The sequence below is a fragment of the Stegodyphus dumicola genome, chromosome 7, assembly GCF_044657685.1.
Source record: "Stegodyphus dumicola isolate Sdum_Otavi_A_Nest chromosome 7, ASM4465768v1".
In the NCBI taxonomy this organism is placed as follows: domain Eukaryota; kingdom Metazoa; phylum Arthropoda; class Arachnida; order Araneae; family Eresidae; genus Stegodyphus; species Stegodyphus dumicola.
The window spans coordinates 196970616-198092189 of record NC_140774.1 but is presented as its reverse complement, the minus strand read 5'-3'; the positions used below and the strand labels follow the sequence as shown (position 1 = coordinate 198092189).

General features: G+C 34.5%; 4 protein-coding genes, 1 long non-coding RNA gene and 3 other non-coding genes across 15 annotated transcripts; 4 read left to right on the top strand and 4 right to left on the bottom strand.

The window, feature by feature from the left end:
- Nucleotides 1-37616: 37616 nt before the first annotated feature.
- On the top strand, nt 37617-76697 carry LOC118197577 (NAD-dependent protein deacetylase sirtuin-1-like). Of its 3 annotated transcripts, none has more exons than XM_085821209.1 (11): nt 37617-37791; nt 39746-39895; nt 43668-43841; nt 51624-51865; nt 52656-52808; nt 56468-56615; nt 59669-59748; nt 59924-60113; nt 69019-69136; nt 70520-70911; nt 73499-76697. In XM_085821209.1, the coding sequence occupies exons 1-11, from the start codon at nt 37755-37757 to the stop codon at nt 73774-73776; spliced, it is 1962 nt and encodes a 653-aa protein (XP_085677335.1). In that variant the 5' UTR covers nt 37617-37754; the 3' UTR covers nt 73777-76697. The 3 variants fall into 3 exon arrangements, with proteins under 3 accessions (XP_085677335.1, XP_085677334.1, XP_085677336.1); XM_085821208.1 differs by lacking the exon at nt 37617-37791 and adding an exon at nt 38816-38988; XM_085821210.1 differs by lacking the exon at nt 37617-37791 and adding an exon at nt 39206-39327.
- Nucleotides 76698-91290: 14593 nt separating this feature from the next.
- On the bottom strand, nt 91291-230245 carry LOC118197576 (uncharacterized). Its single transcript, XM_035369107.2, has 5 exons — nt 230086-230245; nt 118640-118850; nt 115125-117024; nt 95086-95358; nt 91291-92074 (listed from the first exon to the last, which is right to left on the bottom strand). Exons 1-5 carry the CDS (start codon nt 230107-230109, stop codon nt 91903-91905), a joined length of 2580 nt encoding a protein of 859 aa, XP_035224998.1. The 5' UTR covers nt 230110-230245; the 3' UTR covers nt 91291-91902.
- On the bottom strand, nt 168960-169032 carry TRNAR-CCU (transfer RNA arginine (anticodon CCU)). Its single transcript has one exon. It is a non-coding gene; the product is annotated as a tRNA-Arg (tRNA).
- TRNAR-CCU (transfer RNA arginine (anticodon CCU)) lies at nt 169664-169736 on the top strand. The gene has a single exon. It is a non-coding gene; the product is annotated as a tRNA-Arg (tRNA).
- Nucleotides 230246-297647: 67402 nt separating the features above from the next.
- LOC118197654 (rap guanine nucleotide exchange factor 2-like) lies at nt 297648-601371 on the top strand. 6 transcript variants are annotated; one of them, XM_085821204.1, is made up of 28 exons: nt 297648-299180; nt 377603-377678; nt 527266-527427; nt 528529-528750; nt 529981-530085; nt 531855-532045; nt 532930-533152; nt 537184-537345; nt 539908-540015; nt 542700-542903; nt 547069-547177; nt 547284-547587; nt 550652-550901; nt 552349-552413; nt 552527-552692; nt 560249-560425; nt 561324-561423; nt 563951-564078; nt 564197-564280; nt 564364-564438; nt 572593-572664; nt 572778-572927; nt 573052-573160; nt 576335-576442; nt 586728-586982; nt 589479-589619; nt 589711-589787; nt 596725-601371. In XM_085821204.1, the coding sequence occupies exons 1-27, from the start codon at nt 299098-299100 to the stop codon at nt 589749-589751; spliced, it is 3870 nt and encodes a 1289-aa protein (XP_085677330.1). In that variant the 5' UTR covers nt 297648-299097; the 3' UTR covers nt 589752-589787; nt 596725-601371. The 6 variants fall into 6 exon arrangements, with proteins under 6 accessions (XP_085677330.1, XP_085677329.1, XP_085677328.1 ...); XM_085821203.1 differs by lacking the exon at nt 297648-299180 and adding an exon at nt 356486-357236 and having other exon boundaries at nt 586734-586982; XM_085821202.1 differs by lacking the exon at nt 297648-299180 and adding an exon at nt 356486-357236.
- On the bottom strand, nt 573151-633564 carry LOC118197655 (uncharacterized). The gene is made up of 3 exons (XR_004759636.2): nt 633384-633564; nt 599357-599406; nt 573151-575574 (listed from the first exon to the last, which is right to left on the bottom strand). It is a non-coding gene; the product is annotated as an uncharacterized LOC118197655 (long non-coding RNA).
- Nucleotides 633565-644411: 10847 nt separating this feature from the next.
- On the bottom strand, nt 644412-944350 carry LOC118197653 (follistatin-related protein 5-like). The gene is made up of 14 exons (XM_085821454.1): nt 944282-944350; nt 935180-935306; nt 760269-760505; nt 751076-751396; nt 747186-747401; nt 723833-723999; nt 676511-676628; nt 674440-674598; nt 674190-674321; nt 664034-664293; nt 659985-660170; nt 653905-654085; nt 649883-650089; nt 644412-648665 (listed from the first exon to the last, which is right to left on the bottom strand). The coding sequence occupies exons 1-14, from the start codon at nt 944348-944350 to the stop codon at nt 648301-648303; spliced, it is 2745 nt and encodes a 914-aa protein (XP_085677580.1). The 3' UTR covers nt 644412-648300.
- TRNAS-CGA (transfer RNA serine (anticodon CGA)) lies at nt 908565-908636 on the top strand. Its single transcript has one exon. It is a non-coding gene; the product is annotated as a tRNA-Ser (tRNA).
- Nucleotides 944351-1121574: the final 177224 nt, after the last annotated feature.

Sequence of the window (1121574 nt, the reverse complement as noted above, 5' to 3'; positions counted from 1 at the left end):
ATTACGTCCAAAGGGGCGTTTTTTTTAATGTTTTGTGTGTTTCCATTATTTATCATGTTCTTTGCACTTAAGCCATAAAATTCAGTTCAATAGCAATGTTTTAAAATGAGTCTATCTTTAGAATTTCCGATACACGGTTCCGCGCGCTGGAGACAAAAAGGTTTCTCTCCTCCGTAGATTGTTGCCATTGCTCGCTTTCAAATCCTTCAGTTTGTTAATGAAAAACTCGTTAAAGTTTTACAAAATATGAAATCGATAATAAAACCAATTCCAAATTTCAAATTTGGGCTTCCTATGTCATTCAAAATTCGATGGCTCTAGGTACCGTTGTTTTATTACAAATGCGAGAAATGCACATACATTTACGCAGATTTTTCATTATTTAATTTCTTCAAATATAATGCAGGACTCTAACATTGGGTGGCAACAGTTTAAAAAGTGAAACGGACATTCATTCCAAACAAGCATTCAACGCAAAATCGGAAAACGAAGACAATAGTCCTTCAGGGACAAAGATCCTTTGGACTAATAAAAGTAAGGTTACAGTTTTGGTAAATTTAATAGTTAACCTACCAATTACTGACACAATGAGCACTCGAATGCTGTGCTGGGATTTTGGGGCAGTGGGCAGCTATGGTCACTCCGTCCCGGGGAGCACTTTTTTTGGAGGCGGCATTTATTATATATGATTTATAAAATATCATTTTCTGCGCACTTAAATCATTAACTTCACTTCAACAACAGTATCGCACAATAATTTTAAAATGGGCATATCTTTAGAATTTCCGATACACAATCTCGCGCGCTGGAGGTAAGTTTTTTTTTTTTTTTTTTTTTTTTTTTCCCGGACAGTGTTACCATTGCTCGCTTGGAAATCGTGGAGTTCGTTAATTAAAAATTCGTTAAAGTATGAAATCGATAATAAAACAAGTTTCATATTCCAAATTCGGGCTTCCAAGTTGAGTACTTCTTTATTCAAAATTTTATGGTATTAGGTACTGTCGTTTTATCACAGTGCGAGAGCCATACATACATTTATGCAGATTCTTTATTATTTAATTTATTTAAATACAACACAGGGCGATAACATTTGGTGGCAACAACTTAAAAAGTGAACCACCGACATTTATAGTGAATCAACGCGAATATGCAAAACGAAATTAATAGACTAACTCTCTTTCGGCTAAAAATCTGAACGAAATTTTTGTTCTAATTTTTGAAAAAATATTATTTAGAAAAACAAAGTATGATAGGCAAATGTGTAATAACAATTTTATGTAATAATACGTACCTTATAAACTTGTTCAAACAATTTTGAAACTTCGACTACATCAAAATAACAACCAACACAAAATCAAAAATCCGTAAACACAAATGATGTCCACAACCTACACATCAACAATAATGACCGTTACAGCACAGTGAAACGTTCAAAACTATATACGTAAACAGTATATATCCAGTATATATAATTTGCCTTCGGCCTTTAAAGAAATTATGTTTTAGTTCTGGTTTCACCAACAGATGGCGCCACTTGCTTATTCTTGTCCAGGCTTTCTTATCTTATCTAATCATTTTTTTCCTATCTTGTTGATTTGCGGTTTTGCAGCTGAGGATGGTGGTTCGGTAAAACCATCGAAACTAGTCCTGTGGAAATTTTGTAAATATAACGCTGATTTTTGTTGTTTGTCTTCTGAATTAGTATATATCCAATTGGTTACACTATACAGTAAGCTAAAAATTGCTTTTTGATTTGATTTACGCGACTAAATATGAGTTATGTTGCCAAATGGCAACTACATGCATTTAAAGGTTAAATCACCATAAGTTCTAATCACGAATAGTGGCACGATGGTGGAGTTCGAGCCAATTCTAGAGATAGATCACATCTTTGTTAGTGTGAACTAGAGCTACGAATCAGAATCACAAACACTACCACTGCCAAAAACAACCACAAACCAAAGGACTTAATCATTCTGGTTGTTTATTGTTTTGACAGAAGTTATATACTAACTGCGAACTACAACAGTCATATTCACAAAGCCTACAGACCTTTTCTTCCATAGTCTGCTCTCATTGGATGAAACATCTGCTTGGTGGTCATAGTTGAAATGGCGAGTTATCACCTTGTAGGCTTGGTAATTAACGCCAAACAAACCTTGCGAGCTTTCAGTAAAGCGAGGAGAAATAGCCTTTATTTCATTAGACAATTTTTTTATTTTATGAATGAAAGCTAAGGGGAATTGTGTGGAATATATTTTAAATAACCTACTGATCTTATTAATAGTTTATTTCTAAGACACAATAACACACGCCGAACAAATACTAATTGAGAAGTCAAACAACAAAAATCAGCGTTATATTTTCAAAATTTCACAGGACTAGCTTCGATGGTTTTACCGAACCACCATCCTCAGCTGCAAAACTGCAAATTGCGGTTTTGCAGCTGAGGATGGTGGTTCGGTAAAACCATCGAAACTAGTCCTGTGAAATTTTGAAAATATAACGCTGATTTTTTTTGTTGTTTGACTTCTGAATTAGTTTATTTCTATTTGGTTAAAGGATGTATTTAAACTGTTAAAAGTACGATAATCGTTTTGCAAGAAAAAGTGTTTATATGAAAATGATATATGTACTTTTTCGTCATTTCTGTTAGAAAGAGTCTATTGTGTAAATTTCCATAGCGCATTAATTTATACAAATAAAGGAATATTAAAAAATTAAGCCAGATGAAAGCATTCAATAAACATTTAAGGGTATCGGATACCTATTCTTTTTACTTAAATTATGAGTAAGTATAATTAAAATTATATATTATTCCATTGTGATGCTTTCCAGGATCTTGGATCGTAATCTTGCTACTGGTACCTACTACAAAGAGTGCAAACCAGTAAATAAAAATAAAGGAAATAAAGGTATTAAATTTTTAACACTGCACCCGAGGGCGAAAAGACCAATAATGACAAAGGTCATTCAATAAAGTGAGAATAAAAATAAAAATTTTTTGCGACTCTCTTGGAGTCGTGACCCACAGTTTAAGAAACCCGGCTGCATACAATAGGAAATTCCACTTCATAATCACATGCAGTGTCATCGTATCGTTGTTAATGTGAACCTCTGAATTGTGCATCATCATGCAGTGATTATCTAACTGTGCATAACTATATGTACAGTGACCATCTCGAGTTTAACTGTATATCTCCAGCCTTCCCATCAATTCGCAGGTAAGGTAAAATATCATTAATTATGTTCTTGCTATGTTTAATGTCTTTGAAAAACTGAAAATACCAAAAAATTGAAAAAAATGCTCTCTAATAAGTGAAAATGAATATCGAAATCAGATAGTTTTATACAAGTTAACTGTAAAGAAACAGCGACATTATTAGAAACTCTTATATATATAAATATTTGTAGTGACATTAGGTTATTTTGAAGCAGGAGACTTGAAAAATGAGCAATCCTCTCTCCGGAATTCGAACCTGGACCTCTTGAATACGAGCCGAGTGTGCTGCCGTTACACCACGAAGGCATGCTGGAAGGAGGGAGAAAATACCTTATACATGAAATTGCATTGAATTCCGAAATCGAAACTTTAATTTCTGCTCTGGCTGAAATACGAAGGATCTAGCGATAAAATCATTGTGGCTAAATGCAAAGTTGAAAATCACCTAAAATGTTTAGATTCGGTACAGTCAAATTAAATCCCTCTCTCGCATCCTGAGTGCTGTGAGCAAAGCACCTGTACTCCGTATGATGTAAAAAGAGGGAAGTGCAGAACCACCCACTGCTTGGCGCGTTTTTAAGAATTGCACTAGCTCGGTATCCATGTACACATCGACTTATTTTCACTTCAAAAAAATCCTAGAAATGCACAAAAATGGCGTTCCGCACTCCCTTGACTTTATCCATGTACACATCGACCTATTTCCACTTAAAAAGTCAAAGAAAATTGACAAAAATCCAATTCTTCTTACTCTTGTAAAAAGCGCCAAATAAACGCCAAACAAATAAGTGGGCGCTTCTGCATTTTATCCGTAAAATGTTTATGTTTTAAATTAATCGTCGAGTGCGAGGAATCACAGATCAAGGATATTTGTGTGAGCTGCTAAAAGAGTGCCACAAAGCATATTGTTACGAATTGCCCAGTTGTGGTAAGTTTGCTCCTCTGCAAAGCTAGAACGTGGCAAAGAAAAGAAGGGTTTCTAGATTTGGCGCAAAATCACCAATTTGGCGACGAAATTGTCCACAGACGCAACGAGAACCTTCTAGAACGAATTCTTACCGGTTTATCACAGAATGTTCTCGAATGCAGCTCAAAAGCTATATCAGCCATGTCTGTACGCGGAGTAGCAGTTTTATCGTGAAGTTTATTGTGAGATTTATCCTGAAGAGTATCGAGAGTGCCTTGAGATCCGAGGGCGATCGACCGAGTCGGGAGCTGTACTTTAGTGCTTTGACGTGAAGCTGTCTTCAATGTTGTAGCCTGAAGGCTGATAGCTGATTGTTTTAGCGTGTTTATCGTAGTTTCTCGACGATAGCAAACGTGCTTTAGAATTGTCCTAAATAATACTGGCATTTTGATTCTTCAACCAGTGATGTCATCAATCACTCCAAATCCACGAACCCGTAGAACGCAACAATATCCATTCGAAATCATATGGTAGGCTACGGAATATGTAAATGATGATGACAGAATGCAGATAAGGTAAACGTTATACAGGAATGAAAGGGCAAGCGGTGAATCGAGATAAGCTGGCAAGACACCTTCGCATCTGTAGTTTAATCAAAATCATGTTTAAAGGATATGGACATTTTTCTGGTGGGTGAGGAGAATGATGTTGCATTTCAATGATCGGGTGCTGATGTGGCTGGATGAACAGGTAGAACTTAATAGCATTATTGCGAAGTTTGTTCGACTTTAACTTCAAGGTGAATCACATAATTTCTCATGTAGCATGGTGCTTTGGCAATTTCGTGCAAAATCTTATGTTTTAGAGCTTGAAGTTTACAGAAGTGCGCTTTTGCTCTATGACCCCAGATAGACAAGCGCAGAGAACTACAGGACGTAAGATGGACTTAGATGAATTCATTTTTCACAGAAAGGTTGCTATTTCATCCGAACAAAGGATGCGTATTACTGAGGGTAATGTTTCGTAATATATGAGTGTGCTACAACCCTCCTGACCAATAATAGTAGGCCTCATGGCTAACGCAGATTAAAACAAAAGTACAGTTAAAAACATCGAATTAAAATTCTTATTATTGTTGTATTGCTATTTATAAAGTTCATCAAATCCTTTGCAAATCTAAACTCTCTCATGCGGCAATACAATTTCTTTATGTCGTTATTATGCTTTTCCCTTACATGTCGCACTAATACACAGTCTTCGACGAACCGTTGTGCACTGCCTTCATCACTACCAAAATTGCAAAGACTATTATTTTGCAAATTAAATCTTTCCAGGAACGTTGGAAAACGCCCGTGCCCAGAAATTACTTCATTATAATCAAAATCCCATATCGTTCGCATATTTTTAGAAACTTCAAAGTTCAACAAATAATCTTTCCTTTTTCCCGAAATGTTATATTTCTCTTTCCAGCAATCCTAATAGAAATCTTTGATTTTAGCACTAACAATTCTTTTTTATGCCAGAATATCGAATGCATCGAGTATATTGTATTAATAAGGGTCACCCTCCTAAGTACTGACCACGCCCGATGTTGCTTGACTTCGGACCAAGGCGTTTGGTTACGGAGTAACTTTGCAAATTAATTGCAATTAATTCAACATCATAATTCAGAAAACGAATTAAACAAGGGTCAGCATTAGTTAAATAAAAAGGAAAGAAAACCGTTAAGAGTTTAGCACAGGAGTTGAATAAAGGGCCTCCATGGGACAAGAATGAAATATTGACTTGACTTGGGTGATCGGATGAGGGCCAGTACTTTCAGCATGGTGTGGCCGTTGAGTATTACTAAGGGTATAGTTGAATTTATCAGCTGTTCTTCAGAAGTACTGCTTAAAGGTAAGACGACAGTTGAAATGAAATCCGAGGTAGGTGATGATATCGTTCCATTTGATAATTTGATAGAAGAGGTAGATATCTTCTGAGAAAACGGGGTGGTGCCTTTCCTGGAGAGGCTATCTTTAGACTTCTGAATACTGATTTTAATTCGTTGATCGACAGATAAAGTTTTGAAGTTATCGAGATAATACTGAGGCTAAGGCATATTTAATTAACTTTTCCTGAAACTAAGGAGACATCCCTTAGTCCTCCGTATTAGGCGGGAGGACATCCTCTGTATTAGGCGGGAGGACATCCTCCGTATTAGGCGAGAGGACATCCTCCGTATTATGCGGGAGGACATCCTCTGTATTAGGCGGGAGGACATCCTCTGTATTAGGCGGGAGGACATCCTCCGTATTAGGCGGGAGGACATCCTCTGTATTAGGCGGGAGGGTCACTCAATGTCCACCGAAAAACCTCAAAAGAGGGATTTAAGAACATTGGCTTCCTGCGTCACGGGGGCGTCAATACCGAAAAGCAGACTTGAAAGAACTCTCTCTTTAAACTCCCAAGGTTCGACCGTGCGATCGCGCTAGCTCATTTAGATGGCCTAAGCCCACAACTGTTCAAACAGCATGGGCTGCCCTTTCTGGCGGTAGGAACTGCTACGGCCATAGTAAAATTCTAAGGCAGCGTATGCAACACCGGGGGGGGGGGTATTACTGAAGGTAAATGCGTGTGAGTATCTATAGAATCTGAGATTTTCTGTACTGCTATTCTTGGTCGACCCACAATAACATCCGTGGTTAACCACGCTGGTTTTGTCAGCCCGTGACCAAAGTTGTGCTCGTTAAATAGTATTTCTCATTCCTGAACATCGTCATCAAACCCTAATATACACGTAATTGTGCACAATGGGGGAAACGTTTCAGACCTATGTGTGAGTACTGCTGTATCATCTGCAGAAAGGAGCGTTTGAATTTTAGGACCATATGGTAAATAATGAGCTCAAATATTGAATACAATAGGGCAGAGCATACTGTCTGAGGAGCACCAGCGTTGATAGCTGCAGTAGTACAGGAAGAGTTTTTAATTTCAATTTCCGATTATTCACGAATGAGGCAATGATAAAGATGATGAAATCACAAATTTTGAGATGAATAAATTTATAATTTTTTCGAGTATGGTATTAAGATCCGGAATAGCTGGGAACTGTGGAATGGCCACCAAACTATTCAGCAGGAAGACTGTCAATGTATATTGATGTTAATTTGATGAATAAATGTAAAATAATGCGGTTGAATATTTTAAGAGCACTGAGGAGGCTGATAGGACCGTAGTTCTGCAGGAAGGTTTTATTTTGGTTCGGCTTCGAGAAGGTGATTATAGTAGCGGACTTCCAGTTTGCTGCTGGATTTTAAGACTGAAGTTGAGGATCAAGAGATAGCTTTAAAAGGATGAAGTTCTTGATGCCATTATTACTGATGTTGTCATAATAAGCGGCTTTTCTAGTTTTGAGATGTCTGTAATGTCGAGATGTCTATTCGGAGGACGGCTGCAAGGGCCATTGGATTTTAAGAAACAGTTTGCTTATGTGATTGACTTTCCGAATGATTTTCGGTCGTAAGGCTTAGCATTATTCTGAACAGTGTCTTCAAGAATGTCAACAAGGAAGTTGGCCTTTTTCTTTGTCAGGATTAAATTCCCAAATTTCTCTTAGTAACGATAGAGTTGGCATAAATTTACCCGAGATCCCACTCCGTAAATTTTCGAGTAAACATCAGGACTGGATCATATTCAACTTTCAATTTATAATAACATTATCATATCAAATAATGAGTTGCCGTCTGAACAGAAACTACATTATTCAAATTCGGCTTTAATCGGAGAGGCAAACAAACATTAGCTGATACCTTTCCTTTATTATTTATCGTTTAGAAAAAGAATTTGTCGCCCAGACGGTATAGGAAAGCCTACTGCGGTACCAAAGGGCCAGGGTTTGAATCCCGGAGAAGACATAGATATTTGTAAATGTATAGTGTCCGCGCTGCATGGGGGCACTCCAAATATGCGGCGAGCCGAAAGTCCTCTCGTGTGGTTTGGTGAAAGAGGCGGGAGCGCCCCGAACCACCACCCCGGGGTGCTCTTCCTCAAAATTTGGGTGGAAGATAGAAGTCTAACCTCTCTTTGGAGAAGGCTTTCTAACCATTCTTCCATGTAATATGGACACAAAAATAACAGCAACAATAGAAGAAAGATTTGGAAACAAAATGTTAATGATTGAATCACGTGGTTAGGCAATTATAGATGCACAAAAACTTACACATGTGTCTGTTCAAGATTTAATGAAACACAGTACATTCTGCCCTGCAAAATAGAGCATTAAAGGTTCTCGAGCACAATCAAAATGATCTTTCTGATATTTTTGTTGCAAACATAATGTTTCAAACAAACTTGCTCTTAAACAATGCGAGTTAGTTTAAAAGAAGTTCCTAGATCAAACAAGCTATTTTCATTTTTCGAAAAACGAGCTCAGGCATTAGAAAATATAGGGAAAACAGCACCATCAAAATATGAATTTATTCCAGATAAAAACACAAAACCAAAAAACTTTCTGCGACTAATAAAAGCTCTAATCGATGATGTATTTTTATGTCGGATGAACCATCTTATGTTTTATAAGTACTTTTTTTTCCTGCAGTAAAATTCAGCCGAGAAATGACGTTATCGAGATATAAACTATGCCGCAACTGCCTTAGTAACCAACACAGACTTTCGAATTCGTAGATCTAAGCATTTGGGTAGCACATGACATTCCAGACATAAGACTTCGCTCAGCAAAAATAGAGAAGTCATAAATAAGGCAGTGGATTGTGTTTAGGCTAACTTCTACTTCCCGCCCGCCAGCGCCACGACCTACAATTCCGATGCTCGGATATTTAATACTCAAAACGAAATTGTAGCATGTTCATGCTCTTGGGGGCTTTAGTTCAAAAAATAGCATAACGCTTCTTCCAACTCAAACAGTTGCAGCTTAGTCTGTGTAACTCTTGCATACAAAGCCCGCGTATTTTTTTTTCCTGTTATTGCGTAGGTGACGTGCCGTTTTCTTTGGGGAAGGCATGGTTGTATTTGTTCGCCCCCTCACAGGAGGAAAAGGTGGCCCACCTATTAGGTGCGTCCATAATAAAGTGACCACCGCTTCTGGCCTTAGTAGTGGCCAACGGCTGTAGACGGTTTGGGACCGACACAAAAAATATATACAGTACAAAGTCCGTAATCCGGACACGTCGGGGCTTCGGCGATTCCGGATTAAGGGTTTTTCCGGATTATAGATCATCAATTTAAATCGTGTAAGACAGCATGCAGAAATTATAGAATTAAAAATATGAAACAGTAATTTATGAAATAAAGAGCAATTATAATCTAAAGGGTATCAAAATTTACAAAAAAAAAAAAGCTTAACATTTATTTGTTTACTTTATTACGAGTATATTAAACATTTCTTTCAATGTAAGCTGTTTAACTTGCTTCGTTTTTTGTGCTAAACGCGCATGCGTAAACATTAAACGCACATGCGTAGCATTAAACGCGCATGCGTAAAGCATACCAAAAAAAAGTTTCTGGCTTTCAGGTCCGGATTATAGATCATTCCGGATAATGGACGTCCGGATTACAGACTTTGTACTGTTTATATGTATATATATCTGAAAGGCTTCAGATTTTTAAATTACGTCCAAAGGGACTTTTTTTTTAAAGTTTTGTGGGTTACCTTTATTTATTAAACACAATGTTCTCCGCACTTAAACCATAAAATTCAGTTCAACAGCAATATCACAAAATAATTTTAAAATGAGCATATCTTTAGAATTTCTGATACAAAAAATCTCGCGCGCTGGAGATGATTTTTTTTTTTTTTTTTTTTTTTTTTACGTACAGTGCTGCCGTTCTTTGCTTTGAAATCCTTGAGTTTGTTAATCAAAAATTCTTTAATGTCTGACAAAATATGAAATAGATAACAAACCAAATTTCAAATTTGGATTTTAAGATATCTATATTCGGTGAAAGAGTACATTATTCAAAATTAGATGGCTCTATGTACCGTTGTTTTATCAAAATGCGAGAAACATACATACATTTATGCACATTCTTCATTATTCAATTTCTTTAAATGTAATGCAGGGCTGTAATATTTGATGGCAACAGTTTGAAAAGTGAAACAAGGCAGAAAGTGGATCGACGCAAAATACCAAAACGAAATTAATAGCCCTTCTGAGCTAACGCTCCTTTGGGCTTAAACAATTGTATGCTGTTAACAGCTCGATCTAACCAGGATTTGGTGGTTGAATCCCCTAACCTCCAGTCCCCCTTTAAAAGGGGGAGTGTATAAAGTATATTCTCCTTCCTTCAGCATGCCTTCGTGGTGTAACAGAAGCACACTCGATGCGTATTTGAGAAATTCAGGTTTGAGTACTGGAGAGGGGACTGTTCACTTTTTATGCCTCCAAGATCAAAACCGCTAATGACTTTTCAAAAAAAAAAAAAAAAAAAACTTCAAATATCAAAGAAGACACTATGATATTAAAAATTTCAGATTTTGTGCATTGGATTTGCTTGAAGTAGCAGATCTAATACGTACTTAAGTTCATACTTAAGTTATTACGAGAAATGACGACACACTGTTATTCTACTAATGTCTGAAATTTTAAAATGAAGCAACTTGGAATTTTTTTGTTATGTAATATATGCTTGAGAAACTCATTACTCCTAAATGCTTATATATACTTCCGAAAATTGATAAACTTTTATTACGGTTGCAAGATAATTCTGCCGCGTTTTCAGCATGCCTTCGTGGTGTAATGGTCAGCACACTCGGCGCGTATCGAGAGGTCCGATGTTCTTAGTCCCGGTGAGGGCTTTGCTCACTTTTCAACTCTCCTCTTTTCGAAAAATACCTACTGTCTCTACAGTGGCGCCTGATTTAAAAAAAAAAAAAAAAAAAGTGGTGGATGATGATGCTCCAGTACCAAGATTTGGCTATTGGGTCCCGTAATCCCCAGTCGCCCCTTAAAAGGGGGTATATAAGGTATTTCTCCCGCCTTCATAGCATGCCTTCGTGGTATAATGGTCAGCAAACTAGGCGCGTGTAGTCGAGAGGTTCAGATTCGAGTCCCGCCGAAGGCATTGCTCATTTTTCACATTTCCTCCTTCGAAATAAACTAATGTTTCTACATTGGCGTCCGAACTAAAAAAGCAGTGGATGATGATTCTCCACTACCAAGATTTGGCTATTGGGTCCCGTAAGCATATTTCACAAGTGCACATCAGGATAGCCACTCAGGGAAAGGTTTCGAAAATGGACCAATGAGCTGCTATTGCTCTTGTGACGCTAAATCTTTGTACATGTGAGCGTATGTTGTTTACATTTTAATTTGCATTTTTTTCGCAGTTATAAATATATGGCGTAATAGTAGAAAATATCGTAGTGCTTTCGCTTTCAGAATTTGATTATTCGCTGATATTTCACTTTCGCGATTTTTATCATGTATTAATATTAGGATTGATGTTCACGGCATATTATGTATTAAGAGAATTCATGTGTATATATTTTTTTAATTGAGCTGAGAATGACTGAAAGTATTATAATGAATCTAGTGTTTACTTATTTCAGTGCTTGCATTCTTTTGATTTTTAAAGTATTCAGAATACATATAATCTGATTATATCCATTGTTAACATTAAGAATTATATGTGAATTGAATATACTCGTTGCGAATACAATAAATTCACTCAGTTTGATGAGTATTTCTTGTGTAGAAAGTACATTTAAGAGTGAACAATTATTAAATGTGAAATTTAACACGCTAAATGTATACGAATGCAAATTACTAAAGTTCGATTTGAATAAAATTCTGCATTGGTTATTATTATAGAGCATCTTTTTCATATAGACTGCAATAAAAAGCACTGACTTCTCTTTACATATATAATTGGTGTAAATATTTTTCTCATACGCATAGTTTTATGTAAAGATTGCATTTGGGTTCAGATGTTTATCACATATTTGTTTCTTCATGTTATTTACCACTTATTAAGTAATAGTTCACATCGATATTTTTGCGAAGTATCCAACATGCGCTTGTATTTATTTCAACCAGGTAGTGAAATCTTCATAATTTCCTATATTTGATCTAACTTCGCAATGAAAAGTTTCAGAAGCAATCGACGATGCTTTAATTATTTTGTACAGTAAATTGCGTGGCAGAATATTTTCAACCATCTTGCTTAAATCTTAAAGCACGTGAAACGTCATGACAGAATGTTAACTTGTTGTCAAAGCATCTTCTCTAACCACTGCACCATCTGGGTGGCGTAAAATTAACTTTCAATAAATAAATAATAAGGCCATTTACTTAATACTATACGCACATGGAAACATTTCCTTACTTTATGCATTTATAAGTTATAGTTTAAGATCAATTTCATACTTAGATATACATTACTTTTCCTAATATTTAAATAAGTATCATATGACTTGAAAACTTACTATAAAAATCTGATTTAAAGAATGTTTATTGACATGTTTATAGCTTAATAATATTGAGTTTATGGCACGTTTATAAGTAAAAATCATTTACTTAAAAATATGTGGATCAATTATTGTTTCTCCCTATTTTTCTCTTTTTCCTCTCTTCCGTCATGACAGAACATGACAGAATTATCAATGGATTCTCATTGGTCCATCCTAGAAGCCACTCCCTCAGTGGCTACACAGATGTGCACTTGTGAAATATGCGTCCCTTAATTCCCACTCGCTCTTTAAAAGGGAGAGTATATAAGGTATTTCTCCTGCCTTCTTAACATGCCTTCGTGGTGTAATGCACACTGTGGTGCCTCAGCACATTCGGCGCGTATTCGAGAGGTCCAAGGTTCGAGTTCCGGCGAGGGCATTGCTCATTTTTCATGTCTCCTGCTTCGAAATACCTTAATGTCTCTACACAGTAACGGTGTTTCACGAAAATGCGCTGCTGATAACGTAGGATTACACAAAGAATGATCCCGATAAGAAAACGAGCAAAAACGGATATTAAGTCCATATTCTTTACGATTTACAACTGAGCTTTGAAAAACGCACTTCAGACGGTAGAAACTATGAAAAATGGCACTGGTTGGAGATAAATTTTAAAAACTACATAGAGAACTCATCTCTAACAAAAACGGAATGGTTTATACCATGCACGGTTTATACCGTGAAAGAAGTAGACAATAATATCATACAATAACTTGCCCTCAGTTTAATTCTGCACAGATGACATCTTACACCACTAAATTTTATCCAAGAATGCAATATATTTTTTGAGGGGAGGGGGGTAGAAGAGAGGAAAAAGAGAAAAATAGGGAGAAACAATAATTGATCCACATATTTTTAAGTAAATGATTTTTACTTATAAACGTGCCATAAACTCAATATTATTAAGCTATAAACATGTCAATAAACATTCTTTAAATCAGATTTTTATAGTAAGTTTTCAAGTCATATGATACTTATTTAAATATTAGGAAAAGTAATGTATATCTAAGTATGAAATTGATCTTAAACTATAACTTATAAATGCATAAAGTAAGGAAATGTTTCCATGTGCGTATAGTATTAAGTAAATGGCCTTATTATTTATTTATTGAAAGTTAATTTTACGCCACCCAGATGGTGCAGTGGTTAGAGAAGATGCTTTGACAACAAGTTAACTTTACCAGATGCTGCGGTACTGAAGGGGCAGGTTCGAATCCCAGAGAGGGGATGGATGCTTTTAAATTCATAGTATCTATGCGGCATGGGGTCACTCTAAATGTATGATAAGCCGGAAGTTTTCTCGTGTGGTATGGTGGTAGGGAAGAGGGCTGAGAGAGCCCTGGAGCAACCCTTAAGGGGCTGTGCCTCAAAAATGCGATGGAAGTAGAAGTCCGGTTCCTTGAGGCTCTGGCAATCAATCTTTAATGAAATATGACAACAAGTTAAGTTTACCAGATGTTTTCTGGTAACGGCGGGTATTAGTTATTTAATCAATAAATTTCTTGCTGTACTCTAATGTAAACTTGATTAATTTACTACTGATCTACTGTATCACTTAGAGATGCTTCTGTTGTTGCTTATGCTCACTTGTCTGACAGTAACAACAATCCAAATCCACGAAATTCCTCGCGGCAAGGAGCGCAAGATACGCCTGCCGTTGGCAACAGCCTTGAGCACCTTACAGATGACAGTGCGATTTAGCTCAGTTCCTCCCCCAATTTTGATGGAGAGCACCCCGGGGGGGGGACGAGTCAGAGGATCTCCCACCCCTCTTCACCAACCTCTCGAAAGGACCTTCGGCTCGTCGCATATTTAGGGTGCCGCCATGCCGCACCGACACATTACATTTACAAACATCCGTGCTTTCTCCAGAATTCGAGCCCGGGCGCATATTTCACAAGTGCACATCTGTGTAGCCACAGAGGGAGTGACTTCTAGGATGGACCAATGAACATCCAGTAATATTTCTGTCGTGTCACATGACCTTTCGCACGCTTTATGATTTAGGTAAGATGGTTGAAAATATTTTGCCACGCAATTTTCTGTTCATCGTCTATTTCTTCTGAAAATTTTCATTGCGAAGTTAGATCAAATATAAGCAGTTGTGAAGATTTCACTACCTGGTTGAAAGAATTTGAAATAAATACAAACACATGTTGGATACTCCGCAAAAATATTCATGCGAAATATTACTTAATAAGTGATAAATAAGACGAAAGAAATATGTGATGCACATCTGAGCCCAAATGCTATCTTTACATAAAACTATGCATATGAGAAAAATATTGACACCAGTTATATATATAAATAGAAGTCAGTAGTACTTTTTATTTCAGTCCATATGAAAGAGATGTTCTATAATAATAGCCAATGCAGAATTTTATTCAAAGTGAGCTTCACTAATTTGCATTTAGTGTGTTAAATTTCAGATTTAATAACTGCTCACTCTTAAATATACTATCTACACAAGAAATACTCATCAAACAGAATGAATTTATCTATTCGCAACAAATATATTCAATTTATTCACATATAACTTTTAATGTTAACAGTGGATTTAATCACATCATACACAATATGTATTCTGAATCTTACACTTTCAAAATCAAATGAATGCAAGCACTGAAATAAGAAAACACTAGATTCATTGTAACACTTCCAGTCATTCTCAGCTCAACATAAAATTAACAAAAAAAAAAAAAAAAAAAAAAATCTGAAATGTTTCAGATTTTAAATTACGTCCAAAGGGGCGTTTTTTTAACGTTTTGAGTGTTACCTTTATTTATTAAATATCATGTTCTTTGCACTTAAACCATAAAATTCAGTTCAAGAGCAATATCGCAAAATAATGTTAAATTAAGCATATCTTTAGAATTTCCGATATACACAGTCTCGCGAGCTGGAGATAAAAGTATTTTTTTTTTCTATATAACGTTGCCATTTCTCGCTTTTAAAGCATTGAGTTTGTAAATCAAAAATTCGTTAAAGTTTTACAAAATATAAAATCTATAATAAAACAAATTCCAAATTTGGGATTTCAGATGCCCATATTCGCAGTAGGATTTCGTCATTCAAAATTCGATGGCTCTATGTACCATTGTTTTATCACAATGCGAGAAATAGACAATCATTTATGCAGATTTTTCATTATTTAATTTCTTCAAATATAATGCAGGACTCTAACATTTTGTGGCAACAGTTTGAAAAGTGAACCGACGTTTATGAGTCCGACGCAAAATCGCAAAACGAAAACAATAGTCCTTCAGGGACAAAGCCCCTTTGGACTAAAAAAAAACTATATACATGAATTTTAATCCACATTTGTTAGTAAATGCATAATATTCGAGGCTAATTGTAGCTTGAGTCATTTTCTCGGTGTAAAGAGCGATAATATGCCGTGAACATCAATCATTAATTAATTAAACTTATAAAACAAAAGCACTACGAGATTTTCTAGTTTTACGCCATACAATTATAACTGTGAAACAAATGCAAATTAAAACGTAAACAACATACGCTCACATGCACGAAGATTTAGCGTCACAAGAGCAATAGAAGCTCATTGGTCCATTTTCGAAACCCCTCCCTCAGTGGCTACGCTGATGTGCATTTGTGAATTATGCAGCCCGGGCCCTTCTGGAAGGCATTCAGCCACGCTAACCACTATACCGGTTGGGCGAGGCGACGTATCACTTAAAGTATCATAAGTAACGATAACTGCTAACCTCTGGCCTTTCAAACCGTGAACAGAATTTGAATTTTTAGAAAAATATAGTTAGAAATATATTTCTTTCTCCCTGCGGATTTGATACTACCGAAAAAAAAGTAGGTATTCTGAAGGACATCGTGTTGGGTATCTACATCTAATTGGTACTTGAGATCTTTTGGAAATTCAGACTAGAGGCAAAATACGAAGGGACGAAGAGTTCTAAAAAAAATCGATATGGCATAGGCGTAAAGTTCTTCCTAGATACATAAAAGATTATGCTGTATTTTCTGCGCATATTTTCATCGTTTTTATTACCATTTTTAAAGACTGGAAATCGAAATATGATACACAGTATCTTTGGTGTGGCTAATAGGAGAAGTCCTTTTATATAAAACAAACTTAAACTCTAAAATTTAACATGCATACTCTGAATAATTTGAAATTTTTTTGTGTAAACAATATATAAGTATTCCATCTACTACATATACATTCATGCATTCATACAGATTCTTCATTATTTAGTTTTTCAAATATAATACATGGCGATAATAAGACACTTAAGAAAATAAATAAACATAACTGCATTAAAAAAAAAAGAAAATCTGAAAACTTTCAGATTTTATATTACACCCAAAAGGGCGTTTTTAGCCCAAAGTGCGTTAGCTCAGAAAGACTATTAATTTCAGAACCGCATTTTGCGTCGATTCACTTTTCAGACTGTTGCCACCAAACATTATCGTCATGTATTATATTCAAAGAAACTAAATAATCAAGAATCTGCATGAATGTTTCTCGCATTGTGGTAAAACATCGGCATCTAGTGCCATCCAGTTTTGAATAACGTAGTCCTTCAACCGAACATGGCCATTTGGAAGACGGGATGTTGAATTCGGAATTTGTTTTATTATCTATTTCAAAATCTGTAAAAATTCAACAAACTCAACCACTTCAAAGCCAGCAATGGGAACAATGTAGAGGAAAAAAAAATATCTTCAGCGCGTGAGAGTGTGTATCGGAAATTCTAAAGATATTCTGTTTTTAAATAATTTGTGATATGGCTGTTGAATTCAATTTTATGTGTTTTAAGTGCGAAAACCAGGATATTTTTAATCAATAAAGGTAACACACAAAAGTTTAAAAAACGCCTTTTTTGGTGTAACATAAAATCTATAAGCTTTCAGATTTTCTTTTTAGCCCAAAAAGGTTAATTAGTCCTCCAATACGATTTTGCAATGAAACGCTTTTCTTTAGCGTTTTGGGCCCACCAGCGGCCGAGCGGTAACGTCGCTGAACACTCGTAGTTCGGTCCGAGGATCGAATACCCGAAAGGAGTAGCTGCATGGGCGTTTTCGTGGTTTTTCCCATGTGTAACGTGTATACGAGCCAGTTTCCCTTAGAAAGTCCTCCACGAAGGCGTCCCTCCCTTAAGGCAGATAGCCCTCGAGTGCTTTGCCGTAATCTAATAAAACCAAAACAAACCAAATCTTTAGCGTTTTGTGTATTACCTTTATTGATTAAATATCTTATTCTTCTCACTTAAACTATAAAATTCAATTCAACAGCAATATCCCAAAACAATTTAAAAATAGCATATCTTTAGAATTTCCGATACAGAATCTCGCGCGCTGGAGATAAAAATGTTTTTTTTTTTTTTTTTTTCTTTCGTAGAGTGTTGCCGTTGCTCGCTTTGAAATCTTTGAGTTTGTTAATAAAAAATTCATTAAATTTTTAGAAAATTTGAAATAGATAATAAAACAAATTCGAAATTTAAAATGCGGACTTCCTAGTGTCCATGTTCGGTTGGAGGACTACGTTATATCTGATGGCTCTAGGTGCCGTTGTTTTATCACAATGCCGAGAAACATTCATGCATTAATACAGATTCTTCATTATTTAGTTTCTTCAAATATAATACATGGCGATAATATTTGGTGGCAACAGCTTGAAAAATGAAACGACTCAAAATACCGTTTTGAGACTAATAGTCCTTTAGGCTAATAATTGGTTATTTGTACTTATAGGAAAAGAGAAATCATTAGCTGAATTAAGTAATTAAGCTGTATATCCAAATATTAATATAAACTGTAAATTTTCTTGACTGATGGAATGTTCTTGTTGACTAACTTCACTAATTGGTAACCATTGCAATTTCCGACATCTTTCCAGATTAAAATATAATTAACCTTTTTTCTGTACAAAATAATTAAAGCATCGTCGATTTCTTCTGAAACTCTTCATTGCAAAGTTAGATCAAATATAAGCAACTGTGAAGATTTCACTACCTTCTTGAAAGAATTTGAAATAAATACAAACACATGTTGGACACTCCGCAAAAATATCCATGTGAAATATTACTTAATAAAAAGTAAATAAGATGAAGAAAGATATATGTGATAAATATCTGATCCCAAATGCTATGTTTACATAAAACTATGCATATGAGAAAAATATTTACACCAATTATATATGTAAATAGAAGTCAGTGCTTTTTATTGCAGTCTATATGAAAAAGATGCTCTATAATAATAACCAATGCAGAATTTTATTCAAATCGAACTTTAGTAATTTGCATTCGTATACATTTAGCGTGTTAAATTTCACATTTAATAATTGTTCACTCTTAAATGTACTTTCTAATCCCAAATGCTATGTTTACATAAAACTATGCATATGAGAAAAATATTTACACCAGTTCTATATGTAAATAGAAGTCAGCACTTTTTATTGCAATCTATATGGAAAAGATGTTCTATAGTAAGAGCCAATACAGAATTTTATTCCAAGTGAACTCTACTAATTTGCATTCGTATTCATTTAGTGTGTTAAATTTCACATTTAAGAACTGCTTGCTCTTAAATATACTGTCTGCACAAGGAATACTCATCAAACTCTTTCAGTCCTTCTCACCTCAATTAAAAAAAAAAAAACTTTACACTTGATTTCTCTTAATTGACAAGTGTTAGAAATAATTAAGTTAGTTGATTAATTCACAGGTTAGGTGTTAGTTAATTCACAGGCGTAATATTCGAGGCTAATTGTAGCGTGAGTCATTTTCTCATTGTAAAGAGCCATAATATGCCGTGTACATCAATTCGAATAATAATGCGTGATAAAAATCGCGAAAGTTAAATGTCAGCAATTAATGAAACTCATAAAACGGAAGTACTACGAGATTTTCTACTATTAAGCTATACATTTATAACTGCGAAACAAATGCCAATTAAAACATAAACAACATACGCTCACATGTACGAAGATTTAGCGTCACAAGAACAATGAAAGCTTATTGGTCTATTTTTGAAACCCCTCCCTCAGTGGCTACACTGATGTGCACTTATGAAATAGGCTGCCCGGGCTCAAATTCCGAAAGAGGCAGTGATTTTTGTAAGCGCATTCCGTCTGTTCGACAAAAGAGAGAGGGGTGGGAGATCTTGGGACCTCGCAGAAGCTTAACCTTTAAGAGACGGGGCAGTTTGGAAAGGTTTCACTTAAAAAGACGGGAAATCCAAATGCATTTCTACCCTCCTTTTTAGCTGCCATTGTAAAGGAAACTACTACTCTTTTGCAACTTTTCCTGTAGGTCGCCTTTGGGGGTCGCCTTTGTTAATTTTCAGATAAGAAACTAAATAATATAAAAGAATTCGTTGAATTTGTTCTCTTCTCTGCTGTTTCTTTTCCCTAAACGCTAGGGAAACATATTATGGTGAGATTTCGTAGCTAAATAACGGTCGTATGTTGGAATATTAACATTTGACATTGCATCATAATGAAAATACTCCTTATCCGCAAATGCACACCTATAATCAGTTCATAGTCTATTCAGTTTTTATTTGTTTCCAAACTGAATTTAGTTTATAATTACACATTTTTAATTTATACTCGAAAATGATGTTTAACTGTTTGTTTCTCGTGTAAATCGGCAGTTCGCTTTTATTTGTTTCCAAGCATTGTGTAACAGCTTATATCCCGTTATATATTTATATCAAACAAATCCCGTTATATGATGATATTATATATACGTAGCGTATTCGGAAACTAAGTACCGTTTCATTCTAGCGTCGTCGCAGCGCTGTGGTAGGCGTCCAGCGCATGCGCACTAGTCTTTCTTGTTCACTGACTTTCAATTGTCGCCATTTTGGTTGCTCTATGCTGTGTTTTCAGTTTGCTGTGCACATTCAAAATGTTTAAGACAATTAGTTCTCCCGCTGACTGTGAGATTCGTGCCGTGATTAAATTTTTGAACACGAGGAATGTTAAACCGGCCGAAATTTATCGTCAAGTGACAGAAGTTTACGGTGAATACGCGATAAGTGATGGAATGGTGAGAAAGTGGGTAAGAATGTTTAATGCAGGTCGAACAAATGTCCACGCCGAGGCTCGGAGTGGTCGGCCTTCTGTTATCACCGATGATTTGGTAAGGAGAGTTGATGAAGCAATTCATGAGAACAGACGCTTCACAATGACACCTCTTTCAGAGGCATTTCCACAAATTTCACGTACTGTTTTGTTCGAAATTGTGTCTGACCGCTTGAATTATCGCAAACTGTGTTCCCGATGGGTTCCAAAAATGCTCACTGATGTTCACAAAACAAAGCGACTTGGTAGTGTCCTGACATTTCTCACGCGGTACAGTGATGAGGGAGAAAACTTTTTAAACTAAATTGTGATAGGTGATGAAACTTGGGTGTTTCATTTCACACCAGAATCGAAACAACAATCGATGGAGTGGAGACACACTCATTCTCCGAAAAAACAAAAGTTCAAAGTGACAATGTCATCACAAAAAATCATGTGCACTGTCTTCTGGGATAAGAAAGGCGTTTTGCTTACTGAATTTCTTCCCAGAGGTGTAACCGTTAACGCGGCACGATATTGTGGGACTTTAACAAAACTAAAGTTCGATCACCCGCCGTACAGCCCGGATAACGGTACTTAGTTTCCGAATACGCTTCGTATTTATATCAAACAAATCCCGTTGTATTTTTCTTATATTAGTTTCGTTTACCTTTTTCATTAGTATTCTTATTCAGTTTAATTTATTGATTCCCCCCCCCCATTGTATCGTAAGCTACTTCATCTTTCAACTACATTATTGTTCATTGTTCTTTCTTGCAGTTTTATGATAAAAGCTTTTTTTTTTTAATCTTTTAGCGTTTTTTTTTTTTTTTTTTTTTTTTAAATTACTTTCCTTTACTTTAAAAACAGATTTTATTGATTATATTTTCATTGCATTGCACTCCATTGTATTTTGCATGGTTCAAACAGCAATATTAAATATAAAAATACAATAAAAAAGGGAAATATAAAGACAAAAATACATTTTTAATGATACTGAAAAGTTGGTGAAATTAATACTAACGTAAAATTGCTAAGATTTCACTGCTGAGGGAAACGAAAGGGAATTTACGAAATCCCACAGTTGGGAGGCGCGAAGGTCATCTCGCATAAGTGGCAAGGGAGGTTATTCGGACAATGACTATCTACGCACCCTGAAAGGATGGGGGGAGGAGGGAATTCGCTAGCCGATATTTCAGCCACAGCCGTCTTTTTGAGACATTGCAGCTCTGGCCGATTCTTAGGCCACCCGTCTTTTAAAGGTTAATACTAAAATGGGACAATCCTGAATTTCTCTTGAATCCTCTGAAATCTTTCTTAAGTGAGTAATAAAAAGAATTTAAAAAAACACTTTGACTCCTTCACACCCAATCCGCTCGACACGGCCCTATATTGAAACAACCAGAACCGCCGGAAAACGGCCGAGATTGTAATCTTCTTTCCTTCCCTCTCCCCTAAGGTATGCACTAGCAGGTCCACTTTCGCCAAATGCAGTGTATCAGTTTACTGCAGACAGCTTGTCCTAAGAGGTTTTTTTTTTTTTTATCTTTTGTTTGATCGTGACATTTCGTTGTTGATTCTTTTGTGGTACAGTGTGCTTTTAAGCTTTAAACAGCAATAACAGAGCAGTTTAAAAATTTAAGGATTACATTTATTTTTAAACAATTTATTCTTTCCTATAAAAATAACGGAAATAAACAAAATCTCAGTCGTGATCATAAGCTGGTTGTATTTTACTTCTGTTAGATGTGGTCTAACAGAAGTAAAATACAACAACCTGTGTTAGAAGTAAAATACAACAACCTTCTGTTAGATGTGTTAAGATGTGGTCACCTTCAATAACCCACTTTAACACCTCTCGAGTTCCTTCTCTGAAAATTGTATTAAATGAGATATCAAATAGTCTTGATGTTAAGCCTCCAAGAATCACAACTGCGAGTATTTGTCTCTTCTTCGGCAAAGTTTCGGTTTCGTCTAATGTATCTAGTTTTGTAAAGCCTTAAATAAACAAATTAAAAGCTTATAAATTGTAAAGTTTTATAAGTAACATTTAGTTTCATTGCATGAAGGAAGTCTTCTAGTGTTTAACCTTTGGTTTATTTCCGTGACGTCGGCATCATGTGAGCGCTCTGACGTCACTCGAGCAGTGGCTACTGGCATTCTGTGCGGTTAGTAGCAGAGCGATGTTCCGTGGCAAGTTTTGTTGGTGTTTTGTAGCGTTTAAAACTCTCTATGCGCATGAATTTGCCTCAAGGGCTGAACTGGCCATTCAACAGACCAAAACATGATTATTGGAGTTTGAGCAGTAACGTCAGGTTGATTATTTCTTTCGGGAATACATCAAGAACCTTCCAATCCTGCATGTTTGGATGATCTTAAGCAACACATCACAAAGCTACGATTGTTGACTTAAAAATGCTGAAATTAATTTGGGAAGAATTTCACTATCGCCTTGATGCCTGTCGTGTTACTGAAGGATACCTTAGTTTCAAGACATACTCTGCTTACCATGTAAGTATTTCATCCATTCTATTAAAATTCTTCTTTCTACAAACCTAAGTATCTGTTTCTTTCAAGTTAACTCTGTATATATTTCATTCGAAAATACTCGTTTCTCTACATACATAAAGAATTGAAAAGAAACAAGTCATAAAGTAATCGAGTCTGCAATAAGGAAATAGTAAATTTTGCTTTTCTGGCTGGAATTTTTCGTAAACATTCTTCACTTGGTTACAAAAGAAGCTGTTGCAATAACTGCTTTCCTTTAAATTGTGTTTTTCATTCATACAGTTCAGGAAATTGTTTACATAGAACATAAATTAAATTACCTTTATCTAGAAATTTCAAGTCTTTGTTTAAAAAAATAATTCTACATTAAAAAGATTATTTTAGTTTCTTCGTACTGACAGGAAAAACGTTCATGCCCAAGGCAAACCGTAATTCTGATATTAAATTACCTTAAAAATTCTTATGATTAAGTTTTTACTCTGGGCAAGAAAACAGTCTTTAAAAATGATTGATAAGACCTTTTGGCATTTAATTTGGCTGTATCAAAAGATGTTTATTAAATTAAATATGAGTATTTCTCTTACTGTTATTTCACTGCCATTCGTTTCTAGCTGGTAGTTTAAATCATCGGTTGCTTACCGGTGATAATTTTTTTCTCGTCAGCAGAAAAATTGGAACATTATTTATATTTTTATGAAGATTCAGTTTAAAAAATGACGAGTAACAAAACCTATTATGGAATATGGATATAACTTTTTTTTTAAATTTTTAGCTACTACTTTTAGTGAAATTCCTTCTGAATTAAGCGACTTTTGCCGAATTGTTGTTCAATGGCGCCGTTGCTGAGTAAGCGATGATTATTATGTTTACAATAATTAAAAATTGGCAGCATAACACTGTCAGTTTATTCATATTGCTTTGCGTTTGCCGATTTGTTCTCGCCTTTCGTGAAGTTCCTTTTCAGTGATATGGAAATGTGACAATTTCTGTACAAAACGGTAAGATTTTTGTACTTTTCATGTAATTTTTCAGTGTGAACGAAATATGTGTAGTTTGCTGGTTATTATTGTATAAATGTATTTACCTTTTTTCTGTAATTCATATTAGTGGTCCACCAAATATAAAATTATATATGTAGTGGTCCGTGAAGTTCTAAGGGTTGACGACCGCTGGTTTAAATTATGTTAAAAAATTAATTCTAAAATAAATTTACGTAATTTTTCTTTTTCCACAGGAAATAAATTTACATTTCATATTCTTTACCAGCTGAGACACAAATAAATCATATTTTTGTCCAAAGGGGCTTTAATCCCTGAAATACTATTGTTTTCGTTTTGCGATTTTGCATTGGTTCACTATAAATGTCCGCTTCACTTTTCAAACTGGTGCCACCCAATGTTAGAGTCCTGCATTATATTTGAGGATATTAAATAATGGAAAATCCGCTTAAATGTATGTGTATTTCTCGCATTGTGATAAAACAACGGTACATAGAGCCATCAAATTTTGAATGACTTAATCCTCCTACGAATATGGGCATGTGGAAGACCAAATTTGAAATTTGGAATTTGTTTTATTATGGATTTGATATTTTGTAAATCTTTAACGAATTTTTCATTCACAAACTCAAGAATTTCAAAGCGAGCAATGGCAACGTTCTCTAGCTCGCAAGCCTGTGTTTCGGAAATTCTAAAGATATGCTCAATTTAAAACTATTTTGCGATATTGCTGTTGAACTGAATTTTATGGTTTAAGTGCGAAAAACGTGATATTTAATAAATAAAGGTAACAGATAAAATGTTAAAAAAAACGTCCCTTTGGACGTAATTTAAAATTTGAAACATTTCAGATTTTTTTTATTTTTAAATTAATTTTTGCTGTTGTAGAAATAAATTAATGAATCAGCTTACGCGTTAAACAGATATTTAAAATTATTCGCTTTAACTGTTTGACTACTAGCGGAACATATGTATGTCCCACTAAAAGTTTAAAAATGACTGCCGGGTTAAAAAGTATTTAGAATCTCCTGAATGTTGGGGATCATCTTCCAATAGTTAGAAAATCAAGACGCCTCTGTGCTCGTTGTACACAAATGAACATGGGGAAAAAACCAATATGAGTTGCCTGATGTGTAATGTTGGATTATGCAAAGAAAGCTTTACCCAGTACCATACGATGTAAAATCTATTTCCTGTAATAAAGTTTTCCTGAATAATAGGTGTGCTTATAGTGAATCGATCGCTACGTGTGGGACAGTGGTTCTTGGTGCTTATCCCACCAAGAACTACGGCTCAGACATATGTGTCCCAGTCTTTGGCTCGAAAACCGTTTGTCAAAAAAATCCCAAATGCTAAATTTACCTTTTCTATGACACATTTTGTTCACTTGGAAAGAAAAAGGTGTAATTTTTTTAAAAATTCATAGTCAAAGGGTTAATTTCACGCACAAAAGAAGTTGGCTCTAGTGCAGAATTGGGTGCCCCTTCGATTATCGGCAAATTTTGTTTATTTTGGCGATGAAAACTCATTTCTGGTTTAGTTTAACTTTTAACATAGTTTTACGTACTTTTAACATAGTTTTAACTTTTTTTTTTTTACAAGGAGTTTAACTCCTGTGTGAAATATCCATGAAAAATGGGTGACAAAAATAATGTTTACCCATACGTTCATATATTTGATAAGCTAATTCTAAAACCGTATCTTTATACACCGTGCCATAAAATTCTTTATGGGACTTATTTTCGTTACCGTTGGTCGTAGATGTATGCGCTGGTATTCAAAGTTAGGAGAACTTGCAGGTTTGGTCGCTTATTTCCAGACCTGAAGAATAGATTTTAATTAAATTTCGTATGTTAGTCTAAGACTAAAAATATAACCATACAACGTGTGAGATGGTGCGTAATGCTGCGTTCAGACGCCGACGTAAGTGTCACAGAGGTATAGTCACAAGAAACAAAATGCAAGAATTCCGTTCACACCTGCGACACAGGGTCTAAGCCGCACCCACTTAGAGAAGCTAAATTTACCCATGCGTTTTTGGATGTGTCTACAGCTTTCCAGCTCTGTTTTCCTGTTTAGGTTTCACGCGTTCGCTCTGATTGGTCGACGCTTATCCCACGTGGGCATAAAGTGGAAAACTTCGAACTTTATGTCAAGAGCCCTAAACCAGATTTTGTGGCCAAAAAATTTAGCAGTTTTGATATTTCTTAACTTATTATAATAATTTTACAATTACCAAATATTTTTACACAATGCATCTGAAAACAGATAAAGATAACACAGACAAAGAAAAAAGGAAAACGTTTCGACGCATTCTTTTTATAATAGAAACGTCCATTTTATTTGCTTTGCACGTGACGCTGTCATTTCGTCTGTTACTTATTTAAAATATTCACATTGTTCTGTATCTTAAAATTAAAAATTAAAGTTAATGACCTAAAAGTGCAATAGTATTTTACAGTGCAAGTAAAAAAAATTTACAGTTTCACAGACGCGTGTGTCCGATTTGCGCAACGCTTATGGCATCCCACAAAATTTTCGCAAATAATGGGGTCCTGAGGGTTGCGAAAAAATTTCAGTGATAAAAAGGGGTCGCGACTGAAAAAGGTTTTAAGAAACCCTGCTGTATACCGTCGTCTTGAACGCAATTTAAGGTTCATCGGCACCTAAAACATTTGGCAAGATCAAATAAATGTTTAGGAAGACCTAAAACATTTGGCAAAATCAAATAAAAAAAGAGGCTAAAGAGGATGTCGTTTCCTTTAACAGTCATACAACTCTCGTAACGTCATATTGGAAATGAGACAGTTTATGAATTCCTGTGGCAGTCGTTCCCACTCCTGCAACAAAGAGGGTTTCAAGTGCCAGAGTTAGGAATGGGCAAGCCTTTTGACGTTTAACACCACGTGCCTAAAGGCTTCTAGTGCATCGTCCGAGCAGGGGCATCATAGTTGTGGGATGGTCTTTTCGGTGTCCCTGTTATTTGCCGGGACGGAATGAAAAGCAAGGGAACTTCTTTTTGTGGGGAGCTGTTCGGATTGCTATGAGCTCCGCCTAAAAGACAAGAGTTTTCAGAAGCGAGCTTTCTTTTCCACACATACGTTAAAGCTCCTCCAGAAAGTATACAGAATCCGCTTATTGCCCCCTGGAGTTTTAGAGCCATCAGTGAAAACACCATTTGCAAATCCCGAGTTCTGTGTTCTATTAGAGTAGATAGTGTCCACAAGGTTATTTTTAGCAGGGTGGCACGGAGATTGCGGTATGTGTTGCTCATAATCAGTATGGATATAGATTTGTCCCCAGAGACTCATGGAGTGTCGTAGCCTGCTTACGTTAACCACTGCAGCCTCTCGTTCAACTAACAAGTCCAGAGGCCGCGTTCCTGCGATAATTTGTAAGGCTGCCGTGGACGTGGGTCCTCTGATCAGCCAGGGCTGCGGCCTGGTACCTAGTGGTTGATTCCCGCCGAGTTGGTAACCAATTCTGCATGGATATATCTATACCTGGGTCGGAAGCCAACTCAGCGGTTTACCTCCTCTAACCACTCACAGTTGTCCAGCGGAAACTGAAAACAATAATTGACTAATATTACTAGCAATTACTCTTCTGACGCTGGAAGATAGTAGTCATAAAAGTCTATATAAGCTAGTTCAATATGCCAGCAACAGAGTATGTGACATGCATGTTCAATATGTAATTTTGTATTTATGCTGTGCCAGGTTTTGAAAGACAAAGTTCGTACTGTATCTGAATGCTGTAATGTATCTGTACGTTTATATCTTTTATTTATGGTACCTAATTTATAGTAAGGATCACGCGTACCTCAATGGCATGCTTCATGTAAACTTGAGCTATCATGATAACGTATATGTATAGATGTATATATGAATATGAGTGAGAGTATGTATACTTTTATTTCGGAATATATATGTATGTAAGTGTGTATATATCTGTGGGAGTTGGTATTTATATGTATATACATATATTTTGGTTGTACTCTTCTTCAAGTGCCTTGTATGCACGTGTATAGTTCTTTTTTTTGCATTTTATGAATGTCGTCTGCTTAGCTGGGGCTGCCCAGGGCTGAGGCCTGGCAGCTAGTGGTTGACTCCTGAGTTGCTAACCAATTCTGCATGGATATATCTATACCTGGGTCAGAAGCCAACTCAGCGGTTTACTCCCCTAACCACTGTACCGTCTGGGCGGCTGGTATCAGTAGTGTATGTACAAAAGCGGGCAGGAAGAGGATGTAAATTGACGTTGCACAGAATTTCATAACGGGCGAGACTAAGCAGTTTTCTTTTGCTCACCCTGACCTAGAGTATTCTTGAAGGTAAAAGATAGAAGCAATCGCACATCTTAGAAGCAGGCGAGTTCTGAAGGATTTGGGTCTGGGAATCTGACTAGAAATGCATTATGTTAATTTATTATGGCTAGCCAATGCATTATGTTAATATTCTCACTTTCCACAAAATTATCCACCAGATTACCCCTAAGTGAGCCAGCATTGTCGATAAAAATGAGCTGTGGAGGCCTGAGAAGATTAACTAAGCACTTTAAATTTTTTCTACTGAAAATTTACATTTTCATTATTATGATGCAAGTGTTGCAGTATAGTTTTTTTAATGCATTGTATTCTGTTTAGCACCCCACCAGCGGCCGAACGGTAAAAGTCGCTGAACACTGGTAGTTACCGCCGAAGTTCGAACGGGCTGGCTGCATGGGCGTTTTCGTGGTTCCCCTTGGTGTAACGTGCCAGTTTACCTAAGTTCCCCTTGGTGTAACGAGCCAGTTTACCTAAGAAAGTACTCCACGAAGGCATCTCTCCCCTTAAGTAGATAGCCCTCGAGGCTTTGCCGTAATCTCAAAAAGCCAAACAAATGCATTCTGTTTAGCCATGGAAGAAGACTGAAAATTGTTGTCGGACAAAATATGTTGCGCACATGACATGTAATTTTTATTCGAAATGAGATTTTTTGTGATAAAATAAATTGTATAATAATTCGGCCATACCATGAAAGTATAATTTTAAGATGCCCAATTTAGCAAGCACACATGTTTTACCTTCGAGAGATCTGCATCCTTCAAATTCCGGAAACCAACCTTCTACCTGATGCTCACGAGCAAGGGTACATACGTATTAACGGAACCACCTTGGCGCAGTGTGGCGATTTTTTTACGAAACTGATTAGGTTAATTTTCGGATTGCTGTTTGCAGTGGATATGGTTACTTAAAGAACTATTATGCGCATGGTTGCCAGAGTTTAAAAATTTAGTTTTTGAAAATTTGGCGATTTTTTCTAAGGAATTTATATTATAATATATTATAAAAAAATTATAATATTATTCCTTATAAAATTATTATTAATATTATTGTTTTATAAGGAATTTGGAATTTGCTTTATTATCTATTTCATATTTTTAATTTGTAGTTATAAGTTTTTGTTTAAGAAATTAAGCGATTTCAGTGCGAGCAATGGCAACAAAGTACGGGGGAAAAAAATTATCTCCAGCGCGCGAGACTGTGTATTGGAAATTCTAAAAATATGCTGTTTTTAAATATTTTGTGATATTGCTGTTGAATTGAATTTTATGGTTTAAGTGCGAAGAACATGATATTTAATAAAGATAACACACAAAACGTTGAATAAACGCCCCCCTTGGGAGTAATGTAAAATCTGAAAGATTTCAGCTTTTACAAATTAAGCGCGAACTATGGAAAAAAAAAAATTAAAATTAAGTTACCGCGTAACTTTGGAGCACGCTAGACTCTGATGTTAGAAATAATGCCTAGTCAAAGAATACATAATTCTTTGGCCTAGTATCGCTACCCGTTTCCTAGCAGTGGAATTACATTTCTTAAACTAGAGATGTCAGCACTTTTAAGTCACATCGGCTACCATTGTACTTTTCAAATCTTTTTATATGGTTATATATCTGAGCTCCAGTTAACTGGCACTCGAATCTCTTATTTTTAGCTCAAAACCTCTTAAAATTAAGTTTACTGTTAATTTTAATATGTTTTTAATGTTTCTTTGACATAAATAATATAAAAAGATACAGCAGTATGGTATATACATTCCCAAAAAGTTCTTCAATTCATTTAGAACAAACAGTACAAATGTTTCTTAGATTCCAGTTAAATAGAAATCTTTTATGATTCGATAAATGTCATACACATCCATCTTATTTATTTCAGTCATGGACCTCCGTGATTTCAGTAAATTGACATGATAGAGTAATAACATGTCACTCAAAACATAAATATACTAGGTTTACAATAATACTTCATCGCATTTTTATTTAAAAAATATGGCTTATAAATATTAATCGTGAAAAAAAGAAGAAACACGCCTTATCTTTTAGGTAAATCACTTCTTAATCATTCTTATCTAAACATATTTAAACATTAAACGTATTTATTAACACAGTCAAGTGAGGATTAAATTTTATTATAAGCAGCATAACTTCAATCGTTACCATCTGCTGATCTTTTTATGTGGGTTATTTTACTTTATCCGTTATTTTGCTTTTATTATTATTTTTGAGGATTAAATGTTGCAGGTTAAACAGTCTGCTGTTGCTAACCCAATTCTTTTTGTCTTTATTATTAAACATAATTTTCTTCGCACTTACGACAAATACAATTCAATAACAAAATTACAAAAATTTGAAAAGCAGCATATGATTAGATTCCCGATGTATTTTTGTCGTGCATTTTCTTTTTCTTTCTTTTCTTTTTTTTTTTTTTTCCAGTCTTTTCTCAGTTCTTCACATCAATGTTCAATTTTCTTAACAAAATAGCTTGCATAACGTTTTCTCTTTTTATTATTAATATTTGTGTATGTTAACTTGAATAAATATCATGTTGTTCGCACTTACGCCACATGAAGTTCAGTTCAACAGCAATATAACAAACTATTTAAAAACAGCATACCTTTAGAACTTCCGCTAGAAATTTCGCGCGCTGATTATAAAATTGTTTTATTCCGTACAGTGCTGCCACAGCTCGCCTTCGATTCGTTGAGTTTGCTAATAAAAATTCAAATGAAATTCAAAATTCGGGCTTCCAGGTACTCATGTTCGGGTGGAGGACTAGGTTATTCAAAATCTGATAGTTCTAGCTACGGTCTTTTTCTCACAAGGAGAGAAACATAGGTTCATGCACGCGGATTCTTCATTATTTAATTTCTTTAAAAATAATTTAGGGCGATGATATTTGATGGTAACAATCAGAAAAGTGATTCGACGTTTATAATCAACCGACGCAAAATCCCATTTCGAAAGTAATAGCCCCTTTTGGGGTACTATATTTTTAATAATATACTGCATAGTTTTAAAAATATCGTGCACTGATATTTAGAAGAGCACTATATTTTGAAATCTATAATCACAGCCTAAATAAAACAGGAATTACGTGAGTAACTGGCCTTTAGGCAGTTAGATTACTAGCATAGGTTGCAGTTCCAATGGGTAACTGGAGTCCTGCTGTAATTTGTTGTTTGATTGTATAAAGCTTGTGAGAACAAAGCTGCAGGATGTTTTGTGGAGCAGTTCTTAAGGAAAACTATGAGATTTTTCCGGAGAAAATTTTAGACAAGATAGTGTTAGCGATTTGAATAAGTAAAGAAATGAGAAAGTTTATATATATATGTGTGTGTGTGTGTGATGTATCAGCTTTAGTCGTAGCTTAAATAATCAGATAAGTTTAAAAAACAGGATCCATTTATTATTATTCAGGAGAAATAGCAGTTACAAAAATCAGATATCCGGAGTAAATAAAAAGAATTACTAATAACTTTTTGTATGAAGTTTACTGCATCGTGACATTTAAGAAAAAGGCCCGATATTCTTTTTGCGAGTCTTTTTATAGCCTCTGGAAAGGCGGAGCTTCCAAGAAATGACGTCAGTCTCGTCAGCCAATCCAGTTCGCTTTAAATATTTCGAGAACATTCTAAAACTGTACGTGTAGAAAAGGCGGGAAAAACAACTTGACTACGGGGCTGTGGATTTAATTCCACGTACTTTCAAATAAGAGAACGTCGCCATTAAAAATGAAAAGAACATACAGTTAGAAATTTAAGTGTATTCTTGACTATGGAATCTTATTATTACAAATATATGTATAAAATTTTACAGCTTTTATATTGCGCCTAGACGGGCTTTTTTTTTTTAAACTTTTTGTGTGTTGCCTCTATTTATTAAATATCATGTTCTTCGCACTTAAACCATAAAATTAAATTGAACGGCAATATCACAAAATGATTTAAAAAGAGCATATCTTTAGAATTTCCGATCACAGTCTCACGCGATGGAGATTTTTTTTTTCCCGTACAGTGTTGCCATTGCTCGCTTTGAAATCGTTGATTTTATTAATCAAAAACTCATAATACACAATTTATTCGTCAGTATTACACAGGAGAATTCCAAAGACACGTTTACAGCTGTCGACAAACTGAAACAGGGTGAAACAATCAGTAGCACAGCGTTGGCTATAAGATTATAACGGTGAAGATAGCTTCACGGCAAAGCACTAAAGTACAGCTCCGGACTTGGTCGATCGCTCTCAAGCTAATTCCTAAACTCGAAGCACTACTACTGAACTTAAAACATTCAAGATCCTCTTCACGATACAACCGCTTTATAAAGTTTTATATGTTATATAGCTTTTGACCTGCCTTCGAGAACATTCTGGGACAAATTGGTAAAAATTCGTTCTGGCGAACCTATGGCACACGTGCCACAATCGGCACGCAGAGCCTCATCAGCCGGCAACTAAATATTACTTCCTTACAATTCAGAAGTCAAACAACAAAAATCAGCGTTAAATTTTCAAAATTTTCACAGGACTAGTTTCGATGGTTTTACCGAACCACCATCCTCAGCTGCAAAACCGCAAATGAACAAGATAGGAAATAATGATTAGATAAGATAAGAAAGCCTGGACAAGAATAAGCAAGTGGCGCCATCTGTTTGTGAAACCAGATCTAAAACATAATTTCTTTAAAGGCCAAAGGCAAAGATGGATTGGAATTAGGATCGTTAACAAGAACAGAAAGATTTTTTTTTTTAATGTTAAATGCCTCTAGAAAACCCAGTTCTCCAATGGAAGAAGTTTTTTGAATAATTTTGGCAGCAGAAAAATTGAAAGTGTGATTTTCGGACCAACAATGTTGAGCAAGGAACATGAGGCATATGAGGTCAAGGAACATGAGGTATATGTTAGAAAAAAGGAAACACAGAAGTCTTCTGTTGCTCAACATTGTTGGTCTGAAAATCACACTCTCAATTTTTCTGCTGCCAAAATTATTCAAAAAGCATCTTCCATTGGAGAACTGAATTTTCACATTCAAAAATATCTTTCTGTTCTTGTTAACGATCCTAATTCCAATCCATCTTTGCCTTTGGCCTTTAAAGAAATTATGTTTTAGTTCTGGTTTCACTAATAGATTGCGCCACTTGCTTATTCTTGTCCAGGCTTTCTTATCTTATCTAATCATTATTTCCTATCCTGTTCATTTGCGGTTTTGCAGCTGAGGATGGTGGTTCGGTAAAACCATCGTAACTAGTCCTGTGAAAATTTTAAAAATTAACGTTGATTTTTGTTGTTTGACTTTTGAATTAGTACTTATTCGGTGTGTTATTGTGTCTTAATTAAGTGTTTAATCCTTTGAGGGGCTGTATATAAAATAATTTAAACTGTGGTAAAATTTTGCATGAACTATAACTTATGGACCCTAAGGACACACAATTGAGACTTAAAAAAAATCTGGAGCAAAATCCTGAATTTTGAGAGCCCGTATATATTTTATACCGGCGCCCCTATAGGACAATTTTTTCAAGGTAGTTGCCAACTGTTAATCTTTGTTTTTTAAATTAATTTTAGGTACTTTTGATGTGCGTCTGTAGTGATGAGTGCTTGAATATAGTTATGTAAGTCTAAAGACAAAATTTTTTTTTAAATTTCGGCGGAAATTTAAAATTTTAAAAATAAAATTTATGTTTTTATGCACTTTGATGATGCAACCCAGCTGAACATACTTATGTAAAATATGGGTAAAAAGCTTTTCAACTTGATTTAAATTCAATATTATTTTATAAAACAAATTAACAAATATAATACTGCATGTGCAAATCGTATCATACTGTAACTGAACTAGTATAATATTACAAGCAGATGTAACTCAGCCGAAAATTAAAAAAAAAATTGAAAAATGAAGCACTACGATCGACTCAGCTGAGAAAGTATGTTGCATTTTTGAAGTTGTATTTTATGCGTTAGATAATATGTAAAAAAAAAAAAAAAAAAAAAAAAACCATGCTTCATACTATGATACGCAGAATCGCCCCCCCCCTCCACGCACACACTCTTTAGATTATCGAGAAACGTAAGCGTCCCTTTTTTTATTTTTTGTAAATATAGGTTGTAATATATCTTTTTGTTCAGGAAGAGACACCGTTAAACAATTTTATTATTTGATACACCTCAATGCTCTTATTCTGATTTTCAACCCCTTTGGCTTCATAGGGGCTCCTTTTCAACTTTTGGATAAATTTTAGTTTGCATCTAAAACCGGCCTTAGAAATATTTTTCCTCCTTTCACCAACTGCGAAAATTTATTTCCGAAACAACCTTATTTGTATCAACCAGAGCGTAAATTTCTCTTGTGTTCTCTAGTCTTTCATCTGAAATTAACAAAAAATTAAGAAGAATTTCCCTAAAATATAAAAGCATGCTTTCAAACCAGCAGTTTGTGTGATTACACTATGAGATGGACCTTAAGTACATTTCCATTTTAAGTGAGCTTTCCCTTTGTGTGATCTTATCACACCTCACAGAGGGAAGAAGGTGTGACTCCCGAATGACAAACTGGCTGTCAATCACCTCTTTTCATTTTTTTGCATTCTAGGATTTTGGAAAAGAGGAAGCAACAGGTGTCTTTTGGGGGAAGCAACATGTGTCTCATGCCACGTTTAACCCTGACCTTCGAGTAGGTCCCTCTCGAAGGTCACGGCGAGACTGTATATCGGAAATTCTAAAGATATGAAAAAAAAAAAAAATTAAAATTATTTTGCGATATTGCTGTTGAATTTAAGTTTATGGTTTAAGTGCAAAGAACATATTTAATAAATAAAAGTGACACACGAAACTTAAAAAAAAAACGGCCCTTTGGGCGTAATGTAAAATCTGAAAGCTTTCAGATTTTATTTTTTATATTTGTAAATTTAATTGTTATTGTGTTTCCATGATGTATTTACTAGATTTACCAAGAAATGAAGCGGGAATAATTTAACATCTTCAGATAGGTCATAAACTTTTGCAGCCCTAAAACAATTTTGTTTATCCAATACTTTAAGTTTCTGACGAAAGGAGCACCATAAGAAATGTATAAATAAAAGTTAGCAAATTTAATATGGCAGTAGTATTACAATTTTTACTTTAATAGTCTGAAAGTCAGACTGTAGTCTTCAGTCTAGGCAGCATAATTTTTAAGATGCATATTATACACACCCACACATCTGTACATATATATACATAATATAATGTGTGCCATTTTAAAATGTAGTTTAATGTTAAATTAAAGTCATTTAATAGAAATGAATACAGAAAAACTTTACTTACAGACGTAAAGTTTTAAATAATAGTATGCAACTGTAGCAACAGGAATGGAATTCCTTATTTAGATCTATAGATATGTATTTCAAGTTAATTTCAGTTTGACATAGTATTAACAATATTAAACTAATTCTCATAAACTATCAATAAGTCTAATTAAAATAAAATTCTGTTTCGAAGATGTTTATATTTTTTTTTTCTTTCAAATCTATAGAATTTTCATTCCAAATCTATAGGAATATTACAGCTACTATTTTGCAGTCAATTTTACCTTAAGTACGAAATGCTATGTAAGTGTTATACAACTTTTCAAGTTAAGTACATACCTTTACGATATAAAGAATGCTGACAAATGAAGTTCTTTGAAAACAGAAACCGAGATGCATCAATCCAAGCTTTGTGGAATATCCATCATGTGCTTGTAATTCTTTTTAAATTTTTCAGCCAGGTAGTGAAATCTTCACAATTGCTTACATTTCATTTAACTTCGCACTGAAAATTTTCGCAAGAAATCCACGATGCTTTAATTATTTTGTATAGGAAATTGCGTGGCAAAACATTTCCAATGCTTGAAGCGGGCAAAGATCGCATGGAATGCCAGAAATATTACTGGAAGCTCATTGGTCTATCCTAGAAGCCACTCCTTCGGTAGCGATAAAGATGTACACTTACGACACATGCTAACGGGTTACGACTCGGAATTTCAGGACCAACATGTCCTAATCATCGACTGATGTGGTTTAATATGTTTCCTCCAAAGGTGCGCAATTGTAACAATTAACAACCAACTTTTAAAAAATGTATTAGGCAACCAAATACAGAAAGAGTGTTCATATTACACACTTGATTCTCAGCGCACTCCCCCCTTATTGCTGTTTGGACTAGAAACATCCTCTTGCGAAGATCTTTTAGGAAAATTTGAATTATTATATTATTTTTAAATTAAAAGAATCGAATTCTGAAGATGTATTAGTTACACTTCATTAGAGAAAATTATGGATTTTGAAAACCCAGAGTAAAATCTATTCGAAGCAGTATGCTTTATCATTTATACTTGCGCTTTTCTTTTTATTTGAATTTTGATCAGAAAATATTATTTATAGAATGCCCTTTTTAATTCTGAAATTATCTTTTCTCTTAATGCGTAGTTTTTTTTAAAATTACCTTAAAATTGTTTTCATATGAACATTCCTTTGTTCAGTGCCAATTATCTCATTCTGAAATTCCAGTAAGAGCATTTTTAAAAATTTTCTTCAAATGTGAAATTTTGTTGCAATTTGCTTAACTAATGGTTATTGCAGAAGTAGAATGTTCGCTCATTCTTACTCAAGATTTTGATAAGTTGTTTACTTCTCTTACGCAATAACGTAAAACGCATAACATTTTATTCTTATATTGCAGCAAGTGCCTTTTCGGTAAAGTGTCGGTTATGTATCAACGCTATAAACTCTTAAAATTATTTCATGTAGTTCGATATAATTATTTATCATCTTTATGGAATTTTGAAAATAAGTTTTCTCCAATTTTAGATTTACTTCGCAACACGAAAAGTATGGTATAGTAATTGTTTTTATTGACTTTAACATTAAAACGAATAATAATTTAAAAAATTGAATGCATTTAGTAATTCTTTTCTGAGCTCGCTAAATAATTAACTGATACTTAACCTTTCTTTATCAAAGCAACATTTAGTTCGTGTGCAGTCCCATAGATGGTAGCATTGTACAACAATTCTCATTTATTTTCGTGACGAAAAACATTTCGTCGAATCACAGCGAAGGAAATATCAAGTTTGACTGTACGGGTGTGTTTTTTTTTTTTTTTTTTTTTTTTTTTTTTTTTTTTTAACTTAATCAAGTCTCTGAAAGTACATGCGTTATCAGCAGCTGCGTGGTCATGTGGAAGAGGAGTACGTGTGAGTTACTTAACCGCCTTAGAAATTATCTGCTTATATTTTTAAATTTGTTGTTGATGTCGAGGTGTATAACATAAGGTTTTAGAATATTCAATGGAAAGAAATAAGCAGATTTCAGACACTGACAAAGGTAAGATCACCCGTATGCAGTTTGCATGCGGTATGAATTATCTCCGTTTTGTTTATTAGTGAACACATTGATAGATTTGTTTCATTTATTTATAATCTATATGTTTTCTAATATACAGTGAGTATACTGCATAACATTAACCTATACTTATTTACTAATGCTTGTATTATTAAAAATTCGAAAAACATAACATTTTAAAATTTTTGAGAACATATGGGCATTTTTACACATAGTTATGGTTTAAAAAATTATATAATATTATGATTATATATTAATTATATAATATCCTATGAAACAGTGTGTGTCTTTATTGTGAAGAGCATATGGTTTTGTTCGAAATATATTTGAAAATATAGATAAAACATATTGTACACTATATCCGTAATCAATAATAATTGATGAGCCGTGATCAGTAATAATTTAACTTTGCCGTGCTTTAAAAAAAATAAGGATGTTACTGGACTGTATTTAAAAGTGAGTAATTTAAATACATTAAATGAATGAAAAATATGTAATTTATGTGTTAGAATTGAAGGTAAATGTTTCAGGTGAGATTCGGAACAAACTTTATTCAGTGATAAAAGTATGAAATGAAATCTTTTACTTCCTGTATTGTTTTGATTAATTTAGTTTCTACTAAATTAAATTTTTACTACTTATCTTCGATTAATGTAATAACTAAAATTAATGGAATTTACTTTTATTAGTGTAAAGATCATATAAAATATTCTTTGTTTTAGGAATTTAAAGTCAGAATTCGAAATAAATTAAATGCAGAAGAAAAAAAAAAAAAAGGTGGGAGGCAAAAGAAAAATAACTTTGTTATAGGTATTTTTAGAAGTGTTTGAGATACCTGGATCCTTCTTTTTAAAAAAAAAAAATTCATGTTTAAAGTCAGTGTGCTGCCATCTATCGAGAAATTCAACCAAAATGTAGTAGTAGTATTTTAAAATGTTGGTGGCGAATGCCCGGATGTAAAATGATGTCATATGCTTTTCGCGTCTGCGTCGTACGTGGCATTCTATTCTGAAACCTTCAAGATGGCGGACGCGTTGCAAGCTTCATGTGCGGCTCCTGTTTTCAAGCGACCACGGCTGGAATTTTCTTCATGTGAAAACGATGCTTTAATATCATATGAATCTGTGTCGTCCGAGGAAAGATTTAGTATAGATTCTGGGCTGCAGGATGATTCCAATGGTAAGATGTTCGTATGTTAATGATGGCGGTTGGTGAGCATTCCCAATCCGCCATTGGAAGGGGATCAAGGTCCTTCTTCATCGATGAATGAATACTGGGTTCGAGACTAGAATAATGTACGGGTGTTGTTAAGCCTTGTTCTCGTTGAATTGTACGGGAGAGATGCTCCGACGGCCGTAAGGAACTTCCCTGACGTCATGAGCGCTAGTTGTAAACTAAGTGTTAGAGGGTTTGTTGATATTTCGTTAGTACACGAGGTCGATGGAGAGCGTTGATCTTTAACTCAGCTGATGAATACTTTTTTATTTTAGTCGAAATGTACTGAAATTTTTGTTTAGTGTAAGCAGATATCAATAATAATTTTTAAAATTAATTTATAAATAGTTGTAGAGAGATATTTTGAAAAAGTTGTGTGCACTTTTAATTTATAAATAAAGTTTTTAAATGGAAAACTAACTAAGATGTGTTTCTATTTCATCGTGTTAAGATTCAAAAACAGAACAATAAGCGTATTTGTGTACTATGTGCCTAAAAGTGTTTGTTTTGATCATTTCAGTAAATTTGACAGTTGCATATAAAGTTCATTTGACAGTTAGTTTTTAGATGATTCGATTCTGTTTACATAGAATTTGAATTATTTTCTGTTCCCACAAATTGAAGACATATTTTTTAAATTAGAGAAAATATTTGACAATCTGGAATGTATATCTAAATATGATATGTTCATCATTGTATAAAAATTTTATTTCTCTCTTAGAAGTAACATCTTCAAGTGATTGTCATGACGACCATCCTGGAGGGAATCCGCAAAGCAATCGAGATTTTTTATCTCCAGATACCAATGGTGTTCATGCAGCATTAGACAGCATCGAGTCTCATCCTATTTTTGAGCAATCTGCACATAATGGTTTGTTGATTTTCATCTTTTACTTCCTGTATTGTTTTTATTGGAAATGTTTATTAGCTGATGTTTGAGTTTATTTATGTAGAGTATGTCCGAGTTTATTTCTGTACTTTAAATATGCATGTTGAATTTATTTTCAGAAGGGTTAGCTAATTTTATTTGTGAAGTTAAATTATTTTTAGATTTGAATATTCAACCAATGTAATACACTGAAATAAGTCATATCAAAATCTTAGTCGTTCAGGTATTAATTTCTCTTTGGCATTTTACAATGACTCACTGTAAACGTCATTTCATTTTTCAAATTATTGCAACCAAATATTCAAGCTCTGCATTATATTTAAAGAAATTAAATAATGAGAAATCTGTATGTATGTTTCTCGCATTGTGAAAAAACAATGGCACCTAAAGACATTGAATTTTGAATAAGCCCAAATATGGAATCTGGGTAAAAGTTTACAATTGGGTGTCCCTTGTTTATTGGCGATTCTTTCTTGACGCCAAGATCAGCGCCAGGAAGTCGCAATTTTAAGATGGCCACTTCACAAAACCAAAGTAAAATTTGAAGAATTGTATAAGATCTGTGTCCATGTACACATCGATCTGTTTTTACTTAAAAAAAATCCTAGAAATTGCACAAACTAGGCATTGCGCACTGCCTTAAATATGTCCATGTACACATCAATCTATTTTCATTTAAATAAAATCAGGAAGCTAAAACAAAGTTAAAACTATCGTGGTAACCAGAAGTGAGGTTTCATCGGCAAAATTTTTTTAACCTTTTAACTGTCATGCCCGAGATTTGGTGTTTCGAAAATGTCACGCCCAAGTATTACTCGGGGTAATTTTTTTTTTTGAGTGCATCGTATTGTTATACCCGAATATATATCGGGAGACGTTTATTTCGGCTTCATCTCTTTGTCAAACCAGACTGTATCTCGGGAAAAGTTAATGTGCGCTCAGTTCAATAGATGACAGCACTTTACTGAAGATTTCAAAGGTTAGAGGTTGTAAGTTCTTTGGTTCAAAGTGCATGGGATCTTTTTGTTGTAAAATAGCGTCCAGTTCTTTGAAACGTTATATCGATGATTTAGATTCCTCAACCGAAGATGAAGGATGTGTGTTTGATGAGCAGTATTCATGATACTTCCATGGTCAGCCTCAAAAATAAAAAAATGGAGATATACTCAAGGCGAAGATTGTTTCTAATTGCAGTCTAACTATGGATGGTGTAGATCGCTGTGATTAGGAAATATCCTTTCATCCAACAATCCGTTAAACGCCAGAAAAAATATTATAAAAAGATATTTTTACATTTACTAGACAAGGTACTTTGGAACTCATATTTGCTCTATAAAAATGTAGTTGGGAAACATATTACATTTCTAGAATTTCAAGTTGTAGAAGAGCTTTTACATAAATATGATGATGCAGCTTCTGGACAAAAGAATGTTGGCAGACCACCTACAATAGATAACCCTGCCCGTCTTACTGAACGACATTTCATATCCCATATTCCTCCTACTCCTGCGAAACGTGCGCCTACAAGACAGTGCAAAGTGTGTTGTTCAAAAAAGGATAAAAATGAGGAAAAGATAAGGAAGGAATCACGATTCTGATGTAGTGATTGTGGAGTTGGTTTGTGCTTGGAAAAGTGTTTCCAGTTGTACCACACAAGACTGAATTACTGAACTACTAATAGGTATTCACTTATATTTATTTCTTTTTTAGAAAATAATAAATTTTTTTCATTTTTAGAAAATAATGCTCCACTAGAAGCGAACTTTACAACTGCCATGTTGATTGGCAGCCGCCTCAAACAAATATGCAGTGGCTACAAAACTTTAAAAATTGTACCCATGTATTTCAAAATATCAGTTTTTAACTACTTAAGAATACGAGGGCTATCCAGAAAGTAGATTACATTTTGGAATAAAAAAATAAACAAAGTATAGGAAACAAATTTTATTATATACAGATGAAAGCCACACTCAAATACTACTTTTCTACATAGTCACCATACAAATTAAGGCATTTATCGTAGCAATGTACGAGCTTGGAAATTCCTTCGTCGAAAAATTCGGCCGCCTGCGCCTTCAACCACTTCGTTACCTCTTCTTGCAGCTGTGCGTCGTCATCAAAACGCTGCATAGCCAGCCACTTCTTCATTGCTGGGAATAGGAATTTCGTTTCACAGTTCACATGTTTCACCCATGTTTCGTCACCAGTAACGATGCGATCGAGTAAAGAGTCACCATCCTTATGGTAAGCGTCCAAAAAGTTCAACGCTGCAGCCATTCGCTGATTTTTGTGGTCCTTTGTCAAGATTTTTGGAATCCATCTTGCACAAAACTTGTGGTAACCAAGCTTTTCGCTGATGATTTCGTGCAACAAACTTCGCGAAATTTGTGGAAAACTCAAAGAAAGTTCCGTTATTGTGAAATTTCGATTTTCACGGACTTTAGCATCGACTTTTTCGAGAAGTTCGGCGGTCACTATGCTGGGTCTCCCACTTCGATCTTCGTCGTGAACATTGGTTCGGCCATTTTGAAATCTTATGACCCACTGACGCACTCCACCTTCAGTGATAATGTTGTCCCCATACACTTCACGAAGCTGCCGATAGATTTCTATCGGTTTACAGTTTTTTGCAGTCAGAAACCTTATTACTGAGCGCACCTCGCAGCTCGCGGGATTTTCAATTAACGCAGACATTTCAAACCGTCACAGTATCTGAACGGAGCACAGCACGAACCTCTCACTAGCACGGCTAGATGCAGACTGAGCTGCGCAACGCTCTGACCCCAAGATGGCCGCGCTAGCCCCGCCCCTAGCGGACACAGACGGAAACGTAATCTACTTCCTGGATGGCCCTCGTATTTTATTTTCTACTAAACATTTGATTTTTGCAATAAAAAAATTTGACAATTTGTCTACCCAAATCATCAAAATAACTTGACAGTTAAAGGGTTAAAAATGTCTCCAATCAAAGGAGCATTTCTTTTCCCAGATCTGTGTTTAGTATGAAACAAAATGAAATATTCTCTGATTTCAGAAGTAAATGCTCCAGAAATTCATTATATGTGTATGAGGTGGGGAGAACATGTTTACATTTTTCTTTTTGTGAATAAGTTTTCTTTGATTTCTGTATATGTATTGCATTCATCAATTTTAGCAGGGTAAGGCTGCCTCATACCTCTTATGTAGTTATTTCAATTAGTCGTCGATCTATTGCAGTTCATTTGAAATAAATTTTGTTTGCTAAACTTGGTAGACATTAACTCCTGACACTATAAATAAATGAACTGTTCAATATTAATGAAAGGAACGTGCTATTCAATAAACCATGTTTTGTGTTCTGATGCCTGTATCTTCTTGACATACAGTGCAAGATGCCACACTGAATTGGTCTGGGTTCGAATCCCAGAGAAGGCACAGGTGTCTGTGCAACATATGGCCACTCTAAATACTGGAACCTGAAAGTCGTCTTATGTGATTTGATGGTAAAGGAAAGAGGAATGGAGAACCTAGGGGTGTTTTCCATGAGCATTGAGCTATGCAATTAGCATAGTGAAACCATACCTGTGTAATCACTGGTGAAATGTTGCTGTCTTTGTGCCTGTACTTGTAAAGATATTTCTGTTTAAGAAAGGGGGGATTGAGTGTAAATGTAGAATATTTCAACATGGTGAGAAATATGGCAGTTAACATACCTAATAACAGAGATTTGTAATTAAGTTATGTGCAGTTTGTAATTAGTTTCATAATCTTTCAGGGTTTATATCCGAAAATCCATCTAGTATGCTAGCCCATGAAGCTTTTAGTAGGTCACATCCTCAGCCAGGAGATCTGGAAGAAAACGATGTTGAAGATCAAGAATCTACAGTTAGTGAGTTATCAGGCTTAAGTGACCTGTCGAACCTAAGTGGTCAGGATTGGAAACCCACAGGTAATCACTAGTTCTCATCATTATTAAAATGAAATAAATTTACATGTGCATATTTTCAAACCATTCATTCAATTTTATCGGCTGTAAACATAACACTTTCCTTATGTACGCCCACCAGCGGCCGAGCGGTAAAGTCGCTGAACACTGGTAGTTCGGTCCGAGGTTCGAATCCCGTGAACGGGCTGGCTGCATGAGTGTTTTCGTGGTTTTCCCCATGTGTAACGTGTATACGAGCCAGTTACCCTTAGAAAGTCCTCCTCGAAGGCATCCTTCCTCTTAGGCAGATAGCCCTCGAGGCTTTGCCGTAATTAAATAACCTAACCTAACCTTTCCTTATGTACAGTTTCCTTTGAATGCATTTTACTTTTTTTTTCACAAAATGACATGCCTTGAAATAATGAATTGCTTCTGTTTCATTTCTCAGTAGTAAGTGGGAGACATAGAATATAAAAATCTGTCTTTCTAGAAGAATGATAATAAATTTTTAGGGTATGGAATGTTTGCAGAAATCATCTCAGGTGGTATTTTTGACAGTAAATTGGCAATTACCAGCTAATGTACAGGGTACCAAATTAAATTCTGTTGGGCAACATTTTTCATACAATGCATCCTTGCAGCCATAATGGATAGCTGTGCAACGAGGTCCTCCAGTGTGTCAATGGGTCAATGGGAGTCTCGTAAATGATGCCCTTCAGATGCCTCCATTCTGGATAAACCTGGTGAATGGGTGGTTATTGGACTGGTCCATCATTGCCCTGCAAAATTCCTATCCAAGTGATTCCGTACCACCAGGTCATAATTCTTGACATAATATTTTGTTTTTGGTTTTTTCTCATGCAAATTAGATCAGAGGTCAATTGGTGGTAAATTAATAGGGGGACCAGAAAGTAATGTCTTTTCTGCGCAAGTCGACAACAACATGCTAAGGGCAGAAGTGGAAGCAAATCCATATCAAACACTCTTAACCAACCTTGGTCGACCATGCAAGAACATTTAAAGCAGAATGGGAAAATAAGCAAAGGAGGTGTTTGAGTCTCCCATAATCTGTCCGAAAAGAACAAAGCCAACCTATCCATCACATACAACATATTACTTCAACAGCACCATACAAAACTGTTTTTGATCGTTTGATTAGTGGAGACAAAAACAAACAAGTCCTATATGATAATCCAAAACTCAAAAGGCAGTTTTAATAGGGTTTACATTCCGAAAAGTCGCTTCTGGATGTCGATGGAATTCACGGAATTGTTCATTTTGATTTGCTGAAACCTAGTCAAACTGTTAATGCAGACCTTTATTGTGAACACAACCAATCTTTAATCGAAAAATATCAATTGTCAACAAAAACGGCGTCATTCTGCAACACGACAATGCAAGACGAACACTGAAAAAAATTATGAATTGGGATGGGGAGGTACTGCCATACTCACCCTCCATACTCGGCCGATATCGCAGCATTGGATTTCCATTTATTTGGATCCCTATAACATTTTCTTAGTGGCAAAAAAATTTGAAAATTTGGATGATGTCCAAAATGTCCTCTCCAGATATTTTACTCAGAAAACAATTGATTTTTATCAGTTTGGGTTTGAAAATCTGCACATTAGATGGCAAAAGGTTGTTGATAATGAGAGTGATTATATTAGTGGTTAAAAATAAAAACTTATTAAAAATGTATTATTTTGAATTTAATGTAAGAAAGCAACATTACTTTCTGGTCTCCCTATTAACATGGTTGCTGCTGATTGGCTGATGATGTATATATATATGCCAGGATCTGTGAACGATATGGGTTATTCTTTGATGTTTCTTTTCTTGTTGGTTTTGATAAGGTGACCAGATTTTCCTGAGGGCAAAGCGGGATGCAGGGATCCAAATTTGGGTGGGGGGAGACCTTATGAACTTTTCTTTCGTATGAGACCCGGAGTACTGCTGCGAGATTAGCAAGTACGAAACTACAGTGTCTGTTACTAATTCTTACATATGAGTAGGAATGCTTAATCTAGTATTTCAGCAGCAAAATGTTATTATATTGAATTTGAGCTCTATAGTTTTCACCAGTGAATAAGAGTTTTTTGACTGGAATGATCTGAGAATTTTTGTGTAGTGGCTCGGTAAATGGTACACATGGGGAAATAACACAATTTATGTAAAATATGAATTTCACGTCTAGTGAGCCAGCCATTTACAGTGATTTCGAACTTGCAACCCGCAGGCCACATCCGGTACCTGAAGTTGTTTTCTGAGACCCACAAATACATTTCAGTTATGTATTTATGTAATACAATGTTTATAGATTTTGATATAGCATAAATTCATTATGCAGTGGATTGCAATATAGTTTTTTATTAAGACAACCAAAAGTACATGTGCAATGAATGTAGTAGCGCTCTGACAAACCAAAGGGGGACAGACCTTGCTCGCATGCCAGGCCACATAACTGGGCTAAGGTGAGATGTCGGTACCATGGAGGTACGAAAGGGAGGAGGGGCCATTCCGCGCTAGAAGTGAAGCACTGCTTTGAAGCTTGGGTCACCAGACGGGGTGTTTTTTGTTTACATTCAGAAGCTCGCTTGACAAGATTCTGATAGTATTTCGACACGCGACAGTTCCATAGAAATCGAAAAAGGGACACTCTCGCATGAAAGAAACATTCATAGTGTAATGGATAATAGCAATTTGTATAGTTTACTGACATTTACGCAAAAATCACATCTTGGTTATTTTTCGGTAACTAACAACAGCGATTTTGATTATGAATTTGTTTTATAAAATTCTAAGCTGTTGCACTACAAAAATATAGATTTTAAGAAAATTGCTAAAAGAGATCTGCCAAAATTTATTTTCTAGAAGATTTGAAAAGTTTGAAACTTGATCGCTAAATGTAAATATAAAATTATGTATGTTAAAATATTTGTAGTTAGGCACATAGGTCAGATTAAGTTTTTATTAAATAGAGAAATCCTGTTGACAAATATGTTATAAAACTATTTAAGCAAGAATTGTTCGTATTGGAAAGCGATCTGTTAAAAGGTATTGTAAAGCAAATGCTATGAGATGCGCACTTAAGAACGTAATAAAGAGTTTTGGAATATGTATTGTTGAAATGACGGGTAAAAAAAAAATCTGATAAGTATAATTAAAAGAATTATTCCCTTTACATTTTATAATAACTCAGTTACAAGTTTTAAATAATACTTAAAAAAAAAAAAGAAAAAAAAAACTTATTTTATTCCCTTTCAGAAATGTTCAGAGAAAGTCAAATACTATTTTCCTAATAATTCTCTAATTTAAAATGAACCGAATAGAGCATTAATTATAAATTGACTTACATTTTTCGATTTAAAAGAAGCCAAAAAATCATATCATATTTAAGAAAGTATTTTAGGAAGAAGCTCTATAAATAGAAAAGAAATAATGCATAATTTTAATATTAATAATACAATAAACTTTGATCTTAATTTTTGTACCTTAACCGAATAAAATCGAATTACCTTAAATTTTTTTCTAATGTAATTAACGAAAACATGTGAAAATATTTCATTCAAATTAAACCATTCTGAGAAAACTGTCCTGTGAAAAGTATAGCATTTAATTCCGTTCATAATGAAATGTTGTTTAAAAATATGTTGTTTTCACATACTTAGGACTTTGAAGTGTTGTAGAAAAAGAAAATATATACATTTATATGTATATTTGCGACGTAATTACAAAATATGTAATGAATTGGTACTTTAACTTTGCTTGAGTAAATCACTACCTAGCAAGGAGCTGTTTTTAAACAGTTTTTATATTTTATAAAAAAGTTAATTCATAATTTTCTTTTTTAAAAAAATTTTATGTTAAAAGTTGGTTATTTAGTGGTTAATTCATCATATTAGAATTATTTGAAATAAATGTCATTTCAAAAATTTAATATTTAGATGCTAGTAGATTTAAATTACAAAACTTAACCGTGAGTAACTTGTAAAGATAGAAAACAAACACAATAAATTTGAATTCTTTGCTTTGCAGTATTTGTATTATTACTGTTACTTTGATAAATATTTACCAAGTGAAATTTGAAATTAAGTTAAAATTTAATTAGTTCTTTGAAATTTTGTTTTAAAAGAAAAATCTAGCCTGCCGGCTTCTTTCAAGTCGTGCATGCGGGTCACACGCAAATTAAGTTTGAGAACTCTGGCCTATGATATCTGGTCATTTTTAGTAGTTTTTCAAAGCACTTCAATAAACAGTTGTATATTAAGAGTATTCTTTATTCTGTTAATTAATGCTGTTGTGCAAGACCTAGACTAGATAGCAAGGTAATGGTTTCAAATTATGAACATTTGCTGGCAATATCAACATACTGTCATTAGCTTGCTATAATCTTCTATCTTTTTGTAATAATGCATGTGAAGGACATACTAGGATAATGATTATGACTGTTTTAGCAATGTATACGAACTTGCTAAGCAACTAACAGAATTTAACATTTGCAGTCATTGCAAGGCAGCATTCGGTATTTGTACGAGCTTGTGCCAAACCAAATATCCTTGTGCTTTGACGTCCAAGGCGTATAGGTATATATGGCGGTGTGGATTTATATTGATATTTTTTTTTGTGGTTTAGCATGGATGCAAATCACATGAACTTTATTTGGGGTGACATTTTAGGACTGCTTGCACAAGTGACAAGAACAAAATCGCCATTATAGAAAAGAAAGCTGAAGATCTTTATCTGTATGTATATAAAAAAAAGTATTTACACCAGTGTCAGGGGTCAACAAAATTATACCTGTGATTGATTTTGAAATGCTGTAGACCCACTTCTTTAATTTTAGTGGTGTAGTAACCTCTCCAGGAATCAAAATAAGCAATAAATCCTTCTTTGATATGTTTCTTTTTTATTGCGTCTAAGAGTTTTATTGTATGTATCTAAGTGGAGAAGTGTTTTGAACCTTAACTAGGAAGCATTCATCGGTTTGGCAACAAGTACAACCAAATATCCACTGTTCTGGAAGAATTCGATGAGCATCTTTCATTACACAGCATTACTTATTTCATTATACAAGCTTTCGTCAATCTCAATGATCATTTCAGGACCACCGTTTTTCCCCTTCTCACGTTTCTTCTACACAGACTTCTTGCAAGTAGTTCTTCCAATCTACAGTTGTTGAAATGATTCATCTCCAATAGTTTTCAACACAATTTGATTGATATCATTTTACTCCAAGTGTAAATAAATCTTAAAGATCTTAGAAAACTTAATCTAGACATTTTGAATCACTTGTCTTGCTTTTCGAGCTGCAGCAGGTATAAACATTGTCATGCCGTCTAACTTTGTCCAAAAAATAAAATTTCATTTCATGATTTTGATTACTTTTTTTAAAGAGAGAATCTGTTGTGGGAAGTCCTGGCATTTTGGGCTACCAAAGTTACATAATAGTAAAAATAGATGTTGCTTGTTTAAATGAGTAATGGAAATGACTGTGAATGATTCCAGTCAGGTTTGTTGGCAAGTTGAAGCAGGTCTAAATTATTGGACAGCTTTCCGTGTGCATCTGGCCAAATTATTTGCCAGCTTTCCGAAAAGCACCCCTATGTATATAAAGCTCAATAAATTTCTTATTTTTTCATTATTAATGTCATTTTTCATCATGACTTTCTCTAAGCCATAGTAATTTGCCTCCTTTGAGTACCAGCTTTTTTTTTTTAAATATATTATCCTTAATGATGATGGATGTAAGTGTACAAAATGTCACAACAATCCGAAAGGTTGCTGAAAATAAATATTAAATATATTTTATTATATATATTGCCCATCAGCAGTTGTAAAATAAGATATCTGAACACTTGTTGAAAAAAAACAAGCAATGGCTTGATTGCATGGGAGTTTTCATATTTCTTATGAGTAATGTGAATACAAGCCAGTTTCCATCAGACAATTCTCCTTGGAAAATATCTCTACTTTTAAGCAAATAGGCCTCATAGGCTTTGCTATTATCCAAATGACACAACCCTCTGTATTACTAAAACTGTAATAATGATTTTAAATGGCTTTTTGAAATTAAGTGCTCAGCAGTTTGAAAAATCTTACATATGATAGTGAAGGGTATAAAATATTAGAAATCAGGTTATTTGAATATGGCGAAGTACATAAGTTTGTATGCCTAGGTAGAAACTGGCTTGTATGAAGAAAATCACAAAAACCAACCATGCAGCCACCCCATACATTTGAATGTAGATCAAGCTACCAATGTTCAATGGTCGTAACTTCTTGGCCACTGCTGAGAGTTATTTACAAAATAATAAACTGAACATGTTTAGAAGGAAATAAATTAGAGTACATTTTTGTTTTTTGTAACTAAATTAACAATAATATTTTGGTGAGTTTTCTAATTTTTCCTCATGGCAAAAATATACATACAACATAAATAGTCCAACATAATACAACCAACATAACTATTTTTAAAAAAAAATTCTCCGTAAACACTTAAGTGTATGATGAATCTTATGAATATTAACACTGAGTGAGTACTCTGTCATTTAAAAGACGGAACCAAATTGTGAAAAGTCAGGCTAAACCTCCATAACCGGGGTATGTTCTCTCCAAACTCTTTTCGTTTGTGATGTCAAATTTCACATTGCAATTTCATTTTGCAATTGCCAATTGCAAAAAGAAATGGTAATGTAAAATCTAATATCACCAAATGAGGATGACGCTAAAAATATAACACGGGCATAAATTACTACAAACTAAAACATTAATTTAAAATAAACTACAAAAAGTTCCAAGTCACAAACGTAAAACTAAAAATTGCAAAAAGGAATTACTACAAACATAATACATACCAAATGTCTTTTTGCTTGATATATTTAAATTCACTAACAATGAATACATCATAAACTCACTAAAATGTACAAGTTACTATTGTCATGGAATTCAACAAACTGAACCACTTTAGCTCAACATTTTAAACATTCCACATCTCTCAGTTGCTCCATGCAAAGGGGGAAACTGACCCTTGAAACATTTCCTAAATAAAATTAAATGAAAACATTTGTAAATTATAATCTGCACATCATACATTATCCCACCAACAACAGCTTAACCTCCTGCAAATATTAAACAGTAAAACTTTTTGAAATAAACACAGTATTTCAAAATTTAAAAAAAAAACAACAACTTGTGGCTCTACTAAAGTTGTACTCATTACAATCATCGAAATAAAGCTCTATGTTTGCCACAAGAAAACATACTGCCGGAAATCACAACCAAATCAAAATCGCATCAAATAAAAACCTGCCAAGTTATATGGGAGATTAACCAAAAGTCGTTTTGAAAATATCGGATCTTTGAGTAAAAAATTAGCAATTTTAAATGAAGATTTTTGGAAATAGTTAAGAATTTTGACTACTGCATCATTTGTAATTATTCCAGCTTAATACCAGCTGAAAATGGGCATATTTTGCACAATATCAATAAAGTTTTGTAATTTATTTAAAAATGCTTCTATAGCTATCTGTAGGTCTCCTCGTTGGATATTTTATTAGTAACTACATTTAGTGTAATTACTAACACATGTGTTACTAGCGTTTATTGTTCGTAAATAACTTGCTGAAAAAAAGAAAGCCTGCTAATTTGATATTTAAAATTTTCTGAATATTTTTATTTCTTGTTATTATGCATTGTTAATCATTCATAAGAAAAACTGATGCTTATTGCATAAATGCTGTTAGAATTTTTTTTAAAATTATTATTTAAGATTGTGCTTGTGCTAATAAATGGTATTTATTTTAGGTCCATTAGCTTGGGTGCAGAGGCAGATGCTCAGTGGAATTGATCCAAGGCTAATACTTGGAGACCTTTTACCTAAAGGCACTTTCATACCGCATAATGTAAATGATAGTTTGTTGTGGAGACTCATTGTCAATCTTGTTAGTGAACCAAAACGTTCAAAGTTATCCCATATTAATACTCTTGATGATGCTGTTAATCTTTTGAGAACATCCAAAAGGATTATAGTCCTTACTGGAGCAGGTGTAAGTAAAAAAATTAATGTTTATTTGATTAGTGAATAATTTTCTAATAAACATTGCTGATAATTTAAAATAATTACAGCTATGTAAAATATTACAAATGTAGAATATTGCATAGCTGCCAACTCGTGATTTTTCATGGAATCTTTTTTTTAAAACTTTTTTCAGTAGTAAATGAAAGCTTATCGAATTAAAAAAAATTATGTTGTGAAAATTTCACCCTACACCCGTAATAAAGATTTTTCATCTTAAATTTTATTTCCGACAAATTGTCTTAATTTACATTTAGAGAACTTCATCTAAAGATTCAATCAATTTTTTTTATTTGATAATATTTGTTTTACATCAATATATGGTACTCTAATAAGTTTAGCCGATATTATATACATTATTGGCCGATTTGATATTCATCTTGTTTAAAAATATTTATATGGTTTAAAGCTTTTGTTCCTTATTCACAGTTTGTTCAGCATAAAAGTGCACAAAAAATATTTTAAAACTAAAAAGAATTTTAAATTAAGACTAGATAACGTAATATTGCCAAAGAACATAAAATTTTAGACTATCTAATTCACAAGTCAGTTTAAAGTTCTTTTGAAATAGTGGTGCTGCACCTCCCAAAAGCTTTCATTTTTTTGGCACGAGAACTTCCCACTTTTTCATATTTCGAAGTAGACAGTCTGCTTTTATTATTTTCTGCTTGTTAAAAATTTCATTCTTGTGTTTTATATATATTCTAAATGCATTTATTTCTGTTAATCCTGGTCTCATGCTTGATACCCTGTTTATATAGGTGTCTGTTTCCTGTGGCATACCAGATTTCCGTTCCAGAAATGGTGTATATGCTCGTTTGAGTAAGGATTATCCCGATCTTCCTGATCCTCAAGCTATGTTTGATATCCATTACTTTCGAAGAGATCCACGACCATTTTTTAAATTTGCTAAGGTTCGTAAACAGAATGCTTTGGAAGCAATGCATTTCCATTTATATCTTCATGCATGTCATATTTGTTATATTGCCATCATTCTATATAAAGAATTATTTGTTAGTAAATGAGTTGAAATAGTAAATATCCTTAAAAATTGGTTATTTTTCATATTTAAAATGAGCATAATCAGAAGTTATGTATTTATAAAAGGTTATAATTTTATGTTGAAGTTTTATTTTTAAGCAAAGTAGGTATTTGCAGTGTCTTTTTCCCCTTCATGCTTAAATTGTTTTAGAGAAGTAATAGCATTTAACTAAATGGAAAATATTTTTATTGTGTATTTCTGACGTGAGTAAATCCTGAAATACTCAATTTCTTAAGTTATTTAATGATTCCGCAAATACGAAATCAGTTGAATATTATTTGATTGAAACATTAAGGGCAAACAGACGTGCAGTTTGGACTGATTTAATTATGAAATAAGGGTACATGGAAATAAATCATGCAATAGGGATTTTTATTTTCCCAGTTTTTTTTTTTTTTTTTCCTCTTACAGAGAGCGACAGACTTCAAGACATGGAAAAATACTTTTTAGTAATCTTAAGTTGATATGCTGATTAATGTGAATCATTATTTGTCATAAAACTATTTAATTATATTGCATTTAATTTTTGTGCATTTATTTATGTATTGGTAAAAATGTGAGTGCTCTCAAAATTTAATTTGTCATACTGGCTGGCAGCCCTTGACTTTTGCACATAATTGTTTCTGAAAATCTTTACAAATGTTGAATGTGAAAAAGCTGAAAGATATAAGAAAAACATTAAACTATATGTTAAATATTTATATATCAATATGCATAATTATGTTGACGAGGCATGCTTAAGCGCTTTCAGGTGCTTTCTGTAAACTAGTGTTAAATAAGTTCTTTTTCTTTTATTGATGAAAGAGTTCTGTGGCATGATGTGTCTTTCTCAATTGCTATATGCATTTGAGATATATGTTATCCACTGGGATCATTCTCTATGTTTGTCACGATTCATGAAGGCTTCAGTCGCATTGTTTATTGTCCAAGTCTTTAGATTTTTTCTTAGAAAGTCTCTAAGATTAAAGCCTTTTCCTTATCTTTAAGAAAGATAAAGTTCTAGTCTTCAAGTCTTTAGATTTCGATTTCTTAGAAACTTAAAACTTTTTGTTAAGAGCAGCTTCCTCTTCCACACTTCCATAGTGGATTTCATGTAACTCTTGTTGCTCAATTAAGTATTCATTTGACAAAGGTAATGAATAAGTGTCAGTCAACTCTTTAACTTCATTGTTAGTGTCAAAGTTTAGTTCATTCATTAACCTAACTATTTCATCTGTATTAATTCCTGGACTTTCTTCAGATTTTATAAAATGACACATCATTTGTGAGTGTAATTGTTTCCTGAAACTTTTCATTTTTTACTCTTCATTGTTTACTTCCACGAGTCTTCTATATTGTTTGTGTTCCATACATTATAGTTCTTCCAAAAATCACTTAATGTAGATTCACCTTTTCCTGCTCGTTACATTGATGGCTTAATTCATTATTCTTTGTGTATAAATTTAAATGTAGCTATTACTGTTTGACCCGTGGGCTATATGAGCCAGTTAGTATTAGAACAAAGAAATACAACATTAATTTTTGGATACATTCTGCAGATATTACTGGCCAAAGGTGCAAAAAAGTATGTGAAGTATTGGGACTTTCCCTTTCTCATAGTCAGTTCATTTTCTTCCACAAAGGGCTTTCATATGATCGTTTATCCATTGTGTTTTATAAATTAACACCCCTTTGAACGATTCTTAGTATTTTAGCAGAATGTCGGCAAATATTATGTTACCAGTGGTTATATTGTACTGAATGTTAAGCTATTTATATGCCAGATGAAAAATCTGTTTTACTTGAAATGTGATGAAATTACTGAGCAACAGTTTAAAAATTAAGAGATCCTGACAAAAAAAAAAAAAAAAATTGCTTTATAGGCTTGATTTGGATTTCTGTTAAAAAATGGGCGGCCCGCTAATGGCCGAGCGGTAAAAGTCGCTGAACACTGATAGTTCTAAAGTGGGCTCGATTCCAAGTGAGCTGGCTGGTTGCATGAGTGTTTTTGTGGTTTTTCTCATGTGTAATGAATATATGAGCCAGTTTTCCTCCACAAAGGCATCCCTTCATGTAAACAGGTAATCAATCCTACTGTGATTTGCCATAATTTCGATTTTGTGGATGACACAGGATGAAAAACTGGCTAGTGAATATCCATTTAACCCTTTGCGCCGGACAGATCTAAAAATTTCCTTTTGTACGCACAGAAAAATTGAATGAAAAAGGATTTATGGGTTACTATAGGTTATTCTGAACCTTCTTTATTTATAGTAGATGGCAGCTCAACACAGACCGGTCCATATATTTTAGTCATGTTTAGTTTTTTAAGACCCTCATTTTACAAAGAAATCTTCCAGATTTTTTTAGGGTATGAAAGTAATTGTTTGAGAAGAAATTTCTATGTTATTTTTTTTGGGTGTGTGCTAATCTGCTTATTGTATATTAGTTTAAAATTTTTACCATGAAATCTTGCCTAAAATTAAACGGCGAATCTTAGGTGTGCCCAGACTGGGCTCACCAATAATCTAGGATAACTGAGAGTCTGTATTCTTTGTTTCTCATCATCTCATTGGTGAGTTCATTGACAGCAATGCTCGTTTCAGCACTCTTTTCGAAGCTCTATTCAATCAGTGTATGTAACCAATTCTGCGGAAGTGCCACTTTGGGCACACCCGCAGAATTTAAAATAAGTGCTATCTTCACAAAATTTTACTTGTGTACTCCTCTAGGCCTAATTAGACTGCCTACCTTTTTTTAAAATCAAAACTCTGAATTTAAAAGGTAGCGTGCCAGAATAATGTTATTAATGCCAAACAGTGCAAATCTTCCAGATTTTTTTAGGGGTATAAAAGGAATTGTTTGAAAAGAAATTTCTGTTATTTTTTTGGGTGTATGCTAATCTCCTTATTCTATATTAGTTTTAAATTTTTACCTTGAAATCTTGCCTAAAATTAAACGGCGAACCCTAGGTGTGTCCAGACTGGGCTCACCGATAATCTAGGACAACCGAGAGTCTGTATTCTTTGTTTCTCCTCAACTCATCGGTCAGTTCATTGACAGCAATGCTCGTTTCAGCACTCTTTTCGAAGCTCTATTCAATCAGTGTGCCACTTTGGGCACACCCGCAGAATTAAAATGATAAGTGCTATCTTCACAAAATTTTACTTGTGTACTCCTCTAGGCCTAATTGGACTGCCTCCCTTTTTTTTTTTTTTTTTTTAATCAGAACTCTGAATTTAAAAGGTAGCATGCCAGAATAATGTTAATGCCAAACAGTGCAACTTGTATATATTTATCATATGACTAAGTAAATTGCAGTGTGTTCCTTCAAAGTTGCGTAGCTACGATAGGCATAAATTTAACTGTATTTGTACGTACATTTGGTTTTCATCTTTAGTAAGGTAATGAAGCAACTGTTCATTGATTTTAACTCTTTTGACAATTAAAAAAAATTACCATTTTATTATAATTTAGCACATAACATTTATATGGTTAATATCTATGCATAGATATGTAATAATAAATATATAATTTTTATTATGTTTACAGGAAATATATCCAGGTCAATTTGAACCATCTCCTAGTCATCGTTTCATAAAGCTGTTAGAAAAACAGGAAAAACTTTTAAGGAATTACACCCAGAATATAGACACTTTGGAACATGCAGCTGGAATACAGAATGTTATTACATGCCATGGTAAGTAGTGTTAGTGGCTGAAGTAGCAATGAAATTTTTTTAATACGTTCAACATTTTTTAAATTTAAAAATAAAAAAAATCTAATGAATATTTTAGAAATTTACTTATTGATTAGAATTTTCTCTTGTCAATATAAAATTTTTAGGCTCAACTTATCTTGTTCTCCCCATTAAAGAAAACCCTCAATTCATTCAAAACAGCATTATATATAATGCATTTTTCTGATGTAAAATGTTATAGCCACCTTTAGAGTATCTAAATTTTTGGGGGGATCATGTAAGCAAAAACAGTTGTTGGGATTTTATAATCATCTACATAGTCAGTGAAGATGATACTGCGATATACTGTATTGTACTGGGTTTCTATTGCCGGAGCAATACTTCCCAGTCATACAAATAGTTCCATGCGGACCCTGGTATCAGAAAATTTCTTATTGAGTTTCTTCTGAGAGGAGAAAAACGAATTTTCACCTGGGCTCAGGAACTGACGTGAGCTATTTGCAACACTGGTCCAAACAAGAATAAGTCCAAGTAGTTAACCCTAAAAGTCCGTGAGATGCTCGTAGCCTGCTGGCCGCTTCACTAAATTGAAATCTAGTTGGAATCCTTGTCAGAAGAGATGATGTGGAAAGATGCACACGGAGTGTAAGCACAGTGTACTAATGAGTAACAATTAATTATTGGTTTGCCTAATTAAGTGTGCAGCATAAGGTCGGATGAGCAATCATCCGGGATGATTTCATAGCTCAGAATATACACAAAGTGTACTGTTGGATGACCAACTTGTTGGCTACTTTTATGAATTGGTGAAAAACTGTTGCTAATCATTACTGTTTTCATAAATAATAATTAATAGAATCTTAAAAAACAAATTTATACGGGAAAAAATAAAAATCTATGACATTTTTACAACTACTGAAAACTGTTCAGTAAGACCATCAAATTTTCCATGAAATGGTCTCTTGTTTGTTGGGTCATCTGCTAGGTCAGAAGGTGGTGATGTACAGTTCCTCTCTGCATCTTACCCAATTGAGCAATAGTTTATTCAACATGGATATAAATATTTTCCAGATCCTGGAAATTATAATTGTGGTTTTCTAGTGCTGGTGCCTTTTTCAGTTCCTGTATGAACCATTAGCCCAAATAGAGCTGTCTTTAAATGAGCAAATCATCCATATGTCCATTATGCATTGGTAAAACATCTGTCGGTGATTTTATCCTGTGAATTTGTCACTTAAGTCACAACTTCCTGCAGGTTTGTCTTTACAGATTTTCTGTGAAGATTTCTCTTCATTGTAGTTATCGATTTTCATGCATAAATGGTTCTTGAATCGTTTGTTTATTGCAATATCAAGAATATAGAAATAGTTATTCCTAAGAGAATCATTGTTTAATCTACTTTTTTCTGCAAAGAAATTCTTCATATCTTAATACAGTAAATGATGACTGATTTCTAGATTAACAGATCTTTTTTTTTTTTTTTGTCCACCTCATGAAATGTCAGCATTAAATTGATCCATTTCCTCCTAGATGGTAGTTTACATTTTCAGTTTCAGGACCGTAAATGTCTGATATACATTTAGTCTTATTTTCTTGCCTTGGTGATGATAAGCAGCGTGGCTGGCTTTCCATTCAGGCAAAATACTGGTTGTGCACTTACGTACCCAATGAAAGAAATGTACATTGGTGAGACACTGCTCTGATGAGTTGTTTTAGATTCATTATCTATAATCATTGCATTTTCATCTACACCAGTCATGTTGGAGAATTGGTATTTAGAAAAGCCAGTTCTACCAATAAAGGCTTGAATGCGAGTGCATGTTTCATTATTTTCCAGCTTAAACATTGCTGTCAGTATCTTGGGAAAATTTTATATTGCTGACTGAAGCCAGGTAACCGATGTTTTGATGCATTGAATTCTATTGAAAATATACCTACTTTGGTGGAACAGATGTTTCGATACCAACGCTGAAAACCAAACCTTTGCTCCTCTGTCAGCAATCCGTTCTTGCATACGATTTCCAACTCTATACACACTTCTTAGCATTCTCCGTGTGCATTTGTTGACCTATATCAGCATATGAATAGCAGTAAAAACTGTTAAAAATGATGCACTTGCAACAGAAGTGACAAAAAATGAAAACTTTCTCTATTTCTGAATGCATTAAGTACACCTGTCATAATATACAGCATATTGAATTATAAAGGTTCTAAGTAGTCACAGCCATTTGTAACCAGGTACGCATGTGGTTGTGTTTGCACTTCAGGTGGTCATTCATCACTAAGTTAAATGGCCGATGATGTTAACTGATTTAGTCTTATATTATTATGAGTTTCCTGAGAAATCGTGCTAGCTTTCAGAGAAATATTGTGTTCTAAAAGGTGATGGTTTTTTCCGTAATGTGATTTTGGATTTCTGCCATCTATTATGATTGTCCGTCTTGAATGCTCACAAGGAAAAGTTAATTTTGTTATGTGGCAAATTCCTCTGAAATTCTAGTGCTGTTGAAGAACTTGACAATCATTATTTTATTAAATAAACGAACCCACCTGCATTTTAACACTTGTTCTTAGCATTACAATTCTATAAAATTTTGTTTAAGAAGTTCAGTTTAATAGGATGCAGATTTTTAGTTTCTGTATTGTTTTTATGGTTAAAGTGTATAAATCCATGTATGCTCAAATGTATGTGTAGTAATCAAATGGTAGTAAAACATGCCAATTCAGAATTTTAAATTAAGCAAAAAAATGTAACCTTATTTAGGTGCGGGTTTTGAATAAAAATCTCTGAAGTAATAAAAGACACATTCCTCCTCTTCAAGAACAGAAGGGGGGTAATACATTTGATTTGTTGGAAAGTTATGCCAAAATAAGGTTACTTGTTCTACTTATTGTGTATGGTACTTGCATGCATGCATTTCTTTTGCTATATGTATTATTGAAGGTGGTCCAAAAACATAAGTTTTAGTGAATGTTGAAAACATACCCAATTATTTATAAATAATGCTGTTTCTGTGTAATAAAATTTTGCTTACAATTTTTTTGTTTTTCAGGTTCATTTGCCACTGCAACGTGTACTGTTTGTGGCTATAGGGTCGATTCATCTGTCATAAAAGATGACATTTTTAGTCAAGTATGTCTAGAATGTTTGCTTTGTACTTTTTCATATTAATATATTTTTATTTTCTTTTTAAATTCAATCCCTTTGTTTTGTTGCTATATAGATGCTTTATTGAAAAATCATGATTAAAATTATTTAAATTTGCTTTATTGAAAAATCATGATTAAAATTATTTAAATTTTTTCAGAGAATCCCTTATTGTCCCATTTGCCCTGCGGAAGCTGGATATCGAGGTATAATGAAACCAGATATTGTTTTCTTTGGAGAAGGTCTATCGGATGAATTTCATGAAGCATTAGCTAATGATAAAGATGTTTGTGATCTACTCATCGTAATGGGATCATCGCTCAAAGTCCGACCGGTTGCAATGATTCCCAGTAAGTAATCTGACCTGTATTTTATAAAATCACTATTTTAGTAATTTTCCCATGACTGAATTTGTTATATTTTGTATATCATTATTTATTTATTCTAACAAGGATGCATCTTTTGATTAAAAATCATATAAGCCTGGCTTTTAACCCAAGTTTATTTTATTATTACTTAAGTATTTTCTCTATTTCCTTTTCTTTCTTCATTATCTTGCATTATTGTTTGCTTATAGCAACATCTGCATTAATAAAATCGAGGGTAATGTTGATATAATGTTATTTTGTTGCTCTGTTTTCCTTAGAATGGATGAATGTTTTAAAATAAGTTATGTCATTATGTTGAGTTTATGCTGCTCTACTGCAAAAGGTCTCTGTAGAAAGTGATGAGAGAGATTAAGTAAAATTTATTTTAAGATATATGTGTATTTAGAATTCCTCAATGTAATATCTTTGACACCAAAGTTATATGGCTTGTAATGTATTTTGCAGTAATTTACAAAACAGACAATCTGCTTAGTAGAACATAAATTTTATTTCTAGTTCTTGGTGATAGACAAATTTTATACAATTCTTAAGTGGCAAAATTTCATACTACTCCTAGCTGGTAAAATCTTTAGAATTTTAATCTTTTTTTAAACAATATCTCACATTGCTGAGTAACGGTTTAACACAAACATGGCGTTGCCACTTCAACAATAATTAAATTTATTTATTAAATAACAAGATATTACAACCTCTCCCCCCTCCAGATAAACTTTTAATTTATATTTTTATAAATTAAAATTTACTTTTTTTTTTTTTTTCAAAACAACAATATCAGCACAATACAGAATTGAAATACAAGATATAACATAGTAAGATACACTGAGGAAGAGAGGAAGGAACAAAGTATTTTTTTTATCTATATAGAGAAACAAATTATTTATTCAGGCCAGGGAGTACGATTTAATGCGCCTACATTTTTATGCTTCTTACCACTTCGATGAACGATCGTGTAATTTTAGGGTTGTAGTACTAGTGCCCATCTCATAAGTCGTGGATTTAGGCTTACATTATTTTTGAGCCAAACTAAGGGATTATGATCAGTCATGATGAGGAATTTAGTATGCCCGTCTAAATAACATTGAAGTTTCTTTACAGCAAATATTATGGCAGCGCATTCCTTTTCTGTGGTAGAGTACTTTTTTTCAGTTTCTGTGAACTTCTTACTGAGGTATAATACTGGATGTTCATTGTCTCGGTCATCTTTTTGAGCTAAAATGACACCCACACCAGAGTCTGAAACATCAATTTGCAAAATAAACTCCTTATTGAAATCAGGTGAGTGTGCCAAAGCCTTTTGTGGCAGTTTTTCTTCTTCAATAACTCGCTCTTGTCTGTTTAGTTTCTTTAAAAACTTCTCCTTGACTTGCATCTCAACTCCAGAACCTAGCAATTCATCTGGAACTTGTAACTAAGAATCGTTTAATTTTGTCAGATGGTTTTTGTTCTTTGCGAGATGAATCTTTGTTCTTATCTGCTACTTGCACTCTCATTGAATGTGGCAACTTTGAGTATCCTTCATCATATTTGTGCCTCTTTGCTAAGTTTTCTGACGCGTGCATAGATCCTGAACGTATTTTTAATTTCTTAGCCTTAGAAGCACCTTCATGAGTTCTTTTATCAGAAGTTCTTTGATCTGCTGTTAACAAACTGTCAAACACATCTTTCCTTTTTGGAGAAGAAGAAACTGGGGAACTTGTAGAGGAATAATCACACACGTTATCCATAGAAGATGAATCACCAGGTAAATAAGGTGAGTCAACTTCCACGTAAATAACTTCAGCTTTCTCATCAAGAGATGAACGCTTAGATTGTTTGTCAGATTTCCGTGAAGCATTGACAGAAGCCTGACTTTTAGGAGGGTGAGTATTGACCAAATTACCCTGAGTCTTAGTACTATTATTTGTTTGGTTCTGAATCAAAGTTGTGTAGTTCTGCATTTGATCTCTATATTTTTCAAGAATAATAATTACTTCCCTTTCGTTTCCATTTTTATCTAATTTCTTTTTCTCCTTTATTTTCAAATAATTTCCAAAATTTTCACTTTTAGCTTCGTTAAGCATTGAGATTAGATCTCTGCTTTGATGCTGAGATTCAATTAATTCCTTTGAATTAGCATTAATTATTTTCTTAATTTCCTTGTCTTTCTCATCAGCTTGCGGTAAAATATCTTTGTCAGACTCAATAACAGACAGTTCTTTTTTTTCCCCCATTTCGGTGTCTTTACTTCGATCTCCTTCTCGAGATCGTTTAACTTGAGATCGTGTCAAAACCGCATTTATCCTTTCTAAATTTAAGAACTGTTTATCTTTGAACAACTGAGCAGTTTTGTTACCTGAATGATCCTGGCAGATAACAATACATATCTGCCAGGATCATTTGTAACAACAGCTACCTTTGTTTTTATGTGACCAAGTTCACAATTAATTTCAACTTCAGCTAACGGTAGACACACTAAATGGTCATTTAAGAGACCCAGACATGTTCTCCAATCATTTTTGCCTTATCTACGTATTTTCGAGAAATAGCATCTACTGTGGCTCCTGTGTCTCGAAGAATAAGCATTTCATACCCATTAACTAAACCGTTAATTGTATACGTCTTTAATAAATCATCATTCGAAAATACGCAATTTATCTTTTCATTTGGTTTTAAGCAAGGGCACTGAGGCTTAAAATGTTCGTATGACCCACACTCGAAACAACGTGGTCAATATCTTTTGTCATATAAATTTTCTTGGTTTTTGTTTTGGAACTGATTCCTTTGCTGATGATCTTTCTTGTATTTTGAATCATCCCATCTATCAGAATGCTTAAAATGAGGCATATGCTCTATTTTTTTCACAAAATTATCATAACACGGTTTAAATAATCCTTTGTTAATTTTCTCAGTCTGATTGACAGAAAATTTCGGTTTTATTGTTTTTCTCACATCTTCAAAATCTTCAATTTTCTTAACCATTTCAGTAGGTGAAATGATGGTTGTTCATTGATCCATAAAATGTACTTTGAAATCAGGAGAAGTGTGCTTTTTTATTTGATCAAACCACCATGAGATCTTTTAGCTGTTCAAAAGTTTTAATGTTTAATCCGTTAAGCCATCCTTCTAAATAATTCTTTAATTCATAGTAGAAATCATACCAAGTACTTTCAGTAGATTTTTGGTGTTTATTAAATAGTTGTCGAAATTTTTCCGCACTCAATTTAAATTGTTGTAACAGTAAAGTTTTTACATATTCATACTTTTTCGTGTCCTCTTCTGGTTCTTCAGCAATAAGCTGAACAATGTCAGGAGGCAGCAATGAAATAAGTTGAGTCACTTGATTTTCAGCAGGTATATTCATTATTTTAGCTTGATGCTCAAATAACACCAGAAATAAACTTATTTCATCTTCTTTAGGGTTGAAACGTGGCATGACATCGTGAATTCTGATTTTTAAAGGCTGCTCAGGTAACTGCATAGTTTCTACCGGCTGTGCTGTGGCAGCCATTGCTTCCAGCTGAAGTTTCTGTAGATCAAAGACTCTAATTCGCTCTTCTCTTTCAAGCTCTTCTTTCTTCTCTTTCGTAATCTCTTCTTTCTCTTTCCTCTCTTTTGCGTTCTTTTTCTCTTTCTTCCCTTTTGCGTTCTTTCTCTTTCGCGTTCCTTTTCACTTTCTTCTCTTTCGCGTTCCTTTTCTATTTCTCTTTCGCATTCTTCTTTTCGTTCCCTTTCTTCTCTAATTGCAGCCAGTAGTTCTCGAGTAAACTCCTCATCACAATCAGGACTTTCAGTTATCAGTTTATGCAACTGAGCAATCTTAAATTCAGGTTTCACGGTTAAACCTGACTCTTCTGCTAATACTTTTAAATCCTGTTTTTTACTCCTAGCTAAGAATGACATGTTGACACAAGTTACGTTTATTAGGCTTCCTTTTAAAATTGAATCTAAAAGATCGTACTTGTACTAAAAATGTATAATTTCTGGCGAGACTTAATTTCTCAAATACGAAATCCACACTAACCAATTCGAGAGAATTATTTAAACAACTTTGCCAGGTTGGCACAAAATATTATAATACTGCGTCGTGTTGATGTTTTAACTCGCTATTCACAAGCCTCCTTAGCTATAACTATATAAACACCTTTGCCAGTTAGGCAATTACCCACGTCAGTTTGACGATTTTACTATTTCTCCACGCCTCGTTGGCGATAACAAAAACAATTTTTGCCAGTTTGGCAATTCAACTTTTAGAATATACAATCTGTAATACGTCGGGATGATGTTACTATCTATCACACGCCTGGATGGCGAGAACTAAGAAAAAATCTTTGCCAATTCAGCAGTATAATCAAATCACACTACGTCAGTTTGAGTTATTACTTATTTTCACGCGCCTGCTTGGCAACAAATTCAAAACTCAGCTTGCAGTTCTTTTTTTCATAAATGCCGGAATGGCTTACACATAACAATTATCAACATAAAATTTAAATACAAATAAAAGTAAAGCATAAATAATAATTTTAAAATACTTCTTTACCACAAATATCAATTATAAATTTAAGCTGAATATTTTTAGTGCGAGTTATTTTAAACAAAATCTTACATGATAAACTATAATTCTGAAACAAAGTATTAAAATTCAATAAAATCTTTTTTTAAGAAAACCAAAAGTTAACCTTACATTGCTCATTTGCTCGACAATACGACTCGACGCTTTTACATTGCTCGACAATGAAAATGCAACACCAAGAAGGAGTGGTCAGAAAGTGATGAAATTTGGAAAAAAGACAGAGACAGCAAGCAGCAAGAAGTGATCTTTATTTCAAAATGATAATCAGAATAAAGAGCGAGAACGGCGTCGGCTCAGTAGGATGTAGGAACACCATGGACAGCGATGGTACATTATCCAAGTATCGTTGGGCCGCCATAGTGCCCTGAATACGAACTAGAGATGACCTGGAATCGTAGGCAATAGCGCTCCAAACCATTATGCAACGTTGTTGTGTGGTGGGGCGTTCCACAGTTACTTCCGGATTAGATCTGTCTCCACGTCGACTCCAAACACGTATGCGGCGACTGACACTGGATAAATGGAAGTGTGACTCATCTGAGAACACGACGTTTTGTCATTCTGTCATCCACATCGCTCCAGTCCAGCACCCTGCTAAATGTTAGTGTGTATGCTGTGGGGTCAATGGCAGTCTTCTTAACCCCTTAAGGCACACATTAATTTCTAATTTTCGGTCAAAAAATCACCTATTTTTTTTCTTGCATAATCATATTCATGCATAATCATATATATGCAGAACAGCCAGGGTTAGCTTCAAATCGAAATCTCGGTGGTGCAACGTTTGGTTGATTTATGCTAATTTGATACCAATTCCTTGCTATATCCAAAATCTCATTGTCATTATCTTCCGATTCACTTCCATCACTCAAGAAATCATCACTCTCATCGCTGAAACTGTCTGATAAATTGGCATATTCAAAATTGTCATCGTCAGAGTCGCTCATTATCAGATAACTTTTTTTAAATTACAAAAACACTTAGTAATATAATTTGCAGTTAACTGCTTACTTTTATTATATTTACATAATAAAAATGGATATATTACTTTTTCCACACCAAACGACTACTTTATAGCAAAGAATTCCTAGCAAACTTATAGCTAATCATCAAAATGCGCCACGTGGTTTACACAAGAAAAATGCTGAATAGTAGTGCCATCTATGTCAAATAAGTGTAATTATAATCTAGCCTATTTATTTTTACTGGAACGGATCTCAGACAAGTATTAGAAATAAAATAACGCGAGATACAAGGGCGCCCGTGTGAAACACGGGCATGTGCAAATTTGCCGGAAACTTTCGCCCGTGTCTCACACGGGCAAATGCGTTAAGGGGTTAACTTACGCCGTGAGTGCAAATCACGTTCATCCAATCGACGTGAAATGGTTCTGGTTGACACGTGAACATCCAGGGTATCTTGCACAATCGTGGTACAAGTGACTTGTGGGACCGACACAGCATGTCGGCGGATGCGTCAATCCATGCATGCTGACGTCACTCTGGCTGCACCCTCACCCCTCTTCTTCCCTTATTTCCTGTTCCAACCATGTTTACCATAGGCGATGCACCATGCTCGCATCGATGTGGGTATCAGCTGTGATTTGACGTAAGGACCAACCCGCACTTCTCACTCCGATCACCATACCCCTCGTAAAATCGTCTATCTGCTGGAAGTGCCTTCGTTGACGGCGGCCTGGCATTCTCTCCTATTACATGTATCCTCTGGGACAAAAACCAACTTTCACCGATAATTCGTTTGGCAGAAATAATGACACAAATATTGCCTATTCTGCACGTTCTTTCCCTTATATATCTTACTTCATGTGCGTTGGAGAGCTGCGCATATCACATAACTCTCATACAAAAATAGATATTAATATGAGGAATTAATAAAGTTGAATGTGGTTTTAACTAGACAGGCTATATTTTACCTCATTTTTACTTATTTTTTATCTTCTTGTACTAATAAGAAAAACTGTTTGGGCAAAAATGATGTAATTCACATTTCTGAGTAGTAGTATCACATTTCATGCGTTAAAATTGATTTGAGCTTTAAAATTTTAAATACTTAATAAAACTGTTATTTAGTTTATGAATATTAGATAAGCTTTCTGATTTATGAATTAAAGACAATAATTAAGGTAACTTTTCTCTTAATAATATTATTGAACTGAAAATTTTCTGCTTCACTGAAAGTCTCCTAATTTTTTTTTTTTTTTTTTTTTAAATTAGTACGAGTCATATTTGAGTACTATAGTATACCATTCAGTTTTAAGTTCTAATTTTTGACAAATGTTTATTATTTCCTTTGTAGGGGAAAATGTTACACTTTGAAAAGGGTGCTAAAAAATGTAACATTTTAAGGTACTTTCTGATGTCCTCACTTCCTACAAAAAATCAAACTTGTTACTGTTGTACTGCTTATGTGAAACGTACTTGTAGCACGACATATGTGAACTTGTTGGCGATTAATTTTTTGCCAGTTTGATGTGTGAATGGCAGCAGTTATTTTCAGTTGGTGCATTAGGAACTCATTGCAAAAGTAGGCAATCTATAAACTGTGGGCAGGGGTAGAAATAATGGGAAACTTTCCTCCCACTGTTATTCTCACCATTCACACAGCAGTGTGTGTCGCTTCAAAATAGAGAATTGCACAAAGTTGGCAACCATATAACTTCAGCATTGTGTGCCACTGCTGCCAAAAAAGATTTTCTATGCATATACACAGAAATACTTTTTGGCAACACCGTGGGTTGCGACATAAATGTTTTGCCAACTTGCTGCTTTGTCTCATGAATATGTTTTTGCAACTTCAGTGGAGGTAGGGATAATCAGGAAGTACCCATCTTATTTAGATAAAAGTCTTGAAATTTCTGGAAAATAAAATATTTTTTTGGAGTGATTTCCATTTGTTCACTTGGACATGATGAAACATGTGTTGTTATAATATGTACAATGAAGGAATTGTTTATTTATGTTCCTGTAAAATATCTTTTAACATGATTTGGTTAATAAAATGAAGCACTCAGAAATTATGGTGGCATGATTTTGTAAAAAAAAATTAGAAGCAATTGGGTGGGTTAAACCAATGAAGAGTGCTTGTCAATTAATTACCCATTTGTTAGGGTGCACTTGCTGTTGCTTTTTTTTTTTTTTTGTTATTTTTGTATTCTTTAGTAAAACATCAATTCATTATTTTGGTAGGAATCATCATTAATTATGAAATTAATGGTTTTAGATTTGATTTGCTTTTAAAGTTGAATTTTTATATTTTAGCAGATGATTCAAGAATATTTGTTTTCTGGATTACGAATTGTAAACTCCGAAGTATCATAACATCATATGTAGTCACTGCCATTATTCAACATAACCTTCTTTTCTTGTTTGTTTTTCATAAATTTGTAGTAGTAATTTTTCCATCATTCAGCAATAAATAAAATGAACCATTTTTCGAATGGTTAATCCAATCATTAAATTGTGAATCTACTATATATCATATATAGTAGAATATATAACAGTAATATCTATATCAGTAGTATATATATATATCAGTATTATCTACTGTATATCATATATTATATATCAGTTTCTTCTTTGTAGTAGTATCTGTCATTATGAAGTAAAAAGGAAAAATTAAATCAAAAGTATATAAAAGCATTGGTGGTTCTAAATTGGGGGTCTGTGATCTGAGTTTGTTGTGTTTACTGTTCCTATTTGTCCTCTTCCCCCATAAATGAGATGTTTAAGAGAAAGAGAATTTATGATTTCTTGAAGCTGTTCTTTGAAGTATAGTCAAAAAGTATTTTCCGCGAGTGATACAGATGTTTGGCAGAAGGGGTAGTTACTGAATGTTTGATTATGCAGATGTGTAAGAGCATGTGATTCACAATTTGTCTTTTTAAGATACGTTTAAAGCTCTTCTTTTAAAGATAGCGTTTAGAGCACTAGGCTAATGTGTAGTGTAACTTTTTTGGCATTCAAAAGCACTTAAATTAGAATTTTCAAAAGTATTGTTTATGTGTGTTAGTCCTTTTTTTCACTTCAGAATTAGGTTCCATTAGTCATTTCTCATGCATTGAAGAAAAAGAGAAGATGCAATATGTAAGAGCTTGCAGAATTCAACATTAATTTAACCTTTTAAAGCTGTGTATGAACTTTTAAGCGTTTAAAGTGTTTTTCATTGTATTTGTTTCTAAATTATAAAGTTGTTATGCAAATCTGGCATAGTTTTTTGGTACAAATATTGTTGCATTTAATCTTATCTATTTTTGTCCAAAAATTATCAGTACATTTATTATACTATTCTCTTGTTTATTAGGTTCAATACCAACAAATGTCCCACAGATTTTAATAAACAGAGAACCTTTGAAGCATCTAACATTTGATATTGAACTTCTGGGAGATTGTGATGTTATTATAGGAGAGATTTGTCATCGGTAAGTATTTTGTGCATTTCCAGTTTATTCTTCTCCTTGCCATGGCGTACAGTTTTTGAAATATCAGGTTTTTGAGTAATCATTTTAAATGAATTTATTAATTTATTGTATGTGATAATATGAAAAGTTTGGGCTCTTGCTATTGTATTGGGGAGCTATATGGAAGACAATAAAGCTGCTATAAGTATAAAGAGAGATATTGCAACCATTTGCTTTTTTGATTACCAGACCATGTATTTTTGAAGTTCAATAGTAGGATTTAATGTTGACAGTAAAACACCTATACGAGAAAATTAAAAATCACTTCAGAGTAAATGTATGCTATTTTGTTTCTATGCTTATATGTAATATGTTTTTCTATTCCGTAAGAAATTTTATTTCATAAAAGCATTTGGAGAAATTAAAAATTTTAATGTGCATACTTCTTAAGTTTGATCATAAAAATTTATTGTTGGCATAGATGTAACACTTTGAAGATTTACCACTTTTTCTTAAAAAAACACGAGCTGGGTCTTTTGGATCCAATGCGCGCTTATGCTCCATGATTAACCCTCTGAACATAGTACATTTGGCCCTGAAATTTTAAATTCCTCAAAATGTCATGAATAAATGATAATTTCTTGATCATAATGCCAAAACGACACTTCGTACCTTTTCTTCCAACATCCAACCCGAAATCAGATACATTAGAAACTGGCAGAAATTTTTGTGTTTAGTGGATTGGGAAGCCATCCATACAAAATTTTACTTCCATAATTCCGTAGAGCAGGGGTTCTCAACTGTATGCTTGCGAGCTCCATGGCATCCACCGGTTTAATGCAGGTCTGTCGCTTTGCGTTCATTTTTAATGAAATAGAAATTGCCTCCTACACAGATACCAGCATGAATCAAAATGCGACCAGTCCCTTTTTCTAATGCTTTCCAACTATAAATTCAACTTGAAAAGTAAATGATGTCCACTGTCCAGCAGATGTCCAGCCTTAAAGGGTTAATGTGCATGTGGTACTCATGATAATTTAAATTTCAGTAATATTAGACTTGAATGTATTTCTGTAATGTAATGAACTGTATTTTCACATGTTGTTTTATAACAAAGGCTGGACAATAATTCCAAACTTTCCTTCAATCTGTCACTTTCCAGATTTTCTTTTTTCATATATTATTTTGTCTGTCTGTGTGTTAGGAAACAATGAACGCTTTCTTTTTCAAAGCATAAGATCAGTTATTAATTTATTAAGGCATAATTTAAATCAGGTGTCAGTTGTCAGTATTAAAGTTATTACTTAAAATGTTAATCAAATTATTTTATTGCCGTTACATTATGTTTATGTAAAAATCTTGCATTCAAATTTCAGAAGTGAATGATATAAATTTTTCTTATAGGCTAGAGACAGAGTGGGTGATTGATGAAGATATACCACGCTCGCAACTGAAAGAAATTCCCATTAGTGTTTCATCTAAAAGGTCCGCTGTTGTTGCCAATGAAGCAGTATCTCTAGACTCTGCAGAAGTAAATAATAATTTTGAATCATCGTCATCACAAGCCGAAACATACGATCCATCCAATATTCCTCCTAGTGAGGAAAGCAATAGTTGTGATTGTCGAGGTCTGTCGTCTATTAAATTAAGTGATAGCGAAGATGGGTCTAATCAAGAACAACCTCCCATTGAAACAAGTTCGAGTAAAAAAAATGAGTCTGATTTTGAAGATGTCTATGACAGTAAGCATATATGGCCAACAAGTAGTAGAGAGAGTATTTCAAAGCGTTTACCAGGTAGTTATTTTTTATACTTACTTTGTTGATATTATTTCCTTCTGTAACTTTGTGGTGATGCTTATTTTCTCATGTTCACAGTTATTGTACTGTGCAAAATTGTACACACATGCAATATTTTCCACTTTTATTTATTTTCAAGTACATCTCTTCCATCCTATTTTTGTATTCCTTATTAATAATTGGAACCCATTTTAATTCTTGATTTATGTAAGTACTAAATTTAAATACTGAAAGTTAATTTAATAAAAATTAGTGATAATAAGGAATAAAAGTTTATAATATTATCTGAGGAACATTTTAAAAATACATGCAAATAGTCTCTGTAATTGAGATACTCTCTGTAACTCCGTCTGGTTAATTGGTTCTGTTGATATCTCTTTTTGAAACTGGGCTAATTGAGGAACCAAATACCTGCAAAAATGACAATTTCTTAAAAGAGAGAATTTTTTATAATAAATAAAACATGATTTCTAAATTCATAATTTATTTGAAATAATTTAAAAACATATTTTCATTTTTTATTTTATAAAAATTACAGTATCGATGTTCACATTTTCCTCTTCCTCGCAAAGAATTTGATCTCTGTTTTTCCCCATATGTGTAACATAAAATGAGCCATCTTCCTTAGGAACTCCTTTATGAAATCATCCATCCTTTATGCAGATAGATAGCCTTTATGAGCTTTGCCATATTCAGTTAACCTAATCTTTTTTTCAGCCTTTCTCTCTTCATAAATTCTCTTGTAGCAATGTGTCGCATTTTTTATCATTTGGTAAACAGTAAGTTTATGTTCAGTACTGATATCTTCCATAATATTCTCCGACAAGATTTCAAGTGATCTACTAATTTATATAGTTGTTTAGCTGTTAATACTCATGTGATTACTTCAGTATAGTTTTCATTCTTAACTTTAAAATTCCATAAAATTAAATTTCAGTAAAATACTTGATTGTGTAAAGGAGGAAAAACAATCATTTATCCATTGAAAATAGTTCCCTGCTGCAAATATTAGAATTTATATTTACTGTATTAAAATTTAGTATTTTTTGAATTTTTTAAACTATAGTGAGTATTACTGTACCATTTTTTTTAAAAAGAAAGTTTGTGAGGAATATTTGAATGTTATGTGTTACTTAATTAACTAAGATTTCTTAGTTAATTAAACTTAAGAGCCTTATGATTTTTTATTTAAAAAATCTGCGAAAACAGAAAAGAGAGGGTAATTATACATTCAGTAAAATGTTATCCATGGTGTGTTTAAACAATTACCGTAATTTCGCGCGTATAGTCCGCGGACTATCTGTGTTTAAAATGCGAATTTTTTAAGCTGCGGACTATCCACCAGTGCGGATAATACGCTGGTTGTTCACGGTTAAAATCGTTGAAATTTAAAAAACACGCTGTCGTGAACTGCCGATGATCAAATATAAAAAAAACGCGAGATTCCAAGAAAACATTCGTATGTATCGTATCGATAGTAAACCATAGAGCATAGTGCAGAACGAATGAGTAGTAGCAAGTAGAGCACCTAAAATCCAGGCTGGCGCATCAAGCGATGCCGGGATATGAGCCAAAGAAAGTCTTGTATGAGCACTCACTTAGCGCAACCAGAGTATCCCAGTATTCTTCGCACTGCTTTAACGCAACTGCCGGGAGGGGGAAAAGTAATTGATGCGTCAGCTCGGTTTTTAGGAGCCATAGTAGCAAGTACCTGGAGTACAAAAAAAAAAAAAAAAAAAAAAAAAAAAAAGTGATTCGTTTACTCGGTGGTTTGACAACACCGAGTGAGTGGGGTCGAAGGTCAAATTTCATTACCACTTATGACGAGTATAGCACGTTGCACAGTATTTTGTCTTTCATCTTCAATAACGTTGATGAAACATCGCCGGGAAAAAGATGGAAATAGAGAAGCGGGCCGTTATTGGTTTAATCCTAGTATTCGGTGCACACGTGATTTGGCTACTTTTGGCGACTTTATGATGAGCAGTAAAAACGGGACATATACGATGAGTAGTTAACGGGTCATTTAAAAAAATATATAGTTTAACATAGTATATACTACATATATAGTATATATACTATGTATATACACACATAGTATATAGTGCATAGTATATATATAGACGTTCTTTGGATCATTTTTGGTGTTGGCGATAATTTTCAAAGTCGCGCCAAGGCTGCACCGTATACTAGGATTTTACCCCATTATTTTGAAGTGGACGAGAAAGCGGTGAGAAATTGGCACAAACAAAGGATGTGTTTAAAAAGCATGGGAATATTGCCATATTAAAAAAACGTAATTTCGGACGTATAGTCCGCGGACTATCCGGTGGTGCGGACTATCTGATGATTTTTGAAATTTTTTTAATATAAAATCTTGCGTGCGGACTATACGTGCGAAATTACGGTAAGCTTTTAATCATTTTGCGAGTTGTATTTTTATTTTTTCCAGTTAAAAATTTTAAAATAATTTATATTGTATCTTAGGGGATTGAAAAATGTTTTAGACCAGCTGTAAACAATCACTATAAATGTGGTTGTGTAAAATAAGGCATTAAAAGTGTTTCCTCCTTCCTCATTTCAGATGACAGTTATTTATATTTCCCGCCAAGTCGTTACATTTTCAAAGGTGCAGAAGTTTATAGAGATGGTGAGGATGATGACTGTTGTAGTACACCTACTGATTATTCATCAGACTGTGGGTCTCCACAGAGACCCCCTTTAGATGACAGTACTGGAGATATTAGCAATGAAATATCATCACCACATTTTCCACCCGTTCGGCCCGTTGCCGAACAGGCACACACCGCAGATGAGAGCTCTGCAAAATCTGAACAGCAAGAAGAAAGTCCGAAGACGTAAATCTTTAATTTTGTTTTGAAATAAATGAATAAATATATATAGCACATACAATTGCTACTGTTTCATTGTAATGTTTCTAATTCTATCTGTAAAATGTAGCCAAAAACACATTGTAAATGATTATTTCTGTGTTCTTACTTTTAAAATGTAGATGCTGAATGGTTTTAACTATCTTTGGTGAACTATTGAAAATATGTTGATGTTATTTAATGCAAATGATCTGTCCATACATGTTCAAGATACATTTCTCTGAAAAGATTTTAAGTGATAAAAATACTTTGTAAAAAAATAAAAAGAAAGAAAATGTCATTCACAATACATAAAGTAACATTAATTGGAGAAGTAAAGTTGCATTGTTTGTTAAATGTGCTTTTCTCCCATTAAATTAATTCCAACAGCACACTTAAGACTGAACGTTATCGAGTTATTTTGAGCCAGTGATTGTCATTTATTATATAAATAATACGAAATAGCATGTATGACTTGACTTGTTTGAGAAAACGTAGGACAATCATTTTAGACTCTTATTGTGGAAGAGGCGAGAAGAGAGTGTAAATACAGTACTTTATTCTGCTTCACTTGTCTTCAGAATATTTAACGTGCAATTGTGTAATTATTTTTTACTATTTTACTGTTTTTGTATGTAAACTTTCCTGTTCACTGAATTTTTTTTATAGTCACCTAAAGCTTCATTCTCAATTATTTCATGTTTTATATAAATATTCATTTGTTTTTTAAGTATTATCCATGGTGTTATATATTTGTTGATGTCTAGTTTAATTACTTGTATTCAAGTGAATCCCTTATTCTAAAATATGTAAAGATATTAAATATTTATTGGTATAATTAGTTGTATTAAAATGCCTTTTTGCTCCACCCAATATTATGATAATTTTTTTTTTTTTTTTTTTTTTTTTTTTTGCATTAGATACAAATGCCTAAGATTTACTTCAATTCTTGTCTGGTTTTACAGTAGTGCATGTAGTTAAACAAATTTGAGTTTTAAATGTTATGACATTTATATATGTGCATTTGATTGATGATCTGCTTGCATATTTATGAGTGTGCTTATTTTAGAGGCTTCTAAACGGGAAAGAGTAATCAAAGTAACCTATATTTAATATATGAAATGCCTGATCCAGATCTATAAAACATGAATGCATTGTGCCAAATTTTTTTTTACAGATTTTATTAGTCAAAATTTTTAACTTTTATAATTTCCTATATTTATTAGTTTTTTTTAATGAATAGATACACTTTGCATATTTCCAAACAAATTGCATTTTTCCAAATGAAGTTTTAAAAATGTAATTAGCATTCTGCATTTTGCAAAACGTATTAGCATATATTTGATTTGCTATCTTTCATTTCAATGCTTTTACAGTATTGCAGCCTCTGAAGATATATGAACTAGTATCTCCCTTATTTTTAACCTCTTCCTGTGATTGTTAGATACTGGGGACCAAGCATAATGTTATTTTTGAAATTTGCTTTGTGAAAATTTTAAGCATACTTTTAAAAGTCCACTGAACTGATTCATAAATTGTAACATGGGTAAAGATGAAATTATTGTGTTACAGTGTCTTGATATTTACCTTAAATGAATTTATTTGTTGTAATTCTATCCTGTTTTCTATTTAGCTCACATATTTAGTATAATTTAAAATTTTTTCATAGTGCATCAACTTCCTCTTTGTTTGTCACCAAATTATTTTGTGATTTAAAAGCTCTCTAAAATCCATTAGATTTTCATTATCATTATGAAATAAATCTTCTGTGTAACAAAAGCTAAAAACTGTGGGCACTTGAATGCTTTTCTGTGAAATACATTACTATTTGTAAGAATGTAATGTTCTTTTTATTGAAGTTTGACACATAATACAATCTATAAAAGCTTTTCAAATTCTTGATTACTGACTTAAATTTCTTAAGGTAGTTATATAAAATTATTCCAACTCCACAGGTATCTCATTTTTCAATTTTTTTTTTTTATGCTTCTGATATGTAATGACTATTTAAGAAAATATTTACAGAATGATGTATAATCTGAATTCTTATTTTCCGATTTAAATTGACTGTGAGAAAACTCATGCAAAGTAATTCCGTGCACCTTCTATATATGGATCTGGACAGTATATATGCAATTTTAATTTTTTGAGTCAGCAATTAAGTGATCTACATTTGTTGGATATTTTTGTAAATCATGTCATAAAATGTAGAAGACTGCTCTATGGTTTTATCAGTGTTGTACATAAGCTTTCTTCTCCAATCTTTTTTATTTTTTTTTTTTTTTTCTTTAAGTTTCATTTGTAATGTATAAACTAGCATTTTTGCTGCTATTTGCTGCATGTGACTTTTGAATTAGTGTTAATGTGTAAATAATTTTTTAAAGATAATGAAGTTCAGAGTGAGAGGACATTTAGAGAAATAACTCTGTAGGTCCTTTGTAAAGTTTCTTTTTCTTTCCTCTCGCAGCGAACGTTGAGAATGAGAGATTTTTCTTCATCATATGTAAAATAAGGTTTTTAATTATGTTAAAAAGATGGAAAAACTCTGAAGGTTGTGCAATATATTAAATTATATTCTATTAACGCACGCACTCTTTTTGAAATAAGTATTTTTTATGAAAGAGCAGCAGATTAAAAATGACATGCACAAGAATTTAGCAACTTGCTAGTTTTATGTATATTAAGAGTAAATATTTTTTGTGTTTTGTTTTGATAGCATTTTGTTTTTATGTTATTTATTGAACAAGTTAATGATAATATTTTGAATTGGTAACCGAAATGTTTTTATTTTAACATATAAATTTTAGAAATATTTTTGGCTTTTTTCATAAATCAGTAAATTCAAATGTTCTGTATAATTTTTTCAGTGTTTCAGTTTTGTGTTTCTGTTATAAATAAATGTACTTACAAATATTTTGGTGTCCAGTTTTGTATATTTCAAAAATCACCATTTCCTACAATTTTTATTATTAGAGTTAAAATCTTATGCATTTTGGTTAACTTCTTTATTGATGAAGGTATTTTAAGGATAAAAAGACTTAAATTTAATATAAATTATTGAATATTTTTTACCGTTAAAATATTGTTATAGGGGATAAATAAATATACTTATCTGTGATTTGTACACTTTCCTGACATTTATTGCTGAACAAAGTTCTTTTTGTATCCTGAATTGTTAAAATGTAGATTCAGTATTTATAACGGGGCGTAAATTTCTGCATGGCAATTCCTTTTACCCGAGCAAATAGTGTTGCAATATTGGTATAGATAGAGCTATTTAAGCCTATAATAAAATTTATTTTAAAACAATTCTTTTGGTATATATACAAGCATCATATATCCTTTACATGGAAATATCTTTTAACCCTTTGCAGCATGGTGTCTCTGAGCACATTTAAAAATTTCCTTCTGTACGCACAAAAAAATTGAATGAAAAAGGATTTGGACGTTACTCTGAACCTTCTTTATAGATGATGGCAACACAAACCAGTCCATATATTTTAGCCATGTTTAGTTTTTTAAGACCCTTACTTTTCAAAGAAAACTTCCAGATTTTTTTAGGGTATAAAAGGAATGTTTTTTTGGCTGTATATTAACTCCTTGTTCTAGTTTAGTTTTAAATTTTTACCTTGAAATCTTGCCTAAAATTAAACCGTGAACCGAGGTGTTTCTTAGCTCTACATTTAATAGTTTTGAGTTGTAGACATTTATATTTTTATTTTATAGGTTATAATTTCAAATTGAAGATATAATATTAGTTTTTTTTATTTTTAATTGTTTTCCAAATGGATTGGAGAGGGCTAAAGCACAAAGTGCTATACGAATTGCCTTCAGATAGTGGATCTGATATGGATCTCCAGCACATGTGCAAAACATGGAAGATTAGGTTGTGCTTTTTCAAAGGTGGTGTCACTTTCTTCGAAAAGTACCAAGATGCAAAAAATAGATTAAAGTTTGAAATGTAAATAATGCAAATAATCCAAATATCATATACCCAAGTTATTTTTTTCCCCATTTATAAGCATGTAATCATCATATAACCAAAATTGAGCTTCTTAGGGAGGTGTAGAGTAGCAGATCTCCCCGTGGCACACCCTGGGTAATGGTAAATCTGCTATGGTATTCAGAATCTAGTGTTTCTTAATCGTAAGCAAAATCTCACTCTTTTACGTGCTTCTCAGCAATGCTCGTTTCAGCACTCTTTTTGAAGCTCTATTCAATCAGTGTGCCCCACAGAATTAAAAGGATAAGTGGTATTTTTACAAAATTTTACTTGTGTACTCCTCTAGGCCTGAATAAACTGCCTACCATTTTTTAATCGAAATTCCAACTTTAAAAGGTATCGTGCAGGAAAGGGTTAACACGTATTAACCTTCCAGCATGTGCGCTTAAGAATTTTACATGAGCATGCACGCGTCGTATTTTTTATGACATTTGTTATTTTATCATTTTTGGCACGAAAAATGACAGAAATGAGTGAATATTGGTAATAAATTTAAAACACAAAATATTAACTTTATTATTGTTAAATACAAATCATGTCTCATTTAAATGATAGTAAATTATTTTTAAACGCTGTTATTCAGGTGGAAAGACGATGTATTTTATTATAGAAATTTATTATTTAATAACTATATTTTAAAACCTAAGCTAGTTTTAATATTAATCTGTCTTGTTGATTTATCATCGAATCAAAGACTACTTGTCAGAAATTAAAAAATCTCTTGCAGCTCATCATAGCTCTCATTATTTCAATTCTAATGCCATCATTTGAGAACAGTCCTTTTGCATTTACATGATTCCCCCCTTTTTTTTTTATTCCTGTCATATATAACAATATAAAGTAGGCCATCATTTTCACTCGGGTAACAGTGCAGTCTCTATGTCCTGAGTATTTTGCCTTTTAGTAAACTTATATATTTATTTGCACATTCCAAATTTCATCAAGCATATTTATATCAACTATTTTCAAAAATGTTCCCATTTCATCCTTTATATTCTTGGCATAATGTTTTAGGCTGGGTAATGCTCACGATATTCAACTTATGTCTCTTTGTGCAATTTGCATACTTCTGTTTTTGCCACTTATAAGATTTATCCTTACTAACAAAGCATTTATCATCATCATTCCTTTTTTCTATATCATTAATACTATCAGCATCTGAAATTTAATGTCTAGATTCAGTGCTGATATTATTTATCTTTATATTTTCCTCACTCAGATTGCTATTATTTTCACATTCAAAGGTTTCTTTTTCTTCATCAGATACTTTTTGAAGAAAGGGAGCAAAATCAGCTGGTTGCACATAATTTTTTGGCATGAAAACATATATAAAAATTAATTTTCATTCACAACTACGTGCATGACGTAACTTTTACAATGAAGCTGCAGCGCAAAAGCCCAGTAAAAACAAAAAAAGTCATATCACTTTCTGTTGGCATACTCTGATGTGGGGAAGGGTTGAAAGGAGGAATAGAAATGACATTTAGACGTTTTAGCTGCGATATGTGAGAAGTGTGCATTAAAATCTGGATTTCTCGTAAACTTTGTGCATAGCATGTGTTCTGGAAGGTTAAAGACACAGCTGAATAATTCTATGAATTAGCTGGGTATGCTTGTTTACTTTTATGTTAAATTTTTAAATCTTAGGTGGATATTTGATATTGCAGATTGTAGAGCTTATTCCATGTTTTGCAGAATTAACCAAATTTATATTCTGTAAAACACTTTACACTTTTAAGATATCAAATTTTAATGATGAAAATGCCTCTTCAATCTTTCAAAATTCTGCTCTAAATTGTCAACTAAAATTCCTTTAATGATTGTTTGCAAAACTAATTTAAACCTGTGTCACTCGATAACTTGGCAGGTTCTTCTTGATAGTGCTAAAGACAAATTAATTACTTCATTTGAGTATTGTTTATGAACCAGATTTTATTTTTCGTCAAAACTTGAATGTTTTGAAATTGTGTCATCAGACATTCAAATGATTCAGCTGTGACTTTTAGAATTAAATTTTTGAAAAGATTATATTCAGTTACGTGTAAACAACCATTTTCCCCTTTATTTTTTTTCTGTATGTTGAGATCATAAGAAAATTTTTAATTTTATGTTTTAATATAAATGGTCTTTCCTTGATCTGTAATTTGTTTAAATTGTTATTTAAAAAAATTTTCTTGCTGATAACATAACATTAAAACCTGTAAATTCATTGCAAAAAATCAAATTTGAAATATAACAACTTTGTTTCCCCATTTGTAGTAATAAATGAGTTACTTTTTGGTTATTATTCCCCCCCCTTCCCCCCGAAAAAAAAACTTACTATTTTCTTAAAATAATATATTCTCGCTAATTGAGATTTATAGTGATTAAAAAATTCTCATAAAGTGTGAATTTTTTAATCACTATAAATCTCAATTATTTCAGTGAAATATTGCTTAATGAATAAAGCAATATTTCACTGAAACTCATAAGTGTACCAACACTTTGAAGCCACTTTATGATTACGTACCTTGTTACAAATGGTGAAATGCGAGATTTATTTTGAACTTTAAAGTTTCAAATACACTATTACTGTCATTCATCTGGAATTTGTTATTCTCATTTTTATTAATGCCTGATAAATATTTATGAATGATATGTGAAAAGTAATTTTTTTAATTTAAAAGAATATTAATCGAAAGTGAGAAGATTTTTTTTCTTTCATACAGCAAATTTTTACCTTCACCAATTTATCCTTTGCTATTTTACTTAACTTCATTTTATACGTAACAAAATTTATTTTGTACATTTCATAATTGCGCATCAAGGGATGGCTCAACTTCAAGACAATGGGAGCCGCAAGATAGATTTTTATGAATATTCCAGAGCCACAAGTCCAAATTGATATAGTTTTAAAAATAATGAGACAGGTTTGGGATATAAAGAAACTTTTGAAATAAATTAATGAATATGTGATTAACATGATTGCATATAAATGTGAATAAATACGTCCTGTATCTACTACTTCAAAAAACTTTTGTTTTATTTTACTAAAATGAAATGAATTGGAAGTATTGGTCTGCAATTGCATAAAGAGATGTTATTTGAGTAAATTACAAATTGTTATTTTAAAGAAAATTGAGATTTTTTTTTTTTTTTTTTTAAGCACAAAAGGCGTTGGCCCAGAAGGTCCATTAATTTCGTTTTGGCATTTTGCATCGAATTTATACACAGCATGTAACTTTTCAAATTCTTGCCACCAAATGTTAGAACTCTGCATTATACTTAAAGAAATTAAATAATAAAGATTCTGCATAAATGTATGCATATTTCTCGCATTGTGATAAAACAGTGAAACCTAGAGCCATCCAATTTTGAATAATGTAATCCTCCATCTGAAAATGGGTATCTGGAAGCCCTAATTTGCATTTTTTTAATTATAATCATATTTTGTAAAACATTTATGAGTTTGATTAAGAAATTCAAGGATTTCAAAGAGAGGAAATGCAACGTTGTAGGAAGAAAAAAAAAATTTTTTTTTATCTCCAGCACGCGAGACTGTGTATCGGAAACTCTAAAGATATGCTCAATTTAAAATTATTTTGCGATATTCTTATTGAACTGAGTTTTATGGTTTAGGTTCGAAGAACACGATATTTAATAAATAAAGGAGACGTGCAAAACATTAAAACAAAGCCCCTATGGGCATAATGTAAAATCTGAAAACTTTCACACATCAACGGGCACTGAAGAAAAATTGTTGTTTGAGAAATAATATTTATTTAAAATTAATCTATTAACTTGTTTAGGGTTTTGCTTAAAATTAATTTTGTTTCTCCGCACAATTAACATAATGACCAACATGCTGAGATCATTCGAATCTTCAAATCCTTACCTAAGAAATAGTTAAATATTTTCCCTAAAATGTTGAAATAACTACTTTTACCAGTATAGAAAAATTCACACACAACACAAAAAAAAAAAAAAAAAAAAGAATGTTATTACAATTTCAGTCGTATTTGAATAATTTGTGTCTCTTATGACAGCCTTGGAAGCCCAAATTTGGAATTTGTTTTATTATTTATTTCAAATTTTGTCAAGAATTTTTTATTAACAAACTCAACGATTTCAAAGCGATCACTGTACGGAAAAAAAAAAAAAAAAAAAAAAAAAAAAAACCCTCCAGCGCGCTTCGTAAATATAGGTAATATTTTAACTGTCTAAATGTAGGATGATAAAGCTGCATAAAGCAATGGCACAGTGATAAAACCATCGGCAATTGGTCCTATTCACATCACTCTAAAATAAAATGTAAATAATACGACTTTCTCATTTATATAATATTTTCTGAACGTCCCTTCGAAATACGTATGCTTTTCGGTATTTTCTCTTTTGATGCGGAATGCAGTTTACAAAGGCATCGCGACGAATACTGGATGACAAAGTATTCTTTCGAAAGAAATGCTATTCAAATAAATAAAATTGAATGGGGATAAAAAAACAAAAAAAACCCTCATGAAAAAACGATACTGTTCTGTTATCGGGACCGGATTCAGATATCACCAAATGCTGACGATTGGCGAAAAATTCGAAGCATGAAAATAATAGCCAATATATCATACAATTACCATACGGTTAAGTGAAGAAAAATCCAGAGAGAAAAATAACAGATATTCGTAAAATTAGAAACTTTTAATGTAAATTAAACAACTTCCCAAAGAAACCAGGAAAAAAAAGGTTAGCGAACTGAGATTAATGCGATGTCATAAGACTGTGCATTATCATTCAAAATATATGAAAACATTTGCGGTTACGTATGGCAACTAAAAAACATCCTTTTTTTTTTTTTTTTTTTTTTTTTTTAAACCTCCCGGTAAATCCCGTCGTATACCCACTGGAGAGGAGGGATACGACTAGCGTTATTTTTTCAGTGTGAAAACAGACGTTCGTCAACTTCGATAGTATTACCAGTGCCGCCTATTTTAACTGACGTTATAGATATTAATGCACGGCCAAAGACTTCCATTATGTAACTGTTCCAATCAACAACAGTGCAGTGGTTCATGTCAAGTTGATACTGACCAAATTCAAGGGAAGGAAATTCTAAACACCACGCAGGTTTCAGTCCCACATTTTCATATCCATGGTAAATACAGTAATTATAAAAGCAGAAGTTATTCTTACATCTTTAGAATTTCTATTCTCGTTGCCACTTTTGAAAAGACATTTTTATGCTTTTTTAAGAAAGTAAATATTATAATGAATTTAAAAGTAAACATTGGCGATTTCATATGAACCAGTCTCTTGGCGAGTTTAGCGAAACATTTGGCGATGACTTCGGTCCCGATAACAGAACAATATCGATTAAACTTACCTAAAGTATACAATGCGAATAAATAAATAGAAATTTTTAAAATAACTCTTTGAAGAATTATGATTCAAACAAGCAACTCAAATAATTAAAAAATAAAATTCTGAAAAGAATAACTATCTGAAATTAACAACTGTGGTTAAAAATATAATATGAAATAAAAATATATGCATGAAAGAAAAACGAATACCCTCCCCCTCTTGCAGAATGAAAGAGAAAGTGAAATATATTGTCGTAAATTTAAGAATTTCGTCAAATGAATTATTCTTGGCGCAAAGGAAAAAAAAGTGCTTCAAGGTAAATTTTAGAATCACTGTTTAAATTTCACACCAAATTTTAAAAATTCGGCTTATAGGCATAATTTAGGTAGAATCGAAATATGAAAAAAAAAAAAAAAAAAAAAAAAGAGTAAGTATGTCATTTCAGTAAAAGCCCGATTTTGTGTCAGAATACCTATGTTTGAACAATGCTATCGCGTTTTCAAAAAATCTGATGTGTACACCACATGACTTCCTTGCACGGAATGTTAAATTATACGCATTTTTTCTTGCATTTCATTTAAACTTATTGGATTGAATTAAATCTACTTCGCCGACAGCGCATAAACCACAATAGAATAAATGCATTCTTTAAAATTCACTCTAGCATTTGTTTACCATAGCGACACTCTAGCGCTAGATTCACTTAACAGTATTATATTTCGTTCATATTATAACTCATAATGCACAAAATTCATAACATTTAAAGAATAGAATTATCTAATCGTTGCCACATGTTCTATTCAAATACTATAATAAATAATAAAGCTAGAACGATGTATAAAAGAAATTAAGCAAATAAAACAAAAAATAAACAGTTTTTCACAGACGATTGAGTATTTCTCATTCAATTAATTCAGTTCTCACTTCGCGAGAAGGCAAAAATACATAAAAACTCAAAATATCTGTATTAAAAATTACGAAGTAAATCTTAAACACTTATTTCCACGAAAAAATTCCAGGAAGTATTAAGCATGATTTAATTCGCAATAATAAATGAAGGCGTTATTTTTGTTGTTGCGAAGCTTTGGCAACAAATCCACTACTATGCTGAATTTCCTAGGAGTTGAACGGTAGATATAGAAACTCCTGCCCCCTTTTTTGAGAGTGTACCACTGTGCGTTTAGTTGTTTCATAGCCTATTCTTCAATTATAATGAGTTTATTCTCATTTCATTTGGCACATACACAAACACATACTTGTTTTAATCACCAAATCTGAGAAATTTTGAATTCTCTCATATTATACTTTTTCACGAAAATCTGTTGAAAGCTTCAAGCAAAATATCACTTCCGCTTTATTAGTTTAAGCCAAAATCTAATAATTGTTCTTGTCGATATAAAAGTCGTATATATTAAAATTAAGAACTGTTATGGCTTTCAAGTAAAATACAATTTCAAGTTCGTTAAAAACTGTTATGGGCTTCATTTTAAGTACCACTTCCGGTTGTTCAATTTTACTCCGTATCTGATCAACTGTTTACACGAATGCAGAAAGCTTAAATAAAGAAAATGGGAAATTTTGAAAGTTTCTCTATATGAGGGGCGAAAATTTTTTCCACACAAATAGATGTTATTCTAAAAGTTGTAAAAATGTGTTGTGGGAATCCTACTTTGTTCCTATTCATTGAAAATTAATTTTCATATCGAATATTTAGACCGAAATCATTATCTTCCTTAATCTTATTTATCTAGGTTTGGAAGAAGGTAAAAGTGATTTTAATACGGAAGCAAATGAAAACATCGAGTTTCAACGAAAGTTTCCCTGCACTGCAAATATCGTTTGCGCAAACAGTTCGCGTTGGCGTGTTTAATCATATTTTGTCAAACGATTTTTGACATTTCAAAGAAAGAGATTTGCTTTGTGTTGTGAAATTTGTAAAAAAATATCGTTATCGTTAAGGTGTCTGAAATGGAACTATCTCGCTACCGATTAGAACCATCATTTACTTCCAGTTCTGTTTCAAAAAGTCAGCCACAGAATGTCCCCAAATCATGTGTATAGCTTTAGGTGCTAATGTTGTATCATATGAACTTGTGAAGGTCTGGTACCGAAAGTTCAAAAACAAGGACTATGACATTCAAGAAGCAGAGCGCTCTGGCCGGCTTACTGATGTAGATCTGGCCCGCCTGCGAGAACTTGTGGAAGAAGATCAGTATGCAACCACTGGTGTGTGTGTGATTAAGGCAAAGCCTCGAGGGCTGTCTGCCTAAGAGGAGGGATGCCTTCGTGGAGGACTTTCTAAGGGAAACTGGCTCTTATACACGTTACACATGGGGAAAACCACGAAAACGCCCATGCAGCCAGCCCGTTCGCGGGATTCGAACCTCGGACCAAACTACCAGTGTTCAGCGACTTTACCGCTCGGCCGCTGGTGGGCTATGCAACCACTGGAGAGCTTGCTAAGGAGTTAGACGTTAGTGGTCCATTAGTGGCGCTATCCATCGCATAACCTTGACGTACAAATTCGATCGTTGGGTGCCCCATGAATTGACTCAAGCAGATAAGGACAGACATGTTCGAGACTGCACTAATCTGCTCGAATTTCAATGCAAGGACCAAATTCTAGACCGGATCATCACTTGGGATGAAAAGTGGATTTACTTCAACAATACAAGCCAAAAAGCCTGCGCCCAGAGAACCCATCGGCAGCATCGCAAACGCAATTTGCCTAACAAAAGATCATGCTTTCTATCTGGTGGGATTGCCGTGGTATTATCCGCAAAGAGTATCTGGAGAAAGTGAAAACCCTCGACAGTAAGGTGTGCAGCGAGATGCTAGTCCGTGTTGACGCTGCTATCAAGGAAAAACATCGAACTGAGATCCAGCGCAAAAAAGTAATGTTCCATCAAGATAATGCACTAGCTGGACTCTGTACGAATTCGAATGGGGTCTTTTACCGCACCCACCATATAGCCCCCACATCGCTCCTTCGGACGTCCACTTTTTTTTCACACCTGTAGCTACATCTGCTGGTGCTATCTTCCATTCTGCACAGGACGTCCGAAATGAGGTTGAGCTGTTTTTGGACTGGCGGCCACCAAATTTCTTTGGGCCGAAGGCTTTGAAAAATTACCAAAACTTTGGAAGAAAATCATAGATTTGGGTGGTGATTACTACCCGCAATAAAGATACTGCTTTCATGATTTTTTTTTTCCTAACTTTACTAAGAACGTTTTTTGGTGGAAAATTTTCGTTACAGCCAGATACATTGCAAGTGAAGTATTGCCCAATTTTGTTTCAAATTCTTATTCTAGGAAATCTGTTAGGCCTTTTTGAGGTGATATGCGGCTGTCTATCAAGAAGAGAAAAGTGTATCCTCTCAGACGATGTAGTCGCATCCATTGTATGAAGAAATGGATCGAGATTATTTATGAGTATATTGAAATACGCTGAGTAACTAAGTATCCTTTGTCAACTACCACTTTAAGTTGAAGAGCTTAGTATTTAAATTATTTCTGGGAAATTAAATGGACTTTTGAATCTCGCCACGCAATTTCCGCCGTCCCTTTTTTAAATTAATGATTTTTATCATATGGTTAGGCATCTTGTATATATGTAAATAATTTTAGTGAAATTATATGTGAAACTGTAGTATCTCTTGTATAATATAACGTACAAAGCCTCAAGAGAGTGAAACTTAGCCGAAGAAATACGGTTACAGGGCCAAGACCATTTAGCATTCAGGTAAATGGCTTCAATATGGATTTTTGGCGACTAATTATTATCTCCAAATTTAGAGATAAATCACCCAATGGTCGCCAAACCAATTTGGCGACATTTTGGTCCGACCCCTGTGTTACTATAACTGGTCCTATCTCTACGTAACTGTAACTGTATATGTCTTTCAGCAATTTCGAGAAATCGATTTAGCTCAAAGCATTGAAAGTAGTGAAAGATCGATTGCGAGCTTACGCATTGAGACTTTTTATATTGTTTTGTGTTTAACATTCTTAGTCGTTTGAAGATTGTACTCTGTCATACTAAGAAGAGCCGTGCGTACGTAACAATATTCGTATTTAGTTATTTAGTTTCTGATGCAAACTTCCACGGAGGTGATTATTGCCAAAAAATTTCTATTCACCCCTTGCGTCTGCGCACTGCTGAAAAGAAAGAGATGTGCAATGTTGTTTAATCGCCAGTAGAAGCTACGCATAATCCTAAGTATCTTCCTGGGTTAATCTTTGAATTATGGTAACTTGGCGAATTTTTGGCGAAAATTTGGCGACCAACTCTGCTACAGCAACCTGCTAGTTTTTTTTTTTTTTTTTTTTGACGCCATTTTGTTTTCACGAAGTAAAGGCATTTTTTTTAACTCAACATTTTTTCTCACCAATTTGATAGCCGAATTACACTTATACTAGAACTTTTATGGAACAAAAATGCTTAATAATGACGTAGTTTAGGTGCGAAATTGGGAGAAAGTGCAGAATCGCCCACTGCTTGCCGCGTTTTTAAGAATTGCACATACACGGTATCCATGTACACGTCTACCTGTTTTCACTTAAAAAACCATCCCAGAATTGCACAAAAATGGCATTGCGCACACTCTTGACTTTATCCATGTACACTGCTAAAGTCCTAGCTAGTAACCTTTATCGCCTTACCAAAATGTCGCCAAACTACCTGTTACCATATTCCAAAGATTAGCATCTTCCTGATGTGGCTATCCGTGTGGTTATCGCCCTGCATATCATCGTATCTGTAGCTGTAGCTGTCTCCATCGTGTGCACGTGTTTCGATGCTCGGTATGCTGATGTGGCTTAGCTGTCGAAGACAAAAACGGGAGGCATAATTCACAAGTGCACATCTGTATCGCAACTGAGGGAGGGGTCTCGATAATGGACCAATGAGCTTCTATTGCTCTTGTGACGCTGAATCTTTGAAACTGTGCATATGAGCGCATGTTGTTGTTTGCGATTTATTGTACATTTCTTTCGCAGTTATATATGTATGGCGTATAAATGCTGATACTACCGTTTTAGTAGAAAATCTCGTCGTGTTTTCTTTTATAAGTTTATTTAATCGTTAACATTTCACTTTCGTGAAACATATCACGTATTGATATTCGGATTAAAGTTCGTGGCATATGATCGCTCCTTATATGGAGAAAATGACAATTAGCCACGAGTATTATGCGTTTACTAACAGTTTCGTTACTAACGCCTGTCCTAACAAGTGTACAATTTTTTCATTGAGCTGAGAATACCTGAAAGTGTTACAACGAATCTAGTATTTTCTTATCTCAATTCTTGCATTACTTTGATTTTGAAAGAGTACGATTCAAAATATATACTATGAATAATCTAATTATACCTGATGTTAACATTAAAAGTTACATATGAATAAATTAAAAATATTTGTTGGGAGTGAGATTCATCCATTCTGTTTGAAAAGTATTTCTTGTGCAGGCAATGCTTTTAAGAGTGATTTAACACACTTAATGTGTAGGAATGCAAACTAAGAAAATTTACTTTGAGTAAAACTGTGCATTGTCTATTGTTATAGAACATCTCTTTCATATAGACTGCCATAAAAATTGCTAAGACTTCTACTATTTGCATATATAAGTATGCTTATATTTGATCTACCTTCGCACTGAGGATTTTCACAAGAAATCCACTATGCATCAATTATTTTATACAGAGGCGTAGCTAGAGGGAGGCATCTGTCCCCGGGCGCAGAATCCAAGGTGCGCCAAACTGATGTTACGACATTTTAGAATTAAATGTTTTCCATCCTTGGCAAGCAGTAGGGGGCGCGAAATCTTCAGTTGTACCCAGGGGCGTAGCTAGAACTTTCAGCGCCCGGGGACAACTGAAGAATTTGCGCCCCTTTCTGTGTGCCAAGATTGGAAAACATTTCATTAAAAAATTTCGTAGCATCAGTTTGGCGCCCTTTGGATGCTGCGCCCGGGGACAGATGTCCCCCCTTGCCCCACCCTAGCTACGCCACTGGTTGTACCTGGGCGCTGAAAACCCTAGCTACGACTCTGATTTTGTACAGAAAATTGCATGGTAAAACATTTTCAATCATTGCTTAAAGCGCGGCAAAAGTCATGTAAAATGCCAGAAATGTTTCTGGAAGCTCATTGGTCCATTCTAGAAGACATTCCTTCGGTGGCTGTACAGATGTGCACTTACGAAATATGCAAACGGGAATAAAAGTACAACAAGGTGTGATATTCGAATCTCTGACAACATTAATCATGAAGCCACACGTGCAATTATACTCAAGTACCTGACGGCGGATATAATGCCCAGTAGACTTGAAAATATGAAGCAGAAGTTATCATTGTCAAGTTATCTATTAATCACATCTAGTTTTTTACTTTCTTGTACGAAGGTATAGCAATAGCGAAAAATTTCGTTCAATCCATTTTGACGCTATCGAATGCAGTTTAACGATGTTTTTGCATGACATGTGTACGTAAGGACAGAATAAAGGATTCTTTTCCCCCCATAAATTGATTTAAAATGGATTCTGAAGAAATTTTTTGTGGCGTCTGTATGTACGTACGTACGTACTCGCCTCAGTGAGCTCAATTTCTTTATTCTTTATTTTTTATATATGTTTGTAAATTGGGAATTTTTTGCTTTAAAAATGATTGGATTCGGTTGTTCTTATCTTCCGGTTAAGGTTTTTATGATTTTAGCTAACCTGCATGTTATAGTTGTAGAATTATCAACAATTTAAAGGTTGTTTAAGTGCGGCTAAACCTTTTTTTTTTTTTTTTTTTACATAACATCCATATTTGCTTACATTTGAAACTTAGCAGAATAGTGGATTTGTTGCCAATCTAGAGAAACTAAGCTTCGCAACAACAAAGTAATGTCTTCCTTTATTGTTGCGAATTAAATTATGCTTAATCCATTCTGGAATTGTTATTTAAGTTATTAAATTATCCCATATATTGACTCAGCATAGCGTCCACAACAAATTAAGTCAGTTTCTACGTCTTCTGTGTCTTTTTGCCGAGTGAGACCAAAAGTAAATTTTTCAGTTTTGTGCACCGAAAAATATGTCTTCTTGCCCGTTGGCAGAATTGCTAGTTTTTGCGTAGAAACTGTAATTTTAATTGCAAAAATTTTTTTAATTGTATTTGGTGTTTTCTGTTTTTCTTTATCTTTGAATTTTTTAATGATGATATTTTGTGTTTTTATTATTTTTGCCTTGCCGCGAAGGAAGAACTGAATTAATTGAATGAGAAATACATCTCTAATGAAAGTCGAGGAAATAAGTGTTTCATATTAGCAGAAAATACTGTCGCCAGTCTGTTTCGGACAGAGGATAATGTTTACGAGTATCGCGTGCGCATTAGATAAGCGGCGCTGAATCGTCTGTAAAAAAAGTTTCCTTTTTTATTTATTTGTTTAATTTCTTTTATAATTCGTTTTAGATTTATTATAGTATTTGAATAGAGAACATTTGGTAATTCTTCAGATGATATAATTTTTGTTACTAAAGTTACTGTTTTTTGAGTTATAAAATGAATGACATGTAACGCTGTTAACTGAACCTAGCTCCGGACACACCAGATTTTTTTTTCATATGTCATGGGTTGATATGCATTGTTCATCTGTCCTGTTAAGTCTAAAACAAGAAATGGAAAAACGGAGGTATCACTGTAAATTCCAAACGGCTGAAGAAATTTTGTATATCCATTAAATTTTGATTCAAAAGGTTTACCAATTAAAAGTTCATTAAAACCTATCCCTCTGTCTGTATAGATTTGTTATCTCTCCAAATTATTTATTGGATCTAAAATACAGAGATACAGTTGTGCTATTAAGTCTACAGGAATACCAACTTATTCTATTATTCATTTGCATCCAGTACTCTGGAGTGCAAAATTCTACTAGGTAACCACAACTCTGCACCAGTTTAAAACAACCTTTTCTTGATTTACATGAAAAGGAAATTTTCTGTACATAATTTGTTTATGGATTAATTTTATTTTTATTAGTTCTCTATCTCTATACCATATTTTTTTCAAAAATAAATAAGTAATCATACTTTTTTCCTTGGCTTCTTAAAAAAGTAAATTACGATTATAATCATATTTTCAGAAGTGCAAATGAAGTACATATAGCTGACAATTTTATGAAAAGTAAATCAAATGGCAAGGTACATAAAGTACAGTTTATTAACCAATATACTGTGTATACAAATTCAGAAACTTTTGAACCATACCAATAGATACACAGACTAGATATTTTGAATTATTTTGTTCATCTTATTTAAAAAAAAAACCCTTATAAAACACGATCTCTCTTGAATATACAGTTTTAGCTCTTTCAAAAGAAGAAAAGTTTACATTTGAAGATATGTATTCTTTTCTTGATGAATTTAATCGCTACGAACTGTCTCAGAAAGTTTAAATCATTTAAACGAGCAAGATTTTCCTGCAGATATTTTATGATTGGCAACCCAAGTTTATACTTGACACATATATTTTTCAAAACATTTCACGTTTGAATTTTCATATATAATTTCTGTCAACTTATTCAAAGTGTTCTATATAGCAAAGAAATGGAGAATTATCACGATTTAACACAAAACTTACAGAATTTTGATAAGTTATCTAACGCACCACAAAAATGTTGTATTAGTGTTTCAACACTTTTAACAAAACAATATTTGAACATATTTAACATGCTTCAAAGTGACAACAATGGATTGCACAGTGATTTGTCACTCAGGATGTCCAAGTGTGACATCATTGCTTCAAGCTTCAATTTCTTCAACAATCTGGCAGGAACATGCTACAGGGAGCTTATATACATCATTGTGAACACCTCGTTCAGGACTCCAGGATAAGAAGCGCTGCAAAGTAAATTTCTGAACGCAAGTAGTCTTTATCCTGTTATCTGTGTAACTGCATGGTTCTCCACTTTCCCTGAAAAGCAGAATTAAAGTCACAGTTAAAATGGCGCTTTAAAATGGTGCACATTATAGAAATGTTTTACTATAATCTAATAACATCTTGTATTTCCTCATTAGCAATATGAGATAAAGATTTACCTTTTTCGGTACTGTTCGGTTTCGAGGGCCGTAAAAAAATTGCAGCGAAAATGTACGCGCAAAAGCGCCAAATCTAGCAAACGCGCCCATTTAACAGCGCGCCAAATCTAGCGTACGCGCTGATTTCAGATTCCGTAAGTTTATATAGTTCTACATTTCTTAACACGCCATTGAAATACTAGCTTAATTTCTGAATCCTTTTTTGATATCCTATGCATTTAACAATTTGCGAATTGCCCATGACGAAAAGTCGGCAATAGAATTTTGGGTAAAGTGCAGAATCACCCACTGCTTGAAGCGTTTTTAAGAATTGCACATACTCGGTATCCATGTACACATCGACCTATTTTTACTTTTAAAAAAAATCCTAGAATTGCACAAAAATGGCACTGCGCACACCCTTAACTTTATTTATGTACACATCGACCTATTTTCACTTAAAAAGTAAAAGAAAATTGACAAAAATCTAATTGTTTTTATCCTTGTAAAAAGCGGCGAACAAATAAGTGAGCGATTCTGCACTTTACCGAGAATATTTTCAAAGAACAGGCATCATTCATTATAGAAAATTACGTTTGAAGAACCAACGAGATGAAATTATGCTTTAGCGATAAGTCGGTAGCGAAATAGCGATGCAGGCATCCATTCAGTTAGGTTTAGCAATTTTTATATAAATTATAATAATGATTTGAAATAGTTATTTACTCTTATGCTTCCATTTAGTCATGTTAAGCCTTTTTCATATAAATTATAATAATAAAAATGTATTATATGACATTAACCTTTCATCTAAATTAAAACATCAATCTTAGATAGTTATTTACTATTATACTCAGGGATAAATAGAAGGGCTAGCTAGCAGTATAAAAATTCTTTCAGTTAGCATGCAAACAAAGAAATGATTAGAAATAAACGTGCATTAAATAAAAATAAAAATAAAATAAAATAAAATAAAATAAAATAAAAAAAAACTTGGAACTTAATGTTAAAAGAGTAGCACATTTTATCTATTATTTTAAAATTGAGTAAGCATTATTAAATTTTTTAATGGTTCAGTCTAAAATGCATAAAGCAGTAACATTGCCTCTTCCAAATTATAGCTATCTTTCACACACAGCTCATTTTAAACGCTGGTTCAAAAACGCTAATTTCAAAGCTGTGAATTATATTGTCGCGCTCAGTGTCATCATGGCTACGTCATCACTTCTCACTTTCTGCTTCAGGGGGAAAAGCTCTATGAGCTAGCCCTTCTCTTCTAAGTCCTGATTATACTTCCTTTCTTGCCGCAATTATTTTTGGCAGCATTGGCATTAACAATAGTTTGGCGATTTTTTACGGCCCTCGAAACAGAATAGTAAACCTTTTTCAATATAATCGTCTGCCTCTGTTTTGGTTTGATTAGAATGCAGAATAAGGTTGTTTTTTTTTTTTTTTTTTTTTTTTTTTTTTTTTTTTTTTAAATGGCTTGGAAGTTAAAGTAAGTGCACTTTCCAAAGAAAATATTTGTATAAAACAAATTGTAAAGGGATGTAAAAATCGAGGTTATTGCATTTCAAAGAAAGGTAGTTTTAGCCCAAGGTAGTTTTCTGGCTAATACCTTTTCTGGCCAAAGGTATTAGCCAGAAAAGCTGTTAATTTCGTTTTGACATTTTGTGGCGTTACACTATAAACGGCGTTTCTTTTTTCAAATTGTTGCCACCAAATATTAACGCTCTGTATTATATTTAAAATAATTAAATAATGAAGAATCTGTATGAATGTATGTATGTTTCTCGCATTGTGAAAGAACAACGGTACCTATCCAATTTTGAATAACGTACTTCTCCACCCGAATATACAAGGATCAAAAGGTTTCGTGAAGGCAGAGATTTAGTGCAAGAGGATCCCAGAGCTGATACCGATGCGTCGAGCGTGTGGAAAGATGAAGAATTTCTGCTGCACTATTGGATAGAGCCAGAGGTGATCTCACATTTGTGTCAAAGATTATTGTGATTTTTTGTTTTTGTTTTGTTTTGTTTCCGTGAGTCAGAAGGTGACTGAAAGGAAAGCTTCATCAAGATTATTACAGACATCCAAAACGGGGTGTGACAAATGAGCTTGCAAACATCGCAGCTGAAGATTTACCCACTTGCTTCCAAGACCTCCAGTAATGTTGGCAGTTGTGTATATATAGCTAAGGGGAATGTTTTGACAGCAGCTAGGATGATTACTTTATAAGGTATTTTACCCACCTTCTTGGCATGCCTTCCCGGTGTGGTGGTCTGCACGCTGGACGCGTATTCCAGAGGTCCGCGTTTCGATTCCCGGCGAAGGCGTTTACTCATTTTTCATCTTTTCTGCTTCCAAATAATCTAATGTTTCTATAAGTGGCGCCCGAACTAAAAGAGTGGTGGATGATGATTCTCCACACCCCTAAAAACACCAGTCGCCCTTTAAAAGAGAGCGTATATAAGGTACTTCTCTTACCTTCTTGGCATGCCTTCGTGGTGTGGTAGTTTACAAGATGGGCGGGTATTTCAGAGGTCCGCGGTTCGATTCCCGGCGAAGGCGTTGCTAATTTTTCATCTTGCCTGCTTCCAAAAATGCCTAATGTCTCAACAACTTAGTAAATGCAATTTTCTATTTTTTTTACCACCTTTGTCCTGGAACTTTTCTGACAAAATACGTAGAAAGGCCATTTCTATATTTGTTCCCTTTTTAGAATATTTAACTTGCTTTCATAATGTATAACAGTAAACCAGTAATTATATGATAATGATAAGAATGGGAGTGGTGTAGGTGGTGGATACGATAGTAGATGAGATAAGTAGTCAGAACATCATGTGCAATGAATGGTTTAATGTTTTTTGCTTCTATTACAAAGTAATACATATTCAATATTCTTACCTGCAAACTTCCAGTCTTACCGGCTGGATGAACCTTCCTCTTCCTATAGCTCTCTCCATGTTAACGATGACTTTCCATTTTCCCAAGACATTTTTGGCTCTTAGCGGCGTTCCATACTTGATATCTGATTTACAAATATAGTTTTCTTCAGTTTTAGTGTCTTCTTCGGAGCTATTTTGCCCTATAAGATTTATCTTCTCCAGCTGTTGGTCAGGCATTACCAAACGTTCCAGCAAGAAGGAATCAGAATTCAAAACGTACATAAGTTCTCGCCTAGAAAGAAACGGTACTAAAATGAAAACGGTGTTATGGCGGAAGTGAGTTTATATAGTTACAATACAGTAATTTATTGCTGCATAAATATAAAAATTTATGAAACATTATATTATGAAACATCGTGTTGGCATTTTGCGTCGATTCACTACAGACGTTGATTCACTTTTCAAATTGTTGCAACCCTATATTATCGCCTTGTATTATAGTTAAAGAAATTAAATCATGAAGAATCTGCATGAATGTATGTATGTTTCTTGCGTTGTGATGAAACAATGGTATCTAGAGCCATCAAAATTTGAATAACGTGATCTTCCATAGAATATGGGCATGCGGAAGCCCTAATTTGAATTAGAAATTTTTTTTTATTATCGATTTCATATTTTGTAACACTTCAACAAATTTTTGATTAATAAACTGAACGATTTCAAAGCGAGCAATGGCAATACTGCACGGGAGGAAAAAAGAAAAACATTTTTATCTCCAGCGCGCGAGACTGTATATCGGAAATTCCAAATTTATCTTGACGTATTTTTCCATGTTGTGCCAAGAATGATTCACTTGGCGAACTGCTTAATTTATAGCAACCTAGTTTCCTATCCTTTTTCTCATTGTAAACGAGCGGAAAAAAAAAGGTCATCCTTCATTATTTGAAATAATTTTAAGAAAGTGAGTAAACCACACTTGACGTTATTATCGGTTATAATAAATATGAAAAATTTCAAAACGCGCCAATGTGTAAATTCACGTATATTCTCGGAAATTTTGAATAAAATTACTATTTATTCAAAATTTCCGAGAACAAATTGCTCTACTTTTTTGAAGGTATACATAGAACTACATGTACTTTAAGATGACAGAAAAATGTTATAGGTTATAAATCATAATATATTTCGAAAAATTTATAAAAATTGTTTAAAAAATACAAATTAAAAAAATAAATCATAAAAAATGGATGAATTATATTTGTAATGAACCTAAATTTCGAATTCTCGGAGAAGGCATCAGGTAAAAAAGAGAAATTAATAAATATATATAAAATTAAACTAGCATCGAGGAGCTAACATTTTGAGAGTTACACTGGTTATCATAAATTAAGGAAAAATCGCAAAAATCACGATTACTTAAAAAGTTACATGTAGAATTTTATGAAACTTACCCACAATATACAACACACAGTAAGGTATTAAACAACATAAAAAGAAATTACCAGACAATTATGGTAGCATAGAAATTAGCACATGTATAAAATGAACAAATCGAAGATGTCAGTTTGCTATAGTAAAAGTATCTTCAATATGGCATATAATCGCCTCTAGAAGCAATACAGCACATTCAGCGATGTATGATGCTTTCAATTATGCGGTCTATCAGTTCCATAGGAAACGAGAACCATTGCTCTTGCAAAGCAGTTGCAAGCGCGGCAAGGGTCTAAGGTGGCGGATTGAGAGCAGCTAAACGTCTCCCTAAAGCATCCCAAACGTGCTCGATAGAATTCAAGCCCGGGGATCGAACTGGCCACTCCATGCGCATAATTGTTTCCTGTTGAAGATAATCATCTACGATACGAGCCTTGTGTGGTATTGCATTGTCGTCCTGTAACAGAAAAGCATCACCTATTGCCCCAGCATATGGGCGCACATAAGCATCAAGGATGTCATCTCTATATACATGAGCATTCACGGTTCCCCTTGGAAAAATATGTAGCTCTGTGCGTCCACCCAAAGAGATGCCGCCCCAAACACAGACACTACCTCTTCCGTATGCATCTTTCACGGATGTTTGACGGATAACGGCTTCCAGGTTCTCTCCATATCAAAAAATGCCTACTATCGCGTTCTAGACTAAACCTGGACTCATCCGTAAAGAGAATAGCCCTCCATTGCGCAGGCGTCCAGTGGACATGTTCGCGTGCCCACTGCAAACGGTCTTTCCTATGGCGTGACTTGAGCAGCACGCAAATGGTTGTTCGCCTCGCATAGAGACCACCTTCGTGAAGCCTTCTACGTACAGTTGAAGTGGACACCAACCTTTCGGTGGCTGCAGCAAGGGAGGATCTAAGAAGAGTCGGAGTAGAGGTTCTATTCCTGCGTGCACATAATGTCAAATATCGGTCATCGGCGCTCGTCGTAGCCTGTGGCTGTCCTTGGTTGAACCTCCTAGGTGCCGAATCTGTGATTTGAAATTGCCTCTAAAGTCTATGAACCACAGAAGGACTCACATTTAGCCATCTGGCCACTTCTGTTTGACTTTGTCCTGCCTCTAGTCTCCCAATGGCTCTCCATCGCAGTTCTGCAGGCAAATGATGCCTGGAGGTCATTGTTACGAATTGGTTATCTCAGATTTTTGATGTCACTATCACAGTGAAATATGTGGGCTTGCTCTCAAACACGGACTTTTATGCTCCTCGCCAATGACGTATTCCGAGTGCAGTGCCACTAATTTGCATATTGGATTTTACTCAGCTACTCTTACTTGGCAACATATTCAAATTTTACACGGTTTGGCTTATTTTTGAGGGAGTTATCGCTATTTTTGTGGTTTTTCCTTAATTTATGATATAAAACTACTCAAAAACTACTCGTGCGACTTTTACAAACTTTACTTTATTTTATTATTACTTTATTTTACTTTTTATTTTGTATATTACTTGGCAGTGGGGCATCATTTGGTCGTAGAATCCAAATATGGAAAATAATTGGCATGTCATTTCAGAAAAAGTCGGATTTTGTGTCAAAATACCTGTATTAGAACAATGGTAAATATAATCTATATCCTAAGTCGCGCTTTCGAGATATGAAAAACGGAAGTTGAATTTCGTTAATTGGCCGAAGACGACGGGAGATATAGAACTGTCTTTTTTTTTTTTTTTTTTTCGCAGTGTACCTCTCCACGGTGCATGCATAACAATAAAATCCACGACGAGCTGAACGCAGATCCAAAGTTTTTACTATAACACCAAATATAACCAAATAATTTCATAAAAAAATCTAGTTTAATTGGCAATAAATATATAAATATATATGACGCGCCGCGCAAACGGGTTAATGGTTCGTGACTCTGACTGTAGTGCCGAAAGACCTGGGTTCGAATTTTGGAGCAGGCATAGATGTATAAAATCCGTGCGGCATGGGGACACTCTAAATGTGCGGGGAACTGAAAGTCTCTTTGCAAAGTTGGTGGCAGGTGAACAGAGGTGGGAGACTCTTCGGACCCGTCCCTTTCGCGTAATGGCAGACCGCACATTGAGTTGAACAGTGTTAAACGAATGTCGCATACTGCGCATGCCCAGAAAACAATTTGGCGTAATTACTATGTTGGCGCGATTTGAAAAGAAGATAAATACGGTATATGGTAGATGTACCGCCATCTGTTTGTAAACAAATCTGGCGTTTAAACCTTCGTAGAGTATAATGTAAATGTAAATTAATTACTCTGTTAAAATACTATTTTTTGCTGTACTGCTCAAACAACTAGAAAGCTGAAATTATTGCGAAGTAATGTGAAGCAGTGTTTTCATTCAAAATGTAAAATATAATACCTATAAAATTCTGCACATTCCTTTGGAACTGTACAAATTTTCGTTCCGAAAAAGACTGAAATTTAGGATATATTAGTTGAAAATTTATTCATTATACTTTTAAGCAATAAAAACAATTTGGGATTTACCATACGTCCCATTCGTACATACATAAAGAAACACCGAGGAATATAACAAGTGCTTGCAAATAACACTGAAGAAATTTTACAATTCTTTAATAACGCTAGTTATTAAATTCTTTGAAATGAGAAAATAAAAGCGCGAATATATGCTAACAAACTAAGCGAGATACTCCAGTTTACAATTACTGAATTATAACATGTAAACAAATTACATTTAAATAACGAATTATTACGAACATATGTTAACAAATATTAAATGCACTGTTATTGACAAATTACAATGAAATATATATTAGAAAAATAAGCAAGTGAAATCGGTATGGACGTTAAAAATAACTAATAAGCAAAGTTCCACAACATTACAGTTTAAGCTAGCGTAGGGTTGCTTAGTCGCCAATATTTCTCCCCGCGCCATCAAGCATGCGCAGTAAGCGAAATTTGCTTAACATTGTTCAACTCAATGTGCGGTCTGCCATTACGCGTCCCTTTCCCCTTAAAATTGGGAGGGGGGACTGAGCAGTACCATACATTATTATTATTAATATTTACGTGTTCCGCCCTAAGGCACTACCCGGAAGAGAGGAATCCCGTAGTGGAAGACTTTATAAGTGAAACTGGCTCGTGAAAACCACGAAAACTCCCATGCAACCAGCCAGTTAGCGGGATTCGAACCTCGGACCGAAATACCAGTGTTCAGGGATTTTACCGCTCGGTTGCTGATGGTACTGTATAGGTGACTGTACCTATGTGGTGCTGCTCAAGGCTCATGTCAATGACAGGCGCATTTGATTCTTGCCACAATGAACAACGTGGGCTTGTGCTGATTATTGGCAGGGAAGTGAGATTGATAACAACAACAACAACATATATTAATTTAGAAGTCAAAACAACAAAAATGAGCGTTATATTTGTAAATTTTCGCACGACTAGTTTCGATGGTTTTCCCAAACCATCAGCCTCAGCTGCTAAAGCGAAAATGAACGAGATAAGCTATAGTGATTAAATAAAATAAGATAAGAAAAGCTGGACAAGGAGTTAAGCTACTGGCGTCATCTATTGATGAAACGTAATTTCATAAAAAATTCTAACATATTTTCCTTAAAGACTGAAGGCAAAGAGGGATTGGAATTGGGATCGTTAACTAGAACAGAATGATTTTTTTGAATGTAAAGCTCCTCAAGAAAATCTAATTCACCAATGGAAGATGTTTTCTGATTAATTTTGGCTGCAGAAAAATTGAAAGTATGGTTTTTGGACCAACAATGTTGGGCAACAGAGGACTTTCATGTTTCCGTTTCCCTAAGATATGCCTCATGTTTCTTAACACGAAATTTTAAGGCTCTCTTAGTTTGGCCAATGTAAATTAAACCACAAAGGCAAGGAGTCCTGTAAATACCCCATGAATTCATATCCGGAACGGGGTCTTTGAGTATGGAACTCGGAATTTTATTGATAGAAGAATAAACGACCCGAAAGTTAAATGTCTTTAAAATACATGCAGTTTTATAGAAAATTGATGGAAAGAAAGGAAAGGCAACAAAATTCTTATAATATCCTAAAACGAGAGTGTGCCTTTTGGTGCGTTGAGGTGAGAATTTTTTAATGCTTGATTAATAATGTTGGGTATAAAGCCCCTGTCAATAGCTACTAAGTAATTTAGTTCTTGATCAAGAGCCAGTTTGGATATATATATGATGTAAATAATGTAAAACGCCCCATGACAATTGTTAATGGACATATTACTTTACTAATATTAGTTTGTCTTGGTTTGTCTTCAGTGAATGTTTATTATTCAATTATGTATCTGCGTCTACTCTCCGAAGAAACTCTTTGTGAATATTCTTTTGGAGATTTTATGGATTTCTGATATCGAACATTCTTTTAATAGATATAAATCTCAATGACAAGTTTTTTTCGACAGGGATAGCTTTTCGGGCAGAGGCGCCTTGGTGTCGCATTATCCTGCTCCGGTATTTTTATGAATACATACATTTATTATTAAATTTTTATTTTCGAGCAATGAATGATAAGGATTTTTTGCCTTCGGGTTACATTTTAGTTTTCACTAGTAAAATACAGTTCTTCATCTCTACTGTATAGTGAAAGCTACTCGGATGAAAATAATTGCGATTTCTGATAGTTTTGAACCGTATCGTTATGAACGGAACTGAAAATATATAATATCATTTATGAGACGAATGGCAACGATGTTAATTGCTGGCATGGAGAATGATAATATTCTTCCAAACTTGCCTCCAGCACAGGAAGGCATGCGATAAGAAATTTGCTTAATAGCTATTAGAATTAAATAAAACAAAAATATTTTTAAAATTATTTAATTGACTTGCTTGAACAATAGTTGTTCTAGGGAAAAAAAAAAGAAGTACATTTAACGATTTTAATGAATCCAAGTGGTAAAATTTCACAATCCCAGCTAGTTATTAATAATAATACAGATGAAGAACTGCGTTTATGTTTTTCAGTCGCTTAATTTGTTAATGAATAACAGACAGAGTAAATTTGAAAGAAAAATATCTTACGCTTTATCGAATGGCAGCACAACAACGCGTGGAAGATAAAAATATTCTATTTCGAGTAGTGGTAACTTAGATTTCTGAGTTCGTTGACTAAATAGGAAAGACAAATATTTTACATCTTACCCAGCATCAACTTATTTCTTTCACATCGCTAATAAAAATTTCATTACGTTCACTCAAAACATTGTAAATAAATAACAAATTCAAAAATCGGCTGCGTAGAGAAATATATGTGTTCAAAATCTATTTGTTCTTGGTGCCACCAGTTTGCCACAATACAGGCATGTTCCTTCTTTTATAACAGAGATAATATGATTTTTATAATTTAATTATTTGTAATCCATTTCGAACTCGTATACAATGTGATTCCCAAATTTCGAGAGTAAAAAATTTGCTAAAATTTCTTGGCTTATACAGAAAATCGAAAATGCACGGCAGTTATAAATTTTTTATAATTGAAAGTTATCATCGCGCTTTAGAAGTTAAGTTTCTTATAATAAACATACAATAAAAGATAATTGGTAAATAAAAGATAAAATAACTATATAAATGTGAAAGGAAAAAAAATCTGAAAGCCTTTAGATTTTTACATTACGCCCAAAGGGACATTTTTTTTTTTTTTTTTTTTTTTTTTTTTTTTTTTTTTTTACGTTTTCTAGGTTACCTTTATTTATTAAATATAATGTTCTTCGAACTTAAACCATAAAATTTAATTCAGCAGCAATATTGCAAAATAATTTTAAAATGCGTGTAACTTTAGATTTTCCGATACACAATCTCGCACGCTGGAGCTAATTTTTTTTTTTTTCGTACAGTGTTGCCATTGCTCGCTTTGAAATCGTTGAGTTCGTTAAAGGTTCGTTCGTTAACAAAAATTCGTTAAAGGTTTACAAAATATGAAATAGATAAGAAAACAAATTCCAAATTCCAAATTTGGGGTTCCAGATGTCCATATTCGGGTGGAAACGTACATTATTAAAAATTGGATGGCTCTAGGTACCGTTGTTTTATCACAATGCGAGAAACATACATACATTCATGAAGATTTTTCATTATATAATTTCTTTAAATATAATATAAGGCTATAATATTTGGTGGCAACAGTTTGAAAAGTGAACAGACATTTAGAGTTATTAACGCAAAATGCCAAAACGAAATTAATAGCCATTTCTGGGCAAACGCCTTTTGGCCTAAAAAGAAAACCTAATATCGTCGTAAATAATACAAAACCTTCAAAAGATTACATTACTTACATCTGGCAACATAAATAAAAGTGCCGTTCGTTTATGTTTCAGACGTACCTTTTTTAGCTACCGTATTTAAACAGACGTTTTCTCAAGTGTCTTTTAAAGAGGATGGCTTTCAAAGGGTTGCGAAAAAAAAAAAAAAAAAATCCTTTCAGGTATTGCCACAGAAATCATAGAAGCGAAACGGGGGGGGGGAGGAAGAAAGTAATGATGCAATTTTTCTGGGCCTTTATGTGAAGCATGTCAGCAGTTCTTGCGTAGACATTATTTATTCCTTTTCTCATTTCATATCATTCATTTAATGGTAGGTAAATCACAAAAGTTAAGTATGTTTGGAGTGAAATGCATTTAGAAATACTACATCGTTAATGCTACAGAATTGCAGAAACTGTTTGTTTGTCAACCCTCCTGCAAATAATTTTCTGTACCATGTAAAATAAAAAAATCTGATGTGTACACCACATGAATTCCTTATACGTATATTAAATTATATGCATTTATTCCTGCATTTCATTTAAACTTATTTCCTCTAATTTCATTAGAGATATATTTCTCGTTCAAACAACTCAGTTCGCAACAAGGCAAAAATACATAAAAAACCTCAAAATATTTTGATTAAAAATTGAAAAATATAAAACATGAATACAGTTAAAGCAATTTAAATAACAACTTTTACAATTAAAATTAGAGTTTCTAAGCAAAAACAAGCAATTCGGCCAGCAGGCAAGAAGACAGATTTTTCGGTGCACAAAACTGAACGTTTACTTTTGGTCTCACTAGGCAAAAAAAACACTGAAGTCACAGAAAGTGACTTAATTTGTTGTGGGCGATACGCTGAGTCAATATATGACATAATTTAATAACTTAAATGATAATTCCAGAATGGTTTAAGCATGGTTTAATTTGCAATATTAAAACAAGATGTTATCTTTGTTGCTGCGAAGCTTAGTTTCTTTAGCTTGGCAACAAATCCACTATTCTGCTGAATTTCAAGTGTAAACAAATATGGCTGCTATGGTGAAAAAAAATGGTCTTAGCCGCACTTAAACAACTTTTAAATTGTTGATAATTATACAACTATTGTATGCAGTTTAACTAAATTCATAAAAACCTTAACCGGAAGATACGAACAACACAATTCAATAATTTTTAAGGCAAAAAATGCACAATTTACCAACATATAAGAATAAAAAAAACTGAGCTCCCCGAGCCGAGTAACAGAATGGGTGTATATTTGAATTTAATAAACATTCTATTCGTATAAAGCTAATATAAATTTAATATATAATGAAGCAATTTTAATTGCAAAAATAAAAAATAAGGTGCGGCCGATTGCCACTAAAAAGGGAGGTGCACAACTACATGTTATAGCCATCTTACATACAAAATTCCAATGTTCTGAGGCTACCCATTTTTGAGTTATGCGAGATACATACATACGTACGTACGTACAGACGGCACGAAAAAAAATCTTTTCTGAATCCATTTTAAATCCGTTTTTTTAATTCGTTTGGGGAAAAAAGAGTCTTTTATTCTGTCTGTACCGACATCACGAACAAACATCGTTAAATTGCATTCGATAGCGGTCAAAATGGATATTTTCTTTAAAATATGGTACCCAGAATTTTTCGTGTTTACAGTACTTTTCTTTACTTGGTGCAATGAAGTGAAAAGAGTCGATGGAAGAAAAAGGTTGGGAATCACTGGCTTACAATATTTGTGTTACTGCATTTAAACTCTCACTAAAGAAGGATTTTGTGATAATTCATAATCCATCAAGACAAAATTCTGAAATCATACAACTACGAAGTTTCAGTTCTAATTTTTTATACCAAACTTCTAGAAAACAGCCAAACGATAACTGACAGAATTTATTACTTTGATATCTCAACTTCTTTTCCCAAAATATCGTCTGCACAGCTAATGCTTTCTATGCATTTAATCATTTGCTTTGAAACAGTGAACTCTTACTGACGTAGATTCGAAATCAGAGCAATAAATCTTTGCTGGAAAGTGGAGAAAAGTGCTAATTTTTTCGAGTAAATTGTGACTGGAGAAAATGAAACTTGGTGCTTTGTTTATGATGCTGATACAAAAGGACATGTGCTTGGATTGGAGGAGATTCATCATGACACAGAGACTTCTATTTCATAAATCTCGAGTGAAGAAGTGTTGTTGACCTTTTTTTGATTGGAAAGCGATTGGAAATAATGAATTTGTTCATGAGAGACAAGCGATGGACTTCATATTTTATAAAGGTATAATGGATGTAGTTCTGAGCAGAAATCAGTGCGTTAGGCTTACGAATACAGTTCATTCTCTCCACGCAGTTCTAGCAAGCAAAAGTGTCGCAGTTATATGCCATTCTTCTTATTCTTCAGATTTGTCATATGTAGACTACATTCTTATCCCTACTTTTTATAACTAGAGACTTAATATTCTGAAAAGTGAGTTGGGCAGTATAAACATACGAAGCATTGTATGGACTTGCAAGAACTGTGCATTGAAGACTTAAAGAGCAAAAACGTCCTGTTTATTAACAACAACGTGCAGTCGTTACTTAGACTTAAAAAGAATTGCATACTGAAGACTAAAAAGTAAGCATGTTCTTTTTATTCCCACCTTTTTTTTGGTAAAATGCTAATCCTTAAAGCTTTATAGTACTGTGCATACTATTCAATACTGAACTATATGCTTGCTTACTTCAAAATTCTTTAAAATATTACCTTTAAAATTTTAGATGCATTTTGCAGATACAAAGCTCTGCAAAATAACATGTCTAACATGTAATTTTGCACTAAATCCTCAAGTGCAATTTCTCTCAAAAAATAACGCTTGCTTGCCGTATTTGATGATATTGTGGGAATACAGCGCAAAGATGAAGAACCCACTAAACAATGAAATCAATTTTTCTAGCTTGGTTGCAATTTTTCCAAAAATTTTCCTTTCATTTTACTTCCTTGAACGAAGTAAAGGAAGTCTCGAAAATGTTCGGTACCATATTTCAACGAAAATATCTATTTCAACCTCCATCGAAATCATTTAAACGATATTTTTGAGTGGCATCTGTACGTACGGATAGAATAAAGGAGTGTTTTTGCCAAAAAGGATTGTAAAATGGATTCAGAAGACATTTTTTCTTGACGTCTGTACGTACATATGTATGTATCTCACATAACTCGAGAACGAGTAGCCGTAGAACGTTGAAATTTTTCATATGGGGCTACTGTAACATGCAATTGTTCACCTCCTTTTTCGTTGCAATTGGCTGCACCAATTGTATATAAATAATATTCCCACTATGTTATCTGGCTCGATGAACTTAGTTTTTTTATTCTTAGTAATTGTTGGTAAATTGTGCATTTTTTGCTTTAAAAGTGATTGAATTATGTAGTTTTTATGTTCCGGTTAAAGTTTTTGTGCCTTTAGTTAATTTGCGCGTAATCTTTGTAGAATTATCAACAATTTAAAAGTTGTTTAAGTTCCACTAGGCCTAACGACGGCGCCATTTGTTTACATTTGAGACTCGGTAGAATAGTAAATTAAGTCAGTTTCTGCATCGTCAATGTTTTTTTGCCGAGTGGAATCAAAAGTAAACTTTCAGTTTTGTGCACCGAAATATCTGCCTTCTTGCCCGCTGGCCGAATTGCTTGTTTTTGCGTGCAGACTGTAATTTCAATTGTAAAAATAGTTTTTTTAATTGTTTTGACTGTATTTGGTGTTTTATATTTTTCTGTATTTTACAATTTTAAATTAAATGTTTTGAGGTTTTATTTATTTTTGCTTTGCCGCGAAGTGAGAACTGAATTAACTGAATGAGAAATATACTCTAATGAAATTCGAGGAAATAAGTTTAAATGAAATGCAGCAAAAAATGTGTATAATTTAATAGGCCATAAAAAGGAAGTCATGTATCGTGGGCATCGGATTTTTCTGTGTTTAATTTTCGACAGATTTAGTCATCATTTTAAATAATTAAATTTTTTTTTTTTTAAGTCGAAAGAAATTTTTGAAATTGAAACAATTGTTTTTCATCTGAAATATTCCGGAATATATTAACACACGCTGAATTTTACTATTGTTTCATTTATTATTTTCAGATTTTTGTGCATCTTATTTATTTGCTACTTACAAACAGATTTTGTCACTATTTTTCCGATTTAAAAAAGCGACGAATCTCACTGCCATTACAAAATGTTTGCTTAATTAATAATTTGTAACATTCAGTTTTTAATTTGCGTTCATTTTAAATGAAACTATTGAATGTACTGCTAAAGATAAATAACATATTCTGCATGTTTGAGGAGCAAATTAAGCTGAATAAAAATCATAATAAATAGCCTTTTATAAATAGGTATTTTTCGATTAAGAAGGCTCTACAAATATGAATTTTAGAGCAGTAATTAACTAGAGATGCAAAGGGCTACCTAAACAATATTTACAACTTCATAAAAAGAATGGCAAATGCAGAAATTCACAAAGATCGTAGGTAATTTTTCGAACGGATACGATGCTTCAAATCTGGTTGCAACTGAAAGAATTCAAACAAATGAGCTCTTGGCACCAGAAAAGAATAGCTATCATAAAAAGTTTGGTTTGATTTGTTTGATTACTCTAGGTCTATTTGCCTTCGTGGAGGACGTTCTAAGGGAAACTGGTTAGTATTCACGTTACACGTGTGGAAAAGCACGAAAGCGCCCACACAGCCAGCCCATTCGCCTAGAAGCCAATCCAGGTCGGACTACCAGTGATCCACTCGGTCGTTGATAGGCCTACTGCCAGAAAAGGAATGTGAGAAACTTCGCTGAACACTGGTAGTTTGCCCTGGATTATTATTCCGGCGGTCGGGCTGGTTTCGTGGGCGTTTTCGTCGTTTTTCCCATGTGCAAAGTGTAAACGAACATCCCTTCTCTTAGGCAGATAGCCGTGGAGGGCTTTACCATAATTCAATAAACCAAACCAATCCTGTAAACCTTTTTTTTTTTTGCGATTATATTTTTCATTACAGCATCATTTTGGTATTTCGGCATTAGTAAAATATAGTTTCATTTTGTGGCTTTCCGAACAAAATCTTTAAATACGCATGATACCTTTGTCTCGGAAAAATTCATTTGCGATTCTCTGTCATTTGGAAATCGACGAACTGCATAATCCGTTTTGTTTTTTACTTTAAAAAAGTTTGGTGTCAAAAAACAGCGAAAACTATAATGCGACAACTCATTTGCTTGATCTCCGTGAAAAAGAAGTTTAGATATCGTAAGAAATGAAAATTTTGATATTAGTTTATATTCCTTAGGATGAACTCATCGATTGGAACACTTTCACGCGTTAACCTGGAACATACCAAGAATATACAAGAGGATAATGAATTGCAAAATTACTGGATCGATGTTCATTCTTCTCGCCTTTTCACAATGATATCATCATGTGTAAAGTGTATATGAGACAGTTCCTCTTAGAAAGTCCTCCACGAAGGCATACCTCCCTTTTGGCAGATAGCCCCCAGTGCTTTGCCAAAATTAAATAAACCAAACTAAATCAAACCTAATCATTATTTATTTATGTTATTTATTGGTAATTTTAGTTAAAAAGGCGCCAAACGCCAAATGTGGTAACTCGTCAACTCATGAGCTATGCAATGACGTCATTGTGGTCTAGTTCGGCTTCTTTAATTATGGGAAAGCACTCGAGGATATCTTCCAAAGGGAAGGTATGCCTTCGTGGAGGACTTTAAAAGAGGAAACTGTCTCGTATACACGTTACACATGGGAGAAATCACGAGAACGCCCATTCAGCCATTCCGGTTTGCGGGATTCGAACCTTGGACGAAACTACCAGTGTTCAGCGAATTTACCGCCTGTCCGTTGGTGGGCGCTCTTTAAGGAAGTTGCTTTAAACAAATCCCAAGTACACTCTTCACAAACATTTCTATATGTCCCATTCTTCTGGGCAAATTGACGTAATTTAAATTGCGTTTTTCATGCTTCGGAAGCCCGATGTAGTGTATATATAGTAGATTTACAAATAGCATTGTTCTAACATGGGTATTCACACAAAATCTAACGTTTTCTGAAATGCCATATCGAATGTTTTCCGATTCTGCGACTCAAATTATGCCTAAATATTAAATTTTGCAAAATTCGGTGAGAAACGTACCGAGAAATTTAAACATTTATCTTGCACCTTTTCGATTTGTGTCAAGAATAATTCATCTGCCAAAATTCTTAATTTATGGCAACCTATTTTCCTTTTCCTTTCGTTGTGCACGAGCAGAAAGAAAGGTACATCGTTCATTCTTTTAAATCATTTTAAGAAAGTGCGTAAAAAACACACTTTGCGTTATTACCGCTTATAAAAAATATGCCAAATTTCAAAACGCTCCAATACGTAAATTCAGGTATATGTTAGGAAATTTTGTATAAAAAGGTCCAACGTTTTGCAAGTATGCTTAGAAATATATTTATTTTAAGATGATGACGAAATTTTTACAGTTTATAACGCAAGTATTCGAGAGGACCAGGCTCGAGTCTCAGCTAGGGCATTTCATCTTTGAAAAAATCCTAATATCTCTACAACTTTCATGTTGTAATTTCATACGTATCATTTTGTTGGGAATGTTTCATCACTCAAATGGCCATTCTTATTGCGTATTTTATTAGGTTCTAATTTTTTTTTATCAATGCTCTTCATGCTTTTAACAAAATCCGTCAGTTATCATGTTGACTTAGAAAAATTTTTATGTCTATTACTTAACCCAAATATAACAAATAACAGCTAATTATAGACAGTAAGTCTTTTATAACTGTTCTGAGTTAACTGTTTATATTTTGCTTAAGATGGTTACCCTCGGCTCAAATTTTCGTTGCCAGTTTTAGAAAAAAAAAATGAAAAGCGCCGTGTATTGAGAGGCAATTCATTATTCCGCACGAGCAGTAAGATTAAATTAAATAAAAGCACCGTTTAAAAGCTCTCAAGTTGTTACTCATCCATTAACTTACCCTCTTCAGTTTTAAAAGGATGTTACCTGTACCAATGGTGGATTCTTTGCACACTTACCGTTTATTTCTCCTTTTTTTACTTGTTTTTCATTTGCACTAATTTTAAATGATCTTTAAGTGAAAGGCTTAAAGCATCTGAGACGGTGTTTAGAATAATTAGTGCTAATTAAAGAAACTGAACTATATTGGGATATATATAGATCACGTGCTTGTGACGTGACCATTATGGAAAAGCGGGGTCTTGTTATTTCAAAACAAGAACTTATAAGATATTTTCTTCCTATTTCCAGGGCCCACCAGCGGCCGAGCGGTAAAGTCGCTGAACACTGGTAGTTCGGTCCGAGGTTCGAATCCCGCGAACGGGCTGGCTGCATGGGCGTTTTCGTGGTTTTCCCCATATGTAACGCGTATACGAGCCAGTTTCCCTTAGAAAGTCCTCCACGAAGGCATCCCTCCTCTTAGGCAGATAGCCCTCGAGGCTTTGTCATAATCACACACACACACACTTCCTATTTCCAGCATGCCTACGTGGTGGAACGGTTACCACGGCGCGTAATCGAGAGGTCTAGGTTCAAGTTTCGGCAAGGGCATTGCTCATTTTTCACGTCTCTTGCTTCCAAATAACCTAATAAAGTCATCTTTTTACATATAAGTTTATACAATAGACTACAAATAGTTTATAAATTGATTTTCAATCAATAAGCGCTTCTCGGATTAATCAAATATTTATTACTTCCTTGTACGAAGTAAAAAGGAAGTATTGTAATCGCGAAAAGTTTCAGGCAGCATATTTCAACGAAAATATCCATTTTGACCGCTATCGAATGCAATTTAGCGATGTTTTTGCGTAACATCTGTACATAAGGGCAAAATAAAACACTCTTTTGCTCCAAAAAAGTTATAAAACTGCTTTAAAATGAATTCTGAAGAGAAATTTTTCGTGGCGTCTGTACGAACATATGTACGTACGTACATATGTACGTATCTCGCATAACTCAAAAACGAATAGCCTCAGAACGTTGAAATTTTGTATATAGGACTGCTTTAACATGCAGATGTGCACCTCGTATTTTGGTCGCAATCGGCAGCACCAACGTATATAAATATATTTATATATATATATACGTTGGTGCTGCCGATTGCGGCAAATAGCTCATCACTATTTATTTTCGTTTTTATTTTGATTTTAATTTTGATTTTAGTCTAGATTTAGGAAGTTTAGGTATTGTTTAACATATTTTAACACCTTAATGTGTCATTCTGTGCGGACGCGTCGGGAAATTGGAACAGAGAATTGAGACTATTAAAATTTCCAAGACACTTTGTCTAAATTTTTAAAAAAATTTTTAGCGAAAAAGTTTCAATTGTCTGTTTCGGCGAAACGCGTAATGGGGTTAGCTTGATTCGACGTTCAAATAATTGAAATTTCCCTTGAAAAGCCAGTTTGGAAGTCGAATTGGGCTAATTTACCATTTTCCGCTTACTTTTTATCTGTTTCTGTTTTTTTTTTAATGTTTTACATGTCTAATGGTTTGATTTTCATATGTATTAATTTTTTTAAAACGTGTTGAACCTTTTGGAGCAGCAGCTCTTGGTAACTTTTAGGCAAGCTTACTACAATTTTTATATTTTATATATATATATATATATCCACTCTGTTACCCGGCTCAGTGATCTCAGTTTCTTTACTCTTATATTTTGTAAATTGTACATTTTTTTCTTTAAAAATGATTGAATTATGTTGTTCTTATCTTCCGCTTAAGGTTTTTATTTAGTAAATCTACAAGTATTTAGTAAATCTACAAGTTTACCTTTAGTAAATCTACAAGCAGTATTTGTACAATTATCAACAATTTAAAAGCTGTTTAAGTGCGTTTAAGCCTAATTTTTAAATAACATGGCGGACATGTTTGTTTACATTTGAAACAGTAGAATAGTAGATTTGTTGCCAATCTAGAGAGACTGAGCTTCGCAACAACAAAGATGACGCCTTCATTTATTATTGCGAATGAAAATCATGCTTAATCCTTTTGAGAATGTTTTTCGAGGAAATAAGTGTTTAAGATTGACTTCGTAATTTTAATACAGATATTTTGAGTTTTTATGTATTTTTGCCTTGTCGGGAAGTGAGAACTGAATTAATTGAATGAGAAATACTGAATCGCCTGTGAAAAACTGTTTCTTTTTTGTTTTGTTAGCTTAATTTCTTTTATACATCGTTCTAGATTTATTATAGTATTTGAATAGAACATGTGGCAACGATTAGATATTTCTATTCTTTAAATGATATAAATTTTGTGCATTATGAGTTATAATATGAACGAAATATAACACTGTTATGTGAATAGCGCCAGAGTGTCGCTATGGTAAACAAATACTAGAGTGAATTTTAAACAGTGCATTTATTCTATTGTGGTTTATGCGCTATCGACGAAGTAGATTTAGTTCAATCCAATAAGTTTAAATGAAATGCAAGAAAAAGTGCTTATAATTTAATATTCCTTACAAGGAAGTCATGTGGTGTACACATCAGATTTTTTATCTGACCTAAGGTGTGTTGCAGCTTCCCTCACTGCACAGAAAAGACGTACTACACTTTTGCTCCGTTTGAGTTGTGATGCCGTGTTCGGTAGGTTCTCCTCTTTGGTCTCGATACTAGCAGAGCAGCGAAGCATGTCTACCTTCACAGGTGACAGTTATTGGCTAAATCAGTCCAGCACTAGACCATTCTGCACAATTGTAAAACTGTTTTAAAATGAATTCTGAAGAAAACTCAAGAACGAGTAGCCTCAGAACGTTGAAATTTTGTATATAGGACTGCTATAAGATGTAGATGTGCACCTCGTATTTTGGTTGCAATCGGCCGCACCAAACGTATATAAATATATATATATATATATATATTTATATATATATCCACTGTGTTAACCGGCTCAGTAATCTTAGTTTCTTTACTCTTACATGTTTGTAAGTTGTGCATTTTTTTGATTTAAAAATTATTGAATTATGTTGTTCTTATCTTCCGGTTAACGTTTTTATACTTTTAGGAAATCTGCAAGCAATATTTGTAAAATTATCAACAATATAAAAGCTATTGAAGTGAGGTTAAGCCTAATTTTAAATAACATGGCGGACATGTTTGTTTACATTTAAAACAGCAGAATAGTAGATTTGTTGAACCATCCCATATCCGTGTCTTGTAAAATATGCCGCCCAATGCCTGCCGGAAATCTACAGCCTCAGGCCCGTTGTAGCAGCACAGGTTGCACCGGCCTTAGTGCCGGCCCCGGCTAATATAGCCATCAACGAATCCTAAATACCATCCCCCAGTAACAGTTGCTTCGAGTTATTCCATATATATGACGCCGCCCAAACGATTTAATGGTTAGCGTCGCTGACTGCCGTGCCGAAGGGGCCAGGTTGGAATCCCGGAGAAGGCATGGATGTTTGTAAATGTATAGTGCGCGTGCAGCATAGGGGCGCTCTATATATGCACTTTAAATATCCGAAGTCGAGTGAGTGTAGGTGAAAAGCGGTGGGAGTCCCTTGGACCCTGTCCCCTTGGTGTGCTCCTTGTGGGCGGAACTGGACTAAATCGCACTGCCACCTGTAAGGTGCTCAAGGCTGTTGCCAATGGCAGGCGTATTTTGCGCTCCTTGCCACGAGGAATTTCGTGGGCTTGGGCTGACTATTCATCAGACAAGTGAGCATTAGTCAACAACAACAACAAATACCATCCTCCAGTAACAATTGTTTGGAGTTACCATATATAAGTGATGATTCCTGATCCAGACGAAACAAGATCTAACGGTGGCGACAACACAGTTGAGTTGGGCAAAAGCACTCTTTCATGGAATCAGATTAGAACCGTTCATTCACTGAACCGAAATCTGTGCATTTTTACAACACATCCTCACTAATAATAAGATATGGAACAGTTTGTGGATCAACAGCGATGTGCGAGAATCAAGCAAAATGTGGACAGAATCGAGCGAGGAGTAGGATGGGTAGAATCCAATCAACTGGAGCCACTCAATTCTTTGAACTGATTTCTTTCAGTAGTTTTGGGATTCATTGGAAACTCCTTTCTGCCTAGAATTAACATAAAATTCTGGTATAGATAATGTCCAAATGATAAAAATTTAACTCAGTTTTTATATGGAAGGAGAAACATTCCTTTTTTCTCCTAAACGGGGAGTCGACCTTTCCTGGCACGTCTTTTGGAGGGTGAATTCTAAAACAGCTATCGTTTCGTTTTGTTGGATCATCGTACGCTCATTCGGTAAAGTAAACTCTATCACTACTAACCAGTGGTCGTTTATCCCTTCCATATGAAGTAGTTTAATTGGAGGTCTATTTTATTACATTTTCATATAGAGTCATATGTACTTGCACAGCAGTCGGAACAAATTGAGCTTTAATGCTTGAATGAATGAGTATCACATTTTAAACCAATACTTAATTTAACATATATTTCACGACTATTTTAAAAGGACTTGGCTTTGGTTTCCCTCTAAAGCACATATTTTAAACATAGAGAAGTACACGAACCTTTCCCTAGAACAGCCATTTCCAACCATTGGTACGCAAAAGGTGGTATGATAGTAGGTGAAAACAAAGTGTTAAACTATGAAGTTAAAAAAATCTCGTGAAGAAAACAGAACAATTGATAGAACTGAAAATTTCAAAAATAATACACGTGTTAACTTTTGGCTGAACCGAAAGAAAGAATTGAAAGGCATTGCGAATATTTTTTATTGCCTTTTTGTATAACCTATTTGTGTGAATAAGGATTTTCTTCCATATTATATTTGAAAAATAAATACAGAACAAAATTAAAAGTGGATCCTGATTTACGGTTAAAGCTAAGTGAAATAAGGCCAGACCTAAAGCAATTGGTGTCTCATAAACAGGGTTGAATTTCGCACTAAATTTTAGAATTAAAGTATTTTAAATTTAATTTTGATAATCAAGATGATAACCAATTTTTAATCTAGTATGTTTTATGTGTGCATATTTAATGCAAATAGTAGTAGGTTGTGCAAATGGCAAAAAATATATTTTTTAACATTTCTATTGAGAAACTGAAAAATAATTGTTGTAAAATATAGTGGTGGTACAGAAGGTACAACGCGTACCATCTAAACAAAACGCGTACCATCGGTTGTAACGTACCAGTAAATGTGTACCATCGGTTGAGAAGCGATGCACTAGAAGAAAACAGATTCATAATTTTAGAGTCAATGCGGCTTTTTTTAATGAATTTGTAAACAGATGTTATTAATTAATCAACATTAGATTGTTTATATAGATTTGCTTACTTTGGATAATCTTCATCTTCAAAACACAAGGAAGCGTTGTTCTTCTGAGCACACCGCGGTATTTTATCTTCTTCTTTGGCATTCCTTTGTCGCCCAGTTTGTGGATCTAAGAATCGAAGACTGTTTTCTGGCAAAGTTGCAAGTTGGTCAAACGGAATTCGGGCACCATCACTTGGATAAAAGCGCATGTTTGGAAACGTTCCTCCATCTTGGCTTCTATCTGGATATGTGGCAAATACTTGAGCTGGAGGTTCGACAGCCATTTGCGGATAATCGAACTGCAGTGGCCTATTTCGCACGAACTGCTCTGTGGGAAATTCATATGTTCCGTTGGCATCTGCATCGTTGGCTCCGTTTACGCGTGGAATAGCCTGATGAACGGCATTTAGAGCATCTCTGTACGGATCTCTGCTTCTGGAAAGACCAAACTGCCGTGGTCTGACTATGAAAGGTACAGACGAAACCTGAGTTACAGCGCGATTCTTTGCATCTTCTTCGGTTATATTACCTGAAGGAAGAATTTCTTCTGTCGCGTAGCCTGCTTCGTTAGTGGGGTACCTGATATAAACATTATTTTGCACTTGAGCTTCATTTTGTTTCGGAGCTTCGTTCTGATCTTTGGTTTGAAGACGAGCCCCGAATTTAAAAGTACCTTGATCGTCTATGTTCAAAGTTTGGTTAATTTGTTCTGAATCATTGATTTTTCTATCATCTTGACTGCTGTCTTGAGACTGCTGTTGTGGTCTTCCACTCTGCACGTTGATTTGTGGCAGTACTTCAACATCTGACATAGGGTACCTTAGATATCTTGACGAAAATGGTGCGGCATTCTCGGTGCTCTGGAAATTTGATAGTAAACTTATAGGTGGATTATTGTACATATTCCCTGCAGGGTTTTGGCTAGTTGCAAAAAAGGTTGGAGTTGCTTGTAATTGAGGATTGGACGTAGGATTTCTGAAATACGCTGCATAGTCAGGTCTGGATGCATCTTCGACTGTTTCAAAATTAGGATAACTTTGGAGATTGCTGTCTGGTAAAGGAAGAGATCTCTGAGGATTTATCATAACAGGTTGAGGAGCGGCGAACTGAGGATTATTTTGAAACAGAAATCCAGGATTTGGGAATACGTTTCTAGGAACTGCTTGAAATAAAGAAATACTATTTGGATCTCTAACTAACGATGGATATGCCCCTACATCATTGGCACTTGGAAATTGAGCCTGGAAATTAGCTGTTGTGAAATCTAAGAATGGATTGGGTGGAGCATTAAATACACTGTTCTGAGCAGTAGCAGGAATAATACCATTTGCGTTCAGGAAGCTTCTGGGAAGCGATCCAAACGCAGGACGAAGAATAGGTCCTTGCCCAAAACTAAACTGTTGTGGTTGGTATGAGTTTGTATAAGTAACTTGTGGTGCTACTTGTCTTTCTACTGGTCTTTCCTCAGTTGCCTTCTCACCCGAAGTTTCAATTTTTTCTGTGCTTTCTGATCTCGTACCCTGCTCACGATCGTTTGATCTTCCAGAGTTCTGGTAGGGCCTCTGGTATCCTCCTTGAGTCAGTTGCAGTAACGGTGTACTATCGGTTCTTGTTCTCATCCTTCGTTCTGCTCGTAAAGGATGTGGGTTGTGAATAGGATGATTTCTTTTTCTCTGTTCTCTCGAATTTAACTGCTCGGTAGGTCTAGCTTGCCTCTGTCCAAATTCTGGAGCAAAATCCCCCTGTCTTCTGACTTTGACGATATTAGAATTAGGAAGGGTCTTGCCATTTACTGCATCAGGAGAATAATCATCTCTGTCGATACTCTGACCGTCATCACCATTTCTCTCATCATTCTTTGCGATGGCATCGGTGAAATCTTCGTCAATTACTAACTTTTCTTCTATCAAGGCTTCGATCACTGGAAATAAACACAATAGAAACTTTATAATACTAAAATTTATGTTTACTTTGAGTATTTTTTAAAACATTTTATAAATTAAAATTTTACCACATGCATTATTTTTTTACACTTTGTATTTTTAGGGGATGCAATATTACAGATTATTTACAGTGCATGAACATAACTTCTTGCACTGTAAATAATCTGTAATAGTATGATAATGCTATGTCCTATGTGTTGAAGTATGTTGTAACAGTATGTTGCGCTATGTCCTATACGTTGTTAGTGCTATGTCCTATGTTTGCTGTAATCAGGTCCCCTGTGGAAATGGGCAGTGCTAAAACCAACAAGCTCTATAATAAACATTACTTCTTGCACTGTAAATAATCTGTAACCATATGTTAATGCTATGCCCTATGTGTCGAAGTATGTTGTAACAGTATGATGCTCTATGTCTTATTTGTTGTTAGTACTATGTCCTATGTATACCGTAATCAGGTCCCCTGTGGAAGGGGCGGTACGCTAGAGAGGTAGTGCATGGGGGCTATACCATTTTTGTCAATGGCGATGGCGTGATGCCCCCTGTACTTGTAGAGAGGTAGTGCATGGGGTCTATACCATTTTTGTCAATGGCGATGGCGTGGTGCCCCCTGTACTTGTCCCTGTACTTGTAGAGAGGTAGTGCATGGGGGCTATACCGTTTTTGTCAATGGCGATGGCGTGGTGCCCCCTGTACTTGTCCCTGTACTTGTAGAGAGGTAGTGCATGGGGGCTATACCGTTTTTGTCAATGGCGATGGCGTGGTGCCCCATGTACTTGTCCCTGTACTTGTAGAGAGGTAGTGCATGGGGGCTATACCATTTTTGTCAATGGCGATGGCGTGGTGCCCCCTGTACTTGTCCCTGTACTTGTAGAGAGGTAGTGCATGGGGGCTATACCGTTTTTGTCAATGGCGATGGCGTGGTGCCCCATGTACTTGTCCCTGTACTTGTAGAGAGGTAGTGCATGGGGGCTATACCATTTTTGTCAATGGCGATGGCGTGGTGCCCCCTGTACTTGTCCCTGTACTTGTAGAGAGGTAGTGCATGGGGGCTATACCATTTTTGTCAATGGCGATGGCGTGGTGCCCCCTGTACTTGTCCCTGAACTTGTAGAGAGGTAGTGCATGGGGGCTATACCATTTTTGTCAATGGCGATGGTGTGGTGCCCCCTGTACTTGTTTCTGTCCTGTCCTGCCTCCTAGTTTGCTCATTTTTGATGTCTCCTGCTTAAAAAAAAAAAAAAAAGATTGAGAAAGAAGCGATTTTTAAGCGAAGGTTCCGTAGGTTGATTTTAGAGCCTGTTCTGTCTACTTGAAGCCACGTTGTTACTGTGACTGACTAAATAGCGATTTGATTTTGTGACGCTGAGTGCTTCTAGCCATTAGGCTTGTCCAGCCAGTTTTCGACAAACTACAGCCTTCCTGCGCGTTACTTTATCTTGTGAACTATTAGGCTAATCTAACTATATCTGATTTTAATGCAACATTAATTTAGGTTAATGCTGATGTAGAATCGTTTTCATTATTATACTGTTTATATTACTGGGAAAAAAAAGATAAAACTACTGCAGAAGTTCTTATTTAAATCTTCACCTTCGGGAGGTAAAATATCATTTTCCTCCTTCTTTATCTGTCTCTCTTTAGCTTCTAGGAAGTCAGATGCCTTATACTTATCTGCAGATTCAGAAAGTTTCGCTTTAACCGTGTCTGCTCTGTTCGATTCCTTTTCGGTACTCTCTCCGACATCCGATAAGGTGGACAAAGTCGTTGTCTGACTTTCGACGACAGCTAGCAACAAAGAAACCTGCAAAAAAAATTATGTATAACTATATATACTATATATTTTAATTTACTAAATCCTTTTTCCTTTTCTTAATTTCTTAATCGTTACGACACGACAATTAGCCAGAAATTAATTAATTTACATTGACTAGTATTTTTCAAAAATATTTTAACAGACGGATTCACTCAAATAAGAGCTCCACAATATACGTCCCTCAAGCATTCCTAGTTCCTCCCACTACCATAAATTACTTCACACAAGTCTTACCGACTGATATAAAATCCGACCGACTGATATAAAAAGTCTTACCGACTGATATCGGCAGCTTCCGCTGCCGATAAAGATTTCGGAAACACAACCCTTCTGAGTCGGACGCAGAGAAAACACTTCACCCACTCCCCACTAGACAGAACGTAAGTTAATTAATGCTTTTTCTGGCCTTTATATCTTCATGTACATTCCCTTTTCTTATTATATATTTTAAAAAATTTTTCATTTTTAATTTTTGATTTGTTTTTGCAAAGATTGCACTATTTTTCTTATATTTTGCAATTTTCTAATGTTTATTTCAATTAATTTGAATTCTATTTCATAATGCCAATTTCCAAAGTTTAATTTGTACAAATAGTTTTGAAATAAAATGCATAAACACGAGGGTGTCGGGGGACAGTTACTCGAGCAATATCAATTTTACTGCAGAAATTGCTTTTCATTCAAAGTTAAATTAGCTAAAATGCTTAATCGGATTGAGTTCTTTGGTTCTCTGCTTTGATTCTTCATCCCTTCTATTCACGGAAATGTTTGGCCTAGCTTGAATTGCCGGTTTGGCATAGCCTTATTGCTCGAGTAAAGGACGAAACACCTTCGTATTTATTTCTTAATTATTGTTCATTGAACGGGAGTTGGCTTGTTCCCCTTGAAAAGTCAACTAATTTCCGATTAATGGCAATGATTACTTGCATTTAATTTAATTACTTGCTTTTAATTTATTTCTTTTTCCAATTGAAATTTTGCTATTCATGATTTAATTCAAGTCCCCGTTAAACATTTTTAACAATTTACATTCAAGTTACTTTAAAACATTTTTCGAAATTGAACTTACTATATATTTTAATATATAATGAATAGCAACGGAAAGAATTGATGTGTTTTGTTTTCAAACATATGTAAGAGTGTTAATTCTCTCTTTGTGTCATGAATAACTTTATATCACCGACAATTTTTTTTAAATCAATGAACCGTATAGACATTGGGTAGGTGTTTACAATATGCATGTGTTCTAAACGATTTATTTACTTTCATGAAATATTAAAAAAAAAAAGGGGGTATCGAAATAAGAAAAATTTTTAAGTTTTACGACGAAATAAAAATAGCATTGCCAAACATTAAATACATTATTCCGGATTCCAAAAATTCGTGGTAAGCCATTTCGACTATTCCCATCTTCGTACGACTTTAATCAGCCGAAATATTAATTAAGAACTCTGAAAACGCTAATTTTCGCACACATTGTTTTGAGCGGCAACAGTCTCGCATGCTAAAAGATAAAAATCTGCTTTGTTTCGAAAAATATTTCCACTGCTCGCTTTCAAATCGTAGAGTCTGTTAATCAAAAATTTGTAAGTTTTACAAAATCTATACATATAAAGAAGAATGTCTGTTTGTGCTTGTGTTTGTTTGTTTGCGTTATTGATTTCTGATCAATTATTATCCATTTTTTGACACATTTAATCGACTAAAATTGAATATAGCGAAATATTACATGGAACTTGAGCTTTTACGATTAGAAAGACGAAAATCATTAAAAACTGTGTGCCATTTTTGCTGATACAATGAGAGAGAATTAGCTTATTTTTATATGGGAATTTTTCTGTGGGTTCCAAATCGCATCAGACTGAAAAATGCATGACTCTGAATGGTATTTTTTGCATCGTTACTAGAGAAGGATTACAGCGGTATCATTCTCTCTGTTGTTAGATGCATTACTCTTAATCTAACTTAACTGGCATCGGGTACTTCCGCTAGTTGACTAATATTTGCCATATTCTTCTTTCGAATTGGCTAAAATATGATAAAACTGGTACAGCAGAGACATGCCATCATTGCCGAACGGTACGCAGCTGTCAGTTTACACGGAGAAGATTCGGAAAAAGAATCACGAAATCGAATCATAGCTATTCGGAAATGGAGTTTTCTACCTTTCAGACATCAAAGAAATGACTCATCTTGCTTAAGCTCAGATATGGCCTTTTAGTTCATTTTTGTATTTGAACTAAGGTCATGTCTTACACCTAACGCACTATTTGCTATTCTCATAAAAAATGTGCTTTCTGAAAGCTGAAATTACTACTTTCAGGAATGGTTTGAGAGTGGACGCCAAACCATATCATTTGTAATAGACATGCGTTTAAAAAATATTACTGTACATACTTCGGATACTTGTTTCCTTTTTTGTCCGTTTTAACTCTTTGAAGACCAAAACGCCCCAGACGGCCTTTCATTCAAACGACTACAACCACCACAAACGGCCGAAATTTCGATGTTATTTTCTTTCCCAAATGCATTGCATCAGTTTATAAGATATTTATCCCGCTTTCTTAGCGTGCCTTCCGTGGTGTAGTGGTCTGCATGCTGGGCGCGTATTTCAGAGGTCCGTGGTTCGATTCCCGGCGAAGGCGTTGCTCATTTTTCAAGTCTCCTGTTTCCAAAAATACCTAATGACTCTACAAGTTTATTGCAGGCAGCTTGTCGTAAAAGAATTTATTTGTGGTTTCTTATCTTTATTTGTTAGAAGTTGATGTTATTTGAAAACTTCCCTCTTCTTTGTGCATTAATGGATAGGGAGGGGAGAAAACTATTTCCGGCGGCTCGGTATTTTAACATACATATTGACGAAGGCTTCAGTTTTCAAAGAGTTAAAGCCGCTAGCGTTACACAACATTCGAAAAAATAGTAAACGAGAAGCTGGCAGAAATTGTTTATTAAAACCACTAAAGGGGAATTATTGAATCAGCAAGAATCAGCGTAATATTCAGAAATTTGCAGGATTAGTTTGGAAGATTTAAATATAGAACCTTCTTCAGCTGCAAATGACGAAAGAGAAACCAGTGATAAGATAAGGCGATAAGAATGAGAGCAAGTCAAACTACTGAAGCCTGGACTGGAACTGCTGCCTTCAACCTTCTGCAATTCAAGAAGAAGGTTCTTTTGCAGAGACATCAGGTATTTTTGGAAGCAGGACGTGTGAAAAATGAGCAATGCCCTCGCTGGGACTCGAAACTTGAACCTCTCGAATACGCGCTGAGTGTGCTGGCCATTACACCACGAAGTCATGATAAGAAGGCGAGAGAAATATCTTATATATTCCCTCTTTTAAAGGGCGGCTGGGGATTAGGGGACACAATCGCCAAATCCTGGTTGTGAAGAATCATCATTTACCACTTTCTTTAGTTCGCGCGCCACTGTGGAAACATTAGATTATTTCGAAGCAGGAGTCATGAAAAATGTGCAGTGCCCTCGCTGGGTCTCGAACCTTAAACCTCTCAAATACGCGCCGAGTGCGCTGGTCATTACATCACGAATACATACTAAGAAGGCAGGAGAAATACCTTATATTGTATTTAAACTTGAAATATTGAAGCTAGTACTGTAAATGTCTGGATATTATGCTGATTCTTGTTGCCTCAACTCCTGCAATAATCGTTATCTGGCATGTTGTTTTAACTTCGACACTAATGAAATTAGCTGATCCACCAACTGCCCAGATTCGGTTGTTTGTTGCATACTAAGTTGGTAGAAAACTGAAAGGTCTGAAGGAAGAATAGTTTGCAAGATAGACGTAATAGAGGTAAAGATTTTATTCAGAAATTCGTTGCGGAGGCAGATACGATAATTGAATAGTTTACAAGGTAGACTTAACTCCATAGAGGTAAAGATCTTATTCAGAAATTCGTTGCGGAGGCAGAGCCCATAATTTATCAGTTTTCACCAAAATGCAAAACGTGCAGTTTAAGTTATCTTTAGTTATGACTTTTTTATTTAGTTGACTTGGAATTTGTAGCTGTAACCTACCAATGAGTACACATTACATGAAAAGGTTCAGCTCATTTTAAGCGTGAGTTGTTATTTATCTTTTTAATATCAGTGCTGTGTAATAAAAGAAGAAACTCGTCAGAAAACCGTAAGTTTAGCCATTATATAAAATAAATTTTTGAAATCAGAGTTCGACTTGGTCGCAATGGTAAAAATGCTTCCGTTTTCGGTTCCTTTTATTTGTTAGATAAAATCAAGTACCACGTAATTTAAAAAAAAGTGTGTGGATAGATTGACAAAAAAACACTTTGCTAAACTTACTACTAGCATTTATTCAGACTGGACACGCTTTGCGTAACAGACACTTTGCTAAACTTACTACTAGCATTTATTGAGACTGAACACGCTTTGCGCAACAGACACTTTGCTAAACTTACTACTAGCATTTATTGAGACTGGTCACGTTTTGCGCAACAGACACTTTACTATACTTACTACTAGCATTCATTGAGACTAGATACGCTTTGAACAACAGACACTTTGCTAAACTTACTACTAGCATTCATTGAGACTGGACACGCTTTGCGCAAGAGACACTTTGCTAAACTTACTACTAGCATTTATTGAGACTAGACACGCTTTGCTAAACTTACTACTAGCATTTATTGAGACTAGACACGCTTTGCTAAACTTACTACTAGCATTTATTGAGACTAGACACGCTTTGCTAAACTTACTACTAGCATTTATTGAGACTAGACACGCTTTGCTAAACTTACTACTAGCATTCATTAAGATTGGACACGTTTTGCGAAACAGACACTTTACTAAACTTACTACTAGCATTTATTGAGACTAGACATGCTTTGCGCAAGAGACACTTTGCTAAACTTACTACTAGCATTTATTGAGACTAGACACGCTTTGCTAAACTTACTACTAGCATTCATTAAGACTGGACATGCTTTGAGCAACAGACACTTTGCTAAACTTACTACTAGCATTTATTGAGACTAGACACGCTTTGCGCAGACGTGATTGTCAAGAGTTACCACTACCATTCATTGAGATTGGACATGCTTCGAGTTTCAGTGCGTGAGTTTCTCATTGATCACAATTTACTTCTTGATGATTATTCATTACGCAGAGTAATGAATTTTGAATTTCTAGCATTTACATGTCTCTGGGTAAGTTCCAAAATCTGGCCAACCTGCCTGCAATAACAAAAAGGAACTTTCTTTTTTCCAGAAAGAAACTAAAATTAAAAGACAGAGTGCACAGAGTGGAAAATAGAGCAAGATGGACACAATGACTAGTTGCAAAGCAACTTGTGTACATAATACCACAGCTTCTTTCCTTCTAGGCAAGAAAGAATAACCATCATTCAAGTTCCCCCGTGGAAAGAATAACCTTTATTCACAAATCCTAATTATACACTCACCCAGATGCGACTAGCGTGCAACTTTTTATGCAACGCGTTTTGCACCAGTTTCTCTTCAGAAAAAGTTTCTCTAGAATGATCACGCTCAAGTGGAGCTTTTAGTTTGCGTGTAACTGTGACCGTGAACGTTTTGGCGACGAAGGCGAAATGAGTTGCTGTTTCTAAAGGAACAAACCAAGGAAGGCGGCCCGAAACCTGCACAGTTTATGATACTGTTACAGGAGACAGATTTCATTTGTTAAGTTTTCTCAGGATGAAGAAAGTCTGCTAAACAAAACGTGTTCTTTTGAAGTTTTTTCTTGAGTCTGTGAATTTAAAAAAAAAAAAAAAAAAAAAAAAAATCACGCCTTTTATTTTTTACACTAGTGGTTTTCTACTAGCATTTATTACTGTTGCGGCTATTTTTTTTTTTTTTTTAACTTGACAGAAGCTGATTTTCTTTTAGTTCATTTACAAACTTAAAAAAAGTATACCGAGTTAACTTCCCTGTTTTTTTTCTTTTCTATAATCTATTCAGAATGACAATAGTGATATTTATTAAAGGTTGAATGTAAAAAGTAAATCATAGCATTTTATCTTAACTATGACTGTAACTGACTTGTATCGGTTTCAATAAACAATTTTAGAGCATACTTATTTCCTTTTCAAGCTATATGCATTCTTTTGTACACACTCTCTTTAAAATCTTTTGCATTATAACTGTGAGCTTGGACAATAAATATGATAGAAAAAAATAGTTAAGAATCACTGGACTTTTCGAAACTAACTAGTTGGTAGTGTGATCAGCCTTTAGTTTAGCATGCGCAACTCGTTAAAATACGAAATAAACACCGCCTTTATTAAAATAAAACTTGCTATATATACCTTATAAGGTATTTCTCCCCACCTTCTTGGCGTGCCTTCGTGGTGTGGTGGTCTGCACATTAGGCCGGTATTCCAGAGGTCCACGGTTCGATTCGTTGTTAATTTTTCATCTCTCCTGCTCCCAAAAAATACCTAATGTCTCTACAATGGCGCCCGAACTAAAAGGGTGTAGGATGATGATTCCCCACACCCAGGATTTGGCGATTGGGTCGCCTTAAAAAACACCAGTCGCCCTTTAAAAGGGGGAGTATATAAGGTATTTCTCCCGCCTTCTTAGCATGCCTTCGTGGTGTGGTGGTCTGCACGCTAGGCTCGTATTCCAGAGGTCCATGATTCGATTCCTGGTGAAGGTGTTGCAAATTTTCCACTTCTCCTGCATCCAAAAAATACCTAATGTCTCTACAACCTTAACAGATGATGAAAACTAATTAAATCGAATATCAATGGAAAATAATATACAATACAAAGTCTTTAATTCGGACGTCTATAATCCGGAATAATCTATAATCCGGACCTCAAAGCTACAAACTTTCTGCGCATGCGTAGCGTTTACGCATGCGCGTTTAATGTATAAAGGGCGGTATGAGCTAGGCTAAAATTATGTAATTATCTATTTCAGTTAATGTTGCAGATTGCGTTGTTCCTTAATCTGCTAATTGGATCCGGCTTATTATTTTTTGCAGACTGTTAGAGCAATTTTATAAAAAGTAAGCTTGAACTTTCGATTATGTCAAAAAGAGTTTCCGATTCTGGAGCTGCCAAAGGATCTACAAAGCGAAAGCATGTTTCGATGTCCATCAAACAAAAAAAATTGGAATTGTTGCAGAAAATGGATAAAGGCATGAAGAAAGTGAGAGGTTAGTGAAAACGAAAAAAATTCGATTGACAAGTTAGTCGGTATTCTCGGTACAGCAATTACAGGACTTGAACAGCGGAGCTTTGTAACTAAACAGGAAATTATGTCTGTTTATAGAATTAAAGAGAAAGTATTAGCATATAAAACGAAGCAACTTAAACAACTTACGTTGAAAGAAATGTTTAATAAAGTAAACGAATAAATATTATTAAGCTTTTTTTTTTTTTTTTTTTTTTTTTTTTTTTTGTAAATTTTGATACCTTTTAGATCATAATTGCTCTTTATTTCATAAATTACGGTTTCATATTTTTAATTTTATAATTTCTGCATGCTATAATACCAGATTTAAATTGATGATCTATAATCCGGAAAAACCCCTAATTCGGAATCGCCGAAGTCCCAACGAGTCCGGATTAAAGACTTTGTACTGTATACACATTTGGTTTATTATTAAACGGATACCGTGACTGAAAAGTAGAGAAATAATTGATACATAAGTGTATTACGAAATATAAGAACACATAATACAGTAGAATATTAAGCATGAAAATTCGCATGTAAACAGAGTTTAATGCTGCCAAATCCTAAAACGAGAAAGTTTCAAACCACAACGAATTTTTTACCATTTTGATCTCCCAATTCAACGAACGAAAATAAATACAGGTTATTTCTGCAATCATTATTTTTTTAATCATTATTTGTAACGTTTATCTCAACTAGTAGTTAATTTTGGTTTAACCTACTTTCCCGTCTTTCCTAATTTCAGCTTACAATTTCCTACCAGAACTGTTTTTACTCGTAGAATCACGTTTAATGCAAATGAGTAAGAGTGGGCTACGTGTTTCTGTAAGCTGTGCTCGGCCGTATTTCAGGCCCTTGATAGCTTGCTATCAAGGGCTATCAAGGCTATTCAAGGCTATGATATATCAATATATCATAGCCTTGAATATATCAAGGGCTATCAAGGCTATAATACGGCTATTCGATATTTAGGGCCAACTACTTAGACTTTTAATAGCTTCTGCGATATCCTTTTAGTTAAGCATTAGTTAAGTTTTATTTCTGATTACTTTGAGTTTAAGCGCAAGTGGAGGCTTTGCTGTACGCTTTGAGAAAGGAGCCGACCATTAAATTCTTATTTTGAGAAATAAAGGCTAATTAACCTTGAGTTTCGCGTCTCTGTTCCTGAACTAAAGCGATTATTCGCTTATCTGTTCACGAGGTTCCTACACATTTAACTGTTATAAAATATAACACATATTTATAAAATACAGAGTGGAACGAGCTTCGTTTGAAAGAGTGTCCCTTATAGTTTACGATAAAATTTGAAACTGGTGATAAAATACTATCTCTCGGCATGGTAAAATGTAAAAAATTAGTTAAATTCACACAAGACATAAAATAAGCAAAAAAGCAAATTTGAAACTCAAATTCAGAATTCTGAATGCACTCGGATGCAGAACTATTTTTTTCTTACAGATTAAACTGCAAGTAAATAGTTAATAATACTTCACTCTTAATTACTATAGTGAGTTATTTCCGTGTTTTTTTTTTACTGCCCTCCGATTAACTAGGATTCAGAAGTTGAAGTAAAGTGATTAAGTTCAGAAGTTGAAGGGAATCAGAAGTTAACAGGAGTGTGGTGTAGTGGCCGAAACCGCTACACAAACCCTGGGTTGTGACACAGGGTTGAAATGAACTTCTAACTCAACTTTTAACAATAACAGGGATTTTAATAAGATGAAAACCTTAACAGTTGCATATCTTGACAGTATGGACTTGGATATAACGGGTGGCCATAATTAAACTGACAGTGCTCACAGTGTTCTGTAGCGCGATCTATTTTCGAGAATGACGCCAAATTTTGTAAGAAGATTAACGAAGACGGAGGACAAAGGATTCCGCGAAAAAAAAATTAGTTCCAAAAGTCGCCGCTAGGGGAATATTTGGCTCTGTGTAATAGAAAATAGGCTGTTAACAAATGCAAATCGATACGGAAATTACCTTTTATTTTGCATTCAAATGAGGTTCAGTGTGGGTGCCGTTGTTGTAAACAATATATTGCATTCTGTGCACAGTATGCACAACAGCAGAAAGTAACATGTCTGCAGGAATCTCCCGTACAGTCCGTGATATGTTATTCTTCAACGTAGCCAGGTCCTAGACCACTCCTTGATAGACCTTGTACTTAAGGTAACCCCATAGCCAGAAGTCGCATAGGGTAAGATCAGGCGACCGAGGTGGCCATGCAGTTGCAAAGTAGCGACTAATGACTCTTTCTGTCAATTTCTGTCCATCTTGCATTAAAGTGATTTCCCCCAGGCATTATCTTTGCTGAAGTGCCGGAATGACAAAGCTGTTCAACATGTGGCGATATTTCTCTCCGGTAACAGAACAGGTTTCCGGTCCTGTCGGGGTAATGTTCTAATCGAAGAATGGACCTACGATAAATTTTATTCCGTATTAATTTGCATTTGTTAAGACACTATTTTCTATTACACAGCGACAAATATTCGCCTAGCGGTGACTTTTGGAACTAATTTATTTATTCGCGGAATCCTTCGTCCCCCGTCTTGTTTAATCTTCTTACAAATTGTGGCGTCATTCTCGCAAATAGATCGCGCTACAGAACACTGTGAGCACTGTCAGTTTAATTATGGCCACCCGGTATTTAGACCCGTAATTTGAAAATTTTGTAACAGAAAAAACGCTCTAACGCATTTATGCACGAGGATGATCGTTCTTAGCAGGCCAACATGCCCATAGCTCTAAATAGGAAAAATTGTCCTCTCTTCTCAGGGAACCACCTTATATATCTCCCTGTGTTTACTTGCCCTCAACTCTCAGGGGGGGGGAGATTCTTTCACTCATACCTAACAAAATGTCCATCTCCTGACCCTGACGAAAAAACTTCTTTTACCTCTTTTTCCACTGGAGCGACCTTCGAGGCTGCAACCGGAATCATTAGCAAAGGAACAGGATTTTACCATTGATGAAAATTACTGCACTCTGAAATCACTCATCCTAGACAAAAAACCTTCATGCCACCTTATCACAGGAGTATCCTTAAGAGCTATGTCCAAGTGTGTTAATAACACACTGAGCCTGGACCGGGTAGTTCGTTTTCCACAGTTGTTCGTGTCTAGATAGATATTAAATAAGCGAAAAATGACTTGAGATGCTATCCATGACGCACTTATGTCATCCATGACGCACTCATGACATGATGCATTGCACTCATGACTTTACTACAGGTTTAATCATAGCTCAGCGAAGGGCTAGGTAGTCTTTGTGTTACACTGCAGCAAAGACTCAATATCATGCAAGAGCTATATGGATCGAATTTAGGCACAATACTTAGAAGAAAATTAGGTGAATCCTAGGATTGAGACGAAGTTACCAAGACGAAAATCACTGCATACTGATCGATGTATCCAGGATCAAACAGTGACAGGTGACAGCGAATCCGGACACCCGAGAAGCTTACTAGGACTATTCGGGTATCGTCGGAATCCGCAAATGTACAACGCGATAATTCTTTGGCGCCCCAGAAGAGCGGCGTCAGGAGCTTAATAGAAACATTTCTTGGTGCTGTATATTGAAATTTGAGCATCTACACAATCCGCATCTGGCCATAGTTTCTGGGCCCGGTCAGTACACCGGTTAGCGAAAGCTGTTTCGAAGCCCGAAACCAAGGGCGCAGGTTAGTCTACAGAGTAAAGTTTGCTTTGGGTATTCCTTCTCTCTCTGTCTAAGGTGTACCATTAATTTATTGCCCTGTGAAGCACCCCAGACGACATTTTTGGTGATGAAACAGGTCAAAGACCAATCTCTTGTGAGCAACAATCTGATCCACTTGGAATCCTCAGTGGGGATATTAAGAGCTGTTGATGCTTCATAGCCGATGCAGACAATCTCTTATCGATTAGCTGCCTTGTAGTCAAGAGATTCTTAGCCTACAAAGGCTAAAAACAAACCATTATCATAAATGCTTGCATAGGTGCTGTAGTAAAGCTGCTGAGCAACTATCTGATCCCCTTGGCACACTCTGCGGGGATATTAAGAGCTATCGATGCTTCAGAGCCGATGCAGACAATCTCTCATCGATTAGCTGGCTTGTAGTCAAGAGATTCTGTTCTAAGGCTAAAACCATTATCATAAATGCTTGCATAGGTGCTGCAGCAAAGCTGCTGAGCAACTATCTAATCCCCTTGGCACACTCTGCGCAGATATTAAGAGCTATCGATGCTTCAGAGCCGATGCAGACAATCTCTCATCGATTAGCTGGCTTGTAGTCAAGAGATTCTTTTCGAAGGCTAAAACCTTTATCATAAATGCTTGCGTAGGTGCTGCAGCAAAGCTGCTGAGCAACTATCTAATCCCCTTGGCACACTCTGCGGAGATATTAAGAGCTATCGATGCTTCAGAGCCGATGCAGACAATCTCTCATCGATTAGCTGGCTTGTAGTCAAGAGATTCTTTTCGAAGGCTAAAACCTTTATCATAAATGCTTGCATAGGTGCTGCAGCAAAGCTGCTGACAACTATCTAATCCCCTTGGCACACTCTGTGGAGATATTAAGAGCTATCGATGCTTCAGAACCGATGCAGACAATCTCTCATCGATTAGCTGGCTTGTAGTCAAGTCAAGAGATTCTTTTCGAAGGCTAAAACCATTATCATAAATGCTTACATAGGTGCTGCAGCAAAGCTGCTGAGCAACTATTTAATCCCCTTGGCACACTCTGCGGAGATATTAAGAGCTATCGATGCTTCAGAGCCGATGCAGACAATCTCTCATCGATTAGCTGGCTTGTAGTCAAGAGATTCTCTTCGAAGGCTAAAACCATTATCATAAATGCTTACATAGGTGCTGCAGCAAAGCTGCTGAGCAACTATTTAATCCCCTTGGCACACTCTGCGGAGATATTAAGAGCTATCGATACTTCAGAGCCGATGCAGACAATCTCTCATCGATTAGCTGTAGTCAAAAGATTCTTTTCAAAGGCTAAAACCAAACCATTATCATAAATGCTTGCATTGGTGCTATAGCAAAGCTGCTGAGGAACTATCTGATCCCCTTGGTACACTCTGCGAGGATATTAAGAGTTATCTATGCTTCAGAGCCGATGCAGACAATCTCTCATCGATTAGCTGGCTTGTAGTCAAGAGATTCTTTTCGAAGGCTAAAACCATTGTCATAAATGCTTGCATAGGTGCTGTAGCAAAGCTGCTGAGCAACTATCTAATCCCCTTAGCACACTCTGCGGGGATATTAAGAGCTATCGATGCTTCAGAGCCGATGCAGAAAATCTCTTATCGATTAGCTGTAGTCAAAAGATTCTTTTCGAAGCCTAAAACCAAACCATTATCAGAAATGCTTGCATTGGTGCTGTACCAAAGCTGATGAATGGCTCAGTGTTTCTCTTGATTTATTTTCATCAGTGATGGTCACTAAATGAAAGTCTGGAGGTGACATAGCTATGCAGTTGGTTCCTTGCCACTACTGAACATTACATCCCTCGTCTGCATCATGGCTTCCAGTGCTATCAAAGACAACAGCTAGTCACTTGTCGATGACAAACTGATATGTTGATTACATGCTACAGCCCGTTTCATTACCGTATCTTTCAGGCTTACTTACAGCCCAGCTAGCATCAGTAGGCATTTTTTGCAAAATGACCAAGTGATTCATTGACCAATTCGATCTCAGATCTCTCATTAACCAAGAATTTGAAGGACATTATTAATGGTCGAATGAATATTCTGCATTATGCATGTAATGAAGATAAATTCGGAACGTTTATCCGCAGTTCCGATATACAACATAAAAAACCATGAAACGAGTTAATGATTATATCACCCAAAACAGTAATCATATTACTCACTAAAATGTATATTCAGCCAGTGGAGATGTGTAATTATTTGAAATCAAAATAACTTTTTCATAACGTACGCCTCTGTTTGTAATCAAAATTTATTTATTATCTTTGACATCCACTATCGTTGAGCGTTACGACAACTGAATACTACTAGTTTGATCCGGATTCAAATATCGGTGAACGGGTTGATTGCATGCGAATTTTCTTAGTCTTCTACAAGTGTATGACAAATACAGTACAGCTCCAATTATCTAAACTCCGACTATCCGAATTGCTTTCAGAATTTCAGAAAAAATTAAGACGGAAATGTACTGCGATGCGAAAAAAAAAAAAAAAAAAAAAAAAAAAAAAAAAAAAAAAAATTGAATTCTCAATCTCACAATTTTGCTAATAAATCGCAAAAATATCTTTTGAAAATTCCTGGATGTTCGGAAGTTAGTGGTCAGGATACAACAGAATGGATGGTGTATGATACCTTAATGTCAACGTTAAAGCAGACATGGGATCATTAGTTAGTGAAGCATTTGCCGGCCTTAAAACTGCGTTGAAATGGATGGAGCGTTAGCCCGAGTATGAGCACGTGCAACATCTCATTGTCAAGCGGATGCGTGACTTTGACTGCCTGGAAACTAATCAAGTCAGTCAGACAGCTCCCTTTGACCGATATGTTCGGCAAGTAATGACTTTCAGAGCTTTTAAGTACTGTACAGTACGCTCGCTATATAGTGTCCTCTCCGGGAATCGAACCATGGACCTCTCGAAATACGCGCCAAGTGTGCTGACCACTACAAAACGAAGGCGAAAGAAATGCATTATAACCTGTTGGTCTGATAAGGCCATAAGAAGCTCTTTATGAAAGCATCCCTTCCTTTAAGCTTATGGTACTCGCATAATCCTTCATTCTGAACACATTTGAAGTATTGTTCCTTAGTATCCCATTTTCTGTGTCAATAAATGTACTATATAAAATTGATTCCATAAATTAAGTAATAACCATACATTGTTATATTAAAATGAAATTTAAAACAAATTTGTAATCTGTAAAATCTGGCAATTTTGTTCACTATCAAAATAATCATCCTAAGTAAAAATCACTTTGTAATATTGTAGAGACATTAAGTATTTTTTGAAAGCAGGAGAAGTGAAAAATTTGCAACACCTTCGCCAGGAATCGAACCATGGACCTTTGGAATACGAGCCTAGCGTGCAGACCACCACGAAGGCATGCTAAGAAGGCGGGAGAAGTACCTTATATACTCCCCCTTTTAAAGGACGTTTTTTAAGGCGCCCCAATCGCCAAATTCTGGGTGGAGGGAATCATCATGCACCACCTTTTTAGTTCGGGCGCCACTGTAGAGACATTAGGTATTTTTTTTTGAAGCAGGAGAGATGAAAAATATGCAACGCCTTCGCCAGGAATCGAACCGCGGACCTCTGAAATATGCGCCCAGCTTGTAGGCCACCACACCACGAAAGCATGCTAAGAAGGCGGGGGAAATACCTTATAATATATATCAGCTTTTAGGCTCATACGTGAAAATGGCTTAAATAGCTTCACAGCGCTAGATTTAAACTTAAATGTGTAGAATTACACAGAAAACAAACTTATTAAGGAAACACTACATATTAGATGAGTAAAAGGGCTTTTGAAAAAAAAAAAAAAAAAAAATCCTTTATTGAAGATGCAAAGGAAAATTAACCAAATTGGGGAAGTGAGTGAAATTGATGCCTAGAATATTAACACACGTTTTCTGATTTCTTTTATCAACTTGTGAAAATATCCTTCACGTTAAAAGATGCTACACAGACTTTTGAATAATTTATAAGTGTGATGGAAATGTCTGAATTATGACGTTGTGTTTATTAAATTAAATATATGCATATTTTTTATCTTTAAGCTTGAAAATTTTTGTTACTTAGTTGGGGGTTTAAATTTACAGCTAATTAAATTACTTTCCATTAGTTCCAAGGAAAGAATAACATACTTAAGGAAATCGCTTACAAGTCATTTTTAATGCCAAGAATAATTTAGTGCATATAAAAGAAGACTTTTCAATTTATAATTACGTTATTTTCACGTATTTCATATTCTAAAAAATAACCGTTTGAGTATACTGGATGCGAAAAAAATGGAGTAAACATTTTTTTAGTTCCTGGTTTTATTAGCAAGGGTAATATCTCTGTCTTTTTACTTGTCGCTCAACTGTGAAGATTCATAATAATCATGTTTATATTTATTAAATATTTATAAATAAAAACACAAATCTGTAGTGCGTCAAAGTGTTTAATTGATTCTTCTTGAAATGTAAGTTGAATAAGCTGTAGAGTATCGTTTAATTTTCTAACTCGTTGTTTTAAGTACCTTTCCTTTCAATTATCATTTGATTTCCCTGTCTAAAATGCTTTTCCCCCCCTCTTTCTTTTTTCTTTCTTTTTTTTCTTTTTTTTTTTTTCCAATTATCATTTCATTTCCCTGCCTAAAATGCTTTTTTTCCCTCTTTCTTTTTCTTTTTTTTTTTCAATTATCATTTCATTTCCCTGCCTAGAATGCTTTCCCCCCCTCTTTCTTTTTTCTTTTTCTTTTTTTTTTTTCGATTATCATTTCATTTCCCTGCCTAAAATGCTTTTTTCCCCCCCTCTTTCTTTTTTTTTTCAATTATCATTTCATTTCCCTGCCTAGAATGCTTTTTTCCCCCCTCTTTCTTTTTTCTTTTTCTTTTTTTTTCGATTATCATTTCATTTCCCTGCCTAAAATGCTTTTTTTTCCCTCTTTCTTTTTTTTTTTTTTCTTTTCTTTTTTTTTTTTTTTTTTCGCGCGATATTCAAATTAGGTAGAAGGAAGTATATACTTAAAGGAAGATTATGGAAGGTGAAATCAGAGCGTGTTCTACCTGCGTGAAGGTCACGTTACTAACTTTGATTGTCTAGCGATTAGAATTCTAGCGGCGTTGAGTCACTCTTGCCATTAAGCTTGTTTACGCCGATTTCGAGTTAAAGCCAGCTTGCGCGATAGTTAAATTGTGAAACGCTATACTTAAACTTCACCAATTTTAAGTTATTCATTACCTTTTGAGTTAAACCAAAAGTGCTGGCTTTTGTAAGCACGACTTGGTGCCGACTTTTTTATTTTATTTGAGTTGACAAGAGGTTCTTTACACTCTTTAGTAGTACAATTCCTATTATCCGAACTGCTACTATCCGAATCGCTGATTATCCGAATCGCTTTCAGAATTTTTCAGAATCAACTGAAGAAGAGAAGGAAAAGGAAAATAATGAAAAAGAAGCTCAAGAAAAGGAAAGGAAGAGACAGGAGAAGATGAGGATGACGTGTCACTTGAAAAATTAAGAAACATTCTTTTCAAAATTCCTGGATATTCAGAAGTTAGTACGGAGGATACAGCAGAATGGATGGTGTGTGATTCGTCAGACCCTACACTTGAATTCTAAATTCTGAACTTATTGCAAGTGTGAGAGAAGAAAGTGTCGAGAAAGAAGAAGACCTTAATGTCGAAGTTGAAGCAGACACGGGACCATCAGCTAGTGAAGCGTTTGCTGGCTTTGAAACTACGCTGAAGTGGATGGAGCGTCAGCCCGTCAATCCACTTTTCAAACTGTTTCACGCCAAATGTTATAGCCATATATTAAAGAAAGTAAATAATGATGTATTGATTTATTGAGAAAAACGGTAAAGCACACTAGGGCTATCTGCCTAAGGGAAGGGATGCCTTCGTGGAGGACTTTCTAAAGTAAACTGGCTCGTATACACGTTACATATGGGGAAAACCACAAAAACGCCCATGCAGCCAGCCCGTTCGCGGGATTCGAACCTCGGACCGAACTACTGTGTTCAGCGATTTTACCGCTCGGCCGCTGGTGGGCGAAAGTAAATAATCAAAATCTGTTTGAATGTTTCTCGCATTGTGAAGAAACAGCGGTACCTAGAGCCTTTCAGTTTTGAATACCGTAGTCCTCCAACCGAACATGGATACTCGGAAGCTCGAATTTTGAATTTGTTTTATTATCTATTTAAAATCTTATAAAACTTTAACGAATTTTTGATTAACAAACCAACGATTTTTAAAGCGAGCAATGGCAACACTGTACGGAGAAAAACATTTTTATCTCCAACGCGCGAGACTGTGTATCGGAAATTCTAAACATATGCATGTTTTGCTGCTTTCCAATATTTTGTGATATTGCTCTTGAATTGAATTTTATGTGTTTTAAATGCGAAGAACATGATATTTAATAAATAAAGGTAACACATAGAACGTTTAAAAAAAAAAAAAAAAAAAAAAAAAAAACCTTTTGGGGGCGTAATATAAAATATTAAAGCTTTCAGACTTTTAGACCAAAAGGGCTATTAATTTCGTTTTAGCATTTTGCGTTGTTTCACATTCCACACTGTTGTCACCAAATATTACAGCCCTGTATTATATTTGAAGAAATTAAATAATGAAGAATCTGCATAAATGTATGTATGTTTCTCGCATCGTGATAAAACAACGATACCTAGAGCCATCCAATTTTAAATAACGTACTCCTCCACCGAATATGGTCTCTGGAAGCCGTAAATTGAAATTTGGAATTTGTTTTATTATTTACTAGCCGCTATGCGATCAGCCTTCGTCTCGCTTTTAAATGTACCGGGAAAATGCCTAAAGGAAACACTAAACATTATATTTAAAAACTACACAAAATTTTACTCTGCAAAACAACTTTATAAAAAAAAATGTATTACATATAAAAAAATTTCAATGAAATAAGCAATATCCTTTCATACAAATATTAATTGTCCTAATAAATAAATTAACCAACTTCCCGTTGCCTTCTCCCCAAAAACTTCCAGTATCCAAGAGAAACATTAAATTTAAAAACTGCACAACATTATCGCCCTCATTTTTCCCGAGTGGCAACAGGGCTGATATCAGCAACAATGGCAACAGTGATACAATAAGAGAGAATTATCGATTTGATGCGATTTCATCAAAAAACGCAAATGAAAATAATCTCATTCGTAGTTTGAAAAATCGCTTGGAGGTGCACTGGTTCTTCTTATGCACCTATGTACCAATTTCGTAGCCCAGCGTCTATTAGCTTATACGCAGCACGAACGAAAGACACACACAGAAAGACAGACAGACACTTACTTTTATATATATTGATTTCATATTTTGTCAGAAATTAAAGAATTTTCAATTAGCAAACTCAACGCCCTTCATTAAGTCCGTAACAAAATTTCACAATTTTCTGACCAAAAATTGAATTCATAAGTAATAAATTTCATAAACTTCTATAAATGTAAAAAAGAATTAAGTAAATGCTAAAAATAAATACTTCAAACAAGTAATATCCTAATTCAAAAAAAATCAACGAATTTTAAAGAGTAAAGATTATAAAAAGAAGATGAAATCAATCAAATTCAATGTCACTTCGTCAGGAGGGGGAAGCTTGAAATCAACTGAAATCGCTCTTCCACAAAAAATCCTTGCTTTTCTGTATCCAGCATATAACTTCATCTTTCTGTAACTAATTATTATTCTATAACTAGTTCATGGGCATATAACTTACAGATCCTTGCTTTTCTGCATCTGTAAGTTACATTCCGATGGACCATTGCAATGTATTTTAATAGTTCACCCGAAAAATTCTGTTCCCTCCCCAAAGCAAGAAAAGATCAAAGTAATTTCAGATAAAAATTTTACCTTTGAACAAAGAGAACTAACTCTATATAAAGAATTGAAAACGTGAGTGCAATGTTAAAATACTTTAGTTAAAAACTGAAATCACCTTTTAACTCTGAACAAAGAGATTTTTATCCAAAGTATTGAAAACTTCATATATATATTTAAATTTTAACAAACATGTATATGCGTAAAAAAGCAAATTTAAAGTTAAAATAATTAAAAAAATGCGCAAACATATAAAAGATTTAATTTTCGAACTAATCTTACAATATCATTTAAATTCAGATAGCATAAGTAAATCAAGTGCAAAAACAAACCATGAAAATAAATTTACCAATTTAGCAAATTAAAATTAATCTCAAATTTTTTTTAAAAAATGCATAAGTGAATGACTGTTGAGCAGGCAGGAGACAGACTTATCAAGGGAAAGTTGCACATTTTTTTAATTATTTTAACTTTAAATTTGCTTTTTTACGTATATACATGTTTTTTAAAATTTAAATTTCATTCCTTTCAGCAATGGCGCATCGCTATTTATTTCGTTTTGATTTTAATTTTAGACTAGATTTAGAAAGTTTGATTTTGATTAACATATTTTAACACCTTAATGTGTCATTCTGAGCGGACGCGTCGGGAAATTGGAACAGAGAATTGAGACTATTAAAATTTCCAAGACACTTTGTCAAAAAAATTTTTTAGCGAAAAAGTTTCAATTGTCTGTTTCGGCGAAACGCGTAATGGGGTTAGCTTGATTCGACGTTCAAATAAATGAAATTTCCCTTGAAAAGCCTGTTTGGATGTCGAATTGGGCTAATTTACCATTTTCCGCTTACTTTTTAACTTTTTCTGTTTTTTAATTTTATTGTATTTATGTTTTACATGTCTAATGATTTGCTTTTCATGTGTATTAATTTTTGAAAACGTCTTAAACCTTTTGGAGCAGCAGCTCTTGGTAACTTTTATCGAGCTTTCTACAATTTTTATTTTTTACTTATTTTGCAGCATATTGCGCAAGATGTTTTCTTGACCAAAATTGGTTTTTCAAAAATTGTTATTACTGCTTTGCTTGATATATATATATATATATATATATTATTTTAAGCTTCTTTCAAACGATAGTATAATATTTTTGATATTTTGAATTTTTGACCCCTTGTGCATCATGTTTCATTCGGGAAAGAATTGCAGAAATAACGTGGAGGTTTTTAAAACTGAAATTCCTTTCGAGTTGAATTTTAATGATATTGAAAAGCAAGGGTTCATTTTGTATATTTCCAGAAGTAGATGTTTCTTTTAAAGAGAAGTATTTGTGTGACATTTCGTGTTTTTGAAATTTCTATTTTAAAAATTTCTCAACTTTTTTAATGGTAAGAAAATGCTTTTGAAGTTTTTTATACATAAAAAATGAATTTGTTTTGTTAGATGGAAAAGTATTTTCGTTTTAGTGAGAAGAGAAATATTTCCAAAATAAAATAAGACACTTTCCTAGTTATTCATTTTTGGGTTATAAATGGGCTATTCTGTTTTCGTGAAGAACACGACCGATAGCGGTGTATTCCTTCAAGACTAGCAGAATTCTTTTTTCTCTTTCATCCTCGGCTTTTGTTGCGTGATATTCCATTCCGATGTCATAACTTTTCTCAATTTTCAAGCTGAAAATATCCGACCTATTTTTCGCGCATGAACTGTATTTTATTTCGTCTCCTTTCATATGTTCCGCCATTCTTTTTTACGGTTTCTTCCGATTTTATGGACTGCCATGCGTATTTTTTATCTAGTAATAGATAAAGTAAATTTCTCTATCTTGGTGTTATCCATATTTATAATTTTACAACAGATATAAATCACTTTTCATATATGAAGATTAGCTCTTAAACAGTTGAATGAAAACAAATGTAAAATTTTGTCACTTATGTTTTCTGAGAATAAAATATTCGAATTTAAAACTACGCGGAAATTTTCTATTTATTAAATATTGTTAGCCCAAAAGGGTGTTAGACCCAAAGAGCTATTAGACTCAAAGCGGCATTTTGCGTTGTTTCACTTTTCACACTGTTGCCACCAAATATTATTGCCATGTATTATATTTAGAGACACTAAATAATGAAAAATCTGCACGAATGTTTCTCGCAGCGTGATTAAACAACGGTACCTAGAGCCATTCAATTTTGAATAACGTAATCCTCCAACCGAACATAGGCACTTAGAAGCCCGAATTTTGAATTTCGAATTTGCTTTATTATCTATGCTTAATTATCTTTATTATCTTTGCTTTTTGATAAAACTTTAAAAAGCGAACAATGGCAACACCGTATGGGAAAAAACACTTTTATCTCCAGCGCACGAGGCTGGGCATCGGAAATTCTAAAGACATGCTGATTTGCTTTTTTTTATATATTTTGCGATATTACCATTGAATTGAATTTTATGTGGTTTAAATGCAAAGAACGTGATATTTAATAAATAACGGTAACACACGAAACGTTAAAACAAAACACCCTTTTGGGCATAATATAAAATCCGAAAGCTTTCAGATTTTCTTTTTTTAAAAATTTAATTCGCACTAACTGTTTTATAATTCAATTTCAAGTTTCCTTTCTTCCTATTTGCTTTAGGTAAAAGAAAAGGAAGTGAAAGTTCTCTGAAATTAAATAAAATTTAACATGTAATTCACCAAGGTAAATTTACTTGGCATATAATAACGTTTATATGCCAAAAAAGATAAATTCTATTTTAGTTTTATTATTTTTTGCTCTCTGTTTTCCAATTCAGATGGCTATACGAGTTGTAGATTTATCTGATAATTAGCTGGAAACAGCGATTGTCAGGATATAACAGTTAGTAGCACAGAGGATCAAACTCCCCCCCCCATTGGCGGGCACTTAGCCGACTTAGGCTTGGCCACTACTAAGAAGAAGAAGATTAGGGCATTCCCCGTATCGAGAACTCAATCTCATTCCGGGTCCACTCCCCCATTGGGGGTGGTTCAACCTCCACTATTACCCTCCAGGAGAGCAGCGCACCACCTGGGGAAGTACCCCAGGCAGCACCGGTCGTCTAATGCTCCTACCAGTCGCTTGGGCGAGCCCGTCGCAGCGGGACATTACCCAGCGACATGGAGGTAGGAAGTAAGCCCAGCGACCAGCCTACCTCCATGCCCAGCGACCCCGGGGGGACCCCCGGGTTACTAGAACCACGCCGCGCTAGAACGTGCCAAACTCCGGGGCCGGCCAATAAGTGACCTTTCCCAGAGCCTTCAGAACCACCAAGTTCATAAATTTTATACCCCCGTGGCCGAGACTGCCTAGGTACAGATCCTAGCCAGTAGCTTCGCAGAATTCTCTACGTCGACCCCCGGGGGGGAGCCACTACTAAGAAAGTGGTGACCACTTTATTGTGGAAGCATCTATTATGTGATCCACCGTTACCTACTATGAAGGGACAGGTGGCAGGTGACAGCAGGGCCGAACACCCGGACGGCTCGGGTGCTGTCCGGACCGCTTAATGGCAAACCGCACATTGAGTTGATCAGTGTTAACGGATATCGCTTACTGCGCATGCTCAATGGTGTACCCCTGGCGTGGGAGAAAATACTGGCGACTGAGCATAAGCAACCCTACACAAGCCTGTTCGTCATGTAGGTCTTATCGACTGTTTACAATTGCAACAGTCTATTTCATTTTACTTACAGTAATTTATTTGACCTTTAATTCAGTAATTTAAACTAGATTTAATGCTTAATTTGTTAAAGTATATATGAATGGAACGTATGGTAAATACTCATTTGTTTTTATTCCTCAGAATATAATCAGCTAATATGTTTCCTGTTTTGTAATCCTTTTTAAAAGAAAATTTGGGTAGTTTACAATCGACATTTACACTCCAAGTAATGAAGCAACTTACAACCTGACACGTTGTAAAATCTCGAACTGTTTTGCGCCCAAGATTAACACAATATCAAGCATATACCGCATTTATCTTCTTTTAAAATTGCGCCAAAGTCGTAACTGCGCCGAATTCTCTTTTGGGCATGCGCAGTAAGCGAAATTCGTTTAACATTGGTCAACTCAATGTGCGGTTTGCCATTACGCGTCCGGACCTTGCAACTATCTATAATGCGACACACTAATATTACAATATACTACAAAATGCGACACATTAATGTATAGACGTTGACACTAATACGTGGGTACGATATGCACATAAAAACACATTAATAAAATTATTCTATTATTTTACAATAACTTACACATCATTAGGATACACTGATATATGTAGACACTTATACTAAGATACGTTAGCACACTATATTACAATATAAATAAAATTAAGTATTGTTACACATAGATACTGCGTAAGTTCGACATATTTTGAATTTATGTGAATATTAATAATACACTATATTACTACAGGTGTTACTCTGTATGTACTTAGATCTTGGAACATGACTACATGATGCTAGAATACATTTATAGACACAATACACCAATGACACGATACGTCACTGTACATAATGCTTATACGCTAAGATATTGTATACTAAGAGATAGACACAATACACCAATGCACATAAATGCGACATACTATATACTATACACCAGTATTATATACACTAATACACTAATATACTAAACACCAGTATGCTATACAATAATTCACTAATATACTAAACACTAAAAGATAGACACAATACTCCAATGCGTATAAATGCGACACACTAATATACTCTACAAATGCGACACACTAACATACTATACACGTATATACTATACACTAATACACGATACACTAAAATATAGACACAATGCACCAATGCACATTAATGCGACACATTAATATACTTTACACTGATATACCTTGACACTAATACGTAAGTACCATGTACACAAAAATACACGTGGATAAGATTATACGACTAATCAATTATACTACTGTAACATACACTGGATACAATACACTGATAATACGTGCATACAATACACCCTATGAAGAGACAGACAGTTACAGGTATGCTTTATTTCGGGATTGAAACCTGGACCCTTCGGTATCGCAGTACCCTCTTCTATCCACTATACCGTCTCGGCGGATAAAAGGCTAAACTGTATGACTGGATTCTTTCGATTTACACTACCCAACATTGAAAATGCATCACCCAGAAGGAGCGGCCAGAAAATTATGTAAATTTCAGGGTAGGCGTACGTCACCGAGTTATGCGAATGATGTGAAATGCACAGATCTCCAGCGCACGTTGAAGATGATATAAGGGAAGAAACCTGCAGGATATTCAATTTTCGTGCTGTTATTTCTGCTAGAGAAATTATCATAGAAAATTTGTTTTTGTTTCAGAGGACGCGTGTAGTAACAGAGAATGCTAGGCCATCGTCAACGAAGACAGTTCCAGCAGGCAGACGATTTTACCAGGGGCATGGTGATCGAACAGTACGGGCAGGTTGGTCCATATGGCAAATCTCACTGACACACACCTGGACGCGTTCACAGTGCATTGGCAATGGCGACGATGGTTGGAACAAGGAAATATGGCAAGCTCGATGGGTGCCGGTGCAGCTAGCGTCACTCCAACAAGAGGTGGCACATCCGCGAACCACTTCTGCCTCCTTTTTGCAGCATGTTCAAGACATCCTGGATGTTCCCATATCGACCAGAACCATTTGCCGTCGATTGGTGGCTAGTGGCCTGCATTCGTGGCATCTATTAAGAAGACTGCCATTGGCCTCACAGCATAGACGCCAACGTCTGCAATGGTGCCGGTCTTGAGCGATGTGGACGATGAAATGGCACAGGTTCGTGTTCTCAGATGAGCCACGCTTCTGTTTCTCTAAAGATAGTCTCCGCGTAAGACAGTGGCATCGATGTGGAAGACAGGTCCAATACGGCAACATTGTGGAAGCCGTACTGCGCGACAACGCGGCATCATGGTTTGGGATGAAATTGCGTAGGATTCCAAGTCACCTCTAGTTCGTATTCAGGATAATATGATGACTTAACGAAACGTGGATGATGTGCTGCGACTGCGACCGGTGAGGGGAGTGTCCAGCGCCCTTTATCAACAGGATAGCACACGACTACACACTGCTCACATTAACCAAAGTGCTCTGCAACTTGTACAGATGCTCCCCTGGCGAACGATCTCTCCTGATCTTTCACCAATCAAACATACTGGACGCAATTTGCAGACCTTATCATTGCTGCGTTCAGAAGACGAACTATGGTAAATGGTAGACAGGGATCGGACAGCCATTTCTCGGGACACGATCCGCAGTCTCACTGATTCTGTACCTAGACGTGCTATTACGTGTATCCCCGTTCAAGGTTATCGTAGAAACCTATTCAGCCGATGCTGTTCTCGCTCTGTGTTAGACATATCATTTCGAAATAAAAATCACTAACTGTTTGTTGCTGTCTCTCTCTGTTTGCCGAGTTTCATCACTTTCTGGCCACTCCTCCTTGGTGTTGTATTTTCAGTATCGGGTTAGTGTACAGTACCTACTTTTTTGTTCCGAATTTGAGCCTCTTATTATTCAAAAAAAAAAAAAAAAAAAAAAAACGCTTTGCTAACGATGTATCAATTTATCGAACAATGGAGGACTTTGTTACTTCCAGAGGCATTGATTTTTATAATCTTGCTACATGTTGGCAGCAATGTATTGAAGCTGCTGGAGATTAATTAAACAGTCATTCTTCTTCCTGTTCTTTTGCGTTTTCTATCATCCTTAAAATTGGCCATTTCATTTGCAAACCAGTGTATGGCGTAATTGCTGAAGTACCGAGCAATGCATCCAACCTGTGGTATGAGTTGCCAGAAACATACAGAGCCTATTCGCTATACGTTATCTTTACGCAGAACTATTGACACGATTCAAAAACATTAGTTTCGAGAACTTTTGAGAAAACGCAACGCACCGATTGCTCACAAATTGCGGCAGATTTTGTCAGATGGCGTACTAAAGTACTGTGGCACTTAGGATTGACAAGAGGTGAGACTTGCCATCCAAGTACCATTTAAAATATAACAACCGCGTTATATTTATTAATGGACACTTATGTTGGATGTTAGTAAAGCATATCTGTCCAAAAGTTTGAGTTAAATCGTTTAATTGCTTTTTAAATCAGAATTCGAAGAATTCAAATGATGAAAGTTTAGAGACATTAGGTTAATTTCGAAAGCAGGAAAGAGGGAAAATGAGCAACTGCCTTCGCCGGGAATAGAACCACGGACCTCTGGAATACGCGCCCGGCGTGCAGACCACCACACCACGAAGGCATGCCAAGAAGGCGGGAGAAATACCTTATAAAAGAACTGCGAAGATGAGTTTTTGAAAGTGGAATCTTTTTCAAGGTCCAAGGGATTCCATAATGTCGCATCCCTATCTTGACTTGGCCATTAGGGTAGTGTGAAAAAGTCCAAAAAAATTTTTTTTCGGGTTTTTATTATTTTCTGCCTTAAAAAATGGTTCTGACCGATGGGACAAAACACAACAACAACAAAACTGCAGCTCAGTCGCTCGTTATCTTCAAGTTCCGCACATGGTTAATAAAAAATTAATGTTAATGTCAGAGAAAACATGAAACTACTTTTTAACAATATATTTATGAATATTTTTACAATACTTTCATTTTCTCCTAGCGTCATTAGGCTATTTTGATGCTGAAGACGTGAAAAATTAGCAATGCCCTCGCCTTGACTCGAACCTGGACCTCTCGAATACGCGCCGAGTGTGTTAACCGTTACACCACAAAAGCATGCAGAAAGGAGGGAGGAAATACCTTGTTTCCTCACACAACGTGTGATTGTAAATGGAAACAAAGGACCAGTGAAAACGTTTCAGCTTAATCACTCCTCATCATCGGGTTCCACAAGAGAACCGAAGAAATTTTTCTTGGCGCTTCTCTCATCAGTCTTGTATGCTTCTCTACTGCTTTAGAACTAACTGCAAGGGACCTTCCCTATTTCAAACTGTGAACCGCCGCTAATCAATCTTACGTCTTCGTCACTGAGGTGCAGGGTAGCTAATGGTTCCAAGACACTGTCCCAACGAATCATCTCATATACATAAATTCGATCTGGGGAAGCTCAAATTGCAGTATTTTCCCTTTCCAAACAGTTTTTCTTGCTTTCAGTATTCTTCTCAGGTTATGTTTTCGTTATCTTCCAGCATCGTCAACAGAATATTTTCAGAGTGAGCAAAATAGCATCGTTAACTGCCATCTAGTAGTATTTTTTGGAGTTTGGCTTGATATTTTGGTGTGGGAAACATTTTCTGGGGCGTTAACAGTGGCTTTTTTAACAAAGCAATTCATATGAAAAGTGTAAAACCGTTAAAAGTATCAGTACAAGTATTCACTTGAGGTGTGGAATCTCAAAATGTCAATACTTAGGGCTGAAATTTGAATACAATTTGTTTAGTTCATTTGGAACTATATAATGACTCAAGCAATATGAATTAAAAAAAAAAGATTTTCGCACTATTGGTCTAATAGTAACCCTAGTAGCCATTCCACAGCAATCATATTGTCTTTACTTTTATAACAATGCTTTTAGTTAATCTGCATGCAATAGTTGTAGAATTATCAACAGTTTAAAAGTTGTTTAAGTGCAACTGAGCTTAATTTTTTTTTACCATAGCAGCCATATTTGTTTACAATTGAAACTTAGCAGAATAGTGAATTAAGTCATTTTCTGCACCTTCAGTGTCTTTTTGCCGAGTGGAACCAAAAGTAAACTTTCAGTTTTGTGCACCGAAATATCTGCCTCCTTGCCCGCGGGACAAATTGCTGATTTTTTTTGCAGAAAGTCCAGTTTTAATTGTAAAAAAATTTTTTTTTAACTCTTTTAACTGTATTTGGTGTTTTATATTTTTCTAAATTTTTCCATTTTTAATAAAGATATTTTGAGGTTTTTAGGTATTTTTGCCCTGTTGCGAAGTAAGAACTGAATTAATTGAATGCGAAATTTATCTCTAATGAAATTCGAGGAAATAAGTTTAAATGAAATGTAACAAAAAATGCGTATAATTTAATATTTTGTACAAGGAAGTCATGTGGTGTACACATCAGATTTTTTTCGGATTATGCAGGTGTTAAAAATCGCATGTTAAAACTTTTATCTTAATTACATTACATTTTTTTTTTCTAGAAAACTCGTTACCGTCGAATGCCACAACATACATATACACTGTTTGCCCCCGTACATGCAACACCCTGAAGGAAGCATGCAAATAACATGATATTTACAACATGCATTAGCGGAGGTGAGATATGCAAATGATTAGAATTTCAGCGCAGAAATTTCAGCGCTGTGGCGCCACTTCAAAGCGCTATTTAAGGCTTGGAGTTTTCGACGATTTCCAAGTTCGGCAATTGTGTTTTTCTTGTGGTTTTTTTTTCCAAAAAAAACGATCAATTATGCTTCGTAGTAAACAGCGATCATCGTTTGATCAAGTATCCAAGTTCGACAGAGGAAAGATAGTGGCCTACCGAGAGTGTGGATTATCTCTTAGGCAAATCGGTAGTCGTGTTAGACGAAACTGAACAACTGTAATGCGGATATGTGACCGTTCGATGCAGAAAAGTGCGACGGACCGACGTGTTCGATGGCATCCACCTCAATGCACCACTTCACGTGATGACAGGAGCATTGTGCGCATGGCAGTGACGGATCGCTCAGTTACATCACGAACCATAGTACAGCAATACAGTCTGTAACGAATTATCCAATGTCTGCGGGTACCATTCGACGCCGTTTACAGCAGAGCGGTCTGTCCGCAAGACGTCCATTGCTTCGTCTACCCTTGACGCAGAACCACAGACGTCTCCGCCGCCAATGGTGCGATGAAAGAAGGATGTGGACAGCAGAATGGAATGAAATTGTCTTTATTGACGAGTCACGCTTTTGTCTGCAACACCACGATGGTCGGATTCGAGTCTGGAGACACCGTGGAGAGAGGCTGCTGAACAGCTGCGTTATGGACCGCCACACTGGTCCTGCACCGGGTATTATGGTATGGGGCGGTATTGAATATCACTCTCGCGCTCCTCTAATACGCATTGCCGGTACTTTGAACAGCCAGCGCTACATCTCCGAGGTATTGGAGCCAGTTGTCCTTCCTTATCTTCAGGGCTTGCCCACAGCCATATTTCAACAGGATAATGCGCGAATACACGTGGCACGCATTGTCCAAGGGTTCTTCGTCAATCCCCAGATTGAATTGCTTCCCTGGCCGGCTCGCTCTCCGGATCTTTCGCCGATAGAAAACATGTGATCCATGGTTGCTGAACGATTGACCCAGATTACATCCCAAGCTGCCACACCAGATCAACTTTGGCAACGTGTGGAAGCCGCTTGGTCTGCTGTACCCCAAGAACACATCCAAAGTCTCTTTGAATCAATGCCGAGGCGTGGCAGCAGTGATTTCCAGGCGACTAGCTAGACTACCGATGCTGGAAGGAACCACACTTCACAGAAGGCTATAAATTTAATCATTTGATACTTGGTCATCAAGTTATCTACTAAATAAATTTTGTTGTGATATTTCTTGTCTTTCTTGGTGTTGCAATTTGGGTGGCCAGCAGTGTACAGGCTGCCTTCGTAGACATTGTTCCGTAATTATTTAAACAATTTTAAGAATGGTTTTAGAAAATAATTATTAATCTTCAATCAAAGTAGGATAATAATGTAAAAGCAAATGAATAATTAGAAAACTTGGAATCAAAAGATAAAGTGTTCTTTTTCTGGATCTTTGATTTATATATTATAATAAATAAATCTATTTTGAAAAACTAAAAGAAAAAATATAATTGGCTTCAAAGTCAACCAAGGTTTTGTAGATAGATTAAATAATTGTCAATTTAATGCGAACCAAGAAAATGAAATGAAAGCCGAGGAGACTCTGATAAATACAATAAATCTTGTTCGCAGTTTTCATTATAATTGAATTATTTTTGTTTTGTTTTTGGTGCGTGTTTGTGTGTATGTCAGCTGAAGATTTTATACACTTATTAGCCCAAAGACCCCAGAAGGGCTATTAATTTCAAAAAGGCATTTTGCGTCGATCCACTTTTCAAACCGTTGCCACCAAATATTATCGCCATGTGTTATAATTAAAGAAACTAAATAATGAAGAATCTGTATGAATGCATGAATGTTTCTCGCATTGTGAAGAAACAAAGGTATATGCAATTTTGAATAGCGTAGTCCTCCACTCGAATATGGGCATCTAGTAGCCCAAATTTGGAATTTGTTTTATTATCTATTTCATATTTTGTAAAACTTTACCGAATTTTTTATTTCAAAGAGAGCAATGGCAACACCATACAAAAAAAAAAAAAAAAAAAACATTTTTGTCTATAGCGTGCGAGACTGTGTATCGGAAATTCTAAAAGATATGCTATTTTGCTCTTTTAAAATACTTTGTGATACTGCTATTGGATTAAATTTATTGGATTAAATTTTATGTGTTTTAAGTGAGAAAAATATATTATATAATAAATAAAGGTAACACGTAAAACGTTAAAAAAACGCCCTTTGAGCGTAATATAAAACCTGAAGGCTTTCAGATTTTTTTTTTTTTTAATTTTAATTGGAAATATACATGTTTTGCTTTTCCTACGGGTTTCAGATTGGAAAATAATTGGATACCTAATAATTTTTTGCTTTAAATTTTCTTGTAATGCAATCAATAATTATTTAAAAGTGGTGCTGAATCTGTTGAATTTTAATTTTAGCAGAAACTACTATGAGGAATATTTTAGGAAAAGTGTGGAAAACCTCTCTTTGCATGTGTATGTGGAGTGGGAAGAGAACCATGCAACTCGAAAAACTTCTCGACAGTTTCCGAATTAAAATGCAAACTTTCCATTTTCCATAAACGGATTCATTGGGTTTTGTTTACGCGGAGTGATGAAAAAATTATTATTATGCAGAGTAAAATCCCGCCTTCATATCATGCCTTCGTAGTGTAAAGGTCAGCACGCTCGGCGCGTATTCCAGAGATTCGTGGTTCGATTCCCGGCGAGGGCATTGCTCATTATGCATGTCTCCTGTTTAAAAATAATCTAATGGCTCTACAGCAGAAAGGAAAATACTTGAGATATTGTTACCAATCACACTTGTCTGACGAAGTTCGGAACAAGCCCACGACATTAACATGGCAAAGTGTCTTGAGCACCATGTAGCACCTTTAGCTCACTTCTGCTCTTAATTTAGAGAGAGAGAGAGAAAGTGAGGACTCCGGGGGGACTCCCTTCTTGCCTTACCATCAACCTCTCGACAGGACTTTCGGCTCGCCGTATATAATGTGCCTCCATGCCACATAGACTATTTGCAAACATGGCGCACAGACTGTTTAAAAAAATTCATGTTTTTTTTGGGGGGGATTCGAACCCCGGTGCTTCGGTACAACAGACTTTGATACTGTAATGCAGCTGAGTTCAGCTTCTTCAAAAACGCATTTCATTGCATTATTCAAACACTGCCTGTATCTGCGTTAATAAACTTTTGATAAGTAGACTTTTTATATAATTGTTTCTCAAAAACTTCCGGAACACTAATTATCCACTGAAAAATAACAATGTCGTAAATTCTATGGTTCCTGCATTATATTATCCTCCAATAAAAGAAATATAACTTATTACAGCTTGCGGAAAATAATAACGTATTCTCTCACCATATTTGCGAAATAATGACCTGCACGGCAAATGTCAGCCGAAAGTTTAGCCAAAAATACACTCAAGCGAGATAATTATTTTCTCTTATGGCGTGTTATTCCATTCCTCTCCTCGACGGAAACTTATTTGCGCTGCAACTGTCAGTGTCACATTACTTTTTAAATTATGAAGTACATATTTTTCCTTGTTATTAATTCCGCAAGCGTTCCGCTGATTGTTGTTTCTTTTTCTTTGCTAGGGCTTGAATATTTTATTAAAGGCAGAAATAGAAGCAAGAAAGAAAAATGATTATTATTCGAAAATTCTGGGATGTTCTCGGAAGAAGGTAAGTAAGGTAGCGATGTGGGATATATCTGGTAACTAAGAATCTTTTTATTTTTATCATTATTATTTTTAGTGTTCTTGCAAAATCGGTTGTACAGCACGTGCTGTTCTTTTAATAACGAAGCTAATGGCTGCATTTGGAATATAATATTTATTATTAAAAGCTTTGCGGAATTCCATTTCTTCAGAGTTCTAGATATCAAGATCGCTTGCTCGTGTTTCAAGCCAATTAAAATTAAACTTGCTGTCAATTTATGCATGCTTTTCAAACATTTTGTTAATGTTTGAAAGTTAATTCGTTAATGTTATAAAGTTTTCGTTAATGTTAAGTTATAAGGTATTTCTCCCGTCTTCTTAGCACGCCTTCGTGGGGTAGTGGTCAGCACGCTCGGCGCGTATTCGAGAGGTCCAGGTTCGAGTCCCGGCGAGGGCATTGCTCATTTTTCATCTCTCCTGTTTCGAAACAACCTAATGTCTCGACAGTGGCGCCCGAATTAAAAAAGGTGGTGTATGATGATTCTCCACCACAAGGATTTGGCGATTGGGTCCCCTAATCCCCATTCGGCCTTTAAAAGCGGGGAGTATATAAGATATTTTCTCCCTCCTTTCTGCATGCCTTCGTGGTGTAACGGTTAGCACACTCGGCGCGTATTCGAGAAATCCAGTTGCGAGACCTGGTGAGGGAATTTGCTCATTTTTCATATCTTCTGCTTCAAAAATTTCTAATTTGTCTACAACATAACATCATTTTAATCGTTTCTGACAGCATAATGCAATTTTAAACGAACTGAAAGCCTTAGCTGCAAATATTTCTAATATAAAAGAATTCTTTTGAAGATGACAAAAAATCTACACAGTGAAAGTCCAACTTACTACACTCATGTCCATAAATTAAGGATAATGCAAAATCAGGCAAAGGAAAAGTTAGAAGCAAAACAAATTTGACTTATTTGTAAAGCTTATTTATTAAACAAAAGGTAAAGAGCAAAAAAAGATGCTATATGTTTGATATTATTAAAAAAATTAGCGATTTTTTCTCCCTGGAGCAAATTACAAAAAAACCCTATTTACAAAAAACCAATATTACATGGTTAGTATGATTGTTAATACATTGTATGTCTCCCAGACGATGCAATACAGTCCGCACAACGCCTAGGCATGCTGAGTATCAAATTATCGATCTGATCTTGGGGGATATTACACCACTCAAAAAGCAAGGCTCTCGAAGTTCCGGTAGACATGTAGGAGGAGGTTGACGGGCTGCAACTCGTCGGCCAAGCATGTCCCACACGTACTCTACTGGATTCAAGTCCGGGGAGAATGCTGGCCAGTCCAAACGGATGATATCCTCCGACTGAAGGCATTCGCTTACGATGTTTGCACGGTGAGGACGGGCGTTGTCATCCATAAACACAAATTGTGCGCCCATGGCGCCCCGAAACAAACGTACATGTTGTTCCAGAATGACGTCCCGATAGATTTGACTCGTCATGGTTCCAATTTAAACATGCAGGTCAGTTCTTGAACCCAGAATAATTCCACCCCAAACGAGCACTCCTGCACCACCGTAACGGTGTCGTTCAATGATGTTTTCTTGTTGGTAACGGGTACCTGGAGCTCTCCATATGAAAGTCCGGCGAGAATCAGACTGCAAGCTAACCCTGAACTCGTCGGAAAACATCACACAAGCCCACTGTTGCGGTGTCCACAATGCATGCTCCCTACTCCAGGCTAACCGCAGGCGACAGTGAGTTGCAGTAAGTGGAACGCACCTGACAGGTCTACGAGCATATAGAGCAATCTGCCCTAAGCGTCTGTACACGGTCTGCCTTGAAATTGTCGTACCAGTGGCTGAAGAGAGCTGACGAGACAGGTCTGAGGCTGCGCTTCGCCTGTTTCTTCTGGCAGTAACTGCCAAATACCGGTCCTCATTCGGCGTCGTAACTCTGGGGCGACCTGTGCTGTAACGTCTACTCACCTTACCATCATCTTGGAATCGTTGCCAAAGTCTGGAGATGACACTCTGGGCAATTCCAAGTTCTTCTGATACTTCCAGTTGGGTACGCCCACATTCCAGACGGCCGATAATTCTACCACGTAAAAAATCATCCAAATGCGTCCTTTGTGTCATAAATATTTGGTTATTGCACTGAAATGCTTATAAAGCGCCTGCGAACAATTTTACTTCTTTGCCTGTATTCCTTATATATCACTCTCGTCATTGTGACGTAAAATCGGTGTCATCTGGTTACTTCCTGAAATTTGCATATGATTCTTGAAGATGTGTGTAGTGATTTTACATGTGATATATTTATTTTAGAGTTCGATTTCCGCGTGACTCTGAATCATCCTTAATTTATGGTCAGGAGTGTATTTCATCTGTGATACCGTTGAATGAAAACAAAATTCTGAAAATTTTGTACTGTGCATTTAGTTAGACTTAAAAATTAATTTTAGAAAATCCACCAAGCAATGTTACAAATTCACCAGGGCTATTAAAATTCAAATAAAGCAAATTTAACATTATTAGGTTTTTTATGAGTATAATATTCATAAAATAATATCGACTAGAAAAATACTTGTTATTAACAATCGCGGCATACATTATACGGCCACTAGAAGATATCCTTGTTGGAAAATTTTGCAATCTAATCAAAATATAATGGCATGGTAAGATTTGATGAAATCGATAATAAAGGCCATTATGAGGCAGAATTAATAGTCTTAGAACATCAAATACGCGCTCAAGAATGGATTTAAGAGCATAAAATAGCGTTTGTTTGTGAGCAATTATTTTAAACGACTTGCTTAAAATTATGCAATCGAAAAAGTACGATTTTGTGAGCGCTTATATTCTGGATACAACTTGCGGTGAATTTTTGCGGAGTAACGTAGTTTCATAATTTGAGGGCAAGCATAAAAATGCTCGTATTTAATTAAAGTGTGAAGTTTATTTATTTATTTATTTTGCGAGCTTAAGACCCCTGCTTGAAATGGGGAGTAATTATGTGGGTAAGCCTTGTTGTGCGTCCTTGAATTGAATGAGGTACAAATAACCTGAAAACTAGTTTTCTTTATTGAAAACATAAGGTTACACAGTTTTAAAATAAACTAGTTTTAAAATTAAACTCTGAATTACAGTTTCGGGAGTGTTTCCTAAAACACTAAAAAATGCAATGAAATTTATACGTCTTCAACTTAATTGCATTTCAGACAGCAAATCGTGTAAAATATGGATACTGAACTTCAGATTGAAACCCACTCGGGAAGGCAGTATTCCTTTATTGTTTGGGCTCAAGCCAGTAACAGTCTTTTGCATGTAAAAACTTTCCATGTGTTTCCTTAGGGCTCGATTTACATAACTAGTGGTTCTCGGACTCGAATCCCGCAGTAGGCTTAAAGATTGTAAGTGCATTGTGTCTTTAAATGTAGTAAATTCTTTTCAAAGCAGATGTCAATCAGTTATGATGATTGTAAATAATTGAGAATTGAGAACACGGCAAAGCACACTAGGGTTATCTGCCTAAGAGGAGGGATGCCTTCGTGGAGGACTTTCTAAGGGAAACTGGCTCGTATACACGTTACACATGGGTAAAACTACGAAAACGCCCATGCAGCCAGCCCGTTTGCAGGATTCGAACCTCGGACCGAACTACCAGTGTTCAGCGATTTTACCGCTCGGCCGCCGATGGGCCGATTGTAAATTAAGTAATGGCAACATACCTGGAAAACAATTTTTAATGAATGTACACTGCAAAACAAAAAGGGAGACATAATATATCTCCCGTGCTTGATGGAAAGTACATAATCTTCATGGGAAACTCTGGTTTAATGCTATATTTATAGATTTTAGTGATATTCTTATAACGGACTGATCTAATGAAATGATCATTGTACTGTATCTCATGCACCACCCCATGAAAAACAATATGTTTACTTTGCTAATTAGTTACCACAGTCTTAATGTACCCTTTCAATAGTCACTCAATAGAAATTCTATCAAATTTTGCGCTTCTGAAATGTAAAAGTAAAATATTTCATAAGAAATTACTGTACCAGTGTACTGTATTATAGCAAATATGAGGGTACACCATTGTTGGTTTTTGTTCTTCCAGCCTGCTTACGTTTGTATGAATGATACTTATGGCACATAATGTCTGAATTTGTAAAGAACATTAAGTATGTACTTTTCAATGATTCTCACGACATGATCATGTATTTGTATGACCTTATGTTGCACAATCTGCTCCTAATATGCAAAATATTATATGCCAAATAATTACTTGTAAAATATTGACTGGTATAAGTGTATCTGTATTATTTTGTATAGCATATTCTAAACATATGTTACGGTGAAACACCGAAATCTGGAGAATGTCGACTTTCACCGGTGAATGTCAACATTCACATAGTCGCTTGGTGTATGTCCGAAATATTTTCCAAATAAACTTATTTCTGACTTACACCGGTGAATGTCGACATTCACTATGTATTAATGGTGAATGTTGAACATATAAGAATATTATATTTCCTTCTCCGTCATTCATTCGCGAAAAAACGCACTTGAAACTCAGAATAAGAACTTAAGAATATAAGAACTTCAAACACACAGTACATTCAAAATGAGAAAGGAAAATAATAGAAGTTATAAACTTACCAAATTATGTGATTCGAATCTTATTTATTGCAACAACTTAAACTATTATAACACTTTGAATTGCACAAGAGGCCCTTGCTTTTACGACTGCATTTATTTGTGGAACACTTCCTTTTGGAATGGCAGCGTGTACATATACTCCTCTCTTTTCGACCTACACCAGAGCATATCTGTGATTGTCGACATACACCGGTGAGGGTCCGAATGTACTAGAATGTAAAGAAATATTCGATCTTTCACTGACGTATTTGGTGAATGTTGACATTCTTCGGTGAAAGTCGACATTCTCCAATTTCGGTCTTTCACGGTAACATATATATATAGCGCATTATTTTATAAAGTTTTTTATCTATGTATACTATAATATTATTTAACCATACAACTTAATTGATACTTAGTATAAAGCCTTTTGCATTTTAACTGTATACCCACCAACATTATGTTTTAATAATCCTGTTTGATTGTATCATGCATATGTAGGATATTGTATGGTTTATTTATATAGTACGATATCGTAAGTACTGTAATGTATGATCTGTAGTCCCACTTGTCCCTGGATAAGGGTGGACGTGGTGCTATTACCAATTAACCATAACAGTAAAGGGATGGTTCCCACGTCCTCCGTTCTAATTGGCTATATCTCCCGTTCTAATTGGCCGATTGATAAAATTCAATTTGCGTCTTTAATGCCTCGAGAGCGCGAATTAGGATATGTTTTAGATTTATATATAGCTTTGTTCGAATGTAGGTATTTGGTTTCTGAAACGACATGCCAATTTTTATTCCATATTTCGATTCTACGATTCAAATTATGCCAAACTGCCATGTTTTATATAAGGTATTTTCTCCCGCCTTTCAGCATGCCATAGTGGTGTAAGGGTTGGCACACTCGGCGCGTGTTTGAGAGGTCCAGGTTGAATCCTGGCGAGGGTATTGCTCATTTTTCATGTCTCCTTCTTCAAAAGAACCTAATGTCTCTACAGTGGCGCCCGAACTAAAAGGTGGTGAATGATGATTCTTCACCACCAGGATTTGCTACTGGGTTGCCTAATCCCCAGTCGCCCTATAAAAGGGGGGAGCATATCTTCTCCCTCCTTTCTGCAAGCCTTTGTGGTGTAATGCTAGAACACTCAACGTGTATTCGAGAGGTCCAGGTTCGAGTCCCGGTGAGGGCATTGCTCATTTTTCATGCTTCCTACTTAGGAAAAAAAAAAAAAAAAAAAAAAAAAAAAAAAAAAAAACCTAATGACTGTACATATTTATTTTGACGTATATATCCTAAACATTTCTGTATGTCTGGCAGATAATAAATTTTCTTCGTTCATATGGTATTTTAACTAATTTAGGCTTCAACGACGGGTAGTAGGAAACCATTTCGGTCTGGAAAATAAAAAAACATTTCAGCTTGTAATATACGTTTCTGAGTTCCATCCGATACAAAGAATAATTTCATTACATTTTTAGGCCCACCAGCGGCCGAACGGTAAAGTCGCTGAACATTGGTAGTTCGGTCCGAGGTTCGAATCCCGCGAACAGGCTGGCTGCATGAGCGTTTTCGTGGTTTTCCCCATGTGTAACGTGTATACGAGCCAGTTTTCCTTAGAAAGTCCTCCACAAAGGCATCCCTTCCCTTAAGCGTATGACCCTCGAGGCTTTGCCATAATTAAATAAACCAAACCATTACATTTTTATTAATGTTTGCTGATTTATATTCATTATCGAGTGAATATTAATTTTAATAGCGAAAAAATCAATTACTTGAAATATTTTTTGGCTAATAATTTAAGCTTTTGAATGCAAATGACGCCGATATTACTTTAATTTCTTCAGAAAACGATACATTAATAATTCTATAATTCAATTTATGTTACCAAAATTCTACTATCGATCCAATTCTGCAGTTCATTTCGGCAACAAGTTTTGCTTGTTTTCTTCGTAAATATACCAAAAAAAGACTTCTATTTAATTCAGTCTATATAAAGCACTTCCATTTAGCAGCTTTATGTAATCCCTTCTCATTATAAAAGTCATTAGCATATACGTTAATTGTTACTTATTACATTCTCGTTCGCCTCAAATAGCTAAAGCCACACACGAGAGACGGATTCTTCCCTTAATGGGAATGACAAATTGCATCTTCAACAATGCATAGTAAGCAGGATTTATGACTTCTCACAGTAAGGTACGCAGCTAAATGAAATATACTAGTGTTTCATTAAGGCTTTGTGCCTTTTTGAGATTTTAATTTCCTCCTTTTCCCTTGCTTTCGAGCGCAGTCGCGTGCTTTGCCGCTAGGCTTGAAGGGAAAAGCAATTAAGATTCGATTCCGAGGAGTGTCAGACGCATTTGCTTTATGAAACTCGTTTTCTCCAGAACTGCAGGAAACAGAGTAATGTGGGTCAAGCGTTCTCTCTCCAAAACATTACTATTTGGGAAACAATACGAACCCGGATTGGGAGATATTTACGCTGTCGAGTATCGAAAAGGTAATAAATATCTGGAAAATCCTTTTAAAGAATTGTCTGAAAATCTGAAGACACGATTTTAAAAATCAAATAAATCCTTCGAAGATATGAGGTGAGTGTTCAAAAAAGTGGAGGAAAGGGTTTGGTTTTATTCCAGACTATTGTGTACGATGAGAGAAAATCTGCTTGTAAGGAAATTTGACATTTTTAGTCTTTATTAAGGTAAAATATTTTTTTTTTTCCGAATGGCTGGCATTTGCATTTTTCTCAGCATTGGCTACTCCTAAGACGAGAAGTGGTGGCCATTTTATTGTGGAGGCACCTAGCACCCAGCCACCTTACCTCCTATGAGAAGAGAGACAATTTACTTCCAAGCCTTCTTCGGGATACGAATCCGGGCCCTTCGGTATTGCAGTCTGCTCCTATATAACCACTATACCGTCTGGATGGCTTTAATGAAAAATATAATTCTAAATGAAACTAAAACTCAGTGACGTGACAATCCTAGTGGGCCATGACCCGCAGTTCCCCAATATCTGCTTTCGTGACCGTGGGCCCGGGACGCGTGAGCATATGCCCTGAACAATTGGTCAGTTTGTTTCAGGACCCCCCCCCCGGTGTTTAGTCCCTAAGCGAACTTGGTACACATTTTATCGACTCACTGAAGCAATGAAAGGCAGAGTCAATCTTGCTCAGCCCGGGGATCGAATCCCGGACTTGTTGTGCTGCTGCGCGACGCGCTAGCCACTGTGCCATCTGGCCTGTAACACAAAACACTCCAATAAAATGTCTTAAAATTCATTGCTGGATAACAGAATCGACAAACTTTCTGACTGTTCCCGATCTACACAACAGCTTGCGGTTTTCATGTTCGTACCAGTGGGAGCAGATTGTTCTCTCTTATGGAAAGGAACGTGTCCCCAACGAGATCCAGGTTAACGGACATACACCAAAATACAGAACAGAAATACCACATTTCTGTTCTGAAAATTTTTAACGCGAGTAGCGTGTTTCCAAACATGCGAAAGTTGGTTGTAAGAAAAATATGCCAGGTATCGGGCAAGAAAGAATTGGTATCCATCTGATATCCAGAATTCCTGATGTCTCTTTTTTTGAATAAAGATTTATAGTGAATGAGTGAGTGAGAGCCACCAAGGAAGACCACTGACCTGGCCTTAGCCTCACAGTGTGATATCTTCCTGGCAGAAATCATCTACTCTCTGCTCCAGCCTGCTCCGGGAACGCAGCCGAATAGACGGCTAAGAGCCTCATAAAGTCTACATCTAAGCTTGGAAGTTGTTGTACGGGGAAAGAGTATCCTGTTAGGAACTACTTAAAATGAAGCAAAGAAGCAATCAAAAGACTGTTAAGAATCGCTGTTAGAATTTATAGTATTGGAAAAGATTTTAAGTGTTGGCTCACGCTTTCTTTCAGTACCACATTAAGTACGAAAACAGCATTTTGTTTCATTTTGCCCGCGCTTCTATATACTGATGACCATTTGGCCCACTTGAAATAACGAATCTGTCAAGCCTTAAGTCGATCTACGCCTGTAACAACTCTAAGAAGTTCACAAACATGCGTCAATCTACGATTATTACATCCTTACCTCATTTTCTTTTAGTTATTATGTCGGTGGTAAGCCGGTCATTAGTGTCGATCGTCTATCAGGGCCTATCGGTGACGTTAATCTCGATGCTACTTGAGTAGCATCAACATTAACGACACTGATCGTTGCCGATAACAACGACATTAACGTCACTCTTTTGGAGACTGTTTTACAACTGTTCCCCGTCAATGTCTGTATCATCATGCAAATCGGCCGCTGCTAAAAGAATTAGGATCGTTATTAAGGGATCAGTTTCCAAATCATCAAAAGCAACTTTTATAATGATTCGCGCAACTTGAATGCCGGAGCACTCTTGCGAAGATTTCTCGTGCCTTTCAGCGTGAAAGTGTCTTACGAAGTCCCATTTTTGTGTTATGTAGATCTTATGAAAAGGGCCCGATGGCGCAGTTACTAGCGCATTGCGCAGCACTGTTCCGGGGTTCGATCGCCGGGCCGGGCAAGGTCGACTCAGCCTCTCATTCCTTAATTTTCATCCTTTGGATCGATAAAATGAGTACCAAGTTCGCTTGTGGACTAAACACTGGGTGTCCTGCGACAAGCTGACCACTTGTTCAGGGCATATGCTTACGCACCACGGGGCCCACGGTCAAGAAAACAGATTTCTGGGCACTGCAGGCATTGGCCCGTTAGGGCTGTTGCCCCACTTAGTTTTTTAGATCCTATGAAAGCTTCAGGTACGATTGTGGTGACCAAATGGTGACCCCCAGACCACACGTGTCTTGCTACATTTTATTCTGCGGGCCCGCGATATTTTGAAGAAAAGATCATTATTGACTGTGGACTTCTTGATACCTATACATTTTTATACTTTCGCGAGACAGCATACACATATACAGTGCGGAGGCAGATTTCTGTTAACGAGCAAGTGGAAACAGATTTTGAAACTGTTTATTTTATCCGTACCCGCAGTGTTCTTGTTTAGCTATTTGTACAGTTTAAGGACATAAATATATTAAGAAACAATCTGATGTGGACATCCAATGACTGCCTGTTAAAGTACACACATTTTATGCTGCGCTTCATTTTAACCTCTTTCCTCGGATTATTATAACTTAATTAAACCATCCTCAAAGCAAATCGAAAATGACATCAAAAACTGCAAATTTTGAAATTAAATATCTCAGTCAATATTTATCATACGGGAATCAGAGCTTTTCTAATTTTATTTTTTTCGTGACGAATATTAAAACATTCCCAAATATAAGTATAAGAGCCGGGAGACGTAAATAAAAGTTCTTTTTATTTGTCCAAAATAATTTCTTTCTTAGATTTGGCATTGCCAAAACATGAATACTTTCGTCATTTTAAACACTTCTGTATCTATAGCCAAAGACTGAAAATAAAAGCCGGGTACGGACTTTTAAGCCAAGTAAGTGTCTGGGAGTATATATACAAATATTTGTTTAGTTCTGCCGATTGCAATAAAAGAGGGAGACGCACAACTAGATGTTATAGTAGTCCCAAAGTTTCAATATTCTACAGCTAATCATTTTTGAGGTTTGCGAGATCCATACATACATACATAGGAACATTCGTACGTACAGACGTCACGAAAAAAATCCCCTTTGATTCCATTTTAAATCTATTTTACAATTCGTTTTCGAAAAAAGAGTCCTTCGTTCTGCCCGTACTTATATAAATCTTGAAACAAAATCGCCCAAATGGATTCGGGAATGGTCAAAATGGATATTTCCGATGAAATATGATAATCGAAATTTTTCGTGATTACGATACTTCCTTTATTTCGCACAAGGAAGTAAAAAGGCATTTAAAATGGCTTTTTGAATTTTTTATGTATGCAAACTTACGTTTGATCTGAGAGTTACTCAGTAAGAAAAAACTATTTACAAAAACACTGTAGGTTAATTGGAAGCAGAAAAGATGAAAAATATGCAACCGCCTTCGCCGGGAATCGAACCACGGACCTCTGGAATACCGGCCCAGCGTGCTACCGTTACACCACGAAGGCACGCTAGGAAAGTGGGAGAAATACCTTATAACATAATTTGAAATAAATATAGCTAATGTTTTGAAAGTCCTCCTTTCTTATTATTCAAAGATAGAGTCTTTAATCTGAGGCTATTACAAATAAAGTGGGCACAAACAAACCTTTGGGTGTTGTATACTAACAATGTTGGGTTATTTATAAAAACTGCGTACTGAAAGATACTGGGTGAAGCTTAAATGTGTGCATACAGATAAAAAGATAATATAATGTTTTTTTTAGAAATCTCTGCGGCTATGTAAGCGAGCACAGTGTACTACGTGAATTCTGTACACAAAATGGCCCCGTCTTGAAGGAATAACTTGTTTTGTTTTGTCAAGCTCATTTCCTCTTTACAATAATTACTGATTAAAAAAAGTAAGCAATGAAATTAAAATTAATAGTAAAAGAAAATCTGAAGGCTTTCAGATTTTATATTATGCCCAAGGGGGCGTTTATGGAACGTTTTATGTGTTACCTTTATTTATTGAATATCATGTTCTTCGGTCTTAAACCATAAAATTCAGTTCAACAGCAATATCACAAAATATTTTAATCAGTTTAACATTTAGAATTTCCGATGCGCAGTCTCATTTCGCTGGAGATAAAAGTGTTTTTTATTCGGTACAGTGTTGCCATTGCTTGTTTTGAAATCGTCGAGTTTGTTAATTAAAAATTCTTTAAAATTTTACAAAATATGAAATAGATAATAAAACAAATTCCAAGTATGGGATTCCGGGTGTTCATATTCGAGTGAAGGGCTACTTATTCGAATTTGGATGTCTCTGAGTATCGTCCTTTTTTCACAATGCCAGAAACATACATGCATTTATGCAGATTCTTCATTAAATATAATGCCAGGGCGCTAATATTTGGTGCTAATAACTTGAAAGGTAAAACGCCGCTTATAGTGAAACGCCACAAATTGCAAAATGAAATTAATACCCCTTCTGGGCTAACGCCCGTTGGGCTAATAATAATTTTTTTAAATAATAAGTCTTTTTTTAGCGGCGTACACTGTTTGGTAAATGTCATGAAAGAATATCAGCACGAGTTTCAAAAGAAAGAAGGTAATTTATTTTTTAAATATTTTCAATGTAATTTACTGCAAACATATTAGTCTATACCCATGTATTTATCATTATTGTAATCTGCTGTAAACTACTGTCTTTTTATCATCCTATACTGCATTTTTATCATACTGTACTGTATTTTTATCAACCCATAATCTCTCTACAACTTTATGTTTGACTTCTCTTCAGGAGTCTACCCTCGTGCTGTATCATGTATTAAGTATAATCATATATCACTTATTCGAAGTCTTATGCAATAACATAGTATATGACTTCGTATTTACATTGTATTATGTTAAATGTATTGTAATCTGCTATTTACACAAATGGCAACAATTCTTTATTGCCAAGGTATACTACAACTGTTTAAACTGTATCATGTCATATGCACGTTTATTTTTAACTGGCATAATATTTTCAATGTATTTTACCGCAAACATATTAGTCCATATCTTTGTATTCATCATTACTGTAATCTGCTGTAAACTACTGTATTTTTGTCATCCTATACTGGATTTTTATCGTACTGAACCGTATTTTTATCATATTATAATCTCTCTATAGTTATATGTTTGACTTCTCCTCAGGAGTTTATCCTCGCGCTGTGTCATGTATAATGATATATCACTTGTTAGAAGTCTTAAGCAATAACACATATCATTTCTTAACTACATCGTATTATGTTAAATGTATCGTAACCTGTTATTTACACAAATGCAACAATTTTACTGCCAAGGTATACCACAATTGTTTGTAATCAATCATTCATTTTCAATTATGTACTCACGTACTTGAATTAGTGTTGTCCTAAGGGTTCTCTAGATCATGGTGGACGTGGTGCTGTACTAATTAACCGTATGGTAGAGGCATAGTGCCCACGTCCCCCGTTTCTTATCTTATCTTATCTTATACATGAATACGAATATTTTTTATAAAGAAAAACTTAATCTTTTCAAATTTTATTACTCAACCTTATTTTCAACCAGTTTACTATCTGCCTTTCGCTTAAAACTTCTGAAGAACTTTTATTATGTCCGTCTATTTTGCAATTTTACAGTGTCATTTTTTGATTGTCCTTATTTTCCAGTTATCCTTCCATCAACTAGCATGGATAATCGATTAAATATATACAAACTATTATTACTTAACTTACCTAAAATCAAAAATTACTTGTAGATTTTTGACAGCGTCGGAGATAGGTAACCTAGATAATATCAAGCATATAAGCGAATCGTTTATGAAATTACGTTGAGTTAACCATGAGATTGATTAAAATTTTAATATTTTCCGAACTATTATCCCTGATATGTATCAGAGAATCGAGTATGTGTGAGTGCTTCGTTCCACCCAATTACTTTCCTGGAGCTAAAACGTTTTGACGCATATCCTTGTTGATTGTAATTGCAAATGACTAGAATTTGATGAACGGTCCATGTGATAAACAGCTATCAGTTGTATATATGATAAAGTGTGTTAACATCATTTTATAGGAAAATAATTTTACCATCAATGGAAAGTTCCAATTAAATGCCTCGTGAAATGATACTATAATACGAAAAATTCAGATTTTTTAATCAAGTTATTTTCCCTAGATTTAATTACATTAATGGTACAAGTTTCGCAAATGATGTAAAAATTATTTCTGCTTAATTAAACAATTTAATTGTAATTAATTCAATCAATAATGGATAAATTGCAAAGAAAACAGTTTTTCTTTTTATCCTATTTTGTAATTTCAAATACTTTATTGCTACTGATTCGTTATCTCAAAAAATGCTGCAATTTTATGCCAGAAAATGTTTTTTATTTATTGAAGAAATGAAAATAAAGTCTTCTAACTTTACAACAAATGAATTGTTATGAAATGTACAGGCGCGGTGAGATGGATTCCCAGCAAAGCAGTTTTAGGGTTGCCATAAATATCAAGGAGAGCAGGGTTGCCACATTTGGCGAGAAATTGCGTATTTGGCGATATCTGGCGACAAAATTGGCGATATACCATGGACGATTGGAGAACCTTCTGGAACAAATTCTTACCGGTTTAGTCCAGAATGTTCCCGAACACAAGCCGAAAGCTATATAAACCGTGCTGGTCTGCAGTCAGGAGTGTGCGTCTCTCATCGAGTGAGTGTGTCTCGTCTAGCGAGTCAATCCCTGCGGAGGCGATCGCGTTGACAGCCGGCCAGCGAGTGCCGGGTGAGTCGTCGAGTTCACCGAAGGAGTCTCGTAGTCTATTGCTATTGCTCGCTTTGAAATCCTTAAATTGTTTGTTAATCAAAAATTCCTTAAAGTTTTTCAAAATATGAAATCGATCATAAAACAAATTCCAAATACGGTCTTCCACATGCCCATATTCGTAGGAGGATTATGTCATTCAAAATTCGATGGCTCTATGTACCGTTGTTTTATCACAATGCGAGAAATAGACATACATCTGTGCATATTTTTGATTATTTAATTTCTTCAAATATAATGCAGGACTCTAACATTCGGTGGCAACAGTTTGAAAAGTGAAACGGACCAAGGATGTTAGAATAGAAGTAGGGAGGGTTCGCAGTTTCCTCCACTGTAAGGGAATGAAACTCCGCCGAACAAGCGGCGTCCATGTTTGTGACTTCAAAACATTGCATTACGGAAGTGACATGTACGTGTTTCTAAGCTGTTCCGTGCATTTATTTTCCAGTAAAAATATGTTAAATTTATAATGAAATCCCTCGCTATTGTTGAATTTTTGTTTTAAAGTAATAAAGATGATATCCATAATTTACTATGTACAGCAAATTATTAAGAAATAGTTCGAAATCTAAATGCATGCGCATAACATTAAAGCCTTTAAAAAATGATGTTTCTGCATATTTCACGGATTTGCTTAGGTTAGAAAATAAATCTTAATAAAATAAAACAGATTTATGTGAATTCATTGATTTCAGTTTATGCGCATTTCATATTTATTAATCTCAAAGAAACTGCCTTTAATTAAGTTGAATTACAGAAATACACCTATATAAGTTTTTGGATACATCTTTCCACATGTTCAATTGTGTAAATATTTTACTTAATTTTATCACTATACTGCCCAGAAATTTGTAAGTTTATGCAAAAAAATTTTAACAACAGAACAGTTTATCTTAACTTAAAAAAATGAATAATAATTAATATATAAAGAAAAGCATTGCTTTATTTAACACCTTTACAATTAATAAAAATAGTAACAATTGATTTCTTACTTTTCATGAAAGTTATAAAACGAATTAACTAAAACGTTCAAATTATACAATTTAAATCCTACCATATAGCATTGTATCTTAAGGAACGAATATACCAGCTATAAACAGAAACATTAAAATGTATTTAATATATTTTGATTATAGTTATATTAAATAACCTATTTTAAGTCCTTTTTTTTCACATCTGGAAAGAAAACCACATGACATTGTGATATTTTTGACATAGTTGTCATATTACATAAAAAAAGAAAATTAATACTTACGTGTGAAAAATAATGCCCGGAATTTTTTTTCGAGAATCTATTTGTGCATTAATATGCAATACAAGCTGACATGCTTCAAAAAGAAAAGAAAAAAATGTTGCAATGACAGACTTCCTTGCACAAGTCACGGTGATAACAGGAAGATGGCCGCCAAGCTTCACCGTTTGAGTTGAACCTTCCCTCCTTCTATTCCAACCTCCTTGAAACGGACATAGTGATTCAACGCAAGATCGCAAAACGAGAACAATAGTCCTTCAGGGACAAAGCCCCTTTGGACTTAAAAAATAAAACCTAATGTTTTTACAGTGGCACGCGAACTAAACGTGGTGGATGATGATTCTTCCCCACCATGATTTAGCGACTGGGTCCCCGAATCCTCGGTCACCTTTTAAAAGGCGGAGCATATATAAGACATTTTCTCCTCCTTTTTGCATACACTAATAGGAAATTCACTGTGGCTATTGGAAAGAACTTCTCCAGTTTACGCACCATGAATGCAGGCGTCCCACAGGGGTCCACTTTAGGGCCCATCCTGTATTTATTTTATGTTCATCACTTCCCTAGGGCTTACATTGACAGAAATCACTTTCTTGGGTGATATGCGAATGATACGGCAGTAGCCGTAAAGTCCGCAAACGCACACCATGCAATCAAGAAGTTACAGAAGCTTCTGCCAGAGGTAGAAAAGTGGTGTACGACGTGGAGGATTGCTATTAATGCCAGCAAGTCGCAATTATTAGCGATAAGGAGGAAAAATACACACTTTAATATTAATAGCAAGCTCTTCTTATTCTCTGAAGAGATTTCTAGAGTCAGTGAGGCGAAATATTTAGGAGTAATGCTAAACGAAAGATTAAAATGGGGAGATCATATTACGCAGGTCAGAAGAAAAGTTTTCACCGTTGTAAACAGTCTCACCCCTATATTGGGTAATTATTCTAGCTTAGACCTCAGGAAAAAGAGGTTAGTATTTACCACGGCAATAAGGGCATTGATGACTTATGGGTCGTCGGCCTGGTGCATGGCCAACTACATTTCTCATTTTGAAAGAAATAGAAATTGCATAGCACATATACCAGCGCAAAGCGAAATTTGACCCATCTCCATGTGCATGTATTATTAACTCAAGCCAACTATAAATTAACCTTGCAATAGTAAACGGTGCCCGTCGTCCAATACGTATTCTAGAATGTGCTCTTAGAACAAAAATGTTGGGGGATCCCTGCTGTAGATGTTGTGTTACTTGAAAAATCAGTATCGTAATGGCAATGAATCTTTTTCACACTGGTCACACTTTTTTGGGAATGGTCGTAAACTTAAACTGCACAGGGCTCGAATGGGGGATGTAAAAACAACTGACAAGCCAATTTTTTTTTAACAAAGTAAAAAAAAAAAAAAAAAGTTTTGGTGTTAACAAAATTAAAAAAAAAAAATTATTAAATTTCTCGTATTAGATATTCCTGGAAACATACATAAATAATAATATTCAAAGAAAAATTCAAATTTATTTTTATTTTCTATCTGAAATTTGGTACTTGCTAGATACTTTTTTTGCTAGTTACACTTTCTAATTCAAATGTATTGAAAGATACTTATTACATGTCCAGACTGATAGTGAATTAAAAAATTCTGGCTTGTTTACTTAATCATTAAATAATTTACTTCAACAAACAAATCATAAAAACTCCACAAAAAAAAAAAAAAAAAAAACATTCTTATCTCCAACGCTCGAAACTGTGCACCGGAAATTCTAAAGATAGGTTCATTTTAAAATTATTTTGCAATATTCCTGTTGAACTGAATTTTATACTTTAAGTGCGAAGAACATGATATTTAATTAAAAAAAAAAATTCTGAAAGGTTTCAGATTTTAAATTACGTCCAAAAGGGCGTTTTTTTAACGTTTTGCGTGTTACCTTTATTTATTAAATATCGTGTTCTTCGCACTTAAACCATAAAATTCAATAAAGCAGCAATATCGCAAAACAATTTTAAAATAAGCATGTAATAAGCAGAGGGTGTTTTGGTTTATTTGATTATAACAAAGCATTCGAGGGATATCTGCCTACGGGGACAGATACCTTTCGTGGAGAAATTTCTAAGGCATTCTAGTTCGTATCTACCACGAAATCGTCCAAGCAGCCAGCCCATTCGCCTGGAATCGAATAGTGAGCACAGTTTATTGGGAAAATAATTAATAAATTAAATAAATGTGGAATGAAATAAATAAATAAAAATCTGAAAGGTTTTAGATTTTATATTAACCCCAAAGCGATTTCTTTTTTAACGTTTTGCGTGTTACCTTTATTTATTAAATATCGTGTTCTTCGCACTTAAACCATAAAATTCAATAAAGCAGCAATATCGCAAAATAATTTTAAAATAAGCATATCTTTATCGCGCTGAAGATATTTTTTTCCCCTTGCACTTTTGCCATTGCTGGCTTTGAAATCAACGAGTTTGTTAATCAAAAATTCGCTGAAGTGTTACAAAATATGAAATCGATAATAAAACAAATTTCAAATTCCACTTTAGGGCTTCCAGATGTCCATATTCGGTGGAAGATTACGTTATTGAAAATTCGATGACTCTAGGTACCGTTGGTTTACCACAGTGCGAGAAACATACATACATTTATGCAGATTCTCCATTATTTAATTTATTTAACTATAATACAGGATTGTAATATTTGGTGGCAACAGTTTGAAAAGTGAATCTACTCAAAATGCCAAAACGAAATCAATAGCCCTTCTGTGTTAACGCCCTTTGGGCTAAAAATGAATAAATCGTGCTTTGGTGTAGGAAATATGAAAAATTCGTTAAAAAAAGCAATTCTGAAACTCAGAACTCAGGATTCCAGATGCACTCGGATACAGAATTATAAATATTCGAAATTTGGAGATGTAGACGACTTCCCCGTCATTGTAGAATCTAATCGTCACTCACAGATTTTTAATTTTATAGTAATCGATTCGAAATTCCTTTAATGGAGGTAAACTGAAATTAACGCAGTCATTTAGCTATAAAATATTCGCTTGCAATGCCAAAATTACAACATTCACCTACCCTCGGCGGGATTCGAACCCGCAATCCCCGGTTTAGGAGACCGATGCCTTATCCATTAGGCCACGAGGGCTACGATGATTGTGCTGATAATGAAACAAATGTATGTTATCTCTGAAGGTAACAACGTCTTACCTCTGAAGGTACACAAAGGCTAATTTTTACCTCTTCGGTTAATTCGTGCTTTGAATGGAAACATTGAGGTAGGAAAAGGCTAAAAAAGGGGCGGGTAAAAAAAAAACGATTCATACTGGCTTCCTGAATAGAACAGTTTGCTCCTCGCAGGAGTTAACCTAAATTAACTTCGTACAGAATACGAAACAGAGCTATTTATGTTCGATGCTTCTGAGTATCAAAACGCGTGGGGGGGGGACTGTAACACAAGCAAATTAAGTTTAAAAATTAGTTACGAAAATAATTTTGGTTGAATGTATTATTCAGATTTGTAATCAAGTTGAGTTTCTTTTTCTTTTAGCGGGTTTTGAGAGAGTTGCGTATTCTGACGAAGTTCCATAATAGAAGTGAGCGAACAAGAACTAATAAATATTGTTAGCTTGATTAGAATTTTTGATTATATATTCCATGAAAGAGTTTAACAAAAATGAATTTTGCTACTTTTTATTAACGTCGGAACTAAGTTCGAGACAAAGCAGAGGGGGAATTATCCAGTGAATAAAAGAAATACACATCAAGCAACTCGTGTAGCCCTCGTGGCCTAATGGATAAGGCATCGGTCTCCTAAACCGGGGATTGTGGGTTCGAGTCCCACCGAGGGTAGGTCAGCGATAATTTTTGTTTCCTCATTATCATCTAGAAAAAGTATATCTGCAAAGCTCCCAGATTCATAACAGGAAACTGGAGAATTCCCCCCCCCCCGAAAAAAAAATGAAGATCTGAAAGAATTCAGATTTTAAACTACGTCCAAAGGGACTTTTTTTTAACATTTTGTGTGTTGCATTTATTTATTAAATATCATGTTCTTCGCGCTAAAGCCATAAAATTCAGTTCAAGAGCAATATCGCAAAATAATGTTAAATTGAGAATATCCTCTAGAATTTCCGATACGCAGTCTAACGCGCTGGAGATAAGTACTGCGTTGCCATCTCTCGCTTTGAAATCGTTGAGTTAATTAATCAAAAATTCGTTGAAGTGTCACAAAATATGAAATCGATAGCAAAACAAATTTCAAATTCAAATTAGGGCTTCCGCATGCCCATATTCTATGGAAGATTACGTTAGTCAAATTTTGATGGCTCTAGGTACCGTTGTTTTATCACAATGCGAAAAAAATATCTACATTTATGAAGATTCTTCATTATTTAATTTCTTCAGATATAATACAAGGCGATGATATTTGGTGGCAACGGTATGAAAAGTGATACAGCCTTTTAAAGGTTTCAACGGAAAATCGCGAAACGAAAACAATAATCTTTCAAGGCAAATTGCCCCTTTGGACTCAAAAAAAAAAAAAATAAATAAATAAATAAATAAATAAATAAATAAAATAAAAAAAAATTTTAAAAAAATAAATAAATAAAATGAATAAAAATAAAAATAAAAACTCACACTTTTATTATAAATACAATTCCAAAATTGTACTTATTAGTTTGTTTATTCTTTATATTTCAAAGTAAAGATTTCTAAAAATTGCCCAAACGAAAGGTAAAGGCAAGCTTAGATATACTAAAAGGCAATAAAAATGTTTGATTTTATTGCTAATTGTGTAAAAAGTATTAGAATTTTAATTAGCTATAGATATCGTAAGAGTTATATTTTTAACCAAAGAAAAAAAAAAAAAAAAAAATCGTCTTGAAATTCGTGACCCATCGAATCAAAATTTTTCAATGGAAATGAGACTTAATCTCCAGAATGTTGAAAAGTAGCCAGACCTGGTGATGCATGACAAAAGAATTCAGATTAAAAAGAAAAGACATATTTTAATACAATGAGGATGACGCATTCAAACATTAACCCAAATGCCTGCCAACACTACACGCCTAAAATACGAGTTTGGAGAAAAATCACAAAACTAGCCCATATTTGATATCAAAATATCTGATGTGAACATGACGTCCTTGTACGACCTATTAAATTATACATATTTTTTGGTGCTTAAACTTATTTCCTCGAATTTCATTAGAGATATGTTTCGAATTCAGTTAATTCCTATCTTATTTCACGGCAAGGCAAAGATACGTAAAAACTCAAGACATCTTCATTAAAATTTGTAAAATACAGAAAAATATGAAACAAGAAATACAGTTAAAAGCAATTAAGAAACAACTTTTAATTAGTGTTTCTATGCAAAAACAAGCAATTCGGCCAGAAGCAGGACGACAGATTTTTCGGTGCACAAACCTGACACTTAACGTTTTGTCCCACGCCGCAAAAAGACACTGAAGTTGGTGCACAAGCTGACTTAATTCACTATTCTATTAAGTATCAAATGTAAACAAATGGCGGCCTCGTTAGACTTAGTACAACTTAAACAACTATCAAATTAATTTAGAAGTCAAACAGCAAAAATCAGCGTTATATTTTAAAATTTTCACAGGACTAGTTTCGATTATTTTACCGAACCATCATCCTCAGCTGCAAAAGCGCAAATGAACGAGATAAGATACAATGATTAGATAAGATAAGAAAGCCTCGACAGGAAATAAGCTACTGGCGCCATCTGTTCATGAAACCAGAACTAAAACATAATTTCTTTAAAGGCTGAAGGCAAAGATAGATTGGAATTAGGGTCATTCCTTTTTTCTAACATGTGCCTCATGTTCCTTAACGCGAAATTTTAAGGCTTACTTAGTCTGGCCAATGTAAATTAATTTTAAGCTCTTTTAGTTTGGCCAACGTAAATCTGCACCGGAAAAACGAAACACAGAAGTCTTCTGTTTCCCAACATTGTTGGTCCAAAAATCACACTTTCAATTTTTTTTTGCTGCCAAAATTATTCAAACAACATCTTCCATTGGTGAACTGGATTTTCTAGAGGCATTTCACATTCAAAAAAAATCTTTCTGTTCTAGTTAACGACCCTAATTCCAATCCATCTTTGCCTTCAGCCTTTAAAGAAATTATGTTTTATTTCTGGTTTCATCAACAGATGGCGCCAGTAGCTTATCTCCTGTCCAGGCTTTCTTATCTTATCTAATCATTATATTTTATCTCGTTCATTTGCGCTTTTGCAGCTGAGGATGATGGTTCGGTAAAACCATCGAAACTAGTCCTGTGAAAATTTGAAAATATAACGCTGATTTTTGTTGTTTGACTTCTAAATTAATATTTGTTCGGCGTGTTATTGTATCTTAACTATGAAATTGTTAATTATTCTACAACTACTGCATGCAGACTAACTAAAAGCATAAAAACTTAATTGGAACATAAGAACAATATAATTCAATCACTCTTAAAGCAAAAAATACACAATTTACCAACATATAAGAGTAAAAAAAGAGCAACCTGATTCGGGACACATATATGTATACATTTCGTGATATATGTTACGAAATGTATACATATATATGGGTCCGTGTATATATACATATGCATCCGTGTATGTCCGTGTATACATATGTGTCCGCGTATATATATATATATATATATATGCGTCGTATTTATGTATATATACATAAATGTATACATATGTGTGTCCGACGTGTTTTCATATATGTATACACTTCGTGACGTACAAAATTCTCCTTTGAATCCATTCTAAATCCATTTTACAATCCGTTTTGGAGAAAAGAGTCCTTTATTCTGTCTTTATGTACATATGTGATGGAAAAACATCGTTCAAATGAGTATTTTCGTTAAAATATTATAACCGAAATTTTGTTGCGATTACAGTAGTTCCTTTATTTCTTACAATGAAGTTAAAGTTGCAAACTTCGTAAGAAATGAATTTTGTAAAATTGGCGTTTTTCTTAGAAATGACGAAAAATTTTTTAAAATTTCCAGACATCAGTATTAAAAGTTTCAATCGGCAGGTTTGTTTTGACAGAAATACACATTAAAAACTGTCACCAACTGACATTGCCTAACCTCTTCATTTACTTTTCGAGTAAAAAAATGAATTATTTATCTATATTTTTTAATTACATTTTACAGAGAATGTTATTTTTGCATTATCAGCTTTTCTATTTCTTGAAATCGCAGGTGACTAGCAGTTGGAAGCTTTTATTCAAACTTGCAAATTTATTCATCAAAACGAAATCAATTTCGATCAGTCACATGATACGAACTTTCATGACCTTTTCTACAAATAAACCACCTGATTTTTTTCGGAATGGGATAGAAACCTTTTGTAACGTCGGAAGAATATTATTGATTCAGATATTGAATAAATAAATAGTTAATTAAATGAATATATATATAGTGCTACGGATTTTGTATTTAATTTGTTATTTTTTGTAGAATTATAATTAAAATTGTTTTATTTTCCCGTGCAATGCAGCGAGCGACGAGTTTTAAGAGAAAGTTACGCCGAAAATGTAAAAATTTAGGAGCACGCCCATTTAACATTTAATAAATACCGTATATACCCGCGTATAAGTCGATACCGCGTATAAGTCGACCCCCCACTTCCGAAATCGATCGAGAAAGTTCGAAAATTTTTTTTTAAGTACTACATTTATTCAAAATCATCTGAGAAAAAAAAAGTAAATATACGATAAAAAATACCTTGGTAAATAAACAAAATCAAAATCCTTCAACGTCCGATTCGTAGTCAGATTCGCCAAACATTTTATAGAACTCTTCTGTCGTCATTGGCTCGTCATCATACATATTTTCAGTCTCGAACTCTGTATTGTTACAATCACTACTAGAGCCTTCGTCGTCATTTTTCACTTTCAAAAACAGTATCATCTTCCGTGCCGTCTGGTTCGGTGCTAATACAACATTTTTTAAATGATTTTATAATCATTTCAGATTGTATTTTGTTCCAAGCATCTTGAAACCACTGAGCAATTAATGTAATATCGGGCTTTTTAATGTTGCCTCCCTTTGTAAATGTTGGTCGACCGGAACTAATCCACTCTGCCCAATGTTTTCTAATATTTACTTTGAAGGGCTTATTGAGGCAGACATCTAGGAGTTGAATGACGGATGTCAATCCTCCCGGAATTACGGCCACAGTCGTTTTTAGGTGTTTTGTCACTTTTGTCACTTCCTCAGAAAAGTGTCCACGAAAAAAATCGTATACTAAAAGAGAAGGTTTTTTGAAAGCTGCTCCCAGTATTTTATCCCACACATTTTTAAGCCAGTCGACTGTTCCGTCAGCATCCCTTTTCATGGGCGCGAACGAGCACACCTGATGGAAACACAACAGTCATGAAATTACTTCAAGTAAGTAAGTGACTTATTTGATAAGTCGTCCAATTTGAGTGCGGGAAGAAAACAACTGCATTATATAAAGAAATTTTTGAACTTCCGATTCTTTTAATTTTTTATGGCCCCGCGTATAAGTCGACCCCCCACTTTGAAGTCTTTTTTTTTTTTTTTTTTTGTCCAAAATATCTCGACTTGTACGCGGGTATATACGGTAGATATCTCGTAATTGTACTCTTTTGCTTTTCAGAAACCTCGAGAAAATGGAAATTTACAAGAAGTATCTCGTGACTGATTAAAAAGCTACAAAAGCCAGAGAAAAGCATCTCATTTCAGTTGTCTATTAAGTTGTCGTTTACTTAGCTCCTGTAACTTTGTACGAACCCGTACGTACTCAACAAGATATTAAATTTCTTCAAGACTTACTTCTGAAAATGAGATTATGTAAAACAGCATTTCTTAATCTATGGTCCTCGGGCCATATGTTGAGAAATCCAAACACAGAACTTAAGACACAGACTTAAGCGGTCTAGTGGTTAGCGTCGCTGATTATCGTGCCGAAGGGCCTGGGTTCGAATCACGGAGAAGGCATGGATGTTTGTAAATGTATAGTGTCCGTTCGGCATGGCGGCATTCTAAATATGCGGCAAGCCGAAAGCCCGCTGGATGGAAAGAAGAGAGGTGGGAGACTCTCGTCCTCGTTGCTCGGAGTCCGGCTAAGCCTAATTTTTTTTCACAATAGCAGCCATATTTGTTTACATTTGAAACTTAACAGAATAGTAGATTTGTTGCCAATCTAGAGAAACTAAGCTTCGCAACAACAAAGGTAATGTCTTCTTTTATTATTGCGAATTAAATCATGTTTAATCCGTTCCGTAATTATCATTTAAGTTATTAAATTCTCTCATATATTGACTCAGCATAGCGTCCACAACAAAGTAAACCAGTTTCTACGCCTTCAGTGTCTCTTTGCCGAGTGAAACCAAAAGTAAACTTTCAGTTTGTGCACCGAAAAATCTGCCTTCTTGCCCGTTGGCCAAATTGCTTGTTTTTGCGTAAAAACTCTAATTTTAATTGCAAAAATTGTTCTTTAAATTATTTTAATTGTATTTATATTTTATATTTTTCAATTTTTAATAAGGATGTTTTGAGGTTTCCTGTATTTTTGCTTTGTCGCAAAGTGAGAACTGAATTAATTGAATGCGGAATATAACTCTAATGAAATTGGAGCAAATAAGTTTAAATGAAATGCAGCAAAAAATGCGTATTTAATATTCCGTACAATGAAGTCGTCTGGTGTACACATCAAATTTTTTTCCCGTAATTTAGCCATTTGACAACAATATTATTTTCTTAAAAATTGAAATAAAAATTTAGTTTAGATCTTTTTCAATATTTTTCCTATTTTTTTTTTTTATATTCCTTCTAATGTATTTTTGGCTTTCAAAAAATAAATAAATAAATAAATAAATAAATAAAAATTTACGCATTTAAGGGTTAAATATTAAATGCAATTGCAGGGATTTAATTATGTTACATCCTCAAACTTTTATTGCGTTGGCTGCTCAAGGTTGACGGAAGAGCGTGTGCAGTCGGTGGTGCCACAGGATTAACAGGCAGGGAGAGGCCTCCCTATATTTCTGAGATTATAAATAAATATTGATGTTAAGCATTATTTCTCTAAGATGACCATCTCTATATAAGACCAAAGCTTCTAGAACCTTGAATAGTCATCAGAGAGAATTATTTTTACTGGGAAATTATCGCGCGATTGAAAAACATTTTCCGTCCTGTAGAGACTTAAATAAGACATCCTCAGTATGTTAAATTAAGATGTCCTCAGGACATCCTGAGTATGTCCCGAGATATTGCGACTTAAATAGGACATCCTGAGGATGTTTCGTGCTATGGGGGGTATTATTAGAATTAGGAAGGAAGCGGGCTGCAGAATGTTTGAGTCGCGGATTTTATAAACGAATTTACTCACTAATTTTAGATCTCATCTTTTGTTTTCCTCTATTACTCATCTAACATGAAATAATGAGAAATTCTACAGGTTTCGTCAACAGCTCACTTGCATGACGAAACAAAGAAGAAAGAAAGACTATGTTACGATGTAAACGAGTCACTGGGATGGAATCAGCAAACAGCATCGACACAAAAGTATTTCCGCCAGATAAGATTGATTCTCATAATTCTCATTGTTTATCCATGCTACCTTTTGAATTCTGACCTTCCAACCTCAATTGCGCTTTGTCTGAAATGCCTTTTCGTGCCAAAAATTGCAACTTAAATAGCAGTAAACGTAGAAATAACTCTTTTAGTTAACAGCGCTTTTAGATAAGGTTAAATAGCGACCGGAATGTTGCATTCGTAACCTCGATATCAGACACAATTGTCTGGAATATTTGGCTTCTATGTGTCCGCTACGAGAAAATACGAGGAACTGCAGAAAAGATGCAACAGTCTGAGAGAAAATATTTCAAAGCAGTCATCCATTACGTTATTTTGATATCTGAATAAGAGAGCAAAACTTTAGGCGGTGATAGTCGTCATAGAATTTAGACGTCATAAACTTTAGGCGGTGATAGTCGTCATAGGCAATATTCGTCATAGAATGTATGGGCAGAACGCAAAGGGTGAGCGACTAGGTGGCATTGTAAATAAATGGTCTAAAACGGGTCGGTTTTTGCACCCAAGGGCATTTTCTATTGTGAATTGTCGAGAGGATTGCTGGTTATACGAACCACGAAATTTACAAGGCGATGGATTGGTCGAGGTAGTCCTATAGCTTGGCCACCCAGATCACCGGATTTGAGAAGCTGAAGGATAGTTTTCCATTCTCACATTTACAGAATTAACACAAGAATGAGAAGAGATACCTCAGAGAACATTTTATTTATAGCACACGCTGAAAAGACCTCCCGCCAGCTGTAATGCAGGCTTCACCCCTGACGAATAGGGGGGATTGACGCACATTTGCGAAGACGTCAGGCATTTTCCGAATATCGCCGACAACAACGGCGATCCTGGCGACTAGATCCGTATTGGTTTCAATGGGGGACTCGAAGATTAGGCTTTTCATAAATTAAGCTTTTTTCCCACAGGAAAAAGTCCAAACGCGAGAGATCCGGTGATCTTGGTGGCCAAGCTATGGGACCACCTGGACCAACCCATCACCCTGGAAATTTCGTGGTTTGTATAACAAGCCATCCTCTCGCCAATCTACGGTAGAAAATGCCGTTGGGTCGAATCGAGCGCGACATGTCCGGATCAGTGACATATATTACTGTAAAAGACACATAACATAAATGCAGTCATGAAAAATAGAACCTGCAAAGGTGTAGCGGTGAGTGAAAGTAAAGGAGGGAGGCAAAAGGATCATAATATGATCGACATCGCAAATAAGGAAGGGCTGTAGTGTGTATGAAAAGTGTGTATTAATACTGGAAGGTATTTTCTTCCTCCTTAGCGAGTACCTTACTGATATGATTGGAAAGCGAATCCGGCTAATATCTGGAGTCCCAATCCCGACATGGGCATAGTTGATTTTTTAATACTTCCTGCTTCTAAGAAACTAATGATTTTACGAAAAAAACAAAATGTAAATAAAAAGTCTCTAAGTTTTCAGATTTTATATTACGCACAAAAGGATGGTTTTTTTTTTTTTTTTTTTTTTTTTTTTAGTCCAAAGCGGCTTTCTTTCAGAAGGGCTAGTGTTTTCGTTTTGCGATATTGCTTGAATCACTATAAATGTCCGTTTCACTTTTGAAACTGTTGCCACCCAATGCTAGAGTCCTGCATTATATTTGAAGAAATTAAATAATGAAAAATCTTCATAAATGTATGTCTATTTCTCGCATTGTGATAAAACAACGGTACATAGAGCCATCGAATTTTGAATGACGTAATCCTCCTACGAATATGGGCATGTGGAAGGCCAAATTTGAAATTTGAAATTTGTTTTATGATCGATTTCATATTTTGTAAAACTTTAACTATTTTTTGAGTAACGAACTCAACGATTTGAAAGCGAGCAATGGCAACACTCTACGGCGGGGGAAAAGAAACCTTTTCAATCTCCAGCGGGCTCGGAACTGTGTATCGGAAATTCTAAAGATATACTCATTTTAAAATTATTTTGAGACATTGCTATTGAACTGAATTTTATGGTTTAAGTGAGAAGAACATGATATTTAATAAAGAAAGGTAACACACAAAACGTTAAAAAAACGTTCCTTTGGACGTAATTTAAAATCTGAAACCTTTTAGATTTTTTCTTTTAACGTTTCAGCAGCAATATCGGAAAATAATTTAAGAACAGCGCATCTTTAGAATTTCTGATACACAGTCTCGCGCTCTGAGGTGAAAATTTTCTTTCTTTTTTTTTTTTTTGTCAATGCAGTGTTGCCATTGCTCGCTTTGAAATCGTTGAGTTTCTTAATCAAAAATTCTTTGAATTTTACAAAACATGAAATAGATAATAAAACAAATTCCAAATTCGGGTTTCCAGATGCCCATATTCAGGTGAAGGACTACGTTATTCAGAATTGGATGCCTCTAGCTACCGTAGTTTTATCATAATGCGAGAAATATACATACATTTACGGAGATTCTTCATCATTTAATTTCTTTAAATATAATACAGGGCGATAATATTCGGTGGCAACAATTTGTAAAGTGATTCAGACTTTTAAAGTTTTCGACGCAAAATGGCAAACGAAATTAATAGCTCTTCTGAGCTGACGCCCTTTGGACTAAAAAGCATCTTTATAGCAGTGGCATAACATGTTAAAAATGTCATTTTTTGGAACTTCATTGCATGGCAACATTTGTTAATTCTACGGTGATCTGATTGGTTCAGTGTTGAAAATCAGTCAGTGTCATTGATGTTTGCTTGACCCTCTAAATACTTATGCATATATCCTAGAACGATACGAACAATATCTATTTCACATCAGCCTGAACATGTTGTTCTTTTTTTCTCTGCTTATTTAACTGGCACATTAGATACTAAAACTCAGATAATTGATTAAACGTTGATGCATTATGTTCTTGATTAAATTAGCTTTGCACTCATATATTAATTTTATGGTAATACTTCGACAATAATATTATGAACCATAAAAGGTCAAAGATAGACTATTTCCAAAATGGTTCCACAATTTTGGCTGTACTGTTTTTCTAATATTATACAGTACGTACCTTGACACAGAATTATTTGGGTTGTTTTTCAGCATTTATTAAATGATTAAAAGATTTGTAAGAAAGCCTTAAAATAAATTAATTTTCATTGTGTAATGTCTATGTACACTGCGAAAAAAAAGGGACAATTCTATATCTCCTATTCTACTAAGCTTGATTGACGAAATTCAACTTGCTTTTTTTTATGTCTCGAAAGCGCGACTTTAGAATATGAATTAGATTTTTATATAGCACTGTTTTAATATACATATTACTTTTTCTGAAATCACATGCCAATTTTTTTCCATATTTCCATTCAACGACTCAAATTATGCCTAACTGCCAAGTTTTGTAAAAATAGCGGAGTACTGTTTTAGAAATTAGCTCTCAAAATTTTAGCTCCTCAGTGTTAATTGAATTTGACATATATTTATGAATATCTCTTTTTTTATTAAACTTACTTGATTCTTTCTTCCATAATTCGAAATTTAGGCTTAATAGAAATATAATTCGCAAATTTGTTATTATTCATTTTAAAAATTTGTATTTTTAAATATTTTTTTATAAATTTTTCGAAAACTTTTTGTATTATAACTTATAAAATTTTTAACATTATTTTAAAGTTGATGTATTCCTAAGCATAACTGCGAAAAATTAGAGCTTTTTATTCAAAATTTCCCAAGATATACGTAAATTTACATTTTGGCGCGTTTTGAAATTTGGCGTATTTAATATAAGCGATAATAATGAAAATGTGGTTTACGCACTTTGCTAAAATTATTTGAAAGAATTAAAGATGGACCTTTTTTCCTCTCTTGCATCAAGGATAAAAATCTGATGTGTGCACCACATGACTTAATATTATTAAATTATACGCATTTTTTCTTGCACCTCATTTAAACGTATTGGATTGAATTAAATCTACTGCGCCGACAGCGCATAAACCACAATAAAATAAATGCATTCTTTAAAATTCACTCTATTTGTTTACCATAGCGACAATCTGGTGCTAGGTTCACTTAACAGTATTATATTTCGTTCATATTATAATTCAGAATGCATAAAATTGATATCATTTAAAGAATAATCTAATCGTTGCCACATGTTCTATTCAAATACTATAATAAAGCTCAGAACGATGTATAAAAGAAATTAAGCAAACAAAACAAAAAAGAAACAGTTTTTCACAGACGATTCAGTATTTCTCATTCAATTAATTCAGTTCTCACTTCGCGACAAGGCAAAAATACATAAAAACTGAAAATATCTGTATTAAAAATTACTAATTATTAAAAATTAAATTATTAAAAATTAAGTAAATCTTAAACATTTATTTCCTTATTATTCCTTATAAAAATTCCAGAAAGGATTAAGCATGATTTAAATAATAAATGAAGGCGTTATCTTTGTTGTTGCGAAGCTACGTTTCTCTAGATTGGCAACAAATTCACTACTCTGCTGTTTCAAATGTAAACAAGCAATGGCCGCCATCAAAAAAATTATAGGCTTAGCGGCACTTAAACAACTTTTAAATTGTTGATAATTCTAAAAGTATTGCATACAGATTTACTCAAGGCAGAAAAACCTTAACCGGAAGATAAAAACAACAGAATTCAATCATTTTTACAGCAAAAAATGTACAATTTACAAACATATAAGAGTAAAGAAACTGAGATCACTGAGCCGGGTAACAGAGTGGATATATTTATAAATATATTTATATACGTTTTGGGCGGCCGATTGCAACCAAAATACGAGATGCACATCTACTTGTTATAGTAGTCCTATATACAAAATTTCAACGTTCTGAGGCTACTCGTTTTTGAATTATGCGAGATACATACGTTCGTACAGACGCCCCGAAAAATTCTCTTCAGAATCCATTTTAAAGCAGTTTTTATATTTTTTTCGGAGGAAAAGTCTTTTATTCTGTCCTTATGTACAGATATCTCGCAAAAACATCGTTAAATTGCATTCGAAAGCGGTTTGTTGAAATATGCTGGCTGAAACATTTCGCGATTACAATACTTCCTTTTTACTTCGTACGAGGAAGTAAAAAAGGAAATTAAGTATGTTACTATAATTTAAGAATTCCGCCAAGTGAATTATTCTTGGCGCAAACTGAAAAAAATTTACCAAGATCAATTTTTAAATTTCTCCCCAAAAATTAATATCTGGGCATAATTTGAGTGGCAGAATCGAAATTGGAAAAAAATGTTATGTTATTTCAGAAAAAGTCCGTTTTTATGTTAAAATACCTATGTTAGAATAATACTATATATAAATCTAACATATATCCTAAGTCGCGCTTTCTGGACATGAAAAACGCAGTTTGAATTTCGTCAATGGTCCCAGAGTAGAACAGGATTATACAGTATTGCCCCCCCCTCTTTTCAGTTTCGCCGTATACCTATTTCCTTATCATTTATTTAAATAAAAAGAGGGAATTATGAAGAGAAAACTGTTAATATTTGAAAAGACTTTTATGCTATTTAAATTTTAAGTTTTTTGCCTTTATTTAAAATAATGAATATCTCTATATTTTTCTTTAATATTCATCCCAATCATATGGTTCCTAATTATTTATCTCCAAACCAGACAAATTATTTTATTCTATTATCTTCAAGCTTAAGCATGGAACTTTTAAGAAATTAAAAAAGGATTTTGGATAAAGAATCTCGCATTAATATCTGAAAAATTTATTCTGCAAGGGTAAGTAAATCGTAATAAGAGATTATATATTTAAGAGAAAAATATTTATAGGGTATTTCAATAGAATTTTAATGGAAGCAACAATCCTTTTATCTTTGTCGAATATTTATTTTAAAACATATTGCGAATACTGCATTATTAAAGTTCAGTTTTTTCCGAACGCTTTTAACAAAAGTCTCTAATGCATCAACTTCGCTCTGGGATTATAATATAATTTGTAGGAATGTGTTTTAAAAGAACCCATTGAAAACGTCAAACTAATATAATAGCTATTTTGGAATAAAATGTGCCTTTTTTTTTTTTTTTTTTTTCCATTTCAGCTGCTTTTATAGACAAGGATTAAATATACACTCATAAGTTAATTTGCATATATAAATTAATTGAAGCAGGAAAGGAATGATTTTGGCTTTATTTGTTGTTATTCTAGATTAAGATCACGAATACAATTTTTCATATTTGTTTCCGGGCATTTATGTTTTTAAAATTTCTTTGCAAATATCTTCTACTAAACATAGAAACGTAGATATAAATTTTTCCTAATACGCATATTATTATTTTTTGGGTACTTTTCCGTTTCGCCGGCGCAAATCTCGCCAAGCAGACTTTATTGGCGACAACATACAATATACACATAAAAAATATTAAAAAAATGTTAGTTCTAAGAATTCTTTTTTTGAAGGCATAAACATTTTAATATCGCTCAAAATTTTATAAAAAGCCAGTAAATAAAGACAATAAATTTGTAAAAAGACAATTTAAGAATTTACTATGCTTTCATGGTTCAACAGCCTGATTCGCCGGTTTATATCACGTGACACCAAGCGATCTCATCTCACGTAAACTACTTTACAAAAATCTCAGTAATTATCTACATTAATTTCAAGTTAAATCATAATTTGGAACATAAGTTTAAATGCAAGAAATATTTCAATTCGTACGAATAGCTTACTCAGAAATTATGTAAAACTGCAGCTAATGCATTCTCGTTATAATTGATGAATTTAACCCTTGACTTTACCTTTTCTATATTTTCGGCTTCGGGTAAGCGCTGTGATTGCATCCTAATTGACTTAATTATCGAAAATGGCCTTAGGCATAAAACTGAACTATCTGATAAAAATTCTATGTAATTATATGCCAGTATTGAAAGAAACAATCAATCTGATAAGAAAGAGCTGCGACTTGTTTTGAAAATGAAGCTTAAAAGGTTACCAGCGAGAATATTCCGCTTGGCATCGGTTGTACCATTATTGGCGACTTTATCGCTTGCGCCGGCAAAACGGAAGTACCATTTTTTGCAATCTTTAGGCTTTGCTTGTTAGAAAATAAATATCACCAAAATATTTCTTGTAATAAAATAATTTCTGCAAAATATATTATTCAGTATCTCACATAATAACTCGGACACTCGATATTTTTTTGAAATGTTTTGATAAAGAATATTTTTTCTCAATTTTTACCTCCTTGTGCGAAGTAAAGGAAGTATTGCAATCGCGAAAATTTTCGGGTATCATATTTCAACGAAAATATGCCTTTTGACCGCTATCGAATAGAATTTAACAATGTTCTTTACGTAACATCTGTACATAAGAACAGAACAAAGGACTCTTTTTTCCAAAACAGATTACAAAAAGGGTTTAAGGGGGATTTAGTAAAGATTTTTTTCATGACGTCTGTGCATATGTATCTCGCATAAGTCAAAAACGAAAAGCCTCAGAACGTTAAAATTTTGTAGATAGGACTGTTATAACATGCAATTGTACACCTTCCTTTTTGGTTGCAATAGGGCTCAACAAAAGTATGTAACATATTATATCTATATACCCACTCTGTTACTACTGTTATAGTAATAACATATTTATATATCCACTCTGTTACTCTGTCGGTGAACTCAGTATTTTTTTCTTATATTTTGGTAAATGATGCATTTTTTGCTTTAAAAATGATTGAATTATGTTGTTTTTATCTTCCGGTTAAAGGTTTTATGCCTTAAAGCTTTATGCATGTTATAGTTGGAGAATTATCAACGATTTAAAAGTTGTTTAAGTGCGTTTAAGCCTAATTTTTTTACTATAGCAGCCATGCATTTGAAACTTATCAGAATAGTGAATCAAGTCAGTTTCTGCACTTTCAGTGTCTTTTTGCTGAGTGGGACCAAAAGTAAGCTTTCAGTTTTGTGCAGCGAAAAATCTGCCATCTTGCTCGTTGGCCGAATTACTTCTTTTTCGGTAGAAACTTTAATTTTAATTGTAAAAATTGCTTTTTCGGTTGTTTTAACTGCATTTGATGTTTTATATTTTTCTAAACTTTTCAATTTTTGCTAAAAATATTTTGAGGTTAAGTAATTTTGCCTCGCCGCCAAGTGAGAACTGAATTAAATGAATGACAGCTTATATCGCTAATGAAATTCGAGGAAATAAGTTTAAATGAAACACAGCAAAAAAATCCGTAGTATACTTTAATATTTCGTGCAAGGAATTTGTGTGGTGAACAAACACATCAGATTTTCTTTTATTTAAATGAAAATACTTCACCAGAATTATCGTCTGCATATGGAAATTATATTATTCATTCAGAAAATTATATTACCAATTCCATAACCGAAGTGAACACGTCAAGACGCACAAATTAATAACATATTCTGTTAGAAATTTAATTATTCATTGCTTCAAAGATGGTAAAAATATTCGAAATATCAAAAATCTTCTTAGTATAAAGCGTTCATTTTGACGTTACAAAACGATGAAAATTATGTGGAACTTTTTGAAAACTGACTGAACTCTTTACCACATTGCAAACTAACATTGAGAAATCGGAGATTTATTCTACGAAAAATCAAACAAGTCCTAAAAATACGTGCTTAAGCGGATTCAGAAGAACGGTTTGCGGTAATAGTTAGCCCTGAAAGTGTAAGAAGAGTTGTTAAGACACATGGGTACAATGACCAGCAAGAAGGGAGTTCTTTTCCAAAAAGAAAACTAAGAAAATACGCCTGGCCTTTGTAAAATTCATAGTAAGCAAATGTTTATCATATTGAAACAATGTTATATTTTCAGAAGAGTTAAATTTTAATGCATTAGAATTCGACGGAGCAGAAAGTCCAAAGAAGAACTGAATCCGAAAATTTTATGCCCAAGAATGGGAGTGAGGCCTAGGTTCGAGTCCCTGCGAAGGCATTGCTCATTTTTCATGTCTCTTGCTTCAGAATAGCCTAATGACTCTACAGTGGTATCCGAACTAAAAGGTATTTCGTCACCACTAGGATTTGAGGACTGGTTCCCTTAACCCCCAGTCACTCTTCAAAAGAAGGAGTATATAAGGGATTTTTCTTCCTCTTTCCAGCATTTCGTGATGTAACGGTAGAGCACTTGATGCCTATTCGAGAGGTCCAGGATCGAGTCCTGCAAAGTCATTGCTCAGTTTTGATGTCTTCTGTTTCAAAATAACCGAATGACTCTACAAGATGTTTTGCTGCTTCTAGGATGAGAAATTTAGTACTCATTTAAAGTAATGTGGTTCGGTATAAATACAGTGGTGGCCAAAATTGTGGACACTTTTGGAAATTTTTATGTTTTTGAACTTTGTATGCTTATAGAAAACGTTACGTTTCACAAAATGCAAACTTGTATATATCATTTTAAAGAGAATTTATTACTGAATTCCATACAAAACACAAAATTCAATTATTTGCAATAAAAAAAAGTTACATGTACTTTAATATAAATAAAAAAACACAGTTATGAAGTGGTTCGTAATGTCTAGCTTTCCTGGCCAATCACTGTTCTTGTTCTGAGAACCAATCAAATGTTAATAACTGCCAGTAGAAGCTGACATCATGTTTACACTTGAAACAATTCATTATTTTGCTTTGTTCTGTAAAAAGAAGACCTGTTTCTTATACACTGCAATTACAAGTAGGAATTTTTGTAAAAATTTTCAATATTTAGTCAAGAAGCAATGACATCAAATAAAAGAGTAGATTGGACACCTAGAAAGAGATGTAATATTATTGTGTTACGAGAAAGTGATCTTTCCTATGCTGAAATTGCAAGACAGGTGGGTGGCTCAGTGACTACATCTAGAGTCCGAAAGTTTTGTTTTATCATGAGACAAATTCAATAAAAAACAAAGAAAGAAAAGGCCGAAAAAGGTGCACCACATCTATTGATGACAGAAGAATAAAAAGACTACGTCTCCAAGATAGAAAAATGTCATCAGCGGCCATCAGAAGTGATCTGAATGATGCTGGTGTTTCTGTCAGTTCAAGAACAATCAGAAGATTAACACATGTTGGATTGAGAGGTAGAATTCCACGAAAAAAGCCTTATCGTAATTTTCAGCAACAAAAAAAAAAAAAAAAAAAAAAAAAAAAAAAAGGAATACAGTGGGCAAAGGAACACATTAATTGGACAGCTGATCAGTGGTCACAAGTTATACGGAGTGATGAAACTAAGATATCGTTATTCGATAGTGATGGGCGAAAATATGTAAGACGTAGAATAGGAGAAGAGCTACATCCTAACTGCTTTCAAGCAACTGTGAAGAACCTAGTTAGTGTTATGATTTGGTCATGCATGTCAGCAGATGGTATTGGTCGCCTTCATGTCATCGATGGGACACTGAATGCCAGAAAATACATTGACACTATTCTAGAACCAAAACTTCTACCTTCCATCAGAGATCTCTTTTCCAACAATGCTTTGTTTATTTTTCAGCAGGATTCTGCTCCTTGCCACACGGCCAAAATATCGAAAGAGTGGTTTCGTACAAAGAGCATTAAATTGTTGTCATGGCCAGGAAACAGTCCTGACCTCAATCCTATCGAAAATTTGTGGAAAATCGAAAAATTATATCCTATCGAAAATTTGTTTGAAAACTCTTGTCCGAATGAGGCGCCCATCAAATAAAAGGGAACTAATTGAGGCTATAATTGTTTCCTGGCATCATGTAATAACGAAAGAAGAGCTTAAAACTCTTGTCAGCTCAATGAAACGTCGATGGTCGATATGAAGCTGTAATCAAAAATAAAGGGTACCCTACTAAGTACTGATAACTCACTGCAATCATCACTATCCAATATAACTATTATCGCTTAACTTTTTTTGTATTACAAATAATTGAACTTTGTGTTTTGTATTGAATTCAGTAATAAATTCTCTTTAAAATGATATATACAAGTTTGCATTTTGTGAAACGTAACGTTTTCTATAAGCATACAAAGTTCAAAAACATAAAAATTTCCAAAAGTGTCCACAATTTTGGCCACCCATTGTATATAAATAATCTTAACTAAAACTTGCTAAATGCTTCTGTAAGAAAACTTAGAAAGCAAAATACATTCAAGTTCTATCAGGATTTCTTCTAAAGCTATATTAAAAGTCATTCTTTCTTAGGAACCAAACAATATGGGACATTCTTTACATGAAAAAAATTAATTGAATCAAAGCCGAAACGTATGAAAAGTGTAATTTTAGCTAAAGGATATCCAATGAAATATAAAATATCCCAGTAGTTTAATTTTTTATTAAATATTATAAACTGCTTGTTTGAAGTGTGTGAATACTTAGGTGAGTTACCATTCAGAACTTCTTTAAAAAAGTACTTTTTTTTTAATTCAACAACATTTTGAATAACTTTTTTCAAAACTATAACAAGTTTTAAAAATGATGATCTATAGAATATATAAAAAAAGAACGAAGTCATTTTGCTAATATTTAGTAACTAACATTTGCTAATGGAATTAGAAACAAGAGTTCGAAACCAATATATAAGTAGTTCACAAAATTTTTAATTCCCCCCCTTGGAGTTCCTTAAAATGCTTTATTCAAAAGTATATAAAAAATAAAATAATTCGACGTAAATCAATATGGCAAAATACTCGGAAGTTGTTTATCTCCGGAGGGATATAAAACTACCTACGAGAAGCTCTATTACCAGAAGAAATCATTTCAAAAACACTCAGTTCTTTAGTTTCATGTAAGTTTATTCCTAAAATGAAATTTCATCTGCCACATGAAACAAATAAAATATTTTTTCTAACGAACCAAGAACAGCAAGAATAAACTCTTGACAAAGAAAAAATCATTATCTTATAAATTTTTCGAAAAAGTATTGATATCATACTTTGTTTTTAGTAAAAGTGGAAAAAAAGTTTTTAGTAAAAGAATCATACTAAACGAATTGACTATTTTCAGTCTATGTCTATGTCTTATCACTTAGTAAGAGGCAATCGACCATTAACGGCCTTTACCAATATATTATACTTGACTTTTAAATGCTTGAGGAATCGAGTAAGTTGTATCCAATAATATGGAAGTACTTTGTGCACATGCTGTGCTAGAACTCATAGATTACTAGTGACGGAGACTCCTGTGCCGCCGTCCGTAGAATAAGTGAACTTTGAACAAATGAGGCGTCGTGTGGCGCCATCTATTAGTAGGGATGAAAAGCATTTTAGTTGACTGGAACTGTGGTTGCGCCATCTCTTGCAGGATGTATTGTAGGGCATTTTTAAAATTTCATAAAAATTATTCTTTTGATAAGCAATAAATGGAAAGCGAAATAATGAAAAACACAATTTGCTGTACATTGAAACGTTTCACAAGCGTAAAAACTATTTACATACAAAGTCTACCTGCTTTGACAGGAACAAAGTCCATAGCGCATTGTAATTTGATAAGTAAATCTATAAGTAAAGAAAATGAAGTAAAATCTTGGCTAAATAAGAAGAAAACAAAAATGTATACATTACCACTGACTATTATGGTGACTAGTGCGGGCCTCTTGTGGCGTTGTTCAATTGTGAAATCATAATTTCCTAGTTTTTTGATGATATTCTTAGGATGACTGTCACATTTCATAAAAATGTTATGAGAAGCTTTTAGAATTTCAAAATCCGTGAGTTTAATTTTTAAGTCATTGTGAAGAGTGCTGTTTTGTACGAACCAAGGCGCATTTGTACTTATTCGGATGGCCTTGTTTTGAATTCTTTGTATTTTTTCACTATTTTCAGTTCATGACATACTTCTTTTTATAGCAGTTCCAAATGACTGAAGCTAAGTTTCAGCAAACGCAGACGAACGATAATGTTTTAAATATCTTCATATTTTTATGTTCGAACAAAATACAAAACGTTTAGTTTTAAATAATGGCAGCATAAGACTTCTTTTTCCCGAATTTCAGAGGCATAATAAATTATGCTATGCAAGTTTTCATACATATGAAGGTTATTTTTGCTAACAGCTATTTAAATCTCTTCTGTGAAAGCGACTAGGGATCTAAAATGGTCGAAACAGCAGCTTGGTTTGTCACGTGGCTCAATTCGAACGTAAAATAATAAAGGAAAGAAATAAAGCTACTAAAATAATACAAGTGCGATATATAATAGCACTTTAATTAAATGAACACAAAAATAATTTAACCATTTTATGCTTTCCTCGCAATATATTTCTGTTAAGAACGAATTTAAAAAGTCCATTACATAAGTCACAACAACAACACATATACCATCTTTAATGATAAGACATATCTCCTTCAATAAACTTATCATCTTTAAGGATAAGACATATCTCCTTCAATAAACTTATCTTATCATTAAGACACAATAACACGCCGAATAAATACTAATTCAGAAGTCAAACAACAAAAATCAGCGTTATACCTACAAAATTTTCACAGGACTAGTTTCGATGGTTTTACCGAACCATCATCTTCAGCTGCAAAACCGCGAATCTAATGATTTGTGCAAATCTAAACCGCAAATCATTTGCGGTTTTGCAGCTGAAGATGATGGTTCGGTAAAACCATCGAAACTAGTCCTGTGAAAATTTTGTAGGTATAACGCTGATTTTTGTTGTTTGACTTCTGAATTATCTTATCATCTTTAAGGATAAGACATATCTCCTTCAATAAACATTGTTTCTTTTCTGTACTTTAAAAAATGGAACTTTTTATACTCTTTACCACCAATCTATGTGAATATTTAGGGAAGGTGATGGTTCGATCCAAAAATTCCATTGTGAGTTTTCAATGAAATAGCACAAATTAGGATACCGCATTAAGTTTTTACTATTTTTACAATAATGTCCGTCTGTATGTGCTTGGCGATTGTTTCGTGCACAATAACTTTCATACCAAACTTCTAAAAATGTCTATATTCCTTATTTAAATTTTCTGCATTCATAACAGAGAGAGTTGATTACATTTGCGGCAAAATTGGACAATCGAAAGTGGAACTTTACTTGAAGCCCACAACAGTTTTTTTTTTTTTTTTTTTTTGAAAAAGGATTTTAAAATATAACCCAAAACTTTTCAGTTTTACTGTTTAAGACTTTTTATATCAATGGAAACAACATATTAGATCCGGCTAAAATTAATAACCCAGAAGTGATATATTACTTGAAGCTCTGAACAACTTTTCGCGAAAGAATATATTATGATATAATACAAACCTTTTCACATTTGCTATTTAAAACTCGTATGCTCATAAACGGTGCACGTACAATAATGACTGATTAGACAACACATTTGATTTTTGACTATATAAGGGAAACCGGAAGTGGACTTTAGTTGGAACTCTTAACAGATTTGGGTGGCAAACATAGAACCGCTAAAATAGGTGCAGTTAGATCTGGATGGGAGACTAGACTTTCATTATTGGTCCTACGGGTACTAACTGTGAATTTTCGTGCCAATTTTGAGGAAGAACACTCCAGGGGGGCGGATCGGCGGTCTGCCACCCTTCTTCCCCTAGCACCAAACGTTTGAGAGGGTTTTCGGCTCGCCGTGTATTTTGAGTCCCTCCCTGACACACAGACACTATACGCTTACAAATATCCATGCCTTCTCCGGAATTCGAACCTGGACCCTTCGGTACGGCAGTCACTAACCATTGTACTGGCTTGGAGGCCGGAAGACAATAATAAGAGTTTAATGTAAAATAATGCTGCAAATATTTAGGCTATTTTTATTATTACATCAAGTCGTAGAAGCGCATCATTTTTTTTAAAGCGTCTCATTTGAAGAGCTTAGAATCTCTTATAATTCAGGGATGTTACCAAAAAATGCCTTTGTTATTCTTTTGTACTGTCGATAATGACGAGGCACAAGAGCAAATAGCTAATTCGAAAATACCTATTGTTTCATATCTGAATGATCCCGGAACGCAAGTTAGTCACATTCAGCTGTAACTCCAAAACTAACGAGTATTGTTTACTGATTGCTAAATATTGCGAAGATCTCTGCGAGCAGATCTAAATGAATTTAGATTTGCTGATACTACAGAAATAACATAGAAGAAAATTAAATTCTGGTATTCGTTTCAAAGTATTTATTTTTAATGTGTTATAATCCCTTAATAATGTTCTTTAATTAAAAACCAATTAAATTGCATGTTGTTCAACTGCTTAATAAAATATAAATTTGCATGAAAAAGATTAAAGCGACAAACACTCTATTATCTATACTATTAAAATATGTGTGGGTCTGTCTGTCTTCCTGTTTATTTGTGGCATTATCTCCTAACGAGAAAGGTGCCCCGAATTCCAAAAATTCACGCGAAGCCATTTCGATTATTTTCATCTTCGTGCGACTTTAATCAGTAGAGATATTAATTGAAAACTCCAAAAATGCTAATTTTCGCCCTTATTTTTCCTAGTGGCAACAGCCTCGCCCACTGGAGATCAAAATGTGCTTCATTCCGAAAAGTGTTGCCATTGCTCGCTTTTAAATCGTAGAGTTTGTTAATAAAAAATTGTGAAGTTTTACAAAATATAAAATAAAAATAGCATTGCCAAACATTAAATTATACCACTCCCGATTCCAAAAATTCGTGGAAAGCCATTTCGACCATTAACATCTTCGAACGACTTTAATCAGCTGGCATATTAATTGAAAATTCCGAAAACGCTAATTTTTGCCCTCATTTTTCCGAGTGGCAACAATCTTGCACCCTGGAGATAAAAATCCGCTTTATTTAGAAAAGTATTGCCATTACTGTCTTTCAAATCATAAACTTTGTTAATAAAAAGTTTGCAGGTTTTACAAAATCGGAAATAAAAATAGCATTGCTGAACTTTAAACATATTTTTATTATTATATAAGGTCATATTATGACGTTGAAGAAAGCATGCATGTGACGTCATTGTATGTCGAAAATGTTTCATTAATGTCAGCATTTTAAATAAATAGCTGCTGTTGGCAACGTTTGTGTTTCGGGTTAATATAATTGACACGATATATTAATTCCATATTAATTGTTTTGTTAATATTGAGAATATGTTATATTGGAATAATTTAAAACATGACGTCATACGTATTAATCTGCAGTTCAAAAGTTTTCGTTTTCTGGTTTGGCAATAAAAAAATTATTTACGATTTGATTATTGTTTGAAAAAAACGAACTGATTTCATTCAGACTGAAATGTTTTTATACATTTTCTTTTCAAATGTACATAGAACTTATAAATTTAGCTTTGGCCGCAGCAATTTCATCTGACAGGCTTGCCCACTAGTACTGATATAAAATTAGATAAACCAGTTTTTACTCATAAACATAGAAATTTTAAATAAAAAATAATTCAGAATTTTATATTACAGACGATTTTATTTATTGGAACAACAAATTAGTTTTTGTTTACAAACATAACTTAAAGCTCGTTGCCATTTAAACATGAAAATTTTTAAAAATGTAAGTTATTTTCTCGTATCAGATTTTTCGAAACAAATCATCTGAGATTTCTTTTAATAAATTATTCGCTTTGGACTTGCTTACATCAATGTATCATTCGAACAGCAAGTTTAAAATGCTATAAAAATTCGCTGCGCTTAGAAACATTTTGCTTTTCGGGTTTGGCAACGCAGTGTTCTGTTTACATGCGATTTAATGTTCGACTGTATTCTGTGTTCTCAAATTTTTCTGTCAGACTGAAGGCTGCCCGCTTGTACTGTTTAAAATTGAAACAGATTCTATTTTCTAAATAGGTAACGTTATGCTTAACTTTTATTCAAAACTAAAAAAAAGAAAAAATGTATGTGTTCCTCATAGAATTGTCTGAAGTGTAAACATATTTTCATGGATTAGCCATTTTCATTATAAATGCTTACTTTTTAATTTACAGAAAAGAATATCAGAAGTTACACCCGTCCCAATATTCTCCGTAAAAAATCTGGTGTAAACGTGCTATCTGAGATTATCCATTTGAATTTCAAATGTATATTTAGACGGAATACTGTCATTACTCTTCTTTATAGATGAGGGAATCATGCTTGTACTTATTTTTCTTAAAATTTCAAATTGAATTAAAACATGCTATTTTTATTATCACCCATTACTGCAACTGAACTCAAAATTCATTTTGTGCACCCTTTCAGTTATTTAATTCTAGATAAAAAATACTTTAATTAAATAAATCAATTATCATTTTAAAATATACCGGATTACTCAAACGAATATGTTTCCGAGTCTTAATTAAATATACCTTAGAGAATTTCAGCTGTGGAGAGTTTAAAGCCATTTTTTTTTGAAAAATTTTAATTGAAGGTCTTAATTAATATACCAAAGTAACTATTTTTAGATCTTTTAAAAAAATGATAATGCAGTTGTTTACATAAAACTGAATTTATAGGGCATGCCAAGGAAAATTCCAACTTGCAATTAAGAATTTAAAAAGTTTTGTACGATATCTATTTTGAAATGCGTGGAATTTTTAAATACTGGGATGAATTATAATCGGATTAAAATTTTTCGGAAAATAACACATCTGTTTTACAGAAGGGAATATTACAGAAAACTAATAACAACTGCTTTATTTGAATATCATTTTTTCCCCGTGAAACATATTATAACTAGAAACGTGAAAAACCTTTTAACGTTCCAGAAAGTTAGTTGCAGCTGTTTTTCTAAAACAAAAAATCTGATGTATACACCACATGACTTCCTTGAAGGGACTGCATTTCATTTAAACGTATTGAATTGGATAAAATCTACTTCGTCGATAAAGCATAAACCACAATGGAATAAATGCACTCTTTAAAATTCACTATATTTATTTACCATAGCGACATTCTGGCGCTAGGTTCATTTAACAGCGTTACATCTCATTCATTTCATAATTCAGAATAAACAAAAATTATATCATCTGAAGAATTATCTAATCGTTGCCACATGTTCTAATCAAATATTATAATAAATCTAAAAGGATGTATAAAAGAAATTAGATAAATAAAAAAGAAATAGTTATTGTTGCGAAGCTTAGTTTCTTTAGATTGGCAACAAATCCACTATTCCGCTAAGTTTCAAATGCAAACAAATATGGCTGCTATAGTAAAAAAATTAGGCTTAGCCGCACTTAAATAGCTTTTAAATTATTCATAATTATACAAATATTGCATGCAGATTAACTAAAGGCATGAAAACCTTAACCGGAAGATAAGAGCAACATAATTCAATTATTTGTAAAGCAAAAAATGCACACTTTACCAACATATAAGAATATAAAAACTGAGCTCACGGATCCGAGTAACAGAGTGGGTATATGTATACATATATTTATTTACTTTTGGTGCGGTCGATTTCCACTGAATAGGGAGGTACACAACTACATCCTATAGCAGTCTTATATACAAAATTTCAGCGTTCTGAGGCTGTTCGTTTTTGAGTTATGCGAGATACATACATACCTACGCACGTACGTACAGACGCCACGAAAGAATCTCTTCTGAATCCATTTTAAATCAGTTTAATATTTTTTTGCCGAAAAAGAGTCCTTTATTCTTTCCATACGTACAGGTGTCAGGCCAAAATATCGTTAAATTGCATTCGATAGAGGTCAAAATAGATATTTTCATTGAAATGTGGCACCTGGAATTTTTCGTGATTACAGAGCTTCCTTTATTTCGTACAAGGAAGTAAAAATGAATTTTTTTGAATGCATATAGATAATTTTTTATAATGAGCAGTGAAAACGAATTACAGGAATAGGGAATGGTAACCATTTGCCACTTTTAATGTTTAGTTTCATTTGTTGTTTTTTACCAGTCTCACTTGTGTGACAATGGTCAGACCAAGCCCACGACATTTATCGTGACAAGGAGTCAATCCGCATGTCTTTGGCAAGAGCCTTGAGTACCATATAAGCAAGAGCCCCACTTTAGCTCAATTGAAAGTATAAATTATCGTCTGCTACTAAGTCGTGTCTACCGAATTGTTTTGCTCTCCATTTTGCATTCTTTAGGTCTCCTACAAGATATAGGTTGATAATTCAGAAGTCAAACAACAAAAATCAGCGTTATATTTACAATTTTTTTTTTTTTTTTTTTTTTTTTTTCACAGGACTAGTTTCGATGGTTTTACCGAACCACCATCTTCAGCTGCAAAACCGCAAATGAACAAGATAGGAAATAATGATTAGATAAGATAAGAAAGCCTGGACAAGAATAAGCAAGTGGCGCCATCTGTTGGCGAAACCAGAACTAAAACATAATTTCTCTAAAAGCCGAAGGCAAATTTGGATTGGAATTAGGATCGTTAACTAGAACAGAAAGATTTTTATGAATGTGAAATGCCTCTAGAAAATCCAGTTCTCCAATGGAAGATGTTTTTTGAATAATTTTGGCAGCAGAAAAATTGAAAGTGTGATTTTCGGACCAACAATGTTGAGCAACAGAAGAAGTGTTTCCTTTTTTCTAACATATGCCTCATGTTCTTTGACGCGAAATTTTAAGGCTCTCTTAGTCTGGCCAATGTAAATTAAACCTCACTGGCAAGGAATCCTATAAATACCCCAGGAATTCATATCCGGAATGGGGTCCTTGAGTATAGAAGTCGGAATTTTATTGATGGGAGAATAAACAACCCGAAAGTTAAATTTCTGCAAAATATGTGCAACTTTATATTTTTTGTTGTCTGACTTCTGAATTAGTATTTATTCGTCGTGTTATTGTGTCTTAATTATATAGGATGATTTTTATAAAGGTAATTGAATTTTGCTTTGCAACCAGGGCTGTGGAGTCTGTAGGAAAAATAGCTGACTCCGACTCCTGGAATTTTAAAGACTCCAGGAGTCGATTGCAATTGAGTCCGACTAGAGACTCAATTGCATATATGTAAACATATACACCCGGGATTACAGCTTGTTGTTTTAGTATAAAAGAAGTAATAGATGCTACAGGAAAAAAAAACTGAATGCATAGCAAATTATTTATATTAATTAGCATTTATTATGAAATGGAAAAACTGGCATTAATTATTTTTCAGAAACAGTATAACTTCGGCAAGACCTTCTTCCTTGAAGGGCCGTAAATCCGATTTGATAAACTTCAGAGCTGAGAAGATTCTTTTCACACTAACCTGAGTAGGAGGAAGAGCTGTTACTGTTAGGGCTACTTCTTTTAACTTTTCAGGATAGATTTTTTACAAGTTCTCAAAGAGGTGTCTTGCAAGAGCAATCGTATTTCTCTATTTCTTCAAAGGCCATGTAGAAATCTTGTTTGTATTTTTTCATTTTTATATCTAAAGGCTCTTGGTTCTTTATTTTCATTTATATTTCTTTTCAATATTATTTAAAATATTTCTCAAAATCGAATTCATCCTTGGAAGAGGATGATAGACACTCAATTGCAATGCCTGCGGTTTGACTCTCCTGATTCGAATTCTCCAATTGTTCTGAGAATAATTTCATTCTTAATGAAAGTTCATAGATGCCTTTTTAATTTGCTCGTCATCCAAGAAAATTCGGTGTTTCGAATCTCCATATATTGAACCCAGCAAGATCTCATTGTCTAGCGAACTAGTTTCTCTTTTCTTCATTGAAGAAATGATTCCTTCTGCACTAAACCCTCCATTTCAGAAAGAACAAACATCACATTCTTCCATTCTCGTCTCGTGTCAATTCTTCAGGTTGCAGCTTTTTTGTGGCTATATACAGTATAGAAAAAAAGAGTTTCCAATTCTGCAAGATCATTACTTTATGTTAATTTCTGTTAGTGTTAGGGTTGTCTACATCTTCTAAAAAAGTTCTTAATTCTAACAACCTCTTTATCATCAAATATGTACTTCCTTATTGCGTTGCTTGATCAATAATTGCTCCTTTTCCTGCTCACTTCCTAAGAATGGTATCAATTTTGAGAGTTCTTGCTGCTATTGCTGCTTACCTAAATTTACCAGTGAGATTTGTAACTAAATGAATTAGTTTAATCACTAATGACAAATATCACATTCATCATCCCCCTTATGTTTATTTATTAATATGTCAATAAAATAGAAAACAACTATTTATTAATGTTTATAATCCATAAATAAAAATAATAACTCAGTTTGTCATATCATTAATATATTAATTATAATATATTATAAAAATAATAACTCAGTTAATAATATATATGCCACTGTCATTAATCATGTCAGTTTGCAATTAATATAATAATAACTCAGTTTGTCTTTTCAATTCATTTTAATTTCATTTCAAATTCAAACTGTGTAACAAAAACTGGAGTCGGATTCGACCTGTTTTTAGCGACTCCAGCTCCGACTCCTTTTACCCCAAAATCTGCTCGACTCCGATTCCGACTCCATGACTTCGACTCCGACTCCACAGCCCTGTTTGCAACCACACGTATCTTGGGGAAATGATTGCGTTCTCACTTAGTATTGGATAAAGGCACATTGGTGAGAGAGTTATCTTTCTTTTGCATCCTTTTCTCAACAGCTAAAATCTCACAAATTCTTTCGTAAAACACTTTGTGCCACGTTGTATATAAAAAAATTTTTCCTCGTGCTGAGCTATAAAGGCAAAGCGTATTACATTGAAAAAAAACTATTATTCGAAAATTGCAAAATGGCTTTGTCAAATCGATATCTGTCGGGAATAAAATTTATCCGAATCTATAGTTGATCCATATGGAAAAACCAAAACCCGATATGACAATTGACGAAATTAATCAGTTTCTTTCTTTTTTCCTGATCTTACAGGATACAGCGAACTCAACTTCCTCAGCCTTGAAGCTCGTTATGTTGGGGTTCGACTGTCATTCACACTGGAGTTTAATTGACCTAACGGAGTCTGTTCCGTATGTTCACATTGGAGAGGCTGTTCACACTGGGGTTTATCTGAGCTAACGTAGACATCTGACGCAATCGACGCTGCTCCAAAATGAATTTTTCTTCATAGCAGAGCGAGTTGAAAAATCTGAACTTAGGTAGCTTAAGTAATCTGAACGATTCTTAAATATGCGGCTAGCCGAAAGTCATCCGTGTAGTTTGGTGGAAGGGGAGAGGGGTAGGTGACCCTCTGACCCGTCCTCCCGGGATGCTCTCTATCTGTTAACGGAGCTACTGGACACATAGAATCGACTCCGCTTGCGCAGATAAATACCAGTGTGAATGGCCTTTAAGGTTCACTATATGTTAAATTCAGATATCTCAGCTCGCACCGCTATGAAAAAAACTGGTTTTGGAGCAGTGTCAGATGTGCCATGTGTCGCCTTTAGCTCAAGTAAACGCCAGTCTGAACGGCTCAGGCGTATCACCATTCGCTTCTATGAAACAGAGCCAGTCAGAGAAGGTAAATTTGTGCATGCATAAATATGCAGCTGACTTAAATAAATAGTCGACCGAATGCCATTTAGTGTTCCCTACACTATAATAAGTAGCCACAGAGTTGAACACATAGGACATTTAAACAAAATACTTATACTAGTTTCGATGACGTAGAAGAGGAGTCGCACCCCAACTGGTATAGGGGTTAGCGCAACTGACTGCCGTGCCGAAGGACCCATGTTCGAATTCCGGAGAAGGAATGGATGCTTGTAAATGTATAGCGTCGGTGCGGCATGGCAGCACTCTAAAGGGCCATTTCCACTGCGGTTTATCTGAGTTAACGGAGACAATTGACGTAGCCGACGCATCTCGAAAACCAGTTTTTTCCCATAGGAAAGCAATTGCAAGCGCGGCAAGGGTCTAAGGAGGCGGATTGAGAGCAGCTAGACGTCTCCCTAAAGCATCCCAAACGTGCTCGATAGGATTCAAGTCCGTGGATCGAGCTGGCCACTCCATGCGCATAATTGTTTCCTGTTGAAGATAATCATATACGATGCGAGCCCTGTGTGGTCTTGCATTGTCGTCCTGTAACAGGAAAGCATCACCTATTGCCCCAGCATATGGGCGCACATAAGCATCAAGGATGTCATCTCTATAAACATGAGCATTCACGGTTCCCCTTGGAAAAAACATGTAGGTCTGTGCGTCCACCCAAAGAGATGCCACCCCAAACACAGACACTGCCTCTTCCGTATGCATCTCTTTCACGGATGTTTCACGGATGATAACGGGTTCCAGGTTCTCTCCATATCAAATAACGCCTACTATCGCGTTCTAGACTAAACCTGGACTCATCCGTAAAGAGAATAGCCCTCCATTGCTCAGGCGTCCAGTGGACATGTTGTCGTGCCCACTGCAAACGATCCCTGCTATGACGTGACTAGGGCGGCACGCAAATGATTGTTCGCCTCGCATACAGACCACCTTCGTGAAGCCTTCTACGCACAGTTGACGTTGACAACAACCTTCCGGTGGCTGCAGCAAGAAAGGATCTAAGAAGTGTCGGAGTAGCTGTTCTATTCCTGAGTGCACATAATGTCAAATATCGATCATCGGCGCTCGTCGTAGCAGTTGGCCGTCCTTGGATGAACCTCCTAGGTGCCGAATCTGTGATTTGAAATTACCTCCAAAATCTATGAACCACAAAAGGACTCACATTTAGCCATCTGGCCACTTCGGTTTGACTTTGTCCTGCCTCTAGTCTCCCAATGGCTTTCTATCGTAGTTCTGCAGGCAAATGATACCTGGAGATCATTGTTAGGAATTGGCTATCTCAGATTTCTGATGTGACTATCACAGTGAAATACGTGGGCTTGATCTCAAACATGGACGTTTATGCTCCTCGCAGATGAGGTATTCCTAGTGCATCGCCACTAATTTGCATACTGGAGTTTTACTCAGCTACTCTTCTTACTTGGCAACATATTCAAATTTTACGCGGTTTGGCTTATTTTTGAGGGAATTATCGTTATTTTTGTGATTTTTCCTTAATAATGATAACCAGTGTATTTTAAAGGCAGATATGATTAATAAATGACAGAGCAGGGTGCTTAAAATTAAATTTCACACTAACAATTAATTATTCTAGAGCTTTGTGCAAGGCAAAATGCGTCCTTTGTGTGCAGCCTTTTGTCATTGCACATTTTTTGTAAAACTAACAATAGCTTTACTGAAAAAGATGGATCTAAACATTGAGGAATTTGATATTGATTCTGGTATAAGTATTTTTCTGATGTCCGTTTCTTTCACAGAATTACAAAATTGGTCAAAGCGTCCATGTTCCAAAATTTATCATACATAGACATTTTATTAAATTTTAAAAACAGACTTATTGATGTGTCATTTTGCAATTTTACATGACTAAAATTACCATTTTATAAGGTAATAAAATAATAATTTATACTATAAATGTAAACAAATGTGGACAAAAACAGCTCTCTAATACTACGATACCGTCTGCTCACACTGAGATTGTTTCCAATTGCTTTCCAAACCACAGTAAATACGAAATCAGATAAATGTTTAAAATGTACTTTCATATTGACATCACAGTATGACGGTTACAGAAACTTAAAAATATAACAGAACACAAATTCCGCAGCTTGCTGGAAATTTAGAATTCAAGTCATATTCTGAAAGGTTTCAGATTTTAAATTACGTCCAAAGAGGCGTTTTTTTAACATTTTGTGTGTTACTTTTATTTATTAAATATCATGTTCTTCGCACTTAAACCGTAAAATTCAGTTCAGGAGCAATATCGCAAAAAAATTTTAAAATGAGCGTATATTTAGAATTTCTGATACACAGTTTCGCGGGCTGGATATAAAAATGTTTTTTTTTTCGTACAGTGTTGCCATCGCTCGCTTTGAAATCTTTCAGTTTGTTAATCAAAAATTTGTTGAAGTGTTGCAAAATATGAAATCGATAATAAAACAAATTTTGAATTCAAATTAGGGTTTCCACATGTTCTATGGAAGATTATGTTATTCAAATTTTGATGGCTCTAGGTACCGTTGTTTTATGACAGTGCGAGAAACATACATACATTCATGCAGATTCTTCATTATTTAATTTCTTTAAATATAATACAGAGCGATCATTTTTGGTACCAAAAATTTCAAAAGTGAAACAACGCTTATCGTGAATCGACGCAAAATGCCAAAACGAAATTAATAGTCCTTCTGAGCAAATTGCCTCTTTGGACTAATAAAAAAGTCCACCGCTCAATCTCAAATATTTCGCGACACGGTTGCGGCTAGCTGAGAGCATTCCAAAAGGAGCAGGGAGCTTCAACAAAATAACTGGAAAATGATAGTTGCCAAAGTCTACTAACGAAAACTTTGTCTCAATAATCGGCTTAGCTAATTTGTATTTTGATGAGAGTTGACGAAAGTAGAAATGAGAGTAAAGGCCAAATAATAAGATACATGGGTTAATTTAGAATTCTACAATGTTATTCTACAATGTTATTCTGCACATTTTGCTACAATGTTATTCTGCACATTCCCTTTTTGCATTTCCAGTATACGTTTGCTTCCCGTTGATGGCTTTTGTAAGCAGTAATTTTCCCATTGCTCTGCAATAAACAATCTTAATTTTTTAGTCAGGTTGCTGTTGGTTCGGAACCTGGTTGATCCGCCCTCCTCGGATTAATCGGAAATTAACTGTGTTTGGAATCGGGGCATAAAATCATGAGATCAAGTAATAAATTCAAAATTAAAATACAAAACTTTGCTGTAAGTCAATACATCGTCAATAACGGTTTTATGGATGCTACTACTGCTGCGTGAACAACCATTTCGCAATTTTTCACGTGGATGGTTCTGTGACAATTTGAACTTAGGCATCCATTTGATGCCACCAAGTTTCAATGCAATCCTAATACCGGAAGAGGGAAAATACATTCAACGCTAAGCGCTCAGAGATTCTTCCATTTAACGTGAAGTAAACGAAGCGAAGTTTCTGAGGTAGCTGCTATATTATTTGGGGCAATTTGTTGAAGATATCTTAAAAATCAGTTAAGAGTCAACAGGTCAATCAATTTCAACACATTTCATGCCAATTTGACGGGGAATGAAATTTTGATGCAATAAGGAAACAGTCAAGAAGCTACGCTTGAGACGATTCTGTCACACAGTTTTGATTTCCGTTTTGTACTTGGCCTTCCCAGCAAATGCTTAGTTTGTATTTCGATCGAGAAAAATCAAATACAAAACAAAATCACATCTGTCTGGAATTTTTTTATCTCAAAGCTGTCTCTCTTTCTATTAGAATTCTTAAACAGTGGACCAATTACTATTTTCTTTCATAGCAGAAATAGGCTTAATTACTTTATTAAATTTTGAGCACTACAAAGTTTTTAATTATTTTCTTTTACTTCTTTGGATTTTATAAAAATCCCATCCCTGAATAATATATCGTTCCGGAATTAAAAAACATACTAAAGGATCTTCAAATAAAAATGATATAATTTAAAAATGAAAAACAAAATCTGAAAGCTTTCAGATTTTATATTAGGCCCAAAGGGGTGTTTTTTTTATTTTTTGTATGTTACCTTTATTTTATTAAATACCACGTTCTCCGCAATTAAACCATAAAATTCAATTCAACAGCAATATCACAAAATATTTAAAAATAGCATATCGTTAGAATTTCCGATACACAGTCTCGCACAGCGGAGTTTTTTTTTTTTTTTCTTTTTTCGTACAGTGTTGCCTTTGCTCTCTTTGAAATCGTTGAGTTCGTTAATCAAAAATTCTTTAATGTTTTACAAAATATGAACTAGATAATAAAACAAATTCCAAACTTGGGCTTCCAGATGCACGCATTCGGGTGGAGACGTATGTTATTCAAAATTCGATGGCTCTAGATACCGTCGTTTTATCGCAATGCGAGATACGTGCATGTATTCATGCAGATTCTTCATTATTTAATTTCTTTCAATATAATACAGGGCTCTAATATTTTGTGGCAACAGTTTGAAAAGTGAAACGCCATTATAGTGAACCAACGCAAAATGCCAAAACGAAATTAATAGCCCTGCCGCCCAGACGGTATAATGGTTAGGGAAGCCTGACTGCGATGCCGAAGGGCCTGGTTTCGAATCCGGGAGAAGGCATAGTTGTAACTGTCCGTCCCCTTCATTGGAGGCGATGGTGGCCCACCTATTAGGTGCCTCCATAACAAAGAGACCACCACATTAGGCCTTGTTTAAGATTAATGGACTGGGTTACACTGTAACTGTTCACAATCTGCCACTGGAAAAAAAAATTAATAGCCTTTCTGGGCAAATTGACCCTTTGGGCCAAAAATAAAAATTGTTACAGATACACTAAACTTTTGTATTATTTGGAAGAACAATTAATGATATTATGTTTTTAATAACACGTCATTTAAGCGTCCACCTCGATTTACTGCGAATGAACGAATTCGATGAACCCAGTTTTCGATGACTAAATGCAATAATTCGCGTCTAATCTCACGAGTACAGCGTTCAGTGTTTATGCTTAGTGCTTCAAGGGTTATTGGGTTGTTCGTGTAGACGGACCACTGATTTCAAACAACCCCATAAAAGGTAATTTAAAAGAGTTAAATCACAACTTCTGGAACGTAAACTAACAGTTGTAAATCATGAAATTAACCTTTCACCAACTTAAAAAAGTTTGGTGAAAGGATAATTTCACGATTTACAACTGTTAGTTTACGTTAGCATTTGCAGTATGATATGTTGCACACTTGTTGGAACCACATGCTCTCCAAATTTGCTCACAAAAGATTGTTATCGTTAATCGGTATCGCTCACCAATCACTGTAACTGCATCTCCTCCCTCGTTTTAAAAAAAGAAGGAGGAGATAAAAAATTACTTTCATATTTTTCATCGATTCCACGAATAGCAAGCGAAGAAGTTAAATTATGTGGATGACAGCTTTCACTAAGTGCATATTGAGTATTCACAAAAGAACGTTTAGTTGCATAAAAGTTTTGGACAATAGACAAAAGTATGTGTTTAGCCATGACAAACTGTCAGAAAACATTAAACACAAATAAAAATTAGTGCCAGAGATAACATTTTAAATATAGTTGCCATTTAATTTTAAAATCATATCATAACCTTTATTTTATGAAACATTAGCAGATTGCTTAAACTTTTGATAGCTCCTAATTCAGAAGACAAACAACAAAAATCAGCGTTATATTTACAAAATTTCCACAAGACTAGTTTCGATGGTTTTACCGAACCACCATCCTCAGCTGCAAAACCGCAAATGAACAAGATAGGAAAAAATGATTAGATAAGATAAGAAAGCCTGGACAAGAATAAGCCAGTGGCGCCATCTGTTGGTGAAACCAGAACTAAAACATAATTTCTTTAAAGGCCGAAGGCAAATTTGGATTGGAATTAGGATCGTTAACTAGAACAGAAAGATTTTTATGAATGTGAAATGCCTCTAGAAAATCCAATTCTCCAATGGAAGATGTTTTTTGAATAATTTTGGCAGCAGAAAAATTGAAAGTGTGATTTTCGGACCAACAATGTTGCGCAACAGAAGACTTCTGTGTTTCCTTTTTCTAACATATGCCTCATGTTCTTTGACGCTAATAGCTCATTAATAAAATTGTTACAGAACATTGAGAAAGAAGATTATATCTTGAACTAACAACTATTTTTTTTTAATTCATAAGAAGTTACTGTTATATAGAATTCAAACAAGTTTTATAAATATGTGTAATTTTCATGAAAAAGAACATAAGATTTCGCTAAGAATAGCTAATTATACTCAAAATTATATTAGGAAATGTATATTTACTAAATTAAATTATTTCACTTATAAGTTAGTAATTAAATAATTAAGTTAATTTGAAATTAACAAAGCAATAACCTTATGTTTGGCGTAGGTTTAGTCAAGAACTCAATCGATTTCGAAGGCAAACAGGTGCAGATCCCCCTTCATCAGGAGCAAAGAAATCTGCATGGCTGTTTGGATGTTGGCTTTAATAGCATGACACGGTCTTGTTGTCCTCCAAATCTGTCACAAGACTGATTGGATATAGCCTCATACTTTTTGCCTCAGTCTTGCAGATGTCTTTGCTCCTGAGGAAGAGGGATCTGTACCTACTTGCCCTCGAAATCGATTGTGTACTTGACTAAATCTACTCCAAACATAAGATTTCGAAGGCAAACAGGTGCAGATCCCCCTTCATCAGGAGCAAAGAAATCTGCATGGCTGTTTGGATGTTGGCTTTAATAGCATGACACGGTCTTGTTGTCCTCCAAATCCGTCACAAGACTGATTGGATATAGCCTCATACTTTTTGCCTCAGTCTTGCAGATGTCTTTGCTCCTGAGGAAGAGGGATCTGTACCTACTTGCCCTCGAAATCGATTGTGTACTTGACTAAATCTACTCCAAACATAAGATTGTTGCTTTACTAATTTTATGTTTCCCTTTGGCACGTTTCTCTTCTCTTTTAATTATGTTAATTGTTTAACTACGAAACTGAGAAAAGGTGTAAGTTTCTTAATCAATAAAATGATACATTATTAGATTTTGATGTGCATTATTGTTTATCCCCTTCCCTCAAAAAAAAAAAAAAAAAATTAGATTAGCGTAGATTTTGAATATATTCTATCAGTATTTAAGATCATCAGGCATATGTCTCTCTTCTTTAGAAGCAAAAATGTTTTCCAAAATTTTGTTTTGCTTCTGAAAAAGGAAGACCTATGTGTTGTCAACTTCAAAACTTCTCAGTATAACTTAACAGAAATGTTCTAATAATATTTTTTTATATTTTTTCCAGAATCTTTCAAAATCAAACTAAAAAGTGAGCAAAGGAATTTCGCAATTTTGCCTCTTAAAAGAGGATGTAGAGTCATTAGGTTATTTTGAAGCAGAAGATGTGAAAAAGTGCACTGCACTCGCCGGGACTCGAACCTGGACCTCTCGAATACGCGCCGAGTGTACTACCGTTACACCACGAAGCCATAGAGAAAGGAGAAAATATCTCCCTTTTAAAGGGAAACAGGAGACTAGGGGACCCGATCGCCAAACCCAGGTGGTGCAAGATCATCATCCACAACTTTTTAGTTCGGGCGCCACTGTAGAGTCATTAGGATTTTTGAAGTAGAAAACCTGAAAAATGAGCAATGCCCTCGCCGGGACATGTACCTGAACCTCTCGAATACACGCCGAGTGTGCAACCGTTACACCACGGAGACATGCAGAAAGGAGAGAGTAAATAAGGGTCTTATGTTAATTGCCTTTGTAATCGATAAATTTTATTCAAAATTTACGCTTAGCTATTTTTATTTAAATCTAAAATTTATATTAACGCATCTTTCTTTTAATTAAATATTTTACTTTATTTTTAAAAATTATTTTACTCTTATCTTTTATATGATATCTATAATATCATACACTATTTCATTCTTCACGGTCATATGTTAGCTATGCACTACTCTGTTTGAGGTACAATATTCTGTTCTGGAACACACACTTTCGTTTCTATATATACTGCTTTATTCTAAATCAGTTGTGTACTAATATACTACGCACATTTTCAGGATACATTATTCTATTCATCCTTATTATACACACTCTCTCTTTCTGCTCTGTTCCATATTAATTGCTTACTATTCTATTTTATTCTTGGATATACATTATTCTATAATATTTTATAGTAATTATTTACTATCTTATTTAGGCATATAAATTTTACTTATCACTTTTATACGTTCTCGTATTCTATTAGCTTGAATATTCATTAACACTGACGGGAAAAGCATAGAAATAAAAATTACTATTGCGTTTTGTTAACTATTAGTTTTGCCAATTAATAATTAATTCATAAAAGTATAAATGTCAAAATTCTATCATGATTAATTTCAGTTTGGTTGTCTGTTTTAAAAATAGGACCATCTGCAATATTCCTGTCGAAAATTCGGAAAAAATTATATTTACATATATGTGTGTATTTTATATGAGCAAAATTATCTTTAATCGGTAGCTGTTTCCTTATTGTAACTCTTTAAATTAGTATTTTCTCATTAAAAATTATGTCATCCATTTGTGAATTCATTTGTATTCATAGCATTCTGAAACTCATTCAGTTTTTTTTTTTTTTTTTTTTTTTGTTAGGTTTAGAATTATGCTAAAATTTTAAGAAATAAAGTATGCTGTTAGAAATAATCAATTCAAAAACCTGAAAAAATTGTAATTGCGTAATTTATACAACAGACTTATTGTGTTATTAAGATTTTAACTACTAAAATAGTACAGCAAGTATTAAAATTATACCATTTTTGTAAAGTTTTAGAACATTGCTATCAAAGCTTTCACTCGCATTATTTGATTTAAAGAACAGAACTGATTTTATAAGGCATTTTCTTCTTTCATTTCTTGACTTCGCGATATAACGGTAGCACTTTCGGGGTGTATTCGAGAGGTCCAGCTTCGTTCGTGTCCTGGCGAAGGCTTTGTTCATTTTTCATGTCCCTTGCTTAAAAAAATAAATAAATAAAAAAATCTGCAGGTTTCAGATTTTAAATTACGTCCAAAGCGGCGTTTCTTTAACGTTTTGCGTGTTACCTTTATTTATTAAATACCATGGTTTTAAAATGAGCGTATCCTTAGAATTTCCAATACACAGTTCTGTCCCCGCTGGAGATAAAAAGGTTCCCCCCCCCCCAACCGTAGAGTGTTGCCATTTAAATCGTTGAGTTTGTTATTCAAAAATTCGTTAAAGTTTTACAAAATATGAAATTGATAATAAAACCAATTCTAAATTTCAAATTTGGTCTTCTACGTGGCCATATTTGTAGGAGGATTACGTCATTCAAAATTGTATGGCTCTATGTACCGTTGTTTTATCACAATGCGAGAACTAGACATACATTTATGCAGATTTTTCATTATTCGATTTCTTCAAATATAATGCAGGACTCTAACATTAGGTGGCAACAGTTTGAAAAGTGAAACGGACATTTATAGCGATTCAACGCAAAATCGCAAAACGAAAACAATAGTCCTTCAGGGATGAAACAGTAGCGTTCGAACTAAAAGAACCAGAAGGGGTGGATAATGATTCTTCACCACCAGGATCTGGCAGTTAGGGCCCCTAAGCCCCAGTCGTCCTTTAAAAGTGGAAGCATATATGGTCACTGTTCATTTTTCATGTCTTACTGCTTCAAAATAACCTGTACAGTGTAAAATTCAATTAGCACAATCTAGTTTAAAATTTTATCTTTTTTTAACTCTCTATTCCTAAGCCGGTGTTCCATCTAAACGCCAATAAAAATTCTATTTGACTTTCAACAAATATTCTTCCAGTTTTACTCCCAAGCCTCTTGTGGCAAACACTTTCTAAGACGACCATCTCCGAAAGTGACCAATCCTTTTTAAAACAAAAGAATATATCAATACTGAAGATTATGTTTTTAAATCGCCTAAGTTTACAGACGTATGGAACTGTAGGTGGTCGTTTCAGAGAGGGTTTAGTCTATTCGTTTGAATCCTATAGTTATTTTTGCGTTTCGCTGGACGATATGGTGGTTTAGCTAACACTCTGAAACTAAAGAATGCGAGCTCGATTTTAATCAGCTCTGTCACTCATGAGTTTACCGTAGTTTGCCGAATGCTTATTAAGCATTCGGCAAACTACGGTATTTGTAAAAATACTTTCCATTCCGACCATTTTTAAAAATACAGTAAGACCCCGCTTAACGCTGTTTCGGTTTAGCGCTCTTTTATTTTAACCCGGGGATTCCACGAAATCGCTCGCAGCATACGGGGATTCCCCGAAATATTATGCAGCGATAGGTTTCAAATACATATCCGAAAGAGTGTACTTGTATTTCTTGTTTGGTGCGGTATTGTACAGACATATTTAGAAGGAGTAAATGTGGAAGATGTCGAAGAAATAATTCAAGAAGCAGCGGCTAGTCTTTCTAATGATGAGCTCAAGGAATTAACTGAACAAGAAGAAAACAAAAATGTTGACAGCAGTGATTCAGAAGAAGAGCAAAAAGAACTTTCGATGGCGTTTGTAAAAAGGAGTTTGTCTACCACAACTGAAATAATGGATCAATTCAATGAAAATGATCCGAATTTTGACAGGAGCTCAAAAGTAAGGCGTGGTGTTAGAGATGCTCTATCCGTTTATGAAGAACGTTTAAGAGAACAACGCAAAAGAAAAAGGCAAACAACATTAGATGCTTTTGTCACAAAAAAGCAGAACACTGAAAACGCGGAAGGCTAACTAAATATGACTGACTTAGAATTTTATTTGTTTTTTTTAAGAATATTCGTTTTGTTATTTATATTTTGTTTTTATTTTTGCAAGAAATAATAATGTGGTATTAATTTGGGCTTTAAGAAACAAATGTTTGGTTTTATTTTTATTAAAAAAACATACTTTTTAAATTTAATACCTAACCAATTTCCTAGCCATCGTCCCCTAACCCCAATATTTACATGTAAAGATAGCCTCGTTTAGCGCTGTTTCGCATTACGCTCTACTTTGATGGAAAGTATTCCCCGCGTTAAGCGGGGTCTTACTGTACTTTCATTAAAAAATATTAACTGTATTAAAGAAAGAAACATGTGGAACAGAAGCACATCAGTTTGAATTTTAAAATCAGGCAAAATTTAGCTTCAGATTGTCTTAACATTGGTTTTATTGAAAATCTCCATGTTTAGAAGTAAACTGAAGCAGGATTTTCTTCTTCAAAAAGCGGAAAAGGTATTTTACGCTTTTTCGCACGAAACACGTCACTTGAAAATGCGATATGAAAAACAAATAAATCAGATAAAGCGACACTTTATTATACTTTTAAAAGATTTCTTTCCATTTTAAATCAATGATGGAGAATAATTGCAATTACAATGAGACACAGTTTTAATACATGATTCACATAAATACTTCACAATTATAATTAAAAAGCATTTACACAGAAATCCGCTCCTACCACAACTGTGCCGTAAAACAATAAATTCCATCTATAAAACCCAATTATAAAAAGTCAAAAGCCTAATCCCGCTAATGGTTACAAATTACGTAACGTATTACATCTATTGATCTACTTTACGAGTCCTTTCTGTCAGCTATTTGAAAAGACACTCTTGGTGGTTGTTACCCCCGAAATGAGATCCTTTATTAATCGTCTGGAAATGTGGTTCACCTCATGTAGGTTTACGACAAAGAATTAAAGCATTTCGTTATCGAAACATAGCCGCCGTATTCGACCAGAAAATGTAATTCGACGTTTCGGCGTGGCTTTTGATTTAAGATCCAAATAGTGACCGATATCCTATTTCGGATGTTTTACGAGTTTGATCGATTTCGTCCGTGGGACAATTCCAAATCTGGGTACTACATACATTACGCGCATGAATGACTTTTAATAGCTGATTAGCAAACTGATTACTTCTACTTCCCCAACGCATGTATGTGAATAGAAGGAAACAGAATAGTACAGAAAGTCTGACATCGGGGGTGGGGGGATGTTTACGATTGATCATATATATATATATATATATATATATATATATATTTTCGAATAAATCAAATTTTGCATTCCTTCGAATATATAAATTTAAATTAATGACAAAAATTGTAGTGAAGAAATTTGTTATGAAATAATTTGCAATAAATTTTCGAAATCGTGAATTTTTTAAAGGAAATTTTTGATGTTTTACACCGAAGTTTGCTTTAGTTTGCAAAGGATTTCCTCTCACAGTTAACACAAGCCCTGCATTGTTCCTGTGGATTTGGATTGCTGTATGCAGGAACGAAATAAACTCGTAATTCAAGGTTCCACTTTTTTTTTTTTTTTTTTTTTTACTTTTACACTGCTAAGGAGGACTACTGACCGGAAACAAGCCCTTACATCATACTGCAAGGGCTTGTTCCCGGTCAGTAGTCCTCCTTAGCAGTGTAAAATTAAAAAAAAAAAAAAAGTGGAACCTCGAATTACGAGTTTATTTCGTTCCTGCATTGAGCTCGTATAGCGAATTTCTCGTATAATAAAAACACACTTCCCCATTGAAAATAATGAAAATCTAGTTAATCCGTTCAGTATCCCAAAAATATCAACATAAAAATCAATTTTTACTTCCTTCTCCGAAGTAGAAAGGAAGTATTGTAATCGCGAAAAGTTTCAGGCCGCATATTTCAACGAAAATATCCATTCTGACCGCTATAGAATGCAATTTAACGATGTTTTTGCGTGATATCTGTACGTAAGGACAGAATAAAAGACTCTTTTCTCCAAAAAAATTATAAAACTGCTTTAAAATGAATTCTGAAGAGAATTTTTCGTGGCGTCTGTACGAACGTATGTACGTACGTGCGTACGTACGTATCTCGCAAAACTCAAAAACGAGTAGCCTCAGAACGTTGAAATTTTATATATAGGACTGCTATAACATGTAGATGTGCACCTCGTATTTTGGTTGCAATCGGCCGCACGAAAACGGATGTAAATATATTTATATATATATCCAGTTTGTTACCCGGCTCAGTGATCTCAGTTTCTTTACCTTTATATGTTTGTAAATTGTACATTTCTGCTTTAAAAATGATTGAATTATGTTGTTCTTATCTTCCGGTTAAGGTTTTTATGCCTTTAGTAAATCTGTATGCAATATTTTTAGAATTATCAGCAATTTTAAAGTTGCTTAATTGCCGCTAAGACTGTTTTTAATGGCGGCCATTGATGTTTACATTTGAAACAGGAGACTAGTGGATTTGTTGCCAATCTAGAGAAACGCAACTTCGCAACAACAAAGATAACGCATTCATTTATTATTGCCAATTAAATCATGCTTAATTCTTTCTGGAATTTTTTCGAGGAAATAAGTGTTTCAGATTTACTTCGTAATTTTTAATTCAGATATTTTGAGTTTTTATATATTTTTGCCTTCTCGCGAAGTGAGAACTGAATTAATTAAATGAGAAATACTCAATTGTCTGTGAAAAACTGTTTCGTTTTTGTTTTGTTTGCTTAATTTCTTTTATAGATCATTCTAGCTTTATTATAGTATTTGAATAGAACATGTGGCAACGATTAGATAATTCTATTGTTTAAATGATATAAATTTTGTGCATTATGAGTTATAATATGAACGAAATATATAAGTTAACTGTTATATAATTATTGGATTATATAACAGTTAACTTAGTTTCCGTTATATAATTATTGTAACAGCTTTAAATAATATTAAAATCTTATAGATTAAATAATTTAAATAGATGAACATTAAGGTATTTGTGAATGGCAATATTTGAAACCAGACTCGAGTGCCTCGTGCGACTCTCGCACGAAGAATGTAATTTATTTTTTAAATGTGAGAATATGTTTTCTCTTCTTGTTTGTATGTCGCCATTTTTTTGAGTGTTAAATAAAAGTTATTGCTGTGTTCCATCATTGGAGTTGCTTCATATTGCCAAAGAAGCATCACAGTCTTAATTATTTTGGAGGCACCGACGAGATCGAATAATCGTGCGTATTTCTATTTTATTAGTTCATCATTGAACATAATATTAGTGATACCAGATTATTACTTAATGTTTATATAGAATTGCTTTATGTTATTAGTTCATCACTGAACGCAATATTAGTGATACCAGATTATTACTTCCTGTTAATAATAAATTGTCTTATTTTATTACCGTATTTGATATTATATTTAATATTCATTTTAGTTGTCCAGACGGTAGATATATATATTGCTCTATGTTATTATTCTTATTTAATCACAATTAATGTGGTACAGAGAATGAACTTCATATAATTTAAATATTTCATTTTTGAGGTATACGTACTTAACAAAGTGCATTTAATTTCGTAATTCCTGACTTCATTAATTAACTAAAGTATTTGAATTGAGCTATTTTGAGGAAATATAAAGAACACAGTGTTCGTTAATTTTAAACATAAAAAAATGTCCTACTTAGGAAGAGCTCGTAAGGAAGATTTGCAAAATCTCGCGGTTGAACTGGGAGTTCATGTGACTGCAGATTTGAAAATAGTTGATTTAAAACAGAAAATTGTTGAAAGTAGAGATTATGATGAAGTCTTCGTCAAAGGAGTCTTAGACACAATAATAGAAGAACGGAAAGAGAGGGAGGAAAGGGAAAGAGAAGAAAGGAAAGAGAGGGAGGAAAGAGAAGAAAGGAAAGAGAGGGAGGAAAGAGAAGAAAGGAAAGAGAGGGAGGAAAGAGAAGAACGGAAAGAGAGGGAGGAAAGAGAAAGAGAAGAACGTAGGAGACAGGAAGAAGCAGAAGAGCGGAGAAGGAACGAACAGTATGAATTAGAGAGATTAAGACTTGAAGCAGAGACAAAGTCTCAAAATACCGGACAGATCCGGCCGAAAACGGAGCTGCGTCACCTTATGCAGAAATTCGATGACAAGAAAGGAGATATCAGTCTATATTTGCTATTGTTTGAAAGGCAAGCAGAATGGGCTAAAATTGATAAAAAAGAATTTGTATCTCATTTACTAGGACTACTTCCTTACGAAGTAACCCAGTTAATAGCTAGAGAACCCTCCGATAAAGCTAAAGACTATGAACACGTGAAAAATTTATTATTAAGACGGTTTAAACTAAGCCCGGAAAAGTTTAGGCAGAAATTTATGAAACATCAAAAAAAGTACCGAATCCACATGGGTGGATTTCAATTATGAAATAGAAAATTATTGCAAAGAATGGGTGACTGGTCTAGGAGTTAAGACTTTTGATCAGTTGCTAGATTTGATGGTGCTTGACCAACTTAAACGTCGAGTTCCTCCTGAAATTCGAGATCATTTTCTTGATGAATGGGTAGAGAGGATTTCATCTAAATTAGCTGAAAAACTTGATGCCTATGAAAACGTTTGCGGAAACCTTCAAAAAAAGCCTGTAGTGGATCGGCAGAAAGAAAGATACAATGCACTAACTCAAGGTAAATTGAGTTCAGATAATAGAAATAAAACTGAAAAAAAATTGTCATCAGGATTTAATTCGCAAAGCTGGTTTCATAGACCTAGAAGTCCACGTCCAGATGATAAATATGAAAAACGAAAAATGCCACAATGCTATCAGTGTGGGTCCTATCAACATTTAAGACCCCAATGTTCAAAACTTAAGAATAGTACTGAATCTCCTGCTAATCTTAACAGAATTAGTGCAAAACCAGAGGATAAATTTCTATTACCTTATACTAGTATGGGTTACGTAAATGGTCATAAAATTCCTATATTAAGGGATTCAGGTGCTAGTATTGATATAGTTTGTCGCAAATACATCACGCCGGAAATGCTGACAGGTGAAAATGTGTGGGTGCAATAGCCATTAGATTTGAATCCAACCTGTTTACCATTGGCTGAGATCGAACTAAATTGCGATCTTGGGCGAGTAATAACTAAGGCTGCCATTATTAGAAATGAACTCGACAAAGGAAGGTATTTATTAGGCAATCGAACTTTTGCACTGTTGAATAAACAAAGAAAGGGACCTGATAATCATCCTCCCCAGGTTAATGCCGTCTCTACTAGAGTTCAAAGGAAAAGAAAAATAGCTGAAGAGAAGACCTTGGAACCGATGAAAGAAGGAAATAAAGCATCCAAAGATATCTTTGAAGAAGTTAAATCACCGGAATTAAACGTGAAAGATTTTCACGAAAATTTGAAAAACGATGAAGAAATTAATACTGAGAATCATTTTGCATTATCATCATCTTTCGGCTTTTGATTTAATATCAAAGCCGCTACTAATAGACAAAGAAAACAATTGTCGAAAGCAAATGACAAATGAATATTATCCAAAAGGCACAGATGAACTGAGGAAATGCTTTGCTGTGAATTATAGCCGAGGAACTGGTCCACCATGAAAAAAATCTAGGCGCCGTCAAGGAAAAAAGGAAGACTAATTTGATCATTTTGCATCTTTTTCTACTTAAATGTGGTATAAAAATATTTGTTTAAAACTTAAAAATTTTGGCCTGAAATTTGGAAACTTATGAGAGAAGTTATCTTTTCTCTTTAAGCATTTGAGCAAGCCGAGATTACAAACTTTCGAAATTTACAGAACTTTTCCCTTCGGTAAAAGTCTCTCCGTTGGGGGAGAGGTTGTAACAGCTTTAAATAATATTAAAATCTTATAGATTAAATAATTTAAATAGATGAACATTAAGGTATTTGTGAATGGCAATATTTGAAACCAGACTCGAGTGCCTCGTGCGACTCTCGCACGAAGAATGTAATTTATTTTTTAAATGTGAGAATATGTCTTCTCTTCTTGTTTGTATGTCGCCATTTTTTTTAGTGTTAAATAAAAGTTATTGCTGTGTTCCATCATTGGAGTTGCTTCATATTGCCAAAGAAGCATCACATTATTATATAATTTAACTGTTATATAATTATTAATACTGTTAAGTGAATCTAGCGCCAGAATGTCGCTATGGTAAACAAATATTAGAGTGAATTTTAAAGAATGCATTTATTCTATTGTGGTTTATGCGCTGTCGGCGAAGTAGATTTAATTCAATCCAATAAGTTTAAATGAAATGCGAGAAAAAATATGTATAATTTAATATTCCAATACAAGGAAGTCATGAGGTGTACACATCAGATTTTTTTTTTTTTTTTTTTTTTTTTTTTTTTTTTTATATTATTGTACTATGGATGCAGAAAATCTAGGCAAGATTTCTCTTACCGATGCCATTTGCGAAACAACATTTTTGTACATCGAACAGCAAGACACTACAATTACAGGTAGATAATGTTGCGAATTTTGTATATGTGTAAATAATTTCAGTCAAATTATGTGAAAAATTGTAGCATATTTTGTATAATGTGACGTGAAATGCCTTAAGACAGGAAGCTCTGCTGGAAAAATAAGGTTACGGGGCAAGCCCATTTAACATTGAGGTAAATGGTTGTCTTGCTAAATTGGCGAGATATGGCGATGTTTTTGGCGACTAACTTTTGCTGCCAAATTTGGTGGTAAATCGCCAAAATTTGCCAAACATGGCCACCCTTTAACGACTTTTGAGTCCAATCCCTGTATAACTGTTATTTGTACTGCATTTGATCTCTACATTGTAACAGTATCCGGTTCTTTTATGCAACTTTAACCGTATACGCCTTCCAGTAATTTTGATAAATGGAAGGTACTAGATATTTATCGGCGGTTGGGGGCAGCACTACATAAGACGAAGGATAGCATCAGTTCTCAAAATTTAGCGCAGAGCTGACTTCGAAGTATTGAAAGATTTCCTTGCGGGCTTCGCGTTTTGGATGAGCATTGCACTGCATTATGTTTAACGTTCTTATTAGTTTTAAGTGGTAACCACTCATTGTGTTCTGTTCTATTGAGATGAGCTGTGCGAGTACTTTTGTTGAAAGTTCCAGAACTGTTAAATTGTTCCTGTTGGCAAAATATATTTTGTCAAGCTAGCATCGGTTCTGTGTGTATTCAATGCATTACGAACCCGTACGCATGCAACAAATTTAATTGCGGAGAGCGTGCGGTACATTGAAGCAAAGAAGAGAAGAAATATTATGAAAAAAATTGTACATGTTATGTATCAGCTTTAGTCGTAGCTTAAATAATCAGACGATAGTTTTAAAAAAACAGGATCCATTTATTTTTATTCAGGAGAAATATCGGTAACAAAAATCAGATATGCGGAGTAAATAAAAAGAATTACTAATAACTTTTTGTATGAAGTTTACTGCATCGTGACATTTAAGAAAAAGCTCCGATATTCCTTTTGCGAATCCTTTTATAGCCTCTGGAAAGGCGGAGCTTCACAGAAATGACGTCAACCTCGTCAGCCAATCCAGTTCACTTTAAATATCTCCAGAACATTCTAAAACTGTACGTGTAGAAAAGGCGGGAAAAACAACTTGACTACGGGGCTGTGGATTTAATTCCACGTACTTTCAAATAAGAGAACATCGCCATTAAAAATGAAAAGAACATACAGTTAGAATTTTAAGTGTATTCTTGAATATGGAATTTTATTTTTACATACATATAACTACTACTAAAAAAATTTTAGCAATCGAAAATATTCCTTAATTGTAAACCAATTTATGCTTTAGAACTGTCTGCACTGCTGTTCAAGAAGCCCTTTCAAATTAGAACTCAAACTATCACTAACTTCAAACGTACAGATCTTTTCAACAAACTCATGGAGAAAGTAAAAATTCATTATTTCTCCAATGCTCCAGGAATTATTACGCTCTGCAAATTTCACAAACGTATTTAACGCTTCGGCACTCTTACGTCAAGTCGTAACGGCTGAATCTTTCACATCGATTTCTATTCCATTATTTGTTTATTTACTTATCGCTATTCACGGAATTTCTCACAATTAGGTAATCATTGTAAATCTTCGAATTCACACAATAATTTCGTCTTCTGGTGGATTTCTCAGAGAAACGTTTTAAGTTATGTTTAGCAGTCATAACAGATCATCTTGGGATCATGCATATATTCGCCGTCTACGACAGAATTTAATTTCTTTATATTATACAACAATGAAAGTGCCGCAAAGCAGATGCAAATGTTGACGAACAAGAAGTTCATATATTTAACAGACAACGAGAAGATTCAACATGTGTGCTAGACTATTAGGATTGCCGAATTATTTCATGCAGAATTATTAGACATTTAAGTCCTTACCACCCACAAGATAATTTAGGCTACCAAACTGTGGCAAAAGTATTCGATTTATACATAAATGTAAGATGCATATTTTTATTATTTCGTAAGCTAGAACCTGAAGATTGCAGATATTCTGCGAGACAGTTTAGTACTCAAACTTTGTCATGATCGTCCGGAAAAATACCTGAAACCAGTTTTTCTAAAACCGGCAATACTGCTGAAAGAATGTACCAAAGTATCGGTTCCGGAAATTTTTCTTAGTACGTCTTTACTATAATCTTTAAATATCTTTAAGTATGCATCTTTCGTAGCTTTAAGTATTCAATGAAAGAGGTTCAGAGAATATTTAAATTACTTACTATAAACTGACAGATATCTTTAAGTGTTCGTTGGACCAGTAAAGGCAATATGTAACAGACCTATTTAAGTGTAATTGAACTATTTTATTCACGTCATGAACTCATGAACTGTAACCGAACTATTTTATTTAAACGCCATCTCGTGGCGATATGAAAAAAACGTCAGTCGAACTCCAGCCGCCATGATGTTAGTTTATTTTGTCTCTGTTATTCAACTGTTTGATGTTCCATTTGGTATATGTTTCATTTTTATGTATATTTCTTTTATTTGTAACCGTTCCTGTGTGTTCTGTTAATAAATCCTTTTAAAGCTAGCCGGCATTAGTGTCTATTGAGGAACGGCTACATCACATTGGCGCCCAACTAAATTTGAATCCAAAATGGCGCAACAAAATGTTTAGAATTTCTGTTTGGCTTTAACAAGCTCTTACTCCCGAATTTAACTTTTAGTTGCTGGAGATCGGCTCAGTTTCTTTACAGGTGTGGACTACTGGTCAAATATTCTGGAAACCAATTCTGGAATTAAAATTGTCATACCGTGCTGCTAGCACATCGAATCATCAACTGGAGCCCGTTCATATGATTCTCCGCCCGCTGCACAAAGTGGACAAATGTCAGTTCCTGACTTCTTGTCGAGACGTCTACGAAGTCAGAAGGGGGAGGATGTAACAGACCTATTTAAGTGTAATTGAAGTATTTTATTCACGCCATGAACTCATGAACTGTAACCGAACTATTTTATTTAAACGCCATCTCGTGGCGATATGAAAAAACGTCAGTCGACCTCTAGCCGCCATGATGATCGTTTACTATGTTATTCAAATGTTTGATGTTCCATTTGATATGTTTCATTTTTATGTATATTTCTTTTGTTTGTAACCGTTCCTATGTGCTCTGTTAATAAATCCTTTTAAAGCTAGCCGGCATTAGTGTCTATTTAGGAACGGCTACATCACATTGGCGCCCAACTAAATTTGAATCCAAAATGGCGCAACAAAATGTTTAGAATTTCTGTTTGGCTTTAACAAGCTCTTACTCCCGAATTTAACTTTTAGTTGCTGGAGATCGGCTCAGTTTCTTTACAGGTGTGGACTACTGGTCAAATATTCTGGAAACCAATTCTGGAATTAAAATTGTCATACCGTGCTGCTAGCACATCGAATCATCAACTGGAGCCCGTTCATATGATTCTCCGCCCGCTGCACAAAGTGGACAAATGTCAGTTCCTGACTTCTTGTCGAGACGTCTACGAAGTCAGAGGGGGAGGATGTAACAGACCTATTTAAGTGTAATTGAAGTATTTTATTCACGCCATGAACTCATGAACTGTAACCGAACTATTTTATTTAAACGCCATCTCGTGGCGATATGAAAAAACGTCAGTCGACCTCTAGCCGCCATGATGATCGTTTACTATGTTATTCAAATGTTTGATGTTCCATTTGATATGTTTCATTTTTATGTATATTTCTTTTGTTTGTAACCGTTCCTGTGCGCTCTGTTAATAAATCCTTTTTAAAGCTAGCCGGCATTAGTGTTTATTGAGGAACGGCTACATCACAAATATAAATACTTTTTAAGTTCTTTTACTGCAGCTTAATTTATTACTTAACACTTTTGTTCTATAGCAACACAATGCAAAGACATTAGGTTTTTTTGATGCTGAAGACATAAAAAATATGCAGTGCCTCCCTGGGACTCGAACCTGAACCTTAAGAAACCGCACCGAGTGTGCTAACCGTTACAACACGAAGCCTTAAAAAGCGACTGGTCTTTAGGGGACCAAATCGCCAAATCCTGGTGGTGAAGAATCATCATCCACCACCTTTCAGTTCGGGCGCCACTGTAGAGTCATTAGGCTAATCCGGTCCTCTTGAATGCGCACCGAATGTGCTAACTGTTATACCACGAAGGTATGCTGGTATGAAGGTATGCGCCGAGTATGCTGCGTTACACCGCGAAAGTATCATATAACGTTATGCCATTAGTTTTATGTAGGAACATGGTATCGTCCATACAATCCTGTTGTCACACAAAGTAATGCGTGGTAATGGAAGTATCCTGTATGTATCATGTGGTATTGTGTAGTATCATTTAGTATTATGTGGTATTATGTTGCATTATTTTATATAGTATTATGATATGTCTATTGTGTATTATGCTAGGTTATACTCTCTTCGGCGTAATTTTATGCAGTAATAAATGCATCATGTCTGTTAAGTAGTTTCAAATAGTAACATAGTCTCAACGGAATCGCCTGTTATTTAGTACATATCATGTACTAAGTTATTCTATGTATGTGGCATCATATAATCATGTAATTATACAGTATAAATGTATTTGTAGAATAATGTAAAATCATGCTGTATTATAGTATCACTAGTATTATCTACCATGTTGCATTATGCCTTGCGTGGTGTCATACAGCATATTATTTTTGGTATCATTCGCATCATATGATATCAGGCATAATAAGCTATCCTGCATCATGTATATCATTCAAAGTTACTTTTCATATAGCTTTATATCTTTATACCATATATAATGCAGCAATATGTTATATCGTGCAAAATCATGATTATTTTAATTATTGCCATCTCTTAGTCTCTTATATCATGTAGTCCTTTTGCAGTATGTAGCCTTTAACCTCTATGTAGTATGTGGTCTGTAGTCCCTATGTAGTATATAGTCATGTCTTCAAGATTCATGTTATATATAGTTTTCATGAATCGTGTGGTATGCAACAGTCTAAATGTTATACTTATACCACTAACCAATGTCAGTACCATTGAGTATCATCCAGTAATATTTCACGTAATATCACATATCATGTATCATTGAATGTCTCATATAATACTATACTGCATATGTATGTCACTTAAAGCACTAATTCTGGCAAAGTACTTATCTGCCATGGCCCTTGTTTGGCATTTTTTTTTAAATTTTAAATTTTTAATTTTATCTTAATTCATTTTTTTTATTTCTTTCTTTCTATTACATGACATTCAAAATATATGCTGGGTCTCGGCGACTGTTCTGGGGATTTCGTGCGCCCCCTCCCTTCCCCATACCATCTTGCGTCACTTTAGATAAAGGGGGACGCGGTGCTATACCAATTAACCGCTATGGTAGAGAGATGGTGCTCGCGTCCTCCGTCACTAAACTAAACTAAACTAAACTAAACTCTAAGCATTCTAATGAAAGCGATGGAAGAGAATATCTAAGCATTTTATCCTGTGTAACCTTGAATATCCAAATGTATCGAAGATTCAAAATTGTCATAAAAATAAGAAGGCCCTGTAATTTTGATTAATGAGGGATAGGAAAAAAGTTGCCTTTATTTTTTTTTTTAAATCTGATGTGTACGCCACATGACTTCCTTGTACGGAATATTAAATTATACGCATTTTTTCTTGTATTTCATTTAAACTTATTAGATTGAATTAAACCTACTTCGCCGACACCGTATAAATCACAATAGAATAAATGGATTCTTTAAAATTCACTTTGTTTACCATAGCGACACTCTGGCGCTAGGTTTACTTAACAGTATTATGTTTCGTTCATATTATAACTCAGAATGCACAAAATTTATATCATTTAAAGAATTATCTAATCTTTGCCACATGTTCTATTCAAATACTATAACAAAGCTAGAACGATGTATAAAAGAAATTAAGAAAACAAAACAAAAAAGAAACAGTTTTTCCCAGACGATTGAGTATTTCTCATTCAATTAATTCAGTTTCTACTTCGCGACAAGGCAAAAATACATAAAGACTCAAAATATCTGTATTAAAAATTACGAAGTAAATCTTAAACGCATATTTCCTCGAAAAAATTCCAGAAAGGATTAAGCATGATTTAAATAATAAATGAAGCCATTATGTTTGTTGTTGCGAAGCTAAGTTTCTCTAGATTGGCAACAAATTCGCTATCCTGCTGTTTCAAATATAAACAAGAGCAATGGCCGCCATCAAAAACATTATTAGGCTTAGCGGCACTTACACAATTTTAAAATTGTTGATAATTCTACAAATATTGCTTGCAGATTTACTAAAGGCATGAAAACCTTAACCCGAAGATAAAAACAACATAATTCAATCATTTTTAAAGCAAAAAATGTACAATTTACAAATATGTAAGAGTAAAGAAACTGAAATCACTGAGCCGGGTAACAGAGTGGATATATATATAAATATATTTATATACGTTTGGTGCGGCCGATTGCGACCAAAATACGAGTTGCATATCTACATGTTATAGCAGTCCTATATACACAATTTCAACGTTCTGAGGCTACTCGTTTTTGAGTTATGCGAGATACGTACTTATGCACGTACGTACATACGTTCGTACAGACGCCACGAAAAATTCTCTTCAGAATTCATTTTAAAGCAGTTTTATAATTTTTTTGGAGGAAAAGAGTGTTTTATTCTGTCCTTACATACAGATATCACGGAAATACATCATTAAATTGCATTTGAAAGAGGTCAAAGTGGGATATTTTCGTTGAAATATGCTGCCTGAAACTTTTCGAGATTACAATACTTCCTTTTTACTTCGTACAAGGAAGTAAAAAAAGCACATAATTTTGTATTGCTTTTTTCATTTGAAATTTCTTCAGCCTGTCCTTTAGAAGATTGCTTTCATAGAGAGATCCTTTGTTTCTTTATTACAAATGCCTTACAATTGCCTCACTAGCATAATGCTGCCATATACTGTATTTCTTGCTATTCAGTTCCCAAGGGCTGTTTCGATGGTCCTTACATCATCAGTAAAAATAATTTTGTGTTGACTGCCTGAGCGGGGTACAGTATTCACAGGAAAATTGTTAGAATTTTAAGGAGGCAAAAAATTAGTATATTATACGTACGAATTCAGCATAAAACCTCGAATTATCAGGATTCTATACTAAATACTAATTCATTACAAATGACGGAGAGCAAAAAGAATCAGAAATATTAGTACCACGTGGAAAAACAGTTCCATATTCTCGGTAATAAGCTTACTAAATGTCCCGACGCATTTCATTTTTACTTCCTTGTATGAATTAAAGGAGGTATTGTTATCGCGAAAAATTTCGGGTATCATATTTCAACGACAAATATCAATTTAGGGAGCTGTGGAATTCATTTAGACAATTTTTTTGCCAGACATCTGTACGTACGGACAGAATAAAGGACTCTTTTTTCCCATAATGGATTTAAAACGGATTCAGAAGGAATTTTTCGTGACGTATCTACGTACGTATGTATGTACATCGTATAACTCAAAAATGATTAGCCGTAGAACTCTGAAATTTTCTATATAGGACTGCTATAACACCTAGTTGTGCACCTCCCTCTTATGTAGCGATCGGCCGCACAAGATATATATACATAAATATGCATTTTTTGCTTTAAAAGTGATTGAATTATGTTGTTCTTATATTCTGGTTAAGGTTCTTATGCCTTTAGTTAATCTCCATGTAAAAGTTGAATCATCAACAATTTAAACGTTGTTTAAGTCTAACTAAGCCCAACGATTCCGCCATTTGTTTACATTTGAAACTCTTAGCAGAATAATGAATTAAGTCAGTTTGTGCACCTTCAGTGTCTTTTGGCTGAGTGGGACCAAAAGTAAACTTTCAGTTTTGTGCATCGAAAAATCTGTCTTCTTATCCGCTGGCCGAATAGCTTGTTTTCGCGTAGGAACTCTTAATTTTAATTGTAAAAATTGTTTTTTAAATTGTTTTCAACTGTATTTGGTGTTATAGTTTTTCTGTATTTTAGAAATTTTTAATGAAGATGTTTTCAGTTTTTATGTATTCTTGCCGTCCCGCCAATATATTGAAGGAGAAATATATTTCTAATGAAATTCGAGAAATTAAGTTTAAATAGTTAACTAAGAAAAATAATTTTAATTTTAGAGAATTTCTAGAGAAATAATTCATAAATGTCAAATGGATATGATTTGAAAATTTCGATTATTGCTCATATTTATGATTGCGTTCTGCTTTCAAATATAAAGTTATTATCAAGAGAAAAATATTTTTTTGAGAAAACGGCAAATTTATTTGCTTATCTCTTGCAGTAATCTATCAAGAAAAATTTTCAATTTCAGAAAGTTTTCTGGAAAAGTTTTATGAAGCAAAGAAAATCTTTCATCTTCCGAAGTTTATATTAAGATGACATAAGTGGCAAACTAGGCCATTTTCTTTCAACAATAATTGAACCGGAAAACCGCTAGCTTTTAAAGTTGAAATTTAAAGTTTGTTCTAGAAAATGTTTTGACGGAGTAAAAGTAAATTACCTCTTCAAAGATTTAAAAAGATGTTCAATCGAAAGATTACATCGCTTTTGACGCTAAATTGTCTATGCCAGTTGAAATAACAAAGCAAAAGAATTAAGTGAATAATAAGAAATCCAGAACAAAATAGCGGATTGGAAATTTTATAATTTTTGTTATTTAATTGCACTAAAATGGAATTATTAAAAAGTACCCTTTTTAAAGTGTTCTCATAAAGCTAAATTAATTTTACTTTATGCCTTAAATTTTCAACAAATCTTTTCACTGAAATGGAATACTGAGATCACAAAACTTTTTTTTAACTGCGATTGTCACTTAATACGTAATTATTCACGCTGTAAAAATATAGCAAACACATTTTATAGCTCTTTTGAAATTTGTAACTTGCAGAGTATCAAAACAGATTCGCAAACGTATATTCAAAAGCGCCCTTTGGAATCATAAATGCGGTTAAAACAGAATCAGAAAAATTATAACATACTCGTATTTTCTGATTAACATATATAAAGAAAAAAGTCTGTGTGTTTGGTTGTCCTCCCAGTAACTCAGTCACTACTGTAGCTATTTTCACCAACTTTTCTACAATTCTTTTCTGGGTCCTGCAAAAGGTCGACGTCCACATTTAAAAAAAAAAAAAAAAAAAAGTAACTAAAATCAGAGATATTAATTAAAAACTCGGAAAAACGATAATTTTCGCCGTCATTTTTCTGAGTGGCGACAGTCTCGCAAGTTGGAGATGAAAATATGCTTTATTTCGAAAGTTGTTGCCACTGATCGCTTTCAAATCCTAGAGTTAAAATAAAAAATTTCTAAGTTTTGCGATGAAATAAAAACAGCATTACCAAACATTAAATACATTTTTTCCAATTCCAAAAATTCGTGGGAAGCCATTTCGACTTTTTATCCATCTTCGTACGACTTTGATCAGCCGAAATACTAATTAAAAATTTTGAAAGCGCTAATTTTCGCACTTATATTTCCGAGTGGCAGCAGTCTCACGCGTTGGAGATAAAAATGCTTTATTTCGAAAAGTGTTGCTATTGCTCACTTTCAAATCGTAGAGTTAGTTAACCAAAAAATTTGTAAAATTTACAAAATCTGTAAAGAAGAATGTCTAATTGTTTTTTCGCGTTTTATGGATTTTTGAACAATTATGGAAAATTGTTTGCCACATTTAATCGACTAAAACTGAATATAGATGAAATATTGGATGGAGCTTGAGCTTTTATGACCATTCCATTAGAAAGACGAAAATCATTAAAAACTTCGTGCTATTTTTGCCAATATAATGAGAGAGAATTAAGCTTATTTTTCTATCGACAATTTTTAAGTGGGTTTCATATCGCACCAGAGTGAAAAATGCATGACTATGAATCTTATTTTTTGCCTTGTTATTACAGAAGGATTACAACGGTATCGTTCTCTCTGCTGTTAGATGCATTACTCTCAATTAACTTAACTGGCCTCCGATACTTACGTTAGTCATAAATAAAAATTAAATTCTACATTCTGATTTAACTTTAAAGTATATAATATTTTAAGCTTTATGCAATAATAGTCAATAATAGCAATTATTCTTCGTTTTAAATTAACAGCGATAAGAAACATGAACGAAAATGAAAACAAAATTCTACCAAAAGCCATTCCGTTTCAACGAAAGTATACAATACTTTATGTAATTATAATCAATAATAATGATTATTCTACGTTTTAGTTGAATAGCGATAAGAATTTTGAAAGAAAACCTAATTTAGAAATTGAATGAAAAGTGTACAATATTTTATGTAATAATAATCAGCAATAGCAATTCTCATTTTTAAGCTGAACAGCAATCAGGATCATCAGCGAAATCGAAATTTTATATTCTAGTTTGACTTAATTATCCACAGTGATGTAAAGTGTACAATCCTTCATATCATAAGAATCAATAAAATTAATTATTCTTCATTTTTAAACTGAACACCAATAATAATATTCATGAACGAAAATATAACTCCATTCTGGTTTACAATAATTTAGTATGCGGGACAGCGATAAGAATGAAGAATGAAAACTATATTGTACATTCTGGTTTAATAATAATGAACAGTAATCTAAATTATTATTTTTTTTACTTCAGGGGCAATAAGAATGACAAATGAAAAAGAAATTCTGTATTCTGGTTTAACTGAAAACTATATAATATTTTATAAGTTATATAATAATACCTAATTGTAACAATTATCCTTCATTTTAAATTCAACGGCAATAAAAATCATGAATAAAAACGGAATTCTATTCTTTGGTTCTACCGAAAGTATAGAATACTTTAATGTAATAATAATCAACGATAGCAAATATTCTTAACTTTAATCTGAAGAGCGGTAATAATCGTGAACGAAAATAAAGGTACTGTATTCTGGTTTAACTCAAAAATTTGTAGTAATTTCTACTTTAAGAAATAATAATCAAAATAGAAACAGAGTGGTTTCTGATTAGCAGTTTTATTTCATTCTAATTACAAATAAAAGCTCTAACAAATATTACATGTAATAAGTGTAAAGCAAAATTTTACTAAAATATTGCAACACTGCTTTCTTATTACTTGCATCATACTTTTTATTGATACGTAAAGGTAAAGGTAAAAGTATGGCGGACACCAGCGATGTACCATAGGCCAACTGGTAATGCCTTCCCATACTAACTCTATAAAAAAAAGAGGGGGGGATTTTATAGGAATTTACATAGACTGAAGCTTTCCAAAAGGTCTAGAGTTTGCCTATTATGGTATATCGTGCAATCCCACAGTACGCCCTGAATCCAGTATTTAATTAAGATAAAGATGCAGGATATAAGTAGATTACAAAATACTAATTCAGAAGTCAAACAACAAAAATCAGCGTTATATTTACAAAATTTTCACAGGACTAGTTTCGATGGTTTTACCGAACCACCATCTTCAGCTGCAAAAATTTTGCGGTTTTGCAGCTGAAGATGGTGGTTCGGTAAAACCATCGAAACTAGTCCTGTGAAAATTTTGTAAATATAACGCTGATTTTTGTTGTTTGACTTCTGAATTAGTATTTATTCGGCGCGTTATTGTGTCTTAGATTACAAAATATTTGGAACACAATTTGAGATTCACAAGATAAATTGAACATCTGATTTGGTGCAACAAAAATAGGAGATGAACATAATTAATAAACAGATAAACATAATGAGATAATTATAAATTCGTACTGGCAACACGATGTTAAAACGAATTGTAATAATAACGCAAAAGAGGTAGGTGTCCATGGGTTATTTCAGATATATTGGTTTATTGCAGTTTATAAAGTTCATGAGGGGAGCCATTTTGTCCATAATCACAGCATATAAAAGTTTATAAGGACTTGACAGAGATCTAGGTGTAAGTCCACATACTAACGTGAATTCTTTGAGATAGTAACAAGAACTATAATACGTTAAATGTTAAAAATAGCGTTCTTAATTTTTCTATCACCCTGATTCCTATGTAAATATAAATTTTGCAGTTATTAGTCAGAATTTGGAAGAATATCTAAAAATCCAAATATTATGTATTTAATATTAGTATTTTCTAGTAGGAAATAAAAGCGACGAGAAAATAACTTTAAACCGAAGTCAAAAAATCTACTTTAGATCTTGATATAAGCAACGCCCAGTTTAATAAACTGTGAAAATAAAATTATTTCCATTGAACATAATGATTAATGAACATTGAGCATTTTTTCATAAATTCACAAACTTTACTATATTTTTAAGATTAAAAAACCGACATTACCTACAGTGTTCATGAAATTTATTTTCCCTATTGCTATTTTTAATTACTTGAAAATTAATTTAGTTAATTTATAGGAAAATGAAGAAAAGAGGACTGGATTACATATTTCAGATCAAATAATTTTGGGGATATTAATGTATGGTTAAAAAATGAAATTATAAGGAAACCATGCTAAGTTTAGGTCCGAAAAATTTATTTTTATTAATAAAAATATTATTTCTAGAAACGGCAGTTCAACATTTATTTCAGTAAAATTAAACTTAATATATGGGAGAGACAGGTATAGATATACAGTTATTAACATGAAAGAGATCAACTTTGTGCCATTGGTCATTAGATATAATCCTCATATTGCTAGCTTTGTAGAACTGCTTTCGTTTGGTGTGGTTTAAAGGCTAATGAGATGTACTTGAAATTCTTTTGCGTAACTGCAATATAAATACCCTCGTCTTAAAATTGTACGTATTGCTTATAGTAGTTAAGTACTTATTGACATGATATTTTGATGCACATGGGTCCATTTTGAGGCGTGATCAACTGAAATTCTTTTTTATCTACGGAAGGCATGTATGTCAGTCTAGAACTTAAAAAGAAAGAAATTTTTATTTTAGATTAATTTTGGTTTAGAGAAAAATTTTGCGTATTTCGAAACGTAAGTCCTTCGAAATGCACTGAATTTTTTTGCAAGCCCAACGTCAAGCTAAGAAAATTTTAATTAGTTTAAAATATTAAATTCCTCTACACCAGAATTTCGTTAAACAATGCATTACAAAAGAAGATTATGGACTAGAGGGTAATTTTTACATTCAGTGCATCATACTTATATAAAAATAAAGAAATGCAATTTTCGACGCAATAAGTATAAAACATTAATAAGCTTTTCAAACATTGTACATGATAAACGATATCGTAATTAAGTACATGTTTAAATTAATACAACTTAAAAATTAAAAGAATGTTTCAAACTTTTACTTAACGAATTTTCCCAGCTGGCAACAGCTAAAAAAAGTTATGTATATATTTCAGATTTTACGTTAGTAATAGTTAATAGTTAATTTAAAATTAATAGTTAATTTAAAGAATGGAAGTCATTTTTTTGAATAATGTGTTTAAGTATTATTATTATTCATCATCGTAAACTAACATTTCTGGGCATTTTTGACATTTCTCTAATTTTTTTATGTTTTAAAAAAGTCTCATGTTTAAAAAAGTCGAAATAACTGTATGCAAACAAATTATTCCTTAATTAAACAATGATATTCTAAAGATTAAATGTATTAACACATAACAAAAACAAATTGATTGGCGAAAGAGTGTCTGTAAACAAATTAGTTTTATGGTACGGAGTATTAGAGCATTTGGGAGCACCTGTTTCCAAAATATAGACATATCATAAAACTATAAGAACTGTTTTATTTCGTACTAATTATGCTTTTTCACTAAACACATGGTAAATGAATAAAAATATAATAAAAAATAGCAAAAATTCTAATTACAACTGAATTTAATGGTTACGACATTCAGTCAAGGAGTAAATTTTTAACAAAATTAAATTTCCTGAACACACTTTTAAAGGCAAATAATCCCTCAAATCGTGAAATATTTTCCAGAACCAAAAAATTAAAAAGCGGAATTATTCTTTCTTTGCCCATTTTACAAATTTTACACGTAGATGCTTTTTCGAGGCTTTACTAGAGACATACTTCAGAGGAAAAAACTTACCAAGAGTAGCACTTTAAAGCCCATGTTAATCCTAATCGACGACAAGAGTGGAGTGTCCGTGTCCTGTCTAGTATCTTGTTATGCCGTTTCCCTTTTGACCAATCCTAAAGTCATAACTTCAAAGAGCAAGCAAGCGTGAATTCCACTTTTCCAAGACTCGTGCACAGCAAATGCACGGCAGGTAGGATAGGGTTGCCGGATTTGTTCCTTCATCGTCTTGTGGTTTTTTTAAAAAAAGAAAGGAAAGTTTCATCGAGATGGTTTGGGAACTTGTTCGAACAAAAGACCCTTTAACGTAATGGGCACGAAAAGGCGAGTTTTGCTTTTAAAATAAAAAGTAAGATGCAGTATGCATTTATGTACTATTTGCATGTTTTATGATTGCGACCTCGATTATTCGTCATGTTTATGCAATTTTCAAACGCAGCATGTTACATGCACAAGTGAAAGTGCTCAAACTGATTGAGGTTTTGTCATAGCTGAATAAAGAAGAATATTTTTGTTGAGAGATACTGGAATGAAATTCGGTCGTATTTAGCTAATTTCTGAAGAAAATTAATGCACAGGTATTTGCTAACTTACTGTGGGATTATCTCAACACATCCTAAAGGGAAAAATGTCATAAACCGTTAGCGACGCTGACTGCCGTACCGAAGGGCCCGGGTTCGAATCCCGGAGAAGGCGTGGATGTTTGTAAAGGTACAGTGTCTGTGCAGACTGGGGGCACTCTAAATATGCGGCGAGCCGAAAGTCATCTGGGAAGGTTGGAAGTAGAGGAAGAGGGGTGGGACACTCTCGGACCCGATCCCTCCTGGCGTACTCTCTCTCAGAAATTACGGGCAGAACTGAGCTGAAGCGGGGCTGTCACCTGGATGTCGTTCAAGGGTCCTTAAGGACAGGCGTATTTGAGTCCTGGTCACGATGAATATCGTGAGCTCGTGCTGACCTTTCTCAGGCAAGTGATATTAGTAACAACAAAAACGATTCTAAAATAAAGTTTTGAAAATCTCATATAGTTTATTGAAATATCGTGCATTTCTATGCCTAAGCTGAGAATTTTTAACAGATTTTGTCTCTGCTTAAAAATATGGGTCAGCTTATATAGGCGTTCAAAATTATTCACAAATTTAAAAAAATCTTAAAGGTTTCAGATTTTGAATTACGTCCAAAGGAATTTTTTTTAACGTTTCGTGTTTTACCTTTATTTATTAAATATTATATTCACCGCACTTATATCCTAAAATCCAATTCAACAGCAGTATCACAAGATCCTTTATTTATTAAGTATCATGTTCTTTGCACTTAAACCATAAAATTAAGTTCAACAGCAATGTCGCAAAATAATTTTTAAATGAGCATATCTTTAGAATTTGCGGTACTGGAGATAAAAATGTTTTCTTTTACCGTACAGTGTTGCCATTGCTCGCTTTGAAATCGTTGAATTTGTTACTTAAAAATTCTTTAATGCCTGACAAAATATGAAATAAGATTATAAAAAAAATTCCAGATTCCAAATTAGGGCTTTTCCAGATGTCCATATTCGCAGGAGGATTACGTCATTCAAAATTCGATGGCTCTATGTATCGTTGTTTTATCACAATGCGAAAAATATACATAGATTTATGCAGATTTTTTATTATTTAATTTCTTCAAAGATAATGCAGGACTCTAACATTTGGTGGCAACAGTTTGAAAAGTGGATTGAACGCAAAATCGCAAAACGAAAATAATAGTCCTCAGGGACAAAGCTCCTTTGGACTAATAAATAGATCACTGAAATGAATATTTGAAACTATACTAATAATTGAAATAATTTGAATTAATTATATTATTATTTGTTCAATTCTAAACAAATTTCTGGTACTTAATGTATTTTCTCGCCAGGAATCGGCAGAGATCCTACCAAACTTATACCAGTTATTCCGTCGGAATTCGAAAGAAACAGATCACAGTTTATTCAATTTGACCAACAGATACAAAGTGCAGATATAGCATAGGAAAAACCTTAAATAAAATAAAAGCTTTGCTCTGACATATGTGGCAAAAAATTCATAAAACTCGCGTCTATCCTTTCAGCAGTCAAAATTCACTAATGCCGTTTAAAATAGGGGAACAGAGGTTTTTTTTTTTCACTTGTTTTCATTTCCTTAAATACTATTCCTTAATTGGTAGCGATGTTTTTGTTTTTGAAAGTACCTTAAGTGTAGCGATGTTTTTCAAGTGGTAACTTCAAGAATAGAACTTGAGTCCGATAAAATCATAGCTTTATCAAGAGGAGAGTGATGGGCAGAAAGCTGTTGAAGGACAGATGGTGCTATATATAAGTAGCAAATTACATAAATAGCAGATTTTTCAAAATTCACATCCGAACTGTTTTTTTTTTTTTTTCCTTTCAATTTTCAGAGATTTCTTTGTGCAACAGACAATAGAATCGGGTGAATAGCATCCATCCGCATTTCACCATTAATATCGAAGTCATTTGTCTCATAAATAGCATCATCTTCAGCACCGTCTATAGCACTACTGCTGCAATATTTTTTGAACGATCGTATAATCGTTTCTGGCTTATTCTGGAGAATAGTATGGACTTCGTAGTCACCTTCAGATAAATAAATCCAAGTTACATAACACATTATTCGAATTTTGGCCGATGTACAGTCCAATTTACAGAGCTCAAAACGGATTTTCGATTTTTTTCTGAATTTTTGCAGCAAAATCTATCTGTCGGCTATACACAGATACGCAGATCTAAGTATACTGTTAAAACCCCCCAAAAAGATCATATCTTAGTCTAATCCAACTTATACTTGAGGAAAATATTTAACAGAAGAGCTATTTCATAACGAAGTTTTCAAAACCTCCTATAATTTGTTGAATATCACGATTGAAAGTTAAAACCAATATGGATGCACAGGTGACGACCATTAATGCATGCAGACGAAAATTCACTAATCATAAAAAACTAAGCATTGAACTTAAATTAGTTACTTATTGGAAACGATGCTACAATAAACAAAAACGACAGTTTCACTTTTTGCAGTGGAAAACTGCAAGAACGGTTCTTAACTTAAATGCTTACAGAACCTACAGGAAAGTAACTCCAATATTTTACAGTTTCTTAGAGAAATTGTTAATTCCAACGAAGACCTTCAAACCTCTGGTACATTGCTGAGATAAAATCTACTGTTTTGCTGTGCAATTGAATATCAATAATAAGAAAAAGTTCAATTATTCACGCAACATTACATTCGGCAGTAAATAAACCCGACATCCGTTCACTCAATTATAAATCTCTACACAGGTAATCTCAAGTTAACTGCCAGAAGAACAACCCATTTCTACACGACTCTTCAGGAAGCGGAATATTTACAGGCTGCAGACATATGGTCAAGAAGGTTTTAAACAAATTAGAAGAATATTTTTATCATATAGGGGACAGTACTGTTCAAAATGTTTAGTCTGTTATAACATCTCAGCTTTAAATAAAAAACGAGGAGTAATAAGGTTCGAATTTTGTATCATGTTATGTTATCATTCATTTACTCCCCTTTCGTTTATTATTTCATTTAACTTTATCAACTTTTAATTTTAACTTTTTTATTTCATTTAACTACAGCATGGTAGTTACAGCACTGTAGCATTTTACAACATCATAGTTAAAGTCACTATTTATCTGTCTATTATTAAATTTATAAGGTATTCCTCCTCCTCTCTTAGCATGCCTTCGTGGTGGTCAGCACACTCGGCACGTATTCGAGAGGGCCGGGGTTCGAGTCCCGGCGAGGCATTGCTCATTTTTCATCTGCCCTGCTTCGAAATAACCTAATGTCACTAAAAAAAAAATGAGGCGGTGGATGATGATTCGCCGCCACCAAGATTTGACGATTGGGTCCCCTAGTCCCCAGTCGCCCTTTAAGAGGGGCAGTATATAAGGTATTTCCCGGCCTTCGTGGTATAGTGGGCAGTACACTCGGGGTGTATTCAAGAGGTCCGTGGTTCGAGTCCCGGGGAGGCATTGCTCATTTTTTATCGGTCTTGCTTCAAAAATTTACCTAATGACTACAAATTCCATGTGTTAATATTTTATTTATATCTTTACATTTGTTATATTTTTAAATCTGCATTACTTATTGTTTTTACTAATTATTATTCTTTTTTTTTTTTTTTTTTTTTTTTCTTTTTTTAAATCAGATTTTAAGAGCGGAAAGGCCAACTCAAAACTCCAAAGCGGGAAATGGGATGGATGATTTGAGGATGTGTATTGGAGTAGAGACGTACTGGTGCTTATTGTTGTGCCGCTGTTAGGTAGAGTATTAAGTGTCTTTTTTATTTCACAATATTAAATTTTTTATGAAAAATCTTTTTTTTTGATAGCTTGTTTCTTTATTAAAATTACAACTTAACATTGAAACATTTGATTTGTTAGTCAAACAACAAAATTCAGCGTTATATTTGCAAATTTTCACAGGACTAGTTTTAATGGTTTTACCGAACCATCATCCTCAGCTGCCAAAGCTCAAATGAAACAGATAAGATATAGTTTGTTTGACTAGATATAGTTTGTTGTTTGATAAGATATAGTTTGTTTGACTAGATATAGTTTGTTGTTTGATAAAATATAGTTTCTTAGATTGTTGATTGATTTACTGTTCGACGCGTTATTTTATCTTAATTGAAACATTTGTCATAGAAAGGAGAAATTCGATAATTCCTGTATTTAATTTTTATGAAATTCGTCATCACCAGGATTTGGCAGTCGCCTTTTAATCCTTTGCGGCACAGTGCGTCCGGTCTAGACACACCTAAAAATTTCCTTCTGTGTGCACAAAAAAAAAAAAAAAAAAAAAATTGAATGAAAATTTTTCATTTCTAGAAGACAAGTGCCGAAAATGCAGTGACAATAGCGATGAAGATGATAAAAAGGATTTTTTTTTCCTAATAAACATTCATTTTGCGCTAAACATATGCTGTGAAAAAACTTAGTTTATACCATTTTGTCTCGTAAAAACGAGTTCATATAATTATTTAATAATGAATTTGATAAAAATGATTTTTAATTAACTTCTGCTTTGTACTAACTATACTTTATGCATTTATACTAACCAGTTATTTTATGCTAATTAAGCTTTCCTGTATTTCTCGCTTTCCATTTTCCTGCCAGAATTCTAGTTTCCATTTCACGCGTCTTCAAATAAGGTAGAAAGGATAGAGTATTTAAAGGAAGGTTCTATAAGGTAGAATCAGAACGTGTTACTGAAGGCCACGTTGGTTACTTAATTCTCTTGAGAGTGGTTTATCTGCGGCGTTGTGTTATTAAGCTGCGTTCAGACTATGGTATAAAGGGCATAAGTGGTTTAAGACGAGCTGCGTTGCCAGACAATAAGTCTGTGCTACGTCACAAAATCTGGTTTAGGGTTTTTGGGCATACAGTTCGAAGTTTTCAACTTTATGCCGACTTAGGATAATCGTCGACCAATCAGAGCGAACGTGCGAAACCTGGATGTGAAAATAGAGCTGGAAAGCTCTATACACATCCACGCATGCGCAAACTTAGCTTCTCTAAAAGAGATTATCAGGTCTAGCGACGATTCCTGCTAGATGGAACTTTTCTGAGAAACGAGATTCTGGTAGCACTGTTTTAAAAGGGAGGATTCCTAGAAAAAAAAAACAGGTCTGCTGGAGGCGAAGTCCCTCCTAGCTGCTAAAGCAATTTACCGGCTAACCTGGAGTTTTTGAAACCTCGCCGAAAATGTTTCGGCTGGAACTCTGTCCCAGGTAGAGATCAACTAATCAGACGAAAGCTCTGCTTCCGAAGAATCACGTGATGCCAATCGTTTAGATATTTTACTTACAGCTATTGAATTCATCAACCTGGTAAAAGCGAAATTTTAATGAACATGTCGCAGTTTTAATTTTTTTCTAAAAATATCTTTTTAATTATTATTTGCATACGGCATTCTAATTTTTGTGACTAAGTTTAGCATAATGTATTTCTTAATCTTTGTCCTGAAAATAATGAAAATCAACTGAACCCAAACGTACTTACACATGAAGAGGCTGAGGATATGCAAATATGATTGCAATATACAAAGCATTTTCAGTTTAGGCGAAGCACAGCTGGGCAAGAGACGCTAAACCTCTTCTAACTTTATTTAACGGAATCAAAACTGTTTTAAATGCAATATTCGATTACAATTTCTGCAATATTCGATTACTATTTGGCGTTTAAGTTTTTGTAGTAAGTGAAAATGGTAACTTAGTTACACGAGTTTCCTGGAAATGTGCGGGTTCTGAGAATCGTCCCTTTCAGACGTTCAGTCTCCCGTTGCGGAAATACAATGTGATTGGGACTTTAATGAGTTCGGCTTAGGCCCTGGGTCGCAGGTGTGAACAGAATTCAGCATTTTATTCATTGTGTCTGTGCCTCTATGGCATTTACGTCGCCGTCTGAAATCAGCCTTATTCTCGCCATTGGGCTTCACAGACCGATATTAAGTCTGAACCAACTTGCGCGTTTTCTATCTATGTAGCCTTTTCGGCTAACTTACGATTATCTTAGCTTCAATTTCAATTCTGTTATTTTTTCATATTCTGGCTGGTTCTGTAAGCACAATACCGTTAGCTTTATCTGAGTTAAATAAAAGGATCTTTGTCTTAGGTAGATTTCTCGTAATTAAAGGTATCAAAAAGGACGAGACTCTACAATAAGCTTTATAAAATCTATTTTATATAGAATTAATTATTTTAAAACGTATTGTTTGCCTTATGTATAGATAAAATATCATTTAAAACAGTTTTGACTCCGTTAAATAAAGTTAGAAGAGGTTTAGAGTCTCTTGCCCTGCTGTGCTTCGCCTAAACTGAAAATGCTTTGTATATTGCAATCATATTTGCATATCTCAGCCTCTTCATGTGTAAGTATGTTTGGGTTCAGTTGATTTTCATTATTTTCAGGACAAAGATTAAGGAATACATTATACTAAAAATTAGTCGCAAAAATTAGAATGCTGTACATTGTGCAAATAAAAATTAAAAAGATATTTTTAGAAAAAAATTTAAACTGCGAGATGTTCATTAAAATTTCGCTTTTACCAGGCTGACGAATTCAATAGCTGTAAGTAAAATATCTAAACGATTTTATAACACTATAAACTTTCTATGGAACATATACATTTAATTAGACCAAAACGGTAAAGTACGCCTGAGCTAACTGCCTTAATCCTTTGCGGCACAGTGTGTCCGGTCTCGACACACCTAAAAATTTCCTTCTGTACGCACAGAAAAATTGAATGAGAAAAGATTTATAGGTTACTCTGAACCTTCTTTATTTATAGTAGATGGCAGCTCAACACAAACCAGTCCATATATTTTAGCCATGTTTAGATTTTTAAGACCCTTATTTTTCAAAGAAATCTTCCAGATTTTTTTAAGGTATAAAAGGAATTGTTTCAAAAGAAATTTTTTTTGGCTATATACTAATCTCCTTATTCTATATTAGTTTTAAATTTTTACCTTGAAATCTTGCATAAAATCAAACGGAGAACCCTAGGTGTGCCCAGACCGAGCTCACCGATAATCTAGGACAACTGAGAGTCTGTATTCTTTGTTTCTCCGACTGACCGATGGTCAGTTCATTGACAACAATGCTCGTTTCAGCACTCGTTTCGAAGCTCTATTCAATCAGTGTGCCCTCTTCGGGCACACCCACAGAAATAAACGATAAGTGTTATCTTCACAAAATTTTACTTATGTACTCCTCTAGGCCTAACTACCAGTGTTTAGCTATATCATTTTTCTTGTCCACTGGAGGGCAGAAAAATTCTGTGATCTGATTTTAGATCTAATTACAAGGCCTTCACAGCTGTTGTAATTAACTTCATGGAATGGATTTCATAGAACTACAAAGAAAAATGAAAAATGATGTCAGGTATATGAAACTTTTATCATATAATAAGCAACTCTATCATGAAATGGTATTAGAGACTAGAAGTTTGACCGCATTTGACGAAATTTTGCAAAATTATCTAGCTTTTGAAGTTGTAGAGTTATTAGGTTTTCTTTTAGTGGGAAGACACGTGAAATGAGCAATGCTTTTGTCAGGACCTCGAACCTGGACCTCTCGATACACGCTGAGAGTGCTACCGTTACAGCACGAAGGCATGCCGGAAGGAGGGAGAAAATATACATGTAGGACAAAATAATGCGAACACCTGTGAAAAGGTATGACGTATTTCACACCTGCAGTACAACCGCGCCACCTACAACAGAAGTCTGCCACCTAGTGAGCGTGAAGAGGAAGGTTCCAGCCTCTCAACAGCAGTCACCTGCGTTGCATGCTTCGATCGAACTGTCTGTGAGAAGTTGAAATGTCAGACCTGTCAGATTTTCAAAGAGGAATGATAGTTGGAGCGCGTTTAAGTGGAGCATCGGTTACGGAAACAGCAAACCTTGTGGGATGGTCAAAGAGTACGGTATCAGCCCTTATGGCAGCGTACACGAAAGAAGGTAAGACGAGGCCTCCAAAGCACAACAGTGGCCGAAAGTCAAAGCTGGCCGATAGGGATAGACGGGTCTTGAAGCGCAGAGTAGCCAGAAAGCACAAGCAATCGTTATCCGAGATAACATCCGAAATGAACAGTCATGTCCAGGACTCCGTGTCAACAAAAACTGTCAAAAGGGAACTTCATGTTGCGAACATTTATGGCAGAGTGGCAATTCTTAAACCCTTGGCGACAGCAACTAATGCTTTCAAGCGACGCCAGTGGTGCACAGATCACAAAGGCTGGTCCCCACAGCAGTGGCAACAGGTAATATGGTCAGATGAATAGTCATTCACCCTATTTCAGACGACCGGACGCGCTTATGTCTGGAGAACGCCCAAAGAAGCGTTTCATCCTGACTGCCTCTTGCTGACTTTGAAGCATGGGGATAGCGCCATTATTGCATGGGATGCGATATCTTGGCTCGGTCTCGGGCCACTTGTTATTCTGCATGGCAGGATCACATCCAATCACTATCTAAGCATTCTAGGGGATCATGTCCATCCTTTTGTCCAGACTGTATTACCTGAGGAGCGACCGCTTTTTCAAGACGAGAATGCCCCTATCTACACTGCTAGGTGTATTCAAGAATGGTTCGAAGAGCATTATGATGCAATTGAACATCTCGCTTGGCCCCCTCAGTCTCCGGACTTGAATATTATTGAACATTTATGGGCATATTTGGAGTCCAAACTTCGTTCCCGATTTCACCTCTATCTCGACTTTCGGAATTAGAGACCGCTCTGCAGGAGGAGTGGCTTAATATTCCTTTAAATATTGTCCATGACCATTTATGCATCTATCCCACGTCGCATTCAATCTGTACTTCAGTCAAAGGGTGGTCCAACCCCCTATTAATAAAGATTTTCCATTATTTCAGAGGTGTTCATATTGTTTTTGTCCTCCATCTGTACCTTACATACTCTGTCCTTTAAAGGGCGACTGGGAATTGGACTCAGCCGCCAAATCCTGGTGGTGGCGCAATTGTTCACCACGTATTATTTCGGGCGCCAGTATAAAGTCATTAGGTTATTTTGTAGCAGGAGACGAAAAATGTGCAGTGCTCTCGCCGGGACTTCTCTAATATGCGTCGAGTATGCTTTCAATTGCGCCACGAAGGCATACGGAAAGGAGGGAGAAACTACCTTATAAAGTTTTCATAATTTAATCCATACCGCGGTTTGAGGTAGACAATATTACTTTTCCGTATTCCAGCCGACATCTGAAAAATAAAGAATAATACAAAGGTTTTAAAGCCTGTAGGTCTTCGCTGCGTGTTCAGTTCTTACAAAATAATGTAGCTTTAACTTAAGCTGAATTATTTTAAGCGATTATTAGAGAATAATTTTGAGTGCAAATTTCCTTTTTTTTTATACCATGTTCGTGAGCGGATAATGTGCATTTTGTTCTTGTTTCGAAAAACGGCTTTTTTTTTTCTTCCTTTCGGAAATAGTTCGGCTACCGGAAATTGCTTTCTCTTATATATTCTGATCCATAATGTTCTGCTTTTGATTAATTAAAACTAAACCTTCAGCTCCTTTACTTTCAGGAGGTACCCGAATCTAGAATATAAACATCTTTTTTACCGTTATTTATATGTGTGAATACACACACACTATTGATAATGTTCATGTAATGATGTAATATATAAATAACAAAAATCAGTAATAAATAGTAAATTTATATATATATATATATATATATATATACATATGTTACGGTGAAACACTGAAATCTGGAGAATGTCGACTTTCACCGGTGAATGTCAACATTCACATAGTCTCTTGGTGTATGTCAGAAATATTTTCCAAATATACTCTTATTTCTGACTTACACCGGTCAATGTCGACATTCACCATGTACTAATGGTGAATGTTGAACATAGAACAATATTATATTTTCTTCTCCGTCATTCAGTCGCGAATAAACGCACTTGAGACTTGAAATAAGAACTTAAGAACATGAGAACCTAAAACTCACAATACATTCAAAATGAGAAAGGAAAATAATAGAAGTTAAAAACTTATTTAATTATACAGTACGAGAAAATAAAATAACAGTAATAAAAAAACTTACTAAATTATGTGATTCAAATCTTATTTATTGCAACAACTTAAACTATTATGGCACTTTATGACCTCTCTTTTCGACTTTCACCAGAGCATATCTGTGATTGTCGACATAGACCGGTGAGGGTCCGAATATACAAGAATGTAGTGAAATATTCGGTCTTTCACTGAGATATTTGGTGAATGTTGACATTCTCCGGTGAAAGTCGACATTCTCCAATTTTGGTCTTTCACGGTAACATATGTACAAAAAAAGGCATAGTAATAAGACAAAAATTAAAAACAAACATTTTTTAACTAGTTCTTCGCTGTAGCTGCTGGATTGAAGTAAATTAAACTTAAAGCATCTAAAGTAAAAATTAAATTGGAATCAAACCCAGGCAACTACCCAACAGTTTTAATAATTGTAACCGTGGATAGGTTTATCACTGTATCAAAACAATTCAAAATTAAAATAAGAATTCAACAGTGTAGAATAAACGCGAAAAAATAAATTTAAAAAAAAATCTGAAATGTTTCAGATTTTAAATTACGTCCAAAGGGGCGTTTTTTAACATTTTGTGTGTTACCTTTCTTTATTAAATATCATGTTCCTCGCACTTAAACCATAAGATCCAGTGCAACAGCAATATCGCAAAATAGTTTTAAAACGAGCATATCTTTAGAATTTCCGATACAGAGACTCACGCGCTGGAGATAAAAATGTTTTTTCTGCACAACGTTGCCATTGCTCGCTTTGAAATCCTTGAGTTTGTTAATCAAAAATTCGTCAAAGTTTTAAAAAATAGGAAATCGATCATGAAACAAATTTCAAATTTCAAATTGGGTCTTCCACATGCTCATATTCGTTGGAGGATTACGTTATTCAAAATTCGATGACTCTATGTACCGTTGTTTTATCACAATACGAGAAATATACATACATTTATGCAGATTTTTCATTATTTAATTTCTTCAAATATAATGCAGGACTCTAACATTTTGTGGCAACAGTTTAAAAAGTGAACCGACATTTATGAGTCCGACGCAAAATGCCAAAACGAAACTAATAGTCCTTCGGGATTCAAATCCCTTTGGACTAATAAATAAAAATAAAAATTATAAATATATAAAAATTAATCTCTTTTTTCTGAAACCCTAATCCAGAACTCATCCAGACTCATCCTAATAAAGAAAATGAATTAAAGTTTTAAAGTCGATTAATATGTTTCGTTCTTCCGATTCATCTGAGATCAAAACCCAAAAAAAGATTGAATTCAATTTTTCATTTAAAACATTCAAATTCACTTTAAATCGAAAAAGCGAATGTATTACATTATGCAAACTGACCACTCAAAAAAACAAAATTTGTCAAATAACATTAAATGTAAATCCAACATTCAAAAGCAGTTACAAATTAAAAAGCAAATCTAAAATACTTTTAAATAGAATTGTCATTAAAACAAAATTCAAAAACTGGCCGGTCACCGATTATGCGATCCTAAACTTTTAGACCCAAGAAAACGAAATAATATAAAATCTAAACCGAGCCTTAAACGGCTAAAAAGTGAAATACTATTTGAAATAAAAATTTAACTAAACGTAAACTTACTGAATTCTAAAGACGACCATCTTTTTCCAAACTGTGTTCGTTGTAAAAGAAAGTTGAATTCAAGGCTACTCTGGAGAAGCAAAAAGTTGTACTTCTTGGAAAACGTATGTGATAAGGTTCAAAGTGTCCAATAGCAGAAAAAAGTATTTTTCCGTGTGTCCAAAATGTCCTTTCCTGTTAAACTCTGTGTGTGAGAGTGCCAGTACTGCGGTTACAAACGTTCAGGAGAGGTAGAAGCGATAGAAAATCATATAGTAATGCATGGTCGGAAATGCTTTCCTGGCGTGGTAAGGACGACAAAAAACGGAAGAAAGGATGGACACGAACAGGGTGAGAAAGTATCTTTATTATGCTTAGTACAGCTAAAATGTTGGGAATGTTAAATTAAAAAGAAAAGATTTGAAAAGGAAAATATAGGCCATGTTGTAGAATATCAGATTATTTGATGCTGTAGACATAAAAAATGAGCAATGCTCTCGCCGTGACTCGCACCTGGACCTCTCGAATACGCGCCGAGTGTGGTAACCGTTACACTCCGAAGGCATGCAGAAAAGAGGGAGAAAGTGCCTTATAATGTACTTTTTAAATATCAAATTACCCCAAAAATATAATACGTTTTAAAACTCAATATCTTTGTAAATAGCAGGTTTTCGAGTGTGAAATTTTGTATACGTATTTTTGTATCCTTTTGGTTTTTTACTTCATGTTCCAGATATTAAAATATTTTAAACAAAATAAAAATTAAAAAATAAAATTCTCAATATAAAATAGTAATATGTAGAACTCCCAAAATTGTGGATAAGTAAATCCCTGTTTTTAGAGGATTTTCCCATCAAATTAGAAAAATAATGTGTGGTTCAAAAATTTACTTAAAAAATAATCGAATGACATTTTCCTAAAAAGATAGTTTTCATATTTTACACCCGCAAGATGACTATTTTTTAATATAACCCCACTGTCGTCAAAACAAAAGTGCGGAGTAAGTCTAGTCCCTGATATCAGTTTGTAGAGACATAAGGTATTTTGAAGCAGGAGAGATGAAAAATGAGCAATGCCCTCACCGGGACTCGAGCCACGAACCTCTCGAATACGTGCCGAGTGTGCTGACCACTACACTACGAAGGCATACTAAGAAAGCGGGAGAATTACCTTATATAATCCACCTTTAAAAGGGCTATTGGGGTTTTGGGGACGCAATCCCCAAATCCTGATGGTGAGTGAGTGAGCACCACCAAGGAAGACCACTGACCTGGCCTTAGCCTCACAGTGTGATATCTTCCTGGCAGAAACCATCTACTTTCTGCTCCACCCTTCTCCGGGAACGCAGCCGAATAGTCGGCTAAGAGCCTCATAAAGTCTACATGTAAGCTTGGATTACAGAATCATCATCTACCACCTTTTAGTTCGGGCGCCACTGTACAGACATGAGTATTTTTGAAGCAGGAGAGATGAAAAGTGAGCAAGTACCTTTCCGGGATTCGAAAGACAGACCTCTTTAATACGCGTCGAGCGTGCTGACCATTACACCACGAAGGTATGCTAAAAAAGCGGGGGGGGAATACCTTATAAGTTTTATTAAAATTAGTAGATCTTCGCCCCCCCCCTTAATCCGAATTTTCTTAATTCATTCACAACAAAATTCAGAACTTCAGACTTTTTCTTTAGTGCTAAGCATTTCAAGAATAACTTATAATAATATAAGAAAACGGGGTTGTAGGAAGGTAATGAAGTAAAACCATCTAATTCATATTTAAATTTTGCTGTGTCAAGCATAATCTAACAAGCGATGTCTAAACCAAAGAGATGGATTTAATTCATCAGTAGCCGAGAAGGTAAGACCTCTAAAGCATTCATAGATCACTCCTGGTTCGATCCCAGCGAAGAGGCTGGTTCTTCGAGGTTTCTCTCAATTGTAACGTGAATGCGAAGTAGTTTCCTTTAAAACGTCGTCCACGAAAGTATCTCTTCTAAGGTTGATAAGCCTCATGTCCTTTATCGTAATCAAATAACCAGCCGACTGTTAACAAATGTATGAGAAATAAGCTTCCTATTTTATAATTTTTGAAATCTTTGCACATATTTCTATATTAAAGTAATATAGCTTTCAGCTGTTATAAATGTTATAGAACTTAGTTGTAAATCACTCTTCTTTAACTGTTATGGTTTTACTAAAAATATAACGATTTAGCCGATTAGTTTCTCTAGTTACCGACCATAAAGGAGCTTACCTATTATAAGCCTCTTTACCTTTCTTGTCGAAGGTATTCTCTTCTCCGTTATTACTTAGTTTATTCCATACCGAAGTAAGAAATAAGTTCTACTCGAGGTTTTTGTCTTGGTATGTCACGTAAACACGAATATTTCACCTCAGACGCAGCTCCTTTAGTATGTATTTTCCCATGGGTAAATTACGTGTGCATGTGTTCCTAGTACAAATATGTCTAAGATATGCTATGTTTCTCTTCTTGGCGATAAAGTATTTGAGGGAGGTAATACAAAAAATTAGGAGATACAAATCTAAGATCTTTTGCGTCAGTAGCGAACAGTTGTTTGTGTGCGCATGATATGTAATTTACGTACTGATTGACACTAAAAATTGATGGAACTTCCATATGATATGTAATTCACGTACTGATTGGCAGCGCCTTCTGTAGACTAGAAAATGGAGTTGTAACATTCGAGTGAAAAAGGAAATTAGGCTCGAACAACTCGGTATACCAAGCAGAGCTTCTAGCTATCAGTGCTGCAATTAAGATATGCGAACACATGTCAACAGGATAAATTCTCCATACTCAGTGATTCGGCATCAAGTCTGGCGGCTATCGCAAGTCAAAACAGCCGGAGTCCTTTGGTATACAGAATTCAGAAACAGCTTCTGACAATGCCTATTTCGTAAGGACCCACTTTAAAATGAGTTCCCGCTCACACAGGGATTCAAGGCAATGAAGCCGCTGACCTACTGGCCAAGCAGGCAGCCAACTGCACGGATATATTAGTAGAAAGACCAACTAAACTTCCTTGGTCTCATATTAAGCGAACAACTTTGACAAGTCTGCTACAAAATTGGCAAAGTAGATGGACAGAGACAGAGGTAGGACGAAAGACATTTCGCTTACTGCCAAAAGTTAACAAGGAAATAAAGGCCCACTGTGCTAGTCTAACACAGTTCTTGACAGGTCATGGACCATTCCCAGTATACCTGAACAGATTCAGACTTAGGGATACTCCTTTCTGCGAATGCGGAGAGGAAGGCGACACGGATCATTATTACTTCCATTGTGTACATACAAGAACCTGGCACTTGAAGAAACCAGCGGACTGTGCCTGGGCAATGTGGACGACTAACACACTCATAAACAGAATAGCCCTTGATAAAATAGAGAAAATCTCAGGTCACTGCCTAAGCAGAAACAACCGTGGATAATATAATGTTTCAAATGTTCAGAACTTAAAGCAGATAACCAGAATAACGCTTAGTGCCTTGCAGATATCAGTATGTAAAAACTGTTATTAGTATATAATATTCAACCTTGTTACTCTGGAGTCTTCCCCGCCGTGATGGTATATAATTCCGTTTGGTTCATGTCCGTGGTCGGAAGCCATCATAGCGGTGCACTCACTCACGTACTGATTGACACTAAAAATTGATGGAATTTCCATATGATATGTAATTTACGTACTGATTGACACTAAAAATTGTTGGAACTTCCATAGAATAAACATTTTTCAAACATCTTTAATAAGGTTATAAGGTATTTTCTTCCTTTTTCCGCATGCCTTGGTTATGTAACGGTAGCACACTCAGCGCGTATTCAAAAGGTCCAGGGTTCGGGCTCCGGCGCGGGCACTGCACATTTTTCACGTCTTTAGCTTCAAAATATCCTAATGACTCCATAATGGCGCCCGAACCTTTTATTTAAAAGGTGGTGAACGATAATTCATCATCACAAGGGTTTGGCGTTTGCGTCCCTTAATCCCCAATCGCCCTTTAAAACGGAGAGTATATAAGGCAATTAGTTCGTTATTTCCGTATGCCTTCGTGGTATAATTGGAAGCATATTCGACGAGTATCTGAGAGATCTAGGGTTCGAGTCCAGGTAAGGAGACTGAGCATTTTTCACATCTCCTGTATCCAAAAGACCTAAAAGACTCTACAAGGAACTTAATAACAGGGACAATTCCGTTGCGAAGTTTGGAATATTTTTTTTCTCTTTTTTTACAGAAACTAAAGAACGACTTACAGTTGTAGAAAGCTGCATACACCAGACATATTTTATGTTTCAAGTAGGTATCTTTTGGACTATGGTGACGCATACATGTGTATACGCCAACGGGAGGGATGCCTTCCTGGAGCTGAGTAACTAAGTGTTTTACTCGTAATTCGGAAATCAATTGATAAATCTACAAAAACGTTTTTTTTGCTTGTTCTGGTGGAAATTTTTCCGGCGATCGCTTTTAGATTACGTTATTTGAATACTGCACAGCACAACAGGGCAATCTCCTTAAAGACAGAAGATAGAAGACCATCAATGGGGCAGCCGCACCATCATTAAAACTTTCGGCAATAGATGCTCCATCCGGTACCATCTACTGTCTGTTACACCAAACCATCTCGTAGGCTTGGCATAGCAGATGCTAGATGCTCGTTGGCTTGATCAGCAGGCATTTATTGAGAATTTATTACCTGAGTTTTTACATCAATATTGATTTCCAATTTTACATTAGAGAATGCGTACAAAGAAACACAAACCATATATATAATTAATTATAACAGTAATACAATTTTGAGATGTAATACAATTAATACAATAACAGTAATACAATTTTGAGATGGAGTTGAAAAATTATACAGATAAATGTCGATAAAAATGTAAGAAAATAGACATCAAAAGAAACTTTTTAAATATATAAAAAATAAAAATAAACCAAATACTTATGAAATCAGGATGAAACTTAGAATTTGACGAATATTGCCTAGAATTAATTATAAATAGTCAGTAAAGTTTTTATATACTCACAGAGAATTAGAAAAAGTCTAAATAGATATAATGATGAAACAAAGTGTCCTTTAAAAAAAAGTCCAAAAGTTCGTAAGTTTTTAAGGTATTTCTCCCACCTTCTTGGCTTGCCTTCGTGGTGTGCTGGTCTGCACGCTGAGAGGTCCAAGGTTCGATTCCCGGAGAAGGCGTTGCATATTTTTCAACTTGCCTGCTTCCAAAAATACCTAATATCTCTACGAGTTCGTGCGAAGTTCATACGAGGTAAAGTCCAAGTATAAACGTGAATCTGAAGGTAAGTCTATACGAAGTAACATAAACAGTTTATATGTCCTTAAAAAAGGAATAAAAGTCTGTAAATCCCAGTGGGCAAAAATGTAATCTCCTTAAACACAGAAATGCCTTTGCGGCGGGGGAGGCGTTGTAAGGGAAACTGGCTCTTTCGTATTAGATATGAGAAAAAAACACGAAAATTAACAACAGTCAGCCCGTTCGCTTTGGAATCGGAAATATAATAAACTATTATCATTACTGGGTATTGAAGACAACCGTTTTTGCGGTACATACTTCCAGTATATAACAAAATATTTAAGATCACGTTTTTTAAAGAGGCAGCGCGGGTTACAGCCGAAAACATCGCGGCAAAAACATCGCGGACGAAAACGTCGCGGAGAAAACAACGCAAGGCGAAAACGTCGTGCTACAAAACATCGTGGGAGAAAACATTGCAGTCCTAAAACATCGTGGTACAAAACATCGTCGTCGAAAATAAAGCGGTTCAAAAACTTCGCAGTTTAAAAACATCGTCGTCGAAAATATCGCGGTAAAAAATAAAGTATCTACAAATCATCGCATGACGATAACATCGCAGATATGCTTTTTTCAGACATGCTTTTCTTAGACATTCTTTAATAACTGTAAATGGATATTCCCATAATGATTTGTGAGCGCAAGATGGAAAGAAGGATAATTTTTACTTTCATATTTTTTTATTAACTAATAAATTTTTGCTGAGAAAATAAAAAGGAAACTTAAGCATAGAAAATTAATGCAACTTATAGCACTTAATGGAATTTTAAACCGACATAGTTAACTAACAAAGGCCATTAATAAATAATTTTTGTAATGCTTTTACTGGTAATTTTTCATGAAAAGTATAAGCTATAAGTTGCATTTAATTATTGATGCTTAAATTTCCTTCTTACTTTTTCAGTAAAAATTTATTAGTTATTTAAAAAATTTGAAAGTAAAAATTATCCTTCTTTACATCTTGCGCTCACAAATCATTATGGGAATATCCATTTCCAATTATTAAAACCCGAAAAAAGAATGTCTGCGATGTTATCGTCATGCGATCATTTGTAGGTACTTTATTTTTTACCACGATATTTTCAACGACGATGTTTTTAAACTGCGAAGTTTTTGAACCGCTTTATTTTCGACGACGATGTTTTGTACCACGATGTTTTAGAACTGCGATGTTTTCTCCCACGATGTTTTGTAGCACGACGTTTTCGCCTTGCGTTGTTTTCTCCGCGACGTTTTCGTCCGCGATGTTTTTGCCGCGATGTTATCGGCGGACACCGGCAGCGCGATTACTAGGCGGAGTGTATGTAGCTTCATTATCTGAAAATTCCAGTGACAGGAAAATTATACATCAATAACATTTAATTCTGTAATTTTAATACTTTGGGAACACTTACAGGAAGACCTTTTCAAACACCGGCGTCTCAGTCTTTCTCTCTACAAGCGGAAATCCTCGCAAGAATGTTTTAATAAGATGCATGGTGAAGAATTCCACTATCCACCGTAGAATTCCTGATCTTAATCCTATCAATTGCCTTTGACATGAGGTGGAATGTCAGTTGAAAGCGTGGCAGCAATTACTGGTGTGTTGTTGCTTCACAAATATTTTGTTATCGGGAAAATAGAGCACAGTGCCTGAAGGAAATCGCAACAGAGAAAAGTTGACAGCAGCTTCATCGGTGAGCATGTGTTGAGATATTTAAATAAGTAATTTTATTGAAAAATATAAAATCTGCTAATATTTATTAATCTAACGTGTATAATTAGGCTTAAGCCAAAACTAAATTAAGCTTGAAATAAATTTAAAACTACCCCTCCTTCCCCAAAATATTTAAAATATCATTATTAGTAGAATTAAAATATACTTTATCATTATTAGTAGAATTAAAATGTACTTTATCATTATTAGTAGAATGAAAATATATGCTTTTAGGGGACTCATACACCTTAAAACCCATAAGATCTTCGAATATGTGACTGTTGCGAGAATTTGGATAACTTATTTATTTTAAAAGCAATTACTTCCAACTTTTTACAGCTGACTACATAATATAGCTGTTTTTCTGAAATAGTAATCAGAAAGTTTCTGTTACCACAAATATTTTTATAATTTAATCCGCTTTGTGACAAAAGGTTTCGTCAAGTTTCCACCTTGCGCGCATAGTTTAAAACATTCTGTCGCATAATTTAATTCCGTATTTACTATATAGCTTTTATAACATTTGGAAACTACTGCGAACCTAAAATTCTAAGAATTTCATGTTAAATTTTTATTTTATTTGGAGTTGAGTTTATAAATTGTGTTTTATTAAAAAAATCTGTAATGTTTTCGTGCATAAATTTTTTTAATACTAAAATATTCATCAAATTTTTGGTTTAGTTAGAAAATAGTGCCCATATAAAGAATTCCATCAAGTATGTACCATTAGCCATTTTTAAAATATCATGCGCGCAAGGTGGAAACATGATGAAAACTTTTCTCACAAAGCGGATTAAATTACAAAAATATTTGTGGCAACACACACTTTCTGGTTACTAGTTTCCAAAGCAGCTATATTATGTAGTCAGCTGTAAAAAGCTATATTATGTAGTCAGCTGTAAAAAGTTGGAATTAATTGCTTTTAAAATAAATAAAATATCCCAATTCTTGCAACAGTCACATATTCGAAGATCCTAAGGGGTTTAAGGTGTATGAGCCCCCTCAGTTAGGCTTAAAATTAGTAAAGAAACAACCTTGTATTTGGCATAGGTTTAGACAAAAAACTGAATCGATTTCGAGCGCAAGCAGGTCTCTCTTCACAAGGATACGCCGAATACAATAATTATTGTGTCTTTACTAATTTTAAGTTTCTTTTTGGCATGCTTCTCTTCTAATTTAGACATTCAAAGTCATAAATTATTCTGATTACCGGTGAAATTCTTACAATATCTTCTAACATGGATTACTTTCACTGTTATTTCCGCCTTTTTGCGAGATACATGTCGTATATCTTCCTCAGTATTCAATGCTTAATGAATATTTAAAATCTAGAATTGGATCATTTCCGCATGGCTGCCTCATTAAATTCAGGAACCTCGAGAGAGAAGGGAGGGAAAAAAAAAAAAAAAGACCCAGTTTAAACATAGTGAATTTTATAGGGTTTCATTTCTCATACTATCGGTTACCTTCACTTGCATTATCACTGCTTAATCAGTTACTTATTTTATAGAGTAAAGTTTATCAAAATTAAAAGTACTCTTCAACGATACTGGAGAAAATGGCTAAAAAAATATTAATCTAAAATCTCTCAGATTTTATATTACTCTCAAAGGGTTTTTTTTTTAACGTTTCGTGTGTTGCTTTTATTCATTAAATATCATCTTCTTGGCACGTAAACCATAAAATTTAATTCAACAGCAATATCATGAAATAATTTTAAAAGAACATATCTTTATTACTTTAGATACACAGTGTCGCCGGCTGGAGATAATTTTTTTTTTCGTAAAGTGCTGCCATTGTTCGCTTTCAAAATCGTTAATCAAAAATTTGTTAAAGTTTTATAAAATATGAAATAGATAATAAAACAAATTCCAAATTTGGGCTTCCAGATGCCCATTTTCGGGTGGAGGATTACGTTATTCAAAATGTCATGCCTCTAGGTACCGTTATTTTTTCACAGTGCGAGAAACATACATACATTCATGCAGATTCTTCATTATTTAATTGTTTTAAACATTAAAACGCTGGGCTCTAATACTTGATGGCAATAATTTGAAAAGTGTGTAGAGACATTAGAATGTTTTTGGAGGTCGGAGAGATGAAAAATTAGCGACAGCCTTCGCCGGGAATCAAACGACGGACCTCTGGAAAACCGGCCCAGCGTGCAGAATCACTACACCACGAAGGTAATTGCTTAATTTCTCTTATACATCGTTCTAGCTTTATTATAGTATTTGAATAGAACATGTGGCAACGATTAGATAATTCTTTAAATGATGTAAATTTTGTGCATTCTGAGTCATAATATGAACGAAATATAATACTGTTAAGTGAACGTAGCGCCAGAGTGTCGCTATGGTAAACAAAATGAATTTTAAAGAATGCATTTATTCTATTGTGGTTTATGCGCTGTCGGCGAAGTAGGTTTAATTTCTAATAAGTTTAAATGAAATGCAAGAAAAAATGAGTATAATTTAATATTCCGTACAAGGAAGTCATGTGGTGTACACATCAGATTTTTTAAAAGGCGACTGGGGTTTTTAGGGGACCCAATTGCCAAATCCTTGGTGTGGAGAGTTATCATCCACAACCCTTTTAGTTCGGGCGCCACTTTAGAGACATTAGGTAATTTTTTGAAGCATAAGAGATGAAAAATTAGCAAGACCTTCGCCGGGAATCGAACCACAGACCTCTGGAATACCGGCCTAGCGTGCAGAACCACTACATCACGAAGTCACGCTACGAAAGTGGGAAAAATACCTTATAAGTGAACCGACATTTATAGTGAACCAACGCAAAATGCCAAAACGAAATTAATAGCCCTTCTAGCCCTTTAGGCTAAAAATAATTTCCTAATATTAAATAAGAGTAATAGCTATAAGTAAAATATAATTTTCATTTAGCGTTTCATAGATTTATTTTTGATGAAAAGTTTTTACGAAGCCACGGAAGTTATATTTTAATTTTATAACAGTTATTTTAATTTCAAAGTCTGTTTCCTATCAATTCTTGTTTCCGTTTACAACTCTCTACCAGAATGAGTTTTTAGAATCGCGTAGTATGCAAATGAGTTAGAAGAAGTATTTAAGGAAGGTCCAACTAACTACGTGAGAGAGAGCTAGGAATCCTGAGTAGCGCGTGTTTACCTTTGGGCTAAGTCTCTTTTGAAGCTGCTACGTTCGGCCGTATTGTTACGTGCCTTTTGATATTCGCCGGATAGTTTCAATTAAGGACCAACTACGTTAGATGCTTGTGTTTAGCTTCGGCTAAGTCTCTCTTAGTTAGTTATAGTTTAGTTCTTATTTTTTTATTCTGAGTTCAAGCTCAAGTAGAGGCTTTGCTGTAAGCCCTAGAAAGGGGCCGACTTTCTTTTCTTATTTTGAGTGATATAAAGGACAGTTTAACGATTCTTGAGTCTACGTCTTTAGTTGCTTGAGCTACTCGCTAAACAGTTCACTAGGTTCCTCGACGTTCTTCTTAGACAAAAAGAGTGAGGAACCCTACAAACTGATCAAATCTAGAGGTCCAAAATTAAGCATCTACAGATCATCGAGGGACGACAAAATGGCCAATATCTATTTTCCAGGCTTTAAAATCAGTAAATATATCTAAATATAAAAAATAGAACGACATTGCTCCATGCGAACCAGCAACCTTTAATTAACTTTCTGCAATTTAGGATCTTCCCCCAGACCAGTACCTTCGAGAACATTCTAGCCTATTACGTAACAGCTAATATAAATAACGAATGCGCGCCGGATAACAGAAGCTTTCCTCTCCCTTGTGCTGTTAAAGCCTACGCTGCTGCTTCCATCTTCCTTTTCTCTATGACGCAGTAAATTTAAAATAATCTTATTTAGTAATGAATATTGATTGCTTCTAAAATTGATATGGAATAGTAAAAAGTGAAATCCTGTGTCTTCTTTGGATACCGCCTTAACACTGCTACAGAAATGCCAGGACTTTGATGCCGAGCCTCATCATTCATGTGCCAGGACTGCCGAAATATCACATGTATATTCACATAATGATTGAGAGCAAGAAGGAATGAAGAATGTTTTTTCCTCTATACTTCATGTTTGTGTATTAATTGACATTTTTTACTAAAAAATCTGATGTGTACACCACATGACTTCCTTGTACGGAATATTAAATTATACGCATTTTTTCTTGCACTTCATTTAAACTTATTCGATTGAATTAAATCTACTTCGCCGACAGCGCATAAACCACAATAGAATAAATGCATTCTTTAAAATTCACTCTAGTATTTGTTTACCATAGCGACACTCTGGCGCTACATTCACTTAACAGTATTAATAATTATATAACAGTTAACTTATATAATAATTATATAACGGAAACTAAGTTAACTATTATATAATCCAATATTTATATAACAGTTAACGTATATATTTCTTTCATATTATAACTCATAATGCACAAAATTTATATCATTTAAAGAATAGAATTATCTAAGCGTTGCAACATGTTCTATTCAAATACTATAATAAAGCTAGAATGATGTATAAAAGAAATTAAGCAAACAAAACAAAAAAGAAACAGCTTTTCACAGACGATTGACTATTTCTCATTCAATTAATTCAGTTCTCACTTCGCGAAAAGGCAAAAATACATTAAAAACTCAAAATATCTATATTAAAAATTACGAAGTAAATCTTAAACACTTATTTCCTCGAAAAAATTCCAGAAAGGATTAAGCATGATTTAATTGTCAATAAGAAATGAAGGCGTTATCTTTGTTGTTGCGAAGCTAAGTTTCTCTAGATTGGCAACAAATCCACTAGTCTCCTGTTTCAAATGTAAACAATGAATGGCCGCCATAAAAAAAAAAGGCTTAGCGGCACTTAAACAATTTTAAAATTGTTGATAATTCTAAAAATATTGCATACAGATTTACTAAAGGCATAAAAACCTTAACCGGAAGATAAGAACAACATAATTCAATCATTTTTAAAGCAAAAAACGTACAATTTACAAACATATAAGAGTAAAGAAACTCTGAGCCGGGTAACAGATTGTATATATATATATATAAATTTATTTATATACGGCCGATTGCAACCAAAATACAAGGTGCACATCTACATGTTTTAGCAGTCATATGTACAAAATTTCAACGTTCTGAGGCTACTCGTTTTTGTGGTGTGGTGTGGTGTGGTGTGGTGTGTGTGATTATGGCAAAGCCTCGAGGGCTATCTGCCTAAGGGGAGGGATGCCTTCGTGGAGAACTTTCTAAGGAAAACTGGCTCGTATACACGTTACACATGGGGAAAACCACGAAAACGCCCATGAAGCCAGCCCGTTCGCGGGATTCGAACCTCGGACCGAACTACCAGTGTTCAGCGACTTTACCGCTTGGCCGCTGGTGGGCTACTCGTTTTTGAGTTATGAGAGATACGTACGTACGTTCATACAGACTTCACGAAAAATTCTCTTCAGAATTGATTTTAAAGCAGTTTTATAATTTTTTGGGAGGAAACGAATCTTTTATTCTCTCCTTACGTAGAGATATCACGCAAAAACATCGTTAAATTGCATTCGATAGCGGTCAAAATGGATTATTTTCGTTGAAATATGCTGCCTGAAACTTTTCACGGTTACAATACTTCCTTTTTACTTCGTACAAGGAAGTAAAAAGCAAAAAGCAAACTTAAAAAAATTGAAAATGTGTCCGAATTTAATTCTGTATAAAGCAGTTAATAGAGTTTTAAAGTTATGTACTTAATTAAAGGTAACTATTTAATTAAAATCTTCTATAAAGTTTTACTGGCAGTTTTTTGGAAAAAAATACAATATAGAAAAAATCAGAACGGGAAGATATGTAACCGCACGAGGTTACCTATATTAGAATTGTTTAATTAATTATCATGTAAAGTTCCTCATTTTAACTCTTAAGCGAATTATCTCTTAGTTGAAAGTAAAAAAATTGTTAAATTCAAGAAGGGTTAATTACCCTTTATTCGCTCAAAAGAAGATGAACAGTCGGCCCCTTTCTTCGGGCTTACAACAAAGCCTCCCACTCGGGCTTAAACTCAAAAATAAGAAATAAGAACTAGACTAACTTAGAGATTTAACTGAATCTAACACAAATCTAACGGAGTTGGTCCGTAATCTAAACTAGCCGGCGAGCTATCAAAAGGCGCGTAATATACGGCCGAGCGTAACAACAGTTAGGGAGAAGCCAAACGCGTGAGCTACTTAGGATTCCTAGCTCTCTCTCGAAGTAAAGTTGGACTTCCTTTTAATACTGTTTCTTCCTCAGTTGCATTCAACGCCATTCTATTAACTTATTCTGGTAGGGAGTTGCAAAGTTGAAACGAGGCAAGATAGGAAAGGTTAACTAAATTAAAATAAAGGTTATAAAATTAAAATATACCTTACAATCAGATTGTGAAATTATTTTAACTTCTCAAATCTGGTACTCTTTTAGTAATAATTAAGTCTTGTCTTGTTTCAATTTGTTCGTCTTCTTAAAGTGTCATTAACATTTTCATGCTAACCGTTTAAATACTGATTCGTTAGTTATGACGAAACAAGTCAGAGGATAGCTACAGAATATTTCAGTAGGAGATTTGGATTTCTTGAATTATGTCAAAGCATAATAGGGCTGCCTACAGGGAGGGATGCATTTGTGAAGCACTTTCTCAGGAAATCTTTCGTATGCATGGCACAGGTAGCTCAGTACTTCAGGAGTTATGCTTGGTCGCTCAGTGTTATACCCATGGAGTAAGGAAATGGGTTATGCTTACCTCCATGCACATACTTTTTCTGATGATAATATCGTGGTGACGACCCTCCCCAATGAAGTAGTGGGACAGTAAACAAGTGCAAATGATTTCTTCCTCTGTATTAGCCCTGCTAATACAGGTGACGACAGCACTCCTGTACAGCACGACATGTTTGTTGTAAAAAGACTCCTTTTGTAGCGTCTCATCCAGCATTTTTTTTCCATGATTCGTCAGAATACAGGATATTCTTTTTTAAAATCTTAGTTTACATTTCAAGAAATGGAATTAACAATTAAGAGAGAGAGAGAGAGAGCCAACAGTCCATTGAAGGAATTTTAAACTCTTCGCGTGATCAAATTAATTCTTAACAAAACTGATTAAATAAAATGTTTATTAGCGTAGTTATAAATGTTTTCGATTAAGTATCCTTTGTTGAATACATTAAACGAAATCCGAAATTTTAATTGCACGTAAAGAGTGGTGTTGAAATATATTCCATTAAGAAATAAAGTTAATATTACGTCATAACTTTAAAAAAAAATCTGATGTGTACACCACATGACTTCCTTGTATTGGAATATTAAATAATGCGCATTTTTTCTTGCACTTCATTTAAACTTATTCGATTGAATTAAATCTACTTCGCCGACAGCGCATAAACCACAATAGAATAAATGCATTCTTTAAAATTCACTCTAGTATTTGTTTACCATAGCGACACTCTGGCGCTACATTCACTTAACAGTATTAATAATTATATAACAGTTAACTTATATAATAATTATATAACGGAAACTAAGTTAACTGTTATATAATCCAATATTTATATAACAGTTAACGTATATATTTCTTTCATATTATAACTCATAATGCACAAAATTTATATCATTTAAAGAATAGAATTATCTAAGCGTTGCCACATGTTCTATTCAAATACTATAATAAAGCTAGAATGATGTATAAAAGAAATTAAGCAAACAAAACAAAAAAGAAACAGCTTTTCACAGACGATTGACTATTTCTCATTCAATTAATTCAGTTCTCACTTCGCGAAAAGGCAAAAATACATTAAAAACTCAAAATATCTATATTAAAAATTACGAAGTAAATCTCAAACGCTTATTTCCTCGAAAAAATTCCAGAAAGAATTAAGCATGATTTAATTGGCAATAATAAATGAATGCGTTATCTTTGTTGTTGCGAAGCTAAGTTTCTCTAGATTTGCAACAAATCCACTAGTCTCCTGTTTCAAATGTAAACATCAATGGCCGCCATTAAAAACAGGCTTAGCGGCAATTAAACAACTTTAAAATTGCTGATAATTCTAAAAATATTGCACACAGATTTACTAAAGGCATAAAAACCTTAACCGGAAGATAAAAACAACATAATTCAATCATTTTTAAAGCACAAAATGTACAATTTACAAACATATAAGAGTAAAGAAACTGATATCACCGAGCCGGGTAACGGAGTGGATATATATATAAATATATTTATGTACGTTTCTTCAGAATTAATTTTAAAGCAGTTTCATAATTTTTTTGAACGAAAAGAGTATTTTATTCTGTCTTTACGTCCAGATATCACGCAAAAACATCGTTAAATTGCATTCGATAGCGGTCAAAATGGATATTTTCGTTGAAATATGCTGCCTGAAACTTTTCGCGATTACTATACTTCCTTTTTACTTTCCTTTTAAGGAAGTAAAAAAGTTATAAGTATTAAAAAAAACATAAAGGTTATTTTTTAATTTTTAAAACGTAAAATATGAATATCAATGCGTGTTCTTTTTAAATTTTATTTCCAAAATATCTTAGATGTTTTAAGCTAAGTGCTTAAAAGTGCAAAATATCTCCTTTTCACTGAAAAGGGATTGTTTCTGATTAATTAAAAAATAATCATGCCGGAAGCGAATAAGGATATCAATTTTAATTTTAATTTACATTCAAAATTAAAAACACATTTGATTAAAAACACAATAATGTGTTTATAAAACATTGACTTTTTAAAATTAAAAATAACTAGTTATGAAAACAAAAAATATGTATTTGAAAGTATGTAGAGGTGAATGTAGAGGAACATAGTGAACTCTGTAGCGACTTATCCCTGGGTTTACATATATAACGATAAAGTCTAGAAAAAGTTTAAAATACCCTTTATTCACTGAAAGAAATATTCACTGATTGCCTATTCTCGGTCGTACAGGGAAGCCTCCACTCCGGCTTCAAATGAAGATTAGAAAAATAAGAAACTAAACTAATATAAACTAAACTGACTTAGCTAGACACAAATACCTAACGTAGTTGGCCCCTAACTAAATTAGCCGGCGATTATTAACAGGCACGTACAGTAAGACCCAGTGTAATTGGCTTAATAACGAAGTAGCCTGATTGAAAACACGCTCCACTAAGACTCCTAATCTCTTATACTGAAGTAAGATGAATTTCCCTTAAATACTCCTTCTACCTCATTTGCATTCAACACGATTCGATTCTAAAAACTCATTCTAGTAGGGAGTTGTAAGTGGGAAACAAGAATTGAAAGAAAAGAATTTGAAAATAAAAAAAAAAAAAAAAAACTGTTATAAATTAAAAGACAGCTTACAGAACCTTTCCTTCATTGAAAATAAAAGTCAGTTTAAAATATGTGCAATTTCTATCGTTGAAAACTCTCTTTTTTAGGAAGAGTCTAATGAAGTTTTTATTTTATTAATTTTTATTTTTAATAAAAAATTTACATGGACACATAGTCATCTCAAACTTACTAGTAAAAATCTGTTGAGATCTTTCAAAGGCAATGAGTCGGGACAAAATCAAATCTCGCTTAAAAACATTAATGAAATTTCAATATAAATTCCTGGTACTATTGTGCATAAATCAAGATAATCTGAAAACTCCGAAATTGAAACAGAATCTTAAGAAATGAAAGACATCTGTTAGTATTTCTGTTCTATTTACTAATATGAGCCAGTTTTCCTCGGAATATTCTCACAGAAGTTGTACTTCATAAACGATAAGCATTGAGTAGTTTAGCAGCAGCCATGATAAAATACCTACCTACCAACTTATGGAATCATATTTCTCGGTAAACCGACTATTGGTCTCTTCCGGATAACGTCTGCACGAGATGATTCACTATGTGTTAAAGAGGAACAAAAAATGAGGTAAAATTGATCAAATAAAAAATTAGATAAAAAAAGAGAAAATATTCTGAAAGTTTTCAGATTTTATATTACGCCCAAAGGGGCCTTTTTTTTACGTTTTGTGTGTTACCTTTACTTATTAAATATCCTGTTCTTGGCACTTAAATCATAAAATTCAGTTCAACAGCAATATCACAAAATAATTTTAAAAGAGTATATCTTTAGAATTTCCGATACAAAATCTCGTGAGCTGGAGGTAAATTTCCCCTCCTACAGTGTTGCCATTGCTCACTTTGAAATCGTTGAAATAAAAAAACTCATTAAATGCTTTACAAAATATGAAATAGATAATAAAACAAATTCCAAATTTGGTCCATATTTATGTGGAGACATACATTATTCAAAATTTGCTGGCCCTAAGTACCGTTGTTTTATCACAATGCGAAAAATATACATACATTTATGCAGATTCTTCATCATTTAATTTCTTTAAATATAATGCAGGGCGATAATATTTGGTAGCAGCAGTCTGAAAAGAGATTCAGACTTTTAAAATTTTTGACGCAAAATGCCAAAACGAAATTAATATCCCTTCTGGGTTGACACTCTTTGCGCTAAAAATTAAATATTTACCTAAAGGGAATAAAAAATTACCTAAATAAGAAAGCTATCTGCAGAAAATGAGAGCTAACTGTATTGATGAGAATCAATGCTAAGTGAGAAAGCTAACTGTAGTAAATCCTCTCTAAAGCCACCATTAAGCTTCTAAATAATCCCCTTTATAAAGCTGGTCATCTCAGGAAGGTGAGATTTCATACCAAAGTTCCCAAGCTATACTGCTCACGTTTAAAGATTGTTGCAAGATGGTTTACTGTATGTTAAAAAAGTTCCAGAAAAACTAGAGAAATTTCGAATAAAATATATATACAAAAAATTAAATAATATTTTAAAGCACTTAGAAATATTTAAATACGAAATTAAATATAAAGAATTCTTTCATTCAAGATTTCGTATCTTTTTAGTCTTCATTAGGTTTTACCGTCTTAGAAGGTAATGTTTTAATACCTATGTTTATTTATGTTCTTTTAAATTCTGCTTTTCATAAGGAGATAGTCTCCAAGGCAATTCACTGAATTATATATTGTTGCAAAATGCCCAGGTGTGATGCGATAGCTTCCCCGCACAGCGGGGCTAGGGTTGCTAGAAAGTGACAGGGAAAGGCAAGGTTGCCAGATTTGGCGTAAAATCGTCCATCGATGTATGGCGGAAAAATTGATGATATGCCATAGACAGAGCGAGAGCATTCTAGAACACATTCTTAAAGCTTTTCCTCGGGAATGTTCTCGAAGCTAGGTTAAGCTATATATAATATGCGTGTACAAAGAGAGTAGTAATATAATAGTGTGTCTTGAGTTCAGAGATTAGCTTGAGAGCGATCTATCGAGTCGGGAGCTATACTTTAGTGCTTAGCCGTTATAGCCGGAAGGCTGTGTTGCTGGTTGTTTCTGCGTGTTTATTGTAGTTTTTCGATGCCTGTAAACATGTTTTTCGAACTGTCCTGTATAACAGTGCTTGATGGCGAATAAATTGTGTTTTGATTCTTCATCAAGTGTTATCATCAATTACTGCAAATCGACAGCCCATAGAATGCAACAATATTATTTCTGAAAAAAATCTGCTATTAAATTTTTCTAATTTTAAATTTGAGTCTTCCCGATAACTGATGTTAAAATGAAATAGTTTTCGTTGATATTAGTTTCCGAGTGGTAAACTCGTTGAACACTGGTAGTTAGACTTGGCGAACAAGCTGGCTGCATGAGGTTTTTTTGGGGTTCCCTAGTGTATAACATAAAATAATAATGAACCAATTCCTGAGTGCTCTGTAGATGGATTCCTCCGGTAATGCAGACAGACGTAGCGTGCTTTGTCTTAATTCAACAAATCCAAATCCCCTACTGGAATATTCTGTAGCTACTCCCTGACTCCCTGACATGTTTCGTCTTAATTAACGAATCAGCTTCCAAATATTGTACATGAAAATGTTAATGATACTTTAAGAAGATAAGATACTTTAATACAATTGAATATTTAAGAAGACGAATAAACTGAAATAAAACGAGATTTAATTTTTGCTAAAAGGATATCCTATTAACAAAAAGAAAGAAAATAATAAGACAAATATACAAATAACAAAGTAAGAATTTATAGTTCTTTAACATGTATAGTTCCTTTAACTGTCAAAGGTAATAGTGCATCCATCGTTTGAAGGATAATTTTCCCAATTAATTTGAAGGCTATGTTTCACATAGGAATAGAATCTATATAGACACATTCTTGTTGTTTAGAAAACAGCAAACCTGTCATCTCGAAAGAAAAAAAAAGTAAGTTGAAAAACGGTTTATGTATGAAGAGACAATAATGCAAATTAGCATATTTCAGTTTTATAGTTTTATTCTGGTTATTTTGTTAGCAAACCTCTACCGCAAGGAATGTCTTCGAATCTTCTAAAAAATTTCCCTTTTAAAACGCAAAAATTTACTTTCACTAGACACGATAATTCCTTGTATATTATTCTCAACCATAAAAATGATTAATCATCAAATATCGCGTGTGGTGGAAATGAATCTGCGGAACCAGAAACAAAGGAGACAATCAACAAGTAAATCATCAAAAAACAATGGAAGTGGCGCTTTCTGCTTGGACATAAAAAAGAATTTTCTGCAGCTCGAATACATCAAACTCCAAGGCGAAACTTTCCGAAGTTTTTACTTGCAACTTATATTTTCTGAATCATAAGAAAATCTATACTTTGTCCCCAATGACGTTACAGAACTTGCGAAACAAAACAAAAGTGTTGGAAAAAAAAGAGAGAAAATTCGAACAGCTGCTGCAAAGAAGGTGGGGGGAGCGGAAAGGTAAAGGATTATTGCCTACAATTGAATGTCATTTAGACATTTTATTTCCATATAATGCGCGGAAAAGTTCCAGGCGGGGTTAAAGCAATTTGGCCAAAGGGGGGAAAAAAGTTGTGAAAAAGTATTTCTGAAACTTGGAAACGAAAGTATTCAGTGATGTCACCTCATAATTTTTTGTTCTGACGTTTTTTTCCATGACAAAATTCAGCTCTTCTTTTCGAATCCGAAAGACATATATGGCAATTTCTTTCGAAATTCCAATAAAATGGGGATCTAACTTGAAAGTTTTACTTATTTGTTATGGTGTTGATTCAGTTGTGATAACAAACCCACTGGCACCACTTTAAAACGTGAAATCCTCTCATTAAAAACCCGAATATTTGGAGAATCCGGATGTACATAATCCGGATATATGTAGTTCTATCATATTTCTTTTTGTGTTAAATCAAAACTGAATGCTGAAAGAAATAACGTAGAATCTAAAATATCTGGACTCCTATTACCCAGAATTCCTAAAATTTCTGTTATCCGGATCGCTTGCTTTTCCTCTAGGCTAAGTAAAATTAAACAAGTTCTTAATTTTGCTTTGGTAAATCTGTTCGCACAGTTTAATTAAACACCGAACCTGATCAAGTCAATACAGATCCGGATATTTGGACGATCCGGATACTTGTAGTTCTATCATATTTCTTTCGTGTTCAACCAAAACTGAACTCGGAAGCAAATATGATACAATTTCAAATATCTGAACTTCCGGCATTAAGAAATCCAGTTATCCGGATTTCGTGGTACTTTTCTAGGTCAAGTAAAATTAAGCTTGTTAATTTTGTTTCATAAGGTAATGCAAAAAGATAAGACTGCACACTACACGTATTTTATGAGAAGTTATTAAATTAATTTTTTGTTATTTATCTCACTTAGGTCCACGTTTTGTCATGGCTTAGGGGCAAAGGCTTGTTGCCTGTCGTTGGCTTAGGCCTTGGAAGCCATATAGGTGACAATTCGAATTTGCCCATTTCTGTCTCAACTTCGAAGACTTTCTAAAATGTCGACCCGACTTCTTTTACATATTCTCGAGAGAACGTTTGGCTCGACACTATTTTAGTACCCTGTGCCTCAAAAACGTACTTACTTACCACCAGCTGAGCTGCTGTACCGCCTGTTATATGACTAACAGCATTTGTACTCAATTGGTGGAGCATTCTACTGTCTACTGTCTTCACAAATCTGTATAGACTATTAAAATTTGTAGCACTGTAGAGACATTAGGAATTTTTTGGAAGCAAGAGAAATGAAAAATGAGCAAACGTCCTCGTCGGGAATCGAACCACAGACCTCAGCGTGCAGGACCACCACACCACGAAGGCATGTTAAGAAGGCGGGAGAAATACTCCTCCTTTTAAAGGGCGACTGGGGTTTTTAGGGGACCCAATCGCCAAATCCTGGGTGTGGAGAATCATCATCCAATACACTTTTAGTTCGGGCGCCACTGTAGAGACATTAGGATTTTTTTTTTTTTTTTTTTTTTGAAGCAGGCAAAATGAAAAATTAACAAAGTCTTCGCCGGCAATCGAACCAAAGACCTCTGAAGTACGCCCCCAGCGTGCTGACCACCACACCACGAAGGCATGCCAAGAAGGCGAGAGAAATACCTCATAGCGGAATTTATAAAGTTACTTCGAAATATGGGTATTTGTGACCTGTGGTTATTAAAGAGATCTTGTCAAGACTTTGCTGAATGAGGATTTCAGCAATGTTTTATGCATTGGTGATTCCGAGTTTACACAGAATGTTTACTCTAGAAGTCGGTGGTAACCTCAAAGACTGTGTACTCTTAACAAACTTCCATGCCTTCTTAGGGATTCGAACCCAAGCCCAACGTTACGGCAAATTAAATTAAATTAGATGTATGCACACGACCTGTAGATTGATATAAAATATCGGAAAAGAAGTAGCATCATTGGGAAAACATCATTGGTAACACCTATAAACATCATTGGGAAAGAAATCAGATATTAAATGTAAGGCTTACTAAAAATTAGGCAGTACAGTTACCTTATTTTGGCGTAGATTTTTAAATAGATCTCTATCGATTTAAAAGGCGATCAGACAGAGGTTCCTGTTGTTCAGGAGAAAAAATAATTCTAAATTATTGCTGCTGTAGAAGACGGACTTGGTCGGATTGCTCTCGAAATCGACAGAGTTTTACTAAAAATAAGGTTGCAGTCAGGGCCGTTAATGAATTTAGAATATTTAGGCTTGGTGTCGCTATAGTCCGGCCGCCCCTGATTATGGCCGCCCGCGTAGTTTTACGCTAGGAACGGCCCAGGTTGCAGTTTTGTCTAATTTTAACTTTCACATTGCCATGTTTCTCTTCCTTTTTGATTAGCCTTTTTTCTGTGTGTGTGAATCATCTTTTAGCTAAAGTAAGCCTTATTTTATAAAAGATAGACTAAACAAATGCGGTGATATTATATCAATGCGCACTTCAGGCAAAGTAGTTTTTGTCATGCAATGTATTTTTTTTCCTTGTACGTGTGATTGTGATTGAAATATAATTTTTTCCGCTTGGTGTTAAACGAGGTGTTTTGTTTATTCAGTTAATTGTACTTTAAAAAAAACACATGGAAACTAGCCGATATTTTTTTTTCTTTCAGCTCGCATAAATTTTCCTTCTTGGCTTCGATTTTCCCTTACTAACTAGGATATTTAAAAAAAAAAAAAAATATTTATTTTTATTTTATTTATTTATTTATTTATTTTTACAGTTTCTAAATTTTCGTGAATTTTTGGAAAAGAAACCTCGAATTTCAAGAAATGTATTAATTACTACTTCAAGTATTTTTACACTTCGAGAAAACAAAAAATTCCGGAAACATAATCACTGTAATCACTACTTGTAAAGTAAAAGCTTCAAATGATGTTTCTCAGTGAGCGCAAGATACCCATTCGAAGAAAACTAAAGTAATTGCGACCATTAAACACGCGTAACCGTTCATGAGATTCCAATGATTACAATGATGAATCGAAAATATCAGAATGGTCAGAGAAATTAGAATAGGGCATTTAATTATCGCGTGATCAAGATGTGTTCTTCATATAAATGTATGAAGGTCGATAGGAATATTAAAAGAAAGGTTGCCCTACTTCACTATTCTACCGTATTCATAATTGTCTCTTTGAACGATGATATCTTGTTTTCCCTCTCCATCGATATTTGTTTGCCGACTGAAGCGTGACTCGCCCTGCGAAACTGATTCGCTGATCTAAAATGTTCTTTCTCTTATCTGGAAACCAAATCTAGGCACTAACTCTTTTGAACAGGACTTGAAGAAGCTGGAACAAAGGCTATAATCGTCTGCCTAGTGAATATTATGAAACATGAAGTGTATTTTACTGCAGATCTAAAATCTCTATTACCCGATGCCACTTGGATCGTAACACCCTCGGATTCTTGAGAATTCGGATATAAAGTATTTCTGCCGCCTTCTTGGAATGCCTTCGTGGTGTAGTGATTTACACACTGGGCCGGTTTTCCAGAGGTCTGCGGTTCGATTCCAGACGAAGGCGTTGTTAATTTTTCATTTTTCCTGCTTCCAATTGCCTAATGTCTCTACAGTGGCGCCCGAGTTAAAAAAGGGTGTTGTATTATGATTCTCCTCACCCAGAATTTGGTGATTGGGTTCTCTAAAAAAAACCTAGTCGCCCTTTAAAAGGGGAGTATATAAGGTATTTCTCCCTTCTTAGCAAGCCTTCGTGGTGCAGTGGTCAGCACACTCAGCGCATAATTGAGTATTGTCACCTGTTAAGGTGCCCAAGGGTCTTACTATTGACAGTCTTGCCACGATGGATGTCGTGGGCTTGCTCTGATTCCAGCGAAAACAACAACAACATGATTTATTGCATAAGATGATCGCGTTGCGAAAATTTAACTGCTAAGAAATGCAGCTGCTAACTCTGCATTTGCTTATTTCTTCTTCTCCTGTAGATTTACTTTGCACTTTTTGTGTTAAGTTGTATTTTTTGTGCGCTAGTAACATTATTTATTTTATTTTGTTACATTATTTATTTTATTTTATTACATTATTTATTTTATTTTGTTACATTATTTATTTTATTTTGTTACATTATTTATTTTATTTTATTACATTATTCATTTTATTTTATTACATTATTTATTTTATTTTGTTACATTATTTATTTTATTTTGTTACATTATTTATTTTATTTTATTACATTATTTATTTTATTTTGTTACATTATTTATTTTATTTTATTACACTATTTATTTTATTTTATTATATTATTTTATTTATTAACATTATTTATTTTTAAAATTAAACTAAAAAAAGTTTAATTTTACAACAAATATACTGAGACACGTCTTTTTCATTGCTATCATTAAATTGCAGATAATCTAAACATTCAAATCTAAAATTTTGAGCGTATTACTGTTTACTCACCTTTCCGTGTGAGGAACAAGTTTCAGACATTGTTCAGTGGCTAGTTATCAGTTATCTTATTTAAAATGTTCTTAAAAATAAAAAAAATGAAAGCACTCTTCCACTAACATTATAAGGTATTTCTTCCTCCTTCTTAGCATGCTTTCGTGGTGTGGTGGTCAGCACGCTCGACGCGTGTTCGAGAGGTCCGTGGTTCGAGTCCCGGCCAGGGCATTGCTCATTTTTTATCTTTCCTGCTTCAAAATAACTTAATGTCTCTACAATGACGCTCAAACTAAAAAAGATGATGGATGATGATTATCCACCTCCAGGATTTGGCGTTTGGGTCCCCTGATCCCCAGTCGCTCTTTAAAAACGGGGGGGGGGAGTTTATAAGGTATTTCTCCCACCTTCTTAGCATGCCTTCGTGGTGTAGTGGTCAGCATGCTCGGCGCGTATTCGAGAGGTTCGTGGTTCGAGTCCCGGCGAGCGTATTGCTTATTTTTCATCTTTTCTGCTTCGAAATAACCTAAAATCTTAACAACATAAAATAGAAATAGTCACTACAACTTTAAATTATTGCATAACTCTATGTAACACTCACATAAACATAAAAATGATAGCAACTAATACAAGTTTAAAGACTTAAGTTTAACAGAATAGAATTAATCGAAACAGAGAACAGCTGTGTAAGAATCGGCAGACTCACCCATCGAAAAATATCGGAAACGAATAAACGAAAAAATAGGTTGAATTTATTACCAAGCAAAAACTACAGAACGAGGTTATCTCACACAATTAAAAGAATTTCTAATCAATATGTAGAATTCCTTTTCTTCAATGACCGTTAATGTTTGAATTGTAACCACGATGACGTATAGCTGGGAGGTTGTTTGCTTATTTGTTATTCCGGTGCTTTGTAAAACCTTTTATGAAGGTAGAAGTAGTAATTTGTTTTGATTCTTTTGTATAAAATACTTCCATACATTCATTGTAAAACGTTCGAAAGGAAAATTTGAAACCTTTTTGAGCGCTTGGGTCACAACTGAAGGTCAACTTGCAAAAAGACAAAGATGATTGTCTTCTCCACATTACTAATTAATAAAGCCATGTTTTCAAAATACCCATCTGTTCTTCTTCTTCATACCATTCTTTGACCTTACGTTTTTTCTTTTACGAAGAAGCGTCTGAATTTTTCTTAATTATTATTCTTTACTTTATTCTTCAAAGCACGTTATAGGGTTCCTAAATTAGTATATAACTTTTAATACCGTCCGTTGTTGATGAAAGGAATTAAGAAATTTCTCATGAATTTTTAATTAACAGAATTTGCTTTCTATTAGAGTTTCATGTCCCAAAATTGTTTGAATATCAAACATTTTTGTAGGTACTGAGAGCTTAACAAAATCAAAATTTTAACTTTTTTTTATCTGTGTTATGATAGATAAAAAATCTGTTCTATCTGCTGTTATGATAATGTTTGCTAACTCGTATCTTTTTAATTTTTATACCTTATTTTTTCGTTTTTGTAATTTTTAGTCCAAAAGGCAAGTTTCTCAGAAGAACTATTTTTCTATACTATTTTTTTATCTGCGTTATGATAGATGAAAAATCTATTCTATCTGCTGTTATGATAATGTTTGCTGACTCGTATCTTTTTAATTTTTATACCTTATTTTTTCGTTTTTGTAATTTTTAGTCCAAAGGGGAAAGTTGCCCAGAAGGACTATTAATTTCGTTTTGCACTATTAATTCGATTCACTATAAATGTGGATTCACTTTTCAAATTGTTGCCAACAAATATTACAGCCTTATATTATGTTTAAAGAAATCAAAAAAATGAAGAATCTGCATAAATATATATATGTTTCCTCGCTTTATGATAAAACGACTTATCGAATTTTGAATAACGTACGTTTCCACCCGAATATGGGCATCTGGAAGCCCAAATTTGGAACTTGTTTATTATCTATTCTATATTTTGTAAAATATTAAGGAATTTTTGATTAACAAAATCAACGATTTCAGAGCGAGCAATGGCAACACTGTACGGGGATCTTCAGCGCGCGAGATTGTCTATCGGAAATTCTAAACATACGCTCATTTTAAAATTATTTTACGATATTGCTGTTGAACTGAATTTTACGTTTAAGTGCGAAGAACATCATATTTAGTAAGTAAAGAAAACACGAAACGTTAAAAAAAAAAAAAAAAAAAAAAAAAAAAAAAAAAAAAAAACCCTTTAAGCGTAAGGTAAAATCCGAAAAAGCTTTCGGATTTCTAGTCCAAAGGGCTGAAGGATTATTGTTTCCGTTTTGCGATTTTGCGCTGAAAACTTTAAAAGGCTGTATCACTTTTTAAATTATTGCCACCAAATACTATCGACCTGAACTATATTTGAAGAAATTAAATAATGAAGAATCTGTATAAATGTATGTATGTTTGCATTGTTATAAAACAACGGTACCTACAGCCATTCAATTTTGAATGACGCAATCCTACTGCGAATGTGGGCATTTGAAAGACCAAATTTGAAATTTGGAATTTGTTTTATTATCGATTTCATATTTTGTAAAACTTTAACAAATTTTTAATTAACAAACTCAACGATTTCAAAGCCAACAATGGCAACACTCTACGGGGGGGGGGGACATTTTATCTCCAGCGCGCGTAACTGTGTATCGGAAATTCTAAAGACAGGCTCATTTTAAAATTATTTTGCGACATTGTGTTTGAATTAAATTTTATGGTTTAAGTGAGAAGAACATGATATTTAATAAATAAAGGTAACACACAAAACGTTAAAAAGAAGTCCCTTTGGGCGTAATTTAAAATCTGAAACCTTTCAGATTTTTTTTAAATATTTTTTCTTTTATTAAATTTTAAATTGTTAATTTAAAATCCCCCTTCTTTAAGTTGTTAGATCATGTTTTGTGGTTTCAGATTATGATGGTTTGTGATGTTAAATGGTGGTTTTTGTTGGATGTTTTGAGACTGCAATTCCTTTTGTCAATTTCATTTTATATTAAAACTGCAAAACTATAATTGTTCTTACCTTTAGAGCAGGAGGAAAAAAGTATACAATCTGTTAAGTTTCAAATGAGGCACAGAAGAACAATAGATTTAAAAAAGAATAAAATAACTAAGAGCGGAAACATGATTACATAACGTGTAAAACAGGAAGTGCAAACGCATTGGTCTCGCCTGGCCCAATTACAAAAAAAAAAAAAAAAAAAAGTAAACGAACAGCAGACTGATTGATATGACATTAAAATATAGAAGGAGAGCAAAATAAATTGAATAAATGCCATGTTATAGAAATGTAAGAATTTTAATTAGCAGGAATGAATCTGTTTCGCTAAGATCAAAAGCCAGAAAAATTAAATCACGTAATGCACTGTATTAAAAGAGTAATAAACGATATAAAAACGTCATTGTCGTTCTAATCATCATCAATCAAATGATTACATATTAAAGCTTTAGAAACCATTCATTCTCGCTCTTTTTAATTCTGTATGAAAATAAAATGCACCATTTTCAAACAACGAAGCACATACTGAGCGCTGCCTGAGATAACCACTAACCTTATCAGGTTCAATGTTCCGTCTTACTTTCTTTGGGAACATGCACAGACCTGACTCGGAACAGGGAGCTTACTAAAGCTATGTTCAATAAATGTGGGAAGTAGACAGGATACACAGGAAGGGATACAAAACCCTTTATTTTTCACTCTTTACAATAATTTCCGTACTTCGGAATACAGAGACCGACTACTTGTGGTCTGAACGTAAGAATATAAAAATATAACTAAACTCTAACTTAAATTTGGAATAATCAACAAGGGTCTACGTGTAAGATTGGCCGGATATTAACAGGAAGCCGTATGTAGTACAGAGAACTGTTAACACTACAATACGTTTAAAATTATCACGAGGATTAAACCTCTGGCCTGGAAGGCAAACAGCAACCGAGTAAAACTTCTAAGGCAAGCGGCCTGCTTCGACTAACTCCTTCCTCTCTCTCGCTTGGCACAAAGCCACAACTTAAGTACTTGGCGTTCGCCAGACAAATTTTGCATAAATAAGTTAACGCTTTTAATTCTGGCCGGAAGTAGAAAATAAGAAGTGATAGTAAAGATTTAAAATAAAATAAACGTTAGTAAAACTTAAGATCCTTACAAGGTTTCAAATTTTAAATTACGTCCAAAGGGGCGTTTTTTTTTTTTTTTTTTTTTTTTTTTTTTAATTTTATTTTTGACGTTTCATATGCTACCTTGCAGAAGGGAATAGTTCTTCCGTATAAAAATACAAATATAAAATATCACATGGGCATACAAGGCCTATGTATAAGCATAGATATGTTAATTACAAACATTGTCTTGTACAAGTTACATGTGATAGTTACATAAAATCGTGACAGTTATGTGCACATTTAAACGTTATCCGAATTCATATTTACAGTACTTTTGCTGAGAGCTTTTTGAGCATAGTGATTGGAGTGCCCCAATGAAATCCTGTTGTTCTAACCATGGAATTGCTGATTTATTTTCTACTTAAGGTCTTTAATATGAGGTACCCAGGAAAGCCTATTGTCAATTATAATATCTAGATATTTAAGGTCAGTGACCTCTTTTATAGATACTCCATTTAGCTTGAAGTTGGGATTCCTATTTCGCGCTCCATACCTACATACGAGTATAAACAGTTTTATCTGCTGAGATATAATTTGTGCTGATTTGCCCAGCTTGCAAAAGTATTGATTGCGTTTTGTGCCTTTAACCTAATGTCCGTGCTACCAGAAATGACCAATAAAAAGTCGTCCGCGTACGCCTGCATACCCACTCCTTGCTGTAGGTCATATAGCGCAAAGGCTGTGTTCCCTACAAGATTCCAAAGTGTAGGTCCCAAAACAGGAACCCTGGGGACAGCCTCTTTCCAACTTGACTTTGAGTACATCATTGTCCGTTGTAACCTGTATCCAACGATCCTGCAAGTAGCTGCGTATAACATTCAGGATTTCCTTTGGGCATTTGATGGTATCTAGGCATTCCACTACGTCTGGCGACTGTACGACCACAATGAGTCGAATGCCCTTTTGATGTCCAACGATATAACCAGTGTGTCCAAACTGTTGTCTTTGTTCTGCTCTATGTTATCTAGTAGTTGTTTTAAGGCATTGTCTGTGGACTTTCCTGAGCAGAAGCCATATTGTTTTTCGTTTATAGACTTGTTCCTGTACATGTGGAATTTCAGGCGTTGTAGAATTACTTTTTCTAAAATCTTACTAATTGAAGGCAGTAAGCTTATAGGCCTATAAGATGCCGGGTCTGACGGGTCTTTGCCCTGCTTGTGAAAGAGTGCAATTTCGGCTAGTTTCATGCTTCTATTGAAGTGCTCGAGTCGCCAGCAGGCTCTGCATAGTTTTGGAAACAAACCTGGGAATTCTTTGTGAATTTCTTTAACAATGGTATTAGCTATGCCATCGGGACCTGGTGCTTTTTTATCTTCTAAGGCTTTGATGATATTATGAACTTCGTGGTCTGTAGGAAGAGTAATATCTCTGTTGCTGCTTTTCCAGCTTTTCCTATTAAACTTCTGTGTGAGTTACTAAATCAAATTCCATCTTGTCTTTAGCAAATATTGCTTCTAGGATAGTGTTTAGAGCTTCTATTATGCTTTTTGCATCTTGTTTTACTTTAGCGGTAAGTTGTAGGGGTTGAAAATCCTTATTGGTGGCTATTTTCTGTAATGTACCATAGGTTGCTTGCACGTTACTGCAGTGCTTACGCCATGATTCTTGTTTCGCTGCCTTGATTTGTTTTTTGTATTGAACTAGTTCCATCTTGTAGCGAACCAACTTTAATATTTTCTGTTCTTCATCATTCTCCGCTGGCACCTGTTTTCTCAGGGCTCGTATTTTGCTTCTTGAGGTGGTTGCTCCACCCCGATGTAAATGTTTTCGGCGTAATAGCTCTAAGTTTGTAGGTAGCTCTTGCTGCCTGAGTTAATTTAGTTATGATGAAGTCATATGTAGTAACCAGCTCCTCCGGGGAGTTGCAGTTATCCAGTTGTTCCAAGATTTTCCTCACCCATGACCTGAGGTAAAATTTTAAAGTATTGTGCCCTCCGTAGCAGGTCTAGAAACGTCTTTTTGTTAGGTACGTGAGTCTGCTATTGATCTCATATTGAAGTATATGATGGTCACTCAGAGAGGGTATGTCCATTATCTCCCAGTTGTTTATGTACGCAGACATTGATGTTGAGATGCATGTGACATCTGACCAGCCTTTTGCTAGAACCAATGAAGGCTTGATGAATTTTTTCCTTTAATAATAAAGGGTTCTTTACGCTTTCGTTAAACTCCCAGTCTACAAATCTGCTGTCAAAAAAAGTGGGTTCAACTTTTTTTTGTCTTTTTAGCTTTATTATTAAACATCATTTTCTTCGTATTTACGCCATATACAATTCCACAGCAAAATTACAAAAATGTTAAGAACAGCATAGCAGTATACGTTTAGAATACCCGTTGTAGCTAAGTGTTGGTGTGCACTTTTCTGTTTCCTTTTCTTTTTTTTTTTTTTTTTTTCCCAGTATTTTCTCAGTTTATCATATCACTGTTCAGTTTTCTTCCTAAGAAAGCTCTACATAAACTTTTTTGTTTGTCTTTTTATTATTAACGTTTTGTGTGTTTATTTATAACGTTTTATGTGTTTAATTTATTAAGTTATTTCGAAGCAGGAGAAATGAAAACTGAGCAACGCCTTTCCCCGGGACTCGAACCACGGGCCTATCGAATACGCGCCGAGCGTGCTGACCATTACAGTACGAAGGCAAGCTGAGAAGGCGACAGAAATATCTTATATACTCCCCCTTTTAATCCACGACTGGCGATTAGGGGGCCCAATCGCCCCATCCTGGGGGTGGAGAAGCATTATCCACCACCCTTTAAGTTCGGGGGCCACTGTAGAGACATTAGGTTAGTTCCAAGCAGGAGAGACGAAAAATGAGCAACGCGTTCCGCGGGACTCGAACCACGGGGCTCTTGAATACACGCCGAGCTTGCTGACCACTATACTACCAAGGCGTGCTAAGAAGGCGGCAGAAATACCTTATATATAAGTAAATCTCACTTAATGAGTCAAAATTTCCTTGGCGCTTACGCCACATAAAATTCGATTCAACAACAAAATCACAAAATACTTAAAAGCATCATATCTTTAGAATTTCTGATAGGCAGTCTCACGCGGTGGGGTTAAAAATGTTTTATTCCATACAGTGCTCTGCTTGCTTTGAAATCGTTGAGTTTGTTAATCGAAATTTCGTTAGCGTTTTACAAAATATGTAATAGATAATAAAACAAATTCTAAATTTGGTCTTCCAGGTGCCCATGTTCGGGTGGAGTACTACGTTATTCAAAATATTCCGGTGAAGGACTACATTATTATATACACCGTTGTTTTTTCGCAATACTAGAAACATACTGTTGCGTGCCGTACGGGTTCGTAATAGACTGAGTGTGCAATTACTATAAAAGGTTAATAAAATTTATTCTTATCGAAAGAAATACAACAGAACGCTGGATTTTTCCACAGAAATGTTCATACAATATCACGCAATATAATCAATAGCTATACTTTAAACTACTAAAACATTAAATAGAACGCAATCCACAGCGCAGAGAAAACTAATCCAATCAACAATAATAATAGCGGCTAACTAAACAATTGAGCTGAGATGCTCTCTGTCTGGCTTTTTATAGCTTTTGAATCGGTCGCAAGAGATTTAATAAGTTCTGCTTCTCGAGATTTCTGGAAAACAAAAGAGTAGAATTACGGTTACAGCTAATATAGTAGTCAATTACATTTATTCGAATTAAATATAAATTACCGAGATAAAATTTTATTCAACGTTAAATGCACGTGTTGTTGTATTTTTACTTTTCCAGCATAGCTTTCTCTCAAAATATGTCTCGTGCTGCATTGCACGGAAAAATAAAACAATTTTAATTATAATTCTACTAAAAATATCTAACTAAATACAAAATTCTTAACACTGTCCCATTCCCACGGACTGCACGTCCCGGGCAGTACAATCCCTGGACAGGATGCCATACTTACAACTAAAGCATCAATGAAATAATACACATTACAGTACAATAACAAACAACGTAAAAAATAAGTAACATAAAACAAATCGAACACTAAATAAATAAATGAGTGCACCAATTTAGAAACATAAAAGACCATGGTCTTATACTATTTATATTACGTACTACGGTCATAGTAAGGAGATAACCTGTCATAATAAACGACTTTAGGCTTAGAGTTCGATGACTTACGAATCCAAACCACGACGTCGTTCAGCCAGTTTAGGACTGCTTAACGACCATTCCAACGTGACTATAGTTTAGGACAGAGTCCTTTCAGTCTAATCGGATTCCACAACCGCATTTTGTCTCCTTCGTGGAATTGATGTCCAGTAGCTCTTGTGTCGTATCGGGTCTTCATCTTCTTCGTCGTCAAGTTGACTGGCTCTTGTGCACTTCAAAACAGGCCTGGAGATCACTTCAAACCGGGTCTGGAGATCTTGAATATATTCCTCAGGCGATGAAGGCGCATCCGGAGGGCGACTAAACAAGAGATCACAAGGCAGACGAAGGTCACGACCGAAGAGCATCTGTGATGGGGAATAGCCGGTAGTCTCGTGGACAGCACTGCGGTAAGCCAGTAAAAATAGTTATAATTTCTTGTCTCAGTCCTGTTGGTTTCTGTAAACCACTAATGAGAGGTTATTAAGGATGATTCGATTGAACCTCTCTACTATGCCGTTCGACTGAGGATTAATGGCATCGTTTGGGTTTTGTCAATGCAGAGTAGTTTGCAGAGTCCATTGATTACTGTCGAGGTAAAATTCCTTCCATGATCGGAATGTAACTGAAGAGGCACTCCGAACCTGGAAACCCAGTGCTGTATTATCATCTCTGCTACCATGACAGCTTCTTGATCAGGAATAGGATACGCTTCAGGCCACTTGGAAGTAATCAATGACAACGAGGATGTATTTGTTGCCATCAGCAGTTCGTGGCAGAGGCCCCAAGATGTCAAAGGCGATGCGTTCAAAAGGCGCTTCTACGTTGCAGCTTACCTCGGCTGTGTTACTTCGGTCCTTTCCGACTTGCACAGACATCCCAAGATCGGCACCACTTTTGCATGTCATTTTTGCATTATTCTAGTAAAAGCGCTCACAAACTCTCTGCAAGGTCTTGATTATTCAAAAGTGACCTCCTGTATGGCTGCTATGTAGTTCTTTAAAGACATCAGGAATCCGGGATCTTGGAAGTATCAGTTGCCATCGGAACGTCTTCCCATCAAACGATTCGAATTTACGGTATAAGACGCTGTTTCGAATGTGAAATGAATCCCAAAGAGCCCAGTTTTGTTTCGTCATCGGACTATAGATCGAAATGTCCTGCCAGGTAGGTTTCTCTATTTGATGACTCCATTAAATCAATTATGGGTTTAATGTCATGGTCTTCTAGCTGGTCTTTCCCTGACTTCATCATTACTCCACAGGTCTTGATCAGCCGATGTTGATGTTGTAATTTGTCTTGCGACCTTCACTTCGGCTTTGGAACGATATCGACAGCTTTTTGGGCAAGGTCTTCTAGACAGGGCGTAGGTGTTTCCGTGTGATAATCTCTTCCGATGACGGATAGTGATGTTATATTCCTGGACTCTCTGTATCCACCTGGCTATTTGATCCTCAGGATTCTTGAAATTTAAAAGCCAGGACAATGACGCCTGATCCTTGCGGAGGAGGAATTTTCTGCCGTATAGATAATGATGCAAATTTTCTAATTTTCTACGGTTTTAACCATGACGAACAACTCTTTCCTGGTGGCACAGTAATTGCTCCCCGGTTTAGACAGGCACTTGCTCCAGTAAGCCACGACACGTTCTTGGCCGCTTATTTCTTAGGACAAAACAGCACCGACACTTTCCTTGCTCGCATCCGTGTAGGGGATAAATGGTCTGTCGAGCTGAGGGTACGTCAGGATTGGAGCAGATGTTAATGCTTCCTGCAGCTTCTTAAATACATCCACACATTCGTTTGTCCACAAGAACATTTTCTTGCTCTCTGCAGCTTGTGAAGGGGTCTTGCGATGGAAGAAAAGTCCTTCACGAATCTCCTATAGTAGGTGAAAATCCTCAGGAAACTTCTCAGCTGATGGACATTTTTGAGACGTCTCCAGTCTTTAACTGCTGACACTTTTTAGGATCCGTACATACACCTTTAGCAGAAAAGGCACGTGCGAGTTAACTAACTTCTGTCTGAATAATCTGCATTTGGCGGAACTCAACTTTAGATTGGCTTCTTTAAGTTTCTGAAACACCTTTCTAATATTTTCTAGATGTTTCTCAAAACTCTTCATGACAATGATGATACCATCCAAGTATATCAGACAGGTTTCGTAGGAAAGACTCTCAAAACGGTCTCTATGAGGCGTTCGAATATAGCCGGCACATTACACAGTCAAAATGGCATTACTCTGAACTGCAAAAATCTTTGTCCCGTAGTAAATGCTGTCTTTTCTCGGTCATCAGGACATATCTCCATTTGCCAATATTCACTTTTCAGATCAACCGTCAGAAACCACTTGCTTCCAGAAAGAGTTTCCAGAATTTCGTCAATTCTAGGAAGATGGGGCCTGTCATTCTTTGTAACCTCGTTCAACCCGCAATAGTCAACACAAAATCTTATTGAGCCGTCTTTTATTCTGATCAGGACGATGGGAGATACCCATGGACTTGCTGAAGGCTCGATGACATTGCTTTCTTGCATGTCCTTTAGAAATTTTCCTACCTTTTCCTGTTTGGCAATCGGTAGACGTCTAGGATGTTGCTTAAATGGTGGATGAACCCCAGTATCGATTCTATGCTGCGTCAAAGTGTTTCGACCATGTCAGAAGACGAGCGGGAGAAAATGTCTTTAAGATCTTGAATGACACATTCGGCAGTATTCCTCTCTTCATCGTTTAATTGTGTATTCTGCAATAACTGCGATGTCATGCTCTCTGAAGACACGGATTCTGGGGTTTTACTGTTCCGTTTAACGCCGGAGTACATGCTGCAACTACTTCATCTTTTTTAATAACTCTCGCCTTTTCAGTTACGTTGGCAACTCTCACCGGGATAACGGTTCTCGATTGGTAGACGTCTAGGATGTTGCTTAAATGGTGGATGAACCCCAGTATCGATTCTATGCTGCGTCAAAGTGTTTCGACCATGTCAGAAGACGAGCGGGAGAAAATGTCTTTAAGATCTTGAATGACACATTCGGCAGTATTCCTCTCTTCATCGTTTAATTGTGTATTCTGCAATAACTGCGATGTCATGCTCTCTGAAGACACGGATTCTGGGGTTTTACTGTTCCGTTTAACGCCGGAGTACATGCTGCAACTACTTCATCTTTTTTAATAACTCTCGCCTTTTCAGTTACGTTGGCAACTCTCACCGGGATAACGGTTCTCGATTGGTAGACGTCTAGGATGTTGCTTAAATGGTGGATGAACCCCAGTATCGATTCTATGCTGCGTCAAAGTGTTTCGACCATGTCAGAAGACGAGCGGGAGAAAATGTCTTTAAGATCTTGAATGACACATTCGGCAGTATTCCTCTCTTCATCGTTTAATTGTGTATTCTGCAATAACTGCGATGTCATGCTCTCTGAAGACACGGATTCTGGGGTTTTACTGTTCCGTTTAACGCCGGAGTACATGCTGCAACTACTTCATCTTTTTTAATAACTCTCGCCTTTTCAGTTACGTTGGCAACTCTCACCGGGATAACGGTTCTCAATTGGTCAACGAGTGCTAAAGCTACTATTACTCCTTTCGGATTGTTGCAGTTCTTGGGATATTCTATGATACCGGAGCGGAAATTTCTGTTTTCGTTTATAGATCCAGGAAGTAAAATTTCTGTTCTTGCTGGTATTGTGGTATCGTCTTGAGCTATGATTTTGTGCACAGATTTATCTCCTTTATCATAAATTCCAAATAAGGCTATGTCCTCAGAGGCAGAATGCAGTTCGTTATTTTTAAATTCCAAGGAAAAACTGTATTTCCTTAGAAAGTCCAACCCGAACATGCAAGGATTTGTAATCTCTGCCACATATGGCGTGTGATGGTAGGCGGCAATACCAAACCTGATGTTAGCGTTTTCTTTTCCGTCGATGTCGATTTTCTCTGCAAGGCCGTGCAAGGAAGTCATGTGATCACCAAATCAGATTTTTAATAATTGAGTAACAGTACGTTTCTTGGGAAGCACAATATAGCTTTCGGTACATTGTTTATTCTTCAGCGTCATTTTAAAGAAAAGAATTATTTTTAATGCTGTAGATGATAATAAAACCTTACTCCAATTTGATGCCAATCACGTTTGTAATTAAAAATTAATATTTAAATTCCTGGACAAAATCAAAAATCGTTAAATGTGTGAACAACCTATGTATATATTTGCTTGATCCAAGGATCACAAGCCACTGATAAAATATTTAGTCATTTATAATACTGGAAGTGCCAATGCTTTGTAACTGTAAGCAAACAGGAAGCTTGTGTCATTACTTGTACTGTTACTCAAGCTTGTGTCATTGTTAAACAACATTCCTCAGATTATACTCTCGAGATTCTTCTGCGCCTAAAACAAATCAGTATAGCTTTTGTTTATAAGCTTTAGTTTATAAGCTTACACTGAACAAAATGGCAGGTAGAATTGTTTTGGCTTGTCTTGTCTCTAGCACCTCCTCTTGCTGTCAATGCGTCATTTCTAATGACACGCGCAGTTCTTGCCACTTAGTGTTCTTGCTTATGATGTATAAAGGGAATATTTGTACTTGCCACTTATTTTTCTTCCTTATGATGCATAAAGGGAATATTTTTATGCGGCTTCGAAAAAGACAATCCAATTTGACGAATATGTAGCTGACTTAAAGAAAGTTATAATTGAGCATTTTATCGCGAAATGGGGTACGTATGAAGATAAGAAGAGATTAATAAACACAAATTTAGTTTTATTTTCCCAGGAAATTATTAAGGGTGATCAGTCAAAAAAAAAAAAAAAAAAAAGGATACGTATTTTGTTTTCTTTTGAAATATTTCATCAAAATTTCTCTTAGTTGAAACTGTAATGTAAGCTACAACTGAATCGGCAACCACTCATTTCCAAGTTTTTTTAAATGACTCTTTTTACTTCCTTGTACGAAATAAAAGAAGTATTGTCATCAATAAAATTTTAGGATATCATATTTCAGCGAAAATATCATTTTGACCGCTATCGAATGCAATTTAACGATGTTTCTGAATGACATCTGTACGTAAGGACAGAATAAAAGATCCTTTTTCCCTAAACGGAATTACAAAATGGATTTAAAATTAGATTCAGAAGAAATTGTTTCGTGGCTTCTATACGTACGTAAATATGTATTTATCTCGTATAACTCAAAAACGGTTACCCTCAGAACACTGAAATTTCATATATAGGACCGCTATAACATGCAGTTGTGCACCTCCCTTTTTGGTTGCAACCGGCGGCACCAAAGTATATATATATGCCATAATAAGAGCAAATCAAAAGACGGAACACTGTAGATGCGTGATTAGACCCATATTGAAGAAGATTTTGATTGCGTAGTATGCTAGTAATGCTAACTTGGTAATATCTAAAGAACTTGGCAGTCGAGGCAGTTTTAATTCCATTTTTATTTGCAACTGATATTTGTGGCCACAATCACTTGGCACTCTAGTCGTGCCTTTCCACAGAAGATTTACATTTTTGATATTGTTGGGATAGAAAGCAAGCCAGCGAAATTACATCTTAGCACACAGTAGAGAGCAAAAGCTGAAGTGCGTAGTTATGAAGGATGGAAGCACGGCGAAGAGAAAAGTTTTGGTTTACAATGGCAGTTTCAGTTCTTAATTATTACGTCATCAGAGTTGCGCGGGCAATAGAGTGATCTAGAAATGACGCATTGCAGAGAAGTTATTACGATTTTAGAATACAGAGGAATAATTAATGTTTATAGTTATATTATAATTCTGATTCATATAATTTTATCTTACATATATATATATGTAAGATAATATATATTCATATTAAATATATATTCATATAATTTTATTATATTATATATATTCATTACATATATATTCATATAATTTTATCTTACATATATATATTCATATAATTTTATCTTACATATATATGCATATTTATCCACCCTGTTATTCGGCTCAGTCAGCTCAGTATTGTTTTTCTTATATATTGGTTAATTGTGCATTTTTTTGCTTTAAAAATGATTTAATTATGCTGTTCTTATCTTCCAGTTGAGGTTTTTATACCTTTAGTTAATCTACATGCAATAGTTACAGAATTATCGACAATTTAAAAGTTGTATAACTGCTGCTAAGCCTACATTTTTTTTACCATAGTAGCCATATTTGTTAACGTTTGAAACTAAAACATAATAATGAATTCATTTTCTGCACCTTCAGTGTCTTTTTGCCCAGTGGGACCAAAAGTAAACTTTCAGTTTTGTGCACCGAAAAATCTGCCTTCTTGCCCGCTGACCAAAGTACTTGTTTATGCGTAGAAACTCTAATTTGAATTGTAAGTAAAAAAATTTTTAAGTTGTTTTAACTGTATTTGGTGTTTTAAATTTTTCTGCATTTTTAAATTTTTATCGAAGATATTTTGAGATTTTATGTATTTTTGCCTTATCGCGAAGTGAGAACTGAATTAATTGAATGATAAATATATATCTAATGAAATACGAAGAAATAAGTTTAAATGAAATGCAGGAAAAATTGAGTATAATTCAATATTCTGTACAAAGAAGTCATGTTGTGCACACACCAGATTTTGTTAAAATTAAAAGGAAACTTTACGTAGAACATATTTGTCTTAAGATATCGGAACAGCAATTAATAAAACGCATGTGTTCTTTCTCTTCTACTTTAACAATTGGTTTTAAAATATTCAATAATTTTAAACGATTTAAAGGGAATATTCAGAAAAGATAGCATGCTACTTTAACTTCTTTAAGCGCTTTTAAGTCAATGAGTTTCCAGCTGTATTTTTGCTAAATTATTAAAGGTATTTCTGTTCTCACGCGTAGCATAAAAACACGGTGTAATGAACAATTTAGACTGCAAAAACTGTTTGTTGTAGCTTTAGTGTCCCAAAAGTCATTATCTAAGTGATTTTACAACCAGCTGCCATTAACGTAACTAATTCATTTTGAAAATGCATACAAGCCAGAGTTACTACTGCGTCGTCATTACAGCTTTGGTAAATGCTTGTTAAATTTTATTTAAAAGTTAATCATCATTTCCATAAATACTTTAGCTCTTCGTAATTTGTTTACTTATCTGTTTATTGACAAAATGCGTAAAATTTAATATTCCATACAATTAAGTCATGTGATGTACACATCAGATTTTTAATTTCTGTTCTCATGAATTTTTGCAACCCTTCTTTAGAAAGACGCTGCATAGCTTTTGATATTAAATAGCGCCGTATTTTTACTTCCTTGTACGAAGTAAAAAGGAAGTATTGTAATCGCGAAAAGTTTCAGGCAACATATTTCAACGAAAATATCCATTTTGGCGGCTTTCGAATGCAATTTAACGATGTTTTTGCGTGATATCTGTACGTAAGGACAGCATAAAAGACTCTTTTCCTCCAAAAAAATTATAAAACTGCTTTAAAATTAATTCTGAAGGGAATTTTTCGTGGCGTCTGTCCGAACGTATGTATGTACGTGCTTACGTACGTATCTCGCATAACTCAAAATCGAGTAGCCTCAGAACGTTGAAATTTTGTACATAGGACTGCTATAACATGGAGATGTGCACCTGGTATTTTGGTTGCAATCGGCCGCACCAAACGTATATAAATATATTTAAATATATATCCACTCTGTTACCCGGCTCAGTGATCTCGGTTTCTTTACTCTTATATGTTTGTAAATTGTACACTTTTTGCTTTAAAAATGATTGAATTATGTTGTTTTTATCTTCCGGTTAAGGTTTTTATGCCTTTCGTAATTCTAGAAGCAATATTTGTACAATTATCAACAATTTAAAAGCTGTTTAAATGTGGTTAAATTTTAAATAACATGACGGACATATTTGTTTACATTTGAAACAGCGGAATTGTAGATTTGTTGCCAATCTAGAGATACTAAGCTTCGCAACACAAAAATAACGCCTACATTTATTATTGCGAATTAAATCATGCTTAATCCTTTCTGGAATTTTTGAACGAAATAAGTGTTTAAGATTTACTTCGTAATTTTTAATGCAGATATTTTGAGTTTTTATGTATTTTTGCCTTGTCGCGAAGTGAGAACTGAATTAATTGAATGAGAAATACTAAATCGTCTGTGCAAAACTGTTTCTTTTCTGTTTTGTTTGCTTAACTTCTTTCATACATCGTTTTAGCTTTATTATAATGTTTGAATAGAACATGTGGCAACGATAATTCTTCAAAATGATATAAATTTTGTGCATTCAGAGTGTCGTTATAAACAAATATAGTGAATTTTAAAGAGTGCATTTATTCTTTTGTGGTTTATGCGCTGTCGACGAAGTAGATTTAATTCAATCCAATCAATTTAAATGAAATTCAAGAAAAAATGCGTATAATTTAATATTCCGTACAAGGAAGTCATGTGGTGTACACATCAGATTTTTTTTTAATGCTGAAAGAGCCAATGGAAAAAAATCCTATGGTAATAACTTGGATTTCCCTTTGTCTTGCCATGGAGTCAGCAATGTTGCTTTGTTATTCGCAAATTATCAGTCGTCTTCCATATTTTCCGAAAAAATGGCGTCTTAATATCGAGTAAATTTTATTGAAGGAGAAATGTAACAACTCTTCTCGAATAAATTTCCTGGGGAAATACCAAGTTCGTTTGTTTATTCAAAGTGTCTAATCTAACATATTCTGCATTGTATAATCTGACGTTTCTCGTGTAAAAAAAGCTCACGGCTTTTATGAATGTTGCACTCTAGTCAATTACGGTTAAATAATTCTTTCACAAAATGAAGCTTTAGAATGCCACAAAACTGTGAGAAAAATAATGTTGACATCACCACACTGTAGAAAATATGCTTATGGTCGAAATGAAAGAGCTTCCATGAGAAAAAAGTATTAGTAATGCAAATTTAGCTATTGTTCTCACCATCGTAAGTTTGTCAGATAGCGACAATGGATAAGTGACAAAGAATTTAGAATCAATAATGTCCAGTATATTGTGAGTCGTATTTACTACACTTAAATTATCTCTCGCGAGATGGCAACACAATGAACGCATGCTGCTGTTGGAAATATCATAAATACAGAATTCGTAATATCAACGATAGAAATAAATAAACAGTTCCTTTGGGCTGATGCCACATTAAAAATGTGTAATTTTACGACTTTAGATATCACTGTCCAATAAAAAATATTGCATTGCTTTAAAAGTTTTAAAAATATGAAGACTCTTTTTAAGCGAAATCAGATATATTGTTACGAAATGTACAGGCGTGGTAAGATGGCTTCCCCACAAAGCAGTTTTAGGGTTGCCATATTTGTCGAAAAATCGCCCATTTGGCGACAAAATGGGCGATATACCATGGACGGATGGACAACCTTCTGGAACGAATTCTTACCGGTTTAGCCCAGAATGTTCTCGAACACCAGCCAAAAGCTATATAAACCCTACTGGTCCGCAGTCAGATAGTGTGTGTCACGTCTAGCGAGCTGATAGTCTGGCATTGAGCGAGTGTCTCGAAGTCTAGCGCCGAGTTGATCGTCGAGTGCATCGAGAGAGTCTTTTAGTGTATCGCGAATTAGTGCATCGTCGAGTTTTGTCTTAGACTGTGCTGAGTCGAGACCTATGCTCTTGTGTATCGTCGAGTGCATCGTGAGTTGTAGCGTGGAGAGTCTCGAGAATACGTGAAGTTCCGAGAACGACCAAGCAGAGTCGGGAGCTGTACTCTGGTGCTTTGCAATGAAGCTATCTCCACCGCTATTGCCTGACAGTGTGAAGGCTGTGTCACTGAACGTGTCAGCGTGTTTATAACAGTTCGACGACTGTAAAAGTGATTTTGGAGCTATTTGATAAATATTGGTAAATAAAGTGTGTTTCGATACTTCATCAAGTGTCGTCGTTATTCACTCCAAATCTACCAACCCCGTACGAACGTGAAGGAAGAAAAAAACGCAACAATATGTTACTGACAAAGTTTGAAATCCGGCATTCTATAGAATGCCTAAAACTATCTGCGAATGTATGAAAACGATTTATATTTCACACATTTCGCAGTCATTCTATAGAATGCCAAATGGCAAACGGCAAAATGGGAGATACATTTCCAATTCATTTCGAAGAACCGAAACTACTTACCAAAAGTTAATAAATGATGTAGAAAAGCTAAAACGACTACAAAGATACAATCACGGGACTACTGTCCTCTGAATCCCTAGTATGCAATGTTTGTGGAAAATAAAAGTACATTCATTTATCCTGTTAAAGAAAGCGTCAGTACTATACAGTACTACGACAGAGACGCCGAATTATTTCCCGTACTTCATGAAAACTCATTTGAGTACTGGACACGGACGACGTGACAGAATGTTGAGAAAACATTTAACCAAATACAAAAACGTTACACGTGATGATATTGAACTGTACAACCACCTTAGTGGGCCCTGCTAGACAAAAAAAAAAAAAAAAGGTGTAAGATTCTAGATTCTAACCTGTGTACTTTTAAGTTACAGTTAAAGTTGAAGAATATTAAGAACTGGTAAGCGAATAATCGCTTGAGTTCGTGAGACAGTAAATAAAACTTGAGAAGGTTTAAATGCCCTTTATTATTCTAAAATAATTTCACAGTACTCCATTTTGGAGTTTTACAATAAAGCCTCCACTCGAGCTTGAATTCAAGAAACTAACTTAACTAATCTTAACTAAAAAGATGTAGCCGAAGCTATCAAGATTCTAACCGAGTTGGCCACTTAATGCTAAATAACGGCGAAGCTATCAAGGGCTTAAAGTACGACCGAACGTAATAATAGCTTGAGAGAGAGTAGCCTAAAATGGCGGACGCGCGCTAGCCAGAATCACTGGTTTTCTCTCACGAAGTTAGTAGTACTTACTTCAGAGATAAATACTTCTCCTCATTTGCATTCAAACTCGATTCCAAAAATACATCTGACCGGAAGGGTAAGCTTGAAATTAGTAAAAGATAAGGCAGTAACCTTAACTCAAAACTTAACTGTTAGCTAAATTGTTAGATCTCAATAATTTTAAAGTTTTTAAATCATATACCATTGCTCTAATGAATTTATCAATGAAAATAGGGCGCTTGTAGGAATCTTCTGTTAAAATTGAATTCTGTATTTATCTGTGGTATTCTATGTTGTGAATTTGTGTTTGTGGTTTGTTTGTTTCTAATTTTGTGTTAAATGTGCTTACTTATTTTTAATTTAGTATTTTTGTTTGTTGTTTGGGGGTGGGTTACTGGCTTCCCTCGTTTGTGGAGATACGGGGGCCCCTTCTTTTGAGCTATGGGGACACTCGTGTCCAGGTGGGCTGAAGGGAACCTCCAATTCTTACACTCTCTGGGATTCGAACAAACACCCAAGAGTTCGGACTAGCAGTGATCCAAGGTAGAAAAAGCTAACTACAGAAGCCTCCCTTTAAGAAAAGTAAGTGGCGTGAATAATACTTTGAACAAAGTACCGTAAGCCCTTCTTAATAAAGCAATGTTTTACTCAATTAATATGCTGACGGCTTGCATTCGATTAAACTTCTTTCCACTTGCCTGTAGTCTGTTACTTTGGAATAAGCACTTAAGGGTCATTTTCATCAATACAATTTGACGAATAACCATAGTAACGATATCTGCGGCAGATGGTAGAATCTCCTAAAAACTGCCTTTTTTTCACTTCATTTACGTTTAATGTGTTCCCCTTCCTGAAAAGCGCATGAATGAAAGCTGTTTAACACAGGTCAAATAAATCATAAAAGGGAAGCAACAACCTGTGTTAGGCGTTGATTTTTAGCATAGAAACTCTGTCGATTTCGAGGGCGAACAAAGTCCTTCTTCATCAGAAGCAAATAAATCTACAACTGAAAAAACAATTGACGAACATATTTAAACCCTAAAGAACTCGAGAGAGTAGCGCCATCTGTTAGTAGAAATAATAATGAAAATTGAAAAATTAGGATAATAGAGATATCTTATCGAATCGATAGTTTCCATTCTAAAACTCTACGCCTAACACAGGTTGTTACTTTTATAAAAATACTAAGTGTTATGCGTTGATGAAAACCCGTGTTATGATCCCAAATAGTAGAATGGTCGGAAGTAACATACTATAGAAGTTGGATGTAGTGCATTCAGGGGGAAAAAAAATGAAAAATGTACATCAAATTACTGAGCTTTAATGACAACAAATACTGAAAACGTAATTCTGAATATACTATTCACTAGTGAGAACCCGCTGTCTAAAATCTACTCTTCTATTTGGATTCTGGGAAAGATTTTCAATGGTGTATCACACTGTCCAGGTAATGAAATCAATAGTCTTCCATTTAATCAAACACGTATTATCTTTTTTAAGTAATATTAAAAAAAGTATAACAGTTTTGTTTTAAAAATTATTAACCCTCCTTTGCCCTAAAACCAACGTTATTGAATATAACGGTTATTGAATAATATAGTTAACTTAAAAAAAAACAAAGAAACGTTATTGAATAACATACTAGTTAACTTAAAAGAAACAAAGAAACGTTATTGAATAACATACTAGTTAACTTAAAAGAAACAAAGTAACTTTATTGAATAACATACTAGTTAACTTAAAAGAAACAAAGAAACTTTATTGAATAACATACTAGTTAACTTAAAAGAAACAAAGAAACTTTATTGAATAACATACTAGTTAACTTAAAAGAAACAAAGAAACTTTATTGAATAACATACTAGTTAACTTAAAAGAAACAAAGAAACTTTATTGAATAACATACTAGTTGACTTAAAAGAAACAAAGAAACTTTATTGAATAACATACTAGTTAACTTAAAAGAAACAAACAGTGCCGCCGCGGGGGGGGGTGGCAAAATGTTTCACCGCACAAGGCCACCTGGGCCAGGGGGGGGCGCCCCAATTTATTCTTATCACAAGAAATATAACACAATGCTGGATTTTCCTCTTAGCTATGCGTACAATATCACGCTGTAGTCACATTTTAAACTACTAAAACATAAAATAAAATGCAATCCAAAGCTCAGAGAAAGCTAATCCGATCTCGCTGAAAATTCGCTACAGTCAACAATACAGTTATGTAAACAACTGAACTGAGATATTTTTTTCCAGCGTTTTAGAACTTTTTAATCGTGCACCAGAAGAATCCGGTAATTTCCATTTTCGCGAGATTTCTGTAAAGCAAAGGATTAGAATTACGGTCACAGCTAACACGGTAGTCAATTACATTTATTCAGTTTAAATATACTCGTAAATTACCAGATATCTATTATTAAATGCGCGTGCTCCAGTATTTTTAACTTTTTCAGCATAGCTTTATGAGGTATTTCTCCCACTTTCCTAGCGTCCTTCGTGGTGTAGTGGTTCTGCATACTGGGCCGGTATTCCAGAGGTCCGTGGTTCGATTCCCGGCGAAGGCGTTTGCTATTTTTCATCTTGTCTGCTTTCAAAAAAAATACCTAATGTCTCTACAGTGGCGCCCGAACTAAAAAGGGTTGTGGATGATGATTCTCCGCACCCAGGATTTGGCGACTAGGTCCCCTAAAACCCTAGTCGCCCTTTAAAAAGGGGAGTATATAAGGTATTTCTCCCGCTTTATTAGCGTCCTTCGTGGTGTAGTGGTTCTGCATACTGGCCCGGTATTCCAGAGGTCCGTGGTTCGATTCCCGGCGAAGGCGTTTGCTATTTTTCATCTTGTTTACTTTCAAAAAAATACCTAATGTCTCTACAGCTTCTCTTCAAACTCGTCAAGCGCTGTATTACACAGGGAAATAAAACGATTTTAATTACAATTCTACTAAAAACTGCTAACTAAATACAAAATCTATAATAAATACAAAATCTGGAAGGTGTCATATATTATTGTGTTGCCTTTTTCATCTGTATTATAGCTCTTATGTATTGCTGAGGTATTTCCTTACTTCTGAAAGCATCATGACCTATCTGGTGGAACAAGTGAGGTTTTGCCTTTCTTTACTTAAATAACAATAAAAACAATAAACAATAACAATGGTAAAAGTAAAGTTGTATCAAGAGGAGTGAGTCCAAGAGCAGGCAGCTAAACCGCGAGCTCAGCGGCAACGGAAAAAAAAAAACCTTAACAAACACTCTGATGCGAAGTTACAATCTAAATCCTTTCATACATTGTTTCCCCTTTTTTAATAGTACGTTCTTGTTTTGAGTGCTGTGTTATTTTACATAGTCAAATAAACTTGCCTACAAATTAAATTGCTTCAAAACATAGTTAAAATATTAACTGTCATTTTTTATTCATTATAACACATTTTATTCTCCTTTCCTGCAATTTTAATTTTTTTACCATTTTTATAACCATTGTTATTTTAATTGCAATCGCGATAACCATCAATCGACTAAACCGCGAGTGTGTTTTGGTAAATCTTCAATTGCTGCAGCTGCTTTTATATTACCAGTCACGATACAGATGTCAAACATTTTTGCTTTGAAAACAGCAGTCAACCTTGCAGGCTATTATGTTGTTGTTCCAAGGTGGAAATATTCCAAACACGGGACATCATTTGCCACCAGAAGAATATTCTCTCATAAATTCCAAGTTAAAAAATATTGAATATAATAAAATTAACCTTAAGAACCCTCTTCTCAATTATTTACAATTATGGAATGGTGGACTGTGCGGGCGGCACGTGGCAAAATGGCTGGTCTCGAATGGCAGGTGGGCCCCTCCTCCTAATGCTGCTCCTCTTCCTGCTGCTTCTCCTCTTGCTGTTCCTCCTCCTCATGTTGCTCCTCCTCTTGCTGCTCCTCCTGTTGCTGCTCCTCTTCCTGCTGCTTCTCCTTTTGCTGTTCCTCCTCCTCATGTTGCTCCTCCTCTTGCTGTTCCTCGTCTTGTTGCCCCTCCTGCTGCTCCTCCACATGTTGCTTCTCCTCATGCTCCTGTCCCTGCTCCTCCTCCCTCTTGCTGCTCTTCCTCTTGCTGCTCCTTCTCTTGCTGTTTCTCTTCCTACTGCTCCTCATGTTGCACCTCCTCCTGCTGTTCCTCCTCATGTTGCTCCTCCTCATACCCTCATGCTTAATAACTGCTCTTAAATATATTGTCTACACAAGAAATACTCATAAAACAGAATAAATTTATCTATTCACAACAAATATATTCAATTTATTCACATTTAACTTTTAATGTTAACAGTGAATATAACCAGATCATATACAATATGTATTCTGAATCTTAAATTTTCAAAATCAAAAGAATGCAAGCACTGAAATAAGAAAACGCCAGATTCATTGTAACACATCCAGTCCTTTTCAGCTCAATAAAAAGTAACTATACACATAAATTCTTTTAATCCACATTTGTCAGTAAACGGATAATATTCGGTGCTAATTGTAGCTTGAATCATTTTCTCGGGGTAAAGAGCGATAATATGCCGTGAACATCAATCCAAATTTCAATGCGTGATAAAAATCGCGAAAGTGAAATGTCAGCGATTAATTAAACTCATAAAACGAAAGCTCTACGAGATTTTCTACTTTTATGCCATACATTTATAACTGCGAAACAAATCCAAATTAAAACGTAAACAACATACGCTCACATGCACGAAGATTTAACGTCACAAGAGCAAAAGAAGCTCATTGGTCCATTTTCGAAACTCCTCCCTCAGTGGCTACGTTGATGTGCACTTGTGAAATATGCGTCCGGAGGTGTCATATCTTTGGATCGGAATTGGGAAATAAGGCGATTTGGAAACGTGTATCAAATTTACAGCCCCACTTGTTGTTGCCTTTGCACTGTCCTTGATCTTTTTTTGTACTGTTTGTTAGAACCAAACTGTGTGAACAGTTGTCTTGTCTACAGTTCTGGTGATCTTTATTGTTTCGCTGCGATATCCGCTGAGCATCTATGACACAGCCTATATTAATGAAAGTTTCAGTAAACCAGTAAATTTAGTTTGCCAGACAACAGCTGTTGACGCTTCAGTGTTCTAGTGTTACCGGCTGAATTTAGTAATAAGTTATTTAACGGTTGATTCGAAACAAATGTCAGTTTGATATTTAATAGTCAACTGATGATACGTTTGAATTACAAAGTTACAACCAACAGAAATTTCTTGCAGGTAACAAAGTGTTAGACTTCAAACCTAAAATAAATATAAATTTGAATTTTTCCCTTTGCGTTATTCTTATTATTGTTTATATATGTTTTTATAAATATTTAACGAAGTGAAATTTAAAATTTAATGGTCCATCAGCTGCTTTCGAATCGCGCATTCGGGCAGCATGCAGTTTGCGTCTGAGACCAACATCACCTTCACAAATTCAAGCAAAGATTCCGTGTTTTGTAGCAACAGTAGTTTATGTCTCATTGCTAAACTCATGTAAACTATAAAAGCTGAAGCTGAAACAAAGCTAAAAAAATAACGTCACCAGAGATAATTTTACTTTGAAAATCTGTAGTAAAAATGAGAATCTTTGACGACGTCATGCAGCTGTTATAAAAACCTAGAAACATATGGGAAGATTGTGTTTTCAGTGTGCTTGCTACTCATAAGGACGATACGTTTATGAGATAGCATTTTGTTAGTAAAATTGTTTTACAAAACCAGTAATTCCGCAATAGCTGTTTCTTTATTGAAATTTTACACTTTAGAGGTGATTCGAAGAGGTGCCAATGGATGTAAAAATCTTTTGAAAAATGATAACGTAATTTGAAGAAACTGGATTGTTTTCTGTTCCTCTTGGAACAGGAAGAAAACCCCCGTTTCTGCAGCAGCAGTGTATGAGGTTGCGCTTTAGGTGGTACAGAACACAGCTTCAAACTCTCAGGCTCTCAGTGTCCGATGTGCTATGTGTATGGATATGGATATGGAGAAATGTGCTATGTGTATGGATATGGAGAAATGTGCTATGTGTATGGATATGGAGAAATGTGCTATGTGTATGGATATGGATATGGAGAAATGTGCTATGTGTATGGATATGGATATGGAGAAATGTGCTATGTGTATGGATATGGATATGGAGAAATGTGCTATGTGTATGGATATGGATATGAAGGAATGTGGTGGACACCCATTGTTTAACCATTGGCAATGTGGGTATTGTCCAGCCACACTAGATATCCAGATAAATTACACCCCACAGGATTTGCAGGGGATGCTGCCAGGCGTTGCTTGCAATGCTTTGTATTTTACCAGACCGCGGGCAATGCCTTTCTTTTTCCCTTAAATATACATTGGTGTTTTTACAGTTGGTGCCTTTCGCACTTACATGCTATGGAGGGCAGCTCCAGAACTGCTTGCATACTATGTTTTAAGTAATACCTTTGTTATATTATTCCAGTAGGTTGTGCTGCCTAGCTCAGTGCCTCTTGTGGACAGGAAGCTCATTATAATTATGATGCTATGTGTATCCGTGGCGTTGGATATGCCACGTTCAAATTGTTCCTGAGGATCTTGAGGAACATGCTCCGATATTATCCTCACAAACTTTCACTGGCGCAGTGTTTGCTTCCCCATGATTGCTCCCATTTCTCACTTCAGTTTTTTTCTCGTTTTATGGTCGATTTAGAATGGCTTTGGAATATCTTCTGGACCAGGGATGGGCAAACTACGGCCCACGGGCCAACTCCGTCCCGCCGGATTGTTCTATCCGGCCCGTGAATAGAATTTAATTTGCCGCTTCGAGGCAAATTAAAAGAAATATGTATTTATGTATTTTATACAATCTCCTTTTCTAATTTCTTTAACTATTGTTTTTTGTTCCTTTTTTTTTTTTTTTTTTTTTTTTCAAAGGGTTGTTGATCTTTTTACTTTCTTTTTTTGTTCTAAAAACACAAATTGGCATAAATAGCAAGCGCAGACAGCTTTCAATTGGTAAAGAGTTAAAAATGGAAGTTCTTTGTTAGTTATAGCTCTAGACTGGCGCCAACAAGCGTTTTCCCTTTCTCGAGAAGCAGACATATGGCAATCCAATATAGGTGAATCAAACCTCTTAGAAAAAACTTAATCTTAACATAATTATCTTAAAACTTAATACGAAAACTTAATCTTTGTGCTGGGCAGCTAACTAACAACGACTTGTCTCATTTCCCGAAGTTAAATTCAATACCCTCAACAAATAAAGAGAAGCTTAATAATTATGAAGATGTTTTGAAAAAAGTGCATTTTGAGTTCGAACGAAGATTCAAGATTTCAGTGCCATTCAACCAGAAATGGATAATTTTACCATACCTTTAAACGTAAATTGTGAAGCAGTGAGGTCAGATTTGCAGCTTGAATTAATTGAGTTGCAATCTAACAATCGTCTCAAGAAGCCTTTTCTAAATATGCCAAAGTAAGAGTTTTATAAATCATTATTATCGAAAGTAAGCTTCCCAAATTTAATATCTCACACCCAGAAAATCAGTGCTATGTGTGCTTCATTTTATAGTATATGTGAACAAGTGTCTTCAACTATGAACCTTAGAAAGAATTATTTCAGAAGTAGACTGACAGATGAGCATTTAGCCTCGTTCCTTAGAACCAGTACATCTCACTTCGAAACTCAATATAAGGAACTTTTAAAAGTGAAATCGCAATTTCATTCATCTCATTAGCATTGCTTAAATTGTAATACTTGTATATTGTTTTCAACATTTTAGAAAATTTTTATCTTGGCCCGCCAAACTTTTTGTTTTCGATTTTTGGCCCGCGACCGAAAACGTTTGCCCATCCTTGCTCTGGACAAACGAAGTGCATTTTCATTTGGATGATGCAGTGAAGGCTCATAACTGTCGAATATGGGAACCAGAAAATCCGCGCCCTATCTTAGGGCTTCCATTGCATTCACCAAAAGGGACGGTATGGTATGAATATTTTGCATCATTTATTCTCAGGCCGTACGTCTTCGGGAAGTTAAGTTCTACAGGTCCAGTGACGTACTCGATCAGCGATGTATATCGCTGTTAGAGAATGAAATTGTTCCGGTTCTCCAAGCGCGTCAGTGCTGGGCACGCGCAATCTTTATGTAATAGGAAGTTCCTCCGCACATTGCATGATATGTTACGAATGTTCTTAAATATTATTTTACGGAAAAACGTGTGATCAGTCGGCACTTTCGTAATGTGCGACCTTCAAGATCCCCAGACCTCTATCCATGCAATTTTTTGGCTTTTGGAGCATTTTTTTTAATTTTTGGGCTATTTGAAAGATCTGGTAAGTCGTATCAATCCAAAAACTTTGCCTGATCTTAAAGCTGCATTTTTCGTCACGTGTTCAACATTTCCCAGCACACACTTCGGTCTTGTGGAACATGTCATCTTGCGATTTCAAATGGTAGCTAAAGATGTTGGCTATCATGTAGAACACGTTTTGCTGTAATAAAATTTATAAATTTGTAAAGGTGTGGCTGAATGTGTAATTTATTAATACAATGCCCTGCGGTGGCAATATTTGTAACTACATTTTTTTTTTTTTTTTTTTCTGGAAGATATTCCCATCACTTAATTAAGTCCTCCAGAAATTTTTTCTGATGAGTAGTTTCACCTGTAGGCTTCTTTGAAATAGGGTTCTTTAATTCTGGACACTCTGTACATGATAATTGCTATGGAACAACTATTGCAACCACTAGCATCGAATTTTTCAATGGAAAAAAATCAATATTGAACCTAACATCAGAACTACAAATATATACTAAATAACAGAATATGCCAGAAATAATATAAATGTAACTCAGAAGATCTGAACGACAGAAATAATTTGCCATACTTCATTTATAAATTCATTATATTTAATAGTTAAACAATAATATGCTTCTATGCACTGAAACATATAATAACATATCTAAAAAAATGTTAGACAATTACAGCAAACAGGCAAACAACCATTTATAAAAATAGCTACGCGCATAGTCACAGATCTTGCCTTTTAATAATAAAAATGGGGGAATATAAAACAACAAGTTATTAATTAGCGTTAGTTGTTTCTTCTCTAAAGAATATAATCCTGTGGTGATTTTGATGCATTTTTAAAAACTGGCTGTATAACATAAATTCTATTTTGACCAACATTAACCGAACGAAAAATGAAGTTAGAAAAATGAGTTAAAGAATTTTTGATTTTTTTTTACATTTTTAATTACACTCATGTCCATAAATTAAGGATAATTCGGAGTCACGCGGAAATCGAACTCTAAAATAAATATATCGCCTGTAAAATCACTACACACATCTTCAAGAATCATATGCAAATTTCAGGAAGTAACCAGATGACACCGATGGTACGTCACAATGACGAGAGTGTAAGAGAGTGATATATAAGGAATACAGGCAAAGAAGTAAAATTGTTCGGAGGCGCTGTATAAGCATTTCAGTGCAATAACCGAATAGTTATGACACAAAGGACGCATTTGGATGATTTTTTACGTGGTAGAATTATCGGCCGTCTGGAATGTGGGCGTACCCAACTGGAAGTATCAAACGAACTTGGAATTGCTCAGAGTGTCATCTCCAGGCTTTGGCAACGATTCCAAGATGATGGTAATGTGAGTAGACGTTACAGCACAGGTCGCCCCAGAGTTACAACGCCGAATGAGGACCGGTATTTGGCAGTTACAGCCAAAAGAAACAGGCGGAACACAGCCTCAGACCTGTCTCGTCAGGTCTCTTCAGCCACTGGTACGACAATTTCAAGACAGACCGTGTACAGACGCTTAGGACAGATTGGTCTATATGCCCGTAGACCTGTCAGATGCGTTCCACGTACTGCAACTCACTGTCGCCTGCGGTTAGCCTGGAGTAGAGAGTATGCATTGTGGACACCGCAACAGTGGGCTTGTGTGATGTTTTCCGACGAGTCCAGGTTTAGCTTGCAGTCTGATTCTCGCCCGACTTTCATATGGAGAGCTCCAGGTACCCGTTACCATCAAGAAAACATCATTGAACGACACCGTTACGGTGGTGCAGGAGTGCTCGTTTGGGGTGGAATTATTCTGGGTTCCAGAGCTGACCTGCATGTTCAAATTGAAACAAGCCAAATCTATTGGGACGTCTCATTCTGGAACAACATGTACGTTTGTTTCGGGGCAGCATGGGCACACAATTTGTGTTTATGGATGACAACGCCCGTCCTCACCGTGCAAACATCGTAAGCGAATGCCTTTAATCGGAGGATATCACCCGTATGGACTGGCCAGCATTCTCACCGGACTTGAATCCAGTAGAGCACGTGTGGGACATGCTTGGCGGACGAGTTGCAGCCCGTCAACCTCCTCCTACATTTCTACCGGAACTTCGGAAAGCATTGCTTTTTGAGTGGTGTAATATCCCGCAAGATCAGATCGATAATTTGATACTCAGCATGCCTAGGCGTTGTACGGATTGTATTGCATCGTCTGGAAGACATACAATGTATTAACTATGTAATATTGTTTTTTTTTTTTTTTTTTTTTTTTTTTTTTTTTGTAATTTGCTCTAGGGAGAAAAAATCGCTAATTTTTTTAATAATATCAAACATATAGCATCTTTTTTTGCTCTTTGCCTTTTGTTTAATAAATAAGCTTTACAAATAAGTCAAATTTGTTTTGCTTCTAACTCTTCCTTTGCCTGATTTTGCATTATCCTTCATTTATGGACATGAGTGTAGTTATCAAGTGAATATTTTGTTCAGAAACATTTATTATGCACTGCTTCAAGCAGGTATAATTTAAAACTTTCTACTTCTCAGAAATTATTGCATATCACTATATTGAGAAACAAATTTATGCAATTTGAGGTTCCCGGAGAAGTCCGGGAATAATTTTTAATCCCCGGGAATAAAAGGTTAAAAAAAAACATGCTGAAATCCCGGGAAAACTAGATCCCATTTTTCCAAGAAAAGGGCCTCGGTCGTCGGCGTTTTTTATGGAGGAAATATAATCACCTGTTGCAGAATGTTAGAAAAATTCTGATTCTTAGAACGAAAAACAATGCGTCATCATAATAAAGCCAGAAATATTTTTGGTTTAATATATACTCGATGATTTAAAGTAACTGCAGTAATTATGGATAGTAAGCTATATGTTTATATTAGTTTTATGTTATTAGCAGGAACTTTTAATATTTTTAAAAGAATGCTTTTCTCGGATATTTTTCCCGGTGAATGTACCTTAAGATAAAAGAAATGTTTTTGACAAGAAAAGATTTCACTGTTTTCATCCATGTGCTTTTATTCGAGTACTCATACTTTTCATTATTGCAGAAAATGTTGGCATTCTATAATGTCATACCAGATTTAGCGTAGATTTTGAATAAAACTCGAACTCTTTTGAAATTTTTTCGCTGGATTATGAGAGGAATCTTTGTCTTATTATCCTCGAAATCAATAGAGTTTCCTTTGATAAGTACGCCAAATTAAAGTTATATTTTTGCCTAATTTTAATTTTTGTACTAGCTTGTTTTTCTTTCAGCTTGGTATCTTTACAAATTTTACAACAGTTGAGAAACTGAACGAGAGGCGGCTCATCTCAATAAAATTTAATTTACCACGTTGCTATTTACGTCGCTTAATTCAGTGGTGTTAAAAAAAAAAAACCAATTTTAGTAACAAGTAACATATGTTAATACTTTCTGACAAACAAAATAATTTTGATTGTTTCTGTTAACAAGGTAAACTGAAGATAACTGGAATTAATAGCGATTAAACAATTATATTTTTACTTAGGTGCAAGATTCAAGGAATTAAACAAATGCAATAAAAGGTGCGGCCCAGCCGGAAGCCCCAAACCGGAAGTGGAAGTTACCATGGTGACGGCAGTCTACCTTTAGCTGAATCCCCGTCCAAAACCCCACGCAGCCGCACTGTCATTTTAGACACTTCTCAGTTTTACCGGAACCTCAAAAATAAATTTGTTTTCAAAATTTGTGTCCACCTTAACGTTCTACTTGGAGCTCTGTTTGACTGGTTTATATAGTTAACAGAAGCGCATTTTTTTGCAACATCTGAGCGTGCTTTTGGTTAAGTAGCGTGTGTTGAAACGTTCTGAGTGAAGCAGCAGGTTAAAGATAACGCTGTTCGAATGCACCTTCTACACATTCCAGGCCTGTGTTTCTCCCTTCAAACAGATTGTCTGCAAGCATTCGCAAGATTTAAATTCTGTCGAAGCTGATTGATTTTTGATAGCTGCGTAAGAAAAATGCTTAGAATATCTACATCCAAGTAGACGTTATTTTTTTTAAAATTTATTTGCTTTGTATGATTTATTAACGTTAACAAAACTATTGTAACTTGAAAATAATTATCGATTTAAACTATTTAACGATAATTTAGAATTATTTTAAAAATTAACATAATTTTTACAATTTTGAAAGCAGAAGAAACTTATTCGTTTGCATTCATGGACACCTGATACGTCTTTTCTTCAGAATATCGGATTAAATTTGTTCCCACAGCTGCCATCGATGTGAAACAAAGATTGAAAAGGTAATTCAAAAATAGAGTCAAGTTGCTACGCTAATTTCATGCTTTGATAATCAAGAGGAAATTAAAATAATACATTATAAAGCTCTACATGTGAATTAGTAGGGATTAAAACTGAAAGTGAATAATATTTAGTAATGATTGTAAGTTGTAAGTTAACATTAAGGTGGATTTTACAAGACAAGTTTCATTTTTGCAGACGATCGGAATTTTCATTATTATTCTGATGTACTTAAGAAATTTAGAAGAATTTATTATGTTAGCGGCTAAGAAGCATTACGATTTTTTAAAAGAAAGCCGCTCTTAATTCATTTCCTGGAATTTAAAAGTTTTGAAATGCTTTAAATGAGAATATTTTCTTCCGCTTTAGGGAGAAATTAATACAATTGGATAAAATGAAGCAATCATCTTGAGTCGCTCTAATTTAACTTTAACTGCTTCTTTCTCCAGATGTTTTATATTTACATATTTCTTTTGCAAATGAAGAATGAATTTGTGCGAAAGTTCTAAAAATGAAAATGAAACTAAAATTAAAATCCGTAATATTTTGCTCTTGATTTAAAATATAAAATATTTTGTATCGCCATTTTGCAGAACTCCTTTTATATTGCACTTTTATTGAGCACTAAAATTCCACTCAAGAACTGATTGAAAATATTGAATAGAAGTTTATAATAACTTTTCTCAGATATTTAAAGAGGACAGTTAAGAATTATTTTAATAAAAGGCATTTAAAAGCATCACATATATCTTTAAAAAATTATTTTATTCAAATAAGATTTATTTTTTCAAGCGTTTTATTTAAAATAATCTTACTAAATATACCGAAGACATGGAATCCTACAGAAAACGCCATCATTCTTTCAAAGAGAGCCAAAGATTCCATTCCCAGCCTATGAGAAGATTTTCTGTGTGGTAAGTTTTTAATCTTATTTATTATAACTGACAATTGAATATGTAATGCACTGAGTTCATATCAGAACTGTGTTGACGCATTATAAACTGTTGAGTTGAAACTAAAAATTTAGCCTCTTAACTACTTATAATCCTCTTCACATTAATAATTACTTCTTACATTTCTAAGTATGTATGTATAGTTAGTTTCTAAGTATGTATTTCTAAGTATGTCTTACATTTCTAAGTATATATATGTTACTTATACTTAATGATATATAATCAATGTAGGCAATGTAGGAGAAAATCTGTTTTAGAATATATAGACATGCATGTGGAGTTTAATATTGAAAAAATTTGAAAAATCTTCTTATTGATTAATTACCGTTTCATTGTTGGTTAATTAACTGAAGAAAGCTAATTAAGAGAAAGGAAACTTTTACGGAATGTTTCACAATCACGATACAGAATATTTTCCCATGAGAATGTTACATCTTCTGTGAAGTTTTTATTTCTGCCTTAAAACAATTATGTTATTATGCATTTTTATATTGGAATACTTGATTTATTTAAAAATCTTACATAAAGGATTTAAACTCTTACTAAATATACCGAAGACATGGAATAGTGAATTTTACTTTCTAGTGAGGAACTAAAAAAATAGGAAGAGAATTGTTTTATTTCGTTGCGAGTTTTATTTTCATTTTGTTAGCTCTACAAATCACTAAACCTACGAAATTACTTATTTCTTTAAACACCTTAATATTTTTTTTAATTATTATTGTGAAACTAAAAGAAAGAACTATGTTTTTAATTTGTTCTTTTCCTTTTACACAAAGAAAATTCTTTGATCATTTGCCTAAACTGTGAAATTTTTTCCCCCTTCTTTCATTTTTGTTTCAATACAATGTTTTCTCGCTACACATCATGGGTGAATTTTTTTATCTAGTCTGACTGGTGTCCGCCGATAACATCGCGGCAAAAACATCGCGGACGAAAACGTCGCGGAGAAAACAACGCAAGGCGAAAACGTCGTGCTACAAAACATCGTAGGAGAAAACATCGCAAAGAGAAAACATCGCAGTTCTAAAACATCGTGGTACAAAACATCGTCGTCGAAAATAAAGCGGTTCAAAAACTTCGTAGTTTAAAAACATCGTCGTCGAAAATATCGTGGGTGGTAAAAAATAAAGTATCTACAAATCATCGCATGGCGATAACATCGCAGACATGCTTTTTTCAGGCTTTAATAACTGTAAATGGATATTCCCATGAGCGCAAGGTGTAAGGGAGGATAATTTTTACTTTCGTATTTTTTATTAACTATTAAATTTTTGCAGAGAAAATAAGAAAGAAACTTAAGCATAGAAAATTAATGCAACTTATAGCACTTAATAGAATTTTAAACCGACATAGTTAACTAACAAAGACCATTAATAAATCATTTTTTATAAATGTTTTACTGGTAATCTTTCATAAAATGTATAATCTATTAAGTTGCATTTAATTTTCTATGCTTAAGTTTCCTTCTTACTTTTTCAGCAAAAATTTATTAGTTAATAAAAAAATGTGAAAGTAAAAATTATCCTTCTTTACATCTTTCGCTCACAAATCATTATGGGAATACACATTTACAATTATTAAAGCCTGGAAAAAGCATGTCTACGATGTTATCGTCATGCGATGATTTGTAGATACTTTATTTTTTACCACGATATTTTCGACGACGATGTTTTTAAACTGCGAAGTTTTTGGACCGCATTATTTTCGACGACGATGTTTTGTACCACGATGTATTAGAACTGCGATGTTTTCTCCCACGATGTTTTGTAGCACGACGTTTTCGCCTTGCGTTGTTTTCTCCACGAAGTTTTCGTCCGCGATGTTTTCGGCTGTAACCAGTCTGACTATAAGACTTTTAGAGTCATTATGTTTTTCCTTTTTTCGGTTTTTTTTTTTTTTTTTTTAAAGAAAGAAATCTGGAGACGTGTAAAATGTGCAATGTCTTCGCCGGGATTCGAACTTGGACCTCTCCAATACGCGTTGAGTGTGCTTTCAATTACACCTTGAAGGCACGTGGAAAGGAGGAAGAAAAGTCCCCTCGAGAGATATCTATTATTTCAGAATTTGAGAAATGGGTTCCAATTAATTTTAACCATCCTTTTTTAACATTTGTTGATTTTAAAAATCTTTGTCGATTAATTATGAAATCTATCAACAGTGATCGCCAGGCAGTTGGCGTTCTTGTTTAGAGTTGGTTATGTTGTGTGTTTATGTTTATGCCTTTCGTGTTTGTTCTTATATGTTTTTTTGTGTTGTATTATTCTCTTTATTAAGTTTTTTTTTATTAATACTCAAATATACAGGTTGTTTATATAAAGTCCCGGACTGATTTTTATGTTTAATAACTCATAAAATAATGAAGATAGATTAAAATTAATAACATAACTGGTTAGATAAACTCAAAAAGCTTCATGACCCTTGTCAATGAACTTCCACGTGTGCCCTCTTCGTCGCACGAAGAATATCAAGTCGATATTCAATTTCACGCCAGGTACCGGCAAGCATGTCGACATCCACAGAGGCTATTGCGGTTGTAATTCTGCCTTTTAAGTCATCCATGTTCGACAGTCTCCTCCCGTTGGCCTTTACAAATTCCCAAAGAAAAAAGTCCAGCGGCGTTATATCAGGTGATCTGGGTGGCCAAGGAATTGGACCTCCTCGCCCAGTCCATCTTCCTGTAAAATGGTCATTCAAAGAACTACGAACGATGGTATCCCGATGAGGTGGTGCACCATCTTGTTGCAAAAAGACATGTGGCTGAAGCTCTTCTAGTTGCGGAAATACGAAGTTTTCCAACATGTCTAAGTATACGACTGATGAGACCGTCATTTCTGTAAAAACCAAAGGCCCAATAACTCGTTATGCATTAATCCACACCACACATTAACCTTTGGGGAATCCCTTTGTGCCTCACGGTATTCATGGGGGTTTTCAGATCCCCATATGCGCAGCGATTAACAATGCCAGAAAGATGAAAGGATGTTTCGTCGGAGAAAATTTTGCGCTTCAGATATTCAGCATCATCTTCTATCCTCCTTAGCATATCTGTTGCAAAGGCCATCCTCCTAGGCCTATCGTCCGGTTCCAAAACTTGAACAATTTTAACTTTGTATGCAAACAGTCTTAATTTTTTCTTAATAACCTTGTACACCGTCCAAATTGGCATATCCAATTCTCTTCTCACAGATCTTCTAGGATTATGCAAAAATGTCTCTCTGACACGCTCAACATCAGAATCACTTGTGCAGGGACGTCCGGAACGTTTCTTATCTGCGATACTTCCAGTTTCTAGAAAATTCTTTTTCCACCGCAAGATGCTGCTTTTGGATGGAGGATCTTTTTGGTAAATTCTTCTGCAATTTCTCTGTGTTTGCATTTTGGATTTCGTTTCTACGAACCGCCATAAAATCTGTGCTCTCTCTTGTGGCGTATGCATTCTCCTTAATATCCGGTCGAATAAAACATCACATACAAAAGTACTAGAACAAACACATCAAAAGTAAACATAACATTGCAACAGTTGCCAAAAAACAAAAGAGAGAAAAACGCAGTTAATAAGCAGACGATATTTAGAAAAGTACAGATATTTAGACTGGAAAATGAAATTATCTGAAATTAACCACACGCGCAGACGATATTTACAAAAGTAAAGGTATTCAAACCTGAAAAGAAAAATATATAAGTTATTCCATCAATAAATGCCATAAGTTTGTTTGTATCTTCATTATTTTATGAGTTATTAAACATCAAAATGGGTCCGGGACTTTATAAACACCCTGTATTTAGTTACCTTTTTTTGCGGTTGGACCGAGTGGGGCCCGTTACAGTCATAAGACCATTCTTGAGACGGTTAAGTGGACTGAACTTCGCTCGATGCTGGTAACCTTATATACTCTCCCTTTTAAAAGGCGACTGGGAATTAGGGTACCCAGACGGCAAATCCTGGTGGGCAAGAATCATCATCCACCACCCTCTTAGTTCGGGCGCCTCTGTAGAGTCATTAAGTTATTTTGAAACAGGAGACGTAAGTGTGCAAAGCCCTCGGCGGGACTCGAACCTGGACCTCTCGAATACGCGCCGAGTGTGCTACCGTTACACTACGAAGGCATGCGGAAAGAAAGACGAAACTCCTTATAGGACTATATTTGCGATTTCGTATATAAATGTATAGGTGCACTGAAATATTGTTACATTTATACGGTATTATTGCATCTCTCTGTGCATACTCTTTTGGTGCAACTAATAGCAAGCCCAGGTAGTAATTGGAAGATCTGTGGCTTGTCGCCTGTATAGGGCATATTAATGTGGTTAAAACTGTAGTCGATAATCCTTCGCCGTCTAGATTTGGTCGACTGGGTCTCGTCCTTTCCTAGGTCGCCTTTTATGTGCGGGAGAATATAAGGAATTGTTGCATTCTCCTGTGAGGGATCTCGCGGCTAGGTGGTTAACGCCTACGTATAGAAACAGTACTTTGAATCCTGGAGAAGACCTAGCTGATTTTTCGTCTTTCCTAATCCGGGAAAAAAAAAAAAAAAACTGATATTTCTACTAAGCAGAGAAAGCATCAACTGAGCATAAGAAAATCTCCGGATGCATTAAGTAGAATTAAAGATGCTTCCATGCTTTATATGAGCTTGATAATTAGAGCACTATTATTACCTGATTATTTCCATTGGTTCCTGACGTTGTAAAGTTAATCAAGCAAATAGGACTGAAATAAAATAATAAATTTTAAAACAGAAATTTTCCTAAGGAAACCAAGAATGGAAGAAATGCATTGGGGAAAATTCTTAAGATACTACATTAAAGCCTTTACCATACGAAGATGAGTTAAAGATAGATAAAGAAAAAAATCATAATTAAGAATGAAGGACATGAATTCTTAATAAAGAAAGCGGAAAACTGACAAGAGTAGAGGAGCTAAGAAGAACCACCAAACTACAGGTAACAGTTTGAAAGAAAAACCCACATTAGTAAAACCGTTGACTTTTCTTTTTGGAAGAGATTTTATCTATATATTCGTTAAATATCTTAATATGCACACGCTATTTCAAGAAATTAATTTGTTTAGTTAACCGTTTCTTTGTATCATTATCCCCCGTAATTTGCCGTTTGGGGTACGCATCTGCTTTGGGATGTACCAAAGTGAATTTTCCTGCGTGTTTTTGTTTTTTCTATCTTGGTCTGTCTTCTCCCTTCTGAGAGTAATGACTGGGATTTCCCAAGCATTTTGCTTATTAAAGACGTAAGAATTCCTGAATTAATAATTAATTTGTATCTCGAGATTTAGATTATTATTGAAAATTCTCTAGACTCTCAAGATTCTGGGGGGGGGAAGAAAACCATCTTAAAAAAACTGTTTTAATAACAAAAAAATAAGTAAATAAACTAATTACTTATATAATGCAAGCTGAAAGAAGAAATAAGTTATTTTGCAATTTTTACTTCCTTGTACGAAGTATAAAAAGGAAGTACTGTAATCGCGAAAAGTTTCAGGCAGCATATTTCAACGAAAATATCCATTTTGACCGCTATCGAATGCAATTTAACGATGTTTTTGCGTGATATCTGTACGTAAGGACAGAATAAAAGACTCCTTCAAAAAAATTATAAAACTTCTTTAAAATGAATTCTGAAGAGATTTTTTCGTGGCGTATGTACGTACGTACGTATCTCGCATAACTCAAAAACGAGTAGCCTCAGAACGTTGAAATTTTGTATATAGGACTGCTATAACATGCAGATGTGCACCTCGTATTTTGTTGCAATCGGCCGCACCAAACGTATATAAATATATTTGTATATATGTCCATTCTGTTACCCGGCTCAGTGATCTCAGTTTCTTTACTCTTATATGTTTGTAAATTGTACATTTTTTGCTTTAAAAATGATTGAATTATGTTGTTCTTACCTTCCGGTTAAGGATTTTATGCCTTTAGTAAATCTGTGTGCAATATTTTTAGAATTATCAGCAATTTTAAAGTTGTTTAACTGCCGCTAAGCCTTTTTTTAATGGCGGCCATTGATGTTTACATTTGAAACAGGAGACTGGTGGATTTGTTGGCAATCTAGAGAAACTTAGCTTCGCAACAACAAAGATAACGCATTCATTTATTATTGCCAATTAAATCATGCTTAATTCTTTCTGGAATTTTTTCGAAAAAATGTTTGAGATTTACTTCGTAATTTTTAATATAGATATTTTGAGTTTTTATGTATTTTTGCCTTCTCGCTAAGTGAGAACTAAATTAATTCAATGAGAAATACTCAATCGTCTGAAAAAAACTGTTTCTTTTTTGTTTTGTTTGCTTAATTTCTTTTGTACATCATTCTATCTTTATTATAGTATTTGAATAGAACATGTGGCAACGATTAGATAATTCTATTATTTAAATGATATAAATTTCGTACATTATGAGTTATACTATGAACGAAATATATAAGTTAACTGTTATACAATTATTGGATTATATAACAGTTAACTTAGTTTCCGTTATATAATTATTATATAAGTTAACTGTTATATAATTATTAATACTGTTAAGTGAATCTCGCGCTAGAGTGTCGCTATGGTAAACAAATACTAGAGTGAATTTTAAAGAATGCATTTATTCTATTGTGGTTTATGCGCTGTCGGCGAAGTAGATTTAATTCAATCCAATAAGTTTAAATGAAATGCAAGAAAAATGCGTATAATTTAATATTTCAATACAAGGAAGTCATGTGGTGTACACATCAGATTTTTTAATCTTTAAATTACATTGAAAAACTAACAGTATTTGCAATTAGGGTAAAGTCAACCTTACCACTGGCATAGATTGTGAACACAACTTTACCGATTTCTAGGTGATGAGACGTAGGTTCCACGTTGGGAACATACGAATTGCAATTCATGTCATTGCAATTCGCAAATTCTTTGGAAAACTATTTGCGAATGGGAAAGACTTCAAAGAAATCCAGTTCATCAACTGAGGAAACGTGACGGACAGTTTTCGCAGAACCAAAGTCGGATTTGTGATTATGTGCCCAACTTTGGATTAGCTATCCAAGATTTATTTATTTTTTTCCTTTTCGAACATAAGATTCGTGTTCTTTGGAAGGAAAATTTAACGCTGTTTTAGTTTGGCTAATATATGCCACATTGACAAGATATGCTATAAAATCTCCAAGAATTAAACTGAGAGGGGCGATCTTTGAGAATTGGACAGCGAAATTTACTGATAGATGAGAATCAAATTCTTCCTCATCATTTTTCATATTTCATTACTATTTTCCTCGATATGTTTTGATAGATATGGTATGTTATGTATAGATATGGCACTATGTTCAGTTTCACTTTTCTCCATTTATTGCTTTCCATATAAAATGGTTGTCTCTCCACCCACTTTTGTAAAGCTAGCTCCTGAAGAAGAAAAGTCTATGTCTGATTGCTTTCGAAATTTTATTTCAAACTGAGTCAACCTAAAGTTGCTTTTTGGCTAACTTTAAATTTAATCTTAAAAGTCTTCTTTTCTGCTTTAATAGTATTTGTTTTACAATTATTTACAACATTTATTAAAATTAATTTTTAGTGCACATAAAATGTTAGCTGATGTAAAAATTAAAAAAAAAAAAAAAATCTGAAATGTTTCAGATTTTAAATTACGTCCAAAGGGGCGTTTTTTAACATTTTGTGTGTTACCTTTCTTTATTAAATATCATGTTCCTCGCACTTAAACCATAAGATCCAGTGCAACAGCAATATCGCAAAATAGTTTTAAAACGAGCATATCTTTAGAATTTCCGATACAGAGACTCACGCGCTGGAGATAAAAATGTTTTTTCTGCACAACGTTGCCATTGCTCGCTTTGAAATCCTTGAGTTTGTTAATCAAAAATTCGTCAAAGTTTTAAAAAATAGGAAATCGATCATAAAACAAATTTCAAATTTCAAATTTGGTCTTCCACATGCTCATATTCGTTGGAGGATTACGTTATTCAAAATTCGATGACTCTATGTACCGTTGTTTTATCACAATACGAGAAATATACATACATTTATGCAGATTTTTCATTATTTAATTTCTTCAAATATAATGCAGGACTCTAACATTTTGTGGCAACAGTTTGAAAAGTGAACCGACATTTATGAGTCCGACGCAAAATGCGAAAACGAAACTAATAGTCCTTCGGGATACAAATCCCTTTGGACTAATAAGCTCTGTATTTTAAGACCGCAATTTCGTTAATGTTCTCATTTTGTGTTGAGATTGGTTTTAAGCAAAATAATATATTTCCCCCTCCGTTTCCAAATTCAGTGCTACTTTTTTTAATTCAAGATATCAAAAACAATGAAAACCTGTCTTATGATCACAGTGAAAACCTGCAGCAACAGAAGAATCGTAAAATTAATCAAAGTATAAATTGAAAATTTGTAGATCTGTGAAATGCCCTCCCTCTGCAGTTTGATTGTTTCAGATTTAGAAAATCATAATTTATGAGAGATTTTTTTTCCATTTTCTTCCTCTTTAAATTCATAAGAAATTTTTAATATTAAGACTCTCGAAGTATACAGACCAAAATGTCTCGAAAATTATAACTTGAGATTATGTTATAAATTTCAATATTTCTCGCAGAAGAATTCTAAGGCATAGTCGCTACTTATATTTTTTTCCATAATGTAACTTTCTAGTCTTCCTCTGGTTACATGAATATCCAACTTTTTAGTGTTCTTCTTGTGCTTATGATCAAAGCCTTCCATATCAAGACATCCTTTATAATGTGACAAGTGTCACATATTCCGTTTTTGAATGCACAACATGCTACATTTGCAAATGTGCTTGCTTTACTGGGCGCGTGGTGACTGAAAAAGAGAGTTTTCAGATTTTAAAAAACAAGCCTTTTCATATATTTACTTCCTTGTACGAAGTAAAAATGAAGTATTGTAATCGCGAAAAGTTTCAGGCAGCATATTTCAACGCAAATATCCATTTTCACCGCTATCAAATGCAATTTAACGATGTTTTTGCATGATATCTAGATGTTTTTGCATGTAAGGACAGAATAAAGTACTCTTTTCCTCCAAAAACTTATAAAACTGCTTTAAAATGAATTCTGAAGAGAATTTTACATAGCGTCTGTACAAACGTATGTACGTACGCACGTACGTAACTCGTATAACTCAAAAACGAGTAGCCTCAGAACGTTGAAATTTTATATATAGGTCTGCTATAACATGTAGATGTGCACCTCGTATTTTGGTTGCAATCGGCCGCACCAAACGTATATAAATATATTTATATTTAAACAAATTTAAACTTAAATTTTACCAAACACGTATAAAAGTAAAAAAGCAAATTTAAAGCCAAAATTTTAAAAAAGAAAGCTAAAATAATTTTTTTTAAAATGTGCAAACATATAAAAGATTTAATTCTCGAACTAATTTACAATATCATTTAAATTCAGAAGCATAAGCAAATCAAGTGCAAATCCAATCCATGAAAATAAATTACTAATTTAATAAATTAAAATTATTCAAAACAATTTTTTTTAAAATGCATAAGTGAATGACTGTTGAGTAGGCAGGAGACAGACTTATCAAGGGGAAGTTGCCTCCAAACCTAACTCTCCAATCATTCAATTCGTGTTTCGTCATTCATGCAGGCAAGGGTAAAAGTCAAAACCAAAAGTAAAACGTGAAGAATGTCCAAAAAGAAATACCAATAAAGTGGTACCCTTAAAATTAGCATTTAAGAATTAATGTTCTAAAAGGAAAATACTAATGAAGTCTTTTGAGAAACCAGCAAGTAAAGTCAAGTATTAAATTAAACTTTTTTTTAAAAATTAATATTTATATATATATCCACTTTATTACCCGGCTCAGTGATATCAGTTTATTTATTCTTATATGTTTGTAAATTATACATTTTTTTGCTTTAAAAATTATTGAATTATGTTGTTCTGCTTACAGTTTTTACGCTTTTAGTAAATCTCTATGCAATATTTTTAGAATTATCAACAATTTTAAATTTGTTTAAGTGCCGCTAAGGCTAATAATTTTTTTGATGGCGGCCATTGCTTGTTTACAATTGAAACAGCAGGATAGTGGATTTGTTGCCAATCTAGAGAAACTTAGCTTCGCAACAACAAAGATAACGCCTTCATTTATTATTGCGAATTAAATCATGCTTAATCCTTTCTGGAATTCTTTAAAGGAAATAACTGTTTAAGATTTACTTCGCAATTTTTAATACAGATATTTTGAGTTTTTATGTATTTTTGCCTTGTCGCGAAGTGAGAACTGAATTAATTGAATGAGAAATACTCAATCGTCTGTGAAAAACTGTTTCTTTTTTGTTTTGTTTGCTTAATTTCTTTTATAGTATTTGAATAGAACCTGTGGCAACGATTAGATAATTCTTTAAATTATATAAATTTTATGCATTCTGAGTTATAATATGAACGAAATATGATACTGTTAAGTGAACCTAGCGCCAGAGTGTCACTATGGTAAACAAATAGAGTGAATTTAAAGAATGCATTTATTCAATTGTGGTTTATGCGCTGTCGGCGAAGTAGATTTAATTCAATCCAATAAGTTTAAATGAAATGCAAGAAAAAATGCGTATAATTCAATATTCCGTACAAGGAAGTCATCTGGTGTACACATCAGATTATTTTAAGTTAAAATTGAAGTGGTGCATTATAACGTAAATACATATTTTTGGAATTGTTTTAATTAATTAAGAAACGGTTGAATTTTGATATAGAAGGTTTCAAATGTTTGCTTTCTGCATTTATAAGTGTATAAAAGCAAATCCAATATTCAATAATTACACATTTCAATATGTCAGCATTTACATCATTAGTTGCACTGTAAGGTGTATTTTAATTTTATAATAGTTATTTTTAATTTTGAAACCCTTTTCTTTAGCTTATTTCAGTAGGAGAGCTTAGGAGTCCTTATCGGCTCGTGTTTGCCGTCAGGCTGTAGGATCTATCTCTACTTGTCCACATACGCTAACTTAGATCCTACAATAAACCTGGCGAATTCTCGCACAGGCGTGAATTAAATACCACCACAGAAAAAGGATGCAAAATAACCCTTTATTGAATCAAACTAATTTAACAGAAAGCACGGATTTCGTGCGCTACAAAAACACCGTTCACTTGCGGCGGTAACTAAACGTAGGCTATAATATAAATCAAATCTGAAAAATAAACGAGTGCAAGAATGCACTTGGAAAAATTATTCCTAAGAGATGGACTCACAGAAATCTAACCTGTGTGATACTAAACTGATAAGGCCAAGAGGCTTGCTAGCGTGACCGCGAAATAACAACGAAACGTGCCACAGGCTAGCGAAACACGCTCTGAATAAACTGAAAATAATCACAAGTTTAAATAGCATTTCACTTTAAATTTTCATCCTGGCGAGAGAATGTGAGAAGTTTGAGAAGTTGAGAACAGGAAAAATTGAAATAAATTTGTTATGCAAAATAAGAAAAACCCTACAAGGCTACTTCATTACTGAGCCTGCCACGCTCGGCCGCGCCGACCAAAAAGGCTTTATTGAACTCATAGTATCTTTACACATGATTGTCTGTGCAAGAGGAAGAACAATATTAGAAGCCTGTCGCTTCAGTTAAGTTACGCATTCATGATTTGTAATGGGCTAACATGTTTTAATTTGTTTTGGTATGAGATGAGTTTTTGCTTATAAATAGGAATAATGCTTTCCAATTATTTTCATAACAAAAGTAATGATGTGCTAAAACATTGTTTCAACAAGCACATGTTGCCCAGTATGGGATATGCTCTCCCCTTACTGCAATAGTTACTTCGCAATGGTCTCTCCATATTCAGCACCAGATTGTCCAACAGATCTTGAGGTAAGAGTGCCCATTCCTCAATCAGCATCTGTTTCAGTTGTTGTGTGTTCCTCGGTGGATATAATCGTGCCGCGAGGCGTCTTCCCAAAGCATCTCACACATGTTCTATGAGATTTAAATCAGGGGAGTACTCTGGGCAATCTATTGGAGTGATATCTTAAATTTCCAGTACTTCTGAACAGCAGGAGTCCGGTGTGGCCGTTCATTGTCATCCGGTCTGCTCCAATGGCGAAGAAACAATGTCTGCTCCAATGGCATCTCGGAACATATGGGAAAGGATCACCTCCTAACAATAGCGGTCTTCGGTTACAGAACCTTTGTGTCGAAAACGTTGAGCTGTGTCTTCCCCGTTCAGTATAATGCCTCCCCAGACGAGAACTCCAGGACCACTATAACGGTTTCTTTCCGTGATGTTACGGGGATGCAACCGTGTTCCGACCTCTTCCCAAATCAAATGACGTTGAGAATTGCTTGTGGCACTAAAACGACTCTCTTCCATAAAGAGGGCATGACTCCATTGATGAGATGTCCAGTTTTTATGCTTCTTGCATCACTCTAAACGGTGGCGCCAATGGCCAACTTTCAAAGGGATGCAGCGTTCAGGACGGCGGGCGAATGGCCACCTTTGTGAAGGTTTCTAGACACAGTAAACCGCGACTTGTCGCCTCGTTGCTGTACACATTTGCTGAGCTATGGCGCTGGCAGCGCCTGCAAGGCGATATATCAGTCATCCACTGCTTTTCCTGAGGCAGCCACCACTTTTTCTAACAGCTGTACCTATGGTCAGTTTAGTAAGAGCTCCCGTAGTTTTTAATAGGTGTGAAGTCAATTGTTCCCAGTATTGATCAGATGGCTTGGTCAAGTGAAAAGATTTCGTAAGACAACAGGAAAAGGCATAATGATCCGGAGTTCATTGCTGGCCACATTCACAAGTGTCCAGCTCTGTAATACCAAATCGATGAAGATATGCTATGAAAGGTGCATGGCATTAAAGAAAGGTTGTTAATGCAGAGGAAAATGTAAGCATCTTAGTAGAGACATGGAGACAAAAACAGAAAGTCCGTTTTCTTGTTGTTGCAATATTCCAACTGGACTGCCAGTGATTCATTAAATGTTTATAAGTAATCCTCTACTGTTTGATCACCCTCGATTTCATATATTGCGCACTGTGAAATTCTGATATAGGTTTACAGCCTAAACTAAATTTTTAAGCATGGCCTTTCATTTTTGTAATCACATTTCGTCTTAAACCTGAAGGACTCCATTTCAAACAGCCGTTACTTAAAGCTGCCGAACCCTAAAGAACTCGAATGGATACTTGCCTTTGCTTCCAAACTTTCAACTGTAAATAACACAAATGCACAAACTTTTTTCCGTCGTTAAGGAACTGCGAAAAATTTATTTAGGATTTCTTATAAAGAATGCGAAGAGATTCTGTTAAAATTGAGTGAACTATCCGTCACTGCGCAAGAACTCTGGTACGACATCAAACAGGCTTATATTGCAAAATATGATATGACGTATGTATACTGCATGAAAAATAAAAAAAAAAAACATGGAATGCAAATGAAAAAAAAAAAAAAAAAAAAACGAAATTATGTATTATATACAAACATATATGTCTATTATATACAAATTTTCTTCATTTAACAGTTATTATGTAACACTCGTAGACTTCCAGATATTGAGTGATATAAGAAGTGATATAAAACTGAATGCCGTTCTTCTCCAGTCTACATTTCTTATGCAGTTTCTTGGATGAAAAAGTTGTTATTACTGAGACGTTAGGTTATTTCGAAGCAGGAGACATGTAATGTAATGTAATGTCATACCACCGCCCGTGAACTAGATCACATTCGGGGACTGGTACGTGACCCTAAGACGGCGACATCGTACACACTTGCTGGGCCCAGGGGTCCCACACCCTGAGACACCAACACATTTAGATTCCGTCTAATTACCCACCGCTAAACACGGCCAGTCAGAACTTCCATCTCGGCCAGACCGGGACCACAGTGGGGTAGGCTTGAGAACTTGGAGCGATGACTGGCCGTTCATAATGGCTACCTGCCAGCACTACCAGTGTTCAGCGTCCTTACCGCTCGGCCGCTGGTGGGCGATATATACTAGTAAGAAGCGCCACAGTCATACAGCTTTAAATCCATCTTCGTAGTATATGCAGTTAATGAGAATCTTAATGAGTAATGAGTTACTGCACTTATTTTTTCTTACTTCCTTATACGAAGTAAAGGAACCAAATTTTAAAACGCGCCAATATATAAATTCACATATATCTTCGGAAATTCTAAATGAGAAAGTGTAATGTTTTGCAGGTATTCTTAGAAATACATCTGCTTTAAGATGATGGCAAAAATGTTATAGATTATAATTCAAAGTTGCTTTGGAAAAATTTATAAAACTTATTTAAAAATAGAAATTTTGAAAATAAACCATAAATGGGATATTTGGAGTGAACCTAAACTTCGAAATGGGAAAAGAAGAATCAGATAAGTTTAATAAAGAAAGAGATATTAATAAATATATACCAAACTTAATTTACATTGAGGAGCTAAAATTTTGATAGCTAATTTTACATTTGAATATCACTCGAACTAAAAATTTTACATTCTGGGCGGAAAATGGAAATGAGGAGGCTAGGAAAGCGGTTTAACATAAATAATGGTTAGAAAATATAACGATACTCCGCAACATTAAATATATTTGCTCAAAATTTAACTTCAGAAAAAAATTTTAAATATATATTTTACTCGACTAATATTTTCGCTGTCTTTTTCCTTACTGCTCTTCACAAGCAGTATACATTGCAGGTCTATTTGTAAAGCTTAAATGGCGGATCAAATAAACTAGTTCTTCTAAGCCTCAGTAAATTCTGAATAAGGAATAATATTTCTGGTTAAATGCTGAAGAGTGACACAAACTGAATAAATGAGTATTATCTTTGTCGGAAAGAATTATTTCATTAGGCTTCTCACCCAAGGGATTTCCGCAATTGTGCAGTTAATCTTTTTATTCTCGCACTAATTGCATTCAGTTTTTTCTCTGCACTTTCGTCTGCATCATTCGTCCATTCCCATTCCGACTTCCCACGCTCAATAAAGAACTTAACTAATTCTATTAGAACGAAAACGTGATGTGGCTTTTGCAGATGTTGAGGTAATTTAAGCTTCTCAGAAATTATTTTGACGCTCGAAAACTATAAGACAGCTATAGAAATGCATGTCTGATGCTAGAAAGGAAGAGCAAAATTTTAAAATGTGGGAAATTTCGGCAAACGCAAGCGCACATATCTAGCATATCTCCTGTTTATTTACAATAACTTAGTAGCGATCAAACATTTTCATGAAGTTAATGATGAAAGTTACCTATTTTTCATTGAGTTGATACGGGTCAGGAAATCCATCATTATAAAGCAGAAGTGAATTTTTTAAAATTGAGCAGCACATATAAACTTAAAACTTTTTTAATGACAAAAATTTATAATTCTCCATTCATTCGAAAAGTGCGCGAGGTAAGAGAGAAAATTCTTCATTAATCTGAAGATTGTTTATGTATTTACTAATACACATAAATCAATGCTATGTGGCCTTACAATAAGAATTTATTGTATTATAAAGCATCAAATCAGTTAATAGAATATAGCTATACATTATAGGCTCAGGATGGTGGTGTATTTAATTATGACAAAGCACACTACAGCTATCTGCCTAAGGGAAGGAATATCTTCGTTGAGGACTTTCTAAGGGAAACTGGCTCGTATACACGTTACACATGAAAACGCCCGTTCGCGGGATTCGAACCTCGGACCGAACTTCTCTTCTCAATTCTCATAATCTTTAGAGGCCCACCAGCGGCCGAGCGGTAGCTGTTCGAATCCCGCGAACGGGCTGGCTGCATGGGTGTTTTCGTGGTTTTCCCCTAACGTGTATACGAGCCAGTTTCCCTTAAAAAGTCCTCCACGGAGGCATCGCTCCCTTAAGGCAGATCAGCCCTCGAGTGGTTTGCCGTAATCTAAAAGACCTAAACCATAATCTTTAGACATGCATATCATTTGGCACTTTGAAAATAATGAATTTTAATTTTAATTTTCAGCTATGGTAACTATTTTCAAGCAACCACAACAATTTTTCCTCCTCAGTTGCCCTCTCGATTTTGCGAGTAAAATATAGTTCTTCATTTCTACTACAGCAGGGGTTCTCAACGAGGCGAAAGGAGATAAATCGCCCTCTAGGGGGAATTTCATAGTTTCAGGGCGGGAAAGCGGTCAACCTTTTATTTAGCTGTTAAATATTTAGTTTTCGTTTTAGATACAAGAAAACTACTTTCTCAAGTTCTAGGTATGTATCAAATTTTTCTATACTTTTTGTTGTTTCATTTACAAAACATTTAGAGAATAGTCTAAATCTAAATAAATATGCATTTCTCAAGTTTTGGAAGGATAAGGGGAATGATTTGCTAGCAATGGTGAAAGGGGTGCAAGGGGCAAAAATTTCTGAGAACCACTGTTATAGACGAATGTCAAATTAAAGTTCAGAATCAAGTCGTCAAATCAAATGTCCAGTCAAATCCCCCTCCCCTCCCCCCTAAGGAAGCTTTTTTTAAACAAAAGAATTTTTTTATTAAATTTTGAAGGTGGTGTCTGTAAGAAATTTCTGATACTTTGTAAAAACTTCTGGACATGAAGAAAGATCTTGAGATTCCTGGTAATATACAACCACTCTTTGACAGACAGAAGCCCTTTGGATGTGATTAATGTCGAAGTAAGGCTAGACGTAGTGGAAACCATCCATAGAAAGAGAGATGTTGCACCAAGCGTTTTGAAATGTCTCGCTTTCGAGACCATTGCGACTAGATATACACCTATTCAATGGCTGCACATTTTTAATGATGGTTCTCAGTTTGACTGTCATTTTAAAGTTGGGGGCCGGTGTGTTTTCAAATATCTTCTCTTTCTACGCCCCTGAAGGATACACTGGTACCTCCTTTGATGACGAAGTAGTAGCCATCTGTATAGCCCCACAGCAATTATTAGCTATTCATTACAAGTTTGCAAAGGCAACCATTTTTTCTGATTTTCACGCAGTTATTCAATCAATTAACTCTATTAAACATCCATTAATACCTGAAATTTTCCAGTGTCAAGAATTCCTCAGAAATCAATCGTTCTCCAGTGGGTGCCTGGCCATTGTGGCCTTTGGGGCAACGAACAAGCGGACTTACTTGCAAAAAGAGCTGCCAGCGTAATACAGCATCCTAATACAGCCATTTCTTAGTAGAGGATTAAACTGTTTTAAAAAGTTTATTTACGTCTAATATCTTACGAAATCCTCGGACTGACTAGTGCAACGTTAAAATGTTGGATAATGATAAGTCCTTCTCTTATTCCCGATAGTCCAAGACGCATTGCCTTGTCGCCCACTTGAATGCATTTCAAGCGATTCTATTTGCCCACGGGCCACCTGCTTTGAAGTGGGACTCTCAGTGGTCTTTTAGAAGAGTCCAGATACTGGGAAGTAAGACGCTCCTTAGGTAATAACTTCGGTTTTTTTGTTCTTAGTTCTGTTGTTTGTAAGATTTTAGTTCTTAGTAACTTTTTGTCTAGCCATTGGAAATCAAAATATTAATAATAATAATAATAATAAATAAAAATAAAACTTTTGAAATCAGACGTGTTCACAGCTAATCGAACATATTAAATTTTTAGACTGACAATGCTTTGTAAATCAAACGTATTATATTCCCAGACAAGCATTTATTAAACACTTCTAATGAGTTAATAAACCACTGAATAAATTACTTTTATCTATTAAAAATAAACAAATTACGAAAGCTTTGCAAGTGCGACACGACTTGATTAACTTCTTTGCTTCTTACTGCAACTTACAAAACCTCGGAGCGTTTTGGTTTTGCTTAAGTTTGTAACTTCGGTAAAAATTTACTACAACCTATCTTCGTAGCGAATTGCAGATGTTCGTCGGTCAATCTCTGGTTCTTTTTTAGACATATTAATTTTAAACTGAGAAAAAAAAGAAAACTGAAAGCAGTGTAAATTAATTAGCTCCATTTGTCGATTTTTTGAGGCATTTACTCAAGTTCGTTTTTAATCGTACTAAAAGTAACGTAAAATTGGATTCCTAATTATTCAAATCTTAAACCTTTCTTCATAACTTTGTAACATCTTAAATCTTCTTGTCATAATAATGTTGATTCATTGACGCGAAATTTATTCTCGAACCTCGTGAAATTGCTTCGGGGGCCTCGTGCGAGACCGCCAGTTTTTAGACTACTTGTTTAAAGTATATTAAAAACTTAATATATTTTTAATTCAGCAGACTAAGAAAGTGCAAAATCAAATTTATCAAATGTACAATATTTTTCTTTAATTAATTGCAAGATTATTTTCAGAAACTTCAGTTATTTTCTAATGAAAACAACAATTTCTCTCTCAATTCAGATTTAGTATTATCATCATTATGGTAATTTCCGAAGAATTTTCAGTGATATAGTTAGAAAATTATTTTAGCTAACCTAGATAATTACTCGATATAAGGTTATGTATTTCAAATTCTAAACTACGGAGAAAAAATTTTGAAAGATTTCAGATTTTAAATTACGTCCAAAGGGGCGTTTTTTTAACGTTTTATGGGTTATATTTATTTATTAAATATCATGTTCTACGTACTCAAAGAATAAAATTCAGTTCAACAGCAATACCGCAAATTAATTTTAAAATGAACATATCTCTAGAATTTCCGATACACAGTTCTGCGCGTTGGAGATAAAAATGCCCCCCCCCGGTAGAGTGTTGCCATTGCCGCTTTCAAATCGTTGAGTTTGTTACTCAAAAATTCGTTAAAGTTTTACAATAATAAAACAAATTCCAAATTTCAAATTTGTGCTTCCACATGCCCATATTCGGAGTAGGATCACGTCATTCAAAATTCGATTTCTCGATTCGATGACCGTTGTTTTATAACAATGCGAGAAATAGACATACATTTATGTAGATTTTTCATTATTTAATTTTTTTCAAATATAATGCAGCCTCTAACATTTGGTGGCAACAGTTTGAAAAGTGAAACGGACATTTATAATGATTCGACGCAAAATCGCAAAACAAAAACAACAGTCCTTCAGGGACAAAGCCCCTTTGGACTAAAAATCGAAATTACATATATATCACATAAATCTTCCCTATGCATTATTTTTAGAAATAAATTAGATTTGATGTGTCGATTTACTTTTAAATATGGTGTTTTTTCATATTAATCTGCTTCAGGTGAAAAAGAAATAGATAAAATAACACATTTTAACCAATTCATTGTCCCTTGCCTTTCCAATTAACAGCAATGCATTAATAATATTTATTAAGCTTTCAATCTCCCTATTTTGAAAACTAAAATTCAGATGCGTACACTACATGACTTCCTTGTACGGAATATTAAATTATACACATTTCTTCCTGTATTTCATTTAAACTTATTTCCTCGAATTTCATTAGAGACATATTTCTTACTCAATTATTTCAGTTCTCACTTCGCGGCATTCGCAGTTCTCATTTCGTGGCAAAACTTATAAACTTAAAATACTTTCATTATAAATTGAAAGACATAGAAAAACATAAAATACAACATACAGTTCAAACAATTAAAAGAACAATTTTTACAATTAAAATCGCAGTTTCTAAGCAAATACAAGCAATTCGGACAGCAGGCAAGAAGGCAGATTTTACGGTGCACAAAACTAAAGGTTTACTCTTGGTTCCACTCGACGAACAGACACTGAAAGTGCAGAAACTGACTTAATTCACTATTCTGCTAATTTTCAGATGTTGTTAAAAAAAAAAAAAAAAAAGTGGCTGCTATGGGGGTGGGGGAACTTTTAAATTATCGATAATTCTACAACTATTGCATGCAGATTAATTAAAGGCATAAGAACCTTAACCGGAAGAGATAAGAACAAAATAATCCAATCATTTTTAAAGCAAAAGAATGCAGAATTCACAAACATATAAGAATAAAAAAATTAATAAAACCTGAGCTCGCTGAGCCGAGTAACAAAGTCGGTATTATATGCATATATATTTATATACTTTTGGTGCTGCCGATTGTAATCAAAAAAGGAGGCGCACATCTACATGTTCTAGCAGTCCTATATACAAAATTTCAACGTTCTGAGGCTACTCATTTTTGAGTTTTTCGAGATACATACATACATACGTACGGACCGTGCAGATACTACGGGGAAAAAAATCTCTTCTGAATCCAATTTAAATCAGTTTTATAATTCGTTTCAGGAAAAAGGGTCCTTTATTCTGTCCCTACGTAAAGATGTCACCCACAAACATCTTTAAATTGTATTCGATAGCGGTGAAAGATTTTCGTTGAAATATGAAACCTGGAATTTTTCATGATTACAATACTTTTCTTTACTTCATATACTAGGAAGTAAAAAAGATATTAATTTAAAAAATAAGAATATTTATTATAAATTATTGTTGTGCATTTTAGCTCATTTAATTTTAATTTTAGCTCATTTTTTGAATATGCGTTTTAGCTCATTTAAATTTTAAAAAATTGTTAGGGCACTCGGTTTTCGAATGTTTTGATAAATTTTACATATTGCTGTAAATAATTTATGAATTTTTAAAATAATTCTATATTACAAATAGATCATGTTTGGTTCATTTTTGTAATAGTAATGTGTGAAATAGTTAAAAATCACGTTTTCGGTGTTTCAAGAAATGAAGATAACTTTTGTGCTGCCATCTATTGAAAACGAGCCGGAAAATTCGCGAAGCGTTTAAAATTGCTTTCTAATAGAAATGTTGTCACTTTGTAATATTTATTCAATACCCTTCTCGGAGAAATAACAAAATAATTATTTTGAGAATTAATTCAAGCAAATTACTCAGTAATTCAATCATACTTACTTGCATAATTATTTTTATGGCTTCAAGTCGCAGGCTTTACTATGTTTTCTCATATGCAAATTTTTCTTATTTCATAATACAAACTAATTTTTAGTATTATTTTTTTCATATAAAAGAGTTTTAATGAGTAGAATATATTAAAATACTAGCCATCAAGCGTAGGGTAATAAAATAGTTATTACAAAGGTAATAAAACCAGAATAATAAAATAGTTATTATAAAAGAGAAAAAATTATATATAAAGATTTTAATAAATCCAGCTAGTATAATTCAAAAAAAAAAAAAAAAATACATTTCGACCGAAGGGGCGTTTTTTTAACGTTTTGTGTGTTACCTTTATTTATTAAATATCATGTTCTTCTCATTGGCATAAAATTCAATTCAACAGCAATATCACAAATCATTTAAAAAGAGCTTATTTTTAGAATTTCCGATACACCGTCTCGGGGGCTGGAGATAATAATTTTTTTTATAGCGTTGCCATTGCTCGCTTTGAAATCGTTACGTTTGTTAATCAAAAATTCGTTAAAGTTTTACAAAATATGAAAAAATTTTTGTTCCAAATTCCAAATTTGGGCGCATATTCGAGTGGAGGACTATGATATTCAGAATTTGATGTCTCTAGGTACCGTTGTTTTCTCACAGTGCAAGAAACATACATACATTTATGCAGATTCTTCGTTATTTAATTTCTTTAAATATAACGCAGGGCTTTAATATTTGGTGGCAACAAGTTGAAAAGTGAAACTCCGTTTTATAGTGGACGTCGCAAAATGGCAAAGCGAAATGAATAGGCCTTTTGATCACACTGCCCCTTTGGGTTAAAAATGTTTAATTATTGTAAGAATAAACCACAGATATTCTTATCTTGGTTACACTAACTTTATCAATCATTTAAGAGCAACAATCATAGATTTTAGATGCTATAGAAATTATATGGAGATCTGTATTGAATACCGCAGCTCGTTGTACAATTTTTTTAACATGACAACTACTTTTAATTGTTTTCCGAAAAGGCTTGGAATAAAGAAAAATGTTTTTAATCATTTTATTCTTAATTTACAAAAGCATCTTATTATTCAACAATTAAATATATAATATGCTATATGAATCAGATTATTTTTTTCTCTTAAACCTTCTCAACTTCATTTATATCATTTTTGGTATGCTATTATGTTTTTCAGTATACTTTGATATGCGTTCGAATATCACTTATTTCATTTTATTTTGCTTTGTTTTTGTTGAGGAATTTGATAGTAAAGGACACGGTGGTCTTCCGTAATTATTATCCTATGTATTATTTCTATACAAAAATTCTTTTTCTCTTCCTATCTGTGCAGCAAAGCCTGGCAAATCTTTTTCAGAGAGCATCAAATTAAAGCAATATTATCATAAGTTATAAAATAATAGACTAGTTGAACTAAACGTAATGAATGTTGAAGAACTTCCTTATGCATTATTAACACGAGTCCAGCTAAGCAAGACATTTCCATCTAAAATCTTCAAATTACAATGTAACAACATCTCGAAAAGAAAGATTTGCCTTTTAAAAACTGTAAATATTATAAAAATAAATAAATTAATTATTCTGTATCAAATACGTATCATACTGCGTTAGAAAATCTTTAATAAATTGTAAAAATGCTCATAAATTACTAATTAGATATGTCGCGAGTTATCTAATTAGTAATTTATGAGCATTTAAAAAATTTTATGAGTATTTAAATCAATTAGGTTAAGCAAACAAACGTCTCTTGCATTTAAACTTTCGCATTTAAATCTCTTGCATTAAATCCCTTAGTTTTCTTTAGACTCTTTTGACGAAAAAATTAAATAAAATAAAAAGTCACATAGTGACTGTTTTTTTTTAAATCAAATATGCGTAAAACTCATACACAAGTAATGAAATGATTAAAAATTCAAGGCTTTAGGACCCATAAGTAGCTAGAAATTGTACACCGAATGTTCAAAGCAGTAACTGATGAAACGCCCCCTGGCGGTGATGCATGTATGTAAACATTGAGGTTGTTGTTGTTTTTATATAATATTGTAGAATGGTTTCCGGAACCTACTCCAAAGATAGGTTGGACTTCTATTTTCCACCCCAATTTTGAGGGAAAACAACAACCCTGGGGTTCGTCCGATGATCTCCAACCTCTCTCCCTTTCCACCAAACCACACGAGAGCACTTTCGGCTCGTCGCATATTTAAAGTGCCCCCATGCCTCAGGGATATTATACGTTTACAAACATTCATGTCTTCTCCGGAATTGGAACCCGCGCTCTTCGGTACAGTAGGTACCCCTGGCGGTGGTACCGCAGTAGGTATCCCTGGCGCAGTTGGTACTCTTTGGTACCGCAGTAGGTACCGAAGAGTACTTCCCTAACTACATTGTCTGGACGACCAAACGTTGAGGTAGGAAGTGATAAGTGACAGAGGACGCGAGCACCACCCCTCTACCATAGCGGTTAATTGGTATAGCGCCACGTCCCCCTTGTCTAGAGCACCCCAAGATGGTATGAGGTAGGAAGTGCTAAAGATCCGTAATTTCATTCTGCAAGGCATTCCTCAGTTGCTGCTCCAGATCTGCGATGTTTAAGAGTGCTCGAATCTGGTGGCCTACCCTATAGGTGTGTACGTCTGTATGCTTCTGTCAAAGCAAAGCTAACTGGAACTGCTGGCCATGGCCCCTTCACATACGCGGATCCTATGGTGGCTGCCAGCCGATTGCATCCCATAGTGTTCAGCGGTGAATTCAGCTTCAATCTTGGAGCAGATGACCACTAAGTCGTCTGCAGAGGTGCCGAAGCTAGCGACAATGAAACATTAATGGATTAATAAGTGAAATAAATATCTAGTTTGTAATGTTGCGCGCTCCCAACCTGCACGCAACAATAGTGGTGACTGCTATGAACTGGAAAGTACACAAAGTTTTGAGAAGGGTTTAAATCCCTTTTTATTCAACTTTAGAAATTACAGATGCGTGCTCTTGACGCTCACAAACTACGCCGATCCGGCGGTAAAATAAAAATAAGAAACTAAAAAGGAATAATAACAAGTGACTACCTACGAGGCTCTCTAAACGTAACTAACCTAACCGCGTTCTAAAATACCGCTGATAATTCAGCAAACTTCTGAATATTACGTTGAAAGATTTAACTATCTGCCGAGGCAAGCACACAGGCCGAAACGCGTGGTTCTCAATTTCTAACTAGCCACCTCCACGCTCGTGAAGCAAGAAAGCACACTTTCGAACTCGTTTCCCTTCTATTTAACTCAGATTACTTCCGCTGACAATTTTGAATACTTTGCGCGTTCTACTAAAATTTACATACTCTGGCATTGGCAATTCCAGGGCAAAGTAACAGAAAGATAGTTTAAACTTAAAATAAATGTTAGTTAAAATAAATATAAACCCTACAAGTTTATCGATTGAAACTGCTCTCATGGTTTCAATGGCTGACTAGGTCAGCAATCAAAATACTGAGATTACAGATCAGTATATCGAACTTTTTAAGGGTAAATGGCTCGTATTTATATTAAAAACCACGACAACCCTCACGCAGTCAGCCCGCTGGCCGAGATTTTGAACCCAGGTCAAATTACCAGTATTCAGCGATCTTACAGCTCCAATGCTGGTGGGCTTATCAGCAATCAGAAGTGAAAATACTAGTAACTGAGAATATTTTTATTTTTCACTCAACAAAGAATAAGATCTTTTATGTTCAAATTTGTCTGTCTTGTTGTTTATACACTCTTTCTCCAAAAAGAGGGGGGAACCGTCATGTAGGAAGTGACGGTTATTATTTAAATTAAATATGCTTGAAGCTTATACAGCTTATACACAGGCAGTGAAATGGTTAATCAAAGTCATAGGACCTATCAGAGGCTAGTGTTGAAATCAATACTTCATGAAACTCTCCCTGGCGACAATATGATAAAGCTGCATCTTGTATGAAAAATATCTCATAAATTTCCCTGTTCTTTGAAAAAAAAAAAAAGTATTGACATCTCTAATGGTAATGAAAGCTTTAAATGTTAAAAATAGCTTCTCACTTTCTTTTCCCAAACCCAAGAAAAAACTTGCCTTCTTATCGCCTTTTCTTTTCCGATGTCACCCCGGCTTTATTACAGACCTTACGTTTTTTCTCATCAGAAAATTTGCCAGGGAATTAAAATCTTGCTCTAAACTAAAAAAATCTGATTTGTACACCACATGACTTCTTTGTACGGAATATTAAATTATACGCATTTTTTCTTGCATTCCATTTAAACTTATTGGATTGAATTAAATCTACTTCGCCGACAGCGCATAAACCACAATAGAATAAATGCATTCTTTAAAATTCACTCTAGTATTTGTTTACCATATCGACACTCTGGCGCTAGATTCACTTAACCGTATTATATTTCATTCATATTATAACTCTGAATGCACAAAATTTATATCATTTAAAGAATAGAATTATCTAATCGTTGCCACATGTTCTATTCAAATACTATAATAAAGCCAGAATGATGTATAAAAGAAATTAAACAAACAAAACAAATAGGAAACAGTTTTTCACAGACGATTGAGTATTTCTCATTCAATTAATTCAGTTCTCACTTCGCGAAATGGCAAAAATACATAAAAACTCAAAATATCTATATTAAAAATTACGAAGTAAAGCTTAAACACTTATTTCCTCGAAAAAATTCCAGAAAGGATTAAGCATGATTTAATTGGCAATAATAAATGAAGGCGTTATCTTTGTTGTTGCGAAGCTAAGCTTCTCGAGATTGACAACAAATCCACTAGTCTGCAGTTTCAAATGTAAACAGTCAATGGCCTCCATCAAAAAAAGGCTTAGCGGCACTTAAACAACTTTAAAATTGTTGATAATTCTAAAAATGTTGCACACAGATTTACTAAAAGCATAAAAACCTTAACCGGAAGATAAAAACAACATAATTCAATCATTTTTAAAGCAAAAAATTTACAATTTACAAACATATAAGAGTAAAGATACTGAGATCACTGAGCCGGGTAACAGAGTGGATATATATATAAATATATTTATATACGTTTGGTGCGGCCGATTGCAACCAAAATACGAGGTGCACATCTACATGTTATAGCAGTCCCTATATACAAAATTCCAACGTTCTGAGACTACTCGTTTTTGAGTTGTGCGAGGTACTTACGTACGTACATACGTTAGTACAGACGCCAAAAAAAATTCTTTTCAGAATTCATTTTAAAGCAGTTTTATAATTTTTTTGGAGGAAACGAGTTTTTTATGCTGTCCTTACGTACAGATATCACGCAAATACATCGTTAAATTGCATTCGATAGCGGTCAAAATGGGTATTTTCGTTGAAATATGCTGCCTGAAACTTTTCGCGATTACAATACTTCTTTTTTACTTCGTACAAGGAAGTAAAAATAAATAAATAAAAATAAAGTAAAATAAAAAGAATAGAGAAGCATGACGAAAGTAAGGCTTTAAACTTTAAAAACCTTGAAATACCGCGTAATTTAACTCTTCCGAAAACATTTTGTTCTTTTAAAATAGCTTTGCTAAAGTCATCTCAAATTACGTCATTATTTCGGGTTTTTCTTCCTTGAAATTTCCTTACCATAAATAGACGTTTTCTAAAGTTAAAAACAAGTTCTTCCATAAGCCCGAAGTCCAGAAGTAAAAAATAGTATCATCTTGCTTAGTTTGAAACTATTCAAACTAAGTGAGATGTCCCTACCTTAAACTTCGGATCTATAAGTTTTTCTTGTACTAGTGAGATGAATGGATATAAAAATGCAATAATAAAAACTTATTTATTATTGTTATTTGCACCATCTCTCTCCACTGAAATAAGTTTTTCTGAATAAGAATATTTATCTTTCTTTGTCTGTTTAATTAAGATGAAAGGTTGCATTTGGAAATAATAATAGTAATAATACTAATAATTGTCTATTTTCACGCCTCTTATAATTCATTTGCCTCTCTTCGTTGCCGACTGTGTTGGCAACACACTTTGGATCTGTCGTCGATAGAATTAAATCGCTAGATGGTACCTGATTTATTACTGTTTTAATGCTTATTTAAAAACTTAACTTTGTTATAGAATTATTACTAGATGTTTATGTATAGTTACTTTATTATTATTCGTTTACAGTTTGGTGTGCATAAATTGATTGTAGATGAATTTGTTAAAGTCATTTCCAAGCGAAACTACTCTTTCGATTTCGGCGCCATTTGAATGTAGGAACGTAAACAATAACAATACGCTGGTGTGCAAAAATTAAGGACGAGACGGTTTTTTCAATATAACTTTGTACAAAAGCTTTCCAAATCAACACATTTAATACCATAAGATCCCCAATACGTAAGGACATGAGTAATGTAAGCAACACTTACTAAAAGAGAAATCAGAGGGATAAAAAGAAGCTTTATTGAAAAAGTAGCATGGAGCGCAATGCGACTGAAGTCCGAAACATCCCTGTGATGCGTGTCCAGCAAGAAACATCCGGTCTTTAATAGGGGATATGATCTCCCCTCACTGCTAGGCAGGTTTCACAGCGTCTGCCCATGCTGAGAATGTGGGTGTCAATGAGTTGTTGAGGCATTGCTGCCCATTCGTCTTGCAGCGCCAATCGAAGCTCCGGAATCGTTACTGGTGGTAAGGTACGAGCTGCCAAGCGTCTGCCTAGAAAATCCCATACATGCTCGATGGGATTGAGATCCGGAGATCGTGCCGGCCAATCCATATGTTCAATATCCTCACTCTCTAAGAGCTGTTCGGCAGCTACTGTGCGATGACATGGTGCATTGTCGTCCATGAAAAGGAACTGCGGACCCATAGCGCCTCTAAAAAGACGCACATATGGAAGAAGAATCTCGTTACAATAACGGGTCCCGTTGACTGAACTTGCGTCGAAGATGTGAAGGTCTGTACGACTACCAAGCATGATGCCTCCCCAAACGAGAACACCGCCACCTCCATTCCTGTCTTTTTCAATGATGTTCAAGGGATGATTGCGGCTTCCCCGCTCTCTCCAGATGAGTCTGCGATGAGAATCGCTACTCAGACTGAATCTGCTCTCATCTGTAAAGAGTACTCGTCCCCATTCATTGTCTCTCCAATTCCGGTGTTCCCGGCACCACAGAGAACGCCTTCTCCGATGGGCAGGCGTTAGAGGTACACACCGTACAGGGCGTCGTGCAAACAGACCACCAATGCAGTCTTCTGGCCACGGTAAAACGCGATATCGGTCGTCCAGTCGCCTGTGTCGTGTGTCTAGCGATTTCTCCCGCTGTCTGCCGCCTGTTTCTTCTGGCCTGTAAGGCAATATACCGGTCATCTGCGGGTGTGGTTCCTCGTGGACGACCACTACTAAACCCCCGGATAGCTGTTCCTGTAGTTTGAAATTGTCTCCAAAGTCGTGAAACGATGCTGTGAGCAATTCCGAACTCTGCAGCCACACTTGTCACACTGCGGCCTTCCTCCAACTTCCCAATGATTCGACCTCGGGTAAAAGCATCCAGATGTCGTCTAACAGATTGATTATTCGCCATTTGTCGCTGAGGCAGCAACTCGGTGTGATTTTAACTGCTATACGGCGTGCAATCTCTTTGCCAGAAATACTGATCTTACACCGACAACATGCTTTATACTACTCAGACACTCCCTCATTACGTCTACCTGCATATCTGCGCATGTGCTACCGTACATCACCTTACTTAATCTCCTGATTGGTCTTTCTGTCCGCTCTGCCTCTTCGTTCAGCTGATATGCTAATTTTTCGACTTCGTCCTTAATTGTTGCACACCAGTGTAATCTATTTATCAACACTTCCACTTTATGGTCATTCAACTACATAAAAAGATTATGGAACCATGTTCTTTCTTTCTGTGTTTATCCTTGTTTATGTCTATACTAAACGTTATCGAGATAAAAGAATATTTATTTATTCATGAAAAGCTTCGCGGAGTGAATATTCGTATACTATTTGTAGTTTAAGAATAATAATAACACGTTTGCTTGAACATTAAATCATATTAATTATTCTTCCTTCTTCTCTAGATACCATTAATTAAAATTTTTTATTATCATTTTGCCCTTTCAGGCGCATATTGTTAACTTAAAAACATCATAATGAATATCTTTTAAATTATTTTTCTGCATTTTAAGTTGGTCTAAAGTATTAAATGCTTATTTTGAAACTGTAATGATCTTATGAAGTATTTTCGAAAACAAAGTCTTCCAGGCTTATATTAAATCCCATTAATTCCTTACATTATTAATGCGCTGTGGTTGCGTCGACTCTGTTCTGGAAAAAAATTCCGTTTTCTGTATCATAATTAGAGGAAAATAAAAACTCAAATTACGAAACAAAAGAAAAGCAAATGGAAATGAGAACGTTTCCATGGGATTATCGTTTTCTTTCAATTCGTAAGTCTTATTACGTTCTTATTTGAAACTGCTGAATATTTTAATGCCGTCTAATTTATGTTTTTGTTTTATTTATTACCCACTTAAATCTTGAAGAAGGATTCGGTGCCTAATTAATTATTTTAATTTGATATATTTTATGGTGACAGCGACTGTTAAAAGCAAAAGAAAGAAACTAGATCTTAGGAACGTATTAAGGCTCTCTATTTTGAATAATTACTTTTAATTTATACGAGGAAGATTTATCCACTATTATCTGAATTTTATTTCTATTGAATTATTAACGAGCGGACACAGAGATTTCATTTGCACATTTTAAGAGTTGAGAAAGCAATTGTTTATCTATGTATTGTTTAAAGCGATCTAGATTACACAACAGAACAGGACCCATTATCATTGACCTTCCAACAGGAGTTTTGAATGGCAAGTTTTAAGTGCTCTCTCTTCCTCAAAATACTAATATTTAAGCATATTTGCCGAACAGAAGAATAAAAATATTATCAACTTTTGAGTAAGCAAGATTATAAGGTATTTCTCCCACTTCCCTAGCGTACCTTCGTGGTGTAACGGTAGCACGCTGGGCCGGTATGCATAATGGCAAACCGCACATTGAGTTGATCAATGTTAAATGAATTTCTCTTACTGCGCATGCTCAGATTAGAATTTGGCGCAACTACAACTTTGGCGGAATTTTAAAATAAGATAAATACGGTATATGGTTGATATTGTGTTATCTGGCCGTAAACCGTTCGGGGTTTTAAAACTTGTTAGAAATGAAACAGAAGCACATGTAATAAGCGCACAACAAATTTCTATAGTATTGCAATTTAAAAAAAAAAAAAAAAAAAAAAAAAAAAAAAAAAAAAAAAGGTAACCCCCAATATGACTAACATCCTTGTGTAGGTTTGCTTATACTTAAACCCCAGTATTTATTCCCACGCCAACGGTACACTATTGAGCATGCGCAGTAAGCAAAATTCGATAACATTGATCAACTCAATGTGCGGTTTGCTATTACGCAGCCGGTATTCCGGAGGTCCGTGGTTCGATTCCCGGCGAAGGCGGTTGCATATTTTTCATCTTTTCTGCTTCCAATTAACCTAATGACTCTACAAGTGACGCCCGAACTAAAAGAGTTGCGGATGATGATTCTCCGCACCCAGGCTTTGGCGACTAGGTCCCCTAAAACCCTAGTCGCCCTTTAAAAAGGGGAGTATATAAGGTATTTCTCCCACTTCCCTAGCGTGCGTTCGTGGCGTAGTGGTTTTGCACACTGAGCCGGTATTTCGGAGGTCCGTGGTTTGATTCCCGGCGAAGGCGGTTGCATATTTTTCATCTTTTCTGCTTCCAATTAACCTAATGATTCTACACGGTGAAAGAGAATTAATTTTTTCTACAACTGAAATAGGCAAAAAATTATTTTACTCGACATTCTTTTACCGAAGTCTGCGCTTGCCATAACAAACATTTTAATATATTTTTTTGAAATATTTAATCACTATTTTGCCCACTTTTAAACATCTGCATAGTTATTTTATCTTTTTATTCATTTTATATCCTCTAGCACAAGCCAGGATTTTTGACTGCATATATACCTTCAATTTACAAAATCTCTTTGAGGACGACAACATAATTAAATAAATATCTAATAAATATCTGAGGATACCACATGATTTCCTTGTATGGCCTGTTAAATTATATACATTTCTTGCCGCACTTCATTTAAACGTATTTCCTCGAATTTCATAAGAGATGTATTTCTAATTCAATCAATGTACGAAGTAAAAAGGAAGTACTGTAATTGCGAAAAGTTTCAGGCAGCATATTTCAACGAAAATATTCCATTTTGACCTCTTTCAAATGCAATTTAACGATGTATTTCCGTGATATCTGTATGTAAGGACAGAATGAAACACTCTTTTCCTCCAAAAAAAATATAAAACTGCTTTAAAATGAATTCTGAAGAGAATTTTTCGTGGCGTCTGTACGAACGTAAGTATGTACGTGCGTACGTACGTATCTCGCATAACTCAAAAACGAGTAGCCTCAGAACGTTGAAATTTTGTATATAGGACTGCTATAACATGTAGATCTGCACCTCGTATTTTGGTTACAATCGGCCGCACTAAACGTATATAAATATATTTATATATATATCCACTCTGTTACCCGGCTCAGTGATCTCAGTTTCTTTACTCTTATATGTTTGTAAATTGTACATTTTTTGCTTTAAAAATGATTGAATTATGTTGTTCATATCTTCCGGTTAAGGTTTTTATGCCTTTGCAATATTTTTAGAATCATCAACAATTTTAAAATTGTTTAAGTGCCGCTAAGCCTAATAATGTTTTTGATGGCGGCCATTGCACTTGTTTACATTTAAAACAGCAGGATACCGGATTTGTTGCCAATCTAGAGAAACTTAGCTTCGCAACACCAAAGATAACGCCTTCATTTATTATTTAAATCATGCTTAATCCTTTCTGGAATTTTTTCGAGGAAATAAGCGTTTAAGATTTATTTCGTAATTTTTAATACAGATATTTTGAGTTTTTATGTATTTTTGTCTTGTCGCGAAGTGAAAACTGAATTAATTGAATGAGAAATACTCAATCGTCAGCGAAAAACTGTTTCTATTTGTTTTGTTTGCTTAATTTCTTTTATACACAGTTCTAGCTTTATTATAGTATTTGAATAGAACATGTGGCAACGATTAGATAATTCTTTAAATGATATAAATTTTGTGCATTCTGAGTTATAATATGCACGAAATATAATACTGTTAAGTAAACCTAGCGCCAGAGTGTCGCTATGGTAAACAAATACTAGAGTGACTTTTAAAGAATGCATTTATTCTATTGTGGTTTATGCGCTGTCGGCGAAGTAGGTTTAATTCAATCTAATATGTTTAAATGAAATGCAAGAAAAAATGCGTATAATTTAATATTCCGTACAAGGAAGTCATGTGGTGTACACATCAGATTTTTAAATTTTAAATTGCCATACTCCTTTCAGAACATGGCAATTTCTCCAGTCCATGGACTCTCTTCCACTATTTTTTTTTTCCCCTTACAGTGTTGCCATTACACATTTTGAAATCGTTGAGGTTGTTAATAAAAATTTGTTAAAGTTTCACAAAATATGAAATAGAAAACAAAACAAATTCCAAATTTAGGCTTCAAGGGGTCCATGTTCGGGTAAAGGATTACGTTATTCAAATTTGATAGCTCTAAGTACCATTATTTTTTCACAACATACATACATTCATGTATATTCTTCATTATGTAATTTATTAAAATATAATAGAGTGCGATAATATTTGGTGGCAACCGTTTGAAAAAGTGGAACGGACATTTATAATGAACCGACGCAAAATGTCGTTATGAGACTAATAGCCTCTCGGGGCTAACGCCGCTTTTTGCTGAAAATTTAAGGGAAATGTTTCCAATCTGAAAATTGTTTGACAGAATTCATATAACTACTGAGAAACTAATTATACCTTTGAAATAATTTTCTATTAGCCATTATTTAAAAAACATATTTAACAACTAATGTAGTTGAATTATTCAGTATATTTTATGCTTTTATTTTACCATAATTCTTCCAAGTCTAATCAATAAAGATACCCAGAAATATGCTTTATAACTGCATTATTATCAGATATTTAGTTTAATTACTTTTAATTAAAATGGACGTACATTTTACTCCAAATATGAAAAATTAACATCAATATTTTACTTAATTAATTTTTATATATTAAACTTTTAATAAAATAATATCTGTTTTATTTTAAGCATTATCCACTTTGACTTTCTAACCTTACGCAACTGCAACTGCTTCAGTACATACAATTGTATCTTTTATATTGTTAAAAGTAATTACGAAGATGCTGACATATATGCTTTTCCTCACAATTAATGAATGAATCTTACCTTTCCATTTACAGCTTCCTTCAGGTAAATTAAATGTTAGAAATAATAGAAGTACGTCTTTTGCCAAAATAATTGAGATAAATGGCTTTTTAATTAGCGGAAGAAAATGACTTGATAAACTCTGCCTCTTTATTTTCAGCAGCTCGCCGCTGATGATAACAATAAAAGTATTTGGAAATAAAACTTTGGATTTTACAGCTTTCAGAAACAAGGCCTTGCTTTTGCGGAAAAGTACAAATGAAATTGTCGTTTTTTAATCACGATAATAATTTTAATCACGATACTTTTTCAAATGTTTTATCGTGAACTGCAATAGATTTTAAAATAATTACTTCAGTCTGGAAAAGTTGGATCTCTGGTAAATAAACGTAAAAGATTCCGTGCAATTTCTAACTCTTTATATGTAGATCCTATTATTTTTAATGCACCATAAACATTTTACGAGGATAAGTTTCAAAGTAGTATATTATTTTTCAATTAACTAATGCATCTTGAAAAGGGCTGAATATTGTTCTTCGCAAGGTAAGTGGAAATATAGAGCTTAAGAAAGCTTAATCTAATTTCTTAGACTCACTTAAACTCGGTAGAATCGCTCGAGTTTTCTAAAAACTGTTGTAAAAACGCCCTATTTGCTAATCTTTGGAATATGGTAACAGGTAGTTTGGCGACATTTTGGTAAGGCGATAAAGGTTACTAGCTAGGACTTTAGCAGTGTATATGGATAAAGTCAAGCGTGTGCGCAATGCCATTTTTGTGCAATTATGGGATGTTTTTTTTTAAGTTGAAAATAGGTCGACGTGTACATGAATAGCGCGTATGTGCAATTATTAAAAACTCGGCAAACAGTGGACGATTCTGCACTTTCATCCAATTTTGTCGCACATAATCTTCGTCATGATTAAGCACTTTTATTCCATGAATTTCTAGCATTAACGTAATTCGGCTAGCAGATTGCTGGAAAAAAAAAAAAAATTCCTTTACTTTGTGAAAACAAAATGGCGTCAAAAAAAAAAAATAGCAGATTGCTGTAATAGGGTTGGTCGCCAAATTTTCGCCAAAAAATTGCCAAGTTACCATAATCCGAAGATTAATCCCTATTTTTAAAATAATAAACTAAGTAATTAAATGTGTTTATGAAGTAAATATTTATTTAACTTTAAGAATGAAAGTGAGCAGTTATAGAAGGAAATTAGATTTTATGAAGAGATTATAAAGTGTTTTTCTCGTTTTCTTAGCATGCCTTCCTAGTGTAGTGGTCAGCACGCTCGGCGCGTATTCCAGAGATCCGCGGTTCGATTCCCGGCGAGGTCGCTGCTCATTTTTCATCTCTCCTGCTTCAAAAATACCTAATGTCTCCACAAGGTTATCATACAGAGAGGTTGCGCCTAAGTTTTAACATTTGTTTGTACCGAATATTGTTAATAGGCCTGATTTTTTACCATTTATATCAATACACTTATAAGAAAATTCTGAAAGATTTCAGATGTCATTCAAAAGGGTTTATTAAGTTTTTACGCTCTTCTTTAGCTCGCAGTCTACAAGTTTGCCGTTATACTCACTGCTATTATTATTATTTTTTTTTTATTTTTTTATTTTTTTTTTTTTTATTTATTTATTTTTTTTTCTAAGACTAAAGGGCGTTAGCCAAAAAGGGTCCTTAATTTCGTTTTAGCAATTTGTGGCGTTTCACTATAAACGGCGTTTCACTTTTCAAATTGTTGCCACCAAATATTAGAGCCCTGCAGTAAATTTAAAGAAATTAAGTAATGAAGAAACTGCATGAATATGCGTGTGTTTCTCGCATTGTGATAGAACAATGGTACTTAGAGGAATAAAATTTTGAACAACGTACGTCTTCACACGAATATGGGCATCTGGAAGCCCAAATTTGGAATTTGGAATTTCTTTTATTATCGATATCATATTTTGTAAAGTATTTATTATGATTTTTTTTATTAAGAAGCTCAACGATTTCAAAGCGAGCAGTGGCAACACTGTAAGAAAAGAAAAACAATTTTATCTCCAGCGCGCGAGACTGTGTATCGAAATCCTACAGATACGCTCTACAGATATGCTGTTTTTTAATATTTTGCGATATTGCTATTGAATTGAATTTTATGGTTTAAGTGCGAAGAACATGATATTTAATAAATAAAGGTAACACACAAAACGTAAAAAAAAGGCCCCTTTGGGCGTAATGTAAAATGAAATCTTTCAGTTTTTTTTTTTTTTTTTTTTTGTTTGTTTGTTTGTTTCTTTTTTATGCTTCATTATTAAGGGCCATTTTTTCGCACTTACGCCATATACATTTCAGAGGCAAAATTACAAAAATTTTAAAAGCAACATAGCTGTGTACGGTAAGAATTCTCGATGTAGTGTTGGCATATATATATATTTTTTTCCACTCTTACCTCAGTTTGCCATATCAATGTTCAGTTTTCTTACAAAGATGGCTTTACAAAACTTTTTTTAATACTAACGTCCTATGTATTTACCGAGTTTATTAAATATCATGTTCTCCGTACTTACGCCACATAAATTCGATTCGACGGCAAAATCACAAAATATTTAAAAATAGTATCATGAAATATCTTAAGAATTTCCCGTAGACAGTCTTACACGATGGGGTTCAAAATGTTTTATTCCGTACAGTATTGCCACTCATCGTTGTGTTTGTTAATCAAAAATTAGTCACAGTTTTACAAGATATGAAATAGGTAATAAAACAAATTCGAAATTCAAGATTCCGGCTTCCAGGTGTCTATATTCGGATGGAGAACTACGCTATTTAAAATTTGATGGCTCTGGGTTCCTTTGTTTTTTCACAGTGCGAGAAGCATACTACATACATTCGTGCAAATTTGCCATGATTTAATTTCTTTAAATATAATGCAGTTTATATTATTTGGTGGCAACAATCTGAAAAGTGATACGCAGTTTATAATGATTCGACATAAAATGCCGTTTCGAGACTAATAGTACACTGGCAGGAAAAGTTAAAGGAACAACTATATATATGTGTGATGTACCAGCTTTAGTCGTAGCTTAAATTATCAGACGATAAGTTTTAAAAAAAAACAGGATCCATTTATTATTATTCAGGAGAAATAGCAGTTACAAAATCAGATAACCGGAGTAAATAAAAGGAATTACTAATAACTTTTTGTATGACGTTTACTGCATCGTGACATTTAAGAAAAAGCCGTCGATATTCCTTTGCGAGTCCTTTTATAGCCTCTGGAAAGGCGGAGCTTCCAAGAAATGACGTCAGCCTCGTCAGCCATTCCAGTTGGCTTTAAATATTTTCGGAACATTCTGTAACTGTACGTGTAGAAAAGGCGGGAAAAACAACTTCACTACGGGGCTGGGGATTTAATTCCACGTACTTTCAAATAAGAGACCGTCGCCAAAAAAATGAAAAGAACATACAGTTAGAATTTTAAGTGTATTCTTGACTATGGAATTTTAATATTACATATATATATATATATAAGATGTTATATGTTAATTTTATGACTTGAAGGAAGATGATTGGTTGCTAGCTCAAGATCAGTGTTATGACGTAGTCCAATGGCAGCTAATAAACATAATGGTTTTAGTCAATAATCTTTTGGGTAACATAACGGTTTTAGTCAATAATTTTATTTGAAGTGAAGAATTCGCATTTATCAAATTAAAACCATGATCATGTGACTAAAACCGTCTACATCATTTAATCTTTACTCTATTTTTCCGTTTCATAAGCAAACGTTTGCGATATTGTCAGAAATGGTAAGAGCTGAATTAAAAGAATTTCCTCTCTGCAATCTAGCTAAATTCCTAAGCAATAAAATGATTCATGCAAAAGTAAAGCTAACAATAAAGCAATGCTTTTGCAACCGACATAGAAGTTCTGAGATTTATTTTAGGTAACGCGTTGGTTCTTATGTTAAAATCTTTCCTGCATTTCTGCTCTTTCGTCTACTCGACCAGAATATGGAAATGACATAAGTTTCAAATCGAAGCGAGGCTCTGCATTTATGAGACTTGTTTTGGCAACATACGCCAGCAGTCGTGAAACTTTTCTCTCTTTCTTGAACCGCTTGGTGAGTTGGTTTCGAATTGAAAATTAAGTTAGTAATCTTTAAATAGCGAAGCCATGTTATTGGATTTTAAACTTGAAATTTTAGTTGCTGAATCGTTTTTGCCTGTCCATCCTGCAAGCAGTAGTTATTTTAATTTTTTAGTTCTTTTTGCATTGTTGTATTTGCGTGGTGTTCTGGTATTTAAACAAAAACACGTCGCCCAAACGGTTAGCGTCACTGATGGCCGTGCCGAAGGGCCTGGGTTCGAATCCGGAGAAGGTATGGATGTTTGTAAATGTATAGTGTCCGTCCGGCATGGGGGTACTCTCAATATGCGGTGAGACGAAAATCCTCTCGAGAGGTTGGTGGTAGGAGAATAGGATTGGAAGACCCTCGGATCCGCCCTCCCGGGGTGCTCTCCAACAAAGTTGGGGGTAAAACTGAGCTAAATCGCACTGCCACATGTAAGGTTCTCAAGGCTGTTGTCAACGACAAGCTTAAATTTGCGCCCGTTGCCACGAGGAATTTTGTGGATTGGACTGACTATAGGTCAGACAAGTGAGCATTAGCAAGAAAAACAAAGATAAATACAGAATGAGAATTTGTCAATCTAGGAGCGTAGATTGGATTTTCCTTAAGCCAGATTAAATTTACCCTTTTGAAATTAAACTAAACTTTTACCCAAACTTTTGCATGGAATGAGTGCTAAATTTAACAAAATTCAAAGTGTTCATCAAATCCTCATAACAATGCAGCTTCAAAGCCTAACAGTGTATACACACTTTACACTTCGTAGTAAATAAAGATATGTCGGAAAGAGATAGTCAAGTTCAACCAGATAAATTGCGTAATGAGCAAATATCAAAGTTATATTACAAAGTATTTATATTCAAATAATATTGGCCTAGTTATCTATACTATTAATATCTGTGCATGTCTGTTGCACCAGCTCCTCCGGAACGGCGGAGGAGTTGAGTTTCGAGAGAGGTTCCAAATATTTGTGCGAAGCATATATTCCAAATATTTTCGAATTGGTTATTACGAGATACGAGGGTTGCTAATTTATATTTCTGGTCTAATAATGAAAACGAAATGCTTATGATCGAAATAGGTTTCATTGTTCTTCAAAAGATTTTCCATGAAGGTCAATACACTCTTGCATGCGTTTGAACCAATTTTCGAAGCACATTTTCCACTACGATTGAGGTAACCCGAAACATGCGTCTTGAATGCATCAACCGCTTCTTAAGGTGTCCAAATCGCTGACCGCTTAATTTATTTTTGAACTGCGGGAATAAGAAAATTTCATTGGGTGCCAAATCAGGGCTGTACGACGGATGACCCATCATTCGATGTTTTGGCCTGTTGAAAATTCTTTTGTTTGAGCCGATGAGAGCTCGCATTGTCATGATGAAGAATGATTCGCCTTTTCTTCCGCTTTTTTTCGAATCGAATTTCTCCAACGGCTTCTGGCAAACAAATGGTCGTGTACCATTCGGAATTGACTGTTCTGCGTTGTTCTAACGTCACTGTCGCCAAGTGTCCGCTAATGCCGATGAAACAAGCAACAATTTGCTTAGATGTGCTTCTTCCACGAGCAATGTTTTGTTGGATTTTGGAAGTCATTTTGTTGGACTTCGTCTTGGAAGATCCATACATTCGACTGCTGTTTTGTTTCGGGCTTATATGCATAGATCCATGATTCGTCATCTGTTTACATGTTATACACATGCACCTTAAACGAATTTCAACATCTCCTTGCACCAATCGACACGGGCCTTCTTTTGAGCATATCTCAGATTATGCGAGATCCAACGAGAACAAATATTTTTTTTTTATTATTATTATTACGGTCAAATGTTCGTATAATATCTTATTGATCTTATGGACTGAACGCCGACCACGATTGAATTCGTTATACCAGTTTTCTACAGTGCTGCAGAATGGGGTTTTATAGCTGTATATAGAATTAATTCATCGAAGCACTCTTGTCTTGATAATCCACGTCGAAAATCATGAAAAATGATCGCAAAAAAATGTTCAGGAGTCAATTCCATTTTTTGCCCGATAAGAATTTTTCAGTTTACTGTAAATAATACATACGAAGATAAAATGGCAAAACGTTCTGAAGAAGTTAGGGTTAAAAATATCAAACTTCCGACGGTAAAGTGCAGAATCGCCAATTATTTGTTTGGCGCTTTTTACAAGAGTAAAAAAGTGTGGTGTGGTGTATTTAATTATGGCAAAGCACACTAGGGCTATCTGCCTAAGGGGAGGGATGCCTTCGTGGAGGACTTTCTAAGGGAAACTGGCTCGTATACACGTTACACATGGGGAAAACCACGAAAACACCCATGCAGCCAGCCCGTTCGCGGGATTCAGACCTCACAAGAGTAAGAAAATTGGAGTTTTTTCAATTTTCTTTGACTTTTTTTTAAGTGAAAATAGGTCGATGTGTACATGGATAGCGAGTATATGCAATTATTAAAAACGCGCCAAGCAGTGGTCGATTCTGCACTTTTCTCACTTTTGATTGGAATCGTCTGCGGTCGCCTAGCAACACTTACTGTTGCCAAGGCCAAAAATATAAATAGCTACCTTCGTCTTAATTTTTTATTGTTGCTGTTTATTGCGGGATATTAATTAAAAACTCTGAAAACGCTAATTTGACAGCAAAAATGTATTTACGAATTGGTTATTTACTTGAAAAGCCCGCTCATCTGCCGGACTTGCCCACTAGTATTCATTATAATCTGATCTGATTTAAATTGATCTGGGAAAAAGTTAGTTTGCTTCATGAGAATAAAAATTATTTTCTGTACCTTTTAATTACAGACATGTCAAAGAACTTAAAAGCATATGACATGATGAAAGAGACTAGTTTCTGTTTGCATATGATTCATGTCAAACTGCTGCTAATATGCTATTATTTCATATACCACACCTATTTTCCTTTCCTTGATCAATGTCTTTAACATTTAATTCACCTACACACTTCATTAAAGATTCAGGTGAAGCCATACCCACGTTAAAACAACAGATAGCGTAGTGATAAAAAAACGGCGTGGAAGAAAGTGAAAGGCGAAATACCTGTTCTTTCTATATTTGAGCAGGAATGACTCATTTGTAAAACAAGATCTACTTTTCTGCATTTGCGAAGTAGAATTTCAATGATTTTTAGCCACTTATTGGCGAATAAAAAATAACTAAAAGTACTATATTATGCCTTATGGAAACTTTGTGGGTTTTCCGAAACATGACGATGGAGCAGAGGGGTGAAGATGTAGCTGCAGTTATGGCCGGTTGTTTATTTTTGGCATTGTATTCTTCAGACAAACATACACATCTAATTGGTATGCCCGCTCTGCAATAAATACCTGAATAATTTTCATATTATTTAGAGCAAAGGAGTTGAAGTAAAAAATCTGATATATACACCACAGGACTTTCTTGTACGAAATATTCAATTATACGCAATTTTCCTTCATTTCATTTAAAAATACTGAATTAACAGTTAACGAATTTTGAATTAAATGCACTTCCTCGATAGCACATAAACCACAATAGAATAAATGCACAATAGAATAAATGCAAGTTCACTATATTTATTTACCATAGCGACACTTCGGCGCTAGTTTCACTTAGCAGTGTTACATCTAATTCATCTTATACCTCAGAGTGCACAAAAATTATATCATCTGAAGAATTACCACAAGTTATATTCAAGTACTATAATAAATATAAAACGATGTATAAAAGAAATTAAACAAATAAAAAAGGAACAGTTTTTCACTGACGATTCAGCGCCGCTTACTTAATGCGCATGCGCTACTAATTAATTCAGTTCTCACTTCGCGGCAAGGCAAAAATACATAAAAAATCAAAATAGATATAGAAAAACATAAAACACCAAGTACAGTTCAAACAATTTAAAATTGAAAATTTTTACAATTGAAATTACAGTTTGTACGCAAAAAAAAAAAAAGCTAATAACTTAAATGATAATTCCAGAACGAATTAAGCATAATTTAATTCGCAATAATAAAAGAAGACGTTACTTTGCTGTTGCGAAGCTTAATTTCTCTAGATTGGCAACAAATCCACTATTCTGCTAAGTTTCAAATGTAAAAAAAATACGGCTGCAATTACCAAAAATTAGGCTTAGCCACACATAAAAAAACTTTTAAATTGTTAATAATTCCACAATTATTGCTTGCAAGTTAACTAAAGGTATAACATCTTTAACCGAAAGGTAAGAACAATGCAATTCCATCATTTTTAAAGCAAAAAATGCACAATTTACGAACATATAAGAATAAAGAAACTGAGCTCACTGAGCCGAGTAACAAAATGGATATATATATAATATATATGCATATATTTATATACTTTTGGTGCGTCCGATCGCAGCCAAAATGGGAGCTGTTATAGCAGTCCTATATACAAAATTTAAACGTTCTTAGGCTACTCGTTTTTGAGTTATGTGAGATACATACATACATATATACAGACACCACGAAAAAATCTCTTTAGAAATCATTTTAAATCAGTTTTACATTTTTTTGGGGGGAAAAGAGTCCTTTATTCTGTCCTTACGTTCACATGGCACGCGAAAACATCGTTAAATTGCATTCGATAGCGGTCAAAATGGATATTTTCGTTGAAATATAATACTCGAAACTTTTCGCGATTACAATCTTTCCTTTGTGCTTCGTACAAGTAAGAAAAAAGGGAAACCGATAGACGTCGCATTATCAGACCCCCCCCCCAGACAGAGACACAAAAGATTAGAATACTGATTGTAGATCATTGAACAGCTAAATTATAGCTCTGTTTTATTTTCAAGAGCGCTTCTTTGCAAATTTATCATTATTATTCCGTATACGACTTAACTTCTTTTATTAATATGTATGTAAAAAGGACAGTTCTATAGCTCCCGTGGGCCCACCAGCGGCCGAGCGGTAAAGTCGCTGAACACTGGTAGTTCGGTCCGAGGTTCGAATTCCGCGAACGGGCTGGCTGCATGGGCGTTTTCGTGGTTTTCCCCATGTGTAACGTGTATACGAGCCAGTTTTCCTTAGAAAGTCCTCCACGAATGCATCCCTCCCCTTAGGCAGAGGACCCTCGGGGCTTTGCCATAATCACACACACACACACACTCTATAGCTCCCGTTCTTCTGGACCGATTGACGAAATTCAACTTGCGTTTTTCATGTCTCGAAAGCGCGACTTAGATATATATTAGATTTATATATAGCACTCACTATTCTAACATTGGTATTTTGACCCAAAATCGGACTTTTTCTGAAATGACATGCCATCCCCCCCTCCCATATTTCGACTCTACGACTCAAATTATGCCAAAGTGCCAAATTTTTGTAAAAATCGCACGAGTAGTTTTTAAAGAATTACCTCTCAAAATTTTAGCTCTTCCATGTTAATTGAATTTGATATATGTTTGTTAATATCTCTTTTTTGATTAAACTTACTCGATTTCTTCTTCCAGAATTCGAAATTTAGGCTTAATCCAAATATAATTCGCACAATGTTTTATGATTTATTTTTAAATTTGTATTTTTAAATATTTTTATAAATTTTTCGGAAAAAATCTTTAAATTATAACCTGTTAAATTTTTAACAGCATCTTAAAGTGTGTGTATTTCTAGAAACCCATGCAAAAAATTAGAATTTTTTATTCAAAATTTCCTAAGGTCTAATTTCCTAAGGTCATCTCTTCTGCTTTCTCTTCCTTAAATTTCTTTCTGCTTTCTCTTGTCTACTTTCTCTTCATCTCTTCCTTAAATTTCCTAAGGTCATCTCTTCTGCTTTCAAAAAAATAACTAACGTCTCTACAGTGGCACCCGAACTAAAAAAGGTGGTGGATGATGATTCTCCATCACCAGGATTTAGTGATTGGGTCCCCTAATCAGCAATAGCCCTTTAAAAGGGGGAGTATATATGGTATTTCTCCCGCCTTCTTAACATGCCTTCATGGTGTAATGGTCAGCACGCTCGGCGCTTTTTCGAGATGTCCGAGGTTCGAGTCCGGGAGAGGGTATTGCTCATTTTCTCGTCTTCTGCTTCGAAAAAATCCTAATGACTCTAAAACTAAATTTTCTGATGTATCCCCGACGAAGTTTTGTGGTTTGGGACTTTTGAAAAAGAGTTGTCTGAAGATCGACCTACAGCCCTGCTTGAACTTTGAAAGCTGTTCAAGAGGAATGGGATAAAATATCTCTTCCGATACTACAAAAAGCTTTACTGTCTTGGATATTACGGTGTAGAAAGATAGTTAAAGTTTATCAAATAAGACATTTAAAACACACACACACAAAAAAAAAAAAAAAAAAATCTGAAATGTTTCAGATTTTAAATTACGTCCAAAGGGGCGTTTTTTAACATTTTGTGTGTTACCTTTCTTTATTAAATATCATGTTCCTCGCACTTAAACCATAAGATCCAGTGCAACAGCAATATCGCAAAATAGTTTTAAAACGAGACTATCTTTAGAATTTCCGATACAGAGACTCACGCGCTGGAGATAAAAATGTTTTTTCTGCACAACGTTGCCATTGCTCGCTTTGAAATCCTTGAGTTTGTTAATCAAAAATTCGTCAAAGTTTTAAAAAATAGGAAATCGATCATAAAACAAATTTCAAATTTCAAATTGGGTCTTCCACATGCTCATATTCGTTGGAGGATTACGTTATTCAAAATTCGGTGACTCTATGTACCGTTGTTTTATCACAATACGAGAAATATACATACATTTATGCAGATTTTTCATTATTTAATTTCTTCAAATATAATGCAGGACTCTAACATTTTGTGGCAACAGTTTAAAAAGTGAACCGACATTTATGAGTCCGACGCAAAATGCGAAAACGAAACTAATAGTCCTTCGGGATTCAAATCCCTTTGGACTAAAAAGGTAAGTAAAATATTTCTGCAGATAGAATGAAAATCGTCTAAGAAACGTACTTCTGCATTATTTTTATAGATTGCTTATAGCAGTCCATATTTCCGATTTTTTTTTTTTTTCATTTATTCCACTGAAGATTTCTCTATAGCTCTGAAAATAATTACCTTCACCATGTTTGTGCACTAGTAAAGTTAACGTTCCCGCTGTCCAGATTAATCATTCCATCTAAGATCGGGAGCGGCGCTCATTCGACATGTTCTTCGTCACTCGATGAGAATACCTACACAAACTCTCTTCAGCCAGCGTATTCAGTAGCTGGGAGCCATCGCAGACAAACTAATAACCTCTCCAGCAAGTTGAACCCTCAACAATCATCTAGAATTTCTGTTTGTATGTTTCGCTGAAATATGTCTCCTGATTCGCTTTCGGTATATTCATGAAACAATAGCTACCTGCGATTTTCGATTTAGTATTTCCTCTATATTTATAATCGTCTTAGCAGCAAGCAATGAAAATTCTTTTTGATGCGGACAACAGAATTAATAGTTTCGATTACTAAGAATGAAGTATAATTTATGCATGCAGATAAATCTGAGAATCTGAATCAGTTATTCTTAAGTAGAACCCCGATTATCCGAATCAGCTGGAACCGGATACTATTCAGATAATCAAAAATTCCGATAATTGGATTTTTTTCGAAGAAAGGGTCTACGTACACTTTAATTAATTACTGTATATGCTGTATGTTGAAAATGGGAGGGGAAAAACTATTTTTAAAGAAAAACAGGTTTTAATTAATTAAAATGAAACGGCAAAACTTTTACGTGCGTGTTATATAACATACTGTATAGTACTTGAAAGTGCTGAAAGTCATTGCTTTGTGAATATCTTAAATTAAGCTTAAAATTTCTTAGCCAGTCGTTATTTGCTTTAACGGATGAACAATGAAGCTTCTGAGCTAAGACCTTAGCTTTTTCACAAAGAATCGGACTCGAAATTAGGTTTCCCATTGAAGATTGCTGCAGAAACAACTTGAAAACGGCATCTTCTAAATTTTTGTTTGTTGCTGCCTTCATTGATTTTCTTGAAGAACTTACATCTTCGTTTACAAGCAGTAACACGAAGTTTAAAAGTGTAGGTTTGCTCCTTTGAATGTCTGAAATCGTTGACTGCCCAACACCGCGTTTTGGTGTTAATTTGTTTTTTTAAATTCTGAAAGCGATTCGGATAATCGGCGATTCGATTAGTGGGAGTTCGGATAATTGGAGTCGTGCTTCAATAGTTTCTAGAAATTTTTAGACTTTATGGTGCTTTGATGACTGCTTTTGTTGATCAAGATCAATCTACCGCTCTTTTAATATTTCATTCTTCCTCCTTTCACCCAACTCATTTTTATCTCTCATTTATCTCATTTTCTTATTTCTCAAAATAAATTTCATCTACAAATTAGAAAAAATTTGTCTTCAATTGAGTATTTCATTTGCTACTTTGTACCTTTTTCTTCAATTTTATATCATACCCTTCTAAGGTTTCTCACTTTTTTTGTCTAAGATGGACGTCGAAGAACTTAGCGATGTATCGCTGAATTCGAATAACTAAAGATGTAGGCTCAAGAAGGGTTAAACTACCTTTATTTCACTAAATAAGAATAACAGTTGGCCCCTTTCTCGGGCTTACAACAAAGCCTCCATTCGGATTTGAACCCAAAATAAGAACTAAGAAACTAAACAATAACTAAAGGAGACCTGTTGTCGCAGTTGTTGTTGCTTATGCTCACTTGCCTGACGCAGTCAGCCCAAACCCACGAAATTCCTCGTGGCAAGGAACGCTAGAATACGTCTGCCGTTGGCAACAGCCTTGAGCACCATTCAGGTGACAGCGCGATTTAGTTCAGTTCCGCCCCAATTTTGATAGACAGCACATCGAGTGGGACGGGTCCGAGGGTCTCCCACCCCTCTCCCCTTCCACCAAACCACACGACAGGGTTTTCGGCTCGCCACATATTTAGAGTGCCGCCATGCCGCACCGACACTATACACTTACAAACATCCATACCTTCTCCGGGATTCGAACCCTGTCCCTTCGGCATGGCAATCAACTACGCTAGCCACTGTACTAGAGAAATATATCTCTAGTGAGGAAATAAGTTTAAATGAAGTGCAGCAAAAAGTTTGTATAAATTAATAGGCCGTACAAGGAAGTCATATGGTTTCCATAACAGATTTTTTTTTTTACTTCCTTGTACGAAGTAAAAAGGAAGTATTGTAATCGCGAAAAGTTTCAGGCAGCATATTTCGACGAAAATATCCATTTTGATCGCTATCGATTGCAATTTAACGATGTATTTGCGTGATATCTGTACGTAAGGACAGAATAAAATACTCGTTTCCTTCAAAAAAATTATAAAACTGCTTTAAAATGAATTCTGAAGAGAATTTTTCGTGGCGTCTGTACGAACGTATGTACATATCTCGCATAACTGAAAAACGAGTAGCCTCAGAACGTTGAAATTTTGCATATAGGACTGCTATAACATGTAGATGTGCATCTCGTATTTTGGTCGCAATCGGCCGCACCAAACGTATAAAAATATATTTATATATATATCCACTCTGTTACCCGGCTCAATGATCTCAGTTTCTTTAGTCTTATATGTTTGCAAATTGTACATTTTTTGCTTTAAAAATGATTGTATTATGTTGTTTTTATCTTCCGGTTAAGGTTTTTATGCCTTTAGTAAATCTGTATACAATATTTTGAGAATTTTCAACAATTTTAAAGTTGTCTAAGTGCCGCTAAGTCTTTGTTTTTTTTTTTTTTTATGGCGGATATTGATGTTTACATTTGAAACATGAGACTAGTGGATTTGTTGCCAATCTAGAGAAACTTAGTTACGCAACGACAAAGATAATGCCTTCATTTATTATTGCGAATTAAATCATGCTTAATCCTTTCTGGAATTTTTTCGAGGAAATAAGTGTTTAAGATTTACTTCGTAATTTTTAATATAGATATTTTGAGTTTTTACGTATTTTTGCCTTCTCGCGAAGTGAGAACTGAATTAACTGAATGAGAAATACTCAATCGTCTGTGAAAAACTGTTTCTTTTTTGTTTTGTTTGCTTAATTTCTTTTATACATCATTCTAGCTTTATTATAGTATTTGAATAGAACATGTGGCAACGATTAGATAATTCTATTCTTTAAATGATATAAATTTTGTGCATTGTGAGTTATAATATGAACGAAATATAATACTGTTAACTGAATCTAGCGCCAGAGTGTCGCTATGGTAAACAAATACTAGAGTGAATTTTAAAGAATGCATTTATTCTATTGTGGTTTATGCGCTGTCGGCGAAGTAGATTTAATTCAGTCCAATAAGTTTAAATGAAATGCAAGAAAAAATGCGTATAATTTAATATTCCGTACAAGGAATTCATGTGGTGTACACTTCAGATTTTTTTCTTCAGTTGTCAAAAGCCCCAAAAAGAGGCTAAAGGAGTTAAACCATTCATAATGCCTAAACATCCCAAAATTTGGAAATTATGTTATTGCCAAAAGCTTTCGTCGATAGTATCATCGTAAGTCGTTCAAAATGTTGAACCAATCAGTAAATTGTTAGAAAACTAAGCGAATTACGAACACTAATAAAGTTGCGGGCGCTCGCTGCGTCAAAATAGTTGAGCGTAGGTTTTAAAACTAAAACTGAAACACTTCCATCCCTTACTTAAAGGTGAACATTTCCATCGTAAAATCACCAAAAATTGGCTATACAGCACTAAAACGAAAACTAAAAATTACAATAACAAATAGAAAAAAGTTCTGAAAGCTTTAAGATTATATATTACGCCCAAAGGGGAAATTTTTTCCCCACTGGGGATTGAAAAGGTGATTGGAAAAGTGATACAGACATTCAAAATCATTTGACATCTTTGCATTGCTACTCAACTAACGTAATATCAGTAAGAAATGTAAAGAAACCTCGAGCATAAAACATCCGTGCTTGAAGGATGCACGTGGTGTAAATGTTAAATGGAACGCTTTGAAATCCGTTGTTAATCAAAAATTTGTTAGATTTTTACAAAATATGAAGCAGGTAACAAAACAAATTCCAAATTTGGGCTTCCAGATGCCCGTATTCGAGTGGAGGACTACGTTATTCGAAATTGGATGTCTCTAGGTACCGTTGTTTTTTCGCAGTGCGAGATACATACATACATTCATGCAGATTCTTCATCATTTAATTCTTTTAATTATAGCACAGGGCGGTAATATTTGATGGTAACAATTTGAAAAGTGAAACGCCGTTTTTTAGTGAGCCTGTAAGATTTTTGAAAGCAAGTAAGATGAAAAATGAATCGCCTTCGCCGGGAATCGAACCACGGACCTCTGAAATACCGGCTCAGCATGCTGACCACTACACCACAAAGGCAGGCTGAAAAATACCTTATGTACTCCCCCTTCCCTTTAAAGGGCGACTGAGGTTTTTTGAGGGAACCCAATCGCCAAATTCTGGGTGAGGAGAATCATCATCCAACACCCTTTTAGTTCGAGCGCCAATGTAGAGACCTTAGAATTTTTGGAAACAGGCAAGGTGAAAAATGAGCAATCGCCTTCGCCGGGAATCGAACCACGGACCTCTGAAAAGCCGGCTCAGTGTGCTGACCACGAAGCCATGCTAGGAAGGCGGGAGAAATACCTTATAAGCCAAATCAAAATGCCAAAACGAAATTAATACCCTTCTGGGCAAATTACCACCTCTGGGCTAAAAACAAGAAATATTTACTTTTTTGATCATAATGCTAATAATTCGCCACACTACATTACTGACCAAATTTGAGAATAAGTATTTTGAAGAAGAGGAATTAAGACAAGTTAGAGTAAAATAAGGAAAAAAAAAAAAAAAAAAAACAGGAATAACTGCATCCTTTCACTACTCGATTAATTGTATCATTTCCATTCATGCAGCGATTTTAGCAAATCGTCTAAAAAAAGGATTGTATGAAAGGATAAAGCCAGCTGGAGATGATCCATCAGCTAATTGTCTGCCAAATAAAAACTGGGCTTATAAGCTTAGAGATAAGAAATAGCAAACAGAAAAACTACAGAGAATTCTAAGAAAATACTCTTTTCGCTGCTTTCAAATGTCCCCGTATCCTGGATTTCAGGTTTATTTTTAAATTGCCTCCATCCTACATTCCCCTTAGTTTGGAAAAACTGGTCTCAATTTGGCATTCAGAGTTAAGTTACTAGATTTGGCTTATTTATCGCTCACTTTCTCCTTGATTTTATATTGGTATGATGCGTTTCAGTATTTTATAAAGTTCTCTTCTAGTGGGTAGCCAAACTGTATGTTAGTAGAGGCCGCATATAGGACTTCGAGAAATCTGAAATGCCGCAATAGGCATTTGTACTATATTAAAAGGGATAAAACAGTTTTTGAACAAAAAGTACATTTTGCAATTAATACGATTATTTAGTATAAATATGTATAAATTTATAATTCTTGTTACCCTTATTTTTGGTAAGTTTGTTCGAGAAAGTATATTCCCAATTTAAATTATTATGCGATATATTAAATTTTTTTCAGATAAAAAAATAAGGATTTTTTATTTTCTTTCGATTTTTGTCTCTTCTGATTATGATTATAAATGTCAACTGATTTTTAATAGGAGTAAACTCTTAAAAAATAAATAAAAATAAAAACATGAAAAAAAAATCTGAAAGCTTTCAGATTTTATATTACGCCCGAAGTGTGTTACCTTTATTTATTAAATATCATGTTCTTCGCACTTAAGGGGACTCATACACCTTAAACCCCTCATGATCTTCGAATATGTGACTGTTGCAAGAATTGGAATATTTTATTTATTTTAAAAGCAATTACTTCCAACTTTTTACAGCTGACTACATAATATAGCTGCTTTGGAAACTAGCAACCAGAAAGTTTGTGTTGCCACAAATATTTTTGTACTTTAATCCTCTTTGTGACAAAATATTTCGCCGTGTTTCCACCTTGCGCGCATGATATTTTAAAAATGGCTGATGGTACATACTTTAAATTTTATAGAATTCTTTATATGGGCACTATTTTCTAATTGAACCAACAATCTGATGAATATTTTAATATTGAAAACTTTTATGGGCGAAAACATTAAAACTTTTTTTAATAAAATACATTTTATAAACCCAACTCGAAATAAAATAAAAATTTAACATGAAATTTTTAGAATTTTAGGTTCACAGTAGTTTCCAAATGTTATAAAAGCTATATATTAAATATGGAATTAAATTACGAAATAGAATGTTTTAAACTGTGCGCGCAAGTTGGAAACATGACAAAAAATGTTGTCACAAATCGGATTAAATTATAAAAATATTTGTGGCAACACAAAATTTCTGATTACTATTTCGGAAAGCAGCTATATTATGTACACAGCTGTAAAACGTTGGTAGTAATTGCTTTTAAAATAAATAAGTTATTCCAATTCTTGCAACAGTCACCTATTGGAATATCTTATGAGTTTTAAGGTGTACGAGTCCCCTTAAACCCTAAAATTCAATTCAACAGCAATATCACAAAATATTTTTAAAAAATGCTGTAGTGTTCCTCCCTTTTATCTATTAACTAAGTGTGGATGAACCTAATGAACAGCTAAGCGAATAATCAGAAATAGAAACGTAAACTCAAGAACGTTACTTACCCTTTATTGTTCACAATAAAGATATACAGCCGGCCTCTTTCTCAGAGCGTTCAGCCAAGCCTCCACTAGGCTTAAACTCAAAAGCGTAAGAAATAAAAACTAACTAAAGAGATTTAGCCGAAGCTAACACAAATTTAAACTAGTTGGGCCCTAAATACCCCATTAGCTAGCGAAGCTATCGAGGGCACTTAATATAGCCGAACGTAGTAACAGCTTAGAGAGACATACCCAAAAAGCAAACGCGCGCTATTCAGAAACTCTGATTCTCTCTCTCTCGAAACATCGACTTGAATACTACTCCTCGTTTGCATTTAACGCGATTCTAAAAACTCATTCGTGTAAGGAATTGTCAGCTGATATCAGGAGAGGTAGGAAAGATGCATTAAACTTAAAAATGACTGTTATAAACTTAGGATATGTCTTCAGAAGTTCCGATACATAGTCTCGCGCGCTGGAGATAATTTTTTTTTTTGGTATAGTGTATTAATTGCATAAATTAAGTATTTGCATAAACTTAAAAATAATTGTTATAAACGTAGGATAAACCCTACAAAGCATATCTTTAGAATTTACGATACATAGTCTCGCGCTCTGGAGATAAACATTTTTTTTTTTTTTTTTTTGGTACAGTGTATTAATTGCATAAATTAAGTATTTGCATATACTTAAAAATAATTGAATTATGTTGTTCTTATCTTCCGGTTAAGGTTTTTATGCCTTTAGTAAATCTGTATGCGATATCTTTAGAACTGTCAACAATTTTAAAGTTGTTTAAGTGCCGCTAAGCCTTTTTTTTTATGGCGGCCATTGATTGTTTACATTTAAAACAGCGGACTAGTGGATTTGTTGCCAATCTAGAGAAACTTAGCTTCGCAACAACAAAGATAACGCCTGTATTTATTATTCCGAATTAAATCATGCTTAATCCTTTCAAGAATTTTGTCGAGGAAATAAGTGTTTAAGATTTACTTCGTAATTTTTAATACAGATATTTTGAGTTTTTATGTATTTTTGTCTTGTCGCGAAGTGAGAACTGAGGTAATTGAATGAGAAACACTGAATCGTCTGTGAAAAACTGTTTCTTTTTTGTTTTGTTTGCTTAATTTTTTTATACATCGTTCTAGTTTATTATAGTATTTGAATAGAACATGTGGCAACGATTAGATAATTTTTTAAATGATATAAATTTTGTGCTTTCTGAATTCTAATATGAACGAAATAAAACACGGCTAAGTGAACCTAGCGCCAGAGTGATGCTATGGTAAACAAAGAGAGTGAATTTTAAAGAATGCATTTATTCTGTTGTGGTTTATGCGCTGTCGGCGAAGTAGATTTAATTCAATCCAATAAGTTTAAATGAAATGCAAGAAAAAATGCGTATAATTTAACATTTCGTGCAAGGAAATCATGCGGCGTACATATCAGATTTTTTGGTACAGTGTTGTCATTGCTTGCTTTCAAATCTTTGAGTTTGTTAGTCAAAAATTCCCTAAAGTTTTACAAAATGTGAAATAGATGATAAAACAAACACCAAATTCCAAAGTTGGGCTTCCATATGCCCATATCAAATTCAAAATTGGATGTGTCTATAGGTACCGTTGTTTTCTCACAATGCGAGAGACATTCACGCAGATTCTTCATTATTTAATTTCTTTAAATATAACACAGGGCTGTAATATTTGGCGGCAATAATTTGAAAAGTGTAACGCCGTTTTATAGCCCTTCTGGGCAAACTGCCCCTTTGGGCTAAAACAAAACAAGAAACAAAAAAAAAAAAAAAAAAAAGAAAGAAAGAAAAGAAAAGGGAAAAGGAAAAAAAGAAAAAGAAAATCTGAAAGGATTCAGCTTTTAACGTCACCCCGGAGGATTTCTTAAGACTTTTGATCCTTCTCTGTGTGAATCGCAGCTTACTAGTCTGCTCATTCCAACTAACAATCCTGCTAATTTAGCTTTAAGATGGCAATTTTTTTTTTGTCTTTTTAGCTTTATTATTAAGCATCACTTTCTTTTCACTTATGCCACATAAAATGGAACAGCAAAATCACAAACTATTTAAAAACAGCATATCTTTAGAACTCCCTATAGAGCGTTAGTGGTTGCCATACTTTTTTTATATTCTCTGTATTACTTCTTTAGAAACTAGCCGCTTTAAAAGAGCTATCATTAAAAGGGAAAAAGATATAAAACGATTTTAATGAATCAACTAATGTCATTTCAGAAGAATATTTAATATTTCTAATTATATTCCATTTAAATGCATTTTAATTGGAATCAATCAGAGTGAAAAACAGAACAAAACATTTTTAAGAACTGCATTTATTACTTTTTCAATCAATTCGTTTGCTACTCATTAACAGAAATTAAATTTTTAAGTTAGGTATCTTACGCTTGAGACGCAACACGCTAGTGCGTGAAGATAATTAGTGAGTAGTATAATTGGCGTCCGAACTAAAAAATGGTGGATGATGATTCCTCACCACCAGAATTGGGCGAGTGGGTCCCCTAATCCCCATTCGCCCTTTAAAAGGGGACATATATAAGGTATTTTCTCCCTCCTTTCTGCATGCGTTCGTGGTGTAACGGTAGCACACTTGGCGCATATTTGAGAGATCCGGGTTCGAGTTCCGGCGAGGGCATTGCTCATTTATCACGTCTCCGGCATAAAAAAATGACTATATAAATTGACTGGGCATAAAAATGACTATATAAAATGACTATATATAAAGTATGAAGTGAATACGAACGAACCTGTTTTCTTTAGATAGTCTTCCACGAAAACGTCCTTTTCTTTAAATGGATAGCTCTTGTTTATTTTGCTATAAGCTAGCAAGCAAACGTATAAGAAAAGTGTAGAGATATGCATTCATTATTTTTAGTACATTTTACCAAATTAATCAAATGTTCAGAAATAATAAATTCTGCAACTGATGAACATTTTAATTTTTAATTTCTCGGAAGAAGTTCATTTATAATGGGAGGTTGAGTCGATTTCTTACTGTAATTTATTTTATTTTTTATTGCTATTAGTTTCGAACCTCAATTTTCGTTCTTTTCGCTGATGAACATTTTAATTTTTAATTTCTCGGAAGAAGAAGTTCATTTATAATGGGAGGTTGAGTCGATTTCTTACTGTAATTTATTTTATTTTTTATTGCTATTAGTTTCGAACCTCAATTTTCGTTCTTTTCGCTGATGAACATTTTAATTTTTAATTTCTCGGAAGAAGAAGTTCATTTATAATGGGAGGTTGAGTCGATTTCTTACTGTAATTTATTTTATTTTTTATTGCTATTAGTTTCGAACCTCAATTTTCGTTCTTTTCGCTGATGAATTTTCGTTCAATTTTCGTTCTTTTCGCATTTTAATTTTTAATTTCTCGGAAGAAGAAGTTCATTTATAATGGGAGGTTGAGTCGATTTCTTACTGTAATTTATTTTATTTTTTATTGCTATTAGTTTCGAACCTCAATTTTCGTTCTTTTCGCTGATGAACATTTTAATTTTTAATTTCTCGGAAGAAGAAGTTCATTTATAATGGGAGGTTGAGTCGATTTCTTACTGTAATTTATTTTATTTTTTATTGCTATTAGTTTCGAACCTCAATTTTCGTTCTTTTCGCTGATGAACATTTTAATTTTTAATTTCTCGGAAGAAGAAGTTCATTTATAATGGGAGGTTGAGTCGATTTCTTACTGTAATTTATTTTATTTTTTATTGCTACTAGTTTCGAACCTCAATTTTCGTTCTTTTCGCTGATGAACATTTTAATTTTTAATTTCTCGGAAGAAGAAGTTCATTTATAATGGGAGGTTGAGTCGATTTCTTACTGTAATTTATTTTATTTTTTATTGCTATTAGTTTCGAGCCTCAATTTTCGTTCTTTTCACTCACGTTTCAAATAAGAAATGCCACAAAACATCTGCTAACCGAAAAGAAAAAGCATTTATCACTTGAAAAACGACTGAAAGTGTTACGTGAAAGCAACAAACGAAATCGGGAAAAGGAAGAATATCGGTTTAAACCCAAACGATCTAGGAAACAAAATTGGGAGGAAAAGGAGCCCTTTTCGGGACGTTAAAACCGTAACCATAGCAGACTTTTTAAATTCTTTTATTATTATTATTATTATTGTGCTAAAATGATTATTCAATTACTAATCATACTCGTAATTCAGGAAGATTCTGCTTAACCGGAGGTGAATTTACAGGGTCGTAAGCGGGCTTCGTAATAGAAGAGGCTTCCTTGAAAAATAGTAAACCTTTTCTGAATCTTAAATTGAGGGTACTTAGAATTTTATACACGTTTGGCCTCCCGTTTCTTACGTAGCCATTAAACGCAAAGTTAACTAAAAGGGTTAAATTAGGAATTCTTTTTTTAGTCCAAAGGGATTTGAATCCCGAAGGACTATTAGTTTCGTTTTGGCATTTTGCGTCGGACTCATAAATGTCGGTTCACTTTTCAAACTGTTGCCACAAAATGTTAGAGTCCTGCATTATATTTGAAGAAATTAAATAATGAAAAATCTGCATAAATGTTTGTATATTTCTCGTATTGTGATAAAACAACGGTACATAGAGTCATCGAATTTTGAATAACGTAATCCTCCAACGAATATGAGCATGTGGAAGACCCAATTTGAAATTTGAAATTTGTTTTAGGATCGATTTCCTATTTTTTAAAACTTTGACGAATTTTTGATTAACAAACTCAAGGATTTCAAAGCGAGCAATGGCAACGTTGTGCAGAAAAAACATTTTTATCTCCAGCGCGTGAGTCTCTGTATCGGAAATTCTAATGATAGGCTCGTTTTAAAACTATTTTGCGATATTGCTGTTGCACTGGATCTTATGGTTTAAGTGCGAGGAACATGATATTTAATAAAGAAAGTTAACACACAAAATGTTAAAAAACGCCCCTTTGGACGTAATTTAAAATCTGAAACATTTCAGATTTTTTTTATTTATTTATTTATTTGTTTTTCTTTCAGCACTTTTCACTTCCTTGTACGAAGAAAAGGAAGTATTGTAATCGCGAAAATTTTCGGGTATTTGAACGAAAATATCCATTTTGACCGATATATACACCCACGCTGTTACTCGGCTCCGTGAACTCAGTTCTTTTTTTATTCTTATATGTTCAACAATTTAGCGTGATATTAATTATTTTTGTACCAATTTTAATTTTAAACTCTTTGACTCTTTTGGTCCCATTTGGATTTTTGTCATACTTCGATTCCTTTTTTATTTTTATTCTTTAATTCATACATATAATAACTTTGAGCCCAAAGGGCCAATTTGCCCACAAAGGCTATTAATTTCGTTCTGGCATTTTGCGTTGTCCATTGTAAATGTCGGCTCACTTTTCAAATTGTTGCCACCAAATATTGGAACCCTGCATTATATTTAAAGAAATTAAATAATGAAGAATCTGCATGAATATTTATCGCACCATAAAAAAACAGCGGTACCTAAAGACATCAAATTTTGAGTAACGTGGTCCTTCATTCCAATATGGGCATCTGGAAGCCCAAAATTTGGAATTTGTTTTCTTATCTATTTCATATTTTGTAAAGTATGAGTTTTTGATTAAGAAACTCAACGATTTCAAAGCGAGCCATGACAAAACTGTACAAAAAATAAATAAATAAATAAAATTAAATAAATAAATATAATAAATAAATAAAATAAAATAAAAAATTTAAAAAATAAATAAATATCTTCAGTACGCGAGACTGTTTATCGGAAATTCTAAAGGTATACTCTTTTAAATATTTTGTGATATTGTCGTTGAATTGAATTTTATGGTTTAAGTGCGAAAAACGTGATATTAAATAATTAAAGGTAACGCACAAAACGCTAAAAAGCGTTAAAAATATAAAAAATTACAAATTTATAAATAATAATAATAATAAAGAAAAATATATTTTTTATTTATTATTACTGTTATTTTAAATACCCTTCATTAATTTAATATATTACTGTTTCTTCGTAACTAATGCTTCAACGCCCAACGCATCCCATAATAACGAGAGAAATGTAACATTCACATCGTTGTGAGAAAGCCGAAATAAGTTTATTTTTTGAAAAGTGCGTTTCGGAAAAATTTGCAATTTGAATCGAAAATGTGCCGTCACCGCCTCAAGTGACAACCCTAAAAACATCTGGAAGTGACGTTGCAGCGTAGTCGTATTCGTTTGGGTAAAAACTAAAGCGGAAAAAAGACTAACTAAGGAAAACGCTGACTCCCACTAAGAAGAGTCATTTGTGGGGGCGATCCGCAAAAAGCTAAGAAACAAACAAATAAGTAAATAAAGTTAAAAAAAAGGGGGGGCGGAAAGTGGGAATACTAGCTTTTGCATTTCCTACCCGGAGGGTTTCTCGTGCACATGTATCTGCCAAGCGATGTGGCTTTTACTGATTTTTGAAAAGTTTTTAAGAACATTTGTTTGGCGTTTCGATTAAATTCTGTTTTTTCGCTTTTGTCAATAACTGGCAGTTCAAATGAAATTTAAATAATCAGTTTTTTGCTTCTACATGTAATATTCCAGAATACTTTAAGAATGAATCTTAGTTGATCTTGATGGCACGGTAAACGTTTAGATTTAGGTTAGTTGATCAAAAATTGCTTTCTCAAGATCCAGCTGACAAAAACATGTTGGCCATTTTTATCTAATAAGAGCGGCATTTGCAGAAGTCGATTAATTAGAACATGAGATTAAAAATTACAGCTATCTTTTCATCTTCGCATAGAGTGAAGCGACTGTTGTTGATAAAATATTTTCTCTAAATATAGTAATACCATTGGGAACAGATATTATCTTCATTCAGTTATCGTCTGCGATCGTTGACCTGCTGAAGGATAACAAGCCGCCGTGGAATTTTTTGAAATAACTTTATTATGTGCTTGAGCGAGAAAGTGTGGTTTCCGCCGTAGTGAAATTTTGTTATAAAACGTTCTTTCAAGGAGACATATTCAAGATCGCAAATATGGAAACTAGGATTATTCGGAAATAAATGAAATATTTTTCCAAGATTTCGAAGAATACGCACGATTTCCAGCTAAACATGATGCATCCGACCAAAGGAGAAATGGATAAAGTTCTTCGAGAACTGACGTCGAATTCGAAATTTTTAAAGTAAGTTAAAATATAACTTTATGCGATTTTTTCTGTTTTAGAGAAACTAATGTATCTCTGTTCAATCCTCTTCTTTTTTAGAAGTAAATTTATGCAATTCTGCTTATAACTGAATTTAAGGTATGTTTTATTGCCAGTAAAAGTATGTTTGAAAGTAATAAAGTAATAAGTTTATAAAGTATGTTTTCTAGAATGTAAAGAATAATTTAAGAATAAGTTGTTTTTAAAGTTATTTTCCGAAAGAATTATTTTAAACAAAATTACTTTTTTCTCTATATATATGTTACCGTGAAAGACCGAAATTGGAGAATGTCAACATTCATTAAATAGTACGTCGGTGAAAGATCGAATATTGCATTACATTCTTGTACATTCGGACGCTCATCGGTGTATGTCGACAATCACAGATATGCTCTTGTGTAGGTCGAAAAGAGAGGTCATAAAATGTCAAAATAGTTTAGGTTGTTGCAATAAATAAGATTTGAATCACACAATTTAGTAAGTTTTTTATTATTATTATTTTATTTTCTCATTTAGAACGTACTGTATAATTAAGTAAGTTTTTAACTTCTATTATTTTCCTTTCTTATTTTGAATGTACTGTGTATTTTAAGTTCTTATATTCCTAAGTTCTTATTTTAAGTCTCAAGTGCGTTTTCTCGCGACTGAATAACGGAGAAAAAAATGTAATATTCTTATATGTTCAACATTCACCATTTGTACATAGTGAATGTCGACATTGACCGTCGTAAGTCAGAAATAAGAGTATTTGGAAAATATTTCGGACATACACCAAGCGACTATGTGAATGTTGACATTCACCGGTAAAAGTCGACGTTCTCCAGATTTCGATGTTTCGCCGTAACATATATACAGTGGCTCACAAAAGTGTTCGGACACTTAAGAGTTTCAGTCAAATGTTGCTTTATTCCTTAATAAAAATTAATATTTTAGAATGAAATTTTTTTAACAATATCTATAAATTTCTCTTAGCAAAACTACATTCACTATTTTATGAACATATTAAAACTCTTTTTTGAAAATCAATAAAAAGAAAATAACTCAAAAGTTACATCACAAAAGAAAAAAATCTGTACACATTAGTAAATGTGTGTATAGTAAATAAATTAGTATTTTGTAGTATGTACTGCAATATTTATGACAGCATTCAAATGTCTGTCCATAAAGTTCACCAGTTTTTTGTGACATCTGCATTCAATTCACCAGTTTTTTTGTAATATCATCTTTGTTCCTCCATTCTTCCATCATTACTGTTTTTAGACCGGTTTTTGTTTTAATGTTGTGTCCTTGTACTCTAATCTCTAAATTTCTCCCCAAATGTGTTATGCTGGGTTTAAACCTGATGAGTGAGGTAGTATTTTCAGTACTTGTGGACAATTATGGACTCAAATGGCGAACATTGAGGGCCGTGTGCATGGGATCGTTGCCCTGATAAAAAATCAAGTTGTTTCCAGTATCTAAATTTTGGGCAGATAATTTTAAATTATCTTTTAAAATATTTAAATAAAAATCATGGTTCATTGTGCCACAAATAAATACTAAATTATTTAATCCTCATGCTGATACGCACCCCTCATACAGGACAGGACAGGAACAAGTACAGGGGGCACGACGCCATCGCCATTGACAAAAATGGTATAGCCCCCATGCACTACCTCTCTACAAGTACAGGGGGCACCACGCCATCGCCATTGACAAAAATGGTATAGCCCCCATGCACTACCTCTCTAGCGTACCGCCCCTTCCACAGGGGACCTGATTACGGCAAACATAGGACATAGCATTAACAACATATAAGGCATAGCACAACATACTGTTACAACATACTTCGACACATAGTATCAGGGTCAATGTTCCTTCTTACCTTCTTCGGGAACATACAAGGACCTGACTCGGAACAGAGAGCTTACTAAAGCTATGTTCACTAATTGTGGTAAGTAGACAGGATACAGACGGAGGGTATACAAAACCCTTTATTTTTCTCTATATACAAGAACTTCCGTACTTCGGAATACAATGACCCTCCACTCGGGGTCTAACGTAAAAGATATCAAAATAAAACTAAACTCTAATTTAACTTTAGAATAATAAACGTGGAAGATTGGCCTTATAATAACAGGAAGCGTATGTAGTACAGAGACTGTGAACACTACAATACGTTTGAATTTATCAAGAGGATTAAAACCTCTGGCCTGGAAGGCAAACAGCAACTGCGTAGCTTCTAAGGTAAGCGGTTGCTTAGACTCACTGCTTCCTCTCTCTCGCTTGGCAAAAGGCCACCACTTAAATACTTGGCGATCGCCAAACTTTGCATAAAAACCTTAACGCTTATAATTCTGGCCGGAAGTAGAAAATAAGAAGTGATAGTAAAGATTTAAAATAAAATAAACGTTAGTAAAACTTAAGATCCTTACAATAGGACATAGCATTAACATACTGTTACAGATTATTTACAATGCAAGAAGTTATGTTCATTATAGAGCTTGTTGGTTTTGGCACAAAACCTTCCACAGGGGACCTGATTACGGTTAACATAGGACATAGCACTAGCAACGTATAGGACACAGCACAACATACTGTTACAACATACACATAGGACATAACATTATCATACTTACTATTACAGATTATTTACAGTGCAAGAAGTTATATGTTCATTTTAGAGCTTGTTGGTTTTGGCATATGCTTTATGATACCTAGGGTGTTATATCTGAATTATGTATTGAATGTTGTAGTGCGATAATTAGGTAGGTAGTGTTCCATTTGGTACAAGTTCAGTGTTCAGAGTTTAGTGCTCCGTGGGTGCACTACTTTAACATGTACTTTGATATATTATTGCACTTGAATTATTGCACTTGATGCACTGGTCAGCTGTTTCAGTTCCCATATGAAATTGGTACGTTCTACCTGGTGTAGATTCAGCTACCTGTTTAAGGTGGTGTTTGACGAGTTGAAGGCACCTCTGCGACGATACACTTCTCCTCTTGTGGAACACCTCCACTGCCATGCTTTGCTGTTCCAACCAAGGTCTTAGAATTAAGCTCCTTATATTTTTTTCCTCCAATTATATGCCCAACAGAACTAAAAAAGTTAAATTTGCTTTTACCTGCTGTGACGTCGTGGATGCTTCAGTGAAACGGAATCAACACTGGTATTGGTGATGCATCACTTTAATTACACAACATAACACAGATACAACATTTAATTAATACATTTAGAAAAACTTGAGTACATATCCCGAGTTGGTGACACGATCAGAGACGTTAACGAAGATAGCGCTCGTCATCACTGGACAAATTTAGTCTCCACACCTCAGCTCGCTGGCGGAGCTTCCCAAACTGTTCTCTAACAGGCGTCTCACAGAAATCTCATCCCTTTACGCATGCGTATTCCTCAGTTAAGTCGTTGCCATTCACAGTTCTTTAAAATAGGCGTTAAAATGAATTACAGTACTCGTAATGTGAGGAGTTTGCTAACGACGTTCTCTCTAGTCAAGAGCATCATAGGTCTTTCTAGTAGAGTTCAGGAGCGTTCTTTACACTGCATTAAGACATGATTCTATTACGCTTTGGGCTTATTTACCATTGATTTTTAAAGGAAATCCTAAGTTTTCTATTTTTTTGCTTTTCTAAAACATTTTCTTTTGTTTCCAAGGTCTGAGTACTCTTAGAACAGTTTTAAATGAAATTTGAAGTAGAAAAGATTTTAGTAAATTCCGTAACACTCAAACATGGCATTTTTAACAGATTTTCTAACTATAAATCTCTGATCACGTTGAGTCACATCGAGTCGAACAACTTCTCACTTAATTTTGGATTCGATTTTCTTCTTTAAAGCATTTTATCACATGTACTGTGTCGTAGAATGGAATAAATTTCCTCATCCAGCGATATTCCGAATCGAATTTCCATCTTAATGATTAAAAAATGATCAATTTTCAAATGCTGTTCGTTGTTTCCTTACGCCTACGAACTGTTTTTATATATTAAATAAAATATAACGAAGTAAGCGAGTAAAAAAGCCTAACAATTTTTAAACGTCACCAAAATGCAAAAATAAAGAAAAAGGTGGTGAACGATCATTTTATTTATGTATGAAATTTTACGAAAATGTTTCGGTGTACGATCACTTCTGTGGCGTGTTTTGAAAATAAGTCAGCATTAAAAAAATTAAAACGTTTAGTTTTATTCAAAGTCACTTGGAAAGGATATGAAAAAATATTGGGTTTTATAATCGAATTCAATTTCAGGTTACAGCGCGCTTTCTGCAAATTCTTAAAGTGGGCGAACACTTTTGTGAGACACCGTATATAGTAATAGATTTTATTTATTAAAACATTATAGGTCATTCTAAAATGGTTTGTATACATAGCGTGTTTACAAAGTTTTAGGACTAAGCTCTTTAAAATCTGAAAATTGAAGAACAGAAGGTTCTTACATTTTAGCCTGCAATTTAACGTATATTCCGTTATCATCTTCACCATCATTGTCACATTTCACCATCATTACTAAATAAATCATCATCATCATCCATTCCATCTTTCACCAACACCAAACACCCTTGTTGCAGCCCGATTTCCATTTTCTTTGGCAAAATGAATGGCTTTGCGTTTGAAACCAGCACTGTATTTGTTTCTTCTCATGGGAGCCATATTTGCTACTAAAAGGAACACTAGATCAACTGTATCAAGCGGCACTTAATTCCGATTGGCGCCTATTAGGCCACATTAGGACGGAAGCCGTCCTGTTTCATCAGCGTTGTCCATCAATTTCATTATTTAACTGCAGGACTTCAACTCTTCGAAATTTTTCGCCTCTGTGCGGATGTTTACACCACTACTTTATACCAATTAATTGGCCATATGGCATGATAAAAATGGAATGGATTAAAGCTCTTTGTAGCCAAGGCCATTTTTGTGAAAGGAATAGATTAGATTAATTTCAGGGTTGCTAGAGCCTCGAAGAGGTTGGACTTCAACTCCTGCTCCAGTTTTGAGAAAGAGCGCCCCGGGGAAGGGGGGTGGTCCTAACCTCTCCCCTTCCACCAGACCACACGAGAGGACGTCCGTAAATTCTTTATTGTTGCGAACTGAAAGTCTCAATTCCAGAACCTAGACTTACTTATAACGAACTCTTTTTAGGACCTCAAAGCTTAAACTGCATACTGGGCGCTCGTCAAATCTCGGGTGTCGGAGACGACGACAGGGCAGGCATCAAAGACTATGACACCTTGTTCATGGCCGTCACACTACCTACTCAGATGGCCGTAGCCACTATCGTTCGGGACAGCATAGGCTTCCCATTCAGCCGGTAGGAACGGGTTCTTGCTATTGTCATAGTATGATTCTTAGCCAGTGTCGGAGAGGAGTAGTGGGATATGTTAGCTCTGTGCTCAGACTCTTGTAAGCTGCCTTGCCCAGTATAAAATGCCCAAGGCCTTTGGCCAACGGCAGAAGCAACCCCCTGCGTTTGGCCACAATAGTTTCTTTTATCTAATCTAAACTATGTTAAAATCAAGAAGATTAGTCCAAAACAACTTAACAACAGTTCTAACATATCAAAAAACAAAAATTGCCCTGCACATGTTCGAAATCAATATTGGCGAACTGTCATAGAATCCCGAGCCAGATTAAGATTTTTTGAGGCAATGAGCATCTAAAAGATTTTGATGTTTCGCACATTAAGCCAGTTTTTTTCTTCATTCTTCCTCTCTTGATTTTTAGCTGCACCATGCATTCCATAGTAAAACAGGCAATAAACAAAATTTCGGTGACCCCTTTCCTGAACACCGAACACCTTTTCGTGGTTACCCCCTTTCCTTGATGCCGTAAGAACGTGCTTGTATTGCTTAATGTTTTAACTCTGAAAAAACCCCTCTACTATTTCGAACTTCTCAAGGAGAAAAACAAGACATCTATCGTAATGTATTGAACAAAAAAGTAACGAAACAACAAAAAGGAACAATTTCATAAAATTTCTAAAACCAATTGTATGATATAATAAGAAATTGAATAATCAATCAAAACTGATGGGTTTTGAGGGACTGTGAAAGCAGCTTTCAAGGAAAAATCTTATTCACAATCTGAAGAAGTTTATTGGTTTACTGACGGAAGGGAACTTAATTTAAAAAAGGAAATTAAGAATAACGCGGTCTTGGCAAAGCTTTTATCATACTTTAAGAATTTTATGATAAATAACGTTTATTTATTAGTATTCAATATTTTAAAAAAAACTTGTTTAACTATTTGCATCTTAAAAGGAAATTAGGAGATTTTTCTTCGTCCATAATGCTACACGAATATTATTTTTATCATTAGTTAAGGTTTTTTATTATGTTAAAATTAATGTCATTTGTTCTAATGTGTTTTTTTTTCATAAAATTTCTCTGTTTTTTTAGAATTTAATTAAATGAATCAAGAATGTTTGCGATTTATTTCTTAGTTTTTATTCACAACGGGGAAAAATGTGTGCAATGCAATGCAATTAGAAGCTCAAGAAGTTCATTTATATTTGGTGGCTTTTTAAATTTCAGTTAACTTAACTCACAATCAATGTTTTAACCTTAAAAATCCGAAATATAGCGCATTTTAGTTGAATAATTCTTAATAGTTAAATTATTACTGAAAATGCCGTGCAGACGGTTTAGTGGTTAGGGGAGCCTATTGCGGTACCGAAGAGCCCGAGTTCGATTTCCGCAGAAGCCATGGATGTTTGTAAGTGTATAGGGCGGCATGAGGGCACTCTAAATATACGGCGGGTCGAAAGTCCTCTAGTGTGTTCTGGTGGAAGGGTAGAGGGTGGCACCCTCAGTCCCCCCGGGGTGCTATCCCTCAAAACTAGGGTGGAAGTAGAAGTCCAGCCTCTTTGAAGCTCTATTCAGATTTTAAATTACGTCCAAAGGAGAGATTTCTTAACGTTTTATGTGTTACCTTTGTAGAGTCATTAGGATTTTTTTGGAGGCCGGAGACATGAAAAATTAGCAACCGCCATCGCCGGCGAAACGAACCATGGACCTCTGGAATACCGGTCCAGCATTCTACCGTTACACCACAAAGGCACGCTAGAGAAGTATGAGAAATACCTTATATACTCCCCTTTTTAAAGAGCGACTAGGGTTTTAGGGGACCTAGTCGCCAAATCCTGGGTGCGGAGAATCATCATCCACAACCCTTTTAGTTCGGGCGCCACTTGTAGAGTCATTAGGATTTTTTTGGAAGCCGGACAGATGAAAAATTAGCAACCGCCTTCGCCGGGAATCGAACCACGGACCTCTGGAATACCGGCCCAGCGTGCTACCGTTACGCCACGAAGGCACGCTAGGGAAGTGGGAGAAATACCTTATACCTTTATTTATTATATATCATGTTCTACGTACTCAAACCATAAAATTCAGTTCGCCAACAATATCGCAAAATAATATCTAAATGAGCATATTTTTAGAATTTCCGATACAGAGTCTTGCACGCTGGAGATAAAAAGGTTCCTTCCCCCGTACAGTGTTGCCATTGTTCGCTTTCAAATCGTTGAGTTTGTTTCAAAAATTCGTTGAAGTGTTACAAAATATGAAATCGATCATAAAACAAATTTCAAATTCAAATTAGGGCTTCCACATGCCCATATTCGGTGGAAGATTACGTTATACAAAATTGGATGGCGCTAGGTACCGTTGTTTTATCACCATGCGAGAAACATGCATACATTTATGCAGACTCTTCAGTGTTTAATTTCTTTAAATATAATACAGGGCAATGATATTTGGTGATAACAATTTGAAATATAAAACAACGCTTATCGTGAGTTGCAGCAAAATGCCAAAACGAAATCAATAGTCCTTCTAGGCAAATTATCTCTTTGAACTAACAATTAATTAAAAATTCTAGTCTATTCCACCCTTAGAAATTCTTATTTCTTTCAGCAATGGCTACTTTTTTCTGGCTTTCAACTTTTACATTCGATGGTTACTAGAATAATATTACAGTGAACCCTCTCTAACATTCATACTTCCAAATGATTTTGGTTTCCATGAGGAGGCGGTCGCCTTAAGGAGATGCTGTTCAATACTGATGTTCTGATCGGTTTCACAGGTGGTTGGTTGTATTAGGAAAGTGGTCGCAACGCAAGTGCTCACAGTATATAACTTATACTGTGAACACTACTAACTAACTGCGAACTTAAACTAACTTACTATATATTAACTTTTCATCAACTAATTCCTTTAAAAAAGGCTTTAAAAAAGACATATTATTCGGACCAAGACCTAAATTGAAACTAGAACTGATTTGTACGAGTACTCAATCAACTGAGACCCTCTATAATTACGATCATTTGAAACACCGAACTTAATTTAAGAAAATACTGAATCTTCGATCAAAAGAACTTAATACTGAACTTTACAACTTTAGATCTGAAGAACTTTTGATCTATTTTACTTTATTGTACTATTGAACTTTTACTAAATCTTGAAATATTGAACTTTGAATTTCGAATTATTGAAATTTTACTGGACTCTTGAACTATTAAACTTCATACCTATATGCATGTAAATGCCAAGAAGACTGTAAATGACATTCACTGTGATGTAAACATGACTGCAAAATATTCATTGTAAAAATTCTCTATAAACATTTCTCACTAAATAAATTCCACTAAGCTTATATCAGCAATAATGGTTCGGTGCCATTGTTGCTGATATAACGAGAGAGAATTATCGATTTGATGCGATTTCATCAAAAAACATAAAATTAAAAAAAAATATGATTCGAATTTTAAAAACATCGCTTTGAGTTGCCGTGACTCTGTCTAGATGCACCTACTATGTACCCAATTTTGTAGCCCTGGGTCTATTAGCTTACGCGCAGCACAAACGAAAGACACACAGACAGACAGACTCTTCCTTATATATATATATATTTGCCTATATGTGGTAAACAGTAACACGCGACGTAAAACTAATATCAATCAAGAAAACAACAGCGTAGACATATCGATTAATTAAAGCAACGTTGCTGTAATTAGTCCATACGTACGCCTACATACAGCGTGTTTTCTTTCATCAAAATCGTGCACTCATAACATCCTTTGCTCTTCTAGACATTATTAGAGGACGTGAAAATTGTCCTTCGTTGAAAAGAAGTAACCTTTTCCCGAAAGTTCGCAATCAGTTTCTTTCAACAAGTTTCTCAATGTTTACGCGACATGCTGTGCGCTAGACTGCGTTTTCTTCCCGCTTTTATCGAAAACTGTCTGCAGTTGACAGCAAAAGCCCCCACTGAATTCATAGTTTTTGTTCGAGGTTATTCTGCAAAGTACTATTATATTAAATTTAGCTAATTTTGCTGAGAATGTTACACGTGACAGCTGGTGAATGCTGTCAATTAAACGAGATAAGAATGCATTATGTATGACATATATTTTTAACTCTAAATTCTTAAATATAATATTTTTTGTTTTATGGAAAATTCTATGGGAAATACAATATTTTTTGTTCTGTGGGGGGGAAAAAATGACTTAAAATCATTTTAGTTTGCATGTAAGTTTTTAATATATATATGGTGGAAGAGAGATAACGCAGCAGAAATTTAGAAAAAAATTAATTGGCAACGATTAATAATTATTATTAACGTATTCTAAAAGTAATGTAGTTAATATATTTTTAAATCCCGAGTTTTACTGATACCTATAGAAATACAATAAGTCTGAAAAATTACATATTTAAAATATATGCATATATAACACGAAATTAATCAGTGTTTAAGGTATAAATTGCAGGTATAAATTATGTTCATGATGCCCCCCCCTAAAAAAGTTGAAATTTGGAGTTAGTTTACATGTTGCATTCTAACGCTGTGCAACATATAAACATATGAAATGCATGTTGCATAGCATAAACGCTGTGCAGCATAGCGGGTGACCCAAAAGTTTGTTAACATTTCAAAATTTCAATAATTCACTGAATAATGTAGGTAGAGAGGTAAAAACTGGGACACATGTTTGAAATGTCATGGGATTTCTATTGAAAGCAAAAAAAAAAGGGGGGGTGCTTTAAAGTCGCTCAGGCGGTATAGTGGTTAGGGCAGCCTGACTGCGATAGCAAAGGGCACGGATTCGAATCCGGAAGAAGACATGGATGTAAAATTGTCTGTCCCTTCATAGGAGAGAACGGTGGCCGCCTATTAGGTGCCTCAACAATAAAATGGTCACCGCTTCTGGCCTTCGTAGTGGCCAATACCGTTATAAGTAAGTGCCTACCATTTGGTAAAAAAAGGGGGGAGCTTAAAATGGCCAACAAATGGCGCTTCGTAATAATTAGCGTAACAATTGATTTTTAGCAAATAATATGTTCTTTATAACTAATGTTCAACATGTCAGCCGTCATTCGTCAGCAATACCTTCAGACGAAAGACGGTGTTGTTAACAGCACTGTACAACATTTCTGTAGGTAATGTGAGAAACTGCCTGGAATATGGGGTGGAGCGCCATCCTGCATAAAAGTCGTACCATCCAACAGGTGTTTATCAGCCAGACTAGAGATGATGCGACTCTATAACATATCAGCGTACCTCGCATCCGTCACACTGACAATTTGAATGGCAGAATTACGCATTTAATCGAAGAAAAAGAGTCCGATCACGAGTGATGTGATAAATCCACATCGCACCGTGACCAACACTCGGAGGCGAGGATAGAAAGGTGGTGACAAAATCATGAAGGGATTGATTCCCTCTCTGACTACAGCTCACTTCGTTCACGAATCTCATGAGGCGTCACTAACATTTTGCTGCCCAGCACTATTATGTTGGCCTGCCCCCCCCCTCCTTTCAATAAAACCCCATGTCATTTGAAACATGTCTGTCAATTTTCATCTCTCTACCTGAATCATTTCGTGAATTATTGAATTTTCAAATGTTAACAGACTTTTGGATCACCCGGTACTTTGAAATATTTTTAGTGCATTTAAAAGTTATCTGAAATTCATCGAAATATTACGAGGTTTTTATACACCTGCCGTCAATACAAAAAAAAAAAAAAAAAAGAGTAGTCATTCTCAAGCCACACAAAGATATCTTTCCAGGATTTTCGCTTCCCAATATTCTCGCTGAGAATAGACTGCTGCGCTGACGAATTTTATTCCCGGGAATTATACTAGCATCTTCCTGGAATATTAAACTGCCTTAAATTTATTTCTTGATATGAGGATGTGTGAAAAGAAACGTAAATTACATTATCAAAATTTGTACTCATACTAATTGAGAAGAAAAAAATGTTTCTGAGCGAAAGCAGGTAATTACTGAAAATTACAACTTATACATAATGCAGAAATGTGTTTAAGAAATGAATTATACGTCGCCGGTATTATTAGAACAGTAGAAAGCCCATATTTGCATTGAAGCACTATTTAGTAAAACTAATAATAATACTCGCTTTCTGCAAAAAAGCCATATATGGCAAGAAACTCAAGGAATGACTATGAGCATATGGTAGTATCTCCCACGTAATCGTTAACTTCGCAAAACACAATATAGTAGTAGTTCCTTTCTTTCCTGAAAAAATGTGTATCTTCATACACGATAATATCGACAATATTCTGAGCAAAATTTTAATTTTTCCTTAAAAATACATGTTATGACTTGTCTTAACTTATCTCACTTGTTTGACAGTAACATCCACGAAATTCATCGTGCCACACCCTACAGGTACGACTCTGCTCAGTTCCGCCCCCCCCCAAATTTTGATGGAGAGCTCTGCGGAGAACGGATACGAGGGTCTCCCCCCCTCTTCCCTTACCACCAACTTCTCGAGAGGACTTTCGGCTCGCCGCATATTTAGAGTGCACCCATGCCGCACAGACTCTATACACGCACAAAAATCCATGCCTTCTCCAGGATTGAACCCGGGCCTTCGGTACGGCAGCCAGCTATGTTAACCGCTATCCCGGATGGGCGACGTAAAAACACATGAATTACTTTAAGGCACTTTACGAGGTACGTCATCATGAGAGGTTACTTAATTACTTATTGAACAGATTACATAATTATTTATTGAAAAATTTTTATTTCATTCATAGTTTGGAAAAAAAAAAAAGAACCCTTTGACTTAAAATCATTTTAGTCTATATGTAATCTTTTAATATATATATATGGTGGAAGAGAGATTATGTATCAAGAATTTTAAAAAACTTTAATTAACATATAAGGTATTTCACCCAATTCTTAGCATGCCGTCGTGGTGTAGTGGTCAGCACACTCGGCGCGTATTCGAGAGGTCCGTGGTTCGAGTCCCGGCGAGGGCATTGCTCATTTTTCATCATTCCTACTTTCAAAAAATTCATAATGACACTACAGTGGCGCCCGAATTAAAATGGTGGTGGATGATGATTCTCCGACACAAGGATTTGGCGATTGGGTCCCCTAACTTCCAATTGCCCCTTAAAAGGGGGGAGTATATAAGGTATGTCTCCCACCTTCTTAGCAGGCCTTCATGGTGTAGTAGTCAGCAGGCTCGACGCGTATTCGAAAGGGCCGTGGTTCGAGTCCGGGTGAGGACACTCCTCATTTTGCACGACTCCTGCTTTAAAATAAACCTACTGTCTCTACAAACAACAATTAATAATTATTATTAATGGTGTACAAAATGCTGCAGAGTTAGTTAAATAATCAAGAAAGAGATAAATTACACAAAATTAATATCGTTCCATAGTGGCAAACTTACCAACAGGAAAGTATAAAATAATACAATATATTCCAACAACTTTAAAATCAAAATTGAAATAAAATTAATTGAAATGAAATAAAACAAAATTCACACAATATTAAATAACACTTGAAAATTTTTTGGTCTTTGTCAAGGAGCACCCAAAAGAAGTTTAAACAGAACCACTGCTCTTGAATTATATCTGGATGGGAAACAAATCTAATTCCAGAAAATTAATTAAATGAATTAATTTAAAATAATTAAAATGAACTAAATAAGAATAAATCAATGTAAAACAAAAAAATTATAAGAAACTGAAAAATTCTTCAGTTACGCTCAAATCTGATATTATCTGAATTCATTCCTTAAGATGTAACCTTCACCTCTTACTAGTCCGCCAGCGAACGAGCGGTAAAAGTCGCTCAACACTGGTATTTCGATCCGGGATTCGAATCCCGGCGAACAGGTTGGTTGCATGAGCGTTTTCGTTGTTTTCCTTTTGTGTAACTTGTCCTCAGAAAGTCCGCCATGAAGCGTCCCTTTCCTTAGGCAGATAGCTCTCTTGTGCTTTACCGTAATCAAATAAAAACCATAAAAAAATTTACGTAATATTTTATAAGTTTTTTTTATTTTACATTAATTTACTTTTATTTCAGTCTTGATTTAAAAGGTTTCGGAATCTATTATATTATTTTGTGTTTTCCTGTTAATAAGTTGGCCATTATGGAAGGATATTAATTATGTGCAATTCACGTCTTTCTTAATTATATTATGTGTATATGTATATGTCTTGACTTAAACAGCCAGAATATCTTTTTTCACCAAGTATCTGTAATAGGGAGCTTTTGTTTTCGAAGTGTGCTTTTTTAGAAAAAAGACTAGCATCATTGTCCTTCAAAACTCATGGAGCTTTTCGGCGGCATTTAATTAATTTAATTCGTAATGTTATTTCGCATAAATTTAAATTTTGGATTGGCGTGTTTCCTTTTCATATCTCGCAAACATTTTCACATGTTTTCACACGGCGCTTTTCTTTCGTTGTCTGTATGTGAGGCAAGAAATCATTATCAGGTATCGCTGTTTCGGCTTGATGTCCAAATGACGAAAATTGGGTATGCTTCTGAATCCCCCCACCTACCACAAAATGTTTTAAGAAATTAATTGAGTTTTATCCTACATTAAATAAATTTCAGTGATTGAGAAATTCTAATATTTTCAATATATTCTCTTGCTTTTGTTATTCCTTTGAGACAATTTTATCTTACGCATTTGAAATGCAAGAAGTTGAATACTGAGTGCTACAAAAACATAAAAAATGTAATAAATTAGTTAATGGAAATTTTTAAATAAATCCTCTTTAAGTGCGAAATTTTAGAATGCTAAATTTAAAGTCATATTTCTTCTAATTACTTACCTTTATTTTGTATTTGTTATTTCAATTTACTGCTGCGTAAAATTTCTAAAATTAATTTGCTGAAATATAATTCAATAAATTTATCCTACATTTTTAACACAAAAGGCGTTAGCCCAGAAGGGCTATTTATTTAGTTTCGGTATTTTGCGTCTGAAACTTTAAGTGTCCGTTTCATTTTTCAAATTGTTGCCACCAAATATTATCGCCCTGTGTTATATTTAAAGAAATTAAATAATGAAGAATCTGCATAAATGTATGTATGTTTCTCGCATTGGGATAAAACAACGGTACCTAAAGCCATCCAATTTTGAATAACGTAATCCTCCACCGAATTTGGGCATCTGGAAGCGCTAATTTGGAATTTGTTTTATTATCTATTTCATATTTTGCAACAATTTAACGAATTTTTGATTAAGAAACTTAACGATTTCAAAGCATCTATTGGCAACACTGTGCCAGGTAAAAAAAAAAAAAAAAAAAAAAAAAAAAAAAAAAAAATCTCCAACGCACAAGACTGTTTATCGGAAATTCTAAAGATAGGTTCATTTAAAAATTATTTTGTGATATTGCTGTTAAATTGAATTTTATAATTGAAGTGCGAAGAATATGATATTTAATAAATTAAGGTGACTCACAAGAAGTTTAAAGAAACGCTCCTTTAGGCGTAATTTAAAATCTGAAAGTTTTCTTTTTTTTTTTTTTTTTTTTTTTAATCTCTGGTAAGATAAAAATTTAGGTTTTACATATTTTCTTTACAAATATGCATCAAAGAGGACGCACAAGGTCTTCAACATCTGTATTTTGTGGTAGCGCCATCTATCGAAGAATCGTTGAAACATTTCCTGCATTAATTAAATAATAAAATTCAAGATTTAATGCTGCATTATTAACGCGATTTAAATGCAGTAGGATACCAAATTACTTATGTAGTCTTCTTATTCAACTCACTTTGAATGCTATTTATTACACTCACAGTGTTTGGAGTCATACACAAATATTTATCTGCACAGTCGGAATCCATGGGAGCCTAGCCCTCGTATTTCTCAGACTTTAAGTAAAATCGTAACCTCAAACAAGATGAGGTCCAGCATTTAAATTTTTGTCATTAGCTTAATTTATTTCTTTGCATGTAATTTAATTTGTTATTCAGTATTTATTATTTTATTCATTTAATTTTATTTTCCTGTCCTGATGACCTTCTATTAGTTACCGGCACTTCTAATTTAAAAAATTATATGGTAGTTTTACGTATGATTTATGTTTCTTAGTTTGTGGTAGAAAGTTTATGTCTGTAATTAGTTATTCCCCACCCCTCCTTGGTTTGCTAAAACTGAAACTCAAAGAAATAATCTGATATTTTTATAGCGTTGCTAGCAAGTATTTTTGCTTTTAAATGCGTTTATTAAAACATTTTCGAAGGAATTAACAGATAGTTATCCTGCGATCCGAGAGTATTAGAAGATTTAAGAATCGGCAAAAGTTTACATTAGAGATCTTTTGTCATTAGTCGTTCAAAATACGTCCTCTTTATACCTTTCCACTCACTATGAAAGATTAGATACTCATCTGAGGGCGTTAGAATTTCTAGATGTAGCAACAGGTAATTCTGTTTCCGTTGGTAGAATCCAGTCTGGCAAAGACAATCAATTGGAGGAGCACCAGAATATCACCTCGAAAATTTAATGAAATTTATTCGAAACTAATCAACGCTTTTCAGTTGCATTTTCAGGTTTTAATTTTAGGAATAAATCCTTTAAACAAAAGGGTAAATTCGAAAACAAATAAGGAAACTGCTAGTGTTACTGATTTATTCGTCATTAGACAAAATAATTTAAATAATGCATGCTCATTTTGTGTAAGTAAACATAACAGTATTGAATATTTTACAGCTAAAAATAGGTCACTGGCACAAAAGAAAAAAATTGCATTTGATGTAAAATGTTTGTTTTTGTTGTCGGAAATCAGGACATAATGGAACGAACCGTAAGGTTTTAATGAGGTGTATTTTATCTTCAAAAAGACATGTTTCGATAATGGGTCTGGAACAACATAAAACAAATAATGATAAAAATAAAGACAAAAATAATTCAGTTTGTGAAAACAAGTCCCTCGAATCAACAGAGGAGAATGTACAATGTATTGACATGTTACATTTAAGTTCGTTTTCTAATCCTGAAACTTTTTTCAAAAACTCATTGTAATGTAAATAGGTAATAACACTGAATGCCATGTTCGTGCATTAATTAATGCAGGATCACAGAAGTCATATATTTTAATGTCTTCAACTGTAAATAAGAATTACGAGACAATGAAAGGAAAAAATTGGGCAATATTCTTTATTTGGAGGAACAGTATCAAATAAATCGAAATGTAAATTTTATAAGATTTATTTAAGCAATCTTGATGGTAAGTAACTTTACAGTCTTGAAGCTTTAGGTAAAAAAATTATGTGTGGTGACATCTATCGAATTAGCTATAGGCCCTGCTTTCTAGAACTTCTAGTATTATAACAAGTGACATGCAAAAGGATCCATGTCACTTGTAGTAGAAACATAAACAGGAGATTAAACAAGCTATAGTGAAACATTTTCAAGAAACTGTATCTGTAAAATGCGAGGGAAGATGCGTAGTTCCTATGACTTGCAAAAAAGTTCACCAACTTTTGCCTGACAACTTTGCCTGTCTTTGAAAAGACTCATCGAAAACTGGAAAAAGATGGGCTTATCTTATGTTTCTCACTATGCTGCTGAGCATAAATTCTATGCTTTCGGATGGTTCTTTCTTGTACCCAGCCTAAATATGGTTTCTAATCTTTCTCTTTTGGAAACAATATTGCTTTTAAGCTATCCACCGTGGACCGACATTATAGAAAAACATTATAAATATACAAGTCATCATTTTTCACAGCCATCATTTTTCAGGATTACGTTAACTCTAAAATTTCAAGTAATGAATCAACGTCATTCGAAACCTACTCTGACTGTCTCCCAGTGAAAAAGAGAAGGATTTACCTTTGCATTATAAGAGCAGTTCTATACTAAAGAACCCCAGCTTGGGCCTCAGCCTCAAATGCGGTCTTCCACAAACTTCAGGTGACGCAGAAATAAGATTAAGAGAACTATAAATGTCCGTTACCTAATTAGAAACAAATCCATGATGACTTGAAGATCGACTCTATACGGGACCACGTTACTAAATAAGCTTTTCTTCTAAACTGGACATTGAAATTGGCCGTGGGAACTTTTTGTGGTGACCCCTTTCCTGATTTCCTAAGGACGTTTTTTATGGTGCCCCTTTTCTTTGATGCCCTAAGTATGTGGTTATTTTGCTTAATGGTTATACAGTTCTGTAGAAGATGTTCTAAAGGTAATTTGCTTCTGTTCGAATTACATATGAAGAAATGAAAACCCCATGCAACCACAGCCTGTTTACCAGGAACCAACCTGATTAGTTCAAACTTATTCACTTCCATTGAGGTGAACTTATTCATTTGTTCGTCTTATCGCTTTTTTACTTTCTTGTACGGAGTAAAGGAAGTATTGTAATTGTGAAAATTTTCGGGTATCATATTTCAACAAAAATATCCATTTTGACCGTTATGGAATGCAATTTAACAATGTTTTTGAGTGAAACCTGTTCTTAAGAATAGAATAAAGGACTCTTTCCCAAAATGGGCTGCAAAAAAGGATTTAAAAGGGATTCAAAAGAGTTTTTTTTTTTCGTGACGTCTTTACGTACGTACGTATGTTTGTATGTACGTATGTATCTCGCTTAACTCAAAAACGAGTAGCCTCAGAATGTTCATATTTTGCGCGTAGGACTGCTATAATATGTAATTGTGCACCTGCCTTTTTGGTTGCAATCGGCAGCACCAAAAGTATATAAATATATTATTGTTTATGCTTGGTGTAACTTTTTACTCTGGAACTGCAGTATCAAATGTACTTTAAAGCATTAGCTATTTTGAACTTTCCTCTTCTGTGCAAATATATAAATACACCCACTCTGTTACTCGGCTCCTTTAGTTTTATATATATATATATATATATATGTATGTAGGTAAATTGTGCATTCTTTGCTCTAAAAATGACACTAACACCTTAGGATTAAGAGAATTCAAGTGCACAATTTTTTTATTGAGCTGAGATAACTAGAAGTCTTACAATGATTCTAGTATTTTCTTATCTCGATGCTTTGCATGCCTTTGATTTTGAAAGGTGTAAGATTCAAAATATATTGCGAATGATATGATTATACCTATTGTTAACCTTAAAAGTTATATACGAACAAATTAAAATATTCGTTGTGAGTAAGGTAAATTCATTCTTCTTGAAGCGCATTTTTTGTGCAGGCAATACATTTAAGTGTGAACAGTTAATGCGAAATTTAACTCACTAAATGCGTACGAGTGCAAATTAGGAAAATTCGCTTTGAATAAAACTGTGCACTGGCTATTATTATAGAACATCTTTTTCATATATACTTCAATAAAAATTGCTAAGCCTTCTACTACTTACATATATCATTTTGCTGGTATTTGGTCTAACCTCACACTGAAAATTTTCGCAAGAAATCCACGTTGCCTTAATTATTTTGTACAGGAAATTGTGTGTCAAAAAATTTTCAACGATCTTCTTTAAAGCACGGCAAAGGTCATGTGAAATGACAGACATATTATTAGAAGTCCATTCTAGAAGCCACTCCTTCGGTGGCTATACAGATGTGCACTTACGAAATATGCGTGCGGGAAATAGGCTTAGGTATAATGAATAACTAGACTAATGTAATTCAGGCTTAACTTCGTCAGGATGCGACAGAAGCAAGACAGTTTAGCGCAACAACATGCCTACAGTCGCCAATCTCATGATACATCGCCAATAGTGTATAGCTGGCGTTAGCTAAACTTTTCAGATATCTCAAACGAAAGGCGAAATTTTGCAATTAATGGAACCCATGAAGAAGTTATAATAATTGAAGAGAATACTCGTATAACAGATATTTTCCATTAAGATGACATAGTGCTCCAATCATCGATCAAATAAGGGGTGGTGAAATCTGTAGTATGGTTATAAAGCTAGAAAATATCGCTACCGATAATGAAGAAAGTCTGTCACTTTCTTCACTATCGGTAGCGATATTGTTTAGGACGAAAAATATTCGATTGACAATTCAGTGAGAATGCTTGACACGGCAGTTACAGGACCTTGAACAACAGAATTTTGTAACTGGAGAAGAAATTATGTCTTTGTTTTTTCCCACGTGTAACTTGAATACTGGACAGAAAAGGGGTTATTGACTCTTGACTGCCATTCCGAAGGGCTTGTGTTCGAATCTCGGAGGAGGCGTGGATGTAAATTGTCTGTCCTTTCATGGGAGGCAACAGTATCCCACCTATTAAGTACCACCATAATAAAGTGACCATTGCTGCCGGCCTTAGTAGTGGCCAACGCCTATAATGGGCAGTACCCGCCATTGGAAAAACATATAGAATTAGGAAGAAAGTATTAGTCCAAAAAATGGAGCAACTTAACTTACATTGAAACGTTTAATAAAACAGTCAAATAAATATTGAACTTTGTTTGTAAATTTTGATTTTCTTAAGGTCATAAATACTTCACTATTTCATATTTTTAATTTTATCCTTTCTGCATGTCATCTTTCTACATTTATACAGATGATTCAGAAAAATACCAAATCCGGAATTGCCGAAGTCAAGACGAGTCCGGATTACTTTATGATAACTAATAAATCGATCGAAAATTTTATGAATTTCCTATGTAAGAACGAAATAATTTTTTTCAAAAAATAAGTACGCTTGTCTGAATTTCATAGATTTGGTATGAGGTATAATTCCTTCCATGCAAATCGTCCGAAGCTCTATGAAACTCACGTGACTGATATTTATAAAATAATAACTGCTTTGCAACAGAAAGTGAAATAAAAGTTAACATGATTCAAAAAGGGGTCTGGAGTTTGCCGAGAGCTGTTGCGCTATTACATTTATATTCTGTGTAAGGATTAATTAAAAACTTTAATCTTTTGATTTATTTTTAATGTAAATTAAAAGAAAGAAAATTTGGGGAAAAAAATGGAAATAGTCTATTTTCTGGAATCCAGAGAATCGTGATCTCATTAAAATCGTTAAAACTGTGCAGTTCTACTAAAATATGATTTTTTAATTGAGATAAACTTAATAATCTCCTATTCTCTCCTAATTTTATTTAATTTTAATTTCATTGCAGCTTTGGAAGACGGTCTCTGAGCGTTGATCGAAGAGGAGCGTATGAAGAACCAATACAAATATCCCCCTTAGTAGATGTAAGTATATGTTTATTTCTATTCATTGTTCTAATGGATTTAAAATTTCTTTTCGGGAGAAAGAATAGTTATTTTCTCAGGCTGAAAAGTATTATTAAAATTAATCAAACTCTCAATGCCCTTTTTCATTTTTAAACCTGACCGATGACTTTTTGGATAATTCAAATAATATAACACTGCATTTTTGCGTTTAGAAATATGTTTTACACATTACGTGAATTAAGCGAATATTTAAAATTCAATAAAATGTGACGCGATGAAAAATTAATAAATAATTAAATTAATTGTAAATAGATAAGTAATAAAATAATATGCTCGAAAACTAAGGTCAACCGAGCTCAGGCTGAATTTAACTCTGAATATGCAGTATAATGTACTATTGAAAGGGATGACAGAAACAGTCTTTTTTCAACACACCACGGAAAGAAAAGGGTAAAAAACGGTTAATGTGCCCGAATGAGAACAAAAAGAATGCTATTAACAGTAGCAGAGTATGAAGACAATTTTAACGATAAGTATGAAAACTGAAACAAAAGAGTGTAACACCTGCTGACCACGATCTCCAGCCGATATAATTCTAACTATCAAGCAGGTGTAATGTTCCACGAATCCGAGAGTTACCTGAGAACAAACGTAAGGCTTTGCACAAGTGACAATTTTTGTCCCCTGTATTTAGTTTCGTCGTTCCAAATGTCTGCAGACGTTCTCTTTCGCGGGAAGTCACTAGCTTTTGTGTTTGCCCGTTCTCATAAATTCACTACACTTCCTGAAGAATAGGCTTTTGAGGTATGGATGGATGGGAGATTCTTTCCTTAAAAGTCGTGACCTCCATCCAAGAGTTTATTTCCCAGGCAAAGAGAGGCATGCATTCAAAATTTGTAAACAATTTTTAAGGCTTACTTATTATTAAAACACAGTTTCCGAAATCAAGAGTTTCCTGCTTATACTGTGGTTGTTGTCATATTTAAGGTTTGCTTACTATTAAAATACAGTTTTCGAAATCAGGAGTTTTCTGCTGATACTGTGGTTGTAAAATAATAGCCGGAGTTCTCTCATTTAGGGATCCGGTGCTCTGTAGCTAAAATTACGATTTATCTAAAAAATAAGTACTGGAACAAGTTTCCGCCGCAATTTAATCTTTGGTCATATGACGATGCACACATTATTTCCATAGCATAATTAGTCCAAAGGGATTTGAGTCCCGAAGGACTATTACTTTCGTTTTGGCATTTTGCGTCGGACTCCTATAAATGTCGGCTCACTTTTCAAACTGTTGCCACCAAATGTTAGAGTCCTGCATTATATTTGAAGAAATTAAATAATGAAAAATCTGCATAAATGTTTTAAATTTTTAAAATAAATATTTCTCGCATTGGGATAAAACAGCGGTATCTAGAGCCATCTAATTTTGAATCACGTAATCCTACTGCGAATATGGGCATCTGAAATCCGAAATTTGGAATTTGTTTTATGATAGATTTCATATTTTGCAAAACTTTAACGAATTATTGAGTGACAAACTCAACGATTTAAAAGCGAGCAATGGCAACACTCTACGGGGTGAAACAAAACCTTTTTTTTTAACTCCAGCGCGTCGAACTGTGTATCGGAGATTCTAAAGATATGCTCATTTAAAAATTTTTTTTGCGACATTGCTATTGAACTAAATTTTATTGTTTAAGTGCAAAGAACATGATATTTAATAAATAAAAATAACACACTAAACGTTAAAAAAAAGCCCCTTTGGACGTAATTTAAAATCTGAAACATTTAATGTTTTATTTATTTATTTATTTTATTTTTGTTACTTATTCTTCAATTTATGCATAGCTATGAATACCGCAAAAAACAGAATGGACTAAAAAGAATTTGATAGTTAATAACAAGTAAAATTCAACTTGAAACTGACGACATTTCAAAATTTGCTCCCGTTTAATAAAGCATATAAAGTAGTAAATTAGGGTAAGGAATCGACAACCAAAATTAAGTGTGAGGATGTTATAAACTACACGTTTGATAAACTTTTGAAAATACTGAAAGAAGTTCATTAAAACTTTAAATATGAAACAGATTTTTAATTCAAGTTTCATTGCTACCACTTTATTGGAATACTTAAAGTCAATACGTAAATATACTTAGTATCTTACTGCAGTTTTCCTCTTTTACAAATCCTTTTCCAGGTAATCCAGAGTAATCTTTTCCGATCTCTTAAGATTCATGGCATGCGATGACAGGTATCTCGAACAAAGCAATAATACTTTTTGATTTTGTTAAACGCCTTAACTCTATACTTCAAACTTTATTATTATATATTATCATAATATTAGCCGTATTTTGTAAAGTCGCCATATTATTATAAAGATATGTTCTTCACCCAACTGACTGTTAACATTTTGGATCCTACCATTCCTCAAATGCAGAAAACTGTGTTCCAAGACACACTTTAATCACTTTGATCTCTTAGAGAAATTGTGGCGACTATGAATGACCGTTAAACTAATATCGCTGTAGCACTTACTGTAAAATGAGTATATATTTTTTTTTAATCTTTTCAGCCTTTTCTCTAAAACCATTTTTTTTTAAATTAATGGTAAACCCTCGAGTTACTACCTTATTTTAAAATAGTAAAGGAACTAGTAATACCAGATTATGTTAGAGAATAAAAAATGAAAACCTTTTTGTTATCCAAAACTTTCGTAAATCTAATCAGGTGAATTAAGCGTTTTCTGCAATGCGTCAAAAATTGCAACACGAATTTTTATTTTGCCTCATTTTGCCGAAATAATCGCCCCGTTTAAAATTCTGATTGTTTATAAATATCCTCTTCTCATTCTACTTTTCCACATGTAGGAGGTAAACATCTCAACTTCAGCAAAATGTAATAATTCCAAATTTGGCGCTGTATGATATTTCGTATTGATTCAGGATAGCGCTTTCATCCATTTCTTCCATGTTGTTTGGCGGCGCTTTAGCGCACATTTTGGCGTCGTTCGAAATGCGAGAGGATAGCAAACTGAATTGTCAATGGAGTGGAGCCAGTGTTGATTTTATCGGGAGTGCTCTGAGGAGACGTTCGGTGGAGCGCTCGTCAAAGCGTATCGTACCTGAGAAATATATAGTGTAATAATAGCTGTATTTATTAAAAAACAGTGAAATATTTCAAATAATTTTGAATGTGGATAATCACTTGTTCAATGTTAAGAAGAAACAAGCCTTTACTTATAATGTAATGTTAATATCTGCATTGCCTTTTCCTATTTTGTGCAAATCATGTGCTACGGAACTGCTATAACAAGAGCATAATTATCAACTATATAAATAAAAATAATTTGCTGCTGCAAGGAAGATGCATATTTTTTAGGATTATAAAAACAGTATTTGTGACTTGCTTTCTGGCTGAGCAAAAGTTAAAAAATGAATATCCCGTAAGTGGTTGTTTATTTTTGTTTAAATATTGTCTTATATAGTGAATAATTTTCAAATTGAATTTGCCAGTGAACATAGTAAGAAATAATAGTCTTGTAAAATTGTTGAAAAGAATGCCTAGGTTTAAATGTTTTAAGAGCTGAACTTATATGTTTTAAATATATCAAGCAGATTAATTCTACGCATTGATACGGATTACTAAGCCAATAGAAGAAGTACATTTTTTTGAAATGTTATCCTATGATGATTAAAAAATTTAATGAATTTTGTGCAATGCTGAAAATGAGCGGTAATTTTATTTAAATTACTAGATGTGTAAAGTTATTTTTATATATGTTCCTCCGATGATGTTCCCTCCCAAACAGCCAAATGGGTTGACGTTCAAGCACTTTTCTCTATAAAATGACATAAAAAATATTTTGATTAATATTCCCTAACGATTTTGGTTATTTTATTTGACCGTTATGCATTACATTTCAGTGTGTTAGTTATTCGCTGTACAGTTTAACAAAATCTGATATTTGTTACTGAAGTTAAATACAATATTTATATTTCAGTTAGCAGAATGAAGGCAAAACATGAGTACTTGTGCAAAACACTTAATGGTTGACAAAAACACAATTGTGAAACACAAATACGTAAAAAGCAAAATTTGACAGATTTGTGGAAATCTTATTTTGTGCTTTTTGCAGAAGGCAATCTACTAAGTTTTGAGAATTTATTGAGAAAGATTTTTGAATGCAGAATTAGATTAAATGAAGCTGTAATTTAGTGGAGGCAACTTTTTAAAAGTAGATTAGCTTATAGAAAGTGTAACAAGTACAACAAAGTTATTTATTTTGTTTCTGTTTATGCGATCAAGTGAGTATCAATATCTGAACAGGTGTGTCTGAGGGGATAGTTTGGGTGTCAGTCAGTATAATTGATGCTTGCACAATTTCACTTGCTTAGAATTTTTTCTTTTCAAAATTTTAAGGTCTGTAGCAATTTGAAAAACTAGCATAAAAATTACACAGCTTTATCTTAAAAAAAAAAAAAAAAAAAAAAATGCAATTAAGTGCTTGTATCTTAAAGTAAAAGGATAGGGACCGGTTGATAAATGTGTGCATGCATGCACGGGTCCAATCCAAGGGAATCCAAGAATCCAAGGGGTGCCAAACTGATGTTACGACATTTTAAAATTAAATGTTTTCCATCCTTGGCAAGCAGTAGGGGGCGCGAAATCTTCAGTTTTCCCTGGGCGCTGAAAACCTTAGCTACGACTCTGTATGAATGGATATATGTGTTCATGTATGCATGCATATGGGCATGTACATATGTAACCGTGTGTGCACAAACATATATGCACATACATACATGCACATGTACACATACATTTCTGAATCGAGTCCTGATAACAATATCAAAGGATGTTATAACAAATGGTTACTATCATGAATTTGTGTTTTTATGCTAGCATCAGCTGAAAAATTTTTACAACCCAATAGAACAGTCGCTACTGGTGCAATGTTGTACTTTGAAATATTACATAGGTAAAAGTATAGTTTAGGGTACCCCTTGGCGATTTTTTGCGGTACATGGATACCGATTTTGTGCAATTTGTTGACTCGTTATTTTGGCTTGCGAAGCACCAGAAATCACCGCTACACAAAGCCGAAATAACAAGACAAACAATTGCACAAATTCGGTATCCACGTACACATTGACTTATTTGCACTTTAAAAAAAAATCCCCTAATTGCACAAAAAAGGCATTGTGCACTCCTTTGACTTTATCCATGTACCTTTCGACTTATTTTCACTTAAAAAAAAATCCCAGACTTGCACAAACTTGCATTGCGCACTCCCTTTACTTTGTCCATGTACACATCGATATATTTTCACTTAAAAAGTCAAAGGAGCACCAAATTCTACAATATAGGAAAACAAAAAATACACAATCTCAATAAAATGCATTTTAAACCAAACAATAAAATAACATAAAAAAGGAAAAACATGTTATACATTTAAGCACTACCAAAAGCAAATATTCACTTACCATGATTTTTGAGTTCACTTCGTACACCCAGAGCCATGTAAAAATCAAAATATTAATCATACTCAAATGACTTTTTTCAAACCAGGTACTCTTTCTGATCGATCGCTTCACATAGTGACCATTTGAACCTTTCTTCCTACAAACCCATTCAAATCCATCTAAACGGTATTTACGTTCGACTAGACGCATATCCTTACTACATACAGGACACTTATAATGGCTACTAAGTAAACCTTCATTTACACACCAGTTAATGAAAGCTCTTTTCCCCTTTCGCTCCAAATCGTACAGAAACTTCAAATTAGTCTTACTACATCCGGGCATTCTACAGTCTAAAGAATCAAACCAACACACCACAAAAACGCTTTCACAACATCCCATAATTCAAAATTTCCCAGAATCATGTACCCGATTATGTCATAATTGGGTTTCCATACCATTCGACTACTCAGGCTACCATAAATGAAACAACAACTTGGCGATAAATCAAACAACAACTTCGCCATAATACAAACAACAACTTCGCCATAATACAAGGGGTACCTTAAAGTCTACTCTACCCATTACATATGTTGTGGGTGCGTAAAATGTATGTAGCTATTACTAATGTATTTTCTCATTATGTTGAAATAAATAACAATCGGTTGCCATGGAACCACTGACAGTGCGACATGTAAACAAGCATAAAGATGAAACAAGAAAAAGATAATTGTAATACGTAGAGTGATTATTGAAATAATTTTGCAGTTGCTGTCTGCTTTTTGCATTTGGGGTGAGCGCAGGAGCTGTGAGCATTTTTTGAAAGTATACTGCATTTCTTTAGTCTTCTCTGTCTCTGCAATTTATCTGTTCAGTAAAATGAACCACTACACCAAGGCATGCTCTTCTGTAGTCGTTATAAAGGCAGTGCATGACCTTGTCTCATTGATGCTGCTGAAATTTGTCATAATTATAAAGTGTATTATGGTGAATGTGTGTATGTGAAGAAAGAGATTTGAAATCCAATGACCATTTTTCTGATTTGTATTTCTTTTGATTATACTGAGTACAGGTACATGCATTTTTGTCTTAACAAATCGTAGCTTACCAGCAGCCAAGCAGTTAAATCATTGAACACTCTTAGTTCCAACCTGGATTCGAATCCTGGTGTACGAGCTGGCTGCATGGACATTTTTGTGGTTTTCCTCATGTGTAATGGTTAGTGGTTTTCCCCATGCATAACATGTATATGAGCCAGTTTTCATTAGGAAGATCTCCACAAAGGCATCCCTTCCCTTAGGCAGATAGTCCTAGTGTGCTTTGCCATAATAAAGTAAAGGGGAAAAAAACTTAACAAATTGTAGTAGAACAATGAAGTCTGCCCAACTGTTCATGGGAAATTGTGATCTTGGCCAGCGTACAATGTTGCACTTGCGTAATTCTGTAACTTTTTTTTTAAGCATAAACAAGTCATTCTATACATAGGAAAAATAGCTTCACAAAAAACTTAGTAAGTTCAAACTAAATTAATGCAATACAAACAATCTGTACAAAAAGAAAATAACAAAAATAGTGCTTTTTGCACAAAATTTTTTGTAAAGCATTCTATTTATGCTGTTCTCTTCAAATTGTTTTTTGTGAATAAATTTTCATTCAAAATAAAATAGCATTAAATGTATCACTGATTCCAATAAAGGAAATGGTAATAGTAGTAGGATTTGAACTGAGAATATACTATTTGTGTCTGAATGTGATAATCATAAGGCTAAAGGTGTTTACTGCTAAGTGAAAAATTTAAATGAATTATACATTGCTGAGACATTTAGCTTTAATCTGCATTTTTGAGAAATGGATGCTATAAAAATATATTTACGTGTGCCCCTTGGCATAAATTCATGATTTTTGGCGGTACATGGATACCGAGTTTGTGCAGGTCTTCGACTTATTTTGGCTTTGTGTAGCAGCGCCCAAAAATCGACGCTACACAAATCCAAAATAACAAGTCAAAGGATTGCGCAAACTCAGTATCTATGTACACATTGACTTATTTTCACTTAAAAAACAAACTTGGCATTGTGCACTCCCTTGACTTTGTCCAATTACACATCGATCTATTTTCACATAAAAAGTCAAAGGAGCAGCCAACAAAAAATATATAACCTCATTGAATTACATTTTAAATCAAACACTCGAATAACATAAAAAAGAAAGGTTGATCTTTACAATATGGTAACTGGTAGTTTGGCGACATTTTGGAGGCGATAAAGGTTACTACCTGGGACTTTGGTAATAATGTGAGCAGTACTCAGTTCCGATTACGCATTATTTTGCGTGAGGGAAATGAGAGATAATGGGATATGTCATGTGATATTAATGGACGAATTACGGTTCTTTAATTGGAAAAGGGGGGAAATCGGGAAAAAATGTGGAAATTTTGTATTTAGCTTTATTCTGTGTTGTGTGAAACAGTGTTGTTTAATTTTTGGATCCCATGGCCCTAACTAAAGTAAATTCGAAATGGGTATTTAGGCATTGTGATAAAGAGAAGTTTGCTTTTTATTTAGTGGAGGAAGTATGGAGGAAAAATTCGCAGAAAAAATCTTTCAATAATTTTATTGAATGAATTAGAAAAGTGTATCCGCCACGTAATCAAGATTCTGAAGAAGATTAGGTAAGTTAGTATTTTTAATTATTTGAGGATATTATTTTTATGCATTGTTCTAAATGTAAGGTGGAAAGGAATTTGGTATTATTGGGAAAATTGTTATTAGCAATGATTTAGTTTAAAGTAATTAGGATTGTAAGGTAATTTTTATTAATTTAATGTATGCGCTCATTTATATTTTAAGTAGTGTTTTTGAATTTAATTATATTTTAATGAAATGATAGTTATTTTGTGAATTTTATGTTTGTAGGAATTTGGTTTACGTTTTAGTTGAAATAAACGTGCATGGAAATAATTTAAATATTTGATACTAAGTATTTGTAATGCTTGCGGTATGAATTCGTTGGTGACATGTATAATGTAATAGATGATTTAGAGGTAAAAGTTTTTGGATATTTTATTTATTTTATATGTGGAAATGTTCATATTTGTAAAGGGTAAATACTTTTTCGCGATCGGGTAATTTCATATATGTTCTTTTTACCGGGTTTAAAGATTGAGAAAATTGTCATGTATTTTCGTGAAATTTTTCTAATTTATGAGAAAAAAGCAGTGTACATGGATATAGTGAAGAGTGTGCGCAATGCCATTTTTGTGCAATTCTGGGATGTTTTTTTAAGTAAAAATAAGTCGACGTGTACATGGTTTAGTGATATTTTAATTAAATGATAGTTATTTTGTGAATTTTATGTGGTTGATCTTTACATTATGGTAACTTGGCGATTTTTTGGCGAAAATTTGGCAACCAACTCTCCTACAGCAACTCTCTATTTTTTTTTTTTTTCCCTGCCGCCATTTTGTCTTCACGAAATAAAGACATGTTTCTTTTCTTTTTATCTACTGAACACTTCTTCCAACAATCTACTAGCCGAATTACACTTATGCTAGGAATTTTATCAAACAAAACTGCTTAATCATGATAAATATTCACTGCAAAATTGGGAAAAAGTGCACAATACCATACTCCTTACGCGTTTTTCAAAATAACACATACACATAAACCATGTACACGCCGACTTATTTTTACTTAAAAAAACATCCGAGAATTGCACAAAAATGGCATTGCGCACACTCTTCACCATATCCATGTACACTGCTTTTTTCTCATAAATTAGAAAAATTTCACGAAAATACATGACAATTTTCTCAATCTTTAAACCCGGTAAAAAGAACATATATGAAATTACCTGATCGCGAAAAAGTATTTACCCTTTACAAATATGAACATTTCCACATATAAAATAAATAAAATATCCAAAAACTTTTACCTCTAAATCATCTATTACATTATACACGTCACCAACGAATTCATACCGCAAGCATTACAAATACTTAGTATCAAATATTTAAATTATTTCCATGCATGTTTATTTCAACTTAAACGTATACCAAATTCCTACAAACATAAAATTCACAAAATAACTATCATTTAATTAAAATATCACTAAACCATGTACACGTCGACATATTTTTACTTAAAAAAACATCCCAGAATTGCACAAAAATGGCATTGCGCACACTCTTCACTATATCCATGTACACTGCTTTTTTCTCATAAATTAGAAAAATTTCACGAAAATACATGACAATTTTCTCAATCTTTAAACCCGGTAAAAAGAACATATATGAAATTACCTGATCGTGAAAAAGTATTTACCCTTTACAAATATGAACATTTCCACATATAAAATAAATAAAATATCCAAAAACTTTTACGTCTAAATCATCTATTACATTATACACGTCACCAACGAATTCATACCGCAAGCATTACAAATACTTAGTATCAAATATTTAAATTATTTCCATGCACGTTTATTTCAACTTAAACGTATACCAAATTCCTACAAGCATAAAAGGTTAATCTTTGAATTATAGTAACTTGGCGAAAATTTGGCGACCAACCCTGCTAGTTTTTTTTTGGACGCCATTTTGTTTTCACGAAGTAAAGTCTTTTTTTTTTTTTTTACTCAACATTTTTTTCCAAAAATCCGCTAACCGAATTACGCTTATGCTAGAACTTTTATGGAACAAAAGTGCTTAAACATGATGAAAATTAGGTGCAGGAGAAAATGCAGAATCGCCCACTGCTTGCCGCGTTTTTAAGAATTGCACAAAAATGGCATTGCGCACACTCTTGACTTTATCCATGTACACTGCTAAAGTCCTAGCTAGTAACCTTTATCGCCTTACCAAAATGTCGCCAAACTACCTGTTACCATATTCCAAAGATTAGCCGAATTTTTTATCGGAGCTATGCATTTGAAAATGGTGCATGCATTTATTATCTTTTTCTATGAGATAAGTTTCAGATTATTGACTGAAGAAAATTTGTTTGCCAAGTAGCCCAGAGATGCATAAGGTGTAAAAGACACAATTCCAAACCTCTCGAAACTCCAACAGTTCCTTTACAAGAGGACGGAATTAGAGTTGCTTTGATTTATAAAGTTATTGGTATTGATTTCGCTGGACCTTTGATACTGAAAGGAGAAGGAAAAGCATGGGTTGCATTATATACTTGTATGGTGTATTGTGCTGTGTATCTAGAGTTAATTACATCTTTATCAATCAGTCAAAGCTTTTCTTCTCAGTTTTAGAAGGTTTATTGCTCAATATGGTTGTCCAGAAATCATCTATTGTGACAATGGCTTGAATTTTGTTAGTGTGGCAAATTTATTTCAATCCAGTGATTACTAGTCTGTTGTAAAATAAGAGGTGATGCTTAAAAGTTTACAGTTGAAATTCAATTTTCCCTCAACTGCTTGGGAGGGTGGAATTTAGAGAACACCTCATTCAAATCATGAAAAATCTCTTAAGATGAGCTTAGGAATAGCTCCATTAAATTATAAAGAGCTGATGAGTATCCTGTGTGAATGTGAAGCTGTTGTTAATTCAAAGCTTTTGGCATATATTCCTCGAGGTCCTGACCAATCAATTCCATTGACGTCTTCCATGTTTTTGCAGAATATTCAGATAGTTGATGTAATAGACCTAAATCTAATTTGCAAACAGGGTTTAAAGAAATGATGGAGTTATCTTTGAATATTGAAAGAAAGCGATTTTGCGTTGTCTATCTTGGACAATTGCTACAATACAAAAATTGTAGAAATTATATCCAAATCCACGTTGGTGATGTAGTCTTATTCAGAGTGACTTCAAAAGACCCACCTTTTGGCTGCTGGCAAAGATACTATAGATTTATTTAGGGAAAGATGACAACATATGAATTGTAAGACTGAAAACTTCAGTGGGAGAGATAATTCGACCACTTCAAAAAAATATATCCGTTAAAAATAGTCGTGATATGTTTCCTTGCAGCTGTCATATTGCGTACTGTTCATTCATGCTATACTTCACCTAAATTTCTGATACTGTAACTATTCCAAAATTTTATTAAAGTAGGCACTTTTTTTGTGCTGTTGTTTTTGTATCTTGATAAAAAGGGGTACTATAAATAATAATTCTTGAATATTGCAATGACACCTTGATTCATTGGTTTCCATCAATGATGTATTTGGAAGAAAAATTATTATCTAATATGGGTGTATAAAATTGAAAAAAATTATCATTCATGTATTAAAAATAATTATATATTAATTTTTTAGAATTTCTTTTTATTTTGCTCAATTAAAGTTTAGGTACTTATGTATTAATGCAACCACCTTGGCAGAATGCCAAAGAATTCGTCATTTATATATTTTTTAATTCAATTTTTTAGTAGCTTTTATAAACAAATAGTGATACTTTAAAGTAAGTGCTAGTGGGACTGAAATAGAAAAAGATGCAGTAAACTTTCTGCTGAAATATAGTATTTTGCCATAAAATCACTAGGAACTTTGAATATGTTATTAAAGCAATCACCACAAAATTTCTGCCGCTTAAAAATCTACTTTTATAAGTATATTTAAACTGGTTTAGGGATAAATACCAAATTAAAACATAAAATATGTATGCATATAATAAGTATTCTTTTTGCAATTACCTGTAATTATTTCTTTTCTTCTGTAAAGATCGTCAAACTGCCCCAAGGTGTTTGTGCCAATTTGTATCACAATTTAGCTTGCTTTGAAGTTTTCCAACTGTTCTCTAGTGAATCTGGACTGATTTAAGCTGTACTATGCAAGATTTTCCTGTAAAACAAATAAGTGGCACAACTGATATGTGTGTTATTAGAGTAGTCTGAGCTAATCTTTATATTCTGACTACAAAGTCTTTTTGGTACTTCGTTATTACAGCGGTCCCCCAAGATTGAATCACTAATTAACCGCTATATCTCATCACGCATTCTTATATGCTGCTATGTGTTACATCTCAGTTAATTAGTGATTAGTTAAGTACCATTTTTTCTACCATTTGCTTTGTCATAGTTATCAACCCAAATAAATCATTCATTCATAGCTATATGGATGCAAAATTCAAATTTCTACTTGGGAAATCTTAATTTAATCGTTAAACAATTAATGAGTTAGCCTCACTATATAGAATTATTTTCACATGTTCCACTTATCCTGCTCTAACAAACTGGGAAAATGAAAGCTCTAATTAAAACAACTAACATAAATTATCATTACGTAACAAGTCGTTTGTCTTGTTTCGAGTGATTTCATTGTATTTTATGTATATTAATATATTGGGATATCTAGTGTTAAGTAATTTTCCTTTATTCATGAGAGAAATTTTACTTTATATCTTAAATTTATTGATAGTTAAATTCTAGTTATAGTATATAATTAAATTCTAGTTTATTGCTGGTAAATATATTCTTAATCAGACATAAATTTTTTACTATTTACTGAATTTTGATGTTCACATTTTCATTTATTTAAATAAGAATAGTAGCATAATACCCATTCAGAAATTGACAATTTCAGCACTAATGAATTATGTATAACATCTATTATTTCTTCCAGAGTTATGTAAGTAACCTCCAAAATCAGAAAAATGCATTAAGCATGTCATAATTCATAACTGTAAAAAATAATTAATTTGTAGAAGAAGCATATGATAGTTCAAAATTCATAAAATAAATTATTAGTACATGGATATTAACTGGTACCAACTGATCTTTAGGCTTCTCTTTAGGATCTTTAGGCTTTCATAAAAATATGTTTTTGACATCTGCACAGCAATGAATCAGATTTTCTTAAATTTATTTTTTATTTTGCTTGGAAGTTGCATTCAAAATCATAACAGTTTGTTTTTGCCCCTGTATGAATTTCATTAAATAAGAAAGTGAGTGCAAACCCATTTTTAGTTCTTATTCTAATAATTTGTTGGCTATCGACATTGCATTTTCGTCATTTATCTTCCACTGTGCACAGTTTCATAATGTGAGAATTGAAATATACAAATTTTTGTCAAAGTACTGGATGCCTGAAAATAATGGAATTTGTATTTTCTAGCAAGCCTAATAAATGTGTAGTGCAAAATACATAAAAATTTCAAAATCTCATCCCCCCCAAAAAAGGAATTGGGGGTAGACAGAATATTAAGATGGAAATAAAAAAAAATTGTCTTTCTAGATGAATTCGGAACAGCTTCTAGGACTGCCAAACAGTCACAAGATTTAGAATTAGAGACAGTAATTTTGGTGTATCAGCAGGTGCTGTCCCTAATACATAAATATCATATTATCTTACAGTAATGTATATAGTACCTTTATAAAATCTGCTCAATGAATGTTAAATCTATTAGTAAAACATACAAGTAAAATGAATGCTACATAAAAGTGTGTTGAAGAGTGAGGAAAGATATTAAATAAACTAAATATCCTGATAAATTTAGATTCTGTTTTGCATTTCTTTTCTAATTTTAATCCTCTTATCAATTAATCCAGAATTGTGCTGAATGAGTTTTTCTTATCATGTTTATTTTCTCTATTTGTTGGTTAGAGTCAGTGTCTTATCAACAGTTTCTTAACAAAGAATGTCTGTATATGCACCAGTTTGCATAGAATGATTCAATACAAAGACTAAAGCTCAGAAAGAATTCAGAAAGGGGCAAGATAAAAATTCATTGAGTTTTCAGAACTAATCTGTGTTTACTTAAAATTATACTTGATGATAATGGATTAGGAAGATAAGTTTCAAAACAACTGAAAAACAATTGTTACAGAAATCAAGTTTACTGAGATCAGCTGGAAGTGACAAAAACTTGAGGTTTTGTAAAAATATGTATGAAGAAATCTGACTTGTCAATTACTCTAAGTATGTTATAAGTAAGTTATCTTAACCCACTACCTAGCATAATCCATATTTGGAACCCTTTTTTTTGGTCAGATATGTAGCACCTTTCTGAAATTAGCAATGGTGGGTGGTTTTTTTAAATTTTTTTTTATTTATTGCACTGATATTGTTCAGGTTTGTGGCTTAAAAAAAAGGGGAGGGAGAGTATGAGTAGCAATATTTAATTTGTATCAAGAAAATTTTCTTGTTCTCAAAAACAGTAAATCATGTTATTAAGTTACTAATTTCTAATTTTAATTGGTTATTTTATCTGATATCTTTAGAAGTAGTTAACAGCTTTTTAAGATCAGAATCCCAGAAGGCCTATTAATTTTGTTTTGGCATTTTGCATCCAAACTTTAAAAGTCAGAATCACTTTTCAAATTGTTGCCACCAAATATTATCGCCGTGTGTTGTATTTAAAGAAATTAAATATGCATAAATGTATGCATGTTTCTCACATTGTGATAAAACAACGGTACCTAGAGCCGTCAAATTTTGAATAACATAATCCTCCACCAAATATGGGCGTCTTGAAGCCTTAATTTGGAATTTGTTTTATTATCGATTTCATATTTTGTCAAATATTAAAGAATTTTTTATTAACCAACTCAACGATTTCAAAGCAAGCAATGGAAACACTGTATGGGGGGGGGAATTATCTCCGAGACTGTGTATCGAAATTCTAAAGATATGTTAATTTTAAAATTATTTTGCAATATTGCTGTTGAATTTAATTTTACCTTTATTTATTAAAGTGGTTTAAGTGCAAAGAACATGATATTTAATAAATAAAGGTAATGCACAAAATGTTAAAAATATGCCCCTTTGGGCATAATGTAAAATCTGAAAGGTTTCAGATTTATTTTTAAAAAATTTTCTCAAGACTACTTGAAATTTGATTTTCTAATGAAGCTTGTGACAAATCCCATCAAAATTTTTTATGTATCTTATAAAGATCTCAGTTTTAATCAGGGGGAAGTGAGACAGTTAATGGGTTAAAAGGTTTGAGTTCAAAAATTGATTTATGCAAATGGCCGATATTTTTAATTCAAAGACTTATGCAGTCAGTGCATATGATATGAGATAGCGTTATTTTTTTTTTTTTTTTTTTTTTGATTGGTGGGAGGAGTCATTCCTGTTTAATGTTCCAATAGCTTTAATTTTATTAAAAAAAACTTATATAGAAGAAATTGCATGCTATAAAACAACTCCATATATGTATATGTGCATGTGTGTAATGTAGTATTAGTAATTGTATATAAAGCATCTTTTATCAGAACTGCTGTAATTATTTTTGCTTCTAGTAATAGATACCTGTACTCAAATGAAGGGAAAAAATTGAATGATTATATTTTTAATCCTTTTAACATTTATATTTTACATAAATAAATTAGAAGTTAAAAAGAAATAAGAACTTTAACATCATGAAGAGAATTGCTCACTAATTAATATAATTCACTATCTTTATGTTGTAGAGTAGGAAATACTTAAATGTAATTCGGTAGAAGAGGGATATTTAGTACTTTTTTTTGGGGGGGGAGTACTTTTATCTGGGGCTCTGCTATGATATTTCTCAGTCTTTACGTAATATCATGATTCCAGATAGAGTCCGAAATAAGACTAGTATGTACCAGTATTTTAATTTATTATTTATTTTAATCTATTATTTAGCTTTAATTAATTTATTTTTCTACATTTTATTTCCTTACTAATTGTTTTCTTTGATTAGTTTTATTTGCGTTGGTAGTTCCATAAGGCTTCAGCTTTTCTAATTTTGGAAATTCAGCATTGCTTCTGTCAGTATAATTAAAACGTGTATGTAAATATTTTTGTTTATTTGATCCTGTAACTATTTTATATTCTTGAAGCTACAGTTGCTTGCAGAATAAAACATTTCTGAGGTTTGAATTAACATTTGAAATATACATAGTCATAACAGCAGCAGGAGGAAATTTTACTTTTTAGTTACCTTGTTTTGTCCTTGTGGGGCAGATAACGAAGTCGCGACACGATTTTGTCATATTGGGATGGTGGACACACGGGTTTTCATCTTTTCTTTGAATAATCTCGACTTAGTTCTAATTTAAGTGTTCTAAAATTTGCTTGTTATTGTTTTTTACGAAGTATTAGCATATGCTTTTTATCAACGGTATCATTCGAACCGGTTGGCAATATGTAAATGAAACAAGAACACGCCGCTAAAAATATCAATTATTATAGAACCGGTTGGAAATAAAACATACAAAAATAATTTGACATATATAGGAACCGTATTAGAAATGTTTAATTTTTTACTGCCTTTTATTATCAGTGTGTGGATTTTATTTCAATTTAGTCGTCGGTCATTAAAAGATATCGTTGTTTAATTAAGGACATGTGCCAAAAAAGAAACGCCAGAAGAACTCGGGCACGTTTTTTGTTCCGTCATCTTTTCAGAATCAGCTGTCTCCAATGTCTATCGTTCATCTTATCTGTTTCATTCTTTGAGATGTTGTCGGTCCAGCTGATATGCAACTTAATGCTATCTATCATGTATTCGGTGGTCGGAATCTAACGTAACTTTAAATGCTATTAATCACGTATTCTTTTTTATGGGCGGGAGAAGCTTTATCGCTGTAGTCATTAGCGGATTCCGCCGCAAGGGTTTCGCTGCTGAAAATTTTCTCCGCTTCACCAGTTCAATAAGCATTTATTGGAGCTTGATGATTACCAGAGTTAAAGCAGACCATAGTTTTTCAACTTTTTTTGGGGGGAGGGGGTTCACTGTCCATTTATGTTTTATTTTGTGCCCCCGACTCTTGCAACAATGTGCTTTGAATGTGATGAATAAGCACCGAATGAAAAGCGATAAAAATTTCTAAGTGTTTATTTTATAGCATTCTCATTTCATCAAATTATTAATTAAAATTGGCCTCGGAAATAGTATGGTAACGATGAAGTACTTCTTAAAACAATTATAACTCTGAAGGTGTGAAATTTGCCCTGAGTCCTGTAACATTATGTTAGGGCGTACTGGATATCATTGCAAATATCGATTTATGGTTATGTTTTTAAAGTAGCAAACTGATGTTTTGTAAATTTCAATCCTTTAGAATGAAAGTTGCAAATTTTAGCGGTCGCCGAAAAGGGCTGTTTTAAAATTTAATGTGGTTAATCAGCAAAGATTATCAGTAAAAATAACCCAGGAGAAAGAGCGAAAGATTTTATAGGAAACTAGATGAATAATATACGTTTAGACTAACATGAAAACGTTTTATATCTTCTGTATATTTGAAAAGTGAAAAGATATATAACGTAATTGTATAAAAATATTTAGCGTTTTTAAATAGATATATCCTGAATTACAAGCATTTTTATTTAAATCTATCAGGTTAAAAAGTAAAAAAAATAACTAAAAAATAAAAAGTAACAAGTCTCGGTACTATTCGGTTTCGAGGGCTGTAAAAAATCGCCAAATTATTATTGATGCCAATGCTGCCAAAAAGAATTACGGCAATCCTAATAATTGCGGCAAGAAAGGAAGTATAATAGTAAATAACTACCTAAGATTGATGTTTTAATTTAGATGAAAGGTTAATTTCATATAATACGTTTTTAGTCCAAAAGGGATTTGAATCCCGAAGGACTATTAGTTTCGTTTTGGCATTTTGCGCCGGACTCATAAATGTCGGTTCACTTTTCAAACTGTTGCCACAAAATGTTAGAGTCCTGCATTATATTTGAAGAAATTAAATAATGAAAAATCTGCATAAATGTATGTATATTTCTCGTATTGTGATAAAACAACGGTACATAGAGTCATCGAATTTTGAATAACGTAATCAATCCTCCAACGAATATGAGCATGTGGAAGACCCAATTTGAAATTTGAAATTTGTTTTAGGATCGATTTCCTATTTTTTAAAACTTTGACGAATTTTTGATTAACAAACTCAAGGATTTCAAAGCGAGCAATGGCAACGTCGTGCAGAAAAAACATTTTTATCTCCAGCGCGTGAGTCTCTGTATCGGAAATTCTAAAGATATGCTCGTTTTAAAACTATTTTGCGATATTGCTGTTGCACTGGATCTTATGGTTTAAGTGCGAGGAACATGATATTTAATAAAGAAAGGTAACACATACAATGTTAAAAAACGCCCCTTTGGACGTAATTTAAAATCTGAAACATTTCAGATTTTTTTTTTAAAAATTTTTTTTTTTATTATTAAATTTATATGAGAAAGGCTAAACATGACTGAATGGAAGCATAAGAGTAAATAACTATTTCAGATTATTATAATTTATATAAAAATTGCTAAACGTAGCTGAATGGATGCCTGCATACTGTGGGTAAAAAAAGTATTTGCACACCTACATTTATGTTTGCAATTCATAAAAAGAAGCATTAAGAAATAAAAAAATGGGTATTGCAAAATCAGAATAAGTTTAATCATCCAAAACAAACAGAAAAATTACAACAATATAAATAACAATGCTTTTTTGTAACAAAATTAAAATATCTCCTATCAAAAAAGTATTTGCACACTTGCATGAATACAAAAGAAATAAAATATATAAGCAAATTTCAAATAACTAATATTTAGTATGCATTCCTTTAGCATCTATTACTGCTTGTAATCTTGCTGGCATTGATTTAATTAAATTTTTGTAACAGTGCGGTCAGTATTCGACCACTCTTCAGTAAGGGCTTGTTTAAGGGCAGATTTGCTTGAAATCTTCCTTTTTCTTATTTTTAAATCCAAAGAATTCCACAAACTGTCCAAAGGATTTAAGTCTGGTGATTGTGGATTGTGACGGTTTTCTGGGTACATTATAAAGCAACCACATACGTGTTATACCGGCAGTGTGCTTGAGATCATTGTCTTGCTGAAAATAGTACGAATTACTGATACCCAATTTTATTGCATTTTGTGGCAAGTTATGTCGCAACACATCAATATAGGTTCGAGCTGTCATATTCCCATCAATGAAACATAAATTACCAACTCCTTTGCTAGCTATGCACCCCCAAATCATAACAGAACCTCCTCCATGTTTAACTGTAGGTAACACATTTTTGGTATGGAAAGCAGTACAAGGTATTCTCCAAACTAATTTCCTGCCATCTTATTTAAAGATATTAAACTTACTCTCGTCGGAGAATATGACATTTTTGCAGAAATCAATTAGCTTATTGATATATTCCTTAGCGAATTCAAGTCTGTTCAGCCTATTTCGTTCACTTATGAGGTTTTTCCCTTGGAGATCTCCCATAAATGTGTGCATCGTGCAGGACATTTCGAACACTTTGGGCACAGATTTGAACTCCAGATGTTGAAGCGACATCATTGGCTAAAGTAATTGCACTAAAAAATGGATTTTTCGATGCTTCTCTTATGATTTTTTGCTTCATTCGTAGTGAAAATTTCTTTGGGCGTCCAGAACGCAAGTTATTTGATGTAGATCCTCTTTCTTTATGACGTTTTATGACATACCGAACAGTAGAGAAGCAAACATTTACATTTTTACCTATTTCTCGATAACTTAGGCCATTTTCACGTAGAGAAAATTTTTTTTCTCGTAACGAAATCGGCAATTCAGATTTCTTAGGTGTCATTACAATTTGAAATCGACAATCAACTGATAACATTTCGACAACACCTCCTTTTATAGTCGTCTTACGTATGTTATCTACTGCGGGATGACTGTCAAATAATAGCATAAAAATGCAAATTTGCTAAAGATGAGTTGAGTGTGCAAATACTTTTTTGACATAAGCTATTTTAATATTGTTGCAAAAAATTTTTTTTATTAATATTACTGTATTTTTTGTAATTAATTTAAATGAATAAGCTTATTCTATTTTTTAAATGCCAATTTTTGTATTTCTTAATGCATTTTCTTATAAATTGTAAGCAAAAATGTATGTGTGCAAATACTTTTTTTACCCACTGTAGCTATTTCGCTACCGACTTATCGCTAAAGCATAATTTCATCTCGTTGGTTGTTCAAACGTAATATTCTATAATGAATGATGCCTTTTCTTTGAAAATATTCTCGGTAAAGTGCAGAATCGCTCATTTATTTGTTTGCCGCTTTTTACAAGGGTAAAAACAATTGAATTTTTGTCAATTTTCTTTTACTTTTTAAGTGAAAATAGGTCGATGTGCACATGGATGCCGAGTATGTGCATTCTTAAAAACGCGTCAAGCAGTGGGTGATTCTGCACTTTGACCCAAAATTCTATTGCCGACTTTTTGTCATGGGCAACTCCCAAATTGTTAAATCCATAGAATATCAAAAAAGGATTTAAAATCAAAAAAGGATTTAAAAATGAAACTAGTATGTCAATGGTGACTAGTCTTAAGAAATATAGAACTAACGCAATCTGAAATCAACGCGTACGCTAGATTTGGCGCGCTGTTAAATGGGCGCGTTTGCTAGATTTGGCGCTTTTGCGCATACATTTTCGCTGAAATTTTTTTACGGCCCTCAAAACCGGATGGCTACAGACTCAACCGAAAAGTGAAGTAGTGTACTTAAGCAGATGACATTTAAAATGAATCAACGCAAAATGGTTCTTTGCCGCGAAATGGAAACAGCCCATAGAGAGTTTCATGCAACTCTTGGATCAACTGTGTGAAGGGACAATTGATATGACTTGGTATAATTCTTGTAAAGATGCATGACTGTAACATTTGTACAAATGAGCAGTATGTTTAATTACTTGTTCCAAAAATGTTTTAGCGACCAAATTTTCCAAACTTGTTCTTACTTTTCGCGTGCTTTTCAATGTCTCCTTATTTCAAGAGTCCCTTTTAAGCACCCAAGGTTGTATATATGTCTGGATATGGGTTGGAATTACAGTTTTTATGAATATAATTTTGTAATTTTTTATATTTTTCAGGGTGACTTCTGGGCCGCAGAAAAAAGAATGAAGGCCGCGAGTTTGACATCCCTTTTATAGGAAGTTTATAGTTTGTTTTCTTAACCAAAATTTTTATTTTTAATCGTTGTTGTCATGACTATAATTTTATAAATAGGGTAGACTGTAAATGCCAGAGAAATTATTTCTGCTTAGGAAAATTATTTCTGAATAATATTTTAAAATTCTGAACACTAAGAACTGTAACACATATTCAGATCGAAGAACGTTTCAGAAGAGATTATTTACGTGCAAAATGTCTTCCGCTTATTCGACAAGTCAAGGCTCTCTCGTTAGGAAATCGTTAAAATGTTAACCTGACCTTTGCTAGCTTGTAAATGCATTGTATCTATAAAAATATCTAAAAATGCTCTGTTTATAATTAATGAATACTTGCGGAAGCTAAATTTCTTTATTTTAAAGAAGTGCAGCAAACTGCGCGTTAATAACTCGTTATTTCTTATTATTGCGAGTTCCACCAGTCACTGACTGATTAAGAGAGCTGATTATTCGTAATTCGATTTAAGTTCGAACCCAGGCGTACGGGCTGGCTGAAAGGTTGGTTTTCAAGGTTTTCTTCGTGTGCTTAAGAGGAAGTTTCCTTTAGACCAGTGGTATTCATTCTTTATTGCAGTGCCATCCCATAAAATGCAAACGACCCCAAAAAACACTTTCGCGGCCTCAGTCAGAAAGTCGGCCCTTAGTTATATGCCATTAATTTAGAGTTTTTAGGATTTTTATCCCTCTTGCTATTCCACTATAAATTAAAGGGTCGCGACCCATAGTTTGAATACCACTGCTTTAGACTGGTGCCCCAAACCGTGGCTGGATGGCGGCAGTCCCATGACCATTTTGAAGTCCGCTCATCATTACAATTGTCAGTACGCCGCACCTTGTTGTATTTCTTTAATATTTTCTGTAGTTTTGCCGAAAATATTACAATTTTTTATTCATCAAGGGACAAGGATAATGTGTAATGACTGTTTGTTGTCTATCTGGGGACGGTTTGCGACATACGTTGATGATTCACCAATGATCTTGGCGGCGTTTGAATAACAGAGGCCGTAATAATGAGGGAGTGCAAGTAAGATTACCGTAAATTTACGAAACACGAAAAAAAAAGTCAAAAGAGCAATATTTATAAATTTTGATTCTGAATCCTTGCATTCGAAGTTTTGTATTTGGGGAAAAAAGGAATTTTGCTAGTTTCTATAGAAAACATTCCGGGGGATGGATCGCGAGAGTCTCCCACTCCTGTTCCCCTACTGCCAAAGATATCGAGAGTGCTTTTGCCAGTGTGATGTTTAAAGAACCCCCATCCCATGCTGCGCAGACACTAAAAAATATTCAAGTTTTACGATGTAGTAGCCAGCGAAAAATTCCCCTCCATTATTTTTCGATCTAGTAATATTACGACAAAGTTAGCAGCTTTTCCTCTCTTTGTTTCATAGGCAGCATTTCTTGAGTTTTTAGGTTTGATTTATTTAGTGATGGCAAACCGTATGAAGGTTTTTTGTCTACGACAAGGAATAAATGCCATTGTCGAGGACTTTTTAAAAGAAACTGGCTTGAACTTACTTTACATAGGAACTAGGACAATTCCCATGCACACGCTCCTTTTGCCTTCATTAGAAATCGTGTCAAACTACCACTATTGAGCCTCTGGTGGGCCGACCAAAAATAGATTCGTTACTTATTACAATTCGATTGCAGTTTTTTTACTTATTACGTGCTCCGCCCTTAGGCACTACACGGAAAAGTAGGAATACCCCGTGGTGGTCTTTTTAAGGGAAACTGGCTGGTATATACGTTACACATGGGGAAAACCACGAAAAAGCCCATGCAGCCAGCCCGTTCGCCGGGATTCGAGCCAAAGAATTGTTAAGAGGGAAAGCTTCGCAGCAGCAGGAGTGGCTCCCTCCGAACGAAAAGCGACATAACTGCGCATGCGTGAAATATCTGTGGCCCAAAAGCGCCAAATCAAACTGCGATATGGATAATACAAGTTCAACTAGTAAAAAAAAAAAAAAAAAAAAATTCGAGTTTAAAATATCGCGAAAAGTCAAAGAACGATTCATCTTAACCCGTGTCCCTCAATTTCCTGTACACGTGGCCGAGGTGGAAAATCTCGGTCAGGTACATCACAAAGGGGGAAATTCTCGCCAACAGGTTCCGTCGCCAAATCCCTTGGCGAATTGTCCCTCTTCTTTCAAGTGGCGTAGAAGACAAACCTTTCCTATGAAGCCTTTCCTTCTTTACAGTGGCGTAGCAAGCATAACTGCCGCCCGGGGCAAAATACCTTTTTGGAGCCCCCCCCCCACACACAGAAAACTTTCAGTATATAATGTATAAAATATATTCGTAATAAGAAAATAATGCAAATAATAATAAAATGCTGAATCTGCCATAAAATACTCAAAAATATATTAAGAATAGGCACTACCTAACTACACTAGACTTGGGTTCGGAAATGCATCTGTGTCTGCAAAAAAAATCAGACATACGATGATCTAGAACTAGTTAAAAAGCTGTTATTTATTTTACATATTTGTATAAGTGTTTTTAAAAAGTACAACTTTTAAACAATTAAAAGTTTAATATACATTATAGATAAATATATATGTGGCAACTTGCCTACTACAACTCAACTCTGCCAGTCTGGTAACCCATAGCAACCAAAAACAAAATAATATTTATTCTATTCAATTGTTATAATTATTTAACGATCTGTCTCAAAAAATTGTACTACCATAATTGGTGACCCGTATTTATTACGAATAGCAATCTTCAATATTGCACGAATATGGAGTTTATATGTCAAAATTCTGAGCACCAGTAAGTTATCCAGTGTGATGAGATGCAAGTAAGACATTTCACCTGTGATTTCAAGCGTTGTGCCGCATTTCGATGAGTCAACATATTTCTGTCATAATTTCAGCGGATATATGTATCGCCTGCTGCATTTGAGCCTCCAACTTCTCTGATTTCAAGGCGCGAACGGGCTGGCTGCATGGGCGTTTTCGTGGTTTTCCCCATGTGTAACGTGTATACGAGCCAGTTTCCCTTAGAAAGTCCTCCACGAAGGCATCCCTCCTCTTAGGCAGATAGCCCTAGTGTGCTTTGCCATAATTAAATACACCAAACACACAACACTCTCTGATTTCAAGTACCAAGAAACTGTGTCACTATATACATATTGATTATTTTTCTATACATATTATTACTGTGCATATTTGATTGATCTAAAATGGTTGACAACGTGTGCTGCTTCACAATTGGGGCGAGTGGCAGTTAAGCCACCGCCTTTTTGTCCCCGAGACCCATCGTTATGGTTCATTCAATTGGATGCGCAGTTTAAATTGAGTTACATTACTGCCGACGAAACTCAATTTTATACAGCGATCGCCGCGTTAGAATCAGAGGTACTGCAAACAGCTCGTGAAATAATTTTGAATCCACCGGCGACGGACAAATACAAATCTTTAAAAAAAATTAATTTCTGTTTATGAAGAATTCGAGGCAGTTAAAATCAAGCAGCTGTTGCACGATTTACAGTTGAGTGATATAAGGCCTTCTTAGTTGCTGTCTAAAATGTCGGACTTAGTCGCCGTAACCTAACGGATAACATTCTTAAAACATTATGGATGAATAGACTCCCACCTAACATGCAAATCATTTTAGCGGCCAGTAGCGAGCCACTTAAAAATCTTCCCGAAATAGCTGATAAAATTCACGAACTGGCCATTCCTGCGCAAATACACGCAGTGCAGGCTCCTGGTCCAGGTATTATGGCGTTAGAGGCTCAAATTGATGATTTGTCCAAACAGGTTGCTCAGTTAGTAGCCATCCAAGCTGAACCTTTTCACCGCAACCTCTCCACATCACTAGTCGAAATACACGTTCTAACCCACAAAGGAAACGTTATGAAAGCCCTCCTCCGGGTATTTCTTTTTTACCACCACAAATTTGGAAACAAGGCAAACAAATGGCACCCACCGTGTGACCCACCGTGCCAGCAAATGCCACCCACCGTGACCAGGAAAACGAGAAGGGCCGTTGCTCGAAGTCATGAATGACAGGGGCCGGAATTTTGCGCGCCTTTCTGTCATCGAAAAGAATTCGGGCTTAAGGTTTCTTGTAGGCACCAGGGCTGATGTTTCTGTCGTTCCACCACATTTTCACGAACAAAAGCGCCTTATGAAGTTACAGCTTTATATAGCAAATGGAACTTCTATTCATACTTCTGGTGAACGCCTGATATCTGTTGATTTAGGATTGCGCCGCAACTTCCAATGGCAATTCATTATTGCTACTGTCCTATTATTGACGCAGACTTTTTACATAAATTTTCTTTGCTTGTTGATATTAAGAATAGCCGTTTGATAGATTCCATAACCAATTTAACTTATCCGGGAGTAATTCGCAATAGTGAAGATTTGAGCATTAAACTGATTTCGGGTAACTCCCCATGGCATCAACTTCTCAGAGAATTCCCTACAATCACTCGCACAGTTATGGGTATTTCCGAACCCAAGAACGATATTATATTGAAACTAACGGACCTCCAATTGCCGCTAAACCTAGACGCTTACCTCCGGACAAGCTTAAAGCCGCCAAAGAGGAATTTTAATATATGATGGAACAGGGAATTTTCCGCCTTTTAAAAAGTTCATGGGCCAGTCCGCTCCATCTAGTTCGGAAACGAAATGGTAAGTGGCGATTATCGCCGGTTAAATGCAGCTACAATTTCTCATCGTTACCTAATCCCGCGCATTCAAAACTGTATGCAAGTTTTAGAGGGAAAAGCTATTTTCAAAACCCTTGATCTTGAGCGGGCGTATCACCAAATGCCCGTTAACCCAGCTGATAGTCCCAGCTGTTAACCCAGCTGAAACTGCGGTTATTACGCCTTTTGGACTATTTGAGTTTCCGGTCATGATTTTCGACTTATGCAGTTCATGAATCATGTGTTAATCGGCCTCTACTTTCGTGTACTTTATTTTGATGACGTCTTAATCGCCTCTTCTTCAGAGCAAGAACACCTATCACATTTGAGAACAGTTTTTGAACGTTTTCAAAGGTACGGTGTCAGTCTTAATCCTTCCAAATGCGTTTTTGGCCAACCAAGAGTATCCTTTCTTGGTCATGAAATTTCCGCTGATGGCGTTCGACCCCTTCCAGAGTCACCGCTTTCCGCTATATGCCCGAACCATCTACAGTGAAGAACTTAAGAAGATTTCTTGCTATGCTCAATTTTTATCGACGTTTCTTACCTCATGCAGTAACCATGCAAACACCTCTAAATTCTTTTTTGGTTGGAAGCAAGAAAAACGATAAACGTGTTATAACCTGGACCGCAGAATTTTGCGAAGCGTTCCAAAAATGCAAAAATAATTTAATTTCGGCAACAAATTTGCAGTATCCTTTCGCATCTAAACCATTATCACTCTACGTTTATAAGGTATTTCTCCCGCTTTCCTAGTGTGCCTTCATGATATGGTGGTTCTGCACGCTGGGCCGGTACTCCAGAGGTCCGCGGTTCGATTCCCGGCGAAGGCGGTTGCTAATTTTTCAATCTCTCTTGCTTCCAAATATCCTAATGTCTCTACAGTGGCGCTCGAACTAAAAGGATGAGGATTCTCCACACCCAGGATTTGGCGATGGGGTTTCTTGAAAACACCAGTCGCCCTTTAAAAAAAAGGCTTATGTTTTATGCTTTTCAACAGGATAAAACTTCTCCTAGTCAAATGAGACACCTAGACTTCATAGGACAATTTTCAACAGCTATCCGTTATATTGAGGGTTCGCAGAATATTGTTGCAGACACCTTGTCTCGTATTGAAGAACTAGCCGTTCCTTCGCCAATAAAGTTTGCTGCCCTTGCGGATGAATAACACCGGGATTCAGAACTACAAACCCTCTTGAAAAGCAAATCTTCCACCAATCTCAACTTGCAGCCTATGCAGCTGTCACCTGGAAAATCACTTTATTGTGATGTTCAGGATTGAAGATTTCGACCTTATGTTCCCTCCGGATTTCACCATGCCATTTTTAGTTAGTGACATCGTCTGTCACATCCTGGCATCAAGGCTTCGAAAAGAAATGATACAGCAACGTTTCGTATGGCCTAGCATGCAAAAGGACATAGCCAACTAGACACGTTCGTGCTTGGAGTGCCAAAGATCTAAAATTGTCAGACACACCACCAGCCAACTTAAAAATTTTAATTTGCCCTCATCTCCCTTCAATCACGTGCACCTCGACTTGGTAGGGCACTTATATTTATTAATAATAATATAATATATGAATACAATTAATTACTATGTATACATTTTTCTTACCTTGGATGAAGCAAATTTACTATATACTTCATCAAAGTCGATCCTTTCAAATTTTTCTCTTTCCACACTTAAAAATGCTAGATGACTTAGGGGATCTTGTCCCATCGTTGATTGTAAATATGTGAAAATTTATTTAATAATTTTAGCACCGCTCATAATTAGCATTTGATAATGAAATAGTAAGTAGTATTTGAAGTGCGGCTCTTAGGTTTGGAAAAACATTTTCTCTATAGATTTGTAGTGGAGTTTTAGGTTCCGTTTCTTTTCTACTGCGGAGTAACGTCATACAGTCATAGTCACTGCTCAAAACAATTAGGGGATATTGTGGGTTCGGTATGAAATAACCATATAATCGACAACCTTTTTGAACAAAAGGAAATAGAAGAGATTATAAAGGAAAATTATAACGTTTACAAAGTTGGGAATATGCAAATTTAGTCTGTGAAGTCTAAAACTATGCGTTTTAGATAAGAAGTGAGAAGCGACCTGCAGTATTCCTTTTGTAATAGGAGATTAAAAACAATTGACATGCGTTGAATGCTTCGTAGCAGTGAATATACGATGTCTCAGCAAGATGACATAGTTGAATCGGTAGCCAGGAAGGCCATCAGTCGTTTACAGGAGAGTCAAACGCAATCCATTGTAACGGAAGCATTAGGAACGGAAGCATTAGGATTTTCCTAAAATGTCATTTCCAGATTATGGAATCGGATTTTAGAAACTGGATATGTTTGAGAAATCGTTTTAAAATAAAAGCAGAACATATACGTGCATTTCGTTTAAAAAAATATTAATATATCTCTACTTTGGAGAAATAAAGTGGTCAGGAAGAACGTTTTGGTTGATGTACTGCAAACATTTTATTACACATTTTATCAGACAAATCAAGAAAATAAATAATTAATTATATATAATTAATTACAATAGTTATTAAGTTTAAATATATTTTACAGAAATCGATCAAAATAAAAACTGAAATTTTCCGGAAAATCTTGTTTGGAGACCATTTGGCGCCCCTCTACGAGCGGCGCCCGGGGCATCATGCACCCCCATGCCCCCCTCTCGCTACGCCACTGCTTCTTTACATAGACTTTCTTTGTTCGAGCCCCGGACCGAACTATCAGTGTTCAGCGGATTTTACCGCTCGGCCTCTGGTGGGCCTTCGATTGCAGTTGCCTCTGTTTTCATCTGCTTAGGTTAGAGATTCCCAACGTAGAGCATAATCCACGGTAATTTCGAGGGGTAGAATAGAGCTTAAAAAATGGGTACACGATGCCGATATTTTTTAAGACAAGTTGAATTCGTGAAGTTAATTGAATGTTAAAACGAGAACCACAAGTGGTTTTTCTGCATTATTTAATATCGAGGAATCTTGCTTCCCCCTTATTTTTATGATGACGAACTACAGTTTAGTTAAAAATTCTGTTATGTTTTGGTTTGGTTTGTTTTTTAGCTTTTGTAAATTCGGTCATTCGTTTATAGTTACAACATTTAAATTGTGAATATGAAAGAGTTGAAGGAAATGGGTTCCCAAGGGCGTACGAGCGAGTTCAGGAAAGGTTGGGATCCACCAGCGGTTCCAGCGCTTGGTCACGACCCTTTTCAAGGTTTTGAGTGTAGAGATAAGAACCTCGATGATCTCGAGCGCTTCTGGAAGGGTCATCCTGTTGTACATTAACCGCGTTTACTTTTCTCTTTAAATACATTTCACGTTCTATTTTTTTTTAACTAGATGAAACACTGGATATTTCTATTTTACAAATGTCATATTAGTATTGAGGAATGTAAAATAAAACTTTTTCAGCGGAGTTGCACTCATAAAAGTGCTGAGGTTGTCTGATTTAAACGATGATATTTTATTATTAAAAATATTATTCGAAACGCTATGTTTTTGTTTGTTTTTTTAGCTTTCGTAAATTGTTCGTTTTCAAGGATGATGAAAAGTAGGCATGGATTGCAAGGTATATTGGATACGATTTTTATCTTTCATTAAATACAGGAATGGTATTTAAATCTTCGATGCGATGGTTGGGTTGTTACTTATTTAATGGCAAATTCTAAAGGAAGGGATGCTTTCGTGGGTGATTTTCTAAAGAAAACTGTAACCAGGAGCATTCTTGAGGATTTGAACTCTGTCGAAGTACCCGTGTATAGTTGTCTTATTCACTCGGTCATTGGCAGGCCTTCATGCTGTAACCTTTAATACTCTCTCGATCAGAATACAATTATATTTGCTTGTATTTATTTGCTGTGTTGTATTAAGTTCAACACTGAAGCATTAAATAACGCCTGAACTGAATTTAGCACTGCTACAGTCATATAATGCTACTGTCGTCTTAGGCTTGGGTTTGAATCTCGAAGAAGCATGGATGTGTAGGTCTTTGTAGATGCGGGAACCTAAAATTTTGTCGAACCGAAAGTCTTCTTGAGAGGTTAAGGGTAGGAGATTTCGGAGGTAAATAATGAGTTTGAACGACCACTATGCTAAAAAAATTCTGAGTAAAACTAGCTCCGTCGTTAGAGCAGAAGTGGAATTCAGGATACCTTCCGTTAAGACATTTTAATTTAAACAACAGTTTTTTTTTTTTTTTTTAGTTTGCTTTTAGATTTCTCATTTTTTTTTTGTAAAGGGGACCTTTTGACTTAGAAATTTAAAAAATCTCTTTTTATCTTCAATATTACAAATGTTTCCCTGGGCATACATTGTTGTTAATTTTTATAGTAATATATGTGTGTTATAGTTTGCATTACCACCCCCTTTTTACTTCCTTGTACGAAGTAAAACGGAAGTATTGTAATCGCGAAATGTTTCAGGCAGCATATTTCAACGAAAATATCCATTTTGACCGCTATCGAATGCAATTTAACGATGTTTTTGCGTGATATCTGTACGTAAGAAAAGAATAAAAGACTCTTTTCCTCCAAAAAAATTATAAAACTGCTTTTAAATGAATTTTGAAGAGAATTTTGCGTGGCGTCTGTACGAACGTATGTACGTACGTATCTCGCATAACTCAAAAACGAGTAGCCTCAGAACGTTGCAATTTTGTATATAGGACTGCTATAACATGGAGACGTGCAGCTCGTATTTTGGTTGCAATCGGCCGCACCAAACATTGTATAAATATACTTATATATATATATCCACTATGTTACCCGGCTCAGCGATCTCAGTTTCTTTGTTCTTATATGTTTGTAAATTGTACATTTTTTGCTTTAAAAATGATTGAATTATGTTATTTTTATCTTCCGGTTAAGGGTTTTATGCCTTTAGTAAATCTGTATGCAATAATTTTAGAATTATCAACAATTTTAAAATTGTTTAAGTGCCGCTAAGCCTAATTTGATGGCGGCCATTGCTCTTGTTTACATTTGAAACAGCTGAGTAGCGGATTTGTTGCCAATCTAGAGAAACTTAGCTTCGCAACAACAAAGGTAACGCCTACATTTATTATTGCCAATTAAATCATGCTTAATCCTTTCAGGAATTTTTACGAGGAAATAAGTGTTTAAGATTTACTTCGTAATTTTTAATATTGATATTTTGAGTTTTTATGTATTTTTGCCTACTCGTGAAGTGAGAACTGAATGAATTGAACGAGAAATACTCAATCGTCAGTGAAAAACTGTGTCTTTTTTGTTTTGTTTTCTTAATTTCTTTTATACATCGTTCTAGCTTTATTATAGTATTCGAATAGAACATGTGACAACGATTAGATAATTCTATTCTTTAAATGCTATAAATTTTGTGCATTATGAGTTATAATATGAACGAAATATAATATTGTTAAGTGAATCTAGCGCCAGAGTGTCGCTATGGTAAACAAATACTAGAGTGAATTTTAAAGAATGCATTTATTCTATTGTGGTTTATGCGCTGTCGGCGAAGTAGATTTAATTCAATCCAATAAGTTTAAACGAAATGCAAGAAAAAATGCGTATAATTTAATATTTCGTACAAGGAAGTCATGTGGTGTACACATCAGATTTTTTAAAAATGTTTTAGGCATCTTTCTTAATATACCTTTCTTCTTCCACCGTCGATTAATTATTTAAAGGTTTTATTTTAGCGTTGGAAAAATTTAGTGATTTTTATATGCCAGTAATTTATCCGGCACCATTTCTTGTAGGGATATTTATAAAAAGTAAAGTCTTGATTAATCCAATACCATAAAAATTGAATTGGTTCCAGTAACCTGGAAGAAAAAATATATTAATGTTTCTCACAACGTAAACAGTTTACTTACATAACTATACGGCATTTCTTGTAATATCGCTCTCACCCAGTTTTACTTCTTTTTTCTTTTACTATTTTATAAAACACATATCGTAATGAATCTATGCTCATTTTCCAGTGGAAGAGTTTCATGATTGTAGCGATGAAAAGATAAAGTTACGGACTAATTTTTATTGGGCAGCAATTATGTTTATCTTTTAACGTGAGCAAAACATTTTTTTTTTTTTTTTTTGTAAAAATGTTTTGTTAGTTTTCTGTTAATCGATGTTAGTGATCGTTCAGCCCCGTTTATGACGTTATTTATCAGCGTTTATTTAAGTTAATTATTTTTTTCAGATTTCTCCTAATAATGACTCATTATTTCTGTTACTTCTAGGGTGAAAATTATTTTTTGAATAATTTGTTTCAAAAGGGAAAATTAATAAATAATATTATTTTTCATTATTTACTGTAATAAGGTCTTTCTTGATTAGGGAAAACAGAGAAATTAAAAATAAAGATTACTTAGTGACGTTATAAGGTATTTCTCCCGCCTTAGCGTACCTTCGTGGTGTAGTGGTCTGCATGCTCGTTGCGTATTCGAGAGGTGCGTGGTTCGATTCCCGGCGAGGACATTGCTCATTTTTCATCTCACATTCTTTCAAAAATTATGTATATAATCGAGATATAATAATTAAATCAAAATTAATGGTTAACATCTAACGGGAAGAACATACATCGAAACTGAAACAAAGCAACTTAATAAAATAACCTAATAATAATTATATAGTAAATAGTTGAAAATTCTTTCGTCTTCCTCAAGGGCAGCCGAAAAATTGTCTTTGTTTCAGTTTCTCTGAATTATATCTAGATGATTATAAATTTAAAAGTAAGCGCCTAACAAAATAAATAAATAAATAAAAATAAAAAGCCATTTGTTTTTTGTATAATACTAATAAAGAATGCAATAAAATAATGTTTAAAAATAAAATAAAAAAAATTAAATAAATCATTAACATATAACATCTGCTTCAATGTAACCTTCAACTAGTAATAATGTAGAAAACAATTAAACAATGTAAAATTAAGAAACTTTAAATTAGAAATTAGAGAGAAGCAGTTGAACAAAATTAATGGTACTATTCTGTTATCGGGACCGAATTCAGAAATGTATGAATATATACACGTGTGCATGTATGTATGTGCATATAAGTATATATGTATACACACACATGCTTTCATACTTGTATATATACATGCATACATGAACACATACAACCATAAGTACGTGCATACATATATACATTTCTTTAACCGTTCCTGATAACAGAACACTGCCGAATAAATTTAATTTGGCAAATTAATATTCAATTAATGAATATAAAACTGCAGAATTGGCTTTTGAAGATTTTAGAAGAAAATATTCATGCAGCAGTTTCATTCTCTTTTTGCTATTCTATTTTATTTATTTGATTCCGGGTTTATTTAATTCATTAATTCTTTTTCCAATAAACTGGGCTGGCTCAGTATTCTATTCCGGGCCCACCAGCGGCCGAGCGGTAAAGTCGCAGAACACTAGTAGTTCGGTCCCGCGAACGTCCGAGGTTCGAATCCCGCGAACGGGTTGGCTGCATGGGCGTTTTCGTGGTTTTCCCCATGTTTAACGTGTATACGAGCCAGTTTCCCTTAGAAAGTCCTCCACGAAGGCATCTCTCTCCTTAAGGGAGATAGCCCTCGAGTGCTTTGCCGTAATCTAATAAACCCAAACCACTATTCTATTCCAGGCGATTTCGTGGTTTCTTCCATGTGTGACAGAGATACGAACTAGATTCCCTTAGAAATTTCTCCACGAAGGCGTCTATCTCCGTAGGCAGATAGCCCTCGAGTGCTTTGTTATAATCAAATAAACCAAAACATCCTGAGAAAATTCTTCCAGAAGGAATTCAGCCTTACAGGAAGATGCCCCTAGTGTACTTTGCCCTATTCTTAATAAATGCATACAATCCCTTCGAATCCAGATAAATTTATTAGTGAAAGGAAATGTGTTCCCAAACAGGAATTTAATTAAATAAACTGCAGAATTTCCTTTTTCGCTGTGGTCATATATTTCTTCTAACGGGTTGGTAATAAAATTAACGAATATTCCCCCTTTTCAGTACCTGAACGTTGCAAGTAAATGCTTAATTCAGAATGACAAATTGATAGATAAGACTTTGAATCTACTTTAGAAAAGGTTGGTTGAAGTTACTATGTCTAAACGATTTTAAAAAGTGTGCTGTGAAATAAATATTTATTTTAATTAGTCTTAACAATGATTAAGCTCCGAAAAGCTTGCGCATAATTACTTTTGTGGTCTAGCCGGTTTAAAGACGTTTGCCCTTTTCTCTTATTTCCGCATTTTTTTCGGCCGCTCCTAATTGCTTGTAAGCCTGCAAAGGAATAAAATGGAAAGAATGCATATAAACTCGAAGCTTAAAAAGGGCCTTGGAGATTGTTCCATTGAATATCCGAAATACGTTGTTCTGGATCGTGATCTGTGTCACACCTCAACCGTACCAGCGTCTGCTTTTTAATCTAAGGGAAAAATCTCACCGCGCTACTTAGTACCCTTTTTCTTTATCTTTTGTTAAAAGTGTCATTATCTTCCTCGTATTCTCCAGATTGCTATTAGGTTACTTTCAACTCTGTAGTCGTTTCTTAAGCAAAATCGCCTTTCTCCAGCGACTTTTTCTCTAACCTTTCCCCTCTCCCTTCCTTTCGGAAACGCATTCAACAGGTTACTCGCGTTGGTGGATCGTTGAATGAATGGGTTAATTGCAATCTTTATGCGCTATCTCGAGCAGGAAACAATATGGCGAAGGGAAGTGTACGGGTAATTGTAGACGCTTCCTGCCGCTTAGCCTACGAGTAAAGGCCCTGGCCCCAATTTTCCACCAGAGCATCCTTTGTATATTTAGATGTGCCCCTTGGTCGCAGTGTGGGCCCCGGATACTTTCCTGTTTACAGGATTTATATATACTCCCAGCAATTGAATTATTCCCAAATTCTTTAAAGCCTACGTTCGGAGCACTTTTTTTTTAAAACATAGAATTTTGATGAAATATATATTTATTTAGTCAAAATATGACATCAAATCATGAAAATAGATAAATTCTTAGGAATATTTTCATACATTTTTGAAATGTATGCAATTTTATGCACATTTTTAGGAGAATTTAAAACTTACGTTAAATGTCGTATATTTTCCCCCACAGCATATATTTCAATTTTATTTATACTGTATACTACTACAACACTCATCTGTGTTATGAACTAAAATGGGTACTATTCGGTTTCGAGGGCCGTAAAAAATCGCCAACTATTGTTGATGCCAATGCTGCCAAAAATAATTGCGGCAACCCTAATAATTGCGCCAAGAAAGGGAGTATAATAGTAAATAACTATCTAAGATTGATGTTTTAATTTCATATAATTACTTTTTTATTATTATAATTTATACGGAAAAGGCTAAACATGACTGAATGGAAGCATAAGAGTAAATAACTATTTCAGATCATTATTATAATTTATATAAAAATTGCTAAACATAACTGAATGGATGCCTGCATCGCTATTTCGCTACCGACTTATCGCTAAAGCATAATTTCATCTCGCTGGTTGTTCAAACGTAATTTTCTATAATGAATGATGCCTTTTCTTTGAAAATATTCTCGGTAAAGTGCAGATTCGCTCACTTATTTGTTTGCCGCTTTTCATAAGGGTAAAAACAATTGGATTTTTGTCAATTTTCTTTTACTTTTTAAGTGAAAATAGGTCGATGTGTACATAAATAAAGTTAAGGGTGTGCGCAGTGCCATTTTTGTGCAATTCTGGGATTTTTTTTTAAGCGAAAATAGGTCTGTGTGCACATGGATACCGAGTATGTGCACTTCTTAAAAACGTGTCAAACAGTGGGTGATTTTGCATTTTACTCAAAATTCTATTGCCGGCTTTTCGTCATGGGCAATTCCCAAATTGTTAAATCCATAGGATATTAATAAAGGATTTAAAATCAAAAAAGGATTTAAAAATTAAACTAGCATTTTAATGGTGTTTTAAGAAATATAGAACTGCATAAACTTACGCAATCCGAAATCAGCCGTCATGGTGACGAATCAGCGCGTACGCTCTAGATTTGGCGCGCTGCTAAATGTGCGCGTTTGCTAGATTTGGCGCTTTTGCGCATACATTTTCGCTGCAATTTTTTACGGTTCTCGAAACGGAATAGTACCCTAAAGATGTTTTATATTTCTAAAATTTACTAAAATATGTGTAATTACATGAAAAAACACAGTTTTTTGTAAAATATTTCTTATCTTTTTTTTATAGAAATACTTATAAAACAATCAAATTAATAAATATAACTTAGATTGCAGCTTAAAATTTAGTAAATAATATAGAAAACACTTTAGTGAAATTTAATAGAGATACCTTTAGGACATTTTGTGTAATTACATTTCTTGTATGTAAAAACACTAGAAAAATTAGTTTTCCAGAAAACGCATTTAAAGATTTCACGTTAACAGAAAAACTGTTCTGTTGTATTTATACACTTAAAATTCTCCACATTTGTACATCACACCCTCCATATCTTTATACTTAAGTAATTTTGATTTCTTATTTGATTTTAATTTTTTTTTTCTGGCTATTTTCGAAATGAGCGACGAATGACGTTTCGAGTTCTTTATTCTTTCGTTATCAATTCCAAAGTAATTTTTAATCATTTCTTGTTCAATTGATATGCCTAAATGTTCAAACACAGGAAGTAATCCAAGATACCCTGAATTAAAAATTAAAACTGCTATATATGCACCCAGCAACATAGTCTTTATACCTAATCGCAATGTTGCCAGACACAGTTCAAAAAACCGCAATGTTGCCAGTCCCTGTTCAAAAAATTAAGGCAAATAATTATTGCCAGAAACAAAAAAAAAAAAAAAAAAGTACCCAGAATTAAAATGAAATGTTTTAGCACAATTTACACACAAACAGGTAAAAAAAAAAAAAAAAAAAAAAAAAAAAAACACGGATAACAACACTGTTTACCTTTAAGTTGAGTCTTTTAAATGGCACTTCCGGTCTTTCTGCTTTCACTTCCAGTGCAGTTAATTGGCTATATCTTCTCTTCTAATTATCACAAACGTAAAAATGAACCATTTTCGGAACCCTACAAAACTGACCTTTCAAATAGGGCAATTAAAAAAAATCGAATTTTTTCGCCGAAATCTTTTCTTAACGTAGGCAGATTTTTTTAACGTAGAACCTTAAGAAATACTCTATTGTCCTGTTGAACTGTTTTAACCAAAGAAGCTATGAAGTGAAAGGCAAACGTTTTGTAATCAGATATACGTAATGATCCTGGTTTTGCTTAAGGCTGTTTGCGGACCTTTGAGGTGAACTTACGTGGAGGAATTTAGATAGGAATGGGCTTAGATTAGGTTGCATCACGAATGCGGTCATCGCGTGGTTCAATGATCTTTAGAAAACATTGTAAGGTATACAGCCTTTCCCAAAAAGGATAGTTTTTCATGTGCATCGGTAAATTATTGAGTAACATTGTAAGGCATTTCTCCTGCCTTCTTAGCATGCCTTCGTAGTGTAGTGGTCAGCACACTAGGCGCGTATTCCAGAGGACCGTGGTTCAATTCCCGGCGAAGGCGTTGCTCACTTTTCATCTCTCCTGCTTTAAAAACTATCCTAATGTCTATACAACATGTACTAAATCGGACTGTACTCAATGCATACTTTTTCCCAAGATACGTACATACGAACGTATGTATGTATCTTGGAACACAACGTTCTCATTTTGTATGTACATTATATACATATATATATATATAATATATATCTTACAACGTTCACATTTTGTATATGAGACTGCTATAACGTGTAATTGTGCACCTCTGTTTTCGGTTGCCATCGGCCGTACCAAACGCATATATGCCCACTGTGTTACCCGGCTCGGTAAGCTCACTTTTTTTAATGAATTATCCAATTATAAGCTTTATGAGTAAACTCAAAATTAAAAGATCTGATGTGTACACCACATGACTTCCTTGTACGGAATATTAAATTATACGCATTTTTTCTTCCATTTCATTTAAACTTATTGGATTGAATTAAACCTACTTCGCCGACACCGCATAAACCACAATAGAATAAATGCATTCTTTAAAATTCACTTTGTTTACCATAGCGACACTCTGGTGCTAGGTTCACTTAATAGTATTATGTTTCGTTCATATTATAACTCAGAATGCACAAAATTGATATCATTTAAAGAATTATCTAATCGTTGCCACATGTTCTATTCAAATACTATAATAAAGCTAGAACGATGTATAAAAGAAAGTAAGCAAACAAAACAAAAAAGAAACAGTTTTTCACAGACGATTGAGTATTTCTCATTCAATTAATTCAGTTTTCACTTCGCGACAAAACAAAAATACATAAAAACTCAAAATATCTCTATTAAAAATTACGAAGTAAATCTTATTTCCTCGAAAAAATTCCAGAAAGGATTAAGCATGTTTTAAATAATAAATGAAGGCGTTATCTTTGTTGTTGCGAAGTTAAGTTTCTCTAGATTGGCAACAAATCCGCTATCCTGCTGTTTCATATGTTAACAAGAGCAATGGCCGCCATCAAAAACGTTATTAGGCTTAGCGGCACTTAAACAATTTTAAAATTGTTGATAATTCTAAAAATATTGCATACAGATTTACTAAAGGCATAAAAACATTAACCGGAAGATAAGAACAACATAATTCAATTATTTTAAAAGCAAAAAATGTACAATTTACAAACATATAAGAAACAGAGATTACTGAGCCGGGTAACAGAGTGGATATATATATATATAAATATATTTATATACGTTTGGTGCGGCCGATTGCAACGAAAATACGATGTGCACATCTACATCTTATAGCAGTCCTATATACAAAATTTGAACGTTCTGAGGCTACTCGTTTTTGAGTTATGCGAGATACGTACGTACATACGTTCGTACAGACGCCACGAAAAATTCTCTTCAGAATTCATTTTAAAGCGATTTTATAATTTTTTTGGAGGAAAAGAGTGTTTTATTCTGTCCTTACGTACAGATATCACGGAAATACATCGTTAAATTGCATTAGAAAGAGGTCAAAATGGGATATTTTCGTTGAAATATGCTGCCTGAAACTTTTCGCGATTACAATACTTCCTTTTTTACTTCGTACAAGGAAGTAAAAAGGCTTGCTTTATGAATAAAGTATAAGAACAACGCCTTAAAAATCGCTTAATTTTTATGAAAACTTTATAAAAATACTTAGTTTTACTTCTTCGTACGAAGCAAGGGAAGTACTGTAACCGCCAAAAATTTCGGGTGCCATATTTCAAGGAAAATATCCATTTTGACCGCCATCGAATCCGTTTGAACGACGTTTTTACCTGACATCTGTACCTACGGACAGAATAAAGGACTTTTTCCAAAACGGATTGGAAAAAAGGTTCAAAAGATTTTTTTTTTTCATGACGTCTCTACGTACGTGCGAACGCATGTATGTATCTTGCGTAACTCAAAAATGAGTAGCTTTAGATCGTTCATATTTTGTATATGGAACTACTATAACGTGCAGTTGTGCACTTCCCTTTTTGGTTGCAATCGGCCGTACGAAACATATATTTTATTATTGGAAAATGTATTGATATATCATCTTCAAGGAAAAGAAATTATTCATAATTATTTTTACTTATATATGCGATGTACCAGCTTTTGTCCGGAATAACTAGATTGGTGAAGAATCATAGATGTAGTCGTAGCTTAAATTATCAGACGATAAGTTTAAAAAACAGGATCCATTTATTATTGGCCAGGAGAAAAAGCAGTTACAAAATCATATTTCCGGAGTAAATAAAAAAAGAATTACTAATAACTTTTTGTATGAAGTTTACTGCATTGTTCCATTAAAGAAAAAGACCCCGATATTCCTTTGCGAGTCCTTTTATAGCCTCTGGAAAGGCGGAGCTTCCAAGAAATGACGTCAGCCACTCCAGTTCGCTTTAAATATTTCCAGAACATTCTATAACTGTACGTGTAGAAAAGGCGGGAAAAACAACTTCACTACGGGGCTGTGGATTTAATTAAACGTACTTTCAAATAAGAGACCGTCGCCATTAAAAATGAAAAGAACATACAATTAGAATTTTAAGTGTATTCTTGACTATGGAATTTTATTATTACATATATATATATATATACCCATTCTGCTACCAGGCTCGGTTTAAAAGTGGAGTTAAGCCTAACGAGGCCGCTATTTGTTTACATTTAAAACTCTTAGTGAATCAGTTCAATTTGTGTGTTGTGTGTAACTTTCTTGTGTAACGATACTGAGAAGATCTGTGCTAGTATTTTTATAGAAAGTTCCAGAACTGTATCAAGCTATCATCGGTTTTGCACGCATTCTATCTATTGCAAACCTCGTCCGCACGCAATAATATAAAACTTTGTACATACAAAGTTTAATACTATCTTGAAAGGCTCAGTACGTTGGTGCTTTGATCTTGTATAAGGGAAGTAAAATAGTCTAGTTTTTTTAATTCTCTATTACTTTCGATATAAAAGTCATCGATTCTATGCTTGATAAGAGAATGTTGTTAATTTTTTTATTACGTTCTTCATCAAGAAGGCATTGATTAACATCAATGTTTCAGGAAATATATGGTTTTTACTATATTTAGCGATGCGATAACTTATTCCGTAGAACATTTCAATCGCATTTTCGTAATTAGTATTAGCCGATAACAGATAAGATTTCACATTAGGAAGTTTAGACTCTTCCTCAAAAAAGTTAATTTTGTTCGCAGTTGGGATGATTCGTTTCTAAATCATGTGGTAAAGGTTTCATACTTCTCTTTGATAAAACTTCCTTACGTATTACGCAATAGGGAATGAAGCTGATTTTTTTTTTTTTTTTTTTTTTTCCTCCCCCGAATGAAAATATATCAGAAGAATTTTTTTTTTAATTTCGTTTTGGCATTTTGCGTCGATTCACGATAAGCGTTGTTTCACTTTCAAATTGTTGCCACCCAATATTATCGCCCTGTATTATATTTAAAGAAATTAAATAATGAAGAATCTGCATGTGATTGTATGTATGTTTCTCGCAATCTTATAAAACAATTATACATAGAGCCTTCGAATTTTGAATGACGTAATCCTGCTGCGAATATGGGCATGTGGAAGCCCAAATTTGGAATTTGGGTACTTTTCCGTTTCACCGGCGCAGATCTCGCCAAGCAGACTTTATAGGCGACAACATACAGTATACGCATAAAAAAATACGCTGCAAAAATCTAATTATCTACGTTAATTTCAAATTTAATCTTAATTTGTAATACAAGTTTAAATGGAAGAATTATTTCAATTCGTACGATTAGCGTACTCAGTCAGAAGTTATGTAAAACCGCAATGCTTTACTTCGCTGATGCATTCTCATTAGAATGGATGAATTTAAGCCTTGACTTTGCCTTTTCTATATTTTCGCCCTCGGGTGAGCGGTGTGATTGCATCCTAATTGACTTGAATTACTGTGAATGGCCTTATGGCATAAAACTGAATTATCTGATAAAAATTGTATGTAATTAATTGTATGCCAGTATTGAAAGAAACAATCAATCTGATAAGAAAAAGCTGGGACTTGTTTTCAAAATGAGGCGTAAAAGGTTACCAGCGAGAATATTCCGTTTGGCATCGGTTCTACCATTATTGGCGACTTTATCGCTTGCGCCTTCAAAACGGAAAAGTACCTCAATTTCATATTTTGTAAAACTTTAACGAATTTTTTATTAATAAACTCCAGGATTTCAAAGCGAGCCATGGCAGCGTTGTACAGAAGAAACAATTTATCTCCAGCGCGTGAGTCTGCGTATCGGAAATTCTTAAGATATGCTCATTTTAAAATTGTTTTGCGATATTGCTCTTGAACTGAATTTTACGGTTTTAATGTGAGGAACACGATTTTTGATAATTAAAGGTAACACACAAAATGTTAACAAAAAAAAAAAAAAAAAAAAAAAGCCCATTTGGGCGTAATATAAAATCTGAAACCTTTCAGATTTTTTTAATTTTTCTTTTTTCCTATTTTATTTATTTATTTTTTCCCAAAGATAATCGCTGTTTGGAATTTTCTTACTGCTAGTCAGCCAGTGTCTTACCAGAGGCCTTCAGCTGATTCTTTGAAAATAAATTAATTTTTATTTAAATAAACCTAATATTTAACAATTCTGGAAGAATAAAAGTAATGTACAACAAAGTTCGACTCTCAAACAAATTTGAATGTGATGGTAACTGTAACGAAAACGAACTGCTTAATTCATTTGATGACTCATTCATTGTTAAAAATGTTACTGGTTGCCAGTCGTTTTATGCAATGCAGCTATGACGAAGCGGGAAAGGGGGTGACTACAATGCGATGGATAAGAAATAATGCAATATAAATGATGTGGACTAGGCTAGTTACAACTAATTACATCGCTTTCGTATACATTTTGGTCAGTGATGGTCGCTTTGGAATTCCCTTCAGTTACTTTCTCTTTTACTCAGTGACAAATTTAAACTTTCAGAACATTTTTTTTAACCATTCTTTATAATACTTTCTTGTTTTCCGGCCAGTACCGTTAATTTTCTTTTGTACCCCCGACCAAACCGTCGCGTGTCTTCAAGAGGTACGTGTTCCACAGGTTAAGAGTCGTTGCTGTAAGATATTTTTATACATAATCTGTAACCAGTTTTTGTAACCCTTTCTTATAGAAATTTGCCTAGTATCCATTCTGCCAGTACTACACGCAATATTTGTATCTTCATCTGCGAATCGTTAAGCGAGGAACATCTTCAAATGCAGGAAAAAATGGAAGTTATTCGTCGCTAAGTTGGGTCTGCAAAGAGGACGATTCATTTAACTTGAAGTTTGATTTCGCGCGCAAGGGACACCATTCCCACAGATGGAAATTCACTGATGCAAAGCGTTGAGGTTTGCTCCTCGCCCAATAAAGTCTCAATTTCGAAGACCACAGCGACAAGTATGCGTTCACCAAGACCTGAACAGTCACTTGTCAGTAAAAGCTCCTACAACATTCGCCAAAGAACGGTGTTCTGCATAGAGATGCCACTGGTGACTCCGTTTACTCTAGGGCAAGGATGTCAAACTCGCGGCCCACAACAAATATTTTTGCGGCCCGGCCAATATATCGGCAAATAATAATATATAATAATAAAATAACATATCGACGAAGAAAAAAGTGAAATGTTTACTGCTAAGTAATTAACGATAATTTATTCAGTGTTGTTAGGTTACTCACAGCGAGCTGACACACGCATTACTTAAATTACAAATGCGTGTGAGTAGCTTGCGTTCAGCTACCTTCGGCTTTTTGGGGACACGTGCACTCAGAACCCGATAGCCGAATGTGGCCGAACTCATGGTCTCGGTTTTCCAATCATAGTTTTGTACGATATATTGGTGCATGCATGTGCATGCACTTTGCTTTATTATTAATTATTACTTAATTCATATTGTTACGGATTTCATAGTTATTTATTTATTTAGTTTTTTTTTTTTTATTTAGAATTGTAATTAGATTTGCTTCATGTTGCCTTAGCAACGCAGACGATTTTTGAAAAGACAGCTGCGTTGGAAGATTAAAAAAAGAACAGCGCATGCATTTAATACCTAATAAATAAATATCTCGTAATTGCTGTTATGAGACAATAGCAAAGTTGTAAAATGTTGTAAGATAATAGCAGAGAAGAGATGTCAAGTATCAGGACGTAAACATTAAATTTTTCTTGTTCTTTTCTATATAAATATATATATGTAAGATAAAAATATATGAATCAAAATTATAGATTAAACTATAAACATTAATTCTTCCTCTCTATTCTAAAATCGTAATAACTTCTTTGCATTGCGTCATTTCTAGATCACTCTATGATCGGCGCAGCTCTGATGACGTAATCATTGGGAACTGAAACTGTCCTTGTAAACCAAAACTTTTCTCTTCGCGTGCCTCCATCTTGCATAACTACACACTTCAGCTTTTGCTCTCTACTGTGCTAAGATGTAATTTCGCTGGCTTGCTTGCTATCCCAACAATATCAAAAATGTAAATCTTCTGTGGAAAGGCACGACTAGAGTGCTAAGTGATTGTGGCCACAAATATCAATTGGAAATAAAAATGGAATTAAAACTGCATCGAATGCCAAGTTCTTTAAATACTACGCAATCCAAATTCTTCTTCAATATGGATCTAATCACGCATCTAGACTGCTCCGTTATTTCCTTTGCTTTTATTATGACATATATATATGTTTATTATTGTATTATTCGAAATAAATCTATGTTTCTATGAATATTGATTTTTTTTTTTTGCGGCCCGCCTAAAGTTAAACCTTGTTTGTTTGGCCCAAGTGTACCTATGAGTTTGACATCCCTGCTCTAGGGCATTAAGTAGGATTTCTGTTTGGTAATCAGAATGACAAACTTGCTTTTTGCGGGTTAAAAACTGATCAGCATTACATTTCTAATCTTTTATGCCGGAGCACAAATGTGCAATCGATTGGGCGATCAGGAGAGAAATTTTTAATGGAAAATGACGCCTATTAATCTATTTCTTTCAGACCGAGAGAAGTCTTCTTGTTGCTATTGTTATTTTTATCTTCTTCACGAATTTCATGGAAGAATGGTTGCCAGAACCTCAAAGAGCTTGGACTTCCATTTCTACCACAGTTTTGAGGGAAAGCGCTCCAAGGGGTGGTCCGAGGGTCTCCTAGCCCTCTTCTCCTACCACCGATTCACACGAGAGGACTTTCGGTTCGCCGTACATTAGAGTGCCACCATGCAGCGAAGACACTATACATTTGTTGTTGTTCTTGTTGCTTATGCTCACTTGTTTGACAGTAACATCAGCCCAAGCCTACAAAATTCCTGGTGGGGAAATATGATTTGAACTACATTTTATCCTGCTGTGCCTGTTGCTAGAGCATTTCTCATTCTTTTCTTCATGCCTTCATCTCATTGGAAGAAACCCTCACATCAACCTCATAAGTAAGAATCAAAATTGTTTGAAACTTTAAAATTCCCGGCATGGTTCCGCTACGTAGACGATACTTTTACTCTGTTTGAAGGTAATAAAGATGATTTAAATGAAGTTCTTTCAACAATGAATTCTATTGATCCTGCTATTCAGTTCACTTTTGAACTTGAGACTTGCAATTCTCTTCCGTTTCTCGACATTCTGGTCACATGTAACACATCCAACTTCAGTACTACGGTTTACCGTAAACCTTCATCGGTTTGCCTTCCGCCACACTTTAAATCATGTCATCCGACTAAACAAAAGTTAGCTTATTTTATTCGTATGTTTTCCGTGCTCTTCAAGTTTGCTCCTCCAAACTAGCCCTTGATGAAGAACTAAATTATTTAAAAGCAATAGCTATTGACAGGGGCTTTTCACCCAACATTATTAATCAAGCAGTTAAAAAATTCTCATCTCAACACACTAAAAGGCACACTCTTGTTTTCGGAGATTATAAAAATTCTGTTGTCATTCCCTTCTTTCCATCAATTAGCTATAAAGTTGCACATATTTTGCAGAAATTTAACTTTCGGGTTGTTTATTCTCCCATCAATAAAATTCCGAGTTCCATATTCAAGGACCTCATTCCGGACATGAATTCCTGGGGTATTTATAGGATTCCTTGCCAGTGTGGTTTAATTTACATTGGCCAAACTAAGAGAGCTTTAAAATTTCGCGTCAAGGAACATGAGGCATATGTTAGAAAAAAGGAAACACAGAAGTCTTCTGTTACTCAACATTGTTGGTCCGAAAATCACACTTTCAATTTTTCTGCTGCCAAAATTATTCAAAAAACATCTTCCATTGGAGAACTGGATTTTCTAGAGGCATTTCACATTCATAAAAATCTTTCTGTTCTAGTTGACGATCCTAATTCCAATCCAAATTTGCCTTCGGCCTTTAAAGAAATTATGTTTTAGTTCTGGTTTCACCAACAGATGACGCCACTTGCTTATTCTTGTCCAGGCTTTCTTATCTTATCTAATCATTATTTCCTATCTGGTTCATTTGCGGTTTTGCAGCTGAAGATGGTGGTTTGGTAAAACCATCGAAACTAGTCATGTGAAAATTTTGTAAATATAACGCTGATTTTTGTTGTTTGACTTCTGAATTAGAACCTCATAAGTTTTTTAAAAGACATCCCTTTTTACCATATGATTTGAAGTTAATTCCCTTTTATCCTGATCTACCTGTTGCTAGAGTGAATGGACATTTCAAAGTCATTTCTCCATGTCTTCATCAGCATCTCAGGTCCTTTACATCAATTCACTTGATACAGTGTGTTTTGCATCTTGAATTTTATTCACCATTTGTGTGGCGCGTAATAACCCTCGAGGTTTTGTGCCATTAAAAAATCAACCAACCAACCATCCTGGTGGTAAAGAGTACAAGATACTCCTGTCGTTGGCAACAGCCTTGAGCACTTTACAGGTGACAGTGCGATTTAGCTCAGTTCCGCCCCCCTAATTTTGATGAGAGCTTCTCGGGGCGAGGACGAGTCCGAGGGCACCATACATTTACAAACATTCATGCCTTCTTCAGAATTCGAGGCCCACCAGCGGCCGAGCGATAAAGTCGTTGAACACTGGTAGTTCAGTCCGAGGTTTGAATCTCGCGAACGGGCTGGCTGCATGAGCGTTTTCGTAGTTTTTCCCATGTGTAACGGGCCCACCAGCGGCCGAGCGGTAAAGTCGCTGAACACTGGTAGTTCGGTCCGAGGTTCGAATCCCGCGAACGGGCTGGCTGCATGGGTGTTTTCGTGGTTTTTCCCATGTGTAACGTGTATACGAGCCAGTTTCGCTTAGAAAGTCCTCCACGAAGGCATCCCTCCCCTTAGGCAGATAGCCCTAGTGTGCTTTGCCATAATTAAAATACACCATACACACACCCATGTGTAACGTGTATACCGGCCAGTTCCCCTTAGAAAGTCTTCTACGAAGGCATCCCTTCCCTTAGGCAGATAGCCCTAATGTGCTTTGCCGTAATTAAATACACCATCTTCAGAATTCGAACCAGGGCACTTCGGTGCCGCAGCAGGTTCGCCTAACTGCTATACCGTCTGGGCGGTGGGAAATCATGTGTCCCAGTGGAAACAGAGTATATATGGTTTCCCTCGTCTGTTTAATATCGGATCATGATTAGGTATAGGCTTTGGCTAGTACAGCAAATGCAGCGTAGTGTATAGCAACAATATCACAATTCTTTTTCAGAGACGTAGAAAACATAAAATGTTGCGTGAACTGTGTGATTGTTTAATATTCAATTAAAAACAAATGCTATTTAAGAGTTGGGACCCATGAAGCATATTACAAGAAAGAGATCTAGACAGTAATTAAAAATCGTTTCTCACATTGGTCGTCGTTATCGAGGTTTCTTCGTTACTAAACAATTGCGGTATGTAAGATATTTCGGGGGGGGGGGCTTCTGGTTACTACCCATCTGATGAATCGTGTGTTAGTCGATGAAAGGTCTTGAATCCTTATAGTTTATTTGTTCCTATGATTCGGAGTTTATGAACAAAAGAGAAAAAGTTTTGCGTGCTCATAAAGAACTGGAGAGTCTGTCTGCACTGTTTCAGAACATCATTTTGAAAATTCTATTGTTTGTCTAATAGTTGTCGTTGCTGTTCCGCAACTTCCGTTTAAAGAATGTCTGAGATATTGTTGAACAGTTGCTAATGTTGTTAAGCGTAAGTGATTTCAATTATTCCCTTCTGTTATGAAGCAAGAAGTCGGACGTAGCTGATAATTGAAAAATATCTGCTTTTCTATATATATCTGAAAAATTATGTAGCGCGTTGAAAGTTTTTGCTATTCCATATACTCTTTATCGTGTCAAAATAATTGGGTGCATTTTCGTAATCGAATTTTGAAAGCTTGTTTTGTGTGTCATTTTTAATATATTGGTAATTTCAAAACTATTGTATGATCAGGAAAATAATTTAGATTACCTGGTAAGTTTTCCTCTTTGAAAGAGTTTTTCAACAGTCTTTAACTTAATCAATTTCATTATCCATGCACTTTTCAGGTGATTGATCGATTGATTTTTAGTAAATGAATTTAAATATTGATTTTGAAATCCAAACTTGACTGGCATCCAATTGGGATACTGTTTAATTATCGTCTGCAGCATTAAAAATATTCTTTTCTTTGAAATGCCCCTGAAAAATAAACAATGGATCGAAAGCTATATTTTTGCGCTGTTCGAAGAGATTCACTTATTAAAAAAAGACGCGAAAAGCATGGTTTTAATATTTCTACACGTAAAATAAGTGACATAATGGATATGAAAGGAAAGAAACGTCAAAGTTTACATCTGGCTGGGAGAAAAAAAAAAAAAAAAAAGTATACCAAATAAAGGTACGTACATCTCTTATTAAATCTTAATAATTAAGTCGCATCTCATGTTTTAAAGGAAACTGCACCCCCCCCCCAAAGAACTATTGCAAATCGTTAAATATCCCTATATAGGAACTGTGAACAAAATTATAAAATCTGCTCTAAAGCTAATCAAAACAAATCAACAACAACAACAGACGCTGAACACTGGTAGTTCGGTTCGAGGTTCGAATCCCGCGAACGGGCTGGCTGCATGGGCGTTTTCGTGGTTTTCCCCATGTGTAACGTGTATACGAGCCAGTTCCACGAAGTCCTCCACGAAGGCATCCCTCCCTTCAGGCAGATAGCCCTCGTGTGCTTTGCCATAATTGAATAATCCAATCCAACAACAAACAAACAAACGAAAAATTCATTGCCTAACACCGAAACATGTTTCTCGGTTTAAGACTATGTGCAGGTTACTGTATGAAAATTATTTGCAGGCGAAAAATGGAAATATATAATATAGTTACAATTGATGAGCCTTGCATATATACTTATCTGATTGCAATAGGTTAGGCTAGGTTATTTAATTACGGCAAAGCCTCGAGGGCTATCTGCCTAAGGAGAGGGATGCTTTCGTGGAGGACTTTCTAAGGGAAACTGGCTCGTATACACGTTACACATGGGGAAAACCACGAAAACACCCATGCAGCCAGCCCGTTCGCGGGATTCGAACCTCAGACCCTGATTACAATAGGAAAAGATCGATTCACTACCGAAAGAGAGAAGCAAAAGGCTTAATATTTTGGTTCAGAGAAAGCGAGGATATTTTTCTAAAGGTTTTATGGTTCTTGCTGGATTCTCTTATAACGAAAAACTTAAAATAGGGGAGGTAGAAAAAAATGTCAAAATTAATTCGGATTATTATCAGAAATATGTTTTAACACCTGTTTTTAATGAAGAAATTCCCTCTCTTTATCCAAACAATCTTTAATCTTAAGTTCCATCAGGATAAGTCTTCAAGCCATACTTCTTAATCTACTGCTCTGTTTTTGAAAAAATGAGAAATGAAACCGGAATCGAAGCTATTCCCTTTAAATGCATCCCACCCAAGTCCCCTGATTCTCTCTCCTATGGATTGGTGTGCATTTGGACTTTTAAAACAAGCTCTTTCTTTACAAGCGCACATTGGATGGACTCCGGCAGATTGTGAAGGAGGAGTGGAATAAAATCAACCTTGATGTTTTAAGAAAAGAACTTTTATCTTGGAAATCAAGATGTAATATAAATTTCGTCTGGATAATGAAAATTATTGCTGTAACGTATATATGCAATCTTCAGTTAGTTGAATTATCGGTAGTCATTCTTTATACGGTTTTAACCCCTTAATCTACAATGACGGGCATAGCCCGCGTACAATGGTCGGGCCAAACCTAACTTTCACGGGCATAGCCTGCGTACGATGGTCGGGCCAAACCTAACTTTCACGGGCATAGCCTGCGTACGATGGTCGGGCCAAACCTAACTTTCACGGGCATAGCCTGCGTACGATGCTCGGGCCAAACCTAACTTTCACGGGCATAGCCTGCGTACGATGGTCGGGCAAACCTAACTTTCACGGGCATAGCCTGCGTACGATGGTCGGGCCAAATCTAACTTTCACGGGCATAGCCTGCGTACGATGGTCGGGCCAAACCTAACTTTCACGGGCATAGCCTGCGTACGATGGTCGGGCCAAACCTAACTTTCACGGGCATAGCCCGCGTATGCTGATCGGGCCAGAAGTGAATATTACGTGGAATATTTGATACGCAATTACAGTCTGATGCAATAATTGTGGTAGACGCAAGTATTACAAATGTTTATTTATACAAAACTCCAAAATACAAAATTAGTAATCTGTAACGGTATGATATATTTCAAAGCATTTCTGGTACATGTAACGGAACTTCACACTTTTGACACTCGTGTTCTATGTGGATTTTCTCGTACTTGATCTGCATGCTGATTCGTTTCTGTTACAATATTGTTCCAAAATATATCATAAATATTAGATTAAATGTATCAAATTCTCCTCTACTTCCTCCTAATTGACATAAGGCTTCCTCTCTTATGCCAGGAGTCATCGTACAGTCCCATATTTTTGGACTATTTCTTATTTCTTTAGGACTCTGGTAGTTAATCGTCATCGCATGTATCATCCATTATTATTCGCCTATACTTCCTTCGAAAATTACATAATTCGTCTTGTTTACGATTGCCCGGATTAGCGTGTTACACAAGTCGTGCAAATGTCCCGAACGCTGCGCGAGCTTGTATACAATTTCGGCCCAACATCTTCGAATCTAAATCGTAGGTTAAGGGCTTAAATGTAATTAATCGACCATTTAATACTGCGATAAATCAAGATTTAACCCAAAAGGGCGTTATAAACTATTACCCGCGAAACGGAATTTTGTCCGCGTTATCAATTTAAATGTCTGAATCACTTTTCAGATTGTTGCCACTAAATATTATTGCCTTGTATAACTTTTTAAGGAATCAAATAATGAAGAATCTTCATGAATGTATGTATGTTTGTTTCTCGCACTGTTAAAAAAACGACACTACCTAGGGCTATCAAGTTTCTGAATGACGTAGTCCTCCACTCGAACATGTGCGCCTGGAAGCCAGTATTTTGAATTTATATTTCATATTTTGTTAAACTTTTAAGAATTTTGGGTTAACAAACTCAACGTTGTGAAAGTGAGCAGTGGCGACACTGTACTGATTAAATATCGTAACAACCAGCGCGAGGGAATGTCTATTGGAAATTCTAAAGATAAGCTGTTTTTAAATAGTTTGTGATTTTGTTATTCAACTGAATTTTATGCGGCGTAAGTGCGAAGAACATAATATTTGATTAATAAATTTAACGCACAAAACGTTCATAAATAAATAAATAAAATAAAATAAAATAAATGCTTTGTAAGCCATCTTACTAAGAAAACTGTACATTGATATGTTAAATTGAAAAGAGACTGAAAAAAAATAGAAGAATGTATGCCAGCATTTAGCACTTCATCGGCAATTCTAAACACATGCAGCTTTTAAAATTTTTGTAATTTTGCTGATGAATTGTATATGGCGTAAGTGCGAAGAAAATGATGCTTAATAATAAAGCTAAAAAGACAAAAAGAACTGGCTTAGCAGGAGTGAGTACAAGAGACTGGTAGACTGCGACTCAGAACGTAGAAAAACCTTAACAAACCCTTTTGAGCGACCGTTTTGCCTTTTTCCTTACCTTTCTTTCTTTTCTTTTTCTTAAAAAAAAAAAAATAAAAAAATAAATAAATAAATAAATAAATAAATAATAATAATAATAATTTCTTTTTCTTAAAATAATAATAATAATAATAATAATAAAAGGATTTTGAAACAATAATAGCGTTTTGTCCTCTTTTACAGAAGCTAAATAAAAGAACTGAGCTTACACACAGAAGTGATCGATTAGTTGAATATTTCCATTGGGGGGGGGGACTGAAATTTTTTTTCTAAGTTTAGGGTATTAGGATTAAAATTTAATTTGCCCTTTTCACTTTTTTTTTAAAAAGTTTTTGTTGACATTGTTTCCTTCTTCCCACGCAAAATAGAAAATTTCACGTAGATATTCGTAAATGAAGTTTAAAAATCAGCGATTAAAATAAAATGCTATTATTTTACCACTTACTTTTCCAAGCTATTTGCTTTTGGTATTTGAAATGTCTGCGTTCGGGGAATGTACAAATTCCACATATTTTCCGTAATCTCTTGCGGAGATTTTTAGATTTCGAGCATTTTTCTTGGATATATTTAGTAAATGACGTTAAGGCGCGCTTTTTGTTGCACTTTTGTGTCTTTGGAATGCCAAAATTTTACTTTTTACGCAGGCTTTTGTTTCCAAGATCTGCTTTTTATTTCAAACATTCGAATGCAATTCGAGTCTTAGACTTTTGTAGCACCAGAAAGAATGAAAAATTCTTATATAAGTAATTAGTGTCAGGTAAATACTTTAAGACTAAGTCACAGTTTTTTTTTTTTTTTTTTTTTTTTTTTTTTAATGAGTAAAAAGTGAAACGCCACAAAATGCCAAAACGAAGTCAATAGCCCTTCTGGGCGGGGGGAAAAAAAAAAAATAATAATAATAATAATAATAATAATAATAATTAATCCTATTTTTTGTAATGATGGAATAAGACTTCGTTACAGATGCAGAGGAGCAGGGTTTGAATTATAGTTTGGCGTGGTTACGTTCATGGTTGCGTAAGGCGTCTTCCTTGGAAAACATGAAAGTTTATAAAGTTCGTGCGAATTTTCACACTGTAAGCTCTCGCGCTTTCGCGTTGTGTTGTCACGCGATCCGACCATTACGTTTCTGGCTGGTTTAACTGACATGAGTTCCTTGGGTGCTCATACAACCCCCAGGTACTTACGAGCTGCCACCGGAGCGAACTTTTCGTTTCTCTAACGATGCATTTTGGTGTTGTTAGCTTCTCTGAAAGCATTTTCTAGTTCTGGAAAGGCGAAAGTGGAGATTTTGTGGGTCGATATGGCTTAGCTGAAAATGCGAGGGTTTTTTTTTTTTTTTTAAAGCTTTTCCTTTTTTTTGCTGTGTTTATTTATTTTTATAAAAAAAAACTTGTCTTTTCGATCTACTTTTAAGGATTTTCTTTCTAGTTTTTAATACATGAGAAGAATGTTATTTTTACACGCGCATCTACAAAAATCGGATTCTTTCGTTGCCATGGTGAGGAACATCGAGATTCGTTTCTACAGCGGATCTGGAACTTTTTGAGTTGTGGTTGGTATTTTTTTCCTATTTAGGTTTCAGAAGCAGTATGGGAATATCGTAAATTTGCGTTAAATTTATTATAATAATACTATCGGTCACAAGCTTAGTACTTGATATACTTGGGTAATAAATGCTTTTTCTGAATAGATACGTTCTGAATAGATGCATGGACTAATTATAAGAAAGTACCGCATTACCCCCGTGCTTGCGCTCGGGGTGTAAGTGATTAAGTTTTTATAGTGGCGCCCGAACTAAAATGCGGGGAATGATAACTGTACTTTATCTGAGTCTGGTTAACTAGATCTCGTACCTTTCTCCAGTCGTCTTTTAAAAGAAAAAATTAAATGATTATCGCATTTCCACGCATGTTTTTGTGGTATTAACTAGTCCAGCTAAGAAGTGAAAGGTCCTTGGTTCGAGTCCCGGTGGGATCAAATTTGATTTCACGTTTCCCCGCTGCGAAAAGATGCTGTATTTTTAAATGTTGATTTTATACACACTGCGCGTGTATAAACCATACTATATGACAGTTGTGTCAGGATTAGCACCCGCATGTAGACATTTAGCAAGTCCAGAAAATCCACGGCAGTTAATTTTTCAGGCAGAGTCCTCCTATCTTTACTTTATCTTAGTTTCGGTCTATTCTAACAGTGATTCTTAACAGTCTTGATTGCTTCTTTGCTTCATTTTAAGTAGTCCCTAACAGGATACTCTTTCCCCGTACAACAATATCCAAGCTTACATGTAGACTTTATGAGGCTCTTAGCCATCTATTCGGCTGCGTTCCCGGAGGCGTAATGGCAGACCGCACATTGAGTTGAACAATGTTAAGCAAATTTTGCTTACTGCGCATGCTTGATGGTGCACTTTGGCGCGGGGAGAAATATTGGCGACTAAGCAACCCTACGCTAGCTTATTCGTGATCTCCATGGCTGTCGAGTGTGTTCGAATGATGTTTACAACTGTAATGTTGTGGAACTTTGCTTATTAGTTATTTTAACGTCCATACCGATTGCTGCTTATTTTCTAATATATATTTCATTGTAATTTGTCAATAACAGTGCATTTAATATTTGTTAACATATGTTCGTAATAATTCGTTATTTAAATGTAATTTGTTTACATGCTATAATTCAGTAGTTGTAAACTGGAGTATCTCGCTTAGTTTGTTAGCGTATATTCGCGCTTTTATTTTCTCATTTCAAAGAATTTAATAACTAGCATTAAGGAATTGTAAAATTTCTTCAGTATTATTTGCAAGCACTTGTTATATTCCTCAGTGTTTCTTTGTGTATGTACGAATGGAACGTATGGTAAATCCTGAATTGTTTTTATTGCTTAAAAGTATAATGAATAAATTTTCAACTAATATATCTTAAATTTCAGTCTTTTTCTGAACGAAAATTTGTACAGTTCCAAAGGAATGTGCAGAATTTTATAGGTATTGTATTTTACATTTTGAATGCAAACACTGCTTGACATTACTTCGCAATATTTTCAGCTTTTCTAGTTGTTTGAGCAGTACAGCAAAAAATAGTATTTTAACAGAGTAATTAATTTACATTTACATTATAATCTACGAAGATTTAAACGCCAGATTTGTTTACAATCAGATGGCGGTACATCTACCATATACCGTATTTATCTTCTTTTCAAATCGCGCCAACATAGTAATTACGCCAATTTGTTTTCTGGGCATGCGCAGTATGCGACATTCGTTTAACACTGTTCAACTCAATGTGCGGTCTGCCATTACGCTTCCCGGAGCAGGGTGAAGCAGAGAGTAGATGGTTTCTGCCAGGAAGATATCACACTGTGAGGCTAAGGCCAGGTCAGTGGTCTCCTTGGTGACGCTCACTCACTCACTAGTGTCAAATGTTAGTATTTTTTCTCTTGAATTCAAAGCATTAATAAGATCATATCTGAACGTTTTCAATATGCTACCCTTCTGCATACAGAGTAATTCGAAAACACCGACTTAACAGTAGACATAGGAGTTCTCAGTAGACATAGGATTCTAAGTTCTCCTCGTTCTCCTTCCCAGGAGAACGAGGAGAACTTAGAATCTGATTTGCGATGACTGCAAAAAAATTACCCATGACGTTTGCTGATTCTGGCACAGAACGCGAAAGTGAGCGAAGGAATGCCTTCGTTGAGGACTTTCTTAAGGAAACTAGCTCGTATCTACGTTACACTTGATAAAACTATGAAAACGCCCATGGGATCAGCCCGTTCGCCTGAAATCGAACCCAGGTCGAACTGCGAGTGTTCAGAGATTTTGACGCTCGGCACCGATGGACTTATGACCTTTAACATCAGCATTCATATGGCCGTTATGGATTTTAAAAAAACTGTTTAAATTTAAATGCCTTTTTTTGTATGGTCCTTCACAGAACGAGTAAGAAATAAAGCCACAGTGTTTGCGCAAATCTAGTGTGTTAGTGCACATATTAGAGGTAAATGGTATATTAAGTTTGAAACTAAATTTTTCATTTCAAATAAAAGTCATTTGTCTGAGCTTATACGTGGTGGTGCTGAACATTTCAGAAGGAAAATAATAGGCATTTCCATTTGCAATCGTCTGTGCTGAAAGTGATATTGCCCAAAACGACCCGAGCAATAGCATCGCTAATAATCCATCATTTCCCGTTTACAGACGATCAGAACGATCTAGTTAATCATTACCTATTACGACCCTCAGGGGGCTCACTTTTGTGAGTACGGGTGTGGCAATCCCGAGGTACCCTAGCCCTTCAGGGGATCATCCTCTTGGTGAGACGGGTGTCACGATCCTGGAGCCCCAGTGATCTATCCTCTTTTCCGTCTCCTCTCCTCTTTGCTGGAACTTTTTCCCTTCTCTTCTCCCTCGTGGTTTCTCTCTGCGGAGTTTGGGGCTCGTCACGAGAGACTGGAACAGCCCTTGTCTCTAGTTTTCGAGTGGCGAGAAAACTGCCCACGTGTTTGCCGTGCGTGGAGACCCGTGTCGCTGGAAAGGAGGGTCCTGGTAGTTGAGGGGCGAGGTACTGTCCCTAACACACTACTTTGGCCTCTGCTTCAGCTAAACGGGAGGCACCTTAGTCGTCCTCACGGGTGTCATTCGGCTGGTCACTAGTCCTTGTGTCAGTGGCTTGGGGTCAAGCTCTCGGGAGTACCTGCTTTCGGGAAAGCTGACTGTGGGGCTTCAGTTTGCGTATAGGTCCGGCTAGCCCTAACACAGGAATCTGTGTTCCCTTGTTGGGCTCCGTGGTGGGCGGGGCCGTCGGACCCGAATCTTTATTCTTTCACTATGGCTTCTTCTCATATCTACTTAATTAAAGATTTCGAGGTAACTCCAGTCACTCAAGTCACTCCAGTCATTCAATCTAGTTCTGAAACGTCTACAGCTAAACCAGTCACTCAACCTAGTTCTGAGACGTCTGCTGCTAAACCAGTCACTCAACCTAGTTCTGAAACATCTACTGCTAAACCAGTCATTCAACCTATTTCTGAAACGTCTACTGCTAAACCACTCACTCAACCTAGTTCTGAAAAGTCTACTGCAAAAAAATTACGTACAGATACAAATGAAAAAAATCATAACAATAGTCCCCGTTTCCTAGTCATCTCTAGTCCTTCTGGCGAAATGCATAAGATGTCTCCTTTCGTAATAAACAAATACATCCAGTCTTGTATTGGTGAGCCGAGAAATATAAAGCGTCTCCGTGGCAGCCTCACATGCGCCCGATGCTCACAGATTGGCCACGATTCTGATAATTGTACCGCTGCGCCTTTGTGTATAAATTGCAAGGGTGACCACCCAGCATTTTCTCGCTTGTGCCCAAAGTGGAAATCGGAAAAAGAAATCCAGACTACAAAAGTTACAAGGAACATCTCTTACGCCGAAGCCAGAAGACTAGTCCAGAGCACACAGCTTCGACCAAATACATCATACGCCAGTGCTGTTAAATCATCTCGTACAGTTGCCACCCAAACATCAATAGGCACACAGACCCTACCAAATAAAACCCAACCGTCTACATCCAACAAGAAAAAAGAAAATGCAACCCATATAGTACAAAAAAAAAGAAACAGTTATTCAAAGTAAGCCCAAAATTGCCACACAAAAAACATCAAATAAAAATAGAAGTCGCAGCAATAGCTCTCTTGATGAGATGATTTCTGAATCTGCGGATTCAGACTTTATGGAAGTGGAAGAGGGTCTAGAAGTTCCCAGGCATCTACTTCCACGAAAAACAAAAGAACAGCACAGAAAAAACAAAAACCATTCATAATGGCCACCCTCATGTCATGGAACTGTCGCGGTTTCCACCGAAATTTGCTTGACATCAAATCTATAATAAATGTGTATCATCCTGTGTGCTTAGCAATACAGGAAACAAATCTGAAACCCGAACACCATGCAAAACTTCGGAGGTTTTCTTTCGTCAGGAAGGATAACCTTGCAGGTGAGCGTGCCAGTGGAGGTGTAGGTCTCCTCTCCTCACTGGATTATCCCTCAAATGTACTTCCTTTGACGACATCCCTCCAAGTTGTCGCTACTCAAATAAATTTTGATATTGTTGTTTCATTTGTTTCTCTGTATTTGCCTCCAAATGAGCACATTTATCAGCAAGATTTAAATAATCTAATAGAGCAGCTGCCTGAGCCTTTTATCATAATAGGAGATTTTAACGGCCATAGTCCACTCTGGGGAAGTAAAGATACAAATTGCCGAGGAAGACAAATTGAGCAGATGATCGAAGATCATAGCCTTTGTCTCCTAAATAATGGGCAAGATACGTACTTCCATGAGCCTTCAAGGACATTCCACGCTCTCGATCTTGCCATCTGTTCACCATCTCTGTTGCCATTTTGCACTTTTAGTGTCGGAAATGACCTGTACAACAGCGATCATTATCCTATTTTTGTGTCTCTTGCACGAAGAGGAGCAAACCCCGTGTCGAGAGTCCCTCGTTTTATCCTGGACAGGGCAGACTGGGAACTCTTCTCTTCCGTTGCAGAGCTGACAGAGGAAATGGTAGAAGGTGTGCATATCGATGACGCTGTTGAAGCTGTTACTAATACTATTATTCAGGCAGCTATGCTTTCGATTCTGTTAGCTGTAGAGAACATCAGGAAAAACACTAAAATATTCGAAACCGTGGTGGAATCGCGATGTCATGAAGCACTGAAAAAACAGAAAAAAGCATGGGGTATTTTTCGTAGATATCCTACTCTGCGAAACCTCATAGCTTTTAAAAGAGCCAAAGCAAATGCACGGAAAGTAAGAAGGCAGAGCCAGAGGGATTCCTGGATTTCATATGTGTCCTCAATAACATCCTCTACGCCTAGTAAGCGGGTTTGGGAAAGAGTTCGAAAAGCATGCGGAATGTATAAGGACCACTCACTTTCCTTTCTGGAAAAAGATGGCCGAGTGATTAGCTCCATAGAAGAAATTGCAAATACAATTGGTGAGACATTTGCTGCCGTTTCTTCCAGCCGAAATTACTCACCTGCATTTCTTTCTATCAAGCAACGCTCTGAGAAAAATCCCATCGCTTTCAACTCTTCCAACTTTGAGCCGTACAATGGAGACTTTACTATGGTTGAATTAAAGAGAGCTTTGTTGCAGACACATAGGTCTTGTCCGGGTCTGGATGGCGTGTATTATGAAATGCTAAAGCATCTGTCCTACAAGTCACTGAGTGCCCTTCTCACACTTTACAATAGAGTGTGGAAGGAGCGTACATTTCCCAGTGCATGGAGGAGAGCTGTTGTCATTCCTATTGCGAAGCCAGGGAAAGACCCGAGGAATCCCTCGAACTATCGGCCAATTGCCCTTACCAGCTGTGTTTGCAAACTGTTTGAAAAGATGGTAAACAGCCGCCTAGTCTACTTCTTGGAAAAGAATAATATTATATCGCCTTATCAAAGTGGTTTTCGAAAGGGGAGAACAACCGTAGATAATATGCTCCTCTTAGAGACATCCATTCGAAAAGCTTTTGTAAGAAGAAATCACCTTGTCTCAATTTTCTTCGATATAGAGAAAGCCTATGATAAGGCATGGAGATACGGTATACTTCGGGATCTTCACGAGAGTGGCTTGCGCGGCAACCTACCAATTTTTATTCAGAATTTCTTGAATACTAGAACATTTCAAGTAAGGATTGGCTCTGTTTTGTCTGATGTTTTTGAACAAGAAGAGGGTGTGCCTCAAGGCTGTGTGCTCAGTGTAACTCTTTTCAGCCTAAAAATAAATTCTGTATTAAAACAACTTCCTCCCACCATTTCACGTTCTTTATATGTTGATGATCTACAAATTAGCTGTAGAGGTGTGGATATGAGACATGTAGAGAGACAGCTCCAGATCGCTTTGAACAGGATCCAGGAATGGGCAAAAAGACAAGGATTTACGTTTTCGAAACAGAAGACTGTCTGTGTGCATTTTTGTAGAAAGCGAGGTCTCCATCCTGAGCCGGAATTATACCTCAATGGGTCTGTAATTCCAGTTGCACCTGAAGTAAAATTTTTAGGGGTGATGTTCGACCGAAAATTGACTTTCCTTCCTCATGTCTTAAACTTGAGAAAAAAGTGTACCAAAGTTCTAAATATCTTAAAAGTCCTGGCGAACACCTCCTGGGGTGCAGAGCGTTGCTCCATGCTTCGCATTTACAGAGCTCTAATTCGCTCTAAACTGGACTACGGCTCAGTTGTTTACGGATCTGCCCGGTCTTCAGTGTTGTTAAAACTAGATCCTGTTCATCATCAGGCTCTGCGGATTTGTTCTGGAGCCTTCAGGACATCTCCTGTGCAGAGCCTTTATGTTGACTGTCACGAGCCATCACTCCGTTTGAGGCGTGAGGAGTTGTCTCTTTTACAGTATTTTAATATATTGTCTCAACCTGACCATCCTTACAAACTGTGTTTATCTGATGATAGCTGTGACCATTTATTTGAAGCACGTCCATCCTGAATGCCTTATTTTCCTATAAGGGTTCGTTTGCTCATTGAAGAATTCTCCTTATCTGATATGTCCCCACAAGCAGTACAGAATTTTGAGATCCCACCTTGGGAAAATGCACAAATCCAGCTTCTTGACATTTTCCACAATTACAGAAAAACAACCACAAATGACATCATATACAGACAAATTTTTGCTGAGCACAGGCATAATTACAGCAGTTATCTTCCCGTATATACGGATGGATCAAAGTCAACTTGTCACGGTGGAATGTCCTGTATAATTGGTGACCACTTGGAGGGCAGACGTTTACACGACGCCTCCTCGGTCTTAACCACTGAACTGACTGCTATCTATTATGCGGTTTTGTACATCTCAACGCTTTACTATAAATATTTCATTATATATACAGACTCCTACAGTGCACTAAAAGCTTTAGAATCCATTTCAAGCCCCGACAATCCTGTGATAGTGGATGTATTGAAGCTAAATATTAAATTAAGAAGTCGTGGATATGAAATTCTGTACTGCTGGGTCCCTGGACATGCAGGAATAAAAGGCAATGAGCTGGCAGACATCACAGCAAAATCTGCTGTTGAAACGTCTGGCCGCCTCATCCCTTATAGAGGATATCTGTTGTGTCATCAAAGGGAAGATCAGATATAAATGGCAACAACTTTGGGACATTCAGATACATAACAAGTTGAGAAGGGTGAAGGCTAAAATAGAGCATTGGCACACTACTTGCAATCGTAAGGAACAAGTTCTTTTAACTCGCCTTAGAATTGGTCACACTAGAGTAACACATAACTACCTTTTGAAAGCTGAAAACGAGCCTGTTTGTGCAAACTGTGATGTTTGTCTCTCAGTATATCACATTTTAATTGAATGTCCATATTTTAATAGTCTTCGTGAGAAGTATTTTAATAGCTGCGACTTGCCTCTCGACCGTTTAATCGGAAGAGAGGTCAATACCAATTTGTTTGACTACCTGAAAGAAACAGGTTTCTATTATTTAATTTGATTTTGTCTTGAGATTTTTTGTTAGAATTTTAATGAATCAGATATTTTAAGATTATATATCTATATTGCATATTTCATTATCAGAATCATAATCAACATTTTCATCCCACCATTTCACCATCTTTATACTTGCCTCCATTTTAAAAGTGTGCTGTTGCTTTAGATTTTTTCTTTTATACTTTCTATGCGAAATACGAATCCTGCGTTTGGCGCATATGGCCTATAGAGCTTTGCGCCATAAATCTACCACCACCACCACCACCACCACCATTACCTATTACGATCGTGAGACTAAAGAGACGACTGACGCAGCAACATCGGTGGTGACCGGAGGCAGCATGGGCTATGGACTATTTTTCTTCGACATTCATTTTAGAGAATTTGATTCCCCCCCCACTCAATTTTTTTCATCTTTTCCATTTCCACGATTAGAATTATATTTAAAATCTTGACACATTATTCAGAAACAGTAAAAAAAAAAGAAAAATTTTAGCGGAATATGGAGAAACAGCGAAAAATTTTCGAAAGTTTTGTAACTGTTCCAGAAGGAAATGTTTGAGTAAAGTGAAGAATAGCTGCTTGTTTTCTGTAGAAAGTCCTGAGCGAAGACATCCGTTCCCTTGGGCCGTACTTTGCCCTAATTAAGTAAACCAATAAAACCTCTGATTTAAGGCCCCTGATTTGCATCCTTTCCTCAAAATTAAGAGTTTCGAAGACGAGATGAGTTGTCAGATCAGTCTAAGACCATTTGGATAATTGAGGAAGGAGACTGGCAAGAATTAACAAACGGGTAAAATTCATCGTCTTCTCGGGGAAAACAAAGAAACAAACAAAAAAAAAAAAAAAAAAAAAAAAAAAAAAAAAAAAAAAAAAGCATTCAATTTACGTTAATATTGAATAACTAAACTTTCTAAGATATAGGATAAGTTATCTGTTTAAGGGGTATCAGAAACCCCTATACCGACAATGTTAAATTGGCCATTTTCGATGTACCTTTTCTCAAAATCTGCTGTAGATACAAGCTTGAAATTTTTTCTGTAATTAAAGTATACCTACCTGATTATACTGAAATGAGCTTTCAAAACATTTTGAATTTTAGAGTAAATTACAGGATATTTTGTTAGGCATAGTAAAATTTAGCACTTTTCTCACACAAAAAATATTTAAATTTTTTTTTTCCAAGTTTATTACAAAAAGCTCATTTCAGTAAATATTAGGGAAGCTAATAAATAAGCCATAAAAAGTTTAGATACCTGTGAGCAGTACTTCCTGAGAAAAGGTACATCGAGTATAAAAAAAATCACGTTTGGAGAAAAACGCGTTTTTATGTAAAATTCCTCATTGATCAAAGCAGTAGATGACAAATTTAAACTAGATTTTTTTACAGTTCTAATTTTCATAGAGATTAAAGAATGATATTTTTAGAAAGATAAAAGTGTAGAGAATTTGAAAATGCGAAAATCCGAAATCACAATTTTTTTGAAGATTTTGTTCCAACTCCCCTTAAATATCTGAAATTAAATAATATTTTCAGGCCTTTCGTCTTTCTCATGTGGTATTTAACCTTTTGACTACGAATTTTTTAAAAAATTACCCCGTTGTGTATGTAAGTGAACAAAATATGCCATAAATAAGGTAAATTTAGTATTTGGGATTTTTTTTGACAAACGGTTTTCACTGGAGCACCTGCCCCTGCCTAGTGATGAGTCGGTACTACCGAACCGGGTATTTTGTAACGGGTACTTAGTTGTAACGGGTACTGAAAATCGGTACATCCAAGTACCCGTTACTTCAGTACCGAAATCGGTACTTTTCGGTATTCGTTACTCTGTACCGAAACGGATACTTTTCGGTATTCGTTACTTCTGTACCGAAACGGATACTTTTCGGTATTCGTTACTTCTGTACCGAAACGGATACTTTTCGGTATTCGTTACTTCTGTACCGAAACGGATACTTTTCGGTATTCGTTACTTCTGTACCGAAACGGGTGCTTTTCGGTATTCGTTACTTTGTAACGAAAATATGCATCTCTTCTCGGTATTTCGGTATTCGTTACTGGAGGATCGATGAGGGTTCAGCTCACTTCGGTTTTGGTACGAGGACAGTAGTATCTGGTTGTATTTGCGAAATGGTGATATGCGCTCCTTGTGTCCATGAATGGTCTGCTCCTCAGACACTTCCGTAGTTGACATGTTTTCTGATATTCAAAATCTTACTCCGTACAGATAAAATCAAACACGTGGTGACGTTGCAGAGTTCCTTCAGTGCGCAAAATCGTTAGCTGCGTATTTCGGTACTCCATATCGTTACTAGGGCACTTCGGTACTCTAAATCGTTACAAGGGTACTTTGGTACTCCAAATCGTTACTAGGGTACTTCGGTACTCCAAATCGTTACTAGGGTACTTCGGTACTCCAAATCGTTACTAGGGTACTCCGGTATAGCAAACCGTTACTCCGGTATTTCGTTACTTTGGTACTCCAAATCGTTACTTGGGTACTCGGTACTTGAAATCGGTTTTCGGTACTTTTCAAAGTAACGGTTACTTGAGTAACGGGTATTTTGTACCGGGTACTTGTCTGTACCTGTTACTCTCGTACCGGGTACAAGAATGTACCGAAGTTGCCCATCACTACCCCTGCCTTATGGTGGGATTCTTATGTCTCACACGTAGCGATCGACTTAGTATAAGCACACCTATTATTCTGGAAAACGTTACTGTAGGAAATAGATTTACATCGTATGGTACAGGGTAAGGCATTCTTTGCATATCCAACATGGGGAACTCATATTTGTTCTTTTCTCTATATTCCATTTGCTTACAACGAGCACAGCGTCGTTTTTGATTTTCCAACTATTGGAAGATGATCTCTAACATTCAAGAGATTCTCCTTTCTCTCCTTCTCCTTTGAAAACGTTTAGTGGGACTTATATGTCCAAAAGTAGTCAAAGGGCTAAAACACTAGCCTTGGACACTGTATGGCTATGGCGCTGTATTATTTTTTCCAGTCAATTTCTTGAGTCACCACGCTTTCACTCTGCGAGTAATTCTTATATATGTTTTTGCAATGTACATTGTGTATTTTTTAAATATTTTTTATGTAGTCTTTAAGTATTTTCTAGATATGAAATTATATTTTTAAGTATATATATATATATATATATTTTTTTTAAATTATGAATTAGTACTTTTTGTTTCTTATTGGTTTATATAAACTATGTCTAGTTCCTTTTTAGTTTCTTTTTATTGATATGCATATTCGTGTCGGGGAGGTTTCTGTAGACAAGGGTTTCTAAAATGCATTGGTTTCTAAATTAATTTTTCTAATTTCTAAAAAATTTAATTTTTAAAAATGTTTAATACTTGACTTTACATTGCTTATTTCTCAAAAAACTTCATTGGTATTTTCTTTTTAGAACTTTAATTTTTAATTGCTAATTTCTAAAGGTACCACTTTATTGGTATTTCTTTTTGGACATTCTTCACTCTTTACTTTTGGTTTTGACTTTTACCCTTGCCTGCATAAATGACGAAACACGAATTGAATTATTGGAGAGTTAGGTTTGGAGGCAACTTCCCCTTGATAAGTCTGTCTCCTGCCTGCTCAACAGTCATTCACGTATGCATTAAAAAAAATTTTTTTTTTTTAGATTAATTTTAATTTGCTAAATTGGTGAATTTATTTTCATGGTTTGGTTTTGCACTTGATTTACTTATGCTATCTGAATTTAAATGATATTGTAGATTAGTTCGAAAATTAAATCTTTTATATGTTTGCACATTTTTTAATTATTTTAACTTTAAACTTGCTTTTTTACGTATATACATGTTTATTAAAATTTGTTTAAATTGTAACCCTTCAAATATACATTTCAGAATTTGCTCATTATTCTAAGAATTCTTTAACCGGAGTAATCTTGTCACCGTTTGTGAATATATCATTCACGATAAGTGATATTGCCCAAATGCACCGAATCGTATTTTAACATTTGTCGATTATGAACAGTTGGGGGTCATTGCCTGATTACTCCTTTTTTTTTTTTTTTTTTTTTTAACAAGGCTAGACAGTGATATTTTTCGATTGTTATATCTGTGGAAAGAAAAACTAACACGTGTCTCATAGCAGTATTGTTTTCCCACTCAACTCTGCATGTTACAAGGTCGTAATCAAACATAGCATTTACTTTCTGCTTCTTACTAAACTTTCCTCGTTTTGAAGCATGAGGTCGTGAATGAGGACATAAATATATCGTATTTTATAATAGGAACGTACTGTACTTTGCGATTGTGTTTTTCTTTAAGTTCTTCATTTTTTTTTTTTTAAATAAATATATATATATTCTTTAATAACCGACAATAAGCAAAATAAGTACAGGATGTCGAATGCATTGTCATAAAAGCTGTTTTGCTTGTTGAATTGTATGAAACAAATTTTATTCGTTAAGCAGCTTCCCCCCCCCATCAAATATAAAACCCAACTAATAGATAGGTAGAGTTGTTTTCGAGGAGATTTTCCTAAGAGAAATTGATTTACAAGAAGCCCATGATCAGCCAGTGGATGCTAAGAACCGAACTATATTTGTTTTTCTGCTTATGATAGAAAAGCAAGCAGTCATAAGGAGAAAAACAATACTATCTACACTTAAACCATAAAATTTAATTCAAGAGCAGCATCGCAAAATAATTTTAAATTGAGCGTATCTTTAGAATTTCCGATACAGTCTCACGCGCTGGAGATTTTTTTTTTTTTTTTCCCTGTGCAACGTTGCTATTGCACGCTTTGAAATCCTCGAGTTTGTTAATCAAAAATTCGCTAAAGCGTTACAAAATTTGAAATCGATAATAAATTCCAAATTTGGGCTTCCAGATGCCCATATTTGCAGTGGGATTGCGTCATTCAAAATCGGATGGCTCTAGGTACCGGTGTTTTATCGCAGTGCGAGTACCATACCTACATTTATGCAGATTCTTCATTAGTTAATTTCTTCAAATATAATACAGGGCGATAATAATATTGGGTGGCAACAGTTTGAAAAGTGAAGCGGACATTCAAAGTGATTCGACGCAAAATCGCAAAACGAAAACAACAGTCCCTCAGGGACAAAGCCGCTTCGGACTTTAAAAAAAATAAAATAAAATAATAATAAAAAAATTATGTAGCATTATTTAAAGATAATTTAATAAAGACATTTTAAATTATTATACATTAAAAAAATATTTACTCTCTATAATGTAAAAATCGATCTTGAAATATACCAAGTAAGATGCTTCCGTGGTAAACACTCAAATAACGCGATTTAACACTACATTTTCAGCTTGTAAAAGAAACATAGCAAATACTCCTTACTGCCAATTTTAGAGCCTAACAGTGTAGTAAAAATCAGGTTTTTTAGGGGTGTGCTGTGCAAAAATCAGTTTTTAGGGGGTGCTATGCTAAAAGTATATCACCCCCTGTCCTGGAACTGGTGTATTTAATTATGGCAAAGCACAGTAGGGCTATCTGCCTAAGGGGAGGGATGCCTTCGTGGAGGACTTTCTAAGTGAAACTGGATCGTATCAGGTTTTTTAGGGGTGTACTGTGCAAAAATCAGTTTTTAGGGGGTGCTATGTTAAAAGTATATCACCCTCTGTCCTGGAACTGGTGTATTTAATTATGGCAAAGCACACTAGGGCTATCTGTCTAAGGGAAGAGATGCCTCCGTGGAGGACTTTCCAAGGGAAACTGGCTCGTATACAAGTTACACATGAGAAAAACGACGAAAACCCCCAGGCAGCCAGCCCGTTCGCGGGATTCGAACCTCGGCCCTAACTACCAGTGTTCAGCGACTTTACCGCTCGGCCTCTGGTGGGCCGTCCTGGAACTGTCATTCCATGGCACTTACGTGGCTTTATTAGCTTTCAAATTGATAAAAGCGCAGAATATTAAATGAGTTTGTAAAATCATTCTTCGTTTGGTGTTGGATTCCTGGCAGATGGCCTGTTTTTAGAAATTTTTCCTGATTCTTTGTAACATATATTGGACTTCCGATTGCCAGATTGTGAAAGCCGAAGGCATTAGTTTCGCCCTACGGTTGGTGAGCCCCCAACAGTGGTACAGTACAGCCGCTAAATACTGGTAGTTCAACCCAGGTTCAAATTCTGGCAACAAAATGTGTTTGTTGGCAAAGAAATTTTGTGGTTTGCTTTATCGTAATGTAAGTATGAGCCAATTTTGCTGTGAGATGGAGAACAACGTAATAAAGAAATTTTCAGCAAGGCACGAAGTAAGATTATAAGGTATTTCTCCTGCCTTCGTGGTGTAGTGGTCAGCACGCTCGGCGCGTATTCGAGAGGTTCGAGTCCCGGCGAGGGCATTGCTCATTTTTTTACGTCTCCTGCTTCGAAATAATAAATATTCATCTTTATTTCAATTTACAAGATCACCCATAAAATAATTACAAAACAGTAATCAGAGAACACTGCCCTGAATTGAGTTAATTTCTGGGGCATTGGTATATATGTAATGATGATGTAGAAATGTTGAAATAGCTGATACGTAGAATGTTGATTCATATTGAAAAAGCAAACTTAGCAGTCGAGGCATATTAAATATTCATCTTTATTTCAATTTACATCCGCAGCCGCAGTTCACTTGCAAATCTAATCGTGCCTATTCAAAAACATTTGTACTTTTGATACTATTGCAGTAGGAAGAAAAGCAGCACCTATTGCAAAGGAGAAAGTGCGCACTTATCCAATATGGCAACCTATTCAGAAAGTTCTGGTTTAAGTTCCGAATTTGCTACATTATCAGTGTTATGCAAGCTATATGTATGGATTGATCTAGAAGTGTATAAAAAGGCATTTTAGAATAGGATTAAGGGTCTATTGCTTTGATTTACTCATTTTTTGGTCTTGCACATATATATATATAAAGTTACTTAGCTGTTTAGAAGATTCAGAAAAAAATCGCTCCTGCAGTTTCCGGAAACTTCTAAAACCCCTATTGCCCCGTGCACCCCTTTTGTAACTACTAGACGATCATTCCTACCTACTTTCCAAAATTCGAAAGATACATTTATTTAAATTTGGATTATTTTTTAACGTGTTTCATAAATTAAATAAGGAAACATACATAAAAAAATGTTGATAAATACCAAAACTTGAGTAAAAGTAGCTTTTTGTATTTGTAAACTAAAACTAAATTCTTAACCTGTAAAATAAAAGGTTGACTTCATTTTCCCTGAAACTAATGAAATTCTTCCCTAGTGGGAATTCACCCGTGGTTGAGAACCCCTGTTGTAGAATGTCGCAAGGTTGGCGAAAAATTGCCAAATAGCGCCAAGGCCGTTCAGGAGTGTTTGTATCTGTAGATCATTGATCGATTCTGAATTACAAAATCTTCGACATTAAATGCTGGATAAACAATTACAAGTGTAGTATATGGTCGCAAATTCGACTAAACAAATATACGGGGGGGGATTGCGCTGTAAAATTATTACATGAAATGCTCCAAAAATGAATAGAATTAGTAAGTAACATTATCAGATTTCACAAAGGGCCAAAATGTAACCAAACATAAATCTTTATATACATATGCACCAATATCTGTTTACACGCACTTTTTTTATTTTCCAGGTTTTTGCTCTCCTTCTTAACAAATGATATGCAAAGTGTAACTTCTCTGTATTTTCGGCTCAACAGCTGCCGAATAGTAAAAGTCGTTGAACACTGGTAGTTCAGATCTGGGTTCGATTCCAGGCAAACGGGCTGGCTGCATGGGCGTTTTCGTGGTTTTTCCCATGTGTAACGTATATATGAGCCAGTTTCTCTTAAAGTCTTCCATGAAGGCATTCCTTCCCTTAAGAAAACAGTCCTAGTGTGCTTTCCCATAATCTCAGTAAACCAAACCAAACCTCTTTATATTTTCAAAAGGTCAAATTATAAGGTATTTCTTCCATTTTCCTAGCGTGCCTTCGTGGTGTAGTGGCCCTGCACGCTGGGCCGGTATTCCAGAGGTCCGTGGTTCGATTCCCGGCGAAGGCGGTTGCTAATTTTTCATCTCTCCGGTCTCCAAAAAAAAACCTGATGTCTCTACAAAATTAATAAAATTTTGAATAGTAATATACAAGTAAATGCTATATTCTGAATGATTTAAATTCAGATCTCGAAAAACTAAAGTGGCCTCAGATTCAGTCCCAATGTATTTATGCTAATCATTGGTGCTTACTGTTATTCATGAGATTAATTTACTTATCACAGATGTCATTCAGAATATTTCTTAGGAAGCTTTCCGGGCGGAACGTCTGTCATGCATTCTCCGCTCCCAAGATGTCTGTAATCTTTTGAACGCCATTACTTTTTCATTTGTTTGATTTCTGGCAGACTATTTCTCTTTTCAGTAGTGTAACTTTTTGATAACTCAGTTTATGAATGAATTATCCATTCACAGACTGAGTGTGATAAGAAACTTTTCCTATTAAAAAAAAAAAAAAATACCGTTTCCGTTTGTAGAGTTAAAAAGATAAATAACGGATTTTCCTTCGCAGACTGAAATTCTTTCATTAAGTATTCATTATTTATCATTTAGGCGAATTGTCGAAAACACTCGTATTATTTCAAAATAAATTTCTTTAGAAGTATTGCCTTTATAATGAGTAAATGAATAGTGTTCGTTCAGTCTACTGCAAATCAGATTTTTTAGTCCAAAAGAGCAATTTGCTCAGAAAGAGTATTAATTTCGTTTTGGCATTTTATGTTGATTCACTACAACCGTTATTTCACTTTTCAAATTGTTGCCACCCAGTATTATCGCCCTGCATTATATTTGAAGAAATTAAATAATGAAGAATCTGCATAAATGTATGTATGTTTCTCGCATTGCGGTGAAACAATGGTACCTAGAGCCATCCAGTTTTGAATAACGTAATCATCTTGCGAATATGGGCATCTGGAAGCCGAAATTTGGAATTTGTTTTATTATCGATTTCATATTTTGTAAAACTTTGTAGAGACATTTGGTACTTTTTGAAAACAGAAGAGATAAAAAATGAGCAACACCTTCGCTGGGAATCGAACCACAGACCTCTGGAATACCCACCCTTTGTGCAGACCACTACACTACGAAGGCGGGAGAAATACCTTATAACTTTAACGAATTTTTGATTAACAAACTCAAGGATCTCAAAGCGAGGCATGGCAGCGCTGCACAGAAAAAAACATTTTTATCTCCAGCGCGAGACTTTGTATCGGAAATTCTAAAGATATGCTTATTTTAAAGTTATTTTAAAATTATCTTGCAATATTGCTCTTGAACTGAATTTTATGGCGTAAGTACGAAGAACATGATATTTGATAAATAAAGGTAACACACAAAACGGTAAAAAAAAAATGCCCCTTTGGAGGTAATTTAAAATCTCAAACCTTTCAGATTTTTTTTTCTTCTTATTTTTTGTTATTTTCTTTTCTCTACAAGTACTGTTATTATATTCCTCCTTGAAAAGTTGTCACCTTTTATCGTCTGTTACATATCCTCAGTCTTGTGACTTTTCTTAACTTTGGGCCGTTATTTTTTTTATCGACTATTTACTTTATTTATGATATATTTTTGAATAATCTTTGAATTGTTTAACGCACAATGGATGGAGGTTTTTATGCATTTATTTTTGACATTTATGAACTTTATAAAAATCCCCTCAAAAGACACATTTGGTTAGGTACGAGTAGGTAATATATTGCATTGGAAACATCTTTGATTAATTACATACAGGAACGTCGCAAAATAATGTAAATTGGATGTAGAGGGTGTTTCATATTGAATGGGACAAAAAGAAAGCTTACTTGTGAACGATGTAATGACTTTATTTGGATAAATCAATGCAGATTTCTATAGATGTTTTGTGTGTGCCGATGCTGTGACACGGCAAATTTCTACGCGATATTCCTGCCACACTTGTGATAGAATATCCTTTGTTAATAATTCGAGCACTTCAATTATTCGCTGCTTCAGTTGCTGTTAAGTTATGGGAAAATGGAGATACAAATGCTTTTTCTATAACGAAACTCCATAGGAAAAAATCAGAAGGGGCTAGATCCGGAGATCTGGAGATCTTTTGACCCAGAAAGGCCAATCCAGCGATTGGATAGACTATCATCCAGGTACTAACGTATGTTTTTATGCTAATGTGGTAGAACACCGTCTTGCTGCCAAATGGAGTCGGGGCACTATTTGGCATATAGTCTGGCATAGGCCGGACACGTGAAAAGTGGCTTCATTCATAAATACTGCAAGCGAAACTGTCTACCTGTGGCTTATCTTTCAGATTTTCGCAAAAATTTAAACATAAGCTGGTTTTTCGGAACGGAAACGAACAACGGTTTTTCGGAAGGTTTGTAACGTTTGTACGATATGAAAAGTATCTATGGTCGGAATCGGACGTTCCGTTGCACACGCCACGCCGTTAAATGAGGCGGATTGAGTTCCAGAACTCCTACGACTCGTTGATTGTGTGGGACTTTGTGAAAACGTTTCACTAATTTTTCCAACCACGGGCAGCCCGTGTGCTGAAACTGCTTCACCCAACGCTCGATGTTAAGATGATGCAGTGTGTTTTTAACAAATTTCTTGCAAAATGGCGATAAGCGATGATGTTTTGGCGTATTCCAAAACATAGTACGCTTCCTTTTGCATGGATGGCGCCATTTTGATTAACGGTGTCTGCAGAAGCGATTTCGTATCCAGACGATTTTTTTTTCCTGTTGTCGAATGAAACTTATAAAATAGTTTCAGAATTGTCTTTCGGCTTAAATTGATTACAGAATTTGTACTATGCGATTCATTTTGTCCCATTCAGTATGAAACATCCTGTATTATAAATTAAATGTAGTGTAATTTATAACAATTATTAAAAAGTATTTATTATTATTTTATTATTAATTATAAAAATTATTATGATTACTATGTTATTAAAAATAAAATACAAATTTTAATTATTAATAAGTGTCTTTATTGCTTTTGAATCGTTCAGTATTCGTTACAAACTGATTAAATATGTAAGATTCAGTTTAAGATTTTATTTTTTACGGAATGGCAACATTCTCAATATTGACAATGCCCAAGCCTTGCGTCTAGCGTAGTGGCAAAATTTCTCAAGTGGATGATGGAAGTGTGGTAACATAATGATCACCGCTAAATGCCGCATACGGCAAAACATTTCATAACAATTATAAAGTTAAGTTAAATATTAGTCTGCCCTAACTCGTCCCGTCTGCACATAAAATCCCAGAATACTAAATAGTCAGAAAATACAAAAAAGAACTAAAAGATCCAGTACTTTTCCGTTAAAGAGAGACAGTCGCCAAATAGGCGCCAAAGTTTCAAATGTTGTAACGTATTTATGTTTCTTCAAAAACGGATTACTATATATAATATGTAATGTGCGCAGATGCCGAATTTGTGCAGTAGTCTGATGTTTTCGCTTCAGAAAAAAGAATCAATGAATTGCACAAATTCGGCATCACGCACGGCCTCGACATTGTGCACATTAAACTTTGGCTCTAGTGTAGAATTGGTTGCTCCTTCGACTAGCAACAATTTTTTTCAAATTTTGGCGATGAAACCTCACTTCTAGTTACCCTGATAGTTTTAACTTTGTTTTAGCTTCCTGATTTTATTTAAATGAAAATAGATTGATGTGCACATGGACAAATTTAAGGCAGTGCGCAATGCCTAGTTTGTGCAATTCTAGGATGTTGTTAGTGAAAACAATTGCACAAACTCTGTACATGGACACAGGGTTTGTGCAATTCGTTGACTTCTTATTTTGGTTTTGTGTAGCGGCCATCTTGAAGTTGTGCCTTCCTGGCGCCGATCTTGGCGTTAAAAAAGAATCGCCAAGAAACAAGGGGCACCCAATTGTAAACTTTTACCTAAACTTATCTGTACTTACGTATTAACGCAACCAGGCCAAAATTCGCATAACTTACGGCAACCCTACGTGTTATACGTAGTTTTGTAAAAAGAGCATGTGGAGATTCACAAAATTTTCTTGCATTTTCGTGCAAATTTTTGTAATTTATGAGAAAATAGCAGTGTACATGGATAAAGTCAAGAGTGTGCGCACTGCCATTTTTGTGCAGTTCTGGGATTTTTTTTAAGTAAAAAAAGTCGACGTGTACATGGTTATGGCGAATACGGTTTTCAATCAGTGCTAAAAGCAATAGCCAAAAGATTTCCGCCGAAAAAATAATTCTGCAACTTATTCAAATTCGAAACCGGAAGGGTTTAATTGCTATTTTATATTTTAAAACAAAGTAATATAAAAAACTGTATTAAAAATTATCTGTAATTAATAAATGTACATTTTCTTTCTATTCATATTTTTTTACTCAAACTTACAAATAGTGCCAACCTGGTTGCGATAATACGTAAGTACCTTTATATGTACTATATTCATTATTTATAAAATAGTTATTCTTTAATAAGTAATGACTTTCACGAATCATTAGGGTTGACACCCTCTAAAATTTAAGCCAAAGTTTATCCTTTGTGCTGAGTGGCGCCCTTTAACGGAAAAGTACCAAAGATTTACCTGCACTTCAATTTGAAATGACGGAAAGTAAAGCAATCAACTTCTATTTCTTGCTGGCTGGGTAGACAACAATGATGCAGTTTGTTTACAAATCAAAGTTTAAAGCTAAACAACTAGGATGCTCTTTCTTGCCACGACTAAAGAAAATGTTCAATCAAACTTATCGATGGTAGCAACAACAAGAAAGGTACCCAATGGTAAAGGAGTTGCACAACAGTTGGCTGAGATTCCCAACTGTTTCTGAAACACATTAGATTATCGCTTCTTTATTTTAAATTGCTATTTTACGTTTTCCAGTGGAGTGGACGAAAGAGTAAAAGTGCAGGATAGATTCAACGTAACGATTTAATTAAAATTCACCTTACATTCTGTTTGAGAAAGATATACCCCATCAGCAAGGAAGAAAATAATTAAATTGGATATCATTGATTTATTTTTGTGCTAATTTTTACTTTTATGTTTGTTTCAAAACTTGAAAGTAATACTAACTTTGTAAGGAAAATGATATACGAATTATAAACGAGAATAGTGTTATTTTTCAAAGGATTTTAGATTTTGTGCTGTTTCCATGCAAAGTTAAATTTACGAGCCAGTCAGCTTTTCGAAATGTCAGATTGCTTTAAATAAATTTCGTTTAAATTAAAAGCAAAGTCATTTACCACGATTTTATCAATGAGGAAGCTTTAAAAAGGGCAAGCATGATAAAGTCTTGCACCAGCATTCATTATTTCGAGCGGGGGAAAGAGATTCTTACTCACGAGATAAAAGGGTGAATGGTAAAATAGCTATAATAATTGGGCTCTTTTTAATAATGGTTCTTGATCCGCCTTATAAATACTGATCGTTATCGTTATTATATTTCTCATTTAATTATGTGATCGGCTTTTCTGTATGAACGTAGAGTGAATTTATGTTTGTCGAAGCACAATTTTACCAAAGCATCACTCGCAAATACTTCAGTCAAAGCTACTATTTTTTTTTTTTGCGAAGTAATATCATATTTTGTCCTACAATTTTTATTTCGTGGATTTTCAATTTTTTTGAATGTGATATCCAATATATGTTTCGTTGGAGATAATTAAGGTTGTATGTATATGTTACGGTGAAACACCGAAATCTGGAGAATGTCGACTTTTACCGGTGAATGTCAACAGTCACCTAGTCCCTTCGTGTATGTCCGAAATATTTTCCAAATACTCTTATTTCTGACTTACACCGGTCAATGTCGACATTCACCATGTACTAATGGTGAATGTTGAACATTTTCTTCTCCGTAATTCAGTCGCGGAAAAACGCGCTTTAGACTTGAAATAAAAACTTAAGAACATAAACAACTTAAAACACAGGGTACATTCAAAATGAAAAATGAAAATAATAGAATTTACAAACTTACTTAATTATACAGTACGTTCTAAATGAGAAAATAAAATAATAGTAATAAAAAAGTTACTAAATTATGTGATTCAAATCTTATTCATTGCAACAACTTAAACTATGACACTTTATGACGTCTCTTTTCGACTTTCACCAGAGCATATCTGTGATTATCAACATACACCGGCGAGGGTCGAATGTACAAGAATGTAATGCAATATTCGATCTTTCACCGACGTATTTGGTGAATGTTGACATTCTCCGGTGAAAGTCGACATTCTCCAATTTCTGTCTTTCACGGTAACATATGTACTCTTCTCTTTTCGTCCTCCACCAGAGCATATCTGTGATTGTCGACATACACCGGTGAGGGTCCGAATGTACAAGAATGCAATGCAATATTCGATCTTTCACCGACGCATTTGGTGAATGTTGACATTCTCCGGTGAAATTCGACATTTTCCAATTTCGGTCTTTCACAGTAACATATATATTACTGTTCATAGAGGTGGTTTGGAAACCCTCCACGAAGGCAGCCCTCCTCTTAGGCAAATAGTAGGCCCCCCAGCGGTAAAAGTCGCTGAACACTGGTAGTTTTAACCTGGGTTCGATTCCCGGCGAACTGAGCGGCTGCACTGCGGTTTTTCATGGTTTGCCCCATGTGTAACGTGTGTACGAGACAGTTTCACTCAGAAAGTCCTTCCCGAAGGCAACCCTCCCTATAGGCACATAGCTTTCGGTGATTTGCCATAATCAAATTAACCAAACCCGAAGATGCAGTGGGCTAACTTTGTTGAACATCTTTAAAATGAAATTTGGCCAGTTTTGGATCATTTCATTGTTCCCTTGTTATAATGGTTTGTTATTTTGTTGAGATTTTAATGAGTGCAGCTAAAATGTCATTTCATAAAAATATTTAATATTTCTAATTAGACACCTCATGATTTAAGTGCATTTTTATTTCAATTAATCAGATTAAAAAGTAGGGGGGACTAAAAACTTATAAACTGCTCATTGCTTTTCAATCACTTGGTTTGCTACTCAATAACAGAAAGATTAAATTTGAAAGTTAATTGTCTTGCGCTGTATTGAATGGCCACACGCTGGCGCGTGGAGATAATCAAATTCTGTTAGAAGTAGTGGCAACAGTTTGGCTTTCAAATTTTCGAATTAGTGGATTGAAATAAAAAGACAACTAGCTTACATCTTTCCGAATGGCAGTGTGCTAAAAATGTTTAATTTTAAACAGTGTTGCCACGTCTCGCTTTCAAACCATTGAGTTTGTTAAACAAAGATTTATTAAATTTGTACAACATGTGAAATAAATCTAAAACAGATTCAAAATGCGGGCTTCCGGATGCTCATGTTTGAGTCGGGCGGGGGTACGGGTATGAAAAATTCGGTGGCTCAAGGTGCTGTCGCAAATCAATGAAGAATCTGCATAAATGGATATATGTTTCTCGCACTGTGATAAAGCGACGGTACCTAGAGCCATCCGGTTTTGAATAACGTACGTTTCCACGCGAATATTGTAATCTGGAATTTGTTTTATTATCTATTTCGTATTTTTTAAAACATCTAAACATTTTTAGCTCCAGCGCGCTATTTTAAAGAATCGGAAATTCTAAAGATATGCTGATTTTAAAATTATTTTGCGTAATAATAAATATTGCCTTTTCATAAATATAGCCTTTGACTGAATTTTATGGTTTAAGTGGGAAGAACATGGTATTTAATAAATAAAGGTAACACACAAAACGTTAAAAAAAGGATATTTGGGCGTAATATAAAATCTGAAAGCTGTCAGATTTTACTCTCTCTCTCTCTCTCTCTTTTTACTTCCTTGTACGAAGTAAAAAGGAAATATTGTAATCGTGAAAAGTTTCAGGCAGCATATTTCAAAGAAAATATCTATTTTGACCGCTATCGAATGAACTTTAACGATGCTTTTGCGTGATATCTGAACAGAGTACGTAAGAACAGAGTAAAAGAGTCTTTTCCTAAAAAAAAAAAAAAAAAAAAAAAAATTATAAAACTGCTTTAAAATGAATTCTGAAGAAAATTTTTCGTGGCGTCTGTACGAACGTATGTACGTACGTATCTCGCATAACTCAAAAACGAGTAGCCTCAGAACTTTGAAATTTTGGATTAGGTGTGCTAGAACATGTAGATATGCACCTCGTATTTTGGTTGCAATCGGCCGCACCAAACGTATATAAATATATTTATATATATATATCCACTCTGTTACCCGGCTCAGTAATTTCAGTTTCTTGACTCTTATATGTTTGTAAATTGTACATTTTTTGCTTTAAAAATGATTGAATTGTGTTGTTCTTATCTTCCGGTTAAGGGTTTTATGCCGTTCGTAATTCTGGAAGCAATATTTGTACAATTATCAACAATTTAAAAGCTGTTTAAGTGCGGTTAAGTTTTAAATAACATGGCTGACATATTTGTTTACATTTGAAACAGCAGAATTTTAGATTTGTTGCCAATCTAGAGAGACTAAGCTTCGCAACAACAAAAATAACGCCTTCATTTATTATTGCGAATTAAAGCATGCTTAATCCTTTCTGGAATTTTTTTGAGGAAATAAGTGTTTAAGATTTCCTTAATTTTTAATAATTAATAATTTAATTTTTAATTGGTAATTTTTAATACAGATATTTTGAGCTTTTATGTATTTTTGTCTTGTCGCGAAGTGAAAACTGAATTAATTGAATGAGAAATACTCAATCGTCTGTGAAAAACTGTTTCTTTTTTGTTTTGTTTGCTTAATTTCTCTTTTACATCGTTCTAGCTTTGTTATAGTATTTGAAAAGAACATGTGGCAACGATTAGATAATTCTTTAAATGATATACATTTTGAGTTATAATATGAATGAAATATAATACTGTTAAGTGAACCTAGTGCCAGAGTGTCGCTATGTTAAACAAATAAAGTTAATTTTAAAGAATGCTTTTATTCTATTGTGGTTTATGCGCTGTCGGCGAAGTAGATTTAATTTAATCCAATAAGTTTAAAAGAAATGCAAGAAACAAATGCGTATAATTTAATATTCCGTACAAGGAAGTCATGTGGTGTACACATCAGATTTTTTTATATATATAATACATTTTTATTGATTTTTTTTTGATAAAGTTGTTCTGCAGAATAAAATTCTGCGTGGAATTTTATGTTTTTTGAGTTGCTTTCATGTTATTTTTTTCTTATTTCACTGTTTGTAAGATTCTGAAAAGTTTTGCAGGTTTTTTTCCCTTCAAGTTAAAGTTGTTTAATTTTTTTATTAGGATAATTAATATTTGTATTAAGGGATATAGCTCATTTCATTGTAATTTTTTTCCTCTTGAAAATATAAGATAAAATATCATTAATTATACTTCGCTTTTCAGAATTTTTTGTTTTTTGTATTCTTTTATGTTATTTATTGCTCATTTCACTGTTTTTAAGATATTTAAAATTTTTGAGTGATTTTTTTTATGAAACAAAGTTCTTAACCTCCTTTATACCATTTGAGTTCTTAAGAGTTTGCAAAGGGAAGTTGGTTAATTTATTTATTAGGATAATTAATATTTGAATTAAGGGATATTGCTTATTTCATTGTAATTTTGTTATACGTGATAACTTTTTTTATGAAGTTTCTCTGCAGAGTAAAATTCTACGTTGTTTTTAAATTTAACGTTTGGTGTTTCCTTCAGCCGTTTTTCCGGTACATTTAAAAGCCAGACGAAGGCTGGCTAGTATTTAATAAATAAAGGTAACACACAAAACATTAAAAAAAGACTTTTTGGGCGTAATATAAAATCTGAAAGCTATCAGATTTTACTCTCTCTCTCTTTTTTTTTTTTTTTTTTTTTTTTTTGTAATTTTTTTTTTTTTTTTTTTTTTTTTTTAAGTCCAAAGGGATTTGAATCCCGAAGGACTATTAGTTTCGTTCTGGCATTTTGCGTCGGACTCATAAATGTCGGTTCACTTTTCAAACTGTTGCCACAAAATGTTAGAGTCCTGCATTATATTTGAAGAAATTAAATAATGAAAAATCTGCATAAATGTATGTATATTTCTCGTATTGTGATAAAACAACGGTACATAGAGTCATCGAATTTTGAATAACGTAATCCTCCAACGAATATGAGCATGTGGAAGACCCAATTTGAAATTTGAAATTTGTTTTATGATCGATTTCCTATTTTTTAAAACTTTGACGAATTTTTGATTAACAAACTCAAGGCTTTCAAAGCGAGCAATGGCAACGTTGTGCAGAAAAAACATTTTTATCTCCAGCGCGTGAGTCTTTGTATCGGAAATTCTAAAGATATGCTCGTTTTAAAACTATTTTGCGATATTGCTGTTGCACTGGATCTTATGGTTTAAGTGCGAGGAACATGACATTTAATAAAGAAAGGTAACACACAAAATGTTAAAAAACGCCCCTTTGGACGTAACTTAAAATCTGAAACATTTCAGATTATTTTTTTAAATTTATTTTTTGTTTATTTATTTATTTATTTATTTATTTATTTATTATTATTATTATTATTATTATTATTTTTGATGCAATATAATCTTTAAGACGTTACGTTTCTCGTACTTGTCGTTAGAAGAAAGACAGCAAAATAAGATAATTCAGTTTCTGATCAGGTACCGGGATACTGAGGTATGTATCTACATGTTTAGTTTTTTATATTATGCAATTCCCACGTAAGAGTTAAGAGTGAAAGAGAAATGCTACCAGAAAATGCTTTTATTAGTGGCCGTGTCGCACCATTGGCTGCTTTTATCATTCGTGTTCTGAGTTGAAACACACCTTGCTTTGTTTTTTACGGTTGTTGCTGCGTCTGTAAAGCATACGTTTCGGATGAGTAACTCCGCGTTAACTCGAAATACGCTACCTAGTATGTCGGAACAATAGGCGGCATGTTTTCTGTGTAAATTAATCATACATTCGGTTTAAGGTCTGATTTATTTTTAGTGCCACTTCGTCGATAAACAAAGCCTATTAAAGGAAACTTCAGACCACAGTTCTGTTGCTGTATTTTCTTTATGTGCTAGTTTTCGGTTGGATGCCGAAGGTGTTTGTTAGTTGATGTTTGACTTATCCTTTTTTTTTTTTGTTGGAGTAATTATCTTCGGTTAATGAACGGTAACCGCTTACCTTTTTAAACTGCCTTCCCTCCCTGAAGGAAAGAACTAACTGATCTTTGGCTTTTTACCCTTTACTATGTTACGCAGTTCTCTAATGGCACGTTACTGCACTGTTTAATGGATGAGAATATGAGCTTATTTTTTGGGATTATTACGTTTTTACGTTGTCCTAAACTTTTAAATACGCTTTGGAAGCATCTGTTTTCTTATAAACAGAAGAGAGGTTAAAAAAAAAAAAAAAAAAAAAAAAAAAAAAAAAAAAAAAAAAAAAAGCCGAAGGGACAATATGCCCAGAAGGGCTATTAACTTCGTTTTGGCATTTTGCGTCGATTCACTTTCTGCGTCGATTCGCTTTTCAAACTGTTGTCACCAACTATTGCAGCCCTGTACTATATTTAAAGAAATTAAATAATGAAGAATCTGCATAAATGTATGCATGTTTCTCGCATTGTGATAAAACAACGATACCTAGAAACATCCAGTTTTGAATATCGCACGTCTCCACCCGAATATGACCACCCGGAAGCACGAATTTGGAATCTGCTATTTTATTTCATGTTTAGTAAAGCATTTATGAATTTTTGATTAAGAACGATTTCATAGCGAGCAAGGGCAACGCTACTAAAAAAGAATATCTCCAGTGCGCGAGACTGTGTACCGGAAATTCTAAAGATTCTTTTTTTTTTTTTTTTTTTTTCTAATTTTAAAAATTCTCTTTTTAAATTATTATGTGATGTTGCTGTTGAATTCAATTTTATGTTTTAAGTGCGAAGGACATGATATTTAATAAATAAAGGTAACATAAACGTTAAAAACAAGCCCCTTTGGGTGTAATATAAAATCTGGAAACATTCAGATTTTTTTTTAATATCTTTATATAGATAATAAGAATTGAAGGCATAAGAGATTATTAGCCCAGAAGGGCAATGTATTACGAAACGGCATTTTACGTTGGTTCACTATAAATATCGTTTCACTTTTCAAATTGTTGCCATCAAATATTATCGTCCTGTATCATCTTTGAATTAATTGAATTAAATTAAGAGTCTGCATGGATGTGTAAATGTTTATATATATATATATATATATATTTTGTGCGTGTGCGTGCGCGTGTGCGTGTGCGTGTGCGTTCGCGTCACGTGAAGTTTACACATTCGTACTTTTATGGGGATTTGAGCTTAATGATTTTCAAATTTTGATATTATATAAATTTAGAAAAGAACCTATCATTGAACTATTTACCCGATTCTGAAACGTGAAAGTAACAAGGGGAAAAAAAAAAATTTGTTAAGTATCTTATGGAAGAGTAACCTTGATGCATAATGCATTTGCCGCTCTCATTAAGATAAGTACCATCGTAACATATTTCGGGATCCTTCATTAAATTCAGTTAGTTGCACGCTCGCGGGCTAACAAAGCAGAGTTGAAATTAGGTGCTTCAGTTTCTTTAGAATTTGGAGCGTGAGTAAAATAAAGAAAATCGATTTATACATTATTAAAAGAGTATGTAAATGGCAGAAAATAAATACTTGTTCGTTATTGTGTTTCGTCAAGAACACGCAGAAATCTCTCATCCGTTCCACGACCGACATTGCAGAGGCCAGTACTTAGTTTACTTTTGGTATAATCCTAGAAAGTAATATTCTTTAGAATAATAATTTCGAATTTAGAAGTTCTAAAAAATATAGCTTCATTAATAAAAGCAAAATGAAAGGCATTCTGTGATTTGGAATCTATTGATAATTGATGAAATGTAATTTTCTAGAATCGAATCGGCCGCCCAGATGGTATAGTGGTAAGGAGACCCGACTGCGATACCAGAGGGCCCGGTTTCGAATCCCGGAGAAGGAATGGTTGTATCTGTGTTGTATTGTGGCAACGGTTTGGTCACAATACTACCGGACCGGTAAAAAAGGAAATCCGGAAGGTTTAGGATTTTAAATTACGTCCAAATAAAGGGCGTTTTTTTTTTTTTTTTTTTTTTTTTTAACATTTTGTGCGTTACCTTTATTTATTAAATAGCATGTTATTCGCACTTAAACCATAAAATTTAGTTCAATAACAATATCGCAAAATAATTTTAAAACGATATAACAAAATAAACTTTATTTTAAAACAAAATAAACGAAAATTATCTTTCGAATTTTCGATGCACAGTCTCGCGCGCTGGAGATAAAATTTTTTTCCTGTACAACGTTGCCATCGCTCGCTTTGAAATCTTTGAGTTTGTTAATTAAAAATTCGTCAAAGTTTTAAAAAATATGAAATCGGTAATAAAACAAATTCCAAATTTGGGCTTGCAGATGCCCATATTTGGGTGGAAACGAAATGTTATTCAGAATTGGATGGCTCTAGGTAGCGTTGTTTTATCACACTGCGAGAAACATACATACATTTATGCAGATTCTTCATTATTTTATTTCTTTAAATATAATACAGGGCTGTAATATTTGGTTGCAACAGTTTGAAAAGTGAACCGGCATTTAAAGATTTCAACGCAAAATGCCAAAACGAAATTAGTAGGTCTGGGCTAACGGCTTCTGGGCTGAATATCGGAAATCAAAAGCGCAAGTGGGTTGTTGAACTGACTAGCGGATGCTAGGATGCGCGTTCATAATTGTCGGGAAATTGCCTAACAAAATCCTGTATTTTTAGTGTAATCTATTTTAGTGCCTATCGTTATTTGTGCTGTGGCTTTGTAGCAGTTTTCAAGACGCATTTGACTAATCTTTATAGCTTTTATACTTAATTACCTTTACTTTGAATGAACATAAGAATAATTTAATTAACTTTCAACTAAAGACATACATTTATGTCCTAGGTACAAGAACAATACTTACGGCGAAACAAAACTGTATTGTATGGATACTAAGGGACAAAAACGACATATTTTTTACTTAAGAACATTTTATTCATATGAGGAGGAGTATGGTGTGCAATGTCGGTACCAATCATAACAAGCTACACACGAATTTTTCATCATATCAGTTAATGGTATTTATTACGCTACTAAGAAACAAATAATACTGGCATTTCTTATGATGGCATTGAAAGCTCAAATCTTCTCGGAATATGTGGATCGAATCTTCTTTGAAATTTGCATTTATCTCTAACAAGGGCAAGCAAATTGTTCTAGTCGATGATACCGCCTTGCAAGTGAAGTGAGTTGAATTTTTATATTTCAGATACTGCATTTGCCCTGATGTGTACTACACGTGCGTTTCTAATGAAATATTATAAGTGTCTTTGTTATTCTTGTATTTTCCCTTTAATAGGATACAATAATTTGCTAATTTAGAGTTTCTGTTTTATTTTTTAGTTTGCTAAAATGAAATTTTCGCCCGGGTTGAAAGTGAAGATTTGAAATGATATATTTTATATTTATAAAAATTTTATTGTAAATGGTAGGTTCCGAACGAATTCGTTATAGAATGTCGAAGTAAATCTCCATACCGTGACATACTTGTCCGCTTTTTGTTTTTTAGCCTTTATTGTGTACCTTAATGCGGTTAAAAATGCAGTTAGATACTATCAGATAGATGCTTTTATGCAAGTTTAATATCTTGCTATTAAAATATAAAAATTAAATATAGATCAAGTAATATAAAAAGACATAAGTATAGGAAAAAAAATCTGAAAGCTTTCAGATTTTAAATGAAGTCCAAAGGGGCGTTTTTTTTTAACGTTTTGTGTGTTACCTTTATTTATTAAATATCATGTTTGCACTTAAACCATAAAATTCGGTTCAATAGCAATGTCGCAAAATAATTTTAAAATGAGCCTATCTTTAGAATTTTCGATACAGAGTCTTGCACGCTGGAGATAAAAAGTTCCCCCCCCCCCGTAGAGTGTTGCCATTGCTCGCTTTTAAATCGTTGAGTTTGTTACTCAAAAATTCGTTAAAGTTTTACAAAATATGAAATCGATAATAAAACAAATTCCAAATTTTAAATTAGGTCTTCCACATGCCTATATTCGTAGGAGGATTACATCATTCAATGTTTTATCACAATGCGAGAAAAATACATACATTTATGCAGATTTTTCATTCATTCATTAATTTCATCAAATATATAATGTAGGACATTTGGTGTCAACAGTTTGAAAAATGAAACGGACATTTATAGTGGTTCAACGCAAAATCGCGAAACGAAAACAATAGTCCTTCAGGGACAGAGCCCCTTTGGACTAAAAAAAATTTAAGTCAATTCCTACGTAAGTCAACAAAAAAGGGAAAAAAAAAAAATATTTTTTTAAATTTTTTAATATGTGAAAAAACTATTAACATGTATAGTGTCATCCATTACAAGTTTAAGCAAAATGTATTTGAACTTGAGTGGATGAATAAAAAGTATTTTATTAACGATTGAAAATGAATTAATTAATAATTAAATAAAAAGAAATTGAAGTCAAGTCCTACTTAGGTCAACAAAGAAAAATTTTAAAAATAGAAAAAGAAAAAAAAATTAAAAATACAAAGCAAAACTTTTTAATAATTGAAAAAACTGTATTAACATCAAGTGTCGTCTACTACAAGTTTAAAAGAATGTATTTGAACTTTAGTGGATAAATAAAAAGTATTTTATTAACGATTGAAAATTTGAACAAAATATAGGGAGAGTGTGAGCTAATAGTTGGAATTTAAGAAAGACAACAGAAAAGAAGTGTGCATGACATTTTGGCCATGGTTTTATAAGGTATTTCTCCCGCCTTCCTAGTGTAGTGGTTTGCATGCTGGGTGCGTGTTGCAGAGGTCAGTGGTTCGATTCGGGGCGAAGGCGTTGCTCATTTTTCAATCTCGCTTGCTTCCAAAAAATACCAAATGTCTCTACAGTTTAACGTTATATACAGTGTCTCACAAAAGTGATGGGACACTTGTGCTTTACAAAAGGAAACTGTAGTAAAATAAATTAAGAAAACATGTAAAAATTTTTTGTGGGCGTGTTTCATACTTAAATTTAGTAACAATTATTACATAACATACATTTTCTCAAAATATTAAAATATTAATTTAATAAAAAGATAATTGTTTAGAACAGAGCAAAAAATGGCTCACATAAGTGATGGGACACTTACTTTTCCATCAAATATTTATCCAAAAATTTTACTTTTTAAAAGGTTTTAATATTTTGTTAGATTTCCTTTTACTTTTAAAACATGATTTAATCTTCTTGGAATGGATTCGACTAATTTTTTTTTTGTGATTTCTGGAGTGATTTTACCCCATTCTTCTTGAAGCACCGATTTTAATTGTTGTTTTGAAGAAATGGTGCGTTTGCGAATTCTTGATTCCAGTTCTTGGCAAATATTCTCTATGGGATTTAAGTCTGGAGATTGTGGTGGTGTTTTTATTATTTCAGGATAGTTATACAGCAGCCAGAGTCTAACGTTCAATGCAATGTGCTTGGGGTCATTGTCCTGGTAGAATTTAAAATCGTTATGAAGTTTCAATTTTCGTGCTGAAGATTTCAAATTTTGATTTAAAATGTCAATATACTTATACCGATCCTTTATATTGTCAATAAAAACAAGATTACCAACTCCAGCAGACGACATACACCCCCATATCATAACTCCTCCTCCACCATATTTTACTGTTGGCACCAAGTTCTGTTTACGAAATTCTTCCCTGGGTTTTCTCCACACCAATATGCTCCCTTCAGAACCAAATATATTAAAGTTACTCTCATCGGCAAATATTACTTCATTCCGGAATCAGAATTCTTATTTATGTTGGATTTTGCGGAAGCCAGTCTGAGTTTTCTATTCTTTTCACTTACGAAGAATTTTTTCCCGGCTGCTCTACCGTGATATCCAGCAGATCGAATTACTCTTCTAATAGTCTCAGGATTAACAATTACTCCATATAATGCTTGTAAATCAGGGCAGCAACTTTAGAAGCACTCATTCTTGGATTTTTTTAATATTTCGAACGATAATTCGCTTTATTCCATTGGATAGCTTTGATGGTCGGCCAGGTCTTCTTTTATCCTGAATCATATGATTCTTTTTATATCGTTTAATGATATTGAAAACCGTTGAATGACTCAAGTTAACAGTTTCAGCAGTTTTTCTTATAGATTTTGCACGTTCGATATGCAAATTAATAACTAATTTTCGAACTTCAGGCAAAGTTTCTTTTCGTTTAGCATTCATGGCTGCACAGAGCTAAAAAAACACAAAAATTCCAAAACAAACTGGAGAGAAATACGAGTACTACAAACGATTTTATAAATTACTGCCAATTGCTTTTGAGTAAAAATTAAAACCCCCCAAAATATTTTTATTGCAGTACGTAGTAGTATCTAATGGTGTCCCATCACTTATGTGAGCCATTTTTTGCTCCGTTCTAAACAATTGTATTTTTATTAAATTAATATTTTAATATTTTGAGAAAATGTATGTTATGTAATAATTGTTATTAAATTTAAGTATGAAACACACCCACAAAAAATGTTTACATGTTTTTTAATTTATTTTATTACAGTTTCCTTTTGTAAAGCACAAGTGTCCCATCACTTTTGTGAGACACTGTATATCCTATTATCATTATATCACATATCATTATATCGTATATATCTTTTATCATTATATAAGAGTTTTCTAATAAAGTGCCTCGTTATCCATTTTGATTGAACTTATATTTAGCAATTAACAGTTCATAACAAATGAACCAAGATTAAAACCGAATGAAAGTTAGTAATTAACGCCTTTTGATTATCATTTCTTGTCTTCAGAAGCTGATTAGGTATTCAATATAGATGGCAGATTTATAGACATTGCACCTCAACAACAGCTCAGTGTAGTTCAGGTAGTAGTAAAACGTCCCATAAACAATATTCGATTCTGTGTTTGTTTGCGAGATCGTAACAAAACTTTTCGCCAATCAGGTGGGTGTTGCCACTGTCCATAAACTGGTTTCCTGAAATGGAAAATGTTCATACACCGTATCATTTTTACTCGACGTCTCAATTTTTCACCGCTTAGAGTGATTTCAGACGAACCTAATCATATACAATAGGCTAAAGATTGTAATAGATTAACGTATCGCAACTATAACAAAAAGCATCCGTAAACTTCAATTACCAGGGAAAGTCTCTCCTCCTCCTCCTCCTTCAGTCCTATTACCTGTAATAAAAGTTAGCTCTTGCAACCCCTTCAATCCCAACAATTCACGAGATCGCTATGGTTAAACGCCGTCTTAGTTCAGTAAGCAACCAGAGCGCTTGATCTTCCCCCAGTAGCCTAAGGAGGCCATTGCACTTGCTTGTGCGCTTCGCTGCATCTTGCCATAACTCTGCTTGCCCTTGCGCACTGTTCTGCAAAATAAAGAGGCCACTGCATTTTCGACGAAGCAGTGGCAAGTGCCAAAAAACACCGGGGATTTACTTTTAATAACCTCCAACTTTTCACACCACTGGGAGATTTATTCGCTTTTAAGAAGCGTTTCCTTCGAAGCAGTCAATGGCTTTAAAGAGAAATGTGTGTCTTTGTGGCAATGACACTCTGCTCTCGCACGCGAGTAAATGATACTGCTCCCATAACCTTGGGAATATTCCGGAATTGAGTTGTTATTAGTTACTTACCCGTGATCCACTCTTTTCTGTGTTGATAGTTCTGAGAATATGGGCATTTCTTGTCGTTTAATGGAATAAACTGCGGAGGTGAAAATGTTTGAGGTGAAGTTTCTTAGTGAACAACCTTAACCCATTAACTGCCAATTTTTTTTTTCTCAATTTGCATTTATTTCTAGGTGTCTATATTGACACAGAGACTGGAAATTAGAATATAGATGGTAGTTGCCTTGAACTAAAAAGCATCAGCTTTGTATAGTAAACTAAAAGAAGAAATATTTAAGAGAAAAATTGCCTGCAGCGCAGTGCGGCTAAGAACACTATTCTACTGAAACATAAACATGAACAACTGTTGCCACTCACACAAACTTAATAGTAAATAAAGCACGTTGCCAGTAACAAGATTATTGCAAAAATCATAACATAAAATTAAGCAGTGAGGAAATAAAATATACAAAGAAAAAAAGAAATGCAAATATTAAATATGCATCCAACAGATGGAATCTGCCATGAGCCCTAAATGGGGATCGACATTCAAGTAGCCCTCGTCGGAAAATAAAATTCACATTAGCAAATAGTAACTAAATATATTCTAAAACCATTAGAGGACTCGGCAGTGTACAGGAGAATGGAAATGACTTGCATAATAATATGACATATCGCGCGTTTTGAAAATGTGCAAATCTTGAAACTCGTAAAAATTGTATTTCTTCTCACAGATAAAAACTCTCCAGCTCACTCATTTAACAACTACTATTCAAAAACTCATGAAAAGCTTGAGAATGGTATAAACAACAATGTAAACATGTAACCATTGTTGCCAACCTAATTAAAGTTACCGAATTTCCGCTACTAATACAAATCCCCATATAGGGATTATGGCAGTTAATGGGTTAATTGCTCTTATTTCATTTATAATTTTACGTATTTTTCTACCGCTTTTAAGTGAGGAATGGAGGAAATATCCAAATAAAGGTGATTTTTTTAAAATAAGACTATTTTCTTGAAATTTCAGTTACCTATTAAACAGAAATAAAGAGGGTACCTTTTACCTTTTCTGAAGTAAAAGTTGAAAAAGCCAAGTACGTGTTAAACTATCTCAAAAGATATATCATCGATAGCAAGTTGGTTATAACTCGTAGTGACAGCTAGTTCGAGTATCTTCACTGAAGTTGATCTCTAGACATAGACTGAAAATGAATAAACATTTTCAGATGCTTATTACATTTGTGCTGCACCACTTGTAATGCAGAACGAAAACAGAAAGTGGACGCTTAAAGATTTCTCAAAACGTACACTGTAACGAACCTGCTACATAGATCCCCACCGTAGTATGTGCAGTGGTGTATATTGAAAGAACACGCTACTTCTGCCTATTGAATATCACTGCAGGTATGCGTTATGATCTTCCTAGAATATTAGACCGATAGTCTGCAAGATCCAGACTTCAATGAACATGACCCAAGGCGATAAGAAATAGTTATAATTGTCAAATCGGCCGACAAACACATTTTCTGAGCGGGCCGATCAACGTAACGGCGAAGAAAAGAAAGTCCATTGAGACAGAAGAATGACACTACGTATAACTTGGACCGATTTGTGTGAAGGATTGATTGAAGATGATTCTAAAGATGTTATCACATCTGGCGACGGGCGCTGCTAGACGAGACGATTCTGAGAAACGAGATTCTAGTAGCACTAGTTTAAACGGGAGGATTCGTAGAAAAAAAACAGCTCCGCCGGAAGCGAAGTCCCCCCTAGCTACGAAACGATGTACCGGCTGCGCGGGTTTTTTGAAACCTCGCCGAAAATGTTTCGGCTGCAGCTCTGTCCCGGGTGCGTAATGGCAGACCGCACATTGAGTTGAACAGTGTTAAAGGAATGTCGCATACTGCGCATGCCCAGAAAACAATTTGGCGTAAGTACTATGTTGGCGCGATTTGAAAAGAAGATAAATACGGTATATGGTAGATGTACCGCCATCTGATTGTAAACAAATCTGGCGTTTAAACCTTCGTAGATTATAATGTAAATGTAAATTAATTACTCTGTTAAAATACTATTTTTTGCTGTACTGCTCAAACAACTAGAAAAGCTGAAAATATTGCGAAGTAATGTCAAGCAGTGTTTGCATTCAAAATGTAAAATATAATACTTATGAAATTCTGCACATTCCTTTGGAACTGTACAAATTTTCGTTCAGAAAAAGACTGAAATTTAGGATATATTAGCTGAAAATTTATTCATTATACTTTTAAGCAATAAAAACAATTCAGAATTTACCATACGTTCCATTCGTACATAAGAAACACTGAGGAATATAACAAGTGCTTGCAAATAACACTGAAGAAATTTTACAATTCCTTAATGCTAGTTATTAAATTCTTTGAAATGAGAAAATAAAAGCGCGAATATACGCTAACAAACTAAGCGAGATACTCCAGTTTACAATTACTGAATTATAACATGTAAACAAATTACATTTAAATAACGAATTATTACGAACATATGTTAACAAATATTAAATGCACTGTTATTGGCAAATTACAATGAAATATATATTAGAAAAATAAGCAAGTGCAATTGGTATGGACGTTAAAATAACTAATAAGCAAAGTTCCAAAACATTGCAGTTGTAAACATCACTCGAACACACTCGACAGCCATGGAGATCACGAATAAGCTAGCGTAGGGTTGCTTAGTCGCCAATATTTCTCCCCGTGCCAAAGGTGCATGCGCAGTAAGCGAACTTTGCTTAACATTGTTCAACTCAATGTGCGGTCTGCCATTACGCGTCCCGGGTAGAGATCAACTAATCAGACGAAATTTCTGCTTCTGAAGGATCACGTAATCCCAGTCTGAGCGATAATCGATTATTGTTTGGCGTTCAAGTCTTTGTAGTAGGTGAAAATTGCAACTAGCTACGTAGATTTCGGGAAATGTGCGGGTTCTGAGAATTGTTCCTTTAAACGTCCAGTCCCTCGTAGCAGAAACATATGTGATTGGAACTTTATACAGCTGATTGACATTAATTTGGCATTAATGGATTTATAAATGCTGGTTTCAGAAATGTTTAAGCAGCTGAATTTTCCAAGAGTATTCTTATTGCCTACCTGCTTCTCAATGTCTTCTTACTGCGCCGAGAATCACCAAAGCCCCATATAACTAACCACTCAGTGCCTATCGATGGGCGATAATGCCGCCCCTGAAAAGCTATGCCTGAGGGCTCCCCCTCCCAAAAACAAAATCTGGAAATTACTGACGTACAATATTAGTTTCAATTTTTTTTTTATCCAATCATTACATGTATTTTTTAAATATTAGGTGAAAGAAGGGGTAAGACTGCTGAATAACGGTAGTTTAATTGTTTAATCCCATATTATGTGTTCTATCAAAACTGATTGATACCTTAGGTTTTTCACTGTTTTCTTACGTAAACTCGAACGAAATCTAAATTTTTCTATGAAGTGCGTTCATTTGTAAAGCAGATGACGGTGATATTCTTTGCAAAAACACTTTTTCGTTGGTCGTGGTTACCTAATTCTCAAAATGATGTCTTTAGGCCACTATATAAAGTAATTTGCGTAGAATTTCGTTTGATTGCATTATATTAATCAACAACTTTAAAATGGCTGTAATAGAACACGCGGAAGTTATTAATAAGTCTGAGAATGTCTACTTGAAGCAAGATGCTATTCGAGTTTCAGTACGTAATGTCAAAAGTTCGTGGTGGTCTTCTTTTAATTAATAATGTATTTGCCTTTGACCGAAAACATCATTTCATTGTTTTAGTCTATTGTTTAACGTGGTGACTCATATTCAGACATGATTACTTTTATTTCCTTACTTATTAATTAGGACAAAACTAGAAACTTTGACGTCTTAGTTGTTCAATTTGAGTCACTCAATGTATTTACTTTTGTTTACTTTTTTTCTGCGACAGAAATGGGTTTCTGATTGTAGAAGGATGGGAAAATAGAAAAGAAATATTTAATATAAATGTAAATGAGAGTTTTCGTTTGAAAATATTCTGGTAATCTCCTCCACTGGCGTTAATCTGAGCTTTAAGATGGAAGTGTTTTTTCGTGGTTCTAATTGTCAACTCCAAATATTCATAGGAAGCTGAACAAGTTCATATTGCTTCCAACTGCTGTAAGGTATAACGTATGAAAGTTCACGAAAATTATTTTTTTTTTCATTTCTTCTTTTTATTTTGTGTAACAGAACAAATGAAAAAAGCCTTTCTTTTATGCAGGATATACGTAGTTTTATGAATTACAGTTCAGTGTAAAGCGATTTACTACAATTAGTTTCAGTTTAGAGCGATTACTGCAGTTAATTATACGTAATAATCGTGTAAGAACCTGCCGTATCATATCCAGCGAGAGACGAAGCCATACATTTGAACTTTTCTTTCAAGTGTGTATATATATATATGTAAGAAAAATAAAAAATATGTAAAACATTAAGTTAGCAGCGTAAATTAATTTTCCTTCTATATTCTAAAAATAGTAAACTCCATTTGCACTGCGTCATTTCGAGACTAATCTGTGTCATATGACTCTTACATAGTTCTGATGATGTAAATGGAACTAAAACTCAAACAGCCAGTAGTAATTTTACAGCAGTATTAACAATCCAATCAAAATGCATTGAGAACCAAAACTAACTCAGTCTGAATTAAGATTTCACCGTGGACATAACACACCTGCTTTCTACGCTTTGGCCCAGCTACACTGTAGTCTGTCTGCTAATTCTATCTTACTGCAAATCTATCTTACTAATGTCTTACTATGTCTGCTAATTCTATCTTACTGTTTACATTTATCTAAAATGTAAACATTTTGGACAAGTTGTTTGAGGCCGCAACATGTTCGCTGAAATAAAAAATGAAGATTTAATGTGCCTTCGCATCCAATTTCCTATTCATTATGGATCCACACTTACTTCTAAGCCATCAAAATTCCTGCTGGGTATTTTTATCACATATATATAAATATGTTACCGTGAAAGACCGAAATTGGAGAATGTCGACTTTCACCGGAGAATATCAACATTCACCAAATACGTCGGTGAAAGATCGAATATTGCACTACATTCTTGTACATTCGGACCCTCTCCGGTGTATGTCGACAATCACAGATATGCTCTGGTGAAAGTCGACAATCACAGATATGCTCTGGTGAAAGTCGAAAAGAGAGGTCATAAAGTGCCATAATAGTTTAAGTTGTTGCAATAAATAAGATTTAAATCACATAATTTAGTAAGTTTTTTTATAACTGTTATTTTATTTTCTTATTTAGAACGTACTGTATAAAGTTTTTAACTTCTATTATTTTCCTTTCTCATTTTGAATGTATTGTGTGTTTTAGGTTTTCATGTTCTTAAGTTCTTATTTCAAGTTTCGAGTGCGTTAATTCGCGACTGAATGACGGAGAAGAAAATATAATATTGTTATATGTTCAACATTCACCATTAGTACATGGTGAATGTCGACATTGACCGGTGTAAGTCAGAAATAAGAGTATTTGGAAAATATTTCGGACATACACCAAGAGACTATGTGAATGTTGTCGACATTCTCCAGATTTCGGTCTTTCGCCGTAACATATATATTGATATATATATTTACGTTCTATATTATTTTAAATAATAAGTGATTTCTGTGCAGTTTTCTTTAGCAACTGTTTCGAGCAGCCATTTTGAGCTATCCATGTAAGTCCTTATGCACTGTACTCAATAACGTTCTGTTCAATGAAATTTTTGTGTTTCAAATTTTAAATTTGTTCCTCTTTTCAGTGTGTGTTTTAAGCGAAAAATAAGCACTATGGCATAACTTATTAGATGTAAACACTGCGGGGATATGTTTTCTGGAATGTAGCTTTATGAAATAGTGATAATGTGTGATCATCTCATTTTTCTTGTGTTCTCATTGTTCATCTCATTCACCTTTTTCATTTTTCTTTCACTTATAATTAATTAATCTAACTAGTCCTTACGGAAATTACTTGCGACAGTTCAAAGATTCTTGAGGGCTTGTACCCATTCTTGTACCCCTCTCATCAGCCGTGATTACCATATTTGTGGATTGTCCCACAGTGCTTTTGTGATAGGGTATTTAAAAAGCAATTATGCACTTATCCTCTTGAAATTTCGATGGGACGATTCCATCCTCGAGTTGTTTACCCCCAGGATTCCTCCTGATTCCATTTAATCCATCTGTTATTAATTCCACTATAAGTAATCTCTACGTCTTTCTCCGACAATAGCCTCAGCAGAGCTGAGCTTCATCAGGCGTCCGGGAGATAATCAACCAGACGTAACTCAAAATCAGTATAGCGTGACCGGATATGTCGAGGGTTTATGCGTGTGCTGCTACGGTCCATATGGTAATGTTTTAAATTTGCCCCCTTCTTCTAGAGCTCGATCGAGTGCGCAAAGAGCGCCGGACCTTGCACGTTACGATTTTGTGTTTGCATAAGAGAATTTAATCTTTGAAAGAGGATGGGAGACTTAATTCTCATAAAGTGAATATTATCCTAGTGATTCCGATTAAAAATGCAAAAGGAATGGAAATCCGTCGGTTCTTATTGTATCGAATGCGAAATGTATGATTGGTCTTTCTATAGCTTTTGATGCGTCGGTCGTTCTGCAGATTGAGCACTAGTCACCTCTGTCGCATTAAATTCCTCGTAACCTCATTCACTGGTTTTGAAACACCCAGCAGAATTGATCTTAGACATCCGTAAGTCAGCCAATAATCGTCTAAGGTTGCGAGGTCTAAGGTCTACATAATCGTCTAAGGTCGTCTGAGGTCTACATTGCGAGGTGAAAAGTCAGAAATGCAAAGAATTCAAAAGCGATTTCTTCGGCCATCATCGCATTTTACTTAACATAGGGATCAAAATTAATTTTTTAATTTCTAAATAAATTCCATCGTAAGTATATGTATTGTAAATAACTCCTTAGCCTCGTGGTAATTTAACTTTCTTTCTTTCTCTCCACCTCTTCGGAGTCTTTTTACTGCTGATCTATCAGTAACTCGACGGCAATTTTTCCCTAAAAAGTAGATTATTAATTGCTAAATTGTGGAATAAGATTTATCAAAACTGCAAAACTTGGGTGTAGATCTCGATCTGTGTCATTTTATACTTCGCGAACTGCATTTAGTTTTGAAAAGCTATTGGTTTTAGACTGTAGTCTTAGACCTTGCGTATCTGTCTTCTGAGACTGTATAAACTGTTCCTGCAGAGAATATAAACAAATCTACTGTAAATATACAGATGCTGTTTATCCCTTTCTGTAGAATGGAGTTTAGACAGCACTCTGAGTGAACTTAATATGTTCTCTTCCGACGTGTAATATTGGCTAATATTTTTTTGCATATCTCGGTATGTAATCCGTATTTGGATTGACTTCTGGCTCAGCAAAAAACTTAAAGGAAACATGCATATCTTAAAATGTTGGGACTGCAGAAATTTTCTCGGTGATGACTTTAATGAGAATCAAGAGGGAAAATATGTATGGTACATTAACGTTACGATGTCCTCTCAGTCGGGACAGTGGAGTTCCAATGGTGTCCATGAATTGCAGTTTTCATTTGACGAACATCGTATGCGGCGAAATCTGCGTTAAGATGATAAATTTTGTTTCGATAATTTCGCTGCGATGTTTATTCATTCACTTTCAGTGCCAATCGTCTCAAGGGGATGCTCGCCATGAGAAGCTTCGACGTACATTAAAAAAAAAAAAAAAAAAAAAAAAAAAAAAAAAAAAAAAAGAAATGTTTCAGATTTTAAATTACGTCCAAAGGGGCGTTTTTTAACATTTTGTGTGTTACCTTTCTTTATTAAATATCATGTTCCTCGCACTTAAACCATAAGATCCAGTGCAACAGCAATATCGCAAAATAGTTTTAAAACGAGCCTATCTTTAGAATTTCCGATACACAGACTCACGCGCTGGAGATAAAAATGTTTTTTCTGCACAACGTTGCCATTGCTCGCTTTGAAATCCTTGAGTTTGTTAATCAAAAATTCGTCAAAGTTTTAAAAAATAGGAAATCGATCATAAAACAAATTTCAAATTTCAAATTTGGTCTTCCACATGCTCATATTCGTTGGAGGATTACGTTATTCAAAATTCGATGACTCTATGTACCGTTGTTTTATCACAATACGAGAAATATACATACATTTATGCAGATTTTTCATTATTTAATTTCTTCAAATATAATGCAGGACTCTAACATTTTGTGGCAACAGTTTGAAAAGTGAACCGACATTTATGAGTCCGACGCAAAATGCCAAAACGAAACTAATAGTCCTTCGGGATTCGGTACGGAATGCTGCTCTGTGCACTTGGATTCGAATTCGGGTCGAACTGTCAGTGTTCAGCGCCTTAACCACATGCCCACCGGTAGAGCCAAACTCTGTTCGAAGGTCACCTTTTTTATCCATAAACTATTCACAGAAATTTTAGTAAATAAATAAATAAATGAAAATTTGAAAACTTCCCATTACGATCTATGCCTCGAAGCATTTTACAGTAAGCGTTTTAAAGCGTTTAAAGTATTAAAATAAGATATAAAAGATATAAAAAGATTGAAAAGAAGTTCCAGTCTGATCTGAGCCTGCAGATTTCAGTTTAACAGTTGAAATAGTGTTAAGCTAAGTTGTTACGAATGTTTTTTTCATTTGAGAAGTTCCCCCAAGGTTAGATGTAGAATTTAAAAATCTTATATTTAAAACGAGCTGTTCGAAATCGCAAACCAAATGATAAAGGGAAAAATATGAGTTTATTTCATCCTAAGTTATCGCCGCCTGGAGACCTGTGAACTTTTTTAATCAATACTTAATTATTCAAGACGTAGCTATGCATTTATTTCACACGATCGCTCGCGCATGATTTTTGCTCGAATATTTCCCTCAAAAGGTAATACTTTTATTTTTCTATCACAACCAAATTCGCTTCCTGAAAACGGTAACCAATCCTTTCAGGTGTCTAATAAACAATTAAGGCTGGGGAAGGGAGCAAGGGAGCATAAGCTATGAATAACTGTAAAAACTTGGGAAAAAAAAAAAAAAAAATCTGAAATGTTTCAGATTTTAAATTACGTCCAAAGGGGCGTTTTTTAACATTTTGTGTGTTACCTTTCTTTATTAAATATCATGTTCCTCGCATTTAAACCATAAGATCCAGTGCAACAGCAATATCGCAAAATAGTTTTAAAACGAGCATATCTTTAGAATATCCTATACAGAGACTCACGCGCTGGAGATAAAAATGTTTTTTCTGCACAACGTTGCCATTGCTCGCTTTGAAATCCTTGAGTTTGTTAATCAAAAATTCGTCAAAGTTTTAAAAAATAGGAAATCGATCATAAAACAAATTTCAAATTTCAAATTTGGTCTTCCACATGCTCATATTCGTTGGAGGATTACGTTATTCAAAATTCGATGACTCTATGTACCGTTGTTTTATCACAATACGAGAAATATACATACATTTATGCAGATTTTTCATTATTTAATTTCTTCAAATATAATGCAGGACTCTAACATTTTGTGGCAACAGTTTGAAAAGTGAACCGACATTTATGAGTCCGACGCAAAATGCCAAAACGAAACTAATAGTCCTTCGGGATTCAAATCCCTTTGGACTTTTTATCATTTTTTGAGGATTTGATATTAAATTATATGCAAAAGGAAAGCAATTTTTGGGATGTATTTAAAAGCCTATTGGTATTTATTATATAGAGAAAGCATTCTCTTTTAATTAAGCAACTCTATCTCTCTGTGTGTATAATGCATTATCATAATAATCTCTTTCCCCCCTTTTTTTTTCTCAAGGTCAGTCATTTTAGTTTCTACACGCAACGCGTTTGCATTACCTCATATTTTACTTTCACTGTCTTAGTACATTTCTCAGAATTTTGTTCGGGGAAAATGCGATTGTGAAAATTATTAACCGACTACAAAGGAAAAATCAGTGGTTGAATGAATGATTATATAAATCCCCAATTTGGGTATCGCTGCACGGTATTTTTGTACGTGCACGCTTGGATGATCATGCTGTTTAAAGTTATGTTCAATTCGAGTACCCAACCGAAATTGAATATGGTGTGTTGTAGTACTTATTGCGTGCTGTTGACTGTAAAGAAATGTCAATAAATTTTGTGAAATGAATGTGCTTCATGGAATTTTTTCTGTTCTTCGTATGATTCATACCTTTTGACGTGTTTTTTCACTAAAGTTGGACTATAAATTTTGTGAAATATAACTGGGGAGAATTTTTTCTAATAAGCAATGTTGCTATGATAGTTCGCCGACTAGGAAAGGTTTATAAGTTCTTTCTTTGCTTCCTACGGTATTCTAAGCTCTTGCTGACGATATATTTAACTGAGATTAACTCAAATCCCGGCGAATGGGCTAACCCTGACCCGGCGAATGGGCTAACTGTATGAATGTTTTCATGGTTTTCCACATGTGTAATGCAAGTTCGAGCCACTAAAAAATTCCTCAAATGAAGGCATCTTTACTGTTAGGGATCAGTTTCGGTTTATTTGATTATGGCAAAGCACACTAAGGCTATCTGCCTAAGAGAAGGGATGCCTTCGTGGAGGACTTCATAAGGGAAACTGGCTCGTGTATAAGCTACACATGGGGAAGAGCAGAAAACACTCATGTAGCCAGCCAGTTCGCGGGGAACCCAGGTCAAACTAACAGTGTTCGAACTTTGAATCGAACCCAGGTCGGAATTACCAGTGTTCAACGACTCTGCCGCTCGGCCGCTGGTGGGCCCTTTTCTGTTAGGGAGGTTAACTTTTATATGCTTTGTCACAAACGCATAACCGTAGCAGATGTTAACCTCCTCCTGTCCGAATCCAAGGCGGCGAATTCGAGTGTAAGGCAAAATTTTACTATTTATGTGTCTTCCTTCCCCTATCATGTGAATATAATATTCTTGCGCCTCCCCCTCTTCTTGCAGGTATAAAGTCCATCGAGCACTGCGAAAAACTGGCAGTGTTCTCTGAGCCATTATTCGGGCGAAGGCTTATTAATCACCTAGTGTTGTACTTGGATGAGTTTCTTAGCCAAATGGTATCGAGAATTTAACAATTGATATGCGATATGTAAACAGTAAAAAATAATTCACACTCTGAGTAATTATTAATGAATGTAAATAGCAGTTCAATAAATTAACGTTAATTTATTAGCCCAAAGTCGTTAGTTCAGGAAGACTATTAATTTTGTTTTGGCAATTTGTTTCGATTCACTTTTCAAACTGTTGCCACCAAATATTACAGTCCTGTATTATATTTAAAGAAATTAAATAATGAAGAATCTGCGTAAATGCGTGTATTTTTCTCGCATTGTGATAAAACAGCGGTACCTAGAGCCATCCAGTTTTGAATAACGTAATTCTTCACCGAATATGGGCGTCTGGAAGTCCTAATTTGGAATTTGTTTTATTAGCTATTTCATATTTTGTCAGACATTAAAGAATTTTTGATTAAAAAAACTGAACGATTTCAAAGCGAGCAATGGCCACACTGTACGGAGGGGGGAATTATCTCCAACGCGCGAGACTGTGTATCGGAAATTCTAAAGATATGCTCATTTGAAAATAATTTTGTGACATTGCTGTAGAACGGAATTTTATGGTTTAAGTGCAAAGAACTTGATATTTTATAAATAAAAGTAACACGCAAAACGGGAGGGGAAAAAAAAACACGCCCATTGGGGGGTAATATAAAATCTGAAAGTTTTCAGATTTTTTTTTATTTATTTTTCTGTCATGAAAATATATTTTTTAGTAATTTAAACACATTTTGCATCGAAAATGAAAGTGTTCTCGGGATGCATTTTTTAAAAGAATATAACAAAACGATTATATACGTTCGACAATATACAGTTTGTTTCGTTATTGCATAGAGACTGGTGCGTCTTTTAAATAAATAAAGCAGCCTTTCAATTTAACGGACGTCAAGATTCTAATTATCTTATCAATGTTCATAGATAATACAATCGACAAACGGATGAACCCCGGAATGATTATGCAGCAACACTGTAAAGGAGATTAACAGACAGCTAGCGAAGCATGTGTTTACGGGCATTCTATTGTTTAGCGGGTTTAGCAAATATAGGAATGTCTTCGTTTGTCGAGTTTTGTGCACAAATCGGGTTTACTTAAATTGGATAACTGGACACCGTTTATATGGAATTCGGACTCAACAGAATTATGTTAAAAATTATTCCCTAGTACTAAAAAAGAAATTTTAAATAGATGGATGCTAACTAAAAAAATTGAAATATCCCCACCCGGGGAAGGGAACCCCGAAAGGCTTCAGAAAATAAATTACTTGTACGTCCAAAGTTTTTCTATTTTAATTTATTAAATATCATGTTCTTCGCACTTCAATATTAAAGTTCAGTTCAAGAGCAATATCGCAAAATAATTTTTAAATGAGCGTATCTTTAGAATTTCCGATACACGGTCTCGCGCGCTGGAGACAAAAATGTTTTTTCTGTGCAACGCTGCCATGGCTCGCTTCGAAATCGTTGAGTTTGATAATTAAAAATTAGTTAAAGTTTTACAAAATATGAAATCGATAATAAAACAAATTTCAAATTTGTGTTTTCAGATGCCTTTATTCGCAGGATGATTACGTGGTTTAAAATTGGATGGCTCTACGTACCGTTGTTTTATCGCAGTGCGAGAAATATACATACATTTATGCAGATTTTTCATTATTTAATTTCTTCAAATATAATGCAGGACTCTAACATTTTGTGGCAACAGTTTGAAAAGTGAACCGACATTTATGAGTCCGACGCAAAATGCCAAAACGAAACTAATAGTCCTTCGGGATTCAAATCCCTTTGGACAAAAAATGCTGATGTATGTATGATAATGATGTACCTCAAATCTCACCAAAGACATTATTTGCAGTGGAAAGTAGCTGCCATTACATTATCTGCATACAATCTGCATACATTTATGCAGATTCTTCATTATTTAATTTCTTTAATATAATACAGGGCAATAATATTTGGTGGCATAACTTTGAAAAATGAAACAACGCTTGCAGTGAATCGACGCAAAATGCCAAAACAGTTAATAAAAAGTTCTTCTCGGCAAATTGCTCCTTTGGACTAAAAAAAAGGGGGAGAGGGTCTTTTGCAAAGCAGATTAGCGATTTTTGTCGGTTCTGTAACAAATAAAATCAAGTTAAATACTCTTATCGCCCACCAGCGGCTGAGCGGTAAAAGCCGCTGAACACTGGTAGTTCGGTCTGGGGTTCGAGTCCCGGCAAACGAGCTGGCTGCATGGGCGTTTTCGTAGTTTTCCTCATCTGTAACGTGGATACGAGCCAGTTTCCCGTAAAAAGAACTCCACGGGGCTTCCCCCCTTTCCGTGTAGTGCCTAAGGGCGGAGCACGTAATAAGCAAAAAAAAAAAAAAAAACTCTTACCGTTTATGAACTTCTTAATAGTCCATAAAAATTCGTGAGATAGAATCCATTGTGTGATGGCGAATAGTGTTAAAAAAATATAGTAGCAAAATATAGTTACTAATCGCTGTTAATCGAAATTTAAATTTCATTTTTATACACTTACACTGATTTTAACACTTTTTGTCATTTGATTTGCATCATTTATATAATGTAGTATTAATATATATATATATATATATATATATATAATACATTATGTTCAGATCTCCACTCGGCCACTAGGCACACCTTTGTTCGCAGCGGACAGACTGTTAATGCCTCATGGTGTCATTCAAATGTTACGCGCATATTCACAAAGCCTACAGACCATTTCTACTACGGTCTGCTCTCATTGGATGAAACATCTGCTTGTTGGTCATATTTGAAATGGCGAGTTATCGCCTTGTAGGCGTGGTAAGTAACGCCAAACAAACCTTGCAGGCTTTCAGTACAGTGAGGAGAAACAGCGTTTATTTCATTCGATAATTTTTTATTTTATGAATGAAAGCTAAGGGGAATTGTGTGGAATATATTTTAAATAACCTACTGATCTTATTAATAGTTTATTTGTATTTGAATTTAAACTGTTAAAAGTACGGTAATTGTTTCGCAAGAAAAAAGGTTTACAATCAATCAATTCATTAAACATTAAGGCATCGGATACACATTCTTTTAATCTAAATTATGAAAGTAAGTATAACTAAAATTATATTTTATTCCATTATGCTTTGTTTCTATAGAAACGATTTTCGGGATCTTGGTGCATAATCTTGCTACTGGTACCTGCTGCAAAGAGTACAAATCAGTAAATAAAAATAAGAAAAATTATCATTAACAAAAATAGAGGAAATGAAAGTGTTAAATTTTTAACACCTCAGCCGAAGGCGAAAAGACCAATAATGACAAAGTCATTTCAATAAAGTGAGGATAAAAATAAATCCGTCCAGGGCAGAATTCGTAAAAGTCTCGAGCGGGGATAGAACCAGCGATCTAGAAGTCCGAGAAATTTTTCCATCCTCGTTACCGTTGAGCTGCGGTTTCGCCGTTGGCTTTCGCACACTTTTTGGTACACGAGCCTAATATAGAATTAGTATAGGCGATGAAGCAAAAGTCGCCAAGTACAAGATTCTGTAACCCTACATTTCCTGTATCAACCAATCGGAGCAAACAGTATAAGAAGCGGTCTGTAGGCTTTGCGAATATGCATGTCACGCGTTCGATGATGGTACATCGAATTCCACTTCAAGCATGATATGTACTTTCTTCAAGGGCACTAACCAATGTTTTGCCGTCCAACCGGTATAGCGGTTAACGTCGCTGACTGGCGTACCGAAGGGCCCGGGTTCGAATCCCGGAGAAGGTATGGACGTTTGTAAATGTATGGTGTAGTCGCTGCATGGGGGCACTCTAAATATGTGACGGTCCGAAAGTCTTCTCGAGAGGACGTGGTAGGGGAAGAGAGGTGGGAGACCCTCGGAACCGTACCCCCCTTCGAGGTGCTCTCCATTAAAATTGGGGGCGGAAATGAGCTAAGCTGTTGCCAACGACAGGCATACACTTACGCTTCTTGTCACGAGGAATTTCGTAGGCTTGGCCTGACTATAGGTGAGACAATTAAGCATTAACAACAACCAATATTTTTATAGACCAATATTACAATATTACAACCAATATTACAGGCATAGCACCGGATAGTGCCATGCCTGTTGGTTGTCCACCGGATGGTGATCACTCAAATTTCCCTCAACAAATTATCTTCATTCTGAACATTCTCAGTCAATCACGATGACGCTAAATGTAGTATACTGTAAACTATTTAGATCAGCGATTCTCGACCGGTGGTACGCATACCACTGGTGGTTACGCAAGAGAAAAATTGGTGGTACGCAAAAGAAACGAAGTATTTTTAATTATTAAATTCAAAAATTAAGTACTGCAACATCCTGTTTAAGATTTCCCTCTAACACTCTTAAATTTATGCAATCTGAGTTTCGTTCAAGGTTGCTAAAGCCGTTTATAAACTTTAGCAAAATAATCGCTTTTATTTTCACAAATATTCTTTTAGCCGTAGACATAATTCAAAGAATATTTACGATTTTATGCCAAGAAATGGGCAATGAACGCGAAAAGCTTTTGTTACATTTCGAAAGTAAGGTGGTTATCCACAGGCAAAGTTTTAAACTGTGTTTTTTAACTGCGATCAGAAATTCAAATTTTTCTTTGTGATTCAAAATTTTAATTGCAAATTTCTTTATTTAATAGATTATGGTCCGGGCGTTTAGTATATTTAGCTGATATTTTTGGAAAGTTAAATGAATTAAATTTAGGATTACAAGGGCTAAGTGTTAATTTGTTTCCTATTAGAGATAAAATAATTGCAATGGGAAAAAAAAAAAAAAAAAAAAAAAAAAAAACTCGAGCTAATAATCAAAGAATTCTATAATAATATTTTCAACTTTTTACCACTTCTAGAAAGTTTTCTAACCAAAAATAATTTGAAAATAAAAAAATCTGATGTGTACACCACATGACTTCCTTGTATTGGAATATTAAATTGGAATGTTAAATTATACGCATTTTTTCTTGCATTTCATTTAAACTTATTGGATTGAATTTAATCTACTTCGCCGACAGCACATAAACCACAATAGAATAACTGCATTCTTTAAAATTCACTCTAGTATTTGTTTACCATAGCAACACTCTGGCGCTAGATTCACTTAACAGTATTAATAATATATAACAGTTAACTCATATAATAATTATATAACGGAAACTAAGTTAACTGTTATATAATCCAATAATTATATAACAACGTATATATTTCGTTCATATTATAACTCATAATGCACAAAATTTATATCATTTAAAGAATAGAATTATCTAATCGGTGCCACGTGTTCTATTCAAATACTATAATAAAGCTTAAGTGATGTATAAAAGAAATTAAGCAAACGAAACAAAAAAGAAACAGTTTTTCACAGACGATTGAGTATTTCTCATTTAATTAATTCAGTTCTCACTTCGCGAGAAGGCAAAAATACATAAAAACTCAAAATATCTCTATTAAAAATTACGAAGTAAATGTCAAACACTTATTTCCTCGAAAAAATTCCAGAAAGGATTAAGCGTGATTTAATTGGCAATACTAAATGAATGCGTTATCTTTGTTGTTGCGAAGTTAAGTTTCTCTAGATTGGCAACAAATTTAATAGTCTCCTGTTTCAAATGTAAACATCAATGGCCGCCATTAAAAACAGGCTTAGCGGCAATTAAACAACTTTAAAATTGCTGATAATTCTAAAAATATTGCACACAGATTTACTAAAGGCATAAAATCCTTAACCGGAAGATAAAAACAACATAATTCAATCATTTTTAAAGCAAAAAGTGTACAATTTACAAACATATAAGAGTAAAGAAACTGAGATCACTGAGCCGGGTAACAGAGTGGATATATATGTATAAATATATTTATATACGTTTGGTGCGGCCGATTGCAACCAAAATACGAGGTGCACATCTACAAACCAAAATGCGCGTACGTACATACGTTCGTATAGACGCCACGAAAAATTCTCTTCAGAATTAATTTTAAAGCAGTTTTATAATTTTTTTTGAAGGAAAAGTGTCTTTTATTCTGTCCTTACGTACAGATATCACGCAAAAACATCGTTAAATTGCATTCGATAGCGGTAAAAATGGATATTTTCGTTGAAATATGCTGCCTGAAACTTTTCGCGATTATAATACTTCCTTTTTACTTCGTACAAGGAAGTAAAAAAAGTTAGCATCCAACATAAAAAAAAAAAAAAAAAAAAAAAAAAAAAAAAAAAAAAAAAAACATTGTTTTCCATTGATATAAATAATTTCAACACGTATTTTTACCAGAATTATGAAGAATAAAATTTGATTAGAAATCCATTTTGTTCAAATGTACCTGTGAATTTTATCTCGTGAAGAAAAAGAACAATTGATAGAAATTTTCTGTGATCGAACTCTAACTGAAAATTTCAAAAATAGCACACTTGTTAACTTTTGGTTGAACCGAAAAAAGAATTTAAAGGTATTTCAAATAAAGCTATTAAATGTTTATTGCCTTTTTGCACATTTGCACAACTTATTTGCGTGAACAAGGATTTTTTTCTATGCTATATTTGAAAAATAAATACAGAATAAAATTAAAAGTGAATCCTAATTTACGGTTAAAACTACGTGCAATAAGACCATTCATAAAGAAACTGATCTCTCGCAAACAAGCCTTAATTTCACACTAAATTTTAGAATTAAAGTATTATATCTTGAATTTTAATAATTAAAATGGTAACCAATTTTTAATCTAATACTTTATTTATGCATATTGAATACAAATAACCAGTAGGTTGTGCAAGTGGCAAAATATATTTTAAAAAATATTTCTGTTGAGAAATTGAAAAATAATCATTATAAAATGTAGTGGTAGTACTAAAGTTTTTCAATTTTTGTTTAAATGGTTCGCGAAAGGTTGAGAACCTCTGATTTAGATCATTTAAAAAATCCTTTACAAGTTGTGTTAGTTTTCTTTTATTAAGTACCATTTTCATTAAACTGTTACGTTAAAGATTGTTATCGTTTTTATTGTTTAAAGAATTTGTTAAAGATTGTTTGAAGAACCTCTTGCTCGGACATTTTGTCTTCCGTTCAGCCAATTATATCTGAACCCACGCATTTTATCAGGTGAAAGGAAACAGATCGAAAATTTCCCATCATTGAACAAAAGAATGGAAATCACTCGTATCAGGTTGAACTTTCACGTTCCTTCCGCTAAATTATGTCATGAAGTAGTGGTTTACGCGCAGACGCACTTTCTGGTTCATTTTACTCTTTTGCCATATTGTCTTTCGCAAACGGAAATGACATAACATAGAAAGAAATTTCCTAATAAGTTACTGCATGGCTGGTTGTAAACAGATTCGCATAAGTAATGGATACTTACTCGAACATAAAAATTTGTCTGGAAAGTTTTTTTTATTTGGATACATTAGATAAAAATCTGTTCTGATACTTTAAAGTGTTTAACCAATAAACGTTTGCAAATTTGTTTACTTGTAGTTAACGTATCGTCGATGAGTATTTTGGTGAAATACTGCATGATGTCTATATATTGTTACGAAAGGCGGTAAGATAGCTTCTCCGTAAAGCTCGTTTAGGGTTGCCAGAAAATGTCATATAAAATCAGGGTTGCCAGATTTGGCGCGAAACCCTCCATTTGGCGACAAAATTGACGATATGCCATAGACGGAGCGAGAACATTCTAGAACGAATTCTTACCGGTGTGCTCCATCTCGAAGGCAGGCCAAAAAGCTATATAAGACCTGTCTGTATTAAATAAATTTCAGGTTTTCCAAAACAACTACTTACGAAAAGTCACAGGAGCCCCCAGGTTCGTTCGCAATGAGCAGCTACACAGAGACCTTAAACTCCAAAGTCTCGCGTTATTCATCAATAAATTAAATAATATTTTTTTCAAGAAAGCCGTCACCAACGCTGAGGTAAATTATTCACACAATTTTAAGTACGAGCTCCTAGAAATTGACATCAATTTGCAATATGCAACCCACATTTATCGGAATCCCCCATAAATAATCTTAACTTCTTCCAGCCAGTTTTGAAGTTTCAAAGTATGACATTTTCATTTACACTGGTCTGGGCCACAACTACACAATCTTCCTGCAGTCCCTTGTCAAGGTATTCCTTGACAAGGGACTGACCCTTGTCAATTCCTGCGAAGCACTGTATGTTATGTCTTCCCTAACGGGTTATTTGAGGTGCCTGTAATAGCGGGATATAATTCCTGCTGAAACAGGCATATATAAAGTTTAGATTACGAGTATGCTGCAACCCTCCTGGCCGACAATAATCGGCCTCATGGTTAACGCAGCACACCCGACGCAGACAAACAACAACAAAATAATAATAATAATAATAATAAAATAAATAAATAAATAAAAGATTAAAATATTTAAAGTCCTATTCCTATGATAGTCTTGTTTTCATTCACAATCCTCATAATTTCTGTTGCATAGCTATTCAAGAATTTTCTTTTTTCAATTACATTTTGTTCATTTATTTTTCCAAATCTCGTACTCACACTCTCGGTCAGTTTACATTCCTCCATGAAATGAGTTGCATTTCCGTACTTCCCACAAGTCAAGCATTGATCATTGCCCTGGAGATTAAAACGTTTTAAATAGGCCGGGAATCTACCATGATCCGTGATAACTTGAATAGTATCTATATTATTAAATAGATCCATTTTTCTTTTTATGGTCAAAATCCTCAAGTAACTCTTATTATTATTTTTTTTTTGAACCATTCCATTCCCGAACCCATTTCTCAATTATACTTGCTTTCATTTTTCTCAAGGTAATTCATCTGGAATCATTAATAGCCTCATAAGTATCACCTTCTCCCAGGGCAGCCTCTTTAGCTAGCATATCCGCCCTTTCATTCCCGATAACACCAATATGTGCCTTGACCCAATGAAAATATATACCATTTTTCTCTCTTATTTTGTTATAAATGTTTTTTATATCCAAAAGAAGTCTATTGCTTGGTTCCAGATTTGCCAAGCCTTGTAGGGCCGAGAGAGCATCAGAATAAATATGTTACAATACATTTATTATTTATACTGTTTTAAGTTTTTATCAAAAGTATCAAAGTAAGGAGTAGCAGTATATCGTGAGTTTTATCATGAAGCTGAGTGCATCGTCGAGTTTTATATTGAGTGTGTTGAGCTCAGAGAGCGATCGACCGAGTCGGGAGCTGTACTTTAGTGCTTTGCCGTGAAGCTGTGTTCACCGTTATAGCCTGATAGCCGGAAGGCTGTGTTGCTGATTGTTTCAGTGTGTTTGTCGTAGTTTTTCGACGACTGTAAACGTGATTTTGGAATTGTCCTGAGTTTCTTCATCAAGTGTTGCCATCAATCTCTCCAAAATTCACGAACCCGCAGTACGCAACAATGTTAATACTTTTCTTATGTTTCACAAATTTGAGCCATTACATTGAAGGTGTAAAGCCAACTAAAGCAGTCCTCTTCTGGCTCTGATACAACTCATAGACTTGATCTGATGTTACTATCAGACACTTGAGTAAGTCACAAACCAACAGCCATTACTCTACATATCCAAAATAGGAGATGTTATATAACTACACAAACTAGATATAGGCAGAACATTAAAATAAGTTAATCATATTGATTAGATACTCGAATTAATATGAAAACTTGATATAACTTGTGAATAAAAAAATACCGTACCATCCCTTTTTAACTATTTCTATCCTCTGAATATCGAAAGGGGAAAATTTTGCAAATGATTTACTTTCCGAAGGGCGAGTTTACAGTGCACAAATGAAAAGTATTCCTGAGAAACTACCGCTAAGCATATTTCGTAAGTGCACATCTGTATCGCCACCGAGGGAGTGGCCTCCTAGAGGGACAAATGGGCTTCCAGTAATATTTCTGTCGTTTCACATGACCTTTGCCGCGCTGTAAAGAAGATGGTGGAAAATGTTTTGACATGCAATTTCCTGTACTAGTTTTAAAAATAATTAAACCATTGTCGATTTCTTGTGAACATGTTCAGTGCAAAGTTAAATCACATATAAGCATAATTATCTATGTAAATAGTAGAAGTCTTAGCAATTTTTATTGGAGTCTATATGCAAAAGGTGTTCTATAATAGTAGTTAATGCACAGTTTTAATTCAAAGTGAATTTTCCTAATTTGCACTTCTCAAAGTTTAGTGTATTAAATTTCACATTATTGTACACATTCACTCTTAAATGTATTGCCTGCGCAAGAAATGTTCTTCGCAACGAATATTTTAAATTTATTCATGTGTAACTTTTAACATTAACAACAGGTATAATCAGCTCATTCACAGTATATATTTTAAATCTTACACTTTCAAAATGAAAGGAATTTAAGCATTAGAAAATACTAGATTCATTGTAACACTTCCATTTATTCTCAGCTCAATTAAAAAATCGTTCCGAGCAGTCGGTATAGTAGTCAGGGAAGCTGACTGCGATGCCGAAGGGCCTGGGTTCGAATCCCGGAGAAGGCATGGTTGTAACTGTCCGTCCCTTCATAGGAAACGCGAAGGTGGCCCACCTATTAGGTGCCTCTATAGTAAAGAGACCACCACATCCGGCCTTGTATAGATTAATGGACTGGGTTACATTTGTAATTGTTCACAATCTGCCATTGGGGGGGGGGAACAACATTAAAAAATCGTAAACTTGAATTCTCTTAATCCTAAGTTGTTCGTAAACGCATAATATTTCAGGCTAATTGTATCTTGAGTTATTTTCTCAATATGAAGAGCGATAATATGCCACGAACATTAATCCGAATATCACTGCGTGATGATTTTGACGAAAGTGAAATGTTGACGATTAAATACACTTATAAAATGAAAACACGACGAGATTGTCTACTAAAATGGTAGCAGCATTTATACACCATGCGTCACAAGAGCAACTGGTCATTGGTACATTTTTGAAACGCCTCCCTCAGTGGCGATACTCATATGCACTAGTGAATTACCTTAGCGGTAACTATCACACTCACGAAAGTGAAATGTTGACGATTAAATGCACTTATAAAATGAAAACACGACGAGATTGTCTACTAAAATTGTAGCGAGCAATTGGTCATTGGTACATTTTTTAAACACCTCCCTCAGTTGCGATACTCATGTGCACTAGTGAATTACCTTAGCGGTAACTATCACACTCACGAAAGTGAAATGTTGACGATTAAATGCACTTATAAAATGAAAACACGACGAGATTGTCTACTAAAATGGTAGCAGCATTTATACACCATGCGTTACAAGAGCAATTGGTCATTGGTACATTTTTGAAACGCCTCCCTCAGTGGCGATACTCATGTGCACTAGTGAATTACCTTTGCGGTAACTATCACACTATTATTTATTTAAAAGAACCCTACTTTTCAGTAAGAATGCATAATAGTATTTATATTGCAGTATCTAACAAGACATGTTCATTTCTACTTCCGTGTATCTTGAATCTCACCGTTTGTTATTGTCCACTTCTACTAACTAGATTTCAAATCAGTTAATGCTGCTGGAACTGGTGTCTGTGTTACGTGTTACAACTTGCAGGTTACTGTTATCATATTCTTCGAAAACTTTCAGTCTGTCTTTTTACATGCTAGGATCTTCAGAACCATCAAGAACATTAAACGTTGCCATTTTCTTCAAGCTCTTCGCTGTTATTACTTCATCATCCCAAATTCCATAAGCAAATCAATTAGCAAGACGAAAGCAATCAAGCCCGCTTTCTGAATGCCTTGAGGAAGGAGGAAAATGAAATGGAATTTTAAAAAATTCTCAGAACCCCATGGCTAAAAACTTTGGGAAGAAATATGTGAGGAGGAAATACATGAGTAAATACCGTAGTTTAATTTTAGCTCGTTTTTTACTGGACATCGTTAAAGCATTTAAAATATCGATTAATCACAACTAGAAAACATTAAAAAGCAGGACAGACTACGATAAGTTTAAATTTAAGTCAGATATCATTGGTCATAAGTCATAAGATATCATAAGTCAGATAAATATCAATATTGAAAAAAATCTGATGTGTACACCACATGATTTCCGTGTACGGAATATTAAATTATACGCATTTTTTCTTGCATTTCATTTAAACTTATTGGATTGAATTAAATCTGCTTCCCCGACGGCGCATAAACCACAATAGAATAAATGCATTCTTTAAAATTCACTCTAGTATTTGTTTACAATAGCGACACTCTGGCGCTAGATTCACTTCACAGTATTATATTTCGTTCATATTATAACTCATAATGCACAAAATTTATAGCATTTAAAGAATAGAATTATGTAAACGTTGCCACATGTTCTATTCAAATACTATAATAAAGCTAGAACGATGTATAAAAGAAATAAAGCAAACAAAACACACACACACACACACACAAAAAAAAAAAAAAAAAAAAAAAAAAAAGGGAAAAAAAAAAGGGAAAAAAAAAAAAAAACAGTTTTTCACAGACGATTGAGTATTTCTCATTCAATTAATTGAGTTCTCACTTCGCGAGAAGGCAAAAATACATAAAAACTCAAAATATCTATATTAAAAATTACGAAGTAAATCTCAAACACTTATTTCCTCGAAAAAATTCCAGAAAGGATTAAGCATGATTTAATTCGCAATAATAAATGAATGCGTTATCTTTGTTGTTGCGAAGCTACGTTTCTCTAGATCGGCAACAAATCCACTAGTCTGCTGTTTCAAATGTAGACAAACAATGGCCGCCATCAAGAAAAGGATTAGTCTTAGCGGCACTTAAACAACTGTAAAATTGTTGATAATTCTAAAAATATTGTATAGAGATTTACTAAAGGCATAAAAACCATAACCGGAAGATAAAAACAACATAATTCAATCATTTTTAAAGCTAAAAATGTACAATTTACAAACATATAAGAGTAAAGAAACTGAGATCACTGAGCCGGGTAACAGAGTGGATATATATAGAAATATATTTATATATGTTTGGTCCGGCCGATCGCAACCAAAATACGAGGTATACATCTACATGTTATAGCAGTCCTATATACAAAATTTCAACGTTCTGAGGCTACTCGTTTTTGAGTTATACGAGATACGTACGTACATACGTTCGTACAGACTCCACGAAAAATTCTCTTCAGAATTCATTTTAAAGCAGTTTCATAATTTTTTTTGGAGGAAAAGAGTCTTTTATTCTGTCCTTACGTATAGATATCACACAAAAACATTTTTAAATTGCATTCGATAGCGGTCAAAATGGATATTTTCGTTGAAATATGCTGCCTGAAACTTTTATCGATTACAATTCTTCCTTTTTACTTCTTACAAGGAAGTAAAAAGGTGGCAAAGCTAAAAGATTTTCCAAATAAGGTAAATAACATAAACAAAAATACATGCAGAAGTGGTGGGCGCTTTTGAAATTCTTGAAAATCATCTCATCTCAAGGAAGTAATTTTTAATAAATCTCTGCTTCAGTACAATCTTCCATAGACTGAATTTTTCCACAAGGCAGTTCGGTCAACCGTTTAACTTATTCAACGGAATAGTGATTTTGTGGGAATAACCGTTTTTGTAATTTAATAGGACATCGCGAGAAGTTTGGGCCTTCAACCTTTTGGAAATGTAGAACGAGAGTTTCAAACAGTGCTGAAGTGAAAATAAATTTCCGAAGTTTCAGTTATCTCAAAAATAGGGATGCATTTAAAGATCAGTTTTGGGATTGTTAAATCACATTTTGAAATTTATTGTGTTAAATAGTAACGAATGTTGAATGCTAATTATTATATTGTAGAGTTATTGGGAATTTCGAAGCAGACGTGAAAAATGTACGATGCCATCGCCGGGACTCGAACGTGGACCTCTCGAATACGCGCCGAGTGTGCTAATCGTTGCACCACGAAGACATCTAAAAGGAGGGAGAAAATATACTCCCCCTTTTAACCCTCTCAGCGTTATGGACGGAAATTCCGTATAGAAGGGTGACTTTTGTATTCATTATGCATGAAAATTTCTGCCTTGTTTTAAAGTATCTGATTTTGAATTGGATGTATATTGAAAGAAAAGGAATCAAGGTACAAAATGAGAGAGTCGTTTTTTAATTATAATCTAGAAAATAGCGCTTATTCATGATATTTTGAGGAACTTTGAAATTTTTGGACTAAACCTGTAACGCTCGGAGATTTAAAGGACGACTGGGGATTAAAGACCCAGTCCCCGAATCCTGGAGGTGAAGAATCATCATCCACCACCTTAGGGCGTCACTGTAGAGACATTATTATAATTATTTTTTTTGAACCAGACGACATGAAAAATGAGCAACGCCTTCGCCGGGACTCGAACCTGGACCTCTCGAATACGCACCGAGTGTGCTACCGTTACACCACGAAGGCATGCAGAAAAGAGGGAGAAAATACCTCATAATGTACAGTCGAATTTGGATAAGCTGAAACTTAAAAATGTGGAAGAATACGAGTAATAAATTGGACCTGTGGAGAAATCTTAAACTTAATTTCGAATTAGTTCGACTTATTGAAGTTTGGTTGTAAAATTATTACATATTTTGGCGCAGCTGTAAAGTAATTTTAATATAACCTGTTTATTCTGGAATGCGTTTTCGGTTTAATTTTACGACTGTTGCCGTTACGCATTCCGAAAATAGTTTGAACGGAATGGATTTAAAAAGTTTAATGGCTTCAGAATGGTAAACAGAGGCGAAGAGAAAAATTTTGCATCTGCTCTAATTCCTGAAATAATAATAGTTTGTTTTCTTTGCTCAGAATGCATTTTTTTTTTTTTTTCACCCTGAAGTAAATTACATATATAATGCATCTGATCGTCGTATTGTAATCCTTACTGGGTAGCTTCAGATTGTTTTTCTAAGTTCAATATCGTAACCGCTCAACTCGAGTAAATTTATTCAGTTATTTCTGCACACACAGTTTTGATTTTCATAAACGAAAGGTTCAGATTTTGGATGCATTCTTTTAGCTGAATTCTCAGATTGAAGTAGACTCATGTCTTTCTTAATTGCTAATTCGTATGTCTGTTTTATTTATTTATACAAAGATAAAGAGCAAAATTAGTTTTCATATAAGTTAAAGTTTTTTTGAATAAACTAGATTTTTTTATAGTGTTCGGCTCCTAAAAGTGTTCGAACACTTTAAGAATTTGTAAAAAAAGCGATGTAGCCTGGATTTAAATTCGAATATAAAGCCCAATATTTTTTTAATATCATCTCTAGACTTTTTTGAATAAAAACATTTTTTTTTTTCCTTTTAACCCAAAGGGCTAATAATTTCGTTTTGGCATTTTGCGTCGGTTCACTTTTCAGACTGTTACCACCGAATATTAGAGCCCTGCATTATATTTAAGGAAATTGAATAATGAAGAATCTGCATGAATATATGTATGTTTCCCGCACTGTGAAAAACAACAGTACCTAGAGACATCCAGTTTTGAATAACGTAGTCCTCCATTCGAGTATGGGGATCTGGAAGCCCAAATTTGGAATTTATTTTATTATCTATCTCAAATTTTGTCAAACATTAAAGAATTTTTGAGTAACAAACTCAACGATTTGAAAGCGAGCAATAGCAACACTGTACGGAGAAAAAAAATTATCCTCAGCACGGGAGACTGTGTATCGGAAATCCTAAGGACAAATGTCATTCAAAAATTAATCATTTTTCATCATAAGGCTGGAAAATCGATCCGGGATATTGCTAAATTAGTAAGTCTACAGTGCAGTATATGATAAAACGCTTTAAAGACGAAAATCGGATCGACAATAAAGTGAAGAACAGGTCATCTGGCAAATTTAATTCAACGTGATCAGAGATTTATAGTTAGAAAATTTGTGGAAAAAAAACCACATTTGTGTGCTGTAAAGATGTCTACAGAATTTACGAAAAAATTTTCCACTTCAGTTTCACCTGAAACTGTTCGACGAATACTCAGATCAGCTGAATTACATCAGCGCTGTGCTCAAAGAAAATGCTTTGCAAGTGCAAAAAATACAAAGCTTATTCTTTCCTTCGCCAAATCAATGGTAAATAGACCCAATGCGTTTTGGAACCGTGTATTATTTGCAGATGAAAGCAAATTTAACCTTTTTGGTTCCGATGGGCATATAATTTTATAGAGAAGGAAAAAAGAAGAACTTAATTCCAAGATCTTGGTTGGAACAGTAATGCATGGCGGTGGAGATGTCCTTGTGTGGATGTGCATGTCAACACCTGGATTAGGTAATTTAGTAGTTAGACTAGAAGAGAAACACGCTAATGTGACAATCAAAATCGTAAAAACAACCTTGTATTTAGCGTATGTATAATGAAACACTCAATCGATTTCGAGGGCAGCTAAAGGTCCCTCCTCATCAGGAGAAAGAAATACCTAGAAAGAAGAAAATAAAGGAGAAGGAGTCTCGGAAACACGTGGTCCTTATCAGCACTGGACGTGGTTATAACTGGATTTTTAATCAGAGTTGCACTGGCCGCCTACTTTTACTGAGCCAGGCTATCTGATCAAGCATAAAGGACAAGAAAAATTAGCGAAGTTAAAATAGGGAGCGAGGGGCAAATGCACCTTCACGCTCAAAATCTGAACTTCAAATAATGGAAAGCAACCACTGAACGGATTTTTATACCCTCTGGTAGTACCAAACGCGAGGAGGTAACGCCATCTATCGGCAAAATTAACTGAATTAAGATAGTAGAATTTTAAAGGCATGAGGAAGGACTGGATTGGACTTCAAATCATTAACTAAACCTGCTAAATCTTTGTGAATGTGAAAAGCCTCAAGAAAATCCAATTCACCTATGGAAGAAGCCTTTTGGATAATTTTTGCAGACCCAAAGTCAAAATTATGGTTGAATGTCCAACTATGATACGCTATTGAAGACTTGTTAATTTCGCCTTTTCTGACATAAGATTCATGTTTCTTGATACGAAACTTCAACGCTCTTTTTGTTTGGCCAATATATCTTAAACCACACTGACACGATATACTATAAATTCCCCAAGAATTCAAGACAGAAACACAATCTTTTAGAATCTTTTAGAATTTAGTAGTTATTGATGGCATCATGAACCACGCTCTTTCTTTAAATACTTAAAAAAATAATCTAAAATTATTCTCCCAAAATATGGGTATCGGAAACAACTTTATTTTTTATTATGGTGACGATCCTAAGAACACTACTGTCAACGTTCGCCTTTGGTGTGTCTATAATTATCCGAAAATTCTGAAAACACCACGTCTGTTACTAGATTAAAACACGACTGAACACATTTGGAGAGAAGTTAAGTACGAAGATACAACGTAAAAACGAAAACCGCACTAACAACAGAAATGATGGAAGAATGTAAGAACACTGATGCAGATATTACCCCCCCCCAATAAAAGTCCTGCAGGATATCCTACAATATACTAACAGAAATACTACAATATTTACTAATATGTGCAGATTTCTTTAAAGTGTATGAAGACTGTTGTGAGGTAACTTTTCTGTAACTTTTTGACTGTTGATTCCTCCCTTCCAAAAAAAAGTAGTTTTACTATGTTCATAAAATAACTGATGTATTTTTGCTAAAAGAAATTATAGATATTATTAAAAAATTCTCGTTCTCAAATATTACTTTTTATTAATGAATAAAGTAATATTTCATTGAAATTCTTTAGTGTACGAACACGTTTGGGAGTCACTGTATATGCATTTCAAAATAAATTCGATTACGAAAATTCGAACGAGTTTTTATGTTGATTTTAATTACTTCTTTATAACATTGAAACAAAATTTTATATTTTTTCTAAATCCCTGTTGTAGATGTCTGTATGCTTCGAACTGTTTTGCAAACTTTTCTTAATATTTCGAACGCTATTCAAAACACACCTGGCATCATCTGTGGATTTAATATAAATTATTTTGGGCTAAAGTTATTGTGTGTGTGTGTGTTTTTTTATCTATCTCTTTGGACGTACATTTCCATATACTTCGTTTCAGGTTTAATACTAAATGTTAAACATTTACGTCATCCTTTTTTATTTCTGTTTTTACACTTCAAACAATTCCTTATGCTTCCGAATTTTTTAAAGCTTCCCTGTAATGTTTATTTTCCCTCCCCTTTTGAATATCCTTAGGCTGGAATTCTCCCTGCTTAGAAAGAAAAATAAAAACATAATGTTGCTTATTGGGTTTTAAAAATAAAAAACCGGAAGATGCTTAATCCGATTTAAAAAAAAAAAAAATAATAATGAAAAGAAATTTAAAAAAAAAAAAAAAAATAACCCAAGGAGAAAAATATTTGTCGCAAACTTAGCGTTTCCTTTTGTCAAGTTTTACAATTCTCATATTAAAAATAAACCCAAAGAACATACACAAAACTGTTCTGAGGTTGTAGTTCTGTTGGCTGGAAGTAAAATAACATTTCTCATCGGAAATGGAGTGGAAAAAAAGTGTTTTATGCTGCCGATTAAAATGGCACGAAGGTGCCGTAGGGAGGATTCGGAGGTATTCCGTGAATCTTCGAAATCGCTTTATGCGACGTGCTTGGAATCATTCGGCTCTGCCTGTATTAGCTTCAAAATGTTTCGAATAGAGAGAGGAAAAATATTTTTCTTAAAAAGAATGATTTTTTATTTATTGGTAGTCTACTGTATTTTTTTGATCGGGCATAATTTTATTTAAAATACTGTGTTATTATTATGGAATTTAATGTAGCCATTTTTGCTGAATGGTTAAGAGCTGTTTGTCTTGAACAGAGAATCGATGAAATTTTGGCAATGTATTATTTCTTCTATTTTACGTAATTGTCAGTTAATGAAAAGAACATTAAAAAAACTCGGAAAGAGAAGAAGAAAAATATTCTTCGGTCCATTAATCGATACATTCCAGAATATTAGTATTTTATATTGTATATTCTATTTATTTGGAAGTTTGATTTTCCAGAGTGGCAACAAGTTTGGAGAAAGCTTTTAAATGAAACTGCAGCTCGCCATTTTTAAAATGCTTATTTTGCTAATGTATTCTTTAATTCATTCATCAATCCTGTCAAAGGTAAAATATTTTGCGCATTTTATTCTATTTATTTCATAGTTTGTTTTTCCAAAGAGGCAACAACTTGGGAAAAGCTGTTAAACGAAACTGTAGCTGTAAAATGTTCCGAATACGGAGAGGGAAAATATTTTGCTGAAAAAGAATTATTTATTATTTATTGGTTATCTTGGGCATAATGATATTCTACCTGGCTTTTTACAGCTTATATTTAAAAGGTGTGGTGACAATATCATCAGTTTTCATTTTTTAAACAACTACTGGGACCAAATTAATTGCTGTAACTGCTAGCTTGTCAGTGTTTTCAAATGAAAATGTTTATAAAGAATTCTTTAAAATTTTGTCTAATAGCTTATTATTTCTGTTACTTGTTGAGGTGATTTTTAAAATAATTTTCCATCTATAAAGTAATAATATACTATTATATAGAATTCGTTGTTTATAGGCGTTGTGGGCACTTCTGATTTCTTAAAAATTTTTTTTGATGAGTAAACTGAAAATATTAAAAGCACTTAAATATGAAATAACAAGTTTAATGTCGTTCTAGAAGTTAAATTTATGAATAGGCAATACCAGTGAATGCATTAGCGAAAACGAATGCGTGAGTTTGATTTATAATTCACCCTGGGAACATGCTAAAAACATTCGGTGTAGAATTTCCCCACTAGAAATTGGTAATTAAAAAAAAAAAAAAATTGTTACAAACCATAACTAGCTGAACTTTGACATCTGATAGCTTAGAATTTCTGTTTAGTAACATTTGAAAGAGTTATTTCGGTTGTTATTGTTTTCATTTTGTAAAAAACGTCAGATCCGCGGCCTAACATATTTCTGTTTGCAGAAGTGTAACATTACATTCATTGCTTATCAAAGAGCCATTTAAAAATAATGTGTGTATTTCTTGATGATATATTAATGGCGACAGGATTTTAACAGAGTTATTTGTTGGCTAGAGTTTTCGGCATCTGTGCAATGATATTATTTTTGTTTGCAAAGATAATATTATTATTTTGTATCATATAAATAAATTTGTTAATATTATAAATAACATATTTTTCTAACGCTGTAACTCGGCTGTATAATTTCTTTCTTCTGTGCTATATCATCTATATCAGAAATAAAATCTAATGACTATGATGAGAAATTACGTCCTACAGCGACATACAATACAAACAGATTGATATTTTGAAAACTTGCCCTCAGGCAGTTAAGTATAAGTAAGATGCAAAGTAACAAAATGAGAAACTTAAGCAAAATAAGAACAAATACTAAAGTACTATGAAAAGAGCCTTATGATGCTATATCGAGCTTCCTAGTATCTTTTGACCTGTGAACTCTGTTAGAGCTGGACTCTGTTAGAGCTTTGTCTCCAGAGAGCTAGAATTGCACAGAGGATTCTTTAGGCTGTTGAAAATTTCAAACTTTTTCAGGTGTTTTTTAATGGCAAGTATACTAGTTTTTTTTTTTTTTTTTTTTTTTTTTTCCAGATGGTAGTAATTGAGTTAACAAATAACACTCTTTATTATTAACCCTTTGTTGCATCATGTCCACTCTAGTAGACAAAAGTTTAAATTTGCCTTAAAAGATTCCATTCCTGTGTTTATTCATTCTATATTATTAGAATTTTCAACTGTCGATCATAGATGGCTGTGTAGCATCACTAAGTAAAGCATTGCTATTTGGAAAATGGCTGCTACTTCTGTTTCCAAGTTAGTACAATTTCTCATAGTCAACATTATATAATATTGCTAACATTTTCTTATACTGCCATTTTTGATTTATAATTAGTCATTTTAGACATTTTATTTTAAATGTCAGTTCGAGAAAATTGTGGAGTGGGTAGATAAAATGTACCGAAAAGAGTGAATTGAAACACAAATGTACTGCTTATCAATCCAAAACACCACCGGAAATGTTTATGTTTGGCAAGGAATTTCTAGAACATTTGACATTTGAATCCAATAGGTACAGGTTACAAAATCGTAGCAAAATGAATTCGATCACAATCGGCGAAATAGAGGTATCTTGGGGGATCTGTATGTACATGTCAGTTGTAGATTTACCATTTAGAAGATGGTAATGATCGCTGCAAACAAGGCAGGAAATGATTTCAAATGCTATGACCGTAAATCGTTGGGAAGAGATTTGTTTGCGTGTACAAACTGTAGCAATTATTTAAAACGAAATTTGAAAAGTTATTATTATTACTAAGGTTATTTTAAGTAGAAAAAATACAAACATTTTCGTTTAACTTCTTTAGATTATTTGTATGCAACAAAGGATCAAAGAATACCCCTTCAGAAAACACGGTAACTAAAACTCGGTATACTTCATGATAATACGTATGAATTTATTCTGCTTTCTCTAGCGATAATTCTTTGATTTTGTTTTTTACTTCCTTGTACGAAGTAAAAAGGAAGTATTGTAATCGCGAAAAGCTTCAGACAGCATATTTCAACGAAAATATCCACTTTGACCGCTTTCGAATGCAATTTAACGATGTTTTTGCGTGATATCTATACGTAAGGACAGAATAAAAGACTCTTTTCCTCCAATAAAACTAAAAAACTGCTTTAAAATGAATTCTGAAGAGAATTTTTCGTGGCGTCTGTACGTACGTACGAATTTCGCATAACTCAAAAACGAGTAGCCTCAGAACGTTGAAATTTTGTATATAAGACTACTATAACATGTAGATGTGCACCTCGTAGTTGGGTTTCAATGGGCCGCGCCAAACGTATATAAATATATTTATAAATATATCCACTCTGTTACCCGGCTCAGTGATCTCAGTTTCTTTACTCTTATATGTTTGTAAATTGTACATCTTTTGCTTTAAAAATGATTGAATTATGTTGTTTTTATCTTCCGGTTAAGGGTTTTATGCCTTTAGTAAATCTGTATGCAATATTTTTAGAATTAAGTGCCGCTAAGCCTAATTTGATGGCGGCCATTGCTCTTGTTTACATTTGAAACAGCTGAGTAGCGGATTTGTTGCCAATCTAGAGAAACTTAGCTTCGCAACAACAAAAATAACGTCTTCATTTATTATTTAAATCATGCTTAATCCTTTCTGGAATTTTTTCGAGGAAATAAGCGTTTAAGATTTACTTCGTAATTTTTAATACAGATATTTTGAACTTTTATGTATTTTTGCCTTGTCGCGAAGTGAAATCTGAATTAATTGAATGAGAAATACTCAATCGTCTGTGAAAGACTGTTTTCTTTTTTGTTTTGTTTGCTTAATTTCTTTTATACATCGTTCTAGCTTTACTATATATTTGAATAGAACATGTGGCAACGATTAGATAATTCTTTAATTGATATAAATTTTGTGCATTCTGAGTTATGATATGAACGAAATATAATACTGTTAAATAAACCTAGCGCCAGAGTGTCGCTATGGTAAACAAATACTAGAGTGAATTTTAAAGAATGCATTTATTGTGTTGTGGTTTATGCGCTGTCGGCGAAGTAGATTTAATTCAATCCAATAAGTTTAAATGAAATGCAAGAAAAAATGCGTATAATTTAATATTGCGTACAAGGAAGTCATGTGGTGTACACATCAGATTTTTACCATTTAATCGTCTGTATGTCGCCTTATAAAGGCGCAATTCCGTTATCTGTTTATGTGTAATCTCTTGTATGCGAATTGATCGTAGAGGCAGCGAATCTGTATTTCGCATTCCTCGGGCTGTTAAGCGCAGCTGAATTCCGAATTAAAGCGAATATGGAAATGAGGACTCCGTTTAATAGAGCGACGCCCCCTCTTCCCTACATCTGATGTAATTTCACGGAAGCTCTCATTTAATGCGCGTTGCGTTCGACAGGCCTTGGTACAACCGTATAGACAGGAAACTTTAAATCAAACGTTAATGTTTTCGAAGAAGAGCGTATGCTCGCTCATAAATGAGATCCACAAACCCCGATTTAATGGGGTTCGTGTCCTTGAAATGAGTGTTTATGCACATTTTTGGGATTTTTGTATTTGTGACCCATTGGCAGTGTTCTGTGCGTGCAGTCTCGTGTTGTCGCTTTCTGCGCGTGGTGAATAAGGAAATGTTTTGACGTCGTTTGTCCCAGTTTGAGAGTAGTGTTTTCGTTTTCCATCGTTCTGTCGAGAAGGGAATCGTACATAACGTGCAAGTCTGGATATTATTGTTTAACTCTCGCAAAAAGTATGAATAATAACATCCATCTATGCGCAGTGGATCCTCATGTTTAGACCCGCCTTCTTAGCGTGCCTTTGTGGTGTAGTGGTCTGCACGCTGGACGCGTATTCCAGAGGTCTGTTGTGGTTCGATTTCCGGCGAAGTCCTAGCTCATTTTTCACATCTGCTTCCGAAATATCTAATCTCTCTACTAACTGTATTAAGGGGACTCATACACCTTAAAACCCATAAGATCTTCGAATAGGTGACTGTTGCAAGAATTGGAATAACTTATTTATTTTAAAAGCAATTACTTCCAACTTTTTACAGCTGACTACATAATATAGCTGCTTTCTGAAATAGTCATCAGAAAGTTTGTGTTGCCCCAAATATTTTTTATAATTTAATCCGCTTTGTGACAATATATTTCGTCATGTTTCCACCTTGCGCGCACAGTTTAAAACCTTCTGTTGCATAGTTTAATTCCATATTTAATATATAGCTTTTATAACATTTGGAAACTACTGTGAACCTAAATTTCTAAAAATTTCATATTCGGTTTTTATTTTATTTTGAGTTGAGTTTAGAAAACGTATTTTATTAAAAAAATTTGCAATGTTTTCGTCCATAAAATTTTTCAATATTAAAATATTCAACAGATTTTTGGTTCAGTTAGAAAATAGTGCCCATATAAAGAATTCCATCCAATTTTAAGTATGTATCATTAGACATTTTTAAAATATCCTGCGCGCAAGGTGGAAAAATGGAGAAATATGTTATCACAAAGCGCATTAAATTATTAAAATATTTGTGGCAACACAAACTTTCTGATTACTATTTCAGAAAGCAGCTATATTATGTAGTCAGCTGTAAAAAGTTGGAAGTAATTGCTTTTAAAATAAATAAGTTATTTCAATTCTTGCAATTCGAAGATCTTATGTGTTTTAAGGTGTATGAGTCCCCTTAAATGGAATGAAGCATCTTTTACGTTATTTTTCTATTTAGTCACCGGTTTTGCAGTGCCCAGGAAGTTTGTCTTGTTGAGTGATCCTTGCACAGCGTCAATATAACCTGTTCATTAGTCTTGAATTTCTTTCCTCTTAAAAATTGTTGATTTATGACAATTTTTAACTAATGTTTCCACTCTACAACGCTTATGCACTTAAGCTACCAAAACTTATCTTTGATCGCGATTCTCCATCGACCTGAATTAGTAAAGTAAGTACATCATCTTTAACATTTTGATATTCTTGGCCGACCGAGCGTGTGGTGCATTTCTGCTGTCACTCATCTGACGTTGTTTAAAAGACTTTTACCAATCATACACTCTAAGAGAATAGTTCTCAACTTGTTTTGCCCCATGCACCACCACTTTCGCCATTACCAGAAGATCATTCATTCCCCTTCCTCTTTTGCAAACCTAAAATACACATATACATTTATTTAAATTTAGACTATTTTTTTAGCATTTTATAAATTAAGCAACAAAACGTAACTTACATAAATACTAAAACTTGAATAAAGCTAAGTTTTTTTTTTTTTTTTTTTTTTTTTTTTTTTAATTTGTACTATTAACTTAGTCAAATTTTCAATCGTTAATAAAATACATTTTATTCATCCACTCGAGTTCAAATACATTTTTTACTTCCTTGTACGAAGTAAAAAGGAAGTATAGTAATCGCGAAAAGTTTCAGGCAGCATATTTCAACGAAAATATCCATTTTGAGCGCTATCGAATGCAATTTAACGACGTTTTTGCATGATATCTGTACGTAAGGACAAAATAAAAGACTCGTTTCCTCCAAAAAACTTATAAAATTGCTTTAAAATGAATTCTGAAGAGAATTTTTCGTGGCGTCTGTACGAACGTACCTACGTGTCTCGCATAACTCAAAAACGAGTAACCTCAGAACGGTGAAATTTTATATATAGGTCTGCTATAACATGCAGATGTGCACCTCGTATTTTGGTTGCAATCGGCCGCACCTAACGTATATAAATATATATATCCACTCTGTTACCCGGCTCAGTGATCTCAGTTTCTTTATTCTTATATGTTTGTAAATTGTACATTTTTTGTTTTAAAAAATAATTGAATTGTGTTGTTTTTATCTTCCGGTTAAGGGTTGAATGCCTTTACTAAATCTGTATGCAATATTTTTAGAATTATCAACAATTTTAAAGTTGTTTAAGTGCCGCTAAGCCTTTTTTTATGGCGGTCATTGATTGTTTACATTTGAAACAGCAGACTAGTGGATTTGTTGCCAATCTAGAGAAACTTAGCTTCGCAACAACAAAGATAACGCCTTCATTTATTATTGCCAATTAAATCATGCTTAATCCTTTCTGGAATTTTTTCGAGGAAATAAGTGTTTGAGATTTACTTCGTGATTTTTAATATAGATATTTTGAGTTTTTATGTATTTTTGCCTTCTCGCGAAGTGAGAACTGAATTAATTGAATAAGAAATATTCAATCGTCTGTGAAAACTGTTTCTTTTTTGTTTTATTTGCTTAATTTCTCTTATACATCATTCTAGTTTTATTATAGTATTTGAATAGAACATGTGGCAACGATTAGATAATTCTATTCTTTAAATGATATAAATTTTGTGCATTATGAGTTATAATGTGAACGAAATATAATACTGTGAAGTGAATCTAGCGCCAGAGTGTCGCTATGGTAAACAAATACTAGAGTGAATTTTAAAGAATGCATTTATTGTGTTGTGGTTTTTGCGCTGTCGGCGAAGTAGATTTAATTCAATCCAATAAGTTTAAATGAAATGCAAGAAAAAATGCGTATAATTTAATATTGCGTACAAGGAAGTCATGTGGTGTACACATCAGATTTTTTAAATATATTATAAGACTTACAAATATGATCGTTTATTAGGAATTTTCACATGCTATAAAAATTAATTTTATAACAACTTCTAAATAATAGTACATGACTGTGATAAATGGAATTGTAATTAACATAAATAAGTGGCAACAGTAAGACAGAGTTCTAAAGATTTTTAAAGTGCAGGAAATTAAAGAATTGTAGTTTTAAAGAGTTGGATGAAGCGGATGTAATGTCCCATTATGTTGCGAAAATTCAATAGTGATACATCTAGGACGAAAACTCTTCGCAGCAGGTTTAGTATATGCCACCTTGAGTCGGGTGAAATCATTAGATGGAATATTAATTGAAGAACTGGACTGCTCGAAACTCACTGCAAAGGTTCCTTGCAATACTGATGCATTACAAGAGATGGGTAGAATGGGAAATTATAGACAACTACGAGCTTCGCAAATTAGAAACGAAAAAATTTTAATAATGTTAATAAAAAGTAATTAAATAAAATTTTTCTTTGTTGACCTACGTAGGAATTGACTTGATTTTTTTACATTACTTGTTTATGTTATAAGGTATTTCTCCCACTTCCCTACCGGTCCTTCGTGGTGTAACGGTAGCACGCTGGGCCGGTATACCAGAGCTCCGTGGTTCGATTCCCGGCGAAGGCGTTTGCTATTTTTCATCATTTCTGGCTTCCAATTAACCTAATGACTCTACAAGTGGCGCCCGAACTAAAAGGGTTGTGGATGATGATTCTCCGCACCCAGGATTTGGCGACTAGGTCCCCTAAAACCCTAGTCGCCCTTCAAAAAGGGGAGTATATAAGGTATTTCTCCCACTTCCCTAGCGGTCCTTCGTGGTGTAACGGTAGCACGCTGGGCCGGTATTCCAGAGGTCCGTGGTTCGATTCCCGGCGAAGACGTTTGCTATTTTTCATCTTTTCTGGCTTCCAATTAACCTACTGACACTACAATGTACTAAAACTAAATACTTAACAGCTAAATAAAAGACTGATTGCATTCCTCCCTGAAGGTATGAAATCTCCTCCTCTGTGGGGAATCTCCCCAAGTTATGAACCTCTGCTGGATAAGAGGGACAGTCACCTCCAAACTGATTTTTGAGTCTCGAATAAATCAGAGACGAACGACACCTTCACCAGCTATACAGGAATCCTTGTTCAAAATACATTTCTTAGTCCAGTAGTTATTCAACATTTACAATATCACACACCTGGCTGAAAAAAATGATAAATTCAAATAAATTTGAGCTAAAACATTTGCTGTCTTCTTTACGAGGAAAAAGATTATTAAATAAAAAGTTGCAGTTTTATGGTGCGACTCTGCCCTCGCCGAAGCAAGTCCCTTATCTTGGAGTTATCCTCATTAATTCTATTACATCGTTCTCCCCATACATGCATTCTGTTATCCAGAAGTTATGAAAGCGTAAAGCGTGGACGTTTTCGAAAAGTATAAACGTAGTATGAAAAATTAATAAATTTAATTTAGTAAGAATGAGAAGAAAAAAAGAAAAGAATAATGAATAAAATGCTTGTTAAAGAAATTTTTTTAATGTGCGGAAATCTTAAATTTAAAACAGCAGAGAATAAATTTAAAGAAAGGATTCAGAAAGACGAAGAAGTGACCGTCTTGCTTGTTTCATGTGTATAGTAGAATTAGTTTAAGTTTCTTGATCCATGCTTTAATTAAATTAACACTGGAGCACTGTCTAGTGGTCCTGTTATTGTGTAAATCGGTAGTGTGGCATATACAGGCACTGTAGAGTTACACAATAATCGTGATTTTCTATAAAAATGTTTTGCATAAAAAGTATGCTGTTTACATGTGAAGCGTTCCGTAGTGAATCTATAGTTTTTGGAGGAATTACCATTTGCAAAAATTTATGACCTAACCTATAGCATAATTTTTACCGATTCTTGGAGGGAGGAAGCACTTTCCGTCATAAGCTGCCGTAACTGATTATGCAGGAAAATAAACTGAATTTTGATGTTGCATAATTAATTAGGCGTTCTCTGGAGCCGTTGAATTGACGCTGAAGACTTTCATTTTAAGAAAAGTTCCAATCTATTGAAGTGGAAATTTTTATTGATCCTTTCAGGAAATATAAAAAGAGGAAGATGGAGTTCTCATTCATATGGAAATTACTGTTGAAAGTTTTTTTTTTTAAAGGATGACATTTTAAAAGTCATTTGAACTTGTCATTTCACGTCGTTGCATTATATAATAGTGCGAAAGTGCTTTGCTATTTAATTTTGGAATCACACGTATCTTTGTAGGGGCGTACGCAAGATCTGTTCATGAGTAATATCAAGCTGTTTTTAAAAGTCAGATTATTTATCTTTCATAAGTGTCACAATCAGGTTATTTATTAGTCAGATTTACATAAGTGCTAAAGCCTCTGAACAATATCTGTATACTATGATGAGTACACAAGGAAATGAAATTATCTGCTATATGTCTATAAGTAATTTCTTTTGCTGCTTATTGTTAACTGTTATTACAGCGAATTAGCTGTGTTAGAATTTTCATAGTTTTTTTACTTACATAGAATAAATATGAATCTCTGTGAACAGAAAATTCTTCGTGGAAGAACACCCTTTTGTTCAGACTTACAATCCATCTCGCCACGTTCCAGGAACTGAAAATTACTAAACTGAATATATCTAAATTGAACTTTAAAGGAAATGAGGAAAATTTAATATAATGAAAGCGTTTTTTAAATGCATGTTTCTATAAGTTTTTTTTTTTTTTTTTTTTTTTTTTTTTTTCCAGTCGAAAGATGCAATTTGCTAAAAGGGCTACTAATTTCGTTTTGGCATTTTGCGTCGGTTCACTTTTCAAATTGTTGCCACCAAATATTAGAGCCCTGTACTGTATTTAAAGAAATTAAACAATGAAGAATCTCCATAAATGTATGTATGTTTCTCACATTGTGATAAAACGACGGTACCTAGAGACATCCGGTTTTGAATAACGTAATCCTCCACCCGAATATGGGCGTCTCTAAGCCCATATTTAGAATTTGTAATTTGTTTTATTATTCATTTCATATTTTATAAAACTTTAACGAGTTTTTGATTAAAAAACTCGACGATTTCAAAGCGAGCAATGGCAACACTGTACGGTGGAGGGGGGGGGGAATAAGCTGCAGCGCGCGAGACTGTATATCGGAAATTCTAAAGATATGCTCTTTTTAAATTATTTTGCGATACCGCTGTTGAATTAAATTTTATTTAATTTAAAGTGCCGAAGAACATGTTATTTAATAAATAACAGTAACACGCAAAACGTTAAAAAAAGGCCCCTTTTGGGCGTAATATAAAATCTAAAAACTTTCAGGTTTTTCTTTTCTTTCCCCCCTTTTTTTTTATTTTTAAATCGTAATTTTATGTCCATAAAATCTGATGCTTTTTTAGAGAAAAATTGAGAACATAACTAATAATAGCAACTACGATAATAAAATATAAACGAACATCATGTATTGTGTACATGGAACAGAATCTTTTGAGTTTCGAATATTACTCTACAAGTTTATTGCAGTTCATTGTAAAGGTTTCTGTAACTTTGAGGCTGTTTCCGAAAATTTTCGGGATTTCGAACGCTACCATATACACGTATTGGCATCATTCGCAGGGGGAAGGGGACGTTAAAAGTGAATTGTTTTAATTTTGTGTTGAAATTAGTTTATTTTTGAGTTATAGAGCTTTCTTCACATACATTTTCTCCTAATCTTTTTAACACTGGATGTTGAATAAATATTCACGTCATCTTTCTGTATTTTGTCTTTTATACCTCACTGGATTCCACTTACTTCCGAATGTTTAAAGCTTCCTAGTTATATTTTATTTTTCTTTTCTTTCATAATATCCTTGAGGCTGCAATTCCCCTTTGCTCGGAGAAAAAATAAAATTAAATGAAAAATGAAAACAGCTATTTTGCTTGTTTCCTTCAAAAATACAAAACTGGAAGGTGTTTAATCCGCTTTAAAATAATTAACTAAAATATAACCTCACAGGTAAAAGTATTTGTTTCAAACTTAGCATGTGTTTAGTCTTATTATTTTGCTAAGGAAACTGTAGTACATTATAAAGTGATAGCTTGATGCTTTGATAAAGCTGGACAAGCAAAAATGCAATAAGAATAAAATATCTATTTTAGTCATAGTTTGTTTGAGTTGCGAAACTTTTCTGGTGCACTATTAAACCATATAAATGTACTGAAAATTATCGCATTCTTTCGTGCCTACTTTTGGGCTGTAAGAGGTTAATATATCTAGCTATAGTTTCTCCGTCCCAGCCCGACTGTGAGCGTAAACATGCATGCGCCATTCGCATCGATTTATTTATGAAATAGGGAAGATGAGCATGAAAAGTTCCACCTCGGGGAGGGGGGGCAGTTCCGATTTGATTTTTTAATCCATGCCAGCTGATGTTTCACTAGATGAAAGCAAATGCTTAACTGCGTAGAAAATTCTTTCTCTGTGTAGACGATGTTTATTTAAAAAATAAAAAAAAAAAAGTGTTCAATTATCATAGTAGTAAATGCTATCAGTTGTCGTCTAGCAGATTTGCTGGAATATGTGTGTGTTGGGGGGGGGAGAATTAGTTTTGAAACTTTGTAGACATATCTGCGTAAATCGTAAGTAGTAGAAATACTTGTGCTATTCCTTGCTAAAGAAAAGTTTTAAACCATTTAGTGTTGTATTTTATTTTTAATAGCATTCATTAAATGCAGATCGATATAAAACAAAATAAGTAAAACAATAATAATAATAACATTAAATTAAATTAAAAACTTTCAGATTTTATATTATGCCCAAAGGGGCTTTTTTTTTTCCTTTTACTTTACCTTTATTTATTAAATATCATGTGCTTCGCACTTAAGCTATAAAATTCAATTCAACAGCAGTATCACAAAATATTTAAACACAGCATATTTTCAGAATTTCCGATATACAGTCTCGCATGCTGTAATGTTGCCATTGCTCGCTTGAAAATCGTTGAGTTTTGAGTGAATCAAAAATTCGTTAAAGTTTTACAAAATTTGAAACGGATAATAAAACAAATTCACAATTCGGGCTTCCGAGTGCTCATGTTCGATTGGAAGACTACGTTATTCAAAATTGGTGGTTCTAGGTATGCCTTTTTTTTCCCTCGCAATGCGAGAAACATTAATGCTGATTTTTCATTATTTAGTTTCTTTAAATATAATACATGGTGATAATATTTTGTTGGCAACAGTTTGAAAAGTGAACGAACGCAGAAATAGAAACGACGCAAAATGCTGTTCTGAGACTAATAGCCCTCTGGGTCTAACGCCCCTTTGAGCTAATAATAAAATATATGTATATTTTACGAAGCTTAGTCAAAACTATTGTTTATTAATTGTTAATTTTTTTTAAAAAAATATTCTCAGTGCAATATAAATCAAAGTATTATTTCTGATTTCCGAAAAGAAATACTCTTCATTGCAGGATGTGTACAATCTTTCTGGACTTTTATGAGAAGGAAGCTGCATTCTTTCTCTGTTTCTTGGGTATTCCTTCTATGACAAGGAAGTTCTTGCTTTTTTTTTTTTTTTCCCAATTTATTGAGCATAAAGCGGGTCATACGAAGATGGTAGAAAAAGCAGCAAAATTAAGTATCCTGCAACGTAGAGGAAGTGAGCCAAATTGAAAGAATGCAAGACATAACACTCTATTTCCAGTTTAGTGTTACTTCGTGCAATGTTGATAAGACAGTCTTGAATTATTAGATAAATACAAGGAAATTTTATATTTTAAAAATGCAGAAAAATCGAAACAAATGCTTAAGAAGCCCTGACGCAGATTCAGAATTGTAGTTTTGATTTTATTTCAAGTGGAATTAAATATACATATGCCTAACGGTCTTTACTATTTCGGTATTAAATGTGATATCCCTTGCTTAAAAATGTTTTGCTTTGGGGGAGGGGTTACCAGTTTGAGTTATTTGGGGGGAGGTGAATGGTTAATCGTTTAGTAGTAGAATTTGCATGTTCAGTTTCAACATATGGAATTTTTTTTTTCCAATGGCAGATTGTGAACAATTACAAATGTAACCTAGTCCATTAATCTATACAAGGCCAGATGTGGTGGTGTCTTTATTATCGAGGCACCTAATAGGTGGGCCACCATCGCCTTTCCTATGAAGGGACGGACTGTTACAACCATGCCTGCTCCGGGATTCGAACCCAGGCCCTTCGGCATCGCAGTCAGCTTCCCTGACCACTATACCGACTGGGCGGCACATATGGAAATTTAGTACAAGCATAATCATATTTTAAAAATTAAAGACAGCCGCTAAGAGGAAAATTTATTTGCATATAGAAAAGTTTGCATGCGTCGAATACAAACTCGATTAACCGAGGTTCTCCAGTAATCTTATAAAGTATTTCTCCCGTATTCTTAGCATGCCTTCGTAGTCAGCACGCTCGACGCGTATTCGAGAGGTCTTGGTTCGAGTCCCGACGAAGGCGTTGCTCATTTTTCATCTTTCTTGTTTCTTCGAAATAACCTAATGTCTCTACATTGGCGACCGAACTAAAAGAGGTGGTGAATGATGATTCTTCACCACCAAGATTTGGCGATTGGGTCCCATAATCCCCAGTCGCCTTTTAAAAGGAGGAGTATATAAGGTATTTTATCCCTTCTTTCTACATGCCTTCGTGGTGTAACGGTAAGCACACTCGGCTCGTATTCTAGAGGTCCAGGTTCGAGTCCCGGCAGAGACATTGCATATGTTTCACATCTTAACTGTTGCCACGAAATATATTTAGTTAAACTAAATAATGACGAATCTGCACGAATGTTTCTCGCATTGTGAAAAAACAGCGGTACCTAGAGCCATCAAATTTTGAATAACGTAGTCATCCAACCGAACATGGGCACTTGGAAACTTGAATTTGGAGTTTGTTTTATTATCTGCTTCAAATTCTGTAAAAATTTAACGAATTTTTGATTAACAAACTCAACGATTTCAAAGCGGGTAATGGCAACACTGTAAGGGGAAGGGGGGAAACACATTTTTATCTCCAGCGTGCGAGACTGTGTATCGGAAGTTCTAAAGATATTCTCTTTTTAAATTATTTGTGATATTACTGTTGAGTTGAGTTTTATAGTTTAAGTGCGACGAACATGAAATTTAATAAATAAAAGTAACACACAAAAAGTTAAATGCCCTTCTATAATAAAATCTGAAATATAAATATGTAATATAAAATCTGAAATATAAATGTGTATTATAAAATTCGAAAGCTTTCAGTTTTTTAATTATTATTATTCGCTTGCTTATTCATGTATCAATTTTTGTTATTTTAATGTTACTTAATATCTAATGTAATAATACTCATTTATAAAATGGCATTTTCAAGTTTTAATCGATTTAAAAGGAAAGGTGTGGTGGTGTATTTAATTATAGCAAAGCACACTAGGGCTATCTGTCTAAGGGGAGGGATGCCTTCGTGGAGGACTTTTTAAGGAAAACTGGCTCGTATACACGTTACACATGGGGAAAACCACGAAAACACCCATGCAGCCAGCCCGTTCGCGGGATTCGAACCTCGGACCGAACTACCAGTGTTCAGCGACTTTACCGCTCGGCCGCTGGTGGGCCTTTAAAAGGAAAGAGGAAGTTGCTTTGTGCGCATTATATTCATATGCTTCTTTAAAACTAATGTGCGTATTTCTTGGAGATAATACTTACTAAAGGTGGACTATGATATATTACTGCATTTAATAAGGTACTTTTATGCACTATTTTGACAAATATGCATGGCTTTATTATATTATATCCTCAAATAGTTTTTGTATGGGGCTTTTTTTCCTTTTAGGAAAATATTTATTGGCTTCGGAAAGGTCACCTCCGCGTGTGTGCTTAAAGCGGTTCTTTAAATATTATTAAACCCTACTATTTCAGTAATTCTCAATGCCTTCGCGAAAATATTAACTGGAAAAGAGAGAAATCTGAAATAGTTCAGATTTTAACGATCGCCCAAAAGGATTTATTAAGGTTTCTTAAGCTCTCGCTGAGGTCGCAGCTCACTAGTCTGCTGTTGCCCTCACTGCTGCTAATCCATTTCTTATTAGCTTTGTTGATAAGCATCATTTTCTTCTTACGTATGCCATATACAATTCAACAGGAAAATTAGGAAGATTTTAATATCTTACAATTATCTATGCAGCGTTGAGCGCTGGCGTAGATTGCTCTGTTTGATTTTCAATCTTATCTCGGTTCATCATATCAATGTTCAGTTTTCTTAATAAGATAGCTTAAAAAAAATATTGTGTGTTTTTATTATTAACATTCTTTGTCTTAACTTTATTTATGGAATATGATGTTCTTTTCTTTTTTCTTTCTTTCTTTATTTATTATTGTTATAGAGGATCGGAATTTACAAACCATCGGTCAAGTATTGTGAAAGCGTGACCACAAATTCAGGCCCACCAGCGGCCGAGCGGTAAAGTCGCTGAACACTGGTAGTTCGGTCCGAGGTTCGAATCCCGCGAACGGGCTGGCTGCATGGGCGTTTTCGTGGTTTTCCCCATGTGTAACGTGTATACGAGCCAGTTTCCCTTAGAAAATCCTCCACAAAGGCATCCCTCCTCTTAGGCAGATAGCCCTAGTGTGCTTTGCCATAATTAAATACACCAAACACCATGACCACAAATTCGTACTTGCAGTGACATCTATTATTCTTTCGTAGCATGTTCTTTCGATGTATACTGTTGTGCATGTGTTCTTGGTTCATTACTGCTTTTTCAAAAATCTTTAATCACGTCTGTTCTGTTTCCTTGTTGAAGGCCGAGGTTTAATTTATAATTTGATGCTGTAGAAGTGCAAAAATTACCCCAATCTTTTTATGCATTTTCAATCAACTTTTGTCGATTGCATCTACGGTATCATTGTTAAGAGGGTAAGGGATACTGAACAAGAGGGAATTGAGCAAAATAAACCTCGAAAAGGGTACAGTGAGGGGGGGGAAAGTAGGGAAATTATTTTTTATATGAACGTTTTGTAACCTTTTTTTTTTTGTTTAAAATACATTAGAAAAATTATTCTGGAACATTCTGTGTATTTCAGAGATAGCACTAAATGCGTTTGAAAATGTCTCAATCATTCGCATGAAATCATTTCCCTCCTTGCCTCATTTTACTGTCAGAAACTCTTCAATCTTTGCGACATATTACACGGAGGAGCAATGATTTCTATCCATCTGGTGTATCAAAGCGAGATGACGTGAGCAATTTTATCGTAGTCGACGATGAACTTGTCGATTTCTTTGAAACAATGGATGTTATGCTCTCAAACCGCAGATATCATCGTAGACCGCTTTTTAATCCTTTGTGGGCTATAAACTGGTCGTCGGAAAATTGTTCCAAATGATCTCTGCTGGGCGGTTTTTATCATGCAATGAATATGTAATGCGTTTTAATGGTTAAAAAGAACATGCTGATCATATCAGCTGTAATGATTGCAATGCTAGTCAGTCCTCTCGCTAGCTTCAAGTTTTATATATTTGCGCAATTAATAGCGGTATTTCAATTTTAAGAGCAAGTAATGTAGTAACTACATTGTTTCAGTGAAATGGATCTTTTTGCGGATAGTAAACCTTGATTATCGGAAGTGATATCCACCGATTCTATCTGGAATAATTGAAAATTTTAATGACATAGAATACTGTAGCCATCTGGAACAAGAAAAGCTAATTCTTATGTTACAATATCAATTTTAAGTCTTTTTCATTTTTTATTTCGTTTTGGCATGTTGCGTTGGATCACGATAAATGTCGGTTCACTTTTTAAATTGTTGCCACCAGACATTATAGCCCTGTATTATATTTAAAGAAATTAAATAGTGAAGAATATGCGTAAAAGTATGTGTGTTTCTCGCAGTGTGCTGAAACAACGGTACCTAAAGCCATCAAATTTCGAATAAATTACGTTTCCACTCGAATATGGGCATCTGGAAGCCCAAATTTAGAATTGATTTTATTATCTATTTCATATTTTGTAAAACTTTAAGGAATTTTTTATTAAGAAACTCCACGATTCAAAGCGAGCTATGGCAACACTGTACGGGGATGGGAAGGATTTTTTGTTTGTTTGTTTGTTGTTGTCTGTAGCGCGCGAGACTGTGTATCGGAAATTCTAAAGATACGCTCATTCTAAAATTATTTTGCGATATTGCTCTTGAACTGAATTTTATGGTTTAAGCGCGAAGAATATGATATTTAATAAATAAAGGTAACACAGGAAACGTTAAAAAAACGCCCCTTTGCGCGTAATGTAAAATCGAAAAGCTTTCAGTTTTTTTTTTTCCCCCCTTTTGAGCCAGAAGGTATTCGTATACCTTTAAAACACCAAATTTTCGATGGAAATATCTATTTTGCTTTTCCGATTTAATCAAAGTCACATTTTCCTTCTTCGCAATTCCATCTTCTTTACAGCCATAGGCCCACCTAGCGGCCGAGCAGTAAAGCTGCTGAGCACTGGTAGTTCAGTGCAAGGTTCGAATCCTACGAACGGGTGGCTGCGTGGGCCCTTTTGTGGTTTTCTCCATATGTAACATGTTTACGAGCTAGTTTCCTTTAAGAAGCCCTCCACGAAAGCAAATAGCCCTAAAGGCTTTGGAGTAATCACATAAGCCAAACGTTACAGCTATAATATTGCTAAATATTTGTGTAGGTACGAGTTGAAGCAAGGCCGGCACCTGTGTATTTATCTATTTATATTAGGTTTCTCCGAACCTTGTTAAGTGCTGAGTTTCCATACCTGATAGAATTTGGAGGAAGAACACCCCAGGGAATCGGTCCGAGGGTCTCTCGTATACTATATCCCTACCACAATTTCTTCCACTAATCTGTCTCTCTTCCGCTACTACTAATCTTTAAAGAGGATTTTGATTTTCCGTGTATTTTGGCTACCTGTTTGCTGCACAGACGCTTTATGCTTACAAACATCCATGCCTTTTGCGGGATTCGAACCCGCAACGTCACTGACCGCTGAGATTCAGTTTCAGTTTTAATCACTACAGTGGTAAGCCAATTCTTGATTATTTCAATACATTCTCCACAAGTCATTATATTGAGCCAGTTCTTTAAGGATCTGATTATCTTCACAATTATACACAACAGACATCATCGTAGGAGGAAATTTTAATGCATTCAACCATTTTGGGGGAGTAGATAAAGAAAATGAAAGTTTTGGAAATTGTAGAATCGATCAATTAACTATGTTTGAATACATCCGATTTCCCACTAATGCTAATTACCCTAATTTACAATAAATAGTTTCAAGCAATACGTTAATAACTGGATAGCAGATGATTTTGGTACTTTGAGTAACTATAGTGCCATAACCTTCAGCTTGATTTTATTAGAAGACATTCATAAAAATAAGATTCAATGCAATCTGCGGTAGCAACAGTAAATTTAAAACATACCTGAAACCGTACATTACTCAACTAAGCTCTAATCTGAGTGTCCTGTCAAACAGAGGAAGATCTAGATCATGCCTGGAATGAATTTGATGAAATCTAATAGCTTGTCAACCGTAAATACTGTACATACTTATTCAGTTGGTAATGGATTCTAAATTTGAACAGTAAATGATGGACTGTAAATTCGAATCTCTAAATTCCATCCATCTCTTACGCATCCCAAAATATTGCTATCTTCAAATCTTCAAGTCATCATCTATAAAATTATCGCGTAGAAACTATTATAAATTTGTCTTGGCTATTGCAGTCCGTGATTAATTTAATGAATTAAAAGTATTTTGTTTATAAAGGATCTAAATTCTGCGGTGGTTAACTTTCATTTTACTGTAACTTCCTCTGTTTGACAGACACTCAGATTAGAGCTTAGTTGAGTAATGTATGGTTTCAGGTTGACTCAAAGCATTAATACATTTGTTGATGTGTAAGTGAAAATAGTTGTGTAGGCGTTTTTATATTTGCTGAATGAAACGTTTCTTTTTGTCTTATTATCTTTCTTGTTGTCCTCCCGCCTTAGCATGCCTTCGTGGTGTAATGGTAAGCACACTCGGCGCGTATTCGAGAAGTCCGAGGTTCGAGTCCCGGCGAGGACATTGCTCATTTTTTATGTCTCCTTCTTCAAAATAACCTAATAACTTTCAGCTAGTCTTTAGTCGTTATTCAAGTCAGCGATTGATAGGAGTGATTTTTCTGGTAATAAATTATGTCAGTCTTACGTAGCACTTTCGTTTGGAGTTTTATGGGTGACTGACATCTCCCCTTGTCTTTTCTTTTAGGTTCTATGTGCATATTACATTATTTTTTGAAGAAGTTTTTACTGTGCAAGTGATATGAAATATATTTAATGCAAAAATTTTCTTAAAAATTGGCAATGGGATTCTTGTCTTTCTTACATGCACTAGCATTTTTAGACCTTTAAAATTTTAAATACTGTGCAACCCAAATTTCCAGGCGAAATCATTTAAGAATTTTAGAGAAAACCGAAATCGCTGTGAACAAATAATTTATACGGTAATACCTCGAAGGTATGCGAAAAGGTGAGACTGACAAAAGCGCGTAAGGTTTATGTAAATCGGGCTCTATCTTTGCGTAATATAGAATTTTTGGTTAAATAAGACTAAGGGGTAAAGAAAGTTTGTTTCGGAAAAAAAAAAGTGTAATAAAGAATGCAGTTTTTTGTACAGATCATTATAAAATAGAAGCTAGCACGCCTGTGTGATTATCATTCGTTTTCTGCAAAATTTGTTACCCCTTTTTGAACTGAGCCGAGGTTTCTATCAACCTTGTAAAATATATGCTTTTCCGGTAGATCTGGGTTTTAGGTATCGGTTTCTTAGCAGCTGTTTGCTACGTTTCTATGTAAGCTTATTTCTGTCAGCTGTTTGCTATGCGGCTCCAACAGCCCGCTGAGGTCATCACTATCAACTTCCAAATCTAATTGACTGGTAAGATTGACAAATTCTTGTATTACACTCACTCGTGTCAATTCCTGGCGTTGTTTTCGTCTCACTTTTGAAGAAGAATAGAATAATATTCTTCCAGAGAACAACATTCCAAGGTTTTTTGAGATATTTCATTCCAGGATTATAAGGAACCTAGTGTCGAGTTTGCGAGTAGCTTAAGTCGGGGTAGTACTGTAATCGAAAAATTGTTTTTGTTGAAGAATATGAGATGCTTCCGAAAATTTGTGAATTTAATTTCCGCTTTATTTTTATTAATCGTCTGTATCACCACTTTATTTTAAAAACTACGTGGAAGTTTTAGCTATTTTTTTGGCCACATTGCTTCGCTTCTGTCAAGTGAAGCGTAACAATGGTTTTACTGAAATTTATGAATAGTTCGATGACTTTTTTGCTGACTGACTTTTTGACGAATAAACATGAAGAATTTGAATAATACATGGGAAAATCGATTCTGAAGTGGAGCTAGAACACAATTCTGTGAAATATTCCCAAATTCTAACATATGTTTTGGTTAATGGGATTCGAACTTTGGACCAAACTACCAAACGACTTTACCGCTCGGCCGCTGGTGGGACTAAATTTTAACATATATGTAATTTATAAAGCAGCTTTATGTGATAAGTTAGATTTTTATTACTATTATGGTAAGGTTGTATGCCTCAGATATTTATCCTGTTGATCCATATACGTTTCTAAAAAAAATCAGAAAAATTATAAAATCCTTATTCTTACTTCTTATTCCACATACCTTCTTGAAAGAGGTTATGCATATCTATATTTCATGGATATAATTTTTATTTGTAATATAAATTTTTTCAAATTGTGATCACTTTCCAGACTAATCAATAAATGAGAATAATAATAAAATTTTCATTTATTAGTAATAACTTTTTTAAAGATTAGTATATAATATGTTGCTTTTTAATCGCTCTGTTTGATTTAGTTATTTAAATTTCATTGCTGAATAATTTTTAAAATTAGTCTTCTAGCGTGAAAAATCGGTAATGTTGTCAGCATATATAATTTTAATGCATTTAAAATGAAACTTCACGCTCTATACGTAAACTATTGCGTAAACTATATATTAAATTATAAAAACGCATATTTTAATTAAGATTACAACCACTTCCGCATATATTTCGAAGGTCATTTTTCACAATAACCACTAAATTTAACACTGGCTTCCGTGAATATCATTGGAATCCTGGATTATGAAGCTCATTTAAGTTCCTCCGAGACTTTGTAGGTATTAGTGTGTTCTAAAACAAGCATTCAAGTAATCGCTTTAATTTTGTTTGAAGCAAGCGTGCTAATTCTTAATTATTCAGATTTGGCAAAGAAAAGAATCCACTTTTGCAAATAACCACCCTTTACATTTTATATAATGCGTAAGAACTCAATTACATATAAAGAATGTTAAAAAAAAAGTCGAACAGTTCCAGAAATTTTATAACTCGGGGGTAATGAAGAGACTATTGCTTTGTATCATTTCTTATTTCCTCTTTCATTATTAATTAATTAATTATCATAATTGGAATAGTTTCTTATGGTTGGTTGGTTAGTTGGTTGGTGCCATGTCCATTCAAAAGTCAAGGATACGTGAGTGAAAATCACTGCTTTTGCCATTTCCACAATCTTGTCACTATACAGCTCTCCCTGGAAAATTATTGCCGGACAGGTGAAGATGTATTGTGGAGAAATCTCCGTTTCGGGGCAGTTTCTACAAGTCCTATTATGAATCTTGTACCATCTTCATTAATTTTCATTCGTCTAAAATGGCGGGTGCTCAGTCTAGTAATGGTCTTCGTGATTTGTCTGTTTGCACTAATCTCACATATCTGCTAGTCTTTCTTAATAGATTTCTCTTTGAGTCTATATCTGGCAATGGCATTGGCTTCTTCAAGAGTGACGGAGATTGATTTGTTGAGATTTGTTCATCGGCTGCATCGTTTCCATGTATTCCGACATGTGCAACTATCCATTGCATAATGCATGTCTTTCTTATCTTGATTGATTGTTTCTAGGTGTTGGTGTACATCTTAATAGTTTCTTTTGTCCAGTACTTAAAAAAAAAAAAAAAAAAAAAAAAAAAAAAAACTGAAGACAGGCATTCTGCGATTGTAATCGCCCTATAGCGAGAGCAATTAATTGCTACGAACTGATATACTTTTATTTATTTATGATTGTGATATTACCTCGTTACCATTCTTTAATTTTATTTCTCATTAAAGGAGCTATGGGACGGATTAAAAGAGCCTAGTATTATCTTTCTTGACTACTATATCAGATAATCAGATATGACTATATCGCTGACTATCAGCGATATAAGCATCTCTGACTATATCTCTTATTTCTGGGCGTTTGTTCAGGTTAAACTAATGCGTATTTGCTTAAAGTTTTGACTGCTGTTATCTTCACAAGCTTAAAAACTTGCTTTTATCTTTTATGTTTGATATCTGACGCATTGCTGTGTGGTCAGACATCAAAGGGTAGAAGAAGAGACATGAAATCTAGAATGTCAAGAAACATGAAAGTTTCCGAAAAAAGCGTGTGTACCCGCCCCCAGAAGTATTAAAAATGAGGTGGCCTATGTTATTCAAAGCTACCAATTGTACTTATTTTTCATCACTTCTCTCGGTAAATCTTTAAATTTCTCAGTTCTTAATTTCTTTGAATTACAATCTTTGAATTCTTTTGGATGCAAATCTAGAAAAAATGTTGCTCACTAAGCGTTAAAGAAATAGTTATGTACAAAATTTTGATGGCAATATGCAGATTCCCTTTTTCCCGAATTGATTTTCGGAAGTAATATTGCTGAATAATTTGCCTTGGATCCGAAGTATTTTAATAAATTATATATATATGCTGAGTAGTTTATGAATGCTCAAGTAACATCAGCACTTAATCGGTAACTATTTTTATTTACTTTCTCTTTAAATTTACAATTAGTCAAAGACTAATTATCGTCCACAAAATTATATACACATTTTCCAGACTAATCAATGAATCAGAATAATGAAAAGCTTTCATTCATATCTCGCCTATTAACTTTATTTTCATCTTATTAATTTTTTTTTCCCTTTTATGCTTGGATTTTCATCAGTATGAATTTCTAAAAAAATAAAAGACCGATTGAAATTAGCCCAAAACGATAAATCGTTATTGATCTAATATATTTTGACTCAAGTCAAATTTGAGAATTCAGTGTCCTTTTGAAATAGATCGCCATGTGGCGTGGAAACCTCCCCATTTATCATGTTTTAAAGCTAGCAATTATGGTAATTCAAGAATAGAAAAATATTTTCAGCCCAAAGGGGCAATCTGTCCAGAACGGCTATTAATTTCGTTTTGCCATTTTGCGTTGGTTCACTATAAACGGCTTTTCATTTTTCAGATTGTTGCTACCAAATATTAGAGCCCTGCATTATATTTAAAGAAATTAAATGATGAAGAATCTGCATGAATGTTTCTCGCATTGCGTTAGCCATCAGATTTCGAATAACGTACGTTTTCACTCGAATATGGGCATCTGGAAGCCCAAATTTGGAATTTGAAATTTGTTTTATTATCTAGTTGACATTTTGTAAATCTGTAACGAATTTTTTTGATTAAGAAACTCAACGATTTCAAAGCGAGCAATGACAACAGTGTACGGGGATGGGGGTAATCTCCATCGCGCGAGACTGTGTATCGGAAATTCTTAAAGGTATGCTCCTTTTAAATTCTTTTGTGATATTGCTGTTGAAATAAATTTTAGGGTTTAAGTGCGAAGAACATGATATTTAATAGGTAAAGGTAATACACAAAACGTTACAAAAAGTCCCTTTGGGTGCAATATAAAATCTAAAAAGCTTTCAGATTTTTTTTTTTTTTTTTAAATGCTAGATCTCGTTTCTAAAGGCTTCAGAATTACGACTTCAGTATTAATATACTTCTGGTGTGGTTCCTCGCGCAATAAATTAACTTTCCCCGTTTTCATATAATTTTTCCTAGTTTATGTATGATTTTGAAAAGAATTTAACAATTTATATCTGCTCAATTTATATCTCTCATCATTCTATTATTATCATTTCCTCATTTTGCCTTTTTCTTCCGCTCCCACTTAAATTTATGTATGTCTTTGAAAAGGATTCCCTCGTAGTATCGCTTAAAATTACGCCCATTGTGGAAGTTTATATGAAGGCCTGGAACTTTGGCCCTAGAGTTAAATAAAAATGTTGAGTCAGTCCCCTAAAAGAAATTTTAAAATAAGGGGAGGGTGGAAAAATGTAATATTGGAATTGTGAAGCTATTTTCAAAGCTGATTCGTGAGGTGTTTAAAGGGGATCGGTATTTGTTACTCCAAAAACTAGTTACAGTAAGACCCCGCTTACCGCTGTTTCGTTTAGCGCTGTTTCCGTTTAGCGCTCTTTTATTTCAACCCGGGGATTCCACGAAATCGCTCGCAGCATACGGGGATTCCCCGAAATATTATGCAGCGATAGGTTTCAAATACATATCCGAAAGAGTGTACTTGTATTTCTTGTTTGGTGCGGTATTGTACAGACATATTTTGAAGGGGTAAATGTGGAAGATGTCGAAGAAATAATTCAAGAAGCAGCGGCTAGTCTTTCTAATGATGAGCTCAAGGAATTAACTGAACAAGAAGAAAACAAAAATGTTGACAGCAGTGATTCAGAAGAAGAGCAAAAAGAACTTTCGATGGCGTTTGTAAAAAGGAGTTTGTCTACCATAACTGAAATAATGGATCAATTTATTGAAAATGATCCGAATTTTGACAGGAGTTCAAAAGTAAGGCGTGGTGTTAGAGATGCTCTATCCGTTTATGAAGAACTTTTAAGAGAACAACGCAAAAGAAAAAGGCAAACAACATTAGATGCTTTTGTCACAAAAAGGCACACTGAAAACGCAGAAGGCTAACTAAATATGACTGACTTAGAATTTTATTTGTTTTTTTTTTTAAGAATATTCGTTTTGTTATTTATATTTTGTTTTTATTTTTGCAAGAAATAATAATGTGGTATTAATTTGGGCTTTAAGAAACAAATGTTTGGTTTTATTTTTATTAAAAAAACATACTTTTTAAATTTAATACCTAACCAATTTCCTAGCCATCTTCCCCTAAGCCCAATATTTACATGTAAAGATAGCCTCGTTTAGCGCTGTTTCGCATTACGCTCTACTTTGATGGAACGTATCCCCCGCGTTAAGCGGGGTCATCTGAAAAATAAAACTAGTGAAGCTGCATTCCTGGATATTATTTGACAGCTTATAATCTCTTGTTGAAAAGCTTTTAACAGCGTACATCAAATTTTCTGGTAGACTATGCCACTAATTTAAAAGTACCTTTTTATCCCCCCCCCCCAAATGCACAGAATTAAGAGTACTGCTGAAAGACGCGAGTTTTACAACAACGCTCTTAAAACTCTGAAATTCTTAGTTTTATAAAGTAAGAGTTAGTGAATTCTCTCTCTAATTTAAAATCAGCATGGTTTCTTTTCTCCCCTTTGTATACATTTTCTATACTTATAAATTACGTTTATGCCTTTTTTTCAAATATTTATAATTCATATTAGTTATAATCAATTTTGGTATTTGCATGTGAAAATATTTATATAGTCAGCTTGGGGAAAATATTGTTATTATTCCAGACAATCATATATTCAAGCTTACGTTTATTTTACCTGTATAAAGCTTATTTTACCCGTATAAAAACGTATGTGTATACGTTTTTATACGGGTAAAATAAATAGATGGTCTTGAAGTATACAATATATCTTCTTTTATCGTAGAAACTGAGAACGTAAGTCCTAATTTATTTTAATATATTTTTTAATTCCTAGGCGATTCTTGTTAGACAGGAGATTACCATTGCTTACCAATCGTCGAATGGATAAAGTCGCTGAACAAAGGTAGTTCGATTAGGGTTCAAAACCTAGTGAAGGAGATGGCTAAAAAGGTGATTTCGTGGATTCCCAAATATCTAACACGAATACGAGCTATTTCCTCTTAGAAAGTCCTCTGCGAAGTCTTTTTCCTTATGCCGATAACCCTTTTGTGCTTTGCTGTAATTTGTTAAACAAACATATAAAACATGTGCTGTTTTTAAAATTATATTTTGAGGGATTATATTTTTTATATTTTTGGGGGATTGTCGTATAATTGATTCAACACATCAATATAAAATTATCTGCATTTCATTGTGGAATAATAAAATATATCGAGGATCGCGATATTTTGGAAAGAGAGAAAGAAAAAAGGAATTCTTAATTTTCCCTTTTATTTCACTAAGGTGAATTATTTACCTTTTTCAAATGTATTTTTCCTTAACGTATTTTCTTGGCAGTGCCCAATTTTAGAAATTCATGTTGTGATTTAACAGTTGTAAGGAAGATTAGCATTCATGAAAAATTCAACTGCTGATGATCCCATTGATTTCTGTTTTAAAAAAATCCTCAGTTACATTTCATAACTTTGTATTAATTGGAAACTACATGAAAAAGAAGCTGCAGCTTTCAAAAGAACACATGCAGCTCCAAATGAACTTGTCTGAATAACGTGGGTATTTTTGACCATTGCTGTAAAATTGGAGACAAGAGTGTATTAATGCCTTAATTAATGAGCTAAGAATTGGGAAATGGCGTTTGAATGAATTGGTAAATGGCATAGTTCAAGCCACGAGTTAGTCATTCAATCGAAGAAATTTTTGCGCTGTGAAATATGGTCCGATCTGATGTGAGCGATATTATTCTTAACTGCAAACAATGACCTGGCATGGTTCCTGAAATATTTAGATTTGGACCAACGAAATATGATTTGTTGTTAAACAAAACCCCCAGATAGCTTAAGAACGTCTATAGTTGGCTTCCATCTTGACTCATGGGCAGTGGGATTGTCCTTCTGTAAGGTAAACCAGATAAAAGTGTCTTCCAGGAGATGATCTCACTTAGTTGTCATGCTGTTGTTCGTGCCATGCATTGTTATACCTACCGATGCCCGACGTTGTTTAGAATAGTGCAGTCACAGGATTGTGCGTCGTTGGGAAAAGGGTTCGAAGGAGCAGTGTGTTACCAGGTATGACTTAGTATCCTAGGGGTGTATCTGGACTTAACGAAAGTCTGGTACTTGGTATTTCGGAAAGTATTTTTTGCTGATAATGAAGTCTGAAAGTAGTAATATAATAGTTCTATTTCTTCTTAATCTAACTTGGTTTCTTAATTTCAACTGTGGATCTTTTTAAATTCACCCTACCAACACAGGCAGCTGGATGTTTCTTAATTGGAGCAACAATTCGGGACTACTTCATTCTTGTTTTAGTGCAACAGTTTTCTAATTTTTTGAATGCATACAGATAGAAGTCAGTGCAAAGCTTTGCTTTTTAATATCTTAAATGAACTCGAGTTTCATTTTTTTGTGAGCCATCACGTACTAGCTGTTTATTGTGCCTCAGGAGAAATAATTCGTTCTTTCAGCAATTTCACTGGAACTCTGTAGCAAAACTTAACTGAAAGATAACAACAGTGACAACATAACGACTTCTAAACATTTTTGTAGATTTAAGAAACTTACCAGTGAACGCCTGGTGACTTAGCTGCATAGTATGCATTCAGGAAAGGTAAGTGCCACGCAAATGTGCGTTCAAGCGAGTCACTTACGCCTGTATGTATTGGGGTAGATGCATTTGTTTCCTTTCTATTAGAATATAAAAAATTACTGTTATATAATGTCCAGAAAAATTTCTGTTGTAAAATTTTCTTTGTATGTTCATTTTGTTATCTCATATAACAGTGAATTCTCGTGAATTGAGAATTATTACAATGTTTATATTTTTTGGAGACTCATTAATGTTAAGATCTACAAGTTACGAGTTCGGATTTAAGTTCTTCTGCCCCTCCCCCATTAAAAAGTCAAAATGTGATAACATTTCATTTATCAATATAATTACCGAATTGCTTTAAAAAGAAAAAGCGAGAGTTTAGTGGGGTTTTTTCCCCCTCTATTTTCTTTTGACGTGTTTAATTTTTAAAGAATTATTTGGTTTAAAACAAAAAAATGGTCATGCAATTAAAATTTTTTGAAAAGGATGCAAAGCTGTGCAAGAAAAACGTCGCATGGAATTTTTTGATAGAGGGGAAATTTTCCTTGTCTTGTTAATAATTTATTGTGTTTTTTTCCCTTAAATGATTCTGTGTAATACTGTGTATAAAAGTTTTGTGTTTCTTAATATGCTTTATGTGAAGTATGGTAAGTTTCCTTGTGTTTGAGCGCTCATATTCTTCTCTCTATTGTTATTTTTTTAAAAATTATTTATTAGCCCAAAGGACGTTAGCCCAGAAGAGCTATTAATTTAGTTTTGTCATTTTGTGGCGTTTCACTATAAACGGTGTTTCACTTTTCAAATTGTTGCCACCAAATATTATCGCCCTGTATTATCTTTAAAGAAATTAAATAATGAAGAATCTGCATGAATGTATATATGCTTCTCGCACCGTGATAAGCAACAGTACCTAGAGCCGCCAAATTTTGAATAATGTAATCCTCCACTCGAGTATGGGCATCTGGAAACCCAAATTTGGAATTTATTGAATTATCTGTTTCATAATTTGTAAAACATTTATGAGTTTTTGATTAAGAAACTCGACGATCTCAAAGCGAGCACTGTACGGAGGAAAAACAAGTTTTATCTTCAGCGCGCAAGTCTGTGTATCGGAAATTCTAAAGATGTCACATCTTTTTAAATTATTTTGCGATATTGCTGTTGAATTGAATTTGTTTTAAGTGTGAAGAACGTGACATTTAATAAATAAAAGTAACACAAACGTTAAAAAAAAAAAGTCTCTTTGGGCGTAATATAAAATCTGAAAACTTTCAGATTTGTTTATTTTTAAATTCTGTTGAAGATAAACCGCTTTTAGTGGCTACTCTTCAGATTTAAATTTCCGACCTTGTATAGTTTGCAGCATTTTATGAATGAGTTGTAAGTGCTTCTTAGCATTCGTGAAAAAGCATTATCAGTTTGGGGAAGGGAGCAACTATTGCTTAATATAGTTTCTGTGTTCGAAAAATTTAAGAATTTTTATTTTGCCTTCAGTTAACTGCAATAAATTAACTGAGAAATATGTCTTGGTAAAATTGCAAAGTACTGAATTTTAGTTTACGTATAACGAGCAATTAAATGTTATAAAATGTAGTATATCTCCCCTCCCCCCTCCACACACTCTTGCCTCTCTGAATTTAGTAAAACTAATTTCGTCGAGAAATTTTGGAGCCTTTATTGGGAAATTCTGCCATTCATTCGAACATTCTGATGAAATTTTTTAGTTCTGATGTCCGTTTTCGGAAAGCAGATGATAATCTATTAGGAAGATATGAATAGCGGCTTATATACTGACGCAAGATTGTGAACCCCGATTGAACGGGGTGGGGGTTACTGACCAGATTACTGATTAATCTGATTTGCCTAAATTTTTCTCTTCATATTGCGTATCGCAGACCATCAGAATAAAGCAAAATTTCTGTGGGAAATATGAAATGAAGAATAAAATGCATAGTATAACAGCAGTGAAGCAATTGATGTTACAGTGTTTATAAATTGTTTTTAATACATAACAATACGTAATTTAATTGTATATTTTAGACTGTGTTAACATTTTGAAATGATGCGTTAAAAATATGATCCTAAATCTTAAATAATAAGTAAGCGTACTGCCTTAAGCACTGTTCTGTCGTTCTTGTAGTGAGTTCTTGATGTTGATTTAATTTGCATATCATAAAATTTGGAGCTCTCTGACTTCAGAGAGCTCCAAATTTTTCTCCAAACTGAGCTGCTTTAAAATGTAGATAAATTTTATTAGTAGTATTTTTGCAGTAATTATAGTATAGGTTGTTGTCCTTTCATTTTTTCCCCAACTGCTGTCAAGGGTGATTTTGGACTAACCGTGGACTTCTTGCCCTGTATTACCCCGATTCATTGGGAAGCAAGCTACTGTATTATATATTATGAAATAGATTTTTGTATTTAAAATATTTATATTTTAAATGCATACATTGGCTTAAATGTCGTAGTGAATCATGCGCAGATATTAGCTGGATACATTTGAGTAAATTGCGTAGTTAGCTATACGTATAGTGGTTGTAGTACATCATGTTAAGAGAAATTTTTTTTCAATTGTTGGCAGTCGTATTTTTAGCTTCAAATTGATTATTCAGTTGTATCTGATGTTTCGTTAACGGAAAGGCTTAACGATACATGATCTGACCTCAAGTTGCTTTTCGCCGGTTTCGATGGGTATAGCCACAAATAATCTACATCCCGCGTTCCTTTATTATTAATAGTTGTTTGCGCTTTAAAGTAAACGGAAATAAGGACTTGTTGTAACTGGTTTTTTATCCTTGCGATGTATTTTATTGCCGTGCAATTTGCGTAGCATTTTATAAAGTTCTTGCCAACTAGCCTTCTGTGTTGTTTTGCCTCTTTAAAACTTCCTGGATGTTCCTATCAATAAAAATATCAGAGTTAAGATGTTAGTAAAATTACCGAATCAAAGATGTACTTTACAACGGTGGACAAGACTGCCCTTGGGCTTGTGTCTGATGCGATTATAATTGTGTCAAGTGTACAGATGTTTTAACTACATTATTGTTAAAATGTATTTCCGTATAATGACATACTTATTGATGATTGTAACAAATTTTGTTGAAGAAATTTCTTAGAAACGTCTTTTATGGTAGATTTCTTTGGTTCCTTGAAGTTTTTCCGATAGTTGTAGTAAAAACAGAATCTTTTTTTTTTATATATAAATTCTTGTTACGTCATATATCCAAAATTAGTCCACCGATAACAAAAAATTTGGTGACGACAGTTGATTCAACTTCCCTTTCACTTCCGCCGATCAGTCTAACGTCATTGCAGAACTTCCTCAGACTATGTAACGAAGGTGCGTGATTGGTTGACGCATCATTTGTAGTGTCAATTAACCTTGGTATTCATTGGCATTCCAGTCTGTAACCGTTTTTTCCCCTGTGATCATAACAAAAATTGTCATTCCTAATTATTTCTTTGTATCACTACTGAAAATGTTAATTTATTATCAAGTAAAAATTTGTGTAAATAGTAGCAGTGAATGCCTTGAAAAAATTAAAAAGATAAATTATTTTAATTAATTAAAGTTCAATTAGAAATGCTGGTAAATATTTTCCTCTTATTTTCTATTGTGTTTATGTGTAGTGCAGTATTTTCTTTGTATGTGGAAGTATATGTAGAGGAGTTTTTAAGAGAACTTTTCCTTGGTATCCTATTATGAGATGTAAATGCTACTTATTTACATATGTTAAAGTGTAAATCACTATTGAATTTTTGTTAGTAATAAATTTTGGTCTTGGGTTATTTTTTTATGATCATCATTTCTTGCCTGCTGCTGAGTTTTTTTGTTATTATTATAATATCAGGTATCAGAAATGTTTTTTAATAGCATAGTAATTTTTTACACAAATTTGATTTTTGATTAATTTACTTATGTTAAAAAAATAACTGATAAATCAAACAGGGAAAGTCTAAGATTGATAATAAGATTCTATTCAAAATTTTAGTTTCGTATGCAGTCTTCAGAACAGAAATTCTGCTGAATTATTAAGATGCATTTATGATGATTCTTTTAATGTTTTATTGCTTATACATTTTATTTTATAAAAAAACTAAATTATTTTATTTATTTCTATTTTTTTCAGTCGGAATTCCGCTCCGAGGGTAGTGTTTTCGTGAGGCCGTCATGTCCTGCCATCAGTCTGGATAAAATGCTGTCATTAGACCAGGAGGAGGGCTGTCAAATCAGCCCTGATTCACTTGCTGATGACTTTATGCACAATCAAGGGGGACAAAGGAATACACTTGTAAGTACTTATTTGTTTAATAGATACACAGATAGTTATATTATTAAATTAGTAATTAAATGTTATGTTATAATAATTTTATGAGTTAACAGTTATAAACTAATCCATCCTTACTTGGAAAACGTTTTTGGCATCAGAAAAATATTTGTTAATGAAAGCATCTAGCTTTCTATGTGTATTTTAATTTGCCTAATTAAACTAAGTTGAAAAAATGATATACATATATATATATATATATATATATACTACATGTATAAACACACAAAAAAATTATAAAGAAAAATATAAAATCATTTCAAGAATTTTCACGCATTATGCTGAAAATTGATTAGTAAATACATTAAGAAAGAAATTTCGAACCCATTTTTCGCAAAGACCAAAAATTGAAATTCAAATAAAAATATTTCAAAAAATTATAAAAGATGTAGAATTAGATTTCTGTATGTGTTAAAAGAAAAATTAAAATAAACCATCACAAGGAAAACCAAAATAAACAGAGGAATCCAATATCCTCTGACATAACATCGTCAGGAGAAGGATACAAAATTAATTACAATTCCTCTTCCTAAGAAAATCTTTGCTTTTCTGTATCCAGAATTAGCTGATGAACCATTCCAATATATTTTTTAGTCATAAGAGACTTACCTGAAAAATCTGGCCCACCTCAAAGCAAAGTAAAAAGGCAAAAATACAAAGTAAAATCATCAATGAAGATGTTTCCTAATTTAAAATGAACCCTTATATGCAACAAAGGAAAACATAATTTTTTAACAAAATTCTTCAAATTCTAAACTTTTTCCACTTAAAAAATAATTTTAGTATGAAACCTTTTTCTTTAACTAATGTACATGACATTAAGTTTTTAGCTATCTGAGAATTTAAATATGCGAAATAAATTCATTATTACAGTATATTTCTTTTCCCATCAATATCTTTGAAAATTTAATGTCATGTAAGTAAAATCTGAAAATATGTAAAATGGGAAAAAAAATGTGCATGTTATTTTATTTATAATAGTCATGTTTCATTAGCTTCACAAATTATAACTGCTTAGTATTATGTGTGTAACAGTATGCTCAGAATTTCTTGATATCATTTCAGTATTCTATGGATTTCACCCACCCATTGCTGCAGAGGGGCAGCGTATTAAGCAAATCTAACAGAAGTTCTCATGGAAGTGATACTTCCTCAGCTTACTCAGGATCTGACACCATGCAGTCTGTCCAGTCAGTTTCTTTGGATGATCAAGATGTTGATCTTAGTGGACTGGTGGAGAGCATTGTTGATTCTGATGAAGAAGAGGAGCTTACAGAGTCAATGGAGGTACTTTGACATATTTAATTTCTTCACATTAGAATTTCAGGAAGAACAAATAAGCAATGAACAAAAATGGAAAAATCCGTGACTTTAGTTCATTCTGATCAGCAGAATCTATGATTGTAGAGAAATTTAACCTTTTGACACACAAATAAAACATGTGTCGACACATCCGAAGAATACCATTCACTTTGGCTCAACTATGGACACCCATGTGCAAGTTTAGAAACAGAACGTTTTATTTTCAAATTTATGTTGCCATATAACAATAATAATATACTGCACGGCATCGGCCGAATACAATTCTTGACGTCTCAGAGACGTCAAAATCTGCAATAGCGCATGAAATGAATGATGTCTCCATTTATGTCAAGGGGTTAAGACAATATTGCTAGTATGGTTTTGGTTGTTAGGAATACCAAAGGACATGGTAACCTTTTATATTGGCATTAAGTATGGCAGTGATTCCAGACTTCAGGTTACTGTGCTGTAAAGTGTTAAGTATAAAATGTGCGAAGTGTTGAGGAGAAATTTAATCGCAATTTCCTTTCATATGCAAAAAATATATTTTCTAAATGATACTCGTAAGCCAAAAGATTGCATTTAATGTGCTGAACGTAGATAAGCCTTAAGAATATATGGGAATTTATTTATTCAGGACTCAGAAAAGCACAAGCAGGATATATGCATAAGTATAATAAAGAGCTAAACTAATGTAATTCAGGCTTAACTTCATCAGCGTAGGATAGAAGTAAGACAAAATTGTATAGCTTTATTATCATATCTTTTTATGTACAGTAAATTATAATTCAATATATGTAGCATTTGAATTTACATTGTGTATCTGAATGCTTAAATATGAGTACTATAAGTCTGCATAATTTTGAAAATGAATTTCTGATGATAAAAATTTCATTCACTTAAATTAGGATTTCATAAATTAGAAAAGTTCTAGTTGAAACTTAACTTTGCATTGTACAATTTAAAGCTATGTTTGCTGTAATAACTGCAAATTTTTTTGATGATTTTTTTTATAGTTCAGAATTATGTTTTTAAGTTATTTTTTGCAATAAAAATTGCTTTAAATATCAAGCTCTGAAGCCATCTCTGCATTTTTTTATTTTTTGAATGCTTATAATGTCAGTACCATTTTAAATGTAACATAAAGTTATTTATCTCTTACCAAATTATTTAAAGTTCAATATTAGAAGCTGATTGTGATTTTTCATTGCATAGAGCCTCACTGTCCGAGATACTGTTAGAGAATGTCTAGAAAAAGACCCTGCATTACGCACAGAAGAAGATGTTGGAGTAATTCTTGAATACATGCAGCATTTGCCTGTAAGTTGTATGAATTTTTGTAATTTTTTTAAGTAAAAATGGGTTAAATGTTTTGTATGAAATTCTTCCGATCAGGTGATATTCAAACTGGAATATTAGATATGTAAAATGCACAGTTGTGAATTTAAATTGGCTCTTTGTTTAATTAAGAGTTATGTAGTTTGAATATAAGGCAGTTTCTTAAATGTCTTGTGTAAAGGCCTTTTCTCCGAAGCAGAAAATACTTATGTACTTTGATGTAGTCAATTAATCAGTGAACTTAAACTGGTAAACACAGTCTTTTGTGCTCATTATAATTTATGCTAAAGGGGGGGGGAGAAACAACTATTTTTTTCATCAATAGTTAAGAAATATGCATAATAATGCCTAATCTGTGAAAAAGCTCTTGCATGTATGCTGAGACTAAAAACCACAGATAGTGAATGCTAAGCATTCATCTGTATAGGTTTGAAATGCATGCTGCACTTGTGTGAGAGTTGGCCAAAAACTAAATTGTGCCCCAAACTGCATAAATGTAGAATGTGATGACATAAGAGAGTAGGGGGGTGTACTTTAAAAAAATCAAGCAGTAGCAAATCTGACATCAGGTATTATGTCGGTGCTTTTTTATTTTATTTATTTATTTTTACAAGTATTTTTGTATTTTTTAATAATGCTAATATGAATTATTTCATTGAATAGGAAATAATATTTTACTCAATTCTCTTTTATGAATTTTTTATAATTTTTATGAAAAATCTTCTCTTTTTTATGATTTAGCATGCAAAGTTAATTTTTTACAAATTTTGAAATTTTTTGTAAGCATGGGTTAGTTTTTCAAGCACTGTCACCAAATTTGTATTTTATTCATACATCCTTAGCAGATATTAATTTTTTTTGTATTTTTATTATATCAAAATCAAGTGTTTATTCGTTTGGAATATGATTTCAAATGTACAAATGTTGAAATGTCGCTAGATTTGTGACTTTTCAACGTTTTTTGCGATTTTAAGGTGAGATTGTTTATGAAACATTTTATTTGATGACCTGAAAAATTTATGACATTTTCGGAGACTTTATTGGGTTAAACTTAATATTTGTTATATCATTGAAATGACAATAATATATGCATTATTTTTGGAAATCAATATTTTCATTCTTATCATTTGTATTTTCAAATGTTTTTAACCTTTCACATTTTTATTAATTTCTTTAAATATTTTGATTGTTAAACTTGAACAAGGTAATCAATGCTGTAAAGAACAAATTTAGAATTTTATTAGCAGAAAGGAAGGGGGGGAGTGATGTAAATATGTTAAAATAAATTTCATTGGTTTGCTTTGCTATTTTTTATGAAAAGTATTTTCCCTCACTAATTGTTTCAAATATCAGGTTTTTGTGTTAAATTTGTTTTATGCATTTTTTGAATTTTTTTTTCAAAATTCAACTGTTCCCCCCCTTTTACAAAGTTGACAGGTATGATTTAACTCATGCTAATAATATAATAATAATTAATTAATAATGGGACAATATAGTAATAATTAATTAATAATATATTAATAATGGACTTATCTATGGCATTAGAGAAACTTTTTCGATGAAATAAATCACCTTTTTCATACAATAATTCCATTTTATACTGTTATCTTTTTACTTGTTTGTGCATGTGTGCACTTACATATGTCAAATGTTTTTGGTGCATAATTATTCAGACATAAATCTTTAATGATTACTGTTTTTTAAGCTATAAAGCAACAAGGTGCATTATTAAATATGGTGAATCATTTTAGGCATTTGCAAACATGACACTCACTGTACGCAAAGCATTATGTGCTGTGATGGTGTTTGCTGTTGTTGACAAACCTGGAGTGGTAGTAATGAATGATGGTGAGGAGTTAGATTCTTGGTCTGTGATTGTTAATGGTGCTGTTGAAATAGAGCTTCCAGATGGAAAAATCAAGGAACTACAAATTGGTGATAGGTAAGTTACCAAAAAATTGTTTAAATTGCTCTTAATATTCTTAAGCTATAGAATTTCTTACATATTTCATTAAAATAAAGATTTTTTTTTTTCTTGTTAGCATTAAAGTTACATTTTCTTTGAGACGGGGGAGGGGGGATCATTTATGTCCATTTTGAGATAAATGAATTTTTAGTTTGTGTAACTTCAGTGATAAAGATCATACTGTTATAACATCATACAAAAAATTCACAATTAACTTTCAACCTTTATTTAACAAAATTTATGTCATAAACAAAACAAAACAAAAATTGTATGTTTATATGTATATATAATAAGAAAATATAAATAGTCTAAAAATTCTAATAAAAATCTTTAAAACCCGTTCTGCACTATAGCTGCAGGATTGAAGTAGAATAACTTAAAACATCTAAACTAATTAGTAAATTGGAATAAAAGCAAGGCAATTCCTCTATAATATAATTGCAACCGTACATAAGAGTTATGTTATATAAGAGTAATGTTTCCCCAGTATAATATAATTGCAACCGTATAATAATTCCTCTGTAATATAATTGCAACCGTACATAAGAGTTATGTTATATAAGAGTTATGTTTCCCCAATACATAAAAATCCCTCCTCTATTCCAGTTATTTATTACGAATACTTTTTCTTCTGTAGTGATTCATAATATAGAAGCTATTTCTACTGCACACTAGATAGTTTTATTACTTCAATTTTCACAACAAAAAGGGCATAAATAGGTTTTCCCTGATTTATTCTCCCCCGCCCCCAACGAAAAATTTTCAGGAACATCAAAGGGTTTTTCCAGATTTATTATATTGAAGTGGCAATATACAAATCATTAAGGAAAGTGGTAATTTAAATTTTCTAAATTTTTTAGTTTTGGCATCACTCCTACTATGGCAAAAATGTATCAAGTAGGTGTCATGCGAACCAAAGTGGAAGACTGCCAATTTGTTTGTGTAGCACAAAGTGATTATTATCGTATTTTACACCAAGGAGAGGAAAATATAAAAAAACATGAAGAAAATGGTAAACTCGTTTATGTAACCGAGCTTAGAACAGTAGATGCTGCTGGAAACAAATCTCACATAATTATTCGAGTAAGTAGCAATACTTTCTGTGATTTTAATAATTCTGTTTATTAAGAATTAATTGCTGTTATTGTATTCATTTATATGAGATGTGGCATTTGGTAAGAATTCACAATTCATTTTCCTTGTTTCTATTAATTGTTACATGCAAATGAAACTATCTATTTTATTTTGGTATCTCCTCCCAATAAAAATTCTTTTTAGTATTTTTTTTTTCAATAAAATGGATTAGATGAGAATTAAAAAGAAATTTTTGAATTGGGAAGAGATATATTTGCAAATAGTCATAGTTAATTTTGAGATGAAAATTTGCCATGGCTACAACTTTAAGTAGGTTATGAGGAACTGGTAACTCCAATAAGAAACTCCAAGACTTCTCCCTAGTCAGTCCTCTAAAGAAAATTTTTCAACATACATAAATACTGACTGGATTTAATAAATTTCTTGACAGTAGAAAATTCAATAAGAGAATGTGATAGAGGAAAGTCATAACCAGCTTAGCCAGACCATTTACTAGATCACTTCTAGTAATACAAAAATCTTTGAAGATTTATTGTAAAAAAATTTACTGCCTGCTTTCCAAGAAACAATTTGGCAGTTATACACATTTTTTTACCGTTACAGATAAAAGTACACTAATGGTATCTTGAAAGAATCAGCATAGGTAACATTTGGCTCCATTCTCCTGCCAATTTCCTCTAAAGAAACAGCGATCATTTTACCATCGAAGTTAATTGTTGAATTTACAATATTTCTGCTAAGATTTAAATGTACCTCAGTTCCAACATTTTTAATGGCATCCACAGTGAAATCTTCCATGTGGACATGCACGCATATAAATATTTTTACTAGAAATTTCAAGTATGTGTATTAATGTAAAAAGAAATGAATGTGTATTAATGTAAAATTAATGTAAAAAGAATGTCTTTTTAATCTTATTTAAGAATTTTTACTGTTTAATTTCAAGTCATGTTAAAAGTGCATATAATAATAAGATGGATTTCAATAATTTGCAACTAAATTTAGTTCATGCCTTTGTTATCAGATTTTATCTACATGTTAGATACTAATACAGATCTTAACATAATTCGTATGCAATATTTTTATTTTCTCAATGCACCCAATTGAGATACGAATGTTGCATATGAATTCTGTCTTCATGAATGGAATAATAAAATTATTGTAATATTGTAATTAATCTTAAAATTCAAATAAATAACTTTTTTTAAAAATTTGAATTTGAAGCTGTTTGTAGGAAATATAACATAGATTATGATTTAGTAATAAGACTTGGTAAAATATTTTATTACTGTTGATTATAAATTTATTAAGACATATTTCAGAATATGCCATGTATTTTGATCTTTGTGTATGTAAAATGACTTGAATTTATATGTAAAATAATGTACCTCTTGTTTAACTGTAAGTGATACATTCGGGATGATATAACCTCTTTTAATGTTTAATAATGATACAAGATTAAAGTGTTTAAAAATTTTTAATAACAATTCATTTTATGTTTTTATGAATTAGGATGGTATTAAGAATTAAGAATTGTATATTAACTCATAAGTTTTCAGTTCTTTTCAAAATAATTATTTGTTTCTTATGCTTTTAACCTTTAAATGCATGTCAAGTTATTTCATAAAAATTACTTTTTTGATAGTGGCAACAGCTTTTATTAAAAATTTTAACATTGTATTTAAATTATTCCAAAAACATGAATTTTTTTCTCCTAAAAAATGTAACACTATAAATTTTTCTGATTAAAATGTGTCATAAGTGATGGAAAAAAAAAGAGTAAGAATTTTCTAAAATATTTTTTTTTTTTTTAGTTCACAAATGATTTTTGCAATTATTTTTTAAAGTTATTTTAAAAGTGAAATATTTTTATAACTTAGATTTCATTATCAAAATATAAAATGATATTGGTAAATTTATTAACTTGTAAAGTATTTGAATTCAGTATAATTTTGTGTTATTATTAGTATTGTGTGTTAGAAGATGTCGCCATAGTAATATTGGGGCAATAGAATTTTATAATAGCAGTATGTTATGTTTATTAGTAATTACTAGTAAGCCCATGATTCTCTAACAAATCAAATAATGAATATCTGAAGGCAAAATTTATATTTTTGATCACTCTCATTTTCGAAAACATTGCATGGAGAGTGCAACCATGCCACTCACATTTTTTTTTCTCTTCACCCTTCTTTTTTTATTCACCATTTTTCTCTATTCGTCTTTCTGAATCAGATTAAAAAAGATGCTGATGTTGCAGTTAATGTACCTTAAAGCTTGTTCATCTTATATCACATAAAACTAACATCAAAATAGTTTGCAGAATACAGACCAATAAATTGGATCAGAATAATAAGGCTTAAAACATCCTGTTGATTGTATTATTGGAATCTTAAAGTGCACAATTCTAAATGCAGGAAAAAAAAAAAAAAATCTTGCATATTTTCCAAAACAAAAGTCTTGAGATTGCATTTTAAATTACACAAATCATTGCCATCTTCAGTATCAAAACAAAGAATAATTAAATTAAATATTTTCACATTTTCCAGTGTTTTCAAAGGCTGAATTAGTATTTTTATGCATTAAAATTTATATAAATTTAAGAAATAAGCATGTCATAAAGAGGGGAAATCTGAACCTTTTTTTGCAACTTCACAAGCAATAACAAGCTTCACAGGTAAAGATTTCCAGAGCAAATCCGGATATATTCATCACTTTATATTCTAAATATAAATAGTATAGCTAATACAAGAAAACGTATGGCAATACTTAACCCTCTGTAAAGTAAACACTCATCGCTGAGTGCATTCATGCCACATATATATTTTTTTCTCTTTGCCTTTTCTAATGTAATATATTTAGAGTAGCTTATAAAGTATTTTCTTCCTCTTTTCTACACGCCTTCATGGTGTAATTGGAAGCATGCTCAATGCATATTTGAGAGGTCCAGGGCTCAAGTACTGCCAAGGATGCTGCATATTTTTCATGTCATGTCCAAAAAACCTAATAACTTTACAATTCATGCCCAAACTAAAAGGTGCTACATAATAATTTGTCACTGCCAGGTTTTGGTGACTGAGTTTCCTAATCTCCAGTTGCCCTTTAAAAGGGGGGTGGAGAAAGTATTTTCTCCCTCCTCTCCGCATGCCTTCGTAGTGTAATTGGAAACATACCCCATGGCTATTCGAGAGGTCCAAAGCTGTTCAAGTTCCAGTGAGGGCAATTTTTCATGTCTTCTGTTAAAAAAAAAAAAAAAAAAAAAAAAAAAATGGTATAAATTTTGTTGGCATAGAAAATTAGAAGAAATTGTATAGACTAACAATCAATTATAGTTCTAAAATATTGCTAAGTTTGCATGATTTAAAAAAATATATAATTGAAAATGCAGAAATTTTTTTTAAATTTTTATTAAGACATATGTTGTATGTTGTTGACAAATTTTAGTGAAATGTTCACATGTTGATTATTTATGAAATTAATATTTGTCATAAATGGCAGTAACCATTTGCTTACAATTGTTGGCAAGACTTACATATTTTCAGTTGGTAAATTTTTTAGATGTATAGGCATTTCAGTCATTGCCCTTGTCAGCATATTTCCAACTGCAGATTTTTGGTAAGATGAAAGAATTTATCACAAAAAGTAGTGAATCATTTGCTTACAATTGTTGCAAGATTAATGTATTTTCAGTTTGAAACTTTTTTAGATGAATTGTCAGTAATTTCCAATGTTAATATATTTCCAATAAAAACTTTTTGATTAGATAAAAATAGTTTATTGATCAGATAATTATTTGGTACTCTTCTGTTATTAGGACTGGATTCAGAAGCATATGTATGTATGTGTACATGTGCGTATATATCTGTGTACACACACACATGCATACATGAATACATACATCAGTATATAACTGCATACATACATTTGTGGGCCTGGTCCCAAGAACAGAACAATACCAACTATTCCTTATCCATTTTCAATATATTAGATGAAATACGTTTTATATACTTTTATCATAGGGTACACCTGAAAGACTTCTAGAACAGTTAGTAGAAGATAACTCAACGGATGTGACTTATGTAGAAGATTTCTTGTTAGCATACAGAACATTTATTAGTGACTGCAAAATTATAGCTGATAAGTTGTTAGTGTGGTTTGATGATCCGAGGTATCGAGACAGAGTGAGTGAGATATATTCTTTTTGTTATATTTATCTTCGATACTTTTAAAATCACATTGTCTAATATTGCTTATTTATTTGAAATATAATAATTTTTATGCTTGCATATTTTATCATATAATAATGTATGCATAATACTTAAATATTTATTGTTTAAAAGATTTATTTTGAACTCAGAGAGGCTTATTGTCTGTTTTCAATTTAGCTTTTGTGGCATAGTGCCTAATACTCTGATATAGAACTGCATCTATAAATATTTCTTATTCAAAGAAATAGATGTGAAGAAGAGCAGCTTTTTGTTAAGTGGCCTTGTTTCTTTAAGATACCACTGTTTTAAGTCTTTGGTGAGATATAAACTTTACATATTACAGATTTGGGATTAAGTGTGCTAATTTTGGTGATTAAGTGCTATGGCTGCTTTACCAGCAAGTATCAAAGAACATTTCAGAAAACTGCATTATAGTAGTATTGTATCAGTCTGCTTCAATTTTAGATGTATAGGCATTTCATAGGTATTCATTTCATAGATGTATAAGTATTAGATAAGGATTTCATACGAAAAAATTAATATTATTTAACTGTTAAAAGATTTTTGAAATTTTGTTATAAGGGCTTTCATTGTATGTTTCTGAATAAAAAACTTCAATTAATAATCATAATTATTAATTTTTTAATTCACTGTGGAATTCTTTAGATGTGTATCTTACATTAGTAATTAAATTTTAATTAAAAATCAAAGCCTGTGTGTTTTCTTGTTGACCAACATAGCTGTTGAAGGCCCTCCCCCTCTAAATTTACTCTAATCATTCCACTCAAAGTTTGAAGGAAGAGAGTTATATATGAAGATATGAAAAACTTAAATATGAGCTCATTTTGATGAGATATCTGATGAATAAATCCACTTAAACTTGCAGCAATCATCCCAAAAAGTTGCAGCAATTCCCCCAAGTTTTTAAAATAGCAACACACTAGTAATCTTTTTATTGAAATTGGCACTTATTGTTATCATAGTATATAGATACATAAAGGGTTTTAAAAGGGCTTATGCATATTCATTAACATGCTGAGATGAAACTGTGTTGCTAATTTCCATATCATGTAAGAACGAAACAATGCTGTAGGAAACTGTGTCATGAAAGGGATACATGTGTATACAGTACAAAGTCTGTAATCCGGATGTCCATTATCCGGAATGATCTATAATTCAGACCTCAAAGCCACAAACTTTTTTTGTATGCTTTAAGCATTTGTGTTTAATGTATAATGGACGGTATAAGGTAGGCTAAAATTATCTTTACTGATTCTAAGGCATTTCAGTTAATTTTGCAGATTGCGCTGTTCCTTCTAATTGGACACGGCTTATTACTTTTAGCAGACTGTTAGAGCAATTTTATAAGCTAGACTAAAATTATCTTGTTAAATTCATTGATTCTAAGGCATTTCAGCTAATTTTTCAGATTGTGCTGTTCCTTAATCTTCTAATTGGATCCAGCTTGTTATTTTTTGCAGACTGTTAGAACAATTTTATAAGCTAGGCTAAAATTATCTTTACTGATTCTAAGGCATTTCAGTTAATTTTGCAGATTGCGCTGTTCCTTAATCTTCTAATTGGATCCAGCTTATTATTTTTTGCAGAATGTTAGAGGAATTTTATAAAAATTAAGCTTGAACTTTTGATTATGTCAAAAAGAGTTTCCAATTCTGGAGTTGCTAAAGGATCTACAAAGTGAATTGATTATGTCAAAAAGAGTTTCCAATTCTGGAGTTGCTAAAGGATCTACAAAGCAAAAGCATGTTTCGTTGCCCATCAAATAAAAAGTGGAATTGCTGCAAAAAAATGGATAAAGGCAAGTTAGTCGGTATTATCGACCAAGAAATTATGTCTGTTTATAGAATTAAAGACAAAGTATTAGCACAAAAAATGAAGAAACTTAAACTACTTACATTGAAAGAAATGTTTAATAAAGTAAACAAATAAATATTAAGCTCCCCCCACTTTTTTTTTTGTAAAATTTGATACCCTTTATATTATAATTGCTCTTTATTTCATAAATTAGGGTTTCATATTTTTAATTGTATAATTTCTGCATGCCATCTTACCAAATTTAAATTGATGATCTATAATCCGGAAAAACCCCTAATCTGGAATCGCCAAAGTCCCAACGAGTCTGGATTACAGACTTTGTACTGTATATTATAAATATATTTTGATTAAATTAGTTAATGTACTTTAATGTCACTAATGATCATTTATTGTTCATAACTTCATTAATATTTAATTTAAATTATTGAAAATTTTTTTTGAGGAAATTGAGGAAAGTATGATTTTTAAGATAAGTTTCAGCTAAGTATTGTGCTATGTAAATTTATTACATTGCATTTTTTTCTTCTTTTTAGTTTATATAATTGATGCCTGTAAAACTTAAGTTTTTTTTTCCTTTCACTAGCTAAATAATTTTTTATCAATGAAGTAATTTATTGTATTTATTTTTGCATTAACAGAGTTATTTTATATGTTATGCACATTTATTAAAAAATGCTAATTTTTCATTTTAACTTTCAGGTAACTAGAGTTGTCCTTTTGTGGGTCCACAATCATTTTACAGATTTTGAAACAGATGTTAGAATGATGGAGTTTTTAGAGCAGTTTGAGCTGAAGCTTGAAAAAGAAGTAATTTAATTTTAGTTTATTTGATTTCATAATGTTCATACACTCTTGCAGTCGGGATTAATTTATGTTAGAAACTTAAGAATTATTTTAAAACTTCACTAATAAGAGCTAAAGATAAATAAAACACTTTAACCCCTTAAGTGCTGCAGCTGGCTTATATGTGGACTGTCATTCCAAACTGATTTTATTGTGCATCTTACAGACTCTTCATAAAATGAATCGACGAAAATTTGCACTGTTCGATTTCTATTTTAAATGCAGAAATATTCAATTGATGAACTGCACAAATCCTGTGAATTTGGTTTTATGCTAATAAGATAAAATACAACTTTTGTGCAGCTTTTTCCAGCTTCTGTTTACTGCATAGTTTTGTAAAAGGAGCTGTAAATATAATGATTTTAGCAATGAAGTATTTGGATGTAATTCTGATATGAGAATTTTTTCTGATGCTGATTTCTTTTATAAAACTGCAGTGCTGGATTATGCATACCTTATTTTAAGATAAGTCTTCCATGAACTTAAATTTTGTTTCCACATTTCCTGCCCCCCCCGCCCCCAAAATCTGCAGTTTCATTTTATTTTTTGTGTGATTCTGTTGGTGGTTTAATTCTTTTCTCCAAAAGAACCATGGCTTTTCTATGGGATTTAACTGTAGAAAATCAGAGATCAAATTGAAAGAATGCTTCACAATATTTTTCATACCAATCGCACATATTTTTAGCTTTGAGCTATAGTTAACTGTTATCATGGAAGCTTTAAGTAACTATTTTATATTAATTTGTAGGTGATATGCAGAAGATAATCAGAAAAAGAATTTGTAGAATAAAATTAAAGATTTTTATTACAATTTAGAAGGAGTATTATTTTAATTGCATAAACCTATACTATTAAAATATATCAGCTAATAATTTGAATTTTCATCAGAATTAAATAATTAAGGTTTGTAATAAAATAGTTTGATAAGAAAAACCTGACAAATTAGTGAGGTTTTTTAATAAAATGATTTGCTGTGATTAATTTGAAGTAAAACTGCCAATCCTGGTAAAACTGGGAGTTTTTAGTTTTTTGTTTCATTCCCTTTACATTTACAAATCTTCTGAGTTTTAAGTTATCTGTTTTAATTTAGATCGTCTATTTCAAAAATAGCTCTAGTTGAATTACTGATAAATGTTGAAGGAAAAGGAAATGCTATGAAGGAAATTTTGATTACAAGTTTTGAAAAAATGATAACCTTATCATCTCTTAATAAATGCCTATATCATTTGGGGAGGGATTGAGGAGTGACTTTTGGGTAATTTTTCTGATTAATTTTTATTTAGTGTGATCTGTTTTAATCCATTTAGAGATATAGAGCCTTGTAAAGCATTTTATAAGGAATAATATGATAGGCAAAACTTAACTTTTTTAATAATAATATGACAAATTTTCTTTAAATGGTATATTATTGCATTTATCCAATGGCATGCATATTAATTATTAATTTTTGTCATGTGTGAAAATTGATATATTTTCTTTCTTATTTGAAATTTTAAGAAAATCTTAAAACTAAGTTAAAAGTAGCCAAAAATGAGTAAATAAAGTGAAATTAATGACAAATATTTATATAGTTTTCATATTCTACTTCAGAATCATATTATAACTAGCTTTTAATCTTGATTATGCATTGTACAGGGGTGTAGCTAGAGGGGGGCATCTGTCCCCGGGTGCAGAATCCAAGGGGTGCCAAACTGATGTTACGACATTTTAGAATTAAATGTTTTCCATACTTGGCAAGCAGTAGGGGACACGAAATCTTCAGTTGTCCCTGGGCGCTGAAAACCCTAGCTACGAATCTGGCATTGTAAAAAAAAAAAGATACTATTCCATTTTGAGAACCGTAAAAAAATTGCAGCAAAATTGTATGTGCAAAAGCGCCAATCTTAATTTTTAAATCCTTTTTTCATATCCTATGGATTTAACAATTTGGGAATTGTCCATGACGAAAAATCACAATAGAATTTTGTCAAAGAAAAGGCATCATTCATTATAGAAAATTATGTTTGAACAACCAACAAGATGAAATTATGCTTTAGCAATAACTCTGTACCGAAATAACGATGCAGGAATCCATTCAGTTATGTTTAGCCTTTTTTTATATAAATTATGATAATTATAATAATAGTTATTTACTCTTATGCTTCCATTCAGTTATGATTAACCTTTTTTATATAAATTATTATAATAAAAAAGTATTACATGAAATTAACCTTTCATCTAAATTAAAACAATAATCTTAGATAGTTATTTACTATTACACCTTTCTTGCAATAGGGTTGCCGAAATTATTTTTGGCAGCACTGGCATCAACAATAGTTTGGCGATTTTTTATGGTCCTCAAAACAGAATAGTACCAAAAAAGTTATAATGAGTCGTTAAAAGTCGAATTTTTCAGTTTGGGATCCTTTTGAATTCATATACAAAGCGCTGTGAAAATCTCCTGGTTTTTCATATTTCAGAATTGGCAGTTATGCAGATGGAATCTTCAGTTGTTGAAAAACATTAAATTTTCTTACAATTTTAACAGTTTAATGTTAAATGATTTTTTTGTATGCAGAATTTTATCTTTTTCATAAAAGTCATACCTTTTCTAAGTTTTACATGACTTTTATAGTTAAAATCAACTAACATTCAATTTTAATTTACAGAAAATGTTAGGCCAACAAAGACTTTTAAACATAGCTTGTGCTGCTAAGGCACGCAGTCGTGTAATAACATTGGCTAGATCAACAAGAGAAGAAGTTTTGCATTTTTCAATACTTGGTGGATATGAAACTGGATTTGCCACGTTTGTGTCTAAAGTGGACAAAGGCTCAAAAGCTGAAGAAGTTGGTTTGAAGAGAGGAGATCAGGTATGTAACAGTGAAAAAAATACAGTAGAATTCTGATAATCTGCAGTGGCTTAATACATGCTCATTATTATTATTATTATTATTATTATTATTATTATTATTTATTTATTTATTTTTTTCAAACAAACAATATCAGATTTGAAAAAAATTTCAGCATGGTAAATTTAATGGTAATTTTGCATTTTTGGCATGCATTATGTATGTGCAAATAAACATTTTAACAAAAATACATATTATATATTTTGATTGAGAAAGTTAATTTATTTTATTTTTTAAATTATTTAACTTTTTTGGCATGCATTGCTTTCATTTGATTGTAAATGGATTCTCTGATGTTTTTCTATTCTAGATATATACACTGGTGTGCAAAAATTAAGGACGAAGTCGAAAAATTAGCATATCAGCTGAACGAAGAGGCAGAGCAGACAGAAAGACCAATCCGGAGATTAAGTAAGGTGATGTACGGTAGCATATGCGCAGATATGCAGGTAGATGTAATGGGGGAGTGTCTGAGTAGTATAAAGCATGTTGTCGGTGTAAGATCAGTATTTCTGGCAAAGAGATTGCACGCCGTATAGCAGTTAAAATCACACCGAGTTGCTGCCTCAGTGAGAAATGGCGAATAATCAATCCGTTAGACGACATCTGGATGCTTTTACCCGAAGTCGAATCATTGGGAAGTTGGAGGAAGGCCGCAGTGTGACAAGTGTGGCTGCAGAGTTCGGAATTGCTCACAGCATCGTTTCACGACTTTGGAGACAATTTCAAACTACAGGAACAGCTATCCGGGGGTTTAGTAGTGGTCGTCCACGAGGAACCACACCCGCAGATGACAGGTATATTGCCTTACAGACCAGAAGAAACAGGCGGCAGACAGCGGGAGAAATCGCTAGACACAGGCGACTGGACGACCAATATCGCGTTTTACCGTAGCCAGAAGACTGCATTGGTGGTCTGTTTGCACGACGCCCTGTACGATGTGTACCTCTAACGCCTGCTCATCAGAGAAGGCGTTCTCTGTGGTGCCGGGAACACCGGAATTGGAAAGACAATGAATGGGGACGAGTACTCTTTACAGATGAGAGCAGATTCAGTCTGAGTAGCGATTCTCATCGCAGACTCATCTGGAGAGAGCGGGGAAGCCGCAATCATCCCTTGAACATCATTGAAAGGGACAGTTATGGAGGTGGCGGTGTTCTCGTTTGGGGAGGCATCATGCTTGGTAGTCGTACAGACCTTCACATCTTCGACGCAGGTTCAGTCAATGGGACCCGTTATTGTAACGAGATTCTTCTTCCATATGTGCGTCTTTTTAGAGGCACTATGGGTCCGCAGTTCCTTTTCATGGACAACAATGCACCATGTCATCGCACAGTAGCTGCCAAACAGCTGTTAGAGAGTGAGGATATTGAATGTATGGATTGGCCGGCATGATCTCCGGATCTCAATCCCATCGAGCATGTATGGGATTTTCTAGGCAGACGCTTGGCAGCTCGTACCTTATCACCAGTAATGATTCCGGAGCTTCGATTGGCGCTGCAAGACGAATGGGCAGCAGTGCCTCAACAACTCATTGACACCCTCGTTCTCAGCATGGGCAGACGCTGTGAAACCTGCCTAGCAGTCAGAGGAGATCATGTCCCCTATTAAAGACCCTACGTTTCTTGCTGGACACCCATCACAGGGATGTTTCGGCCTTCAGTCGCATTGCGCTCCATGCTACTTTTTCAATAAAGCTTCTTTTTATCCCTCTGATTTCTCTTTTAGTTAGTGTTGCTTACATTACTCATGTCCTTACGTATTGGGGATCTTACGGTATTAAATGTGTTGATTTGGAAAGCTTTTGTACAAAGTTATATTGAAAAAACCGTCTCGTCCTTAATTTTTGCACACCAGTGTATGTCCTTTTAGATACATATCTCGCTATCTTTTAAAATTAATCTTGATATAATTATCATGTGTAAAGAATTTATGTGTTGACAACATTTCAGACAGTAGTTAGTGTATTTACATTCCTATGCAATGAGCAAGTGCATTTATATCAAGGATCAGTACACATATATTATTAAAAATAGTACTTGTAAAGATTTCCCTAATGTTAAAACTTAATGAAAATTTTAAAATATATATACAAGATAAAATATGTGTAAATCAGCGTAGTTTAATTTAGTAATAGCCTTTTAATTGCTTTTTTTTAATTTGATTATTTTGTCTTTATTCTAGAAATAATAATAGCAGTTTTGGACTGTGTCATTTCTAGATTAATCTATGCCACAAAACTTGCATAACACTGATGACATAATTATTTCAGAACCTAAACCCCGAGAATTGAAACCTTTCTAACATAAACCCAAACCTTCCTCTTTGGTGAGCTGCCGTATTGGATAAATGTGCACTTCACTTGCACTGTTGTGTAATAAATGTGCACTGTTCTTGCTCGGATTTCATTTTGCTGTTTTCTCTTCCTGTTGCAGTAGTATTCAAAAATGTAAATGTTCTGAAAATAGGCACGATTAGAGTGCCAAGTAAATTGTGGCTACAGTTTACTTGGCACTCTAATTGTCAATTTGAATAAAAATGGCACTAATCTGCCTTGACTGCCAAGGTTCTTATTCATTATGGATTAGCATTCTATGCAATCAGAGTTCTTCCTCTACAATATGCTGTCTACGTGCTTCACCAGTCAACATTGCAACATCTTTTTCTGTTTTTTTTTTTTTAATCACACACACACACATATATATATATATAGTGTGTTAGCATTAATTTTGTTCTAATTTCTTGTTTAGTTAAAAACTTATTGTTCAAGTTTTATATTGTAATATATAGAACTCCCATTAAATATTCAACTGAAATCTTTTTATTCTGAATAAGCCTTTTGTCATTGTCTTCATTATCATTGGTGATATTTTATGGATTTAAAATCATAATACTACAGATTTTGCAGTCTCTTAATTGACTGATGATGAGACAGTGGTACCATAATAAAGACTTTGGTTAGGTAGCATCTTCATTTAGCATTTGTTTGTATTTCTTTAACTATTCCTTTAACCAGAAATTTTTGGGGTTCTTTTCCATTTCAACTATAATACTTGTTAATTTAGAACTCAAACAACAAAAATCAGCGTTATATTTTCAAATTTTCACGGGACTAGTTTTTATGTGGTTTTACCGAACCATCATCCTCAGCTGCAAAAGCACAAATGGAGGTGGAACTGGACCAGAACTAACCAAACTGGACCAGGTGTCTCCAGTTTGGTTTGTCTTCTTTCCTGATGCAATCATATTTTTTAATGAAATAGCTTTTTAAAATTATGACACCTTGTATAGAAATCAACTTATTTATTCTTATTTTAATAATGTAATTATAAACCTTGATAAATTTGATTTATCAAAAATATTAAAAATTTTGTCACAAAATCAAAAGTAGCATTAATTTTTAAATAAATAATTTGGATTTTGTTTTTATATTATTAAATTATGAGATATTTTATCCTATGTTGCAGCCCTCAAAACATAGCAGATATATACATATATATATATAAATTTAAAAAAGGGGGGTGAGTATGGATACATTGAGAGAAGTATATAAAAGGTTAGGTAAAGTTTTATTCAATAGTGTGCAAGTTTGTATATATAATAGTTGTAATATATCTAATAGTTTTTTTGTAATGGTGTGCAAGGTGTTAAAATAATGTTCTATTACTGAACTTTTTTTGAATAAAAGGAAGCAGAATCTATACTGTCAGTACTGATGGCTGAGTATCTGTATGGAAAACAAAGAAATTTCAGACATTGATGACTAATTTAGTGCGGAAGCCAGAAACTACCCTAAACATCCCTTTTTTTTTATTTCTGTTTTTAATACATCTGTTGAACTACATATTTCTTTAATATCACAGATAAATAAGTGACCTTATGAATTGTGGATTGCCTTAACATCTTGTAATTGGCAGGACTAGATGAAAACAGAAATGCCTCTTCGAAAAGAAGCCCGCCCCCCCCCCCCTTGTCATAAATACAGAACACATCATATATTCAGGCACTATTCCATTTTGTGGTTAGGAATATGTAGAAGTTATATAAAGGATATGCCCTGAATTATTTATCCATAGCTATAAAATATGTACTTTCTATTAAAATTATTTTATTTTCATTTTTGCAGATACTTGAGGTAAATGGGCAGAGTTTTGAAGTCATGAGCCACGTCAGAGCACTGGAATTATTGCGAGGGACAACTCATTTATGCATCACTGTGAAATCAAACTTACTTGGTATGTTTTGTTTAGTCTGCCTAGTAAATTTTTACTTTACCATTTTAAGTAATTATCATTTAATTTTTACTTTACCATTGTTAATAACTATAATTAATTGATGCAGCTTTCAAAGAGATGTTGAGTGCCCCCGAGAATTCCACTCGGCGTTGTCGCAAAGCTTCAGAAATCTCCCTTCTCCAGCATGATCCACGGGCTAGGTTATCATCTCAAGTTGAGTGGCATGAAACAATGGGTAGCTCCTGTGGTACAATGCCTGGATCTCCCACTTCAAAAGTAAATGGTTTGGCTTTTAGATCAAGTGATGGGAAGAAAGATGGAGAAAAGAAAGGATATTCCACCTTAGGACACAGAGCAAAGCTAAGAAGAGTTTTAGCAAAAATAAACATCATTCCTCGCACATTGAATAGGTAATTTTAGAATTTTTAATGAAAAATTTTCTAAAATAACTAGCCATTTGCGCAGCCAGCTTTCGGTTTAGTGAGTTGTGCATGCCAGACTGAACGCTGGCTAAGCAAGCTGCTAATTAAAAGAAAATCTAGAAAATCGCTAAATTCAAACTTTTTTATCATTATTTGGCAATGCTATAGTGTGTGATTTTCTGTGATTAAATATTATTACCTAACATAATATTTAAATGTGAAAATAAATTCAAGTAATTAAAAGGACATAAATTAAAATTATTCCTTTAATTAGTTTAATAACATCTTGTTTTATTCCTTTAAATTTAAATTCCTTACAGTTTTACAAAATGTAATTTTTATGAGTCATTCAGCCATATACATTACGAGTGGCACTCAGCATAGCCAAAAAAAATCATAATTTTTATTAATAGACGTCCACCGTACTTGTGCTGGATAATATAGAAGCAATTACTACCGTATTTGACGGCATATAAGAGGCACTTTTTTCCTAAATTTGGTCTCAAATAACCTGCGTCTTATACGTGAAGGACACAGGTTAACTTTGAATACTTAATGCTATTTTTAGCCCGGATAAAGGTCTAGACACACATAATGTTTTCTACATCTGCCATAATTATTTTGCGCATGCGTGAAATATCTGTCGCCAAAAAGCTCCAAAGCTCGAAGCTGATGTCGAAGTTCAAACAGGTTCAACGGTCACATTATGTCTATGGACCCTTTCCTTCTTTACATAGACTTTCTTAGCCAACACACGTGTCGGTATCGGTGCTTAAAACTATTTGTTTAAAAAAATACCCTGGAAAATATGACTACAGGAAACAGGAGATTAAGCTATGCTATTCAGTATGACCTAGGAGTGTTAAACTACGCCAAAGCGCATGGAAACAGAGCAGCAGCAAGGCATTTCGGTCCACCATATACCGAAAAAATTATACGTACTTGCCGACTGCAGGAAGATCAACTGAACACTGCTAAAAAACAAAAACATAACCTTCGATGCTCAGCTCCATCTTGGCCTGAAGTTGAAATTGCCTTAAAAATGGGGGTGATAAATAGGAGGAAATCAGGGATAAGTGTTTCAACTAAAGTGATAATCAATGAGGCCAAAAGATTTGCAGAAAAACATGGGGATCAGAACTTTTCAGGGTCTGAGGGCTGGTGCTACAGGTTCATGAAAAGGCAAGGCTTATCAATGCGCACAAAAACAACTATTGCACAGAAAATCCCAGCAGATTATGAAGAAAAAATACTAGCATTTCATTACAAAACATGAGAACTAAAAGAAACCACATTTTAAATTATTGTGGTACCACGCTGTAGCACGGACTATTGAAACTTTTTTCCCTTGTGTGTGGCCTTCTAAATAAGGGTGCGTCTTATATGCCGTCAAATACGGTAATAAAAAATGATACGTATACCACATCATTACCCATTATTCCCTGTTTATTTTATTTTATAAGCATTTTTTAAAGCAAAACTTTATAATAGATCATTTTTAAATGTTGGAATTCCAAAGTCATAAAAAGAACATTAATTATCATAACAAAATTTTAAAAATGAACTTTTAAAATAAAATGTTAAGAATATGTAAACTTATATTAACTTTAAAAAGTTATGAATAACATGGCAGATTTCATTTTAAATAATATTTAGTACTAATCAATCCTTTATCAATCAGAAATTGAAAAGGAATAATTTATGTATAGTAAACCTGATTTTTGTAAATAATTCTTTCTAGCGAGAGAGGAAGTTACAAATACAGAAAAATAGTGTGATAATGATTGTGAAACCTCATTTCTAAGGGATAGTATGTCATGCCAAAGACAAAATAGAAACTCTTTTTTGCAGTTTTTGCAACATATTTTCTAAAAAAAATCTAGAAAATTACCTAATTAATATTTTTTAGTTATAATAAAGGGCAAAGAGTTGGTTTAATAGTCTGCAAAAATTTTAAAGTTTATATCAAGAGCATATTTTAAATTTTGGAACTTAAAAACGTAGGACATAAAACAGTTGATTAGATCAAGCGATTTTCAAAAAATTCCTGTAAATTATGTTTAATATTCAGTATAAATTTTATTTAAAATATTTTTCCTGCTTTATTTGATTTTGAAAACTCTAAAATAATAATAATAAAAAAAGTGTGTGTTATGCAGATATGAGCAAAAAGTGGAAGAAAAAGAACATTTCAACATTAAATTATATTTAAAAAATAATCTAAATCAAATTTTTGGGAGGAAATCCTTTTAAGGTGCATGTTTTCATCATCTGGGCAATATATGTTTCAGATTTCTTAATTCTAGACTTATTTGTTTTATCGCTGTATGAATGTTCAAAATTCAAATTTGGTGTTGCTTTGAACTAAAGTGCTTTGTGCTTAGCAAGAAAAAAAAATGTTGTTCTGTCTTCATCAGTTAGCAAATGCTTACTTTTAAGAAGAAGAACATGTTTTGCTTCATATCATTTGTATTATGTAAATTATCATTCAAACTTGATTAGACAGTTTAACTCCTTATGTCAGCTGTACCAGTATCTGCAGTTTACCACAGCTCAAAATGTTTTATTTTAATCAAAAGTTAACACTATATAACATTATACATTTCAAATACTGCTTTTCTTATTGTTTTTGAATAATTTGTTAAGGATTAATTTGAATGAGTTTGGGTATTTTTTGTTTAGTTCTATGTGTTTGTATTATTTTCATTTTCATTTTTATCAAAATTGTCATTACTATGAACTTTTAAAATTAAGTTAAGTAATCTAATATTATTAAAGCATTTGCATCTATTAGTTTAACAGTAAAAATAAATACAATCTGTATTAATGTTCAATTTACTTTTTAGTTGATTCCATTTGGCTTTAAAATGTATTTTAGTAAGTTAATACTTTTTTTTTTTTTTTTTAAATGCATTATGTTTTAGAATAGTGGAATTAAATTAGTCGGTAATTTTTTGAAGCAAAAGGTATCAGTGTATTGGGAAATTTAATTTCATACTTACATGGTTTCTGTTGTGAAAGTCCGAATTCTGTAGTGATTATTTGATTTCAGTGAGTCTCACCTGAACAGTTCAGATGACAGTCTGTGCTCTGGAAACAGCAGTAGTAGTGGAGGTTCTGGAAATTACAGTGGCAGAGGATCTTCGCCTCAGCCTTGCACCGGAGGTGGTCTTTATCATAGTCATAGTAATCCTGATTTGACATCTCTGTTGCCATCTGATGATCTGCGATTGGAGTTTCCAGAACATGTACTCAAAGTTTACAGATCAGATCAGACTTGTAAATATCTGCTTGTTCACAAGGTAATTGTAAGGAATCATATTTTATCAATTGAGTTGTTGTTAAGTGGTTGTATTTTCATATTAAACTAAAATTTTTATTTGAAGGCAAATTCTAGAGAATAATTAATGAAAAATTCTATAAAAATGTTGCATTTAAAAATATGTATTATTGCCAAATACTGAAAGAAATTATAGTAGGGAAGAGGAGAGAATGCAAACGAAGTATCATTCTTCATTTACTGATGTTGCTTTTTTTTTTTTGTAAAACTTTATTTAATAATAATAATTTGAATAATAATAATCATATAAGATTATTGGTTGTTCGAAAAGTTCCATTTTTTGTTGTAAAAAATAACCCTTTGCCCTTCAAGAATTTTTAATGTTGATTGATCAGTAACATTTCAACTGCAGTCAGTTCCAACATTAAAAAAGAAATTTAAAAAAATATAAATGTTGTCTTAAAACTGGAATGATAATTAAGAAGCAATTGGTGGTTTTGATAATATAATATAAGATCGAACAAGAAAACCTTTATCTAATAAGAAGACAAGAGATCCTTTATCTTCAAAATGAGAGATCCTTTATCTAATAAGAAGAGTGCTGTTGCATTTAGGCAGTCCACTAACAGTCGAGCATTGAAATCGCTGAGCACTGGTAGTTTGACCTGAATTCAAATCCCAACAAATGGTCTGACTGCATGAGAGCCCATCATTTCATGATTTTTACACATGTGTATGTAATGTGAATATTAACCCCTTCCTGTGCTTTAATGAGTTGGACTCGTGATGAAGATTTTGTCCCAAACATAAACATCATGAGGCAAGCTTGTGAACAGAAAACTGGGCCAAACATCAACATCACGAGCCTGTCGTAATTTCACAGTCATAATTGAAAGTTACTCCCTATCAGTGCACTGCAATAGTTAGTCATGATTCTTTATTATATAAATTATATAATATTTATTAAAATTATATATTAAAAATATAATATATTTATAATATCTGCAAAAGGCAGAAGGATTAACTAGGGATTAAAGTTTACTTAATTGAAAAGTGTTGTTTATTTATGAAATATAATTTTGAAAGTGTTATTTATTACAAATAGTATATTTATAATATCTATGAAAGGCAGAAGGATTAAAGTTTACTTTCACGCCAGCAGTATCGTGCATAACTGACTATATAATGCAGGCGCTTATGTTTCGGCTTGTATTGTGACTGGTCTCAAGCACCAGTCTGGCTTGTTTACCATGTATTGACCCATAACACTTGGGCCCAAGTTTTGTCGAGTTAAATGGCACGGCAAGGGGTTAACTAGTTTTCCTTAAAAATCCTTCATGAAGACACCCTGAATACCAACTAACGTATTAAAAATAACATCCTCGTGATATGGCTTTTTTTCGTAGATTTAATTGACTGCATACAAAAAATTTGATCAAAATCTCAATATATCTTTAATTTCATTCCAGGAGACTACAGCAAGAGAAGTTGTAATGTTATCATTACGAGAATTTGGTATCACAGAATCCAGTAGGTACGTATAGCTGAAAGTAGCTTCAGTGTGACAAATTAAATTTTTAGTTATATAATCATTTTGTAGCATTATTTAGTCATTTTGTTAATTGAGGCATACCTTAACTTTTCCAGTAAATACTGTCTATGCGAAGTGTCAGTTGGCGAGGGTGGTGTTGTGAAACAGAGACGACTACCTGACCCTCAGCAGAACTTAGCAGAAAGAATATCGTTAAGTAGCCGATATTATTTAAAGAATAACATGTGCAGTGATTCTTTAGTGCCTGATGAGCTTGCAGTGGTATGTATGACATAATCATGTTTAATATTTGATTGATGTTTTGTGTGATAGTGTTTATGGTAGTTTGTATAATGCTTTCATGTTAAAGCAGCCACCACATAAATTTTTAGCAACATTTGAAATTTCCATATAACAGTTTGTTACGTTTGTCAACTTTAGGGATTAAGCATGTTAGCTGTTTTATAAAGGAGGCATCTTTTATAAGCTATGTTGTTTAAATCTTCATTAGTCACATGAAACGGAATTATGTCAATATAAAATTTTAAACTGGGCAATAATAACAATTTTATTTTTGTGTAGATTTTGAATATTTCAACATTAATAAGTCGATTTCTAGAGCAATTAGACAGAAATTTCTCTTCTTGTTTAAAAAAAAAAAAAAGAGCAGCCATTTTTATGCTTAAAGTATCGGGATGCACACAACCGTAGTACTATTTATTGAAAGTAGAAATGAAATGTGAAAAACTAGAATATTAGCATTCTTAATTCTTAAAGCATTAAAAAGAATTTTAATTCCAACCTTATCCTTCTTGTGGAACACCTATATGAAAGCTTTCATATTGATGGCAGTACATTCATGTTCTCTCTGTTCCATCCATTGCATTTCATATGAAAAGAAGCCTACGTCTGATTATTCTCAAAATCAGTATAGTTTTGTTCAAAATCTACACCAAAGCTGCTTTTTTTTTTTTTTTTGCTTAATTTTAAATATGCATTATTATTGCTTTACTTTTGACAGTGATATTAAATAAATAAATAAAATAAATATTTTCATTTAAATATATATTACTAATTTAAATATTTTCATTACAGATACTTGTAATGTATATGTAAAAGCGGTCACGGACACTTAACCGACACCAGTTAGCCGACAAGACATTTAGCGGACAGGGACACTTAGCCGACACGACATTTAGCCAACAGAGACATTTAGCCGACAGGACATTTAACTGACACGGACACTTAGCCGACAGGCCATTTAGCCAACACGGACACTTAACTGACAGGTCATTTAGCCGACAAGACACTTAGCCGACAAGGACACTTAGCCGACAGGACATTTAGCCGACACAAACAGTTAGCCGACAGGACATTTTGCTGAAACAGAGAGTTAGCCGTCAAGACATTTAGCTACGGGACACTTAACTGTCAACACACTTAATCCACAGGACACAGACAACAAAGTTTTGATTAACAAACTCAACGAGTTCAAAGCAAGCAATGGCAACCCTGTACAGAAAATAACATTTTTATCTCCAACGTGGAAATTCTAAAGATATGTCATTTTCAAATATTTTGTGATATTGTTCTTGAATTGAATTTTATGTGGTTTACTTGCAAAGAACATGATGTTTAATAAATAAAGGTAACACGCAAAACATTACAAAAACGCTCCTTTGGGCGTAATATAAAATTATATTGCCGAGTGCTTCCAGAATTTTTTTTTTTCCCTCATTACACTGAAAACCGTTTATGCTCTGAATTTTATGAATTGCTAAAATAAATAATCATCTTGTAATGTTAATAATTAATGATCATATAATCAAATAAATGATTGTCTTGTTATGTTATAATAATTTTAAAAACTACTGCCTGAAAATGCTCATAAAATCAAAGAAAATTATCAGATCTTGTTTAATTTTACCTTATTTGTTTCAAAGCATCATATGCTATCAGTATTATTTAATTTTACTTTAATTGTACACAAAAATAAGTTCATAAGTTTTGCATTTAGAATTTTTACCGTTTTACTAAAGTAAAGAAATTTATACAAGAATTACGCTTGAACAAAATGCGCAAAATGCAATGCAATAAAAATTATTGTTATCCTTGAATTATACTTTTTATGAAAACATATAGTGTTCAGGGTTAGTTTAGCAAATATATTTTATTTTTTTATTAAAAACAATTAAAAAAAGGTGAATTTTTAAGACTAGCAAAGGTATAAATTATTTGTGACCTCTATAATTTGCAGTTCGTGCCACCATTCTTGAGGTAAAAATTCTGTAACATTTCATTAACCATGCCTCTTGCTTAAAATACTTACTTAGGTGAATGTTTATAGCCCTAAACTAGTGCATAATGTTTAATTTAGAAGTAAAATATTCTTTAAGGTTTTGTTTTATTCATTTTCGAGAAATTTCAGCGCTTTTCCAATTTGGCCAATGTACACCAAACAGCACGATACATATCAAACAATGCTAAATTAACACAATAATTAATAGCACATATGAGATCTTTAAGAATCGAAAAATGAATTTTACTGATAAGTGAAAAAATGACTTATATATTGAACTTGTGGAGTAGTCGAGGAATTTTGTAATTCATAGTTTAAATAATTTTTGGGTACGTGTCAGTTAAACGTCACTGTCGGCTTAGTAACCTGTTGACTAAATGTCTTGACAGGTAAGTGTCCCGTAGCTCTAAACGTCCTGACAGCTAATTCTCTGTGTCGGCCAGATGTCCTGTCGGCTAAGTGTCCTTGTTGGCTAACTGTCTGTGTTGGCTAAATGTCCTGTCGGCTAAGTGTCCTTGTCGGCTAACTGTCCGTGTCGGCTAAATGACCTGTCGACTAAATGTCCTGTAGGCTAAGTGTCCGTGTCGGCTAACTGGTGTCGGTTAAGTGTCCCGTCGGCTAAGTGTCACGGACCCATGTAAAAGCTTGATATTAGTGCATGTTATTATATATGTATATTGCTGTACCAAAATTTTTCCCACAATAGTTCTGTAGCATACCAGCAGATAACGAGACAGAGTTGTGCTCGCACCTATAGTGGTCTCTTTGATAAGACAATCCATCTTAGAACACCATTGCATTAATATTGTAGAGATGTTTTTGTGATTACCTATGTATGGTAGTCTGTGGTTACATTATGGATAGAAAAAATGAGTAATGAGTCAATATGCAATTCTGAGCTAAAATCGGGCAAACAGCCATAGAGAGTTTGAACATGCTTGAATTATACATAATGTTTTAAGTTGCATGTGCTTCAAAGGTGGAAAAACATTCTTTTATGATAAAGGGCAGACCAGCTTTCCTTGTGCATCATCCCTGAAAAGTATTACCCATTTCAGGAAATTTTGTGTGCAAAATGTTGGAGGGCCACCAGTGACATTGCAGATATTATTGTCAATCTTAATGTCCTGAACATGTGACCTGTTGCTAACAAGTTGTCAATTCTTTGCTGATCCTTGAACTGAAGGAACATCATGGTGCAATATGCTGTGGTCTTTATTAGCATGTCACAGATTATCATAGGGTCATCACTGGTATCAAGTTTTGAGTCTGTAAGCCTAACGACTCTGTCACAAAGCAGTTGTTGCATTGGAAGAGCTTATCATTTCCATGATCTACAGTGCAATGAAGACTATGCTTATTGTGTTGTTCAACAGCTACCATGTTTATCACAAATACGTTTCTCAGGGCCAAAACTATCACAAAGTTTTACTGTAAATTTATGAGGCATTTTAGGGAGAACATTCAAATGTTTTAATTTAGGACATGCAAAAATTTGGATTCTCCACAATGGTACTGCACTCTATCACCAAGTATTTCTTGTTTGTGAGGTTCTCACCAACTATAACATGTTATCACTATATGTATACCATCTACTCCGTTCACTATATTCTCTTACTTAATTTTTCCTTTTCCTTAAAGTGAATGGACTATTTGGATTTCTAAACACATAGTGATTCTTTACATAGTAATCCTATCAGTAAACACTCTTTTATTGAGGTAAATTATATGTTTTTGTACTCAGCAGAATCTCCCCTGTATTTTAGACTTAAACTGAAAAAATGATTTTTTGAAGGCATTCACGCCCACTCCCTTTAACGCCTGAATAGTTTTTTTCCTTACATCATACAGGCAATGCTTTTTGTGCAGTGTGATTTGTCTATATGTGGTATGGGCTTCTTATTTCCAGAGTTATAGTTTTTGAGTATCCTGTTTCATTCATTTTTATTTTTCTCTTTCTGGATGTTTCCCCATACATCATACAGGCTTTGCTTTTGTGCACAGTGTGATTTGTCCATATGTAGTATGGGCTTCTTTTTTCCAAAGTCATAGTTTTTGATTATCCCATTTCATGTATTTTATTTTTCTGTTTCTGGATGGTGCTACCTCATGGTAAGAGCAAGTCTTCAAGGGATTTTTTTAACAACTGAATTTTTAGTGAAACACCCGCTTTCTTTTAAATATATTGTGTTGCACTTGCTAAATATTTCACTTAATAAAGTTTTATGATAAATTGTTCAACTTTCATAATTTTATTAAAACATATAAAATAGCGTTTTAACCCAAAAAAGATTTTGTCCAGAATGGGATATTAATCTCGAAACAGCCTTTTTGCATTGAATTACTTGAATGCGTTGTATCACTTTTCAAATTGTTGCCACCAAACATTATCACTCTCAATCATTATTAAAGAAATTAAATAATGAAGAATCTGCATGAAAGCATGTATGTTTCTTGCACTGTGAAAAAATAATGGTAAGAAGGGAGTTGTTCAGTTCTGAATAATGTAGTCCTCCACCCGAATATGGGCACATAGAAGCACAAATTTTAAATTTGTTTTACCATCTGTTTCATTTTGTGAGACCTTTATAACGAATTTTTGATCAACAAACTCAGCAATTTCAAAACGAGCCGTGGCAACATTCTACACAGTAAAACATCTGTAGTACGTGAGACTGTCTATTGGAAATTCTAAAGACATGCTGTTTTTTAATATTTTGTGATTTTTGCCACTAAATTGAGTTTTAAGTGTCGTAAGTGCCAAGAACGTGATATTTAATAAATAAAGTAAACACAAAAATGTTATTAATAAAACAACCCCCAAAAAAAAAGTTTTGTAAAGCTGCCTTAGGCAATAACTGAACATTCTTATGAATTGGGAAAAAACAGAAAAATGTATGCCAACACTTAATGCTGCATCAGGAATTCTAAACGTATACTGCTATGCTGCTTGTGAAATTTTTGTAATTTTGCTGTTGAATTGTATATGGTGTAAGCGTGAAGAAAACAATGCTTGAGAATAAAACTAAAAAGACAAAAAAAAGGGGGTTAGTAGTAGTGAGTATAACAGCAGACTGATAGATAGCAAGTGAGCTCAGTGAGAGTGTAAAAAGTCTTAACAAACCCTTTTGGGCGACCATTAATATCTGAAATATTTCAGATTTAAAAATATATATACAAGTTATCTTGCTCTAAATTTTGTGTATTTATTGAAAATGGAAAGTGAAAAAAGCAGGTTAGACTATTCAGAAAGTGAAATTGGTGACTGTGAAGGCTGAGACATAAATGTTGAAAAATTAACTGTGCAAATCTGGCAGCTTTTCAAATTTTTACACATAACTGGATAATGAAATTAATTCAGAAGATGTTTGAACATTTTGTGAGATTGGTGTGAAAAATCCTTCACTGAGAGTTCCATACATTCACATGGATGTGAAAGAAAATATAGATATTTTACAATTCTTAAAGAAATTTTTCATGAATGATCTTATAAATAATAATATTATGCTAGGAATTGATTGCTAGTGTCAGAAGTGCAATTACAGACTTTACGGCCTGTTTTAAAATAGAGTAAATTTTTTTTCCGAATTATAGATCATCAATTTAAATCTGGTAAGATGGCATGCAGAAATTATACAATTAAAAATATGAAACTGTAATTTATGAAATAAAGAGCAATTATGATCTAAAGGGTATTAAAATTTACAAGGAAAAAAAAGCTTAATATTTATTTGTTTACTTTATTAAAAATTTTTTTCAATGTAAGTTGTTTCGTTTTATGTGCTAACACTTTCTCTTTAATTCTATAAACAGACATAATTTCTTGTTCAGTTACAAAATTCCGCTGTTCAAGTTCTGTAATTGCTGTGATGGGAATACCGACTAACTTGTCAATCGAAATTTTTTCGTTTTCACTAACCTCTCTATCACTTTCTTCATGCCTTTATCCATTTTTTGCAGCAATTCCACTTTTTGTTTGATGAACATCGAAACATGCTTTCGCTTTGTAGATCCTTTGGCAGCTCCAGAATCGGAAACTCTTTTTGACATAATCAAAAGTTCAAGCTTATTTTTTATAAAATTGCTCTAACAGTCTGCAAAAAATAATAAGCAGTATCCAATTAGAAGATTAAGGAACAAACACAATCTGCAACATTAACTGAAATATATAATTAGATAATTTTAGCTTAGCTTATACCGTCCGTTAAACATTAAACGCGCATGCGTAAAGGTATTATACTCATACGTAAATGGTACGTATGCGCAGAAAGTTTGTAGCTTTGAGGTCCGGATTATAGATCATTCTGGATTAAAGACTTTGTATGAAATTGATTTATGATATTGTAGCTAGAAGTTTCTAGATATGTAATAAGTATGAAATATAAAACAAGTTTACTGCTACTTGTGTGCATGAAAAAAATACCAACATTGCAGGGGTAATTTATGTCAAATAAACTTACTTAGTAAAATTGAACGTTATAACAGTAGTCATAAGTTTTATTGTTTCATATATATCTTTATTTTTAACATACGAATGATTTTTTGCATGTAATTCAACAAAAAATGCAGTGTTTTCTCAAACCGTGTAGTATAAAGATAGACAGTTTTTAGATGGTTTACTGAAATTTATTGAGCTGAGAAATGTTTAAATAATTTTTTATCATGCTTGTTAAAATTCAAAACACATACTCTCTATTCCTGTAATCATTTTTTTTTTTCTAAAAACTAAGTGCCTTTCAAGTAATTTTTGCATCTGATTTTGATTTAATGTTTTCTTTTACATGCTTCCTCAGTTTACGTTACTGGTTGATATTAAGAAAGAATTGTACCTGTACATAGCTTTGCTCAAATGTGAAATTTAGTGTTATGTCCAAGATTAGCCTTTCCTAATTCAGAAACAAACAGTTATGCATATGCAAAAGAAACTGTATAATAATGAATGCGACAGGTGAATCTTTGTGGAAAACTGTTCTGTATTTCTCCACTAATAAAGAAATAAATTGCCTAATAAGCCACTGAAATAAAGTCTGTGATCAAAGTTAGTTTTCATGTACTATATGAGTGAACAAGCTGATTTCTGTGAAATTTTGCTAATTAGTTGCATTATATATTGCCAACAGGTTTTTGTTACAGTAATTTCAGAATCATTTGCATCATAGCAGTTTTATCTTTTTTACATATGTATACGTTATGTATATGTAAATTTTTATACATCCATATGTATAATCTGAAGAGTATTTATTTGAAAGATGATATAAATTATCTCTTATAAGTGTTTTAAGTTTTTTTAATGTAAAATGCTGCATAACTTGAAAATGTGCATTTCAAATCTACAGGTAGTCTTTGAGTTTCATCAGATTTATCGACATTTTTATATTTTTCTTCTCTGTATGATAATATTTCATGTAGCTGTAAAATTATCATTAAAAAAATCCTATTTTGTAACATATTTATCCTTGATTATCTTGTTTGCTTTCTATTTTAAATAATTCTGATAATTTCAGATATTTCGTTTTATGTAACATGATTATTCTTTTAGGAACTTTTAAGAGACAGCCAAGTGCATTTACTGCAACTTAATAGTGTGGAATTAGCAACACAACTTACTATAGAAGATTTTAGTATATTTCGACAGATTGAACCTACTGAATATATCGATGAACTGTTTGAAGTAAAATCAAAGTATGGTACTCCAATGTTGTCAAAATTTGTGGAGGTCAGTATTCTTCCAATTATTAATTTAAAATTTTTTATTAATTTGTTTCAGAAAATATGCTTATTATTTCATTTTTCATCTACTAGTATTTTATTTGGAATTATGGAGAAAAATGGCTGAACATAAGCTTGCTGATTAATCTATCACTTATTTGTCTGTATTTCTTTATCTTAAGAATTTTTTCTGTGCTCAGAGAATTTTGGTTTGTTAGTTTGTATCTTACCCCAAAGGGACAATTTGCCCAGAAGGGCAGTTAACTTCATTTCGGCACTTTGCGTTGGTTCATTATAAACAGTGCTTTATTTTTCAAATTGTTGCGACCAAATATTAAAGCCCTGCATTATATTTAAAGAAATTAAATAATGAATGTATGTATGTTTCTCGCACAGTGAAAAAACAACGGTACCTAGAGACATCAAATTTTAAATAGTGTAATCCTCCACTCGAATATGGGCATCTGGTAGCCCAAACTTGGAATTTGTTTTATTATCTATTTCATATTTTGTAAAACTTTAACGAATTTTTGATTAACAAACTCAATGATTACAAAGCAAGCAATGGCAACAATGTATTTAAAAAAAAAATTATCTCTGGTATGCAAGATTGTATCAAAAATTCTAAAGATATGCTCTTTTTAAATTATTTTGTGATAATACTGTTGAATTGAATTTTATGATTTAAGTGTGAAGAACATGATATTTAATAAATAAAGATAGCACACAAAATGTTTTAAAAAATGCCCCTTTGGGCATAATATAAAATCTGAAAGCTTTCAGGTTTTTATTTTTGTTATTTAATTTTTGTATTTATTTATTTTTAAAGTATTTTCTGATTTCAGTCAAAATAAAATATATAAATAAAAGTAATAAGCCTCATATATTAAAAACTTCTTTTTTAGTTGGTAAACAGAGAAATGTTTTGGGTTGTAACCGAAGTATGCTTTGAACACAATCTTTTAAGGAGAATGAGAATTATAAAGCAGTTCATCAAAGTGGCAAGTAAGTGTTATGTATCATCTTTCGATGTTGTGGAATCTGTGCATAATTAGCATTAATTTTAAGATACTGTATTTTAGAATAGTATATATTTGACTTAATCATTCTGTAAATCACTTGAATATAATGATTTCTGCTTGTGAATATACATACCCTGACATCTAAAAGGAATATTTATTTAAATTAGATGGAATGTGTTTAAAAATGAGATACCAAAGCAGCAAATTTATCTGACTTGCGAAAGGATACAGACAGCAAACCTGTGATATAATGCTTTTCAAGGCCAAAGCCCCCCTTCCATTTTGTCCCCTTTCATGTTAAGTCATGATGATGTTCGAACAATTAGCAATTTAAAGCATATGACTGTACCCTTTCATGTTAAGTCATGATGATGTTCGAACAATTAGCAATTTAAAGCATATGACTGTACCCTTTCATTTTCTTGTATTAACTGAGCAAGCTATTGTAGCATGAAAAAATAAAATCTTTTGTTTGATGTAGTCTTTGATGCTTATGGAATTGCGCTGATAGTTATAGCACTTGTATTGTGGAAGCAGACAAAATGAACTTGTTGTTTCCAATAGAAAATTAACTCCTAATTTAGTCATGTTGTAAGTACTAATAACAGTGTCCTTGGTTAATTTAAACTCATGATTAAAAAGACACAGGAAAGAGGAATAACTCATTAACAGAAAAATAAATTTTGCGATTTACTCGGACTTTTGAGTAGCTTGATATAAAGAGTGAGTTCATTTGATTACATAAATTAAATGAGTATTCAAAACAAAAACAGCACATGGTAAATAATGGATGAATAAATGTCATTAAAAATTTTTTAAAAAAACGTCAGAGTTTTAACAGTTTTTAATACTTTGTAAAAAAGTTAAAACTTCTTGTTTTTTTATTCTAACAATGCTTATATATTTCATATGCATCAGTGGCCAAGCAGTAAAACTGCTGAACACTGGAGCTTCAGCTTGGTTCAACTTCTTGTGAAAAGACAGGTTCCACAAAAGTTTCCTTATATGTTACTTGAATATGAGGCAGTTTTCTTAAAAAATTCTCTACTAAGGCACTCCTTTCCTGAGACAGATAGACTTCACATTCTTTACCATAATCCTACTTTTTACATTCAATATACCATTAAATTGTGTTCAGCTATAGATAAAAACAGCTCCCAAATACAATATCATCTCTTATCATTACTGTTATCTTATGCCTTTTTTTTTAATACATAAACAGTTTTGTTTTATGCTGATGATTTGTGATACTGATTTTAGCATTCCATACTAAACAAGTATAGTTTTTGTAGCTGGAATCTGATTAGTTGGGGCTTACTTGTTTGTATCTGAAATAGGACAATTTCTTTTTGTTCAAGTTTTTTGTCATATGTGAAGGTAATTTCTTTTGGAACATCAATTCAGCATTTTCATTCCTTCTTTTGGGTAACATTAAGCATAAAAGAACAGCAGATTTTTTTTTTTTTTTTTTTTTTTACTAATGCCTTACATTTTATGAAAGGAACTTCATGAAAATCTTAAAATTACCATTACTAATAGCAGTTTTTAGATCTGTCTATATTTTACAAAACTTTATTTCAATATATTCCCCCTTCTGTTGTTCTCTGCTATAGTAGTGATTTTGTTTTTTAAATTTTGGTAAAGTAATTTATTTGTATCACATTAAACTACAGTTTCAAAAGAATTATGGACTTATTAAAAAGGAAAACAAACAAATATTGAGCACGAATCATCTTTCCATTATCAATGCTGCAAATGCCATTGATCATTTATGAAGTTTGTTTTGAAAATGTGATTGTAACAGAAAAAAAAAATATGTTTTATTAGATGCTGACCTGATATTTATAAGATCATTCATTTTGAAATGAGATTGCTTTTGAATATTATGCATTATAGTTTTTTAAATACATTTTATGCTTTACACAAATTGGTTTTCTTTTGTGACAAATTAAAGCATTTGTAGAAGGTAGTATTAAAATTGCTAGAATATATATGCTGCTAGCTAAAAATTGCTAGAATATAGAGCAGAATATTGCTGGAACATAGCTAATATCTACTTCCCAAATAGTATTTTTAAGATTTGTTTTCTACTGTTTTGGCTAGTTTTTTAAAAGCTTAATAACATTATTTTAGATTTATGAGTTATTATGGATAGTGTGATATTGGAAAAAAGTTTAGAAACAGAATGAAATAGCAGTTTCAATGAAAGCAAATATTCTGATTATGTGGCATGATTGTGTGGCGAAGTTAAAACTAATTCATTGTGCAAGCATTTATGTAATGATTACACTATTTCTTTGTGCATACAAATTTAAATCCTATGAATTAAGAAATATTTTGCCTTTCTTACCAGTAGCACATCCCAAATGAATGACTACTGATCTGAGCTGTTATTTATTTTTGTAAGGGCAGTATTTTTAAGATGAAAAAACTGTTTACTACTCATTTATTTATCAAGTTAAATTACATTACATTGTTTAAAATTAATTCCCCTTGTTTAAATTCTTTAGGACAATGTAAAGAATGCAAAAACTTCAATTCAATGTTTGCTATCATAAGTGGTTTGGGACATGGTGCAGTTTCCAGACTTAGAACAACATGGGAGAAACTTCCTACAAAATACATGAAACTTTTTGAGGTCAGTAACTTATTTCATTTTAAGTGTTAATACTGAATTTAAACTTGATATTAAATCTCATTTTAAATATTATTATGGTGTTCTCCTCTGGGTAATATAATTCATGATATACTTTCAGGATTTACAAGATTTTATGGACCCATCTCGCAACATGTACAAATACAGAAATCTTATATCTTCGGAGCACATTCAACCTCCTATGGTATGTGCATATCTTCTGTATTTCTGAACATTTATTAAGTAAATTTTCATAAATTCTGATGCCAAGTTGTTTTTCACTTCTAGATACCATTTTATCCAGTTTTGAAGAAAGATCTTACTTTCATACATTTAGGAAATGACTCTTATATTGATGGGCTGGTGAGTTTTATTTTGTAAATGAATTAATTTCAAATAATTTTGATACAGTAAAAACCCAACTATCCAGCATTCAGCTAACCAAAATGCTTTCGAATTTTATAGGTGCTCCTCCCCAATCTAAAATTAAGCAAAAAAAGAGATTTGTAACTTAGTTATAAAGCACGAATAGGACTACCATTTGAATCAAATAAAAGTTGTTGCCAAATAGTGTGATTCATCTGCAGTAATAAATAAGTGTGATGTAATACTTTAGCTTTTTGTAAACCCAATTAATCCTCTATAAGTCAGCTAAATTTTTGTAAAAACTATCTAAGTTAACTACTGTTCATCTGTTTTTCAATTGCATTTTGAATAAATGATTAAAATTTGGGATTTATCTTCACCGAAACAACATGCATAGAATATTTTCAAATTTACGGGATCCCGTGACTAAAAGTTATAATGGATAAACACTAGCTGCACAGTATTGAAAAATTATGACAAGCTATTTAATTTTTTATAAGTTATATCCATAACTTGTATATGTTTATTTTCTAAAAAGCGATCTGTCCTTTCAAACTTCTGCTGGAATGACTGGTGCAAGTTTGGCAAGATCTTCGCCAATTTTCATGATCAATGGAATTTCAAGTGAATATGGTGTTTTACTTTGGTGTTTATGTCTGAAATACTCTTATTTTTCGAAATCTCACATAATTTATATTTAGGCATTTGATTTTTAAGTTAATAACAAATAAAATAACTCTTTTTATAATTGTAGGCCGAAATTTTTTTTTTCCCATTCATTTGGCTTTTCTACTGTGTACTGAATTTTTTTATATCAATTATCTTGAACTTTCACATATCCAAAATTCAGCATTTTCTGAGCTTTCTGGATAGTTGAGCTTTTACTGTACATCATATTTTACACCACTAAATATATTGTTTTGAGGAAATGTATGTTCCTTGAAAAGGCAGATAACTGAGTTTTTGATGAAATTCTTAAAAATACTGAATTGTCAGATTTGGGGGGGGGGATTGCTCAAGTGTTGATAAACGTGTCCTATATTAATGACATGATTAGAAACCATATTAAATGTTTGTGTCATCAGCATATAGACACATGTTAAATTACATTCTTTAAAGGCAGTTTTCTTACTGTTATATTAATTATTGCTTTAAACTATTTCAATTATTTGAACTCAGAAGAGTAATTGACAAAATGTGTGCAAAATGTTTAGTGTTCATCTATCATATTTTACTTATATAAACTTTCCTCCTTTCTAACTTAAAAAAATGATAGAGTTATACAGTGGTAATTGTATATAAAATACAATTTATCATTCTCCGTGGGAATGCAAGGGAAAAAAAAATGAAGGTGGGAAAATGTTTAAATTGGCGAATAGTTATAAAAGTCACATAAATAACATTTATTACTTTCAACAAAAAGTCATATTTTGTTTTGTAATAGAATTCTGCCTCAACCAATAATACAGGTTTTCAAGACCAAATATTTTTGCAGCTTGTGTCATTTTTAATGTGCTCATAGAAAAATGCTCCATAAAGTTTTGTCTTGTTGAAGTTTTCTTCTGTTTATTTTTACCTTCTTTGTCATCTTCCTCCACACTCCTTGTAGACCGAAACTGAAAATTAGTCTTTAAACCTATGAAAACTATTACCAGTAAATTTATCAAATGGAAATAAACTTACTGCAAAAGTCGGAAATGATGTTGCTAATGCAGACATAAAAACTGAGGGCCATAAGTGTTACTGCATTACTCTGTGTGTTCCCAGATTTATTTTTGAAAGAGAAGTTAATGTAAGTAACTTCGTTTCGAAAGATCCATGTGAGAAATATTGTAGCTGAGACATGGTTCACAAATGATAAATGGGCTAAAATTATAGTTAACTATATTGGATGTGGAACATGTAGGAAAAATAATCTGTTTTGGGAATGATAGATTGCAGTTTCTATTTTATACTATTTCTAAGAGAAGGAAAAAGACTGCAGAGATACTAAACTGTTCCAACTATTTTGCACTTTCGGGAGAAGGAAAGATGTTCATTCCTGTGGAATACAAAAATAACTTATTCTCCCATCTTTATCAACACTCTCAGAAGATTGAATTTTCGGGGGGACAGTCTGTATACTATCTGTGTTCATTTCCCTTTTTATATGCATGAGAAAGTTCAAGAAATGGTCCTGATATGCACATACACAGCATAGAAATTTGAGAATTTTCAGAAAATGGTCATTCTTAGGGATATGTCCACTTTCTTAATTAAGAGATTTAATACTGAAACTGCCAACTACGTTGTAACTTGCATGTCATGCCATGTCTAGGACCACTACAAGACAACTAGTACTGCTGTTAGTTGTCTTCTTCCTGCGGCAGCTTCTCTATTCATAGAATATCAGTATATCTAAAAAGACTAAATTTTGAGAAAAAGCAAACAAATCACAGCTAGCTTACACAAATCGAAAATTTATTAACCCGGCAGCACGCGCATCCTAATAGTAACGTGAGAACGCGCATTGGGTCGAGTAGGCCTGTGTGCACTTTTCTTTAATTCATGCGACTTATTATTGAACCAGTAATATATTTTTTATACTGTGACTCATAAAAATCAAGAGAAGTTATATATTTGAAAACAATGAATAAATATCTATAAAAATAAATCTTTACATCTTTACATTATCTTAACACTTACATTAAATCTTTACATAGCATATAACATTGAATAAGATAACAGAATAAGGTAAGATAGACTAGAAGAGAAACACGCTAATGTGACAATCAAAATCGTAAAAAACAACCTTATATTTAGCGTAGGTATAATGAAACACTCAATCGATTTCGAGGGCAGCTAAAGGTCCCTCCTCATCAGGAGAAAGAGATACATAGAAAGAAGAAAATAGGAATCACAGAAACACGTGGTGCTTATCAGCACTGCACGTGGTTATAACTAGATTTTTAATCAGAGTTGCACTGGCTGCCTACTTTTACTGAGCCAGGCTGTCTGATCAAGCATAAAGAAATATTAGCGAAGTTAAAATAGGGAGCGAGGGGCAAATACATATTACGCTCAAAATCTGAACTTCAAATAATGGAAAGCAACCACTGAACGGATTTTTATACCCTCTGGTAGTACCAAGTGCGAGGAGGTAACGCCATCTATCGGCAAAAATAATTGAATTAAGACAGTAGAATTTTAAAGGCATTAGGAAGGACTGGATTGGACTTCAAATCATTAACTAAACTTTCTAAATCTTTGTGAATGTGAAAAGCCTCAAGAAAATCCAATTCGCCTATGGAAGAAGCCTTTTGGATGATTTTTGCAGACCCAAAATCAAAATTATGGTTAAAAGTCCAGCTATGATACGCTATTGAAGACTTGTTAATTTCCCCTTTTTTGACATAAGATTCATGTTCCTTGATACGAAACTTCAACGCTCTTTTTGTTTGGCCAATATATCTTAAACCACACTGACATGATATACTATAAATTCCCCAAGAATTCAAGACAGAAACGCAATCTTTTAGAATCGAAGGGTGAATTTTATTAATAGGGGAGAAACCGACTTGAAAATTGAATTTCTGGAGAATCCGTGCAATTTTATAGCTAACAGAAGGATAAAATGGAAGCACGACAAGGTCATTGATATTATTTCTAACAGTAGAATGTCTTCTTTGATGGGAATCTGAAAATTTTTTGACGGCTTTATCAATAATCACGGGAGAAAATCCACGGTCAATCGCAACTGCTCTCAAATAATTAAGTTCATTGGTAAGCAAAGATTCAGAGGAACAAACTTTTAGCGCGCAAAAAACATAATAGTAAAAAAAAGCCATTTTTTGCTTAACAGGGTGGCATGACTTGGCATGGGGTGGTAAACAAACTGCAAAGGGTTTACGGTACACAGTGGTGCTAAAATCGGTTTCATTGCGGAGTATAAGAATATCGAGGAAGGGGGGGGAATTGTTGGATTCAATTTCAAGAGTGAATTGGATGGCTGGATCAATTGAATTCATAATAGATAGAATCTCGGATAAATCCTCTTTATAACCGTCAAAAAGTGCGAAAGAAAATCCAATTCGCCTATGGAAGAAGCCTTTTGGATGATTTTTGCAGACCCAAAATCAAAATTATGGTTAAAAGTCCAGCTATGATACGCTATTGAAGATTTGTTAATTTCCCCTTTTTTGACATAAGATTCATGTTCCTTTCAGATTCCCATATAAGGGACACACGCAAACGTTTATCTAAAATTGAATTTGAATTATATTACCTCCATTTAAAAATTGCTAATTCCACGGAAAATTTTTCCTCATTTGAACATACATCCTGGTCTAGAACCGATACCGTTTGTCAACGGCATAAAAATGTGCTCATTTCTAAATTCCAAAAACTCACACACCAGTCGGATAGTCCCAATTATCTAGCTGATCTTCCCACTGTAAACGTTAACTCCATCGTTAATATCTCCAATAGGAATCTTTCGGAGGATCAGTTAAAAGTATTAAAATATAATTTCAACTTTTCAAAGACATCTAAACCTTCAATTCCTCAAATCATCGCCCCTATAGAGAAAGCCTTTAAATTCTCCAAAATTTTGGAAACGCAGAAGCATACAATCCGCCACCTAATTACTCATAACGTTAATTTTAACAATAAATCTTTGGGTTCTAATCTTAGCAAAAAGGAAAATGAGATCTTACGTGAAATTCATTCTGATACTAATATCATTATCTCTAAAGCTGATAAGGGTGGACAGATCGTTATTATGGACAAACACACATATATTACTGGAGTCTCTAAATTGATAAATGAAGGCCCATACTGCTCGATCCCTAAAGATCCTTCAACTTCGGACATCATGAAAGTAAAAAGTGCTATTAAATCTTCCCACATTCTGCCAACTCAGTTGAAGAAATCACTTATTCCGCCTATTACTAATTGCGCTAGACTTTATGCTCTTCCAAAAGTCCACAAAACCGGTATTCCTTTTCGACCAATTGTTTCCAACATAGGTATTGCTTCATATCCTTTGGCCAAATATTTAGTTTCCAGATTTTCTCCTCTACTTGATAACAATATTCACACTGTAAAAAATTCTGTTGAAGTCATTGATAAACTTAAAAATATTTCCCCACTTCGTTCCATTATGGTTTCATTTGATGTCAAATCATTGTTTACTAATGTTCCGGTCGAAGGAGCACTAAATTGTCTTGAAACTAGGCTTCGGGAATTTCACTTCACACATACTGAAATTAATGAGTTGGTTTCGCTTACTAAAGTTTCTCTAAGTCAAACCCACTTTGTTTTCCAAAATGCATATTTTCGTCAAGTTGAAGGATTGGCTATGGGTAATCCTCTCAGTCCGGTACTTGCTGACATTTATATGCACTATTTTGAGATGAAATTATTTGATAAATTATCTTTTTGTCTTTGGATTCGGTATGTTTACGACACTTTCGCACTTTTTGACGGTTATAAAGAGGATTTATCCGAGATTCTATCTATTATGAATTCAATTGATCCAGCCATCCAATTCACTCTTGAAATTGAATCCAACAATTCCCCCCCCTTCCTCGATATTCTTATACTCCGCAATGAAACCGATTTTAGCACCACTGTGTACCGTAAACCCTTTGCAGTTTGTTTACCACCCCATGCCAAGTCATGCCACCCTGTTAAGCAAAAAATGGCTTTTTTTTACTATTATGTTTTTTGCGCGCTAAAAGTTTGTTCCTCTGAATCTTTGCTTACCAATGAACTTAATTATTTGAGAGCAGTTGCGATTGACCGTGGATTTTCTCCCGTGATTATTGATAAAGCCGTCAAAAAATTTTCAGATTCCCATCAAAGAAGACATTCTACTGTTAGAAATAATATCAATGACCTTGTCGTGCTTCCATTTTATCCTTCTGTTAGCTATAAAATTGCACGGATTCTCCAGAAATTCAATTTTCAAGTCGGTTTCTCCCCTATTAATAAAATTCACCCTTCGATTCTAAAAGATTGCGTTTCTGTCTTGAATTCTTGGGGAATTTATAGTATATCATGTCAGTGTGGTTTAAGATATATTGGCCAAACAAAAAGAGCGTTGAAGTTTCGTATCAAGGAACATGAATCTTATGTCAAAAAAGGGGAAATTAACAAGTCTTCAATAGCGTATCATAGCTGGACTTTTAACCATAATTTTGATTTTGGGTCTGCAAAAATCATCCAAAAGGCTTCTTCCATAGGCGAATTGGATTTTCTTGAGGCTTTTCACATTCACAAAGATTTAGAAAGTTTAGTTAATGATTTGAAGTCCAATCCAGTCCTTCCTAATGCCTTTAAAATTCTACTGTCTTAATTCAATTATTTTTGCCGATAGATGGCGTTACCTCCTCGCACTTGGTACTACCAGAGGGTATAAAAATCCGTTCAGTGGTTGCTTTACATTATTTGAAGTTCAGATTTTGAGCGTAATATGTATTTGCCCCTCGCTCCCTATTTTAACTTCGCTAATATTTCTTTATGCTTGATCAGACAGCCTGGCTCAGTAAAAGTAGGCGGCCAGTGCAACTCTGATTAAAAATCTAGTTATAACCACGTGCAGTGCTGATAAGCACCACGTGTTTCTGTGATTCCTATTTTCTTCTTTCTATGTATCTCTTTCTCCTGATGAGGAGGGACCTTTAGCTGCCCTCGAAATCGATTGAGTGTTTCATTATACCTACGCTAAATATAAGGTTGTTTTTTACAATTTTGATTAAGGTAAGATAATTGGATATAGTTGAAGAAGGTAACTAAATTAATGCATTTAAACTTTTAATATTGAAAAAATACTTACATAAGACGGTAGAAACTTAACGCTGGTATATATTTATTGACACATATTTACACACTATGGAGCTATGCTCACCGCAATCATTTTTTTCATGCAAGATCTTTCAAAAAGCTTTACGGTACTTTTCTTCAGGTTTATTGGTTAACAATAACAGAACATGAGCATTGATAGCAGCTGTATTTAACATACTAAAAAATACAACCATCGGCCATCTGTTGCTAATCCTAGCTTAATTTATATTTAGGCATTTGATTTTTAAGGTAATAACAAATAAAATAACTCTTTTTATAATTTTAGGCCGAAATTTTTTTTTTCCATTCATTTGGCTTTTCTACTGTGTACTGAATTTTTTATAAGAATATAAAGCCGACATTCTGTCCACTATTACATCCACTGCAACTTTCGTCACGTTATAAAAAGTAATAATTTCAGGTTTTTTTGGCATCAGCAGATGAAGGATTTATAGCATCATCATTATGCATAGTTGGTAATAAAAGCACAAATTTATTCTTTTTTGGAGTATATGACACTAAAGTCATATGTTTCTGAAATTCGAAGAGAGTTGAATGCAATTCTCGTTTTCTGGAGCAAGTGAATTCCTTCAGTATTTCTCTTTTATGTTTTCTTATTGTTCCAACAAGAGTAATTTTTTTACCTAGAAGGTCTTTAGCTAGACCAACACTTGTATACCGGTTGTCAACAATGAAGTTTCTTCCTATGTTGATAATAGCTGTGACAAGTCTCATAACAACTTTGTCCACGCTGTTTTCCAGTCTGTAGGGATCTTCAGGTTGCATCTTTGCATATATTTCCAAATTCCAGGTATAAAAGGTCCGTGAATCAACTAGAGCAAACATTTTTAATCCCATACTTTGCAGGCTTACTGGGAATATATTGCCTGAAAGGACATCTGCCTCTAAAAGGTTCTAATTTTTCATCGATGGTGACGTACTCACCATGCCTGTATTCCGGATAACGGACATCCAGATTAGAGACTTTGTACTGTACTACAAATGTTCATTATATTTTATTATTTCTGGTTCTGAATTTTGAATAAGTTATGTTTTTCCTGTCTTTAAACTTTCGTTCATTTTACATTAAAAAAAAAATATTTTCATTTGTGGCATCCAACTCTATCTGTATAAATGCTGGATTTCTCCATCTCTGTTACAATCAGCCACTTGATGTAGAGTGTGTATGTACTTAATTTTCATGATGTGTTTGAATTATTTATTGAATAGCACTGCAATTAAGCTTAATACCTTATTTATTTATTTATTTATGCCGGTAATTTTTTTGCATTTCTTTATATTTAATGGGAATTTATTTATATACAGGTTAATTTCGAAAAACTGAGAATGGTTGCTAAAGAAATTCGAACAGTTCTAAGCATGTGCTCTGCACCATATGTAAGTATACTCTATTAATATTCATTGCTGTAAAATTTGATGTAAAGCATATAATATTATTTTCAATTTATTTCTCGATTGCATTTCTTTTAATGTGTGTATTATACTTTTAGGATTTATTTAATATGCTTGAAAGTGGCGGAGCTCACCCAACTGCTGCTATGGCATCACTCAACAGCTTTGCTACTACTACTAATGCTGCTACTGTAAAGCGAAGAAAGAAAAGTTCAGCTCAACCAAACCCCAAGAAAATGTTTGAAGAAGTAAATAGCATTAAGTCAAATTATTTATAAGGGGGCTGAAAATGGGTCATTAATCTTAAAATAAATAGATAATAGGAAATTTATGATGATTTATGCTGAAGATTTTTTTCCTTTTCATTTTTAGGCACAAATGGTTAGGAGAGTAAAAGCATATCTTTCCAATCTAAAAGTAGTTACAGATGAAGATCAGCTACATGCTATGTCAGTAGAGTGTGAACCACTAATTACATCAGGTACTATATATTTATTTTTCATACATAAAATTATCAAAAGGGCACACTTTGAAATATTTGGATATATTGATCAAAAACAAATTTTATGTTATTCGACATGTAGATAAATATTATATGTTAAGGTATTATTTTCGGAATTATTGAAATAAACGTGGTTTTTGACAACTTTTTACTCCTAAGTATTTCATATTAACATTATATTTTTTAATTTATATTTCCTATGAATTGCTCTGATTTTATAAAATCTCAAATTTGGTATGTTATGAACTATTGCCCTTTTCCCTTTACTACTTTGTGCTAAATGAATAAAGATGAACTTTATTCTTATTTTTTTTAACCTTGAAATCTTTATGGTAGATCATAAAATTTTATATGAGAATCATGACTATGCTATTACCTAGCAATGGAAAAAAATGTTAGTTTTCTCTAAGAAAACGTTTTACCACTTTAACATTAATTGCACATTTTTTGTCATGTATAAAAGTGTGTTCTTCATTTGAAAGCCAGTTTTAAAATGCAGGCATTATTCTCATGTCAGGGATTTTCAAATAATGATCATGATTGATGATTTGCTACTTTTCCGTTTCGCTGGCACAAATATCGGCAAGCAGGCTTTATTTGCGACAACATCCTGATTCACTGTTTCATACCACGTGACCCCAAGTGATCTCATCTCACGTAAACTATGCTACAAAAATCTAATTCTCTCAGTAATTACCTACATTAATTTCAAGTTAAATCTTAATTTGGAGTCAAGTTTAAATGCAAGAATTATTTCAATTCGTACGAATACCTTATTCAGAAATTATGTAAAACTGCAGTGCTTTATTTCGTTAGTGCATTCTCATTGGAACTGATGAATTTAACCCTTGATTTTGCCTTTTCTATATTTTTGCCGTCGGGTGAGAAGTGTGATTGCATCCTAATTGACTTAATTACTGCGAATGGCCTTAGGGCATAAAATTGAACTATCTGGTAAAAATTCTATGTAATTGTATGCCAGTATTGAAAGAAACAATCAATCTGATAAGTAATGGCTGCGACTTGTTTTGAAAATGAGGCATAAAAGGTTACCAGTGAGGATATTCTGTTTGGCATCGGTTGTACTATGTTTGGCGACTTTATGGCTTGTGCCGGCAAAATGGAAAAGTGCCGAATTTTTCAGAAGATTCGAAAACCCATAGCTAAATATTTACTCCATCCTAGGTAATGTGAATTATAATGCCTGATGAACACAGCTTTTCTTGTAATTTTTCCCAGGCTGGGTATGATGCAATTCTGTAAACATATTGGCGTACCTCTCACCCGTCACGGTAGCACTTACAAAACCAGAATCACGCATTTCCTCGGAAAAAAAAAAAAGGCCTGATAACAGTAGATGTGGTAAATCCAACCCATACCGTGACTTTCTCGTCGTGCAGTGGAGTTTCCACGACTGTTCTAGTATTTTTGGTAGCCCAAATTCTGCAGTTGTGGGCGTTGACAGACCCTCGGAGCGTGAAATGAGCTTCATCAGTCCACAACACGTTACTCAACCAATCGTCATCTTCTGCCATCTTTTGAAATGCCCACACCGCAAATGCCATCCGCTTCACTAAATCACCAGGTAACAGTTCATGATGCCGATGGATTTTGTAAGGATAGCATCGGAGGGTACGGCTAAGTGCCAACCAAACAGTAGTGTATGGAATGCCGGTGCAACGTGCGACTGCACGAGCGCTGGCTTCCCCGTGCATAGACGAACCCGCTACAGTCTCCATTCCTTCCTGAACCGTCTCAGCAGCATTACACCTTGTGCTCAGGCGGTCACTACGGAGTCTATCTTGTAAACAACCCGTGGCCTCGAACTTCGAAATGATTCTTACCACACCTGCATTTGTCAACGGACCTTTATTCGTTTGAATCCCCTTCCTATGGCGATAGGATCATAACACTGAACTAGCACATTCCCCATTCTGATAATACAGCTTCACTAAAAGCGCCTTTTCAGGTAACGTCAACATGCTGCGACTGCTGGTGCATCTGATTCTCTCTCATTACAGCTCCTTTTATACAAGATTTGCATGCGCAGTCACTGACGTTTTGCTGTCCAGGGCCATATCTGTTGGACATTTTTTTAACTTTTTTTTTTTGGTTCTAATAAAACCTCATGTCATTTTAAATATGTGTGTCAATTTTTACCTCTCTATCTACATTATTCCGTGATTTATTAAGTTTTCAAATTTATACTGTGTCAATTTTTACCTCTCTACATTATTCCGTGATTTATTAAGTTTTCAAATTTATACTAACTTTTTTATCACCCGGTATATTATACATAAAATACAAATATTAGTTTTATTTGTGCTTGTTACTGGTAGTTTAACCTTGCTCTGTCATAAAATTTACACGATATTCTTCCCAGATAACACAACCTGGAAGAGAATGAGAAAAAAAACTAATTTAGAAACTATAAATAAAAATTAAGACAATAAGTTGGTACATTTTATCACTAATATAGCTATTATATTTTATGCATGAATAAAATGTTTGCTACATCAAAAACCACATTATAAGATAAATGTTTTTTGACAGATCTGTGTGCATTAATTTAAAATTTAAATGCTGACATAATAAAAACAGCAGTCATTTTTTAAACTGATATTACATTCTTTCAGGAATTACTTCAGACATAGTACAGTACAAAGTCCATAATCCGCACCACAAAGCCACAAACTTACGCATGCGCGTTTCCGATAGTGAAGAAAGTGACAGAGAAATTATTGAAAACGAAAAAATTTCGATTGGCAAGTTAGTCGGTATTCTCGACATGGCAATTACAGGACTTGAATATTGGAACTTTGTAACTGAACAAGAAATTATGTCTGTTTATAGAATTAAAGAGAAAGTATTAGCACAAAAAACGAAGCAACTTAATATTAAGCTTTTTTTTGTAAATTTTGATACCTCATAATTGCTCTTTATTTCATAAATTACAGTTTCATATTTTTAATTGTATAACCATTTTACCAGATTTAAATTGATGATCTATAATCTGGAAAAAACCCTGATCCGGAATCGCCGACGTCCTGACGAGTCCGGATTACAGACCTTGTACTGTATATGATATAGTAATTTAAAAAATTTTGTCTTTTTATTTTGTTCGTGATTAATTGCACGTTGTTTTATTTATAGGTGTGAGTACATTGCAAGTCAGGAAACGACAGCCATCCCCAACACTTTCTGCAGCAAGTAGCAACAGCAGTTCCTCAGATTTTAAGAAGTGTAACAGTTCTAAATTTGGTAAGAGCAGTTTACTAATACTGAAATTTGCTATTATGTTTATGTAAATAAAGTTTTTTTAATATATATTTAGCTTCATTATTTTTATATTTAACCCTGCATTCATAAATGCAATTCATGCATTTTATGAGAATGCTTATCTGTGTGTGGATATCATTCTCATAAAATGCTTGCAATATTCCTTTACCCTTGTGAACAGATGCAGTGTTCTTTATATATACCTTTGGCATCTCGTGATGAATTTCAGTACTGCCTACTTTCTAATATTACAAAAATGCACTATATGTTATTATTTTTTTTAATGCTTCTATGTCTAATCATTGTGCTCATCTGAAGTCGAATGACTTCATGGACAGTCCACATGGTTTGTTAATCACTTTCTGCTTATGTACATCATTATGTCCTCGCATATTTTCCCCTCTTATTGAGTAGTTTGATAGAAACAGTAGTTTATTCGTAATACTTTGTTATTTTCTTACTGTACTCGTAAAACTAAAAGTATTTATGAATTTAACTATTGGTAACTATCAAGCTGTGGGGGGGGGGGACTTAAGGGAAAAATACGTGGGGGAATACTTAATTTCTTTGATGTTCTTTACAGTAGGATTTTCCCTTCTGTATTGAACTGTACTCCTTAGAAACTAGTAGTATTGACTAAAGTGCTGGTTTCTCCTAGTTTTTTATTAAATTTTTCTTGTATTTTGTAGTTTGATTTATACCATGATTTTTTTAAAACTCTCTTGCCTTATTTATCCATCTCTAGTTGAATGACTGAGTTTGTTATTGAAAAGTTTTATTTTTTTCAGATACTAAGTTCTGCTCTTTTTTTAATTACAAGTTTTGAATAGATCTTAAATTAATAATAAACTTTGAGGGTTTATTTAATTCAAGCATTATTTTAAAGACTTCGAGACATAAGTATGTAAAAACTTTTACTGTTTTAATTCTCTTCCATCCGTTTAATAATTCCTAACATTTAATTTTACTTTTTATCTAAAAAGGACTTTAAAAAAATTGTTCACTTGTAATAAAAAAATTTTTTTACATTGAATTTTTTAAAAAATTTTAGATAAATTTCTGTTATGTAAAATTAATGGAAGATATTTTGGGGAAGTTAAAAATAGTATATTTGATATTTTTGCTTGATATATATAAGCAGAAGTGTAATTTTTTTTTTTTTAACCCATCAACGAGCCCGCCTCTCGGAACGAAATGCTTTGAAAACGGCCGCGTTGTCAGACAACAAACCCCTCCAAAAAAATCGCTTTCGTTTTCTGAAATCTCTCTAAGATGGCCCAGCCTAAGGCAGTATGTTTGCTTTCCCTTAGTGTGATGGATAAGCCATAAAATTGCCTTCCCGGTATTGAATGGCTTGCGTTTCGTTTCGTCTCCCTCCTCTTTCTTTGTACTAGTACCCTGTAGACTTGTTTCTTTTAACATGTGGCGGCCGAATTTTCCGAAATCTTTTTAGAATTTTAGCTTCCAAGCTTGTAAATTTTCAATTATTCGACATGTTTTATTGGGCAGTATTTTAAGAAAGATCATTATTTATTTTGTTACACAATTTTTTACTATTTACTAATCTATTTTATTTAGTTTTAGTAGGCCAATTTATTTTTGGAAATTAAATTTTAATTCATTCTTTTACCGACTGTTTTCATCACATTATAAGTCCATATATATTTACGATGAGGGTACAATATTTATCAGGAATTTTTGGAAAATTTGGCATACGTATTTATATTTTAGCGTTGAATTTTTTCCACAAGTTGTTCGTTAACAGTCGAGCTCATCCTCGTAAACGCTTGATCTTTTCAGCATGGAAATGGCAAGCAATAATCTTCCTAATATTTTTCGGGATTTTATAGCAATTTCTAGAATTTTGGCGGTTTTCTACAAATATTTTGGGTACGTTTAGCTATTATACAGTTGCTACTAATGTGGAATTTAAAGCCAAAAATGTACTCCTTCGTTGATTTGAGAGATCGCATTTCGAATTTAAACGGAAGTTTAAATGAATTTGATACAATCTTAGCACAGACTAGAAGAATTATTTCTCTGTGTTGGATGGATTTTTCTCACTTTTCTGCATTTGATAGATTAAATGCATAAAGCAGACTGGCACAAATAGAATTTAAATAAATTTATTTAAATAAATTTCTATTTTCATTTAAAATTTGTCATTATTAGCACCTCCCGCAGTTTATTGCAATCATAGGATTTTCCGAATTCTATTAGGTCGTTAACATAATTTCAAGGCCGAATAGAAAAGTGATAATATGGAAAGACTATGTCTTAAGTACCAATAGCCAAGTATTTGTAATTAAATAAAAATAAATATTGAATACCAGCCGCTTTTTTATTTATTTTTAGTCATATAACAAAAGATAAACAAGAATACTATTACATCTAAGAATTATTTAGTAAATTATTTTGCTAATGTTAATGATGAAATTATCATATGAATGATGAAACACGGTAAAAATGTTTTAATGATTGAATTCAAAGTTAAAAATCAAACAAACCCCAAAATTCCTTTTTCCCAAAACTTCGTAAAATGTTTTGATTAAATATGATTTGAATAAGTTTTCCAATTCTGTTTTGAGTGATATAAATGAGGATATAAATATTATTAAATTAGGATATAAATTATTATTAGTAATAATTTTTGTATTATAACTTAGCAGAATATCGTTTACCGTTAAAAATTATATCTAAAAGAATTAAATTTTGTAAAAGAATAAAAAATATAATTAACTGTTCCATTTTGTGTCCTCTATGCATCTATATATATAAAAAAGGAATCTGGCTAGGGAATTTACGACTTCTATATGAACTAAAAATTGGTATCTTGACAAAACTTGTCAGAGCATAAAAAGCGTATATTCTGTGATATTAGTGTATTAATCATACTTCTGTATCCGTAAATGCAGCTTATAATTACCAGCATTAGTATCATAATGGATTTTATTAAAACGACGAAAACTGAATGCATTATCAAAGTACGGCTCTTTATCCCGTTAAGTATTGCTTGGTTCGTAACCAACACAAGTTTTATTTTTGAAATATTATTCCAAATAAAACAGGAAGAGTTAAACTATATGCATTTTAAACAGTTTTACTTTTTTATATGCATACAAATGTTAAGTAGCTTTAAATTGAACTTCATTTCTGAAACTTCTGCAGTATTATTTTTAGAACAGATCAAGGACTTTAAAGAACAAGTACATTTTAGTAATATGCAACGTTAATGATATAGCTCAAATGTTATTGAAAAACTGTACGATTTGTAACTGGCACTGGAAGAAGCAAAATTTATCTACAACTTTCCCTTTCTTCCCAAATTCGTCTGATTAGCAAGGATTGAATAGATAATTGTAAACGTCTTTGCTAAAAGTAATAATAATCGGGAAGAATCCTTTCTACCCCTGCCTCCTGGGAAAAGAAAACGACTTGGAAGGGAACCTGACCTCCGCAGGCTAACTGACACTAAGGTCTCCAAAGACTATTTCTAGTCAATAGAGTTTTTTCATTGTAGAAATACTCATTATCTAGAGCTATCTTTTTTTTTCTAGCCATTGTAACCTACAGATATAGTGGGAAAAAATTCTCATTTTACATAATTTTCGGATAATTACATTTTACGTTAAATAATTTTAGATTTTGATTAACGCAATCGATGAATATGGCAGAATAATAGTTTGTTGTAAACATTGTAAATTTCAACGTTTTTTTTAAGTAAAGATTTCAAGTAAACCAAACCAAAGATTATTAAATTAGTCTTATAATGTTTACTGTTTGGTTTTCAGTGTTCTGAATTTGCATTTTAAAAACATAATTTAAATAATCTTTCTTTACGCTAGCCGTTTTTAAAATGTTTACCTATGTAAACACTTACTAATGTTTAATGTAGCAACTTTGTATGTACTTAACGAAAGACTTAGAGGAATTTATAAAGAAAACTAGTTCACATGGAAAAAATCACGAAATCTTCCTTACAGCCAACGTATTGACCAGAAACCAAAACCAGGTCAAAATACTTATGATCATCTCTTTTATCCACATAGCCATCGGTAAAATTTTCAAACTTATACTTGTTCTTATTGCAGTTATAAACAGAAATGTGAACACTCAGATACTGCGCTTGTTAAAGTTAGTACAGTCTGCGGCTGATTCTATATCTGCCGAGGTGTTTTCGAAAAAAACTTGAAAGATAATAAATTATGTTACCTGCTGAGTCATCGAAATATTATATAATTGTTTATTGAAACTGAAAATTTTATAATTTTCTATAAAACTGCAATGGAATTATTGCATTGAGTAATCTTCAGTGTGATGTAATTAGTGTCCTAAATATAAAAGTATGTAAAAATCAAATTGGAAATTGCAGCAAATCAGTCCCTAGAAATATGCTATGCCTGTATTAATCTAATAGCAATCAATTATTCATGAACATTATAGTATGTATGCCATATAACAATTTGTCAGCAGTACAGGAAACAATTTCGATATGCGTGCCTTTTCTTTTAACATAGTTTTTCTCTCGTTACTTTTAAGATAAACATATAACTTGAAATAGTTTTTCTTCCTCCAGCTTTCACTTATTTACTTCTTAAAATATCTCCACTAAAATCAGAGTGATATTATCAACGATTTTTCTTTATTATATAAATATAAAATTTATCCTTTATTATATAAATAATTGAAATGCTTAAATTTGACATTCTAATAAATATTTTATAGTAACTCTCTGAAAAATTTAACTTCTTTTAAAATGTATGAAAATGAATTAAATCGTGTATTTTTTCCAGTCTTAATGATAATAAAATTTTAGAATCATCAGTTATATATCCGTATTGATTATGAGAAATTATCTCATTCTTCTTTGAGCTGGAAATTGCTCAATGGAGCTTCTTCCAGCTAGAATTTGAACTCGGGGTGTAAGTGATAGTAGATCGGACTATAGGATAACGGATGTTTCGTGTTTTTTTTTTTCCCCCCCTCGTAAAAACGCTATGTCTCTTCAATGGCACCTCAACGAAAACATGTCAGACGATAATTCGTTAACACATGAATTATTCCGACAGTGCCTCGTGCTTCTTCTCTCTCGCCCTTTAAATGAAACAAATAATAAAGGAATTATGTCATTCTCACTATCTTGTTATAAATGGAAGTCCTTCCAGCTAGAATTTGGAAGACCTCTTTATTAGAAGCACAATGAGGGCACTGCTGAATTTTCGCATTTCTTGCTTCGAAAAAAATCCAATGTCTCTGCATGGTATCTTTCTGTTTGTGCAGCATTCGAAATTATTCCGCTTTCGCAAATTTTTCAAATTTACTTTTTCTTGTATCATTTTTCCATTTGTCGTATATTGATAGGTGAAACAATGCAGATTTCTGTCTATTTTTTTAAGTTTTCGTGTCGGCAGAAAAATATACTGTCGCATTTAAAATTGGTTTTAATGCTGAAAATGATTTGTTTGTTTGGTTCTATTTTTCCTTTTTCTTCCTTTAAAGATTTATTTTTCTTTCATATACTTATTTATTTATTACATTTTAATCTAATAGTCTCCCAAAAACTAAAGCGATAAAAAAGTTCTTTGATTCCAAGATAAAAGAAACTCATTATGCTTTGAATTTCTTCAGCAATCTTTCACCGGTAGGATTTATTTTCTTCTTTCACCTACTGATACTATGTGATTCTATATCTGTATATGTATGTGTGTAAGTATGTCTAATGGTTTAATTGATATATATATGTCATCAATGATATATATATATATAATCAATGATATATATATGCATTCATATTTTAGCATATGTATATATTAGAATGCATATATATATATATTTCATTTTATAATTTCATTACACCAAAATTTTATACCTTAGGGAGTATATCTTGTATAGTAGATTTTGGGAATGCTTGAATTTTGAGTGAAAAGGAAAGTCAAGATTTCTACTACTTTACCCTGTTCAGTGCTTTCTCTTTTACTAAGGAATTAACATCATAGGAGGGCTGTTTTTGTCCAAATGTTCGGCTTTTGTGGGAACGGTTAGGGGAAACCGGAAAAGCAAGAAATAAGTTTTCATTCATGAATTGACATCTTCAAGAAGCATTGACTCTCAGTGAGTAAAAGACAAACATCTGGAAAGATGTATTTAAGCATAAAATGGTTTTCGAATCCAAATAACATTAATTTAGAGAAATTTTTGTGGATGCAATATATAATATTGAGATAAAAGTATAAAAGTAAGTACAAGAGGGCGATGTAGAGTGATTTCACTGTTCGACTATTCGATACACTATTCGACTATGTTAGAGAAAGGCCTCAAACATAGTACTGTCGGCTCTGTGTTTAGATTTGCTAAATTTACTAAAGCACACGATATCTATCTACCAAGAGATATTTTACTTCCGACGAGCTTTCTAAGAAACACTTACAAGCATTTAGTTTACATGTTGAGAAAAATCATAAAAATTCCATGCTGTTGATCTATTTCGTCGCTGAAAATAGAAGCCAAGAAGAATCGATAGTGTTCTCTGGCTTCAGGCACCTAGATTTTTCACTTTGAATTTGGAACTAGAAATATAATTACAAATGTCTCTACTAGGGGAGATCAAAATTCATTATTTTTTCACACATGTAAAATCTGGTTAAATACGTTTTCTCGTTTATAAATTACAGAAGATTTTTCAATAATTCCTGATATTTTAAAGGAAACTTTTGATGTATTTGTGTTTCCTGTAACAGTTCTAAATAATCATTCATTACAGCCACACTAATTTTAACGATCTGAAAATTAGCAAATGAGTTGAACTCTTTCATAATTATGATAAAAAACTTAATTTGGGTTTAAAATTACCTCAGAAGTGATTTTTTTTTTTTTCTTAATTTAGGTGCCTTACAATCCAACAGTTATTTCCCCTATTAAAATACGGCCATATTAGTGGCCGGTAAATACTGGTAGTTCGACTTAGATTTACACCCTGACGAACAAATACGATGGCTGAATGGTATTTTCCCATGTATAACATGAATATGAGACTTTTCTCGTTAAAAAGTCCTCTACGAAGGCATCTCTTTCTTTAAAAGCAGATAGTCCTCGTGTGTTTTGCTGTATTCAAGTAATCCTAACCTTCAAACTACGGCACCTGTCACACTAAATCAAGATAAAAGGTTTCTAAACAAGATTTTTAATCGGTCTGCGGGCCCCAGTGGCCAAGCGCTAAAACCGCTGAGTACTGGTAATCCTACATAAGTTCAAATCCTGTTGAACACGCTTGTTCGGTGAAGGTTTTCTACGTTCAATGTGAAGAAAATCTAGTTTTCCTTAGAAAGTCCTCCCTGATAGTTTCCGTCCTCTTGCGCAGATGCCAATTCCATTAAATTTTCTGCATTAAACACAATTGTAATTCTTTCTTTTTAAAGAAATCTCAGGGGAAATAATTGTAAACATCAGATTCAGTGCGATTATGAATTATTATTTTAAAGTAGTTAACATTTTGAGTGGGAAAAGCATTTTTAATACGCTCATAAACAACCCATCCTCTAAACTGGCATCAAACTGTGTCGATTTCTACAACAATCTATATAAATAATACGTTTCCAAAAAATTCTGCTAAAATATTAAAAGTTGTATTTGTAGAGCATTTATTAGTTAGGCTACCTACTCAACTTTTGGTTTTCATAACCTATAAGTTATTTTCTCCCGCCTTCTTAGCATACCTTCGTGGTGTAATGGTCAGCACGCACGGCGTGTATTCGAGAGGTTGGTGGTTCGAGTTCCGGCGAAGGCATTGCTCCTATTTCACATGTCCTTCGAAATAACCTAATGTTTCTATAGTGGCACTCAAACCAAAAAAGGTGGTGGATGATGATTCTCCGCCGCAAGGATTTGGCGTTTCGGTCCCCTAATCCCCAGTCGCTCTTTAAAAGGGGGAGTATATATGGTATTTTCTCCCGCCTTTTTAGCATGCCTTCGTGGTCTCAGAACGCTTGGCGCGCATTCGAGAAGTCCGTGGTTCGCGTCCCGGGTAAGGCATTGCTCATTTTTCATGTCTCTTGCTGTTAAAAAAAAATGTAATGTCTCTACAAACCTTCCATTCATCAGAATAGTAATAAAGTAATGAAGCATAGGGGGTAGGGGGGAAAAAGGAATTTTAAAGAAAAGATTATTTTTACAAAATGACTCAAAATTTCTTGGGACAGTATAAGTAGTTATATAACTCAAATAATTAAATATTTGACCTCTTAATTTTACCAGTATTTCTGTATAGAAATAAAACATAATTAAATATCTTTAATGAGTATCATAGATAGTGGAGCACATCGAGTGAGCTTCACAATATTTTCAAAAGCAGCTACTTTGACAAATAAACAGAACTGTCGGGAATCGCTTATGAATGTCACTTACACGTTTCATAATGCCAAGAATGTTATAAAAATAACGGTTATGCTATATCAACAACTTACCGATCTTTCCAAAGTGCTTAAAAATAGAGCTGTTCCAAAAATTGTATTCAGTTCATTTACGGTGTTTAATTAAAAGCTCGTCGTCGATTTTTGAACTACTTATCAATAAGCTATTGAATTCAAATTTTGTACACACACCGTTTACGGATGATAATAATTCGATTTAGAGTTTTTAAAATTTAATGTCGAAGAAATTTTTTGCGCATATTTCCATTTAAGAATAAACTAAAAATCTCAAAATTTTTAAGTTTGCATCATTTTACAGAGCGTAAAATAGCTTTTGAAATAAAATTTGCATGAAATTCGTAACCTAATTTCTGATTTTGAGGCGAACTTTGTTTTAAATTTATATATCTTTTCGATTATTTGAGGTAAAAGGATACTTGGAAGTAAATGACTGAACCAATAAAAAAAATAATAATAATAATTTATCGCATAGATTAATGGTAATAAGAGATTACTTAATAGCTTCTTTGCTAAATTCCTGTACAGTTTTATAAGAAGAATCATAGGTCCTTAAATTACGAAATCAAATAATTGAATCGCATTGTCAGATGCATAATATTTATAAATTTATCAAGACAGCCTCACGTTTTTGTTATTCGTGATATAAATTTGTAGATAAATTTCTTAAAGAGAATTATTTAATCTCGTATTCCCATTAAATTACATGATACATTATTTTTAAAACAAAGGGCGTTAGCCGAGAAGGTCTATTAACTTCCTTTTTTCATTTTCCGTTGAAAACTATGTCAGATCACTTTTCAAACTGTTGCTACTACATATTACAGCCCTGTATTATATTTAAAGAAATTAAATAATGGTTTTGGTTTATTAGATTACGGCAAAGCACTCGAGGCTATCTGCCTTGAAATTAAATAATGAATAATCTGAATAAATATATGTATGTTTCTCGCATTGTGATAAAACAACGGTACGTAGACCCATCCAATTTTGAATAACGTACATTTCCACCCGAATATGGGCATCTCGAAGCCGAGATTTGGAATTTGTTTTATTACATGTTTCATATTTCGTAAAACTTCAATGAATTTTTAATTAAGAAACTCAACGATTTTAGAGCGAGCAAAGGCAACACTGTATGAAAATAAAAATATAAAAAATTATCTTCAACGGGCGAGACTGTGTATCGGAAATTCTAAAGATATGCTCATTTAAAATTTATTTTGCGGTATTGCTGTTTAACTGAAGTTTTATGGTTTAAGTGCGAAGAACATGATGTTTAAAAATAAAGGTAACCCACAAACCGTTAAAAAAACGCCCTTTGGGCCTAATGTAAAATCTGAAAGATTTGCATTTTCAGATTTTTATGTTTGCATTTATTACTTTTATTTTTCTCGTTTTAATTCATTAATGCTCTTATAGATAAACGCTCATTTTGTAAAAAATTCTATTTTTTATTCAATAACTGCTCTAAAACGGAAATTCTTAAATCCCTTTATATATGCATCCACTTTGTAACTGGTAATAAATTTGTTTCTTTAGAGTCAGTGTAAGGCCTTTATCCCAAAACATCAAGAAGATTTCTCCCCACGCTAATGACAGCCATTACCCATTGTCGTCAGTATTGCATGGACCCTTGTCGCCTTAGGCATTGGGGGTTGGAAGACATACAAAAATACGGGCTAGTCCTTTTTAGCGTGTTTTTTCGATAATACAAAAACACGGGACTGTCCGTTTTCGAGGGTACATTTAAACTAACAATAATCCGTAACGAACCGTTAAGAGACCTGCATAAAGAACGAGAAAATCCGAGCCAAACCGTTAATGGGTTAATGTTTTGATAGGTGCAGATTCTCCTCAAGCTGTTCGGAAGTTACTAGCTTTGTCTGATCCGAACAAAGTACGGCCACATCAGCCATTGCGTCCCCCAGTTTCAGGGTCCCCGTCTCTGTCACCTGTGAGTGTTCGCCGTTGCCATGATCCTCGTCCCAGTTTTTCTGCTGAAATGGGCAATGCGACTATACCTGTGGACTTATATCCTGAGAGTTCTAGTGTCACCAGTTTTGGTATGGCTTCCATTAAAAAATCTCAGACCTCAGGTAATATATTTTCTTAATGAAATTAATACTTATGTTCATGTATGTATCTTATATCTTGAAACATTTTTCGACAGTATCACAATTTTATTTGTAAAAATTAATTAAATCAATATATAAAGCAATATAAAGCAGGCATAATTAATGAACTCTGTAGTCTTATATAATTTATCTTGTTATGAATAAATAGTAGAATTTTGTTATACGATAGAATTCTGATAATTCATACACTATGAGTTGTGCTGATTAGTAAGTTTTGTTTACATTTTTATTTTTCTAATTTTTATATTAAATTTGGATTATTTGTGCAAAAATAATTAAGATACTAATACCTTAAAAATTATAATTAATCAAGCTTCACTGAATTCAAATTTATATATATTAAATACTTTCAATACAATAATAATAATGTCAATACCAGGGGAAAATGTAGTGAGACAAAAGGAGTAAATGAAAATGCACTTGTTTTGGAAATATAAAGAACTCCGTAAACACATATTGTGCATATTCACCCTCAAACTTATTTTAAAAGTAATTTTTATGCTCTTAAATAAAAGAAAAAAGTAGAAAATTGAGTATACTACATATTAGCATGGTTTGCTAGTAAATAGGTTTTCCAAAAAATGAATTTTTATGCTAATTCTGTCATTATGTTCTGTACATGTGTAGTTGAACATATACTAGGCATATATAGATGCCAAAATTTTAATAATAATTTAATTTAAATAATTGAGAGGTTATTTTATTCAAATAGTGTCATTTCACATGTAACTGATTGGAGAGTATTACTCATTATTATTAAGAGAACAAACAGGGTTACATGATAGAAATTATTGCTGTCATCATATGTAATAAATATATCAATGATTTTAACGGAATAGAATATTTTCTTCTTTCTATAGTATTTCTAGAAACATTGATAAGTGTAATAAATGCAAGAGTAGCATTAATTTTAAGCATTAATAATTGTCAAAATTCTTTCTGTATTTGAACTAATCAAGTTAAATTCAAAATCATTGAATGCAGCGGTGGTTCTTCTTCTAAAGAATGCTTTTATTCTTTCTGAGGAACTGCTTTTGGCAGAATAATTTGCAGTTGAATAAAGACTATTTTTCAAAATGCAAATAAATCTTCTTTTAAAATTGCTGAATTTCGATGAAGCCAGTCACTGATATTTTCTGGTTACTAATATATTTTATCTACTTTTTCTTATCTGAAAAGTATATTTAAAATACTTTTTTTAAAAATCATACAAAGAAGTCAAAAATTTCAATTGTGATGCTGAGGTATCACATAATTTCATCGTTCAGTAACAAAGCATCATTTCATTGTCAGCTTGTTTCAATAATACTTGAAAACATGAGAAATATCTCCTTGGATATTATTTCAATAAACAAAGTAGAATGACACAGTTAAATTTATTTTGAAAACAAAAGCATTGTTATAAGAGTTAAAGGCAATATATTTAATTTAAGAGTAGGCATACGTATCTTTTTATCAAGAAAATTGTTTGCTGTGTATTTTCTTATAACAGAAAAATTCTTGCACTTTATAAAAAATTTAAAACCCTGCATTAAAAGTAGAAAAGAAATTGTAATAGAAGCTTTGTAATGTTTAATTGATAATTAAGAGATCATAATATTTTAAAATTAATAAGTGGGTACTTTGTTTATACTGTGCATAGTTTTTAAACAGAACTCACTCTCACTGGAAAAAATCAGGAAGTTGAAAAATGTTCACAGAGAAGATCAGTGAAACTGTTTTTAGAAAAGTTGCTGAAGAATGTGATTCCCTCCCCCCCCCCAGAAAATTAGCATTAAAGTTTGTTTTTTAGATAATAAGTTTAAAAAAAAATCGCTCCTCTTAAGAAAGCAAATGGAAATTTTGTTTTTCTTGCACAAATTATTTTACTTAAGGAACAGCTTTATCAATCTTTAGCTTTCTCTTTTCCATCTGTTAATGAGCTTTGCACATTCTTCTCTTCTGAAATGTATCTATTCCGTTATTCCTCTCTTTAGAAGTATGATTTCCCTTCAGAAGTACAGTTCAAAAGTCACTGCACCATGGTTGTACATTTAATACCATTCATTCCAATCCATTGCAAAGTCTCGAGTTTTATTTTGAAATATCATGAGAGTAATATCCATTATATATGATGTGATACTACAAATTTATTTTGTAAAATTAAATTTTTCTGTAACTTGATATTTATTATATTATATTAAAAAAATCTTGCTTGTTTGTCCACCCCCCCCCTTCCAAAAAATGGTTTAGATGCATATTTCCTAGATTTGCTTCTTGAAAATATAAATTAAATTTTTGTGTTGTTCGTAATTATTTCATTATACTTTGTACTAATTACTTTAAAGTTATTCAGTTTGCCACACTTAATTTAATAAACAGCTTATTGTGCCTGTTCAGAAAAATGGAAAAACATTTCTCCCCTTCTTTAGTTCAGTTCAGTTCTTTTTTCAAAGCCTGTTTTTTGTATTTGTTTAGGATCCGTAACTTCATCCGAAAGTCTTCACTTGCAGCACTGTGAAACAGATTCCGGTCATGGATCTGCTAGCTTTGACAGTCATAGCAACAGTTCTGGTGGTTCAACCAATTCTCCTCCTCATCTGAAGAGGAATGCTTCTGGTAGGCATAATTTAAATATTATTTAAGTATAAATACATATGAAATCAAAGTGAGGCATATAAAACTATAAAAATTGCCCTTTCTTTTTTAGGTCCAAGTGCATCACACACCATTAAGAAGTTTTCCGAATAAATGTCATTCCATGTTCATCTTATGTGGTAGATGTATGTAAGTATAAATCTGAAAGTCAGTGATAATGTAACAATTCTATTACACATTAGGCTTTTCCAGAGAATGCTTTAAAAAATTTCACATTTCAACTTCTTATTATGATAAGAGAAGTTTTTCATTTCAACTTTCTCATATGGGACCAAATACTAAAGTTTGAAAATGTGATCAGTGATTGTGAAATGCATATTATGTTGTGTTGTAATGACTTCGCTTAAGTTTTCTGTTCAAAGCAATAAGAAAATTGTTTTATAATTGCCACTTCTTAAAGAATAATTGTGCCCAAAAATATTTTGAGAATTCTGCACCTTAAAATGAGTGAAAAGTTTTTTGGATTAGGCTAGCATTAAATCTTTTAATTTTGATGAACAGTGTAGTTATAAAATTTATATTTTGTAACCTAGACCTTCAAAAATGTTTTTTCAAATTTCCTCAATCAAAATGGATAACACCATTTGGACAAAAACTTATTGCATAAAAATAATGTGAAAAATAAAAAGTGTAAGGTTTAATTTTTAAATTGTCAAATAGCTCTTAAATAATGAAAATTGCAAGAAAGAAGTGAACATGGCAATGGTGCAGCATATGTTTGCAATCATGCAAGGCCTGTGCAAAAGGAATGGTGGTAGACTGTTCCTCATGTGATGCTTCCAGAATAATGTATATCGAGAACTCTTCATTAAAAGCAGATAATTATTTTTTGAAGGCAAAAATAGAAAACAAAAATCTATGTGAATCAAATTAAAAGAGTTCTGTGAAAATGGTATAAATTAGCACAAAAGAAATTTTCCAGTTTTTGTCTAGTTTTCAAAATTGCATTGCAGTATTGCTTCTAACTTTGGTTGACTTAGACCCATATCACGCATGCATTTGTTTCACACAAACAACTGTTTCAGACAATATTTCTGCCTGATTTACTATTGAAATTATTACTATTGAAAGAAAGACGCAAACTTTTTTCCTTCCTTTCAAAACTAATTGCAAGTTGTTTCCAATCAGCTTGTTTGCAACGGAGAACCAGTTTTTCCTTTTACATATTAACCCCAGAGTGATCTGTGGTGATTGGCTGTTATGACAAAGCAGAAAAATTGTTCCAAACAGTTGTTCCAAACGGATATATGATTGCTATCACATATCTATTTGGAACCATTAGAACTATAAAACAAACCCCATCCCATTCTTAAAAAAATACATGTTAAAATAATATTTTAAGTAAATCAGTGTTAAGAAGACCAAAAATAGAGTATTATATTTTTTATTAAAAATTGTAACATAAAAGTAATGTAATTTCTGCATTAAATCATACTCCAGGTGTCATCTACCTTTGCCTTATATTTAATGATAGGGCTGTGCTGGATTTGAGCAAAATTTGACTTATTTGACCTTGAATCAGAGTTTCAAAAGTTTTTGAACATACATCTTAATTAAGAATTTTGAGAAAATATGAAGCTAAATAACTTTAAAAAATCCTTTATTCTACTTTCAAAAGACTTTTTTTCTATTGAAAAATACCAAGCCTAAATGTTATTTCAACTACCTATAATTGAATGACCTTGAACTGACTTTCAAAGTTTTAAATATACACACATTTGCCCTGGTGATTTTTGAAGCATCTGATAAATACTGTTTCCTAAGTTATTTGAACTTGAATGACTAGATTTGCTTTATTAGATTGCTCATGTATAAAGTTATAGCTCTCATACAGTTAGAAAACAGTTAAGTGATAGGATTTAAACAGCAAATTAAGTATTTTAATTGCCTTTAGCCAGAATGTCATGTCTAAACACCAGTATTCCAAAGCACTTTCGTTTAGTAAACCATCCACAAAAGCATCTCTCCCTCACTTATAACTCTTTCCCTCCTTTACAGGCCAAATATGTAATTTCCTATAGCTGTTAATTTTTTGCAAGGTGTAAATTCGTGACTGTCTCTTTTAAATAATCATGCCAAATTAACAATAAGAAATCAACAGTTTATTGAAACTAATAATAGCATGCATACATTAAAGAATGCAGACATTAAGTAATTCCTGCATAGCATGCAAAATATTATAAATTATAAAGTGCAAAAAGAGTTTTCGCTTATATGTAGCGTTCTAATTGAGCTATTTAAATAATTTAATGGTTGCTGGATTTTGAATTGAAAGATCTATCATTCTATACCAGAAATAAACATTTATATACACTGGTGAAATAAATTAAGAGAATTTGCATATTTTATCGATTTGCATGAAAAGAACCGAACTGAAAGAAAAACCACTGCTTCTAGATAAAAAATACAAATATTGTACGGCAAATACGCAAGTGTACGTACACGTGCATGTTGGCATGGCCAGCAGAAAAACAGGCTTTATAAGCGCGTGGAGGGTAAGACGAATTGCGTTCACGAGCACATCTCGGCAAATTTCTTGGTGTTATCTTGAAGGTTAAATTAGGTTAAATTCACATCGGAACAGTAAAAATGAGTAACCACCAACGTTTAGATGATGGAATAAGGTGGTGAACTGTGGGGAGGAGGCAGGCCAATCGCAAGTCCAGATATGCAGAGAGTTTAATTTAACGCCCAGCATCGTGTGTAACCTATGGAAACAGTTCCAGGATACTGGATCCATCGAAAGAAAGCTTGGGCAAGGTTGTCCAAGAGCCACGACGGCCAAAGAAGATCGCTGTTTGTCCGTTTTAGCGAGGCATAACAGAGGGGATTTAGCTTCTCAGCCCTCTCGGGACCTTTTTGCAGCCACAAGAAAGACTGAATGAGAGAGGGTTGTGTGCAATGAGCTTATGTCTACGGACAAGTGATTGGAGTACGGAGCAGTAGGCAACCGTTCTGTTTACCAACGAGTCCCATTTTAGCCTACACACCGATTCTCACCATACTTTCATATGTAAAGAGCCAGGGACCTGCTACCTACCCTCCAATGTCCACGAAATCAACAATTATGGTGGTGGCGGTGTAATGGTCTGGGCAGGCATGATGTTGGATAGCTGCATACCTCTCCACATCTTTGACAGAGGCTCTGTGACTGGTCTAAGGTATAGGGACGAGGTCTTGGAGCCCTATGTTCGCCTATTCCGAAAAGCAGTGGGCCCCGAGTTAATCTCACAGGACAATAATGCGAGGTTACATAGAGGGATGGATTGGCCAGCCAGGTCTCCAGACCTCAACCCTATAGAGCATGTCTATGACGCTCTGGGAAGGGCAATTGTAACTCACAACCCCCCTCCGAGAACAATCCAGGAGCTAAAAACGATTTTGTTGAATGAGTGGAACCAGACACTAAACTGCCATGACATCACGCTGCGAGGCCTGTATGGCTGTAAGAGGGGACCATACCCTCTATTAACCCATTTCTTTTATGTCTTCTGCAACTGCTGTTTCAGACCTTGAGACTCCCATGAGTGTTACACACGAAGATGTGTGTCTATAATAACTGTTGAATGTTTATTTTGTTTGTATTATATCAACCTATATTCACACGAAATTTTATTAAAATCTACCCAGTAGTTCTGGAAGTCGTAGATCAAGTATGAAAATTCTCTTAATTTCTTAAAACAGTGTACAAACATACGACCACAAATAGAGTTCCACACAAAAAACGCCAGCAACAAATATAAATTAACCTGTTTTAAACAAAATACTACACAATAATACAACAATAAACAAAAGCAACCAATTAAAATATTTACAGAAATTATTGTGAACATTTATTGATGTCCTTAGGAAAATTTAGGTATTTTGTCCCTCCTTTCTGCATGCCTTTGTGGTGTAACGATAGCACACTCAGCACATGGTTTCAAGTCCCGCTGAGGTGCATTGCTCATTTTTCATGTCTGTTACTTCAAATTAACCTAATGACTCCACATAGGTTGATAGAGTTCTATAAAAATTTCATTAAGTTTTCACATTTTTTTAATTAATGACTAAACCTAGTAATTTTTTACTTGCTGGTATTCTGAAGCACTCCCTTTGTTATATGGAAACAATTCCTTGCAACAAGGAAGAAACTAGAACTGCTACTAGAAAATGGTGGAACGAACTGGTCATTGGTGGTATGGTAACACGTCTTTGTCTTGCCCCTTTTAACTAGATACATTTATCTTGCCTTTATTCTGCCTAAAACTATTACCTTTTCTTTGAGAAATTAGTGCTTAGGCAAAAACCAGTAGGAGGGAATAATCTTATTAGGTTAATTAAAACATAATTATAATAATCCTCAAGTATTCACATGAATAGAATTTTCCACTTAGTGAGCAATCTTCTGAAGAATAACACATAAGATAGAATGTGACGGATTTTCAAATATAGAAAAAATCGGAGCAAAATTTCAGGTTTGTTGACTCATGGAATCCTTAAAACTATACAGTTTTCGGTTGAACTCCATTCCCACCCTCAGATAGCTTAAAATAATATTTAAAGTGGAATACAGTAGGTTTTCTGAACATGGCAATGGCAGAGTCTGCAAATGGTATCCAATCACATTCCAAATATGTTCGATTGGTGAGAGATTAGAAGAGAAAGGTGGCCATACACCATACATGTTGGCTGAGTGTTGTTTGTAGAGTATGTTGGCTTTCAGTGCTGTGAGCAGTCCTTAAAGGTAGAGGACTATTACCAGCTGCAGTGCATCATCCATGTATCGTTGGGCTGTCATAGTGCCCTCAATACAACTAGAGATGACTTGGAACAGTACACAACTGCGTCCCAAACCACGATGCCGCATTGTCACTGCTACCATCGACGTCACACTCGTATGTGCTGAATATCACTGGAGAAACAGAAGTATGAATTATATGAGAGTATGATCCCATACTATTCCACATCACTCGAGCCCGGCATTATTACAATCGTTTGATGTCTGTGAAGTGGGGTCAATAGACTTCTTAGGCTGCTATCACATTTTGGTTTGTTTTGAAAGAACAACTGTTTGGAACAATTTTCTGCTTTGTCACAACAGCCAATCACCATGGATCGCTTTGGGGTTAACGCAGGGAAAACTGGTTCCCCATTACAAACAAGCTGATAGCTGATTGGTTCAAAATGAACAACTTGCAATTTTTTTGGAAAGGAAGGGAAAAGTCACACGTCTTTCTTCCAATAGTAAACCAAGCAGAAATATTGCTCGAAACAGTTGTTCGTGTGAAACAAACACCGTGTGATATGGGCCTTAACAAATGCCACAAGTGCACTCCAGTCTTGAAAGTCCAGGCAAAGAGTGTCTTGAAAATGCTGGAGAATGGAGGTAGAAATAGCTTGCGGGTGCACCACTGCTTGTTAGTGGATGTGTCGATCCATGTGTGCTGATGTCACTCTGCACCGCCACCCTTCAAACTTGGCAAGTTTCATTTTTCCAAACATTGTTACCACAACAGTGCATTATGGATGCATCCAGGTGTGTGTCAGCTGAGATTTGCCATGTGGACCAACCTGCTGTTCGTTCTCAGTCTGATCACCATGCCCTTCATAAAATTGTCTGTCTGCTGGAACTGCCTCTGCTAAAAACGGCCTGGGATTCTCTGCTAATACATGCACATTTCACATCATTCACATAACTCTTACGTGCATCTACCCTGAAATTTACATAATTTTCAGGCCTTTCCTTTTTCGGTTTTCTGAATGGCATTAAAATAGCATGGTCTTTGCACTTGCACTCTGCAATAAGCTCTCTTGGCATCCATCTCTCACAAGTTTTATGGAAACTGAGCTTTGTTATATAAGATTTGATAGGTCATCTTGTTGTACAAGATTTGATAACTGTAAAACTTACCTAGACAGCATTCTCTCTCGCCCTGCCCATCATACTTACTACTGGTACACTTTGATCCATTCGTACACTTTTGTACATGCTTCAGCACTATTCCCATATTGTATTGAAAGCATGCAATGAGCCTTTGATATGTACATTGTACAAAAAAAAGGGGGGATAGTTCTGTACCTCCCATTCTACTGGATGGTTAACGAAATTCAACTTGTGTTTTTCATGTCTCGAAAGTGCGACTTAGGATATGTATTAGATTTATATGTAGCCATTGTTCTAATATAGATATTTTGACACAAAATCGGACTTTTTCTGAAATATGCCGATTTTTTTCCATATTTCGATTCTATGATTCAAATTATGCCAAGTTTTGTTAAAATAACACGAATTGTGTTATTAGCTCTCAAAATTTTAGCTCCTCATTGTTAACTGAATTTGATATATATTTATTAATATATATTTTTTATTAAACTTACTTTATTCCTTCTTCCAGAATTCGAAATTTAGGCTTAATCCAAGTATAATTTGCGCATTTTTTTAAGATTTATTTTTTAAATTTGTATTTTTAAATATGTTTTGTAAATTTTTTTAGAAACATTTTTGCATAAACTTATTGCAAATTTGCAAAAAATTAGATTTTTATTCAAAATTTTCCAAGATATACAGGAATTTACATACTGGAGTTTGAAATTTAGCATTTTTTTTTTTTTTTTTTTTTTAAGCAATAATAACGCCAAATGTGGTTTATGCACTTTGTTAAAATTATTTGAAAGTATGAACAATGACTTTTCCCCCCGCTCATCTACAGTGAAAGAAAGGAAAATAGGTTGCTATAAATTAAGAAATTTGTGGATAAAAAAATACGCCAAGATAATTTTTTTTAATTTCTCCATAAATTTTCCACCAAATTTTATAAAATTTAATGTTTAGGTATGATTTGAGTTATAGAAATGAAATGTGGAAAAAAAATGGTATTTCAGAAAAAGTCCGATTTTGTGTCAAAATACCTATGTCAGAATGATGTTATATATATATATATATCTAATATATATTAAACCTTAAGATATGCAGGGAATTTTTTATTTTTGAATAATTATGACCTAAGACTTAAAAATAAAAATCGAGTGTTTTTTCATATAGCTAAGATACAATATTTAAATATATTTGATTTTCTGTTTTCAGGTATCATTAGTTAGAATCTCATTTCTTGATGTCTGATCATCATGAGGCGCTGTCAGTAATCGCCAAGTGTACAAGGGTGCAATGAGGTCTAATTCAAGGGCACCCACCACTTTCACCCCACATGTATTTCTCAAAGTGTGATCTTTGTTTGTTTGTTTTTGACATGAAAGTGTGTTGTATTCACCAAAGATAACTGACTTTAATGCTCAGATTGTGATTTAAATGTTTGTGAAGTTATTTGTACACAGAATCAAAACATGTACAGAAGATTGCACTAAACTGATGTATTTATAATTTGATTCAATTTTGTTTTTCATTTTTATGCAAATACACAGTTTAAGAAATTCTTGTTTTAAAGATGAAATATTATTTCAAAAACAAACTTAGAACTAAATGAAAAATTTTGAAAACGGCATGTTTTTTAGGATGTGGGAAATTTTCAATATTTTTAGACTATTCGTATTTGTGTAAATCACTTTATACTTACTTATTAAGTTAAAAATATTTTCAGATAATCCTTTAAGGGGTAATAATAACACATCAGCAGTTTTAATTTCAAGATAAAAAGTACGTGCATGCAAATAATTTAAGTGTTTAAAAATTTTCTTTTTATCAGTATTACATATGAAATTCTATGATAATATTCATGGTTTATAAATGTCACAGAAGTTAATGCAGTTTACAGTTTTTATTAACTACGGACATTTTAATGCACATTCTTCAGGGACAGATTATTTCAGTTTTCTTTAATTTTTGAGGAAGCATCATTGTAAAAGACATTTAAAAATCTGTTAATTTCATGACTAAAATAAATTATCTTTATCAAAATATTTTGTAATCTAATTATATTTATCAGATTGAAACAGATGTTAGGTTACGTAAAATTAATTAAAATTTTAAATGCCTAGGTACAAGTTTTGAAATCCAACACAATATTTACAAATTCTAAATTTATTGAAACAAATTTAAAACTTATAGGCATTGAGGAGCTTCCAAGATGAGACTTAAAAAGAATGGAGTGATGTTTTGAATACATGGATTGGTATATTTTCATGATTACTGATTTAGATGTAAAATTTTGTTGTTTGTAACATTTACCCTGTCATGTTTACAAAAGAATTGTACATATATTTACCAAAGATTTGAAATTCTTATAAATGATGAAAGAAAACTATTTTATGATTAAAATAATCTATACTTGTATTTTCCATGTGTTTTGTATTATAATTATGTACATATTTAGCAATTATTATATTTTGTATGATCACAACTATTTACATGCCAAGATTAAATTTTTTATTTTCTATTTATTATATAATCTTACATGTTCTAGTTTAGGTTTACTCGCATTATGTATAAAATAATGTGCATTTAGTTCAAAGCACTGGAAATTAAAAAGATTTATTTCCAGTTAGTGAGAGCTTGTAGCTTTAAAAAGAGATCTGAAAATGTATTTTTATTCTTTCACTTATTTTTTGTACCAAATTAGATCTAAGGTAATATATCCGTATGTCCTTTGTGTATAATTTAAAAGAAAGATTAACATGTATCTACGAAGAAAGGAATGCAGAACCGTCAGTCATCCGTCAGACAAATTAGATATATTAGAAATTGTTTTTAAAGTTCATCATGGTCATATCATGAGATCATAACCTCATTCGTATTTCCTGTTGACTTTATATACTTGTTTTTAGTCTTCATGTTCATGTGAAGTTATTATCTCGTCTTCCTGAAAGTGCTCATGTGTTAAAAGTATATAAAAAGGGAAAAAAAATCTTGTAAAGAATTGTTTATTTCATATGTTGCTCAATTTTTTTTTTTTTTTTAATATCTGGACATACCTGAATGCAAAAAATTGAGTACACAATTTTTTTAATTGTTTATCTTATTTTGAAATTATGAAGTAATTTAAATTATTAGCTATAATTCCTAGTCTGTAAATATAACTGATTTATAAGAAATGTGGATACATATTGTAATGTTAAAAATATTTTGTTATATCTTTTTGTTATTTGATCTGAGTATAATTGTAAATATGTATTTTATGAAGTCTCTTCCTGATATAAAAGTTATTTTAGTTTTAGTAAGATCTGCAGTTTCTGTAATATTTTTAACTAAATTAAAGTAATATTTGAGTTAATTTATTTATCTCTTTGTTTATTTTAAATAAATGAAGCTCCCAATTTATACTTAGATTTGCAATTTTTTTAAACAATTCATTCACAAAAATTTGCATGTGCTCCATCACAACTTTTACATAAAAGCTATATTTCACATTATATGAACATGTGCTAAAGTATTTTCTTGGAATTAATTGAGAAAACTGCTATACTGTAATAGTAAAATGCTCTTGCAGCATTAACTGCTTAACCTTTTTAGTTAACACTTCGACCAAAGATATTTTTTTAACAGAAAGTTGAATTGTTATAGTACAATAATTACAATTAAATTTATACTTTCTGATTATCTACATCTCCTACTGAAAAGTCATAAACTCACTGCCAACTAACTATTTGCCAATTAATGTATGAGAAGAGCCATTTTCCAAATGGTGGTGCACTAAGACTTCCATACCAGAACAACCAATCAATAAAATTAAAAAGCAAGAAATAATAACTAATAAAACACTTACATTTTTTGAAATTCTTCTTTTTGTGCTGTTTTCTTAATGTACACAGCGATCTGTTAAAATAAATAAATAAATCAAAATCGTAGTATTGCAGAAACTCAGCACTACACAGATGTACTCAGCTTTTTGGTGGGGGTATGGCTAATCATAAAGTATCAAATATTATAATTTTATGCAATTATGTGTCATCTGCAAGTATAACTGTTATCCAGATATGATTTTGGTTATCTATCCCATTTCATGTTCTTCGTTTATTTTGCTGATAATAATGAAATATCAAGAATAAATAATCATAAACTGTAATCAATAACCTATCAGAAAAAAGTTTTTAATCTTAAAATAAAATTTTAATGCAAAATTTTTCACGCTATTATTACCATTTTCTTTTTTTTAAGACTGATGAATACATAAAATTCCCTCCAGGAGTTCTACAGATAATTTGTAAATCATTTCACTTAGAATCAATAAAATTTTAGAACTTCCTGAAATTTAAACGATCATGATGTAAAGCTGGAAAATCTAATTGACTCACCTAAATTATTTGGAATTACTTAATCATTTGCTTAACATTAAATTGCCATATTTTTGCTATGACATTTTCTAGCGTTTTCTTACTTTTGGTATATATCAGTGCTTCTTGAAATTTTATGCTTTAATAAAAAAGAGAAAAATGCTAATAAATTCATTCAACATTGCATTTTTGAACATAAAATTTTTTTTAGTTTGAAAATAAAATGTGTTAATTGATAAAATATTGGTTTTGTTTTAATTATACCAACAATAGCGAGAAGAAAAACTAAGCATATATTTTTTGTTTATTGAAATTTAATTTTTATTAATAGATGAAATTGATGATTAATAAATAAATAATATGGAATTTAATGCTTTATTATTGGACAGTAAAAGTATTATAAGGTTTTCCACTTCCCTAATAGAAAAGAAACTTTTTCAAATTTTAACTTCTCTTTTTTTTCTTGCTTTAATAAATACAACTTTTTTGCTTCTATTTCTGTCCCCGGCCCCATATTATTTTGCAAAAGGACTGAGCTGAAGGGTTCGTAACTCAGTAAATCACAATCATTAACATAATTTAAAGAATATTTTTTGTGCATTGTATGTGATATGAAAAGATATTTGTTAAAAGCACAATTATGTTGTGATGCACTAAAACTGCAAAAATTGTTCATTGTTTATTAGTAATATGAATGTTGCTCAGTGGTGCACTAATATGTTGTAACAGTGACTGTTTTGTGATCAAACAAAAGCTGATTAAATCATTCTATTGAAGGTGCCAAGGCAAATTAAAAGCTCAAATGTTTCAGTATTCTTGAATTTTATATTTAAACCAGTGCATATTTATTTGATGTTATGTAATGTAAGCATGTTGTTTACATTGAGCATAACATGATACAGCAAATGGATATTATTTCCCTACCTCTTATGATATGTTTTAACATATCAGGATTAAGTCATGTTAAAATATGAAGAGCTGAAAATTTAAATGTAGGTTTTTGGTAATAGTACTATCAGTTTTTCAAGTTGTTCCTACTTTTATCATGTGTATAATATTTTTTAAAGCAATGTTTATTCTGTAAATTACATTCTTTTACCATATATGGACTTTTGAATCTTATTTTATCTTATAATAAGCTCTTCATATTTGGATCTTTGTACTGTAATAGTTTTAGTCTGTGATGCAGGTCATTTGATAGGCTATTAACGTGTATCCACTTTTTATTTTATTATGTATTGTACAAGCTTATAAATATATATATTAAAAATGTCACTAGTTGATCGTGTCGATGCTTGTATATTGCGAATACACTGTGAAGTGCATGATCTGTGAGTTGCAATATTGATATATTCTTTTACATTTTTACCTACAATGCACTTACAAGTGATAAGTCAAACTGTTTTTTGTCTTGTATAAATATAACAAGATCCCTCCCTTATATGTAAATATTCCAAATTCCATTTTTTTTAGTTTGTGAAAAATAAAATTGATTCTGAAAACTTAATATTGTGTCTGTGTTGAATTTTGCTGCAGACTTTCTTTAAACCTCACAGGTGCTATAATCTCGAACCTCACCTTTTTGTCTGTATCGCATTTCAAACTGTTGCCACCAAATGTGATTGCTTTGTTTCTCCACCCAAACTGTTAACTGCTTTTGTTTTATTTCATATTTTGAAATTTAAATTAAATTATTTTTTTCTTTAACAAACTTAGAGATATGAAAGCTAGAAGTGGCAGCACCATTCAAAATAAAACCCTTTTATCTCCAATGTGTTAGACTATTGCCATTCAAAAAAATGTAAGACATTTAGCTGTTTGAAAGCAATGTGTTGTCAATGTCAAAGATAAAATACTTTTATCTCCCACATACTAGCATGTTCCCTTTAAGTAAACTTATTTAACTTCGAAATTTAATCTGGAAGGCTGAATAACAAATAACACAACTTCAAAGCACTAAATACAAGTTCTTAAGAAAATTTATCTACTCTTTTTGTTATGGCTGATTGAAATAAAAATGCTTTAAAATCATGCGATATCCAATTAGAAATATTTAAAATATTTTTATGAAATTACATTACTTGGATTCAATAAAATTATATACTTATTTTTTATGATAATTAAATAAAGTTAATAAAAAGAGATAAAAATAGAAAAATGCATGTTAGCATTTAATATTATATCAGGAAATTCTAAACATATGCTATGCTCAGGGTTCGTAGCCACATTTTAGTTAAAAAAATAAGCACTTTTCAAGCATATTTTAAGAAAAAGAATAAGCACCTGTCTAATTACATTATACTGCATAACCTTAAAAGAAAAATTAGACTTGTAATTTAAAATATGAGAAATTCAGTATTTATTAAGAGCAAATGAGCATTACTCATCCATGGAAAACAATTACATTCTTTTTTTTTAATTTTAAGTAACAGTTCAATTTACAGAACTAGTTTACAATAAGAGGGGAAAAAATTATGCAGAACTAAATTATATTACAAGATTTAATGATGAAATTTCAGTTCAAAATAGAGAAAATAAATAATAATAACCCATATTTATTATATGAAATCAGAAGACGACAAATTGCTTCATGCAATCAGCCTTTAACAGTAAAATCTTAACTAACCGGCATACTCGGAAATTGCCAAATACACTGGTTATCATCATAAATTAAGGAAAAATCACGATTACTGAAAAAGTTACATGTAGAATTTAATGAAACTTACCCACAATATACAACATATAGTAAGGTATCAAATAACATAAAAAGAAATTACCAGACAAATATGGTAGTATTGAAATTAGCACATGTATAAAATGAACAAATCGAAGGTGTCAGTTTGTTATAGGAATTACCTTCAATATGGAATATGATCACCTCTAGAAGCAATACAGCACATACAGCGATGTGTGAGGCTTTCAATTATGCGGTCTATCAGTTCCAAAGGAAGCACGAGCCATTGCTCTTGCAAAGCAGTTGCAAGCACGACAAGGGTTTGAAGGGGCGGATTGAGAGCAGCTAGACGTCTCCCTAAAGCATCCCAAACGCACTCGATAGGATTCAAGTCCGGGGATCGAGCTGGCCACTCCATGCGCATAATTGTTTCCAGTTGAAGATAATCATCTACGATGCGAGCCCTGTGTGGCCTTCCGTTGTCACTCTGTAACAGGAAAGCATCACCTATTGCCCCGGCATAAGGGTGCACATGAACATTAATAATGTCATCTCTATAAATCTGAGCATTCACAGTTCCCCTTGGAAAGACATGGAGGTCTGTGCGTCCACCCAAAAAGATGCCACCCCAAACACAGACACTGCCCCTTCCGTATGCATCTCTTTCACGGATGTTTGACGGATGATAACAGGTTCTAGGTTCTCTCCATATCAAATAACGCCTACTATCGCTTTCTAGACTAAACCTAGACTCACCCGTAAAGAGAACTGCCCTCCATTGATCAGGCGTCCGGTGGATGGACCATGTTGTTGTGCCCACTGAAAACGGTCCCTCCTATGGAGTGACATGAGCGGCACACAAATGGCTGGTCACCTCGCCCGTCCTTGGCTGAACTTCCTAGATGCCGAATCTGTGGTTTGAAATTGCCTCTAAAGTCTATGAACCACAGAAGGACTCACATTTAGCCATCTGGCCACTTCTGTTTGATTTTGTCCTGCCTCTAGTCTCCCATGATGGCTCTCCATCGCAGTTCTGCAGGCAAATGATGCCTGGAGGTCATTGTTATGAATTGGCTATCTCAGATTTTTTATGTCACTATCATAGTGAAATATGTGGGCTTGCTTTCAAACATGGACTTTTATGCTCCTTGTAGATGACGTATTCCAAAAGCAGCGAAACTAAATTGCATATCGCAGTTTTACTCAGCTACTCTTACTTGGCAACATATTCAATTTTAACACGGTTTGGCATATTTTTGAGGGAGTTATCGCTATTTTTGTGATTTTTTCTTAATTTATGATAACCAGTGTATTTTATATGTACGAGCCACACAAATTGCCTGCGAGAGCCATATCAGGCTTGCATACTATAATATAATCCTAATTTTGTTTAATTGGTATTTAAAACTCATAAATGATTGGGAAAGACGATACGATTCTGACTATATTGCAAAATATTCCTAAACTGTATGGTACTTACGTATCATCGTAACGACCTTAGTAGAAGTCATCAAATTTTCAGAAGCCACCAAACTCTGGCAACCACGCACAGGACAGTTCCTTAGTTAACGATATCCATTGTTTGTAAGTTGCAAACCGAGAATTCACCGAATCGCCTTTATTTTTGTAAAAACTGCGCCAACATGGTTGCGCTAATACATAAGTAGATTTAATCCTGGTGTACTGTACACATGAGATTTGGCGAAACTTTACATTCTGTATCAATGGTTTTGGCAAGTTTTTGATGGATTACTGCTTTATTTTTTATTTTTATTTATTTTGAGTTGTTGATTGTTTAGCTATTTTGAATTCCTGAGCGTCAATGATTTTAATTTTATTGATTTATAGGGATTTTTTTTAAGTCTGGTTTATTCCTATTGTGCACACAAAAGTTGGCGAAACCGTGAAGGTGAATGATTTTAGTTTTAGAGCGTGAATGATTTTATTTCTATTAATTTATAAGGATTTTTTTCAGTTTTCATAATGTATTTTGTGTTTATGATGAGCGGTGTAACGGATGATCACACGGAATCTTTTTGGAAAGAAGGAAAACGTGCTGTGCTCGTTGGCTAATGTATGCCAGATGACCTTCAGCGGTGCTTGATTCTCATTAGAGAACTGGAACACGACGTTTTCGAACGTGTTTCGGATTTTCATACACAAAGCAGAAACGTGCCATATCTCAGGGATGAAACGACTTCGGTCATTTTTATATGCATGAACTAGAAAAAACAAGCATTTTCGGACGCCCAAAATAACTTTTTTTGAGGTCAAATTAACCAAGTATTAAACCAAGCTACATCAAAATTGTGAGGAATTTCAAGTCGGGAGATATGCGTTAAAAGTCGGGTTGGCGGGAGTGTGGTCGGAAATCATAATGTTATCAGGAGTATGGTCAGTCGGCAACTCTCTTTCATTCACTGTTTTAACAGAAATTAATTCTATGTCTTGAAGCAATAAGTTTCAAAATAATTGTTGCTGTAAGTGACAATAATTCCATCAACAGAAGATGTCTATATATATTTAACAATCCATTATCAAATTTCCTGTTGCTGCAACTCATCCATTGTTTTGTGCAGTTAATCCTATCCATAAGTGTTCGTAACGATTGGTTAAACCGGAAAAACAGAGAGCAAGTTATGTATTTCACAAATTTCGACCTGTCTACAAATAATGTTTAGAGACATTAGGCTATTTTAAAGGAATGCCCTCGCCGGGATTCGAACCTCGGACCTCTCGATACACGCTGAGTATGCTGACATTACACCACGAAGGCATGCTAAGAAAGACGTCCGGACGTCAAAGCTACAAACTTTCTGCGCATGCGTCAATACATAATGTGTTGATGCATGCGCGTAATACGTTTACCGGCTTATTATTTTTTGCAGACTGTTAGAGGAATTTTAGAAAAGTAGTTGAAACTTTCGATTATGTCAAATAGAATTTCCGACGCTAGATCTACAAAGGGAAAGCATGTTTCGATGTCCATCAAACAAAAAGTGGAATTGTTGCAAAGAATGGATAAAGGCTCTTTTGTTTCTCTAATCATTCCGAAATCTGTTTATCAATTTCACGTTGCTCTGCGCGGGGATGGGGCGGGGACGTTGTGGCACGCAATGAACTGGAAGTTGATCGGTCAGCACTATCCTTATCTTCAGGGCAGATGTTTTTATTTTATTCAGCTTATAATGTAGTATTTCATCTCGATGTATTCCGTCTTTGATTTTATTTAAATCAAATTCCTCGTCATTATAAATATCACGAATACAAATCAAATAGCTTTTTGGTTGCAATTTTCTAATTTCGACTATGCGTAAGGTATGCTTTACGCATGAGCACATTGAAAGAAATGTTTAATAAAGTAAACAAGTAAATATGAATTTTTTTTGTAAATTTTGATACCCTTTAGATCATAATTGCTCTTTATTTCATAAATTATGGTTTCATATTTTTAATTTTATAATATCTGCATGCCATCTTACCAGATTTAAACTGATGATCTATAATCCGGAAAAATCGATAATCCGGAATTGCCGAAGTCCCAACTGTTGGCTTCCCTTAAATAAAGCTAAGACTAATCTAAATAAAATTCATGCTTTATTCCGTAAATTAAAATAAAAGAGCTAAAACTGTAGCCTTTACATTTAAAATCATTTGATTGACAGCAAACTAGCATTATGCTAACTCATAATAACACAAGAAAACAAGACATTCGCCGATACCGGCGTACATAAATATAATACTCGGCTAACCTGCCGATTCTGGCGTCAGCGGCAACCACGTTAGCTGTTCTCCGATCAAAATTTGCATGTGGAAAACTAAAGCCAACAAACGGCCCTCTTTTCCTCATGCAAAGACAAAAACAAAACTTGCACAGAATTACAAAAGTTCATAGTTCAATTCTACGAAAACACTTATTGTCTTTAAACACTGAAAACATCTAAACAAAACTTTCTTAAATTAACAGCAGTCGCTGCTTTTGTAAATAAGTCGGCAGTATTTAATTTACTGGTGATAAATTCAAGGTCAAACACTCCCTCATTTACTAGTCTTCTAACAAAGTGATATTTTTCGTCTATGTGCTTAGTTCGGCGATTTTCTATTGGCGATCTAGAAAAATCAATGGCAGACTCATTATCACAAAATATACTCATGTCCATAAATTAAGGATAATGCAAAATCAGGCAAAGGAAGAGTTGAAAGCAAAACAAATTTGACTTATTTGTAAAGCTTATTTATTAAACAAAAGGTAAAGAGCAAAAAAATGCTATATGTTTGATATTATTAAACAAATTAGCGATTTTTTCTCCCTGGAGCAAATTACAAAAAAAAAAAAAAAACTATTTACTAAAAACTAATATTACATGGTTGGTATGATTGTTAATACATTGTATGTCTCCCAGACGATGCAATACACTCTGTACAACACCTAGGCATGCTGAGTATCAAATTATCGATCTGATCTTGCGGGATATTACACCACTCAAAAAACAATGCTCTCCGAAGTTCCAGTAGACATGTAGGAGGAGGTTGATGGGCTGCAACTTGTCGGCCAAGCATGTCCCATACGTGCTCTACTGGATTCAAGTCCGGTGAGAATACTGGCCAGTCCACACGGGTGATATCCTCCGATTGAAGGCATTCGCTTACGATGTTTGCACGGTGAGGACAGCGTTGTCATCCACAAACACAAATTGTGCACCCATGGCGCCACGAAACAAACATACATGTTGTTCCAGAATGACGTCTCCATAGATTTGGCTTGTCATGGTTCCAATTTGAACATGCAAGTCAGTTCTGGAACCCAGAATAATTCCACCCCAAACGAGCACTCCTGCACCACCGTAACGGTGTCGTTCAATGATGTTTTCTTGGTGGTAACGGTACCTGGACCTCTCCATATGAAAGTCCGGTGAGAATCAGACTGCAAGATAAACCTGGACTCGTCGGAAAACATTACACAAGCCCACTGTTGCGGTATCCACAATGCATGCTCTCTACTCCAGGCTAACCACAGGCGACAGTGAGTTGCAGTAAGTGGAACGCATCTGACAGGTCTACGAGCATACAGACCAATCTGCCCTAAGCGTCTGTACACGGTCTGCCTTGAAATTGTCGTACCAGTGGCTGAAGAGAGCTGACAAGACAGGTCTGAGGCTGTGCTCCGCCTGTTTCTTTTGGCAGTAACTGCCAAATACCGGTCCTCATTGGGCGTTGTAACTCTGGGGCGACCTGTGCTGTAACGTCTACTCATATTACCATCATCTTGGAATCGTTGCCAAAGCCTGGAGATGACACTCTGGGCAATTCCAAGTTCGTCTGATACTTCCAGTTGGGTACGCCCACATTCCAGACGGCCGATAATTCTACCACGAAAAAATCATCCAAATGCGTCCTTTGTGTCATAACTAGTCGGTTATTGCACTGAAATGCTTATAAAGCGCCTGCGAACAATTTTACTTCTTTGCCTGTATTCCTTATATATCACTCTCTTACACTCTTGTCATTGTGACGTACCATCGGTGGTTACTTCCTGAAATTTGCATATGATTCTTGAAGATGTGTGTAGTGATTTTACAGGTGATATATTTATTTTAGAGTTCGATTTCAGCGTAACTCCGAATTATCCTTAATTTATGGACATGAGTGTAGTTTACACTCTCTTAAATTAAACTTTAAAATTTCATCTTGTAAGACATTTTTTGTCCACATTAATTCCTTCGCTGCTTCAGATAAGGCGATATACTCCGCTTCTATGGTTGATAAACTTACACATTTTTGTTTAACAGTTTTCCAGATTACCGGTACTTCATCTAAATATAATATAAATCCTCCCATGGACACGCGGTCATCTCTATTACTTGCATAATCAGCATCTGAATAACAATATAAATTTAGATGTTTAATCTTCGATAAGTTTAACTTATATAATTTAGTACTATTGAGATAACCAAGCAATTTCAACAATGCTTCCCAATGCCTAATTCCAGGATTTTCCTGAAATTTTGATAAGATATTCACTGCATATGTAATATCAGGCCTTGTCCTGTTAGGTACAAAAACCAAATATCCTAACAGATTTCTAAAGGGTAATGTATGCATTTTCGCAATTTCTGCACTTGTAGATGGACAATCTAATTTTGTAAGAATAGTGCCCTTAGCTATGGGAAGTGAAGTTATTGGTATCTGGAAATGTTTAAATTTTTCAAAAATTTCTTCGATATGTTTTTGCTAATGTATAAAAACCCCATTCTCATTCTCTAAGAATTCAATTCCGAGTAATGTTTTAGTTTTGCCCAATACTTTAAGATCAAAAAACTTACTCAGCTGTGAAATTACTTTATCTATACTATATTGATCTTTACTAAAAATCACAATATCATCTACACATAACAAGAGAATTACATTTGAACTCTTATAAACACAATTACACTATAGTATTTTCTTAAAATGTAGATTTTCTAAAGTACTTTCAAATTCACAAAACCATTCACGGCCGCTTTGATGTAGACCGTAAATGGCCTTGTGTAATAAACACAGTTTATTTTCCTCTTCGATAAATCCCTCTGGTTGGGTCATATATATTTTCTCATTTAGGTTTGCATATAAATATGCATTCTTTACATCTAACTGACAATTAGTCCATCCATATAAACATACCAGGATAGTGAAAAATATTCTTATGATTGAAAAATTTACTACAGGACTGTAAACGTCATCAAAATCTTCACCTCTTTTCTGCCTGAATCCCTGTGCTACTAAACGTGCTTTGTATCTAACCACTTCATTCTTTTCAGCGTATAGACCCATTTGTTTCCTATCATAGTTTTATTTTCTGGCTTTTTGACTAATTCCCAAACCTTTCTTTTCTTCATTGTGTCAATTTCTTCTTTCATTGCCTTATCCCATTCTTCGGCATTTACTGATTTTCGTGCTTCTTTAAAATTTTGTGGGATATTAAAACTATTTCTATTTCTACGGAATTTGACTCTTCAGACACGGAGCTAGTCTCTTGTTCTACGAAATTAACTTTCCCCGAGTATTCGTTTTTCCCACTAAAATCAAACTTATCTTTTTCAAATTTAATATTTCTTGCCTCACAATACTTTTCAATATCATTATATGATCTAAAATGGGTGTCTGTTCCCTCTACATAATAATATATGTCTGTACGTGTTCCATCTGGCCTTTTAACTGCTTTTCTTTGCCAGTTTAAGTTTGATACTTCTTTCGGAGTAGATTTGTCATCTGACAACTTTATTTCTTCTCTAGAAATTTCCTGTTCTTCATCTGATTCTGCTAATAGCTCAGATTCCTCTAGTCGTTTAAATTTTGATTTCTGTTCCAGGATGCCATTTGCTGCATACAGTTTTTCATCGAACTTCACATTACAGGTTTCTATTAATCTGCGTTCTTCTGGCAGCCATATCCTATAACCCCTAGTTTCCTTCGCATATTCTACCATGATTCCTTCTTTGCACCTCATTTGTAATTTATTTCTAATCTGTTTTGGCACGCCAACATAGGCTTTACAACCAAATATTTTAAAATAAATAACACTGGGTTTTCTATTTAGGAACATTTCATAAGGAGTTCAGTTGCTTTTATGACATATTCTGTTCCACGTATGTACGAAACAGCCAAGAGCTTCTGCCCACTATTCTTTTCCCATTTTACCATCATTAAGCATAGCTTTAACTGCGTCCAATGTTGTTCGGTTAAAACGTTCACACACACCGATTTCTTCTGGGGTGTACGCATTCGTGCGTTCAACACTAATTCCATTTTCGGCTAAGTACCCTTACAGAATTCCCCACCGTTATTGGTGCATATACTTATTAATTTTTCTATTTGTCAGTCTTTCCATTTGCCTATGATAATTCTTAAAGTTGTAGAACGATTCATTTTTAATTTTCATACAATACACTGTTACTAATCTACTATAGTCATCCACAATAGCAAGAAAATATTTACTACCACCCTCAGATGGAACTGGTAGTGGGCCACAAACATCTAAATAAACCAACTGCAATGGTTTATCCGATTTCTTCGGAACAGTTTTAAAAGTTATTCTACTAGATTTAGCAATAATACATGGTTCGCACCTCTCCATTGGTTTTCCAATTTCTGGTAACCCTTTCCCGCTTTGATTCTTACTAGTTTTCTTAATATAATCAAAATTTACGTGGCTAAATCTCCGATGTCATAGCATTGCATCGTCTACTTTATTTAACCTTCCAATTTCTGTACTGTAACCAGCTTCTCTTTTATTTGTTGCATATCTAAATGGTTTTACGTGATAAAGTCCGTCATATCGTTTAGCGTAGCATAATCTATCCCAATTATTAAAGTATATCCACATGTTCCCTTTTGAAATCACAAAATGAGCACCTGCCTTTTCTAACCTTGCTCCCGATAGTAAATTTCTCCTTAGATTTAGATTATATAACACATTATCTAACTCAATCCAATTTATTCGATTGCCTACTTTTACTGCAAATTTGACAGTACCCTTTCCTAGTACTTTACTTTCACAATTTCCTACAGCTAAAGACATACGTATACCATTTATTTCTTTGAAATTTGTCATTAAATTTCTATTATTACAGAAATGAGTTGAAGCTGCAGTATCTACGACCCAATTAAATTTATCTGCGTTACCTCCTTTATCTGTAGTTGTTACATAATTTTCTACTAACATTAATTCTTTATCTTTAAACTGTCCATTTTTATCGTCTATTTTAAACTTCTGATTTTTACTTACATTTTCTTTACATTGAGCGATTAAGTGCCCAAATTTATGACATCTGAAACAAGGTCCTATTCTCATATCCCTATCTTTTTCTTAGATTTAGTTTTATTTTCAACTTTATCTTTCCCTGCATTTGAATCAATAGTATTAAACACGCTTACCTTGCTGTCTTCTAAATCGGCATTTACCTGGCGAAGCCGGCTTTCTTCCCTTACCAATTCTTCAGCAATTCTTTCCAGCGTAAAATCTTCGTCCTTCCACCTATGGATCAACTGTACGATACCGGAGTATTCCTGGGGTAATCTCCTTATTGCCTGGAATCCTTTAAAAAGATCTGCCAAGTTGTGACCAGCTTCAGCCAACGTCTTTGCAGTCATTCTTATCCTCACAATGAATAATCCTATTTCTTCATTTGGCGTATATCTAATACTAAAAAATTCATCCAGTAACTGAATTATCCTTGCTCTTGTTTTGGGTTCGAATTGCTTCTGTAGAACTTCCCATGCTCCTTTACCACTTGAACATTCTTGTATCAGCGGCCTGAAACTCAGTTTTAATTCCGTAATACAATGTAGTGAAGGCTCTGTTCTCTCTCAGTGTGAACTCCTGCTTTTCACGCCTTGTTGCACTTTTATCTAATTCTTCTTCTTTGTCCTCTATGAAGCTCCAACAATTTCTATCCAGCAACAGCATTTTAATATCGACTTTCCATCGATCCCAGTTGTCATGGTTTAACAGCTCAAAACCTTCAGGAAGTAATGACATCTTCAATTAAGTGTGAGCACAACTTGAACAAACTTCTAAGACAGCTTTTCGTGGATAACGGCCCTCTTCACCTACATTCTTTCAATGCTGAGTTGAACTAGATGACCGATTAGCTGTTGGCACTGGGCCCATAACCCTGTTGGCAGTGGTGATAAAGACAAAACATATTTTGCTTCCCTTAAATAAAGCTAAGACTAATCTAAATAAAATTCATGCTTTATTCCACAAATTAAAATAAAAGAGCTAACATTGTAGCCTTTACATTTAAAATAATTTGATTGAAAGCAAACTAGCATTATGCTAACTCATAATAACACAAGAGAACAAGACATTCGCCGATACCGGCGTACATATATATAATACTCGGCCAACTCGCCGATTTTGACGTCAGCGGCAACCACGTTAGCTTACCGCCGATTGACCTCTGATCAAAATTTGCATGTGGAAAACTAAAGCCAACACCGACGAGTTCGGATTAAAGACTTTTGACTGTATATATGCATGCATAACACACATAAAAAAACATCAGGGACATTTCTGGTAAATAATAAAGCAAAGAATGCTAGTGTTTACATTAAGAGGAATCGAATTTTTGGCACACATCTTAACAACAGCTCTCGGTGAATTGTTAAAGAACTGCTGTTCCGTTTTCGGCAGAGCGCTGATCATTCGCTCAGTAAAGTGAATCGGTTCTGGAGCAGATTGTCCATCTCTAATTCACATGTGTGGGAATGTTAAGTATAACAAATAACTAAACTGATATAATTTAGGCTTCACTTTGTCAGTATGCAATAGAAGCAAGACAAAATTTAGTGAAACAACATTTTTAGTCAAGTATCTCCTGATACATCACCAACAGTGTATGACGGGCATTAGCTAAGTGTTATGATGATAGTAATGAATCTGAAGTTTTAAGGTTTTAAGGTACTGCAAACAAAAAACAAACTATGCCAAAAGATTACATTTAATGCTGTCCAAATCGAAAATAACTGATTTGTTATTTAGATAAGCTCAGGACCATCACTAGAGCAGCAAAATTTTTAGAATTTAGACAAGCACTGAGCATAAAAATCATAAAATCTTTAGAATTTATTCGCGTCACCATTTTTAGAATTTTGAAGTATTCTTGGCGGCAGAATTTAGGACCTTCAGAGACTGCACTGGGACGCAAAATGTTAGGGTCGCTCCTGAATAAACTTCAAGTTATGTAGGAATTTATTTATTCGGGACTCGGAATAAGCCTTGAACATGTATAAGAAATAAGGTAGTGTAATAGATAATTAAAGTAATATAACTCACATTTAACTTCAACAGTGTGTGACAGAAGCAAGACAAAATTTAGCGTCTTTAGTCGCCAATCTCATGATGCAACACCAACAGTGTATAGTAGAAGGTAGCTAAGCTCTATGATAATATCTGCAAATTTTGAAGGTTATCTGATATTGCAAAATTTTCCAGCAAAAAAAAAGCAAAATTTTCCAATTAATAGAATTTGTGATAAAGTGCGGAGAAGCAGTAATAAACGAAGATGATATAACCAAAGTTTTTCATTGGAATGACAATGCCCCAATCATTAATCAAGAGGTTAATGAAGCAAAGAAATTTTTTTAGTTTTTTCATTTTAAACTTTGATTGCCTTAACGTCACAAATGTTTTATTATTTCATAAAGCCCTATTTCATATTTTTAATTTTATAATTTCTACATGTCATCTTACTAGATTTAAACTGATGATCTAACATCCGGAAAAAATTGCAAATCTGGAGTCGCTAAAGTCACGATGAGTGTGTGTCATGATATTGTGTACTGTATAACTCCTTTTTATTCTAATTTTATGACAATTATATATCTTTTATCTTTCAGTCACTTTAAGAGAATATTTGAAAATCTGCAGGAATTCCTAAAAGGAATGGTTATTTTGTGATACATTAATTAGGACGCTATTTTCCATGCATAACTGTTTGGCTAAATATGTCACTTAAATTTCTCGAAAAGCTTACACGCAATTTGGGTAATTTTCCAACGTAATGAAAAGCATGATATACTTTAGAATTATGAGTATTTCATTATATCATTTGTTTTTCTTTTAAAAAATCAGCAGCTGATAATATATAAACAGATAAAATAATGATACATATATATATATATCTATTGAAAGTGTAATTTAAAAACGAAAAAGAAATTATTTAAAAAAGAAAAGCATATCGAGGGAAACATGCAAGTGTAAATATGATTCAAGCTATAAAGAAATGGTAATGTGTACTTAGACCAAACTTCTGAGCCTATTAGGCTACAGTAATTTAAGATTGCAATCATTTCCCAGAAATTTTAATTGACACTGAAAAAACTATTTAGATAAAAGATATTTTGTATTTTGATGCAATATTATTGTTCACTGCCTTACTTTACTGCATTACTTAAATTGCACCTAGTTTAAGTAAGGATTTTTTTTTATGTTAATAAACAATTTAAAAAAATATGTTCTAACTTAATAAATTTATTTGAAAGAATGAAAAGTCGCTCACCTCAAATTTTATTGAAAGCAGGTAGAAATCCTAAAAAGAAGAAATCTGATGCTGGCTAATATTCTCTACTGATTTCCAAATGCCAATCAATGTTGAGATGTGGGACAAAAGACTGTAAATATTATTAGTTACGAGTTTCTAATAAAAGCAAAATGGTCATTAACACTGAAGTACAAGTTCAGAAAAATTAATTGCACTGTAAAATATCTAGCCCCCAGAAACTGAGAAAATCCTTTTGTGCCAAATAAGTTTCTTGGAAATAATCTGCTTTGGCACAGTAATTTGAAGATAAAAGTGCCCTGTGCTAAAGGTCTGCAAGCATATATACATTCTCACTCAAGTTCATAACCTATCTTGTCACACTAATTAATGAATTAAAAATATAAGCTATAAAAAGAAAATATTTTTAAAATGAAAGAGCCTTTTGAAAATGAAGATTAAATTTTTTTCCCCACACAGTTCTTGTTTCATACAGTCTATTAGAGCAGCGTAAGTTAAAAATGTTCCACTTTTTTTTACCACCATCGTTAGTATAAAATTATGAAATAATAATAGAGTTCAAAAGTGAGGAACAAAGTTTTATTAAGAATACGAAGAGTAAATTTTTTTTAAAAATTTTCTTTTTCTTTTGGGAACTCTTCTGTTTTATTGGGACCGGATTCAGAAAGTATGTTTGTATGTATGTATGTCTTAATGTATGCATGCAATATGTACATAGAGATGCATGTGTACGCACAGACATATAAACATACACACTTATACATACATTTATATACATACATTTCTGAATCCGGTCCCGATAAAAGAGTACTTTTTTTTAAATACAGAATAACAAAATTTGAAGAAAAATGGGTCCAAAGAGATTATAACATTAATCAACATTTTAAATATACAAATGGACATTTGAAAACATATGCACAGGAGAGAAAGCAAAACACAGCATTTAGGCATGCAGATTGCATCACCAGCGCACCTTAAGGGTGAACTTGTAAGCGCATGCGTCAGCAGAAGCCAAGTTCTAAGCTAAACAGCAGATATTGTAATCCAACAGTCTCTCTTCCAATGTTTGACAGCTAAAAAATAAACATTCAATGCTTACAGTCATTCCAATTAATTTACAGCACTTAGAATCTTTCGGAGCAGTCAATGTTTTTGTCACTACATCAAGAGGCATTTCCTCTTTTGGCACATATTTAATGACTATTTCATTTCTCTCATAAATCTCACGTAAGAAGAGATGTCCAATATCTATATGTTTAGTGCATGAGTGGTAAAATGAGTTTTTCATAAGCATCTGTGTACCTTGTTTATTACAATATATAATGGTTGGATATTCAGCATTAATATTTAATTCTTTGAAAAAGCAACGTAAATAAACTGTTTCTTTAGAACTCTCTGAAAAGACTGATGCACTCTGCCTCAGTACTTTATAATGAAATGGTTTGTTGTTTTTGTGATTGGCACGTTATCGGATTTCCGGCGAGTCTCAACAGATTACCTGTATAGGATTTTCTAGTACAGTACAAAGTCCGTAATCTGGACTCGTCGGGACTTCAGCGATTCCTGATCAAGGGTTTTTCCCGATTATAGATCATCAATTTAAATCTGGTAAGATGGCATGCAGAAATTATAAAATTAAAAATATGAAACCGTAATTTATGAAATAAAGAGCAATTATGATCTAAAGGATATCAAAATTTACAAAAAAAAGCTTAATATTTATTTGTTTACTTTATTAAACATTTCTTTTGATGTAAGTTGTTTTGTTTTTTGTGCTAAACGCACATGCATAAAGCATACAAAAAAAAGTTTGTGGCTTTGAGGTCAGGATTACAGATCATTCCGGATAATGGACGGACTGTACCGAATTAAAATTGTACGGCCAATCAGCATCAGTATATTCAATAAGTGTTTTCTAGTCTTCTGAAAATTTAGACCATAATTTGTAGTTTCAAGTGTCCAAGAACATGTTTGCAGCCAACCAGAGTAAATTTGCAGGATTATTATTAAACTGACTCAGGTGACTGATAGCATATGTAATGCAGTACAAAGTCTTTAATCCAGAGTCGTCGGGACTTTGCCGATGCCGGATTATAGATAATCAGTTTAAATCTGGTAAGATGGCATGCAGAAATTATACAATTGAAAATATGAAACCGTAATTTATGAAATAAAGAGCAATTATGATCTAAAGGGTATCAAATTTTACAAAAAAAAAAAAAAAAAACTTAATATTTATTTGTTTACTTTATTAAACATTTTTTTCAATGTAAGTTGTTTCGTTTTTTGTGCTAAACGTGCATGTGTAAAGAATACAAAAAAAAAGTTTGTGGCTTTGAGGTCTGGATTACAGATCATCCCGGATAATGGACGTCCAGATTACAGACTTTGTACTGTTTTAAAATCGGACAGCCAATCGTCATCAGTATATTCAATAAGTGTTTTTTAGTCTTCTGAAAATTTAGACCATAATTTCTAGTTTCAAGTGTCCAAAAACATGTTTGCAGCCAACCAGTGTAAATTTGCAGGATTATTAAACTGACTCGGGTGACTGACAGTAAATGTAATGCAGTACAAAGTCTTTAATCTGGACTCGTCAAGACTTTGGCGATGCCAGATTAGGGGGTTTTCCCGATTATAGATCATCAATTTAAATCTGGTAACATGGCATGCAGAAATTATAAAATTAAAAATATGAAACCGTAATTTATGAAATGAAGAGCAATTATGATCTAAAGGGTATCAAAATTTACAAAAAAAAAAAAACTTAATATATATTTGTTTACTTTATTAAAAATTTCTTTAAATGCGCGCATGCGTAAAGCATACATTATGCATAGTCGAAATTAGAAAATTGCAACTAGAAAACTATTTCCTGTGTATTTGTGATATTTATAATGATGAGGAATTTGATTTAAATCATATCAAAGACGGAGTACATTGAGATGAAATACTACATTTAGTAAGGAATTATAAGCCGAATAAAATAAAAACATCTTCTCTGAAGATGAGGATAGTGCTGACAGATCAACTTCCAGTTAATAGCGCGCTGCGACGTTCCCCCCCTCCTTCCCCAGAGCAGTGCGAAATTGATAAACAGATTTCGGAATGGTTAGAGAAACAAAGGATATGCCTTTATCCATTTTTTGCAGCAATTCCACTTTTTGTTTGATGGACATCGAAAGATGCTTTTGCTTCATAGATCCTTTGGCAGCTCCAGAATTGGAAACTCTTTTTGACATAATCGAAAGTTCAAGCTTACTTTTCATAAAATTGCTCTAACAGTCTGCAAAAAATAATAAGCCGAATCCAATTATAAGATTAAGGAACAATGCAATCTGCAACATTAACTGAAATAGACAATTAGATAATTTTGGCCTAGCTTATACCATCTGTTATACATTAAATGCGCATGCATAAAGGTATTATGCGCATGCATAAAGGTATTTTGCGCATGCATAAAGGTATTATGCGCATGCATAAATGCTACGTATGCACAGAAAGTTTGTAGTTTTGAAGTCTGTATTATAGATCATTCCGGATAATGGACGTCCGGATTATAGATCATTCCGGATTATGGACGTCCGGATTAAAGACTTTGTACTGTATACGGTCTAGCAAATACAGAAAGTACATAAGTGAACCAGTTAGACAGTGGTTCATTTCTTCCATTTCACTTTCAGAAGGACACATTTCTTTACTTAATTTTACACTAGGAGCTAATGGAGCTGCCACTAGTTTTACATCCTTGCACTGTAAACGTTTATAAAATGTTAACATATTTCAGCTGAGATAAACTAGCAGAACTTATTATTTACATCTTGATTAAATTCAACTCCAAGACAATAATGAAGTCTGCCTTGACATGACATACTTTAGCAAGATCTTTAAGTTCAACATATAAATCACAGCTATTTATTGCTATCATTAAATGATCTACATATAAAATTAGAATTAACTCACCCTGAGATATTTTTATCTTGTAAACACACTGACCTGATTGTAATGGTTCTAATCCAAAATTTTACTGTTTTTGGTTAATCTTTGGATTATGGTAACTTGGCGATTTTTTGGCGACCAACCCTGCTACAGCAACCTGCTAATTTTTGTTTGGACGCCATTTTGTTTTCACGAAGTAAACTCAAAATTTTTTTCCAACAATCTGCTAGCCGAATTACACTTATGCTAGAACTTTTATGGAACAAAAGTGCTTAATCATGACGAAGATTAGGTGCAAAATTGGGAGAAAGTGCAGAATCACAAACTGCTTGCCGTGATTTTAAGAATTCCACTTACACGGTATCCATGTACACGTCGACCTATTTTCACTTAAAAAAACATCCCAGAATTGCACAAAAATGACATTTAACACACTCTTGACTTTATCCATGTGCACTGCTAAAGTCTTAGCTAGTAACCTTTATCACCTTACCAAACTGTCGCCAAACTACCTGTTACCATATTCCAAAGATTAGCCCAGTTTTTTAGTTAATTTTGCATACCATTGTCTTCCACTTTGTTTCAAACTATAGACAGACTTTTGCAAGACATAAACATTATCAGTATTATTCTGGTCTTCAAAATCTTTAGCTTGTTCCATGGAAATTTCTCCATTAACATAAGCCATTAATTACACAATTTAGTCGGCAGGTCTCATTCAGCCCTATATTCAATCACAATTCCTGCTCCAGGTTCCTGTCTAAATCCTTTGGCAACTAATCCAGCTCTTCTCTTTTGAAATGTTCCATCTGCATTATATTTCGTTCTAAAAATTCAGCGACACACTATTACCTTTTTGTGATCATTTTACTAATTTCCATGAACCATTTTTAACAAGTGTTTCATATGCACTTTGCCAGTCTTCAGTATACTTATTCTTAGGGTTATATTATACTTATTTCTTTAGGCTTTACTTCTTTTTTGGTATTTATATTAGCAGTACTCCTTTCTTGGTTTTTCTCGATTCCCAATCTTGATTTTCTTTGGCTGACCTCGCCACCTTTTAATCTCTATTTCAGGTATTGCTTCAGAACCTTTATTATCGGATGCCTCAGCCGATAATTCTGCCATATTCGAGAGGTCTTCTGTTACTTCATCTGCTGATATTTGCTCTACATTCAAAGGTTTTTCTTTCTCTTTACCAGGAATATTTTCAAGAAATAAAACTTCTAAATATTTATCATAATTAGTACAATTTTTAAATTCATTAATAAATCTAACATCTCGATTTATAACAACTTTTCTGGAATTTTTAATCCACAGCCTGTATGCTTTCAATACATTTGATTATCCTACAAAATTATTTTCTTCTGATCAAGGATCGAATTTCTCTTTAGACCTTTTATTAAGTAAGAAGCATTTATGTCTGAATACTTTGAAGTAAAATACAGTTGACTTGATTGGGGGGGGGGGAACCCACTCGTATGGTGTCTTGTTTATTCCGAGACTCCTAGTCGAGCAATCATTACCTACATAAATGGCACAATCCAAGGTTTCAGCACAAAAGGATTAGGGGAGACTACTTAAGAATTTAAAAAAAAAAAAAAAAAAAAAAAATCTGGCCATTTCAGTTAAAGTGAGATTCATGCATTCAGCTCTTAAGTTCTGTTGGGGAAGTCATGGGTAGCAAGAATTCTAGCTTAATCCCACATTTTTGAAGATATTTTCTTGGAGAAATTTCTCTCTGACACACTGCTACATTAGGCAACCAGGGTCACCACTCCCGGCCCGCAGAGACCACAGTGGTGGGAAACAATGAAAACTTGGAGATTTAACTGATTATTCAAATGTTACGCTGGAAGCCTGATGCCCAATCAAGGTCTTAACCCCACTTTGGCCTGTGGGTCATCAAAAAACCAGTCACAGTTAACTGCTGCCACCCTACAAGTTATATGAGCAGCCACTAGGTTAGTGACACATGATATATATATGTGGAGAACTCTTTATTATTATTATTATTATTTGTCCACTGGCCCAAGAGAGGGCACTACCAGCTTTCTCCCTCTTCTCCACTAGGGGAAAATTCAGACTGGTTACTCTGTTCCTGGCTGCCGTCGGTGAAGCACGCACTCACCTCTCTTCTGCTTCACTTTCATGATTTTTCACCTACATGGAGTTGCTAACTATAAAAATGCTTATCGTGCAAACTGTAATCAATGTGACTGTGCATCAGCGAACGTGTGTTAAAATATATATCTTTTTCTAGTGTTAAATAAAAAGTGTTAAAAATCATCGAGCTAAGCTATCATCGTTTTATCTGCAGCATCCCATAAATGGCATCCATAGACGAAAGCCATAAATGATGAACCGTCAAGTTAGTGAACACGTGCCTCCTGGAACCTGCTTGCATCGTCAATTTCTGTGCTCATAAAGTGCTGTGAAATGAAAATATTGTCTGTTAACACAAACGAATATCGTAATCCATAATTATTTTTGTGTTATTGTCAAAATAGTGTAAAAAACAGTTGTGTCTCCTTTACAATGTGCTTGTGAATGTGCCTCATGCAAAACGTCAAAGTGCTTAGAAGTGATTTACATATATATCCTACAACGTGGTTACATATCACAAAATAAGTTTTTCGGAATATTTTTCTATAAGTGAATTGCGTTATGCTGAATCTGCCGCTGACTGAGCAAATATTTCTCGTATAATTCAGAGGTAAGCCGCGCAAATTCTTAGTTAGTAGTATTTTAAAACTTATGCTTATATTCGGATAGCACACCTACCAAAAAGTGTTTTTCTCATTTGAATGCTCGCATTAACTTTATTTATTTCGCACTAGTATCGTATGTGAACTTATTAGTGACTGATTTTTGTGTATTTATCTATCTCACATTTGGCAATATATATGTTTTTGTGAATCATGGCTCCACCACAAACCGTCGCAGATTATCTTAATATCTCATGTGTTTCCGTCAAGCCTCCCCCATTTTGGAAGATCAATCCCAGTTTACGGTTTGCACAACTGGAGGCCCGATTTGATATCGCCAAAATCACTGTCGACTCCACGAAATTCAATCATGTGATATCTGAAATCGAATCCAATATTCTCAATAGCGTTTCTGATATCGTTTTGCACCCACCAGTGACTGGCAAATACGATGCACTAAAAACACACTTAATTGAATTGCATTCTGAAAGTGGAGTCAAAGATCCGTACACTTCTTCAGGAGCTAGAACTTGGCGATCAACGCGTTTCCCAATTACTTAGCCCTATGCGAAACCTCGCTAGAGAGACCTTTGGAGAACCCTTGTTGAAATCTCTATGGATATCCCGTCTCCCACAAAATACACAGAGTATTCTTGCTGCCTTAAGTGACGAGCTCCCAAAACTTGCAGTTGTAGCTGATAAAATTACAGATCTCACAACTCTCCCTGACATAAATAGTGCTGCTACGGCATCTACTCCCATTAAACAGCAAGTTGCAGAGCTGACGAAGCAAGTAAATGAACTTTCGCTAGCCATTAAAAACAGCCGTGAGCGTTCCTGTGAACGAAGAGACAATCATCATTCCCAACGCAACAGATAGCGTGGCGTAATAGATCCAACAGACACTATCGGCAGTATAAAGAACCGTGCAACAACATTTGTTTCTACCATACTAATTTTGGTTCCAATGCACAGAAGTGTGTCAGGCAGTGGGAAAACTAGATCGGCGATCGCTTGCCGGCCGACGTTGCGACCGCCACATTAATCGAATTTTTTTGGCCAATCCATCATCAAAACTCACCTTTTTAATTGACACCGGAGCCGATTTATCTGTCATTCCCAAGAGTTACAGTTCAGCACGCCAAAAACACAGCTGACTTAGTACTCTTTGCTGCTAATGGCACCAAAATAGCAACGCATTGCACCAAACTCTTGACCATCAATTTAGACTTACGTCGCTCATTTACTTGGCCTTTTGTCCTGGCAGACGCCAATCAACCCATCATAGATGTTGACTTTCTCACGAAGTTCAACTTACTTATAGATGTTAAAAACAACTGTTTAATTGATGGACAAACAAAACTATATTCTCGTGGTAGACTTTCCAATATGAACCCGCTCAGTACTAGCATTCATATTTTGATGGGTAACTCAAAATTTGACAAATTTCTTGCCGATTACTTCAGCTTGACAAATCCTTCGCAAACTTTTGAGAGGGCACCAATGTCAACAATTTTCCATCACAGTGAATCTAAAGGACCCCCTATTTTCTCAAAACCTAGAAGATTATCTCCAGAATTACTTCAAGCTGCACGTCAAGCGTTTGACTCCTATCAAAAGGCATCATTCAGGCTTCAAAAAGTCCTTGGGCAAGCCCCTTGCATATAGTTCGTAAGGCAAACGGCAAAAGGCAACCATGCGGGGATTATCATTGCTTAAACATGGTTACCATCCCGGATTGTTATCCCATACCCCATATTCAGCATTGCACTCAAATGTTTCCAGGAAAGAACATATTCTCAACTCTTGATTTAGCCTGTGCATATCATCAAATCCCTGTTAACTCTGCACACATTTCGAAAACGGCCGTCACTACCCATTTTGGTCTTTATGAATTTTTAGTTACGCCGTTTGGGTTACGTAATTCAGGCCAAACTTTCCAACATTTTATACATGAAGTTTTATTTGGATTGGATTTTTGCATCCCTTATTTTGACGACATCCTTACTGCATCGACTAGTGAAAGAAGAGCACATCCGTCATCTTCGTCAAGTGTTTGATCGTTTGAAAAAACATGGTTTGACCTTAAACCCTAACAAATGCGTACTCAGAAAACCATCTGTTTCCTTTTTAGGTTGCCTCATAACTGCTTCAGGTGTAAAACCCCTACCTGAAAAACAAAAGCAATTGCCGACTTCCCAAAACCTACGACTATTGTCGAGCTCAGACGTTTCTTAACCATGATAAACTTCTATCGCCACTTTTTACCAAAGGCAGCTGAAACCCAAGCTTCACTGAATGAACTCTTAAAAAGATTCACGTAAAAATGATAAATGCCCCATTCCCTGGAACTACGAACTGAATCAATCAGGCATTTGAAAAATGCAAACATGACCTTATTAATGCTGCAACCTCTCCTAACCAAAAGCTGAGTATTATGGTTGATGCTTCTGACATTTCCATCGTAGCTGTCTTAAACATTCGGCACTCTAATAACTACCAGCCGCTAGGATTTTTCTCACGTAAACTATCCCCACTAAGGGATATCTCTGTTATATGTGCTGTATCAAAAATACAGCACATATAACAGAGAGTTATTAGCTATTTATGCAGCTATAAAATATTTCAGGCATAATCTTGAAGGTAAACACTTCACTATATTTACTGATCACCGACCTCTAACTTATGCATTCACATCAAAATCAAATTCTGCTTCCCAGAGAGCAATTCGTCATTTAAATTACATAGCTCAGTTCAGCACAGATATTCAGCATATATCAGGTTCCAGCAATATTGTTGCAGATATTCTCTCGCGTATTCAAGGCATCGATGACAATGCACCACTGGATTTCACACTTATTGCCCACTCGCAAACCACCGATGAAGAGTTAAAATGTCTGAGTGAAGACTCAAACTGCTCATTGAAATTCCAGTCATTACAACTTACTCGGGATCTCCAACTATTGTGCAATACCTCTAACAACAGACTTCAACCTTTTGTACCACTTGACTTCAGAAACAAAATTTTTGACTGTTTCCACAACCTACAGCACCCAGGTATCCGAGCTTCCAAAAAGCTCATACAAGAAAGATTCGTTTGGCCATCCATGCTAAAGGACATTGCCAATTGGACTCGTTCCTGCCAACGTTCATCATGTGCCAACGTTCGAAAGTTACCTGGCACACACATAGATCTTTGGAAAAAATCGTGATGCCCTCCGAATGATTCAACCATGTTCATATAGATGTTGCTGGTCCTCCGCCACCATCTGACGGTTACCAATATCTACTCGCCTGCGTTGACATATTTACTCGTTGGCCTGAAGCTTTTCCCATTCAGGACATCTCTGCTGACTCTGTGGCTCGACAATTCATCTCCGATTGGAATGCACGATTTGGTGTACCATCCATTGTGACTACTGATCAAGGTCGACAATTCCAGTCCCATCTTTTCACTTCTCTGACATCTATGCTTGGAATACGCCGAATTCGCACTTCACCATACCATCCTTCCGCCAACGGCTTAGGGGAGCGTTTTCACAGCAACCTAAAAGCAGCTCTAAAGTGACATAATGACACATGCTAGACTACATCACTCCCTCTTGTGCTTCCTGGTTTATGTTCTTCCTTCAAGCAAGACCTCGCAGGTACATTCGCTGAACTTGTCTACGGCACAGCCCTTCGATTAGCATCTGAATTCTTTCAGCCATCCTCTGCTCTAGTCGATCCAGCATTCTTTTTCCAGATTTTCCGAGAGGCGATGAAGAAGCTGTCTCCGACTCCTACATCATGCCACAACAAATCCACCCCATTCATACACCATGCACTGAGCACTTGCACTCACGTGCTTGTGCGAAACGAAGCGGTAAAACCACTACTCACTCCTCCATATGATGGACCTTTCAAGGTTTGTGCACGTAACAATAAACATTTCACCATTCTCATGCGCGACAAGGAAACTGTTCTCGGAATAGACAAACTGAAGCCTGCCTTTCTCGAAGCTTCACACACTCAGGTTCAGCAATCCTCCTGCTTTCCCAGACCCAACTGTTTCTCCAGATGCTCCTCCTTTGTTCGACCTTACACTTCCTCCCAGTGCTCCACCAGTCTTCACACGATCGGGAAGACGTGTGTGCTTCAACACCAGATATTTGTGAACTGATTTTTTCATCGTACCTTCGGTACTCAGGGAAGGGGGGGAATACTGTGGAGAATTCTTTATTATTATTATTATTTGTCGACTGGCCCAAGAGAGGGCACTACCAGCTTTCTCCCTCTTCTCCACTAGGGGAAAATTTGGACTGGTTACTCTGTTCCTGGCTGCCATCGGTGAAGCACGCACTCACCTCTCTTCCGCTTCACTTCCATGATTCTTCACCTACGTGGACTTGCTAACTAGAAAAATGCTTATCGTGCAAACTGTAATCAATGTGACTGTGCATCAGTGAATGTGTGTTAAAATGTATATCTTTTTCTAGTGTTAAATAAAAAATGTTAAAAATCATCGAGCTAAGCTATCATCGTTTTATCTGCAGCAACCCAAAAATGGCATCCATAGACAAAAGCCATATACAGTCAAAAGTCATTAATTCGGACACCCATAATCCGGAATGATCTATAATCCGGACCTCAAAGCTAAAAACTTTCTGCGCATGCGCCGCGTTGGCACATGCGCACAGGCGTTTTACGCGTGTGCGTAATACCTTGACTACTGCGCATATGCGTGTTAACGACTTTTGACTGTATACGAGGGCCATCCAGGAAGTAGATTACGTTTCCGTCTGTGTCCGCTAGGGGCGGGGCTAGCGCGGCCATCTTGGGGTCAGAGCGTTGCGCAGCTCAGTCTGCATCTAGCCGTGCTAGTGAGAGGTTCGTGCTGTGCTCCGTTCAGATACTGTGACGGTTTGAAATGTCTGCGTTAATTGAAAATCCCGCGAGCTGCGAGGTGCGCTCAGTAATAAGGTTTCTGACTGCAAAAAACTGTAAACCGATAGAAATCTATCGGCAGCTTCGTGAAGTGTATGGGGACAACATTATCACTGAAGTTGGAGTGCGTCAGTGGGTCATAAGATTTCAAAATGGCCGAACCAATGTTCACGACGAAGATCGAAGTGGGAGACCCAGCATAGTGACCGCCGAATTTTTCGAAAAAGTCGATGCTAAAGTCCGTGAAAATCGAAATTTCACAATAACGGAACTTTCTTTGAGTTTTCCACAAATTTCGCGAAGTTTGTTGCACGAAATCATCAGCGAAAAGCTTGGTTACCACAAGTTTTGTGCAAGATGGATTCCAAAAATCTTGACAGAGGACCACAAAAATCAGCGAATGGCTGCAGCGTTGAACTTTTTGGACGCTTACCATAAGGATGGTGACTCTTTACTCGATCGCATCGTTACTGGTGACGAAACATGGGTGAAACATGTGAACTGTGAAACGAAATTGCAATCAATGCAGTGGGGGCACACAAGTTCTCCCCAAAAACCCAAGAAATGCATGCAAACAATGTCGGCAAGGAAGATGATGGCGACTGTTTTTTGGGACAGAAAAGGTGTAATTTTGGTGGACTTCCTGGAAAGAGGCACTACAATAAACTCTCAAAGGTATTGCCAAACTCTCCAAAAACTCAGAAGAGCAATTCAAAACAAGCGCAGAGGAATGTTGAGCTCTAAGATCTTGTTGATTCACGACAACGCCCGGCCCCACACGGCAAATGTCACTCGTAAAGTTCTTGAATCTTTTAAGTGGGAATTGTTTCCTCATCCGCCGTACAGTCCCGACCTGGCACCGAGCGACTTCCACCTATTCCCAGCAATGAAGAAGTGGCTGGCTATGCAGCGTTTTGATGACGACGCACAGCTGCAAGAAGAGGTAACGAAGTGGTTGAAGGCGCAGGCGGCCGAATTTTTCGACGAAGGAATTTCCAAGCTCGTACATCGCTACGATAAATGCCTTAATTTGTATGGTGACTATGTAGAAAAGTAGTATTTGAGTGTGGCTTTCATCTGTATATAATAAAATTTGTTTCCTATACTTTGTTTATTTTTTTATTCCAAAACGTAATCTACTTTCTGGATAGCCCTCGTATATATATATCATGCATCACTAACCTACATGATATATACAAAAATGACATATGTATAAAAATAGCAAAATCACCGTGGCCAAGACTGCCTAGGTAAAGATTCTATCCAACTGCTTTGCAGGTTTTTCTGCATCAACCTCAACGTTAGCTGCTTTTAGCTACTTTTTTTGGGAAAAAAATGGACATCAACCTTTCCCAGGATCTAGAAAAGAATTGCAGAATGTTTCATGATGATAGCTATACTAGTGACCGAGTTAATCGCGAACAAACTTTCTTCTTTTTATATATAGATTTTAGAATTATGTTAATTTTACATTTAGAAAGTATTTAAGGAACTATAAAAATTTATTTTGTATTTATAAAATATACCTATACATTACAGCAGATGAGCCAATCAAGTAGACCTCTAAGATATCTTTGAATGTTCCCCCCCCCTCCCAAAAGGCAAAATAACAAAATAATTTTAAAATGGTGGAAATAAAATTTTTCTTCAGAAATAAACATAAAATTTAAATTTATTTCCCTATAACTTATTTTCATATATATTTTTAGTCATTTATACATCAATAGGGACAGCAAATGCACTGACTGCCTCAAGCGGTAGACCGTTTCTGGCTGCAAAAGATTACCTACATCACTGAATACTCATTTTCAGAAATTTGATGTTGGGGGTCGCCGACAAAGGGTCAACAAGCATTTTATTTGAAACTCAAATAAAAAATTAATATTGCCAAATCATCATTATATGCACCAAAGATGGCAAACTAAAAAGTAATTCTTCAAGATACCCCTATGCAAAATGGATTAAGGCTTATTTCTACGGCAACAGACAGCTGCAGGCTAGCAGGTGAAAGCTTTTCTCCTGACAGACAGTACACATGTGTCAGGAGTGGCCAAGTTTTAAGCTACACGGCACATATTATAATCCAACAAAATTCAATTTAAACAGGTGTCATAAAATTACAAATATCATTCTATATTACAGAAAAAATTTCAGTTTTTGAATGTAACTTAATGCCACATAGTTCGTGCTGTGAGTGAGAGGTTCGTGCTGTGCTCCGTTCAGATACTGTGACGGTTTGAAATGTCTGCGTTAATTGAAAATCCCGCGAGCTGCGAGGTGCGCTCAGTAATAAGGTTTCTGACTGCAAAAAACTGTAAACCGATAGAAATCTATCGGCAGCTTCGTGAAGTGTATGGGGACAACATTATCACTGAAGTTGGAGTGCGTCAGTGGGTCATAAGATTTCAAAATGGCCGAACCAATGTTCACGACGAAGATCGAAGTGGGAGACCCAGCATAGTGACCGCCGAATTTTTCGAAAAAGTCGATGCTAAAGTCCGTGAAAATCGAAATTTCACAATAACGGAACTTTCTTTGAGTTTTCCACAAATTTCGCGAAGTTTGTTGCACGAAATCATCAGCGAAAAGCTTGGTTACCACAAGTTTTGTGCAAGATGGATTCCAAAAATCTTGACAGAGGACCACAAAAATCAGCGAATGGCTGCAGCGTTGAACTTTTTGGACGCTTACCATAAGGATGGTGACTCTTTACTCGATCGCATCGTTACTGGTGACGAAACATGGGTGAAACATGTGAACTGTGAAACGAAATTGCAATCAATGCAGTGGGGGCACACAAGTTCTCCCCAAAAACCCAAGAAATGCATGCAAACAATGTCGGCAAGGAAGATGATGGCGACTGTTTTTTGGGACAGAAAAGGTGTAATTTTGGTGGACTTCCTGGAAAGAGGCACTACAATAAACTCTCAAAGGTATTGCCAAACTCTCCAAAAACTCAGAAGAGCAATTCAAAACAAGCGCAGAGGAATGTTGAGCTCTAAGATCTTGTTGATTCACGACAACGCCCGGCCCCACACGGCAAATGTCACTCGTAAAGTTCTTGAATCTTTTAAGTGGGAATTGTTTCCTCATCCGCCGTACAGTCCCGACCTGGCACCGAGCGACTTCCACCTATTCCCAGCAATGAAGAAGTGGCTGGCTATGCAGCGTTTTGATGACGACGCACAGCTGCAAGAAGAGGTAACGAAGTGGTTGAAGGCGCAGGCGGCCGAATTTTTCGACGAAGGAATTTCCAAGCTCGTACATCGCTACGATAAATGCCTTAATTTGTATGGTGACTATGTAGAAAAGTAGTATTTGAGTGTGGCTTTCATCTGTATATAATAAAATTTGTTTCCTATACTTTGTTTATTTTTTTATTCCAAAACGTAATCTACTTTCTGGATAGCCCTCGTATATATATATCATGCATCACTAACCTACATGATATATACAAAAATGACATATGTATAAAAATAGCAAAATCACCGTGGCCAAGACTGCCTAGGTAAAGATTCTATCCAACTGCTTTGCAGGTTTTTCTGCATCAACCTCAACGTTAGCTGCTTTTAGCTACTTTTTTTGGGAAAAAAATGGACATCAACCTTTCCCAGGATCTAGAAAAGAATTGCAGAATGTTTCATGATGATAGCTATACTAGTGACCGAGTTAATCGCGAACAAACTTTCTTCTTTTTATATATAGATTTTAGAATTATGTTAATTTTACATTTAGAAAGTATTTAAGGAACTATAAAAATTTATTTTGTATTTATAAAATATACCTATACATTACAGCAGATGAGCCAATCAAGTAGACCTCTAAGATATCTTTGAATGTTCCCCCCCCCCCTCCCAAAAGGCAAAATAACAAAATAATTTTAAAATGGTGGAAATAAAATTTTTCTTCAGAAATAAACATAAAATTTAAATTTATTTCCCTATAACTTATTTTCATATATATTTTTAGTCATTTATACATCAATAGGGACAGCAAATGCACTGACTGCCTCAAGCGGTAGACCGTTTCTGGCTGCAAAAGATTACCTACATCACTGAATACTCATTTTCAGAAATTTGATGTTGGGGGTCGCCGACAAAGGGTCAACAAGCATTTTATTTGAAACTCAAATAAAAAATTAATATTGCCAAATCATCATTATATGCACCAAAGATGGCAAACTAAAAAGTAATTCTTCAAGATACCCCTATGCAAAATGGATTAAGGCTTATTTCTACGGCAACAGACAGCTGCAGGCTAGCAGGTGAAAGCTTTTCTCCTGACAGACAGTACACATGTGTCAGGAGTGGCCAAGTTTTAAGCTACACGGCACATATTATAATCCAACAAAATTCAATTTAAACAGGTGTCATAAAATTACAAATATCATTCTATATTACAGAAAAAATTTCAGTTTTTGAATGTAACTTAATGCCACATAAATTCTATTAAATATGAGTCTAAATGGTGGCCAGCAGTACTCTGCTGGTATTTATTTTGTCATTTAGCACTACCCCCAATTGTTTCAGAGTTTGGAAAACATGCCTCCCAGTTTTTGGGTTGTACAGAATTATAACTCTAATTCACAGTTAAATGTTGATAGCTAGCATTTCTTAATTCCTCTTTCTTGGATCCTTTCCAGAAATCTTAAAATATAATGCTGCCATTTGCTATGTTTTCCTGAATAGCAATCATCAATGTTTTAACACAGCAATTAGAAAACCTTCTTTGGCTTTGCGGCATAAACCCTCGAATAGGGTTGTATGATTGATTTCTGAAATTAGCAAATTTTAGTTGATGTCAATTCCTGACATCACAGAGGGATAAAACGAATGGCAATGAGGAAAGAGAGATGTCAGCTATCAAACCATGTTTTGCTTCTCAATCCTTTTTCTTCACAGCAAGAAAGTGCATAATAACGTTAAATAGGAGCTTTGTTTGAGTCAAAAGTTAACTTCATCAGATGATTTTGAGAACAAAGTCTCTTGCTATGAATTGTTACTTTGTCCTGAAACAATCTTATGACATCCTTTTCATCATTAGACAGTAACCAAATTGTGCAATCCATCTAACTCAATCAATGTGTATTTATTATAAGTGATAATAACAAAAATGTGGTTTACACACTTGTTAAAATTATTTGAGAGTATGAACGATCACTTTTCCCCCCGCTCATCAACAAAAAAGAAAGGCAAAGGAAAAATAGGTTGCTATAAATTAAGAAGTTAGCCAAATGAATTATTCTTGGCGCAAACTGAAAAATATTCGACAAGGTAAATTTTTTAATTTCTCACTAAAAATTAAAAAATTTAATATCTAGGCATAATTTGAGTCAGAGAATCAAAATATAGGAAAAAATTGGTATGTTATTTCAGAAAGTCTAATTTTATGTCAAAATACCTATGTTAGCACAATGCTATACATAAATCTAATACATATTCTAGGTCATGCTTTCGAGACATTAAAAACATAATTTGAATTTCATCAATCGGCCCAGTAAATCAGAAGATATAGAACTGTCCCGTTGTTTTTTTGCACAGTGTACCTTCATTCAGTAGGCTTTTATCAGGGAAACTTGTGTATCAAATATAATAAAAATCAGAAGATAAAAATTTATTTTGGGAAGCACTTCCACAGAGAACCCGGTAAATATAAACATCGCCAACTTTGGCGATAATAGTTCAAACCTGGTAACATATCAGATTCATCGTATTCGCTTGTTTGAAGGTTGCAACCATTCCTCTTGCGTTCATTTTATTGAATTATCACTGTCGTTGTTCGCATTTGAAGATTTATATTCTTCTTTTCTTATTTATTATTATTTTTTCTGATTTTCACGTTATTTTTCTGAATTTTTTAACAACGAATGGATAGAAATATTTTCGTTAGAATTAAAGAAGTTTTCGTCGATAGATGCCGGTTCACGGCTCCAATTTTTATGGTGTAAAATTTTAACAAGATACTATATTGTTAATGCTTTTCTAACAATAACCTTTCCGAGGATGGCAGATGTGACATAAATAGCTGATTAAATTGAAATAAAAAATATTGATTATCCAAGATGACAAGAGTAGTTTGATGCATCCCCATGGTCATCAAAATTAGCAAACCACTGCTGGTGTAAGGAATACAGTTCAAATTAGTCTTGAAAAATAATAAAATGTATAAAGTTCTAGTTTTGTTAACAATGCTACTGAAGAAAATTAGATTACTGTTGAAGGTTATTTGTATTATGAAAAATACAGCTTTATTTTCGTATATCACGTTTAACCGGTTAGTTTTACATCTACATGCTTATTATCTGTGAATTTTTACTACCATATGCTTAATATTTTGTTTTGTCTGCTAATTTGAATTTACATGCACTATATATAAATCACGTTTACGGCTCGGCTTATCTCTTGGCGAGTAAAAATTGCAACGGCGCCAACGGGTTCTTTCCCGAAGCGCCAACGGGTTCTCTGCGGATGAAAACCCTTTATTTTGTACTACCACTGCTATGTATCCAAATGCACTGCTAATTGTTTACTGGTTGATTTCTAAAAGTTATCATGGACCATATAGCCGTATCTTGAAATAAAGTGCTGATAGCATAAGTGAAAATTTAATAATTAATGCATTAGCAATACCTCTAAGATGGTATTTAAATAACTTAATGCCTGCTTTCCATAAACCACGCAAATTAAGTGTATCCGGTGGAATCAGTTTCCAGTTTATACCTCATATGTTAAGAAATTTGCTATGTCATAGTTAGAATTAAGGGCTAAGCTATGCAATTTTCTCAATTCTTATTTTGCACCAAACATATTAGTACCATTATCTGACATTATGGTATTACATTTTCCACGTCCAGCAATAAATTTTCTAATCATAGGAAGTACTTTTAATAGTATTATCTGCAGTTTAATCAGCTACTACTTCTAAATGTATTTATTATCTAAACAATAAATATAGGAACATACACTTCTACATAACAATCATTTCTCTTATTTTTATACTTAATGAGGAATGGACCGAAAAAACCAAGTACACAAGTATTAAATAGAAACCTTGCGTTAACTGTTTCAACAAGTAAATTTTCCATAAATTGTTCACATACCTTAAAACATGTTAAGCTTAAACTCACAGCAGACGTACAACCTTACACATTCACGTACAACCTTTCGAGTTGTATCTCCACCACTAATAACCCAAAATTTACAATAAAACCAAAGAAAACGAAAGTTACCTTCTAGTTCTTCGGATACAACGTCCGGGAGCTTATGCAAGAAAATTTCCTCGATGAAGGAAAAAGACATTCTTTATTTCTTTCTAATTTTTAATTATAAAAAAATATATACATAAATTAGAAACGGAACAAATTAACGTTTCACGTGTTTTGTTATTCTGACAACTTACGATCAGTTCAATTCAGTTCACTGGTCGTCTGTTTCAATTCCGAAATCACTTCATTTCAAAAGCGAATGGCTGCAACAGTAGCTCTTAGGAAATTATTAAATATGTTCTAAAAGAACTACGGAAATCTCTTAAACTCTGAATAACCATTTTTAGAAAATTTGATATTTTATTACATTTTTTGTTTAGTTATGAAATGCTCACTTAAAACTGCTGCATATGTTACTTTGTAGAACATCTGGCTTAGCATGTTGAATCTCAGTTTCGCATAAAAAATATTCAGGGCAATAAAACAAAACTCATCGTTTCAAATTTCGTGTTCCAATACTCCACAATACCACGCACAATCAACATTATTCCAATCTTTCCATCGAAAATCTTTGGCTACTTAAGAATCCATGAGTTAAAAAGGTCCCAGGAATCGAATGCATAAAAAATATAATAAAGGGGATCCCAACCGACTTGATATAAAAAGCGTCGAAAATATTCAGCATTATTCTAAAATATTTCTCTGATATCTGGAAGACGGCAATTATAACACTAGACCTGAAGCCCAATAAGGCACCTAATTCTGTACAGCCTCCTCCCTTTATTAACTAAAATCTTGGAAATGATACCTCTTAGAAGAATGAAAGACTACTTGGATCAAAATAATGTACCAATCCCGCATAATTTTGCTCTCAGACAGCAATTATAAATTACCAATTATAAATTCCATTATAAATTAATTATAAATTACCATTATAAATTCAGAAATAATTTCTGAAGGCTTTCAAAAGAAACAAGGCATTTTTTTTTTTCAGAACACTGCCAAAGTTTTCTATATCATTTGGGCGAGCACACACATATACAGAATATACGGTTTAGGTTATGTCAGAAAAATAATTAAATCTTACCCGACAGGTAGACTCGTTGTCAATCGCGTTTCTGGCACAAATTTGACTTGAAGAGCTATTTTACGCTTCGTTCCACAAGGGCCCCTCCTGGAACCGACTTTATTTAATATATACATAACGACAATCGACAGTCACTAAATATCACTCTCGCAAAGTATACAAAAAAATCCTGGCAAAATATACATTTCTGTTTCCCACCCCAGTTGGGACAATTTTTTCCCACCCCAGTTGGGGCAATTTTTTTCCACCCCAGTTGGGGCAATTTTTTCCCACCCCAGTTCGGGCAATTTTTTCCAACCCAGTTGGGGCAATTTTTTTCCCACCCCAGTTAGGGCAATTTTTTCCCCAACCCAGTTGGGGCTATTTTTCCCCACCCCAGTTGGGGCAATTTTTTCCCCACCCCAGTTGGGGCTATTTTTTCCCACCCCAGTTAGGGCAATTTTTTCCCACCCCAGTTGGGGCTATTTTTCCCCACCCCAGTTGGGGCTATTTTTCCCCACCCCAGTTGGGGCCAATTTTTTCCCACCCAGTTAGGGCTATTTTTCCCCACCCCAGTTGGGGCTATTTTTTCCCACCCCAGTTGGGGCTATTTTTTCCCACCCCAGTTAGGGCAATTTTTCCTACCCCAGTTGGGGCTATTTTTTCCCACCCCAGTTGGGGCTATGTTTTTCCCACCAAAGTTGGGGTAGTTTGGTCAATTTTCCCAGCCCAGTTGGGGCAATTTTTTCCCACCCCAGTTGGGGCAATTTTTATTTTACAGTAAATTTTGGAGAAGTCTAAGGGAGCGATTGTAATTTCGAAAAATCTGAAAGGTTTCAGATTTTAAAAAAAAAATTACGTCCAAATGGGCGTTATTTAATGTTTTGCTTACCTTTATTTATTAAATACTACTTTTCGTCGCCCACTTTTCCAGGAATATAAGTATGTTTAGCAACTGATATGTGCATTGCTGATACATGCTCCGTTTGTTGACTTGGCCAATCGCCTGATTTTCATAGAAGTTGGTTGACGAAGTTTTCCTAGCCTAGGCTTAGTTTCAATTTTATAATTCTGTATTGAAAAATTACAGCCAAAAGTATTGCCTAAGTTTCTTAAGTATTGCCTAAGTTTCTTTTTCCACTAAGAATGCCGACGGTGAATCCTTTATTGATTTGAATAAAAGAACACTCGTATTAATACCGTTAATCTTAGCGAACAACCGCTTCGCAGTTCAGGTATGGATCTATCCAGCAAAAGGAACTTTAATTTAGCTAGAGTCTTACAATTATTGTAAGACTGCAAATTATTAGTAGATCCAAGGGGTAGGTTAGCCCATAAGGGACATTAGTCACAAAACGGCATTTTGCGTCGAGTAACGATATTATATCAACGAATGTATCACTTTTCAAACTGTTGCCACCAAATATTATCACCCTGTTTCCCCACCCCAGTTAGGGCAATTTTTTCCCACCCCAGTTGGGGCAATTTTTTCCCACCCCAGTTAGGACAATTTTCCCCACCCCAATTGGGGCAATTTTTTCCCACCCCAGTTGGGGCAATTTTTTCCCACCCCAATTGGGGCAATTTTTCCCACCCCAGTTGGGGCTTTTTTCCCCACCCCAGTTGGGGCTATTTTTCCCACCCCAGTTGGGGCAATTTTTTTTGCACTCAGTTGGAGCAATTTTTTTGCAATTTTTAGGCATACATCCTTCCGTTAGGCATACATCCTTTGAACACGTAAAAAATATTATAATAACTAAACTCGCTTGGTCTCCTGGAATAGGCATTGCAGTCAATTAGTTTGTATCCCGAAATGCCGGAATAGCAGTAAACTGGGGAAAATAAAGGGTAATTATACTCTTCCTATCTGTGTCATATCTTCTACAATTTCAAAGAACATAGTTTAAAGTAAACTCATTGTTCTACTCGGAACACTTACATGTGTGCCAAATCAATTAGGCGAAATAGTAGTTCTGATAAATGTTTTAATAGGAACTGGCAGCGGGAATCCAACACTGGCGACGTGTTAATATTAGTGGCGTCACTTAAAAATTAAGGCTGTGTAGAAATGTGAATACCTATTTTTGTAAAAAAAGCAACTAGAACTTGCTTAATAGGTATGGCGTTCACTCATAGCGGGAGCGCAATTATGGCAACGCGAACCTGAGACAGGTGATGTGAGAGCAATAGTATGGTGACGCGATATGGTGAGTTTTCCAAATCTTATGTGTAGACGATGGCTTTCTTCTTATTTTGATGGTCAAGAGCGCACAATTTCATCTAGATCGGATTTAAAATTCCTGCGCTTTGTTGAATGAGAAAAATCTGGTTTGGCTAGTGGCAATGCATTTCTTTTAAATAACTTGTTTGCTAAATTTGGGTGACAAATATATTGCGATTTGCAACAGACTTCTTTTATACCCCAGAGCTAAATGATTACATTTGAAAAATTAATATTATCTTATGCTTTGCAGAATGGCAACAAAAAGCTTTACGGATGACCGGAAACATACGTCCTTATTTATGTTTTATTATTAATTTAGCTAAAATGACAGTGCAATTACTGCTAATTTCATTAACATACAAGTAATCCAACCTCATTATTGCTGTTTTATATGCTTATATATTTTCTGTAAAAATGCGTTTCTTTGCGTTTCTAAAAGCGGGCTGTAAACATAAATGTTTGGGAAACACAGGTTTAGTCATTTATTTGAAGTAAATGTGATTATTGTCAGGTAGGATAGGAGCAGTCAAGTACACAACGCAGCGAATATGAAAAGAGAAAAAGATTAACTTTAAATATTCCACTGAAATACAGGCCTTAGGACAACTTTATCTTGTGCGCTGTTTATGCTACAAATGTAGTAATAAATTATGTACCAAACGACAAAGAAGACACAAGCATTCTTTTCTTCACAAGGATTTCTTTTATGAGACTTTAGAAGAAATTCAGTTGAATTCTGAAGTAACCACAAACTCCATGGAAGAGTGAATTTTAAGCAGTTCTACCTTCACGATATCACTTAAGAGAAATTCGTGATGCATTTTGTTAAATAACGGTGATATTTCAAACTACTAGACACTTGCAATCAAATGCGTTCGTCAAGAATGGTGAACACCCATTAGTCATTATACCGGTTCATCTCTGTGATGCACCTTGCCCAAGGTGCATCACAGAGAGCGTTTGATTTTACCCCGCGACAGCAGGCAAGTTGAGACTAACTTCGATTAACCCCATCAGAGGCCGAGCATAAGACCGTTGAATACTGGTAATCCGAATGGCTTAGTTACCAGGTTGATTTTCATGATTTTACACATGTATAGCGTTTTTCTTTGAAAGCCTTATACGAAGGCGTCTCTCCTCACCTGCAGATAACTGTTATGCGCTTTGCTATAATCAAATAACCTAGCCAATTTTGACGAAGAACACTCCAGAGATCGAATCAAAGGATCTTTCACACCTGTTGGTGAATTATGATAATATTAATTAAAATGTACCACGATGGACAAAATTTTTGCATTAAAATAGAGATTTGCATGTATATTTTATCTATGAATTTGACACTGCGTCCTTACCGCACAAAACATCATCAGCAAACACTTTTAAGAGAAAAGATTAACATTGCCGCCCAACCGGTATAGAGGTTAGCATCGCTGGCCGCCGTGCCGAAGGGCCCGGGTTTGAATCCCGGAGTAGGCACGGATGTTTGTAAATGTATAGTGTCGGTGCGGCATGGCGGCACTCTAAATATGCGGCGAGCTGAAAGGCCTCTCGTGTGGTTTGGTGGAAGGGAAGAGGGGGATAAGAGAGTTTTGGTTCCCTGCTCCGAGAACTCAATCTCACTGCAGGTCCACTCCCCCTTTGGGCATATCGTGGAAGTTCAACTTCCACTATTACTCTCCAGGAGAGCAGCGCACCACCCGGATACGACACCAGGCAGCACCGGTCGTCAAATGCTCCTACCAGTCGCTTGGGCGAGCCCGTCGCAGCGGGACATTACCTAGCGACCCCGGGGGAGACCCCCGGGTTACTAGAACCACGCCGCGCTAGGACGTGCCAGACTCCGGGGCCGGCCAATAAGTGACCTTTCCCAGAGCCTTCAGAACCACCAAGTTCATAAATTTTATACCCCCGTGGCCGAGACTGCCTAGGTAAGATCCTAGCCAGTTGCTTCGCAGAGTTCTCTACGTCGACCCCCGGGGGGGGAGTTGATAGTTGATAGTTGACGGGGGACGTGTGCACCATCCCTTTACCGTCGGGGGAGGGAGGCCGTCGGAACCGTCCTCCCCGGGTGCTCTCCATCAAAATTGGGGACGGAACTGAGGAATTGGGGACTGTAATCTGAATGGCGCTCACGGCTGTTGCCAACGGCAGGAGTAAACTAGCGCTCCTTGCTAAAAGGAGTTTCGTGGGCACGGGCTGATTACGTCAGACCAGTGAGCATATGCAACCACAACAAGATGAACATTAAACTTATAGTTCACTGAAATGTAAAAGCATTTTACTGGATTTTATGGTAAGTGTTAGATAAAAAATGAAGATTAAGAACTTAATTCTGGAATTAAAATTCGACATAAGACATGACAGTTTTCCCCAAAATAATTAAAAACCACCTCAAACTCTGCTGGTAAATTCAGAATTAGTATATTTTCTATACTTTTAGTGCACTTAATTTGAACTCTTTGAACAACAAAAGTTGATTGTGGCAATGTTCTTATTTTTTTTGGGCCGGGAAATAAAAATGAAAATCTTTTGAAAAATGGCAACTAAAGACGCAAATTGACTGAAATATACTGCAGCAATGCTGTTAAAGAGGTATCTAGACCAAAGATTAACTAAAAGACTCAGAACGCTCATCTAAATAATTTAAAACTTTCTAAGTTTAAAAATATTTTTGATTTTAATTGTTGATGCCGAAAACAAAAAATAACAATTTTCAAAACCGAAATTTAATGCCAAAATTAAATCTTGAGAGTGACAACGTTGCATGGAAAGGCCTGAAAAATCTTGCATGGCTAGCAAATCGAAATTACACGTATGTCGAATAATGTAAGAGAAATCCCACAATTAAAGTAACAGATTGTTATTTCCCATATGATTTTATTGATCGATCACTTTCCCCAAATGTCTTACAATAATACACAAGAAAGTGAAAATTAAATATTTCCCAAAGCAGTCATTTCTGAATTTTCAGGAGGGCACCGGACATGCTTGTCACCAAATGTATTAGAATCAAAAATATGTTTTCTGAACTGATATTTAATTCTAGTTATGTAAATACGTACTTATTCTTTTCAATTTATGTAGAGCCCCTGAACATTAAAAGCTGATATGAAACTTAAAATATAAATATTTTGGTCAATTTTTCTCATATGAAAATCAAATGTTTCATGCTTTACTTTTTATTAGAATGAGTACAAACTTTTATTAATTCTAATTATGTGGGTCAATAGACTACATAAAAGTTAAGATTTCATAATTTTTACAATATTAATTTTTAAAATTTAAAAATGCTTCACAAGCTGCCATATTAGAAATATACATCTGTGACCAAGGACTGCGAAAATAAAGAACATGTGCACTTTTTAATGGCCATAGAGTACGTCACTTGAATAATGGAACATTTCAGACATATAAGCTGATATATATTAGTTTTAAGCCAAGGTTTAAAAATGAACTATTAGAACTGTGCGCTTTAAGAGGTATATTTATTGAATTACGTAAATGGTGATTGTTGATATGTAATTTAATGCTTGGCCTTATAAGTTTATGCCAGCATAGCTCCAGCATTAAAGTTTCCGCTAATGATTTGTGAGATGTAAGGGTTCAAACTCAGGTCGAACTTCCAGTGTTCATTGGTCTTAACCACTTGGTCACTGACAGGTGGGAAAGAAAAAAAAAAAAAAAAAAACTGAAATGTTTTAGATTTTAAATTACGTCCAAAGGGGCGTTTTTTAACATTTTGTGTGTTAACTTTCTTTATTAAATATCATGTTCCTCGTACTTAAACCATAAGATCCAGTGCAACAGCAATATCGCAAAATAGTTTTAAAACGAGCATATCTTTAGAATTTCCGATACAGAGACTCACGCGCTGGAGATAAAAATGTTTTTTCTGCACAACGTTGCCATTGCTCGCTTTGAAATCCTTGAGTTTGTTAATCAAAAATTCGTCAAAGTTTTAAAAAATAGGAAATCGATCATAAAACAAATTTCAAATTTCAAATTGGGTCTTCCACATGCTCATATTCGTTGGAGGATTACGTTATTCAAAATTCGATGACTCTATGTACCGTTGTTTTATCACAATACGAGAAATATACATACATTTATGCAGATTTTTCATTATTTAATTTTTTCAAATATAATGCAGGACTCTAACATTTTGTGGCAACAGTTTGAAAAGTGAACCGACATTTATGAGTCCGACGCAAAATGCCAAAACGAAACTAATAGTCCTTCGGGATTCAAATCTCTTTGGACTAAAAATGCTGATGTATGTATGATAATGATGTACCTCAAATCTCACCAAAGACATTACTTGCAGTGGAAAGTAGCTGCCCTGTCGGTATAGTGGCTCGTGAAGCTATCTAATGTGCCTAGATGGATGCCGGTCTTGCTTCAACTTGTACCTGTACATGATAAATGGTGCCCAAACGGGATAGTGGTTAGTGACGCTGACTGCCATACCGAAGAACCCGGATTTGTATTCCCGATAGGCATGGATGTCTGTAAGCGTATAGTGTCCACATGACATGGAGGCATTTAAAATATTTGGCAAGCCAAAAATCCTCTCAAGTGGTTGGCAGTAGGAAAAGAGAAATGGAGACACTCGGATCCCTCCTAGTTATCTGGCTGCAGGCCACGAGGCACAGGTGGAGCTCAGAGCTCAGACTGGACTATAAAAAAGTAAAGTGCAACACAACGTATAACTAGCATTTTGGAAAAAATTCTTTCTGTCAAAACTGATGATGAAGATATCATGAGTAATAAATGGTAAGCAATTTTTGAGGCAATGTGAAAATAAATAAGGGTGGAAATTTTGATGCAGGAAGAGCTGATAAAATGCGAGTGTGCTTCAAGGCAGTCGAGGTGAGAGTGATTGAAACAGTAGAAACGTGAATGAAGCTGTCGAGGTCACATGGTGCGAAGAATTTCTAGGATTAAGAACGAAAGCTTCGCCAAAGCAGGAGGGTTTAGTCAAACAGAAGACGGTAAAATATACGTGAAGCTTACTTTACAGGGGCTATCCATCCAACCTGAATGCTGTTTTGCTCATGTGCAAAATAGCTGTCATGGCGGTGTCGATGATCACGTTTGTCAAAATTTCAGACTTCTGGGAGAACTTTTTTCCCCTCAGTATTGACGAAAATCAGTGATCCATGCAAGTAAATTAATTAAGGGTTTATTTATTTTGAGTAAAAAAAAAAAGGGTTTTCATCCGCAGAGAACCCGTTGGCGCTTCGGGAAAGAACCCGTTGGCGCCGTTGCATGTTTACTCGCCAAGCTGAGCCGAGCCGTAAACGTGGTTTTTAATGTATGTAAATTCACGTTAGCAAACAGTGGTAGTAAAAATTCACAGATAATAAGTATGTAGATGTAAAACTAACAGGTTAAACGTGATATACGAAAATAAATTTGTATTAAATTCAAGTTAGCACAGAAAACAATGTATTAAGCATAACGGGAAGTAGAAATTCATTTAAAAAATAAAAATTAGTATTGTTATACTTACGTTTACATTATACTTCTATGTATTTTCTCTAATTCATATAGAATACTAATATTTCTATTACAAGTGTCATTTTTCATTATTAAGTACTTGGCCTGTTGATTGATGTATTTCGGTAAGAGCCATGCCCATGTAATAAATTAATGAATGCATGACCTTTAATACATCCATTTTAAATAGTTTTCAGTACTTTTTTTTTTTTTTCAAGTTACTTGCATACAGCTTAAAGCATTTTACGTTGCAACAAATACCTGTCCTTTTTCATAATATATTTCACAATACAAATAACCTTCAACAGTAATCAAATTTTCTTCAGTAGCATTGTTAAGTTAATAAAACTAGAACTTTATACATTTAAAAATTATTTTAGGATTTGGAAACCTCATGGTTCTGCGTGCTTACAGCTGTTAATAATTAAGAACATAACGTGAACATCATGTTACAAATTAGCATTCACCCCTCCCGCCATATTTTCTTCCTTTGATCCTGAACTGACGAGCCGAGAACCGCCATCTTTCGACGAAAACTTCTTTAATTATGCGAAAATATTTCTATCTATTCGTTGTTAAAAAAATTCAGAAAAAATAACAATAAATAAGAGAAGAAGAATATAAATCTCCAAATGCGAACAACGACTACCTTCGCACAAGCGAATCGGATGAATTAGCTAGGTTACCATGTTTGAACTATTATCGCCAAAGTTGGCGATGTTTACATTTACCGGGTTCTCTGCGGAAGTGCTTCCAAAAAAAAAAATCTATGAAAATCAGAGTTTAAATTATCATGAAAAGACATGAATCAAAAAACGAATCCTATAAGTTCTTTAGGGTTAACATTGTGTTCCTCTGTTTTCTATGCATCTAGTGCTTTGACGACGAGAATTTGTCCCTCCTTGATTTACCAGCACAGTAGTCAAGTTGGTTTTACTTTCTTTCTTTATCTGTATGTTCTTTGCATGGTATTTAGAAATTTAGACATTGGTTGAAAGAAGATCTAGTACCACAGCAATGGTTACAACTACAGGTTCGTTCCAAAATACAATAATATATTAACAGAAATGCTGGTAGATGGCAACACGTATGTGAACAATTTTACATAGAGCAGGAGAATATTTCCAAAAGAAATTCAAGTAAATTAAAGATTCAGGGTGCTCTCCAGTGGAGTTAACAGCTGCAATAAGGCATGGCGATACCCAGTGTACTTTCCACAAAGCACAGGAGTTGGTCTTGCTCTAACCTGTGCCTGCAATGGAAGACACAAAATGTTTCTGATCTTCCTATTTCCATTAATGAACTGATTAAATGATTTAAAGTTAATGGTTATTCTTAAATGTTGATCATCAGGTTAGTTGCATAGAAAAAACAAGCTTTTTTTTAATACAAAAACCATGCTAAATCGATATATTTAAATTAATGTTTTATACATAAAATTTTAGTTGCTCTGTCTCACTTGTTTTAGTGTGAAGAAAATTGCTAGTTCTGTTTTTCAAATCACTACATTATTCTTCATTAAAATGAAAAACACTTTTCTTTATTATAAAGAAGAAAGGGTTTTTAATTGCATTAAAATCCATTGGCGGAATCAGAATCAGGAGAGGAAAAAAAAAAAATGGAAATCAGAAGAAACTGCATGGTCTTTCTATCTGAAAAGAATGTTCAACACATCACATATAAATTTTAAATTGTTTTTCACAGTAGCATATTTTCCTAAATAGAATGAAAGAGCAGCAGGTATTATTTTTATTTATATTAAATAATTGGATTAAATATGAAATGTATAATCATTATTAGATAATTTGAAAGTTTTTCTTATATTCAAAATCAGAATCAATTTTAAAATTATGTAAATGCCAAGTTGCAGTTCTTTAATCCAAAAGATAGCTTTTACTGACATGAATTTCTGTCATCCATGGTATATATCTTTAACAGTAGATCAGAATCATGAAATTACAAATTTAACCTTTGAAACTATAATCCTGGAAATTTCTAAAATTTCTGCGATAATTGTTACTTATTATTAGTATCTTTAATGTTTGTTCTTTATCATATTCTTTCTGTTATATTTAGAATCGAAGTTATTCTCGTAACTTCTGTAATAAGTAAATATTCACTTCTAATTTACCATTTAACTGGATGGAATAAGTCAATAATTCTTATATGTATTTAATTATTTATTTGTATGCATTTATTTTTTAATTTTGGGATATTACAGATTTATTTCATGGTGTTTTAATGAAAGACTAAAGACATTAAATGTTGATAATATATTTATTCAAAAATGTGTTTCAGAATTCAAATTCTCTTTGTAAAGCTATGCAGATCTATTTGATTAGGATTAGGATTCACAGACTATTTATCGTTTAGGTTTTTGATTAAAAGAGAACAGAAATAGTGTCAACACTTTTTCAGAAATTGTTTTATTAGATGTGATGTGTCAACTGTACATTTTGCTATACAAGTGAATTCATAGACTAGAAGGATAAAACGTAAGTAAAAGTAATGAATAATATTTCTATTCCAGCAGTGCACAACTAAAGTAGAAAGAGAAGGTACTTGAATCTATAGATATAATAATAATAATAATAATAATAATAATAAAAAGGTAAATTCTTATGATTAATTTTTTGTTTCAGTATTTTAATTTACCTTGGTATGTGTAATTCACACATAATGAATACTGTTTACTTGAAAAGCTAGGAACACTGCATCTTATATGACTTCTTATACATTTTTATGTGACAATCTTTTCAATAATGAACCCACAAATTTAAAAAAAAAAAAAAAAAAAAAATTTGCAGTTTACAGAGGTTTAATTTTTGCAATTCATATAGGGTATTTTTATTTGTTTTGCCCAGTCAGAAATGTCTGTTACTTCAGCATTAGTTGCAATTATTCTAATCATAAAATTCCCTTCAAATAAATGAAAATGAATAAAAAACTATAAATAATTTAACTGTTATTTTTTATAACAGTTAACTTATAACAAGAACAAGAATTTATGATAAAATATCTAAATAATACTTAATTTGTTAAAGGAATTAAAAATTGAATTAGAAAAGTAAATGAGAAAGCTAATGAAACATTTTAAGAACTAAAATGCTACTTGCTTTTTTTATTGCTTTTATAAGTATATATTTATCACACAAATCTCATATTTCAAAAATAATCAGAGGATATAAAGTACATACGTTATCTGTGTTTCTTTATAATTATTAATAGTCTTTATATCATAATTTGTATTTATGAATACGTTTGACAATTCTGAAGTTAATTTTTAATGCAGAATGCTAACCAGTTATTATACTTGAATTATTATGAATGTAAATTTTATTTGCAATATTTAAATATACATAATATATTGTCAAATATTTTATGGTCATACATTGAACATTTAACAGCACTTTTCAAATGAACAATTTGTAGAAAACTGAGATCAGTATAAATTATTAGAATTATTATTTTACATCCTTACATTGCCATAGTTGTGCACTACTATTGTAAGTATTTTTTTCCTTTTCTTTTTTAAATACAGGGGAACAACGGTATAAAAGGCAAATGGATAATTCATATAATAAACACAAAAATGTTGAATATATTTGAACACAAAGCATTCAAATTTATTCATAAGCCTTTTTTCCCATTAAAAATCATTTAAATAAGAGTAATATTCAAATTACAAAAAAATGTGATAAAAATTATAGTCCAATTAATATAATGTTAACAGTGTTGATTTATATTAATATTGGAAATAATTTCATTTTATTCATTAAAATATCTAACATATATTTCTCAAGTTAAACTAGCATAGAAATTTTGCAAATTTGCAATGCATGTAAAAGAAGACCAATTTAGAATAAACTTTAGAATCCCATGAAGAAATTTTTTTAACTTTAATTCATATTTCTAAACGGGCATCTGAAAGCATATTGATTATTGGTATCAGCCATTGTTTTTTTGTCTGGAAACATACTTATGTAATCTTGTGAAAAGGTATTTGAATAATATTTACTCAGAATCCATATTATGCAAAACTGAATAATAAAATTATGACATGAGATATTCTTAGAATTTAAAGCTTTTTTAAACATGGAAACATAAATACTTGTTGAATTTTTGAAACTTTGGATATTTCTTTGATTAAATTACTTTTCTTTTTTTTCCTTTTTTTAATCAAGAAATAATTTGCATACTTGATTATTTTCATATTAATAAACCTATTTCTATCCTTGAGAAAATAGAGGTAAATGCTATACAACGATTTTATAAGTATTAGAACAATAATGCATGTACATCAGACATTATACATGGATAGTATGTGCAAAAATGCTGAGAATTTCTCAAAGCTACATTCAGCTCAAAGGGTCACCAGTTTTCCAATAAATGTTATTAGAATTTTTTATAATAATAAGTGCTAATTTCTATGACTTCTAAAATTTTAGTTCAGTTGTAAACGAATTTTTAAATTGTTTGTGTACCTACTTATCTGATCCAAATATTCCAAAGGCAATGATCAGAGGAAAAGTAGAAGCTAAACATTTAACACTGTATTTTTATAAAATTTTGATTTATTTGTAATAATTATAATTTGGGTACTTACACATTAGCACAACTACCTTAGGAGAAGTCATCAAATTTTCAGAATCTGCTTTACTCTGGCAACCATGCACCTGATAATTGATTAATTTTTATAAACAATGTTGCCATCTTCATATGTGTTCTACTTGTTGCATTTGGAGTTCCAACAGTTTCTAAAATAAACCCACAAATTTAGATTTTTTTTTATTATTAAAAAATATCTAACAAATTGTGATATTTTTATCTTAAAAATCAATTTCGAAAATTTCGAAATATGTGTTTGCAGGTTTTGCCTTTGATAGAAAAAACTGTGGTAAATTTTCCACATAAGGTAAGAATTTTGCCACAAAATCATTAACGAAAATAGAATCTTTCGGTCTGTTTTTAAAAATTGAAATTCCCTTTGGAGCAAAAGAAGCAAAAGTCTACTAATAAGTAGATGTAATAATTAATTTTCATGTTAAATACCTAATTAAAATATAAAACATTTTACATTTTAGAATATAGAGGTAAATGCTAAAATAAATAAATTTATAATAAATTGCAATTATAAATAAATTATTGCATCAATTTTTTTTCTTATGCAAATAATCGTCAAGCTGCACTGAGGTAGTTTCACTAATATGTAAGCACTATGATTTGTTAGTAAATAATTTTGAATAAACAAAAGGAATTAGGCTGCTTGAATGTAGCTTTAATTAACAGAGTTGGCAGAAGCTTTGGGTGCAACATTCATTGTAGCAAAAGTGGTTTCGGCTCATGCAAGCAAATAGCAGAGCGTCAGTTCTAATAAACCCCGAATCAAAAGTCCACTTTTTAAATTAGTTGAATTATTTAATAATATTTTGTATTTAGTATAGGGTTTTTATGCATTTGCATAATTCTTAAATAGCTGGTATACACCATTTTCAAGATGCACGTATTTTCTCTGTAAATGTATTCACAAAGCTGACAACATATGCCATTGCAGAATGAGCCGAGGTGCAAAGTGCTTTTTGTTTTTCTTTTGCATGGGACGAGAGAAAGAATCATGTGACAGGAATGAGAACTTGCTCTTTCTGAGCGCAGAACCATTTTCTGCACTTCCCAACACCTTAACTTTACACAGCAGCTTTGGCAGCAGCTGAAAATGGACTTTGCATTGCTTAAGAGTAGGTTGAAACATCTTAAACTTGAAAATTTACAGATAAATAGAGAAATTTAGTTTTTAATTTTAGTGGAAGGGGTCTTTCTCATTAGTGTTATTCTAAAAGTAGAAATCACTTTAAATTTCCCAAGACAGTGAGATATTTAAGATTTGTATTTACACAATGGATACAAATTTGCACAATTGAAAATTAGAACTATTTTGTCATGTACTCGTTCATCATGTAAACGTGATTTTTAACTTAAGAAAAATATTTAAAGGGAATAAATCTAGATTTGCATATATTATCAAGGCATTCAACTATAATTGTCTTTCATCTGTGTGCATTAAAGCCGTACTGCAAGGCTAAGGTGTTGTCGGTTTGTCTCCCGACGGTCGGCGTGGTCATTTACAAAGAGCCGGGCCAAAGTCTCAATTTATTTCAAGGTGCTTTTGCCCATACTACCATTCTGGGATGGACCGTGCTTCCTATTTCACAGTTCACGGTCCTGGTTTTCCCATTGACAACAAATATAGCTTCATTGGCAGTGGTCACCATGTAGGTTCCGAAGACCCCTGCACTGGAAATGGGACGGTTGGTGTTGCCCCATTCTGCGACCACCGGATCCATGGAGCGGCCGATGCCAGTAATCATTTCCACTTTGCCATCAGCCAGATTCACAAAAAGAATATCCTCTTTGGTGGAAGAGCTGGCATACAGGTCATAATTATGAGTTGTTCGAGAAGGGAAGAAGGTGATGTCTCCTATCTGAAGGGTGGTCTTAACATCGAACAGGAATCTTAAACCTAATAAATACAAATAAGTCTTAATGCGTGAATTTATTCTCTTACACTTCAAATGTAATATATGCAAGGTGAACAACGGAAAAACATTTGATATAATATAAGAATTTCAATTTGATATAAAATTCATTATGGGTCCAAAAACCTCAATATAAATACAAATGAATTTTAAATCTTTAAATTTGCAATGGAATGTATTATTTTTTTCATTACTCAGCAAAATATACAGCTTTTAAGGATACCTGCATTTGCACAAACATAAAAGTCCAGGTCTTCAAGAGAATATACTAATGGTGCTTCATTGAAGCTGACTGCCAATCTCACCTATTATTTACCTCAGATTTAGTTGAATGTTTGCAGTCTAGCACTTGTTGCCTTTCATTTGAGGTGGAATATATGCTGCTTATGGGCACAAATAAAGTCACTAATCTATCTGTCACAATATAATGTCAGTGTTAGTTGACTGGCTGTATCCTTGCAAGTTTAGATTTAATATTCAAAACCAGGAATTAAACCAAAATATAAAATTATATATCACCGAAGAAACAGAAAATTCTTCTTCTGATTACACTTTATTTTCAAGTATTTTTATTCTCATTTAAAATACAGAGGATTAGAAAAGTAATGATGGAATTTATTGCTATTTTGTGTGGTTATAACAGTTATGAAACAGTTTTATTGTAGTTATTGACTAGATAGATATTGAGAAGCACTGCAATATTTATATGTTTGTACCTTTAAATCCATGGCATATAACAAAAGGATATTAAATCATGATCTAAGCTCGAGGAACAACAGCATTCATATACTGACAGTCGCTGAAGTGATTCTTCTAGCAGATGAGCAAAATGCTCATTTATGAGCAATGTTTTCTGATCATTGCAAGAGAAAAAAAAATATGGCTGTGCATGACTTTGGTATGATCCATCCCAAATATTGTCCTCGAAAATAAGCATTTAACACAGTCTGTAAATCGTTACAAAAATGGTGGCATTGAGGCAAAGAGAAAGATATGCGTTCTATGACTTAAAGGAAGACACTAAAGTTGAACTGTTTATGGATACACACTGATATTATTAAATTCAAAAGCAAAACTCTACTAAAACTGAAAACCCCATTATTATTTTTAGAAAATTTAATCTGATATTTAATAGCATAAAATATAATATATCATAAGAGTACTACTATTACATAAATAAATTATGAGTGGAATAAATTACCATTTTCAGTGATCTGCTGTGCCACTATGACCACACTGTTATTGCCTCTTTCTAATGTTACGACATGCCTGGAATCTGGGGATACGTAAGGGCGTCCAAAAAGTGCCGTTTTGTGTGCCACTACAGTGTCTGTCAAATAATCCAGTACAACTTGCCCAGTGGGACGGCCAGTTATGGGCTCCCTGCATTCCAGTATAGCAAAACCTCCTGCAATTATGTCTTAGAATTATTATATTTAACAGACTTTCCCCCCTTTTCCTGTTTCTTATAGGAAAGGAGTAAATGCTCATGGACAATAAAGAAACAATAACTTTGCAATTTCAAAGTGATTAACAATACTATGGTTTAAAGAATGAAAACAGTCGAGCTATACAAAGCTTGCAGAAAAAAGAACTTTAAATACCATATATTCCTGCATATAACATGCACTTTTAATAAAAAAAATTAGATAGAAATTTACGGGTGCCTGTTATATGCCGGATTTATAAATATGATAGATTAAAACAAAACAAATATCAGCATACAAAAACTAGATTTTTATATATAACTAAATGCTGTTTATTTAAAAAGAAATGATGTTGCTTATGACCTTACAAATTTTCATTACCGGATGATATGAAAAGTTTGTAAAGACATTAGGTACTTTTTTGAAGCAGGCAAGATGAAAAATGAGCAAACGCCTTCGCCGGGAATCGAACCACGGACTTCTGGAATACCGGCCAAGTGTGCAGACCACCACACCACGAAGGCACGCTAGGAAGGCGGGAGAAATACCTTATAAGTTCATCGTGTTCATCTTCCGTTACATCTCCACGCACATCATCGAATTCTGTTTCATTTTCACAATCATCGATAGTCTGATTCATAAATAAGTAATCATAATGCTTTCCATCTTGCACCAACACCAAAAATATCCTTGCTGTAGCATGATTTCCATTTTCTTTCGCAAACTGAATGACGTTGCATTTGAAAGCAGCACTGTGTTGTTTCCTTTGGTAGTAGCCATATTTGCTACTAAAAGGAATACCAGATCAACTACCAGGAATACTAGATATTTCAACTAAAGCCTTCGATGTTCACTTCAAAAAACTACAGAAAAAGAAAAACACATGAATCTTAATTCTGCGAATTCATTCGGTTCAGAAGGTCATTATTTACCCAAATTCTGTCCCGATCTTTAATTTCACTCCAACACTAAATAAAATACCTTGTTACTGAAGAAACAACCATTTTAGCATAAATTTGTACGATCAGTAATTTGACTCCATTGCTGCATATCTGCTTGGCATACATCTCAAACCCAAACATTCCACACAGATACACTGCTCGACACTGAGAATGCAACACCAAAAAAGAGTGGTCAGAAAGTGATGAAATTTGGAAAATAGACGGAGACAGCAAGCACCAATAAGTGATATTTATTTCAAAATGATAGTCAGAATACACAGCGACAACGGCGCCGGCGCAGTAGGATGTAGGACCACAGCGGACAGCGATGCACGAAGAAACAGGCCTAGGCATAGAGTCAATAAGAGTGCGAATGGCGTCCTGAAGGATGGCTCTCCATTCCCTTTCAACCATTTGCCACAGTTAGTCTTCCGAACGAGGGAGGAGCAGAGTCTGCAAACGGCGTCCAATAGCATTCCACGCATGTTCGATTGGTGACAGGTCAGGAAAGTACGGTGGCCAGGGAAGCATCTGTATACCTTGTAGAGCATGTTGGAAGATGCGAGCACTGTGTGGTCGGGCGTTATCCTGGTAAAAAATTGCATTAGGCAGCCCCTGAAGGTAGGGGATTATCACCAGCCGCAGTACATTATCCAAGTATCATTGACAAACCTGGAATCGTAGGCAATAGCGCCCCAAACCATTATGCCACGTTGTCGCGCGGTGGGGCGTTCCATAGTTACTGCCACGTCGGCGCCACACACGTATGCGGCGACTGTCACTGGATAAACAGAAGCGTGGCTCACTTGAGAACACGACATTTCGCCATTCTGTCATCCACATCGCTCCAGTCCGGCACCATTCTAAACGTTGGCGTCTATGCTGTGGGGTCAATGGCAGTCATCTTAACGGACGCCGTGAGTGCAGGCCAAGTTCAACCAATCGACGGGAAATGGTTCTGGTCGACACGGGAACATCCAGGGTATCTTTCTGCAGCATCTTCTACAAGCTATGTGTATACAGGTTTAGAAAGTCTCCAACATCTTGTTAGACTGGGATAGCGCAACCGCACGGGAGCCTGTTTACGCGAACTGTGTTCGCCTGAGTCGTCCATCTGCTGGAAGTGCCTTCGTTGATGGCGGCCTGGCATTCTCTCCTATTACACGTATCCTCCGGGACAAAAACCAACTTTCTTCGATAATTCGTCTGGCATAAATAACGATACGAATATTGCCCATTCTGCACATTCCTTCCCTTATATCTTACTTCACGTGCGTCGGAGAGTTGCGCATTTCACATCATTCGCATAACTCAGTGACGCGAGTCTACTCTAAAATTTGCACAATTTTCTAACCACTCCTTCTTGGTGCTGCATTTTTAATGTCCAGCAGTGTACATCGTTGATCTGATGCCAACCTGGCGAGTCATTATTTATTATAGTTTCCTTTCCTTTTATTATACTACTTTCAAAACATGACAACTGTAATGACTCATGTAGCGATACCTACAAATTTTTTTATGTTAGTATTGGAATAATAAAGGAGTGTGGTAACCTTTTATGTTGACATTACTCTTGGCGATGATTACAAATTTCAGTTGCGCTAAAAAATGTTGACGAGGAAAAATTTACCAAAATTTTCTTTCCATATGCTAAAAATAGATTTTGTTGATGATACTCATAGACCCAAAGATTACATTTAGATCATAAATACTTCGTTATTTCATAAATAGCGATTTCATATTTTTAATTTTATAATTTCTACATGCCATCTTTCTAGATTTAAACTGATGATCTATTATCCGGAAAAATCCCAAATCCGGAATCGCGGAAGTCCAGATTTCGGACTTTGTACTGTAATAAATACGGAATATGTACTTTACCTAGCTAAATAAACTTATTCTTTTAAAACCATGTTTAAAGCAAAAACGCAAGACACAAACATAATAGCAATAATAACCAAATATCATAATTTCAAATGGTGCATTTCTTTATCAAACAATTCAAAATACATTAAAAATAAACCATTTTCATTTAAAGTTAGTTCTCGTAGTTATAGTTAGTAGAAGATTTAGTCTGCATACTGTTAAGCAGTCTTGAAAATCTCAGTATGTAATTACTAACTGTTAATCTTGCGCTGGATTCTAAGTGGTTTTTTCCATTTTGAAGGAGAAAAATTTTGTTTTCCTCAAGAAATGAAGAGAACATATAACTTACATTTTTAGTTATCATGCGCTTCTAATGAAGGTCATTAACACATTCAATCGAATCATTTGCTTAAGTAAACAAATCATTAGTCGCATGGATTGCGAAAACCCGATTCTCCAGTCTAGTTGGCATAGGTGTTCCATAAATATGTTTCTTTTAGTATGCGCATCTTAGGTTCTAGTAAAGGCGGTCACCCCAAAATGACTTGGTGGTCCACAGGCCGATCGCGATCAACTTAATGCCCACCCCTGATTTAAAACTATCATATTTTATTCATTTTAGCTCTGCTGCCACAAAGCTCAAATTATAACAGAACATCCTATTAAAAAAAATAAACTTTCAAAATCAAAATGCTATTCTGTTAAGGGGATCTGATAATATACGAAGCTTCTTAAATTTATGAAATCAATTCATTATTGCATGTTCGCGTACAATTCTTTTGTGTCGCAGCTAGGGTTTTCAGCACCCAGGGACAACTGAAGATTTCGCGCCCCCTACTGCTTGCCAAGGATGGAAAACATTTAATTTTAAAATGTCGTAACATCAGTTTGGCGCCCCTTGGATTCTGCGCCCGGAGACAGATGCCCCCTTGCCCCCCTCTAGCTACGCCCCTGGTGAGGAACCTAAGTGCCAGTACATAAAATCTTACCTAGTGTGGAGAAATCAGCTGTTTTTGGAGCACAGTTGTACGGTGTGAGGTCAACAGTCTTTATATATTTCATGGCTTGTAAGTCTAACTTGTACATTCCTCTTTGATTAGTGTGGACAACATATCCGTATTTCCATCCATGGCCTAAATCTTGAGTGGGGGGAATGAAAAGGCCACTCACCTAAAATAAAAATTTTAAAAATATGCTTTATCAAAGTATTAAACACAAAAGCATAACTTGACACCCAAAATACCAATTCCAAATTGCACATTCTAAGTACCCGAAAAACTGAAAACTTTGATTTCATGTTTCGATTAATTTTTTTATTTGCATAATAAAAAAAATCTATGTATTTAGAATAGTTTCATAAATACTGTTACGAATTTTGTAGTTAGTTAACTATTTTTAGTAGAATTATAATTACAATTATTTTATTTCCCGCGCAGTGCAGCGCGAGATAAATTTTTTAAGAGAAAGCTACGCTGAAAAGTAAAAATATAAGAGCATGTGCATTTAACATTGAATAAATGGATATCTCTTTTATTTGTATTGAAATTAAATAAATGCAATTGACTACTGTGTTAGCTATAACCGTAATTCCATCCTCTTGTTGATTTCCAGGAATCTCGGGAAGCAAAGAAACTACTAGAACTCTATCCCAACCAATTTAAAAAACTTTAACCCTTTGCGGCACAGTGTGTCCGGTCTGGACACAGCTAAAAATTTCCTTCTGTATGCCCAGAAAGATCAAATAAAAAAGGATTCATAGGTTACTATAGGTTACTCTTTATTTACAGTTCTTGTTCTTTATTTACAGTAGATGGCAGCTCAACACAAACCAGTCCATATATTTTAGCCATGTTGAGTTTTTTAAGACCCTCATTTTTCAAAGAAATCTTCCAGATTTTTTTTAGGGTGTAAAAGGAATTGTTTGAAAAGAAATTTCTATGTTATTTTTTTGGCTATATGCTAATTTCCTTATTCTATATTAGTTTCAAATTTTTACCTTAAAATCTTGCCTAAAATCAAACGGCGAACCCTAGGCGTGCCCAGACCGGGCTCACCGATAATCTAGACAACTGAGAGTCTGTATTCTTTGTTTTTCCGCATCTCATCGGTCAGTTCATTGACAACAATGCTCGTTTCAGCACTCTTTTCAAAGCTCTATTCAATCAGTGTGCCACTTTGGACACACCCACAGAATTAAAATGATAATTGCTAAGTGCTATCTTCACAAAATTTTACTTGTGTACTCCTCTAGGCATAATTAGATTGCCTACCTTTTTTTTTTTTTTTTTTTAAATTTTTTTATTATCAAAACTCCGACTTTAGGAGCATGCAGGAAAGGGTTAAAGAGCTGTAGAGAGACATCTCAGCTCAGTTGCTGTTTAGTTAGCTGCTATTGTTATTGTTGATCAGATTAGCTTTTTCTGAACTGTGGATTGTGTTCTATTTAACGTTTTAGTAGTTTGAAGGATAACTATTGTTTATTACCACGTGATATTTTGAATACTTAAGCGAATATCTCTGAGGAAAATTTCAGCATTCTGTTATATTTCTTTTGATAAGAATAAATATTATTAACATTTTATAGGACTTGTGCATTCAATCTATTACGAACCCGTACGCATGCAACAGTATACTGGCATCTAAAAGTTAAGCACGCATTGCAAATTAGCAGTTTTCAAAAACATTTTTGAATTTGGTCGTAATATGCCGCTGATGCAGATGGCAGTGTGCAGACGCATCTAACGTTACAGCCAATCAGAACCGACTGCCTAAACATATGCTAATTAGACAGTCGTTGAAGTTTCTAACGTTCTGAACGATTTGAGAAAGATAATTTAAATGCTGATATGAAGTGTTTATAACTCGGTGAAGCTTAGTATAATTTCCAATAACATTCATGTTCCTGTGTCTGAAAGATGATGAATGGCAGATAGTGAGCGCTCATGTGTGTCCAATGCATTTAAATGGAACGAACAGTCAATTAAAGATTTCTCTCTTTTCTTTAGCACTGGTGGGGACCACCAGCGGCTGAGAGGTAAAGTCGCTGAATTTGGTCTTAAGTTCGAATCGTGTGAATGCGCTGGCTACATGGGCATTTTCATGGTTTTCCCCAAGTGTAACGGGTATACGAGTTAGTTTTCCTTAGAAAAACCTCCACAAAGGCATCCCTCCTCTTAGGCAGAAAGCAAAACAAACCAAACTTTAGCGTTGATGATTCGGTAGTTTTGCGAATGTGGAAACAATCCCGAAGAGGATAAACTTATGTCCGGAGACCTGAGCTCGCTCGATCAACCGCCACTACTGGAGATCTGTATATTGTTACAGTAGCGAAACAGAATCGACGAGTGACCTTCACAACTCCTACATTCATGGTTGCCATGTCACATGGTAACAGTATCTGTCAGGGCTGTGCGCCGAAAGTTTCATATAAAGAGACTGTACGCCTGAGTATTGGTACGGGTAGAAGCTCGGGCAACACTCTGTAGTACCATAGAAGATTGAGGTATTGCTGAACGTCACTAACTATTAAGCTTTTTCCCTAGTTTTAAGCAAGAACACTCTGGGAAGCAGCCCAAACATTTGGTGGCCAGCGAATATCGTGGATGCAAACGTTGCGGAGAAAATTACGCAAGGCGAAAACGTCATCGTACAAAACATCGTGAGAGAAAACAAAGCAAAGAGAAAAAATCGCAGTTTTAAAACAACGTGGTTGAAAATAAAGCGGAAAAATAAAGTACCCACAAGTCATCGCATGATGATAACATCACACACGTGCATTTTCAGGTTTTAAAAGTTGTAAATGCATGTTCGTATAATGATTTGGGAGCGCAAGAAGGGATTCTTTTACTTCTATATTTCATATTTTTGAACGAACTAATAAATCTTTGCTGAAAAAATAAGAAGGAAACTGAAAATTAAAAACTGAAAATGAGTGGCAACTTTATGGAACTCAATATAATTTTTTAAGTTTACATAGTTAATTAATTAACCGTTTTTTTATAAAGTTTAACTGATAATTATTTATGAAAAATACAATCTAAAACTACTTAGATAACTGCATGAGGTTATTTCGGTACTTTTCCATTTACCCGGCGCAAGCGATAAAGTCGCCAAAAATGTTACAACCGGTGCCAAACGGAATATTCTCGCTGATAACCTTTTACGCCTCATTTTCAACACAAGTCGCAGCCATTCCTTATCAGATCGTTTCTTTCAATATTGGTATACAATTACATCGATAGTTCAGTTTTATGCTCTAAGGAAATTTGCGGTAATTAAGTCAATTAGGATGCAATCACAAATGCGAAAATATAGAAAAAACGGTTCAAAGTCATCCATTCTAATGAGAAGCATCGCGGTTTTAATAATTTCAAAGTAAGGCATTCGTACAAATTGAAATAATTCTTGGATTTAAACTTGTACTCCAAGTTAAGATTTAACTTGAAATTAATGTAGGTTTTAACAGAGAGAATTAGATTTTTGTGGCGTAGTTTACATGAGATGAGATCACTTGGGGTCACGTGGTATGAAACGGCGAATCAGGATGTTATACCATGAAAGCATAGTAAATTCTTAAATTGTCTTTTTACAAATTTATTGTCTTTATTTATTGTCTTTTTACAAATTTTAAGCGATATTAAAATGTTTATGCCTCCAAAATAAAAAATTTCTTAGAACTAACATTTGTTTTTATGTGTATACTGTGTGTTGTCGCCAATAAAGTCTTCTTGGTGAGATTTGCGCCGCCGAAACGGAAAAGTACTGTTATCTTTATAGAAATTGCTGAGTTAATGATCAAATTATTTTCTTTCACACTTTTTAATCTGATATTGTTTTAATGAAAATTATACATTATTTTGTTTCCATTTACTCTTAAAGTGTCATTAACATTTTCATGTATAGCGTGCAATCAATTTTTTGGATGTCGATTTGTTAGTTATGACGAAAGTCAGTTACATAATATGTCAGTATGGGATTTCAAAAACGCGTGTGTGCGATGGTATCGTCACTCGATGATTTGTAGGTACTTTATTTTTTACCACAATATTTTCGACGATGATGTTTTTAAACTGCGAAGTTTTTTAACCGCTTTATTTTCAACCACGCTATTTTGTATCAGGATGTTTTAGAGCTGCAATGTTTTCTCTTTGCTTTCTTTTCTCCCACGATGTTTTCACCTTGCGTTGTTTTCTCCACGACATTTTTCCGCGATGTTTTTGCCGGGATGTTTTCCACTGTAACCGAAGGTTTCTCACACCTTCCCTCACCACCCGCCTTTTGAGAGGTCTTTCGGCTCGCGGTACCCTCTTGCCGCACAGGCACTATAAGCTTATAAACATCGATGCCTTCTCCAGGATTCGAACACATGTCCATCGGTATGCTTTCAGCCTCATTAACCGCTCTACCATCTAGGGCACAGAACAGGAATAAGTATACAGGAGACAACAGAATTTTGCCACATGGTGATACAAGTATTGTCCCATGATACTACTGATTCAGCGAAGCATCCTACAGAAACTCAGGTTTAACTTTGCAAAGCATTTTCACGCTATTATTATTTAGACGAATTTGCATACTAATATAAAGACGTTTTCGTAACAGTTATTCCCCACAAATATCTTATGAACTTGGCGGTTCCCGATGGTCCATGGGGTAGGTTTATACTTGCTCTTCATGGGCCGGGAGGTGTAAGTCCCTTCCGCCAGGGTATTGGTAGCCAAATAGCAAACTGGGCCATTGAGCGTCTGGTCCCTGCTGTCCTTGGTATTCCATGTAAAAGCCTAAGGAGAGGGGCATCCCGTGTAGTACTGGCAGGTAGCCCAAATTAATGGCCGTTCATCGACCCTAAGTTTCCATCTCCCACCCCACCGTGGTCTCGGTCCGGGAGGGACGGTGGTCTTGACCGGCCCGTGTTTAGCGGTGGGCTTTTAATCGTTGAGCGATTAATAAAGGGTACCATAAAATTGTTGGTGTCTCGGGGGTGTGGGACCCTGGGCCCAGCAGGAGTGTTTCAAGTCATCGGTGGGTGACGCTTTCGGGATTTTTCCCGTTCCCAGAATGTGATTGGGTTCACGAGCTGTGGTAAAAATCTTAGTTAGTTAGTTACCCTTGTGAAGAACTTAATCCTATTTTGCACATTTTTTTTGGACTAACAGACCATTCTTTTTGGCGGTTTATAGTCTGGAACTATACAGACCAGAGACTGCTTAGTCTGGAATTTATTTCATAACCCTCAGCAGAAAATTTAGAGAATTAATTGCACCCACACATGATTTTCAGGTGTAAATGGTTAGCACATCCATCTAGCAACTACAAGATTCGCAGTTCGATTCCTATTGCTGTTTATTCAAAATTATCGGCTACAGAAAATTTAACAGTCCTCACATTGACAGTGGTTACAGAGCGAATTATATTTTGTAAATTATATTTTGTAAAATTGAATTTTTGTAAAATTTGTAAATTATATTTGTAAATATTTTGAATTATATTTTGTAAAATTTACCGAAGTCAAGCAGGGAATTTTTGAATAAAAGGTTCAATGTGCAGACGATTACGATAAAAAGCACATGGGGATTATTATTTTTAATTCTTTACAAGTATAAATTCTCGGCTACTGACATTCAAACTAATTTATGATTAGGAACAGCAAAAATTACAAACAAATAGCTAAATTTATTGCTTTTATTTTTCAGCAACCAAAAATGAGCTGCTGCTAGAATAAGAACATTCAAAAACTAAAAGTAATCATGAATCACTACTCATTGCCATTCAGCGTATAAGAATTATAAATATGAAGATGAATAATTACTTGTTGCCATTCAACGTAAAAGAAATAGAAATAAATATTAACAAAATGTTAAAGATAATTTTATGAAATAATTAAACACATGCAAAAATATAAAATACCTGAAATTAAGAACAATTATTTCTCATGCAATAATTAGGCCACTACAATTCTAGCCTGAGTAGCTAATGGTTTCATCTGTCTTACTAAAATATACAGCTATAACAGGAATTAAAAATTCTATTAGTTGATGTAGTTGAGAAAAACGAATGAAAGTTATCATACTAGATCAAAGTGGCCATCCACGGGTTCTGGGTGAACAGTATGATGTTTCTTCTTCTGGCTTGCGTCTCGTATGATTTGAATTGTCTTCGTTCCACGATCTTGTTTGCCCCTCCAGCACAAAATCCATACTTGGTCCAGGTGAGGAACATAATGAATATCTACAGGCACTTTGTCCGTTACCACAACCTGCATGTGGAAAGAAAAGATACATAAATTAACCTCCATAAGAATGTGAATTAACTGTAATGGAATATCGACCATGCTTTCTTTCATGTGCGCATGCCCATGTGTCAAGTTCTATTTATTTATTGATTTCGAATGTTAAAAAAATCATACCTCTGGTTGTTAAAATTATCGCTGACCTGTTAAATAGATCAGTTAATTATGTAACAGCAATAATTCCCATTTATTCTACGTGGCGCAATGGAATCAGAAGCTGCGATGAATAACCTATACCTTTAGTGGCACTCCCCAACATAATGCAAAGAGATTAGAAAGTATGAAGATTAACCCAGAACTTTAGCTCAATGCAGAAATCACCACAGTGAGTGTTTCTATTAAAGCCATAGATGCATAACATATCTTTAATTTAGTCTAACATTAGCAATTTACTGAACCCAAATGCCCTTAACACTTAGTTATACAGTGTGCTTAAAATACAAGTATGTGTATTTAATACAAGTAGAAGGCTATTATAAAATTTACATATCTGTAGGTGTATGTGCGTATTTACACACGAGTGTTTGTGTAACGTGTATAGTACACACACTGGCCAATGAATTAAAAACCTTTGAGATTTTCATTTGAATGAGTGCTAGGGATGAAGTATGCATTTTTTTATGAAATGGGTTACACGTGATTAGAACGCTAATACAGTACAAAGTCTGTAATCCGGACTCGTCGGGACTTCGGGGATTCTGGAGTAGGGTTTTTTTCCGGATTATAGATCATCACTTTAAATCTGGTAAGATAGCATGCAGAAATTATGCAATTAAAACTATGAAACCGTAATTTATGAAATAAAGAGCAATTATGATCTAAAGGGTATCAAATTTTACAAAAAAAGCTTAATATTTATTTCTTTACTTTATTAAACATGTCTTTCAACGCGCGCATGCGTAATGTATGCACATTCTTTACGTGCATGTGTAAACTTTGTGGCTTAGAGGTCTACATTATAGATCATTCCGGATAATGGACGTCCGGATTACGGACTTCGTACTGTAAGAGAGCTTTTCATGACGAATGAAGTAAAATGAGAAAAACGACAGATCTTTGACCATTTGAAAAAGGGCTTATTGCTGGTGCCCGTTTAGCAGGAGCCTCGATTTTGAAGACAACAAATTTCACTGTCTCAAAAGCAGCCATATCAAATGATTTCAAAAGTTGGAATTAGAACCATAGCCCTTCTCTAGAGGAAGTAACAGTGTTTCGAGCATAGAGAGTGATCGGCGACGTCTCTGACGAATTGTACAGCAGAACGGAGACTCTGCTGTGCTTCAACAGACACAGATAGTCAACCATGCCTCTTCCCAACAGATTTCAGCTCGAACCATGAGCAGAGAATTGCAGAGGATAGGTATGTATAGCTGGGTGCTTGTGAGAAAACCACTCATTTTTGCCCGACATGCAACAATTCATTTGCAGTGGTGTTGGGAAAGATGACACTCAACATCTGAGGATTGGAAACTGGTAAATAGGTCTGATGAATCACACTACACCTTATTTTGCACTGATGGAAAACGTCGAATTTGGCGAGAACCTCATGAACACATCTTGCCTTACTCGCACTGTGCAAGGGTATGGTGAGAGTATCATGATATGGGGCATGTTCTGCTGGCATGGAAGTGGTGTCCTGGTACTCCTCGAGGGTAAACAAACAGCCATGAGGTACCTAGATAAATTGGCAGATCACGTGCACCCTGCAATGTTGCATTTTTACCCTGATGACGAAGAATACTTCATGGACTATAATGTAACTACACGTCGAACCAGAAGTGCTCAAAATTGGTTCACTGAACATTAATCGGACTTCCAACACCTTCCTTGGCCACCGCATAGCCGGAAATTTAACCCCATAGAAAATGTGTGGGATATGGTGGAAAGATGCATTCGACAGTACTCTGCCAAATACCTGCATAGCCAAAGCTGCATAGCCAAAGCATTGTATTCTCTGGACGTAAATGCACTCCAGAAGCATGGAGATTTGATGCCTGCCCAAATGAATCACAGCAGTTATCCGTGAAAAAAACAAGCCCAATAAAATATTGATCTTACGTTTCTAATTCATTGACCAATGTGTGTATATGGACATGATAAAAATTTAGTGAATGATGTAAAATGTTATAAACAGGATTCTGCTGCAGGAGGAAGACTCTTTTCTTAAATATTACTTAAGTTATTGTGTATTAAATATTATTTAAGTTATTGTGTATTTAAGTTATTGTGTATCATGTGTATTGTTATATTAAGTGCCTTAAATATTAATTATTTAAGGCATTTGTGGATTTATGCAGATCATATTAATGTAAACATAGTTTATAAGCTAATAAACATAACGATGCAACGCAGGTGCGGAGAGAGGTGCATCCGTTATTTCATAATTTCTAGCTTAGAATTTATCATTTAAAGTTGCGGTAATACAAGAAAGACTTTTGTGTATTAACTACACGTTTATTAAACAAAGAGAAACTTTAAAAGAAGAGATACACGATTATGTAACCCTGATAATTTAAAAAGAGGAAAAGCTGCTTTATTTTTCAATAGATGTTTGATAATAGTTTTAGTTTGAATATTGTGGGAGGGTTGATTTTACCCTTACTTTATGCCAGTACATATGCCAACTAATCAAATAACAATCATATGACAGCCATTAACTTTGGAATGATGCACTTCAGAAAAAATATTATAAGTATTTTACTACTTTAAAAATATAAAAGGAAAATAACTACATAAAAAATATGCTTTAGAAGCTATCACTGATTAAAGTTAAATTTTTCCTTATATGCATGACGCATAGGAACTAAAGATGTGGTATTCGTCCACGAACTGATTCACCGAACCGATTTTCTTTATTAAGGCAGTTGGGAGGGAAGAAAAGATTGCTTATAGAGTCAAAAGTCGTTAATCCGGACTCGTCGGGACTTCGGCGATTCCGGATTATCGATTTTTCCGGATTATAGATCATCAGTTTAAATCTGGTAAGATGGTATGCAGAAATTACAAAATTAAAATTATGAAACCGTAATTTATGAAATAAAGAACAATTATGATCTAAAGGGTATCAAAATTTACAAAACGAAAAAGCTTAATATTTATTTGTTTACTTTATTAAGCATTTCTTTCAATGTAAGTTGCTTCGTTTCATGTGATAATACTTTCTCTTTAATTACCTCTGGGTCAATTTAATAACCTCTGGGTCACTTTCTTCACTATCGGAAGCGAATTATAATGACGAGGAACTTGATTTAAATCATATCAAAGACGGAGTACATCGAAATGAAATACTACACTTAGTAAGGAATTATAAGCCAAATAAAATATAAAACATCTGCCCTGAAGATAAAAATAGTGCTGACAGATCAACTTCCAATCCGCGGCGTGAAATTGATAAACAGATTTCGGATTTCAAAACATACTTTCGCTTTGTAGATACAAATTACATATTAGTAAATATATATCGGAAATTCTATTTGACATAATCGAAAGTTCAAGCTTACTTTTATGAAATTGCTCTAACAGTCTGCAAAAAATAATAAGCCGGATCCAATTCGAAGATTAAGGAACAACTCAATCTGCAACATTAACTGAATTTTTAGCTTAGCTTATACCTCCGTTACACATTAAACGCGCATGCGCACAAACATATTCGCAGACGTAAAGGTCTTACGCGCACTCTTAAACGCCTGTGCGCATGCGTGAACGCGACGCATGCGCAGAAAGTTTGTAGCTTTGAGGTCCGGATTATAGATCATTCCGGATTATGGGTGTCCGAATTAACGACTTTTGACTGTAGTAATGTTTCAAAAACATTTCTTTTCCATACTTACGTCCACGACGACCATCTGGACCCTGGAAATAATGAGCACTCGATCCTTGGTGGGCTGCGTCACGTAGACGTACCGGTCAGCCACGTTGATGGCATGCCCCCAGGAGCAGTTGATGCCCCGGTCGCCGCACACGTATTCCTGCGTCCCGGGAATGACGTCCGTGCTCTGTATCTGGTGGTATAGCCGACAGTTGTCGGGGTCGAAGACGGACACACCCCAATCGTGGAATACAAAGAACCTGCGCTCTTCGGATGGGGCGGCTGCAAGATACAAAAGAACTGAGTTAGAATGATAAATTAAAATATAGTTTCCCAGCCATCTTAGGCCCACTGTCCCATCTTCTTAATGATCATTTTGCTTCATCGCCTTCTTCGAGTTTGTTGAGCGTCCTCCTACTCTTGCAACAATTATGCAAAGTGTCCAAAAAAAGAATGTACCCTTTTTCCAAATTTTTTTTCTAGGTACCCTGTGTGTAGAGGGTGGTGAAAATTGGCCTGAAAGCTACTAGATACTTCAAGTTTTGAAATAGCCGCCTTTCCTGTGTGCACAAAATTGTCACGATGGCGCCCACCAAACCAGAGAAGGCATTTTGTGCTGTGGAATACGCAAAAACAATGTCTGTTATCACAGTTGAACTCAACTTTCGGCGACAATTTGGGCTAGATCCACCGAACAAGAACTCAATCAAACGTTGGCATACACAACTAATAATAAAAGCACAGGGCGACCGCTTTCGGAGAAAACAGTTGATAGAGTTCGGCAATCCTTCATACGCAGCCCCACACAGGAAAGGCGGGTATTTCAAAACTTGGATTATCTAGTAACTTTCAAGCCACTTTTCACCACTCTCTACACACTGGGTACCTGGAAAAAAAAATTAAAAAAAGGGTACATTCTTTTTCGGACACACTGTATATTAGGTGCTCAATGAATGTTATCTGCGGGCGATGGTTGAAAAGGCATAAGATTTTTCTAAGCACTTGTATCTCTTGCACAGAATCAAATCAATGTTACTGAAAGGAACCAGAATGCTAATGAATAAATAATTCTCAAAGCAAGGATGTAATTCTCAAGCTAGTAATGATAATTCATGCAAGTTTTCTTGCAGCATCACGCAAAGTAATAATTACTAAAAAAATATGGTATTTATGTGTGCTGGATAACACTGCAAATAAGGTGGGCATGTTTATAGAAATTGAAACTGAAAGTTCTGGTTTGCATACATTTGGAGTTTAAAAGAAAAATTTATATACAATTTGGACCGACATCTACGGATAGTAGACTGACATGATTTGTGCTTTGGCGGTATTCTTGTAAACAAGCATGTCTATAGTATCTGTACACTGAAGCTAAGATTTAACTTGAAATTAATGTAGATAATTGCTGAAGGAGTTAGATTTTTGTAGTGTAGTTTACGTGAGATGACATCACTTGGGGTCACGTGGATGTTCTACCATGAAAGCACAATGAATTCTTAAATTCACGTCTTTTTCCTAATACATCAAAAATGGATGAAAAACCATTTAAAATTTGGGATTTGCCGAGAACAGTGGAAGAATGTCATATTCTTTCAAGCGAAAGGCGTTTTACCTTTGCTACAAGTGATAATAATCATCAGAGGAAATTGTATTTCGGAAACGAAATTCAATGGTGGCGCAACCTTTCAACTTGTCACGGTAAAAGAAGTATACAGAAAGGCACATGGTTTGAGCCACCGAAATTGCGTTTCTTGAAGTGTGTGAGACTTATTTATGGTTTGAGTGAAGAATTAACTTCAGTTAAAGGGTGTGAAGAGTAGGTGGAAAGCAATCATGGAACAATTTGTGGATTGGAATAACTAATTCTTTGCTTAAACATCAACGACGGAAAATAATGGCCGAAGACCTGGTATGGACCTGGTATGATGGCCGAAGTGGATGAAAGTATGTCCACGAAGCGCAAAAAACAATGCGGGACGGATTCTACCTCAACTGTGCATCTTTGGTAGAGTTTGCCTTGAAAGAAACGAATGTTTCCTTATAAAGGTGCCAAACCTTTCCATGAGCATTAAATTAGAAGCAATTAAGGAAAATATCGAAAAAGGAACTATACCATATTCCGATTCCTGAGAATCATGCTGCACTGAAAAACTGGAAGAGGAAAGTTTCGAACATTTCAAAATCGACCATAAATACAATTTTATCGATCAGAAAACTGGAACGTACACATAAAAATAGAAAGACTGTAGAGTAGCGCCAAATGGCGAAATAAGAAACACAGAGGAACGGCACCATTTCATGATCTGGAAGCCTTGCGAAATTTATGCGGAGAAGGGAAACGAAGGACCCGCTTGAAAAAATTTTAAAGGATATTAAAATGTTTATGCTTTGAATGTAAAAAATTCTTAGAACTAACATTTGTTAACATTTTTTATGCGTATACTGTGTGTTGCCGAGAGTCTGCTTGGCGAGATTTGCAGCATTATTAATTTTTTTAAAATTTCTACTGTGCGTTGTCGCCAAGTTTGTTCGGCGAGATTTGCGCTGCGAAGTGGAAAAGTGCCAAAAATTTTAGTAGAATGAACTCTATGTCTGCTTGGCGAGTTGCTTGTTACGTAGGATTGAAATCTCGACTATTTTACTACATGCTTTATCCACCTAAGTGTAGAAAGGAATAACAGATTTTGATCGATTATAAATATTGCAAAATAAAATTCTTTGCATAATTAGACAATCGCTTAAATTCTTAATCGCGGCAGAAGTTTGGATATTCACGTTATTATTCCTTAAAATTAAATAATACAAAACATATTCTTACTTACACAAACGCTTGTTTGAGATATTACCGAATTACGGATTTTCTGAAAAGAAAATGGTAAAGAAAACGCCCAAGGCTTTTCGATTTGATAAAGATGTAATGATTTTTTTTTATTTCTTTATCTTTTTGATCTGATTCTTTAATCTTTCCGGACGCTTGTTATTCTGCATTTATTTTACTGCTTGGTATTTAAAAATTACTTTAAAAGCAAAAGCGAAAACTCTTTACTGCATTTTATTACGAATTCTTAAGAAGCTACGACCATTGAAAGAAACATCATTAATGGAATTTATTGCTGCTGTTTTGAGGTTCATCCTGCCCTTCAGGCATTTGGTTGCTTTTCATACGAAATCTTTTAAATTTTATGAGAGGTTTTATGCTTTTATATATAACCACCTAATACACACAGTTCCATAATTTATATAATAGTTTTCGTGTTCAACGGCAGAAAATTAATCAGTCAGCAGCACTTAAATTTTTAAGAAAACCTATTCCATCGATAATATTTATACAGTCACAAATTTAATTACTTTAGAAAATTAAAATTAAAGCTAACCGAATTTATACCTTTTGTTTTGAAAGGAAGTGCAGAACCCTGCAAAATTTTTTTGAGGTCAGGAAAGGTTTTTGAGTGCCTTTCCTGGGATTCCAGTTCCGGACCTCCCGAATACTCGTCGAGCGTGTTTTCAGTTACAACACGAAGGCATGCAGAAAGGAGGAGATAATACCTTACATACTCCCCCTTTCAAAGGATGACTTACAGGATCTCACTCTCTTTCGCCACATAAACAACACTAGATCCTACTTAAAAGCCTGGCGACCACGCACAGGCATGAAATACTACCAGCACGGAAGGAGGATGAAAATTACGCTTTATTATTCTCACCTATGAGCAGAAAGGCACGTACATCGTGCTTTATAATAACACCGACAGCTTGCCGTGAAGTCTAAAAGAATAGTGCTGGACTAGCACTTTAACTTACTCTTAACTAGGTTGACTCGACAACATAACAGGCTTGATAACTATTCAGATTGCCAAAAGGCGCATCAGAGTGGCAGCAAGATCAGAAACGAAATGTGCGCTGGCTAGCAAAAACACGCTCTCAATTAAAATCCAAGATTCACCCGTTTAAATGCTCACATCACTTAACTTTAAATTAGCATCTTGTCGAGGAAATGCGACAGGAAGTTGAGGATTTCAGGAAAGATAACAAAACTTTGAATAATAGGTTAATTGAACTGAGGGAAACCCTACGTTGGAACCAATATATACACTGAAGTGACAAAAGTCATGCGATACCTCATATTTTGTCGGTCCTCCTTTTGCCCGCCGAAGTGCAGCAACTCGACGTGGCATGGACTCAACAAGTCGTTGGAAGTCCCCTGCAGGAATATTAAGCCATGCTGCCTCTATAGACGTCCATCATTGTGAAAGTGTTGACGGTGCAAGGTTTTGGGCACGAACTGACCTCTCGACGATGTCCCATAAATGTTCGATGGCATTCATGTCGGGCGATCTAGGCGGCCAGATCATTCGCCGGAATTGTCCAGAATATTCTTCTAACCAATCGCGAACAATTGTGGCCCGGTGACACGGCGCATTGTCATCCATAATAATCCCATCGTTGTTTGAGTACGTGAAGTCCATAAATGGCTGTAAGTGATCTCCAAGTAGCTGAAGGTATCCATTTCCAGTCAATGATCGGTTCAGTTGCACCAGAGGACCGAGTCCATGCCATGTAAAAACAGCACAGACCATTATGGAACCACCACCAGTTTGAACAGTGCCCTGTTGACAACTTGGGTCCATGGCTTCGTGGGGTCTGCGCCACACTCGAACCCTACCATCAGCTCTTACCAACTGAAATCGTGACTCATCTGACCAAGCCACGGTTTTCCATTCGTTTAGGGACCAACCGATATGCTCACGAGCCCGCGAGAGTCGCTGCAGGCGATGTCGTGCTGTCAGTAAAGGCACTCGAGTCGCTCTTTTGCTGGCATAGCCCAAGGAAGACAAATTTCGCCGTACTGTCCTATCGGACACGTCCCTCGTACGTCCCACATTGATTTCTGCGGTTATTTGCAGTGTTGCAAATCTGTGAACATTGACAACTCTACGCAGACGTCGCTGGTCTCGGTCGTTAAGTGCAGGTGGTCGGCCACTGCGCTGTCCATGGTGGGATGTTATGCCTGAAATTAGATACTCTCGGCACACTCTTGACACTGTGGATCTCGGAATGTTGAATTCCCTAACGATATCCGAAATGGAATGACCCATGCGTCTAGCTCCAACTACCATTCCGCGTTCAAAGTCTGTTAATTCTCGTCGTGCGGCCATAATCACGTCAAAGCCTCTTCACATGAATAACTTGAACACAAATGAAAGCCCTGCCAAAGCACTTCGCATTTATACATTTTCCACGCGATACTACTGCCATCTGTATATTTGCATATTGCTATCCCATGACTTTTGTCACTTCAGTGTATATTAAGGAAAGAGAACATAGCTTATAAATGCGTGAATAAAATTTATAAATAATTTCTAAATCCTTTTTATAAAACGTTTCACTGTATTTGACGGCTCCACGGTAATTAGATAAAGCATTATTAGAGCTTAAATTACTATAGAATGCCTTAAACAAGATTTAAACAGTTACTCTGAACTTAATCTTTTTAATTTTGTCACTCAGAAATATTGTACGAGCGCAAAAAACTTCGTTTATTTGAAAACTCCTAGTTTTCTCTGAGTACAGAGTAACCACGATTTTAAGTATGGAGCCTAATATCCGATAGGCCCATCAGCGGCCGAGCGGTAAAGTCGCTGAACACTGGTAGTTCGGTCCGAGGTTCGAATCCCGCGAACGGGCTGACTGCATGGGCGTTTTCGTGGTTTTTCCCATGTGTAACGTGTATACGAGCCAGTTTCCCTTAGAAAGTCGTCCACGAAGGCATCCCTTCCCTTAGGCAGATAGCCCTCGTGTGCTTTGCCATAATTCAACACACCACCAACTAATATCCTACAAAATACTCTCCAGGATTTTTGTTGGCCCACTTTACCTAAAAACCCTACATTTACACCAAAGAGTGGTTCACTGGCTGTTAAGTTGGCTTCTAATGAATTGTCTGCGCAGAAAATCTTACAGCTTTGCTTATTCATTTCTCGTTTAGGTGAAAGTAAGCATCATCGCTAAAGACAATTATGCTGGAAAGCCGTACAGTCGGTATCGGAAGCTGACTGCGATGTCGAAGGGCCTGGGCTCGAATCCCGGGGAAGGCATGGTTGTAACTATCCGTCCCTTCATAGGAAACGCGATGGTGGCCCAACTATTAGGTGCCTCCATAATAAAGAGACCAACACATCCGGCCTTGTATAGGTTAATGGACTAGGTTACATCTGTAATTGTTCACAATAAATAAATAATAATAAAAAAATGCTGGAAATATTCTTATCTATTTCATGGTTACTTAATGTCAGATTGCTAAGATTCTTAGGCTTTCAAGTAGTTAGTTTATTGAAATTTTTATGCGATTTAAATCTTGCAAGGATGCATACATGTGTGCAGATCTTTCGTGGTATTCTTCTGCGAGGTGATTTCTGAAATGCACCAAATAGACTCTTCGTAATTCTCAATAACATTTTAAAGTCCACCAGCGGCCGAGTGCTAAAAGCCATTGAACATTGGTTATTCGGTCCGGGGGGGGTTCGAGTCCCGGGCAATGGGCTGGCTACATGGGCGTTTACGTGGCTTTCCTCATTTGTAACTTGGACTTTTCCCTAAGAAAGTCCTCCACGCGGCATCTCTCCCTTTTCTTGTCGTGCCAAATGGCAACATTTTAACGCCCTGCGGCTATATGTTTGAGAAACCAGTAGGTTCTTAACGCGCCGGTGATTAAATGTTCACAACTTTATTTATTGTCTCGAATTTCTTAAGAATTCTTTCCACTTATTGACCGATTTAATGAATAATTTTCGACCCAAAATAATATACACTTGTGACCGTTCCTGTTAATATAAATTTTATATTAATACATATTAATACATATATATACTATTATATACAATATTAGATATATATATATAATATTAGATACATATAATATTAGATATATATATAATATATACATGTAATATATTCAGGAGGAGGAATTTGGATGTCATAGAATGCTGATCCATAACGATTAGGAAAATTGGAGGTAGATATATATATAATATATACATGTAATATATTCAGGAGGAGGAATTTGGATGTCATAGAATGCTGATCCATAACGATTAGGAAAATTGGAGGTAGATATATATATAATATATACATGTAATATATTCAGGAGGAGGAATTTGGATGTCATAGAATGCTGATCCATAACGATTAGGAAAATTGGAGGTAGATATATATATAATATATACATGTAATATATTCAGGAGGAGGAATTTGGATGTCATAGAATGCTGATCCATAACGATTAGGAAAATTGGAGGCGAATGCAGATTAAATCTTCAGTTTTGTTTTCGACGACATGTTGCAGCTATACACAAGTCGGCACATTAAATGTGCCTGTTCCAAAAGGCTTACATTTTTGATAATTTTGTAGCAAGAAAGCAGAGCAGACAGCAATGTAGCTAGGCCAAAACGTGGAAAACAAGTGCGAAATGTTCAGGATGAAATCTCAAGTCAGACTGAGTTAGTTTTGGTTCTCAAAGCATTCTGATTGGATGGTTAATAATGCTGTAAAATTATTATTGGCTGTTAAGAATTTCAGTTCCGTTTACATCACCAGAATTACGTAAGAATCATATGACATAGATTAGTCTCGAAATGACGCAGTGCATAGAGGGGTTACTATTTTTAGAATAGAGACGGGCAATTTACGCTGCTAATTTAATCTTTAATATATTCTTTATTTTTCTTACATATATATATATATATATATATATATATATATACATTATCCCTTTATAAATATATAATATTCGATGTATATAATATTTTCTATATATATAATATAAGATATATTTATACATCCTCTCTCTATTTCTATATACAATATTCTATATTAATATAAACTATGATGCACACACACTAGGAACAAGGGTGTACCCTGGTAGAGTAGCCAGAGAAAGACTTCAGCAAAAGCCAGGTGATAAGCCTGATAGGTTATATTAGACTTTTGCAAAATTATATGTGAGGTCCTTGTGTAACTTGTTAATAAATTACGAACCCATCCAACACGATCCCTCCATACACTTTATTAACTGTTTACACATAGTTCTCACCTAATTTTCTCGAAAATGGCACTCAATTCAAATATCGCCTTTTTATTGGAACATGTTGGATTAAAAACCATAAAAGCTGACATAACATCATAATAACATTAACAACTGAAACGTATTCAGATTATCATAAAAAAAATTGATGACGAAACTTCATTTTCAATCTGTTACTTGTATACTTAATAGTCTCTTAAAAGATTATTTCTTCCTATTGTTTGTACTTAGCAAAAAATACTTTGTTGTATTTATATAAGTAAATTCCTACAAACATAAGAGATGGTGTAAAAAATATTACAATATTAGCTCATAAGCATATACTTCACAGCCCATATTTTTTCCCTCCAATCTTAACAGTAATAGCCAAATTAATTTTTAACCTAGAAGGGCTATTAATTTCGTTTTAGCACTTTGCATCGAATCACTATAAACGGCATTTCACTTTTCAAATTGTTGCCATGAATATTATCGCCCTGTATTACATTTAAAGAAATTAAATAATGAAGAATCTGCCTAAATGTATGTATGTTTCTCGGACTATGGTAAAACAACGATACCTAGAGCCATCGAATTTTGAATAACGTAATCCTCCCCCCGAATATGGGCATCGCATCTGAAAGCCCAAATTTGGAATTTGTTTTATTATCTATTTCTTTTTTTGTAAAACTTTTAACGAATTTTTGATTAACAAACTCATCGATTTCAAAGCGAGCACTGTCAATAGTGCATGAAAAAAAAATAATTATCTCTAGCGCGCAAGACTGTGTATCGGAAATTCTAAAGATATGCTCTCTTTAAATTATTTTGCGATGTTGCTGTTGAATCGAATTTTATGGTTAAAGTACGAAGAACGTGATATTTAATAAATAAAAATAACACATAACTTTAAAAAAAAATCGTAATTGGCATAATATAAAATCTGAAAACTTTCAGATTAAAAAAAAAATATTTAACCTAATTTATTCTCTGCTTTTATATCATAAATATAAAATATGCGGCCATTTGTATACATTCTTTAATCATAATTTCCCACAGGTAAATTACACTTCCCACAGGTAAATTTCCCACAGGGTAAATTACACTTCAAAGTTCCTATTTTTAATTCTTCAGAGACTACTAAATAAACTAACGAGTCATGGATTTAATACCAATAGGGTGAAGAACAGTTTGCACAAGGTTTCTATGATTTTCACAGTGTGTGTTACAACCACTTGCCATTTTCTATTCACACAGTATGCCTTCCTTTAATGACTAACAGATCTGCGTACAGTACTATGCATTCCTGAGGTTGAAAGAGTATGTAACTTTTTTTTTAGTTTCATACCATTTGCAACACCTAATCATTATGCAAAGATTCGATACTTCGGCACCAGAATGGTACCGTGGGTCCTAGGAAGGCGTTGTTACTCTGGATAGCTAGTACACAGGGCCTATACCAACATACTCAGGGTAAATAATAGGTGGTCCTTGACGTTACACCTAACCTAACCTAACCTAACCTAACCAATCGCAACATGCTTACATGAAGACCGCATTTACTTCTGCCTGTTTTACTATGTACTCTTGCAGATCCATTGGTTTTACAATGTACCATTTGCAATATGTTCACATGAAGACCGCATCTACTTCTGCCTGTTTTACAATGTACTCTTGCAGATCCATTGGTTTTACAATGTATCATTTGCAACATGTTCACATGGAGACCGCATTTACTTCTGTCTGTTTTACAATGCACTCTTGCAGATCCATTGGTTTTACAATGTACCATTTGCAACATGTTCACATGAAGACTGCGTTTACTTCTGCTTGTTTTACAATGTACTCTTGCAGATCCATTGGTTTTACAATGTACCATTTGCAACATGTTTACATGAAGACCGTATTTACTTCTGTTTTACAATGTACTCTTGCAGATCCATTGGTGATAATACCATCGGTCTTACAAATTAAACCTCCCTCTTCGGCCTGTTTTTGTTTGTTGAAGATATTCTACATCTCAATCACGCAAATAAGCATGCCATTAAACATTTTGGACAACTGCAAGACGCCAAAGAGCAAACAACAGCAAAGCTAAATAAATTAAGGAGAACTTACTTGGTGTTGGTTGATCTTGTACGATGAGGGAAGTGATGTCCCTCGTCATGCCAGCAGGATTACTGGCCACACACATATACGCTCCCGTGTCACTATAAGTGATCTTTCCAACAAGTAGGGCAGTTCCATTGCCTGTAACATAATCCAAAATGTCATTAACATCAGCTGGCAAGAGTATTTCTTAGTTTCTGCAACATCTGCAGCCGGTGTTGCAGAAACCAAAACGCAAAAAGAATGTGCAAGTACTTACCAACTATGGTGTACTTGTCCGACATCAGTTTGAGCTCCTCGTCATTCTTGAGCCAGGAGACGGCCGGGGTAGGCACGCCTATCACATGACATTCCATCTCTGCAAGCTCTCCTGGAGCTCGAGATTGCAGCTTTGGAATGACATGTACCTCGGGTATGGCTACATAAGTACGAAAGGTAAGTTGGTATTTATTGCTCAAATATTTATCGACACAAACAGAAAAGTACTTCATGTCATTTATGAGTAAATATTGGAAAAGGTAGCTAAAGAGTTGATGTCTTTAAATACTAATGATCTCATACATGCGCCTCCAACTTCAAAGATGTGGACAATTTTTATATAACTGTTTTAACACTATAGGTTATAGAGTTTTGTAAATAGGAACTTGTTATGAGGTTCAAGTAGAGTGAAGATTACAATTTACAGAATGTTCATTGCACTTTATTAAATTAAATACAACTCTGTCACACCTTTATGTACACAATTTATGAAAATATCAGTAACAAATATTTCCATGAAACCAGATACAAATTTTATAAGGTATGCCGTTTTACCTAATGAGATTTATAAGTATGCTTTATTCTGAATAAAGGTCGACACATCTTCTGCGGAGAGCGAGTGGAAGGACGATTTATCCTCATCTGTAGTTTTAGTTCCAGTCTTCCATTATTTGGTTTGTTTTAATTTGCCGGTTGTGTCAGCTTGGCGGTACTACTTATTAGACTTAAGTTAGGTTAGATTACCTAATGAGAAATCTTAAATCGCCAAATTGAACAATTTCTTTTTCGGCGGCTTTCAGAATTTGGTTAAAAAAAAAAAAAAAAAAGTGAAATTCGACCAGGAACTCAAAAGAGATCTAAGTCAATACATTTGTTCACGAATTACGTTCAGTTGCAGGAATACTGAATTTACTCTATGAATTTTGCAGGTAAAGATATGAGAATCGTCTTGAGCCCAATATGCACCAAAGTGCATTATGTGGACCAAGTTAATTCCGTCAACGGAGCTATCTGGCAGATGTACTAACTGCCCCAGTGGATCGGCTGCTTCGCTGTTGGTGCAAAGAAAGTAGCTGGCTTCTAGTAATGCATCCAGAGGTTCTACGAATATATTAAGAAATATTCAGCATTAGGAAGAATACGCAAAGAAAGTTAAATAATGATAAAATTGTTTCCGACGCTCCTTAATGCTGGTAACGTTTCCTCGACACTATGGCATTTCTAGGTCTTATATGGTTTCTGTGAGAAAGCAGGTAGTTCTTCTCATGACAAGCTGGTCAAAACTTTCCGTCTCGAACAGAAGTTCCTATAGGAACTTGAAGACCCCCAACTAAAGTTCTAGTTCCGATGGCTGACCGAGTGCTCAAGCACGGTGAGTAACTCTCGCAACCAAGAACTGCATTACCATCATTGCAAGGATTGCCTTTTTTTTTTCTTTCGTCTGCAACTGCGAAATCTGCTTATCTGGATGGTCAAAAGTCATGGGCTTTCCGGTTTTATTGTTATTACTAATTTATTATTAATTATTAGAAAGTTTACTCAGAGCGTGTTTTCGTTAGCCAGCGCACGTTTCGTTGCTATCTTGCTGATACGCGAGTAAGCCTCTTGGCCATTTCGGATTATCGTCACGCCTGTTAGGTTTTTGTTGAGTCAACCTGTTAGGCGTAACTTAACGTGCTAATCCAGTACTATTTTATTTTAGATTTTGACTTGAATTATATTCTACGTTTCAGTTTCACTGCAAGTTGACGGTGCCATTTTCACTGCAAGTTGACGGTGCCATTGTAAAGCACGAAGATCGTGCCTTTCTGTTAATTATTTGAATTAAATAAATGGTTATTTTCACTCTTCTTCTGTGCTGGTAATTTATTCAAGTCTGTATGAGAATTCGCCAGGTTCATTGTAGGATCTAATTCAGTTTATGTGAAACAGCAGAGACAGATCTTACAGTGAGTTTTAAGTACCGAGAGCCAAAACTGTCAGAGTACATACTTCAGTCAGTATCACAGACTAACCTGGAGGGAGGGAAGAAAAACTTAAGGAAGTCATAACTCGAAGGCAAAATAACTTACTATGCACGTGCAGTACATGAGTTTGTACCACATCACGATTGTGCTGCGCATGGCACGTGTAGTTCCCGCCATGTATCAGTTGCACATTCGTCAGATACAGCGATCCATCCACAAACACCTGAAAAAAAATTAATTAAATTTATTAAATCCCTCAAAAGAAGATAAAATATAAAAATATCTATTCAAGAAAATTTTATGTTTTGAGAAAGGTAAGTGGGGTGAATCTCATTCTAACGGGGGAAAAAATAAAAATTAAAGTACAAATTTGTATATCACTGCTAATGCTAAATTATTACACAAATTAAAAGATAGGAAGGTATCAATGTAAAAAAATTACAACTGTTTCAATTTAAAATTAACTTTATTAAATTATTTGGGATAAAGATGTTGGCTTCATGAAAAAATTAAACAGCAGATGAAAAAAAAAGTTTTTAAAATCGTTATTTAGGAATTATTTTTCAATTTGGGCCTGTGGAACAAGAAGTTTAGCCTGCAGTTCCTGGGATATTGCGCTGATTCAAGATTATTATATCTTCCCATCAATCACGCCAGAACAGGAATAAGTGAAAAGAGGTACCAGAACTTCACCAGTGCTTTTACAGGTTCAATCCGATCTCACTACTGTACAACTCCATCAGTTTCGATGGACTGCACATCCGAGGATCTTCCCTTCGACGATATTTAATCTTTCGTATAATTTTTAGTCATAATCTCCCACCCCTATACGGAATAAAGGTTAGCTGCATGAGTTCGGTATAACACCTCTTTAAATTAAAAAAAATTTTAGAAGCTTTTCTAGTATAATTTCCTGTTTTTGATCCTCTTGAATATTAACACACATAAATCTGTCCAGTAGGCTTTAGGGAGGCTAGATGTCCCTAAAGCCTACTGCCCCTAAAGCCTACTGTCCTTAAAGCCTAATGTCCCTAAAGCCTTGCGTCATTAGGCTTTAGGGACCCCGGAAAAGGACGGATGTTTGTAAGTGGCAATATGCTGTTGCGACACTTAAAATACTATCGAGCCAAAAGTCATCTTGAGGACCTTAGGCCTAGGGCTATTCTTTAAAACTGGGACGAAGCCGGATAGATTTGATGTGTCTTTTACAAGGGACCGCTTATACTATGGTCTAGTTGTCATTACTGTCATAGACAAAAGGCGTAAAAGCTATCAAAACCGTTTATACTTGTGGAGCAGGGTTTAAGCCACAGCCAATCAAGAAAGATAAAGTTACGCAAGCATAAATAGGGAGCTGACTCAGAAAAACCGTGACTCGAATGTCGGTTCGTGTTTCCTTCCCTGTGATTGGTTGGTTCGTAATGAAAGCTGACATAAAATCGAAACGTTAGAACATTTAGGCCAAATTCTGACACTAGTTTTTGTAAGGTCTGGTTGCCTAGTAACGAAAGTCAGTTTATGTTTCTTATGACCGCAAAATCCTTATCTGAATGAAGCCTAGGGAGCTCAAGACATACGCCAACTACAGGCCTGCATCTTGGTCACAATAAAATTCGTGAGCCAGATGTGGCTGTAATGCAGATCAAGAGGATTAGAAATTACAACAACAACAATGTATTTAAACTGCATGAAAATGTCTTCTCTGAAAGACTGGGTCTGGTGACGTTAGTTGAAGAAAGTAAATGATGGTATTATCGGAAATTTATCATGGGTGAATTAAATATTACTAGCATTGAAAATCAATCAATAAAAGCAATAACAACACATCTTAGCAATATGTATTTAACTTCGGCAAACTCTCATAAGCTCAGTTTACCATTAAAAACATCTTATAGCAGATTTATCGCAGGTTCTCTTTCTGGTTCTTTTGAATGTTATAGTCTAACTGTGGCATAGGTAAATGAGATTTTCTAGGAGTTCTTGTTACAGTCTCACTCATTCCTGCTCGGTAGAGAGTTCCATCTCAACAAAGCACTGTACAGAATGTTAAAGGGCCAACACTTCATAATTTTTTTACACCCAAAATACTTCCTTTCCGAATTAAATGACGCAAACAGTTGCCTATCTCTTTCGTTCCACACTCTTATCTTTCAGCGTAAGTCGTGCAGGGATGATTCATGACTACGTATTGCCATTCAGGGAAGAAATACCAACGTCAGCAGACAGCCACGGTTAAGCTCTTTCGAAGCCAAACTTTTCCCTTTCTAAAGCTCGACACAGTGACGCATCTTATATATATATATATATCTGTTTAGTAATTCCACTTTAGATATAGCAGTGAGAGAAATTTTGCTTTGGAGCAGGATGTCGATGTCACCACTCTGGTTGACTTTGCTCGAGAAGAGTAAACTTTGTAGAAGAGTAACTTTAGAATATTCTCTCCAGAAGGATAAAGGATTTCAGTTTTGTAATTTTGCTATTAGTGCACAATTTCTGATCGTGCAGAGACGAACATGACCCTCAGTATTATGCCATCTCTAATCTAAATAACTTTTCATCAACTCGTTTGTGTAAAAAAAGTGTCACTGCTGTGGATTACCGTGCACCAAACAACAATTCGTCACTTATTCTACTGTATGACCAATCTTCAGTCACTTTTAAAGAGAATGGATAGCCATTTGTCATAATTATTCGTCGCTTATCCTGCTGTATGACCAATCTTCAGTCACTTTTAAAGAGAAAGGATAGCCATTTGTCATAACTATTCGTCGCTTATCCTGCTATATGACCAATCTTTAGTCACTTTTAAAGAGAATGGATAGCCATTTGTCATAATTATTCGTCGCTTTGTAAGGATCTTAAGTTTTACTAACGTTTATTTTAAATCTTTACTATCACTTCTTATCTTCTACTTCCGGCCAGAATTATAAGCGTGAAGGATTTTATGCAAAGTTGTCTGGCGAACGCCAAGTATTTAAGTGTGGCCTTTTTGCCAAGCAGGAGAGAGGAAGCCGTGAGTTCGAAGCAGGCCGCTTACCTTAGAAGTTACGCAGTTGCTAATTGCCTTCCAGGCCAGAGGTATTAATCCTCTTGAATAAATAAACGTATTGTAGTGTTCACAGTCTCTGTGCTACATACGCTTCCTGTTATTATAAGGCCAATCTTATTCTAAAGTTAAATTAGAGTTTAGTTTTATTTTGATATCTTTTAAGTTAGACCCCGAGTGGAGGGTCATTGTATTCCGAAGTACGGAAGTCATTGTATATAAAGAAAAATAAAGGGTTTTTGTATACCCTTCGTCTGTATCCTGTCTACTTACTACAATTAGTGAACATAGCTTTAGTAAGCTCTCTGTTCCTAGTCAGGTCATTGTATGTTTCCGAAGAAGGTTAGAAGAAACATTGAACCTGATAGTGGCGCCCGACGAAGAATAACCATGGCCGAGTTTCAAGAAGAACCTGTGCTGCCTGCAGAAACGGCTCAGAATCCAGAAATGCCAGCTGCCGCCCTGGAAGGATTTGGGTACATCGTCCAGACCATGCGCGCTTCGATGAAACCAGAAGCAACGTTTAATGGAAACTCACAGGTAACCAGTTTTTTGGAGAAATTAGATGACCACTTCATGCTCTACCCCGTGCACGAGTTTCAAAAAGTTACCTTAGCTACCAGCGCTTTGAGGGGCCAAGCGCTTAACTGGTTCAAATGTATCGGCAGAAGTCTCTTGGGTCAAGCAGGAAGTCCCACCTATACTTACGAAAATTTCAAGACTGCCCTACTAAAAGCCTTCCCTGTTGTAAGGGATCGTGCGAAATTAGAAACAGAACTTTTCAGTATATATCAACAAAGAATGGAAAACCTCACGAGCTTTATTTTAAGAAAAATTCACGTTTTCAAGCTCTTGTATGGAAACCGTCCGGATCCTGAAATAATTCAAGTGATTTTGCCGAGGTTACTACCCCAAGTGCAAGACTTTATTGAATTAAGAAATCCGACTACACTGGAAAAATTATTTGAGCTAGCAATCCAGTTTGAAAGTAGAAGAACGGCGGACGTCGAAAGAAGACGCCAATATCAACAGCGAAACCAATTTGGTATGCCAAGACTACAGCAAACTCAAGCACATGGCTACGGAGAAAAAGCGAATCAGTGGGCAAGGAAACCCGAGCATTCAAAAACAGCCGGCGAACGTCGACAGTTCAATAGCAACCCAGGAAAAAAGTATCAAGGCCAGTGGAGAAAGAAGGAAAGCACCGAAAGGAAAAATAATTTAAACTAAAACGGATTTCTGCTGACGAGAGGGTGCGGAAATCCGAAGGCCACGAAAACCCCTCTTCCTACAAGTTAAATACAGTAATGGTGAAAAATTTAACTCTTCCGAAGATTGAAGTCTTGGTAAATAATATCCCGGCCACCGCACTCCTGGATACCGGCGCGCAGTGTTCCTGTGTGGCAGAAGTCTTTTTTAGAAAGTATTTTCGCAAATACCGCATATATAATGCGGATAATACAACAGTATTAGCGGCGCAAGGAGAACAATGTAAGTGCGTAGGTAAAGTACCTTTGTACATCCGTATCAAGGACGAACAAGTAAAGGTGATGTTTTTTATAGTAAAGAATTTGCAAGCAAATTTAATCCTAGGAATAGACTTTCTTTCAGACGCACAAGCTACACTGGATTTTAATGCAGCGTCCCTTAAGCTGACGATGAAACCAGTGCGTGTAGAAAAGGTTTGACCGCCAAGGTTAAATCTTGACCACCTGCCTAATGACGAGCAAGATAGAATCCGACAAGTGGTAAGTGAATTTGCTTCCTTATTCAGTGATATTCCAGGATTTACGCAGGTTACTAACCATAGTATTGACACCGGAGATGCATTGCCGGTTCGTCAAAAACCATACCGGTATGATAAGAATAAGGAAAAAATTATAGAATGGCATATTACCGATATGCTACGTAAAAAGATCATAACGCCTATCTCAAGTAGTTGTGCTAGCCCGGTGGTTTTATGTAAGATAAATAATGACTATCCATTGACACATCGAAAAAGGTGGAGATTCGCAATTGACTACCGTATATTAAACTCCATAACTAAATATCCGGTATATCCGTTACCTATTATTGAAGAAATTCTAAGGAACATAACATCCACCAAATTTATGACGACTTTAGACTTAACGAATGGTTATTTTCAAATAGGGGTCAGGCCTGAGGACGTGCCTAAGACTGCTTTTATAACCAAGTCTGGCACTTATGCATTTTTGCGAATGCCGTTTGGCCTTTCAGGCGCCCCAGCAACATTTCAGCGATGCATGGACATTGTGTTAAGACCTGTTCTTGGAAAGTCCACATTTATCTATTTAGATGATATCATTATTACTAGTGGTAATCTCGACCAACATATACAGGATTTAAGACAGGTGTTTTCTTTATTAAATGAGGCCGGTCTAAAAGTTAATGTCGAAAAGTGCAAATTTGCAGCCCCTGAATTAAAATATTTAGGTTACAAAATATCGCAAAAAGGGATCGAGACAGATGAATCAAAAATAATCGCTGTACAAAAGTATCCGACTCCAAACACGGCAAAGAAGCTCTCTTCTTTTCTAGGACTTTGTTCATATTATAGGTCCTTTATGAAAGATTTTGCGGCTATCGCTGAGCCATTGTTAAAATTAAAAAGGAAAAAGGCAAGATTCTCGTGGACGGCTGAAGCCAATAGTGCTTTCGAAAAATTAAAACAAGCATTAACGCAAGCCCCTGTGTTGAAATTTCCTGAAAAGGATGAAAATTTAGAAATTTCAGCGGATGCTTCGGATTATGCGGTAGGAGCGGTACTTTCGCAAAATCAGCAGCCCGTGGCATTTTTTAGCCGAACTTTAAATCAAACACAAAGAAACTATTCCGCGACCGAGAGAGAGGCACTTGCAGTTCTGTTAGCAGTGCAAAAGTTCCGAGTCTATTTTGGAAAGGCGCCGATAACAGTATATTCTGATCATGCGGCGGTAACTAGATTGTACTCAGGGAAAAATTTATCCCCAAGGTTAATAAGATGGGCACTCAAGCTGCAAGAATATAATCTGGTAATCAAGCATACCCCCGGAAAGGAAAATATCGTAGCAGATGCCCTATCACGAATTAAATTAGACGAACAGGGTAATACCGTAAAAGTTGCAATGCTGACAGCGTGTACAATAAATTCCCGAGAAACTGTAATAACCGAACTGGGTAAGGATCCTGAGTCTGGAAGTATTTATGAGTATTTGAAGGATCCTGAAAATTTTAGCCACCAAGATATTGTGGCGATAAGAAATAGGGCGGCCCATTACGAACTAATAGATGGTCTATTATTCTACACAAAAACTACGAATTCCAACAACGAATTTCGACCTGTTATCCCAGCTAGTCTTAGATTAAATATCCTGCAAGAGCTCCATGACAGCCCTTTAGCTTCTCATGCTGGTATTCGAAAAACTACTCAACGCGTACGCGAGGCAGTCTACTTTCCTGAACTGCAAAAGTTAACAAGGGCGTATGTCCAGTCCTGCCCAACATGTCAAGCCGTTAATTATATTAATTTCCGCCCGGCCGGGTTTCTAAATAGTATTAAATCCGAATTTTCAAATGAAATAATCGGCATCGATTTATTGGGCCCTTTCCCAAAAAGTCAGTTAAACAAAAGTCGCTATCTCCTTGTTATAGTTGATCATTTTAGTAAATGGACCGAAATTGTTCCCTTAAAACGAGCCTCCGCGAAATTAGTTACCGATTCTATTTTAAATAAATATATTTTAAAATACGGGGCGCCCCTAAAAGTTATATCGGATAATGGTCCTCAATTTGTAAGTAATATATTTGAAGACATGTGTCAAAAACTGGGCATACGTCATTTAAAAATGGTCCCGTATCGGCCGCAATCAAATATAGCGGAACGGGTCAACAGAAATATAGTGAAAATTATCCGTAGTTATGTTAAAAATTTTCATAAAAGCTGGGATAACAATGTCAATGAATTTGCTTTCGCCCTTAGGACCGCAAAACATGATACAACGGGAAAAACTCCTGCTGAGTTATTTATAGGCAGAAAGGTTATAACACCGTTAGATAAACTATTTTATGTGCAACAAAGAGCCCCAGAATTTAAAATGGGTGATATAGAAAAACTAATAAAAGAAGCAAAAAAGAATACGGAAATAGCACAAAAAAAACAGAAGTTATACTATGATCTGAAACGACGGGGAGTAACTTATAAAGTAGGGGATGAAGTTTTAAAAATTAAGCATTCACTTTCTTCAGCACCAGAAGATAAAACTGCCAAATTTTTTCCACGCTTTGAAGGACCATATGTTATAGAAAAAATAACTCACGCTGTTGTAGTGTTAAAGGCAAGAAATGGTGAAACCTGTTCCGCAAATATTGATCAAATTAAACCCTACTTCGATCGTAATAAAATGAAAATCTTTTCAGATCTTTTGCAGGATCCGGTACGGCAGACACCGCAGGTACAAGTTCCAGAGGTGGGAAAACGACAAGTACAAGGGCAAGCCAATGAGAGACAGAAGCAAGTGAAAAGAAAATTGCCCCGCGGAAAAATTGAAGGTACAAAGAAAAAGAAGCCGTTCCACCGTCCAGAAAACAGAGTTCACGAACACCCCCAGAATGAAGAAGGGAGAAGGACGACGTATGTGGAAAGGACCGGGAGAAAGGACGGCAACTATAACCCGGCTGTGAAACGGAAGATTGACTCATCCGACAGAACTCTCCGCAGCAAAAGTCGCCGAACTGCGGAAGGGCCATCAGCGGCGGAGGAAAAAGTACAAGAAAAATTTGAACGGCCAACAACGAGGTCCAAGCAGGATCACGACAGAAGTTTCCCGGTTCCACCAAGACCAGCTGCCTTCAAACGGCCAAGACCACAAGCAGAGCAAAAAAAGGAAGGTGTTCAAGGGTGGCCGTAGTGGTGAAAAACGGAAGCTTCCAGAGGAAAGCACTGAAGGGCGAGCCCGTACAAGAAGGAGGATCAACCAAGCTACTATCTCCTATACCTTTAAAGACTGGGCCCAGAAAAGGATGTCTGAATATTACAAAGATAAGTAAAATTTTATGTTACTTTACAAACTTAAGTTAATCTTTCATTCTTACTGCAAGTGGCAGATTTCAAGAAGTTTTACCTCATGCGAGGTCTACCTTTATCGCCAAAAGGGCGAGAAATGAGTTGTGACCGATTTTCTTATTATGTTTTTCAATTACTCGTGCGTAAAACTAAAGTTGATGTATAATAGCGTTGTGTAAGACTTAAATATTGTAAAAAGTTATTGTATAAATTTTATTTAAAACATTCTAGCAAGAAAGAAGTTTTAGTCTGAAAGACTTTTTGAAATGTAGTATTATTTCAATGTAGAAAGAATTGGCACTTGCTTTGAAAAGAATAGAAGTTAACAATGTACTACTAATGTATGTTTTCAAATGTGTAAAATTAACGGCATGTTGATATGTTCTTGTATACATGTGAACTGTTATTTTAAATGTTAAGAAATACCGTGATATGGTAAAAGTGAAAGTAATGTTAAAAATTTGTTATTCGTGTGACTGTAAAGATTAAATCATGACGAATATATGTTAAAGGTTGAATGATGTAGTTAGGCTCTCTGACGCTACACTTTAGAGTTAGCCACTTTTAGAATAGTACCTCAGGGCTTAGAGTTGAAAAGTAGGGTGTGTTAAGAGGTCTCGTATGTTGAATTTTAACACGTTAGTGTTTTGATTGTAGGAGGAAGTGTGGCACACGTAGACAGAAACACATACGTGTTTGGTGTTCTTTTACAACACATGTCAGAGAGCACGGGGAGAGATAATTAAAATAGTCATGAATGAAATAAGAATGTTAAGAGAAGTATATTCTATATGTTAATTGCAATGTCATTCTGTAACATTTCATTAAACTAGTTTTCCTTCCAGATCTCTGGAAGGAACCAGAATTGAATAAAGCTCCTGTTTAGATGCAGTACAGATGAAAAAAAAAAAAAAAAAAAAAGATTGTTGTAGATCCTGGGAGCTGCTATTGTAACAAATTTCTTTCTTTTAAATTTTCTAGTTTCTAGCTAAGTTATGGTTGTAAAAGGTTGGCCTCGCGTTAGATTCTAGAGCTAAAAGTTTTCAACAAGGTCGTTTTAGACCTCAGTTTCAAACTAATTAACTCTGGCGGGAAGTATGTAAGGATCTTAAGTTTTACTAACGTTTATTTTATTTTAAATCTTTACTATCACTTCTTATTTTCTACTTCCGGCCAGAATTATAAGCGTGAAGGTTTTTATGTAAAGTTTGTCTGGCGAACGCCAAGTATTTAAGTGTGGCCTTTTTGCCAAGCGAAGAGAGGAAGCAGCGAGTTCGAAGCAGGCCGCTTACCTTAGAAGTTACGCAGTTGCTAATTGCCTTCCAGGCCAGAGGTATTAATCCTCTTGAATAATTAAACGTATTGTAGTGTTTGTTCACAGTCTCTGTGCTACATACGCTTCCTGTTATTATAAGGCCAATCTTATTCTAAAGTTAAATTAGAGTTTAGTTTTATTTTGATATCTTTTAAGTTAGACCCCGAGTGGAGGGTCATTGTATTCCGAAGTACGGAAGTCATTGTATATAAAGAAAAATAAAGGGTTTTTGTATACCCTTCGTCTGTATCCTGTCTACTTACTACAATTAGTGAACATAGCTTTAGTAAGCTCTCTGTTCCTAGTCAGGTCATTGTATGTTTCCGAAGAAGGTTAGAAGAAACATTGAACCTGATAGCTTATCCTGCTGTATGACCAATCTTCAGTCACTTTTAAAGAGAACGGATAGCCATTTGTCATAATTATTCGTCGCTTATCCTGCTGTATGACCAATCTTCAGTCACTTTTAAAGAGAATGGATAGCCATTTGTCATAATTATTCGTCGCTTATCCTGCTGTATGACCAATCTTCAGTCATTTTTAAAGAGAACGGATAGCCATTTGTCATTAATCAAACTGTTACTGATAATCTTCTAGCTTGGATTCAAACCTTCTATAACATCGGTCATATTAGCGGTCACTGGAAAAGAATTGCGTCATCATAATGGCGTATGATTTGAATATGTGTAACAACTCTTGCTCCCCTCCACTCTTCCCATGGAGGTAGGAAAGGGAGGAGGGGCCATTCCGCGCTAGAAGTGAAGCACTGCTTTGAAGCTTGGGTCACCAGACGGGGTGTTTTTTGTTTACATTCAGAAGCTCGCTTGACAAGATTCTGATAGTATTTCGACACACGACAGTTCCATAGAAATCGAAAAAGGGACACTCTCGCATGAAAGAAACATTCATAGTGTAATGGATAATAGCAATTTGTATAGTTTACTGACATTTACGCAAAAATCACATCTTGGTTATTTTTCGGTAACTAACAACAGCGATTTTGATTATGAATTTGTTTTATAAAATTCTAAGCTGTTGCACTACAAAAATATAGATTTTAAGAAAATTGCTAAAAGAGATCTGCCAAAATTTATTTTCTAGAAGATTTGAAAAGTTTGAAACTTGATGGCTAAATGTAAATATAAAATTATGTATGTTAAAATATTTGTAATTAGGCACATAGGTCAGATTAAGTTTTTATTAAATAGAGTAACGCATGCAAAGGCTATCTGCTTAAGAGAGAGATGCCATCGTGGAGGAATTTTAAAGAAAAACTGACCTTTGAGTGGGTATTAAAAATAATACTTATAATTTTCATTCAAATTATATTCATATATAATTTTTATGTGAAACTTTCGGGTGTATGCTAAATTAGTGTAAATTACTTTACACGAAAAATATAGTGAATGCACAGAAATTAAAGATTTGCACATGCCGGAAATGATAAATAGGAAATATGTATGGGTATTTATGCATGTGCTTGCAAAAAGCATGTATCTGCCTTTGACAAAATACTTAAATATTCATTAAATTATTTATAAATGTATTTGAAACGAAGAATTTATTCACTTATAAACAACTGTGAAAGTACTGTGAAGAAATCTAATGATTAAATGTATCTAATTTATAATGATTATAAATGTTATCTAAATATATAATAACCTTAATATTGAATTGTAAACATAAATTAAAAACCTGTTGACAAATACGTTATAAAACTATTTAAGCAAGAATTGTCCGTATTGGAAAGCAATCTGTTAAAAGGTATTGTAAAGCAAATGCTATGATATGCGCACTTGAGAACGTAATATAGAGTTTTGGAATATGTATTGTTGAAATGAAGGGTAAAAAAATCTGATAAGTATAATTAAAAGAATTATTCCCCTTACATTTTATAATCACTCAGTTACAAGTTTTAAATAATACTTTCAAAAAAAAAAAAAAAAAAAAAAAAAAAAAAAAAAAAAAACTTATTTTATTCCGTTTTAGAAATGTTCAGAGAAAGTCAAGTACTATTTAAAGTATTTCGCTAATTCCTAATAATTCTCTAATTTAAAATGAACCGAATAGAGCATTAATTATAAATTGACTTACATTTTTCGATTTAAAAGAAGCCAAAAAATCATGTCATATTTAAGAAAGTATTTTAGGAAGAAGCTCTATAAATAGAAAAGAAATAATGCATAATTTTAATATTAATAATACAATAAACTTTGATCTTAATTTTTGTACCTTAACCGAATAAAATCGAATTACCTTAATTTTTTTTTTCTAATGTAATTAACGAAAACTTGTGAAAATATTTCATTCAAATTAAACCATTCTGAGAAAACTGTCCTGTGAAAAGTATAGCATTTAATTCCGTTCAGAATGAAATGTTGTTTAAAAATATGTTGTTTTCACATACTTAGGACTCTGAAGTGTTGTAGAAAAAGAAAATATATACATTTATATGTATATTTGCGACGTAATTACAAAATATTTACACCCGAACGCGTCAAATCCCATAGAACTCAATGGTAAATGACCCAAAGTTTTGGTCAACACGTAGGGATCGCCGGTGCTTCAGAGCAGGGTACGGAGAAACTTGCTTAGGGCGACTCCATCTTACTTCCTACCTCCATGACTCTTCCACTGGTGCAGCTGCTTGGCAAGCAGATCCACGAGTAAATTTGTGGAAGCAAGCAGCTCCGCGAGTGGAAAAGTGGTTAAGACCGCAGAACATTCATAGTTAGACCCGGGTTTGAAACCAGGCGAACAAGCTGCCTGCCTGGATGAGTTTCGTGCTTTCGCCATGTGTAACCTGAATACGAGCCAGATTCGCTTACAGAGTCCTACAGAAAAGCATTCTTTGCCTTAGGCAGATAGCCTTCTTCTACATTGTAACATTCTAATAACCTAATCTAATTACCGCAGGGAACTCCTTTGCCAATGTGTGAAATTCTCGTGTTGTTTTCAAGAGGTACTAGTGAAAAGTAACGATTTGTACTCAATATATTCTGACTTTTTTCTAGCTTCCGAACTACTGTTACTGTAGTATGGGTCCATTGTATTGAGCTACGAAATTCTAGCTACTGCAGCAGACCGATTAGTTTTTATTTATTTATTTAGATGAGCAGCTGCACCGCCTTTAAGATACGCCTTTTACGCTCAACTGATGGAATCATCTCTACCAACTGTTTTGTTATATAAAATACAATAAAATTTTAGAAGTTTGATAATTACATATTAAAAATTAAATATCAAGAAATAAATACATAAATAATACAAAAAATAACAAACATAAATAGATACAATAAATAAAAGTTAAAAATTTGGAATAAGATAAATACAATGTTGTTATATAGGAAGTCAATATAGTATTAGAATTTTGAGAATTATATAATAAAATTTTAAAAATTAAATACATAAATACTTACTACCTAAATAAATATGTAAGTAAATGAAACATAAATACGTAAGTAAATACTTAAGAAGATCATTACAAATTTTGAAAATGAACAACATAATGTATAAGAATAGTAGGGGCTGAGAATTTAAGTTTTGTAAAGAGTGAAGAATAAGAGTACAGTTTTTCATTATGGAGAATGAAGAGTAGTAATTGAATAAAAGTTCATGAGAAATAGTATTTGAATGAATTAGGATGACTTGAATGAAAAATTATTGGAAATTCTTGATAGAGAGTCATTCTTGAATAAAAGTCTTGACTAATAATCTTGAGTTGAGACTTTATTAATATATTTAAGATTAATATATTAAGGAGATGGAGTTAGAAAATATTCTCAAATTCTTGATTGAGCTTGGGAGATCATGAAGATGTACTTAAATAAAGATTGTGAGTGGAAGCTTTAAAATGAGGTAGCAAAAGTTTCCCAAGAAATTTAATTTTAAAGATTGAGATCATGTCCAAGAGTATCAGAAGTTTATAGAATTCGTGTTTTAGAAAACAGTGGCAGGTTTTAATACTACCACATTTTCAATTCGTAGTATTGTTTACATAAAAGTAAAGCGAAAAATATTTCTAGTCCAACGAAATTTTTTGTATTATTATTTATTAGATTATGATTCCAAAGTAATAAAACTACATGTGAAGAATGTATTTTTAGTATTTACAAGGTTATAAAATGCTTTTACGAAAATGTCTTCTACCCAACAAATGTACAAAATTATAACATAAAACATGTTACACACTTTTAAATTACAAAGAAATATCACTGGATGCTATTAAGCGGGGGGGGGGGATCAATCTCAAAATAGTCAGACCAGTCTATTTCTGTCGTTACGGAAATCAATATTTTTTTGGTGTTTTATTTCTTTTTTAATGAAAAATCATCTTGCGGTAAATATAATTGCAGGGGTTGGGGGAATTGTGTAAAAAATTAGATTTCCTAACTTTCATAATTTTTTTTAAAATTTGTGAGGTTCATTTAATTTACATATCAGTTATTTATGTTCGGAATCTTTACTGTCATTTCTTTTTTTTCCATTTCCCTTCCAGAATGCAAATTAGCTAGCGTGTATTTAAGAAAAGTTCGAGATTTTTAAGTCAGAGCGTGCTCCACCTGTTGAATGGCACGTTACTAGTTCTGGTATTCTAAATAAGATTTCTTGTCTTTGGCGTTGCTATTTGCCGGTAGTTAAATTCACGCCGGTGAATTCCGAGCCAACTTCGCGATGAAATTGCTCTGTGTAGCCTTTGGTTGTTAGCTATTTAAATTTAATTCTACATTTGAATTTCTATTTTGAGTTTGTCGCCATAAGTGCTGGCGAACTTCGTAAGCACAACAGTGCCATCTGTTCATCTTACTGAATTTAAAATAAAAGGATCTTCTACAGCCTTCTCGAGTTTCTGTTCTGTAATTTTAGACATAGCGATAAATCGCTTTAAGTTATATGGTATTTTCTACCTTCTTTCTGCACGCCTTCATGATGTAATGGTTAGCATACTCGGCGCGTATTCGAGAGGTCCAGGTTCGAGTCCCGACTCATTGCTCACAACTTCTGCTTCAAAAAATCCTAATGTCGCTACAATGGCTCCCGAACTATAAGGTGGTGGATGATGACTCTTCACCACAGGATTGGGCAGTTGGGTCACCTAATCCCGAGTCGCCCTTTAAAAGAGGGAGTATACAATGTATTTTCTTTCTCCTTTCTGCATGTCTTCGTGGTGTAAAAGTTAGCACATTCGGCGCGTGGTCCAGGTTCGAGTCCCGGCTAGGGCATTGCTCATTTTTCCCATATCCTGTTTCAAAAAATCCTATTGTATCTACAAAGTTTCCCAAAAGATTAGTCACATTTTACAGTAGTAAAAGATGTTAAACCTCATAACTTTAAAAATATCATAAAATGAATATTTGTGCCATATAAAACATTTTAATAAATACGTATATGTAACCAAACGGTTGCGAAAATAAAGACTGCATACGGGTATTTACTGATATATGGTGCATATTTAAAGCATTTCTCTCCTTGTATCTCAACATGGCAAAGGAAGTCAATAGAAAATAAAAGCATATTATCTTTTACTCTACAAGATCTTAACGATTTATTGTCCCAAAGCCATTCGCTGAATGTAACTCAAAAGCAACGGAGGAACCAATCACTGAGTGGGGTAATGACGCAACGAGAGGAAACATTTGATTTGACATTATTCACCACTTAATAAAGCTTAGCCCCGAGCATTTAAATGCAGCTCTAGAATTCGAATACTTTTGGATTTATTCCGCGAACGATGTCCGTAACCGTAGCGGAGAATCCATTCATTACATTAGTGATGTCAAGTGATGTCCGTGCTTTTCGATCGAGAAGGGGGGTGATACACTATGTGCACGCCGAACGGTGATACCAGGAATTGGTAATGTGGAAATGACGTCATTAATACGCGAGAGGGCATCCTTCGTTGCGTTAGAGAATTAATCGGAGAGGAATCTGAAAGGGAGTCAGACGATCGATGAGATCTGTTAAAACATTCTGGAATTCATGAAAATAAAAATAAAATATACGAAACATAAATTAAAAAAGACTGAAAAGTTGCCATTTCAAAGAGTATTAACAGACGTTACTTGCTTGATTTAATTATAGATAACAACACAGTCATCAAGTTCCAAACAGTGAATTAAAATATGTATTCGTTATTATTGAGCGCCGTTAACCAAGATTTCTACAATCTGATGTAACCACACATTTCGACAATTCTTCAAGTTCACAAATGTTTCAGATTTTAAATTACGTCCAAAGGGGCGTTTTTTTAACGTTTTGAGTGTTACCTTTATTTATTAAATATCATGTTCTTTGCACTTAAACCATAAAATTCAGTTCAAGAGCAATATCGCAAAATAATGTTAAATTAAGCATATCTTTAGAATTTCCGATATACGCAGTCTCGCGAGCTGGAGATAAAAGTATTTTTTTTCTATATAACGTTGCCATTTCTCGCTTTTAAAGCATTGAGTTTGTAAATCAAAAATTCGTTAAAGTTTTACAAAATATAAAATCTATAATAAAACAAATTCCAAATTTGGGATTTCAGATGCCCATATTCGCAGTAGAATTTCGTCATTCAAAATTCGATGGCTCTATGTACCATTGTTTTATCACAATGCGAGAAATAGACAATAATTTATGCAGATTTTTCATTATTTAATTTCTTCAAATTTAATGCAGGACTCTAACATTTTGTGGCAACAGTTTGAAAAGTGAACCGACGTTTATGAGTCCGACGCAAAACGAAAACAATAGTCCTTCAGGGACAAAGCCCCTTTGGACTAAAAAAAAAAAAAAAAAAAAAAAAGAGGGGGTGGGGCAGTTTTATATCTCCTGTTCTGGCCGATTGACAAAATTCAAATTGCGTTTTTCATGTCTCGAAAGCGCGACTTAGGATATGTATTATATTTATATATAGCACTGTTCTAACATAGGTTATTTTGACACAAAATCGGACTTTTTTTTTAAATGACATGCCATTTTTTTCATATTTCGATTCTATGACTCAAATTATGCCTAATTTGCAAAATTTGGTGCGCAATTTACGGAGAAATTCAAAAATTTATCTTGGAACTTTTTTTTTTTCAGTTTTCGCCAAGAATAATTCACTGGCGAACTTCTTAATATGTGGCAAAGCATTTTACAGTAATTCTACGGATACTTACTTATCTTGCCTTGATGTCTGAAAATTTACTTCATAAATGGCTGAAGAATTTAATGTCTAGGGGAAAATATATACATTAGTCCAACTGACATTTTAACTTGAACATTTAATGAATATTATTAACGATTTTGATAAAGTTCTTTCCTCTTTATAACGTCATACATATTTGTTTACGTCTTATGCATCCTCTTTTCATGGGGGCCTCGTCTGCGTTTTTTTTTTCCGCAAAACAATTTCATTCAATGTCGTGCAGCGCCATCTGTCGGTCGTGAAAGATGACATCCCGCATAATGAAATAACTATTTTTAGTCTTCTTTCGTTAGGTGATGAATAACGCATATTTGTAAATTAAGGAATATAACTAGCTAAAGCTAAATTGGCTTAAACATCTACCAAAAGGACAGAACTTCGAAGTCTTTTCTGATGGCTCTAAAGTTTCAGAGCAAGTAGGTCAAGCCTATGTCGCTTTCCACAACAATACAGAAATTCACTCAGCACGGCCTTTGGGAGTAAAATGAAATTTGGGAACAAAATGCCAAAACGAAATTTATAGCCTTTCTGGGCTAATTTCCTTTGGGGTTAAAAAAATAATAATAAAAATCTGAAAGCTTTAGGATTTTATATTATGCCCAAAAGAGCGTTTTTATGACGTTCTGCACGTTACGTTTATTTATTAAATATCATCAGGCTTAAACGACATAAAATTTAATTCAACAGCAATATCACAAAATGTTAAAAAGAGCCCATCTTTAGAATTCCCGATACACAGTCTCGCGCTCTGGAGATGAAAATGTTTCTTTACATACGGTGTTGCCACAGCTCGCTTTGAAATCGATGAGTTTGCTAAACGTAAAATTCGTTAAAGTTTTATAAAATTTGAAATAGATAATAAAACCAATGCGAAATTCAAAATTCTGGTTTCCAAGTGTCGATGTTCAGTTGGAGGACTACGCTATTCAAAATTGGATCGCTCTAGGTACCATTGTTTTCTTCACAATGCGAGAAACATTCATGCATCCGTGCAGATTCTTCATTATTTAGTTCTTTTAAATATAACATATAACGATAATATTTGGTGGCAACGGGAACCAACGCAGAAAGTGAAACGAAGCAAAATGCCGTTTTGAGACTATTAGCCCTTTGGGTCTAACGCCCCTTTGGGCTAAAAAAATGTGAATACTTACTCTAAATGACTTATAAAAGTTAAGAAAATAGCCAAAATAGTAAAAACATTATGAATTTGTTTATAGATTATTTGTAAAAAACTACATAGTTAACGCCATTATATATGCAAAAATTTATTGAGAATTCCTTTCCACGAAAATTCATAGCATAGGAAAAAAACAAGCAAGCAAATCAATAAGTGAAAAACACTCAATTAAATAATCTAACATACTTACATTTTAATACACTAATGAGTTGTTTTATATTTAACTTAACTGATTACAGATACAAAAGAAATTCGCAATATGTAAATACAGTGTTTTGTTTCTGTATACGCATTTACCTTTAAGCATCATTATTTTCTTTTCTTGCATTAATTAAGTTTTATGCGTGTAGCATCAGCAAAAGATAATAATAGTTTCAAAGCGTTATTTTCCAGTTTTCAGCAATAATTTAATCTTCTAAAATGAAACATAATGAGCACAGCAAAGAATTTAATGACTCTTTATTATCTTTTGTTATGCTATATTTATTATTTCGGTGAATAAATGCTGTTTTTGAAGAATGCTTTTAAATTACTTGTTTTTATCATATTTCTACTTCAGAGACGCAATATTGATTAATTTAAAAGGCCGTTTTAGTTGTTGTTTTTATGTTTACGTAAAGCAGTAAAAGCACAGAATTCTGAACTGGGGTAGATAATTAATTAATTTACTTTTTAATTTAAATTTTTGTTCGCTATTTACTGTTTTAATTATTATCTAGACTTATTTATTCCAATTCCTAACCATTTTTGTAATACTTATCGAAACTTTGAATTATTACTCTTCTTTCTTCTCATTATATGTTTTTTAATTCTCTCATAAAAAGCATTAATTTTTTTCGATGCACATCTAAATAAGGTATTTCTCCCGCCTTCTTAGCATGCCTTCGTATTGTAGTGGTTCTGCACACTGGGCCGGTATTCCAGAGGTCCGTGGTTCGATTCCCGGCGAAGGTGGTTGCTAATGTTTCATCTCTCTTGCTTCCAAAAATCCTAATGTCTCTACAGTGGCGACCTAATTCAAAGGGTGTTGGATGAGGTTTCTCCACACCCAGGATTTGGCGATTGAGTCCCCTAAAAACCCAAATCGCCCTTTAAAAGGGGGAGTATATAAGGTATTTCTCCCGCCTTCTTAGCGTACCTTCGTAGTGTAGTGGTTCTGCACGCTGGGCCGGTATTCCAGAGGTCCGTGGTTCGATTCCCGGCGAAGGTGGTTGCTAATTTTTCATCTCGTCTGCTTCCAAAAAATTCTAATGTCTCTACACTGGCGCCCGAACTAAAAGGGTTTTGGATGAGGTTTCTCCACACCCAGGATTTGGCGAATGGATGCCCTGAAAATCCCAATCGCCTTTTAAAAGGGGGAGTATATAAGGTTTTTCTCCCGCCTTCCTGGCGAACCTTTGTGGTGCAGTGGTTCTGCACTCAGGGCTGGTATTCCAGAGGTCCGTGGTTCGATTCCCGGCGAAGGCGTTTGCTCATTTTTTCTCTTGCCTGCTTCCAACAAATACCTAATGTCTCTATAATAGTAAATATATAATTGGAATTTCTAATGATATTTCCTTTGAAAGAAAATAATGTTTTCAAACGACCTAAAACACTTTTCTACAAATTTGTTTTAGTTAACATCAAACTCGAAACACGGAGTAGAATGAGAAACCACCAGACAGACAGTTATCAATGATACATGCTGAAATTCGAGCATTTGCGTTAAATATTAGAGTTCCTGAAACTTCTGAAAGAAACTCACTCAATGTAAAAAGAAAAAATCTGATGTGTACACCACATGACTTCCTAGTACGGAATATTGAATTATACGCATTTTTTCTTGCATTTCATTTAAACGTATTGGATTGAATTAAATCTACTTCCCCGACAGCGCATAAACCACAATAGAATAAATGCATTCTTTAAAATTCACGCTATGTGTTTACCATAGCGACATTCTGGCGCTAGTCCACTTAACAGTATTATATTTCGTTCATATTATAACTCAGAATGCACAAAATTTATATCATTTAAAGAATTATCTAATCGTTGCCACATGTTCTATTCAAATACTATAATAAAGCTAGAGCGATGTATAAAAGAAATTAAGAAAACAAAACAAAAAAGAAACAGATTTTCACAGACGATTGAGTATTTCTCATTCAATTAATTCAGTTCTCACTTCGCGAGAAGGCAAAAATACATGAAAACTCAAAATATCTATATTAAAAATTACGAAGTAAATCTGAAACACTTATTTCCTCGAAAAAATTACAGAAAGGATTAGGCATGATTTAAATAATAAATGAAGGCGTTATCTTTGTTGTTGCGAAGCTAAGTTTCTCTAGATTGGCAACAAATCCACTAGTCTCCTGTTTCAAATGTAAACATCAATGGCCGCCATTAAAAAAGGCTTAGCGGCAATTAAACAACTTTAAAATTGCTGATAATTCTAAAAATATTGCACACAGATTTACTAAAAGCATAAAAACCTTAACCGGAAGATAAAATCAACATAATTCAATCATTTTTAAAGCAAAAAATGTACAATTTACCAACATTTAAGAGTAAAGAAATTGAGAGCACTGAGCCGGGTAACAGAGTGGATATATATATAAATATATTTATACACATTTGGTGCAGCTGATCGCAAGCAAAATATGAGGTGCACATCTACATGTTATAGCAGTCCTATATACAAAATTTCAACGTTCTGAGGCTACTCTTTTTTGAGTTATGCGAGATACGTACGTACACGTACGTACAGACGCCACGAAAAATTCTCTTCAGGATTAATTTTAAAGCAGTTTTATAATTTTTTTGGAGGAAACGAGTCTTTTATTCTGTCCTTACGTACAGACATCATGCAAAAACATCGTTAAATTGCATTCGATAGCGGTCAAAATGGATATTTTCGTTGAAATATGCTGCCTGAAACTTTTCGCGATTACAATACTTCCTTTTTACTTCGTACAAGGATGTAAAAACGCTTAAATATTAGCGTTTTTACTTCCTTGTACGAAGTAAAAACGCTAATATTTGGCAGGTATGCCTAGAAATATATCTACTTTTAGCTGATGGTAAAAATTTTATAATTTATGATTCAAATGCTTTTTCAAAAAATCTATAAAAATTGCTAAAAAATACAGCCTTTATAAGTAAATTAGAAATGTATTTGCGAATTTTATTTGGATTGAGCCTAAATTTCGCACTGGGAAAGGAGGAATCAAGTTTAATAAAAAAAAAAGATATTAGTAAATATATACCAAATTTAATTAACACTGATGAGCTAAAATTTTCAGAATTAAATTTTTAAAAACTACTCGTTCGAGGCACTTAGACATAATTTGAATCGTAGAATCGCAATATGGGGGAAAAAATCGATGTCTGTTCAGAAAAAGTCAAATTTTTTGGCAAAATATGTATGTTAGAACAGTGCCATAGCTAAATCTAATATACATCCTAAGTTGAGCTTTGGAGACATGAAAAACGCAAGTTAAATTTCGTCAATCGGTCCAGTAGAACGGGAGATAAAGACTGTCCCATCTTTTCTGAGCGAAGTATACCCCATTACACATAACATATACTTCGAACTGCAAGATGCAATACTGGCAGTTTCCTTCTCCGGTTCTATATGGTAATCAACAGGTCTCCAACATCTCCCTACTATCAGCTATGAATTCAGGAACCTTGTTTCATTGCTATGAATTGTGGAACGGTGGGGTGATGGAGCAGTAAACTTGCGTAACGGATCAATCCTCCCATGATAAGTGAATGTAATCACTGGGATTGATGAGTTACAAACCGATCTAGTGGATGGTTCGGAAGCATTCCATCATGCAGCGTTGCGAATTTGATGCAGACTACCTTTCAACTAATACATGAAAGTGACGACGTTAATCAACTTTCAGTACAACGTAAAGGATGCCCATTTTAATAACTGAATTTTATTTGTTAAGATGGTTGGTGACAGTTTTACGACGAAATCTTGCGTAAAATGAAATAGATATATTTTATCAGCATAGATTCATTTAAACACAAGCGATTGTCCAAGCCGTAAAAGCAGTAACATCAAGTATTTTGGAAGTTCTTTGATTTTGTATAGTAGTAGTTGTTGTTATGACAAGTTCAGATGAAATCATATGTTTTCTACGGAGTCGTTATTTAAAAATATACAAATTCTAAACTCATTTTTAGAATGATTTAGATAAAGAATTAAAAAAAAAAAAAAAAAAAAAAAAAAAAAAACGTAAATGCTTTGGAAGGAAAATTACTAGTAACAGAATATAATTCGAAATGAGGAATATCCGTCTACCATCTTGAAATTTATTCTTTTTTTTAACTTCCTTGTACAAAGTAAAAAGGAAGTATTGTAATCGCGAAAATTTCCAAGCAGCATATTTCAACGAAAATATCCATTTTGACCGCTATCGAATGTAATTTAACGATGTTTTTGCGTGACATCTGTACGTAAGGACAGAATAAAAAACTCTTTTCCACCCAAAAAATCATAAAACTGATTTAAAATAAATTCTAAAGAGAATTTTTTGTCACGATCTCGCATAACTCAAAAACGAGTAGCCTCAGAACGTTGAAATTTTGTATATAGGACTGCTATAACATGCAGATGTGCACCTCGTATTTTGGTTGCAATCGGCCGTACGAAACGTATATAAATATATTTATTTATATATATATCCACTCTGTTACCCGGCTCAATGATCTCAGTTTCTTTACGCTTATGTTTGTAAATTGTACATTTTTTGCTCTAAAAATGATTGAATTATGTTGTTCTTATCTTCCGGTTAAGGTTTTTATGTCTGTTGTAAACCTGCATGCAATATTTGTGGAGTTATCAACAATTTAAAAGTTGTTTAAATGCAGCTAATTATGCATTTAATTAATTAATTAAATTATTAATAATACAGTTAATTAATTTTGCGATGGCGGACATGTTTGTTTACTTTCAAACTTGGCAAAATAGCGGATTTGTTGCCAATCTAGAGAAACTAAGCCTCGAAACAACAAAGATAACGCTTTCTTTTATTATTGCAAATTAAATCATGTTTAATACATTCTGGAATTTATTCGAGGAAATAAGTGTTTAAGATTTACTTCGTAATTTTTAATATAGATACCTTGAATTTTTATGTATTTTTGCCTTGTCGGGAAGTGGGAACTGAATTAATTGAATGAGAAATACTGAATCGTCTGTGAAAAACAGTTTCTTTTTTGTTTTGTTTGCTTAATTTCTTTTATATATCGTTTAGATTTATTACAGTATTTGATAAAACATGTGGCAACGATTAGATAATTCCTCAAATGATATAAATTTATATGCATTCTGAGTTATAATATGAACGAAGTGTAACATTGTTAAGTGAACCTATCGCCAGTGTGTCGCTATGGTAAACAAACATAGTAAATTTTAAAGAGGGCTACTGTGGTTTATGCGTTATCGACGAAGTAGATTTAATTCAATCCAATAAGTTTAAATGAAATGCAAGAAGAAATACGTATAATTTAATATTCTGTGCCAGGAAGTCATGTGGTGTACACATTAGATTTTTTTTTTTTCAAAAATCTATAGTTATGCAAGTTGCGAATTGAAAGATATATTTTTGCTCTTTTCAAAGAGAAATATTCTTATTTCCTTGTTCCAAAACGTTGTGAAATGCACAGTTAAAAATTTCGAAGTGCAAAATAAACGATATCATAAATCTGAAAATGAAAACAGCCAGTCGGTGATCTTATATCGAAAGGATTCTATAAACGTATACCCGAACAATGTATAAGCTGTTTCGAATGCTTTTAAAGTCGCAGTTTATAACGTAAAATCCTCTGACACAAAAATCAACTGCAGAGTCTGTAAATACACAAATATTGTTTCTAAACAACAATATAGAAAACAATCAGCAAAAATTTACGTACAGTAGGGGTTTATTTTAATTTCCTAATAGTTATTTTTATTTTTGAACACGCCTTTCTAATTTTCCACATAGAATTTTCTGCCAGAATGAGCTTTCAGGATCGCGTTTTATGTAAATGAGGTAAAACCAGTATTTAAGTGGAAGTCTCGGTCATTTCAGTAGAAGAGCTTAGACGTTCTTAGTACAGCGTGTTTTGCCTTCTGGCCACGTCGTTGCTTTTAAGCCTAACGTCACTACGTTCGGCCGCGTTGTTACGTGCCTGCTAGTATTCTCCGGCGAGCTTTAAATAACGGCCGACACTATTAGTTATTTCTGTGAAACTTCGGCTAGTTTTAGTTTGGTTAGCATTACATTAGTTTCTTATTTCCTAGCTTGAATTAAAGTCCAAGTGGAGGCTTCCTGTGAGCCCGAGAGGGGGGCCATCTGCTAATCATTGTTGAGTTGAATAAAAGGGTAATTTAAGCCTCCTTTGGACTTCTCTTTTCCACGTGAACTCGGCGATAATTCGCTACAAGTTCATAAGTAGATGCCAAGGTCTACCAATTTAGCCAGAACATTATAAGCTTAAACAAGTTAATAACAGAATGTGGCTGAAAGCAGAAAATACTGTAGACTCCTACATGACATTATGACCTTGGTGAAACATGGATTTATATTAAATTGCTGTAAGAGAAAAAGGTATATTTATCATCGAAAACGAGAAAAAAATGATGTACAGACTTGGTTCCGACAAGGCAAAGAAAGTTTAAACAAGGGGTTTAGCATTATTATAGATTTCCTCAAGCCGCCCAACCGGCATAGTGGTTCGCGTCGCTGACCGCTGTGAAGGGCCCGGGCTCGAATCCCGGAGAAGGCAGGGATGATTGTAAATGTATAGTGTCCGTGCGCCATGGCGGCACTCTAAATATGCGGCGAGCCGAAAGACCTCTCGAGAGGTTGGTTGTAGGGGAACAGGGGTCGAAGACCCTCGAATCCCTCCTGACGGGGTGCTCTTCATCAATATTAGGAGCGAAACTGAGCTAAATCGCACTGTCACCTGTAAGGTGCTCCAGGTTGTTGCCAAAGACAGGAGCAAAATTGCGCTCCTCGCCACGAGGAATTTCGCGGGCTTGGACCGACTATAGGTTCAAAGAATCTCTAAGGAGAAGAATGAAAGCTTCCATAGACGCAATGTAAACCTGTTTCGCCTCTGCGCCGCTATATCGAAGAGCCACGGCTATGCAGTGAAACACCAGCGCAGGGTAAATTTAAACAGCGCAGTTCGAGGAGATAGTAAATTTTTTACTTTGAAATAAATCAAAATGTTTTATTTTCATACATTTCTGGAGTTTTATAAGCAAAAGGATGTTAGATGCAATTTTGGGGCGAATTATAGAAATCCTGTCCAATTTTTACTTTCAATTTAAACAGCGAGCCGTACGAAGACACAATTTAAATGAAATAAATTTCTTAATTCTTTTCTTCTGTAAACTTAAAAAGGGGCAAAACACATGCCATACAAAACGTAATAAATTTTTATAGATCCATAGTTAAAATTTTACAGTGAAATTTTAAAAGCAAAATTTGCAATAACTAACTGAAACAGAAAAAAAATATTTAAAGACAATTAAAGGCACCCCTAAATAAATTGAAAACACTGAAATACATTATAATTATCCGACAACAACTTTAAAAACAAATTACCATGAAAACGTTTAGACAATTATTTGGAATGACCATTGTGAAAACCAAGAGCAAAGTTTTCACCCAATAGCCAAAACCATTTCACTTACAGCATTACATTTAAAAAGTCTTTAAAAGAATTTCATATAGCTAAAACCAAGTACCTCTGACTACAACAGCAAAGAACGTTTTCGAACAACGTGGTAAAAGATTGCTAACATGGCCGACGGCATGCTGCATTCTTTGATGCTGCTTTGTTGCCTCCTGATGTTATTTCGCACATGCGCAGTGAGGTACGGAGGGTGGATAGCTTAGGAATGGTTTGCCCCGTTAAAGTAAGCTTCAAGGATATATATAATGTGTCTCTTCGGTCTGAAGGAGCCACATTTGCCCCGGGGAACCTTTACTTCTTCTCTTTAGAGATTCTTTGTATAGGTTAGACAAGTGAGCATTAGTCAACAACGAATAATGATAAAGTAAAAATAAGAAAAGCGGAAAAAATTGTTAAAATCAGCTCACCAGAATATCGGGAAAATGTTTTACGTCCGATATTTACAAAAAAATTTTCGTTTCTTAATTACACCGACGTTTTTTCATGAAGGCATTCTTTCTCCTAGGCAGATAACCCTTGAGTGTCTATAATAAAATCGATTCCAGCGGCTTTTAGAGAGCAAAACTGCAACATAATAAAGCCACTAGTTATACTTCAAAAATACCTGTTGAATTCTTTGCGAAGGAAATAGAGACTGCGTAAGGGCAAAGAACGTGATATTTAAAAAAAAGTCAACACACAAAACGTTAATAATAAAAAGAGAAAAAAAGAAAAAAAAAATGTTTTGTAAAGCCGTCTTAGCAAGAAATCTAGACGATAGATATGATAGACAAAGAAAAGACCGAAAACAACCCCCCCCCAAAAAAAAAATGTTTATGCTAACACTTAAATGATTCTAAACCTGCTTCAAGGATTCTAAAGGTGTACTGCTATGCTGCTTCTTACTTCCTTGTACGAAGTAAAAAGGAAGTATTGTAATCGCGAAAAGTTTCAGGCAGCATATTTCAACGACAATATCCATTTTGACCGTTATCCAATGCAATTTAACGATGTTTTTGCGTGATATCTGTACGTAAGGACAGAATAAAAGACTCTTTTCCTTCAAAAAAATTATAAAACTGCTTTAAAATTAATTCTGAAGAGAATTTTTCGTGGCGTCTGTACGAACGTATGTACGTACGTGCGTACGTACGTATCTCGTATAACTCAAAAACGAGTAGCCTCAGAACGTTGAAATTTTGTATACAAGACTGCTATAACATGTAGATATGCACCTTGTATTTTGGTTGCTATCGGCCGCACCAAACGTATATAAATATATATATATACACTCTGTTACCCGTCTCAGTGATCTCAGTTTCTTTACTCTTATATATTTGTAAATTGTATATTTTTTGCTTTAAAAATGATTGAATTATGTTGTTTTTATCTTCCGGTTAAGGTTTTTATGTCTTTAGTAAATCTGTGTGCAATAGTTTTAGAATTATCAACAATTTTAAAGTTGTTTAAGTGCCACTAAGCCTTTTTTTTTTACGCCAGCCATTGATTGTTTACATTTGAAACAGCAGACTAGTGGATTTGTTGCCAATCCAGAGAAACTCAGCTTCGCAACAACAAAGATAACGCCTTCATTTATTATTGCCAATTAAATCATGCTTAATCCTTTCTGAAATTTTTTCGAGGAAATAAATGTGTAAGATTTACTTTGTAATTTTTAATACATATATTTTGAGTTTTTATGTATTTTTGTCTTGTCGCGAAGTGAGAACTGAATTAATTGAATGAGAAATAGTCAATCGTCTGTGAAAAACTGTTTCTTTTTTGTTTTGTTGGCTTAATTTCTTTTATACATCATTCTAGCTTTATTATAGTATTTGAATAGAACATGTGGCAACGATTTGATAATTCTTTAAAGGATATAAATTTTATGCATTCGGAGTTATCATATGAACGAAATATAATACTGTTAAGTGAACCTAGCTCCAGAGTGTCGCTATGGTAAGCAATTACTAGAGTGAATTTTAAAGAATGCATTTATTCTATTGTGGTTTATGCGCTGTCGGCGAAGTAGATTTAATTCAATCCAATGAGTTTAAATGAAATGCAAGAAAAAATGCGTATAATTTAATATTCCGTACAAGGAAGTCATGTGGTGTACACATCAGATTTTTTTATTTTATTAAAAAATTTTTTTATTATTATTTTGCTGCTGAATTTTATGTGGCATTACAAGTGTGAAGAAAATGATGCTTAGTAAAAAAAGTTAGTAGGAGGGAGTGTAAGATGAGATTGGTAGACTACGAGCTCAGCGAGAGCATAGAATACCTTAACAAACCCTTTAGGACGACCGCTAAAATCTTAAATCTTTCAGATTTTTTCTTTAAAATTTTATTTATTTCATATTAATTATCTTTCTTGATAACTATTTTTAGGGCTCTGAAGCTTATAATTTTAGAAATTAAAAACTGATCAGCATGTTGCTTACGCATACATGAAATGTGTAATTATATTTTTAAGAATAAAAATAAAATCCATTTTATGAGGATCTGAAAATTCTTGTCTTAGAATTCTTAAAAGGGTAATTCGAAGCTTCAGCCTCATTCAAACAAACATGGCGCCCTCTGGTATGATTTACAAGCAAAGGAACGGAAGTGATCGCGCAACCCGAAACTTAATTACATTTTTCCTTATTAAAACGGGAAATCCTTAGAATCCACTAATATTAATTTAAAGATACGATGTCTTTAAGAGGCATCTACAAATAAACGAGCAAGGACGGATTTAACAAAAGCAAATTCAGCAACAAAAGTAATTTTTAGTAAATTAGCTTTGTAAACAAAGGAAAAGAAGAATCATCAATCCGTTGTTTATTAAGTCCTTTGATTCTTCCTCGCTTATAATTCATTCTTCGCCTTTTCAAGCCATTCTTCTCCTTTAATATTTGCGACAGAAGAGAGGAAAGTGGTACAGATGGCGCTTTTAGCACTCTCCTCAAAAGCGGTTTATTTTGCAGATGCCATTTTATATTCGAAGGAGTAACAACGACGAGATGACAACAAAGAGTGTGATGTAAATCCTCTTGCTGCATTACAGATATAAATCAAGTATTTAAAATTTATTGTTAATGGTAATCCAACGTGTATTCTTATACCAGTTTACAATATAAGATAACAGCGCAATAGTTTAGTTAAAGAAAAGAAATAAAAAATATGTATTATAATCCCATTTTACCTACATTGCAGGTTAGCAATTGATATTCTCGTATGTGTTTCTCACATTGTGTAAAACCAACGGCACCTAAAGGCCATCACATTTTGAGTAACGTAGTCTTTCACCCGAATATGGGCACCTGGAAGTCCGAATCCGGAATTTGGAATTTGCTTTATTGTGTATTAGCTGTTTTGTAAAACTTTAGCAAACTCAATGATTTTAAAACAAGCAGTGGCAACACTGTACGAAAAAAAATTACTTCAGCGCGTGAGCCTGACTGTTTATCGGAAATTCCAAAGATAGGCTGTTTTTAAATATTTTTTGTCCAAAGGGATGCTTTGACGTAATAAAAATCTGAGAGCTTTCAGAATTCTTTTTTTCTAATTAAAAATCTGATGTGTACACCACATGACTTCCTTGTACGGAATATTAAATTATACGCATTTTTTTCCTTGAATTTCATTTAAATTGATTGGACTGAATTAAATCTACTTCGCCGACAGCGCATAAACTACAATAGAATAAGTGCATTCTTTAAAATTCACTCTATTTCTTTACCATAGCGACACTCTGGCGCTAGGTTCACTTAACAGTATTATATTTCGTTCGTATTATAACTCAGAATGCACAAAATTTGTATCATTTAAAGAATTATCTAATCGTTGCCACATGTTCTGTTCAAGTACTATAATAAAGCTAGAACGATGTATAAAAGAAATTAAGCAAACAAAACAAAAAAGAAACAGTTTTTCACAGACGATTGAGTATTTCTCATTCAATTAATTCAGTTCTCTCTTCGCGACAAACCAAAAATACACAAAAAACTCGAAATATCTCTACTAAAAATTACTAATTATTAGAAATTAAATTACGAATTATTAAAAATTAAATTATTAATTATTAAAAATTAAATTACTAATTATTAAAAATTAAATTATTAAAAATAAAATAAATCTTAAACACTTATTTCCTCGAAAAAATTCCAGAAAGAATTAAGCATGATTTAAATCGCAATAATAAATGAAGGCATTTATCTTTGTTGTTGTGAAGCTACGTTTCTCTAAATTGGCAAGAAATTCACTACTCAGCTGTTTCAAATGTAAACAAGCAATGGCCGCCATCAAAATAGCCTTAGCGGCACTTAAACAATTTTTAAATTGTTGATAATTCTAAAAATATTGCATACAGATTTACTAAAGGCATAAAACCCTTAACCGGAAGATAGAAACAACATAATACAATCACTTTTAAAGCAAACAATGTACAATTTACAAACATATAAGAGTAAAGAAACTGAGATCACTGAGCCGGGTAAGAGAGTGGATATATATATAAATATATTTATATACGTTTGGTGCGGCCGATTGCAACCAAAATACGAGGTGCACATCTACATGTTATAGTAGTCCTATATACAAAATTTCAACGTTCTGAAGCTACTCGTTTTTGAGTTATGCGAGATACGTACGTACGTACATACGTTCGTACAGACGCCACGAAAAATTCTCTTCAGAATTAATTTTAAAGCAGTTTTATAATTTTTTTGAAGGAAACGAGTATTTTATTCTGTCCTTACGTACAGATGTCACGCAAAAACATCGTTAAATTGCATTCGAAAGTGGTCAAAATGGATATTTTCGTAGAATTATGCTGCCTGAAACTTTTCGCGATTACAATACTTCCTTTTTACTTCGTACAAGGAAGTAAAAATGCCAAAATGTGAATAATATCTGCCTTATCTTTGTTTTTTTTCATCCTCTGAAACAGTTCATAACTGTATATTGAGGGCTGAATTTCAATCGAAGCCCGATTTTACTATTTCGATAGCTTTTGAGGGAAATTTGAATTCCAAATACGATGAGGTCTCGTATTTTATTTTTCTGCTTAACTATTTATCTTTAATTGAGTGAATTTTAATCTCTTTTCTTTATATTTAATTTTAGCTTGAACTGTTTTATTATATTAATTATTTTATACATATTTTATTTACTTACTTCTGTTTGCCTTTTCTAACGGCCTTCCGCAGGACGTTTAAAACTTTTCACTGTAAAAATCGAGTCCTGTGATTTGGTATTTACCCATTTAGACATCGATTTTGGTTCAAATTTATTGTATTTAACAAATTTTGAAAATCGCAAAATTTGCAATTCGCTTATTTCGAGACAATTTGTAGTTTATTTCCGACCCAAACAGTACTTTATTCTGAGTAATAAAGTAAAACGCTGATTTAAAATTAGCACAAATATTAGTACTGATTTTGCAAGGCTTTTCAACTTTGCAGTTGATTTGTCTTCTTACCGTTCACCAAGAAGCGATAGACCCCCACATCCCCTCATCATCTTTCCTACACATCCCCTCAAAAAATAAACAATAACCCTACGAATTTTCAAGATAATACCTCGACTTTCTTTGACACCTCGCATACATACATAACTGAATAATTAAGCGAAATTAAAAGAAATTAAAGAAAAACGATTAGCCCAGCCACAACTAAAAACTTGCCACCTAAATTAAGGATGGGGAATAAAATGATGAAAAAAAAATTTTTTTTTTTCTTTTTTTTTCGATAATGTTACAGATAAGTAAAGGATTAATCTCTGAATAAAGAAAAAATTCAATAATCAAGCTTTGAACAATTTTTTTATTCATTATGCTTAGGGGGTTCTTATTATTTGGTCATTAAGAGGGTTATCTTAAGTTTTGTTTTTGAGTTTTTTTTCTTTTTTTTCTTTTTTTTTTTTTTTAAACATTTAGAGCATAATCCTTTACAGTGTTCTAATGTCATCGGAGGGGGGGGGAATTCATTATTTTATACATAGCTCAAAATAGGAATATTTTTTAAATTCATACATAATCGCATAAAAAATATCGTGACATTTTAGAGACATTGTTGCGGTCGAAGAGGTTCGTAATAGATTAAATGCACACAGGTCCGGTGATAAGTTGATAATGTTTACATTACCAAAGAAATATTTCAAAGTTCTGGAACTTTCAACAAAAACTGTCGTACAACTCTTCACAGTATCACGTATTACAATCAGTAAATACACTTGAAACTACTAGGAACGTTAAACACAACGCAGTACAAAGCGTATCTAAAGAGCGAAGCTAACCCGGAGATATCTCAGTACTCCGAACTTACGCTGAACTAAATAACTAACATAACCCAGGAAATGATGCTGTTGTCGGTGCTATATAGTTTTCTCCCGACCGCCGAGAAATTTCTAGCACTTTCTGCTTCTCGAAAATACTGGAAGATATGTGAGGGCCGAATGCGGTTACAGTTACACACATATAAAATCAGTGATAGTTATTCAATTAGAATGTCTACTAAGGTGATAAAGGGATCGTACCAAAATATCGGCCAAATTTGGTGAATAATTTCTGTCGCCAAAATTGTTGCCAGATTGGCGATATTTCACCAAGTTAGAGAGATAGCTATTTACTCAATGTTAAGGTTTGCCCCTGTACTGTTATTTTTCCGAGATAGCTTCACTTCTCTCAGCTTTTCATGCCACATTATATTAAAAAAGTACACATATTATTTCCCTAAAATTATGTATCTATGTACAAAAATTCGTAACAATATTTTTGTACTGGGGGGAAAAAACCCCACACCCTTGGATAATCTCTGTTAAAACAAAGACGTAATTTTCCTGCAGAGTTCAGAAAGGATCAGGCTCATAACTATCAAATTTGGCATTCATTTTGTGTAGACACTGAAGAAGCGATTTTTTTTTTCCAAAATTCGATCTACATTTTTAATACCAAACGCTGATGGGATTTTTCTTTCGCATATCTATATTTTATGAGTGAATTTCCCCACACATAATTATCCAAATATTTTGAGAACGTAACCTTAACCTCTTAATTGCACAAAACAGCGTTCTGTCTATCGAAAACAAATTACTCATTTATAAACACATTTCGCATTTCATGCTATGTTACGCCTGTCCCGTCTGGGCATAGTCGTGTAGAATCAACAGGAAAACATTGCAAGCTCCCCCCAAACAATGTATTGCGGCTAAATTCTAAAGCCCACAGCACATTCACAATTCATGAAGAACCTAAAATTGCCCCAATTCAAGAACGTACTGTTGTAAGTTAGCTTGTAATTTTCATGAAAAACAGCATAATATTAATAACGCTAAAATGAAAATCTCTAATCACGATTTTACCGACGATACTACCAAAAAAAATCTGATGTGCACACCACATGACTTCCTTGTACGGAATATTAAATTATACGCCTTTTTTCTTGCATTTCATTTAAATTTATTGGATTGAATTAAATCTACTTCGCCGACAGCGCATAAACCACAATAGAATAAATGCATTCTTTAAAATTCACTCTAGTAATTGCTTACCATAGCGACACTCTGGAGCTAGGTTCACTTAACAGTATTATATTTCGTTCATATGATAACTCCGAATGCATAAAATTTATATCCTTTAAAGAATTATCAAATCGTTGCCACATGTTCTATTCAAATACTATAATAAAGCTAGAACGATGTATAAAAGAAATTAAGCCAACAAAACAAAAAAGAAACAGTTTTTCACAGACGATTGAGTATTTCTCATTCAATTAATTCAGTTCTCACTTCGCGACAAGGCAAAAATACAAAAAAGAACTCAAATTATATGCATTAAAATTTACGAAATAAATCTTAAGCACTTATTTCCTACTTATTAAATGAGTGAACTATACGAATCTCGTTCGATACTTTTCGCTCCTCGCTTAATCCCGTCATACCGCCTTTGATTCACTCCCCGTTCCCGATCTTATTCCTCAAGATTAATGTTATAGTGAGTCTGAGTTGTAAACCAGCATCGATTCATTTCAGCGAGAGAAAGGTTCTGATCTGATGCTATAAAAAACGGTTGTCCCCACCTCTGTGCGATACCGAAGGCTGGCAGTCCAAGTTTGTTTGTTTATGTCATTATAGTAAAGCCTCTAGGACTATCTGCCTAAGAGGAGTAATGCCTTCTGGAGGAATTTCGAAGGGAAACTGGCTCGATTACACGTTATACACGGGGAAAACCACGAAAGCGCCTATGCAGCTAGCCCATTAGCGGGATTCAAACCTCGGACCGAACTAATAGTATTCAGCGGCTGATAGGTCTGCTGGCAGTGCAAGAGGCTACTGCAATTGATAAAAGGTCTAATGAGAGCTCGAAAAGTTTTACACTCATGTCCATAAATTAAGGATAATGCAAAATCAGGCAAAGAAAGAGTCAGAAGCAAAACAAATTTGACTTATTTGTAAAGCTTATTTATTAAACAAAAGGTAAAGAGCAAAAAAAGATGCTATATGTTTGATATTATTAAAATAATTAACGATTTTTTCTCCCTGGAGCAAATTACAAAAAACACATATTTACAAAAAACCAATATTACATGGCTGGTATGATTGCTAATACACTGTATGTCTCCCAGACGATGCAATACAGTCCGTACAACGCCTAGGCATGCTGAGTATCAAATTATCGATCTGATCTTGGGGGATATTACACCACTCAAAAAGCAATGCTCTCCGAAGTTCCGATACACATGTAGGAGGAGGTTGACGGGCTGCAACTCGTCGGCCAAGCATGTCCCACACGTGCTCCACTGGATTCAAATCCCGTGAGAATGCTGGCCAGTCCATACGGGTGATATCCTCCAATTGAAGGCATTCGCTTACGATGTTTGCACGGTGAGGACGGGCGTTGTCATCCATAAACACAAATTGTGCGTCCATGGCGCCCCGAAACAAACGTACATGTTGTTCGAGAAAGACGTCCCGATAGATTTGGCTTGTCATGGTTCCAATTTGAACATGCAGGTCAGTTCTGGAACCCAGAATAATTCCACCCCAAACGAGCACTACTGCACCCCCGTAACGGTGTCGTTGAATGATGTTTTCTTGGTGATAACGGGTATCTGGAGCTCTCCATATGAACGTCCGCCGAGAATCAGACTGCAAGCTAAACCTGGACTCATCGGAAAACATCACACAGCCCCACTGTTGCGGTGTCCACAATGCATGCTCTCTACTCCAGGCTAACCGCAGGCGACAGTGAGTTGCAGTAAGTGGAACGCATCTGAAAGGTTTACGAGCATATAGACCAATCTGCTCTAAGCGTCTGTACACGGTCTGCCTTGAAATTGTCGTACCAGTGGCTGAAGAGAGCTGACGAGACAGGTCTGAGGCTGTGCTCCGCCTGTTTCTTTTGGCAGTAACTACCTAATACCGGTCCTCATTCGGCGTCGTAATTCTGGGGAGACCTGTGCTGTAACATCTACTCACATTACCATCATCTTGGAATCGTTGCCAAAGCCTGGAGATGACACCGTGGGCAATTCCAAGCTCGTCTGATACTTCCAGTTGGGTACGTTCCTATTCCAGACGGCCGATAATTCTACCACGTAAAAAATCATCCAAATGCGTTCTTTGTGTCATAACTATTCGGTTAGTGCACTGAAATGCTTATACAGCGCCTGCGAAAAATTTTACTTCTTTGCCTGTATTACATATCACTCTCTTACACTCTCGTCATTGTGACGTACCATCGGTGTCATCTGGTTACTTCCTGAAATTTGCATATGATTCTTGAAGATGTGTGTAGTGATTTTACAGGTGATATATTTATTTTAGAGTTCGATTTCCGCATGACTCCGAATTATCCTTAATTTATGGACATGAGTGTAGCACAAAGAGACAATTTGACCATCGTTTTTGCATTTGCGTTATTCACTACAAGCGTTGTTTCACTTTTCAAATTGTTGCCACCCAATATTATCGCCGGTTATTATATTTAAAGAAATTAAATAAGGAAGAATCTGCATAAATGTATGTATGTTTCTCGCACTGTGTTGGTACCTAGAGCCATCAAATTTGAATAATGTAATCCTCCTGCGAATATGGGCATCTGGAAACAAAAATTTGGAATTTGTTTTATTATCTATTTTATATTTTGTAAAATTTTAATGAATTTTTGATGAACAGATTCAACGATTTCAAAGCGAGCATGGCAACACTGTACGAAAAAAAAAAAAAAAACATTTTTATTTCCCACCAAGCGAGACTGTGTATCGGAAATTCTAAGGATATGTTCATTTTAAAATTATTTTGCGATATTGCTGTTGAACTGAATTTTGTGGTTTAAGTGTGAAGAACATGATAGTTAATAAAAAAAGGTAACACAGAAAAACGTTAAAAAAGCTCCTTTGGGCGTAATGTAAATTCTGAAAAGGTTTGAGATTTCTTTTATTGTTTCCTCTTCTTTGCTAGATTTTTCAAAACTGATTGAAAACTTTTGTGCAACTAATGTTTTGAATCTTTTATCAATGTATTTGGATTTAATAGTCAGTAGCAAATGCAAGCACATAATTAATGCATCAATAATAAACAAGTGTAGCATTAATATCACTTGTAATAAATTTTGTAGAAAACTGAGTCATCCTGGAAAGGCGGCGAGGATATAAGAGTAAGAGAAAAAATTCGCGTTAGAATACGAAAGATATAACTTTCCTTTCCATTTCCAGCATGTTTTTCTACGCTATTTTCTGAAAAAGAAAACATTGCATTTCATTCCCAAGAGCGCCAGATAATCTGGATATCTTTAGGTTTTTATATCATGGACCATATACTACTCCATTGCAATAGCTGATAATTTTTTCCAAGTCATTGCTTTGGAGTTGCATAACATGGATTACATTATAGTATGGGATTTACATTCTGCCATTGCTTTCAAATGCTTATTCGTATTTACTACATAAAACTTATTTATTTCATTTTAAAATCTGGCTTTTGGATAAGTTTTCGTGAAACATTTCAAACTCGATATTTTGACTAAAATACCGCATTTCATCGACTCTAGAACGCATTTTTACTTCCTTGTACGAAGTAAAAAGGAAGTATTGTAATCGCGAAATGCTTCAGGCAGCATATTTCAACGAAAATATCAACTTTGACCGCTTTCGAATGCAACTTAACGATGTTTTTGCGTAATATCTATACGTAAGAACAGAATAAAAGACTCTTTTCTTCCAAAAAAACTAAAAAACTGCTTTAAAATGAATTCTGAAGAGAATTTTTCGTGGCATCTGTACGAACGTACGTACGTACATATCTCGCATAACTCCAAAACGAGTAGCCTCATAACGTTGAAATTTTGTATATAAGACTACTATAACATGTAAATGTGCACCTCGTATTTTGGTTTCAATCGGCGGCGCCAAACGTATATAAATATATCCACTCTGTTACCCGGCTCAGTGATCTCAGTTTCTTTACTCTTATATGTTTGTAAATTGTACATTTTTTTCTGTAAAAATGATTGAATTATGTTGTTTTTATCTTCCGGTTAAAGGTTTTATGCATTTCGTAATTCTGGAAGCAATATTTGTACAATTATCAACAATTTAACAGCTGTTTAAGTGTGGTTAAGTTTTAAATAACATGGCGGACATATTTGTTTACATTTGAAACAGCAGAATTGCAGATTTGTTGCCAATCTAGAGACACTAAGCTTCGCAACAACAAAGATAACGCATTCATTTATTATTGCCAATTAAATCCTGCTTAATCCTTTCTGGAATTTTTTCAAGGAAATAAGTATTTAAGATTTACTTCGTAATTTTTAATACAGATATGAGTTTTTATGTATTTTTGTCTTGTCGCGAAGTGAAAACTGAATTAATTGAATGAGAAATACTCAATCGTCTGTGAAAAACTGTTTCTTTTTCGTTTTGTTTGCTTAATTTCTTTTATACATCGTTCTAGCTTTGTTATAGTATTTGAATAGACATGTGGCAACGATTAGATAATTCTTTAAATGATATAAATTTTGTGCATTCTGAGTTATAATATGATCGAAATATAATACTGTTAAGTAAACCTAGCGCCAGAGTGTCGCTATGGTAAACAAAGTGAATTTTAAAGAATGCATTTATTCTATTGTGGTTTATGCGCTGTCGGCGAAAGTAGGTTTAATTCAATGGCGAAAGTAGGTTTAATTCAATCTAATAAGTTAAATGAAATGCAAGAAAAAATGCGTATAATTTAATATTCCGTACAAGGAAGTCATGTGGTGTACACATCAGATTTTTTTCATACTAGAAATGTTTACAGTGGCACTATTTTTGCAAGCGTTACGATACGTTATACCACTAAGCCATTTATTGTCTCTTCGTGTGGCAAAAAAGACAATGCTTACGATTCTTGAAGTGGTAGATGATCTTTAATTTACTTTGGTAACTGACATAATTACGTAATAAAGTAAATAATTCCATGCGATTTATACATGAAAAATAAATATACTCATTGTAATATTTTTTATTATATATCGCGATATCTAGTTTATAATTTTAGAAACATTTGTGCCGTTATCGTAATTAATTAACGATTTTTTGGAATGTTATGCAGTTTCTTAATTACTTTTTATCTTGCTATTAATTACAACGGGAATCATTACGGAAATTAAAATATTAGTTAAAAATTTTTAATATGCTATAAATGCTGTAAACTTTTTTAATATGCTATAACTGCTGTAAACTTAGAGTTTGAATTTTGGCAACTGGAAGTTTAGCATTTGTAAAGTAAAAATAAAATTCTCATATGTAAATTAATGAATAAATTAAAACAATTCATCTAAACTGCTACAACATGAGTATGCAGAATTTTCAACACTCCATACATCTTTATACATCTTGGTCTATGATTTCAAGGAATATTGTTATGAATTTTGTAATAGATAATTTTAGTAGAAATATAATAAAAATTGTTGTACTTCTCTGTGCAAGGCAGCGCGAGACAAATTTTGAGAGAAAGCTATGTCGAAAAAGTAAAAATACAGAAGCATACACATTTAACATTTCATAAATCGGCATCTCTTTAATTTTTATTGAAATTGAATAAATGTATACCACTAAATTAAATAAAGGAATTGAATAGATGAATACCACTAAGTTAGCTGTAACCATCCTCTTATTGACTTCCAGAAATAATATAATCAATATTTCGTTAGTAAATAAATTATTATTATCTTACTTCGCAGCTATTGTGCAAGTATTAGAAAAACTTGTTTTCGAATTCAATGAATTTTAAATCATTCTATATATATATATATATAGTAATAATAAAATTCCATAGTCAAGAATACACTTAAAATTCTAACTGTATGTTCTTTTCATTTTTAATGGCGACGTTGTCTTATTTGAAAGTACGTGGAATTAAATCCACAGCCTCGTAGTCAAGTTGTTTTTCCCGCCTTTTATACACGTACAGTTATAGAATGTTCTGGAAATATTTAAAGCGAACTGGATTGGCTGACGAGGCCGACGTCATTTTTTTGAAGCTCCGCCTTTCCAGAGGCTATAAAAGGACTCGCAAAAGAATATCAGGGGCTTTTTCTTAAATGTCACGATGCAGTAAACTTCATACAAAAAGTTATTAGTAATTCTTTTTATTTACTCCGGATATTTGATTTTGTAACTACTATTTCTCCTGAAATGGATCCTGTTTTTTTATAAAACTTATCGTCTGATAATTTAAGCTGATATTTGGTATGGCCATATTTATATAGGATTGGTGGGGCCGATCGCAACGAAAGTGGGAGGTGCACAACTACATGTTACAGCAGTCCCATATGCAAAATTTCAACATTCTACGATTATTCATTTTGAGTTAACCCGAGATACATACGTACGTATCATGTCAGATGTCAGAAAAAAAAATCTTTGAATCCATTTAAATTCGTTTTACAATCCATTTAAAAAAAAATAGTCCTCTATTTTGTCCGTACCTACAGATGTCATGCAAAAACATCGTTGAGATGAATTCGAGAGCGGTTAACACGGATATTTTTGTTGAACTATGATACTCGAAATTTTTTGAGATTACAATACTTTTGAAATTCCAATACGTACACGGAAGTAAACAGCAAAAACGTGTTGTGGGGACCCTAATTTGTGCTGATTCACCGAAAACTCACTATTGAATTTTTGGACAGAAAGCATTACCTATGCATGTAAGTTGGCGGGAGGTAAAAAAATGAAATTACGAATAATTTTACGGCTGAAATGCATCCAGAAAGTATAACTTGATATGACAGTACAAGGGAAGTGCGGGCAGTACATGGAAAGCTAGACTCCCAGAGTTGCCTTTTTTCCAAGTTTTAAACAGATGTACTGAGTAATAATGTTAAATATGAAAGACTGGAACCCTACAAGTAACAGAAATACATTTTATTAAAAGCTTTCTAAAAATCATATGCATAGGACATTCGATATGATACCATAAACGCTTAAAATAAAAGGTTTTTAGGAAGAAAAGCTGTAATAGGAGACTTAAAATCATAATCTGAAAACTTCAGATTACAGTCTAATACTTGGAAAAACATAGCACTTACAGTCAGAAATTAAAAAATTAAAATATATATATATAAATTATAATATAAAAGGAAGTTAAATCTCAGTATATATAGTTTAGTTTAACAACTGAAGTAATTTTAAAGCTAAACAACAACGCTTGTTTTACGAAATAATCCCCAAGACATTAAAAATATAGGACATAAAATCTTATATATAAAATGAGTTCTTGGAAATGGCTCAACCAAATAATAGCAAAGTAATTATATTATTTCACGGTACATTAATGCTATGTGAAGGCTTATGTAAACACTTGGTTTTTCATCGACGACAGACTCACTTTTAAACGCAACAATAAATATATTGAATTTATATTAAATTCTACAAAAAGAAATGACATACCAAAATGAAATGGTGACATGTTCAAGAGCAGCGACAACGCGTCTTTTTACACCCAACTCCGTATTCCAACTTTCGCTCCTATGCTATTGTCACTGTTAATGACTTTCAGGCCCCCTTGTCTTTTTGTCGTTGTGTTGTTACTTATGCTCACTTGTCTGACGTAGCCCATGAAATTCCTCGTGGCAAGGAGCGCTAGATTACGCCTGCCGTTGGCAACAGCCTTGAGCACCATTCGGGCGGCTTTGTCCAAAAAGACAAAAGATTCTCGAAACTGATCCTTCGGCAGTCGACTGGGACCAAGGAGAGGGAAATACTACGAAGTTCCGACGTAGTTTTAATACGAACGCCTCAACAGGAAAACAAAATGACGAGTGTCCGAGGCTCTTTAGATAAGCGCTGTTACAAGGTGCATTTGCTTCAGTGGATCGCTTGCTAAAGAAGCTTGCAACAATGAGTTCTCCCAGAAGGTTTCTGTCAGGACGCAAAGGCCGCGAGATGAAAATAAATGAATGTTTGAACGAAAGTTCGTTCAAGGAGTTTAAGAAAACCAAAGGAAAAATTAAAACTGCTCTTTCATAAAAGAGCCCTTTTAATTATTTTAAGAAAAAATTAAGAGCTGATTTCTATAAGAGTCACTGCAAACTCTATGAATATATATATATAGCATTAGGAAGAATGTGCTCACAGTATGTAGAGAATACCTGCGGCAACAAGCAGACGAAAACTAAAATAGAGGAGGTAATCAGGCTATGCTCAGCAAGGTACTAAGAAATTCTCCCCTGCCCTTGAAAATTGTATCTGTGCAGCATAATTTTAACAGCAATTCAAAATACTAGAACAACTGAAAATCAACACTAGAAAAATAGCTCACCCCGTAGAATAGTAACAAAACTATTGTAATGTAAGCATATTACTATCCAATTTGTATGTACATGATAAAAATAATATTCTAAAGCAGTTTAAATGATATTGAAAATCCAGTCAATGTGTAAATGAATTACAAGTTTACTTTGATTATCTCAGTAAAAGTATTGTAAATATGAATTCAGATAATGTTTTGAATGTACACATAGCTGTCATGATTTTATGTAACTATCATATGTGACTTGTACAAGACAATGTTTGTAATCAACATATCTATGCTTATACGCAGGCCTTGTATGCCCATGTAATATTTATATTTATATTTTTACACGGAGGAAATATTCCCTTCTGCCAGGATGACTATTAACACTGTAAGACTTTTACAACAAAGTCAGGTCAGTGGTTATCTCAGGCGGCGCTCAGTATGTAGAAAACTAAAGTGTAAGAGTTGCTTTCTGCAAAACCCTTGGAAAGTTTAAACTTACAAGACATAGAGCATATTTTACTTGAGTATTTCCCCCTCTTTTATTTATTTATTTCATTGTTTGAAAATAAAGGGGGGATTATGCGAATAGTTTAATTTCGAAAGACTGGATTACAGTAAGAACATAACAAATGAAAAGCATTCATAGATAAACTACTGTTCATATATATAATATTATTTATATATATACTTACCTATCTATCTATCTAATATTATTTATATATACTTACCTATCTATCTAATAATTATCTATCTACCTAATACTACTGATATATATAAATGTTAAAGTTACAATATATAAGGTCATAATAGTTATAATACAGGGAAGACCCAATCCTCCTATACCACTGGACCATATGATTATAAAGGGTCGACCCCCCACAATATATAAGGCACTTTCTATCTCCTTTTGGCATGCTTTCGTGGTGTAATGGTTAGCACACGCGGCGCGTATTCGAGAGGTCCAGGTTCGTGTCCCGGCGAGGGCATTGCTCATTTTTCATGTTCCCTACTATCAAAAAAACCTAATGACTCTATGTAATAAGATATCTTCATTTCCGCTTCCCTGTATCTCTAATCTCGCCTGTTATTACTGTTGTCAACTGCTATTCGCTAGGCCTAAAGCCATTTAATGTTGGTGGATGGTTTATGTGATTACGGCAAAGCATCGAGGGCTAGCTGCCTGAGGGGAGGGATGCCTTCGAGGAGGACATTCTAAGGGAAACTGGCTCGTATACACGTTACACATAGAGGAAACTTTGAAAGCACCCATGCAGCCAGCCCGTTCGCGGGATTCGAACGTCGAGCTGTCAGTTTTCAGCGACTTAACCGCTCGATCGCTGGTGGGCCTTAATGCTGCTGGAACTGCTGTTCGTGTCGTATGATTCAGCTTGCAAGTTCTCTGTCACCATTTCCTGTGTCTTCGCCCATGCAATGATCTTTAAAGCCATAAAGAGTATTAGATATCCCTGTTTGTTTGAAGCTCATCACTATAATTGCTCAATCAGTCAGAATCTATGTACTCAAAAGTCTATAAGCAAATCTATTAGTAAGACGAAAAGGCCCATTACGCTATAAAAGAGTTCTCCCGCCTTCCTAGCATGCCTTCGTGGTGTAGTGGTCAGCATGCTCGGTGCGTATTCGAGAGGGCCGTGGTTCGACTCCCGGCGAGAGCATTGCTAATTTTTCATCTCTCCTGCTTCAGAACCATCATAGAGTATGTCTATTCTAAGAGAAACATAATCATAGCAGATAACCAGGTCATAGCATAACCAGGTTATAATCAAAGCAGCACCTGACGAAATGTAAAGGCAGCAAACCTCTACTCATGTATACCTCTAAGCTAACTAACCCTTTTTGCTAATTTTATACTAACATTCCCAAAAAATTGTCAGTTGGAGCACCCAACAAAAGTAATAACTATTGTTAAATCTGTTTATCTATAAGAAGGTTGAAAAGATAAACAACCAAAATAGGTTGCTATAGCAACGATCAGAATAACATGACTGACATGTAGTGCCCATTGATGGGTGAAGCAGGCGGAATAATAAATAAATAAATCTCTGTTGCTTCCAAAAAATGCCTAATGTCTCTACAACACGAACGAATCGATTTTAAAATTTAGGGAAGCTCGCTAATACTAAAAATTAGCCAAGTCCTTTATCTTGGGCTGGTCTTCAGTAAAACCTCTCTTATAGGCCCCACACATTACATCTATTATCAGAAAGTTTCGAGTACGTAAACATACTATTCCCCTTAACTGCTCGAAACAGCGTTCTTTCTATAGACAACAAGTTATTCATTTACAAGTCCCTTCTACGTCCATTATTGTGATATGCTTGCCTTGTGTGGGCTTATTCTAGTAGATCCTTAAGGAAAAGGCTGCAAACTGCACAGAACGGGATTTTGAGACAAATTGCCAATGCCCCATGGTATGTTCGAAATCGCAGACTACATACTGAACTGAAAATGGATCATATTAGAACTTTTTACTATCGACTGGCCAAAAAATTTCACGAAGACCTGGAGTCCATTGGTAACCCGGTGATTAAAATTTAAGATTATGATGTCAATGATCAATGCAACATCAAAAGCCGTTCTTAGTGATGCTGTTGACTAACTTCTGTATGGTATATTTTGTGTTGTGCATTAATGTTACTTCTTACCTGTACTGTATTTGTAAATTATTCTATGGATGTATTCATGTTTTCTTTTAATATTGCACACTGGGTCTTGCACTTACCAATATTTTTGCATTATTTTTTGCTATGTACTGTTGTTTCTGTTCCTGCTATTGGCTGGACGGCATTTTCTCTATGTGATCATGTACGCTCTCATTGTTCATTATCAATCATCCTAACTTCATTATTAAAACCATATATATATATATATATATATGTAATAATAAAATTCCATAGTCAAGATTACACTTAAAATTCTAACTGTATGTTCTTTTCATTTTTTAATAGCGACGTTCTCTTATTTGAAAGTACGTGGAATTAAATCCACAGCCCCGTAGTCAAGTTGTTTTTCCCGCCTTTTTCTACACGTACAGTTATAGAATGTTCTGGAAATATTTAAAGCGAACTGGTTTGGCTGAAGAGGCTGACGTCATTTCTTGCAAGCTCCGCCTTTCCAGAGGCTATATAAGGACTCGCAAAAGAACATCGGGGGCTTTTTCTTAAATGTCACGATGCATTAAACTTCATACAAAAAGTTATTAGTAATTCTTTTTTATTTACTCCGGATATCTAATTTTGTAACTGCTATTTTCTCCTGAAATATGATAAATGGATCCTGTTTTTTAAAACTTATCGTCTGATAATTTAAGCTACGACAAAAGCTGGTACATCACATATATATATATATATATAAAATTCTTATAAAAAATTCTAAAAAAAATATATATATAGAAAAAAAAAAGAAGAAATGAAAAAAGAAAAAAAAAATGTGTATTAGAAATTTTGGGCATATTTTTAGTTTGCATTCTGTTCGAATTAATGTATTTTCGATTGGGGGTAGGGTCTTTTGACCCAGGCACCCCGGTGGTACACCATCACTCGTTGCGCACATGAATACTAAAAATTGTCCAGAACCTTATGCTAGAGACATGCGTGGGGGGGGAGGGCGAAAGGAAACAGGCGAGGTAATACGGAATTGGATAATAACGTCAAATATAAAAGGTTGCTTAGAGAAATCGAGCGAATATTTGGAGAAAAGTTTATAAACTTATGAAAAATTCTACGCATAGATAATTTTAAATGTCATTTATAAATGCTTAAAATCCAGTTTGCTTATGAAAAAAAAATCTAAGAACAAGTTACAAACTAAAATTGATAAGAACTATAAACAGATGAAATGCCAAAAATTAACTTTTACAGTAAGTCTGAAGCTAATGTGTTTAGAGAGACTAAAATGGGAATAACTCGCAAAAATTATTTCAGAAATTGCTAGAAAAAATGAACAAATCTAAAGCCGAGCTGACATTTCATGTCTGAAGACAATAATCTGGACTAGGAAGAGAAAAAAAATCTATACAATTCAAAACAAAATGAAATTTCTTATTAAATTCGGAAGCTAAAAGAAAAATAAACTGATATTTTCTACTAGAATTGTTTAAGAAACTGCCAACCTGCAGATGATAGGAAAAAATAACTTTAAGAAAATATAATTAATTCAGAGAACTTTTGAAATAAACACCGTATATTTGATTAAAAAAATGGAAATAAAAAAGAGAATTGAGCAAGTGTTTCCGATTCCATAAAGTTTTCAATACCTGCTTATTTTTATCCGTTTCTTTGTTCTCGATAGTTTCCTAATTTTACCATAGTTCGAAACCATATTTGATTTTTATTTCTCATCATAGATTTGAATTGAACATTGTGTAAGGATGATTTCTTTATTGCATCGTGTGTTTCAAAGCTCTTCATTGTCGAGTAGTTTTTCGCAAATTTTGAGATTTTAGAATATACATCAATGTTACAAAAACAGTTTCTAGATGCGACAGAGAGTATTTTCATAAGCTTTCTTAATTTTTAAATGAATTTCTGGTGAATCTTCGTATTATGGTAACTTGGCGATTTTTAGGCGAGAATTTGGCGACCAACCTTGCAACAGCAACCTGCTAGTTTTTTTTCTAGACGCCATTTTGTTTTCACGAAGTAAAGGCTTTTTTTTTTTTTTTTTTTTTTTTTTTTTTTTAAACTCAGCATTTTTTCGAACAATCTGCTAGCCGAATTACGCTTATACTAGAACTTTTATGGAACAAAAGCGCTTAATCATGACGAAGATTAGGTGCGAAATTGGGAGAAAGTGCAGAATCGCTCACTGCTTCGCGCGTTTTTAAGAATTGCACATACGCGTTATCCATGTACACGTCGACCTATTTTCCCTTAAAAAAAATCCCAGAATTGCACGAAAATGGCATTGCGCACACTCTTGACTTTATCCATGTACAAATCGACCTATTTTCACTTAAAAAGTCAAAGAAAATTACAAAAAATCCAATTCTTCTTACTTTTGTAAAAAGCGCCAAACAACTAAGTGGGCGATTCTGCACTTTAGCAGCGAAGTCGTTTCTAAGTGCTTATTAGCTAAAATCACGATCGGAATTTTCCGGAAAATATCACATTACATGTCTCATGATCTCTCATTTCTCTGAGACAAAATAATCTGTGATTCGAACTGTGTACTTCTCAGATTATTGCTAAAGTCCTAGCTAGTAAAGCCAGCTAGTAAAGCTTTATCGCCTTACCAAAATGTCGACAAACTACCTGTTACCATATTCCAAAGATTAGCCGAATTTCTTTCGTTTGTTCTTTTATTATAAAATGAAGAATCTGTGAGTACGTGAAATGGCTATCCACAGTAAAGACAGATAGGCCTAGAGCAACGAAATTTCGAACACATGCTATTTGGATGACGAAGGTATGCATCTCGAAGCGAATATTTCAAAATTCGATTTAGATTTTACAATTAAATATCGAAACAAATTTTTAAGTAAAAGTTTACAATTGGGTGCCCCTTGTTTTTTGGCGATTCTTTTTTGACGCCAAGATCGGCGCCAGGAAGGCATCATTTCAAGATGGCCGCTACACAAAACCAAAATAAAAAGTCAAAGAATTGCATAAACTCTGTGTTCATGTACACATCGATCTGTTTTCACTTAAAAATCATCCCAGAATTGCACAAACTAGGCATTGCGTACTGTTTAAATTTGTCCATGTACACATCGATCTATTTTTATTAAAAAAAAATCAGGAGGCTAAAGCAAAGTTACACTATCATGGTAACCAGAAATAAGATTTCATCGCCAAAATTTTACAAAAAATTGTCGCTAATCGAAGGGGCACCCAATTCTACACTAGAGCCAATTTTTAGGTCAAAGGGCGTTAGCCCAGAAGAGCTATTAATTTCTTTTTGGCATTTTGCAGCGAAAACTTAAAATGTCCGTTTCACTTTTCAAATTGCTGCCACCAAATATTATCTGCCACTAAATATATATATTAACAACCAACTATAGAAGTGATCAAAATGCTGGTGAAAAAAACCAGACCCAATTATATATTTTTGAAAACACACAATAACTTTTACATTAATGTAAAAATTTGTCAAGTTTATCAATCACGAAAGCTTAATATAAATCTCTATTAAACTAACAGTTCATGCGGAAAGAAAATTAATCACTAAAAGGAGACTTCACTTACTTTGATTTCATCTTCATTCAGAGACGCTAAATCCATATCGTTCCTTCGCCATACGATAGGTGGAGGCGGGGTGCCGGTGACATCACATTTGATTTCTACGTTATCGCCTACTCTAGCAGTCACGTGATTCACTTCCAATGCTTTGTCCAGAGATACTACAGAGACACCTGAAAAACGTAAAAAACAATTTAAAATAAATAATTAAAAGTTAATTCATATTTTTACGTACTTAAGAAAATCGACAAAAAGAAAATTTTCAAACGCATTAACATCCAAAGAAAGTAGGCAAAGGAGAAGAACATTCAAACATGCAAAATTCACATCTGATCTACAAATCACTTTACACATCATAACTATGGTCATGCAAATTATAAGATAACCCACCGGTAGCACCAACCATGTGAGTATATTTGCAGTTTAAGGTTTTAGATTGTAATCTGTAACGTGCTACTAACAGGCTGCAAAATATAGATGCAGTTTCCTGAAAGAGGCCACGAAGAATGCTGCCACTGTTTAAGTGACAAGACGACTTTTAATAATAAAATTTATCGTTTACGTATAAGTGATCCCGAATGCTGCAGGATGTATATACAGGGTATCCCAAAATAAACGGAATAATGTTTTAAGCTACTTATTTTCTCCACCATCATCATGGCCACCGCTGAAAACAGCTCTGGAAGTCTCCATATAGAATGTTAACGCAGGAAGCAAAGAATTTTGTAATACTATAAGGTATTTCTCCCGCCTTCTTAGCATGCCTTCATGGTGTAGTGGTCAGCACACTCGATGCGTATTCGAGAGGTCCATGGTTCGAGTCCTGCCAAGGGCACTGCTCATTTTTCATCTCTTCTGCTTTGAAAAATACTTAATGTCTTTACAATACTTCATCCAATATCACTGAATTGCATTTGACCATCATCTTCTACACATTATGCCCACTGCTGGAAACAGCTTTGACACTCTTCATACAGAATGTTATACAGAGGAAGCAAAGAAATTTGTATTACTTCGTCTAAAATCACTGAACTGAATTTGTTCAACACCTTCTGCACATTATGCCCACTGCTAGAAACAACTCTGAAACTTCTCATACAGAATGTTATACACAGGAAGCAAATAATTTTGTAATACTTCATCCAAAATCACTGAATTGCATTTGCCCACCATTTTCTACACATTATGTCCACTGCTGGAAACAGCTCTGGAACTCTTCATACGGAATGTTACAGACAGGAATCAAAGAATTTTGTAATACTTCATCCAAAATCACTAAATTGCATTTGTCCACCATCTTATACACATTATGTCCATTGCTGGAAACAGCTCTGGAACTCTTCATACAGAATGTTATATACAGGAAGCAAACAATTTTGTAATACTTTATCCAAAATCACTGAATTGCATTTGTCCACCATCTTATACACATTACGTCCACTGCTGGAAACAGCTCTGGAACTCTTCATACAGAATGCTACAGACAGGAATCAAAGAATTTTGTAATACTTCATCCAAAATCACTAAATTGCATTTGTCCACCAAAGTAGACACGAAACTTCTGAAATGCTAATAACACAGCGTTTCTCGCTCAGTAGCGGAATAGTTCCTCTGAGTAGTATTCAAGATTTTCGAAAAAAAAAAGCTATAGTTTGCCCATTTTGGGAGAGCAACGCTCTAACTGCATAATCGGATGCATCCGCTGAAATTTCTAGATCTTGTTCGCCTTCTGGGAGTTTAAGGACTGGGGCATTGATTAGGGCATTCTTTAGTTATTCAAAAGCGGTGTTCGCCTCGGCTGTCCAAGAAAATCTACTTTTCTTTCTTAGCAATGGACAGCATGGACACTAAATTGCATTAGTCCAACAATGGACATAATGTGAGCTTTGGAACTCTTCATACAGAATATTATATACAGGAAGCAAAGAATTTTGTAATACTTCATTCAAAATCACTAAATTGCATTTGTTCACCATCTTATACACATTATGTCCACTGCTGGGAATAGCTTTGGAACTCTTCATACAGAATGTTACAGACAGGAATCAAAGAATTTTGTAATACTTCATCCAAAATCACTAAATTGCATTTGTCCACCATCTTCTATACATTATGCTCACTGCTGCAAATATGGGAACATTTATGGAACTTTTCACATAGAATAATACACCAGACAAGCAACGAATTCTCTTGTTCTTCGCCCGCCATGAAATTGCATTTGTCTGCCATCTTCTACACAATGCGTCCACTGCCAGAAATATAGGAACAGTTCTGAAATCTTCACTTAGAATATTATATAGACAAGCAAGAAAGTTTCTTTCACTTCATCCACATCATGGAATTGCATTTGTCCACCATCGTCGATACATTATGCTCACTGCCGGAAATATGGGAACAGCTACTGGAACTCTTCACATAGAGTATTACAGAGGCAAGCAACAAGTTTTCTTGCACTTCATTCACATCATAGAATACATTTTGTATCCGTTGAGGTTTTTTGAAAGCTGTTTTAATTGCTGGAAATGAAAAAATGTAGTACTGACCAAAAAATATTTAATGACTTGCGTGAGTGAGAAACCAGCATTACGGTGTTCTTTCCCAAGAACTCTCAAACAAACAGAGTTTCATCAGAACTCTGTAAATTGTCTTCCGACTATTTTCGTTCTTAATCTATCCCCCTTCTTCGATATTTTCCTTATTTCTGCTTGTCATTGGTTGCCAAAAACGGATCCCGGACACTTAGCCGACGAGACACTTAACTCTTTCGCATCGAAGTCGCCCGTAACGCCCGTTCATTCAGGCAACGGCAAACCGCCCCAACGCCTCGTTTATTTTCTACCTAGTCTTTCCCCTCCACGTTAGTGTATGGCTCATTGGTTTCGCGAGTTGTTAAAAGACATGTCAATCATTCTTTTGAAGCAAGTAAAGGAGAAATACGGAAAGCTATTGACGTTCGCAGGTGCAATCCGGCCCTAAGGTGAAACTGCACACAATTGATGAAACCGCAGGGGGAATAGAAAACTATTCCAAGACAAATTCGTAAACACGGGCGTTTTCGATGTTTGTTGAAAACAGATTTGGTGGTCTCTCGATGCGAAAGAGTTAACCGACACCATCTAGCCGACAAGGATACTTAGCCGACAGGATATTTAACCGGCACGGACAGTTAGCCAACAAGGACGCTTAGCCGATAGGACATTTAGCCGACACAGAGAGTTAACAGTCAGGACATTTAGCTACGGGACATTTAACTGTCAAGAATTCCTAGTGTGTCCGTGTCGGCTAAATGTCCTGTCGCCTAACTGGTGTCGGTTAAGTGTCTTGTCGGCTAAGTGGTTGTCGGATAAGTGTCAGCGGATAACTGCCCAAACCGCAGTAGCCTTCACCTGATACTTGGAAAACTACTCTTATTTTGTGATTTATTTAAAGCATAATTTTTAACGGTATGTTAACCCTTTGTGGCACAGTGTGTCTGGTTTGGACACACCTAAAAATTTCCTTCTGTACGCAGAGAAAAATTGAATGAAAAAGGATTTATAGGTTACTCTGAATCTTCTTTATTTATGGTGGATGGCAGCTCAACACAAACCAGTCCATATATTTTAGCAATGTTTATTTTTTTAAGACCTTCATTTTTCAAAGAAATTTTTTAGGGTATAAAAGGTAAACCCAGATTTTTTTAAGAGTATAAAAGGAATTATTTGAAAAGAAATTTCTATGTTATTTTTTTTGGCTGTATGCTAATCTTATTCTATATTAGTTTTAAATTTTTACCTTGAAATCTTGCCTAAAATCAAACGGCGAATCCTAGGTGTGCCCAGACCGGGCTCACCGATCATCTAGGACAACTGAGAGTGTGTAATCTTTGTTTCTCCGCATCTCATCGGTCAGTTCATTGACAACAATGCTCGTTTCAGCACTCTTTTTGAAGCTCTATTCAATCAGTGTGCCCATTTTGGGCACACCCACAGAATTAAAATGATAAGTGTTACCTTCACAAAATTTTACTTGTGTACTCCTCTAGGCCTAATTAGACTGCCTACCTTTTTTTTTAAAAATCAAAACTCCAACTTTAAAAGGTAGCGTGCCGGAAATGGTTAAAGGTGTAAGAAACCATTTTACACACATCTCTTGGTTCTTTGTAATAATTCTCAAAAATAGCAAGACGCTCTGATCAGAAGTGTTCTGCTGTTTGTGAGAAGGCACAGCTCAAAATCGAACAGGAACAGCCTTACTGATACTAATGCCTTTTGACAAACAGGTGCGCGAATCCTAAACAAATAAGACTTCGTGGCAAGATCTTTAATACGAAATACACGCTTGCAGCGTTTTCATTGGAGTTATTTTTGGACACCCTCACGTACCAAACGCATTATCTAAATAAAATACTAATAACTAAAATTTAAAAAAAATCTGCTAAGTAACCTTCGTATGCTGATTGCTATTTACTCCTAAGACATTTCCAAGCTAAGCATTTATAGTAAGCATATTAATTAAGAGATAATGAAGTTCCTAAAAAATTCAAGATACAGCAAATAAAATCCTTTATTTAGAACAAGCTATTAAAAATGGGAGAGGAAAAAGTACCTGCCATAATATTATTTCTTCGTAAACTATCGCCATACAGAGACTCATGCGCTTATTTAACAAAAAACAAAATTACGGAGGTAGCTGCGCATTTGTTTCATTGCATCGCTTGCGCACGACGCTTGCAACAAAAAATTTTTCTCAAGTAGCGATATTTTTTATTTCTGACAAATCCGCTTACTGAAACTAATAACTCATCAAAAAGAGGACATTCGATGTATCTACGAAGCCCGCAATCTGAAACTTTCAGATTTTAATAAAATTTCCCAAAAAAGGATTTGATGTTAAAATAAAAATAATAAAAAACAAAAAATGAATGCTTTCAGATTTTAAATTGCGCCCAAAGGGGCGTTTTTTAACGTATTTTGTATTACCTTTATTTATTAAATATTATGTTCTTCGCACATAAACCACAAACTTCAATTTAACATGACTATCACAAAATAATTAAAAAAGACCATATCTTTAGAATAACTGATACACAGCATCGTGCGGCTGGAGATTATTTTTTTCCCGCACAGTGTTGCCATTGCTCGCTTTGAAATTTTCGAGTTTGTTAATTAAAAAATTCATTAGTTTTACAAATATTGAACTAAGTAATAAAACAAATTCGAAATTCAAAATTCGGGCTTTCAAGTGACCATGTTGAGTTGGAGAACTATGCTATTCAAAATTAGATGGCTCAAGGTACCGTTGTTTTTTCACAATGCGAAAAACATTCATGCAGATTCTTCATTATTTAGTTTTTTTAAATATAATGCATGGCGATAATATTTGGTGGCAACAGTTAGAAAAGTGAATTAACGCAGAAAGTGAAACGACGCAAAATGCCGTTTTCAGACTGATAGCCCTTTGGGTCTAAAGCCTCTTTGGGCTAAAAATAGAAAAAAATTATATAATTTTTTTTTATCGTCTTAAAAGAAAAGTAATATGCGTTAACAGTCCATAAAACTAATTCTTTGCGGTTGAATAAAATAAAATGTCGACTCAAGAAATTCCATTTTGGTAGTTTTGTCATTTGTCTCCGTATATTGTTTTCGAATGCAAAATGGTATAAATTGAAGAGTAACAAAATACTCAAATGAATATATTACTGTTTGAATTACGGAAAACGAAATGAAGAAGCCTGCAGACGATGTGCTTCTGTAAAATTTTGTGGCAATCACTTCAATTTATTTTGAGTGTAGATGATAGAGGATACAAATTATAAATCTGCTTCATTTATGAGGCAACACCCACGTTTTTTGCAAAATGGCATTAGATGCTAAATGCTTAACTTAATACTATACTAACCAACGCAATTTTGTAATACTGAAAATGTAATGAATTTCTGTCTTTCTCAATTTGCAATAGGAAAAAAAATTTTCTTTTCCTTAGAAATATATGCGAAAAAGTTTTCATTTGTCAAAAACTGAAATGGGGGGGGGAAACAAATGTATCCCAATAAAAGTTTATATTACATCAAGCAATTACAAAGAACGCCAGAATATTTAATAGAAGAAAACTTCTAAAGCTTTATTGCGGAATACAATGCAAACAGAAATAAAGCAGAAATTTGAAGTGGACTGTTTTCACATACCTTTTAACGATAATTAGATGCATAAGAATAAATTCACGAAATTTCTATGCGAAGTACATACTTTATACGAAACAACGTAGTCGTATCAATAAAAAAGAACGCATTCCTGCAGTCTTGTTTTTAACTAAATTGGCAAAAATCTTTCCATTCTTTGCATCTGAAAAGTAAATGCAGTTTGTTCTTAAACTAAGTTAATAAAAGAAAATAAGTTTTATTCTTACGCTGCTTTCGATAGCCATGTATTTATCCTAGAGACTTCAATAGAGAAAATTATTATTTCAGACGATGCAGTTTTATTCTTTTTCCTTAGAAAACAAATTATTCGCATTTTAAGTAATCTTTTATGCAGTGAAGGCAACGTTAGAACAAGGTATGACATGTATTCTTTCGCTAATGCATATTTTCTTTCGCTCAGAAATATAATCCCATTTTCAAATAAAGAGAATGTATCCTTCTTTGCTTAGAAAATAATTAATCCCATTATTTAAATTAGAACTGCATCAAACATTATTTTTTAGATCAGCCGTTAGCTTAAGTTTTGATAAAGAAATACGTAATTAAACTTGAAACGAAGTTACATTAAAACGTCATGGAGAATTAACGTTATAAAATTGATATTTTTTCCGAAACTATAAGGAACTTTCAAGTAGGGACCACTCCCGGTAGATGACCATCAAAGAAAGCCTAATATTTCTGAAAACTTAACACAAATAATCGGTAATTATAATATTATTCTATACCCAGACTACTGTGATCCGACTGAGATTGGTACTTTTAGGTATTTTTTGGAAGCAAGTGACATGAAAAATGAGCAACACCTTCACCGGGAATCGAACCACGGACCTCTGGAATACGCGCCTAGCGTGCAGACCACTACACCTCGAAGGCACGCTAAGAAGGCGGTAGAAATACCTTACACACTCCCCTTTTAAAGGGCGACTGGGGTTTAGGACCCATTCGACAAATCCTGGGTGTGGAGAATCATCATCCACCACTCTTTTAGTTCGGGCATCGTTGTAGAGTGATTAGGATTTTTTGAAGCAGGGTACATGAAAAATTAGCAATGCTCTCGCCAGGGCTCGAACCACGGACCTCTCGAATACGCGTCGAGCGTGCTGACCACTAAACCACGAAGGTCTGTTAAGAAGGCGGGAGATATACCTTATATACTCCCCTTTTAAAAAGCGACTGGGGATTCGTGAACCCAATTGCCAAATTCTGGTGGTGGAGAATCATCATCCACCACCTTTTTTAGTTCGGGCGCCACTGTACAGACATTAGGTACTTTTGGAAGCAGGCAAGTTGCAAAGTTCAAAACTACGCTTTTTCTACAGTACACAATCCACTTCTAGAAAGCCACACTTTCACGCCTTATTATTTGTCTTAATATAATCATCTTTCATCCATCTTATATATCTGCATTGTAAACTTTTGACTACAACTAAAATTAGAATTCATAAATTATTTTGGCATTTATATAAAGTGTTCATGAAAATAAATCTTGACATTTACGCAAAGATAGCTTGACATTTATACAAAATGATTATAAATGAAATTAAAATTTTTGTTAAACAATGCACAGTTGACATTAGCAAATGTAAACAAATGTAACTCTTTGGAAATATGTGCAGTTAAAACATTTCTGAAACTAAAATGTCGCTTCAAAAATGCAAATTAAAAGCAAATATTGAAATCTTAGGAGGAATGAATTATAACTTACTTGATAACTTTATAATTAAACATAGTATTGCAATCCTTTCCAAAAAGTAAAAAATAATTCGAGCAAATACCTAAATTCAAGCCGTTTTATTTTCTCAGGCAACTAGTTTACATTATTTACTTTAAGATTTGCCTTTTAAATAAACGCTGCTGAACCGAATCATTCTATGTTGTTATGACAACATAGAATATTCGATATTTATTTAGAAAAAATAAACATTTCCATACCTCCAGTATTACTGTCAAAAACAGGTATTTCTTAACCTACAATATATATCAAAGCAGAAGAGTGTAAAAAAAGAAAAAAAAAATTCCTTTTTAAATTTCGATGCTTTATTTCTTCGAAAAAACAAAACCTCGAAGATATTTATTTATTTAAATGATTAAGTTTAACACGAACAGTGTAACCTGTCGTCGACAGAAATGATTTTGATTCAAAATCCAGCGGAAAGCATTTTATTAAAAGCACAAGCACAATTATCTAAAAACCAAAAATCTGCTTTATATTATTAGTAAAACTTTATAAAAGCTGTTACATTAGCTGGTTTCAGTGCTTAACTATTTAAAGCCTTGTCATAAGAATAGATACAAGGAGATTTATAAACACATCAGGTATATTTTTGGAAGCAGGCAAGATAAAAAATGAGCAACCCCTTTGCCGGGAATCGAACTGAGGACCTCTAGAATACACGCCCAGTGTGCAGACTACTACACATCGAAGGCAGGCCTAGAAGGTGGATAAAATACCTTCTATACTCCCCCATTTAAAGAGCTACTGGAGTTTCTGATGTTAAATTGAATTAAATTTTATGGTTTAAGGGCCAAGAACATAATATTTAATAAACAAATGTAACATACAAAATGTTAAAAAACATGCCCTGTTGGGCGTAATATAAAATCTGAGAGATTTCGGGTTTTTTTTTTATACTTTCTTGAATCGTTTTACAGTAAACATCATATTCTTATGACAAAAATATGAACAGGTTTGAAACCTCAGAAAGAAAAATCAGTTATTAAAATGAAACTCTCTTTCATTTCGCTTTAAATTGTTGTTGTATTTTTTTTTCAGATGCGACACGTAATAACATAAAAATTGAATATTGTCTTCATACTACTGACTTAAATGCGGAATGATTAAAAAAACTTTGTTATTATTTCCAAATTCTTTTCCCGGCGGAATGTTAAAATCTACATGCTATTAAACAAGTTTTAACGTTAATAGCCAAATGGCGCTTTACAAATAAGAGATAGGATAATCAAAATGAAATAATCGATTTTTCGATTACTTTTATAGCTACGAATTGTTTATTCGATTACATTTTCTTTTCAGAATATCGTATTATCCGATTATTTGAGAAATATTTTTCAGGACTTACGAGTTCTTCCATCTGGATGCTAGTTTCATAAGATTATTTATCAAATCGGATTACTTAGTATTTTTTCAACCAAAAAATCATTTCTTGAATTTCGTTTCAATTATTACGAGCACAGATGCGATTCATATATGAAATTCTAAATCAGTTTTGCTACATCGTTCATGCTTCTGTAATTCCACGTGGAATATGTATTATTTTTTTCCAAAATAACGAAAAAAAGAAAACATTTCCTTTATTTAATAAATAAATCATTTTGCATCCGATTATTTAGCCTTATTTGTAGCGTTCTTTGTTTTGTCAAAGTCAAATCTTTGCAATTTTAACAGAATATAATTCTACAGTTGAATATTCTGTATTCAGTTCCTGCGCAACTAAACTTGAAAAACGATATTCAAAGTACTGAAACTTACATTTTATTACTTCGTCTTTAGCAATGAATTGCGTACTCGGAGACACATTATATAGATATCGAACAAATGGCAACTCTGAAACAAATAAATGAAAATTACAATAAAACTATTTTCACAATGCATCAGACGGAGTAAAATTATTAAGTCTGTATATTCTGATAAATATTAACAATGATTGTTCTAAAAAACGGAAAAAGTTTCTAAGATGCATATTTCAATGGTTTTAGAAAGAAATCGGGCAAAAAATTGTGATTTTATTAGAATGTTACAATAAACAGAAGATACTTAAACGGTTATGGTAATAAATTGACAAGGTCCAACTAACTACTTAGTAACCATACAAGATTGTTAGCTGATATTTCTTTCAGTTTGTCTTAGGAGTCATTAGGATTTTTCGAAGCAGGAAACGTGAAAAATAAGCAATACCCTCGCCGGAACTCGAACCTGGACCTCTCGAATACGCGTCGAGTGCACTAGCCGTTACAGTATGAAGTTACCCCGTAACACAACGTTAATCCACCATGCTTCAGGAAGGGAGAAAAATACCTTATATACTCCCCTTTTAAAGGGTGACTGGAGAGGAGGGGACCCAATCGCTAAATCCTGGTGGTAATGAATCATCATCCACCACCTTTTAGTTCGGGCTCTATTGTAAAATCAATTGGATTTTTGAAGTAGGAAACACGAAAAATGAGCAATGCCCTTACAAGGACTTGAACCTGGACCTCTCGAATACACGCCGAGTGTGCTACTGTTACATCACGAAGGCATGCAGAAAGGAAGGAGAAATACGAGAGCATTTCGAAAAGTAAAGATACAATGACTCGCATTCCTTAAAAAAAACATTTACGAGGGTTGGAACTTTAATAGTGGCAACACAGCTGAAAAAACGCTACGCAACAAAACCAAAGAATATCGCGTATACCACACGTAAACTACATACCTACCTTACCTCTCAGCAAAAAGACTCGTCCTGCCTACGTCACGCGCATGCGGAGTGACGCGAAGAACGAATCCTTGTATTAGCTCGCGGTCTAAAGTAAGTGTTGTCAGGATGTTTTCAAAACAAGAACAACGATGTTGGATAAAAATTGAATGTGCCAGAGGTCGTACAGCACGACAGTGTCATCAAGGGCTTCAAGAGGCTTGTGGGGAATCTGCATTGCCTTACAGAACCGTAGCAAGATGGGTGAAAGCATTTAATGAAGGACGCCAAAACGTGGCAGACATGCTGCGGCCAGGTCGTCCGAGTGTCAGTGATGCAGACGTGCAAGCTGTTGCCGCACTAATGGACAGTGATCGCCCATAAACGATTCGTCAGCTGACCGGACAAACAGGATTAGCGCATACGACTGTGCTGCATATTCTGAAGGAACACCTGTCCATGAGAAAAATTGCTTCACGATGGGTTCCCGATCAATTGACGGAAATGCAGAAATGGCTACGATACGATGCTGCCCGAACCCACCTGGAGCGCTATGAGCGCGAAGGAGATGCTTTTTTACGCCGTATCATTACGTTGGATGAGACTTGGGTCCGATCGTACCAGCCAGAACTGAAACGCCAATCAAACGAATGGTGTCATCACGAGTCACCACTACGTTCGAAATTTCGTCAGAACCCCAGCAATGTGAAAGTTATGGTGATTCTCGTGTACGACTGTGATGGTGTCATCCTAACGCATACCGTTCCCTCACAGCAGACTGTCACTGCGCAGTATTACTGCTCATTTTTGGAGCACAATCTCCGACCAGCTTTGAGAAAAAAACGGCGACACTTTCTGCAGAACGCTCCTCTCATTTTGCATGACAATGCTCGGGGCCGCATGCACCGCAAGCGGTGACTGATTTGTTCAAGCGATGGGGCTGGGAAGTGCTTTGCCATCCACCATACTCCCCAGATCTAAGCCCTTGTGACTATGACTTAATTCCTAAGATGAAGAAACCACTTCGTGGCACTCGCTTCCAAACTGTTCCTGAGATTCTTGCGGCAGTAGACCGGTCCATTCAAACTATCAACAAAACAGGCCGCTGCTACAGGTATTCTGCGACTTCCAAATCGTTGGAAACGAGTTGTACACAATGCTGGCGACTATATTGAAGGACTGTAAAACATGGTGACATGAATCACTTTTGTATTCCTTGTAAATAAATAGTTGCCACTATTAAAGTTCCAACCCTCGTATTTAGAAAACGTCAGTTACATCTTATTAACTGGATTATTTATTATTTTTGGACATAATCACCCCCGTTATCCAAACATTTGTTAAGTCGGTGCACCTTCAGAGAAATGACGACACCATTTCGTTACATTTTGTCGATTCATAATGTTCCCATAAACAGAAACAATTTCTTTGTGAATATCCGCTGGTCGCTGACCTTTTGCATGACGGAGCGCACTTCGCATTTGGCGGGATTCTGAATCGGCGCAGCCATTTTAAACACGACCTACTCCAACCAAAAACAATGTTGAAATGGCGAACGTCCGCGAGGAGAAAGCTAACGGTTCAAGGTTAACACCTGTGTTGCCAACTTGCTCACCAAAACTTTTCTTTTCCTCTGGCGTACGGTGTATCTTTACTTTTCGAAATGCCCTCGTATCTTATAGTCTTCATAGCTAAAAGCACCACAACCAAATTAACAAAACAAACAAACATTATTAACAAAAAATTAAATAAATTTTGTTAAAATATCAACCAAACAGTTACACAAACTGAAAATTAACAGGAACAGAAATTCGCTAAATCTCGGCTAAAATAAAGCTTTCGAACACAAATTCCAAGTTAACTAGAATGCAGTACACAATATTAGCAAAGTCTCAATTAAACGGTATAGTTCCTACTGATCAGACGCGAAGACTGTCAGCCAACAAATCTTTGGCGGTAAGCAAATTTCAAACACAGAATTTCAAAGTAAAGTAACAGCCATTCTACACTACCAAACTTTCTCTGCATAAAAAAAAAAAAAAAAAATCGAAACATAAAATGCATTTACACTTTAATTTGAAGTCTGGCGAAAGTTGAGGAAAGTAGAAATACAGAAAAGCCAACATGGTAAGATAACTTTACATGTGGGGAAGTATAAAAGTTCTATGTCAATGGGAAATTTCTGATAGATATAATTTTCTAAAAATGTACATAAACTTTAATAAATGAAGGCTATGAGTTTTATACGTTAACGCGAAGTTTAATTCATACATTACTTAGTAAGTAAACGTTATTTTTAACCTATACAACTACAGGATACGCTTAAAGTGTCATTAAGAGACCAGACATTTACCACAGCATCGAATCGCTGCTTCATTAGCGTCGGATAAAGCATCTATGAGAACTACTGCATATGCCATTTTGATTTCTTTAATGAGTGAGTTAGTGCACCGCTATGATGGCTTCCGACCACGGACATGAACCAAACGGAATTATATACCATCACGGCGGGGAAGACTCCAGAGTAACAAGGTTGAATATTATATACTAATAACAGTTTTTACATATTGTTTACTGCAAAGCACTAAGCGTTATTCTGGTTATCTGCTTTTAAGTTCTGAACTTTTGAAACATTATAATATTATCCACGGTTGTTTCTGCTTAGGCAGTGTCCTGAGATTTTCTCTATTTTATCAAGTCTATTCTGTTTTTGAGTGTGTTAGTAGTCCACATTGCCCAGGCACAGTCCGCTGGTTTCTTCAAGGGCCAGGTTCTTGTATGTACGCAATGGAAGTAATAATGGTCCGTGTCGCCTTCCTCTCCGCATTCGCAGAAAGGAGTATCCCTAAGTCTGAATCTGTTCAGGTATACTGGGAATGGTCCATGACCTGTCAAGAACTGTGTTAGGCTAGCACAGTGGGTCTTTAATTTCATGTTAACTTTTGGCAGTAAGCGAAATGTCCTTCGTCCTACCTCTGCCTATGTCCATCTACTTTGCCAATTTTGTAGCAGACTTGTCAAAGTTGTTCGCTTAATATGAAACCAAGGAAGTTTAGTTGGTCTTTCTAATATATCCGTGCAGTTGGCTGCCTGTTTGGCCAGTAGGTCAGCGGCTTCATTGCCTTGAATCCCTGTGTGAGCGGGAACCCATTTTAAAGTGGGTCTTTGTGAAATAGGCATTGTCAGAAGCTGTTTCTGAATTCTGTATACCAAAGAACTCCGGCTGTTTTGACTTGCGATAGCCGTCAGACTTGATGCCGAAATCCTTTCCTTCATTGCCCAATGGGGCAGCTGTTTCACCAAAGGGTTAAGTTAATTGCACCACCACTCAGCCGCTAGATCTGTTCTGAGAGCCGTTTAAAAAAATCTAGATTGCTTTTAGACTTTCGCGGTTCATTTCCAGGTAGTATAAGAGAGATTTGATTGCTTTTAGACTTTCTCAGTTCATTTCCAGGTAGTCTAAGTGAGTTTTGATTGCTTTTAGACTTTCGCAGTTCATTTCCAGGTAGTCTAAGAGAATTTTAAGTTTGTTTTCGTAGTAGTTTACTCTTTCGGAGTTGTTTTGGCTATACCTGGGCACTTTCAGCTGCATACGGCCGGAAATTTGTGATTTAATAACAACAACGCAGCCGCTATAGCTTTACAGCCAAGCTTTAACGCAAAGAAGATGTCTACCATAAGAAGTTTGGTTAAGAAGATTAAGAATTGGATTTTGTTAATCTCTTCCACGACTAGTTGTTATGTACCAAGTTTTTGTTATTCAATTCAAAAAATAAAAACTTGGCTGAGTACGTATAATGATTAGAATGAGATTTTTAAAATGATTAATTAACCTTCATCATTAGGCAAAAAATTTGATGTGTACACCACATGACTTCCTTCTACGGAATATTCAATTATACGCATTTTTTCTTCCATTTTATTTAAACTTATTAGATTGAATTAAACCTACTACGCCGACAGCGCATAAACCACAATAGAATAAATGCATTCTTTAAAATTCACTTTGTTTACCATAGCGACACTCTGGCGCTAGGTTTACTTAACAGTATTATATTTCGTTCATATTATAACTCTGAATGCACAAAATTTATATCATTTAAAGAATTATCTAATCGTTGCCACATGTTCTATTCAAATACTATAATAAAGCTAGAACGATGTAAAAAAAATTAAGCAAACAAAACAAAAAGAAACAGTTTTTCACAGACGATTGACTATTTCTCATTCAATTAATTCAGTTCTCACTTCGCGACAAGGCAAAAATACATAAAAACTCAAAATATCTGTATTAGAAATTACGAAGTAAATCTTAAACGCTTTATTTCCTCGAAAAAATTCAAGAAAGGATTAAGCATGATTTAATTGGCAATAATAAATGAATGCGTTATCTTTGTTGTTGCGAAGCTTAGTCTCTCTAGATTGGCAACAAATCCACTAGTCTCCTGTTTCAAATGTAAACATCAATGGCCACCATCAAATTAGGCTTAGCGGCACTTAAACAACTTTAAAATTGTTGATAATTCTAAAAATATAGCATACAGATTTACTAAAGGCATAAAACCCTTAACCGGAATATAAAAACAACATAATTCAATCATTTTTAAACCAAAAATTTACAATATACAAACATATAAGAGTAAAGAAACTGAGATCACTGAGCCGGGTAACAGAGTGGATATATTTTTAAATATATTTATATACGTTTGGCGCGGCCGATTGAAACCAAAATACGAGGTGCACATCTATATGTTATAGCAGTCTTATATACAAAATTTCAACGTTCTGAGGCTACTCGTTTTTGAGTTATGCGAGATACGTACGTACGCACGCACGTACATACAAACGTTCGTACAGACGCCACGAAAAATTCTCTTTAGAATTCATTTTAAAGCAGTTTTTTAGTTTTTTTGGAGGAAAAGAGTCTTTTATTCTGTCCTTACGTACAGATATCACGCAAAAACATCGTTAAATTGCATTCGAAAGCGGTCAAAGTGGATATTTTCGTTGAAATATGCTGCCTGAAGCTTTTCGCGATTACAATACTTCCTTTTTACTTCGGACAAGGATGTAAAAACGCTTTTTATTCTTATATTCTGCTTGCTGTACTGCTAAACAAAAATACGAACGAAAAATTTAATTGTCTGATTACATAAAACTTTCTACGCAACAGTTTTTCTTTAAACATTTGAAAAACATTTCTGCGACAAGAAATACCATTTCTGATTTTAAATACTCGATAAGTTAACTACTTTTTCCCTTCCACTATGCGCAGAAAACATACCAAACTATCAAACTTTCCAAAACAGTTTTAAAAAATGCATTATTTTTAACACCTTCGTGTAAAGAAAGACTTTCTGATACATGTTTTAAATTTGCTTTCGAAGTTATTGACTATAATTAAAACACTTGAAGCATATTAAACGCGCGAGCTTTTTTTTAAAAAAATTATTTCTTACTTGAGTTTTTATGTTACGAGGCTTCCGAAGAAATCGCAGTGCTGTTGCGAACTACATAAAAGCTATTAACAACTAAAGTAACTACGATTAAAAACTTTTTGGTAGAAAAATTCTTTTTTTTTTTTTTTTTTTTTTTTTCCCTTCTCCTTCCCTTCTTCACCGCTGCAATTTTAAGGGCTAACATTCACCACCACAATAAAAACAACAACAAGGGAAAAAAAAGGGAAGGGACAGAAAAAAATTTCTGGAATTGATGGGATAAAAAAGCCCTTCTAAACAGTTAGGAAGGATATATATTTGCTTACGGGACGGGGGGGAAATGAAAAACTTGCCTTTTGCAATTTCTGATCATTAAAATCTCTTCCGCATTATATTTAATGAAAATCTCTCCAATCTTGACTTTGCACAAAGAGAAATGTATGCATTTAATACATTTTTTTTCCTGAGTCGTTTTATTGTTTAATTCTTTTTCTTCATCCATGCATTTATCTTCGCGCTAATTAAGGAAGTTGCCAATGTAGAAGAACTACCTTCTACCTTTTCGAGAACGTACTGTTTTCTTTTAATTAAAAGAAAATATTGTCGATCGATGGTCACTACACTATTTTTCCTTTTGGTAAAAAAGATTGATTTTACCCATCGTGAATAGTTTGGGTTTCGGAATTCGATGCTGGCAATTAGTATTGTTTATATTCGAGCACAATGCACTGAAAATAAGAAAAATGTAAAAACAAATATTTTAAGAAAGACACTTTAAAACCTTGTTCAAAAAGAACCTATTACGATGAAAAATCGCTGTTAGATTCTTGGCAACTCAGCAGAAAATTAATTACAGGCACTTCTGGACATACAATGGAATTCCACTTTTGATAAATAATTTTACTTTGAGAAGAACTAGCACAAAAGATCTGCTTACTCTAATTTACTGAACAATATTTTGATATCCGTAAGCAAACGAATATGATGGCAGCAATTTCAAGTGTGGTTTTCTGTTATCCATCAGATTTGCAATGGAACGGATTTCAATCGTTTGAATATTTCAAAACAAACTGCAATCTAAGACATATTTTGCTGCTGACTATGATATAAAATCCGACATTTGGGAAAATACCGCAGAATTGAATTATGTAAATCGAACACTAATTTATCGGAAAATGTATTTTCACCAATGAAGTCAAGATTCTAATGGCGTGTAAGCGACAGCAGAGCCCATTAGTAGTGACGACGGATCGAGTTCTTCTTGTGGATATTCACTATCCTCGTGGGATGGATCAGCTGGTTTGGTTTAAATTTACTGGTAGACTCGAAGAAATCAGAATCTTAACCAATTAGATCTTAACCAATCTTAACCAATGAGACAAACTTTCTATCATCGATTAAAAAAAAACCATGTTTCTGTGTTTATTCACAGTCACTGACGGTATCACCAGAGTAATTGCCTGCATTAGCTGTAACACTATTGCTGGTATCAATAACCCACAGTATGTCATCCTCAGAGTTATCTAAAGCACTGCATGTTTCACATCTCAAAAATACTTACGTCTCTTAACCGTTGTTTCAGGACTGATACTTTTTCAAGGTTGCCAGAACCCATTTATATATTTATATACATACCAAACATTTTATTCTTCATTTTGAAGTAAGGTCATGGTTTTCTGTACTCATCCAACTATTATTAAAGTCTCCGGAATGAACTTTTAAAGGATCGATTGACAGTAATATCAAAGGGCTAGAGCATGAATGTTAGACCTCTAGGAACCACAGCTACATCAATTTTTAATTAACTTAATATACCTTCACACCGGAAGCTGTCCCAAACTACCAAATTCTTAGGTTTCAGCAAACCATCGGATCTTCTATTCAAAACTATTTTCTAACCTGTTTAATAGAGATTCTATTAACTCCAGCCCTTTTCCTGTGCATGCACAAAAATATTTGAAAATATGTCATTGAGTACAGTCCTTCGCTTTAACATCACGTACCACCGTACATGATGTTTCTTCCCATCTGCCAGAATATTCAGCATAACTGTACATCGTGCTTCGCACCACCAGCAGTCTTGATTTCTGCCGTTTGGTACAACTGTACTAAAATAGACATGCTGGCATGTCCCAGTGAATGAGTATTTGATCTGCATTATCGATTTCACATAACGTATACCCATAAGATTGTCGCTTGAGAATAAAGTATCTCGGAAATTGCAAAATTTCGTTGTCAAAGTCTGCCGGAAGGTTTTATGCAAATGTTGTCCTAACACGTAATAACAAACCATTCCCACGTATAAATTGTGCACACCACTTCGCAGCGGCTTGTTTTCATCCGATTAGCTTCTTCACGAGTTTGGAAGTGTATCATATCAACAGTTACAACAAAATCAGAAGTTCTTTTCTCCTTCACCATACGATAAAATAGCATCTTCCAACTAACTAACTATTTATAGGCTTCCTTGCCTCGTGAACGAAATCGCACTACAAGTCCTCCCCCCCCCACTCCTCAGAACCAGGCGCGGAGGTTCAACCTCCCCTCTGGCCCCTCAGAGAGAGAGGCGCACCACCTGGGATTTCCCAGGCAGCACTGGTCATTTGATTTGCTACCTACCAGTCGCGTAGGATGCGGGGCGTACTGTGAGATTGCACGATGTACCATAATAGGCAAACTCTAGACCTTTTGGAAAGCTTCAGTGTATGCAAATTCTTATAAAATTTGCAATTCACACCCCCTTTTTTTCAAAGAGTTAGTATGGAAGGCATTACCAGTTGACCTATGGTACATCGCTGGTGTCCCCCATACTTTTACCTTTACCTACCAGTCGCTCGGACTGCCTGTCGCAGCGGGACATTACCCAGCGAATCTGGGAACGCTACCGCCCGGGCTACTAGAACCACGCCGCGCTAGGACGTGCCAGACCCCGAGGCCGGCCAATAAATGACCTTTCCCAGGGCCTTTTAAACCACCAAGTTCATAAATTTTATCCCCCGTGGCCGAGACTGCCTAGGTACAGATCCTAGCCAGTAGCTTCGCAGAGTTCTCTACGAGCATCTTCCAACTGCAGATACTTAACTTGCTTTCCCACCAAACGCCCTCTTCTTGCTGCTTGTTTCTTAAAAGTTCACTTTTCTTCTTTTCTGCCTTCGTACGTTGGATTCCTCCAGGCTGAAAGGACGTGCTGTTCCTCATTTCCTATTGTCTTCAGAGAATCGGATAACTTGCAGTTTAAAATGTGCATGACTGGTAAATCGTTTACTCGACATTTTCCTTCAAATGATCTCTAACCACAACTAACCTTGTATATTTTATACAACGTTCAGCCAACAAATTGGTTCAAATTCGTGGTCAACAAATTCATCCAACCAATCGTTAAGTACATACTGTTGCGTTGCTATGTGTTTATAAGTACCTGTTTTTAATCATCGAGTATATAAACTGCATGATTGATTTGCATCTGCTTTCTTGTGTAAAAAAGTGCGGTTTATACACGCTTCAAGTACTTGATGCATTACTTCTTCCGATAACAATATGTTTCCCATTAAAACCAACAGCATTACCGAAAATATGATGGCTTCTTCCAACTGATTATCGCAGCCCCACACAAATTTACAAGTTATAGAAAGTTGGATGATCATTCTCTAAACTTAAACTGGCATTTCCGTTTTCAAGAACAAATCCAATCGCCTATCTGTAGAAGCACTGTAAAATAACTAATTTCAAAATTTTTGTGGACACGACAAATTTAGCAAAGCTGATTTATAAAATTTAATTTCTCACCCTTATTGCGTAGAGTTTCATCGGATCAATCATTCTAGAACTACCGTGATGGATTAGAATAACTCCACAGACATTCTAGCTTCTCATAGGAGCCTTGCCTTACTGTCTAAACAGAAGTATCTGTGCTAAAGGAATGCTTAAATTTACTGAAATATTGCCTTTAATTATTTGGCTCTGTGTATTAATCCTTGAAGGTAAAATATTTTTGTACGTGTTCATTATTCAGTCTTCAACTTTTACAAATTAACAACTAGCATAAATTTGCAAATGCAAGCATGTTGCAATGTCAAAAGTTAAAGGCTGCAACAAAATTTATATCCCATTTACTTTTCTAATAAATTACACGAAACATACACAAAACAGCTCTTTGGAAAATCTGGTAGCTTAATTAAAAGCACAGCAAAATGATAATGATCATTAGTATTAAACGAGTTTCACTCCAAAATGGATATATATATAGGGTGAATCTGAACAAGAGGGTAAAACTTTAGGGGGTGATAGAAGGTATACGAGCAATATTCGTCACAGCATATATGGTTGGAACGCAAGCGGGGAGAAGACAAAGGGTAGTTTTCCACTGTCACATTTAAAGAATTAACACAAGAACGGGAGAAGATACTTCATAAAACATTTTATTAACAGAACACGTTCATGGAAATTGCTCAAAAGACTGTCAAAGACTTTTCTTTTCACCATCGACGGAACAGCTGGCCCACTGGGTTAGGTGCTTTTCAGCCTGTTGGATCCCGTCGATGGAATTAAAAATAAATACACGAATAAACATAAATAAAGAGCTTAGAACTGTGTCCTCCGGGATTTGGCCACGAAACGAGGTACATTGAAGTAAAGACCAGAACATGGAAAGAAGGTGCATGGTGGGGACTGCTGAGACTAAGCGAAACACTTTTCACTATTATCGTACATGTTAGGCATACAGTTATATTAAGGATGTGGTATAAAAATCAGGTAAATACATTACAAATTGTGGAATACATTTAAATGAGTGTTCTGGATTAATCATAATACTAAATACAGTCAAAAGTCGTTAATCCGGACTCGTCGGGACTTCGGCGATTCCGGATTATCGATTTTTCCGGATTATAGATCATAAGTTTAAATCTCGTAAGATGGCATGCAGAAATTCTAAAATTAAAAATATGAAACCGTAATTTATGAATAACGAACAATTATGATCTAAAGGCTATCGAAATTTACAAAAAAAAAAAAAAAAAAAAAAAAAAAAAAAAAAAAAAAAAGCTTAATATTTATTTGTTTACTTTATTAAACATTTCTTTCAATGTAAGTTGTTTAAGTTGCTTCGTTTTATGTGATAATACTTTCTCTTTAATTCTATAAACAGACATAATTTCTTGTTCAGTTACAAAGTTCCGCTGTTCAAGTCCCGTTAATTGCTATGCCGAGAATACCGACTAACTTGTCAATCGAAATTTTTTCGTTTTCACTAACCTCTCTGTCACATTCTTCATGTCTTTATCCATTTTTTGCAGCAATTCCACTTTTTGTTTGTTGGACATCGAAACATACTTTCGTTTTGTAGATCCTTTGGAAGTTCCAGCATCGGAAATTTTATTTGACATAATCGAAAGTTCAAGTTTACTTTTATAAAATTGCTCTTACAGTCTGCAAAAAATAATAAGCGGGATCCAATTCGAAGATTAAGGAACAACGCAATCATTAACATTAACTGAAATAGATAATTAGATAATTTTAGCTTACACCATCCGTTATACATTAAACACGCAGGCGAAAACGTATTCTGCACTTGTGCACACGCATATGCGCAGTAGTCAAGGTCTTACGCGCACGCGTAAAACGCCTGTGCGCATGTGCCGACGCGGCGCATGCGCAGAAAGTTTTTAACTTTGAGGTCCGGATTATAGATCATTCTGGATTATGGGTGTCCGAATTAACGACTTTTGACTGTATAATTAAAAACAGGAAAGAAAAAACAAGACATTAAGTAAATTAGTATATGTACGGAGCAGGCTGCTGACGGCAAAAGAAGAAAAGAAGTCACTCCAGGTTGTCAGCAATGCTTTTAGCAATGGTCGTGCAGTCTCTAATGCGGCTGAGCGCATATTTATTCTTAATTGTGTTCTTGAACCATGCTGGCATATTGATTGTAGTTGGTCTTTTTAAATGTGAATTCCCTGTGTGCGAGCAGTCAAACAGACAAGCACCACAGGCAGAAGACTGTATGATTTCCAACCAAAAGTTAACCACAATTTAAATAGCAGTTCTTCGCACCTCACACAGTATCTGACAGGGCATGGCTCATATATGTCCTATCTTCACAGATTTCGCCTAAGAGACAGTGACTAACGTATTTGTGGCAGTACTGGTGACCCAGATCACTATCTGTTTGACTGTGAAAGACTGTCACCAGCTGTCCTGTAGGCTTCACACCTGCGGGACAGGGGATTGACGCACATTTGCAACGACAGCAGACATTTCCCGAATATCGCTGGCAACAACGGCGATTCTGGCGACTAGATCCATATTGGTTTCAATGGGGAACTCAAAGATTATGCTTTTCATATGACCCCACAGGAAAAAACCAAACACGAGAGAGCCAGTGAGCTTGGTGGCCAAGCTATGGAACCACCACGACCAGTCCATCGCCCTGGAAATTTCGTGGTTCGTATAACCAGGAATCTTCTTGGCAATCCACTGTAGAAAATGCCGTTGGGTGCGAGAACCGACACTTTTTATACCACTTATTTACAATGCCACGCAGCGGCTCGCCTTTTGCGTTCCGACGGTACATTCTATGACGAATATTGCTCTTATAGCTGCCTTCTATCCCCCTAAAAATCTGCCCTCTTGTTCAGATTCACCCTGTATATATACACATGTAAGATAAACAATATGGAAGCAAACTTCTAAATTTCAATTGTCTCTAACCTCTTTTATCTTTTATTTAATTTGGGGACTTTCTTCCTCTATCTTAAAAATAACGCTAGAAGTCTAAATTGCGTCATTCAAAGTAATCATACGATCTTACGTACCGCTTAATGCAGATATCTCTTGCCCAATCAAAATAACTGTAAACCAAAACTTTTAACTCGAATTGAAACCTCCCTTCTTCCTCTGCATTAATACTGTGACACTCTCTTTTCGCTTACGTTTTTATCCTGGCAAGACGCTGATGCAATCATCTATGTGCTGCTATGATCGCCAAAGTATCAAGATTGTAAATGTTCTGGAAATAGGAACGATTTGAGTGCCAAGTGAATTGTGGCCACAAATGTGAATTTAAATAAAAAAATGAAATTAATCCGGCTCGACCTTGTTCGTCTTTAATGTGGATGAAGTGTCTACCTAAGCAACATTGCTACGCTTGTACATCTTAGTGTTCTTACATTAGTGCTTCCAAAATTGTGTCTTTATCACATATATAAGATTCAACAATTTTCTACCATTCACGAAGAGGGTTTCTACAGGAATTAGGAATATGCACATGCAAAACAACCCGATTAGAAGACGAAGGGTGAGAAGGGGAGGGGTTTAACACTTACTGTCCAACTTACTGAATGCGAGATAGAATTCATTGATGGTCATCGTTCCATCTCGATCTGTGTCATCAAAGAGCAGCATGTCTGCCAGAATGCAAGAAGAAGATAATTGTCCTAAGTGGTCTTTCTCTGCTGCTTGCCAAAGTTCTTCAGCCTCCAGCTGTCCATTGTTGTTTTGATCATAGTGCGAGAACATAATACTGACGAGGTACTCGTTACCTGTGCATAAACATCATTTCAGAAACGATACATTACAGACCAACAAATTTCAAGCAATACTTTAAAGAATATATTATTTAATGCCACATAATTCAGTTTTAAAACTGAAGCAATATTCTGGATTTTCTGTAAGGATCTGAGTAAGGATTTAAGATAGGTAAACTTCTCGACCTTTGTTAACTCATTATTATTACCAATAGCATTTTCCAAAGCATTATAAAATTCGAAAAATAACCGAATGTTAGTTTTGTTTTCGACCTTAACGGCAGCAGTATGGTTACCAGGCGATTCATTTTTAATGCTCACTATCTGAAAATTTAAATTAAGTTTCTTTTTAGCCCTAAAAATACATAAACTGATTTTTTTTCATCATACTCTAACACAGTATTACATTCTTTCTCAATTTCAGACTCATCCCCTTTAAAACAATACAATATTTTTTCATTAATTTCTTTCAACGCAGACTGTTTAGAAGTAAGTAAAAACACACTTTTTTCTACCATATTTTTATTCCAAATGTCTTGTAATTTCAGGTTCTACAACATTTATTATTTTAGAAGTAGCTTGTCTCATAGTTTTTCTAGTAGCTTTCAATTTAACAATATCGTCTGCCATAATAACAACAAAAATAATTTTATTCTCTTACCTGCGCAGTATTCAAATGGTTTAATCCTAATTTAGTAACTCACTTTCCTGGTGAAGCACATTCACAAGTATTCTGAACGTTTATCTTGCCACGTTCAGTGCCGAGGAATAATTTTTCACTAACACGAAAAAACACCGCATTCTAAATCAAAAAAATTGTTCATGCGCAACTGTTGGGCGCCAAAAATATAAAATATTATAATAACCGTCAAGAATTCAATATTTTTGTTACAGCTAATTTCTTACTTCGTACGACTTTAAAAAATGTCATGCGCAAGATGATTTAGTGAAAATATCATTCCCTTTGTTCTTAGAAAGTAACAGAATATGATACCGTAAACAAAAGCCTTAATTAAATGATAAAGAATGGAAGTTCAGAACTATGAGATAGTATGTTTCCCTAATTCATGGGTTTATTTACATGCTAATACTTACATGAATTATAAATATTTAATAAATATCTAAAATATTAGTCACAATGATGAAAAAGGACATTTGTATGCACTCTACAGGAATCTTCGAAGAAGCAACAAGCATTTATGTATTACGAACACCGATATCTTGAATATAAATAGTATTTTTATTTTACATACTGATAATCCTCCTATATATGATTCATTAGGCTTCTAAAAGTCCTGTTATGTAAATTCGTGTTTTACAAATTTTTAGAATGCTTTCAAAAAAGAATTTAAAAAAAGCAAATGTTTTGGAATAAACATTTCTGGCAACAACTTATTACTTGAAATGAGAAATATTGTCTGCTACTTCTAAATTTATTTTTACGTTCAAAATGTCACATGCAAACAAGCTATGGATTGATTTTTGCGCTTTCCAAATTCAAAAAAGTTCTGAAATGCACGGTATTAAAATTTCTAAGAGCAAAATAAGCAACATTTTATTAATTCTAAAGGGAAAAACCGTCAATCATTTCTTCTACATGGAATATCTGAAAAAGTTAAGCACTCTTTCTAATGGCAACAAGAAAAATTCTGCTGACGCAAAAATTAATTGCAGTGTGTTTATATACATCTGTAGTAACAATAAACAAAACAATAAATGAACAATAATAAAGCGTTTTTATCACGGAAATCACGATGCAGACTTAGACTGTAGTCTGGAACAGCGCTTCTCAACCAGTGGTACGTGCACCTGTTTTAATTTAGATTTAAATAAAAAGGCTATTTAAACCTTTTATCTGCAGTATTTATTCTTAAAGACATAGCGAGAATTCGCTACTTAGTCTTCAACATAGGGTTTAAGAATGTATGCTCCCAAAGAATATACGAGAGCTCAATAACACTGGAAAACTGCCGTATGGTGCTATAAAGGAATATTCTGTTGCAAAAAGAAATAAAGATTTACAACCTCGGATTTTTTTTTGAAAATTTGTGCATTCCTTTTATGATACCGATTCAGATTATTTATTTCTGAAATAAAGAGTTTACATTGGTCTAATTCTGGTAACTGCTACTAAGAAATAATTCGACTGTAATAATTGTGAGTATTCTTGGTTAATCTTCGGATTATGGTAACTTGGCGATTTTTTGCGAAAATTTGGCGACCAACCCTGCTGCAGCATATCAAAGACGGAGTACATCGAGATGAAATACTACATTTAGTAAGGAATTATAAGCCGAATAAAATAAAAAACATCTGCTCTGAAGATGAGGATAGTGCTGACAGATCAACTTCCAGTTAATAGCGCGCCAATTATAAGGCTAAGGAACAACGCAATCTGCAACATTAACTGAAATAGATAATTAGATAATTTTGGCCTAGCTTATACCATCTGTTATACATTAAACGCGCATGCGTAAAGGTATTATGCGCATGCGTAAATGCTACGTATGCGCAGAAAGTTTGTAGTTTTGAAGTCTGTATTATAGATCATTCCGGATAATGGACGTCCGGATTATAGATCATTCCGGATTAAAGACTTTGTACTGTATACGGTCTAGCAAATACAGAAAGTACATAAGTGAACCAGTTAGACAGTGGCTCATTTCTTCCATTTCACTTTCAGAAGGACACATTTCTTTACTTAATTTTACACTAGAAACTAATGGAGCTGCCACTAGTTTTGCATCCTTGCGCTGTAAACATTTATAAAATGTTAACATATTTCAGCTGAGATAAACTAGCAGAACTTATTATTTACATCTTGATTAAATTCAACTCCAAGACAATAATGAAGTCTGCCTTGACATGACATACTTTAGCAAGATAATCTTTAAGTTCAACATATAAATCATAGCTATTTATTGCTATCATTAAATGATCTACATATAAAATTAGAATTAACTCACCTTGAGATATTTTTACCTTGTAAACACACTGACCTGATTGTAATGGTTCTAATCCAAAATTTTACTGTTTTTGGTTAATCTTTGGATTATGGTAACTTGGCCATTTTTTGGCGACCAACCCTGCTACAGCAACCTGCTAATTTTTGTTTGGATGCCATTTTGTTTTCACGAAGTAAACTCAACATTTTTTTCCAGCAATCTGCTAGCCGAATTACGCTTATGCTAGAACTTTTATGGAACAAAAGAGCTTAATCATGACGAATATTAGGTGCGAAATTGGGAAAAAGTGCAGAATCGCCCACTGCTTGCGCGTTTATAAGAATTCCACTTACACGGTATCCATGTACACGTCGACATATTTTCACTTAAAAAACATCCCAGAATTGCACAAAAATGGCACTGCGCACACTCTTGACTTTATCCATGTACACTGATAAAGTCCTAGCTAGTAATCTTTATCGCCTTACCAAAATGTCGCCAAACTACCTGTTACCATATTCCAAAGATTAGCCGCATTCTTATTTGCGAATTTCTGTACGTGTCTTTGCTTTTTGCATGTGTTCTGTATTTAATAAAGTAACTAAGTTTTTTCAGGAAGCTGTCTATATCATTGGGGTTCGAGCAGACATTTACATTTGTCGCCTTGTGGCGCTTTGTTTGTCAGAAATACCAGATTAAGCATTTGTTCACATACGAATGCTGTTTCGATATGATTCAGCTTACCTGGTTTTTTAGTATCCGACAGTTTAGCATTGTTGAATAGAAGTAGATTCTCTTTCATGAAATCATATTCCTGCTGGCTACATTCCCTTTGCGGAGGTAGTTCAGATCCGACGTCGACGTGGTCTGCCAAAGTAGTCACTGGGAAGCTCGTGCTACCTGGATTGGACGAGCTGATGGTGCGGGGTTCGGGCTGTGGGAGATTGGTCCAGGAAGAAGTCTCGTCTGTGCGGCGGTCTGTGGCAGTGGTTGTAATTGTAGGGGAGGTGTTGGTAGAGAGATCATCAGCCGAGGTTTCAATATCAGTAGTTGTCGTTTCAAGAACTAAAAGCAAAAATTGTTAATTCAAAAGTTATGAAAGTTGCTTTGCAAATTTTCATCACTTAATTGTTTGAAAATTAAATTAAGATGAATACTCAGTCTAATGGCTAACCTAGAAAATGATATTAGCCCTCTCACTGCGTACGTTTTTTTGAATCAAAATAGGTTCAAAAATTGCGTATTTGTTTTATTACATATTACAAATCTACATGCATTTTAGAGTTAAAATATAAAATTTTTTTTTGTAAAAGCGTTTTTTTTTACTTCCTTGTACGAAGTAAAAAGGAAGTATTGTAATCGCGAAAAGTTTCAGGCAGCATATTTCAACGAAAATATCCACTTTGACCGCTTTCGAATGCAATTTAACGATGTTTTTGCGTGATATCTGTACGTAAGGACAGAATAAAAGACTCTTTTCAAAAAAAAAAAAAAAAAAAAAAAAAAAAATGCTTTAAAATAAATTCTGAAGAGAATTTTTCGTGGCGTCCGTACGAACGTATGCACGTACGTATCTCGCATAACTCAAAAACGAGTAGCCTCAGAACGTTGAAATTTTGTATATAAGACTACTATAACATGTAGATGTGCACCTCGTATTTTGGTTTCAATCGGCCGCGTCAAACGTATATAAATATATTTATAAATATATCCACTCTGTTACCCGGCTCCGTAATCTCAGTTTCGTTACTCTTATATGTTTGTAAATTGTACATTTTTTGCTTTAAAAATGATTATGTTGTTTTTATCTTCCGGTTAAGGGTTTTATGCCTTTAGTAAATCTGTATGCAATATTTTTAGAATTATCAACAATTTTAAAATCGTTTAAGTGCCGCTAAGCCTAATTTGATGGCGGCCATTGCTCTTGTTTACATTTGAAACAGCTGAGTAGCGGATTTGTTGCCAATCTGGAGAAACTTAGCCTCGCAACAACAAAGATAACGCCTTCATTTATTATTTAAATCCTGCTTTATCCTTTCTGGAATTTTTTCGAGGAAATAAGCGTTTGAGATTTACTTCGTAATTTTTAATATAGATATTTTGAGTTTTTATGTATTTTTGCCTTGTCGCGAAGTGAAAACTGAATTAATTGAATGAGAAATACTCAATCGTCTGTGAAAAACTGTTTCTTTTTCGTTTTGTTTGCTTAATTTTTTTTATACATAGTTCTAACTAAAGCTAGTATAGTATAGTGAATAGAACACGTGGCAGCGATTAGATAATTCTTTAAATGATATAAATTTTGTGCATTCTGACTTATAATATGAAGGAAATATAATACTGTTAAGTAAACCTAGCGCCAGAGTGTCGCTATGGTAAACAAAGTGAATTTTAAAGAATGCATTTATTCTATTGTGGTTTATGCGCTGTCGGCGAAGTAGGTTTAATTCAATCTAATAAGTTTAAATAAAATGCAAGAAAAAATGCGTATAATTTAATATTCCGTACAAGGAAGTCATGTGGTGTACACTTCAGATTTTTTCAATATAGAATAAGATCATAGAAGAAGGTTGTCAGATTACTGAAATTGAAGAGTAATGATATAAATGGAAAATTTTGAAAATTAATATTGGTTAAATTATGATTTATTTTATAAAATACAAAGGTAAAACATATATACTAATAAAATATTTGCATAATGGAATATTTTGTATATCGAACGTTTTCAATAGAAACTGAATTTTCAGATTCATCACTATCTGCAGAGGAACCCGAGAAATTCCCATCAGTTTCGCTATAACTATCTTCAATATACTTGAAATCAGACTCAGAACTACTATCAGTGTCGGAAATACCGTCAGGAATATAGGTTATATCACTCGAAAAACGCTTCCTGCCGAACATCTTTGAGATCTGAAAAGGGCGCGCAAAATGCTACATTACGTATTCTTGTATATTTGGCAAAAATGTGGACAACTAACGCCATCTGTTAGCCCACATCTAAATAAACAATTAAACATCACAGAAAAGCCGAAAGGAAACCTTGGACAGAGAATAACCTCTTGGTGAATTATCGCACAAAACAGCTCTCTAATTGTAAGAAAAAAAATCAAATTCAAATTCAAATGGAATTTATAAACGTATCTGACTACGTTCTAAGCTTCAATTTTGCTAAAATTTTTCAAAATATTTTTATTATTTTATTTTATAGCTTATAAATTAAGCTTCCGAAAAGTATCATTATTTTGTCTCTACGTTTCTTAGGAGCAGAATTATTGCTTTTCTTGTTCTACGCCTTGTACCGGAAGTTTCTGTTTAAGAAACCGGAAGTCGATGTGTAAAGGTATACAGACTACTCTAAATAACCTTTCAATGAGAATTTTCCATTTGAAAACTTTAGGTGAGGCCGAAAAGATGATTCTGAAATTTTCAATTTGTTATTAAGTGATCGGAAACAAGCTTAGTTTTCGAATATATTTTCATACTTGGCAACATACTTCTTCCTTCAATTCCTTCCTTTCTTTCTCCTTCAAGCTGTTTATGTTTGCATTACTTTAAAACTATATTTTTAATTTTTCTGTTTCTAGAAAAATTAACTAAAAATATTACTGTAGTAATTTTATGAAATATTAGCAATTAAATGGACTAAAAGTTCAAGTCTATATCCCAATCTACAAATTTTTTAGACAATTTTGTACGTGGAAAGAAAAAAAAAATTCTCGAAAAATAGTACTCAAAACAGGTATAAACTGACATTTTATTTTATCACTTAAATTTTAAGTCTATTTAATTTCTTACACATTAGTAAATATAAATGACTAAAAAATTAAATATCGATAAATATATTTTGTGGGAACATATCCAGTAATCCTGAAATCTAACACATTTTTAACCCAAAATGTAAGAAATATCCAAAATCCAAAAATTATAATTTGATTATATGTTTACCACCTGTTTCTATGATTTTAAGTAATAGTCTGCTAAATAACAACAAAAATGGATTTATTTGTACTATTTCCCAAAATTTGCGTGTCGAACGTAGTCTGTATTTTGCCACTTCTGTGGGCTAATTGAAATTACATCACAAACTAAAGCACTATACCACAATAACAGTATACTTTTTTACAACTGGTGCAGCCAATTGCAACCAAAAAGGGAGGTGCACAAGTACATTCTGTAGCAGTCCTATATACAAAATTTCAACGTTCTGTGGCTACTCGTTTTTGAGTTACGCGAGATATATACATACAATCATACGTACGTACGTACAGACGCCAAGAAAATAATCTATTCTTACTCCATTTTAAATCCATTTAAATATGATAACCGGAATGTTTCGTGAATACAATACTTTCTTTACTTCGTACAAGGAAGTAAAAATAGTATAAATAGATCAGTTTAGAACAAATGAAGACATATTCTGATGTAGGTGTCCAATTAAAGGTTTCCTTTTGAAACCAGCTTTCGCCGTGCACTTTTTATAGAGCGAGCAATGGCAACACTGTACAGAAATACTTTATCGAGAGTTTTAAGGATATACTCTTTTCAAATATTTTGTGATACTGCTGGTGTATTGAATTTTATGTGGTTTAATTGCGAAGAATATGTATTTAATAAATAAAGGTAACACATAAAATATTTAAAAAAGGCCCTTTTGGGCGCAATTTAAAATCTGAAAGCTTTCATGTTTTTTTTAGCTTATTTGCATAGATGTATAAATAATGAACAAGCAACTGCTGTAACTGTGCATTTGTTTTATCAAATCCTTATTACTGATAGAAGATATTGACGCATTGCTTTTGAATTTGAAGAAATAGCAGATAAAAATTTTCAAAGACACACACTTTCTTATTATAATTCAATACTAGGTTTATAATTGGCGGAAAAATTAGTCAAAACGTCCTAAAAGGTAGCTGTGCCAAATATCACAAAAACAGTTTAGTTTAAAAAATGAAATTTGGTTGATAACAAGTCATAAGCATTAATTAGTAATTATTCATCGCATTAATCTTTCAAAAGAAACTTACTTTTTATAAATTCTTGAAATAAAAGATAAAATTGCTTGAGATACTTCGCAAAATATCATACGCAATGAAAAAATGTATTATTTTGTTTCTTAAGTGCTAAGAAACTTTATCGGAAAAAAGGCCAAACGTAGAAATTGACTTTTCTTGCATCGTCATCATTAAAGGATAAATATTTGATAACTAAAAGAAGAACTCTTTCTGAAATACATTTTGTCTTGGAATTAAATATTTATTATTTTTTACAAAGATTTTTTTTTAAATTTCCGAAAAGATTTTCAAACATTAAATATTTTAAAGAAGGCAAGCATATCTTTTACGTTCCATTACCGTTGCCTAAATGAGTACAAAATAAAAAGAAAGTAACGAAAACTAACTTTTTTGCTTTAAAATTGTACATTATTAAACAGGTTAAACTATCTTAAATATTTCCTTTCTTTTTCCTCTACTCTAAATGAAATGTTGAGTTTTTCACCTTTTGTTCAGAGAAATAAAGTTTCTTGTAATTGATAATTCAAATAATTAATTTACTACTCCTTACGGATAACACACTGTTACGTTTTTTCGTACGTACGCGTTCGTGGATTTGGAGTGAATAACAACAACACCTGATGAAGCATCAAAACACAATTTATTAACCAGTATTATTCAAGACAGCTCCCAAAACACTTTTACAGTCGTCGAAGAACTACTATAAACACGCTGAAACAATTAGCGACACAGCCTTCAGGCTATAACGGTGAAGACAGCTTCTCAGCAAAGCACCAGAGTATAGCTCCCGACTCTGCTCGGTTGTTCTCGAAACTCTACATACTCTCGAGACTCTCCACGCTACAACTCGCAGTGCACTCGACGATACGCTAGAATACAGCTTCCGACTCGGTTCGGTCGTACCTCGGAGCTCAACATACTCTAAGATGAAACTCGACGATGCACTAACTCGCTATACACTAAGAGCCTTCTCGATGCACTCGACGACCAACTCGGCACTACACTAGACACTCGCTTGCTGATTCGACTAGGCCCTTACTGACTGACTATCAACTCGATGGACTCCTTATACCAGCAGGGTTTATATAGCTTTTGGCTTGTGTTCGAGAACATTCTGGGCTAAACCAGTAAGAATTCGTTAAAGAAGATTCTTCACACGTCTATGGCATATCGCCAATTTTGTCGCAAAATAACGCCAAATGGGCGATATCCCGCCAAATATGGCAGCCCTGCCTTCCCTTTTTCTGGGAGCCCTAAACCAGCTTTGCGGGGAAACTATCTTACCGCGGCGGTACATTTCGTAACAATACGATTCAAAATATTCTCAAGTTTAACAAAACATTTGAAAAGTGTTCTTCACTGCAAGATGGGCATCTTTTTATGCAACCAGTATACGAATAAAGTTACTCTAAATGTATGTGTAGCAGTATGCTTAATTAATGCCCGTTGTATTTACTCAGAATGGATGAAAATGCAGATCTTATCAGAACAGGTAAACGTTTATTTCTCGGAAAAACAAATCGTTACACATAAGTTAAAAAATATACCGAAGAGCTATTACAATAGGACCACCACGTTAATAACATGTAGGACTACCTTTAGCCCTCAAAACTCCCAGCACACAGCGTGGCATTGATTCCACAAGGTGCTGATACGTAGTATGAAGGTATCTTAGTACCAAGCGCTCATCAACTGGTTCTGTGATTCCTGCACATTGCGATGAGGTAGCGTGGCGGCACGAATTTGGTTTCCGAGGTGGGACCACAAATGCTCTATTGGATTAATGTCAGGTGAATTTGGAGGCCAAGACATGACTTCAAAGTCAATGGAATGTTCCTTGAACCACTCCCTGACGATTCGATCCTTATGACATGGTGGTAAACACCATCCTCCGCCGGAAATGCTCTTGTCATGAACAGGTGAACCTGGTCTGCAACGATGTTCCCGTAGCTCACAGACGTCAGAGATTGTTCTATAGGCATTATGGTCCCTAATGTGCTCCATGAATACATTGCCTACACCATAATGCTCCCACCACTGGCTTGTCTCCGTCCAACTGTGCATCGGGGAGTCAGGGTTTCGTTTGGAAATCGGCGTATTATCACATGCTCGTCGATGCGATGTACCAGAAAACGTGATTCGTTGGACCATGCAACTTTATTCCATTCATCCAATGTCCAATACCAATTTTCTTCGCTCATTGCAGACGCAGCTGGTGATGACGTGCCATCAGTGCAGGGACATGCTTCGGCCTCTGGCTGCGTAGGCCCATACGCTGCAACGTACGCTGCACCGGTGTGTTCAAAAAAACCGTCTGCGCTTTAAGAGAGTTGCAGTTTTTGCTTTAAAAATGACGGAATTATGCTCTTCTTATCTTTCGGTTGTGACTGCTATGAACTGGAAATTACACAAACTCGTAAGAAGGGTTTAATACCTTTTTATTTCACTTTAGAAATTACAGTTGCGTTCACTTGACGCTCACAAACTACGCCGACCCGGCGGTTAAACAAAAATAGAAAAGTACAACTACAAATAAATGACAGGATGCATAACTAACGAAGTCACTATCTACGAGGCTCTATAAACGTGACTAACTTAACCGCGTTCTAAGATACAGCTGAGATTCAGCAAACTTTCTGACTAAGAAATTGAAAGATTCAACTAAATGCCGAAGTAGGCACACAGGCCGAAACGTGCGGTTCTTAAATTTCTACCTAGCAAACTTCATGCTCGTGATTCAAGAAGCACACCTACAATCTCGTTTCCCTTCTATTTAACTCAAAATTACTTCTGCTAAAAATTTGAATACTCTGCGCGTTCTACTACGATTTACATACTCTGGCATTGGCAATTCCATGGGAAAGTAAAGGCTTGACAGGAAAGATAGCTTAAACTTAAAATAAATGTTAGTTAAAATCAATATAAACCCTACAAGTGAATTAAATAAGTGTCTTTTTGCCGATTGGGACCCAAAGTAAACTTTCTGTTTTGTGCACCGAAACATCTGCCTTCTTGCACGCTGGCTGAATTGCTTGTTTTTGCGTAGAAACTGTAATTTTAATTATAAAATTTTTTAAAAAAATTTATTATATTTATTTTCGGTTTTACGTATTTTTGCCTTGCCACAAAGTGAGAGCAGATAATTCATTTCCAGATGAAAATGAGTAAAGAGACTGGGTAGTAAATCATACAAATACACCGTTTTTGTCAGAATAACTCATAAGGGGGACATCAGATTTGTTTATTGTACGTAACTCATAAAGACAATACAAAAGGCGTCTCAGTTTGCAACGGAATTTAAGTGTGTTCGCCGCTGATTTTAGAATTTTCCGGATGAACACAGATGGCATACGGATCAGTAAAGTTCTCGGTGTTCATCAGGGCTTTCTGATGAATTCCTGGACCATACATTAAATCTTAACCACATCTAACTGTTCACAAACTAGAGAAGTATTGTCAGTACACAGAACTAAAGATGGATGAATACAGCTGAGATCATCATGAAATTCAAACAGCAAGTTCCAACCAGCTTTCTGCAATGTGACGAGAGAAGTGAGTCGGTACTTGTGCTGCTTTGGTTCTGCGCTACGGAAGTGAACTATTTTGGGAATGAGTTTTAATGGAAGATGAGAAATGGGTACTTTGTCCTAATGCCAAATGAGCTGATAACTTTATCCTTAATTTTGAAAAGAGGACCTCATCCTCCGAAAGAATTTATTAATTATCTAGTTAGATATCAAGTGCATATAGTCCAATCAGAATATCTCCTATCTGGTCTAGAATATACTCCCATCATCACATACGATCATTTAATGAATACCCACTTTCTCCAAAAATTCGACGATGTAGAGGAAGTGAAAACAGCAACACCAGACGTTTCTTGGGAATTGTATCTGTGTTGAATAATCTTACAACCAACTAGATGGAAAAAAGTAATACGTAGTAAAAGCAATTGCATGGAATACTGGCTGCTTTATTTTTATCTTAATTAACCCATTTTTGCATTCTACGCTTTCTTTCTTTGACTAAAAAGCGGATAGAACATTTGCACATACCTAATAATTCCTCCTTACTTAATACTCTACTCAAGATAACGACACAGAGTTCATGAATATGGAATTTACAGTAAAAGAACGAAACTTGAAAAATTAAAGAAAAGAAAAATCTCGATGCGGACACCACATGACTTCCTTGTAGGTAATAATAAATTGTACGCATTTTTTGTTAACATTTCATTTAAATTTATAACCACCGATACGATGAACAGTGAACCATAGTCATAGTTTGTTAATCCAACTAGAAATTAGGATTTTAACTACGATAGTGTGCAGAACAATAAAAGTAATAAAAAAGAATGTAATAGTAAAACAGCATGCAGTTGGTTAATGAAACTAAATGGTCTCACGTCCATTGGAAAACAATATTTAGAAACTCAAAAAAACATGGTGGGGTTTTAGTAGGATCTTAGGCAGAGCCGCGAATTCAGCAAGATTCAGATAATTACGAGGTTAAATATTTAAATATTTTCAATAAGCGACTTTTTATAAGTAACCGTTGCAAAGCATTCCATTAAATTTACGGAATTATGTAAAGTATACATTTTTTGCAAGGGGTTGTTTACAGACACATAAATATAATATCAATATTACTTGACATTTTGAAATGAGATCTTCCGGGCATTGCCATTAAGTCTGGTGTGTTTCGTCCCCCCCCCAAAAAAAACTTCTCTAGTTAAAAAATTAAAAAATAGAGAAGAGTGCTTCTGCCGAGTGCATTAATATCAATGGAATAACATTATCATTTTGAAGAAAGCGTACGAATTTCGTAATACATAAAAATACAGAACTATCAGTTTACAGAGCTAAGATCGATAGTAATGTTTTTAGCTGATTGTCTGTACAATGTTTCTAAATTATACTCACATCTCTTCTTGAGACACAGTCTTTTGTGATCGATGGCAATGGGCGTGTCTGTGAGGCAGGCTTCCCTGTGCAATTCACAATGATTGGCGTAGTAGCGTCCATCCGTTCCACAGACGGGCTTCTTCCTCCTCTTGCAGTACTTGTGACACGTACAGATGGCCTCCCCTTCTGAATTCACCTCACATTCCCGCCACCGGCCGCATGTAGAACGACTGCAACTACCACTTGGAAGGACTTCTGTGAACATGAAATTGTAAAATATGAGACAAAGATGCTGAGTTTAATCGCAAGTGCAATGTCGTTACAAATAAAATAATGAGACAAAGATGCTGAGTTTAATCGCAAGTGCAATATCGTTATAAATAAAATAATGAGACAAAGATGCTGAGTTTAATCGCAAGTGCAATGTCGTTACAAATAAAATAATGAGACAAAGATGCTGAGTTTAATCGCAAGTGCAATATCGTTACAAATAAAATAATGAGACAAAGATGCTGAGTTTAATCGCAAGTGCAATGTCGTTACAAATAAAATAATGAGACAAAGATGCTGAGTTTAATCGCAAGTGCAATATCGTTACAAATAAAATAATGAGACAAAGATGCTGAGTTTAATCGCAAGTGCAATGTCGTTACAAATAAAATAATGAGACAAAGATGCTGAGTTTAATCGCAAGTGCAATGTCGTTACAAATAAAATAATGAGTCTAATGGTACTGTCCAAGGCAATCACTGCTAACTCTACGGAATGGCATACAATAGGAATATATATAATCATGAAAATAAATTATTAATAACTATAGTTTACACGACGCAAGAAAAAATTGGGACAGTTCTATGTCTCCCGTTCTACTGGGTCGATTGATGAAATTCAAATTACGTTTTTCATGTCTCGAAAGCACGATTTAGGATACATATTAGACTTATATATAGCACTGTTCTAATACAGGTATTTGAACACAAAATCGGACTCTTTTTTTAAATGGCAAGACAATTTTTTTCCAGATTTAAAAATGATTTCACGTAATTTAGCTTTTGATCAAGAGCCGATTTGGAAGAAGCAAACCTAAAGTGCACGGAAAACGAAGGAATCAAATGAAGCTAACTTCTGTTCAGTTGAATGACATGATTTAAAGTGTGGTGGAAGACAAACAGATGAAGATTTTACGATTAACAGTAGCATTGAAATTGGATATTGTTACGAAATGTACAGGCGCGGTAGATGGCTTCCCCAGAAAGAAGATTTAGGGTTGACATAAAATGGCAAGGGACGGCAGGGTTGCATATTTGGCGAGAAATCGTCCATTTGGTGACAAAATTGGCTATATGCCATGGACGCATGGAGAACCTTCTGGAACGAGTTCTTACCGATTTAGCCCAGAATGTTCTCAAACACAAGCCGAAAGCTATATAAACCCTGATTCAGAAGTCAAACAACAAAAATCAGCGTTAATTCACAAAATTTTCACAGGACTAGTTTCGATGGTTTTACCGAACCATCATCTTCAGCTGCAAAACCGCAAATGAACAAGATAGGAGATAATGTTTAGATAAGATAAGAAAGCCTGGACAAGAATAAGCAAGTGGCGCCATCTGTTGGCGAAACCAGAACTAAAACATAATTTCTCTAAAAGCCGAAGGCAAATTTGGATTGGAATTAAGATCGTTAACTAGAACAGAAAGATTTTTATGAATGTGAAATGCCTCTAGAAAATCCAGTTCTCCAATGGAAGATGTTTTTTGAATAATTTTGGCAGCAGAAAAATTGAAAGTGTGATTTTCGGACCAACAATGTTGAGCAACAGAAGACTTCTGTGTTTCCTTTTTTCTAACATATGCCTCATGTTCTTTGACGCGAAATTTTAAGGCTCTCTTAGTTTGGCCAATGTAAATTAAACCGCACTGGCAAGGAATCCTATAAATACCCCAGGAATTCATATCCGGAATGGGGTCCTTGAGTATAGAAGTTGGAATTTTATTGATGGGAGAGTAAACAACCCGAAAGTTAAATTTCTGCAAAACATGTGCAACTTTATAGCTAATTGATGGAAAGAAGGGAATGACATTTATAGGATTCCTTGCCAGTGCGGTTTAATTTACATTGGCCAAACTAAGAGAGCCTTAAAATTTCGCGTCAAAGAACATGAGGCATATGTTAGAAAAAAGGAAACACAGAAGTCTTCTGTTGCTCAACATTGTTGGTCCGAAAATCACACTTTCAATTTTTCTGCTGCCAAAATTATTCAAAAAACATCTTCCATTGGAGAACTGGATTTTCTAGAGGCATTTCACATTCATAAAAATCTTTCTGTTCTAGTTAACGATCCTAATTCCAATCCAAATTTGCCTTCGGCCTTTTAGAGAAATTATGTTTTAGTTCTGGTTTCGCCAACAGATGGCGCCACTTGCTTATTCTTGTCCAGGCTTTCTTATCTTATCTAAACATTATTTCCTATCTTGTTCATTTGCGGTTTTGCAGCTGAAGATGATGGTTCGGTAAAACCATCGAAACTAGTCCTGTGAAAATTTTGTGAATTAACGCTGATTTTTGTTGTTTGACTTCTGAATCAGTATTTATTCGGCGTGTTATTGTGTCTTAACTGTATAAACCCTGTTGGTCCGCAGACAGTATCGGGAGAGTGCCTTATCGAGAGGCTGAGCAAGAGTCCCTGCGTCTGGACTGCGAGATAGTTAGTATCGAGTGTGTTTCTCTCATCGAGTCTGTGCCTCGTCTAGCGAACTGATAGTCAGTCATTGAGCGAGTGTCTCGAATTGAATAGCGCCGATTTGGTAGTTGAGTGCATCGAGAGAGTCTTTTAGTGTGTCGCGAATTAGTGCATCGTCGAGTTTTGTCTTAGACTGTGCTGAGTAGAGAGCTATACTCTGGTGTATCGTCGAGTGCATCGCGAGTTGTAGCGTGGAGAGGCCCGAGAGTACGTGAAGTTCTGAGAACGATCGAGCTGAGTCGGAAGCTGTACTCTGGTGCTTTGCAGTGAAGCTGTCTCCACCGTTATTGCCTGATACTGTGAAGGCTGTGTCGCTGATTATTCCAGCGTGTTTACTGTAGATCTTCGACGACTATAAAGTTTCGACGACTATAAAGTTAAAAGTGTTTTGGAGCTGTCCTGATTAATATTGGTAAATGAAGTGTGTTTCCATACTTCATCAAGTGTCGTCGTTATTCACTCCAAATCCACACAAACCCCGTACGAACGTGAAGGAAGAAAATAACGTAACAACTGGTGTCAGAAAAAGAAAAATGTAACAATATGTTGCAGTAATTACTTCTAAGAGGTCCGCATGTGAAGGGTATTTACGGATCAGGTTATATGGGCCTTTCTAGAGTTTAGGGACACATCGGTGGCTTCTTTTCTGTCACTTGCACTTTTGCAGCTGAAGAAGCGGTTTCTATATTTTAAACCATCAAAACTAGCCCTGCAAATGTATGAATATTTCTTTAATTCTTGTTGCATTCCTCCATTAACATTTTAACGTAATGTTAATTTTATACAAATGTATGTTATTTGTATATAATTTGTATGTATATATATATGTTAATTTCCATATAATTAATAATTTAATGCTCCGGTAATTTGTAATAACTCTCCCAATAATATTTTGAGATAGATTCAACTGACATATATTACAATTTAAATTAAGTCAGGCTTTTCTACAGAGATTTGATTTTAATAAATTGATCTTTTCTACAGAGTTTTCCGTATGTGATAGTTAAGTTTTGTTTCTGTCACTGCTAGTTAATTTTCACGAGTAATTATTACACCAAAAAATTAATCATGCTTACAACAAGTGTGATAACAAGTGTTTTATGATACATTACTGTTAATTATTCTATACAAACAATAGATAATTTTTTAAGTCGATACATGCTAAATTTCTAAATTATTACTAGAATGAATTCCACAGATAATACAAATTTCGGACAACATATAATGTACATTAGGCGGAAAAAAAAAATATATATCCCGTTTTACTAAGCCGATTCTACTAAGCCTTCAAGACATGGAAATTCAACTTGCGTTTTTGATGTCCCAAAAGCGCGACTTGGGATATATATTACATTTATACATATAGCGTTATTCTAACATAAGTATTTTCACACAAAATCGGACTTTTTCTGAAATAACATATAAGGTTTTTTCTATATTTCGATTCCACGACTCAAATTATGCCTAGATATTAAATTTTATAATTTTTCGTGTGAAATTGAAAATCTGAGGGATTTAAAAATTTATCTTGCCGCATTTTTTTCAGTTTGCGCCAAGAACAATTCACTCAGGAAATTCTTAATTTATAGTAACGTAACTTATTTTCATTTTTTTTTCGTTTGACGCACGAACGAAAAAAAGGTCCATCATTCATTCTTTTAAATAATTTTAACAAAGTGCATAAGCCAGATTTTCAATATTATCGCCTATAATAAATACGCCAAACTTCATAACGTACCAAAATGTTAATTCACGTATATCTTAGGAAATTGTAAATAAAAAGCTCTTATGGTATGCTTAGAAGTAATTAAGAGGATGGTAAAAATTTTATAGGAAATAATATAAAAAATTTTTCGAAAAATTTATAAAAATTGTTTAAAAATACAAATTTAAAAGATAAATCATAAAAAATGGAATTTTAATTGGGATTAGACTGAATTTCGAAATGTAAAAGGAAGAATTCAAATAAGTTTAATAAAAAAATCTGATGTGTACACCACATGTCTTCCTTGTACGGAATATTAAATTATACGCATTTTTCTTGCATTTCATTTAAACTTATTGGATTGAATTAAATCTACTTCGCCGACAGCGCATAAACCACAATAGAATAAATGCATTCTTTAAAATTCACTCTAGTACTTGTTTACCAAAGCGACACTCTGGCGCTAGATTCACTTAAAAATTATTACTGTAACTAAATTTGTATTACTGTCAGTTTGCGCGCAGTGATTCAGTACAAATTTTAAATTTTCGGAAAATACTGTTAGTTTTTTCATTATAAAACAAATTCTTATACAATATTAAGTAAAATAAATAAAGAAAGATGATCATCTATGTATAAAGATGACACACTAAAAATTTCATATATGTATGACAAAAACAATTTGACTTATTAAAACTCGAAAATCAGCTAAAATTCTCACTTTTTGTGTTGCGCAAAAGTGATGACTCCAGTATTATATTTCGTTCATATTATAACTCATAATGCACAAAATTTATAGCATTTAGAATAGAATTATCAAGTCGTTGCCACATGTTCTATTCAAATACTATAATAAAGCTAGAACGATATATAAAAGAAATTAAGCAAACAAAACAAAAGAAGAAACAATTTTTCACAGACGATTGAGTATTTCTCATTTAATTAATTCAGTTCTCACTTCGCGAGATGGCAAAAATACATAAAAACTCAAAATATCTAAATTAAAAATTACGAAGTAAATCTGAAACACTTATTTCCTCGAAAAAATTACAGAAAGGATTAAGCATGATTTAAATAATAAATGAAGGCGTTATCTTTGTTGTTGCGAAGCTAAGTTTCTCTAGATTGGCAACAAATCCACTAGTCTCCTGTTTCAAATGTAAACATGAATGGCCGCCATTAAAAAAGGCTTAGCGGCAATTAAACAACTTTAAAATTGCTGATAATTCTAAAAATATCGCACACAGATTTACTAAAGGCATAAAAACCTGAACCGGAAAATAAAATCAACATAATTCAATCATTTTTTAAAGCAAAAAATGTACAATTTACCAACATTTAAGAGTAAAGAAATTGAGATCACTGAGCCGGGTAACAGAGTGGATATATATATAAATATATTTATATACATTTGGTGCGGCCGATTGCAACCAAAATACGAGGTGCACATCTACATGTTATAGCAGTCCTATATACAAAATTTCAACGTTCTGAGGCTACTCGTTTTTGAGTTATGCGAGATACGTACGCACGTACGTACATACGTTCGTACAGACGCCACGAAAAATTCTCTTCAGAATTTATTTTAAAGCAACTTTATAATTTTTTTGAAGGAAAAAGAGTATTTTATTCTGTCCTTACGTACAGATATCACGCAAAAACTTCGTTAAATTGCATTCGATAGCGGTCAAAATGGATATTTTCGTTGAAATATGCTGCCTGAAACTTTTCGCGATTACAATACTTCCTTTTTACTTCGTACAAGGAAGTAAAAAGAGAGATTAATGAATATATAAACAAAGTTGAACTGAAATACAACTATAGACAGATAGTTGGTAGCCAGCATCTAAATCAAGGACAGAAATGATGTCCTACAAAAGGAAATTAAAGCTCTCAAACAAGAACAAAGCACGAAAATTCAAATTCAACCTTAATGTTCTTTTAATCACAAAATCGATGCCATTCGGTGAAAGAGAAAAAGTGATACTGGAAATACAAAAGATAGTGGCAGTGACGATTGCCCAATCTGATGCTGTCCGATGAAAAAGCAATGTCTCAATCTTCATGCGATTATTAAGGGGAATTGTTATCGTTGCTCGGTAGTTACGAGGGACCTTTTGGTATCATCTTTTCGCCATTGTGCCAAATTTGGCGCAATCAGCTGAAATGATATCTGTTTTTCTTGGCATTAAACCAACGAGCGCATATACATACTGCTACAGCTCGATAAGAACTGGGAAAGTCGCCAACACAAAGAAGAACAAATACACGACGTGATGACAAGAAAAGTTGAAAAAAAAAAAAAAAAAAGTCTTTTTAATGTCAAAATTGCATAATAATCTTTTGATGCTATACATGAGCTTTCATTAATCAAAATGAAGTAAAAGATGAAGACATTTTCTTACCATCGGCGTTATAATTACCCCAAGCAATTAGCTAATGACGAATAATTGGGAAAACGTTAATCCTGTTCTGTGTAACCCACATCCATTAACGCAAATTGATTCATCAACACAATACTTTTAAACAGAAATCTATCGGTACAGGAAGTTTAACTAAAAATTAACGATATCAAATGTTCTAGTTTCATAATCATTTTTCACCGAATTTTTTTAAACCAATTTTCCTAGGATTTTTAAGCGGGTTTGCGAACATATTATTCTAAGAATTCAAAACCTATAGCGCCAGGAAATTTAACAATATATGGCACTTTATGACACCATTTAACTATCAAATTTTGTTAGAAATAAGATAATGGCTACATTAATTACTTTATACGGAAAGGTTTCACAGCAATACATGTTAAAATATTCTATGTGCCAATTATATATAAATATTTCACATTTTATAATATATTTTTAATCCAAAGAGGCAATTTGCCCAAAAGGACTACTAATTCTGTTCTGGCATTTTGCGTTGGTTCAATATAAATGTCGGTTCACTTTTCAGATTGTTGCCACCCAATATTAGAGCCCTGTCTTACCTAAATTTTCTCTTCTTTGATTGCTAACTACGCAAGCGTAGTAAGGTATGAAACTTCGCGCCATGTAAGTTTAAATGTTAAAATTATTTGAAAGTAGGAACGATATGACTTTTTTCACGGGCAACTGGATACAACATTCTAACGTATCTAAATTCTGGAAGGCCACGCTTTATTCCGCTCATGCACAATGTATTAAAAAGCGAAAGGAAAATAGGTTGCCATATATTAAAAAGTCAACCAAGTGAATTATTCTTGGCAGGAACTGATAAAAATGCACAAAGATAAATATTTGAATTTCTCCCTAAATTTCTCATCAAATTTTACAAAATTTAATATTTAGGCATAATTAGAGTCGTAGAACCGAAATATGGAAAATCATTCGCATATCATTTCAGAAAAAGTCGGATTTTGCGTCAAAATACTTATATTAGAGCAATGCTATATATAAATATAATATATATCCTAAGTCGCGCTTTCGTGCAATGAAAAACGCAAGCTGAATTTTGTCAATTGGCCCAGTAACACCGGAGATATAGAACTGTCTCTTTTTTTAGGAACTGTCCCATTTTTTTCCCCCGCAGTGTACCCATAACACAGTACCAGAATTTTACTGAGAATTACATTTTTAGTAAATTATAATTCTCAGTTATCAGAATTACGCCTTTCAGTTTTGACTAACTTACTAATTGAATAATACATTTCCATTAAAATAATACAAACTACTGAATGCAAGAATTAACATTCAAACCAAGCCGTTTAACATTTCCGGCACGCTACCTTTTAAAGTCGGAGTTTTGATAAAAAAAAGATAGGCAGTCTAATAAGGCCTAGAGGAGTACACAAGTAAAATTTTGTGAAGATAGCACTTATCGTTTTAATTCTATGGGTGTGCCCAAAGTGGCACACTGATCGAATAGAGCTTGGAAAAGAGTGCTGAAAGAGCATTGTTGTCAATGACCTCACCGACGAGATGCGGAGAAACAAAGAATATATACTCTGAGTTGTCCTAGATTATCGGTGAGCCCGGTCTAGGCACACCTAGGGTTCGCCGTTTGATTTTAGGTAAGATTTAAAACTAATACAGAATAAGGAGATTAGCATACAGCCAAAAAATGACATAGAAATTTCTTTTCAAACAATTCCTTTTACACCCTAAAAAAATCTGGAAGATTTCGTTGAAAAATGAGGGTCTTAAAAAACTAAACAAGGCTAAAATATATGGACTGGTTTTGTTGAGCTGCCATCTACTATAAATAAAGAAGGCTTAGAGTAACCTATAGTAACCTATAAATACTTTTTCATTTAATTTTTCTGTGCGTGCAGAAGGAAATTTTTAGGTGTGTCCAGACCGGACACACTGTGCCGCAAAGGGTTAAAATACCAAAGCTAAATGGTAGAAAAAATTTTTGTAATATTACGCCACCGTAAATTAAAGCCACGTGTATGGCTGTGCATTTATGTAATCACGAGAACATTTAAGTATTCAGGGCGTAGCTGTGCATTTAAGTATTACATTGCATTACAATATTTTCTTTAAGTGGCAAATATTTAAATTTTGCCAGGATAAGAAATCTGCGAATTTAAAATAATAAATATAACTCAGAATCTGAACAACATGCAATAAATCTGGTTTTATTCACTATAGTCTCTTCAAACAGATGCAATGAGAAGGGCGAGTAATCGTTAGAGTTACTCTGGAAACTACATTCCGGATGATTAGCGACCATCTGCTGAATTCATGTTTTCTCCGGAAATCAAAAATCGGAGGAATCAAGAAAGCCTCATAAATTAAATATGTCACGTCGGGTTCTGTGTGACGAGCAAAACACTTTTTAAAATTTCTATGCGTTTTGGGCAAATTTTTTTAATGTTTCTTTTTCCTGAGGGGAGGCAGGGGTGGAAAATCAGAAGCGGCGACAGAAAAATGGCGTCGTTAGCCCCCGAGCGAAGGGTGACAGATGGCAAGCGAATTCCAGCCGGGCTGTCTGGTTTGGCAACACATCGCTCATTCGTCGAATTTATGTATTACCGGAAAAAAGATGACACAGCTTTTGATTGCTTTCGCGTATCGGAATTGGAATGTTTCAGAGCTGTATGGCAGTTCTATAAGTGGAAACTGGAACGGAAAAAACCATTCTACTCAATTATGACGAATGTTCGATAATTCTGCATGATCCGGACTTTAACGATGTCGGATAATCAAACATGCCGGCTTATTACTCTAAAATTGTCTATTGCAATAAAACAATTTTCTTTCCTTTTTCGCGTTTTTGAATGTTTTAAGAAAAAATAAATTGCAAATAGTTTATTTTCCAAGCATACTTCAAATACGAATCAAACTTATGAGTCAATAAAAAAAATCATTTAATTACATTTACTTTACAATTTATTTTGGTACAATAAAAATAATGGGAAATAAAAAGCTAGAAAATAACACTACGCTAAGATTCCCCCCCTTTTTACACCCACATACACATTTCTAAAGCATCTAGGCTAACGCCCCTTTGGGATAAAAATATTTAAAAACAACATATCTTTGGAATTTCTGATAGAGAGTCTCGCGCGCTGGAGATAAAAATGTTTCGTTCCGTACAGTGTTGCCACTGCTCACTTTGAAATTTTTAAACACCTTATCAAAAATTCGTTAAAGTTTTATAAAATATGAAATCGATAATAAAACAAATTCCAAATTCCAGATGCCCATATTCGCAGGAGGATTACGTGATTCAAAATTTGTTGCCGTTATTTTTTTCACAGTGCGAGAAGTATACAAACATTTATGAAGATTCTTCATTATTTAATTTCGTTAAATATAACACAACGCTATAATACTTGGTGGCAACAATTTGAAAAGTGAAACGGGCATTTATAGGGAATTGACGCAAAATTTTGCTTTGAGACTGATAGCCCCTCTGGACTAACACCCCTTTGGGCTAATAAAAAATAAAAGAAAACAAAAAAAAAAAAAAAAAAAAAGTGAAAAAAAAATAAAATAAAATAACAAATTATTAAAATAAAAAAATCTGAAATGTTACAGATTTTAAATTACGCCCAAAGGGGTGTTTTTTTAACATTTTGTGTGTTACCTTTATTTATTAAATATCAAGATCTTCGTACTTAAAGCATAAAATTCAGTTCAACAACAATATCTCAAAATAATTTTAAATTGAGCCTATCTTTAGAATCTCGCGCAGGAGATAAAAATGTTTTTTTTTCTTGTACAGTGTTGCCATTGCTGGCTTTGAAATCGTTTAGTTTTTTAATTAAAAATTGGTTAAAGTTTTACAAAATATGAAATCGATAATAAAACAAATTTCAAATTTCGGCTTCCACATACACGTATTCGCAGTAAGATTACGTTATGCAAAATTCGATGTCTCTGTGTACCGTTGTTTAGAGAAACATACATACATTTATGCAAATTTTTCATTATTTAATTTCTTCAAATATAATGCAGGACTCTAACATTGAGTGGCAACAGTTTGAAAAGCGAAACGGACATTTATAGTGAACCAACGCAAAATCGCAAAACGAAAACAATAGTCCACTAAAAAAAAACTATATATTCTTAAGTAATTTTCGAATATTTTCATATAAACAAAAGACAAGGCATTTAAATTAGGAATTAAGACGATGGATAAACATCTTTTGGAATATCATATCAACTTTACTACCATCTCTTATTTTCCACTTTCTGCCAGAATAAACGCGTTATCTTGTTTATGCAAATTGTACTTGCTTAAGTATTTAAGTTGTGGCTTTTTGCCAAGAGCACAGTTAGATGGAGAAAAGTGAGTCGCCTTGCCACTGCATTTCACGCGAGCTTACCATCAGTTGCTGTCCGCCTTTAAGGCCAAAGGTTTTAGTCCTCTCGAAAGCTAAAGACGTATTGAAGTTTTCCGCAGTTTGCGTACTATATACGTAATAATTTAAAAGGCCAGTCTTAGTGTTAGTCATCTGTGTAAAGTTTTCAAAGTTAGCTCTTATTTTTAGTTAATCAGTACTTCGCATATTTTTAACGTTCAGACCACAAGTGGTTGGTCCTTGTATCCCAAAGTGCAGGGAGCACCTGTAATATCGTGGAAAACAAAGGGTAATTAAACCCTTCTCATCTTGCCTTCTCATCTCTCCTACACTCCATAGGAGATAGTTTGTAGTCAAACTCACTGTCCAGTCAGGACACGTCAATTTCGCCAAGCAGATTAGGAGAGAACAAGTTCTGATAGAGTTAGTGGTAGTATGAGTGAATTCGGTTACATAAAAATTACTGGCAAAAGTGTAGTAGGTAAGGTTAATTTGAAGACATTTCTTCAGGTTGTTAAATAACACCAAACCTCACAAAATTCATTTTGGGAACTAGTTTTGAGTTACAGCATCGGTCAACTCGTCGTGGAACTGGCATTTTCCTCTGAATTTAGTAAGAAAATTTATCCCGAATCGCAATGATTTTGACAGGACCACTTGTCCCTGAAGTTTTCTTTCCGAAAAATGCCCATTGGTGCGCTATTGCATTTTAGCAACACATAACTTCTAATTACTTTTGTATCTTCTGTTCTTTCTGCGATTAAATATAGACACTCTTATAAAAATTTATAAACATATATTCATACAGTATAATATCACATTCATATTATTACACTTTGTAAAGGCTAAGTTGCTGTTGTGGATTAGTGGATTATTCAGTTATGTTAAAGCACACGAGGGCTATCTGCCTGAAGGGAGGAATGCCTTCGCGGAGGACTTTCTAAGGGAAACTGGCTCGTATACACGTTTCACGTGGGGAAAAACACGAAAACGCCCATGCAGCCAGCTCGTTCGAGGGATTCGAACCTCCGACCGAACTACCAGTGTTCAGCGGCTTTACCGCTCGGCCGCAGGTTGAACGTGAGGAATCTTAAGAACTAGTAAGCGAATAATCGCTTGAGTTCGTGCAACAAGAAACAACAAGGTTGGAAGGGTAAATAACCCTTTATTATTCACATAAGTTTTAACAGAACTTCGTCTTGGAGTGTACAATCAAAGCCGACACTTGGGCTTGAACTTAAGAGGTTAAGAAGTAAACTAAAACTATTTTAAACTAAAGAGATATAGCCGAAGCTATCAAGATTCCAACCAAGTTGGCCCCTTAACGCTCATTGACTGCGAAGCTATCAAGGGCCTGAGTACGGCCGAGCGTAATAACAGTTTAGAGAGAGAGTGGCACAAAAGGCGAACGCGTGCTAATCAGAAACTCTGATTCCCTCTAACTGAGCAAGTAGATGGTGTGGTGTATTTAATTATGGCAAAGCAGACTAGGGCTATCTGCCTAAAGGGAGGGATGCTTTCGTGGAGGACTTTCTAAGGTACAACTGGCTCGTATACACGTTACGCATGGGGAAAACTCCGAAAATACCCATGCAGCCAGCCCGTTCGCGGGATTCGAACCTCGGACCGAACTACCGGTGTTCAGCGACTTTACCGCTCGGCCGCTGGTGGGCCTGAGCAAGTAGAACTTCGCGGTTAAATACCGCTCTTTCTTATTATGTATTCAGACGTGATTCTAAAACTACGTTCTGGCCGGAAGTAGTAAGTTGAAGTTAATAATTTAACAGGAAAGGATCTTAACTCAAAATTTAACTGTTAATAAAATTAACATAATCCTTACAATATATAGTCACATATCATCATAGAAAAATCTGATGGGTACACCACGACTTCCTTGTATTAAATTATACGCGGTTTTTCCTGCATTTAATTTAAACTTCCTCATTTTAAATGAGTTCATTTTAAATGAGTTTCATTTTAATTGACTTTTTCCTCATTTAAAATGAGTTCCTCATTTTTATTCTGTTAAGTTAAGTGTCGAGGAACCAAAAGAACTACTAAGCGAATACTCCCTTAGTTCAAAGAACAGAAGGCGTAAACTTAACAAGGGTTAATTACCCTTTATTCATTCAAAATAAGATGAACAGTGGGCCCCTTCCTTCGGGCGTACAGCAAAGCCTCCACTTGGACGCAAACTCAAAAGTAAGAAATAAGAACAAACGAATGACTAACTAAAAGATTTAGTCGAAGCTAACACAATTCTAAAGTAGTTGGCCCGTAATCTTAAACTAGCCGCAAACTATCAAAAGGTACTTAATATTGGCCGAGAGTAACAACAGATGTAGCCCAAAGCCAAACGCGTGCTATTCAAGAATCTTGACTCTCTCTGTCGAAGTCAGTTGAAATTCACCTAAATACTATTCTCTTCCTCATTTGCATTCAACGCGATTCTAAAACCTTACTCCGGTAGGGAGTTGTATGGTGAAACGAGATAGGACAGGAAAGGTTCACCAAATTAAAATAACTGTTATAAAATTAAAATATACCTTGCAAGATATTTTATCGAGTTTCATTAGAGATATATTTCTCATTCAATTAATTCAGTTCTCACTTCGTAGCAACGCAAAAATGCATAAAACCTCAAAATACCTTTCATTAAAAAATTGAAAGATAAAGAAAAATATAACACACCAAATACAGTTCAAACAGTTTAAAAAACAATTTTTACAATTAAAATTACAGTTTCTAAGAAAAAAAAAAAAAAAAAAAAACAAGTCGGCCGGCAGGCAAGAAGGCAGATTTTTCTGTGCACAAAACTAAAAGTTTTATTTTGGTCCCACTCGGCAAAAAGACACTGAAGGTGTAGAAAGACTTATTTCACTATTCTTCAAAGTTTTAAGTGTTAACAAATATGGCTGCTATGGTAAAAACAAAATTAGGCTTAGCCGCGTTTAAACAATTTATAAATTGTTGCACTACAACTATTGCACGAAGATTAACTAAAGGTTTAAACCTTAACCGGAAGATCAGAACAACACAATTCGGTCATTTTTAAAGCACAAAATGCACAATTTATCAAAATATAAGAATTAAAAGAACTGAGCTCCCGCAGCCGAGTAACAGAGTGGGTATGTATCTATATATATATGTATATATGATGTACCAGCTTTTGTCAGGAATAAATAAATTGTTGAAGAATCATAAATGTAGTCGTAGCTTAAAGTATCAGACGATAAGTTTAAAAAACAGGATCCATTTATTATTGGTCAGGAGAAATAGCAGTTACAAAATCAGATATCCGGAGTAAATAAAAAAGAACTACTAATAACATTTTGTAAAGTTTTTACTGCATCGTGACATTTAAGAAAAAGCCCCGATATCCTTTTGCGAGTCCTTTTATAGCCTCTGGAAAGGCGGAGCTTCCAACAAATGACGTCAGCCAATCCAGTTCGCTTTAAATATTTCCAGAACATTCTGTAACTGTACGTGTAGAAAAGGCGGGAAAAACAACTTGACTACGGGGCTGTGCATTTAATTCCACGTACTTTCAAATAAGAGAACGTCGCCATTGAAAATGAAAAAAACATACAGTTAGAATTTTAAGTGTATTCTTGACTATGCAATTTTAATATTAAACACACACACACACACACACACACACACACACATATATATATATATATATATATTGACGTACTTTTGGATGCGGCCGATTGCAACCAAAAAGGGAAGTACACACCTAAATGTTATAGCAATCCTATATACGAAATTCCAACGTTCTGAGGCTCTTCGTGTTTGATTTTAAAGCAGCTTTATAATTTCTTGGAGGAAAAGAGTCCTTTATTCTGTCCTTACATACAGATGTCACGCGAAAACATCGTTAAATAGCATTCGATAGCAGTCAAAATGGATGTTTTCGTTGAAATATGATAACCGGAATTTTTCGTGATTACATTACACCCTTTACTTCGTGTACAAGGAAGTAAAAATTCAGACTGTTGCACTGCGCTAACAACAGATCCAGTTTATGACACAGTTACACGGACCGTGAAGATTTTTGAAGCTAGAAACATGAAATTAAATATTATCGTTGCCGAAATTCGAACAACGGGTAGTAGATGGAAGCTAGCCAAGAACCTCGGTACTACCGCAGGTAACTGAGGTATTGCTGTACCTAGGTAATTGTTAAACTTCAATTCCAATTTCGAGGGAGAACACCTCGAGGCGGTTCGAAGGTCTCCCACCCCTCATCCCCTACCACTAACCTCTCGAGAGGAATTTCGGCTCGCCGTGTATTTTCAATGACCCCATGCTGCACGGACACTATACGCGTACAAACATCAAGTCCTTTTCCAGGATTCGAACCCGGCCAATCGGTACAACAGTTAGTGTCACTAACCGATATACGGGCTGGGTGGCGTTGAGCAATGGAAATTTGATATTATCCTTGACGGGATTCGAACAGTAGAAAAATACGATTCCACGTATTTTCTTACTGTTCCGGTGTTAACCACTCACAAAACAACAGCACGCACGAAGAATGCGATAATTCTGTATAATGTGAAAGCGGTGAATTAATCTCAATATTAAAGGAATACGACGAAAAGTAATTTCCCTATTATTTTATCAAACTAAAAGAATTTACCACAGTTTTAATTTAAAATTCATTATAACCTTTACCTTCATTTGATATAAGATACCACCCGTTTGTGAATAAAATACACATTTTTATGAAAGTTATAATGAACACAAAGTTATAATGAAGTATTTCTTTATGCAGACAATTCCCGATTTCTTCTTCAACCATACCACGACCCTTCGTCAAACGACTGTGAAAGGCACTCAAAAGTACCACAGACCTTCCCAATACAAGTAACATTTCCTTCATGTATAAACGTATTGTTGCGTGCGTACGGGTTCGTTATGAAATGAATGCACAAGTCCGATGAAAAATGAACAAAAATTTATTATTATCACAACAAAAATGCTTAAATTTTCTCAAATTATCATGCAGTATTACAATATCTCACAGTAGTTATCTTTTAACTACTCAAATGTCCAATAGAACGTCATTCAAAACAGCTAAAGAACGCTAATCCGCGAATTCGCTACAATTAACAACAGTAGTTTTCTAAACAACAACAAACTAAGCAACTACTACAAACTGAGATGTTTTCCTCCTTTTATAAGATTTTAAAATCACGCGCTAGAATTTTCCAGCACTTTCTCGAAATCAAAAAGAGATATTTATTTATTTAACGCACGCGCTCTTGTATTTTTAATTTTTCCGGCTTAGCTTTCTTTTAATATTTGTCACGCACTGCACTGCGCGAGAAATAAAACCATTTAATTTATAATTGAACTAACATTAGCTTTTTAAATACCAAATTCGTAACAGTATATAAAAAAAATTGCTATCCACTCTAGAGTTCGTGATGGATGCATGCTTAGGAAAACTAAATGCTGAAAAGGACCAAAGAAAGCATAAAAAAATGGACATCCATTTTCCTCCAGTGCACAAATATGTCAAAATCTCATTCTTCTCCAGATTAAATTTTTGGCGACGCTTTGGCGCCAGTCCATGCCAGCAACAGCGTTGTGGCAACCTCATCCATAAACCATGAATGCATGAGGTGGGCTCGAATGGTTTTTTTATGCGGCTTGGCTTTCCATTTAAAACCCCATTAAGGACATCGGGATAAAACGATCCCTGCCGAGTGCAATTAGACCCCCTTCTCCTAGATCTCAAAAATACCCGGCCCCCGGTTGTCTGCCAGTGTGCAATTACCTACTTATACCGAAAGCCTTATCAACGATTACCAGCACGCGTTGCAAGTTAAACGCCCAATTTCAGAAGCGAAAGTGTGAAGCGAAATTAAGAGGTAATCCGTTTGGAAATGAGATTCGCCTGCATCCAATCAAACAAACGGCAAGAGAGTGAGTGATACTGACTATCTGGTTGGCGTTCATCTTCTTTGAGTGTGTTCAGTAGGCGAAAGAACATAACAATACAGGAAAGCCATGACTTAAGGGGACTCATACATCTTGTAACCTTTGACATCTTCGAATATGTGACTATTGCAAGAATTGGGATATTTTATTTATTTTAAAAGCAATTACTTCCAACCTTTCACAGCTGACTACATAATATAACTGCTTTGGGAACTAGTAACCAGAAAGTTTGTGTTACCAGACATCTTTTTATAATTTAATCTGATTTGTGACAAAATGTTTTATGCGTTCACGTCATGTTTCCACCTTGCGCGCATGATATTTTAAAAATGGCTAATGAATTTGATGCTTGAATTTGCTTGAAATTTGGTGGAATCTTTATATGGGCACAATAATTTAACTTAAACCAAAAATCTGATGCATATTTTAATATTAAAAAATTTTATAGACATTTTATAAACTCAACTCCAAATAAAATAAAAACTTAATATGAAATTCTTAGGATTTTTGGTTCACAGTGTTTTCAAATGCTATGAAAGCTAGATATCAAATATGATATTAAATTATGCAACAGAATGTTTTAAACTGTGCGGGCAAGGTGGAAACATGACGTGAACGCATAAAAAATTGCGTCAAAAAGCAGATTAAATTATAAAAATATTTGTGGCAACACAAACTTTCTAGTTATTAGTTTCCAAAGCAGCTATATATTATATAGTCAGATGTAAAATGTTGGAAGTAATTGCTTTTAAAATAAACAAATATCCAATTCTTGAAAGAGTGACATATATTCAAAGATTTTAAGGTGTATAAGGTATTTCTCCCCCTTTGTTAGCGTGCCTTCGTGGTGTAGTGGTTCTGCACACTGGGCTGGTATTTCAGAGGTCCGTGGTTCGATTTCCGGCGGAGGCGATTGCTAATTTTTCATCACTTCTGCATCCAAAAATTACGTAATGTCTGGTTCGATTCCCAGCGAAGGCGTTTGCTATTTTTAATCTTTCCTGCTTCCAAAAAGATCCTAATGTCTCTACAGTGGCGCCCGAACTGAAAAGATTGTGGATGATGACTCTCCACACCCCGGATTTGGCGATTGGGTCTCCTGAAAACCACAGTCGCCCTTTAAAACGGGAAGTACATAAGGTATTTCTCCCACTTTCCTAGCGTGCCTTCGTGGTGTAGTGGTTCTGCACGCTGGACCGGTATTCCAGAGGTCCGCGGTTCGATTCCTGGCGAAGGCGGTTGCTAATGTTTCATCTTTTCTGCTTCCAAAAAAATCCTAATGTCTCTACAGGTGTACGAGTCACACTTAAGGAATCCGTAAAGCCACCCAATAAAAGTGTTAAAGAGAAAGTAAATTCCATTAAGGATATCATCTACATCATTAAGGACTACATCGTAAAAATTGCCAATGGGAACAAAATAGATGTTGTGTAAATATCAGAAGTTCTTATTCTTTCTCTGATTCTCGGTCTCATTCTTTTCCTATACGTGGTTTCTGGCATTAGACGTGGATAGGAATTTACTATATTACGGTAAAGCATGAGAAGTAGGACCTAGGGGGAAGGCATGTATTCGTGTTGGACTTCTAAAGGAATAAGACTAGGAAAATCACAAATACGCCCAAATAGCCAGTCTTTTTTCCGTGATTTGAACCGTAGCTTAACTACCAGTGTTTAGAGGCTACACGCTCGAAAGTTCGTCTGTCCGATGTTAGAAAAAGTATCTTAAATTTTGGAAAACCATAACTTTGTTTAGTCTGTGACTAGTACTGATTTTTCCAAGCCATAATTAGTTTCACGCGCCGTTTTGTAAGTCTCACGGGAAAAAAAATCTCATTTATCTTGAAGAAATTGCATTCGTTTTTAAACTTTCAGTAGCTCTCAGATGTTGAAATTCAGTCTGGTTGTAAGATTTTTATTTGCTTTTTAAAGTATAACTATATTTGCTGGTTTGGGGAGGTTTAGTAACCGTTACCATGCCAAAAATCAAAATCTTTGATTTAACTTTGTTTTTTTCCATGCGTTTTCTGGTGTTTTTTCCATGCGTTTTTCAGTGTTTTTCCATGCGTTTTTTAGTGTTTTTTGCATGCGTTTTTAGTGTTTTTTGCATGCGTTTTTTGGTGTTTTCCTTGCGTTTTTTGGTGTTTTTTCCATGCGTTTTTTGGTGCTTTTTCCATGTGTTTTTAGTGCTTTTTCCGTGCGTTGTTTGTTGTTTTTTCCATGCGTTTTGTGTGTGCGACTACAGCCAGTTCTCAAAATGCTGCCATTTAGTATGGCGTAGGATCTTTAATTTATGCTGCCCGAACAATGAACCGACAAAGCTTCTCGTTGGCTAATAATTGATTTAGTTCTACTGCACCTCTCCACAATATTTATCTGGAATGAATTTTAATGATTTTTGTACTTAATGAAATTTTAAATGCTGTTAAATTTAATCTAAAATGTAATTGATAAACAATAAAAAACTGATAACTTTTGCAAACGTTAGCAACATTACTTTAATTAATAAAATATTTCTAGAGCCAAATATCGGGTTTTAATGAATGTTTCCCGCCAACGGAAATATCGTCTGCCAAACAGTACGAATTGGAGTGTTTAATGATAGTAGTCAAAAGAGTTTTGGCATTTGAAAGAACTATACTTGCTTTACAACACTGCACTGTGAAATTTGTAAAAAATAATCATTATCGTTTGTCTGAAATGGAACTATCACGCCAACATATTAGAACAATCATTTACTTCCAGTTCCGTTGCAAAACGTCAGCTACAGAATGTCACCAAATCATGTGTACAGCTTTAGGTACTAATGCAACATATCATATGACACCGTCAAGGTTTGGTATCGAAAGTTCGAAAACAAGGACTATGACATTCAAGAAGGAGAGCGCTTTGACCGGCTTATTGATATTGGTGAGGCACGCCTGCGAGAATTTGTGGAAGAAGATCAGTATACTCGAGAGCTTGCTCAGGAGTTAGACTTCAGTGCGAAGTCCATTAATCGCGTTATGCGTCGCATAAACTTGACGTACAAGTTCAATCGCGGCGAACCGCATCTGCTGACTCAAGCAGATGAGGACAGACGTGTTCGGGCCTGCACTAATCTGCTCGAATATCAACGCGAGAACAAAATTCTGGACCGGATCGTCACTTGTGATGGAAAGTGGATTCACTTCAACAACACAGGCCGACAAGTGGGTTGGTGTGCACTCGGAGAGCCTGTCGACAGCGTCGCAAAGCGCAATTAGACTAATAAAAAGATCTTGCTTTGTATCTAGTGGGACGTTTGTGGTTATTATCAACAAAGAGTATCTAGAAGAAGGTAAAATCCTCGACAATAAGGTGCCCGGCGAGATGCTTCCGGGTTGACGCTGCTATCGAGGTAAAACGTGGAACTGAGTTCCGGCGCAAATAGGACATAATCCATCAAGATAATGCAAGACCACATGTGTCGACATTCACCGCCTGGATTCCGTACGGACTCGAATGGGATCTTTTACCACACCCACCATATACCCCGACATCGCTTCCTTTGGACTTCTACCTTTTTTCACACGTACAGCTACATCTGGCTGGTACTGCACAGGACATCTGAAATGAGATTGAGGTTGATCCGTTTTTGGACTCGCGGTCATTAAGTTTCTGGATCGAAGGTTTTGAAAACGACCAAACTGTTGGCAGAAAATCATGGATTTGGGTGGTGATTACCACAGCGCACTAAAGGCACTGCTTTCATGTGTTTTTTCTAGCTTTATTAAGAACGTTTTTTTGGCGCAAAAGTTTCGTTAAAACCAGTTATTGCGCAGCGCGTGTATTAAATTTGCCACGTTTTCTTCCATCATACGAATTTTATCTAGTCTATCCATACGAGGAATTTCTACCTTTTTTTCTGACCATGAGGTTTCTGAATGTACCCCCTATACCCTATAGGTAACAGAATCTAACTAACAAGAACAAAATATTTTGGTTTAATATGTTACTTAAAAAAAAAAGTTTCCATTAAAAAAGTAAATAAATTAAAAACACGGTTCGACAAATTCAGAAAAAGTAAAGCAATCTAAGGAGCAAAAGAATTAATTATAGAAAAAATAAATAAAATAAAAAAGTAGATTTCTGTACTTTCTGAAAAATCGGTATATGTTAACATAAAATCCCAGTAAAAAATAAACATCTAACGTATAGGCTTAATGATAGTTACTTTATTAATAGTACCACAGCCAAGCGAAAAATTATATAGTTTTTCGCTCAAATTCTCCGACAGCTCTTACTTAAGGTTCGCAATCAGTGAAGAGGCAGAAAAACTAATTCTCTGGAGAATTATCGGATATAATCCTTCTTAAATTCCCTGCAGCTAGTTAGCGCTTGATAAATATAGTTAAAATCTGCTCCAAAACTAATTGAAATATTTCCAAGCCAAGTGAAATTTATACAAAAGAAGCGGAGGAGATTTCCTCAGCAAAAGCAAACACTGACGCCTAACGAAACTACTTTACTGCGCTGGCGAATTCTTGCGACGCAACATAGCGCACAGAAGCCATTACGATGGCGGCATCCTAATTACACTAACCAAGCCAGAGGAAGAAGGTGAGAGGCGAACTTGGAAGGGGGGTGCCGGAGAGAATGTTTATGATGACCCCCCTGCACTTTCCCTAATGGAGTTATATAGGAGGTGCTTTAGCACTTTATCTCCACGGCGGGGCTGCCATTCGTCTCTGTTGCTTTCAATTAGGAAAAGAGGGAGATATTTTAAAAGGAACTCTTTTTCTGCGCCCGAAATGCGCTCTGCGAAAAATACGGCCAAGCGTGCATGCGAAAAAAGTCTAAGCAATGCGTAATTATTTAACTTTCTAACAAACGCGTAGGCATCAAAATGTTTCGGCAAACAATCTTCATCACATTTTACGGCGTTGTTGTAAGGTTCAGTGTACGCGATCGTAGGAAAGAGTTTCCATTAAGCTTCAAATTCTGATTAAATGATAAATTATGGAGGGAAAAAGTAAAGAATTTAATCCCTAATGACTTTCAAAATTGCTCCAGTTACTCTAAAACACAAAAATTACAGGAAGGAAAAAAGTAAAGAATTTAATCCCTAAATGACTTTCAAAATTGCTCCAGTTACTCTAAAACACAAAAATTACAGGAAGGAAAAAAAATGTGATCATGTTGGAGGTCGGAGGAGACTGTAAGTCTTTTTGGGAGCATGAACTTGAAGACCCTACGTAGGAGGCGAAGTAGCGAATTCTCGCTATGTTATGGAGAGCAGAACTACAGAAGAAGGTTTAAATAACATTTTTATTTGAACTAAAGTTGTAAAAACATCAGGTATTTTTGAAGCAGGAGCGATGAAAAATGAGCAGTGCCCCTGCCGGGACTCGAACAACAGGCCTCTCGAATACGCGCCGAGCGTGCTGACCACTACACCACGAATGCATGCTAAGAAGGCGGTAGAAATACCTTACTAAAGAAACTAAATGCGCGCACTCGGTGCTCACCGCCACTTGTGGCTACACTAAATATGAAATGAAAATAAAATAAAAATGTAAAAATTACAATAAATAATGGTGGCCTACGATTGGGTTCTTAGTTATCTAAACCGCTAAATCGCTTGCACACAGCAACGCCGAGCATAGAATATCGTAGTATAATCTGAATAGTGTTTAACACGTTGAGCGCCACGTCAGGCATCTGTGGCTGACACTAGATTTTCCGTTTAGGCCGCGTCAGCCACCTGTGGCTGACACTAGATTTTCCGCTTAGGCCGCGTCAGCCATCTGTGGTTGACACTAGAATTTCCGTTTAGGCCGCGTCAGCCATCTGTGGCTGCACTAAACTTTCCGTTTAGGTTGCGTCAGCCATTTGTGGCTAACACTAGACCTTTTCGTTTAGGCCGCGTCGAACGCCGCTGGCTGACAGCGTGTAACATGATATATAACTATAAAATTTACACTGTTTTATGAATTTACACAAAATTTATTTATAATTTATTTATTTTTGATTCATGATTTGATTTTGATTCATTGGATTTCATTGAAACACGGTGAACATAAAAACGGTTCTCCATTACAGCTATTACAAAATGTGACAATACTCTTTTAGTCTTTTTTCTGGCCATTATTCTACAAGCTTCTGTTGCATTTTTATCATAACATAATTCACAATATTTTCGCACTTCAAAGGCTTTTCCCGGTTTTCTTCGGAGTTTATGTTGTAGTTTTCTAGATATTCTTGCATTTTTGTTCGACGGAATATCTTCTTTTTCACAAGTTGTTGCTATCTTCTACCCCGATATGAATAACTCGCCCTACAATACCAGCGCTTTTAAGCGAAGCGCGTGGCCTGAACGGGATTGCCTAAAACATACGCGTGGCGCTCAACTTGTTAACACCGACTAGAGAGCTTATTTCAAGCACGCATCATAAACTCCGAACTAACGCTTGAAACGCAGCTTAAATACTGCTTCTGAAACTCATTTAGATTTTGCATACTACGTCATTAAAATTTACATTCCGGCAGGAAACTGAAATCAGGAGGGAAAGGAAAGTTGAACTCAAAATAATTGGTTAGAATAAAATAAGGTCTTTACAGGGGAAATAAACACACTTGCTTATTTAAACTCATGTATTTGTGATATCGGGTTCAACATAAGCAATGAGAATTGCTTTTCAAATTTATAACGCAAACGTACTTTGGGCTCTGTAGCCAAGAGAGATTCATCAAAGCTTCTTCAACCTAGAAGATTACCACAAGAGAATATTACGATAATATACGCACAATTAGAGAGTGATAACAGAAGGAATTTAATAAGTTACACCAGGGAATCAATATATAAAATAAAAAATTTAAAAAAAATCTGAAACCTTTTTTCAGATTTTAAATTACGTACAAAGAGGCTTTTTTTTTTTTTAACGTTTTGTGTGTTACCTTTATTTATTTATTATCATGCTCTTTGCACTTAAACCATAAAATTCAGTTCAACAGCAATGCCGCAAAATAATTTTAAAACGAGCATATCCTTTAGTAGAATTTCTCGTACACAGTTCCGCGCGCTGGAGATAAAAATGTTTCCCCCCCACTCCCACCTCGTAGAGTGTCGCCATTGCTCGCTTTTAAATCGTTGAGTTTGTTAATCAAAAATTCGTTAAACCTTTAGAAAATATGAAAAGGGTAATAAAACAAATTCCAAATTTCAAATTTGATCTTCCAGATGCCCATATTGGCAGTAGGATTAACGTCATTCAAAACTGGTTGGCTCTAGGTAGCGTTGTTTAATCACAATGCAAGAAACATACATACATTTATGCAGACTCTTCACTTATTTAATTTCTTCAAATATAATACAGGGCGATAGTATTTGGTGGCAACAGTTTGAAAAGTGAAACGGACATTCAGAGTGATTCAACGTAAAATCGCAAAACGAAAACAATAGTCCTTCAGAGACAAAACCCCTTTGGACTAAATATCTGAGAATATATTTATATCACACTGGTAAATAACATTATTTCGGCATAAATGAAGGCATGAAGATTTAATTTAATTTTGGAAGGAATGATTTAATTTTGGAACCATTTGGATCTGTTGTTCACAAAGTAAACAACAAATAGTTCTCAAGTGGCAATACCCAAAAGCGAAGTCCGTGAACTGAAAACAGTAAACACCACCAGGGTTTCGAAAGTTTAAACATACGCAATAACAGCCTACAAATAATCTTAAAAATTGTCGGTTTTTGGAAGGAAATCATTTTTCAGAACTACAGCTTCAGTGACTGAGAATTCAATTACTATGAAATTTCTATACGGAGAGCAAAAGTTCACTTAAGATATTTTTATGAAGCTTATTTATAAGGTAAGGTATTGATAATTTTGATGTTTCTTTTAACATAGTTGATTCAAATTCAGGGAATTCTTTCTAAGCGAGGCGAATAATAAATGACTGAATTCCATCTGTGAGCTGAGGTGGTGAAATTCCTCTGTACACTAAGATTTCATTACAATATCCCATCTACACACATCATCGTGACCCATCTACAAACATTATCTGGTTGGATGGGTTGGAATAAACGAAGATAAGTTGTTGAGACTGATCTTTTTTGTCTCAGAGCAAGCGTACAAAACTCATCGTGCAAGGGGTAAAGGTTTGAGCCTGCCGTTGGCAACAGCATTGGACATACCAGTACATACAGCATACAGGTGTCAGAACGACTTTGCTCAGCTCCTCCAATTTCGAAGATAAGCACCTCTAGGAGAGGATCCGGGGATCTCCCAACCCTTTTTCCCTGCCATCAGCCCATGGAGGTAGGAAAGGGAGGAGGGGCCATTCCGCGCTAGAAGTGAAGCACTGCTTTGAAGCTTGGGTCACTAGACGGGGTGTTCTTTGTTTACATTCAGAAGCTCGCTTGACAAGATTCTGATAGTATTTCGACACACGACAGTTCCATAGAAATCGAAAAAGGGACACCCTCGCATGAAAGAAACATTCATAGTGTGATGGATAATAGCAATTTCTATAGTTTACTGACATTTACGCAAAAATCACATCTTGGTTATTTTTCGATAACTAACAACAGCGATTTTGATTATGAATTTGTTTTATAAAATTCTAAGCTGTTGCACTACAAAAATATAGATTTTAAGAAAATTGCTAAAAGAGATCTGCCAAAATTTATTTTCTAGAAGATTTGAAAAGTTTGAAACTTGATGGCTAAATTTAAATATAAAATTATGTATGTTAAAATATTTGTAATTAGGCACATAGGTCAGATTAAGTTTTTATTAAATAGAGTAACGCATGCAAGGGCTATCTGCCTAAAGAGAGAGATGCCGTCGTGGAGGAATTTTGAAGAAAAACTGACCTTTGAGTGGGTATTAAAAATAATACTTATAATTTTCATTCAAATTATATTCATATATATTTTTTATGTAAAACTTTCGGGTGTATGCTAAATTAGTGTAAATTACTTTACAAGAAAAATATAGTGAACGCACAGAAATTAAAGATTTGCACATGCCGGAAATGATAAATAGGAAATATGTATGGGTATTTATGCATGTGCTTGCAAAAAGCCTGTGTCTCCCTTTGACAAAATACTTAAATATTCATTAAATTATTTATAAATGTATTTGAAATGAAGAATTAAACAACTGTGAAAGTACTGTGAAGAAATCTAATGATTAAATTTATCTAATTTATAATAATTATAAATGTTATCTAAATATATAATAACCTTAATATTGAATTGTAAACATAAATTGAAATCCTGTTGACAAATACGTTATAAAACTATTTAAGCAAGAATTGTTCGTATTGGAAAGCAATCTGTTAAAAGGTATTGTAAAGCAAATGCTATGAGATGCGCACTTAAGAACGTAATAAAGAGTTTTGGAATATGTATTGTTGAAATGAAGGGTAAAAAAAAATCTGATAAGTATAATTAAAAGAATTATTCCCTTTACATTTTATAATAACTCAGTTACAAGTTTTAAATAATACTTAAAAAAAACTTATTTTATTCCCTTTCAGAAATGTTCAGAGAAAGTCAAATACTATTTAATACCTATTTAATTATTAGGAATTAGCGAAATATTTATTTAAAGTATTTCGCTAATTCCTAATAATTCTCTAATTTAAAATGAACCGAATAGAGCATTAATTATAAATTGACTTACATTTTTCGATTTAAAAGAAGCCAAAAAATCATGTCATATTTAAGAAAGTATTTTAGGAAGAAGCTCTATAAATAGAAAAGAAATAATGCATAATTTTAATATTAATAATACAATAAACTTTGATCTTAATTTTTGTACCTTAACCGAATAAAATCGAATTACCTTAATTTTTTTTTCTAATGTAATTGACGAAAACTTGTGAAAATATTTCATTCAAATTAAACCATTCTGAGAAAAGTGTCCTGTGAAAAGTATAGCATTTAATTCCGTTCAGAATGAAATGTTGTTTAAAAATATGTTGTTTTCACATACTTAGGACTCTGAAGTGTTGTAGAAAAAGAAAATATATACATTTATATGTATATTTGCGACGTAATTACAAAATATTTACACCCGAACGCGTCAAATCCCATAGAACTCAATGGTAAATGATCCAATGTTTTGGTCACCACGTAGGGATCGCCGGTGCTTCAGAGCAGGGTACGGAGAAACTTGTTTAAGGCGACTCCATCTTACTTCCTACCTCAATGCATCAGCCCATGGAGCCAGGAAGTAAGATGGAGTAGCCCCAAACAGGTTTCTCCCGCACCCTGCTCTGAAGCACCGGCGATCCCTACGTGGTGACCAAAACATTGGGTCATTTACCATTAAGTTCAATGGGTTTTGACGAGATCGGATGTAAATATTTTGTAATTACGTCGTAAATATACATATAAATGTATATATTTTCTTTTTCTACAGCACTTCAGAGTCCTAAGTATAAGAAAACAACATATTTTTAAACAACATTTCATTATGAACGGAATTAAATGCTATACTTTTCACAGGACAGTTTTCTCAGAATGGTTTAATTTGAATGAAATATTTTCACAAGTTTTCGTTAATTACATTAGAAAAAAAAATTTAAGGTAATTCGATTTTATTCGGTTAAGATACAAAAATTAAGATCAAAGTTTATTGTATTATTAATATTAAAATTATGCATAATTTCTTTTCTATTTATAGAGCTTCTTCCTAAAATACTTTCTTAAATATGACATGATTTTTTGGCTTCTTTTAAATCGAAAAATGTAAGTCAATTTATAATTAATGCTCTATTCGGTTCATTTTAAATTAGAGAATTATTAGGAATTAGCGAAATACTTTAAATAAATATTTCGCTAATTCCTAATAATTAAATAGGTATTAAATAGTATTTGACTTTCTCTGAACATTTCTGAAAGGGAATAAAATAAGTTTTTTTTAAGTATTATTTAAAACTTGTAACTGAGTTATTATAAAATGTAAGGGGAATAATTCTTTTAATTATATTTATCAGTTTCTTTTTTACCCTTCATTTCAACAATACATATTCCAAAACTCTTTATTACTTTCTTACTCTTTATTACTTTATTACAAATGCGTGGTTCTAAATCAAGGGAAAGCTAAGTTATTGGCATATCTGTGTGTATATTTATTAATTTTGACGAGGATTGCAGCAGTTGATGGTAATTTTATTTTTAATTAACACAAATAAGTAAAACGTGTAAGCCCAAAGTGTTTATTTTCCAGATATATAAAATTAAAACAATGAGTTTAAAATGAGCAGCAATAAAGCCTCTCCTCTAAAAATTTTTAAAAGGTACAATATTACAATAATATATGGATGTGAAAAAAATATATTTTATTTAAAACATTTTGGCATTTGGAACATAAAATAAAAGTAGCGAATATTTTATCAAGGGTATCGAAAGACGTATACAATTTTAGAGGTACCGTAAGGTATTTTTCATTCTTTAAGCATAACATTTTTGTTAAAATCTATATTTTTGTAGTTCAACAGGTTAGAATTTTATAAAACAAATTCATAATCAAAATCGCTGTTGTTAGTTATCGAAAAATAACCAAGATGTGATTTTTGCGTAAATGTCACTAAATTATACAAATCCATCACACTATGAATGTTTCTTTCATGCGAAAGTGTCCCTTTTTCGATTTGTATGGAACTGTCGTGTGTCGAAATACTATCATAACATTGTAAAGCGAGCTCCTGAATGTAAACAAAGAACACCCAATCTGGTGACCGAAGCTTCGAAGCAGTGCTTCACTTCTAGCGCCGGTTGGCCACTCCTTCCTTTCTTACCTCCATGCATCAGCCTCTTGAGAGGACTTTCGGCTCACCACATATTTAGAGTGCCATCCTTGCCGCACAGACAGAAATATTCATGCCTCCATGGGCACACGAACAATAATACGGATATTTGGGCAGAAATATCCATGCCAAAAATATCCTCCTTACAGAAATATCCATGCCTTCTCAGGGATTTGAACCCGAACACTTCGGTATGGCGTTCAGCGTCACTAATCACTACCCCGGCTGGGCAGCGAAAACGATAAAGGAGCTATATGAAATTACAGGTATTTATGAAAATAGCTTGAAAAATTCATATTATTGAGTCCTTCCTCGAATGGAATTACAATTTGTCTGTCGTTATATTAAGAATCAACCTATAGAGTCTTTTAAGTTATATAACCTAAGACTATAGAGTCATTAAAATATGGAGACGCGAACTCCAGTCCTCTCAAATACGCGCCGAGTATGCTACCGCTACACCCCGAAGGCATGCCGAAAGGAGGAAGAAAATAATTTATATACTCCCTCTTTTAAAGGGATTTTGCGATTAGGGGATGTAATCGCGAAATTCTAATGGTGATGAATTATTGTCTACCATCTTTTAATTCGGGCGCCATCCTTAAATTTTGTAAACTCAATAGTGTTTTTTTTTTTTTTTTTTTTTTTTTTTTTTTTTTTTTTTATGCAGAAGTGAAAAATGTGCAATGTCCTCGCCGGGACTCAAACTCTGGATCTCTCGAATACGCGCCGAGTGTGCTACCGTTACACCACGAAAGCATGCTGGAAGGAGTTATTTTATGGTTAGTTATTTTACGTTTTATGTGATGTTTTATCAGTATGGTTTGGAGGAGGGTTGACCTATTTTTAATCATATGGACCCGCTGGGACAAGGCGGATTGGGTCTCCCTCGAATAGTTCATGAATAGTTCACCTTATAAACATACAGAGGATAATGAATGCATGTACAATTAACTGATATTGCTGTATACCGAAAAAATGACTTTAAACTTTTAACAAATTACCGCCATTTCCAGATGACAAATATCCATTATTCCCAAAGCCGTATATAGTTATGGCATATTGTGCTTTTGTTTAGACAGATAATTCCAATAAAACGACAGTAATAAAATATGACGAAATCAAATCGCATATAAAGAACAAAATTTTGATCAAAGCAGTTCCAGCATTCTAAAATAAAAGAGTGCAATGTACACAAGTAACAGCTACGAAGATATAAATGTAAAATAAAAAATAAGGAATAAAATAAAATACATAAAAAAGCTATAAATGTAAAATAATGGATGATTAAAATAATCGATAAATAAATATTGAACAATCACGTAAAATAATCTACAGAAACAAATCTGTTCCCATAGAATTGCATATTTTTTCTATTATTCAAACAATTTTAACTTTAATTATTTACACATAATGAGTGCTTTTAAGTTTAAAGTTATTATTTATAAACTTTTATTATTGATTACACTAATTAATTATGTATATTACATTTTCAGTTTAAAAAGATTAATTTGAAGTTTAATTATATTATTATTATTACTGTTACTGCCATTGTTCTTTTTAAATGATTAATTATAAAGTGATTATTAATCATTACATGGTAAAATCATTACATGGCACTTATGTTTTACTTATGTTATGGCACTTATGTTAAAAGTAATAATTCCTAGATTAATTATATTATTATTACTGCTACTATAATTAGTATTGTTCTCAAATTAATTAACTAGAAAACGATTTTTACTTATTATATTGATTAATTATATACCATTTATATTTAAAAGATTAATTATAATAAAAACACAATTCTAGACTGCAGATGATTTCCGAACTGTCATATTTCGATATTATATTCAAAGCATTATCAACACTGAAGATCTGTTTACACTGCAGCGTTTGTTATGCAGTAGGGAAACAAACATACAAGGGGCAAAAGGAAAAGCGAAAAGAAAAATATTATTTCGTTTTGAATAAAGGAGTATAGGCCCTGCTAACTAAAGGGGAAAACGCACAAAAAAAAAAAAAAAAAAAAAAAAAAAAAATTACTGAAAAACGTAATGTTTTTGATTCTAAAACAGCAAAAGAATTATATATAAATTTTTATATAGAAACATTATAGAGAAATGTTTTTAAATAATACATTCTAATTCTTTTCTTAAAAAAAGAATTATTCAAAAATCGCACAGCGCAGAATATTCAATTACAAAACCTCTAGAATTCTGAAAACAAAAACATTGAAAACATATCTCTACGCATAAAAAGCAAGAAACTCACATTAAAAGAACGCAGACATAAAACTTTCTCTATTCGCGAAATCAAAGCCATATATACATTTTAAAAATTCTCGCATAAATAAGAAGAAAACATCCTGACGAAGGGAGGGAGGAAGAAATTCTAAATGGCCACATGAAAGGAAAATTTAGACCAAAACAAAAAAGCCGCCATTAGAATCATAGCTGCGTTTTAAGCGGGTTTCTTGTCCCAAACAGCTGTTGGGTAACGATTTTTGCAACCCGGTTGCCATCCCGAAATCTGAAATTTTAAACTTGTGTTACAGCTTCAGCCACAGGCTTTTTATGACTCTTTCCCCGGCAGCGCTTTTTCTTATTCTTCAGTAATAGCGTGATACAGCATGTGGTATCGATCAGATGTTGCCAGAATTTAAAGCCCAGATTTCGAGGGAATTTTTCCTTTTTTATTTATCGTCTGCCACTTATCTAAAATGTAACGTGTGTGGTTAATCCTGTTTTTCACTTCGGTTAACGTAAGCAGCTTATTAGCAAGCCATCGCGTGTACATCGTTCTTTCAGATTTATTTTTTAGTTGCCAAAGTTTTTAAATCAAGTTACGGCAGTAAAAATGCTTGATAGAAAATTTATTTTCAGAATAATTAACTTATACACCTACCATAAAAGTTTTTATCTTAAAAATAGCATTTTCATTTTGTGTTGTTATTTAGCTTTTTTAACTTTTTTATTTTAACTATTTTCTTTTGTTATTAACCGTAGCTGCATTACTGTGATCATATCAACATCTGTTAATATTGATTCAAATCTGTGAAGCAAAATGAATAGCAGTTTAGAGAAAGTTACTGCTATGGAAATCTGTTAACTCTAGGGTACCAATTCATGCTCTGTTGGTTTGGCATAATTTAGGAATTTAGAAGATAAATTCGAAGTTATTGTAATAAGGAAACATAAAAATAATAAACAAAAAAAAATCTGAAAGGTTTCAGATTTTAAATTACGTCCAATGGGGCGTACTCAAACGTACGTAAAATTTTAACGAATTTTTGATTAAAAACTCAACGATTTCAAAGCGAGAAATGGCAACATTGTACAGAAAAAAAAACATTTTTATCTCCAGCGCGTGAGACTGCGTGTCGAAAATTCTAAAGATAGGTTCAAAATAAAATTATTTTGCGATATTGCTCTTGAACTGAATTTTATGGTTTAAGTGCGAAGAATATGATATTTAATAAATAAACACAAAACGTTAGAAAAACGCCCCTTTGGACGTAATTTAAAATCTGAAACCCTTCAGATATTCCTTTTTTTTTAAATTAATATCTCCGGTAATTAAAATTGTACGAAGATGAGAACGGTCAAAACGGCTTCCTATGAATTTTTGGAATCCGGGTTTAAATCTCTGGAAATTCAATTCTCCGCCGCTCTGAAGAAAACAAATATAATGCCACAAAATAAACAAATAGATAGACGCATACAGAATTTAATAGTATAGATGCTTCATTGTAGACTGCAGAGTTCGTTATGCATGATAACTAGAAGCTTGAAAATATCTCAAGCAGAATTGAAAATATCGCTTAGTAAAATTTTCTAGCCTTAAAGTCTAAATTTTAATCCAAGTTTGCCACAGTTTTCGATATGTTGCCAAATTTGGCGACTACAGCGTTTAAAAGTGACTAAAATAATTTCGTTTTGGAAGATTCAGGATTTACTAGAGGGTTGTTATGAAAAACTTGGAGAAAACATTACTCTTTTCTGGAGAGAAAATTATTGAACGCCAAACGGCGTAAGCTACTGAAGTTTATTTCACTTTCACTTAAAAATCCTATTTACTTATTTCTCTTACTTAGACTTTGCTCTTGTTTCAAATTCCTTTCCTTTTATATATATTCCGGTGGAAATACTAAACAGGAGAAATGCAGGAAAGAATCAACATAAAAACCTACTGTGTTAATTAAAAGTTTTCATCAGTTTTAATAGCATATGCTTATGAAAGGTATGGTTATTGTTTAAACTGGAAATAGCAATTTTTATTTATACGAACTTATATGCAGAGGTAAGGAATTCAAATTCTGGATTATTTAAAATCTGATATTATTTTGAAATCGAATTATGATATTATTTGAAACTTTTTAGTTTCTGTTTTCAGATTTTACAATTACGCTCAAAGGGGCGTTTTTTTTAATGTTTGTGTGCTACACTTATATTTATTAAATATCATGTTCTTCACACTTAAACCATAAAATTCAATTCGATAGCAGTATCGCAAAATAATTTTAAAACTAACACACCTTTAGAATTCCCGATACACAGTCTCGCGCGCTGGAGATAATTTTTTTTTTATTATACAGCATTACTCTCTTAAAATCGTTGAGTTTGTTAATCAAAAATTCGTTAAAGTATTACAAAATATGAAATCGATAAAAAAACAAATTTCAAGTTTCAAATTAGGGCTTTCAATGCTCGTATTCAGTGGAAGATTACATTATTCAAAACTTGAGGGCTCTAGGTACCGCCGTTTTATCACAATGCGAGAAACATGCATACATTTATGCAGATTCCTCATTATTTAATTATTTTAAATATAACACAGGGCTCTAATATTTGGTGGCAACAATCTGAGAAGTGAATCGACATTTATAGTGAACCAACACAAAATGCCAAAACGAACCCTTTGGGCTAATAAAGTTCAGACACACATAATTACAAGCATTATACAGTTAATATCAATTTAATCGTAATATAAACTTAAAGCAAATCAATATATACATCTGTTGCATAATCGTTGAGAAATTAAAAGTCCTTTTTTTTTTTAAATACACACATGTTTAAAAATAAAGTTTTCTTGCTCTGAAAACAATGAACATAAATATTTTTTATTTACGTTTAAGAGAGGTTTTTGTCTTAGATCAGTCCTACATAGCTTGAGGATGTTTTGTAACAATTCAACACTTTAAATTCCATTTTCAATATTCATGACTTTCGTAGGAAAGCCATGTTTCAGTGATGAATATCCCATTTTGTTATAATAAATTCATATTGTCTAAATTCTACTCTCAGTGCATTTAATAACAGTGTCCAAACTGCCATGAAATGATTAACTGCAAGCGATAATGAGTAACAATTTGTTGCAGTATGGATACTGGAAACATTTTGCAGTTTACATTAATTAGTAAATACGCTACAGTGTGCTACATTTTCGAGATATGGTACTTTAGAAATTATTAAATAGCGTGCAATTTGAAATGGCAAGAGAAAACATCAAATCTCTAATTTGTAGTAAACACAGGATGTATTTGAACTTCCATTATTACTTCCTTGTAAGAGGTAAAGGAAGTACTGTAATCACGAAAATTTCCGGCTATCATATTTCAACGAAAATATCCATTTTGACTGCTAACCAATGCAAATTAATGATGTTTTTGCATGACATCTGTACGTAAGGACAAAATAAAGGACTCTTTTTCCCAAAACGAATAATAAAACTAATTTAAAATGGATTCACAAGAGATTTTTTCATGCCGTCTGCACGTATGTATCCCGCATAACTCAAAAACGAGTAGCCTCAGAACGTTGAAATTTTGTATATAAGACTGCTATAGCATGCAGTTGTGCACCTCCCGTTTTGGTGGTAATCGGCCGCACCAAAAGTATATAAATATATATAAACCCACTCTGTTACTCGGCTCCTTGAGCTCAGTTTTTTAATTCTTATATTGGTTAATTGTGCATTTTTTGCTTTAAATTGATTGAATTATGTTGTACTCATCTTCTGGTTAAGGTTTTACGCCTTTAGTTAACTTCCACGCAATAGTTGCAGAATTAGCAACAATTTAAAAGTTGTTTAAGTGCGGCTAAGCCTAATTTTTGTTACCATAGCAGCCATATTTGTTTACACTTGAAACTTAGCAGAGTAGCGGATTTGTTGCCAACCTACAGAAATTAAGCTTCGCACCAACAAAGCAGTGTCTTCTTTTATTATTGTGAATTAAATTATGCTTAATCCATTTTGGAATTATCATTTAAGTCATGAAATTATCCCATATATTGACTCAGAATAGTGTCCACAACAAGTTAAGTCACTTTCTACGCCTTCAGTGTCTTTTTACCGGGTGAGACCAAAAGTAAATTTTCAGTTTTGTGCACCGACAAATATGCCTTCTTGCCCGCTATCCGAATTGCTTGTTTTGCGTAGAAATTCTAATTTTAATTGTAAAAATTGTTATTTAAATTGTTTTAACTGTATTTATGTTTTATATTTTACTACATTTTTCAGTTTTTAATAAAGATATTTAGAGGTTTTATGTATTTTTGCCATGTCGCGAATTGAGAACTGAATGAATTGAAGGAGAGCTTATATCTTTAATCAAATTCGAGGAAATAAGTTTAAATGAAAAGCAGGAAAAAATGCGTATATTTTTTATGCTTCTTTTACCATCGTTGATTAAAATTAAGTCTTTCAAAGCAAATCAAATCATATCGGCTGAAATCCATCTTCCAGCTACGACGAAATTCCTTTTTTACACTAAGATTTCATTACAATATCATTCATTCATTTATGGACTTCGTGACACACATCATCTGGTAGCGTGGCGTGGAATAAACGAAGATATGTTTTTGTTGTTATGCCAAAACTCCCTCGTCTGAGATCAGAACAAGCCCACGAAATTATTCTGCTCATTTTTCGTGTCTCATGCTTCAAACAGATCCTAATGACGCTACAGTGGCGCCCGAACTATAAGGTGATGGATGATGATTCTTCACGACCAGGATTTGGCGACTGGGTCACCTAATCCCCAGTCCACTTTAAAAGGGAGAGTATATAAAGTGTTTCCTCTCTCCTTTCTACACGCCTTCGTGGTGTAAGAGTTAGTACACTCGGCGCGTATTAGAGAGGTACAGGTTCGAGTCCCGAAACTCCGCTGGGTAGGACTCGAGGTGGTAACGAGCTGTTCCACGATGCTTTTTATTTCTCCATTTAGCACTCCCGCCGTGTGCGTTCTATATTTTGCGTGTGTGTACCAGTTTCAGGATCGACAAAATTACATTTGTGACTTACTTTATAATGGATATAAACAGATTGTTCAAGTGCTCTTGTTTTATATCCCATCCAACAGTCGGGGAAAAATGGTCGTTCCTTCTTTAATGGTTTTTTTTTTTTTTTTTTTTTTTTTTTTTTTTTTTTAAATTTCGCCCATTAATGTAGCGGCACTACGATCGGGGTCCATTACGAGAAATGCTTTACTCATTTCGCGACCAGCGGGCGAGCGGTAACGTCGCTGAACACTGGTAGTTCGGTCCGAGGTTTGAATCCCGCGAACGGGCTGGCTGCATGGGTGTTTTCGTCATGTGTAACGTGTATACGAGCCAGTTTACCTTAAAAAGTCCTCCACGAAGGAATCCCACCCTTAAGGCAGATAGCCATCGAGTGCTTTGCCGTAATCTAATAAAGAAGTTGCCACTTAGAAAAATGAGAACAATCATTCTGTGCCAGTTTTTAAATTGAATGTTTCTCTTGGATACTGGGCGTTTGTTGAGAGAAGGCAACGGGAAGTTGATTAATTTATTTATTAGGATAATTGATATTTGTATTAAGGGATATTGCTCATTTAATTGCAATATGTAATACATTATTTAAAACAAATTGTGGGGTTTTTTTTATGAAGTTGTTCTGCAGAGTAAAATCTGCGGAGTTTTTAAATTTAACGTTTGGAGTTCCCTTCAGACATTTTTCTGGCTTCATTATACCTACGCTTTGAGTGTTTCATTATACCTACGCTAAATACAAGGTTGTTTTTACGATATTGATTGTCACATTAGCGTGTTTCTCTTCTAGTCTAGTCTATTTTTTCTGGTACATTTAATACTGCTAATATATAATAATGCAAAGAAGCGAGTATAAACACTGAAAATATTTTAGAATTTTGAAATACATTTCCAATTTGGGATCACATATTATCATCGCCATTTGCATAGAATTTAGACATTTGATAATACAGGGTGTTCCCACCCCCAAAAAATGTAAACCCAGATTGAATTGCAGTAAAATGCTGCTTTTATTAACGCCTCGCCAATATGGCTGTTCACGTAACACTGACGGAGACAACTACTACTATACTACTATCAAAAAATGTCTTTACAAACATAAGCCAAATTAGCCTGCTTTTCAATCGATTAAGGAATACTTTTATTTTAGGACATCCTTAAGTGTAAGCGTCATCAGATGAGATTGTTTGAATCATACGGGAAGTTGGAATGCTGAAAACGTTTCTCAGTGTTGAAGAAGTTTGCTTTTTCTGTGTTACAATGTCAAAATTCACGTGATCAAAACTATCAGAAAACTAACCTTTAAGACTATCGCTTCGCTCATATTCCCTTTGAGTAAAAATCAAATCTGAAATGAGTTAGACAGCATAAGAGCAGGTCTAACGGTCACGTCGCATGTACACTAACTCCTTTTTTTAATCATTAGAGTTTAATAGTATAAATGTTTAATAGTATGCTGGGGATCACCTTCCAATAGTTGGAAAATCAAGACACCTCTGTGCTCGTTGTACACAAATGAGCGCAGGAGTTGCCTATTATGCAATGTTGGGTTATGCAAAGAAAGCTCTACCCTGTTCCATACGATGAAAATCCATTTCATATAATAAAGAATAATACTTGTGCTTGTAGAAAGTTGATCACTACGTGTAGGACATATGTATCTCACTATTAACTACGGCTGGGACGTATGTGACCTAGCCTTTGGCTTGAAAATCGTCTGTCAGAAAAACCCAAACCCTAAGTTTACCTTATTTATGACATGTTTTGTTCACTTGTGTAGAAAACGGGGTAATGTTTTTAAAATTTGTAGTCAGAGGGTTAAAAGGGGAAGTATATAATGTATTTTCTTCCACCTTTCTGCATGCCTTCGTGTTGTAACGGTAACACACTCGGCGCGTATTCAAGAGGTCCAGGTTCAAGTCCCGGCGTAAGCATTGCTCATTTTTCATGTTTCCTATTTAAAAAACAATCTAATATCGCTACACAATGCGTACTGTTCCCTCGGGTTCGAGCCTAGATTGAACCTGTAGTCAGTTGTTTTAGCCACTCATCTACTTGTTGGCGCATTTGTGACTTAAGAAGGTATCTTGCAGAAAGGGAAACAACTGCACTTCGAAAGAATCTTTCTAGTGTGAAAAATGCATCTTTATTAAAAAAAATAATACTATGCCATAAAGCATTACAATATTTTCTACAGTGAAATCAACAGTTAAAGGTCGAGCGAAAAACATTCACATTTCATCCACAATCAAATGGATTCAGAGACCTTTTAGCGTAGCGAAATAGAAAAAAAAATTATCATCTTTACATGGAAAATATTCGAAGAGTTACCAAACTTTATATGAAAAACTTCTCGAGATTCGACATCATTATATCAGCGCTGAAAAGCCTTTCCTAAATATTCATTTCAAACCTCGCAATACCGTAACAGCTCCTGTTCCTCTAAACTCCACTCGTTCGGGATCAGATCAGAGGTGACTTACTACACTTTCTCCGTGAGTTCCAACTCCATAGGAACATAAAAGGTCAATCATAAATATTGCATGAACTTTTTCGAACACACAAATAAAAAAAAAGGGGGAACTCCGAATTCTTACGACTTTCGTCGATCGACTCGTAAAAACCAGATGATATTATCGAAGAAGCAGACGACGGTAGAATATCGATAAGGCGCTTCCAAATGAGTTAGAATCGTCGGAAAAATGGCCACATCCACATCTACCAATGAATGACAGAACTGGCCGCTTCCGATGGAATGAAATGCACTATTTTATTCTACTCACATAAAATGGAGGTGCTATAAATATGTATTGTGGTCATTACATTTTTATGGAGGTAAGAAAGCTTTAAACATATTCTGTTACTTTCCATGTTTGTTCTCATAAATTCGAACTAAACCTCGAATAAATGCATATCATTTTAAGGTATTCGTCACTAAGTTGCACGTTACAGGTATCATTTGCTCTTTAACAGCAATGAAATACGATTAAAGCAGCACGTTCTTTTGCACGAGTGATTTACACATCTTACATGTTGCGCGGTAGAAATATACAGGTGTTTTATAAAGTCCCGGAACCATTTTGATGTTTAATAACTCATAAAATAGATTAAAATTAATAACATAAATGGTTAGGTAGACTCAAAACGTTTCATGACCCTTGTCTATGACCTTCCACGTGTGCCCCTTCGTCGCACGGAGAATATCAAGTCGATATTCAATTTTACGCCAAGTACCGGCAAGCATGTCGGCATCCACAGAGGCTATTGCGGTTGTCATTCTGGCTTTTAGGTCATCCATGTTCGACACTCTCCTCCTGTAAACGTTGTCCTTTACAAATCCCCAAAGGAAAAAGTCCAACGGCATTATATCAGGTGATCTGGCTGGCCAAGGAATTGGGCCTCCTCGTCCAATCCATCTTCCTGTAAAATGGTCATTTAAAGAACTACGAACGATGGTACCCCAATGAAGGTGGTGCACCATCTTGTTGCAAAAAGACATGTGGCTGAAGCTCTTCTGGTTGTGGAAATACGAAGTTTTCCAACATATTTAAGTATACGACTGACGAGACCGTCTTTTCTGTAAAAAAAGGAAAGGCCCAATGACTCGGTCGTGCATTAGTCCACACCCCACATTAACCTTTGGGGAATCCCTTTGTGCCTCACGGTATTCATGGGGGTTTTCAGATCCCTATATGCGCACATTATGGCGATTAACAATGCCAGAAAGATGCCAAAAACAAAAGAGAGAAAAATGCAATTCATAAGCAGACGATATTTAGAAAAGTACAGATATTTAGACTGGAAAATGAAATTATCTGAAATTAACCACACGCGCAGACGATATTTACAAAAGTAAAGATATTCAAACCTGAAAAGGAAAATATATAAGTTATTCCATCAATGAATGCCATAAATTTGTTTATATCTTCGTTATTTTATGAGTTATTAAACATCAAAATGCGTCCGGGACTTTATAAACACCCTGCATTATGTTGAAATTAAAATTAAATCCCCGTATTCTCAGGTACTAAACGAGCTTTTTTATAATAATGTTACGTTTCCCTCGAGGAGTCTCCATTAAGATTTTTCCTTCCTTAGAAAAATAGCCCACGTGTGCTCTGTGTTAATCACCTGATTTAACCTAACTAAAATAAACTTTACAGGTGCAAAACGTGGCTAATATTATACTTCAGCTACCCCTCTAAACAACACACAGTGGTTGGCATTATATACTAACAGCTCATTCTAATCATAGACAGCCCCCAAGAACACAATGGTGGTTAAAGTTGTACCCAAATTTTAATATAAGGTTACATATATACGAATCAAACACCCACGTTGTTAGATACTAAACAAGCTTTTAATAATATAATAGCGGAAGCAAACCGATGGCAGTTAATTTAGATTGAGAGTAATGCATCTAACAACAGAGAGAACAATATCGCTTTACTACGGACAAGAAAGTAAAAACTTTTTAAGTAAGCATTTCGGGCAGTGATTAAGCTGTGAAATAACGAGGAAAAAAAAGAGAAAGCCAATTTTAAATTCTCAGTGACGAGTTCATTGGCTTTGAACACATATTCTCGTTAACCAGCCGATGGATATAAATTGAGTAACAGTGAAACGGAACGTCTTATTCTCAAAGCCTCCATCTTTTTTAAGCCGATTCTTATGAATACCTATTCAGGACCACCCATGCAGAAATTTCCTCATTAAGAACTAAATCCCACCAATAGTTTACTCAGAACCCGGCACCGTAAAGTGAAGTCAGACGTGAAAATTCGAGAGATTAAAGGAAAAAGGAGGAAGAAAAAAAAATAAAGTCTAAAAAATTTTCTCTCCTGCTGCGTTCTTTCCAAATGACCCATTATTAGTCAAAGTGTGTTAATTAGTTTTTCGGGGCGCTTTTCGTAAAATACATTGCACTGAGCCAGCGATTAAAGCAGCTTCAGAAACGGAGGGGAAAATTCTCGGTGATGTTGTTCCGAAGAAATAAAAGAGAGAAGAATTATCTCCCAGAACATCCAGATCGCTAGTGAACCATGAGATTGCCTCTTCGGTGCCGCAGGGGACCCCCCGGTGTCGGTTCAACGGGGATTGGAAATTTACTTGAACATAAAAGGGGTGGAGGGAAAAGTTTCCAAACGAAAGATTGGAAAAGGGATAAAAAGAGTACAAGAAAGAAAGATGAAGGGGAAACGGTTATTGTTCGAAACATGCTCTTTCTCTGAAAGTATGAGCTGTTCGAATAAAATAAAACTTCACAGACCCTATAAAGCAGTTGCAAATGTCTAGACATACTAACGACAGGAAAAGGGTTTATATTATATACCAATGATAATGGAAACACTTTCTAGAAGCACGTTAACTGTTACTACATATGTATTCTAAAGAGGTTATCACACATGGCTATATTTCTTGTTAGACGGGACTTTTCTGAGAAACGAGATTTCTGGTAGCACTGGTTTACACGGGAGGATTCCTAGTAAAAAAGAGCCTCACCTAGCTACGGAAACAACGTTGCGGCTACGCGGGATTTTTTCAAACCTTGTGATGTTGCGAGGCACCAACTGGTCAGCAACAGTAGTAGTGACTGCTATAAACTGCAAATTATACAAACTAGTAAGAAGGGTTTAAATCCCTTTTTATTTCACTTTCGAAATAATTTTCGAATTCACTTGACGCTCACAAACTACGCCGACCCGGCGGTTGAACAAAATAGAAAAGTACAAGTAAAAACAAATGACAGAATGAATAAATAACGAAATCACTATCTACGAGGTTCTATAATTGTAACTAACTTAACCGCGTTCTAAGATACAGCTGAGATTCAGCAAACTTACTGTTTAAGAAGTTGAAAGATTCAACGAACTGCCGAAATAGGCACACAGGCCGAAACGCGCGGTTCTTAAAATTTCTACCTAGCAACCTTCACGCTCGCAATTCAAGAAGCACACTTACAATCTCGTTTCCCTTCTATTCAAACTCAATTTACTTCCGCTGACAATTTGAATCCTTGTGCGTTCTACTAAAATTTACATACTCTGGCATTGGCAATTCTAGGGAAAAGTAAAGGCTTGACAGGAAAGATAGCTTAAAATAAATGTTAGTTAAAATAAATATAAACCCTACAACCTCACCGAAAATGTCTCGGGCCCCGGGTAGAGACAACCAATCAGACGAAAGTTCTGCTTCTGAAGGATCACGTGATCCCGATTTGAGCGATAATCGATTACTATTTGGCGTTCAAGTCTTTGTCGTATGTGGGAATGGTAACCTAGCTACGTGAGTTTCCCGGAATTGTGTGGGTTCTTAGAATTGTCCCTTTCGACATCAAGTCTCGCGTAGCCGAAGCATAATGTGATTGGGACTTAAGTACACAATCAATACTCTTGTTAGCTCAGAAGGGTTATTAATTTCGTTTTGGCATTTTGCGTTGATTCACTTTTCAAACTGTTGCCACCAAATATTAGAGCCCTGTGTTATATTTAAAGAAATTCAATAATGAAGAATCTGCATAAATGTATGCATGCTTCTTGCATTTTGATAAAACAACGCTACCCAGCGAATTTTGAATAACTAATGCCGAATATGGGCATCTGGAAGTCTTAATTTGGAATCTGGAATTTGTTTTAATATCTATTTCATATTTTGTAAAAATTTAACTAATTTTAGATTAACAAACAGAACGATTTCAAAGCGAGCGATGGCAACACTGTACGAAAAAAAAAACATTTTTATATCTAGCGCGCGAGACTGTGTGTCGGAAATTCTAAATATATTCTCTTTTAAATATTTTGTGGTATTGCTACTGAACTTGTAAGGATTTTAAGTTTTACTAACGTTTATTTTATTTTAAAACTTTGCTATCCTCCCTATTTCCTATTTCCGGCCAGAATAGGCGGGAGTAGGAATAGTTTGTGTTAATGAGGTTGCAAACTGTATATGTATTTAAAGAAGGGGCTTTTAGCTAGCAGAAGAAACCGCCTTTTTGTCAGTGTTGCCAGATCATGCGATTTTGCGAAAATTTGCGACTTTTGACAAACTTATGCTATTAAAATTTTAGTATTTGCGAAATTTTTGCGACATCCATCATTTTCTTATGCTACATTTTGCGCCCTCAAAGATTTTTTTAACTTATCGTAAAATGCTTTTATTTTAAAATAATTTATCAATTAAATATAATTTATGTTAAAATAACCCTTTCGTCAAGCATAGATACAAAATATCCGCGGCGTATAGGTATTGAAGAAGGGCAGCATTTACAGAAATTTTACTGAGTGTATTTTTAAAATCCACGCGGAGTTGAAACTTATTTTAAAGACATCAACGCGAGCGAAGCCGCAGGTAAAGCTAGTAATTAAATAAACCGAGTCTAACTCGTTCTTACTGATGCCTTAGTTGTCATGCTTAGTATTGTAATGCATTGGGAAAATAATAATTAGTTTTCATTGAAGACAAAAATCTTAAGTTTTTTTTTTTTCCTATTTCTTTGGCCGATGTTTTTGCGTGGATAAAATAGAGGACACTTCCCACCCAAAATGAGTAATAAAACTGATTTAAAATGGATTCAGAAGAGATTATGACGTACTTAAATACGTACGTATGTATGTATCTGGCATAACTCAAAAACGAGTAATCTCGGAAAGTTGAAATTTGACATGTAGGACTGCTATAACATGTAGATGTGCAACTCAATTTTTGGTTGCAATCGGATACAGCAAAAGTATACAAATATATATATATATATATACCCACTCCCTTACTCGACTCCGTGAGCTCAGTTTTTTATTCTTATACTTTGTAACTTGTGCATTTTTTGCTTTAAAAAGGATTTAATTACGTTTTCGTATCTTCCGGTTAAGGTTTTTTATGCCTTTAGTTAATGTGCATGCAATATTTGCAGAATTATCAACAATTAAAAAGTTGTTTATGTTAAAATGGCAGTTAAGCCTATTTTTTTCCCTCTATAGCAGGCATATTTGTTTACATTTGAAACTTAGCAGAATAGTGATATAAGTCTTTCTGCACTTTCCGTGTCTCTGCCGATCGAGTGGGGCCAATAGGAAACTTTTAGTTTTGTGCACGGAAAAATCTGATTTCTTGCCCGCTTGTTTTTGCGTAGAAATTGTAATTTTAATTGTGTTATCTGTATTCGGTGTTTTATGTTTTTCTATATTTTTCAATTTTTAATGAAAATATTTTGAGTTTTTATGTGTTTTTATGTTTGAGTTGTTTATGTGTTTTTATATTTTATGTTGTTTGAGTTTTTATGTTTAATGAAAATATTTTGAGTATATTTTGAGTTTTTAAGTCAGAACTGAATTAATTGAATGAGAAATATATGTCTAATGAAATTCGAGGAAATAAGTTTAAATGAAATGCAGGAAAAGCGCGTATAATTTAATATTCCGTACAAGGAAGTCATGTGGTGTACACATCAGATTTCTGCCATTTTAATGACCGGCCGCTATTTTCCCATCTTTTCAGTTGCAAAGCTTAGGTGTGCAAAATGTCCACCGTAAAGCATAGAGCCATTTAGCAATCTTTACATCAACATAATTTTAATAAATGGCCCCTCGCCAAAGATTATTCACTCCTAATTCAGCATCAGGATTCCAAAACTTACCCTAACTAATCATGGCAGATTTCGCTTAAAAACACCTAGCTGACGTATCATTACAATTTCGGAATAACTATCCACCAGGGAATACAGTCCCCGCCCAGAAAGGGTGAAAGGGAAAAGGCGGATGAAGAATAAAACGAAGGGAAGAGGAAAATAGAGCGAAAGGGAAAATGGCTTTTAACACTGCAAATGGGGAGAAAACCGATCATCTATAAAAGTCGGGCGAAACACAGAAAGGGGGCAAAAGAAATTAACGGACCAAAAATGATGGAGCGCAAGAAGGTGTTGGCGATAGGGTCTGGTGGTACACTACGATAAAAATAATCCTCCATTTTTTTAAAAGCAGTTCCTTGCACCTTTCCCGTCTGTTCTTATATTTTTCCTGTAATGGTTGACGCTTATGGCAGCGTTCTTCAACCTAAGAAGTTTTAAAAGGTCCTCTTTCATTTCCGAAGTCATACTTTTAACGCCCCGTTTCTTGTTTAATATTCCAATAGACCATGCTTTGGTATTTATGAGGGAGGAAAGGAATTGTATTTTAGTATTATGAGATAATACTTTGGGGTATAACATGCAAGGAAAGTTGACTGATTTGCATATAGCCATAAAAGCACGTTTACGTAATTTATGAAACTAGTGAAATCTAAATTCTATATTGGCACTGCAAGTGAGATTCAATGAATGTAGTGATTCTTTTTCGTTATATGTTATCAGAAAAACATAAGTTTTATTTTTCATGTTATTAAAATTTTTGAAGAAAATTCATATTTATCAAAATTAAAAAGTTATTTGTTTGAAAAAAATTTTGGTCCGTTAACAATTATTAAAATTATTAATTATATATTAGTTAAAAATATTATTAGTTAGTTATAATAATTTTAGTATTAATTATTATTTAGTTATTATAATTTTAGAAGCAATTATTATTAATTATTGGTTTTTACTTTGTTAGGCATTTCTCCTGGCTTCTTAGCATGCCTCCATGGTGTAATGGTCAGCACGCTAGACGAGTATAACAGACGGTCGAGCTATAACATATAACATTTTACAACGCAACGATCTTAAACGTTAATGACTGTTAACGCACAAACATCGCTGACGGATGTATTGAAATCTAGATATTTGTGTAGAATATAGGAACCTTATATTAATTAACCGGGTATTTATAATTTCAATCTTTACTATAACTTCTTTCCGTATTCCTCACGAATATACAAATTAGTAGCGAGTATTTAAACTGAGGTTTTTTACTTCCTTGTACGAAGTTTTTTACTTCGTTGTAATCGCGAAATGATTCAGGCAGCATATTTCAACGAAAATATCCATTTTGACCGCTATCGAATGCAATTTAACGATGTTTTTGCGTGACATCTGTACGTAAGGGCAGAACAAAAGACTCTTTTCCTCCAAGAAATTATAAAGCTGCTTTAAAATGAATTCTGAAGAGAATTTTTTGTGGTGTCCGTATCTTGCATAACTCAAAAACGAGTAGCCTCAGAACGTTGAAATTTTGTACATAGGACTGCTATAACATGTAGATGTGCACCTCGTATTTTGGTTGCAATCGGCCGCACCAAACGTATATAAATATATTTATATATATATCCACTCCGGTACCCAGCTCAGTGATCTCAGTTTCTTTACTCTCACATATTTGTAAATTGTGCATTTTTTGCTTTAAAAATGATTGAATTATGTTGTTCTTATCTTTCGGTTAAGGTTTTTATGCCTTTAGTTAATCTGCATGCATTATTTTCAGAATTATCAACAATCAAAAAGCTGTTTAAGTGCGGTTAATCCTAATTTTTAAATAACATGGCGGATATATTTGTTTACATGTTTAATAACATGGCGGATATATTTTTAAATAACATGGCGGATATATTTGTTTGAAACAGCAGAATATTAGATTTGTTGCCAATCTAGAGAGACTAAGCTTCGCAACAACAAAGATAACGCCTTCATTTACAGTTGCGAATTAAATCATGCTTAATCCATTCTGGAATTTATTCGAGGGAATAAGTTTTTAAGATTTACTTCATAATTTTCAATGCAGACATCTTGAGTATTAATGTAATTTTGCATTGTCGCGAAGTGAGAACTGAATTAGTTCAATGAGAAATACTGAATCGTCTGTGGAAAAACTGTTTCTTTTTTTGTTTTGTTTGCTTCATATCTTTTATACATCGTTCTAGCTTTAGTATAGTATTTAAATAAAACATATGACAACGATTAGATAATTCTTTGATATAAATTTTGTGCATTCTGAGTTACAATATGAACGATATATAACGCTGTTAAGTGAACCTAGCGCCAGAGTGTAGCTACAGTAAACAAATATAGTGAATTTTAAAGAGTGCATTTATTCTGTTGTGGTTTACGCTCTGTCGGCGAAGTAGATTTAATTCAATAAGTTTAAATGAAATGCAAGAAACAATGCGTATAATTTAATATTCAGTACAAGGAAGTCATGTGGAGCACACATCAGATTTTTTGGATTTGAGAGAGAGCGTATTTCTGGCATCGCGAGCGCGCTACGTTCTCTGGTTCCTGCTAGCTCTGATGGCTGTAATTATTCGGCTTTGCGTTCTGTCGCTGCCGACACCTTAATTCTGACGCTGCAGTAGAGTTGGTGAGACAGATTTCAGCAGTATTTAACTGTGTAGTCCTTGACTACTGTTCAGTTGTTGATTTAATTTGGACTGTTTTATTTTATTTCGCATCACGGCGAGTCGTGGAAATTGTAGCACAAGACATTCCCTTTATGTTTTAAAGTCTGTTTAAATAAAAAGATTCTTTTAACTTTCAACATTTGATCCTAGTTTTAGACATGCCGATAATTTGCTTCACGTCTGTTAGGGTTATAGGACTCGGTTAGCATTACCAGTGCAAGGTATATTTTCATTTTATAATAGTTAGTTTGATTTTATTGTGCTTTCCTATTGTTCCGTGTTTCTACTTACAACTCCCTACCAGAATCAATTTTTAGAACCGCGTTGAATGCAAATGAGTAAGAAGTGGTATTTAAGGAAGGTTTAACTTACTTCGAGAGAGAGAGATAGGAATCCTGAATAGCACTTGTTTGCCTTGGGGCTAAGTCTCTGTAGAAGCTCGGCCGTATATTACGTGCCTTTTGATATTCACCAGCTAGTTTAGATACGTTAGATTTATGTTAGCTTCTGCTTAGTCTCTTAGTTAAAATAAATAAATAAATAAACCTCATTGCACTAGTGGGCCACGGACTGCAGTGCTCTTTTTCTGCTTTCTTGAACTTGGGCTCCGGGGTGCATATGCATTCTGTACCGCGCCATGCGCATAGGGTAAAATCCGGACATGTGATTGGACATGCTTTCTTATGACATCATTTTCTCATGGCGTAATGAAGTTTAGGCGGGATTTATACGGTTTTGTTTTCGTTAAATGGTGCGCATGAGTCACACGGAAGTCTGAAAATTATCTTTGAAACCAGAAAATTTAACAGCAACGTTCTGCAGATGGCTTCCTGTTTAATGAAATAATAAAATTATAATATCTTTCAGAGACGTTGTTAATATCAGAAGCAATCTTAAACGCTTAGATTATATAAATAGCTGAGTTCACGAATTTAGTGCAAAAATTTAGTGCGATCTCATTCCAATTATAAAAGCATTGTGTGCCAATAAGTATATAATCATTATTGCAATTTTGTTGCATTGTATTCCTTTCAGACTGCAGAAAATATTTCCTCTGCAAAATGTTATATTATTCTCATGTTAACGACCATGTTGTTTCTAAAATTCTGTTGCCTTAAATGAAAGAAAAAAGCGCATTCAGTATTGTAGCTGAATTTTATGTAGGTATATAAGAAAAGAATCTTCCTTCTCTAAAAAACGCTAATTTTATGCAAAAGAACAAAAGATGTTACACATTAAAAAATGGGCAACATTCATGAAGTAATATTTTAAGTTTTAAATTATCTCTATTTCTCTGTTCCAAGTCTATATTAGACTAACTTTAAAAACAAATTTTATATTTTCAGACTGATTATAAATATTGTGAATTTACTGTGTACTATGTTAGCTCCCAACGTCTGAAAAGACTACTTTTGCTACTTCTGAAAAGTGACTTGAACCATGTTTTTGCTACTTCTGAAAAGTGACTTGAATCATGTCTTTGCTACTTCTGAAAAGTGACTTGAATCATGTTTCTGCTACTTCTGAAAAGTGACTTGAATCATGTTTTCGGAGTTTGCGTCTGCGAAAAATGGATGTATAATGAACATGAAAGAATAATAACAACTCCTTTAATATGAAGTGCTTTAAATTAATACGTTTATTAAAAATCCGTGTACTTAATACACATTTACGGACCTAGCACATGAAAAAATAATACTTTTTGTCTCTAGGGGAAAAAAAATTGCTAGATTTTTTATATTAAATTCGCCACACTAAGGTGTTGTAAGAAGTGTAATATCATTGCAACAAAAATACAACGCACGTAATAATCTTTTTGGTACTGCTATCAAAATTTAAACAAACTTATGGAGGTATACCCTCGAGCTCAAGCAAAATGAAGGCGATGCTAAGCGTAGAGGAAACGATATATCGGGAGCCATATCCAATCACGAAGATGGATTTTTTCCTATGTGCGTAGCGCGATACAGAATGCTTATATGCCTCCGGGGTGCATCAGCATAAGTGGTCAGTCTTCCGAAGGACCCCCGGTGTTTAATCCCCAAGCGAACCTGATGCTCATTTAATCGACCCACTCAAGGGATGAGTCAACCTTGCAAAGCCCGGAGATCGAACCTCGGACCGGTGGTGTAGCTGAGCGACGCGTTAGCCACTTCGCCACCGGACGGTCCTGAGTTAGTTAAAGATAGTTCTTTTTTTTATTTCTTATTTTTGTGTTGAAGCCCGAATGGAGGTTTTGTTGTAAGCCCGAGAAAGGGGCCAACTGTTCATCTTATTTTGAATGAAATAAAGGGTAGTTAACCTTTCTTGAGTCTACGATTTCTGTTATTTAAACTCAGCGATAAGTCCCTTAAGAGTTTGTAGAGTCATTAGGAAAATTGGAAGCAGACAAGATGAAAAATAGCAAACGACTTCGCCGGGAATCGAACCACAGACCTCTGGAAAGGCGGACCAGCGTGCAGAACCACTACACCACGAAGGACGCTAGGAAAGTGGGAGAAATACCTTATAAAATCGCTAAGTTCCTCGAAATTTACTTTAGTGGAATAAGAGTGAGGAACTCTACATCAGATAAAGTGTAACTTTATAAAGAATACCTTTGGCAAAGGTATTTATTCACCCTTGCTTACATTTTTTTTCTATGATGTGGATTTATGTTCAAAATTGCAGATACATTGATAATTTATATTTTGCCTGGTATGACATTTTCATAAACAGAATATAAACTCATCCTAAATTCATGCACGTCAGTGTTTTATGATATTAGGTTGTAGGGAAAATAATGCAGGTTTTTGCAATTGTTTATCTTTCCTATACATTTTTAGCATTTAAAATATTTTTGTGTTAACACACAAAAATATTTTAAATTACATTGGTTTATGCATCATTTTGAAGCTCTATTTTCGCTCTATATTTCTGTAATAATCATTTTGTTCCAAAATTATTTTCAAAAATATTTACTAGGTGTTTTTGTTTGGATGTCGAAACGGGATTTTCTGCAAATTTACTTTTATGAAAACAAGCTAGGCCACAGAGCAGCACAAACGGCTCGAAATGTCAGCGAAGTATGGGGCGACTAAAGTGTTAATGAATCTACAGTTCAACGGCGATACCAAAAGTTTCGTCGTGGAGAATTTGACCTGAAAGATCAAGAGCTTTTGATGGACGCTCTTCAGCTGTTGACGACGCTTCAGCTGTTGCTTTTATGAATACAAGCTAGGCCCTAGAGCAGCACAAACGGCTCAAAATGCCAACGAAGTATGGGGTGAGAAACGTGTTAATGAATCTACAGTTCAACGGCGATATCATAAGTTTCGTCGTGGAGAATTTGACCTGAAAAATCAAGAGCTTGATGGACGCTCTTCAGCTGTTGATGACGCTTCAGCTGTTTCTTTTATGAATACAAGCTAGGCCCTAGAGCAGCACAAACGGCTCGAAATGTCAGCGAAGTATGGGGCGAGTAAAGTGTTAATGAATCTACAGTTCAACGGCGATACCAAAAGTTTCGTCGTGGAGAATTTGACCTGAAAGATCAAGAGCTTTTGATGGACGCTCTTCAGCTGTTGACGACGCTTCAGCTGTTTCTTTTATGAATACAAGCTAGGCCCTAGAGCAGCACAAACGGCTCGAAATGCCAACGAAGTATGGGGTGAGAAACGTGTTAATGAATCTACAGTTCAACTGCGATATCATAAGTTTCGTCGTGGAGAATTTGACCTGAAAAATCAAGAGCTTGATGAACGCTCTTCAGCTGTTGATGACGCTTCAGCTGTTTCTTTTATGAATACAAGCTAGGCCCTAGAGCAGCACAAACGGCTCGAAATGTCAGCGAAGTATGGGGCGAGTAAAGTGTTAATGAATCTACAGTTCAACGGCGATACCAAAAGTTTCGTCGTGGAGAATTTGACCTGAAAGATCAAGAGCTTTTGATGGACGCTCTTCAGCTGTTGACGACGCTTCAGCTGTTGCTTTTATGAATAAAAGCTAGGCCCTAGAGCAGCACAAACGGCTCGAAATGCCAACGAAGTATGGGGTGAGAAACGTGTTAATGAATCTACAGTTCAACGGCGATATCATAAGTTTCGTCGTGGAGAATTTGACCTGAAAGGTCAAGAGCTTTTGATGGACGCTCTTCAGCTGTTGACGACGCTTCAGCTGTTGCTTTTATGAATACAAGCTAGGCCTTAGAGCAGCACAAACGGCTCGAAATGCCAACGAAGTATGGGGTGAGAAACGTGTTAATGAATCTACAGTTCAACGGCGATATCATAAGTTTCGTCGTGGAGAATTTGACCTGAAAAATCAAGAGCTTGATGGACGCTCTTCAGCTGTTGATGACGCTTCAGCTGTTGCTTTTATGAATACAAGCTAGGCCCTAGAGCAGCACAAACGGCTCAAAATGCCAACGAAGTATGGGGTGAGAAACGTGTTAATGAATCTACAGTTCAACGGCGATACCAAAAGTTTCGTCGTGGAGAATTTGACCTGAAAGATCAAGAGCTTTTGATGGACGCTCTTCAGCTGTTGACTACGCTTCAGCTGTTGCTTTTATGAATACAAGCTAGGCCCTAGAGCAGCACAAACGGCTCAAAATGCCAACGAAGTATGGGGTGAGAAACGTGTTAATGAATCTACAGTTCAACGGCGATATCATAAGTTTCGTCGTGGAGAATTTGACCTGAAAAATCAAGAGCTTGATGGACGCTCTTCAGCTGTTGATGACGCTTCAGCTGTTTCTTTTATGAATACAAGCTAGGCCCTAGAGCAGCACAAACGGCTCGAAATGTCAACGAAGTATGGGGTGAGAAAAGTGTTAATGAATCTACAGTTCAACGGCGATACCAAAAGTTTCGTCGTGGAGAATTTGACCTGAAAGATCAAGAGCTTTTGATGGACGCTCTTCAGCTGTTGACGACGCTTCAGCTGTTGATGACGCTTCAGCTGTTGCTTTTATGAATACAAGCTAGGCCCTAGAGCAGCACAAACGGCTCAAAATGCCAACGAAGTATGGGGTGAGAAAAGTGTTAATGAATCTACAGCTCAACGGCTGTTTCAACAACAGCTGTTTCAGCTGTTGTTGATGAATTTTCAGCTGTTGATGACGATGATGACGTGTTAATGAATCTACAGCTCAACGGCGATTCCATAAGTTTCGTCGTGGAGAATTTGACCTGGAAGATCAAGAGCATCGTGGATGCTCTTCAGCTGTTGATGATGATGATTTGAAGACTTTGTTCAAACAAACACGTGCATAACTGTTCGAGAGCTTGGCGTAAGCAAAACAACGATTTCTGATCACTTGAATTGTATAGGAAAGTCAAAGAAGCTCGATAAGTGGGTGTCTCACGAATTGAGCGAAGATAAAATAAATCGCCGTTTTGAAGTGTCGTGTTCTCTTCTTCTCCGCAACAAAAACGACCTTTTTCTTGATCGAATTATTACGTGCGATGAAAAGTGGATTCTCTCCAACAACTGGCGACACTCGGCTCGGTGGTTGGACCGCGGTAAGATACCACAACACTTTCCAAGGCCAAATTTGCACCAAAAAGAAAATTATGGTGACTATTTGGTGGTCTGCGGACGGTCTCATCCATCAAAGCTTGCTAGATCTAGGCGAAACGATTACGGCAGATAAGTACTGTCAGCAAAGCAACGAAATGCACCAAAAATTGCAACTCATGTGCTCGGCATTGGTCAACAGAAAGTGGTCAGTTCTTCATGACGACGCTCTGCCGCACGTCGTGCAACTGACCCTATAGAAAATTGGACGAATTGGGATACGAGGCTTTCCCTCCTGTCCTATATTCGCCTGACCTCTCGCCGACCGATTACCACTTTTTCAAACATCTGGATAACATTCTGCAGAAGAAATGATTCAGAAACCAAGACGAGGTCGAAAACGCCTTTGACAACTTCATCGCGTCCAGAACTCCAGAATTTTATTCTACCGGCATAAATAAACTTATATCTCGTTGGCGAAAATGCATTGATTCGGCTGCTGCTTATTTTAATTAATAAAATTGCTTTTGGGTTGAGTTATAATACTTTAGAGATCTAAGTTAAAAACCTGCATTATTTTCCGGACAACCTAATACATCTCAAGCATTAACTTCGGACTTCAAGGCGTGCTATTCTTAATCAATGCTGTAACAAAAGGTATTGACTTACAACAATGAGCAGTGGCTTTTCCAAGAGTGGGGAAACAGATATTGGGTAAAGCAGTGTCGCACATTGATGGGTCTCCTCGCGGACGGGAATGGCTGTGTTAATTGTTGCCGAAGTCGCCAACGTGGCCACCACCGGCGACAAATCGATGAAACGCGTTGCACACATGTTAAGAGACGTTGAGCAAAATTTGTCCTCCAGCTATTTATCTAGCCGCAAAGATCATTCATTACGGCGGGCCGCATTAGAGCAATCGATATCGTACTCGCACAAATAATCGATATGATCCGGTTGAAAACTTTTCCGTTAGGGATGGTAAAGTTAAGCGAGGGGTTTTAAACGACTAATTAAATGTCTGCATTTTTTCTCGCCTTCTCATTGATTCGAAGTAGTAACACAAGTTCCAGCGACGGTAGAAAGGGGAGTGGCGAATAGGAAGATATTTTTAAAATTTATCTCTTTTAAGAAGCCAAGTGGTTGTTATCTCCCACCCCCTCACCGGAGAGCTCTCCTCTACTTCGATTTAGACATTTTTTTGCCCTCTAGGTTAAGAATAGAATTTTTAGAGAAAGAGTGGTTTAAGTATTTTCTTCTTTCAGTATCACAAAACCCTAGAAATGTAATGATCTATTTTCCACAACGACCAAAACGCAGTCTAAAACCTAAACTACCAAGATTTACGGTTTGTTAACTCATTCGAGCCTAACTATCAGGCTTTCCACTGAAATATTTACAGCGTTTCATTGGAAAATATTTGAATACATAACAGCAGGTATAAATTGCACGAATGGAGTAAAAAATGCATGGAATTTTTTTTCATAAGTAGACTAATTTAAAGAAAGCAAATTGAGATATGTTTGTCGTTATTACCCCTAGCTATAGTTCTAACTGTTGTCTCCCGGGCGATCACGTGAAAAACAAATGCTGGAGTTTCTTAGTGGAAAAACAAGAGGTAAAGTGGAGACCATTTTTTCCTGAAATAGGCTACACCAATGAATTGAATGACAAATTGAGAGCAAGCTTGCCGGATGAAACATGCGAGGCAAAACCTCCGTTAAACACAATTCCAAAATCTGTACTGTACCACAAACAATGAAAATACAGTAACGTACATATTAAACCAATCCCCTTAACAGAAATCGCCATTTTCAGAATGTGCCAAGTTCTGGCAATCATGCTTCATAACACTCCTCCAATCATGCAACGCTGCCATTGTATGCGTTATTTTTGTTGTATTTCAAATTCCAATGGTTTTTACAAACACATCTTGATATTTTTTGCTTAAAAATGCGTGCTTGTGAATTCTGGGCTAAAATAAAGGCACCCTTTTCACTTGTAACAAATCGCGAAGTTTCGCCAAGATGGTTGCGTTAATACTTAAGCATTGAGAATATAATCCAAGCAGATCAAATGAAGAAATAGCAATACAAATTTACCAACCTATACAGCATGAAATACAAATACAAGATGCTGAAAGAGAATAAACGATATTTGCTTTAGAGATGACCATGATTAGATTAAGAAATCGTGGTCTCTAAGTAGATGGGCAATGAAAGTTTTGATACAATAGTCGTCCAAGATCTGTTAACTTTTTTGCGATGAGCTCGTCATAGCGTTTCTAGAGATGATCAGTCATGCAGTCAATTTTAAGATGTTAGTACAGGAATTCGTTCCTGATAAATAAATGTGCTCCAGGGATGGTCCTCAGGAATTTGTTCTGCCCAAATGGTAGCCTATTTAGATCATTCCTGGAGGAGGCAGTCGAGAAAAGAGAGGCATAGCGCAATATTGACTTTAAAATTCAAATGTAAAAACTACATACACTCAGTGGCGCAACAGCCTTAGTGGGCCACGGCCTGCAGTGCCGTTTTTCAGATATCTTGACCTTTGGACCCCGGGGTGCATCAGCATATGCCCAAGGCAAGTGGTCAGCTTGGGTCGCAGGACGATTGTTCTATACTGAATTGGTAACGCATTTATAGTGTACTGCCCTTATACTTACTCATATTTCTATTACTCACATGCACTCATATCTTTGATTTGTATTTGTTATGTACCCATGCCATTACTTTATCCTCCCTAATGTACTCTGGCCTATTTAATATATTTAATTTTGATTCAGATTTAGTATTATTGTGATGTCATTAACCAGTAATAGGCTTATTCTGTCTTATCGTGATGCCCTTAACTTATAACACGCCTTCTGTGTTCTGTACTCATTTTCCTGTAAATTGCTTTATCTTGTAATCTTGTAATCTTTACCTCTTATTGTTAAATTTGTACAATCCTTGATATATTATTAATGTACTTAATTGTATCTCTCTATGCCCTTGTTTGGCCATGTAAATATTTCTTTTATAAATCTGACGCCTGGGCGACGGGGTGCGAGTCCCCTATGGGCCTTTGGTTCGTTGAACTGCCCTGGGTGGATCCGGCGTTGGGCTTGGTCTCTCTGTGCGCGGCTCTCGTGTGGCCTCTTTGGCTGCTCTAGATCTTGGGGGGCGCGGTGCTGAACTGATTCACCCTGTGGTAAGGTACAGTGCTCGTGTCTTCCGTCAATGGAATGGGTCGCAAGACGCCCGATGTTTAGTCCCTAAGCGAACTTGGTGCTCACTTTATCGACCCGCTTAAGGGATGAGAGGCTAACTCAACCTTGCCCAGCCCGGGGATCGAACCCCGGGCCTGTGATACAGCTGCGGGACGCGCTACCTGAACTACTTTATTAGCTGCATAATTAATGTGTATAATAAGGTGAGACACTAGTTTAATCAGAGCCCCAGAAATTTACTATTCCAGGCATCTGAGTTGAAAGAGAGAGAGTTATTTTAACAGCAACATCTTTCGTTCTATAACAACGCACAAGGAGGAGCTTCGATTTTGTAGCGTTAATTGCGATTCTCCAATGAAAATACAGTTCTTCAATTCCCAGCCAGCATCGAACTGTAATTAAGTTTTTCTCTTGGGATGTCGGCGATATCGAAATAGATAAAGACACTTGGCCCAGGCATCATTCCCGATGTTGATTTGTTTCAACGAGAAATAAAGAGCTCCGCAGTTTCGAGAAAAATGTCTCTGGTTCAGGTAAGAGTTAAACAGCAAAACAATTTCTCTCGAGAAATTAAATCTGAGCGATGTAGATAAGCCCCTAATGCCAGATACGGCAAAAAGCTTTCGCCACGTCCAGTCTAAGGAGCGCAGACTTATGTATAGGTCTTATACTTGTTTATTTATACTAACATACGGGCCACAATGTTATGACGTCACCACCACCTCATGCCATTGTTTCGTCTCAGCATTCACATGCGCTACCCAAGTCTCATCGTCGGCTCAGGCAAACTCGACGAGGTTCGCAAAACGGGTGCCCGTGTGTAGACGCTATCCCTGCGTAATGATTCCGACTTTCGAATCTTTGTAATTTTGAATAGTTTACAATTCGTGTCGAAGAAAATGAAAGTACAGAACAGTTCATAATCTAGGTGAGCACGTAAATGAGTCCAACAGAAACACATCTGCGTTGCACGCCATCAAACATTATGTACAACTTTAGAGAATGGTGGACTTGGCGCTAAATCGGTTAACCATAATGGTAGACGAATGGTGCCCCCGTCACTCACTCACTCACTCAGTCAGTCAGTCAACATTCTGTTCAGGAATTCCTTCTTTGCGTATAGTACCGGGAATGAGAGTCTAAGGCAGCGCCCATTCGATTGGTTTGGTGGATCTCCGCGAGAATGTTCGGTACGTATCCAGCACAGAACTTCCTGTAGCCTGATTTTCCGTTGACTACATCGTACAAAACAGCCCGGAAAGTGTTCGGAAATTGTTATGAAAGTTCGGAAATCGTGAATCGACGGATCTGATGGATTTGCGGTTAACTTGTTTGACGGGATTATCACTCACTACAAATGGCCTCCCAAGCCTTGACTCATCATGAATATACTTGTTTAAAATAATACAAGAGTATATGTTAAGGTATGCGACGAATATACACCGTGTTTCAAAAAGAATATATGTATACAAAGTGTTATTTTGTCCAAACTATCGATCACTGCGCCTCGGCTCGGCTATTGGCGAAACAAAAACATAAGTCTAGTTTATATTAATAGCTGCTAAGATGTCAGTTGTCTTCTGTTTTGCGTGTTAACCGTCACATGTTTAAAAATGGCTACTCCGCAGCAGAAATCATTTTGTGTTCTCGAGTTTGACACCCTGTGACTTCTTCCTGTGGGGTTTGATTAAAGACAACACTTATGTACCACCACTCCCACAGAATCTGGAAGAGGTGAAGAACCGGATCCGTACTGTCATAACATCAGTGACTACGGACATTCTTGACCGAGCATGGGAGGAATTTGAGTATCGATGTCATACTGTTCGTGTCGCTGATGGAGGACATACTGAACATCTGTAACATCTGTAATCTGAACTTGAGAGGTTCGCACATATATGTGTAAAGTTTCATATTCGTATGCCATACAGTTTAATAAATATATGCATTCGAAATACGTATATTCTTTTTGAAACACGCTGTATATATATATATATATATATACAGAGGGGGTTTATACATTTTTGTAACGATGTTGATTTTCTTCATGAATTTAAATATTAATTTTAAAACACAAACGTGACTAGCATCCAATTGGAATAAGGTTTAGTTATCGTCTGCAGCACTAAAAATATTATTTTCTTCAAAATATCTCTGAAAAATAAGCAATGAATCGAAGGCTATATTTTTTCCCTGTCGGAAGACAAGTATTCTTATTATTAACAAATTATGTGAGAAGTATGGTTTTAATATTTCCACACGTAAGTGACATAATTAATATGAAAGGAGAGAAACGTCAAAGTTTACATCTGACTGGGACAAAAGGCAAAAAATACCCACCCAGCATAGGTACATAAGCTCTTATCGAATCTTAAGTCGCCTCTCATGTTTTAAGGGGACTCATATACCTTAAAACCCATAAGATGTTCGAATAGGTGACTGTTGCAAGAATTGGGGTAACTTATTTCTTTTAAAAGCAATTACTACCAACCTTTTACAGCTGACTACATAATATAGCTGCTTTCTTAAATAGTAATCAGAAAGTTTGTGTTGCCATAAATATTTTTATAATTTAATCCGCTTTGTGGCAACATTTTTCGACATGTTTCCAACTTGCGCGCACAGTTTAAAACATTCTGTTTCATAATTTGATTCCATATTTAATATATAGCTTTTATAACATTTGGAAACTACTGTGAACCTAAAATTCTAAAAATTTCATGTTCAATTTTTATTTTATTTTGAGTTGAGTTTATAAAATGTATTTATTAACAAAATTTGTAATGTTTTCGTCCATAAAATTTTCAATATTAAAATATTTATCAGATTGTTGGTTCGGTTCGAAAATAGTGCCCATATAAAGAATTTCAAGCATGTACCATTAGCCATTTTTAAAATATCATACGCGCAAGGTGGAAACATGGCGAAATATTTTGTCACAAAGAGGATTAATTTACAAAAATATTTACAAACACAAACTTTCTGGTTACTAGTTTCTAAAGCAGCTATATTATGTAGTCAGCTGTAAAAAGTTGGAAGTAATTGCTTTTAAAATAAATAAAATATCCCAATTGTTGGAACAGTCACATATTCGAAGATCATGAGGGGTTTAAGGTGTATGAGTCCACTTAAAGGAAGATCCACTCTCCAAAGACATGTTGCAAAATCTTTAAATACCTCTGTAGGAACTGTGAACCAAATTACAAAATCTAATTTAAAGCTAATATTAAAAAAAAATGGTGATGTTCATCGCCTAACGCCGAAACATATTTCTTGGCGAAAGACTATGTACATATTGCAGTATGAAAATTATTTGGCAGCTGAAAAATGGAAATATATAGTTACAATGAGGCTCAGATATACTTATATGATTGAAATAGAAAAAGATCGATTTAAAACCAAAAAAGAAGAGAAAAAGACGTAATATATTCAGGATAAACAAGGAAAGTTTTCTAAAGGTTTCACAGTTATTACTGGATTCTCTTATAACGGAAAACTTAAAATAAGGAAATGTCAAAATTAATTCGGATTACTATCAAAAATATGTTTTAACACCTATTTTTAAAAAAGGAATTCCATCTCTTTATCCAAACAATCTTTTCATTAGGAGAAGGCACCAAGTAATACATGTAAATCTACCGCTGTATGTTTTTGATAAAATGAGAATAAAAGGCATTTCTCCCTCTGTCTTAGCATGTCTTTGTGGTGCATGTCTTGGTGGTCAGCACACTCGGCGTGTATTCGAGAGGTCCGTGGTTCGACGCCCCTCATTTTTCATGACTCCTGCTTCGAAATAACCTAATGTCTTCACCGTGGCGCTTGAAATAAAAAAAAAAGTGGTCCATGATGATTCTCCACCAGCAGGATTTGGCGATTGGGTGCCCTAATTCCTAGTCGTCCTTTAAAAGGGGGATTATATAAGGTATTTTTCCCTCCTTCTTAGCAGGTCTTCGTGGTGTAATGGTCAGTACACTTGGCGCGTATTCGAGAGGTCCGTGGTTGTTCGAGTCACGGTGAGCGAGGGCAGTGGTCAGTTTTGAGGACTCCTGCTGCGAAATAACCTAATATCTCTACAAGAAATGAAACCAGAATTAAAGCTATTGCATACCACCCAAATCTCCTGATGTGTCTCCTATGGATTACTGTGCATTTGGACTTTCAAAACAAGCTCTTTATAAGCGCCACCCCAAAACATTGGATGGACTCTGGAAGATCGTGAAAGAGGAGTGGAATAAAATTAATCTTCATGTTTTAAGAAAAGGGCTTTTTAATCTTGGAAACCAAGATGTAATATGATAGTTGAACAAAAGGGCTATCAGACTGAACATATTAGAAAATAAAATTCTAAGGTTGGTTGATATATAAATCTTTGCACAATCGTTATAAAAATCTGTGAAGAAACAACCTCTGGATATATCCTCTGCTTCCTTTAGACCACATAACAAGGAACACCATAAAATCATTAGTTTCTCAGTGCGAAGTTGTAACACACGGAACAAAATCCATTGTATCCACGATTAAACATTTCCGTCTTAACGGTCAAAGAAATAACGCCCAGAGAAGAGAGGACTTAAACCACTATTATTGCGGTCATTCGGGTTCCAATCGCTCGTCTTTTATGGCTTAGCGGCTTGAAAAATGGGAGTCTGCGGGGTCTTATAATCTATCTCCACGAATAATTAATTAAAAACGGTCTTGTCGATAATGAATCTTCATAAAGCCACGGCTAATGAGTTACTCATTCTCTCGAGTAAACCTCTATTCAAAATCTTGGAGATTTTTTGCACCGGTATTAATTGGAAAGCTGGAGTTTCTCGAGCGGGTAACCGTATTGGAGACCTTCGATAGCGATGAAGTTTGAGAATTTTATGCTTGTCTAACTCTCATAATCTCGATCGAGTTTTATATCGCATATATCGATGAAGAAGGAATGCACGACAGTAATCGAAGAGAAGAGTTTTATCACGAACAGTTTTACTTGAGTTAATTATAATTTTCGTCGCATGTGTTTTAGATTTTCAGTACCTAAATTTAATTATCCGCGTTATTGCAGAAAGTGTTTTTAAAAGTACCGCAAGTATCTTTCGTAGATGTTTATAAACTTATTTAATTATTAGCTTTTGAAGTAATATTATAATTCGCTTTCAGTCGTATATACGAGAATGATGTCATATTTACGAGAAGGATAATCGAAAACTCGTTTCAAGCTACAATCGACTTTTGAATTATCGGGCTAATAATGCGAGTGGCTTCCATGATTAACGCAAAATAATGGGTTTATTCGAAGAAAAGAATAAGCGTCATTTAAGTGAAGAAATTTATTCTGTTATTTGTTTCGAAACTACGCAATCCATAAGCAATAAACGCAGGTTTATTTCATTTATTATCAACCAGCAGCTATGCTGCGAGCCTTCGTCTGGCTTTTAAATGCACCGGAAAAGTGCCTGGAGGGAACACCAAACGTTAAATTGAAAAACTGCGCAGAATTTTACTCTGCAGAACAACTTCATAAAAAAAAAATAAATAAAAATAAATAAATAAATAAAAAAATTTAAAAAAGAAAAAACTTAAATGTTTCAGATTTTAAATAACGTCCAAAAATGCGTTTTGTTAACATTTTGTGTGTTACTTTTATTTATTAAATATCACGTTCTTCGCACTTAAACCATAAAATTCAGTTCAACAGCAATATCGCAAAATAGTTTTAAAATGAGCAAGTTCCGATACAGAGACTCGCGTGCTGGAGATAAAAATGCTTTTTCTGTACAACGTTGCCATGGCTCGCTTTGAAATCCTCGAGTTTATTAATCAAAAATTCGTTAATCTTTCACAAAATAGGAAATCGATAATAAAAGAAATTTGAAATTTGGTCTTCCACATGCCCATATTCGCAGGAGGATTACATCATTCAAAATTCGATGGCTCTATGTACCGTTGTTTTATCACACTGCGAGAAATATACATACATTTGTGCAGATTTTTCATTATTTAATTTCTTCCAATATAATGCAGGGCGATAATACTTTGTGGCAACAGTTTGAAAAGTGATACGCCGTTTGAAGTGAATCGACGCAAAATCGCTAAACGAAAACAACAGTCCTTCAGGAATAAAGCCCCTTTGGACTAAAAAAAAAACACAAGTTTTTAAAAAAAGTATTACATATAACAAAATTACAATGAAATAAGCAATATCCCTTAATACAAATATTAATTATAGTAATAAATAAATTAACCAACTTCCCGTTGGCTTCTTTCAACAAACGTCCAGTATTAAAAAAAAATATATTAAATTTTAAAACTGCACAGAATTATCTCCCTCACTTTTCCAAGTGGCAACATAATTGACTTCAGCAGTCAGCAGTGCAGTAAACAATTGAATGAAGTACTGTTACCAAAACCACATTTCTAAAAGAATGAAACTATTCAAAATGATGCCATAAAATCAAAAACATAAAATAAAAAAAATTCTCATTCGGATTTTGAAAAAATCGCTTTGAGATGAACTGGTTCTTGTCTAGACGCACCTATGTACTAAATTTCGTAGCCTTGAGTCTATTAGCTTACGCGCAGCGCGAACGAAAGACACACAGACCCTTTCTTTTATTATATGCAGAGATAACGTGAAATTACACTACCTGGATCCACTAAAAGTTACATATGTACCGATATATATATTATATATGTGATGTACCAGCTTTTGTCAGGAATAACTAGATTGTTGAAGAATCATAAATGTAGTCGTAGCTTAAATTATCAGACGATAAGTTTAAAAAACAGGATCCATTTATTATTGGTCAGGAGAAATAGCAGTTACAAAATCAGATATCCGGAGTAAATAAAAAAGAACTACTAATAACATTTTGTAAAGTTTTTACTGCATCGTGACATTTAAGAAAAGCCCCGATATTATTTTGCGAGTCTTTTTATAGCCTTTGGAAAGGTGGAGCTTCCAAGAAATGATGTCAGCCTCGTCAGCCAATCCAGTTCGCTTTAAATATTTCCAGAACATTCTATAACTGTACGTGTAGAAAAGTCGGGAAAAACAACTTGACTACGGGGCTGTGGATTTAATTCCACGTACTTTCAAATAAGAGAACGTCACCATTAAAAATGAAAAGAACATACAGTTAGAATTTTAAGTGTATTCTTGACTATGGAATTTTATTATTACATATATATACAGTGCAACTCCAATTATTCGAACTCCGAACTATCCGAACCGCTGATTATCCGAATCGCTTTCAGAATTTTAGGAAAACATAGAGGAAAAGATGAGGATGATGTGTCACTTGAGGAATTAATAAACATTCTTTTGAAAATTCGTGGATGTTCAGAAGTTAGCGCTGAGGATACAACAGAATGAATGGTGTGTTATTCATCATACCTTCGGTTTCAAATTCTAAATGATGAAGAACTTATTGAAAGAGTAAGAGAAGAAAGTGTCGAGGAAGAAGAGGACCTTAATGTCGAAGTTGAAGCAGCCACTGGAACATCAGCTTGTGAAACGTTTGCCGGCCATGAAACTGCGCTGAAATGGATGGAGCGTCAGCCCGAGTGTGACCCCATACAACTTATTGTCTTATTGTTGCGAGAAATGGCAACACTGTACGGAAAGGAAAAAAAAAAAAAAACTTTTTATCTCCAGTGCGCGAGACTGTGTATCGAAAGTTCTAAAGATATATTCTTTTTAAATATTCTGTGATATTGCTGTTGAATTGAATTTTATGGATTAACCCCTTCGAGCCGGGTAGCGAAAACGCGCGCTTATCGCTGAGGCCGGCAGTGTCTTACGCGAGCGTCTCTCCAGGGCCGGGGGCTTTTTTGCTACTAAGCCTAAATCCATGAAATTTCCGAAGTATCAACGCATTGTTTAATAATGCTCTATAGAGTATTTAAACGGCTTATGCTTTATAAATATTTATATATATATACTTTAATTACCTTATTTCTTGTTCAAATGCATATTTTACACATTTTATTTTAATTACTCACCATTTTATGAATTTTAACATTATACATCTGAAAACTAAATATATTACTTAAAATTCTCTTTCCGTACGAAAAATTTGAAAACAGGGATCTACACACAGTCCTACGTTACATTCTTTCCACTCGTAATAACTCATTTGCCGTTTTGGAGGATTTTTCCGGGAATGTGAACAAACGAAGCATCGTCGTCTCATTTTCTTATCAGTCTCTTCTGAACAAAGTTTTGGAAAATGTCTTTCAGTTAATCTTTCAGAATCAATATCAGAATATCAGAATTTCAGAATCAATATTTGAAATATTTTGCATCATTTCTGCTATTTCATGCTCTGTTAAACATTTTCGACGCTTCGACATTGCAACGGTAAAAACGAAGAATTCACGTCTAACAAGATCTAATTATTTTCTAAAAACTGAACTGCAAACCGAAATACCCAACGCTTTAGAGCAAATAAAACTTCTCTACTTACTGTAAACAATTACCACGTGCGAATAAAGTGCGATTTAAAGAGACGTCATAAATCACGCCATTCGGAAACATTTATTTCCCCGTTTGTTTATACAATCAAAAACACGTGTATGTGAGTCATGCTTCTCTCATTTCGAGTAGAAGGTCTAATTTACATGTATCTGAAACCATATGGACATACAGTGTCATCTTGTGGCAGAAATTATAGTTTGAAAAACGTTCCAAGGTACTGGCACAAATACGTGACAGTCGGTAGAGAACGGAACAATCCTTTGGCACGCCTGCGTATCGGCCGGTAGGTAAGTGCGTTCGTTGCTGGCACATATACGTGACAGTCGGCGCGAAGGGGTTAAGTGAAAAGAACATGATATTTAATTAATAAAAGTAACACACAAAGCATTAAAAAAACGCCCCATTGAGCGTAGTATAAAATGTAAAATCTTTCAGATTCCTCCCATATTATTCTAATATTCTAAATATAATAATAAATATTTTTAAATGTTTTCTTTAATTTATATCACAATTTACAATGCACGTTTTCATGTCGGCATGTTTCTTGTCTTTCATTCTACTTAATTTGTTTTGTAGAATTTTGTTTTTGTTTGCAATATTTGACTTTAATTTAGTTAGAAAAGAAAAAGACGACAGCGTCTTGATGACTGAAAGTGCTACTTCTACATAAAATGTGTGCCAACTGTCATTGGTTATCTTAGAATCAAAGTGAAAGAATGCTTCTTCGATGGGCTGTTAAAAGATTATAGAAATTTTTTAAGTCATTTCCTCTACCCCAGTTCTATGGCGATAATGAATCGAATCAAAGAACTTGCAAGCAAGTTCTTTGATTAATAATCAAATTATTGAGTATCAAAATTCTATAATTATACTTAATAAATCAAATTATAACTATACTCAATAAATCAAATTATTATGTAAAATAATTATACTCAATAAATCAAATTATTGAGTATAATTATTGAGTATCCATATTGGATACTCAATATATGGCGCGCAAACTGCCAATAGACGGCAAAGCTTACCAATAGACGGCAAATTTGTGATGACGTCAGAGGTCATGTAATTATGTGAAACTATGAAGTCGCAAAAATTACGTGATCTTTGCGTGAACATTTGCGAAATTTTTTTTTTTTTCTCCTTTTGCTACTTTAGTTGAAAATTTTCTCTCAACAAGAAAGAAATGAAATTCATTCTCCTGATTATAATATTGCTAAGAACTAAGCAATGGAAATGACTTAAAATTCAAAACAACGGCATGTTTCTAAATAACAAATAAATTTAACAGTAAAAGAACAAGGCTTTCTTAAGTAAGCAGACTCTAAATCAGATCTACCACACAGAACGAAAAACACACTGAAAAGCATTCAAAAAAGCTCAATTAAGCGGTTCAAAATTAAGGAAAAAAAGCAAAAACTAAAAGATTTCAGATTTTAAATTACGTCCAAAGAGGCGCTTTTTTTTTTTTTTTTTTTTTTTTTTTCGTTTTCTGTGCGTTTTGCGCAAGATAATTTTAAAGTGAGCGTATCTTTAGAATTTCCAATACACAGTTCCGCTCAATGGAGATAAAAATATTTTTTTCTCCTCGTAAAGTGTTGCTATTGCTCGCTTTGAAATTATTTAGTTTGTTAATTGAAAATTCGTTGAAGTGTTACTAAATAGGAAATCGATAATAAAACAAATTTCGAATTCAAATTAGGGCTTCCACATGTCCATATTGTATGGAAGATTACGTAATTCAAATTTGGATGGCTCTAGGTACCGTTGTTTTACCCCAAAGAGGAAAACATACATATATTCATGCAGATTCTTCATTATTTAATTTCTTTAAATATAATACAGGGCAATAATATTGGGTGGCAACAATTTCAAAAATTAATCGGACATTTATAGTGAACCAACGCAAAATGCCAAAACGAAAAAATAAAAGAGAAAACATCCCCTTTGGCCTAAAAAAATTAATTAAGAAAATTAACTGCCAACTGAAAAAGATTTAGTATAAAAGTGCTAACACTCTAAACGTGAGGAATCTTCTAAGAATGGATATCCGCAAATTAACTTAAAATATAAACCTAAATTAAATGAGAAATAATTGAAAAAGAAATGAATATTTAAACAATTGAAAATGAGCAATATAATTTTAAATTTTTCGTTAAAGCTAACGTACGTAAGTAAAAAATCTGACGTGTACACCACATTACTTCCTTGTACGGAATATTAAATTATACGCATTTTTTTTCTTGAATTTCATTTAAATTGATTGGATTGAATTAAATCTACTTCGTCGACAGCGCACAAACCGCAATAGAATAAATGCACTCTTTAAAATTCACTATATTTGTTTACTATAACGACACTCTGAATGCACAAAATTTATATCATCTGAAGAATTATCGTTGCCACATGTTCTATTTAAATACTATAATAAAGCTAAAACGATGTATGAAAAAAATTAAGCAAACAAAACAGAAAAGAAACAGTTTTTCACAGACGATTTAGTATTTCTCATTCAATTAATTCAGTTTTCACTTCGCGACAAGGCAAAAATACATAAAAGCTCAAAATATCTGCATTAAAAATTTCGAAGTAAATCTTAAACACTTATTTCCTCGAAAAAATTCCAGAAAGGATTAAGCATGATTTAATTCGCAATAATAAATGAAGGCGTTATTTTTGTTGTTGCGAAGCTTAGTCTCTCTACATTGGCAACAAATCTACAATTCTGCTGTTTCAAATGTAAACAAATATGTCCACCATGTTATTTAAAACTTAACCGCACTTAAACAGCTTTTAAATTGTTGATAATTGTACAAATATTGCTTCCAGAATTACGAAAGGCATAAAAACCTTAACCGGAAGATAAAAACAACATAATTCAATCATTGTTAAAGCAAAAAATGTACAATTTAAAAACATACAATTTACAAACATATAAGAGTAAAGAAACTAAGATCACTGAGCCGGGTAACAGAGTGGATATATATATAAATATATTTATATGCATTTGGTGCGGCCGATTGCAACTAAAATACGAGGTGCAAATCTAACATGTTATAGCAGTTCTATATACGAGTACAAAATTTCAACGTTCTGAGGCTACTCGTTTTTGAGTTATGCGAGATACGTACGTACGTACGTATATACGTTCGTACAGACTCCACGAAGAATTCTCTTCAGAATTTATTTTAAAGCAGTTTTGTAATTTTTTTTGGAGGAAAAGTGTCTTTTATTCTGTCCTTACCTAAAGATATCACGCAAAATCATCGTTAAATTGCATTCGATAGCGGTCAAAATGGATATTTTCGTTGAAATATGTTGCCTGAAACTTTTCGCGATTACAATATTTCCTTTTTACTTCGTACAAGGAAGTAAAAAACTAACAATCGTATACAGTATGTAACTTACAGGACCAATAGACGGTAAATTTGTGATGACGTCAGATGTCATGTGATCATGTGAAACTATGACGGCGCAAAAATCACGTGATCTTTGCGTGAAAATTTGCGACTTTTTTTTTTTTTTTTTTTTTTTTTTTTTTTTTGTCTTCTTTTGCTACTTTAGTTGAAAATTTTCTGTCAACACTGGTCGTGTCACCAAAAGGGGAACATACTGAATATTTGTAGGAGGCGTATAAACTTGGTGCTTTTATGGTTCTTTTCACATATATCTTTCAAGTATGTACGTGAAATACTTTTTAAAATGTAGTAGTCTTTTCAAAACGAATGAATCATTTATTTTAGAAAATTATTTTCACATCGAAAATTTATATTTAAGTTAAAGGCAGTTTAAATATAGAACAGATCACAGTAAGAGTTATAGAGATAAAAATTCGAATACCATGGATACTCATTTTCATACCGCGGTTGCGAGTTAAATATTTTATTTTCTGGTTCTCCATCGTTCCATAATACCCTCTTCTATTTCCTTTCTGGTCGGTAAGCACTTCACGTGGTCCTAAAATTAAGCTCAAAGTTTCTCGACTTGAGAAAAGTTTCCCATTTATCTCAGCTTAATCCCCCAATCCCCTTTTAAACTCACGCTGTGTAACGCGCGGCTTAATATAATCATCTTGCAAACAACCCTCTTTACAAAGAACTAATTAAAATCTATTTCGCTTTTGAAGCTCCAGATTTAAACATTCGCCCATTCCCCTCCCAGAACTCTTTTAGAACAGAAGGAAAAGGAAATAAAAAAAAATTCTAATCGTTTTCGAACGTCATCACAACACGGTCTTGGAATAAATTCTTTTAATCGAAGCCTGAAAGAGTGTGCTCTGGTAGGTATGCAGTCTTTTGCATAAGAGGAGGTAAGGGTGAACTGGAAGACGCGACTGCCGAACGAACGAGATATCTTTTCTTGATGAGGTCAGCGGAGGGGGTTGGTGGTTGGGAGTGTTTCTCTCCAAGCGATTATCGGATTCCTAATCGTCGCTAATCTGCGGAAATAAATGAGATTCTTAGAGAATGCAATTAATGACGAAGTTTAATGCCTCTCGAGATTATAGAGATCTAGTGGCCCAAAAGATTTGATCCCAGAATTCTACACAGAATGAAAGGATAATAAAGAAAATTTTATGACCATGGTTAAAAAGAATCTGACAAGTCGGTGCTTAATGGTAGACAGTTTTTCACAACTTTTAACAGCGTTGTTGTTGTTGTTATTACCAATCTCACTTGTAAGACAATTGTTAGCACAACCCCATGATATTCATGGTGGCAACGAGTCAAATGCGCCTGTCTGTGGCAACAGCCTTGAACGCCATATAGGTGACAACCCGACTTCAGCTCATCTCCACCCCCTCCAATTTTGCATGAAGGTAAGAAAGGAAGGAGTGGCCAACCGGCACTAGAAGTGAAGCACTGCTTCGAAGCTTCGGTCACCAGATGGGGTGTTCTTTGTTTACATTCAGAAGCTCGCTTGACAGTGTTCTGATAGTATTTCGACACACGACAGTTCTATACAAATCGAAAATCGGGACACTTCCGCATAAAAGGACATTCCTAGTATGATGGATAATAGCAATTTGTATAGTTTAGCGACATTTACGCAAAAATCACATCTTGGTTATTTTTCGATAACTAACAATAGCGATTTTGATTATGAATTTGTTTCATAAAATTCTAAGCTGTTGAACTATAAAAATATAGATTTTAGCAAAAACGTTATGCTTAAAGAATGAAAAATACCTCACCGTAAATTTAAAATTGTATACATGTTTCGATATCCTTAATACAGTATTCGCTACTTTTATTTTATGTTCCAAACGCCAAAATGTTTTAAAAAAAATAATTTTTTTCACATCCACTATTATTGTAACATGTACTTTTTAAAATTAGTGCAAATTACTTTACTCGAAAAATATAGTGAATGCACAGAAATTAAAGATTTTCAAGGGAATGAAAAATATGAAATATGTATGGGTATTTATGCATGTGCTTCCAAAAAGCGTGTATCTGCCTTTAACAAAATACGTAAATATTTCTTTAATTATTTATAAATGTATTTGAAATGAAGGATTTATTCATTCATAAATAACTGTGAAAGTTACTGTGAAGAAATCTAATTATTAAATGCATCTAAATTTATAATAATTATAAATACTATCTAAACATATAATAATTTTAACATTGAATTGTGAACATAAATTGACATCCTGTTGACAAATACGTTATAAAACTATTTAAGCAAGAATTGTTCGTACTGGAAAGCAATCTGTTAAAAGGTATTGTAAAGCAATTTCTATGAGATGCGTACTTAAGAAAGTAATAAAGAAGAGTTTTGGAAGATGTATTGTTGAAATTAAGGGTAAAAAAATAAGTGTAATTAAAAAAAATTATTCCCCTTATCAGTCATATATACGTCATATATAAGTCAGTTACAAGTTTTAAATAATATTTTAAAAAATCTTTATTTTATTCCCTTTCAGAAATATTTAGAGAAAGTCACCAGCTAGCATTTATGGAGTCAGTAAGATTTTCCAGAAACTCGAAAAGCCAGCTATTGGTGTTGCTATTGTTACCAATTTCCCCTGTGTGACAAAGGTCAGAATAAGTCTAAGTCCAGGACATTTATCGTGGCAAGAAGTCACATGTGACTGTCATTGGCAACAGCCTTGAGCATCATACAGGTCACAGTCTGATTTCAACTCAGTTCCGCCCCTCAATTTTGAGGAAAAGCACCCCTATGATGCAAAGCCATTTTGATAGGAGATCTCTCCCATCAAGATGGCCTTGGATGAGGGAAGGGTCCGAGGTTCCCACCTCTCTTTCCCACCACAACCTCTCGAGAGGACTTTCGACTCACCGCATATTTAAGAATGCCCCCAGCCATATAGACACTATACATATATCCATTTCTTCTTTCTCCGGGTTTACCGCCATGGAGGTAGGAAAGGAAGGAGGGGCCAGTCCGCACTAGAAGTGAAGCACTACTTTGAAGCTTGAGTCACCAGATGGGGTGTTCTTTGTTTACATTCAGAAGCTCGCTTGAGACGGTTCTGATAGTATTTCGACACACGACAGTTCCATACAAATCGAAAAACGAGACATTTCCACATAATAAAACATTTATAGTGTGATGGATAATAGCAATTTATACAGTTTAGTGACATTTACGCAAAAATCACATCTTGGTTAATTTTGGATAACAGAGATTTTGATTATGAATTTGTTTTATAAAATTCTAACCTGTTGAACTACAAAAATATAGATTTTAACAAAAATGTTATGCTTAAAGAATGAAAAATACCTTACCGTACCTTTAAAATTGTTCACGTCTTTCGATACCCTTGATAGAGTATTCGCTACTTTTATTTTATGTTCCAAACGCCGAAATGTTTTAAATAAAATAATTTTTTTTCACATCCATATATTATTGTAACATGTACCTTTTAAAAATTTTTAGAGGAGAGGCTTTACTGTTTGTTGCTCATTTTTAACTCCTCGTTTTAATTTTATATATCTGAAAAATAATCACTTTGGGCTTACACGTTTTACTTATTTGGGTTAATTAAAAATAAAATCCTTATTTTATTCCCTTTAAAAAATGTTCAGAGAAAGTTAAGTACTATTTAAAGTATTTCGCTAATTTCTATAGAGCATTAATTATAAATTGACTTATATTTTTCGATTTAAAAGATTCCTCAGAAGCCAAAAAATCACGTCATATTTAAGAAAGTATTTTAAGAAGAAGCTCTATAAAGAGAAAAGAAATTATGCATAATTTTAATATTAATAATACAATAAACTTTGATCTTAATTTTTGTACCTTAACCGAATAAAATCGAATTACCTTAAATTTTTTTTCTAATGTAATTAACGAAAACTTGCGAAAATATTTCATTCAAATTAGACCATTCTGAGAAAACTATTCTGTGAAAAGTATAGCATTTAATTCTGCTCAGAATGAAATGTTGTTTAAAAATATGTTGTTTTCATATACTTAGGACTCTGACGTGTTATAGAAAAAGAAAATATATACATTTATATGCATATTTACGACGTAATTACAAAATATTTACATCCCATCGCGTCAAAACCCATTGAACTTAATGGTAAATGACCCAATGTTTTGGTCACCACGAAGGGATCGCCGGTGCTTCAGAGCAGGGTACAGGAGAAACCTGTTTAGGGCTACTCTCTTACTTCCTACCATGCAATTTTGAGGGGGAGGATCCCAGGAGGACGGGTCCAAGAGTCAAACTTCTCATACCAGCAACTTCTCGAAAGTCTGTTTTAATGGCCCTACCCCAGTTTTGAAAGAGAGGACCCCCGGGGCGGAGAGGTCCAAGAGTCTCTCTTACCTTAGCAGCAACCTCTCAAGAGGATTTTCGCCTCGTCAATTGTTTAGTGACCAGATGCCGCAGAGACATTACGCATTTTTAAACATCCAGGCCTTTTTCTGGGAGTCCAACACTGGCCATTCGGTAAAGCATTGACAGTCACTAAACATTAGCCCACCAGCGGCCGAGCGGTAAAGACGCTGAACACTGATAGTTCAGTCCGAGGTTCGAATCCCGCGAACGGGCTGGCTGCATGGGCGTTTTCGTGGTTTTCCCCATGTGTAACGTGTATACGAGCCAGTTTCCCTTAGAAAGTCCTCCACGAAAGGCATCCCTCCCCTTAGGCAGATAGCCCTAGTGTGCTTTGCCATAATTAAATACACCACACCATCACTAAACATTATCTCGCTTAGGCGTCTTTCATAGCGTTTCCAAGTCGAGTAGCTCCGACACATGCTGCCACTTAAATAACGCGAAGAGCTGAACAAAAGACATGTTCTAAGCTTTCTCGAAAATGATTCAAAATCTTAAAGGCTTTAGAATATCCTGAATCTTTCGAAACTCGAATCTCTAGAATTTTTCACGTGAGAATAAATAGTAAGAAAAGGAACGAAAATTTACTTGATATGAAAAGTTCTTAATGAAAGCGAAATTTTAAATCTGATTTTAATGAAAATAAATTTTAGAATGCAGTTCTTAATATAAATGTATTTATTAAGAAGATACGAACGAAATTTTGTATCGAAATTATGAACCCTGAGGTTCATTCTTCAATATAATTTAACAAAACTATTTGAGTAATAATTCAAATTTTTGACATTTTTCCAGAATGTTTTTCTCAAAGCAAATACAGAGGGAAGATTATTATTTCAAAAGTTGATACAGATAAATATCAAAGATATAACACAAGATTCTCTAAAAAAAACTGAGAATGTCAGAACTGCAGCATGTTATTCAATTTCACTGAAATTGCAAGCATTGCATTCTTTGTCTAATTAATTTTGGACATCAAATAAATTATCTTTGAAAGTTTTGACTTCAAATGTTTAAAGACGCATTAATTAAGACTTAACTAAAGAAACTGCAAAAAATATGAATTTTTAAATCTGGATTTGTCGCAAAATTTCTTACATTCGAGGATTCAAATCTCCTATCTCTGTAAAAAGCCTTAAAAATTCCAATCGGTGGATATTATCTATAAGAAACGTTTAATTATATTGACTAATTATCAGCCGGTTACTTCGAATTTTCAAAGGATTCTTAGTCACTGTTTCATTCTATTAGAAGACTAATGGGCTACGGCGAAAGCAATGTTTGTAAGTTCTATGGACCGCAAAACTGAAAATAAAATAAACTATTAATTTAATATACTGTATACAAAGTTGCCAGCTGTGACAAAAGTAAAATTTATGAGTTCTATGTACATCTGACAAAAAAGTGCATAAAAATATTTCAGTTTGAACGAAATCACTTCATTCTTTCCAAGCAACAACCAATTCGTAAATAATTTTTTGTTTCCAAACCTAAAAAAATCTGATGTGTACACCACATGACTTCCTTGTACGGAATATTAAATTATACGCATTTTTTTCTTGAATTTCATTTAAATTGATTGGATTGAACTAAATCTACTTCGTCGACAGCGCATAAACCGCAATAGAATAAATGAACTCTTTAAAATTCACTATATTTGTTTACTATAACGACACTCTGAATGCACAAAATTTATATCATTTGAAGAATTATCGTTGCCACATGTTCTATTCAAATACTATAATGAAGCCAAAACGATGTATGAAAGAAATTAAGCAAACAAAACAGAAAAGAAACAGTTTTTCACAGACGATTTAGCATTTTTCATTCAATTCAGTTCTCACTTCGCGACAAGGCAAAAATACATAAAAACTCAAAATATCTGCATTAAAATTACGAAGTAAATCTTAAACACTTATTTCCTCGAAAAAAATTCAGAAAGGATTAAACATGATTTAATTCGCAATAATAAATGAAGGCGTTATTTTTGTGTTGCGAAGCTTAGTCTCTCTAGATTGGCAACAAATCTACAATTCTGCTGTTTCAAATGTAAACAAATATGTCCACCATGTTATTTAAAACTTAACCGCACTTAAATAGCTTTTAAACTGTTGATAATTGTACAAATATTGCTTCCAGAATTACGAAAGGCATAAAAACCTTAACCAGAAGATAAAAACTACATAATTCAATCATTTTTAAAGCAAAAAATGTACAATTTACAAACATATAAGAGTAAAGAAGCTGAGATCACTGAGCCGGGTAACAGAGTGGTGGATATATATATAAATATATTTATATACGTTTGGTGCTGCCGATTGTAACCAAAATACGAGGTGCACATCAACATGTTATAGCAGTCCTATGTACAAAATTTCAACGTTCTGAGGCTACTCGTTTTTGAGTTATGCGAGATACGTACGTACGCACGTACGTACATAAGTTCGTACAGACGCCACGAAAAATTCTCTTCAGAATTAATTTTAAAGCAGTTTTATAATTTTTTGGAGGAAAAGAATCTTTTATTCTGTCCTTACCTACAGATATCACGCAAAAACATCGTTAAATTGCATTCGATAGCGGTCAAAATGGATATTTTCGTTGAAATATGTTGCCTGAAACTATTCGCGATTACAATACTTCCTTTTTACTTCGTACAAGGAAGTAAAAACAAAATCTCTGGACACTTCAGGTTCATATGTATAAGCAGGACGTCTTGATTTAAATTTAATGTAATATAACAACTTTTCCATCAATATCAATAAAAGAATTAACGTGGTAATAACATACTGTGTCAGGTATCTTAATCTATAACAGAAAAGTTGCCAACAGCAGTTATTTATTTAAAGTACTGACATTAATAAAACATTTTCGACATACAATGACGTCACACACAATCGCGTACTTTCTTCTTCGTCAAGGTCAAAACAACCCAAACTCTACGATTTTAAAGCGAGCAGTGGCAACACTTTTCGAAATAAAGCATTTTAATCTCCAGCGACTCCCGAGACTGTTGCCACTCGGAAAAATGAGTGCGAAAATTAACGTTTTCGGAGTTTTAAATTAAATTATCCGCTGATTAAAATTGTCTGAAGATCATAATAGTCGAAATGGCTTGCCTTAAAATTTTTGAAATCCGGAGTAATAAGTCAAATGTTAGGCAACGCTATTTTCATTTCATATTTTCTAAAACGTACAATTTTTTTATTAACATAAAAACACTCTACGATTTGAAAGCGAGAAGTGGCAACACTTTTCGAACTGATGCAGATTTTTATTTCCAGCGTGTGAGAGTGTTGCCACTCGGAAAAATGAGGTTGAAAATCAGCGTTTTCAGAATTTTTAATTAATATCTCGCTGGTCGTTCTTACCCCAAAAGGGATATTAATTTCGTTTTGGTATTTTGCGTCGAAAACTTTAAATGCCGATTCTCTTTTCAAATTGTTGCCACCAAATGTTATCGTCCTGTTTTATATTTAAAGAAATTAAATAATGAAGAATGTATATTTTTTGCATTGCGATAAAACCTAGAGCCATCGAATTTTGAATAACGTAATCTTCCTCCGAATATGGGCATCTGGAAGCACTAATTTGAATTTTGTCTTATTATCGATTTCATATTTTGTAACACTTTAATTTTGATTAACAAACTCAACGATTTCAAAGCGAGGAATGGCAACACTGTACGGGAAAGTTATTTTTATCTCCAGCGCGCGGGATTGTATATCGAAAATTCTAAAGATATGCTCATTTTAATATTATTTTGCGATATTGCTGCTGAATTGAATTTTATGGTTTAAGTGCAAAGACCACGATATTTAATAAATAAAGGTAACACACAAAATGTTAAAAAAAGGTCCCTTTGAGCATAATGTAAAATCTGAAAACCTTCAGACTTTTGTTTTTTTATCGATGGAAAATGTACACTTTGTGGTAAGGCGAATACGAAGAGTACTAAGTACGAACTTCTAACTTTCTGCAACGATTTCATAATCTCATTTTAAACTTCGAGTTATAATTTTAGATTTTAATAAACGCATATATGAAATTCTTACATTAAGAAGACATTTTTGGATTCCATTCATGATCTTCGAAAAGCATGCATTTTCACAATAATTAAATAAATAAAAGAAACTTTAAAATTTCCAATAACTATTATACCACACATCTGAGAGTAAGTGCCAGAGCAAAATCTGAGAAATATTCTTCTTACGGAACATCTTTCTGTGGAACATGACAAAGTTACGCGTCAAATATGATTTATAGTCGAATGTCGGAGAAAGATTTCCCCGTGGAACAGTCTAACAAAGAATAATGATCCCTGTGTAAGAATAACATGTCTAGAAGTAAGCGAAAATGATAATTTCCTAACTTTAAGATCTTTTTTGTTGTAAATAAAAGACACATAGAAGCAAAATCCCTTTACTAGAATATGCACAGTTCCTCTATTTAGGCCTTGGTAGAGGCCAGCTGTGCGTCGCATTCGTATTCTCTTCGGTGATAACAGCGAGACATCATACAGACAATGTGCAACTTTTTTCTCTTCATATCTTAGTTCATTAAAATTTTTGATGAGTATTTGCCTTCAGAAAGACTTCAGAAAGGTGGAGGATATGGAAAAGAAATCTCCGTTGTATATACGTCATATTCAAAAAAAAAAAAAAAAAAAAAAAAAAAAAAAAAACAATAAATACCCCCCTATTAAGTCAACTAGACGAACAATTCGTCAGCTACAAACGGTTATAGCAAAAACTTTAATTGGCACATATTTACCTTTGATACATTTAATTCAACTTTGACTACCAACATATCTTGTTATACATTATAGATTAACATTAACTTGTTATACATATAGCTGATCTATGTGAGACCTTTTTATCATCAAACACGCATCCAGTCAAGCACCAAAAGACCAGACTACTAAACTCAGTGGTGCAACAGTCCTAGTGGGCCACGGCCCGCAGTGCCCCGAAATCTGCTTTCTTGACCTTGGGCCCCGGAGTGCATCAGCGTATACCCTGGGCAAGTGGGCAGCTTGTCGCAGGACACACGGTGTTTAGTCCCCAAGTGAACGTGGTATTCATTTTATCAACCCATTCAAGGGACGATAGGCTGAGTCAACCTTGCTCAGCCCGGGGATGGAATCCCGAACCTGTGGTACAGCTGCACGAGGCGCTAACCACTTCGCCACCACCGGAGTGCATCAGCATATACCCTGGGCAAGTGGTCAGTTTGCCGCAGGACACCCGCTGTTTAGTCCCCAAGTGAACGTGGTACTCATTTTATCAACCCACTCAAGGGACGATAGGCTGAGTCAACCTTGCTCAGCCAGGGGATCAAATTCCGAACTTGTGGTACAGCTGCAAGAGGCGCTAACCACTTCGCCACCACCGGAGTGCATCAGCATATACCCTGGGCAAGTGGTCAGTTTGTCGCAGGACACCCGGTGTTTAGTCCCCAAGTGAACGTGGTACTCATTTTATCAACCCATTCAAGGGACGATAGGCTGAGTCAACCTTGCTCAGCCCGGGGATCAAATTCCGAACTTGTGGTACAGCTGCAAGAGGCGCTAACCACTTCGCCACCACCGGAGTGCATCAGCATATACCCTGGGCAAGTGGTCAGTTTGTCGCAGGACACCCGGTGTTTAGACCCCAAGTGAACGTGGTACTCATTTTATCAACCCATTCAAGGGACGATAGGCTGAGTCAACCTTGCTCAGCCCGGGGATGGAATTCCGAACCTGTGGTACAGCTGCACGAGGCGCTAACCACTTCGCCACCACCGGAGTGCATCAGCGTATACCCTGGGCAAGTGGTCAGTTTGTCGCAGGACACCCGGTGTTTAGTCCCCAAGTGAACGTGGTACTCATTTTATCAACCCATTCAAGGGACGATAGGCTGAGTCAACCTTGCTCAGCCAGGGGATCAAATTCCGAACTTGTGGTACAGCTGCAAGAGGCGCTAACCACTTCGCCACCACCGGAGTGCATCAGCATATACCCTGGGCAAGTGGTCAGTTTGTCGCAGGACACCCGGTGTTTAGTCCCCAAGTGAACGTGGTACTCATTTTATCAACCCATTCAAGGGACGATAGGCTGAGTCAACCTTGCTCAGCCCGGGGATGGAATTCCGAACCTGTGGTACAGCTGCACGAGGCGCTAACCACTTCGCCACCACCGGAGTGCATCAGCGTATACCCTGGGCAAGTGGTCAGTTTGTCGCAGGACACCCGGTGTTTAGTCCCCAAGTGAACGTGGTACTCATTTCATCAACCCATTCAAGGGACGATAGGCTGAGTCAACCTTGCTCAGCCCGGGGATGGAATTCCGAACCTGTGGTACAGCTGCACGAGGCGCTAACCACTTCGCCACCACCGGAGTGCATCAGCATATACCCTGGGCAAGTGGTCAGTTTGTCGCAGGACACCCGGTGTTTAGTCCCCAAGTGAACGTGGTACTCATTTTATCAACCCATTCAAGGGACGATAAGCTGAGTCAACCTTGCTCAGCCCGGGGATGGAATTCCGAACCTGTGGTACAGCTACAAGAGGCGCTAACCACTTCGCCACCAAGCGGTCAAAAGTCTAAACACACATCCAAAAGATTAAGTGAAGACATGGTCCTCTCCTGTTTTCCAATTTTGCCAGATAGGAATCTCTGCGATAATTTGGATGGCATTGCTCTCTAAACACAGCGAAATCAAACTCGTCTTTACCCACGTAGTGGCATCACTCATATCCGATATGTTTCAAAGTACCCCCCCCCCGATGGCGGGCCAATAGCCATTATGGGCGTTGGCCACAACTAAGTTCGGAAGCAGTGGTCACTTTATTATGAAGGCACTTAATAGGTCGGCCACACTTGCCCACTGTAAAGAAACAGACAGTTTACATCCATGCCTTGTTCAGGATTAGAACTCGGGACCTTCGGTACGGCAGTCAGAGTTACTAACCACTTTCCCGTCTGGGCGACTTAGGTCCCAATCACACTGTTTCGGCTACGCGGAACTTGACGTCGAAAGGGACAATTCTCAGAACCCACGCATTTCCAGGAAACCCACGTAACTAGGTTACCATTTTCACTTACTATAAAGACTTGAACGCCAAACACTAATCGATCATCGTTTAAATTGGGATCACGTGATGCTTCAGAAGCAGAACTTTCGTCTGATTGGTTGTCTCTACCCGGGACAGAGGTACAACCGATACATTTTTAGTGAGGTTTGAAAAAAAATCGCGCCTAGCCGCAACATCGTTTCCGCAGCTAGGCGGGACTTTGCTTCAGGCGGAGCTCTTTTTTCTAGGAATCCTCCCATTCAAAACCAATGCTACCAGATTCTCATTTCTCAGAAAAGTCTCGTCTAGCAGGAACTGTAGCGAAGTGTGATAACCTCTTTATGCTTCAAAGCATGTGGATTGCAATGAACTGCTGAATTGATATGTGTCGCGCAGTAAAATGATCTCACACAGACGATCTGTGATAGGCGACAAGAAACGTGGATAGTTAATTTGGTATGTCGGCGTAAAATTACATTTTTTTTTTTATAAACACTTGTAATACAATGATTCTTTCTGACTATGAAACTATTAGCGAAAGCGAGACAAAATATAAAAGTCTTCTTGCTGAAAAATATTTTTGATAAAGAACAAAATTATTAATATTTCTCAATTTTGCCACTTCAGAAAATCTTGCATCTGAATCTCTAACTTTCCATAAAAGCCTAAAAAGACAGGTATATGTAACACAACAAAAATACGCTAGAATACGCGCAGAATCTGTGTAATCTACGCTACGCGCCATCATAATTACCCTACTTCATAATTTCTTACTCCGCAAATTCATTATGAAGAGTTACCAACTGTATCAGTGTACAGCAGCGGACATGTCGTAGATGCAAAATACACTTTCTATTGTTCCAATTCAACATACATATCTAAGACACCGACGCCGAGATATGACGTCAGTGTTTCTCCTGTGATTTATATTGGGCTGACGGAAGGAAAATGAGAATATATCATGATGAGTAAGGTTTCGAAGAAGAGGTTCAGAAGACGTAAATAGAATGAAAATATTATGAAGTATACACGAATAATAACTAAGAAACCATTGTACAATATTGAGAGAATAATTTTGACTAAGCTAGATCATATTTTTACATTATCTTTAAACACACATAACAAACAACGTACATTTATACACAGCGTATCACCATTCAACATAATTTTTTAAACAAATTTTTCTTCTAAATCATGTTTAAATCCTTAACTACGTTAGCATTTAATCAACTTTCAAAGCATTAAATATCAAATACGTTTTACTAGAAAAACTTCTCTCTGTGTGATCATATGATGAAAACCTCTCTCTAAAGTGATTCCATCTTTCTCTAATGAAAATGAACTTATGCAATGTATTTAACATTCTTATTCATACCATGAATTGAAGAGCAAATGCAAAATCTCAGTTCAAGAAATTAAATAGAAGAAAACTCCTCTATTTCTAAAACAATCTATCACTAATTAACACGCGGCAGAGACAAATCGAATATCTGCATCGAGTGAAAGATTTTCTTTAACTAAATTAATTATTCATACAAATGAAAAATAAATTTAATAAATTTATTTTAATTTTAAAGTTGCAGTTCAAGACCTAAAAACGCAACTTTTTTTATTACTTAATACTATTTTGTTTAAACATTTTTAGCGGGTGTGATGCGGCCAATCATCTACATGTCATACTCTGATTAACCCTTTCCGGCTCGCTACCTTTTAAAGTTGGAGTTTTCATTAAAAAAAAAAAAAGGTAGGCAGTCTAATTAGGCCTAGAGGAGTAAACAAGTAAAATTTTGTGGAGATAGCACTTATTGTTTAATTCTGTGGGTGTGCCCAAAGGGGCACACTGATTGAATAGAGCTTCGAAAAGAGTGCTGAAACGAGCATTGTTGTCAATGAACTGACCGATGAGATGCATAGAAACAAAGAATGCAGACTCTCAGTTGTCCTAGATTATCGGTGAGCCCGGTCTGGGCACACCTAGGGTTCGCCGTTTGATTTTAGGCAAGATTTCAAGGTAAAAATTTAAAACTAATATAGAGTAAGGAGATTAGCGTACAGCCAAAAAATAATACAGAAATTTCTTTTCAAACAATTCATTTTATACCTTAAAAAAGATTTGGAAGATTTCTTTGAAAAATGAGGGTCTTAAAAAACTAGACATGGCTAAAATATATGGACTGGTTTGTGTTGAGCTGACATCTACTATAAATAAAGTAGGTTCAGAGTAACCTATAGCAACCTATATATCCTTTTTCATTCAATTTTTCTGTGCGTACAGAAGGAAATTTTTAGGTGTGTCCACACCGGACACACTGTATCGCAAAGGATTAAAGTTATAACATTAACCAGCGTATTATTTTTCACATTTTATCAATATATTATAAATTATTTCATAGTATGTAAACGCACGTATTTTTAAAAGCACTGAAAATTTGCGACTTTACATGTTCCATGAGTAAGAGCAGTAAAGTGATTAAGACTGCTGAAGACTGGTAGTTCTGCATGGTTGGTCTTCTCGTTTTACTCACGTATAACGTCAACACAAGCCAGTTTCCCTTATCAAGTCTTCCACGAAGGCATGCCTTTCCCACTAGAGATAGCCCTCACGAGCTTTGCATTCTCAAAAGAATCTAATGTTTCTTTCACGATCTCTTTCCTTTTTTAGCTGCACATTTGTCCATTCGGTTCCATTCTCATTTTTGGAAATCAGATATGGGTGGCAATAAAACTTACATACCTAACATCGTAACAATGTCACGACTCTGCAAACCATTATGCCTTCATACACATAAAAGACTTAAACAGTATAAACATTTCATTAAATACACGAATAGCAATAATCCTTTTGCTCTAATAAAAGAAATATTAATGCTTTCTTTAACGATATGTCATTTCTATCAGTGGTCGTGCGGTAAAAGACTACTGAATACTACTAATTAGACCCGGGATTCTACCCAGGCGAAAGGTCTAGGTGGCTTCATGATTGATTTTGCCCAAGTGTAACGTGAATACAAGCCTTTTTACCCTAGAACGACCTCCACGAAAGCATCTTTCCCTTAAGCAGAGAACTTTCATGTGGTTTGCCACATACAAATAATCTAACATAACCCAACATCAAAATTTATTCAGTTTAAGGTATTTTTAAATTCCTATTAGTTCACACTTTCCCTATAACAAATTTTCGGCCGTTAATAAATATTTTTTATTCATCCACTCAAGTTCAAATACAGTTTTTTTCAACTTGTAGTGGATGACACTTGATGATAATATAATTTTTCAGACATTCAAAATTGTTTAATTTTCTTAAATTTTTAATTAAAAATTTTTATTAAAAATTGAAAAAATTATTAAAAATGTGTTATTTAAAATTTCTTTTAATTGTATAAAGTACAATTTTTTTTTGTATTTTAAAATTTTTTCTTTGTTGACCTAAGTCGGAATTGACTTTAAAAGATTTTTTTATTTAATTATTTATGAATTAATTGATTTTCAGTAGTTAATAAAATACTTTTTATTCATCCACTCAAGTTCAAATACATTATTTTAACTTGTATTGGATGATGTTAATACAGTTTTTCACATATTAAATTTTTTTTTTTGTATTTAAAAAAAAATTACCTAAGTGATTTAATTTCTTTTTATATTATTTGTTTTCGGTGCAATAAAAAGAAATTTTAGGAATATGATCAGAAAAGACCAAATAATTCATTTTCGTCGGCTGAAATGGCAGAAATCGGTGAAGTGCTTAAAGAGGCATCATTCGATCTGCGAAGAGGCAGGTCGTCTGCTAGCCTAGCACTAGTGGAAGACAGCAAAATAAAAATGATCCTTCGAAGGGGACACGTGGACAGCCGCAGGGCATGGCCCTAATTAAGAGGGGGATTCCAACACTCTGGCTATCGGAATCCTCCTAATGAAGAATCTCTTCGAAGCTGAGATTAGAAAGAAAGGAATGGTCAGAAGAGTAGAAACAGATCGATCGGCAAAATGTTCTAGAATGTTTCGGAAAATAGAACTCGGAAATTACATCGCCCGGCTATGCACTGTTTAGCAACATCTGATAATGCAGTAGAATTAAAATTTGAATACAGTTTTCCAGTTCCTACTTTATTCTATAATAAAATAATAATAATAAGTGTAACATTAATTAATGCAAACGATTGATACTTGCTAATGAAATATTTGCTGCAACAAAACACTTTCAGGATGTGTTCAAATATTTCAGTAGTTAAGCAGATTTACAATGGAAAAAAGGAAATAAACAGCAACAGTTGGAAGAGTTTTATTACACAGATATTTAGAGTAACATTTGAATTTGATAGTTCAGAGTTGACGGACTTCGCGAAATTTTAAACAAAGTTTAGCGACGAAAGTTATAATAATATATATTTTAACTTTCTGGAATATGCACCACAACAAATTTTTTCAAAAATATAGATGTTAAATTCGATAAAATTAACTAAAAATATGAGAACGCACTTATCAAAATGCAAAAACACAAACAACAATGCTTGCAAAAGCATTTGTATCTTGCGCAACTCACAACAACCAATTCGTAAATACATTTTTTGTTGCCAATATAGCGTTTCCAAAGTTTTTAATTAATACTTCGGCTGATTCAAATCATAAGAAAATGAGAATGGTCGAAATTGCTTCCCACAAATTTTTGGATTCCGTGGAGGGTGAGGGGGTATCTCTTTCAAAGCTCAACTCCCTGGCTTTCCAGTGGAGATGAAGTTAGAAACAATCAAACAAGCAGACAGGGGTAAACGCGAACAGATTTTAATAGTATAGACTACATGAATATATATATCAAAACTAACAAGCCAACGTTACTTATCTTTTGTATATTTGAAAAATAAACAAGATTAAACGCAACTCTATAAAAAAAAATACTTAATGTTTCTAATTAGCTATATCAGGAATAACATGCAATTTTATTTAACTGAATCAGACTCAAAGGTTAAAAAATAATTTTCTTTAGAAATGCGTCTGGTACTTTTTAGCCCGAATGGGCAATTTGCCACAGAAGGGCTATTAATTTTGTTTTGGTATTTTGCATTTGTTCATTATAAAAGTTTGAATTACTTTTCAAATTGTTGCCACCAAATATTATCGACTTACATTATAATTAAAAAATCTGATGTGTACACCACATAACTTCCTTGTACGGAATATTAAATTATACGCATTTTTTCTTGCATTTTATTGAAATTTATTAGATTGAATTAAACCTACTTCGCCGACAGCGCATAAACCACAATAGAATAAATGCATTCTTTAAAATTCACTTTGTTTACCATAACTTTTTTGGCGCTAGGTTTACTTAACAGTATTATATTTCGTTCATATTATAACTCAGAATGCACAAAATGTATATCATTTAAAGAATTATCTAATCGTTGCCACATGTTCTATAAAGCTAGAACAATGTATAAAAGAAATTAAGCAAACAAAACAAAAAAGAAACAGTTTTCCACAGACGATTGAGTACTTCTCATTCAATTAATTCAATTTTCACTTCGCGACAAGGCAAAAATACATAAAAACTCAAAATATCTGTATTAAAAATTACGAAGTAAATCTTAAACGCTTATTTCCTCGAAAAAATTCCAGAAAGGATTAAGAATGATTTAAATAATAAATGAAGGCGTTATCTTTGTTGTTGCGAAGCTAAGTTTCTCTAGATTGGCAACAAATCCGCTACTCAGCTGTTTCAAACGTAAACAAGAGCAATGGCCGCCATCAAATTAGGCTTAGCGGCACTTAAACAATTTTAAAATTGTTGATAATTCTAAAAATATTGCATACAGATTTACTAAAGGCATAAAACCTTAACCGGAAGATAAAAACAACATAATTCAATCATTTTTAAAGCAAAAAATGTACAATTTACAAACATGTAAGAATAAAGAAACTGAGATCACTGAGCCGGGTAACAGAGTGGATATATTTATAAATATATTTATATACGTTTGGTGCGGTCGATTGAAACCAAAATACGAGGTGTACATCTACATGTTATAGTAGTCTTATATACAAAATTTCAACGTTCTGAGGCTACTCGTTTTTGAGTTATGCCTGATACGCACGTACGTACGTACGCACGTACGTACATACGTTCGTACAGACGCCACGAAAAATTCTCTTCAGAATTCATTTTAAAGCAGTTTTTTTAGTTTTTTTTTGGAGGAAAAGAATCTTTTATTCGGTCCTTACGTACAGATATCACGCAAAAACATCGTTAAATTGCATTCGAAAGCGGTCAAAGTGTTTTCGTTGAAATATGCTGCCTGAAGCTTTTCGCGATTACAATACTTCCTTTTTACTTCGTACAAGGAAATAAAAATTAAATAATGAAGATTCTGCATAAATGTATGCATGTTTCTCTCATTGTGAAAAAACAACGGTACCTACAGTCATCCTGTTTTGAATAACGTAGTCCTCCCACTCGAATATGGGCATCTGGTAGCCCAAATTTAAAATTTATTTATTATCTGCTTCATATTTTGTAAACCTTTAACAAACTTTTGATTAACAAGCTCAATGATTTCAAAGTAAGCAATGGCAACACTGTACATAAAAAAAATGATCTCCAGCGCTCGAGATTGTGTATCGGAAATTCTAAAGGTATGCTCTTTTTAAATATTTTTGTGATATTGCTGTTGAATTGAATTTTATAGCTTAAGTACGAAGAACATGATATTTAATAAATATATGGAACACAGAAAACGTTAAAAAAAGTCCCTCTGGGCGTAATATATAAAATTTGAAAGTTTTCAGATAATTTATTTATTCTTTACTGATGGCAGTTAGACGTTCAGCCTTCTACTGACACTTTGAATAGAATGAGGCCTAGATTCCATTGCAAATGCTGATCGTCTTGATGGGTACTACAATAAGGTATTTCTCCCACTTCCCTAAAGTGCCTTCGTGGTGTAATGGTAGCACGCTGGGCCGGTATTCCAGAGGTCCGTGGTTCGATTCTCGGCGAAGGCTGTTGCATATTTCTCAACTTTTCTGCTTCCAATTAACCTAATGACCCTGCAAGTAGCGCCCGAACTAAAAGGGTTGTGGATGATGATTCTCCACACCCAGGATTTGGCGACTAGGTACCCTAAAACCCTAGTCGCCCTTTAAAAAGGGGAGTATATAAGGTATTTCTCCCACTTTCCAAGCTTCCTTCTTGGTGTAGTGGTTCTGCACACTGAGCCGGTATTCCAGAGGTCCGTGGTTCGATTCCCGGCAAAGGCAGTTCCTAATTTTTCATCTCTCTGGCTTCCAAAAATTCCTAATGACTCTACACTACGACACCTCTTATTTTGGTGAAACAATTTAGGAACACGCTGTGTATGAGAACACTTACGTTCGTACTGCTACAATAAAGAATTCTATGTGCTGCAGAATAAAATAGGCGAGAAAATATATTACGAATCAAATTTACTCCTTTAAATCTTTATCTGAAACTTTTGCCATAATTTAATTTTTTCCTTCTCAGAGTAATGCCTAATATTCTTTTCTTAAAAACTTCTTGAAATATTCTAAAAGGAATCAAAATTTAAATGATACGAATTTATATTAATTATCCTTGCTTTTTTAATTTCAATGAGCAATTTCAAGTGTAATATTCGGAAGAAAAGATAGGTGGAAGTTTTTTTATTAAACCGAAAATACTTCGATACCCTACCAATTAAGTAGATTTTTTCATTTGAACAAAAACTATTAATTGTAAAAAAAAAAAGTAATATACGAAGCAGAATATCTTCTAATGAACCTCCAAAACGTGAAGATTTTTACTTCCCTGATGAAAACTAATATCGTTATAAATCACAAAAAATTAGTGTAAAAGATATTCGATAGAAACTTTGCCAAAGAGAAGAAAACTGCCTTTACTGAAAAAAGCAACTCTTTCGTAAGATATATGCCAGTTATATTTCTTAATTTCAATTGAAAGACTCTTTTCACTAGTTCTACTTTACCGGCGGATTTTGAAAGCACACGCGCTTTAATTTATTTTTTCTTTTTGTCAATTTTTTTGGCAATGAATTTCCTCGCAAGAATATAAACTTCTGAAAGGATCATTAATTTCGAATAACCAGCGAAGGCTAGAATTTTTTTCCCCCAGCAAATAAATAATCAGCAGTTTATAAGGAATATATATTTTTTTTTAATTTACACTAGGGACTGAGGTAATGATCATTTGCTTTGAGAGCAGGTTCTAGAAGAAGTTTTGCGAGATGTTGGTAGAATTGCTTTTTACGGAAAGAAGGCAAGAAAAAGAAAGTTATGATTGCTTTCTTGGAAGAGCTAATCGGATTTTCCAAGTTCTGGATTAGATACGCCAGTGGCAGAGAAGTTTTCGACAAAACAGACTTTTTTTTTTCCCCCATATCTTCTCTCTTTGCAGCTTTTAAAGAATCCTAGAGGGATTTTTTTTTCCCGACTGTCTATCTCTCAGTTTAGAGTTTTTACAGTCGGATCAGGAAAGACTTCCTTCTGATGGGTGCGGCCATCTTACTCAATAGTTGTGCGTAATGCCAGGCAAAAGCTTTAAAACGAGAGGAAAGTAGGGGAAAACTACTTTTCTTTCTAAACATGAAGATAATTCTTACAAGCAGACCCATCAAAAGATAAAAAATTCACGCAACGAACATTCCGTTAAAGTTTGAATCGAATAATATGAATATCGATTGGTTTTAAATCAAGTTATTTATCTTAAAAATCTGATTTGTATGAGGAATAGTTCTTGAAAATTTAGCTTGCGTACTAAGAATAAACAAAACTCAGTTTTGGAGACTTTCTGTAATAAAATGAAATAGGAGTGAAGTAAATATAAGGAACTTTCGATTAAATTAAGTTTAGGAATCATATTTTTATGGAGAAATGCCCAATAAAGAATAGCATGATTACGAAGTATTATACGTGTATTTAACACAGATTTATACACAATTTTATCTTTTTTTTAAATTAATGTTTTATCGGTATAGAATGCAAATCTTAGACATATGAAACCTTTTACGGAAGTTCATATTATTAATTATCATTTAATTATCGTTAGGAAAAACATTGAATATTTTAAATATTCTCTCTCTATGTCTCCTGCATTTATATTTAAAAAATAATGCATGAAAAAATGTCTGGAAGTTTTCAGATTTTATATTATGCCCAAAGGGGCCTTTTTTTAACGTTTTGTGTCTTACCTCTATTTATTAAATATCGTGTTTTTCGCACTTAAACCACAAAATTAAATTCAACAGCAATATCGCAAAATAATTTTAAAATGAGCATGTCTTTAGAATTTCCGATACACAGCCTCGCGCGCTGGAGATAAAAATGTTTTTCTTTAATCAACGATTTGGTTAAAAAATTTCTTTGAAGTTTTACTGAATATGAAATAGATAATATAACAAATTCCAAATTTGGACTTCCAGATGCCCCTATTCGAGTGGAGGACTAGGTTATTCAAAACTGGATGGCTCTAGGTACCGTTGTTTTTTCCCACTGCAAGAAACATACATACATTCATGCAGATTCTTCATTTAATTCCTTTAAACATAATGCTGGGCTCTAATATTCGGTGTCAACAATTTGAAAAGTGAAACGCCGTTTATGGGGAACGAACGCAAAATGCCAAAACGAAATTGTAGAGACATTAGGTTAATTTGGAAGCAGGCAAGATGAAAAATTAGCAACCGCCTTCGCCGGGAATCGAACTGCGGACCTCTGGAATACCGGCCCAGCGTGCAGAACCACTACACCACGAAGGCACGCCAGGACAATGGGAGAAATATCCTATAAGGTGACAGAAGAAGATGCACTGTTTAAAAAGAAACAGCGATACAGAACAAGACGTTAGACTGAACATCAAATAAGGATACAGGTGATAGAATATACAAATATAACAGTAACTATCTGCAATCGTTTGCCGCCCAACCGGTATAGCGAGGTTCTCTGCCGTGCTGAAGGGTCCGGGTTCGAATCCCGGAGAAGGCATGGATGTTTGTAAATGCATGGTGTCCGTGCGGCATGGGGGTACTCTAAATATGCGGCGAGTGGACAGAATTGGGGGTGGAACTGAGCTAAATCGTACTGTAAGGCGCCCAAGGATGCTGCCAACAACAGGCATAAATTTGCCCTTCTAGCCACGAAACATTTTGTAGGCTTGTGCTGATGTTACTGTCAGACAAGTGAAATAAATCACAATAACAACAGCAGATAATTACTAATAGCAATACTTGGGCTGACGATAGATCAGAAGAGGAGCATTAACAGCAACAAGAGCATTCGTTTACACCGAATGTAAATCGTCCTTAAAATAACCAGTTATTTATAGCAAATAGAGATATCGAGAAAATCCTCTTAAATAATTCCCATTTTAACTTATGTAGTAATTCAGAAAATATCGATAATATTCTTTTCATGCAAATTTTTAAATTGATGTAATTTTGTAGAGACATTAAGTATTGCTTTTTAAAGCAGGAGAGATGAAAAATGAGCAATGCCCTCGCCGGAACTCGAAACTCGGACGTCTGGAATACGCGCCGAGTGTGCTCACCATTACACCACGAAGGCATACTAAGAAGGCGGGAGAAATGCCTTCTAATAAACTAATAATTTATAATTAAAAAACGTTTCACATACCATCTCTAAGGAACAGAAATTAAATTAAAACCATGAGTTACATATATATGCATAAAATAATCAAAATGGATAGAGCTACCAAAATGCATATTTATGCGTTAAAAATTTCGGGTGAAATACATTTACATAATTTTTCATTCACTCCCTGTGCGGTTTATGTTGCACTATAATTTTGTCTCTCGCCATGAGATGACAGCTACTTGTTGACGTTGATGATTTGTGACCCGCTAAGCAAATGAAATTAAGCAACACATTTCTCCCAAGATTATGATATCTGTCAACATGAGTATCGCGAAGGTTGTGAACAATTAATTTCTTAAACACCACAGTGAATTTAATTAAACATCAAGCGAAAGAGGGGAAACAAGGCAATTCCTTACTCTCGGTAAACTGGATTGGCAAGCATAAGCTAAGGTGTCATTCACGGAGCTAGTAGCTACAACGTCACATTATAAGCATGATTATCTCCAACGTAGTAGTTTGATTCGCAATAGTGGAACGTTTTAAATGTGACATTTTTGGTGGTTGTTTTTGGATAGGTTTTATGTGTGATGCGTTTTGCGTTTAAAACGACAGCTATGAATCGGATGCAACTTAAAAAGATGATTTTAAGATCATTCTTCAAAGCATACGTAGAAGAAAATTTCATATCAAATGCCCGCATTGCCAGAAGATGACTTTATATGATATCGCTTTAACTTTTTCTCAGGAAAAGCTAGCAGAGGCACTTAAGGAGAAATATTTTACACCAGAAGATCAAACCTGATCGCAATTGGAACAGAACAATTGTTGAGACGTTAAGATTTTTTGGAAGCAGGCAAGATGAAAAATTAGCAACGCCTTCGCCGTTCCAGACCTCTGGAATACGCGCCGAGCGTACACACCACTACACCACGAAGGCATTCCAAGAAGGCGGGATAAATACCTTATATCCTTTTAAAGGGCGGCTGGGGTTTTTAGGACACCCAATACCCAAATCCTGGGTCTGGAGAATCATTATCCAACACCCTTTTAGTTCGAGCGCCGCTGTACAGACATTAGGTATTTTGGAAGCAGGAAAGATTAAAAATATGCAACGCTTTCGCTGGGAATTAAACCGCGGTCCTCTGGAATACGTCCCCAGCGTGCAGACCACCACACCACGAAGGCATGCCAACAAGGCGGGAGAAATATCTTATATACTCCCCCTTTTAAAGCGCGACTGGGGTTTTTAGGGGACCCAATCGCCAAATATTGGGTGAGGAGAATCATCATCTACCATCCTTTTAGTTCGAGCGCCACTGTAGAGACATTAGGGTTTTTTGGAAGCAGCAATCAAGCTATTTAAACAGGGAAGGTGAAAATATCCATATTAATCCAGAAATTCTTTGCATGATAAAACGCAGTATCGTTAATATCAGATCTATCAATAACTTCTTGAACATATTGATAGCTAAGATTTTTCTCCCCGTGAAAACCAACGTATATAAAGTAACCTTTATGTTTTATTCATGATCCATATTTTAGTCACAATCGAAGCCGAATCAATGAATTTCATTTGTTCCGCGTGCAGTGAATTGATACCTCACGCATTAGTGACAGAATAGTCATAAAATTAGAAATAACTTGATGGTCATCCTGCACCAACTGGAAGAGGATCATATTAAGGGCACGTATCCTTTCGAATATTTAATGCAGAGGATCTTAATTATAAGCTTGCTGACTGGCTGCGAATACATAACCCTCATTATAAGTGTCTCGGAGGGCAGCGCTGTTCGAGAATAGTAAGCATCACATACCCATGTCTCTCTTTAGCGAGTGACCAAATGTCATTTCGGGTCTGGTCTAAACGGAACTCTCGTGTAATTTAAAGTATTTTGCAAAACAAGGTCTATTCAACTGAATGGCACATATTAATTAATTTATCGTCATGGTAATTTATATGGATAAATTTGTACTCATATGCTTGAATGTTGTTTAGTCGGCGGAATATTTACTTTAATAACTGGTACCATTTTAGTAAAAATTTAGATTAAAATTAGTGGTACTATATAAAGTCCGTAATCCGGACTCGTCGGGACCTCGGCGATTCCGGATTAGGGTTTTTTCTGGATTATAGATCATCAATCTAAATTTGGTAAGATGGAATGCAGAAATTATACAATTAAAAATATGAAACCGTAATTTATGACATAAAGAGCAATTATGATCTAAAAGGTATCAAAATTTACAAAAAAAAACAACAACTTAATATTTATTTGTTTACTTTATTAAACATTTCTTTCAATGTAGGTTGTTTAAGTTGCTTCGTTTTTTGTGCTAATACTTTCTCTTTAATTCTATAAACAGACATAATTTCTTGTTCAGTTACAAAGTTCCACTGTTCAAGTCCGGTAATTGCTGTGTCGAGAATACCGACTAACTTGTCAATCGAAATTGTTTCGTTTTCAATAACCTCTCTGTCACTTTCTTCACTATCGGAAGCGCGCATGGGTAAACGCTTTACGCGCATGCGTAGCAGACGCGCGTGCGTAAACGCATTATGCGCATGCGTAAGTTTGTGGCTTTGAGGTCCGGATTATGGATCATTCCGGATAATGGACGTCCAGATAATGGACTTTGTACTGTATAAGTAACAATAATACAAATAATATAATAACAAATAATATAATAAGTAACAATAATGAAAATAATATTATTATAATTAGTATTATGGTATAAGTCTTAGTATGGGTATTAGTGGTATAAGTAAGAGTTACAGTTGTAACAAGTGTTACATACAACTTATTTTTTTTAAGTCTCTTTTAAAATTGAAAATGAAAGAAGGAAGGTAACACAAAGAATTATGGTAAATTTGGCTCCTCTGTCTTTGTGTTTGTTACATAAGGAAGCCATAACTCAAACTATAAATACAGTACAACTCCAATTATCCCGACTTGGACTATCGGAATCGCTGATTATCTGAATTGCTCTTCAGAATTTCAAAATTTTTCAGAATCAACTGAAGAAGAGAAAGAAAAGGAGAAAGAGGAAAAAGAAGGTCAAGAAAAGTAAAGGGAAGAGACAGGACAGGATGAAGAAGCCGTGCCACTTGAGGAATTAAGAAACATTCTTTTGAAAATTCCTGGATGTTCAGAGGTTATTGCTGAGGATACAGCAAAATGGATGGTGTGTGATTCGACAGACCGCGGGTTTCAAATTCTAAATGATGATGTACTTATTGAAAGTGTGACGGTGGGAAGTGTCGAGGAAGAAGATGACCCTAATGTCGAATTGAAGCAGACACGGGACCATTAGCTAGTGAAGCGTTTGTCGGCCTTAAAAGCTGCGTTTAGTATGTAGGCCTTTTCATTTTAATTAATTAAAACCTGTTTTTCTTTTAAAATAGTTTTTTCTCCAATTTCAACATACATGAAATACACTAATTCATTAAAGTGCACGAAGACCCTTTCTTCGGAAAATATCCAATTATCCGAACGGGGTCCGGTCCCAGTTGATTCGGATAAATGGAGTTCTACTTTATAACGAAACATCATATTCTAGAGACTTTAGGTTATTTCGAAGCAGGACAGATGAAAAATGAGCAATGCCCTTGCCCAAACTACTATAGCTCTTGTCACCAAATTTCTGCAAATCACTTTGGGTCCTGGGAAAGGTCAATGTTCTCTTTCCCCCCCCCCCGAAAAAAAAGCTAAAATCAGAGATGTTAATTAAAAACTGTGAAAACGCTAATTTTCGCCCTCGTTTTTCCGAGTGGCAACAGTCTGGCTCGCTCGAGATTAAAATCTGCCTTATTTCGAGAAGTGTTGCCACTGCTCGATTTCAAATCCTAGAGTTTGTTAATAAAAAATTTCGAAGTTTTACAATGAAATAAAAATAGCACTGCCAAACATTAAGGGGGCTCATACAGCATAAACTCCTTATGATATTCGAATATTGACTGTTGCATAGTTGGGATATTTTATTCATTTTAAAAACAATTACTTCCAACTTTTCACAACTCACTACATAATATAGCTGCTTTGGAAAAACGTAATCTAAAAGTTTGTGTTGCCACAAATATTTTTGAAATTTAATCCACTTTGTGACAAAATGTTTCGTCATGTTTCCACATTGCGCGCATGCTATTTTAAAAATGGCTAATTGTATATACTTGAAATTTGATGGAATTCTTTATATGGACACTTTTTTCTAACTGAACCAAAAATCTGATGAATATTTTAATATTGAAAAATTTTATGGACGAAAACATTACAGTTTTTTTTTAGTAAAATACATTTTATAAACTCGACTCCAAATAAAATAAAAATTTAACTTGAAATTCTTAGAATTTTCGGTTCACAGTTGTTCTTGCCGAAGATAGCTCGAACTTATTTAATGATATTTAACTTCAGTAAGTGGACTGTAATATTAACAATAACAATTTTATTTTAACAAAAACAACATTATTGAATACTAGCACACGCATGTGCTTATAGTTACCTATGTAACTTAGCTAAAGAGCGAGCAACCATATGCTCTTACACCAAGTCAGAAATCATTCATACTAATAAAGCAAAAACGAAATAACTTTAGGGTTACACTAAATCCAAACTCTGCTTGGCGTAAAACAATGCTGCCAAGCAATACTCTTTCAGACACCGAACATCCCGCCCGGCGTTGAAATATTAATTTCAATACAATTAAAAAAGTAAAATTCAAAAAAGTAATAAATGTTCATACAATACAAAATGATACAATGTAAATTAATGCACAAATTATAATACAAGTAATTACAATGTGAAAAGAACAAATACGATGGATTACAATTCAAACCTTCAAATAAACATAAAAATTCGTACATTATTTCTCAGTTGGCAGTACAGCAATTTTAGTAACTGCTGGTTTATAAATACCATTTTTGGTTTTGACAGAGACAACTCGCACAAGGTTGTCCTTCCCATAAAACACATCTACAATTCTCCCTAACAACCATTTACAGGTAGGAAGATTTTCTTCCTTAATTACTACCATATCCCCTATTTTAATATTTTGTTTAGCAATCATCCATTTATTTCTTTGAATCAAAGTGCTCAAGTAATTATTAGTCCAGTTCTTCCATATATTTTGTACCATTTTTGTAGTTTTTTGCCATAAACTAAGTCTGTTATTATCTACTTCTGTTAAATTGGGTTCAATTATTGAATTGATCGGTCGACCTATAAGGAAATGACCAGGGGTCAAAACATTTAAATCATCAATATTAGAAGTTAACGGTGTAAGAGGGCGAGAATTTAAGATTCCCTCTACTTGAACTGTTACTGTCAAAAATTCTTCGTAGGTTAATACTGAATTTCCTACTGTTCGTTTAAAATGAAATTTAAAGGATTTTACTCCTGCTTCAGATAGACCATTAAAATTTGGTGCTCTTGGGGGTATAAACTTCCATTGTATACCTTCCTCGGCTAGAAAATTAGCTAAAGTTCCATTCTGCTTTAGAAAAATACTCATTAATTTTTTTATTTCTGTATTTGCACTAACAAAGTTTTTTGCATTGTCACTAAATATTTTTTTTGGTTTACCTCGTCGGGCAAAGAACCTCTTCAGACAAGCAATGAATGCTTCTGTGGTTAAGTCATTGACAATCTCTAGATGAATTGCTTTTGTCACCATACAAACAAAAATACAAACATATATCTTATGATAGTTACCCTTGCGTTGCCCTTTGTACTTTATCAAAAATGGGCCGCAGTAATCAATAGCACAACAATTAAATGTAAAGTTAATATTAATTCTCTCTTTAGGTAATTCTCCCATTAGTTGTTGAGAAATTATTGGTTTTGCCTTAAAGCAAATTATGCAGCTTTGGACTATCTTTCTAGCTATATTCCTGCCATTAATGGGCCAATAAATTTGTCTAATAGAATTTAATAGTGATTGTGGACCATTATGAAAATCCTTTTCATGAAAATAAATAAATATAAGTTCAGTTAACTTATTCTTGGCAGGCAAAATAATGGGATGTCTTTGACTATAACTTAAATTAGAATTCTTTATCCTACCACCTACCCTTAAACAGACCTTTTTCATCTAAGAAGGGATCAACATATTTTAACTTACTCTTTGATGTTATCTGTAGACCTTTCTGCAACAAAGAAATTTCTTCTGCAAAATACCTACCTTGGACATATTTAAGGAGTGTATTCCTTGACAGCTCCATTTCATCTATACTAATACTACCTGTTCGTTTCTCACTTGTGTTCCTACAGTTGTAGATAAATCTGAAAAGTAAACTAAGAATTCGTATTAGTTTCAAGAAATCATTAGTTATTTTTAGGAAGTCATCAAAGAATGAATCAGTTTTTAAAGTCAACAAGGAAGTCGTAACTGGTTTCAGTTCTGAAGAATAAAGCTCATCACTAAGTCCATTTTTATCTTGAAAATTGTCCTTGTTTAAAAAATCAGGACCTTTCCACCACAGCTTGTTAGATCCAAGAGTTGTAGCATCTGATCCTCTGGAAATGATGTCGGCTGGGTTCATTTCTGAAGACACATGTCCCCACTGATAGTTAGAAGTAAGTTGTTGAATTTGTGAGACTCTATTACTCACAAAGGTTTTCAAAAGATGCGGTGATGTATTGATCCAGGCTAAAGCAATGCTTGAATCTGACCAGAGCTTAACGTCATCAATTTTGAGTTTCAAAGCTTCTAAAACCTTTTGCATAAGTTTGGACAGGAGTAGACATGCTGATAGTTCTAATCTAGGAATAGTCATAGTCTTGATTGGTGCTACACGAGATTTGCTACAAAGAAGTTTACTACAATATTCACCAGGGCTTGTAATGCTTTGAAGATATATCACTGCCCCAAATGCCTTCTCGGAGGCATCCGCAAATCCCTGTAAAATGAGCATTGAAAAGGTCTCTTTTAAAATGCAACGAGGTACTTGTATATTTTCTATACTCTGAAGAGTTTTAATAAGCACATTCCATTCATTGGCAAGATGTGGTGGTAACTGTTCCGCCCAGTCTAGCTTAAGCAACCAAAGTGCTTGCATGAATATCTTTGCCTTGCTAATAATAGGACCGAGTAGGCCTAAAGGATCATATAATCTCGCTATTTGAGATAAAACATCTCTCTTCGTAACATCAGGCTTTTCATTAACAGTAACTTTATATTGCAATGTATCCTTCTTATTATTCCACAACATACCTAACGTCTTCACAGTTGTATTACTATTACGATCAAATGAAAAATTCTGTAAATCAGAGTTCTGAGAATCAAAACTAGTACACCACTTGTGTAGCTTCATTCCTCCTCTTTGGAGCAATTCTGTCAAATCTTTCTGGAGCTGAATGCATTCCTTCAAATTCGAAGATCCAGTAAGACAGTCGTCTACATAGAAATCTTCCAAGACCACTTTCGATGCTACAGGAAAATCCTTTTCTTCATCCTTCGCTAACTGTTGAAGAGTCCTTTGTGCCAAATATGGAGCGCATGCTGTGCCATAAGTTACCGTTTTGAGTCTGTATATTTCTATAGGCTTATCTTCATCTTCTTTCCAAAGTATTTTCTGATATTTGGTCTGCGATGGCATTATTTCAATTTGTCGAAACATCTTCTCAATATCGGCAGTAAATGCATAAATATGCTTTCTAAACCGTATCATGATGGAAAAAAGTTCCTCTTGAATCATTCCACCTTTACATAATATGTCGTTCAATGAACAACCGTTAGTAGTTTTGGCACTCGCGTCGAACACAACGCGTAACTTTGTTGTTTTACTATCAGGTTTCAGCACGCCATGATGAGGAAGAAAATATCCTCCTTCAGTTTCAGAATAGTCTTCCATCCTCTCCATATGATTTAATGATTCATATTCCCTTAAAAATGAAACATAAAGTTCTTTCATTACAGAATCACTCGACAAACGTTTCCACAATTGATTCAGTCTTTTTTCAGCGATTTCCTTTGAATCCACTAATTGTATGTTTTCATCAATATCTGGCTTGAACGGCATTTTAACCACATATCTTCCATCCGCATGCCGGTAAAATGAGTTTTTAAAAAGTTCGTTGCAATAATTTAATTCAGAATTAACTGTAGATTTAGTTTCATTTACTTCTTCAACTTCCCAGAATGACTTTACTAAGTTATTTAACGAATTAATCTCTGTTGACAAAAAACAATAATTTAAGTCATAATTTTTTACATTTGGAATTCTAATGCTTCCAGAAACTAAAAAGCCGAAGCAGCTGTTTTGAAGAAGTAACTCATTATCTTCTAAACGTATTTTATCTGTTTTTAAAAATTCAAAAAATAATTCCGCACCTAATAATAAATCTACCTTTTTTGCCTTGAAAAATTCATCATCAGCTAACTTTATTCCTTTCGGAATATTTAATTTCGAAATATCAATAGATTTCGATGGTGTCATGTCAGTTATTTTGGGAACAACTAATAACTCTATTTCCCATTCATTTTCCTTTTCTAAGTTCGATAAACGCGTCTTTATTTGCGATTTAACATTCAAAGTAGTGTTGCCTATTCCACTAACTGGAATAAATGCTCGTTCTTTTTTTATTCCTAATGAGTTCATAACACCTACAGTACAAAAATTAGAAGTCGAAGCTGAATCAAGCACGGCTCTAAAGGGAATTCGTTCATCGTAAACATCGCGAAGATAAACAATCGCTGTATTTATTAACACAAATTTAGATTTATTTGCAGCTGCCATCAAAGTTGTGTGGGGGGGAGAGGGGCAGTCCTCTTTCCCATTCACTGACGAAAGGTTCAAGGTCAATTCATTTTCTTTCGATGATTCATTTTGTTTTTTGTCAATTTTATGTAACAGCGAATGATGTGTGTCTTTCTTACAGAAATAACAGCTAAATTTAGCCTTACACTGCGATAATACGTGTGATGGAGAAAGGCATTTAATGCATAATTTATATTCTTTAACAAAATCATACCGCTCAGAAACAGAAATACTCTTAAATTTCGAACAATGATAAATTGGGTGTGGTTCTTTACACATAATACACTTTCGAAAAGGGTTTGTTTTAGTTACCAAGGATTTTGAATTTCTAGAGCGACTTAATTGATTTGATACTTTAGTAGCATAGCTCTGCTTAGGAAAACTAACTTTGTTTATTTCTTCAAGAATGCGAATTCTTTCTTCGAGAAATTCTAAAAATTCATCAAGTTTGGGAATTTCATTTGATTTTACGTTTAGTTCAAATGCTTTTCTAGATTCTCTATCTAATTTATGCAATAAAATATTTAATATCAAAACATCAGATAAATTATTTCTATCAAATTCTAATACACTTAAAGATCTCAAACATCTTTTAACATTATCTACCAGTGATCTCAACTGAGAAGGTGAGTCATTTATTTTTTCAAAGTTCAACAAATTATTAATAAAGGCATCAACTACTGCTCTTTTGTTTTCATATCTGCTTTCAAGTGCAGAAAATAGCGACTCAAATGTATCCTGACATGATTCTAACATTTTTGCTTCACCTTTAAGTGATGCTTTCAAATAAAACAGTTTCTCAGTATCATTTAAATTATTATTATTACCAATCATAGACATAAATTGCACTTTAAAATTTTTAAAATCTTCATATTTACCATAAAATTAAGGAAGAGGTAAATCAGGCAGTTTAAAATTTGATTTAGAAACAGTTGTGGTTTCAAATTTATCTGTATTATTTGTTTCACAATTAGAAAAATTCTAAATCTTACTTCGAACTCTTCGATGCTTTCTTCCAATTCTTGTGTAATGCTTAGATTATCCTTCAAGTCAATTTCCTCTGGCAAATTGGTATATTCCACTATGAGTTGTTTAACCCGAGATTTTAATTCCAACAAAGAATCCAATTTAGTCTTCATAATAACATCATGGTTGAGTTTATTCTCCTCCATTTTATACTCATCAAGGAATTTTATCAAAGCTCCGAGTTTCGTTTTCACTACGCCGCGTTGGCGATTCAATGAAACAATATTAGTAGCCATTTTCGTCTCCGGCTAACGTGAGACCAAACTGTTCTTGCCGAAGATAGCTCGAACTTATTTAATGATATTTAACTTCAGTAAGTGGACTGTAATATTAACAATAACAATTTTATTTTAACAAAAACAACATTATTGAATACTAGCACACGCATGTGCTTATAGTTAACCTATGTAACTTAGCTAAAGAGCGAGCAACCATATGCTCTTACATCAAGTCAGAAATCATTCATACTAATAAAGCAAAAACGAAATAACTTTAGGGTTACACTAAATCCAAACTCTGCTTGGCGTAAAACAATGCTGCCAAGCAATACTCTTTCAGACACCGAACAATAGTTTACAAATGTTATAAAGGCTATATATTAAATATGGAATTAAAGTACGCAACAGAATGTTTTAAACCGTGCGCGCAAGGTGGAAACATGACGAAAGCTTTTGTCACAAAGCGGATTAAATTCTAAAAATATTTGTGGCAACACAAACTTTCTGATTACTGTTTCAAAACGTAATTCCCAGTGGCTCTTTGGGTAGTGAACGGCACGGGGGCCTGGATCCGACGTTGGGCTTCGGCGCCGGGGGGCTCTCATGTGTAGATCTCCTCTTTTTGGTGTTGTCTCTAGACAGGGGTGGACGCGGTGCTATACCGATTAACCTAATGGTAAAGGGACAGTGCCCGCGACCTCCGTCACTTGTCACTTGTTTCAAAACGCAATATTTTGTAGTCAGCTGTAAAACGTTGGAAGTAATTGCTTTTAAAATAACTAAGTTATCCCAATTCTTGCAACAATCATACACTCGAAGATCTTATGGGTTTTAAGATGTATGAGCCCCCTTAAATACATTATTCCTAAAATTCATGGGTAGCCATTTCGACTGTTGCCATCTTGGTACGATTTTAATTAGTCCAGATATTAAAATTAGAAAGTCTGAAAACAGTCATTTTCGCACTCATTTTTCCGAGTGGCAACACTCTCGCGAGTTGGAGATAAAAATGCTTTATTTCGAAAAGTGTTGCTACTGCTCACTTTCAAATTGTAAATTAACCAAAAATTTGTAAGTTTTACATTATCTACATATATTACATATATAAAGAAGAATGGCTTTTTGTTTGTTTGTTCGCGTTACTGATTACTGATCAATTATGACCCATTTTTTGCCACATTTAATCGATTAAAATTGAACATAGATGTAACATTGGATGGAACTTGAGCTTTTACGACAATTGGTTAAATAAAAAGACGAAAATCAATAGAAACAGCGTGCCATTGTGGCTGATATAATGAAAAACAATTAGCTTATTTGTCTATCGAAATTTTTTATGTGGGCTTCGGCTAGTCTTAAATAAAAGTAGGTCGATGAATAGGCAAACGTCTGAGGAACGTGAAAGTGAATACTTTATCTATAAGAGAGAATAGATTCTATTCGTGTTTCGGAATATTTATTTCATTTATAAGAAAGGGGAGAAGAACTGTTTCTGTTGAAAGAGGAAGATAAGTGAGTTTAAATTTGATTATGCTGAGCCAGTCTTTGTCAAAAGCTTTTTAAATCTGCAAATAGTACAGTCTCTTATTTTATATATCTTGCTATTACTGATGGATACGAAACTAATATTAGAAAATATACCTTTCAAAAGCCTCGAGATTGTTTGCTGGTCTTTAAACAAAGACCTTTTTCCAAGTATTGGAATAACTATTCTACTGCATAGTGGATACTTTAGTGGATTCTACTGGATACTTTTCATAACTATTCTACTGGGTAGTGATTCAGTTTAATATGAATGAAAAGGACATCTTGTCAAAGAAATAGCATATTCCAAGCAGAAGCATTAGCTATAATTAAAGCAAATGAATAGTGAATGCACATTGGTAATCAAATTTAAGAAAGTTTTCACGTGGAATCCATTACGTCTAGAACTGATGGCCAGATTTTAAATCAAACTTGGTGTGGACATGCATTAATATAAAACAAAAACGTGTACTATACAACAGTCGTAGTACGCATGATCATGCATGAGGCTTATAACGTCAGAGAAATCTAAACAGGTTGCATCTTCAAACAAAAAGGAGGGATAATAGGGAGTATGGAACTCCTTTAATTCCAAAATGTAAATGTTGTAATCATACGGTATTGCAATACCCATATAGCTCCACAACGCGATTTCATCCTGGGAATGAGGCATTTCTGGAGTCCCTGGAGCAGTTGCCTCCTGCTGCAATGCTGTTTTCAGGTCCTGGTGGGTTGCTGGTAGGAAGAGAGCGTCCCAGACATATTCTATAAGGTTTAGCTCTTCAGGTCTTCCAGGCCCATCCATTCTTTTAATACCTCAGTTTTCGGAAAACTTCACCATATACGCGCTATAAGACGAGCGTAGTACATCATCCATAAAAATGAGCTGAAGGCCAAGCACACCTCTGAAATGGCGAACATGAAGCTCTAAGATCCTTCGCAGCAGTCACAGAGCCTTTGCCAAAGACATGGACAGCTCTGCATTTGGCCGACATTATGCCTGCTCAGACCATTAAACTTTCATAGTGGCCCCTTTATAGGATATTGCAGGAGAGGCAGTGGGTCCCTAGTTCTCTCTAGATGAAGGTACGTCGAGAATACATGGAAAGGCAGAACCGGAATTCATCTGAAGAGAACGCTTCCCCACTGATAATCAGCCGATTTCTCTGCGCCATGCTAAAGAGGCTCTCTAGTGAAACAATCAGCGGATCATCTTGCAAACAGCTCTTTCTCTCTCAAACAGCCTTCTGAAAACTGTATTTATAGAGGTCTTCGTAAGGTCTCTCTCAAATGGACAAATACCGATGTTCATTGGACACCGTGGCTTTTGGAAAAACCTGGCCCAGGCTTTCTCTTTCTACGGATCTGGTGTTCTTAACCGTTTCCGTAAGTTGCTGATGATGCCTTGCAATACACTGATGTCTCCATCAACCTGCTTTTCAGATTTCTCTGCTTCCAGACTCCCGAAAACTCTGATCCTTATTCCATCATGCAAATGCTGGTGGTTACTCAATAAGGGATTGTTTCCGCCTTTGTAATGTGGTGGTCTGCAAGCTGGGTGCGTATTCCATAGGTCCGTGCGTATTGTAGACTCCCGGCGAGGGCGTGGCTCATTATTCATCTTTCTGCTTCCAAAAAAGTCCTAATAAAGGCTAATGTCTCTACAACTCTTCTAAAAAAGGCTAATGTCTCTACAACTCATACTAACTTTCCGCTTCTAAATTTAACCAAATGTTGGAAACAAATATCACGAGTGTTGCCGAAATGTGTGAGCCAACAGAGAATGAAAAATACCATACATGTTTCCAATGACATTTCTTAAATACTTTGTGTACGTGTGCGCTTGCAGATTCGATATTCAAATTTATAACTTTATTGGAAGCATAGTTTGTACCTTTCATTTAGTCTTTTTGTACAAATTGCTAAAATATCCAAATTTGCTTACTTTAAATACAAGTCTAAAAGATTGTTATTCATTGAAATATTTACGCTGGTAATATATTAATACTTTTTGCAATTTTAAATCATTTATAAGCATCACTATTAATTCACAAGATTAGCATTTATTAGAAAACAGCAAACAAATTCTTGTCAAAAATCTGTTGGATTAAAACTCTTGCTCGAAAAACTTCAGAACTCGAAAATTATAATGCAAAATATACTATTTCGTGGCTTATATTATATCTTAAAAATATCTTTTGATAATCTCATTAAAATGCTAAGAAGGATGGAATACCTGTGAATAGGGCGAACATGCATTAATTATCTACCGACAGTTGAGTAAATTCGTAAAATTTCCATACAGTTATCAAGATGTATGAAAAGACATGGCTCCTTCTCAACATTTTACTATAAACATGGATTTACTAATATTGATTATAGTGTGTGTGGAGATATTCCCAGATCATTTCCTTCCTGATTGATATAATGGAATAACCCTTAACAAAACAGTACTATATAAAATGTTTTGCTGCTAATATAAATTCTTTCAAAAGATACTTTATTAAACATAAGTATCTGGCTTTTAAGGTTTGTAAAATCATGAATGTACTTTCAGCACTGGACAAGATATTTCCCAAATACTAACCTGAAATATATAGGAATTGCAAAATTGGTTATTCTAAGCAAATGATTAAAATTGCAGAATGAGCATGGGCGAATGATCGGCCTGAGAGAAGGATTTTTTTTGTCTAACCGCAACTAGTATGGGACATAATGCCTCGTCAGTGATGCGTGTGTGGAAGCAGTGAGCTTAAAGCTACCGGATAAATCTCAAATCCAGCACTGGACCACGAAATGTTACGTCATCAAGCGATGAACACCATCTCTCCGCACGACAGTTACGAACCGTACATTGTCAGCTGAGGCATCTGTGCAAGGCGTCCATTCAATTTCGTTAAACAGGATCATACTACTCCAAACTAACCACGCGTGCGGACACAGTAAGCTAACCAAAACAGCAACTAGCATGTCCATTGCAATAGATAGCCTTTTCCAATGACTCAATATGGAGTATAGTGATGGCCAAATACAGTCAGGCACTACAGGAGTGGATGCGATCCTCAGAAATGAATTATCCACCGTTATACTGAACGATCGTCAAGTGTGATGCTCTAGGGCGCAATTGGAAATGATGGTCTAAGAATACTAGGTCTGCTAAGAATTCAAGGACCTCTTGTCAGCAACTATTACATCAGAGAGAGTCTTGAGCTAGAAGTCTTATCCTTCATCCAGCGTTACATCTGTAGGTTGTGTTGCCGTAGGACTATGCTCATACACATATTGTTAAAACTGTTTCAGACTGTTTCTCAACATACTAGATACCGCTTCTTCCTTGCCTGTCAATTCACTACATATATCTCTTATTGAACATGTTTCAGATTTCGTGCATAGACAACTCGCTCATGAGACTCGCCCCGTAGCCACAAATTCAAAACCTGCTTGATACAATGCCACGAATAATAGGAGCTCTTATTGAGCTTTTATATATATATATATGTGATGTACCAGCTTTTGTCCAGAATAAAAGATTGGTGAAGAATCATAATTGTAGTCGTAGCTTAAATTATCAGACGATAAGTTTAAAAAACAGGATCCATTTATTATTATTCAGGAGAAATAGCAGTTACAAAATCAGATATCCGGAGTAAATAAAAAAAAATTACTAATAACTTTTTGTATGAAGTTTACTGCATCGTGACATTTAAGAAAAGCCCCCGATATTCCTTTGCGAGTCCTTTTATAGCCTCTGGAAAGGCGGAGCTTCAAAGAAAATGACGTCAGTCTCCTCAGCCAATCCAGTTAGCTTTAAATATTTCCAGAACATTCTATAACTGTACATGTAGAAAAAGCGGGAAAAACAACTTGACTACAGGGCTGTGGATTTAATTCCACGTACTTTTAAATAAGAGAACGTCGCCATTAAAAATGAAAATATCATACAGTTAGAATTTTAAGTGTATTCTTGACTATGGAATTTTATTATTACATATATATATATATATATATATATATATATATATACACCTATGGTCAATTTGTTTATCGTTATCAGATGTAAAGCTATTTTCTGTTAAGAATATAATGATTTTTTTTCAGTTGATGAATGTCCGATGAGCGTTCTGTCCAACTTTATGGATTTTATAAACTTAAAACAGCATTACATTCTATTGTAGTTTATTTTCCCTTATCCATAAATATTCACAATGTATGCGTTAAACTTGTGTATTGGAGTTAGACTAATATAAAAATGTTATGCATTTAAAAAATACAGCCTATAGTTAATAATATATGTGGGATAACACTTTTAATTATTGGTAAACATCAGGTATCTCATTGACAGTCAACTGAACAGAACTGGATATTTATTCCTTACGCCTCCTTGTTTGCAGTAAGCAATATGATGTCTCTTTTACATTTTTAGTGAAGCGAACTGATGGTGCTTTTCACCAGATATTCCTTGAACAATCTTCTGCTATTATTCAGATGCACACCAGATCTAGCAAAGTAACAGAAGATAAAGCGAGGATGGAAGATAACACCTCTCCCCCGCTTTAAGCCTCCCTCTTAAAGAAGCAGGCATTAACAGCTTTACGTCTAGAAAGAATTACATTATTCTTGTTTCTCCAACACTCGCTTACATTTGTATGAAGTTCTTAAAGGAACGTGCTAGTCCTAAGCAAAGTAACAAAAAAGAACTCAACTGTACCCTTGGGAGCCATTTTTTAATCGACTTCCACTGTTTCCGCCTAGATGGCGCCTTGGTAACGAGAAAATATGGCACCGAGAAGAAAGACTTCATAGTTCTCTTTGGTAGTACAAGGTACGTCCATTAAACGTTCTTTGAACAGGCTTGTCACTTTGATGGAACAGCTGAATAGCCTTTACCCTTCTCCATTTTTTTCTCTTTTATTTACTTTTCTTTTAGCTACGTTCTATTCTGAGGATTTTGTAAAATAACTGTTATTTTAAAGCTGCGTATTTTTTAAGAAAGATTGAAAAAAGATTTAAAGTATGTTTTACGAAGATAGAGGTTAAAGTTTCATGGAACAGCAAACATGTTAGTTAACCTCACGTGGATTGCTATTCGCTGTTAAGTTACCGAAAATTGATTTTTCGAAACGGAAAAAAAATCTGATGTGTACACCACATGACTTCTTTGTACGGAATATTAAATTATACGCACTGCCTTTCATTTAAACTTTATTCCTCGAATTCCATTACAGGTATATTTCTCATTCAATTAATTTAGTTCTCACCTCGTGGCAAATAACCATAGATCGCATATTAAAAGATTTAAAAATAAAAATAATAACAATAATAGCACCAAAGATCATCAACTTACAGCTATTCTTGAACATTATTATCAACATAATTTTGATCACATAGAAATTAACGTGCTTGATATTGTTCCTAACACCAAACTTCGACTGTTTAAGGAGTCGATTTACATACTTCAAAATAAGTCACTTTATCCTTACGGACTGAATGCATATCTCAGTAATACCACTAATAGGCAGCACGAGATTTCTATATATAAACAATTCAGATTTTTTAGCACCACTACCAACAGAGGAACTAGAGGAGGTGATGCTAAAAACAAAAAATTTTTTTCGACACAAGATCTGAAATTAATTATTCATAATCTTAATTCCTACCTTGGACATCAAGACTTCGTTAAAAATGCCATAAAACTTCTTCATACCTTTAAGAATACTACCTTATGGAATCTGATTAAAACAGTAAATCAACCGTCTCAATGCTCCAAAATAGTCAAGGATCTTATTTTAGACTTCTGCAATTTTAAACTAAAAAACAGTAGTTTCTTTCGCAAAAAACTTTTTTGTACTATTCAGTTCAAACACCCTTCTTACGATAAGTTCAAAATTCCTAGCATTTTCAAAAAATATCAGCACTTGCTTCCTAACCAACCAGTCCAGATTAAACCCTGTTTTAAATTTGAAAAAACCTTGGGTCAACTAGTTATAAACCACCACGTTATTAAAGATAATAGCACTTGTTACTGCCAAATGCCTGTCTACAAAAAATATGTCGATCCTTTCCACCAACATATAGTCACAGGAGATCTTAATATTGTAGAAAATACTGAATTACGTAACCTTATGCAACTAGGCACCAAGTTTCGTCCTACTTTCAGTCTTAATAGACACGTCTGCCTCAAACAATTCAATAATGATCTAGATAAATTTATTATTATTGCTAGTACTAGATCCAATTTACCCACTACAACTTTTCTTGAATGGAAAGCTGCACTTATAAAAGAATTTCAATGTTTGTTTTTCAAGACGCCTAATTTCAACTCTTTACACAATAAAAAACACCTGGAGAATCTCATTCAAAAATTGCAACATAACTTTATCATCACGAAGATTGACAAAGCAAGCAACAATTTTAGTATTATTTGACAACACTTCTACTACAATCTTCTGAATAAAGAGTTAAATAACACTTGCACTTACCAAAAAATAACTTCCAGTACTCAGATTCTTCTAAATAAATTTAAAGCACTGCATAAAAGACTTAAAATACAACCCCAGAAATATAACAACAGGTTTGCAAATCTCTATGCCTTACCGAATTTTCATAAGTCTCCAATTAAATTCAGGTTCATAGCTAATAGTACCAAAAGTTATCTCAAAGAAATAGATTATCTCTTTGCGCAAAAACTTCGTATGATTCGTGAACTAATCAATAACTATGATTTTAAAGGTTTGCATTGCAACTGGATGATCTCTAGTAATGAACAAGTTATTAAAACTCTGAATTCCCTTCAAATAGAACATATCCAATGCTACGACTTTGAAAACCTTTATACATCTCTACCACTCGAAGAAATATTTACAAGTTTACTTGCTCTTCCAGATTTATTTCCACAAATTTCTACCATTCTCAGCAACGAAAAATGGCAGCTATTCCTTACCAGCGTTCTCTTCAATAATTTTATTCGGTTTGACAATTACATCTATAAACAAGTACAGGGAATACCTATGGGCGGGAATTTTTCAACTTCAATTTGTGAATTATTCCTGTTCACTAAAGAACTAACCTATGTACGTTCACTCAGAACGGAAGAAAGTCTCTTTTTCCAACACATCTATAGATATATTGATGATGTCATAGCATTTAATAACTACAACAAAATAGAAAACGCTAATATCTACCCTGCTTGCTTAAAACTTAATAAAACCAATACAGAACAGCATGATATAGTCTACCTTGATTTACATATTATTGATTACCGTTTTATTAAAGTTTACGATAAAAGAAGAGAATTAAATTTTTCCACACTTAAACTCACTAACTGGAATTCAAATATTTCCAAAAGAGTAATAATCAACACAATTTATTCACAGCTACTTAGAACGAAAAGAATTTGCAATACTGCGGATCACTTACAAGAAGAAATACTATACTTCGTAACTATTTTAAAAAGTAACCAAATACCACATAAAATAATTAAAAATTCCCTGACCAAAGCTGGCATTAACCTTACATAATTATAGATTTTTTGAGTTAGATAATGATTTTTTATACCTAAAGCTACGGACGGTTTAAGAAGGATGACTAATTCAGAGAATCTATTGTAAAAATGTACAGATAATTCTTGTTTATTCATTCTCTTTCCTCCAAAAAATTTTGGCACTTTAATCTTAAATACTTTTATGTACATATTTTTAAAATTTATATTTCTTTAGGGGCCAATTTTACTGCTTTTATTAACAAATCGGGCTTTTTTCATTTTTCATAGTAGCTTGATCGCCCGCTAGCTTGAAGAATTACGACTTTTTTAACATATTACTGTTTTTTCCTTTTTCTCATGCTTTAATGGCCAAGTTTTTATAGTTTTAGCTGAATTTATCATTTTCACTTCAAAAAATTTTTTCCATCCTTCTACAAGCCAAGCGCCATTTTTTGAGCTCTTAACACGATTCACGAGGTTTCCGGCCCCCTCCGATAATAGGAGACGAGTTACAGATAAGAAAATCACTTCGCATTGGCTAAACGCCCACAACTCTTCGCTCCCCCCTACCTACGTCATCCAAAAATAAGACGCTTAAAGTTAGCAGCCATTTTTCTACATGTTTTCAGAGGGACAGCTTTACATCGCCAAGGTCAGTTTTTTGTTTCTTTTATAACAACTTTTTCTTGGTCTTAGCAAGACCCACTAAGTTGTTCTTTTCTCAATTTTTTTATTTTATATTGATTATTAACTACAGGTTTTCTTACAGTTTTATAAAATCTACAATTTTTAAAAATTAAGTTGTTAATCTTTAAGCTTGCAGGCCCAGCCCGAATATATTTGTATTTTTAGGACTAATAGCTCATCGCTATTTATTTTCGTTTTGATTTTAATTTTAGACTAGATTTAGAAAGTTTGATTTTGATTTACATATTTTAACACCTTAATGTGTCTTTCTAAGCGGACGCGTCGGGAAATTGGAACAGAGAATTGAGACTATTAAAATTTCCAAGACACTTTGTCAAAAAATTTTTTAGCGTAAAAGTTTCAATTGTCTGTTTCGGCGAAACGCGTAATGGGGTTAGCTTGATTCGACGTTCAAACAATGAAATTTCCCTTGAAAAGCCTGTTTGGATATCGAATTGGGCTAATTTACCATTTTCCGCTTACTTTTTAACTTTTTCTGTTATTTAATTTTATTGTATTTATGTTTTACATGTCTAATGATTTGCTTTTCATGTGTATTGATTTTTGAAAACGTCTTTAACCTTTTGGAGCGGCAGCTCTTGGTAACTTTTAGGCGAGCTTTCTACAATTTTTATTTTTTACTTATTTTGCAGCATATTGCGCAAGATGTTTTCTTAACCAAAATTGTTATTACTGCTTTGCTTGATATATTAAAAATTAAAAGATATAGAAAAATATAAAACATCAAATACAGTTAAAACAATTAAAAAAATGTTTTTCACAATTAAAATTACAGTTTCCACGGAAAAACTAACGATTCGGCCAGCGGGCAAAAAGGCAGATTTTTTGGTGCACAAAACTGAAAGTTTACTTTTGGTCTCACACAAGGCAAAAAGACACTGAAGGCGTAGAAACTGACTTAATTTGTTGTGGACGCTATGCTGAGTCAATATATAAAATAATTTAATAACTTAAAATATAATTTCAGAATGGATAAAGCATAAATTAATTCGCAGTAATTAAAGAATACGTTACTTTGTTGTTACGAAGCTCAGTTTTTCTAAATCAGCAACAAATCCACTATTTTGTTAGGGTTGAAATGCAAAACAAATATGGCCGCTATGGTAAAAAAATTAGGCTTAGCCGCACTTAAACAAATTTTAAAAATTGTTGATAATTCTACAACTATAACATACAAGTTAACTAAAGGCATAAAAACTTTAACCGGACGATAAAAACAACAAAATTCAATTATTTTTAAAGCAAAGAAATGCACATTTTACAAACATATAAGACTAAAACTGAGCTCACTGAGCCGAGTAACAGAGTCTATATATATATATATATACATATATTTATATACTTTTGGTGCGTCCGATTGTAACCAAAATAGGAGGTGCACATCTACATGTTATAGCAGTCCTATATACCAAATTTCAATGTTCTGAAGGTACTCGTTTTTGAGATATCCGAGATACATACGTACGTACGTACAGACGCTACGAACCATTTAAAATGAATTTTATAATTGGAAGAAAAAGAGTCCTTTATTCTGTCCTTACGTACAGATGTCAGGCAAAAACATCGTTAAATTGTATTCGATAACGGTCAAAATGAATATTTTCGTTGAAATATAATACCCGAAATGTTTCGCGATTACAGTACTTCCTTTTTACTGCGTACAAGGAAGTAAAAAAGAATTGCAACACAAACTCCGGAGATTTTAAAATAGAGATTCTTTTTCAAGTGAGCTTTCATTTTACAAGTATGTAAACAACAAGCATTTTACAAGCAAGTATGTTGTTGTATTTAACAACAAATACTTAGTCCTGTCAGTTGGCAACAGCAAGTAGCTATCATAATACAGATTTGACATAAAGTTTTTTCCTTTTACATTTTTTAAAGGGATGTATTTGTTTATTTTTATTAATGACATTTTTGTGTCATTAATAAAAATAAACAAATTATAATGCGAAAGATATTTTTGTGTCAATGTAAATCTCCTGCCATGACTAATTTTCTTATTTTTTTGCACAACGCAAAATAATTGAAATAATGGTCAACGCAGAAAACACATATTACGAGAAAAAAATATTATGTTTAACAAATTACAACTCAATTATCAAATACAGTCAGTCAAAAGTATTAAACGATTTGCTAAATTAAAAGCAAAATAACCTTTTTTTTTTTGCAATGGAGGGAGGGGGGAGAAAAAAGAAAAAACCCTAATTTTTCAAATGCCATTAATAAATATCAAAGAACCCATCAATTTTTTAAGCTTAATAAACAGGATATTCTTTTATCATTATTATTTATTAATTGTTCTACAAAAGTTCTTTTGGAGATAATTTCTTTTAAAAACTCAAATTAATGCAAATATACCGGTTTCCTTTTGAAGATCACATTTCTTTATTTACGTATCTTCGGAAACAGTTTTTTTCTCCGTCTTAGCACTTTTAAGTTTTTTTCCTAAATGTCATTCAATTTCTTTACTTCTTTTTTTTTTATTTAATTTTAACTCTTTTTTTTTTTTTTTGGCTTGTTTATGCGTACATATATATTTTTTCCATTGATACTCAGTAAAACTGAATAAATACTCTAAATTAGAATGTCTAACATTTCTGGGGATTCTGATTGAAAAAAAGGTTTTTTTTTTTTTTAACTAGATACTGAAGATGTTATATATATATATTTTTTTCAGTTTCAATAGTTAGGTATTTTATCTCAGGAAAAAAATTGTAAATAGAATATTTACAGATCAACGACTACAAATATACACTAAAACTGTTAAAGTACCTTTAAGTGTCCTCCAGGAAATTTAACATGGCGCGAAATTTCATACCTTACTACGTTTTCACAGTTAGCAATCAAAGAAAAGAAAGTTGAATTAAATTAACTTTTTCTTCATAAAATACAGAAGAACCAGTGATATAATGAGAAAGAATGATGCTCCAAATAAAACTTCAGCCCCCCCCCAAAAAAAAGAAATATCTGAAAGCATTCAGGTTTTACATTGTGCCCAAAGGAGCGTTTTTTTTTAATGTTTTGTGTATTACCTTTATTTATTAAATATCATGTTCTTTGCAATTAAACCATAGAATTCAATTCAACAGCAATATCGCAAAATAATTTTTAAAAAATGAGCCGATCTTTCGAATTTGCGATACACAATCTCGCGCGCTGAAGATAAAAATGTTTTTTCTGTACAACGTAGTCATGGCTCGCTTTGAAATTGTAGAGTTTGTTAACCAAAAATTCGTTAAAGTGTTGCAAAATATGAAATCGATAATAAAACAAATTCCAAAGTAGGGCTTCTAGATGCCCTTACTCGGTGGAGGATCAGGTTATTCAAAATTCGATGGCTCCAGGTACCGTTGTTTTATTACAATGCTGGAAACACACCTACATGCAGATTCTTTATTGTTTAATTGTAGATTTTGTGGACGCAGGCAAGACGAAAAATGAACAGCGCCTTCGCCGGGAGTCGAACCGCGGACCACTGGAATACCGGCCCAGCGTGCAGAACCACTACACCACGAAGGCACGCTAGGAATGCGAGAGAAATACCTTATATACTGCGCCTTTTAAAGGGCGAGTGGGGGTTTTTAGGGAACCCAATCTCCAAATTCTGTGTGAGGAGAATCATCATCCAACACCCTTTTAGTTCGGGCGATACTTTAGAGACATTTGGATTTTAGGAAGCAGGAGAAATGAAAAATTTGCAATCTCCTTCGCCGGGAATCGAACTACGGACCTCTGGAATACCGGCCAACGTGCTGAACCACTACACCACGAAGGCACGCTAGGAAGGCGGGAGAAATACTTTATATAATTTCTTTAAATATAATACAGGGTGATAATATTTGGTGACAAAAATTTAAAAAGTGATTCGCCGTTTATAGTGAATCAATGCAAAATGCCAAAGCGAAATGAATAGTCCTTCTGGGCAAATTGCCCTTTTGGGCTAAAAGGAAATTTGGAATTCAAAATTCCGACACATGTTTCAGATCCATCAAAACAAGTGGCCGAAGAGGACACTGTCCTTCCACAGTGTGTCACTTCGACATTTCCAGATTTTTCCTTTCTGAATAATGGAGATGAATGAATAGAAAACTAGCAAGAAGATCTTTTATTTTCAATGATATTTATTCTACAGTTTCTAGTTTTGCGTCATGATGCAAACCGAATACAATTAAATTTCACGAAATAATACCAAGTTTATCAACTCGATGACTACACAAAAATTAACGCTTTACTAATCAGCAGTAAAACATCTCGAAGTGATGATGTTCCTAAAGACTAAATAATGGCTATGCCCAAATATTTCATAGATGCATAAACACTACAAATCCTGAGGATGCACCGCAGCACTCTAAGAACAATATTGGAGATCCGGGTGCCCTCTTCAAGCTGCTCTTCTAAAGATCTTAATGAGATTGTTCACGCGAAAGTGCTTATACAGAAAGTAAGCTTTCGTAGCCGGTATTAAATTCTAATGTCTCACGATGTTCTCATTCTGCTCGACTACTATATATATAACAGCCAGGGGCGGAATTCCGAAAGCGGGCAAGATTCCTTTCTAATTAAGTCAGCGTGTTCCAGCGGGCGTAAACACAAAATTCTTGATGACATGCAAAGAGCTGAATTGCGTGTCCTAACCTTCTTCGGAAGGTCTCCGCCATTTTGAATGCGAAATGAGTACTGTTGCCAAATGAGGCCGAGAAAAGCTGCGAATTTTAAACAAACTGGAACTGGGAGAAGAGACCGCGATACACAATAATCATGCGTGTTTTCTCCGGGTCTTGATGAGATTTTAATGCCAGCGATTCTGTAGTATTTGTTTGTCATTCAAAGCCAGGGAAACAAGACGCCCCAGAGATAGAATTTACTCACTTTTTTAGCTCTTCGGTTTCTTTTCAGCGGTAAGCGTCGATGAAGAAACGGGTTAAAAGATGTTGTATTTGTTACCGGTGTTCCGTCTAAACATGCAAGTTAAGTGGCTTTTATCAATTCCTGTTTTAACCAACTTGAATAACTTTCATGCCTATCAACCATTCTTTTAACATTTCTAGCACACCTTTTCTAATAATGTATGTTGGATTTCGAATTTACATTCCTGCTGTCTATTTATTCACGCATGTACACCTTGCACACACACAAAAAAAGAGGCAGTTCTATATCTCCCGTTCTTCTGGACAGATTGTTGAAACTTAACTTGCGGTTTCCACGTCTCGAAAACGCGACTTGCGATATATATTAGATTTATATATAACATTGTTCTTACATAGGTATTTTCACACAAAACAGAACTTTTCCTGAAATAATATACCAATATTTTTCCTTATTCCGATTCTACGGCTCAAATTATGCCTAGATATCAAATTTTGTAATTTTTGGCGAGGAATTTATGGAGAAATTCAAAAATTTATCTTGGTGCATTCTTTTTTCAAGTTTGCGCCAAAAATAATTCACTTGGCGAACTTCATAATTTATGGCAACCTATTTTTCTTTCCCTTTTTTTTTCATTCTACACAAGCGAAAAAAAGGTAATCGTTCCTACTTTCGAATAACTTTAACGAAGTGCGTAAACCGCATTTGGCATTATTATCGCTAATAATAAATGCGCCTAAAAATTCTAATTTTTTGCAGGCATGCTTAAAAATACAACTTCTTTAAGATGATGGTAAAAATTTTATAGGTTATAATTTAAAATGTTTTTCGAAAAATTTATAAAAAATATTTAAAAATACAAATTTTAAAAATAAATCATAAAAAAATGGGCGAATTTAATTTGGAATGAACGTGAATTTCGAAATGTGAAAGGAAGAATTAAATAAGTTTAATAAAAAGAGAGATATTAATAAATAGTATATACCAAATTCAACGAACATGGAAGAGCTAATTTTTAAAAAACTACTCGCGTGATTTTTACAAAATTTGGCACTTTGGTATCATATGAGTCTATGTAGAATCGAAATATGGAAAAAAATTGGCATATTATTTCAGAAAAAGTCGGATTTTGTGTCAAAATACCTATGTTAAAACAATGCTATATATAAATCTAATATATACCCTAAGTCGCTCTTTCGAGTTATGGAAAGTGCACGTTAAATGTCGGCAATCGGTCCAGTAGATCGGAGATTTAAATACTGTCCCTTTTTTTCCTTTTGTGCGAGGTGCACGTTGGATTTCGCATTTACATTTCTGCTGTTTATTCAGATATATACATTACGTGTGAGCTTCTTTCTGAATGGACAAGACAGATACATCATTGAATAATTTAGGAATGAGCTCATGTTATTTTAGGCAGGCTGTGATCCATCTAGTAGCTATCTGGACGTGAATAACTTTATACAAACAGTTCTTTGGGTCTATGTGTGGCGGTTAAATGGCCCAACTGCGTGACGTTTTCTAGCTGTACCACCTGAAGACAAATCCGTTTTTTTCGGAAAATTGTTCTGAAGCTATGTCTCCTATGGAAGACAGACTTCTTTGCTTTACAGTAAATGAAAGATCTCATGCATAGCCGATAGAAACCGCATCATATTTTGATGGACATTGATTTGACTTAAAATAATAATTAATCAGAAAGTATACAGAAAATGCTCTTGCATTTCCAGGGAGTCTCAAGCAAAATTCCTCCCTTTTAATGAACAAAATTACTTTGTGCTATTTCTTCCACAACACATTCTCTAAATTAAAGTAAAAAAGAAATTAAAAATCTGAAAGTTTTCACATTTTACTCTTGGCTACGTTCGTACTCTACGCGGGCATTAAGATTTTCAGCAGCCCATATTCGGGCGTTATGACGATGAACATGTCCACTAACAGGGAATGTCGCCTCATTGCTAAACACAATCTTCTGCAGAAATCGGTTATCATTGTCGACCTCGTGAAGCATAACTGCAGCAAACGCAAATCGTTTGGGTCTATCCGTCGATAGCGTGCAACAGCTGAAGTTTGTAAGGGCTTCTTCCATATAGCCCCTACAGACTCGTCACTGACCGATCGCCTGCCAAAACGGGTTTTATCCAACAAACTGCCAGTATGCTTCAACTGCTTAGCCCACCGATTAATGTTATTTCGGTTAATTTTTGGATTAAAGGTAACTTGGCGATTTTTGGCGAAAATTTGGCGATCAACTCTGCTACAGCAACCAGCTACTTTTTGTTTTGGACGTCATTTTGTTTTCACGAAGTAAAGGCTTTTTTTTTTTTTTTTCCCTCAACATTTTTTTCCAACAATCTGCTAGCCAAATTACGCTTATACTAGAAATTTTATGGAACAAAAAAGCTTAATCATGACGAAGATTAGGTGCGAAATTGGGAGAAAGTGCAGAATCGCCCACTGCTTGCCGCGTTTTTAAGAATTGCACATACACGATATCATCCATGTACACGTCGACCTATTTTCACTTAAAAAAACATCCCAGAATTGCACAAAAATGGCATTGGGCACACTCTTGACTTTATCCATGTACACTGCTAAAGTCCTAGCTAGTAACCTTTATCGCCTTACCAAAATGTCGCCAAACTACCTGTTATCATATTCCAAAGATTAGCCGTTATTTCTATGTGGTGGCAGTTCGTTGTACACGCGACAGTATTTACGTTGCATTTTGGTCACGGATTCGAATTTGGCAAGCCATAGAACACACTGAACTTTCCTCTGTACGGTCCACATCTCGGTTGGCGTGGGCGTGGATGGACTGATCTGCTGCTTCGCAGTTCGCGGTGCTGCCTCAGCACCTGTGTACGCACATGCTTGCACATAAAACTACCGGAAACTTGGCGAGGTTTCCTTTTGTTTGGTGAAGATTTCATATTTCTATCTTATTTTGTTGCTTTACTGTGACCGATCAAAACTGCACCATAACTTTACGGACGCACTGTATATTTTTACAGGCGTTTCTTCAATTCGTCATATCAATGTTCAGTTTTCTTACTAACATGGTTTTACAAAACTTTTTTTTTTTTTTTTTTTTGTCTTTTTATTACTAACGCTTCTGCGGGTTAAAATTATGAATTAAATATCATGTTCTTGGCGCTTACACCACATAAAATTCGATTCAAGAGCAAAATCACAAAATATTTAAAAACAGTATTTCTTTAGAATTTCAGATAGACAGTTTCGTACGGTAGAGATAAAAATGTTTTATACCGTACAATCTAGCCACTGCTCGCGTTGGAACGCTGACTTTGTTAATCAAAAAATTTGTTTAAGTTTTCCAAAATATTAAACAGACCATAAAATTCGGAATTCATATTCAGGTGGAGGACTACGTTATTCAAAATTTAATTGGGGTGGCTGAATGGTGGTTTCGTGGTTTTCCCCGTGTGTAACGTGTATACGAGCTTACTAACATGGTTTTACAAAACTTTTTTTTTTTTTTTTGTCTTTTTATTACTAACGCTTCTGCGGGTTAAAATTATGAATTAAATATCATGTTCTTGGCGCTTACACCACATAAAATTCGATTCAAGAGCAAAATCACAAAATATTTAAAAACAGTATTTCTTTAGAATTTCAGATAGACAGTTTCGTACGGTAGAGATAAAAATGTTTTATACCGTACAATCTAGCCACTGCTCGCGTTGGAACGCTGACTTTGTTAATCAAAAAATTTGTTTAAGTTTTCCAAAATATTAAACAGACCATAAAATTCGGAATTCATATTCAGGTGGAGGACTACGTTATTCAAAATTTAATTGGGGTGGCTGAATGGTGGTTTCGTGGTTTTCCCCGTGTGTAACGTGTATACGAGCCAGTTTCCCTTAGAAAGTCCTCCACGAAGGCATCCCTACCCTTAGGCAGATAGCCATAATCACGCTCACTCATTCACTCAAAATTTAATGGCTGTAGGTACCGTTGTTTTTTCACACTGCGAGAAACATACAAACACAGATTCTTCATTGTTTAATTTCTTTAGATATAACACACGGCGATAATATTTCACGACAACAATTAAAAAGAGATACAATGCATTTAAGTGTTTCGACGCAATATGCCATTTCGACACTAATATCCCATTCGGGAATAACGTCTCTTATTGGCTAATAAAAATGCAGAAAGAAAAAAGAAGAAAACAAAAAACAGTTATTGTACTTCCTTTCATTATTATGTACAGTGAAATCTCGAGATGCGAGTACCTACCTCTATACACGAGAAATTCGAGATGCGAGGAAAGTAAGAGCGAAAACTCTCTCTAAATACGATCATTGACTCGAGCAGCGAGTAATGAGCCAGGTTGTTGGCATGCGTGACGTCATTTCGCGATCTAGCTCGACTCGGGGAATCCCCTCGTCAGATCACTCGGTGTTCTTTCATCTACGTGTTTGTGCGCTAGTGAGTGAATTGCTTACTACATTTAAATATAAATAATTATTTCACGATGCCTCTCAAGAAGATTGTTGCCTCAGATAGTTCTGCCAAGAAAAAGAAGAAAGCCATGGCCGTTGAAATTAAGAAAGAAATCATAGATAAACATAAGCGTAGTGCAAGAGTGACGGAATTGGAGAAAACTTGCGGCCTTTCAACATCGATGATCTGTTCTATTCTGAAGAAGAAGGAAGAAATTAAGTAACTTGATGTGGCCAAAGGAGTTACTGTAACTGCCGAGCACAGGAGATGTTGAAAAGCTGTTGTTGATGTGGATTAACAAGAAGCAGTTAAAAGGCGATTCGGTGTTGGAAGCTATTATAAAGGTAAACAACGGTTATATTATTTACCAGTGTTATTGGAAAAACTGATTTTTATGTTGATATTTTTGGGGGTGCGGAACGGATTAACTGGATTTTCATTATTTTCAATTGGAGAAGTTTGTTTCTAGATACCAGAAATTCGCTATACGAGCTCAATGCTGGAACGAATTAAACTCCTATCTCGAGGTTAAACTGTACTTATCTAACATGTTTCCATTCTTGGTTCTACTTATTATCTTACAATTCCTTTTTTTATTAATTTTCATTAGATGACAGTATTCTTATTGTTTCCGTTTACTTAGTTTTGCTTTGCTTATTCAAGTTATACATCTCTACATATAATAAAAGAAAGAGTCTGTGTGTCTTTCGTTCGTGCTGCGCGTAAGCTAATAGTGTGTGTGTGTGTGTGATTATGGCAAAGCCTCGAGGGCTATCTGCCTAAGAGGAGGGATGCCTTCGTGGAGGACTTTCTAAGGGAAACTGGCTCGTATACACGTTACACATGGGGAAAACCACGAAAACGCCCATGCAGCCAGCCCGTTCGCGGGATTCGAACCTCGGACCGAACTACCAGTGTTCAGCGACTTTACCGCTCGGCCGCTGGTGGGCTCGTAAGCTAATAGACCCAGGGCTACGAAATTTGGCACAAAGGTGCATCTAGACAAGAGCCAGTGCACCTCGAAGCGAGTTTTTCAAAATTTGAATCATATATTTTTTTTGTTCTATCTTTTCGATTTTATCGCATCATTTTAAATAGTTTCATTTTTTTGGAATAGTGGTTTAGGCAGCAGTTTTTCATTCAATGCTTTGTATACTGGACAGCTGACTGTTGAAAATATGAGATAAAATGTTGCTTTTTTTTTTTTTTTTTTTTTTTTGTTTTAACTGTTGGACAAGTAACACGCACATCGCAATATTCTTATTCTGATGCGCATTTGTCTCGCGAGGCACATCAGAAAGAATTTCCATTTTTTTATTTTTCCCTTTCTCTCTTTATTAGCTAATGACAAAGAGGTTTGTATATTTTTAATTATGTCCTCCACAAAGCACTTTTTATTGGTTATTGCTTTCTGATGATAGTTTCATTCTTTTAGAAATGTGGTTTTGGCAACAGTTTTTCATTTATTGCCTTAGATACTGGACTACTGACTATTTTCTCTTGAAAATATGAAATGTATTGCTTATTTCATTGTAATTTTTATATTATGTTTTAATTATATAAAATGTTTTGCACGATTTGTTTTAATAAACAAAGTTCTTAACTTCCTTTACACCATCTGAATTCTTAAGATTTCGCTCGAAGTTGATTAATTTATTTATTAGGATAATTAATATTTGTATTAAGGGATATTGCTTATTTCATTGTAATTTTGTTATATGTAATACATTAAAAAAAATTTTTTTTTGATAAAATTGTTTTGAAGAGTAAAATTTTGCGCAGTTTTTAAATTTAACGTTTGCTGTTTGTTCCCTTTAGGCATTTTCCCAGTACATTTAAAAGCCAGACGAAGGCTTTTAAGGCTTCTTAGTTTCCAATAAAATAGCTCAGAACCTGTTTTCTTGTTAAAGAAAAAAGGCTGAGTGAATTTACTTCGAAATGTACCCTGTAAGATTCTTTATACAAAACTAAAGCTGAATTTTTTCGAAATTTAATTTAACTAATGGGATTAAAGCAACTGAACGGCCTCTCCACCCCAAAAGAATATTGTGGAAAAAATTCAAACGTTTTCATGACTAAAAAATTGTGAACACTAGACATCCTACATAAGTATTCTAGACAAAAGTGAAATTTGATTTAACAGTATTAAAAAGATACCACTTAATCACTCGCGCACGATCTGGCCGATCTTAAAGACATTATTAGCGGCACTGTCTTTAAACCGAGTCGAGAAGCCTAAGATCATTAAATGCATAGTGTAAGCCTCCAGGGTTCATTTAAATGTTAGGATGTGTCCAACTAAAAAACACCAATCGTTTTAATGAGCTTTTTATTCAATTCCAACTCAATGCCCTTTTTCCACGCCTTGAAATGGCTTGTAGAAATTCTTCAAATTAGAACTCATCATTAGCAAGAATTCGATTTTATTCAAACGAAAAATCGCTTCATTAAAGTCTCCGATAAACGAATCCAACGGAATCTCTGAAGATTCGGAATTCCAAAAGGGTAGCAAGTTTGCAATTAAGATAAAATCTGAAGTTCAGCAAAATGCCTCGAAACTCATTGTTAAGAATTAATGAAACGAAACATATAGTATACAAGTGTTAAAAATTTGAATTCAATTTTGGGATATATTACTTGCAGCAATGCTTGTGGTTATAGTGCTCTATGGGAGTCAATGTTCAGCTGTATTCTTATTACATAAGTTTGAATTTGTTCTGTGACATTTTGAGTTAAGAAAATGCTATATACTTATTTCCTAGTTGCGTATTGCAAATACTTGTAGAGATATTAGGTTAATTGGAAAAGCCGTAGAGATGAAAATTGAGCAATCGCCTTCGCCGGGAATCGAACCTTGGACCTCTGGAATACCGGCTCAGTGTGCTGACCACTACACTACGAGGGCGCGCTAGGAAGTCGGGAGAAATACCTTATATACTCCCCCTTTTAAAGGGCGACTGGGTTTTTATGGGACCCACTCGTCAAATCCTGGGTGTAGAGAGTCATCATCCACAACCCTTTTAGTTCGGGCGCCACTGTAGAGACATTAGGATTTTTTGGAAGCAAGAGAGATGAAAAATTAGCAACCGCCTTCGCCGGGAATCGAACCACGGACCTCTGGAATATCGGCTCAGTGTGCACAACCACTACACCACGAAAGCGGGGGAAATACCTTACATAATCCCCCTTTTAAAGGGTGACTGGGGTTTTTTTTTCAAGGGAACCCAATTGCCAAATCCTGGCTGGGGAGAAATCACAATCCACGACTCTTTCAGGCGTCACTATAGAGACATTAGGTCAACTGGAAAAGCCGTAGAAATGAAAAATGAGCAATTGCCTCCGCCGGGAATCGAACCACGGACATCTGAAATATCGGCTCAGTGTGCTGACCACTACACCACGAAGGCACGCTAGGAAGGCGGGAGAAATATATTACATGCTTACGTTCTTCTTTTTTTATATTTTATAGTAAAGCTATGGGGTCTATGTGACTACTTATTATGGAATGTGTGAATCTGTGCACATAAGCACTAAAAGTTTGTAAATAGCACCCTTAGAATCGGAGAAATAACCTACTAAAATCTGATGAAGCTTACTGACTTCGCAACATTTGGCAATATGCTGTCAAACTCAGAGAGTTTTGAAAATGTCCAGAGTTTTTATCTAGGAGCTGTGTAATTATTTTGATTCAAATTACAGAAAAATTATAAAAAATTAAAACAAACAAACAAAAAACAAACAAACAAAAAATAAAAATAAAAATCTGTAAGGTTTCATATTTTACATTACGCCCAAAGGGACATTTTTTTAACGTTTTGTGTGCTACCTTTATTTATTAAATGTCATGTTCTTCGCGCTTAAACAATAAAATTTAGTTCAACAGCAATATCGCAAAATAATTTCAAAATGAGCCTATCTTTAGATTTTCCGATACACAGTCTCGCGTGCTGGAGATAAAAATGTGTTCCCCCCCCCGTACAGTGTTGCCATTGCTCGCTTTGAAATCCCTGAGTTTGTTAATCAAAAATTTGTTAAAGTGTTACAAAATATGAAAACGATAATAAAACAAATTCAAACTTGAAAATTAAAGCTTCCAGATACCCATATTAGGTGGAGGATTACGTTATTCAAAATTGGATGGTTCTAGGTACCGTTGTTTTATTACAATGCGAGAAACATACATACGTTTATATGCAGCTTCTTCATTATATAATTTCTTTACACAGAAGGATAATATTTGGCGGCAACAGTTTGAAAAGTGAACCGACATTTATAATGAAAATTCTTGAAGTTTTTAGGTATTTATATTACGCCAAAAGGATTTCCGCCCCCCCTCCACCGTTTTGTGTTTTACCTTTATTTATTAAATATCATGTTCTTCGCACTGCTACCGTAAAATTCGTTTACACATGCGACGGAGGACGTGGGCACCACCCCTCTACCAATACGGTTATTCGGTATAGCGCCATGTCCACTTTTATCTAGATAACCATACGTGTTCATTACGCTAATATACTAATACATAAACATACATACAAATTTGGTACTCAATACAGTGGCATTAAAGCTAATTAATGTTAGACACAGGATAATACATTGCCATGTTACAAGGTGTATGCAAAAGCATGGTAGCATATATACATAACGTGTGTACTCATATGTTGAGTACACTATGATCCTTTAAAGCAATATCATTAGATACACAAGACATGTACATACTGAAATATTAGGTGCACAATGTTATACTAGAATGAGTAATTAGTACAGTGAATTAAAAGTTAGACCCTACATTAGTACTAATTTATTTCAACAGCAGTATCGCAAAGTAATTTAAAAAGAGCATATCTTTAGAATTTCCCATACACAGTCTCGCGCACTAGAGATAATTTTTTTTTTTTTTTTTGCCAAACAGCGTTGCCATTGCTCGCTTTGAAATTGTTGAGTTTGTTAATCAAAAACTCATAAATACTTTACAAAATATGAAATAGATAATAAAAAAATTCCAAATTTCGTATGCCATATTCGGGTGGAGACGTACGTTATTTCAAATTGGACGGCTCTAGATATCGTTGTTCTATCACGATGCGAGAAACATATATACATTTATCCAACTTCTTCATCGTTTAATGTCTTTAAATATAATACCGGGCTCTAATATTTGGTGGCAATAATTTGAAAAGTGAAAAGCCATAAAATACCAAAACCAAATTAATAGCCCTTCTAGGCTAACGCTCTTTGGGCTAAAACACGGTCCTTTAAATATCGTAGTTGAGATAAAATGATTCAAATGTATAAAGTCAACTTAAAAATCATACGTTTGAAATAGTTTGGAAGTGGATTCGATTCATAAACATAAAATTTCAGCTGGCAAATGCATTTCACAACTAAAAATTAGCAAAGTCGTCGTTAGGCGGCTCTCAATCGATTTTTCAGTAGGCGAGGAAAGAGATATACAACGTTAGAAATATATATTAAATTAATTAAAATAATAAGGTTAATCTTTGCAAATATTATTTATTTGATTTGAAGTAAAATATACAAATAGTTTAAAAAAATCATCTTTTTAGTTGGACATAAATATTTCAGAAAGGATTATGAATTACACTACTTTGTTATAAATTATATCTGCTACATATATTAACCACCGCTCTCCCAAAATAAATAAAACTACCAAAATAAATAAAACATACATTAATAAGATGTACATTTATTGCTGTTTAATCTCATTATTTCGTAAACAATGTACACCTTTAATTTTAAAGCTATATTAAATAATTCACATCATGTACTCTTGTAAAAACACCTCATAGGATTGGCAAGGGGCCAGGTGTCGTAGATGGAAAATTAATGACCTAATGCCGCATGAAATTCCATTACTTTTCAGAAGAAGAAGATCTATGAAGCTGAATACATGATTAATTCTCTGTCAACGATATGCAACGCAACGGTGTAGAGAATTACGTTGCTCACGAATGTTGTAGTTAATAATGCTTCGCTTCGCATTAAGCTGTACCTTTGCCGCGGTTCGAGTCCGGGTCTTAAGAACAATTATTTGGATGATATGATGACACAACATGACGTGTCCATGAGATATTTGATTCTTTACAATATAGAGGCACAGCAATGCTGCTGGACATCCGTTAACATGACTCATGTTTGAATCCCGGCGAATGGGACTGGCAGCATAGAAGTTTTCGTGCATTTCCTTATGTGTAATGTCAATACAAGGCAATTTCCTCAAGAATCTCCTCCAGGAAAGCATCGCTTTCCTTCCACAGATAACCCTCCACTGCCCTTCGTCTAAACTTTGCCCTTTGTCTAAACAATCCAATCCTTACAATATGATGTCAAAAACAGAAAGCTCCAGAAAAAAAACTGTTCGAAATAAAGCTCTAAAACTCACTGAACCGCTACTGTTACTGATGCATAAAACTAAACAATCCAGTCCTTACAATAGGATATCAAAAACAGAGAGATCTAGAGATAAAACTGTTCGAGAGAAACTATAAAATTCACTGAACGCTACCCTTAATGATGCATTAACCTAAACAATCAAATCTTTACAAAATGAAGTCAGAAACAGAAAGCTCTAGAAAAATTGTTCGAAAGAAGCGATAAAATTCACTGAACTGCCACCCTTGCTGATACATAAAACTAAACAATCCAGTCCTTACAATACGATGCCAAAAGCAGAAAGCTTTAGGAAAAGACTGTTCGAGAAAAGCTATAAAATTCATTGAACGCTATCCTTAATGATGCATTAACCTAAACAATCAAATCTTTACAAAATGATGTCAAAAACAGAAAGCTCTAGAAAAACTGTTCTAAAGAAGCTTTAAAATTCACTGAAGCGCTACCCTTTCTGATGCATAAAACTAAACAATCCAGTCCTTACAATACGATGCCAAAAGCAGAAAGCTTTAGGAAAAGACTGTTCGAGAAAAGCTATAAAATTCATTCAACGCTATCCTTAATGATGCATTAACCTAAACAATTAAATCTTTACAAAATGATGTCAAAAACAGAAAGCTCTAGAAAAACTGTTCTAAAGAAGCTTTAAAATTCACTGAAGCGCTACCCTTTCTGATGCATAAAACTAAACAATCCAGTCCTTACAATACGATGCCAAAAGCAGAAAGCTTTAGGAAAAGACTGTTCGAGAAAAGCTATAAAATTCATTCAACGCTATCCTTAATGATGCATTAACCTAAACAATTAAATCTTTACAAAATGATGTCAAAAACAGAAAGCTCTAGAAAAACTGTTCTAAAGAAGCTTTAAAATTCACTGAAGCGCTACCCTTTCTGATGCATAAAACTAAACAATCCAGTCCTTACAATACGATGCCAAAAGCAGAAAGCTTTAGGAAAAGACTGTTCGAGAAAAGCTATAAAATTCATTCAACGCTATCCTTAATGATGCATTAACCTAAACAATTAAATCTTTACAAAATGATGTCAAAAACAGAAAGCTCTAGAAAAACTGTTCTAAAGAAGCTTTAAAATTCACTGAAGCGCTACCCTTTCTGATGCATAAAACTAAACAATCCAGTCCTTACAATACGATGCCAAAAGCAGAAAGCTTTAGGAAAAGACTGTTCGAGAAAAGCTATAAAATTCATTCAACGCTATCCTTAATGATGCATTAACCTAAACAATTAAATCTTTACAAAATGATGTCAAAAACAGAAAGCTCTAGAAAAACTGTTCTAAAGAAGCTTTAAAATTCACTGAAGCGCTACCCTTTCTGATGCATAAAACTAAACAATCCAGTCCTTACAATACGATGCCAAAAGCAGAAAGCTTTAGGAAAAGACTGTTCGAGAAAAGCTATAAAATTCATTCAACGCTATCCTTAATGATGCATTAACCTAATCAATTAAATCTTTACAAAATGATGTCAAAAACAGAAAGCTCTAGAAAAACTGTTCTAAAGAAGCTTTAAAATTCACTGAACCGCTAACCTTTCTGATGCATAAAACTAAACAATCCAGTCCTTACAATACGATGCCAAAAGCAGAAAGCTCTAGGAAAAGACTGTTCGAGAAAAGCTATAAAATTCATTGAACGCTACCCTTAATGATGCATTAACCTAAACAATCAAATCTTTACAAAATGATGTCAAAAACAGAAAGCTCTAGAAAAACTGTTCTAAAGAAGCTTTAAAATTCACTGAAGCGCTACCCTTTCTGATGCATAAAACTAAACAATCCAGTCCTTACAATACGATGCCAAAAGCAGAAAGCTTTAGGAAAAGACTGTTCGAGAAAAGCTATAAAATTCATTCAACGCTATCCTTAATGATGCATTAACCTAAACAATTAAATCTTTACAAAATGATGTCAAAAACAGAAAGCTCTAGAAAAACTGTTCTAAAGAAGCTTTAAAATTCACTGAACCGCTACCCTTTCTGATGCATAAAACTAAACAATCCAGTCCTTACAATACGATGCCAAAAGCAGAAAGCTCTAGGAAAAGACTGTTCGAGAAAAGCTATAAAATTCATTGAACGCTACCCTTAATGATGCATTAACCTAAACAATCAAATCTTTACAAAATGATGTCAAAAACAGAAAGCTCTAGAAAAACTGTTCTAAAGAAGCTTTAAAATTCACTGAAGCGCTACCCTTTCTGATGCATAAAACTAAACAATCCAGTCCTTACAATACGATGCCAAAAGCAGAAAGCTTTAGGAAAAGACTGTTCGAGAAAAGCTATAAAATTCATTCAACGCTATCCTTAATGATGCATTAACCTAAACAATTAAATCTTTACAAAATGATGTCAAAAACAGAAAGCTCTAGAAAAACTGTTCTAAAGAAGCTTTAAAATTCACTGAACCGCTACCCTTTCTGATGCATAAAACTAAACAATCCAGTCCTTACAATACGATGCCAAAAGCAGAAAGCTCTAGGAAAAGACTGTTCGAGAAAAGCTATAAAATTCATTGAACGCTACCCTTAATGATGCATTAACCTAAACAATCAAATCTTTACAAAATGATGTCAAAAACAGAAAGCTCTAGAAAAAACTGTTCTAAAGAAGCTTTAAAATTCACTGAACCGCTACCCTTTCTGATGCATAAAACTAAACAATCCAGTCCTTACAATACGATGCCAAAAGCAGAAAGTTCTAGGAAAAGACTGTTCGAGAAAAGCTATAAAATTCATTGAACGCTATCCTTAATGATGCATTAACCTATACAATTAAATCTTTACAAAATGATGTCAAAAACAGAAAGCTCTAGAAAAACTGTTCTAAAGTAGCTTTAAAATTCACTGAACCGCTACCCTTGCTGATGCATTAAACTAAACAATCCAGTCCTTACAATACGATGCCAAAAGCAGAAAGCTCTAGGAAAAGACTGTTCGAGAAAAGCTATAAAATTCATTGAATGCTATCCTTAATGATGCATTAACCTATACAATCAAATCTTTACAAAATGATGTCAAAAACAGAAAGCTCTAGAAAAACTTTTCTAAAGAAGCTTTAAAATTCACTGAAGCGCTACCCTTGCTGATGCATAAAACTAAACAATTCAGTCCATGCGAAAAACAGAAAGCTCTAGGAAAAAACTGTTCGAGAATATAAAATTCACTGAACGCTACCTTTAATGATGCATTAACCTAAACAATCAAATCTTTACAAAATGATGTCAAAAACAGAAAGCTCTAGAAAAACTTTTCTAAAGAAGCTTTAAAATTCACTGAAGCGCTACCCTTGCTGATGCATAAAACTAAACAATTCAGTCCATGCGAAAAACAGAAAGCTCTAGGAAAAAACTGTTCGAGAATATAAAATTCACTGAACGCTACCTTTAATGATGCATTAACCTAAACAATCAAATCTTTACAAAATGATGTCAAAAACAGAAAGCTCTAGAAAAACTGTTCTAAAGAAGCTTTAAAATTCACTGAACCGCTACCCTTGCTGATGCATAAAACTAAACAATCCAGTCGATGCGAAAAACAGAAAGCTCTAGGAAAAAACTGTTCGAGAATATAAAATTCACTGAATGCTACCTTTAATGATGCATTAACCTAAACAATCAAATCTTTACAAAATGATGTCAAAAATAGAAAGCTCTAGAGAAAACGTTTCGAAAGAAGCGATAAAATTCATTAAGCCGCTACCCTTAATGATGCAATAACCTAAACAGTCTAATTCTTACAATATCATGTCTAAAATAGAAAGCTTGTGGAGCGATTAGATCTTTTTGAAGCAGAAGACGTGAAAAATGAGCAATGCTCTCGCCAGGGATTCGAACCTGGACCTACCATTACACCAAGAAGGCATGCGAAAAGGAGGTTGAAAATACTTTATATACTCCCCCTTTCAAAGGGCGAATGGGGATGACGAGAGCCAGTCGCCAGATCCTGACGGTGACGAATTATCGTTAACCACTTTTAGTTCGGGCGCCACTGTAGAGTCATTAGTTTATTTTGAAGCAACAGACATGAAAAATATGCAATGCCCTCCCTGGGACTCGAACCTGGACCTCTCGAATACGCGCCGAGTATGCTACCGTTACACCACAAAGGCATCCTGGAAGGAGAGCGAAAAAAAAAAAACTGTTCGAAAATAGCTATAAAATTCACTGAACTACTACCCTTAATGACGCATTAATCTAAACAATCTAATACTTATAGCATTATTATGACGTGAAAAAAAGGAAACTTCTAAAAAAAAACTCATTGAAAGAAACTATAAAATTTATTGCACCGCTAATATTAATCATGCATTATCTTTATCTTGATTTATAGTTCTCTATTAGACCATTTTATCACATCATGGTCTAACAGAGAATTAATTAAGTCTCTTAAGAACCAGAATACTCATAGACAGCATATATTAGGAGTTATGCATAATACCAGGTCATGAATACAGGTAAGAAAAATGGAACTTTGTTTTCTTCTAATCTGGGAGCATCTTTTTGTGGAACAAGCAATGGTTTATACACTCGAAGACCGATCCCATCAGGAAATCTGTAACTGTAAGAAATGGTCAGCACTATTCATCTTCTTCTTCCACCGCAATAAATAATTGATGGTTTCGTGCACCTGTTCAGCCGAAGGCGGCGCTGACTTCGCAGCTCTCGATCGATTGGCCAGGGGGCTGTCAATCAAGTGGAAACGCTGCCGCATTCGGAGAGTTGCCTAGTGGCCTCTGCGGTTGGAAGATATTGTAAAGGAAATAATCGAACAAGGTATTCTCCGAGATTTGTTAGGAGAAGATACATTGCCTTCTTTTTGATAAACCATATTTCATACACAATAAAGAGTGCAATCATTACAAATATATACACCATAAAATTGAAAACAAGACGATAAACATATTCAGCTGTGTTTAACGACATAAAATAATTTACGTGAATCATTTTAAATTTAGTCTTCTATTCTTCAGCAGCTTGGAAACTTTCATATGTTGATAAATCTAAATTCTAATAAATATCTATGTAAAATGCATTGAAATTTTCGTAAAAGTAAAATAATGAAAACAATTCTTACGCTCGCTAATGTTTAAGTAATAGAAACTAAGTATATGTGTAAAAACAGTTTAAAAAAGAAACGAAATATATAACTGCAATATTTATTTGTATGCACCCTGTACACAAAGTAGACTTCTAATTTTAATTGGCAACAACCCCTTTTATTCTTCATTTTAATTTAGGCACTTTCCCTATCAGTCCTAAAAATAGTAACTATTTCTAATATATCAATTTAAACTGCGTCATTTAAACTTCTAACTTCAATTGGCCTCTTTTATTCTTTATTTTAATTTGGGTACTTCCCCTTTCAGTCCTAAAATTAGTAACTGTTTATAATATATCAATTTAAACTGCGTCATTTCAAAATTAGCCCGCACCAAAAGATCTTATGTAACGCTGCAATGCAATCACCTTTTACCCAATCATTGAGTAAGATTTCTATTGAGAAACGAAACCTTTTAATTCTCTCCCACGCTTTTCCTGATAGCTGGTTAACGCTTCGCACCTGTTAACTCTTTCGCATCGAGAGACGACCAAATCTGTTTTCAACAAACATCGAAAACGCCCGTGTTTACGAATTTGTCTTGGAATAGTTTTCCTTTTCCCCTTGCTGCTCTTCGAGGTTTTTCTGCGGTTTCTTCCATTGTGTGCAGTTTCACCTTAGGGCCGGATTGCACCTGCGAACGTCATTGTACCTGCGAACGTCAATAGCTTTCCGTGTTTCTCCTTTATTTGCTCCAAAAGAATGATTGACATGTCTTTTAACAACTCGCGAAACCAATGAGCCATACACTAACGTGGAGGGGAAAGAACTAGGTAGAAAATAAACGAGGCGTTGGGGCGGTTAGCCGTTGCCTGAATGAACGGGCGTTACGGGCGGCTTCGATGCGAAAGAGTTAATATACAACCGCTGCTTGCTGTCCTTAAAAATATACAGGGTATAAGGTATTTCTTCCGCTTTCATAGCGTCCTTCGTGGTGTAGTGGTTCTGCACGCTGAGCCGGTATTGCAGAGGCCCGTGGTACGATTCCCGGCAAAGACGGTTGCTATTTTTCATCTTTTCTGTTTCCAATTAACCTAATGATTTACAAGCGGCTCCCGAACTAAAAGGGTTGTGGATGATGATTCTCCACACCCAGGATTTGGCGACTACGTCCCCTAAAACCCTTTAAAAAGGGGAGTATTTAAGGTATTTCTCCCGCTTTCCTAGCGTCCTTCGTGGTGTAGTGGTTCTGCACGCAGGGCCGGTATTCCAGACGTCCAGGGTTCGATTCCCGGCGAAGGCGGTTGCTATTTTTCATCTTTTCTGCTTCCAATTAACCTAATGACTCTACAAGTGGCGCCCGAACTAAAAGGGTTGTGGATGATGATTCTCCACACCCAGGATTTGGCGACTACGTCCCCTAAAACCCTTTAAAAAGGGGAGTATTTAAGGTATTTCTCCCGCTTTCCTAGCGTCCTTCGTGGTGTAGTGGTTCTGCACGCAGGGCCGGTATTCCAGACGTCCAGGGTTCGATTCCCGGCGAAGGCGGTTGCTATTTTTCATCTTGTCTGCTTTTAAAAAATATACCTAATGGCTCTACAAGGATGATTCTAAATTGTTTTTACAAGTTCAAAGGGGGGATAGTACGCATCGAGATAATCAATAATCATCACAGAACCTAGGGTCGCATTCCACTCTGAGAGGCAGAAAAAAGGAATATTAGAATTTCAACCTGAACTTACAACAGTGTTGGGAGACGAATGAATGAGACCAAAAGTTGAACAATGTGTGCAACTCACAGAGAGTGCACACAACGGATAAAACTGAAAACTTGGCATTCAAGTGTTAATTCAATGGACAGATTCAGACTTTAATGGCAAACACACAAATGCACATCTTCGGTTCACAAGGTTTCAAACGATTGCAACAAGTTGATTATGTAATCATAGGCTGAATATTATCAACTACCTCCAACTCAAAGTAGGTTTGATACTTTCTTTCTTTCCACCGACAGCGAGGCAGCCGGTCCACTGGGTAGTTAGCATATCGGCCAGGTAGCCCCGCTGACGGAAATAACTTGAACAAAAGACACACTTATAAATACATATTGGGCTCAAGACGACTGCTGGGGGCAGTGCAAACAAATGCTGGACGAAGACGATAGTGCATGATGGAAGAAGGGTGCATTGCGGGCGTGAAGAACAATTCCAGTTACATATTTACAGAGTAATGGATAGGTGGTTACAAATACTAAAAGTAATAAGAAGTAAAATACTAGAAAGTAAAACGATGCATAAAATAAAAAAAAAAGGCAAAACAGTGGAAACAATACATAAAATAAGGCAAAATACATAGTTCAAGGTTCATAATTCAAGGTTTACAGTTCAAGAAGATAAATATATACAGGGAATAAGAAAAGCCGAATAATCTAACTTAAGATAAAATTAGTTCGCTACAGGTACAGAGCATACAGGGGATGTGCTGGTGACGAAGATGGTGGCTGAGAATTACTCCAGCCTGTCTGAGATTATGCGTGCAATGTTTATGCAATCGCATATGCGTTTCAATGCATTGCGATTTTTTGAAGTAGCTTCGGCCCATGCATGGATGTGGTTTGCTACTGGTTGCCTAACATGATATTTAGCGGTCTCTCTGCAAGCGAACAGATAGTGGTCCGGATCTCCTACCATCCCGCATGAGCAATGCTCGTTTTCGCGTCGTCTGAAGCGATGCAGGTAATTCATGAAGGGACCATGTCCTGTTAGATACTGAGTGAAGTGAGACGAGCCAGATTTTAAAAGCCGGCAGACTTTTGGAAAAAAATCTGTAAACTCTTCTGCCGGTGGTTTCTGTCTCCCACAGATGTTGCCAACGTTTGAGTAATTCTCTCTCGAGCTCAGCTTTTAAGAACGAACCCGGGAGAGGCACGTCAAGTGTGCGAACGTGGGGGTCAGTTGCTGCTCTTTTGGCTATTGCATCTGCAATTTCATTACCCAGTATTCCAGTGTGGGCAGGTACCCACTGGAGTTCAGGCCTATAGTATTTAGACGTTCTTAGTAAGAGTTTTTGTATGGCCCTGACGAGTGGATTTTTACTGCATTTGCCTTGGATTGCCTGGAGGCTAGAGGCTGAATCTGAATATAGTAGGTTTGATACTATCAAAATAGCAGTTTTTTCCGAATTCGCTATCTTCTATCCTGCCCTCCTGGACTTACTGTGCTGGGCTTATTCTAACTGAAGCGCCCTTCTATGGCACATGAAGTTCTAACAACCGGAACTTTTCATTCTAATCTCGGCATACAGCAGAAGTTAGTTGATAATATTCAGCCCTTAATTATATAATTAACTTGTTGCAATCGTTTGCGAGGTTGAGACCTTGCGAACCAAAGATGTGCATCTGAGAATTTGCCATCAAAGTCTGAGCTCGAATAAACACTCGAATGACAAGTTTTCGTTTTTTAACCGTTGTGTGCACTCTCTGTGAGTTTTTCACTGAACTGATTGCGCAAATTTTGGTCTCGTTCATTCGCTCTCCCAACACTGTTGTGAGTTCAGGTTTCTAATATTCCCCTTTTCTGCCTCTCAGAGTGGAATGCGACCCTATTTTCTATGGTAATTATTGATCATCTGGATGAGTACTATAACCCCTCTGAACTTGTAAAAACAATTTAGAATCACCCTATGTATCTCACAAGTTTATCAGTACCGATGTAAAAATTCTTTAAGGCGGCGGCGCTGTGCACAAATATTTCATTTGTGTTGTCTTAAAAATGTGCCTGTACCTTCAGTAAAAAGAAAATAATTAAATTCGCTTATAAGGTATTTCTCCCACTTCCCTAGCATAGCACAATAGAATAAATGCATTCTTTAAAATTCACTCTAGTATTTGTTTACCATAGCGACACTCTGCCGCTAGATTCACTTGACAGTATTAATAATTATATAGCAGTTAACTTATACAATAATTATATAACGGAAACTAAGTTAACTGTTATATAATCCAATAATTATATAACAGTTAACGTATATATTTCGTTCATATTATAACTCATAATGCACAAAATTTATATAATTTAAAGAATAGAATTATCTAATCGTTGCCACATGTTCTATTCAAATACTATAATAAAGCTAGAATGATGTATAAAAGAAATTAAGCAAACAAAACAAAAAAGAAACAGTTTTTCACAGACGATTGAGTATTTCTCATTTAATAATTCAGTTCTCACTTCGCGAGAAGGCAAAAATGCATAAAAACTCAAAATATCTATATTAAAAATTACGAAGTAAATCTCAAACACTTATTTCCTCGGAAAAATTCCAGAAAGAATTAAGCATGATGTAATTGGCAATAATAAATGAATGCGTTATCTTTGTTGTTGCGAAGCTAAATTTCTCTAGATTGGCAACAAATCCACTAGTCTCCTGTTTCAAATGTAAACATCAATGGCCGCCATTAAAAACAAGCTTAGCGGCTATTACACAACTTTAAAATTGCTGATAATTCTAAAAATATTGCACACAGATTTACTAAAGGCATAAAATCCTTAACCGGAAGATAAAAACAACGTAATTCAATCATTTTTAAAGCAAAAAATGTACAATTTACAAACATGTAAGGGTAAAGAAAATTGAGATCCAAACGTATATATATATATATACGTTTGGTGCAGCCGATCGCAACCAACATATGAGGTGCACATCTACATGTTATAGCAGTCCTATATACAAAATTTCAACGTTCTGAGGCTACTCGTTTTTGAGTCATGCGAGATACGTACGCACGTACGTATATACGTTCGTACAGACGCCACGAAAAATTCTCTTCAGAATTCATTTTAAAGCAGTTTTATAATTTGTTTGGAGGAAAAGAGTCTTTTATTCTGTCCTTACGTACAGATATCACGCAAAAACATCGTTAAATTGCATTCGATAGCGGTCAAAATGGATATTTTCGTTGAAATATGCTGCCGGAAACTTTTCGCGATTACAATACTTCCTTTTTACTTCGTACAAGGAAGTAAAAAAGGCTGAAATTTTGTACATGACCTTTATAAGTGCATGGGGCACATTTTACTACCTCAGAATTTTTCTGTACGGGGCCATATAAAAATGTAAATTTTGTATTCCTTTAAATTTAATTCACTGAAATTTTTATAAAATTCCGTACATTTTTCTACGTAACTTTGTAATTTAAATTACATGTCTAAGATCATATTTACGGAATAAAATCCGAGGTCAATGTTTTTGCGACATTCTGCACATAGATAGCCTTAACAGACATTTTTAAAGTTTTACAGAAACAAGAATTTTAATCGCACAGCTGAAATACTTAATTGATCAGAAAAATATTCCCGGATGTTTATTTAGTGCTGTTTTAGTATATATGTCACATACGTATCTTATAGAATAGTTAAACCTTACGAGTTTTTTCCTGCGCTTTCCAAATATATTAAGCATAATTTTTCTTTTAAATTTTTATTTATGCTTTAGTTAGTTTTCAGCGAGGTCAAATCTACTACTGCCTATTTCCCAATAAAAAAAAAAAGAAGCAGTTTTCTACGATTAGAAACATCGGTGGCATTTGAAACGATTCCTTCAATGTTATCGATTGCCAATGAATTGTTCTTTGCATCGATTTCCATTGAAATCTTCTCTACATCGTCCTTTTTATCGATTATCTGTAGGCTGTTAACTTGAAAAAATATAAAATTTCGATTTTAGGGAAGAAGTGAGCTGAAGCATTCCCGAAAATTTATTTTAACTTAAAATAGAACTCGTCGAGCGTTACGTTCTCCTTTTAATGATTATTTAATTACAGTTTAAGTAATACATACCAAAACTTTAAAGGGGAAAAAAGGCCACATCCTAAAAAGAAGGAAAGTTTTCAGAAGGGGAGCTTAACCAGTTAACTGTGGCGCTCTCGTTTAAGAGTGCGCAACGTTTTGTGTCGCCAGAATCGAGCCATGACGAGTATATTCGTCCAACACAGAGTAATTTGCGCTGGCAATATTTTGGATGAAAAAGATGGGTTTATTTTATAAATTTGAAAATTTCATTTCTAATATTTACTTATTTGATTAACATGAGCATATATTATATACATATTAAACTATAAACGCATTCAATTAAATTAAATATTACACATATAAAAGTAAGAATTTAAATTCCTGCTGTGGAGTGATTGATATTCAGCGAAGCAGGGTACTATACACAATGGGACTTCGCAAATCGAACACCAGCAACGCGATTCCTTCCTGATCATACGTTTGTAGCAATGCGAACACCTTCGCGTAGGTTTGTTTTTTCCCGACGTTCCGGGTATATAATCCGGAACATGATTCCCGCCTAATTGGCTTATATTAGGTCTAAATGGCTGAGTTTGTGCCAATTTATTTCTTTGAATTAGAAACGTCGCAAAAGTGTCTTCAATAAATTTGAACAAAACGTTGATACGCGATCATGTTCCATTATTTTTTTTTTTTTTATATAATATGAATGCATTCAGACACATAATGTCTAAGAAATGGAGAAATATATTTTTGTAGTATTTTTGAGTCGTTTTCTTGCTGTGGAGTACGCTATGATAATTCCGTCGTTCATATCCACTCCACCCATTTTTTTTTCAGGGCCCACCAGCGGCCGAGCGGTAAAGTCGCTGAACACTGGTAGTTCGGTCCGAGGTTCGAATCCCGCGAACGGGCTGGCTGCATGGGCGTTTTCATGGTTTTCCCCATGTGTAACGTGTATACGAGCCAGTTTCCCTTAGAAAGTCCTCCACGAAGGCATCCCTCCCCTTAGGCAGATAGCCCTCGAGGCTTTGCCATAATCACACACACCACCCATTTTTTTATTATAATCAATCACTAGCTCCGGTTTCTTTGTTATTATTTTTCTTTTCTCTGTTTCTATTACGTTGTCATTATGTACAGTATTTACTAAATAAAACCCTCTCTTATCTTTCCATTTCATTATACACATGACGAGTATACTCGTCAAATACACAAAATCGTGCCGCTTCTCCATGAGGAGTATACTCGTCAATCATAGTTAACTGGTTAAAGGGGATTGTTTTGTTATTGAAAGGGAATAGGACCGCTGAAGAATGATATATATATATATGCGCAATGAAGAATGATATATATATATATATGTATATATATGTGTGTGTGTGTGTGATTTACCAGCTTTTGTCCGGAATAAATAGATTGGTGAAGAATCATACATGTAGTCGTAGCTTAAGTTATCAGACGATAAGTTTAAAAAACAGGATCCATTTATTATTGGTCAGGAGAAATAGCAGTTACAAAATCGGATATACGGAGTAAATAAAAAGAATTACTAATAACTTTTTGTATGTAGTTTACTGCATCGTTGCATTAAAAAAAAGCCCCCGATATTCCTTTGCGAGTCCTTTTATAGCCTCTGGAAAGGCGGAGCTTCCAAGAAATGACGTCAGCCTCGTTAGCCATTCCAGTTCGCTTTAAATATCTCCAGAACATTGTATAACTGTACGTGTAAAGGCGGGGGAAAAACTTGACTACGGGGCTGTGGATTTAATTCAACGTACTTTCAAATAAGAGACTGTCTCCATTAAAAATGAAAAGAGCATACAGTTAGAAATTTAAGTGTATTTTTGACTATGGAATTTTATTATTACATATATATATATATATATATATATATATAAAATTAGCTAATATTGAAGCAGATCCAGAAATGTTTTAGTAAATAATAATGCAACACATCGCTATTTGAGAGACACTGTTCTTAGAGAATTGTTTGTGGTATCACTGCGTGAGCCAACATCAGTTTGCAATGGGTTGGTTGTCGGATGAGGATGAAAAACAAAATTTAAAAATTAATTATTTGCCAGAAACGGTAGTATGTATGTTGTACCGAAAACGATGACCTCGGAAATTACGTATTAAATCATTATGTGCCATCGGTTACAGCAGTACTGAATGTTACAAATACTTCTGAAAATACAGATGATATGTATTCATTAAAATGGGGATATTCGTCTTATTGGTGGCGAAGTGATGATTGCACATGAAATTCAGCACCTGGTCTCTACGCTGTACCCAGCCGAGACCACATCTGCCCTAGGTAAAACGGAAATGGGGGAGTGGTGTCTCCATAGACTGGTCACACTTGAAGGTGTCAATAACATCAGATTGCAATAATTAATTGAACGTTTGAAGGCGCCTGAAGCTATAAACCAAAATTTGGTTTATTTCAAATAGCCCGATACTTGCTCTTAAAGCCTTCAAGGGCTGTAATTCATGGGTCATTTAGCCGTCTTATCGCGAAGATCATAGCACAACGAGCACTGTAGAGGACAGACGCCCAGTACTCCTGTTACGCATAAATGAAGACTGACACTTCACACATTCCATATCATCTCCGCAATTAGACCTCGGGCCAAGGCTACGGAAATCAGATAACCTAATAACAGAGCATTTACAAGGTGTTTATAAAGTCTCTATACATTTTTGAGAAATACGTTCTAATTCCAATTTCTTTGGAGGCGATCTGGAAGAACGCTATCAACATAAGAAAGAACAGTCATTGTTTGCCACCGTACATGTGGATTAACGCATCAACATATGCAGGCAGCGACGTAGCTAGGGTTTTCGGTGCCTGAGGACAACTAAAGATTTTGCGCCCCTTTCTCTGTGCCAAGAACGGAAAGCAATTCATTCTAAAATTTCGTGACATCAGTTTGGCGCCCCCTGAATGCTGTCAGGACAGATGTCCTCCCTTGCCCCATCCTAGCTACGCCAGTGAGTTCAGGAGGACTTCATTCGAAAATTCAGAAAACAAGCCCCTATCGTAGCAGCTATTAAAACCTTGGTAAACAAATTCAAGCCAACTGGTAGTGTTTAAGATGAAGATCATTCTGGGAGACCTTCGATAACGTCACAAGTTCAGCAAAGCGTACAAGAAGCGATTACGCGTAGCTGCAAGGTACTTACAGAAGACTTAGCCGGGGACTCGGTATTGCGCATACTACTGTTTGGAGAACTCTACGCTGTCATTTAAACAAGGATGCCTACCACATTCAAACTGTGCATAAGCCCGAAGCCGAGGACTGTGCAGCTCGGCAAGTCCTGTGTTAGGATTTGTTGGAAGCTGTGGATAATGAGAACATAATGGAGATTGTTCTCTTCAGCGATGAACCCACATTCCTTCTCAACGGTAATGTTGATGATGATGACGACGTCGTGTCTCTGGCAAAGTGCAATTATGTAGCTCCGAAGCTTTTGTAACCTCGGCAACTCTATCAGCATAAAGCAGGTCTTCAATGCCGATGTATGTTAAACAGTCTGTCCAGGATTGCTGGGCAGCTGAAGATGTGATGGCGAGACAGTGGGATGTCATCTGGACAATGAGGACAAATGTTGGTGTAACTACGGTAATGTTAATAGGCATAATTGCCGAGTTAGGGCTGATGAACAGCCAGACGTGTTATAGGAATCTCAGGGAAACACACCTAAAGTTAATGCATGGATTGGAATAACTAAGGTCTGTACACCTTTCATGTTTGCAGAAAGGACCATCACTAGAGAAATTTATCTCGATATGTTGCAAGAATATCTTGAGCCACAGCTAGTATCAGATGGCATTATTAACACTGTTATCAACCAACAGGAAGGGCACCTCCCCATTCTGCCCTTATTGTGCGTAATTGTCTTAATGAAACTTTTCCTGATAGACGGATTGGTCGTGTCTCTCAACGGCTTTAGACTCCACAATCATCAGACGTAACTGGCGCAGACGTTTTCGTATGGGGTTTTGTCAAGTCCAAAATGTACCAAGTGCAGACTGGAAGCATTGAAGAAATAAAACAGTGAATTATGGCTGCAACAGCTGACATTACACATATAACTTTACATAAGGTGTTCCGGAGTGTACCAGAATGGTGGCAATTGTGCCTAGACGTTCAGAGGGACTGCACTGAATTGTACTAATTTAGTGTTTTATTATGTTGAATTTTCATGTAAATAACTTATATTTCAGTATAAAGATTGTTTAAGGCAAAATGTACAGACTTTATAGACACATTGCACATGAATCATCTATACTTGAATGTATAGAACCATGAACACGTTGAATTTCAAATCTGCTAACAATACTATTTCTGCAGTTTTAATTTTGAAGAAACTGAGATCGGGATAATTTAAATAAATGTCCGAATGATAACAAAGACAATATATTACGAAGCAAATTCCCATCTAATAAAGCTAGAGCAAAAGATTTGATTTGGTTGATTCCTGAAACAAACTATAAATGAATCTTTCGCTCTGAAGATGAGAACTACAGAAATAAAAGTAGTTGTTTTAACATTTATTTTGCCTACCAGGAAATTGATTCAATTAATGAATGGGACTTAATACAAAAAATACTCCCAAAAACATCCAAACTGTTCGCAAAGTTGAAAAGTAGCAAAACTACTAGTGTCCACAAATCGGAGAAAAATGGCATGAGCCTAACAATCTAATTGCAGAAGAAACGCTGAATGGTTAAGAAAAGAATAGAACATTTTTCAAACCAAAGAGAAGTCAGGCAAGACGCGTGGAGTCAGCGGTTTCGGCAGGAAAAGTAATAAAACTAAAGCCGGCAGACATGCCAAGACGTAATAAGATACTTTCCGACTCTTGACAGCTAGTAATTAGGAAGATTGCGAAAAGGAATTTTTTTATTCAGCCGTCACTTATTCACCCAACGATGGTTGTCCAAACAAACATAAACGTTGGGAATTCTGTCCAAGAATCATTTGTGCTCCTTTCAGTCATTTGTTTGATGAGAAATTAACGGCGACAGTTTAAAAAAGAGCCAGCATCTGCTTCCCAGCATAATTTAAAGATGCAAGAGGAAGTTCGAAAGGAAAAGTAGCAAAAGATACAAATTACACCTAACCACAGATATTCTGGATACAAAATCAACGTTAAAATCTGACTTACGTCAAGATCACCAGCGAGAAGAGGATAACTTTCAAGCATCTTTTGCTTCAGGAACTTCACCTTCTCAGTTATTTTAAACAATACCAACTGATTATGTAGAATGAAATGATTGTTGGATGTAATTAATGACAGATAAATAAAAGAAAATCTTTCTCCACCGTTCAAGCAGTCGTAAATTGGTGCATAATTCCAGAAGAACCTTCAGAGTTTTTCATTTAACTTCTAAAAGTTACAATATTCAATTGAAATAGCGCGGAAAGGTTTATTTGAATGAATAAAATGGAATTTCCTCTGTCTTTAGGAAGAATTAATAACATTCTCCACCTTGTGTTCCTTGAGATGCAAAAGGTTGTACGGTTTACTTTAGTTTTCTACCAGTTATTTTTATTTTGGAACAAGCTTTTCCTTTATCTTCTCATCTCCCAACTACGATTCCCTGCCAAAATGAGTTTTCAGTATTTCGATCTATGCAAATGAGGTAGAAACGAGTATTTAAACTGAAGGTTTGGGTCAATTTGGTAGAAGAGAGTAGGCGAGAGTGTCGTGCCTTTCGTCCACGTTGTTGCTGCTATTCTAAGCTAAGTGTTATTCGGCAGTATTGTTACGTGCCCGCAAGTTTAAGCCGGTGATCTTAACTCTTTGGAAACCGAAGCCTTCACTAATCTGTATGCTAAAATATCGAACAGCCCGAAATGGTTTTCGAGAGTCACAGCAATTCCCCCCCCCCTCTCCTCATCCATTAACGCACAAAGGAGAGTGAAGATTTCAAATGACATCTTTTCGACTTCTCTCAAATAAAGACAAAAAAAAAAATCCTCTTAGGACAAGCTGTCTGCAATAAACTGATACAATGCATTTGGGGAAATTGCATCTGCTACTGCATACCTTAGGGGAGGAAAGAAAACAACATCGGAATTTCGGCCGTTCGGGGCGGTCGTGATCGTTTGAATGAAAGGCCGTCTGGGTGGTTATGGTCTTCAAAGAATTAAATAAGGACCAACTCTGTTAGTTAATTCTGTGCGGCTTCGGCTGGTTTATTTTAGTTAGCATTAGATTAATTTTATATTTTCCGTCTTGAGTTAAAACCCAAGTAGAGGCTTATTGTAAGCACAACAAAGGACCGCCTATTCATTTATTTTGAGTTGGAATAAAGGGTAATTGAACCCTCCTTTGCACTGCTTATATAGAAGAATTCAGCGAACAGTCGCTACACAGTTCTTCAATATTCTAGCTCTCAAGGACATTTTAGCTAGGATATTACAAGATTAAAATGCCTTTGTAACAAATATTTTTTAGGTTTAATTCAGTTAAATTTGAAGTTTCAGTTAGGTTTGAGTTAAGCCTTGTCCTTTCCTTCTTGGCTATCGTTACAATATTCGCCAAAACTTAGAAAGTTTCGCAGATTTAATAACAAAGCAACGTACTTCAAAAGTAGGTGGTTAATCATAACCGAAAGAGTACTGGATCTTTCGTCACATCCCCACCGTGTCTCACTGCTTCTGCTGTGTTTGTGGATGGTTGAAATTAAGTTAGTCAATCGCTTTAGATTGCATTATTTTAATTGTAACAGCAGAAGCAGAAGTGGATAAATCTTATATATATGCGGCTTAAGTGTTTGTCGCCGATAGTTTATTGGTTGCTTGCGTAACTGTAAATTGTTTTACTCCCCGTGCAGTGCAGCGCGTGACGAATATTATGAGAAAGTTAAGCCGGAAAAATTAAATAAAAGAGCACGTGCATTTAACATTTAATAATAAAATTTAACATCTATATGTAATAGGATTCGGAAATATGCAAACGGCAAAAACCGGCAACGATGAAAAAACAAATAAAATGAAATAAATAAATATCTTTATTATATGCGGCTTAAGTGTCTGTTTGTCGCCGATAGTTTATTGGTTGCTTGCGTAACAATGGGGTGAAGTTGCCACCACGGCACAGGGTTGCCGTTTCAGTTCAGACGTAGACAATTTCCTGTAAAACTTGCCTTTGCTATGGCCATCCATAAGTCTCAGGGCCAAACGATTAAACGTGCTGGCATATTTTTACCTGAGCCTGCATTTGGACACGGTCAACTTTATGTTGCTTGTTCAAGAGTTTGTGAAAGAACGGGCGTAAAATAAAAAATAATGTATGGGTTTCTCTGCAAGGCGAGCTTAAAAATGATGGAAAGATCTACACAAGAGATGTTGTGTACAAAGGATCTTTGACATGTGAATTAACACGCTCTTAAGAAATGTACCGCCAGTGGTTTCCTTCATTATACTCTACTTTAAGCAATTAAGCAAAAAGAAGGGGGGAAACCCCGTGAGGCAGTAAGCAAAGGGGGTGGCGTCCTCGCCGCCTGCCCTGCGTAAATCAGTTTGAATTAGCAGACATTTCTGCACAAATCATTTTAATTACAATTTATAATATCTAGAAGTGGTCATTTCGTATGACCGCTGGGCTTTCTAGTAGATACATATTTGATTTTTAATTTGGCTTTGTTTGCATTGACAGTTAATTATTGTGAGGTCGATAATTTGTCAACGAGTTAATCAATTCTCTTTGATCCCATTAGGTTAAATATTCAGTTTAATTTTACCGCAGAATTTTTTTAAAATTAAAAATATGCGAACGACGGCGCATTTTAATAGCCTTATTAAGCTCTACATGTAACAAAATGGTTTCCTTGAAACAGTCCTTAAGTAATTGCAATTTCTTTTCTTCGCCTACATTTATACTAATTAAGCATCTCTTACTGATGAAAAAAAAAAAATTAAATGGGAGGGGGGAAGATATCTTAAGAAAAGGAAAATAAACTGCAGTAAATACTATCCATTTATCTACAACAATGGAGATTAAAAATATCATTTATTTAATTAATTAATTATCTTTATGCTCGTAAATTATTTTTTTACTCGTTTCATCACACGGGGGAACTGTTTTTTTTCCCTCCAAAGAGGGGGAAATTTGCCTCTTACACATTTTTAGGATTCAAAATGGTCACTAAATTTATGAGAAAATATTATGAAAGAAAAAAAAAAGCTCGAAGTAATATGAAATATTTATAACATTTATAACGGCAACTCTATTTAATTAATGAACATGTAGCACTTTTTTTTAACTTGTTTTTCCTCGGGTACCTAAATTTCCAAGCCTTTTTAAGTATTTTATTTTGAAAAAAAAAAAATTCTTTTCCAGTCTTCTAACGCAAAGCAGGTAATCCTTTTTATGAATTGGACGTTACTGACGAATTATTTTATTTTTTAGACTCCAAGACGTCATGGGAATAATACAAAAATTATAATTATACATGCACTCTTAAAATATAGAATATTTAATATAAAATCCCCAATATCAGTTACAAAAATATTTCTGACAAGGCCTTTTTTTTTCTTCGCTCTGTCATTCCTGAAAAGAATTTCGGCAACTCTTTTATAAATAAATCATCGTGAATTAAATAGCCTTACATTACAGCCCACATTATATCCTATGATTTAGCATCAGTGTTTCGAAAAGCCGCGCTTAAAGGTAGTTCAAATGATTTTTCAAATTAAAAAATCTGATGTGTACACCACACGACTTCCTTGTACGGAATATTAAATTATACGCATTTTTTTCTTGCATTTCATTTAAACTTATTGGATTGAATTAAATCTACTTCTTCCATAGCGCATAAACCACAATAGAATAAATGAACTCTTTAAAATTCACTATATTTGTTTGCCATAGCGACACTCTGGCGGTAGGTTCACTTAACAGTATTATATTTTGTTCATATTATAACTTCAAATGCACAAAATTTATATCATTTGAAGAATTATCGAATCGTTGCCACATGTTCTATTCAAATACTCTATTATATCTAGAATGATTTATATAAGAAATTAAGCAAACAAAACAAAAAAGAAACAGTTTTCACAGACGATTCAGTATTTCTCATTCAATTAATTCAGCTCTCACTTCGCGACAAGGCAAAAATACATAAAAACTGAAAATATCTGTATTAAAAATTGCGAAGTAAATCTTAAAAACTTATTTCCTCGAAAAAATTTCAGACAGGATTAAGCATGATTTAATTCGCAATAATAAATGAAGGCATTATCTTTGTTGTTGCGAAGCTTAGTCTCTCTAGACTGGCAACAAATCTACTATTCTGCTGTTTCAAACGTAAAAAATATGTCCGCCATGATATTTAAAACTTGAGGCTTAACTGCACTTAAACAGCTTCTAAATTGCTGATAATTCTAAAAATATTGCACACAGATTTACTAAAGGCATAAAATCATTAACCGGAAGATAAAAACAACATAATTCAATCCTTTTTAAAGCAAAAAATGTACAATTTACAAACATATAAGAAGAGTAAAGAAACTGAGATCACTGAGCCGGGTAATAGAGTGGATATATATATAAAAATATATTTATATAGGTTTGGTGAGGCCGATAGCAACCAAAATAAGAGGTGCACATCTACATGTTATAGTAGTCCTATATACAAAATTTCAACGTTCTGAGGCTACTCGTTTTTGAGTTATGCGAGATACATACGTACAGACACTACGAAAAATTCTCTTCAGAATTCATTTTAAAGCAGTTTTATAATTTTTTTGGAGAAAAAGAGTCTTTTAATCTGTCTTTACGTACAGATGTCACGAAAAAGCATTGTTAAATTGCATTCGATAGCTGTCAAAATGGATATTTTCTTTGAAATATGCTGCCTGAAACTTACTTCCAATACTTCCTTTTTACTTCGTATAAGGATGTAAAAACAAATGAAATAGTAATGGGGGAAAAAGAAAGAAAATATGAAAGTTTTATGTTAGGCTTTTCATACTATTTCATATAATAAAAAGAAGTGTGCCTATAGTAAGTCGATCGCTACTTATGGATCATATGCATCCCACCATTAACTACGGCTGGGACATATGTGTCTCAGCCTTTGGCTTGAAAATCGTTTGTCAAAAAATCCCAAATGCTAAATTTACATTATTTATGATACATTTTGTTCACTTGGGTAGAAAACGGGGTAATTTGTTTCAAATTCGTAGTCAAAGGGTTAAGATCGGCAGTCACCTTTATCACAGTATTACCGGAACTCCCCGATATCATTCTGGTTCTGTCACTGAATTTCATTTTCCTCAGACAACTGTGTTTCGCAGACGATCTTTTCCAGAAATACTGAAAATTGACAAGAGTTAAGACACAGGCACTTCTCGATATTTCCAATAATTTACAAAATGAGGTTACATATGGAAAAAAAAAGAAAAAAACAAAAATCTGAAAGGTTTCATATTTTAAATTACGTCCAAAGGGGCATTTTCTTAACATTTTGTGTGCTACCTTTATTTATTAAATATCATGTTCTTTGCAATTAAACCATAAAATTCAGTTCAATAGCAATGTCGCAAAATGATTTTAAACTGAGAGTATCTTTAGAATTTACGATACACAGTTCCGCGAGCTGGAGATAAAAAAGTTTTTTTTCCCCACGTAGAGTGTTGCCATTGCTCGCTTTGAAATCCTTGAGTTTGTTAATCAAAAATTTGTTAAAGTTTTACAAAAATGAAATCGATAATAAAACAAATTCAGAATTTCAAATTTGGGCTTCCACATGCCCATATTCGTAGGAGGATTACATCATTCAAAATTGGATGGCTTTATGTACCGTTGTTTTATCACAATGCGAGAAATACACATACATTTATGCAAATTTTTCATCATTTAATTTTTTCAAATATAATGTTGGGCTCTAACATTGGGTGGCAACAGTTTGAAAAGTGAAACGGACATTTATAGTGATTCAACGCAAAATCGCAAAACGAAAAAAATGGTCGTTCAGGGACAAAGCCCCTTTGTACTAAAAAAAACCTGCTACCAGCAATATGATCTCCTTGGAATTTAGTCAAGTCATATATACAAGGTGGTTAAAATTAAAACACATCTACTCTGAGCTCTCTATACAAAGAACTACTGTGTAAAGGCTCCAAAATTGTTAAACGTACTGTTTAAGATACAGGGAAAACGGATTACGTGAAAAAAAAATAGTTATAGAAACACCGATAGGTGGCGCTGTGCAACAGAACATATGCTGAAAAGACACAAAATGCACTTTATAAACGCATTTTATTCGAAGATTTTACCAAACATTCATATCACAAAGACGTTATCGATGCAAGGGAAGCTGCTCAACATGGATTCCTTCCTCAAGATGTAAAATCTGCAGTCTGTAGACAGCTTGTTCAACTGCGGATCGTAATTGGTCGATTGAGATACTTCTCACATGCAGAATGATACTGTCTTTCAAATCTGCCAAAGTTACCAGACGTCGTCGATAAACAAGATTAAGTAACCCTATAAGGTATTTCTCCCACTTCTCTAGCGTGCCTTCGTGGTGTAACAACGGTAGCAAGCTTGGCCGGTATTCCAGAGGTCCGTGGTTCGATTCCCGGCGAAGGCGGTTGAATATTTTTCATCTTTTCTGCTTCCAATTAACCTAATGACTCTACAAGTGGAGCCCGAACTAAAAGGGTTGTGGATGATGATTCTCCGCACCCAGGATTGGGCGACTAGGTTTTTAGGGGACTTAAAAAGAGGAGTATATAAGGTATTTCTTCCACTTCCCTAGTGTGCCTTCGTGGTGTAACGGTAGCACGCTGGGTCCGAATTCCAGAGGTCCGTGGTTCGATTCCCGGCGAAGGCGTTTGTTCCTTTTTCATCTCTTCGACCTCGAAACAACCTAATGTATCTACAACCCCACAGCCAAAAATCATATGGATTAAGATCTGGAGAACGAGATGGCCAGAGAGCGAAACTTAACTTACAATGAGAGTTTAAGTTTCTTAACTTTTTTGTGTTCTTTTTTTCTTCATATGAGCAAAATAAATTAAAAAGGAATATTTCCATACCTCACTACACCTACACCGATTTTTTTTTTTTTTTTTTTTTGTGTGTGTGTGTGTGTGTGCGTGCGATTATTTGTGTTTTTTCTGCATATTTTCCGTTGCACAGCGCCACCTATCGGTGTTTCTGTTTCTGATTGTTTTTTTACGTAATTTGTTTCCCCATGTTTTGAATAGGATGTTCAACAATTTTTACACTCAGTAGTTCAATGTACACATAGCTCAGAGTAGGGGTGTTTTAATTTTGACCACCTTGTGTTTTCAATCCCTGCAAACAAGACTTCATAACCCAAAATTGAAATTTGTTACTTTACGTAACGCTAAAAGGTATTTTCTCTCTCCTTTCGGCATGTCTTCGTGGTGTAACGTTAGAACACTCGGCGCGTGTTCGAGAGGTCCAGGTTCGAGTGCCGGTGAGAGCATAGCTCATTTTTCACGTCTCCCGTATGAACAAAAATCAGTGGTGCCCGAACTGATGATTCTATACCACTAGGATTTGGCAACTGGGTCCCCTAATTCCCAGTCGCCCTTTAAAAGGAGATTATATACGGTATTTTCTTAACTTTTTCGGCATGTCTTCGTGGTGTAACGGCAGCACACTCGGCGCGTATTCGAGAGGTCCAGGTTCGAGTACCAGCGAGGGCATTGCTCAGTTTACGCATCACCAGCATCAAAGTAACCAAATGATTCTCCACCTTCAGTACAAATATAAAATAATAATATTAAAAAAATAAAAATAAAGAAAGAAGGCTGATGGCTGCGTTTACTGCAGTACGCAACAGAAACATTGACTTTTTTAAGCAAACGGTTCCCAATATTTTGGACAATGGCTGTATTTTCGTAATGATGATGATAACAGAATTAAATATATTTATTACTATTCCACGTTTATTTGGATGGTTTAATCCTCTTTTTTAAAGAAAACGCAAGAAAAATGCGTTTAATGGTTAAATTTATAATGTTTAAACAAATATAAAGTGTATTCATTTTATCTTTATGGAAAAAAATAACCATTGTTAAATAATAAACTGTATTTACTTACAGCAAGTACACACATCGTATATCACAAAACCTATTATGATTCTTATGGACAAAAAGAAAATGAAGATTTTTAATAAATATGATAACTTCCTTTCTAGGAAATCAAATTACGCATAAAAAACGTTCACAGCAGTTTAATCACAATGAAGACTTATTACAAATTAATTCCTTACGTAATAAAAAAGAAGAAATACTTTTAACAATAAAAAACAATACAAAGAAAGGCTGCAAAATGAACACGGAAATGAAAGTATAATCCTTTGTTCACGTTTTATTCTCACAACAAAGATTTCGAACGCTAATTAATATTTATAAAGCATGCATAAATGTGCTTTATGAGTATTTTTTCTAGCATTTATAAAAATTCTGATTGGCAGTCTACTCTTTCCATGATCATTAAGGAAACTTCTTCAAAAAGCAAACATAAAAAAAAAAAAAAAAACTCAAGAGTCTAAAGACAAAAGGGCAGCCTCATTAGCGTTTCGTTGCTAATAGATCGCTTAAATTCGAATAAAGAACTAGATATGCACGACACGTTCGAAAACCTCTTTCGTTAATGGGAGTACTTAAACTAGATGATTCCTAAGTAAAGTTCCAGATTTTTTTTTTTTTTTTTCCCCCTTGGTCTCATCGTGTCATTTTGAAATAATCACCCGAATATATTTTTTTCGAATGAATGTTCAGACGAAATGAGAGCACTTGTGGTGAACAGTTCGTTGTGCGAACCCTCTTTGATGTTGGAATTTTTTTTTTTTTTTTTTTTTTTTTCAGCTACAGCCAGATGAAGCAAAGAGCTAGCTCACAAGCTTAAGAGTAACACAGTTTTAGAATGCTACTCTTTAACATTTTAGTCATTAGAACAATAAACAGACAACTTTTTTAAGCCCGTTCAGTGGGGGATATTTTTAATACAAAATGTAAAAAATATCTCATAAAAAAGCGTAAGACTTTAATGCCGAGCGTAACGGAATAAAACATTTTTCTTTGAACAAATTAAAAAGCAGAAGCGGAGTATGAAAAAAATAATAATAATAATAATAATAAAAAAATAAAGAACATTATATTTAAAAAAAAAAAAAAATATGTAGATCTCGAAAATTCAAGAGGATTGAAAATGTTAAGCGCTTGGGACGAAATATTCTTCGCTTTTTTTCGACATTTAAATAAATTACTAATTGAACAGCTTGAAAGTTTTTTGTAATATTTAGAACTAATTATAAGGTCTTTAATTCAGTTGTAAAATAACATATCGGAAAATCTAATGGAATTGGAGGAACAAAGATTTTAGCGCAACAGAGGTGGAAATTAAATATTCTTTTTAGTTTTTAAATTTCTGCTTTTCTTTATACCCCAGAAACGTCAGGCGAAGGAATTAAAATATACAAGTTGTAGAGACAAAGGTTATTTGGAAGCAGGAGACGTAAAAAATGAGCAATGCCCTAGTCGGGACTCGAACCACGGACCTCTCGAAAACGCGTCGAGCGTGCTGACCACTACACCACGAAGGCATGCTATGAGTAAGAAGGCGGGAGAAATACCTTATAAGGTGACAGGTGAGAGCGGATCCGGACACCCGGGTGGCTTACTAGTACTACTCGGGTATCGTCTGGAATCCGCAACCGTACAACGCGAAAACTGTTTGACGCTCCAAAAGCGCGGCGTCAAGAGCTTAACAGAAACTCTTGTTTGTGCTGTATACTGCAATTATACATTTTACACAATACAATAATGATAAACTGATGCACACACTACAGCCTTTATGAAACACGAGCAGCTTTGCTGCCAGCCTTCGTCTGGCTTTTAAATGCACCGGAAAAATGGCTAAAGGCAATACCAAACGTTAAATTTAAAAACTGCGTAGAATTTTACTCTGCAGAACAACTTCATAAAAAGAAGTTCTTACGTATAACAAAATTACAAGGAAATAAGCAATATCCCTTAATACAAATATTAACTATCCTAATAAATAAATTAACCAACTTCCCTTTGCAAAATCTTAAGAACTCAAATGGTATAAAGGTTGTTAAGAACTTTGTTTCCTTAAAAAATCACTCAAAACTTTTCAATATCTTAAAAACAGTGAAATCAGCAATAAATAACATAAAAGAATACAAAAAACAAAAACTTCTGAAAAGCAAAGTATAATTAATAATATTTTATCTTATATTTTCAGGAGGAAAAAAATTACAATGAAATAAGCTATATCTCTTAATACAAATATTAATTATCCTAATAAAAAAATTAACCAACTTTCCGTTGAAAAGCAAAAAATAACATGAAAGCAACTCAAAAAATATAAAATTCCGCGCAGAATTTTACTCTGCAGAACAACTTTATCAAAAAAAAAATCAATAAAAATGTATTATATATATATATATATATAAATGACAATGAAATAGGCCAATCTCTTAAAAACAGTGACAAAAGAAATACGATGAAAAATTGTTGCCAATCCCATATTTCTAAAAGAATGAAACTATTCAAAAGGATGCGATTTCATCAAATATCTATCAACTACAATAAGGCAGGAAAATTGTTGCCAAAATCACATTTTTAAAGAAACTTGGAAGCTTTATTTAAATTTTTTTTTTTAAATACAAAATATTATCCTTTTTCCAAAATTCTTTTTGTAAAAGCAGTCGCAAGGATGAAAATTTAACGTGTCCAAAAATCAAATAAAAATAAACTGTACATTTTTAAAAATAAAATCTCGTTGAAAAGGTGTTAAGCTCCCTTTGTTAAATAAATTCGTATTGAATCGATTTATTGAAACACGAAATTTATTTTAAGTTCGTAAAATAGCTAAATGCCTACTTTTCATGACTATGTGAAAATGGAGTGTGTAGAGTAAAATCTCGCTTTGCTATAACCCATTATGTCTCCAAATGACGCGATTTCGTCACAAAACATAAAATAAAACAAAAAATAAATAAATAAATAAATAAAAAAATTCGAATTTGAATTTCGAAAAAATCGCTTCGAGGTGCACTGGCTCTTGTCTAGATGTACCAAATTTCGTAGCCGTGGGTCTATCAGCTTACGCGCAGCGCGAATGAGAAACACACACACACAGACAGACTCTTTCTTTTATTATATGTAGAGATTACCGTGGTGCATTTTATGTGCACCTAGGTTTAAACACAGGAAATACTTACAATAATATTTGTTCTACACATGCGTACGTTGTTGCACTACATGAACATTTTACACTAATAGTTAATCATTTTACACTCGTTTTATTCTTGAATACAGAGCAGTTCTAGAATGATACATAAATGTATAGACTTAAAGCATCTAAAGTAAATTGTAGTCAAAGCAAGGCAATTTCTCAACAATATTTAATAATTGCAACCGTGTATAAGAGGTTTAATACAATATAAAGGTTTTCGTTTTTCATGGTATTAAAAGTTTAGTTTAGCATAATCGGGGGGCCACCCAAATTTGAGTGCTGTTTAAATGACAATTTGGTTTAAAGTACATTCGTTTTGCTCTATATATTTATTTGCTTTCGAATTTTGGATTTGCGTATAATGATTTTAGACCAATTTGATTTTTTTGAATGGTCACTTAACATAATATAAAGTTTCGTGGGATTTTTGAGTGGCCAATTTAGCACAATGTTATGTTTCATTCGTTTTTTCACATGTTTTGAGGGGGTGTAGAAAATTATGGTACATTTCAGATTCGAATTTTTGGTTTTATATGAGTTAATGTCTTATATGAAAATTTAATATATATATATTTTTTTTTCGTTTTTTGATCTGAAATGAACTACGAGAACGAAACACGTTTTCGAAACATATGAATCGAATTTTACAAAACTTTAATTCATTTTCCCTCGATGAGTTCTGAATTGGAGTTTCAGTAAAAGAAGATTAAGGAGTATTACCAAACCCTATACCGACAATGTTAAACTGGCCATTTTCGATGTACCTTTCCTTGCCGTAGATACACGCTTGAAATTTTTTGTGTAATTAAAGGATGCCTATCTGATTATACTGAAATGAGCTTTTGAAACATTTTGAATTTAGAGTAATTTACAGAATATTTTGTTATGCATATTGAAATTTAGCACTTTTCTCGAACAAAAAATTTTTTTAGTTTATCACAAATAGCTTATTTAAGCAAATATTAAGTGGTGGTGTGTTGGTGTATTTAATTATGGCAAAGCACACTAGGGCTATCTGTCTAATGGGAGGGATGCCTTCGTGGAGGACTTTCTAAGAGAAACTGGCTCGTATACACGCTCCTCACGGGGAAAATCACGAAAACACCCATGCAGCCAACCCGTTCGCGGGATTCGAACCTCGAACCGAACTACCAGTGTTCAGCGACTTTACCGCTCGGCCGTTGGTAGGCAGCACATATTAGTAAATTTAGTAAATAAGCCATAAAAATTTTAGATAGCTGTGAGCAGTAGTTCCCGAGAAAAGGTACATCGAGTATTAAAAAAAATCACGTTGTAATGTTGCGCGCTTCCAACCTGCACGCAACAATAGTGGTGACTGCTGAGAACTGGAAAGTACACAAAATCTTGAGAAGGGTTTAAATTCCTTTTTTATTCAACTTTAGAAATTACAAATGCGTGCTCTTGACGCTCACAAACTACGCCGACCCGGCGGTAAAATAAAAATAAGAAACTGAAAAGAGATAATAACAAGTGACTAACTACGAGGCTCTCTAAATGTAACTAACCTCACCGCGTTCTAAGATACCGCTGATAATTCAGCAAACTTTTGAATATTACGTTGAAAGATTAACAAACTGCCGAGGCAAGCACACAGGCCGAAACGCGTGGTTCTTCAATTTCTAACTAGCCACCTCCACGCTCGTGAAGCAAGAAAGCACACTTTCGAACTCGTTTCCTTTCTATTTAACTCAGATTACTTCCGCTGACAATTTGAATCCTTGCGCGTTGTACTAAAATTTATACTCTGGCACTGGCAATTTCAGGGGAAAGTAAGGCTTGACAGGAAAGATAGTTTAAACTTATAATAAATGTCAGTTAAAATAAATATAAACCCTACAACGTTTTTATGTAAAAGTCCTCATTCATCAAAGCATTCGATGACAAATTAAAACTAGATTTTTTACAGTTCAAATTTTCATAGAGATTATAAAATGGTATTTTTAGAAAGATAAAACTGTAGGGAATTTGAAAATGCAAAAATCCGAAATCACCATTTTTTAAAGATTTTTGGGTTCCAGCACACCATAATTTATATTATTATATTTTTATCAGCTTGTACATTTTTTTCCCTTTTGAATTTTCATTTTTATTTTTAGAGTTTGTACTGCTATGAATTCTTGCTTTAATTTTGATTTGTTTTAGTAATTGTGTTAAACTTCTTACACACGATTGCAATTATTAACTTTGGTATTAAGCTTTCGATATACAATCCTTGTAAATCTATACAGCACTTCATACATTCGTACACCTCACGGCACGAATCTTGTGTTAAAATATTGCTAAAAATGGTAACTACGGTTTCCTGAATCGCTTCAATGCTATTAAAATAATGGCCTTTAAGACAAAACTTGAAAACTTTAGGGAAGACACGCTATCACACTGCGGGTGGCAGATCTCGCTATTAGGAGGAGTAGGGCGAAGCACGCCCCTCCTGGCGGTTCATGAGCATTCGGTTCATGAGCAATTCGGTTCATGAGCAAATTATTTGACCCCCGCCCTCCCCAAAAAAAAGCCTCTGATGGTGAACATTAGCTCGAGTTACGAACACGATAATCGTCAACATATGAGTTTCTGAGGATTTTCGTTAACGTGAGAGACATTAGGTGTTTTTTTTTTTTTTTTTTTTTTTGGGAAGCAGGCTATAAGGTATTACTCCCACATCCCTAGCGAATCTTCGTGGTGTAGTGGTTCTGCACACTGAGCCAGTGTTTCAGAGGTCCGTGGTTCGATTCCCGGCGAAGGCGGTTTCATATTTTTAACCTTTTCTGCTTCCAATTAACCTAATGGCTCTACAGTGGTGCCCGAACTAAAAGGGTTGTGGATGATGATTTTCCGCACCCAGGATATGGCGACTAGGTTCCCTAAAACCCTAGTCGCCCTTTAAAAAGGGGAGTATATAAGGTATTTCTCCTACTTCCCTAGCGAGCTTTCGTGGTGTAGTGGTTCTGCACGCTGAGCCGGTATTTCAGAGGTCCGTGGTTCGATTCCCGGCGAAGGTGGCTGCATATTTTTCAACTTTTCTGCTTTTCAATTAACCTAATGACTCTACAAGGCAAGGTGAAAAATATGCAACGCCTTCGCCAGGAATCGAACCACGGACCTCTAAATTTAAGCGCTGAGCGTGCAGACCACCACACCACGAAGGCATGCCAAGAAGTTGGGAGAAATACCTCATATACTCCCCCTTTTAAAGGGCGACTGGGTTTTTTTTAGAGGTCCCAATCGCTAAATCCTGGGTGAGGAGAATAATCATCCAACACCCTTTTATTTCGGGAGCCACTGCAGAGATATTAGATATTTTGGAAGCAGGAAAAATGAAAAATACGCAATACTTTCGCCGGGAATCGAACCGCGGACCTCTGAATTACGCGCTGAGCGTGCAGACCACCACACCACGAAGGTATACCAAGAAGGTGGGAGAAATGCCTTATATACCCTCCTCTTTTAAAGGGCGACTGGGGTTTTCAGGGGTCTGAAAATATGAACACAATCATCATCGGTTTTGGGTTATGAACCTATACACAAAGTTGTAAAAGTTAAATAATTAACCCTCTGTGACCCAGCAACGAATTACTATTGTTAAGGAACTTCTATAGGGAAAATATTTTCGGTTTACGAACATTTCGATTCGAGAATGGCTCTCAAGAACGATTTAAGAGACGCATAATGCCTCCTTCTAAGATCTTCTCAACGTCCATCGTTACGAATAACATCTACATTAGGATACCATCATCTATGTGTTTGAAAAATTTAAGATATATGTATATATATAATTAAATAAGTAAATAAAGGTCATTATTCGGTTGTTTTAGAGATTATAATATTCGCTTGTACAGACAAAATGGAAAGGGTCCAAAAATTCGTTCGTTATAAACCAGGTTCGCTAGAGAGATGTTTATCTGCAGCTTAAAAATATAAGAAGAGTCAAAAAAGGAAGAATGCGTTAAACCGGGTTTAGAAAGCCGTGAAAAACATTATTATTTAAACATTATGATGTATTGTCCTGAAGAATATCTCAGGATACTTCAACTATTAGGCCACAAGAAAAAGAACTCGAAAGGAATTAAAAACTTAAGGCGTTCTAGGGCAGACGATAAAGTATCTCAACTATGCCTCTCATTCTCAGGAAAAATAATGGAACGATTCACAGGGGTGGGCCGAGGCCTTCTAACTCTCGAGCACCACCTTAAAATTATCATCGGCGTGACAGACGGACGGACGTTCAACGTCATCAATTATGCACGCTAACGCGGCTCGAGAGACTGTTCCATTAATTACTCGAAGGGGGTTTTGGAACGCATCTGCGGCATGCTGGGGGTCCAAGAAATTATTCCTGGCGTCGTTGGCCGCATTAACGAGAATTGATGAGGTCCCCGGAAATTGAAAAGTGGAACTTTCTTCTCGCACCCTAGAGGATGGATTTATGCCATCGTTCTGGTAGGAACGCGAGGTTGATGCCAAACAGGGAAGCGCAGCCGTCGCCCTTTGCCCGAGAAGAATATTTCTTAACTACAACAGCCCGTTGTCAATTACCATTTCATCCACTTTAATTTTGTAGTCAGTTCGGTTTCATGTGCTAAGATTTCTAGGTAAAGTTTGAATAAAGAAATTATACTTTACCCTGTCCTATCAATCTTCGCCTTACAGCAGAATTTCCTCCAGACTCTAAGAGAATTCTAAACTTTTAAGAGATTCTGAGAGACTCAAATAATGGTTAGAGTTTTAACAGCTACCTGATAGTACAATGAACTGAAGTATTGTTGCTTGAGATTAATTAGTTGTTAGTTGCCGATGGCAGGGATAAGCTAATTTAAGAATAGTAAAAAAGCTGAAGTTACAGACTCACTTTTCCTTGTTAGTATAAAAGGATTTCAGTCCCGAAGGACTATTGCTTTCGTTTTGGCATTTTGCGTCGGACTCATAAACGTCGGTTCACTTTTCAAACTGTTGCCACAAAATGTTAGAGTCCTGCATTATATTTGAAGAAATTAAATAATGAAAAATATGCATAAATGATTGTCTATTTCTCGCATTGTGATAAAACAATGGTACATAGAGCCATCGAATTTTGAATGACGAAATCCTACTGCGAATATGGGCATCTGAAATCCCAAATTTGGAATTTGTTTTATTATAGATTTTATATTTTGTAAAACTTTAACGAATTTTTGATTTACAAACTCAATGCTTTAAAAGCGAGAAATGGCAACGTTATATAGAAAAAAAATACTTTTATCTCCAGCTCGCGAGACTGTGTATATCGGAAATTCTAAAGATATGCTTAATTTAACATTATTTTGCGATATTGCTCTTGAACTGAATTTTATGGTTTAAGTGCAAAGAACATGATATTGTTACGAATTTGCTATTTAAAAAAGCTAATGTTAGTTCAATTATAAATTAAATGGTTTTATTTCTCGCGCAGTGCAGCGCGTGACGAATATTAAAAGAAAGCTAAGCCGGAAAAATTAAAAATACAAGAGCGCGTGCGTTAAATAAATAAATATCTCTTTTTGATTTCGAGAAAGTACTGGAAAATTCTAGCGCGTGATTTTTAAAATCTTATAAAAGGAGGAAAACATCTCAGTTTGTAGTAGTTGCTTAGTTTGTTGTTGTTTAGAAAACTACTGTTGTTGATTGTAGCGAATTCGCGGATTAGCGTTCTTTAGCTGTTTTGAATTACGTTCTATTGGACATTTGAGTAGTTAAAAGATAACTACTGTGAGATATTGTAATACTGCATGATAATTTGAGAAAATTTAAGCATTTTTTTTGTTGTGATAATAATAAATTTTTGTTCATTTTTCATCGGACTTGTGCATTCATTTCATAACGAACCAGTACGCACGCAACAATTTTTGGTGTCAGAAGTGGGATTTGAATGCCAATCACAAGAGCGATGGAAGAGCAATTAAGACAGCTGATATCAGCGTTTGCCTCGTTTAAAGAAGAAATGAAAGCAGAGATGAAATGTAATCAGGAAAAGATTGAAGCAGGACAGGAAAAGATTGAAGCAAGACAAGAAGAGATGAAAAGAGAAATTACCAGCGTAATAGAAAACAAATTCGAGGTTATGGAAGGAAGAATTGACGCAGTTGAGAATAAAGTTGGAAACTTTGAAGAAAAAGTTTCTTCGGTAAAAGAAGAAATAGAAGAGAGAGTTTCTGCCGTGGAACAACAAATTAATGATAGAGTTTCTGCGGTCACCAAAGAAGTTGATGATTTAAAGAAATTCGTAGCGACGGCAGGTAGCAATCCGGAAGATTTCAAATTTTTATCGATGCCTGCTCGTTCCGTTCTGAAACTATCTACATATGATGGGAAGACCTCCTGGCAGGTGTATAGGACACAATTTTCTATCGTTGCGGATGCGACTGGATGGGATTCCCAAGCTAAGGCCTGTCATCTCGCCGCTTCTCTGAGAGCAGACGCAGCGGATATCCTGCAGACGCTTCCCGAAAATCAAAGGCTAGATTTCGAAGCTCTATCCGGCGCTTTGGAGCTGCGCTTCGGCGAGAAATGTTTAAAAGACTACAGCAGGCTCCAATTAAAATCTCGTCAACAGAAGCTCACCGAAACGCTTGAGGAGCTCGCCACGGATGTTGAAAGGCTGTCACATCACGCCTTTTCAGAGTGCCCGACAGAAACAAGGGAAATCCTGTCCCTGCAATATTTCATCGATGGCATCCGGGACCCTGAAATACAGAAAGCACTGCGAATGGCGGATGTTAAAGATCTGAAAAGCGCTTTATTGTATGCCATGAAATTTGAGGCAGCCCAGCAAGCAACTCTTAGGGATAGCTACCCAGTCAGAGCTGTGCGAGTCCACGACCCAGGGGACCAATTGATGGCTCGTTTAGATGATTTATCCAGACAAGTCGATGCTTTGATACGGAGTAGCAGTGAGAAAAAAGTGACTGTAAGATGTTGGAGATGTGGTTCTGAAGGTCACCTACGACGGCATTGCAGAACACCCCAGGGCACGGATAATAAAACGGATGAGTTGACAAGACCAGTGAATGCTTTAAGACGGAATAGTGGTGAAACGAAACCGACCCTAAAGTGCTGGAATTGCGGTGTTGAAGGCCACCTACGTAGGAACTGCAGAACTCCCCAGAGCACGGAAAATAAGGCATACGATTTAAACAGACAATTAAATGCCACGACAAGGAAAAGGACTGACAAGAAACCAAAGTGCTGGAACTGTGGAGCAGAAGGCCACGTGCGAAGGAACTGCAGAATACCCCGAAGCACGAAAATTGAGACCATTTCCCAGCGACAATGGAGGAAACAAATGAATGACCATATCGAGGAACAGAGGTTGCCATGGAATGAAAAACCTTGTTTTAAAGCGCTCAAGATTTCTACAGTGAGTGGCAACAGTAACGGACTGTCCATCAATGGCCATGTCGATGGAGTTCCTTGCAATATGATCATTGACACAGGAGCTAATGTTACCATCATTAGGAAAGATTTAGCTGAACAGTTTAAAGATAAATTTATTTGGACGCCATCCTGTGTTACCCTTCAGACTGCGTCTGGTGACAAGATCGACATAACTGGGAAGTTAAACGTAAACATCACGTTTGGAAGTGCCGCCTACCATCACACGGCATATGTGGCGGATATTACAGATCCATGCATACTCGGATTGGACTTTTTAAGGAAATACAATTTTTCCTTAGATTTCAAAAACAATAAGCTGCTTTCAGCATCTGATGGCATGACTATCCATCCTCAAAAGGGATCCTCGCCTGGAAATGTCGACGCCTTGTCCGAAAGATCGAGCTCGGGAAGCTGCCGAAATCATACCAGGGTCGAAAAGAAACTCAAGACTACCAGCTATTCTCCATCCCAGAAGCTCTTCGGTCGAGACCTTCGTCTGCCTTGTGACCGCCTGTTTAGTCGCCCTACGGATGCGCCTTCATCGCCTGAGGAACACATCCAAGATGCCCAGGCCCGGTTTGAGGGGATGCACCGTTCTGCACGAAAGCGAGTCAACTTGGCGACGGAGAAAATGAAGATCAGATGCGACACAAGAACTACTAGACAGAGATCCAACAAAGGAGACAAGGTGTGGTTGTGGAACCCAATTCAACGAAAAGGACTGAGTCCTAAATTACAGTCACCTTCGGATGGTCCATATACAGTGCTGAACACGAATGACGTCGTGGTTCGGATCCGTGAGTCTTCGAACTCTTACGACAGGTTAGCTTATTACTATGGCCATAGTACGTAATGTAAATAATTGTAAATAGTATCAGACCATGGTCCTTTTTGTTTATAAATGTGTATTTGATTTGATTTGTATTTAGTATTTGATTTGCATTTAGTATTTGATAGCATTTGATTTGTTTTAGTTATTGCATTTATTGTTTATATTGTTTGATATTGTAATGTAATGTTTATGCCTCAGTTGCATTTATGCCACAGTTGTAAGTTTAGCTTCCTGTCCAGGGATTGTACTGCCCGGGACGTGCAGTCCTTGGGAAGGGGGCAGTGTTACGAATTTGCTATTTAAAAAGCTAATGTTAGTTCAATTATAAATTAAATGGTTTTATTTCTCGCGCAGTGCAGCGCGTGACGAATATTAAAAGAAAGCTAAGCCGGAAAAATTAAAAATACAAGAGCGCGTGCGTTAAATAAATAAATATCTCTTTTTGATTTCGAGAAAGTACTGGAAAATTCTAGCGCGTGATCTTTAAAATCTTATAAAAGGAGGAAAACATCTCAGTTTGTAGTAGTTGCTTAGTTTGTTGTTGTTTAGAAAACTACTGTTGTTGATTGTAGCGAATTCGCGGATTAGCGTTCTTTAGCTGTTTTGAATTACGTTCTATTGGACATTTGAGTAGTTAAAAGAAAACTACTGTGAGATATTGTAATACTGCGTGATAATTTGAGAAAATTTAAGCATTTTTTTTGTTGTGATAATAATAAATTTTTGTTCATTTTTCATCGGACTTGTGCATTCATTTCATAACGAACCCGTACGCACGCAACAATATTTAATAAATAAAGGTAACACTCAAAACGTTAAAAAAACGCCCCTTTGGACGTAATTTAAAATCTGAAACATTTCAGATTTTTTTTTTAATTATTATTATTATTATTATTATTATTATTTTTTTCATTTTTTTGAAAAAAGTAAAAGGGCTTATTCTGCTAGTTCGCAGATCTCGTGCACTGCGGCAAAAATAAATATATCTTACAAGCCTCGTACCCATTTAACTCAATGAAATAAATTGTGCTGAGTAATTAAATCTTATCTACTAAATAACCGTATAAGTCTGCATGTGGCAAAAAATTCGGGATGAAATAATATCGGAGAAGAATTTGTTTCTGTTATTTGACAATGCCATTTTTAAATATAGGAAATAGAGGATTAAAATTGTTTCGAAAGATTTATAAAAATTATTTTAAAATACAAATTTTAAGAATAAATCATAAAAAATGGGCCAGTTTTATTTGGAATGAATTTAAATTTCGAAATAAGAAGGGTAGAATCATTTAAGTTTAATAAAAAAAAAAAAGAGCTATTAACAAAACTATACCAAATTCATTTAACATGGAGGAACAAAAATTTTAAGAGCTAATTTTTTAAAAACTGCTCGTGCGATTTTCGCCAAACTGCCGTAGAATTGAAATATGAAAAAATATTGGCATGTCATTTCTGGAAAAGGTCCGATTTTGACAATGCTATACGTAAATGTAATACATATCCTAAGTCGTGCTTTGGAGACATGAAAAACGCAAATAGAATTTCGTCAATCGGCCCAGTAGAACGGGAGATATAGAACTGTCATTTTTTTTCCCGCAGTATACATACTTTACGAGCGTTATATAAGGGTTATATGACAGATGAAATGATGAAATTCAGAAAGATTTATTATAGGCATGTTTTTAGAAGAGGAAGGCACAATAACCAAAATCGGAAAGAAAAGGTAATATGTTCGAGACCAAGGTATATGATGTTTGCCAAACTTATTGGGTTGGCAACTAAGTAATTGCGGATTTTTTTTAGAAAATCAACAATTTTTTCATGGAACTAAATAACTTTATTCTTTAATGTATTGCCCATTTTGATCAATGACCTTTTGCCATCTTTCAGGCAGCATCATAATCCCACGTTCATAAAACTTCTGGTTTTTATTAGCAAAAAACCGAAATCAGGTACGATTTGACAGCATCAGCATTATTGAAATTTTTACCATTCAAGGAGTTTTGTAAAGATCGAAACAAAAAGCAATCAGATGGTGCAAGATCAGGACTATATGGTGGATGTGGCAAAACATCCCAACCAAGCTCCAATAATTTTTTCCGAGTGACCAAAGATGTGTGTAGCCTTGCATTGTCATGATGGAATACAACACCTTTTCGATTTGTCAATTCGGGCCGCTTTTCTTCAACTGCATTGTTTAATTTCGTTAGTTGTTCATTGTAGACATCAGGATTGATCGTTCGGTTGGGTGGTAAGAGTTGAAAGTAGACAATTCCTTTGTAATCTTACCAAACTGATAACAAAACCTTCTTTTGATGAATATCAGCTTTTGATGTTGTTTGAGTTGGTTCACCTGGCCTGCTCCACGATCTTTTCCACTTGATATTGTTGTAAACAACTCATTTTTCATCGCCAGTTATCAGTCGTTTTTAAAAATGGATCATTTTCATTACGGTTCTTTAGCAAATCGCAGCTGTTAATGCGCTGCGTTAAATGCGTTTCTTTCAGTTCCTGAGAAACCCATGTATCGAATTTTTGAACATAGCCAAGTTGTTTTAAGTGATTTTCAATGCATGTATGTGATACATGAAGCTTCTCTGTTGTACTTTGACGATCCGAATCGATTATTGCTTTGATTAGGTCGTCATCAACTTCAACTGGACGACCAGAGCGTTTTTCATCTTTGAGTGAAAAATCAACAGAACGAAATTTGGCAAACCAATTTTGACACTGCCGTTCTTTTAAGGCTTCGTCACCATAAACAGCACATAACTTTTTATGAGCTTGCGATGCGTTTTTCCCTTTGCGGAAATAAAAAAGCAAAATATGACGAAAATGTTCCTTTTGATTCTCCATTTTTCAACGAACGCTAAACGAAAACTACGCAACCGATCAAAAAACTTTTTTTACTGATTGACAGCTGAATTGCCAACTATCAAATAACAAAATGTGTTTTACATTTGTACTACGTCTGCAACCCTAAAAATTCAACTGAAGCCATCTATGAGTGAAATCCGCAATTACTTAGTTGCCAACCCAATAAAAATAAAAATTAAGTAAAATAAATACTCTAATAAAAATTAAGCAAATCAATTAAGTAAAGTTCGCTGATAAATTTCATCACAAACCACTCTAATTTAAGATCTTATAGGTGTTGGTTCTGCTACTAAATTATATTTCTTAGCGCAACAGGTTCTTGTTGCGTTAGGAAATATGTTTCCTAGCGTAACAAGAACCTTTATTATTTCTGCTAGAACAAGTTGTTCTTTTTGCTTGAACTAGGTTCTTGTTTTTTGTTCTTGTTCTTCAATGCATTCTTGTTGCGTTGAAATTTCTGCTGTTTTCTCTTCATATATATCATTATCCGGATACTTGCAATCATTCGTGTGAGGAACATATTGTTGCGTTTTTCTCTTCCGACACCAGTTGTTACGTTATTTTCTTCCTTCACGTACGTTCGCACGGGGTTCGTGAGGATTTAGAGTGAATAACGACGACACTACTTGATGAAGTATCGAAACACACTTTATTTATTTACCAATATTAATCAGGACAGCTCCAAAACACTTTTGCAGTCGTCGATGATCTACTATAAACACGCTGGAACAATCAGCAGCACAGCCTTCACACTGTGAAGCAATAACGGTGGAGACAGCTCCACAGCAAAGCACCAGAGTACAGCTCCCGACTCTGCTCGGTCGTTCTCGGAACTCCACGTACTCTCGAGACTCTCCACGCTACAACTCGCGATGCACTCGACGACACACAGACCACGACAGCCGACTCTTCGGTTCAGTCGTTCCCGGAGCTCAACACGCTCTCTCGACGATGCGCTGACCGCGACACACAAAGAGACTCTTCGATGCACTCGATGACCCACTCGGTACTCGCTGCCCGGCTGTCAACTCGATCGACTCCGCAGGGATTGACTCGCTAGACGAGACACCAACTCGATACTAACTAACTCTCCGCGTAGCAGCAGGGTTTATATAGCTTTTGACTAGTATTCGAGGCCATTCTGGGCTAAATCGGTAAGAATTCGTTCCAGAAGGTTCTCCATCCGTCCATGGCATAGCGCCGATTTTGTCGCCAAATGGGCGATTTCTCGCCAAATGTGGCAACGCTGAATTATCTTGCCATTTTCTGGCAACCCTAAAACTGCATAAATATTAAAGATTACACCGCGCCTGTACATTTCGTAACAATATTCTTCTTCATCAGAGGAATTGAATTTACTCAGAACTATCATCTGATAAATTGTCTTTTAAATATTTTGCAAGTTCTTTACCCGCTAAAGAGCCCACCAGCGGCCGAGCGGTAAAGTCGCTGAACACTGGTAGTTCGGTCCGAGGTCCGAATCCCGCGAACGGGCTGGCTGCATGGGCGTTTTCGTGGTTTTCCCCATGTGTAACGTGTATACGAGCCAGATTATTATATTATATTAGAAAGTCCTCCCCGAAGGCATCCCTCCCCTTAGGCAGATAGCCCTCGAGGCTTTGCCATAATCACACACACACACACACTTTACCCGCTAAAAGTCTTTTGTAATCTTTTTATCGTGCTACTTTAGGAGAAAGAGGCCATGGTAAATTGCCATTTATGTCGCTCATGTTATTAAAAAATTTGGAAAAAACATTTCCAAGAAAAATGTAAAATTAAAAACAAAATGTCGCATTCACAGCACTTACTGCCACGCCCGTACAACTGCACACACCTAAGGAACACGTCACGTGGCACCACATCACTGAAGCGGGCATGTTAAGTAGATGCAAATTCAACTTTTTTTTTTTTTTTTTTTTTTTGGCAAATAAAGTTATAATTTTCATTCACTTTTAAAAAAAAATCTTTAATATTTATACTGTTTTAAATTCAAGTGATTATACTGAGTTTTTGTACAGTTATTTGTTTTATTATTAGATCCGATTCAGTCATATTTGATTCAGTTTATTAAGAATTCATCGTCCCACAACAGCGCACTAAGATTCTCTTCATTAAAACAGTGAGCTCGAAAACACTAGTTCGCTTCTAACAGTTACAAATCATTCATAAACGAATATTACCCACTTCATCATCGAAGAATGACAACTTACAGACGTAATTAAAATCCTGACACGCAGTTTCTAACATGAATTTATTTAATGCAGTATCACATCCCAAAATAGAAGACTGAAAAAAGTACCACAACTCGCTTGTTAAAAAAAAAGTTTCTTTCTTCGAATCTACCATGTGACGATCCAAATGACTACTGTGTCTCGTAAACTGCCATCCATTACTCGGATCACGTGACCCTCTTCCACGGAACACGAGTCTCGCATTTGCTTGATTAGGAAAAATACCTCATCGACCGAAAGAGCTCTGATGGAAGAAAGATTCAGCTGCGAAATCGTCTTTTATGTGACTGACTTCAGAAAACAGCAGTTTTCATGAATGCTGGCAGTCTGCTTCTGAAATTTCCTTTGGTAATTCTAATAATGCAGCGCCGCCACTTACCTAATGGAGATGCAGACCAGTTGTTGACAAAGATGTATATACATTGGATATATTTATGTCAAAGAGAAACAAGTAATGCTGCCTCCAGTAACAATTTGTTAATACTACGGGTACTACTGATAAATACTAAGCTCAAGAATTTTTTTACAGAGGCTATTCACACATTTTTTAGACGATGTATATTGTATTCACAAAACTAATTACATAAAATTCTTGTGTTTTAAATGTCCTATTTGACATCCCTTATTCTGAACTATCTTTCGACACCGCAATTTCCAGGATAATAATGTCTTTTGAAGTGGCAGAAGAGGTAATTATCCCATTCCTTCAGAACAGCTTTCCAGAGTCCTGTTAGGGTTTTGGCACCACGTTTGGATAATGCAGTTTTTAAAAGTCCGAAAGCACAAAAATCCATAGGTGACACATCGGGAGATTTAGTAGGGATATCAGTGATACCAGGTTTTTGCTCCATTTCGTTTAGGAAATTTACAGTGCATTTTGATGTGTGACTGCTAGCTTTGTCCTGATGGAGTCTTACAGATTGATGGCACTGTGGGTAAAGCGATGGTATTTCATTCAGAAAAATTGGCGATAAAATATGTTCCTGATAATATTTGGAGTTAATCTTGACATTTTTTTGAACTCTCGTTATTTTTAACTTGCCATTATAAGAAAAACGAGCAACAATCATGAATCCCTTAGAAAATCTTTCTTTCGATTCTTTGAACCATGTACTTAAATTTTTTCTCCCCTTTTATGATAATAAATGGCTCTTTTTTTGTTACAATCATTTAAATACACCCATGCGTCATGTATTGTGACAATTGTTTTCCATTTTTCTTTGGATAAGTGTTTCTCATATAGAATTCTGCAGCGTGTCCTGCGTCGAGCGATATGCTTTGGAAGAAGACGATGCACATTCCGTTTTTTCGCTTTCTTAAGATTTAAATCAACGTTTATCATTTTGTTTACGGTGGACACCGAGCATTTTAGTGATTTTGCAACTGTCCTTTGACTAGGGGGATTTTCTTTTAACATTAAACAACGTACCTTTGCAATGGTCGAAGATGTCCGTTTTTTCCTTGGATATTTGTTTGGAATTTTTGTCCCACTTGAGCTTTTTTTTCCTTTCTTGTTGATGATATTACCAATCGACGCTTTAGATATCACAAAACCATGACTCTCACATCTTTTTTTGGATGACGGAGTATGCATATTTCTCTTCGGAAAGAGGGTAGATGTAGCCTTCGAACCACTGCTCTGTTAAATTCGCCATTTTGAATAAAAACAAAAACTTTCAAGCCACAGACGATAATTTTGATATTTAAAAACATAGTACAATTGCAATTACTTCTTTTGCATCAAACGATTTTTTATTACCGCTTACCAAAATCGTCTAAAAAATGTGCAAACAGCCTCTGTATATTGCAAAGTAAACCCGTCATTTACTTAATACAGAATGAGGGAAAATTAAATCCCGCCACCTAGAAGAAATCAGTTTGCAAGAATGAAATGGAGGTAAAGCACTTGTCTACGTAACATATTTATTTGATTAATGTTTTAAAGTCACAGATACATTAGGACCATTGTAACTGACACCAAGACTTATAAGTAAAGGCCTAGTTCATAGAACTTTCTCCCTCTGAAACAGGAAGTGAGGAGTGATGACGTAGTCACAGTGGTAATGATTTCTCTTTTCATCACCCCTGTTAGTAGTACTCAACTTGTCGCAGTAAGATGTCCACAAAAGTTGTGATTGGTTTGGTTTTATGTGGTTATCGCAAAACCTTGAAAGCTATCTGCCTAAGAGGAGGGATGACTTCGTGAAGGATTTTCTAAGGAAAACTGCTTCGTATACACGTTAAACATAGGGAAAACCACGAAGACGTCCATGCAGCCAGCCCGTTCGCGGGATTCTAACTTTGGACCGAACTATCAGTGTTCAGTGACTTTATGGCTCGGCCGCTGGTGGGCCCCAGAAAAGTTGTGAATCAATCATGAGTAGATTTTTGACTAACGAACATCCCATTTCGTTTCATATTTATTCGAGACTAAAAAGTTAGTTTGGAAGCAAGTATCTCTCTCAATCAACAGCAGCGGCCGAGCGGTAAAGTCGCTGAACACTGGTAGTCGGTCCGAGGTTCGAATCCCGCGAACGGGCTGGCTGCATGGCTGTTTTCGTGATTTTCCCCGTGAGGAGCGTGTATACGAGCCAGTTTCTCTTAGAAAGTCCTCCACGAAGGCATCCCTCCCATTAGACAGATAGCCCTAGTGTGCTTCGCCATAATTAAATACACCAACACACCACCACTTAATATTTGCTTAAATAAGCTTTTTGTGATAAACTAAAAATTTTTTTTTTTTTTTTTTTTTTGTTCGAGAAAAGTGCTAAATTTCAATATGCCTAACAAAATATTCTGTAAATTACTCTAAATACAAAATGTTTCGAAAGCTCATTTCAGTATAATCAGATATGCATCCTTTAATTACACAAAAAATTTCAAGCGTGTATCTACAGCAAGGAAAGGTACATCGAAAATGGCCAATTTAACATTGTCGGTATAGGGTTTGGTAATACTCCTTAATCTTCTTTTACTGAAATTCCAATTCAGAACTCATCGAGGGAAAATGAATTAAAGTTTTGTAAAATTCGATTCATATGTTTCGAAAACGTGTTTCGTTCTCGTAGTTCATTTCAGATCAAAAAACGAAAAAAAAATATATATATTAAATTTTTGATATAAGACATTCACTCATACAAAACCAAAAATTCGAATCTGAAATGTACCATAATTTTCTACACGCCCTCAAAACATGTGAAAAAACGAATGAAACATAACATTGTGCTAAATTGGCCACTCAAAAATCCCACAAAACTTTATATTATGTTAAGAAACCATTCAAAAAAATCAAATTGGTCTAAAATCATTATACACAAATCCAAAATTCGAAAGCAAATAAATATATAGAGCAAAACGAATATAACCAAATTGTCATTTAAACAGCATTCAAATTTAGGTGGCCCCCCCCAATTATGCTAAACTAAACTTTTAATATCATGAAAAACGAAAATCTTTATACTCTATATTGTATTAAACCGAGGCTTTGCCATAATCACACACACACCTCTCATTCAACGGTATATAATTGATGCTAGTCTGTTAAAGAAAGCCGGACGCGAATCAAGAAAGTTATTGACGTGAGAATAGGGCAAAAAAGAGCTGAAAAGATTTTATTCTTCCGAGATTAATCAACTTTCGTGCAGAAACACAGTGAGTAAGGTTTTTCACAGTATTTAACTGTATTCACTGCTAAATTCTTGCATATATTTGAATGCTTCCTTGTAAGTATCTTTGACATTTCTTTTATGTATATGAGCCAAATTTTAATCCCGTTATTTAAAGTGCTTTTATTACAGGTTGGTTGAATCTTCATTTAAGAGAAATAAGTTTAATTCTTACTACGAGAATGTAAATAGAAGATATAATACGATGTAGCTGTTTTGTTACAGAAAATATTATGTTTAGATTGTCCTTAAAAAAATATATATATCAGTGTAAAATGTTTGATATCTCGATTTTTTTTGGGGGGGGGAACTGATGCTAGGAAATACAAAGAAAAATGTTACATATATAGATAATATTTTTGTTGAGCATAGGAATGATATTTTTTTTTTTTCTGTAAGTGTATTTTGCATTCCAATTCTGTCCAACCATAGCCACCAGGACTCTTGCCTTTGACTCTGATGATTGTATTGAAGCGTAAACTCAACACATACCATAAATAATATTTGTATTTGACTGCTTGTGTACACAGAAGGACATCTCAAAATAGCGGGAGATATTTTTAGGAAATTCTCTACCATACACGAGCTGCCCTTTTTTTCGTTCTCGCCTACGAAAGACTTCTAGATATTCGGCTATCTGGATGTGTTTGCAGAGTTGTGTTATATCATAATAAATATCCCGATATTTCGATTTTTGTTAAGATTCGTGTTCCGAATTGCACGAAAAGACTAGAAAGAAATAGCCAGTATAAATGCTGTGCCGTTCCTAGGCAACTGTTGAACGTTTATGGTTGCCAAAAAGAAAAAGCATATTGGAGAGAATTTCTGAAAATATTTTAATTCATTTGATCGCATTGCTGTTTTTATATGTTGTTGTAACACTGTGTATTGTTTTATTTACACTCATGTCCATAAATTAAGGATAATGCAAAATCAGTTAGAAGCAAAACAAATTTGACTTATTTGTAAAGCTTATTTATTAAACAAAAGGTAAAGAGCAAAAAAAAAATGCTATATGTTTAATATTATTAAAAAAATTAGCGATTTTTTCTCCCTTTAGCAAATTACAAAAAAAAAAAAAAAAAAAAACTATTTACAAAAAACCAATATTACATGGTTGGTATGATTGTAATACATAGTATGTCTCCCAGACGATGCAATACAGTCCGCACAACGCCTAGGCATGCTGAGTATCAAATTATCGATCTGACCTTGGGGGATATTACACCACTCAAAAAGCAATGCTCTCCGAAGTTCCGGTAGGCACGTAGGAGGAGGTTGACGGGCTGCAACTCGTCGGCCAAGCATGTCCCACACGTGCTCTACTGGATTCAAGTCCGGTGAGAATGCTGGCCAGTCCATACGGGTGATATCCTCCCACTGAAGGCATTCGCTTACGATGTTTGCACGGTGAGGAAGGGCGTTGTCATACATAAACACAAATTGTGCGCCCATGACGCCCCGAAACAAACGTACATGTTGTTCCAGAATGAAGTCCCGATAGATTTGGCTTGTCATGGTTCCAATTTGAACATGCAGGTCAGTTCTGGAACCCAGAATAATTCCACCTCGAACGAGCACTCCTGCACCACCGTAACGTTGTCGTTCAATGATGTTTTCTTGTTGGTAACGGCTACCTGGAGCTTTCCATATGAAAGTCCGGCGAGAATCAGACTACAAGCTAAACCTGGACTCGTCGGAAAACATCACACAAGCCCACCGTTGCGGTGTCCACAATGCATGCTCTCTACTCCAGGCTAACCGCAGGCGACAGTGGGTTGCAGTAAGTGGAACGCATCTGACAGGTCTACGAGCATATAAACCAATCTGCCTTAAGCGTCTGTACACGATCTGCCTTGAAATTGTCGTACCAGTGGCTGAAGAGAGCTGACGAGACAGGTCTGAGGCTGTGCTCCGCCTGTTTCTTTTGGCATTAACTGCCAAATAAATACCGGTCCTCATTCGGCGTTTTAAGTCTGGGGCGACCTGTGCTGTAACGTCTACTCACATTACCATCATCTTGGAATCGTTGCCAAAGCCTGGAGATGACATTCTGGGCAATTCCTAGTTCGTCTGGTACTTCCAGTTGGGTACGCTCACATTCCAGACGGCCGATAATTCTACCACGTAAAAAATCATCCAAATGCGTCCTTTGTGTCATAACTATTCGGTTATTGCACTGAAATGCTTATAAAGCGCCTGCGAACAATTTTATTTCTTTTCCTGTCTTCCTTATATATCACTCTCTTACACTCTCGTCATTGTGAAGTACCATCCGTGTCATCTGGTTACTTCCTGAAATTTGCATTATGATTCTTGAAGATGTGTGTAGTGATTTTACAAGGGATATATTTATTTTAGAGTTCGATTTCCGCATGACTCCGAATTATCCTTAATTTACGGACATGAGTGTAGTTATTGTGGCCGTCCCTCAATAAACACAAACGCCGGCTAGCTCTAGAGGGTAACCTAACGTCACCGCGGCTGGAGGTAGGCTGTCTTATATTGTTCATTTTCGCCACTAGATGGCGTTCTATAAAATAGTTCGGCCACCGCTAAATAGTTCTGCAACATCATTTCTTTATTTCTTGCTGTTAGGATTACAGCTGGAGTGTTTATTTTGTTTCTAATTGAACTCGTGATTAACATGCTTTCAGTGTAAGTGTTCATTTTTATATAGAATTGTGGATCATTCAATTTTGAGTACAGCAGCTATAAATTGCAAACACAGCTCAACTAGAACGCTACGCATAAGCAAAAACGCTCTTGACAGTCTTTGGTAATAAATTATATCGCCATGTTGGCGAATGTTTGGCAATTTTTCGCCAACTTGGCGAATTTCTGGAAGATTTGAGAAAACACATTTTCGAAGCCTTACGGCCCTACAATTTTCCCCGAAGTTTCCAGAACGCCGTGAAAAACCATATAAATACGACTCCAAAAGCTAGGTGAGTCAGTTGTTCATTTCTGAGACTTTGCGGTTAAAAGAAAGACAGCTGAATTGCGTTTGAGGATTTATTCTGTTAGTGATTTTGGGAATTGAAGATATTTCTCCTATGGTGAAGAGGAATTGCTTAATATTCACGTTCTCCTTCAGCAATTTACAGCTATTTATTTTGCTGTATGTCGTTTTTATTTAGAATAAACTGTCGACTTCTTTCAGCTCATCCGGAATAACATCCAGATTTACAGACAGCCATGTAACTCTCAACCATATATTTCCATGCATTAGACGAGAATTTCTATTGAAGACATTAGACGAGAATTTCTATTCATTAGACGAGAATTTCTATGCATTAGACGAGAATTTCTATTCTATCTTTTACTATTGAAGTTTGAGAGTAATAATTCAATCAAAAAAGTTATTGTAGGATAAGGAATTCAGAAAAAATAATGGTTTTGGTTTACTTAATCCTAATATGCAGTAATAAGGTGTTGGTATCTAATTCAGAATTTTCCAGTAATTCTAGAGGGTTGTAGAGAAAAATCCAGGAAAATAGCACCCCATAGCAATCCATATCACCATTAGTATCGTTATCAATCGTTTCGTACACAGCATCAGCATCCACAGCATTGTAAAACAAAAGTGTAAAATACAAACGTGACTGCCATCAAATTGAGAAAAGGTTTAATTATGATCTGCAGAGAAAAGGTTTAATTATGCTCTGCAGCATTAAAAATATACTTTTCTTTAAAATGCTGCTGAAAAATAAACGATGGATCGAAGTCTATGTTTCTGCGCTGTCCAAAGAGAAATACCCTTATTCGATTATTAATAACAGATGCGAAAAGCATAGTTTTAATATTTCTACACGTAAAATAAGTGACATAATTAATATGAAAGGAAAGAAACATCAAAGTTTCCACTTGACGGGGGAAAAAGGCAAAAAATGCATACCCAACAAAGGTCTTATGAAATCTAAAGTCGCATCTCATGTTTTAAAGGAAAATCGTTAAGTATCTCTGTAGGAATTGTGAATTAAATTATAAAATCTGATTTACAGCTAATCAAATACGCTCTGTAAACATGCTCTATAAGAAAATTCATCGGAACAAGTAACTAAATTCATTAAAACATTTTTCTAAACATTGCTGTTAGGTATTTGAATGCATTGATGTCTGTGGTCAGAGATAAGCTGTTCAAGAACGGAAGCATTTTAGAGTTCTTTTTTTACAGAGGAAGTATGTCTGAAATGTGATCTCATATTTAGAATTAATTCATATACTAGATTTAACTACTCAATTCTTTAACACTGCGCCAACAATACCATAGTGGCGTAACAATTCTATCAATGTAAAGGTTGTATATAACAATCGAATCATTATTAATTTAGAAGTCAAACAACAAAAATCAGGGTTATATTTTCAAATTTTCACAGGACTAGTTTGGATGATTTTACCGAACCATCATCCTCAGCTGCAAAAGCGCAAATAAACGAAATAAGATATAATGATTAGATAAGATAACCCAACATTGTTGGTCCGAAAATCACACTTCCAATTTTTCTGCAGCCAAAATTATTCAAAAAACATTTTCCATTGGTGAACTGGATTTTCTGGAGGCATTCCACATTCAAAAAAAATCTTTCTGTTCTAGTTAAAGATCCTAATTCCAATCCATCTTTGCCTTCAGCCTTTAAAGAAATTATGTTTTAGTTCTCGTTTCATCAACAGATGGCGCCAGTAGCTTATCTCCTGTCCAGACTTTCTTATCTTCTCTAATCATCATATCTTATCTCGTTCATTTGCACTTTTGCAGCTGAGGATGATGGTTCGGTAAAACCATCAAAACTAGTCCTGTGAAAATTTGAAAATATAACGCTGGTTTTTGTTGTTTGACTTCTAAATTAATATTTGTATGGCGTGTTATTGTATCTTAATTAATCGAATCATTACTTAAATAAAAATATATATACCCATGAGGAAGAATTCCTGTCTTTGAAAATGTAACACGGACTTACCATGAATCTCATTTTAAAAATTTGCATATAATTTAGACTTTTATCGTCTCTAATATTCAAAAAATATATAATTATATCTGTTAAATTATGCATTTATCAACCTATAAAATAACAGACTAATGAGACATGCGGAATTTTCTTTAAAGGTACTGACATACCATTTTGCATTGGTAACGCCCTTGGTGGTAATGGTTCTTCGTCGTCGTGTCCATCTTCAGAATCCATTCCCAAGAAGTGGTCTTCATCATCTTCCAGATATCGTCCTTCATCTTCAACGCGATGGCTCTGGAACAAAAGAGTTTATAAATATTTTTAAACGAGAGCTTTTCATGTCTAATCGGATATCAAACTTCAATTTTTAAATTTAAACAACGCTTTTCAAACATCGCCTTTCTGCAGATTTATGAATAAAAGAAAATTTTTACATAACAGGACAGAACGTTTTTTAAACAGCTTAGTTACAAATGTATATTTCAAAATTTAAATTTAAAATTCTTAAAATCTGAAATATCCCCTTGAACATGATAATTACTCATGAAGAACTTAGTGATTTTTCACTAATTTTGCAGAAATCACGCACAGCCTTAACAAGGCTGATGTGACGTCATATTTAAACTCCGAAACACGTCCACTGGCAAAATGTTCTTTGCGGCTTTCGTAAACGGACAAATGGTTTATCTTTCATGTTCACACATTTTTATTGTTCTAGTCTAGACTATCCTAATCTAATACTTAAGGAGTATTGATTGGCTAAAGGATTATCATTCAAGGATTATTATATATCTAGTACCAGCTACATTAAAAGTGCAAACAATAACGCTTTTCTTAAAATTAACATTTATTTTGTAAAATTCGGTCAAAAATGATGAACATAAATTTTGTATAAAGCTGTTCCGATTTCCATGACAAAATATTTGCAACTCTTCTCCAATATCCCCCCCCCCACGGAAAAAAAAAAGTCTGATGTGGATGCCACATGACTTCCTTGTACGACCTGTTAAATTATGCATATTTTTGCTAGATTTAATTTAAATTTATTTCCTCGGATTTCATTAGAGATATATTTCTCATTCAATCAACTCAGTTCTCACTCGCGGCACAGCAAAAATACATAAAAACTCAAAGCAGCAACTTCCTTAAATATTGCAAAATACGGGAAATATAAAACACAAAATACAGTTAAGAAGAGTTAACAAAAAGTTTTAAAATTAAAATTGGAGTTTCTGCGCAAAAACAAGCAATTTGGACAGCGGGCAAGAAGACTGACTTTTCGGTGCACAAAACTGAAAGTTTACTTTGGTCCCACTCGACAAAAAGACACTGAATTTGGTGCAGAAACTGAATTAAGTTTGAAATGTAAAAAAATGGAGACTTCGTTAGGCTTACTAGCACTTGAAAAACTTTTAAATTGTTAATAACTATACATGCAATAGTTGTAAATTTAACTTTTACAATTATTGCATGCAGATTAACTAAAAGCATAAAGGAATAAAAAATCTTAACTAGAATATGAGAACAATGTAATTCAATTACTTTTAAAGTAAAAATGCACAATTTACAAATATATTTAAAAAAAAAAAAAACTCGTTTTTGAAATATGCGAGACACATACGTACGTACGTAGTATAGACGACACGAAAAAAATTTCTTTTGAATCCATTTTAAATCCACTCCACAATCCGGTTTGAGAAGGAGAGTGTTTTACTCTGTAAGTACGTAGGTGTCAGGCAGAAACATCGTTGAAATGGATTCGACAGCAGTCAAAAACGGATATTTTCATTGAAATATTATTAATATTTAATTGAAATATTATTTTAACATTTTTGAATTTTTAAGGTACTTTTTAACTTTCTGAATCTTTAGTGGTATATTCTTCAAGTTGTTAAATTAGTATAGGAAGTTCTAAGATTGCAATTCCTTTTCTTTTCTTAGTTTTATTCTGAAGATCATTTGTGACATTTATGATTTGAATTTCACTAATAATTTGTTTTATGTTAGTTTATTTCCTATATGTCTTGGCTCGTCAAGTGAGTCGTTCAGCCTAGAGGTTTAAGCAAAATTTACTACAACCGGCGTAGGTTAAAACTACATTGTAAGCTCCACCAGAAACTCAAAGGAATTCGCTCCATTTCATTGCTGAAAGAAAAGCTGCTGGCACAGGAGAATTTTAGAATGTCTGGAAGTATAGGGGAGTTCGATGTCAGAAAATTATGTGGTTTTGCATACGACTTCAGAGGTGTTATTACTTGAAGTGGGGAAAACTGCTGTTTTATGGAATCTGACTAAAACCGTTCATTCACTGAACTTAATCTGTTCTTTTTTATGATTCACCGCTAATTTGCAGGAACTTTATTGAATAAAACCAGGAAAAAGTGATGAATCATGAACTATATGCAAAGAGGAAGCAAAGAAAGGAAACAATCGAACGAGCAATGGGATCGGAAGAATCAACTAAAGTGCAGACTCCCTCGACTGATTTCAACTCTAGTTTTGAGGTTCTCTACAAACTCCTTTCATAGGAGTAACAATAAAACTCTAGGAAAAAATTTTTAAAAAGTTGGGAATTCACTCACTTTGTCATCGGAGGAACATGGAATTTAACTCACTTTTAACACAGGAGGATATTATTTTCTCCCTTAAAATGAGAATCGAACTTTCCTGGCACGCTTAGAACAAATGTTCTTGGTAGGTGAAATAACTCTATAAGAATTATCGCACTTTTTTGACGAATCACCGATCGCTAGCTGAGTGAAGTGATTCTTTGAATCTTCTTGAATTCTTTGATTGAATCTTTGATTTAGTTCGTGATAGAACAACACATTTCTAATTGTTCTGAATAGGTGGCTTTGTTTTTTGTTTAATCATATCTAAACTCTATCTTAGCAGAAAGTTGCTAAAGTTTACAATTAATGAGAAGTCTCATCCCTTATTTTGTTACTCCTTTTAGTTGTCGCTAATAAAGTTTAGTATCAGATTTTACTTAAGTTTATCTTGTGTATTTATAGTTAAGCATTAATAAACTAGCTAATAAATAGTGATAAATAGCTAATAGATACAGCTTTTACGTTTAAGAACAAAAGAAACTTATTACTGCCAACAGAAATAAGACAAACATTGTTGCCATAATACAGAAAACTAACTTTCCGTAATCTATATATATAAAACGAAGAGTCTGTCTGTATGTGTGTGTCTGTGCCTTTCGTTCGTGCTGCGTGTAAGCTAATAGACCCAGGGCTACGAAATGTGGTACATAGGTGCATCTAGACAGAAGCCAGTGCCCCTCAAAGCGATTTTTTCAAAATTTGAATTAGATATTTTTATTTCATGTTTTTGGATGAAATCGCATAAAATCGATAATTCTCTCTCATTATGTCAGCAACATGGCACGCAGAAATTGTTACTGATATATCACTGTTACCATTGTTCCTGATATCAGCACTGTTGCCATTCGGAAAAATGAAGGCGATAATTCTGTACGGTTTTTAAATTGAATGTTTCTCTTGGATAGTGGACGTTTGTCGAGAAAAGGCAAAGGGAATTTAGTTAATTTATTTATCAGGATAATTAATATTTATATTAAGGGATATTGCTTATTTCATTGTATTTTTTTATATATAACTAGCAGCTTCGCTGCCAGCCTTCGTCTGGCTTTTAAATGTACTGGAAAAATTGCTGAAGGAAACACCAAACGTTAAATTTAAAAACTGCGCAGAATTTTACTCTGCAGAACAACTTCATAAAAAAAAAGTTATTACGTATAACAAAATTAAAATGAAATAAGCAATATCCCTTAATACAAATATTAATTATCCTAATAAATAAATTAACCAACTTCCCTTCTTAAGAACTCGAATGGTATAAAAGAGGTTAAGAACTTTGTTTCCTAAAAATGCTTTAGTTATTTAGTTCGTTATTTATTAGGATAAATTATCCTAATAACACATTCGTTATTTAATAGGATAATTATCCTAATAAACAAAATAACCAACTTCCCTTCTTAAGAACTCAAATGGTATAAAGGAGGTTAAGAACTTTGTTTCCTAAAAAATCACTCAAAACTTTTCAATATCTTAAAAACAGTGAAATGAGCAATAAATAACATAAAGAATACAAAAAAAAAAAAAAAATCTGAAAAGCAAAGTATAATTAATGATATTTAATCTTATACTTTCAAGATAAATAAATTACAATGAAATAAGCTATATCCCTAAATATAAATATTAATTATCCTAATAAAAAAATTAACCAACTTTCCGTTGAAGAAAAAAAAATCCTGCAAAACTTTTCAGTATCTTATAAATAGTGAAATAAGCAAAAAATAACATGAAGGAAACTCAAAAGCAAAAAATTCCGCGCAGAATTTTACTCTGCAAAACAACTTTATCAAAAAAAAAAAAAAAAAAAAAAAAAAACTCAATAAAAATGTATTATATATATATAAAAAAATGACAATGAATATTGCGAATCTCTTAAAAACAGTGGCATAAGAAATACGATGAAAAATTGTTGCCAAACCCATATTTCTAAAAGAATGAAACTATTCAAAATGATGCGAGTTCATCAAAAATCTATCAACAACAATAAGACAGGAAAATTGTTGCCAAAATCACATTTTTAAAGATGTGAGATGTGAGAAGTGTACTCGGAAGCTTCGTTTAAAAATTTTTTTTAAATACTAAGTATTATCATTTTTCCAAAATTCTTTTTGTAAAAGCAATCGCAAGGATGAAAGTTTAACGTGTCCAAAAATCAAAGAAAAATAAACTGTACATTTTAAAAAATAAACCTTTTTAGAAAAAATCCCGTTGAAAAGGTGTTAAGCTCCCTCTGTTAAATAAATTCGTATTGAATCGATTTATTGAAACACGAAATTTATTTTAAGTTCGTAAAATAGCTAAGTCCTTACGTTTCGTGACGATGTGAAAATGGAGTGCGTTGAGTAAAATCTCGCTTTCCTATAGCCCATTATGTCTCAAAATGACGCGATTTCGTCACAAAACATAAAATTTAAAAAATTCTAATTCGAATTTCGAAAAAATCGCTTAGGTGCACTGGCTCTTGTCTACATGCACCTATATACGAAATTTCGTAGCCGTGGGTCAATTAGCTTACGCGCAGCGCGAACAAAAGACACACACACATACAAACTCTTTGTTTTATTATATGAAGAGATTCATTTTTATTGAAATTTCCGTTTTCCGTTTTTTTTTTTTTTTTTTATTGTTTTGTTTTTGATAAAGTTGTTCTGCAGAGTAAAATTCTGAGCCCTTCAGATGCTTTTTTTTATATTTACATTTAAAAGCCAGACAAAGGCTAGCCGCGTAGCGCCTGGTTACTTAATATAATATCATTCGCTTCACGAAACACAATTTTTAAATTTTTAAAGCTCGCGATTTTTATTAGCTCAGGAAATGTAGCTATATCTTCGCTTCATGAAATGTAATATTCAAGAATGCAAAACTCGCTATCAGTCTTCTTCCCTCGTTAGTTTAATGAAATTCCACATGTTTATGCCCTCACCCGATTCTTTTCCCTCGAATTCGCTACCAAATAATTCAGTGTTTTAGAAAACGAAAATAATAATACACGCAGGCGAGCGAGTTTAACTTATGATTTCTTACACATTTAAAACAAATTACGCAAAAAAAAAAAAAAAAAAAAAAAAAAACATTCATTTTAATGCAAAGTGAACGGCGTGCAAAAGCAGGTACCACGATGCAAGTTCGAAATTAATTTAGGTAGCGTAAATTTATTGAAAGCAGAGATAAATTGCAATTGCCAATTCGAAATTTGGGAAGTAATCAAATTCCCATCTTTCGCATATTTCGGCGCAGATAATCAGCATTGAAGGCAAAGGAAGAATTCTTATTTATTCATGCATTTGTTACTTCACCTGATATGAAATAATTATTTCTTTGCCAGGACTCACAATTTTGTTTGGGAATTAAGATATTCTTATATTATTAAATGAAATGCAAAGTTACGCGCGGAAGTGCGTTTTTGGCTTTACTTTTTCGCTTTATCTAGAAGCCTGATGCGCACATCACATGAGTTCCTTGTACGGTATATTAAATTATACGCAATTTTCCTGCACTTCATTTAAATTTATTACATCGAATTTCATTAGAGATATATTTCTCAAACAATTAATTCAGTTCTCAATTCATGGCAAGGCAAAAATACATAAAACCTCAAAATATTTTCATTAAAAACTGAAAGATATAGAAAAACATGAAACATCGAAAACAGTTAAAATAATTTTACAATTAAAAATCACAGTTTCTATTAAAAAAACAAGTAATTCGGCCAGCGGGCAAAAAGGCAGATTTTTTGATGCACCGAACTGAAAGTTTACTTTTGGTCCCACTCGGGAAAAAGACACTGAAGGTGCAGAAACGGACTTACTTCACTATTCAGCTAAGTTTCAAATGTAAATAAATATGGCTGCTATGGTAAAAAAAAATGGGGAAAAGAAAGCTAGGCAATCTTCCTTACTCCTCAGTAAATTTAAAATTGTCATCCTTTTACTAAAATGAACTTAAGAAACTTAATAAACTTAAGAAACGGAAGAAAATCTTGCGACATGACGCGGTGCGTCATATTCGTCAAACACAAGTCAAAAGTACCGTTCTTTTGCAAAATTTGGCAAAAAAAATATTTTACAGTGTTTCAACTGAAAAAGGACTATTATGATATCACGCCGTTCGTCAAAGTACTATTATTTTTTTATTTATAATTTGTTCTAGGTATGTTTCTGTTATCGAGACCAAACTCATATATATTTATGTATGTATTTATGTATGCATGTATTTGTGTATGTATATATGTATTTATGTATGTACATCGGGAGCAGACTCATAAATGTATGTACAAATGCATATATATATATATATATATATATATATAAATCATTGCATTCAAGTTGATTGAATTCGGAAAACCTTTAAAGATAATTATTTGAATAAGTCACCATTAAACGAGTATTTGCCCGATATAAAAATGGCAACATGTGAATTTAAAAATGCAACGACATAAACAACATCACTTGAGGAGAAGAATTGACGAAAACACTAAGAAAGTGGGATAGGCTCCAAATAAAGATCGTCGAAAGATCATTCGTCAGATTTCTGAAAAACACTTTCCGTCCCACAATTGGGAAAAATTAAGAGAGCACTTGCGTTTTACTCATACTACCCATCAAATCTTTTTGCTCAGTACGATTTGTTTTCTATTTATATAAAAACAAAAGTAAGTTCTCAAAAAGCAAATCAATGTTAAAAAAAGCAATCAATGCAACGGGGAAAGTACCAGAATGTGTATTGACTGTCTTGAATTAGAAATCCGTGTATTAGCTTTCGTATGAATCCAGAAGTGGCTGAAATGTTAGGAAAAAGTAACTTTGCGCAGAACTCTTTGAACAGAACTAAAATATCCAGCGTAAAGTATAATATAACTGAATAAAAATAACTCCATTTATTACCTCTAAAAAACCATGGGGGAAAAAACTAAGAACAATCCTAGAGGACTTAATCGGTTCATTTGTGGAAATTTCTTTGAATTTGGTTTCTATTCTTTATTTGGGCTTCCCTTCTGTTCGCATTCTTCTTGTTCCTTCTGCTGCTGTTGTTGCTCTACAGATATGGAAATTTCCTTAATTTTAATATTTTTTTTGTATTTTCAGTGTATGGTGTATTTAAAGTTACAAAAGAATTTTGAGAATAATTTTCCTGGTTTCAATACACATATAAAGGATACACCATAACATAAATATAATAAAATTATAAGGTATATATCTATACCTAATTTAACTAAATATTAATTTTGACATTTTTCCTAATTTTTAAATATATTTAAAATATAGTTTATAAAGTTCGTGCATTAGATGCTGGGTCTCTACGGTTGGTGCAAGCCGCCTACGTGGGCCCCCAGTTATCATCTGGAGGCTCCCTAAGCAATGGTGGACTTGGTGCAATACCAATTAACCATGGTAATTGCATGGTTAATTGGTATTGCACAAGTTGCATACTTGTAATTGCATGGTTAATTGGTATGCAATTAACCGTGGTAAAGGCACGGTGCCCACGTCCTCCGTCCCTTGTCGCCTATATTTTCAGCGGTTTTTTTTTTTTTTTTTTTTTTTTTTTGAAGCATTCTAAGTCTTTAATGGCAAACGTTTCACACTCTTGTAATCTGAAAGTTTTAGAGTCCAAATTTTTATTTACTTTTCTAACCACAAAAACTTAAACATTTAGACTTAGCAAATTCCTGTCTTACTTATGCTAAGTTTTAGAAATATAAACACAGAGAATAGCGTTAATTTATAGTTGAATTTCGATTCAATTTAAATGGTTGGCAGAGTCCTATAATGTAACAAACTTGGATAATTTCAACCTTCGAATGCTACATAATTTGTATTAATTCCCCATTAACCTTATTTTTACTTATTATATTTATTGATTTACTCGTCCTTGTAACTGTAGGAGATGCGCCATCCTTTTAACCTTGCACGGCCCGTCCCCGACCCAGCGCAAATCGAAGTTGCGGAGAGACGGATCGAAAAGCAGAATAATTTGCTAAGAGCTTCCTTCGATAGCGAGAGAGCCGTTCAATTGGATTTAATCCGCCAGGCTTCCACTTTAATAAATTCGCATTCATTTGCGCAATCAGTGAAAAGCGGATTTCCTGCTGAGTTGGAGGGGACGAGCACAAACTGAGAGAGTACGCCGAAAGCTTACTATTTACTACTAATGGTAATTAAGATCTTAAGAATAAAAATTCCGGGAATGAAAGCACATTCAAGAAATGACTGTATAACAAGCTGGCGCGTACTGAATGTATCAGCTTTAAATAGCAACAAAGAGATGGTGAATGCTTGATGCAAATTTATGTGACTGTGCTCTAACAATAAATACCTAAGCATATACTGCAGTGGGCAATACGGATATCGTCGAACATTAAGAATAATGTGCTCTAAATGTCTTTCTTCAACTTTGCTGCACCGCTTCCACGATTCGCCCTAACATATCCTATGGAATAGTATCGGATTACAGTGATACTTGTCCTTGCTGTTGCAAACAAATTGTCTCTACCGACCGAATTCCCTTACTCATCATCTGTCCCAACATGTGCTATGGAAGAGTGTCGTATTACAGTCATACTTGTGCTTGCTGTTGCAACCGAATTGTATGTACCGACCGAATTGCTTTACTCATCATCTGTCCAAACATGTGCTATGGAATAGTGTCGGATTACAGTCATACTTGTGCTTGCTGTTGCAACCGAATTGTCTCTACCGACGGAATTCCCTTACTCATCATCTGTCCCAACATGTCCTATGGAATAGTGTCAGATTACAGTCATACTTGTGCTTGCTGTTGCAACCGAATTGTCTCTACCGACCGAATTCGCTTACTCATCATCTGTCCCAACATGTCCTATGGAATAGTGTCGGATTACAGTCATACTTGTGCTTGCTGTTGCAACCGAATTGTCTCTACCGACCGAATTCCCTTACTCATCGTCTGTCCCAACATGTCCTATGGAATAGTGTCAGATTACAGTCATACTTGGGCTTGCTGTTGCAACCGAATTGTCTCTACCGACGGAATTCCCTTACTCATCATCTGTCCCAACATATCCTATGGAATAGTGTCAGATTACAGTCATACTTGGGCTTGCTGTCGCAACCGAATTGTCTCTACCGACCGAATTCCCTTACTCATCATCTGTCCCAACATGTCCTATGGAATAGTGTCGGATTACATTCATACTTGTGCTTGCTGTTGCAACCGAATTGTCTGTACCGACCGAATTGCTTTACTCATCATCTGTCCATCTTCACTCTTCCGTTGCCATACCACTGAGCTTCTGTGATAGAACCTCTTTTAATTAATTACTCTATTGTTGAAATACGTAGCTACCTCGGCCACGTTGTGTGGTACACCAGCTCCTATCTCTCAACTTCTATCTCATGTACTCCTATCTCTCAACTTCTATCTCACGTACTCCTATCTCTCAACTTCTATCTCATGTACTCCTATCTCTCAACTTCTATCTCATGTACTCCTATCTCTCAACTTCTATCTCATGTACTCCTATCTCTCAACTTCTATCTCATGTACTCCTATCTCTCAACTTCTATCTCATGTACTCCTATCTCTCAACTTCTATCTCACGTACTCCTATCTCTCAACTTCTATCTCATGTACTCCTATCCCTCAACTTCTATCTCATGTACTCCTATCTCTCAACTTCTATCTCATGTACTCCTATCTCTCAACTTCTATCTCATGTACTCCTATCTCTCAACTTCTATCTCATGTACTCCTATCTCTCAACTTCTATCTCATGTACTCCTATCTCTCAACACATGTAGGTATGCCACACATGGAAACGCGAATTCCGGCATGATTGCCAAATCAAACTGGCCGATACATTACCTGTCACCTTGCAGTAATGACCGTTTAAATTTCTTGGCCGTTGCTAAATATATTCTTAAGAATATGTATATTCTTGAGTCTACATTTAGCAATGCAGAAGATATAAAGGGTGTTTATAAAGTCACGGACCCGGTTAGACAGACTCAAAAAGTTTCATGACCCTTGTCAATGAACTTCCACGTGTGCCCCATTCGTCGCGCGGAGAATATCAAGTCGATATTCAATTTCACGCTAGGTACCGGCAAGCATGTCGGCATCCACAGAGGCTATCGCGAAGCCATCAATGTTCGACACTCTCCTCATGTAAACGTTGTCCTTTACAAATCCCCAAAGGAAAAGTCCAGCGGCGTTATATCAGGTGATCTGGGTGGCCAAGGAACTGGACCTCCTCGTCCAATCCCTCTTCCTGTAAAATGGTCATTCAAAGGAACTACGAACGATGGTACCCCAATGAGGTGATGCACCATCTTGTTGCAAAAAGACATGTGGCTGAAGCTCTTCTAGTTGTGTAAATACGAAGTTTTACAACATGTCTAAGTATACGACTGATAAGACCGCCTTTTCTGTGAAAACGAAAGGACCAATGACTCGGTCGTGCATTAGTCCACACCACACATTAACCTTTGGGGAATCCCTTTGTGCCTCACCGTATTCATGGGGGTTTTCAGATTCCCATATGCGCACATTACGGCTATTAACAATGCCAGAAAGATGCCAAAAACAAAAGAGAGAAAAATGCAATTAATAAGCAGACGATATTTAGAAAAGTACAGATACTTAGACTGGAAAATGAAATTATCTGAACCACACGCGCAGAGGAGATTTACAAAAGTAAAGATATTCAAACCTGAAAAAGGAAAATATATAAGTTATTCCATCAATAAATGCCACAAGTTTGTTTATATCTTCATTATTTTATGAGTTATTAAACATCAAAATGGGTCCGGGCCTTTATAAACACGCTGTATATTCTGAAGTGTTAAGAACCATAGTGAGCGAATATTTTGGAGCTCTAGAGGGTACGTATTTTCCTTTAGACCGTTTCGACAAATGAAATCTGCCTCCAAACAGTGCGATTAGAGCCTATAAGAGCTACGCGTGTCGTTAGAATACCCTCATAAGATCTTTACACTAGGTTCATGTAATTCCTAATAACCTCTCGATATTCCAGCTTAGTTTCTATAACGACAGATATAAGTTGGATACAGGGTGATTCTATGATCAAGGGACAAACTTGGAGGGGTGGTTAAGCATTTTTGGCATAGGAATGTCGGGACCTAAAGTGACATTTTAAAGCGCGAGAGCAAAATTGAGTTTATTTACAAAGTCAACGTAAACCGCTTCTTTGCAGCAAAACAGTATTCACAAGAAATGTTCAAAATTGCGACCACGAGCAGTAATACTCGCTTGATAGCGTCGTAGAAGAATTCGTCGAACACTTTGAAAAACATTAATTTAGAAGTCAAACAACATTGCATTTGCGCTTTTGCAGTTGAGGATGAGGTAAAACCATCAAAACTAATACTGTGAAAATTTGAAAATATAACGCTGATTTTTGTTGTTTGACTTCTAAATTAATATTTGTTCGGCGTGTTATTGTATCTTAATTATAGAAGACCCAAACTTTGAAAAATGTTAGGCATTTCGCGTACGCTTCCAGCCGCAATAGATATTCATGCAACGAGGTCCTTGAGCAAGTCAACGCGAGTGTCGTAAATGATGCCCTTCCTATGCCCCCATAAAAAGAAATGCACGCTGGATTAATCTGGCGAACGGGGTGGCCACCGGACTGGTCCACCATGCCCAATCCATCGCTCCGCAAAATTACCATCCAAGTAATTCTTCCGCTGATGCAATCGGATAGCGGTTTGCCCAGCTGACTACTGCCCTCTACTCGCTCCATTGCTAGCCTGTCACAACTATAGTTCGTATTACTGTTGATGGTCGTACTTTTGAACATTTCTTGTGAATACTGTATTGCTGCAAAGAAATGCTTTGCGTTGATTTTGTACATTGTAAAAAAACTTATTTTTCCTCCCTTGTCATTTCTTTCGTTCGTGACTTAACATGTCACTTTAGACCCTACATTCCTATACAAAGTGCATGTTTTAGTACGTTCAACCACCCCTCCAAGTTTGTCACATGATCATAGAATCACCCTGTGTATACTATACATTGAAAAACCATGAAAACGCCCACGCAGCCAGCCCGTTCGCGAGATTCGAACCTTTGATCGAACTACCAGTGTTTTGTGATTTAACTGCACACCAGCGGTCGAGCGGCAATTTGGTGGTGTTGGTGTATTTAATTACGACAAAGAACACTAGGGCTATCTGCCTAAGGTGTTGGTGTGTTTTAATTATGGCAAAGCACACTAGGGCTATCTGCCTAAGGGGAGTGATGCCTTCGTGGAGGACTTTCTAAGGGAAACTGGCTCCTATACACGTTACACATGGGGAAAGGGGAAAACCACGAAAACGCCCATGCAGCCAGCCCGTTTGCGGGATTCGAACCTCGGACCGAACTACCAGTGTTCAGCGACTTAACCGCTCGGCCGCTGGTGGGCCCTTATCTGACTAAGGGAAGGTATGCCTTCGTGGAGAACGTTTTAAGGGAAACTGGCTCGTATACACGTTACACATGGGGAAAATCACGAAAACACCCATGCAGCCAGCCCGTTCGCGGAATTCGAACCTCGGACCGAACTACCAGTGTTCAGCGACTTTACCGCCAAAGCGGTAATTTGGATAGACAAAGACTTAATGAAATGTTGTTCAAAATTTTTATCATTTGAAACATTCTGAATTAATGGTTTTGATATTTTAAGATAAATAAAAAAAATGCAAGCAAAATGGATTCCTTAATTAAAAAAAACCCGAAGAATAAAAGATTTATACCCGTATAAAACAAAACTAAATTTATTGATCACAGAATTTACAGCAAAAATAATGCATGATGGGTAATCAACTCAGCAAGACATTTTTATTCATTCAATTAAAAAAACTAAACTTGCGAATGAAAAATAAAATTATAGATTTCGGTGGGGGAAAAAGACACACAGTTTGTTATAAAACTGCTTATATTCTGTAAACGACTTTCGAAACATAAAACCTTCAACGAAATAAATTTTAAAATTAATATCAGTGTACAAAATTAAAAAATTTTTAAACCACATGAACATATTATAAAAATAACGGCTAAACCTTCAAAATTTTAAGAAAATTGACAAAACTGTGAATTCTTGAGCCCGCCAGCCAAAAAGAAAAGTCTCGTGATATCCCACTTGGCTCGCAAAGCGTGTTTTTACTTGGAATTTCCTCCAGAGATCTCAAAAGGGACAGTTTAAGAGCAATGCTAAGAACTCCTCAATGAAGCCTCATTAACTCCATAATTAATTACGAGCTAATTAGCTTTTTCTCCATCGTTTTCTCTTTTTCACTTTCTGTCCCAAATCTTTGGTTTGCTCGACATTTTTCAATGAAAGACTAAGCTATTGGATCACAATTTAGTTCCTTATTGTTTCTTCTCTTAATTCTTTCATCGATTGCATGGCTTGTTAAAAGAAGGTAGAAATTTGAATCTCTTTCGCTGTAAAAAATCAATCATTTGGCTCATATCTCATTAAAAGTCTCGGTTTTGAAGAATCTGTCAGAGAGCATTTTTATGGTTATTGAAATTACGCTGAAACAGTACAATGGAAATGGTGAGAGCTTTTTTCTTGACCAGTCTACGAGACTGGTCTCGTATTTGCATCAGAATAATGATTAACCATGAAAGCATTTGCTTAATTTTATTTTTGAACATTACACCTGGCGTGTAGTTGGTATTGTTGAATACCATGTTTTTCCCGAACCATCATTAAGTATTTAGTTATAAAATTAGCTCTAAAAACAAAAATGATATTTCTTGCAAATTACATACATTACAGAAAGCTACAGTATAGAGCAATACAATTAACCCTTTCCGTCACGCTACCTTTTAAAGTCGGAGGTTTGATAAAAAAAAAAAAAAAAAAAAAAAAAAAAAGGTAGGCAGTCTAATTAGACCTACAGGAATACACAAGTAAAATTTTGTGAAGACAGCACTTATCGTTTTAATTCTGTGGGTGTGCCCAAACTGGGCACACTGATTGAATGGAGCTTCGAAAAGAGTGCTGAAACGAGCCTCGTTGTCAATGAACGGACCGATGAGATGCGGAGAAACAAAGAATACAGACTCTCAGTTGCCCTAGATTATCGGTGAGCCCCGTCTGGGCACACCTCGGGTTCGTCGTTTGATTTAGGGCAAGTTTTTCAAGGTAAAAATTTAAAACTAATATAGAATAAGGAGATTGGCATACAGACAGAAAATAACATAGAAATTTCTTTTCAAACAATTCCTTTTATATCCTAAAAAAAAAAATCTGGAAGATTTCTTTGAAAAATGAGGGTCTTAAAAAACTAAACAGGGCTAGAATATATTGGCTGGTTTGTGTTGAGCTGCCATCTACTATAAATACAGAAGGTTCAGAGTAACCTATAGTAACCTATAAATCCGTTTTCATTGAATTTTTCTGTGCGTACAGAAGGAAATTTTTAGGAGTGTCCAGATCGGACACACTGTGCCGCAAAGGGTTAAAATAAATAAAAATAATCATACTTCTTTGCTGTAGCGGTCCCAGAGATTGAACCACCAGGTCAACAGAGATATCTCCTCAACATCTGGCTGCGTGTTCTTATACCTCGCCAGCTAATCGTAATATTAGTACGGTGCTGAAGTACCGTATTAACAATCCTTTGACTAAGATATAAAAAAAAATACCCTGTTCTTTATCCAAGTGAACAAAATATGTCATAAATAAGGTAAATTTAGCATTTGGGATTTCTTTGACAAACGGGTTCCGTTTACATATGTCGCAGCCGTAGTTAATGGTGGTAGCCATAGTTAATACATATGTCTCCACATGTAGTTAATACATACAGTGGATGGACAAAAATATGGAAACACCTTGTGAAATGCATGTTTGAAAAGAAAGATTGATTTTAATGAACTATGTAGGTGGCGCTGGCGTTTTTGACTACTGACGCCACCAATACAACTTCGTAAATGTGCTTAACAGTTCAGTTGTTGTCGGAGTACTGTTATGTGAGGTTGTCATTGCATTATGTCAGAGTTAACAGACTTCGAAAGTGGACAAATTGTTGGAGCACGTATGGTAGGTGCTTCCGTAAGCAAGGTAGCCGAGGTGTTTAGTGTTTCAAGAGGTACTGTATCGAAGATTTATTCCGCATATTTGAAAAGCGGAAAAACATCATCTGCTAAATCACAGCGCGGACGAAAGTGTGTCCTGAGTGATACTGACAGACGATCATTAAGGGCAATTGTGACGAAATATAAGAAGACCACAGCTGCAAAAGTTACTGCTGAAATGAATGTTGTGTTACCGAACCCTGTGAGTACCAAAACAATTAGAAGAGAGCTTCATAAACAGGGAATTGCTGGCCGTGCTGCAATTGAGAAGCCACTCATCAGTGATGCTAATGCCCGTAACAGGAAAAGGTGGTGTTTAAGTCATAAAGCCTGGACTATAGAGCAGTGGAAGCGAGTAATATGGTCTGACGAGTCTTCTTTCACATTGTTTCCCACTTCTGGCCGAGTTTACGTCTGGAGAACGCCATCTCAAGCCTATAATACAGACTGCTTGTTGCCAAGAGTGAAACATGGCGGGGGTTCTGTTATGGTTTGGGCAGCCATATCGTGGTTCTCTGCTAGCCCCATGATAGGGCACATGACTGCCAAGACTTTTGTGAACATTTTGGCCGATCAAGTTCATCCCATGGTACAAACTTTGTTCCCCGATGGTGAGGGTGTCTTCCAAGGCGACAAAGCCCCTGTTCACACAGCTCACATTGTCCAGGACTGGTTTTCTGAGCACGAGGATGAGTTGTCCCATCTTCCCTGGCCACCACAGTCACCAGACCTGAATATTATCGAACCTTTGTGGTCTACATTGGAACGGAAAGTGCGTTCTCGTTATCCACCGCCAACATCGTTATCTGAACTTGATACAGAAGTTTTGCAGGAAGAATGATATAATATTCGCTTGGCAAACATACAGGAACTGTATTTATTCATTCCGAGAGACTGCAAGCTGTTTTGGATGCCAACGGGTTTCCTACACCATATTAAGCAAAGAAACATGTTCTTTTAAAGGTGTTTCCATATTTTTGTCCAACCCCTGTATGTCTTCACATGTAGTTGATACATATGTTCCCCACATAGCGATTGACTTACTACAAGACGTATTATTCTGGAAAGCTTTATAATATGAAATAAAGTTTTAGATCGCATGGTACAGGGTAAAGCATTCTTTGCATAACCCAACATTACACATTGGACAACTCATATTGGTTCTTTTTTCTCTATGTTCATTTGTGTACAAAGAGAACGGCATCCTGATTTTCCAACTACCGGAAGATGATCTCCAACATTTAGGAGATTCTAAGTACTTTTTAAACCAGCAGTCATTTTTAAAGCATTCATTTCATTTTTTAGTGGGACATATATCTCCCGTTAGTAGTCAAAGGGTTAATTTACCAAGTAATGAGGTGGATACCATATCATGGTTTCAAGAAAGACATGAACGCAATTTGAATTTCATCAATCGGCCCAGTAGAAGTGGAGATAAAGAACCGTCTGAATGTTTTCTTTTGTGCAATGAACAACTAACTATTGCATTCTTCCATGCGTGCTCTCGCGGCGCAAATGAATTTGAAACAAGGTGCACATTTAGCTAGTGAACTAAAAATTTCGATTGAATTTTATTATCACTAGAGTGATTTTATGTAACAGAACTTCAATTATAATATTAGCAGTCCCTTACACTACACCATGGTGAAAGCGATACATTATTCTGAATAATGTATCCCTTACATTACACCATGGTGAAAGCGATACATTATTCTGAATAATGTATCCCTTACACTACACCATGGTGAAAGCGATACATTATTCTGAATAATGTATCCCTTACACTACACCATGGTGAAAGCGATACATTATTCTGAATAATGTGTTTAAGAATTAATACAACTATAAATAATTTATAGCAACAAGAATTTCAAATACTCAATTGACGATACAACCAAACAATAAAATTTGAATAATGAAAGCCAGAAATCTAACCAACCTTTAACAATCCTGAATTTAACTGTGATCTTGCATGTAGCGTAACGTGAAAACAATACCGTGTAAAATTTTGTTCATATGCAAAGAGAAGACCCGAAACAATCTGATTAATATCATCGGGAAAATTAGGAATAGAACGACAGAATGTTAATCACAACTTAAACGAATGAAACATGTAAGCACTTTGGAGAAAGCTCTGATTTGAAATAAAGAGTATTACAATAAACTTGTTCAGGCAACATTTTATTGCGTGAAACATTAATACAGCATTAAATGTTTGCAGTCGTTGGAAGAATTTATGCACAAGTTTATTAGTTATAATATGAAAACAGTAATTCCTAACTGAACTTGTTTAGCAGAGTGACATGATTTACCAACGGAAAGCAAACAAACAGAGTATGGTTTACAGTAAACAGTTCTGCTGAAATCAAATTAATTAAGAATAGGATGGATGGATCCATCGATTTCCTAATTATCGAATTCTTCGTTAAATGTTCTTTACTACCGTCAGAAATCGCGAATCTAGATATAAAAAATACTGTTCAAATAAAACTATCGATACAATGTATCTTAATCATTTCAATTCCTTTCTACATTCTCTGTTTGACCATAACATTTATATGGCCCATAATTCTTAAAATCTTGCCTTTGAGAAACATCAATTCTTTTTTTTTTTTTTTTTTTTTTTTTTTTAACTTCTGAAGAATACCTGTGTCTAATCGCTCTTGAAACCGATAAAATTTTATTCAAATATACGCTAAACTAAAGTTGCACGCATTTTTGTCTAAAACATTTTTTAAAAAACTTTTGATCTTGCTCAGTATAATTGCTGCATCAAATTGTTGCCACAAATATTATTGCCCTGTCTTATATTTAAAGAAATTAAATAATGAAGAATCTGCATCCATGCATGCAGGTTCCTCGCACTGTGAAACAACAACAGTGCCTATGTAAATTAATTGCACGTATCTAAAACCATGAAAAAATATATAATTCCAAAAAAATGCATAAGTGAGTAATTGTTGAGCAGGCAGGAGACAGACTTATCAAAGGGAAGTTGCCCCCAAACCTAACTCTTCAATTATTCAATTAGTGTTTCGTCATCTAATAGGCAAGGATATAAGTAAAATTCAAAACCAAAAGTAAAACCAAATGTTGTGAATTACTGAAAAAGAAATTTAAACAGTGGAATTTTGAGAAAAGAGCAAGTAAATGACTAGAGTAAAATTAATTAAGAATAGAAAACCAAAGTAATTAAGAAATTCACGGCTACTGGAAACTTCCCTAACACGAATTATGCATGTAAACCTAAACTATATACAATTATCAAAATATAAAAATAAATATAATAAAAATAAAAGGCTAGTAAATAGCAAGTTTTACTTTAACTTCCTAGATCTACATAATTGAATTTCTGAGTTGTACTAGCATTTGCTAGAATACTATTCAACTAAACTATTTTAGCAAATACTAAATGTTAGCAAATTAATGCTAATATTAGTTTGGAAATACAAATGCTACTCAACTAAACTATTTTAGCAAATGCTAGTACAACTCAGAAATTCAATTATGTAGATCTAGGTAAGTTAAATTAAAATTTGCTATTTACTAGCCTTTTATTATTATTATTTTTATTTTTATATTTTGATAGTTGTATATAGTTTATTTTAGGTTTACAATAATAAATTAAATTTTTCGGAATTATATATATTTCCATGGCTTTAGATACATGAAATTTATTTACATATAAAATTGTATTGTTAAATTCAATATATATATATACACATTTATTTACTAAAGAAATATTGATTGTATTATCTCCTGATATAAATTTAGTAGAAGTATTAAAAATATATACTCATATATATATACACATATATATACACATATATCAAAAATATATACACACAAAATATATCCTGATATAAATTTAGTAGAAGTATTAAAAATATATACTCATATATATATACACATATGTATACACATATATTAAAAATATATACACATAAAATATATCCTGATATAAATTTAGTAGAAGTATTAAAAATATATACTCGTATATATACACATTTATTTACTAAAGAAATATTGATTGCATTATCTCCTGATATAAATTTAGTAGCAGTATTAAAAAAGGGTGAACCCATATGTAGAAGTGAATTTAAGATCATACAACATTATATATATACACATATATTTATATACTTTTAGTGCGGCCGATTGCAATCAAAATAGGAATTGCACAACTACATGTTATAGCAGTCCTATATATAAAATTTCAATGTTCTGAGGCTACTCGTTTTTGAGTTATGCGAGGTATATACATACATACGCATCTACCTACATACGTACAGACGTCACAAAAAAATCTCATGCGAAATATGCGAGATCTCATGCGTGTGAGATACATGCGTACGTACAGACGCCACGAAAAATTCTCTTTAGAATTCATTTTAAAACAGTTTTATAATTTTTTTTGGAAGAGAAGAGTCTTTTATCCTGTCCTTACGCACAGATGTCATGCAAAAACATCGTTAAATTGTAGTCGATAGCGGTCAAAGTAGATATTTTCGTTGAAATATGACTCCCGAAAATTTTCGCGATTTCAATTCTTCCTTTACTTCGTACAAGAAAGTAAAAATGGGTTAGTAGGAGTGGAATATAACAGCACATTGGTAGACTGCGAGCTAAGTGAGAGCGTTAAAAACCTTAACAAACCGCTTTGGGCCATCGTCTGAAAGTCTGAATATTGTCATAATTTGTTTTACTTAGTTATAATTTGATAGTATTAATATGGAAAACAAGTGTGGTCTTATTGCAATATACGAGTCTTCATACTGCGAAGGTATTGACTTAATTTTCTATAAACAGCACTCGAAACACCACAAGAAATCCAAATAGAGAATAAACTTGCTAATAAACTAACCCCATTCCGTATCTTAAATACTTAATGAATGAATTTTCCTTAAGGGGGCTCATACACCTTAAAACCCATAAGATCATCGAACATGTGACTGTCACAAGACTCGGGATAACTCATTTATTTTAAAAGCAATTACTTCCATCTTTTTGCAACTGACTACATAATATAACTGATTTCTGAAATAGTAATCAGAAAGTTTGTGTTGCCACAAATATTTTTATAATTTAATCTGCTTTGTGACAAAATTTTTCCTCATGTTTCCACTTTGCGCGCACAGTTTAAAACATTCTGTTGCATAATTTAATATCATATTTAATATATATTATAGCTTATATACCATTTGGAAACTACTGTGAATCAAAAATTCTAAGAATTTCATGTTAAATTTTTATTTTATTTGGATTTGAGTTTATAAAATGTATTTTATTAAAAAAATCTCTAATGTTTTCGAGCATAAAATTTTTTAATTTAAAAATATTCATCAGATTTTTGGTTTAGTTAGATAATAGGGCCTATATAAAGAATTCCACCAAATTTCAAGTACGTACCATTAGCCATTTTTAAAATATCGTGCGCGCAAGGTGGAAACATGACGGATAATTTTGTCCCAAAGCGGATTCAATTACAAAAATATTTGTGGCAACACAAACTTTCTGGTTACTAGTGCCCAAAGCAGCTATATTATGTAGTCAGCTGTAAAAAGATGGAAGTAATTGCTTTTAAAATAAATAAAATATTCCAATTCTTGCAACAATCACATATTCGAAGATCATAAGGGGCTTAAGGTGTATGAGCCCCCTTAACTCAAGTCAAGCCAAATATTTAACTTTGGAACATAAAATGAGGAAAATTATACTTGGACATTTTATGTAACCATAACACGACTTGATTCGAGAGCAAATATCACTTTTATTTTTATTATTTTTTGAAATTTACGTTTATAGCAATTTTCATTGCTGCAAACCATCCAGTTTGGGGGCTATTACTTTAGGCTTTACAGGTAAGTTTAGGAAAATTCCGCTTCACATTCTAATAAAGTTTCTTTTCCCTTTAAAACATGTATGTATGTATATATCCACCTTTTCCACATTTAGTATTTAATTACTGCTGTTTTCACAGCTTTAATGCGACACAGAGAAGCCATTATTCCGAACTGTGTTGATCGAACTGTGTTGACTTTGGAAGTAATATTGACCAAAGACTTTGCAGAATAGAGAAGAATTTCTTCTACGCGGAGAAAAAAAAAAAGGATCTTTCCACCTGAACGGTTAGTAAACACAGCGACGATGATGTTTTAAAGCTCATTACGATATAAATATGCAGATTACTATTGATTATTCTTTTCTTCTTAACTAAGAGGTTTTAAAGAAGTTGTTTTAAAATGTATTAGGCGTGAATGCAGAGAAAGTTACACATGCGAGTTCCTATAAATGCACTCTAGCAAATTAAAATTCCCTTTATTTTCTCTTATCGTTCTCTTTTTTCCCCCTGCGGAGGAGGAAAAATTGAAAGTGATGCCTGAAAATGACTGTCGCTATCGGCATATTAAAAGGATGTTACTCTTTTCGCTTATGAACGCATTGGAAATGCCTTATAATTTTCATTTATTAATACATCAGAAAAGTTTCGCTTGGATTAATTGATTACGGAAAAGCTCTCGAGGGCTATCTGCCCGAGGGTAAAGATGTCTTCTCGGAGAACGTTTTGAGGCTCGTATACACATTACACATTGGGATAACACAAAAAAGTTCATGCAGCCAGCCCGTTCTCCCGGATTCGAAACACGGAACGAACTACCAGTGTTCAGCGACTTTACCGCTCGATAGCTGGTGGGCCAACATCCGAAAGGAATTTTGCGTTTCATTTGTGAAACTTTATTCCATCACAGGTGACAGGGGGTCCGGACACCCGAGCGGCTTACAAGAATTATCCGGTTATCGTCCAGAATCCGCAAATGTACAGTGCAAGAAATCTCTGCAGGCCCAAACGGTACAGTGGTTAGCATCGCTGACTACCATGCCGAAGGAGTCCAATCCCAGAGAAGGCATGGATGTTTGTGAATGTATAGTGTTCTGGCATGGGGTCGCTTCAAATATGCGGCGAATTGAAAGTCTTCTCGAGAGGTTAGTGGTAAAGAAAGAGGGGTGGGACATCCTCGGTGCCGCTTCCCAGGGGTGCTCTCCATCAAAACAGAGTAATCTCACATAGCGTAATTCCTTTAATTTTAGATAAATAATTAATTATAGATCCTTAAAGCTGTTTGCCACTCAAACCTACATAAATTCAGGAAGGAGCGAAGTTCGAGGCGAAATGAGACAATGGAAAAAATAGAAATTAAATAAATAAAAATTTATATTACGCCCAAAGAGGCGTTTTTTAACGTCTTGTATCTTACCTTTATTTATTAAATATCATGTCCTTTGCACATAAAATTCCATTCAACAGCAATATCACAAAATAATTTAAAATAGACATATCTTTAGAATTTCCGATACATAGTCTCCCGCGCTGGAGATAAAAATGCTTCTTTTTTTTTCCCGTACAGTGTTGCCATTTCTCGCTTTGAAATCGTTGAGTTTCTTGATCGAAAACTCATAAATGTTTGACAAAATATGAAATCGATAATAAAACAAATTCCAAATTCGGGCTTCCAGATGCCCGTATTCGGGTGGAGACGTACATTATTCAAAATTGGATGGCTCTAGGAATTGTCGTTTTTTCACAATGCTAGAAACATACATTTATGCAGATTCTTTATTTAATTTCTTTAAATATAATACAGGGCTTTAATTAAATTAATAGCCTTTCTGGGGCAACTTGCCCCTTTGGACTAATAAATATTTGTCAGTGACACTCAACATAATGCCACACATTAAGGTGGTTCATACACCTTAAACCCCTTATGATCTTCGAATATGTGAATGTTGCAAGAATTGGGATATATTATTTATTTTAGAAGCAAGTACTTCCAACGTTTTACAGCTGACTACATAATATAGCTGCTTTGGAAAATAGTAACTAGAAAGTTTGTGTTGCCACAAATATTTTTGTAATTTAATCCGCTTTGTGAAAACTTTTCCGTCGTGTTTCCATTTTGCGCGTATGATATTTTAAAAATGGCTAATGGTACATACTTGAAATTTGATAGAGTTCTTTTTATGGGTACTATTTTCTAACTGATGAATATTTTAACATGAAAACATTTTATGCATGAAAAAATTACAAATTTTTTTAATAAAACATATTTTATAAACTCAACTCCAAATAAAATAGAAATTTAACATGAAATTGTTAGAATATTTGGTTCACAGTTTCACAGTTTCCGAATGTTATAAAAGCTATATATTAAATATATAATTAAAATATGCAACAGAATGTTTTAAACTGTGCGCGCAATGTGGAAACATGACAATAACCGTTGTCGCAAAGCGGATTAAATTATAAAAATATTTGTGACAACACAAACTTTCTGATTACTATTTCAGAAAGCAGCTATACTATGTAGTCAGTTGTAAAACGTTGGAAGCAATTGCTTTTAAAATAAATAAGTTATCTTAATTCTTGCAACAGTCACATATTCGAAGATCTTATGGGTTTTAAGGTATATGAGTCCCTTTAATCTAGAGAAAAGAAGAATTGTTTTATTTACTTATACGACACTTTCGTAAATATTTTTTCAAGAATATTTGTTTTTAGCAGTGTTTTTAATTCCAGAAGGAAAATTCAACAACAATATCCATATACCGTACCAACAGGAAAGGAATAGAATAATTAGCCCCGCTTCCCCGCAGGGTAACAGGAATAAATAAAAATTCACACAAAGTCAACAAAGCACTAAAAACCCTTTCGCTAAAACCCCATGTAGACGACATTTAGTCGTCCAAAAACAGGCACAAAGGTTGCAAGATTAACGACCTCAGAAAGAGTCCTAATTAATCAATGTAGCTAACATAGTACCGCCTCACGTCTTCTTATTACAATTCTTAGTCTTCAAAGCTGCAGCTTTATTCCACCTCAGTTCCTCTCCTCTTCTGCTGTGATTAAAACATCTCGTTACAACAAGATAAAAGTAAATTAGAAGACATTTCGTTCCGTATTGCATTCGAGAAACGTAATGAAGCCCGTATGGCGCATCGCTTTGTTGTCTTTTGTTTGAAAGCAGAGGGAGGGAGGATATATATTACAGTTGCCACCAACTAATGTTTTTCCGATACAGACAACAGCAATTAAAAAGGCTATACTTTTGTGCTTCATAGTTTAGATCGAAATTCCTTTGAAAAAGCAATGGAAGATATGTAGCAAAAACAATTGCAAAGTCACAGCGATTAGAGAAGACTAATTTAGGTTATTATGGCTGTTGTTAGATACAGCAGCCGCTAATGAAGACACATACATACAGTTATTCCTAAAACACAAGCTTTTTTCCAACATTTGATTAACTTTGTGGCAACGTGAATCATAATTACTGGAGTCGTCAACTCTGGATTGTTAAAATAAAGATATAAACAAACATATCTGAAAGCGCTTTTTGATGTACGTTGCTGAACCAAAAACACTCAGGTAGTCATTCAAATATGTTTTAGACGCTTTAAATAGGATATTTAGCATAGCAGAAAGATGTAATTATGTTTTGCTTAGATCTCATTGTTAAGAAACTATTTCATATGTTAAAAATTAATCTTGACGGCTAGAATTATTTTTCTGTGAGATTCTTAAGAGATTTGGACTTCCCAGTACATATAATGGACGAAAGTTGCCCCGAAAATACGGGATAGTTCCAAATAAATTTTAAAGGAATTTTTTTTTCAATACAAGGTCCTCCATCGCCCTCAGAATTTATACGATTAAACGTTATCAATAAGAGTTGCTTGTTATCAGATATATATAGATAGCTAGATAGATATTTTAACAAACATGTATATACGTAAAAAAGCAAATTTAAAGTTAAAATAATTAAGAAAAGTGTGCAAACATATAAAAGATTAAATTTTCGAACTAATTTACGATATCATTTAAATTCAGAAAACATAAGTAAATCAAGTGCAAAACCAAACCATAAAAGTAAATTAACCAGTTCAGCAAATTAAAATTAATCTAAAAATTTTTTTAAAAAATGCATAAGTACATAAGTAAATGACTGTCGAGCAGGCAGGAGACAGACTTATCAAGGGGAAGTAGCTAACTCTACAATCATTCAATTCGTGTTTCGTCATTCACACAGGCAAAAGTCAAAACCAAAAGTAATACATATTGAAGAATGTCCAAAAAGAAATACCAATAAAGTGGTATTTTAGAAATTAGTAATTAAAAATTAAAAATTAAAGGTCGAAAAGGAAAATACCAGATAGATAGATAGACATATTTAAATTCAATTTGGCTTAAATTTAGTTAAATACTAGCCTTTTTTTTTTTTTTCCCCAATGGCGGGAGCGTGTTTATGCCGGCATCGGCCACTCCTAAGGTTAGATGTGGTGGTCTATTTATTATGGATGCACTTAATAGGTGGGCCACCATTGCCTCCTATGAAAGGTTAGAAGGATCCTATCCCTTCATAGGAGGCAATGGGGGATAGACAATTTTTACATTCATGCATTTTCTGGTATTCGAACCCGGACCCTTCGGTATAGTATTCAGGCTCCCCTGACCACTGTACGTCTGGTGTAGTTAAATTCTAGTCTCATCAGTTGGTAATCTTATCAGTTGGTAGGAATTTAGCCACGTCGGACAGAGCCGAACACAAAAAAAAAAAAGAGTTCTTACTGGACACTAACAGAGAAAAATTTTTGTGCCTGTAGGAATCGCTAATCTTCTTTCTCCTAAATTCAGATTTCTTAGCCGTATTTAAAACTCTTCTCTTTTATATATACTAATAGAAACTATTAGAGAATAGGGCGCATTTTAACACAAGCAAAAGCGTGCAAATTAAAATAAACCGTATAAGGTATTTCTCCCGCCTTCCTAGCGTGCCTTCGTGGTGTAGTGGTTCTGCACGCTGGGCCGGTATTCCAGAGAGCCGTGGTTCGATTCCCGGTGAAGGCGTTGCTAAAGTTTTATCCTGCCTGCTTCCAAAAGCACCTAATGTCTCTATAGTGGCGACCAAACTAAAAAAAGTGTGTTGGATGATGATTTTCTTCATCCAGTATTTGGCGATTGGGTCCCCTAAAAACCCCGAGTATATAAGGTATTTTTCCCGCCTTCCTAGCGTACCTTCGTGGTGTAGTGGTTCTGCACGCTGGGCCGGTATTCCAGAGGTCCGTGGTTCGATTCCCGGCGAAGGCGTTGCTAAATTTTAATCCTGCCTGCTTCCAAAAATACCTAATGTCTCTGCAACCGTATATATGTAAGTGAAATAGTTTCTTGAGGTTAATGATGTACTTTCAATTACAGTTAATTACGAGTACATGGCAATATGAATGTAAATTGGATTTAAAACAAAATGGATTTTAGAATTTTATTTAAAAAAACATAGATTAGTGACTTCGGTTCTATGAGAAAAATATTAGACAAAAATGTTCCAAAGACAAAATCGCAAATAAATTACTTTTGAAATCCTGAGAGGTAGACCAGACTAATTCTTTTTATAACACTTTCAATAGCATATCATTACCCTAACATTTGGTTTTAAATTTTACATCACATAAATAAAACTAAAAATTTACATAATATCATGCACCAACACACGTACTAAAAGGGACGCTGTTTCCTATTCATTCAGACATTCATTTAAATCTTTTGTGTAAAAACTGTACCACCAAAATAACGTAATGTACCATTAGTAGTACTTGCATCGTAGTTTGGAAAAAGGTTTTGAATCGTAGTTTGGAAATGGTCATCGTAGTTTGGAAAAAACATTAGCGACCTACCACATCAAGGATTCCATTTTTTAGGCTTAGCAGTTTGCACCGCTAAACCTAGCAAAAAGCGTACAAATTGAATCTCATGGGTGAACTTTTTACCTTCATTTTAAAATTTTCATCTATTTTTAAGTACAATCACCTCCAGCAGAAGCGGAGGACGGATTAACTGGGTCTTGTCTAAGCAAAAAGTTATAAGGTATTTATCTTGCCTTCTTGGCATGCCTTCGTGGTGTGGTGGTCTGCACGCTGGGCGCGTACTCCAGAGGTCCGCGGTTCGAATACCGGCGAAGGCGTTGCTAAGTTTTCATGACTCCTGCTTCCAATTAAGCGGCGCCCGAACTAAAAGGGTGTTGGATGATGATTCTTCATATCCAGGATTTGGCGATTGGGTCCCCTAAAACCTCAATCGCCCTTTAAAAGGGGAAGTATATAAGGTATTTCTCCTGCCTTCTTGGCATGCCTTCGTGGTGTGGTGGTCTGCACGTTGGGCGCGTACTCCAGAGGGCCACGGTTCGATTCCTGGCGGAGATGTTGCTCATTTTTCATCTCTCCTGTTTCCAGTAAACCTAATGTACCTACAAAGATATGTCTGTTTATTGTGAAACGATAGAAAAAACTGCTATATCAAAATAAAGCAAAATTCAGGGACCACCCAAATCAATGACTGGTTCAGTCGAACAATCACTAAACAGACCAAAAAGCGTTCTATTCACCATATGGAATCCAGAAACCGAAAATCCATGAGATTACCACAACACATAACACAACACCGAAGAGAATATTTTGCATCGCCCACACAAACGACCATCGAAGAATGGAAGTAAATTCATGGGTTGAAGGGTTGAAGGGATTTCGACTGCATCTCGCTAACGATAGGCTAGGAATACATCACCAGTTTTCTAAAGCCATGGTTTCACCGTGTCAGGTTAGAAATATACAAGGAAGTTTAGTGTCGGTCTAGGATATTTATTGTTGGGAAACTTTTAGAATCTTCGTTACTTGCACTTGTACCATACGTGCTATACTTACGTAGGCTGTTCGACCACTTAACCCCTTCATGCTTGCCTGCCTACTGCATGACAGACAAGCAATGCAGATATATGCAGGTGCAGAGGAGTGTACCATTAAAATAACTGTTCCTATCCTAGATCTCGATTAGCTATTTGATTTCAAAAGCATGTAAGGATTATGTTAATTTTATTAACAGTTAAATTTTAAGTTCTTTCCTGTCAAATTCTTAACTTCAACTTACTACTTCCGGCCAGAACGTAGTTTTGGAATTTGCTGAATATTTAATGAGAAGGAGCGGTATTTAAACCACGAAGTTACTTACCGAGACATAGAGAGAAACAGAGTTTCTGAATTACGCGCGTCTGCCTTTTTGGCCGCTCTCTCTCTCTCTCAAAGCTGTTATACGCTCGGCCGTACTCAGGCCCTTGCTAAGCTTCGTAGTAAAATAGGTTAAGGGGCCAACTCTCATTGTACCTTGATAGCTTTGGCTATACTTAGTTAGTTAATCTTAGTTTTAGTTTAATTCTTAGTCTTTTAAGTTCAAGTCCAAAGTGCGGACTTTTATTTGTTCACTCCCAGGCAGAGTTTTGTGAAATTTTATAGAAATAATAAAGGGTTATTTACCCTTCTCTTTTGTTGTTTCCTGTCTTCGAACTCTAGCGATTATTCGCTTATCAGTTCCTATGTTCCTCACTTCCAACATTAACTTAGATTTCAAGTGAGGGACCCTACAAGCATTCCACTGAGTTTTCTCTGATGATATGGCCACCAAGAAACCTTTGGATACTATGGGAAAAATTCTGCAAGTATGTCATCTACCACCAGCGTCTTTAACTGATTTACGAAAAATTCTAGAAAATGTTTGGCGAGTCAATACCACTAGTACGGTTTGGTAGATTTGTTGATTCCTTGCCTCGTCATATTGTAGCCATTTGTAGGCCATGGAATAGGCAACCTCTTCAGGTCTTCTTATATCCAAGTTACCATTGACTTTTAGAGTAAACATTCTCTTTAAACTCAGAATCACAATGCATAAAACATTGCTAAAATCCTCATTTAGCACAGTCAGATCCTTGATAGGGTCTCTTTAATAACCACAGGTCACAGGCACCCATCTTCCGAAGTAGTAACTTTATAAATTCAACAACAAATTTTAATATTCCAAAGAGTTTTTTGGCTAGGCCTAGCGATAATAGAATGCTCCACCAACTGAGTACAAATGCTGATAGTCATATAACAGGAGATACAGAAACTTAGCTAGTGGTAACTAACCTATTCAGGTACAGTAAGACCCCGCTTAACGCGGGGGATACGTTCCATCGAAGTAGAGCGTAATGCGAAACAGCGCTAAGCGAGGCTATCTTAACATGTAAATAATGGGGTTAGGGGAAGACGGATAAAAAATGGTTAGGCATTAAATTTAATAATGTTTTTTTTAATAAAAATAAAATCAAACATTTATTTCTTACAAAAATAAAAACAATATAAACGCATATACTTTTAAAAACAAATAAAATTCTCAGTCAGATCATTCAGTCTATTCTGGGTTTCCAATTTTCTGCCTTTTTGTTAAGAAGGCATTATGATAGATTGGCTTAATGGCATATTGCGTTCAATTTCGTCGTCAATCCATATAGACAGTCGTTTTTCCATTTCCTCTATAATGTTATTTCTAGAACGGGTAATTCTAGTTGCAGAGCTTGACGTAGTTGCAGTTGCCGATGACAGTATTTTTTCTTTATTCTTAAGAATTGTCCTTATTGTTGAAGTTGCCAAAATCAATGCAGCGCTAATTTGAGATTGACGTTCACCAGAATCTAATCACTTGCATTTGAGTTTCCAGTGAAATGCTTTTCTGGTTGCTTTCTTTTCTTGTTTTTTATTATCACCCATGATAAAAACTAAAGATCATAATATTTGTCACTGTATTAATCGTTATAGTATTATACAAATTTAAACTTACAATAATGTCAACAAATGTTTCAAATGATAAAAATGCGTCCACCAAGCAAGAAACACAACTACACTGTTTCGGATATGTTATTTGGAAACCTTGCGCTTCGCACAATTTCGGACAATCCCCGGGTTAAAATAAAAGAGCGCTAAACCGAAACAGCGCTAAACGAAACAGCGTTAAGCGGGGATTTACTGTATTCCTAATTCAGTGTATAAGTCGTGAGGCAATTTCAAACTATTAGGAGAGAAATGGCATGGTCTCACTCCAACAATTGCTGGATGATTAAGAAAAGAATTTTTCTAGAGCTACGAATACAGAAAATGTTGTTGGTAATTTATGGTTGGTGACGACTATGTTGAAAAGAGCTGAGTGACCAAATTTTCAAAAGAAAAAGAACTAACTACGCATCTTAGTTCTGTGATATTGAATAAATTATTTGACTTCACCATATATATATATATATAACAGATTTGAAAATAAATAAATAAACTAATGCGTAGTTTCAGACTAACAAGAAAAAACATTCTTTGCCACTTAAGCACGAAAAATAAATGTATTGTAACGAGATGTATTCAGAAACTAATTTTAAGAATTTTTCCAAAAAATTACTTTTCGGAGAAAAGCAAATTCTCAGCATAAAAATGAACGAATTCTTGAGTTAATGGCCGTGAATGTATATGTTAATTAAATTTATTTCGCGAAGTAGGCTTTAATCGCATTCCAATAAAATACTCAGGAACTCTTACTTCAAAAATGACGATATAAGCAACTCATTAAATCCATCGAAAGGATTTTTCCTTCGTTTAGAGGAAAACAAAAATTAAAATGAATATTTATGTGTTTATGTTGGAGGATTAACTCTCTTCCTTATGCTTATTCTTCCGACACGTAGTTCTTGCGATACGCGATGTTTGATGAAGAAGATGCGTAATGAATATTTAAACACGAGTAAAATGAAAATCTCTCTTTATTTTTAAAATATATGCGAGCTGGAGGTTTTTTCTAAATCAGGAATTTTATTTTGATCTTTTCTTTCTAAAGTTAAATGTTTTTATTTCTTTACTTTAGGTGGTTTTTTTAGAGAAAAAGTATTTGAATATTCTGAGTAACTGCATCGAAGTGAAATTAATGTTCTTTGCGTTACTGTGCTAGGAATCATTTTTCAAAAGAAGTTCTGCATTTTTAACCTATGATGCTGCCGAGAAATTTTTTCTTCTTTCTTTGGCATCTGGATTATATTTACTCGAGCAGGAAATATTTTACGAGGAAACATTGCTAAAATCATTTTCTTCTTTATGTTACTTCACGGTCTTAGAAAAAGTCTTATTTTGAAAACATATTTCTTACCTTAATGTTGGTATTTGTGATAATTGCTGGATGCTTCTAATAATTTTATCATGAAGGGAACTCTGGATGATTTCTGACTTCCTGTGAACCTCTTTCCTTAATTTCTTTTCTGTTAATCTATATCAAATAAAAAGAAAACAAAAATATGCCCCTCTTTCCTGCTAATGCAACACGGGTAATTATGGACGCGTTTGTTAGTTGCCATTCTCTGAAACGAAATATTTCCCGGGTAACGGTTTAAAAAATTTGCTGTATGATTTGCTTAATTCCAGCTTGATTCTTGAAAAAAATTATAAATTGTGACCTGTTAGACGTCTTTCCTATCTGACTCAACTGAATGGACACAAGGTACTTTTACCTTTGGTTTGATTAAGTAATTAATCGTATACATGTGTACATCAAATCGCATGCAGGGGAATCAATTCAAACACAACGCATCGCTACTGAATTCGTTCGCGCTCTGCTAACTGGCCTTTCTCAATCTACGCCTTCCAACAGCTTTCTTTCAGTGCCATCTGTCGGCGGATTACAGACCTTTAAAACTAATTCTATGATAAACACTAATTCTATGTCTTAAGACTCCTCCTTAACATTTTCGCACAAGTCAGAAATCAAACAACAAAAATCAGCGTTATATTTTCAAAATTTCCACAGGACTAGGTTTCGATGGTTTTACCGAACCACCATCCTCAGCTGCAAAACCGCAAATGAACGAGATAGGATATAATGATTAGATAAGATAAGAAAGCCTGGACAAGAATAAGCAAGTGGCGCCATCTGTTGATGAACAAGAACTAAAACATAATTTCTTTAAAGGCCGAAGGCAAAGATGGATTGGAATAAGGATCGTTAACTAGAACAGAAAGATCTTTTTGAATGTGAAATGCCTCTAGAAAATCCAGTTCTCCAATGGAAGATGTTTTTTGAATAATTTTGGCAGCAGAAAAATTGAAAGTGTGATTTTCGGACCAACAATGTTGAGCAACAGAATCCTATCCTTATATCCTATCTCGTTCATCTGCTGTTTTACAGCTGAGGATTTGCTGTTTTACAGCCGAGGAAGCGCCAATCTGGCGATGGTTCTGGTAATTAATATTTGTTACCAGATTTAGCAATTTTTTAAGATGCAGCAGCTACAAAGTAAAAGTTCTTCGTTTTGGCAATTAATAGTTTGCTGTTGGGTATAAAAGTATTGAATACTATATGTTGTAAGGATTCTCTCAAACATATGTACACCTTGCACAGAAAAAAAAAGGGGGGGATATATCCCGTTTCACTGGACCGATTGTAGGAACTTGCGTTTTCCACGTCTAGAAAGAGCGTTTAGGATATATATTATATTCATATACAGCATTGTTCCAACTTAGGTATTTTGACACCAGACTTTTTCTGAAATAACATACCAATTCTTTTTTCATATTTTGATTCTGCGACTCAAATTATGCCTAGGTATTAAATTTTGTAATTGTTGGTGAGAAACTTATGGAGAAATTTAAAAATATATCTTGCTGCATTTTTTTTTTTTCAGTTTGGGTAAAGAATGATTGATTCACTTAGCGAACTTCTACTAAATTTATAGCAACATATTTTCCTTTAATTTTTTTTCATTGTACACGACCAGAAAAAGGCCATCTTTCATACTTTCAAATAATTTTAACAAAGTGCGTAGGCCACATTTGGCATTATTATCGCTTATAAGAAATATACCAAATTTCAAAACGCGCCAATATGTAAATTCACGTATATCTTAGAAATTTTGAATTAAAAAAACTTTTAATTTTTGCATGTATGCTTAGAAATACATCGACTTTAAGTTGATGGTAAAACGTTTAGAGGTTATAATACAAAATTGTTTTAAAAAATTTATAAAAATTAATTAACGATACAAAATTTTAAAATAAATCATAAAAATGGGCGAATTTTATTTGGAATGAATCTAAATTTCGAAATGTGAAAGAAAGAATCAAGTAAGTTTAGTAAAAAAAGGTGGTGTTAATAAATATGCACTAACTTCAATTAACAAAAAGAGGAGCTAAAATTTTGAGAGTTAATTTTTTAAAAACTATTTGTGCGAGTTTTACAAAACTTGGCACTTTGGCATAATTTGAATCGTAGAATCGAAATATGGAAAAAATGGTATGTTATTTCAGAAAAAAGTCCGATTTTTGTTTCAAAATACCTATGTTAGAAGAATACTATATATAGATCTAATATATATCCTAATCCGCGCTTTCGAGACATAGAAAACGCAAGTTAAATTTCGACAATCGGTCCAGTAGAACTGGAGATATAGAACTGTCCTCCCCCTTTTTTTCTGCAAGATGAACATCTCTGAGAAATGTACCCGTTAACCCTTTGCGGCACAGTGTGTCCGGTCTGGACACACCAAAAAATTTCCTTCTGTACGCACAGAAAAATTTAATGAAAAAGGATTTATAGGTTACTATAGGCTACTCTGAACCCTCTTTATTATACTAGATGGCAGCTCAACACAAACCAGTCCATATATTTTAGCCATGTTTAGTTTTTTAAGACCCTCATTTTTCAAAGAAATCTTCCAGATTTTTTTAGGGTATAAAAGGAATTGTTTGAAACGAAATTTCTATGTTATTTTTTGGATGTATGCTAATCTCCTTATTCTATATTAGTTTTAAATTTTTACCTTGAAATCTTGCCTAAAATCAAACGGGTAACCCTAGGTGTACCCAGACCGGGTTCACCGATAATCTAGGACAACTGAGAGTCTGTATTCTTTGCTTCTCCGCATCTCATCGGTCAGTTTATTGACAACAATGCTCGTTTCAGCACTCTTTTCGAAGCTCTATTCAATCAGTGTGCCCACTTTGGGCACACCCACAGAATTAAAACGATAAGCGCAATCTTCACAAAATTTTACTTGTGTACTCCTCTAGGCCTAATTAGACTGCCTACCCTTTTTTTAAAATAAAAACTCCGACTTTAAAAGGTAGCGTGCCGGAAAGGGTTAAGGAACACACAGCTTTTGCGTTTAACTTAGTACAGTATCATGAATATTTTACTAATTGGGAAGACTGTTGTAGGAGGCCCATATAGTCAGATTTCAAAACTTACAAAATGTTTCACTCAGAATGTTGAAACTGCTGTCATAAAATTATGTACATTATTTTAAGAAACTTCGTAGGTGGAATTATGAGTGTGGGATATTTAGGGAAACAAAGCGTGTCTCTACTATAGCACTCTATATAGATTCGTTCATTACGGCATAACTAAATTATATCAGAGTATTAAGAATTAAAAAAATATATATGATTTTTTACAATATCGTTAATAAAATAAAACGTGGGTACCATTTTTTGGAATTGCATACCGCAATTAATTTTACAGAAAATGACACCGCTTTTTTAATAATCTTTTTTAAAAGCAAAACATATTTTCCTTCATTTTATCAGAAACTACAATTTACATAAACAGACCAAAGACCATAATTGATAATCAAAAAGATCATAAATTCTTCACACCTGTCTATTAACGAGATAGGCTGATTAATACACAGACGAAATTACATAAAATATACACTCTACATAAAATAATAAAACTCTCACATATACAAAGCGCTAAATAATCTACCTAAAATTCACCCAAGAGCCGAAGATTACAAAACAATATCACCGATAAAATGTTAAAACACCTTCACGTGTTCTGAATTAAGCAAATTAATTTGAATAACAAATCTGCCCTCTAATGCGTGTTTAGAAATCATACTCGCATTATTATTCCGTCAATATACTGCTCAAAGTGATTAATGAAAGTAGAAGTCGGGTTTGTTGGAGGTAATGGTAATCACATGTTGAAGACCTTAAAGACTAAATTGTTACTTTTCAAGCAATTCTTTTCAAGCAATTCAAGCAATATGTTGCAGTATTAGATATATAAAAACTTGGCAATAGGGTTTTCCATCATTAAAGGGGACACCGAGTGATGTTTTCAGTCTTTTAATTTTTATTCGAAACTGGAAATAACAATTATAAATATTAATGTTTGATTGAAATGTTCATTTATATTCAGCAATGTATAAATGGCACGCAGTGCATAGATGAACAGCAGTACAGCATATGAATGATTAGCATGTACGAATCTTTTTTTCAAAGTTATTTTCATTCATGCGTGTGTAATATCGGTCTACACCCCAGCGTTGCGCTTTGAAAAAACGTTTTCACTGATAAGACGGCTAAATTACGGATTGTTTTGGCCATTCCCGAATAATTAAAACTAGTGTGGAATATTTGAACTTAACTGTGACACTCCAAGGGAGCTAGAATGGACTTCAAATATCTTCGTATTGCATGAAACGCCACAGCAGATGCTGTGATGTGTTGCATTAGACCATCCTGAATTAGGCCATCTAAACTTGTAGGAAGGAAAGAAGCAAAATCTCGGTCCTTGAGATGTATTCTGTAAAAGAAATAGTCACATGGTATTCCGGACTTCTTCGTGGCCAAAATATCAGAATGATATTGTTACGAAATGTACAGGCGCGGTAAGATGGCTTCCCCGCAAAGCAGTTTTAGGGTTGCCATAAAATGGGCAAGGAAAGCAGAGTTACCACATTTGGCGAGAAATCGCCGATTTTGTCGCCAAATGGACGATTTCTCGCCAAACGTGGCAACCTTGCTTCCCTTACCCATTTTATGGCAACCCTAAAACTGCTTTGCGGGGAAGCCATCTTACCGCGCCTGTACATTTCGTAACAATATTGTCTCTTGAATGGCTAATCTGACGACGAAGCAAATATTCGCCAGTATCGTATTTTAAAACGACTCTGTGCAAGAGTAAATTCTAAAACGACAATCAGTAATTTACAATTTATTGTACTATAAATTTACAACGGTTAATTTCATTTTCATATTCAGCTAAATAAAAAAGCTTTTCTAAACTAATTAGGGGCCATGTCACTCGATTGCCACCAAGAGCCGTCATAGTTTTGTTACGAATTTTGTATTTAGTTTGCTATTTTTTTCCAGAATTATAATTAAAATTGTTTTATATCCCCGCGCAATGCAGCACGAATCTTATTTTAAACGAAAGCTACGCAGGAAAAGTAAAAATACAGCAGCACGCACATTTAGCATTTAATAAATAGATATCTCATTAATTCTACTCTTTTGCTTTCCGGAAATCTCGAGAAAACGGAAATTATCAGAAGTTTCTCATGACTGATTAAAAAGTTTAAAAAAGCCGGAGAGAAACATCTCAGTTCAGTTGTTTACTCAGTTGTTGTTGTTGTTTACTTAGCTGCTGTAATTTAGAGATCGGATTAGCTATCTCTGCGCTTTGGATTGCGTTCTATTTAACGTTTTAGTAGTTTTAAACATAACTACTGCGTGATATTGTACGAACATCTTTGAAGGAAAAAAATCTAGTCTTTTTTTTACATTACTTGTGATAAGAATAAATTTTATTAACTTTTTATCGGACTTGTGCATTCAATCTATTATGAGCCCGTACGCACGCAACAATATGATGCTGATGTTATGCAAAGAAAATTATAGGTGGAGGCCGTAAATTTGAAGACTTCCTTTATAAAACGGTGTCTAGTGCTTCCGGATAAAAACAAACACATTTTGATTTAATCTGTACGTATAGTTTCGGGAGGAATGCAGTATAATCTAAATTTAAGTAGATGTATATGTATTTTTTAAGATGGGGAAAGATAGAGAAAATGAACTTGTAGCAATGGTGAAAGGAACGCATAGGGCAAAGAAGGTTTAGACTTTTCATATTTCTGTTTATTCCTGTTTTCTTTGACGAGCGCTGTTGCATTTGTTTTTTCCTCCTTTCACAAATTGATCTCCCTATACATTTCAAATTCATCTACCTCTCATTTTTACAAAAATATTTTACTCCTGAAGAAGAGAAATCTACGTTAAAGGGTCTTAAAAATCGATATTGTTTTACTGATTTCAAATTATTTCTGATTGCTGCTTGATTGCTTTCATATCTGAGCTGATGTAGAGGTGCTTTCTTTGTCTAATTTTAACAAATGAGCTAATTTTATCATTTGCAGACATCATAATATGCATAGTTTATCAACTATTAATGAAGTTAATTTATTCTATACATCATACATTTATTCTAAATATTTTAAGAAGACTGCGTCGATGGACTGAGGCCTTCGTGGCGAATTAGTTCTGTTTCCGCGGTTCCTCTTTCCGCGTTGTGCAAAATTCTTCCTGTTTCCACGAAAGTGGAGAGTAGTCCCCCTCCGACAGCTCACCAGAAGATGTCACTTTCAGTCATTAAGAAGAGCTGGGCAGTTTCTTTGTCAATAAATTAGTCTTCGTTAGATTGAAGACGTGTCTTAATTTAGGCTCCTCTCGAAATCTTTAGTTTCATTCTATTTGCGATTCGGTTACAATATTAGCTGTTATTTTCACATGTAATGTTAATCCATATGGATGTTTTAGACACTATTGAAACTAAAAGCAAAAAGAAAACTTTTAGTCCTTTATAAAGGTTATCAGTATCGAAAACTAGTGACCAGAAAGTTTGTGTTGCCACAAATATTTTTGTAATTTAATCCGCTTTGTGACAAAAGTTTTCGTCATGTTTCTACCTTGCGCGCATGATATTTTAAAAATGGCTAATGGTACATACTTGAAATTGGATGGAATTCTTTATATGGGCACTATTTTCTAACTGAACCAAAAATTTGATGAATATTTTAGTATTAAAAGAATTTATGCGCGAAAATATTACAGATTTTTTTTAATAAAATACATTTTATAAACTCAAATCCAAATAAAATAAAAATTCAACATGAAATTCTTAGAATTTTAGGTTCACAGTGGTTTCCAAATGTTATAAAAGCTATATATTAAATATGGAATTAAATTATGCAACAGAATATTTTAAACTGTGCGCGCAAGGTGGAAACTTGACGAAAAATTTTGTCACAAAGCGGATTAAATTATAAAAATATTTGTGGCAACACAAACTTTCTGATTACTATTTCAGAAAGCAGCTATATTATGTAGTCAGCTGTAAAAAGTTGGAAGTCATTGCATTTAAAATAAATAAGTTATCCCAATTCTTGCAATAGTCACATATTCGAAGATCTTGTGGGTTTTAAGGTGTACGAGTCCCCTTAAGACAAAAGAAATCGTCGTTATAGAAGAAAGAACGTCGTTTTATAACGGATATTTATTTCGAAAGGTTTTTATTATAACTCAGCTTTATGCAGAATTTCGGAAGCATATTATTTTTACTTTAGAAAACGATCTTTTAGTTCATTGCCAAAATCATCGCAGTGTTTGAACATCTCTCTCTTCCCTTTTAAATACGGTATTAACTTCATACATGCCGAGATCTGAGATCGTAAATATTTTTCGATTATTTCTTTTAAAAATTCTTTTTATAAATCTAATTTTTTTTAACCATTTGAGAAAGTGGCTAATGAATATTGACGATTTCGCGCCAAACGGGAACGTTTTTGACTACTGCGAAAACAGGAACACAGCTTCGTGGTGTAGCCAGACAAGTAGTACTATTTTTTCTTTCTTTTTAAGAGGTTTTCTATAAACAATGTCCGGCTCTCCAGGCTAATACGGAGGTTGTTCACGAGTTCCTGCCTTAGCTGTATTTTGTTGCAGGAAAGTTTGAAAAAATATTGATCGTTTCTGTTAGAGTAACATGATATATTAGTATTTATTACGTGCTCCACCATTTGGCACTACACGAAAGGCCCTTTCCGCGTTTCTATGGGAAAATGGCTCGTATCCACGTTACACATAGGGAAAACCACGAAAACCCCCAAGCAGCCACCCAGTAGGCGGTACTCGAAACCCGGACTGAACTACCAAACTACTAGTGTTCAGAGGATTTTACTGCTCGGCCGCTGGTGAGCCTTAATATGTACATTGCCACAATAATTCATATTGTTACGCAATGTCCAGGCGCGATAAGAGAGCTTCCACGGAAAGCAGTTTCAGGGTTGCCATAAAATGGCAAAAGAATGCAAAATTTCCATATTTGGCGAGAAATCGCCCATTTGGCGAGAGATCGCCCATTTGGCGACAAAATTGGCGATATGCAATGGATGTATGGAGAACTTTCTGGAACGAATTCTTACCACTTTAACCCAGAATGTTCCTGGAACACAAGCCGAAAGCTATACCCTGATGATCCTATATATACCCTGATGATCCGCAGTCAGCGTGTGTTCCTCGCATAGAGTGTGAGATAATGTGTGTTTCGTCAGAATACGAAATAGTTAGTCTCGAGTTAGTCAGTTCGTGCGGAGTCGATCGAGTTGACAGCCGGCCAGCGAGTGCCGAGTGGGTCGTCGAGTGCATCGAAAGAGTCTCTTAGTGTATCGCGGTTAGTGCATCGTCGAGAGAGTGTGTTGGTGTGGTGTATTTAATTATGGCAAAGCACACGAGAGCTATCTGCCTAAAGGGAGGGATGCCTTTCGTGGAGGACTTTCTAACCTCAGACCGAACTACCAGTGTTCAGCGTCTTTACCGCTCGGCCGCTGGTGGGCGAGAGAGTGTGTTGACTCCAGGAATGACTAAACCGAAGAGTCGGGAGCTGTACTCTGTTTGCCGTCGACTGCATCGCGAGTTGTAGTATGGAGAGTCTCGTGAGTACGTGGAGTTCCGAGAACGACCCAGCAGAGTCGGGAGCTGTACTCTGGTGCTTTGCAGTGAAGCTGCCTCCACACCGCTATAGCCTGATAGTGTGAAGGCTGTGTCGCTGATTGTGTCAGCGTGTTCATAGTAGTTCTTCGACGATTGTAACGTGATTTTGGAGCTGTCCTGATCAATAGTGGCTAAATAAAGTGTGTTTCGATATTTCATCAAGTAGTGTCGTCATTATTCACTCCAAATCCATACGAGCGTGAAGTAAGAAAATAACGTAACAACTAGTGTTAGAAAAAAAAGTAACAATATGGAATTTACTTTACTTCCCGTTACTTTACTTCCCATAAGCATTGAAAATTATTAAAAGCGAATGCTTTCCAACCTATAAATCGAATGTTTCGTATAGATTGCCAATTTGTGAAAGATTCCACGGCCCAGTCGAATTACAGGTTATACAGGTTCAAATTTAACAACATTTTTTAAAAGCGGATTTCAATGTGGCACATGCGCACCTCTTCACAAAGGCTTCCATTTAATTTAACCAGCTTTCTAAGGTTTGTACGCCGCGTTCCCACGTGATCCCGATAGCGCTCTTTTAGAATTATAAATTAAGCCAATCTCGATCAAGTCAGCGCTCCAATTTCAAAAGTTTCCTGAGAACCACACTTTCTTTCCTTTATTTTTTTTTAATTTTTATTTTTGGCTCTGTTTCTCATTGATTAAACTGAGGAGAAAAAAGGAAGAAAGGGTGGGAGGTATAAAATAAAGAAATGCCCCCCCCCCGCTCTTCTTTTGTCTTCACCTCGCAGCAGCACGCCTGCAACTCAAAGATACTCCGAAGGATTCTGCTAGGCTCTAAATTTAATCTCCCTTTGTGCCTCGATCGTTCGAAGCTTTATCTGACGATTAAGTGTTCTTTTGGCCCGAAAATCCTTTTCCAAGTTTTTCTGCCTTCATTTCCTCCCCCTCCCTCTATCATTTCTTGCTCGATTTTATTTATTTTGTTTTCTAAGTTCTTTCTTTCTTTTTCAGTGCTTTATAGCGTTCTTTGCCCATAAGCGGAGTTCTTTAAGTTTCTGAAAGGAAGTGTTCAGGGAACAAATAGCTAGCTACCATTACTACTGTATACTGTAATAGGATTGACAATGGGCAGTCTATGATAGAATTCGGCTTTTGTTTGCGCGCGATAGGCAGGAAAACCTATGATTGGTCGTTAGAAGTAACTACGGTCTGTAGCAGTCATTGTGCAAAGCCCTTATCTCGTTAGTGCACTCCGCAAGACGAGGTCCATTCCCTAAATTTCACAAGTAATCATGGCCTTTTCTCAAAATAAACAACCTAGGTGAAAACAAATTACTATACTCAAGACGAATAATGGCATTTTACGGTCGGAATTTCTTCCGGAGAAATGGCAACACACCGCGCTTTCAATAATGATCCAGTTCAAAGAAGTGTAATGAGAATTTTAAATGAAAAAGTATAATATAGTTGAAAAACAGGTTTTCAGATATTTTGATATTTTTTTATATCATGTTTCCAATTTATCTACTTTTGCCCCTCGTTTTTCAATAACGATTGAGCTAAAAAAGAATTTAGTGAGAAATTTAAATGAGAAGGTAAAATGTAATCGTAAAAAAGAAGGTTGTTGACATTTAATATTGCTTGTATACTATAAAATACGTTGTTTTCAATTTATCTAACTACACCACGTTTTCAATAATGGCTCAAATAAAAAGGAAAGTCAGAGGAAATTTAATCGTAAAAAATTTTTTTAGATATTCGACATTACCTTATGCAAAATACTTTATGATTCTTATTTATTAGTCCAGAGGGGCAATTTGCCCAGAAGGACTATTAATTTCGTTTCAGCATTTTGCATCGATTCACTACAAGCGCTGTTTCACTTTTCAAATTGTTGCCACCAAATATTATTTCCTTGTATTACATTTAAAGAAATTAAATAATGAAGAATTTTCATAAATGTATGTTTCTCGCATTGTGATAAAACAACGGTACCCAGAGCCATCCAGTTTTGAATGACGTAATCCTACTGCGAATATGAAAATCAGGAAGCCCAAATTTGGGATTTTTTTTTTAATCGATTTTATATTTTGTAAAACTTTAACGAATTTTTGTTTAACAAACTCAACGATTTCAAAGCGAGCAATGGCAACGTTGTACAGAAAAAAACATTTTTATCTCCAGCGCGCGAGACTCCGTCTTAATGATATGCTCATTTTAAAACTATTTTGCGATATTGCTGTTGAACTGAATTTTATGGTTTAAGTGCGAAGAACATGATATTTAATAAATAAAGGTAACACATAAAATGTTGGAAAACGTCCCTTTGGACGTAATTTAAAATCTGAAACTTTTCAGATTTTTATTTTCTTTTTTAAATATTATATTTATTTTTTCTATTTTTTAATTTGTAGAGTCATCAGGGTTTTTTTTCAAGCAGGAGTGGTGAAAAATAAGCAATGCCCTCGCTGGGAATCGAACCACGGAAATCTGGAATACGCGTCCAGCGTGCAGACCACTACACTACGAAGGCGGGAGAAATACCTTATATACTCTCCTTTTAAAGGGCGACTGGGGTTTTTAGGGACCCAGTCGCCAAATTCTGGGTGTGGAGAATCATCATCCCCCCCTTTTAGTTCGGGCGCCACTGTAGAGTCATTAGGTTATTTTTAAAGCAAGAGTGATAAAAAATGAGCAACGCCCTCGCCGGGAATTGAACCACGGAGCTCTGGAATACGAGCCCAGTGTGCAGACCACTACACTACCAAGACATGCTGAGAAGGCGGGAGAAATACCTTACATTTTTTAAATTTTCTTTTTATTTTGCATTTAAAAAAAACATTTTATGAAACTGTTAGAAAAGTTCAACATTTTATTTAAAATATTTCTTTCGAATATTACTAAATTGGTTAGTAATTTTCTAATTTAGAAAAAAACGTAATTCTGCAAGATTTATTTCGCTTAAGGCGCTCTTTCTTATGCTAAAAATCTGACCTGCATTTCTACTATTTCATGTTCTATAAATGACAGTAGATGAGAATAAAATATGTAAATGATAAAATTTTAAACAGGAGTAAGAATTCAAGATTTAAAAACAGAGGTTCGGCAACATCAACCGGTCATACGGAATCTCTTTTGAGATTATCTGTTATTAAGGCGGCTGCTAGTAGTTTGTGAGTTTTTCTGTGAGTGAAAATTACGTTAACACTCTTGGAATAAAAGAACAATGTCGCCAGGAACTAAACTTGATTTACAAATATTTGGAATTTTTTTTTTTCTGTCCAAGTTAAGCAGATTTGAAATTTAAAAAACAATCCTTACTTGTTTACATTGTTGTATTAAGTGTGCCTGTACTGATAAGCAAAGTCCGAAGGAGATTTCATCTAGCATGCTAGAAAGTTGGATTAGAAATCATTTTTTAGATTTAAAATACGATGAAGCTTAATATATTACATATATATATATATATATATATTGTTACGGTTTTTGTATTTAGTTTGCTATTTTTAGTACAATTGTTATGAAATTGTTTCATTTCCCCGTGTAATGATGCGAAGTTTCCCGTGCAAGAAGTTTTAAGAGAAAGATAGGCCAGGCCAAAAAAGTAAAAACATAGGAGCACGCGCATTTTATAAACATATATCTCGTAACTGTATTCTTTTGCTACCCAAGAAAAATCGAGAAAATACCTTAATGTTCTCGTGCATGATTAAAAAGCTTATAAAAGCCGGATCAAAACATCTTAATTCAGTCGTTGTTTACTTAGTTCTTGTTGTTGATTGTAGTGAGATTGGATTAGCTTTCTCTGCTTTGAATCGTGTTCTATTTGACGCTTTAGTAGTTTAAAAAATAACTAGTGTGAGATATTGTGATACTGCACCAATATCTCTGAGGAAATTCCAGTATTTTGATATATTTCTTGAAATAAGAATAAATTATATTAACTTTTTATCGACTTGTGCATTCAATCCATTCCGATATATATATATATGTGATGTACCAGCTTTTGTCCAGAATAAATAGATCGTTGAAGAAATATAGATGTAGTCCTAGCTTAAATTATCAGACGATAAATTTAAAAAACAGGATCCATTTATTATTATTCAGGAGAAATAGCAGTTACAAAATCGGATATACGGAGTAAATAAAAAGAATTACTAATAACTTTTTGTATGAAGTTTACTGCATCGTTGCATTAAAAAAAAGCCCCCGATATTCCTTTGCGAGTCCTTTTATAGCCTCTGGAAAGGCGGAGCTTCCAAGAAATGACGTCAGCCAATCCAGTTCGCTTTAAATATTTCCGGAACATTCTATAACTGTACGTGTAGAAAAGGCGGGAAAAACAACTCGACTACGAGGCTGTGCATTTAATTGCACGTACTTTCAAATAAGAGACCGTCGCCATTAAAAAATGAAAAGAACATACGGTTAGAATTTTAAGTGTATTCTTGATTATGGAATTTTATTATTACCTATATATGTATGTATATAATGTTTGCTTTGCCAAGGACGCTTTACAAGCTACTAAATCTAGAACTTAAAGACTTCCCTATCCGATGAAGACTACCATATAGACTTGAAATTTTCAGATCTAATAAAATCATTGTTAAATGACGAGATATATTCAGCATAAAAACAGAGATCTTCAAATGCAGTAAATAGCAAAACGAATGCAAATATACTATATAGACTTTATATTATAAGGCATTCTGTCCCTCCTTTTCTGCATGACTTCGTGGTGTAACGGTAAGCACACTCGGCGCGTATTCGCGAGGGCTGGGTTCGAGTTCCGGCGAGGGCATTGCTCACTTTACATGTCACCTACTTCAAAACTGCTAATGATTCTACAATATTCTATCTAGAAAGAGAGAGATGGAAAAAAGTTGGTGAAAGTGCGCTAGGAATAACTACTGAATTACGTTTATATTAAAAAGCAGATGATGAACATGCACATCTAGAAGCCAAGCAACTGCAGTTGTGCTTGATTTATTATATTTCAAAAGACAGATTTACTGTTTATGTTCCTGGTTTACTTCTATTGTACAGCCATCAGGTATATTTCAAAACATTAAAAATAAGCAATGACCTTGCTGGAATTCAAACTCCTGACCTTTCGAATGCTAGCAAGACGTTCTATTAATTACACCACGAAGGCACGCAGTAAGGAAGGAGAAAATATCCCACACTATAAACTAACGAGTATTGGCTTTATGCCTTTTTATCTATGATTTGATAGACAGACAAAGTAGTTTAATACAGATATACAAAGATAGACAGTTTTAATACAGACTAGAGTAAGACAGTATACCAGTGCTATATCACTACCTTTACTCTTTTGAAATTTAGAATGAGAGATTATAACGAATTATTGTATTCCCCCATGTATGCTCACGTAAGTGTTATAAGCCCGTCAAGGGTACAGTTAATATTTCGTGTTTCGATATATTAATAATATATTATAATCTTCATATATTAATAATCTTCATATATTTAACCAAAGATATTAATAATCTTCATATATTTAACCAATAAAAATGAAAGCTAATTTCGGATTAGATCTTTGTAGCACTCGATGAATTAAATGCTTATAAGCATGTTCAACTAATATTTAAAGATCCGCGGTTTGAATCCCGTAGAGATAGTTGATGATTTATATTTTCTGCCCCCAAAAAAACCCCAAAAAGCTGTTTACAAGCTGAGTAAAATGTTGCTTGTAATAAAAAATTGCATTGCAATCTATAAAATCACTCTACATATGTTCTTAGACTCAAGATTTTCAATTTAAAAATGCTAAAAAGTAGGAAATATTTTTTTCTATTCTTCTAGATAAGCTCAGTTTTATTTAAATTAATTTATTCATTTTTTTCAATCGAATGATATTTTTAGCTAAGTCATAATTGCATGACTTTCAGCATTTATGTAAATCAAATGTACGGTGCAGATCCAGTAATACTTTGCAGAAAATTATGATTCGCAATGAAATTCAGAAAGCGAGAAAATATTCAGAATAAAAATTTTTGAAAAGGCTCCGTTTGCAAATATATATCTACGTCACCTTTCACAACGGATTTAAGTTGATGAGCTCCCCCCCAAAAAAATATTTCGATGCAGAATATGACACAGGGTTTTACAGTAAGCTTCTTTGTGCCTGATCCATCTGGCCTGGAAACAGGCAAAGCACAATGTTGATACAAGAAATGACACACGAAAGATGAAGCCATAATACAATCTCTTCTTTTTTCTTATATTATACCTATAACATATTTTCCATAAGAATATGTTATTTCAAGAAATTCTTTATGTTTTTATTTCCTCTATGTATTTTCTGGAAAAATATGCCTTCTATTTTCTTAACTGAGACATTACTAGGAAAGAATGTCATGATAAGTATTTTTATATAGAATGAGTGAATTAATTGAAAGAAATAAATTATAGATGAAAAACGAGGTAAGAAATAACCCCATAACAAACGTTTCTTATTATTATGGACTTATTTAAGCGAAAATATTGAAGTTAAATGAGATTTCAGGTTATATGGAAGCTAAATGATCCAAGACAACTGCTTCAGTGATTTTCATTAATTTATGGAGGTATAAATGCACATTAAATATAAAAATATGTAAAACGTAAATATTTAAAGACACAAGCTTTTGCATATATTTCTTGGCATTACTTTTAAATACCTTGCTAAGGTCGAGTCTCCATATTTCACTGAAATAGGTACAGAAATTGTGAGGTTTACCACTGTGTATTTGCAGTCAAAAGTGAGTAGCCTTAAGAACTAGTTAGCGAATAATCGCTCAAGTTCGTGTGACAAAAAACAACAAGATGGAAGGGTAACTAACCCTTTATTATTTCAATAAGATTTAACAGAACTCTCCGTCTTGGACTGTACAATAAAAGCCGACACTTGGGCTTGAACTTACGAGACTAAGAAATAAACTAAAATTACGATTAACAAAAGAGATATAGCCGAAGCTATTAAGATTCTAATCGAGTTGGCCCCTTAACTCTATTTGACTACGAAGCTTATCAAGGGCCTGAGTACGGCCGAGCGTGATAACAGCTTTGCGAGAGAGTAGCTAAAAAGGCAGACGCGCGCAAATCACTAACTCTGATTCTCTCTAACTCAGCAAGTAGAACTTCGCGGTTAAATACCGCTCTTCCTCATTAAGTATTCAGACGTGATTCTAAAACTACGTTCTGGCCGGAAGTGATAAGTTGAAGTTAAAGATTTGATAGGAAAGAAGTTTAACTGAAAATTAAAATTGTTAATAAAATTAAAATAACCTTATAAAATAATTATTATAAATTTTAGGAATCCAAAAATCTTTCAAAGAGAGTGTTGAAAATTTCATAACCACTGGAATTAACTGCGATTAAAGAAAAGACGGACTGGTGAAAAGTTAATTTTTGAGAACACTCTGGATACTGGACATTCGATTCCGGTTCGAATCCTGACAGAAAGGCTGGCTGCATTGCCGCTTTCATGCAGAACACGAATATCGGCTAGCTTCTCTTCAAAATTCCTTCACAAAGGTATCATTTTTCCTAAAACAGATAGTCTTCGTTTACTTTGCCACAGCATATTACATCAATAAATAAAAATAAAAATTAATTTTTCAATTCATTTATTTCAAGTCCACTCCACAGCGCATTCAGCCCGGGTTCAATTTCAGGAGAACGGACTGGCCGCATAGTTCGGTTTCGTAGTCCCCCCCCCATGTAGGAGCGAGTTCGCCTTAGAAAGTTTCCAGCAGGGCATCCTTCGTCTTAAGCAAGTAGCCCTCGTCGTGCTTCGCCATGATGTTCTAATCATTTCTAAAAAGAAACCAATCCAAGTAAAACAAAAAGTGATCCTAATCCTATCGAAGGGCGAATAGGAAAGTAAATCACTGGAAAAAGTTCTACGGACTTGCTTTGAAAAACATTTCTCAAATTTGTCCTCCCATACGAGACCAGATAGGTCCCAGCCAAGGTTTCCTATTGTGTGACGTCACTGACTAGTTTGCTCAGAAACAACGCCTCACTTAGTGGCTTCTTTTTTCCACTCTTGTAAGTAAGTGACGTCAGCATCGGGTAGACATAAACCTTATACGAAATATTTGAAAATACGCAAATATTTGAAATAAAATGTGAAGTAAGCGAACTTTTCCATGTAAGTAACAAATATCTTAAACTGTTTACTTTAATACATATATATAGTATTTATGCATATATATTGTTTTCATTGTCCTTAAAAGATTGACATGTATACTTTAATACTTATATAGTATTTATACATGTATATTTTTTTTCATTGTCCTTAAAGGATTGACATGTATATAAAATTACAAGATAACTTTAGACGCAGTGATTAAATTTAAGATTGCACGTATAGTATTTGTATTTTATAGCAATTATTTTTTTAATTTATATCTATTTCTGCATAAATTTAGGTATTTTGCATAATGAAACTCGAAAGGCATACGAAACGAACGTGCGCCAAGATATATATTGGCGAGAGAGAGTAAAGTTCGTGTGCAATGCAAAGCCTTAACTACTTGTCTAATCCAGTAGTACTTTCTTCTCTTTCAGATGCTATGTCGAAGTATGTAGCTGTCTCTTTTCTTATGGCCTATAGGTAAGCCTGATATTTAGGATTGATGAAAATTCTATGTAAGTTATCTTCTTTTCAATACTTCAGTGTTTTAATGTCCGTCAAGATTATTATTTTATTGTTATGCTTAAGCAGAATTATCCTATTTTATTAAATAAAGATTTCGTAGTTAAAAATTTTTGGCTTATGATTCTTTAATTCTGTGTGTTTTGGCCTCCTCGGTGATTTGTGCCCAGAGGGCGCACCGCACAAAAGGTTAGTTGCGTTACAGAACGTAAGGGAAGCGGACACGCCAAAATGTCGGGCGTATTACCGCTAATTGAGGTAATTGCATCGTATCTGTCAGGTGGCAGAAAACTAGTATGATGTATCAATTCACATGCCAGGTGGCAGAATATGTCTATCATGTACATGCCAGGAGGTATAACGCTTGTAAACATGCCAGGTGGCATACGACTTGTAAATAAATTGTAAATAAATGTACAGTAAAATATCTTGGTGCAATAGATCAAGGAACAAGCATCAACAACCTTCTGATCATTTGGATACGTACACTGTGCTTGAGGAAACGTACTCATTACGCCTTCAGTGCTAATGCACAACCAACAATTTTTTTATTTACTGTGAATTTATTTTATTTTTCATTACACTCAGAAAAGTTTATGCTCCGAATTTTATGAATTATTAATGATGTCATAAATGATCATCTTGTAATACTATATATAATAATTTTAAAAGCAGAAAAAATAAAACAATCCTTGGTTTCTATAAACATTCCAAATGATAAATATTTGCAACTACTGGCTGTAAATGTTCAAAAATTAATAATAATAAAAAAAATCTAATTTTGTTCAATTTTACTTTATTTCTTTCAAAGCATCCTGTACTATCAATCTTATTTAATTTTACTTTATTTGTACGCAAAAGTAAATTCATAAATTTTGTGCTTAGAGTTTTTACCGTTTTACCAGAGTAATGATGTTTATACAAGAATTACGCGTGAAAAAAATGCAGTAAAATGTGGTTTCATGACATATATTAAATCTTATTACCAAAAACTGGGATTTTCATTATCTCATCACTTACACAACGCACCACGTTTAATAGTTAAAAACAGTTATGTGATACAAAGCCTTAGATTTCAATGCTACGGTAAACCAGATAGTCCATACTCCTTCTACTGGACATATACGTGAAGCGCGCTCCGCTCGCTGGGTTAGTCTATTTGTTATAAGGTTCATGCGGGTAGACTCTACTCTTGCTCATCTACTGACTTTCAGATCCTAGAGAAGCTCATGCCCCCCCGGATCATTTCTTCCTGTTTGATACGTTTTTTCTGAAACTTAACGTAGTTTCATTAAAAAAATGACTCTCTTTCGATTACTTTAAGGCTAATTATTATTGATTCGTGTATGTATTTCTTAATGCAAAGTTTAAGATCAATAAGCTAAGCTAAAATAGTTTCAAACTAGATATTATGCGACAGAATTTAGTAGTGCAATAAATTTCACTACAGGAACACGATTTCTATTTGAAATTACTTTTGAAAATTTTCCCCTAACATCTGAAACCATTACTGTAATAAATTCGACTACAGGAACACCATTTCTATTTTAAATGCTATTAATTAACGCTACGTCATGCACGGAAGCATTCACAGCTGAGCGACTATCGCATCAAGCAATGGTCCTCGTGCGATCCCATTTCGTTGCCAAAATGGTGCTAGAGGAGCTGAATATTATTCACCGATATCATAGTGCTTGGACACTTAATTTATTACTTCGCATTATATGATTATTCTAGAGTTGATTAAAACGTCCTTATTGGTTAATATACCGCTAGATATATTCAGGGATGAATATACCATTGCAAAAATTATATCAATTTAATAAAAAATTTAAAAAGACTTTCTTCTTCTAACGATAGTTTGTATGCCGCCCAGACGATAGGGTTCTGTTCGAATCTCGGAGAAGGCATGACTATATTGTGAGAATTGTATATTGTATTGCAATTGTTGTCAATGAGGTTGAGAAGGCATGGTTGTAGACTGCACTGTAAGAACGTAGATATATATTATTACATTTTTTTTTTCTTTTCTTCGGACACCAATTGTTACGTTATATCCTTCCTTCACGTCGTACGGGGTTCGTAGATTTGGAGTGAATAACGACGACACTTGATGAAGTATCGAAACACACTTTATTAGCCAGTATTGTCAGGACAGCTCCAAAACACATTTTACAGTCGTCGATCAACTTCTATAAACACGCTGACACGATCAGCGACACAGCCTCTAGGTTACAGGGTATCACGGTGAAGACAGCTTCCTGCAAAGCACGCGACTCTGCTTGGTCGTTCTTGGAACTCCACGTACTCTCGAGACTCTCCACGCTACGACTCGCGATGCACTCGACGACACACGAGCACAGCTCCCGACTCTTCGGTTCAGTCGTTGCCGGAGCTCAACACGCTCTCTCTCGACGATGCACTAAGCGCGATACACTAACAGACTCCTTCGGTGCACTCGACGACCGGCTGCTGTCAACTCGATTGTCTCCGCACGATGAAACACACACTGACTGACTGCGGATCAGCAGGGTTTATATAGCTTTCGGCCTGTGTTCGAGAACATTCTGGGCTAAACCGGTAAGAATTCGTTCCAGAAGGTTCTCCAACCGTCCATCGTATATCGCCAATTTTATCGCCAAATGTGGCCACCCTGCCCTCCTTGCTATTTATGGCAACCCTAAAAATGCTTTGCGGGGAAGCCATCTTACCGCGCCTGTACATTTCGTAACACTATTAAATAATATCTGCGTTCTTTCGTAGCTTATCGTATCAATGTAATACTGTATTTAGTATCTGTATATCAGCATTTTTTCGTATTTGCATATTTGCGTACTTGCATTTGCATTTAATATCCGTGTAGTAAATAATAGTGCATATAGTACCTGTTTATCAGTATCTGTGTCAGTATTTAGTTTTTGTGTAGTTATGGATTAGTGTATTTAAGTATGTGTGGATTTGTGTAAAGACCTCCATTAGTGTATTCATACTTAATATCTGTGTAATAGTGTATTTTGTCCGTCCTGTCATAGGAGGCAAAGGTGGCCTACGTATTAGGAGCCTCCGCCACCCCTTTTGACGTCCGTGGACGGCTTGAGCCCACCACTGGAAAAAAAAAAAAAAAAGATAGTTTATAAGAAATTACCAACCTCCTATGTGTCTGTTCTTGTGATAGCATATCCGAAGAATCATCGAGATCACAGCTGGTTCTTTGTTTCTCTTGCTCCGGGAAGGGACTAATATCTCTACAGTGCCGCTCAAATTAAAATGTCGTAGGTGATAAGTCGTCACCACTTGAATGCGGAAGAATATAACGAATCATCGCCTTCTCCCTTACGTGCTCTCTTAATGTTAAGTGATACTTTAAAAGTATCAAGTTCGTAGTTGATTTTTCACGCATCTCAGAAGAAAAAAACCTATTTGATCTACAGTGGGAACCGAGTTAAAACGTAGTGGGTGATATGTCGCTATCACCTGGATTAGGTAAACTGGTTCTCGTGGCTCTCCCCAGTCGTCCTTTAAAGGAGAGAAAATTTAAGGAGTTACTGCATTCGGCAATTCGTACGTCTAACTGACATTAAAAGATCTCTGTTCGAATTCCGGCGTAAGAATACCCGATTTTTCATTATTCTTATTTTAAAATAAGCGTAATGTCTGAGCAGATTTTGCTACCTATTCTCACTAAAGTTCACCTTTTAGAAGATGCTTCTTTAAGAGTTTAGAGTTCTTTTTATTGGCAAAGCGGTGGCAAAAGTAAACAGCTCTCGAGAATGTTGCAAATCTTTTCCCGTCAGCTAGTGCTTAGGAGAAAATAACTTGAACTTCTATTTCTATCCTTCGTAGCTTAATTCCTACTCCAAGTATGCCTCTTCCTGAGTAGTTTGATCTTTCTACTTCTTTTCTGTTGGAAGAAAGATGAATGATTATGAAACAAAGAAGCAAGCCTGCATACGAGTTTTCGTAGCCAAACAGTATTCTCCAATGAATAAACTCTTTGACATTATCTAAAACTTTGTTAATTGTAAGACTTTGTAATTCTCTCGCATACTTAGCAGCTAGATTTCTGGGCGTTAAAATTACCAACCATGTTCCCAATCTTCGTTCAAATCTAATTAATTAGAAACCTTTTCATTATTCTTAGTAGCAAGTTTAGGTGCAATTTAATCACAGCTGATTTGTTGTTCTATACATTAATGAATGAATACTTCATTATTTGTAAAGCTTTATGAACACCGGCACACAAAGATATTTTTTTTTTAATTAGGAATGAATCTAAACTTTCCGGGGACTCACCAATTATATTCCTTTAAGTGTAGTACGAGTCTGTAATTGAATATATAGTACATTCAGTGCTCAGTGCAATTATACACAATAAATGCATTATAACGTGTACACATCAAGCCTATGAAAATCCTTATACCGCCTTCTTCGCAACCAATGCTTGTACCATCATGCATTTGCATTACTTAGTGAAATATACCATATAGCATTTTTTAATTTAAAAATTTAAAAGTTTCGTAAAAATTCAGAAATTTAAATTATTTAACAGTCTTTGTTGTACACAGGATAAATGTACTCAATAAAAGCATATATTTATCTTAAAAATAGGTGACAACAGATTTAACTACAGTAGAATAAAAATTGTTCAATATATTTAATTTTAAAATCTCAGTTCATGATTTCCAAATATTCAACAGTTGAAAGCATACTGATAAAAAAAGTATATAAATTTATATGAAAGTAAAAACGAAAAAAATGTTTTTTTTTTTAAAATCTAATTTAAAATCTGAAAGCTTTCAGATGTTACATTACGTCCAAAGGGGAGTTTTTTTTTTTTTTTTTTTTTTTTTTTTTTTTAAACGTTTTGTGTGTTACCTTTATTTATTAAATATCATGTTCTTCACACTTAAAACATAAAATTCAATTCAAAAGCAATATCGCAAAATAATTTTAAAATGAGAATATCTCTAGAATTTTCGATACACAATCTCGCGCGCTGGAGATAAAAAAAGTTTCTTTCTTTTTTTTTTTTTTTTTTCCTGTACAGTGTTGCATTTGCTCGCTTTGATATCGTTTTGTTCCAAAATATGAAATCGATAATAAAACAAATATTTCAAATTCCAAATTAATGCTTCCAGATGCCCATATTCGGTGGAAGACTACGTTATTCAAAATTGGATGGCTCTAGGCACCGTTGTTTTATCACAATGCGAGAAATATACATACATTTATGCAGATTCTTCATTATTTAATTTCTTTAAATATAATAGAGGGTGATTATATTTGGTGGCAGCAATTTGAAAAGTGAACCAACATTTATAGTGAATCGACACAAAATACCAAAACGAAATTAACAGTCTTTCTGGGTAAATTTTCCCTTTGGAATAAATATGGATTTAGTAAAAAGTTTGTAATGTTAACAGATTAAAAAAAAAAAAAGAGTATTGCTACTCGGATGGTTTAAAAAAATTTGTTGAACGCACATTTTTACTTAGTAAAGGAAGTATTGTAATCGCAAAAAATTTCGGGTATCGCATTTCAACTGAAATATTCATTCTGACCGTTCGAAAATCCATCTGCACGATTTTTTCGCGTGACGTCACAGAATAAAGGAATTTTTTTTTTTCAAATCGAATTGTAAAACGGTTTTAAAATGGATTAAAAAAGGATTTTTTTGTAACATCTTCATACCATACATACCTACCTACGTAGGTATGTATGTATATCTCATACCTCCAAAACGATTAGCCACAGAACGTTGAAATTTTAGTAGTATGTATGTACGTAGCTCGCATAACTCCAAAATGATTAGCCTCAGAACGTTGAAATTTTATATATGGGATTGCTGTAATGTGTAGTTACGCACCTCACTTTTCTATGCAATCGGCGGTACCAAACGTTTATATGTATATATATATGTAATAATAAAATTCCATAGTCAAAAATACACTTAAAATTCTAACTGTATGTTCTATTCATTTTTAATGGCGATGGTCTCTTATTTGAAAGTACGTGGAATTAAATCCATAGCCCCGTAGTCAAGTTGTTCTTCCCGCCTTTTCTACACGTACAGTTACAGAATGTTCTGGAGATATTTAAAGCGAACTGGAATGGCTGACGTCATTTCTTGGAAGCTCCGCCTTTCCAGAGGCTATAAAAACTCGCAAAGGAATATCGGGGCCTTTCCTTTAATGTAACGATGCAGTAAACTTCATACAAAAAGTTATTAGCAGTTCTTTTTTATTTACTCCGGATATATGAATTTCATAACTGCTATTCCTCCTGACCAATAATAAATGGATCCTTGTTTTTTAAACTTATCGTCTGATAATTTAAGTTACGACTACATCTATGATTCTTCACCAATTTATTTATTCCGGACAAAAGCTGGTACATCATATATATATATATATATATATATAACCATAAAATTCCATAATCAAGAATACACTTAAATTTCTAACTGCATGTTCTTTTCATTTTTAATGGGGACGTTCTCTTATTTGAAAGAACGTGGAATTAAATCCACAGCCCCGTAGTCGAGTTGTTTTTCCCGCCTTTTCTACACGTACAGTTATATAATGTTCTCGAGATATTTAAAGCGAACTGGATTGGCTGACGAGACTGACGTCATTTCTTGGAAGCTCCGCCTTTCCAGAGGCTATAAAAAGACTCGCAAAAGGAATATCGGGGCTTTTTCTTTAATGTCGTGATGCAGTAAACTTCATACAAAAAGTGATTAGTAATTCTTTTTATTTACTCCGGATATCTGATTTTTGTAACTGCTATTTCTATTGAATAATAATAAATGGATCCTGTTTTTTAAACTTATCGTCTGATTATTTAAGCTACGACTACATTGATGATTCTTCAACAATCTATTTATTCCTGACAAAAGCTGGTACATCACATATATATATATATATGTGTGTGTGTGTGTGTGTGTGTGTGTGTGTGTGTGAATTTCGTATTATTGAAAATCAAAAATTCAAAAATGATATTACTTTTCAATTTTTTACATTTTGGCATCGCAGGATTAGTGAAAAATAGGAGAGCAGACGAAACGCGGTCAGATTGAATTATTGTGAATTTATTGGAAAGAGACTAATTCCCATGAAAAGCCAGGATTCTTGAATTCAGTAAGAGTTTCTTTTGAAAATATTTTTAATGTTTTTGATAGTGTTATTTACTACCTTTACCTTTAATAAAATATGCACTTTTAAAAATATCATATTTCAATAGTATTTCACTTAAAAATTGATATTTTCTTATCATTGGCTAGGAGATAATCAAATTGAATATTATTATCAAAATTTATATATAATAACAAAGAATATATAAATGAAAATTATCTCCTATGAGATGTGAAGTGAAATTTAGATGTCAAATGTGTACTATTGTGGAAATTAATAATTGGAATTTGTAAATAATTAGCCAGAAATTAATTAAAGTGCAGAACCTAAAAGAATAAATCAAGCGAAATATTGCTGATTCCATAGAAAGATCATGAATTATCAAGAGGAACTGAAACATCTCCGTACAACCACCAACAATTCACGAGGACTGCGTTTTGTCATTTCGCATTTCTGAACGAAAATCCCTACTTCAATTTAAAATTTTCTATTCAATTTTATAAAATACGAATTTAAATCTTAAAGAAACTCAGAAATGTGAAACCGTTTCTCCGACGCCCAAATAAACAATTAATTACAATCAATTTTAATTTTTATACTGATTACCAAAAAACAGAAATGCATTTTGAGAAAAAAATGTTAATATCAGTGAAAAAAAGACATTGCGAACAATTTAGCCTTTTTACATCCTTATACGAAGTAAAAAAGAAGTATTGTAATCGCGAAAAGTTTCAGGCAGCATATTTCAACGAAAATATCCATTTTGACCGCTATCGAATGGAATTTAATGATGTTTTTGCGTGATATCCGTACATAAGGACAGAATAAAAGACTCTTTTCCTCCAAAAAAATTATAAAACTGCTTTAAAATGAATTCTGAAGAGAATTTTTCGTGGCGTCTGTACGAACGAATGTACGTACGTATCTCGCATAACTCAAAAACGAGTAGCCTCAGAACGTTGAAATTTTGTATATAGGACTGCTATAACATGTAGATGTGCACCTCATATTTTGGTTGCAATCGGCCGCACCAAACATTATATAAATATATATATATATATATATCCACTCTGTTACCCGGCTCGGCGATCTCGGTTTCTTTGCTCTTATATGTTTGTAAATTGTACATTTTTTGCTTTACAAATGATCGAATTATGTTGTTTTTATCTTCCGGTTAAGGATGTTATGCCTTTAGTAAATATGTGTGCAATATTTTTAGAATTATCAGCAATTTTAAAGTTGTTTAAGTGCCGCTAAACCTTTTTTAATGGCGGCCATTGATGTTTACATTTAAAACAGGAGACTAGTGAATTTGTTGCCAATCTAGAGAAACTTAGCTTCGCAACAACAAAGATAACGCCTTCATTTATTATTGCGAATTAAATCATGCTTAATCATTTCTGGAATTTTTTCGAGGAAATGTCGTTTATGTATTTTTGCCTTGTCGCGAAGTGAGAACTGAATTAAATGAATGAGAAATACTCAATCGTCTGTGAAAAACTGTTCCTTTTTTGTTTTGTTTGCTTAATTTCTTTTATACATCGTTCTAGCTTTATTATAGTATTTGAATAGAACATGTGGCAACGATTAGATAATTCTTTAAATGATATACATTTTGTGCGTTCTGAGTTATGATATGAACGAAATATAAAACTGTTAAGTAAACCTAGCGCCAGAGTGTCGCTATGGTAAACAAAGTGAATTTTAAAGAATGCATTTATTCTGTTGTGGTTTATGCGCTGTAGGCGAAGTAGGTTTAATTCAATGTAATAAGTTTAAATAAAATGCAAGAAAAAATGCGTATAATTTAATATTCCGTACAAGGAAGTCATGTGGTGTACACATCAGATTTCTTTTTTATGAACTCAACTCTCTTGTTTGCGCATGACTATTTTATAAACACTTAAAATGTCCTTAAACAAACAAGAAGTGTCAAGAGAAAACAGAGTGCCAACAATACCTTATTTATCTGGCGAAATATGCAGGTTATTAAACGAGAGAGAAATGGGAGGAAGCCTACGATGAAGCCGGAAATAGTTCGATTACCAAGAACTGGTCATTACGCATTCATATGCGCTGAAACTGCAACAGTCTTTTAGGATTACCAATTTCCCACCATTGGTTACGGTAACTAAGTTGTTACCAATCAATATATCCGAAAATAAGACTCTTTAGTGAAGGTTGGGTGGTAGTAACGTTAAAACGTATCGTTTCTGTAGCAAATTTCAAAAGAGAACTTACTCCGAGGAATGATATTGAAGATAAATTTTCAGATGTGGGTAACTGTTTTAGTGATTTCCCGTTTGTATTCATGAATTGAAACTTCCGTGTCTCAATAACTGATATACACATGTAGTCGAAAACTATGAAACACTGTAAATGCCAGCTGCAGAATTACTGCATGAAAAGGATGCAGTTACATTTCGCATTACTTACGTCAAATTCATTGCATATCTTACCAACACGCTTTGACATATATCGCGGAACACAAATCTTATGTTTAGAAAGAAAAACAAACGAATCTTAAAGGAAAAAAAATCTGAAAGCTTTCAGATTTTACATTACGCCCAAAGGGGCTTTTTTCAGCGTTTTGTGGGTTACTTTTATTTATTAAATATCACGTTCTTTGCACTTAAACCATAAAATTCAGTTCAAGAGAAATATCACAAAGTAATTTTAAATTGAGCATATCCTTTAAAATTTCTGATACACAGTCTCGCGCGCTGGAGATAAAAATGTTTTTTCTGTACAGTGTTGCCATTCCATATTTTGTAAAATTTTAACGAATTTTTGATTAACAAACTCAACTCTTTCAAAACGAGCAATGGCAACACACTACGAGGAATTTTTTTTTTTATCTTCAGCGCGAGGAACTGTGTATCGGAAATTCTAAAGATAGGCTCATTTTAAAATCATTTTGTGATATTGCTGTTGAGCTGAATTTTATGGTTACGTGCGAATTGTTATGGTTACGTTGAAATCCTTGAGTTTGGTAATCAAAAATTCGTTAAAGTTTTCCAAAATAGGAAAAACAAATAAACAAATTCCAAGCTTGTCTTCTTTCTGAAATATTTCTGTATTATTAATGGTCAAGAGGATATGATCGCTAGACGCTCTTAATTCATCCCAGGTACTATCGTGTTGGCTGAAGAGGTTGGCTGCACATGCTTTTCACAGCATGTTTCTTGAATGTCATAAGGTATTTTCTTCGGCTTTTCCCCATATGCCCTCGTGGTGTAGTTGGATGCATACTCGAAGCGTATTCTGGAGGTCCGGAGTTCAAACACCAGCGCCGGCATTGCACATTTTTTATGTCTCTAGCATATAAAAAAATACCCCCCCCCGAAAAAAAAAAACTTTATGGTTTTGTAAGGTATTTTCTACCTTCTTTTTTCATGCCTTCGTGGCGTAACAGTTAGAAGATTCGGCGTGTATTCGAGAGGTCCAGTTTCGAGACCCGGAGACAACAATGCTAATTTTTCGTGTCTCCAGCATCAAACACAACCTAATGAATCTACAGTGGCGTCCGAGCTAAAAGGTGGTGGATGATGATTTTTCACCACCAGGATTTGGCGATTGGGTTCCCTAATCCTCAGTCACCCTTTAAAAGGGGGAATACGTAAGGTTTTTGTTTTGTTTTGTTTTGTTTTGTTAGGGCGCAGCCCGGTCCACCTTGCAAAAGAAAGTTTGCCATATGACCCGTCATATGGCAATGACCCTATACGGGTCCATATGACCATATGGACCTATACTGGTCCTCCTATACGGGCTACGCCAGTACAAAAATCACCACACAACTATACAAATACACGAATCACACAATGCCAATGGCTTCCTTATTGTTAATAATCTTCATAATCTTATGCGCTATTCCTCTTGCCCTAAGTAAACCATTTTTCATAAAATCTATGTTCGCTCCATCAATGCATCTGGTTAACTTACATTCTGTAATAAAGTGGACATTGTCTCCTACTTTTGTACATACTTTACATAAATCATTATCTTGAACATGGAATCTTTTCAGATAAAAGGGAAATCTCCCATGACCTGTAATTAACTGATTCAAGTCAATGTCATTGTTAACATTCATATTATCCTAAGAAACAAAAACCTTCATGAACATATTATTTTTAGCAGAGTTTTTTTAGCAGACTATTTTTAGCAGGAATATGTAAGGTATGTTTCTCCTCCTTTCTGCAAGCCCCCCTCGTGTAATGGTTAGCACACTCGGCGCGTATTCGTGAGGACCAGCTTCGAGTCCCGGCGAGGGCATTGCTCATTTTTCATGTCTCCAGCATCAAAATAACCTAATGACTCCACAGCTTTACAGTGCACTTGCGAAAATTGCGAGACACGAATTTGGTCCAGAAATTACATCGCGTGAATGCGTCACTCGGTCAAAAAATCGATAGAGTTTTTATAACGTTTGTACTGCTCCACAAATGTCTGAGATGTTAACACCGCTGAATGTTGTTTGGTTCATGCCCGGGCGAACGGGCTGTCTACATGGTTGGGTTTTGAGATTTTCCCCATGTGTAACATGAGCAGAAACTAGTTTCCCTCAGATATGTTCTCCCCGAAAACTTTCCTCAGAAACTTCTCCACTTCCAAACTCCTCTTACAGAGGCTGTACACGCATTTTTTAGCCGATATATATTGTATTCGCAAAACTAAATTACATAAAATTCTTCTTTTTAAATGTTCTATTTGACATCCCTTATTCTGAACTATCTTTCGACACCGCAATTTCCAGGATAATAATGCCTTTGGAAGTGGCAGAAGAAGTATTCTATCCCATTCCTCCCGAACAGCTTTACAAGGGAACAGAGTCCTGTTAGGGTTTTGGGACAACGTTTGGATAATGCAGTTTTAAAAGTCCGAAAGCACAAAAATCCATAGGTGACACATCGGGAGATTGAGTAGGGATATCAGTGAAGGGTATGGCTTTGATATCAGTTTTTTGTTCCATTTCTTTTAGGAAATTTACAGTGGACTTTGATGTGTGACTGCTAGCTTTGTCCTGATGGAGTCTCACAGATGGATGGCACTGTGGGTACAGCGATGGTATTTCATTCAGAAACATTGGCGATCAAATATGTTCCTGATAGTAATTGGAGTTTGTTTGCACTCATTTTATTTTTAACTTGCCATTATAAGAAAAACCAGCAACAATCATGAATCCCTTACAAAAATTTCGTTCGATTCTTTGAACGATGTACTTAAATATTTTTCTCCCCTTTTATGATAATAAATGGCTCTTATTTTTGTTACAGTCATTTAAATACACCCATGCTTCATCTATTGTGACAATTGTTTTCCATTTTTCTTTGGATAAGTGTTTCTCATATAGAATTCTGCAGCGTGTCCTGCGTCGAGCGATATGCTTTGGAAGAAGACGATGCACATTGCGTTTCTTCACTTTCTTAAGATTTAAACCAACGTTTATCATTTTGTTTACAGTGGACACCAAGCATTTTAATGACTTTGTAACTGTCCTTTGACTAGGGGGATTTTCTTTTAACATTAAACAACGTACTTTTGCAATAGTCGAAGATGTCCGTTTTTTCCTTGGATACTTGTTTGGAATTTTTGTCCCACTTGAGGCTCCAATTTGACGTTTGTTTCCTTTCTTGTTGATGATATTACTTATCGACGCTTTAGATATCACAAAAACATGACTCTCACATCGTTTTTGGATAACGGAGTATGCATATTTCTCTTCGGAAAGAGCGTAAATGTAGCCTTCGAACCACTGCTTTGTTAAATTCGCCATTTTGAATAAAAACAAAACTTTCGAGCCACAGACGATAACTTTGACTTTTAAAAACATAGTACAATTGCAATTAGTTCTTTTGCAGCAAACGAGTTTTTATTACGCTTACCAAAATCGTCTAAAAATGTCCGAACAGCCTCTGTATAGGGTATTTTTCCCCTCCCTTCTAATTGTCTTTGTGATGCAACAGTTAGGACACTCGACGCGTATTCGAGGGCCTGGCTAGGGCATTGCTCCTTTTTCACGTCCTCAGCACGTAAATAACCTAATGTTTCTACAAATCTAACCTAACCTGTAATGTCCTTCTGCTTATTTTGTCTAATTTCATAAGGCACTAGTTTGTCATGGAGACTTGATAAAAATTTCTAAAGAATATGAAAAGGAATAATACCAGTTCACAACTATTCGTCATTTAGATAAGATACTCTTCCCATTAAGTAGATCTAATTTAGTCTCCGGAGAACAAATGTATAAAATTATCGGACGAAAGAATATTTGATTTCGTTTCGTGTCATCAGCTACTTGATAATCCTTTCTGCCACTGGTTCCTTTCTTCGGGAACAGAAACAAAAGCTATTGATTGGTTCAAAGGGACTGCATGGAAGAAAAGAAACTGCATGGAAACAGGGTGATTTAGTTGTACGGATCGTTACTTATTCAGATATATTGGAAGAGTTTTTGGTTCAGCGGCATCGTTATTGGATTCGAGGTTAAAACAAGTGGAAGTAGCATCGATTCTAATTCCTCCCATTTCCTTCTGTACGAATCGGAATCGTAATATGGCGCGGTGAACGAATCGTAGCCCGAAATAATTGCGTAATTTTGCGGAATAAATGAATGGCTGCCGTACGTGTTGCCATCGGGAAAATGCAAATAGAGCAGCACGGTAAGACATCTTTCCGAGGAATACAACGCATCGCTGTTGTGCCGGATCGAAGCCGCGCGAAAGCATCTGAATCCTTTCATAATTCAAATTGGATGTGCAGGTACTACTTTAATCTCATTTGCTTTGTCTCTAGAAAAGCTCCGCGGAAAACAGTGTATCGATTTTTTGAGAATTAAATCCGGCATTATGAGCTATTCCGTTATTTGTCATGTGAAACTAAATTTCGTAGGTTATTTAACACAAGCTCAGAATAACGCAGATTAGAAATATATATAAAAATTGCTTCAAAAGAATAAATAGTAGAATAATTGTAGATTAGTTATTAATCATTTATTTGTTTGCAATTAAATTTCATTATTTAAAATTTAATTAACTTTAATTTTCTTTTACGAATAGAGAATGTTTGTTAAATATATATATATATACATATTCACTCTTTTAAAATAATTCTACTTTAATTAAACTTAGGAGATAATATAATCAATTAATCAATATTATTTAGGAAATAAATTATATATATATATATATATATATATGTGTGTGTGTATGTATGTATGTATGTATGTCATTTTTAATGGCGACGACCTCTTATTTGAAAGTACGTGGAATTAAATCAACAGCCCCGTAGTCAAGTTGTTTTTCCCGCCTTTTCTACACGTACAGTTATAGAATGTTCTGGAAATATTTAAAGCGAACTGGAGTGGCTGACGAGGCTGACGTAATTTCTTGGAAGCTCCGCCTTTCCAGAGGCTATAAAAGGACTCGCAAAGGAATATCGGGTCTTTTTCTTTAGTGTAACGATGCAGTAAACTTCATACAAAAAGTTATTAGTAGTTCTTTTTTTATTTACTCCGGAGATCTGATATTTTGTAACTGATATTTCCCCGGAATAATAATAAAACTTTTTTTTTTAAACTTATCGTCTGATGATTTAACCTACGACTACATCTATATTTCTTCACCAATCTATTTATTCAGGACAAAAACTGGTTCATCACATATATATATAAACATATTTTTATTAATATAATGAAAGTATGACATTTATGTAAAAAAAATTATATTTTAGCCTAATCTAAACTTTTCTTAACGAAAGATATGACCTAAACTAAAACTAACCATTTTATAAATACTACATATCACAGGATTTGTTAACTTGTAAGACTCCATTTGCTTATCTTCTAAGTGATAACTGTCCGTGTGGTAAGTACGTGTAGTAGCTATACAAGAGAAGGGTTAAAAGTACCCTTTATTAAACTCTTTAAAAATTCACTATACGTCGACTTGACGCTAACACACTACGCCTCGCTTGGGCGATAACTGAAATAACACGAACTAAACTAAAAATTCGAAGGTGTTAACAAGTAGCAGAACTTAAGCTATGGCGCTTAGAAACGGAGCTGTTCCTTAAAAACCGCTTCAAAATCTAGCGGCAGCAAAGTAATAGCTGTTATACCACGTAAACCAATAAAAACTGCGGAAATAGAAGCTCACGCTATAGAGATGACGGCGAATGCCCCAAAACTCTCTCACTTTCCTTCTGAAATTCGGTATTTAAACTTTTTCTCCTCAAAGTAGAATTTGCATTCCTTCATGGGCGCTACCAAAATTTAAATATTCTGTCATTGACAATTATGGGAATGAATTAAGGGAATAATTCAAATTAAGCTTAACTTGTTAGTTAAAATAAATACAAATCCCTACAAATTAATTAATTGATTGAAATCCAGGTTAAAACTGAAAGTGGGTGCCTTCAACTGGTATCCTGTTAATGGGTTTGTTCATTCAAAAGTCAATGCTGTTAAATAATGAAGAATAGTTACAGATTTGTACAATAATATGTAAATAATAAACTTCGTACGAATTATACAGGTCTCGAACTGTATGAACTAAATTAGTAAAGTACAAACCATAAGGATACTGTACGAATAATATTGATAATTACTTAAACAAAAACAACAGGCACTGTTACCATTTATTAAAAGTCTGTAGCATTTGAATAAAACAGAAACGGCTAAAACGGAGCAGCTACCCAGAGGAGGCACCCTCTCGATCTCCTTTGAGCAGCTTCACAGCTTCCATCCGCGGGCGCCACTATAGAGTCATGTAGAATTTTTCTTCGAAAGCAGAAGCTGTGATAAATGAGCAATGCCCTAGCCGAGACTCAAACACGGACCTCTCAATTACGCGCCGAGTTTGCTGGCCGTTACACCACGAAGGCACGCTAAGAAGGCGGGAGAAATTTTACACCTTATTTTATTTTAGCTAAAGAGAGTCGACGTATTTACTACAATTGCGTCATTACAGAGAAATTTATGCATAATGGTAGTGTACAGAGTAGGATGAAGATTTCTGCGCAAGATGCTCAACTGTATTATGAAGAGTACTTAAACTATAAGCTTAGACTCTATTAATGAGCATTAATATTATGCAAATAATATCTTTGATATATCTAATGATATATTTGCTATATGGGTACTCGGAGAAATGTAGTATCTGGCACATCCGACACGCAGGCCTTACTTAATGCAAGAAACAGCTACTCCCTATTGAGTTCGTTATATCTCCAGATACACTTCTCAGAAAACAGCAAAATCGACATATCCAGGAAATACGTGACAACATAGCAGTATAATAGAGAGAAAACTCCCCTCCTCTACGTCTACCACGTGACAGGGGCAGACGCCGATACAAAGATCAGCCCGCCCAAGCTCAATACACAAGTCTCTTATAAAAGAATTGCGGAAAAAAAAAAAAAAAAAAAAAAAAAAAGACACAAATAAACTGGCAGAGGCAGCTCAGTCGGAGAGACCACTATATCAGCCCGAAATCCCCCCTTAGAAATCATCTTCAGCTCACGTGACAGTGTTAAGGTCCAATAAACATCTCTCCACGGTTGGGGGTGGGCACCACTGACCGCTCGGACATCGCCTAGGGATTCTGCACCTAATACCACTTGGAGAACTCCGGATGGGAAGCAAAAAAACAAGAAGAGATGAGTGCCCAGACTTTATGCTTCGGTGTATTCTTGTACTTGATTGCAATCAATAGGTTTTTCCGCTTAGGTTCTTTCCTTTCTACCATCCTTGATAACAGCACCAAGAGGCGAGATTTTACAGCACCTGTACTAAGGAGAGTTGGTGAGCGTGAAGGGGAAGATCCCGAAAGTTTGATGGAGGTTAGAAAAACACTAAACATAATGTTGCCAGTTGCCAGCCGTTGATCTTATTGATTTTTTTTGGGGGGGGGATTGTATCTATAAACACAGTGGAGAAAGCCTGTAAAGATTCCAACTAGATCTTTAACGAACGTAGTGTTATCAACCAAAGAACAGGACGGTTTATCTTCACCTGCAGCTAAGTATTACATTGCAGTTATTTCAAAGTACTTGGTTTATCAGATGCTTTAAAAATATTTCTGCTGTGTTTTGTTACATACTAGCAGCTTAGCTGCCAGCGTTCGTCTGGCTTTTAAATGTACCGGTAAAATGGCTGAAGGGAACACCAAACGTTAAATTTAAAAACTGCGCAAAATTTTACTCTGCAGAACAACTTCATAAAAAAATGCTATTACGTATAACAAACTTACAATGAAATAAGCAATATCCCTGAATACAAATGTTAATTATCCTAATAAATAAATTAACTAACTTCCTTTTGCAAAATCTTAAGAACTCAAATGGTATAAAGGAGGTTAAGAACTTTGTTTCCTAAAAAAATCACTCAAAACTTTTCAATATCTTAAAAACAGTGAAAGAAGCAATAAATAACATAAAAGAATACAAAAAACAAAAAATTCTGAAAAGCAAAGTATAATTAATGATATTTTATCTTATATTTTCAAGAGAAAAAAATTACAATGAAATAAGGTATATCCTTTAATACAAATATTAATTATTCTAATAAAAAATTAACTGACTTTTCGTTGAAGAAAAAAAAATCATGCAAAACTTTTCAACATCTCACAAACAGTGAAATAAGCAAAAACTAACATGAAAGCAACTCAAAAAACATAAAATTGCGCACAGAATTTTACTCTGCAGAACAACTTTATCAAAAAAAATCAATAAAAATGTATTATATATATATATAAATGACAATGAAATATGCCAATCTCTTAAAAACAGTGATAAAGTTATACGAATTGTTGCCAAAAAATTGTTGCCAAAACCATATTTCTAAAAGAATGAAACTATTCAAAATGATGCGATTTCATCAAAAATATACCAACAACAATAAGAATGGAAAATTGTTGCCAAAATCACATTTTTAAAGATGTGAGAAGTGTACTCGGAAGCTTCATTTAATTTTTTTTTAATACAAAATATTATCATTTTTCCAAAATTCTTTTTGTAAAAGCAGTCGCAAGGATGAAAGTTTAACGTGTTCAAAAATCAAAGAAAAAATAAACTGTACATTTTTTAAAATAAACTTTTTTAGAAAAAAATCCCGTTGAAAAGGTGTCAAGCTCACTTTGTTAAATAAATTCGTATTTAATCGATTTACTGAAACACGAAATTTACTTTAAGTTCGTAAAATAGCTAAGTGCCTACGTTTCATGGTGATGTGATAATGGAGTGTGTAGAGTAATATTTCGCTTTCCTATAGCCCATTATATCTCAAAACCACGCGATTTTGTCATAAAACCAGCTTACGCGCAGCGCGAACGAAAGACACACACACACACACTGACGGGCAGACTTTCTTTTATTATATGTAGAGATGAGTCAGAATTATCTTGCTATATATGGTGCCTTCGCGTTATTTTTACTGCATTGACTGAAGCGAATAATTAATGCAATATATTCATAAAAATATCATAAATGCAGAAAATCCAGATTATTAACCCATGCAGTGGTACGTGTTTTACTTCCTTGGAAAGGAAGTATTGTAATCGTGAAAATTTTCAGGTCTCATATTTCAACGAAAATATACATTTTGTTCGCTATCGAATGCAATTTAACGATTTTTTGCCTGACAACTGTACTAAAGGACTCTTCTTCCCCAAACTTGTTGCAAAAAGGATTTAAAATGGATTCAGAAGAGAATTTTTTTGTGACGTCTGTACGTACGTACGTACGTATGTATGTATCTCACGTAAGTCAAAACAAGTAGTCTCGGAACATTGAAATTTTATATATAGGACTGCTGTAACATGTAGACGTCCATCTCCCTTTTTGGTTCCAATCGGTCGTACCAAAAGTATATATATATATAAGTAAACAAAGAAAAAAGAAAATTCTTAATGCTTCCGCTTAAAAGTGATTACGATACTGTGGTTCCGTTGAAAAAAAAAAATTAACAGAAGTAAAATAAAGTGCTATGAAAAGTGTAATTACAAAATAAAGGAAATAATCACTAGAATACTTACAAATAAAAAGCGTATTTAAAACTCAAATCGAATTGGAGTTAATAAGTTGAATAAAGTTAAGACATGCTTTAAATATTTGAATAAAAATAAAATTAAACAAAAAAATACAATAAAACAAAAAAGCGGTAAATGGTAAATTAGCCCAATTCGAATCTCATTACTGGCTCTTCAGGGGAAATACATAATGATTTTCGAATTGAGCTAATTTCATATCGCGTTTCGTCAAAACAGACAATTGAAACTGTTCACGAAACTTTTTGAATATTAACTGGAAAAATAACTTAGACAAAAACTTTAGTCTCAATTCTCTGCTTCATTTCCCGAAGCGTCGGCTTGAAAATGTTTATGAAAAAAACACATTAATGGTGTAGCTCAGTGCGCAAAATTGTTGACCACAAAGGACTTTTTTTTTTTTAGTTTGGTCTCCTTTCTTTAAATATATATAAGTAAAGACATAAAGAAATTTAGAGCCAAATTTTTCCAAAGACAAAAATTGAAATTCATAAGTAATAAATTTCAAATAAATCTATAAAAAAAAAGAATTAAATAACTGTTAAATCCTTCAAACAAGCAATACCTTAATTCAAAACATCAATGAGAGTTTAAGAAAAAAAAGTAACAGAAGAGGAATTCAATTTCCTTGCTTTGGGGAAGAGCCAGAATTTTCAGGTGAAAAATTACAATCAAAATACACCGAAATGCTTCATCGGCTAATTCTGGATACAGAAAAGCATGGCGTTTTGTGAAAGAGAGATTTCAATGATCCTCCTCCTGACGAACTGCCACTGCAGTTGATTGAATTCCTCTCCTATTATGTTCCTTTTTTTTTTTTTTTTTTTTTTTTAATTTCATCGATTTTTTTTAATTAGGGTATTGCTTGTTCGAAGTATTTTGGTTTTAATATTTCTTAAACTCTTTTTTGCATTTATAGGATTATTTGAAATTTATTGCTAATGAATTTCAATATTTGATCTTTGTGAAAAATTGGTTCTAAATTTGTTACTTTATGACTTTGCTGGTAATTTTTCAGCAGGTTAATGCGCGAAAATACTAGGCATGATTATAGTATTATGTTTTCTAAAAAATTGTTTTGTAATTATAAATGTGTATATATATGTGTGTACCCACTTTGTTAATCGGCTCCGCCAGCTTGCTTTTTTTTTTATTCTTATATGTTGGTAAAATGATTGAATTATGTTGTTCTTATCTTCCGGTCAAGGTTTGTATGCCTTTAGTTAACCTACATGTAATAATTGTAGAATTATCAACAATTTAAAAGTCGTTAAAGTGCAGCTAAGCCTAATTTTTTTTACAATAGCAGGCTTATTTGTTTACATTTGAAACTTTACAGAATACTGAATTCAGTTTCTGCACCTTCAGTGCCTTTTTGCCGAGTGGGAGCAAAATTAAACTTTCACCTTTGTGCACCGAAAAATCGGCCTTGTCGCCTTCCGGCCGAATTGCTTGTTTTTGCGTAGAAACTCCATTTTAATAGTAAAAAAAAAATTTTTTTTTGTTTGTTTTAACTGTATTTGGTGTTTTACTTTTTTCTATAATTTTCAAATTTTAATGAAGCTATTTTGAGGTTTTATGTATTTTTGCCTTGTCGCGAACTGAGAACAGAATTAATTGAATGAGAAATATATCTCTAATGAAATTCGAGGAAATAAGTGTTTCAGAGGAGAATGTTTACAAGTAACGCATGCGCATTAGGTAAGCGGCGCTGAATCGTCTGTTAAAACTGCTTTTTTTTTTATTTGCTTAATTTCTTTTATACATCGTTTTAGATTTATTACAGTACTTGAATACAACATGTGGCAACGATTAGATAATGCTTCAGATAATATAATTTTTGTATATTCTGAGTGAAGAAAAAATGCGATGTAACACTGTTAAGTGAACCTAGCGCCAGATTGTCGCTATGTTAAATAAATATAGTGAATTTTCAAGAGTGTATTTATTCTATTGTAGTTTATGCGCTATCGACGAAGTAGAATTCAATAAGTTCAAATGAAATGCAGGAAAATTGCGTATAATTTTATATTCCGTACAAGGAAGTCATGTGGTGTAAACATCAGATTTTTTTAGAAATATTATTGAGATTGTTTTTAAATAAATTATTTTATTACGTTCATAAACAATGAAATTCAGAATTCAAAAGAAAAATTAATTATCTTATGCAAGACGAATTTATAAAAACTTCGTTTTGGGCTTCAGATTTGACTGTAAGAGGCTCGCAGGGAACATGATCAAAAATAAAATAATAATCTTTAGAAAAAAAATCCTCAACGCATTTTGAGTATTTTCAAGCACAATAAATATAAAACCCTTATTAAAAAAGCTTATTTTTCTCAATAAACAAACCAAAAAAAAATATATATATATACATTCAGAGCTTCGCTTGAACATTTTTTTGGCATGCTCGCTCACCACACATCCCATCAATAATTCACCCTTCGCTGGAAAGAACGAACGAACTCTACGAAGAGTGATCGTGCGAACTTACAGTGCCAGGTCCACAAGGAATATTTTCTCCCATAATTACACATAGGAGACTGGGTTACAGCAATACGTAACGCCTAATCCTGCTCTGAAACAATACTCCCGTTTTTTCCAGTGCACTTCCTTTCTAACCGGGATTGGGGATTACAATCTTCTACCGACCCAGAAAACAGGTCTGGAGACATAAGAAAGAATGGCAAGAAGCACATTTTTGAAAGGACAGATTATTCATTCCAAACAAGATGGCGGGAGAGGGGTTAGAATCCCATAAAGTCGGGGATGAGAAGATAGGAAGAAAATGCAACAGCCAAGGCTTCATGCTCCATTGATTCACCTTCAGAGGCAGGTAATTTAATGGGGGATGCTCTTCTCCAAGAAAGGGATACATAGATTTTGCTCCACTATATCCTATTTCTCATCGCGCTCGCCTATTCATAACCTTTTCTTTCCCAACTTTTTTCTTCCACCTACCCTCCAATTTCCTTTTTATTTCGTTCGAGCTGATGCATTATTTCCATCGCGTTCTGATCGGGAAAAGAGGTTTATGTCAGAAAAACCAGATATATCTTCAGCTATCAACAATATGATGAATTTCCTTATTCCAACTTTGATAAGCCAGAAACGGATTTTGAACTGGTAACAAAGTAAAAAATTCTGATGTGTACACCACATGACCTCCTCGTGCGGAATATTAAATTATACGCATTTTTTATTGCATTTCATTTAAACTTGTTTTCCCGAATTTCATTAGAGATATATTTCTCATTCAATTCATTCAGCTCTCACTTCGCGACAAGGCAAAAATACATAAAACCTCAAAATATCCTTATTAAAAATTGAAAAATATAAAACAACCAATAGAGTTAAAACAATTTTTTAAAAAAATTACACTTAAAATTAAGAGTTTCTAAGCAAAACCAAGCTATTCGCCCAGCGGACAAGAAGGCAGATTTTTTTGGTGTAGAAAACTTTACTTTAGGTACCACTCGGCAAAAAGACACTGAAGATGCAGAAGCTGAATTCACTATTCTGCTAAACTTCAAATGTAAACAACTACGGCTGCTATGATTATAAAAATTAGGCTTAGCTGCTTTCAAACAACTTTCAAATTGTTGATAATTCTACAACTATTGCATGCAGATTAACTAAAGGCATGAAAACCTTAACCGGAAGATAAGACCAACATAATTCAATCCTTTTAAAAAGCAAAAACTGCACAATTTACTAACATATAAGAACAAATAAACTGAGCTCACGGGCTGAGTACTAGAGTGGGTATGTATATATATTTATAAACTTCTGGTGCAGCCGATTGCACCCACAACGGGAGGTGCAATAGTCCTATACAAAATTTCAACGTTCTGAGGCTACTCGTTTTTGAGTTATGCGAGATACATACATGCATCTGTACCTACATAGAGACATCACGTAAAAATCTCTTTTGAATCAATTTTAAATCCTTTTTGAAACCCGTTTTGGGAAAAAAAAAGTCCTTTATTATTTATTTATCCCTCAAAAGTGGCTTATAATCTTAATGATAATAGTTATACTTTTGTTAATATTATTCTAGTACTACTTTTATTTTAAATAATAACCGCTAAATGCGCAGAAAAAACCGAAAGTCTTTCAGACGGAACAGCTGCCCATTCTGTGGTTTACTGTACCCATCTTTAGTTACTGCTCCATTTTAATCGAAGCTTCCTAGATAAAAATTTATGTCGAGGAGTTTCGCTTTTGTACAGCGATGCATAATGCTTAAAATCCGCACGAAGAATAACAATTTACGGCGGTTGAATTTCGGTTACCAAATCTGCTTGTTTCGGCTTCCTGTATTTATCTTTACATATGTTGCCAGATTTTTTTCGAGCACCCTGTATAGTCTGATTAAATCCACTAAGAATGAATGTGATCACGTTTTTAATAATGCTAAATAACCAGATTTCCATACGGGGAAAAATAACTGCTAAATAACATAAATTATGTATGTTTCGAGCTTAACTCTTTCGTACTGGTAGAAGCCAAACGTTTTTCCTCTCAAACATCTGAAATGCCCGTAAATACTAACTTTTGTCCGAATGGGTTTCCTCCTCGACTTAACATAGGGGTTAAGTCGAATACTACAGCGTTAGTAATAAACCTACTTACTGAAGCGATTGCTTCTCCTTTGGGGATCTTTGTGCGGTGTCACCCACTGTATGCAGTTTCCCCTTAAAATGGGACTGCAACTGTGAGCATCAATAGCTAAGCATTGACCCTAAACAAAGGAGAGGGAAGGTGTATTCAAATACGAGAGGTACGTTTACTCGCTTCAAAGGAATGACTCGAAAGTCATTCAACGACTTCCAAAGCCAATGCGCCATGATGATGGGAGAAAATTGATCCAGACGTTCGGGCGACCTGCCGATGTCTGAATGCACAGGCGTTTCGAGCGACTTCGCTGTGAAAAAGTTAATAATTATTTTTAAATATATTATTTTTTCTCATACAATTGCAAGCGTTACTAAAGTTTCATACTTTATTTTTGACTCTTCGCACTAAAATCATTATGTCTGAAAGCATATTTAAATTAAAGACGCCATTATGGAGAAACTGCGTTCACTATACTAGAGGAAATCAATAAATATACATTACATAATGCATGTCTGTTGTTTAACATTTCCTTATAGAGAGAGATCGGGGCAAAATTTTTAAAAAGTTCATTTCAAATAAATATCTTGAACCATTTTTTCCATCACTTCGCCGTTTACTGCACATCATCCAACTCTTCTCTGACGCTCGCTTTCTTGGCACATCCTGATTGGTTGAAAGAGGATGAAAAAGAATAAAAAAAAAGGATCGGTAAAAGGGGCTTCCTATTCCTCCAATCCTCCTTCTTCGTTACTCCTCAAGAGCGATAGTTCATGGAGAGATAAACGGCTGGATAGGATTCCATTCTAAATCTCACAAAAGAAGGAAAAAAAGCATTAGTAGAACGCGAAATAGGAAAAGGAGGAAAACTAGATAAAACAAAAAGGAAAACCCCCAGCTTAGTCTGGTCAGTGATGTATAGAGAATAGACTTAAGACGATCGCAACATCGTATATACATATACCATGATAAAATGCCTGGCCTTAGGCTGACGCTCAAGAGAATGGAACTCTCTATGGAAATGCTTCGAAAATAGGATTCAGATTTTTGAGGTTTTTAGAGGCAAAAACATCAACGAGAAATACTGGGATTTAAAAGCTCAGGAGGATAAAAGGTTGGATTTCCTAAATAGATACATTGAGAAGCATATGGAAAAATATCTGAGTCATGTATACAAATTTAATGCATTAAAGAATAATATTTTTAATGGATATGACATAGGTATGATTCCGCGCAATTATTAAACACGTGATTCTAATGATGTTGTTGCTTATGCTCACTTGTGTGACGTAGTCAATCCAAGCCCACGGAATTCCTCGTGGCAAGGAATACAGGTGACAGGTGACGGAGGACAGGGACGCCTGGTGTTTAACAGGGGTAGGCAGGCATATTTCCCACGCCTTCCACAATCCAGAGGTGTCCGCCGATAACATCGCGGCAAAAACATCGCGGACGAAAACGTCGCGGAGAAAACAACGCAAGACGAAAACGTCGTGCTACAAAACATCGTGGGAGAAAACATCGCAAAGAGAAAACATCGTGCTACAAAACATCGTCGTCGAAAATAAAGCGGTTCAAAAACTTCGCAGTTTAAAAATATAATCATCGAAAATATCGTGGTAAAAAATAAAGTATCTACAAATCATCGCATGATGATAACTTCGCAGACATGCTTTTTTCAGGTTTTAATTATTGTAAATGGATATTCCCATAATGATTTGTGAGTGCAGTATGTAAAGAAGGATAATTTTTATTTTCACATATTTTATTAACTACTAAATGTTTGCTGAAAAAGTAAGAAGGAAACTTAAGCATAAAAATTTAAATGCAAATTATAGATTATACTTTTCATGAAAAATTACCAGTAAAAACTTTATAAAAATGATTTATTAATGGCCTTTGTTAGTTAACTATGTCGGTTTAAAATTCTATTAAGTGCTATAAGTTGCATTAATTTTCTATGCTTAAGTTTCATTCTTATTTTCTCAGCAAACAATTATTAGTTAATAAAAAGTATGAAAGTAAAAATTATCCTTCTTTCCATCTTGCGATCACAAATCAATATGGGAATATCCATTTACAGTTATTAAAGCCTGAAAGAAACATGTCTGCGATGTTATCGTCATGCGATGATTTGTAGATACTTTATTTTTTACCACGATATTTTCGACGACGATGTTTTTAAACTGCGAAGTTTTTGAACCGCTTTATTTTCGACGACGATGTTTTGTACCACGATGTTTTAGAACTGCGATGTTTTCTCGTTGCGCTGTTTTCTCCCACGATGTTTTGTAGCACGACGTTTTTGCCTTGCGTTGTTTTCTCCGCGACGTTTTCGTCCGCGATGTTTTCGGCTGTAACCCTATCCAGATGCAACAAATCCCTGGTGCCACACAACGCCGCACCGGGAGCTTATTCATATTCCATTCAGATTAAACATGGCCATACAAGGGCGACATTGTGCTACATTGAAATTTGATGTACTTGGTCTTGTTTGTACATTAAACAGAGTATAAACCTACATGAAATGTGCACATAAATAAATAAATAAATAAATAAAAAGAATACATGAATACTAAAAACACCTATAACATTTAAATTTGTTAAGACGCTTCAGACACGTAAAGACACCTAAACACTTAAAGACACTTAAGAATGTACACAAAAACACTAAAACGCTTAATACAATACACAATACAATACGCAATAGAGGTAATACAATGTACAGTGACACAATATGCAATAATAAACGCATATAATGCAATACTCACACGCTCAGAAGATACGCAACGCAGTGTACATGCACTCAGTACGCATTACGCAAGACACATGAGTGATAATCTGAGATATTAGAATGTTAACGCGCGCAGTGCAGTAGCGATAGTAGGGTATAATCAATGTGGCTGTAGAGGTAATACAATATGCAATAGAGGTAGTACAATGTACAATAAAACAAAGTGCAATAATAAACACATATTATGCAGTTCTCATGTGCACAATTGATACCAGACGCAGTACAGAGATACATGGGATGAAGTACGTAGGACACAGGATGCAATGCAATATGCAGAGGAGGTACAGTAAGACCCCGCTTAACGCGGGGATACGTTCGATCAAAGTAGAGCGTAATGCGAAACAGCGCTAAACGAGGCTATCTTAACATGTAAATGATGGGGTTAGGGGAAGACGGATAGAAAATTGGTTAAGTATTAAATTTAATAATGTTTCTTAATAAAAATAAAACCAAACATTTATTTCTTACAAAAATAAAAACAATACAAACGAATATACTTATAAAAACAAATAAAATTCTAAGTCAGTGGGACCATTCACTCTATTCTGTGTTTCCAGTTTTCTGCCTTTTTGTCAAGAAGGCATTATGATAGATTGGCTTAATGGCATATTGCGTTCAATTTCGTCGTCAATCCATATAGACAGTCGTTTTTCCATTTCCTCTATAATGTTATTTCTAGAACTGGTAATTCTAGGTGCAGTTGCCGATGACAGTATTTTTTCTTTATTCTTAAGAATTGTCCTTATTGTTGAAGTTGCCAAAATCAATGCAGCGCTAATTTGAGATTGACGTTCACCAGAATCTAATCACTTGCATTTGAGTTTCCAGTGAAATGCTTTTTCTGGTTGCTTTCTTTTCTTGTGTTTTACTCGTATTATCACCCATGATAAAAACTAAAGATCATAATATTTGTCACTGTATATACAAATACGTTATAGTATTATATATCAAATTTACAATAATGTCAACAAATGTTGTTTCAAATGATTAAAAAGCAAGAAACACAACTACACTGTTTCGGATATGTTATTTGGAAACCTAGCGCTGCGCACAATTTCGGAGAATCCCCGGGTTGAAATAAAAGAGCGCTAAACCGAAACAGCGCGAAACGAAACAGCGTTAAGCGGGGTCTTACTGTAATATAATTGGCAAGGAACACAAGATTATGTTCCTAAGATTAAGGCCGCTGGCAACAGCCTTGTGTACCTGTGACAGTGCGATTTGGCTGAATTCTGCGCCTCGATTTTAATAGAGAGCGCTCCAGCGGGACGAGTCCGAGGGTCTCCGACTCCTCTTCCCTTCCACCAAATCACAGGAGAGGACTTTCGGCTCGCCGTATGTTTAGAGTGCCGCCATGCCGCACCGACACTATACATTTACAAACATCCATGCCTTCTCCCGGATTCGAACCCGGGCCCTTCGGCACGGCAATCAGCGTCGCTAACCACTATCCCGGTTGAACGGCGATTCTACAAATGTATAGGATTAACCTCATACTGTAGAGTCATTAGGTTATTTCGAAACAGGAGAAGTAAAAAATGAGCAACGCCCTCGCCGGGACTCGAACCACGCACCCCTCGAACTCGCGTCGAGCGTGCTGACCACTACACCACGAAGGCATTCTAAGAAGGCGGGAGAAATACCTTATATACTCCCCCTTTTAAAGGGCGACTGGAGTTTTAGGGAACCCAATCGCCAAATCCCGGTGGTGAAGAATCATCATTCGCCACCTTTTAGTTCGGGCGCCACTGGAGAGTCATTAGGTTATTTCGAAGCATAAGAAGTAAAAAATGAGCAATGGCCTCGCCGGGATTCGAACCACGGATCTCTCGAATTTGCGTTGAACGTACTGACCACTACACCCCGAAGGTACGCTAAGAAGGCGGGAGAAATACCTTATAGCATAAACAGATGTTTTCAAAAGCTTTATATAAATCAGAATTTTTAGAAGTAGGTTAAAGTTCTAACAAGATCACATGAATATGTCCTGAAATTTGTGCATGACTAAAATATAGATGGTCTACCAGTGTTTCTTTCGTAACATGACAAATCAAGTTCACGTTTCAGCATATCCATGTGGGAAAGCGCAAAAGTTGTTCTGATGCGGTCTTCGAGATCGTTTAAATTTGTAGGAAAGGGAAGATCAGGCTAGGCTCAGCATTTTCGGCACCCTAGATGATCAATATTGTTGCGAACGGTATACATTAAATTAATTAATGATTTAAAACAAAATAAACCTTTATTTGTTTCTCGCTTGTGATAACAACTTGTGATAATAACTGTCACGCTCTAGACATCTTGCCTACATCCGGCTATGTCTGGAATCAGAGCCCTAGGAAGAAACAAACTACCCCCAAAAAAAATTGAAGCACCTCACAATAAGAACTTGCACACTGTTCTTATTGTGTTAAATTAAATTCACAAGCGGCCAATCCAACAAATTCAACGAGCCATAATTTCATCCAGACTAGGACCTGATCCATACCATGAAATTCGTCTAAAACGACGCTGTACTACAGTAAAAAAAAAATTTTTTTTTTCAAATGCGAGCGTAAGCTTTTTCTGTCAGATTACATAATCACTGCTCGACTGGCATCAAGAGCCGATCACGTGATGCTGACGTCGCAAAAAAAAAAAAAAAAAAAAAAAAAAAAAAAAAAAAAAAAAAAAAAAAAAGAGGAGATCGGACATTTGATGATTTCTTCTCTAAAATGCAATTAAATGCTTGTTGAAAACTTTCGTAAAACCATTTTTCGATTTAAAAGTATTTAATCCGTTTATTTCTTTTAGATTCGTTGTTTCAATCAAATCACGTGAAAGACAGCTTTTAATATCTAACCACATTAGTTAAAAATTTCTTCTATCTTGTCCTCAGTTTAAAATGTTCGCGAAAAGCATGACAAGAGCAACAAATGTTTGCAGTAATTGCATTTCGCTATCGGAAAATTGCATTAGTTTGTGATTGCACCACAAACTGCGCAGTTAAAGCATCTTTAGATGGTTCGGCACAACATGCCACTTTGAGTAAATAAGCTTGGATTTCTTTGACGAAAAACAGACCTGTTTCATACTACTTCGAGCCCACCAAGACCCGAGCAGTAATGTCGCCGAACACTGGTAGTTCGACCTGGATTCAATTCCAGACGAACGGGTTGGCTGCATGGACGTTTTCACGATTTTCCCCATGTGTAACGTGGATACGAGTTAAGTTTCCCTTAGAAGTACTCCACGAAGGCATCTCCCCCTCAGGCAAATAAGCCGTAGTGTGCTCTGCCATATGTGTGTGTGATTATGGCAAAGCCTCGAGAGCTATCTGCCTAAGGGGAGGGATGCCTTCGTGGAGGACTTTCTAAGGGAAACTGGCTCGTATACACGTTACACACGGGGAAAACCACGAAAACGCCAATGCAGGCAGCCCGTTCGCGGGATTGGAACCTCGGACCGAACTACCAGTGTTCAGCGACTTTACCGCTCGGCCGCTGGTGGGCCTGTGCTCTGCCATAATTAAATAAACCAAACCAAACCAATCAAACAACAACGACATTATCTGGCAGATCGTTTCCATTTCGATTTCGCTGCTCTCTCTCATCAAAGATGGTTCTATAAAAATCAACGTTCTTCCACAGTTTACGCTATCCAAAACGATGCGACGAGCCATCCATGATAAAAGATGCATTTCAGAAGTGGCAAGAGCGCTGGAGAAAACACAAAATTTCTGATAGTTATTTCTTGGAAGTGGAAGGATAATTTGTGAACATTTCAAACAGATTATCCAACATGCATTGTTCATGAACCTAAGTCTACTGTTATCAATAATAGGAACATCTATGAAATAGAAATTTCTTGCATAAGGCAAGTTCAAACTGCCCATTTTTTCCCGCAAGTTTCAGGTATCTTTTGCTCCTCTATAAACCAACCTTGTTGAACAGTACGCAAGTTCAACAAGTATTTAGATGATAATCGTGGACAGAAACAGGAGATATTACAAGACAGTGAGCTAGTAGGAATTTCCACGAACTCTCTGGACTTGGGCTTATCTGTAAGTGAATTTAATAAATAGGTAACGAGCATAATTAATTCCATGCCGACAGTAGTGAATTATTTTAATTTGAGCTGATTGATAAGGGACGTTCAAGTACCCTTCTCTTTGATAAAGTTCCGTTGGTTTAGTTTATTAACCCTTAGCTCCGTTGGCTCCGCTACGGAGCCGTCCGTCATTTGTTCCGTAACTTCGTAGGCTCCGCTGCGGAGCCCAATGGTTTTAGCATGATTAGGCTTAAGATGTTACGGAATCGTCGGCGATGGCAATTGTAGTGGTTCCGAAATTATATTACCAAAGAGACGACGAATGGTAGTTATTGCAAGTGAAAGCGAAGAGTCGCCGGAAGACTTAGATGAATGGCACGATATCACGGAAGAATTAGATATTCCAGATAGAATACATTTTAGTGTATCGCCAAAGGTCACTGGACCACAAATTCATACAAATATTGTACAGCCGACACAATATTTCAAATTATTTTTCACAAACGAACTGGTAAATGAAATTATAAAAGAAACCAACAATTACGCAGAAAATGTTCTAAACAATAAAGAAATATCTAGTAATTCTATTTGGAAAACGTGGCGTGCGGTGGAAGAGGATGAGTTTTGGGCTTTTATTGGAGTTATTATCAATATGGGTACGATACCCCTTAAGGAGAATAGTCACATTCCTTTCTTTGGTAAAATATTTACAAGAAAGAGATTTATGCAGATAATCTGGATGCTGCATTCCGCTGCAAAAATGTGCCGGAGTTGCTGATAGGCAATGGTACAAAAATGTGCGGAGCGCTAAGGGTTAAATTACGACAAAGCGTCGAGGGATATCTGCCTTAGGGGAGGGATGCCTTCGTGGAGGACTTTTCAAGGAAACTGGCTCGTAAACACGTTACACATGGGAAAAACCACGAAAATGCCCATGCAGCCAAGCTGTTCGCGGGAATCGAACCTCAGACCGAACTACCAGTGTTCAGCGACTTTACCGCTCGGCCGCTGCTCGGCTCGCTAAAGTTATTGTTGTTGACTAATGCTCACGAAATTCCTCGTGGCAAGGAGCGCACGTTTACGCCTGTCATTGGCAACAGCCGTGAGCACCTTACAGGTGACAGTGCGATTTAGTTCAGTTCCGACACCAATTTTGATAGAGAGCACCACGAGAAGACGGGTTCGAGGGACACTCACTCCTCTTTACCTACCACCAACATCTCGAAAGAACTTTCACCTCGCCGCATTTAGAGTGCCCCCGTGCCGAACGGACACTATACATTTACAAACATCCATGTATTCTGCGGGATTCGAACACGGGCCCTTCGGCACGGCAGTTAGCGACGCTACGCTTCCATAAGTTCTGAAGGTATTCAATTAGATTATGAGTTTTCACTATTAACACTGCAAGTTCCTGCAAATTGCACAGGATTTTATTTTTAATTTAACTAAGTTGCAATTAATTTATAGACAATTAATGGTGAAAGAATATTCTTTTTACGCGAGAAATTGCCAGTGTGCTGCTCTACGCCTTAATATGGACATACGATAAATCTATCATTTATTGGCATCTTTTAAGAACTCTAAAAGGTATTTTGTTTCTCCTTTCTGCATACCTCCGTGGTGTAACGGTAGCAAACTCGACGCATAATCGAGAGGTCTAGGTTCGAGTCTAGGTTCGAGGACATTACTCATTTTTTGCGTCTCCATCATAAAAAAGAACCTAATGACTCTACAATTCGTCCATTTTTTATGCTTATTTCGTATCTGGATTATCTTATTTTAAAGTAGTTTTAAGTATTTACTGAATTAAAACATAAAATTTAGAAATAAATAAACAAATATATATATATATATATATATATATAATAAAATATATATATATATTAATGCTTTATATATATATATATATATATATAAAGCATTAATAAAAAACCATCGAATAAATGAAAACCTAATTCGGTAGACTTAGTTTGTAATTCCAACTTCCGACTTTATTTCTGGAAAATGCTTTATATTCTACCTGCATGAAAGCATCAACAATGCCCACCGCCCGCAGAGAAAACCAACAAAAGCAATGTAAGATTAATAAGTTAGGGAAACTTCGAGAAGAATTACGGATGCTTAACAAGATAAACATATCACCTATTCTGTATTCAGTAGTTTCGAGAAAAACTTTACAGCTCCACCAAAAAAAACCTAGGGCACTAGGGCATTTTGCCAGGAAGAAAATACTTGAGAATGAAAGCCGTAGCTCACGTCATCTAATGACAAACAACTTCAATCACCCACCGCAGACCGAAAGTTCTGTAACAACAGGGAAAAGAAATAAACAGTAATGGATAGATATGGAGGTTCCGACCTCCTAAGGGTTGGAAGGAAAGGCCCTGACTATCACTCAACCCTGCATGATGGACGACATGTCGATCTGACACCTCATCATCGAAGACCGGACGTGACGTAGGACGTCCACTGCGATGTTTTGGACAACCTGGATATCTGTTGCGTAGTGTTATTGTTTGTGGTACTTACTAGCCGTTACGCGGTCAGCCTTCGTTTGGCTTTTAAATGTACCGGAAAACTGCCTAAAGGGTACACCAAACATTAAATTTAAAAACTGCACAGAATTTTACTCTGCAGAACAACTTTATCCAAAAAATAAACAACAGCAACAAAAAGAAATTTCAATAAAAATGTATTATATATAAAAAAAAGGTGCTACTTTGGTAGACGGTAGCACGGATTTTGGCGATTTGCCTTTTGGTGAATAATACAACTTATGGTAAACCCATTGCTGGATAAGTTTATTTATGGTAACCGATACTTTGTTGTCATTTTATTAAAAAAATAATGCGTTTTATTCTGCATAACTTCCGTGTTTTAAATATTATTTATGGCTTCTAAATATTAAAAATCAATTTAATTTTACATTTTTATTTGAAATAAAAATTTTGTTGTTTATAATATTTGATATAATTTTATGTTGTGGATGATGTAATCAATGACGTCACCTTACTTAAAAAGTAATTGGTTTTATTAATATCTATAAATTTAACATAATGTTTTAAACATTATTTATGGGTGTTAAATATTAAAATACAATTTAATTTTGCATTTGTTTTAAAAATGATTTTATTATGAATGAATATTTAAATAATTTTAATTCTATGCGTGATGTAATCAGCTGCCTGATTGGTTACTGAATATTTGTGCATTACCGCGCCATTTTAAAATTTTATTATTCATCTCTTCGAATTCCTCGGATTTCAAATGGAATGGATATCTCCGTTTCGAAGACGAATGTTGCTATTGGTAATTACCAAGAATTATTGGTATTGGAACAAAAAAATTGCCCTTTGAGACTTTATTTTGGCCAACCTGTCTTTCCTAATCAAAGATTTATTTATAAATTGTTAATAGCGTCAGAGGAAATTTTGGAGGAAACCTCGCTAATTGCTTCTTCAATGAAGTGCGAGATATTTGGATAACAGATGAAGATGGTTAAAAGATCCGATTCGATTATGATTTCGATTTTTTTTGTGGTACTTATCAATAAACAAGAGGTTAAATTACTCAAAAAAATGTAAGTACATACTTTTCTTTTATTTTATAATTGTATACTTCAATTTTTGTTAAAAAATTAATACACTATTTTCAAAAATTGCCGAGATAATTATTGTCACATATGTTTTAATGTTAATTATATTTTATATAACGTATTTTAAAGTATTTGAATTTAATAATATTCTAATTCTTTTAAATGTTGGTAGGATGGTTTTTAATTAGATATTCAATTTCAGTAATATTTTAATCTAATTAAACGTTGGCACAATGTTTTTATAGCGGTGTTTTTATTCTCTTTTTTGCTATATGAAAGTAATAATTGCCTTACTTTAGTACTTTATACTCATAGTAAATGTATTTATTTACACTTGCCTGCCATCTTAAAAAGCGACATTTTCAACAAAAAATTAATCCATTACTTTTAACGATTTTTTTTTTTTTTTTTTTAAAGTTTCGAATACTTTACTATGCGTAAAAACAGCGTTTTTCAAGATGGCTGACGTTTGTTAAAATCGCGCCAACAATTGCGCCAACGTAAATCGCCAAAAATTCGTGCAACCGTCTACCAAAGTAGCACCGAAATAAGCAATATCCCTTAACACAAATATCAATTATCCTAATAAATAAATTAACCAAATTCCCGTTGTAAAATCTTAAGAATTCAAATGGTATAAAGGAAATCAAGAACTTCCTAAACAAAATCATGCAAAACTTTTTATATAGTTAAAATTATATATAATTAAAATATAATTTAAAAAATTACATTGAAATAAGCAATAAATCTCCTATTTTCAAGAGAAAACAGTCAGCACTCCGGTATCCAAAGCAATGCATGAAAAACTGTTGCCAAAACCACATTTCTTAAAGAATGAAACTCATCAGAAAGCAATAACCAGCAAAATTGTGTTTTGTGGAGGACATAATTAAAAACATACAAACCTCTTTGCCATTAGCTAATAAAGTGAGAAAGGAAAAAAAGGAAATTTTTTCTGTTGTACCTCGCGAGACACATGCGCGTCAAATCAAGAAGATTGCAATGTGCGTGTTGTGTGTATAATTAATAATATGTTACCTAATATTTTCAAAAGTCAGCAGTCCAGTATACAAAGCATTGAATGAAAAACCAAAATTGAAATACACAAATTGAAAGACACACAGACTCTCTTTTATTACATGTAGAGATTACGGTGAGGGCTGGCATCTTTTACAATCCACTTCAGCACTTAAACCATAAAACATATTTCACGTAAATTGAAAGTGACTGAAATTAATCGGATTTAATTGCTTCAAAATTAGACCAAACGCTAGTATAATATAGCAGAAGCAACTCTTCTGACTAGCATTTTTACTTTCTTGTACGAAGTAAAAAGGAAGAATTGTAATCGCGAAAAGTTTCAGGCATCATATTTCAAAGCAAATATCCATTTTCATCGCTATCGAATGCAATTTAACGATGGTTTTGCATGACATCTGTACGTAAGGACAGGATAAAGGACTCTTTTCCCCCCAAAAAATTGTAAAAATAATTTAAAATGAATTCTAAAGAGAATTTTCGTGGCATCTGTGCGTACGTAAGTACGAATGTATCTCGTATAACTCAAAAACGAATAGTCTCAAAACGTTGAAATTTTGTATATAGGACTGCTATAACATGTAGATGTGCACCTCGTATTTTGGCCGCACCAAAAGTATATAAATATATGTATATATATATATATCCACTCTGTTACTCGGCTCAGTGATCTCAGATTTTTATTCTTATATGTTTGTAAATTGTGCATTTTTTGCTTTAAAAATGATTGAATTATATTGTTCTTATCTACCGGTTAAGGTTTTTATGCCTTTAGTGAATCCATATGGAATATATTTAGAGTTATCAACAATTTAAAAGTTGTTTAAGTGCCGCTAAGCCTAATAGTTTTCTTGATGGCGGCCATTGCTTGTTTACATTTGAAACAGCAGAATAGTAGTTTTGTTGCCAATCTAGAGAAAGTAAGCTTCGGAGTAACAAAGATAACGCCTTCTTTTAATATTGCGAATTAAATCATGTTTAATCCATTCTGGAATTTATTCGAGGATTTAAGTGTTTAAGAGTTACTTTATAATTTTCAATACAGACATCTTGAGTTTTAGTGTATTTTTGCTTTATCGCGAAGTGAGAAGTGAATTAATTGAATGAGAAATACTGAAACGTCTGTGAAAAACTGTTTCTTTGTTGTTCTTTGCTTAATTTTTTTTATACATCGTTTTAGATTTATTATAGTACTTGAATAGAACATGTGGCAACGATTCGATAATTCTTAAGATGATATAAGTTTTGTTCATTCGGAGTTAAAAATGAACGAAATATAACGCTGTTAAGTGAAACTAGGGCCGGAGTGTCGCTATGGTAAACAAATATAGTGAATTTTAAAGAGTGCATTTATTCTATTGTGGTTTATGCGCTATCGAAGAAGTAGATTTAATTCAATCCAATGAGTTTACATGAAATGCAAAATAAAAATGGGTACAGTCAAAAGTCGTTAATCCGGACTCGTCGGGACTTCCGCGATTCCGGATTATCGATTTTTCCGGATTATAGATCATCAGTTTAAATCTGGTAAGATGGCATGCAGAAATTACAAAATTAAAAATATGAAACCATAATTTATGAAATAAAGAACAATTATGATCTAAAGGGTATCAAAATTTACAAAAAGAAAAAGCTTAATATTTATTTGTTTACTTTATTAAACATTTCTTTCAATGTAAGTTGCTTCGTTTCATGTGATAATACTTTCTCTTTAATTCTATTAAACAGACATAATTTCTTGTTTAGTTACAAAGTTCCGTTGTTCAAGTCCTATAATTGCTGTGTTGAGAATACCGGCTAATTTGTCAATCGAAATGTTTTCGTTTTCAATAACCTCTGGATCACTTTCTTCACTATCGGAAGCGAATTATAATGACGAGGAACTTGATTTAAATCATATCAAAGACGGAGTACGAGATGAAATACTACACTTAGTACGGAATTATAAACCAAATAAAATAAAAACATCTGCCCTGAAGATAAGGATAGTGCTGACAGATCAACTTCCAATCCGCGGCGTGAAATTGATAAACAGATTTCGGATTTCAAAACATACTTTCGCTTTGTAGAAACAAATTACATATTAGGAAATATATATCGGAAATTCTATTTGACATAATCTTTCTATCATAATTTAATAATGACGTTTCTGCCCCCCCCCCTCTGCCGCAGAGCAGCGGAAATTGATAAACAGATTTCGGATTTCAAAACATACTTTCGCTTTGTAGTAAATATATATCGGAAATTCTATTTGACATAATCGAAAGTTCAAGCTTACTTTTATAAAACTGCTCTAACAGTCTGCAAAAAATAATAAGCCGGATCCAATTCGAAGATTAAGGAACAACGCAATCTGCAACATTAACTGAATTAGATAACTTTAGCTTAGCGTGTAACTCCGTTACACATTACACGCGCATGCGCACAAACATATTCGCAGCCGTAAGGGTCACGCATGCGCAGAAAGTTTGTAGCTTTGAGGTCCGGATTATAGATCATTCCGGATTATGGGTGTCCGAATTAACGACTTTTGACTGTATAATTTAATATTCCGTGCAAGGAAGTCACGTGGTGCACACATCATATTTTTTGCTGCGGTTAAAGCTCGGCGTTCAGAAACGTGTTACAGCTGTCAGTCGATCTCTTACAAATTTATATCAAAATTATATATCAAAGGAATAAAACCGCTTTTCTCAAGACTATACTTAGGGGTATGGCTTTGAAATGTAATACAAGAAACTCATCTAAATAAAACACCTTTGCTATTGAGAACACTACCACTTTGTAGCGACATACATAATTAAAGAATTACATAAATTATATGAAGTATAAAGTGTATTTTAACTGTATAGCATATATTTTAATTTAATTGTGCTTTTCTATCGTTCCTCCTTTCAACTTACAGCTCTCTACCAGAATGAGTTTTTAGAAGCGCGGTTGAATGCAAATAAGTAAGAAGAAGTATTTAAGGAAGGTTCAACTTACTTCGTGAAGAGATAGCTAGGAATCCTGAGCAGCGCGTGTTTGCCTCTTCGTCGGGTTAAGTCTCTTTAGAAGCTGTTACGCTCGGCTTATTACGTGCCTTTTGTTATTAGCCGGATAGTTTAAATTAAGGGCCAACTACGTTAGATACTTATATTTAGCTTCGGCTACGTCTCTAAGCTAGTTTTAGTTAGTTCTTATTTCTTATTTTTGAGTTCAAGCCCAAGTGAAGGCTTTGTTGTAAGCCCGAAGAAAGGAGCCGACTGTTCATCTTATTTTCAGTGAAATAAAGGGTATTTAACCCTTCTTGAGTTTACGATTTCTGTTACCTGAACTAAGCGATAAGTCGCTTCGCTAGGTTCTTCGACATTTACTTTAGAAAAATAAGAGTGAGGAAGAAAGTGATATTATCAAATACTTTAAAAACAACTGTATGAAATCTGCTGAATGAATTCTTCTTTAATATTTATAATTTTAAACTATAAACCAAGTCAGAAGAAGACCCAGACTTCGATGACTGGATTGCATCGAGTAATGGTATGGTTTATTTAATTACGACAAAGCACTCTTGGGTTGCCTGCCTAAGGGGAGGGATGACTTCGTGGAGGGCTTTCTACGAGAAACTAGCTCGTATACTCATGGAGGAAAACCACGAAAACGTCTATACAGTTAGCTCATTCGCCGGGATTCGAACCCCGCACCGAATTACCAGTGGTCAGCGACTTCACTACTCGGCCACTGGTAGGCCCTGCATGAATCGTGATCAATACTATTAAAGTTATCCACTCGGAGAAGGGAATTCCAGCCAAATGTAAAGCGGGTTCTAAAGAAGGCTACTGCCTCTTCTTTCAACCTGTCGTAGCATTAGAAGAAACGAGTAATATAAGATATTTCTCCCGCCTTCTTCGCATGCTTTCGTGGTGTAGTGGTTCTGCACGCTGGGCCGGTATTCCAGAGGTCCGTGATTCGATTCCCGGCGAAGGCGATTGCTCATTTTTCATCTTGCTTGCTTCCAAAAATACCTAATGTCCCTACAGTGGCGCCCGAAGTAAAAGGGTGTTGAAAGAGGATTCTCCACACCCAGGATTTGGCGATTGAGTCCCCTAGAAAACCCCACTCACCATTTAAAAAGGGAAGTATATAAAGTATTTTTTTCGCCTTCTTCGCATGCCTTCGTCGTGTAGTGGTTCTGCACGTTGGGCCGGAATTCCAGAGGTCCGTGATTCGATTCCCGGCGAAGGCGATTGCTCATTTTTCATCTTGCTTGCTTCCAAATATACCTAATGTATCTACAGTACTATTAAAAAATAATAATAATAAAGTCAATTCCTACTTAGGTCAACAAATTTTAAAAATACAAAAAAAAAAAAAAAAAAAAAAATTAAAATACAAAAAATCTAAAATACAAAAAAAAAATTTAAATAAAATTAAAAAATTTTTTTAATATGTGAAAAAACTGTATTAACATCAAGTGTCATCCACTACAAGTTTAAAAAATGTATTTGAACTTGAGTTCATAAATAAAAACTATTTTATTAACGATTGAAAATTTTAACAAGAGGTAATAGCAGAGATTTAATAATAATAATAAAAAGGGAAATGAGCGTATAACCACACAGTTAACTGCCTGTAAAGACAATTCAGTTCACGCCGCCCCCAGGATATAAAGAAACACTTCCTACAGGATTGAACGTGTTGACACCTGTCGTGGTAATGATCCTTTATACCACAAATACCGAAATGATGAACAAACTTATCAGATTTTTTTTATAATTCACTTCAAATAACATAGATATTTCTATAATAAATTTCAGATATAAAATATAAGAGCTTCAAAGAAAACTTAAAAGCATATTTAAATTTATACAGTCTCATGCATTATTGTATTTTTCCTAGCTAAATTTACATAATACAATTGAAATCAAAATGCTTTTTGATTTGATTTATGGCTTAGTTATCTGAGTTTTTCTTACTTCAAAACTGAAATAATTTAAAAATCACATTAATCTCAGAGTTTCATTTCTTACAGAAAATATTCCGAATATTTTATTCATAAAACACGCTTTTAAAGAATTGTATTTTCCCAGAATTAAGATTTATTGGTCTGCTTTTACAAAAAAGAAAACAGACCAAATGCTATTTATATATAAATAACCGTTGGTAAAACACTCCTTTGTTTAAAGCATTTATGGAAATTGCTTATAGAACAGTTTTGTTTGAGAAGTAAAAATTTAATAACCAGCCACCCTCGAAGTAACATTCTTTTGAACATATCGACTTGCTCAAGCACTCCAGGCATTAACGAAAGAAGCACTAATAAAACAATTCTTCTGTTATCTGCAGTTTAACTCTTTCGCATCGAAGTCGCCCCAAACGCCCGAGCATTCAGACATCGGCTGGACGCCCGAAACGTCTGAATAATTTCCTACCCAGTGCTTTCCCCATCACGTTACTGCATTACTCATTGCTTTCAGGTGTTGTTAAATAACATGTCAATCATTCTTTTGAAGCTACTAAAAGTAGCTTTTTTGTTTCCTTTGTTCCTTCCTTTCCTTTGTTTACTGTCAGTGTTTAGCTTTTGATGCCCGAACTTGCAATCCCGTCCCAAGGGGGAAATTCACACAGTGTCAAAGCGTCGAAGAAAGAAGTTCTCACTTTACTTAAGTAAGGTTATTGTTAGCGCTGTAGTATTCAACTTGTCATGGGGGAAGGAAAGCATTCCAGGAGAAATTCTTAGATACGGGCGTTTTCGATGTTTGGGGAATTGAGATTTTGCCCTCTCGCGATGCGAAAGAGTTAAAGACTGGCTGTCGTATCGTTCTGGATGGCGCTGTTAAGCTTGACGTGCCTAAACTTTATAAGAAAGAACAAGTCACAGGCTGAGATATCTGACTATTAATTGAATGATGCTTTCATTCCGTTTGCACTACAACACGAAATGAGCAGTCTAACCTGATGTCGTTTAGTAGCTTATTTTTATAACAGAGTACATTGACGCCTTCTAACATAGAAATCCATTCATTGTTCCAATTAAAAGCTCAACAAATATGCGAACATTGTTCACAAATTTGGTTGGAACACAAGAATATTAAACATAGTTAGTCTAACATGCAAATACACATTTTAATAAAATAGTATACTTTACTGCTTCGATACGACTACCTTGTAATTTCCAGTTTTCTTAGAGTCAATAAAAAACGAATTTCTTACCTGTAAAGGAAAGAGGAAACATTAGTTTTAAGCTATTTGTTTACTGCCTCAAAATCAACTTGAATATATAAATATTTATATAATAAATTAAAACTGTAAAACGTACAGGTATTAGAAGGATAATCGTCTAAAGATATAGCTCACTAGCAGTTCGTCCTAGTATCGGCTCGCAAGAGCTGTATTTAACTATATTAACTTACTCAGTGTCATAATACTATAAGCTAGGTTTTCTTCGAATGTCGCCCATGACGACATTCATTCATTGGGTAGATAACCTTTGAGTGTTTAGTTAAGTCATCTCCCACCTTCCAAAAAAAAAGTTCTCAAAAGCTTTATAGTTAAAAAATAATTCATATCCATAAATTATATGCAAACATACGTGTATGGATTTGATCAAGTTGACGACGGTGGAAACAATTTTTCACTCGAAGATATAAAATAGTCATTCACTTTTAAATGTAGCCATGTCCTTGCTGTGGATACTGCGGTTGAGAAACAGGTTTTTCCGTTAATGCAAGTTGCATGTCAAGGAATAGCAATGTGCAGTAGAAAAATGTGTAGTTCTGGTTTGCTTGCAATCGCATGGCACACATCTTTGACGGTTTGTTGCCTGAAAATTCTTAAGTGAATAACAGGTGGTCATACTTTTTTTCTCGTCTAAGGCAGGGGTTCCCCAGTGGGGTCAGATTGACCTCCTAGGGGGCGACGAAATTTTAGTGGGGAGTCCATGATGATCAAGGCTTCTGTTGGGGAACTTACTTCTTCGAATTTCATTAGAGATAGATTTCTCGTTCAATTAATTCATTTCTCACTTTGCAGCAAGGCAAATACATAAAATATCTTCATTAAAAGTTGAAAAAACATAAAACACTAAATACAGTTAAAACAATTTTAAATACATATATATATATATATATATATATGTGTGTGAAAATAAAATTCCATAGTCAAGAATACACTTAAAATTCTAACTGTATGTTCTTTTCATTTTTAAATGGCGACGTTCACTTATTTGAAAGTACGTGGAATTAAATCCACAGCCCCGTAGTCAAGTTGGTTTTCCCGCCTTTTCTACACGTACAGTTTTAGAATGTTCTGGAGATATTTAAAGCGAACCGGATTGGCTGACGTCATTTCTTGGAAGCTCCGCCTTTCCAGAGGCTATAAAAGGACTCGCAAAAAGAAAATCGGAGCTTTTTCTTTAATGTAACGATGCAGTAAACTTCATAAAAAAAGTTATTAGTAATTCTTTTTATTTACTCCGGATATCTGATTTTTGTAACTGCTATTTGTCCTGAATAATAATAAATGGATCCTGTTTTTTTTTTAATTTATCGTCTGATTATTTAAGCTACGACTAAATCTGATACATAACAAGGATATAATTAAACTTAGAGTTTCTACCGGAAAACAAGCAATTCGGCCAGCGGGCAAGAAGGCAGATTTTTCGGTGCACAAAACTTAAAGTTTACTTTCGGTCCCACTCGGCAAAAAAACACTGAAGATGCAGAAACTGACTTAATTCACTATCCCGCTAAGTTTCAAATGCAAACAAATATGGCTGCTATGATTAAAAAAATTAAGCACAGCTGCTTTTAAGCAACGTTTACATTGTTGATAATTCTACAATTATTGAATGCAGATTAACTAAAAGCATAAAACCCTTAACCGGAAGATGAGAAAAACATAATTCAGTCATTTTTAAAGCAAAAAAATTGCACAATTTACCAATTTATAAAAATAAAAAAAAAAAGAGCTCACGAAGCTGAGTAACCCCCCCCGGGAGTCGACGTAGAGAACTCTGCGAAGCTACTGGCTAGGATCTGTACTTAGGCAGTCTCGGCCACGGCGGATAAAATTTATGAACTTGGTGGTTCTGAAGCCCCTGGGAAAGGTAATTTATTGGCCGGCCTCGGGGACTGGCATGTCCTGAGCGGTGTGGAACCATAGCCGGAGGGCTTGGTTTCCCCGGGTTTGCTGGGTAAGGGCCCACTGCGACGGGCTCGCCCATGCGACTGGTAGGAGCATTAGATGACCGGTGCTGCCTGGTGAATTCCAGGTGGTGCGCTGCTCCTCTGGAGGGTAATAGTGGAGGTTGAACCTCCACGACGGAATAAGGGGGAGTAGACCTGTAGTGTGATTTAGTTCACGGGGCAGGGAAGCCTAAATTGTTGTTGAAGCTGAGTAACAAAACGGGTATATATATACACGTTTAGTGCAGCCGATCGCAACCACAAAGGGAGGTGCACAACTACATGTTATAGCATCCTATATACAAAATTCCAACATTCTGAGGCTACTCGTTTTAGAGTTATACAAGATACATACATACGTACGTACGTACAGGTACAGACGTCAGGAAAAAATCTTTTCTGAATCCATTTTAAATCCTTTTTACAAACCGTTTTGGGAAAATGAGTCCTTTATTCTATCCTTACGTACAGATATCATGCAAAAACATCGTTGAATTGCATTCGATAGCGGTCAAAATGGATATTTTCCTTGAAATGTGATACCCGAAAATTTTCGCTATTACAATACTTCCTCTACTTGGTACAAGGAAGTAAAAATAACTAAATACATTTAGTTTCCACTTAAAATAAATACAAATATAAAGGCTAATAAATAAAGACACTTTCTTATGAATTAGTAGTTTGTAATAATCATAAATCGCAAGATTTGCATGCTTCTTTGCATGCTTTAAAAAAAGTCGATACCTCACACTATGGATTAAGTTTCTGATTCCGTTGCTTTAAGTAACGCAAGAACTTATTAACTTTTGGTTTCGTTATTCTTCATGTTTTGGACATTTATTTCATTCATCATATAACTCAAATATGCCTAAATTAAAATAAATATTCTGAAGCAAGGTATAAATGGCGGCACAGGAAAATAGAAGAGCCAAGTTTTTAATCCTTTTCCCGCTTTGGTTTAAGAACATCGGAACTGATTATTCGAATAAAACAATCTTGGAGTTTTTCCTTTGTTTTTCAGGTCAAATTTGTTGGCTTAAACTGTTTGCTAAGCTCAAATACACGCCGCGAAGACAATAGCAAAGCTAAATTAAATTTACTCGTTCTCCGCGGTTTTTTTCAATGCAGGCTTCCTCTTTTACAATGTAGGCGAAATGATTTTCCTAGAAAAACATTCATTCCAACACAGCTAATCCTTCCACATGCCTTTCCATAATTAAATAAGATAAATAGACACCTTAAGAAAGATTTAAGTCATAATTCGAAGACTCTGGCGAAGAATAATTTGTATTCTTTAGTATGGCAAAGAAAGCTTTAGAGATAGCAATATGCTTAATAATATGCTTTTTATGTATAAATTGCATTACTTATTATACGAGTAACTTTCCTAAATATTGTATGATTTTATCCACATGTTGACGATAAGTTATTGGCAGCGTAGTTGAAAAAAAAAAGAGGATTTTTATCCTCCAGACATTTGAATCTTTTTAAGTCTTCTAATCGTCAAAATCTTTCTAACTATAATCTCATGGAATAGTTAGAAATCAAAACAACAGTTGACAATAAATGCAAGACATACTCAACTTTAAAACGTTACTTTAAAATACTTTAAAAAGTTAAGTACTTTAAACTTGACGTTACGTCAATTTTAACTTTAAATTTAGAGGCTAAATGAAATTCGTAATTCAAGTTGTGCGCATTTATTTAATTTAACTAACAGTTAATTTTTAACTTAAAGCAACTTTCCTGTAAGTCTCATTTTCACCCCCCCCCCGCCTTTCTTCCCAGAATGTTAATAAGCTTGCGCTCGGGTATTCAAATGACGTAGAAAGAACTGGTATTTAAGGGAAGGTTTTGGAAGGTGACTTTAGAACGTGCTATGCCAACATGAAGGCCACGTCGCTAGATTAGATTTCTGTGGCGTTGAACGCTTCTAGCCATTCGGCTTGTTCACGCCGACTTCTACGAGTCAGAGCCTTCTTGCGCGTTTAATTATCCTATGAGCCGTTAGGCTAAACTTCCTACATTTTATTTTAAGTTCGTGGTTACCTGTTTTGAGTTAAAGCAGAACTTTTGGCTTGTGTACGCTCAATAGAGGCTATCTGTGAAATTGAGTAACTAAAGGGTTCTTCTGGCATTTTGTCGTCAATAAGACCAGAGGATGATTCCTCATGCAGTGTGTTACAGCTCGTTAGTTTACGTTATCTAAGAAAAGGAGATTATATAAAGTAACTAGGGGGCTATCTTTTTAATTCATATCTTTATTTCGAAAGAAATCGCTTTAAGTAATCATTTTATTTTCTTAACTGAAGACAAATAAATTTTAAATATCTTCCATCCCACTCAAAACGAAAATTTGAATATTTCTTACAAAAGCAATGTTACAAAAATTACGATAACATTTAGTAGGTTCCCGAACAAAACAAGCTCGCGGTATTTTAGTAGCACAAATTTTGCTGTCACCCTCGTCATTCGGCTAAACATTTAGAAGTTAAAAGAAGCTAATAATAATAATTGTTTTAAAATACTCCAACTTTGCCAGCATCAGTCTTCTGGTTAAAATGAGTGGCTTCGAAGACTAGTTAACATTCGCATTAGAAAAAAGATCCAAATCTCGACAGTGAACGAAATAGGTGCACTTTAATACTGGTTATATGATATTTGCCTTCTATACTGTAGAACCTCATTCGAGCTCTAAAGGGCCGTTCACACTAGGTTATATCCGAGCTAACGGAGACATTTCGCATAGTCGACACCGCTATCAGTTTTTCTTCAGCTGAAAAACCTAAATACTTCAAGGAGCTAGTGGAACTAGATCCGTTAGCTCAATTATAACCCCCTTTTGAACAACCTTTAAAGTCCATTCTTAAATGAATCTTAAGAGCCGTTCACACTGGGGTTTATCTGAGCTAACGCAGTCAGTTCTATGTGTGGACTAGCTCCATTATATGTGTGCAGTTCAGATTTTTCAGCTCGTTACGCTATGGGGGAAAAGTGGTTTTGGAGATACGTCAATTATCTAGGTCTATCTATTACTATTATTATAGGTTTGTTATGTGAATTATCTCCGTTAGCTCAGATAAACTCCAGTCTGAACGACCTTTTTTGGGCTGTTCGCACTAAAGTTTATCTGAGCTATTCTTAAGAATGGGCCTTAAAGGCTGTTGAAACAGGGTTTATCTGAGATAATACAGTTAGTTCCATGAGCTCCGCTAAACATGAAATATAGATTTTTCAACTGAAGAAAAACTGACCTTCTCGGCAAATCTTCAGCGACACAGTTCTCAGTGCCGGCAAGAACTTTTCATGAACTTTATTAAAAAACGGCGTCACAGCGGCAGAAAGCAAGTTAATGGCAGAATCGTGCCCAAAATTTAAGCTTTGTTTTAACGACCGGTTTGCCTAAAAACGTTAGTGCTTTCCTTTTACACGAGTCACATAGTTTAGTTTTATGGTGAAATAAATATCAAGAAAAATAATAAAAAAATCTGAAAGCTTTCAGATTTTAACAGTCTTCCAAAAGCTTTGTTAATGTTTATATGTTCTCGCTTAGCTTGCAGTCTACTAGTCTGGTGTTACACCCATCCCTATTAACCTTTTTTTTTAACTTAATTATTATTATGCAGCATTTTCTCCGCACTGACGCCACATACAATTCAACAGCAAAATGGTTAGTTTAGGTTAGGTTATTTAATTACGACAAAGCTTCGAGGGCTATCTGTCTAAGGGGAGGTCTTTCTAAGGGAAACTGGCTCGTATACACGTTACACATGGGGAAAACGACGAAAACGCCCATGCAGCCAGCCCGTTCGCGGGATTGGAACCTCCGACCGAACTACCAGTGTTCAGCATCTTTACCGCTCAGCCGCTGGTAGGCTCCAACAGCAAAACGACAAATATATTAAAAGCGGCGTAGCAGTATGCGTTTAGAATGCCCCATGCAGTGTTCATATATTTTTCTATTTCTTTCAGTTTTTTCTTAGTTTATCATATGAATAGGTCAGTTTTCTTACTAAGGTAGCTTTACAAAACCCTTTTTTTTTTTTTTTTTTTGTCTTCTTATTATTAATGTTTTATGTGTTGACTTTATTTAATAAATATAATGTTCTTGGCGCTTACGCCACATAAAATTCGATTCAAGACTAAAAATCACAAAATATTTAAAAACAGCATATCTTTAGAATTACGAACAGTCAGTCTCGCGCGATAGAGATAAAAATGTTTTATTCCCTACAGTGTTGCCATAACTCGCTTTCAAATCCTTGCGTTTGTTAATCAAAAATGCGTTAAAATTTTCAAAGTATGAATTAGATAATGAAACAAATTCGAATTCAATATTCCAGATGCTCGTATTCGGGTGCAGGACTACGTTATTCAGAATTGGATGTCTCTAGGTAATGCCTACAGACATCCAATTAGAGACATCCAATCGTACCTCTAGGTAATGCCCCTTTCGGGCTAATAAGCAAATTACATAATATCATATTAAAAATAGAAAAATTCGTACAGCAAAGTTTTATAACCTTTTTTCAAAAGTCAAGAATTAACTTTTTTTCAAAATAAATATCTAAACAGATATATGACTGTTTATAAGAAGTTGTTTAAATATCTTTATAGTAAAACGCGCCGTAAGGATTTCAAATACCAAGATCAAGCTATTCTTAGATAACAGCTTGATATTTCGCATTTATTGACATTACAAATGCAGCTTAAAACAATATAAAATGAAAATTTTGCTACCTCATATAAATATGTATTCTGAAATTAAATTCCTGCCGTTTTTGTAAATAATTTTAAATAGAGTGTTATTTTTAAGATAATTTCGCAAGAATTAAAAAAAAAAAAAAAATTAACAGCTTTAAAATATTGAGATTACATTACAATTCCAATTATCCGAACTCCGACTATCCGAATCGCTGATTATCCGAATCGCTTTCAGAATTTTTCAGAATCAACTGAAGAAGCGGAGGAAAAAGGAGAAGAAGCTCAAGAAAGGAAAGGGAAGAAACAGGAGAAGATGAAGTTGACGTGTCACTTCAGTAATTGAGCAACATTCTTTTGAAAATTGCTGGATGTTCAGAAGTTAGGGCTGAGGATACAGAAGAATGGATGGTGTATGATTCGTCAGACCCTGGGTTTCAAATTCTAAATGATGATCTATAGTTCGACCGCCTCATCCGCGACCATAAGCGCAAACACGCATGCGCCACTCGGACCGAATTATTCTCAAAATAGGGTGGAAGGATGAGAACTTTCTTTCCCTGCAGTATAGCTTTTTCCGGAGGAGAGAAGACCTTTCACGTCGCAGCAAGTAATGCCGCCCCTTTCGGACGAGTCTATGTGTTTTGGCAGAGTGCCAACCAGGGGTGCGCTTGAGACGGTCGAAATATACTTATTGAAAGTGTGGGAGAAGAAAGCGTCGAGTAAAAAGATGACCTTAATACTAAGTTGAAGCAGACACAGGACCATCAGCTAGTGAAGCGTTTGCCGATCTTGAATCTGCGTTGAAGTTGATAGACCAAAGACCAAGGCGTTACGTTACGGAATACCTTTGCAAATTAATGCAATAACCTCCACATCATCGTTATTAGGAATGAAACAGTTCAGAAAGAGCATACGCTAAGTTAAAAGGAAAGAGAGCTGATGGGCTAAGAAATAGATCGATGAGGAAGATTTCAAAAAAATTCAATTCGAAGTTTTTCTGCGCTTTCACGCCGCTCTGTGGCGTGCAGCACAGGAAAGGAAAGCGAACCTCCCAGCATCAGCCATTGTGACCACATGCAACACTTCATTGTCAAGCAGACGCGCAACTTGGCTGCCCGAAAATGGGTGATGACAGTCACACAGGTTACTTTGACCGAGATATTCAGCAAGCAATGAATATTGTACAGTACACTATATAACATATACGTAATAGTGGTGCCTTTTCATTTTGATTAATTAAAACATCTTTTTTTTTTTTCTCCCATTTTAAACATACAGTAAATACAGTTGTGGCGTTCCTCCCTTTTATCTGCACCTTAAGTGCGGAAGAACCTAGTGAATAATTGCTTAAGTTCAGTAACAGAAAAGTAAAGCTCAAGAATGATTAATTACCCTTTATTGCTCAAAATAAAAAATAACAGTCGGTCCCTTCCTCAGGGCGTACAGCAAGCCTCCACTTGGGCTTGAACTCTAAATAATAAGAAATAAGACTTAATTATTGCTTAACCAAAGAGATATAGCCGAAGCTATCAGAATTCTAAATAGTTGGCCCCTAAAAATCGAATTAGCTGGCGAAGCTATCAAGAGCCTGTAATACGGGCGAGCGTAGTCTCTCTCGAAGTCAGTGGACTTAAATACTACTCCTACTCATTTGCATTAAATGCGATTCTATAAAAACATATTCTGGTAGGAAATCGTAAGCTGAAATTAGGATGGATAGGAAAGGAACTTAAAAGTAACGGTTACTAACTTAGGATAAACCTTACACAGTTATAAGGTACTTTTCCCGCCTTCCTAGCGTGCCTTCGTGGTGTAGTGGTTCTGCACGCTGGGCCGGTATTCCAGAGGTCCGTGGTTAGATTCCCGGCAAAGGCGATTGCTCATTTTTCATCTTGCTTGCTTCCAAAAATACCTAATGTCTCTACAGTGGCGCCCGAAATAAAAAAAAAAAAAAAAAGGTTGTTGGATGATTATTCTCTGCACCCAGATTTAGTGATTGGGTCCCCTAAAAAACTCCAGTTGCTTTTTAAAATAGGGAGTATATAAAGTATTTTCCCCGCCTTCTTTGCGTGCCTTCGTGGTGTAGTGGGTCTGCACGCTGAGCCGATATTCCAGAAGTCCGCGGTTCGATTCCCGGCGAAGGCGTTTGCTAATTTTTCATCTTGCTTGCTTTCCAAAAGTCCTAATGTCTCTACACAGTAATTAATTAAAAGGTACGTAGAACCTTTCTTCGAAAAAAATCCAATTTTCCGAAATTTTTATTATCCGAATGGGTCCGGTCCCAGTTGATTCGGATAAAGAGTTCTACTGTACTTTAAACGTTAAGACGAAAGGAAAGGATTCTAAGCAATCACAAATGTACGACTACCGTAAGCTTATTTCGTGGATAAGACAAGCAACTTTGTTTCAAATTAAGAACTAAAAGCATTTTCAGTTTCAATCGGCAATTACAAAATTTAATTAAAAATTAGGATTTAACACTGAGGGTCTGATACTGGGATTACTATTGATAGTAATAAACGAAAAGAACCGAATAAATTACAGAAATAAGATTAAAATTGAGCGATTCTTAAATTTGAATGCATACGCATTTAATACACACTTTTAACGAAAAATTGATTTTTTTTAACCCAAGAAATTTCCTTCGTTTTCTTATATCGATGAAATTCTACTGAATACTTTGGAACAAAAAATTCAACTCTGATTTAAAAGCAAAAAAAAAAGGGGGGGAAGATGAACTTCCTTTTCACAAGGGATGAGAAATAAAGATCCATAAAAAAGTATTCAACAATGAAAAGGCGATTTCTTTCTTTTCTTACAACTAGATTTTTGAGAAAAAGACCTTTAAATGGGTCTTGAAGAAAGCCAATTTGCATTGGTTGGGAATTCTGTAAGCTTCCGGCTATCGAGGTGCAAATTTCTGAGTGTTTTCCCGAGCACGTCATGTTTCTTATTTTCTCGTTTATTAGATTCAAGAAATTGAAATCATGGCGTTGCTATTTTCTGCTACGGGAATTTCTATTTGCCAAAAGCTGTTCATATGCAAAAATTATCAGAAGAACGCTATTTTAAGGCATTCGTTATAAATTATTTATAGCAGAAGTTGAACGAAGGTGTCTTAAAGGCATCGAAAATTCTTCCAGACCATTTTATAAGGTAGAACTTCTTGTTATTCGAATTAACTTGCGCAGAGCAATTTCGAATAACAATTTTTTCCACTTCTTCATGGTGAGGTTTTATTTTAAGTGTAAAATATATTTTTAATTGTTAAGTGTTATTTAAAGTAAGTTAATTTTATACCATTTCTATTTTTTAGCTTGGTGCTCTTATCTAATAGGCCAATCAAAGCCAATAACCAAAGTTTTCTTAAAAATAAGTTTCAGATTATTTATTTTTATTGATTAATACACAGTTTCGCAACTAGAATATGTGGCGCTAAGATTTAGGAAGCTATTATTGGTCCGAAAACCAATAATCATTGAGAAGCAAAGAAGCAACAAAAACACTTCAAAAAAGTTGGATTTTCTGAATTCTTCTGGAGCAAATACTTAAAGACTCATTTAATAATGCGAATATTATAATCACGCACTTTACAAGAAGCATACCAAAATTATTGGATCAGTCCATAAATTCGTGCACATTATTTGGTAAATTTTTAAATAATATAAAAACACACAAGTTCACATTTTAATTAATTATATATTTTCCTCCATTATCTACAATGTCTCGCCATCTTAAAGGCAGCTTTCTTATGCCATTGCTGTAGAAAGACTCTGGTTTTGATGCAAAAAAAACTTGAAAGTTCATTGTGTACATCCTGTTTAAAATTTAATTTTTTCCCAGTAAAAATTTTTGTAAGGCACGAAATAAGTGAAAATCACTTGGGGCAATATCTGGGGGAGTAAGCGGGATGTAGCAAAAGCTCCCAATTAAATTCACTCATTTTTTGCAGCGTTGTTCGAGCCGTATGCGGTCTAGCGTTATCACGATGAAACAACACTTTCTTGATATTTACCCATCGTGGGCGTTTTTTGATCCATTCTGAGTTTAGACGGCAAAGTTGTTCAATATAAACTTCTGAATGAATCGTTTTATTTGGTTCTAACATTTCAAAACGTCCTGAAAACGGGGTTCATCATCAATGCTGCTTTTTCCAACTTTATATTTTTTAAACCATTTCTGGGCAGTCCTTACACTAATAGTGTGTTCACCATGTTACATTATTAATGCAAACCTGGCAGATTCACCACACGAAAATAAAAAATGTAGCACAGCACGTTTGCACTGATTATCTATATTCATCTTCTATGGGTACTAAAATGCGTTCGATATTTACGAAAGTTGGAGATGAACCGAATAATATGTTAAATATTATAGTCAAACGAAGACAAGTTTCAACAGGTTCAAAATTGTATTGTTTTAGTAAATGCGTCATAGTGAATTCCACGCATACTCTTAATGCGCACGAACTTACGGGCTGACCCGATAAATCAGTGTATCTTTCAGGTATGTTCATCTACGTTTTATTCTTCAATCCAATGAAACGAAATTATAAAACTTTAATCGGTACTCAGGCATCCATTCAGTTACGTTTAGCAATTTTTATATAAATTATAAAAATGATCTGAAATAGTTATTGACTCTTATGCTTCCATTCAGTCATGTTTAGCCTTTTTTTTATATAAATTTTAATAATTAAAAAGTATTATACGAAATTAACATTTCATCTAAATTAAAACATCCATCTTAGATAGTTATTTACTATTATATTTCCTTTCTTGCGTTAGGGTTGCCGCAATTATTTTTGGCAGCACTGGCATCAACAATAGTTTGGCGATTTTTTACACCCTCAAAACCGAATAGTACCCTTTAATCTAATATTCCAAAACATGAGCCCAGATTTGTATTCGCAGTAGTATCTAATAAACCAGAGGGCATTTCCCTGCGTACAAAAGCGCGTGTTCTGATTAGCACCTCTGCACGGTTTTGGAATTTATTGTTATAAATGTGTGGGATTTTATTTAATTTTCTTTACAGTTAAGTTTATTTTGAAGCAATCTTTCTTATAGCTCTTGTTTCTATCCACGTTTCCTTGCTAGAAGGATAAGGATAAGGATAAGGAACGGGGGACGTGGGCACTATGCCTCTACCATACGGTTAATTAGTATAGCACCACGTCCACCATGATCTAGAGAGCCCTTAAGACAACACTAATGCAAATACGTGAGTACATAATTGAAAATGAATGATTGATTACAAACAATAATAAGAAGTTACGATACATTTAACATAATACAATGTAAATCCGAAGTCATATATGTTATTGCGTAAGACTTCTAACAAGTGATATATCATTATACTTAATACATGACACAGCGCGAGGATAAAATCCTGAGGAGAAGCCAAACATATAACTATAGAGAGATTATAATATGATAAAAATACGGTTCATTATGATAAAAATCCAGTATAGGATGACAAAAATACAGTAGTTTACAGCAGATTACAGTAATGATGAATACAAAGGTATGGACTAATATGTTTGCGGTAAAAAATACAGTGGATGGACAAAAATATGGAAACACCTTGTGAAATGCATGTTTGAAAAGAAAGATTGATTTCAATGAAATATGTAGGTGGCGCTGGCGTTTTTGACTACTGACGCCACCTATACAACTTCGTAAATGTGCTAAACAGTTCAGTTGTTGTCGGAGTACTGTTATGTGCGGTTGTCATTGCATTATGTCAGAGTTAACAGACTTCGAACGTGGGAAAATTGGATACTGTATCGAAGATTTATTCCGCATATTTGAAAAGCGGAAAAACATCATCTGCTAAATCACAGCGCGGACGAAAGTGTGTCCTGAGGGATCGTGACAGACGATCATTAAGGGCAATTGTGACGAAAAATAAGAAGACCACAGCTGCAAAAGTTACTGCTGAAATGAATGTTGTGTTACCGAACCCTGTGAGTACCAAAACAATTAGAAGGGAGCTTCATAAACAGGGAATTGCTGGCCGTGCTGCAATTGAGAAGCCACTCATCAGCGATGCTAATGCCCGTAACAGGAAAAGGTGGTGTTTAAGTCATAAAGGCCTGGACTATAGAGCAGTGGAAGCGAGTAATATGGTCTGACGAGTCTTCTTTCACATTGTTTCCCACTTCTGGCCGAGTTTACGTCTGGAGAACGCCATCTCAAGCCTATAATACAGACCACTTGTTGCCAAGAGTGAAACATGGCGAGGGTTCTGTTATGGTTTGGGCAGCCATATCGTGGTTCTCTGCTAGCCCCATGATAACTGTGTCAGGGCACATGACTGCCGAGACTTATGTGCACATTTTGGCCGATCAAGTTCATCCCATGGTACAAACTTTGTTCCCCGATGGTGATGGTGTCTTCCAAGACGACAAAGCCCCTGTTCACACAGCTCACATTGTCCAGGACTGGTTTTCTGAGCACGAGGATGAGTTGTCCCATCTTCCCTGGACACCACAGTCACCAGACCTGAATATTATCGAACCTTTGTGGTCTACATTGGAACGGAAAGTGCGTTTTCGTTATCCACCGCCAACATCGTCATCTGAACTTGCCACCGTTTTTCAGGAAGAATGGTATAATATTCCCTTGGCAAACATACAGGAACTGTATTTATCCATTCCGAGAAGACTGCAAGCTTTTTTGGAGGCCAACGGGTTTCCTACACCATATTAAGCAAAGAAACATGTTTTTTTAAAGGTGTTTCCATATTTTTGTCTAACCCCTGTACATTGAAAATATTATGCCAGTTAAAAATAGACGTGCATATGACATGATACAGTTTAAACAGTTGTAGTATACCTTGGCAATAACGAATTGTTGCATTTGTGTAAATAGCAGATTGCGATACATTTAACATAATACAATGTAAATACGAAGTCATATATGTTATTGCATAAGTCTTCTAATAAGTGATATATCATTATACTTAATACATGATACTGCACGAGGGTAAACTCTGAGATTTCAATGCAAACTAGAATAAAAGGATACTACTCAAACTGGTGTCTGAATTACTTCATATAGAGCGTGTTCCTCCTTTCGGCCATGTTGTTTCTCTTCTATTTAAGCTTGCTATTTTACGGCGGTGCATATTAATTGCCTGTTAGTCTACGTCGGTGGTAAGGTCAGGAGCCAATTACGCGTTAAAATATCTCTGTGAAGCTTCGGCTTATTTATTTAACTTAAGTTTAGTTTTAATTTAACATTCCTATTTTGAATTGCCGCTAAAAGTATTACTGACAATTTGTAAGGGCAAGGAGTGCCATCTGTAAATATTTAATAAAATGCCACAAATAAAAGGATAACTAAATTAACCTTTTCACGTGTTGTTATTGACACAACTCAACTTAGCGAATAGTCGCTTTAGAGTCCAAGTAAAGATCTAGCAAGCAAAATTAACTTTAACTTTGCTAGAATCTTACAAATGTTTTCAGAAATATTTTAACTATTATTATATTTCTCTATAGCACGATGAGTTTTAAGTAATAATTTCACGAGCTTCTGACGTTCCAAAACTATCGCCTTCTTCAGCTAGCAGTAATGTTTTATTATTAGTCCAAAGGGATTTGAATCCCGAAGGACTATTAGTTTCGTTTTGGCATTTTGCGTCGGACGGATAAATGTCGGTTCACTTTTCAAACTGTTGCCATAAAATGTTAGAGTCCTGCATTATATTTGAAGAAATTAAATAATGAAAATCTGCGTAAATGTATGTATATTTCTCACATTGTCATTAAATAACGGTACATAGAGTCATCGAATTTTGAATAACGTAATCCTCCAACGAATATGAGCATGTGGAAGACCCAATTTTAAATTTTAAATTTGTTTTATGATCAATTTCCTATTTTTTAAAACTTTGACGAATTTTTGATTAACAAACTCAAGGATTTCAAAGCGAGCAATGGCAACGTTGTGCAGAAAAAACATTTTTATCTCCAGCGCGTGAGTCTCTGTATCGGAAATTCTAAAGATATGCTCGTTTTAAAACTATTTTGCGATATTGCTGTTGCACTGGAGCTTATGGTTTAAGTGCGAGGAACATGATATTTAATAAAGAAAGGTAACACACAAAATGTTAAAAAACGTCCCTTTGGACGTAATTTAAAATTTGAAACATTTCAGATTTTTTTTTTTTTTTTTTTTTAAATTTTTTTAATAGTTAATTCTACCTGGCGGATTTTCTTTAACTGGTGATAATAGTATTTAGTTTACTTGAACAATATAACATTACGAATTCAGTTAAACAATATCGCATTATGTTATTCATATATAAAGAAAAAAGTCTGTTCGTTTGTTTGTTCGCTAATAACTCAATCATTACTATAGTTATCGTCACCGAACTTTTTACAATTCTTTTCTGGGCCCTGGAGGAGGTCGACGTCCACTTTTTTCCAAAAAGAAAATTAGCTAAATTCAGATATATTAATTAAAAACGCTTAAAAGCGTTTATCAGCAACAATGGCTGCGTGCCATTGTTTGCTGATATAATGAGAGAGAGAGAGGGAGAGAATTAAGTTTATTTTTCTATCGAAATTCTTACGCGGGTTCCATATCGTTTAAAATAAATCCTTTTGCTTAAAATATGATGTATTTGTTTTTATTTTTGCTGACCCAAATGGCAATTCCATATTCCGTTGTGGGCATATATACCATATGATTCTATGATTACGTAGTCAGTTGTGGTACATGTATTGAATATTACTTTGTTTCTTTGGCAATTTTTATGGATTATAATAACGCATCGTATTCCTTATGACGTGTAATATGCTATTATACGAATTGTCAAATGATGTCATGAGTAAAATAACACATTACTCTCAATCTAATTTAAACGGCATCAGGTACTTCGACTAGTTTATAATAGTTATCAATTATAACGGAGTCTGAATACATCTGACTGAAAAAAAAAGAGAGATTTCACATTATGAATTAGGTTTACGGTTCATACGCTTTAAGCAATAGAAGGAACATATTAAATTCCTTATTTTCCCTTTTCCTGCTGTGGACTTTTCTGCAACGTTCTGATAACTCACATATCATTAACCTAAAATAAATATTTTGAGGCAACATATAAAAGAAGGGATTGCAAAAAAAAAAGAGTTTTAACCCTTTTCAGCTTTGGTTGAAAAATATCGGAACTGATTATCCACATCAAACAATTTTGGAGATTTTAATTCGCTCTTCCGGTCAAATTTGTTGGCTAAAACTGTTTGCCGAGCTCGCATACACGCCGCGAAGACAATAACAAAGCCAAATTAAATTTACTCTTTCTCCGCGGTTTTTTGTTTTCTGTATCATTTTAACTTTGTTTTGTCCACAAAGGAAACGACTCCTTCCTCCCCTACCGCGTCGTAAAGATAAAGGATGAAATAGAAAAGAGGATGGAACTCCTCCATCGCTGGTAGATTCGGCTTATGCTAGACTTCGGGACCAATTTCCGGAGAAAGAGAAACTTGCGTCATTTCCGCTGGACATGTGTCAGTGTTCGGATGTTTGTCGGATGACAAAAAGGAAGGAGATAAATATGAGAATGCAAGAAAAGCCTGAGGCTATCTTTGCCGGCCATGTTGGTTCTTGATGCTGAAGGTCTCGAAAATGACTGTCCAGGGGCGTTGATTCCAATAAATCTTGAGAAGGGCTGTCCAATTCCATGGTTATTCCGAAGAAAAAATTATTTTTTCTAATGTCGTGACAACGCATTCCTTTACCCGACGTTTGAGTAGACGGACTGGCCACTGGTTTCACTGCAGAGCCGGAATGCAGACAAAGCAGTCCCGGTTAAAGTTATCATTCGAGTTCTAAGTTTGCAAGTTTCTGTGATATATGCAGAGAGTGTGGACCAACTAAAACAGAACATTTTCAGGAACAACAACTACACATTTTACCGGAATGCATTCCAACCGAACAGGTATCCCATCATCTCATTATAATCTGATCATTACAAACATCTCAGAATTCCGGTTTCATTTCTTTCTTTCCATCGATGAGCTATAAAAGCGCACGTATTTTACAGAAATTCGACTTTCGGGCCCTTTTTTCGACTAGCAATAAAACTCCCAGGACTACATTCCGGATATGAATTCCTGGGGTATTTACAGGATTCATTGCCAGTGTCGTTTAATGTACATTGGTCAAACTAACAGAGCCTTAAAATTTAGCGTTTAAGAAAAAGAGGAATATGTTAGGAAAAAGGAAACATAGAAATCCTCTGTTGCTTGGCGCTGTTGGTCCAAAAATCTCCCTTTTCATTTTCCTGCAGACAAAATTATTTTTAAAAAAATCTTTAATCGGTGAATAAGATTTTTCTAGAGGCGTCTCACATTCAAAAAAATCTTTCTGCTCTAGTTAACGACCCTAATTCCAATATATCTTTACTTTCAATCTTCAAGGAAATTGTTTCAGTTTTCTTGTTTCATCAATAGATGGCGCCAGTAGCTTAACTTTTGTCAAGACATTCTTATTTTTTATTATCTTCCCACCATATCTTATCTCATTCCTTTGCACTTAGGCAGCTGAAGAAATTCCGTAGTTAAACCATCGAAACTAGTCCTACAAAATTTACAAACATTACGCTGATTCTTCTTGTTTGACTTCTCCAATAATCTATTTTGGATAAACAATCAAAAACTTATAAAACTTTTTTCTCAATTACAAACTATATGCATTTTGTATACAGGGCGCTTCAGTACAGCGGTTACTAACTCTCAGGAGAGATAGAATACATCTAGACGATGGAAAAATCACATAGCAATTCATGGTCGGGAACGCCTTTCCTGGAGTGGTAAGAACAACACGAAACACAAGAACGGATGGATGACAGCAATTGGACAAAGCACACGTACCCGGTGCGATGGATTCTGCCATATAGTTTCAGCATGACGGATGCCACCCTCACATTACAACCTTCACGTGTGCGTCTCCAGATGAATGCAACGTACCCTGAACATTAGATCGGCAGGGGTGGTCCAGTGCATTGTCCAACAAGATCGCCAGACTTCACTTGCATTGACTTCACTTGAAAGAGGAAACCCTCTTGGGGGGCGGGTAAATCAAGACATATCTGCACAAAACCCTCGTTAACAGTGCTGATGAATTTGCTGCATGCATTGTGACAACTGCTGTGGAAGCCTGAGACATTCGCGGTATTTTGCAGAGCATCCGATCTTTCATGCGTCGGAAATGTGAGACCTATATAACGATCCAAGGTCATAATTTCGAACACCTTCCTTGATGACGATCGTTGTCTGCTTTTGTTCTTATTTCTTTGGTTCTGCTGTACTAAGCCTAATAAAACATTTTTCTCATCCTGCTTGTATCCATTTTTCTTCAGTTTTGTGTTTGTCACTATCGTGCCAGGAAAGCATTTCCGACTATGCCTTGTTATGGGATTTTCCATCGTTTAGGTGTCTGTTGAAAGTTTATAACCACTGTTCTGAAACACTCTGTATTACTTTCTGGACACAAAAAGGCTGTGGTCAAAAGTAACTGTAAAAGTTGCGGTATTATGATACAACACATTGAATACAAAAATGAATTTTTCAACTTGCATTGTACACAGGGTAGTTCATTTACCCTTTTCCCTCACGTGCAAAAATATCTAGGCAAGGCTCTGGCTACAGGAATGTTATCACTAAAAAAAAAAAAAATCGTTAAAGTTTTCCAAAGGGGCGTTTTCCCAATGTTTTGTATGTTACCTTTATTTATTAACTATAATGTTCTACGCACTTAAGCCATAAAATTCAGTTCAACAGCAATATCAAAAATTGTTTTAAAATGAGCATATCTTTAGAATTTCCGATAAGACTCACACGCTGGAGATAAAAAAATTTTTTCTGTACAACGTTGCATGGCTCGCTTTGAAATCCTTTGAGTTTGTAACTCAAAAATTCGTTAAAGTTTTAAAAAATAGGAAATCGATAATAAAACAAATTCCAAATTTCAATTTTGGTCTTCCACGCGCCATTATTCGTAGGAGAATTATTCGATGCCTCTATGTACCTCTACGCCTTCTAGTTGTCATGCATAAAAAATTTTGCAATCTACAATAAAGCATCTATACTATTAAATTCTGTATGCGTCTACTGTTTGTTTGTCTGTGGCATGTGCCTCCCCGGAGCAGCGGGGAATTGAATTTCCAGAGAGGTAAACCCAAATGAATTCAAAAAAATTCATAGGAAGCCATTCTGACCATTCTCATCTTCGTATAATTTTATTTAGCGGAGATATTAATTAAAAATATGAATATCTGAAAGGTTTCAAATATTAAATAACGTCCAAAGGGGTGATTTTTTTTAACATTTTGTGTTCAACTTTATTTATTAAATATCATGTTTTTCGCACTTGAACCATAAAATTCAGTTCAACAGCAATATCGCAAAATAATTTTAAAACGAGCCTTTCTTTAGAATTTCCGATACACAGTCACCCGCGCTGAAGATTAAAGTTTCTTTTTTTCCGTACAGTGTTGCTATTGCTCGCTTTGAAATCGTTGAGTTTGTGAATCAAAAATTACGTAAAATTTTACAAAATATGAAATAAATAGATTTAAAAAATGTTCCAAATTCCAAATTAGGGCTTCCAGATGACCGTATTTGGTGCAGGATTACGTTATTCAAAATTGTATAGCTCTGGGTACCGTTGTTCTATCACAATGCGAGAAACATACATATAGTTATGCATATTCTTCATTATTTAATTTCTTTAAATATAACACAGAGCTGTAACATTTGGTGGCAACGGTTTGAAAAGTGAACCGACATTTGAAGTTTTCAACGCAAAATGGCAAAACGAAATTAACAGCCCTTCTGAGCTAAAGTTCTTTGGCCTAAAAAAAGGTTTTTTGAGAAAAATATAGAAAAATTCCTCATACGTCTAAATCATTCGAATCGTATTTACATTACCTGCAATGCAAATGCGTTGCCAGATCTATAATTTCATATTGAAAATATAAAAATATTCCTGTTTTCAGATGACGCTCTGTGGTCAATAATGTCTGGCACCGTTGCTAGACTCAGGATCCATCCAGTACGGACAGTAAAGCTTAATCTCACATTGTCCGTCTCTTCTTGTTTATTTAAGGGCTTATTTTTATTATTTTTATTTCTTCACAAGCGTCGAATATGTTTTATACAATGTATTCCCGAATAGAACGAAATGGGGAAGACATTTCGCTTTTTTCCCTTCCTTATTCGTTTTATTCCTTTCTAGAAATCGTAACAGAAATATTCTTTATTTCGTCATGCCACATATTCGGAGGAAGTAGAAATAGGACCCGAATTTAATCTGTGAAAAGCAATATTTCTGAATTTAAACTCTGGGTTGCAATATCCTAAGCATGTAATGCAATGCTTAGGATATTGCAACTCAGATAGGCAAAATGTCCCAAGATTTGCCTAAATTGCCATCAGGCAAGTTTTTCATGAAACTTCGAGATAATAGTTGGAATTTAGTTATTATCATTTTTAGCGTTTTAACTAAGAAATCATAAATAAGAATGTTTCTCAGGCATTTTTTATAACATTTAGTCTACTGAAGAGGAAAAATTATAAAGAAAATCATCACCTCGGCACCTATTATTAAATTCAAGCCATCTTTTCCATTTTTTCTTCTCATGTAATGGTCAGCACATCAAACTAAATTCGAAGGCTGGTTACGTTAGGTTATTTGAATATGGCAAAGCTCACGAATACTATCTGCCTAGGAAAAGGGTTGTGTTTATGCAGGACTCTCGAAAGAAAACTCTCGTTTATGGAGGACTCTCGAAAGGACACTGGCTCGTATTCACGTTGGCGAAAAACACGAAAACAAATCATGCTGCCAGCCAGTTTCCCTGCGATAGAACCAGAGTCGAAATACCAGTATACAGGGTACTTAGCCACTCTGCCATTGGTAGGGTCTTGAAAGCTGCAGTTCAACTCTGAACAAGGCTACTGTGATACTTCTTTGGCGAAATGAAGCAACTCCAATGATGGAACACAGCAATAACTTTTATTTAACATTAAAAAAATGGCGACATACAAACAAGAAGAGAAAACATATTCTAACATTTAAAAATAAATTACATTCTTCGTGCGAGAGTCGCACGAGGCACTCGAGTCTGGTTTCAAATATTGCGATTCACAAATACCTTAATGTTCATCTATTTAAATTATTTAAACTACAAGATTTTAATATTATTTAAAGCTGTTACACTACGCCTAATTGTTCATCGATTTCTCATAGGCAAACTCTTCTCCTTTTTAAAATGTCTTAAAAATAATTGAGCAACTTAATTTCCTAGGAATGCGAAGGGAAAATAAAAACCATTTTTGTTTTCGAAATCTGGCCAAGCATTTCATTCGAGTCAAGTAATACATTTCAACTTATAAGCGCAACTTTTTAATAAGACACATTTGCGATAGGTTGCGAATCCTTTAATGTTCGAATTCTGACTTGAATCGAAATGGCGAAATTTCTCAATGTTTTCATTTCTAATGACCACTGCTAAGAAAGCACAAAGATAAGAGCGAGTTTCTTCAATGCTTTATTTCACCGAAAAAAAAAAACGGTCGTTCTTTACGTTGTTTATAACGCATATTTCTCTTATTTTTCATTCTTTATTTTGTACCGAAACACTACCATTTTCTTCTGCCTTCATAATTCTTTTTCCTTTTTGGTTTGCAATGCACTTTTTTCCCCTCCTTCCTTAATTTAAGTCTTTACTTCTTTGTGTTTTCATGCTTTAATGTCCTTTTTGCGGGACGAGAGAAAAGAAAATAGTCTGTGGAAGATGCTACTGTGGATGATAAACGTTTTCGTTCTGTGGTTATTCCCAAAGCGATGCCCATGAACACTAATAACAGGCAGTTAAGGAGAAGTTTTATACGTTTATTGGGTTTAGGAGTTATACAATTCGGTGTTACCTCCTTTTGTTTTGAATATTCAGATGTCTAATGTGCACCGGAGGAGGTTTCCCTTTTATTGAGAAAACGACTCGCAAATAAAATAATTTTTTTCTAAGCGTTTCCTTAAATTATTTGTTACAGCAGCTTATACGCTTCAAATAAAAGAAAATCCAATAACACGAGAAGTACTACACATATATCGTGCAATAATTCACCAAGTTTTCCAGGTAAGAGTTTGCGGTACTATTCGGTTTCGAGGGGCCGTAAAAAATCGCCAAACTATTGTTGATGCCAATGCTGCCAAAAATAATTGCGGCAACCCTAATAATTGCGGCAAGAAAGGAAGTATAATAGTAAATAACTATCTAAGATTGATGTTTTAAATTTAGATGAAAGGTTAATTTCATATAATACTTTTTTATTATTATAATTTATATGAAAAAGGCTAAACATGACTGAATGGAAGCAAAAGAGTAAACAAACTATTTCAGATCATTATTATAATTTATTTATAATTTATATAAAAATTGCTAAACATAACTGAATGAATGCCTGCATCGCTATTTCGCTACCGACTAGTCACTAAAGCATAATTTCATCTCGTTGGTTGTTCAGACGTAATTTTCTATAATGAATAATGCCTTTTCTTTTAAAATATTCTCGGTAAAGTGCAGAATCGCTTACTTATTTGTTTGCCGCTTTTTACAAGGGTAAAAACAATTGGATTTTTGTCAATTTTCTTTTACTTTTTAAGTGAAAATAGGTCGATGTGTACATAGATAAAGCCAAGGGTGTGCGCAGTGCCATTTTTGTGCAATTCTGGGATTTTTTTTTAAGTGAAAATAGGTCAAGTATGTGCAATTCTTAAAAACGCGTCAAACAGTGGGTGATTCTGCACTTTACCAAAAATTCTATTGCCGACTTTTCTTCATGGGCAATTTCCAAATTGTTATATCCATGAGATATCAAAATGGATTTAAAATCAAAAAAGGATTTAAAAATCAAACTAGTATTTTAATCGCGTCTTAAGAAATATAGAACTATCTAAACTTACGCAATTTGAAATCAGCGTGTACGCTAGATTTGGCGCGCTGTTAAATGGGCGCGTTTGCTAGATTTGGCGTTTTAGCGCATATATTTTCGCTGCAATTTTTTACGGTCCTCAAAACGGAATAGTACCGAGTTTGCTTATTTTTCCACACTCAATGCAATAAAAAGATTTATTGAGCTTAATAGAATTTTTATATTCATTATAAAGTGAAGCAAAATTATACGTTTCTCAATGGTAATGTTCTTTTGTTCGCACTGAAAACTCAGTTAAAAATTATAACCGCAGTAAAATTATATAGCTATAATTTATATTATAAAGAATAATGGAATGCTACTTAGAATATATAAAACCTATAACTAACACAACAGTAATCACTAGAGGAATAATGAAACGTTACATTTACAGTTAATCACGAAATAAATGATGATGAAATACATAATGAAATATCGTACTTAAGGTTGACTATTAATGGAAAAATAAACTATCTGGTTGTAATGAAAATTTTTCGCCAAAAAACGTTCTTCATAAAGTTAGGATAAAAACATAAAGAAGTACCTTTAGTGCGGGTAGTAATCACCACCCAAATCTACGATTTTCTGCCAACGTTTTGGTACATTTTCAAAGCCTTTACCAAGGCCCAGCAACTTGGTGGCCGCGAGCCCCAAAACAGATCAATCTCATTTTGGACGTCCTGTGCAGAATGGAAGATAACACGAGGAAGATGTAGCTGCAGGTGTGAAAAAAGGTAGATGGCCGAAGGAGCGATGTTGGGGCTATATGGTGGTTGTCGTAAAACATCCCATTCGAGTCCGTGCATAGTACAGCCGGTGAATACAGACACATGTGGTCTTCCATTATCTTGATTGAGCATTACCTTTTTACGCCGGAACTCAGTTCCACGTTTTACATTGATAGCAGCGTCAACACGAGCTAGCATATCGCTGTACACCTTACTGTCGAAGGTTTTACCTTTTTCCAGATACTCTTTGTCGATAATAGCACGTCAATCCCACCAGATACAAAGCATGATCTTTTCTGCAGTCATATTGAGTTTTCCAACGCTGCCGACGAGCTCACCGGCGCAGATCAACCCCCTTTTCGGCCTGTGTTGTTGAAGTAAATCCATTTTCCATATCAAGTGGCGATCCGGTTCAGAATTTTGACTTTGCGTTGATATTCGAGCAGATTAGTGCAAGCTAGAACACGTCTGTCATTATCTGCTTGAGTCAGCTCATGCGGCACCCAGCGATTGAACATGTACATCAAGTTTATGCGATGCATAGCGTGACTAATGAACATGGCCCTAACGTCTAACTCCTTAGGAAGCTCTTACGTGGTCGCATCTTCTACAAGTTCTTGCAGGCGGGCGTCATCAACATCAGTAGGTCGGCCAAAGCGCTCTGCTTCTTAAATGTCAAAGTACTTGCTTTTGAACTTTCGGTACCAAACCTTCACGGTGTCATATGATCCAAGATTAGTACCTAAACCGCTGTACACATGATTTGGCGACATTCTGTAGCTGACGTTTTGCAACAGAACTGAAAGTAAATGATGATTCTAATCTGGTAGGTGATAGTTCCATTTCATATACCTTGTACTTATGATAACGACATTTTTTTTACAAACTTCACAACGCAGTATTCTAAATCAAGTCTCTTTCTTTCAAATGCTAAAAATCGTTTGACAAAATGTGATTAAACTCACCAACACGAACTGTTTTCGCAGACGATATTTTCGGTGGCGGGAAACTTTCGTTAAAATCCGATATTACTACGATGGCATTTTAGTTCAGTCTAACCAGTTTTAATTTTAAATTGAAATTTCCTTTATGCCTCATTTCGTTCACGTATTCGCCATTTCGGAGAATTATGTTGACTTGATTGACGAACAGTTTAGTATAAAAGTGAGGGAAAGAATTCACATGAGTGAGTATATAAGTTCAATGTTGAGCTGTGAAAAACACCCACCGCGCTTAAACTACTATTCACCAAATGCCGCAGTTCGAAAGAAAACTAGAATTTCTAGTCGTTACCTTTAGGTAAGTTAAAATCTGATCTAGTAACTTTTTGCTACTCGAAGTTCGAAGCCTTGATCAGAAATTACTTAGATTTATAGACTTTTAAGTTAGTTTGCTTCTTTACTAACCAAGAACACTGGTAATTTTTTTCACTTCCTGTACGAAGTAAAGTATTGCAATAGCGAAAAGTTTCAGGTATCATATTTCAACGAAAATATCCCTTTTGACTGTCTCACAGTGTCCAAATTAGATGTTTAGTTATAAATTAGATGTTTAGTTATAAATTATACGTCCCATTGTAAAATTATATAATTAAACAGTTTCTTATTATATGAGAAAGATCGTGAGTTATGATAGGGCAGAGTTAAATCCTGTAGGCTATGTCCTGGATGTTTTTCGTCAATGTCTTCTTGGTTCACTAATGTACAGAGGCTGTTCTCACATTTTTTAGACGATTTTGGTAAGCGGTAATAAAAATTTGTTTGTTGCAAAAGAAGTAATTGTAATTGTGCTATGTTTTTCAAAGTCAAAATTATCGTCTGTGGCTTGAAAGATTTGTTTTTATTCAAAATGGCGAATTTAACAAAGCAGTGGTTCGAAGGCTGCATTTACACTCTTTTCGAAGAGAAATATGCATACTCCGTTATTCAAAAACGATGTGAGAGTCATGGTTTTGTGATATCTAAAGCGTCGATAGGTAATATCATCAACAAGAAAGGAAAAAAAAAACGTCAAATTGGCCATACCCTTGACTGATATCCCTACTAAATCTCCCGATGTGTCACCTATGGATTTTTGTGCTTTCGGACTTTTAAAAACTGCATTATCCGAACGTTGTCCCAAAACCCTAACAGGATTCTGGATAACTGTTCGGGAGGAATGGGATAGAATATCTCTTCTGCCACTTCAAAAGGCATTATTATCCTGGAAATTGCGGTGTAGAAAGATAGTTCAGAATAAGGGATATCAAATAGAACATTTAAAACAGAAGAATGTTATGTAATTTAGTTTTGTGAATACAATATACATCGTCTAAAAAGTGTGTGAGCAGCCTCTGTACTAATACTTTTTTCTCCCGGCCTCTCGTTTTGAAGGAGGAGGGAGATGTAAAATATAAAAAATACGATGGCTTTGCTTTGCAGGCAACCTCTAATTAACTTTCCGCAGTTTCAAGATCTTTCCCCTAGATCAGTACTTTCGAGAACATTCTGTCATGTTACGTAACCACTACTATAAATGTAGAGTTCGCGCCATTTTTTGTCAGTCTGCTTCCTACTACCGCTGTTACAAGATTCTGCGCTTCTCTATTCATTACTCTTTCCTTTGTTAGAATAGTTATGACTTAAAAATCCTAAATGTAACCTTATTTTAATTTAAACCATAATTGGATATAGAATTTAAAGAATTTCGTCTAAAAGAATTATGATCTGCAGTTTACATTGAATAAAGATATGAGGCTATACATTTAAATTCTTCTGTGTCATCATTTCTGCTGCATCCCACTCCGCCAAACAAGGCACAGACTCGGATGCCAAATGTTGGATTCTTCTTTGTCGTCAATGGATACCGCATTATCATTTTTAACACACATCCAAAAAAAAAAAAGTATTTTACGAAAAAAAAAAAAAAAAAAAACGGAAATTTTTTTACGGCAGCTTATAAGTATTATATAAATGTAAGTGATGAAAAGAATTAAGAAATGTATGTCTGAGCGTTGAGCAAACGAAATATTTAGATGATATTTTACTTTACGAGTACTTTACGCATCTTCTATTGAAATTAAAACATGTTCAACCTCTTTAGATATTCAGAATCATTCATTCAATTCAGAACAGATTCAAAATCAAAGTAGCCCCCCAGCGGCCGAGCGGTAAAATAGCTGAACACTGGTAGTTCGGTCCAAGTTTCGAATCGCGCGAACGGGCTGGCTGCATGGGCGTTTTCGTGGTTTTCCCCATGGGTAACGTGAATACGAGCCAGTTTCCCTTAGAAAGTAATCCATGAAGGCATCCCTCCTCTTAGGCAGATAGCCCTCGAGGCTTTGCCATAATCACACACACACACACACACAAAATCAAAGTATTCATCCAAAGAGAAAACATTCGGAGACGCCATTGAAGAATGGAAGAAGCAGCTTTACGAAAAGATTGTATAATATTCCTTTCACGATTCTCTGTTATATAAAACGATTTTGCAATATTTTCTTATTGTCTCCTTCATGAAATTGTAAATATATGTTTCATGAGACAATATTATACATGAAAAATAAGCTTTTGTAATTTGTACCTGCACAAAATATATGTATACCTCGGTAAGACATTTTACATATTATTGTCAATACATAGAAAAATTTATCCTGTTTTATTGCTTTTTTATTTTTGCTTATTTTCTAATGCATTGTTTTGATTTATTAATCAACATTTTGCATTTAATGTGACAGCAATTTTAGTGTGTATTTTTGTTCAATCAGATTTGCGGCCGTCAACTTAAGTTTTATTTCTAATACAGAGTAAGACATTTTGTAATTCTCAATTAATCAACGTTTAAATTCTGAAAATAACTGACTTAGAAACCGAGATATATGTATAAACTCTCAAGATCAGCCTTGGCAAAAATTTATGTGCGACATTTGACGAGTTTTTGCAAGCTTGAAGACGTTTAGAAACGTTTCCAGAAAATGCAATTTTGAAGAGGCGCGAGTTTTACCGAGTCTTCCAGAATGCTGAGTAACCTTATGACTGTGTTTGAGCTGTGTAAGACAGTTTACTTTAAAGTTTGTGAATATTTGGTTCAGAATTATGCGATTATAGGTATTTGCGTATTAACGCAAACATTGTTTCGCAATATTCGCATCTTTTTACACATGAAAAGGTTAACAGTTTGCGTATCGGGTACAAGCTGGTAGTTTTCGGGCCTTTTGTTAAAGAAAAATACCTTAACTATCGACATTCGGTAAACATTATTAACACATGAAAAGAAAACATACTTTAGCAATTTAAAACACAAATTTGAATTATTAATTAAGTATTACGTATGCATTAAAGAAGAAAACACTCACACTCTTCAAATCTTTCTGCAATTTTTTTGCGCTATTCTTCTTCCGAAGTATATAATGATCTGTTTTCAGATTGAAAAATCAGAGAATTGCATAGACACGGCTTAGAGCATTCCCCGACAACAGTGGCTATCGAAGAATTGCATTTCCTCGTTGTTAAGTTTAGAAAACTTTCAGCAAGATTCTGTATTCTTAGAGAAATTTTACTGCATTTTCTCCCATTACTGGAAAATTCCACAAGCTCATATTTAAAACTAAGTTGAAGGCAAAAAATATCACGGTCTACTTATCAAAACAATTTGAACTTGAACTACCAAAAAAAAAAAAAAAAAAAAAAAAAAGGCGGCGTTGCTTGACTGAAGGGTTGCTGGAAGAATGGTTATGCGCATGGTTGCAGAGTGTGGCATATTCTTGAAAATTTGGCGACTTTTTCTAAGGCGGTTGCATTAATACGTAAGTACCCGATTATATTAAGTTATGCCTCAATGGTTGTTGTTTTAAAGATCATTTTACAAGTGTTATTAGCGATCTTCGATATTCTTCTCGTTTTAAGGAGGATTTTTCTTACCTTTCTTGTTCTTCTCGAAATATTTACGGTTGCTTACTTTAATACGAACTGTTATTTATTTCAATAAAGGGTCCATATCTTCCTGCTTATCTAGCTTCGCAACATTATGAATAAACACAACAATAGTTTTTTTGGCTTGGTTTATTTAATTATGGCAAAGCACACTAGGGCTATGTGCCTAAGGGGATGGATGCTTTCGTGAAGGACTTTCTAAGGGAAGCTGGCTCGTATACGCGTTACACATGGGGAAAACCACGAAAATGCCCATGAAGCCAACCCGTTTGCGGGATTCGAACCTCGGACCGAACTACCAGTGTTCAGCGACTTTACCGCTCGGCCGCTGGTGGGCCCCGCAACAACAGGAATGAAATGCATTTCCGAGCGTTACAGGTTTGGCCATGAAATTCCAAAGCTCCTCAAAATGTCATAAATAAATGATATCTTCTTGATTATAATTCCAAAGCGACTCACTCACTTTGAACCTTGATTTCTTGGAGTTCTGCAAATGCCGATGAAAATACACAGAAATATGAAATTCATTTCAACATTAATTACCGCAGAATAACTGTAGCATTCATTATCTCTTTAGTTTCACAATTTATGTGCTAGTGCTTTCCAATAAAGAATACGTGACTGGCCGAAGGAAATAACAATGCGATCTAGAAAAAAAATACTAATACAGAAAGGATGTCCCGCGAAACAATTACGTACGGCTAAAAGTCGGAAAGCTGCAAAAGTCTTCCGACAGGGCTAATCAGGAACATTAGTCTTTATTAAGGCTTCCTATTTCTAAGAAGAGATTTGGTCTCCTGGAACCTGATGATGTTTCAGAACTATAAATCTAGATACAGAAAGTTTTATTACATGACAGGTTATCATCATTAGGGAAGTACACGATTTGTGGAACGCCTCAAAGTCTTTTACAAAGCAATGAAAGTCATTTTCCGAATTCTGAGAGAAATTAATGCTCAACCATAAACGGAATGTACAATAAAAGACTAAAGTCATGATATATTATAAAATTCTGATGTGGACACCACATGACTTTCTTGTACGGCCTTTTAAATGATGCACATTTTTTGCTGCACTTCATTTAAACTTATTTCCGCGAACTTCATTAGAGATATATTTCTCATTCAATCAATTCAGTTCAGTTCTCCCTCAGTGGCACAGCAAAAACACATAAACACCCAAAACATCTTCATTGGAAACTGTAAAACAGAGAAAAACCTAAAACACCAAATATAGTTCAATTTTTTTTGGCAATTAAAATTAGTTTCAACGCAGAAACAATCAGTTTGGCCAACGGGAAGGAAGATAAAATTATTCGGTGCACAAAAATGAAAGTTAACTATTAGTCCCACTAGGCTAAAGACACAGAAGTTTGTGCATCAGCTGACTCCATTCACCATTTTACGGAGAGTTTAAAATGTAAACAAATGGCGGCCTCGTTAGGCTTAGCATCACTTTTAAATTCTTGATAATTCTACAGCTACTACATGCAGATTTACTAAAGGCATACAAATCTTAAATGGAACATAAAATAATTCAATCAATTTTAAAGCAAAAAATGTACACAGCACATAAAAAAAAAATAAATAAAAATAAAAATAAAAATAAAAATAAAAATTGGATTCACCTAGCCGAGTAACACAGTGGCAATATATGTATACATGTTTTGGTGCGACCAACTGCAATGGAAAAGGGAGGCGAGCAACTAGATTTTATAGCTGTCCCATATCAAAATTTTGTTGTTCTACTCTTAATCATTTCTGAGTTATGCGAGATACATTCGTACGTACGTATGTAGCGACTTTACGGAAAAGATCTTTTTTGAATCCACTTTAAATCCATATTACGATCCGTTTTTGGAAAACAGAGTCCTTTATTCTGTTCGTATGTACAGATTCACGGGAAAAATCGTTCAAAATGGGTTTGAGAGTGGTCAAAATGGAAATTTTCGTTGAAATATAATACCCAAAATTTGAGTGGAGTCCACACTCAGAGCGTTTAGATTAGAATGTCAGCTCACATCACCGTTGTTGTGTTCCCCTTGCGAATTTTTACTTATTCTTTAAATGGTGCCGTGTTCGTTTACTTTTTAGAACAGCGTAGAACCTTTCCTATTTCCTATTTTTCCTATTTTATAAAACGAATTTTTGAGTAACAAACTCAACGATTTAATATCGAGCAATGGCAACACGAATAAAAAAAAAAGCCTTTTTATCTCCAGCGGGCGTGGAACTGTGTATTGGAAATTCTAAAGATAGGCTCATTTTAAAATTATTTTGCGACATTGCTACTGAACTGAATTTTATGGTTTAAGTGCAAAGGTCATGATATTTAATAAATAAAGGTAACACACAAAACGTAAAAGCCCCTTTGGACGTAATTTAAAACCTGAAACCGCTTAGATTTTTTGGGGGGGGGCATGAGGCCACTCTCTGGCCAGGAGGGTCTGAGCCCAAATGTATTACGTACGGTCACTTTCTAGGCTTAAGTTGCACTTATCTGAGTTGAGAATAAACTTTTGAGAGTTTAAAAAAACTGATCGTGATCCGGTCGTAGAACGAGTACTTAACGAGTAAATATGTATGATGTTAATAATAGTAAGCAATAAACAGTACTTCGAAGAAGCGCAAGGGAAGAAAAAAAATGAAGAAAATCTTTTACTCCTACAGAAGGAAATATATGTAAAAAGGACAACATATCAGATAGCTCCGATATCAAATTAGTCTGCAAAATTCTTTTAACTATTTTAATTATTTTTAAATAACTTTAACTTTGAAATAACTTAGCTGTTTAAAACAACAGAAAAGAGAACAAAAAAAAAAAAAAAAGGCATCTAAGTGCATCTACCATGGGTACAGCTAACTACTAATAGACTTACTAATAGAATAATTAACTTTACTAATAGAAGCCATGCCATTAACTCAGCAGTTTTATAGAAAAAAAAAATCAGCGCCTTAAAACTTAATTAGATGAAGAAGCCTGGAGCAGAAGCCATTGAATTTTTTGTACGTGAAACATTAATCATACTTAATTGTTTAAAATAAAGCAAATGTATTTCAAGTTGTTTAAAAAAGTCTGCCGAGCAACTAAAATTATAATATGAAAATTTTTATAGTTAACTACATAATAAACTCATTAAAAAGTTAGTTAATGCCTTAAATTGACGTTCATTTTTTCCGTAACTGCAGCATTTAAGGTGCATTTTTTGCCGAGAAACAACAATTCATGAACGGTAATTTTTAAGGAAGCTAATTAGGTTTCAATTAACGTACAATAAAGGACAACGTATGTAATAATTACCCGTTTTTTCCTTCGAAACGTCAGACATCATGCAATTAGTTGAGGTTAAAAAAATATTGAAAACTTAATTCTCGTTTCGGATGGTAAAATACTTTAGTACTATGTTTTAATCACAATAAAGAAGGGAAACAGTTTAGAATATTTTGAGGAATATTATATTTTAATGCATATATAAAGTTTTGCAATTGTATATATGCTTGCATAAAAATTAGAGAATACCAGAAACTCTTTGTTAAAATCATAAAACACGTTTTGTGCCGACACGTTTGTCGACAGCTACAACAACAATAAAAAATAATTTGGTTTTAATAAAGCTCCAAGGATGCTTTTAAATTTTATTTATGAAATGCTGGACTTTTTTTAAATGCGTTTAAGATGTAAAATACTAGAACTGACTCAAACAAACCTATGCTTTCTAATTCAAGAACCGTAAGAATTAGATTTACTAATAAAAGTCATGCGTACATAAAAGAATAGTGAAATATATCTGTTATATTAAAACACTAAACTAAAAAATAAGATATTAAAATTCATAAGGTATGTAAAAAATCTGATGTGTACACCACATGACATCCTTGTACGGAATATTAAATTATACCCATTTTTTCTTGCATTTCATTTAAACTTATTGGATTGAATTAAATCTACTTCGCCGACAGCGCATAAACCACAATAGAATAAATGCATTCTTTAAAATTCACTCTAGTATTTGTTTACCATAGCGACACTCTTGCGTTAGATTCACTTAACAGTATTATATTTCGTTCATATTATAACTCATAATACACAAAATTTATATCATTTAAAGAATAGAATTATCTAATCGTTGCCACATGTTCTACTCAAATACCATAATAAAGCTAGAACGATGTATAAAATAAATTAAGCAAACAAAACAAAAAAGAAACAGTTTTTCACAGACGATTGAGTATTTCTCATTCAATTAATTCAGTTCTCCCTTCGCGAGAAGGCAAAAATACATAAAAACTCAAAATATCTATATAAAAAATTACGAAGTAAATCTTAAACACTTATTTCCCTGAAAAAATTCCAGAAAGGATTAAGCATGAATTAATTGGCAATAATAAATGAAGGCATTATCTTTGTTGTTGCGAAGCTAAGTTTCTCTAGATTGGCAACAAATCCATTAGTCTCCTGTTTCAAATGTAAACATCAATTGCCGCCATTAAAAACAGGCTTAGCGGCAATTAAACAACTTTAAAATTGCTGATAATTCTAAAAATACTGCACACAGATTTACCAAAGGCATAAAATCCTTAACCGGAAGATAAAAACAACATAATTCAATCATTTTTAAAGCAAAAATGTACAATTTACAAACATATAAGAGTAAAGAAACTGAGATCACTGAGCCGGGTAACAGAGTGGATATATATATAAATATATTTATATACGTTTGGTGCTGCCGATTGCAACCAAAATACGAGGTGCACATCTACATGTTATAGCAGTCCTATATACAAAATTTCAACGTTCTGAGGCTACTCGTTTTTGAGTTATGCTAGATACGTACGTACGCACGTACGTACATACGTTCGTACAGACGCCACGAAAAATTCTCTTCAGAATTAATTTTAAAGCAGTTTTATAACTTTTTTGAAGGAAAAGAGTATTTTATTCTGTCCTTACGTACAGATATGACGCAAAAACATCGTTAAATTGCATTCGATAGCGGTCAAAAGGATATTTTCGTTGAAATATGCTGCCTGAAACTTTTCGCGATTACAATACTTCCTTTTTACTTCGTACAACGAAGTAAAAACTGTAATGAGAGTAAGAAATTTAAGGAAATTATGCTTTTTTGTCAGGAGTTAAATTTTTCTGTAAATAATTCTCTCAGATCATCTTTATTGGAAGTGAGTAAATAACTTTCAGCGCCTCTTAGTTTTTTTTTTTTTTTTTTTTTTTTTTTTTTTTTTTAGTGCATTAGATTTTTACTGCATAATGGTAATTGTTTATCTTATTGTGTTTGAAGCTTATTATTGTTCAGTTTTGTTGTTTTCACTACTTATGTTACTGATTTAAAATTAGAATTGGTAGAACAAACGTATCTGACTAAATTGTAACGGTTACTTGCAGCCTATTACTTTCTTATATTGTACAAATAGTCGGTTTTATTTGTGACGCACATAGTATTTGTTGTATGGTACTGAAATCGTTCTTAATCATGTATATATCGTGATTATTTTGTTTGCATTTGTCTTAGCGATGCCAGCAAACCTAATCTAGAATAATTATTTTGTATACCATTTTGCACTTTTCTGAATTGAATAGTTGACCTGTTTTTCTGAATTTGATTGGTTTTACTTGAGTTCTCTATCGTAAAATTTGCATTTATGGCAGTATTTAATAATAATTTTCTTTGAATTATTTTTTAATGCATTTGGTTTTTGAATTTGTAATTTTTCATATCTTTATGTTGGCATTATTCTTGTACTGTATTTCTATCGCGTTGCCAGCAAACCTGATGTAGAGATTTTATATTACTTGGAATGGTTTTGTTTTGAAACCAAATTTATGTTTTGTATTGTATTATATCTCAGGTTCTGTGTATTTTATGATAATATTGTTCAGTTATCAAAGTTATTGGTTCTTAATTCTGAATTCATATGAAAAAATTTTATTTGGCATTTTATTTTTGTCTTAGTTTACCTTTATGCATTTTGTCTAAATTGAATGGTTCTTCTTGATATTGTGAATTTAAATGAAATTCATTGTGTATAATACAGTAATGGATGTATTATATTTTGTTTGTTTGTTTGTACCATAGTTTTTATTTAAATTAGTTGGACTCAGTTTTGAAAGTATTTCGTATTTGCAATACAAATTATGAAAGTATACTCGGTTTATTGTTTGAATGCTTATAGGTACTACTTGTAACATGCTTTCTTTAAGGTTTATTAATGACTATGCTACTTATGTTCTTTTGTTATTGAAGGCCTTGTATGCCACTGTAAACTTATTTTGCTTAGTGATAATAAATAGCTTCTGGAGGCAGGGGCTTTAATCCGTGTAAGGCAGACATCATGTCAGCTAGGTAACGGAGCCCCTGTTCTCTGGTTAACTGTATATGCATATGAAACAAGGTATACATAGTCCAATATTGCATTCTTAAAGGATAAGCGCATCAGAAAAAATGCTAGCATAATAAATTCTTCAATGCTAAAATCATCTTCAATAAAGCCACTGTTTATTTTTCAATAAAAAGGAGGCGAATAAAATGGTGTACAAAGCATGCATTCTTTTTTTGCCCAAAGTTCTGAAACAAGTTATTATTAGGGTAAAAAACAAATTCATAAGACATGTGCTATCAACTGTGCACTTAAGAGCTACAGAAATGGAAAAAATAATAATTAGTGGAATAAGATACTTTTATGAAGAGCAGAGTCCGGAAGGCAATAAAATCTGTTTGGAATGATGGCCACTATAACAGGTTTAATTCTAATTATTAATACGCGTATTTAATAAATAATCAGTTTATAAATACAGTGAAGTTGAAGTGTATAAAATTTGCGGCATTTTTGCTTTTAAATAGCAAAGATGGCAACAAGACTTAACTAGGTGTTCTTCAGCGTCTTACCAAATCGGGAAAAACTTTGGTCTTTTATGGTCCATTAGACACTCTTTTCTCCAAGAGGCGAAAGCCATAATAGAAAAGGGTGGACCAAGAAATAGAGGCATAAGTGCCGGGAAACTAATCCCATAATTTATGAAGGGACATTGCCGGGAAGAGATCGGAAAATGTTTATCTTCGGTGGACGATATTATCGTAACGTGCCCGGAAGCCAGCAACGAATAATGAAAAAAGTAAATAAAAAACGAACGGGGGAGGGAAGGGGTTCCAAGGCGGAAGTGGCCAATCTTCTGATATCCAGATTAACTTCCGTACCTCATTTGGGAAGCAAATACGACTTCCGGGATGGATTCCTTTTCTGAATAGTAAAACGGATCAAGAAAGAAGAATTCTTGTATTTTCGTATTTGCTTTTCCGATGTCCCATGTTTGCTGTTTGTTTACGCGCTCGTAAAAACTCGAATTTCTAACCCCGGAAGCAGTAGTAAGCTCGTGTGCCTCCTGGAGCCGAACTTATATTTTTCTTTCTGGGTAAAGTGCATTTCTGCAGTGGCTGTTTTTGTGTCAATCGTCTGGCTTCCAAGTGATATTGAAGTCCCAGTATACCGAAAATCAACATTCAGCCACATTGAATGCGCTCGTCACGTGACTAAAGATGACATTTAGTTTTCTTTGAACGAAAACAGCCGGAAAAGATGGTTTCCACTAGAATTCTGGCGGCAGTTTATTTAAAGTGAAGGCTGTATATCAGGAAGATATTTCTTGGCATTCCGAAAAGGGTAAAAGTAAACTTTACAGCTTTCCAAGTGTATAAAATGAACTTTAAGTTTTCCTGGCCGATATCTCTTATATAAATAATTTCCCAGCAGCATTATTTTTACATATATTTTCTACTCATCGCATTAAATATTTTACACATATATAATATATTTTTATATTTAGCAAACATTCTCTATTCGTAAAAAGCAAATTAAAGTTAATAAATTAAATGAAATTTAATCCCAACAAATAAATGATTAATTATTGTTGCGAACTAATCTACAATATCATTTAAATTCTGACAGCATATGCAAATCAAGTACCTTACATTAGCGCCTTAATCAACCTTACATTAGCGCCCTCTATTTAAAGTTTGTAGAACACACTACTTAACATTACTTAGTTTGGCAATGCTTCTCCACTCCCCCCCCCCAAAAATATAGTTGGTAAGTTAAATTAAAACTTACTATTTACTCGCCTTTTTAGTATTATTTCAGTACAATTTATTATTTTTATAAATAATGTCTAGTTTCTTTTTGATTTATATGCATAATTCGTGTCGGGGAAGTTTCTGTAGGCAAGAGTTTCTAAATTACTTTGGTTTTCTGAAAATTTGGTTTTCTACACTTATTTATTATTACTTCCTTGTACGAAGTAAAAAGGAAGTATTGTAATCGCGAAAAGTTTCAGGCAGCATATTTCAACGAAAATATCCATTTTGACCGCTATCGAATGCAATTTAACGATGTTTTTGCGTGATATCTCTACGTAAGGACGGAATAAAAGACTCCTTTCCTCCAAAAAAATTATAAAACTGCTTTAAAATTAATTCTGAAGAGAATTTTTCGTGGCGTCTGTACCAACGTATCTCGCATAACTCAAAAACGAGTAGCCTCAGAACGTTGAAATTTTATATGTAGGACTGCTATAACATGTAGATGTGCACCTCGTATTTTGGTTGCAATCGGCCGCACAAAACGTATATAAATATATTTATATATATATCCACTCTATTACCCGGCTCAGTGATCTCAGTTTCTTTACTCTTATATGTTTGTAAATTGTACATTTTTTGCTTTAAAATTGATAAAATTATGTTGTTCTTATCTTCCGGTTAAGGTTTTCATGCCTTTAGTAAATCTGTATGCAATATTTTTAGAATTATCAACAATTTTAAAGTTGTTTAAGTGCCGCTAAGCCTAATAAATTTTTTGATAGCGACCATTGCTTGTTTACAATTGAAACAGCAGAGTAGTGGATTTGTTGCCAATCTACAGAAACATAGCTTCGCAACAAAAAAGATAACGCTTTTATTTATTATTGCGAATTAAATCATGCTTAATCCATTCTGGAATTTTTTCGAGGAAATAAGTGTTTAAGATTTACTTCGTAATTTTTAATATAGATATTTTGAGTTTTTATGTGTTTTTGCTTTCTCGCGAAGTGAGAACTGAATTAATTGAATGAGAAATACTCAATCGTCTGTGAAAAACTGTTTCTTTTTGCTTTGTTTGCTTAATTTCTTTTATGCATCATTCTAGCTTTATTATAGTATTTAAGTAGAACATGTGACAACGATTAGATAATTCTATTCTTTAAATGATATAAATTTTGTGCATTATGAGTTATAATATGAATGAAATATAATACTGTTAAGGAAATCTAGCGCCAGAGTGTCGCTATGGTACAGAAATACTATAGTGTATACTATATACTAGAGTAATACTATATATACTAGAGTGAATATTAAAGAATTCATTTATTCTATTGTGGTTTATGCGCTGTCGGCGAAGTAGATTTAATTCACTCCAATAAGTTTAAATAAAATGAAAAAAAAAATACGTATAATTTAATATTCCGTACAAGGAAGTCATGTGGTGTACACATCAGATTTTTTTTTAAATTTTATTTCTGGTATTTTAATTGCTAATTTCTCAAAATTCCACTTGTTTAAATTTCTTTTGAGTAATTCATCACATTTGGTATTACTTTTGGTATTGACTTTTACCCTTGCCTACATGGATGACGAGACACGAATTGAATGATTGAAGAGTTAGGTTTGGAGGCAACATCCTTTTGATAAGTCTGTCTCCTCCCTGCACAAGAATCATTCACTTATGCATTTTTATAAATAAATTTTTTAGGATTAAATAATTTTTGGAATTTTCTATTTATTTATTTATTAATGGATTTTGATACTTGCACTTGATTTACACATGCTCTCAGAATTTAAATATTGTAGATTAGTTCGCAAAAATAATTAATCATTTATTTGTTTGTATTAAAAATTCATTTAAATTTATTAACTTTAATTGGCTTTTTATGAAAAGAGAATGTTTGTCAAATTCAAATTTCATTCCTTGCAGTGTAGAGTGATTAGGTTAATTGGAAGTAGAAAAGATGAAAAATATGCAACCGCCTTCGCCGGGAATCTAACCACGGACCTCTGGAATACCGGCCCAGCGTGCTACCGTTACACCACGAAGGCACGCTAGGGAAGTGGGAGAAATACCTTATATACTCCCCTTTTTAAAGGGCGACTAGGGTTTTAGGGGACCTAGTCGCCAAATCCTGGGTGCGGAGAATCACCATCCACAATCCTTTCAGTCCGGGCGCCACTTGTAGTGTCATTAGGTTAATTGAAAGCAGAAAAGATGAAAAATATGCAACCACCTTCGCCGGGAATCGAACCACGGACGTCTGGAATACCGGCCCAGCGTGCTACCGTTACACCACGAAGGCACGCTAGGGAAGTGGGAGAAATACCTTATAGCAGCAATGGCGCAAGAGAATTATTTAAAATTAAATTTAACTTTGCTTTATTCTTTTGAAGTAACATATTTTTATATATATATTGCATTCATTGCATTAAATATTTTACACATATATAATATATTAAGCAAAAAATACAATATTTAAAACAAAAATCTAGGTTTAATTTATAGTAACCCCTTTAGTCCCGATTTTTAATTTAGTTATTTCAATTTTCTATTCTAAAACAGTATTATACCTTTAATAAATTTTTCCAGTCCGCATCGTATCAAAATTAATCCTTATCGAACGATTCTTAAACTAACGTAACGCTTCTAATGTACACTGCGAAAGAAAAGGGGAGAGTTCTGTATCTCCCGTTCTACTGGGCCGATTGAAAAAAAATCGACTTGCATTTTTCATGTCTCGAAAGCGCGACTAAGGATATGTATTAGATTTATATACAGCATTGTTCCAATATATGTATTTTGACACAAAATCGGGCTTTTTTGGAAATGACATGTTAATTTTTTTTCCATATTTCGATTCTAAGACTCAAATTATGCCAAACTGCCAAGTTTTGTTAAAATCGCACAAGTCGTTCTTTTAATATTAGCTCTCAAAATTTTAGCTCCTCCATGTTAATTGAACTTGGTATATATTTATTAACATCTCTATTTTTTCTTAAACTTATTTCATTCTTCCTTTCGTATTTCGAAATTTAAGTTCATTCCAAATAAAATTCGACAATTTTTACGATTTATTATTATTTTTTTTTAATTTGTATTTTTAAATACTTTTTACAAATTTTTCAAAACACATTTTGCCCTCATCTTAAAGTAGATGTATTTCTAAGCATAGGTTCAAATAATTACAGTTTTTTACTTAAAATTTCCTAAGATATACGTGAATTTACCGTTTGGCGCATTTTGAAATTTGGCGTATTTATTATAAGCGATAATAACGAAAATGTGGAGTTTACACACTCTGTTAAAATTATTTGAAAGTATGAATGATGACTTTTTTCCCGCTCGTGGACAATGAAAATAAGGAAAGGAAAATAGATTGCGATAAATTAAAAAATTCACCAAATAAATTATTACTCTTGCCGCAAACTGAAAAAAAATCTGCCAAGATACAGTGGATGGACAAAAATATGGAAATACCTTGTGAAATGCATGTTTGAAAAGAAATATTGATTTTAATGAAATATGTACGTGGCGCTGGCGTTTTTGACTACTGACGCCACCTATACAACTTCGTAAATGTGCTAAACAGTTCAGTTGTTGTCGGAGTACTGTTATGTGAGGTTGTCATTGCATTATGTCAGAGTTAACAGACTTCGAACGTGGGCAAATTGTTGGAGCACGTATGGTAGGTGCTTCCGTAAGCAAGGTAGCCGAGGTGTTTAGTGTTTCAAGAGGTACTGTATCCAAGATTTATTCCGCATATTTGAAAAGCGGAAAAACATCATCTGCTAAATCACAGCGCGGACGAAAGTGTGTCCTGAGTGATCGTGACAGACGATCATTAAGGGCAATTGTGACGAAAAATAAGAAGACCACAGCTGCAAAAGTTACTGCTGAAATGAATGTTGTGTTACGGAACCCTGTGAGTACCAAAATAATTAGAAGGGAGCTTCATAAACAGGAAATTGCTGGCCGTGCTGCAATTGAGAAGCCACTCATCAGTGATGCTAATGCCCGTAACAGGAAAAGGTGGTGTTTAAGTCATAAAACCTGGACTATAGAGCAGTGGAAGCGAGTAATATGGTCTGACGAGTCTTCTTTCACATTGTTTCCCACTTCTGGCCGAGTTTATGTCTGGAGAACGCCATCTCAAGCCTATAATACAGACTGCTTGTTGCCAAGAGTGAAACATGGCGGGGGTTCTGTTATGGTTTGGGCAGCCATATCGTGGTTCTCTGCTAGCCCCATGATAACTGTGTCAGGGCACACGACTGCCAAGTCTTATGTGAACATTTTGGCTGATCAAGTTCATCCCATGGTACAAACTTTGTTCCCCGATGGTGATGGTGTCTTCCAAGACGACAAAGCCCCTGTTCACACAGCTCACATTGTCCAGGACTGGTTTTCTGAGCACGAGGATGAGTTGTCCCATCTTCCCTGGACACCACAGTCACCAGACGTGAATATTATCGAACCTTTGTAATCTACATTGGAACGGAAAGTGCGTTTTCGTTATCCACCGCCAACATCGTTATCTGAACTTGCCACCGTTTTGCAGGAAGAATGGTATAATATTCCCTTGGCAAACATACAGGAACTGTATTTATCCATTCCGAGAAGACTTCAAGCTGTTTTGGATGCCAACGGGTTTACTACACCATATTAAGCAAAGAAACATGTTTTTTTAAAGGTGTTTCCATATTTTTGTCCAACCCCTGTAAACTTTTAATTTTCTTCAAAATTTCATCCCGAAAATGTTAAAATTAAATATCTTGGCTAAATTTGAGTTGTAGAATCGAAATATGGAAAAAAATTGGTATGGTCTTTCATAAAAAGTCCGATTTAGTGTCAAAATACCTATGTTAGGTACAATGCTATATATAAATATAATATATATCCTAAGTCGCGCTTTCGAGACCTGCAAAACGCAGTTTGAATTTCGTCAATCGGCCCAGTAGAGCGGAAGATATAGGCCTTTTTTTTTTTTCGCAGTTACGTACTTCACAGATTTGTACGTACTTACAAAACTCAAAAATTCTTTAAGCCAGTAAAGTTAAAACAAATCATAGCGGAACTACACCTTCATAAGCATCCACATTGTATTCTACGCATTTCTTTCTTATTTTCCACAGTCTTACTAGCGCTTCTGCCGCTTCTCAGTTTGACTTCAAATATATTGATATAAATTTGTGAAAATCACAAACGTAAGATTTTCCTCCTATTTTGGGCAAAATTTTACCAAGCTCTAATAAAACTGTAGAAAAGTGTAAAACAAAAGCGGTGCCATGTAACGTTTCAGCAAGAACTGCTATTTGCTTTGGAACCGCTTATGTCTTTCTTCGAAAATGAGCTTTCGAAAAATCCTTAGTTTCACAAGTGTCCTTAACACAACTTCTTGGTCATAAGTCTTAATTAAATTAGCATACATCCAATGTAAGTTTTGTTACATATAACGCAACGAAAATGGTAAGCGTTCAAAAGCGTTCAAATGGTAAGCAAAAATATCTTTCATAATATTCTGGAAACTGCTAATGATTTTGAAGACAATGAAACACATTAAATTCCTTTAAAAATACGGCTTATCTTTGGAACACATTGGTAACATTGGCTAATCTTGGTAACAGGTAGTTTGGCGACATTTTGGTAAGACGATAAAGGTTACTAGTTATGACCTAAGCAGTGTACATGGATAAAGAAAAGAGTATGCCATTTTTGTGCACTTCTGGGATTTTTTTAAAGTGAAAATAGGTCGACGTACATGGATACCGTGCATGTGCAATTCTTAAAAACGCGGCAAGCAGTTTGCGATTCTGTACTTTCTCCCAATTTCGCACCTAATCTTCGTCATGATTAAGCACTTTTGTTCCATAAAAGTTCTAGCATAAGCGTAATTTGGCCAGCAGATTGTTGGAAAAAAATGTTGAGTTAAAAAAAAAAAAAAAAAAAAAAAAAAAAAAAAACATGCCTTTACTTCGTGAAAACAAAACGGCGTCCAAACAAAAACTAGCAGGTTACTGTGGCAGGGTTGGTCGCCAAATTTTCCCCCAAAAATTGCCAAGTTACCGTAATCCAAAGATTAACCAAAAATATTGAAGCAAGAGATTTAATAAACGAGCAATGCCCTCGCCGGGATCCGAACCTGGACCTCTGGAATACGTGCCGAGTGTGCTAACCATTACACCACGAAGGCATGCAGAAAGGAGGAAGAAAATGTATACTCCAGGTTTTAAAGGGCGACAGGGTATTAAGGGACCCAGTCGTCAAATCCTGGTGGTGAAGAATCATCATTCACGACTTTTTAGTTCGGGCGCCACTTTGGAGACATTAGGATTTTTTGATGCGGCTATGTGCCTGGTCTTCTCGAATACGCGTCAAAAGTGCTAACAATTACACCATGAAAGATGGAGAAAATACCATTCTGAAAAAGTTATGTTAAATGCCCCATGTAATCCCTCTCCCATAATTAAACTTACAAATTATGTTTAAACTCAGAGATGTTAATAAGGCATTGGTCTGGAAATACTAAAAAAAGAAATTTAATTAAAGAATAAAAAATTGGCCCAGAAAGAATTTTTATAAAGCATCAAAGCATTTATAGGGTAATAAATAAAAAAAAATGATAGATCATTTGTTTGAATAATGCTTACCAAAAAAAAAAAATTCTTTTAAAAGATAATCCTTTGTAAATTCCGAAAAATATTTGAATTAGGACATTACTTACAGAAGGATTAAAAAAAAAAAAAAAAAAAAAAAAAAAAAAAAAAAAACAGGAAGTAGTTTTATAAAGAATTTGCCATTTAGTAACCTCATATTTCATTCCAAACAAACAAATGGAAGTCCCGTTGGCAAACGTAATTAATTACCTTATTTTCCCTTTATCGAAAAATAAAAAGAAAAAAGCATAAGCATATAATTATTTTAATTTTTATCTCTTTTTAATATCTGAGTATATGAAGCTTTGGTGGCAAAGAATTTATGATGTCACTCGTGAAACACACGAACAAAAAAACAAGAAAGACCATTACCCATTATTATATCTATGCACGGCCTATTTTTATCACTATCACGAAAAATTCTTATTATACAGTTGGAATTAACATAAAACAACAAAAGTTGCGTGAAAGGTAGAAATCAAAACATTAAAATTTAAAAACATTCTAAGGGTTTCAAATTTATAAATTAGATATTTACTTATTTTTTGCAATCACCTGGGAAACGACTGAATAACAACTCTCCACGGCTATCAAGAGCTCCAATATAACGTAGTATCCAATATAACATGAATTTTGTTTAAAATTATTAGAAAAATAAGTTATTAAATTATTTTTACAGAAATGTTAGAATAACGAAATGGTGTAAAACAATAGGATGCTTATGAAAGTGACGCCATTAAAAGAACAGGCGTCCTATATTGTGACTGTAATGAATAATTTGGAGATCAGAATATAGATTCATTTAAAATCCTGCAATTAATTTTGATTAAAAGTTTACTTTTAAGTAAAGTTCATGAGCCTTCTTGACATGCACTCGGCGTGTATTCGAGAGGTCCGAGTTCCGCGGCCGCACTGCTCATTTTTCATGTCTCCTGCTTTTTCTAAACATGATTCTAGTGGCGCCCGAACTAAAAGTGGTGGTGGATGATGATTTTCCATCACCAAGATTTGGCGGGTGTCCGTCGATAACATCGCGGACGAAAGCGTCGCGGAGAAAACAACGCAAGGCGAAAACGTCGTGCAACAAAACATCGTGGGAGAAAACATCGCAGTTCTAAAACATCCTCGTCGAAAATAAAGCGGTTAAAAAACTTCGAAATTTAAAAACATCGTCGTCGAAAATATCGTGGTAAAAAATAAAGTATCTAAAAATCATCGCATGACGATAACATCGCAGACATGCTTTTTTCAAGTTTTAATAATTATAAGTGGATATTCCCATAATGATTTGGAAGCGCAAGGTGTAAAGAAGGATAATTTTTATTTTCACATTTTTTTATTAACTAATAAACTTTTGCTGTAAAAGTAAGAAGGAAACTTAAGCATAGAAAATTAAATGCATCTTATAAATTATACTTCTCATGAAAAATTACCAGTAAAAACTTTATAAAAAATGATTTATTAATGGTCTTTGTTAGTTAACTATGTCGGTTTAAAATTCCATTAAGTGCTATAAGTTGCATTAATTTTCTGTGCTTGAGTTTCCTTCTTATTTTCTCAGCAAAACAATTTATTAGTTAATAAAAAATATAAAAGTAAAAATGCCATGCTAAAGCCTGAATAAAGCATGTCTGCGATGTTATCGTTACGCGATGATTTGTAGATACTTTATTTTTTACCGCGATATTTTCGACGACGATGTTTTTAAACTGCGAAGTTTTTGAACCGCTTTATTTTCGACGATGATGTTTTGTACCACGATGTTTTAGAACTGCGATATCTTCTCTTTGCGATGTTTCCTCCCACGATGTTTTGTAGCACGGTGATTTCGCCTTACGTTGTTTTCTCCGCGATGTTTACGGCTGTAACCGATTAGCGATTGGGTCCCCTAATACACAGTCGCCCTTTAAAATAAGGAGTGCATAATGTATTTCTCCCGCCTTGTTAGCATGCCTTTGTGATGTACTGCCCAGCACACTCGGCGCGTATTTGAGAGGTTCGAGTCCCGGGGCGGCAATGCTCATTTTTCTTATTGCCTATTTCGAAATAACCTAATTTCCCTACAAATTAATAAGCAGCAAAAAACCTAATTTATAAAGCATGCTAAATGCGATTATGTAGATAGGGATAAACAAAAATAACCGGAATGACAACAATGGAAGTGAGCATTTCGTAAAAACGGATCGCGATATAAGCTTTGGATTTCTCGCTCCTGTTAGCCGAATAGCATGAAACTTGGTACAGCGGTTGCTTCTTAGTGCTAAATTGCACATGCAAGTGCTCATAGCGTCCTGCCATTTTTGTGATGCGCTGAACACAATGAGTGTGCGTCTGAGGGACAGTAATTCTTTGTGAAATATTTAATTTTGTTGTGGAAAACTGCAGCTGACACCTTTGCTGTGCTTTGGTCAACCTTTAAGAATGAGGCTTTGAGTAAGTGTATGAAAGTTTTAGCAGATGAAAAAATACTTAAATTCCAGATGAAGAACGGCTAAGATTTAGACAAGCAGAGATGACAGAAATATTGAAAAAATGCGACAGGCTCTTCAAATGGATGTGCTATAAAAGATCTTTAAAAAGATCTTTTAAAGATCATTCACCAGATTTCTGAAGGAAAGAACAACATAGTACTTTTGTGTCACTCATGCTATTCATTAAAACTCATGCTCATCCACAGCTAAAAAAAAAAAACTAAAAAGCAATTCAGCGTTGGCGATCAGAATGCAATAAATTTCATGGTTTACATTGCATAATACAAGCCATACAACAATTAATTTCATCTCAGAAGTTGGGGAACTGTTTCTATGTTTCTAGCAACAAGCAAAACATTGCGAAAGGTATATCCATGTTGGTGCAAAAATCTCTATAAGTGGCAACAACTGTTTTGCTGACGTCATGCCACACACTTCCTCTATCCATGCGACCAGTTTCGACTTAACCGATCACGCCAACTGGGAGTACTGCATCATTGAGTGAACACATGCAACTGCATCCTACCGGAAAAATGTCTAATGTAGAAACCGAACATGGAATTAACATCAAGTTTCTTGTAAAACTTAAGAAATCAACCTCAGAAAAACATTTCCCAAATGTTAACCTAGGTTTATGCAGATGAAATTTTGTCTCGTGCACGCGTGTTTGAATGGCATAAGCGGTTTTCAGAAGGAAGCGACAGTGTGGAAGATATTGAAGGATCATCATGATTCACGTTCATCATGATTAAGTGGGTTTCCAAGTGGTCAGATTGTTAATCAACACTACTACATTGAATTACTAAACAAATTTAGTGAAAAAATTTAGAAAAAAAAGGCCACAGTTGGGGAGTGATGAATGGCTGTTGCACTAGGATAATGCACCCACTCACACGGCCCTATCTGTCAAGCAGTTTTCTGACCAGCAAAACCATTACTGTTATCGGGCATCCTCCTTATTCACCTGATTTGGATTCATGTGACTTTCCTTTATTTCCTAAAATTAAATCTTGCTTAAAGGGAACCCACTTAACCTCAGTTGAAGAGATTCAGGTAAAAACCGAGAGTCTTCTGAAGGGGGCCTTCCAAAAACCTCGTTCCAGAACTGTTACCAGCATGGCAGCAACCGAATGCAGAAGTTTGTGAATGCTGAAGGGGACTACTTTGAAGGTGATAATTTTACGGAGAACGGATTCTCTAAGTACAATGATTTATTGGACCAGTCTCTGTTTTTTGCTCGTAACTGCTTAAAAATAATTCCGGTTGTTTTTTGGTAACCCATAGTATAAACATTGACGGATTTATGAAGAGAAATGCCCATATCGCCTAAACGTTTATTGGCAACTTATGTTAAGAAACGAGATATATTTATTACTTTTTTAAATATTAATTAATGATTTGGGAGGCCTTTAAAACACAAGCCTCTAGCAATACATTTTGACCAAATAAAATTGTTAATAGACCGCTTTCTTTCATGATAACTTGTATGTGGAAACATTCAGGGTTCAAAAGGGAAATGTTTGCGTGTTGGCCTTTCCGAATAACTGAACATTCTTTTGTATTAATTACATTACCCGCATTCCATTGTTTTCAACTTAAAATTAAACGCAACTTTACTTCCTTTTGAAACTTCGGATATTTTTCGTTACAGTACAGCATGCATCAAACAAATTTCTATAGAAAAATGTGAGTCAGCACTATCTAATGCCCATTTTTAAAGCAAATACGTTGTTTTAATTACCGATAACAATGTTCTTATTTTCAGATTATGTCAGGTGATCTAGATATGACAATGCACAACAGGGTTATCTACCTTTCTGAGGAAAGGGATGACTTCGTGGAGGGTTTTTAAAGGAAACTCGCTCGTATTCACGTTACATACAGAAACCTCGAAAATAAAGTATGCAGCAAGCCCTCTTACATGGGTCTAAATTACCAATTGTTAGCGATTTTTAGCCATTCGCACCCTGGCGGGGCTTATTGTAAAGTAAGTATTGCCAATAAAATTTTTTTAAAGTTTTCTATTCCATTCTTTGCATATTGAAACTTAAAAGACATATTTCTAATGCTTAGACACATTTTACTTCCTTTTGCTGAAGTCAGTCGAAATAAGCTGATTTCGCTAAAACCACATATACCTTGGTGTTGACAGTTGGCACATATACCTTGGTGCAGATAATTATTTAGTTATGCTTAATGAAAAAGATCTGAAATTTTATTGCTGTTAAATTGTTTGCATGATGGTTTTCCTTAAAACTAAACGGTCCTTGAGAGATTCATTAACAATTCTGATCACTCATCTTTCTTTTATTTACCACAGTTTATTAGAAAATATATTAATCAATTTTATCGACTATCAAATTAGCGTGCTTAGCTGTATTATTTTATTTCATCATAAAATTAAAATAGCTAATTTATGAAATATTATCAACTGTCTTGTGGAATAAATTTGAAGATTTCTTGATATTCTTCTAAATGTTCCCTTTGATTTGATTATAAAAGACATTGAATAAATTATGGAATTTAAAAGTTATTGATTTTTCTTTTCGTCATTAATTATGTCCAAATAAAAAAAAAGTACTTTTGGAAAACGAGAAAGATCAAATTTCGAATATTTTAAATATGCAATTTTATTTTTCTAAATATTTATTCGTAATAGGCTTAATTTTAACCAATTCAAATATTTAAAGATATAAGTGATCGTTAAACTAATGCTGCTAACCAGCAATACAGTGTATATTAGATGCCACCTTCAGATATAATGCATATTAACTTTTACAGAATCAGCATTTATCTAGATTAGCGCTTCTCAACCTTTTGACTAACGCGTACTAACTAATCTAAACAAAAACTGAAAAACTTTAGTACTACCACTACATTTTACAGTGATTATTTTTGAATTTCTAGATAGAATTTTGAATTGCCTATTGGATATTTGCATTAAATATGCACACAAAAAATTAGATTAAAAATTTGTTACCAGTTCAATTAGTAAAATTTACATTATAATACTTTAATTCTAAAATTTATGCGAAATTAGAGTCCGTTTAAGAGAGATTAATTTCTTTATGTCAAGTCTTATTTCACTTAACTTTAACGTTAACGGTAAATTTTTAATACTGTTCTGTTATTTATTTTTCAAATAAAACATGGAAGGAATCCTTGTTCACACAAATTGTTTGTGCAAAAAGGCAATAAAAATTTAACAGCCTTATTAGAAATGCCTTAAAAATGTATTTGATTCTTTTTTCAGTTCCGCTAAAAGTTAACCAGTGTGTTATTTTTGAAATTTTTCAATAGAGTTCGATCAGAGGAGATTTTTACGTACAGTTCTTTTTCTTTATGAGATTTTTGAATTTAATAATTAATTTTAAAATATCTGAAAAATTTAAGATTTTAAATTACGTCCAAAGGGTTGTTTTTTTAACGTTTCCTGTGATACCTTTGTTTATTAAATATCATGTTCAGTTAATCATAAAATTCAGTTAAAGAGAAATATCGCAAAATAATTTTAAAGTGGGCATATCTTTAGAATTTCCGATACATAGTCTCGGGCGCTTAAGAAGAGAATGTTTTTTCCCCGTACAGTGTTGCCATTGCTCGCTTGGAAATCGTTGACTTTGTAAATCAAAAATTCGTTAAAGTTTTACAAAATTTGAAATGGATAACAAAAATATTCCAAATTCCAAATTTGGGCTTCTAGATGCCCATATTCGTGTGGACACTTACGTTATTCAAAATTGGATGGCTCTAGGTACCATTGTTTTATCACAGTGCGAGAAACATCCATACATTCATGCAGCTTCTTCATTATTTAATTATTATTATTATATTATTTTATTTCTTTAAATATAATACAGGGCGATAATATTTGATGGCAACAATTTGAAAAAGTGACTCGGACATTTATAGTGAACCAACGCAAAATGCCAAAACGAAAATAATAGTCCTTTACGGCAAATTGCTCCTTTGCACTAAAAATACTGTTACAAAATGTACAGGCAAGGTAAGATAGCTTCACGCAAAGCAGATTTAGGGTTGCCAGAAAGTGGCAAAAAAGGCAGGGTAGCCACATTTGGCGTGAAATCGCCCATTTGGCAACAACATTAACGATATGTCATGGACGGATGGAGAACCTTCTGGAACGAATTCCAACCGGTTTAATCCAGAATGTTCTCGAACACAAGCCAAAAGCTACATAAACCCTGCTGGTACGAGGAGAGTCAGTTAGTTAGTCTGTGCGGAGTCGATTGAGTTGACAGTCGGTCAGCGAGTGCCGAGTTGGTTGTCGAGTGCACCGAAAGAGTCTCTTAGTGTATCGCGGTTAGTGCATCATCGGGAGAGTGTGTTGACCTCCGGGAACGACTGAACCGAAGAGTCGGGAGCAGTACTCGTCGAATGCATCGCGAGTTGTAGCTTGGAGAATACTTGGAGTTCCGAGAACGATCGAGCAGAGTCGGGAGCTGTACTCTGGGGCTTTGCAGTGAAGCTGTCTTCACCGTGATAGCCTGAAAACCTGAAGGCTGTGTCGCTGATTGTTCCAGCGAGTTTATAGTAGTTCTTCGACGACTGTAAAAACGTATTTCGGAGCTGTCCTGAAAATACTGGCCAATAAAGAGTGTTTTGAGACTTCATCAAGTGCTGTTGTCATTATTCACTCCAAATCGGCACGAACCCCGTACGTACAAACGTAAAGGATTAAGATCACGTATAATCATGTGCATCCATCAAAAAAAAAAAAAAAAAAAAAAAACACTAATATTTACTTACAAACTACTTTGCAATATAAGTATCAATACAATTCTAATATTTACAGATTATTGAATTTCCGTGCAAAGATACTTTTGTCATACGCATTTCACTATATCTACTTTATCTCCTCCCCTCCAGTAATGTAAGAGCACGCGAGTCTTTATATATTCACAGTCACACTCTTGAAGGTCCTTCCCTCATAATATATCAAGAAAGCGCTATAAACACCCCCTGCAGATAGGATACCCATCGATTTAAATCCGTAGTCCAGGTTGGTCATTTCCTCTCCGACCGTTTCTCCCTCAGGGGACTAGGGATTAGGGAGAAGGGATGAAATGGAATCCATGTCTCATCGGGATTACGTTTTCGGGGGGGGATGTCCAGTGTCGACGGCTCCTTTTGATGACCCCACCCTCTTTTCGAGAGAGGGCAGACCGTCTTTCTTTTAGCGCAAGGATATCGTGGACATTTGGAAAATAGTTCTGCGGTTTCCTTTTGCGCTGTCTTTCCAGATTCAAGGGAGAAGTTTTTATCTCTGTTTATGTTGGCCTACAACTAAAATTTCTCACTACTTTCTTTTTTTTTCCGTTTGCTTTTATTTCTAGAGAAAAGCGAGCCTGGCAAAAGAATTTTAACTCTTGTCAACTTCATGAAATATCTCGAGACTTACCCGAACAAGACACTCACCTAGCACATTTATTTAAACCGTGTTGTGCCTAAAGTCAAATCTCTTCGAAAATTATTTTAGTTATTGGATGAACGTTTTAGTTTCTCAACCGACATCAAAATTTTGTTTCTGGTAAACTTAGCAAATGCGTTACTTGAGGGCAATGCGTAGAGAGAGACATTACGTTATTTCGAAACAGGAGATGTGAAAGATGAGCAATGCGCTCGCCGGGAATCGAATCATGGACTTCTTGAATACGCGTCGAGCGTGATGATCACTACACAACGAAAGCATGCTAAGAAAGCAGGAGAAATACCTTATAAATGTCGTAACTTTGGCAATAAGCCTAATTCAATTCATACTTTTACCTAATACTTAACCATCTTACTGTTTTGACAATGGCAGCCCAGGGTAGACCGTGGCCCTCCTTAGAGTGTCGTCTTAGATGCGGTCAAGAAGGGAAGAGTGAGGGGAAAATAAACGGGTGTGCTAGAGATCATAAGAGGAAATATTTCTTTAATGAAAGTTCTTTAGATATCATTGAATATCAATATTTGGGGAATAAAAATCAGGATGGAACTACAGAGACAGCTCTTATCTGTTCTTTACTGTAAATATGTAGTTATCAAAATGTGTACATAGATGTACACTGCGAAAAAAAAAAAAAAACTGAAAGGTTTCAGATTTTAAATTACGTCCAAAGGGGCATTTTTTTAACATTTTGTGTGTTACTTTTATTTATTAAATATCATGTTCTTTGCACTTAAGCCATTAAATTCAGTTCAATAGCAATGTCGCAAAATAATTTTAAATTGAGCGTATCTTTAGAACTTCGAGCACACAGTTCCGCGCGCTGTTACTCATACATTCGTTAAAAGTTTACAAAATATGAAATCGATAATAAAACAAATTCCAAATTTCAAATTGGGTGTTCTACATGCCCATATTCGTAGGAGGATTACGTCATTCAAAATTCGGTGGCTCTATGTACCGTTGTTTTATCACAATGCGAGAAATACACATACATTTATGCAGATTTTTCATTATTTAATTTCTTCAAATATAATGCAGGACTCTAACATTGGGTGGCAACAGTTTGAAAAGTGAAAAGGACATTTACAGCGATTCAAAAAAAAAAAAAAAAAGGGGGGGGGACTCTATAACTTTGGTTCTACTGGGCTGATTGACGAAATTCAACTTTCGTTTTTCATGTCTCGAAAGCGTGAGTTAGGATATATATTAGATTTCTATTTCTATACAGCATCATTCTAACATAGGTAATTTGACACCAAATCGAACTTTTTCTGAAATAACATGCCAATTTTTTCCATATAAACTTTATAAAACTTGGTGGGAAATTCAAAAATTTATCTTGGCGTATTTTTTCAGTTTTCGCCAAAAATAATTTACTTGGCGAACTTCTTAATTCATAGCAACCTATTTTCTTTTTTTCAGTGCAGATGAGCGGACAAAAAAGTCAAGAGTTCACACTTTCAAATGATTTTAACAAAGTGCTTAAACGACACTTGGCGTTATTATTGCTCAGAAACAAGATGTCAAACTTCAAAACACTCCATTATGTAAATTCAGGTATAGCTTAGAAGATTTTGAATAAAAAACTCTAATGTTTTGCAGATGTGTCTAGAAATACGTCTAATTTAAGACGATTTAAAAAATTTTATAGGTTATAGTACAAAAAGCTTTTCGAAAAAAATACAAATTAAAAAAATAAATCATAAATTATGGGCGAATTATATTTGGATTAAGTCTAAAGTTTGAATTCTGAAAGAAGGAATCAAGTAAGTTTAATAAAAAAGCAGAAATTAATAAGTATATATCAAATTCAATTAACATTGAGGAGGTAAAATTTTGACAGCTAATTTTTTAAAACCTACTCGTGCGATTTTTACAAAACTTGACAGTTTGGCATAATTTGAGTCGTAGAATGGAAATATGTAAAAACATTGGCCTGTCATTTCAGAAAAAATCCGATTTTATGTCAAAATATCAATATTAGAACAATACTATATATAAATCTAATACATATCCTATGTCGCGCTTTCGAAACATGGAAAACGCAATTTGAATTTCGTCAATCGGTCCTGTAGAACGGGAGATATCGAACTGTCCATTCTTTTTAACGGAGACAAAGTATAATAAGGGGAGAAAAGTTTTCAAGTGTTCTTTTTTTTATGTATTATTAAACAGTTTAACAATATTAGTGTGCACGTTTGTGGATTGTTAAAAACACATATCTACTTATAATTGCGAATTAAATTATAATTATCAGATGACTTTTTATTATTTTGTATAGTTGTTTGTGAGCAGTTCACTATTATACTATTTTCTTCTAGGAATTCCCCCCCCCCCGAGTAATACATACATGTAGGTTAGAAGGCTGAAGGGCTTTGGAAACACTGATATAAACAGATAAACGATCTACATCCAGTTGAACAGCACCAATTAGCACTGTAATTTTTTAGAGTAGTTTAAATGGTGAATTCTGCATTTAAGCTAGTTTTTAAAAGACTTCGTTCCACCTAGCAAAATTTTTAAGTTAAAAATAAGGAAGGCTTGTGCGTTTATTTTACTGAATATAGCAAAGAATATGAAGCTAACAAAAAAATGGAAGGCATGCTTTCGTGGAGAATTTTCTACGAAAAAATGGTTCATATTTACATCACACTGAAGGAAGAACACACGAATGCTTACGCATAGTTGTAAGCTGTAGAGGGGTGGGCTCGTGCAATCCCTTTGTTAAAATGCCTCTAATGTTTGCAGATCTCTCTTTTTTTCCCTAGTTTTTTTTATTCATCGGAAAACACAAGCATGCGATTCTATTAAAATTAATTCTAAAGCGTAACAGTTGCATCTCCTCCTTTTTATGACCTAAGATGCAATGGTCACATATTCCAATACTTTGTGCTCTATAAGATGCAAAACTACAGTAGATGCATAGTACTACAAGGCTCTTAAGAAATCCCCAAAGAGGGCAGTCTGTTAGATGAAAGAAAGAAAAATGGTTACAACCGTATGAATTCCCATCAGGGAGTCATGAAACTGAGAGATGATATCAAAGTATGTTGTCCAGAACAAAGTAAACAGAAGAGTTATTATCATTTGAGATTATTACCGTTGAGAAAATGAGAAATGGAAGATCTCGGATTAGAACCTTACTTCAAAATTTGATATTTGAAATGATCAGCAAACTTCACCATGTTGCATAGGAATGCTTCGGTTGTAAAGGTTATGTTAATTTATCTAACAGTTAAATTTTGAGTTAAAGTTACTGTTCTACCTTTTCTTAATTTCAAGCTTACAACTTCCGGCCAGAACGTAGTTTTAGAATCGCGTTTGAATGCAAATGAGGAGAAGTATTTAACCGTGAAGTTCCACTGACTTCGTTAGAGGTAAAGGTAAAAGTATGGGGGACACCAGCGATGTACCATAGGTCAACTGATAATGCCTTCCCATACTAACTCTTTGAGAGAGAAAAAAAAAAAAAAAAAAGAGGGGGGGGTAATTGCAAGTTTTATAAGAATTTGCATAGACTGAAGCTTTTCAAAAGGTCTAAAGTTTTCCTATTATGGTACATCGTACACAGTACGCCCCGCATCCAGTATTTATTAAAAATAATGGTGTAGGGCATAAGTAGATTACAAAATAGTAGGAATACAATTTGAGATTCACAAGATAAATTGAGCATCTGATTTGGCGCAACAAAAATAGGAGATAAACATAATTAATAAACAACTAAACATAATGAGATAATTATAATTAGTACTGGCAACACAATGTTAAATGAATTGTTATAATAATGCTAAAGAGGTAGGTGTCCATGGGTTATTTCAGATATATTGGTTTAATGCAGTTTATAAAGTTCACGAGCGGATCCTTTTTGTCCCTAATCACAGCATGTAAAAGTTCACTAAGTTTAAACTGTATGTTAAACTGTATGTACGCGCGTTCTCCTTTTTAGGCTACTCTCTCTCAAGCTATTATTACTCTCGGCCGTACTTTAGGCCCTTGATAGCTTCGCCGTTATTTAGCGTTAAGGGGCCAACTCTGTTAGAATCTTGATAGCTTCGGCTATATCTTATGTGAACGGCTATATCTTATGTGTGGTGCTATAAAGTATCACAAAGCACTCTCTTGCTCTACTTAGCATTAACATATGTATTGGTATATGTATAAGCAATGACTGATTATGTCGTTATTCATTATCAATGTTTACATATTTGTATAATATTTTCTTAATTAATTTGTATGACACAAATTAGTGTCCTTGTAAGATTTTTGCCTGTAAGGTAAAATGTCAAATACGAATTGCCCATTATCTATACAAATTATCCCTATACTTAGTAAAAAGTTAACATATGATTTGGTATATGTATATGCAATGACTGATTAAGTAATTGTAATATTTCTATGTAGCATTTTGTGCGTTTTGAATATACAATGCATGAATGTACTTGAAGGATTTAAACTTAAAACGGTAACATGTAAAAATGAGTAGCCCATAATCAGCAGAATAATGTATAAAACTGCTGCTACTCATTATCAATAATTGCAATTTGTATTTCGTAATCTTTCACCATTTTGTATGACATAATTAAGTGTAATTGTAAAACTTATTTTTAAAAACAGGTAATACGCCAAACACGTGTAGCCCATAATCTGTACAAATTGTTAATACTCTTAACAGGAGTTTACATGTGTATGTGTTTGTGTATATGTAATGGTAAGTTAAGTATATGTATTGTATCCTTGCAGCATCATGTATGATTTGAATACATAATGCATAAGCTTACTTGTAGGATTTAAATTTCAAACAGTAATATGTACAAAGTGAATAGCCCTTAATTTGCAGAATAATGTATTGTTATAACTCATTTTCAATATCTGCATATTTGTATTTTGTAATATATATCTAAACAACATGACATATATAAGTGCAATTGTAAGGTTTATATTTAAAAGGTAATTTGTCAAATACGAGTAGCCGCACAAATTGTCACTACTATTAACCAAATTTTGCATATGTATGTTATTGTAATAGACCTACTGTTTGGCGGATAACCAGGTATCTTTAATGTCATAATTCTATAACCTTATTGTGATCAACTATGTAATTGTATGTTAACCTATGTAAAGATTCTGCCTTTGTTTGGCACTGTACGTTTTATTCCTAGAAACAAATTAACACTGGACCTGGCATTTTTGCTTAGAGTATTCCTCGGGAGCACTTTGGTCGGCTGAACTGCTACCCGGATGAATAGGGTGCTGGGTCTGGGCGTCTGGTGCGAGTCTCACGTGTGGCCTTATTCTGGCCTTGCTCTGGATATTGGAGGACGTGGCGCTAAACCAATTAACCATAACGGTAAAGGGATGGTGCCCACGTCCCCCATTCCTAATCCTAATCCTATATCTTATGTGTATCTTATCTTATATATATATATGTGAACTCAACGTCGTACAAAACATACAAAAGATTAGTTAAATTTAAGAAGACTCATACACCTTAAAACCCACAACACCTTCGAGTATGTGACTGTTGCAAGAATTGGAATATTTTATTTATTTTAAAAGCATTTACTTCCAACTTTTTAAAGCTGACTACATAATATAGCTGCTTTCTGAAACAGTAATCAGAAAGTTTGTGTTGCCACAATTATTTTTATAATGTAATCCGCTTTGTGACAAAATGTTTCGTCATGTTTCCACCTTGCGCACAGAGTTTAAAACATTCTGTTGCATAATTTAATTCCATATTTAATATATAGCTTTCATGACATTTGGAAACTACTGTGAACCAAAAATTCTAAAAATTTCATGTTAAATTTTAATTTTATTTGGAGTTGAGTTTATAAAAGGGATTTTATTAAAAAATATGTAATGTTTTCGTCCATAAAATTTTTTAATATTAAAATGTTCATGAAATTTTTACATATATTTACAATAGAATTATATTTACAATAGAAATATTTACAATAGAATTTCATCCAATTTCAAGTACGCACCACTAACCATTTTTAAAATATCGTGCGCGCAAGGTAGAAACATGAAACATTTTGTCACAAAGCGAATTAAATTACAAAAATATTTGTGGCAACACAATCTCTCTGGTTACTAGTTTCCACAGCAGCTATATTATGTAGTCCGCTGTAAAGAGTTGGAACTAATTGCTTTTAAAATAAATAAAATATCCCAATTCTTGCAACAGTCACATATTCGAAGATCATTAAGGGGTTTAAGGTGTATGAGCCCCCTTAATTTCTTAGTGTCCTGAGTTTAAGTCCGAGTGGAAGCTTTATTATAAAACTTCAAGAAGGAATTCTGTGAAATTAATTTGAAATAATAAAGGGTATTTAACCCTTCCCAAGTTTTATTTTCTGACTCACGAACTCTGAAGTTTAAAATTTGTACAATTTATCGCTCTTCATGTTATTTAACTACTTACGCAACAAAACTGAAACGTTAAATCAACAAAGAACTTCAGTAGTCACTCTTTGGGGGGGGCCAGTTTTTCAACATTCCAAATAATTATTTGAACTCAACATCGTACAAAACATACTAAAGTGGGAGACTTGTCATGGTGCTAAGATTCAAATTACTTTGTAGAGTTTCACTCGATCTGCTAAAGTTAATTAGTCCAATAACCGTAACAGACGTCAAGATACTTATCATTATGTCTGAAACAATGGCAACATCGTAAGAAGGTTAAAAATAGCCTTTAACACAAAGGTACTTTGTGCTATAATACAAGCCAAATCTCATGGTTATATATCGAAATAGAACAGTCAAAGTTAAGTTAAAAGCGGACTCTAATCTAATCAAGGACTGCACAATTAATTACTGTACTATTCAACTGGTTCACTATTCAACATGAGTGTCAGAATTTTAATTGTCAAAATTTTAAAGTGTCGGCAGCGACAGAATGCAAGGCCGAATAATTACAACTATCAGAGTCGGCAGGAAACTAACATGTAGCGTGTACGCAATGCCAGAAAACCAGTCAACTTAAAATCTAAAAACTTCAATAAAGACACCTGGTGAGGAATTTCGAAAGCAGAAGCAATGTTATCGGCAGAAATTATTAACAATCGGTTAATTAACATAAAATTCCCTACAGCTTACAACAATAGCCAAAATTCCATACTTCTGACTCTGAACTAACTTCTTAATCAACTTACGACAATTAATAACTTACGGTAAACGCTTCTATTACGGCAGCTGAGTTACTCAGGCAAGACGCCAATGTTTTTGTTTTCTGTAAAACACTGCCATTTCTCGCTTTGAAATTCTTGAGTTTGTGAATCAAAAATTCGTTAAAATTTTACAAAATATGAAATCGATAATAAAATAAATTCCAAATTTGGGCTTCCAGATTGCTCATATCCCGAGGAGGGCTACGTTATTCAAAATTTGATAGCTTTAGGTACCGTCGTTTTATCCAAATGCGAGAAATATACGTACATTTATGCAGGTTCTTCATTACTTAATTTCTTTAAATATAATACACGGCGATAATATTGGGTGGCAACAATCTGAAAAGTGAAACAACGCTTATAGTGAATCAAAGCAAAATGCAAAAAGAAATTAATAGTCCTTCTGGGCAAAAAATGAAACTAAAACATTTATCTTCATTTGCGCTCGGAGATACAGGAAACTAAAGTGCAAAGCAAAATTTTCTCTCACTTCTTGCAGAATGGACAGACAAAAATGATATACACTGCTGGCCACCGTAAATGCACACCCTGAAGGAAGGATGCAAAAAACATGAAATTTACAATATGCATTAGCGGAGGCGAAATATGCAAATGATTAGAATTTCAGCCCAGATGCACATCACGCGTGCCTGTGGCGCCACTTCAAAGCGCTATTTAAAGCTTGGAGTTTTCGAGGATTTCAAGTTCGGCAAATGTGTTTTTGTTGTGGTTTAAAAAAAAAAAAATCAATTATGCCTTGTAAGCGATCATCGTTTGATCAAGTATCCGAATTCAAAAGAGGAAGGATAGTGGCCTACTGATAGTGTGGATTATCTTTCAGGAAAATCGGTAGTCGTGTTGGACGAGACCAAACAATTGTAATGCGGATATGTGACCATTGGATGCAGGAGGGTACGACGGACCGACGTGTTCGATCTCATCCACCTCAGTGGACCACTTCACGTGATGACAGGAACATTGTGCGCATGGCAGTGACGGATCGCTCAGTCACATCCCGAACCATAGCACAGCACATTCAGTCTGTAACGCATCATCCAGTGTCTGCGCGTACCATTCGATGCCGTTTACAGCAGAGTGGTCTGTCCGCAAGACGTCCATCGCCTACCCTTGACGCAGAACCACAGACGTCTCCGAAGCCTATGGTGCGATGAAAGAAGGATGTGGACGGTAGAATGGAATGAAATTGTCTTTACTGACGAGTCACGCTTCTGTCTGCAACACTGCGATGGTCGGATTCGAGTCTGGAGACACCGTGGAGAGAGGATGCTGAACAGATGCGTTATGCACCGCCACACTGGTCCTGCACCGGGTATTATGGTATGGGGCGGTATTGGATATCACTCTCGCACTCCTCTAATACGCATTGCCGGTACTTTAAAAAGCCAGCGCTACATCTCCAAGGTGTTGGAGCGAGTTGTCCTTCCTTACCTTCAGGGCTTACCCACAGCCATATTTCAACAGGATAATGCGCGACCACACGTGGTACCATTGTCCAAGGGTTCTTCATCAATCGCATCTTTCGCCTACGGAAAACATGTGGTCCATGGTTGCTGAACGATTGACCCAGATTACATCTCAAGCTGCCACACCAGATCAACATTGGCAAGGTGTGGAAGCTGCTTGGTCTGCTGTACCCCAAGAACACATCCAAAGTCTCTTTGAATCAGTGCCGAGGCGTGTGGCAGCGGTGATCTCCAACAATGGGCAGCTCTCTGGCTACGGATTCTGGAAGGAACCACGCTTCCCAGAAGTCAATAAATTTAGGTGATTTCCAACAATGGCGGCTACTCTGGCTACGGATTCTGGAAACAGAAGTCCATAAATTTAATCATTTGGTACTTGGTCAACATGTTATCTGCTAAATAAATTTCGATGTCATATCTCTTGTCTTTCTTGGTGTTGCAATTTGGGTGGCCAGCAGTGTAAATTAAAAGACAACTACTAACGTAATTTCAATGAGAGATAAACTTGTCAGTTTGCATAACACAGCTTTAGAAACAAGAGAGTTCAGGCTGAGGTTGCTAATGCTCCGTCCCTAAACTTAGATTCTCACTCTTTATATAAATTTACTTCGTTTTCATATTCAAGTGGTGTAAACGAAGCAGTAGAAATGTAAAAAGGATTCAGCATAAGGAAATAACGTGGTTATTAATATAACCCTTGCAAATATTTAAGAAATTAATTAAAATTATAAATGTAAACTAATTTATACTGTAGAAATAATAAAAATCGGATACTAATTCAGAAGTCAAACAACAAAAATCAGCGTTATATTTACCAAATTTTCACAGGACTAGTTTCGATGGTTTTACCGAACCACCATCTTCAGCTGCAAAACCGCAAATGAACCAGATAGGAAATAATGATTAGATAAGATAAGAAAGCCTGGACAAGAATAAGCAAGTGGCGCCATCTGTTGGTGAAACCAGAACTAAAACATAATTTCTTTAAAGGCCGAAGGCAAATTTGGATTGGAATTAGGATCGTTAACTAGAACAGAAAGATTTTTATGAATGTGAAATGCCTCTAGAAAATCCAGTTCTCCAATGGAAGATTTCACCAACAGATGGCGCCACTTGCTTATTCTTGTCCAGGCTTTCTTATCTTATCTAATCATTATTTCCTATCTGGTTCATTTGCGGTTTTGCAGCTGAAGATGGTGGTTCGGTAAAACCATCGAAACTAGTCCTGTAAAAATTTGGTAAATATAACGCTGATTTTTGTTGTTTGACTTCTGAATTAGTATTTATTCGGCGTGTTATTGTGTCTTAAAAATCGGATAATTAACATTTTTATTTGATTCATGAAATAAGAAACCTCAGTTTTCGCTTTTTCAGTAGCAGTATATACTTTGCAGTGAAGTAACAAATAAACAAAATAAATTGCCAAACATATTTTTACAAGAAATAGTTCTATAATATTAAAATATTAATTTTTATGCATTTATTCTAAGAGTGCAATCTATGGCTTAACTAACTGTGAACACAACTAAATCAACAAAGAAATATATAAATTCCCTTAACGCAAACTTTTTGTGTACTAATAGAAATCTATCCAATGTTAAACAACAGTTTTAGTTAGAAAGCTGTTATAAATAAAGTCTTTACAGTGTCTAGTAATAATACTGACTTTCGAGTCTTTTATTGCAACAGCCCACCAGCGGCCGAGCGGTAAAGTCATTAAACACTGGTAGTTTGGTCCGAGGTTCGAATGCCGCGAACGGACTGGCTGCCTGAGCGTTTTCGTGGTTTTCCCTATGTGCATAACGTGTGCACGAGCCAGTTTCCTTTAGAAAGGCCCTCCACTAAAGCATCCTTTCCCTTAGGCAGATACCCCTAGTATGCTTTGACGTAATCTCAATAAACCAAACCAAACTTCCATTGTATCAGACTAATGAACGTGTGGGAGGAAGCACTTTTACGGAAAACTTGTAGTTTATAGAAACTAATCATTCATTCATAGTTGCATTTAACTTCAAGGAAATATAATAAAAACCAATTACATTTTTGCATGATTAAGGGGGGCTCATACACCTTAAACCCCTTATGATCTTCGAATATGTGACTGTTGCAAGAATTGGGATATTTTATTTATTTTAAAGCAATTACTTCCAACTTTTTACAGCTGACTACATAATATAGCTGCTTTAGAAACTAGTAACTAGAAGGTGTGTGTTTCCACAACTATTTTTGTAATTTAATCCGCTTTGTGACAAAAGTTTTCGTCATGTTTCCACTTTGCGCGAATGATATTTTAAAAATGGCTTATGGTACCTGCTTGAAATTTGATGGAATTCTTTATATGGGCACTAATTTCTAACTGAACCAACAATCCGATGAATATTTTAGTATTAAAAAAATGTATGCGCGAAAACATTACAGATTTTTTTTAATAAAATACATTTTATAAACTCAACTCCAAACAAAATAACAATTTAACATGAAATTCTTAGAATTTTAGGTTCACAGTAGTTTCCAAATGTTATAAAAGCTATATATTAAATATGGAATTAAATTATGCATTAGAATGTTTTAAACTGTACGCGCAAGATGGAAGCTTGACGAAATATTTTGTCACAAAGCGGATTAAATTATAAAAATATTTGTGGCAACACAAACTTTCTGATGACTATTTCAGAAAGCAGCTATATTATGTAGTCATTTGTAAAATGTTGGAAGTAATTGCTTTTAAAATAAATAAGTTATCCCAATTCTTGCAACAGTCACATATTCGAAGATATTATGGGTTTTAAGGCGTACGAGTCCCCTTAAGATAAGAAAAAAATTCAGCTTTATGTTTATATACAAATCCTTTTTCTTTAATGAGGAATAAAGTTCTACCATAATCACAATGATAGCCATACGTATAATCATCGATAAAAAGTTATCCTTGTCAATTTCCTTCAAAATGTCCAGATACGTTTTTAAGAAATCAAGGTAAATAAATTTAGAGTAGAATTCTGTCTAATTTGAAATAGTCGAATTAATGTAATTTAATATACATTTTTTCTTTCATTTATTATTATAATGGCTGAGCAATTCGATAACTGAAAAATGTTAGTGTTTTTTTTTTTATCATATTACATATATTTAGTTTAAATATGCCATTTTCTATTATGTTTAACTAAATAAATAACAGATTATGATTAGAAGGTAATAAACACAAAAATTTCTGTTGAAGAATAAATATAACCGATAACAATTCTTGACGCAGAACCATGAAATTGTTTCCAAAATTAAAGCAAAGAGAAGAATAAGCATGACGCTTTAGAAAATAATAAACAAATAGTGCAATGATTCTTACATAAACGTTTAGAAAGTCGGAAGAAAATTTGAAAGCAATAGCACCTTACTACGTATGAGGGTAAAAATAGTTTCCGAAATTAAAACAAAGCTGAGGAATAAACTGATATGTTGTGCATTTAAAACATTTCACGCGTTTTGAGGACACGATCCACAGTTTCATTAAAGAATTATAAGTTAAAATAACTACTAAATCTTTATTTAACAAGTTACAGAGTTTGCTTAGCTCAGATAGAACACAAATAGAATACAAATCAAAGTTAAATGTCTGTATAAACATTTAAATCGAGGCATTGAAATATAGAACTTACAGAAGATTCATTTATAAGATTTAAATAGCATTAGGCTTACCTATTAGGAAATATTATTAGGATTATATTCCATAAAAGAAGGTGACATGTTAAAAGAATGAAACACAAATACAACTTTAGCACAAAATCTTTTTAAGACTTCTTTTGCATCTGAACTGAAAGTAGAATCCTCTCTCGCCAATATCGTTTGGCGATCGTTTGCTTTTTTTTTTTACATTGCCAAGTTTAATTACGCAAATGTGACACTAATTTATTCTAACATAAACAATACATTGTAAAAAATTCTTTTAATTTGTTTTAAGCATATTTGGTGTTTTATGTTTCCCCATATTTTTAAATTTTTAGTGAAGATATTTTGATTTTTTTATGTATTTTTGCCTTGCTACGAAGTAAGAACTGAATTAATTGATTAAGAAATATATATTATATTAGTTGAGTAAGAAATAATTCGAGGAAATAAATTTAAATGAAATGCAGCCAAAGAAGTGTATAATTTAATAGGCCATTCAAGAAGGCAATGATGTCCACATCAGATGTTTTTAGTGTAGAAATAATGTCTTAATTTGAGTTAACTGAAAGCTTATAATGCGTATCACTTCAATAAAAAATAATAAAAATACAATCCAAACTAATAAATACATACACGGTACACAGTGTCGCGCAATGGAGATAATTTCTTTTTCGTACAGTGTTGCCATTTCATATTTTGTAAACTTTTAACGAATTTTTGATTAACACACTCAACGATTTCAAAGCGAGCAATGGCAACACTCTACGCGGAATTTTTTTTTTATCTCCAGCGCGCAGAACTGTGTATCGGAAATTCTAAAGATATGCTCAATTTCAAATTATTTTGCGATATTACTGTTGAACTGAATTTTATGGTTTGCATGCGAAGAACGTGATACTTAATAAATAAAGGTAACACGCAAAACGTTAAAAAAAAACGCTCTTTTGGACATAATTTAAAATCTGGCCTTTCATTTTTTAAACATTTCTTTAAATATATTACAGGGCTATAATATTTGATGGCAACAGTTTGAAAAGTGAATCAACGCAGAAAATGAATCGACGCAAAATGCCAAAACGAAATTAATAGCCCTTTGGGCTGATAAATAAATATAGTAATATCTCTCAAAGTGTGAGACGGTAGGTAAATTTAATGTCTCACATAAATTTTGAAGTATTTTTTTTTTTTTTTTTTTTTTGCATTGCGTAGTTTTATCTTTTCTTGTAATTATGAATTTATTTTAATATATTTAATTTATAATAATTAATTTTTAATATATTGCTTATAGTTACATATCATATATATTTGTTTATTATAAACTCATTATTACAATATTTTCTTCCAGGAATCTCCGTTTACCCCCTTGATTTTCAAAGCAAATTATGTTCAAGTGAATACTGAAGATAAACATTTAGGAAACTGTAAAATAGAGAATGAAAGTGTGTATTTACCATTTGCTTGAACTGTTTAGAGATTATACGTTGATGATTAGAGATCATACTTGACGTTTAGATATTATACTTGATTATCCCTCGGACACATGACCGAGCTTTACAAATCAACGGCAAAATGGTAGAAAATATTTCAACTGCTTAAAATTTCCTCTAAATCAGATTCAGATGATGAAAATACAAAGGGTAACTCATTAATAACAACAAAAGGAAACACAAAGAGTCGAGTTACTTAATGAAATGGTCAAGAAATAGACACATCGAAATAGCATTGAAACAATCAGAAGCTAGTGTAACGAAGAAAATACCCGCAAGACGATGTTGAACTATGATCATAAAATTGATTTCGAAGAACAATTTCAAAATGAAGTATATCTCTGCAGCAGAATAATGGCCAGTAGATTAGTGAAGTAGGTCAAACAGTATACGACATGAAAAAGTTAAATGAACCAGCAGAAAGAAAGAAACAGACATTACGAGACTCATAAATAAAAGGAAGGCAACCACAGGAAACTATTCTTGGAATCTAAACGAGGAACTCAATGAGTTGTAAAGAAGGGAATCAGCCAGAACTATTACGGATATAAATCCTTATGAGCACGTCATCTGAATGGAAAACAAGTAAATTACAAATCCGAAAGAACTTTATCATCAAAATGTACTACTATAAACTGTATTAATTAGAAATACTACATAAGGGCTTCTTAGTATGCCTTCGTGGTGTAGTGGTCAGCACGCTCGTCGCGTATTCGATAGGTCTGTGGTTCGAATCCCGGTGAGAGCATTACTCATTTTTCACCTCTCCTGCTTTCAAAAAATACCTAATGACTCTACAGTGGCGCTCGATGATGGTTCGATGACGATGGTGGATGATAATTCTCCACCAGCAGGATTCGGCGATTGTGTGCCCTAATCCCCAGTCGCCCTTTAAAAGGGGGAGTATATAAGGTATTTCTCCCACCTTCGTAGCACGCCTTCGTGGTGTAGTGCTCAGCACACTCGGCGCGTATTCGAGAGATCTGTGGTTCGAGTCTCGGCGACTAAATTGCACATTTTTCATCTCTCCTACTTCGAAATAATGACCCTACAACTATTAAAAATAAAATAATGACTTAAATTGTCAAATCGTTCACTACTGCTTTAAAATCGTTTCATATTTTTTAAGCATTTATAATTTAAAAGAATAATTAAAGTTTTATTTAATGTCCAATGGCAGATCGTAAGTTAAAACTGGTTGAAGCCGCGAGTAAAATTAGTTAAAGATTCTATGCCTTGTACATTGGCAATACATGACAAATCGCTTGAACAATAAATGCATAGTAACGTAAAGTTCCAGACAACGTTTAGATCTCTTCTGAAAACTTTTTTTATCTTGGAACTAATATCGAATGTAGTGCTTTGTGCATATATAAGTACACGTATAATTTTATACACGCGTAATGGGTATATAAATTGTAAACACAAAAAAATGTTTATAAAGAAAAATACAAAATCATTTCAAGAATTTTCGCGCATTATGTAGCTGAAAATTATATCGGTAAATACATAAAGAAAGAAATTTAGAACCAGTTTTTCACAAAGACCAAAAATTGAAATTTAAATACTAAATGAATTTCAAAAAACCCTACAAATTAGTGTGTGTGATTATGGGAAAGCCTCGAGGGCTATCTGCCTAAGGGGAGGGATGCCTTCGTGGAGGACTTTCTAAGGGAAACTGGCTCGTATACACGTTACACATGGGGAAAACCACGGAAGCCCATGCAGCCAGCCCGTTCGCGGGATTCGAACCTCGGACCGAACTACCAGTGCTCAGCGACTTTACCGCTCGGCCACTGGTGGGCCCCCTACAAATTAAGAAATAGAATTCTGAAAATGTTAAAAGAAAAATTAAAATACACAAGAAAAACCTAATTTTGTTTTTAAGATTTTCAGAATTCTAATTCTACATTTATAAGTTTTTTTTTTTTTAATTTATTTATTTCAATTTTTGGTCTTTTCGAAAAATTGGTTCTAAATTTCTTTCTTTATATATATATACATTGTAATATATGCAAAAGCAGACAGTTATATGTGTATCTGTACCTCTGTGTGTCCTCTGAAACTATACGCCATTATCTAAATTACACCTCCTTTCAATTTTTCTCAATATGTAATGCCGCTTGCCCGTTTGGTTCACATTTAAGAAGAAAAATTGTTTAGAATAATAGTAAAATATTTTTTTCTTTAAGAAAAGATAACCGCATCATATTCGTATCTAATAGAGACTCTTCTTTCTACAATCAAGTGCCAATTTAAGATTAAATTTTGTTTAAATAAATACATTACATTTTTTCATATTTCTGGAACTGCGCATAAAAAAAACTTCCGAATTCTTCCATCTTGAACATTAAAGCAAAAGTAATCGATAAAAAAAAAACAAAAGATCCAAATCTTCAACTTTCAGACTTCCCAGCGAATTAAAATGAATCTTTGCTATTATATCATAACTTCTTTAACAGTACAAGAATGAAAATTTTTCGACTTCATTGAACACTGACAAATTAAACAAAACAACTTCCAAGCTAAACTTAATATTATCCTGTAACATCTAAAGTATATCGAAGATAGCATGTTTACAGCAATAGCGGTGAAACTGATATCGAATATGGAGACAAGAAGTTTTATCGAAAATGGTAGTTAATATGTCACAAAAGCTAATACAATAAATTGTTAAGTTATTATTGTAACTATAAACTTTTACCCTAACTATAACAGGTACTAAATATTATAATCTACTAAATATTCTAGAGAGCAATCTGAAAGAAAATTATTTTTAATAATGAATTCAGACGGGTAATTTACTGCGATATGATTTACAATTCAAATTTTACAAAAGAATCTTTTAGAGAATTCATGTAAATAGTTCTTAAAGCCAATATTATACTTCTTTGAAAGCTATAAAAGATTACTTTTATTATGAATTCTGAACAGGTTAGAAAGAGTATTCTATTGCAATAATAATGCATAGTTGATCAATGAATAATTCAGTAATATAATACAGAAAACAGATACGTTAATAATTTTTACTTCTTTGTACGAAGTAATTCCGAATACCATATTTCGACGAAAATATCCATTTTGACCGCTATCGAATGCAATTTAGTGATGTTTTTAACTATACGTAAATAAAGAATAAAGGGCTCTTTCCTCCCCCCCCCCAAAAAAAACTGTAAAACTAATTTAAAATGGATTCTAAAGAGAATTTTTTTGTGGCGTCTATGCGTACGTACGTACGTATCTCGTATAACTCAAAAACGAGTAGCTCAGAACATTGAAATTTTGTATGCTATAAATTTTGACTGCTATAACATGTAGATGTGCACCTGGTATTTTGGATGCAATCAACCAAACCAAAAGTATATAAGTATATGTACACTCTGTTACTCGGCTCAGTGATCTCAGTTTCTTTATTCTTATATGTTTGTAAATTGTGCATTTTTTGCTTTAAAAATGATTGTTGTTCTTATCTTCCGGTTAAGGTTTTTATGCCTTTAGTTAACTTTCATGGAATAGTTGTAAAATTATCAACAATTTAAAAGCTGTGTAAGTGCGGCTAAGGCTATTTTTTTAACCATAGCAGTCGTATTTGTTTATATTTGAAACTTAGCAGAATAGTGTATTTGGTGCAATCAAAAAAAAAAAAAAAAAAAACCTAAGCTTCGCAACAATAAAGTAACCTCTTCTTTTACTATTGCGAATTAAATCATGCTTAATCCATTCTGTATTTATCATTTAAGTTATTAAATTATCCCATATATTGACTCAGCATAGCGTCCACAACAAATTAATTCAGTTTCTAATCAGCGTCTTCAGTATCTTTTTGCCGAATGAGACCAAAAGTAAATTTTCAGTTTTGTGCACCGAACAATCTGCCTTTTTGCCCGCTGGCCAAATCGCTTGTTTTTGCATAGAAACTGTAATTTTAATTGTATAAATTGTTTTTTTAATTGTTCTAACTGTATTTGGTATTGTATGTTTTTCTATCTCTCTCTACTTTTAATATTTTTAATAATTTTTAATAATTTTAATAATTTTTTTAAATAATGTAATAATTTATCTTTTAATAATTTTAAAATTTTATGTATTTTTGCCTTGTTGTGGAGTGAGAACTGAATTCATTGAATGAGAATATATATCTAATGGAATTTGAGGAAATAAGTTTAAATGAAATGCAGAAAAAATGTGTATAATTCAGTATTCCATAGAAGGAAGTCATGTGGTGTATACATCAGCTTTTTACTAACTCCAAACAAACAAATAAAGAAACTAGTTTATAAATTTATATATTTCCGCAATACGCTACACTACAACTGCATTGTTTATTAGTTTATATAGATAAAATGTTGTTACATTTCATCTATATAAAATATAAACATTTAGCATTATTTTCGACTCATAATAATTTTGTTTTTAATTGCCAGCATCAGAAAATATTTAAAAACCTTTCACGACGTTCAATACGACTTAATTATAGTATATTACAGGGTTGGCCAAACTTCATGTCAATAAGAGCCGCACGTTTGAATTCAGGAATGTTCGACAGCCGCATCTACATTTTTTAAAAGCCACAAGTTCATATTTACATCATTATAGAAGTAGTGTAGGAGGTTTTAAACAGAAAGAAATCACTGATAACTTTGTGAAAAGAGTCTAAACTAATTAATTACTTCTTTTTGGACACTGAATAGTTTTAGTTTACCATATTTCATACATATATTTTATATGCACGAGCCACACAAATTGCCTGCGAGAGCCATATCAGGCTCGCGAGCCGCACTTAACACTTTGACCACCCCTGGTATATTATTTGAATATTTATTTCTGTATATTTGACAGCTTTATTACCCAGTGAATAAAAAAAAACCTTCTAGAAATGGCTATTTCAAAAGATTTTTTTTAGTTCACAGTCTATAAGATATTTCTTCCGCCTTCTTGGCATGCCTTCGTGGTGTGGTGGTCTGCACGCTGAGCACGTATTCCAGAGGCCCGGGGTTCGAATCTCGGCGAAGGCATTGCATATTTTTCATCTTCCCTGCTTCCAAAAAATATCTAATGTCTTTACAAATCATAACAGAAAATTAAATCATTCAACAGTTAAATAAAAATTAGACATTTGGAAAGCTTCTTTAATTTCAGTTACTTTGTTCCTTAACAAATAAAATGGGGTGAGGAAATAAAAATATCTAAAATTAGGCAGAAGAATAAGGCTTGCGGTAGATTTTGGACAAAATGCTTTCCATTTTTTATATTTGAGGACCATTTTAAATACCTACCTCTTTTCTTCTGGAGCAAAGAATTTCTTATAAATTTCCTTTCTGAACAAGCCCCCCACCCACAAAGAAAACAAAACTGAAATGTTTCAGATTTCAAATTTTTGCAAATAAAATTCAGTTCAGTAGCAATGTCGCAAAACAATTTTAAAATGAACATATCTTTAGTTACACAGTTCCGCGCCCGCTGGAGATAAAAAGTTTTCTGCCCTCCCTCCCGCTGTACAGTGTTGCCATTGCTAGCTTTTAAATCGTTGAGTTTGTTACTCAAAAATTCGTTAAAGCTTTACAAAATAGGAAATCGATAATAACACAAATTCCAAATTTCAAATTGGGTTTTCCACATGCCCATATTCGTAGGAGAATTACGTCATTCAAAATTCGGTGGCTCTATATACCATTGTTTTATGACAATGCTAGAAATAGACATACATTTATGTAGATTTTTCATTATTTAATTTCTTCAAATATAATGCAAAACATTTGGTGGCAACAGTTTGAAAAGTGAAACGGACATTTATAGTGATTCAACGAAGTAATCGCAAAACGAAAGCAATAGTCCTTCAGGGACAAAGCCCCTTTGAACTAGAATTTTTTTTTACTTTTACGTTAGATTTTTTATCTGTTTAAAATGTAACACAAACTAAGGTTGCTTTTTGCCTAGTTTTAAATTCTGACCTGACGTGATAAATAAAATGACTAATAAAATAAAAAATAAAATGTATATAACTACTTTTTTAAATCACGATTTACAATATATATATATATATATATATACATAAAGGCCAAATGAGAAATGGTAGCCTTGTCGAAGAGTCAGAATCTAAAATTGCACCATTCAGAAAATTGCAGTTCTAACATGACAGTTAAACATTTACCATCCCGTCAAAAACAAGAACACACATTAGCAGAAAAGATAAATCGCTTCTTTTTTTTCCCTCCGAGATGCATGCATGCATTTTATTTCGTTCCATTTCCTACGTTATTAGTTTTCTTTTATACTTTTCCTTAAAAAAAAAAAAACTGCTTTCAGTTTCACGTTTTTTTATTATTTCCATGATCATGAGATTTTTCGCTCACAGAGAAATTTCACATCACAGAATAATTTCGTAAACCAAATTTCGTCTGCAGAAATCAACTTCGAAAATGATGTTGCTTTTATACCCCCTGCACTCGAAACCTATCCGGCTAACCGAAGCGTTTAATAAAATACATTTTTCAAATGTCAGAATTTTTTTCCGTCTGTTTGTTTTCATTTCTCTAATTTCTAAAAGTAAAGCTGCATTCAAAAGTGATTATGTAAGTGCAGTATTCAAGTGGATTTCGTATATTAAAGCTAATATTAATTCTATCAATTTTGAATATTAGTTGTATCAATATAAGAAGCAATTTTGGCTGTAGAACACTAACTAATGTGCAACAATATTCTAGTAATGGAAAACGAAAGTATCGTCACAAACTAATGTAGTAATTGAGAGTTAGTTGAATTACTAATCCCTCGATACACAGACGTCTGGGAGACATACATTTCATGTGTTATTGTAGACTTAGATGTCTCCGAGACGACAAGAACTTTCTTCGACGAACTCCGCGCAGTATATTTATTAGGTTCTTTAACTGCTACAGTCCTGCCTTGATCCTGTTTTGTATGTCCCCCCCTCTTACTTCTCAAGTCAAATTGCTACTATACAAATAATTAATATGAAACGTTACTTCAATAACAGGATATGAAAGCCTCCTTACAAACTTACGTAATAGTTGAGATTTGGGTTGAATTATTAAGCTATTAATTTACTAATAAAATTAGTATTAACCTTACTTACTTACTTGTAGAGACATTAGGTTATTTCGAAGCAGGAGAGATGAAAAATGAGCAATGCCCTTGCCGGGATTCGAACCACGGACCTCTCGAATACGCGCCGAGTGTGCTGACCACTACACCACGAAGGCATGCAAAGAAGGCGGGAGAAATACCTTATATAATCACTCTTTTAAAGGGGGACTGGAGATTAGGGAAACCAGTCGCCGAATCCTGTTGGTGGAGAACCTTTGCTATATTATCTCCCTACCTCAACCCACTTTCAGCATGTCTATGCAGATAATCTTATAATTGTTGTCTACCCGAAATAATTAAAGCAGAGGCAGTTTGACAATTAAATTCACAACCGAGATCCAAATTTGGTGAAACATCGAGGAAGCAAATAAATCTCTGATATAACGCTAAAAGATATCTCGGATATAACGATAAAAGCGAAGATGTGCATTTTCGCTTTTGGCAATCGACAGGCTTATAACTATCGATTTTTATACTATCGATTATTTATAGGAATTGAGAAACTAATTATAATTTATATCGTTTCTTGATTAGGTTAAACGAAATGAATATGGCAAAGCACTCTCACCGCTATTTGCTTAAGTGGGGAGGATGCCTTCGTGGAGGACTTTCTAAGGTAACCTCACTAGTATTCACGTTGCACATGAGGAAACCATGAAAGCACATCACGCAGCCAGCCCGTTTGCCTGTGATAAAAAATAGGTCGAACTCCTAATATTCTTTTGAATGCATAAAATAAATTTTATTTTTTTCAACGCAAATCCAAAATTCCCAACTGGAAGACCTTCGTCGACCAACACGCACTAACTAGTACCATCGAATTCTCGTGAAGAAGAAATTTTCCATTTCCCAGATCTGCAGATTAAATGTATTTACATTTTCATTTCTTACAAACGATTCTTAAAAAGCTTCTGATTCAACCAAGTTACTAAAAAGAAGTCTCGTCGTCTTTTCGGGATTTAATAATTACAGTTATGTTGCTCAAATGGTGTAACAAATTAAGTTCGTTTGATTATTTGAATGCAGGAAGGTAGACAAAAATCTCCATTGCAAATACATAAAAAATCTCCGTTGATAAAAATTGTACATAAAAATCTCCATTGCAATAAATGTTTGAATGAACAAATTAAAATTGCGACATGTCTTACTGACACGTCTTACGACATGTCAAACTGATAATTTTCAATGTACTGGATATAAGGCATTTATAATTAAAAGTATTTGTAATGCTACATAATACTGAAGCTATAAACAAACAGTTACAAAGAGGACTTCTGTTGCAAGTAGAAGTCGTAATATATACACCACGTAGTCATAACAGTTTCTTAACGTTTATAGAGGCAGCTAAATTACAGTGTAGCTTACTTTTCTTCAAGTAAAACCAATATAATATAATATAAACTTATAATTTATACGTTTTCTTTAGCTATAATTTATATGTTAGTCATATACAGTGGTTTATTTCGGAGCGGAAAAATTAGCAACGTCTTCACCGATATTTGAACTTAGACCTCTCGATTGTTAGCCGGGCATGCTTCCAATTACCAGTCACGCGGTAAAGAAGGATAACATTCCTTACATTCTCCCTTACTCAAAGAGCAATTCGGGAGTACCTTTCGCGAACCTGATGCTAATGCATTATCATCCACCATAGTTTTAGTTCAGTCACTACTCGTAAAGCGATTCTGAATTCTTTTGAAGCCAAAAATTAAAAGGACGTGCTTCCAATTACACCACGAAGGCATTAATTAAGGAAGGAGAAAATGCCTTACATATTTAATCGGCATTATTTATAATATATTTAAATGATAATTTTTATAAATTTTGCATTATTAATACATTTAATGAATGACGTTTCTGATGCATATAACATGTAGTATTTCAGTACAAAAATATCGGTACTATTCCGTTTTGAGGACCGTAAAAAATTGCAGCGAAAATGTATGCGCAAAAGCGCCAAATCTAGCAAACGCGCCCATTTAACAGCGCACCAAATCTAGCGTACGCGCTGATTTCAGATTGCGGAAGTTTATATAGTTCTATATTTCTTAAGACGGCACTGAAATACTAGTTTAATTTTTAAATCCTTTTTTGATTTTAAATTCCTTTTTAATATCCTATGGATTTAACAATTTGGCAATTGACTATGACGAAAATTCGGCAATAGAATTTGGGTAAAGTGCAGAATCCCCCACTGTTTGACGCGTTTTTAAGAATTGCACATACTCGGTATCCATGTGCACATCGATCTATTTTCACTTGAAAAGTAAAAGAAAATTCACAAAAATCCAATTGTTTTTACCCTTGTAAAAAGCGGCAAACAAATAAGTGAGCGATTCTGCACTTTACGGAGAATATTTTCAAAGAAAAGGCATCCATTCATTATAGAAAATTACGTTTGAACAAGCAACGAGAGGAAATTATGCTTTAGCGATAAGTCGGTAGCGAAATAGCGATGCAGGCATCCATTCAGTTATTTTTAGCAATTTTTATACAAATTATAATAATGATCTGAAATAGTTATTGACTCTTGTGCTTTCATTCAGTCATGTTTAGCATTTTTCATATAAATTATAATAATAAAAATGTATTATATGAAATTAACCTTTCATTTAAATTAAAACATCAATCTTAGATAGTTATTTACTATTATACTTCCTTTCTTGCCGCAATTATTTTTGGCAGAATTGGCATCAACAATAGTTTGACGATATTTTACGACTCTCGAAACCGAATAGTACCAAAATATCATTGTTCATCTCTTAGCAATGAATTGTTTACATTTAGAGAAATAAAGTGGTAAATAATGCATGCTTTAGACCACATATGTTAAAAATGTATGGCATTAAGATCACTTCAACACAATTCAGTTCTGGTTACATTTTCAACACAATGCAGCTAATTGGCAACTAATTGGGCTCATCAACAACGCCAGCTAAATTGAGCGTCAGCGAATGCAAAAATAAATAAAAATAATTTTTTTCCCTTCTTCGACAATTTTCTTTACAGATGTACAACACTATTTATTGATTAACAGCTGGTACATGCAATTCGCGAATTATTCCGAACTGCAACCGTAACCATGATCAATACTAAGCGAAGTTGAATAAAGCTCACTTTAAATATACCAAGGTTTTTGTTTAACAAATAATTTGCCCTTTTCCACATGCATAATGCATGCAAAATACAAAAGAAAAAGGGCTTGAGAAATATCTTTCTTTTCTTCCCTAATTGCTCGAAAGAAGTTCGTAATATCCAGAAACAGAAAGAGAGAGAGAAAGGAGAAAAAAAAAACCCACCAATTTCTTCTCGACCTGAGAAAAATTCTCGCACCATTATGCAAATTGAATTCTGAATTAGTCAGGAAAACGTTGCCCACAATTTCTGTAATCCGAGGTCACCGACTTAATTACGCACTTTCCACGATTTAAATCGAAACATTCCAGCAAAAATCCTATTAATATTTGCCACCTAATTCCTTAAATGTGCTCCATTATATGAACTTAGTTTTATTTATTTGCTTCGCTTTTTTTTATTCGCTTTTAAATGATTCTTTATTTCGTACAGAGTAACAACGCTTTAAGCAGATCATAAATTCTTAATCGTTTTCAATAAGGTATTTGTTATTGTGTTCTCTAACTTTAAAAATATTAATTAACGTTAGTGAGTTGGATATTTAGAGCAGAAGATGAGTATTTTAGTTATGTAATCAAATTTTATTTCATATGATAAATGTTTATTATTACTTTTTTTAAAGAACAAAAACCTTGAATAATTCTATAACTTCTATAAATAATTCTATTGAATAGCTAACTTTTTTCCTTTTATTTCTTTTATGTCTCCCAACACATCCTTAGAACCACCTGGATACCTTTTATGTCCCCAAGACATCTTCGCTAACACGTCCTTAGGACGTCCTCGGATACAATTGAACCACCTAAATAGTACGTCTAAGTGCTTAATGTGGCATCCTAATGCATCCCCAAATCATTGTCCTTCATCCAGAATTATGAAATACAGTCAGGAAATCCTATACATCACATTTCCAGGACATCCTGGAATATCCCTTAATGTCCCAAACATATCATCCGAAGGTTTATTATCACATTCGAGTATATCCCCAGAACATCCTTGCTAGGTCCCATCCCGAAGAGATACTCTAAAGTTCCCCTCATATGGTCACTATTGATAAATAAGGAATGTCGTAAGGATTTATGCAATTTTTGGTCTCTAAAGGAACTCATTTCAGATAAACTTCTGATTAAGATTCTCTCTGAGACGACCAACCGCGCGCTGATCTCTGCGAAGTAGTTGTATAAATAATTTTCATTCCAGTGCAGACGACAGGGCATCAGTGTACAACAAATTCATGATTATTTAAATAAAATAAATGTTTAACGTATAAATATTAAACAATTATTTTATTTAAATAATCAAAAACATGTAAAAATGTTTTCAGGCAGTTTTATTTCTTTAAAATGTTTTTAGGATAACTATACATTAGCGTATCGAAATATGACCAAAACGAAAGATAGGATTGCAAAAAATATTGTTACATACTTGCAAAACATATCATTATTAGAAGTGTTTGTACTACTATACAACGTTCTGGGAACATATATAATAATTTATATGTTTTCAGAACGTTGGATAATTTCCGTTCTGGAATTTTTTATAACGTTCTGGGAACAATTTTACGCATTCTTGGTTAGAAGTGAGTCCTCTTTCGAATAGCTACGATGATACTCGAAGACACTGCGGGCTAAATTTGTACAGCAGCGAGGATGTGGCAATTTGTACCTCATAGACCGTTAGCGGATGCAACTGTACACTGCGGCAATAGAAACTTCCGTTAGAACAGGCTTTAAAACACTGAATAGGTATTGAAAATTACACGAAGCAGAGTTGGGGGATACAATCTAGTTCCAAAAAACGACGCTTAGCAAACACCATTATGATTGCATGGGGAGATACCATTCCACAGTACATGTTGAGTCATGTTGTGGAAATCTTCTTGCATTACATCGAACAACGTGTCTAAACAGAAGGCATTTAGAGAAGATTATTTTCAAGATTCACTGAGATGCATTACTCGTATAATAATAGTAATTCTAATAATAATAATAATAATTTACTGAAATATATGTTTGGTTTATGTATGCTCGTAAATGTAAATGTTTATGTTTATGTATGCTATTTCACATAACTGCATATTGTTACTATAAACACTCACCGTCTTTCTGTTATTATTTAAGGTTAGTAGATAATAATATCTTATGCTTTCTGTACATGCATTATCCTTCCAAAAATCCCCTCGCTATTATCACAAGCATCTGCATCCTGTATCATGTGATTGTTTAATGAGCAATAAATTAACTGGCGTCATTTTGTTCAGTAAGATGCTAGGCTAACTTAATTTCGTTTGCTCTTATGTCCGTAATAAAATATTTTACATCTGTAGCAAATTCTGTTGTAGAAACCGCAACAGAATCTGTAGCAAGATATTCTACATTTAAACCGTACAACAATTAAGTAAAATATTTTAGAAATGCTTTTTAAACACATTGTTTTCTTATCTGTCGCACTGCTTACAGTTTCTATTTGATGTCTATAATCACAGGTCTATGGACGGTATAGTGGTTAGGGAAGCCTGCTACTGTACCCAAGAAGACGGGTTCGAATCCCGGAGAAGGTTTTTAATGTTTGTAAATGTATAGGTCTGTGCGGTATGGGGGCACTCTAAATATGCGGAGAGACGAAAGTCTTTTCGGGAGGTTGTTGGTAGGGAAAGAAGTTCTGGGAGGCCCTCGGGCCCGTCCCCGCGAGATGTTCTTCATCAAAACTGTGGGCGGGGGGGTTGGAACTGAGCAAAGTCGTGCTGTCACCTGTATGATGCTCAACGAAAGGCGTAGTTTTGCTGTCCTTGCCACAATGAATTTCGTGGGCTTCTTATGATTTTATCGTCAGACAAGTGAGATTCGTCACAACAACAGCAATATAATCATTCATTTAGATGTTGACGTTCGACAGGTACAGAACTTTGACATTCAAGGGTGGATACATGGGCCAAGTTAGCTATCCCCGAAACGGTGATACCATTATTCAAATAAATTTCTCAGAAAAATATCTGTGAGATCGAAGTTAAGCGTCGGGGTTGAGCTGAATCCCTATGCCTTCTAGATTTAAAATGGATTTCAGTTAAAAAAAAAGTAAACTCGATTATTTGGAGTTTTACTGGGAACGAAAATATTCAAATTTGAAAATTATGTCTATAACTGAAACTGTTTTCATGACAATTTATAAAATAAATACACGTAACTGATAACTAAGCATATTTACACTGAATGGGTTATGATTAAAGAAATTTTAATCATAACCCAGTCAGAGTAAATACGCTTAGGCTATTATTAAAATAATTTTAATAATTATTTTAATAATAACCAGTTAATTATAAAATTTAATAATTTATATGCGTATCTCCAATGGCGGGACCTCAGCCTATAGAGTCATCAGAATTTTTTTTTAGAGGCTGAAAAGATGAAAAATAGCGAACGCCTTCGCCGGGAATCGAACCACGGACCTCTGGAAATACCGGCCCAGCGTGCAGGACCACTACACCACGAAGGACGCTAGGAAAGTGGGAGAAATACCTTATATACTCCCCTTTTTAAAGGGCGACTAGGGTTTTAGGGGACCTAGTCGTCAAATCCTGGGTGCGGAGAATCATCATCCACAACCTTTTTAGTTCGAGCGCCACTTGTAGAGTCATTAGGATTTTTTTAGAGGCGGAAAAGATGAAAAATAGCGAACGCCTTCGCCGGGAATCGAACCACGGACCTCTGGAAATACTAGCCCAATGTGCAGAACCACTACACCACGAAGAACGCTAGGAAAGTGGACGAAATACCTTATAAGCAGATTTCGGCTTGGCCTCTACCAAGGCCAGAATCGGTGGTCACTTTGTTATGAAGGCACCTAACAGGTGGGCCAGCATTGCCTCTTAAGAAGGGACAGACTATCCCAATTATGTCTTCTACGGGATTCGAACCCGGGGCTTTTGGTATCGCAGGCGGCTTCCCTAACCACTATACCGCCTGGGCGGCTAGAATACAAATTATTCCTGATATTCCGTAATTTTGTATAATTCTGATATTCCCTTTCAAAGTGTATTATATAATACACAGCTCAGATCTCTCATACTCTGCACATTCCTGGAAATTTACATCATAATACATCACTCGTCCTCTTCCAGATATTTCTCATTTCCAATCTGGGTGTGCATTACACGTATTATCGAAGTAATGTGTGTCTGCCCCAGGATATGAGTGAGAAACGCAGAATTCTGTCAAATCAACCGCAGTCCTTCACCCGAATAAATCTGTGACCAAGCACTTCACCGTGCATTCCAAACTCCCACAATACACAATGCCCATGCACCATGACTTTATTCCTCGCTCTCCAGATCTCGAACCCCACCATTTAGAGATTGGAGCTCGTAATTCGGACGCTCCGCTTGGAAATAAGGCGAGGAATGGGAGTTGTGGAGAATGGAAATCGTAAATCACGGGCCGTCGAACGCTTGCAGGTGCCCGTGATGGCTCTTCCCTTCAGCCGAGTGCTCAGAAATATTCTGTCGGAGTGACCCCCGATTATTGATCCCGATGCAAGGTCACGACCATCTTTACCCTTACAGAGGATGACAGTCACTTTTATCGGCTCGTGAGTCATTCACTGACGGCTGCGTCACGTGACTCAACTCTCGTCGGTAAATAAGACGAGAATGAAAACTGTTGGATATGCAGAGTACAGGGGGGGCCCAAGAGCGATGCGCAGTGCAGGGAGAAAGTTATGCCACATGCGCATGACGTCATGTGGGTGACAGCGTTAGTTCTTGGCGTTTGTTTACTTTCGTTGCATCAACAGTTTGATTTGATTTGTGTTGTTAATTTGCTATTATACCTAGGCGGAAGTGGCAAATTGTGCTATAGCGTTGTGTCAGAATTATACACGTTAATACGTTTTTTGGCGGAAAACACTCTTTACAACCAGATAAAATAACTATTTTTTTTAATGAATTTATGTAATTTTCATACATAAATGTGATGTAATTTTACATTTATTTTTCATTTTACTGCTATTTTACATTTAAATTGATGAGTACCTGAATGATTAGTTAATAAATTCGCGTATCCAACTTCATTCACATGTTTTGGTTACTTTCTTTACATCCCAAACGTAATTCTATGCATTGAAGCAGCGTCTGGGTTAAGCTTTGCGAACTAAGTAAACTGATACATGCCTCACCGTGAGGAAAGAACAATTTCTCGACCACACTATGATGCAAACATCGAATGAGTGAGTGACATATTTCCTTCAGTGTTATTTAACTGATGCATACAGGTATGTGTGATGTAATTTAATTGATATAACTTACACATGCTTGAACCTGAAGGAAAACAAATCTGTGTATAATGCCAGAATACAAATAGCGAAAGAGTAAGTAAGATATTCGGTTCAGTCTTATTTAACTGCTGCATATGTTTTAATTTTGATTCCATATAACTTGTTTTTAATTATAAGAGAAAGAAAAATAATTCAATATTGAACACATATTTCGAGTATAACAAAAGTATTTTAAGAAATAACCTGATAAAAATACATTAGTAATTAAAAATATTTAATTTGTGTACAGGCTGAATTGAAATTAAGATGTGGTGGTGTATTTAATTATGGCAAAGCACACTAGGGCTATCTGCATAATAGGTGTGATGCCTTCGTGGAGGACCTTCTCAGGGAAACTGGCTCGTATACACGTTACGCATGAGGAAAACCACGAAAACACCCATGCAGCCAGCCCGTTCGCGGGATTCGGACCGAACTACCAGTGTTCAGCGACTTTACCGCTCGGCCGCTTGTGGGCCGAAACTAAGATGTAGGGCAAGTTTATTATTATTATAATTGTGCGTATATGTGTAAGAAAATGTATTTTAATTGTTCCATTTTTAATGTATGGAAGGAAGAATAGGATGCCAATATCGAAGATTATTTACTATAGCAAATAATCACGTCAGGATAAATGTTATATAGAAATCTTGTTGAGTGTAAGGGATTATAAGAGTACTTTTAGATTATACTGAAAATATACGCACTTCTGCTAAAATCTGAAGTGAATCAGTATGAAGTGACTTTTCACTTTAAAAAGAATGAGATAAGTATACTATTTAAAAGTATAATGACGGATATTAAGAAATTTGTAGAATTTTATAGTATTTAAATATGAATTTGTTACGTCAAATCTTTTTATATATATTTTTGCTTGAGATATGTAATTTAAACTGAAATCACGATCATATATTTCTCATGGAATGTCAAAGTTCATTTGTATTAAAAAAAGTGCATGAGCAATGAAAATAAATAGAATAATACTTTTTGATTATGTTTTTACCATGGTCTTAGCAGTTATGCCATCATGTGTTCTGTTCAACAAGATTTATTTAGTGCAAACAATACTACGAAAAAATATTGAAAAATACCTTGTTTTACAATATTTATTTCCCTTAATTAACTTAAATATCGTTTTTCATTTTCTAATGCTTTCCTTTACGAAAAGAATTTAATGTTTACAATTATTTTCAGCATTCGTACGAATTCTGTGCATAAAATAAACATTTTCTCAGGTGTTCAGGTTCTTCAGGTGTATCTACCACATATAAAATGATCATTTTGCTTTAGTTTACATTTTTTCCATTACCAAAATCATGTAGCAGACGCGTCGGCCGATGCGTCTTGTCTCCCGGGTGACGTCACTACCAGCAACCAATGGCACGCTTTTTCCGTTCCTGGCCTAACCTTAGTATATTAAAGAACCTTGTGCAGAGTACATTCCAGACTCCAACGAAAATGAAGCAGTGGATGACTTTCAATATGAAACCGATATGAAACTGATAAACGTATACGAGGCTTTCGAAGTGGTTGCCACTAAACTGTCCGAAATTTGACTAGCGAATTAAAAAAGTGCTACTCAAAAATCTATAATCAATTTCTGCTTTATCGGGATAATGCTAGCGACGACATGCACGTTAACTCAAATTCCCGGTTGAATTGACAGGAGTTAGAAAAAGGAATAAACTACATTACAATTAACGAAAAAATACTAGAACAATTTACATAGATTTTCATATACCTTAATATAGAAAATAAGTTCGTTTGCTTTCATAAATTAAATCAGTATATTCGAGACACATCATTAGTAAAACACAATTAAAAGCATCTGAAATTTCTTTAAGCTATTTTTGTAAGAAATCTGGCGTTTAATAGCCTTTTCCTGATAAAATATACTTTGTGGAACAACATAGATCCTTGGATCTCAATGCTACACATCTAAAGACATTAAAAATGTATGAATTACAGTATGAGCATTTGGTAAAGATTATGCAAATGTGGAAAAATGGTGAAATTTATTTTAGTCTGTTGGTATATTTCACTAACAAAAGGTAAATTAATTTAGAAGTCAAACAACAAAAATCAGCGTTATATTTTCAAATTTTCACAGGACTAGTTTCGATACTTTTACCGAACCATCATCCTCAGCTGCAACAGCGCAAATGGCATAGCGTATAGCTGAATAAAAATCATACTATTTACTTAGAGAATGTCTAATTTTTTTATTTGAATTTCAGGTTCTGGAGAAATATGAATATAATGGTCATATTGGTATTGCCAAAAATGGAACTCCAATACGTTATATTGCCATGGGCAGAGGCGATAATTTAGGTGAAATGAAAATTTTTCATTTATTTTATACAATGATACTGATGCGAGTTTTCAACTATTTTTTCTCCTGCAATTACACAAAAATATTAAATAACACTACAGTCAGTTCTATGTCTGTAATTAATCACGTATACAGCATTTCAGGGATTTACGCATTTCATCAACAAATTATACAACTGATGTAAATTTAGTTGCGTCTCTTTAGCTACCTATCCGCGTATATATGAAACTGTAAAATCGAAAACCGATAAATCTGTCTTTTAGTAATTATAGGGTGTTAAAAGTCCTAAATACCTAACAAGGTGTGTGTTCACGTTTTGAATTTACGCTGAGAAAGGAGTCATGATGAAACATAAAAGAATTTCTCTAATATCTCTGGTAAAAGTCGTTATGCTAATTACTCTCATAAAATATTATTAACGTAAATTAAAGAAAGAGAAATATAATTTATAGGTTTTTACTTGATCTGATAAAAGCTAATGAGTTCAAAACCGTTGCCAGACGTGAAATGAATTATCGCTGTTCCTGAAAGTAACTACAAAGCTCGGAAAGGTTTAAATAACAGTTACAGAGTTGGCCCTTATTTAAGATCAGCGTCGTATACTAGCGGGCATGTAGCAGTACGGGCATATAACACTAAACTACCAACAACAACGTGGCCCAAAAGGCAAAACACGCTCTTCTACCGAAATAACCCAGACTTCAGGTTAAATACTCATTTCTACCTCATTTATATAAATCGAAATCCTGAAAACTCATTCTGGCAGGAAAACGTTAGGTGAGAAATGCGAAGGTAAAGGGAAAGGCTAGATCCAAAATAAAAATAACTGTTAGATAATTAAAGTAAACGCTACAACGTAACGTAGAATATACACAAATAATAACAAAAAGAAATAACTGTTGGAAAGTAAACGCTACAACATAACGTATAATATATACAAACAATAACAAAAAAAAAAAAAATAACTGTTGGAAAATTAAACTCTACAACGTAATTCAGAATATATATGTTACCGTGAAAGACCGAAATTGGAGAATGTCGACTTTCACCGGAGAATGTCAACATTCACCAAATACGTCAGTGAAAGATTGAATATTTCTTTACATTCTTGTACATTCGGACCCTCACCGGTGTATGTCGACAATCCCAGATATGCTCTGGTGTAGGTCGAAAAGAGAGGAGTATATGTACACGCTGCCATTCCAAAAGGAAGTGTTCCGCAAATAAATGCAGTTGTAAAAGCGAGAGCCTCTTGTGCAATTCAAAGTGTCATAATAGTTTCAGTTGTTGCAATAAATAAGATTTGAATCACGTAATTTGGTAAGTTTATAACTTCTATTATTTTCCTTTCTCATTTTGAATGTACTGTGTATTTTAAGTTCTTATATTCTTAAGTTCTTATTCTGAGTCTGAAGTGCGTTTTTTCGCGAATGAATTAGGGAGAAGGAAACATAATATTCTTATATTTTCAACATTCACCATTAGTACATGGTGAATGTCGACATTCCCCGGTGTACGTCAGAAATAGGAGAATTTGGAAAATATTTCGGACATACACCAAGCGACTATGTGAATGTTGACATTCACCGGTGAAAGTCGACATTCTCCAGATTTCGGTGTTTCACCATAACATATACAAATTGTACAAAAGAAATAACTGTTAGAAAATTAAACTGTACAACGTAATCCAGAATATATACAAATTGTAAAAAAAAAAAAAAGAAAAAAAAAAAAAAAAAAAAAAAAAAGAAAGAAAGAAAGGACAAAAGAAAAAGAAAAAAAAGATTTTATAACATACTTTTTGAATTTGATTTTAGCGGCACTGCTTAATCTCTATTGGAAATACCGTTCTTAAATAGCAAGCTAGCTGTGAAAACAAGAAATGATTGCACTAGCGTTGCCAAGTGAAGTTCCTTTACAGGAAATAAATGCCATATAATGTAATAACAGTTCCAGACTTAAGATGGTCAGTTGATCTTGATGTTAAAAATACGCTAAAGATTCGGACTGAATAATTATTAAGTGGATAATAAGAATTATTTCAAAATATAACTGAAATTTTAGAGTTTTTAATAAAGTAATGCAATAAAAAATTTATTTATTAACAACTATAATATAGTAGTTACTTAAGTAATCTATTTCCTGAATTCATTAAATCTTTTGAACTTTAAAAATAAATAGTGTATGTCTGCTCACTATATCACCGTACTGTTTCTTAAACCCCAGATTACATTAATTACTTTCAGCTGTACCATTTTGTTGTGTTCTAAGGGTTCGTGAATTTTCAGCGACTGACAAAAACACTTGATGAAGAATCAAAATACAATTTATTCGCCAGTATCACTCAGGACAATTCCCAAAACACATTTGCAGTCGTCGAAAAACTGCGATGAACCCGCTGAAACAATCAAAAACGCAACCTTTAGGCTACAACGATGAAGGCAGCTTCACGACAAAGCACTAAAGTACAGCTCCCGACTCGGTAAATCGCTCTCGAGCTAATCTCTGAATTCAAAGCATTATTACCGAACTCAACATACTACTACTACTACTCAGGATACTCTTCACGATAAGCTGCTACTCTGCGTACGGGCAGGATATTTATAGCTTTTGACCTGCCTTCGAGAACATTCTTGGGAAGACTGCTAAAAATTCGTTCTAGAATGTTCTCGCTCATTCTAAGACATATCGTCGATTTTGTCACCAAATGGACGATTTCGCGTCAAATCTGGCAATCCTGCCTTTCCTTGCCATTTCTGGCAACCCTAAACCCGTTATGCGAGGAAGCTATGTTACCACAGTTAGGCATTTTGAAACAATATAAATTTAATATTATATAAACTTCTTATCGTGAAGAGCAAGCACAGTTTAATGAAATGGATGAGTAAGAGACAAATAAATGGGAACGAATGCTAAAAACTTTTGAAAACAAAATATCTGAGGAGTAATATTTTTAGACCGCAAACACTAAATACTTCTTTCAGTAGTACTTCTCAAAGGAAAATAAAAATTCACACATACAATATATTTACGTTAATTTTAGGGAAAATGCACCCTCTTCTCATCCAATTAGATCACAGTGAGAAATAATTAACAATAAAAAGATCAGATGTAATAAACAGATAAATTCCAAGAAGTAAAAAAATTCATGTAAATAACAGGACAAAAATCTTCAAAAGACGCAAAGGAGATAACAAAAATTTAATAGTAAATCAGTTTGAAATTTCAACGTACTTAGTGAACGCAAAAGATAAAGATATAAAAAGCATGTCAGAGAATAACTGTATATCTAATTTATGTCGCCTGGAAATCAAAAATCACACTTTCAGAGATAGATCTTCGAAGACGACATCCATGCCCTTTACCGATTACAGACTTCTAGTGATCGGTGAGTTGTTGAATAGTTCTAGTTGAATCACTAGAAGTCTGTACCCCAAACGCTCAGCCAAGAAACAAATAGTGAACCGATCATTCCAGTAAAGTAAAAGTAAATAAATAACTTATTGATATACTATGAAGAATTACAGGCAAAGCTCTGAGGACAAGATAACAAAAACAATACAACAACACCCTTATAAGACGTTTACACGTCTGATTATCAAACTGCCACACAATATACGCCCATAAAAGTGTTTAAAAGCTGCATTTGCCAATAATTCACGTTTCTAGTCAAATGTATTAGTATGAAATGGTTTCTGACGAGAACTGTCGTATATTTCTATGTATAAGCCATTAACGTTTAGTAAATATTTTACTATTAAAGTTTGGGAGTCGGTTTATATGTGGATCCCAGAAATGATATTACAGATTAAATAATTAAGAATATTTTTTTTTATTTCACTTAGTCCTAATGCAATAAATTCATCTAATTTCTCAATATTGATACTGTTTCGAATTTTTCTAACAATTCTCGGGGGTCTTTCTCGGCCAGAAGCAAGTCCGGGTTAATATCATTATTCTCCATTTCACCGTTAAATGTTGTAAACTGCCTCATGCCATCACCGCCTCACATATACTGCTTAGCCAAAGGATAAAAATTCGTTTACGACTAATAGAATGTGTAGTCCGTTTCTGTCAGCAGCCCAACAGCGGCCGAGCAGTAAAGTCGCTGAACACTGGTAGTTCGACGCGAGGTTCGAATCCCGCGAACGGGCGTTTTCGTGGTTTTCGCCATATGTAGCATGTATACGAGCTAGTTTTCCTTCGAAAGGTCCTCCACGAAAGCAGGATAGCCCTCCAGGCTTTGCCGTAATCACATATACCATCACAAATAAACCTTTTCTGTTCGCGCAACTTTTACTATAAACAAAAGTGAAGAACCGTACCTTACTCACAAAAGCGATAGTGCGGTAGGGAGGAGTGGAGAAGTCACGTGACTGCTTGTGAATGGTTACCAAATTAGAGAATCAAAATAAGATTCTCTTCGGTATAGCCAAAGCTTCAAAAGATGCGCATACCTAATGTTCCACAATTATTGTCCCCTCTACTTTTCGACTGGTAGCTGAAGTGGAGCTGCTACTCATCTTCAGTTCGTGTGATTGTCTATCAAATCTAGCTCATTAGTTTCTAGCATTTTATGGCAACATATATGAGCGGAACGTGCCCGGCAATTATATACTAGGCTTGGCTTATATATAGATTTATCAATTTTGGGTGAATTTTTATTACAAAGGGTATTTATACCCAGATCGGTACACATTCGGAAGTATACCGCTGTAGAATTCAGACACAGTCATCAAATAATAAACGTACAGAAATCAAGAAGTATGATTGTCAGGACTTCTATTCCTTCTAATAGCCTATGAGGTATTTCTCCCACCTTCCTAGCGTGTCTTCGTGGTGTAGTGGTTCTGCACGCTGGGCCGATATCCAGAGGTCCGTGGTTCGATTCCCGGCGAAGGTGTTTGCTAATTTTTCATCTTGCCTGGTTCAAAATAACCTAATGTCTCCACAAGCCTTTGGAAACATCTGCAAATTCTTGAATGGAAGTTTCCAAGCTCATTTGCATAAACAAAATTAATCACGCTTATTGTGGCCGGAAATGGAAAAAAAAGAGAGGATAGGAAATTTTTAAAATAAAATAAACGTTAGTAAAATTTCAAATCCTCACACGATTACGTCTTATTCTAAACCTTAATTTCAATGGTCAATGGTCTTGTATATAACAAAGCTCAACAATTCGCTCGTTGACTTTTTGAATGTAAGAATTATTACGCGCCTTTAAATACTCAGTAACTTAATTTAAATAAACCCAACTGCTTTGGTAGTTCTACAAGCTTAGACTTTGAAATGCACTTCTGGATCTTATCATGCAATAAATACATCATGATAACAATAAGCTTCAAGCCTTTGTTCTCCGTCTCTTCACGTCTCCAAGTCTTTAGTGGTTTATAAAGTAGGTAATAAAGGCAAAGCAAGGAACAGTGATTTATCTTCGAAGTACACTGCATTCGCGAACAATTCCTTTCGAAGTAATAAGCTTAGATTTGTATTAAACTACAGAAAATCACGAAAACTTCGAGCAGTCAGTCCTTTCGAGTGGGAATCATACATGCACGGAACCATTAAGATTTACTTGATGGGCAAACAGACACTATGCAGGGATACACTTATTCAGCAACGGGTTAACATGCAATTAATACATTAAGATCCCAACGGGGCTATTTCATTAGTTCTTATTTTAATAAAGTTCTATAAAGTTTACCATGCACTCATGCACTGAACAAAACTGAATAGTTTTTAAAGATGTACAGGCATATAATTAAGTAATAATATGTTAGCATAAATTTAGGTATTTTGCATAATGAAACTCGAAAGGCATACGAAACGAACGTGCGCCAAGATATATATTGGCGAGAGAGAGTAAAGTTCGTGTGCAATGCAGTATATTTGACTTTCACGTTAGCTACGTGGAGTGTATTCGATTTTCACCCTAGCTACTTATATCACGGCCAATGGTCTAATTCAGTTAGTACTTTCTCTTTTCAGGTACGGTGTCAAAGTATGTTCCTGTTTTTTCTTATTGCCTAAATAGGTATGCTTGAAGATGTATGACTTATATTTGTATTTAAGTTATCTCCTTTTCGATAATTCAGTGTTTTAATGTCTGTGAAGATTATTACTTTTTGTTATGCTAAGTAAAATTCTCCTATTTTATTAAATAAAGATTTCGTAGTTAATTTTTTGACTTAGATTCTTTAATGAAAACTGCGCCTGAGGAAACTTACTTATTATGCCTTCAGTGCTAATGCACAAACCAACATAATACTAATTTAAGCCAAAGTGAAGGTATGTCATAGCAGTTTTATTTCTCGATTACACACCACGTCCACAATTCATATTTGTGAAAAGACAGTCTTTACCCGGCCTCTGTTTTCGTAAATATCGGTTTCAAGTTTATACAAATTTCCAATTACAAAAATTTTTTAATTGACACAAATACTTATGTTTGATGTTCAAATTTAAGGGAAAAAATTTTGCAAAATTACGAAATATAACCTTTATACGTTCCTTCGGTCCCTATATCTATACTCAGAAAAGTTTGTACTCGTTATAAAAAATAAACACAGACATTAAAAGAAATATTTGATAGTGTTACGGATTTTGTACTCAGGTACAGTTTAACTGTTGTATTTCTTTTGTAACACGAAAAATCTAAAGAGGAGAAACTATGCCGGAAAAGTAAGAGTACAGGAGCATTTACCATTGAATAAGTGAGTATCATGGTAATTTTGCGATATATCGCTAAAAGTCGCCAAATTTGGCGACCGTTTGACAACGTTTTGGTATGGTTCGCCAAGTAACCACTATGTTAGTGCCATGTAAAAATAAATTAACACCAAACATACTTCCTACAACACGATTTCCATTTTCTTTCGCAAACTGAATAACTTTGCAACGCACAAAACTGTACTGTTTTGCTTCGTTTGCCAGGAGCCATATTTACTTGTAAGAGGAACACTAGATCAACTGTATTTCAACTACAGCAAACTCGATTTACTAAGGCCTTTTAGGTTCATTTCAAAAATCACGGCTTCAAATAACTACAAATAGAAGAAACTACTCCTAAATCTTCGATATTTTTCAGATCGGAAGGTCATTCTTGACGCGGACTTCTTCCCCCTTTATTCGAAACCCTAGAATAACATTCTTGAGCACACCTGCATTGAATACAACCCACCCTCTCTGCAGGAATATTTTACTCTCTCAAGTATTTAACCCAGATACATATTGTTCCCCTTACCGCTTGTGAATTCAATATGCAGTTGTTCGAAGGACTAGTATAAATCTTCGAATAAGCGACCTCAGAAGATAAAAGCATGGCAGGTTTCTTCGTGAAGAACGGATAGCGCGTTATATGGCGAATATACCTAAAAATTAAAAAATGTAGCTTAAAATTATAGACGCACGTTATACACCGAAAAATACGGTATTTGAGTTTTTTTTTTTTTTTTTTTTTTTTTTTGTGCACTAAAGGAGAATTGCTTGACTAATACACCTTAAACCCCTCATGATCTTCGAATATGTGACTGTTGCGAGAATTCGGACAGTTTATTTATTTTAAAAGCAATTACTTCCAACCTTACAGCTGACTACATAACATAGCTGCTTTGGAAACTAGTAACCAGAAAGTTTGTGTTGCCACAAATATTTTTGCAATTTAATCCTCTTTGTGACAAAATATTTCGCCATGTTTCCACCCTGCGCGCATGATATTTTACAAATGGCTAATGGTACATATTTGAAATTTGATGGAATTCTTTACATTGGCACTATTTTCAAACTGAATCAACAATCCGATGAATATTTTAATATTGAAAAATTTTATGGACGAAAACATTACAATTTTTTTAATAAAATACATTTTATAAACCCAACTCAAAATAAAATAAAAATTTTAAAAATTTAACATGAATTTTTTAGAATTTTAGGTTCACAGTAGTTTCCAAATATTATAAAAGCTATATATTAAATATGGAATTAAATTATGAAACAGAATGTTTTAAATAAACTGTACGCGCAAGGTGGAAACATGACGAAAAATGTTGTTACAAAGCAGATTCTTTTTTTTCTTTTTTTTTTCTTTTTTTTTTTTTTGTGTGTGTGTGTGTGTGTGTGTGTTCTCATGTATTATAAATAAGTGAATAATAATTGGGTTTCAAAAAATTAATTTCCGAAATAAACTAAGAGTTAAAATTAAGATAAATGAAAATAATAAAAAAATAAACACCATGCCGCTAAGTTTCATTGCACCTCTAATGCACCATGCTTATTTTATTTCTTCACACTTTGAACGAAATACATTCATATGTTCTTGGCACAGAATGTTTTCACATTTTAAACATTACATTCACGTTCTTGTCCTTGCGCGAGGACAAAAAATTTATCACATCTTTCATACTTAGTTGTTTCGAATTTCATTTATTCGTTTTAATTCTTCGTCGAAACTTCTGCTTTTGTTTGCATGCAGTACGTCACATTTTCTTGGAAAAGTATTAACCTATGATCTTTGTTCAATACTTTTTTTCATTAATTGTAATGCTAAGTCCTTCAAAACCAGACTTTTGTTTCTGGTTGGTAGATTAACAGTTGAATGTAATATAATTCAAGCATTTATTACAGCAACATTCAGTGCAGGAAAGAAAATTACCATTGGCCACCTTCTTGTTATTCTGGCAATTGAATGACTGGCTGACATTTCATCCCCCATATCCACTGCTCCTTTAGTCATATTATTAAAACATATAATTCCTGATGTTTTATTTTTTCCAATAGTATCATCTATAGTATGATCGTTATATAATGTTGAACGCATAAGAACAATTTTTCTTTTTTTAGGAACATCAGGAATTAATGTTTTATCTTTTTCGAAACCAAAACATTGTAGAAAATATTCTTAGTCTCATCTTCAGTTTCCGAAATGCAATCTTCATCGCTTTCAAATATTTCTAATAAATCTCACATGTGTTGCATCTCCAGTTCATAGGGACTCATTCTTTTTACCATAATGCAGTTAGAAATTTTTAAGAATTTAATGTCAAGTACTTTAAAATCACTTGCGAGTAGAAATATTTACTGTTACACTCTAGAAATAATTTTCTGAACTAAATATTCAGTCAGAAAAACACTTACACGGACAGGCGCGTGGAGTGTCATACCCCAGTTCCAACAAAATACCCATAAATATTTTTCTGAAACACACAGGCAAAGAAAAAGCGGTTATGAAAGTCAACCACCACTAGAAACTCAGCTACTGAAAGCAGCACAGAATTTCAGTTTCACAAGATAGGAAAATTCCACTTTATGTAGGGTTGGGGTTTGATAAACCCCACGCGCTTTCCCGCGGGTTAATATACACATTCACCTTGAGATATTTTCAGGTATTTATTGAGTTGCATGAGCTTGTAGTGTTCCTCTCCTTTATCTAAACTAAGTGTGAGGAACATAGTGAACAGCTAAGCGAATATCGCTTAAGTTCAATAACAGAAACGTGAAACTGAAGAAGAGTTAATTACCCTTTATTGCTCAAAATAAGGATTAACAGATGGCCCCTTTCTCAGGACGTACAACAAAGCCTCCACTCGGGCTGAAACTCAAAATTATAAGAAATAACAACTTAACTAGTGACTAATTACAGAGATTTAGCCGAAGCACAATTCTAAGCACAATTTTATGTAATTAGCCCTAAATATCTAATTAGCTAGCGAAGCTATCAAGAGTCCTTAATACGGCCGAACGTAGTAGCAACTTAGAAAGATATGGCCAGAAGGCAAACGCGCGGTAATCAGAAACTCTGATTCTCTCTCTCTCTCTCCAAGTCAGTGGAACTTCCACCTAAATACTACTCCTTCTCATATGCAGCAAACGCGATTCTAAAAGTTTCATTCTGGTAAGGAATTTGTAAGCTGTAACTTAAAAATTACTGTTATAAACTTTGTAGAGACATTAGGATTTTTTTGGAAGCAAGCAAGATGAAAAATTAGCAAACGCCTTCGCCGAGAATCGAACCACGGACCTCTGAAATACCGGCCCAGCGTGCAGAACCACTGCACCACGAAGGCACGCTAGGAAAGTGGAAGAAATACCTTATAACTTAAGATAAACCTTACAAGCTATTTATTATATTATTTTTGTAATAAAATGTGTATGAATTCCTGGCTTATATGGAGTAATTTAAAGTGATACCAAAGATCCCCTAGTTCGTAACATTATCAATTTTGGACAACAAATTTAAGACAAAGGACAATTGTGAAGAACAATTTTGAAAAATAAGACTAAGATACGTAAATGCCGAGTGCAATAGAATAGGCTTAAAACAATTTTTTACTTCCTTGTACGAAGTAAAAAGGAAGTATTGTAATCGCGAAACATTTCAGGCAGCATATTTCAACGAAAATACCCATTTTGACCGCTTTCGAATGCAATTTAGCGATGGTTTTGCGTGACATCTGTACGTAAAGGACACAATAAAAGACTCTTTTCCTCCAAAAAAATTATAAAACTGCTTTAAGATGAATTCTGAAGAGAATTTTTCTTGGCTTCTGTACAAACGTACCTACGTACGTACGTATCTCGCATAACTCAAAAATGAGTAGCCTTAGAGCGTTGAAATTTTGCATATAGGACTGCTTTAACATGTAGATGTGCACCTCGTATTTTGGTTGCAGTCGGCCGAGCCAAACGTATATAAATATATTTATACAGTAAATATCCACTCTGTTACCCGGCACAGTGATCTCAGTTTCCTTACTCTTATATGTTTGTAAATTGTACATTTTTTGCTTTAAAAATGATTGAATTATGTTGCTCTTATCTTCCGGTTAAGGCTTTTATGCCTTTAGTAAATCTGTACGCAATATTTTTAGAATTATCAACAATTTTATAGTTGTTTAAGTGCCGCAAAGCCTAATAATTTTTTTGATGGCGACCATTGCTTGCTTGCATTTGAAACAGCAGAGTAGTGGATTTGTTGCCAATCTAGAGAAACGTAGCTTCGCAGCAACAAAGATGACGCCTTCATTTATTATTGCGAATTAAATCATGCTTAATGCTTTCTGGAATTTTTTCGAGGAAATAAGTGTTTAAGATTTAAACCTTAATTTTTAATACAGGTGTTTTGAATTTTTATGTATTTTTGCCTTGTCGCGAAGTGAGAACTGAATTAATTGAATGAGAAATAATCAATCGTCTGTAAAAAAACTGTCTCTTTTTTATTTTGTTTGTTTAATTTATTTTATGCATCGTTCTAGCTTTATTATTGTATTTCAATAGAACATGTGGCAACGATTAGATAATTCTTTAAATGATATAAATTTTGTGCATTCTGAGTTATAATATGAACGAAACATTTCGAAATACTGTTAAGTGAACCTAGTGCCAGAGTGTAGCTATGGTAAACAAATACTAGAGTGAATTTTAAAGAATGCGTTTATTCTATTGTGGTTTATGTGCTGTCGGCGAAGTAGATTTAATTCAAACCAATAAGTTTAAATGAAATGCAAAAAAAAAAAAAAGTGCGTATAATTTAATATTCCGTACAAGGAAGTCATGTGGTGTACACATCAGATTTTTTTTTTTTTTATTTTTTTATTTTTTTTATTTTATTTATTTATTTATTTATTTTTTTACTCTTTCACATCTTTTGAACAAAAACTGCAATACAGTTTCTTAAAATGTTACAAACACGTAGGCAACCGTTAAAAATTCCGGCGAAATTTGAATCGCAGACAATTTTCTTGCTAAAGAAGCTAATGAAATGAATGAATATATCGAATTCCTTACTCACGGCATCGAAAAATTCAGAGTTCCTTATTATTATTATTATTATTATTGTTATTGTTATATTATTACCAACCCGAATTTCAGCTTTCTGATCATCAACTTTCAGTCACTAATTGTTCTCTCAGCCAATAAAACTTCATCCGCCAAAATGGAGACTACACTCAGAAGAGTTTGGCTGGCTGGAAAAGAGGGGAAAAAAATTTTCCCTCCGCCATTATCCTTCTTCTTTCTCCGAATAATATTCCTGATAATGACAATAATAATGACTTTCCGAGGCCCTTTTGTCTCGAGAGATTCTCCCTAATGAGAGAGAGGGAATTTTCGCAGACTAATGCCGTGTTATTGCGCGGAGATGAGTTGTTCCATATTCTTCTGTGCGTGGTTGGGACGATCAGCGAAAAAGAAACTGAAGTGTCTCTATATCGGAATAAGACAGCAGTGGGGACATTTACTATCTTTTCTAAATTTGAAGTGTTATCATCATTATTCATATAATGTACAAGTTATTATTACTCATCGATTTTATTTGCATCGGCGATACATTTTATTCATAATGGCTTAATTTAAGGAAATGACGTAATTATAATAAATCTCAAAGAAAACGAACAAAGGGAACAGTTAATGCGAAGAAGCGATTAGAATTCCTTAGCTGCCTGTTTTTAATAAGGTCATTTGGAACTGAAAATAAAAACTGGATTTATTTATTGTTTAAAAATTCCTTCTTATGCTGTATTATAAAATTTATATTTTTATATAGACAGGACCTTTTTTAAACCCTCACACAGTACTTATTTAAAAGGAAAATGGTGTATTTAATTATGGCAAAGCACACTAGGGCTATCTGCCTAAGGGGCGGGATACCTTCGTGGAGGACTTTCTAAGGGAAAACGGCTCGTATTCACGTTACACATGGGGAAAATCACGAAAACGCCCATGCAGCCAGCCGGTTCGCGGGATTCGAACTTCGGACCGAACTACCAGTGTTCAACGACTTACCACTCGGCCGCTGGTGGGCCATTTAAACGGAAGACTCCGCTTATAACGCTCAGTTTAACTTTGCTGTTTCGTATAAAATATTATAAGGTATTTTCTCTTGCCTTCGTAGCGTAGTGGTCAGAACGCTGGGCGCGTATTCCAGAGGTCCGTGGTTCGATTCCCAGGGAAGGCGTTGTTCGTTTTTCATCACTCCTGCTTCCAAATAACCTAATGACTCTACAGTGGTGCCCGAACTAAAAGGGTGGTGGATGATGATTCTCCATACCCAGGACTTGGCGATTGGGTCTCCTAAAAACCCCAGTCGCCTTTTAGAAGGAGAAGTATATAAGGTATATCTCCCGCCTTCTTAGCATGCCTTCGTAGTATAGTGGTGTGTACGCTGGGCGCGTATTCCAGAGGTCCGTAGTTCGATTCCCGGCAAAGACGTTGCTCATTTCTCATCACTCCCTGCTCGCAAATAACCTAATGACTCTACAAGGTAAGTTATTATTGACGCTACAAATACTTTAGAGGTGACTATTCAAAATACATACAAATATTGTAAGTAATTATTGTGATCCCTCGCGCGTGTTACTGCAGTGCAAGCGGTAGAATATCCAGCTAGCAAATGGGAGATCCGTGATCCGTGGTTGGAATCTCGGCGTGGCCATTAATTGTTTTCATGTTTTAT

What these genes read in the sequence shown, in the direction of transcription:
- LOC118197653 (XM_085821454.1), bottom strand. Translation starts at nt 944,350, where the DNA reads ATGTTGGGACAGATGATGAGTAAGGGAATTCCGTCGGTAGAGACAATT. An exon ending in GGCGTTACCAATGCAAAATG is followed by an intron (nt 760,506 to 935,179) that starts GTATGTCAGTAC and finishes TCATGTTCACAG; the next exon opens with AAGTCCTTCCAAGTGGTAGT. An exon ending in GTCGGATACTAAAAAACCAG is followed by an intron (nt 747,402 to 751,075) that starts GTAAGCTGAATC and finishes GTTTATGCACAG; the next exon opens with GTAACGAGTACCTCGTCAGT.
- LOC118197654 (XM_085821202.1), top strand. Translation starts at nt 357,115, where the DNA reads ATGAAATATTTTTCCAAGATTTCGAAGAATACGCACGATTTCCAGCTA. An exon ending in ACTCTTATATTGATGGGCTG is followed by an intron (nt 564,439 to 572,592) that starts GTGAGTTTTATT and finishes ATTTATATACAG; the next exon opens with GTTAATTTCGAAAAACTGAG. An exon ending in TAAAAAATCTCAGACCTCAG is followed by an intron (nt 586,983 to 589,478) that starts GTAATATATTTT and finishes GTATTTGTTTAG; the next exon opens with GATCCGTAACTTCATCCGAA.
- LOC118197577 (XM_085821208.1), top strand. Translation starts at nt 38,832, where the DNA reads ATGGCGGACGCGTTGCAAGCTTCATGTGCGGCTCCTGTTTTCAAGCGA. An exon ending in TCAGGATTGGAAACCCACAG is followed by an intron (nt 43,842 to 51,623) that starts GTAATCACTAGT and finishes TATTTATTTTAG; the next exon opens with GTCCATTAGCTTGGGTGCAG. An exon ending in GAATGTTATTACATGCCATG is followed by an intron (nt 56,616 to 59,668) that starts GTAAGTAGTGTT and finishes TTTGTTTTTCAG; the next exon opens with GTTCATTTGCCACTGCAACG.
- LOC118197576 (XM_035369107.2), bottom strand. Translation starts at nt 230,109, where the DNA reads ATGGGCTTTAAAGTGCTACTCTTG. An exon ending in TGATATTTTACCTCCCGAAG is followed by an intron (nt 117,025 to 118,639) that starts GTGAAGATTTAA and finishes GTTTATTTCCAG; the next exon opens with TGATCGAAGCCTTGATAGAA. An exon ending in GTAAGACTGGAAGTTTGCAG is followed by an intron (nt 92,075 to 95,085) that starts GTAAGAATATTG and finishes TCTGCTTTTCAG; the next exon opens with GGAAAGTGGAGAACCATGCA.